The 1,125,941-nt window shown below is 37.6% G+C and overlaps 2 protein-coding genes across 10 annotated transcripts; one reads left to right on the forward strand and one right to left on the reverse strand.

The window, feature by feature from the left end:
• Positions 1-310,427: 310,427 nt before the first annotated feature.
• OPHN1 (oligophrenin 1) lies at positions 310,428-940,592 on the reverse strand. Of its 7 annotated transcripts, XM_082444938.1 has the most exons (26): positions 928,579-940,592; positions 928,102-928,312; positions 927,803-927,960; positions 742,727-742,822; positions 696,517-696,578; positions 681,793-681,864; positions 598,285-598,386; positions 581,308-581,418; positions 577,095-577,199; positions 575,358-575,487; positions 572,749-572,852; positions 563,318-563,409; positions 558,352-558,430; positions 555,922-555,955; positions 555,321-555,383; positions 553,846-553,920; positions 433,409-433,493; positions 428,515-428,573; positions 427,238-427,343; positions 410,219-410,378; positions 354,132-354,279; positions 344,926-345,249; positions 320,520-320,685; positions 319,348-319,398; positions 315,546-315,587; positions 310,428-314,337 (listed from the first exon to the last, which is right to left on the reverse strand). In XM_082444938.1, the coding sequence occupies exons 3-25, from the start codon at positions 927,954-927,956 to the stop codon at positions 315,554-315,556; spliced, it is 2,412 nt and encodes an 803-aa protein (XP_082301064.1). In that variant the 5' UTR covers positions 927,957-927,960; positions 928,102-928,312; positions 928,579-940,592; the 3' UTR covers positions 310,428-314,337; positions 315,546-315,553. The 7 variants fall into 7 exon arrangements, with proteins under 7 accessions (XP_082301064.1, XP_082301065.1, XP_082301066.1 ...); XM_082444939.1 differs by lacking the exon at positions 928,102-928,312; XM_082444940.1 differs by lacking the exon at positions 928,102-928,312 and having other exon boundaries at positions 928,557-940,592.
• Positions 940,593-991,339: 50,747 nt separating this feature from the next.
• YIPF6 (Yip1 domain family member 6) lies at positions 991,340-1,017,729 on the forward strand. 3 transcript variants are annotated; one of them, XM_082445031.1, is made up of 7 exons: positions 991,340-991,699; positions 1,003,773-1,003,901; positions 1,004,943-1,005,021; positions 1,007,781-1,007,823; positions 1,010,064-1,010,189; positions 1,010,830-1,010,987; positions 1,012,689-1,017,729. In XM_082445031.1, exons 1-7 carry the CDS (start codon positions 991,643-991,645, stop codon positions 1,012,805-1,012,807), a joined length of 711 nt encoding a protein of 236 aa, XP_082301157.1. In that variant the 5' UTR covers positions 991,340-991,642; the 3' UTR covers positions 1,012,808-1,017,729. The 3 variants fall into 3 exon arrangements, with proteins under 3 accessions (XP_082301157.1, XP_082301159.1, XP_082301158.1); XM_082445033.1 differs by having other exon boundaries at positions 991,364-991,733; XM_082445032.1 differs by lacking the exon at positions 991,340-991,699 and adding an exon at positions 992,827-992,850.
• The last annotated feature ends 108,212 nt before the right edge of the window (positions 1,017,730-1,125,941 follow it).

Raw genomic sequence — 1,125,941 nt, forward strand, 5'->3', positions numbered from 1 at the left:
TCACCCATAAAAGGAAACGAAATTGAGTTATTTGTAGTGAGGTGGATGGACCTGGAGTCTGTCCTACAGAGTGAAGTAAGTCAGAAAGAGAAAAACAAATAATGTATGCTAACACATATATACGGAATCTAAAAAAAAAAAAAAGGTTATGAAGGACCTAGGGGCAAGGCGGGAATAAAGATGCAGACCTACTAGAGAATGGACTTGAGGATACGGGGAGGGGGAAGGCTAAGCTGTGACAAAGTGAGAGAGTGACATGAACATATATACACTACCAAATGTAAAATAGATAGCTAGTGGGAGCAGCTGTATAGCACAGGGATATCAGCTTGGTGCTTTGTGACCACCTAGAGGGGTGGGATAGGGACGGTGGGAGGGAGGGAGATGCAAGAGGGAAGAGATATAGGGATATATGTATATGTATAACTGATTCACTTTGTTATAAAGCAGAAACTAATACACCATTGTAAAGCAATTATACTCCAATAAAGATGTTAAAGAAAAAAAAAAAAGATATGAGATGTGACCTGAGCCATGAGGGAACACGTCCACCTCATTCTGCCTGTTTCAGGCACCTTAAAATCAAAGAAAAGTCAATATATAAATTTTTCCTCTGTTGGTTAGCTGGCTGATTAACAGAAGTCTGTTTTAGAAGTCTGTGTGACTAACAGGCTTACTGTTAAGCTAGCCAGCTGGAACTAACTAAATTTCTGATTGGATGACTTACAAACTGACAGAATGAGTGGCAAACTGACAGTTGATAGGATGACTTGCTGACATTCTGACTAATTGAATAATTTGCTGGATGATTTATTATCGGTCTATTATACAAGCTTTCTGCCTGTCTGTCTCAGCTGCCTGGCAGGCTGATTGTTTTGTTACTGTTTCCTATTCTACATATGACTGATAGGCTAATCTGATGGACTGTTTTCAGATATACAGATTCATTGACATACAAGTTTGGTGACTATCTGACTGTCTGACTCTTTGACTGTCTGACCTACTGGCTGGTTGTCATACTAGCTGACAGACTGCGTAGCTTTATTTCCAACTGATGGATCTTCAGTCTGACTGACAGGCTAGTCCACTGGGTGTGGAAATGGGTGACTGGCTAGCTATTATTCTGTCTGACAGACTTTTCAACAAGGTGGTCATGTGCATAGTCAAGGGTGAAAAAACAAGAATGATAAGACATGCAATTCAAGATGCTACCCCATGCAGATGAAAGAGGAAGGCAAGTTGGTGATAAGGAAAAAGATAGGGCACTTGACAAAGGGGTTAATAGCTTTCTCCTGACAGCTCAAGGGGAAAAATGGCTCTAGAAAAAATCAACCCATTAATAATGGACATAATATTAATGTTAGCTCTAAACTGCTTGAGACACAAAGCTTATTACTCAGCTTGATCGTTAACAAGGGAAATAGCAGATGATACTTGGATATTAAAGAAACAGTAAAACATCAAGCATGATCATAAAGGAGTCACTTACTGAGCCAGCAGGATGAGTATTGAGAGGGCACAAAACCCAGAGTCCATGGATTCAGCTCCAAGTACTTAGGCACAAAGGAGCCCAGAAAGAAAAGAGACTCAAGGGCTGTACTTGTTTTCCAGTAGAAAGAAGAGGAAGGAATTATTGTTTGTTTGGTCTCTGAATAACCTAAACTGGAAGTCTCCTTTTCCTTAATGTCCTTCAATTTTATATTAAGAAATATCAACTGGTACTATATTTACTACTGTAGTCCACACATTATTCATTGAGCACTATATGTCAATCTTGATGCCTGCCTCACCCACAGTTTCTTATAGATAGCTGGCTACACCTTCAGACCTTGGTATAGGAAGATATGACTGTGCTCCCATGCATAGCCATAGCTATTAAACTATGGGTGCAAAATTAAAGAAATGTTAGCCTAGCCATAGACTTGCCTGTGACTTATGACATTGTCTACTACAAAAAGTTTTATTGGGGAAACTCTCAATTCTTCAGAAATTGAACTAAGAAATATATAGAGAAGGAGGGAGTTAGCAGTAGGACTAGAATCTAAAAGGTGATGAGGTAAAGAGAGACAATGGCAACCATAATGTGCCAACTTTAAGCCTAAATTCTATGGAAATAGAACCAGAAGTCTAGAGGCAGAGAAGAGGGTGATAAACTGGCCATAATTGAAATGTGAAATCATGGAGTAATCATGGGGTAGCTGAGTTCCATTCATAGAAGACTACCAGAATGAGGAGCCATAACCTCTAGCTGCTGAAATCTGTGGAACTTTTTTGACCCATTCTATAGTTCCCTCTTTTACTGAATACCAGGCGATTTGTTTATCTTGTACTCCTGGGGGCATGTCCCTAAAATAAATCTGTCATACTTAAAGAAAGAGAGAGTTTATTATAACCAAAAGAACTATAAAGCCTAGGGACTTCTCTGGTAGTTCAGTGGTTAAGAATCCGCGTGCCAAGGCAGGGAACATGGGTTCGATCCCTGGTCCAGGAAGATCCCACATGCTGTGAAGCAACTAAGTCCGTGCACCACAACTACGGAGTCTGCGCCCTAGAGCCCATGAGCCACAACCACTGAGCCCGTGCACTGCAACTACTGAAGCCCTCACACCTAGAGCCCATGCTCCACAACAAGAGAAGCCACCACATGAGAAGCCCACACACTGCAATGAAGAGTAACCCCCACTCGCCACAACTAGAGAAAGTCTGCGTGCAGCAACGAAGACCCAATGCAGACAAAAAAGAAAAAAAAATGTTAGAATAAATACCTTTAAAAAAGAGAGAGAACTATAAAGTCTATGTATAGAAACTCCTAACCTCTCCCTCCCCTCAATCCTTTTTATCAAAGTGTTCCTTCTTCTACATTTCCATATCCTTATGAACTCTTATGTAAAATATATGAGGTCCCATTTTCTTAGATGTGTAATGTCCCAACTCTTGGATTTCTATCAATTATTAATATTTGTACAGATTTTTCACATTCCTTTAAAAATTTTTATCCCATAGCCCTGAGAGGTGGACAAGGTAGTTGTTGTTACCCCCATTTTAGAGCTAAAGTAATAGGCACACAGGGAAAGAAATGATTGGTCTAAAGTCAAGTAGTACTCTAGCTAGGACTATAACCCACTTTCCTTGACTTCCAGTCCTAGATTTTTTTCCTTTAGTTCTTGTTGCCTAAGGACTCATTCTTTAGATCAGAGTTCTCAAAATGGGTTGTGCCTACCTCATAGGATCCAGAAGACAATATGGTGTGACAAGTAAAAAACTTAAAAGTTAAAAATGCTATATAGACTTTTGCTATTGGCAAGATGGAACAGACATAATTTTTCTTATTCTTCATATTAAATACAACTAAAAACCCTGGACATTGTATATAAAACAAATATAACAAGACTGAAATGTAGAGAGAAGAAGGCAGACTGGCAAGGGACTTTGAGACTTGAGAAATGGTGGTCAGCTCCCCAGGTTTTCTTTTGCTTATTAAGACATGGAGCTGAAGACCAGCAACCCAGAAACACGAATGGCACAGACATAAAAACCTGCTACAACAACACTGCTCTCTATAGCCAAAAGACCAGAAAAGGAGCAACCTAGCAAAACAGAAAGTTTTAAGCAATACCGCTTTACTCCAGCCAGACAACATGGAAAAAAATGATGGCCCCATACCAAGCTATGTGTATTAGGAGGGGTTCCCCAGAAAAACAGAACCAATAGGCCTTAAACATATATATAAAGATTTATTTTAAATATTAGTGACTTGGCTGACACAACTGTGGGGTGTGGCAAGTCCAAAATTATTAGGGCAAGCTGATATGCTGGAAATTCTGGCAAAAGTTGATGTTGTAGTCTTGAGCCCAAAAGCAGTCTCAAAGCAGAATCCCTTCTTCCTCAGGGGACCCTTGTCTTTTCTCTAAGGCCTTCAACTGATTGTATGAGGTCTATCCACATAATGGAGAGTAATCTGCTTTACTCAAGCTCTACTTATTTAAACACTAATCGCATCCAAAAAATACCTTTACAATCACATTTAGACTGGTGTTTGACCAAACTACTGGACATTGTAGCTTAAACAAGCTGACACATAAAATTAACGATCACAGTTCACCTCTTGTCAATGTAACACCCGTACACATCTCCTTAAATTATACTTAATCTCAAAAAGACAATAACAAGGTTCTAATTTTGCCTAACATAATACAACTACTCTATATACAACTGAAAATTCACAAACTCTCTCCCTAGAAGAGGAAACAAAGTCCTTGAGTGATGTTTTCTCTTCTCAATATCCTGTAACTTAAATATTATGATGTAGAGTTAACAGTACTTATATACAGTTATGGAAAGTCAATACATCTTATGTTATATAAAAAGGGGATAAAAGAGAGATGAAAACAAAGATATACATGTAGATACATGTATATGTACATAGTACATACACACATACAAAAAATATTCATAAAAATAAGTAAGAAATATTCATAACAATTACAGTTCTAATTTCTGCAACTGGTCACATGGCTGGTATTTATAACCACCTTCTCCCTCTACCCATTCTGTATTCCATTTGCCTTCAGCAAACGCCTCAGATTGTAGTGGCTCCCTACCTGGTGGCATGACCCAAATCTTCATTCCTGAAGGTTCTGGGCCATTAATAGTCTTGCCTGAAATGAGTTGTTGTAGTTTTCCATTGGCTTTAATCACAGGGCATGGCACTAAGAAACATCCTAAGGGATTTTCAGTATTCCAGACATACTCTACTTTACATCTGTTGTGGATTACTAGTCCAATTTGTCACGGCGATCAGTATCTATCATTGCAGCCAGTACAGTTATTCCCTTCCTTGACTGTTGATTCAGAGCCTGAGGAGCCCAAAGTGGCTGTGTGATAGTTTTCCAGTTCAATGGAATCATTGCTGTGTCTACTAGTAGAAGCATTCCTCCCTTTGTAACTCTTTAAGATATCTAGACCAGCAGAGCAAAAGATTACAGGGACAGGAAGCTGGTGGATCACTAGTGGTAATAATGAGTAGTGCCACTCTTATTTCTACCTTTTGATGCCTGGACTCATGAATATTGGCTATAGGAGAAACAGTACCATAAATTTGATGCTGATTTAGAGTTTAAACAGCCTCCTGGAGAACCTTGCCCCAGCTCTACAAGGTAGGGTTTCCCACTTAGCTGATGTTTTAACAGAGTCTTCAAAAAGCCATTTTATCATTTATTGCTTTAGGATGGTAGGGAAAATGGTAGAACCAATAAATTCCATGAACACAGACCCATTGCCACACTTCAATTGCTGTGAAGTGCATTCCTTGAAGGAACTCACTTGATTACTGTGTGAGATACATAGTAATCAAATTGATAAAAATTAAAGACAAAGAAAAATTATTAAAAGCAACAAGGGAAGAGCAACAAATAACATACAATGGAACTCCCATAAGGTTATCAGCTGATTTCTCAGCAGAAACTCTGTAGGTCAGAAGGGAGTGGCATGATATATTTAAAGTGATGAAAGGGAAGAACCTACAACCAGAAATACTCTACCCAGCAAAGCTCTCTTTCAGATTTGATGGAGAAATCCAAAGCTTTACAGACAAGCAAAAGCTAAGAGAATTCAGCACCAACAGACCAGCTTTGCAACAAATGCTAAAGAAATTTCTCTAGGTGGCAAAGAAAAGGTCACAACTAGAAAAAAATAAAATTACAAATGGAAAAGCTCACTGATAAAGGCAAACATATAGTAAAGGTAGGAAATCATGTGCACACAAATATGATATCAAAACCAGCAACTGTGAGAAGAGGAGAGAACAAATGCAGGATACTGGAAATGCATTTGAAATTAAAAGAGCAGCAAATTAAAACAAGCTTGTTTGCATATAGACTGCTATACCAAAACTTCATGGCAACTGCAAACCAAAAATCTACAATAGATACACACACAAAATAGAAAAATGGATCCAAACCACTAAAGTTAGTCATCAAATCACAAGAGAAGAGAACAAAAGACGAAAGGAAGAAAAAAGACCTACAAAAACAAATCCAAAACAATTAACAAAATGACAATAAGAACATACATATTGATAATTACCTTAAAAGTAAATGGAGTAAATGCTCCAAGCAAAAGACATAGAGTGGCTGAATGGATAAAAAACCAAGACCCATATATATTCTGTCTAAAAGAGACCCACTTCAGAACTAAGGGAACATACAGACTGAAAGTGGGGAAATGGAAAAATGTATTCCATGCAAATGGAAATCAAAAGAAAGCTGGAGTAGCAGTACTCATATCAGACAAAATTGACTTTAAAATAAAGAGTGTTACAAGAGACAAAGAAGGATCAAGCCAAGAAGAAGATATAACAATTGTAAATATATATGCACCCAACATAGGAGCACTTCAATATATAAGGCAAATACTAACAGCCATAAAATAAGAAATCAACAGTAACAATAAAAATGGGGGACATTAACATCCCACATTCATCAATGGACAGATCATCCAGACAGAAAATCAATAAGGAAACACAGGCCTTAATTGAGACATTAGACCAGATGGAATTAACTGATATTTATAGAGCATTCCATCCAAAAGCAGCAGAATACACATTCTTCTTAAGTGCACATGGAACATTCTCCAGGAATGATCACGTGCTGGACCAAAAAGCAAGCATCAATAAATTTAAGAAAATTGAAATCATATCAGCATCTTTTCCGACCACAACGCTATGAGATTAGAAGTGAATTCCAGGAAAAAAAAATGTAAAAACACAAACACATGGAGGCTAAACAATATGCTACTAAACAACCAATGGATCTCTGAAGAAATCCAAACTACTGAAAGACAAATGAAAGTGTAAACATGACAAACCTTTGGGAGGCAGCAAAAGCTGTACTAAGAGGGAAGTTTATAGCAATATAATCTTACCTGAGGAAACATGAAAAAATCTCAAATAAAAAACCTGACCTGACACCTAAATCAACTAGAGAAAGAAGAACAAACAAAACCCAAAGTTGGTTGAAGGAAAGATCAGAGCAAAAATAAATGAAATAGAGATGAAGAAAACAACAGAAAATCTCAATGAAACTAAAATCTGGTTCTTTGAGAAGATATACAAAACTGATAAATTTTTAGCCAAATTCATCAAGAAAAAGGAGAGGGCTTAAATCAATAAAATTAGAAATGAAAAAGGAGAAGATACAAGGGACACCACAGAAATACAAAGGATCATAAGAGATTACTACAAGCAACAATATGCCAATAAAATGGACAACCTAGAAAAAAATGGACAAATTGGTAAAAAGGTACAATCTCCCAAGACTGAACCAGGAAGAAATAGAAAATATGAACAGACCAATCACAAGTACTGGAATTGAAACTGTGATTAAAAAACTCCTAACAAACAAAAGTCCAGGGCCAGATGGCTTCACAGGTGAATTCTAGCAAACAGAGAAGAGTTAACACCTATCCTTTTGAGACTATTCCAAAAAAATCAAAGAGGAACGAACACTCCCAAACTCATTCCATGGGCCCACCATCACCCTGATACGAAAGCCAGGCAAAGATGCAAAAAAAAAAAAAAAATCAGAAGTCAATATGACTGATGAACATAGATGGAAAAATTCTCAACAAAATACTAGCAAACAAATCCAACTATATATTAAAAGGATCATACACCACAATCGAGTGGGGTTTATCCCAGGTTTTTTCAATATCCTCAAATCAGTTGGTGTGATACACCACACTGACAAATTGAAGAATAAAAACCATATGATCATCTCAATAGATGCAGAAAAAGGTTTTGACAAAATTCAACACCAATTTATGATAAAAACTCTGCAGAAAGTGGGCAAAGAGGGAACATACCTCAACATAATAAAGGCCATATTATAAGACAAACTTACAGCTAACATCATACTAAATGTTGAAAAGCTGAAAGCATTTCCTCTAAGATAAGGAACAAGACAAGGATGTCCACTCTCACCACTTTTATTCAACAAAGTTTTGGAAGTCCTACCCATGGCTATCAGAGAACAAAAAGAAATAAATTGAATCCAAATTGGAAAAGAAGAAGTAAAACTGTCACTGTGTGCAGATGACATGATACTATAGATAGAAAATCCTAAAGATGTTACCAGAAAACTACTAAAGCTCATCAATGAATTTGGCAAAGTTGCAGAATATAAAATTAATACACAGAAATCGCTTGCATTTCTATACACTAACAATGAAATATCCGAAAGAGAAATTAAAGGAACAATACCATTTACCATCACATCAAAAAGAATAAAATACCTAGGAATAAACCTATCTAAGGAGGTCAAAGACCTGTACTCCAAAAACTACAAGATGCTGTTGAAAGAAATCAAAGATGACAAAAACAGATGAGAGATATACCATGTTCTTGGATTGAAAGAATCAATAATGTCAAAATGACTCTCCTACCCAAGGCAATCTACAGATTGAATGCAATCCCTTTCAAATTACCAATGGTATATTTTACAGAACTAGAACAAAAATTCTTAAAATTTGTATGGAGACACAAAAGACCCTGAATACCCAAAGCAATCTTGAGAAAGAAAAACGGAGCTGGAAAAACTAGCCTATCTGACTTCAGACTATACTACAATGCTAGAGTCATCAAAGCAGTATGGTACTTGCACAAAAACAGAAATATAGATCAAAGGAACAGGATAGAAAGCGCAGAAGTAAACCCACACCCCTATAGTCAATCAATCTACAACAAAGGAGGCAAGACTACACAATGAAGAAAAGACAGTCTCTTCAATAAATGGTGCAAGAAAACTGGACAGCTACATGTAAAAAATGAAATTAGAACATTCTTTAACACCATACACAAAAATAAACTCAAAATAGATTAAAGACCTAAATGGAAGACTAGATACTATAAAACTCTTAGAGGAAAATATAGGCAGAACACTCTTTGACATAAATCCCAGCAATATCTTTTTGATCCATCTTATAGAGTAATGGAAATAAAAACAAAAAATAAAAAATGGGACCTAATTAACCTCAAAAGCTTTTGCACAGCAAAGGAAACCATAAACAAAATGAAAAGACAACCCACAGAATGGGAGAAAATATTTGCAAATGATGGGACTGACAAGTGATTAATCTTCATAATTTACAAACAGCTCATGTGGCTCAATGTCAAAAAAAGCCAAACAACCCAGTCAAAATAATGGCAGAATACCTAAATAGACATTTCTCCAAAGAAGACATACAGATAGTCAAGAGGCACATGAAAAGATGTTCAACATCGCTAATTGTTAGAGAAATGGAAATCAAAACTACAATGAGATATTACCTCACACCAGTCAGAATGGCCATCTTCAAATTATCTAAAAGCAATTAATGCTGGAGAAGGTGTGGAGAAAAGGAAACCTTCCTACACCGTTAGTGGCAATGTAAATTGGTACAATCACACAACCTCTATGGAGAACAGTATGGAGGTTACTTAAGAAACTAAGAATAGAGCTACCATATGATCCCACAGTCCCACTGCTGGGCATATATCTGGAGACAAACATGGTTCAAAGGGATACATGCACCCCATAGTTCATTGCAGTGCTGTTTACAATAGCCAAGACATGGAAGCAACCTAAATGCTGCTTCGACAGATGAATGGATAAAGAAGATGTGACACATATATACAATGGAATATTACTCAGACATTAAAATCAATGAAATAATGCCATTTGCAGCAACATAGATGGATCTAGAGATTATCATACTAAGAGAATTAAGTTAGACAAAGACAAATATTATATGATATTGTTTATATGCAGAATCTAATGAAAATGATACAAATGAACTTATTTACAAAACAGAAACAGACTCACAGATGTAGAAAACGAACTTATGGTTACCAGGGCAGAAGGGTGGGGTGGGGGATAGATTGGGAGTTTGGGATTGACATGTACACACTGCCATATTTAAAATAGATAACCAACAAGAACCTTCTGTATAGCACAGGGAATTCTGCTCAATATTCTCTAATAACCCAAATGGGAAAAGAATTGGAAAAGAATAGATACATGTATATTTATAACTGAATCACTTTGCTGTATACCTGAAACTAACACAACATTGTTAATCAATTATATTCCAATATAAAATAAAAGTTAAAAAATGTAATACTGTGTGGAATAATGCTATGCACTCAATTGTTTTCCCCCTCAAACTTCATCTGTTGAATTCCTAACACTAATGTGACTGTATTTGGAGTAAGGAATTAATTAAGTTTAGATGAATTCATAAGAGTGGGGCCCTGATCAGATAGGATTAGTGTCCTTATAAGAAGAGACACTCAGAGCATTCTCCTTCCCTCTCCCACATGCACACAAAGAAGAGGTCATGTGAGCACATGGTGAGATGGCAGCTGCCTACAAGCCCAGAGAAAATTTCCCACAAGAAACCTACACTGTTGGCTGTTGATCTGAGATGTCTAGCCTCCAAAATGTGAGAAAATAAATTTTATGTTGTTTAATTCTCCCAGTATATTATATTTTGTTATGGCATCCTAAGCTGACTAATACAAATACCAGGACAGTGGAGGATCCATTCTGTATGGTAAATTGCCATGGATGGTAATTATAGCAGAAACACTGCATGCAGAGAGGGCAAATCTGTATCCAGGGTAAGTATCTATTTGAGTAAGGTCAAAGTGCTGCTCCTTCCATGATGGAAATGCTCCAGTGTAATCAACCTGCCACCAGGCTGATCACCTCAGGGAACAGTGCCATATCAGAGACTCAGTGTTGATTTCTACTATTGGCAGATTGGGTAGTGAGCCATGGCCTTAACCAGGTCAGCCTTGGCGAATAGAAGCTCATATTGCTAAGTCCATGCCAAACTTCCATCCCTGACAACATGGTCACTTTGTTCATGAGCCCATTGGACAATGACAAGAGAGGCTGGGGAAAGAGGCTAACTGGTAGCCACAGAATGGGTCATCCTATCACTTGATTATTAAAAATTTCCTCTGCTGATGTTACCCTGTGGTGAGCATTCACATGGTACATAAATATCTTTATATTTTTCACCCATTCAGAAAGATCTATTGACATCCCTATTCCCCAGACATCCTGGGTACCAATTTTCCAATCATGTTCCTTCCAATTACCTGACCATACAGGCAAACCATTGACCACAGCTCATAAACTGGTATACAGCTACATCTCTGGCCATTTCTCCTTCTAAGCAAAACAAACAACCATGTACCAGGAAATTTTTCCACTGGGAAGATTTACTTTCACCACTATCCTTCAGGGATGTCCCAGAAAGGGGTTGTAGTGCTAGTGCTGATGCTGTCCCCTTTTGGGTGGTGCCTGCATATTGTACAGAAGCATGTGTAAATCAGGCCCTAGTTTACTTTTGCTCTCTGATCACAGAGAACTCTCCATAAGGCTTAGCTTCAAGCTAAGGGAAAGAAGGTAATGTAGCAGAAATGGGGACCATGGGTATTTGGGCCACTCCTGTATATAACTTATTGTGTCTTCAAGTCTTGCTTGAGCCCAATCTCATATACCACTTCCACTGATAATAGATTGCTGCTGTTCACACTTTATGGTTGTGTAGGTCAGTAAACAACCAGTTCATGATGGGAAGTTCACGAACTTGGGAGACAATGTTCATGATTATCTGCTGAGAATTTTAAGTCTTTGATCTGAGATCCTAAGGTTCTGAGCTTTGATTCATATATAAAGTCCTGCCAAAATCTCCAAATAGTACCCCTTTCTGCCACTGACACTTCAAGCACCAGTGGATCTGCATGCCCCCAAGTGGCTAGAATCTTGCGTGGCAGCCTGGACCTGTTACAGAGCCTTCTCTCATCTAGGGGCCACCCAAAATTAACAGCTTTTCAGGTTACCCAGTAAATGGGTCAGAGTGGCGCACCCAAATGAAGAATATTTTGCCTTCAAATTTCAGAGGCCCACTAAGCAGTGTACCTCTATTTTGGTTGTAGGAGGGGCAAAATATAACAACTTACCCTTCAATTTAGAAAGGCTATCTTAACATGCCCCACACCACTGGATGCCTAGAAATTTCACTGAGTTGGAAAGCCCCTGAACTTTTGTCAGATTTATTTCACACCCTCTGATATGCAAATACCTTACCAATGAGGTAGAACAGGGAAGGTGTATTTATGGCCTTGCCAAGTGAAAGAAAAATGGCTCTGGTGGTCTTTACTAGCAGTATGGATTTTAAAAAAAGCAATGGCCAGATCAATAGCTGTATACCAGGTACTAAAGGTGTATTAATTTGGTCAAGCAATGAAACTATGTCTGGTACAACAGCTGCAATTGGCATCATCACCTGGTTAAGCTTACGACAATCCACTTTAATTCTTCAACATCCATCTGTTTTCTACACAGGCTAAATAGGTGAATTGAATGCAGATTGAGTGGGAAACCTACACTTCTACCCATGAGGCTGTAATGAAGCACCCCTATATCTCCACTGGACTGGTGTCAGAAAAGAGTAAGTAGGAAGTCAGAACTTTCAACCAGTTGTCCAATAACACATCCCCCCATTCCAGACATGTTAGTGGAGACAGCTCAGGAGCTTAGACTTCCTCTACCACTTGGCAGTAATAAAAGTGCCCCTCCTCATCTCTACTGGAGTGATGTCAAAGTTGGACAAGAAAGAGTCGGGACTTTCACAATCACCAAGTGATAAAGAGGCTTGGTCCAACATGCTGCAAGCGGACAGACCATGTAGGGAGTCAGAAATCTCACCCCCAACCAGCAGTGATGAGAAATTCCCTCTTTTGTCAACAGGCTACATAGGGAACCTGAACTTCTACCTCCATGTAGAATAATGGGGTGGAACATTTAATTCCCTTGCTGGAGTGGTGTTTTAAAAAATCCACCTAAAACATAAATTACATATGTTTTAAATAACATCTAGAGTCTCCTGACATACTTGGAAATGTCTAGGTTTTAATGAAAAATCTCTCATCAAATGAAAAACCAGGAAGATTTCAAGCAGAATGAACAGAGGAAATCAATAGATGGCAAAACAAAATGATAGAGATTTTAGAATTATCTGACAAATATTTTAAAGCAGCCATGATAAAAATTTTTCAACACACAATTACAAACACATAAAACTTATGATAAAATAGAAATCTTCAGCAAAGAAAAAGAAAGACTCAGCAAAAGTAAAGGAAGGAAGGATGAACCAAATAAAGAAAGAACCAAAGAACGAAAATAAAAACCAAACAAAGAACAGGAAAATGGAAAATAAGGACTCATATATACAATAACTGAGACATTGCATTGGCCAAAAAGTTACTTTGGTTTTTAAGTAAAAATAAAAGACATATTTTTCATTTTCACCAAGATCTTTGTTGAACAATGTATTCATCGTTTTGTTTCACTACCTTCTGCCATTTTTCAGGTAACTTCATAATTCCATCTTCCCAAAACGTTTTATCTTTTTGAGCAAAGAACTGTTCCAGGTACCTTTTACAGTCTTCTGGGGAATTGAAATTTTTTCCATTAAGAGAATTTTGTAAAGACCGAAATAAATGGAAATCTGAAGGTGCAATGTCTGGTGAATATGGAGGATGAATCAAAACTTCCCAGGCAAACTGTAACAGTTTTTGCCTGGTCATCAAAGAAACATGCGGTCTTGCGTTATCCTGATGGAAGATTATGTGTTTTTTGTTGACTAATTCTGAATGCTTTTCGTCGAGTGCTGCTCTCTGTTGGTCTAACTGGGAGCAGTCCTTGTTGGAATTAATTGTTTGGTTTTCCGGAAGGAGCTCATAATAGAGGACTCCTTTCCAATCCCACATATATACAACACCACATTCTTTGGATGAAGACTGGCCTTTGGAGAGGTTGGTGGTGGTTCATTTTGCTTGCCCCAGATCTCTTCCTTTACACATTATTGTACAGTATTCACTTTTCTTTGCCCATCACAATTTGCTTTAAAAACAGAACAATTTCATTAGGTTTAAGTAGAGAATCTCATGCAGAAATATGGTCAAGAATGTTTTCTTCACTTAACTTATGTGAAAACCAAATGTCAAAGTGATTCACATAACCAAGGTGGTGCAAATGATTTTCAACACTTGATTTGGATATTTTGAGTATGTCAGCTATCTCCCACATGGTATAAAGTTAATTGTTCTCAATTAATGTCTTGATTTGATTTCTATCAACTTGAAGGAGCTACCCGACTGTGAAGCATCGTCCAGTGAGAAATCTTCAGCACGAAACTTTGAAAACCACTTTTGACATGTTTGATCAGTCACAGCACCTTCTGCATACACTGAACAAATCTTTTTTTTTACATTTCAGTTGCGTTTTTACCTTTCTTAAAGTAATAAAGCATAATATGCCAAAATTTTGATTTGTTTCTTCCATCTTCAATATTAAAATGGCTACACAAAAATTCACCAATTTTGATAAGTTTTTTAAAAAATGCACACTGATATGACAGCTGTCACAATACAATCTAACAAAATTGTTCCGAATGAGGTTAAAGACAACTAAGCGCTGCTAGAGCCATCTAGCGCTGCTAGAGCCAAAAAAACGAAATGAACGTTTTGGTCAACCCAATAAAAGGTTCTAGTGATGTCATCAAGTGATGCCATTAAGATGGAAGAGTAGGAGACTCCAGCATCCATTACCCCACAAAGATGACAAATTAGACAACTATCCACGAACAAAAATAGTTCTGGGAGAGCTCAGGAGTTTACTTAAGATACTTCAGCAACAAAGAGAAACAAAAAGCATGAAAATATCCACACAAAAGGGTAGGAATAACAGCTGCATTTTGTCTGCATCATCCCATACCCCAGGCCAGCATTCCTCGAGAAGAAATGTCTTGGCTTGAAAGAGTTCCCCTCACTGGGAAAGGGAGAACTGGGTGAGCAACCAGCTTCCCAAACCTTTGGGGACACTGCATGAAGGATCCATTTTGTTTTCACTGTATCCAGAGACAGACATCTAGAGATAGCCAGGAACAAGAAGAGCAGAGGATAGCAGTATCAGCCATGAAGTGGGAGCAACTATGGTTCCTGGTAGTTTGCTACACAAAGAACCCCAGCAGCTTTTGCCACTGAAGAAACCAATAGCCAGGACGACTACCACAGATGCCCTGAAGATTTTTCCAATGACCTTTTTACCCCATAGGTTTTGCATTCAGACAACAGCCACCTGAGGCACTCCTTGCTCACTCCCTCCTCTCCACAACCAGCTGCCAGCGCCCAGGATCCACATTGGAAAACAGTACAAAACTCTGTGGTGCTTACATGTAAGATGCCTGCAGTTTACCACTGCCACCATGCATGTGTTCATGGCTAGCCCCTGCAGCTGTGCACCTGAAGCCCAACTCCCACCACTGACCTCCACTGCCATGTACATGCTTGTGGCAAGACCCTACAGCCACAGGAGTACACACTGATAGCCAGGGTCACCACAGCTGCTAGTACAACCACAGTTGATCCCAATTCCTTATATTGGTGCTGGCCCTTGCTACTATGTGTGTGTCAGCAACTGGCACCTGCCACTACATAGACACCTGTAGCTGGCCCCTGAAACACAGTGTAAGCATGCCACCAGATCCAGCCAACACCACCACCTTCCTTGGCCCCTAACCACTGGACCTGAAGTCACCACTGAGCACCCCAATAGCTTTTACAGCCTCTGCAGTACCTTTTCTGATCTTGCCAAGAGTCACACAGTTGTCGATGTCATGGAGCCCAGCAACATGAGCTGATAAAGTGTCAGGCCCTCTGGACACAATACGGCAACATGCCCTGAACCACTAGACCTGGAGTCACAGATGTCCTAGTGTACCCCCACCCACAGATAAACATCTTTCCTTACTGAAGCCAGTGTATAAAGTCTGGAAGAGGTGAATGCTTCTTCTAATACACAGACACCTACATGAGACTGCAAAGACCACAAAGAATCAGGGAAACATAACACCAATAAAAAAATACAGTAAACTTCCAGTAACTGACACCAAAGAAATGGAAATTCATGAATATACATGAATTGGCTGAAAAAGAATTCAAAATAACTGTTCTAAAGATGCTCAGAGAACAACAAAAGAACACAGATAAAACAATTTTATGAATTTAGGAAAATAATACACTGACAAAATGAGAAGTTCAACAAAGAGGAAACATAAAAAAGAATCAAACAGAGATTTTGAAGTTGAAGAAAACAATGACTGTACTGAAAAATTCAATAGGGAGCATCAAAAATAGACTGGACCTCAAAGAAGAAAGACTCAATGAACTCAAATACAAATAATTTGAAATCATCCAGTCCAAAAAAAAGAAAAGAATAAAAATGAATGAAGAAAGGCTATGGGACATCATTAAGGGAAGCAATCTATGGATTATTGGAGCTCCAGAAGGAGAAGGGAGAGAGACTGGAAAAGAAAATCTTATTAAAAAAAAATGACTGCACTCCCTCTTGCGAGAGCACCAGAATCACAACTGGCTGCTGAACAATCATTGACAGGAAGACCCTGGACTTCACCAAGGAGGATACCCCACATTCAAGGACAGACGAGAAGCCACAGTGAGACGGTAGGAGGGGTGCAATCAGAGTAAAATCAAATCCCATAACTGCTGGGTGGGTGACTCACAGACTGGCGAACACTTATGCCACAGAAGTCCAACCACTGGAGTGAAGGTTCTGAGCCCCACGTCAGGCTTCCCAACCTGGGGGTCCGGCAACGGGAGGAGGAATTCCTAGAGAATCAGACTTTGAAGCCTAGTGGGAATTGATTGCAGGACTTTGACAGGACTGGGGGAAACAGAGACCCCACTCTTGGAGGGCACACACAAAGTAATGTGTGCATTGGGACCCAGGGGAAGGAGCAGTGACCCTGGGGGAGACTGAACCAGACCTACCTGCTGGTGTTGGGGTGTCTCCTGCAGAGGTGAGTGGTGGCTCTGTTTCACCGAGGGGATAAGGACACTGGCAACAGAGGTTCTGGGAAGTTCTCCTTGGCGTGAGCCCTCCCAGAGTCTGCCATTAACCCCACCAAAGAGCACGGGTAGGCTCCAGTGTTGGGTTGCCTCAGGCAAAACAACCAACAGGGAGGGAGCCTAGCCCCACCCATCAACAGTCAAGTGGATTAAGGTTTTACTGAGCTCTGACCGCCACAGCAACAGTCAGCTCTACCCACCACCAGAGCCTTCCATCAAGCCTCTTAGATAGCCTCAACCACCAGAGGGCTGACAACAGAAGCAAGAAAAACTACAATCCTGCAGCCTGTGGACCAAAAACCACAGTTACAGAAAGATAGAGAAGATGAAAAGGCAGAGGGCTATATACCAGATGAAGGAACAAGAAAAAACCCCAGAAAAACAACTGAATGAAGTGGAGATAGGCAACCTCCCAGAAAAAGAATTCAGAATAATGATAGTGAAGATGATCCAGGACCTCGGAATAAGAATGGAGGCAAAGATTGAGAAGATGCAAGAAATGATTAACAAAGACCTAGAAGAATTAAAGAACAAACAAACAGAGATGACCAATACAATAACTGAAATTAAAACTACACTAGAAGGAATCAATAGCAGAATAACTGAGGCAGAAGAACGGATAAGTGACCTGGAAGACAGAATGGTGGAATTCACTGCTGCGGAACAGACTAAAGAAAAAAGAATGAAAAGAAATGAAGACAGTCTAAGAGACCTCTGGGACAACATTAAACGCAACAACATTCGGATTATAGGGGTCCCAGAAGGAGAAGAGAGAGAGAAAGGACCAGAGAAAATATTTGAAGAGATTATAGTCGAAAACTTCCCTAACATGGGAAAGGAAATAGCCACCCAAGTCCAGGAAGCGCAGAGAGTCCCATACAGAATAAACCCAAGGAGAAACACGCCAAGACACATAGTAATCAAAGTGGCAAAAATTAAAGACAAAGAAAAATTATTGAAAGCAGCAAGGGAAAAATGACAAATAACATACAAGGGAACTCCCATAAGGTTAACAGCTGATTTCTCAGCAGAAACTCTGCAAGCCAGAAGGGAGTGGCATGATATACTTAAAGTGATGAAAGGGAAGAACCTACAACCAAGATTACTCTACCCGGCAAGGATCTCATTTAGATTTGATGGAGAAATCAAAAGCTTTACAGACAAGCAAAAGCTAAGAGAATTCAGCACCACCAAACCAGCTCTACAACAAATGCTAAAGGAACTTCTCTAAGTGGGAAACACAAGAGAAGAAAAGGACCTACAAAAACAAACCCAAAACAATTAACAAAATGGTCATAGGAACATACATATCGATAATTACCTTAAACGTGAATGGATTAAATGCCCCAACCAAAAGACATAGACTGGCTGAATGGATACAAAAACAAGACCCATATATATGCTGTCTACAAGAGACCCACTTCAGACCTAGGGACACATACAGACTGAAAGTTAGGGGATGGAAAAAGATATTCCATGCAAATGGAAATCAAAAGAAAGCTGGAGTAGCTATACTCATATCAGATAAATAGACTTTAAAATAAAGAATGTTACAAGAGACAAGGAAGGACACTACATAATGATCCAGGGATCAATCCAAGAAGAAGATATAACAATTATAAATATATATGCACCCAACATAGGAGCACCTCAATACATAAGGCAACTGCTAACAGCTATAAAAGAGGAAATCGACAGTAACACAATAATAGTGGGGGACTTTAACACCTCACTTACACCAATGGACAGATCATCCAAAATGAAAATAAATAAGGAAACAGAAGCTTTAAATGACACAATAGACCAGATAGATTTAATTGATATATATAGGACATTCCATCCAAAAACAGCAGATTACACGTTCTTCTCAAGTGCGCACGGAACATTCTCCAGGATAGATCACATCTTGGGTCACAAATCAAGCCTCAGTAAATTTAAGAAAATTGAAGTCATATCAAGCATCTTTTCTGACCACAACGCTATGAGATTAGAAATGAATTACAGGGAAAAAAACGTAAAATAGACAAACACATGGAGGCTAAACAATACGTTACTAAATAACCAAGAGATCACTGAAGAAATCAAAGAGGAAATAAAAAAATACCTAGAGACAAATGACAATGAAAACACGACGACCCAAATCCTATGGGATGCAGCAAAAGCGGTTCTACGAGGGAAGTTTATAGCTATACAAGCCTACCTAAAGAAACAAGAAAAATCTCAAGTAAACAATCTAACCTTACACCTAAAGAAACTAGAGAAAGAAGAACAAACAAAACCCAAAGTTAGCAGAAGGAAAGAAATCATAAAGATCAGAGCAGAAATAAATGAAATAGAAACAAAGAAAACAATAGCAAAGATCAATAAAACTAAAAGTTGGTTCTTTGAGAAGATAAACAAAATTGATAAGCCATTAGCCAGACTCATCAAGAAAAAGAGGGAGAGGACTCAAATCAATAAAATCAGAAATGAAAAAGGAGAAGTTACAACAGACACTGCAGAAATACAAAGCATCCTAAGAGACTACTACAAGCAACTTTATGCCAATAAAATGGACAACCTGGAAGAAATGGACAAATTCTTAGAAAGGTATAACCTTCCAAGACTGAATCAGGAAGAAACAGAAAATATGAACAGACCAATCACAAGTAATGAAATTGAAACTGTGATTAAAAATCTTCCAACAAACAAAAGTCCAGGACCAGATGGCTTCACAGGTGAATTCTATCAAACATTTAGAGAAGAGCTAACACCCATCCTTCTCAAACTCTTCCAAAAAATTGCAGAGGAAGGAACACTCCCAAACTCATTCTATGAGGCCACCATCACCCTGATACCAAAACCAGACAAAGATACTACAAAAAAAGAAAATTACAGACCAATATCACTGATGAATATAGATGCAAAAATCCTCAACAACATACTAGCAAACAGAATCCAACAACACATTAAAAGGATCATACACCACGATCAAGTGAGATTTATCCCAGGGATGCAAGGATTCTTCAATATACGCAAATCAATCAATGTAATACACCATATTAACAAATTGAAGAATAAAAACCATATGATCATCTCAATAGATGCAGAAAAAGCTTTTGACAAAATTCAACACCCATTTCTGATAAAAACTCTCCAGAAATTGGGCATAGAGGGAACCTACCTCAACATAATAAAGGCCATATATGACAAACCCATAGCAAACATCATTCTCAATGGTGAAAAACTGAAAGCATTTCCTCTAAGATCAGGAACGAGACAAGGATGTTCACTCTCACCACTATTATTCAACATAGTTCTGGAAGTCCTAGCCATGGCAATCAGAGAAGAAAAAGAAATAAAAGGAATACAAATTAGAAAAGAAGAAGTAAAACTCTCACTGTTTGCAGATGACATGATACTATACATAGAGAATCCTAAAACTGCCACCAGAAAACTGCTAGAGCTAATTAATGAATATGGTAAAGTTGCAGGATACAAAATTAATGCACAGAAATCTCTTGCATTCCTATACACTAATGATGAAAAATCTGAAAGAGAAATTATGGAAACACTCCCATTTACCATTGCAACAAAAAGAATAAAATACCTAGGAATCAACCTACCTAGGGAGACAAAAGACCTGTATGCAGAAAATTATAAGACACTGATGAAAGAAATTAAAGATGATACCAACAGATGGAGAGATATACCATGTTCTTGGATTGGAAGAATCAACATTGTGAAAATGACTATACTACCCAAAGCAATCTACAGATTCAATGCAATCCCTATCAAATTACCAATGGCATTTTTTACGGAGCTAGAACAAATCATCTTAAAATTTGTATGGAGACACAAAAGACCCCGAGTAGCCAAAGCAGTCTTGAGGCAAAAAAATGGAGCTGGAGGAATCACACTCCCTGACTTCAGACTATACTACAAAGCTACAGTAATCAAGACAATATGGTACTGGCACAAAAACAGAAACATAGATCAATGGAACAAGATAGAAAGCCCAGAGATTAACCCATGCACCTATGGTCAACTAATCTATGACAAAGGAGGCAAAGATATACAATGGAGAAAAGACAGTCTCTTCAATAAGTGGTGCTGGGAAAACTGGACAGCTACATGTAAAAGAATGAAATTAGAATACTCCCTAACACCATACACAAAAATAAACTCAAAATGGATTAGAGACCTAAATATAAGACTGGACACTATAAAACTCTTAGAGGAAAACATAGGAAGAACACTCTTTGACATAAATCACAGCAAGATCTTTTTTGATCCACCTCCTAGAGTAATGGAAATAAAAACAAAAATAAACATGTGGGACCTAATGAAACTTCAAAGCTTTTGCACAGCAAGGGAAACCATAAACAAGACGAAAAGACAAACCTCAGAATGGGAGAAAATATTTGCAAATGAATCAACGGACAAAGGACTAATCTCCAAAATATATAAACATCTCATTCAGCTCAATATCAAAGAAACAAACACCCCAATCCAAAAATGGGCAGAAGACCTAAATAGACATTTCTCCAAAGAAGACATACAGACGGCCAAGAAGCACATGAGAAGCTGCTCAACATCACTAATTATTAGAGAAATGCAAATCAAAACTACAATGAGGTATCACCTCACTCCTGTTAGAATGGGCATCATCACAAAATCTACAAACAACAAATGCTGGAGAGGGTGTGGAGAAAAGGGAAACCTCTTGCACTGTTGGTGGGAATGTAAATTGATACAGCCACTATGGAGAACAATATGGAGGTTCCTTAAAAAACTAAAAATAGAATTACCATATGATCCAGCAATCCCACTACTGGGCATATACCCAGAGAAAACCGTAATTCAAAAAGACACATGCACCCGAATGTTCATTGCAGCACTATTTACAATAGCCAGGTCATGGAAGCAACCTAAATGCCCATCAACAGACGAATGGATAAAGAAGATGTGGTACATATATACAATGGAATATTACTCAGCCATAAAAAGGAACGAAATTGAGTCATTTGTTGAGACGTGGATGGATCTAGAGACTGTCATACAGAGTGAAGTAAGTCAGAAAGAGAAAAACAAATATCGTATATTAACGCATGTATGTGGAACCTAGAAAAATGGTACAGATGAGCCAGTTTGCAGGGCAGAAGTTGAGACACAGATGTAGAGAATGGACATATGAACACCAAGGGTGGAAAACTGCAGTGGGGTGGGGATGGTGGTGTGCTGAATTGGGCGATTGGGATTGACATGTATACACTGATGTGTATAAAATTGATGCCTAATAAGAACCTGCAGTATAAAAAAACAAACAAAACAACTAATACTAAACTTTCATTGGGTTATTTGTATGGAAATATGTTAATATAAATGTTTCAGACATTACATGAAATTTCTAAAAATCTTATATTTGTATTTGTATGGAAATATGTACGGAAATATGTTAATATAAATGTTTCAGACATTACATGGAATTTCTAAAAATCTTATATGTTCTGGTATAATGTTATAAGTAATAATCCTAGTTATTACTTTAAAATGTATATCTCAGAAATAACTAATTTTCTTGTCAACTGCATTATTATGAACTTTCATCAAATCTTTAACCGTGGTCATTTTTAAGTCTTTTGTCATTTACAGACAGTTCTGGGTGTACTCTGATGATTTTGCAAATATGTTCCTATAAAAGGGTTTCATCTTCAAGAAATTCATGGAAAAGACTCTGACAAGTACAGGTTTCTGGTAACTGACTGTACTGCTGAACTGAATGAATAAGCATTTTCAGAACTCTAATGAAAAACGGATGAACTCATAAAAGTGCTAACAAAAGATCAAGATGAAAAAAAAAATTAATTACATGGGACTGAGTGAACTGATGGGGATGAATATAATTTTTGTGACTTTCTGTCTGAATTTAAAAAAAAAAATCCCACAAGGACTCAGAGGCAAAAATACACAAATCAATTTTCACTGCAAAGTAAAGGAGCTGTTACAGTGAAAAAAAAAAAAAAAAAAAAGACTGACAACTTCCCAAATTAGAGGAGAGATTTGGACATCCAAGTTCTTGAAGTTCAAAGATACCCAAATGAATTAAACTCAAAGAAATCGTCTCCAAAACACATTTATATTAAAGCTGTAAAACAATTAAAGACAAAGAGAGAATCCAAAAATCAGCAAGAGAAAAGAAGCTTTCACTTACAAGGGAACCCCAAAAAGGCTATAAGTAGATTTATCAGGAGAAAACTTACTGGCCAGGAAGACGGGGATAAAGTATTCAAACCTCCCAAAGAAAAAATCTTGCCAATCAAAAATGCTTTATCCAGCATGTTGTCTTTCAGAAATAAAGGAGAAATAGAGACTTTCACAGAAAAACAAAAGATGAGGAGTTCATCACCACTATACCTGCCCTATAAAAAATGCTGGAGGAAATTCTTTAAGCTGAAATGAAAGGATGCTAATGAGTAACCTGAAAATGTACGAAAATATAAAACAAACTGGCAAAAGTAAGCACAGAGTCAAATTCAGAATATTCTAACTGTAATGTGGTGGTGTGTTAATCACTTAGCTGCAGTAAAAAGCTCAAAAACAGAAGCATTAAAATAGCTATAGCTACAATACTTTATTAATGAAAACACAATATAAAATTATGTTAATTGTGATAACAAAAGCATAAAATTTGAAGGGGAAGTAAAAGGATAGAGTTTTTTTTATATGCAATCAAAGTTTAGTTGTTATCAGTACAAAATAGACTTACATCTATAAGCAGCTTTATAAAAGTGCCAGGGTATTCACAAAGCAAAACCTTACAGTAATACACACAAGATAAAGAGAAGGAAATCAGTATACCACTATGGAAAACCATCAAATAACAAAGAGAAGAAAAGAGGCATAAAAAAACAAAGGAAGTTTAAAAAGTCAGCAAAAAAACAATGAGATGATCTAAGTCCTTACCTACCAATAATTACTTTCAATGCAAATGGATTAAATTCTCCATCAAAGGCATAGAGTGGCTCAAAGGATTAAAAACAAGAACTAAATACAGGAGAGAGGCCAAGATGGTGGAGTGGAAAACCCCAAGGTCAGCTCCTCCCACGGACACACCAAAGTTACAACTATTTACAGAGCAACTATCAAAGAGAATGACTTGAAGACTAGCAGAAAAGATCTTCTACAAGTAAAGACAGATAGAAGGAGCTGAGATGCAGTATAGTCAAGACCCATTTCCCCAGATAGGAGACTCACAAATAGGAGGATAATTACAATTGCAGAGGTTCTCCCCTCCGAGTGAGTGGTCAGAGCCCCACACTGGGCTCCCCAGCCTGGGGGTCCTGCACTGGGAAGACGAGCTCCCAGAAAGGTCGGCTTTGAAGGCCAATGGAGCTTACTTTTGGGAGAGCCAGAGGACTGTGGGAAATAAAGACTCCCCTCTTAATGGGTGTACACAAAATCTCACGTACTCCAAAATGCAGGGCAGAAGCAATAAATTGAAAGGATCCTGGGTTAGACTCACTTGCTGATCTTGGAGAGCCTCTTGGAGAAGCAGGAAGTAATTGGGACTCACCAAGGGACAAATACGTTGGCAGCAGCAATTTTGGGGAGCTCATCTTACCATGAGGATGCTGGTGCTGGTAAGCACCATTTTGGAGTCCTCACTCTAGACTCTAAGTACAAGGACCTGGCCCCACACACCAGCTGGTAGGCACTAGTCTTGGGAAGCCTTAGGCCAAGCACCCCCACCGCCAGCAGAGAGGGGTGCTGTAGGACTCCCTGAGCCCCCAGTCACCCCAGGACCTAGCCCCATTCATCAGAGGGCCCTGTACCTAACCCCATCCACTAGTGGACCAGCACTAGTCCCAGGATCCCTGGGGTCTTGCTGCTAGGTTTTGGTCCAGGCTCTGCCCACCAGCAGGCTGACACCAACTCTGGGACCCCGAGGCCCCACAGCCAGAGATACAGGACACAACTCCACCCAACAGTGGGCCAACACTAGCCCTGGGACCAGGCTTCACCCACCAGCAGGCGGGCTCAGCCCCAGGATCTGCTAGGTCCCATGCCCCACCAACAAGCTGGCCAAAACCAACTCCAGGATCCCCAGGGCCCTATAACCAGAAACCTGGGAAGATCTGACTCCCCCCACCTGTGGGCCAGCACTAACCCCAGGACCCTTTGAACCATGACCCAATCCATCACTGGACAAAAACCAGCTCAGGACCCCCAGAGCATTGCAGCTAAGAGAACCTGGGACATGGCCCTGGCCACCATTGGGCCAGAGTTAGCCCTGGGACCTGGTCTCAACCACTAGTGGGATGAACCAGACTCAGGATGCCCCCAGACCTTAACCCTGAACACAAGCAGGCCAAAACCAGCTTCAAAACTACTGTGGATTCACAGCCAGTCATGTCAAGACCCAGTCCAACCATCAGCAGGTTACCACCAACCTAGGATGTCCTGGGCCCTAGCCCTGCCCAACAGAAGGCCAACACCAGCTTCAGGACACTTTGGGCCACTCACCTAGCCACACTGGGTCCCAGCTGAACCCACCAGTGAGCTGTCACCAGCTCATGAAAAAAATTAAAGATAAAGAAAGAATATTAAAGGCAGCAAGGGAAAAGCAACAAGTTGCATAAAAGGAAATTCTCATAAGACTATGAACTGATTTTTCAGCAGAAACTCTGCACACCAAAAGGGAGAGACATGATATATTTAGAGTGATGAAATGGAAATCTCTACAACCAAGAATACACTACACATCAAGTCTAACATTCAAATTTGAAGGAGACATCAAAAGTTTATAGAAAAGAAAAAGCAAAATGAGTTCAGCACCAAGAAACCAGCATCACGAGAACGGTTAAAAATACTTCTCTAAGTGTAAAAGAAAAGTTCACAAGTAGAAATATGAAAATTGTGAAAAGAAAAATCTATTGGTAAAGGAGAAGTAGTTAAGGTTTAATCAAAATGAAAAGATGTAAAATATGATGTCAAAAACTTTAAACATGGGGGGATAAAAATGCAGGGCTGATAAAATACATTCAAACTTAAGAGATTGATAACTTAAAATAATTTAGAGAGATGGATAGATTGCTATATATATCAACCTCATGGTAACCACAAACCAAAAATTTATAATAGACACACACAAAGAGAAAGGAATTCAAACATAACACTAATCATAGTCATTAAATCACAAGGGAAGAGAGTAAAAGAAGAAGAAAGTAACAAAAAATAACTACAAAACTATTAACAAAATAGCAATAAATACTATCTATCAATAGTTATGTTAAATGTAAATGGGCTAAATGTTCCAATCTAAAATGTAGAGTGGCTGAATGGAAACAAAAGCAAGACCCATATGTATGTTGCCTACAAGAGACTCAGTTCAGATCTAAAGATACACATAGATGAAAGTGAGGGGATGGAAAAAGTTATTCCATGCAAATGGAAATGAAAAGAAAGCCAGGTAGCAAAAATTATATCAGACAAAATGACTTTAAAATAAAGACTGTAACAAGATACAATGAGGGATGTTACATTATAGTCAAGGGATCAATCCAAGAAGATATAACAATTGAAAAAATATATATGCACCCAACACAGGAACACCTAAATACATAAAGCAAATATTAACAGACATAAAGGGAGAAATTGACAGTAACACATAAGAGTAGGGGATTTTAACACCCCATTTACATCAACGGACAGATCATCCAGACAGAAAATCAATAAGGAAACACTGGCCTTAAATGACACATTAAATCAAATGGACTTAATAAATCTATAAAGAACATTCCATCAAAAAGCAGTAGAATACACAATCTTTTCAAGTGTACATAGAACATTCTTTGGGATAGATCACATGTTAGGCCACAAAAAAGTCTCATTAAATACAAGAATATTGCAATCATATCAAGAATCTTTTCTGACCACAACACTATGAGACAAGAAATCAAATACATCAAAAAAAAAAAACCTGGAAAAACACAAACACGTGGAGCCTAAAAGATATGCTGCTAAACAGCCAATGAGTCACTAAAGAAATCAAAAAGTAAATCAAAAAATACCTAGAGACAAGTGAAAGTGAAAATACAATGATCCAAAATCTATGGGATGCAGCAAAAGCACTTCTTAGAGAAAATTTTATAGCAGTATAATCCTACCTCATGAAACAACAAAAAAAAATCTCAGGTAAACAACCTAAACTTACACCTAAAGGACCTAGAAAAGGAAAAATGAATAAAACCCAAAGTTAGTAGAAGGTAAAAAATAATAAAGATCAGAGCAGAAATAAATATAATAGAAACAAGAATTAGAAAAGATCAAAGAAACTGAGAACTGACTTTTTGAAAAGGTAAATAAAATTGATAAACCTTTAGCCAGATTCATCAAGAAAAAAGATAGAGGTCCCAAACCAATAAAATCAGAAATGAAAAAGAAGTTACAACAGAAATAACAGAAATACAAAGGATCATGCAAGAATACTACTAACAATTATACGCCAATAAAATGGAAAACCTACAGAAATGTAAAAATTCCTAGAAATGTACAAAGTCCCAAGACTGATTCAGGAATAAACAGAAAATATGAACAGAACAACTACAAGAAATGAAATTGAATCTGTAATTAAAAAAAAAAATCCCAGCAAGCAAAAGTTCAGGACCAGACAGCCTCAAAGGTGAATTCTACCAAACATGCAAAAAAGAGTTAACACCCATCTTTCTCAAATTATTCCAAAGAATTTAAGAGGAAGGAATGTTTCCAATCCCATTCTACAACAGCATCACCCTGATACCAAAACCAGATAAAGATATCACAAACCCTTTTTCAGAAAATTACAGGCCAATATCACTGATGAACATCGATGTAAAAATTCTCAGCAAAATATAAGCAAACTAAATTCAATAATGCATTAAAATGATCATAGCCCATGATATAGTGGGATTTATACCAGGGGTGCAAATCTGGTTCAATATTCGCAAATCAATCAATGTGATGCACCAGGTTAACAAATTGAAAACTAAAAATCATATGATCATCTCAATAGATGCAGAAAAAGCTTTTGACAAAATTCATCATCCATTTTTGATAAAAATCTCAAAAATTTATAGAGAGGGAACATACCTCAACATAATAAAGACTTTATGTGACAAGGTCACAGCTAATAACATAATCAATGGTGAAAAGCTGAAAGCATTTCCTCTAAGATCAGGAACAAGACAAGGATGTCCACTCTCACCAGTTTTATTCAACATAGTATTAGAAATCCTAGCTACAGTAATCAGACAAGAAAAAGAAGTAAAAGTAATCCAAATTGGAAAGGAAGAAGTAAAACTACCACTATTTTCAGATAACATGATACTATACATAGAAAATCTTAAAGGAACCACCAAAAAACTACTAGAACTCATTAATAAATTCAGTAAATATGCAGGATACAAAATTATATCATTTGTGTTTTTATGCACTAACTACAAACTATCTGAAATAGAAATTAAGAAAATCTTTACCAACCACTTACAATCTTATCACAAGAAGATACTGTGGAATAAATCTAACTAAGGAGGTAAAAACATGTGGTTGGAAAACTATAAAACACTGATGAGAGAAACTGAAGACAACACAAACAGATTTAAAGATATAGTATTCATGGACAGATGGTAACTAGATTTATCATGGTGATCATTTTGAAATATATAGAAATATTGAAACTGTTAGTTCCTGTTGTGTACCAGGAACTAACAGTGTTATAGGTCAATCATACTTCAGTAACAAATAAACAAACTCATAGAAAAAGAGATCAGATTTATTCTTACTAGAGGTGGGGGGAGGGGGAATTGGATGAAGGTAGTCAAAAGATACAAACTTCCAGTTATAACATAAGTAAGTTCCAGGGACGTAAGGTACATCATGATAAATATAATTAAGACTGCTGTATATTATGTATGAAATTTGTTATGAGAGTAAATACCAAGAGTTCTCATCACAGGGTTAATATTTTATTTAATTTGTATATATATGAGATGATGGATGTTCACTAAACTTTTCATGGTAATCTTTTCATGATGTGTGCAAGTCAAATCATTATGTTGTACACCTTAAATTTCTACAATGATCTATGTCAAGTTTATCTTTAAAAAACTGCAAGAAAAAAATAAATGATGTGTATTAAGGAAAAAACAAACATATGCTGCCTACAAGAGATTCATTTTAACTTTAAAGATACACATAAGCTCAACATGAGAGATGGAATAAGATATTCCGTATAAGTGGAAAAAAAGAGAGCAAGTATAACTATATTTATATCAAACTTAATGGACTTTAGGTCAAAAACTGTAAGAAGAGACAAAGAAGGTCATTATATTGTGATAAAAGTGTCAATTCATCCAGAAGATATAACAATTATTTATCCAACAATGGACATCTAAATATATTAAACAAGTACTAACAGATTGAAGGTAGGAATAGAAAACAATACAATAATATTAGGTGACTTAAATAACCTACTTTCAACAATGGATAGATCATCCAGACAGAAAATCAATAAGGAAACATTGGACTTGAATTATACTCCATAGTAAATGAACCTAAGAAACATATACAGAATATTCCATCGAAAAACAACAAAAAAATACATTCTTTTCAAGTGGAAATGGGGCATTCTCCAGGATAGATCATATATTACATCACAACACAAATATTAGCAAATTTAAAAATTTAAAATCACGGGACTTCCCTGGTGGTGCAGTGGTTAAGAATCCGCCTGCTGATGCAGGGGACATGGGTTCGATCGCTGGTACGGGAAGATCCCACATGCTGCAGAGCAACTAAGCCCATGCACCATAACTACTGAGCCTGTGCTCTAGAGCCCATGAGCCACAACTACTGAGCCCATGCACCACAGCTACTGAAGACCATGTACCCTAGAGCCAGCATGTTGCAACTACTGAGCCCATGCACTGCAACTACTGAAGCCTGTGAGCTCTACAGCCCATGTGCTGCAACTACTGAGCCCACACACTCTTGGGCCTGCATGCCACAACAAGAGAAGCCACCACAATAAGAAGCCCACACACCACAACGAAGGGTTGCCCCCACTCGTGGCAACTAGAGAAAGCCTGCATGCAGCAACGAAGACCCAACACAGCCAAAAATAAATAAAAATTTAAAAAAATTTAAAATCCAGCCAAATATCTTTTTTAACCATATGGTTAAAACTAGATACTCAATTGGGGGAAAACTGGAAAAGTAACATATATATAAATTAAACAACACATTCCTGTATGACTAATGAGTGAAAGAAGAAATCAAAAGGGAAATTCTTAAAATGTCTTGAAACAAATGAAAATGAAACACAAGATACTAAAACTTATGAGATGAAATATGAGAAGTTCTAAGTGGGAAGATTATAGTGATAATTGTCTACATAAAAAAAACCTGAAATAATGAACCTAACTTTATACCTCAAGGAAGAGAAAAAGAAGAAAAAAAACTAAGCTGAAAGTTAGCAGAAGAAAATAAATAACAACTATCATAGCAGAATGTTTGAAATAAGGAATAGAAAAACAATAGAAAAGAGAAATAAAACTATGAGTTGATTTTTGGAAAAGATGAAATTTACAAATTTTAGCTAAACATGCCAAGAAAAATGAAACATGACTCACAAAAATAAGCTATAATATACATGAAAGAAGAGATATTGCCGTTGATATCACAGAAATACAATGGATTATAAGAGACTGCGATGAAAAATTATATGCCAACAAATTAAACAACCTAGAAGAAATGGATAAATTCCTAGAAATATACAACCTACCAAGACTGAATCATGAAGAAATAAAATATCTAAAAAGAACAATAATGAATAAGGAGACTGAATCACTAATCAAAACTTTCCCAACAAAGAAAAGCCCATGAACATATGGATTCAAGGTTGAATTCTACAAAGCATTTAAAGAAGAATTAACACCAATCGTTCTCAAATTCCTCCAAAAATTGAAGGGGAGGAACACACCCAAACTTATTTAATGAGGTCAGCATTACCCTGATACCAAAGTCAGATAAAGATACTACCAGAATAGAAAACTATAGGTGAATATCCCTGAAAATGTAGATGCAAAAATTATCAACAAAATAATAGTGAGTGAAATTCAAAATCATACACCATGAATCATACACCATGATCAAGGATGATTTATTCCTAGGATGTGAGGATGGTTGAATTTAAACAAATCAAGAAATGTGATAGACTACATTCAGAGAATGAAAGATAAAAAACGTGTGATCATCTCCACAGATGCAGAAAAAATTTTTTTGAAAAAATGCCATATCCTCACTCAACAAATTGAGTAGAGAAGAAACTTACTTCAACATAATAAAGGCCATGTATAAAAATCTCACAGTTAATATCATACTCAACATCACTAATCATCAGGGAAATGCAGATCAAAACCACAATGAGATACCACCTCACACATGTTATAATGGGTATTATACAAAATAAAAGAGGGAACCTTTAAGATGGCAGAGGAGTAAGAAATGGAGATCACCTTCTCACCACAGATACATCAAAAATACAACTACATGTGGGACAACTCCTACAGAACACCTACTGAACGCTGGCAGAAGACCTCAGACTTCCAAAAATGCAAGAAAATCTCCATGTAACTGGGTAGGGCAAACAAAAAAAGAAAAAAAAAGAGACAAAGGAATTGGGACAGGGCCAGCGCCTCTGGGAGGAAGCTGTGAAGGAAGAAAATTTCCACACACGATTAAGCCCCCACACTGGCGGGGATGCGGGGGGAGCTTCAGACCCTCAGAGGAGAGCACAGCAACAGGGGCGCAGATGGCAAAGTGGAGAGAATCCTGTACAGAGGATCAGTGCTGACCAGCACTCCCCAGCCTGAGATGCTTGTCTGCCCACTGGGGTGGGTGTGAGGCTCAGGAATCAGAGGTAAGACCCCAGGGAGAGGACTGCGGCATAAAGACAGCCTGAGGGAGCTAGTGTGCCACAGCTGAGGGAGTGCCAAGAAGCCTGGGCCTGCCAGAGAGGCAAGGGACAATTGCTGGGGGTGTGCGACGTGAGGGGCAGGCCCGCCATAGGAGCTTCTTTTTCCATGTGCTCACAGACCGAAGGGCACTGCCTACACGAGGTCCAGGGGTGGGTGGGAGCTGCAGCTGCTATCTCAGACCCCAGGGGCAGGTGTAACAGCTACCACTGTCGCCATTGCCACCAAGGGTCCTGTGAGTAAGTGTAGGTCACTGCCCACACCTTCTCAGGAGCCTGAGCAGCCCGCCACAGTTGAGGGTCCTGTGATCCAGGGCCACCTCCCCTGGGAGAGCTCACAGCACACCTCAGGCTGTTGAAACTTCCTTCCAGCCTCCACCACTGCAGGCACTCCCTGCACATCCTAACTGTGACTGCTGTATCCCTCCCTCTCTATGGCCTGAGTGAGCAAGTGAGCCCTAATCAGACGCTGCTTTCGCCCCTGCTTGCCTGGGTAGGGAACAGATGCCTGAGGGTGGCCCACATGCAGAGGCAGGGCCAAAACCAAAGCTGAATTCCAGGAGCAGTGCAACCAAAGAGGAAGGGAAAAATCTCTGTGCAGGCACAGAAGCAGTGGATTAAATCCCCACAATTGGCTTGGTAAATCCTGCATATGCAGAATATCTGAATAGACAACAAGTATTCCCCCAATTGAGGATTTGAATTTTGGGGGCAACTGTGGACTTTGGGGGCAAGTACACGCAGGAGTTGGGCCAGGCCAGAGTCTGAGCTGGCCACAGTGCCCACAGCAGGGCCAGAGATCTATCTAGAGTTTTCTTTCTGCTTCTGATTTGTATCTGTTGTTTTGCTTTTGTTAGTTTAGTTTTTAGTGTTTTTTTTTTTCATTTTGGGGTTCATTTATTTGTTTGGCTGCTCTTTTCTTTTTTGTTTTCTCTTTCATGTGTGTGTGTTTCTTTGTGTGTTTTTGTCTGTTTGGTTATGCTTTTACCGTTTGTCTTGAGGTTTTTTTGTTCATATTTTTTTTCCTTTTCTTATGTGTGTGAGGCCTGCAGGGTCTTGGTGCTCTGGAGAAGGGTCAGGCCTGAGCCTCTGAAGTGGGAGAGCTGAGTCCAGAACATTGGACCACCAGAGAACTCCCGGTCCCAGGGAATATTAATCAGCAAGAACTCTCCTAGAGGTCTCCATCTTACCACCAAGACCCAGCTCCACCCAATGTCCAGCAAGCTCCAGTGCTGGCTGCCTCATGCCAAACAAGTAGTGAGACAGGAACAAAACCCCATCCATTAGCAGACACACTGCTTAAAGTCAAAGTAAGCTCACAGACATCCCAAAACACACCACCAGACATGGCCCTGTCCATCAGAGGGACAAGATCCACCTCCACCTACCAGAACACAGGAACCAGTCCCCCCAACCTGGAAGCCTACACAATCCACTGGACCAACCTCAGCCACTAGGGGCAGACACAAGAAGTAAGAGGAAGTATGACCCTGCAGCCTGCAGAAAGGAGACCCCAAACACAGCATTAAACAAAATGAGAAGACAGAGAAATATGCTGCAGAGGGAGTAAGGTAAAAACCCACAAGACCAAACAAATGAAGAGGAAATAGGCAGTCTACCTGAAAAAGAATTCAGAGTAATGATAGTAAAGATGACCCAAAATCTCGGAAATAGAATTGAGAAAATACAAGAAACAGTTAAAAAAGACATACAAGAAGAAAAGAACAAACAAACAGTGATAAACAACACAATAACTGAAATTAAAAATACTCTAGAAGGAATCAATAGGAGAATAACTAAGGCAGAAGAATGGATAAGTGAGCTGGAAGATGGAATGGTGGAAATAACTGCCATGGAGCAGGATGAAGAAAACAGAATGGGGGCTTCCCTGGCAGCGCAGTGGTTGGGAGTCTGCCTGCCAATGCGGGGGACACGGGTTCGAGCCCTGGTATGGGAGGATCCCACATGCTGTGGAGCGGCTGGGCCCGTGAGCCACAATTGCTGAGCCTGCGTGTCTGGAGCCTGTGCTCTGCAACAAGAGAGGCCGCAATGGTGAGAGGCCCGCGCACCGCGATGAGGAGCGGCCCCCACTTGCCACAAATGGAGAAAGCCCTTGCACGGAAGCGGAGACCCAACACAGCCATAAATAAATAAATAAATAAATAAAAATTAAAAAAAAAAGAAAAAGAAAACAGAATGAAAAGAATTGAGGACAGTCTCAGAGACTTCTGGAACAAAATTAAATATACCAACATGCAAATTATAGGGGTCCCAGAAGAAGAAGAGAAAGAAAAATAGTCTGAGAAAATATTTGAAGAGATTACAGTTGAAAACTTCCTTAACATGGGAAAGGAAAGAGTCAATGAAGTCCAGGAAGCACAGAGAGTCCTATACAGGATAAACCCAAGGAGAAACACAATGAGACACATATTATTCAAACTATCAAGAATTAATTAGAAAGAAAAAATATTAAAAGTAGTGGCTTTTCTGTGAGCTTACTTTGACTTTAAGTGGGAAACACAAGAGAAGACAAACCCGAAACAATTAAGGAAATGGTAATAGGAACATACATATTGATAATTACCCTAAATGTGAATGGATTAAATACTCCAACCAAAAGACACAGACTGGCTGAATGGATACAGAAGCAAAACCCGTATATATGCTGTCTACAAGAGACCCACTTCAGACCTAGGGACACATACAGACTGAAAGTGAGGGGATGGAAAAAGACATTCCATGCAAATGGAAATCAAAATAAAGCTGGAGTAGCATTACTTATATCAGATAAAATAGACTTTAACTAAAGACTGTTACAAGAGGCAAGGAAGGACACTACATAATGATCAAGGGATAAATCCAAGAAGAAGATAAAACAATTACAAATATATATGCACTGGGAGTTCCCTGGTGGCCTAGTGGTTAAGAATCCACCTGCCAATGCAGGGGTCACGGGTTCGATCCGTGGTCCTGGAAGATCACATATGCTGTGAAGCAACTAAGCCCATGTGCCACAACTACTGAGCCTGTGCTCTAGAGCCTGGGGGCCACAACTACTGAGCCCACATGCCACATCTACTGAAGGCTGCATGTCTAGAGCCTGTGCTCAACAACAAGAGAAGTCACCACAGTGAGAAAGCACGTGCACTGCAACAAAGAGTAGCCCATGCTCTCCACAACTAGAGGAAACCTGCATGCAGCAATGAAGACCCAATACAGCCATAAATAAATAAATAAATAAATAAATTTATTTTAAAAATTTATATGCACTGAACAGAGGAGCACGTCAATACATAAGGCAAATGCTAACAGCCATAAATGGGGAAATGGACAGTAACACAATAACAGTGGGGGATCTAACACCTCATTTATACCAATGGGTAGATCATCCAGACAGAAAATTAATAAGGAAACACAAACTTTAAATGACAAAATATAACAGATAGATGTAATTGATATTTATAGGACATTCTGTCCAAAAACTGCAGAAAACAATTTCTTCTCAAGTGCACAAGGAATATTCACCAGGATAAATCATATCTTGGGTCACAAATCAAGCCTTGGTAAATTTAAGAAAATTGAAATTGTATCAAGCATTTTTTCCCAACCACAATGCTATGAGATTAGAAATCAATTACAGGAAACAAAACCTGTAAAAAACACAAACACATGGAGGCTAAACAATATGCTACTGAATAACCAACAGATCACTGAAGAAATCAAAGAAGAAGTCAAAAAATACGTAGAGACAGATGACAATGAAAACACAACAACCAAAAACCTATGGGATGCAGCAAAAGCAGTTCTAAGAGGGAAGTTTATAGCAATACAATCTTACCCAAAGAAACAAGAAAAATCACAAATAAGCAATCTAATCTTACTCCTAAAGGAACTAGAGAAAAAGAACAATAGAAACAACAATGTTAGTAGAAGGAAAGAAATCATAAAGATCAGAGCAGAAATAAATGAAATAGAAATGAAGAAAACAATAGCAAAGATTAATAAAATTAAAAGCTGGTTGTTTGAGAAGATAAATAAAATTGATAAAATTTTAGCCAAACTCATCAAGAAAAAGAGAGAGAAGACTCAAACCAATAAAATTAGAAATGAAAAGGAAGTTGCAACAGACACCACACAAATACAAATGTTCCTAAGAGACTACTACAAGCAACTCTATGCCAACAAAGTGGACAACCTGGAAGAAATGAACAAATTCGTAGAAAGGCATAACATTCCAAGACTGAACCAGGAAGAAATACAAAATATGAACAGACCAATCTCAAGTAATGAAGTTGAAACTGTGATTAAAAATCTTCCAACAAGCAAAAGTCCAGGACCAGATGGCTTCATAGGTGACATCTATCAATCATTTAGAGAAGAGCTAGCACCCATCCTTCTAAAACTCTTCCAAAATATTGCTGAGGAAGGAACACACATAAACTCATTCTACAAGGCCACCATCACCCTGATACGAAAACCAGACAAGGATATCACAAAAAAAGTAAATTATAGACCAATATCACTGATGAATATAGACACAAAAATCCTCAACAAAGTACTAGCAAACAGAATCCAACAACACATTAAAAGGATCATACACCATGATCAAGTGAGATTTATCCCAGGGATGTAAGGATTCTTCAATATATGCAAATCAATCAATGTGATACAATGTATTAACAAATAGAAGAATAAAAATAATATGATCATCTCAATAGATGCAGAAAAAGCTTTTGACAAAATTCACACCGATTTATGATAAAATACTCTCCAGAAAATGGGCATAGAGGGAACCTACCACAGCATAATAAAGACCATGTATGAAAACCCACAGCAATCTTCATTCTCAATGGTGAAAAACTGAAAGCATTTCCTCTAAGATCAGGAACAAGACAAGGATGTCCACTATTATTCAACATAGTTTTGGAAATCCTAGCTATGGCAGTCAGAGAAGAAAAAGAAATAAAAGGAATCCAGATTGGAAAAGAAGAAGTAAAGCTGTCACTGTTTGCAGATGACATAACACTATACATAGAGAATCCTAAAGATGCTATCAGAAAACTACTAGAGCTAATCAATGAATTTGGGAAAGTTGCAGGATACAAAATTAATGCACAGAAATCTCTTGTATTCCTATACACTAACAATGAAAGATCAGAAAGGGAAATTAAGGAAACAATCCCATTCACCATTGCAACAAAAAGAATAAAATATATAGGAATAAACCTATCTAAGGTGGTAAAAGACCTGTACTCAGAAAACTATAAGACACTGATGAAAGAAATCAAAGATGACACAAACAGTTGGAGAGATATACCATGTTCTTGGGTTGGAAGAATCAATATTGTGAAAATGACTATACTATCCAAAGCAATCTACAGATTCAGTGCAATCCCTCTCAAATTACCAATGGCATTTTTCACAGAACTAGAACAAAAAATCTTAAAATTTGTATGGGGATACAAAAGATCCTGGATAGCCAAAGCAATCTTGAGAAAAAGAAAAAAAAAGAATTGAAGCTGGAGGAATCAGTCTCCCTGACTTCAGACTATGCTATAAAGCTACAGTAATCAAGACAGTATGGTACTGGCACAAAAATAGAAATATAGATCAATGGTACAGGATAGAAAGCCCAGAGATAAACCCACACTCTTATGGTCAACTAATCTATGACAAAGGAGGCAAGAATATACAATGGAGAAAAGACAGGCTCTTCAATAAGTGGTGCTGGAAAAACTGGACAGCTACATGGAAATGAATGAAATTAGAACACTCTCTAATACCATACACAAAAGTAAACTCAAAATGGATTAAAGACCATAATGTAAGACTGGACACTATAAAACTCTTAGAGGAAAACATAGGAAGAACACTCTTTGACATAAATCACAGCAAGATTTTTTTGACCCACCTCCTAGAGTAATGGAAACAAAAACAAAAATAAATGGGACCTAATGAAACTTAAAAGCTTTTGCACAGCAAAGGAAACCATAAACAAGATGAAAATACAACCCTCAGAATGGGAGAAAATATTTACAAATGAATCAACGGACAAATAATTAATTTCCAAAGTATACAAACAGCTCATGCAGCTCAATATCAAAAAAAAAAAAAAAAAACCAAACAACCCAACCAAAATATGTGTGCAAGAAACAGAGACGTTTCTCCAAAGAAGACATATAGATAGGCAAGAGACACATGAAAAGGTGCTCAACATCACTTATTATTAGAGAAATGCAAATCAGAACTACAATGAGTTATCACCTCACATTGGTTAGAATGGGCATCATCAGAAAATCTACAAACAACAAATGCTGGAGAGGGTGTGGAGAAAAGGGAACCCTCTTGCACTGTTGGTGGGAATGTAAATTGATACAGCCACTATGGGGAACAGTATGGAGGTTCCTTAAAAATTTAAAAACAGAACTACTATTTGACCCAGCAATCCCACAACTGAGCATATACCCAGAGAAAACCATAATTCCAAAAGATATATGCACCCCAATGTTCATTTCAGCACTATTTACAATAGCCAGGTCATGGAAGCAACCTAAGTGCCCATCGACAGATGAATGAATAAAGAAGATATTGTACATATATACAATGGAATATTCCTCAGCCATAAAAAGGAACGAAATTGGGTGATTTGTAGAGATGTTTTTGGACCTAGTGACTGTCATACAGGGTGAAGTAAGTCAGAAAGAGAAAACCAAATATCATATATTAATGCACATATGTGGAATCTAGAAAAATGATACAGATGAACCTGTTTGCAAGGCAGAAATAGAGACACAGACGTAGACAACCAATATATGGACACCAAGAGGGGAAAGGGAGGTGGGAAGAACTTGGAGACTGGGATTAACATACATACACTAATATGTATAAAATAGATAACTACTGAGAACCCACTGTATAGCACAGGGAACTCCACTTTGTTGTACAGTAGAAACAAACACGACATTGTAAAGCAACTATACACCAAGAAATAAAAAAAAAAAGAAAGAACCCACAAGAGATGGAGTTTCCTCAAAAAAATATATCACTACCATACAATTCTGCAATCCCAATTTGGGATATTATTCTGAAGGATAAAAAACACCCACTATGTCGAATCAATATCTTAACCCCCATGTGAATCATTCACAATAACCAAGACTTGGAAACAACCTAAATGTCCACTGATGGATGAATGGATAAAGAAGATGTTGTATATATATGATGAATTATTACTCAACCTTAAAATAGATGGAATCCTGCCGTTTGTAACAACACGAGGAACCTTGAGGGCCCTATGCTAAGTGAAATCAGTCAGACATAGAAAGACAAATACCATATGCTCTCACTTATATGTGGAATCTAAAGAAGCCATAATGGAAGAAACAGAGAGTAGATTGATGGTTGCCATTGGCTGAGTGGTGGGGAAAATGGGGTGGTGTTGGTCAAAGTTTTCAAACTTCCAGTTATAAGAGGAATAATTTCTGAGGAATCTAATATACAGCATGATGACTCTAACAATACTCTCTTATCTACTTGAAATTTGGTAAGAGAGTAGATCTTAGATTTTCTCACCAGCATAACTACAGGAACAAAACAACAACAATGAAAATGACAATTATGTGTATGTGCTAGCTAACCTTTTTGTGGTAAGAATTTTGCAATATATACAAGCATGAAATAATCATATTATACACGTTAAATTTACAATGTTTTAATTAACTATATCTCATTAAAGTTTAGGAAAAAAAGGAGAGAAAAAAAGTTCCAGAGATATTCTCAACAGCATAATGGACAGGAGGAGACAGAGAAGAGAATCAGTGATCTGGAAGAGAGAACAATAAAAATCAACCAATTTGAGTACAGTAAGTTCCCTACATATGATCCTTCAAGTTGTGAACTTTCAAAGATGTGAACGTGTGTTCGCATGTCCAATCAAATAAGTTAGTTCACCTGTCTGGTGTACATTGTCACATGCGTGCATCCTCTACAAGTGGTTGTGCTGTTGTGTACTTTACTGTACAGCACTGTTGCTGTGCAACACAAGGAGCTTACTAATGAAGACCCAATGTAATTGGAGACCCAGAGAAAGGATGAAGAGACACAAGAGGAAGAAGAAGTAACTGAAGAACTGAAGAGATTCACGATGCAGGAAATGGCAAGGGGATTTTCTTTATTTGAGGAGACACTTAATTTTTGAGGCACAGGACCGAAACGTAGAATGGTACACGAAGGTTGTAGCAGCTGTTCAGAATGGAATCCAGTGCTACCGTGTCATCTATGATGAGAAAATAAGAGTTTTTACCCAAACATCACTGGATCATTTGTTTCAAGAGGGTAGATAGAATTGAATCCAGCAAGGAACCAGAACCTGTGCCATCAACGTCAGACATGTGTGAAATTACAGCTAGCCCTCCATCTCCTATTGCTGACAATCCTTCAGCTCTACCATCTCCCACCTCCTCTCCCTCCTCCAGTCAGTAACTCTTCCTGCCTGTTCACTCGATGCCAGCCCCTGTATGCCAGCTGTTGTACTGTACTACTGTACTTTTCAAGGTACTATATTGTAAGATTAAAAATGTTTTCTTTATTTTTTTTTTGGTTTTTTTATGTTTTATTTGTGTGAAAAGTGTTATAAACCTATTACAGTACAGTACTATATAGCCAATCATGCTAGGTGGGTATCTAGACTAACTTTGTTGGAGTTATGAACAAATTGGACTTACAAGCAGACTCTCAGAATGGAACTTGTTTGTATGTAGGGGACTTACTGTAGAGAGAAAATAGAAAAGTTATTCAAAGAAATAATGGCTTAAAATTTCAAACACTTGGCAAAGGACATAAACCTACAAATTTAAGCAGCTTAAAAAAACTCAAACATAACAAGCTCAAAAAAATCCATGCCAAGACACATCAAAATCAAACTTCTAAAAAGTAAAGACAAAGGAAACACAATTGAAAATAGTGAGAAATAACACCTTACCAAATGGAGAAAAACAATAGTATGACAACAGACTTCTTATCAGATACCAGAGAAGACAGAAAGAAGTGGTGTGAAATATTTTAAGTATAAAAAGAAAAGAATCCAGATACTTTTCCAACTGAAAATATCTTTCAATAAAGGAGAGGAAATTAAGATATTCTTAGATGAAGGAACTAAGATAATTTTTCACCAGATTAGACACAAAAAATAGCTACAAGAAGTTAATCTAGAATGAAAGAAAATAATAAAATGAGGATAATTGGGACATCAGTAAGGAATAAAGAACAGAGCCAGCAAAAATTAGAGTATGTACAATAAGCTTTACTTTCCTTGAGTTTTATATATAATGTGTGACAGTTAAAGCAAAAATTATATGACCATCTGGTGTGGTTCTAAGTGTATGTAGAGGATGTATTTTAAACAATTGTATTATAACCAGGGAAGACAAAGGGAGGTATACTTCACTAGAACTGATAAAAGGCAGTATCATTAGATTCTGAGTATATAGATATGCATATAAAATATTTATGCCATATATATATATATGACAAGCAAGAATGACAATGAAAAAAGATGACACAAATTACTTATATACAAATATATACATAATGTAATACCTAGATCAACTACTTAGAAAGCAATACAAAAGATATAGGCAAAAACAGTGAAAATAAATCTAAATGAAATTCTAAATATATTCAAGTAATCCACAGGAAGGCATGAAATGAATACAGAAAAGCAAAATACATACCAAACAATCAGAAAACAAATATAAAATTCAGATTTATACCCTAATCTATCAACTATTACATTAAATGAAAGTGATCTAAATACACTAAAAGAAAGAGAATGAATACTGTAGGTAACATCAGCCAAATGGTAGACTAGGAAGCTCCAGGTCCTTGATATCCTATGGAAACATTAAAATAACAGCTCCAGATTGTTTAAAATAAATTTATAGGAGCTATGGTAATCAAAAATCTACAGCCACCAATCAAACGACCTAATCATGAAAAAGCCACATTCCAAATGATTTTTTAAATTATGGCATTTTTACTTGCCCTTGCTCTACACTTTCCCTAGCACAGCGTGGTCAGGAGGCAGCAGCCCACTTCTTGTTTTCCCCCCTCAGGCCTGAAGGAGCAGAGCAGAACAATTTGCTATGTTACTGTTTTCCCTGATTTGGAGCTCAGACTGGGAAAGCTGGCATAATTTGGATCTCGGGCTGTGAAAGACTGTAGAAGGAAATGTTGTGTGAAATAATTGAAATAATAAATTCACTAGAAGGGTCCACAGCAGATTTGATCAGGCAGGTGAGAGTCAGTGAACGTAAATATAGGACAATTGAAATAGTCAAGTCTGAAGTGGAGAATGGAAAAATAATAAAGAAAAGTGAACACAGATTTACGGGACAGAATCAAGTGGAACTGATACATACTATGGGAGTCCCAAAAGGAGAGCAAGAGAAAGGGGTAGAGAGATTTTTGGAAGAAAAAAATGGCTGAAAACTTCACAAGTTTGAGGAAATACATGGATCTACAAATCCAATATGCTCAGTGAACTCTAAGAATGATAAACAAAGAGACTCACACTGAGATACATTATAATTTAACTATCACAAGACAAAGGGAAAATTTTGAAAGCAACAATAAAAAAGTGACTTGTTATGGCCAATGAATCCTCAATAAGATCACCAACAGATTCCTCAGCAAAAAACGTGCAGTCCAGAAGGCTGTTGGGTAATATATTTAAAGCACTGAGAGAAAAAAAAACTGCTTAAAATCTACAGCCTTAAAATCCTATATCCTTCATATCTGTCCTTCAAAAATGAAGGAGAAATTAAGACATTCCCAGATACACAAAAAGTGGAGAGAATTAATTATCACTACATCTGCCCTATAGGGGATGTGATAGGGAATGATTCAAGTTGAAATGAAAGAGACAATAACTTCAACCATACAAAAATATAAAGCTCATCTGTAAAGGTAAATACATGGACAGATATAAAAATCAGTATGATTGTAACTTTGGTTTGTAACTCTACTTTTTATTCTTCTGCTATTTTTGAAAGACAATTATAAATCTATATAAAGAGGTACACAATATATAAAGGAGTAATTTGTGACATTAATAACAACACGAGGAAGGATAGAGCATTAAGGGAGTACAGTTTTTATATATGACTGAAGATTAGTTGGTATCAGTTTAAAATAGATTATTATAGCATTAGGATGTGATATGTAATCCTCATGGTAAGCAAAAGTAAATATCTGTAGAGCATACACAGAAAAAAATAAAAAGGGAATAAAAAATGTCACTACCAAAAACAATCAACTAATCAGTAAGGAAGGCAGTAATGGAAGAAATGATGGAAAAAACAAAAATTTACACTTACAGTAATTACACCTCAGTCAGTAATTACTTTAAATTTAAATGGATTAAACTCCCCAACAAGGCATAGATTGACAGAATGAATTTTAAAAAACAGAATTCAATTATGTACCATCTACAAGAGACTTACTTTAGATCTAAAGTCACATATATGTTGAAAATGAAAGGATGGAAAAATATATTCCATGAAAATAGTAACCAGAAGAGAGCAGGGATAGCTACACTAAAATCAGGCAAATAGACTTTAAGTCAAAAACTATTACAAAAAATAAAGATATTATGTAATGATAGACGAGTCAATTCATCAAGAAAATTCAATAATTATAAATATATTTGCACAACCATCAGAGCTCTCAAATGAATGAAGCAAACATTGATAGAATTGAAGGGAGAAATAGACAACTCTACAATAGTAAAAGGAGGCTTCAATGTCCCCACTTACAATAATGGATAGAACCAGACAGAAAAGTACTAAAGCAATAGAGGACTTGAACAACACTACAGATCAATTGAATAACAAAAAGATATACAGGACACTTCACCCAACAAAAGCAGAATACACATTTTTCTCAAGTGCGTATGGAGCATTCTCCAGGATCAACAATATATTAGACCACAAAACAAGTCTTAATAAATTTTAAAAGTTTGAAATTGCATAAAGTATCTCTTCTCATAAATGGAATGGAAGTCAAAACAAAATGTAATCACAAGCTCAAATAATTCTCATAGATAAGGTTCTAAGAAATAAAATTCCATACTCAAAAATCCTAAAACACATAAAGAAAAAAAATACCATGTGTACAACCAGCAGAAACAATAGACAACAGACTTAGATTTATCAAGATTTCAGATAATGGAATTATAAGACACATAATACAAGAATTAATAATGTTTAAAAACAATTTTAAAGACTGAAAATGATATAGTAAAGTGCAAGAGAGAATTTTTAAAATAAACAAAGTTTTTAAAAATTTAAGCATAAGTTCTAGAAATAAAAAAATTAAATAATTGAATTAAAAACCTCTAATAGGTTTAGTGGCAAATTGACCAGAGTTGAAGAGAGAATTAGTGACAAGGATGACAGAAGAGAAGAAATTGTCAAGAGCGCAACATAGAGAGACAAAAACGTTTAAAAAAAATTTGTAAAGGTTAAGAGACAAATTAAGAAGGACTAACCAATCCGGTTGGAGTACCATAATAGAAGAGAAAAATGTACAGAATCAATATATAAAGATATAATAGCTAAGAAATTTCAAAAGTGATAAAATACATAAATTTGTATATTAAAACTGAAGGAATATAAAGGAGGATAAATACAATAGAATCTTCAAGTCATAACAGTTAACAAGTAAAAGAAATAGAAAAATATTAAAAGCAACAAAAATTATGTATCTATTACTCTTAGAAAAACTATAATTTCACTGATAGCTAGCTTTTCAATACCAACATGGAAGCCAGGTAACAGTGGATTTGTATCTTTGTTTTGCTGAGAGAATAACAACAACAACAAAATAAAACAAACAAAATCCATCAACTCAGGATTTTATATCTGGCAAAGGAATCTTTGAAAGTCAGAATAAATACATTTTTAACAAACAAAAAGTGAAAAAGTTTGCCATCAATGGACACATACCAAAAAAAGTGTAGAGAATGTTCTTCAAGCCTAAGTGAAATGATCCCAGATAGAACATCTGAAAAGCAATAAGTAATGAGGAAGAAAGAAGTTGTAAATATGTCAATAAATTAAAACAAATACTAATTGTATAAAACAATAACAGCACCTTATGTGTTTAAAAGAGATACACCTAACACACATGGAAAAAATCAAATATATCAATAGTGGAGAATAAAATTACAGTGTTCTGAGGTCCTTATATTTTTCAGGTGGATGGTAAAGAATAATGATTAATTTTTCTAAAGTTAAGACTAGCTTTAAAATTTTCTAAGACAGCAACTAAAGAAATAGAGAATTTAACTTCCTAGTAGAGTGAAAAATGCCAAAAGAAAACTGTATAATAATCTAAAAGAAACAAAGAAAGAAAAAAACTGAAAAAGTGAAACAATTAACACAGAATAAAATGGATAAAAATCCAAAAATATCAGTAAGTACAATAAATATAACCTGACTTAATACTTCATGTAATTTAAAAGGCAAAGAATGTCAGACTAAAATTCAAGATTAATTACAAGCTGTTTATAAGATACACATATAAAACATAAGGAAAAATATATTCCAGACAAATATTAATCAACAGTAATATGACATAACTATAGTCATACCAGAAATAAATAGATAAAAGCATTGTGGAACATAAAGATCACTATATATTGATAGAAGTTTCAGTTCACAATGATGATACCATAATTCATCACATCAAGAATTACAAAAATTGTAGGGTACATCAATCAATATGTGCCAGATTATAAAAAATTTTAAAGAATGTTGCTAATTATTACTTCAATATGCTACCAATTATTAGACATATATTGATTTCAGAGATGTGAAATTCTTAGAATAGAAGAAAGGATAAAACTTTTTAAATTGTAAAAAAACATGTACAGTACACATTGACAAACAAAGGAATAATAAATTCATAATCATTGTGGGGGATTTTAACTTACTTCACAATAACTTGTAGAACAAGCAGACAACACAATGAGCAACACAATTCACATGTGTGCACAAAATGATATATATAAATTTATGTATATATCTATTTACATCTATATATAAAATGATATATGTCAACTTATTCATATGCATGTATGTGTATATTAATATATATGTATATATATTTACACACATATACAATTAAACATACTATATAAATTCAGAATATGCATTCTTTTCAAGACCACACAGAATATTTTTTAGAAATGATTACACACACATGGATTCTTTTTTTTACTAAATATGTTCTACAGTACTGCTTAATCTGTTGTTGGATAAATCTGCAGATGCCGAACCACGTATACAGAGGGCTGGCTGTAAAGTTATATCTGGATATTCAACTGTGTGAATGGTGGGCATCCTTAACCCTAACACTGTTCAAGGGTCAACTGTACATTGTATATGCATATACATATACACATATATATCCATACACATATGGATATACAATCGCTTCTCATTATTCATGGTAGTTCTATAAAGTTTCTATAGAAACCTATAGGGCCCTATTCCTGCAAATGACTGAGAGAGCTGAGTCCTATGCTTTGGGATATAAAAATGAATAAACAGTAGGCCTTGCCTTCAAATTCTTTATAGGCTCATGGAAAAGCAGACTGAAATGAATAATTGCAGATAAAATTTGATAATATGGTATTAGAAGTATACCTGGGAAAATGCGGTGATACAATGTAAGGTATAATCAGTTGCCTAGGGCAGAGCAGGCAGGAAAGACTTCACAGGAGAGCTGAGGCCCACATGGGTTTTGAAAAAAAAAAACAAACTACATATTGGTCAATTTTAAAGCACTGATAACATACAGGCCATATTCTTAAACTCCAATAACATTTAGCTACAATTCATAATACATTTTTTAAAATCATAATAACATATGCTAGAAAATACCCATAAATTTAGAAATAAAGAAACATGGGTCATAGGTAAAAGAAGATAGATATATAAAATATATAAAATATAAAATATTTAGATATAAACAATGATAGCAAAGTTACACATAAAAATTATGAGAGGGCTTCCCTGGTGGCGCAGTGGTTGAGAATCTGCCTGCCAATGCAGGGGACACGGGTTTGAGCCCCGGTCTGGGAAGATCCCACATGCTGCGGAGCAACTAGGCCATGAGCCACAACTACTGAGCCTGCGCGTCTGGAGCCTGTGCTCCGCAACAAGAGAGGCCACGACGGTGAGAGGCCCACGCACCGCGATGAAGAGTGGCCCCCACTTGCCGCAACTGGAGAAAGCCCACGCACAGAAACGAAGACCCAACACAGCCAAAAATAAATAGATAAATAAAGTGTAAAATTAAAAAAAAAAGAAAGCCTCCTCACTGGGCTCCCTATTAAAAAAAAATTATGAGAGACGCATTTAAAGCAATAATTAGAGCAAACTTTATAGCATTAAGAGCTTATAATAGGAAAAAAGAAAGGTTAAAATTTAACAAACTAGCCAGTCAATTTAAGAAGTTAGAAAAAGAGCAACAGAATAAAAACACAGTAGGAGAATAATAAAAATAATTGAAATTAATAAAACAAACTACACAGAGTGTCAACAACATCAAAGATTGTTGAAAGGCTAATAATATTGACAAACCTCTGGGAAAATATATAAAAAAACAGTTCTGAGAATGAAAAAGTTTAATAGTTACAGATGTAAAAACATGAAAAAGATGAGAGAATATTATTAAGTTTATGCTAAAAATCTGAAAATTTGTTAGACATGAATAAATTCTTAAAAAGTATAACTTACTGAGGGAGGGACCTTCAAGATGGCAGAGGAGTAAGACGTGGAGATCACGTTCTTCCCCACAAATACATCAAAAATACATCTACATGTGGAACAACCCCTACAGAACACCTACTGAATGCTGGCAGAAGACCTCAGACTTCCCAGAAGGCAGGAAAATCCCCACATACCTGGGTAGGGCAAAAGAAAAAATAAAAAACAGAGACAAAAGAATAAGGATGGGACCTGCACCTCTGGGAGAGAGCTGTGAAGGAGGAAAAGTTTCCACACACTAGGAAGCCCCTTCATTGGTGGAGACAGGGGGGTGCATGGGGAGGGAAGCTTTGGAGCCACGGTGGAGAGCTCAGCAACAGGGGTACAGAGGGCAAAGTGGAGAGATTCCTGCACAGAGGATCAGTGCCAACCAGCACTCACCAGCCTGAGAGGCTTGTCTGCTCACCCGCTGGGGCAGGTAGGGGCTGGAAGCTCAGGTTGGTCTTCAGAGGTCAGACTGCAGGGAGACGACTGGGGTTGGCTGGGTGAACACAGCCTGAAAGGGGCTAGTGTGCCACAGCTAAACGGGAGGGGGTCCAGGAAAATGTCTGGACCTGCAGAAGAGCAAGAGACCATTGTTTCGGGTGCATGAGGAGAGGGAATTCCTTCCCTGTCTGCCCACAGAAGATAGAGCACTGCCTAAACGAGCTCCAGAGACAGGCTCGAGCCACGGCTATCACCTTGGACAACAGAGACGGGCATGAAACGCTAAGGCTGCTGCTGCAACCACCAAGAATCCTGTGTGCAAGCACAGGTTACTATCCACAGCCCCCAGGCAGCCTGCGCAGCCTGCCATTGCCAGGGTCCCATGATCCAGAGACAAGTTCCCTGGAAAAACAAACCGTGCACCTGAGGCTGTTGCAAACTCACGCCGGCCTCTGCTGCCACAGGCTCGCCCCACATTCCAATTACAACTACTGTAACGCCCTCTCCTCCCGGCATGAGTGAGCCAGAGCCCCCTAATAAACCACTGCTTTAACCCAGTCCTATCTGGGCAGGAACAGAAGCCTGAGGGCAACATACATGCAGAGGCAAGGCCAAATGCAAAGCTAAACCCCAGGAGCTGTGTGAAAAACAAGAGAAAAGGAAATTTCTCCGTGCAGCCTCAGGAGCAGTGGATTAAATCCCCACAAACAACTTGAGGTACCCTGCATCTGTGGAATACCTGAATAGATAACAAATCAACCCAAAATTGAAGTGGTGGACTTTGGAGCAAATGTAGGCGTGGGGTTTGCTGTCAGCAACTGATGTAATTCTGATTTTTATGTTTATCTTAGTATAGTTTTTAGCACTTGTTATCATTGGAAGATTTGTTTAATGGTTTGGTTGCTCTCTTCTTTTTATTTTTTAATTACCATTTAAAATTTTTTTATTTTAATAATTAAAAAAAATTTTTATTTAATAACTTTATTTTATTTTATGTCTTTTTTTCCTCCCTTTTCATCTGAGCTGTGTGGCTCACAGGGTCTTGGTGCTCTGGCAGGGTGCCAGGACTGAGCCTCTGAGGAGGGAGAGCCGATTTCAGGATATTGGACCAGCAGGGAGCTCGGGGCCCCACGTAATGTCAATTGGGGAGAGCTCTCCCAGAGATCTCTGTCTCAGTGCTAAGACAAAACTCCACCCAACGGCCAGCAAGCACCAGTGCTGGATGTCCCATGCCAAACAAGTAGCAAGACAGGAACACAACACCACACATTAGCAGAGAGGATGCTTAAATCATAATAAGGTCACAGACACATCAAAACACACCACTGGACACAGCCCTGCCCAGCAGAAAGACAAGATCTAGCCCCACAAACCACAAGACAGGAATCAGTCCTCTCCACCAGGAAGACTACACAACCCACTGAATGAAACTTATACACTGCGGGCAGACACAAAAAAACATGGAAACTACGAACATGCAGCCTGCAAAAGGAGACCCCAAACACAGTAAGTTAAGCAAAATGGGAAGACAGAGAAATATACAGCAGATGAAGGAGCAAGGTAAAAACCCACTGGACCAAACAAATGAAGAGGAAATAGGCAGTCTACCCTAAAAAGAATTCAGAAAAATGATAGTAAAGATGATCCAAAGTCTTGGAAATGGAATGGAGAAAATACAAGAAACATTTAACAAGGACAAAGAAGAAGTTAAGAGCAAACAAACAATGATGAACAACACAATAAATGAAATTAAAACTTGTCTAGAAGGAATCAATAGCAGAATAACTGGGGCAGAAGAACGGATAAGTGATCTGGAAGATAAAATAGTGGAAATAACTACAGCAGAGCAGAATAAAGTAAAAAGAATGAAAAGAATTGAGGACAGAGCCAGAGACTTCTGGGACAACATTAAATGAACCAACATTCAAATTATAGGAGTCCCAGAAGAAGAAGAGAGAAAGAAAGGGACTGAGAAAATATTTGAAGAGATTATAGTTGAAATCTTCCCTAACATGGGATGGAAACAGTAAATCAAGTCCAGGAAGCACAGAGAGTCCCATACAGGCTAAGTCCAAGGAGAAACACGCCGAGACACATATTAATCAAACTATAAAAAATTAAGTACAAAGAAAAAATATTAAAAGCAGCAAGGGAAAAGCAACAAATAAAATTCAAGGGAATCCCTATAAGGTTAACAGCTGAACTTTCCTCAGGAACTCTGCAAACCAAAAGGGAGTGGCAGGACATATTTAAGGTGATGAAAGGGAAAAACGTACAACAAAGATTACTCTGACCAGCAATGATCTCATTCAGATTTGATGGAGAAATTAAGACCTTTACAGATAAGCAAAAGTTAAGAGAATTCAGCACTCCCAAACCAGGTTTACAACAAATGCTAAAGGAACTTCTCTAAGCAGGAAACACAAGAGAAGGAAAAGACCTACAAACATAAACACAAAACAATTAAGAAAATGGTAATAGGAACATACATATCGATAATACCTTAAATGTGAATGGATTAAATGCTCCCACCAAAAGACATAGACTGGATGAATGGACACAAAAACAAGACCCATATATATGCTGTCTACAAGAGACCCACTTCAGACCTAGGGAAACATACAGACTGAAAGTGAGGGGATGGAAATAGATATTCCATGCAAATGGAAATCAAAAGAAAGCTGGAGTAGCAATTCTCATATGAAAAGTAGACTTTAAAATAAAGATTATTACAAGAGAAAAAGAAGGACACTACACAATGCTCAAGGGATCAATCCAAGAAGAAGACATAACAATTGTAAATATTGATGCACCCATCATAGGAGCACTTCAATACATAAGGTAAATGCTAACAGCCATAAAAGGGGAAATCGACAGTAACACAATAATAATAGGGGACTTTAACATACTACTTTCACCAATGGACAGATCATCCAATATGAAAATAAATAAGGACACACAAGCATTAAATGACACATTAAACAAAATGGACTTAATTGATATTTAAAGGAGATTCCATCCAAAAACAACAGAATACGCTTTCTTCTCAAGAACTCATGGAACATTTTCCAGGATAGATCATATCTTGGGTCACAAATCAAGCCTTGGTACATTTAAGAACATTGAAAATGTATCAAGTATATTTTCCAACCTCAAAGCTATGAGACTAGATATCAATTACAGGAAAAACAACTGTAAAAAATACAAACACATGGAGGCTCAACAAAACGCTACTAAATAACAGAGATCACTGAAGAAATCAAGACGAAATCAAAAAATGCCTAAAACAAGTGACAATGAAAACACAGTGACCCAAAACCTACGGGATGCAGAAAAAGCAATTCTAAGAGGGAAGTTTATAGCAATGCAATCTTACCTCAAGAAACAAGAAAAATCACAATTAAACCAGTAACCTTACACCTAAAGCAGTTAGAGAAAGAAGAACCAAAAAACCCCAAAGTTAGCCGTAGGAAAGAAATCATAAAATTCAGATCAGAAATAAATGAAAAAGAAATGAAGAAAACAATAGCAGAGATCAATAAAACTAAAATCTGGTACTTTGAGAAGATAAACAAAATTGATAAACCAGTAGCCAGATTCATCAAGAAAAAAAGAGAGAAGACTCAAATCAAAAGAACTAGAAATGAAACAGAAGAAGTAACAAATGACACTGCAGAAATACAAAGAATCATGAGGGATTACTACACGTAAATATATGCCAATAAAATGGAAAAATTCTTAGAAAAGAACAACCATCTGAGACTGAACGAGGAAGAAATAGAAAATATAAACAGAACAATCACAAGCACTGAAACTGAAACTGTGATTAAAAATCTTCCAACAGGAGAGAGGAGAAGATGGCAGAAGAGTAAGATGTGGACATCACCTTCCTCCCCATAGATACATCAGAAATACATCTACACGTGGAACTGCTCCTATAGAACACCCACTGAACGCTGGCAGAAGACCTCAGAACTCCCAAAAGGCAAGAAACTCCTCCATATACCTGGGTAGGGCAAAAGAAAAAAACAAAGACAAAAGAATAGGGATGGGACCTGCACCAGTGGGAGGGAGCTGTGAAGGAGGAAAAGTTTCCACACACTAGGAAACCCCTTTGTGGGTGGAGACTGTGGGTGGCGGAGGGGTGAAGCTTCAGAGCCATGGAGGAGAGCGTGGCAACAGGGGTGCAGAGGGCAAAGCAGAGAGATTCCCACACAGAGGATGGGTGCCGACCAGCGCTCAGCAGCCCAAGAGGATTGTCTGCTCACCCGCCAGGGCGGGTGGGGGCTGGGAGCTGAGGCTCGGGCTTCAGTCAGATCCCAGGTAGAGGACTGGGGTTGGTGGTGTGAACACAGCCTGAAGGGGTTAGTGCACCACAGCTAGCCGGGAGGGAGTCCGGGAAAGGCTGGAGCTGCCAAAGAGGCAAGAGAATTTTTCTTCCCTCTTTCTTTCCTGGTGCACGAAGAGAGGGGATTAAGAGCACTGCTTAAAGGAGCTCCAGAGACGGGCGCAAGCCATGGCTATCAGCATGGACCTCAGAGATGGGCATGAGACGCTAAGGCTGCTGCTGCAGCTGACAAGGAGCCTGTGTGCAAGCACAGGTCACTATCCACACCTCCCCTTCCGGGAACCTGTGCAGCCCACCACTGCCAGGGTCCAATGATCCAGGGACAACTTCCCCGAGAGAACGCACAGCACGCCTCAGGCTGCTGCAATGTCACGATGGCCTCTGCCACCACAGGCTCACACCACATCCGTACCCCTCCATCCCCCTGGCCTGAGTGAGCCAGAGCCCCCGAATAAGCTGCTCCTTTAACCCCGTCCTGTGTGAGCGAAGAACAGAAACCCTCAGGCGACCCACACGCAGAGACGAGTTCAAATCCAAAGTTGAACCACGGGAGCTGTGCGAACAAAGAAGAGAAAGGGAAATTTCTCCCAGCAGCCTCAGAAGCAGTGGTTTAAAGCTCCACAGTCAACTTGATGTACCCTGCATCTGTGGAATACCTGAATGGACAACGAATCATTCCAAATTGAGGAGGTGGACTTTGGGAGCAAGATATACCATTTTTTTTCCCTTTTCCTCTTTTTGTGAGTGTGTATGTGTATGCTTCTGTGTGAGATTTTGTCTGTATAGCTTTGCTTTCACCATTTGTCCTAAGGTTCTGCCTGTAGGTTTTTTTTTTTTTTACTTAAAAAATTTTTTTTCTTAATAATTATTTTTTATTTTAATAACTTTATTTTATTTTATTATATTTTATCCTCTTTCTCTATTTCTCTCTATTTTTTCTCCCTTTTATTCTGAGCCATGTGGATGTAAGGCTCTTGGTGCTCCAGCCAGGCATCAGGGCTGTGTCTCCGAGGGTGGAGAGCCAAGTTCAGGACACTGGTCCACAAGAGATCTCCCAGCTCCACGTAATACCAAACAGCAAAAATCTCCCATAGATATCCATCTCAACACCAATACCCAGCTTCACTCAAAGACCAGCAAGCTACACTGTTGGACACCATATGCCAAACAACTAGCAAGACAGGAACACAGCTCCATCCATTAGCAGAGAGGCTGCTTAATATCATAATAAGGCCACAGACACCCCAAAACACACGACCAGATGTGGACGTGCCCACCAGAAAGACAAGATCCAGCCTCATCCACCAGAACACAGGAACTAGTCCCCTCCACCAGGAAGCCTACACAACCCACTGAACAAACCTTAGCAACTGGGAACAGACACCAAAAACAACGGGAACTACGAACCTGCAGCCTGCAAAAAGGAGACCCCAAACCCAGTAAGATAAGCGAAATGAGAAGACAGAAAAACACACAGCAGGTGAAGGAGCAGGGTCAAAACACACCAGACCTAACAAATGAAGAGGAAATAGGCGAACTACCTGAAAAGAATTCAGAATAATGATAGTAAACGTGATCCAAAATCTTGGAAACAGAATAGACAAAATGCAAGAAACATTTAACAAGGACCTAGAAGAACTAAAGAGGAGCCAAGCAACGACGAAAAACACAATAAATGAAATTAAAAATACTCTAGAATGGATCAATAGCAGAATAACTAAGGCAGAAGAATGGATACGTGACCTGGAAAATAAAATAGTGGAAATGACTACTGCAGACCAGAATAAAGAAAAAAGAATGAAAAGAAATGAGGACAGTCTCAGAGAACTCTGGGAAAATATTAAATGCAACAACATTCAAATTATAGGGGTCCCAGAAGAAGAAGACAAAACGAAAGGGACTGAGAAAATATTTGAAGAGATTATAGTTGAAAACTTCCCTAATATGGGAAAGGAAATAGCTAATCAAGTACTGGAAGCACAGAGTCCCATACAGGATAAATCCAAGGAGAAACATGCCAAGACACATATTAATCAAACTATCAAAAATTAAATATAAAGCAAACATATTAAAAGCAGCAAGGGAAAAACAACAAATAACACACAAGGGAATCCCCATAAGGTTAACAGCTGATCTCTCAGCAGAAACTCTGCAAGCCAGAAGGGAGTGGCAGGACATATTTAAAGTGATGAAGGAAAAAAACCTACAACCAAGATTACTCTACCCAGCAAGGATCTCATTCAGATTTGATGGAGAAATTAAAACCTTTACAGTCAAGAAAAAGCTGCGAGAGTTCAGCACCACCAAACCAGCTTTGCAACAAACGCTAAAGGAACTTCTCTAGGCAAGAAACACAAGAGAAGGAAAACACCTACAATAACAAACCCAAAACATTTAAGAAAATGGGAATAGAAACATACATATCGATAATTAGCTTAAATGTAAATGGATTAAATGCTCCCACCAAAAGACACAGACTGCCTGAATGGATATCAAAAAAAAAAAGACCCATATATATGCTGTCTACAAGAGACACACTTCAGACCTAGGGACACATACAGATTGAAAGTGAGGGGATGGAAAAAGATATTCCATGCAAATGGAAATCAAAAGAAAGCTGGAGTAGCAATTCTCATATCAGACAAAATAGACTTTAAAATAAAGACTATTACAAGAGAAAAAGAAGGACACTACATAATGATCAAGGGATCAATCCAAGAAGAAGATATAACAATTGTAAATATTTATGCACCCAACATAAGAGCACCTCAATACATAAGGCAAATACTAACAGCCATAAAAGGGGAAATCGACACTAACACAATCATAGTAGGGGATTTAAACACCCCATTTTCACCAATGGACAGATCATCCAAAATGAAAATAAATAAGGAAACACAAGCTTTAAATGATACATTAAACTAGATGGACTTAATTGATATTTATAGGACATTCCACCCAAAAACAACAGAATACACATTTTTCTCGAGTGCTCATGGAACATTCTCCAGGATAGATCATATCTTGGGTCACAAATCAAACCTTGGTAAATTTAAGAAAATTGAAATCGTATCAAGTATCTTTTCCGAACACAATGCTATGAGACTAGATATCAATTACAGGAAAAGATCTGTAAAAAATACAAACACATGGAGGCTAAACAATACACCACTTAATAACGAAGTGATAACTGAAGAAATCAATGGGGGAATCAAAAAATAGCTAGACACAAATGACAATGGAGACACGATGACCCAAAACCTATGGGATGCAGCAAAAGCAGTTCTAAGAGGGAAGTTTATAGCAATACAACCTACATCAAGAAACGGGAAACATGTCGAATAAACAATCTAACCTTGCACCTAAAGCAATTAGAGAAAGAAGAACAAAAAAACCCCCCAAAGATAGCAGAAGGAAAGAAATCATAAAGATCAGATCAGAAATAAATAACAAAGAAATGAAGGAAACAATAGCCAAGATCAATAAAACTCAAAGCTTGTTCTCCAAGAAGATAAACAAAATTGATAAACCATTAGCCAGACTCATCAAGAAAAAAAGGGAGAAGACTCAAATCAATAGAATTAGAAATGAAAAAGGAGAAGTAACAACTGACACTGCAGAAATACAAACGATCATGAGAGATTACTACTAGCAACTCTAGGCCAATTAAATGGACAACCTGGAAGAAATGGACAAATTCCTAGAAATGCACCACCTGCTGAGACTGAACCAGGAACAAATAGAAAATATGAACAGACCGTTCACAAGCACTGAAATTGAAACTGTGATTAAAAATCTTCCAAAAAACAAAAGTCCAGGACCAGATGGCTTCACAGGCGAATTCTATCAAACATTTAGAGAATAAGTAACACCTATCCTTCCCAAACTCTTCCAATATATTGCAGAGGGAGGAACACTCCCCAACTCATTCTACGAGGCCACCATCACCCTGATATCAAAACCAGACACAGATGTCGCAAAGAAAGAAAACAACAGGCTAATATTACTGATGAACATAGATGCAAAAATCCTCAACAAAATACTAGCAAACAGAATCCAACAGGACATTAAAGGGATCATACACCATGATCAAGTGGGGTTTATTCCAGGAATGCAGGATTATTCAGTATAAGCAAATCTATCAATGTGATACACCATATTAACAAACTGAAGGAGAAAAACCATATGATCATCTCAATAGATGCAGAGAAAGCTTTCGACAAAATTCAACACCCATTTATGGTTGTTGACATCGTCCTCAAGGGTGAAAACCTGAAACCATTTCCACTAAGATCAGGAACAAGACAAGTATGCCCACTCTTACCACTATTATTTAACATAGTTTTGGAACTTTTAGCCAGAGTAGTCAGAGAAGAAAAAGAAATAAAAGGAATCCAAATCAGGAAAGAAGAAGTAAAGCTCTCACTGTTTACAGATGACATGATACTATACATAGAGAATCCTAAAGATGTTACCAGAAAACTACTAGAGCTAATCAGTGAATTTGGTAAAGTAGCAGGATACAAAATTAATGCACAGAAATCTCTGGCATTCCTACACACTAATGATGAAAAATCTGAAAGTGAAATTAAGAAAACACTCCCATTTACCATTGCAACAAAAAAAATAATATATCTAAGAATAAACCTACCTAAGGAGACAAAAGTCCTATATGCAGAAAATTATAAGACACTGATGAAAGAAATTAAAGTTGATACAAATAGATGGAGAGATATACCATGTTCCTGGATTGGAAGAATCAACATTGTCAAAATGACTCTACTACCCAAAGCAATCTACAGATTCAATGCAATCCCTATCAAACTACCACTGGCAATTTTCACAGGACTAGCACAAAAAATTTCACAATTTGTATGGAAACCGAAAAGACCCCAATAGCCAAAACAACCTTGAGAACGAAAAGTGGAGCTGGAGGAATCAGGCTCCCTGATTTCAGCCTATACTACAGAGCTACAGTAATCAAGACAGTATGGTACCTGCACAAAAACAGAAATATAGATCAATGGAACAGGATAGAAAGCCCAGAGATAAACCCACGCAAATATGGTCACCTTATCTTTGATAAAGGATGCAAGCATATACAGTGGAGAAAAGATATCCTCTTCAGTAAGTGGTGCTGGGAAAACTGGACAGGTACATGTAAAAGTATGAAATTAGAACACTCCCTAACACCATACACAAAAATAAACTCAAAATGGATTAAAGACCTAAGTGTAAGGCCAGACACTCTCAAACTCTTAGAGGAAAACATAGACAGAACACTCTATGACATAAGTCACAGCAAGATCCTTTTTGACCCAGCTCCTAGAGAAATGGAAATAAAAACAAAAATAAACAAATGGGACCTAATGAAACTTAACAGCTTTTGCCTAACAAAGGAAACGATAAACAAGACCAAAAGACAACCCTCAGAATGGGAGAAATATTTGCAAATGAAGCAACTGACAAAGGATTAATCTCCAAAATTTACAAGCAGCCCATGCAGCTCAATAACAAAAAAACAAACAACCCAATCCAAAAATGGGCAGAAGACCTAAATAGACATTTCTCCAAAGAAGATATACAGATTGCCAACAAACACATGAAGGAATGCTCAACATCATTAATCATGAGAAAAATGCAAATCAAAACTACAATGAGATATCATCTCACTCCGGTCAGAATGGCCATCATTAAAAAATCTAGAAACAATAAATGCTGGAGAAGATGTGGAGGAAAGGGAACACTCTTGCACTGTTGGTGGGAATATAAATGGATACAGCCACTATGGAGAACAGTATGGAGGTTCCTTAAAAAACTAAAAATAGAACTACCATACGACCCAGCAATCCCACTACTGGGCATATACCCTGAGAAAACCATAATTCAAAAAGAGTCATGTACCAAAATATTCATTGCAGCTCTATTTACAATAGCCAGGACATGGAAGCAACCTACGTGTCCATCATTGGATGAATGGATAAAGAAGATGTGGCACATATATACAATGGAATATTACTCAGCCATAAAAAGTAACAAAATTGATTTAGTTGTAGTGAGGTGGATGGAGTTAGAGTCTGTCACATAGAGTGAAGTAAGTCAGAAAGAGAAAAACAAATACAGTATGCTAACACATATATATGGAACGTAATGGAAAAAAAAAACGGTCATGCAGAACCTAGTGGCAAGACGGGAATTAAGAGACAGACCTACTTGAGAATGGACTTGAGGATATGGGGAGGGGGATGGGTAAACTGTGACAAATTGAGAGAGTGGCATGGACATATATACACTATGAAAATTAAAATAGATAGCTAGTGGGAAGCAACCGCATAGCACAGGGAGATCAGCTCGGTGCTTTGTGACCACCTAGAGGGGTGGGATAGGGAGGGTGGGAGAGAGGGGGATGCAAGAGGGAAGAGATATGGGAACATATGTATATGTATAACTGATTCAGTTTGTTACTAAGCAGAAACAAACACACCATTGTAAAGCAAATATACTGCAATAAAGATGTTGAAAACAAAAATCTTCCAACAAGCAAAAGCCAAGGACCAGATGGCTTCACAGGAGAATTCTATCAAACATGTAGAGAAGAGCTAACACCTATCCTTCTCTAACACTTCCAAATATAGCAGAGGGAGGAACACACCCAAACACATTCGATGAGGCCACCATCACTCTGATACCAAAACCAGACAAAAATGTCACAAAGAAAGAAAACTACAGGCCTATATCACTGATGAACATGGATGCAAAAATCCACAATGAAATACTAGCAAGCTGAATCCAACAGCACATTATAAGGGTCATACATCATGATTAAGTAGGGTTTGTCCCAGGAATGCAAGGATTCTTCAATATACGCAAATCAACCAATGTGATACACCATATTAACAAAGTGAGAGATAAAAACCATATGATTATCTCACTAGATGCAGAAAGAATTTTGACATAATTCAACACCCATTTATGATAAGCACTCTCAGAAAGTAAGCATACAGGGAACTTACCTCAACACAATAAAGGCCATATATAACAAACCCACCGTCAACATAACTCTCAATGGTGAACAAATGAAAACATTTCCTCTAAAATCATGAACAAGAAAAGGATTCCCACTCTCACCACCGTTGTTCAACATTGTTTTGGAACTTTTAGGTATAGCAATAAGAGAAGAAAAAGAAATAAAAGGAATCCAAATCAGAAAAGAAATAAAGCGGTCACTGTTTACAGATCACATGACACTATACATAGAGAATCCTAAAGATGCCACCAGAAAATTACTAGAACTAATCAATGCATTTGGTAAAGTAGAAGGAAACAAAATTAATGTACAGAAATCTTTTGCATTCCTATACACTGACGGTGAAAAATCTGAATGAGAAATTAAGGAAACACTCCCATTTAATATTGCAACGAAAAGAATAAAATACCTAGGAATAAACCTACCTGAGGAGACAAAAGACCTGTATGCAGAAAACAATAAAACACTGATGAGAGAAATTAAAAATGATATAAACAAATGGAGAGATATACGATGTTCTTGGATTGGGAGAATCAACATTGTGAAAATGACTATACAACACAAAGCAATCTACAGATTCAGTGCAATCCCTATCAAGCTACCAATGGCATTTTTCACAGAACTAGAACAAAAATTTTTACAATTTGTATGGAAACACAAAAGACCCCGAAGAGCCAAAGCAATCTTGAGAAAGAAAAACGGAGCTGAAGGAATCAGGCTCCCTGACTTCAGACTATACTACAAAGCTACAGTCATCAAGACAGTATGGTACTGCCACAAAAAGAGAAATATCAATCAATGGAACAGGAAAGAAAGCCCACGGATAAACCCATGCACATATGGTCCCCTTATCTTTGATAAAGGAGGCAAGACTACACAATAGAGGGAAGGCATCCTGTTCAATAAGTGTTGCTGGGAAAACTGGACAGTTACATGTAAAAGAATGAAATTAGAACACTTCCTAACACCATACACAAAAATAAATTCCAAATGGATTAAAGACCTAAATGTAAGCCCAGACACTATAAAACTTTAGAGGAAAAAATAGGAAGAACACACTTTCACATAAATAACAGCAAGATCCTTTTTGACTTGCCTCCTAGAGTAATGGAAATAAAATCAAAAATAAATACATGAGACCTAATGAAACTTAAAAGCTTTTGCACAACAAAGGAAACCATAAACAAGACCAAAAGACAACCCTCAGAATGGGAGAAAATTGTTGCAAAAGAAGTAAATGACAAAGGATTAATCTCCAAAATATACAAAAGCTCATGAAGCTCAATATCAAAAATGCAAACCCAATCCAAAAATGGGCAGAAGACCTAAATAGACATTTCTCCAAAGAAGATATACAGATTGCCAACAAACACATGAAGGGATGCTCAACATCACTAATCAATACAGAAATGCAAATAAAAACTATAATGAGGTATCACCTCACACTGGTCAGAATGGCCATCATCAAAAAATCTATAAACAATAAAAGCTGGAGAGGGTGTGGAGAAAAGGGAACCCGCTTGCAATGCTGGTGGGAATGTAAATTGATACACCCACTATGGAGAACAGTATGGAGGTTCCTTAAAAACTAAAAATAAAACTACTGGAGACCTTCAAGATGGCAGAGGAGTAAGACGTGGAGATCACCTTCCTCCCCACAATACATCGGAAATACATCTACATGTGGAACAACTCCTACAGAACATCTACTGAACACTGGCAGAAGACTTCAGAATTCCCAAAAGGCAAGAAACTCCCATAACTGGCTAGGGAAAAAGAAAAAAGAAAAAAACAGAGACAAAAAATAGGGATGGGATCTGCACCACTGGGAGGGAGCTGTGAAGGAGGAGAAATTTCCACACACTAGGAAGCCCCTTCACTGGTGGAGATGGGGGTGGTGGGGGGAAGCTTCACAGCCATGGAGGAGAGCACAGTAACAGGGGTGCAGAGGGCAAAGTGGACAGATTTCCACACAGAGAATCAGTGCCAATCAGCATTCACCAGCCCGAGAGAATTGTCTGCTCACCTACTGGGGTGGGTGGGGGCTGGGAGCTGAGGCTCAGGCTTCGGAGATCAGATCCCAGGGAGAGGACTGGGGTTGGCTGCATGAACACAGCCTGAAGGGGGCTAGTACATCACAGCTAGCAGGAAGGGAGTCCAAGAAAAAGTCTGCACCTGCCTAAGAGGCAAGAGACCATTGTTTTGGGGTGTGTGAGGAGAGGGGATTTAGAGCACCGCCTAAATGAGCTCCAGGGTTGGATGCAAGCCGCAGCTAACAGTGCAGACACCAGATACAGGCATGAAACGCTAAGGTTGCTGTTGCAGCCACAAAGAAGCCTGTGTGCAAGCACAGGTCACTATCCATACCTCCCCTCCCAGGAACTTGTGCAGCCGGCCACTGCCAGGGTCTCGTGATACAGCGACAATTTCCCCAGGAGAACACAAGGCAAGCCTCAGGCTATTGCAAGGTCACGCCAGCTTCTGCCGCTGCAGGCTCGCCCCGCAATCTGTACCCATTCCTCCCCCCGGCCTGAGTGAGCCAGAGCCCCCTAATCAGCTGTTACTTTAACCCAGTCCTTTCTGAGCCATGAACAGAGGCCCTCAGGTGACCTACACGCAGAGGCAAGGACAAATCCAAAGCTGAAACCCAGAAGCTGTGCGAACAGAGAAGAGAAAGAGAAATTTCTCCCAGCAAATTCAGGAGCAGTGAATTGAATCTCCACAATCAACTTGATGTATCCTGAGCCTGTGGAAGACCTGAATACATGATGAATCATCCCAAAACTGAGGCAGTGGAATTTGGGAGCAATGATATATATATTTTTTTCCTTTTTCTCTTTTGTGAGTGTGTATGTGTATGCTCCTTTGTGTGATTTTGTCTGTAGAGTTTTGCTTTTACCATTTTTCCTGGGGATCTGTCTGTCCATTTTTTCTTTCTTGTTTATTTATTACTTTGAATTTTTTTTCAATTTGTAATAATTATTTTTTATTTTAATAACTTTATTTATTTATTTATTTATTTATGTCTCCCTTTTCTTCTGAGCTGTGTGGCTGACAGCTTCTTGCTGTTCCAGCCTGGTGTCAGGCCTGTGCCTCTGATGTGGGAGAGCCGACATCAAGATATTTGTCCAACACAGACCTCCCAGCTCCATGTAATATCAAACAATGAAAGCTCTCCCAGAGATTTCATCTCAATGCTGAGTCCCAGCACATATCAACGACCAGCAAGATACAGTGCTGGACACACTATGCCAAACAACTAGCAAGACAGGAACACAACCCCACCCATTAGCAGAGAGGCTGCCTGAAATCAATATAAGGGCACAGACACCCCAAAACACACCATCAGATGCGGACATGTCCATCAGAAAAACAAGATCCATCCTCATCCACCAGAACACAGGCACCAGTCCCTTCCACCAGGAAGCCTACACAACTCACTGAACCAACCATAGCCACCGGGGGCAGACACCAAAAACGATGGGAACTACGAACGTGCAGCCTGAGAAAAGGAGACCCCATACACAGTAAGTTAAGCAAAATGAGAAGACAGAGAAACACACAGAAGATGAAGGAGCAAGGTAAAAACCCACCAGATCAAACAAATGAAGAGGAAATAGGCAGTCTACCTGAAAAAGAATTCAGAGTAATGATAGTAAAGAAGATCCAGAATCTTGGAAATAGAATGAAGAAATACAAAAAACGTTTAACAAGGACCCAGAAGAAATAAAAAGCAAACAAAACCATGATGAACAACACAATAAATGAAATTAAAAATTCTCTAGAGGGGATCAATAGCAGAATAACTGAGGCAGGAAAACGGATACATGACGTGGAAGATAAAATAGTGGAAATAACTACTGCAGAGCAGAAAAAAGTGAAAAGGATGAAAAGAATTGAGAACAGTCTCAGAGACGTCTGGGACAACATTAAATGCACCAACATTCGAATGATAGGGGTTTCCGAAGAAGAAGAGAAAAAGAAACGGACTGAGAAAACATTTGAAGAGATTACAGTTGAAAACTTTTCTAATATGGGAAATGAAATATTCAATCAAGTCCAGGAAGAGCAGAGAGTCCCGCACAGGATAAATCCAAGGAGAAACATGCCAAGACACATGTTAATCAAAATATAAAAAATAAAATACAAAGAAAACATATTAAAAGCAGCAAGGGAAAAATAATAAATCACATAAAAGGGAATCCCCATAAGGTTAACAGCTGAACTTTCAGCAGAAACTCTGCAAACCAGAAGGGCGTGGCAGGACATATTTAAAGTGATGAAAAGGAAAAACCTACAACCAAGATTACTCTACCCAGCAAGGATCTCATTCAGATTCGATGGAGAAATTAAAACCGTTACAGACAAGCAAAAGCCAACAGAATTCAGCACCACCAAACCAGCTTTACAACAAATGCTAAAGGAACTTCTCTAGGCAAGAAACACAAGAGAAGAAAAAGACCTACAATAACAAACCCAAAACAATTAAGAAAATGGTAATAGAAACATACGTATTGATAATTACCTTAAATGTAAATGGATTAAATGCTCCAACCAAAACACATACACTGGTTGAATGGATACAAAAACAAAACCTGTATATATGTTGTCTACAAGAGGCCCACTTCAGACCTAGGGACACATACTGTCTGAAAGGGAGGGGGTGGAAAAGGATATTCCATGCAAATGTAAATTAAAAGAAAGCTGGTGTAGCAATTCTCATATCAGACAAAATAGGCTTTAAAATAAAGGCAAGAGACAAAGAACAACACTACATAATGTTCAAGGGATCAATCCAAGAACAAAATATAACAACTGTAATTTTTTATGCACACAACATAGGAGCACATCAGTACATAAGGTAAATACTAACAGCCATAAAAGGGGAAATCAACAGTAACACAATCATAGTAGGCGAATTTAACACCCCACTTTCACCAATGGACAGATCATCCAAAATGAAAATAAATAAGGAAACACAAGTTTTACATTAAACACAGTGGACTTAATTGATATTTATAGGACATTCCATCCAAAAACAATAGAATACACTTTATTCTCAAGTGCTCATGGAACATTCTCCAGGATAGATCATATCTTGGGTCACAAATAAAGCCTTGGAAAATTTAAGAAAATTGAAATCGTATCAAGTATCTTTTCCGACCACAACACTATGATATTAGGTATCAACCACAGGAAAAAAAAACCCTTTAAAAAGTACAAACACGTGGAGGCTAAACAATACACTACTTAATAACCAAAAGATCACTGAAGAAATCAAAGAGGAATCAAAAATTACCTAGAAACAAATAACAATGAAAACTAAACGACCCAAAACCTATGGGATACAGCAAAAGCAGCTCTAAGAGGAAAGTTTATAGCAATACAATCCTACCTCAAGAAAATAGAAACACCTCAAATAAACAACCTAATCGTACACCTAAAGCAATTAGACCAAGAAGAACAAAAAAACCAAAGTTTGCATAAGGAAGGAAATCATAAAGATCAGATAAGAAATAAATGAAAAAGAAATGAAGGAAACAATAGCAAAGATCAATAAAACTAAAAGCTGGTTATTTGAGAAAATAAACAAAATTGATAAACCATTAGCCTGACTCATCAAGAAAAAAAGGGAGAAGACTCAAATCAACAGAATTAGAAATGAAAAAGGAGAAGTAACAACTGACATTGCAGAAATACAAAGGATCATGACAGATGACTACAAGCAACTATATGCCAATAAAATGGAAAACCAGAAGAAATGGACAAATTTTTAGAAAAGCACAACCTTCTGAGACTGAAACAGGAAGAAATAGAAAATATAAACAGACCAATGACAAGTACTGAAATTGAGACTGTGATTAAAAATATTCCAAGAAACAAAAGCCCAGGACCAGATGGTTTCACAGGTGAATTCTATCAAACATTTAGAGAAGCGTTAACACCTTACCTTCTCAAACTCTTCCAAAGTATAGAAAAAGGAGGAACACTCCCAAACTCATTCTATGAGGCTAATGACACTCTGATACCAATACCAGACAAAGATGTCACTATGAAAACTACAGGACGATAACACTGATGACCATAGATGCAAAAATCCACAACACAACAATAGCAAACAGAATCCAACAACATATTAAAATGATCATACACCATGACGAAGTAGGGTTTATCCCAGTAATGAAAGGATTCTCTAATATTCGCAAATCAATCAATGTGATACACCTTATTAACAAACTGAAGGAGAAAAACCATATGATCATCTCAATAGAGCAGAAAAAGCTTTTGACAAAATTCAACACCCATTTATGATTAAAAACCCTCCAGAAAGTAGGCATAGAGGGAACTTTCCTCAACATAATAAAAGCCATGTATGACAAACTCAGAGCCAACATCCTTCTCAATGGTGAAAACTGAAAACATTTCCACTAAGATCAGGAACAAGACAAGATTGCCCACTATCACCAATATTATTCAACATAGCTTTGGAAGTTTTAGTCACAGCAATCAGAGAAGAAAAAGAAATAAACAGAATCCAACTTGAAAAAAAGAAGTAAAGCTGTCACTGTTTGCAGATGACATGATCCTATACTTAGAGAATCCTAAAGACATTACCAGAAAACTACTAGAGCTAATCAATGAGTTTGGTAAGGTAGCAGGATACAAAATTAACGCACAGAAATCTGTTGCATTCCTATACACTAATGATGAAAAATCTGAAAGAGAAATTAAGGAAACACTCACATTTACCATTGCAACAAAAAGAATAAACTACCTAGGAATAAACCTACCAAAGGAGACAAAAGACCTGTATGCAGAAAACTATACGACACTGATGAAAAAAATTAAAGATGATACAAACAGATGGAGAGATATACCATGTTCTTGGATTGGGAGAATCAACATTGTGAAAATGACTATACAACACAAAGCAATCTACAGATTCAGTGCAATCCCTATCAAACTACCAATGGCATTTTTCACAGAACTAGAACAAAAAATTTCACAATTTGTATGGAAACACAAAAGACCCCAATAGCCAAAGCAATCTTGAGAAAGCAAAATGGAGCTGGAAGAATCAGGCTCCCTGGCTTCAGAGTATACTCCAAAGCTGCAGTAATCAAGACAGTATGGTACTGGCACAAAACAGAAATATACATCAATGGAACAGGTTAGAAACTCCAGAGATAAACCCACGCACCTATGGTCATCTTATTTTTGGTAAAGGAGGCAAGAATATACAATGGAGAAAAGACAGCCTCTTCAATAAGTGGTGCTGGGAAAACTGGACAGCTACATGTAAAAGAATGAAATTAGAACACTCCCTAACACCATACACAAAAATAAACTCAAAAATGGATTAAAGACCTAAATGTAAGGCCAGACACTATAAAACTCTTAGAGGAAAACGTAGGCAGAACACCCTATGACATAAATCCCAGCAAGATCCTTTTTCACCCACTTCCTAGAGAAATGGGAATAAATACAAAAATAAACAAATGGCATCTAATGAAACTTAAAAGCTTTTGCACGGCAAATGAAACCATAAACAAGACGAAAAGACAACCCTCAGATTGGGAGAAAATATTTGCAAAGGGAGCAACTGACAAAGGATTAATCTCCAAAATTTACAAGCAGGTCATGCAGCTCAATATCAGAAAAACGAACAACACAATCCAAAAATGTGCAGAAGACCTAAGTTGAAATTTCTACAAACAATAAATGCTGGAGAGGGTGTGGAGGAAAGGGAACCCTCTTGCACTGTTGGTGGGAATGTAAATTGATACAGCCACTATGGAGAACAGTATGGAGGTTCCTTAAAGAACTAAAAATAGAATGACCATATGACCCAGCAATCCCACTACTGGGCCTATACCCTGAGAAAACCATAATTCAAAAAGAGTCATGCACCACAATGTTCACTGCAGCTCTATTTACAATAGCCAGGACATGGAAGCAACCTAAGTGTCCATCAACAGATCAATGGATAAAGAAGATGTGGCACGTATATGCAATGGAATATTACTCAGCCATAAGACAAAACGAAATTGAGTTATTTGTAGTGAGGTGGATGGACCTAGAGTCTGTCATACAGAGTGAAGTTAGTCAGATAAAGAAAAGGAAATACTTTATGCTAACACATATATACGGAATCTATAAAAACCAAAAAATGGTTATGAAGAACCTAGGGACAGGATAGGAATAAAGACACAGACGTAGAGAATGGACTTGAGGACATGAGGAGGGGAAAGTGTATGGTGGGACGAAGTGAGAGAGTGGCATGGACTTATATATACTACCAAATGTAAAATAGATAGCTAGTGGGAAGCAACTGCATAGCACAGGGAGATCAGCTCTATTTTTTGTGACCACCTAGAGAGTTGGTATAGGGAATGTGGGAAGGAGACGAAGAGGGAGGACTTATGGGGATATATGTAAATGTATAGCTGATTCACTATGTTATAAAACAGAAAGTAACACACAGTTGTAAAGCAATTATACTCCAATAAAGATATTAAGAAAATGAAATATATATCATAAACACTGAAGTGTTCTGCGTTAGTAAGACTTTGCTACTATCATCTTTACCAGCAATCCTGAAAAAAAAATTGCAATAAAATTTTCTTTCTCTCTTAAAAAAAAATAAAATGAAATAAAACTACCATATGACCCAGCAATCCCACTACTGGGCACATACCCTGAGAAAACCATAATTCAAAAAGAGTCACGTACTACAATGTTCATTGCAGCACTATTTACAATAGCCTGGACTTGGAAGCAACCTAAGTGTCCATCAACAGATGAATGGATAAAGAAGATGTAGTACATATACACAATGGAATATTACTCAGCCATAAAAAGTAACAAAATTGAGTTATTTGTTGTGAGGTGGATGGACCTAGAGTCTGTCATACAGAGTGAAGTAAGTCAGAAAGAGAAAAACAATTACTGTATGCTAACACACATATATGGAATCTAAGAAAAAAATATTCTGATAAACCTAGGGGCAGGACAGGAATAAAGACACAGACATAGAGAATGGACTGGAAGACACGGGGCTGGCGGAGGGTAAGCTGGGACAAAGTGAGAGAGTGGCATTGACATATATACACTACCAAATGTAAAATAGATTGCAGGTGGGAAGCAGCTGCATCACACAGGGAGATCAGCTCAGTGCTTTGTGACCACCTGAAGGGGTGGGATAGGGAGGGTGGGAGGGAGACCCAAGAGGGAGGAGATATGGGGATATATGTATACGTATAGCTGATGCACATTGTTATACAGCAGAAACTAAGACAACATTGTAAAGTAATTATACTCCAATAAAGATGTTAAAAAATATAACTTACTGAAATGGAATCAACTAGAAACAGAATATCCAAATGTTGTTATAACCATTAGGGAAATTGAATCTGTCATTCAAACTATTCCCACAAAGAAACCCTAGATCCTGACAATTTTCCTAGAGCGTTCTAATGAAGACAAATGCTGTACTTGTTCTTATTTGGAGAACAAATAAGTATAATTTTAAACAACTGTATTCTTGTGGTATAATAAGAAATACATTTGGTTTTTATCCTAGTTCCTGGCATATGTCTCCTAAACCCTTGGAATTTTCTGAGTGATAGGAATATCTATTGTTTTTCATAATGATCCCCTTTCAATCACATCTGATGTTAATAAGGTGACTTAGTGTGGAGCCCCTAGATGGCTTCAAAATGGGGCTGGTCATCAGAAAGACCAGGTGATTAGAGGATTGGAAATTTTAACCCAACCTGCCAACCTCCAGGAAGCAGAAGAGGGGCTGGAGATTAAGCACCACAGAAACTCTTGAACAACACGATTTGATGAGCTTTTGGGTTGGTGATCACATTGAGGTGCTGGGAGGGTAACATGCCCCGAAAGGGCATGGAAGTTCTGTGCTCATTCCCATAACTTGCCCTAATCATATATTCCATTTGGTTGTCCTGAGATGTATCTTTCATAAGCAACCAGTAACAGTAAACTGCTTTCCCTGAGTTCTGAGAGCCTTTTCTAGCAAATTACCAAACCTGAGCAGGTAGTTGTGGGAACACCAATTTGTAGACATGTGAATAATCTAGAAACTCACTACTTGCAATTGGAATCTGAAGCTTGGGGCGTATGGTATGGACACAGTCTTGTGGAACTGAACCCTTAAACTGTGGAATCTGCACTAACTACAAGTTAATATCAGAATTTAATTGACTTGTAGGACACTCCGTTTTTATCTGCTGAGAACTGGATAATTGATTAATGCAGAAAACCCATACATTTGGGGTGAGAAGTGTTGTTGTGAGTAGAAATAGCACTTCATATCTCTCTAATAATATTATGGTTTGGATGGCCGCAATTCCAAAACATGAAAAAGATGGTATGCAAAATAAAATTGCAGGCCAATATCACTAATGAGTATACATGCAAAAATACTAAACAAAATATTTGCAAATCAAATTCAGCAAAGTGTAAGAAACGATCATAATGATCAGTTTAGATTTATCTGGGAGAAGAGGGTTGATTTATTGTTAGATATCAGTTAATAGTATTTGTCACATTAACAGATTAGAAAAAAAAAATTAAATAGCATCTCAATAAAGTCTGGAAACAATTTAGCTGTAGGAAAAGCTTTGTATAAAGTTCAAGTCTCACTCATAAAATAATAAAACAAAAGAAAATGTATTTGTAGACTAGGATTAGGAACAAATTTACATAATCTGATAAATGGGTATAAAAATACTAAAAACACCAATACCTAAAACAAAACCTTAAACTAAAAATGATAGTAAAATTATATTTAATAGCAAAACTGCTTTTAAGAAAATGAAAAAATTGTTCCTACTACTTATCACTTTACTTATTTTTAATTTTTAATAAAGTATAGTTGACTTACAATGTTATATTTGTTTCAGTTGTACAACATAGTGACTCGATATTTTATAGATATTTTATATAGTTATTATAAAAATTGTTTATATTCCTTGTGCTGTAGAATACATCCTTGTATCTTATTTATTTTATACCTAGTAGTTTGTGCCTCTATATTCCCTTCCTTGTCCTGCCCTTTCCCCCATCCCTCTCCCCACAGGTAAACTCTAGTTTGTTCTCTGTATCTGTTAGTTTCCTTTTTGTTATATTGGTTCATTTGTTTTATTTTTTAGATTCCACATATAAGTGAAAACATACAGCATTTGCCTTTCTATGTCTGACTTAATTCACTAAGGATAATACTCTCCAGGTCCATATATGTTGTTGCTAAAAACATTTCGTTCTTTTTTTATGGCTAAGTAATAGTCCATTGTATATATATCCACTTGTCTGTTGATGGGCAAATAGATTGCTTCCACATCTTGGCTATTGTAAATAGTGCTGCTATGAACACTGAGGTGCATATATCTTTTGGAATTAGTGTTTTCAGTTTCTTTGTATATATATCCAGAAGTCAAACTGTTGGATCATATGGTAGCTCTATTTTTCATTTTTTGAGAAACCCCCATAATGTATCCCATAGTGGATACACCAATTTACATTGCAACCAACAGTGTACTAGGGTCCCCTTTCTCCACATCCTCAGCAACACATGTTATTTCTTGTCTTTTTATCAATAGCCATTCTGAAAGGTGTGAGGTGATACCTCATTGTGCTCTTGATTTGCATCTCCCTGATGATTAGTGATGTTGCTCATCAGTTCCTGTGCCTGCTGTCCATCTGCATGTATTCTCTGGAAAAATACCTATGCAGGTCCTCAGCCTATTTTTAAATTAGATTGTTTGTTTAATATAGAGTTGTATGAGTTCTTTGAATATTTTGGATATTAACTCCATATCAGGAATATCATTTGTAAATATCTTCTTCCCTTCAAAAGATTGCCTTTTAATTTTATTGATGGTTTCATTTGCTGTGCAAAAGCTTTTAAGTTTGATTAGTTCCAAATTGTTTATTTTTGCTTTTGTGTCCCTTGCCTGAGGAGACAGATCCAAAAAGATATTTTTAAGAACTATGACAAAGAGTATACTGCCTATGTTTTCCTTTAAGAGTTTTATAGTGTCCAGCCTTACATTTATGTCTTTGATCCATTTTGAGTTTATTTTTGTGTATGGTGTTAGAGAATGTTCTAATTTCATTCTTTTACATATAGCTGTCCAGTTTTCCAGCACCACTTATTGAAGAAACTATTTTTTCCCCATTGTATTTTCTTGCCTTCTTTGTCATAGAGTAATTGACCATATGTGTGTTGGTTTATTTCTGTGGTCTCTATTCTGTTGCATTGATCTATGTGTCTGGTTTCTGTGCCAGTCTCATAGTATTTTGATTACTGCAGTTTCAGATATTAAAACATATTGTAATGTGATGTATTAAGATTGTATGGTACTAGTACAATCTCAAAGGGGTAGAATAAAAACCCAAGGTAAAATTAAAGAATATATTGTTGAAGAGTGATGTCATCATCATGACAACATAGATCATTGCCAACTTCAGTCCTTTTCACAAGAAGAATAACGAGCAACCATTCATAGACAAGACATCATTGTGAAAATCCCAGAGCATGAGGGTGAAGAAGAAGAACTCTCCCTGGACCACAGAGACTGAGAAATACCACATTAAAATAGTAAGACAAATAGCTACACTTTAACCACAATATTCCTCGCCTAAGCCAGGACAACACCACACTGACAGCACCCCACAGGCCTACAATTTCTCCAGTGGGATAAAAGAGCCTCAGGTTGACCTCTAGCTCCCACAGTATTGTGGGATGCTTCCCAGGAGGCCCACTTGGGTCTCACTTCACAGGGATCAGGGGGCATCTGTAGAACTTGACTAGTGGAGATCCAACGGGGATAGAGAAGGGCTTCAGGATTTACATCAACCAGTGCTTGGATTTTGGCAGACCACATTCTTACTCAGAGGGGGACCAGAATGGCGATCCCAGCCATCAGTCTTTCTATCTGCAGAGACCCACTGATGAACCCATCTGGCTAAAGAGTTCAGTGTACAATTCTGCTTAATTCAGGTCCCCATCCAATAAGCCCTACAGGCCTTGGAGCTTGCTCTACTGCCCTGCCAGACATGGGTAGCAAATTCATAGCCCTGCCTATTGCTGAATACTACCTTTAGCCTTGCCCAAACAAGAAGCCTAATCAAACCATATGGGAACCTTCATAGCCTATCCTATAGCCCCACTTACCAAGATGCTTAAATAGGAACCCTAGCCAGTGGTTCTGCCTATCTGCAGAGACAAGCCAGTGGCCCTGCGTGGCCAGGGAGCTTGGTGACAGTTCTGCCTGATTCAGATCACCAACCAATGAGTCACACTGACTGGGGAGCCTGTTCTGTGGCCTTGCCCCAGCAAGGAAGTGAATTGAAAGTCCCATCTACAGCTGAATATAGCCTACAATCCAGCTTAGCCAGGCGGCCTAGTTAGAGCACCAGAGAGGCTGTGTGGCCCATGCTCCAGCCCTGCTTATGGCAGTGTCCAAGTAGAGAGCCCAGCTGGCAGCTCTGTTCACCTGCACAGCCAGATCAGTGGCCTGTTACTGTCCAGGGAGCTGAGTAAGAAGTTCTGCATGATTCATATCCCCATCCAACAAGTTATACCAGCCGTGTAACTTGTCCTATGACCATACCCAATCTGGGGAGCAAATTTGAAGTGCTACCTATGGGTAAATATAGCTTATAGCCCTGCCTAACCAGGAAGTCAAACCAGAACACCTAGGAAGCTGTGTAGCCCATCCTACAGTTAAATGGAACCTGGGCAGAGACCCCAAATAGTGGCATTGTCCATCTGCAGAGCTGAGCTGATAGGTCCATCTGGACAGGGAGTATGGAATCCAGCCATTGAGCCATAATAGCTATGGAACCAGTTCTACCACACTGCCAGGAAAGGAAGCAAATTTATATCCCTGCTTAACTGCTGAGTATAGCATCCAGTGCCTCCTAACTAAGAAGCTTGACCAGAGAATCCAGGCAACTATGGAGCCCATTTTACAACAATGTTTGAGCAGGGAACCAAGGCAGTAGTTCTATCCAAATGTTCCCAGCCAGTAGCACCTCCCTGACCTCAGAGCTCAGGCAGTGGTCTTGCTAAAATAGAGACAAAGGCAAGCCCCACCTACCCAAAGATGCTACCAGCTGAATTATCCAGAACCCTAAGGTGAACTGACTGATGAAGGAGAGTCACTGCCAAAGTAATGTCTTGAAGAAGAGATTGTTTACTCAAACGCACAGATATTGATGCAAGAAATGAAGTATCACAAAAAATCAGATAAACACAACACCACCACAGAAAACTGATAAAGCACCAATAACTGACCCTAAATAAATAAAATCCATGTAATATCTGACAAAGAATTCAGAAAAAAATCCTCTAAAAAGAGTTTAGTGGGCTTCCCTGATGGCGCAGTGGTTAAGAATCTGCCTGGCAATGCAGGGGTCACGGGTTCGAGCCCTGGTCTGGGAAGATCCCACATGCCATGGAGCAACTAAGCCCGTGAGCCACAACTACTGAGCCTGCGCGTCTGGAGCCTGTGCTCCACAACGGGAGAGCCTGCGAGAGTGAGAGGCCCATGCACCGCGATGAAGAGTGGCCCCTGCTTGCCGCAACTGGAGAAAGCCCTCGCACAGAAACCAAGACCCAACACAGCCAAAAATAAATAAATAAATTAATTAATTAATTAAAAAAAAGAGTTTAGTGAACTACAAGAACATATAGACAACTAAACAAAATTAGGAAAAAATTAATGAACAAAGAAATGGAAACCATCAGAAAGAAACAAATCCTAGAGGTGTAGAATACAATAACTGAGCTGAAGAATTAGAGAGCTTCAAGAGCAGACTCAACCAAGTAAAAAAAAGATTCAATGAACCAGAAGATATGTCATTTGAAATTGGAAAAATGAAATTAAAAAATGAAAAAGAGTGAAAAAAGCCTGCAGTATTCATAAAGCATGATCAAAAGAAAAAAATATAAACATTATAGAATCCTAGAAGGAGAAGAAAGACAGAGAAGAACAGAAAATATATTTAAAGCAATAATGGTTAAAAAGTTCCCACACATGGGCAGAGAAGTGGATCAGATTCATGAGACCCAGAGGACCCCAAATAGGTTGAACCTGAAAAGGGATATACTGATAAACATAATTAAATTTTCCATAATAAAAGAAAAAAAAGAGAATATTGAAAGCAGCAAGAGAAAATTGACTCAACACATATAAGAAACCTCCCATAAAACTATAAGGGAATTCATCAACAGAAACTTTGCAGGCAAGGAGAGTGGGGAATTATATGTTCAAAATATTAAAGGGAAAATACCTGTCAGTGATGATTACTATACTTAGCAAAACTGTCCTTCAGACATGAAGGAAAGATAAAAATGCCCCCCAGCCAAAAATAACCCAAAAGCTGAGGGAGTTCATCACCACTAGATCTAACTTATCAAGAAATGCTAAAGGGAATTCTTCAAAGGAAAATAAAAGGATTATAATTAATACCATAAAAAACATATAAGTATATGTATAAAACTCACTGATGATAGTAAATATACAAATTCAGATTGTCTAATATGTCAAAGGTAGTGCATAATTCACTTACAACTCTAGATTTAAAGTTAAAAAAGCAAATGTATTAAAAATAACTATAAAGACAGTAATTTGATAGTGGATACACAATATAGAAAATATATAAATAGTGATGTTAATAACAAAATGTTAAGGGAGAGAAGTTATAGTACAAAGTTTCTGGGTGCAACTGAAGTTATCAGTTACCAGGATGTTATCAATATATTTTATGTAAGCCTCATGGTAACCAAAATGGAAAAATGTGTAGAGGATATACAAAAGATTATGATAAAGGAATCAAAGCATCCTGCTAGTAATTGTCATCAAATAACAAAGAAGAAACAAGAGGAGGGGTCAAGATGGCAGAATAGGAGGATGTGGAGTTTGCCTCCCCTCACAAGTACATCAAGAATACATCTACAAATGGAACAGTTCTCACAGAGCACCTGCTGAACACTAGTGGAGGATCTTGGACACCTATATGGACAAGAAAAATCCCCATGCAACCAGGTAGGATAATGAAAGAAAAAAAGAAAAGAGGAAACGGGAAGGACCATCACCCCTGGGGATGGAGTTGAAGGATAGAAGAGGTTCCCGCACTCAAAGACACCTGCTCACAATGGAGAGATCAGCTGGGACTGAGAGCGACCTTCAGGGAATCAGAAAGGAACACAGTAACAAGTCTGTGAAAGGCAAGACAGAGTAAGACCTACGTACATGGCCTGTGTCACAGCCCTTCGCACCCCAGCCTGAGTTGTGTGTCTCCTGGTGTGGAGGGGGACTGCGTGCTGGAAAGTGGAGTTTGGAGAGTGGATCCAGGGAGGGGCCAGCTATTGGCTGTGAGGAGACAGCCTGAAGGGAAGAGAGTGGGAGCTCCACAATTGGGAAAGATTGTGGAGGAAGCCCGGGCCACCATAGAAGCAAGGAGCAATTGTTGAGTGACACATAAGGGGTGGGACCACCATTGCAACCCCCTTCCCTACACACTGGCCCCTGCTTCCATGGGCACTGGGATGGGAGCCCATCTGAGCAGGCTCGCCACCCCCCTCAAGCCAAGGCCTCCTTTGGCTGCACAGACACCAGCAGTCCTGTGCACCACCTCTGCCAGGGCCTCCTGGGGGTTCTACCAATGCTGGTGGGGGCTGGGTGATAAAGTGTGGCACTAGAAGAGCAGACCCAGGGAGAGGACTGCTGTTGGGTATGTGGAGATGGCCTGAGGGGACGGGAGTGAGAAGCTCCACAGATGGAATACTCCTAGAAGAAGCATGGTCTGCCTCAGAAACGAGGTGCCATTGTGGAGTGGCACACAGGGGGCAGGGCTGCCATCACAGACTCTCTCCCCACACGCCAGCCCCTGCCTCCGTGGGCACTGGAAGGGACTCCTACCAAAGCAAGCTTGCCCCAGTCTGTTGCAAACTCCTGACAGCCTCTGCCACCATGGGCACTATAGGGGGATCCCATCAGAGCGAACATGTGTGACCCAGCCACGAAAGCCTTGTCCCTCCCCTGCCTGAGTGAGCATGTGCCCCTGAGTCTGTTGCTGCTGCTTGCCTCTCCCACCTAAGTGAGCAAGCGTGACACAGTCAGCCCTGCCTTCACCCCCTATCACCTGGAAACCAAGCAACTGCAGAATACCTGAAAGGACAATGAGTGATCCCACAACTGAGACTGGTCTAGCTTTAGCAGCTGTGTACTTTGATGGCAAGTATATGTGGGAATTGGGCCAGGACAGAGTCTGAACTGCCACCACAGTGCCCACAGTGGGTCCAGAAACATACCTAGAGGTAGTGGAGAACCTCCAGAGGAGGCAGGGATTGGCTGTGACTCACCATGGGGGCAAGGAACCTGATAAAGGAGGCCCCAGGAAATTTTTTTTTAATTTCTTATTTTATTTTTTAAATTTTTTAAATTTTTATTTTTCCATTTTTTATTTTATTTTACTTTTTATTGTTCTGGGGATTTTTTTGCTTGTCTGCTTGGTTTCTGCTTTTGTTTTTCGATAATTTTTCTTTTCTTCTGGTTTTTTGTTTGTTTTTTCTTTTGCTTATTTTGGTTTTCTTCTGTTTTGTTTTGTCTTCATCTTTTTTGGTCAATTTTGTGTGTTTGTTTTCTGTTTCTTTGCTTTTCTTTTCAGCTTGCTTTCTGTATTTCTTTTATTTTGTGTTTTTGGTTTTTGCTTTGCTTTTATTGTTTGTTTTGGTTTGGGGGTTATTCTGTTTGTTTGGATGTTTTCTTACTTAATTTGATTTTTATTCATTTGTTTTGTTGTTGTTTGTGTGTTTTTAGTTTGTTTTTGGTTTTGTTTGGTTTTGTTTTTATTATTTATCTTGGGTATTGTTTGTTTGTTTTGTTTGATACTTTTTGTTATTTGTCTTGAGTTTTGTTTGTTTATTTTCTTTTCCTATCTTCTTTTTTTTGGCCATGCTGCATGGCTTGTGTGGTCTTGGTTCCCTGGCAGGGGGTTGAATGTGAGCCACCAGGGTGAGAGTGCTGACTAAGCCCCAGGGAATATTAATCAGTGTGAGCTCACCTGGAGGTCACCATCTCAGCACGAAGTCTCGGCTCCATGCAACTGCCTGAAAACTCCAGTGCTAAATGCCTCAGGTCAAACACACAGCAAGACAGGAATACAGCCCCACCTATCAGCCAACAGGCTGACTAGTCATATTAAGCTCAGAGACACCTGAAAACACACTGCATGTTGTGGCCCTGCCCATCAGAAGGACAAGACTCAGCTCCATCTACCAGAGGGAAGGCACCAGTCCCTCCCACCAGGAAGCTTACACAAGCCCCTGGACCAACCTCACCCACTAGGGGGCCGACATCAGAACACAATCATAGTAGGGGACTTTAACACCCCACTTCCACCAATGGACAGATCATCCAAAATGAAAATAAAAAAGGAAACACAAGCTTTAAATGATACATTAAACACAATGGACTTCATTGATGTTTATAGGACATTCCATCCAAAAACAGCAGATTACACTTTCTTGTCAAGTGCACACAGAACATTCTCCAGGATACATCACATCTTGGGTCACAAATCAAGCCCCAGTAAATTGAAGAAAATTGAAATTATATCAAGCATCTTTTCCGACCACAAGCTATGAGATTAGAAATCAATTATTACAAGAAAAAAACTATAAAAAACACAGACCTGTGTAGCCTAAACAATATGCTACTAAACAACCAATGGATCCTGAAGAAATCAAAGAAGAAATCAAAGAATACCTAGAGACAAATGACAACAAACACGATAATCAAAAACCTATGGGATGCAGCAAAAGCAGTTCTAAGAGGGAAGTTTATATCAATACAATCCTACCTCAAGAAACAAGAGAAATATCAAATAAATAACCTATCCTTGCACCTAAAGCAACTAGAGAAAGAAGAAAAGTCAAAACCCAAAGTTAGTAGAAGTAAAGAAATCATAAAGATCAGAGCAGAAATAAATGAAATAGAGATGAAGAAAAAAATAGCAAAGATCAATAAAATTAAAAGCTGGTTCTTTGAGAAGATAAACAAAATTGATAAACTTTTAGCCAGCCTCTTCAAGATAAAAGGGGAAAAGATTCAAATCAATAAAATTAGAAATGAAAAAGAAGTTACAATTGACACCACAGAAATGCAAAGGATCATAAGAGATAACTACAAGCAACTATATGCCAATAAAATATATAACCTAGATGAAATGGACAAATTCTTAGAAATATACAACCTTCCAAGACTGAACCAGGAAAAAGTAGAAAATATGAACATACCAATCACAAGTAATGAGATTGAAACTGTGATGAAAAATCTTCCAACAAACAAAAGTCCAGGACCAGATGACTTCACAGGCAAATTCTATCAAACATTTAGAGAAGTGTTTACACCTACATTTCTGAAACTCTTCCAAAAAAACTGTAGAGGAAAAAACGCTCTCCAGCTCATTCTAGGAAGCCACCATCAGCCTGACATCAAAATCAAAGATATCATAAAAAATAAAATTACAGGCCAATATCACTGATGAACATAGATGCAAAAATCCTCAACACAGCAACCCGAATCCAACAAAACTTTAAAAGGATCATACAACATGATCATGTGGGATTTATCCCAGAGATGCAAGGATTCTTCAATATATGCAAATCAATCAATGTGATACACCACATTAACAAATTGAAGAATAAAAACCATATGATCATCCTAGTAGATGCAGAAAAAGCATTTGACAAAGTTCAACACCAATTTATGATAAAAACTCTCCAGAAAATGGGCTTAGAGGGAAACTACCTCAACATAATAAGGCCATATATGACAAACCTACAGGTAACAGCATACTAAATGTTGAAAACCTGAAAGCATTTCTTCTAAGATCAGGAGCAACACAAGGATGTCCACTCCCGCCACTTTATTCAAAATAGTTTTGGAAGTCCTAGCCATGGCTATCAGAGAAGAAAAATAAATAAAAGGAAACCAAATTGGAAAAGATAAGTAAAACTGTCATTGTTTGCAGATGACATGATTATATACATAGAGAATCCTAAGGATGTTATGAGAAAACTACTAGAGCTCATCAATGAATTTGGTAAACTTGCAGGATACAAAATTAATACACAGAAATCTCTTGCTTTCCTATACACTAAAAATGAAAGATCAGAAAGAGAGATGAAGGAAACAATCCCATTTACCATCACATCAAAAAGAATAAAATACCTAAGAATAAACGTACCTAAAGAGTCAAAAGACCTTTTCTCAGAAAACTATAGGACACTGATGAAAGAAATCAAAAATAACACCAACAATTGGAGAGATATACTGTGTTCTTGGATTGGAAGTATCAATACTGTGAAAATGACTATATTACCCAAAGCAACATACAGATTCACTGCAATCCCTATAAAATTACTAAGGGCATTTTGCACAGAATTAGAACAAAAAATTTTACAATTTGTGTGGAAACACAAAAGACCCTGAATAGCAAAAGCAATCTTAAGAAAGAGGAAAGGAGCTATAGGAATCAGGATCCCTGAATTCAGACTATACTACAAAGTTACAGTAATAAAAAACAGTATGATACTGGCACAAAAACACAAATGCAGATCAATCGAACTAGAGAGTGCAGAGATAAACCCAAGTACCTATGTCCACCTAATCTATGACATAGTAGGCAAGAATATACAAAGGAGGAAAGACTGTCTTTTCAGTAAGTGGTGCTGGGAAAACTGGACAATTACATGTAAAAGAATGAAATTAGAACACCTTCTAACACCATACATGAAAATAAACTCAAAATGGATTAAATACCAAAATCTAAGACCAGACTCTATAAAACTCTGACAGGAAAACATAGGAAGAATACTCCTTGACATAAATCACAGCAAAATCTTTTTTCACTCACCTCTTAGAGTAATGAAAATAAAAACAAAGATAAACCAAAGGGACCTAATTAAACTTTAAAGCTTTTTCACATCAAAGGAAACCATAAACAAAATGAAAAGACAACCCACAGAATGGGAGAAAATATATGCAAATGAAGAAACCAACAAAGGATTAATCTCCAAAATATACAAACAGCACATGCAGCTCAATATCAAAAAAATGAACAACCCAATCAGAAAATGGGCAGAAGACCTAAATAGACATTTCTCCAAAGAAGATATACAGATTGCCAACAAAAACATGAAAAGATGGTCAACATCACTAATTTTTAGAGAAACGCAAATCAAAACTACAGTGAGGTATCACCTCACACCAGTCAGAATGGCCATCATCAAAAATTCTACAAACAATACATTCTGGTGAGGGTGTGGAGAAAAGGGAACCCTCCTACACTGTTGGTGGGAATGTAATTTGGTACAGCCACTATGGAGAACAGTATGGAGGTTCCTAAAAAATTAATGATAGAGTTACTATATGACCCAGTAATCCCACTCCTAGGCATATATCAGGAGAAAACCATAATTCAAAAGGATGCATGCACCCCAATATTCATTTCAGCACTATTTACAATAACCAGGATATGGAAACAACCTAAATGTCCATCAACAGAGGAAAGGATAAAGAAGATGTGGTACATATATATAATGTAATATTAGCCATAAAAAGGAACAAAACTGTGTCATTTGCCAAGATGTGGATAAACCTAGAAACTGTCATTCATAGTGAAGTAAGTCAGAAAGAGAAAAACAAATGTTGTATAATATTGCTTATACGTGGATTCTGGAAAAATGGTAGAGATGAACTTATTTGCAAAGCAGAAATAGCGTCACAGATGTAGAAAATAAACTTATGGTGACCAAGGGGAAAAGGGGGGATGGGATGAATTGGGAGATTGGGACTGACATATATACACTACTATGTATAAAACAGATAACTAATGAGAACCTACTGTATAGCACAGGGAACTCTACTCAATGCTCTGTGGTGACCTAAATCAGAAGGAAATCTAAAAAAGAATGGATAGGACTTCCCTGGTGGCACTGTAGTTAAGAATCTGCCTGCCAATGCAAGGGACACGGGTTCGAGCCCTGGTCTGGGAAGATCCCACATGCCGTGGAGCAACTAAGCCCGTGTGCCACAACTACAGAGCCTGTGCTCTAGAGCTCACGAGCCACAACTACTGGGCCCGTGTGCCACAACTACTGAAACCCAGGCACCTAGAGCCCATGCTCAGCAACAAGAGAAGCCACTGCAATGAGAAGCCTGTGCACCACAGCAAAGAGTAGCCCCTGCTCACCACAACTAGAGAAACCTTGCGTGCAGCAACAAAGATGCAATGCAGCCAAAAATAAATAAATAAATGTATTTTAAAATTAAAAAAGAGTGGATATATGTTTACGTATGACAGATTCACTTTGCCATACAGCAAGAAACTAACACAACATTGTAAAGCACCTATACGCCAATAAAAGTTAATTTTAAAAATGTTGGAATTTACCCATTACCAAGGCTTTGGGGAAATGATTGTTTGACTAGCTGAAAATCAATCTAACCTGCCCTGTATCTACCCAACAGCTCTTCATTAATCAACAAGGGCACTATAATAGATTATTTTGTCTAAGATACTGAGACATACATACACCGCCTTTACCTTCCAGCTCAACCATGCTGTAAAACAAAGCAATGAAGTCTTACTTACACCTCACAGCTCATATTTTCTTTGGCACCTCTCTTTCACCAACTCTGGACCTTTCCTCCTGGCCTGAGGCTCATCTAACATCAGACACTGGCCACAACTAGAAGCTTGCTTTCTTCTTTTTACTCTAACTGTACCATGTAGTCTTGTCTTCCTAAATGCATTATACATGTACTGAAAAGTTGTGATTATTTGAATCATATTTTAAGTATACAATGAACTGTTCATTCCATCAATAAAGGTATTGATCATTAAAAAAAAAGAAGGTAGGAAAGAAGGAATAAAGGATCTACAAAGAGTCAGAAAGCAATAAATAACATGGCAATAGTAAGTCATTACCTATCAATAATTAGTTTAAATTAAATGGATTAATATATCAAATTAAAAGACATGGGATGGCTGAATTGCTTTTTAAAAAACCCAGTAGCCAATGATATATTGCCTACCAAGAGACATTTTAGTTTTAAAGACACATATAGACTGAGATTGAAGGAATGGGAAAAGATATTACATGCAAATAGCAACCAAAAGAAAGCAGGGGTAGCTATATTTATATCAGATAAAATAGTTTTTAAGCTAAAAATGGTCAAAAGGGAAGGTCATTATATAATGATAAAGAGGTCAATTATCAATAAGAAAATATGTTGGAAATATCTATGCATCCAACATCACAGCACATAAATATATAAAGCAAATATTAAAAGAACTATAAATAGAAATAAGAAGAAATACAATACTTTAATACCCCACTCTCAGCAATGAATAGATAATCTAGACAGTGAATCAATAAGAAAACAACTGATTTCAACAACGTTATAGAGCCAATGAACCCAACAGACATACAGAATAGTCCACCCCAAAAACACCAGAATACACATTCTTCTCAAGTGCACGTAGAACATTTTCTATGATGGATCATATATTAGGCCACAAAACAATACTGAGCAAATTTAACAAGATTGGAATCATACCAAGAATCTTTTCTGACTACAGTAGTATTAAACTAGAAACAGTAACAGGAAAAAAGCAGGAAAATTCTCAAATATGAGGAAATTAAACACATCCAAACTAACCAATGGATCAAATAAATCAAAAGGGAAATTTTAAAATATCTTGAATGAAATGAAAATGGAAACAAAACATGCCACAACTTATGGTATACAGCAAAAGCAGTTCTAACAGGAAGTGGGTTTTATTTCTATTTACTCTTTTGTTATTGATATACATTTGACACATAACATTACATTAGTTCCAGGTATACAGCATAATGATTCAATATTTGTATATATTTCAAATTGTTCACCACAATAAGTATAGTTAACATCCATCACCATGCATAGTTACAATTTTTTCTTGTGATGAGAACTTTTAAGATTCACAATTTTAGCAACCTTCACATATACAATTCAGTATTATTAACTATAATCCCCATGCAGCACATTACATAACCATGACTTATTTATTTCATAAGTGAAAGTTTGTACCTTTTCACCACCTTCACCCATTTCCCCCACCTCTGATCCCCCATCTTTGGCAACCCCACCAATTTTTTCTCTGTATCTGTGAGATGTTTTTTTTTAAGATTTCACATGTAAGTGAGATCATATGGTATTTCTCTCTTTCTCTGACTTATTTCACTTAGCATTAGCATAATGCCCTCAAGGATCTTCATAAATGGCAAGATTTCCTTCATTTTAAAGGCTGATTTTATATATATATATATATATTCCCCATTTTCAGTATCCTTTCACCCATCAGTGGACACTGAGGTTGCTTCCATGTCTTTGCCATTGTAAATAATGCTTCAGTGAACATGGGGCTGTATATATCTTTTCAATCATATAATAGTACTATTTCTAATTTTTCTGAGAAATCTCCATACTATTTTCCATAGTGAATACACTAATTAAATTTCCATCAACAGTGCATAAGGATTCCATATTCTCCACAGTCTCACCAATACTTACTTCCTGTCTTTTTTTTAAATAGATCTTTATTTGAGTATAATTGCTTCACAATACTGTGTTAGTTTATGTTGTACAATAAAGTGAATAATAGCTATTCCAACAGTTATGAGGGGATATTTCATTGTGCTTTTGATTTACATTTCCCTGATGATTAGTGATGTTGTTTACCTTTTCATGTACCTGTTGGCCATCTGTATGTCTTCTTTGAATCTATTCAGATCCTATGCCCAATTTTTAATCAGTTTGTTTGCTATTGAACTGATCTCTTTTTATATTTTGGATAATAACCCCTTATCAGATATATGATTTGCAAATAATTTCTCCCATTCAGTAGGTTGTCTTTTTATTTTATTGATGTTTTCTTTAGTGGGGTATTAATGTTCCTTACTCTTACTGTTTTGTTGTCTACTTCTCCCTTTATGTATGTTAATATCTGCTTTATATATTTAGGAGCTCCTATGTTGAGTGTGTAAATATTTGGAAATGATATATCTTCTTGTTGAATTGACCTCTTAATCACTATGTAATGACCTTCTTTGTCTCTCATTACAGTCTTTATCTTAAAGTCTATTTCCTCTAAGTATAACTATGCCAGCTTTCTTTAGTTTTCATTTGCATGGAATATCTTTTTCCATCCCTTCACTTTCAGCATGTTTATGTCCTTATAAGTGAAGTGAGTCTCTTGTAAGCATTATACAGATGGGTTTAATTTTTTAAGTCCATTAAGCCACTCTTTGTCTTTTGATTGGAGAATTTAGTCCATTTATATTTAAAGTAATTATTGATAGTTATGTACTTATTTTAATTTTATTAATTGTTTTCTGGCTTGTTTGTAGTTCCTCTGTTCATTTCTTCTTCTCTTGTTCTCTTCCTTTGTGATTTGATGATTTTCTGTAGTGGCAATTCTTAGATTCCTTTCTCTTTGTTATAGATACTATAGGTTTTTGCTTTGTGATTACAATGAGGTTTACATACAACAACTTATATTTATATAATTTTTTTCACAGTTGATATCAATTTGAGTTTAAATTCATTTTTAAAATCTACATTTTTACTTCCCCCAATGTCATGTTTTTGATATCACAATTTACATATTTTTATCTTGTGTATTGCTTAAAAATTATTGTACTTACAGTTATTTTTACTACTTTTTTCTTTTAATCTTTATACTACTTTTATAAGTGATTAACCCACCACCTTTACATTAGATTATTCTGAATTTTACTATGTATTTACATTTACAAGTAAGATTTATACTTTCATATGTTTTCCTGCTACTAATTAATGCCCTTTCTTTACAGCTTAAAGAAGTCCCTTTAAAATTTCCTTTAAGGCCAGCTCATAAGTAATAATAAACTCAATTACCTTTTGCTTGTCTGGAAAACTTTTCATCTCTCCTTCAATTTTGAATGTCAACTTTGCCAAGTTGAATATTCTTTATTGGTAGTTTTTTTTTTCTTTCAGCACTTTGAATATATTGTGACACTCTCTTCTGGACTGTAAAGTTTCTGTTGAAAAATCTGCTGATAGTCTTATGGGAGTTCACTGGTACATAACAAGTTGTTTTTCTCTTGCTGCTTTTAAGATTATCTCCTTGTCTTTAACTTTTGACACTTTAATTATAATATGTGTGGCGGTCTCTGTTTTCATCTTATTTGGAACTCTCTGGGCTTCCTGGATCTGTATATCTGTTTCTTTCCTCATGTTAAGAAAGTTTTCAGCCATTATTTCTCCAAATAAGTTTTCTGCCTCTTTCTCTCTCTCGTCTCATTCTAGGACCCATATAATGGGAATGTTGGTCCACTTGATGTTGTCCCACAAGCCCCTTAAGCTCTATTCATTCTTGCTTCTTTTTGCTACTCTGATTGGGTGAGTACTGCCCTGTCTTGGAGTTAACTGATTCTTTCTTCTGCTTCATCTGGTCAGCTGTTGAACCCCTCTATTGTATTTTTAAGTTCAGTTATTATATTCTTCAGCTCTGTGACTTCTACTTGGTATTTTCTTATATCTTCTATCTCTGTTGAAATTCTCACTTTGTTCATCCATTTTTCTTCCTGAGCTCAGTAACATCTTTATGACCATTATTTTAAACTCTTAGTCAGGTAAATTACCTATCTTTCATCAAGTTATTTTTCTGAGGTTTTATATTTATTTTTAGTTTGGAACACATCCGTCTGTTTCTCCTTTTTCCTTGACCTTCTGTCTTGGTTTCCATGAATTGAATAAAACAGCCACTGCTCCCAGTCTTGAAGGAGTGGCTTCATGTTGGAGATGAACGTTATTGTTCAACCCTGCCCAAGCCTTGTGTTATCCCTCAAACCTTCATGATTATACAAGCAGACTACTTTATTTTTAGTGGCTGTCAGTAGTTTAGGGTGTGCCAAGACCAGTCAATGTCCCAATAGGGAGGATCTGAGTCAGCACTGAGATTCAGGCAGACTGGAATCCAGACCCCCAGGCAGCTGCTTTTAAAGTACGGAAATATGCACAGTGCTGTGGGACTGTGAGCATAATCCCTGCTGGTCACCAGATCCAGAAGATATAGAGTTGTCCCCTGGGCAGGAGCTGCAAAAATTGGGGTGGCAGATAAATTTAGAAGTTCCTTTCTGGAAGATACCAGTGACTTGAAGCAAGGAAGAGAGATAAGCAAAGATGGCATCCACTGGCCTCTGTCCCCAGAAAGCACCTTAGTAGGTCCCTAGATGTATGCCAAACCAGTAGCCTTCCATTCAGGTCAAAACTCCAGGGCCAGCAAATATGTCTCTTTCACAGAAAAACAATGTTGTGTTTCACTCTGCTGTTTGTGTTGTGCCCTGTGGGTGGTAGCCAGACAAGAACTGCCTCTCCATTTGCTGTATTCCCATGGGACCCACAAACTAGCCCTGCTGGTCACCAGAGCAGCAAACAGGGGACTTCCATTAGGTGGCAGACACAAAAACCAGAGCATCAGGTATAAAAAACAAGGCACAAGAGGTGTGTACAAGCTCGCCTCCAGGAGATACTGGAAGAGGAAATTTTATAGCAATAATTGCATACATCAAGAAAAAAGAAAGATTTCAAATAAACAATCTAACTTACCTTCAAGAACTAGAAAAATAAGGAACTTAGCCCAGAGCTAGCAGAAGTAATAAAATAACAAAATTAGGGCAGAAGTAAATAAAATAGAGAAGGAAAACAATACTAAACATCACCAAAAGTAAAGGCTTTTTTTTTTTGAAGAGATAAACGAATTTGAAAACCTTTAGCTAGACTAAGAAAAAGAGAGCAATTTAATAAATAAAAGCAGAAATGAAAGAAGAGTTATTACAACTGAAAACACAGAAATTCAAAGAATCATAAGAAATTACTTTGGAAAATTATGTGCCAGCAAAATGGAAAACCTAGAAGAAATGGATAAATTCCTGGAAACATGCAAGATTCCAAAACTGATTAGTGAAGAAATAAAATCTCTGAACAGAACAGTAATGAGTAAGGAGATTAAAACTCTAAACAGGCCAACAAAGAGTAATAATATTGAATCAGTAAACAAAAACCTCCCAACATAGAAAACCTCAGGAACAGGTGGTTTCACTTGTGAATTTTAACAGACATTTAAATAAAAATTAATGCCAGTTCTTCTTAAACTCTTCCAAAATATTGAAAATGAGAAAATTCTCCAAAACTTATTTTACAAGGCCAGCATTACCCTTATACCAAAGCAGATAAGACAATATGAGAAAGGTATGCTAATATCCCTGATAATATAGATGTAAAAAATCAACAACAAAATACTAATAAACTGAATTCAACAGCACATTAAAAGGGTCATACTGCTTGATCAAGTGGTATTCATACCTAGGATACAAAGATGGTTCAACATAACCAAAGCAATAAATGTGATATATCACATTTATAGAATAAAAGATAAAAATCAAATTATCATTTCAATAGATGCAGAAAGACCATTTGACAAAATTCAACATTCATTCATAATTTTAAAAAAATCTCTCAACAAACTCGGTTTAAAAATAATTACCTTAGGGGGGATCAAGATGGTAGAGTAGGAGAATGTGGAGCTCACCTCCCCCCACAAACACATCAAAAATACATCTACTTATGGAAAATTCTCACAGAAAACTAAGTGGAAACTGGCAGAAGAGCTCCTATACAACCAACACTGCAAAAAAGATCGCCACATAACAGGGTAAGACGGACAAAAAGGAATCAGTCAGGACCTGTGCCCCTGGGAGGGATCTGTAAGGGAGAGAAGGTCCACACAGGTGGAGCCTCACCCCGGGGAGTGAGCAGATCAACTCATAATCTGGAAATTCCAATCCTGGGGTCCTGCATGGAGAAGACATGCCCCTTAGCCTGCTGGAAAATCTGCTGAGACAGAGATAAGGGCTGAAGAAGCCTAGAATCTACTCTTGAAGAGTACACGCATGCTGACATGCTAACAATCAGGACAGAGAGAGCCTTGCACTGACACCTTCTGCCTTGCTGCACTTCCCAATATGAAGAGACTAACATCCTGGACCCGCTCATTCCACACCACAGCCTGGCATGAGATCAGGGTAAAGGTTCTGTCTAGCTACACAGAGACAGACTGGGTCACCTGGGGTGTGATCCAGAAGGAGCTGCATAAACCATTGTCACTGTGTGCACTGGGTGGCACCACAAGAATATGCAGAGGCTACGAGCTGAATATCAGGCAGACAGGCCATAGGAGAGAACTTGATCTATCTATGCAGGACAGTCCAGAAGGCCTGGGGTGTGATCCAGGTGGAGTTGCAGTGCCCATTACCAGCACACACATGGTGGCAGAGGGTTTAGCCACAGGAGATAATGTTAACACTCACAGCAGGCAGCACTACAAGAACACGTGGCATCTAAATGCTAAATCTTGGGCAGACAGCCCTCAGCCAGGCATATGCAGTGGTCCATTTCCCAGCGAGAGTGCCCCAACTCTGCCCACTCTACACTGCAGCATAGTGCTAGATCTGGGACAGACAGGTCCTGGGAGAAGTCTGCCAAGAGGCAGCCCAGATCTCAGACAGAAACACAGCCACCTCAATTCCTGCAGGTACAATACCCTGACTCCCAGCCCCAGCCTACTCCACACCACAGCCTTGCACTAGATCTGGGAAGAATAAAAGAGAGAAAAGGATATAACCTTGAGCTGCTTCTGAGCAGAAATGTGGACTACTACACAGGTGGTGTGTAGGTTTGTTGTGACCCCACAGGCCTCACTTGCTTCAGCAATCACATCTTTGGGGCAGGGCACACACTCAAGGGCAATGAAGCCTGATCAAACACGACCTTCAAGACTTCTACTCCAACAACTTTGGAGCAGACCCACCCCTGACATGTTGGTGACAGTCATGGAACAAAGAAGCAGCCCCACCTCATATCCAGTACAGGTCTAGATACTACAACACCAACCACACTCCCTATCAATGGGATAACTGCCAGCACACTCTGAGGAAAGACATGGTTGACATCCATATCAGAGCAAGATCTCAAGCCAAAAACATTGGACATGCACAGTATACACAGGGACACCCTAACACAAAAACACCCCTTTAAGACCACAGTAGATAACTGTTGTTCGTAAAATCATAGAGACAGAGAAATTTAAGTAAAATGGAAAAGGCAGAGGAACTACTCCCAATTACAAGGACAAAAGAAATCCCTGAAAGAAAAAAATAATGAAACAGACCTCACCATTCTCCTAGACTCTGAGTTCAAAAATGAGGTATTAAAAATGTTAACTTAATTAAGAATGATTATTGATAGAAATATAGATTACTGTAACAAGGAATTAGAAATTATAAAGATGAACCAATAAAAAATAGACAATTCAATTGCTGAGATAAAAACCAATCTAGAAACACTGAATAGCAGATTAATGGCACAGAATGAATAAGTGGTCTGAAAGATAGAAAAATGGAAATCACCCAACCAGAACAGTAGACAGAAAGACAAATGAAAAAAAAAAATGAAAGCAGCATATGAGAGCTATGGGATAATATAAAGCATACCAACCTATGCATAATAGGGTTTACAGGAGGATAAGAGAGAGAGAAGGGGATCAAAATGTATTTGAAGACATTATGGCTGAAAACTTCAAAAACCTAAAGTGGGAAACAGATATCCAGGTACAGGAAGCACAGAGGGTACCAAACAAGATGAAGCAAAAAAGACCTACACCAAGATATATCATAATTAAAATGGCAAAAGTTAAAGAGAGGATTCTAAAGGCAGCAAGAGAAAAACAAAAAGAGTCAGTTACGAGGGAATCCCCATAGGCTATCAGCTGATTTCTCTGTCAAAAATTTTCAGTCCAGAAGGGAGTGGCATGATATATTCAAATCATTAAAGGGAAAAACCTGCAACCTAGGATACTCTACCCAGCAAGATTATAATTTAGAATAGAAGGAGAGATAAAGAATTTTTCAGACAAGCAAAAACTAAAAGAATTCGGCAATACTAAACCTACCCTACAAGATATATTGAAGGGTCTTCTCTAAATAGAAAAGAAGAAGGAATCTATAGGAAAGGGAAAATCACAATAGGAAAGGCAAATATATAAAAAGATTGAAGATCACTTTAAAAGCCAGTACATAGACTTAAAAAAATAAAAAAATTGTAAAAGTGATTATAATTACAATTAACAGCAAAAGATAAGCATGAAAATGAAATATGACATCAAGATCACAAAATATGAGAGAGCAGAGTATAAAAATATAGATCATTTAGAATGTGTTTAAATTTGTATGACTATCAGTTTAAAGCAAGTAGATATAGTTATGGGTTAATATACTTGAACTCCATGGTAACCATGAATCACAGACATAAAATAGATTCACAAAAATCAAAAAGAAAGGAACTCAAGCATACTACAAAAGAAAATCAACAAACCATACAGGGAAAAACAAAAAGAAGAAGAAATGAACAAAGAAGAACTACAAAAACAACTAGAAAACAAAGATTAAAATGGCAATAAGTACATACCTATCAATAATTACTTGAAATGTCAATGAACTAACTGCTCTGATCAAAAGATACAGAGTGGCAGATTGGATAAAAAAAAAAGAATCTACAATATGCTGCTTACAAGAGACTCGCTTCAAGGAGAAAGACACACACAGACTGAAAGTGAGGGAATGGAAAAAGGTATTTCATGCAAATAGAATGGACAAAAAAGTGGAGGTAGCAATACTCATATCAGACAAAATAGACTTTAAAACAAATGCCATAAAGGAAGAAAAAGACAGGCATTATATAATGGTAAATAGATCAATACAAGGAGAAGATATTACACTCATTAATACCCAAATAATACACCCAAAATAGGAACACCTAAATGTATAAAACAAACACTAACAGATCTAAAGGGAGAAATGGACAATAATATCTGGAGATTTTAACAATCCACTGACATCAATGAAAAGATCATGCAGACAGAAAATCAATAAGGCAACAGAGGTCCTAACTGACTCAATAGACCAGTTTGACTTCATTGATACCTACCGGACACTATATCTGAAAAAAACCCAGAATACACAATGTTTTCAAGAGCACATGGGATGTTCTTCAGGATAGACCACAAACTAGGTCACACAAAAAAAAGCCTTAACAAATTTAAGAGGACAGAAATTACTTCAAGCATTTTTTCTGGACACAATGGTATGAAACTAGAAATAAGCCACAGAAAGAAAAATGGGAAAAGAATGAACACATGGAGACAAAACAGCATACTATTAGAAAGCAATGGGTCAATGATGAAATCAAAGAAGAAATCAGAAAATATCTCAACACAAACGAAAATGAAAACACAACCTTATAAAATCTATGGGATACAGCATAAGCAGTTCTAAGATAAAAGTTTATAGCCATACAGACCTACCTCAAAAAGAAGAAAAATCTCAAATAAACAACCTAACCTACTACCTAAAGAAATATGGAAAAGTAGAACAAACAAAACCCAAAGTCATCAGAAGGAAGGAAATAATAAAGATCAGAGAGGAAATAAATAAAATAGAGATAAAACAGTAAAGATCAATATAAAGAAGAGCTGGGTTTTTGCAAAGATAAACAAAATTGGCAAACCTCTAGCTAGGTTCACCAAGAAGAAAAGTGAGAAGACCCAAATAAATAAAATAAGAAATGAAAGAGGAGAAATAACAACCAACCGATACCACAGAATACAAAAAATCATAAGAGAATACTATAAACGGTTATATGCCAACAAATTGGACAACCTAGAAGAAATGGACAAGTTTCTAGAAATATACAACCTATCAAGACTGAGTAAATAAGAAACAGATAATTGAAACAGATCAATTACTAGAAGCAAAATAGAGTCTGTAATTTTAAAACTCCCTCCAAACAAAAGTCCAGGACAAGATAACTTCACTGGGGAATTCAACCAAACACACAAAAAAGAACTTATACCTATCCTGTTCAAACTATTCCAAAAATTGAAGAGATGAGAACACTCTCAAGTTCATTCTGTGAAGCCACCATCAACCTGATACCAAAACCAGACAAAGACACTGCAAAAAAGAAAATTACAGGCCAATATCTTTGATGAATATAGATGCAAAAATACCAGCAAGCTGAATTCAACAATACGTAATAAGGATCATACACCATGATCAAGTGGGATTCACTCCAGTGTCATAAAGATGATTCAACATATGCAAATCAATCAATGTGGTACACCACATTAATAAGAGGAAAGACGAAAATCACACGATCATTTCAATAGATGCAGGAATGCATTTGACACAATTCAGCATCCATTTGTTACAAAAACTCTCACCAAAGTGGGTATAGAGGGAACATATCTCAACATAATAAAGGTCACATATGACAAACCCACAGCCAACATAATACTCAATGGTGAAAAGATGAAAGCCTTTCTGCTAAATTCAGGAACAAGACAAGGATGCCCAGTCTCACCACGTCTATTCAACATAGTATTGGAAGTCCTAGCCACAGCAGGCAAACAAGAAAAAAAAATAAAATGTATCCACATTGGAAAGAAAGAATTAAAACTGTCACCATTTGAAGATGATATGATATACTATACAGAGAACCCTAAGGATCCACACAAAATTATTAGAACTAATAAGTGAATTCGACAAGGTAACAGGATACAAGATTAATACACAGAAATATGCTGCATTTCTTCACATTAAAAGTGAAATATCAGAAAGGAAAGAAAATATCCTGTTTAAGATCATGACAAAAAAATAAAATACCTAGGAATAAACTTAACCAAGGAGGTGAAAGACCTATCCACTGAAAGCTATAAACATGGATCAAGGAAAGTGAAGATGATTTAAAGAAATGAAAAGATATCCCATGTTCTTGGGTTGTAAGAATTAGTATTGTTATAATGGCAATACCATACAAAGCAACCTACAGATTTAATGCAATCCCTATCAATTTCCCATGACATTTTTCACAAAACTAGAAAAGATAATCCTAAAATTTATATGGAACAACAAAAGACCCAGAATTGCCTAAGCTCTTCTGAGGGAAAAGAACAAAGCTGGAGGCATAACCCTCCCAGACTTCAGACAATACTACAGTGCTACAGTAATCAAAACAGCATGGTATTGGCACAAAAACAGACGTATAGATCAATGAAACACAATAGAGAGCCCAGAAACAAATCCACACACTCATGGTCAATTAATCTATGACAAAGGAGGCAAGAATATACAATGGAGAAAAGATAGTTCTCTTCAACAAGTGGTGTTGGGAAAGCAGGACAGCTACATGTATATCAATGAAATTAGAACACTCCTTCACACCATATACAAAAATAACCTCAAAATGGTTTAAAGACCTAAATATAAGACATGACACCATAAAACTTCCAAAAGAGAACATAGGCAAAATATTTTCTGACATAAATCACAGCAACATTTTCTTAGCTCAGTCTCCCAAGGCAAAAGAAATAAAAGCAAAAATAAACAAATGGGACCTAATCAAACTTACAAGCTTTTGCACAGCAAAGGAAACCATCAACAAAATGAAAAGACAACCTATGGAATGGGAGAAAATATTTGCAATTTATGCTATTGACAAGAAATTAATATCAAAAATATATAAACAGCTCATACAACTCATTATCAAAGAAAAGAGATCAACCCAATCAAAAAATGTGCAGAAGACCTACATAGACATTTTTCCAAAGAAGACATACAGGTGGCCAACAAGCACAGGAAAACATGCTCAGAATTGCTAATTATTAGAGAAATGGAACTCAAAACCACAATGAGGTATCACTTCACACCTGTCAGAATGGCTATCATCAGAAAATCTACAACTAATAAATGCTGGAGATGTTGTAAAGGGAGCCTTTGTCCACTGTTGCTGGAAATGTAAATTGGTGCAGCTACTTTTGAAAAAGGTATGGAGGTTCCTTAAAACTAAAAATAGAGCTACTATATGATTGAGCAATCCCATTCCTGGGTATATATTTGGAAAGAAAATAAAATCTCTAAATGAAAAGATACATGCACCCCAATATTCATAGCAGCACTATTTACAATAGCCAAGACAAGGAAACAACCCAAGTGCCCATCAAGAGATGATTGGTTTAACATGTGGTATATATATACAATGGAATATTACTCAACCATAAAAAAGAATGAAATATTGCCATTTTCAGCATCATGGATTGACATAGACAATATTATACTTAATGAAGTAAGTCAGACAGAGAAAGAGAAATATATGATATCACTTATATATGGTATCTAAAAAATAATACATATGAATGTATATGCAAAACAAAAACAGACTCACAAACGTAGGAAAAAAACTTATGGTTATCAAGGGGAAAGGGAATTGGGGGAGGGACAAATGAGGAGTATGGGATTAAGAGATACAAACTACTATACATGAAATAGATATGCAACAAAGTTTTACTGTATAGCACAGGGAATTATATTCAATTTCTTGTAATAACCTATAATGGAAAATAATCTGAAAAATATATATGTATATATATATATATAATTGAATCATTTTTCTTTACATCTGAAATAACATAATATTGTAAATCAACTATAGTTCTATTAAAAAAAGGAATTACCTCAACATATGAAGATCATATAATGCAAACCCGAAGTTAACATCATACTTAAGATGAAAGATTGAAAACTTTTATTTTTAAAAGTTCAGGAATAAGACATGGGTGCCTACTCTCACCACTCCTATTCCACATAGTACTGGATGTCCTAGCCAGAGCAATTAGACAAGAAAATGAAATAAGAGACATCTGAATCACAAAGGAAGAAGTAAAATTGTCTTTGTTTGAAGATGACACTATTTTATATACAGAAAATTTTAAAGATTCCACCAAAAAACTTTCAGATATAATCAATGAATTTCAGTAAAGTTGCAGGACATAAAATCAACATAAAAAATCAGTAGTGTTTCTTTACATTAACAGGAAATATCAGAAAAAGAAATAAAGAAAACAATCCCATTTGCAATAGCATCAAAAACAATAAACATATTTAGGAATAAATTTAACCATGGAGGTGAAAGATCTCTACACTGAAAACTATAAGACATTGATGAAAGAAATTGAATAAGACACAACTGAAGCAAAAGATGTCTCATATTCATGGCTTTGAGAATTAATGTTGTTAAAATATCTATGTTACCCAAAGTCATCTACAGATTCAATGGAATCCCTATCAAGATTCCAGTGAAATATTTATAGAAATAGAAAAAACAATCCTACAATTTGTATGGAACCACAGAAGATCCTGAACAGTCAAATCAATCCTGAAAAGAAGAACAAAGCAGGAAGCATCACGCTTCCTAATTTTAAACTATATTACAAAGCTATAGTAATTTTAAAAATATAGTATTGGCATAAGCACATATAACAATGGAAAAGAATCAAGAGCCCAGAAATAAACCCATGCATATATGTTCAACTAATATTTGACAAGGAATCCAATAATATTTAATGCAGAAGATGACTTCTTCAATAAATGGTCTAGAGAAAATTGGATATTTAAACATGAATGAATGAAACTAGTTTACACCACTTAAAAATTATCCCAAAATGGATTAAGGACTTATATGTACAACATTAAATTATAGAACTCCTAGAAAAAAATAGGGGAAAATATCCTTGACATTGGTCTTGGCAGTGATTTTTTGCATATGACACCTAAAGCACAAGCAATAAAAGCAAAAATAAATAAGCATGGCTACATCAAAGTGAAAAGCTTTTTCTTTTTTTTTTTGCACAGCAAAAGAAACAATCAACAGAATGAGGAGGCAACCTATGGAATGGGAGAAATATTTGCAAGCCAAATATGTGATAGGGGTTAATATCCAAAATTCATATGGAATTCATATAATAGCAAAATCATCATCATCATCATCATCATCATCATCATCATCATCTATTCAATAATGGGCCTAGGGCCTGAATAGTCATTTCTCCAAATAAGGTATTCAAATTGCCAAGAGGTACATGAAAAGGTACTCAACATCACTAAGTATCAGGAAAATGAAAATCAAAACTACAATGAAATATCACCTCACACCTGTTAGAATGGCTATTATCAAAAATAACAAGAGATAACAAGTGTTGGCGAGGATGCAGAAAAAACTATACGGCACTGTTGGTAGGACCATAAATTGGTATATCCACAGTGGAAAAAAAATATAGAGGTTTCTCAAAAATTAAAAATAGAGCTATCATATGATACAGCAATTCCACTTCTGGGTATATATTTGAAGGAAATAAAATCACTATCTTGAGATATTTGCACCCCCATGTTTATTGCCATATTATTTACTGTAGCCAAGACATGGAAATAACCTAAGTGTCCATTGACAGATGAATGGATAAAGAAAATGTGTTGTATATATAGAGAATGAAAGATTATTCAGCCATAAAAAGAAGGAAATCTTGCCACTTGTGATAACATGAGGAATCTTGAAGGCATTATGCTAAGTGAAATAAGTCAAACAAAGACAAATTTTGCATGATCTCACTTATATATGGGACTAAAAAACCTAAACGCATAGAAACAGAGAACCGATTGATGGTTGCCAGAGTTGGGGATGGGGGTGAGGAAAATGGCTGAAGGAAGTGAAAATGCACACATTACAGTTATGAGATAAAGTTACAGGGATATACGCAGCATCGTGGCTATAGTCAACAATGCTGCATTGTATATTTGGAAATTTCTAAGAGTAGATATTAAAAGTTCTCATCACAAGAAAAAAATTTTATCTATGTGAGATAATAAATGTTAACCAAAGTTATTGTGGTTATCATTTTGCTATATATTCATTTATCAAATCATTATGTTGTACACCTTAAACTTAATGCAATGTTATATGTCAATTACATCTCAATAAAACTGGGGAAAAAAGATAATATATTGTGATTTAGTGTGGAATTAGGCAGTTTCCATATCAATAGGGAATGTATAGATTACTGAACAAATGGTACTAAGACAATTTATTCATTGTTTATATATATGTATACATATATATGACTATAGTTTGTTGAGCATATGCTATGTGTTAGGCCTTTTGTCTATTGTATCTCTAATATTTACAACAATCATGCAAGTTAGGTATTATCATCACTCTTAAGTAAGAAAAGTTAGGTTCATAGAGCTTAGGTGAGTTGCCTAAAATAGAGAACATTCTTGTCCTAGTCACTGCTGTATCCTCATTGTGTAGAACAGTATCTGGCACATAGTAACTCTCCCCAATTTTTTTAAAATTATTGACTCATGATTATTGTGAAAAATACATTCTATCTGTGCATTATTCAACCTTTCCTTCTTAGTAAGAACACTCTGAGTTCTTGTGTGATAGTTATTCCAGTTGAAAAAAGACATAGATTTCCCAGCCTTGTATGCAATTAGGAGTGGGCTTGTAATAGAGTTCAGGTCATTGAGATGCAAGGCTCCAGATCGGGCTTCTAGAAATGCTAAGTCAGGATGACTCATATTGTATACTTCTTTCACTCTCTGCCTTTTCATTTCTTCTTATCTTTAAATGTATATGATACAGGAAGTAGAGTAGCCATTTTATTGTCTTGAGATGATATGGCTAACCATGGCCAAACCATATAGCACGTTTGTGAGAAAGAGAAAAAGGTAATACCTCCACACAAAGTCAGGGTCAATTTCAGCTTTCACTTACCACTTCACTGGGCATCAGAGGAGAGTGAAAATTGTCACAACCCAACGTGGCAGTCCAGGCTGAGTGGAAGACCGGAAGCATATTAGATTTCTCAGAACATCAAGGAGTCACCTACAATGGACTTATCACTATGTGAGAAAAATAAAACCCATAATAAAAAACACTGTTTTCTGTTATTCACAGGTAAATACAATGTTTAATTTACATAGCTATCAGGGCTCCATGGGGAGGGCCATAATGGACAGGGCAAGAAGAAATCCATATCTTTTTCTGGACACTTGGGGAATAAAAGGATTTTCCTGAGGAATATGAAGTGCTTATTTGAAAATTGGGGAGGGATTGTCAGGCTTGATTGTGAAAAATGTAAAATAAATTATTTCTTAGGAGTTTCCTTCCCTCTAAGATGCTGATAAAGAAAAAAAATGTATTGCTGGAATGATGAGCTCTGATAATGGCCCAACAGGTATTTGAGCCCAGGCATGTAGACCAAGAGTTTGCATAAGGCAGCATCTTTGTGTTCTCTTTATCCTATCAGTCATGTCCTGACACTGGACTGGGCACACACAAGCCAGAAAATACAGAGTGGTTGAACTTTCCTATTGTCTGCATCCTGCACTTCCTCCCTGTTCTCCCAACTTCTGTCTCCTAGACAGAAGCCCAAAGTCCTAGTACTGACTACATTATGGAGTCCTGAGAGCATAGTCAGTATTCAAGAATACTTTCTTACAGGCTGTCCCAAAGTGAGTGGGACAAGTAAGGCTGAGGGTGAAGCTTGGAATTGATCTAAAAGTCAGTATCTCAAATAAACCAAAATTAAAGCCAAATGTGCTCTCAAAACATTTATCCAAAGTGGCTCATCCCAGCCAACAAATATACAGACCATATACTGTCATAAACAATTCCCCATCAATCCACTCTCTTATGATATACTGTATTAATCAGTCATAGTACTCTCCCCCCAAGCCCAGATAGAGCCACATAATACTTCCCAACATGGTGTTCCAAGCAGTCAAAACTAATTGATTTTCCATGAAATGTTATCTATGTGTCACTCTGGGACTGGATAGAAAGGGAGAATCTGAATATGAAGCAGTGAGGTGGTAAATGGGGATCAAGACAAAAGCAGAACTATTAAAAATAGAGTACAGGAATGTAGCCTTCAGAAATCAACTGAGCCTGAGAGGGTACATACAGAAGCTTTGTGGAAGGTAACTGAGGATTAGGCAAGGGAAGGAGAAAACTGCTAGTGTTGCTGGCTCAGCCTAGATAGGAGCATTTAAACAGCACTGTCTTACAGGAACCTTCAGGAGACAAGGCCTGTGGGGAATGCAAGGCTGAAGGTCGAGTCAGAGAACTGTGATACTGGGACTTTGGAGAAGAGAAAGGAAACAAGAAAAGACAACTCTAGGTTTCTAGCCTAAGTTTGGTTCAGTTTTCTAGGAGTTTAAACATCCCATCCCTGCCTCTGGCTTGCCTTTACTGGACTCTGGCCTATGACCTAAATGTTCTTATTTCCTCAAAATCTCTCTGAACTGGGTCATATACTCTTGGGTCCTTGCTATAAGGCTGTTTTATAAGTTTTCTTCCTTCAGATTCTTTGGGGCCTATTTATGTTGTTTTCTCATTCTGTTTTCAAGCTCCAAGGCTGATTCTGAAAAACAGAATCTGCTCAGCTGCTCCTCAGAAGGATGTTTCCCTGAACGGACTTAGTTCACAAGGCTAACCTTGGGAAAGTCCCTATTTATGAGACCACAGTTATTTGGAGGCCCCCAAAAGGCATTCAAGTTTTCTTTTCAGAAACCTGTCAAAATAAGCTCTTTAGAGACAGGGCAGCATGCTTTGTTATGTCCCAAACATCTTTCACAAAATGAGTAACCCGTGGTTCTAAGATTAGGTACTTTGTTTGAGTTTTTGTACTTCCTCAGGATGGACATTCTACCCTCCTGGAGCAATTGTTGCCCCCATGCCTAAATTGGCTCATTTGTTGTCCTCTCTTTTTGTGCCAGAGTCTAATGTTTATTATCAGTTACAAAGTCGCCTTCACTATATTTCCCAGGAGGGCTTAGACCCTGGTTTAACTGATTCTCCTGGTCTTAGTCTCTACTAACTCGAAATTCCAGAGGTGGGTATGTAGATTAAGCAATAATAATAATAACACATGTGTAAATAGAGCAGTAAAGTTTTTAAGGCTCGCATGCTTATGATTTATTTTAATCCTTCCCTGTGAAATAAACGGATCAGAGGCTATTATCCCCATTTTCAAAATGAAAAAACTATGTTCCAGAGAGGGGTTATGACTTGTGCAAGGCCACATTGTACAACTATGTAATTCCCACTCTAATGTTCTTTCTGCTCTGCCATGGGCCTCTGGATCAGGGTAGCTTACACCCACAGTGGGATCAGCTTTCCCCTGACAAGCCCCTATATCCAGGGCCAAGGAGCTGGCGGCCTTAGAGCCCATCTGGTCTCCAGTGGATGAAGCTTTCAGTGATTGGTGACAAGCCCCACCCTCCAGTCCACTCCATTAGGAGCATTCTGTCTGAACTGCTGGAGTCACGCAAAGCTCTGCAGTATGTGAGTATGCAGCAGAAATCTGCTTTGCATTTGCTGTTTGAAAACCCCAAAGCACTGGATTGGGGCTCAAGAGGCATGAGAATGCTTGAGTAGGCCCACACTCCAAGAAAAGGGCAACATTTCCAGTGCCAGATTCTTGGAAGAAGACAAGGAAGACGTATTCAAAACAGAAACTAACGAGATGGAAGTAAGTGAGAAAGTGCATCATTGAAACCCACTATATACCATTTTCCTAGATGAGGGAACACTGAGACTTAAAAGATGGAAGGACCTAGTTGAGGTTCTACTCTAATACTTGACAGTGGTGGGATTTGAACTCAGTTTGTGTGCCCCAAAACTGGTACTCTCACCACTGTACCACGCTGTCATGCTAGGTGCCCTCAAAGGAAATCTTCCTGTTCTCGTTCGCTTTCTTCCTTCCCTTGAGTCAATGCCTAAGATGCTCAAATTTCAAGTTCCCAAGAGAAACTTGGTGAGGAGGAAGTAGAGAGCAGTGGGAAAATGACTGGTTTGCTCTGCATGTATGATGAGAGAAGATGAAAGCTCCTGCTTCCAGTATGCTCAGAAGGGAAGCAGTTCCTGCTGGTTTTCAGGCTGGCTTATTTTATATCACTTTTATATTATTTAATAATTCATAACAAGTGATTGATAATGTGTCTCACTCAGATACCCAAAGGAAGAGATTTCTAATAAGGTGACTCTGTAAGTGAAATAAAGAACAACCTAGTCTTGGCAAGCTCATTACCTGATACATAAGCTAGAAAGCCTCATGATTGTTCAGAGCTAAATGTCTGGAGGAGGGTGTTCTGGCTGGTTTCAGATCCTGAATGTGCCTCCCACTAGCTTTGTGAATTTTGGGTAGTAATTTAACTCTCTGTTGCCTCTGAGGAGGAGGAGAGGCTGTCTATTCTTCCAGTGCAGGGTCATGAAGGATCAGGATTGATTCAAATGTCTCTTCTCCCCTTTGGGCCTTAGCTTCCACATTAGACCATAAAGAGGTGGATTAGCTAGTATCCAGGGGCCTTTCTATTTCTGAAAGATTCCTTTGGGCCTCCATTGTACCATCATACAGACTTAAGAATTTTGAAACAATTTAATTTTTAAAAATTATACAAGTTCACTGTACAACAATAGGACAATGTAAACAACATAAAAATAGAAAAAATCAATTAGAATTTCACTGCTTAGAGATAACTATTGTTAAAATTGAGAGCTATCTACCTTTCTGAACATTTTTCTATGCACATTTATCTATGTTTATTGTGCTTTAATTTTTAAAAAATACAATCATGCCACACAGACTATTTTGAAATCTACTTCTTTCACGTCACAATGCATCGTGAATGTTGTGCAGAGGTGGAAAATGTATGCCACTCTTTTCATGTTGCGGATTTAAAATGCAGGAGACCTCTGTTCTTTCTCACCATACAGGTCCATGCTAGAGAGGGACTTATTACCCATTTCTTCAAAATCTCACTAACTCCCTGTTTGTTCCTTCCCATTAGAGTAGTTGTTAATTTTAAAAATTGGGATAGATAGATAGATAGATAGATAGATAGATAGATAGATAGATAGGTGATACATCAGCAATGTTACCATACTTAAAAACTATCCCTCTTTCCTTTCATTTCCTGTGTCTAGGTACTTCTGACCTTCCTCCACATCCTGTCTCTATAAGATAGGGCACTAGGTAAGAGTCCAGAGCCTGCCGTTTAGCTGTCCTCCTAACTCTTTTCTGCCTGCAATTGAAGTATGTGGCAGACTTTCACCCTCATCCATAGAACTGGCTGAGTAAATGTACCCAAGCCAATTTTTGCAGATTCAAGAGAGGGAAAATGTCACAGTTCAGATTCAAACCTGCACTACTTTCCCTAAATCATAGCTCTACATTGAGGGTTATAATAATCTTGCCCAAATGAATAAAATGAGCACTTATTTCCCATTTGGCTAGTGATCTTTGTGTATGTTTCCCATTTGTCATAAATCTGGAGAAACAAAAAAAGATGAATGGCATTCTGATATTTAACAATGAATATCTATGTCAACTACATTTCTACATTGTCAGTTGAACTGGCTACAGGGTATCTCATTGTAAATATGTCCCATATTTATTTAAACAATTCCCTATTATTGGATATTTAAACAGTTTCCTTTCTTCTCCAGTTTATAGGATCCATATTCTGAAAATTACAAAATGCTGATAAAAGAAATCAAAGAAAACCTAAATAAGTGGAAAGAAAACCATGTTCATGGGTTGGAAGAAACAGCATAGTAAAGATGTCAGTTCTCCCCAAACTGATATACATGTTTAATACAATTCCTGTAAAAATCCCAGCAAGATTTTCTGTATATACAGAAAAGGTTTTTATAAAATGTGGATAAAAGGCAAAGAAACTAGAATAGCTAAAACAATTTTGCAAAAGAGTTACAAAGTGAGAGTAATAATTTTATCAGATATGAAGTCTTCCTATATAGCTACAGTAATCAAGACTGTGGTACTGTATGTGGGATAGACACAAGATCAGTGGAACATAATAAAGAGACCAGAAATAGACCCCACAAATATGTTCAACTGAGTTTTTTAAAAGGTGTAAAACAATTCAATGGAAGAAGAAGAGCTCTTTCAACAAATGGTGCTGGAGCAGTTGGATATTCATGGACAAAAAAGAAGGAACTTTGGCCTAAACTCACACCTTATACAAAAATTAATCAAACTTTATCATCAACTTAAATATAAAACGTAAACATTAAAAATTTTAGGAAAAAATAGGAGAAAATCTTTGGAATCTAAAGTTAAGCAATGAGTTTTTTGACTTGATATATATATATATATATATATATATATATATATATATATATATATATATATTCAACGATAGAATTACTTTTGCCATGACAGAACTGACCAAGTCCCCAGAGAAACTTGTGAGCATTATTTAAAAACAACCATTTAAAGACTCTGGAAATGGTCTCAAGGGCAAACAGCAGATGAAGCAATATCTATTCAAGAAGATATATAAAAATTAAATACGAAAGTCAAGAGTCTGTTTGAACCAAGATCACACATTCCCATTCCCATCCTGCTACCAGATTAATAAGGTGAAGACTCCACCCCAAACAGCTGCAGCTAAGAACACAGGTATCCCTCTTTCCCCAGCTACCAGTAGGAGGGCATTCTTCCCTGGAGGAACAGGACTTCAGGAAACAGCATTTCTCACATTGCCCCCAGATGATTGTTGTTGAGGCTAAATACCAGTGGTGTTCAGTCTAGAGGTGGGGGTTCCTTCTTATGCCAAACCTCTACATGTGAAATGGAGTCTATACGTTGAGTGTGACATGTTGAGTATACTGAGGCACCAATAGCCTTCACTGCAGCATGTGAGATGTTGGTTCAACACTAAGAGGAATAAGATGAGAGGTCTTCAGGCTACTGCCCAGCCTCCTCACCACCACTGGCCACTCAGCTCCTAGAATAGGATTGTCACTCATAGAGATGCTTGCCATTGTGGGAGCTCTAGAGTCCTAGCTCAGAGTTTTTGCCTGGGTGGAGAAGTAGGACATAAAACTGACAGCTCCTAATCCCTTCCTAAAGTAGCTGACTTCATTCATGAGAGTATGGAAAAGTTTAAATCTAAGAGTATTCTCAAACCCAGTGAAGTTGTGGTAAAGGAAATTGAGAGGAAATTCATATATCTAATGAAGATACAATCTAAAATGTAGACTGGCTAACTTGGAGGAGAAAACTAGGAAATAAGAGATCTGGGAGGAGCTCTGCTGATGTCAGAACAAATATCAAATAATGACCACTGAAACCTTTCCATAAAAGGAGCACAATTTTATTATTAGTTTCTAGATGAATTTTATGCTCCACCACATTATGTAAACAATAGAGCAATAAAGGACCAATTAGTGGACCTTAACTGCTGGATGTTATCAGAGAAAGAGTGGAAGAGAGCTCTACCATTACCACTATCATCCCCTGGTGACTGTGGACATACTCAAGTTTCATCTCACTGAGGAATATCAGAGATTTAAAACTGTGAAAAGTTGGAGGGTAGTAGACTTCACTAAAATAACCCAGCCACTCACTAAACAAGTTAATAATAATAACAAGCCCCATGGGTAGGAGGACCAGTACACAGAATTGCTACAATATATTATATAAAATTTCTAGTTTCCAACAAAACAATATTACAAAGAATACAAAGAAATGGGAAAGTGTGACCAGAGAAAAAGAAAGCAACAGAAACTACCTGTTAGAGTGCCCAGATGTAAGATTTAAGAAGAAAATATTTTTAAAGTAGCCATTATAAACGTGTTCACAGAAACAAAGAAAAAGTTGATTAAAGAAGTAGAGGAAGGTATGGAGAAAATATTGATAAAAATGATAAAAAATAAATTAGAAAAAAAAGAAAAAACAAAACCTAAAGTCAGCAGAAGGAAGGAAATAATAAAGATCAAGGAGGAAATAACTAAAATAGACATTTAAAAAAACATAGGAAAAAAATCAATAAAACCCAGAGCTGGTTCTTTGAAAGGGTAAACAAAGGTGACAAACCTCTGGCCAGGCCCACCAAGAAGAAAAGAGAGAGAACCCAAATAAACAAAATAAAAGTTGAAAGAGGAGAAATCTCAACAAATACTGCAGAAATTTAAAAAAAACATAAGATAATACTATGAATAATTATATGCCAACAAATTTGACAACCTAGAAGAAATGGACAACTTCCTAGAAACATACAGCCCACCAAGACTGAATCAAGAAGAAACAGATAATTCGAACAAACCAATCACTAGAATTGAAATAGAATCTGTAATTTAAAAAACTCCCTACAGACAAAAGTCCAGGACCAGATGGTTTTACAGGGTTTTTTTAAGTTCATAAAAAGAAGAATTTATACAAATTCTCCTCAAACTCTTCCAAAAGATTGAAGAGGAGGGAACACTCCCAAGGACATTTGATGAAGCCATCATTAACCTGATACTAAAATCAGGCAAAGATACCACCAAAAAAGAAAATTACAGGCCAATATCTTTGATGAAAATAGATGCAAAAATTCTCAACAAAATATTAACAAGCCAAATCCAAAAACACATAAAAAAGATCATACACCATGACCAAGTGGGATTCATGTTAAGCTCACAAGGATGGTTCAACATATGGAAATCAATCAATGTAATGCACCACATTAACAAAAGAAAAGTAAAAATCCACATGATCATCTCAGTAGATGCAGAAAAAGCATTTGACAAAATGCAACATCCATTCATGATAAAATCTCTTACCAAAGTGGGTATAGAGGGAACATATCTCAAGATAATAAAAGCTATTATGACAAACCCACGGCCAATATAATACTCAATGGTGAAAAGCTGAAAGCCTTCCCACTAAAATCTGAAACAAGAAACAGGTGCCCACTCTCATCACTTCTATTCAACATAGTATTGGAACTTCTAACCACAGCAATCAGACAAGAAAAAGAAATAAAAGTATCCAAATTGGAAGGGAAGAGGTAAAATTGTTACTATATGCAGATGACATGATACTATATAGAGAAAACCCTAAGGACAACACACAAAAACTACTAGATCTAATAAATGAATTCAGCAAAATAGCAGGATACAAGATTAACATTCAGAAATTGATTTCTTTACATTTCTTTACACTAAAATAAAATATCAGAAAGGGGATGTAAAAAACAAAAACAAAACAAATAAACAAACAAAGAAAATAATATTTTTTAAAATTGTACCAAAAAAAAAAAACCTAGGAATAAACCTGACCAAGGAGGTGAACAACTTATATGCTGAGAACTATAAAACATTAATAAAGGAAATTAAAGAGGATTAAAAGAAATGGAAAGATATCCCATGCTCTTGGATTGTAAGAATTAATGATGTTAAAATGGCAATAATACCCAAAGCAATCTACAGATCTAATGCAATTCCTATCAAATTATCCAAGACATTTTTTTGCAGAACTAGAACAAATAATCCAAATAGTTATATGGAACCATAAAGACCCAGAATTGCCAAAGCAATTCTGAGGAACAAAAACAAAGCAGGAAGCATAACTCTCCCAGACTTCAGACAATTCTACAAAGCTACAGTAATCAAAACAGTGTAGTATTTGTCCAAAAACAGAAATATAGATCAATGGAACACAATAGAGAGCCCAGAAATAAATCCATACAACTACAGTCAATTAATGTTCAACAAAGGAGGCAAGAACATAAAATGGGGAAAAGACAGTCTTTTCAGAAAGTGGTTGTGGGAAATTGGACAGCTGCATGTAAATCAATGAAGTTAGAACACACCTTCACAACATGCACAAAAATAAACTCAAAATGGCTTAAAGACTTAAATATAAGACATGACACCATAAAACTCCTAGAAAAGAGCAGAGGAAAAAATATTCTCTGACATAAATCGTACCAATGTTTTCTTAGTTCAGTCTCCCAAGGTAATAGAAATAAAAACAAAAATAAACAAATGGGACCTAATCAAACTTACAAGCTTTTGCACAGCAAAGGAAACCATAAACAAAATGAAAAGACAACCTACAGAATGGGAGAAAATATTTGCAAATGATGCCACCGACAAAGGCTTAATCTCCAAAATATACAAACAGCTCATACAACTCAACAACAACAACAAAAAATGAACAATCCAATCAAAAAATGGGCAGAAGACCTTAATAGACATTTCTCCAAAGAAGTCATACAGATGGCCAGTAGGCACATGAAAAGATGCTCAACATCACTAATTATTAGAGAAATGCAAATCAAAACTACAATGAGGTACAACCTCACACTGGTCAGAATGGTCATCATTATAAAATCTACAAATAAAAAATGCTGGAGAGGGTGCAGAAAAAAGGGAACGCTCCTACACTGTTGGTGGGAATGTAAGTTGGTGCAGCCACTATAGAAAACAGTATGGATGTTCCTCAGAAAACTAAAAATAGAATTACCATATGATCCAGCAACCCCACTCCTGGACATATACCTGGACAAAACTATAATTCAAAAAGATACGTGCACCTCTATGTTCATAGCAGCACTATTCACAATAGCTAAAACATGGAAACAACCTAAATGTCCATCAACAGATGAATGAATAAAGAGGATGTGGTACATATATAGAATGGAATACTACTCAGCCATAAAAAAGAACAAAATAATGCCATTTGCAGCAACATGGATGCTACTAGAGATTTTCATACTAAGTGAATTAAGTCAGAAAAAGATAAATACCATATGATATCACTTATATGTGGAATCTAAAATATGGCACAAATGAACCTATCTACAAAACAAACAGACTCACAGACATAGAGATCAGACTTGCGGTTGCCAAAGGGGAGTGGGGGAGGGAGAGGGCTGGACTGGGAATTTGGGGTTGGTAGATGCAAAGTATTACAATTAGAATGGGTAAACAACAAGGTCCTACTGTATGGCACAGGGAACTATATCCAATCTCCTGAGATAGACCATAATGGAAAAGGATATTTTAAAAATAATGTGTATATGTGTAAAACTAGTCAATTTGCTGTACAGCAGAAATTAACACAACATTGTAAATCAACTATACTTCAATAAAAAGATCATAAATAGATAGAAGAATTTTTTAAAAGTTTTAAAAAGAACCAAATTTCTACAAAAAACCAAATGTTACACATATACAATGGAATTATAACTCAGCCATAAGAAGGAATGAAATTGTGCCATTTGCAGAGACATGGATGGACCTATAGACGGTCATACAGAGTGAAGTAAGTCAGAAAGAGAAAAACAATATAATATATTAATGCATATATGTGTAATCTAGAAAAATGGTAGAGATGAACCTATTTGCAAAGCAGAAATAGAGACACAGACGTAGGGAACAAATATATGGACATAGAGGGGGGAAAGGGGGGTAGGATGAATTGGTAATTTGGGATTGACATATATACGCTACTATGTATAAAATAGGTAACTAATGAGAACCTACTGTATAGGACAGGGAACTCGACTCAGTGTTCTGTGGTGACCTAAATGGGAAGGAAATCCACAAAGGAGGGGATATATGCATACGTATAGCTGATTCACTTTGCTATACAGCAGAAACTAACACAACATTGTAAAGCAACTATACTCCAATTAAAAAATTTTTTTCTTTTAAAGAAAAAAGGAAAAAATAGAAAGAACCAAAGGTAAATTTTGGACTTGAAAAGTACAATAACTGAAGTAAAATTATTACTAGAGGGGCTCAACAACAGATTTGACTGGCAGAATAAAGAATTAGCAAATTGAACACAAACTGACAGAGATTATGCAAGCTAAAGAACAGAGAAAAAAAAGAATGAAGAAACTAACAGAGCTTCAAAGAAATGTAAGACAACATTGAGAACGTTAACATGTACATAATGGGGATACCAGAAGGAGAAGTGAGAAATAAGTTGAAGAAAATTATCCAAAGGAATACTAGCTGAAAACTTCTCAAATTAAAAAAAAAATTATTAGAGTATAGTTTCTTTACAATATTATGTTAGTTTCTACTGTACAGCAAAGTGAATCAGCTATACATATACATAAATCCCCTCTTTTTTGGACTTCCTTCCCTTTTAGGTCACCATAGAGCATTGAGTAGAATTCCCTGTGCTATACAGTAGGCTCTCATTAATTATCTATTTTATACGTAGTATCAATAGTGTGTATATGTCAATCCCAATATCCCAATCCATCAAATTTATTTTTAAAATGGTAACACACATATCCAGGAAGCTCAATGAAGTCCAAGTAGGGTAAATTCAAAGAGACTCATAAACAGACACATGATAGTAAAATGCTGAAAATCAGCAATAAGGAAATCTTGAAAACTGAAAGAGAAAAATGATATGTCTCTTACAAAGGATCCCCAATAAGATTAAGAGCTGTTGTCTCAGCATAAACAGTGGGGGCCAAAGGGCAGTAGGATAACATATTCAAACTGCTCAAGGAAAAACATTGTCAAGCAAGAATCCTACATACAGCAAAATTAATATTAAAAAATTAAGGCAAAAGAAAGACTTTACAGATAAATAAAAATTGAGAAAACTCATTGCTAGATTTGCCTTACAAGAAACACTAAAAAACTTTTCAGGCTGAAAAGAAATTACCTCAGATGATAATTTGGTGATTTAAATTTAAATGAACCAAAAGAAGATGGCTGTAGGTGCACTTATGTAATTGTAGTAGACACTATTAATGCATATTTTATTCATTTTTTCTCTTAATTCATTTAAACAGCAATTGTTTAAAATTATATATATATATATCATATGTAGTTGTTGTTACATATATAGCTGTCTAAAATTATATACTGTATATTATATATTGTATTATATAAAATTATATATAAATTATATACATTTTTATTGAAGTATACTTGATTTACAATATTATATTAGTTTAGGTGTACAAGAAGGTAATTCAATACTTTTATAGATTATACTCCATTTAAAGTTAATATAAAATATTGGCTATATTCCCTGTGCTATACAATATATCTTTGTAGCTTATTTATTTAATAAATTTATTTATTTATTTATTTATTTTGGGCTGCATTGGATCTTCATTGCTGTGCGTGGGCTTTCTCTAGTTGCGGCGAGTGTGGACTACTTTTGGTTGCAGTGCACGGGCTTCTCATTGTGGTGGCTTCTCTTGCTGTGGAACATGCACTCTAGGCAAGTGGGCTTCAGTAGTTCTGCCGCGCAGGCTCAGTAGTTGTGGCTCGCAGGCTCTAAAGTGCAGGCACAGTAGTTGTGGTCCATGGGCTTTGTTGCTCCATGGCATGTGGGATCGTCTCGGACCAGAACTTGAACCCATGTCCCCTGCATTGGCAGGTGGATTCTTAACCACTGCACCACCAGGGAAGTCCCTGTATTTTATGTATTTTGTATAGAGTAGTTTGTACCTCTTGATCCTCTACCCCTATCTTGCCTCTCCACCCTTCCCTCACCCTACTGATAACTACTAGTTTGTTCTCTATATCTGTGAGACTGTTTTTGTTTTATTTATTCATTTGTTCCATTTTTTAGATTACACTTATAAGTGATAACACAGTATTTGTCTTTTTCTGTCTGACATATTACTAGGTATAATGCCTTCCAGTTCCATCACAAGGTTGTAAATGGCAAAATTGTATTCTTCTTTTTTTTACTGCTGAGTAATATTCATATATATACATATATATATATATATATATATATATATATATATATATATGCCACACCTTCTTTATCCATTCATGTGTTGATGGACATTTTAGTTGCTTCCATGTCTTGGTTATTGTAAATAATGCTACTATGAACATTGGGGTGCACGCATCTTTTCAAATTAATGTTTTCATTTTCTTTAGATTATGTACCTAGGAGTGGAATTGGATGATATGGTAGATCTATTTTTACTTTTTTGAAGAACAACCATACTGTTTTCCATAGTGGCTCAACCAATTTACATTCCCACCAACAGTGTACTAGGGTTCCCTTTTTTCTATGTCCTCACTAGGATTTGATATTCGTGAACATTTTTTTTTTTTTTTTTTTTTTTTTTTTTTTTTTATTTTTTTTTTTTTTTTTTTAAAACACTGTGCAATTGCATCAGTTGAAGAGTCAGTCAATTGACAGTGCTAATTATTTTATAGCTACTTTATTTATTTATTTATTTTTGGCTGTGTTGGATCTTCGGTTCGTGCGAGGGCTTTCTCTAGTTGCGGCAAGTGGGGGCCACTCTTCATCGCGGTGCGGGGACCGCTCTTCATCGCGGTGCGCGGGCCTTTAACTACCGCGGCCCCTCCCGTTGCGGGGCACAGGCTCCAGACGCACAGGCTCAGTAGTTGTGGCTCACGGGCCCAGCTGCTCCACGGCATGTGGGATCCTCCCAGACCAGGGCTCGAACCCGTGTCCCCTGCACTAGCAGGCAGACTCTCAACCACTGCGCCACCAGGGAAGCCCTCGTGAACATTTTGATGATAGCCATTCTGACCGTTGTGAGGTGATATGTCATTGTGGTTTTGATTTGCATTTCCCTGATGATTAGCAATGTTGAGCATCTTTTCATGTGCCTGTTGGTCATCAGTATGTCTTCTTTGGAAAAACGTCTATTCAGATCTTTTGTCCATTTTTTGATTGTGTTGTTTGTTTTTTGATATTGAGCTTTATGAGCTGTTTATATATTAACCCCTATAGGTTATATAATTTGCAGATATTTTCTCCCAGTCAGTAGATTGTCTTATTGTTTTGTCTAAGGTTTCCTTTGCTGTGCAAAAACTTTTAATTTAAATTAAGTCCCATTTGTTTATTTTTGCTTTGGTTTCCTTTGCCTTAGGAGAGAGACTTAAAAAATTATTGCTATAATTTAAGTCAAAGAGTGTTCTGTCTATGTTTTCCTCTAGGAGTTTTATGACTTGCAGTTTTATAATTGGGTCTTTAATCCATTTTGAATTTATTTTTCATATGGTGTGAGAAAATGTTCTAATTTCATTCTTCTATGTGTAGCTGTCCAGTTTTCCCAGAACCACTTATTAAACAGACTGTCTTTTCCCCAATGTATATTCCTGCCTCTTTTGTCATAGACTAATTGACCATAAATGGGTAGGTTTATTTCTGGGCTTTGTATTCTGTTCCATTGACCTATAAGTCTGTTTTTGTTCCAGTACCATACTGGTTTGATTACTATAGGTTTGTAATATAGTCTGAAGTCAGGGAGTATGATACCTCCAGCTTTGTTCTTTTTCTCAAGATTGCTTTGGAAATTCAGGGTCTTTTGTGGTTCCATATAAATTTTAGGATTATTTATTCTAGTTCAGTGAAAAATGTCATGGGTATTTTGATAAGGATTTCATTACATATGTAGATTGCTTGTTTAGTATGGAAATTTTAACAATTTTCATTCTTGCAATCCATGAACATGGGGCATTATTCCATTTCTTTGTATCATTTTCAGTTTCCTTCATCAATGTCTTATTTTCAGAATACAGGTCTTTCACCTCCTTTGTTAAATTTACTCCTAGGTATTTTATTCTTTTGGGTAGGATTTTAAATGGATTTGTTTTTTCATATTCTCTTTCTGATAGTTCATTATTAGTGTATAGAAAAGCAACTTTCTATATATTAATTTTGTATCCTTCAACTTTAGTGAATTCATTTATTAGTTCTAATAGATTTTTAGTCGAGATTTTAGGGTTTTCTATATATAGTATCATGTCATCTGCCAATAGTGACACAGTTTTACTTCTTCCCTTCCAATTTGGATACCTTTCATTTCTTTTTTTTGTCTGATTGCTGTGGCTAAAAACCTCAAGTACTATGTTAAATAGAAGTGGTGAGAGTGGACATCTTTGTCTTGTTCCTGATTTTAGAGGAAAAGCTTTCAGCTTGTCACCATTGAGTATGATGTTAGCTATGGGTTTGTCATATATGGACTTTGTTATGATGAGATATGTTCCCTCTATATCAACTTTATTGAGTGTTATTATCATGAATGGATGTTGAATTTTGTCAAATGCCTTTTCTGCCTCTATTGAGGTGATCATGTTATATTTATTCTTCCTTTTGTTGATGTGGTGTATCACATGGATTGATTTGTGGATATTGAACCATCCTTGATCCTTGGAACACATCCCACTTGATCATGATCCTTTTAATATATATTGTTAAATTTAGTTTCCTAGTATTTTGTTGAAGATTTTTGCATCTATGTTCATCAGGGATATTGGTCTGCAAATTTTTTTTTGGTAGTGTCTTTGTCTGGTTTTGGTATCAGGGTAATGGTGGCCTCATAATAAAAATTTGGGAGTGTTCCCTCCTCTTCAATTTTTTGGAATAGCTTGAGAAGGATGAGTATTCACTCTGTCTTAACCAAAAGGTAGATAAAAACATGATCCAACTATATGTTGTCTATAGGAGACATACTTTTGATTCAAAAACACAGATAGATGGAAACTAAAAGGATTGAAAAATATATATCATGAAAACCACAACAACAGGAAAACTGAAGTGGATATACTAATATCAGACAAACAGGCATTCAAACAAAGTTTTGCTAGAGATTTTCCTTAAAGAAAAAAGTCAATCACAAAAGACCACATACTACGTAATTCCATTCATAGGAATTCCACAATAGAGAAATATATAGAGACAGAAAGTAGATTAGTATTGGACTTCCTTGGCGGTTAAGACCCCATGCTTCCATTGCAAGGGTCACTTAGTTCAATAGAACTACAATCACTCATGCCGCCTCACCATGCAGCGAGGCCGGCCAAAAAAAAAAAATTTTTTTTTTAAAGCTACGATGAAGCAAAAAAGGTAGTATCTCAGAAAGTAGATTAGTGTCTGCTTAGAGCTAAGTGAGGTAAGGCAGGTGAATAGGAAGATGAATAGGAGGAAATAGTTAAAGAATATAAGATTTTTTTCTTAATTGATGAAAATATTCTAAATTTGAATGTGATGATGGTTGTACATGTCTGTGAATATAAGAAAACCCGTTGAATTACATACTTTATGTGGGTAAATTGTATGATATGTGAATTATCTCAAAGAAACTCTTTTAAAAAGCTGAACAATGAAAAAGACATCCAATTAGAAAATGGGGAAAAGATATGAAGAGAAATTTTACCAAAGATATACAGATGGCAAATAAGCAGATGAAAAGATGTTCAATATCATTTTCAGTCAGGGAAATGCAAATTAAAACCACAATGACATGTCACCATACATGCACCAGAATGGCTAAAATAAAAAATATTTACAACACCAAATGCAGACACAGATGTGTCAACCACTCATACAATTTTGATTGGACTGTAAGGTGTTACAGCCACTCTGGAAAATAGTTTGACAGTTTCTTAAAAACTAAAATGCAACCATCACTTGACCCAGCAATTGGACGCCTAGGCATTTATACCAGAAAATAAAAAGTAAACTTATGTTCCCACAGAAGCCTATACACTAATGACCATAGCATAGATTTATTTGTAATAACCTAAAACTGGAATCAGCCCAGATGTGCCTCAACTGGTGAGTGATTAAAGAATCCATGGTAAATATGTATTGTGCAGTACTACTCAGCAATAAGTTGGAACAAATTATTTATACATGCAATCACTTGGATGAATCTCCAAGGAATTATGCTGAGTGAAAAAAGGTCAATCAGAAAAGGTTACATACTGTATGATTCCATTTAAATAATGTTTTTGAAATAAAATTTTAGAAATGTAGGACAGATTAGTAGTTTCCAGGGGTTTGGAATGGAGGAGGGAGCCAGGAGGATGGTAGGTCTGGTTATAAAAGGGCAATGTGATGAATAATTGGAACTGGATCAGTAACTTGGCTGTGCTATGGATACAGGAATCTATACAGTTGACATAATATTATAGAACTTAATGTACACACTCAGACACACACACACAAATGAGTGAACATCTGGGGAAATCTGAATAAGATCTATAGATTGTATCAATGCCAGTATCCTTGTTCTAATATTATAGACCAATATATCTAGTTTTGCAAAATATCACCATTGGGGGAAACTAGGCAAAGTGCACAAGGGATCTTTCTGTATTGTTTCTTACAATTGCATGTAAATCTACAATTAATTGAAAATTTCAATTAAAAATCATCCTAAGAAAATTTCTGGTGGGCCCAAAACAGTCTATCTCACCTACGATTTCAACCAAAATCTCTGGACAAAAATACAAAAAGCGACTATCTGAAGACTTTGAAAAGTTAACAATAGTGGGCAGATTCATGAGGAAATCAAACCCAGAAGAATGATCCCTATGGGAGTGAGTTTACTGGGGTTTTCCCCCTTTTTCATTTCTTCGCTTTGTCCTTAGGGTAGTCCTAGTGCAGAACTGCACAGCAGGCAGGGAAAGCAAAAACTCTGAAAGAAACATGTCTTGCTGTCAATAGAATTGGGAAAGAAGACCATCCTGAGCCAGATAGTGTTCCGGTAAGCCTCGTTTTTATTCATTTTTTTTTCTCTGTTTCTCTCCAGGCCCTGAATCAAGAGTAGCTTCAGTCACGGAGTTGTACTGCAGCAGCAGTGGTACAGTTACCTAAAACCACAAGAGAAAACTCATCTTCCTTGTTGAAGAAAAAGGAAAAGGGGACCCTGTGGTCCAAAGAATGTCTATACAAATTTCTTTTATTTGTTACATCTTTTTCTCTTAATGTTTTCCTCTGAGGATGGCCTCAGATGTACATATCTGTATGGTGCCATGAGTGGATAAAACTCTGAAAGAAAGACCATCTTAATAACTAGAGTATAACTAGACTGTAAATCCAAGGGAGTCCATATATCTGCCTCATTCTCACTTAAGGCAATTGGGTATGGGGGGGGGATAAAAGAACCTAGAGGGTACAAAACTGAGCAGCTATCCATGGGCAAGAGAGAATTTGTGGAAGTCCAGCCTGCTTGAAGAGAGTTTCCAGCACACTACCACAATGGGTTAGAGACAAGTTTGGATGCAGGGGAGAGAGAGGAACACACCGAGGCAGCCCCCCTCCCCAGGATGACACTTTAAGAGGCTGGGCTTTTGGCAACATCAGCATCAACCTCTTCGGCAGAGGAGGTGGAAAGTGGTGAACTCTCCCATGGAAGAGGTGGAAAGTGAAAATGGTAAGTGACTGCCCAGCTCTCCCAGTTGTGCAGGTTGTAACTGAAGTAACCCATTTCACTCCAGAAGCTGGTTGAGATGCTGAGGAGGGGTCTCCATGACTGGGGCGAGTGAGGAGAAAGGGAAGGCAGCAGATAAAAATATCAAAGGGCATTAAAGGAATATGTTTCTTGACGTTTGTTTCAGGACTTCAGCAGGAACTCTGCTCAGAAAACTCTGGGAGTACCCCACTCAAGGATGCCTCCACCAGGCCTATGGGCACCATGAAAATCTCAAGAGCTAAATCCACACCTCTCCCCACTGTGCAGGCCCTTATAATGCTCCTGAGTGCACTCATGAGTGTAAGCTCTGGTAGACACAGAAGAACTCAGGTAATAGGCAAGATCCATGGGCAAGAGAGAAATCACAAACATGAGCTATAATGCCACCTTCTGTAATACAAAAGAAAGATTCCTAATAGGCAGGCTGTTGAATTGTAAGAACAAAAGAAGGTATCAAAAATGTAATTAAGGAGTTATCTGTTATTTCAAATGCTAAATCCAAAGTGCATACCTACAAACATTAAAAACATAAAGAAAATATGGTACCAAAGAAAGAAAATGATAATTATCCAACAACTGAACTCAAAGGCACAGAATATTGGATCTAACAGGATAAAAAATTCAAAATAGCTATTATGAAGAAATTCAGTGAAGTACAAGAAACCTCAGAACACAATTCAATGAACTCAGGAATAAAATTGATGAAGAGAGGGAATTCCTTATGAAAAAGATTGAAATTATAAAAAAAACCAAACAGAATTTCTGGAACAGAAGGATTTGATGAATGAGAAGAATGTAACAGAGCAATTCAGTAATAGAAGAAACCAGATGGAAGAAAGAATTAGTGACTTGGAAGATAGAAATATAGAAATAATTCAGTGAGAAGAGGCGAAAGTAGTAGGATCTTTTAAAAGTGAAGAAACCTGAGAGACCTTCAAGATGGCAGAGGAGTAAGACGTGGAGATCACCTTCCTCCCCACAAATACATCAGAAATACATCTACATGTGGAACAATTCCTACAGAACACCTATTGAATGCTGGCAGAAGACCTCAGACTTCCCAAAAGGCTAGAAACTCCCCACCTACCTGGGTAGGGCAAAAGAAAAAAACAGAGACAAAAGAATAGGGATGGGACCTGCACCTCTGGGAGGGAGCTGTGAAGAAGGAAAAGTTTCCACACACTAGGAAGCCCCTTCACTGGCGGAGCCAGGGTCTGGCAGGGACGGGAAGCTTCAGAGCCATGGAGGAGAGCACAGCAACAGGGGGTGCAAAGAGCAAAACAGAGAGATTCCCACCCAGAGGATCATTGCTAACCAGTACTCACCAGCCTGAGAGGCTTGTCTGCTCACCCGCTGGGGCAGGTGGGGGCTGAGAGCTGAGGCTCCGGCATCAAAGGTCAGATCCCACGGAGAGCACTGGGGTTGGCTGGGTGAAGACAGGCTGAAGGGGTCTAGTGTGCCACAGCTAACCAGGAGGGAATCCGGGAAAAACTCTGGACCTGCCTAAGAGACAAGAGACAACTGTTTTGGGGTGCACGAGGAGAGGGGATTCAGAACATCGCCTAAACGAGCTCCAAAGATGGGTGCGAGCTGCGGCTATCAGAATGGACACCAGAGATGGGCATGAAACGCTAAGGCTGCTGCTGCAGCCACCAAGAAGCCTGTGAGCAAGCACAGGTCACTATCCACACCTCCGCTCTGGGGAGCCTGTGCAGCCCGCCACTGGCAGGGTCCTGTGATCCAGGGATAACTTTCCCAGGAGAACACACGGCGGACCTCAGGCTGTTGCAACATCACGCTGGCCTCTGCCATCGCAGGCTCACCCCGCTTTCCGTACCCCTTCCTACCCCTGGCCTGGGTGAGCCAGAACCCCCTAATCAGCTGCTACTTTAACTCCGTCCTGTCTGAGTGAAGAACAGAAGCCCTCAGGAGACCTACATGCAGAGGTGGGAACAAATCCAAAGCTGACTCCAGGAGCTGTGTGAACAAAGAAGAGAAAGGGAAATCTCTCCTAGCAGCCTCAGAAGCAGCAGATTAAATTTTCACAATCAACTTGATGTAGCCTGCATCACTGGAATACCTGAATAGACAACGAATCATCCCAAAATTGAGGCAGTTGAATTTGGGAGCAACTGTAGACTTGGCGTTTGCTTTCTGCATAAAATTTGTTTCTGGCTTTATTTTTATCTTAGTTTAGTACTAAGAATTTAATATCATTGGTAGATTTGTTTATTGATTTGGTTGCTCTCTTCTTTTTATATATTTTTTTTCCTTTTTCCCTTTTTGTGAGTGTGTATGTGTATGCTTCTTTTTGTTATATGGTCTGTATAGCTTTGCTTTTACCATTTGTCCCAGGGTTCTGTCTGTCCTATTTTTTTTCCTTCTTTTTAATTTTCTTTTATTTTTAATAATTTTTTAATTTTTTATTTTAATAACTTTATTTTTCATTCTTTCTTTTTTTCTCGCCTTTCTTCTGAGCCGTGTGGCTGACAGGGTCTTGGTGCTCCAGCCAGTATCAGGCCTGTGCCTCTGAGGTGGGAGAGCCGAGCTCAGGACATTGGTCCACCAGAGACTTCCCACCTCCACGTAATATCAAATGGCAAAAGTTCTCCCAGAGATCTTCATCTCAATGCTAAGACACAGCTCCCCTCCAACAGGAAGCCTACACAACCCACTGAACAAACCTTAGCCACTGGAGGCAAAAAACAAACACAAAGGGAACTACGAACCTGCAGCCTGTGCAAAGGAGACCTCAAACACAGTAAGTTAAGCAAAATGAGAAGACAGAGAAACACACAGCAAAATGAAGGAGCAAGGTAAAAACCCACCAGAACAAACAAATGACGAGGAAATAGGCAGTCTACCGGGAAAAAAATTCAGAATAATGAGAGTAAAGATGATCCAAAATCTTGGAAATAGAAAGGAGAAAATAAAATAAACATTTAACAAGGACCCAGAAGAACTAAAGAGCAAACAAACCATGATGAACAACACAATAAATGATATTAAAAATTCTCTAGAAGGAATCAATAGCAGAAAAACTGAGGCAGAAGAACGGATAAGTGTCCTGGAAGATAAAACAGAGGAAACAACTACACAGAGCAGAATAAAGAAACAGAATGAAAAGAATTGAGGACAGTCTCAGAGACCTCTGGGAAAACTGTAAATGCACCAACATTCGACTTTTAGGGGTCCCAGAAGAAGAAGAGAAAAAGAAAGGGACTGAGAAAATATTTGAAGAGATTATCGTGGAAAACTTCCCTAATATGGGAAATGAAATATTCAATCAAGTCCAGGAAGCACAGAGAGTCCCATACAGGATAAATCCAAGGAGAAACATGCCAAGACACATATTAATCAAACTCAAAATAATTAAATACAAAGAAAAAATATTAAAAGCAGCAATGGAAAAACAATAAATAACATAAAAGGGAATCCCCATAAGGTTAACAGCTAATCTTTCAGCAGAAACTCTGCAAGCCAGAAGGGAGTGGCAGGACATATTTAAAGTGATGAAGGAGAACAACCCACAACCAAGATTACTCTACCCAGCAGGATTTAATTCAGATTCGACAGAGAAATTAAATCCTATACAGACAAGCAGAAGCTAAGAGAATTCAGCACCACCAAACTAGCTTCACAACAAATGCTAGAGGAACTTTTCTTGGCAGGAAACACAAGAGAAGGAAAAGATGTACAATAACAAACACAAAACAATTAAGAAAATGGTAATAAGAACATACATATCGATAACTACCTTAAATGTAAATGGTTTAAATGCTCCAACCAAAAGACATAGAATGACTGCATGGATACAAAAAAAAGACCTGTGTATATGCTGTCTATAAGAGACACACTTCAGACCTAGGGACACATACAGACTGAAAGTGAGGAGATGAAAAAGATATTCCATGCAAATGGAAATCAAAAGAAAGCTGGAGTAGCAATTCTCATATCAGACAAAATAGATTTTAAAATAAAGACTATTACTATAGACAAAGAAGGACACTACATAATGATCAAGGGTTCAATCCAAGAAGGAGATATAACAATTGTAAATATTTATGCACCCAACAAGGAGCACCTCGATACATAAGGCAAATACTAACAGCCATAAAAGGGGAAATTGACAGTAACACAATCATAGTAGGGGACTTTAACACCCCACTTTCACCAATGGACAGATCAATCAAAATGAAAATAAATAAGGAAACACAAGCTTTAAAGGATACATTAAACAAGATGGACTTAATTAATATTTAAAGGACATTCCAACCAAAAACAACAGAATACACTTTCTTATCAAGTGCTCATGGAACATTCTCCAGCATACAGCACATCTTGGGTCACAAATGAAAACTTTGGGAAATATAAGAAAATTGAAATCATATCAAGTATCTATTCTGACCTCAATGCTATGAGACTACATATCAATTACAGGAAAAAATCTGTAAAAATACAAACACATGGAGGCTAAACAATACACTACTTAATAACCAAGAGATCACTGAAGAAATCAAAGTGGAAATCAAAAAGTACCTAGAAACAAATGACAATGAAAACACAATTACCCAAAACCTATGGGATGCAGCCAAAACACCTCTAAGAGGGAAGTTTATAGCAATACAATCCTACCTCAAGAAACAAGAAACACCTCAAGTAAACAACCTAACCTTACACCTAAAGCAATTAGAGAAAGAAGAACAAAAACAAAAAAAAAAACCAAAGTTTTTTGGGAAGGAAAGAAATCATAAAGATCAGATCAGAAATAACTGTAAAAGAAATGAAGGAAACAATAGCCAAGATCAATAAAACTAAAAGCTGGTACTTTGAGAAGATAAACAAAATTGATAAACCATTAACCAGCCTCATCAAGAGAAAAGGGAGAAGACTCAGATCAATAGAATTAGAAATGAAAAAGGAGAAGTGACAATTGACACTGCAGAAATACAATGGATCATGACACATTACTACAAGCAACTATATGCCAATAAAATGGAAAACCTGGAAGAAATGGACAAATTCTTCGAAAAGCACAACCTTCTGAGACTGAACCAGGAAGAAAAAGAAAATATAAACAGATGACTCACAAGCACTGAAATTGAAATGGTGATTAAAAATCTTCCAACAAACAAAAGCCCAGGACCAGATGGCTTCACAGGCGAATTCTATCAAACATTTAAAGAAAAGCTAAGACCTATCCTTCTTAAACTCTTCCAAAATATTGCAGATGGAGGAACACACCCAAACTAAATTCTATGAGACTACCATCACACTGATACCCAAAAGAGACAAATATGTCACAAAGAAAGAAAACTACAGGTCAATACAACTGATGAACATAGATGCAAAACTCCTCAACACAACACTAGCAAACAGAAGCCAACAGCACATTAAAAGGATCATACACCATGATCAAGTGGGGTTTATCCCAGGAATGCAAGGATTCTTCAATATACGCAAATGAATCAATGTGATAAACCATATTCACAAACTGAAGGATAAAATCCATGTGATCATCTCAATAGATGCAGAAAAAGCTTTCAACAAATTTCAACACCCATTTATGATAAAAACCCTCCAGAAAGTAGACATAGAGGGAACTTACCTCAATATAATAAAGGCCATATATGACAAACTCACAGCCAACATTGTTCTAAATGGTGAAAAACTGAAACCATTTCCTCTAAGATCAAGAACAAGACAAGGTTGCCCACTCTCACCACTATTATTCAACATAGTATTGGAAGGTTTAGCCACAGCAATCAGAGAAGAAAAAGAAATAAAAGGAGATGGGAGGAACCAAGATGGCGGAGTAGAAGGACGTGCTCTCACTCCCTCTTGCGAGAACACCGGAATCACAACTAGCTGCTGGACGGTCATCGACAGGAAGACACTGGAACGCACCAGAAAGGATACCCCGCATCCAAAGACAAAGGAGAAGCCACAATGAGACAGTAGGAGGGGCGCAATCAGAGTAAAATCAAATCCCATAACTGGTGGGTGGGTGACTCACAGACTGGCGAACACTTATATCACAGAAGTCCACCCACTGGAGTGAAGGTTCTGAGCCCCAAGTCGGGCTTCCCACCCTGGGAGCCTGGCAACGGGAGGAGGAATTCATAAAGAATCAGACTTTGAAGCCTAGTGGGAATTGATTGCGGGACTTTGACTGAACTGGGGGAAACAGAGACCCCACTCTTGGAGGGCACACACAAAATAGTGTGCGCATCAGGACCCAGGGGAAGGAGTGGTGACCCTGGGGGAGACTGGGCCAGACCTACCTGCTAGTGTTGGAGGGACTCCTGCAGAGGGAGAGGGTGGCTCTGTTTCACCATGGGGATGGGGACGCTGGCAGCAGAAGTTCTGGGAAGTACTCCTTGGCATGTGCCCTCTCAGAGTCTGTTATTAGCCCCACCAAAGAGCCCAGGTAGGCTCCAGTGTTGGGTTGCCTCAGGCAAAACAACCAACAGGGAGGAAACCCAGACCCACCCATCAACAGTCAAGTGGATTAAGGTTTTACTGAGCTCTGACCACCACAGCAACAGTCAGCTCTACCCACCATCAGGGCCTCCCATCAAGCCTCTTAGATAGCCGCAACCACCAGAGGGCAGACAGCAGAAGCAAGAAAAACTACAATCCTGCAGCCTGTGGAACAAAAACCACATTCAGAGAAAGACAGACAAGATGAAAAGGCAGAGAGCTATATACCAGATGAAGGAACAAGATAAAACCCCAGAAAAACAAATAAATGAAGTGGAGATAGGCAACCTTCCAGAAAAAGGATTCAGAATAATGATGGTGAAGACGATACAGGACCTCGGAATTAGAATGGAGGCAAAGATCGAGAAGATGCAAGAAATGTTTAACAAAGACCTAGAAGAATTAAAGTACAAACAAACAGAGATGAAAAATACAATAACTGAAATGAAAACAATACTAGAAGGAATCAATAGCAGAATAACTGAGGCAGAAGAATGGATAAGTGACCTGGAAGACAGAATGGTGGAATTCACTGCTGCGGAACAGACTAAAGAAAAAAGAATGAAAAGAAATGAAGACAGCCTAAGAGACAACTGGGATAACATTAAACGCAAAAACATTCGCATTATAGGGGTTCCAGAAGGAGAAGAGAGAGAGAAAGGACCAGAGAAAATATTTGAAGAGATTATAGTCAAAAAATTTCCTAACATGGGAAAGGAAATAGCCACCCAAGTCCAGGAAGCCCAACAAGTCCCATACAGGATAAACCCAAGGAGAAACATGCTGAGACACATAGTAATCAGATTGGCAAAAATTAAAGACAAAGAAAAATTATTGAAAGCAGCAAGGGAAAAATGACAAATAACATACAAGGGAACTCCCATAATGATAACAGCTGATTTCTCAGCAGAAACTCTACAAGCCAGAAGGGAGTGGCATGATATACTGAAAGTGATGAAAGGGAAGAACCTACAACCAAGATTACTCTACCCAGCAAGGATCTCATTCAGATTTGATGGAGAAATCAAAAGCTTTACAGACAAGCAAAAGCTAAGAGAATTCAGCACCACCAAACCAGCTCTACAACAAATGCTAAAGGAACTTCTCTAAGTGGGAAACACAAGAGAAGAAAAGGACCTACAAAAACAAACCCAAAACAATTAAGAAAATGGTCATAGGAACATACATATCGATAATTACCTTAAATGTGAATGGAATAAATGCTCCTACCAAAAGACACAGGCTTGCTGAATGGATACAAAAACAAGACACACAAATATGCTGTCTACAAGAGACCCACTTCAGACCTAGGGACACATACAGACTGAAAGTGAGGGGATGGAAAAAGATATTCCATGCAAATGGAAATCAAAAGAAAGCTGGAGTAGCTATAATCATATCACATAAAATAGACTTTAAAATAAAGAATGTTACAAGAGACAAGGAAGGACACTTCATAATGATCAAGGGATCAATCCAAGAAGAAGATAAAACAATTATAAATATATATGCACCCAACATAGGGGCACCTCAATACATAAGGCAACTGCTAACAGCTATGAAAGAGGAAATCGACAGTAACACAATAATAGTGGGGGACTTTAACACCTCACTTACACCAATGGACAGATCATCCAAAATGAAAATAAATAAGGACACAGAAGCTTTAAATGACACAACAGACCAGATAGATTTAATTGATATATATAGGACATTCCATCCAAAAACAGCAGATTACACTTTCTTCTCAAGTGCGCACGGAACATTCTCCAGGATAGATCACATCTTGGGTCACAAATCAAGCCTCAGTAAATTTAAGAAAATTGAAATCATATCAAGCATCTTTTTGGACCACAACGCTATGAGATTAGAAATGAATTACAGGGAAAAAAACGTAAAAAACACAAACACATGGAGGCTAAACAATATGTTACTAAACAACCAAGAGATCACTGAAGAAATCAAAGAAGAAATCAAAAAATACCTAGAAACAAATGACAATGAAAACACGACGATCCAAAACCTATGGGATGCAGCAAAAGCAGTTCTAAGAGGTAAGTTTATAGCTATACAAGCCTACATCAAGAAACAAGAAAAATCTCAAGTAAACAATCTAGCCTTACACATAAAGGAACTAGAGAAAGAAGAACAACAACAAAAAAAAGAAATAAAAGGAATCCAAACCTGAAAAGAAGAAGGAGAGCTGTCACTCTTTGCAGATGACATGATACTATACATAGAGAATCCTAAAGATGCTACCAGAAAACTACTAGAACTAATCAATGAATTTGGTAATGTAGCAGGATACAAAGTTAATGCACAGAAATCTCTTGCATTCCTATAGATTAATGATGAAAAATCTGAAAGAGAAATTAAGAAAACACTCCCATTTACCATTGCAACAAAAAGAATAAAATATCTAGGAATAAACCTACCTAAGGAGACAAAAGTCCTGTATGCAGAAAACTATAAGACACTGCTGAAAGAAATTAAAGATGATACAGACAGATGGAGAGATATACCATGTTCTTGGATTGGAAGAATCAACATTTTGAAAATGACTATACTACACAAAGCAATCTACAGATTCAATGCAATCCCTATCAAACTACCAAGGGCATTTTTCACAGAACAAGAACAAAAAATTTCACAATTTGTATGGAAACACAAAAGACCCCGAATAGCCAAAACAATCTTGAGAAAGAAAAATGGAGCTGGAGGAATCAGGCTCCCTGACTTCAGACTATTGTACAAAACTACAGTAATGAAGACAGTATGGTACTGGTACAAAAACAGAAATATAGATCAATGGAACAGGATAGAAAGCCCAGAGATAAACCCACACACTTGTGGTCACCTTACCTTTGATAAAGGAGGCAAGAATATACAATGGAGAAAAGACAGGCTCTTCAATAAGTGGAGCTGGGAAAACTGGACAGCTACATGTAAAAGAATGAAATTAGAACACTCCCTAACACCATACACAAAAATAAACTCAAACTAGATTAAAAAACTAAATGTATGGCCAGACACTATAAAACTCTTAGAGGAAAACATAGACAGGACACTCTATGACATAAATCACAGCAAAATCCTTTTTTGACCCACCTCCTAGAGACATAGAAATAAAAACAAAAATAAACAAATGGGACCTAATGAAACTTAAACGCTTTTGCACAGCAAAGGAAACCATAAACAAGACCAAAAGACAACCCTCAGAATGGGAGAAAATATTTGCAGATGAAGCAACTGACAAAGGATTAATCTCCAAAATTTACGAGCAGCTCAATATCAGAAAAAAAACAACCTAATTCAAAAATGTCCAGAATACCTAAATAGACATTTATCCAAAGAAGATATACAGATTGCCAACTAACACATGAAAGGATGCTCAACATCATTAATCATTAGAGAAATGCATATCAAAACTACAATTAGGTATCACCTCACACCAGTTAGAATGGGCATCATAAGAAAATCTACAAACAACAAATGCTGGAGAGGGTGTGGAGAAAAGGGAACCCTCTTGCACTGTTGGTGGTAATGTAAATTGAAACAACCACTATGGAGAATAATATGGAGGTTCCTTAAAAAACTAAAAATAGAATTATCATATGATCCAGCAATCCCACTACTGGGCATATACCCAGAGAAAACCGTAATTCAAAAAGACACATGCACCACAATGTTCATTGCAGCACTATTAACAACAGCCAGGTCATGGAAGCAAGCTAAATGCCCATCGACAGACGAATGGATAAAGAAGTTGTGGTACATATATACAATGGAATATTACTCAGCCATAAAAAGAAAGGAAATTGAGTCATTTGTTGAGACGTGGATAGATCTAGAGACTGTCATACAGAGTAAAGTAAGTCAGAAAGAGAAAAACAAATATCGTATATTAATGCATGTATGTGCAACCAGACAAATGGTACAGATGAATCGGTTTGCAGGGCAGAAGTTGAGACACAGATGTAGAGAACAAACGTATTGACACCAAGGGGGGAAAACCACGGTGGGGTGGGGATGGTGGTGTGCTGAATTGGGCTATTGGGATTGACATGTATACACTGATCTGTATAAAATTGATGACTGATTAAAATAAATAAATAAAAAATAACTTAAGAAAAATAAACAAATGAGACCTAATGAAACTTAAAAGCTTTTGCACAGGAAAGGAAACCATAAACAAGACGAAAAGACAACCGTCCGAATGGGAGAAAATATTTGCAAATGAAACAACAGACAAAGGGATTAATCTCCAAAATATACAAACAGCCTGAGTGAGGAGGTGTGCTCCAATCAGCTGCTGCTTTTGCTCCTTCTTTCCTGGGTGGGGAGCAGACACCTGATGGTGGCGCACACTCAGAGGTGGGGCCAAAACCAAAGCTAAGCCCCAGGGGCAGTCCAACTAAGGAAGAGGAACAGAAATCTCTCCATGCATTTGCACAAACCATGGATTAAATCCCCACCATCCACTTGGTAAATCCTGCGTCTGTGGAATATCTGAATAGACAACAAGTATTCCCACAACTGAGACCAGTCTAGCTTTAACATCAGTAGACTTTGCAGGCAAGTACACGTGGAAATTGGGCCAGGTGAGAGTCTGAGCTGCCCCACAGTGCCAAAAGCGAGTCCGCAAACTTATCTAGAAATATTGGAGGGCCTTGTGGGGAGGTGGGGGTTGCCTGTGGCTCACTGTGGGAGCAAGGACTCTGACAGCAGAGACCTCAGGTAAATACTCTTATTACTATTATTCTCTATTAGTTTGTTACGCTTTGTTCAGTTGTTGTTTTTGTTTTATTATTTTTTTGTTTTTTATATATTTCTTAATTTTTCTACTTTTTTGTTGTTTTGTAATTTTTTCTTGGTTTTTCTTTGATCATCTTTGTGTGTTTTATGATTTCTTTGCTCTTTTAGTTTGCTTTCTCTTTATTTTTTTAATCTAACTTTATTTTTTATTTATTTATTTTTCTTATAAATTTATTTTATTTATTTATTTTTTGCTGTGTTGGGTCTTGTTTGCTGTGCATGTGCTTTCTCTATTTGCGGCGAGTGGAGGCTACTCTTTGTTGTGGTGCACAGGCTTCTCATTGTGGTGGCTTTTCTTGTTTGGAGCATAGGCTCTAGGCACGTGGGCTTCAGTAGTTGTGGCATGTGGGCTCAGTAGTTTTGGCTCACAGGCTCTAGAGCACAGGTTCAGTAGTTGTGATGTATGGGCTTAGTTGCTCCGTGGCGTGTGGGATCTTCCCAGACCTGGGCTGAAAACCTTGTCCCCTGCATTAGCAGGCAGATTCTTAACCACTGCACCACCAGAGAAGAACTTTCTGCTTATTTTTTTTGTTTGTTTATTTTTATTTAGTTTTTATTGATTGTTTTCATTTTTGAATTCTTTTGTTTGATCATTTGTTTTTTGTATTTTTTGTCTGTTTCTTTGTTTCTGTTTGTTTGGTTTTGTTTTTACCATTTGTCTTGGGTTTGCTTTGTCTGTTTGTTTTCTTTTTTCATTTTTTAATGTGTTTGGTGTGGTTGTTCTGCTGTTTGATTTTGTTTTTGCTATTTGTCTTGGGCTTTGTTTGCTTTCTTCTATTTTTTCTTTTTTCCTTTTTTTTCTTTTACTTCTTTTTTTCCCCTTTTTTTCTTATCTTACTTTTATCTGGCCATGCTGCACAGCTTGTAGGCTCTTGGTCCCCTGGCCAGGGGTTGGGCCTTGGCATCAAGGGTGGGTGCACCAAGTCCAGAATGCTGGACCACCAGAGAATTCCTGGGCCCAGGGAATATTAATCAGCATTTGCTCTCACAGAGGTATCCATCTTGACCCCCATACCCATCTCCACCCAACTGGCTGCAGATTCCAGTACTGGACACCTCACGTCAAACAAACAGCAAGGCAGGAACACAGACCCACCCATCAGCAGAAAGGCTACCTAAACTCATACTAAGCTCTCAGACACCCCATAACACACCACTTGACATTGCCCTGCCCATCAGAGAAAAAAGATTCAGCTCCATCCACCAGAGCACAGGTACCAGTCACTCCCTCCAGGAAGCCTACACAAGCCTCTGGACCAACCTCACCCACCAGGGGGCAGACATCAGAGTCAAGAGGAACTATGACCCTGCAGCCTGCAGAAAGGAGACCATAAACACAGTAAGTTAGACAAAATGAGATGACAGAGAAATATGCTGGAGATAAAGCAGCAAGGTAAAAACCCACAAGACCAAATAAATGAAGAGGAAATAGGCAATCTACCTGAAAAAGAATGCAGAGTAATGATAGCAAAGATGATCCAACATTTCAGAAATAGAATGGAGGCACAGACTGAGAAGATACAAGAAATGTTTAACAAGGACCTAGAAGAACTAAAGAACAAACAATCAGTGATGAACAAAATAACTCCAATGAAAAATACACTAGAAGTAATCAAGAGCAGAATAACTGAGGCAGAAGAATGGATAAGTAAGATGGAAGATAGAATGGTGGAAATAAGTGCCATGGAGCAGAATAAAGAAAAAAGATTGAAAAGAAATGAGGAAAGTCTCAGAGACCTCTGGGACAACAGTAAACACACCAGATTTCAAAGTATAGGGTCCCAGAAGAAGAAGAGAAAGAGAAAAGGTACGAGAAAATATTTGAAGAGATTATAGTGGAAAACTTCCAAAACAAGAGAAAGGAAATAGCCACCCAATTCCAGGAAGCACAGAGAGTCTCTTACAGGATAAACTCGAGGAAAAACACGCAGAGACACATATTAATCAAACTAACAGAATTAAATGCAAAGAAAAAATATTAAAAGCAGCAAGGGAAAAGCAACAAATAGCATACAAGGGAATCCCATAATGTTATAAGGTGATTTTTCAGCAGAAATTCTGCAGGTCAGAAGGGAGTGGCAAGATATGCTTAAAGTGATGGAAGGGAAAAATCTAAATCAAAGATTACTCTACCCAGCAGGATCTCATTCAGATTTCATGGAGAAATCAAAAGCTTTACACACAAGCAAAAGCTAAGAGAATTAGGCACCACTAAACCAGCTCTAGAACAAATGCTAAAGGTAGGAAACAATATAGAAGAGGAAAAAAAGAGGAAGGGAAGAAAAAGACCTACAATAACAAGCTGATCAGAATTAAGAAAACAGCAATAGGAACATACATGTCAATAATTACCTTAAATGTAAATAGATTAAATGTTCCAACCAAAAGACATAGACTGGCTGAATTGATACAAAAACAAGACCCGTATATATGTTGTTAACAAGAGACCCACTTCAGACCTAGAGACACATACAGACTGAAAATGAGGGGATGGAAAAAGATATTCCATGCAAATAAACAAAAAAAGAAAGCTGGAGTAGCAATACTCATATCAGTCAATATCGACTTTAAAATAAAGGCTGTTACAAAAGAAAAGGAAGGACACTACATAATGATCAAGGGGTCAATCCAAGAAGAAGATAAAACATTTAGAAATATTTATGCACCCAACATAGGAGCAACTCAATACATAAGGCAAATGTTAACAGCCATAATAGGGGAAATTGACACTAACACAATAACAGTGAGAGACTTTAACACTCCACTTACACCAATGGCTAGATCATCCAGACAGAATATTAATAAGGAAACACAAGCCTTAAATGACACATTAAACAAGATGGACTTCATGGATATTTATAGGACATTTCCTCTGAAAACAGCAGAATACACTTCTCCAGTGCACACAGAACATTCCAAGGATAGATCACATCTTGGATCACAGAACAAGCCTCGGTAAATTTAAGAAAACTGAAATCATACCAAGCATCTTTTCTGCCCACAATGCTATGAGATAAGAAATCAGTTACAGGAAAAAAACAAAACTAAAAAACACAAACACATGGAGGCTAAACTGTATGCTACTAAATATCCAAGAGATCACTGAAGAAGTCAAAGCGGAAACCAAAAACTACCTAGAAAAAAATGACCATGAAAACACAATGACGGAAAACCTATGGGATGCAGCAAAAGCAGTTCTAAGAAGGAAGCTTATAGTAATACAAACTTACCTCAGGAAGGAAGAAAAACCTCAAATAAACAACCTAATCTTATACCCAAAACTACTAGAGAAAGAAGAACAATCAAAACCCAAAGTTAGTAGAATGAAAGAAATTATCCAGATCAGAGCAGAAATAAATGAAATAGCAAAGATCAATGAAACTAAAAGCTGGTTCTTTGAGAAGATAAACAAAATTGATAAACATTTAGCCAGACTTATCAAGAAAAAAATGGAAAGGATTTAAATCAATAAAATTAGAAATGAAAAAGGAGAAGTTACAACTGACACCATAGAAAACAAAGGATCATAAGAGACTACCACAAGGAACTATATGCCAATAAAATGGAAAACCTGGAGGACATGGACAAATTCTTAGAAAAGCAGAATCTTCCAAGACTGAACCAGGAAGAAATAGAAAATATGAACAGACCAATCTCAAGTAATAAAATTTAAACTGTGATTAAAAATCTGCCAACAAACAAAAGTCCAGAACCAGCTGGCTTCACAGGAAAATTCTACCAAATATGTAGAAAAGAGCTAACACATATCCTTCTCAAACTCTTCCAAAAAATTGCAGGGAAAGAAACACCCTCAAGCTCATTCTATGAGGCCACCATCCCCCTTGATATCACAAAACAAGAAAATTACAGGCCAATATCACTGATGAACATAGACACAAAAATCCTCAACAAAATAATAGCAAACTGAATCCAACAACATATTAAAATGATCATACACCATGATCAAGTAGGATTTGTCCCAGGGATGCAAGGATTCTTCAATATATACAAATCAATCAATGTGATACACCATATTAACAAACTGAGGAATGAAAACCATACGATCATCTCAATAGATGCAGAAAAAGCTTTTGACAAAATTCAACACCAATTTATAATAAAAACTCTCCATAAAGTGGGCATACAGAGAACCTACCTCAACATAATAAAGGCCATATATGACAAACCCACAGCAAACATCAGTCTCAATGTTGAAAAACTGAAAGCATTTCCTCTAAATCAGGAACAAGACAAGGGTGCCCACTCTCACCACTATTATTCAATATAGTTTTGAAACTACCAGCCACCACAATCAGAGAAGAAAAAGAAATAAAAGAATCCAATTTGGAAAAGAAGAAGTAAAACTGTCACTGTTTTCAGATGACATGATACTATACATAGAAAATCCTAAAGATGCCACCAGAAAACTACTAGAGTTAATCACTGAATTTAGTAAAGTTGCAGGATACAAAATACACAGAAATCTCTTGCATTCCTATACACTAACAACAAAATATCAGAAAGAGAAATTAAGAAAACAATTCCATTTACCATTGAAGCTAAAAGAGTAAAATACCTAGGAATAAACCTACCTAAGGAGGCAAAAGACCTGTATACAGAAAACTATAAGATACTGTTGAAAGAAATCAAAGATGACACAAGCAGACGGAGAGATATACCATGTTCTTGGACAGGAAGAATCAATATTGTGAAAATGACTATACTACCAAAAGCAATCTACAGATTAAATGCAATCCCTATAAAGTTACCAATGGCATTTTTCACAGAACTAGAACAAAAAATCATACAATTTATATGGAAACACAAAAGACCCTGAATAGCCAAAGCAATCTTGAGAACGAAAAATAGAGTTGGAGGAATCAGACTCCCTGATTTCAGACTATACTACAAAGCTACAGTAATCAAGACTATACTACAGAGCTACAGTAGTCACAAAAATAGAAATATAGATCAATGTAACAGGATAGAAGGCCCAGAGATAAACCCATGCTCCTATGGTCACCTAATCTATGACAAAGAGGCAAGAATATATGATGGAGAAAAGACAGCCTCTTAAATAAGTGGTGCTGGGAAAACTGGACTGCTACAATTAAAGAATGAATTTAGAACACTCCCTAACACCATACACAAAAATAAGCTCAAAATGGATTACAGACCTAAACGTAAGGCCAGACACTATAAAACCCTTAGAGGAAAACATAGGCAGAACACTCTATGACATAAATTGCAGCAAGATCTTTTTTGACCCACCTCCTAAAGTAATGAAAATAAAAACAAAAATAAACAAATGGGACCTAATTAAACTTAAAACCTTTTGCAATGCAAAGGAAACCATAAACAAAATTAAAAGGCAATCCTCAGAATGGGAGAAAATATTTGTACCAGACAAGGGATTAATCTTCAAAGTACACAAAAAACTCATGCACCTCAATATCAAAAAAACCCCAAACAACCCAATCAAAAAATGGGTGGAAGAGCTAAGTAGACATTTCTCCAAAGAAGACATACAGATGGCCATAATGCACATGAAAAGATGCTCAGCATCACTAATTATTAGAGTAATGCAAATCAAAACTATAAGGAGGTATCACCTCAAACCGGTTAGAATGGCCATCATTAAAGTCTACAAACAATAAATGCTGGAGAGGGTGTGGAGAAAAGGGATTCCTCTTGTACTGTTGGTGGGAATGTAAATGGATACATCCACTATGGAGAACAGTATGGAGGTTCCTTAAAAAACTAAAAAAAGAACTACAATATGACCCAGCAATCCCACTACTGGGCATATACCCAAAGAATTCCATACTTCAAAAGACACATGCACCCCAATGTTCATTGCAGCACTATTTGTAATAACCATGACATGGAAGCAACCTAAATGTCCATCAACAGAAGAACGGATAAAGAAGATGTGGTACATATATACAATGGACTATTACTTAGCCATAAAATGGAACGAAATTGTGCCATTTGCAGAGACGTGGATGGACCTAGAGACTGTCATACATAGTGAAGCAAGTCAGAAAGAGAAAAACAAATATCGTAGATTAACACATATATGTGGAATCTAGAAAAATGGTAGAGATGATTTTACTTGCAAAGCAGAAATAGAGACATAGACGTAGACAACAGATGTATGGATACTAAGGGGGAAAGGGGAGGTGGGATGAATTGGGAGATTGGGATTGACATATATATGCTACTATGTATAAAATAGATACTAATGAGAACCTCCTCATTAGTAGGAGCTCTACTCAGTGCTCTGCGGTGACCTACATGGGAAGGAAATCCAAAAATTATGGGATATATGTATACATATAGCTGATTCCCTTTGCTGTATAGCAGAAACTGACACAGCAGTGTAAAGCAACAATATTCCAATAAAAATAAATACAAAGAAAAGATAATTATGTACTATGATAAAGATGCTAATTATCTTTACAATGGCAATCATATTGCAATATATGAATGTATCAAACTTTATGAAATGATTCATTGGATGGGATCAATATCATTATAGAGATGGCAGAGGAAACAGTCAATAAAAATTATCCAATCTGCAGAACAGAGAGAAAAACATTTAAAAGTAAACTGGGGTTCAGAAGTGTATGGAATAAAATCCGAAGGTATAGCATTCAGGTTGCTTGAGTTCCAGAAGGGGAGAAAAAGGTACTGGTGCAGGAAAAAATTTTGAAGAAATTATGTCCAAAATCTGCCTAAAGTTGGTGAAAGATAAAGATCTATATATTCACAGGTTCACACACATTAAATTGTATACTTTAAATATGTGCAGTATTTTGTATGTGAATTATATGTCAATAAAACTGTTCAAAAGACCTGCCAATATTAAAGTTTACAGTTTCACACCTGAATTTCTTCACTGTTGAAAACAAGATATTAACATCATTGTTCATTAGAGAAATTCAACTAAAATCACAGTGAGGCACCACTATACAACTATGAGAATAGTGAAAGATTTTTTTTAAAAGCAACAATACTATGTGCTGAGGAGAAGTAAGAGCAACTGGAACTCTCATACATTGCTGGTTGGAATGCAAATTGCTAGAGCCAACTGTTAGGGAAACTGTTGTTTCTTATAATATTAAACATATTCTCACCATATAACTCAGTAATTCTACTCTTATGCATGTACCTAAGAGAAATGAAAACTTATATTTGCAAAATAACTGTACAGTCGATATTTATAGTAGTTTTATTTGTAATCACCAAAACTTGACAAAATCCAAATGCAATTTACCTGGTGATGATGGATAAACAAACTGGTAATTTCATAAAATGTGGCAATACTCAGCAATAAAACATTCAAAATGTAGATTAATCTGAAATGAATTATGCTAAACAAAAGGAGTCATACACAAAAGACTACATATTGTATAATTCCATTTATATAACATTCTGGAAAAGGCAAAACTGTAGATATGGTTTTCTTGGGTTGGAGGTGAACAGAAGGCTGAACTACAAAGTTGCAACACAAAATAATTTTTTCAAAGAACTTTAACATCCCAATTGTGCAAGTGATTGCAAAGTTTCATAGATCTACACACCAAAAAAGTAAATTTTAATGTATCAAATTTTTTAAAAATAATAATTTAAAATATAAATTTAGGAAGGGCCACCACAGCCAAGTCTTGTGTCCATCCTTAATACTTGCCTAAAAATATTCCTAGAAATATATTTGCTGAACAAATGTTGCACACATTTTAAGATCTTCATAAAAATGGTGTATTTTCCCAGACAATGAACCCACTGGATTATCTTTCATCAGGGAGCTGTCCTGGGTGTTAGAAGGTGGCCAGTATTTCACCTCAGGTTCTTGGGCAGACCTCGTTTCAATTTAATGAGCTGTTATTTTGATTGATAGTGTTGTTTTCAATAGAAGCTGTTATGTCTATAAACGATCATGTATTGTAGACATTTACAATTTAGCAGTTAAGAGATCTAGCTCTGAAGTCAGAAACTGCATACATTCAAATATTAGCTCTACTAATGCCTTAGCTATGTGACCTAGAGTAATTTATTTAACTTCTTCAAGCCTGTTTCCTTACACATACAATGAAAATCAATAACACTTGTTTCAGAAGGTGTCAGTGTTTTTGTTCCATAGTAAATACTCAATAAATAGCAATAAAGATGTTATATTGTTGTTATTGTTGATGATGATGATGATGATGAAGATTTATAAGTTTAGAATTTGAAGATTCGACAGTAACCTGTTTAGCAGATGTATAATATAGGAAGCTCTACATGCTTGCTTCTTACACTGACTCCTTCTGGACAAGCAGCCTTAGGCAGTTGTTTCTGTATAAAACTGTCATGCCATGTGATATGGGATGCTGATATCATGGCCACAAGTAATTGAATCAGGGATCTATGCAAAATCCAAAAAAAATCTTAAAGAGGGTTTCTTGACCAATTGGGGATAATGAAATTCTTTCCTCCTGAGAAAACTGCACATTGATTATACTTTACCAAATATTTTAGGGAGTCTGTGGACCTCCTGAAGATACCCTTGAGCCTCAATATCCCTCTGATCCAAATGCTGTATGACGTACACTGATACAAAAACAAAAATATAGATCAATGGAACAGGGTAGAAAGTCCAGATATAAACCCACACACCTATGGTCACCTAATCTATGACAAAGTAGGCAAGAATATACAATGGAGAAAAGACAGTATCTTCATAAGTGATGCTGGGAAAACTGGACAGCTACATGTAAAAGAATGAAATTAGAACACTCCCTAACACCATACACAAAAATAAACTCAAAATGGATTAAAAACCTAAATGTAAGATGGATACTGTAAAACTCTTAGAGAAAAACATAGGCAAAACGTTCTTTGATGTAAATCGCAGCAAGATGTTTTTTTGATCCACCTCCTAGAATAATGAAAATTAAAACAAAAATAAACAAATGGGACCTAAAAAACTTAAAAGCTTTTGTACAGTAAAGGAAACCATAAACAAAATGAAAAGACAATCTTCAGAATTAGAGAAAATATTTGCAAATGAAACAACTGACAAGGGATTAATCTCCAAAATATACAAATAGCTCATGCAGCTCAATATCAAAAAAACAAAAACCCAATCAAAAAATGGGTGGAAGACTTAAATAGGCATTTCTCCAAAAAAGACATACAGATGGTTAAAAAGTACATGAAAAGATGCTCAACATCACTAATTATTAGACAAATGCAAATCAAAACTACAAGGAGGTATCACCTCACACGGGTCAGAGTGGCCATCATCAAAAAATCTACAAACAATAAATGCTGGAGAGGGTGTGGAGAAAAGGGAACCCTCTTACACTCTTGGTGGGAATGTAACTAGGTACAGCTACCATGGAGAACAGTATGGAGATTCCTTAAAAAACTAAAAATAGAGCTACTATATGATCCAGCAATCCCACTCCTGGACATATAACCAGAGAAAACCATAATTTGAAAAGATACATGCACCCCAATATTCATTGCAGCACTATTTATGCCAGGACATGGAAGCAACCTAAATGTCCATCAACAGAGGAATGGATAAAGAAGTGGTACATGTATACAATGGAATATTACTCAGCCATAAAAAAGAATGAAATAATGCCATTTGCAGCAATATGGATGGACCTACAGATTGTCATACTGAGTATGAAGTAAGTCAGAAAGAGAAAGACAAATACCATATGATATCGCTTATATGTGGAATCTTTTTTTTTTTTTTTTTTTTTTTTTTAGGAATTATGTGGTCCAGAATACATTTTACTTTATTTATTATTTTTATTTTTGGCTGTGCTGGGTCTTCGCTTCTGTGCGAGGGCTTCCTCCAGTTGCGGCGAGCGGGGGCCACTCCTCACCGCGGTGCGCGGGCCTCTCACCATCGCGGCCCCTCCCGCTGCAGAGCAGAGGCTCCAGACGCTCAGGCCCAGCAGCTGTGGCTCACGGGCCCAGCTGCTCCGCGGCACGCGGGATCCTCCCAGACCAGGGCTCGAACCCGTGCCCCCTGCATTGGCAGGCAGACTCTCAACCACTGCGCCACCAGGGAAGCCTATGTGGAATCTTTAAATAAAAAAAGGTACAGATGAAATTATCTACAAAACAGAAATAGAGTCATGGATGTAGAAAACAAACTTATGGTTACCAGGGGGTAAGGGGGAGGGGAGGGATAAATTGGAAGATTGGGATTGACATATACACACTACTATATATAAAATAGGTAACTAATAAGGACCCACTGTATAGCACAGGGAACTCTACTCAATGCTCTGTAATGGCCTATATGGGAAAAGAATCTTAAAAAGAGTGGGTATATGTATATATATAACAGATTCGCTTTGCTGTACACCTGAAACTAACACAACATTGTAAATCAACTATATTCCAATAAAAATAAAAAACAAACAAAAAAATGCAGTTTGACGAACTCAGAAACCTATATGATAAATCCTATGTGATTCCCGATGACAAATCAAGCCAATCGGAGCCTCTTCCTCACTTTGGAAGTCTAAAGATGGAAGTCTAACAAAGAGAAGACCCTAAGGAGAAATGGTGATATTCTTTAGAGGGATCAGTTATCTGAGTCATTGGAACTGTGGTTATATTTTGAATGATGGTGTCAGTATTCTCATTCTCCCTGAGGTCACACATTTCTATCTCACCATGACCTCCATATCCCCCAAGGCACCTCTACATAACAAGATCTGACCTAAGCCAATCCAGGTACTCATTTTCATTACAACTTAAAACTGCCTAATATATATAACATGAACAGAGAATAAGTACTATGAAAGGTATAAGTTTACCTTCCAAAATATTCTGTGGTCACCTGTGGTGATGGTCCCCATCCTCACCCAGAGGCAGCTACACTGTTCTCTCTTATATTAAACTCAAATCTATTTTATCAAGCTCCCACCCACAGATCCTGTACCTCTCCTAATTAAGTGATGTTATTAAAGTCATTAAAGCGATGTATTAGACTTATGTTTTCCATTTTGTTTGTCTAGAATTTATACATAGAATTACAAAATTATCTTTTTTGTGTGTATCTTTCTAATGAGGACATTAGCCATCATTTAAGTAAACAAAGCTTCCAAACCAGACAGAGATGATAAATGTGTTACAAGGCATCAGGACAGGCTCTCTATGGCCAGAGTCAAACTCCAGGCTTGGGTTGTACTCAGGAAATCAAGGCATCTACTGGTGGGTGCCCAAGTAAGCCTTACATTTACTTGCCAGAATTTGGCATGTGCTTTATGCATGGTATCTTTGAAAGGAGTCTCAGTCTTCTGCACCCGTCTACCCTTCACTCTCTCCACTGCCAGAGACAACTCTCTAATAACTAAGTCACTTCATTTATCCTATATGGCCCACTTGATTCTTTATCTAACATCATATGCTTCCAGAGTTCAGAAGTATTCTAGTTCCAATCTGTCATGTTATTGTTAGGCAACCTGAAGTCTAGAGAGGGGAAGGAATGTTTCCAAGGTCACGCAGATAACGAATATATCTCTCACACAAAAGAAAATGCTTGTCCGTAGGATTCATAGCTCCCTTTTGACTTTGCCTCTCAGGGTTCCAACTTAGACCAGGCAATAATGATCTCTAGAGATAAGTTATTTTTCTTCCCCATCTGTGTTTACTCTCGCCCTTGTTCTCCTTGAAGTCTGTTTATTCTGTTACCCAGCTTCCTTCTCTGCCTCTCGGGCAGGCCACTGTGTTCCCTGATTTCATCTTTCTTTCCAGGCAGCCATTCTTCATGCATTCCTCCCTCAGCTTTCTCTACTCTGGATCCCTTCCAAGTCATTTCTCTCTCTGCGTGGGGGCAGCAGTCCAAGAGGAAAGGGATGGTGGTTTACCCTAGTTTAGAGTAAGCCTCTGGCAAAATATCTCTCACCAAGCATAGGGACCTTCTTGCTGATGAGATCATAGGGACAATCAAGACTGTGTCCTGGGGCCTCTTCCTTTGACCTAAGTCTAAAGTTATGCAAATGTCAGAGTATTCCATAAGTCCCTAAAGGTCTCATCATAGCATGGTTGTTAACTTACCACCTGCTTCAGGACAACCCTCTTCCTGTGGAAAGGCTCTCCCAGATCTCATCCCAGATCAAGTATTCAGTATACTCAGGGGTAGTTCTCATAAGACCAGTGGAAATTAAGTAGGATGAAGAGAAAGCCTCAGAGGCTGATTGTCTCCCAAGGTTCCCTTCAGTGAAGCAATTGCTGTCCAATGAATGAGAGAGCTAGGGTTTAGGTTTGGTTTTGTTTATGTTATTACTAAAGGATAAGGGAACTCACATTTCCAGAGCACCTCCTACATATCAGGTGCTGTGTCAGGCATTTTACATATACTGGGAACGTTCTAGTTGATAGCAACACCACCCTCTCAGGCAAAGAGAGGAATGTAGACGTCTTCCTGTCTTCCTCCTTCTCCATCACCCTCTACAGACAGTCTATCAGGAAATCCTCTTATTCTAGCTCCAAAATATTTTTATTCCATCTTCCTCCCTCCATACATTCAGTTATGAATCTAGGCCAGTCCATTATCACCCCTAGTCTGGCCTAATGAAATAATCTTTTAGCCAATCTCCTTATAAGTGTTCTCATGCCCCTGTAATCCTTCTCCACACGTTAGTAAAGTGATCTTTTTAAAATGAACATTTGATTGTTTCTCTTCCCTGCTTCAATGGCTTCCAAGTGCACCTTGGCTAATGTCCCCAAATCCTTAACTGGACCACAAGGTCAAATTTAGCTTCCCAGCTTTATCTATATCTACTTGCATTCTCCCTGTTTCAATTCCAGCCACATTAGACCTCTCTCAATTCCCTGAACATACCATGCCCTCTTCTGTCTCACAGCTGTAAATGTGACATTATTTATCATCTGAATATTCTCTCATTGTTCTTTACCTGATTAACTCCTACTCATCCTTAAGAAACCAATTTACATGTCATTCCTTAGGAAAACCTTCCCTATACTTACTCCCTAGTCCCATGATGCTCCCATACCTACCCAGAAAAGGTTTGATCCTTCTTATGGATGAGTATTTAGAAGTACAAGGTATTATGGGAGTGTATAGAGAATTCCTAATACTCATTATACTTATAATTATTTGTTTATTATTTATTTTCCATGATTTGCTCTAAAATCCAAGAAGGCAAAAACAATGCCTTCCACATTCCATGTAGAATTGGTACAAATTCCTCTCTAAATGTTTGGTATAATGAAACCATTTGAACCTGAAGACTACTTTTTTCACATTCTTTTAAATTTTGGAATCAAATTCAGGGGGACTATTCAGCTTATCTCTTTCATATTAGATGAGTATTGGTAACTTGTGGATTATGAGAAATTGGCCCATTCATCTAAGTTGTTGAATTTATATGCATAGAGTTTTTCTCGTACTCCCTTTTTTTCACTTTAATGAGAGCAATATGTAGTTATATGCCTTGTTTCATTCTTGATATTCATAACTTGTGTCTTCTTTCTTTTTTTCTTTGTCAGTTTCACTAGATGTTTGTCAATTTTATTGATCTTTTCAGAGAAGCACCTTTTTGTTTCACTGATTTTCTCTATAGTTTTCGCATTTCTTACTGAATTGATTTCTTACATTTTTGGAGGTTAAGGATATATTTATTGCTTTGTGATGATGGTTTCATGGAGTATACATATCTCCAAATTTGTCACGTTGTATATATTAAAAATGTCCAGTTTTTAAAATATCAATAATAGCTCAATAGAACTGTTTTAAAAATACAAGTGGCAGTAGGTCTAGGCTAGAGTTTGGGAGGTTTAGTTATTTATTTATTTATTTGATAATTGTGTAAGTTTAGGTATACAATATTTTGATTTGATACATTCATATATTGCAGTATGATTACCACTGTAGCATTAGTTAACACCTCTATTACATCACATAATTATCTTCTTTTTTTGTGGTCACAACATTTAAGATGTTGTTTTTTAGCAACTTTGAAGTATACAATACAGTATTGTTGATTATAAACACTATGCTGTGCATTAGATCTTCAGAACTTATTCATCTTCTAAATGTAAGTTTGTAACATCTCCCACCCAATTGGCTCACTCTCCAGCCCTTGGTAAGCATTATTTTACTCTCTGTCTTTACAAGGTTTTTTTTTTTTTAGATTCCACATATAAGTGATATTACACAGTATTTGTCTTTCTCTGACTTATCTCACTTACATAATCCCCTTTAGTTCCATAAATGTCATCAAAATGGCAGGAATCCCTTCTTTCTCATAGATGAATAATATTTCATTGTATAAATAAATACCACATCTTCTTTATCCATTCATCCATTGATGGAAACAGGTTTTTTCCATATCTTGGCTATTGTGACTAAAGGTGCAATAAACATTCGAGTGCAGATATACTTTTAATATCTGGTTTTTTTTCCTTTGGATATATGCTAAGAATTGGGATTGCTGCGTGATATGGTACTTGTGTTTTTATTTGAAGAACCTTCATACTGTTTTCTGTAGTGGCTGAACCAATTTACATTCCCATCAACAGTGCACAATGGTTCCCTTCTCTGCACATCCTTGCCAACACCTGTTATCACTTTTTTCTTTATTATAACCATTCTGACAGGTGTGAGGTGATATCTCATTTTGGTTTTGATTTGCATTTCCTTGATAATTAGTGATGTTGAACATCTTTTGGTGTACCTTTTGACCATTTGAATATATTCTTTGGAAAAATGTCTAATCAGTTTCTCTGTCCATTTTTAAATTGGATTGTTTGTTTTGTTGTTGTAGTTATGGAGTTGTATGAGTATATTGCATATACTTTTATATTGACCCCTCAACTAATATATGGTTTGCAAATATTCTCTCCCATTCTGCAGGTTGCCTTTTCATTTTGGTGATTGATTCTTTTATTGGCAGAAGCTTTTGATGTAGTCCCACTTGTTGATTTTTGTTTTTGTTGATAATGCTTTTGGTGTCATGTACAAAAAAATCATTGCCAAGACCAATGTCAAGGAGCTTCTTTCCAACGTTTTCCTAAGTTTTTGGTAACATAGCTTATGGTTAAGTCCGTAATCCATTTCAAGTCATTTTTTGTGAATGGCATAAGATAAGGGATCAATTTCACATTTTTGCGTGTGATTATCCAGTTTTCCCAACACCATATATTGAGGAAACTATCCTTTCCCATTGAGTATTCTTGGCTCCCTTTTTCAAATATTAGTTGACCTTATATGCGTGTGTGGAAGTTGTTTCTGGGCTCTATATTCCACTCCATTCTACAACGTGTCTATTTTTATGCCAGTACCATACTGTTTTAATTACTAAGGCTTTGTAGTATAGTTTGAAATCAGGAAAGTGATATTAATATTAATTATTTTGAGCCATGAACAAGGGTATCTTTCAACATGTTTGTATTTTTTTCAGTTTCTTTCATCAGTAGATTTTATTGTACAGATCTTTCACTTCCTTGGTTAAATTTATTCCTAAGTATATTACTGTTTTTGATGCTATTGTGAATGATATAGTTTTCTTTGTTTCTTTCCAGATATTTTGTTGTTAGTGCATAGAAATGCAACTGATTTCTGCATGTTAATTTTATATCCTGCAACTTTACTGAATTTATTAATTAGTTCCAACAGTTTTTTTTGTTGAGTCTTCAGGATTTTCTGTATATAAGACTATATCATCTGCAAATAACAAACATTTTACCTCTTCCTTTATGATTTGGATGTATTTTATTTCTTTATCTTGCCTCATTGCTCTAGCTAAGACTTCCAGTACTATGTTGAATAAGGATTGTAATAGTAGGCTTCCTTGTCTTGTTCCTAATATCAGAGGAACAGCTTTCAAATTTTCATCATGTATATAATGTTGGCCGTGAGTTTGGCACACATACCTTTATTATGTTGCGGTGTATTCCTAGAAGTAACAAATTGTTGAAGGTTTTTATCACAAAAAGTTGCTGCATTTTGTCAAATAATTTTTCTTTATCTGTTGAGGTGATCATATAATTTTTATTACTTATTCCATTAATGTGATGTATCACATTATTGATTTGCTTATTTTGGACCATAATTGCAACCCAGGGTTAAATCCCACTGATCATACTGTATGATTCTTTTAATGTGGTTTCTTAATTGAAGTATAGTTGATTTACAATATTATATTAGTTTCAGATGTACTGCATAGTGATCCAGTATTTTTGCAGATTATACTCCATTATAGGTTATTACAAAGTAATGACTATAATTCCCTGTGCTACACAGTATATCCTTGTTGCTTATCTATTTTATACATAATAGTTATATCTGTTAATCCCATACCCCTGATTTGCTTCTCTCCCCTTCCATCTCTGCTTTTGTAACCACAAATTTGTTTTCTATATCTGTGAGTTTGTTTCTGTGTTGTAATGTGTTGTTGAATTCATTTTGACAATATTTTGTTGAGAATTTTTGCATCTATATTCACCAGGGACATTGGTCTAAAGTTTTCTTGTTGTGTCCTTTGTAGGTTACAATATTTTTTAATGCTGCTTTTAGGATACTCTTTTCATCTTTGCATTTTGACAGTTTCATTATAATGTGTCTTGGAGAGGTTATTTTGTTTTTTGGGTTTTTATACGATTTAAAACAAATTTATTGAAGTATAGTTGATTTACAATGTTGTGTTAGTTTCTTTTCCTGTATAGGCCATTACAGAGTATTGAGTAGAGTTCCCTGTGCTGTATAGTAGGTCCTTATTAGTTATCTATTTTATGCATAGTAGTATGTACATGTCAATCCCAATCTCCCAATTTATCCCTCCCTGCCCTTATTCCCTGGTAACCATAAGGCTTTTTTCTACATCTGTGGCTCTACTTGGAGAGGTTATTTTAAATTCTGATAATGGGGTGATATCTATTTGCTTCATAAACTGGGATGTCCAAGCCTCTCCCCAGGTTTGGGAGGTTCTCACTACTATTTTTTCAATAAAAATTCCGCCCCCCTTTCCCTCTATTTTCTTTCTGGTGCTCCAGTGATTGTGATATTTTTTCATTTGATGATGTCCCATAAATCATGTATGGTTTCGTCTCATTCTTTTTTTCTTTGTTCTCTCCTGACTGGGTTATCTCAAAGTTCCTGTCCTCTAGATCATAGATTCTATCTTCTGCTTGGTCTATTCTGTTTCTAATGCTCTCTATTGCAGGGTTTTTCTTTTCATTCATTGAATTCTTCAGCTCCAGAATTTCTGTTTACTCTGTTTTATGAATTCTATCTCTTTGTTAAATATCTCATTTTGTTCATGTATTTTTTCTTGAGTTTGTTGATCTGTCTTTATGTATTTTCTTGTATCTTACTGAGTTTCCTCAAAACAATTATTTTGAATTCTTTATTGGGTAAATTACAGGATTCTGTGTCTTTGAGTTCAGTTACTGGAGGATTATTGGTATTTTTTTATGTTTCCTTCATTCTACATGCTCCTTAGTGTTTTACATTTCTGATTTTGCAATTAACATTGCAGCCACATCCTCCACTCTTTACTAGTTGCCTTCAGGTGGGAGATACTTTTCATTGGTTCTGGGGATTTCTCTGACTGTGTGGATATATCTGTTTCACACTTCTTGTTCATTCTTGCAGCAGAATTCTTAATATTGCATGACTTCTCTCAACCTTACAGTTCACCAGGGTGGCTGTGACCTATTTTTTGTTTTCAGAAGGTGACACTACCACTCAAGTTTGTGGTTTCTCCCTTACCCACAGACCCTGGTCTATTTTCTGCATGCACTCTTTGTCTACCAGAGGCTGCACTTGCACAAAAACTCGTTGCAGAGTGGGGGAAGGTGTGGATTTAACTCTCTGAGCGTTAGGGTGACCACTGGCCAGGTGCGGGAATCTTCAAGTGAGGTTTAACCAGTGGCTCATGGGTGGGCTACCTCCTCAAGTCCTAAACTCAGTCAGCAGGAATGGCATCTCATTAATGCCCCCATATTCTTGTCTTCCTCTTTCTGGATATCCTCCATCCTTCCAGTAATGGAAGTCTCACCTCAATACTCTGGGTGCTGTGGCAGAGAAATGGGTTTCTCTCACAATGTCCTACACTGTTGGGACAGCCAGGCACTCACTCTCCATTCTATCTTTCCTCCAAAGTATAGTAGTTACTGGCTTGTCCAGCCTCACACTGTGCCACCTTGGGGGCAAAGTTCCTCTTACCCTGCCCAATGCATCCAAACTCATATTTTTTGCTCCAGTGGAGTGTTCAAATTTCTCAGGAAACCTGGACTTCTACAAAGGCTCACTTGTAGGTGGGTATTAGCCCAAGTCAGTACTCTACAGGTTTTCCCCGACTGCAGTGAGAGGGGTGGAACTGGTTCACAATCCCCTGCTGGTTCCACAACCCATACTGAGATCTGTCTGCATATTATCTGATGCACATGTGGGAGTGATATTATAACTCCTACAGAGGCACAACTGTTCATGGAACATGGAGAATTTTAGGTGTTAAAAGGGAAGGAGAATGAAAGGAGTGATGTCTTATGCTGCCATGATGGTGATATCACCTTTATTTTATTGATTTTTATTCTCATTTTTATTTCTTTTCTTCTGCTAGATTTGTTTTTATTTTGGTCTTTTTTTCAAGTTCCTTTAGGTAGGGATTTAAGTTATTGATTTGATACTTTTCTTCTTTTCCAGTGTAAACATTTGGTATCATACATTTCCCTCTCAGCACTGCATTAGCTGCCTGCCACAATTTTTGATATGTTTTATTTTCATTTTCACTCAGTTCTAAGTATTCATTTAAATTTCCTTTAAGACTTCCTGTTTGACTTATGGATCATTTATTTATAAGTGTGCTGTTAATTTACAAGTGTTTGGTGATTTTACTATTGTCTTTCTGTTATGATATCTAGCTTGACTTTATTATGGTCAGAGAACTCTTTGTAGTTTCAATTTGAACTTCCTTAATGAAGGAAGTTCCTTAATGACTAAGGAAATTGAACAGTTTTTGTATGTTTATTGGCCACTGAAATATTATCTTTTCTGAAGTTCTTTAAGCCTTTTGCCTATTTTTCTATTGGGCTATTTTTTTTTCCTTATTGAATTATAGATTTTTATATATTCTAAATATATCATTGTCAACAATATATTTGTTGCTAATATCTTCTCCCACTGTGTATCTTGATTTTTACCCTCTTCTTAATGTAGTAATTGCATTTATAATTGCAATGTGGTCCAATATACCAATTTTTATGCCTAGCATTTGTGTCCTATAAAGAAATCATGATGATATTTTCTTACATTTTCTTCTACAAACATTATGTTTTGCCTTTCATATTTTCCCATGACCACCTCACTGTGCTCCCCAGTTTGAGCTTGACACTGGATTTAGAGAGGTTGGAACCTGGGAAAAGACTTGACCTAAGGATGCACAGGTGACCTGGAGGCCCTGGGGCTTAGCCCAGGTAAGGCAGTCGTGGCCTTTTTTGGTGCTTATTCAAGTTGTTCCCCAGGAACAGTCCAGAATTCTGACAGCAACACTATTGCTGAATTTCCTGTCACCACCTAGCTGTGTGCCCCAGCCCAAGTAGAGCAAATGATTCAACCCCACTCACTCCATGCCACAGCCTAACACTGTGTCTGGGACAGCCACAAAAGGGGGAAAGATGCAACAATGGGCTGCTTCTGAGTAGAGCCACAAATGCCTACACAGGCAGAGCATTGGACCTGAGTAAGTGAATGAGCCCCACTTGCTTCAACACTCCCCTCCTTTATGTCAAAGGCCCCAGTGTGGGAAGAAGGAAACACACTTAAAAGGAACAGAGGCAGCTTGAGCCTGACCCTCAGAGCTTATGCTCGAGCAACTTGGTAGTAGATCTTGCCACTGACATGGTGGTCACAGACACTGAGCAGAGAGGAAGCCCCACCTCACCCTGTGAAGGCTCTAGCTGTCCCATCACTAGCCACACTCTCTACCAAGGTGAAAGCAGCCATCACACCTTGAGGAAAGATGTGACTGGTGACTACATCAAATCCAGCCCTCTCACCAAAGGCAATGGGTATATGCAGTCTATGTAGGGAAGCTCCCACATAAGAATATCCATTCAAGACCACAATAGGTAAGTGTTTCACTTAAATTCAGAGATGGAGAAAGTTAAGTAAAATTAAAAGGCTCTCAATTGAGAGAGCAAGATAAAAACCCTAAAAAAATTAATAATGAAACAGAAATAAATAATTTACCAGACAAAGAATTCAAAAAGTTGGTAATAAAAATACTAACTGAATTAGGGAAGAGAATTGATCTAAACAAAGATCATTTTAACAAGGAACTAGCAAATATAAAGAAGGTCCAATCAAAAATAGATAATTCAATATCTGAGATCAAAAGCACTCTAAAAGCAATGAATAGCTGACTACATGACACAGAATAACACATCAGAACAGCAGACATAAAAACAAATTTTAAAAAGGAGTGCAATATAAGAGATCTTTCAGATAACAACAAACTTGTTAACATTCACATTTTAAGGGTTCCAGAAGGAAAGAGAGAGAAAAGAGTGTTGAAAATGTATTTGAAGTAATTATGGCTGAAAACTTCTCAAACCTAAAGAAGGATAAAGTTATCCAAAACATGTCATAATTTAAATGGCAAAAGTTAAAGAGAGAATTCTAAAATCAGCAAGAGAAAAACAGTCAAATACAAGGGAATCCCCATGAGTCTATCAGCTGATTTCTCTGCAGAAACTTTGCAGGCCATAAGGGAGTGGTGTGTTAGGGTACATCTACCCTAAAAGAAATATTAAAGGATCGTCTCTAATTGGAAAATAGGTAAAAATATATAGGAAAAGGAAAATTCCAATAGGAAAGGCAAATATATAGCAAAGATTGGAGGTCACTTAAATAAACCAATACATAGATTAAAAGGCAAAAAATTGTAAAAGCAAATATAACTGCAATAAGCAGTCAAAGGATAAGCATGAAGAATATGACATCAAAACCACAAAATGTGGGGGAGGGGGTAAACAATGTAGATCTTTTAGAATGTGTTTGAATTTAAATGACTACCAGTTTAAATCAAGTACATATAATTATGGTTCAACATATTTGAACCCCATGGTAACCACAAGTAAAAAACTGAAAATAGATGCACAAAAAGCTAAAATGAAAGGTACCCAATCATACTACTAAGGAAAACAATGAAACCATAATGGGAAAAAAAAGAAGAAGAAATAATGAACAGAGAAGAACTACAAAAACAACTGGAAAACAAGTAATAAAATGACAGTAAGTACATACATATCAATAATTACTTTAAATGTCAATGGACTAAAGGATTCAATCAAAAGACATAGGGTGGCTGATTGGATAAAAATAACAAGACCCTTCAAAATGCTGCTTACAAGAGACTCAGTTCAGAGCTAAAGAAACACACAGACTGGAAGTGAGGGGATAGAAAAAGATATTCCATGAAAACAGAAATGACAGTAAAGCAGGGGTAGCAATACTCATAAAAGACAAAATAGACTTTAAAACAAAGGCTATCACAAAAGACAAATGGAGCATTATATAATAGTAGCAGGATCAGTATAAGAAGAGGATATTACACTTATTAATATATACACACCCAATACAGGAGCATCTAAATGTATAAAGCAAATACTAATAGACATAAAGGGAGAAGCTGACAATAACACAATAATGGTAGGGAAATTTTACACTCCACTGACATCAGTGAACATAAAATTAATAAGGACATTGAGACAGAAAATCAATAAGGCAATAGTGGTCTTAAATGAAACAGTAGACTGATTGGACTGAATTGGTATCTACAGGACATTGCATCCAAATACAGGAAAATATGCATCCTTTTCAAGTACACATGGAGTGTATTCCAGGATAGATCACATAATATGTCACATAACAAGCTTTAACAAATTTAAGAGAATAGAAATTATATCAAGCATTTTTTTTCTGACCAAAAGAGTATGAAACTAGAAATCAAATAGAGAAAGAAAAACTAGAAAAGAACAAACACATAGAGACTAACCTACATGTTATTTTTTTTAAAAAAGTCAATGGGTAAATGATTAAATCAATGAGGAAATCAAAAAAAACTTCGAGAAAAATGAAAAATGGAAACACAATTTTCCAAAATGTATGAGATGCAGCAAAAGCATTTCTAACAGGGAATTTCATAGTGATAAAGCTTACTCAAGAAATAACAAAAATCTCAAATGAACAAACAAATCTACTGCCTAAAAGAATTAGAAAAAGAAGAACAAAGTCAGCAGAAGGAAGGAAATAATAAAGATCAGGGAGTACATGAATAAAATAGAGATTAAAAAAAAATTAGAAAAGATCAATGAAATCAAGAGCTAGTTATTTACAAAGCTAATCAGACTAGTCATGCACAGTGCTCCTGATGATACCTGCTTTCAGTTTCAGGCTCCCAGGGTTGCCCTTGGTGAGGAGGTAGAATTCCAGTGAAGTCTGCTAACAGGGCTGGGATCTGAGCTCCGATAACTACCTTCTGTGTGACCTCAGCCTTGTGGCTGACAGGGTCTTGGTGATCCTGTCTGTCAGTTTTGTTTGTTTGTTTGTTTTTAGTATAGTTCTTACAACTTGTTATCATTGATGGATTTGTTTTTTGGTTTGGTTGCTCTCCTCTTTTTTGCTTTCTTTTCTTTTTTTTCCTTTTTTTAACTACTATTTAATTTTTTTAATTTTTAATAATTTTTTTAAATTTCGGATTTTAATGGCTTTTTTCTTTTCTTTTCTTTTCTTTCTTTATTCATTTTGGTCTTTCTTTCACACTTTTCGTCTGAGCTGTGTGGCTGACAGGGTCTTGGTGCTCTGGCCAGGTGTCAGGTCTGTGCCTCTGAGGTGGGAGAACCAAGTGCAGGACACTGGTCCACCAGACACCTCCCAGCTCCACATAATATCAAATAGCGAAAGCTCTCCCAGAGATCTCTATCTCAACACTAACACCCAGCTCCACTCAACGACAAGCAAGCTACAGTGCTGGACACCCTATGCCAAGCAATTAGCAAGACAGGAACACAACCACACCAATTAGCAGAGAGGCTGCCTAAAATCATAATAAGGTCACAGACACCCCAAAACACACCACCAGATGAGGTCCTGCTAACCAGAAAGACAAGAGCCAGCCTCATCCACAAGAACACAGGCACCAGTCCCCTCCACCAGGAAGCCAACACAACTTACTGAACCAAACTTAGCCACTGGGGCCAGATACAAAAAAAACGGGAACTACGAATCTGGAGCCTGCTAAAAGGATACCCCAAAACACAGTAAGTTAAGCAAAATGAGAAGACAGAGAAACACACAGCAGATGAAGGAGTAAGGTAAAAACCCACCAGAACAAACAAGTGAAGAAGAAATGGGCAGTCTACCTGAAAAAGAATTCAGAATAATGATAGAAAAGTTAATACAAAATCTTGGAAATAGAGTGGAGAAAATACAAGAAATGTTTAACAAGGACCCAGAGGACCTAAAGAGCAAACAAACCATGATAAACAACAAATAAATGAAATTAAAAATTCTCTAGAAGGAATCAATAGCAGAGTAACTGAGGCAGAAGAACAGATAAGTGACCTGGAAGATAAAATAGTGGAAATAACTACTGCAGAGCAGAATAAAGAAAAAAGAATGAAAAGAATTGACGACAGTCTCAGAGACCTCTGGGACATTAAATGCACCAACATTTGAATGATAGGGGTCCCAGTAGAAGAAGAGAAAAAGAGAGGGACTGAGAAAATATTTGAAGAGATTATAGAAGAAAATTTCCCTAATATGGGAAAGGAAATAGTCAATTCCAGGAAGCAAAGAGAGTCCCATACAGGATAAATCCAAGGAGAAGCACGCTAAGACACATATTAATCAAAATATCAAAAATTAAACACAAAGTAAAAATATTAAAAGCAGCAAGGAAAAAACAACAAATAACATACAAGGGAATCCCCATAAGGATAACAGCTGATCTTTAAGAAGAAACTCTTCAAGACAGAAGGGAGGGGCAGGACATATTTAAAGTGATGAAAGGGAAAAATCTACAATCAAGATTACTATACACAGCAAGAATCACATTCAGATTCGATGGAGAGATTAAAACCTTTACAGAAATCAAAAGTTAAGAGAAATCAGCACCACCAAACCAGCTTTACAACAAGTGCTAAAGGAACTTCTCTAGGCAGGAAACACAAGAAAAGGAAAAGACGTACAATAACAAACACAAAACAATTAAGAAAATGGTAATAGGAACATACATATTGATAACTATTTTAAACGTAAATAGATTAAATGCTCCAACCAAAAGACATAGACTGGCTGAATGGATACAAAAACAAGACCCATATATATGTTGCCTACAAGAGACCCACTTCAGATCTAGGGACACATACAGACTGAAAGTGAGGGGATGGAAAAAGATATTCCATGCAAATGGAAATCAAAAGAAAGCTGGAGTAGCAATTCTCATATCAGACAAAATAGATTTTAAAATAAAGACAATTACAAGAGACAAAGAAGGACTCTACATAATGATCAAGGGATCAATCCAAGGACAAGATATAACCATTGTGAATATTTATGCACCCAACATATGCACGTCAATACATAAGGCAAATGCTAACAGCCATAAAAGAGGAAATAGACAGTAACACAACCATAGTAGGGGACTGTAACACCCCACTTTCACCAATGGACAGATCATCCAAAATAAAATAAAGAATAAGGAAAAACAGGCTTTAAATGATATATTAAACAAGATGTATTTAATTGATATTGATGGGACATTCCATCCAAAAACAACAGATTATATTTTCTTCTCAAGTGCTCATGGAACATCCTCCAGGATAGATCATATCCTTGGGCACAAATCAAGCCTTGGTAAATTTAAGAAAATTGAAATTGTATCAAGTATCTTTTCCGAACACAATGCTATGAGACTAGATATCAATTACAGGAAAAAATCTGTAAAACATACAAAGACATGGAGGCTAAACAATATACTACTAAATACCAAGAAATCACTGAGAAATCAAAGAGGAAATCAAAAAATACCTAGAAACAAATGACCATGAACACATGACGATCCAAAACCTATGGGACACAGCAAATGCAGTTCTAAGATGGAAATTTATAGAAATACAATCCTACCTCAAGAAACAAGAAACATCTCAAATAAACAACCTAACCTTACACCTAAAGCAATTAGAGAAAGAAGAACAAAAAATCCCCAACGTTAGCAGAAAGAAAGTAATCATAAAGATTAGATCAGAAATAAATGAAAAAGAATTGAAGGAAACAATAGAAAAGATCAATAAAACTAAAAACTAGTTCTTTGAGAAGATAAACAAAATTGATAAACCAGACTCATCAAGAAAAAAAGGGGGAAGACTCTACTCAATAGAATTAGAAATGAAAAAGGAGAAGTACCAACTGATACTGCAGAAATACAAATGATCATGAGAGATTACTACAAGCAGCTATATGCCAATAAAATGGACAAACATGAAAAAGTGGACAAATTCTTAGAAAAGAAGAACCTTCTGAGGCTGAACCAGGAAGAAATAGAAAATATAAACAGACCAATAACAAGCACTGAAATTGAGATTGTGATTAAAAATCTTCCAACAAACAAAAGCCCAGGACCAGATGGCTTCCCAGGCGAATTCTATCAAATATGTAGAGAAGAGCTAACACCTATCCTTCTCAAACTATTCCAAAATATAGCAGAGGGAGGAACACTCCCAAACTTATTCTATGAGGCCACCATCACCCTGAACCCAAAACCAGACAATGATGTCACAAAGAAAGAAAACTACAGGTCAATATCACTGATGAACACAGATGCAAAAATCTTCAAAAAATATTAGCAAACAGAATCCAAAAACACATTAAAAGGATCATACACCATGATCAAGTGGGGTTAATCCCAAGAACGCAAGGATTCTTCAATATATGCAAATCAATCAAAGTGATAAACCATATTAACAACTTGAAGGATAAAAACCATATGATCATCTCAATAGATGCAGAAAAGGCTTTTGACAAAACTCAACACTGGTTTATGATAAAAACCCTCCAGAAAGTAAGCATAGAGGGAACTTACCTCAACATAATAAAGGCCATATATGACAAACCCACAGCCAACATCGTTCTCAATGGTGAAAAACAAACCATTTCCTCTAAGATCAGCAAGGAGACAATGTTACCCACTCTCACGTGTATAATTCAACATACTTTTGGAATATTTAGCCACAGCAATCAGAGAAGAAAAATAAATAAAAGGAATCCAAATCGGAAAAGAAGAAGTAAAGCTGTCACTGTTTGCAGATGACAAGATACTATACATAGAGAATCCTAAAGATGCTACCACACAACTACCAAAGCTAATCAATGAATTTGTTAAAGCAGCAGGATACAAAGTTAATGCACAGAAATCTCTTGCATTCCTATACACTAATGATGAAAAATCTGAAAGAGAAATTAAGGAAACACTCACATTTACCATTGCAACAAAAAGACTAAAATACCTAGGAATAAACCTGCTTAAAGAGACAGAAGACCTGTATGCAGAAAACTATAAGTCACTGATGAAAGAAATTAAGGATGGTACAAACAGATCGAGAGATAAACCATGTCCTTGGATTGGGAGAATCAACATTGTGAAAATGACTATACTACCCAAAGCAATCTACAGATCCAGTGCAATCCCTGTCAATCTACCAATGGAATTTTTCACAGAACTAGAACAAAAAATGTCACAATTTGTATGGAAACACAAAAGACCCCGAATAGCCAAAGCAATCTTGAGAAAGCAAAATGGAGATGGAAGATTCAGGCTCCCGGACTTCAGACTCTACTACAAAGCTACAGTAATCAAGACAGTATGGTACTGGCACAAAAACAGAAATATAGATCAATGGAACAGGATAGAAAGCCCAGAGATAAACCCACACACATATGGTCACCTTATTTTTAATAAACGATGCAAGTATATACAATGGAGAAAACACAGCCTCTTCAATAAGTGGTGCTGGGAAAACTGGACAGCTACATGTAAAAGAATGAAATTAGAACACTCCCTAACACCATACACAAATATAAACTCAAAATAGATTAAAGAAGTAAATGTAAGGCCAGACACTATCAAACTCTTAGAGGAAAACTTAGGCAGAACACTCTACGACATAAATAACAATAAGATCCTTTTTGACCCACCTCCTAGAGAAATGGAAATAAGAACAAAAATTTTAAAATGGGACCTTATGAAACGTAAGAGCTTTTGCACAGCAAAGGAAACTATAAACAAGACCAAAAGACAACCCTCAGAATGGGAGAAAATATTTGCAAATGAAGCAACTGACAAAGGATTAATCTCCAAAATTTACAAGCAGCTCATGCAGCTCACTATCAAAATAACAAACAACCCAATCCAAAAATGGGCAGAAGACCTAAATAGACATTTTTCCAAAGAAGATATGCACATTGCCAACACACACATGAAAGGGTGCTCATCATCGCTAATCATTAGAGAAATGCAAATCAAATCTAGAGTGATGTATCACCTCACACCAGTCAGAATGGCCATCATCAAAAAATCTACAAACAGTAAATGCTGGAGAGGGTGTGGAGAAAAGGGATCCCTCCTGCACTGTTGGGGGGAATGTAAACTGATACAACAACTATGGAGAACAATATGGAGGATCCTTAAAAATCTAATCATAGAACTACCATATGACCCAGCAATCCCAGTAATGGGCATATACCCTGAGAAAACCATAATTCAAAGAGTCATGTACCAGAAATTTCATTGCAGCTCTGTTTACAATAGCCAGGACATGGAAGCAACCTAAGTGTCCATCGACAGATGAATGGATAAAGAAGATGTGGCACATATATACAATGGAATATTAGCCATAAAAAGAAACGAAATTGGAGTTATTTGTAGTGAGGTGGATGGACCTTGAGTCTGTCCTACAGAGTGAAGTAAGTCAGAAAGAGAAAAACAAATACCATATGCTAACACATATATATGGAATCTAAAAAAAAATGGTTCTGAGAAACCTAACAGCAGGACAGGAATAAAGATGCAGACATAGAGAATGGACTTGAGGATACAGGGAGGGGGAAGTGTAAGCTAGAACAAAGAGAGAGAGTGGCATGGACTTATATATACTACCAGATTTATAATAGATAGCTAGTAGGAAGCAGCTGCCTAGCACAGGGAGATCAGCTCATTGCTTCGTGACCACCTAGAAGGGTGGGATAGGGAGGGTGGGAGGGAAATGCAAGAGTGAGGAGATATGGGGATATATGTATATGTGTAGCTTATTCCCTTTGTTATAAAGCAGAAAATAACACATCATTGTAAAGCACTTATACTCCAATAAAGGTGTTTAAAAAAATAAAAAATAAAATAAAAAGATAAGCAAAATTGATAAACCTTTCACCAGGCTTAATGAGAAGAAAAGAGAGAGGACCTAAATAAGCAAAATAAGAAATTAAAGAGGAGAAATAACAACTGATACAGTAGAGATACAAAAAATCCTGAGAGAATATTGTGAGCAGTTAAGTGCCAAAAAATTGGACAACCTAGAGGAAATGGATACATTTCTAGAAACATGTAGCCTGCCAAGTCTGAGTCAAGAAGAAATAGACAATTCAAACATACCAACAGTGAAGTGAATTTAATTGGTAATAAAAAAAAAATCTCAGCAAACAAAAGTCCAGGACTGAACAGAATTTTACCAAACACATAAAGAAGAAATAATGCTGATGCTTCTCAGGCTATTCCAAAAAATTGAAGAGGAGGGAACACTCCCAAATTCATTCTATGAGACCACCATTACCCTGATACCAAAACCTGAAAAAGACACTACAAAAAATAATCACAGTTGACTAACTTTTAGAAATATAGATGCAAAAATACTCAACAAAATATTAGCAAACAGAATCCAACAATATGTAAAAATGATCATACACCATGAACAAGTTGGATTTATTCCAGTGTTACAAGAATGGTTCAACATTTGCAAATCAATCATTGTGATACACCCCATTAACAAAAAGAATGATTAAAATCACATGATAATCTCAGTAGATACAGAAAATGCCTTTGACAAAATTCAACATCTATTCATGAAGAAAACTCTCATCAAAGTTGGTATATAGGGAACTTTCCTCAATATAAAAAGGCCATTTATGACAAACCCACAGCCAACCTCATACTCAATTGTGAAAAACTGAAAGTCTTCCTTCTAAATTCAGAAACAAGACAAGGATATACACTCTTGCCACTTTGATTTAACATAGTATTGGAAGTATTAGCCACAACAAACAGACAAGAGAAAGAAAATTCTTCAGATTGGAAAGGAAGAGGTAAAACTGTCACTATTTGCAGATGACATGATACTTGTATAGAGAACCTTAAAGTATCCACCCAAAAACTATTAGAATTAATTAATGAATTCAGCAAGGTTCTAGTATGCAAGATTAATATACAGAAATCTGTCGTTTCTACATATGAATAATGAAATATCAGAAAGAGAATGTTAAAAAATCTAATTGAAAATTGCATCAAAAAGAATAAAATATCTAAGAATAAACTTAACCAAGGATATAAAAAACCTCTACTCTGAAAACTACAGAACAGTGATGAAGGAAATTGAAGATAATTCAGAGAAATGGAATGATAACTTAAGCTCTTTGATTGGAAGAGTTAATATTGTTAAAATGGCCATACTACCCAAAGTATTCTCCATATATTTAATGCAATTCCTATCAAAATACCCATGGCATTTTTCAAAGAACCAAAGCAAATAGTCCTAAAATTCATATGGAACCCCAAAAGGCCCCAAATTTTCAAAGCAATCTTGAAAGAAAACGAAGCTGGAGGTATAACCCTCCCAGATGTCAGAATGGACTACAAAGCTATATTAATCAAAAGAGCATGATACTGGCACAAAAACAGACACATAGATCAAAGGAGAAGAATAGAGAGCCCAGAAATAAACCCATGTACCTATCCATTTTCAATTAATCTACAACAGAGTAGGGAAGAATACAGGATGGAGAAAAGACAGTCTCTTCAACAAATGGTGCTGGGAAAACTGGACAGCCAGATGTAAAACAATGAGATTACAACATTCCCTTACCTCATGTACAAAAATAAACTCAAAATGGTTTAAAATCCTAAATGTAATAATGGAAGCTATAAAAATCCTAGAAGACAACATAGGCAGAACACTCATTGACATAAACAGTAGCAATATAGTTTTGACTATCTCAAAGCAGAAAAAGAGAAAAAGAGAGAGAACTAATTAAACTTAAAATCTTTTGCACCTAAATAAACAAAATAAGAAATGAAAGAGGAGAAATAACAACTGATACAACAGAGATACAAAAAAATCATAAGAGAATATTATGAGCAGTTATGGGCCAACAAATTGGATAACCTAGAGGAAATGGACACACATACACACAAATAAAGAATTATCTTAACATTTTCTATTATGATGGTAGATTTTCCTTTCCCTTTTGTAGTGCTAACAATATTAGCTTTTTATCACAACATTTCTATATTTTATATTTAAGGTGCATTTCTTATAAGCATTATTCACTTAATTTTTAAGGTAGCCTGACAATTTTTGTCTTTTAAGTGGAATATTTAACTCATTTACGTTTAATGTAATGACGGTGATATTTGTGTTTGAATATACCAACTTTTTTTTAATTTTGTTGGAGTGTAGTTGATTTACAATGTTGTGTTAGTATCAAGTGTACAGCAAAGTGAATCTGTTATACAAATACAAATATATAAAATCCACGTTTTTAAGATTCTTTTCCCATACAGGCCACTACAGAGTATTGAGTAGAGTTCCCTGTGCAATACAGTAGGTCCTTATTAGTTATCTGTTTTATATATAGTAGTGTGTATATTTCAATCCCAATCTTCCCATTTATCCGTCCCCTACCTTACATCCTGGTAACCACAAGTTTATTTTCAACATCTGTAACTCTATTTCTGTTTTGTAGATAAGTTCATTTGTACAATATTTTTTAGATTCCATATGTAAGCAAAATCTTATGATATCTGTCTTTCTCTGTCTGACTCACTTCACTCAGTATGACAATATCTAGGTGCAGCCTTGTTGCTGCAAATGGCATTTTTTAGTTCTTTTTATGGCTAATATTCCATTGTATATATGTACCACAACTTCTTTACCCATTCCTCTTTCAATGAACATTTAAGTGGCGTCCATTCCCTGGCTATTGTAAATAGTGCTGCAATGAACGTTGGGGTGCATGTTGCTTTTTGAATTATGGTTTTCTCTGGGTATATGCCCAGGAGTGTGATTGCTGGATCATACAGTAGCTCTATTTTTAATTTCTAAGGGAGCTATGTGCTGTTCTCCATATTGGTTGTACCAATTTTCATTCCCACCAACAGTGTAGGAGGGTTTCCATTTCTCCACACCCTCACCAGCATTTATGGCTTGTAGATTTTTTGATGACAGCCACTCTGACTGGGGTGAGGTTTGATTTGCATTTCTCTAATAATTAGTGATATTAAGCATCTTTTTATGTCCTTTTTAACCATCTGAATGTCTTCTTTGGAGAAATGTCTGTTGAGATATTCCACCCATTTTTTGAGTGGATTGTGGGATTTTTTGATATTGAGCTGCATGAGCAGTTTGTATATTTTGGAGATTAATCCCTTTTTGGTCAGTTCATTAGCAAATATTTTCTACCATTTTGAGGGTTGTCCTTTCGTTTCTTTCTGGTGTCCTTTACATTGCAAAAGCTTTTAAGTTTAACTAGGTCCCATTTGTTTATTTTTCTTTCTATTTTCATTACCCTAGGAGGTGGATCGAAAAAGATCTTGCTGTGATTTATGTCATCGTGTGTTCTGCCTATATTTTCCTATAGGAGTTTGATAGTATTCGGCCTTACATTTAGGTCCTTAATCTGTTTTGAGTTTATTTTTGTGTATGGTGTTAAGGAGTGTTCTAATTTCATTGTTTCACATGTAGCTGTCCAGTTTTCCCAGCACCACTAATTGAAGAGGTTTTCTTTTCTCCATTGTATAGCCTTGCCTCCTTTGTCATAGATTAGGTGACCATACGTGTGTGGGTTTATCTCTGGGCTTTCTATCCTGTTCCATTGATCTATATTTCTGTTTCTGTGCAAGCACCATACTGTTTTGATGGCTGTAGCTTTGTAGCATAGTCTGAAGTCAGAGAGTCTGACTCTTCCAGCTCTGTTTTTCTTTCTCAGGATTGCTTTGGGTATTCCTGGTCTTCTGTGTTTCCATACGAATTGTAAAATTTTTTGCTCTAATTCCTCGAAAAATGTCATTGGTAATTTGATAGGGATTGCATTGAATTTGTAGATTGCTTTGAGTAGTATAGTCATTTTCACAATATCGATTCTTCCAATCCAAAAACGTGGTATATCTCTCCATCTCTTTGTGTCATCTTTCATTTTTAAAATCAGGATCTTATATTTTTCTGAGAACAGGACTTTTGCCTCCTTAGGTCGGATTATTCCTAGGTATTTTATTCTTTTTGATGTGATGGTAAATCGGATTATTTCCTTGATTTCTATTTCTGATCTTTCATTGTTAATATATAGGAATGCAAGAGATTTCTGTGTATTAATTTCATATCCTGCAACATTACCAAATTCATTGATGAGCTCTAGTTGTTATCTGGTAGCATCTTGTCATGTTCCTGATCTTACAGGAAATGTTTTCAGTATTTCACCATTAAGAATGATGTTTGCTGTGTGTTTCTCATATATGGCCTTTATTATGTTGAAGTAGGTTCTCTCTAAGCCCACTTTCTGGAGAGTTTTTATCATAAATTGTTCTTGAATTTTGTCAAAAGCTTTTTCTACATCTATGGAGATGATCATATCGTTTTTATTTTTCAATTTGTTGATGTGGTGTATCAAACTAACTGATTTGCAGATATTGAAAAATCCTTGCGCCCCTGGGATAAATCCCACTTGGTCATGGTGTATGATCCTTTTAATGTGTTGTTTGCTTAGGTTTGCTAATATTTTGTTGAGGATTTTCCTGTCTGTGTTCATCAGGGATATTGGCCTGTAGTTTTCTCATTTTGTGATATCATTGTCTGGTTTTGGTATCAGGGTGATGTTGTCCTCATCGAATGAGATTGGGAGTGTTCCTTCCTCTGCAATTTTTTGAAAGAGTTTCAGAAGTGTAGGTGTTAACTCTTCTCTAAATGTTTGATAGAATTCTCCTGTGAAGCCATCTGGTCCTTGACTTTTGTTTGTTGGAAGATTTTTCATCACAGTTTCAATTTCAGTACTTGTGATTGGTCTGTTCATATTTTCTATTACTCCCTGGTTCAGTCTTGGAATGCTGTACCTTTCTAAGAATTTGTCTTTTCTTCTAGGTTTTCCATTTTATTGGCATATAGTTGCTTGTAGTAGTCTCATGATCCTTTGTATTTCCATGATGTCTGTTGTAACTTCTCCTTTTTCATTTCTAATTTTATTGACTTATGTCCTCTCCCTTTTTTTCTTAATGAGTCTGGCTATAGGTTTACCAATTTTTTAAAACAAATGCAGTATTTTACTAATAATTGAAGCTAATAAATTTTAAAATTTAGATAAAGTAGTTCTCTGGAAAAATATTTTTCAAAATTGACTGGCTTTCTTTTTTAACTTTTTATTTTATATTGGAGTATAGCCAATTAACAAAGTTATGAAAGTTTCAGTTGCACAGCAAAGAAAGTCAGGCATACATATACATGTATCTATTCTTCCCCAAACTTCTCTCCCATCAAGGCTGCCACATAACATTGAGCAGACTTCCCTGTGCTATACAGTCCTTGTTGGTTATCTATTTTAAATATAGCAGTGTGTACATGTTGATCCCAAACTCCCTAAGTATCCCTTCCCTCTATGCTTCCACCCTGGTAAACATAAGTTCATTCTCTATGTCTGTGAATCTGTTTCTGTTTTGTAAATAAGTTCATTTGTATCATTTCTTTTTACATTCTGCATATAAGGAATATCATATGATATTTCTCTTTCTTTCTCTGACTTACTTCATTCAGTATGAGAATCTCTATGTCCTTCCATGTTGCTGCAAATGGCATTATTTAATTCTTTTCAATGGCTGAGTAATATTCCAGTGTATATATGTACCATATCTTCTTTATCCATTCTTCTGTTGATGGACATTTAGGTTACGTCCATGTTCTGGCTATTGTAAATAGTGCTGCAATGAACATTGGGGTGCATGGATATTTTTGAATTATGGTTTTCTCTGGATATATGCCCAGGAGTGGGATTGAAGGATCATATGTTAACTCTATTTTTAGGTTTTTAAGGAAACTCCACATGGTTCTCCATAGTAGGTACACCAATTTACATTCCCACCAACAGTGTAGTAGGGTTCCCTTGTCTCCACATCCTCTCCAGCATTTATTGTTTGTGGATATTTTGATGATAGCCATTTGACTGGTGTGAGGTGATATCTCATTGTAGTTTTAATTTGCACTTCTCTAATAATTAGCTATGTTGAACATCTTTTCATGTGTCTCTTGTCCATTTGTATGTCTTCTTTGGAGAAATGTCTATTTAGGTCTTCTGCCCATTTTTTAATGGGATGTTTGTTTTGATGATACTAAACCACATGAGCTGTTAGTAAATTTTGGAGACTAATCCTTTGTCAGTCACATAATTTGCAAATATTTTCTCCCAATCTGTGGTTTGTCTTTTTGATTTTTGTTTTGTTTTGTTTTGTTTCCTCTGCTGTGCAAAAGCTTTTGAGTTTAATTAGGTACCATTTGTTTATTTTTCTTTTTATTTCCATTATTCTGGGAGATGGATCAAAACGGATATTGCTGTGGTTTATGTCAGAGAGTTTTCTGCCTATGTTTTCCTCTAAGCGTTTTATAGTGTCCAGTCTCACATTTAGGTCTTTAATCCATTTTGAGCTTATTTTTGTGTATGGGGTTATAGAATGATATATTTTCATTTTTTTACATGCAGCTGTCCATTTTTCCCAGCACCATTTATTGAAAAGACTGTCTTTCCATGATTTTTGTAGTCTTGCCTATTTGACCATAGGTGCATAGGTTTATTTCTGGGCTTACTATCCTGTTCCATTGATCTATATTTCTATTTTTTTGCCATTAATATACTGTTTTGATGACTGTAGCTTTGTAGTATAGTCTGAAGTCAGGGAGCCTGATTCCTCCAGCTCCGTTTTTCTTTCTCAAGACTGTTTTGACTATTCATTGTCCTTTGTGTCTCCATACAAATCTTAAGATTTTTTATTCTAGTTCTGTGAAAAATGCCATTGGTAATTTGATAGGGATTGTATTGAATCTGTAAATTGCCTGGGTAGTATAGTCATTTTGACATTATTGATTCTTCCTATCCACGAACATGGTATATCTTTCCATCTGTTTGTGTCTTTGTTGATTTCTTTCATCAGTGTCTTACCTTTTTGGGAGTACAAGTCTTTTGTCTCTTTAGGTGGGTCTATTCCTAAGTATTTTATTCTTTTTGATGTGATGGTAAATGGGATTGTTTTTCGAATTTCTCTTTCTTATCTTTGGTTGTTAGTGTATAGCAATGCAACAGATTTCTGTGTAACAATTTTGTAACCTGCAACTTTACCAAATTCACTGATAAGCTCTAGTCGTTTTCAGGTAGTGTCTTTAGGATCTTCTGTGTATAGTATCATGCCATCTGTAAACCATGACAGTTTTACTTCTTTTCCAATTTTGATTCCTTTTATTTCTTTTTCTTCTCTGATTGCCATAGCTAGGACTTCCAAAACTATGTTATATAAAAGTTGCTAAAGTGGACATCCTTGTCTTATAGGAAATGCTTTCAGCTTTTCACCATTGAGTGTGATGTTAGCTACAGGTTTGTCATATATGCCTTTTATTATGTTGAGGTATGTTCCCTCTATGCCCACTTTCTGGAGAGTTTTTTTTATCATAAATGGGTGCTGAATTTTGTCAAAAGCATTTTCTGCATCTATTGAGATGATCATATGGTTTTTATTCTTCAGTTTGTTGATGTGATGTATTACACTGTTTGATTTGCAGATACTGAAAAGTCTTTACACTCCTAGGATAAATCCCCCTTGTTCATGGTGTATGATCCTTTTAATGTGTTGATGGATTAGGTTTGCTAGTATTTTGTTGAGGATCTTTGCATCTATGTTCATCAGTGATATTGGCATGTAATTTGCTTTTTTGTGATATCTTTGTCTGGTTTTGGTATCAGGGTGATGGTGGCCTCATTGAATGAGATTGGGAGTTTTCCTTCCTTTGTAATTTTTTGGGAAAGTTTCAGAAGGTAGGTGTTAAATCTTCTTTAAATGTTTGATAGAATTTGCCTATGAAGCCATCTGGTCTTGGACTTTTATTGTTGGGAGATTTTTAAAATATTTTTATTTATTTATTATTTTTTTGGCTGTGTTGGGTCTTCGTTTCTGTGCGAGGGCTTTCGCTAGTTGTGGCGAGTGGGGGCCACTTTTCATCGCGGTGCATGGGTCTCTCACTGTCGCGGCCTCTCTTGTTGTGGAGCACAGGCTCCAGACGCGCAGGCTCAGTAGTTGTGGCTCACGGGTCCAGTTGCTCCACAGCATGTGGGATCTTCCCAGACCGGGGCTCGAACCCGTGTCCCCTGCATTGGCAGGCAGATTCTCAACCACTGCACCACCAGGGAAGCCCCTTGTTGCGAAATTTTTAATCACAGTTTCATTTTCAGTGCTTGTGATTGGTCTGTTCATATTTTCTATTTCTTCCTAGTTCAGTCTTGGAAGGCTGTACCTTTCTAAGAATTTGTCTGTTTCTTCCAGGTTTTTCATTTTTGGGGCATATATTTGCTTGTAGTAGTGTCTTATGATCGTTTGTACTTCTGTGGTGTCAGTTGTAACTTCTTTTTTGTTTCTCATTTTATTGATTTGAGTCCTCTCCCTTTCTTTCTTGATAAGTCTGGCTATATGTTTATCAACTGTGTTTATCTTATCAATGAGCCAGCTTTTAGTTTCATTGATCTTTGCTATTGTTTTCTTTGTCTCTATTTCATTTATAGAGATTGATTTGCTCTGATCTTTATGATTTCTTTCCTTCTACTAACTTTAGGTTTTGCTTGTTCTTCTTTCTCTAGTTGATTTAGGTGTAATGTTAGGTTTTTTATTTGAGATTTTTCTTGTTTCCTGAGGTAAGACTGTATTGCTACAAACTTTCCTCTTGGAACTGCTTTTGCTGCACCCCATAGCTTTTGGATCATTTTGCTTTCATCTTCATTTTTCTCTAGGTATTTTTTTATTTCCTCTTTTGTTTCTTCAGTGATTTATTGGTCGTTTAGTAGCATATTGTTTAGCCTCCACGTGTTTGTTTTTTTATAGTTTTTTTCTTATAGTTTATTTCTAATCTCATAGCATTGTGATCAGAAAAGATGCTTCATGTGATTTCAATTTTCTTAAATTTACTGAGGTTCGCCTTGTGGCCCAGCATGTGGTCAATCCTGGAGAATGTTCCGTGTTGACTTGAGAAGAATGTGTATTCTGCTGCTTTTGGATGGAATGCTCTATAAATATCAGTTAAGTCCATATGGTCTAATGTGTCATTTAATTCCTCTGTGTCCTTATTGATTTTCTGTCTGGATGACCTGTCCATTGAAAAAAGTGGGGTGTTAAAGTCCCCCACTATTATTTTGTTACTGCCAATTTCTCCCTTTATAGCTTTTAGTATCTGCCTTATATATTCAGGTGCTCCTGTGTTGGGTGCATATATATTTACAATTTTTATATCTTTTTCTTGGATTGATCCCTTGATCATTATATAGTGTCCTTCTTTGTCTCTGGTAAAAGTCTGTATTTTAAAGTCTATTTTTCTTGATATGAGTATTGCTACTCCAATTTCCATTTGTGTGGAATACCTTCTTCCATCCCCTCACTTTCAGTTAGTTTGTTTCCCTGGGTCTGATGTGGGTCTCTTGTAGACAGAATATATACACTTTTCTTTTTTTTTTTTTTTTGTATCCACTCAGCCAGTCTATGTCTTTTGGTTGGCACATTTAATCCATTTACATTTAAGTTAATTATCTACATGTATATTCCTATTGCCATTTTCTTAATTGTTTTTGGTTTGTTTTTGTAAGGTCTTTTTTTTCCCCCTCCTCTTTTGTTCTCTTCTCTTGTGGCTTGATGACCATCTTTAGTGTTGTGTTTGGCTTGCTTTTTCTTTTGTGCATGTGTATCTATTGTAGTTTTGGGGTTTGCTGTTCCCATGAGGTTTTGAAATAACAGCCTATATATGTACAAGTTTTTTAAGTTTCTAGTCTCTTTCCCTCCTAAAGGAGTTCCTTTAGCATTTGTTGCAAATCTGATCTGGTGGTGCTGAATTCTTTTAGCTTTTGTTTGCCTGTAAAGCTTTTGATTTCTCCATCAAATATGTATGAGAGCCTAGCTGGGTAGATTATTCTTGGTTGTAGGTTATTCCCTATCTTCACTTTCAATATATTGTGCCTTCTGGCTTGCAGAATTTCTTCTGAGAAAACAGCTGATAACCTGACGGAAGTTCCCTTTTATGTTATTTGTCATTTTTCTCTTGTTGCTTTTAACATTTTTTCTTTGTATTTAATTTTTGTTAGTTTGATTACTATGTGTCTCGGCATGTTCCTCCTTGGGTTTCTCCTGCCTGGGACTCTCTGCACTTCCTGGACTTGGTTGACTGTTTCCTTTCCCATTTTAGGGAAGTTTTCAGCTATTATCTTTTCAAATCTTTCTCAGGTCCTTTCTCTCTCTCTTCTCCTCCTGGGACCCCTAAATTGTGAATATTGCTGCATTTAACATTGTCCCAGAAGTCTCTTAGGCTGTCTTCATTTCTTTAGATTCTTTTTTCTTTTTTCTGTTCCGCAGCAGTGATTTCCACCATTCTGTCTTCCAGGTCACTTATCCGTTCTTCTGCTTCAGTTATTCTGCTATTGATTCCTTCTAGTATATTTTTCATTTCAGTTATTGTATTGTTCATCTCTGTTTGTTTGTTCTTTAGTTCTTCTAGGTCTTTGTTAAATATTTCCTGCCACTTTCTCAATCTTTCCCTTCATTTTTTCTGACATCCTAGATCACCTTCGCTATCATTATTCTGAATTCTTTTTCTGGAAGTTTGCCTATCTCCACTTCATTTAATTGTTTTTCTGTAGCTTTATCTTTTTCCTTCATCTGTGGCATAATCTTGTGCCTTTTCATTCTGTCTGACTTTCTGTGATTGTGGTTTTTGTCCTGCAGGTTGCAGGATTGTTCTTGCTTCTGCTGTCTGCCCTCTGGTGGATGAGGCTATCTTTGCTGGACTTGGAGATCTGCCACCAAGTTCTTTCAAAGGAGGACCTGCCACCCAGAAGCATCGAGTGACTCAGCAAAATCTCTTCAAATATATTCTCAGTCCCTTTCTCTTTCTCTTCTTCTGGGATCCCTTTAATTTGAATGTTGGTGCATTTAATGTTGTCCCAGAAGTCTCTGAGACTGTCCTCATTTTTTTCATTCTTTTTTCTTTATTCTGCTCTGTGACAGTTATTTCCACCATTCTATTTTCCATCTCACTTATCCATTCTTCTGCTTCAGTTATTCCCCTCTTGATTCCTTCTACTGTATTTTTCACTGGAGTTATTGTGTTGTTCATCACTGATTGTTTGTTCTTTAGTTCTTCCAGGTCCTTGTTAACCATTTCTTGTATCTTCTCAATCTGTGCCTCCATTCTATTTCTGAGATCCTGGATCAATTTTACTATCATTACTCCGAATTCTTTTTCAGGTAGATTGCCTATCTCCTCTTCATTTATTTGGTCTTGTGGGTTTTCACCTTGCTGCTTTGTCTCCAACATATTTCTCTGTCATCTCATTTTGTCTAACTTACTGTGTTTGTGGTCTCTTTCCACAGGCTGTAGGGTCAAAGTTCCTCTTGCCACTGATGTCTGCCCCCAATGGGTGAGGTTGGTCCAGGGATTTGTGTAGGCGTCCTGGTGGGAGGGACTGGTGCCTGCCCTCTCATAGATGGAGCTGAGTCTCATCCCTCTGATGGGCAGGGCCACCTTGGGGGATGTGTTTTGGGGTGTCTGTGAGCTTAGTATGACTTTAGGCAGCCCATCAGCTGATGGGTGGGCCTGTGTTCTTGTCTTGCTGTTTGTTTGCCATGAGGAGTTCAGCCTTGGAACTTGCAGGCAGTTGGGTGGAGCCAGGTCTTGAGGCTGAGATGAGGACCTCTGGGTGAGCTCATGCCAATTAATATTCCCTGGGTCTGGGACTCTGTTCTCCCACCATGGGGGCTTGGGCTTGACCCCCAGCCACAGAACCATGACCTCACAAGGTGCACAGCACAGGCAGAAGAAAAAAGGAAACAAGACAACACAAAACAAACAGAAAAACAAAAACAGAGACAAACAATAAAAATAAAAGAAAGAAACAAAACAAGAAAACAACCAAACACAAAATCATAACCAACAATAGAAACAAAACTAGCAAGAAACAAAAATCAAATTTAAAAAATCAAAGAAACAAAAAGCAAACAAAAACAGCAACAAAAATAAAAAACCCCAAAACAAAACCCAAAAAATTCAAAATCAAAATAAAATTTCAAAAATATAGAAAAATAAAAAATATATTAAATTTTTTTTAAGAAAATAAAATAAAAAATAAACAACACCACCTACAAAAAATGCCCCTGGAGCCTCCACTACCAGTATCCTTGCCCCCATGGTGAACTACAGCCAAATGCTGCCTCCCCAGGAGACCATCCAAAACCTCTAGGTAGGTCTCTGTACCTGATGTGGGCACTGTGGGGGTAGCTCAGACTCTGAAATGGCCAAACTCCCTCGTGTACATGCCCACAAAGTCTACATCTATTAAAGCTAAACCCGTCTCAGTTGCAGGAGCACTCATTGTTCATTCAGATGTTCTGCAGGTGCTGCGTTTACCAAGCCAATTGCGAGTGTTTAATCTGTGGCTTGTGCAGCTGCAAGGAGTGACTTCAGTTCTTCTTCATTAGTTACACTGCTCCTGGGGTTCAGCTTTGGTTTGGGCCCCACCTCTGTGTGTGGGCCATCCTCAGGCATGAACTCCCAGCCTAGGCGAGAGGGGGCAAAGGCAGCAACAGGGGGCACTCTGGCTCATCTGGTGGGACAGGAAGGGCATGCACACTCACTTGACTGGGAGCCCCTCCCAGTGCCTGCAGAGGCAGGGGCTGGCAGGAGGCGGCTACCAACTGGAGCACACGTGCTCACTCAGGCTGGAGGAGGATAAAGCAGCAACAACTGGGGCATGTGCACTCTCTCTGGCAGAAGCCACCCCCAGTAACTGTGGAAGCAGGGGCTGGTTTGTGGGGAGAGAGGTTGTGATGGCGGCCCCACCCTTTGCACATCACTTAACAATGCTGCTTTGCTTCTATGGTGCTCCGGGCTTCTTCCAGGGGCATTCCCAGTTGTTGAGCTCCTCATTCCTGTCCCCTCAGGTTGTCTCCTCTCAAACTTAATAGGTTTTGAGGTAAAATTTTGTCTCCCCAGCTCTGTGAGACAGTTGAAGCTCTAGTCCATCTTCTCAAACTCTTAGTTGTGCTTTCTGATGAGCTTTTCAACCTCTCAAATTTGTGCCTGTTACAAAGTAGCCTTAAGAGGAAAAGAGGAGATATAAATGTCAGATTTATTTCTCTGTGTGTCACACTTAATTCTTCTCTATCTCTCCAGGATCTTATATGCTCAAGTTCTGGCTACCTTGGCAGTTCTCTAATTCCTTTAGGTTTATTTTTTCCGTAGTCATGTTCTTTTAACACTTTCATTTGATTTCATCCAGAGAAGTTTAAATTTATATAATGAAACTGATATGTAGTAGAGTTTTTAAATAATTTTGATAAGAACATGGCTCATTCATTTAAAAATAATACAATTCTTACTTGTATAATTGTAAAACTTTTAAGATTAAAGGAATCTTGTTTGATTGAGTCACTTATTTTTCTTCCAATTCCTTGTTGTAAAGTATTTTTAATTGTTGTCATAAAAAACACATAATGCAAGATCTACCATCTTAACAAATTTTTAAGTGTACAGTACATTTTGTTAATATGCACATTTTTATAACACAGATCTCTAGATTTATTTTATCCTTCATCCTGTTAATGTTGTAGATCACATTACTTTGGTTTTTATATGCTAAATCATCCTTGTATCCCAGGGATAAATCCCACTTGGCCATGGTATATGATCCATTTAGTGTGTTGTTGAATTTGGATTGCTTGAGTTTTGCTGGGGATTTTTGCACCAGATTCATAAGGAATGGCCTATAGCTTTCTTTTTTCATAGTATTTTTGCTTGGCTTTATATCAGGGTAATACTGACTTCATAAAACAGGCTTGGAAGTGTTCCCTCCTCTTTAACTTTTTGGAAGAGTTTGAGAAGGATTAGCTTTAATTCTTCTCTGTTTGTTAGAATTCACAGTGAAGCCATCTGGTCCTGGGCTTTGCACTGTTGGGAAGTTTTGATTACTGATTCAATCTCCTTACTAGTTATAGATCTGTTCAAGTTTTCTATTTCTTCATGATTCAATCTTGGTAGATTTATGTTTCTAGGAATTTGTCCATCTTTCTAGGTTATCCAATTTATTGGTAGTAATCTGTTATAATCCTTTTTATTTTTGTAGAATCAGCTGTAATTTAAAATCTCATCTTTCAAATTTGATTTTATTTATCTGAGTCTTCTTTTTTCCTGGTTTAGCTTAAGATGTGTTCATTTTTTATTTTAGAAACACTCATTTTTTGTTGAATTTTCTATTGTTTTTCCACTCTCTATTTCATTTATTCCTGCTCTAATCATTGTAATTTTCTTCATTCTGATTAGTTTGTTCTTCTTTTTCTATATGTAAAGTTAGATTGTTTATTTGAGATCTTTCTTCATTTTTTTATTGTAGGCATTTACTGCCATAAACTTCTTTTTTAATACTGCTTTTGCTGCATCTCATAATTTTTGATATTCTACATTTTCATTTTCATTTGTCTCAAGATATTTTCTTCTTTCTCATTTGATTTCTCCTTCAACCCACTGATTTTTGGAGAGTGTGTTGTTTAGTTTTCACATGTTTATAAATTTTCCAGTTTTCCTTCCGATTTTCCAGCCTTCTTTCTTACTCACTTTCAGTTTCATACCATTTTGGTCATAAAGGATACTTGGTATGACATCAATCTTTGAAAATTTTAGGCCAGTTTTATAGCTTAACATACATTTTATCCTGATAAATGTTCCATGTGCACTTGAGAAAAATGTGTATTCTGCTGGTTTTTTATTAGAATGTTCTATATATATCTGTTAGGTCTAGTTGGTTCATAATGTTGCTCAAAGTCCACTACTTCCTTATTTATCTTCTCTCTATAGTTTCTATACTTCCTTATTTATCTCCTCTCTATAGTTTCTATCCATTATTGAGAGTGGGGTATTGAAGATTCCAACTACTGCTGTAAAATTCTCTATTTCTTCTTTTAATTCTGTCCATACTTAGGAGTTTTTTTGTTGTGTGTATGTTTATAATTGTTATATTTTCATGATGTATTGAACTTTTTGTTGGCATATAATTTCTTTTTTTTTGTCTCCTGTAACATTTTTTTACTTAATGTCTATTTTGTCAGATATTAGTATACCTACCTCAGCTCTCCTTTAGTTACTATTTGCATAGAATATCTTTTCCATCCTTTCACCTTAAACTTCTCTGTTTCTTCAGATCTAAAGTGAGTTTCTTTAGACCACATATACTTGGGTCATGTTTTCCTAAATCCATTTTTCCAGTGTTTGCCTTTTAAATTAAGAGTTTAATCCATTTACAGTTTAAAGTAATTATTAAGGGACTGATTTCTGCCATTTTGGTTTATTTTCTGTACACCTCATATTTTTGGTTCTCCCGTTTCCCCATTACTGCTTTCTTTTGTAATTCAGTTGGTTTTTCATAGTGTATCATTTCAATTCCTTTCTGAAATCCTTTTCTATATATTTCTTAGTTACTTTTGTGGTTACTCCAGCGATTAGAATTAACATCTTAAATTTATAACAATGTAGTTTTATTGGTACACAAAATCTCTGCTACTTTTCAGCTCTATCCCTCCTCTTTTGTGCTGTTATTATCATCACAAATTACATCTTTATAATTGTGTGCCAACTAACATATTTATAATTATTGTTTTAATGTACCTTCTTTTAAATAATATAGAAAAAAGAGTTTAAAATAAAAATTACACTGATGTTTGCTGTTATATATTGGTGTTCTGCATTTCTTTGTATGGCATTCTTTCATTTTAGCCAGAAAGACTACCTTTAGCATGTTTCGTAATGCATTCCTACTAGTGATAAAGTCCCTCAGCTTTTGTTTATCAGAATTATCTAAATTTCTCCTTCATTTTTGAAGGACAGTTTTTCAAGATGTACTATTCTTGGCTGACAGCCTTTTCATTCAGCACTTGAAATATTTCCTATGTTTTCCCTCTAGCCTCCATTGTTTATAATGAAACACCAGCTGTTAATCTTACTGAGGACCATTTGTATGTGATGAGTCAACTTTTTCTTGCTGCTTTCAAGATTCTCTCTTAGTCATTGACTGTCAACAATTTGATTATAATGTGTCTCAGAGTGAATTTCTTTGAATTTATCCTGCATTGAGATGATTGAGCTTCTTGGAAATGTAGATTAATGTTTTTAATCAAATTTGGGAGGTTCAGTTTGGGCATCACTATTTCTCCAAATATTGTTTCTTCCCCTTTCTCTCTATCTCTTTTGGAATTCCCATCCTGTATATGTTGGTACGCTTGATGGTGTCTCACAGGTCCCTCAGGCTTTGTTCATTTTTCTTAATTAGTTTTTCTTTCTGCTCCTCAGACTAGATAACTTCAATTGAGTTAAATTCAAGTTTATTGATTCTATCTTCTGTTTGCTGTTTAACCATTCTAGTAAAATTTTTATTTCAGTTATTTTACTTTTAGCTCCAGAATATCTATTTGCTTCCTTTTTATAATTTATATGTCTTTTTTTATATTATCTATTTGGTGAGACATGAGACATCATTCTCCTGGTTTCCTTTATTTTCTTTGTACATGGTTTTCTGTAGCTCTTTGGGCCTATTTAAGATAACTGATTTAAAGTCTATCTATTAAGTGTTATGTCTGGGCCTCTTCAGGGATAATTTCTATTAATTTCTTTTTTTCTGTTAATGAGCTGCACTTTCTTATTTCTTTGCAGGCCTCCTAAGTTTTTGTTTGAAACAGGACATTTTGAATATCATGATGTGGAAAAACATGGTGTTCTCCCCCTTCCCAGGGTTTGTTGTTGTTGTTTGTTGTAGATTGTAGTTGTTTGTTTAGTGACTTTTCTACATTTTTTTCTACTATATTCATTCTCTTCTGTGATCACTAGGTTACTGTTCTATTAGCTTAGTAGTCAGCAAGTGAATTGACAAAGATTTTCTTAAAGGACTGAAGTAAAATAAAACCTCCCGGGTTTTGTGGCTGGGCTCTAAATGTGTTGTAAGGCATGGGTTGCCTCAACATTCAGCTTGGTTGTTTACAACACTGCTTTCACCTTCATTTCCCATTTGTCCAGAGGTTGGAGGTCATACAGAGGTAAAAAAACAAAAACAAAACAAAAAACTTATGGCTTTCTTAGGCATTTTTTGAGTGTATGCCCTGGCCTGGACATGCATGTGGACTTCTAGATACTCAGGGATATGTGGAAGCTTCCAAAGCCCTTATTCCCCATAGCATCCCACTCCCCATATTTCCTCTCAGGCTTCTGGTGTGTCTACTCTTTGCCCCAATTGATATCTTTGTTCCAAGCAGCAATGGCTGATTCATTTGTCTAAATATTTTTGGCAAACAACTTTTGTGTTTATCAACCCAAGAGACTTCAAGTCAGGTGAAATAAAGGTAAGACCTTTGCATTAGTCTTTCAGGGAGTCACCAAACACATCAAAACAAGGAACTACAGTTCTTTGAGAATAAGCTTGGCTTTGCTCCCTCTGGTACCAAGAAGCAACATCAGAAATGCAGGATGCCATCTTCAAGCTGCCACCAAATCAGGGAAGGAGTGATATAGAAAGTGTAAGGTAAAATATCACAAAGAATTCCTACTAGGTTTCAGCCAATAAGCTGATTATGACAGTTTTTCCACTGTTTCTGTGAAAGGACAAGCTCTGAATTTCCCAGGTCTTGCCATTGCTGCTGACATCACTTCTCCAAATTAGTTTCTTTTTATTTTTTTTTAATTGCTTAACAATGGTGTGTTTGTTAGTTTCTGCTTTATAACAAAGTGAATCAGTTATACATATACATATGTTCCCATATCTCTTCCCTCTTGCATCTCCCTCCCTCCCACCCTCCCTATCCCACCCCTCTAGGTGGTCACAAAGCACCGAGCTGATCTCCCTGTGCTATGCGGTTGCTTCCCACTAGCTATCTATCTATTTTACGTTTGATAGTGTATATATGTCCATGCAACTCTCTCACTTTGTCACATCTTACCCTTCCCCCTCCCCATATCCTCAAGTCCATTCTCTAGTAGGTCTGTGTCTTTATTCCCGTCTTGCCACTAAGTTCTTCATGACCATTTTTTTCCCCTTAGATTCCATATATATGTGTTAGCATACTGTATTTGTTTTTCTCTTTCTGACTTACTTCACTCTGTATGACAGACTCTAACTCCATCCACCTAATTACAAATAACTCCATTTCATTTCTTTTTATGGCTGAGTAATATTCCATTGTATATATGTGCCACATCTTCTTTATCCATTCATCCAATGATGGACACATAGGTTGCTTCCATGTCCTGGCTATTGTAAATAGAGCTGCAATGAACATTTTGGTACATGACTCTTTTTGAATTATGGTTTTCTCAGGGTATATGCCAAGTAGTGGGATTGCTGGGTTGTATGGTAGTTCTATTTTTAGTTTTTTAAGGAACCTCCATACTGTTCTCCATAGTGGCTGTATCAATTTACATACCCACCAACAGTGTAAGAGGGTTCCCATTTCTCCACACCCTCTCCAGCATTTATTGTTTCTAGATTTTTTGATGATGGCCATTCTGACCGGTGTGAGATGATATCTCATTGTAGTTTTGATTTGCATTGCTCTAATGATTAATGATGTTGAGCATTCTTTCATGTGTTTGTTGGCAACCTGTATATCTTCTTTGGAGAAATGTCTATTTAGGTCTTCTGCCCGTTTTTGGATTGCGTTGTTTTTTTGTTATTGAGCTGCATGAGCTGTTGTAAATTTTGGAGATTAATCATTTGTCAGTTGCTTCATTTGAAAACGTTTCCCCCCATTCTGAGGGTTGTCTTTTGGTCTTGATTATGGTTTCCTTTGCTGTGCAAAAGCTTTTAAGTTTCATTAGGTCCCATTTGTTTATTTGTGTTTTTATTTCCATTTCTCTAGGTGCTGGGTCAAAAAGGATCTTGCTGTGACTTATGTCATAGAGTGTTCTGCCTATGTTTTCCTCTAAGAGTTTGATAGTGTCTGGCCTTACATTTAGGTCTTTAATCCATTTTGAGTTTATTTTTGTGTATGGTGTTAGGGAGAGTTCTAGTTTCATACTTTTACATGTACCTGTCCAGTTTTCCCAGTACCACTTATTGAGGAGGCAGTCTTTGCTCCACTGTATATTCTTGCCTACTTTATCAAAGATAAGGTGACCATATGTGTGTGGGATTATCTCTGGGCTTTCTATCCTGTTCCATTGATCTATGTTTCTGTTTTTGTGCCAGTACCATACTGTCTTGATTACTGTAACTTTGCAGTATAGCCTGAAGTCAGGAAGCCTGTTTCCTCCAGCTCCATTTTTCGTTCTCAAGATTGCTTTGGCTATTCAGGATCTTTTGTGTTTCCATACAAATTGTGATTTTTTTTTGTTCTAGTTCTGTGAAAAATGCCAGTGGTAGTTTGATAGGGATTGCATTGAATCTAGATTGCTTTGGGTAGTAGAGTCATTTTCACAATGTTGATTCTTCCAATCCAAGAACATGGTATATCTCTCCATCTACTTGTATCATATTTAAGTTCTTTAATCAGTGTCTTATAATTTTCTGCATACAGATCTTTTGTCTCTTTAGGTAGGTTTATTCCTAGATATTTTATGCTTTTTCTTGCAATGGTAAATGGGAGTGTTTTCTTAATTTCACTTTCAGATTTTTCATCATTAGTGTATAGGAATGCAAGAGATTTCTGTGCATTAATTTTGTATCCTGCTACTTTACCAAATTCATTGATTAGCTCTAGTAGTTTTCAGGTAGCATCTTTAGGATTCTCTATGTATAGTATCATGTCACCTGCAAACAGTGACAGCTTTACTTCCTGTTTTCCAATTTGGATTCCTTTTATTTCTTTTTCTTCTCTGATTGCTGTGGCTAAAACTTCCAAGACTATGTTGAATAATAGTGGTGAGAGTGGGCAACCTTGTCTTGTTCCTGATCTTAGTGGAAATGGTTTCAGTTTTTCACCATTGAGGACAAGGTTGGCTGTGGGTTTGTCATATATGGCCTTTATTATGTTGAGGAAATTTCCCTCTATGCCTACTTTCTGCAGGGCTTTTATCATAAATGGGTGTTGAATTTTGTCAAAAGCTTTCTCTGCATCGATTGAGATGATCATATGGTTTTTCTCCTTCAATTTGTTAATATGGTGTATCACGTTGATTGATTTGCGTATATTGAAGAATCCTTGCATTCCTGGCATAAACCCACTTTTTTATGGTGTATGATCCTTTTAATGTGCTGTTGGATTCTGTTTGCTAGTATTTTGTTGAGGAATTTTGCATCTATGTTCATAAGTGACATTGGCCTGTAATTTTCTTTCTTTGTGACATCTTTGTCTGGTTTTGGTATCAGGGTGATGGTGGCCTCGTAGAATGAGTTGGGGAGTGTTCCTCCCTCTGCTATATTTTGGAAGAGTTTGAGAAGGATAGGTGTTAGCTCTTCTCTAAATGTTTGATAGAATTTGCCTGTGAAGCCATCTGTTCCTGGACTTTTGTTTGTTGGAAGATTTTTAATCACAGTTTCAATTTCAGTGCTTGTGATTGGACTGTTCATATTTTCTATTTCTTCCTGGTTCAGTCTCGGCAGGTTGTGCACTTCTAAGAATTTGTACATTTCTTCCAGGTTGTCCATTTTATTGGCATAGAGTTGCTTGTAGTAATCGCTCATGATCGTTTGTATTTCTGCAGTGTCTGTTGTTACTTCTCCTTCTTCATTCCTAATTCTATTGATTTGAGTCTTTTCCCTTTTTTTCTTGATGAGTCTGGCTAATGGTTTATCAATTTTGTTTATCTTCTCAAAGAACCAGCTTTTAGTTTTATTGATGTTTGCTATTGTTTCCTTCATTTCTTTTTCATTTATTTCTAATCTGATCTTTATGATTTCTTTCCTTCTGCTAACTTTGGGATTTTTTGTTCTTCTTTCTCTAATTGCTTTAGGTGCAAGGTTAGGTTTTTTATTCAAGATGTTTCCCGTTTATTGAGGTAGGCTTGTATTGCTATAAACTTCCCTCTTAGAACTGCTTTTGCTGCATCCCATAGATTTTGGGTCGTCGTGTCTCCATTGTCATGTGTTTCTAAGTATTTTTTGATTTCCCCTTTGATTTCTTCAGTGATCACTTGGTTATTAAGTAGTGTATTGTGTAGCCTCAATGTGTTTGTATGTTGTACAGATGTTTTCCTGTAATTGATATCTAGTCTCATAATGTTGTGGTGGGAAAAGATACTTGATACGATTTCAATTTTCTTAAATTTACCAAAGCTTGATTTGTGACCCAAGATGTGATCTATCCTGGAGAATGTTCTGTGCGCACTTGAGAAGAAAGTGTAATCTGCTGTTTTTGGATGGAATGTCCTATAAATATCAATTAAATCTATCTGGTCTATTGTGTCATTTAAAGCTTCTGTGTCCTTATTTATTTTCATTTTGGATGATCTGTCCATTGGTGTAAGTGAGGTGTTAAAGTCCCCCACTATTATTGTGTTACTGTCGATTTCCTCTTTTATGGCTGTTAGCAGTTGCCTTATGTATTGAGGTGCTCCTATGTTAGGTGCATATATATTTATAATTCTTATATCTTCTTCTTGGATTGATCCCTTGATCATTATGTAGTGTCCTTCCTTGTCTCCTGTAACATTCTTTATTTTAAAGTCTATTTTATCTGATATAAGTATAGCTACTCCAGGTTTCTTTTGATTTCCATTTGCATGGAATATCTTTTTCCATCCCCTCACTTTCAGTCTGTATGCGTCCCTAGGTCTGAAGTGGGTCTCTTGTAGACAGCAGATATACAGGTCTTGTTTTTGTATCCATTCAGCCAGTCTGTGTCTTTTGGTGGGAGCATTTAATCCATTTACGTTTAAGGTAATTATCGATATGTATGTTCCTATTCCCATTTTCTTAAATGTTTTGGGTTTGTTATTGTAGGTGTTTTCATTCTCTTTTATTTCTTGACTAGAAAGGTTCCTTTATCATTTGTTGTAAAGCTGGTTTGGTGGTGCTGAACTCTCTCAGCTTTTGTTTGTCAGTAAAGCTTTTAATTTCTTCATCAAATCTGAATGAGATCCTTGCTGGGTAGAGTAATCTTGGTTGTAGGTTTTTCTTCTTCATCACTTTAAATATGTTCTGCCACTCCTTTCTGGCTTGCAGAGTTTCTGCTGAAAGATCAGCTGTTGACCTTATGGGGATTCCCTTGTGTGTTATTTGTTGTTTTTCCCTTGCTGCTTTTAATATGTTTTCTTTATATTTAATTTTTGATCGTTTGATTAATATGTGTCTTGGCGTATTTCTCCTTGGATTTATCCTGTATGGGACTCTTTGTGTTTCCTGGACTTGATTAACTATTCCCTTTCCCATATTAGGGAAGTTTTCAACTATAATCTCTTCAAATATTTTCTCAGTCCCTTTCTTTTTCTCTTCTTCTTCTGGGACCCCTATAATTCGAATGTTGGTGTGTTTAATGTTGTCCCTGAGGTCTCTGAGACTGTCCTCAGTTCTTTTCATTCTTTTTTCTTTATTCTGCTCTGCAGTAGTTATTTCCACTATTTTATCTTCGAGGTCACTTATCCGTTCTTCTGCCTCAGTTATTCTGCTATTGATCCCTTCTAGAGTATTTTTAATTTCATTTATTTTGTTTTTCATCATTGCTTGGTTCCTCTTAGTTCTTCTACGTCCTTGTTAAATGTTTCTTCCATTTTTTCTATTCTGTTTCGAAGATTTTGGATCATCTTTACTCTCATTATTCTGAATTCTTTTTCAGGTAGACTGCCTATTTCCTCTTCATTTGTTAGTTCTGGTGTGTTTTTACCTTGCTCCTTCATCTGCTGTGTGTTTTTCTGTCGTCTCATTTTGCTTATCTTACTGTGTTTGGGGTCTCCTTTTCACAGGCTGCAGGTTCCTAGTTTCTGTTGTTTTTGGTATCTGTCCCCAGTGGCTAAGATTGGTTCAGTGGGTTGTGTAGGCTTCCTGGTGCAGGGGCTAGTGCCTTTGTTCTGGTGGATGAGCCTGGATCTTGTCTTTCTGGTGGGCACGTCCTCGTCTGGTGGTGTGTTTTGGGGTGTCTGTGGCCTTATTATGATTTTAGGCAGCCTCTGTGCTAATGGATGGGGTTGTGTTCCTGTCTTGCTAGTTGTTTGTCATAGGGTGTCCAGCACTGTAGCTTGCTGGTCGTTGAGTGAAGCTGGGTCTTGGTGTTTAGATGGAGATCTCTGGGAGATTTTCTCCATTTGGTATTACGTGGAGCTGGGAGGTCTCTTGTGGACCAGTGTCCTGAACTTGGCTCTCCCACCTCAGAGGCACAGCCCTGATGCCTGGCTGGAGCACCAAGAGCCTTTCATCCACACGGCTCAGAATAAAAGGGAGAAAAAATAGAAAGAAAAAAAGAAAGAGGATAAAATAAAATAAAATAAAGATAAAATAAAATAAAGTTATTAAAATAGAAAATAAAACATAATTATTAAGAACAAAAGAAAAAAAATGTTTAAGTTAAAAAAAAATGGACGGACAGAACCCTAGGACAAATGGTGAAAGCAAAGCTATACAGGCAAAATCTCACACAGAAGCATACACATACACACCCACAAAAAGAGGAAAAGGGGAGAAAATAATATATCTTGCTCCCAAAGTCCACCTCCTCAATTTGGGATAATTCGTTGTCTATTCAGGTATTCCACAGATGCAGGTACATCTAGTTGTTTGTGGAGCTTTAATCCACTGCTTCTGAGGCTGCTGGGAGAAATTTCCCTTTCTCTTCTTTGTTCATACAGCTCCCGGGGTTTATCTTTGGATTTTGCCCCGCCTCTGTGTGTAGGTCGCCTGAGGGCATCTGTTCTTTGCTCAGACAGGACGGGGTTAAAGGACTAGCTGATTCAGGGGCTCTGGTTCACTCAGGCCAGGGCGAGGGAGGGGTACAGATGCGGGGCAAGCCTGCGGCAGCAGAAGCTGGTGTTACCAGCCTGAGGCATGCCACGCGTTCTCCCGAGGAAGTTGTCCCTGGATCACGGGACCCTGGCAGTGGTGGGCTGCACAGGCTCCCAGGAGGGGCGGTGTGGAGAGTGACCTGTGCTTGCACACAGGCTTCTTGGTGGTGGCAGCAGCAGCCTTAGCGTTTCATGTCCGTCTGTGTGGTCAATGCTGATAGCCGTGGCTCACGCCTGTCTCTGGAGCTCATTTAGCCAGCACTCTGAATCCCCTCTCCTCGCACACCAGGAAACAAAGAGGCAAGAAAAAGTCTCTTGCCTGTTCCTCCACTCCAGACCTTTTCCTGGACTCCCTCCCGGCTAGCTGTGATGCGCTAACCCCTTCAGGCTATGCTCATGCCGCCAACCCCAGTCCTCTCCCTACAATCCGACTGAAGCCCAAGCCTCAGCTCTCAGCCCCTGCCCACCCCGGCGGGTGAGCAGACAAGCCTCTCGGGCTGGTGAGTGCTGGTCAGCACAGATCCTCTGTGCGGGAATCTCTCCACTTTGCCCTTCGCACCCTTGTTGCTGCGCTCTCCTCCATGGCGCCGAAGCTCCCCCCTCTGCCACCCACAGTCTCCGCCCGTGAAGGGGCTTCCTAATGTATGGAAACCTTTCCTCCTTCACAGCTCCCTCCCACTGATGCAGGTCCCATCCTTATTCTTTTGTCTCTGTTGTTTCTTTTCTCTTTTGCCCTACCCAGGTACGTGGGGAGTTTCTTGCCTTTTGGGAGGTCTGACGTCTTCTGCCAGCATTCAGTGGGTGTTCTATAGGAGCAGTTCCACGTGTAGATGTATTTCTGATGTATCTGTGGGGAGGAAGGTGATCTCCGCGTCTTACTCTTCTGCCATCTTCTCCTCTCCGAATTAGTTTTTATAAGAAAAAACTTTTTTTTCCAGTTAGAACAAAAAGAAAATTTTAAAAATGGGATAGCCTTATAGAGTACCTCTAAAGGAATTTTTCTCAAGTAGTCAAGCTCTATCAGAAAGAAGAAAGGTAGGGAGGACACTGGTGGTAAAAAGAAAGAGGCTTCCTAGTTCATTGTGATAGCTTAATAGATAATCTAACAACATATTATGCACAGTTATAGAAATCTACCCTTGTCTCCAACGTCTCCTTCTTCCTTTTAATTTTCTTCTGTCTTGAATTTAGAAATGTTTTCTCCCTAATTACAACATAATCCAGTGTATTGTATAAACTCTCTTTCTTTCACCACTACCGCCCCTTCCATTAATTATACTTTTCTATGGCTAGGTGGATTCTGGGAGAGAGAGATGAGGCTCAGTGCTAAAACATGATAATTCTAGAATGTCAAAGCAGCCAAAATTCTTATCTGGCTTACTGGTTTTCTAACTTTTAAAGAAGAAAATTATTTTTTTTAAAAAAAATGAAGTTTCACAAAGAATATAAACACACAGATATACATAGACATATTTATTCCAGGTGTTCCCTGAAGTACTCCACAGAACTACAGGATCTTAGGAGTACATTTTCATGTCTACTGGTCCAGGCCAGCACTCCCATTTTATTGTTAAGGTAACTGGGACTCAAGGAGGGGAAGATCTTGACCAGCCAAAGTTCCTCAGAGATTCAATGGCAGCGTCAAGCCCAGGTCCCAATCCTTTCTAACACCTTTCTTCTTTCTCTGCCTCTATCCCTAAGCTCTAATTCAGTCCCCATCCATTTCCAAAAATATTCAGTGCTAGGATGTAAATGTTCTCATTTCCACTACAACCACTGAATTGCATAATGGCAAAGTGACAAATGCAGCTTATTAAAAGCCAACTGATGCTAAGGAATAATCGAATGAAGTGAATATGCTAAGAGAAAAACGATAGAGTCATGGGGCCCCCTTGGGGTCTTTCAAGGGTTCTAGAGTAATTATATAAACAGCCTGGGCAGTAGAACTCTCACCAGCACACTACCCAGGGTCCTGTATTCAAGCATTACCTTCATAATGATCGTTATACTTTATGTTGCCTCAATCACAGACAATGGTTCAGCAATGTAAAAAGCCCTGCTGATGGAAGTGGAGACCAAATAATTCATGAGCACTTCAGCTGCATTTTCAGTCCTGACAAATGCCTTGAGCTGGTCTTCTGGTAGTAGGCCTTTTTGGAATCCCAAGGATATGTTAGCTTGGTTTTCTCCAAAGAGGTTTTATTTGCTGCTCTGTATGTATCCTTCTCAACTCCTCAGCCTGTTGCTAAGTTCCATCTCCTTCCTCACTCTTTTCTTCTAGTTCTTGCTCTCTCTCTCCTTCTTTCAAATTACAGAACTATATCTTGCCCTATAGCTCGTGTAGGAACTAGACATCTTGCATTATAAGATGACAGAATATCAGTGCTACAGTCCTTATCAATTATTCAGATAATCTTACAAGTGGTGAAACTGAGACTCAGAACAGTCAGTTAGCTTTCCTAAAGGCAAACAATGACGTGGTGATGGACCTGGAACTGTAACATCTCCTGAGTCTCAATCTCTTGTCCTATTTTTCAATAAACCATGTGGGAAAAGAAATGGAAAACTAGAATAGAGAGTTTTGAGACAGACTGGAAGCCTGTCCATCAACCCCTCTACCCATGAGAATTTGCTTTTCCCTTCAACACTTCCCTTCCAAACTGTTCTACCCATTATCTGAGCCCCCTGGGTGTATGCTGAAGTGAAATAAATGTTCTATCCATCTGAGGATGATGGGTCTATTTAACCTCAAGAGTATTTTTTTCTGAGCATTGAGATGAGGAAAGTATTCAAGTTTAGGGTAGAGCAGAACTTCTTTGCATATTACATAAGAAAGGAGCATGTGAACACTGAACACTATGTTGGTAAAAGAAAAAAAGGAGGGAGATGTCAGAGAACTTTATGGCTAAGTAGAGAAAAGATGAATTTGAGATATTAAACATTGTCATTTTTGGCAATTTTGAATTCCTTTGCTGAGGTGTGTGTCATATAAACTCATTCCTTCATCTCCCCTAAATTTTTTTCAGTCAAAATTTGTATTCTTTAATAATTCTTTTGTTCAGAAATATTCTATTGGAGAGAGAGAACTTAAAGAGGAAGATGAGGGGAATATCTGCAATTAACCATAAAATCTTAACCCAACTGATGCAAATAGTAAGGACTGTACAATTTTTCATAGCAAGAAGTCCTAGGTAAGGCAACTCAAAGGTTGGTATTTCAGTGGCTTTACAAATACAAGATCCCAGGTTCTTTCCACCTTTCTACTATCACATTCTCAGTGTGTCAGCTCTTCTTTAGGTTGACTCCCTTCAGTAATCAAATTGATGCCACACTTTCAGGCATCATATTTAGAGCCAATAACATACAGCAGATTGGCTCTCACACAGTGATAACTCTGCCCCCCAAGAGACATTTGACAATGCTTGGAGACATTATTTAATTGTTACAAATCAGGGGGTTTGCTACTGGCATCTAGAAGTTAGAGGCTATGAATGCTGCTAAACCTCCTCTAACACACAGGACAGCTCCCAACAACAAAGAATTATCTAGTCTCAAATGTCATTGGTTAACCCAGCTGTTCAGAAACCCTGATCTAGCAAAAGAAAAGGAGCTATACTTTCCCTTATGCTTCTGAGAAGACTCGTCCTGTTTCAAAATTGGGTTACAGGCCCATCTTTAAACCACTCACTGACACCACTTTTAATGTAGACAAATCAGAACTTACCACTGAGTCCATTAGGGATCTGACAGCAAAGAGGAGGAGGGAATTGCTAGTGTAGAAGCAATCACCAATCCTGGCTACAAGAGGACTGCTATATGGATAACACAAGTAATGTCCTAAGCACAGGGCTTGGCACATAAGACATACTCAATGTTAGTTTATTAAGATATTTACTTTAAAACAATATGTAAGAAAATAATATTGTTAAACCAAAGGAATCGTACATTCACAGGATAATTCTGTACTTCAGTCTGAGAAGCAAGGGGAGCTGATATGTCACAGCAGAAGACCTTCCTTATACCCTTCATATCAATCTACATATGTTTCTATAAGATAAGCACTGCTTGTACCTCTATGCCCAGACAGCTTGGGGCATATGAGAATGTAAGGGTTGCTTGATATCAGAATGCAAGGCATGATGTCTTCTTGCAACAATGCAGAAGAGGGAATAGGTACCTAACATGATTCCCACCTGCTAAGAAAAAAGAGGCCAATTCCAGATGTGCAGTCAGGCAAGCCAAACACAGTGGTAGAGGGGTGAGACATAGTCATGGTTCAGTTGAGATTCAATCAGGCAGACAGCCCAGCAAGGCAGTGCCCACTACTTAGAAAGAGCTGCCCCCCCATCCAGGAAGTCTGTCAGTGAGTGGTGGAATGCAGTCACAAGTTAGGAAAGCATAGAGTCTAAGAGAAAAGAATTTGGAATCAGGCAGACCTGAGTTCCAATTCTGCTTCTGTGTCTCCCTAGATGTGTAACTTCAGCAAATAACTTAATCTCTTTGAGTCCTGTAGGACCCAGTCTAAAGGAGGAGCAGAGGAAAGGAGATGACAGTGGGGTTCCTCTTTAAAATTTCCAAGTCCAATTGCCAAAACTCACTGCACAAAATAAAACCACAGGGGGCTTCCCTGGTGGCGCAGTGGTTGAGAATCTGCCTGCCAATGCAGGGGACACGGGTTCGAGCCCTGGTCTGGGAGGATCCCACATGCCACGGAGCAGCTGGGCCCGTGAGCCACAATTGCTGAGCCTGCGCATCTGGAGCCTGTGCTCCGCAGCAAGAGAGGCCGTGATGGTGAGAGGCCCGCGCATCGCGGTGAAGAGTGATCCCCACTTGCCACAACTAGAGAGGGCCCTCGCACAGAAACGAAGACTCAACACAGTCATAAATAAATAAATAAATAAATAAATAAAAGAACGTGAATTTAAAAAAAAAATAAAATAAAATAAAACCACAATTCTACTCCTACTCTGGATAAACAATTGGTAAATAAACCATTTTGATCCCAGAAAAAAGAGAAGAGCCATTAGAGGAAACCTCCTCAGAGACTTGTCAGAACTCAGTACATCTCCTACTCTGTGGAGGATTGTGGCAGGATGATTGACTGAGATATTACTTTGTGTTTTGTGTTCACTGTATAATTTCCCTCACCACTTGATTCCAAACTGCACTCCTCATACACACATACACTGTATTATTTAGAATGCATGATTGACTAACAGAAAGAACCTCAAAATACAATGGCTTAAATGAGATAGATATTTATTTATCTCTCACATGATACACTACTTATATTTATACCAGGACATCATAGGTATAGGGATTTGACAGTGACAGGTACCCAAGCTTCTTGTACCTTGTTCTCTGTCAATTTTAAAAACCATGACTTTCATCTTATAGTCCTAGATGACTGCTCCAGTTCCTGCCATCATGTCTGCATTCCAACCATGGAAAATGGGAGATCATGAGAGGGAGATGGATAATGGGGAAGCAACTAAAATTCTTTAGGGATACTTTCCTTTGACTTGAACACCCAAATTCTTCTTTCAAAACAGAGAGCACAATCACCCTCTCCTAGGGAAGACAAGCCAAAGTTTCCCCCAGTTGCTAAATATGGCTCAAAGTTCAGAAACTCTGGATGATACACAGTCCTCTCCATCAGATTTGAGTGCATCTTCATAAAGTCTAGTGATCTATAAACTATGATATATATTATCTACCTCTTAATAACACTTTTCATTTGGAAAAGGGAAGAATGAGAAACACACAGTAGTCACTGGTACAAAGAAATTATCAAGTCTCAGTGGGCAGGAACTGGAAAACTTCCCTGCCAAGGCAGTGTAAGTAAGTTTGTAGTTTAGCCTGGAGGTTCCTGGCTATTTCTTGAGAGTGACACTTTGGTCTATTGTTCTCTGCAGTCTCTGGTTCTTCGATGTTCATTATTACCTGTGTAAGTTCTGAAGTGGGTGTTGGAGAGTATTCCTTCTTCTGGATTATTCAGCATTTGTAGTCATCCCCCTGATTCAGTTCTGGAACCCATAGTTGATTCAGATATTAAATGATAATGGGTTTTTGCAAGCCAGGATGTGAATCCTTTTGCAATACAATTCATTCAAAAACTTATATCACTATTATCTCCCTCCTCTTTGTGGTGGTATGGTCATAAAATTATACCTTTATACATTGTATGCCCATAAACACAGATTTATAATTATTACTTTATGTAGTTGTCTTTTAAATGAGACAGGAGGAAAAAAAGAATTACCAAAAAAACCATTTATAGTAAATTTATATTTATTAATGTAGTTACCTTTACCATTCCTCCTTATTTCTTCATATGGATTTGAGGTACTCTTTAGTGTCCTTTAATTTCAGCCTGAAGGACTCCCTCTAGTTTTTCTTATAGGGCAGGTTTATCAGCAATGAATTTTCTCAGTTTTTGTTTATCTGGGAATGTCCTTATTTCTCCTTGATTTTTGAAGTATAGCTATGCTGGATATAGAATTGACAATTTTTTTTTCAGCATTTTGAACAGGTCATTCCACATCCTTCTGGCCTCCATAGTTTCTGATGAAAAAACAGTTGTTAATCTTATCAAGGATCCCTTGTATGTGACGAGTTGCTTCTTTCCTGTTGTTTTCAAAATTCATTCTTTGTCTTTGACTTTTGATAGTTTATTTTGTATCTATGTGTGGAACTCTTTTAGTTTGTCTTATAAGGATTCAGTGAGTTTCCTAGATGTGTAGATTAATGTTTTTAATCAAATTTGGGAAATTTTGGCCAGTATTCTTTCTGCCCCCTTTTGTCCCTTCTCTCCATCTGGGACTCCCATTATATGGATGTTGGTATATTTGATGATGTCCCATAAGTCCCTTAAGCTCTGTTCACTTTCTTTCATTCCCTTTTATTTTTGCTTCTCAGACTGGATAATTTCAAACCAAACAAAATACCTTCAAGTTCACTGATTCTTTTGCTGCCACCTCAAAGAGCTAATCTGCTACTGAGCCCCTCCAGTGATTTTTCCATTTCATTTATTGTATTTTTCAGCTTCATAATTTTTATTTTGTTCATTTAAAATTTTACATCTGCTTTTTTTTACATTCTTTTTTAATATTCTTTTCCATTATGTTTTATCCCAGGAGATTGGATATAGTTTCCTGTGCTATACAGTAGAACCTTGTTGTTTATCCATTCTAAATGTAATAGTGTGCAACTACTAACCCCAAACTCCCAGTCCATCCCTCTCCCTCTCCCCCTCCCCCTTGGCAACCACAAGTCTGTTCTCCATGTCTGTGAGTTTGTTTATGTTTTGTAGATAGGTTCATTTGTGCCATATTTTAGGTTCCACATATAAGTGATATCATATGATATATGTCTTTCTCTTCCTGACTCACTTCACTTAGTATGAAAATCTCTAGTAGCATCCATGATGCTTCAAATGGCATTATTTTGTTCTTCTTATGGCTGAGTAGTATTCCATTGTATATATGTACCACATCTTCATCCATTCATCTGTCAATGAAAATTTAGATCCCTGGGATCTAAATTTAGATCCATGTCTTGGCTATTGTAAATAGTGTTGCTATGAACATAGGGGTGCATGTATTTTTTTGAAGATTCATGTCTTTGAAATATAGTTTTGTCTGGGTATATGCCCAGAAGTGGGATTGCTGGATCATATGGTAACTCTATTTTTAGTTTTCTGAGGAACCTCCATACTCATTTCCATAGTGGCTGCACCAGCTTACATTCTCACCAACAGTATAGGAGGGTTCCCTTTTTTCCACACTCTCTCCAGCATTTATTATTTGTATACTTTTTAATGATGGACATTCTAACTGCTTTGAGGTGGTATCTCATTGTAGTTTTGATTTGCATTTTCTAATAATTAATGGTGTTAAGAATCTTTTCATGTGCCTACTGGCTATCTGTATATCTTCTTTGGAGGGATGTCTCTTAAGGTCTTCTGCCCAATTTTCAATTTGGTTGTTCATTTTTGTTGTTGTTGTTGTTGAATTGTATGAGCTGTTTGTATATTTTGGAGATTAAGCTCTGATTGGTTGCATCATTTGCAAATATTTTCTCCCATTCCATAGGTTATCTTTTCATTTTGTATGGTTTCCTTTGCTGTGTAAAATGTTGTAAGTTTGATTAGGTCCCATTTGTTTATTTTTGTTTTTATTTCTATTGCCTTGGGAGACTGACCTAAGAAAACCTTGGAATGATTTATGCCTGAGAATGTTTTTCCTCTGCTCTCTTCTAGGAGTATCATGGTGTCTTGTCTTATGTTTAAGTCTTTAAGATATTTTGAGTTTATTTTTGTGCATGATGTAAGGGTGTGTTCTAATTTCATTGATTTACATACAGCTGTCCAACTTTCCCAGCACCAACTGCTGAAGAGAGTGTCTTTTCCCATTTTATATTCTTGCCTCCTTTGTCTAAGATTAATTAACCTAAGGTGTGTGGGTTTATTACTGGGCTCTCTATTCTGTTCCATTGATCCATATGTCTGTTTTTGTACCAATACCACACTCGTTTGATTTCTGTAGCTTTGTAGTATTGTCTGAAGTCTGGGAGAGTTATGCCTCCTGCTTTGTTCTTTTCCACAGGATTGCTTTGGCAAATCTGGGTCTTTTATGATTCCATATAAATTTTTGGATTATTTGTTGTAGTTGATACAGAAGGACACTATATAACGGTAAAAGAATCAATACAAGGGAGGATTTAACACTCATCAACATATATGCACCTAATATTGGAAAACCTAAATACATAAAACAAATACTAACAGACATACAAGGAAAAATTGATGAGAATACAATTATAGTAGGAGACTATAACACCCCACTCACATCAATGGACAGATATTCTAGACAGAAAATCAATAAGGCAATAGAGATTCTAAATAGTACAATAGAACAGTTAGGCTTAACTGATATTTTCAGGACATTACATCCAAAAGAAAGAAAACAGAATACACATTCTATTCAAGTGCCCATGGAACATTCTCAACGATTTACCACATTCTAGGGCACAAAAGTAACCTCAACAAATTTAACAGTATAGAAATTATTTCAAGCATCTTCTCTGACCACAAAGTCTTGAAACTAGAAATCAAGCACAGGAAAATAATTGAGAAAAAAACAATTACATGGAGACTAAACAATATGCTATTAAAAAAACAATGGGTTGGAGGAGCTTCAAGATGGTGGAAATGTAAGACGCGGAGATCAGCTTCCTCTCCACAAATACATCAGAAACACATCTACATGTGGAACAGCTCCTACAGAACACCTACTGAACGCTGGCAGAAGACCTCAGACCTCCCAAAAGGCAAGAAACTCCCCACGTACCTGGGTAGGGCAAAAGAAAAAAGAAAAAAACAGAAACAAAAGAATAGGGATGGAACCTGCACCAGCTGGAGGGAGCCGTGAAGGAGGAAAGGTTTCCACACACTAGAAGTCCCTTCAAGGGCAGAGACTGTGGGTGGCAGAGTGGGGGAGCTTCAGAGCCACAGAGGAGAGCTCAGCATAACGGGTGCAGAGGGCAAAGCGGAGAGATTCTCGCACAGAGGATTGGTGCCAAGCAGCACTCACCAGCCCAAGAGGCTTGTCTGCTCACCCACCGGGACAGACAGGGGCAGGGAGCTGAGGCTCCAGCTTCGGAGGTCGGATCCCAGGGAGAGGACTGGGATTGGCTGCATGAACATAGCCTGAAGGGGCTAGTGCACTACAGCTAGCCGGGAGGGAGTCGGGGAAAATGACTGGAGCTGCCGAAGAGGCAAGAGACTTTTTCTTGCGTCTTTGTTTCCTGGTGTGTGAGGAGAGGAGATTAACAGTGCCGCTTAAAGGAGCTCCAGAGACAGGCACGAGCCGCGGCTATCAGCGCGGACCTCAGAGACGGGTATGGGATGCTAAGCCTGCTGCTGCCACCACCAAAAAGCCTGTGTGCAAGCACAGGTCATTATCCACACCTCCTCTCCTGGTAGCCTGTGCAGCACGCCACTGCCAGGGTCCCGTGATCCAGGGACAACTTCCCCCAGAGAACACACGGCACGCCTCAGGCTGGTGCAACGTCACGCTGGCCTCTGCCACCGCAGGCTCACCCCACATCCATACCCCTCCCTCCCACCGGCCTGAGTGAGACAGAGTTACCGAATCAGCTGCTCCTTTAACCCCGCCATGTCAGAGCAAAGAACATACGCCCTCAGGCAACCTACATGCAGAGGCGGATCCAAATCCAAAGCTGAACCCAGAGAGCTGTGCGAACAAAGAAGAGAAAGGGAAATTTCTCCCAGCAGCATCAGGAGCAGACGATTAATTCTCCACAAACAACTTGATGTACCTTGCATCTGTGGAATACCTGAAGGGACAACGAATCATCCCAAATTGAGGAGGTGGATTTTGGGAACAAAGATATATATATGTGTTTACCTTTTTCTCTTTTTGTGAGTGTGTGTGTGTATGCTTCTGCATGTGATTTTCTCTGTATAGCTTTGCTTTTACTGTTTGTCCTAGGGTTCTCTTTGTCCTTTGTTTTTTTTTTTTTTACTTTTTAAAAATTTTTTCTTCATAATTGTTTTTTAATTTTTCTTTTTAATTATTTTATTTTATTATATTTTATCTTCTTTCTTTCTTTCTTTCTCTCTTTCTAATTTTTCTCACTTTTATTCTGAGCCATGTGGATGAAAGGTTCTTGGTGCTCCAGCCAGGCATCAGGGCTGTGCCTCTGAGGTGGGAGAGCCAAGTTCAGGACATTGGTCCACAAGAGACCTCCCAGCTCCACGTAATATGAAACAGTGAAAATCTCCCAGAGATCTCCATCTCAATGCCAAGACCCAGCTTCACTCAACAACCAGCAAGCTACAGTGCTGGACACCCTATGCCAAACAACTAGCAAGACAGGAACACAACCCGACCCATTAGCACAGAGGCTGCCTAAAATCATAATAAGGCCACAGACACCCTAAAACACACCACCAGACGTGGACCTGCCTAACAGAAAGACAAGATCCAGCCTCATCCACCAGAACACAGGCACTAGTCCCCTCCAGCAGGAACCCTACACAACCCACTGAACCAAACTTAACCACTGGGGACAGACACCAAAAAACAACAGGAACTACAAACCTGCAGCCTGCAAAAAGGAGACCACAGACACAGTAAGTTAAGCAAAATGAGAAGACAGAAAAACACACAGCAGTTGAAGGAGCAAGGTAAAAACCCACCAGATCTAACAAATGAAGAGGAAATAGGCAGTCTACCTGAAAAAGAATTCAGAATAATGATAGTAAAGATGATCCAAAATCCTGGAAATAGAATAGAGAAAATACAAGAAAGGCTTAAAAAGGATGTAGTAAAACTAAAGAGCAAACAAACAGTGATGAACAACACAATAAATGAAATTTAAAATTATCTAGAAGGGATCAATAGCAGAATAACTGAGGCAGAAGTATGGATAAGTGACCTGGAAGATAAAATAGTGGAAAAAACTATTACAGAGCAGAATAAACAAAAAAGAATGAAAAGAATTGAGGGCAGTCTCAGAGACTTCTGGGACAACATTAAACACACCAACATTCGAATTATAGGGGTCCCAGAAGAAGAGAAAATGAAAGGGACTGAGAAAATATTTGAAGAGATTATAGTTGAAAATTTCCCTAATATGGGAAAGGAAATAGTTAATCAAGTCCAGGAAGCACAAAGAGTCCCATACAGGATAAATCCAGGGAGAAACACGCCAAGACACATATTAATGAAACTATCAAAAATTAAATACAAAGAGAACATATTAAAATCAGCAAGGGAAAAACAACAAATGACACACAAGGGAATCCCCATAAGGTTAACAGCTGATCTTTCAGCAGAAACTCTGCAAGCCAGAAGGGAGGGTCAGGACATATTTAAAGTGATGAAGGAGAAAAACCTACAACCAAGATTACTCTATCCAGCAAGGATCTCATTCAGATTTGATGGAGAAATTAAAAGCTTTACAGACAAGCAAAAGCTGAGAGAGTTCAGCACCACCAAACCAGCTTTACAACAAATGCTAAAGGAACTTCTCTAGGCAAGAAACACAAGAGAAGGAAAACACCTACAATAACAAACACAAAACATTTAAGAAAATGGGAATAGGAACATTCATATCAATAATTACCTTAAATGTAAGTGGATGAAATGCTCAACCCAAAAGACATAGACTGGCTGAGTGGATAAAAAAACAAGACCCATATATATGCTATCTACAAGAGATCCACTTCAGACCTAGGGACACATATAGACTGAAAGTGAGGGGATGGAAAAAGATATTCCATGCAAATGGAAATCAAAAGAAAGCTGGAGTAGCAATTCTCATATCAGACAAAATAGACGTTAAAATAAAGACTACTACCGGAGACAAAGGAGGACACTACATAATGATCAAAGGATCAATGCAAGAAGAAGATATAACAATTGTAAATATTTATGCATCCAACATAGGAACACCTCAATACATAAATCAAATACTAACAGCCATAAAAGGGGAAATCGACAGTTACACAGTCATAGTAGGGGCCTTTAACACTCCAATTTCACCAATGGACAGATCATACAAAATGAAAATTAATAAGGAAACACAGCTTTAAATGATACATTAAACAAGGTGGACTTAATTGATATTTACAGGACATTCCATCCATAAACAGCAGAATACACATTCTTCTCCAGTGCTCATGGAATATTCTCCAGGACAGATCATATCTAGGGTCACAAATCAAGCCTTGGTAAATTTAAGAAAATTTAAATCGTATCAAGTATCTTTTCCGACCACAATGCTATGAGACTAGATATCAATTACAGTAAAAAATCTGTAAAAAATACAAACACATAGAGGCTAAACAATACACTACTTAATAACCAAGAGGTCACTGAAGAAATCAAAGAGGAAATCAAAAAATACCTAGAAACAAATGACAATGAAAACACGACGACCCAAAGCATATGGGATGCAGCAAAAGCAGTTTAAGAGGGAAGTTTGTAGCAATACAGTGCTACCTTAAAAAACATCTCAAATAAACAACCTAACCTTACACCTAAAGCAATGAGAGAAAGAAGAAGAAAAAACCCCAAAGTTAGCAGGAGCAAAGAAATCATACAGATCAGATCAGAAATAAATAACAAAGAAATGAAGGAAACAATAGCCAAGATCAATAAAACTAAAAGCTGACTCTTAGAGAAGGTAAACAAAATTGATAGACCATTAGCCAGACTCATCAAGAAAAAAAGGGAGAAGACTCAAATCAATAGAGTTAGAAATGAAAAAGAAGTAACAACGGACACTGCAGAAATACAAAGGATCATGAGAGATTACTACAAGCAACTCTATGCCAATAAAATGGACAACCTGGAAGAAATGGGCAAATTCGTAGAAATGCACAACCTTCCGAGACTGAACCAGGAAGAAATACAAAATATGAACAGACCAATGACCAGCACTGAAATTGAAACTGTGATTAAAAATCTTCCAACAAACAAAAGCTCAGAAACAGATGGCTTCACAGGTGAATTCTGTCAAATATTTAGAGAAGAGTTAACACCTATCTTTCTCAAACGCTTCCAAAATCTACCAGAGGGAGGAACTCTCCCAAACTCATTCTACGAGGCCACCATCACCCTGATAACAAAGCCAGACAAGGATGTCACAAAGAAAGAAAACTACAGGCCAATATCACTGACGAACATAGATGCAAGAATCCCCAACAAAATAAGCAAAGAGAATACAACAGCACATTAAAAGGATCATACACTATGATCAAGTGGGGTTTATTCCAGGAATGCAAAGATTCTTCAACATACACAAATCAATCAATGTGATACACCATATTAACAAATTGAAGTAGAAAAACCATATGATTATCTCAATAGATGCAGAGAAAGCTTTTGACAAAATTCAACACCAATGTATGATAAAAACCTTCCAGAAAGTAGGCATAGAAGGAACTTTCCGCAACATAATAAAGCCCATATATGACAAACACACAGACAACATTGTTCTCAATGGTGAAAAACTGAAACCCTTTCCACTAAGATCAGGAACAAGACAAGTTTGCCTAATCTCACCACTATTATTCAACATAGTTTTGGAAATTTTAGCCACAGCAATCAGAGAAGAAAAAGAAATAAAAGGAATCCAAATCAGAAAAGAAGAATTAAAGCTGTCACTGTTTGCAGATGACATGATACTATATAGAAAGAATCCTAAAGATGCTACCAGAAAACTACTAGAGCTAATTAATGACTTTGGTAAAGTAGCAGGATACAAAATTAATGCACAGACGTCTCTAGCATTCTTATACACTAATGATGAAAAATGTGAAAGTGAATTTAAGAAAACAGTCCCGTTTACCATTGCAACCAAAAGAATACACTATCTAAGAATAAACCTACCTAAGGAGACAAAAGACATGTATGCAGAAAATTATAAAACACTGATGAAAGAAATTAAAGATGATACAAACAGATGGAGAGATATACCATGTTCTTGGATTGGAAGAATCAACATTGTGAAAATGACTCTACTACCCAAAGCTATCTACACATTCAATGCAATCCCTATCAAACTACCACTGGCATTTTTCACAGGACTAGAAGAAAAAATTTCACAATTTGTATGGAAACACAAAAGACCCCGAATAGCCAAAGCAGTTTTGAGGGTAAGAAACGGAGCTGGAGAAATCAGGCTTCCTGACTTCAGACTATACTACAAAGCTACAGTAATCAAGACAGTATGCCACTGGCACAAAAACAGAAATATAGATCAATGGAACAGGATAGAAAGCCCAGAGATAAACCCATGCACATATGGTCACCTTATCTTTGATAAAGGAGGGAAGAATATACAATGGAGAAAAGACAGCCTCTTCAATAAGTGGTGCTGGGAAAACTGGACAGTTACATTTAAAAGTATGAAATTAGAACACTCCCTAACACCATACACAAAAATAAACTCAAAATGAATAAAGACCTAAATGTAAGGCCAGACACTATCAAACTCTTAGAGGAAAACATAAGCAGAACACTCTATGACATAAATCACAGCAAGATCCTTTTTGACCAAGCTCCTAGAGAAATGGAAATAAAAACAAAAATAAACAAATGGGACCTAATGAAACTTAAAATCTTTTGCACAGCAAAGGAAACCGTAAACAAGACCAAAAGAGAACCGTCAAAATGGGAGAAAATATTTGCAAATGAAGCAACTGACAAAGGAATTATCTCCAATATTTACAAGCAGCTCATGTAGCTCAATATCAAAAATCAAACAACCCAATCCAAAAATGGGCAGAAGACCTAAATAGACATTTCTCCAAAGAAAATATACTGATTGCCAACAAACACATGAAGGAATGCTCAACATCATTAATCATTAGAGCAATGCAAATCAAAACTACAATGAGATATCATCTCACACCAGTCAGAATGGCCATCATCAAAAAAATCTATAAAAATAAATGCTGGAGAGGGTGTGAAGAAAAGGGAACCCCCTTGCACTGTTGGTGGGAACGTACATTGATACATCCACTATGGAGAACAGTATGGAGGTTCCTTAAAAAACTAATAATAGAACTACCATATGACCCAGCAATCCCACTACTGGGCATATACCCTGAGAAAACCATAATTCAAAAAGTGACATGTGCCAAAATGTTCATTGCAGCTCTTGTTACAATAGCCAGGACATGGAAGCAACCTAAGTGTCCATTGACAGATGAATGGATAAAGAATATGGCACATATATACAATGGAATATTACTCAGCCATAAAAATAAATGAAATTGAGTTATTTGTAGTGAGGTGGATGGACCTAGATTCTTTCATACAGAGTGAAGTTCAGTCATAAAGAGAAAAACAAATACCATATGCTAACACACATATATGGAATCTAAGAAAAAAAAAACTGTTCATGAAGAACCTAGGGGCAAGACGGGAATAAAGACACAGACCTACTAGAGCATGGACTTGAGGATATGGGAGGGGGAAGGGTATGCTCTGACAACGTGAGAGAGTGGTAGGGACATATATACACTACCAAACATAAAATAGATAGCTAGTGGGAAGCAGCTGAATAGAACAGGGATATCAGCTCGGTGCTTTGTGACCACCTAGAGGGGTGGGATAGGGAGGGTGGGAGGGAGGGAGATGCAAGAGGGAAGAGATATAGGAACATATGTATCTGTATAACTGATTCACTTTGTTATAAACAGAAACTAACACTCCATTGTAAAGCAATTATACTCCAATAAAGATGTTAAAAAAAACTATGTATGAAAATTGAAAAAAAAAACCAATGGGTCAATGAGGAAATCAAAAAGGAAATTAAAAATTACCTTGATACTAATGACAATGAAAACACAACCATACAAAATCTATTTGGTGCAGCAAAAGCAGTTCTTAGAGGGAAGTTCATAGCAATACAGGCCTTCCTCAAAAACAAGAAAAATCTCTGATAAACAACCTAACATACCACCTAATAGAATTAGAACTAAAGAACAAATAAAAACCTAAATTCCTCAGAAGGAAGGAAATAATAAAGATCAGGGAGAAAATAAATAAAATACGATTAAAAAACAATAGAAAAAATCAATAAAACCATGAGCTGGTTCTTTGAAAGGGTAAACAAAACTGACAAACCTTTGACCAGGCTCACCAAGAAGAAAAGCGAGAGAATGCAAATAAACAAAATAAGATATGAAAAAAGGAGAAATATCAACTGATACCACAGAAATACAAAAAAAAGAGACTATGAACACTATGAACATTTATATGCCAACAAATTTGACAACCTAGAAGAAATGGAAAACTTTCTAGAAACATAGAGCCCACCAAAAATGAATCAAGAAGAAATAGATAATTTGAAGAAACTGATCACTAAAAGTGAAATAGAATCTGTAATAAAAACAAAAACAAAAACTCCCTACAAATGAAAGTTCAGGACCAGATGGCTTCACAGTTGAATTCTTCCGAACATACAAAGAAGAACTTATACCGATCCTTCTCAAACTCTTCCAAAAGATTGAAGAAGAGGGAATGCTCCCAAAGAAATTTTATGAAGCCACCGTCACCCTGATACCAAAACCAGACAAAGATACCACCAAAAAAGAAAATTCCCGGCCATATCTTTGATGAATATAGATGCAAAAATTCTCAACAAAATATTAGCAAGCCAAATCCAACAACACATAAAAAAGGTCATACACCACAACCAAGTGGGATTCATCCCCAGCTCACAAGGATGGTTCAACATACACAAATCAATCAATGTAATATACCACATAAGCAAAAGTCAAAAACTACATGATCATCTCAATAGATGCAAAAAAGCATTTGACAAAATTCAACATCCTTTCATGATAAAAACTCTTACCAAATTGGGTAAAGAGGGAACATATCTCAACACAATAAAAGCATTTATGACAAACCCACAGCCAATAAAATGCTCAACAGTGAAAAGCTGAAAGCCTTCCTGCTAAAATCTGGAACAAGACACTGATGCCCATTCTCACCACTTCTATTCAACATAGTATTGGAAGTCCTAGCCACAGCAATCAGACACGAAAAAGAAATAAAATATATACAAATTGGAAGGGAAGAGGTAAAATTGACACTATATGCAGATGACATGATACTATATAGAGAAAACTCTGAGGACAGCACACAAAAAATATTAGATCTAGTAAAGGAATTCAGCAAAGTATCAGGATACAAGATTTACATTCAGAAATCAGTTGCATTCCTTTACACTAACAATGAAATATCAGAAAGGGAATGTAAAAAAAAATCCCTTTTACAATCATACCATAAAATAAAATAAAATAAAATAATAAAATAAAATAGAATAAAATAAAATACAATACCTAGGAATAAACCTGACTCAGGAGGTGAAAGACTTATATACTGAGAAGTATGAAACATTAATGAAGGAAATTGAAGAAGATTCAAAGAAATGGAAACATATCCCATTTTCTTGGTTTTGAAGAACTAATATTGTTAAAATGGCAATACTACCCAAAGCACTCTAAAGATTCAATGTGATCCCTATCAAATTAAAATTTTCCATCTGTCTAAAAATTCTCTATTTGGTGAGACATCACTCTTCAGACATATTTTTCTTTGGTTTAACATATTTAAAATAGATGATTGAAAGTCTTCAGCTAATAAGTTCAATATCTGGGCCTTCACAGGAAGAGTTTCTACTAATTTCCCCCTGTACATAGGTCATATTATCTTGTTTCTTTGTCTTATAACATTTATTGTTGAAAACTGACATTTTAAATAATATTGGCAACTCTGGAAATCAGATTTTCCTCCTCCTCAGGATTTGTTCTTGTTGATGTCTGTTGTGATAATTAATTGTTTTTTTGCTTAGTGAATTTTTGAACTAATTCTGCATTCTTTGTTCTTATGGCCATTGATGTCTCTGCTTGGTTAGATTAGTGGTCAGGTAATGATTGAACAGAGATTTTCTTAAATGTCTGGAATTAATGAGTCTCCAAGTCTTTGCCAAGAGGATCTATGTATGTATTGGGATATGACTTCAACAATCAGCCGGTAGCTGACAGCTGTGCCTTAGCCTTCACTTCTTGTTTGTGCAGAACCTCAAGGTTAGCCAGGGATGAGAAATTGGGGTCTTCTTGTGTTTTTCGTAAGCATGCACACCACCCCCCTGTACATGCACACAGCCTTAGACATGTGTGTGATCTTCTAAGTTCCAAGGAATATGTCATAGCTTTTCAAAGCCCTTATGGATATCTCATTCACCAGCTTTTCCTTGAAGAATTTTGGTTATCCTATTGTTTGCCCTCACTGTTATCCCTCTCCTTAGGCAGGAGTGAAGTTAAATTACCTCTAAATATTTTTGACTGATGCCCTCAGTGAAAAGTCTTTTCACACAGGGCAAGCTGTGTCAGTTCAAATAAAGATATCCTTTCAGGTAGGATCTTCCAGAGAACCACCATACAGGTCAAATAATGACAGTTCTCTGGGAATGAGACTTTGAAGGAGCACATACCCCATTCTGCCCCCTCCAGTAGCTGCCAGCCTGATAGTTTTCACTGTGATTTTAGACTCTTAGTTTTTAAGGCTACAACAGAGCTGGGAAGAGAGGAATGGGAATAGGCCAACTCAAACTGCTGCAAAGCTCACTGTTCACTGTTACTAAGATTCATCCATTTTTCTTGAATAAATGATCCCCAGACTGCTACAAGCCTTTGATTAATTTCCATAGTTGTGGAAAACTTGAAGTTGGCAATTTTGCCAGTTTTCTCATTGACTTTTTTGGAGCAGAGAATTTTTGGAGGTACCTAATCTGTAATTTTTCTCAACATCCAAGAAATAGTTTTTACACTTTAAAACTCTAATTACTCTAATTAATTATTTGCGTATGTATTCTGTTTATACACCCTACCTCTTATCTTAATGTCAGTTACCTCAAAGCTATCTGAAACAACCTGACATTTGGTGCTGGGCTGGCTACCACTGTCTGACTGAAAATTTTTAAGAGGACTGGCTTGAGCAAGTTTGAGGGCCACATGATTATCTCCTGCTGAAGCTGCTTCTTCAAAGTCACCATTTAAATCAGCTTAAGCGTGTCTCTTTCACAAGACTTTGCTAAAAAGTGGCATGAAGCAACTAACACATACCAACATGATATTTTACAATCAGTACCACTACAGTTAAAGGCTCTGTTAGAATGTGACCTGGTTTACAAGGACTCTGTCGTAATATAATTAACAAGTGTTTTGCCATGGTATGACTAGGGTTAGTAGCTTTCTAGATTGCACTGTCTGTGTTCTCTATGCACGCTACTCATGATAAATACTGTGGCAGTACCTCAATTCTGGTACCAAATTCTGTATCAGTGAGTATACATATTTGGTTGATTTAACAAAGAGACCCCGAAAATATAATGCCTTAAAAATAGAATCATTTCTTATAAATTCAGGTCAGAGGTCCAGGGCTCGTATGGACACTTGATAGTGTTGAACACTTGGATTATGGACATTTGAAGACCCAGGCTCTTTCTATATAATTATTCTTCTATTCTTAAAAATGCCCAAGTATTCATATTATGGTTCCAATGATTGCTCCAGCTTCCATCATCACACCTACATTTCAGCCATGAGGAGGGGGAAGGAGAAAGAAGGAGGGGAATGCTCTTTTCCTTTAAGAGAGGGTCTGGTGGTTGCACATATTGATTTGGCTCACAGTCTGCTGGCCTGAGATCTACACACAGCTGACAAGAAGGCTAGGAAATATATCATTTATATTGGGCAGCCATTTGCCCAGCTGAAATTTGGGGATTCTATTAATAAAGGAAAAATGGGAGAATTGATATTGAAGATTAACTACAGTCTGAATAGTCTCCAAGAAGTATCATGATCATGTATTCTTTCCTGTGTCAAAGGAAGTTGTGTTCCTGGGCAAAAAGAAGTTATCTGCAGAGAATTCACTTTTCTGGTTTTCATCATCCTAAATGCTTTGCAGTGGGGAAGGATTTGGGTAGGGGAAGTGAGGAGTGAGATAAGTGACTTGTGTGGGGAGAGTAAAAGCACTAAGAAAGAGAGAAATCCTCCTAGGCTAGGAAAGGGATTAAGTCTGTTTTCCCTTAGGTAGAGAGGATCTACACCTTGCTCGCTGGCTGAGCTTTACAGTTGTTGCAGAACATCATAAGTGAATGGTGGCATGGAGCACTCTGGAAGGCTGGACCTTATATATAAGGATGCTCAGCCTCAGTAAGGTTTTACATGCTGTCTGGCATAGGGACTTTGTGAGCTTGGAGCATGAAGATTTGCCACCAATGATGGACTGAAGACTGAAATGTTTTCACCCATTTTGTAGATACCATGAATACCTCCTGGATTTTTGTGAGACCTTAGGGAGGAGAAGGGGTCTTTCTAGCACTGAGGGTGAATTTCCCATCACCCCAAATGGGTTTCACTTCAAGTATATGTGACAGTTCTTGTACAGCTGAATATGTAGTGTAAGATTCATGCACTTCTGAATGAGGAGAGCCTCTGGAGTGCATGGGGCCAGCAGACAATTCCAAGGCAAGGGATTGTTTCTTTTAGGAAACTCAAAACACAGTAGAACCATTGTTAGATCCAGTTACAAGGCCCAAAGTAAAAAATAAAAAGCAGGAGGGATTGAAATTTCCTTTTACTACCTCAACTAGAAGGCTCCTCCTACATCCCACAGTACTTGGATGAGCTGAAGGCTGGCTATACAGCTGAAGAGGACCAGCTGCTCTCCATTTCCACAGAACAAGACACAGAGGGAATAGACTGTAGCAACTGCTGAAATGGAGACCAGGCACATGGAAATATTATTTTTTCAGAAGCACCCAAAGGGGTAAATGAGAGAGTCCAGGAAGATTCTTAGCTCTGGGCTCTGATCTCCTACTCCAGTTCATCCACTAGAGTAGCATCACTTTAAAGATACAAATTAAACCACTTTATGACCTGACTCAAAACTTCCTATGGCCCCCAATTTCCTACAAGATGAAAACCATGAAATGCAAAATTGCCTATCATATGACCCCTGCTACTTCTCCGAAGTGTTCCCCAAACAAAGAATGATATTTCTGATTTCTGTGCCTTTAATATTCTTTTTATGTTCTCTCTATATTAGTTAGTGTTCTTTGATTGTAAGCAGAAAAAGTAAGCTACAACCTTCACATTATAGCAGCCAGAGTTATTCTTTTAATATATAAGTAAAATCAAGTCATTCTTCTGCTAAAAACTCTCCAGTGGATCACCATTTTATTCAGAGGAAAATCCAAATGACTTACTATGGCTTTTAAGGGTCTGCATGATCTTGTTCCTCTCCTATTCTCTCTCCCTTGCTCACTTTGCTTCAGTCACACTGGTCTCCTTGCTATTTCTCAGACACTTCAAACATACTGCAGCTTTAAGGCCTCTGCATGGATTATTCCCTATGTCTGGAAGGCAGACAATTCCCTTAGAAAATGAAATGTCTGCCTTCCATACCTCCTTCTTGTTGCTCAAATTTCATTTACTCAGTGAGGTCTATCTCAAACACCTTATTTAAATTACAATGTTCCCTTGTCTCAGAACTCCCAATCCCCCTTACTGTGATCTCATTGCACATAATCACTTTCTAGCATACATGCTTGGTTGACTGATTGATTCAGTTTACTGTTTTTGTCTTCTCTGCACACTAGAATGTAAGCTCTATAAAGGCAGATATGTTTTTCTGTTTTGTTCACTGTTGTATTTTGAGCTCTTGGAATAGTGAGTAGCATATACCAGACACTCAATAAATGTTTGTTGAATTACTGGAACAGTTTCTAAGTTAAGCAAAAAAGGGATTTCCTTGAATGATATGAGATATCTCACAAAAATGAAGGAGCAGTTCAAAGCTGTTCATCTGTGATGAGTCAGCTCCCACTCTTTTATGTCTTTGCTTCAAATCTTCAATATTCAAAACTCAGAAAACTTGTATGCAGTCTGCCTTGCTTCAGTCATTTGTCCATTCCTTAACTAGAAGAGAGCAGGAAACATTTATTGACAGCCCCACCAAACTGTATCCAATGTGAGGGGAGTATCCTCCCCCAAAAGTAAAATTGGGGTGTTCTCACTAGGAGAAGCAATGTTTTCTGGGCAGCAAATACAACAAATTTCTACTCTTCTCTCCTTGGAATTCCTTTCTCCACCTTCTCCTTCTGGTGAATTTCTATAAACTCTTCAAGTCTTCTTCCAACCCTCCCAACCCCTCCATCTTTTAGCAAGTGATTTAGCCTCAAATTCATTGGGAAAATAGAAATAATCATATGAGAGTGCCTACATCTTCTAATTACAAAATATGCAAATCTATCTTCATTTTACAACCACCTTCTACTTTCTCCTTTTCCCCCTTTATCCCAATGGATGAAGTATCCATCGTGTTAAAAGTCAATCCCTTTACAATTCCCATTGGATCCCATATCCTCCCACCTTGTTAAAGACTCCATATCTTTGGTTATTCTCTCATTTTGCTGCATCATCAACCTCTTCCACTCTACTTGACCATCGATCATTCCTATCAGCATAACATTATTTGGTATCTCCCATCTTAAAAACAAAACGAAATAAAAAAGTTGATATCATACTTCTTTAGCTATCTACCTCATTTCTCTGCTCTAAGTCACAGTCAGTCAAACTTTTTGCAAGAGATGTTTACAGCTGCTTCAATCATATTTCCACTTCTATCAACTATTGATACTACTCTTATGAAGGTCACCAGTGATTTTCATGATGTCAAATTCAATGGACACGTTACTATCCTCATCTGACTTCACTTCCCAGCAGCATTTGGCACATGTGACTACACCCTTCCTCTTAGAAACAGTTGACTTTTGGAACACCCCTCATGTGGATTCTCTTTTATCACTCTGGTCACTCATTATCAACATCTTTTTTGACTCTTTTCCCCCCTGGGTTCCTTAGGGTTTAATTTCCTAGTATGGCTTCTTTTCTTTTCTTTTTACATGTTTTTCCCAGTTGCTTTCATTCATCCAATGGCCTTATAAATGCCATCTGTAGGTGGACAACACCAATATTTAAATCTCTAGCCTATACTTCTTTTCTGGCATTATATATCCAATCGCCTATTTGACACCTCCACTTGAAAGTCTTGCAAATGTCATTAATCTTAATATATTCCAAAGGAATCCCTTGATTACCACTACCCCCTCAAAACTCCGTTATCTTCTGAATCTCAGTAAATGATACAACTATCCATCAGTTGCTCAAGGCAGCAATTTGGGAATACTCTTGACTTCTCCTTCTCTGTGCTTTCATTTTCATGAGTAATTTCTTTTGATACTACTTACAAAATGTATGCCATATCCATGCTCTTGGCTCCATTTCCACCACCACTACCTTATTCCAGGCTACCATCATTTCTTGCCTGAACTAGTTGGTCCTACTTCCTTTACTGCCCTCTCCACTTAATTACCACACTGTAGGCAGAGTAAACTTTTACAAATATAAATCAAATATTACTCCTCTGCTTTAACCCCACAGTGATTTCCCATTGCTCTTGGAATAAAATCCAAATTCTACACCTTGGCTAACAAGGTCCTTCATCAACTAACCCATGCTTACCCCTCCAACTTCATTTTATATCTCCCCCTAATTTATTCTGCTCCACCGGTCTTCAGCTCTTTGAACTCTTCCTAGCTTTAGCAATTTTGAACATGCTGTTACCGTTTCTTGATGCTCTTTCTCAAAAGTTTTACTCCTTTTTGTCTTTCAGGTCTCAGCTTAAAAGTTAAATCCTCTCTGAGGTTTCTCCTGAACACACAATCTACAAACAATGCTAATAAATTTCCTGTCTTCCACCACTACATTATTCTCTCAGCACTTTTTAAATTTTTTAATATAAATTTATTTATTTATTTATTTATTTATTGGCTGTGTTGGGTCTTCGTTGCTGTGTGCGGGTTTTCTCTAGTTGTGGCGAGCGGGGGCTACTATGTTGTGGTGTGTGGGCTTCTCATTGCGGTGGCTTCTCTTTGTTGCAGAGCACAGGCTCTAGGCACACGGGCTGCAGTAGTTGTGGCACGCGTGCTTAGTAGTTGTGGCTTGTGGGCTCTAGAGCGCAGGCTCAGTAGTTGTGGCACATAGGCTTAGTTGCTCTGCGGTATGTGGGATCTTCCTCGACCAGGGCTCGAACCTGTGTCCCCTGCATTGGCAGGCGAGTTCTTAACCACTACACCACGAGGGAAGTCCTGAAGCACTTTATCTTTTATAGTATTTCAAATTATGTATGTATATTTTTATTTATTCATTTATTTACTTTTATAGTCTCTGTCCCCCCTACTAGGCTACTAAAGTCCATGAGGGGAGAGATATTTCGTACTCACAAATATACACCAAGTTCCGGCACATTCCTGCCACATTGTAGGGACACAACAGGTGCTTCTTGAGGAACTGAACTAAAAGATCAGTTCAAATGTCACCATGGCTTATCTACCCAGATGAGAGATACAAGTTTCTTTTTAATCTAAGTGTCTGTCCTACTCTGACATGCTACAACTTTGTAATTCCATTATTACATTCTATTAAAATGTCCAGGCTCCTTGGTGTGAATCTCTGTAGTTACATTCATTCAAAAAGAAACTCATCCAAGAACTGTGGCTACAGAGATATGGCTACTGGGTACACAGCCAGAGACTCCCTGCTATTAGATGTTAGCACCCAAGCCAGAATAACTGATATTACTTTACCTTCTCTCATAAAAAATAAGAAGAAAACAGAAAAAACTCATTATGTAGTATTTTTTCAGCCATGTGCTGGCTGTCATCACATCCAGAATCTTGTTCACTCTCCTCAAATGTTTTTGATTGTCTGCAAAGGGGAGATTTATCCCCACTTTCTACAAATCAGTTAATTGTCCTCTGGATAGAGCCGCACTCAGAAATTCATGAATCCAGTTTCTCAGGGAAAATACATGGGGGAAAATATCCTTATGTATTGGTTCTTCATGTAGAGAGATGGCTGGATGCTGACTTATTCCAGTAGTCTGTGACAATACTTGGTTAATGTAAACGTGTAGCAGTGCACTGGAGATAGTAAATGCTTTCATCTGTGGTTCTCACCACAATCTGGTGAGGTAGGCAGGCTGGACCTTGTTATCCCATTTTGTAGTTGAAGGAATTGATGCCCAGGAATCAAGACTCCAACAAAAAGTGACAATAATAATAACTACCATCTATTAAGTCACACACTCTGCCAGACATTTCATGTACATTACCTCATTTGAGCCTCACAACAATCCTAGAAGATGAGTACAGTTAGTGTCTCAGTTTTACAGATAAGAACACTGAAGCTCTGAGAAATGAAGTAATTTGCCCAAGGCCACACAGCTACTAAACTGCTAAATCAGGACATCAAAGTGTGCCTAACTCTAAATCTCATGTTCTTAAAATCACTCTGTCATTAGAGAGGTTAAGAATGGAATTCAGACTTCCATCCTTCCAAATCCAGTGCTTAGCCTTTCCTCTCAGACTAGTTGGTTACTCTGTCTCCATTCCAGAGGAAGTACAAGGTCAAGTCCTGCTATCGTTGCTCTCCCAGCCAAGAGCTCAACAACTGTTGCCTTCCATTCCCAACTAGGAGAGAGTGAACTCCTCTTCATATTTTTGCCAATTATTTATTTTGTTGCTGGGAATGTGAAATATTTTTCAGTTTTGATCTTTTGATGTTAGGCTTCTGAATAGTCAGTCCCAGGAAGAGGTGTGGGGGAGGTGGTAATGATAGGGAAGATGTAGGATTATTCAGGACCACTCACTAGACCAGGAAGTCAGTGACCCTCAGACAGGAGAGTCAAGGGCGTTTGAACTCTAAGGCAGACACCAAGATTATGAGGAAGAAGCTTTAAACTCAGCCTGCAACAGGTCATCCTACCAAGAAAAAGAAAACTAAATAAGGCCAACCCCCCCACAAAGCAGAAGATAAAATGAGCCTTGGTCACTACTGCAGTCCCATTAAAGGTAATTATTTTGCCCTCTTACTTCACTGCTGCCATCTTCGTTCATGGCTTCATTACAGAATCGCCATACTTCTGACCTTTTGGCTTTTCCTATAATCCTTGGCTGTGTTCATTCATTGATTTTTTTCCAGTTTTATTAAGATATAGTAATTGACATACAGCACTGTATAAGTTTAAGGTGTACAGGATAATGATTTGACTTGCATATATTTTGAAATGATTACAATAAAAGTTTAGTTAACATCTATCAACTCATATTAATACAAAAAAAAGAAAAAGAATAAAATGTTTTTTCCTTGTGATGGGAACTCTTAGGACCTACTCTCTTAACAACTTTCAAATATACCATACAGCAGTGTTAACTGTAGTAATCACAGAGTACATTACATCCCTAGTACTTATTTATCTTATAACTGGAAGTTTGTATCTTTTGTATCCACCTTCTTCCAATTCTCCCTCCCCTTCCCCCTGCCTCTGACAACCACAAATATGATATCTTTTCCTATGTCATTTTTTAGCCTCCACGTATAAGTGAAATCATACAGCATTTGTCCTTCTCTGATCTATTTCACTTAGCATGATGCCCTCAAGGTCCATCCATGTTGCTGTAAATAGCAGGGTTTCTTTCCTTTTTGTGTCTGAATAATATTCATATATAGATAGATAGATAGATAGATAGATAGATAGATAGATAGATAGATAGATAGATAGATAGATATAGATATATAGATATACACACACACACACAACTTCTTTATCCATTCATCCATCGATGCACACTTAGGTAATTTCCATGTCTTGACTATGGTAAATAATGCTTATATGCTTCTATGAACATGTGTCAATTCATGAAGACAGCTCTTCAGTACAGTGTTTTTGTATCCACTAGATATATTCCCAGAAGTGGAATTGGTGAATCCTATTGTAGTTCTATTTTTAATTTTTTGAAGAACCTCCATACAGATTTCCATAGTTGCTGTACCAATTTACAATCCCACTAACAATTCAAAGTGTTCCCTTTTCTTCACAACCTTGCTAGTATTATCTCTTGTCTTTTTGATGATAGCCATTCTAACAGACATGCGGTGATATCTCATTGTGTATTTGATTTGCATTTCCTTAATGATTAGTGATTTTGAGCACCTTTTCATGTACCTGTTGGCCATTTGTATGTCTTCTGTGGAAAACATCTACTTGCACATTTTAACTGGATTGTGTGCTTTTTTGGCTATCGAGTTGTATGTGTTCTTTATATATTTTGGATATTAACCCCTATCGGATAAATGGTTTGCAAATACTTTTTCCCCATGTTGTAGGTAGGTTGTCTTTTCATTTTTCTCTTAGTTTCTTTTACTGTGCAGAAGCTTTTTAGTTTGTTGAAGCCCCACTAGTTTGTTTTTTATTTTGTTGGTTGTACATTGTTGGTTAATTTTGTTGGTTGTACTTTGGGTATCATTTCCAAAAAATCATTGCCAAGACCCATGTCAAGGAGGTTTTTCCTGTGTTTTCTTTAGGAGTTCATGGTTTCCAATATTACATTTATGTCTTTTAACAATTTTGAGCTGATTTTAGTGAGTGGCATAAGATGGAGTCTAGATTCATTCTTTTACATTTGAATATCCAATTTTCCCAGCATTAATTATTGAAGAGACTGTCTTTTCTCCATTGAGTATTATGGGCTTCCCCCATCAAATATTGGTTGACCAGATGTGAATAGGTTTACTTCTGAGCTCTCTAATCTGTTGCATTGGTCTATGTGTTTGTTTTTATGCCAGTACCATACTGTTTTGATTACTATAGCTTTCTAACAAAGCTTGAAATCAGGAAGTGTAATGCCTCTTACTTTGTTCTTCTCTTTCAAGATTGCTTTGATTATTTGGATCCTTTTGTGGTTCCATCTAAATTTTAGAATTGTTTTTTCTACTTCTGTAAAAAACGACATTGGACGCTTTATAGGGATTACATTGAACTGAATCTATAGATGGCTTCGGGTAGTATTGACATTTAAAAAATATTAATTTTCCAACCCACAAACATAGGATACCTTTCCACTTATTTGTGTCTTCTTAGATTTTTGTCATCAGTATCTTGTAACTCTCCTTTGGTTAAGTTCATTCCTAAGTATTTTATTGTTTTTGATAATATTGAAAATGGATTGTTTTCTTTATTTCTCAAATAATTTGTTGTATAGAAACACTACTGATTTTTGTATGTCAATTTTGTATCCTGCAACTTCACTAAATTTGTTGATCAGATCTAACAGTTTTTTGGTGGAGTCTTCTAGAATTTCTCTATATAAAATCATGTCAGGCTTCCCTCGTGGCACAGTGATTGAGAATCTGCCTACCAGTGCAGGGGACACGGGTTCGAGCCCTGGTCTGGGAAGATCCCACATGCCACGGAGCAACTAGGCCCGTGAGCCACAACTACTGAGCCTGCGCGTCTGGAGCTTGTGCTCTGCAACAAGAGAGGCCGCGATAGTGAGAGATCTGCGCACCACGATGAAGAGTGGCCCCCGCTTGCCACAACTAGAGAAAGCCCTTGCACAGAAACGAAGACCCAACACAGCCAAAAATAATTAAATAAATAAATAAAGGAATTCCTTTAAAAAAAAATCATGTCATCTGCAAATAGAGCCAATTTTACTTCCTCCTTTCTAATTCTGATGCCTTTTATTTCTTTTTCTTGCCTGATTGCTCTGACTAGATCTTCCAGAACTGTGTTGAATAGGAGTAGTGAGAGTGGACACCCTTGTCTTGTTCTTGATCTCAAAGGAAAAGCTTTCAACCTTTCATCACTGAATATGATGTTAGCTGTGGGCTTGTGATATATGACCTTTATTTCATTGAGGTATGTTCCTTCTCTATCTAATTTTTTTTTTATCATGAACAGATATTGAATTTTGTCAAATGCTTTTTTTCTATTGAGATGATCATATGATTTTTTCTTTCATTCTATGTACACAATGTATCACATTTATTGATTTGCACATGTTGAACCATCCTTGCATCCCAGCAATAATCCCACTTGATCATAGTGAATTATGCTTTTAATGTTCAGTTAAATTTATTTGCTAATATTTTATAGGGAATTGTTGTATCTATATTAATCATGAATATTGGCCTGTAGATCTATTTTCTTGTAGTGCCCTTTACTGGCTTTGGTATCAGGATAATGCTAGCCTCATAAAATGAGTTAGGAAGTGTTCTCCCTGTTCAACTTTTGTGAAGAGCTTGAGGAGGATTGGCATTGATTCTTCTTTAAAAATTTGGTAAAATTCACTGGTGAAGCCATCTGGTCCTGGGTTTTTCTTTGTTGGGAAATTTTTGATTACTGATTTAATCTCCTTACTAACATTTGGTCTCTTCAGATTTTTCTATTTCTTCTAATTTAGTCTTGGTAGATACTGTGTTTCTAAGAGTGTTTCCATTTCTTCTAGGCTTTCCAGCTTGTTGGTGTATAGATGTAGTATCTTCTTAGGATCCCTTTTATTTCTGTGGTGTTAGGTATAATGTCTCCTTTTTCATTTATAATTTTGTTGATTTGAGTTCTATCTCTTTTTTCCTTGGTTAGTCTAGCTAAGGCTTGTCAAATTTGTTCATGTTTTTAAATCTTAGTTTTGTTAATCTTTTCTATTGTTTTCTTGTTCTCTATTTAATTCTGCTCTAATCTTTATTATTTCCTTCCTTCTGTTTACTTTGGGCTGTACTTCTTTTTCTAGTTCCTTGAAGCACAGAAGGTGGTTGTTTGAGATATTTTTGGTTTCTTTATGTAAGCATTTATTGCTATGAACTTCCCTCTGGAACTGCTTTTGCTATAGCTCATAAGTTTGGTTACCTTGTGTTTCCATTTTTGTTTGTCTCAAGATACTTTTTTGTTTCCCCTTTAATTTCTTCTTTGATCCATTGGTTCTTCCAGAAAGTGTTGTTTAATTTCCATGTACTCATGAATTTTCCAGTTTTCTTCCAGTTATTGACTTATAGTTCCACACTAGAAACTAGAAATTGTTAGGGAAGATATTTGGTATTATTTCAATCTTTTTGAACTTGCTAAGGCTTGTTTTGTGGCCTAACATATGGTCTATCCTAGAATATTTTGCATTAGTGCTTGATAAGACTGTGTATTCTGCTGCTGTCAGATTGAATGTTCTACATACATATCTGTTAGGTCCTTTTGGTCTAGAGTACTGTCCAAATCCACTGTTTCCTTATTGATTATTTGTCTGGGTGATCTATCCATTGTTGAGTGTGGGGTATTAAACTCCCCCAACTATTATTGTGTTACTGTTTATTTCTCCTTTTAGTTCTGTTAGTTTTTGCTTTGTATGTCTGTGTGCTCCAATGCTGGGTGCATAAATATTTACAATTATTATATCTTCTTGATGGATTAACCCCTTTATCATTATATAATGACCTTCTTTGTCTCTTTTTACCATTTTTAGTTTAAAGTCTCTTTTCCCTGGTATAACTACCCCACTTTTTTTTGGTTACCATTTGCTTAAAGTATCTTTTTCCATCCCTTCACTCTCAGTCTATATATGTCTTTAAGATTAAAGTGAGTCTCTTGTAGGCAGCATATCACTGGATCATTCTTTAATCCATTCAGCCATTCTGTCTTTTGATTGGAGAATTTAACCCATTTGTGTTTAAAGTAATCATTTTATAAGTAAGGATTTACTATTTCCATTTTGTTAATTGTTTTGTAGATCCATTTTTCCTTGCTTTATCCTGCTGTTCTTTTGTCTGTGTTTTAATGTCTTTTGTTATCAGTAGGCTTTAACTTCTTTATCATGTTCTTTTGTGTACTTACTAGAGGGGTTTCCCTTATGGCTACCATGAGGCTTACATAAAATATTTTAAAATATAACACCCTATTTTAAACTGATAACAACCTAACTTTAATAGCATTCCTAAAGTTTACACTTTTATTTCTCCTCCTCTTCACATTTATGTTATTGATATGACAGCTTACATATTTTTATTTTGTATCCAATAACAGATTATTGTAGTTATGTTTATTTTTACTACATTTATTTTTTAACTTTTAAACTAGATTTGTAAGTAAATCATGCACCACCATTACCAAATTACAGAATCTAACTTTGACTATATATTTACCATTACCAGTGAGTTTTACACTACTTTTTATGTTTTTATGATGTTAACACCCTTTTACTTCCACTCAGAGAACTCACTTTAGCATTTCTTGTAAGGCATATCTGTTGGTGATGAACTCCCTTACCTTTTTGTTTGTTCAGGAAATTCTTATCTCTCCATTTGCTTGATTTGCCAGGTATAGAATTCTCAGCTGACATTTTTTCTTTCAACATTTTGAATATATTATTCTATTATCTTCTGGCATGAAAGGTTTCTGTTGAGAAATCAGCCCATTGTCTTATGGTGGTGCCCTTGTATGTAGCTTCTCTCTTTTCTCTTACTGCTTTCAAAATTGTTTTCTTTGTCTTTTTGACTTCTGACAATTGTATTATATAATGTGTCTTGGTGTATTTCTGTTCAGGTTCAGTTTATTTGGGAAATTTTGGGCCTCATGAACCTTGATGTTTATTTCTCTCTCCAAGTCTGGGAAATTTTCAGCCATTTCTGCTTTAAATACACTTTCTGTCCCTTTCTCTTTTTCTGGAATTCCTATAAATGTGGATATTGTTCTTTTGATTGTGTCTCATAAATACCATAGGCTGTCTTCATTCTTTTTCATCTTTTTTTTATTTTTCTCCTCTGACTGGATAATTTCCAATGTCCTATGTCTAGATCATTGATTCTTTCTCTGCACGGTCAAGTGTGCTTCTGAAGCTTTCTGTTGAGTTATTTAGTTCAGTCATTGTATTTTTCTATGCTACAATTTCTCTTTGGTGTGTGTGTGTGTGTGTGTGTGTGTGCGTGTGTGTGTGTGTGTGTGTGTGATGGTTTCCATTTCTTTGTTGGGCTTCTTGCTTTGTTCATGCATTGTTTCCTTAATTTGATTTGGTTGTCTGAGTGTTCTTGTAGTTTACTAAACTTTGAGATATATTCTAAGTTCTTTGTCTGACAGTTCATAGATCTCCATTTATTTAGGGTCAGCTATTGGAGCTTCATTAGTTTTCTTTTATGGTGTCATGTTTACTTGATATTTTTGTGATCCTTGATTCCTTAGACTGGTATCTGCTCATTTGAGTAAGTGGTCTCCTCTTCCAGACTTTATAGGTTCACTTTGGCAGAGATAGTTCTTCACCAGTTAGCTCAGTTTGGTCTCCTGGATGTGTGTGCTGGTAATGCTCTTGGGCAAGTAGGGCTTGCTATCAGGGTCTATTTTGGGGCAAGGTCACTGCCTGAGCTCTGAGTTTGGGGGAGTGCTGCAGGCTGAGAAGAGTTGGGTGAAATTAGAATTGCTGGTTTGGTTTCTTACCAAAGATACCTATAGAATGAGCTCTGTGGTTGCGTGGGTTCTCTGGTTAAGCTTACTAGGTGGTTGGGACTCTATTATACTTAGTAATAGGTGGGGTTATGAATAAGCTTCCCTGCCCTGGCAGGGAAGTGCCTTGGGCCCCAAGGCTGCACAGCTTGTTGTTTGGAGCCCCAAATCAGGAAAGACTATGCACTGAATTCCCTGGCCAGACAAGACCACTTGTTTTACTCTGCACATGGGCAAAGCCATGGGCTATGCTCTCTACTCAAGTGTAAGCACAGCCATTGCATGAGCCATGAAGCTACCCGTGTGCTTTGGTTAGGTGCCCTGGTTGGATAGACTGAAGTCTGTATTTAGCAATAGGCAAGGGTATGAATTAGTTTCCCTGCCTAGGCATAGCAGGAAACTTGGCTCCAAGTCCAGCAACACTTTTTGTTTGTGGTCTTAAATCAAGACTACTCAAGCCCCAGTTCTGTGGCCAAACAGGGCCACTGATTTTGGTCTGCTGATGATCAGCTCTGCTCAAGTACTGCTGTGTTACCCAGATTTTCAGGTGTTCCAACCAGGCTTTCTGGTTGAGTGGCACCAGGAGCTACACTCATCAGTGGACTGGGCTATCCTGCATGAGTGGGGGAAGACCAGGCTACAGGACTAGCAAGGCTCTTCATGGGAAGACCCAAACCAGGCAGACCTTCATGCCACCAAGTTCCATGTTCAGACTGTGCCACTGTCTTGGATCTGCATATGAGAAAAACTGCTGGTTGGGACTACTACTTGATTGCTGCAGGTATAAGATTGGTCTGCCAAGATCCAAGTGCTGCTTCTCGCAAGCCCCTTCCCCCTTCTCTGTCACAATCAGATTCCTAGTGGTCAAGTCATTCAGCTTCCCTTATAATCCCCATGGGGTGAGACCAGAGTGGGGGCTACCAGGAAGCAACCTACAATCTTGGGTAAGCTAGATGTCCACACTGAGCTCTATTTTCCCACTGGAGGAACTATAGGCTCAGAGGAGATCTCTCAGTGTGTTGCTGCACTGGCCTGGGGGAGGGGCAATGTGGTCAGCATGTAGCCATTCATCTTACTCTTTTAATGTAGTCTGTCTTGGTCTCTGTGGTACAGGGGGAATGCTTCATCCTCCCCCCCATGTTCTAGTATTTTCTCAGTGGTGTCTTTTCCATGAATAGTTGTTAGCTGGGTTTTGTGTGTGTGTGTGAGGGTCAATAAAGTTAGAAATGACCTATGTCATCATCTTGGTGATATCACTCTTGTTCATTGAATCTGATGAAAGAATATGACCTCCTAGGTTTGACTGCTGACCCTTTTCAGAATGCACCTTGTGCTGCCTTTTCTGTGACTTTTCTCTGAATGACAGCTTTAGAACCACCATGGGCAGGCTAGCTCTCCTCAAGGTACCCCACCAACGTTTGGATCTTTCCATGCAAAGTTATCTTGATTACAAGGCCAGCATCAGCTACAATCAACAGGTGGAATCCAGTTTCACAGAGGGATAGCAGATTCTTAACACAGGGAAGGGAATGCACATCAGGCAAATTGATAGTCATTGAAAGATCTGGTCCCAGGCATATAATCAGACTTTTGTGAAATGAGTCCATTGGGCCCTCCAAAGGAAGTGTAGCAGGATATGGATGCCCAGTCAGTAGAGGTCATCTACCCAGCTCTCAGGTAAGGGAAGCATGTCTCCTAGGTGTAGGGGTAGTCTTGGGTCCAGGGCAGCTTCAGGACCAGAAGGTGTCACATGCCTCAGACAAAAGGAACTCTCTGAGAATCAGGGATGATAACCTGAAGATCTAGAATAACAGCCTGCCTGAACCTACCTGGGCTAAAGTCTGGACATCTTGGGCAACAACACAAATCAATTTCGATTTTGAGGTAAAGAATCAGAATTGGGGCCAGATGCCTTATATGCTATGAGTCAGCTAGTCTGTGCTGTGGTTACATGAGAACTAAAAACCTTGTTCTCCATGAACACCATGGCCTCTCTGCTTTTGTAATTGTTTCATCTTAAATATCCCTTTTAAAATATTCCAACCCACTTATAGCTGAGCTAAAGGGAAAAGGATTTGGTCACACTTTAACTGACCTAAAGAGAGGGGTGAGATCAGAAGTGGCCAAAGCTTTCTAAGTTTAGCATCTTGAAAAATCTAGAGAACTTGGGCACAGAGAGAGGTGAAAATCCATGAGAGGTAAAGTTGAGGACACCTATTAACATCAGTTCCATCCTATCCAGTGTTTGCTCTCCCACCAGTACTTGGGAGCTGGCTGTATAGCTCTCTCATTGAATCCCATGATCCACGTGTAACTTCCGTGTCCTTTTTTGGGGGTAGAACTGGCAGAACCACCTCAATGTCAGGTCTTGACCTCTCGAAGAATCATAGGATCTCAAATATCAGACTTGGGAAGGTCTGTAGAAATCAGCTAGTTGGATGGCTCTCAACCCTGACTTAAACATCAGAATCTCGTGGGAGGGAGGTGAACCTTTACAAAAATATCAGTCCTCTTAGATTTATCCCCAGAAATTCATATTTAATTGGTCATGAGCGGGGCCCCAGGCATCAGTATTTTTAAAAAGTCCCAGGTAATTCTAATGTGCAGTCAGGGTTGAGGAACACGGATATAGTCCAATCTTTTCATTGTATAGGTGGGCAAACTGAGGCTCACAGAGGTGAAAAGAAATGTCAAAGATATCATAACAAGTGAGTGAAATAAACTAGAGTATAAGTCTTCTTATTCCTAATCCCATACTTTTTCTAGTGTTCCACACAGCTTCTCAAAGTATAAAGCACGTACAGTTCTGAGTTCCCTCAAAGAACTACACATATCTGGTTCTATATGGCATGATGCCACCACTGCCATTTCACTCAAACTTCTTCACATACACCTCATGTAACCCTATACTCAGAGAATGAATGGTTGGAGAAGTGTGGAGGAGTTGCATCTTATGTGAAATGAAATATCCTTGTGTCTGACCACTCCCAATCCCAAGGAGCCCTTAACACCAGCACATGGGAAACTTATTGTTTTTTAATGAGATAATTCTGGGCATTTTTATCTGCTTTTTAATGAACATTTCCCTAAGTAATTAAATATGGTTACAAAGTCTATCTATTTGAAAATCTGATTTAATTAACTAATCCCACATTATTGTATACTTAGGTGCTTTCCAATTGTTTTCCTATTACAAACAGGGCCTCAATTAATACCAAACTATAAAAATACAAGTAATAATAATTTTAACTTCCAAATTGTCCTTATGAAAGATTGTACTGATGTATACTGTCATGGAGAGTATGTAGAAACAACAAATTCCCCACATCCTGCCCAATACTGAGTTATCAGTCTTTTTAACTCTTTACCAATCTGACAAAGGGAAAAATGGCAACATTTTAAATCCACTTATTTTATTACTATCATTTCCCCTGTCTTTAATGGCCATTTCTATTTCTCATTGTTTCCCTGTTCATGCCTTTTGCCCTTTGTGATAGGAAAATTTCTAAAATGAAAATTTCCAAGATTCTCAGTCCTTAGTGTACCTGCCCTTCACAAGAGTGTGGGCAGGACCTATGAATATGATGGGATAGTCACTCTTAGGTTATGCTATATGACAAGGTGATGAGATATTCAATCTCACGATTATGTTATGTATAAGACTTTGAAATAGCATACTGAAAAAGGATTCTCCTTCTGACTTTGAAGAAGTAAGCTGTCGTGTTATGAGAGGGCCACATAGCCTAGGCCTGAGGGTGGCCTCTAAGAGTATAGAGAAACCCTTCCCTCCCCAGTTGACAGCAAGAATATGGATACTCAGTTCCACAACCAAAAGGAAATAAATTCTGCCAATATCCTCCATGAGCTTGGAAGAAAATCTTGAGCTCCAGTGGAAGTGATATTCTGAGACCTCAAAATCGAAGTTATAAGAAGCCTTGCAGCTTTCATCTGGTTCTTTTGAAATGCTCTCTTTTGAACTCTTCTTCAAGATTCAGGCTCTAGGCTGTGAGAAGCCCAAGCCACATAGTTAGATAACATGTAGGAACTCCCAAAGATAGCCTCAGCTGTAGAATAACTGAGAGTCATACAAGTGAGCCATCTTGGACATTCCAGCCCCACTGAGCTCCCAGCTGATTGACACCTCAGCCAATACCACATATAGGAGAACTACATAGCTGATCCCAGAGAATTACAAGACATAATAAGAATAATCACTCTCTTAAGCCACTAAATTTTTTGATTTGTTATGCAACAAAAGATAACAGGAGGAGTTGAGGAAGATGGCGGAAGAGTAAGATGTGGAGATCACCTTCCTCCCCACAGATACATCAGAAATACTTCTACACATGGAACTGCTGCTATAGAATACCCAGTGAACGCTGGCAGAAGACCTCAGACCTCCCAAAAGGCAAGAAACTCCCCACGTACCTGGGTAGGACAAAAGAAAAAAGAAAAAATAGAGACAAAAGAATAGGGATGGGAACTGCACCAGTGGGAGGGACCTGTGAAGGAGGAAAGGTTTCCACACACTAGGAAGCCCCTTCACGGGCAGAGACTGTGGGTGGTGGAGGGGGGAAGCTTCGGAGCCATGAAGGAGAGCACAGCGACAAGGGTGCGGAGGGCAAAGCGGAGAGATTCCCGCACAGAGGATCGTTGACGACCAGCACTCACCAGCCCGAGAGGCTTGTCTGCTTACCCGCCGGGGCGGGCAGGAGCTAGGAGCTGAGGCTAGGGCTTTGGAGGTCGGATCCCAGGGAGAGGACTGGGCATGGCTGCGTGAACACAGCCTGAAGGGGGCTAGTGTGCCACGGCTAGCCGGGAGGGAGTCTGGGAAAGGCTGGAGCTGCCAAAGAGGCAAGAGACTTTTTCTTCCCTCTTTGTTTCCTGGTGCACGAGGAGAGGGGATTAAGAGCACTGCTTAAAGGAGCTCCAGAGACGGGCTCGAGCCGCGGCTAACAGCGCGGACCACAGAGGTGGGCATGAGACACTAAGGCTGCTGCTGCCACCACCAAGAAGCCTGTGTGCAAGCACAGGTCAGTATCCACACCTCCCCTCCCGGGAGCCAGTACAGCCCACCATTGCCAGGGTATTGTGATCCAGGGACAATTTCCCCGGGAGAATGCACGGTGTGCCTCAGGCTGGTGCAACTTCAAGCCGGCCTCTGCCGCTACAGGCTCTCCCCACATCCGTACACCTCTCTCCCCCCAGTCTGAGTGAGCCAGAGCCCCTGAATCAGCTGCTCCTTTATCCCCGTCCTGTCTGAGCGAAGAACAGATGCCCTCAGGTGACCTACATGCAGAGGCAGGGACAAATCCAAAGCTGAACCCAGAGAGCTGTGTGAACAAAGAATAGAAAGGGAAATTTCTCCCAGTAGTCTCAGGAGCAGCACATTACATCTCCACAATCAACTTGATGTACCCTGCATCTGTGGAATACCTGAATAGACAACGAATCATCCCAAATTGAGGAGGTGGACTTTGAAAGCAAGATATATTATTTTTTCCCCTTTTCCTCTTTTTGTGAGTGTGTATGTGTATGCATCTGTGTGAGATTTTCTCTGTAAAGCTTTGCTTTCACCATTTGTCCTAGGATTCTGTCCGTCCGTTTTTGTTTGTTTGTTTGTTTTGGTTTTTTTTTTTTTACTTTTTCAAAAAGTTTTTTCTTAATAATTATTTTTTATTTTTTACTTTAATAACTTTATTTTATCTTACTTTATTTTATTTTATCCTCTTTCTTTCTTTATTTCTACTTTTTCTCCCTTTTATTCAGAGCCATGTGCATAAAAGGCTCTTGGTGCTCCACCCAGGCATCAAGGCTGTGTCTCTGAGGTGGGAGAGCCAAGTTCAGGACACTGTTCCACAAGAGACCTCCCAGCTCCACGTAATACCAAATGGAGAAAATCTCCCAGAGATCTCCATCTAAACACCAAGACCCAGCTTCACTCAATGACCAGCAAGCTACAGTGCTGGACACCCTATGCCAAACAACTAGCAAGACAGGAACACAGCCCCATCCATTAGCAGAGAGGCTGCCTAAAATTATACTAAGGCCACAGACACCCAAAACACACCACCAGACGTGGACCTGCCCACCAGAAAGACAAGATCCAGCCTCATCCACCAGAACACAGGCACTAGTCCCCTCCACCAGGAAGCATACACAACCCACTGAACGAACTTTAGCCACTGGGGACAGACACCAAAAACAACGGGAACTACGAACTAGCATCCTGCAAAAAGAAGACCCCAAACACAGTAAGATAAGCAAAATGAGAAGACAGAAAAACACACAGCAGATGAAGGAGCAAGGTAAAAACCCACGAGACCTAACAAATGAAAAGGAAATAGGCAGTCTACCTGAAAAATAATTCAGAATAATGATAGTAAAGATGATCCAAAATCTTGGTAATAGAATAGACAAAATGGAAGAAACATTTAACAAGCACATAGAAGAACTAAAGAGGAAACAAGTAACGATGAACAACACAATAAATGAAATTAAAAATACTCTAGAAGGGATCAATAACAGAATAACTGAGGCAGAAGAACGGATAAGTGACCTGGAAGATAAAATATTGGAAATAACTACTGTACAACAGAATAAAGAAAAAAGAATGAAAAGAACTGAGGACAGTCTCAGAGACTTCTGGGACAACATTAAATACACCAACGTTCGAATTATAGGTGTCCCAGAAGAAGAAGAGAAGAAGAAAGGGACTGAGAAAATATTTGAAGAGATTATAGTTGAAAACTTCCCTAATATGGGAAAGGAAATACTTAATCAAGTCCAGGAAGCACAGTGAGTCCCATACAGGATAAATCCAAGGAGAAACATGCCAAGACACATATTAATCAAACTATCAAAAATTAAATACAAAGAAAGCATATTAAAAGCAGCAAGGGAAAAACAACAAATAACACACAAGGGAATCCCCATTAGGTTAACAGCTGATCTTTCAGGAGAAACTCTGCAAGCCAGCACGGAGTGGCAGGACATATTTAAAGTGACGAAGGAAAAAAACCTACAACCAGCATTACTCTACCCAGCAAGGATCTCATTCAGATTCGACGGAGAAATTAAAACCATTACAGACAAGCAAAAGCTGAGAGAGTTCAGCACCACCAAAACAGCTTTACAAAAAAAGCTAAAGGAACTTCTCTAGGCAAGAAACACAAAAGAAGGAAAAGACCTACAATAAAAAACCCAAAACAATTAAGAAAATGGGAATAGGAACATACATATCGATAATTACCTTAAATGTAAATGGATTAAATGATCTCACCAAAAGCCACAGACTGGCTGAATGGATACAAAAACAAGACCTATATATATGCTGTCTACAAGAGACCCACTTCAGACCTAAGGACACATACAGACTGAAAGTGAGGGGATGGAAAAAGATATACTATGCAAATGCAAATCAAAAGAAATCTGGAGTAGCAATTCTCATATTAGACAAAATAGTCTTTAAAATAAAGACTATTATAAGAGACAAAGAAGGAAACTACATTATGATCAAGGGATCGATCTAAGAAGAAGATATAACAATTGTAAATATTTATGCCTCCAACATAGGAGCACCTCAATACAGAAGGCAAATACTAACAGCCATAAAAGGGGAAATCGACAGTAACACAATCATAGTAGGGGACTTTAACACCCCACTTTCACCAATGGACAGATCATACAAAATGAAAATAAATAAGGAAACACAGCTTTAAATGATACATTAAACTAGATGGACTTAATTGATATTTATAGGACATTCTATCCAAAAACAACAGAATACACATTTTTCTGAAGTGCTCATGGAACATTCTCCAGGATAGATCATATCTTGGGTCACAAATCAAGCCTTCGTAAATTTAAGAAAATTGAAATTGTATCAAGTATCTTCCCTGACCACAACGCTATGAGATTAGATATCAATTACAGGAAAAGATCTGAAAAAAAATACAAACACATGGAGGCTACACAATACACTACTTAATAACGAAGTGAACACGGAAGAAATCCAAGAGGAAATCAAAAAATACCTAGAAACAAATGACAATGGAGACATGATGACTCAAAATCTATGGGGTGCAGCAAAAGCAGTTCTAAGAGGGAAGTTTATAGCAAAACAATCTTACCGTAAGAAACAGGAAACATATAAAATAAACAACCTATCCTAGCACCTAAGGCAATTAGAGAAAGAAGAACAAAAAAATCCCAAAGTTAGCAGAAGGAAAGAAATCATAAAGATCACATCAGACATAAATGAAAAAGAAATGATGGAAATTATAGCAAAGATCAATAAAACTAAAAGCTGGTTCTTTGAGAAGATAAACAAAATTGATACACCATTAGCCAGACTCATGAAAAAAAAAAAAGGGAGAGACTCAAATCAGTAGAATTAGAAATGAAAAATAATTAACAACTGACACTGCAGAAATACCAAGGATCATGAGAGATTACTATAAGCAACCCTATGCCAATAAAATGGACAACCTGGAAGAAATGGACAAATTCTTAGAAATGCACAACCTTCCAAGACTGAACCAGGAAGAAATAGAAAATATGAACAGACCAGTCACAAGCACTGAAATTGAAACTGTGATTAAAAATCTTCCAACAAACAAAAGCCCAGGACCAGATGGCATCACAGGCGAATTCTATCAAACATTTAGAGAAGAGCTAACACCTATCCTTCTCAAACTCTTCCGAAATATTGCAGAGGGAGGAACACTGCCAAACTCATTCTGCAAAGCCACCATCACTCTGATACCAAAACCAGACAAAGATGTCACAAAGAAAGAAAACTACAGGCCAATATCACTGATGAACATAGATGCAAAAATCCTCAAAAAATACTAAAAAACAGAATCCAAGAGCACATTAAAAGCATCATACACCATGATCAAGTGGCGTTTATTCCAGGAATGCAAGGATTCTTCAATATACGCAAATCAATCAATGTGATACATCATATTAACAAATTGAAGGAGAAAAACCATATGATCATCTCAATAGATGCAGAGAAAGCTTTTGACAAAATTCAACACCCATTTATGATAAAAGCCCTGCAGAAAGTAGGCATAGAAGGAACTTTCCTCAACATAATAAAGGCCATATATGACAAACCCACAGCCAACATCATCCTCAACAGTGAAAAACTGATACCATTTCCACTAAGATCAGAAACAAGACAAGGTTGCCCCCACTCTCACCACTATTATTCAACATAGTTTTGGAAGTTTTAACCACAGCAAACAGAGAAGAAAAAGAAATAAAAGGAATCCAAATCGGAAAAGAAGAAGTTAAGCTGTCACTCTTTGCAGATGACATGATACTATACATAGAGAATCCTCAAGATGCTACCAGAAAACTACTAGAGCTAATCAATGAATTTGGTAAAGTAACAGGATACAAAACTAATGCATAGAAATCTCTGGCATTCTTATACACTAATGATGAAAAATCTGAAAGTGAAATTAAGAAAACACTCCCATTTACCATTGCAACAAAAAGAATAAAATATCTAGGAATAGGGCTTCCCTGGTGGCGCAGTGGTTGAGAGTCTGCCTGCCAGTGCAGGGGACACGGGTTCGAGCCCTGGTCTGGGAAAACCCCACATGCCATGGAGTGGCTGGGCCCATGCACCACAACTACTGAGCCTGTGCGTCTCTAGCCTGTGCTCCGCAGCGAGAGGCCACAATAGTGAGAGGCCCGCACACCGCGATGAAGAGTGGCCCCCGCTTGCCGCAGCTAGGGAAAGCCTTCACACAGAAACGAAGACCCAACACAGCAAAAAATAAATAAATAAATTAATTAATTAATTAAAAAATATATATCTAGGAATAAACCTACCTAAGGATTCAAAAGACCTGTATGCAGAAAATTATGACACTAATGAAAGAAATTAAAGATGATACAAATAGATGGAGAGATATACCATGTTCTTGGATTGGAAGAATCAACATTGTGAAAATGACTCTACTACCCAAAGCAATCTACCAATTCAGTGCAATCCCTATCAAACTACCACTGGCATTTTTCACAGAACTAGAACAAAACATTTCACAATTTGTATGGAAACATAAAAGACCCCGAATAGCCAAAGCAGTTTTGAGGGTAAAAAACGGAGCTGGAGGAATCAGGCTTCCTGACTTCAGACTATACTACAAAGCTACAGTAATCAAGACAGTATGGTACTGGCACAAAAACAGAAATATAGATCAGTGGAACAGGATAGAAAACCCAGAGATAAACCCACACACATATGGTCACCTTATCTTTGATGAAGGAGGCAAGCATATACAGTGGAGAAAAGACTGCCTCCTCAATAAGTGGTGCTGGGAAAACTGGACAGGTACATGTAAAAGTATGAAATTATAACACTCCCTAACACCATACACAAAAATAAACTCAAAATGGATTAAAGACCTAAATGTAAGGCCAGACACTATCAATCTCTTAGAGGGAAACATAGGCAGAACGCTCTATGACATAAATCACAGCAAAATCCTTTTTGACCCACCTCCTAGAGAAATGGAAATAAAAACAAAAATAAACAAATGGGACCTAATGAAACTTAAAAGCTTTTGCACAGCAAAGGAAACCATAAACAAGACCAAAAGACAACCCTCAAAATGGGAGAAAATATTTGCAAAGAAGCAACTGACAAAGGATTAATGTCCAAAATTTACAAGCAGCTCATGCAGCTCAATAACAAAAAAACGAACAACCCAATCAAAAAATGGGCAGAAGACCTAAATAGACATTTCTCCAAAGAAGATATACAGATTGCCAACAAACACATGAAAGAATGTTCAACATCATTAATCATTAGAGAAATGCAAATCAAAACTACAATGAGATATCATCTCACACCGGTCAGAATGGCCATCATTAAAAAATCTAGAAACAATAAATGCTGGAGAGGGTGTGGAGAAAAGGGAACCCTCTTGCACTGTTGGTGGGAATGTAAATTGATACAGCCACTATAGAGAACAGTATGGAGGTTCCTTAAAAAACTAAAAATAGAACTACCATACAACCCAGCAATCCCACTACTGGGCATATACCCTGAGAAAACCATAATTCAAAAAGGGTCATGTACCAAAATGTTCATTGCAGCTCTATTTACAATAGCCAGGACATGGAAGCAACCTAAGTGTCCATCAATAGATGAATGGATAAAGAAGATGTGGCACATATATACAATGGAATATTACTCAGCCATAAAAAGAAACGAAATTGAGTTATTTGTAGTGAGGTGGATGGACCTAGAATCTGTCATACAAAGTGAAGTAAGTCAGAAAGAGAAAACAAATACCGTATGCTAACACATATATATGGAGTCTAAGAAAAAAAAAAAAAAGGTCATGAATTACTTAGGGGTAAGACGGGAATAAAGACACAGACCTACTAGAGCATGGACTTGAGGATATGGGGAGGGGGAAGGGTAAGCTGTGACAAAGTGAGAGAGTGGCATGGACATATATACACTACCAAACGTAAAATAGATAGGTAGTGAGAAGCAGCCACATAGCACAGGGAGATTAGCTGGGTGGTTTGTGACCACCTAAAGGGGTGGGATAGGGAGGGTGGGATGGAGGGAGATGCAAGAGGGAAGAGATATGCGAACATATGTATATGTATAACTGATTCACTTTGTTATAAATCGGAATCTAACACACCATTGTAAAGCAGTTATACTCCAATAAAGATGTTAAAAAAAAAGATAACAGGAACACAAATTGGCACTTAAATAGGTTTTAACCAATGCAGACATATACATATTGGATTTGTTACACAGTAAGAGATAACTAGAACATATATGAATACATTTAATCTTCTTAATAACCATACAGAGTAAATACTCTTATTATCCCTATTTTACAAATGAGGAAAGGAAATAAGTAATTTGTCCAAGATCACAGGACTAATAAATGCTTAAGCCATAATTCAAATTCAGGTATTTTGACTACAGAGTCCATGTTTCTAACCAATATGCTATACTGGTGCTTAGTAACACAAATGGAAAAAAAATCTAAATAAATAATTTGCAAATTATGTCCAGCAGCATATTAAGAGTATAATAGAGCATAACTAAGTGAGGTTTATCTCAGCAATACAAGGACAGAAAATGAGGAAGTCTATCTATAACAGATTAAAGGACAAAATATCATATGATCATCTCAACAGATGTGGAAAATGTGGTTGATAAAAATCTCACATCTATTATTTCACAGAAAAAAATCTTGGCAATCTAACATTATAACAGAACTTCCATAAGTTGAAAAAATGTCGTTCAAGAAACTTGCAGGACATATGAAGCATAAAGTTGAAATAATAAAATCATTTTCATCAAAGCCAGGAAAGAATATCCTAGTAAACCTACAACAAAGATAAATCTTAGTGGTGAAACATTAGAAGTATATCCACTAATGTCAGGAAGACCAAGATGTCCAATATCACCACTAATAGACAACATTATTCCACAGGTTTTCGCTGATAAAATATCACAATAAAACAAATAAGAGATAAACAGATTCAAAAAGAATAAAGATGTGTTCTAAGAGGAACAACTATCATATTAATAAAATATTCAATATATAGCCACAAAATGTAAAAGATAAGCGCTTTCCTAAAAACCATTATTGCAAATTAAAAACAAAAAAGAGTAACATAACTTAAAATCACAATAACAACATAAAAATAAAGTACTTAGAAGTAAGTATAAGAAATACTTATGGTTCTTATAGAGAAAACTGTGATCACCTAGAGATGACCTAAGTAAATGGAGAGATAGAACATGTTCATGAATGGTAAACTACTATATGGGAAAAGAATCTAAAAAAGAGTGGAATATGTTTATGTATAACTGATTCACTTTGCTGTACAGAAGAGACTAACACAACATTGTAAATCAACTATACTTCAATAAAAATTTTTTAAAAATGAATGGTAAACTAAATATTGTAAACTTATTCTATATTTAAATTAAATCAAATTTGTTAGTTATTTCAAAACCTTTCAGACTTGCTCTGAAAATTTTGAAACTTCATATTTGTAAAATTTTTGTGAATGTTCAAAGAGTGGTGGAAAATAAGATTTGGTCTCTATTGATGGGGTAAAAATTTCAATATCTGGTTATTAGTAATTACAAAGCCTTGTAGCCTTAATAACATTTGTCTACTTGACCCGTCAAAAACTGAATTATATTAAAATTTGTATTTCTTCTTTTTTTATTCTTATATACCTGGATTTACTAAAAATATTAACTGGGGAATGAATGGTGACAATTATCTATTTACTTTATACATAGTACATTATTAAATGTTTCAACTATAGAAAGACTGCAGATTTATGAAAATATAAGGGAATTGTTTATATGGAGATATGATAGATTTATGAAAATATGAGAAATGTTTGTGTGAAGATATGGTACTGTTCAGGAAATTGTTAAAATTGGAACCATAAAATTATAGCATCAATTTAGATATTTCACCTGGCTAAGATATCCCTGAAGCTGTAGAACGTATATCTAGCTATACTTGGGCATTTCTAGTGGTAGAGCCCATTCCTGCGGAATCAGTTAAACCCCAAACTGTGTGTCCTCATAGCACATTTTGATAACTACATTTCAGTATAATTGCACACACAAACACACACACACACTAAGAACTCTCGGAATGGGTATTGTGAGTATCATCATTGAAGGCAGATTGCCCTATCTAAATTCAGCTCTATACCACTTACTAGGCTTGCAGTGTGGGATAAGTTAATTAACCTCTCTAACCTAATGTTCTCATTATTCTTTTTTTAATTGGGGTATAGTTGCTTTACCATGTTGTGTTACTTTCTGCTGTACAGAAAAATAAATCAGCTATATATATACATATATCCCTTATTTTTGGATTTCCTTCCCATTTAGGTCACCACAAAGCATTGAGTAGACTTCGCTGGGCTATACAGCAGGTTCTCATTAATTACTTATTTTAGACATAGTAGTGTATATATGTCAATGCCAATCTCCCAATTCCCCCCTTGGTGTCCATACCTTTGCTCTACGTCTGTGTCTTTCTTTCTGCTTTGCAAAGAGGTTCTTCTGTACCATTTTTCTATATTCCAAATATATGCGTTAATATACCATATATGTTTTTGTCTTTCTGACTTACTCCACTTTGTATGACAGTCTCTTGGTCCACACACGTCTCTACAAATGACTCAATTTTGTTCCTTTTTATGGCTGAGTAATATTCCATTGTATATATGTACCACATCTTCTACATTTAGGTTGCTTCCATTTCCTGGCTATTGTAAATACTGCTGCAATGAACATTGGGGTGCATGTGTCTTTTACTTTTTAACATCTTTATTGGAGTATAATTGCTTTACAATATTGTGTTAGTTTCTGCTGTATAACAAAGTGTATCAGCTATATGTATACATATATCCCCATATCCCCTCCCTTTTGCATCTCCCTTCCACCCTCCCTATCCCACCCCTCTAGGTGGTCACAAAGCACCAAGCTGATCTCCCTGTGCTATGTAGCTGCTTCCCACTAGCTATCTATTTTACATTTGGTAGTGTATACATGTCAATTCTACTCTCTCACTTCGTCCCAGCTTACCCTTCTCCCTCCCCGTGTCCTCAAGTCCATTCTCTACGTCTGAATCTTTATTCCTGTCCTGCCCCTAGGTTCTTCAGAACAATTTTTTTTTCTTTTTTAGATTCCATATATATGTGTTAGCATACAGTATTTGTTTTTCTCTTTCTGACATACTTCACTCTGTATGACAGACTCTAGGTCCATCCACCTCGCTACTAATAACTCAATTTCGTTTTGTTTTATGGCTGAGTAATATTCGATTGTATATATGTGCCACATCTTCTTTATCCATTCATCTGTTGATGGACACCTTGGTTGTTTCCATGTCCTGGCTAATGTAAATAGTGCTGCAGTGAACATTGTGGTACATGACTCTTTTTGAATTATGGTTTCTCAAGGTATATGCTCAGTAGTGGGATTGATGGGTCATGTGGTAGTTCTATTTCTAGTTTTTTAAGGAACCTCCATGCTGTTCTCCATAGTGGCTGTATAAATTTACATTCCCACTAACAGTGCAAAAATGTTCCTTTTTCACCACACCCTCTCCAGCATTTGTCATTTGTAGATTTTTTGAAGATAGCCATTCTGACCAGTGTGAGGTAATACCTCCTTGTAGTTTTGATTTGCATTTCTCTAATAATTAGTGATGTTGAGCATCTTTTCATGTGCCTTTTGGCCATCTGTATGTCTTCTTTGGATAAATGTCTATTTAGATCTTCTGCCCATTTTTTGATTGGGTTGCTTGTTGTTTTGATATTGAACTGCATGAGCTGTTTGTATATTCTGGAGATTAATACCTTGTCAGCCTCTTCGTTTGCAAATATTTTCTCCCATTCTGAGGATTGTCTTTTTGTTTTGTTTATGGTTTCCTTTGCTGTGCAAAAGCTTTTAAGTTTAATTACGTCCAATTTTTTTCTGTTTTTATTTTCATTACCCAAGGAGGTGGGTCATAAAAGATCTTGCTGCGATGTATGTTGAGGGGTGTTCTTCTTATGTTTTCCTCTAAGAGTTTTATAATGTCCGGTCTTACATTTAGGTCTTTAATCCATTTTGAGTTTATTTTTGTGTATGGTGTTAGGGAGTGTTCTAATTTCATTCTTTTACATGTAGCTGTCCAGTTTTCCCAGCACCACTTATTGAAGAGGCTGTCTTTTCTCCATTGTATATTCTTCCCTCCTTTGTCATAGACTAGGTAACCATAGGTGCATGGGTTTATCTCTGGGCTTTCTATCCTGTTCCATTGATCTATATTTCTGTTTTTGTGCCAGTACCATACTGTTTTGAGGACTGTAGCTTTGTAGTATAGTCGAATTCAGGGAAGCCTGATTCCTCCAGCTCATTTTCTTTCTCAAGATTCCTTTGGCTATTCCAGGTCTTAGTTTTTATCTCTACTGAAATTTTGTTTTATGTGTTCAAGTACATTATTAATTATCACATAAACATTCCTCAAAATTATCTATTAGTTGAAGAATCAGTTAAAAATGCCTTCACAGCATACAGTAAAATACAATGCAACAGCTCTAAAAGTACAAGGGCTTTTTTGATCCACCTCCTAGAGTAAAGCAAATAAAAACAAAAATAAACAAATAGGACCTAATTAAATTTAAAAGCTTTTGCACAACAAAGGAAACCATAAACAAAATGAAAAGACAAACCACAGAATGGGAGAAAATATTTGCCAATGAAGTGACTGACAAGGGATTAATCTCCAAAATATACAAAGAGCTCATGCAGCCCAATATCAAAAAAACAAACAACCCAATCAGAAAATGGGTGGAATATCTCAATAGACATTTCCCCAAAGCAGACATACAAGTGGCCAGTAGGCACATAAAAAGATGTTCAACATCACTAATTATCAAAGAAATACAAATCAAAACTACAATGAGGAATCACCTCACACTGGTCAGGATGGCCATCATCAAAAAGTCTACAAAAACAATAAATGCTGAAGGGGGTGTGGAGAAAAGGGAACCTTCTTGCACTTTTGGTGGGAATGTAAATTGACACAGCCACTATGGAGAACAGTATGGAGGTTCCTTAAAAGAAAAACTAAAAATAGAGCCACCATATGATCCAGCAATTCCACTCCTGGGCATATACCCAGAGAAAACCATAATTCAAAAAGATATATGCACCCCAATGTTCATTGCAACACTATTTACAGTAGCCAGGACATGGAAGCAACCTAAATGTCCATCATCAGAGGAATGGATAAAGAAATGTGGTACATATATACAATGGAATACTACTCAGCCATAAAAAGAGCAATGTAATGCCATTTGCAGAGACATGGATGGATCTAGAGATTGTCATACTGCATGAAGAAAGTCAGACAGGGAAAGACAAATATCATATGATATAGCTTATATGTGGAGTCTGAAAAATTGTACAAACGTACCTATTTACAAAACAGAAATAGAGTCACAGATGTAGAAAACAAACTTATGGTTACCAAGGGGGAAAAGGGCAGAGGGATAGATTGGGAGATTGGGATTGACATATACACACTACTTTATATAAAACAGATAACTATTAAGAACCTACTGTACAGCACAGGGAACTCTACTCAGTACTCCGTATTGACCTATATGGGAACAGAATCTTGAAAAGGGTGGATGTATGTATATGTATAACTAATTCACTTTGTTTTACAGGAGAAACTGACACAACATTGTAAATCAACTATACTCCAATAAAAATTAGTTTACAAAAATTAAATTAAATTTAAAAAACACAAGGCAGCCTTACACAGAAAGAGTTTCAAGATATATTAAGTTAAAATTACAAGGTATAGAAAAATGTAAAATTAAGTTAATATTTGTAAAGAAAAAAATATTGTGTATGTGTGTGAATACATAGATCTCTGGAAGGATACACAAAATCTGGTAACAGTTGCATCAAGAAAGGGGAACTGGGTGCCTGGGGTTAGAGGGAGAAGTCAGAATTACTTTTAATTGTATATCATTTTATGCCATGTTATTTTTTTTTCCTCTGTTCATCGACTTTTCAAAAAGTGAAATAAGTCACCAAAGGAAATGAATCAACACTTCACAGAAGATAAAACTGTATGTCTAATGAACATATGAGAAAATACTCAACCACATTAGTGGTCAGGAAAATACAAATTAAAACAGTAAGATTTACTTCTCACTTATTAGATGGAAAAAAATTGTAAAGACTATCATTTTAAGTGTTGGCAAGAATGTGAGGAAATAGAAACTTTCATACACTCCTGGTGGAGGTGAAAACTGCTATAATCACTTAAGAAATCCATTTGACTGTAGATGGAAAAATTGAAAATCAACATACCTTAGGACCCAGTGATTGTATTTCTTTAATCCCTAGCTAATTTTTGTACAGAGGGACACATATACAAGGATGTTTATTGCAGTAACATTTGTATTAGAGAAAATTTGGAGAAAACCTAAATGTTCATTTATAGATGTGGTATATGTACTTGATAGACTATATAGAATAAGAAACGCATTATACATTTTTAAACACATATAACCAGTCAACATAAAAACACATCAATATCAGTTTATCTCTATAATATAATATAATATAATATAATATAATATAATATAATATAATAACATTGATGTACATTTCTAAAGCACACACAAAACATTACCATATATTGTTCATGGATACATAGCTGTAAATATAGAAAAATGTAAAAAAAAAAAAAAAAAACCAGGAAAGCATGCATTAAACTAATGATCACAGCTACTTCTAGGGAGGAAGGGAGTGAAATGGGAATGAGGATAGGAAGAAAGGGAGGTTTAATTTTACCTATAATAATATACTTCTTTAAACAGACAACACTTGAAACAAATATGATAAAATGGAAAATAGTAACATTAATTATTTAAATATTAATTGCCAATTCTGCATGATTAATAAAGAGATGTTTGTTCTATTTTTCTTGTACTTTTCTGTACTTTAAAAAATTTCCCATAAGGTAAACATATCCAAAACCCATAAAATATATATTTTTGAAATAACAGAACAATTAATTAAACTGAGGTCAATCTAACTCAAAGTCCATTCTTTTTGCTTTCTCCCTCTCTCTGGCAGGTACTAACAGAAAGTCTAGTTCTTCAGAGTACATGATACCCAGAAAATACAGAGAACAGCAACAGGTGTTGATCCAAATGATCAGCTGATTCCAAAATATCCAGCAGTTAGTAATGGAAGAGTTAGTGGACATATGGAGCACAGTGATGGAGAGACCTGGAATAGAATTTACCCAGAGATTCAGGCAACATCTTGAACGTCTGTCCATAGGCAGTGGAGAATCACAGGTAAGAGTAAGTGTGGGGTTGGGGGGCTTATTATGAACTGGGCTGGGATCTGAAGAGCTGGGCTCTCAATATCTGTGACCCTTTCCAAGCTACAGTGAACACATTTCACATTTCAGAACTTCGAGTTAAACACTAAAAATAAAATGAATATCTGCCCACATCTGCCAACAATTAGAAGAGATACTGGCTCTGACTCTAGTTGTGTCTCTGATGGGAAGAGATGTTGGCTGGGACTCTAAAACTCTGATTCTTGAACAGCTGCAGGCCATCATACTAAATCCCCAAAGAACATAATGCTCAGAGGACAGACAGACACTTTAGGCCAACATAGAGTTTTTATTCCATGTCAGGGGTCTAGACCCAAACCCCAGTGTTGCTTCCTATCACCAAGGTCAGGCTGAATCAGATTGGGCTGTCAGGGACCAGATACAGGGCTAAGAAGCCTGTCCTATGCCCTTATCCCTCAGAAGGCCCTCAGAATCTTACAGAGATTGTGGTCTTCTGGATCTTATTGCTCTAACTGCTAGTTCGGCCCCTGAACACTGAGCCCAAAGAAAGAGTTTCTGGTTAATTCATATGTCCTTGATTTCCTGAATATTTTTGTGTCCTAAATGAGTCTATTTTGCTGTTGTCTCTTTGGTAAAAAAAAAAAAAAGAGAGAAATAAGAGAAACTTTGGACTCCCCCAAGGGGTTAGAGAATGCCACTATTACTCTTCACATAATGTGGAGGTCCTATAAGACAGGAAACTAGGAAATCTGCTTCATTTGGGTACTTGAGTGCTGTTTAGGATTATATTTTACTTTATTTTTTAATATGAAGAGAACCAACACTTCCAGAGCATCTATTTTGTGTCAAAAACTTTAGACATACAGCATGATGGAATGAGCTGAGAGTATACCAGATAAGGATGAGACAGAGAACATAAAACAGTAGCAGCAGTAGGCATCTACTTCCCAGAAAAAGACCAGCACTGAAAAATCCAAGGCAGTGAGCGTCCATGTAAACATAATAAACATTGGGATCTAAAGGGATCCAGTGGGGGTAAAGTGCTACATGAATGAGGGTAGGAAGAGGATGCTATTGGCCATTGACCATTCTCAGAAAAAACAGAAATTCAGTTTTCTTTACACAGGAAAGAAAATTGGATCCAGCCTACTACAGAAGAGGGCTAAAAGGAGCTGAGTCAGGATTTTGACCTGCCAGTTGACTGATAGAACATCACTCACCCAAGTATGTGAGGAGTATGTGAGGGTTTAAGAAACTGCATAACATAGACCTGATCAGCCACTGTGTAATAATAGAGCTCAGATATAAAATAAACATACATCAGTAGTTACCAATCAGAAAATGTGACAGAAAAAATATATAATGATTATAATGCCAACCAAAACTACAAAATATCTAGGAATAAACCTGACCAGAAATGTGTAAGACATACATGGAATAAAAACCAATGAAACATTACTTAAGAATATAAAAAACGTAAGTGGAGAGACATGTCCATTTCATAGACAAAAAGACTCAATATTAAAAAGGTGACCATTCTCTCAAAATTGCTCTGTAAATTCAAAGGGATCTCAATGAAATCTAATATGTTTCATTTAAACAGAAATTAAAAACCTCATTTTAAAATTTATTTTGAAGAAGAAATGCACCTATATAGCTAAAATATTATTGAAAATAAAGTAACAAAGAAAAAATTTCCCCACCAGATATCAAAATGTGTTATGAAGCTATAATTATTGAAAAAATATAATCAGCACAAGAAGAGACAAATCAATGGAACAAAATGGAGCCTAGGAACAGACTATAGATATATAGCCATAAACATAGATAAAGATATGAAGTGATATATGACAAAGATGGTATTTCATATTAGTGTGGAAATGATGGTTGAATTTAATAGATAGATTGGGAACAATTGGTCATATTATTGGAAAAAAGAAAGATCCCTATCTGATATTAGTTACAAAAGTAAATTTCACATTAACTAAATAGTTTAATGTGGAAAACAATTATTTATTTTAGCAAATATTTGTAAATTTGGAGTATAAAACTTCTTTTTATATAAGATATAAAGTACAAAACTTTAAAGGAAGAGATTTCTTAATCTGACAACATCAAAATGCAAAAACTTTTTACAACAAAAAACAACATAAACAAAATAAAACGTGATAGATTTGGAAAAAATATTTCCACAGAATTAATATCTGTAATATAAAAAGAACACTTACAAACCAAAACAGAAAAGAGAAACAATCCATTTGGAAATGGAGAAAGAAGATAAGCAATTCACAGAACAGGGAATCCAAATGGCCAATAAACATATGAAATGATGCTCAAGTGTCACTTATAATATTGGCAATTCTAATCTAATTAAAATGAGACCTATTTGCCCATCAAAATGGCAAAAATTTTAAATAATGATAATATAAAATACTGATGGTGTAGGAAAAAATACTCTCATGCATTGTTGATGAAAATATAAATTCATACAGGCCTTTTTGGAAGGCAGGTAGTGTCTATTAAAATAAAAATTTTATGTACCATTTAATGAAGTAATGCCACTTCTAAATGACTAAAAGAGAAATATTTGTTCATAAAGAAGCATGTATAAGAACCATGTACAAAAATGTTGGTTTCACTATTGTATGTAATAGGGAAAATCTAGAAACAATCATACTGAAATGGCAAAATAAACTATGGCATATCTGTAGCAAGGAATATCATGCAAGAGTTAAAAAGGAGGAGATACTAACTTGGAAAACATTCAAAAACATATTTTTGATTGAAAAGCCAAGTTATAGAACAATATGTACACCATGACACCATTTATGTTTTTTTTTTAAAAAACCCACAGAACCAAAGATTATATTTGTAGATTGTGTTCATTCAGGTCCTCATAGAAGCAGATGTCAAGAAACGATTAGATGTGCAAGAGATTCATTTAGGGAAACTCCTGTGAAGGATAAAGGTAGATGTATCAGGAATAGTCAGGGACAGCCTTCAGACTTTATGCAGGTCTGGCAAGTGTAAAAGGAGAGAGAGAATGAAAATACGAGAAAGTCTTGGCCAGACCAATGGCAAGTCCCTGAGCAACACTTGTCAGAGAGATCACACATCAAACAGGACTGGCTCACCTCTAGTATCTCTATCATGGCAATCTTTGGCTTAGAGCAGCCTGGAAGAAGCATGGTTTCAGTTTTCATGCTGCATTGGATCCAAAGGTGCTGCAGCTGGAGCTGTCAGTCAAATATACTGCCAGCAGCAAGTTCTATCAAAGGGGGATTTGTATGACAAATCTCTATGTGTGCCACATACATGTAAATATATATCTCTGTAAACGCATGAAAAAGGTCTGGAAGGATAATAATATCTAATATGTACTGATAAACTGTAGTACATCCATGCAATGTAATAATACTCAGCAGTAAAAAGGAATGTACAATTGATACATGCAATTTGGATAGATCTCACTGGAATTATGCTGAGTGAAAGAAGCTAGTATCAAAAGATTACATTCTGTCTCATGACATTTATGTAACATTCTCTAAATGACAGAATTACACTGATGAAATACAGATCAGTTGTTCCCAGGGATTGAAGTAGGGGAAAGGGATAGCTTGAGGGAGGATTTTGGGGGTGATAAAAAATTCTGTTCTTCATCATGGTAGTAATTAAACAAATCTATACATGTGGTAAAAAAAAACTAGTATTACACACACACACACAAGAGGAAAACACTGGTGAAATTCAAATAAGGTCTGTGGTTAGTTAATAGTATTATACCAATGTCAATTCTTGGCCTTGATAATTGTATACTGGGGAGAAGTTGGGTGAAGGGTACATGAAATCTTCAGTACTATCTTTGCAACTTTATGAGTGTATAAAATTATTAAAAATAACAAGTTTTTAAAAGTTCTAGTTTTCCACAGTGGTTATACTATTTTAATTCCCACCAGCAGTATATAAGAGTTTCAGTTCCTCTACATCATCACCAACACTTGGTATACTTGGTCTTTTTAATTTTAGACATTTTAATGAGTAAACTGTATCTACTAGTAGTTTTAATTTGCATTTTTCTGAGAGAGTGATGATGAGCATCCTTTCAAGTGTTTATTGGCATTTCATATATTTTTTCTTAATTGAGTATGTACCATATTATATAATTTTCAGGTGTACAATGTAGTGATTCACAATTTTTAAAGGTTATATTCCTTTTATAGTTATTATAAAATATTGGCTATATTTTCTGTGCTATACAACATATCATTGTAGGTTGTTTATTTTATACATAGTAGTTTTTACCTCTTAATCCTCTACCCCTATCTTGCTCATCACGTAATCCCTCTCCTCTCTGGTAACCACAAGTTTGTTCTCTGTATCCGTGAGCCTGTTTCTTTTTAGTTATATTGACTAATGGGTCTGTTTCTTTTTATTTATACTGACTAGTTTGCTTTATTTTTTAGATTCCACATATAAGTGATACCATACCGTATTTGTCTTTCTCTGTCTGACTTATTTCATTTACCACAGTGCCCTCCAAGTACATCCATGTTGTTACAAATGGCAAAATTATATTCATTTTTATGGCTGAGTAGCATTCCGTTGTGTGTGTGTGTGTGTGTGTGTGTCTGTGTGTGTGTGTGTATACACAATGGAATATATATATATATAAAATCACAACTTTCTAATAGCTGAGTAGCATTCCATTTTGTGTGTGTGTGTATACACAATGGAATATATATATATTATATATATATATTATATATATATATAATCACATCTTTTTTTATCCATTCTTCTGTTGATGGATAATTAGTTTGTTTCTATATCTTGGCAATTGTAAATAATGCTGCTATGAACATATGAACATTTATCTTTTTAAATGAGTCTTTTTGGTTTTTTTTTTTTCAAATATATACCCAGAAGTAGAATTGCAGGATCCTATCATAGTTCTATTTTTAAATTTTTGAGGAACCTCCATAATGTTTTCCACAGTGACTGTACAAATTTACATTTCCACAAGAGTGTACTAGGGTATCTTTTCTGAACGTCCTCACCAACATTTATTATTTGTTGTCTTTTTGACGATAGCCATTCTGACAGATGTGAGTTAATATCTCATTGTGGTTTTGATTTCCATTTCCCTGATGCTTAGTGAAGTTGAGCATCTTTTCACGTGCTTGTTGGCAATCTTTGTGTCCTCTATGGAAAAATGAATATTCAAGTCTTCTACCCATTTTTTTAAACATGTAGTTTGTTTTTTAGATATCGAGATGTAAGAGCTATTTATATATTTTATATATTAACCCCTCATCAGACATATAGTTTGAAAATATCTTCTCCCATTCAGTAGGTTGTCGTTTTGTTCTGTCAATGGTTTCCATTGCTGTGCAAAAGTTCTTAAGCTTAATTAGGTCCCATTTGTTTATTATTGGGTTTTATTCCCCTTGCCTAAGGAGATAGATCCAAAAAAATATTGCTAAAACTTATGTCAAAGAGTGTACTACCTATGTTTTATTCTAAGAGTTTTATGGCTTCCAGACATATTTAGGTATCTAATCCATTTTGAGTTTATTTTTGTATACGGTATGAGAAAACATTCTAATTTCATTCTTTTATGTGTAGCTGCCCAGTTTCTTCAACACCACTTATTAAAGAGACTGTCTTTGCCTCATTGTATATTCTTGCCTCCTTTGTTGTAGATTAATTGACCATAAGTGCATGGGTTTATTTCTGGGCTCTCTATTCTGTTGCATTGATCTATGTGTATATTCTTATGCCAGTACCATACTGTTTTAATTACTTAGCTTTGTAGTATAGTCTGAAGTCAGGGAGTGTAATACTTCCAACCTTCTTTTATCTAAAGATTACTTTGGCTATTCTGGATCTTTTGTGGTTCCAAACAAATTAGAGGATTATTTGTTCTAGTTCTGTGAAAAGTGTCGTGGGTATTTTGATAGGGATTGCATTAAATGTGTAGATTACTTTGGGCACCATGTACATTTTAACAACATGAATCCTTTCAATTCATGAACACTGGATATCTTTCCATTTCTTTGTATCATTTTCAATTTCCTTCATCAATGTCTCATAGTTTTCAGAGTATTGGTCTTCCACCTCCTTGGTTAAGTTTATTCCTAGGTATTTTATTCTTTGTGATGCAATTTTACATGGGATTTTTTTCCCTGCTTTCTCTTTCCAATGGTTCATTATTAGTGTATAGAACAGCAACAGATTTATATACATTAACCTTGTATCCTACAACTTTACTGAGTTCCTTTATTAGTTCCAAGAGTTTTTGGTGGAGACTTTAGGGTTTTCTACATGTAGTATCATGTCTTCTGCAAATAACAACAGTTTTAGTTTTCCCTTCCAATTTGGATGAATTTTATTTTTTTCTTGTCTCATTTCTGTGGCTAGGACTTCCAATACTCTGTTAAATAGGAATGACAAGAGTAAGCATCCTCTTCTTGTTCCTGATTTTGATGTTAGCTGTTGGTTTGTCATAATTGTCCTTTATTATGTTGAGATATGTTCCTTCTAGACCAACTTTGCTGAGAGTTTTTATCATGAATGGGTGTTGAATTTTGTCCAATCTTTTTTCTGCATCTATTGAGATGATCATGTGGTTTTTATCCTTTCTTTTGTTAGTGTGGTGGATCACATTGATTGATTTGCATCCCTGGAATAAATCTCACTTGAACATATTGTATGATCCTTTTTATATACTGTTGAATTTGACTTGCTAAAATTTTTTTTGAGGAGTTTTGCATCTATATTCATCAGGGATACTGGCCAGTAATTTTCGCTTTTTTGTAGTGTCTTAGGTTTTGGTATCAGGGATAATGGTGGTCTCATCGAATAAAATTGGGAATACTCCTTCCTTTTTAATTTTTTGGAATAGTTTGAGAAGGATAGGTATTAACTCTTTTTCATATGTTTGCTAGAATTCCCCTGTGAAGCTGTCCAGTCCTGGACTTTGGTTTTTTGGGACTTTTGTTGTTGTGTTTGTTTTTTGATTACTAATTCAATTTCAGTACTAGTATCAGTCTGTTCAGATTATCTATTTCTTCCTGTTCATCCTTAGAAGGTTATATGTTTCTAGGAGTTTATGCATTTCTTCTAGTTTGTCCAATTTGTTGATATATAACTGTTCATAATATTCTCTTATGCTTTTTGTATTTCTGTAGTATTGGTTGTAATTTCTCCTCTTTTATTTCATATTTGTTTATTTGGGTCATCTCTCTTTTTCTTAATGATCCTGGCTAAAGGCTTATCAATTTCATCTTTTAAAAAAACCAGCTCTTGGTTTCATTGATCTTTTCTATTCTTTTTTCTTTTGTCTCAGTTTTATTTATTTTCTCTCTGATCTTTATTATTTCCTTTCTTCTGCTGAAATTAGGCTTTTTTTTTGTTCTTTTTGTTCTAATTCCTTTACATGGTAGGTTAGAATGTTTGATATTTTTCTTATGTCTTGAGGTAGGCCTGTATCGCTACAAACTTCCCTCTTACAACTGTCATTGCTATCTCCCATAGATTTTGGAAAGTTGTGTTTCTATTTTTATTTTTCTTGATGTGTTTCCTGATTTCCTGTTTGATTTCTTTGTTGACCCATTGGTTTTTAATAGCACGTTGTTTATTCTCCACGTGTTTGTGTTTCTCCCATTTTTCTTCCCATTATTAATTTCTAGTTTCATATTGTTGTTTTTGGAAAAAGTGCTTGATATAATTTCTATCCTCTTAAATTTATTGAAACTTCTTTTTTGGCCTAGCATGTGATATATCCTGGAGAATCTTCCATGTGAACTTGAAAATGATGTGTATTCTGCTGCTTTTGGATTGAATGTCCTGTAGATATCCCTTGAGACCAAGAGGTATAATGTGTCATTTAAGACCACAGTTTCCTTTCTGATTTTCTGTCTGGATAATCTGTTCATTGATGGAAGTGGGGTGTTAAAGTCCCCCACTTTTATTTCATTATTGTTAATTTCTCCCTTTATGTCAGTTGATATTTCTGTTATATATGTAGGTGCTCCTATACTAGGTGCATGTATGTTTATGAACATTACATCCTTTTCTTATATTGATACCCTTATAATATAATGCCCCTCTTTGTCTTTAATAGACTTTGTTTTAAAGTATCCTTTGTCTGATATGAGTATTGCTACCCCAGCTTTCTTTTAGTTTCAATTTGCATGGAATATCTTTTTCCATTCCCTCATTTTAAGTCTGTGTGTCTTCAGAATGGGAGAAAATATTTGCAAATGAAGAAACCAGCAAGGGATTAATCAACAAAATATATGAACAGCTTATGCAGCTCAATATCAAAAACAACAAACAACCCAATCCAAAAATGGGCAGATCTAAATAGACATTTCTCCAAAGACATACAGATGGCCAAAAAGCAAAAGAAAAGATGCTCAATGTCACTAATTATTAGAGAAATGCAAATCAAAACTACAATGAGATATCACCTCACACCAGTCAGAATGGCCATCATCAAAAAATCTACAAACAATAAATGCTGGAGAGGCTGTGGAGGAAAGAGAACCCTCCTACACTGTGAGAATGTAAATTGGTACAGCCACTGTGGAGAACAGTATGGAAGTTCCTTAAAAAAATAAAAATAGAGCTACCATATGATCCAGCAATCCAACTCCTGGACATATATCCAGAGAAAACCATAATTCGAAAAGATACATGCACCCTAATGTTCATTGCAGCACTATTTACAATAGCCAGGACATGGAAGCAACCTAAACGTCCATCGACAGAGGAATGGATAAAGAAGATGTGATACATATATTCAATGGAATATTACTTAGCTATAAAAAGAATGAAATAATGCTATGGTTGGACCTAGAGATTGTCATACTGAGTGATGTAAGTCAGACAGAGAAAGACAAATATCATAAGATATCGCTTATATGTGGAATCTAAAAAATGGTGCAAATGAATTTATTTACAAAATAGAAATAGTGTCACAGATGTAGAAAACAAACTTATGGTTACCAGGGGGGAAAGGGGGAGGAGGATAAATTTGGAGATTGTGATTGACATATACAAACTACTATATATAATATAGATCTACTGTATAGCACAGGGAATTCTACTCAGTATTCTGTAATGAACTATATGGGAAAATAATCTAAAAAGAGTGGATATACATATATGCATAACTGATTAACTTTGCTGAACAGCAGAAAGTAACACAACATTGTAAATCAACTATACTCCAATAAAATTAAGAAATTAAAAATGACAGAAATGGAACCCATTTAAAGTTTCTATTCATGAAATATACATAAGGATGTGGATACATTTATTTTAATATTCTTCCTTTTATTATTTTTTGTAATCACGTATTTAAGATTTTTTTTTACATCTTTATTGGAGTATAATTTCTTTACAATGTTGTGTTAGTTTCTGCTGTATAACAAAGTGAATCAGCTATATATATACATATATCCCCATATCCCCTCCCTCTTGAGCCTCCCTCCCACCCTCCCTATCCCACCCCTCTAGGTGGTCACAAAGCACAAAGCTGATCTCTCTGTGCTATGCAGCTGCTTCCCAACAGCTATCATTTCTATCTTCAAAATCACTTATGTGATCTTCTGTATTACTTAATCTATTATTCATTCCGTGTGTGTTTTTCATGTCAGTTATTGTACTCTTTAGCTGTGACTGTTTCTTTTATATATACATATTTTTTTGTTAAAATTCTCACTGTGTTCATCTATTCTTTTCCCCATTTCAGTTGGCATTCTTACTACTACTGCTTTGTACTCTCTATCAGGTAAATTATTTACCTCTGTTTCATTAGGGGTTTTTCAGTTTTTTTCCCTTGTTGTTTTTTTGAAACATATTCCTCTGTGTTCTCATTTTGTTTAACTTTTTGTATCTATATGAAATTAGGTGAAACAGTTATCTCTACTGGTCTTAAAGGTGTGTCCTTGTGTAGGGGCAACCCTATGCAGTCTGCTGGTGCCCAATGGCATTTTTGGGAGAGCTGGATGAAGTGAGAACAGGCTGCATCTTCCCCTGGGGTGTTGTGGCAGCCACAACCTTTGTGGGAGGTAGGGATGGAGTTGGAGGGGTTAGAACCAGAGCTAGGTGTAATCCAGAGCTTCCTCTATGCTCAATGGCTGTCACTGTCCTATCTGGGGTAGGGGCAGGGCCTAAGGGTCTGGAGCAAGATCCCTGAGGGACTTGAGTTTCTCCAGCATGTGATGGCAGTCTCTCCCTCAGTTTGGGATGTGGCCAGGGTCTGAGGGCTTGGGACTGCACTTCTGTGCAGGTCTGACACTTTCCCCAGTGTGCATGCCTTGGTTAGAGGCTGGGTTGGGACTGGAGGCATTGGTGCCACACCACTGAGCTGGCCCCATCCCCTCCCAAGTGTGCACTAAGACACTCTTGCAATGGTGGTCTCTGTCCTGGAGCTAGCCTCATTCCTTTCTGAGTTTGTGTACCAAAGAATGGTTGGTAATGGCTGCCTCCACCCTGGCCAGAGGGAGGGCTGGGATTTGTGCTGTCTCCATTTGCCCCAAGTGTGTGCACTTTTGTTGGCAACAACAGCCTCCACTTTAGTCAAGAGAGGCACCAGAGCAATTGGGTCTGAAGCATGAGCACAGTACAGTCTGGAGAGTGCACTGGGGTGGTCCTGGCAAGCTGGCCAGAGCCCCAGGTAGTTTTCAATCTGCTGCCTCTCTTCTGTGACTAGGAGTAAGCAAGTCTGTGCAAGTGCACTTCAAGACAAGAGTTTTAGATTTTTACAGCCCTCCAGTAAGCCTCACTGGTTTTCAAACCAGCTAAGGGGGCTCATCTTCCCAATGTTGGACCCAAGGGCTGGGGTGCCTAATATGTGGCTTGGACCCCTCACTTGCCATGAAGGATCCCCAAGCCTGTGCTATTCCCTTCCTCTTCTGTGTTTCCCACAAGAGGTTGGGTTTTGACCAGATTGCTTCTCCTCCCTTCCTACCAGACTCTGCGTGGATCTTTCTTTACAGTTTTGGTTGTATTATAGAAAGGCTGTTCTCCTAGTCCCCAGGCCAATTTCAGCTCTATATATAGTTGTAGTTTTGATGTGTTTGTGAGGGTAGTTGAACCCAGCGTCCTCCTACTCTGCCATTTTGATCTCTCCTTCTGGTTTCTTCATTTCTTATTATTAAGTTGTAAGAGCTCTTTATATATTTTGGATACAAGTCATTTGCTATTTTGAATATATTTTCCACGTGTGTGGCTTTCATTTTAACAGGGTCTTTCAAAGACAGGAGAATTTTTTTTTGATGAACTCCTAATTATCAGGTTTTTTTCTTCTACAGATCATACATTGGTGTTGTATCTAAGAAAATTTTGCCTACCCTAAAGTCACAAAGATTTTTTTCTATGTTTTCTTTTAAATGATTTGTAATTTTAGTTATTATATTTAGGTCTGTGATCCACTTTCAGTTAAGTTTTGTATATAGTGTGAAGAGTTGAGGTTCATTTTCCCATACATATATCCAGTTGTTCCAGAACGCCAGAATCATTTGTTGGTAAGACTTTACTTTCCCAATTGAATTGCCTTAGCACCTTTGTAAAAAAAAAAAAAAAAAAAAAAGAGAGAGAGAGAGACAGAGAGAGACAGAGAGAGAATGTATGTATTCTGGACTCTCTTCTATTACATTGATCTCTATATCCTTTCACCATTACCACACTGCCTTGATTATTTTAGCTTTAGATTAAGTTTTGAAATCAGATTATGTAAATTCTCCAACTTTGATTTTGTTTTTCCATTTTTGAAATTAATTATTCTAGGTTGTTTGCATTGCCATATAAATTTTAGAATCAGCTTGACAATATCTTCAAAAACTGACTGAAATTCTTATTCAAATTATGTTGAATCTATAAAACAATTTGGCAAGAATTAACATATTAATAATACTGAGGCTTTCAATTCATAAAATAGTACATCTCCACATTTCTTTAGTCCTTCATTTATTACTATCAGCAACACTGCATATTTTTAGTAAGAGTTCATGAACCTCCTATGTTCAATTAAGTCCTAAGTGTATTACGGTTTTGGTGCTATTTTAAATTTTATCTTTTTAAAATAATTCATTTTCAAATTGTTTAACACAGTTATATGAAAATGTGATTCATTTTTGCATATTAGCATTTTTTCTGTGACAGGGCTAAATCTTATGAGTTGTACTAGGCTTTTCTAAATGTAGATTATTTAGGATTTTCTATGTAAGCACTATGTCATCTGCAAACAGGGAAAGATTTACTTCTTCCTTTTTAAAGTTTATGCCTTTTTTCCACTGCACTATTATGATGAGTAGGACCTCCAGTACAATCTTGAAGAGAAGTGGTGAGAGTGGAAATTCTTTTTTTTTCTGATATCAAGAGAGAAGTCCTCAGTATTTCATCATTATGAATAATCTAAGCTGTAGTTTCACTAATAGTTCCCTCAGATTGGAGAAGTTACATCTATTCCTATTTTTCTGAGGGACTTTAATCATGAATGGGTCTTGAATTTTGTCAAATGCTATTTCTCTATCTATGAAAATAATTTTTATGTTTTTTCTCATTATTCTATCAATATAGTGAATTACATTGAATTTTAAAATGCAAAGTCAACCTTGTATTCCCAAGCCTGTGATATTCCCTTCCTCTTCTGTGTTTCCCACAAGAGGTTGGGTTTTGACCAGATTGCTTCTCCTCCCTTCCTATCAGACTCCACGTGGATCTTTCTTTACAGTTTTGGTTGTATTATAGAAAAGCTGTTCTCCTAGTCCCCAGGTCAATTTCAGCTGTATTCCAGGGATAAACCCCACTTGGTCAAGGTGTATTGCCATTGTGCATACTGTTGGACTTGATTTGCTAATTTTTTGTTAAGGATGTTTGGATCTATGTTCACGAGTTTTATTGATCTGTAATTTCCCTTTTCCCCTCCTTTCCACCTTTCCTCCCACCATCCCCTTCTTTCCTCCCCCTCCCCTCTCCTCCTCTTTTTCTAAGGTCTTTATCACCTCTCTTATTGGGGTTATAGTGGGCTCATAAAATGAGTTGGGAAATCTTTCCTCATCTTCTATTGTCTGAAAACTTTTCTGTAATAAATTGGTATTATTTATTCCTTAAATGTTTGATAGAATTCAACAGTGAAAATATATGAATGAGTTTTTAATGATAAATCTGCTTTTTTAAAAAAAACATCTTTATTGGAGTATAATTGCTTTAAATTGTGTGTTAGTTGCTGCTGTATAACAAAGTGAATCAGCTATACGTATACATATGTCTCCATATCCCCTCTCTCTTGTGTCTCCCTCCCACCCTCCCTATCCCACACCTCTAGGTGGTCACACAACACTGAGCTGATCTCCCTGTGCTATGCGGCTGCTTCCCACTAGCTATCTATTTTACATTTGGTAGTGTATACATGTCAATGCCACTCTCTCACGTCGCCTCAGCTTACCCTTCTCCCTCCCTGTGTCCTCAAGTCCATTCTCTACGTCTGCATCTTTATTCCTGTCCTGCCCCTAGGTTCTTCAGAATCCCTTGTTTATTTTTCTTTAGATTCCATATATATGTGTAAGGATACAGTATTTGTTTTTCTTTTTCTGACTTACCTCACTCTGTATGACAGATTCTAGGTCCATCCACCTCACTACAAATAACTCAGTTTTGTTTCTTTTTATGGCTGAGTAATATTCCACTGTATATACGTGCCACATCTTCTTTATCCATTCATCTGTCAATGGACATCTAGGTTGATTCCATGTCCTGGCTATTGTATATAAAGCTTCAATGAACAATGTGGTACATGACTCTTTTTGAATTATGGTATTCTCAGGGTATATGCCCAGTAGTGGGATTGCTGGGTCATATGGTAGTTCTATTTTTAGTTTTTTAAGGAGCCTCCATACTGTTCTCCATAGTGGCTGTATCAATTTACATTCCCACCAACAGTGCAAGAGGGTTTCCTTTTCTCCACACCCTCTCCAGCATTAATTGCAGATTTTTTGATGATGCCATTCTGACCAGGGTGAGGTGATACCTCATTGTAGTTTTGATTTGTATTTCTCTAATGATTAGTGATGCTGAGCATCCTTTCATGTGTTTGTCAGAAATCTGTATATCTTCTTGGAAGAAATGTCTATTTAGGTCTTCTGCCCATTTTTATATTAGGCTGTTGGTTTTTTTGATATTGAGCTGCATAAGCTGCTTGTATATTTTTGAGATTAATCCTTTGTCAATTGCTTCATTTGCAAATATTTTCTCCCATTCTGAGTGTTGTCTTTTGGTCTTGTTTATGGATTCCTTTGCTGTGCAAGAGCTTTTAAGTTTCTTTAGGTCCCATTTCTTATTTTTGTTTTTATTTCCACTTCTCTAGGAGGTGGGTCAAAAAGGATCTTGTTGTGATTTATGTCATAGAGTATTCTGCCTATCTTTTTTCCCTAAGAGTTTTACAGTGTCTGGCCTTACATTTAGGTCTTTTTTCATTTTGAGTTTATTTTTGTGTATGGTGTTAGGGAGTGTTCTAATTTCATTCTTATACATGCACCTGTCCAGTTTTTCCAGCACCACTTACTGAAGAGGCTGTCTTTTCTCATTTGTATATTCTTGCCTCCTTTGTAAAAGATAAGGTGACCATATATGCATGGGTTGATCTCTGGGCTTTCTATCCTGTTCCATTGATCTATATTTCTGTTTTTATGCCAGCACCATACTATCTTGTATACTGTAGCTTTGTAGTATACTCTGACCACAGTTATCTATGCTGTGTGGCTGACAGGTTCTTGGTGCTCTTGCCGGGTGTCAGTCCTGAGCCTCTGATGTGGGAGAGCCTAGTTCAGGACATTGGACCACTGGAGTCTTCATGGTGCCACGTAATATCAATCAGAGAGAGCGCTCCCAGAGATCTCTGTCCCAACATTAAGACCCAGCGCATGCAACGACCAGCAAGATCTAGTACTGGACACCCCATGCCAAACAAATAGCAAGACAGGAACACAACCCCATCCATTAGCAGAGAGGCTACCTAAAATCATAATAAGTTCACAGGCACCTCAAAACACAACACTGGACACGGTCCTGCCCACCAGAAAGAGAAGATGCAGCCTCATCCACCAGAAAACAAGCACCAGTCCCCTCCACCAGGAAGCCTACACAACCCACTGAACGAACCTTACCTACTGGGGGCAGACACCAAAAACAATGGGAACTACAAACCTGCAGCCAGCAAAAAGGAGACCCCAAACACAGTAAGTTAAACAAAAATGGGAAGAGAGAGAAATATGCAACAGATGAAGGAGCAAGGTAAAAACCCACCAGAACAAACAAATGAAGAGAAAATAGGCAGTCTACCTGAAAAAGCATTCAGAGTAATGATAGTAAAGACGATCCAAAATCGTGGTAATAGAATGGAAAAAATACAAGAAACGTTTAACAAGTACCTAAAAGGACTAAACAGCAAACAAACAATGATGAACAACACAATAAATGAAATTAAAAATTCGCTAGAAGGAATCAATAGCAGAATAAATTAGGCAGAAGAACGGATAAGTGACTGGGAAAATAAAATAGTGGCAATAACTGCTGCAGAACAGAATAAAGATAAAAGAATGAAAAGAATTGAGGACAGCCTCAGAGACATCTGGGACAACATTAAGCATACCAACATTTGAATTATAGGGGTTCCAGAAGAAGAAGAGAAAACGAAAGGGACTGAGAAAATATTTGAAGAGATTATAGTTGAAAACTTCCCTAATATGGGAGAGGAAATAATAGTCAATCAAGTCCAGGAAGTGCAGAGAGTCCAATACAGGATAAATCAAAGGAGAAACAGGCCAAGACACATATTAATCAAACTATCAAAAAATAAATATAAAGAAAAAAATATTAAAAGCAGCAAGGGAAAAGCAACAAATAGCATACGAGGGAATCCCCATAAGGTTAAGGGCTGAATTTTCAGCAGAAACTCTGAAGGGAGTGGCAGGAGATATTTAAAGTGATGAAAGCAAAAAACCTACAACCAAGATTACTCTACTCAGCAACGATCTCATTCAGGTTCAACGGAGAAATTAAAACCTTTACAGACAAGCAAAAGCTAAGAGAATTCAGCACCACCAAACCAGCTTTACAACAAATGCTGAAGGAACTTCTCTAGGCAGGAAACACAAGAGAAGGAAAAGACCTAAAATAACAAACCCAAAACAATTAAGAAAATGGTAATAGAAATATACATATTGATAACTACCTTAAATGTAAATGGATTAAATGCTGCAACCAAAACACATAGACTGGCTGAATGGATCCAAAACAAGATCCATATATATTCTGTCTACAAGAGACCCACTTCAGACCTAGGGACACATACAGACTGAGAGTGAGGGGATGGAAAAAGATATTCCATGCAAATGGAAAGCAAAAGAAAGTTGGAGTAGCAATACTCATATCAGTCAATATAGACTTTAAAATAAAGACTGTTACAAAAAAAAGGAAGGACACTACATAATGATCAAGGGGTCAATCCACGAAGAAGATATAACAGTTGTAAATATTGATGCACCCAGCAAAGGAGCACTTCAATACATATGCCAAATGCTAACAGCCATGAAAGGGGAAATCGACAGTAACACAATAATAGTAAGGGACTTTAACACCCCACTTTCACCAATGGACAGATCATCCAAAATGAAAATAAATATGGAACACAAGCTTTAAATGATACATTAAACAAGATGGAGTGAATTTATATTTATAAGACATTCCATCCAAAAACGACAGAATACACTTTCTTCTCACGTGCTCATGGAACACTCTCCAGGATAGATCATATTTTGGGCCACAAATCAAGCCTTGGTAAATTTAAGAAAACTGAAATTGTATCAAGTATCTTTTCTGACCACAACGCTATGAGACTATATATCAATTACAGGAAAATACCTGTAAAAAATACAAACAAATGGATGCTAAACAATACACTACTAATAACCAAGAGATCAGGGAAGATATCAAAGAGGAAATCAATAAATACCTAGAAACAAATGACAATGAAAACACGACGACCCAACACCTATGGGGTGCAGCAAAAGCAGTTCTAAAAGGTAAGTTTATAGCAATACAATCCTACCTCAAGAAACAAGAAACATCTCAAATAAACATCCTCGACTTACACCTAAAGCAATTAGAGAAAGAAGAACAAAAAAACCCCAAAGTTAGCAGAAGGAAAGAAATCATAAAGATCAGATCAAAAATAAATGAAAAAGAAATGAAGGAAACAATAACAAAGATCAGTAAAACTAAAAGCTGGTTCTTTGAGAAGATAAACAAAATTGATAAACCATTAGCCAGACTCATCAAGAACAAAAGGGAGAAGACTCAAATCAATAGAATTAGAAATGAAAAAGGAGAAGTAACAACTGACACTGCAGAAATACAAAGGATCATGAGAGATTACTACAAACAACTTTATGCCAATAAAAGGGACAACCTGGAAGAAATGGACAAATTCTTAGAAATGCACAACCTTCTGAGACTGAACCAGGAAGAAATAGAAAATATAAACAGACCAATCACAAGCACTGAGATTGAGACTGTGATTAAAAATATTCCAACAAACAAAAGCCCAAGACCAGAGGACTTCACAGGCAAATTGTATCAAGCATTTAGAGAAGAGATAACACCTATCCTTCTCAAACTCTTCTAAAATATAGCAGAGGGAGGAACACTCCCAAACTCATTCTATGAGGCCACTACCACCCTGGTACCAAAACCAGACAAAGATGCCACTAAAAAAAAAAAAAAAAACTACAAGCCAATATTACTGATGAACATAGATTCAAAAATCCTCAACAAAATGCTAGTGAACAGAATCCAACAGCACATTAAAAGGATCATACACCATGATCAAGTGGGGTTTATCCCAGGAATGCAAAGATTCTTCAAGATATGCAAATCAATCTATGTGATACACCATATTAACAAATTGAAAGAGAAAATCCATATGATCATCTCAATAGATGCAGAAAAACTTTTGACAAAATTCAACACCCATTTATGATAAAAACCCTCCAGAAAGTAAGCATAGAGGGAACTTACCTCAACATAATAAAGGCCATATATGACAAACCCACAGCAAACATCGTTCTCAGTGGTGAAAAACTGAAACCATTTCCTGTAAGATCAAGAACAAGACAAGTTTGCCCACTCTCACCACTATTATTCAACATAGTTTTGGAAGTTTTAGCCTCAGCAATCAGAGAAGAAAAAAAAATAATCCAAATCGGAAAAGAAGAAGTAAGACTGTCACTGTTTGCAGATGACATGAAACTATACATAAAGAATCCTAAAGATACCACCAGAAAACTACTAGAGCTAATCAATGAATTTGGTAAAGTGACAGGATACAAAATTAATGCTCAGAAATCTCTTCCATTCCTATACACTAATGATAAAATATCTGAAATATAAATTAAGGAAACACTCCCTTTTACCATTGCAACAAAAAGAATAATATACCTAGGAATAAACCTACCTAGGGAGACAAAATACCTGTATTCAGAAAACTATCAGATACTAATGAAAGAAATTAAGGATGATACAAACAGATGGAGAGATATACTATGTTCTTGGATTGGAAGAATCAACATTGCGAAAATGACTATACTACCCAGAGCGATCTACAGATTCAATGCAATCCCTATGAAATTACTCATAGCATTTTCACAGAACTAGAACAAAAAATTTCACAACTTGTATGGAAACACAGAAGACCCTGAATAGCCAAAGCAATCTTGAGGATGAAAAACGGAGCTGGAGGAAATAGGCTCCTTGTATTCAGACTATACTACAAAGCAAATCTACTTTCTTTAATAGACATAAAACTATTCAGATTTTGTGTTTAATATATCAGTTTTGGTGAGTTTTTTAAAAATATATTTCTTCATTTCCTCTAAATTGCTGAGTTTTTTGAATAAAGTTGTCCATAATATTATTTTATACTAGTGTTTGTAAGAAATGTATTAGTAATCCTGCTTTCATTGCTGATATTCATTTTTCGTGTTTAGTCTAGCTAGGGTATTATCAATTTGTTGAATTTTTTGAAGGAACTAACTAGTGGCCTTCTTAATTTGTTCTATCATTTGCCTTTATTGTATTTTATTTATTTCTGTCTTTATTTTTATTATTTCATTTCTTTCTCTTAGTTTAGGTTTGCTTTGTTTCTCTCTTTCTAGATTCTCAATGTGAAGATTTAGTTCATTAATTTCAGGCATCCCTTATTTTCCAATTTAAGCATATAAAGTTATAAATTGCCATATAAGCACTGCTTTTAGCTGCATCCCACACATTTTGATATGCAGTATTTTCATTGTTCTATTCAAACTATATTCTAATTTTCTTCGTGATTTCTTTTTTATTTAGAACTATGTTGATTAATTTCTAACTATGTATTGTCTTTCTAGCTATCTTATAACATTTGTAGTTTAACACTATTATGGTCAGAGAACATTCTCTAAATGATTTCAATCTCTTTCAATTTATAAAGACTGTTTTATGAACCAGTAGTATATGGTCTCTCTTGGTGAATGCACAATGAGCACTTGAAAAGAATATGTAGTCAGAAGATTTTGCATAGTCTATTATATAAATATAAGTGTCAAGGTGTTTGATAGTGTTGTTCAGATCCTCTATGTCTTTACTGATTTTTTGTTTCTTTTTACTATAAATTTCTGAGAAAAGGGTGTTAAAACCTCTTACCACAATGGTTTGATTGCCTATTTGTCCAATTGACTCTGTCAGTTTTTCCTTTATGTACTTTGAGGCTTTCTTATTAATCATATTCATGTTTATGATACTTATTTATTCCTGATGAATAGACCCTTTTATCTTTTTGAAATAGCTATCTTTTAGGGTAATATTTTTTATTCTGAAGTCTATTTTATCGATATTAATATAGCAATTTCAGCCTTCATATGCTTATTATTTGCCTGGTATAACCATTTGCATCCATTTACTTTCAACATTTCTGTGTCTTTACATTTATAGTGTGCCTCTTGTAGTTTGGTTTGCTTTTTTTAATGCATTTTGATAATCGTTATCTTTCAGTTGGAGCACTTAGCCTATCAACATTTAATGCAATTATTAAAATTGTTGGGTTTAAGTGTATTATTTTATTCTTATTTTTTCCTATTTCTCTCTTCTAGTTTATGTCCTATTTCTTTTTCCTGTCTTTTTTTGGATTTATGAATTTTTTCAATGTAAATATCTTTTAGAGAGTCATTTTATTGTATCTATTGGTTTTTTAGCTATTCATATTTGCATTTTTTTAGTGGGTGCCCTAAGGACTGTGCTATGCATAACTAACTTTTCACCATGTATTTGGAGTTAATATTTTTCCACCTCACAGAAAATATAAAACTTGCAACCGTATACATACATCACCACAGCAATCCTCAATCTTTTATACCATATGTATATAAATCTACATAAGTTGTACACTTCAGACAATGTTACACATACATATACAGTAAGGTGTGTTTTAAAGAAATTAAGATATTTTTAAAAACTAAGAGAAAAAATAGTTTTTGATATTCACTTATTTATACTTGTGATGTTTTTCATTTAGTCTGGAAGATCTGGGTTTCCCTCGAGCATGATTTTTCTCCAGCCTAAAGAATCCTATATAGCTTTTATGTAGTCTAGCAATTAATTATTTCAGAATTCCTTTATCTGAGAATATCTTTATTTTACCTCCATTCTTGAAGGTTATTTTTACTGGATATAGAACTCTAAACTGACAGCTTTTCTTTCAGCACTTTAATGATACTGCTCCACTCTCTTCTGGCCTTCATGAATTCTGATGGAAGTATATCATGATTTGAATTGTTCCCCCGTATATAAGGTATCATTTTGCACTGGCTACTTTCAAGATTTCTTTTTATCTTTCATTTGTAGAAGTTTGACTCGTATGTATTTAAGCATGGTTTCTTCATATTTATCTTCTTTGTGGTCTGGTGTGGTGAATGTATCTGTAACTTGATTTCCTTTGCCAAATTTTGTAAGTTCTCAGCCATTTTCTCTTCAAATAACTTTTTCTGTCCCATTTTCTCTTTCTTCTCTTTCTAGTACTCTCATTCCCATCTGTTAAAATTTTGTACTGTTCCACAGGTCACTGAGAATCTCTTCATTTTTTAAATTTGTTTATTTTTTTTCTTATTTTTCAAATTGGACCATTCCAATTGATATGTCTGCAAGTTCACTCAGTTCTTCTTATATCATCTCCATTTGCTATTGGCTCCATAGTAACTCTTATTTCAAAATTTGTGTTTTTCCATTGAAATTATCATTTAATTTTATCTTACATTTCTAATATCTGCTAATACCACCTACATTTTCATTCATTGTATTTTCTTTTAACTCACCAAACACAGTTTTAACAGCTGCTCTGAAGTCCTTGTCTGATAATTCTAACATACAGGTGATCTTGGAATTGCCACCTTTATTTCTGAAAGTGGCTCATACTTTTCTGGCTCTTTATATGTAGAATAATATTGGCTTGTTTCCTGGACATGGTAAATGTTATATTGTAGAGCTCTGGATTCTCTTATATGCCTCTTAATAGTGTTGAATATTTAGGCCACCAATTAACTTGGCTAGACTCAAATTATTACTAATAGTTATCAGAAGATTACTCAAATTTGGTTAGAGTCAAATTTCAAGCTGTCATGCCTGCTGTGGGAGGCAGCTAAGATCTCAGTCAAGACCGGTTTCAAACTGCATGGTTCAGCCAGTGACTTGGCAGAGTTTTTACACAGAATGTGGATTCTTCTCTGGATTTTTCTTTTTGGGTTCCCCCTCAGTCTTTGGAAGCCCTATACCCTGAGCTCCTTCCCCTAGTCTTTCTAGCCAGAAGGACAGCAGTCCTTCATAAGAATTTTCTCCACCCTGTGCTGTGCCACAATTTTGGCTTCCCTCAGTTCAAAGTAATAAAAATGAGAAACCTACTCCATTTGATCACTTCCTCCAAGTTTAGATTCCCCTACAGAATATAATTGCTTTTGTTTGTTCCCCAGAGACTTTGGGTAGTTGTTTTATTGCATTTGGCCCAGAGTTTATTGTTGTCACTTCAGGAAGGTTGATTTATTAGGAACGTATTCCTCCACACAGGAAGAAGTACTGTGTAAATTTAAAATAAACATTTATGGTTATAAACAAACGCTATGCCCAAGGTCATATAGTTATAACATGGTATATTCTACCCTCAAAATCAATTCTTATTTTCCACTGTACAACAGTTTTCAAACAATACCCACAAAGAGTACACACCATTGATACTAAAATGAGTTTCCAAGTGAATTTTCATGATGCTTCTAGTTTGATATAATTTCTCAGATGCCCTCTCAGATGCTTCTGAGACATGCCTACCACTGAGCACAGTATGGTGGTCAAGCCATGGTTGAACTGACCCTAAGCTATGGGGTAGGCCAAAAGGTTCATTCGTTTTTTTCTGTAAGATGGTTCTAGTAGCACTTAGTTGTCTTTAACATCATTCAAAACAATTTTGTTATATTGTATGTGACAGCTGTCATATCAGTGTGCATTTAAAAAGACTTATCAAAGTTGGTGAATTTTTGTGTAGCCATTGTAATATTGAAGATGGAAGAAAAAAACAATATTTTTGGCACATTATGCTTTATTATTTCAAGAAAGGTAAAAACACAACTGAAACACACAAAAAGATTTGTGCAGTGTATGGAGAGGGTGCTGTGACTGATCGAACATGTCAAAAGTGGTTTGTGAAGTTTCGTGCTGGAGATTTCTCATTGGACAATGCTCCATGGTCGGGTAGACCAGTTGAAGTTGATAGCGATTAAATCAAAACAATAATTGAGAACAATCAACGTTATACCACGTGGGAGATAGCCAACATCCTCAAAATATCCAAATCAAGCACTGAAAATCATTTGCACCAGCTTGGTTATGTGAATCGCTTTGATGTTTGGGTTCCACATAAGTTAAGCGAAAAAAACCTCTCCTTGACCATATTTCCTCATGCGATTTTAAATTTGTTTTAAAACAAATTGTGACAGGCGATGAAAAGTGGATACTCTAGAACAATGTGGAATGGAAGAGATCATGGGGCAAGCAAAAAGAACCACCACCAACCACACCAAAGCCCGATCTTCATCCAAAGAAAGTGATGTTGTGTGTATGGTGGAATTGGAAGGGAGTCCTCTATTATAAGCTCCTTCTGGAAAACCAAACGATTAATTCCAACAAGTACTGCTCCCAATTTGACCATCTGAAAGTGGCACTTGATGAAAAGCATCCAGAATTAGTCAACAGAAAACGCATAGTCTTCCATCAGGATAACACAAGACTGCGTCTTTCTTTGATGACCAGGCAAAAACTGTTACAGCTTGGCTGGGAAGTTCTGATTCATCTGCCATATTTACCAGACATTACACCTTCAGATTTCCATTTATTTCGGTCTTTACAAAATTCTCTTAATGGAAAAAATTTCAATTCCCTGGAAAATTATGAAGTTACCTGAAAAATGGCAGAAGGTAGTGGAACAAAAGGGTGAATACATTGTTCAATAAATTTCTTGGTGAAAATGAAAAATGTGTCTTTTATTTTTACTTAAAAACCGAAGGCACTTTTTGGCCCACCCAATAGTTTACCTTTGGATAGCCCATTCCATCTTGAGAGATCCCATTTAAGACTTACTTACAGATTCATAAACACCATTGCAACAGCTTTCCTGGGGATGAATCGGACCCTGAGGAATTGATTTATGTTCACCGAGCCACCAGAGACTAATTTATAAGCCAGAGTCTATTTATTAATTTTCAATGAGCAATATCTCACTCCTGAGCAAGATGAGAACTTATATCAGCTTATTCTCCTCTCAGTAGGGAAACACACTTGGGAAAGTAAATCAAGATCAAACTCCCAGAGTAAATGCAGTCAGAGCATAGAGCGTGAATATTTTGAAGGAGAATATCAAATCCTGATAGCTGTGAGCTTCCGCCCTCCCCCAGCCACTTCTAGCTGAAGTCATGAATTCCTTCTGCCTGCCTCACCTAATTCTGGAACTGGGGAGGAAAATTCAATAAGCAGGTTGGGGGGTGGGATTAGTCTTCCTTCCTGCTTTGGTTTCGACAGTTTTTAATCCAGTTACTTATTGAATCTAGACTCTGCTCTGAATGACCCCCGTTCTGTCTAGTCATGCCCTCCAGGGCTACTACCAACTGTTTTTCACCCACTCCTGTCAGATAGAGCCTTGATAATATGACTTGTCTGCAATCCGGGCTCTCACTGCTGTCAACAAACCCCTCACTTAGTGAGCCTACACAAATTATGCTACAGATCTATTGACATCTTTTCCACTGCTACAGTCATCGTCATCATCATTATCATCATCATCATTTCATTCTAGCAATTCTAGTAAAGTGGCTTTTACTTACATTATTGCATGATATCTTCCTAATAGCTCTGTGAGGTAGGAAAGGCAATTATAATTACATCCACTTTATAGATGAGAAATCTGAAGCTCAGAAAAGTTATTTACTCAGACATGTGCAGCTAGTTAGCAATGAAGCCAGAACTGATATCCCTGTCTATCTCACTTTCCAGTCTCAAACTCTTTTCCCTACAATAGTATTTCACCCAAGATGCCTATTGTGATGCACGTTCCTAAGCCCTGTTTTCTTTTATCAGAATCCCCAGGGAGGAATTCCTTAAAGGGTCTTTAAAGGGCCTCCCATGTGTTTCTTATGAACAGGAAAAATGGCAAATACTGCATAATACCCTGTCTACCTATCAGTGTTAGCCAGTTAGTGTCTCCTCCCCTTAGTACAGTGCCTGAAATATCCTAGGAATATTCATGTGGTCCTAGGCGTTTGAATTACATCATTTTTAAGAGCTCATATTCCTTATTATGGGCCACTTCAGCTAGGGAGTCATGACAGGCTAAAGGATAATCTCAGAGGTGTTTGGCTATAGTTCCCATACACTTTCATTTCTGGTATTTCACTTACAGGAAACCTTAATATTTGTTATTATTTTCAACTCTTTTGTTTTGTTTTGTTTTTGCATGAGTCCCAAGTAACCCATGTCATTGTGTCTCTTTTTGACCCAATGTGAAAGTGACTTTCTCTCCAAATATGATACGTACTTCAGCTGACTAGTGTTCTATCATCCAAGGCCTTGGTTTCCCTATTAATCTAGGGAAACTTCTATTACCTCCCATGGATCCAAAAAAATGTGAGAGAGTTAAAACACATGCCATCATTTTAAGGAGAATCTGCAGATCAGCTGTTGAGAAGTATTGCTTTAAGTGTCCATCAAGCTTGACTCTTCCAGCTTTGCAGCTTCCTCTTTCAAAAAACATATAGCCATCTACTTGGAGGATCAATTGCTCTGCCTATCTTTCAGAAAGCCACGTGGGAACTATCAGGGAGGCCACATAGACTTGCCTACTCTAGAGAAAAAATAGAGCTCTCCTGGCTCTATAAGGTCTAGCCTATCTCAACAGGACTAGAGTTCAACAGTAAGATTTGGTCATCAAGTCTTCCTTTTTTTCACACTTCCCCCTAGGCAATTTCCTTCTGGGACCTCATAGGCTGATTGAGGACAGGAGTTTAGAGTCTTGTGTCTGGACTCTCTCCTGCCTTCTTCTCTCCTCTCCTCTCCTCTCCTGTTTCTCACTCTCACTCTCTCACTCTCACACAACAGAGACATGTTAATACACTCTTGTCTTGAATAGAGATTCCTTCCTTTCTAGGACCATCCCCAAGTATTAGGACAGATGCTAAGATTCTATCTCTCCCTTCCTACTCAGTGCTTTAGCCTCCATATCTTTTCTAACCCCTAAAAATCAATCTTCTAGTAGCAGATATCTGCTCTCTGGGGCTCAGGGAGGCAGCCGGCTAAACTGAGGGCCAAGCTAAGCTTTATATTAATGAGTAATAGTCAGCTGGTAGAGGAGCAAATGAATAGAATTGACTATATCACTTTCTAGATGTCTGATCTTAGCTAATTAAGTCACTTGACTTCTCTGGAACTTACTTTCCTTAAATGATATATATGGAGAAGAGCGATCTAGCAACAAGTTCTAAGTAAATGGTTTTCTAACTGTGATCTACAGTACTTTCGGCCCATCACACTTCACTTTAACCAGAGCAACTCTGCTGTTATCTGTAGTATAAGGAGGTTCCAACTAAAACTGCATTGGAACAAAGGGATTAACCAGTAAAAAACGTTTTTAACAACTTACCTAAAGAGTTTTTAGGGCCAATCTAATCTTAACATGTTTTGATTAAGTAGTAGAAGTTCTCTATAACCACCTCAGAAAAATGAGCACACTTGTCGTTGGCTTATCCAAAGGATAAATTTACTAGGTGAGGATTTCTGCAAAGCCCAGTCAAGCAACATCATGAAAAGTTGGTAAGGGACATATCTGAGGACCAGTTCATAGTCATTAAATAATCATCCCAAGGGCATAACCTGCCTCTCCCCTTGTGGTATGTGTCCCATAGACACTGAGCTCCTCATAAGTTGTCTGCATAATCCTGCCCCACATTGGATAGAGAAATTTATGAGTACTTACTATGTATTAGGCTCACAGGTGGGGGACAAAGGTGGCATTACAAAAAGTTTTTTTCAACTATATGCTGCCTACAAGGGGCTCACTTTATTTTCTTCTTTCCATTTTTTTTTCCAGTTCATAGATAGACTTTTAATTCTCATGACAACACATTGATGTAGCATATCCTTACTTTACAGGTGTAAAACTAAGGCAAGAGAGGTAAAGTTTGCCTAAAATCACAATTATTCCTTCATCATTTATACAACACAGATTCACACAACTGGTAAGTGGTGGATCTGGGACTCAAACCTATTTCTGCCTTACTCAGCAACCCCTTATCATTAGTTGATAAGTCCTCTGGTTTCCACTTGGCTAGGAGATATGCAATCCATCCCTTCCTCTCTATTCCCATAGCCACTGTCTTAATTCAGACACATAATTTATCTTCTGGACTATTGCAATTGCCTATTGCATATGCCAGACAAGAGCTCCTGGCTTCTTTTCTCTTGCCTCTCCAATCCACTCTTCACCTAGTTGTAGTATTCTTTCTATAACACAAATCTGACCATATTGCTTCCCTTGTTAAACATCTTCAAAACTCCTACTGTCTTTAGAATGAAGTCCAAACTGAACATGAAACATGAGGCACTTCGTGACACCACACAGTTGCTTAGGGCAAAGCCTTGGATTCATCCTTGCTTTTCCTGTTTCCTTTACTCTCTTTGTCCATCAGTAAATTCTGTCTACAAGGACCTCTGAAACACGTCTTGAATCTGTGCACTTTGCTCCACATTTACAACTACCACACTTGGCTGAGCAACCATAATCTGTCACTTAGACTGTTACAGTAACCTCCTAACTGCTTCATTCTTGCCTCCCTACAGCCTATTCTCCACATGACAGCCATAGTAGTCATTTTAAAATCCAAATCAGACCATGGTATTCATCTGCTCAGTACCTCCAATGATTTACTATCTTATTCAAAGAAAATGACATATAAGACTCTAAATAATCTGTTCCTACCCCCTGCTAACCCTTTGCCCTACTATCTCTCTTTGCTGTTCCTCAAACATGCCAAGTTCATTCCCATCTTAGGGTTTTCCCTAAGCAGTTTCCTCTGCCCAGAATGCTCTTCCTTCTTAATGTCTCATGCCTGGTTTCTTCTCATGATTTATGTCTCAGCTTAAATGTCATCTCCTCAGAGAGACCTTCCTGGACCACTCAAGTCAAGATCCACCTATCATATCACCTAATCTTATTCTTTGCACAACACTCATAACTATCTGTTATTTTCTTGTCTGTTTATTGTTTATCTTCTTACACTAGACCATAAGCTCCATGAGATTAAGGACTTTGCCTGTCTTGCTCACTACTCTATTCCTAGTGCTCACAATAGTGTGTGGAACACAATAAATACTCTGTAAATATTTGTGAAATGGATAAATTATCCTTTCCTACATCTCCAATTTCTCCTCTTATCACTTCCTTTCCCACCCTGCTCTCAGTTTTGTGAAAATTCCAGAAATTTCCATGTTCTTTTTTGCCTTTTCCTCTTCTTTCTAGGATTCCCTAAGACTGAATCACCCTCCTGATAAGTTCCTAGTTATCATTCAAGACTCACTTCAAATATTACTTCCTTTGAGAAGCCTTTTTCTGATCCCTCCAGGAAGAATACAGACTTTCTCTCTGTGTTGCTAGGGTGTCTTGTCCATATAGTCATTATGTGATGTTTTTATTTAATTTACTATAATCAGTTTACTGTCTGTCTCTCCCCTGAAGCCATTTCCAGCACTTTTTATAATGATTGGTGTTTAATGAGTGTTTACTAAATGAATAAATGATGTCAAAGCCAAAGCCATCCAAACTCTACCAGACCACCTCTTTAGCCTTCTTGAACTACTGGAGAGACAGCATATTGAATCCAAAAGACCTGGCTGTTGGAGTTGATAGTCTTTTCTATGTTTCTTACTAATTTCATGGCATTGAACGAGTTATTCACCTCTATAAGACTCATGGTCTTCATTTGTAAAGTGAGTTAACAGGATGACAAACAGTCTTGGTTTACCTGAGACTGAGGGGTTTCCTGCACACAGGAATTTCAGAGCTAAAACCATATAAATCCCAGGCACACAAGAAGAGTTAGTTATCCTAACTAACACCTACCTTGTTGTGTTGCAGTGGAACTTAGAAATAACATATGTAAAGCCCTTAGTACCTCTGAGTGTTTTCTGGTCTTTCTGACAACCATCTCTGCCCCTCCCTTTATTGATCTAACTGCAAATCTTGGTCGTCCCCTGGATTTCTCAGGACTTCTCTTTCCTATCTGGCACCCTCAGACCCAGTGAAAGAAGTATAGCATCATGTTTAAGACTTTGGGGTCTAGAATAACACAGACCTGTGTTTGAAGACTAACTATACCTATTAACTCTGATCTTAGAAACTTACGTAATGCCTCTGAACATTGGTATGCTCAAGCATTGAATAGTGCAGATGAGTACTTATGTAGAGGAAAAGTTTCCACCCTTGTCTTATTTCTCTGCCCCCTCTCTTCCGCAAAGAGGAGGTAATGCTAATATCAGTGAAAGAAGCCTATGACATTGATTGCGTCATATTCACTAGTGGGAGTTGTTGCTATGCATAAAAAGGTCATATGCATTTCTATGTAGGCTCATCTTTCTCCTCCATTCCATGCAAGCCTGCTTTTATAGGGCAAAATTAGCCCTAAGTGTGCATATATCTTTGTTGTAATCATTGTGATTATCTCTCTGTCATTGTGGTCTCTGTTCTACACAAGCCCTCCTCTCCACATACAAACAAAACACACACTTTCATCTCCCTTGCAACTGAATGAGTCAGAGGATTCAGGACAAGCCCTTGGCAGATGTATTTAATTCCTCTTAACTTCCCAATTCCATGCAAATGGTCAGAGGTGGTAAAGTCTGAAGATTCTTATTTTGGGCCCCAGATGCTCTCAGACAGGTTCCTAATTGTCCCAGGATTCCAAAAGATATATGCAAAATGTCCTGGGTCTAAGATCCCAGCCTCCGGGAGTGTGTGCTTTCCAGAGTAATGGGCTCAGGACACTCACTCATTTGAGACCTGATAGTCTGCGTTGGGTTTACAAATATCCACCTTTTACAGGTATAGAAAGGAGCAATGAGTTAACTTCACAACTGACATCACCACCCCTGCATAAATGCAGATCTTTCCAGATCCCTAACAAACATCTGAGCCCTCTGATAGATCCATCTTTAAGCTCAATCCTATGCCGTTTCCCAAGTTCCCCTCTCAGGCTGGTATCTTCTGGCACAATGGTTGGCACTGGGCTCCTACATAGTCCGCAAATACTAACCTCCAGCTAGATCTGGAGCCCCTGGGATATCTCCCAAAGCCAGTCATGGGTGCCTACATCAGGCTCTTCCCTTTTTCTCAATTTAGTGGATCTATGGGCTCTGTCTTCTGCTTTTATCCTTACTATGAATTTCTACCTACCCATTTTTACTTGTATTTCAACATATTCCCTGAAAAAATAACCCAGCTTAGTGACTATTATAGCTTTGGAGTTAAGTAGGTTCAACAACCCACTTGCTATGCCTCAGTCAATCAATAAAAACATCAATGGGCATTGTTCCCAACTCCTTTGTGCACGATTTTATCATACCAGCCCTGATTTTCCAGCTCCAAACCTTGTCTCTCGTGTATACTTTCAGTTTGGGAACACTTCTGGCTTTCTGGACTTTGGTTTTCCCACACAAATTTTTTTTCTTTTTTTTTTTTTTTTAATTTATTAATTTATTATTTACTTATTTATTTATTTATTTATGGCTGTGTTGGTCTTCGTTTCTGTGGGAGGGCTTTCTCTAGTTGCGGCAAGTGGGGGCCACTCTTCATCGCGGTGCACAGGCCTCTCATTATTGCGGCCTCCCTTGTTGCGGAGCACAGGCTCCAGATGTGCAGGCTCAGCAATTGTGGCTCACGGGCCCAGTTGCTCCACGGCATGTGGGATCTTCCCAGACCAGGGCTCGAACCCGTGTCCCCTGCATTGGCAGGCAGATTCTCAACCACTGCGCCACCAGGGAAGCCCCCCACACAAATTTTTATTCTGCCTTTGACTTGGTTTTGTCGTTCCTGTTACCTCAAAAGAAAACACAAATTAATTGGGAAATGTGGACAGCCCAGAACTTAACATATATTCTACTTTGGTCTTAGCAGGGCACAGGGCACAGGAAACAGAACCATCTCCTCCCTGGCTCTAGATTCTATTTTTCTATTAATGCAGCTTAGGTTGGCATTGGCCCTTTTGACAACCTTGCCCACAGAACATTCAATGAGCTTATAAGTTAAAGAAACTATAACTATAGTCAAAGAAAACTCGTAAAAGTCTCTTTCAAATCTGCTACTACTAATCCAAGTCTTACCCATATTGGTCTTTGAGCAATTGATTATTTGAATTTAAATGCTGTTCTTTACATTTCTATTAAATGTAATTTAGTTTCATCCCATTACTCCTCTTTATTAACAAAGTTGGGAGATTAAGAGTTCTAGTCCACCCTTTAAAAGCCCTAACTATAGTTCAAAGGGGACTATCGGTGGAGTCTCATTCACTCAGCACTGGCATACTTGAAGGTTAAGACAAACTTAATTATGAGCTTGCTACCTGCCAAGGGTCATGATGCCATCCTGTTGGTGGTGGAAACCTTATCCTAATTATTCTTGTTAGCTCCTGCTTTAGACTCCCATTTGCTTGTGCCAGCACCATTCTATTCTAAAAAATGATCTAATTCTAAATACATATCCTAGTGTTTGTGATTTCTCTTCACATACACTCATCCCTACCACTTCTTGTTCCGCCTGTCCACAGCTCATCATGTGGAAATTGACAGCTAGATGCACTGTGATGAATATTTGCTACAGCTCCTACAGACATAATAATGAATTCATCTATTTTCCCACTGAAGAATTTGCCTAGGGTAGCTGTCTATTCTCTTTTAACCAAAATTCCTTCTTCAATGCAACCATGGAGATTCATTATTTAGGATTGTGTAAAGTTTTCAGAAGTCCTCAATCCTGTAGATCTCAGATCTAAATATCCAACTGATTCATCCCATTTTCAATCACTTCCTCCTTTGCCTAGCCCAACAAGGACTTTGCTTTTTACTCCATATTGGCACACCCAGCCCCATAAATATAATATGAGACACTGGACCATGTTGTGGAAGGACTTCTGGACTTCTGTGAGTATCGTTGGGCTGCGCCAAATCTCCAGTTCATTGGATATGAGTAGGAGAGTGAAGCTGCCAATTACCAACTCAATAACTCCAAGATAAATGTTTAAAGTTCCTAGTAGGCAAATTTAGTGACACCCCAAACATGATCCTCCAGAGGAATGGAGTGAGAGTGAAGGGTAGGAGGGGAAGGTTCTTTTTTCCCTGAGCCCTTTAATCTGAGCCAACCTACCTATACATGATATAACCCTACCAGGTCATAAAGCAAAGAATCACCCCATTTGGTTCTAAGGAATCATTCAATTCCTAGTAGTGCCTCCTCTCCACTGCTTCTTACTTGGTTCCATATTTTGATAACTCCAGCACCTGCTCTGGCTCTCTTCACCAGTGGCAATCAACTTCTGCAACCTAAGAAACCGTATTTCCTGCCAGGCTAGTTCCCTTTTACTTTTCAGATGGATTGGGTTGTAAGGGTTTAACTTTAGATAAGTTATGCCGGGGTGTGGCCACTTATAAAGTGGAGAGTGATCTGTATAATTGACTGGACTTCTGAAGCTTTCCTACCTCACATTCCCCGGTACAGTATAGCAGTGGCTATATAACCCTAGAGTCAGGAAGAGCTGAGTTAAAAATCTGTCTCTGCCACTAACAAGCCGTATGCCTATGAGCAAGTGACAACTTCTCTGAGCCTCAGTTTACTCATATATAAAATGTGAATATTAAGGGAAAAACAAAGTTGAACAAGTATCACTGATATGTATTTAAGCCTTCCTTCCCCTAGTGCTAACCGCTTGACAGCTTCTCTATACTTAATATCTGTGACTGGGTCCAGCAACTCTTGTTCTACCCCGGGAGGCTGGTCTTAAACAGATCCTGGCTCATTGCACCCCACCCACTTCCTTCCCACCAATCAGGTTTATGAATGCTAAGTTCTGAGGACAATAGCCCTTAGTTACATCCAGGGACCAGAAGGTTGTCTCCTCACTCTCCCAATAAGACCAACGAGGTCACTCATATCTCACACAAGATGTGAAGAAATGTAAGATCACTATTTCTATCATCTAGTTGACAATCATTCTTCTAGTCTGTATGTACTTGTAGGTCTAAATACTGAGAGGCCCCATGGCACACTAGAAAGACAGTAGAGACTTTAGGGTAAGAAAGTCCTGGATCAAAATCCTGACTATATCACTTACTAGCTATAGGAAATTAGGCAAGTTTAGTTCTCTGAGCTTTAGCTTCCTCTAATATAAGAATAAAATGGCCTAGAACATGGTATGTTCTCAATAAATACTAGTTCTCCCATCACCCTTTCTCCTTCTGTTTCATGGAGAAAGAGGTTGACCTTAACCGCAGGCACAGGGTAATGGGAGGGTGGTTGATGAACTTTGCCTCAGAGATATAAAAAGAAAGGGCTAGAATGCAAAAAGGCCACCATGAGTATTGCAAAGGAGTCAGGGAGAGTAAAGCAGAGCTCCCAGTTAAAACAAGGTAATTAGATTCTTGAAGTTGTGGCCCTCTTTGCATAGTTTCCTTCTGGTTTCCTTGCAGTGTTCCTTCTTTCCTCACCTCATGATGTTCTCCCATGTTAACCCTCTGTTTTCCAACCGCCCACCCACACACTTGGAATGAATAACTGTAAAATCCTACAACCACAAAGGTCTTCTGTAAGGGAGAGCAGCAAAGGAGGGGAAGGCTCACTACACTGCCAACTCTGTGGGGAGTGGTGTCTTGAGGGACAGAGTGGTAGGGGCAGTTTAGAGGAGAGAAAATCAAGCCAAGTACTTAGGGCTTGTGGGAAGGAAGAGAAAGGGAACTTGGTGGCTGAGGGCAGTCAATGTGATTCAGAATACCTTGTGTCCCCCCTACTTACATCCTGTGACCACAGAGAAACAGACAAAAAGATACACCTTTCTTTGGTCTAAAAACATGGCTTAAGCATATCTGTGAATATTGGTGATGCAAAGCCACTCCACAACACATCTCATCCTTTTTGTTGTCAGAGTAGTAAGCACATGTCCCTTTCCCACCTGTCCTCCTGATAACTCAGCCAATTCCAATTGCTGCTTCAATTCAATTCAGAAAGTTTTAATTCCCAATCTCTTTCAGGTAAAATGACAGCTATAGAAGGTAGCACTGTTTAGTGAAAAGAGAATTATTGGCTTTTGAATAATAGGATTTCAGTTCAAATCTAAATTCTGTCACTTACTAGCTGCGTGACCTTGGGCCAGACATTAAGCTTCCATTTCTAGGTTTATAGAATTGGAATTACAGTACATTACTCATGGGTTGTTGTGAGGACCAAATGAAATGGGACTTATAAAGCATTTGGCAAATAATGACTGAATGAATAAATATATATTTACCTCTCCATCACAGACAAGAGTTGGGGAACTTCTAGGTACAGGCTATTGTAGTTTATGATTCAGTCAGTTGAGCCTTGTGCTTAAGGTAGAGCATCTGCAGCCACCATGCCTGACCATGAATTCCAACCCTGCTGCTTACTAGTTGTTTTCAACTCTAAAATGGGGATAATAATTATAATGATAATACTAGTATCTATCCAATATGAGACAAATAAATTAATACGTGTAAATGCTTAGAATGATAACAAACACATAGTGAGTGCTCAATAATTGCTACTATTCTCATTCACCATATATACTTATGGAGTTTTTAATGGAATATAGACTCCATAAATATAGGGAATTTTAGCCTGCTTTATTCACTGCTGTTTTCCAGCACCTGAACAGTGCCTGGAACACAGTAGGTTCTTAGTATGTATTTGTTGAATGAATAAATGAATCATATTTATCTACTTTCCTCACCCACACAAGTCTGGTGACTGAGCATTAGTATTTGGCAAAACTAGTGATATGACAGTTCAGAGCAACAGAAGGCAGCTTAGTTCCTAGCCCTTCTCCCACATCTAGCCCAACCTACACACAGCTGTCAACATCCCTGCACTAGATCCTCTTGTTGACATGACAGATGCCCTGTAGTCTTGGTATCAGGACATTTCAAAAGGAAAGCTACTATGTTTCCTTTTCTATGGATATTGGGATCTAGGATAAACTGGCAGGCTAGGGCTCTGTCCTACACATGTCAATTGTAATATCTGTCACACACACACATAGTGTTTTCTAAGGGAAGATGCCCTTCCAAAGTCCTATTAGGTATCCATGCTTTGGATCACATAATGTGCCCCCTCCCCACCTTAGCCATAACTAATTGAACGGAGGTGGCCACCTAACTAAGGGAAGACAATCTATACATAGGCTAGCCAAAGATGAGGCATTACAGATGTAATCTGGCATCAAAAAATGACCTAAGCCAACTAAGTTCTCTCACAGGAATTTGAATTAGGATGTCCCAAGAGAAGAAATCAGTTAGCAACAGGAACTAAAGCTGAAAGATCATGATGAAGAAAGCCTGGATGAACCATGAAGGGCTATGACAAGCTAACTGCAAGCCGAAGTTAGGAGAGAGTAGAGTATATTAGGGAGCAAAAGTTAGTAGTAAAGAAAAGATATAGAGAAAAGAATGGAGCAGACACTGGGTCATATTCATAGCTGCATACAGCAGACCATAGAATCTAGTACTTCTATCTAGAATGACCAGAAAAGCTGGGTAAAAAAAAAAAATTCTATTTGAATGCAACAGAGAACTATTGAGGCAACAAGAACTAGGGGGGGATAAAAATACAGAGATAATATTACCTTAAAGAAGTGAGAAAAATTCTATAGCCACTTTTACCTTGGTAGTATTTGCTTATTCTGGGCATGGGTGAAAACCTGGCAATCCAGTATTGTCAGTAGTGTGGGCTGCTGCTGGGGGATGTAGAAACTAGCAGAGTTTTTGGTGGAGGCTGAGAGATCTCAAATGTATGGCCTGTATCCCCTCGTATAACTGATAAATAATAGGGATACTTGGGGCAGGAGGCAAAATCCTATGAGATCCTAAAAAGTAAAGCACTGAGTTATGGCACTAACATTAATAAAAAATTATAGTTAAGGATCCACTAGAAGAGTGGCCATACAAATTACACCAGGCACTGTGTTGAAAGCCCTTGAAGTCCTGCAGCAAACCCAATGAATACTGAGCCTTACCAGGAGAAGTGCAACACATAGGTAACATAGCATAGTTTTTGATTGGATTGAGGTCATCAGCCACAATGCTATCTATCTACCCAATAGAGTGAAGGCTGAAGCTTTTCTAAAGGAAGATAATCCCAACTTGACTTTCAACAATACTCTTATACCATATCTGGCATTCACTATAAAAGAATTGCGTTGAGGTAAAACAAAGGAGCACATGACTAAAAGTGGAGAGAATAGACATTAAAAATATGCCCAAAGATGGTCCAAGTATTAGAGTTAACTGACAAGAACACTAAAGTGATTACAATTATTAAGTTCAAAAAAAGAGAGGAATAGGTGAATAAAATAGATAAAAGGAGAATTTCCTCAGATACTTGAAATTCATAAAAACAGTCACAAGGAAATCTTAAAACTGCAAAATGTAATAGCTAAATATAAGAATGAATTTGATGAGTTTAACTGAGCATCCCTTGTACATGTGAAAGCTGGATATCCATGTGTAAAAGAAGACTTCACTATAAGATACATTCTTCTCTTGCTGCTCTTAAGATTCTCTTCTTGGTTTTTGCTTTCAGCATTTTTAATATGATGTGTCTATTTGTGTGTATCTTTATGTTTATCCTACTTGGAATAGTTGAACTTCCTGGATGTGTAGGGAATCTCAGTAAGGTTGGCAATTGACTTCTCATCAAAAACAATAGAAGCCAAAATGCAGTGGGATAACACATTCAAAGTACAAAAGGGGAAAAAAAAGTCAGTCAAGAAACCTACCCCAGCAAAACTACTCTTTCAAACTGAAGGCAAAATAAAGGCATTCCCAGATAAACAAAAACTGAGAATTTATTTCTAACAATCTGGTTTTCAAAAATTACTGAAGGGATAGGGCAAGATGGCGGAAGAGTAAGACGTGGAGATCACCTTCCTTCCCACAGATACATTAGAAATACATCAACATGTGGAACTGCTCCTACAGAACACCCACTGAATGCTGGCACAAGACCTCAGACCTCCCAAAAGCCGTGTGGATGAAAGGCTCTTGGTGCTCCAGCCAGGCATCAGGGCTGTGCCTCTGAGGTGGTATAGCCAACTTCAGGACACTGGTACACAAGAGACCTCCCAGCTCCACGTAATACCAAATGGCGAAAATCTCGCAGAGATCTCCATCTCAACATCAAGACCCAGCTTCACTCAATGACCAGCAAGCTACAGTGCTGGACACCCTATGCCAAACAACTAGCAAGACAGGAACACAGCCCCATCCATTAGCAGAGAGGCTGCCTAAAATCATAATAAGGCCACAGACACCCCAAAACACACCACCAGCCGTGGACGTGCCCAACAGAAAGACAAGATTCAGCCTCATCCACCAGAACACAGGCACTAGTTCCCTCCACCAGGAAGCCTACACAACCCACTGAACCAACCTTAGCCACTGGGGACAGATACCAAAAACAACGGGAACTACGAACCTGCAGCCTGTGAAAAGGAGACCCCAAACACAGTAAGATAAGCAAAATGAGAAGACAGAAAAACACACAGTAGATGAAGGAGCAGGGTCAAAATACACCAGACCTAACAAAAGAAGAGGAAATAGGTAGTCTACCTGAAAAAGAATTCAGAATAATGATAGTAAGGATGTTCCAAAATCTTGGAAATAGAATAGACAAAATGCAACAAACATTTAACAAGGACATAGAAGAACTAAAGAGGAAACAAGCAACGATGAACAACACAATAAATGAAATTAAAAATACTCTAGATGGGATCAACAGCAGAATAACTGAGGCAGAAGAACGGAGAAGTGACCTGGAAGATAAAATAGTGGAAATAACTACTGTACAACAGAATAAACAAAAAAGACTGAAAAGAACTGAGGACAGTTTCAGAGACCTCTGGGACAACATTAAACGCACCAACATTCGAATTATAGGGGTCCCAGAGGAAGAAGAGAAAAAGAAAGGGACTGAGAAAATATTTGAAGACATTATAGTTGAAAACTTCCCTAATATGGGAAAGGAAATAGTTAATCAATTCCAGGAAGCACAAAGAGTCCCATATAGGATAAATCCAAAGAGAAACACGCCAAGACACATATTAATCAAACGATCAAAAATTAAATATAAAGAAAATACATTAAAAGCAGCAAAGGAAAAACAACTAAAAACACACAAGGGAATCCCCATAAGGTTAACAGCTGATCTTTCAGCAGAAACTCTGCAAGTCAGAAAGGAGTGGCAGAACATATTTAAAGTGATGAAGGAGAAAAACCTACAACCAAGATTACTCTACCCAGCAAGGATCTCATTCAGATTTCATGGAGAAATTAAAAGCTTTACAGACAAGCAAAAGCTGAGAGAGTTCAGCACCACCAAACCAGCTTTACAACAAAAGCTAAAGGAACTTCTCTAGGCAAGAAACACAAGAGAAGGAAAACACCTACAATAACAAACCCAAAACATTTAAGAAAATGGGAATAGGAACATACATATCGATAATTACCTTAAATGTAAATGGATTAAATGTTCCCACCAAAAGACACAGACTGGCTGAATGGATACAAAAACAAGACCCATATATATGCTGTCTACAAGAGACCCACTTCAGACCTAGAGACACATACAGACTGAAAGTGAGGGGATGGAAAAAGATATTCCATGCAAATGAAAATCAAAAGAAAGCTGGAGTAGCAATTCTCATATCAGACAAAATAGACTTTAAAATAAAGACTATTACAAGAGACAAAGAAGGATACTATATAATGATCAAGGGATCGATCCAAGAGGAAGGTATAACAATTGCAAATATTTATGAACCCAACGTAGGAGCACCTCAGTACATAAGGCAAATACTAACAGCCATAAAAGGGGAAATCAACAGTAACACAATCATAGTAGGGGACTTTAACACCCCACTTTCACCAATGAACTGATCATGCAAAATGAAAATAAATAAGGAAACACAAGCTTTAAATGATACAATAAACAAGATGGACTTAATTGATATTTATAGGACATTCCACCCAAAAACAACAGAATACACATTTTTCTCAAGTGTTCATGGAACATTCTCCAGGATAGATCATATCTTGGGTCACAAATCAAGCCTTGGTAAATTTAAAAAAATTTAAATCATATCAAGTGTCTTTTCTGACCACAATGCTATGAGACTAGATATCAATTACAGGAAAAGATCTGCAAAAAATACAAACACATGGAGGCTACACAATACACTACTTAATAACGAAGTGATCACTGAAGGAATCAAAGGGGAAATCAAAAAATACGTAGAAACAAATGACAATGGAGACACGACGACCCAAAACCTATGGGATGCAGCAAAAGCAGTGCTAAGAGGGAAGTTTATAGCAATACAAGCCTACCTCAAGAAACAGGAAACATCTCAAATAAACAACCTAACCTTGCACCTACAGCAATTAGAGAAAGCAGAACAAAAAAACCCCAAAGCTAGCAGAAGGAAAAAAATCATAAAGATCAGGTCAGAAATAAATGAAAAAGAAATGAAAGAAATGATAGTAAAGATCAATAAAACTAAAAGCTGGTTTGTTGAGAAGATAAGCAAAATTGATAAACCATTAGCCAGACTCATCAAGAGAAAAAGGGAGAAGACTCAAATCAATAGAATAAGAAATGAAAAAGGAGAAGTAACCACTGACACTGCAGATATACAAACGATCATGAGAGATTACTACAAGCACCTCTATGCCAATACAATGGACAACCTGGAAGAAATGGACAAATCCTCAGAAATGCACAACCTGCCGAGACTGAACCAGGAAGAAATAGAAAATATGAACAGACCAATCACAAGCACTGAAATTGAAACTGTGATTAAAAATCTTTCAACAAACAAACGCCCAGGACCAGATGGCTTCACAGGCAAATTCTATCAAACATTTAGAGAAGAGCTAACACCTATCCTTCTCAAACTCTTCCAAAATATAGCAGAGGGAGGAACACTCTCCAACTCATTCTACGAGGCCACCATCACCCTGATACCAAAGCCAGACAAAGATGTCATAAAGAAAGAAAACTACAGGCCAATATCACTGATGAACATAGATGCAAAAATCCTCAACAAAATACTAGCAAACAGAATCCAACAGCACATTAAGAGGATCATACACCATGTTCAAGTCGGGTTGATCCCAGGAATGCAAGGATTCTTCAATATACGCAAATCAATCAACGTGATACATCATATTAACAAATTGAAAGAGAAAAACCATATGATCATCTCAATAGATGCAGAGAAAGCTTTTGACATAATTCAACACCCATTTATGATAAAAGCCCTGCAGAAAGTAGGCATAGAGGGAACTTTTCTCAACATAATAAAGGCCATATATGACAAACACACAGCCAACATTGTTCTCAATGGTGAAAAACTGAAACCCTTTCCACTAAGATCAGGAACAAGACAAGTTTGCCTACTCTCACCACTGTTATTCAACATAGTTTTGGAAGTATTAGCCACAGCAATCAGAGAAGAAAATAAATAAAAGGAATCCAAATCGGAAAAGAAGAAGTAAAGCTGTCACTGTTTGCAGATGACATGATACTATACATAGAGAATCCTAAAGATGCTACCAGAAAACTACTAGAGCTAATCAATGAATTTGGTAAAGTAGCAGGATACAAAATTAATGCACAGAAATCTCTTGCATTTCTATACACTAATGACGAAAAATCTGAAAGTGAATTAAGAAAACACTCCCGTTTACCACTGCAACATAAAGAATAAAATATCTAGGAATAAACATACCTAAGGAGACAAAAGACCTGTATGCAGAAAATTAAAAGACACTGATGAAAGAAATTAAAAATGATACAAATAGATGGAGAGATATATCATGTTCTTGGATTGGAAGAATCAACATTGTGAAAATGACTCTACTACCCAAAGCAATCTACAGATTCAGTGCAATCCCTATCAAACTACCGCTGGCATTTTTCACAGAACTAGAACAAAAAATTTCACAATTTGAATGGAAACACAAAAGACCCCGAATAGCCAAAGCAATCTTGAGAACGAAAAATGGAGCTGGAGGAATCAGGCTCCCTGACTTCAGACTATATTACAAAGCTACAGTAGTCAAGACAGTATGGCACTGGCACAAAAACAGAAATATAGATCAATGGAACAGGATAGAAAGCCCAGAGATAAACCCACACACATATGGTCACCTTATCTTTGATAAAGGACACAAGCATATACAGTGGAGAAAAGACAGCCTCTTCAGTAAGTGGTGCTGGGAAAATTGGACAGATACATGTAAAAGTATGAAATTAGAAAACTCCCTGACACCATACACAAAAATAAACTCAAAATGGATTAAAGACTTAAGTGTAAGGCCTGACACTGTCAAACTCTTAGAGGAAAACATAGGCAGAACACTCTATGACATACATCACAGCAAGATCCTTTTTGACCCACCTCCTCGAGAAATGGAAATAAAAACAAAAATTAAAAAATGGGACCTAATGAAACTTAAAATCTTTTGCGCAGCAAAGGAAACCATAAACAAGACCAAAAGACAACACTCAGAATGGGAGAAAATATTTGCAAATGAAGCAACTGACAAAGGATCAGTCTCCAAGATTTACAAGCAGCTCGTGCAGCTCAATAACAAAAAAACAAACAACCCAATCCAAAAATGGGCAGAAGACCTAAATAGACATCTCTCCAAGAAGATAAAGAGATTGCCAACAGACACATGAAAGAATGCTCAACATCATTAATCATTAAAGAAATGCAAATCAAAACTACAATGAGATATCATCTCACACCTTTCAGAATGGCCATCATCAAAAAATCTAGAAACAATAAATGTTGTAGAGGCTGTGGAGAAAAGGGAACCCTCTTGCACTGTTGGTGGGAATGTAAATTGATACAGCCACTATGGAGAACAGTGTGGAGGTTCCTTAAAATACTAAAAATAGATCTACCATACGACCCAGCAGTCCCACTACTGGGCATATACCCTGAGAAAACCATAATTCAAAAAGAGTCATGTACCAAAATGTTCATTGCAGCTCTATTTACAATAGCCAGGACATGGAAGCAACCTAAGTGTCCATCATTGGCTGAATGGATAAAGAAGATGTGGCACATATATACAATGGAATATTACTCAGCCATAAAAAGTAATGAAATGGAGGTATTTGTAGTGAGGTGGATGGAGTTAGAGTCTGTCATACAGAGTGAAGTAAGTCAGAAAGAGAAAACAAATACAGTATTCTAACACATATATATGGAATCTAAGGGGAAAAAAAGGTCATGAAGAACCTAGTGGCAAGACGGGAGTAAAGACACAGACCTACTAGAGAATGGACTTGAGGATATGGGGAGGGGGCGGGGTAATATGTGACAGGGTGAGAGAGTGGCATAGACATATATACACTACCAAATGTAAAATAGATAGCTAGTGGGAAGCAACCGCATAGCACAGGGAGATCAGCTCGGTGCTTTGTGACCACCTAGAGGGGTGGGATAGGGAGGGTAGGAGGGAGGGAGACGCAAGAGGGAAGACATATGGGAACATATGTATATGTATAACTGATTCACTTTGTTATAAAGCAGAAACTAAGACACCATTGTAAAGCAATTATACTCCTATAAAGATGCTTTAAAAAAAATTACTGAAGCAAGTTCTTTAGTCTGAAAGTGAGTGACCCCAGATAGTAATTCAAATTCACTTAAAAAAATGATAAGCTCTAGTAAAGGAAACTTTGTAATTATAAAAGATAATATAAATACATATCATTTCCTCTTTCTTTCCTTTACTGATTTAGGAAACAATTGCATAAAATAATATGTATATAATGTATTTTTGGTGCCTATAACATGAAGAACTGTAACATATTTGCCAATTGCAGCACAAAGAAGGTTGGGTGTGGAGAAAAAGGAGTATTTTGCTAATTAAATGAGTCTATATGGCAATTCAAACACAAAAGAATAAATGAAGGGAACCAAAAATAATAAATAAGAAGGTTAACATAAAGATAAAAATATATTCTTATTCTCCTTTCTTCTTTCAATTTCTTTAAAAGACATAAAATTATATAAAGTAATAATTGTTACAATGTGTTATTGAATTTGCAACATTTAGAGATGTGATATGTATTACAATAATACCATAAATGAGGGATAATGGGGAATAGAGATATATGTGCATATTTCTATATCACACTGGAATGAAGAAAATCTGAAGTTGATTCTGATCAGTATAAATGTATATTTTTAGCTCTACAGTAACCACTAGGGAAATAATTCAAAAATATATAATAAAAATATCATTAAATAAATTAAAATGATACATTAGAAAATATTCACTTAATTCAAAATAAAGCAGTAAAGGAGGAATAGAGAAAGAAAAAAGATATGTGACACATAGAAACAACAAGTAAAATGGCAGATGTAAATCCAGGTATATTAATAATAATATTAAATGTGAATGGATTAAATAATCCATTCAAAATACTAAAATTATTAGAATGGATTAAGAAAAGATCCAACTATATGCTTTCTACAGGAGAAATACTACAGATTTAAAAATGAAATATAGTGAAGGTCAAAGAATGGAAAAAGAAATATCACACAAACAGCAACCACAAGAAAACTGAAGTGACTACACTAATATCAGACAAAACAGACTTTAAAACAAAGTGTTAAAGACATAAAAGGGGACATTTTATAATGATAAAAGGGTTAATCCATCAAGAATATATAACAATTATAAGTATATATGCATCTAACAATAGAACACTAAAATGCATGTAGCAAAAACTGATAGAAATGAAGGGAAAAATATACAATTCAACAATAATAGTTGGAGATGTCAATACTTCACTTTCAATAATGGATAGAACAACTAGGCAGAATATCAACAAGTGAATAGAAGACTTGAATAATACCATAAACCATTTGAGGGAAATTTATAGCTGTAAATGCCTATATTAAGAAAGAAAAATGATTTCAAATCAATAACCTAATTTTCCACAATAAGACACTGGAAAAATAATGGTAAAAATTAAACCTAAAGCAAGATGGACCAAATAATACAGATTAAAAAAGAAATTTATGAAATAGAACATGCAAAAATAATAGAGAAAATTGATGGAATCAAAATCTGGTTCTTTGAAAAAAAGTCAACAAAATTGACAAAGCTTTAGTTAAATTGACCCCCAAAAAAGTGAGAAGACTCAAATTACTGGAACCAGATATGAAAGAGAGGTTACTAATGGTCTTACAGAAATTAAAAGTAGGAATGCTATGAAAAATTGTGTGCCGATAAATTAGAAAACAAATGAAATGGATAAATTCTTAGGAAGACACAAACTAGCAACATTCATTCAAGAAGAGATAGAAATCATGAATAGACCTATAACAAGTAAAGAGATTGAATTGGTAATCAAAAAATTACCTACAAAGGAAAGCCCAGGCCCAGATACCATAACCATTCAGTTCTATCAAAAGTTGAAAAATAATACATATAAATTTCCAGATAATAGATGTGGTGGGAACATTTTCCAACTAATTCTGTGAGGCCAGTATTACCCTGATACCAAAAGCAAATACATCACAAGATAAGAAAACTAAGATCACTATATCCTTCAAATATAAATGCAAAAATACTAACAATCCAAATCCAGAAACATTAAAAACCTATACAAAATGATCAAATGGGATTTATCTCAGGAACGCAAGGTTGGTTCAACATCCCCCCAAAATCAATTAATGTAATATACCATATCAATAGAATAATAAACAAAAACCACATTATCATCTCCATATATACAGATAAAACATTTGGCAAAAATCTGTCACCTTATCATGGTAGAAACACTCAATAAACTAGGAATATAAAGGAACATCCTCAGCTAGAAAAAAAAAAGCATCTCTGAAAATTTCACAGCTCCTCTCTCTCTCTCATTCTCTCCATCTCTCCTTTATCCCCAGACTTTCTCTCCACTTATTCCTTTCCCTCAGTCTATAAACAAAATCAAGTGTCTTCCATTCCTTTACACACAAAAATCATGTCATTCCTCTGCTCAGAAACGTGAATGTCTTCTAAACTCATTGAGGAGAAAAGCCAAAGTCATTAAAATGTCCATAGAAACTCTTTGACCTCATCTCTTACTATTTTCCCCCTCACTATGCTCCAACCACACTGGCATGCTTTCTCTTCCTCACCACGTGTGTGTCCTCCTCAGAGCCTTTGCCTAGATCATCCCAGTTTCCTTCTGCCTAGAATCATCTTTAATATACATGTCTCTTTCAATTTCTTCACATCTCTGCTCAAATGTAGTCTTGTCAAATAGGCCATCCTTGACTACCTTGTTTAACATAGTACCCCAACCTTATCATTCTTTCTTCTCCTTACCCAGCATTATTTTTCTCCCTATCTCCACCACTAGAATTTGGGCTCCATGAAAATGGGAACATCGGGGTGTTTTTATTTGTTTTTCTTTAACCTCTGTGTGCCAGCGCATTGAATAATACTTGACACTGATCAAGAAAAAAACTGCCCCTGATGTCCATAACTGATTTCGTATTCACAATTCAACCTCAATATTATTACAAGCTAGTCAGACACTCACAGCCAGGCCATTTTGTTCTCCTGTTGGATATAAACAATCTTATAGGATACCATCCCAGACATGATTACTCTGAGACCAAAGCAAAATGAAGCAAAACAAGGCTCTGTCATAATTTTGTCTGGGACAAAATCAAGGTGACTGTGTCACCTATAACATACCCAATCATAAAATTGCCCCCCATATTTTCAATAACATCTAAAGCAAACCTCCACTTTCTTTGACCCTCTCCAAAATCACACAAAAAACCCAAATCTTATAATAGTTTCTTTCTAAGATCATTTTACTGAGATACTCCATGGGTCTACATGGTGTGTGTTCTCTCTTGCTCCAATGAGTAACAAACCCAACTTGTTTAACTACAAGGTGTCCCTGGTGGTCTTTGGTTGAAGCGCATTGACAGAATTTGAGGCACCAATAAAGATTTCCCTGAGATACTCATTCCCTTGGACTGAGACTTTTAGTATTGATATATAACAATCTGTACATTTGAGATCACTTGTGTCTCTATCGGAACAATGTTCCAAATGCTGTTGACTGAGCGATAAATCCATGCTAAATTGGGCTCCACTATTTCACTGAAGCCTTTCAACATTGGGTTTATTTTGTTTTCCTAGGAATAAGTCCCTCTTTGAGATTTTGGTTATTGATTAGATTTGTATTGTTCTTTTGTGAAATATTTTCTAGCATCTAACATCTGTTTGTCTAATGCCCCCTTTTCTATCTGTATTCTTGTCTAGTGTCTTGGCTGTTGCTTGCTTATAAGAGCAAAATTCTATAGGGAGAGGAGGAGTACTGGTCCAATAAGTCTGTCCTCATGCTAGCCTTAGGGCTGAGAAGTTCAGAAAAAATTTTTTTCTCAAACCAGCGTCCTTTGGACAAACTTTACCCCAGGTCACCATTTCAAAACCTTACAAGGACTTCTTCAGTCTTGTTTTTGTGTCCTTGAGAACTTCTGGTATTTAGTTCAGTCTGTCCAAAATCGGGACGTTTTGTCCAGCCCTTGATCAATGACTCCTGGTCATTGACCAAGCTCTGGATACACAGGTCATACAAGTACCTTCTTATGGACATGGTGTAGTTCTTGTGGAGCCTTTTCCATCTAAAACTGCACCACCTTCAGGCCAAACACCTGCTTCCTTTGTTTTCTAACTAGAATGCTAATATGCATATCTTGCAATCTGGCACAATCTCACCAAGGAAAATTTGGAATTACAGTGGTCACTTTGGGAGAAATTTGATATGGACAAATGTTCTTTGAAAGATGCTTAAAACAAAAAGGAAACCAAACTCTGACTGTCCAATAGTCTACTTTCTTTAATTGGTATGAAGGGGCTTCTAAATGCAATTCAGACTCAAAAACTGCTTCCCTAAAATATTATTTAGCTAAGGCTATTGCAAAATATGAGAGGCTGTCTCCTAAATAGTACTTAGGATTAGCTTCTGATGTTGATATTCCTAATGTTTTTCCCACTTTTTTGTTGATTATTTAAAGCCTAAAATTGCAGATACGATATGTAAACAAAAATTTGACTAGAAAGTCATCCCGTTACATGAACTTCAAAATTCGGCTTAACATTTTAAAGAAAACTTACATACCAGAAATAAAAAAATTCATAAGAAATGTGTTTGTCTAAAAGATATAGGTCATTTTGTTTAGCAGGGGAAATATCTCCTTCATTTCCATATGTTGGGGGTTAATAAGTGCAGGCTTTTTAGTTATATAACTTGATAAAATTCTCAAGAACCCAAATTACATCAAAATTTGTATGATACTCTCTCTATTATGTGTACATGTCAAAAATATCTTTTTCTACATCTAAACTTTCTTCTCTTACTTTACAGAGAAAACATAACTATTTGTCTAAATCTGGCTCCTCCTCATCTTTCTGTATCATTTTCTCTCCTCTTTCCCTCTCTTATGAGACTTTAAAGATTAACTGATTAAAATTATTTAATTGTTATGTACATACTCTAGGAATATTTAGTTCCGATAAGCAGTAAAGCTTGTCAAAGGAAAGAAAAATTATTAACAAAACGATTATGCTTTTTTTTGTGGACAATAAAAAGTATATTTTTATATAATAACCATTTTAACTATAGATATTAAGTAATATGAAGAGGCTTCAATTTCAAGACATAAGTTTTCACATGATTCTGCTATCAACAATTAGTTTACCAAAAATAAAATGTTACCATAATATTTTGGTTTGTTCAGAACTAAGGTTAAATTTCTCATGATTTAAACTTCCTAAATAGCCTGCACCTAGTTTTATGAGTTAAATAATATTTCATTATTTCCATAACTTCTTTAAAAATAAAAATTATATTTCTAAAATTGTATTTAACTAAAAATAATTGTAATGGATGTCATTTAAAGGGTTTAATTTTTAAAAGCTACAATTAATAAAGAGTTAATGCATTAACTAAACTGTAATTTCTAGATTAATTAACCTTACTAAGTAAATTAGTAAATAATCTCTAAATGCTTGAACAGTTGCTAAAAAGAAAAAAATACAAAAACACTGGTTACTAAACTTAAATTTTATTTTTCTCCATTTCTTAAAATGTCTGTAGATTAACAAAATATGCAAATGGTTTTGGATAATATTGTGTATATATCTGTTCTTGACTCTCAAATTTTTTGAACAATATAAGATAAATGTAGATGGAAAAAGTAACTGGATGATTTTTAACTTTCTATCCTCTAGGGTTTTTTGTGTCTCGAGAAAAAAGAGCAAATTGTTTACTTTAATTAAAGATGTTAATAAATGTAAACAATTGTACTAGGTACAGTAATCGCAGTTAGAGGTATGTGAGCAGAATAAGAGATGTGATTTTCTGTTTAGTATAAAAGTTATTAAAGATCATTTAAATGATAATTTAAGATGACATATATTACTTTAAGTAGACCAACTAATTAGTTAAAATTTAAAGCTATACTTAAAGCTTTACACTATTACTTTATTTGTTTGTTCTTATACCTGTGTATGCCTAAATGCATATAAATAAAGTTATATTCATAGAACTTTTACTACAATTTGTTAAATAATGTATCAAAGGAAGAAAATTATAATTTAGATTTTTCCTCTAAAATGCCCAAATTAGTAGAGGTTCCTTTTTGTCACCAAATTATTCTGTTAACTCTCAGTGCTTCGAGCATAGTCTTAAATCATTCTATTAGAGAGTCCCTTGGATAGCACTGACTTAGTTTCACTTGTTCATTTTAAAAAATGTCATCACACACCTAAAGTCACTCAAAATATAGACTGCTCCCAGAAATTAATTCATCTTAGATGATTAAATAATTGCCCTTACCCAAACCTGTCAGCTGGAAGAAAGTAAAAGCAAATATTTATATTGATAGCAGATGTGCTTTTGGGGTAGTCCACCAATTTGGGATGATTTGGTAACAAAGAGGTTTTTAACCTTGATAAAAACCTAAGGAAAAAAAGGATGGCAATTTGAAGAACTTCTAGATGCTTTGCTGTTACCTAAGGACATTGCTATAATAAATAAAAGGCCACTCAAAGTACAAAGACTCAGAATCTTATGGTAATGCTTCAGAGGACCACTATGCTAAACAAGTAGCATTAACCAAGATAATTGCTCCTGTAATCACACAGAAAAGAGAGACCTTGGAAAAATTCAAAGAGGCTGTATATTAATGGTCAGAGACAAGTCCCTGATTTAGAGAAAATGAAATGAGAAAAGTCAGGATGCTCTTTGCACAAAGATAATAATTGGCACTCTCAGGATGGCCAACTGATAGCATCAAATAATTTAAAATGGAATTTAGTAAAAATGCTTCATGTCATTACTTATAATAGCAGAGATAACCTGGCAACAACATTAAAGCATCATCGGTGGGGCAATGTTAGAGTTATTGCCAAGGAAGACCCAAAATGTGTCCTACATGCCAACAACTCAATCCTGGTAAAACTGGAAAGGTGGGACATGGACAGAAACCAAAGCCTCAAAGGCCCTTTAAACACCTCCAAATTGATTTCATACAAATGTTTTCTGCAATAGGTTATGAATATATTCAGTTGTTTTTTGTTTATTCTTAGGGTTGGTTAAATCTTTTCCTTACTGGAGAGCTACAACCCTGTGAACAGCTCCCCAACCCCAACAAATCTGCTTGATTTCCTTTTTCCATCCAAGGGAATTCCCATTTATCTACAACAGAGATATTCATTTTACTGAACTATTATCAGGAAAATCTGTAAAATTTTAAATTTTACCCAGAATAGTCACTGGCCTTTTCATCCACCATCATTAGGAAAAATAGAGGACTAACGGAATTCTAAAACTAAAATTAAAGATATTCTCAGAAATCCTTGAAATCTCATACCCTAAAGTATTGCCCTTACCTTTAATGTATAGAAGATCAACCCCCTCTGGGATCTGCAGGTAATCTCCTTATAAAATAACAATAGGCCACCCCATGAATTTTATATTGCAAGCAGATGTAATTACTTCAAGGGACTCATGTGATATCTCCAGCTTTATCATCAACAAGTATGAGCTCCATTTCCAAAACATGCATGAAAATAAGCCTTTACATGATCTTCAACCTTGAGATGTAATCTTTTGGAAAAGACACCGGAAAAAAACTGCCTTAGAGGCTTGATGAAAAGGGCCTTATCGGATACTGTTAACAACTGACACAGAATTAAAATTTTAAGGTGTAGATTCTTACATTCATATTTCCAGCTCAAAATACCTACATTCCTTCTTCCTGACTACTGAACGTCCATTCTATCTAGAAATCTAAACAGGATTCTTAGAAATCCCCTGGAACCTACTGACTTCAGAGAGGGACAGCTTCCCTCTGTTCCCTGGTCCAAAACAGTGGAACAGTATTAATTTTCTGATACTTCAACACTCTTTCCTGTCTCTTTACTCTACTACTAATCTGGCCATTAACTCCAACTGTGGGGGGTGGGACAAGATGATGGAGTAGGAAGACCCTGGGCTGCCTCCTCCCACAGACACACTAAAATTACAACTACATATAGATGAACTATCTCTGAGAATGACCTAAAGTTTTCTGCAACTAAGGATAAAAAGAAAAAGCCACACTGAGACAGATAGGAGCAACAGAGACACAGTCTATCCAGGACTCATACCTCCAGTGCTGCAAACCACAGGTAGGAAGAATATCACAGCCTCAGAGGTCTTCCCTGAGGAGTGAGGGCTTCAATCCAACATTGGGTTTCCAAGCCCAGGGAATCTACACTGGGAAGATGAGCCCCCAAAATATCTGGCTTTGAAAACCAGCAGGGCCTATGTCTAAGAGATCCCGAAGAGTATATGAAACTGAGGATCCGCTCTTACAGGGTACATGGTACAAACTCATTCACTCCAAGTCCCAACACAGAGGCAACAGTTTGAAAAGAGCTTGGGTCATACATGAAGAAGACGGATTGACTAATTTTAGGGCATGTGCTCAAAGGGTAGAGATCTATTGGAACTTTCTCTGCACACAGAGATATAATGGGCACGATTTTTTTCTTTTTTTGGCTCACCCTCTACCTACCTGGTCCAGGGTTGGCAGGTGTCATTTCTGACTTTTCCCATTGAATTTGCTAGCAATGCTTGCCCCACCACAGGTTCACCCATGGAACAACCCAGCTGGCAATACTCAAAAGCAGCATTCCCTGTGTCATCAGACCTTGTGAGGGCCTTTGGCCAGCATCGTCATCCTGAAAAAGTGGTTTCCACTGCTTCAGACCAAGTAGGTGCCTGGTGCCCCTTGCCAACACCAGAGCCTTTCCAAAGCACGCCCCTACCCTGCCAGACCTGTTAGGTGACCTCAGCTAGCACTGGTGTGCTCCCAAAGCATCTCGCAGTGGTCAGTCTTGCACAGCAGACTTCCCACAACAATTGCAGCCAGGACTTATCACCAACCACACAGGAAGCCAGGCCCACACATTAGCATGGCTGCAGCAATTATGGCCCATCCATAAAAGAGGGCACATGCAGCACATGTGCATGTGCAGCACACTTTGGGTGCACCTGGATCTGGCAACAAGGGAGGAACACACTACCGCGCCCCACAGGATACCTTCTATAAAAAGCCACTGTTTCAGGAATGGAAGGGAGGAACCAAGATGGTGGAGTAGAAGGACGTGCTCTCACTCCCTCTTGCAAGAACACCAGAATCACAACTAGCTGCTGGACAATCATCAACAAGAAGACACTGGAACTCACCAGAAAAGATACCCCACATCCAAAGACAAAGGAGAAGCCACAATGAGACGGTAGGAGGGGTGCCATCACAGTAAAATCAAATCCCATAACTGGTGGGTGGGTGACTCACAGACTGGCGAACACTTATGCCACAGAAGTCCACCCACAGGAGTGAAGGTTCTGAGCCCCATGGCAGGCTTCCCAACCTGGTCTGGCAACGGGAGGAGGAATTCCTAAAGAATCAGACTTTGAAGCCTAGTGGGAATTAATTGCAGGACTTTGAAAGGACTGGGGGAAACAGAGACTCCACTCGTGGAGGGTACACACAAAGTAGTGTGTGCATCGGGACCCAGGGGAAGGAGCAGTGACCCCGGGGGAGACTGAACCAGACCTACCAGCTAGTGCTGGTGGGTCTCCTGCAGAGGTGGGGGATGGCTCTGTTTCACCGTGGGGACAAGGACGCTGGCAGCAGAAGTTCTGGGAAGTACTCCTTGGCGTGAGCCCTCCCAGAGTCTGCAATTAGTCCCACCAAAAGCCCAGGTAGGCTCCAGTGTTGGGTTGCCTCAGGCCAAACAACCAACAGAGAGGGAACCAAGCACCACACATCAACAGTCAAGTGGATTAAAGTTTTACTGAGCTCTGCCCACCAGAGCAACAGTCCGCGCTACCCACTACCAATCCCTCCCATCAAGCCTCGTAGATAGCCTCATCCACCAGAGGGCAGACAGCAGAAGCAAGAAGAACTACAATCCTGCAGCCTGTGGAACAAAAACCACATTCACAGAAAGATAGACAGGATGAAAAGGCAGAGGGCTATATACCAGATGAAGGAACAAGATAAAACCCCAGAAAAACAACTAAATGAAGTGGAGATAGGCAATCTTCCAGAAAAAGAATTCAGAATAGTGATAGTGAAGACATTCCAGGACCTCAGAAAAAGAATGGAGGCAAAGATCGAGAAGATGCAAGAAATGTTTAACAAAGACCTAGAAGAATTAAAGAACAAACAAAGAGAGATGAATAATAAAATAACTGAAATGAAATCTACACTAGAAGGAATCAATAGCAGAATAACTGAGGCAGAAGAAAAGATTACTGACCTGGAAGACAGAATGGTGGAATTCACTGCTGTGAAACAGACTAAAGAAAAAAGAATGAAAAGAAATGAAGACAGCCTAAGAGAACTCTGGGATGACATTAAACGCAACAACATTTGCATTATAGGGGTCCCAGAAGGAGAAGAGAGAGAGAGAAAGGACCAGAGAGAATATTTCAAGGGATTATACTCAAAAACTTCCCTAACAAGGGAAAGGAAATAGCCACTCAAGTCCAGGAAGCGCAGTGAGTCCCATACAGGATAAACCCAAGGAGTAAGATGCCGAGACACATAGTAATCAAATTGGCAAAAATTAAAGACAAGGAAAAATTATTGAAAGCAGCAAGGGGAAAACGACAAATAACATACAAGGGAACTCCCAGAAGGTTAACAGCTGATTTCTCAGCAGAAACTCTACAAGCCAGAAGAGAGTGGCATGATATACTTAAAGTGAAGAAAGGGAAGAACCTATAACCAAGATTACTCTACCCGGCAAGGATCTCATTCAGATTCGATGGAGAAATCAAAAGCTTTACACACAAGCAAAAGCTAAGAGAATTCAGCACCACCAAACCAGCTCTACAACAAATGCTAAAGGAACTTCTCTAAGTGGGAAACACAAGAGAAGAAAAGGACCTACAAAAACAAACCCAAAACAATTAAGAAAATGGTCATAGGAACATACATATCGATAATTACCTTAAAGGTGAAAGGATTAAATACTCCTACCAAAAGCTACAGACTTGCTGAATGGATACAAAAACAAGACCCATATATATGCTGCCTACAAGAGACCCACTTCAGACCTAGGGACACATATAGACTGAAAGTGAGAGGATGGAAAAAGATATTCCATGTAAATGAAAATCAAAAGAAAGCTGCAATAGCTATATTAATATGAGATAAAATAGGCTTTAAAACAAAGAATGTTACAAGAGACAAGGAAAGACACTACATAATGATCAAGGGATCAATCCAAGAAGAAGATATAAAAATTATAAATATATATGCACCCAACATTGTAGCACCTCAATACATAAGGCAACGGCTAAAAGCTCTAAAAGAGGAAACTGACAGTAACACAATAATAGTGGGGGACTTTAACACCTCACTTATACCAATGGACAGATCATCCAAAATGAAAATAAATAAGGAAACACAAGCTTTAAATGATACATTAAACAAGATGGACTTAATTGATATTTATAGGACATTCCACCCAAAAACAGCAGATTACACTTTCTTCTCAAGTGCGCACAGAACATTCTCCAGGAAAGATCACATCTTGGGTCACAAATCAAGCCTCAGTAAATTTAAGAAAATTGAAATCATATCTTTTCTGACCACAACACTATGAGATTAGAAATGAATTATAGGGAAAAAACGTAAAACACACAGACACATGGAGGCTAAACAATATGTTACTAAATAACCAAGAGATCACTGAAGAAATCAAAGAGGAAAACAAAAAATACCTAGAAACAAATGACAATGAAAACACGACAATCCAAAACCTATGGGATGCAGCAAAAGCAGTTCTAAGAGGGAAGTTTATAGCTATACAAGCCTACCTCAAGAAACAAGAAAAATCTCAAGTAAACAATCTAACCTTACACCTAAAGGAACTAGAGAAAGAAGAACAAACAAAACCCAAAGTTAGCAGAAGAAAAGAAATCATAATGATGAGAGCACAAATAAATGAAATGGAAACAAAGAAAACAATAACAAAGATCAATAAAACTAAAAGCTGGTTCTTTGAGGAGATAAACAAAATTGATAAAGCATTAGCCAGACTCATCAAGAAAAAGAGGGAGAGGACTCAAATCAATAAAATCAGAAATGAAAAAGGAGAAGTTACAACAGACACCGCAGAAATACAAAGCATTCTAAGAAACTACTAAAAGCAACTCTATGCCAATAAAATTGAAAACCTGGAAGAAATGGACAAATTCATAGAAAGGTATAACCTTCCAAGACTGAACAAGGAAGAAACAGAAAATATGAACAGACCAATCACAAGTAATGAAATTGAAACTTATTAAAAAGCATCCAACAAACAAAAGTCCAGGACCAGATGGCTTCACAGGTGAATTCTATCAAACATTTAGAGAAGAGCTAACACCCATCCTTCTCAAACTCTTCCAAAAAATTGCAGAGGAAGGAACACTCCCAAACTCATTCTATGAGGCCACCATCACCCTGACACCAAAACCAGACAAAGATAATATAAAAAAAGAAAATTACAGACCAATATCACTGATGAATATAGATGCAAAAATCCTCAACAAAATACTAGCAAACAGAATCCAACAACACATTAAAAGGATCATGCACCATGATCAATTGGGATTTATCCCAGGGATGCAAGGATTGTTCAATATATGCAAATCAATCAATGTGATACACCATATTAACAAATTGAAGAATAAAAACCATATGAGCATCTCAATAGATGCAGAAAAAGTTTTGACAAAATTCAACACCCATTTATGATAAAAACCCGCCAGAAAGTGGTCATAGAGGGAACCTACCTCAACATAATAAAGGCCATATACGACAAACCCACAGCAAACATCATTCTCAATGGTGAAAAACTGAAAGCATTTCCTTTAAGATCAGGAATGAGACAACGATGTCCCCTCTCACCACTATTATTCAACATAGTATTGGAAGTCCTAGCCACGGCAATCAGAGAAGCAAAAGAAATAAAAGGAATACAAATTAGAAAAGAAGAAGTAAAACTGTCACTGTTTGCAGATGACATGATACTATACATAGAGAACCCTAAAAATGCCACCAGAAAACTACTAGAGCTAATCAATGAATTTGGTAAAGTTGCAGGATACAAAATTAATGCACAGAAATCTCTTGCATTCCTATGCACTAATGATGAAAAATCTGAAAGAGAAATTAAGGAAACACTCCCATTTACTATTGCAACAAAAAGAATAAAATACCTAGGAATAAACCTACCTAGGGAGACAAAAGACCTGTATGCAGAAAACTATAAGACACTCATGAAAGAAATTAAAGATGATACCAACAGATGGAGAGATATATCATGTTCTTGGATTGGAAGAATCAATATTGTGAAAATGATTATACTACCCAAAGCAATCTACAGATTCAATGCAATCCCTATCAAATTATCAATGGCATTTTTCACAGAACTAGAACAAATCATCTTAAAATTTATGGAGACACAAAAGACCCCGAATAGCCAAAGCAGTTTTGAGGGTAAAAAACGGAGCTGGAGGAATCAGACTCCCTGACTTCAGACTATACTACAAAGCTACAGTAATCAAGACAGTATGGTACTGGCACAAAAACAGAAACATAGATCAATGGAACAAGATAGAAAGCCCAGATATAAACCCACACACCTATGGTCAACTAATCTATGATAAAGGAGGCAAAGATGTACAATGGAGAAAAGACAGTCTCTTCAATAAGTAGTGCTGGGAAAACTGGACAGCTACATGTAAAAGAATGAAATTAGAACACTCCCTAACACCATACATAAAAATGAACTCAAAATGGATTCGAGAGCTAAAGTAGACCGGACACTATAAAACTCTTAGAGGAAAACATAGGAAGAACACTCTTTGACATAAATAACAGCAATATCATTTTTGATCCACCTCCTAGAGTAATTGAAATAAAAATAAACAAATGGGACCTAGTGAAACTTCAAAGCATTTTCACAGCAAAGGAAACCATAAACAAGACGAAAAGACAACCCTCAGAGTGGGAGAAAATATTTGAAAATGAATCAACGGACAAAGGATTAATCTCCAAAATATATAAACAACTCATGAAGCTCAATATTAAAAAAACAAACATCCCAATCCAAAAATGGGCAGCAGACCTAAAGAGACATTTCTCCAAAGAAGACATACAGATGGGCATGAAGCACATGAAAAGCTGCTCAACATCACTAATTATTAGAGAAATGCAAATCAAACTACAAAGAGGTATCACCTCACAGCAGTTAGAATGGGCATCATCAGAAAATCTACAAACAACAAATGCTGGAGAGGGTGTGAGGAAAAGGGAACCCTCTCGCACTGTTGGTGGAAATGTAAATTGATACAGCCACTATGGAGAACAGTATGGAGGTTCCTTAAAAAACCTCCATAGAATTAGAATTACCATGTGATCCAGCAATCCCACTACTGGGCATATACCCTGAGAAAACCATAATTCAAAAAGACACAAGCACCCCAATGTTCATTGCAGCACTATTTACAATAGCCAGGTCATGGAATCAACCTAAATGCCCATCAACAGACGAATGGATACAGAAGATGTGGTACATATAAACAATGGAATATTACTCAGCCATAAAAAGGAATGAAATTGAGTCATTTGTTGAGACGTGGATGGATCTAGAGAGTATCATACAGAGTGAAGTAAGTCAGAAAGAGAAAAACAAATATCGTATATTAATGCATGTATGTGGAACCTAGAAAAATGGTACAGATGAGTCCGTTTGCAGGGCAGAAGTTGAGACACAGATGTAGAGAACAGACGTATGGACACCAAGGGGGGAAAACTGCAGTGGGGTGGGGATGGTGGTGTGCTGAATTGGGCGATTGGGATTGACATGTATACACTGATGTGTATAAAATTGATGACTAATAAGCACCTACAGTATAAAAGAACAAACAAACAAACAAATAAAACAACTAACACTAAACTTTCTTTGGGTTATTTTTATGGAAATATGTTAATATAAATGTTTCAGACATTACATGAAATTTATAAAAATCTTATATGTTCTGGTATAATGTTATATGTCATAATTCTAGTTATTACTTTAAAATGTATATCTCAGAAATAACTAAATTTCCTTGTCAATTGCATTATTATTAACTTTTATCAAATCTTTAACTGCGGTCATTTTTAAGTCTTTTGTCATTTACAGACAGTTCTGTGTGTACTCTGATGCCTTTGCAAAAATATTCCTATAAAAGTGTTTCATCTTCAAGGAATTCATGGAAAAGACTCTGACAAGCACAGGTTTCTGGTAACTGACTATACTGCTAAACTGAATGAATAAGCATTTTCAGAACTCTAATGTAAAACTGATGAATTCATAAAAGTGCTAACAAAAGATCAAGATGAAAAAGAAATTAATTACATGGGACTGAGCCAACTGATGAGGATGATTATAATTTTTGTGACTTTCTGTTTGAATAAAAAAAAATCCCACAAGGACTCAGAGACAAAAAATATACAAATCAATTTTCACTGCAAAGTAAAAGAGCTGTTACAGTGGAGGATTACTGGACTGAATGTCAATATTATGACATACTATGAGTGTGTTTCGTGTTTGGTAATTGCAATCATTGTTGCTTTTGTTGTGGTCATCCATTTACAATGCTTGGTGTCAGTTTATTTATCTCTTGTAAAAATAAAATACAGTGTGTGTGAAAATAAAAAGAATGGGAGACATAGCTGATCTACTTAATACATAGACAAAAACAAAGAGAGTTAGGAAAAGTGAAGAGATAAAAGAATATGTTTCAAAAACAGTACAAGACAAAACCTAAGAAAAATAATTAAACAAAATAGAGATAAGAAATCTTCCAGGGTCTGGGCAAGATGGCGGAAGAGTAAGACGTGGAAATCACCTTCCTTCCCACAGATACAGTAGAAATACATCTACACGTGGAACTGCTCCTACAGAACACCCACTGAACGCTGGCAGAAGACGTCAGACCTCCCAAAAGGCAAGAAAATCCCCACGTACTTGGGTAGGGCAAAAGAAAAAAGAAATAACAGAGACAAAACAATAGGGATGGGAGCTGCACCAGTGGGAGGGAGGTGTGAAGGAGGAAAGGTTTCCACACACTAGGAAGCCCCTTCGTGGGCAGAGACTGTGGGAGGCAGAGGGGGGAAGCTTCGGAGCCATAGAGGAGAGCGCAGCCACAGGGGTGCGGAGGGCAAAGCAGAGAGATTCCCGCACAGAGGCTCGGCGCCGAGCAGCGCTCACCAGCCCGAGAGGCTTGTCTGCTCACCCGCCAGGGCAGGTGGGGGCTGGGAGCTGAGGCTCGGGCTTTGGTCGGATCCCAGGGAGAGGACTGGGGTTGGCGAAGTGAAAACAGCCTGAAGGGGTTAGGGCACCACAGCTAGCCAGGAGGGAGCCAGTGAAAAAGTCTGCAGCTGCCTAAGAGGCAAGAGACTTTTTCTTGCCTCTTTGTTTCGCGGCGCGCAAGGAGAGGGGATTCAGAGCACCGCCTAAACAAGCTCCAGAGACGGGCGTGAGCCACGACTATCAGCGTGGACCCCAGAGACGGGCGCAAGCCACTGTTATCAGCGCGGACCACAGAGACGGGCATGAGACGCTAAGGCTGCTGCTGCCGCCACCAAGAAGCCTGTGTGCTAGCACAGGTCACTCTCCACACCGCCCCTCCCGGGAGCCGGTGCAGCCCGCCACTGCCAGGCTCCCGTTATCCGGGGACAACTTCCCCAGGAGAACGCATGGCGCGCTTCAGGCTGCTGCAACGTCACACCGGCCTCTGCTGCCTCAGGCTCGCCCTGCATTCGTACCCCTCCCTCCCCCCGGCCTGAGGGAGCCAGAGCCCCCTAGTCAGCTGCTCCTCTAACACCATTCTGTCTGGGTGGGGAACAGACGTCCTCAGGCGACCTGAATGCAGAGGCGGATCCAAATCCAAAGCTGAACCCCGGGAGCTGTGTGAACAAAGACGAGAAAGGGAAATCTCTCCCATCAGCCTAAGAAGCAATGGATTAAAGCTCCACAAACAACTTGGTGTGCCTGCATCTGTTGAATACCTGAATAGACAACGAATCATCCCAAATTCAGGAGGTGGATTTTGGGAGCAGGATATATTAATATTTCCCCTTTTCCTTTTTTTGTGAGTGTATATGTGTATGCTTCTGGGTGAGATTTTGTCTGTATAGCTTTGCTTTCACCAATAGTCCTAGGGTTAGGTCCGTCCGTTGTTTTTTTTTTTCTTTTTTACTTAAAATTTTTTTTCCTAATAAATGTTTTCTTAGTAATTTTTTCCTTATTTTCTATTTTTAAAGATTAAAAAAATTTTTAAATAAGTTTTTTCATATTTTTTATTTTAAAAAGTTAAAAAAAATTTCTCTTAATAAATTTTTTTCTTAATAATTTTTTTCTTATTTTTTATTATAAAAATTAATAAATCTATGTTTTAAAATTAAAAAAATATTTTTTCTTAATAAATTTATTCTTAATAATTTTTTTTGTATTTTTTACTATAATAGCTTTATTTTATTTTATTCTATCCTCTTTCTTTCGTTCTTTCTATTTTTTCTCCCTTTTATTCTGAGCCATGTGGATGAAAGTCTCTTGGTGCTCCAGCCAGGCATCAGGGCTGTGCCTCTGAGGTGGGAGAGCCAACTTCAGGACACTAGTCCACAAGAGACCTCCCAGCTCCACGTAATACCAAATGGCATAAATCTCTCAGAGATCTCCATCTCAACATCAAGACCCAGCTTCACTCAACGACCAGCAAGCTACAGTGCTGGACACCCTATGCCAAACAACTAGCAAGACAGGAACACAGCCCCATCCATTAGCAGAGAGGCTGCCTAAAATCATAATAAGGCTACAGACACCCCAAAACACACCACCACACGTGGACGTGCCCACCAGAAAGACAAGATACAGCCTCATCTACCAGAACACAGGCACTAGTCCCCTCCACCAGGAAGCCTACACAACCCACTGAACCAACCTTAGCCACTGGGGACAGATACCAAAAACAACAGGAACTATGAACCTGCAGCCTGTGAAAAGAAGACCCCAAACACAGTAAGATAAGCAAAATGAGAAGACAGAAAAACACACAGCAGGTTAAAGAGCAGGGTCAAAACACACCAGACCTAACAAATGAAGAGGAAATAGGCAGTCTACCTGAAAAACAATTCAGAATAATGATAGTAAAGATGATCCAAAATCTTGGAAATAGAACAGACAAAATGCAAGAAACATTTAACAAGGATGCAGAAGAACTAAAGAGGAACCAAGCAACGATGAAAAACACAATAAGTGAAATTAAAAATACTCTAGACGGGATCAACAGCAGAATAACTGAGGCAGAAGAACGGAGAAGTGACCTGGAAGATAAAATAGTGGAAATAACTACTGCAGAGCAGAATAAAGAAAAAAGAATGAAAAGAACTGAGGACAGTCTCAGAGACATCTGGGACAACATTAAACGCACCAACATTCGAATTATAGGGGTCCCAGGGGAAGAAGAGAAGAAAGGGACTGAGAAAATATTTGAAGACATTATAGTTGAAAACTTCCCTAATATGGGAAAGGAAATAGTTAATCAAGTCCAGGAAGCACAAAGAGTCCCATATAGGATAAATCCACGGAGAAACACGCCAAGACACATATTACTCAAACGATCAAAAATTAAATATAAAGAAAATATATTAAAAGCAGCAAAGAAAAACAACTAAAAACACACAAAGGAATCCCCATAAGGTTAACAGCTGATCTTTCAGCAGAAACTCTGCAAGCCAGAAAGGAGTGGTAGAACATATTTAAAGTGATGAAGGAGAAAAACCTACAACCAAGATTACTCTACCCAGCAAGGATCTCATTCAGATTTGATGGAGAAATTAAAAGCTTTACAGACAAGCAAAAGCTGAGAGAGTTCAGCACCACCAAACCAGCTTTACAACAAAAGCTAAAGGAACTTCTCTAGGCAAGAAACACAAGAGAAGGAAAACACCTACAATAACAAACCCAAAACATTTAAGAAAATGGGAATAGGAACATACATATCGATAATTACCTTAAATGTAAATGGATTAAATGCTCCCCCCAAAAGACACAAACTGGCTGAATGGATACAAAAACAGGACCCATATATATGCTGTCTACAAGAGACCCACTTCAGACCTAGAGACACATACAGACTGAAAGTGAGGGGATGGAAAAAGATATTCCATGCAAATGAAAATCAAAAGAAAGCTGGAGTAGCAATTCTCATACCAGACAAAATAGACTTTAAAATAAAGACTATTACAAGAGACAAAGAAGGACACTATATAATGATCAAGGGATCGATCCAAGAGGAAGGTATAACAATTGCAAATATTTATGAACCCAACGTAGGAGCACCTCAGTACATAAGGCAAATACTAACAGCCATAAAAGGGGAAATCGACAGTAACACAATCATAGTAGGGGACTTTAACACCCCACTTTCACCAATGAACTTATCATCCAAAATGAAAATAAATAAGGAAACACAAGCTTTAAATGATACAATAAACAAGATGGACTTAATTGATATTTATAGGACATTCCACCCAAAAACAAAAGAATACACATTTTTCTGAAGTGCTAATGGAACATTCTCCAGGATTGATCATATCTTGGGTCACAAATCAAGCCTTGGTAAATTTAAGAAAATTTAAATCATATCAAGTATCTTTTCCGACCACAACGCTATGAGACTAGATATCAATTACAGGAAAAGATCTGCAAAAAATACAAACAAATGGAGGCTACACAATACACTACTTAATAACGAAGTGATCACTGAAGAAATCAAAGGGGAAATCAGAAAATACCTAGAAACAAATGACATTGGAGACAGGACAACCCAAAACCTATGGGATGCAGCAAAAGCAGTGCTAAGAGGGAAGTTTATAGCAATACAAGCCTACCTCAAGAAACAGGAAACATCTCGAATAAACAACCTAAACTTGCACCTAAAGCAATTAGAGAAAGAAGAAGAAAAAAACCCCAAAGCTAGCAGAAGGAAAGAAATCATAAGGATCAGATCAGAAATAAATGAAAAAGAAATGAAGGAAACAATAGCAAAAATCAATGAAACTAAAAGCTGGTTCTTTGAGAAGATAAACAAAATTGATAAACCATTAGCCAGACTCATCAAGAGAAAAAGGGAGAAGACTCAAATCAATAGAATTAGAAATGAAAAAGGAGAGGTAACCACTGACACTGCAGAAATACAAAAGATCATGAGAGATTACTAAAAGCAACTCTATGCCAATAAAATGGACAACCTGGAAGAAATGGACAGATTCTTAAAAATGCACAACCTGCCGAGACTGAACCAGGAAGAAATAGAAAATATGAACAGACCAATCACAAGCACTGAAATTGAAACTGTGATTAAAAATCTTTCAACAAACAAACGCCCAGGACCAGATGGCTTCACAGGCGAATTCTATCAAACATTTAGAGAAGAGCTAACACCTATCCTTCTCAAACTCTTCCAAAATATAGCAGAGGGAGGAACACTCCCCAGCTCATTCTATGAGGCCACCATCACCCTGATACCAAAACCAGACAAAGATGTCAAAAAGAAAGAAAACTACAGGCCAATATCACTGATGAACATAGATGCAAAAATCCTCAACAAAATACTAGCAAGCAGAATCCAACAGCACATTAAAAGGATTATACACCATGATCAAGTGGGGTTTATTCCAGGAATGCAAGGATTCTTCAATATACGCAAATCAATCAACGTGATACATCATATTAACAAATTGAAGGAGAAAAACCATATGATCATCTCAATAGATGCAGAGAAAGCTTTCGACAAAATTCAGCACCCATTTATGATAAAAGCCCTGCAGAAAGTAGGCATAGAGGGAACTTTCCTCAACATAATAAAGACCATATATGGCAAATCCACAGCCAACATTGTCCTCAATGGTGAAAAACTGAAACCATTTCCACTAAGATCAGGAACAAGACAAGGTTGCCCACTCTCACCACTATTATTCAACATAGTTTTGCAAGTTTTAGCTGCAGCAATCAGAGAAGAAAAAGAAATAAAAGGAATCCAAATCGGAAAAGAAGAAGTAAAGTTGTCACTGTTTGCAGATGACATGATACTATACATAGAGAATCCTCAAGATGCTACCAGAAAACTACTAGAGCTAATCAATGAATTTCTTAAAGTAGCAGGATACAAAACTAATGCATAGAAATCTCTGGCATTCTTATACACTAATGATGAAAAATATGAAAGTGAAATTAAGAAAACACTCACGTTTACCATTGCAACAAAAAGAATAAAATATCTAGGAATAAACCTACCTAAGGAGACAAAAGACCTGTATGCAGAAAATTATAGGACACTGATGAAAGAAATTAAAGATGATACAAATAGATGGAGAGATATACCATGTTCTTGGATTGGAAGAATCAAAATTGTGAAAATGACTCTACTACCCAAAGCAATCTACAGATTCAACACAATCCCTATCAAACTACCACTGGCATTTTCCACAGAACTAGAACAAAAAATTACACAATCTGTATGGAAACACAAAAGACCCTGAATAGCCAATGCAATCTTGAGAAAGGAAAACGGAGATGGAGGAATCAGGCTCCCTGTCTTCAGACTACACTACAAAGCTACAATAATCAAGACAGTATGGTACTGGCACAAAAACAGAAATATAGGTCAATGGAACAGTATAGAAATCCCAGAGATAAACTCATGCACGTATGTTCACCTTATCTTTGATAAAGAAGGCAAGAATATACAGTGGAGAAAAGACAGCCTTTTCAATAAGTGGTTCTGGGATAACTGGACAGGTACATGTAAAAGAATGAAATTAGCACATTCCCTAACACCATACACAAAAATAAACTCAAAATGGATTAATGACCTAAATGTAAGGCCAGACACTGTCAGACTCTTAGAAGAAAACATAGGCAGAACACTCCATGACATAAATCACAACAAGATCCTTTTTGACCCACCTGCTAGAGAAATGGAAATAAAAACACAAATAAACAAATGGGACCTAATGAAACTTAAAATCTTTTGCACAGCAAAGGAAACCATAAACAAGACCAAACGACAACCCTCAGAATGGGAGAAAATATTTGCAAATGAAGCAACTGACAAAGGATTAATCTCCAAAATTTACAAGCAGCTCATGCAGCTCAATATCAAAAAACAAACAACCCAATCCAAAAATGGGCAGAAGACATAAATAGACATTTCTCCAAAGAAGATATACAGATTGCCAACAAAAACATAAAAGGATGCTCAACATCATTAATAATTAAAGAAGTGCAAATCAAAACTACAGTTAGATATCATCTCACACCGGTCAGAATGGCCATCATCAAAAAATCTACAAACAACAAATGCTAGAGAGTGTGTGGAGAAAAGGGAACACTCTTGCACTGTTGGTGGGAATGTAAATTGATACAGCCACTATGAAGAACAGTATGGAGGTTCCTTAAGAAACTAGAAATAGAACTACCATACGACCCAGCAATCCCAGTACTGGGCATATACCCTGAGAAAACCATAATTCAAAAAGAGTCATGTACCAAAATGTTCATTGCAGCTCTATTTACAATAGCCAGGACATAGAAGCAACCTAAATGTCCATCAACAGATGAATGGATAAAGAAGATGTGGCACATATATACAATGGAATATTACTCAGCCATAAAAAGAAACGAAATTGAGTTATTTGTAGTGAGGTGGATGGACCTAGAGTCTGTCATATGGAGTGAAGTAAGTCAGAAAGAGAAAAACAAATACCGTATGCTAAGACATATATATGGAATTAAAAAAATGGTCATGAAGAACCTAGGGGTAAGACGGGAGTAAAGACACAGACCTACTAAAGAATGGACTTGAGGATATGGGGAAGGGGAAGGGTAAGCTGGGACAAAGTGAGAGAGTGGCATGGACATATATACACTACCGAACATAAAATAGATAGCTAGTGGGAAGCAACCGCATAGCACAGGGAGATCAGCTCGGTGGTTTGTGACCACCTAGAGGGGTGGGATAGGGAGGGTGGGAGGGAGGGAGACGCAAGAGGGAAGAGATATGGGGACATATGTATATGTATTACTGATTCACTTTGTTATAAAGCAGAAACTAACACACCATTGTAAAGCAATTATACTCCAATAAAGATGTTTAAAAAAAACACAAAAAAACTACAGTGAGGTATCACCTCACACTGGTCAGAGTGGCCATCATGAAGAAATCTATAAACAATACATTCTGGGGAAGGTGTGGAGAAAAACGAACCCTCCTACCCTGTTGGTGAAAATGTAAACTGGTACAGCCACTATGGAGAACAGTATGGAGTTTCCTTAAAAAACTAAAAATAAGACTAATGTATGATCCAGCAATCCCACTCCTGCACATATACACAGAGAAAACCATAATTTGAAAAGATACGTGCACTCCAATGCTCATTGCAGCACTATTTACAATAAACAGGACATGGAAGCAACCAAATGTCCATCGACAGAGGAATGGATAAAGAAGATGTGGTACATGTATACACTGGAATATTACTCAGCCATAAAAAAGAACGAAATAATGCCATTTGCAGCAACATGGATGGACCTAGAGATTGTCATACTGAGTGAAGTAAGTCAGACACAGAAAGACAAATATCATATGATATCACTTATATGTGGAATCTTAAAAAAAAAGGGTACAAATGAAGTTATTTACAAAATAGAAGTAGAGTTACAGATGTAGAAAGGAAACTTGTGGTTACCAGGGGGTAAGGGGGGGAGGGATAAACTGGGGGATTGGGACTGACATATACACACTACTGTATATAAAATAGATAACTAATAAGAACTTGCTGTATAGCACAGGGAACTCTACTCATTACTCTGTAATGGCCTATACGGGAAAATAATCTAAAAAAAAAAGAGTGGATATATGTATATGTATAACTGATTCAGTTTGCTGTACAGCTGAAATTATTACAACATTGTAAATCAATTATACTCCAATAAAAATTTTTAAAAATGAAGAAAAACAAAAAATATTTTTAATAAAATATGTTAATAAATATTGGTTTATTATTATTATTTTTAAATGAAGTAATCAAAAATTTAAACATTTCCCATTTTTAACTTGCAGTATGGTAAACATCAATAGATATCAACCACAATATCAAAACCTCTTTGAAGTCTTCAGTAATTTTTAAGAGTATAAAATGGTCCTGAGACCAAAACATTTGAGAACAATTCCTCTATATTACCCATGTCATCCCCCTGGTTCTTAAGCTTCAATGGCCTTCAAGCATTCAAAGTCCTTCATAGACAGGCTTAAAGCTTCCTTTTAAGTCTCATTTCATGTCACTCCCCTCCATGCACTCCCCTCCACACATCAGCTGCATCTGCATCAGGTAGGTTGCTAGTCCTTCAACCTGCCATGCTCATTCTCACCTCCATGCCTAGCACATGTAGCCCAATTCAAAGATTACATTTTCTGTGGATTCTCCTTTCCTGCTTGGAAGATTTATTGATCTCTTCTTACTTTCTCCAATGTACTTTATGAGGTTGATTTCGAAACTGCCATTTTCCTCATTTTTGCAAATAAAGAAACTGAAATCCAGAAAAAGAAGGGGACTTGACTAAGTTCCACAGCAAGTGAGTGGCGGAGCTACAGCCTAAATTCCCAGCATTCTTTTCACACTTCTCTTCATGGAAGCTGCTACAGAGATCAGAAAGTATTGAAGGCTCTGGAAGGAAGGGGAATTAGTTAAGCTGAGCTTTAAAAAAGTTCTGGGTTGGAACATTCTTAAAGGAAGTAACCCTTGACTTTGGCCTGGTCTAAGAGCAGTCAATCAGTCTTTACCCATGTTGACAGCAGATGAAAAGCAACTCATGGGAAATATCCTTGTCCTTTTTAGCTTCTTCAGTTCTATCCAAACCATCACATCAGTCATTATCCTTAAATGGAATGTCTGAGGGGCTTGCAGGCACTCTGGAGGCCACCTGAAGAACACTGCTCTCATCTGAAGAAGAGTATTTGAGTTGATGTTGTTCTGTCACCACTGCCTGCTACACCAATTGCCCTTATTTGGCTCCCTAGGCTTGGATAAAAACTCTAGGTAAGGCCTAATGCAACATTCAGGATTTGGTGGAAAATGTAATTGCCTGTTTCAGAGAACTTTGCTTTTCCTATAATTTGTCAAATGGCAGGTATTGGGAATACTCTCTTTGGAAAAAAATTAGTTTTAAAAGCTTTTGGTAACTGTCAAGAGATAGTTTCTGTGAGGGCTCCAAATGAAGCTAACCCTAAGGGATACTGCTTGTTCTATAGCATCTGGCTGGTTAGGAAAGGCTACCCCCAGGGACAGGGGTCTAGAGAAGGTTAATGAAAATTAACTTGGTGTCTGATGTCTTGAAAACACTGTCCTATGGTAAAGTTTTTAGGGTGGAGTTGATCCATTCAGTTTAACCCACATTATTGGGGCACATTTGAGCCAGATGCTGTGCTAAGAGCTTGGAATACAGAGTTGAATAAAACTAAGCCCCTGCCCCTGAAAAGTTCTTATTCTCTTCAGGAAGCCAGGCAAAAATACACATAGTTACAACATAGTATTATCAGTACTGGAATCAGTATGACTGGAGAAGGAGTGACTATAATGAAATGGAGAAGGCTTTCTTAAGGAGGTGATATGTGAGCAGGGCCTTAAGATGAACAGGTATTCACTTGTTCACAAAAGATCATTACAGTTTTAGGTAACCAAATGTGAAAGGCATGGAGGTAGGAAGGCTGAGCTTAGTTGTTATATTTTGGCTGTCATCTGCCACCTCCAGATCCATTCTCTGCCCTTCTCTTCCCTCCTCTTGTGTCCCAAGAGGCTGACCTCATGAATTGCATCAACTTGTCTGCTGGCTTCTGGCTGGGTTTGGCACTGACAGCTCAAGAGTGGGAGAAGAAGAAAGTCTTGTTATTTCTTCCTCACTCTTTCTCTGCTTTAGGTCTCATTTCTGACACTGACTGGAATTTTCCCTGATTACAGTTCCTACTAGGGACTTCTCCACATCTCCAGCTCTCACTAGGTGCTGGTAACAATTTTCCATTGATTTACCCCTCCCGTTCAAGGGTGTAATGGCTTCCTGTTATTCTGAGACCCTGTATGTTTCACCATCTCTTGTTGATACCACTAACCCTGCCCACATTTTTGAAAGTTGTCAGTTTCATTTCCTGCGGGACCCTTGCAAATACAGCTGAGAACATCCACAGGTCTAGTTTTCACAGAATGTAAAGTTGTGGGTAAGGTGAGGGAGGACGGGAAGAAGATGAGACAGAGTCTACATGGCAGACTCTTGTATGACCCTGTTTTATGAAAGACCTTGTGTGAGTAGGTCATGCAGAGCCTTTACAAACCAATTTTGTTCTCAATTGGGAACTCCTGAGGTTTGTTGATCTGTTACACAGATGATTCCAGAATTAATAGTTACCATTTATTGAATATTTTCTGTGTCAGACACTTTATCTTCATTATCTCATTGAATCCTCACAACCCCTAAATGTGAGCACTTATTGATCTCAATTTTACAAGTGAAAAAACTAAGTCTCAGAGAAGAGAAGTAACTTGCCTACTGGATTGCTAATGAGTAGAAGAGGAAGGATTTGAACCTATGCCTGCCTGAGTCTAGAGTTTAGGTTCTTCACTAGACCCAGTTGGATGGTGAATTGGTCTATATAACTTTTAGGGTGTCTTTCAGCCCTAGGACTTCATACTCTATGGGGTAAGCAGGCATCTCCAACTAAGCTCATTGGCCCATCCATTAACTAAAGGTGCAGGTGGCACCTTGTGGGGTACATGCAGTGGTGTGAATGAGACTTCTTGGTTGGGCACAATGCCTTCATTTCCTGCAAATGTCCCTCCTGCTGGCCATGTCTTCCCCATGTCTGGGCAGAAACAGAACCATATAGCTAATTAATTCTGACAGAATTCCATTTTTAGAAATGCTAGTTATATCAGCTCCTCTGGTGGAAATCTGGCACTCCAGCAGGAGTGAGTGCCACCCGTAGTGCCAACCAGTGCTTGCTTAATTTAGCACTGGCACAGTCTAAGTTGATGTGGCTATTGAGTTTTGATATCAAATCATAGTTTGGTATCAAGCTTTAGGAAAATGAAAAGAGGAAACAACTTTGAATACCTACTCCAGGCTGGGCACTTTCCATTTCCTCCTCACTACAACCCTGAGAGGCATGTGTCATGACCCACATGTTACGGGTGAGGAAACTAAGGCTTAGAGAGGGGAAGTAACTTGCCAGGGTGTAAGGTAGCTGACAAGTGTCAGAATAGGCATCAGAATCCAGACTCTACTTGACTTCTAAAGCCAATATTCTTTGCTACTGTATCATGTGACCAGCACAATATACTGGTTAAAACCTCAGAATTGAGGACTTCCCTGGTGGTCCAATGGTTAAGAATCCACCTTCCAATGCAGAGGACGTGGGTTTGATGCCTGGTCAGGGAACTAATATCCCACATGCTGCAGGGCAACTAAGCTCACACGCCTCAACTACAGAGCCCACGTGCTCTGGAGCCTGCGTGCCACAACTAGAGAGAAGCCCGCCCGCCGCAACAAAAGATCTCACGTGCCACAACTAAGACCTGATGCAGCCAAAATAAATAAATAAATAGGAAGGAAAAAAAAACCCTCAGAATTGAGAACTTGGTTTTGAATCCTAGCTCCACCACTTCTTAGCTGTATGATCATGGGTAAGTCACTTAATCTTTCTGTGTCTCGGCTTCTTCATCTTTAACGTAGGAATAATAATATCTACCTCATAGTCTTGTTGTGAGGATTAAATGCATTCATATTTGTAAAGCACTGAGAAGAGTGCCTGATACAGAGTCAATGTCATATATTTTTAAAATAAATATAGAGCTATTTCTATCCCTTTAAAATCTCTTAATTCTTCCATTCTCAGGCCTGGAGAAGAAAAGAAAGGAACTAGATCAGGAGGCAGACTTTCCTAGAAGGAAATCAGATTTTCTACTAAAGCTGGAGAAAGGCTAAGGCTATTGACTGAACTGGAGAGACCCAACCTGCAAAACTTGAGAGAAAGTATATGGTGTCCATGTCTTGTGGTGAATTTCTGTGCCCACCCTCCCTTGTTCCCTCACTGCAGCTGGATGTTGCTTGGCCAGCTCTCTCTGACCTCCCTTTTACCTTCAGATCTGGAAATGGCTGCTGAGATGATAGCAAGAATGGACAGATAGTCATCTGGAGGACTGGAACCTTGACTATAGGTTATGGAAGCTGGGCTTGAGGATCATAACACTGTCTGGCTCAAAAAAAAAAAAACCTACATATGTTTCAGATTCCTTCACACTACTGTCAAGTTAGCAAGGGCAAGGAGGTGGTTCCATGGCCATACCTTCCTGACCCAGAATTGATAAAGATATATATCAGGTATAGATGTGTATATGTCAATGGATGCCTTAGGGTTTCCTGGAAGTGTGGGGTGGGAAGGGGGGAAAATATGATCTCCACTTACCACTGAAGACCCTTGTGTGAGTGGGGTAAAGTTGATGATAACCATGGAGACCCTAGCTGCCCTGTATAGGTATGTCCTTCATCATCATGGTCTGGGTATTGGTTATTACCCTTTGCTCAGCCAAGGATCATGGGCCCTTTAACATGGTTTTTGCAACTTCTTTATTCTCTAAGGCTGCCACCAGCCTAATGCTTCTCGCTGATTGAACACACACCCAAATGCCCAATAGTTACATTGTGAAGGGAGAAATGAACTATTTCTTGTGTTAGACACACCCAGGGGCAAATCCTAATACCACCAATTAATATCTGTGTGATCTAAGGTAAATTATTTCACCTTAGAGCTTCAGTTTTCTCATATCTAAAATTAGGACAACACTATCTCTCCCATGGCTGTTGTGAGGAATATATGAGAAATTCAGTGTAAAAATGTCTTGCAGAGGGCCTTTCCCTCCTCCATTGCCCAATTCTTTCTCTCAGCTAACAGTCAGCATCCTAAAACTTTCAGGGCTTTGAAAATGTAAGTTAATACTATAAATTCAAAGCCCTTCCTTCCCAATAACTAAGCTCCATAATTCCTTCTCATTTAGAATTGCTTAGGCCATGATCTGTAGAATGACCTTCTAGTCTTTACATGGATCTGAGGCACACCCATTAATGCTTCAGTTAGTCCCATGATTATTTCACCTCCTTTGCACTTCTGGGCACCTCCCCAGGACCATCGAATGCAGTTGAGATGGCCACATCTAGAGATGCCTCTCACATTTTAATCAGACATTTATGTATTTATTACAATTTTCTGGCAGATGGTCATAAAGTATCTTGACCAAGGGGTGCTTTCTCTAATTCACACAAAGGCTCCATATAAGCTAGAAGTAGTCCTTCAACTTTCCTATCCCAACTTGCTTCAGGCACTGGCCACACCCTTATTTACTCTCCCCTTGCTCCACCTCCAGCATCACAGCAACAACAATGAGAAGTTTCTTTCCCAATAGTTCAGGGCTTCCCTGGTGGCGCAGTGGTTAAGAATCCGCCTGCCAATGCAGGGAACACAGGTTCGAGCCTTGGTCCAGGAAGATCCCACATGCCATGGGGCAGCTAAGCCCGTGTGCCACAACTACTTAGCCTGCTCTCTTGAGCCCACGAGCCACAACTACTGAAGCCCGCGTGCCTAGAGCCCGTGCTCTGCAACAAGAGAAGCCACCGCAATGAGAAGCCCGTGCACCGCAACGAAGAGTAGCCCCCGCTCGCGGCAACTAGAGAAAAACCCACGCGCAGCAACGAAGACCCAACGCAGCCAAAAATAAATAAAATAAAATAAATAAATTTATCAAGAAAAAAACAAGAAAACTGGTTCAGCACTGGGTATTGGGGTCTTCTGTGTTAGAGAATGTTTCAGTAATGAAAATATGCTATGCTTGTACAGACTCAGGAGTCCATTCCTATCTAGGCTTTCACTATTTACTCTCTATGTAACTTTGCGCAAGTAACAATCTTTCTGAATTTCAAGTCTTGAGCTGTAAAATGGGACTAAAATGAGGTGGTTAAGAGGCTCAGATGAGACAATGTATATAAAACGTATACAATGTGCCTGCCAGGTGGTAGTACTTTTTTTTCATTTTACCCAGTTACCACCCTAACTCTTATGCCAGATCTACTGGGAAAGCTCAAGGATTCAGGTCTCTCCCACTTTATGCTTGACACACAATAGATGCTCAGCAATGTTTATTTCCTTCCCTTGGTCCCAGGGGAACCCCAATTCCATTGTGGGGCTTGTTTCAACTTCCAAGGCCCTGAATTCTAGAAGCACAAATTATGCAAAGGCTCTGGATATGATTCTTATAAATTGTTCACTTTTGGTCAGGGCTGAGTCCCTTTCCCCCTTTGTCACAGTGGGACCAGTTTGGCTACTTAGCTGCCTATTTTTCTTTCCCAGAGCTCTTCAAATTCATTTAAAGGATATTTAGACCCATTTCCAAAGGTATTTTGTGATGTCTTATTCACTTCAGGGAAAGTAATGTGATTTCTTACTGAATATAAATATACCCTGGACAGCCAAGAGCCAAGGTTAATTTCTAGTTAAGTGTGAAATCAGCCAGCAGCAGAATAGTGCTTCTCTTCTATATCCCCTTCAGGACCTACGTACCCCCTTACAGAATACCTTTGAGGAAACACAATAAGCACTATTGTAATGACAGTAGGAGTGAAAAATGTAGGAGGAAGGGAGAGTAAGGGAGTGTTGGAAAGACAGCTGCTTCCCAGAATAGTATAAAGGGTCCTCATGAGGGTGAAGGTACCTAAGCGACATCACCAGGAGCTTAACTGTCATAGGAGGAAGGATCCCCTATTCCTCAAGTCATAGGAATGACTTCAGACCATACTGTTGGAAACTGCACAGGGCAGAGTAGCTGGGTCTGGGTTATTGGCATGAAACTCCTGCATGAGAGACTAAGTATGGGGGGGACTGAGCCATGCATGAGGACAGCTTCCATAGGGTGTTGGGGTTCAGGGTGGCTAGTTACAGGGCCAAGGAACATGACAGTTTCCAGATAATCAGGTCATTGTATTGAGGAATCCAAGAATCAGGTGGTAGATAGATAACATCTGGGAAGATTTTGAATGGCAGAGCATGATCCACTAGTCCTGAATGGATAGAGAAGATTCCATTCCTGGATAGTAACTGAGGCAGCCACTACTACTACTACGACGACGACGACTACTACTACCACCACTGGTTAATATCAATTGAGCACTTACTTATTAAGGGCCAACCATGGTTATTTGGGTGAAGTAACTTGCCTATGGTGATTGAGGCATGAATATGGATAACGGTGTTTGAGTTCTTTTCAGTGGGGTTAGAGGCCAGGGCTAGCAAAGGAGACATGGAGAACAGAGGAACTCAGCCTCTACTGAGTCCCTCTAGATCTCAACCTCAGAAGGGAGACAGAATTCTGAGTCCTGCAGGATGGTAGCAGGGGTGGAGAAGAGGCGAGTGACAGGACTGAGCTTGTCCATACCCCACCTACCTCACATCCTGATGGCTTTGGAAGTTACAGTAGGATGGCACCTGCCAGCATCATGGTACCTAGATGAGAACAGCTGAGGAAGCAGAAATAAGAGGAATAAATCCAGGGCTGACAACACTAGCGGAAACTTAGTTCCCACAGGCTTGCCGAAGGCTGGGAAATGTAAGACATAGTAAAGGCCATTGCCTAGCCCTGTTCTCCAAAACCAGAAAAACCCTCTTTTGCAGCCTTAATTTTAGGCACTTTTTTTGGATATGCTCAGGGCCTGGGTCTTCAAGAAATGGACCTCACAGAGGTTCAGAGGTAATGATACAACTTGAATGCAAACCAAAATAGGGAGGCCCGCCTGCTCTGCGAGGGCATTCCTGGGGCCGACCCATGTTGACCCCACCTACCTGGACTGACAGTCTCATTTTCTTCCAGCCACTGAGAAAATGTTGGGCACCTTCACTTTGCACTCCATTGGCCCCATAAAACCCAGCAAGTCTCTAAATTTGATTCCTTCAGGATGCTCAGCTGTGCTGACTTGGATTATCAGAATGCCAGGACTCTGAGGGCAAGCTTAGAGGATCAAAGGTGCAAGGGACTTTAACTTGGCCTCTATCTCCCCTCTAGGAGAATTTTCCCAGTCTGATAGAAGCCACAGGGGATTAGTTTAGGAATTTGTCTGGGTATGAATCCTGAATTCACCATTTCCTGGCTGTGGGAATGTGAGCAAATGATGTAACTATTCTGTGCCTGAATTTTCTCATCGGTAAAATGAGGCTAATACCAGTACTTACCTCAGAGAAATATTATCTGGACAAATTCAGTAGACCCATGCAAAGCACTTAGGCAAACATTTGGCATGTACTAGATGCTGTAAGTGTTAGCTCTTCTGGTCAGGTGATATGGGGAATACATGTCTTATCTTGGGACTTTGGGAAAACTACTTCTGCCCCCTCCTCATCTTAGGTAGAATGTTACTAGTTAAGGGACTGGTCACCAGCATTAATGTGCCATCTAGGAATACCATCAGCTTCCAAAGAGTCCCCCTTGCACTCCAGCTACCACTTTTTTGGTGTGCTGCCTAATTGTGTCTGTGTGTGTTTGAGAAATGGGTGAAGTTGAACAACACGAATTTTTAACTTCCCATGTAGGTGGCATGTAAATGGTAATTTTTTTCTTCCCCAGGATTTAGTGGGGGACAACCATGTGTCTTTATGCTGAAAAGGGGTGCTTCTGTAGGGAGCTGCTCCGTGCTTGTTGTATGCAGCATTATGGTCCCCCATGAAGATCCCATATCCTAATCTCCAGGACTGTGATTACATGGCAAAAGAGATGTTGAAAATGTGATTAAGGTTACTACTGACTTTAAAATAGGGAGACTATCCTGGATTATCTGTGCAGGCCCAATGAAATCACCCCAATGAAAGGGCGAGACTTGAAGAGCAGAGGCAGAAGAGAAAGTTAGATACAGAAAAGGAAGCAAAAGTATTTAGCCTGAAGATAGAGGGGGCCATATGTTGAAAAAATGGGGACCTCAGTCCTACAACAAGGAACTGATTTCTGCCAACAACCAGTGAGCTTGGAAGATGATCCTGAGCCCCAGATGACAACTATGTCCCTGACTGATATCTTGATTTTAGTTAAGTGAGACCCTAAGAAGAGAATCCAGCCACACTATGCCAAACTTCTGACCTACAGAAACTGTGAGAGAATAAATGGAGGTTGTTTTAAGCCGCTAAATTTGTAGTCATTTGTTACAGCAGCAATATAAAACTAATACAATGTTTGTGGGCCTCACTTTGTACATGTCAAATGAGGGCAAAATACCTTGTCTTACCTACCTTATGGGTCTGTTATGAGAACAAAATGATGGACGTAAGTGTGCTCTGCAGAGTTTCAAGTTATAAAACTGTTAGGATATTCTCCAATAGGGAAAAAAAGCGATCTGTTTTGAAACAATTGGATTGAAGCAATTAAGAGCTTAGAGCGCCTGACATTTCCCAGGAGAAATGCTGAGGGTCGGAGGGCTGATTCTCCTCTCCTGGAGAAGTAGTGCAGCATAGTTGAAATCAGAAAAGCTAGGTACAAGTCTATTTCTTATCTGTGTGACCTTGGGCAAGTTATGTCATCTCTCTGAGCTTCAATAAAATGTGGGTAATCATCCCTGCTCTGCCTAGGTGATATGGCTGTATGATGCTCAACTGAAGAAATGAGTGTGAACATGTCATGGAAACAAAGTACTCAGATGGAAGGCTTATTCATCCTCCCTAGTGTGTGCCTTACTGCTGGAAGCAGATATCTTGATTCTGGTAAACTAGTCACCCAAAGAAAGTAGAGTTGAAAGACCCTTGGGGTGGTACTCTGAGCACCTGTTTTCTGCCATTGGCTCTGGTGTGTGACTTTAGCCAAGTCCCTTCTCCTCTCTGAGTCTGTTTCTTCATTTTAAAAGTTTAGATTATAGTCAGTCTTCAGCTAATGGGCATCAGAATCACCTGGAGAGATGGCAGATGGAGGACGAGCAAAAATTTTCTCTTTTTTACAAGTCTCTCCTACCCCCAATAAACTATCCCCCCCCCAAAGCCCAAATCAGAGGAGCTTTATTAAAGTATGTAGGAGTTTCATGTAAAGTATGCCCTATTCAGGATATAGGAGTTGATTCCCAAGTATGTGGTTTGAAGCAGCTGGTTCTCAAAGGAGTCTGGATGCCTTGTTACACTTCAATTAAAATACCGGCCAATTTCAAACCAGTTAACTAGTCATGCTCCTCCCAGTTCCTTGCAATTCCCATTAATGTTGCTTTGTTATGACTGATATTTCCTCCCAGAATACTCCTTCTCATGTGAACTAAAGATACTTATCTCTGGCCAGACAAAACCCGGTAGAATTGTCCATGTTTTCATTACAATGTTGACTGTAGTAAAAGCCATAGCTGAGAATAACTGAATGTCAAAGCTGAAAAGGCCCTTCGGTTTAAAGACAGACAACTTGGGAGGGACTTGCTCAGCATTACAGAGAGGCAGTGACAGAGGTGAGTGTGGACCCCAAACGCTCCTGAAGGGAGCTCTTTCCAGTGCTCCATGTTGCTTTTCTATTGCCTTTGATGCTCAGAGGTTTGAAAGTCAAGTAACTTCCAGTCTTATTTCCTAGGCTGGTTTCACTATTCTTTGAAGTAGAAAAACTTAATTTATATGTCATCAAAGTATAATGCCATGTACAAAGCAATGTAAGAAGCAGGCAGCTATGGACACAATCTTTGTAAACACTTCTAACATACCAGATTGGCCTTATCTGCCATTTTTGGTCTTTGCCTCACAAAGAGGTCTCCTTCCTCAACCTGCTTTGTTGTCTTAAATGCCTTACAATCAGTGCTTCTCAGACTTTAACGTGCATAGCTATCTCCTGGAGACCTTATTAAAATACAAATTATGATTCCAGATGTCTGGGATGGGGCCGAGGAATCTGCATTTCTCATAAGCTCCCAGGTAATGCTGATGCTGAGGCTGTTTATAGACCACATTTGGAGTAGCACGACTTGCAGATGTTGTTAGTCTCATTTCTAAACATCTTCTCCATTTACTGTCAACATTCCCTTACCACTGGAGGTAGTATGGTGTATTAGAAACAGGAACGGCCCTGTAGCTTCTAGTTCTGGGTTTCTATCAATCCCTAACTGTGTGACATTGGGCAAATCATTTCTCATCTTCCTTAGCCTCAAGTTTCCTTATCTGTAGAATGGGGCTGTCAGCTGTCACACAATGATGTTGTGAGGCCTCAGGGAATAACTGGGCTTGGTGCAAAATAGACTGTAGATGGAGATGCCTAGGTACAAAAAGATTCTGGGCCTACATTTCCTTAGAATTGCAGAAGACAACATGAGCAGTGGATCATGCAAAATATGCCCAAAGATTGTTTCCATGACAAAACTGTAGGTGGAGGCCATTAATACTAGACAGTCTGCATACTTTATTAAAAGTCACATTAATGGACCCCAGGATCTAATTCTTTTTCTTCTGATGTTACATATGTATTTCACAAATGTCTCTTTCTAGCATCTATTAATGTCCTTGGTATCAAGTGATTCTTTTCCCTATGAAAATGAAGGTTTTTCTTCAAAAACATCTCTTCAAGTTATCTTGCTTTTCTCTGAAATTTTTAAATGCTTCTGAAGCTTTTTCTGGGCTTGTAATGTGTCAAGGCCATTTGTCTGTAGCCACATTAAAAATAGTATCATTGATCTACATTCTCTCAAAAGCAATTTTTCTAGTCACAGAAATACTTCTATTACTTTATTTGTTCTAGCTATTACAGAATTAAGGAACTTCTTGAAAAGGGAAGGATTCTTTCCCACAATTGCAACTTATTTTAGAAATACTCTACATGACACCACTTTATTACTCAATTTGGATGCTGAGTTTTGCCCCTCAGTGGCTGGGCAACACACTCCATCTTTTTTTAAACAAAAACTTCAATAATATTTATTATTCTAAATCATCTCTTAACTTTTGCTATCATCACCACAGAAAACCCTTAATAGGGATTTGATCCCAAGGCATCAAGTCCTGCAGAAGCACCAAGACCATTTCTATTTCTCAAACCATGTGTGGATGCCGCCCGTCTCTTGGGGTAAAACTGCACAAGCTAGAACCTTGGTGAAGTAACAGACATATACAAGGACCTTTTTCTCTTTGAAAAACAGCTAAGCCAAGGACTTGACAACTACCAACTAAAATATAAATCCTTCATGTCACAAGGTAAAAGTAAATGATCTGTTTTAAGACATTATCAAATGGGCATTCTGAAGGTGAGGAGAAAACATAACTCAGAAATCTCTTTCAGCCCAGTTTTTATTCCCCTGTAAACTGGACCTTCATCCCCTCCTTCCCCTCAAATACTTGCCTTTTAATATTTTGTTAAGTAGGTCAGCTCCAGTATTATGGCCTTTATATGGCAAAGGGAAAACAACATGGAGTGCAGAGTCAGAGAAAACTGGATTAGAATAATAATTCTGTTATTTACTTTCTGTGTGACCTTGAGCCAGTTAATTTTAGCCTGCTGGGTCATAAATCCTTTATCTGTAAAATGAGGAGGATAGCATCCACTTGCATGATTATTGTAGGGACTAAATGATATAATGTATATGAAGCATCTAGCACTTAGTAGGTGCTTAATAAATGTTATCACTGACAGCTCAACATTTACAGTTCATCCATTGCCTGCTGGCCGAGGTATGCAGATAATTTCCTACAATTGACATGCTTCAATTATCACCCCCTTCCCATAGCCTCTTCTGAATGACTATCCATCCATCAAGCCTAGGACAAGCCAGTCTCATTCCACAGAAGCTTTTGCTCTTTAAATCAGAGAACAAAAGGGTAGGTGCTGAGGTTCATTCTTTGGGTATAGCCCAGGGCAGGGGTAGAGCCAGCCAGGCATTGCTCCTTGGCTTCCAGTCAGACTGGTGATCCCAACTCTTTAGGCCAGGCCTAAAGATCTGTGTCCCAGGAAACACATAGCAATCTCACAGCCACATTTCTGGGACACATATTCTACTGGAATTGTGGTGGCTTTCTCTGGTTCTCAATAATCTCTCAATATTTGTAGTGGTGACTGTGGAATTTCCCCCCAAGGAAACCAGAGTGAAATCATGTCTCTAATATCTTCAAAGGTACTGAGGCCCCATTGGCCACTGCTTCTGTGGCTAAAATCTGCACACCTGCTTTGTTTAGCTAGTCATCTAATGGGACAGAGCAGAGAGGCCACAGCTCTGACACTGTGGCTCAATGAGTACTTCCTGAGTGAGGCTAGTAGGTCTCACAGAGATTCCCTTTGAGGGTGAGCAGCAGGTAGAATGGTGCCCACTTGGCTTACTTTCTCCTGGTTTTTTTAGCAACTTTGCCTTTGAGACTGGGTAGAGCTGAGAGTTCAATATGGCCACCTGGGTACATCGTCATTAAGAATGTCATCAAATTGCTACTCAATTACTTCCACAAAGGCTCTCAGTGTGTTTAGCTTACATGTTACTAACTCATCAATAAGCCATATTTAGAGTTCAATCTTGAAAGTAGCTATTGCCTTTCAGTAACACTGTTCCAAAGGCATCTCAGAGTTGGTTTGGGCATGGGTGCATTCTCTTTCTCATCTCCCTCTCCCTTACCCTCTCTCTCGCCTCCCCTCTCCCCATGTCTATGCTTCTTTCTCAGTCAGTGCACTAGTGGGGCCTGGCTATAAGAGTCCAATAGGAAAGTCCTTTCTCTCACACTGGACCACATTATAATTACACAGACTCTAAAGACAGGCTATCTTAAAGCCCACCCTAAAGCCAAGGCACCTGTGTGGAAACAAGAGATGACACTTTATCCAGCAGCTTCTCTTCAACAAACAGGAATCAGAAATGTCTACTCGTCAGATTTCTGACTCACTACACTAACTGTGTTTTAATTCCTTTCCAATGATTGAAATAGCAAATGAGGAAGACCAGGAGCTTATGTCTGGAAGTCCCATTTGGTGGCAAATATGTGTGCCCCAAGAAAGAGGGTAAAAGCCAGATCCTCAAAATGATGGCCATTAAAGCGACCAATCATAAGGCCCCTTGCTAGATAAGCATGGTGTAATGGAAAGAACCTTGTGTAGGTGCCCAGGGATGTGGTATCTTGTTTACACATGGCTGCTAACTTGCTCTGCCTCAGTTTCCCCAAAGGTAAACTAAGGAGTTAGACTAAATAATTCTGAAAGGCCTTTCTAATCAAATATTTTATAGGTATAAAAAGAGTCTTTTATCTCAAAGGCTGTGGTTCTTAACCTTTATTGTGTCACAGGCCCAATTTGAAATTCACTAGAATGTTATGGACCATCTCCTCAGAAAAGGCACATTGAAAAGGCATACCATTTCAGAGGCTTTATGAAGTTCCTGAATCCACAGATATTGGGTTAAGAACTGTTTCTTTCAGGTGATAAAACAGCTTATCTGCATAAGGCAGACATGAAGCAACAGTGACAACTGCCTGGCCTCAATCCATCTTAACAATTCTCCCCAGCATTTGACCCAAAAATGGAACTCCTGCAGAACAAACACAGTCTGCCTTTTTTAAAAGAACTGTCTTCAGCTTTTGTTTCTTTCTTGATTGCTTGGAAAGGAAGCTGTCAGGAGAAAACAGGAGGAGGAATAATTCAAACAGACCTAGGCTTTGACATGTAAAACATGCTTTGCAGATTTGTCCTAAGCGGCTGTATGCAAAAGCAGGAAGGCCTGAGTCCACTTGGAGGGATTGTGGGGGCATCACTCATTCTGTCTGGTCCCATAAGAGCAGACACATTCTTGGCAATATATTACAGTGCCAAAGCTCCAAACTGGCACCAGGGTCCATATCCTCAGTAAGAGACATATTAAGATTCTCGAAAGTTCAGCAAACATTCCTACTCCCCTACTTCCAAGGTAAGCAATGGACCCAACTCAAGTAACTTCTGGTTCAGGGTAAGACTTCTGAGATAAACCTTTAGTCCCAAATCTTTCAGAGCTAGGTGGCCTTTTGAGAAGGCAGGAAGTTCAGAGAAGAGTTGAAAACTGAGCTCCTCTCTTCGACTCAGGTCGGTAGATAGCTTGGTTTCTGCAGTCTGGCTTGAGGGAGTTCAGCCATTCACAGTCTTATAGGAGCTCAAGATAGACCTTCTGAGGGAATGAAGACAGAATACAAAGGAGAAATAAACTTGTGTCTAGGACGTGTGTCCCTTATTTTATAGCATCCCAGAGCCTGAAGGTGCAGGGCCAGGAAAGATCTGCTCTTCAGCACACAAGGGTTTGAAGAAGACTCTTCTAGAACCTGGAAAGGGTCCCCTGAGGCCAAGGCTTTTAAAACCTGAAAGGGAAAGAAGAGAGTAAGGAATTAGCTAGGACTGGTTAAACACTTAACAGCCACTGAGCAGTAGGCCCTCTCTTGGTAGGTAGCTAATCTTCTGAGCAATAGCGGCTGGGTAGAAAAAGGCCCTTATAACTCAGATCCCATGAAACTGTCCTAATACGGTGCTAAAATCAGGGCTGAAACTGTGTGCCTTAAGCCTGAACTCTAATCCCCAAGAAGTCTACAGAAGATACAGATGCCTGATACCTCTGAGATTACCCACCTTGCTGAATGGCCACTGCCTTTATGGCCCTACAATAACTCCAAACTTCCTTTTACTGGGACTTCACCTTCATGAGAGCTGATAAGAAAATGCTTATCTACCCATAGACCTCTGAGGACTGGCAGTGATATGAAGAAAAGGAAGGCTGAGGAGTACATGGAAAGCTCTGCTCCAGATACCTGGATCTGATTTATGTGTGTATTGGTTCATGTCATGCCAGCAATCTGACTGTCAATCAGAACTCCGAGTAGAGAAAGAAATTTCCATGATCTCCATGGTTCTGGTGATCTCAGTAAGTTACTTATCCCCTCTGAACCTCAGTTCCTTTATTTGTTGAGTGAAAATACATATTAACGTCCCTATTTCTGGCATTTGATATGGACTAAATGATATAATGGAAGTGAAAATGCTTTGCATTAGACAAATATAAAGAACTAAGGATGAAGGTTCAAGGGGTAAGACTGAAATTGTGATTTGATCTGAAGGAATGAAGTTCCCCTACAGATACTAAGGTAGACTCTTGGGACCTGCTATAATATCAAATGAGAGGTTACTGATATTCTTATAGACCCAAAGGATGTCAGAGTTAAAAGGTTCCAAACATTTCATCTTACATATTGGGAAACTGAGGTCCAGAGAAGGAAATGTAATTGCCCAAAATGTCACGATTTAGGATTCCTAATGACCTTGATTCAAAGGCAATTTGTAAAACTATACTGTAGTTTGGCTGAGCAAGAAAGAAAGGAAACTTAAAACACAGAGAACCTCATAATTAAAAGGCAGTAAGTTTAAGGGTCAAGTAATTACAGGGTAGTGAACTGAGGCATGGAGGTGAATTCCCACCCTCTGGACCTACATGGCACTCCAGTCCTCAAAAACTCAGATCTCATAAAGAAGGTATATGTGTAACAAGGTTTTGTAATCAGGGATGGATACTACATACCTGAGGCCTCAACTCTCATCTCCAGGAAGTCTGCCTTGAGAACTGTGGGTAAAGGAGGAAAGACATTTCACTAAGACTCTAGAAATCAGAACTGGAAAGGAAAGCAAGTGGATGGGTGACCCTTCCAGGACGGTGGCAATTAGGCCATTTGAAAAACGAGGAAGTGATTCCATCCAGATATTTCAAAACATCTCACTCCATGCTTATAGGTTGGGCTACCTCTCTGCCAGATTTAGAGAGCCCAGTATCCCAGACACAAAGACATCTTTCAGGTGCCAGCACAATCCTTCGAGTGCCATACTATGGGAGGCAAGGGAAGACCAGAGAAATTGGCCCAAGACCAAAGACTACATTCTGTGATTATCTCCAATGGGAAAAGGGCAAAGAGGGAAGGCAAGTGCCTTGTGAAACATGAATCTTTCTTTGCCTTGAAGACCAAACCAGCCTCTTGATGTGCTTAGATTGGTCCTAAAGTAGCCTTGTCTGGGGATGGTTGGAGGCAAGAGACAATTCTGGAGAATCAAGCTCCCTATAATTTGGCCAGAAAATCCCAGACAACATCTTGCCCCAGGGCTATATCCTGAACATTGTTTTTCTCTTCTCTCTTAAGTCTATTTATACCTACTCCCTGAGTGATCTTATTCCCATCCATGATTTCAATCCCCATCAAATACTGAGACCCCCCCACCCACAAGGTTACTATTCACATTGTAGTATATGTGAATGCCCCTATAACTTTGTACAGTGGCTGTACTTAACAGTTCTACCTCTAAACCTATGTAGATCCAGCCCCAATTACTAGTCTAAGTTGCAGTTACCCACTGGACATCTCTATCTGATGTCCCAAAGAGTCTTCATACACACTGTGTCCAAAATTGAGCAGAGAAACTTTCCCACAAAACCTGTTCCTCCATGATTAATTATTGCTACCATCTACCTAACTGCCCAAGTTAGACTTTTTTCTCTCTTAATCTTTCTCCAATGCTCCATGTTTGAAAAGTCAGCAAGGTCTTACTGAGTCTACCTCAAATCTGTCCTTTCATTCCATTCCTATTGACAATGCCATACATCAGGACCTCATCAACTCTTGCCAGGATGATTAGCCTCCTAACTGGTCTCCCTGCCTCCAGGTTTTACTCTCCCAACTATCTTCCTCATTACCAGCAGAATGTGTGTGTGTGTGTTTTAAAATAACTCAGGCAGCTTAGAATATGCATTGTCATGCTGAAAAGTTTTCCATGACACCCCATGGACTACAGAATAAAGACCAAACTCCTTAGTATGTTATATAAGGCCTTTACAATCTGGCCCCAATCCATCTTCTTGGCCTCAACTCTAGCTAAGCTTCCTTCTTCTCACCCCCACATTCTAGCCAAAGTGGAACACTAATCACTTTGTGAACCTGCCTTGCATAAGCTATTCTGCCTTACTGAAATGTCTTCCCCTCCCTTCTCTTCTTGATGAGCCACTTCTCATTTTCTTTTGAGTTTTTAATTTTTTTAATTGTTGTATTGTAGAAGGGAGATGAATGAGAAGTGAGGTCATTCAAATGTCAGGTTACATAGAGTCAGGCGTACAAACTGGAAGCAAAAAGGGGCAGAGAAAAGGTTAAACAGATCATTTTCATTAGAGATGAGATGGGATTGACTGTGGCTAGTCTAAGAATCTTGACCAGTAGCCAGCATGTAGGTGCACTGATGCAAGTGGTGGTTACAGAATCGGGGCCTAGACAGAAGGGGTGCTTTCCTTATGTGGATGCTGAGTGGGAGGAACCTGTGGGTACCTAGGAAGGTGGCTTATTACATATTGGAGGACTGGTGTACCCACCTTGGTCTTACCCACAATCCTGCCAAGATGGAATCTGGGGATAAGGAACAGGATTAAATTTAGGTTCCAGAGGCCTGGACATAGGATTGGTCAGGTCGTCCTCCAGCCTGAAGTGTCTGCTTTGACCACAGTGCCCTATGTTGCAGTTGGTCCAAGACTTCCCTGAGCACTAAATGACAAAGCCCAGGCAGTGGTTACCAATCTTTCCACACTTTCAACACCAGGTTGGCTATAGTTTCCGTATTAAAAGTCAGGCTGCCTTAAAGATTCTGTTGGACTTTGTTCATGCCTAGTATGTATCCCTCTCAATGCCTTGGTTCCCTGTCCAAAGCTACAGATCAATCCCTCACATTTTCAGTGTATTCTACCCATCTTTCAAGCCCCATCTCAGATATCACTTCCTCTAAAAAGCTTTCCTTTAGATATGCCCAGTTCATTCTGTTAATTCTAGTTTGCTTCATTCTATTTCCCTGGTATTTATTCTCATATGGCTTATCCTAGGGAGGTTGGAAGGACCACCAGGAAGTAGGAAGTAGTCCTGCTCATAAGCAGATACTTTATTAAGAATATAAAGTATTCTCTCTCTTTCTGTTTTTCTTTTTTTCCCTCAAGCCTATCTGATTAAGCCTGCTTTAAAAATGTCCTAGGTGAAAACTTTATCTTCATTCTATCAGTAAGAGAAATCTGGGGCTTTGACCTCACTTTCATTTGTTATGGTAGAATAAATGGTAAATTATTGTCTAAGGAGAATTTGGCCTAGTCTAGAGTTCCCTGTGGCTGACTGCCAAGCAGAACTAGGGTGACATGCTGTTCAGAATCATGTCCTGGTGAGTCGGGTCCCATAGTTTTAACTAGATGATGTCAAACCTATCCCAGCTCCAGTGCTAGTAAAGCACATTGTTCTGCTTTTAACTGAATACCTGGAAGAGTTACACGCCTGTCACCCATCAGGAAGCACAATTTTGAACTCTCTGATAAGCAACATTGAATAAACTCACAGAAGAGTGCCTGAAGGCTAAGCAATCATTTCTCCAGGTGTTCTAGTCTAAAGGGTCCCAAATGATAGGCCTTGGAAAGCCTGTACCAGCACTTGAGGAATTTTAAAAACAAATTAACTGGAAGAAAGAAATAAAGGAAGGAAATTTTAAAAACCCAGACTCCCAGGCCCTACTCCTGGAGATTCTGTTTTAGTGGGTCTAGAGCAGAAGGCAGGAATCTGTGTTCATTTTATTTTCCCTCAAAATTTTCCAGGTGATTTATATATTCAGCCAGTTCGAAAACAACCACCTAAGTCTAATGTTTACCTCTGAAATGAGGGCTATGCTTATTCTAAGGCTGTTTATGTTAGAATATTGCTTTCTATATATTCCTATCAGCTGCCCTTTTAGAATATAATAGGGTCTAAATAAGTAAACTAACAAAAAAAATTAGACCTACATCAAGCATAAAGTTTTTGCAATACCACTTGGCATGTGAGTACTCTATGTGTGTGTGTGTGAGAGAGAGAGAGAGGAGAAAGAGAGAAAGAGATGGAAAGACAGAGTCAGAGAGGCAGAGACAACAGATACAGAGATAGACAAAGAAAGAGAGACATGGAGAGAGACAGAAAAAGAGTCAAAGAGATAGGGAAACAGAGACAAAGAAACAGAGATATAAGTAGAAAAACACAAGGAGAGACATAAAGAGACTGAGAATTACAGAGACAGAGAAAGAAACAGTGTTCAAGAGACAAATGGACAAGAGTGACAAAGGCAGAGAGACACACAGGTATAGAGACAAAGACAGAGACACAGGGTAAGAGACAGGGAGACAGAGAGACAGTGTTGGGGGAGAGAAAGGAACAAACACAGACAGAGAGAAAGAGACAGAGCTACAGAGAAACAGAAAAATAGAATGTTAAAAGAGCAAATGACATGCTCATGATATATTTATTAAAAAGTGATTTGGTTTCATTTCTGTCATCTGCATCTCTTACCTTCCTGTTTTCCGGGAAGCTGTTTCAAAGAACCTGGTCCTGGAAGCCACCCTGCAAAGAGAAGCCAACCAAGTCCCATGAGTTGCTCTGGAATATGTGTGGGAACCAATGGCTAATGGAAAGGAAAAGAAAATATGAACCAGATAGGCCACCAATGCCAGGCTCTGCCTTAGCTTGCAAAGGATCTCGGTCTGAGGAAAAACCCAAGTATCAGAATGTGAAATGGCTCAGAGACCATAGGCACCCCCAAGGCTATGGCTGATACCCTTTGCTCCCCCTTGGTTCAGAATGGTCTAAGTATGTTGCCCATTCAGACTACTCTTGGGAGAAATAAGTGAAACAAGTTCTTGGTTTCAGAGTATAATTTTTGGCATTTTTGGCTAAGTGTAATTTTGGCAATTTTGGCTAAGTGTAAATACACTTAGCTAATTAGTCCAAACGGTAGAGGCTCTGTTTTTCTTATTTTCTCAATTTTACAATTATGGAAAATAAGAGACACAAGAAAAAGGAACACTAGGAGGCAGGATACTGAGAGGGATCCCAGGCACTGGCTGAGGAGAGGCCGGCCAGGCTAGTTTTGTGGCCAAGAAAAGCTGGTCCCTGAGAGGTGCTGTGGCCCCACCTTAGCGGCTCTATCCCTGATTCCTTGGCTTACAGGCTAGCCTCAGGAAGGCCTGTTGGATATTAGCTCTGCTACTACCCTGTAAGAGGCTCTCTGGAGAATCTGAGCCATTTTGGAAGATTTTAAAAAATCATACCCTCTCTTTAAAAAAAAAAAGCCTCAAAGCACACGTAAAATGACCAAATCTGTTCATTAAATTACTTTTAAAACCAGTAGTAATAAGAAGAAAAACAAATTTCCAGAGGCAAAGAAGCATGAAAGCAGCCAGTAACCTTATCACCCTAGAGAGATCAGGGCGACTAAGAAAAATGGGTCTCCTATCGGGTACTAAGATTTAAACACCTCAGCTTTAGGAAAAATCTCCCAGCTTTAAGTGTTGAGTAGAACACTCTGAACAGAGCTGGTCTGCAACAGTCCCCTACACTATGAAGTGAATGATACCCTGGAGTCGTGCATTGTACACCCTTCACAACCATAATGGTGATCCTGAAAGCATTCCTAGTGGTCTAAGGTGGGCTTTAGGTCAAGGTTGAAAAACAACCCTACTTACACAGACGATGGGATTTCCCCTGCATTGCCAGTCACTATATCTGGCTTTGGTTCTGGTTTCTGGGTAGTAGTTGCCCGGCAGGGAGGATCTGGAGGCCTCACTGGGGGTCGGATGATGGTTGGCTTTTCTCCTGGAGGCCGCACTACGCTGAAACTGTCAGAGTCTCCTGGAAAAGAGAACAACAAGAACTTGGACAGTGAGCCAAATGGAACACTACTCCTCAGCAGGTACCCAATATTGCAGCTATCTTGGCCACCTCCCTTGGTCCCCATTTCTTTTTGGTAACTAACAACTCTGGATTAAAAAAAATATTCTTCCAGCAGCTGTCCTTTCAGAAAGTCTATGTTTGAACCTCAGCTCTGGAGCTTCATATTTGTGTGACTTAGGGTATGTCACATCAATTTGCTCAGTCTCAGTTTCCTCAATGATATAATCAAGACTAATAATATATTATCTTACAGAGACATTGAGAGGATTTACTTAGGTAGTAATATGTTTAGTACTGTGACTGGCACATAGCAGGTGCTTAGTCAAAGTTTGATGATAAATTTGTTATATTCATCATCACCAAAAATGAGTCTCTTCTCACTTAAGCCTTAACTATTGTGGCAGTCTCCAAACTCACCTTTCTGCCTCTATGTCTCTAGTTTACAGCTCACTCAGTACAAAATAAATACACATAATTTTTAAATAAAATGATTCTGACAGGAATATGGTGAAACATATGCATGCACACATTGCTGGTGGCACTGTACACTGGGATTATTCTATCCAGATAGCCATCAAGAATTCTGGAACACAGTCTCATCCACCAGAGGGCAGACAGCAGAAGCAAGAAGAACTACAGTCCTGCAGCCTGTGAAACAAAAACAACATTCACAGAAAGACAGACAAGATGAAAAGGAAGAGGGCTATATACCAGATGAAGGAACAAGATAAAACCCCAGAAAAACAACTAAATGAAATGGAGATAGGCAAACTTCCAGAAAAAGAATGCAGAATAATGATAGTGAAGATGATCCAGGACCTCGGAAAAGAATGGAGGCAAAGATAGAGAAGATGCAAAAAATGTTTAACAAAGACCTAGAAGAATTAAAGAACAAACAGAGATGAACAATACAATAACTGAAATGAAAACTACACTAGAAGGAATCAATAGCAGAATAACTGAGGCAGAAGAACGGATAAGTGAAGTGGAAGACAGAATGGTGGAATTCACTACTGCGGAACAGACTAAAGAAAAAAGAATGAAAAGAAATGAAGAGAGCCTAAGAGACCTGTGGGACAACATTAAACGCAACAACATTTGCATTATAGGGGTTCCAGAAGGAGAAGAGAGACAGAAAGGACAGAGAAAATATTTGAAGAGATTATAGTCAAAAACTTCCCTAATACGGGAAAGGAAATAGCCACCCAAGTACAGGAAGCACAGAGAGTCCCATACAGGATAAACCCAAGGAGAAACACGCTGAGACACATAGTAATCAAACTGGCAAAAATTAAAGACAAAGAAAAATGATTGAAAGCAGCAAGGGAAAAATGACAAATAACATACAGGGGAACTCCCATAAGGTTAACAGCTGATTTCTCAGCAGAAACTCTACAAGCCAGAAGGGAGTGGCATGATATACTTAAAGTGATGAAAGGGAAGAACCTACAACCAAGATTACTCTACCCGGCAAGGATCTCATTTAGATTTGATGGAGAAATCAAAAGCTTTACAGACAAGCAAAAGCGAAGAGAATTCAGCACCACCAAACCAGCTCTACAACAAATGCTAAAGGAACTTCTCTAAGTGGGAAACACACGAGTAGAAAAGGACCTACAAAAACAAATCGAAAACAATTAAGCAAATGGTCCTAGGAACATACAAATCGATAATTACCTTAAACGTGAATGAATTAAATGTCCCAATCAAAAGACACAGGCGTGCTGAATGGATACAAAAACAAGACCCATATATATACTTTCTACAAGAGACCCACTTTAGACCTAGGGACACATACAGACTGAAAGTGAGGGGATGGAAAAAGATATTCCATGCAAATGGAAATCAAAAGAAAGCTGGAGTAGCTATACTCATATCAGATAAAATAGACTTTAAAATAAAGAACGTTACAAAAGACAAGGAAGGACACTACATAATGATCAAGGGATCAATCCAAGAAGAAGATATAACAATTATAAATATATATGCACCCAACATAGGAGCACCTCAATATATAAGGCAACAGCTAACAGCTATAAAACAGGAAATCGACAGTAACACAATAAAAGTGGGGGACTTTAACACCTCACTTACACCAATGGACAGATCATCCAAAATGAAAATAAATAAGGAAACAGAAGGTTTAAATGACACAATAGACCAGATAGATTTAATTGATATTTATAGGAAATTCCATCCAAAAACAGCAGATTACACTTTCTTCTCAAGTGTGCACAGAACATTCTCCAGGATAGATCACATCTTGGGTCACAAATCAAGCCTCAGTAAATATAAGAAAATTGAAATCATATCAAGCATCTTTTCTGACCACAACACTATGAGATTAGAAATGAATTACAGGGGAAAAAACGTAAAAAAGACAAACACATGGAGGCTAAACAATACGTTACTAAATAACCAAGAGATCACTGAAGAAATCAATGAGGAAATCAAAAAATACCTAGAGACAAATGACAAGGAAAACACGACGATCCAAAACTTATGGAATGCAGCAAAAGCAGTTCTAAGAGGGAAGTTGATAGCTATACAAGCCTACCTCAAGAAACAAGAAAAATCTCAAGTAAACAATCTAACATTGCACCTAAAGCAACTAGAGAAAGAAGAACAAACAAAACCCAAAGTTAGTAGAAGGAAAGAAATCATAAAGTTCAGAGCAGAAATAAATGAAATAGAAACAAAGAAAACAATAGCAAAGATCAATAAAACTAAAAGCTGGTTCTTTGAGAAGATAATCAAAATTGATAAACCATTAGCCAGACTCACCAAGAAAAAGAGGGAGAGGACTCAAATCAATAAAATTAGAAATGAAAAAGGAGAAGTTACAACAGACAGTGCAGAAATACAAAGCATCCTAAGAAACTACTACAAGAAACTCTATGCCAATAAAATGGACAACCTGGAAGAAATGGACAGATTCTTAAAAAGGTATAACCTTCCAAGACTGAACCAGGAAGAAACAGAAAATATGAACAGACCAATCACAAGTAATGAAATTGAAACTGTGATTAAAAATCTTCCAACAAACAAGTCAGGACCAGATGGCTTCACAGGTGAATTCTATCAAACATTAAGAGAAGAGCTAACACCCATCCTTCTCAAACTCTTCCAAAAAACTGCAGAGGAAGGAACACTCCCAAACTCATTCTATGAGGCCACCATCACCCTGATACCAAAACCAGATAAAGATACTACAAAAAAAGAAAATTACAGACCAATATCACTGATGAATATAGATGCAAAAATCCTCAACAAAATACCAGCAAACAGAATCCAACAAAACATTAGAAGGATCATACACCACGATCAAGTGGGATTTATCCCAGGGATGCAAGGATTCTTCAATATACGCAAATCAATCAATGTGATACACCATATTAACAAATTGAAGAAGAAAAACCATATTATCATCCCAATATAGGCAGAAAAAGCTTTTGACAAAATTCAACACCCATTTCTGATAAACACTCTCCAGAAAGTGGGCATAGAGGGAACCTACCTCAACATAATAAAGGCCATATATGACAAACCCACAGCAAACATCATTCTTAATGGTGAAAAACTGAAAGCATTTCCTCTAAGATCAGGAACGAGAGAAGGATGTCCACTCTCACCACTATTATTCAACATAGTTTTGGAAGTCCTAGCCACAGCAATCAGAGGAGAAAAAGAAATAAAAGGAATATAAATTGGAAAAGAAGAAGTAAAACTGTCACTGTTTGCAGATGACATGATACTATACATAAAGAATCCTAAAAATGCCACCAGAAAACTACTAGAGTTAATCAATGAATTTGGTAAAGTAGCAGGATACAAAATTAATGCACAGAAATCTCTTGCATTCCTATACACTAATGATGAAAAATCTGAAAGAGAAATTATGGAAACACTCCCATTTACCACTGCAACAAAAAGAATAAAATACCTAGGAATAAACCTACCTAAGGAGACAAAAGACCTGTATGCAGAAAACTATAAGACACTGATGAAAGTAATGAAAGACAATACCAGCAGATGGACAGATATACCATGTTCTTGGATTGGAAGAATCAATATTGTGAAAATGACTATACTGCCCAAAGCAATCTAGAGATTCAATGCAATCTCTATCAAATTACCAATGGCATTTTTTTACGGAACTAGAACAAATCATCTTAAAATTTGTATGGAGACACAAAGGACCCCGAATATCCAAAGCAGTCTTGAGGGAAAATAACGGAGCTGGAGGAATCAGACTCCCTGACTTCAGACTATACTACAAAGCTACAGTAATCAAGACAGTATGGTACTGGCACAAAAACAGAAACATAGATCAATGGAACAAGATAGAATGCCCAGAGATAAACCCACGCACCTATGGTCAACTATTCTATGACAAAGGAGGCAAAGATATACAATGGAGAAAAAACAGTCTCTTCAGTAAGTGGTGCTGGGAAAACTGGACAGCTACATGTAAATGAATGAAATTAGAACACTCCCTAACACCATACACAAAAATAAACTCAAAATGGATTTGAGACCTAAATGTAAGACCAGACACTATAAAACTCTTAGAGGAAAACATAGGAAGAACACTCTGACATAAATCACAGCAAGATCTTTTTTGATCCACCTCCTAGAGTAATGAAAATAAAAACAAAAATAAACAAATGGGACCTATTGAAACTTAAAAGCTTTTGCACAGCAAAGGAAACCATAAACAAGATGAAAAGACAACCCTCAGAATGGGAGAAAATATTTGCAAACGAATCAGCGGACAAAGGATTAATCTCCACAATATATAAACAGCTCATGCAGCTCAATATTAAAGAAACAAACAACCCAATCCAAAAATGGGGAGAAGACCTAAAGAGACATTTCTCCAAAGAAGACATACAGATGGCCAAGAAGCACACGAGAAGCTGCTCAACATCACTAATTATTAGAGAAATGCAAATCAAAACTACAATGAGATATCACCTCACACCAGTTACAATGGGCATCATCAGAAAATATACAAACAACAAATGCTGGAGAGAGTGCAGAGAAAAGGGAACCCTCTTGCACTGTTGGTGGGAATGTAAATTGATACAGCCACTATGGAGAACAGTATGGAGGTTCCTTAGAAAAATAAAAATAGATTTACCATATGATCCAGCAATCCCAGTACTGGGCATATACCCAGAGAAAACCATAATTCAAAAAGACACAAGCACCCCAATATTCATTGCAGCACTATTTACAATAGCCAGGTCATGGAAGCAACCTAAATGCCCATCAACAGACGAATGGATAAAGAAGATGTGGTACATATATACAATGGAATATTACTCAGCCATAAAAAGGAACGAAATAGAGTCATTTGTTGAGACGTGGACGGATCTAGAGAGTGTCATACAGAGTGAAGTAAGTCAGAAAGAGAAAAACAAATATCGTATATTAACGCACGTATGTGGAACCTAGAAAAATGGTACAGATGAGTCCGTTTGCAGGGCAGAAGTTGAGACACAGATGTAGAGAACAGACGTATGGACACCAAGGGGGGAAAACTGCAGTGGGGTGGGGATGGTGGTGTGCTGAATTGGGCGATTGGGATTGACATGTATACACTGATGTGTATAAAATTGATGACTAAGAAGAACCTGCAGTATAAAAAAACAACAACAAAAAAACAAAACAAAACAACAAAAGAATTCTGGAACAATGTGAATGAAATGCAAAATGATATATATGAGACAGTTCATGCTCATTGATCCAGTTGATCCACTTTGGGGAACAGGCCCAAAGAAATTAACCCAAAAGACAAAAAATAAGGAAAACAACTAGCACAAAAACATGCTTCTTAACAGCAAAAATTCAGACCCAACCACAAAGGCTGATAAGCAAACAATTCAATTCTTACAGGCATTTAACCAATACATGTTATGCATGAAATGACAAGGATTTAGGCTAGGTCAAAAAATGTATTCATATAAAATAATATTAAGTGAAAAAAAGTCCACAAAAAATGTTCATGGCCTGATGAACACCATCTGGAAATAGACACGTTTGCAACTATGCAAGGGTGTTAGTAGATCTTGATATTCATTTAATTTTTGTCAGTAAACCTTGATATTCATTGCTTTCTGCTACAAAACTTTTTAAGGTAAATGTAAAAAATATTAACTTTAATCCATATAATACTGTTGTAAGATTTACCTTAAGTGTTTCCATGCTGTATTTCTTCTCCTTAAAGATTTTCTCAGTGGCTATAAAATGTACAGGATAAGTTCAAACTCCTTAACATAAATTCAAGGCCCTCTATGAGCTGGTCCCAAATTATTAAACCAGGTACTAGGGCTAGACTTTAAATACCAGCTCTACTCTTGTTAAACGGGTCTCTTCACTGGCCCTATCAAAGCAGCAAGCCCTTGACTCTTCTAGATGAGACATTATGGTACAGTGTGGAAAGTAAGAGTCTGGAGTTGGGCAGACCCTGCTTTCAGGCCTTGTTCTGCTACTTCCAAACTGTGGGACCCTGTGCAGTTATTTCAACTCTTTGACTATCAAGGTATTCATCTGGGAAATGGATGTAATAACCCGTCCTCACAAGGTGGTTGTAAGGAGTAAATTAGATGGCTGTTAGAGAATACCTAGCATGTAGCAGGGATAAGTAAGTGTTAGACTCTGTCCTGCTTCTTGCCCGATATATGCCCCTGTTCTCATGTCTTATCTGTATTGTAACCACCCCTAAACAGTCAGCTCAAATCTCAATCCTCTGAACACTTGAGCTGGCATTGGTAATTTCCATCCATGTAAACACTCATGAAGTACTTATATATTGCTCCATGGGGTTTTTTAATTCCTCCAGCTAGTCATTCTGGTGAGGGAGACAGATATGAAAAAAGATAATGATAATACAGTGTGATTGGTGTTCTAATGGAGGTATGAACCAAGTACTATTCATTTACACACATAGAAATTCTGGCTCCCAATCTAGGCTATATCTTACATTTCTGGACATGCCATTCCCCTTAGCACCAGGTCAGGTACACAGAATTGCAGCTAAAGAGTGACCAAAATAATAACAATAATCCAATTTTTCTAACACATTATAATATTCAAAGCACTCTCCTAATTAACTATTTGATGTTCACAATAAGCTTGGGAGGAAAGAATAGCAGATGGGTCTTATCTTTCCCATTTTATAGAGAAGGAAACTAAGGTTTAGAAAGGTGAACTCACTCACCCGCAATCATACAGTTAGGTAAGTGGTAGAGTGAGGACTAAAACTCATATCTCCTGTTTCTGCATCCTCTGTTCTTCCCAGTGTCTGCTGTTTTGTTGTTATTAGTAGTAATATAAAAAGTTATAAATGACAATAATAATGGTAATGGTAATAAAATAACTGGTAAAAAACTTTAGCTACCTTTTTTATTGAATACCTGCTCTGTTCCAGGTACTATGATAATATACTCAGTACTTTATGCATATATTCTCATTTAACATTGGCCCTAACTCTGAAAGACAAGAAGCATTATGTCTGTTCTACAGTTGAGGAAACAGAGACACAGAGATGAGAAGTATAACTCCATAGTTAATTGGCAATAGATTCAGGTCCATCTGCTTTCCAAAGCCCAAGTAGTCAGAAGTACCAGTGGTTTTCAACCTTGGCTATACATTGGGAACATTGAAATTATACAGTACTGGGGACCCATCCCCAGAGAGCCTAGTTTAATTGATTGGGGTAGCACCTTGGTATGGGTATTTTTAAAAGCTTCCCAGGTGATGCTATGTATAGCCAGAGTTGAGAACCATTAGGCCACATGATGCTGCTTGCTCACTGAAGATCAGATTATAACAGCTGACAATGCTGTTCCATTTCTACTGGTCACTGGAGGAGGTATTGGATAGGAAGCATATGCTACAGTCAGAGCCAGAAAACATTTCTACCTGAAGCTCTGTCCACCCTAAGGCTATTGTTTCCTTTGGTGAGAGAACCAGATGACAACCCCTGAAATATGAAACCCATTCATTTCCCAGTTGCAGCCACATCCAAATAGACATCAACCCAAGGCCTTGGAAAACAAATGTCATCAGCCTTGCATCCTCCTAGGCTCTTTATTGGGTGCTGCAAATTGATGATTCATTATAAGTCAAACTTTGAAGTAGTAGCAAAGGGCTTTCTTGTTTGAAAGACCCCAGTGTTGTTCTCTCCTGCCTCTAATTTGCGACAGTATAGCCACAATGTCAAACTGAGGAGGCAGGGATGGAAGAGTAATAATAACTGGGAGTCAAAAGACCTAGATTCTAGTCTTAATACTAAAACTAACTTGCTGTGTGACCTTGAGCAGATCACTTCCCTACCTGTACAATGTGAACTTGGACTATTTTCCAGATCAGTAGGTCCATGATATAAGTCTATAGGCCTATATCTCTCCCCACTGACTATTATATGCTACAGTGGAATACTCTAGAAGCCAGTTCTGATCATGTATCTAACCAGCTTGAAAAAAATCTCCAGATAGATAGATAGATAATAGTTAGATTTAGATTTCACAGCTCCCTGTTGCCTGCAGAATAAATTCAAACATTTTTTTAACCTGGAATTCACTACCTTCTTCCACCTGGCTTCAACTGATGTTTCTGGTCTAACTTTCTACCCTTCCTCGTTACACATCCCATAGTCCACAGAAACAGTATTATTTCTTGTTCCACGTACACATCCTACAATTAATCATCTCTCCTAGATGCCCTTTACCCCATCTAATATGCCCAAATTTGCATCATCTATTAAGATTCAGCTTAAGTGCCACAGCTCTTAGAAGCCTAATATGCTCCAAGTTCCTTTCTCTTAGTCTTACGGCACCAACCACCTTGTACTTTGAATCAGGGCTCTTTGTTTTGGTGGCTCTATCTCCCCTATTAGAATGGAGCAACCTGAGAGCTAGATCTAAGTGGGATTCCTCTGTGTATTCACCAGGGGCCCAAGTAAATTGCTTTGCATGTAACTGGTATTCAATAAATACTCATTGAGAAAAGAAAAACGTAGTTCAGCCCATTAGAAGGACAACAGGAAAAGCTTTCCCTTTTGAAGTCCCCATTTGTGCCATCTGTGACACACACAAACATGATATACCCAAATTTCAGGGCTATTCTAAAATCTAAATTGAAAGGTGTTCAATAGACTGAGTGTTTCTTGAGGGCTTTTGTGCCCGGCCTTATGCTCTCACAACAGATGCAGACAAATGATTTGACATTGACTTTGCCATCCAGGGGCTTAAAACTGAGTTGAAGAATGAAGTCATACTCATGGGGAAAAAGCATGAATACAGTAACTCAGCATCCACAATTAAAGGGTCAAACTTGGGTGCCAAAAGAAGTGAGGTAAGGGAGAGTTCCCTGGGGCAGGATTGTCAAAAGGCTTAATGGAGGCAATAGGACTTTAGCTGGACTTTGAGGGGTGGCTAAGAATCCTTCCTTGCCCCTTCCCCTTATCAACAGTCCTCCTATTTCTGAGTGTTTGGCATGGTCAGAGATAGGTTGAGGGTGGAAAGAGTAGTTCTGAGCTCTTTTATGACACCTACATTTGAAGCTTGAGGCTTCTCATAGGCTCTAGAATATAGAAGAGTAAATATCTACCATCTTCCATGCCTGCCATTTCCTGAGAGGTCGTTACCCAACCAGTACCACTATCATTTTTTGAACTTCTATTATACTACCAGATGTTTTGTATACCTAACCTTACTTAATCCCCACAAAAACCTTACTGCAATATAGGCATTGTCCCCACTTACAGTTGAGAAAACTGGCTCAGAGAAGTGAAGTTTACCTAATTAGGATTGTGTAGTTAGTAATTAGCCTCCTGTAAAAACAAAACAACTGCTACCTTTTACTTAGTACTCATTATGTGCCAAGTACATTGGTATCTCATTTCATCATTACAGCAATCCTATAGGCACAAATATCTTCATTTTACAAATTAGAAAACTAAGGCTCAGAGAGGTTGTGACTTGCCCAAGGTCCCACAACTAGGATGAGGCAGAGTCAGGATTCAAACTCACATCTCAGTGACTCTGGAGCCTAAGTCATGTCTGAGACTCCACTAAGCCTTTTGAGCTTATTGGTATTTCTACCAAATTGTACTTCCTTTTAATTTATTTTTAACCTCGGTCCACAACTTGACTCTCTGGACCTCCCTCTCCAGCCCAACCTGTTCCCTCCCTCCCCATTCTCTATCAAATGACCATAACTAAAGAATTTTAGCATTTATAGATTTCTTAGGACTTGATGAACATCAGTATTCAACCTTAAGCCAATTTCTTCCACCTTTTTTTACATCCATCTACACCTTACCCAAGAGCACAGAGTAAAGGGAGGCTGTTTTGACTTGTAGATACCCTCAACCTTCTAGAATCATCTATTTCTTTCTATGACATTCCCCCATGATCACCTTAAAGCCTCTGACCCCTGTAGATCAACTTGGAGTTAGGCTCCAGGAAATCCAGAGAATGATAACTAAACACAGTACATTATTAAAAGCGTAATGAGTCCAAACAAGAAAATGTGGATAATGGCCACAAAGCTCATTACTGCAAGAGCAAGTCTGTGCCTAATATTTTTAGAGCAGATGCAAATGCTACTTATAGCATTAGTCACCCCAGTGGAGAATTGATGGCCCTGTGGCTGAGCAGGGCCTTACAAGCACCCTTTCCCCAAGCCCAAAAGCATGCTACCAGAATGCAGTCTTCTCTCTCCAGTCAAGACAGAGGCTCCTAAGCCCATATGTCATAGGGTCTCAGTGTGGATGTATTCTCCATTTTTATCTCAGAACCTCTGGCACCGTGAAGGGCTCTTTACCCCATGCTCCTACTGGAATGTATATCTAACTCCCACTAGAACATGGATGACACTGGACTGGGACTGGTTGCTTACATGCCAGCCTCGCCATGAACCTTTGGAGGGCAGGGAACATGGCCTTTCATCTTTGTCTCTCTAATTGCACAGCATTGTGCCTGAATAAATGAACAAATACATGTAAGTAGATGCCCTTCCTCTCCGTTCCCCAAAGGAAAGTCCTAAGTCCCTTTGTAGAAGCTACAAAAATGCCCTTTCCAAAGCCAGGCCTGGGAAGAGGCAGCAACATCAAAGGAAGGCAGGAAATTTGGCTTGTATAATTTTGTTCCTCTAAAAGTGAATGCTTCTTAGAAAACAGAAAGGGGAAGGTAGCTAAAGCCACTTAAGAAATAAGAATGTGATACCCAGGGAGCCGAGGTTCAACCCCCATCTCCACATCTTACAATGTGGGTGACTCTGGGCAAGCTGTTTCACTTCTCTGAGCCTCAGTTTCTCCATCTGTGAAATGGGGAAAATAAAACCTATCTCAAAGGCCTATCAGAATGATTAGATGCAATAGAAGAAGAGACGTGTCCAGTTCCATGTGTGGAACAGAAAAGGGCCCTTGACAAAATTACATCAGCAAACAATATTGGTTACGTTATCAAGTTGAGTGTCATGGAACAAAGCAATTTAACATGCACCTTGTTTTTGCTATCTTTAATTACTAAGAAAATATGTGGAGCACATCCAGTCCATTCAAATGTTGGATCAATGCAAGGAGTGAAGATGGTGGATAGGACAGTGGCACAGTTGTATCACTAAAGCAAAGAGACCTATGCATTGATCCTCAGGATGGCAGGCAAAGCTCTGAAGGAGCTGAATTGAAGTGACAACGACAAGATGCAGAGTGGGTAAGCTAAGGTGACAGCTCTCTCCCTCTGACACTGCCATTTCAGGCTGTGGGCTAGAACCTGTGGCTAACAACTATTAGTTATAGCTTGGGGTCAGAGCTGTTTGCAGTTTTTGTTTAGTTGATATTTGTTCTGATGCCCGAAATCTGTCACTGGAGTGACAACCAAATGGGGAGGAAGGGAGGTAATAAGACGTGAGGAGGTGGGAGTAGGGAAAGTTCAAAGAGGCAACTACACCAGAGGTTTGGCTAATTCTTCACCAAGGGCAGGAGTACTACCTCAGTTCTACTTCCTGTAGCCAAGGCTGGAGGCATGGGTCTTTGAAAAAACCTGCATCACACTGGCCTGTTGCTAACTGATTTAAGGCAGAAAGCAAAGCCAGGGAGTGCTGTGGCCCAGATTTAGATAGTCTGGCTGATACTGGAAAGTCAAATGAGTACTCACATTAACTGAAACCATTAGATCAGAGCAGCTGCCGCCAGCAGCCTGAGGCAGGACTGTGGAGGAAGGGGAAGAGTGGAATGTCGTTGGGATTTAGCTTTGCAGCAGAAGATGGTGAAAGCGGAACTGATAGGGAGGGCTAAGTTACTGTGTGGGCTGAGCTGATAAGATCTGACTGACCCCAAGGCTTGGCGACAGGCAAGACAAACTTTACTGTGATGAATATAAGTTGAGTTATTCAATTATCCACCAGATTGATGTGAAGGTCAACATACGACTTATAAATTGAAGCAGTTGTCTACATAGAAGTCTGGCCTAACTTGCTACTTCCGAGAAGAGGCAAATCTTATGAAGGGGACGAAAAGGGGAAGGAATTAAGAACATATTTTGCATATTGATTATATAGCAGATACTTTATTTGTTATTCCTTTTAACCTTAGCAATAATTCTGAGGGAGGAACTGTTTCTCCCATTTACAGATAAGGAAACCAAGGTGCAAAGAGGTTAAATAACTTAACTGTAATCATACAGATGCATCAGTGTCAAGCTACAGAATTCATAGTCAGTTACTTAGTAGAAATCTTATCAGAGTTCCATAGAATAGCTTTACTGAATTGTGCTCTGAGACAATGCCATCAACCCATAATGAGGTTGTTACATGCAACAATCCACATCATGAAAGTAGCTCTAGACAATATGTAAATGAAGGAGCATGTTTCTGTTTATGGACATGGAAAATTGAATTTCATATAATTTTCATGTCATGTCATATTTTTCTTTTGATTTTTTTTCAACAAATTAAGGCTTAGGTTTGCTAAGTCCTTATAAAAGCCTAAAGAGGGTAGGGACCCTGTATGTCTTATTCACTCTTATGTCTTCAACACCTAGAAAGGGGCCAGGTACACAGCAATTATTCTTACTATTTTTAAGTTCTTATATTTTTCTATATTGTGAAATGCCTTAAATCTTTTTTGGAACAGGACATGATATAAAACATAAGGCACATTTTTAAAAGGCTATCTAGCTAGAATATAAAAGAGTCAGGATTTGGATCTAAGCCTTTGTGATATCAAAGTCTCTTTTTTCATAGAATTATATTCCCCCTAGTCCCCTCTAGATTAGTCACAACCTCCCAACATGAGTCTCCACATCCAGTAGCCAATTAAATTTGCAGAAGTCAGCCACATTTTGAATTTGTAATTTGTAACTTAAAAAGCCCATAGTTTTGCTGAAGTTGTGCCCTCTTGTCCCTATTTCTACTATACTGGAAAGTAAGAATGAGAAAACAATAGTTCACAGGTTCAAAGCTTCTTATAGGAAGGTAAAGTGATAGTTCTGCCTTACTGGAAAGAACACAGACTTTGATGCCTGCCAGACTTACTAAGACTTAGATCCCAGATCTGTCAGTTACTCACTATGAACCTTTGGCAATTAACACCTTTGGGAGCCTCAGTTTTCTAGTAGAAATAAAATAATAATAATAATAATATATTCTTCACAGTAAGTTTGTGAGGATCAGAAATATTATGCTAGTACCTAGTACAGTGCCAGGAACATAGCAGATACTTAATAAATGGTAAATATAATGCACCTAACATAGAAGCACCAAAATATATAAGGCAATTATTAACAGACTTAAAGGAAGAAACTGATAGCAACACAATAATAGTAGGGGATTTTAACACCCAATTTACATCAATGGATAGATCATCCATACAGAAAGTCAACAAGGAAATAGCAGTCTTAAATGAAACATTAGACCAGATGGATTTGATAGATTTGTACAGAGCATTCCATCCAAAAGTAGCAAAATACATATTCTCCTCAAGTGCACATGGAACATTCTCAAGGATAGACCATATGTTGGGACACAAAACAAGTCTCAGTAAATTTAAGAAGATTGAAATCATATCAGGCAACTTTTCCAATCACAATGGAATGAAACTAGTAATCAACTACAAGAATTTACAAGAATTACAAATACGTGGAGAATGAACAACATACTACTGAAAAACTACTGGGACAACAAAGAAATCAAAGGAGAAATCGAAAATTACCTGAAGAAAAATGAAAATGAAAATACGACATACTTAAATTTATGGAATGCAACAAAAGTGGTACTAAGAGGGAAGTTTATAGGAACACAGGCTTACCTCAAGAAACAAGAAACAAATCTCAAAGAAACAATCTAACCTTACACCTAAATGAACTAGAAAAAAAAGGAAAAAAATGAAGCTCAAAGTCAGTACAAGAAAGGAAATAATAAAGATCAGAGTGGAAATAAATGAAATAGAGACCAAAAAGACAATAGAAAAGATCAATGAAGCTAAGAGCTGGTTCTTTGAAAAGATAAACAAAATTAACAAAACTTTAGCTAGACACTAAGAAAAAAGAGAAAAGTCTCTGATAAGTAAAATCAGAAATGAAAGAACAGACATAATAACAGATACCACAGAAATACAAATAATTATAAAAAAATGTTATGAACAGCTATATGCCAACAGATCGGCCAACCTAGAAGAAATGGACAAATTCTTGAATCCCAACCTTCCAAGACTAAGTCGTGAAGAAAGAAAATCTGAATAGACTGATCACTAACAAGGAAGTTAAAACAGGAAACAAAAACCTCTACCAAACAAAAGTCCAGGACGATATGGCTTTGTAAGTGAATTCTACCAAACATTCAAAGAAGATTTAATACCTATCCTTCTCAAACTTTTCTAAAAACTTAAAGAGGAGGAAAAACTTCCTAACTGATTTCACAAGGCCAACATTACCCTGATACCAAAACCAGACAAGGACAGCACACACACACACACACACACACACACACACACACACACACACACAGTTAGAGACCAATATCTCTGATGAACATGGATGCAAAAATCCTCAACAAAATATTAGCAAATACAGTACAATACATTAAAAGGATCATACATCGTGATCAAGTGAGATTTACTCCAGGGATGCAAGGATGGTTCAATATGTACAAATCAATCAATGTATACACCACACATTAACAAAATGAAAACTAAAAAATGTATCATCTCAATAGATGTAGAAAAAGCATTTGACAAGATTCAATACCCACATATGATAAAAATTCTCAATAAAATGGGTATAGAAGGAAGTACCTCAACATAATAAAGGCCATATATTACAAACTCACAGGCAACATCATACTCAATGGTGAAAAACTGAAAGTTATCCCTCTAAGATCAGGAACAAGACAAGGGTGCCCACTCTCACCACTCTTATTAAACATAGAACTGGAAGTCCTAGCCAGAGCAATTAGGCAATAAAAAGAAATAAAATGAATCTAAATTGGAAAGGAAGAAGTAAAACTGTCACTATTTGCAGATAATATTATTTTATATATAGAAAACCCTAAAGGCTCCATCAAAGAACTATTAGAAATAATAAACAAATACAGTAAAGTTAAAGGGTACAAAATCAACACACAAAAATATGATGTGTTTCTATATGCTAACAATGAACTATCAGAAAGAAAAATTAAGAAAATAATACCATTTACAATTGCAGCAAAAATAACAAAATACCTAGGAATAAATTTAACTAAGAAGGTGAAAAACCCGTACACTGAAAAGTATAAGGCATTGTTAAAAGAAATTGAAGAAGACACAAATAAATGGAAAGTTATTCCATGCTCATGGGTTGGAAGAATTGCCATTGTTAAAATGCTCATATTACCAAAAACAATCTAAAGTTTTTGTGCAATCCCTATCAAAATCCCAAGGACAGCTTTCACAGAAATAGAACAAAAAACTCTAAACTTTATATGGAACCAAAAAACAAGCTGAAAAGTCAAAGCAATTCTGAGAAAAAAAAGAACAAAGCTGGAGGTATTACATTCCCTGATTTTAAACTATATTACAAAGCTACTGTAATGGAACAGCATGGTATTGGTAGAACAGACACATATATCAAAAAAAGAGAATTGAGGGCCCTGAAATAAACCCATGCACACATGGAAAATTAATTAATGACAAAGGAGCAAAGATCACAGAATGCAGAAAGATATTTTCTTCAATAAATGGTGCTGGGAAAACTGGACAGCCACAAAGAAAAGAAAGAAAGAAACTAGACCACTATCTCACAACATACAAAAAAGTCAACTCAAAATAAATACTTGAGGGGCTTCCCTGGTGGCACAGTGGTTGAGAATCTGCCTGCCAATGCAGGGGACACGGGTTCGAGCCCTGGTCTGGGAAGATCCCGCATGCCGCGGAGCAACTAGGCCCGTGAGCCACAATTACTGAGCCTGCGCATCTGGAGCCTGTGCTCCTCAACAAGAGAGGCCGCGATAATGAGAGGCCCGCGCACCGCGATGAAGAGTGGCCCCCACTTGCCACAACTAGAGAAAGCCCTCGCACAGAAATGAAGACCCAACACAGCCATAAATAAATAAATTAAATAAATAAATAAACCCCAAAAAAGTTAAAAAAAAAGAAAAAAGGATCCCGCGTGCTGCAACTAAGACCCAGCACAGCCAAATAAATAGATAAATAAATATTTTTTTAAAAAAAAATAAATAAATACTTGAGTGTAAAGCCTGAAATAATAACACTCCTAGAAGAAAACATAGGGAGTACATTCTTTGACATTGATCTTAGTAATATCTTTTTGAATATTCTCCTTGGGCAAGAGAAACAAAAGCAAAAATAAGCAAATAGGACTACATCAAACTAAAAAGCTTCTGCACAGCAAAGGAAAACTTCCACAAAAAATGAAAAGACAGGGCTTCCCTGGTGGTGCAGTGGTTGAGAATCTGCCTGGCAATGCAGGGGACACGGGTTCGAGCCCTGGTCTGGGAAGATCGCACATGCCGCGGAGCAACTGGGTCTGTGAGCCACAATTACTGAGCCTGCGCGTCTGGAGCCTGTGCTCTGCAACAAGAGAGGCCGCGATAGTGAGAGGCCCGCGCACCTCGATGAAGAGTGGCCCCCGCTTGCCACAACTAGAGAAAGCCCTTGCACAGAAACGAAGACCCAACACAGCCAAAAATAAATAAATAAATAAAATTTAAAAATAATCTGTTTGTACTTTAAAAAAAAATGAAAAGACAACCTACTGAATGGGAGAAGATATTTTCAAATCATATAACTGATAAGGGGTTAATGTCCAAAATATTTAGAGAACTCATAAAACTCAACAACAAAAAAACCCAAACAACCTAATTTAAAAATGGAAAGAGTAGCTGTGTGGACATTTTTCCAAAGAAGATATACTGATGGCCAACAGGAACATTAAAAAGTGTTCAACATCATTAATTATTAGGGAAATGCAAATCAAAGCCCCAGTGAGATAGCACATCATGCCCATTAGAAGGGCTATTTTTTAAAAGACAAGAAATAACAGATGTTAGAGAGGGTGTGGAGAAAAGGGAACCCTCATGCACTGTTGGTGGGAATGTAACTTGGTACAGCACCTTGGAAAACAGTATGGAGGTTCCTCAAAAAATTAAGAATAGAACTACCATATGATCCATGTATTCTACTACTGGGCATTTATATAAATAACATGAAAACACTAATTCAAAAAAATATATGCACCCCTATGTTCATCACAGCATTATTTATAATAGTTAAGATATGGAAAAAACCTAAGTGCTCAGCAATGGATGAATAAAGATGTGATATATGCAAAGGAATACTATTCTGCCATAAAAAGATGAAATACCGCCATTCTCAACAACATGGATGAACCTTGAGTGTATTACGCTAAGTGAAAGAAGTCAGATGGAGAAAAACAAATACCAAGTGACTTAACTCATGTGGAAAAAAACAAACAGACAAAAAAAAATCAAAGAACCAAAAACCAAAATAAATGAACAAACCAAAACAGGAAACGTAGGTAAGAGAAGAGCCATGATTATTATGAATGGTTTTTATGTTCTTGCCCACCATTCCAATATTAGTGGTAATAAACTGGAACAGATTTCTACTTAAATATCTACAACTTCAGAAAGATCTCAAGGTACAAAGTAGTTGAGGTGGAGATGGGTTCAAGATGGCAGAGTAGAAGGACGTGCGCTAACTCCCTCTTACAAGAGCACTGGAATCACAACTAACTGGTGAACAATCATTGACAGGAAACACTGGAACTCATCAAAAAAGATACCTGACATACAAAGACAAAGGAGAAGCTGCAATGAGATGGTAGGAGGGGTGCAATCATAACAAAATCAAATCCCATAACTGCTGGGTGGGTGACTCACAAACTGGAGAACAATTATACCACAGAAGTCCATCCACTGGAGTGAAGGTTCTGAGCCCCACGTAAAGCTTTCCAACCTGAGGGTCCGGCAACGGGAGGAGGAATTCCCAGAGAATCAGACTTTGAAGGCTAGTGGGATTTGACTGCAGGACTTCAATAGGACTGCAGGAAACAGAGACTCCACTCTTGGAGGGCACACACAAAGTAGTGTGCACATCAGGACCCAGGGGGAACGAGCAGTGACCCCATAGGAGACTGAACCAGACCTACCTGCTAGTGTTGGAGGGTCTCCTGCAGAGGCGGGGTGCAGCTGTGGCTCACCATGGGGACAAGGACACTGGCAGCAGAAATTCTGGGAAGTACTCCTTGGCGTGACCCCACCCAGTGTCTGCCGTTAGCCTCAGCAAAGAGCTGGGTATGCTCCAGTGTTGGGTCACCTCAGGCCAAACAGCCAACAGGAGGGAACCCAGCCCCACCCATCAGCAGACAAGCAGATTAAAGTTTTACTGAGCTCTGTCCACCAGACCAACACCCAGCTCTACACACCACCAGTCCCTCCCATCAAGAAGTTTGCACAAGCCTCTTAGATACCATCATCCACCAGAGGGCAGAAAACAGAAGCAAGAAGAACTACAATCCTGCAGCCTGTGAAACGAAAACCACATTCACAGAAAGACAGACAAAATGAAAAGGCAGAGGACGATGTACCAGATGAAGGAACAAGATAAAACTCCAGAAAAACAACTAAATGAAGTGGAGATAGGCAACCATGCAGAAAAAGAATTCAGAATAATGACAGTGAAGATGATCCAGGACGTCGGAAAAAGAATGGAGGCAAAGATCTAGAAGATGCAAGAAAGGTTTAAAAAAGACCTAGAAGAATTAAAGATCAAACACCTAGAAGAATTAAAGAACAAAAAAGAGAGACGAACAAAACAATAACTGAAATGAAAAATACACTAGAAGAAATCAATAGCAGAATAAGGGAGGCAGAAGAACTGATAAGTGACCCGGAAGACAGAATGGTGGGATTCACTGCCGCAGAACAGAGTAAAGAAAAAAAAAAAAATGAAAAGAAATGAAGACAACCTAAGAGACCTCTGGGACAACCTTAAACACACCAACATTTGCATTACAGGGGTCCCAGAAGGAGAAGAGGGAGTGAAAGGAACCAAGAAAATATTTGAAGAGATTATAGTTGAAAATTTCCCTAACATGGGAAAAGAAATAGCTACCCAAGTCCAGGAAGCGCAGAGAGTCCCATACAGGATAAACCCAAAGAGAAACACCCCAAGACACACAGTAATAAAATTGACAAAAATTAAAGAAAAAGAAAAATTATTAAAAGCAACAAGGGAAAAATGACAAATAACATACAAGGGAACTCCCATAAGGTTAACAGCTGATTTCTCAAAAGAAACTCTACAAGCCAGAAGTGAGTGGCATAATATACTTAAAGTGATGAAAGGGAAGAACCTACAACCAGGATTAATCTACACAGCAAGGATACCATTCAGATTCGATGGAGAAATCAAAAGCTTTACAGACAAGCAAAAGCTAAGAGAATTTAGCACCACCAAATCAGCTCTACAACAAATGCTAAAGGAACTTCTCTAAGTGGGAAACACAAGATAAGAAAAGAACCTACAAAAACAAACCCAAAACAATTAAGAAAATGGTAATAGGAACATACATATCAATAATTACCTTAAATATGAATGGATTAAATGCTCCAACCAAAAGACAAAGGCTTGCTGAATGGATACAAAAACAAGACCCATATATATGCTGTCTACAAGAGACCCACTTCAGACCTAGGGACACATACAGACTGAAAGTGAGGGGATGGAAAAAGATATTCCATGCAAATGGAAATCAAAAGAAAGCTGGAGTACCAATACTCTTATCAGAAAAAATAGACTTTAAAATAAAGAATGTTACAAGAGACATGGAAGGACACTACATAATGATCAGGGGATCAGTCCAAGAAGAAGATATAACAATTATAAATATATACGCACCCAATATAGGAGCACGTCAATACATAAGGCAAATGCTAGCAGCTATAAAAGAGGAAACCAACAGTAACACAGTACTAGTGGGGGAATTTAACACCTCACTTACACCAATGGACAGATCAACCAGACAGAAAATTAATAAGGAAACACAAGCTTTAAATGACAAAATAGACCAGATAGATATAACTGATATTTATAGGACATTCCATCTGAAAACAGCAGATTACACTTTCTTCTTAAGTGAACACGGAACACTGTCCAGGATAGATCACATCTTTGGTCACAAATCGAGCCTCAGTAAATATAAGAAAATTGAAATCATATCAAGCATCTTTTCTGACCACAAGGCTATGAGATTAGAAATAAATTACAGGGGAAAAAGACGTAAAAAAAGAAAAACCACGCATGGAAGCTAAACAGTACATTACTAAATATCCAAGAGATCACTGAAGAAATCAAAGAGGAAATCAAAAAATACCTAGAGACAAATGACAACAAAAACACGATGATCCAAAACCTATGGATGCAGCAAAGGCAGTTCAAAGAAGGAAGTTTACAGCAATACAATCCTACCTCAAGAAACAAGAAAAATCTCAAATAAACAATCTAACCTTACACCTAAAGTAACTGGAGAAAGAAGAACAAACAAAACCCAAAGATAGTAGAAGGAAAGAAATCATAAAGATCAGAGCAGAAATAAATGAAATAGAAACAAGGAGAACAATACCAAAGATCAATAAAACTAAAAGCTGGTTCTTTGAGAAGATAAACAAAATTGATTAACCTTTAGCCAGACTCATCAAGAAAAAGAGGTAGAGGACTCAAATCAATAAAATCAGAAATGAAAAAGGAGAAGTTAGAAAGGACACCATAGAAATACAAAACATCATAAGAGAGACTACTACAAGCAACTGTATGCCAATAAAATGGACAACCTGGAAGAAATGGGCAAATTCTTAGAAAGGTATAACCTTCCAAGACTGAACCAAGAATAAATAGAAACTATGAACAGATAAATCGCAAGTAATGAAATTGAAACTGTGATTAAAAATTTTCCAACAAACAAAAGTTAAGGATGCGATGGCTTCACAGGTGAATTCTATCAAACATTAAGAGAAGAGCTAATACCCATCCTTCTCAAACTCTTCCAAAAATTTGCAGAGGAAGGAACACGCCCGAACTCATTCTACGAGGCCACCATCACCCTGATACCAAAACCAAAGATACTACAAAAAAAGAAAATTACAGACGAATATCACTGATGAAGATAGATGCAAAAATCCTCCACAAAATACTAGCAAACAGAATCCAGTAACACATTAAAAGGATCATACACTATGATCAAGTGGGATTTATCCCAGGGATGCAAGGATTCTTCAATATATGCAAATAAATCAATGTGATACACCATATTAACAAACTGAAGAATAAAAACGATATGATCATTTCAATAGATACTGAAAGAACTTTTGACAAAATTCAACACCTATTTATGATAAAATACTCGCCAGAGAGTGGGCATAGAGGGAACCTACCTCAGCATAATAAAGCCATGTACAACAAACCCACAGCAAACATCATTCTCAATGGTGAAAAACTGAAAGCATTTCCGCTAAGGTCAGGAACAAGACAAGGATGTCCACTCTCGCCACTATTATTCAACATAGTTCTGGAAGTCGTAGCCATGGCAATCAGAGAAGAAAAAGAAATAAAAGGAATACAAATTGGAAAAGAAGAAGTAAAACTGTCACTGTTTGCAGATGACATGGTAATATACATAGATAATCCTAAAGATGCCACCAGAAAACTACTAGAGCTAATCAGTAAATTTGGTAAAGTTGCAGGATACAAAATTAATGCACAGAAATCTCTTGCATTCCTATACACTAATAATGAAACATCAGAAAGAGAAATTAAGGAAACACTCCCATTTACCATTGCAACAAAAAGAATAAAATACTTAGGAATAAACTTGCCTAAGGAGGTAAAACACCTGTACTCAGAAAACTGTAAGACATTGATGAAAGGAATCAAAGATGACACAAACAGATGGAGAGCTATACCATGTTCTTGGATTGGAAGAATCAATATTATGAAAATGACTATACTACCCAAAGCAATCTACAGATTCAATGCAATCCCTATCAAATTACCAATGGCATTTTTTACAGAACTAGAACAAAAATTTTAAAATTGGTATGGAGACACAAAAAACCCCAAATAACCAAAGCAATCTTTAGGGGAAAAAAATGGAGCTGGAGGAATGAGACTGACTTCAGACTACACTACAAAGCTACGGTAATCAAGACAATATGGTACTGGCACAAAAGCAGAAATATAGATAAATGGAACAGGATAGAAAGCCCAGAGATAAACCCATGCACTTATGGTCAACTAATGTATGACAAAAGAGGCAAGGATATACAATGGAGAAAAGGTAGTCTCTTCAATAAGGTGGTACTGGGAAAACTGGACATGTAAAAGAATGAATTAGAAAATTCCCTAACACCATACAGAAAAATAAAATGGATTAAATACCTAAATGTAAAACTGGACACTATAAAACTTAGAGGAAAACATAGGAAGAACTATGTAAAGAACTCTTTGACATACATCACAGCAATTTCTTTTTTGACCCACCTCCTAGAGTAATGGACATAAAAGCAAAAATAAAGAAATGGGATCTAATGAAACTTAAAAGCTTTTGCACATCAAAGGAAACCATAAACAAGCCGAAAAGACAATCCTCAGAATGGGAGAAAATATTTGCAAATGAATCAATGAACAAAGGATTAATCTCCAAAACATACAAACAGCTCCTGCAGCTCAGTATTAAAAAAACAAACAACCCAATCAAAAAACAGGCAGAAGACCTAAATAGACATTTCTCTAAAGAAGACATACAGATGACCAAGAGGCACATGAAAAGCTGCTCAACATCACTAATTATTAGAGAAATGCAAATCAAAACTACAATGAGGTATCACCTCTCACTGGTTAGAATGGGCATCATCAGAAAATCTACAAACAACAAATGCTGGAAAGGGTGTGGAGAAAAGGGAACCCTCTTGCACTGTTGGTGGGAAAGTAAATTGGTACAGCCAGTATGGAGAACAGTATGGAGGTTCATTAAAAAACTAAAAATAGAACTACCCTATGACCCAGCAATCCCACTACTGGGCATATACCCAGAGAAAACCATAAATCAGAAAGACACATGCACCCCAATGTTCATTGCATCACTGTTTACAATACCCAGGTCATGGAAGCAACCTAAATGCCCACTGACAGACGAATAGATACAGAAGATGTGGTCCATGTATACAATGGAATATTAGTCAGTCATAAATAGGAACGAAATTGGGTCATTTGTAGAGACGTGGATGGACCTAGAGAGTGCCATACAGAGTGAAGTAAGTCAGAAAGAGAAAAACAAATATCGTATATTAATACATATATGTGGAATCTAGAAAAATGGTACAGATGATCTGGTTTGCAAGGCAGAAATAGAGACACAGATGTAGAGAACAAACTTATGGACACCAAGGGGGGAAAGGGAGTGGCGGGGTGCTGGTGGGATAAAAAAAAAAAAATGAAACCTAAGTAAGAGATTACAAAGTCCATTCAATGGAGAATATTTTTAATTGGTAAGATCCTATGCATAATTCTATGTTATTATAATGAAATTATTAAAGTGAACAATTTCTAGGGAAATATTAAAAACAATATAGTTGAGGTAATTTCTCTTCCCCGTGGGATTCCCAAGCACTTACCCTCCTTGTGGTGAGCCAGGGGCCGAGGAGCTGGTCTCTTTACATGGAAAGAGGAGGCCTTAGTGGGCCCAGGGCCTGGCACAGGTCCATTGGTGGCCTTTGGTATGGCCTTGGTCCCTCCATCCTGCAGCCTAGATACCAACTTCCCCACATCCACCTCGAGGCAGGACTCCAACTTGCCATCTGAAACAGGCCTGCTTGGGGATTTCCTCCCATGATCTGCTTCCCCACTTCTCTGCATAGGCATTTTTGGGTGTTGTGGCATCTTGGAGGGTTCTATACTGCTGATGATAGTACCATTTGGTGTTCTGTGTTGGATTTCATCTAGGAAAAGATGGTGCAAAGAGGAAAGATTAATGATAACCTTTGTATACATAATATTGCAAAGTTATACACATATTCAAAGGAGCTACTGTCATGGAACAAATCAATGATATCCCACAAAATCAGTCTCTACCCATTGCAGTTCACGTGGAGTCACAAGTCTCATAAAACAGGGAATTCAATTTAAGATCTGAGTATTATTTTCATGACCACAATTCAGCAAAACCACAATATGCCAAGATACTTTATTTAAAGGGATATGTAAAAAAGGGACTTAAGAGCCCCCAATCAATTGTACATTATATTACTTTTAAATAAGGCACCATTTAATCATTAACTATTTCTATTTCTCTCAAAAGTAATTTATAAAGATCTCTCAAATTTCAAGGTAATACAATTAACAGAATTTAACTTCTTTCTCCATCCTCATAAAGACATCCTCAACTCACCACTTTATGGTTTTCCCTTAGCTCTTGTGGTCTACAATTTCCTGTGACAATAGTATATGCTTTTCAGTTGTCCTGTTTCTTAATTAAAGCTTTGAGTCTCTAATGAGAGCCAAGGATATTCTCCCTAGAAAAATTAACCTACACAAATACATGTAAAATTTTGAAAACTAATTTTAAGAGATTCATGGAACCCCCTGAAGCTGTTAATGAACCCCTGATTGAGAACTCCTGCTCTAAGGAAATTATCACCTTCCTTGGTAATAGAAAACCTAGATCAGAGTGTAGTGGTTAAGAACAGAGGTTCTGGTCAGCTAAATGAGACCTGAGAGATATGTCAACCAGTTGTAATATATGGGTCTTATTTGGATCCTGATTTTTTTCAAAAAAAATGTAAAAATAGGAGAATTTGAATACTGACTAGATAGTGATCTTAAGGAATTACTATTTTGTTTAGTGTTCTTTTCTTTTACGTATGATGATGGAATTGAAATTTTGGTTAAAATAGTGTTCTTATCTTTTACAGGTACATACTGAAACATTTATGGATGAAATGACATGATGTCTGAGTTGGGGCAATGGGTAGGGGTATAGATGAAACAAGATTGGGCATGTGGCAAGGATTCTTCAAAAAACGCAAATCAATCAATGTGATACACCATGTTAACAAACGAAAGGAGAAAAAACATATGATCATCTCAATAGATGCAGAAAAAGCATGAAGAAGATGTTATGGAATTAGATGTTTGCACAAGCTTGTTAATATACTAAAAACCACTGACCTACACTTGAAAGGGGTGAATTTTATGTCATATGAATTATATCTCAGTTTAAAAAAAAGTTAGAAAATTGTCTAGAGTGGGTGATCCCATTGGTGATCTTCTGGCACAAAGAACTCATCACACAGAGGGGGCAAATTAAGACCCAGAATAGGGAAGTGACTAGCCCAAGTTATTCAGTAAGCTAGTGGCCAAGATGAAATTATATCTCAGGTCTACTAACACCCAGTTCATTCATTTATTACACACATTTATTGAGGATTTATGATATGCTAGATACCATGCTGGCACTAGGGATACAGAGTGAAAAATTTCCGCTGGCATAGAGATTATATTTTCTGGTGTGTATTTGGGGAGATTGTAAATAGACAAATAAATGAGTTTATCCAATTAAAATGAGAGTATGGAACAACAGAGTAGGCATTCAGTGTTCCCTTCTACTTTCTCCTAAATGCCAGATCACCTCCTAAGGAGATGATCCCTTAAACTGGGTGATCTCTTTCCCTTCATTATTCCCTATACACCCAGCCATTTATTCTACAAGTATTTACTGAACACATGGAATATATAGGAATTGTTCTAGAGGCTGGTGATAAAAGTGGCTCTGACATTCTAATGGGAAAGACAGATAATAAATATGTGAACAAATAGTAGCAAGTGATAGGAATAAAATAAAGCAGTGTAAAAGGATAGAGAGTAATGGAGAAGGAGAAAGATCTATTTAAATAGAGTACTCAGAGAAGGTCTCTATGAAGAGATGTCATTTAGCTGAGATCTGAATGAAGTAGTAAAGTTTGCAAAGTTCTGGAGGAAGAATGTTTAGGACCAAGAGAACAGCAAATATAAAGGCTCTTGGGTAAGTTTGACATGTATAAGGAATGGCAAAACCAATGAGATTAGAGCAGAGAGAACAAAGGGTACAGAGAGACAGTGAAGTTCAAAAATGAGATCAGAAAGGTAAGTGAGGATCATACAATGCAGAATAAAATGTAAATTTTCTTCTAAAAATGAAGAGAAGTCACTGGAAATTTGGACCAGAGGGAATGATATGATCTGATTTACATTTTTAAAAGAATATACATCTTACTGGCTGCTGTGGAGAACAAATTATAGTCAGGCAAGAAGAAAAGCATGGATAATAGTTTGGAAGCTCCTGTAGCCACCTAAGTAAGAGATGATGGTGGCTCTACCAGGAAGGTAGCAGTAGGAATTAGTAGGTTCAACATACAATGTGCATGGAGAGCTAAGAGGAATTGCTGATGGATTAGGTGTAAGGTAAAAGGAAAAGAGAGTAATCAAGGATCATCCCAAAGTTCTTGACCTTAGCAACTGGGTGACTGGTACTGCCAATTACTTAGATGAGGGAGACCAGAGTAAGAGCAGATTGAGGAGGAATAGGGAATCAAGAGTATTTGTACATTTTGAATTGGAAATGTCCATGAGTCATCTAAGGAGAGCTGTTGAACAGGGAGTTTGAGATGGGAAGAGGGGAGATAGCACTCCTAGATATATAAATTTGCAAATCATCCTCATATTGAAAAGATATTTAAAACCATTAGACTGAATGAGATCATGCAGGAAAAAAATATAGACAGAGAAGTGGACTGAGAAAAACAAAACAGAACAAAACAAAACAAAACTCTGGGACCTTCCAACATGTAGAAATTGAGAAGAGAAGGAAAACCAAGAGGAGACTGAAATGGAATGTCTAGTGAGGTAGAAGGAGAGTTTGGTGTCCTGAAAGCCAAGTGAATAAGTGTTTCAAGAAGGAAGAGTCAGTAAAATGAAATGCTTCTCACAGGTTGAGAATGATAAGAATAGTGGAGTGGCACATGGATATTGTTGGTAATCTTGACAAAAAAGGTCTCAACAGAGTAGTGAGGAGACAGGCCCATTTAGAATGGGTGCAGGATCCATACTAAGCAATTATTCAACTAAATGGCATTTATTTGTTTATCTATCTGTATCTATGTATGTATGTATGTATGTATGTATGTATGTATCTATCTATCTATCTATCTCCATTTAGCCTATAAACTCCTTGAGGCCAGGAACTGTGTCTTACCTAGCATGGTACTTAATCCATGTGAGCTGATTTTCTCCCCAGCTTTATCGGGATATAATTGACAAATAAAAATTGTATATATTTAAGGTATACAATGTGATGTTTTCATATATGAATACATTGTAAAATGAGTACCACAAACAATCTAATTAACATATCCATCACCTCACATAGTTTCCAATTTTGTGTGTGGTAAGAATATTTAAGATCTACTCTTTTCACAAACTTCAAGTATACAATAGAGTATTATTAACTACAGTCACAATGCTGTATCATATCTCCAGAACATATTCATCCTGAATAACTGAACCTTTGCACCCTTTGATCAAACACCTCCCCATTTCGCTCTCCCCTAATTCCCTGGCAGCCACCATCCTACTTTATGCTTCTATGAGTTTGACTTTTTTAGATTCCACATATAAGTGAAATCATGCAGCATTTATCTCTCTGCCCTTATCTCATCTCACTTAGCATAAGGTCCTTCAGGTTCATCCATGTTGTCACAAATTACAAGCTTTCCTTCTTTTGTACCTAAGGCTGAATAATATTCCATTTTGTGTGTGTGTGTGTGTGTGTGTGTGCATGCATGTGTGTGTTTCTGGGTGTGTGTCTATATATCTCTCACATTTTCTTTATCCATTCATCTGTTGATGAACACTTTGGTACTTCCATATCTTAGCTACTGTAAATAATGCTGCAATGAACATGAGATTGCAGATATCTTTTTGAGATACTAACTTCATTTCCTTTGGATATATTCCCAGAAGTGGAATTACTGGATCATATGGTAGTTTATATTTTTTCATTGACACAGTTGGTAACTTTTATTCTGTGGGCAACCAAAAAGAAGTAACAAGATCACAAAATATGAAGGACTGTTAATAAGTGGTATGAGTGAAACAAACTAGGGGCAGAGGCAAACAACCAAGGAGAGCCACTTTGGGTGTGGTTAAGGAGGGCCTTTTGGAGGAGGTGGCATTTATCTGAGACCTGAAGCATGAGAATGACCCAGCCATGTGAAGGTGCCGAGGGAGAGTGTCCAGCAAAGGGGATAGCAGGTGCAAAGACCTGGATTATGAGGGCATGCTTGAGGTCCTGAAAGAACCCGATATACCTGGAGGATGGGGATGATGCATGTATCAGTAGTTCATTCCTATGTGTTGTTGAGTAGTACTCCATTGTATGCATATACCACAATTTGTTCATTCATCAGTTGATGAACATTTAGGTTGCTCACAGTTTTTGCCTGATATGAAAAAAGCTGCTATAAATATTCAAATGTAAGTCTTTGTGAAGCTGTGTTTTCATTTCTCTTGGGTACATACTTAAGAGTGGAGTTGCTGGGTTATGTGGTAGCAATTACTTGATTGCTTTTTGTTTTTGTTCCTGTGTATGGGTCATGCTTTCTTGTTTCTTTAGATATCTCATAATTCTTTATTGATAACTGGACAGTTTAAGTAATATAGCAACTCTGAAATTCAGATTCTCTCTTCTCCCCAAGGTTTGTTGTTGTTGCTGTTTATTTTAGTTATTATTGTTAGTTTGTTTACTGACTTTTTTCACCCATTTATGTTAAATCTGTATTCTTTGTTGAGTGTGGCCACTAAAGACACTGCTTAGTTAGCTTTGTGGTCAGCTAATGATTAGACAGAGATTGCCTTAAAACACTAAGAACCAATATGACTCCCAGTCTTTGCAAAGGGGCTCTGTATGAATGTTTGAGCATGCCTTGAACACTCAGCCAGGCAGTTGACAACTCTATATGGTAGTTTATTTTTAATTTTTTGAGAAACCTACACACAGCTTTCCATAATGGCTGTACTAATTTACCTTACCACCAATGTACAAGGGTTCCCTTTTCTCCACATTCTTGTCAACACTTGTTATCTTTTGTCATTTTTTGTAATAACTATCTGTAATAGGTGTGAGATGATATCTTATGGTTTTGATTTGCATTTCCCTGATGATCAGTGATGTTGAACAACTTTCCATATACCTATTGGACATTTATTTGCCTTGTTATGAGAAATGTCTATTTAGGTCCTTTGACGTTTAAAAATTGGGTTATTTCTTTTCTTATTATTGAGTAGTATGAGTTCCTTATGTATTTTGGAATATTAACCCCTTAACAGACATATGATTTGCAAATATCTTCTATTCTGTAGGTTGTCTCCTCACTTTCTTGATTGTTTCCTTTGCTGTGCAGAAGCTCTTTAGCATGATGCAATCACATTTGTCCGTTCTGCTTTTGTTGCCTATACTTTTGGGGTCATATCTGAAAAAATCACTGCCCAGACCAGACAATGCCAAGTAGCTTTCCCCCCACATTTTCTTCCTGTAGTTTTACAGCTATAGGTCTTACATGTATTTCTTTAACCCATTTTGAGTTGATCTTTGTACATTGTGTGAGATAAGGATAAAATTTCTCTGCATGTGGATATCCATTTTTCCCAACACCATGTACTGAAAGGACTATACTTTCCCACTGTGTATTCTTGACACCTTTATCAAAGGTCAATTGATCATAAATGTGTGTACTTTTTCTGGGCTCATTATTCTGTTTCATTTGTCTATATGTCTGTTTTTATGCCAGTACTATACTCTTTTGGTTACTATTGCTTTGTAGTATATTTTGAAATCATAAAGCCTTCAACTTTGTTCTTCTTTCTCAAGATTGCTTTGTCTATTTGGGGTCTTTTATTATGAAGTTTACATAAAACATAGTTATAGCAGTCTGTTTAAAGCTAGCAAAGTAACATTGACTACATACAATAACTGTACATTTTAACGACTCCTACACCTACATTTTATGTTATTGATGTCATAATTTATAACTTTTTAGATTGTGTATCCATTAACAAATTATTGTAGCTATAGTTATTTTTAATACTTTTGTATTTTCACTTTCATACTAGAATTACAAGTGGTTTACACATCACTATTACAGTATTAGAATATTCTGAATTGGGCTATATTATGTTTACCAATTTGTTTTATACTTTCATATGTTTTCATGTTGTTACTGTCCATTTATTTCAACTTGAATACCCTCTTTTAGCATGTCTTACTTATTTATTTAATTGAAGTACAGTTGATTTACAATGTCCTGTTATTTTTAGGAGTACAGCACAGTGATTCAGTTATATATACAGTACAGTGATTCAGTTATATATATATATATATATATATATATATATATATATATATATATATATATATATACATGTATACATATACTCTTTTTCAGATTTTTTTCCCTTATAGGTTATTAAAAATATTGAGTATATTTCCCTGTGTTATACAGTAGGTCCTTATTGGCTATCTATTTTATATATAGTAGTGTATATGTGTTAATTCCAACCTCCTAATTTATCCCTCCCCTACTTTCCCCTTTGGTAACCATAAGTTTGTTTTCTATGTCTGTGGGTCTATTTCAGTTTTGTATATAGATTCATTTGTATCTTTTTTTGTTAGATGCCACATATAAGCGATTTCATATGATATTTGTCTTTCACTGTCTGGCTTACTTCACTTAGTATGATATCTTTTAACATTTCTTTTAAACCAAGTCTAATGGTAGTCAACTCCTTCGTTTTATCTCTCCTTCATTTCTGAAGGACTGCTTTGTCCAGTATAGTATTCCTGGTTGGCAGTTTTTTTCCTTTCAGTATTTTGAATATATCAACCCATTCTCTCCTGGCCTGCAAGGTTTCTGCTGGGAAATCTGCTCACAGTATTATGGGGGTTTCCTTTTATTTGATGATTTGCTTTTTTCTTGCTGCATTCAAAATTCTCTTTGTCTTTGAATTTTGAGAATTTTATAACAATGTGTCTTGGTTAAAATCTCTTTATGTTTAACTTATTTGGGTTTCTTTGGGCTTCATGGATCCAGACGTTCATTTCCTTCTCCAGATTTAGGAATTTTTCTGTCATTATTTCTTTAAATAAGCTTTGTGCCCCTTTCTCTTTCTGTGCTCCTTCTGAGACTCCCATATATGTATATTGGTTTGTATACGGTGTCCCATAGGTCTCTTAGGTTTTCTTCACTTTTACAATCTTTTTTCTTTTTGTTCCTCTGACTGGATAATTTTAAGTGACCTGTCTTTGACTGCACTGATTCTTTCTTCTGCTTGTTCGAGTTTGATGTTGAAGCTCTCTACTGAATTTTTCTATGCAGTCATTGTGTTCTTCAGCTCCAGAATTTCTTTTTGGTTCTCTTTTTTTTATGATTTCTATGACTTTCTTGAACTTCTCATGTATTATTTTCCTGATTTTGTTTAGTTGTCTGAGTTCTCTTGTAGCTCACTGAGCTTCTTTAAGATGATTATTTGGAATTCCTTTTCAGACAGTTCATAGATCTCCATTTCATTAGGATCAGTTCATTGTGCTTTATTTTGTTCCTTTGGTGGTGTTAAGCTTCCCTGATTATTTCTGATCCTTGTGGCCTTGAGTGGGTGTTTACCTATTTGAAGAAGCAGGCACATCTTCCTGGCTTTGGCAAGGAAAGCCTTTGATCAGGCAGCACAACCAGAGATTCTGGTTAGGCCACCTGGCATGCTCCAGAAGTGGGCTTGCTGCTGGAGTCCTTGGGTAGGGTGGTCTGGTGCCTGGGTCAGTGGATGGGCAAGCTTTCATCCTGGATCTACAGGGGAGAGCTTGAAGCCTGGGTCCAGGGGGCTAGCCTGGCACTGAGGCAGACCTGGAGGTGGGATCCACAGGAAGCTGGACTGGATGCTGAGTTGTGGTTACATCTTGGAGACTAGAGCCACAGAGGCCAGCTTGGCATGTAATGGGCCTGGATTCTGGGTCTTCAAGGGCAGGCCTGGAGCCTGGGGCTGCAGAGAATGGCCTAGTGCTGGGGCAGGTCTGGAGCTTGGGTTGGTGGAGGCTGGCCTGGAGTCTGGAAAAATGGGGGATGGGTTGGTGCTGGGGTTTACTGGGGTGGGCCTGTTGCTGGGGTTCAAGGTAAAGTTGGGTGCTCATCTCACTCTCCTTCCTCCACGTGGAGGGGATTTCTCCCTGAACTACACTGTGTGAGCTTGGGGGAAGGGTGACGTGGGTAATATGAAAATGTCCTTTCTAGCATCTGCAATGTACCTTTTCTTATTTCTGTACTCAACCCAGGTGCTCTGACCTCTCATCTGGATTCCATAGCTTTCATGAAGGGATTTTCATGCATGGATGGTTGTTTGAATTCATATTACTGTGAAGGGACAAGCACTAGAAACTCCTATTCAGCCATCAGTTCTCTATGTTAGCTGAATTTATATTTAAAATCTCAGAACATTCAGAAAACACATTGCTCACCCATCTCAATGTACTGAGGTACAGATCTAAGAACACCTTGTATCCTTCACTGGTCTGCTAAGGGAAAATGGTAGCTGATTTTACAGGTTCATCTCTGTCCTATCCACTGCCAAAAGAATAATTCACTCTGTGGGCACAAATTTTACAAACCTTGGCTTGCCTGGCCCAGGACCCAGAAAAAGTTTACCTTTTCAGAAAAGATGGTTATGCCTCCACGTCTGCCTTTCAATATCCTCTTTGTCTCCAATCACTATTAAGAAGCTAAGGGTAAACTTTAGTACTGACCTTCACTTTCATCCAGGGAAGAAGTATAGAAAACTGTCCTTTCCCTCAGCAAGCGCTTCGAAATTGTGATTGGTTTGTGCCTTCTTGCTGTCACTCGAGGTGGAGGCACTGGGGGTGCAGTACTTTCCTCAGGTGGACCTGAATAAATCTGTAGAGGGGGAATATTTCCAGAAAACAATTAGAAAGATCAACTTTTTGTATCCCTAATGCTAACTACCAGTTGATGCCCATCAGCATTACACCTAAAGTCTGCCATAGCAATTCTAATATGACTAAAGGAATTGTGGGGATTTTCTTAATCACTCTAGCTACCAGCAAGTGTTTAGAGATCTCCTATCATGTTTGAGGTGCAGGACCTGGTACTTCTCAGTGTGGAGGAAAGAATGCAGACAAAAACTGCAATATCAGGAGAGCACCCTTCTATTTATTAGATAGGATGCTGCCCAATACATGGATCATTGAATAAAACCAATTAGATCATTATTTTAAAAAACCTGCAACATCAGTCCTGGATTTGCCACTTACTGCCTGGGAAACTGTAAAAAAGTCACTACTCCCGCCAACAAAACCCATAAAAAGGTCATCTCACATCTCTGAGCCTTAGCTTCCTCATCTGTAAATTGCAGGGAACACCACCTATCACAGGGTGTGGTGAGTGAGAATCAAGTGAAAAGGGTAGTCAAGGTACATTGTATGGGTAGGGGTGGGGTGTGAAGAATGATTAAAAACACCCACATGCATTCAATATTTCTGAAAAGATACCCCCCCCCAAAAAAAATCCTGGTTACATTGTTTGCCCCAAGACAGGACTAATGAGTGGCTAAGGGAAGGATGGAGGAAACTTATTTTTCACCCCTATATCACTTTGATCTTTAAAATGTTCATACCATGTATGCATTACTTATTCAAAAAAGACAGGGCAAAAACAAAGTGCCTTGGAAGATGTAAAAAGTGCTGGATAAGTGAGGGAGGAGCTGTGATTAGAATTTGTATATAATGTCTCATATGTACTTAAGATCTTCCTGTCCCTGGGGAGAATGACCTTTTGGGCAGAGTGAAAATATTTTGGGAAGACACACATATGTGGTGATGGAGGAAGGGGACCAGTGTCCACTGCAATAATGAAATCCACCCCAATGATTAGTGCAAAGAGAAATGTCACAGCCCAACATTCTATCAGGCAAGAGTCAACATAGATTGCACAGTCACAAAACTTACATGAATGGGAACACAAGGCAAGCCTGTGTAAAAGCTGCACAATGATAGAGAACAAGGTAAGAAGAATCATAAGGCAGTATATGTCTCAATGTCTCACGGTATACAGAAAAGAGAATATGACATAGTAGCAAGCAGATGAGCTTTGAGGTCATATACTTTTAGGTCATATTTCTGGTTCCACCACCATTAGTAATAATATTCTAAATAGCTACCATTTTGTGAGCATCTGCTTAGGCACTATAGTAGCTATTACAAATATTCCTTGCTATTCATCAAACACACCAGGGACTTTGCACTGAGTGTTTTTCTACCTGAAGTGCTCTTCCTCCAGATATCCATATAGCTTGCTCTCTTGATTCCAGTAGGATTAACGATCAAATATACCCCTCTCAGTGAGTCCTTCCAGGCAAATGTATCAGAACTTTGACATGCTTCCCTCTACCAAGTGCTTCCTATCCCCCGTCCCTATTTAACATTTTTTCCTATCACTTTCTAACATAGTATATTGTATTCAATACTTATTCAGTTTTTTGTTGCCTGTCTCTCCACTCGATTGTATACTATACTGAAGTATATCATCGTGTTCACTGTTGTAACTCCAGCAACTAGAAGAGTGACTAGAATTGCTGGGCCAAAAAACAAACACATTTAAAATTCTGGTATAAAAGGCCAAATTATCCTCTGAAAAGACCATAACAGCTACTTTCACTTCAAGCCAAAATACGGCAAAAGAAATTAGATTTACATCTTCAACATGAAACAATTAAAAAACTAGAAAAAATGTAACAATGATTCTGAAGGCATTTGAAATCTGGCAATTAAGGACAGTGATCCATGAGAGACAGGAAAAATAAATGAGGTGAGGTGAGCCCCATGACTGTCCCATGTTATAGCCTGGAAAGATTCTTTGGGCCATAATACAGGAAGAAGAACCCAGAGCAGCCCAGCAGTCTCCATTAGCTGAAGACACTGTGTTGCAGGTATGAGGAGGGCAAGGAAAAGAGAGTTTTCAGGGCAGGGTACCAGAAAGAAGATAGCTGCACAGAGAGCTCTGAAGATTTGCAGGGGTCCTTTTTAAGAATATAGCTGTGTAAAATCAATCAATGTGATAAACCATATTAGAAAATTGAAGAAGAAAAACCATATGATCATCTCAAAAGATGCAGAAAAAGCTTTCAACAAAATTCAACACCCATTTATGATAAAAATCCTCCAGAAAGTAGGCATAGAGGGAACTTACCTCAACATAATAAAGGCCATATATGACAAACACACAGCAAACATCATTCTCAATGGTGAAAAACGGAAACCATTTCTTCTAAGATCAGGAACAAGACAAGGTTGTCCACTCTCACCACTATTATTCAACATAGTTTTTGAAGTTTTAGCCAAAGCAATCAGAGAAGAAAAAGAAATAAAAGGAATCCAAATCGGAAAAGAAGACGTAAAGCCGTCACTATTTGCAGATGACATGATACTATACATAGAGAATCCTAAAGATGCTACCAGAAACTACTAGAGCTAATCAATGAATTTGGTAAAGTAGCAGCATACAAAATTAATGCACAAAAATCTCTTGCATTCCTATACACTAATGATGAAAAATCTGAAAGTGAAATTAAGGAAACATTCCCATTTACCATTGCAACAAAAAGAATAAAATACCTAGGAATAAACCTACCTAAGGAGACAAAAGACCTGTATGCAGAAAACTATAAGACACTGATGAAAGAAATTAAAGATGATACAAACAGATGGAGAGATATACCATGTTCTTGGACTGGAAGAATCAACATTGTGAAAATAACTCTACTACCCAAAGCAATCTAGAGATTCAATGCAATCCCTATCAAACTACCAATGGCATTTTTTACAGAACTAGAATAAAAAAATTCACAATTTGTATGGAAACACCATAGCCAAAGCAATCTTGAGAAAGAAAAACGAAGCTGGAGGAATCAGGCTCCCAGACTTCAGACTACACTACAAAGCTACAGTAATCAAGACAATATAGTACTGGCACAAAAACAGAAATATAGATACATGGAATAGGAGAGAACGCCCAGAGATAAATCCACGCACATATGGTCACCTTATTTTTGATAAAGAAGGCAAGAATATACAATGGAGAAAAGACAGCCTCTCCAGTAAGTGGTGCTGGGAAAACTGGACAGCTACATGTAAAAGAATGAAATTAGAACACTCCCTAACAACATACACAAAAATAAACTCAAGATGGACTAAACACCTAAACGTAAGGCCAGACACTCTAAAACTCTTAGAGGAAAATATAGGCAGAACACTCTATGACATAAATCACAGCAAAATCCTTTTTGACCCACCTCCTAGAGAAATGGAAATAAAAACAAAAATAAACAAATGGGACCTAATGAAACTTAAAAGCTTTTGCACAGCAAAGGAAACCTAAACAAGATGAAAAGACAACCCTCAGAATGGGAGAAAATATTTGCAAATGAAGAAACTGACAAAGGATCAATCTCCAAAACTTACAAGCAGCTCATGGAGCTCAATATCAAAAAAACAAACAACCCAATCCAAAAATGGGCAGAAGACCTAAATACACATTTCTCCAAAGAAGATATACAGATTGCCAACAAACACATGAAAGGATGCTCAACATCACTAATCATTAGAGAAATGCAAATCAAAACTACAATGAGATATCACCTCACACCAGTCAGAATGGCCATCATCAAAATATGTATAAACAATAAATGCTGGAGAGGGTGTGGAGAAAAGGGAACCCTCCTGCACTGTTGGTGGGAATGTAAATTGATACAGCCACTATGGAGAACAGTATGGAGGTTCCTTAAAAAACTTAAAATAGAACTATAATATGACCCAGCAATCCCACTACTGGGCATATACCCTGAGAAAAGCATAATTCAAAAATAGTCATGTACCACAATGTTCATTGCAGCTCTATTTACAATAGCCAGGACATGGAAGCAACCGAAGTGTCCATTGACAGATGAATGGATAAAGAAGATGTGGTACATATATACAATGGAATATACTCGTCCATAAAAAGAATTGAAATTGAGTTATTTGTAGTGAGGTGGATGGACCTAGAGTCTGTCATACAGAGTGAAGTCAGAAAGATAAAAACAAATACCATATGCTAACACATATATATGGAATCTAAAAAAAAAAATGGTTCTGAAGAACCTAGGGGCAGGACAGGAATAAAGATTCAGACGTAGAGAGAAAGGATTTGAGGACATGTGGAGGGGGAAGGGTAAGCTGGGAGAAAGTGAGAGAGTGGCATGGACCTATATACACCACCAAATGTAAAATAGATAGCTAGTGGGAAGCAGCTGCATAGGACAGGGAGATCAGCTTGGTGCTTTGTGACCACCTAGAGGGGTGGGATAGGGAGGGTGGGAGGGAGACACAAGAGGGAGGAGATATGGGGATATATGTATATGTGTAGCTGATTCACTTTGTTCTAAAGCAGAAACTAACACACCATTGTAAGGCAATTATACTCCAATAAAGATGTTAAAAAAAAACAAACGAATTTAGCTGCCTACTAATCAATACTTATGTGTGAGGCAAGAACCACATGAAAGAATTAGAGGAAGCAATTACCTAAGATCACACAGTGGCTGGAAGAATTCCTGTTCTCACCAGCCACAGTGGATTATTAAATAATTCATAGGGCACTGAGTACAGTACACAGACAAATTTTGCCTCATTAATGAAGAAAAATTAACCCTAGACTAAATCCTATTCATTTCCTGCCTAAAAAAGCCTAAGGGAAATATTTGAAAGCATCAAGCTGTTCTTGGGCTACTTACCTGCACCCCAGAAACAAGCTCAAGAACATTATTTATAGCAATAAAAAATGGCCATCATACAAGAATGTAAAATTAACAATGTCTTCCATCCAATAAAGAATTATCAGAAATTCATAGCCCTTTCTAATTTTGATGTATTTTATTTCTGTTTCTTACTCAATTGCTCTGGCTAGGATTCCAGTTCTGTGTTGAATAGGAGTGGTCACAATGAGCATCCTTATCTTGTTCTTGATCTTAGAAGGACAGCTGTCCACCTTTGGTCATCGAGTATGATGTTAGCTGTGGGCTTTTCCTGTATGGTCTTGGTAATGTTGAAGTTTATTCTTTCCATACCCAATTTGCTGAGAGTGTTTATCATGAAAGGATGCTGAATTTTGGCAAATGCATTTTCTGCATATATTGAGATTTTAATTTTCCATTCTATTAATGTGGTGTATTACAGTTTTTGATTTGCATATGTTGAACCATCCTTGCATCCCAGGGGTAAATTCCACTTGATTATGGTCTATGACTCTTTTAAAGTGCTGTTCAATTAAGTATGCTAGTATTTTGTGGAGAATTTATGCTTCTATATTCATCAGGTATATTGGCCTATGGCTTATAGTTTTCTCTCTTTCCCCCTCCTCCTCCTTCTTTTTTTTTGTAGAGTCCTTATCTGGCTTTGGCATCAGGGTAATGTTGGCCTCACAAAATGAGTTTGGGAGTGTTTCTTTCTTTTCGAATTTTTTGAATTGAGAATAATTGGCATTAATTCTTCTTTTAATGTTTGGTAGAATTCACCAATGAAACAATCTGGACCTTAGCTTTTCTTTTTTGGCAGACTTCTGAATACTGATTCAATCTCCTCACTCACTATTAGTCTGCTCAGATTTTCTATTTCTTCATGATTCAGTCTTTGTAGCTTGTATATTTCTAGGAATTTATCCATTTTTCTAGGTTTTCCAATTTGTTGACATATGATTATTCATAGTAGTCTCTTATTATCCTTCGTATTTCTGTCGTGTATCCCTTTTCATTTCTGATTTTATACACTTGCATCTTCTCTCTTTATTTCTTAGTCCAGCTAAAGGTTTTCAGTTTTGTTTATCTTTTAAAAAACTCACCTTAGTTTCATTTATCTTTCTATTGTTTATCTGGCCTCTATTTCACTTATTTCTGCTCTGATCTTTTTTATGTCCTTCCTTCTGCAAACGTTGGGCTGAGTTTGTTCTTTTTCCAGTTTCTTGAGGTGTTAAATTAGAACGTTTATTTGTGATCTTTCTTTTGTCTAATATAAGTGTTTATCATCACTGTAAAATTCCCCTCTTAGAACTGCCTTTCCTGCATCCCTTAAGTTTTGATTGGTTGTTTTTCTATTGTCATGTCTTTCAAGATATTTTTTGACCTCCCTTTTGATTTCTTGCTTGACCCATTGGTTGTTCAGAAGTGTGTTGTTTCCCACATATTTGTAAATTTTCCAGTTTTCTTCCTGTAATTGATTTCCAGTTTCATACCATTGTGATCAGAAAAATACTTGGTATGATTTCAATCTTCTTACATTTGCTTACATTTATTTTATGACCTAACTTATTATCTATCCTAGAGAAAGTTCCATGTGCATTTGAGAAGAATGAGTTTATATTAGAGTTACATAATTAACACACCACCATATTGCAGTATTAGAGTATTCTGAATTTCACTATATACTTACCTCTACCAGTAGGTTTTATATTTTTATATATTTTTGCATTACTAATTAGTGTCCTTTCATTTCAGCTTGAAGAACTCCTTTCAGTATTCTTGAAAGGCAGGTCTAGTGTTGATAAACTCCTTCAGCTTTTGTTTGTTTGGTAAAGTCTTTATCTCTCCTTCATTTCTGAAAGATGACTTTACCGGGTAAAATATTCATGGTTGGAAGGTTTTTTTTTCTTTCAGCATTTTGCATATATCATCCAACTCTCTCCTGACCTGCAAGGTGTCTGCTGAGGAATCTGCTGATAGCCTTATAATGGTTCCTTCATATGTGACGGTTTTTTTCCCTCTGGCTGCTTTTAAAATTCTCTGTCTTTGATTTTAGACTGTTTCATCATAATGTGTCTTGGAGAAGACTGTTTTGGGTTGACATTTTGAGATAGTTAGCTTCATAAGTGTATCCCTAGATTTAAGAAGTTCTCAGCCATTATTTCTTTAAATAAGCTTTCTCCCATTCTTCTCCTTCTCAGACTTCTGGGACTCCAATAATGCATAGATTTTTTTCTTTTAATGGACCCCATAATTCACATAGACTCTCTCCACTCTTTTTCATTCTCTTTTCTTTTTGCTCCTCTGAATGGATGATCTCAAATGACTCTTCTAATTTACTAATTCTTTCTTCTATTTGGTAGAGTGTGATATTGAAGCTCTCTATTGAATTCTTCAGTCCAGTCATTGTTTTTTGAACTCTAGGATTTCTGGATTTTTTTTTTTTTAATGGTTTCTGTTCATTTGTTGAACTTCTCATTTTGTTCATGCATTGCTTTCCTAATTTCATTTACTTGTTTATCTTTATTTTCTTATAGTCCATTGAATTTCTTTTTTTTAATGAAAGTATAATTGATTTACAAATTATATTATTTTCAGGTATACAACATAGTGATTCAATATTTTTACATATTATACTCCATTTAAAGTTATTATAAAATATTGGCTATATTCTGTGTGCTATACAATATATCCTTGTAGCTTATTTATTTTATATATAGTATACATACATGCCTCTTAATCACCTACCCCTATATTGCTCCTCCCCATTTCCCTCACCCCACTGATAACCATTAGTTTGTTCTCTATATCTGTGAGTGTTTCTGTTTTGTTATATTTTATTCAATTGTTTTATTTTTTAGATTCCACATATAAGTGATAACATACACCATTTGTCTTTGTCTGACTTATTTCACTTAGCGTAATACCCTCTAAATCTATCCATGTTGTTGCAAATGGCAAATTTTCAGTCTTTTTTATGGCTAATAGTCCATTGTGTGTATATATATATATACAGCCACTTAATTCATTCATCTATTGATGGACACTTAGGTTGCTTCCATATCTTGGTTATTGTAAATAATGCTGTGAAGAACATTGGGGTGCATGTATCTTTTCAAATTGATGTTTTCATTTTCTTCAGATATATACCCAGGAGTGGAATTGCTGGATCATATGGTAGTCCTATTTTTAGTTTTTTTAAGAAACATCCATACTGCCTTCTATATTGGCTGCACCAGTTTACATTCCCACCAACAATGTACTAGGGTTCCCTTTTCTCCACATTCTCATCCTGAGATTCTGGGTGGGCCATATGGTGGTGTCCAGCAGGAGACTTACTGCTTGAGTTCTTGGGCAGGCAGGTCTGGCGCCTTGGTCAGCAGGCAGGCAGGCCTGGTGTTTTGATCCGAGGGTATGGATGTGGGGCTTGGATTCACTGAGGTAGGCCTGACACTTGAGTCTGCAGTGATGGGCCTGTGATCTGGGTTCATGTGGATGAATCTGGATCTGGGTCCATGGGGGCTGACCAGGCTCAGGGGATCACTGGGGTGGGCCTACCATCTGGGTCCACGGGGACTATTCTGGTGCCAGATGGGCCAGGAGGCTGATTTCATAGGGACTGGACTAAAACCTAGGGCGATGGGGGCTAGCCTGCCCTTTGGGCAAACCTGGAGCCTAGTGCCATGGAAGGTGGCCTATAATCTGGGGTCTCAAGGGCCAGCCTGGAGATTAAGTCTATGGAGGTCAGCCTGTTGCTAGTTCAGGCCAGAAGTCTGGTTCTCTGGGAGCCAGCCTATAAGCTGAGGCCACAGGTGCTTGCCTGGCACTGAGGTGGGCCAGAAGCCTGGGTCAACAGGAGCCTGCCTGGACCCTGAGACATAGGGGCAATCCTGGCATAGAGTTAGGCTGGGAGCCTTGGTCTATGTGAGCTGGTCTAGAAGCTAGGTCTATGGGGGCTGACCCATTCTGGAATGGACCAGGAATCTGCATTCATAGGAACTCACCAGTAGCCTGGTGACATCAGAGCTGGCTGACAATGGGGTGGGCCAGGAGCCTGGGTTTGTGGGAGCCCACTTTTTGCCTCATGCCTTGGGAGCTGCCTGGGGATATAGGTGCTGGGTGATGTTGGGTGTTTTGGGAGCTTGGGTTTGCAGGAACCTGCTGGGAGCCTGGTGCTACAGAAGCTGTCTGAGACTGTGGGAACTGCCTGGGGCCACAGAAGCTGGTGGATAACTGGGTGGGCTAGGGGCCTGGGTTTGCAGGAGCCCACTGGGAGCCTGGGGCCATGGGAGACACCTAAGTCTGCAGTAGTAGGTCTGATGCTGGGGCCGGCCAGTACTGGGGTTAACAGTGAAATCAGATGCTCACTTCACTCTCCTCTCCCATGAGTGTACCTCTCCATAATGGGCTGCTGGAGCTTGGGAGAGGGGTGAAAGACAGGTGACTCTATCTTTCTTCCTCATTGTTTTTCTTATTTCTGTGCTTCACCAGGTGTTATAATCCCTCACCTGGATTCCTTAGCTATTGTGAAGATACTTTTGTGTGCAGATAGTTGTTCAAATTGTTATTTTGGGAAGGGGAGCCATGCTAGAAATTCCTACACTGCCATCTTGTTGATGTTATTCCACAATCCCCCAGCCTCCACTTCTTTGTATCCCATTTGCTGTTCAACCTGGTCTCTGTCCACACTGCTCTTCTGTAACTGTTTTCGTAACAATCACCACTAACCTCCTAATTCCCAAATCTATGGGCACTTTTCAATCCTTACTTTTACTTTGCTGCAGCACTTGATACAAGCTGACATTCCTGATCTAAGAATGTTTTATTGTTTACCTTTCTTTTTTTTTTTTTTTTAAGGGAGAACTAACTGAGTGATTTTATTTTTAAATACTTGTCATTTGGAAAAAATACAGGAATAATAAAATTTTCGAGCTAATGTTCATGCTGTGTCTAAATCATATCTGAATAAAATGATGTGTTAAATTGTGTTAGTTCTCCCTTCTCCCAAGTGAGAAGGGAGAACTAACTGGGTGATTTTATTTATTTTTTTTTTAAACATCTTTATTGGAGTATAATTGCTTTACAAGGGTGTGTTAGTTTCTTCTGTATAACAAAGTGAATCAGCTATACATATACATACATCCCCATATCTCCTCCCTCTTGCGTCTCCCGCCCACCCTCTGTATCCCACCCCTCTAGGTGGACACAAAGCAACAATTTGGTCTCCCTGTACTATGTGGCTGCTTCCCACTAGCTATCTATTTTACATTTGGTAGTGTATATGACCATGTCACTCTCTCACTTCGTCCCAGCTTACCCTTCCCCCTCCCTGTGTCCTCAAGTCCATTCTTTATGTCTGTGTCTTTATTCCTGTCCTGCCCCTAGGTTCTTCAGAACCTTTTTTTTTTTTGTAGATTCCATATATATGTGTTTGCATATTGTATTTGTTTTTCTCTTTCTGACTTACTTCACTCTGTATGACAGTCTCTAGGTCCATCCACCTTGCTACAAATAACTCAATTTCATTTCTTTTTATGGCTGAGTAATATTCCATTGTATATATGTACCACATCTTCTTTATCCTTGTTTACCTTTCTGAATAACTATATTTCTACATCTCTGAACACTGCCCAGTCTCTTTTACTGGCTCTTCCTAAATGTTGATCTTCCCCAGTATTGTATTCTCAGTCCTCTAATGATCTCACTAATCTAGACTCATTCTCTCTCAACAATTTCATGTACTCTCATGGCTTACACTATCAGTTTTCTCTAATAGTTTCTATACCGATATATATAATTGCCTACTCAATACTGCCATCTGGATATCCCAGAGGTACCTCAACCTCAACATTTCTAAAATTAAACATATTTAACTCTTTTCTTGTAACTGTTTATTTCTTAAAATAATGCTGATGTCCAAGCCAGAAATCTGGGCATTATTATCCTAGCATCCTCCCTCTGTCTCACATCCCATATCCATTAAGTCAATAAGTTCCATCAATTATACTTCCTTAATATCTCTCTAATTTGTTCTCTCTGTTCCCTGCCACTGCCTCAGTTCAGAGTCTCATTATGTCTCTCTAATATTACTACAGTGGTCTTCTAACTGTTCTCTGTGCCTCATGTCACTCTTTTCTTTAATCTGTCTACCAAAGTATCAATAACTAAACTCAAAATATAATTGTCTTACTCCTCTGCTTATAATATTTTAGTGACCCCACAATATTGTTGGGACAAAGTCCAAACTCTGTTGTTAGTATACAAGGTGCTCTATAATCTGGCCACTGCCTACAATCTCCAGTCTCATCTTCCATTTATTCCTACCTTCACCCTATACTACAGTATCCATTTGCCCTTCTTCCTTTTAATAATAGAAGTCACTGAGTTTTAGCTGAATACCCATACCTACATTTCCCAGCTTCCCTTATAGCTAGGTAAGGCCATGCATTTTAGTTTTAAACAATAAAATATAAGTGGAAGTGATGTATGCAAACTTCTGGATCATGTTTTTATAAAGAAATTGTCTGCATTCCATTGTCTCTTTTCCCCTTCCCTTTGGTGAAGACCAATGGAACAGGTATGTAGGACCCAAACATTAAGGCCAAGTGGTAAGGACGGCAGAGCTACTCCACCGATTTTGGACTGTTCACCTCTGTACTTTTACATGAAAGCAAGATGAACTTCTCTCTTATTTAAGCCACTGAATTTGCTGTGCTCTTTGTTACAGGAAGTTAGCCTGTACCTTAATTAATTCATTCCCCTTTAACTTTTGGGTCTCAACTCATTCATTAACACTGTGTGAAGCCTTAGCTGACTCCCATGACAGAGATATGTTCCACTTCCATTTGCTCCCATAGCATCTGATGTACATCTTCATCACAGTAGTTATTACACTGTACCCTGAGTGTTAGTTGCTCCAAATTCCCTGCCAGTATCATGAGCTTCCTGCCACTGGAGATTTTTATCTCATTCATCTCTACAAGCTAGGCCCTTACTAGGACACCAGGCAAGAGGAAGCAGCTCAATGATATTTTTTAGAAGGAATGGATGGATCTTGGCTGCCAGGCACCTCAAGGCCTATTAAACAATAGAGACTTTTCTCACTTGCTTCTTCTCCAACTGGAATTGGGGAAATAGAGCATAATATAGAGATTAAAGAGATAGCTTTGAGTCAGAATCAGCTGTGTAGAGGCTTTGCCACTTACTACCTATGCAACCTTGGGCAAAGTACTTAAACTATATGAACCTCAAACTTCAGGCTCAGTTTGCATTTTGTAAATCTCAGTTGCAAAATAGTGATAATAATACCATCTACCTCATAGGGTTGTTGTGATGATTGAATGAGACGATGTATGTAAAGAGCCTAGTCTGGAACATATTAAGCATTCTATAAATGGTAACTATTGCAACCCTAAAAAGGACTTAAACTCACATTTCCTTGGAGAGAAGCAGGGAGAGAGGGAGGGAGAGGCGAGATGGAAGGGGAAGGAATTGGAGGACAGAGGGAGGTTGAGATTAAAGCAATAAGGGATGAAGTGGTTATGTGTTATGCAAATCAAAAGTTGTGGACGTGATGGCTCTTCAAGGTCTCTGCCAGATTAAATTATTTTATTTCTCTCCTCTAGTTACACCAATTATTTGCTTCTCATTGACAAACTCCTTCCTTGCAGCCTGCTCATCTTCAAGGAGCTACCCAGGCTCCAAGAAGGATAAGGGGTCACTAACTTTGGGGGTTTGTAATGAGAGCTACCAAATCCACCTGAACAGGGTACCATCGCTACAGGCTCTGTCTCCTCCGGGTAGACTGAGACACTGGTTGAGAAAATTTTGAGAACAGTTCTGCCAATGGGCCCATAGGCAGTGTTCAGAGAAGATGCTCAGTAGGCTTAAAACCACAGTCTCTCTAAATGAGAAAAGACTAGAAAAACAGAGGGGATACTTCCTGTTGTGTGTCCTTCTAAAATTAAAACATGGCCTGGATAACCCTACAGTCAAAATGGATTGCAACATCCTCCCCAAAGCTGGCCTACAGATGTAAACCTTGTAAGCCAAGATTTAATGTGGAAATACTGGCAATTACTATAGTAGGAAGAATCCACTTACCTCGCTCTCTGTTCTGTGGACCCTCCAAATGCCCCACATCAGATCTCTTTTTAACCTATGTGTTACTGCTATTCCCTTTGGGAAAAGAAATGGAGTAAATATGTCCTCCTTGCTCATTCAACCTTAGCCACTTTGGCCTCTTTGCTGTTCAACATGCCAAGCACACTTCTGCCTCATGACCTTTGCTTTGCACTCATTGTTTACTATTCTTGGAATTGCTCTTCCCCAAGATATCCACCATGACTAATACCCTTACTTTATTCAATTTTCTGCCTAATTATCATATTAACACCACCTTCTATAAGACATCCATCCCTTACCTTGTTTTTTCTGCAGAGCACTTATCACCACCTGACAAATATATTGACTTGTTTATCATTTGTCCCTCCCCGATAGAATATAAGATCCATGAAATAAAGGCCTTTGCTTTATTTACAAGTGTATCCCCAGTGCCTAGAACTTTGCCTGGTATGTGAAAAGAATTTAGTATTTATGAAACTTAATTTGTATCATCAATTCTTTGAAAAGAGGACTACAAACTAAGATATAACTAGTGGCTTGGGAATGAAAACCTGGCAAAATATCTACAGTTTCTCTTAAGAGAGGAAGAAGAATAGATGATGGGCCCAAGATCTCTGGACTTAATTTTGACAACCCAATTTTAATGAGGGGGAAACTTTTAGAAATGAAAAGGTGTTAAGAGAGGCCCAATAAAAGAAACTCTGTCTGTTTTACTTAATTCTCTTTTGACTTCTTGAGTATCCATGAAAAGCATGTTCTGAGAAATGAATAACAATATACCCTCTGAAGATAGAAGAAATAAATCTTAAAGGAATAGGACAGTCATAATGTGTGGGGCTTTCTTATAGGGGTGGATGGAGCCAAATACCAGGTGGCACAGGATACAAAACTAGCTCCTCTGTATCTCATGCAGTCATTGTAAAGGGGAAGTGATAGCAGTAGCAGGAGAAGGCATAAGTGGCAGGGCTATGGTATGAACTCAGATTTGTCTGACTTCAAGATTAACACTCTTTCCACTATATAACATAGAAGGAAACATTTTAAGTTTAAAAAATAATTCCTTGGGTGGAAACAGTATCAAGCCAAACTTATTTTCCCACCTTCCAAATCTCCGGACAGAGGGCAGACTGATTTGGCTTTCTGTAGACTGGTTAAGAACACGTAGAATTTTGTGGTCTTTGATAGTGACTTCAGGAAAAATCACAGAGGGTAGGCAGTGCAGAGTCTGGGGGAAAACCAATGATATTTTTTTCTGGGAACATGGTTAGCCCTGAGTGGATATTAGCTGAGTTGAATTCTAAAGGCCTGGGCTAAGAGAACTCAATAACCAAGGGATACTATTTCACTCGTTGGGCCTTGGTTATTGTCTGGGGTGGTCAGGAGTCCAACTCCTGGAAATCCTTCTTCTGAAGGTTCCTGAGGACTAAAGCTGGATGATAACATTTGTTGGGCTTTGAGGCACAGACAGAAGTATTACCTTCACTGGGAAGGGGGTTCACGAAACTCTTGCCTGAGTTTGATCACATATTAACCCCCTCCCAGTTTCTTCTATGTCAAGTCTTCAGGCGTGAAAAAGAGAAGAAATTTAACACAACACAATCATTTTTCAATTGCCAAAAGCCATGAGATCCACAGTCATCCAAACTCTTGGAAATTTTGGCAGAACTGAGTAACTATCCAGATTCTCCCCAGATGCCTCTTCAGGGCTGCAAATATCAGATTGTACAAAAAGCATCTCGCCTTTCTATAAATCAAAGATATAAGACTTGGCCCCGATGAATCTCAGCTTTCCACTGAGTCTCCATTTACACTCTGGCTGAGGCTGTGTTGCACTTTCTGAGGTCTGGTTATATTAGAAAAACTATACTCTGAACTTCATTAGAAACAAAGTTGGTGATGGGGTCAAAAATAATGAGCTCTTAGCATTTGGCAGAGACCACTTTAAACATCAAGTGTGTCACCAAGTTATCTTAGAGTATGCACAGAACTTTGAAAATGTCATGTCTGTTGTTACTAAGAGCCAACATTTTTTAAAGAGGGCTGTCACCAGGCCTGTCTTTGGTCTCTGCAACACGTAGACTTTAAGGTACTTCTACATGACACATTCTAGAATCCTATCTAGTCTTACACATACAATATACTTAAGGGAAAACTGATGTCCATAGAGAGGAAGCGATTTGCCCAAGGCTCCAAAGCTAGTAGGTGGTAGAACTTAGACTAGAACCCAAGAATTCTAATCCCCAATCTGGTGTCCTATCCCCTTAAAACACAGTACCTCCTATATGAAACTCTTTTATACTCCCACTGATTATATCTAATATGTCTATAATCCATGCTCTGTCAGTCCATTCTTCTGGCCAGTTGCCTTGGGAAGAGGATACTGAGGAAAGAATGAAGTCAGATCCTGCTAAGGACACCTCCATCTGCTTGGCATGGATTTATGCTTTCTACTAAGAGTGGAATGATAGGTTTCAAGTGGAGTTTTCCTTTTAGACCTACTTAGGACACTTTCAGGCTGGAGAAGTGAAGAGTTCTGCATCATCTAACAACCATGAATTAACAATGATCTAAGGACTTCTAGAAAATACCACTTTGACTACAAAGACTTAATATATACCAGGGATTATGGAAGAATGTCACCACTAAGATAAAGTTAATCTCCTGTCAATATAATAAAGGGGTGGGAAGGCATTAGAATTTGGTGGGCAATACTATGTACAAAGTACTTGGTATATTTATCTCGTTGAACCCTCCCAACAACTGAGGTAAGCCTAATTATTAGCCCCATTTTTAAAATGAAGGAAACAAGGCTCAGGGAGGTAGACTGGCTTGTTGAAGACTACTCGGCTAGCAAAGGACGGAGCTGGGATTCAACCTCAGAGTCATCTGCTTCCAAAGCTATTTTTCCATTCTTTCTATAATATTCTCACCTGTAGGGATATTTGGAAAACCTACAGAAGTGGCCTAGGCATTTTCAGGGTTATTTTAAAAAGTCTTAATCCAAAAAAGTAGCAGTGACTCAGCCATCAGTCCCAAAATCTCAGAGCAAAGAAAAAGTTCACCCAATCTCAATGCTCCTCCACTGATTCCTCGTTCCCAAAATCCCTATAGGCAGTATCACCAGACTGAGGAACTCAGTCTACTTCAAAGTACACATACCTGACCCGCTAGCACAGTGGCCCCAGTCTTAACTGTATTATCCAGACTCTGATGTTCAAAGCTGAGACTCAGAACACCCAAAGGAGAATAGCAAAGGCAAAAGTATATGGTAAGAGAAAATCATTGGCCATTGAGGGGAACGGGCTATATGATTTTGGAGAGCTTTTAAAATTCTCAAAAAACTCTGATTCTATATTCATTCTCTCATTCTCATTCTCTCTCTCTCAAGCAAATCAGAAGCCTCCAAAAATACAATAAAAACAGATATTTGACTTCGATATCCATAACAAATCTAATCTCTCTAGACCTCAGTTACCTCTAAGTAAAATGAGGAAATACCTCATAAAAGTTATGAGGATTCAATGAGATGTTGAAGATGTTGAATGTCAAACATTTAGCACAGTCTGTGGCACATAGCAAGCTCTAGATAAATGCCAACTATTGTTCATTGTATTGTAATTTTTGTTTCAGTGCCAGCTGGAAAGAGGAAAAGGAAGGGAGAGGGTATTCCCGCCTTTTGCTGAGTCTTGAGAATAATTCTTAGGTTGACAAGAATCAAAAGGGTGACTCATGGGGAATGTTTCAGCTCTCTGAACATTGAGGGGTAAACGCCAGCTCACAGCTGTATCCTACACTTATCACACTATCTCATCAGGCTTGGGCATGCTTATTCACTTCAAACAGGTCCTGACCTCACTTCAAAATGAAGAGAACTAGTCTTTTGGGAAATGTGTGAAGATCTTCTTGATTTAGCTACAATTGAAAACTTAAAGCTTAAATCTATGTTTTCAAAGATTCACTATGACTAATGAACATATCTGAAATTTCTCAATCTGATAATTCTTTGCACAAAGACATTTTTCTTCAGGTTGCACTTTGCTTTTAATATTCACTACTTAAAGATATTTTTTTCTGAAGATTCATTTGAAATGCTAGTCAAATCCCCAGTTAACTGCATATTATACTCTGAAATTATCCTCACATGTACAGGCTAATACAAATGTTATTTTTAATAACTTTTAGCTTAACTCTATCATTTCAGAATTTAAAGGCAATGACATATAAACCTGGCTTAATTAGATTCTCTCTCTCTGTGTATGTGCGTGCATGTGTGTATGCACCTATATGTATATATGTAGATAGATACATAGAGATATATTTTTAAATATATAAAATATAAATCTGTTAAGTATAGATCTATATTTATAGTTACTTATATTTTAAAATATCTATCATCTACCTATTCTTTCTTTCTATCTATCTATCTATCTATCTATCTATCTATCTATCTATCTATCATCTATCTATCTATCTATCTACCTATCATTCCAGAAAGCAGAGGTAGAGGGAAACATTTATCTATTCCTTTGCTGCCCTCTGGTGGCAGCCCAAAATTCACAGAAGCCACATTTCAGAGAAAACAGGAGGCATAGGCCAGGACTAGAAGGTTCGGTTTCCTCTGGGTTGCTAAACTGGGTGCCTGAAAAATACATAAATCAGAGTTGTTCCTTAAAAGGGACTCTTGTTTGCCTCCCCAAATCCATTACATTGCTACAATGTAATGGACAAGATCCATTACATTGTTTTTCCTGGACAAGATCCCATTTGGACATTTGGGAACCTAGGCAGCATTTGAGTTCCCACAAACTCTGCATTGAGAACAACCCAGCTTTCTCTGGCCAATTTACAGGAATAACTTTCCTTAACCATCTATATCTTCAGCAAAGACTGTACCATTCAGTTCCCTCAACCATGGTTTCCAACCATACATCTTTAAAGATAAGAATAAAATCCCTTTTCACATACATTGATAATAGATTTTCCAATTATTTTGAAAATAATTATTCACCCAGAAAACTGTACTTAAGGCAGTAAAGCAAGATCCTGTAGGATTAAAAAGCAGCTTACCACCCAGTAGAAGGGAAAGATTGTCAATAACGAAGGAACTCAGGAGAGGTTAGAAGAGCTAAGTCAACATCAGTGATGTAAAGACAAGTACAACCTGCTGTTGTCTTTAACATCTCACATAAAACAGGTCCCCATTCTCTGAGGTGCAGACTTAACCCAACAGACCTAGATTTAAGTGTCAGCTTGGTCACTTACCACATTCTGTGCCTCTGTTTCCTAATCCAAAAAAAATGGAAATAATAATATCCATCATTCACAGAGTTAGAATAATGACTGAATGAGATAAAAGTACATTGCCCCATACTGGCACATAGCCTGATTCCATGTTCCCTGAATACAGATCTAAATTTAAGAGGCAGACCTGCTTGTTTCTAGCCCCAATACAATGATCTCAGCAGTAATAAAGGAGGGAAATGGCCAATGCCAGATTGTATAACTAAGAAGATGAGTTTGCAAAGCACAAGTGAGACAAGAAGAACTGTGGGGATAGGTTGGTGGTGGCGGACAAAAGTTCCAAAGAGCAGATGAGTGGGAATGGAGTTAGAGAAATGCAAATTTGTTACCACTACTGCAGCATGCACAAAAGGACTTTATGTAAAATGAAGAGCCTCGACCAGAAGGTCTTCAGGGTCCCTTTATAGTCCTAATATTCAAATGGATCTGTCCCACATTTTGTCCCCTTAACTTCAAAATAAAACACTGTCCTTAAAACAAAATTGCTAAGAACTGCCTTCAGACCTGTTCTCTCTCCTCCCCTGTAATTCACCACAGTTTTCCAAAACAAAATGTTCAGAAAACAGAAGTCAACTTTCCTCTGTCAGTCCAAATAGCCTCTGTGTCTCAAGGCAGCAGCTTAGGTTCAGGCACCCTGGATAGATACTGCTCAGTGTGATGGGAAGAGAGAGAACTTAAGAATCATTGACACTGTCTAGGGATCAGTGTAGAGGTAGATCTTCTTGTTCCATAATTTACCTAGGTACCAACTTAGAAAATCAATAATTTAGAGATGATGATTCAAATTGTTTTAGAATACTCTTTTTGAAAGACTTAGGAATGGACTCCTTTAAGTATCAATACTTCTGATGCACTTAAATTTTATTTACAGACCCTGGATTTTCTTAAAAAGAGAGGCCAAAGGAAGAGAATGACAGAAACTCAAAATCAATGTGTTTAGGCCCTTTTCTATTAAAGAGCAAGTGTAAATGGAAAAAAAAACTCACATTACTGAAATTATAATATATGTCAACTGAAAAATCATATCCCATTAACTGAACAACTTGGCAGGAACATATAATCCCTGATATTTATAAAGCAGCATCAGCTCTCATATATATTATCTCTTTTAATCCCCACAACCATCCTATGAGGTTACACCTACATAAGGTCCAGAATTTCTGGAACAATCTCATCCACATTTCATTTGGCTCTTTTTCAAAACACACAACTTGATAAATGTATAATAAATTGGTACTTCTTTTTATATCTCCATCTAAGATGTTTCATATGAATAAATTCATAAATCAGAAAAGATCCTTGGTTACCATGTCTTTGTTTGGAAAACATGATCAGAGTACATCTCTAGTATCATACAAAGGTCAGGACTTCAATCACTTAACACATATTTATAAGTTACAAGGGTATAACAACTTCACTCAAAAGCTGACCAAAGGTTAGCAGAAGTAACCTCCTATTGGATCAGAGGAATAACATATAACTAGCACTTTAATTGCTCTTCAAATTACCCAACAGAATACACTTTTGATATCCTGGCCAAAATCACACTTTTATGAACTCAGTAGGGATTGAAGTCATTCATTGAAAAATGGATTTTTTGATAAAATTGAAGTTGGCAGTTCCCCTAAAAACTGTAAAGAATAACAACAAAGACTTTTTTTGGGTTTTGGGGGGCATGAGCCAAACTTCTCCTGACATGGCTCTGCAATAAGCCTTTCTCTGCTCCAAACTCAGATGTTTAAGTATTGTTTGGCTGGGGCTGTGGTCACAGTGGGTGCCCCCACCCCATCCAGGACACCCTTCCAGGACCATCCTTGGGGCAAGGTGGCACACTGCACTCCTGGCAGCTCCGTCCATAGCACCTCCACCTCCCTCCCCAAGTGATTAAGGGCCAAGCAGCCCAGCCCTGCTGCCAGGCTTGGAGTATAGGTCCCTGAAGAGCTGGAACTCCTGGCTCAGCGTCTTTTCCCTCCACCATCACTGAGATGCATCAGAGCCCAAGGGGAGAGCAGTGCAACTCCCGACCCTGCCCACAACCACACCTCTGCCATACTTGGGAGGGACCTCACCAGCTGAAACCCCATTGGCCCCTGGGGCTGCCCACCAGTTGTAAGAGGAAGCAGTCAAGATGGCGGAATAGGAAGACCTGGCATTCACCTCTCCCCACAAGTACATAAAGAATACATCTGCAAGTGGAACAATTTGCACAGAGCGCCTACTGAACATTAGCAGAGGACCCTGAACACCTAAAATGAAAAGAAATGATCCCCACATAACCAGTTTTGTTTTGATTGTTTGTTTTGGTATTGGGGTATTTTTGTTTGGTTGGATGTTTTCTTCCTTTTTGTTTTCTTTGTATTTTTTGTTTGTTTTTGCTTGTTCAGTTTTGTTTTTATCATTTGTCTTGGTTTTTGTCTGTTTTCTTTTCCTTTTATTTGTTTTTGTTTTGTTGTCATTTTTGTGTGTTTATTTTTTGCTTTCTTTGCTTTTTTTGTTGTTTTAGTTTTGTTTATTGTTTTTTGTTTTTTGTTAGTTTTGCTTTTATTGTATGTTTTGGTTTTGGGGTTTTTTTTGTTTGGTTGTCTTCTTCATTTTTATTTTCTTTGTGTTTTTTTTGTTTATGTTTTTGTTTTTATTGTTTGCCTTGGTTTCTCTTTCTCTGTTTATTTTCCTTTTTTATTCCGTTGGCTGCACAGCACGGCTTGCAGAGTCTTGGCTCCCCGGCCGGGGGTCAAACCTGAGCCCCTGTAGTGGAAGCGCTGAGTCCTGGCAGCTGGACCACCAGAGAATTCCCAGCCCCAGGGAATATTAACTGATGAGAGTTCTCCCAGAGGTCCCCATCTCAGCACCAGGACCCAGGTCCATCCAACTGCTTGCAAGCTCCAGTGCTGGATGCCTCATGCCAAATAACCAGCAAGACAGGAAAACAGCCCCACCCATCAGCCGACAGGCTGCCTAAAGCCCTACTAAGCTCACAGACACCCTAAAACACACCCGTTGACAAAGCCCTGAACACCAGAGGGACAAGACCCAGCTCCACACACCAGAACGCAGACACGAGTCCCTCTTACCAGAAAGCCTACACAAGCCCCTGGACCAATTTCACCCACCAGGAGGCAGATACCAGAAGCAAGAAGAACTACGAATTTGCAGCCTGCAGAAAGGAGACTACAAACAAAGTAAGTTAGATAAAATGAGACAACAGAGAAATATGTTGCAGATGAAGGAGCAAGGTAAAAACCTACCAGACGAACTAAACGAAGAGGACATAGGCAATCTACCTGAAAAAGAATTCAGAGCAATGATAGTAAAGATGATTCAAGATCTTGGAAATAGAATGGAGGTACAGATTGAGAAGATACAAGAAATGTTTAACAAGGACGTAGAAGAACTAAAGAACAAACAATCAGTGATAAACAACACAATAACTCCAAAGAAAAATGCACTACAAGGAATCAATAGCAGAATAACTGAGGGAGAAGGACAAATAAGTGAGCTGGAAGATAGAATGGTGGAAATCACTGTCATGGAACAGAATAAAGAAAAAAAGACTGAAAAGAAATGAGGACAGTCTCAGAGACCTCTGGGAGAACATGAAACGCACCAATATTCGAATTATAGGAGGCACAGAAGAAGAGAAAGAGAAAGGGTCTGAGAAAATATTTGAAGAGATTATAGTGGAAAACTTCCCTAATATGGGAAAGGAAATATTCACCAAAGTCCAAGAAGCACAGAGAGTCCCATACAGGATAAACACAAGGAGAAACATAGCAAGACACATATTAATCAAACTATCAAAAATTAAATACAAAGAAAAATATTAAAAGCAGCAGGGGAAAAGCAACAAAAACATACAAGGGAACTCCAATAAGATTAGCAGCTGATTGTGCAGCAGAAACTCTGCAGGCCAGAAGGGAGTGGCAGGATATATTTAAAGTGATGAAAGAGAAAAAACTAAAACCAAGAACACTCTACCCAGCAAGGATCTCATTCAGATTCGACGGAGAAATCAAAAGCTTTACAGACAAGCAAAAGCTAAAAGAATTCAGCATCACCAAACCAGCTTTACAGCAAATGCTAAAGGAACTTCTCTAGGCAGGAAACACAAGAGAATAAAAAGAACTACAACAACAAACCCAAAAGAAACAAGAAAATGGCAATGGTAATATACATATTGATAATTACCTTAAATGTAAATGGATTAAATGTTCCAACCAAAAGGCACAGACTGGATAAATGGATACAAAAACAAGACCTGTATATATACTGTCTACAAGAGACTCACTTTAGATGTAGGGACACATACAGACTGAAAGTGAGGGGATGGAAAAATATGTTCCATGAAAATGGAAATCAAAAGAAAGCTGGAGTAGCAATACTCATATCAGACAAAATAGACTTTAAAATAAAGACTATTACAAGAGACAAGGAAGGACACTACATAACAATCAAGGGATCAATCCAAGAAGAAGACATAACAATTGTAAATATATATGCACCCAACATAGGAGCACTTCAACATATAAGGCAAATGCTAACAGCCATAAAAGGGTAAATCAAAAGTAACACAATAATAGTGGGGGACTTCGACATCCACATACACCAATTTATAATCATCCAGACAGAAAATTAATAAGGAAACACAAGCCTTAAATGACACATTAGAACAGATAGACTTAATTGATATTTATAGGACATTCCATCTGAAAGCAGCAGAATCTACTTTCTTCTCAAGGGCACATGGAACTTTCTCCAGGACAGATCACATCTTGGGTCACAAATCAAGCCTCGGTAAATTTAAGAAAATTGAAATCATATAGACCATCTTTCCTGACCACAACACTATGAGATTAGAAATCAATTAGAGGGAAAAAAGCTGTAAAAAACACAAACACATGGAGGCTAAACAATATGGTAGTAAACATTCAATGGATCACTGAAGAAATCAAAGAGGAAATCAAAAAATACCTAGACACAATTTACAATGAAAACACAATGATCCAAAACCTACGGGATGCAGCAAAAGCAGTTCTAAGAGGGAAGTTTACAGCAATACAACTGTAAATACAGTTGTACAATAGTGGTGTACAATCCCACCACTATTATTGAACATAATTTTGGAAGTTTTAGCGACAGTAATCAGAGAAGTAATAAAAGGAATCCAAATCAGAAAAGAAGAAGTAAAGCTGTCACTGTTTGCAGATGGCATGATACTATACATAGAGAATCCTAAAGATGCTACAAGAAAACTACTAGAGCTAATCAATGAATCTGGCTAAGTAGCAGGATACAAAATTAATTCACAGAAATATCATGCATTCCTATACACTAATGATGAAAAATCTCAAAGAGAAATTAAGGAAACACTCCAACTTACCATTGCAACAAAAAGAATAAAATACCAAGGAATAAACCTACCTAAGGAGACAAAAGATCTGTATGCAGAAAACTATAAGACACTGATTAAATAAATTAAAGGTGATACAAACAGATGGAGAGATATACCATGTTCTTGGATTGGAAGAATTAACATTGTGAAAATGACTCTACTACCCAAAGTGATCTACAGATTCAATGCAATCCCTACCAAACTGGGAATGGCATTTTTCACAGAACTAAAACAAGAAATTTTATAATTTGTATGGAAACACAAAAGAACCCGAATAGACAAAGCAATCTTGAGAAAGAAAAATGGAGCTGGAGGAATCAGGCTCCCTAACTTTAGACTATACTACAAAGCTACAGTAATCAAGGCAGTATGGTACTGGAACAAAAACAGAAATATAGACCAATGGAACAGGATAGAAAGCCCAGAGGTAAACCCATGCATGGATGGTCACCTTATCTTTGATAAAGGAGGCAAGAATATACAATGGAGAAAAGACAGCCTCTTCAATAAATGGTGCTGGGAAAACTGGACATCTACATGTAAAGAATGAAATTAGAACACTCCCTAACACCATACACAAAAATAAGCTCAAAATGGATTAAAGACCTACATGTAAGGCCAGACACTATAAAACTCTTAGAGGAAAACATAGGAAGAACACTCTTTGACATAAATCACAGCAAGTTCCTTTTTGACCCACCTCCTAGAGAAATGGAAATAAAAACACAAATAAACAAATGGGACCTAATGAAACTTAAAAGCTTTTGCACAGCAAACGAAACCCTAAACAAGATGAAAAGGCAACCCTCAGAATGGGAGAAAGTATTTGTAAATGAAGCAACTGACAGAGGATTAATCTCCAAAATATATAAGCAGCTCATGCAGCTCAATATCAAAAAAAACAAACAACCCAATCCAAAAATGGGAAGAAGACTTAAATACACATTTCTCCAAAGAAGATATACTGATTGCCAACAAACACATGAAAGAATGCTCAACATCATTAATCATGAGAGAAATGCAAATCAAAACTACAATGAGATATCATCTCACACCAGTCAGAATGGCCATAATCAAAAAATCTACAAACAATAAATGCTGGAGAGGGTGTGGAGAAAAGGGAACCCTCCTGCACTGTTGGTGGGAATGTAAATGGATACAGCCACTATGGAGAACAGTATGGAGGTTCCTTAAAAAACTAAAAATAGAACTACCACCATACGACTCAGCAATCCCACTACTGGGCAAAAACCCTGAGAAAACCATAATTCAAAAATAGTCATGTACCAAAATGTTCATTGCAGTTCTATTTACAATAGCCAGGACATGGAAGCAACCTACGTGTCCATCACCAGATGAATGGATAAAGAAGATGTGGCACATATATACAATGGAATATTACTCAGCCATAAAAAGAAATGAAATGGAGTTATTTGTAGTGAGGTGGATGGACCTAGAGTCTGTCATACAGAGTGAAGTAATTCAGAAAGAGAAAAACGAATACCGTATGCTAACACATATATATGGAATCTAAAAAATATATATATATGGTTCTGATGAACCTAGGAGCAGAACAGGAATAAAGATGCAGATGTAGAGAATGTACTTGCAGACACAGGGAGGGGGAAGGGCAAGCTGGGATGGAGTGAGAGAATAGCGTTGACATACATACACTACCAAATGTAAAATAAATAGCTACTGGGAAGCAGCTGCATCACACAGGGAGATCAGCTCAGTGCTTTGTGACCACCTAGAGGGGTGGGATATGGAGGGTGGGAGGGAGATGCAAGAGGGAAGGGATATGGGGATATATGTATGCATATAGCTGATTCACTTTGTTATACAGCAGAAACTAACACAACATTGTAAACAATTATACTCCAATAAAGATGTTTAAACAAATAAATTTTAAAAATAAAATAAAATAAAATAGCTTATTGCCAAACAATAATAAAAAAATATTACTGTACTATCCAAAGCAATCTACAGATTCAAGGCAATCCCTATCAAATTACCAATGGAATTTTTCACAGAACTAGAACAAAAAATTTTACAATTTGTATGGAAACACAAAAGACCCCAAATAGCCAAAGCAATCCTGAGAAAGAAAAACGGAGCTGGACCAATCAGGTTCCCTGACTTCAGACTATACAACAAAGCTATGGTCATCAAAACAGTATGGTCCTGGCACAAAAACAGAAATATAGATCAATGGAACAGGATAGAAGGTCCAGAGATAAACCCACGCACCTATTGTCACCTAATCTATGACAAAGGAGGTAAGAATATTCAATGGAGAAAAGACAGCCTCTTCAATAAGTGGTGCTGGGAAAACTGGACAGCTACATGTAAAAGAATGAAATTAGAACACACCCTAACACTGTACACAAAAATAAACTCAAAATGGATTAAAGAACTAACTGTAAGCCTGGATAGTATAAAACCATTAGAGGAAAACATAGAGAGAACACTCTCTGACAGAAATTGCAGCAAAATCTTTTTTGATCCACTTCCTGTAGCAATAAAAATGAAAACAAAAATAAACAATGGGACCTAATTAAACTTAAATGCTTTTGCACAGCAAAGGAAACCATAAACAAATGAAAATACAACCCAGAGAATGGGAGAAATATTTACATACTGGGTTTTGAGCAGTGTTTGGGGGGAGGCGTGAAGCCCCACCAGGGATGGTACCACTCTAGATTTATGGTGTGCATTGTCCTTTAATAACAGCCCTTTAGCACGTCCTTGGTCACCTCTCTCTCCATTCCCTTCATAGACTGTTGTAAACCTTCTCTTATTCTCCTCAAGCCTCCAGCCTTACATCCATTTTCCTTTATTCTCATCAGATAAGACAAACTTACATTGTATTTGAGATAATGGAGTGCAGCAATCATTATCCTCCTCAATTTTCACAGACATTGCTTCCTCATGCCCACAGATTGCAATCTTACATGCATCTATTCTTATTTTCCTCTTTCCCTAAATGGTCATAAAATAATCTGAAGGCCATCTGCTCAAAACTCCTCAGGGACCTTCCTCCATCAATTATTTTCTCTCTCACTTGGATCTTCAATCTCTTCCTCCATATGAGCTCCACTGTCCCTGGTTTATGAACATGCACATGTTTCCCAGCCCTAAAACGATTCTCTCTTGAATCAATGCCTCTAAAGCCATTGCCTCCAATTTTTCTTTCCTTTACAACCAAACTACTTGATGTTCATTTCCTCATCTCCCATTAAATATTTTAAATGATTTATTATGAAATATTCCATATAGATAAGAAGATTAAAATATTCTGTGTAACTACCACTCACTTTAAGATCAACAATGTTCACCAATTGTACTCCCTTTCCTCTCACAGATGTATCCACTATCCTAAAGTGGAGTTTTCAGTGATTGAAGGTTAAATGGGTGCATCAGAGGGATAGGCACACATTCAAATGTCAATCAAATAAAAACAGTGTGCCACCCCATCTCTCAACTGAAATGGACAGCTGTTAAGGACTGAAATGTATCCCCTCAAAATTCATATTTTAAAGACTTTACCTTTAATGTGACTGTATTTGGAGATTGGGGCTCCAAATTACTTTTAAAAGGTAATCAGTGTTCAATGAGGTCACAAAGGTGGAGCCCTAATCCAATATGACTGGTGTCCTAATAAGATAAGGGAGAGACAGTAGGGAGGCACACAAACAGGGGAAAGTCTGCATGAGGACATAGTGAGAAATCAATCAAGGAGAGAGGCCTGAAGAGAAACCAACCCTCCCAGTATTTTGACTTCGGACTTCCAGCATCTAGAACTCTGAAAAACTAGATTTCTGTTGTTTAAGCTATCTAATATACGGCATTTTGTTACTGCAGCCCTAGTAAACTAATACAACAACCAATAAATGTATGAAAAGATACCCAATCTCATTCATAATTTTAAAAATTTATTTGAAAAAAGGGAAATATAATTATTCACTTACGAGCTGAATGATATTAAAATATTTGGGAATATGGAACTTATTGACTATGTGAGGAAACATGCCAAATATTGATGGTGCCAGTATACATCAATAAAACTTTTTTTAATGTTTTATTTTTAAATGACTTACAGAAAAATTGCAAAATAATACAAATAATACAACGACTTTCTGTATAACCTTCATCCAAATTCCCTTAATGTTAACATCTTATATAACCAGAGTGCAATTATCAAAACCAGGAAATTAACATTAGCACAATAATATTAACTAATCCATAGGTTTTATTTGAATTTTATCAGTTTTCACATTAATGTCCTTCTTTTCTTGTCTAGGATATAATCCAGGATCCCATATGTCATTAAATTGTCATGTTACCTTTGTCTTTTCCACTGTGTGATAGTTCTTCAATCTCTCTGTCTTTCATGACTATAAGACTTTCGAAGAGTACTGGTGTGGTACACAGACTAATGATACTCAAGATGTCCATGTGCTAATCCCCAGAACCTGTTATTATGCTACTTTACATGGAAAAAGAGACTTTGCAGATATGATTAAGGTAAGGATTTTGAGACTGGAAGATTATCTTGGATTATCTGGATATGCTCAACGTAATAACAAGGGTCCTTATAAGAGGGAGGCAGGAGATTCAGAGAGAAAAGGAAATGTGATGACAGAGGCAAAGGCGAGTAAGTGAGTGAGACAGTGAGAGTAATAGTGTGAATAAGAATAAGGGGGGGCGGATTATATGCTTTGAAGATGGAGGAAGGGTCCACAAACCAAGGAATGCAGAAGGCTTCTAGAAGGTGGAAAGGACTAGGAAAGAGAGATGCAGCACCGCCAACAAATTTTATACTTCTGACCTCCAGAACTATTAAGATAATGCATTTGTTTTAAGCCACAGAGTTTGTGCTAATTTGTTACAACAACAATAGGAAATTAATATAAATTGTGATGCCTGGAAGCAGTGTGCTGCTGTAAGAAATACTTAAAAATTATGGAAGTCAAACTACAATGAGATATCATCTCACACCGGTCAGAATGGTCATCATCAAAAAATCTAGAAACAATAAATGCTGGAGAGGGTGTGGAGAAAAGGGAACACTCTTGCACTGTTGGTGGGAATGTAAATTGATACAGCCACTATGGAGAACAGTATGGAGGTTCCTTAAAAAACTGAAAATAGAACTACCATACGACCCAGCAATCCCACTACTGGGCATATACCCTGAGAAAACCATAATTCCAAAAGAGTCATGTACCACAATGTTCGTTGCAGCTCTATTTACAATAGCCAGGACATGGAAGCAACCTAAGTGTCCATCGACAGATGAATGGATAAAGAAGATGTGGCACATATATACAATGGAATATTACTCAGCCATAAAAAGAAACGAAATTGAGTTATTTGTAGTGAGGTGGATGGAGTTGCAGTCTGTCCTACAGAGTGAAGTAAGTCAGAAAGAGAAAAACAAATACCATATGCTAACACATATATATGGAATCTGAAAAAAAATGTTTATGAAGAACCTAGGGGCAGGACAGGAATAAAGAAGCAGATGTAGAGAATGGACTTGAGGACATGGGGAGGGAGAAGTGTAAGTTGGGACGAAGTGAGAGAGTGGCATGGACATATATACACTACCAAACGTAAAATAGATAGCTAGTGGGAAGCAGCCGCATAGCACAGGGAGATCAGTTCGGTGCTTTGTGACCACCTAGAGGGGTGGGATAGGGAGGGTGGGAGGGAGGGAGATGCAAGAGGGAAGAGATATGGGAACATATGTATATGTATAACTGATTCACTTTGTTATAAAGCAGAAACTAACACACCATTGTATAGCAATTATACTCCAGTAAAGATGTTAAAAAAAGTTGTGGTAGTGAAAACTTAAAAACAATTGTGGAAGTTGCTTTGTAATGGGCAGTGAGAAGATGCTGGAAGAATTTAGAGGAATGTGATAGAAACAGCCTTGACTGCTTTGAACAAACTGTTAGTAAAAATGTGTATATTAACAATTCCACTAGTGAGGGCTCAGAAGGAAGTGAGGAGCACAGCAGAGAAAACATATAGTGTCTTAGGGAACACTTAAATCATTATAACAGACTGTTGGTAGAAATATGGATGTTAAAGGTGCTGCTGATGAAGACTCAGAAGGAAATAATGAACATGTTATTAGAAACTGGAGGAAAGGGGATCCTTGTTATATAGTGGCAGAAAGTGCATCTGAATTGTGTTATACAGTTAGGTGGGAAGCAGAACTTGTAAGCAATTAATTTGGTTATTTAGCTGAGATTTCCAAAGTATTAAAGGTATTGAGTTGTTTCTTCTTGCTGCTTATAATAAAATGTGAGAGGAAACAGATAAATTGAGGAAAGAACTGTTAAGCAAAAAGGAACTAGGACTTCTAGGACTATATAATTTAGGAAATTCTCAGCCTATGAGGATTGCAAAAATTGCTAAAATTAGGAGATTCACTGTCAGGAAGGCATGCTCTGAAGAGAAATCCAAGGGTGTGGCTGGACAGCCTTTTGCTAGTGGTTCAGAACGATCAAGAGATCACAGTATTCAGTTATACAGGGGGATCTTTAAAGAGATTAGGTATGTGACTCATGGATCCCCTTAGCTGTCTCAGTAGAAGCCAGAATTAGAGACGGGATGGTTAAGGCAATTATTTAGGAATGACTTGTGGAGGATCCTCTTGCCTAACGGAATGAATCTTAGTGACATACCTGGGAGACCCACAAAATTTTGAGGATGTTATACCAATATAAACACTGCCAGCTTGGCCTAAAAGGGACAGAGAGAAGAGGAAATAAAAGAAGGCTGTCAGACCTCCACAAATCTACAAGCAGGAAACAGGCTGATAAAACTACTCAGCTTCAAACACATGCTACTTTTCACAAAAAAGGAAGGATGACTCAGAAAGTGGAGGTGCAAGCCCAAAGGATTGAGCCAAGAGGGATATTCCAGGCCTTGAGACCTAATAGAATTTGCCCAGTTGGATTTCAAAATTGCTTGGTATTGGTGACTCATTTTTTTCCTTCCATTTTCTCCCTTTTGGAATGGAAATATCTATAACTGTTATCCTGTACCTATCCTACCATTGTGTTTTGTGAGCAAATCACTTGTTTTCTAGATTCGCAGGTGAATAGGTAGTAAGGAATTTTACCCTACAATGAATTACAGCAAGAGACTCATCCATACCTAACTTAGATGATTTAGATGATGAGATTTGGGACTTTTGAGCAGATGATAATTAGATGAGATTTTGGACGTGAATTGATGCTATAATCAGTTGAGACTTTTGGGGAGCTTGAAATAGGATGGATGTATTTTGCATGTGGGATAGATGTAAATCTTTTGGGGCCAGAGAGTGAACTGTGGTAGACAGAATAATGACCCTGAAGATGTCCATGTCCTAATCCCCCAAACCTGTAAACATGTTAAACTACATGGCAAAAGTACATACACCTTGTCAGTTATTTTGTAGGATTCAGTCAGCTTGGGTTTTTCTGATGTCTTCTCATGATTATATTTAGGTTAAACAAACATTTTTAGGAAGAAGTGATGCTGTACCCCTCTCAGTGCATCATTCTAGTGATACAAGATGTTGCTATATCTTATTACTGGTGATGCCAGACTTTCCACTGTAAAGATATTATTTTCCCCTTATCATTAATAAATATCTTATGGTGAGATATCTGAGGTTATGCAGACATCCTGATTCTTGCCACATTTTTTCACCCACTAATTTTAGTATTTGTTAATGATTCCTGCCTGCAAATTACTGTAGTATTTACTGTAGTAATTTTCTATTTTGCTCATTTCTTTTACATTTGTTAATTAAACTTCTACTGTAAGAAAGAGCTATTCCTTCTCCATTGTGTGTGTGCATTTGTTGGTTTATATCAGTCTGGAATCATAGATATTTATTTTATTCTATGGGTTATAATCCAATAATATCATTATTTAATTTGTTGCTCAAATGTTCCCATTTTGACCACTGGGATCAGTTTCATGTTGGCTCCCACATTCTTTCATCACATTCCTATAATTTTTTTTAGCCCTTCCTTACTTTTTGGCACCATAAGATATTCCAGTTTCATCTTGTATTTTCCCTGTCCCAGCCCTGGAATCGGCTATTTCTCCAAGAAGCCCTCGTTATTTTATAGGAGAATGGTATTTAGAAACCAAGGCCTGGGTGCTAAGTGTGCTCATTGTTACTAGAGTGGCACTGCTTCTAGGTATTCTATGGAAACACAAACACTTATCTATATTTACTTCTGTATCTATCTGTATATTTTTAAAATATGAGTTTTAAAAACATCGACTGTTTCCATTCCAATCCAATACCACAGTGATCATTTTAGCCTTCCTCCTTTGCTTATTTGTAATGTTCTTCTTCAATAGCAAGAAATTTAGTTTTCATTATTCAAAATATATTTACTTATTTATTTACTCCTACAATATAAGTATATTAATTTCAGAGTTGCTAACCCATACCCCTGTGAGCAATACATTTACCAAAGAGAGTAGTGTTTGTATAAAGTTCTTTTTCATCTTTAGTCCTAAAATATACAGTAGAAATACTGTTTTCCAAAATTACTTTTGTTAGTTCTTTTCTTCCTATCCTCTTCTATATGGCTATGTTCCTCATTTGTAATACAATTAGGTTCATTTGTTACTCTTTGTATTTCACTTTGGGTTCTTCTAACTGTCAGGTTGATTTTACTTACATATTTATTTAGTTCTGAGTACATGAAACAATACTATGATTCTGTAAGTCAGACCTATGCCAAAAAAAAAGTATATTCAAAGAGTTGCTCCTCTCTCATCCCTGCTACACCACTGTCATTATCCCATCCTTACCAATCCATACCCGCCAAACACCTATAGGTAACCAATTCATTAGGTTCTGGTTTACCTGTCCTGTATATCTTTTTCACAATAAGCAGATCCATTTCAATTTCCTTATATCCCCTTCTTCCTTACATAAGGGTAGCACAGTATAGATACATTTCTGCTCTCTGCTGTTTTAACTTGAGAGTATACAATAGAAAGCATTCCATATGAGATCTTCATTTAAAAATTTTTATAATATACTTTATTTAAACCAAAATATCCAAAACATTATCATTCCCACATGTAATAAGTATGAAAATTTTGAGTTGGTTTACACATTCCAAATTTTTATTTTGAAATAAAATAGATTCACAGGAAATTGCAGAGATGATAGCACAGAGAGGTTGCACATACCTCTCACCCAGTTTCTCCCAAAAGGGGACATCTTACATAACTATAGTACAATATCTAAACTAGGAAAATAACATTACTACAATGTATATAAATAGTGCTATGCCATTTTATCACATGTGTAGGTTCATGTAACCACTACTACAGTCAAGATACTATTCCACCATTCAAATTATCTCTCATGCTACCCCTTTATAGTCATACCCACCACCCTCCACCCCTATCATCACCTAAACACTTGCAACCACTAATCTGTTTAAAAAGAACAGATTAGTGTTTAAAATTACTATTTAAAAATCTCTGTAATTTTTTCATTTTGACAATGTTATATGAGTGGAATAAACAGTATGTAACTTTTTGAGATAGGCTTTTTCACTCAGTATAATACCTTTGAGATCCATCCAAGTTGTTGTGTGCATCAATAATTCATTCTTTTTTTACTACTGAATAGTATTCCACAATATGAATTACTGTAATTTGTTAACCATTCACCCACTGAAGGACATCTGGGTTGTATCCAGTTTTTGGCTACTACAAATAAAAATGCTATGTACATACCTGTAGAGGTTTTGTGTGAACATGTTCTCATATCTCAGGGATAAATGCCCAGGAGTGTAAATGATAGGTTGTATAATAAGTACATAGTTACGTTTCTTTTTTTTTTTAAGAAACTGCCAAACTTTTCCAGCGTAACTGTATCATCTTATGTTCTTACCAGAAATGTAGGAGAGCTCCAATTTCTGTGTACCCTGGTCAACATTTGGTGTTAGCACTATTTTTTATTTTAATTGTTTTAATGGATATGCAGTGATATCTCATTGAGGCCTTAATTTGCATTTCCCTAATGGCCAGTGATACTGAACATCTTTTCATGTGTTTATTTGTCATACATACATCCTTTTCATGTTTTTTGTTCATTTTATAATTGGATTGTCTGATTTTTTTTACTGTTCAGTTTTGAGAGTTCTTTGTATATTCTAGATATGAGTCCTGTATCAGATACATAGTTTGCAAATATTTTCTCCAAGTTGGTAGCTTGTTTCTTCATCTTTTTAATAGGGTCATTTATAGAGCAAATATTTTTAATTTTGATGAAGTTCAATTTATTAATTTACTTCTTTAATGGTTTGTGCTTTGGGTGTAATGTCTAAAAACTGCTCAGTAAGATTCTTCAGTAGGTCCACATATTTCCCCTTATGTTATATTCTAAAAGTTTTATAGTTTACATTTATATGTATGATGATTTTAAGTTAATTTTTGTATAAGATGTGAGGTTTAGGTCAATGTTCACTTTTGTTGCCTATAGACATGCAATTTCTCCTCCATCATTTGTTGAAAAGATTTTCCTTCCTCCCTTGAAATGCTTTTGTGCCTTTGTCAAAAGCAATTTGGCCATACTTTGCAAGGCTATTTATAGACTATTCTCTTCCATTGATCTATGTGTCTATCCATCTGCCAGTATCACACTGTTTGACTACTGAAGCAATATAGTAAGCATTAACAGTATCTCCCCATTTATTCTTCATTTTAAAAATTGTGTTAGCTCTTCTAGTTCTTTTGTGTATGTGTATGTATGTGTGTCTATTATACACACACACACACACACACACATATATATATATACATATGTATGTGTATCTATGTATATATACACCTACGTTAGTATAATCTTGTCCCTATCTACAAAAAGTCTTGCTGGGGTTTTGATATTAATTACCTTAAACTTATATATACAGGTTTGGAAAGAAATTACAATCTTTACTATTGAGTTTTCTACTCCATGAGTACAATATGTCTCTTAGTTTATATTTTCTTTGAGTTTTTAAATCAGCATTCTGTAATTTTCAGCATATAAATCTTCTAAATGTTTTATTAGACATATACCTAAGCATTTCAGTTGTTTTGAGAGATTGTAGATGGTATTGTACTTTTAATTTCATTTTCCACACCTTCATTGCTAGTATAAAAAATGCAACTGATTTTTGAATGTTGGCCTTGTATTCTGTAATCTTGATAAACTCTCTTATTATTTCTGGAAATTTTTTTTTATATCCTTAGGATTTTCTATGCAGACGAACATGTCATCGGCAAATAGGGAAAGTTATATTTCCTCCTATCTGAACTATATGTGTTTTATTTCCTTTTTTTTAACTTTCTAAAGTTACTTTATTTTTTGATTGAAGTATATAGTTGATTTATTTATGTTGTGTTAGTTTCAGGTATATATCAAAGTGATTCAGTTTCATATATATATATATATATATGAAGTACTATATATGAAATATATACACATATATATATACTCTTTTCAGATTCTTTTCCCTTATCAGTTACTACAAAATATTGAGTATAGTTCTCTGTGCTATACAGTAGGTCCTTGTTATTTATCTTTTTATATATAGTAGTGTGTATATGTTAATCCCAAACTCCTAATTTATCCCTCCCCCACCCTTTCCCATAAATTCCATTACTATGTTGAATAGCAGTGGCAAGAGCAAGCATTCTTGTGTTATTCTCAGTCTTCTTAAAGGAAAAGCATTCAGCATTTTGCCATTAAGTATGATGTTAGCTACAGGTTTTTTTTTTAAAGATGTTCTTTACCAAGCTGAGGTGATTATTCCCTATTCCTAGTTTGTTGAGTTTTTCTTGTTTGTTTTTATAAATGTGTGTTGATTTTTTCAAATACTTATTCTGTATAAATTGATATAATTGATATGTTTATGTAATTTTGCTTCTTCAGCCTGTTAATATGGAAAATTTTTTTTAACATCTTTATTGGAGTATAATTGCTTTACAATGGTGTGTTAGTTCCTGCTTTATAACAAAGTGAATCAGCTATACATATACATATATCCCCATATCTCTTGCCTCTTGCGTCTCCCTCCCTCCCACCCTCCCTATCCCACCCCTCTAGGTGGTCACAAAGCACCGCTGATCTCCTTGTGCTATGCGGCTGCTTCCCACTAGCTATCTATTTTACATTTGGTAGTGTATACATGTCCATGCCACTCTCTCACTGATTTTAAAATCAACTGAACCACCTTGCATTCCAGGAATAAATCCCATCTGATCATGGTGTATAGTGGGTTTTTTTTTTTAATTTTTCTGAATTCTATCCTCAAACTTTTTGTTAGTGATATTTGCACTTATATTTATGAGGGATATTGGTCTATAATTTTCTTTTTCTGTATTATCTTCTTTGCCTGGTTTTTATGTCAGGCAAATACTGCCTTAATACAATGTGTTGGGAAGTGTTTTCTCCTATTCTGTTTTCTAGGAGAGATTTTGTAAATTGATGTTAATTTTTCTTTAAACACTTGGTATAATTCTCCAGTAAAACTATCTGGGCCTAAACACTTCTTTTTCAGAGAGTATTCAAATATGAATTCAATACCCTTAATAGTTTCAGGGCTATTCAAATGATCAATTTCATATTGGGTGAGTTTTAGTAGTTTGTACTTTTTAAGGAACTCGTCCATTTCATCTAAGTTATCAAATTTATGCACATAGATTTGTTCATATTATTCCCTTATTATCCTTTCCAGATCCACAGGATTAGTATGATATCCTCCATTTTGTTCCTGATATTGGTAATTTGTGTCTACTCTCTTCCTTTGCTTTGTTAGCCTTCTAAAAGATTGTTAATTTTATTGATCTTTGGATATTGGTTCTCTGTAACCAACTATTTCATTGATTTTCTCTTTTGTCTTTATGGTTTCAATTCCAGGGATTTTTATCTTATCTTCATTATTTATATTTACTATTTCCTTCTTTCTACTTGCTTTGGATTTATGTTGCTCTTATTTTTCTAAGTTCCTGAAGTGACATTTTGTTTTATCGACTTCAGACCTTTCCTCTTTTCTAAGGCAAGCATTCAATCCTACGAGTTTCCCTCTCAAACAAACTGATTTAGCTGCTTTCCATAAATTTTGATATATTTATACTGTCATTCAGTTCAATGTAATTTCTTATTTCTCTTGAGACTCCTTACCTACTCACAGATTATTGAGAAGTGTGTTTAATATTTAAGTCTTTGGAGATTTTTCACGTTGTCCTTTTTTTCCAGCTTCATGAGTTATGATTGACATATAACATTGTGTAAATTTAAGGTGTACAGTGTGCTGATTTGATACATTTGTATACTGCAAATGATTACCCCCATAGCATTAGCTAACACCTCCATCCCATCACATAACTACCATTTCTTTTTTGTGGTTAGAACATATAAGATCCACTCTCTTAACAACTTTCCAGTATATAATAAAGTATTATTAGCTATAATCACCATACTGTACACTAGATCCCCAGAACTTCTTAATCTTATAACAGGAAGTTTGTACCCCTTGACAGTATTTCCCCATTTCCCTTACCTCCCAGTTCCTGGTAATCACCACTCTACTCTCTATTTCTCTGAGTTTGGCTTTTTTAGATTCCACAAATAAGTGATATCATATGGTATTTGTTTTTCTCTGTCTTATTTATTTCACTTAGCATAATGCCCTGAAGGTTCACCCAGTTATTGCATAGCAGCAGAATGTCCTTCTTTCTCATGGCTGAATATATGTTATATTTAATCTCACAACTTCTTCATTCACTCATATTATGTAAAATCTCACAACTTCTTTATTCATTCATCTGTGATGGACACTTAGGTTGTTTTTATATCTTGGCTATTGTGAATTATGCTGCAATGAACATGCGGGTGTGGCTATCCCTTCAAAATCAGTTTTTATTTACTCTGGATATATACCCAGGAGTGAGATTGATGGATCATAAGGTAGTTTTATTTTTAATTTTTTGAGGAATCGCCATACTATTTTCCATAGTGGCTGTACCAATTTACACTCCCACTAACAGTGCACAAGGGTTCCCTTTTCTCCACACCTTTGCTAACACTTGTTATCTCTTGTCTTTTTGATAATAGCCATTCTAACTGTTGTGAGGTGATACCTCATTGTAGTTTTGATCTGCATTTCACTGATGATTAGTGATGTTGAATATCTTTTCATGTACCTGTTGGCCAACTGTATATCTTCTTTGGAAAACTGTCTATTCAGTTCCTCTGCCTATTTTTCAATAGGGTTGTTTGTTTTTTTACTAATGAGTTGTATGAGTTCTTTATATATTTTGGTTAGGGACTCCCCTGGTGGTGCAGTAGTTAAGAATCCGTCTGCTAATACAGGGCACACCGGTTCAATCCCTGGTCCGAGAAGATCCCACATGCCGTGGAGCAACTAAGCCTGCGAGCCACAACTACTGAGCCCATGTGCCACAACTACTGAAGCCCACACGCCTGGAGCCCATGCTCCACAACAATAGAAGCCACTGCAATGAGAAGCCCGCACACCGCAACGAAGTGTAGTCCCCCTTGCCACAACTAGAGAAAGCCCGTGTGCAGCAACGAAGACCCAATGCAGCCAAAAATAAATGAATAAATAAATTTATCAAACAAAACAAAACAAAAAAGAAAAGAAAAACACTGAACTGTACATTTATATATTTTGGTTATTAACCCCTTACCCAATATATGGTTTGCAAACAATTGCTCCTATTCCATATGTTGCCTTTTCATTTCATTGTCTATTTCTTTTGCTGTGCAGAACCTTTTTAGTTTGATGTAGTTCCACTTATCTTTTCTTTTGTTGCTTATGCTTTTGGTGTCATATACAGGAAATCACTACAAAGATCAATGTCAAAGAGCATTTTCCCTATGTTTTCTTCTAGGAGTTTTACAGTTTCAGATCTCATGTTTAAGTCTTTATTCCATTTTGAGTTAAATGTAAGATAGGGTTCCAATTTCACTCTTCTGCATGTGGTAATCCAGTTTTTCAACCCCATTTATGGAAGAAACTATCCTATCCCCAATGAGTATTCTTGTCAAATACTAGTTGACTATATGTGCGTATGGGTATTTCTGGGCTCTTGATTCAGTTCCATTTGTCTATGTGTCTATTTTTATGCCAGTATCATAGAGTTTTGATTACTATAGCTTTAAAATAGTATAGTTTGAAATCAAATAGTATGATGCCATCAGCTTTGCTCTTCTTTCTCAGGATTGAAAGTGGATCCAGTAATTCCACTCCTGGGTATATATCCAAACAAAACAAAAAACACTAATTTGAAAAGATATACACATCCCAATGCTCATAGCAGAATTATTTACAATAGCCAAGATATGGAAGCAAAATAAGTGTCCATCAACAGAGGAATGGATAAAGAAGATGTGATATATATACACATACACACACACACACACACACACACACACAACAGAATACTACTCAGCCATAAAAAGAATGAAATTTTGCCATTTGCAGCAACACAAATGGACTTGGAGGGTATTATGCTGAGTGAAATAAGTCAGACAAAGAAAGACAAATACTGTATGCTATCAGTTATATGTGGAATCCAAAAAATACAACAAACTAGCGAATATAACAGAAAAGAGGCAGACTCACAGATATAGAGAACAAACCAGTGGTAACCAGTGGGAGAGGGAAGGGGGAGGGGGAGGTGATTAAGATGTACAAACTATTATGTATAAGTTACAAAGACATATTGTACAACACGGAATATAGCCAATATTTTATCATAACTATAAATGGAGTATAGCTTTTAAAAATTATGAACCACTATATTGTACACCTGTAGCTAATATAATATTGTACATCAACTATACTTCAATACAAATTAAATATAAAAAATAATAATAATTTTAAAAAGAAAGTGAAACAGCCTTATTGCTGATATGGAGAAAGTTTTAGTGGTTTAAGTAAAAGATCAAACCAGCCACAAAATTCCCTTTAGCCAAAGCCTAATCCAAAGCAAAGTCCAAACTCTTCAATTCTGAGAAGGCTAAGAGAGGTGAGGAAGCTATAGAAGAAAAGTTTGAAGCTATCAGAGTTTGGTTTGTGAGGTTTAAGGAAAGAAACTGTTTCCATAACATAAAAGGGCAAGGTGAAACATCAAGTTTCAAGGGCTGATGTAGAAGCTGCAGCGAGTTATCCAGAAGATATAGCTGAGAGAATGAAGGTGGTTACACTAAACAACAGATTTTCAATATACACAGAACAGTCATGTTGGAAGAAGATGCCATCTAGGACTTTCACAGCTAGAGAGGAGAAGTCAATGCCTGGCTTTGAAGCTTCAAAGGACAGGCCGAGTCTCTTGTTAGGGGTGAATGCAGCTGATGACTTTAAGTTGAAGCCAATGTTCAATTACCATTCTGAAAATCCTAGGGCTCTTAAGAATTATGCTAAATCTACTCTCTGTTTACAACATAGTTTACTGAATATTTTAAGCCTACTCTTGAGACCTACTGCTCAGAATAAAAGATTCCTTTCAAAATATTACTGCTCATTAACAATGCACCTGGTCACCCAAGAGCTCTGATGGAGATGTATAATGACATTAATGTTTTCATGCCTGCTAACACAACCTTCATTCTTCAGCCCATGGATTAAAGAGTAATTTCAACTTTCAAGTCTCATGATTTAAGAAATAGATTTCATGAGGCTATAGCTGACACAGACAGAGATTCCTCTGATGGATCCAGGCAAAGTAAATGAAAACCTTCTGGAAAGAATTCACCACTCTAGATGCCATTAAGAACATTTGTGATTCATGAGAAGAGGTCAAAATATCAACATTAACAGGAGTTTGAAAGAAGTTCATTCCAACCCTCATGGATGACTTTGAGGGGTTCAACACTTCAGTGCAGGAGGAATTGCAGATGTGATAGAAATAGCAAGAGAACTAAAATTAGAAGTGGAGCCTGAAGATATGACTGAATATCTGCATTCTCATGATAAAACTTTAATGGATGGGAGTTGCTTCTTATGGATGAACAAAGAAAGTAATTTCTGAAGGTGGAATCTACTCCTGGTGAAGATGCTGTGAATATTGTTGAAATGACCACAAAGGATTTAGAATATTACAAATAAGCTTAGTTGATGAAGCAGTGGCTGATTTTGAGAGGATTGACTCCAATTTTGAAACAAGTTCTAAGGTGGGTAAAGTGCTATCAAACAGCACTTCATGCTACAGAGAAATCGTTTGTAAAAGGAAGAGTCAATTGATGGGGCAAACTCCACTGTTGTCATAATGTTAAGGAATTGCCATAGCCACCCCAACCTTCAGCAACCAACACCCTGATCAGTCATCACCCATCAACATCGAGGCAAGATCTTCCACTAGGCAAAAGATTACAACTTGCTGAAGGCTCAGATGATGGCTAGTATTTTTTAGCAATAAATAATTTTTAAATTAAGGTATGTACATTTTTTTTAGACATAACGTTATCGCACACTTAATGGACTACAGTATAGTGTAAACATAACTTACATGCACTGGGAAACAAAAAGTTTGTGTGACTCACTCTATTGCAATATTCACTTTATTGCAGTGGTCTGTAACTGAACCCACAATACCTCCAAGGAATGCCTATAAATATCTGTTAGTTCCATTTGGCCTAAAGTATGGTTCAAGTTCAACATTTCCTTGTTTATTTTCTGCCTGGATGATATATCCGTTGTTGAAAGTGAGGTAAAGTCCTCTACTATTGTTGTATTTTTGTCTGTTTCTCTCTTCAGATTTGTTAGTGTTTGCTTAATATATTTAGGTGTTCCACTCTTGGGTGCAAATTTATTCATAATTGTTATATATTCTTGATGAATTGACCCCCTTATCATTATATAATGACCATCTTTGTCTTTTTTTTTTACCATTTTTGGTTTAAAGTCTATTTTGTCTGATATAAGTATAAGATACTCATGCTCTCTTTTGGTTCCTATTTGTGTGGAATATCTTTTATCCTCCTTTCACTTTGAGCTTGTGTGTGTCCTTAAAGCTGAAGTGAGTCTCTTTTAGCCAGCGTATGGTTGGGTCTTATTTTTTTTTAATCCATCCAGCCACTCTATGCCTTTTGACTGAAGAATTCTATTATCATTTAGAGTAATTACTGACAGGTAAGGACTTAACTAATGCCATCTTATTGTTTTTTGGCTGTTTTCTAGTTATATTTTTCTTTCTTCCTTTCTTTGCTGCCTTCCTTTGTAAACTGATGATTTTCCACAGTGCTATGTTTTGATTCCCTTCTCTTTATCTTTTGTGAATCTACTGCAAGTTTTTGTTTTGTAAGGTTACCCATGAATTTTACATAAATCATCTTATATAACAGTTTATTTTACACTAACAATTTAAGTTTGATCTCACGCAAATACTTTTTACTCCCCTCCCCCTTTTATGTTTTTGATGTCACCATTTACACCTCTTTATATTGTGTATCCATTAACAAATTGTTGACGCTATAGATATTTTTAGTACTTTTGTCCTTTAACCTTTGTACTAGAATTAAGTAGTTCACACATCACCATATTACAGTGTTAGGGTATTATGAATCTGACTATATGCTCACCTTTACCAGTGCATCGTATATTTTCATATAAATGTCTTTATGTCGTCAATTAGCATCCTTTGTTTCAGCTTGAATAACTCTTTTCAGCATGTAAGGCATGCTTAGTGATGATGAATTCCCTCAGCTTTTGTTTATTAGGAAAAATCTTTACTTTGCCTTCAATTCTGAAGGACAACTTTCTTGAGTGAAGTATTTTTGGTTGGCAGTTTCTTTCTTTTAGCACTGTGAATATATCATCCCATTATCTTTTGGCCTCTGCTGAGAAATCCACTGACAGCCTTATGGGCATTTCCTTGTATGAGAGAATTTCTTTTCTTTTGCTGCTTTTAAAATTCTTTATCTTAGGTTTTAGACAGTTTTTTAATTATGTGTCTTGGAAAATACTGTTGTGGATTGAAATTTCGAGGTGATCTGTTAGCTTCATGAACGTGGATGTCCAAATCTCTCCCCAGGTGTAAGAAGTTCTCAGCCATTATTTCTTTAAATAAACTTTAAATCCATTTCTCCCTCTCTTCTTCTGGGACTCCAATCATTAGTACATTATTTTTGTTGATACTGTTTCATAAGTCCTGTAGGCTTTCTTCATTACTTTTCATACTTTAAAAAAATTTTGCTCCTCTGATTGGATAATTTCAATTGGTCTGTCTTCTAGCTCATTAATTCTCTCTTCTGCATGTTCAAGTCTGCTGTTGAAGCTCTCGATTGAATTCTTCAATTCAGTCATTATATTCTTCAGCTCCAAAATTTGTTTCTTTTTTATGTTTTCTATCTCTTCATTGAACTTCTCATTTTGTTCTCATATTGTTTCCCTGATTTGTTAAATTATTTGTCTGTTTTCTCTTGTAGCTCTCTGGGCACTATAGAACAATTATTTTGAATTCTTTGTCAGGCAATTCCTGATCTCCATTTCTTTGGGGCCAACTCTTGGAGGTTTACCATATTCTTTTGGTGGAGACATGTTTCTCAGATTCATGATCCTGTATAGCCTTTCATACATGTCTGCTCATTTGAAGAAGCAGTCACAACTTCCAGACTTTATGGATTGACTTCAGTAAGGGAAGCCTTTCTCCTGTGAGTGGGGGCATGCTGAGTTGTCCTACAACCCTCAGTCTGGTAGTACAGGGTGCTAAGTTTGGAAGCATGTGTCAGGCACCATGGGGGCATGATGTCTCTTTGGCTCAGGTTACTGGGGTCCACAGTATCATCAACTGCATGGTCCTTGGTGGGTACTGTGGGGGGTCAACAGTAGTTGCAAGGGCTGTTGGGGTCCTAAGTGGCACCTCCAGGCCCAAAAGCTAGGGACCAGGGCAGGCAGCTGTGGTGGCTGGAGCTGGTGGTGTACACACACTCAGCTATAGGTGCCAACTGCAGATGCCTGTTTATAAGCAAGGGCTAGTTGCAGACAGACATATAGTGATGGGAACCAGGGCAGGTAGCAAAGGTCAGGACCAACTATGAGCACACTGGCAGCTGCAGAGGCCCTGGATGTCAGAATGATCTTCTATGGCTGCACACTCTCTCCCCAGGTATGCACACTTCAAAGGAGGCTGGTGACAGAGTTGTTAGAGGTGTGCAGGCACACAGATGGAAGGATGAGTGCTGTTGTGTTGACCAGTGACAGAATGCATGGCCTGATCTGAGCCCATATGCAGCTGTGGGGTCCCTGGCTGTTGGTGTACACTCCTGCAGCTGCATACTCTCCTCCTGGGCATTCACACTGCAGTGGTGGCTGATGATGGGAGTTGGGCTGGGGGCATGCAGGCACACAGCTGGAGGGGCTAGTTATGGGTGGGCAGTGGTGCTGGCCAGTGACAGAAGGCAGAGCCTGAGCCAGGTGCACAAGTGGTTGTCATCCATGGCTGCACACTCTCCCCTGAGGATGTGTGTGCTATGGTAGAGGCCAAAGATGGTTGTCAGGCCAGTGGTGTGCAGGTGCACAGCTGGGTAGGCTAGCCCACTACTAGCACAGTAGTGGTGGTGAGCCTAGTGTCTGTAGGTTGGTGTCCTAAACCAGCCTTACTCACACAGCTGCAGAGGCCCACACTGCCTGTGGGCATGGCTCTTGGGCTCCAGTGGGGGTAGGGAGGGTCTCGGGCAGCTTGTCTTTTACACTTGTGCAGCTGCAGAGATTTTGGATGGCTGCTCAGGTGGTTCCCGGGCTCCATCAGGAGTGAGTGGGTAGAGAGAGTGGAGATGGACTCAGTTGGCTGCCATTAGGGAACATGAATACCTGTGGGGAAAAAACTGGTCGAGATCTGCAGTGGGTTCATAGCAGCTGTGCTGGCCACTGGCTTCATCAGTGGTGAAATCTGCTGAGTCTGTCTGCAGAGCAGGTCTCTGTGGACTTTGACCAGTCCCACTGCATGTCTGCTAATAATAGCCTCTGCTTTTCTTCTTTGTTCCTAGCCAGCTATATACATCTCAGTTTTGCTGGTCTGGGTGGTGCGAAACTGAAGTGGGACATTTACATAGTGCCCTGAGAGGCTGGAGAAGATGTTCATTCACTCCCTTCTTCCCTTCCGGGCAAGAGGAACTTTTCCTAGCTGGGAAGTTCCTTCTCGGCACTAAACAATGTTGACTTGAAGGATGGGGATGATGAAAACAAAATGCAATTTCTTCCTTCTCTTCTTGTGCAATTATCCTCTTTTTGTTGTTGTTGTTGTTGCTCCAATGTGTTGCTAAACTTCCGAAGGAGACTATAGAAGCCTCCTAGAGGTGTTTTTATTCATGGATAGCTATCCAATCATTGTTCGTGTGTGGGGACAGGGAAGCTGGATTCTCTAACATCACCATTTTTTCTGCCAAGCTTCATGTTGCCTTTCTATTATTGATTTCTAGTTTGATTCCATGGCAGTCAGAGAAAACACATGCATGATTTCAATTTGTAAAAATTTTTCGAAGTTTATTTTATAGACTAGAATATTGACTATATTGGTATGTGCCCCATGGCCACTTAAAAATCATGTATATTCTGATGCTGTTGGGTGTAGTATTGTATCAGTGTTGATCAGATCCTGTTGGTTGATGGTGCTCTTGATTTCTTCTATTTCTGATTTTCTGTCTAGTTGCATTTTCAGTTCTTGAGAGAGAAGGTTGTTAAAGTCTCCAAGTATAATTATGGATTTTATATTTCTCATATCAGTTCCACAAGTTTTTGCATCATCTAATTTGAAGTTTATTTAGTTTTTTTTTGGTTTAGTGCATAAACATTTAGGATAGCTATGATTTCTTGAACATTTCTTGGAATTCCAATTTGATTTATCTGTTCTGAGTGCATCTCTTTTAATAGGTTTTTAGTGGTTGTTTTAGGTATTACATTGTATATACATAACATCATAGGTTACTAGTGTGAACATTTCATGTCATTGGTGAAATGTATTTAAATCTCTCTTCACTTGATGTTTTTTATGCTCTGTTAATACCACTGTCTTAAGCATTTTCTTCACATACACTGAGAACCACATCAGATCATACCATAATTTTTGCTTCAACTCAATTAAGTTGGAAAAAATTATTTTTTGCTTTAAACAGCAAATGTAATTGAGACAAGGGAAAAGCAACAAATAACATACAAGGGAATCCCCATAATGTTAAAAGCTGATCTTTCAGCAGAAACTCTGCAAGCCAGAAGGGAGTGGCAGGACATATTGAAAGTGATGAAGGAGAAAAATCTACAACCAAGATTACTCTACCCAGCAAGGATCTCATTCAGATCTGATGGAGAAATTAAAAGCTTTACAGACAAGCAAAAGCTAAGGGAATTCAGCACCACCAAACCAGCTTTACAACAAATGATAAGGGAACTTCTCTAGGCACAAAACACAAGAGAAGCAAAAGACCTACAATAACAAACCCAAAACAATTAAGAAAATGGTAATAGGAACATACATATGAATAACTACCTTAAAGGTAAATGGACTAAATGCTCCAACCAAAAGACATAGACTGGCTGAATGGATACAAAAACAAGACCCCTATATATACTGTCTAAGAGAGACCCAGGGACATATACAGACTGAGAGTGAGAGGATGGAAAAAGATATTCCATGCAAATGGAAATCAAAAGAAAGCTGGAGTAGTAATTCTCATATCAGACAAAATAGACTTTAAAATAAAGACTATTACAAGAGACAAAGAAGGACACTACATAATGATCAAGGGATCAATCCAAGAAGAAGATATAACAATTGTAATTATTTATGCACCCAACATAGGAACACCTCCAGACATAAGGCAAATGCTAACAGCCATAAAAGGCGAAATCAATAGTAACACAATAATAGTAGAGAACTTTAACACCCCACTTTCACCAATGGACAGATCATCCAAAATGAAAATGAATAAGGAAACACAAGATTTAAATGATACATTAAACAAGATGGACTTAATTGATATTTATAGGACATTCCATCCTAAAACAATAGAATACACATTCTTCTCAAGTGCGTGTGGAACATTCTCCAGGATAGATCATATCTTGGGTCACAAATCAAGACTTGGTAAATTTAAGAAAACTGAAATCATATCAAGTATCTTTTCCGACCACAACACTATGAGACTAGATATCAATTACAGGAAAAAATTTGTAAAAAATACAAACACATGGAGGCTAAACAATACACTACTAGATAACCAAGAGATCAGGGAAGAAATCAAAGAGGAAATCAAAAAATACCTAGAAACAAATGACAATGAAAACACGACGACCCAAAACCTATGGGATGCAGCAAAAGCAGTTCTAACAGGGAAGTCTATGGCAATACAAGCCTACCACAAGAAACAAGAAACATCTCAAATAAACAACCTAACCTTACACTTAAAGCAATCAGAGAAAGAAGAACAAAAAACGCCCAAAGTTAGCAGAAGGAAACATATCAAAAACATCAGATGAGAAATAAATGAAAAAGAACTGAAGGAAACGATAGCAAAGGTCAATAAAACTAAAAGCTGGTTCTTTGAGAAGATAAACAAAACTGATAAACCATTAGCCAGACTCATCAAGAAAAACAGGGAGAAGACTCAAATCAATAGAACTAGAAATGAAAAAGGAGAAGTAACAACTGACATTGCAGAAATACAAAGGATCATGACGGATTATTACAAGCAACTGTATGCCAATAAAATGGACAACCTGGAAGAAATGGACAAATTCTTCAAAAAGCACAACCTTCTGAGACTGAACCAGGAAGAAATAGAAAATATAAACAGACCAATCACAAGCACTGAAATTGAGACTGTGATTAAAAATCTTCCAGCAAACAAAAGCCCAGGACCAGATGGCTTCACAGGCGAATTCTACCAAACATTTAGAGAAGGGCTAACACCTATCCTTCTCAAACTCTTCCAAAATATAGCCAAGGGAGGAACACTCCCAAACTCATTCTACGAGGCCACCATCACCCTAATACCAAAACCAGACAAAGATGTCACAAAGAAAGAAAACTACAGGCCAATATCACTGATGAACATAGATGCAAAATTCCTCAACAAAATACTAGCAAACAGAATCCAACAGCACATTAAAAGGATCATACAGCATAATCAAGTGGGGTTTATCCCAGGAATGCAAGGATTCTTCAATATATACAAATCCATCAATGTGATACACCATATTAACCAGTTGAAGGAGAAAAACCATATGATCATCTCAATAGATGCAGAAAAAGCTTTTGACAAAATTCAACACCCATTTATGATAAAAACCCTACAGAAAGTAGGCATAGAGGGAACTTACCTCAACATAATAAAGACCATATATGAGAAACCAACAGCCAACATCGTTGTCAATGGTGAAAAACTGAAACCATTTCCATTATGATCAGGAAGAAGACAAGGTTACCCACTCTCACCAGTATTAATCAACATAGTTTTGGAAGTTTAAGCCACAGCAATCAGAGAGGAAAAAGAAATAAACTGAATCCAAATCAGAAAATAACTAAAACTGTCACTGTCTGCAGATGACATGATACTATACCTAGAGAATCCTAAAGATGCTACCAGAAAACTACTGGAGTTCACCAATGAATTTGGAAAAGTAGCAGGATACACAATTAAGGCACAGATATCTCTTGAATTCCTATACACTAATGATGAAAAATCTGAAAGAGAAGTTAAGGAAACACTCCCATTTACCACTGCAACAAAAAGAATAAGATACCTAGGAATAAACCTACCTAAAGAGACCAAAGACCTGTATGCAGAAAACTATAAGACACTGATGAAAGAAATTAAAGATGATACAAACAGATGGAGAGATATACCATGTTCTTGGATTGGAAGAATCAACATTGTGAAAATGACTATACTACCCACAGCAATCTACAGATTCAATGCAATCTCTATCAAACTACCAATGGCATTTTTCACAGAAGTAGAACAAAAAATTTTACAATTTGTATGGAAACACAAAAGGCCCCGAATAGCCAAAGCCATCTTGAGAAAGAAAAACGGAGCTGGAGGAATCAGGCTCCCTGAGTTCAGACTATATGCTACAAATCTACAGTAATCAAGACAGTATGGTACTGAACAAAAACAGAAATATAGATCAATGGAACAGGATAAAAAGATCAGAGATAAACCCACGCACATATGGTCACCGTATCTTTGTTAAAGGAGGCAAGAATATACAGTGGAGAAAAGACAGTCTCTTCAATAAATGGTGCTGGGAAAACTGGACAGCTACATGGAAAAGAATGAAATTAGAACACTCCCTAACACTATACACAAAAATAAACTCAAAATGGATTTAAGACCTAAATGTAAGGCCAGACACTATCAAACTCTTAGAGGAAAACATAAGCAGAACACTCTATGACATAAATCACAGCAAGATCCTTTTTGACCCAGTTCCTAGAGAAATGGAAATAAAAACAAAAATAAACAAATGGGACCTAAAGAAACTTAAAAGCTTTTGCACAGCACAGGAAACCATAAACAAGACGAAAAGACAACCTTGAGAATGGGAGAAAATATTTGCAAATGAAGCAACTGACAAAGGATTAATCTCCAAAATATATAAGCAGCTCATGCAGCTCAACATCAAAACACAACCCAATCCAAAAATGGGCAGAAGACTTAAATAGACATTTCTCCAAAGAAGATATACAGGTTGCCAACAAACACATGAAAGAATGCTCAACATTATTAATAATTAGAGAAATGCAAATCAAAACTACAATGAGATATTATCTCACACCAGTCAGAATGGCCATCATCAAAAAATCTACAAACAGTAAATGCTGGAGAGGGTGTGGAGAAAAGGGAACCCTCTTGCACTGTTGGTGAGAATGTAAATTGATACAGCCACTATGGAGAACAGTATGAAGGTCCCTTAAAAAACTAATAATAGAACTTCCATACGACCCAGCAATCCCACTACTGGGCATATACCCTGAGAAAACCATAATTCAGAAAGAGTCATGTACCACAATATTCACTGAAGCTCTATTTACAATAGTCAGGACATGGAAGCAACCTAAGGGTCCATCGACAGATGAATGGATAAAGAAGATGTGACACATATATACAATGGAATATTACTCAGCCATAAAAAGAAACGAAATTGAGTTATTTGTAGTGAGGTGGATGGACCTAGAGACTGTCATACAGAGTGAAGTCAGAAAGAGAAAAATAAATACCATATGCTAACACATATATATGGAATCCTAAAAATATATATATGGTTCTGATGAACCTAGGGGCAGGACAGGAATAAAGATGCAGAGGTAGAGAATGGACCTGAGGACACGGGGAGGGGGAAGGGTAAGCTGGGATGAAGTGAGAGAGTGGCATGGACATATATACACTACCAAATGTAAAATAGCTAGCTAGTGGGAAGCAGCCGCATAGCACAGGGAGATCAGCTCAGTGCTTTGTGTCCACCTAGAGTGGTGGGATATGGAGTGTGGGAGGGAGATGCATGAGGGAGGAGATATGGGGATATATGTATACATATAGCTGATCCACTTTGTTATAGAGCAGCAACTCACACAACATTGTAAAGCAATTATACTCCAATAAAGATGTTAAAAAAAAAGAAATGTAATTGAGAAATCGAAATGGGAGAATAAAAGTCTATGAAGTTTATTCATAATTTTGCTCGTTCTATTGTTCTTTCTTCTGTCCTGCTATTCCAAGATCCGTTCTTTAATTGTGCCCTTTTTGTTTAAAGAACTTCCTTTAGCCATTATTTTAGGATAGGTCTGCTGTAACAAATTCTCTTAGTAGTCTGTTGCTTGGATTGCAAAATTTGTGTTATTCTGTAAGTTCACTGTTTCTTTCTCCTGTCCTCTCTATTGTATTGTTGAGTACATCCAGTGAATTTTAAAATTTCACTTATGGCATTTTTCAGTTCTATATTTTTCACTTGTTTCTTCTTTATATCTTCTATTTCTTTGCCGAGTCTTTGTATTTCTCTGCAGAAATTTTCTATTACTTTGCTGAAATTTTTCCATCTGTTTCAAATGTATTCTTAATTGCACATTATAGCATTTTTATGATGGCTGCTTTAAAATTCTTGTCAGATAATTAACATCTGTGTCATCTGGATGTTGATGTCTTTTGATGGTCTCTGTTTCTCATTCATGTTGAGATCTTCCTTGTTCTTGGTATGACAAATAATTTTCAACTGAAGCCTGCACATTTTGGGTATCATGAGAATCTTGTTCTTACTTATACCTTCTGTTAGAGCAGGCCTCTTCTCACAGTGCCACTGCAGGGGAGGAGGTGCACTACCTTATTACTGCGAGGATGGAGTGGAAGTCCAGATTTTCCCCTTGGCCTCCATTGACATCCCAAAGGGAAGGAAAGACTCCTTGTTAGGAGTAGGTAGGGAAGGAAACACTACCTTGTTACTGCTAGGCAAATGTAGGAGTTTAGGCTCCTCACTAGGCCCTGCTGATACCACTCTGGCTGGAGAAGAAGGGTGTCTCATTACAGTTCCCCACATGGTCTCCTCTCAACTGATACCACAGTGTAGTAGACTTACTACCACAGAGTAATGGTAAAGTCCTGTATTTCTGCCAGGCCTCCTCTGACACTACTCTAGTGCTAAATGGTCATGGGAGTCCAGGTGCTTTATGTGGTCTCCACTGACACCATTGGGAGTGGGGGAAGGTATCTCATTACCACCAGGTGAGGATGAAAGTCTGGTTCCCCACTTGGCCTCCTTGACACAACCACATGGGGCAGGAAGAGGTGCCTTGTTACAGACTGGCAAAGATAGAAGTCTAGGCTTTCCACTCAGCATTTGCTGAGGGTGGGGGTGAGGCCTCAAGTTTTTGGTGGCATTTTGTGGTGAAGGGGTTATTTTCTAAATTTTTTTTGTCATTAGGCTGTTCCTTTCCAGTTCCTTTGGACAGAGAGAGCAGGCTTTTGCTGGGACCTCTTTTGACTGTACCCGTTGGTGTTCTTAGGTTGTCAGCTTCTACACTACCCAATCTGGAAGACCTGAGGCAAAATCAAAACCCTGATGACTTGTGGCCATGTCATTCCTCAGGTCCCAAGGTCCGTACGTGGTCTGGTGTGCCTTGTTCCCTTCATGTTTCAGAGTCTTCTTTTTTTGTTTTTTTTCAAGTTTTCTTTTTTATATTTTTATCTTATATCAGAGCATACTTGATTAATAATGTTGCATTAGTTTCAGGTGTATAGCAAAGTGATTCAGTTATACATATACACGTAATCTATTCTTTTTCAAATTCTTCTCCCATTTAGGTTATTACAGAATACTGAGCAGCATTCTCTGTGCTATACAGTAGGCCCTTGTTGGTTATCTATTTTAAATATAGCAGTGTGTACATGTCAATCTTAAACTCCCAATCTATCCCTGTCCCCCCACCCTTCCCCCGGTTAACCATAAGTTCGTTCTCTAAGTCTGTGAGTCTTTTTCTGTTTTGTGTTGCTTTTATATATAATGTCTAGGGTTTTTAGGTTTTCTCAGTAGAGAAATAAAATATGCATATTAAAATCTATCAAATATATTAATGCATGTGTATGTATATATATGTATTGTTTTTCTTTGCCAGAATGACAAAGAATAAATTATTGAAATGACGTTTGGAACTAGGAGTTGAGAATAAGTAAAGGGTGGAATTACTTTTCATTCTATACTTTCTTCATGGTTGGAAATTTTTACCATGTATATGTATTGCTTTTATTTAAAAATTTAAAAAACACTTAAAGCAGTAAATACTTTTCAGTTCCTGCCCTAGATGACTTGTCTTGGGAAACGGAAACCACTGTCCACTCTTTCTTCCAAAAACTATCTCCTCTCCAGGAGTCTATGGCTCCCCTATCTCCTCATTCTCATGTTACTGAACATTCTTTCTTGATCTGTTTTGTGGTCTCTTCTAATGGCCCTTAAAACATTGGCACTCCCTAGATTTCAATCTTTGGTCTAACATTTATTGTCTTGCTACAAGTATCCCTAGGCAAAACTCGCATGGTTTTAACCACTGCCTCTATGCTATGGAAGGCCAACTTTATTTCCCTAATCCTGTTCTATTCTCTGATCTCAGATGTCTCATAGGCATATCTATCTTAACTAGTCCCAAACTGAACTCCTGCTCTTTTTTTCAAATCTTCTTCTCCCTCAGCCTATCCATCACAGTAAATGGAAACTTCATCCTTCTAGTTGCTCTGATATAAAACCTTGAAGTTATCCATGACTCCTCTCTCTCTCCCACATTCCACATGATTTGTTAGCAAGTCCTGTCAGCTCTGCCTTCAAAATTATTTAGAATCTGACCACTTTCTCACCATCTCCACTGTTACCACCGTCATCCAAGGTACAAACCATTTCTTGATTGCATTATTGAAACAGGCTCTTAATTAGACTCTTTGCTTCTACCCTTGTTCCCCTACAGCTATTATCCACAAAGCATCCAGAATAGTCCTATTAAATATAAGTCAAATCATGTCATTTCTCTAGTCAAAAACCTCATTCTATCCTACTCAGATAGTAAAGTCAAAATCCTTCCAATGAGTTCTAAGGCCCTATAGGATCTATTTAGCTTTCCCTCTCCATTTCCTCTCTGAACCATCTTCTTCTGTTTCCTCTTTTGATTAATCCTTCTGGCCTCCTTTTTGTATCATGAACATGATATACACATTTCTGCCTCAGGGATTTTCCACTTACCATTTCTTCAGCCTAGAATGATTTCCCCCCAGATATCTGAATGAACAACTCCTTTATTTCCTATGGGTCTCTGCTCAAAAGTCCTTCTCGATGAGGTCTTCCTGGCCACTGTATTTAAAATGTGAAAACCACTTCTCAACCCTTCCTATTCCCCTTTTCTGCTTTACTGTTCATCTTAATGCTCATTACCATTTAACATATTATATATTTTAGTTATATTGATACTGTTTTTCTAAATTAAATGAGGGCTGTATCCCCATGCCTAAAACAGTACCTGGCAAATGTGGATACTCAAAACATATTTTCTGAATGAATGAACCAATCAGTTAATCAATAAATGATATCTGGGCTATAGACCAAGAGTCAGAAAATTACAGTCCACAGGTCTGCTGCCAGTTTTGTCAATAAAGTTTTATTGGAACATTCATTTGTTTATATGTTATCTATGACTGCTTTCCCAAAACAAAGGTGAAGTTGAGTAGTTGTGACACACATCTATGACCTGCAAAGCCTAGAATATTTATTATATGGTTCTTCAATAAAAAGTTCGCCAATCCCTGCTTTGGATTCAAAGTCAACTACTTCCTAGATATTGCTCTCTGGATACATTCCAGAAATCTCAAATCCAATCTGCCCCAAACTGAGCTTTTTCTCCATCTTTCTAAAATTTTCCCATTCTGTATTTCTTATATGTATGAAGTAGAGTCCCATCCACACAGTCTCCCAAATGTAACTCTATTCATCATACTACTCTAATTTGAAGCAAGGCTTTCCCAAGCCTGCAAGAACAATTTCAAACATTCCAAACTCCTTAATTAGACAAAGCCTAGTCCTTTTAGGACATGGCCACCGTCTGCCTCCAATCACATCTCCTGCCACTCCTATTTCCATTTCATGTTCCAACAATATAAAATGGTTTGGGGTTTTAGGTCCTTGGGCCTTTGTTCATGCTGAACCGTCTCCTTGAAATTTCTTTTCCCTATTTCCCTTTCTTTCCCACTTTAAGTATTGACATAGGTTGTACTTCTCTGCAAGTACCCATCCTTGATAATCCCAAAGTGCCCTGTATATACCCAATAATATCACTGTACCAAAATGATTGGTAAGGCAGCACTGTATAGTGATTAAGTACTTCAACTCTGAGCCAGGTACATGGATTTAAATTCTAGCTCTGTCACTAGCTAAATGGCCTTGGGCATGTAACTGTCACATAGCATGTGTTTATTATCATCTTCACATTTCAGCTGAAACAAAATGACTATCAGAGAAGTTACATTGCTCAATGTAACACAGATAATATGGCAGAGAATGTCAATTGTTCTCCAATATCCATTCTCTCCTTCTTTTAGTAAAAGAACTAAAGTCTTAGCTAGGCACATGGCTGCCCCAAACAAAAACTAAATTTCCCTGCTTTTCTTACAGCTAGATCTGACCATGAGATTAAATTCTGATAAATGGTATGTAAATAAAAGTGATATGTGTGACTTCCAGGTCATTGCCTTAAAGGAAAGGGTTATATCCTCAGCTTTCTTTCTTTCATACTGCCCAATTGATATAATGTAGAAGATATTTGGTCATGCAGATGAAGCAGCACCTTAGGGATGACGGAACAACAACAAAGAAGTAAGCTGGGTTCTAGCCTTTGTCAAGTCACTGTATCAGGCCTGGACCACCTTGCTGAACTGTTCCAAACCAAGAAATAAATGTCTCTTGTGTTGGAGCCACTGTGGTATCTTAGCAGCCTAACCTGTATCTTACCTAATACAGCTAGTAAGTGGAAGAGCTTGGATTTGAACTGTGCATACCACCTGGACTATACCACCAGTCCCCTCCCCCTGAAGAAAAGTTTTTATTGAGTTATGCTCTGCTAGGATGGCATTGGCTGCTAGAAAGCCTAGAGTCAAATGTAGGGCCATCCATAGCAAGTGTATAGGACTTGTCATTAAATATTTCTTGTCTAGTCTCATTCCTGGGTTCATTTTCTATCTGTATCATGATTTTTCATTTTTCATTTGACCTAATTACAATGTACACTACTTCATATTTTACATACCATATAAATATAACACCTTAAATTCTTTAGAATGTGATGGGGTTTCAATAAGTATTGCTTTCTTTGTGGTTTAATTGTACATATACCACTTTTATACCTATCATTTTCCTTTGTTTACATGGTTGTCTCCATATTATACTATTAACTCCTTAAAGGCATGTACAATGATATTTTTCTTCTTCTATACCATCTTGCATGGGGTCTGATAATAAAATAGTTGCATGGTCAAGCAATGTTTGCTGAACGAATGAATTTCACAGGGTCAGAAATGCTATTAAATGTCATTGTGTCATATGGAATTTCCTTCCATTATAACTTGGACCAGAGACAAGACACAACTCTAAAAATTGGCTAGGGGAAAGTGTCACATGGTTGGAGGAGTGATGGTGAGGATAGGAAATACATACCTTGACAAAGTGCTCAATTAGGATTTCCACCACAATGTTCTGGAATTTGATGTTCATCATGGCAGCCACAGTGTCCTCCTGAGCTCTCATGAGAGTGGGCCCAAAGATCACCCCCATGTTAGAGGGGGTCATAAGATTCTCTTTGCTGTGCTCACACACACTGCCAGAAGAGAAAGAAAATGATTAACAAGATTTTCTCCAAGACCCCACTGTAACCAAGACTGTGTTAGATGCTTTAGGGGGTAAGAGAAACTAAAAAGTAGAAGAAAAGGAGAGGCCCAAAATATATATGGGAAGAAAAGATTATAAAGGAAGCAACTAGCAAAGAATACAAGATAGCATATAATTAGGGGCCAAAGTGAGCCATAGCTAACTTAGTTTGTAGCACTGTAGAAGTCATGAGAAGAGGGGTGGATGGCTATAGCATTTGGAAAGACAGGAGGGAAGCAAGACGGTATTCCAGGGCAAGAGGTACAGCATGTATAAAGCATATATAAAGAAGAACAAAGCACATAGAGAAAGTGCCTACCAGTCTCACCAGTCAGGAATCTAGTCTTTTCCCCAGCCCTAGCTAGAGAGGCAAAAAACTCAAAGAGCCAAAAGAGATCCTTAAGATGAGCACTTTATCATTGCCCTCACATTACAGATGAGAAAACAGAGGTCCAAAGAAGGAAAGAGATTTGGCTGAAGCCACAGTCAGTTAGCCTGATTAAAGAAGGGCCTGTAATCCCAAATCTTCTGGTCCCTGGTCACTTTCCTTACTTAAATTACCTTAAGGGGCTTCCTATCACTTATAGGACCCTGCCAATTCTCTTCAAAGTAGCAATTAAAGTCTTCAGTAACTTGACACATATTTCCAATCTCAATGCACAGCTTGGGCTCTGAAGCTGACCTGGGTTTGAATCCCAACTCTGCCACCCATTAGCCGTGCAACAGTGAATGTTGCTGACGTAACCTCTCTGGGCTTCAGTTTTCCCACTTGCAAAAATAGTATCCACCTCAGACGGTTGTGAAATAAATAGAGCTAAATTGCTTTAGCATGGTATCCTGGAAATATTCCATTAGAAGTATCTGCTGTTATAATGACCTCTCCAGGAGCCTCCATCTAGGCACTGCTGATGTCTGACACTCTTATATACTACACTGCTTAGATAAAGTTTTCTGGCTATATCATGCTGTTTCAGATCTCCGTATCTTTGCTCATGCCATTCCCTCTGTTTAGAATGTCTTCATCCTCCTAGATCCAAAGAATGTCTATCCTTTGAGATTCACTTTAGGTGACATCTCCTTCAGGGCTCTCACAGCCCACTGTCCTCATCTTGATTGACACCATTGGCAAGTCGAATATATTGCAATTTTCTGTTTCTTATCTGCCTTTCCTACTAGGTGGTAAACAACTTCCAATGTGTGTGCCTCACACAGAGCAGATACTAATTAATTATTTTTAATAGAACTGAGAGCCTCTAGCACTCTTTCATGTAGTACTGGAGGCAGCTAAGTAAAAGGTGTACAGCCCTTTGGTCAGTTTGGCTGTGGGAGTGGGGAGATAAGGGAATGGAACAGCCCACCGCAAACACTAATTTTCAAAACCTGCCCAGGTCAAGGTCCTTGAGAGACTGACCCCATTAAGAGGCAGGTTCCAGTCACTAACAAGGTAATTGACAGGGACAGAATCCTTAGACAAATCCTAATGAAATCTGTTAAGCCCATGACAAAGGCTGGGTGCCATTCAGATGATAATGAACAGCAGCTATTCACAGGCCTTTGGTATTGCTGGACTGGTGATGGATCCCTTTTAACAGTTTAAATACTTCTGCAATTAACCCTTATTCTTTAGTGACAGAATAGTTCAGATGTTAAAATGGAAAAGCAACTCCATGCTGCCACCAAGATCCAGAATGGCTAAACCACTAGTAACAAGGCAAGGACACTTGTGAGACAACAGCCTCCAGCATGTGTAAATGCGTATCTCCTTTTTTGAGCTTTGAAAGAAAGTGACTTTGGTTGAATATGCCAGAGCTCACTTAATCTGCATAACTCCAAAAGGCAGAGTATTTTATTGCTGAAGCCTAGTTTCACAGAGGGTAAATAACTTAGTTAAGGTCAAACAGTTTGTGAATACATGGCAATACAGGGATTCAAACCCATATCTGTTGGGATCCAAGTCTTACAGTCATCCCATTGCATCCCACTGCCTGCTTGTCTAGTTCCTGTCAAGAAATCAGCCCCTATGGGGGCCCCTTTAAGCTAAAGCCACCTTCTATTTCTCTGATGGAGGTTCGAGGTATTCCATTTAGGACACTCTTTTCATTCTTAGTCTTCTTATGAGATTTGAAAGGTAATCTATTCTTTGGGGAGGTTTCTTTCCATTTGACATCTCTCCTTTTATTATACATTTTGAAAATCATTAAGAGGCATAATTGTAGGTTAATAAGATGAATGAAACCAAAAATAAGGGCATCATGAGTAGTTAATTAGGTGGGAGTTTGTAATATGATTTGGAAGCAAAGAAATCTTAAATTCTCTAGTCCACTTAGACTAAAGAAAATAGATACAACTTCTTTTTTTTTAACACCTTTATTGGAATATAATTGCTTTACAATGGTGTTAGTTTCTGCTTTATAACAAAGTGAATCAGCTATACATATACATATATCCCCATTTCCCCTCCCTCTTGCGTCTCCCTCCCACCCTCCCTATCCCACCCTTCTAGGTGGTCACAAAGCACCAAGTTGATCTCCCTGTGCTATGCGGCTGCTTCCCACTAGCTATCTATTTTATATTTGGTAGTATATATAAGTCCATGCCACTCTCTCACTTCATCCCAGCTTACCCTTCCCCCTCCCCATGTCCTCAATGGATACAACTTCTTGAACATCAAAATTTAAACCAAAGAAACAGGTATTAGAGAGAGGTTATAAAAAGCCTCTAGTTTAGGAAAAAATAATTTTGATTAGATGGTTTAGATCAGAGGTCATAAATTTAAATGCCTATTAAAACAGAACTACCTTATGATCCAGCAACCCCAGTTCTAGGTATATATTCAAAGGAAATGAAATCAGTATCTCAAAGAGAATATCTGTACTCCCATATTCATTGCAGCATTAGTCACAATAGCCTAAGTGTCCTTAGATGGAAAAACAGATAAACATATACACACAATGGAATATCAATAAGCCTTAAAAAAGAAGGATATCCTGCCTTTTGCAACAACATGGATGAACTTGGAGGACATTATGTTAAGTGAAATAAGCCAGACACAGAGAGTAGAATAGTAGTTGCCAGGGGCTGGGGGAGGGGAAATTGGGGGAGATGTTGGTCAAGAGGTACAAATTTTCAGTTACATAAGATGAGTAAGTTTTAGAGATCTAATATATAGCAATATGAATATAGTTAACGACACTGTATTTTGTGCTTGAAATTTGCTAAGAGGGTAGATCTTAAGTGTTCTTCATAGAAAGAAAGAAAGAAAGAAGGAAGGAAGGAAGGAAGGAAGGAAGGAAGGAAGGAAGGAAGGAAGGAAAAGAAAGAAAGAAAGAAAGGAAGAAAGGAAGAAAGGAGGGAGGGAGGGAGGGAGGGAGGGGAGGAAGGAAGGAAGGAAGGAAGGGAGAAAATGGTAACTATGTGAGGTGATATAGTAATTAGCTATATTGTGGCAATTCTTTCACAATATATACATATACCAAACATCATTATGGTATATAAGTAATATACCATAAATATATACAATTTTTATTTGTCAATTATACCTCAACAAATATGAAAAAATAAAAATAAAAACTGAATAAGTTCATTAAACTGGTTCCATCACTAACGCGTTGTATGACTTCGGGCCTATCTTTTTCCATCCCTAGGTATCTGTTCGCTCACCTATAAAATGAGGTGGTTATTGGGTAATCTAAAGAGCCTTTCAGCTCTGCCATTCAGTGACTCTAAGGAAGTCCTTCCCTTGAAAATAATGGAAAAAAGAAACAGTCACACATTACGTGTCTACTGTTGGAAGAACATAGAACCATTTATTAAGTATGTTTGCCCTCCCCACTGTAAAGACCCCCCCAAAAAACCCCAAATAACCAAAATAAACCACCTCAAATCCCAAAAAAACAAATCAAAAAAAGAACTTGAATCAGAGCAAGCCTCTTGATTCAAAATATGGGAAACTTTAAAGGACAAATGACCTGTTTTCTTTAACAAATAAATTATAAGAAAAAAGAAAGAGATGAAGAAGAAACTTACAGATTGGGAACATGGTAAAAACACAGAGGCCCTATCCTATCAAACTTTGGCCTCTGTGTTCTTTATTAGCCCTCCAAGTGATTCTGATACACACAAAAGATTGAGAACTACTGCTATAGATAAGGGATCACCAAACTATGGCCCTTGGGCCAAATCCAACCTGTTTTTGTAGATAAAGTTTTACTGGAGTATTGTTATGCTTATTCATTCACATATCATCAATGGCTGTTTTTGTACTATAAAGGTAGAACTAAGTAGCTGCAACAGAGTCCATATAGCTCACAAAGCCTTCAATATGTATTATCTAATCCTTTCTGGAAAACATTTGCTGACCTCTGCTAGAGATTAAAGGAGACTTAAAAAACATCTGAAAAGATTCCTATGTGTGGACATTATTTGGATCCTTATTAAAAAAAAAATATATATATATATGACATATCTGAGACTACTGGAAAATTGAACACAGAATATTTAATGATATTAAGTAATTATTAACAGTTTGTTTTCAGATGTGATAATTATATTGTGTTTATATGTACAAAGAATTTTCATTTTTCAATATACATACTGAAATATTTATGGATAAAATAATGTCTTAGATTTGCTTCACAATAATATAGGAGGAGGGGAAATGAATAGGGATATAGATGAAACAAGATTTGCTACATGTTGAAAACTGTTGAAGCTGGGTGATAGGCACATGAGAGTTCCTTATAGGCCCATGAGAGTTCCTTATACTATTCTTTCAGACTCAGGATGCCACAAGGATTTAAAAAGTCCCCCACCCTCCTCAACAAAATTTTGGCTAAAGATTTAAGAGGATTATACCTGGATCAAGGTTGAGTAGAGGCCTTTCCAGCCAGAATGGAAAAAAGCATCTGAAGTGACAAAAACCTTTCTTAAGGACATTATTCCTAGGTACGGCCTTCCCTCTACTATTCAGAGCAACAATGGATCTGCTTGCATCACAGAAATAATGCAAACAGCAAATAAAGGTTTAGGTATAAAATGGAAACTTCACTCAGCATGGAGACCCCAATCTACAGAAAGGCTAAGAAGATGAACCACACTGAAGAAAATGCTTGCCAAGCGATGCCAGGAAACTCATCTAAAATGGAACAAGGTCTTGCTGATTGCTCTCCTTTGTATACTGGTGGCCCCTAGAAGTGGGCTAGGTATACAGGAGACCACTCTTACCTCCTAAGAGTAAAGAAAGAGAATCACTTCTAACACAGGAGGCAAAAATTAAACAGTATGTACAACAGATTGGTCAATTGTTAACCACTGCATGAGCTTGTGTTCTACAGGTCTCCCCCTCACCTGGAAGCTCCCTTGCATCCCTTTAAAGCAGGAGACCCAGTGCTGCTGAAAGTGTGAAAAAAGAGCAAGGGGGCATCCCTGGTGGCACAGTGGTTAAGAATCTGCCTGCCAATGCAGGGGACATGGGTTCGAGCCCTTCTCCGGGAAGATCCCATATACCGCGGAGCAACTAAGCCGGTGCACCACAACTACTGAGCCTGAACTTTAGAGCCCACGAGCCACAACTATTGAGCCCACGTGCCGCATCTACTGAAGCCCACGTGCTCTAGAGCCTGTGCTCCACAACAAAGAGTAGCCCCTGCTCACCACAACTAGAGAAAGCCTGCGTGCAGCAACGAAGACCCAACACAGCCAAAAATAATAAATAAATTTTTTAAAAAAAGAGCAAGGATCTGAGCAGCAGCTTGAAGAAAAATGGAAGGGATCCTATGACATTCTTCTTACTACTCAGAAACTTTAAGTATTTGTTCCGACAAGCAGAATGAAAGTTCTGTTTTCTTATCCTTTCTCATACCTCTTATGTACAAAGCTATAGATCCATATGCTGATCCTTTTGATAATTCTAACTGCCAGATATGTGGTCAGCTTCCTATTTCTGGGTCTTCAGGATTGCCTTGATGGGTTTTCCCCATACAGGAAATGGTTTGGAAACAACTGGCTACAACAAGTCTCTCTGAAGTACCAGTTCCACACTGGGCTTCAGACTTATTCCCCTGAATTCCTAAGGAAATGAGATCTTTTCTGTCTACTAAAGTTCCAGCTGTCATTCCTCTTACCTCTAACTGGGCCTGTTGCACCAAAATGGCAGACGAAGGGATTGAGATATTAATCACATAAGACTCGGATCCAGGACTTGGAGCTCAAATATTGTAAATTTGGTATCTACTCCCCAAAATTTAGACACCCCATCTCAGCAGGAAGTAGTCAGAATGGTCGTCACCCAGTTCCCTGAAAGATTTGGGTAAAGATAAAACCAAAGTGGGGATTAAAACCGAGCTCCCCTAAAACCGAGTTCCTCTGCTGAGTTTATGATTAACATCTCTATCCAAAATGATTGTTCCCTTTCTCATCTAATATCTGTTCTCCTCAAGATTGAGGAGGATCAAAGAAAAAGGGGGGAGTGAGACTGAGCATGGCCCTGTGGGGCTCCCAGGACTCCCCGTTTCTTGTAGGGGCAAGACTCCAGCCTGCATGACTTTCCCTGTGTTCCAAAGGGCGGATTTGAACAGCTGCTAATCAAGGGAGAAGCAGCCAGGAAACCACCTGAGGAAAGACTAAAGGAACCAGAGAAGCTCATCAAGAAGATTACCTGAGACCAGATTAGAGGAGTGCAGGCCCTACACATACCCTAATCTTGTCAGAGACCCCACCCTTGAACCACTGTTATAAAACACTTCATCAGATCCTCTGGGGTTGGGACACATAGTTTTTCAGGCAGGAGCTGGCTGTGTCCCCCTTTGCCTAGCAAAGTAATAAAGCTATTCTTTTCTATTCACCCAAAACTTTCTCTCCAAGGTTTGATTCAGCACTGGTGTACAGAGAAGCTGAGCTTTTGGTAACATCCGAATCCCTGAAGATGATGCCCTTAAGGGCAGACAGCTTTGGTTTCATCCATTGGTGTTATATTATCCATAATTTAAATACTTCAACATAGCCAGTGCAATGTCCTAAATTTCATCAATGTCATCAATTGCAATCACACCATTATTTTATTATGTACCACTAAGAAAGAAGAAACTTTCACTGTCAAATCATTATGTAATATTTTTGAAGACATTTTAAATAGAAAATAAACTCAACAATGAATATAATTTAACTAAAATGACTACAACATGAGCAGCTATCATCATGTTCATGCATGTAGAGGTTATGATAATTACATAAAAACTGCTACCTGACAACAGTGATTTTAAGAAACAATTGATTCTAAGATGCATCCAGAATTCAGGTTACAATTTGAAAAAGACAAGTGCCCCTTAGAATGGATGAAATTTGATATATGTGTTTGTTAGTTTTCATGCACACTCTAGGACAGGTCAGTTATGGTTGTAGTATTCTAATTTTAAATGCATACTTACATACTCTAGGGCTGATTAATTAGTATTTAAAAGGCTCTAATCAGAAGCCAGAGGGGCTACTATAAGCTTCAGCTAACCTCATCTCCAATCAAAACCAATGGCTCTGTTAATTAGCATGGTTGGGGGCAAACTGACTTCTCATTGCTTAGATGTGTCAAGATAAATGGATTGTGGATTGGCTAGAAATATTGTATAGACATTCTCAAGCTTTCATTGACAGGTTAGAATAGAGCAATGATCAATCTTAACATCAGTAAGGTGGGTCAACTAATATTACGCATCTTCAGATGTGATGCAGCATAAGGTACACAAAATCACCTATGATGTGTTCTACCCCCAAAATAGTTAACTTGAACCCATCTAGCCTTAAAATACAACCTCTACTTTATAAGAAATAAAGAAAATAGGGGAACAAGCTGAAAAATACAATGAAGAAAGTAGACAAAACTAGTGAGAGTGGCGTGGACATATATACACTGACAAACGTAAAATAGATAGCTAGTGGGAAGCAGCCGCATAGCACAGGGAGATCAGCTCGCTGGTTTGTGACCACCTAGAGGGGTGGGATAGGGAGGGTGGGAGGGAGGGAGACGCAAGAGGGAAGAGATATGGGAACATATGTATATGTATAACTGATTCACTTTGTTATAAAGCAGAAACTAACACACCATTGTAAAGCAATTATACTCCAATAAAGATGTTAAAAAAAAAAAGACTCTACAGAACAACTAATTTTGGGGTCAACTAAGGAAATGTTAATATGGTCTGGAGAGGTAGAACTTGTTGAACTGAAAAAAGGTGGAAACTGTTGAACTGAAAAAAGTTTGGTGTTACTGAACAGCATAACCTCAATTTGGTAAAAAATGTAAATGTGTTTGTGTGGGGTGTGTGTGTATACATAAACACACACACACTCACAGAAAGATCCAGAAGAAAAAGCACAAATATATTAATAGTAGTGATTTTTAGATGCTGAGAATAGAAAGCTTTTATTTTTGTTTATTGACTTTTTTTGCTCTTCTATATTTTCCAATCTCTACAATGCAATGGCATTGCTTCAGAAATAACAGAAGTGCTATTATTACACAAATAAGAAGATTCTAATAAGCCTAAGAGCTCACACCCTTTAGAATGGTAGCCCAAGCCTAGGATTGCAAAGGGGTCTTGCATTTGGGCATTAGATCATGGGATTTTATTGCCTGACTACAACTGCATTGCTGTAATATTATATCATCTGTTTCAATTTAAACTTTAATGCGTGATGCAGTCAGAGCAACTGAAAGGAAAGAGAGCTGAGACTTCACTGAGTTTACAGAACAGGTTGTACAACTGTTTTGAATCTGCTTCGAGATAAATACCTGCATCAGTGGCAGAATTAGGCCTAAGGCTTGCTTGCATTGTATATGCCACTGGTCATGAGATTGTGGGGGAGGTAACCTGTACCATTCTCCTACTTCAGATTAATGGAAGCAATAGGTAAAAAGCAAAAAGAATGGAATAATTGGGAATCTCAAATTGGCTGATGTCAGTTTGTGTTTGCCTGTTATTAGCCTAGAAAATGGGCCAGCAGTGGGAACACACTATGAAGGCATAAGTTATAATTATCATATAGCTTATTAAAGCAGTGGTTGGCAGGCAGGAAAATTATGTGAATTTTGAGAGCACATAGATATTCTTCTCCTGTGTAAATTTCCCTGTTGGAACTAAGCCTATTTTTATTTGCATTTTCCCTATAACTCTTGGTTATAAAGATACAAAAAAATTGAAAGAATGGTACTATGAACATTAATACTGTCTATACCTAAATTCAGGAACTAACATTTTCCTACATTTGCTTTTTCTCTGTATATATTTTTTCTGAGCCCTTTAAAAGTAAATTGCTTCAACCCTAAATACTTTAGTATTCATCTCCAAATAATAAGCATGCTGTCCTACAAAACCACAATAATATTTTTATATCAAGGAAAATTTATAATAATTCCATATCACCCGATATCTGGTCCATATTCAAATTTTCTCAAATGTCATGAAAAAATTATTTTATAGATGGGTGTTTCAAATCTAGATCCAAAGTTCATACACTGCATTTGTTTATATTTCTTTAGCCTCTTAATACAAAACAGTACCACTACCTTTTATCCCCAGGACATTGACTTTTATAAAAATTCCAAGCCAGTTGTCTCAAAGAATGTCAAACATTCTGCATTTTTCTATACCCTGTATTTCCTGTAAACTTAAAAGGCTAAATTTGTTTGGGGTTAAACATTCTTGGCAAAAATATTTGTTTATGTTGTATACTTCTTACTGTATCCCATCAGGAGGTAGATACGGTCAGTTTGTATCATTATTAGTGATGCTAAATTTGATCAATTAATTAAGGTGGTATTTGCCAGATAACTTCATTGTAAAGATACAGTTTCCATTTGTAACTAGTAAGTAATCTGTGGGTAATACTTTGAAACTATATGAATATCTTGTTCCTGAAAAATCTTTTACTCAGTGGTTTTGATCCATGCCTGAAACAGGGCGCTGAGGTTGCAAACTCGTAGTTTTTCTTTTTGTTTTCTTTCTTAAGTGTAGTTGATTTACAATATTAGTTTTAGGTGTACAACATAGTGATTCAATATCTTTATAGATTATACTCCATTCAAAGTTATAAAATATTGGCTATATTCCCTGTGTTGTACAATATATCCTTGTAGCTTATTTATTTTATACATAGTACTTTGTACCTTAGTCCCCTACCACTATCTTTCTTACCCCTCTCCACTTCCCTCTCCCCACTGGTAACCACTAGTTTGTTCTCTACATCTGTGAGTCTGTTTCTGTTTTGTTATGTACATTCGTTTGTTTTATTTTTTAGATTCCACATATAAGTGACAACATACAGTATTTGTCTTTCTCTGCCTGACTTATTTCCTTAGCATAATACCCTCCAAGTCTATCCATGTTGTTGCAAATGGCAAAATTTCATTCCTTTTATGGCTGAGTAATATTCCATTGTATGTATATATACCAGCTGCTTTATCAGTTCATCTGTTGATGGACACTTAGGCTTCCACATCTTGGCTTTTGTAAATAATGCTGCTATGAACACTTGGGTGCATGTATATTTTTGAATTAGTGTTTTGTTTTCTTTGTATATATACCCAGGAGTGGAATTGCTGGATTATATGGTAATTCTAGTTTTAGTTTTTTGAGGAACCTCCAAATATTTTCCATAGTGGCTGCACCAATTTACATTCTCACCAGCAGCATACTAGGGTTCCTTTTTGATGACAGTCATTCTTTTGTTTGTTTGTTTAGAAAGAAGAAAAGAGTTTTATTTATCACTATGGATGAAACAATGAGTAAATAAAATTATACTTTTAATATTGATTTACAGTATTTCAAATATCTCTGGGTGTTTATATTTAATCTACATATCCATTCAGACTTCTTAAAATTATTTTCATGAGCTAATGATCCACACAGAATTTAAAAATTCACAGTATCCTTCAATTTTGTTTATTTTATTAAAATCCAGTCCTCGATCTAATTGCATTTCTTTTCTTCTTTAAAATATAAATAGTGGCACTTAAAATAACATTAACAATTGCAACAGATCCAACCACTGACAATACCAAGGTAGAAATGTTAACTCTGGGATTTGGATGACTTTCACCAGGACTGTGATCTGCTTGAGAAATAAACAAAGCTACTTGTGTAATGTTGGATACTTCAACATTACAATTTGGATGTCAAATTGTGTAATGTTGGATACTTCAACATTACAATTTGGATGTCAAATTGCTTTTATCCACACTTTGAATGGCAATGAATGGCAATGAATATGTGGGTTGCATTTTCTTCTGAGATATTTCCTGGTTTGAATGCAAAGGTTTCCTTGGAGTTGGCCTCATTTGGTAGCAGATCAGTAGTGTTTACTTGCAGAGCATCGTCAAAATTATCCCTTAGCTCCAGGATGTTTCCACTTATTCTTATGATATACTGTTGAACTTAGGAAAAAAACTTACAAATGATGTAGGAACTGGAGCATCCATTTAAAATTCCTTTTTATTAATTTTTCTCAAAAACATTTAGTTATGTCAAGCTTATACTCATATCCAAAGCCTTATTTATTTTTCTATAAAAGCTGAATTCTGATTTTTAAACTCTGCCAAATGCTACCATCTCTGTATGAAAAGTGGTAGCAGGTTATAATGTGTCACATTTGATTGATTCAAAACATGAGATTATAAAATTAATACTTTTCTGAGCTATCAATTAAACATTATTTTCCTCTTACTCACCCTTACACCCTTGCTTTTGCAATGAGTACCTTTCACTTAATCAACACTGCATGACACTTTGTCCTTACCATTTACAACATCAAAATAATCCGGTGCTGTCCATGTGTTTTTTATTAATTTTCATTGTAGTATAGTTGCTTTACAGTGTTGTGTTAGTTTCTGCTGTGCATCAAACTGAATCAGCTATACGTATACATAGATCCCCTCTTTTTTGGATTTCCTTCCCATTTGGTCACCACAGAGCAGTGAGTAGAGTTCCCTGTGCTATATAGTAGGTTCTCATTAGTTATCTATTTTATACATAGTAGTGTATATATGTCAATCCCAATCTCCCAACTCATCCCACCCCCACCCCCCCGATGACAGTTATTCTGACAGGTGTGAGGTGATATCTCAATGCGGTTTTGTTTGCTTTCTCTGATTATTAGCAATGTTGAGCATCTTTTCATGTGTCTGGTGATCTGTATGCCTTTGTTGGAAAAATATCTATTCAAGTCTTCCCATTTTTTAATCGGGTTGTTTTTTCAATATTGAGTTGCATGAGCTGATCATATATTTTAGATATTAACCCCTTATTGGTCATATCTTCTACAAATATTTTCTCCAATTTGGTAGAATGTCTTTTTGTCAATGGTTTCCTTCGCTGTGTGAAAGGTTTTATGTTTAATCAGGTCCCAGTTTTTGTTGTTGTTGTTGTTCTTTTTTTTTTTTTTTTTGCTTTTGTTTACTTTGCCTTAGGAAACAGATCAAAAAAATATTGCTACAATTTATGTCAAAGAGTGTCTTGCCTATGTTTCACTCTAGGAATTTTACAGTATCTGCTCTTACATTTAGGTCTTTGATCCATTTTGAGTTTATTTTTGTGTATGGTGTTAGAGAATGTTCTAATTTCATTCTTTTACATGTTGCTGTCCAGTTTTCCCAGCACCGTTTATTGAAGAGATTGTCTTTTCTCCATTGTATATTCTTGCCTCCTTTGTCATAGATTAACTGACCATAGGTGCGTGGGTTTATTTCTGGGCTCTCTATTCTGTTCCATTGATCCATGTGTCTGTTTTTGTGCCAATAACACACTGTTTTGATTACTGTAGCTTTTTGAAAACTAGTTTTTCTAATTATATCATTCCTCCCACATTTATTAGCTGGTATTCTTCAGTAATAAAGGGCTTTCCTTACTCTAACTACCTCCCATGGATTTTTATTTATTCAAAATATTATTATCAAATACAGCACTCATTGTTTTTGATGTTTCGGTTGCTCCAGATGTAACCAGTGTCAGCCTTTTCAAGCAGATTCTGAATCTTTGTGACATGACCCTATTAGTGCATGAGCTCTCCTTTGCTTACAAAGGTATACTTGATCCAAGGCTCACCTTGTATTTTCCTTGCCCCAGACCTGGAATCAGCCAGTTCTCTAAGAAGACTTGGCACTTTTGAGAAGGGAACGTTATTTAGAGACAAAAGATCTGGGCATTACATGTGTTTATTGCTTTTTTGGGTAGAATCATTTCAAGACTGGTTAAGTGAATAGAAGATTTTGTTATTTTGTTTTTATTTTTTATTTTTTTTATTTTTTGTTTTGTTTTTAAATCATGAGTTCATAGTGGCATTCTCAATTCAACTTTACCATTATAGAATTTTTTTTTCTTTACATCTTGAATTTTGTATCCATATCTCTTTTTCTTACACCATAAACCTTGGCTTCTGACAATATTAATATATTTACTATTTTTTACTTTATCCTTATGAGATACATATACATAAAATAATTTCAAGTTATAATTATAATATTACTAGTACTAATAAACCTACTGGGTGATGCTTACAACTTTTTTTTGCAGTTTTTCCTGTTTTTAGAATATATTTCATTAGCATGAATCAGAGGCTGTGTTGACAAGTTAGATGAAATAACTGTTTTCTCTGTATGACTATGCTATGAATTTGATAAACATTTAGATTCATTTGCTTTTTTGCATTCCATTTTAGGGTTTGTAATGTTTTCCTTTTGATTTAATTTTACTTTTTGGATACCTAAAATATTAATATGGCTCAAAAGTCAAAACCATAGAAGGAGGTGGACTCAGAGGAATCTAGCTCTCATCCTTGTCCCTTCCACCCTAGTCACCACCTATCCCCTGTAAAAAAGAAAACAAAAGAGAAGCCTCAATTAAATAAAGTCAGGAGACCAGAAGGGGGAGCTCTCATACCCTGCCATGATAGCAGAGCCCAACAGGAAGAAAACAGATTTTTCTTTCCTGCCAAGGACTCAGGCCAATGAAAAGCCATGGACTCGTTGTTTACTATAGCCCTCCCAACTTCCTTTTCCCCTCTATAAAAGTGTTGTCCTTCCCTCATCATGTGGGGACTTGCCCATTGTTTGGCATGGTTGCAGATTCCAAATTACAAATCTCTGCTCATCCCAAATAAACCCATCTTTGCTGAAGAAATATCTGATAGTCTATTTCAGGTCAACACCCCCTTAGTAACCATTTTCATTAGTTTGTTTTTATAACAGCTTTATTGAGATATATTTCATATACCATAAAATTTACCCTTCTAAAAGGTACAATTCAATGGTTTTTAATATATTCACAGAGTTGTCCAACAATCATCACTATCTAATTCCAGAACACTTTCACCACTCCAGAAAGAAACCCTGTAACCATTAGCTGTTACTTCCCATGTCTCAGTCCAAGGCAACTATTAACCTACATTCTGCCTCTATAGATTTGTCTTTTCTGGACATTTCATAAAAATGGAGTAATGTAATATGTAGCCTTTTGTGTCTGGCTTCTTTCACTTAGCATAATGTTTTCAAGGTTCATCCATGTACTTGATTCCTTTTATGGCTGAATAATTTTCCATTGTATGTTTATACCACATTTTGTTTTTTCCATTCAGCATTTGGTGGTCATATGGGCTGTTTCCACCTTTGGACAATTATGAATAATGCTGCTATGAATATTTGTGTACAAGTTTTTGGCGGAAATTTGTAATGCATCTGGAAATCACTTCAAAAACAAAATTCATATTTTCCTCATTCTTTTTAATGACCATATAATACCACATTGCTTGAATATACCATGATTTACATAACTAGTCACTTATTGTTGGACATTTATGTTGTTTCCAATATTTTGTTACTAAAAATTACACTGCACTGACACAAACTTGTGCATATGTTGTTCTGTATTTGTGGAGGTATGTCTTCAGAGTAGATGCCTAAAAGTGGAGTTGCTGGGTCAAAGGATAACTGAAGATGCAGATTTTTTTAGATATTGCCAAATTCCCCTCCTGTAGGTCTGTATTTGTATTGCATTAACACCAGCAATGTGTTGGACTCCCTGTGCCTCAAAGTCTCATAAACAGAATGTGGTCAAGCTTTAGGGTTTGCCAATAAATGGTATCTCAATGTAGGTTTAATTTGCATTTTTCTTATTACAAGTGAACTTGCACAGTTTTTCACATATTTAAGGTTATTTGTCTTTCTAGTTCTGTGTTTTGGGTGTTTGTGTCTATTGCTCCTTTTGTTCTAAGGATTTTGAGGAGCAAGATTCTTCAAGTAAGATAGATGGCCAGCCTTTGGGTGGAGGGAGGTAGGTGTCTCTCACTAACTGCTAGTAGGAGAATCTTCAACTGAATCCTTAGCTCATGTCACATATTAAGACTCTTAGAAAGTCAGAGCTGGAAGAACCCTTTGAGATTAGCTATTCCAGTCCCCTCATATTATAGATGACCAAACTGAGGCCCAGAGAGTAGGATGGACTTTCTTTAGGTTCATAGCAAATTAGCAATAAAGCTGAAATTTGAACCCAAAGTCCCTTTTCCCCGGGCAACTTCAAATTAACATGTGCTGATTTTTGTACTTTACGGAGATTATCATAAACAATTTTTTGGAAAGAAAATGCTTTTTAATGTTTGCTATTAGCCCAAATTACAAGCATTGGCAATAAGTATAAAAGCCATTGTCTTGCTAATTCTGCCTATTTGTCTGCAATATTGGCTATAGACGTATTAAAAAAACCCAAAAAACAAAAAACTTAGAATGTCAAAGTTGGTCAGATCTTGGAGAGATATTATCATATCACAGGGGAACCTGAGGTCCAGAGGTGCAGAGTGATCAGGATTTATTACAGCAGGAGGCAAAGAGGGCCATTTAACCTTCACTAAGGGCCTCAATTTTAGGTGTTTTGAGATATTCTCCACATGAGGTTAAAATATCTCATCAATGCATTAATGAGTGTGCTGATAGCTTTATTTTGTTAAACACAAACACTTAAAATGCATCACAATTTTTCTAAGCTTGTTGTCTCACTTATTTACTTTTTAATACACCAGGAGTGGTCTTAAGAGTGACCTGCCCATGGTCCTCAAGAAAGCTAGTACCAGAACTGACACTAGAACCCAGGTTTGCTGACTCCTGGACAGAGTATTTTCTGCTGCACCATACTGTTTCCTTAGAGCAGCTAGCCTTTTATGAGTCAAGTAAATTCATCTTTATTCACAACATTGAACCTTCATGCCAGGAAGCACTACAGTCGGGCACACATGCCCCTTACACCCACCCATCTTAGAGCCCATCACCAGACCTACCTCTGGAATGCTGCTATCTGTTCCTACATGCCACACCCAAGCAAAGAAGGTGACCATAATCATAGTTCACATGTCTTGAGAACTTCCTATGTGCCATGTACTTCACCTGTGTTCATTCAAATCCACACAACAGTCTTATGTGGTAGGGAATACTACTCTCATTTTATAGATGACCAAACAGGTTAAGCGAGGTTTTCCTAATATTACACAGCTGGGATTTGAACCCACGTTTATCTGACAGCAAAGCCTGTATTCAGCCACCATTCTACCTGGTGTTACCATTCAACTGAGACAACCCCTCAACTAAGATGCATGATGACCCTGAGAGGATATATATAAGGGTAAAGGGAAAACTGCCTTTCTCACAGAGCACTCAGACTGCCCAGGATGAAGCAGTTGGGGGCTGGGACTTAATGAGCTGACAGACAGTTTATCTGCAGTGCTACCATGTGGGCCAGCCCTCTAATAGGAACTCTTCCTGAAAACCTAGAAGTTACTTACTTGACCAAGTGTTTTATAAGAAGTTCCAGCATCTCTCGGTTCTTTTCTGGTAGCTTATATACCAAGGAATGAATAGCTCCCAGCCGATAATCCAGGTTGTCAGACTCTGAGAGAGAACAGAGAGATAGTTTTGCCTTCTGGGCAATTGGATCAAGCAAACTCTCATACATATACACACAGGCACACACACACAGGCGCACATGTGCACACACAGACACAGACAATCAGAGACACATAGAGTCAAAGAGATGAAAAGAGAGAGATATATATAGACACAGGGACACAATGACAAAGAGAGACCAAGAAACAAAGACACTGAAAGAAAGAGAGGGAGGGAGAGAGACTGACTAAAAGATAAAAACATAGATTGAAAACAAAGAAATAGGCCTAGAAAGATGAAGAAATAGTAGAGAGAAGAGAAAAGAAATATGAGTAGAGAAGACGAGACTGTCTCAGAGCAAGTCAGAATTCTGGATACAGCAGGTTGCTCCTAAAGTTCCACATGCAAACTTCCAGCTGGAATCCCTTGCCCACCCACTTTCCTTGTGGAACTAGGAGGTATGATGCTTCTGCCTCTAGGTTCCTATGAAAATCACTGAGAGACCTCAGAGTAAAGATCAAAGCTCTCTTGCCTCAACAAAGATTCATTATGAAGACAAATCCCCTGAATCTTTTTCCTAAATACCATACAAGGCATAATGCAGAAGAGTCACATCAAGGTAGGGAGGGATACTCATACAGTGGCCTCAGCCAAAACTTTTAATGCTTCTTCAGCTGCCAACTTTTTGAGTGATTCTATATGCCTTATTTCCTATGTACCCCTCCACCCTCACCATCGGTCTTATCATCTAAAAATATGTGATGCTAGCACTAAAAGATTAGGAGTAATAATTCACAACACAATTGAAAAGCATTTGAAAAGGCAAAGTGCTGAAAAAATGCTGAAATAGTAACTGTAATGGAAACATTTTGCTGTCCCCTGGCAATGTGAGCCATCATGTTCTGATGTAAGAGGCAAATCAATCAATAAAGTCCTCAGACTTGTCATATCCCTCGTTAGCCAGTTTTCTCCAATTCACTCAACTAACATTGATTTATGAAAAATAATACAACACTTGAGTTAGCAAGTAAGAATACTCTCATTTGACAGTGGACAAAATCTGTGTATATGTTTGTTTTTTCCCTCACTTTCCCTCAAGCAGTCTTCTAGGCTTGTTGCTGTAAACATTACTTAGAAGCGAGGACAACACAATTAACTAAGTAACATAAATACTTACTGGCAGCAGAGACCAGCTCTTTGTGAAGTCTATAGGTCATGACAGGTTCAGAAAGATTCCTGAAATTAATGAAGACTGTAAGTTCCTTTGGGGAGGGAGTAGCAAGGCCTTAGATGTGCAGTTCTGTGAGCAGCAAGCCTGAAGTTTCTGAGCTCCACAGATTAACGACTACATACATTTCTCTCTTCATCTGAAATTTTGTCAGAGGAATCCTAGTTGCTAGTAATTCGACAGAAGACCTATAAAAGTATGAGCTGAGACCTTGTGCAGGGTCTCCAATTAGTTCCCCAAAGTGAAAAGAGGCACAAATCAGTCCTGCAAAATTCCAAAGTGGACCCACTATGAATGCTACTATGAAGTCCTTACAGTTGGATACTTCCTCAGTTTCCAAAGTGCTTTTATATCTGTCCTCCCATTTGATCCTTCCAAAGATCCTGTGAGGTGAAGCAGTAATTCAAATCCCCATTTAATGGAGAAGGAAATTGAGCCTCAAATAGGTTTCTTTATTTAGTCAAAAAATATTGGCTGAGGGACTTCCCTGGTGGTCCAGTGGTTAACACTCCGTACTTCCACTGCAGGGGGAACGGGTTCGACCCCTGGTTGGGGAACTAAGATCCCGCTTGCTGTGTGCTGCAGCCAAAAAAAAAAAATGTTGGCTGAGCCCCTACTTGTGACTGGCATTGTGCCAGGTATTGGGGATCCAGATGAGTTAGACAAAGTCTAAACCTCCAAGGAGCTAATAGTCTAGTTGAGGAGAGTTCCATATACAAAATGTAGGTGATGCATGGCTCAGAGGAAGGAAGTAATACACTAATAATAATAATAATAATAACAAACTATCCACTAAGCGGTTTATATATATTTACTCACTTAATTCTCATGACAACCCTGTAAGGTAGATATTGTTATTATCTCCATTTTATAGATAAGGAAACTGAGCTTCAGAAAAGATAAATAATTCATCCTAGACCACACAATTAGTAAGTGGCAGAATTTAGCAGTCTGTCTCAAGTCCATGTTCTTAATCACTACGTTATACTGCTTGCCACTGCTATTATTGTAGTAATCTAGGTGAGAAATAATAAAGGCCTAAACAAAAATAGTGCCATTAGGGATAGAAAGAAAATGTGAGGAGAGTCATTTGAAAGACATTAAAGACAGAGCTCCATCAACAATTGCATATGTTGGTGACGGAGAGAGTAATCTGGTTTGGGTGACTGAATAGATTAGAAATTGATTGAGAGGGAAGTGGAGATGCTATGTCAGAAGGGTTTCTGGGATAGCCAAAGGCAGATGTTTATTAGGAAGATGGATGGAGTGCCTTTCTAAATCTGAGAAGTAGATGTGGAAATCATGAACCTAGGAGGGTGATTAGAACCATGAGAACAGATACCACTGCTCAAGGAAAGATGACAAACTGGCAGCCAACAGCTACATGAGACCTTTCAACATTTCTTCCCTGTCCAGAGTAGTGTGTAAAAAAGAAATGGAATTGAATGAGTCATCAGAATATGAAAAAATTGTGTATTTCACATAAAAATCAATATTGTCTGCCTCTATTGAAAAACTGAAAGATCTGTCTATATTGGGTCCATATGGTTATTTGTGGAAGTAAAGAATATTGCTGTTTATATATAAACAAAGGGATTGCTATGTAAGTAAAGGTTTTATATGCAACAAGTTTAACATGAAAGCAGTCTACTTCAGTCATTTTCATGTCCTGGCTTTTGTGGATATTTGAATTTTCCATCCCCTCAGTGTAGTAAAAAGAGAGGAAAGCCTTAGGAAATACCAGGTAGAAAGTCCATAAAAGGGACTTCTAAAAATGGTCAAAGAGGTGAGAGAAAATCCAAAAGCAATGGAATAGCAGAATCCAAAAGAAGAAAAAGTTTCAAGGAGGGCTTGTTAACAGCTTCAAATGCTACAAAGAGGTCAAATAAGGTAAAGGTTGACAATTGTCCATTGTGTTTAGAATTGAGGGAATCACTGGCGACCTTGGCAAGAGCAGCTTCAGTAGAGCAGAGGGAGCGGGAGTCATACTGCAGTGGGTTAAGGAGTAAACTGGGACATTAAGAAGCAGAGACAGGGAGTGTATATTACTTCATACACTGAAGCTAGATTGGGAAGGGGTGAAATATCTCACTAGGCAATCTCATCTAAGCTCCTGCCTCCAATTATCATCTACACTGTTGATGATTCTCAATTTTTTAGCTCAAGCCCAGAATTCTTGAGTTTCATTCCTATATATTTCCTATATATCAAATTGCCTACCTAAAATTCTTGTCCTGATTTCTTCAAAGACACCCAAATTTGACATATCCAAACCTAACTTGTCATATCCCTCAAATTTAGTCATTTTCTTATGTTTCCCAAATCAGTAAATGTATGACCATCATTTGGTTGTATGGGCCGGAAATGTGGAAGCCATTCTTTTATCTCCCTCTCCTCCATCTTCACATCCAACTTTACTCGCTAAATCTCTAGAATATGCTTATTTCTATCTATCCCCACCGCTACTCCCTAGTCCACACAGAAGCATCATCTCTTTCCGGGACCACAGCAATAGCTTGCTAATTGGTTTCCACCTCTACTTATTTTGCCTCTCTCTAATCTCATCTCTCTATGTTTTTCTCAAAATGCAAATCTCATCATATTACCTCCTGCTTAAAAATCTTTCAATATATTCTCATTCCTTTTAATATAAATTCATACCCCAATTCTTAAAATGTCCTAAAAGGCCTTGCATGATCTGGCCCCTACATATCTCTCCCTCCCTGTCTACACTCAATACTCCACATAAACTGGTACATGTAGTTTCTTAAAAGGGTCTTCCTCTTGCTTCAAGGTCTTTGCATATGAAGTTATTTCTGTCTGGAACTGCCTCCCCCCACCCCCAGTTGACTCCAAGTTATAATTCAAACCTCATTCCAAACTAAAAACCAGAATAAGTTAGGCCTTCCTATTATATGACTGCATAGCACCTTGCACTTTTCCTTCAGAGCACTTATCATAGCACATTATATTTGTATAATTATTTGTCTTTTGTCTCTCCACTTTACTGGACTATAACCTTTTTAAGGTCATATCTACTCACAGCTATATGCCTACTGCCAGACACCATGCTAGGCATAGAGTAGGTCAGGAAATGTTTACTGAATGGTTTAGTGAATGGTAGAATAAATGAATGCAAAGAGATGTGTAATGTTGGAGCATATTTACATGCTGAGAGGAAAGAGCCTGTTGAATGAGAGAGGGTAAAGATACAGAAGAGAGAAGGGATGGTTTTTAGAGTAATTTTCTAGAAATGTTGGAGACAAGGGGTGAGTTAGGTGCCTAGAACACAGATGGAGGAAGTCCACTATGAAAATACTGACACATTTAAGAAATCTAAAGGGTGCTGACTGGCTAGTACATATTAAATGTTCATGGATATGACACTTAAGAACAAATATCTCTTATTGGGGTTACAGGCCACTCAAACTTTCAGGCTCGATCTTCTCATCTTTCAAAAGAGCTACACTGCTTGTTATGGGATAAGCTGGGAAAGATGTAATGTGGGAGGGACTTACTCTATATAAATCTCTGAAAAAAAATAACTCCTTTTAAGTAGGCTAGAGACACAGAGTTATTTACTTGCACTATTCTCATCATCACGAGTCTCCTGAAAGTATGCATAGCAGATTACTCTGTCTTTCTTAAATTACCCAAGCAACTCCAAGAAGGTCACAGCCCCTGGGCAGTGGGGAATAGGGGAATAAGGTGTTCCAATACCAGTGGCCTTATAAGTCAGAGATACTTAGGTTCAAATAATATGAGCCATGATCATGAATATTACTTAATGGGTGAGGGGTATGATTTAATTTCTTCATCTGTAAAATGAGTATGGTAACACCTATCTTATAAGATTATTGTGAGAAAAAAACAATGATATTGTCAACGTAAGCAACTAGAACACAGCCTAGCACAGAATAAACCCTCCAACGCCAGTGCTTTTCTTCTTTGGCACATGCAGGAGAAATACTCCTGGAAAGAGCATTCATGTTTACTTAAAGTTCTAAGATGATGCTACAGCAGAAGGTCATTTAATAGCAATATCTGGGACCCAATCTATTTTGGATTAATGATATTTCCCATAGCTAAAGTACCTATCTTAACGTCTAAAGAGTACAGTAATTGAAAAGAAGACATTCTACCACATAAAGTATGGTGCATACATGGGACACAGAAAATGGTAAGAAATGAATGACTTTAAAAAGTGTATATGTCACAAATATTTTTACGTAATATAAATCTATGCCAATAAACTGAATGATATATTCATCATCATTGTGCATCCCCAAATTTTGCTTGTAAGTTAATTTTTTCCCGACTGCCACCACTTCATTCAGTTCTAACATTTTTATGGTTGTAGTTTTTTGGTTTTTATTTCCATTATAACAAAAGACATACAAATACACAAATTATGTTTGTGTAAATGCAATTTAATGTTTCAAAATGGTTATTATCCACTAAAACATGTTAACAACCTTGAAATGTCACAACTCCTGATTTTACTAGTGAGCCCATTTGTGACATCAACCTATCTGTGCACAATGGCAAAACTTCAATTATTTTAAGGGCGTGATTTTTAAATAATCTTTTTTAAAGCCAATTTTCTTCAAAAAAGCCATATTTCAATAACTATTCTATTATTTTGATGCTTCCCTTGCTTAAATTCCCAAATTTTAAAAAGTCTCCTACTGCACATTCTTCTTTGACAGAAATTTTTTTCACTATTATTTTCTTTAGCAATCCTACCCAACCTCCCAAAATTGGGACCACATTAACTCCAATCTCCATCCAGAAATATTTCATCAACTCTGAAAAGGAATGTTCCAAATCATATCAGATATACCTGAGGTAGAATTTCAAGGAGCTGGTGATTGTCTTAATGTCCCAGTCACTATTATGAAAATCAACATCTCCTGGACATTTAGGATCTATTTGAGAAGAAAAAAATGAGAAAAAAGTTAACATTCCACAAGATCTTACATTTTATCCCTTTAAAAGAAAAATAAAGTGCATTAATTAAAAGATGGTTACTCTGACCAGTTTTCAAAAGATGAAAACTTTGCAACAAACATGTCTTTGAGGTCTCAAAAATTCCCTTATATTGAACTAGGGATGTAAGGAGCTTGGAAGCCACCTCTTTCATTCACACAATAAGAAAAAAAAATGGAACAAACTGAAAGTCAACTCCTCTTAGTTCCATCAGAGAACTGAGGTCATAAGGCAAACTGAAGAAACAGACAGGCAGATACAGAGAATCAAAACTTATAGAGCAGAAGCCCAAGGGTAGAAAACTCCTTAGGAAACAGTACAGGGCTAGGAAAACCCAATCTGTAATTGGCAAATTACTAGCGGCTCAGTGTGGACAAGATTGAGAGTTAAAAATTTTAAGAAGGCCCAGTCCTAGGGGACTCCCAAGCTTTTGTGAGTTTTACCTCCAGGAGCCCTATCAGGTCCTCACAGTGAAGATCTGAGAAAAATTCCCTCATGTTACTGTAATTCTGAGAAGGAGATAAGAAAATTAGCCATTTAAAAATATGCACAGAGCATTTCATTCTTCTTAATAAGGCCTACCCTCAAGAGAAACTACTTTACCAGAGCTTAACTGACCTGGGAAGGGGGAAATTCCCAATTCCAGAAATGAAATCCCTTCCTGTCTCTTCTAAGGGGGAAAACTGAAACAAAACTGAGAAATACTTGTGAAAGTCACAGGCCAGAAGCACAGGTTCACTAAAATACTGAGACATAATTGTAGAATTGTAGAACACTACCCCTGCCCTCACACCTTACCACCATATCAACAGGCTTCCTGGATAATAACAAGGGAATATGACTAAAAGAATTATTCTTCTCAGACAATATTTAAGAAGTCTCTAGGGAAAACAAAAGACAGTAGAGGAAATAAAAACAAGGACACCAGAGGTAAGTTTAGCCCCTGAGACCTACAGATACAGCAACCAAAAAACACAGGCTAAACTCTAGCCAGATAAATAAAACCTCACACTAAAGACCCATTTACCTCAGTTCCTTTTACCCATAATGTCTGGCTTGCAACAAAAATTACAAGAAAACACTAAAAGACAAAAAAAGTTTCAAGAAACACAGAAAGCATCAGAATAAGACTCAGATATGGCAGATACTTTATAATTATCAAATTAGGAATTTAAAACAACTATGATTAATATACCAAGGACTGTAATGGGTAAAGTGGACAACCTTAAAAAAAGGAGTTGGATTAATGTAAGCAGAGAGATAGAAGCTTTAAGAAAGAATCAAAAGGAAATTTTAGAAATCAGAAACACCATAACAGAAATGAAGAATTCCTTTGATGGACACAGGTGAGAAAATAAGCAGTGAACTTAAAGAAATGTCAGTATAAACTTCCAAAAATAAAATGCAAAGAGAAAAAAAAAAAGAAAGGAAAAGACAGAAGAGGATATCCAAAAACTGTGGGACAATAACAAAAGGTGTAACATACATGCAATGGGAATACTAGAAGGGGAAGAAAGAGAAAAAGGAACAGAGGAAATATCTTAAGCAATGATGACTGAGAATTTCTGAAAACTAATAATAAACACAAAACCACAAATCCAGGAATCTTGGAAAACACCAATCAGGATACATATCAAAAGAATCTCCACCTAAGCATACCACAGTCAAACTGAATAAAACCAAAGACAAAGAAAAAATCTTGATAGAAGCCAGAAGAAAAAAACACCTTACTGAAGGAAGAGCACAATAAGAATTATTCCAACTTTTCTCAAGAAACCATGTAAACAAGAAGAGAGTGGAATGAAATATTTAAAGTGTTAAAAGAAAAAAAAGACCAGCCTGAAAGAAAGAAATTACCTTTCAAAGGTGAATGAGAAATAAATACCTTCTCAAATAAACAAACATTGAGAAAATTTGTCACCAGTAGATCTCCCTTGCAAGAGACGTTAGAAGAAGTTCTTCACAGAGAAACCTATAGGTCAATAATTCATATTTACATAAAGAAATGAAGAGTATTAGAGGAGGAATAAATGATGGTAAACAAAACACTATTACTCTTATTCTTAACTGGTCTAAGAGGTAAAAGTTTAAAATAATAGCAACAATGTATTCAGTGATTATAGCTTATGGATAGTGAAATGAATGACAAAAATGTTATAAGGGATTAAAGAGAGGAATTAGAAACATTCTGTTATAAAGTACTGGCACTAACAGTGCAGTGGTATGGTATTATTTGAAAGAGGACTTGGATAAATTGTAAATGTATGTTGCAAATGCAAGGGCAACCACTAAAAAAGAGTTTTAAAAAAGTATAATTTATATGTTAACAAAGAGAAAAAATAGAATCATAAAAAATACTCAGTTAAACCCAGAGAAGGCAGAAAAAGAGTGGAAAATGAAAAAAGAAACGAAGAACAAGGACCATGACCAGAAAAATGTAGCAAGTATGGTAGGTATTAATCCAACTATATCAATAATCACTTTAAATGTCAATGGTATAAATACACCAATGAAAATACATAGACTGTCAGAGTGTATTATAAAACAAGACTTAATTATATATTATCTACAAGAAACCAACTTCAAATATAAAGAGACATATAGATTAAAAAAGGGATGGAGAATGATATACCACGCTAACATTAATCAAAAACAAAGCTGAGGTAGCTCTATTCATTTCAAACAAAGCAGACTTCAGATCAAGGAAATTATCAGAGATAAAAGGGTCATTAAATAGAAGGATTAATTCTCCAAGAATACATACCTATCCTTAAAAGATATGCATCCAACAAAAAAGCACTGAAACATGTGCTTTTCAACACCCCTTTATGGTAAATGACAGATACAACGGGTAAAAAATCAGTAAGTAATTGAACTGAACAGCATCATCAATCAGCTGGATTTAATTGACATTTATAGACTACTTCATCCAACAAAAGCGAATACACATTCTTCTAAAGTTCATCCAGAACATTCACTAAGACAGACCCCATTCTGGGCCATAAAACAGACCTTAATAAATTCAAAAGAATAAAACCTTACACCAATATGAAATTGAACTAGAAAGAAATAACAGTAATATAAGTAATATTCAATGAAATCCCTATCAAAATACAAATGGCATTTTCCACAAAAGTAGAACAAAAAATTCTAAAATTTGTATGGAAACACAAGACCCCAAATAGCCAAAACAATCTTGAGAAAGAAGTACAGAAGTAGACATATCACATGTCCTGATTTCAAACTATACTACAAAGCTACAGTAATAAAAATAGTATGGTAATGGCACAAAAACAGTCCCATAGATCAATGGAACAGCATAGAGAGTCCAGAAATAAACCCATGTTTATATAGTCAATTAATCTATGACAAAGGAGGCAAGAATATACCATGGGGAAAAGACCCTCTTTCCAATAAATGGTTTGGGAAAACTGGACAGCTAGCTACATGCAAAAGAATCAAACTGGACTACTTTCTCATGCCATATACAAAAATAAACTCAAAATGAATTAAAGGCTTAAATACAAGACCTGAAACCATAAAACATCTAGAAGAAAACATAAGCGGTAGGCTCTTTGATATCAGTCTTAGTAATATTTTTTGGAATATGTCTCCTCAGGCAAGGAAAATAAAAGCAAAAAAAAAGTGAGACTACATCAACTTACAAAGCTTTTGCACAGCAAAGGAAACTATCAACAAAATGAAAAGCCACCTTACTGAATGCGAGAAGATATTTGCAAATGATATATCCAACAAGAATATATATAAATATATATACACACACACACACATATATACAACACACACACACACACACAACAAGGATATATCCAACAAGGATAATATATATATTATTTTTATATTCAAAATATAAAAAAGAAATCATACAATTCCACTTCAAAGAAACCAACAACCCAATTTAAAAAATGACAGAGGACATGAATAGAGATTTTTCCAAAGAAGATATACAGATAGCCACAGGCTCATGAAAAGATGTTCAAAATCATTAGGGAAATGCAAATCAAAACTACAATGAGCTAACACCTCACATCTGTCAGAATGGCTATTATCAAAAAGACAAGAAATAATAAGTGTTGGTGAAGATGTAGAGAAAAGAACCCTCATTCACTGTTGGTAGGAATGTACACTGGTGCAGCCCCTATGGAAAACAATATGAAGATTCCTTTAAAAATTGAAAATAAAACTACCATAAAGTCCAGAAACTCCACTCTGGGTATTTATGCGAAGAAAATGAAAACACTAATTTGAAAAGATATATGCACCCATATGTTCATTGCAGCATTATTTACAATAGCCAAGGTAAGGAGGTTCAACCTAAGTGTCCATTGACAAATGAATGGATAAGGAATTTATGGTATATATATACAGTGGAATATTACTCAGCCATAAAAAAGAATGAAATCTTGCTATTTGTCACAGCATGGGTGGACCTAGAGGGTATTATGCTAAGTGAAATAAGTCAGACAGAGAAAGACAAATACTGTATGATTTCACTTACATGTGGAATCTAAAAAAAACAAAACAAACGTGAAAACATAACCAAACAGGGTCATAGATAAAGAGAATAAACAGGTGCTTGTCATTGGAGTAGTGGTTGAGGGGAGGAGAGAAATAGGTTAGGGAGATTAAACTTCTAGTTACATTATGAAATGTACAGTGTGGGGAATATAGTCAATAATTATGTAATATCTTTGTAAGGTGACAGATGACAACTATATTTATCATGGTGATCATTTTCAAATGTAGAGAAATATTGAATCACTATCTTGTGTACCAAGAACTAACACAGTGTTGTAGGTCAATTATACTTCAAAAACAAACAAGTTCAGAGAAAAAGAGATCAGCTTTGTGGTTATCAGAGACAGGGCATGAGGGAAGGGGGAATTAGATAAGGTAGTCAAAAGGTACAAGCTTCTAGTTATAAAATCAGTAAGTACTAGATATGTAATTTACAACATGACAAAGATAATTAACACTGCTCTATGTTATATATGAAAGTTGTTAAGAGAGTAAATCTTATTTTCTATTTCTTTTATGCTATATTTATATGAGACTATGGATTTTTACTAAGCTTATTGTGGTAATCATTTCATGATGTATGTAAGTCAAATCATTATTTTGTACACCTTAAACATATATATGTCAATTATATCTCAATAAAAATGGAAAGAAAAATAGTGGTTAGTTGGAGTTGAGATATTCTGTAAGTATAAAATAGACACCACATTTTGAAGAATTAGTACAAAAAGGAATGTAAAATATCTCATTAATAATTTGTTATATTACATATTAAATTGGTAATATTCTTAATATACAGGGTTAAATAAAGTTTATGATTTTAAAAAATGTCTAAGTTCAATGTCTTATCTAAATATCAACTAAATCAGATACTGGTGAGATAATTCATCCTGAAGCAAACTGCTCTCCAGCTGGCAACCTGCGAAATCAAGCATGTTAGGTGTTTCCAAAATACAAATATGGGACAGGTATAGAACAAACACTCCCATTCCAAAAGGAAGAAATAGGAAAATAGAAAGGGGTACTGGTACTGAGCAAGTCCCAAATCTTAAGGCCAGTTTGGTTGGGGATCCTGCCTTCTAGACACACTGGGGTAGTGGTGCTGTCCCCAAGGCTTTGGGTGGCCCTGCTCCCATGGCTTGGTCGGCACAGCACATTCTGCAGCTCTCCTGGGTCAGAGTTCAGTGCGGGTGACTCTCCCAGGCTGGAACTGCGTACACGTGGTTCTACTAGTCTGGGGTAATGGAGGCAGCCCCATTCCCACAGCTCCACTGGGCACTGCACCAGTGGGGACTCTCTGTGGTGGCCATGGCTTACAACAGCCCTTTGCCTCCACCCATCAAAATACATGTGGAAGTAGTCACACCTCCATAGCTCTTGCACTCTGCATGCTGGCAGAGAAGGTGCTGTAGTGATGCCCACAAGGTTTAGTGCCTATGCCCTCCAGAGGGGCAACCACTTTAAGCCTGTGCCTGTGCTTCCCCTTATATAATCCTTTTCTCTCAGAAGAGTGTCTGGCATAAAGTAGGTAAGCTTCATCCTTTTGCACTAAGTAAAGGCAAAAGATTCCCAGCTATAGAACCAACATTTCAATTGCTTGACTGAGAATAATATCCTCCTGTATAAATTGGTAATTGGTATATTCTGAAGCTTACTGCAGCCTTATTTGTGTAAAATCTTGGCCCTGCCCAAGGCCTGTCCATTCTCAGTGAAAGTAAAGTGGCCATCAATTTAGCCATGTGTTGCATTTAGGCTTTTTAATCTTCAAAAGAATCTATCTACCCAAATTTCAGCTCATTTGATTGTAAAACATATGGGTCTGCATGTAACTGACATGACTATGGTTTCTGAATTCCAATTACTTCTCAGAGAATGCCAATTTCAGCTTTATATTGCCTAATTCTTATGCACATCTTTGTGACAAGATAGTATTTATAGAGAATTACTGGAGAAACACGCAGTCAAGATATTCCTCTAAGTTAGTGACTGAGATTTTCTTTTCCACCCAAACGAACTACCCTCTGAATCTGAGGTTTACCACAGCAGTGATTGTTGGAATAATGTTTCGCTTTTCTAATCATTTGGACCTGAAACTTTTGATCAAGAACTCAAACCAATATCTTACAAACCCAAATTTGACTCCTCCTTGTCTATAATGTAATAGAAACAACAAACTGAAAAGTTATTAGGGCCAGGAAAAGTCAATGTAGCTCAAAAGAAGGGAAACACTCTGAAGAATCAGAATACAGGCATCCCTCTAAAAAAAAATTGCTGCAAGAAATAGAAAGTTTTAAAATTTTGGTGATAAGTTGTCAATATGATGAAAGGTGGCTTCAATAAAACTCAAATAGTAATGAAGATAAAAATTCCTTAGACTAGGAATAGAAGGAAATATTTGCAATGGTATGCTGGGAGAGGAGGGGAGCCTTGATTTGCAGCATTTGCCAAATTCTGTGGAGTGGGGCCAATTCCAAGCTACCACATGATGTCAATAAACTTGAAGTTGGGAAAAGATGTGCAAAGTCAGGTCTCATGAGCCAGTATGAGCGCATCCAGTACACCATTGAATCTGTCTCAAATGATCAGTTGATATCATAGTTAAAGCTTAAGATCAGAAGCCAGAAAGGAATACTTCTTTCACCACTACTACTTATCATTGGATCAGAGTGTTTTGAACAATGATTCTCAAACCTAACTTCTAGAAATCTCTGAGAAGCTTTGAAAATAACAATGCCCAGGCTCCTCTCTATGTAAAGTAAATCAGAACCTCTGGAGGTGAGTCTTGGTTGTTTTTTAAATTCTCCAGGTGATTTTAATGAATGGCAAAGGCAGTGAACAGCTAGGACATTTAATATAATTAAACAAGGAACAGGAAACTTAAAGCTGTTGGAAAGGAGATAGAGTAAGAATTATTTATCAATGACATAACTGTCCACCCGAAAAACCCAAGATAAACAATTAAAAAATTGTTAAAACTCACAGGAAAGCTTGTTAAAATCCTTGGTCAGAAAATAAAGATACAAAAATCATAAGCATCTTATACACTAGCAATAATCAGTTCAAAAATTTATTGATAATAGGAAAAACTGGCACTCTGTGCATGTGTGTGTGTATATGTTATTTTTATAATCAAACCTAGGAATAAATATGCGTAAACATTTAGGACTTATCTAGAAAAAAGTACAAAATATAAAAAGAAAACTGCATAAATGAAAACATATACTGTGATTCTGTACAGAAAGACTAAATATTGAAAAGTTATCAACTTGACTTCAATTAAGTTTTAGATTTAATAGGATTCAAATAAAAATGTCAAAAAGCTTATGTTTTCTGGAACATGATAAAAAGTTTACATGGGACAATGAGTTGGCAAAAATGGCTTAAACATTTTTTTAAAGAAGAATAATTGGGGAGAATTTGTGCTACTTGATAGGAAAATGATTAAAGATGCTACAACAGTAACAAGGTCATACTAGTACAAGATAACAGGTGGAAAAAGTGAAGAGCTCATAAAAAGATCATCATGTAAATATAAGAACTTAATATACAATAAAAGCAGCATTATAAATTAGTGAAAAAAGAAGACATTCAATAAATGGAGCATAGAAAATTAACAATTTGGAAAAAATTCAGTTAGATCCCTATTTCACACCAAACATATTCAATTTCAAATTAACAGAAGAATTAAAATGTAAAAAAATAACCATTCAATTCACAGAAAACCAAATGAATTTTTATAGGCTTTTGGTTTGGGAATGACATTCTGAGCATATTAGAAAATGAAGTTTTGTATGCACCCTAGAGCACGTCATGAATATATAGCAAGGTTAACAAGTTCTAGAAACTGGAACAGAGATGACCATTTGAGAGCTATATTGGGGTCATCGTTTGATGTAGAATATGCACTGAAACTATGCATCCCCAAAATGAGCCTATAGTCAGTTGACAAACTGCATCAGAGACATTAGGGAAGTTTTGTGAAATACAGATTCCTGGATCCCAAGACAAGAGGCTGTTTCATTGGGTCCAGGATTAGGCCTGGGAAGTTTTGTTTTGTTTTGTTTTGTTTTGTTTTTGAATAACAACTTCTCAAATGTGATTCTAGGGTGAGGCTGTTTTCCTGTCATGTTTTGTTATGTGATAGATAATAAGACTGGGAGTAAAAATAATCATAGGAACATCTTGGTCAAAGTTCTAACCACCACTCCAAATGAGGGCACAATGTTTTTTTCCCTCACATTTAGAGGCAGAAAAACAAAAACAAAAACACAACAAAAAAATATCCCCACAATAGCAAGAAGGTCATAGTGGCTCCTCTAAAACACACGAGTCATGTCAGAGTGTACGAACTAATGAAGAAAACATTAGTAATATGATATTACTGTGAAAATTCTGGTTGCATTAACAGTAAGATAAGCTTTGATTACTTGCAGTTGATAAAACTGATCGAGTGAGAGGAAGAAAGAGAAGTCACTAACAGAAAGTGGAGGAAAAATGAGACTATCAGTCTCTGACACAAGTCGTGAAGGCAGTAATAATTAATGTGAGGATTGATCAGTTTCACCAAGTTACAGCCTTGCCAGCTCAGTCTCTTGCTTATCTCCCTTCTTCACTTATAAAATCCAGGGATGGCAGGCTAAAGGAGAGCTGAAATAAAGGTCACTTGTCCTTTTGTTGTTGCTGTATATGTATGTGTCCCAAGTAGAGTGATAAAAGACAATACACTCATAGGAAAACAAATATTATAAACTATGGCTGCAGGAGATCTTCAAATATTTCATAACCAATAATGGCACATGGTTCCATCAATAGGCAGAGATACTGGTTGTAAACACCAGAAATAGCCACACTGATGCCTCCCAGCTATTTCAGACCTGGTTCCTGCTATATATGTAGAAGACAGGGGTGCTACCTGAAAAAAAGGTGGAAGCAACCTTAGTTAGGTGATTAAAATAAATCCATACATGATCTACTGGTTCTCCCTGGATTCAAATTATATCAAGATTATTAATAATATTTATAACCTTGAGACAATAATTCTACTTTGGCAAATCTATGCAAAGTAAACATTAGAACGAATTCATCCACAAATTATGTAATCACAAAAAAGGAGACAAATGAAATGCTCAATAAGAAGGAAATGATCTGATAAATTTTGGTTCTTTTGTCTATCATAATATTATGCAGCCATTAAAATATTTGCAAAGCATTTTTAATCGTATGGGAAATGCTTATGTTGAGGTAATTGTGGCCATGTAAAATCTAAATCTCCCTACACATCCTCCATAAAACAACACAGAACCACTAGAAACACAAAAGTACACAAAGCCATGCCCTCCACATGAAAACACAGAGAACACCCAAATTCCAAATTAATTGTAAGTAGGAAAATAAACACCAAATCCCAGTGAGGTATCACTCATAGTCCCCCTCCACAAACCTTCGCAGGAAGCAAGGGCAATGCTGGGAAAAGTTCATTCATGAGAAACAAAGAGGACTAGAGGTCTAAGATTAATCTAAAGCTAGCACCAGAAAGACAAAGTCTACACAAAGTGTAAAAATACTGAAAAACAGTCAGGGTAGACCAGAGCACTTAGCGAAAGGTGTTCTAAGCAGTCTTCAAAAGGCAGTCTTGAGAGAGACCTTCAAGATGGATGGAGGAGTGAGACGTAGAGATCACCTTCCTCCCCACAAATACACCAGAAATACATCTACATGTGGAACAACTCCTACGGAACACTTACTGAACGCTGGCAGAAGACCTCAGACTTCCCAAAAGGCAAGAAGCTCCCCACGTACCTGGGTAGGGCAAAAAGAAAAAAGAAAAAACAGAGACAAAAGAATACGGACAGGACCTGCACCTGTTGGAGGGAGCTGTGAAGGAGGAAAAGTTTCCACACACTAGGAAGCCCCTTCACTGGTGGTGACAGAGGGGTGTGGGGGGGAAGCTTTGGAGCCACGGAGGAGAGCGCAAAAAGGCGTGCAGAGGGCAAAGCAGACAGATTCCTGCACAGAGGATCAGTGCCGACCAGCATTCACCAGCTTGAGAGGCTTGTCTGCTCACCCAACAGGGCGGGTGGAGGCTGGGAGCTGAGGCTTGGGCTTCGGAGGTCAGATCCCAGGGAGAGGACTGGGGTTGGCTGTGTGAACACAGCCTGAAGGGGGCTAGTGTGCCACAGCTAGCCAGGAGGGAGTCCGGGAAAGTGTCTGGAACTGCCTAAGAGGCAAGAGACCATTGTTTTAGGGTGCGTGAGGAGAGGGGATTCAGAGCACCAACTAAATGAGCATCCAGAGGCAGGCGCGAGCCGCAGCTATCAGCGCGGACACCAGAGATGGGCATGACATGCTAAGGCTGCTGCTGCAGCCACCAAGAAGCCTGTGTGCAAGCACAGGTCACTATCCACACCTCCCCTCCCGGAAGCCTGTGCAGCCCGCCACTGCCAGGGTTCTGTGATCCAGGGACAACTTCCCTGGGAGAAAAAACAGCGCGCCTCAGGCTGTTGCAACGTCACACCAGCCTCTGCCACTGCAGGCTCACCTCGTATTCTGTACCCCTCCCTTACGCTGGTCTGAGTGAGCCAGAGCCCCCTAATCAGCTGCTACTTTAACCCTGTCCTGTGTGAGCGGAGAACAGATGCCCTCAGGCGACCTACAGGCAGAGGCGGGGTCAAATCCACAGCTGAACCCCAGGAGCTCTGCGAACAAAGAAGCAAAAGGGAAATTTTTCCCAGCAGCCTCAGGAGCAGTGGATTAAACATCTACAATCAACTTCATATACCCTGCATCTCTGGAACACCTGAATAGACAATGAATCATCCCAAAATTGAGGCAGTGGACTTTGGGAGCGACTGTAGACTTCGGGTTTGCTTTCTCCATCTAATTTGTGTCTGGTCTTATGTTTATCTTAGTTTAGAATTTAGAGTTTATTATCACTGGTAGATTTGTTTATTGATATGGTCACTCTCTTCCTTTTTTATATATATAGATATATACATTTTTTTCCTTTTTCTCTTTTTGTGAGTGTGTATGTGTATGCTTCTTTGTGTAATTTTGTCTGTATAGCTTTGCTTTTACCATTTGTCCTAGGGTTCTATCTGTCCAGTTTTGTTTGTTTGTTTGTTTGGGGGTTTTTTTGTATAGTTTTTAGTGTTTGTTATCATTAGTGGATTTGTTTTTTCGTTTGGTTGCTCTCTTCTTTCTTTCTTTGTTTTCTTTCTTTATTAATATTTAATTTTTTTATTTTTAATAATTAAAATTTTTTTTATGTTAATAACTTTATTTTATTTAATTTTTTTCTTTCTCTCTTTTTCCCTTTTCTTCTGAGCCATGTGGCTGACAGGGTGTTGGTGCTGTGGCCAGCTGTCAGGCCTTTACCTCTTAGGTGGGAGACCTGAGCTCAGGACATTGGTCCACCAGAGACCTCCCAGCTCCATGTAATATCAACCGGAAAAAGATCTCCCAGAGATCTCCATCTCAACGCTAAGACCCAGTTCCACTCAACGACCAGCAAGCTACAGTGCTGGACACACTATGCCAAACAACTAGCAAGACAGGAACACAACCCCACCCACTAGCACAGAGGCTGCCTAATATCAAAATAAGGTCACAGACACCCCAAAACACACCACCAGACGCAGTCCTGCCACCAGAAAGACAAGACCGAGGCTCATCGACCAGAACACAGGCACCAGTCCCCTCCACCAGGAACCCTACACAACCCACTGAACCAACATGAGTCACTAGGGGCAAAGACCAAAAACAATGGGAACTATGAACATGCAGCCTGTGAAAAGGAGATCCCAAACACAGTAAGTGAAGCAAAATGAGAAGAAAGAGAAGCAAACAGTAGATGAAGGAGCAAGGTAAAAATCCACCAGACCAAACAAATGAAGAGGAAATAAGCAGTCTACCTGAAAAAGAATTCAGAGTAATGATAGTAAAATGATCCAAAATCTTGGAAATTGAACAGAGAAAATACAAAAAATGTTTAACAAGGACCTAGAAGAACTAAAGAGCAAACAAACGATGATGAACAACACAAGAAATGATATTAAAAATTCTCTAGAAGGAATCAATAGCAGAATAACTGAGGGAGAAGAAAAGACAAGTGACCTGGAAGATAAAATAGTGGAAATAACTACCACAGAGCAGAATAAAGAGAAAAGAATGAAAAGAATTGAGGACAGTCTCAGAGACCTCTGGGAACAATACATGCACCAACATTCGAACTATAGGTTCCCAGAAGAAAAAGTGAAAAACAAAGGGACTGAGAAAATATTTGAAGAGATTATAGTTGAAAACTTCCCTAATATGGGAAAGGAAATAGTCAGTCAAATCCAGGAAACGCAGAGAGTCCCATACAGGATAAATCCAAGGAGAAATATGCCAAGACACATAGTAATCAAACTATCAAAAACTAAATACAAAGAAAAAATAGTAAAGGCAGCAAGGGAAAAACAACAAGTAACTTAAAAGGGAATCTCCATAAGGTTAACCACTGATCTTTCAGCAGAAACTTTGCAAGTCAGAAGGGAGTGGCAAAACAATTTTAAAGTGATGAAAGGGAAAAACCTACAACCAAGATTACTCTACCCAGCAAGCATCTCACTCATATTCGAGGGAGAAATTAATAACTTTACAGACCAACAAAAGCTAAGAGAATTCAGCACTAGCAAACCAGCTTTAAAACAAATGCTAAAGGAACTTCTCTAGGGAGGAAACACAAGAGAAGGAAAAAACCTACAATAAAAAACTCAAAACAATTAAGAAAATGGTAATAGGAACATACATATCCATAACTACCTTAACTGTAAATGGATTAAATGCTCCAAACAAAAGACAGAGACTGGCTAAATGGACAGCACAACAAGAGCCATATATATGCTATCTACAAGAGACCCATTTCAGACCTAGGGACACATACAGACTGGAAGTGAGGGGATGGAAAAATGTCCCATGCAAATGGAAATCAAAAGAAAGTGGAGTAGCAATTCTCATATCACACAAAATAGACTTTAAAATAAAGCCTATTACAAGAGACAAAGAAGTACACTACATAATGATCAAGGGATCAACCCAAGAACAAGATATAACAATTGTAAATATTGATGAACCCAACATAGGAAAACCACAATACATAAGGCAAATGCTAACAGCCATCAAAGGGGAAATTGGCAGTAACACAATCAAAGTAGGTGACGTTAACACCCCACTTTCACCAATGGACAGATGATGAAAAATGAAAATAAATCAGGAAACAGAAACTTTAAATGATACATTAAACAAGATGGACATAATTAATATTTATAGGACATTTCATCCAAAAACAACAGACTATACTTTCTTCTCAAGTGCTTATGGAACATTCTCCAGGATTGATCATATCTTGGGTCACAAATCAAGCCTTGGTAAATTTCAGAAAATTGAAATCGTATCAAGTATCTTTTCTGACCAGAACGCTATGAGACTAGATATCAATTACAGGAAAAACTCTGTAAAAACTACAAACACATGGAACCTAAACAATACATTACTAAATAACCAAGAGATCACTGAAGAATTCAAAGAGGAAATAAAAAAATACCAAGAAACAAATGACATTGAAAACATGATGACCCAAAACCTATGCGATGCAACAAAAGCAGTTCTAAAGAGGGAAGTTTATAGAAATACAATACTACCTCAAGAAACAAGAAACATCTCAAATAAACAACCTAACTTTACACCTAAAGCAACTAGAGAAAGATGAACAGAAAAGCCCCAAAGTGAGCAGAGGGAAAGAAATCATAAAGATCAGAAATAAATGAAAGAGAAATGAAGGAAATAATAGCAAAGACGAACAAAATTAAAAGCTGGTTCTTTGAGAAGATAAGCAAAATTGATAAACCATTAGCCAGACTCATCAAGAGAAAAAGGGAGAAGATTCAAATCAATAGAATTAGAAATGAAAAAGGAGCAGTAACAACGGACACTGCAGAAATACAAAGGATAATAAGAGATTACTACAGGCAACTCTATGCCAATAAAATGGACAACCTGGAAGAAATTCTTAGAAAAGCACAACCTTCTGAGATTGAACAAGGAAGAAACAGAAAATATATACAGACCAATCACAAGCACTGAAATTGAAACTGTGATTAAAAATCTTCCAACAAACAAAATCCCAGGACCAGATGGCTTTACAGGTGAATTCTATAAAACATTTAGAGAAGAGCTAACACCTATCCTTCTCAAACTCTTCCAATATATAGCAGAGGGAGGAACACTCCCAAACTCATTCTACGAGGCCACCATCACCCTGATACCAAAACCAGACAAAGATGTCACACAGAAAGAAAACTACAGGCCAATATCACTGATGAACATAGATGCAAAAATCCACAACAAAATACTGGCAAACAAAATCCAATAGCACATTAAAAAGTTCATACACCATGATCAAGTGGGGTTTATCCCAGGAACGCAAGGATTCTTCACTATACGCATATCAATCAATGTGATAAACCATATTAACAAACTGAGGGAGAAAAACCATATGATTATCATAATAGATGCACAAAAAGCTTTCTACAAAATTCAACACCCATTTATGATAAAACCCTCCAGAAAGTAGGCATAGGGGGAACTTACCTGAACATAATAAAGGCCATGTATGAGAAACGCACAGCCAACAACATTCTCAATGGTGAAAAATGAAAGCATTTCCACTAAGATCAGGAACAAGTCAAGGTTGTCCACTCTCACCACTATTATTCACCATAGTTTTGGAAGTTTTAGCCACAGCAATCAGAGAAGAAAAAGAAGTAAAAGAAATCGAAATCGGTAAACAAGAAGTAAAGTTGTCACTGTTTGCAGAGGACATGATACTATACATAGAGAATCCTAAAGGTGCTACCAGAAAACTATTAGAGCTCATCAATGAATTTGGTAAAGTAGCAGGACACAAAATTAATGCACAGAAATCTCTTGCTTTCCTGTACATTAATGATGAAGAATCTGAAAGAGAAACTAAGGAAACACTCCCATTTAATATTGCAAGAAAAAGAATAAAATACCTAGGAGTAAACGTACCTAAGGAGACAAAGGACCTGTATGCAGAAAACTATAAGAAACTGATGAAAGTAATTAAAGATGATACAAACAGATGGAGAGATATACCATGTTCTTGGACTGGAAGAATCAACATTGTGAAAATGACTCTACTACCCACAGCAATCTACAGATTCAATGCAATCTGTATCAAACTACCAATGGCATTTTTCACAAAACAAGAACAAAAAATTTCACAATTTGTATGAAAACACAGAAGACCCCGAATAGCCAAAGGAATTTTGAGAAAGAAAAATGGAGCTGACGGAATCAGGCTACTGCACTTCAGACTATACTACAAAGCTACAGTAATTAAAACAGTATGGTACTGGCACAAAAACAGAAATATCGATCAAGGGAACAGGATAGAAAGCCCAGAGATAAACCCACACACATATGGTCACCTTATTTTTCATAAAGGAGACAATAATATACAATGGAGAAAAGAGAGCCTCTTCAATGAATGATGCTGGGAAAACTGGACAGTTACATGGAAAAGAATGAAATTGGAAAACTCCCTAATACCATACACAAAAATATACTCAAAATGGATTAAAGACCTAAATGTAAGGCCAGACACTATAAAACTCTTAGTGGAAAATATAGGCAGAACACTCTATGACATAAATCCCAGCAAGATCCTTTTTGACCCACCTCATAGAGAAATGGAAATAAAAACGAAAATAAACATCTGGGACCTAATGAAACTTAAAAGCTTTTGCACAGCAAAGGAAACCATAAATGAGACAAAAAGACAACTCTCAGAATGGGGGAAAATATTTGCAAATGAAGCAACTGACAAGGAATTAATCTGCAAAATTTGCAAGCAGCTCTTGCAGGTCAATATCAAAAAAACAAACAACCCAATCCAAAAATGGGCAGAAGACCTAAATAGACATTTCTCCAAAGAAGACATACAGATTGCCAACAAACACATGAAAGGATGCTCAACATCACTGATCATTAGAGAAATGCAAATCAAAACTACAATGAGGTATCAACTCACACCGGTCAGAATGGCCATCATCAAAAAATCTACAAAGAATAAATGCTGGAGAGGGTGTGGGGAAAGGGAACCCTCTTGCACTGTTGGTGGGAATGTAAATGTATGTATGAATGTATGTATCACCACTATGGAGATACGAAAAGAATGTATCACCACTATGGAGAACAGTATGGAGTTTCTTTAAAAAACTAAAAATAGAACTACCATACGACCCAGCAATCTCACTACTGGGCATATACCCTGAGAAAACCATAATTCAAAAAGAGCCATGTACCACAATGTTCACTGCAGCTCTGTTTACAATAGTCAGGACATGGAAGCAATCTAAGTGTCCATCGACAGATGAATGGATAAAGACAATGTGGCACATATGGAATATTACTCAGCCATAAAAAGAAATGAAATTGAGTTATTTGTAGTGAGTTGGATGGACCTAGACTCTGTCATTCAGAGTGAAATAAGTCAGAAAAAGAATACCATATCCTAACACATATATATGGAATCTAAAAAAAAAAAAAAGGTCATGAAGAACCTAGGGACAAGACAGGAATAAAGACACAGATGTAGAGAATGGACTTGAGGACATGGGGTGGGAGGAAGGGTAAGCTGGGATGAAGTGAGAGAGTGGCATCGACTAATATATACTACCAAATCTAAAATAGATAGCTGGTGGGAAGCAGCACCATAGCACAGGGAGATCAGCTCAGTGTTTTGTGACCACCTAGGGGGGTGGGATAGGGAGGGGGGAAGGGAGACACAAGAGGGAGGGGATATGAGGATATATGTATATGTATAGCTGATTCACTTTGTTATAAAGCAGAAACTAACCCACCATTGTGAAGCAATTATACTCCAATAAGGATGTTTAAAAAATAAAAACTTATGTCAAAAGACATGAACAGACAATTCTCATACATAGTATGTATACATCTGTATGTGTGTGTACCATTAAGCATATGAAAAGAAGACCAATCTCTCTCATAGTAAGAAAATGCAATTTAAAACTGCAAGACTGGGCTTCCCTTGTGGCGCAGTGGTTGAGAATCTGCCTGCCAATGCAGGGGACACGGGTTCGAGCCCTGGTCTGGGAAGATCCCACATGCCACGGAGCAACTGGGCCCGTGAGCCACAACTACTGAGCCTGCGCGTCTGGAGCCTGTGCTCCACAACAAGAGAGGCCGTGACAGTGAGAGGCCCGCGCACCGTGATGAAGAGTGGCCCCCACTCACCGCAACTAGAGAAAGCCCTCGCACAGAAACGAAGACCCAACACAGCCAAAAACAAATAAATAAATAAATAAATTTAAAAAAAGAAAAAAAAACAAAAAAACTGCAAGACCTAAATGTAAGACCAGATACTATAAAACTTAGAGGAAAACATAGGCAGAGCATTCTTTGACACAAATCGCAGCAATATCTTTTTCAATCTGTCTCCCAGATTAATTGAAATAAAAACAAAATAAACAAATGGGACCTAATTAAATTCAAAAGCTTTTGCACAGCAAAGGAAAGCACAAGCAAAACGAAAAGAAAACCAACAGAATGGGAGAAAATACTTGCAAATGATGTGACCGACAAGGGATTCATCTCCAAAATTTACAAAGAGCTCATGCGGCTCGATATCAAAAAACAAACAACCCAATCAAAAAATGGGCAGAAGACTTAATAGCCATTTCTCCAAAGAAGCCATACAGATGGCCAAGAGGCCCAAGAAAAGATGCTCAAAATAACTAATTATCAGAGAAATGCAAATCAAAAGTATGAGATATTACCTCAAACCAGTCAGAATGGCCATCAGCAAATAATCGACAAACAATAAATGCTGGAGAGGGTGTGGAGAAAAGGGAACTCTCTTGCATTATTGGTGGGAATGTAAATTGATACAACCACTATGGAGAACAAACAGTATGGAGGTTCCTTAAAAAACTAAAAATAGAGCTACCATATGACCCAGCAATCCCACTACTGGGCATATACCCTGAGGAAACCATAATTCAAAAAGATACATGTATCCCAATGTTCATTGCAGCAGTATTTACAATAGTCAGGACATGGAAGCAACCTAAATGTCCATTGACAGATGAATGGGAAAAGATGTGGTACAATTTTACAATGGAATATTATTCAGCCATAAAAAAAGAATGAAATAATGCCATTTCAGCAACATGGATGGACCTGGAAATTATCATACTAAGTGAAGTAAGTCAGACAGAGAAAGACAAATATATATCGCTTATATGCAGAGTCTAAAAAAAATGATACAAATGAACTTATTTACAAAAAAGAGAAACAGACTCAGACTTAGAAGACGAACTTATGGTTACTAGGGAAAAAAGGGGGGCAGGGATAAATTGGGAATTTGGGATTGACAGGTACACACTGCTATATTTAAAATAGATAACCAACAAGGACCTACTGTATAGCATAGGGAATGCTGCTCAATATTCTATAATAACCTAAATGGTAAAAGAATTTGAAAAAGAATAACTACATGTATATATATAACTAAATCACTTTGCTGTACACCTGAAACTAACAAAACATTGTTAATCAACTGTGCTCCAATATAAAATAAAAATTAAAAAAAAACATACAGATTTAGAGGAGACCAAGATGGTGACATAGGAGTCTACTAAATGTCCCTCCTCCCACAGACACACACAGCAATTCCCTCTGAGAGAAATCCAGAAACTAGCTAAGTGACTCCTACATATTGGGCAAATGAGAAAATATCCACATGGAATTTGGTAGGAAAGATGGAGACATACTCTCACTGTAAACCAGTCACTCCACTCAGCATAATACCGTATAGTAAGGAGGGAACCCTGAACTCTGGTGTGAACCTTCTCCTGAAGAGTGAAGGCTTCGGATCACACATCTAGCATCCCAACTTTTATTCATTCCCTTCCTTGTTACAAAAAGGATTTAAGATATTTTACCGTTTAACTGGATATAAAGGGAGATAAGCAAGAAGGATTAAATTATCTAGTTTAATGCATGATTGAAGGCAATCTGCTGATGTTCTTTTAATATCAATGTGAGCAGTGATTTTAATCTAATGTAGGTTTGAGTCTGTTAACTCCATAAATAAGATTACAATTACTAATCTAAAAATAATTAAATGTAAACCTATACAACAATGAACATGAACAAACTATTGCAATTCACACAACATGGCTAAATCTCACAAACATAATACTAAGAAAAAGAAGCCAGACATAAAAGAATACATACTGTAATTCCATTTATTTAAAATTCTAAAAGAGTCTAAACTAGTCTAGAAGTCAGGTTAGTGATTACCTTTGGAGAGAATGAATGGGAATAATGATTGGGGGAGGCCCCAAAAAGTGTTTTTCCAAGAATTGTTCTATTTCTTCACCTGGGTGGTGGTTATACAGGTGTGATCAATTTTAAAAATTCATTGCATGTTACACATAAGATTTGTACACTTTTCTGTACGTATGTTATATTGCAATAAAAAGTTTAAAAAGTTAAAAAAAAGTTTACTACAAAAAAGTAATGTGACAATCAAAGGCAACAGACGATCTGAGATTCCCTTTCAGTTAGCTGAATCAATAATAAGATCTGTACATTAGATAATAGTATCATATCAATGTTAATTTCATTGTTTTAAGAATTATACTGTGGTTATGCAAGATCATTTCCTTGTTTTTAGAAAACTCTCAAATGCTTCAGAAAAAAAGTGCATATATAGTATGTCCCCAAAGTCTTAGTATTTAAGCTTCAATATCATCAGAAGTTTAAATGTTACAAATGTACAAAAAGCATTATTTGAAAGCTTATATAAATTCCTTTAACATTTATTCATGTGAATTTTAATTTTTATTTCAGTTCCTCTGATTCAAGATAGCAACTGCTGAGGCATGGGAAATCCCAGGCAAAGAAACCTAGCCTGTTCTGAATATCTTGGCACCCTTTGGAATCATAACCATGAATACTCACATATATGAGTATATATGGATATATGTATATATGGGAATTTGGGCATATAGATATGTGTATGTGACTGCCAAAGTGGTTGAAACTGGCTGAAGTAGCGACTGGAATCTCCCAGGATTCTCTGACCAATAATCTAATCATCATTTTAAACAACAGTTTCTAAAAGAATGACTATATACCATGGCATCGAAATTATCTGGAGAACGTTAAAAAATAAAGATTCTCAGGCTCTGCCTCAGAGAGACTGAATCAGAATCTCTAGGGATGGGACCAGGGAAGCTGTATTTTTACAGGACTCTCTAAGTTATTCTAACACACAGTCAGCAAATACTGATTTTCAACACCTTCCACTTGCTTGTCATTCTTTAGGTGGGAATAAGTTTACTGAGAGATAAGAGGGGAAAAATGGTGGACATCCAGTCTACCGAAAGATAGGAATTAAAACCAGAACTCCATTCTAGAGTATGTGGCTCTCTACATTAATTCCAAGAAGACAGATATGCTGGAAACATCGCAAAACCAGATTACATAAAATGTCAAGGAAGGGAGAACTTCCTTAAGGAAGGTAAAAAAAATGGTAACTCCAAGAGAAGATGAAGCAACTAAGAGGCTTCATTTCCTCATGCATAGAGTTGTCCATCAATCCATACACACCGCCTCTAGATGATAATATCTGAGGGAATGTGGGTAACATTCAAAGAAGCATTCATAGTTAAAAGGGGTCAATAAAGGTTTGTATTATTATCTTAGTGAAATTTGCCAGTTACTATATGCCAGACTGACCAAAATATTTTACTTGCATTATCGCATTTAATCTTCACCACAGTCCTATGATTTTCTATTTATTACCTTCCTCATTTTGCAAATGGGCAAACAAAGGCCCAGAGAGGTTAAGAAAAATGCCCAAAGAGGCACCACTAATAAGTAATGGGGTCAGGATTTAAAGACAAGCAGTATGTCATCAGAATGTGAACACTATACTCCATATTCTGCCTCACTCAAAAAAAAAAAAAAAGATATCTGAGAGGGGAGCCTGAAAAAAAAAAAAGAAGTGAACTGGAATAAGCTGTGCTGCCTAATGAAGAGAAAACATTGTCTGTAATAATCTTTATTTTCCTTTTTCTGATTAATGCCTTTTGATGGATAGTCCCTTCCATCGAGATGAGGTTAGTCGGTGGCATTTTACATTCTATCTTTTATTTTAATATTTATTGGGGTATAGTTGGTATACAATGTTGTGTTACTTTCTGCTTTACAGCAAAGGGAGTCAGTTATACATATACATATATCCACTATTTTTTAGATTCTTTTCCCATATAGGTCATTACAGAGTATTGAGTAGAGTGCCCTGTGCTATACAATAGGTCCTTATTAGTTATCTATTTTATATATAGTAGTGTGTATATGTCGATCCCAATCTCCAATTTTCCCTCCCATTATTCACCCCTGGTAACCATAAGATTGTTTTCTACATCTATAACTCTATTACTGTGTTGTAAATAAGTTCATTTATAATATTTTTTAGATTCCACATATGAGTGATATCATATATTTGTCCTTCTCTGTATGACTTACTTAGTATGAAAATCTCTAGGTCCATCCATGTTGCTGCAAATGGCATTATTTCATTCTCTTTCATGGCTGAGTAATAGTCCATTGTATATATGTATCAACTGTTTTTTATCCATTCATCTGTCAATGGACATTTAGGTTGTTTCCCTGTCCTGGCTAGTGTAAATAGTGCTGCAATGAATATAGGGGTGCATGTATCTTTTGAACTATGGTTTTCTCTGTGTATATATCCAGGAGTGGGATTCCTGGATCATATGTTAGCTCTATTTTCAGTTGCCTCCATACTGTTCCCCACAGTGGCTGTACCAATTTCACTCCCACCAACACTGTAGGAGGGTTCCCTTTTCACCACACCCTCTCAAGCATTTATTGTTTGTACATTTTTTTGATGATGGCCATTCTGATATGTGTCAGGTGATATCTCATTGTAGTTTTGATTTGAATTTCTCTGATAATTAGTGATGTTAAGCATTTTTTTGTACTTTGAATATGTGCAGTTTATTGTATGTTAATTATACCCAATTAATACATTAAATAATTTTGAAACAAAAAATGCACTATAAAATTTAAGAATGATCAATAAAACAAAAGGAATAAAATATATGCCTTCCAAACTGGTGGAGGGAAAGGAGTTAATTCTTCTATTTTTAAAAAAATTTTATTGGAGTATGATCACTTTACAATGTGTTAGCCTCCACTGCACAACAAAATTAATCAGCCATACACATACAGATATCCCTTGCTTTTTGGACTTCCCTCCCATTTAGGTTATCACAGTGCATTAGGTAGAGTTCCCTGGTTTTACAGTACATTCCCATCAGTTGTCAATTTTATACATAGTATCAATAATGTATATGTGTCAATCCCAGTCCCCCACTTCCTCCCTCCACACCCTCTTCCCTCTTGGTATCCAAACATTTGTTCTCTACATCTATCGCTCTATTTCTGCTTTGCAAATAAGATCATCTATACCATTTTTCTGGATTCCACATATATGCGTTATTATACGATATTTGCTTTTCTCTTTCTGACATACTTCACTCAGTATGACACTCTCTAGGTCCATGCACATCTCTACAAATGACCTAATTCCATTCCTTTTTATGGCTGACTAATATTGCATTGTATATATGTACCATATCTTCTTTATCCATTCCTCTGTTGATGGACATTTAAGTTGCTTCCATGTCCTGGCTATTGTAAATAGTGCTGCTTTGAACACTGGGGTACATGTGTTTTTTGAATTATGGTTTTCTCAGGGTATATGTCCAGTAGTGGGATTGTTGGGTCATATGGTAATTTTATTTTTAGTTTTTTAAGAAACCTCCATACTGTTTTCCATAGTGGCTGTATCAATTTACATTCCCATGGACAGTGTATGAGGGTTCCCTTTTCTCCACACCCACTCCAGCATTTATTGTTTGTAGATTTTTTGATGATGGCCATTCTAACCGGTAGGAGGTGATACCTCATTGTAGTTTTGATTTGCACTTCTCTAATAATTAGTGATGTTGAGCATCTTTTCATGTGTTTGTTGGCCATCTATATGTCTTCTTTGGAAAAATGTTTATTTAGGTCTTCCAGCCATTTTTTGATTGGGCTGTTGGTTTTTTTGTTATTGAGTTGCATGAGCTGTTTGTATATTTTGGAGATAAATCCCTTGCCAGGTGCTTCATTTGCAAATATTTCCTCCCATTCTGAGGGTTCACTTTTTGTTTTCTCTATGGTTTTCTTTGCAGTGCAAACGCTTTTGAGTTTAATTAGGTCCCATTTGTTTCTTTTTGCTTTTATTTCCATTACTCTATGAGGTGGGTCAAAAAATATATTCCAGTGATTTATGTCAGAAAGTGTTCTGCCTGTATTTTCCTCTATGAGTTTTATAGTATCCAGCCTCACATTCAGGTTTTTAATCCACTTTGAGTTTACTTTCCTGTATGTGCTAGGGAGTGTTCTAATTTCATTTTTAACCTTTAGCTGTCCAATTTCCCCAGCACCAGTTACTGAAGAGACAGTCTTTTATCTATTGTATATTCTTGCCTTCTTTGTCATAGATTAGTTGAGCATAGGTGCGTGGGTTTATCCCTGGACTTTCTCTCCTATTCCATTGATCTATATTTCTGTTTTTGGGCCAGGACCATACTGTTTTGATTACTATAGCTTTGTAGTATGTTCTGAAGCCAGGAAAGCTGATTCCTCCAGCTCCATCTTTCTTTCACAAGATTGCTTCGGCTATTCAGGGTATTTTGTGTTTCCATAGAAATTGTAAATGTTTTTGCTCTAATCCTGTGAAAAATACCATTGGTAATTTGATAGGGATTGCATTGAATCTGTAGACAGCTTTGGGTAGTATGTTTATTTTGATAATATTGATTCTTCCAATCCAAGCACATGGTATATCTCTCCATCTGTTTGTGTCATCTTTGATTTCTTTAATCAGTATCTTATAGTTTTCTAAGTACAGATATTTTCCGTCCTTAGGCAGATTTATCCTGGGTATTATATTCTTTTTTTTATAAACGTATTTATTGGAGTATAATTGCTTCACAATTCTGTGTTAGTGTCTGCTGCATAACAAAGTGAATCAGCTATACATATACATATATCCCCATATCCCCTCCCTCGTGAGTTTCCCTCCCACCCTCCCTATCCCACCCCTCTCGGTGGTCACAAAGCACAGAGCTGATCTCCCTATGCTATGTGGCTGCTTCCCACTAGCTATTTATTTTACATTTGGTAGTGTATATATGTCAATGCCATGCTCAAACTTCGTCCCAGCTTACCCTTCCCTTCCCCGTGTCCTCAAGTCCATTCTCAATGCCTGTGTCTTTATTCCTGTCCTGCCCCTGGGTTCTTCAGAGCAATATTTTTTTTTTTAGATTCCATATATATGTGTTAGCATATGGTATTTGTTTTTCTCTAAGTTACTTCACTCTGTATGACAGACTCTAGGCCCATCCAACTCACTACAAATAACTCAATTTCATTTCTTTTTAGGTCTGAGTAATATTCCATTGTATATATGTGCCACATTTTCTTTATCCATTAATCTGGCAATGGATACTTAGGTTGCTTCCATGTCCTGGCTGTTGTAAATAGTGCTCCAATGTATATTGTGGTACGTGACTCTTTTTGAATTACGGTTTTCTCAGAGTATATGCCCATTAGTGGGATTGCTGGGACGTATGGTAGTTTTATTTTTAGTTTTTAAAGGAACCTCCATACTGTTCTCCATAGTGGCTGTATCAATTTACATTCCCACGAACAGTGCAAGAGGGTTCCCTTTTCTCCACACCCTCTCCAGAATTTATTGTTTGTAGATTGTTTGATGATGGCCATTCTGACCAGTGTGAGGTGATACCTCATTGTGGTTTGGATTTTCATTTCTCTAATGATTAGAGATGTTGAGCATCCCTTCATGTGTTTGTTGTCAATATGTATATTTTCTTTGGAGAAATGTCTATTTAGGTCTTCTGCCCATTTTTGGATTCGATTGCTTTTTTGATATTGACCTGCATGAACTGATTGTATATTTTGGAGATTAATCCTTTGTCAGTTACTTTGTTTGCAAATATTTTCTCCCATTCTGAGGGTTGTCTTTTCATCTTGTGTATGGTTTCCTTTGCTGTGCAAAACCCTTTAAGTTTCATTAGATCCCAGTTGTTTATTTTTGTTTTTATTTCCATTTCTCTAGGAGGTGGGTCAAAAAGGATCTTGCTTTGATTTATGTCATAAAGTGTTCTGCCTACATTTTCCTCTAAGAGTTTTATAGTAGCAGGCTTTACATTTATATCTTTAACCCATTCTGAGCTTATTTTTGTATACACTGTTAGGGAGTATTCTTATTTCATTCTTTTACATATAGCTGTCTAGTTTTCCAAGCACCACTTAATGAAGAGGCTGTCTTTTCTCCATTGTATATTCTTGCCTCCTTTACCAAAGATAAGGTGACCATATGTGCGTGGGCTTATCTCTGGGCTTTATATCCTGTTATGTTGATCTGTATTTTTGCTTTTGTGCCAGTACCATACTGTGTTGATTACTGTAGCTTTGTAGTATAGTCTGAAGCCAAGGAGCCCGATTCCTCCAGCTCCATTTTTCTTTTTCAAGATTTCTTTGGCTATTCGGGGTCTTCTGTTGTTACATACAACTTGTGCAATTTTTTGTTGTAGATCTGTGAAAAATGCCATTGGTAGTTTGATAGGGATTGCACTGAATCTGTCGATTGCTTTGGGTAATATAGTCATTTTTTCAATGTTGATTCTTCCAATCCAAGAACATGGTATATCTCTCCATCTGTTTGTATCATATTTAATTTCTTTCATCACTGTCTTATAGTTTTCTGCATACAGGTCTTTTGTCTCCTTAGGAAGGTTTATTACTAGGTATTTTATTCTTCTTTTGCAGTGGTAAATGGGAGTGTTTCCTTAATTTCCCTTTCAGATTTTTCATCATTAGGGTATAGGAATGCAAGAGATTTCTGTGCATTAATCTTGTGTCCTGCTACTTTACCAGATTCATTGTTGAGCTCTAGTAGTTTTCTGGTAGCATTTTTAGGATTCTCTATGTATAGTATCATGTCATGTGCAAACAGTGACAATTTTACTCCTTCTTTTCCAAACTGGATTCCGTTTATTTCTTTTTCTTCTCTGATTGCTGTGGCTAAAACTTCCAAAATTATGTTAAATTTGCGGTGAGAGTGGGCAACCTTGTCTTGCTCCTGATCTTAGTGGAAATGGTTTCAGTTTTCATCACTGAGAATGACGTTGGTTGCAGGTTTGTCATATATGGCCTTTATTATGTTCAGGTAAGTTCCATCTATGCCTACTTTCCAGATGGTTTTTATCATAAATGGGTGTTGAATTTTGTCAAAAGCTTTTTCTGCATCTATTGAGATGATCATATGGTTTTTCCCCTTCAATTGGCTAATATGGTGTATCACATTGATTAATTTGCGTATATTGAAGAATCCTTGCATTCCTGGGATAAACCCCACTTGATCATGGTGTATGATCCTTTTAATGTGCTATTGGATTCTGTTTGCTAGTATTTTGTGAGGATTTTTGCATCTATGTTCATCAGTGATATTGGCCTGTAGTTTTCGTGTGACATCCTTGTCTGGGTTGGTATCAGGGTCATGGTGGCCTCATACAATGAGTTTGGGAGTGTTTCACCATCTGCTACATTTTGGAAGAGTTGGAGAAGTATAGGTGTTAGCTCTTCTCTTTATGTTTGATAGAATTCAACTGTGAAGCCCTCTAGTCTGTGGCTTTTGTTTGTTTGAAGATTTTTAACACAGTTTCACTTTCAGGGCTTGTGATTGGTCTGTTTATATTTTGTTTCTTCCTGGTTCAGTCTCAGAAGGTTGTGCTTTTCTAAGAATTTGTCCATTTCTTCCAGGTTGTCCAGTTTATTGGCATATACTTGCTTGTAGTAATCTTTCATGATCATTTGTAACTCTGCAGTGTCAGTTGTTACTTCTTTTTCATTTCTAATTCTAATGATTTGAGTCTTCTTCCCTTTTTTCTTGATGAGTCTGGCTTTTGGTTTATGAATTTTGTTGAACTTCTGAAAGAACCAGCTTTTAGTTTTATTGATCTTTGCTATCATTTCCTTCATTTCTTTTTCATTTTTTTCTGATCTGAATTTTATGATTTCTTTCCTTCTGCTAACTTTGTGTTTTCTTTGTTCTTCTTTCTCTAATTGCTTTAGGCGTAAATTTACGTTGTTTATTTGAGGTTTTTCTTATTTCTTGAGGTAGGATTGTATTGCTATATGGTTCCATTTTAGAACTGCTTTTGCTGAATCTCATAGGTTTTGGGTCGTCATGTTTTCATTGTCATTTGTTTCTAGGTATTTTTTGATTTCCTCTTTGATTTCTTCAGGGGTCTCTTGGTTATTTAGTAGTGTATTGTTTAGATTCCATGTGTTTGTATTTTTTACAGTTATTTTCCTGTAATTGATATCTAGGCTCATAGTGTTGTGGTTGGAAAAGATACTTGAAATGATTTCAATTTTCTTAAATTTACCAAGGCTTGATTTGTGACCTAAGAAATGATCTATCCTGGAGAATATTCCATGAGCACTTGAGAAGAAAATGTAGTCTGTTTTTTTGGATGGAATATCCTATAAATATTAATTAATTCCATTTGTTTTAACGTAACATTTAAAGCTTGTGTTTCCTTATTTATTTTCAGTTTGGATGATCTGTCCATTGGTGAAAGTGAGGTTTAAAGTGCCCGACTATTACTGTGTTACTGTCGATTTTCCCTTTTATGGCTGTTAGCATTTGCATTATGTATTGAGGTGCTCCTATGTTGGGTGCATCAATATTTACAATTGTTATATCTTCTTGGACTGATCCTTTGATCATTATGTAGTGTCCTTCTTTGTCTGTTGTAATAGTCTTTATTTTAAAGTCTATTTTTTTTGATATTAGAATTGCTACTCCAGCTTTCTTTTTTTAAAAATTATTTATTTATTTATTTTGGCTGTGTTGGGTCTTCGTTTCTGTGCGAGGGCTTTCTCTAGTTGTGGCGAGCGGGGGCCACTCTTCATCACAGTGCGAGGGCCTCTCACTGTCGCGGCCTCTCTTGTTGCGGAGCACAAGCTCCAGACGTGTATGCTCAGTAGTTGTGGCTCACGGGCTTAGTTGCTCCGCGTCATGTGGGATCTTCCCAGACCAGGGCCCGACCCCGTGTCCACTGTATTGGCAGGCAGAATCTCAACCACTGCGCCAGCAGGGAAGCCCAACTCCAGCTTTCTTTTGATTTCCATTTGCATGGAATATCTTTTTCCATCCCCTCACTTTCAGTCTGTATGTGTCCCTAGGTCTGAAGCAGGTCTCTTATAGACAGCATATATATGGGCCTTGTATTTTTATCCATTTAGCCAGTCTATGTCTTTTGGTCGGAGCATTTAATCCATTTACATTTAAGGTAGTTATGGATATGTATGTTCCTATTACCATTTTCTTAACTGTTTTGTGTTTGGTATTGTAGGTCTTTTCCTTCTCTTGTGTTTCTTGCCTAGAGAAGTTCCTTTAGCCTTTGTTGTAAAGTTGGTTTGGTGCTGCTGAATTGTCTTAATCTTTGCTTGTCTGTAAAGATTTTAATTTCTCTGTCTAATCTGAATGAGATCCTTGATGCATAGAGTAATCTTGGTTGTAGGCTGTTCCCTATCATCAGTTTAAATATGGCCTGCCTCTCCATTCTGGCTTGCAGAGTTTCTGCTGAAGGATCAGCTGTTAACCTTATGGGGATTCCCTTGTATGTTATTTGTTGTATTTCCCTTGCTGCTTTTACTATTTTTTCTTTGTATTTAATTTTTGATTAATATGTGTTTTGGCATGTTTCTCCTTGGATTTATCCTGTATGGGACTCTCTGCACTTCCTGGAGTTGACTATTTCCTTTCCCATATTAGGGAAGTTTTCACCTATAATCTCTTCAAATATTTTCTCAGTCCCTTTCTTTTTCACTTTTTCTTCTAGGACCCATATTATTCGAATGTTGGTGAGTTTAATGTTGTCCCAGAGGTCTCTCAGACTGTCCTCAATTCTTTTCATTCTTTTTTCTTTATTCTGCTCGGTGGTAGTTATTTCCACTATTTTATCTTCCAGGTCACTTATATGGTCTTCTGCCTCAGTTATTCTGCTATTGATTCCTTCTAGTGATTTTTAAACTTCATTTATTGTGTTGTTCATCATTGTTTGTTTGTTCTTTAGTTCTTCTAGTCCCTTGTTAAACGTTTCTTGTATTTTCTCCATTCGGTTCCCAAGATTTTGGATCATCTTTACTATCATTACTCTGAATTCTTTTTCAGGTAGACTGCCTATTTCTTCTTCATTTGTTTGGTCTGGTGTATTTTTACGTTGCTCCTTCTTCTGCTGTGTATTTCTCTGTCTTCTCATTTTGCTTAACTTACTCTGTTTGGGGTCTCCTTTTTGCAGGCTGTAGGTTTGTAGTTCTCTTTGTTTTTGGTGTCTGCCCCCAGTGGGTAAAGTTGTTTCAGTTGTTTGTGTAGGCTTCCTCGTGGAAGGGACTGGTGCCTGTGTTCTGGTGGATGAGCCTGGATCTTGACTTTCTGGTGGGAAGGACCATGTCTGGTGATGTGTCTTGGGGTGTCTGTAAGCTTATTATAGTTTTAGGCAGCTTTTTGCTTACAGGCGGGGTTGTGTTCCTGTCTTGCTAATTGTTTGGCATGGAGTGTCCCACACTGGAGCTTGCTGGTCGTTGAGTGGAGTTGGGTCTTAGCATTGAGACGGAGGTCTCTGGGAGAGCTCTCACCAATTGATATTACATGGGGCCAGGAGATCTCCAGTGGTCCAGCGTCCTGAACTCGGATCTCCCACCTCAGAGGCTCAGGCCTAACACCCGGCCGGAACACCAAGACCCTGTCAGGCACACAGCAGCAGCTCTATCCCTCACTGTGCCTCCTAGATCATGGCTTGTTGGCTGCTTCTGAGCCCATCTCCTGCTCCCACCCATGGTTACTTAACAGGAGCAAGGGCAAGTATACAATCTTGAGATGGTCTGGTGCTGAATGGTGGCCAGCCTCATTCTCGTCCCTCAACCTTGCAGCAATCCAGCAGTTGCAGTTGGGTATTCTTTCTAACAAATCTTAAAGGCCTGCCATCTTGCTTCCTTCCTATTTTATTCTTTTTGATGCAATCGTAAATGGGACTGTTCCCTTAATTTTCTAATCTTTCATTGCTACTGTATAGGAATGCAAGAGTTTTATGTTTATTAATTTTGTATCCTGCAACTTTACCAAATTCATTGATAAGCTCTAGTAGTTTCCTTTAGGTAGCCATCTTTAGGATTTTCTGTGTATAATGTCATGTCATCTGCAAACAGTGACAGTTTCACTTCTTTTCCACTTTGGATTTCTCTTCTCTAATTGCTGTGGCTAGGACTTCCAAAACCATGTTGAATAAAAGTGGTGAAAGTGGACATCCTTCTTTTTCCTGATCTTAGAGGAAATGCTTTCAGTTTTTCATCATTGAGAATGATGTTTGCTGTGGGTTTGTCGTATAAGTATGGCCCTTATTATGTTGAAGTAGGTTCCCTCTATGTCCACTTTCTGGGGAGTTTTTATCATAAATGGATGTTGAATTTTGTCAAAAGCTTTTTCTTCATCTATTGAGATAATCAAATAGATGTTTGATTATCTCAATATGTTCGTCATTGATATTGGCCTGTAATTTTCTTTTTTTGTGATATCTCTGTCTGGTTTTGTTATCAGGGTGATGGTGGCCTCATTGAATGAGCTTGGGAGTGATCCTTCCTCTGCATTTTTTTGGAAGAGTTTCAGAAGGGTAGTTGTTAACTCTTCTCTATATGTTTGATAGAATTCGCCTGTGAAGCCATCTGGTCCTGGACTTTTGTATGTCAGAAGATTTTTAATCACAGTTTCAATTTCATTACTTGTGATTGGTCTGTTCATATCTTCTGTTTATTCATGGTTCAGTCTTGGAAGATTGTACCTTTCTAAGAATTTGTCCATTTCTTCTTGGTTGTCCATTTCTCTGGCATACAGTTGCTTGTAGTATTCTTTTATGATCCTTTAAATTTCTGTGGTGTCAGTTGTAACTTCTCCTTTTCCATTTCTATTTTTATTGATTTGAGTCCTCTCACTTTTTTTCTTGATGAGTTTGTCTAAAACTTTATCAATGTTGTTTATCTTCTCAAAGAACCAGCTTTCAGTTTCATTGATCTTTGCTATTGTTTTTTCATCTATATTTCATTTATTTCTGCTCTGATCTTTGTGATTTCTTTTCTTCAACTAACTTTGGGTTTTGTTTCTTCTTGTTCCTCTAGTTGCTTTAGGTGCAAGGTTAGGTTGTTTAATTGAGATTTTTATTGTTTCCTGAGTTAAGACTGTATTGTTATAAACTTCCCTTTTAGCACTGCTTTTGCTGTGTCCCATAGGTTTTGGATTATTGTGTTTTCATTGTCATTTTCCTCTAGGTATTTTTTCATTTCCGCTTTGATTTCTGCAGTGATCCACTGACTGTTTAGTAACATATTTAGCCTCCATTCGTTTGTATTTTTTACAGGTTTTTTCTTGTAATTGATTTTTAATGTCATAGTGTTGTGATCAGAAAAGATGCTTGATATGATTTCAATTTTCTTAAGTTTACCAAGGCTTGATTTTTGGACCAAAATGTGATCTATCATGGAGAATGTTCCGTGTGCACTTGAGAAGTGTTTTCTATTGCTTTCAGATGGAATGTCCTATAAATATCAATTAACTCTCTCTTTTCTTATGTGTCATTTTAAGGCTTGTGTTTCCTTATTGATTTTCTTTCTGGATGATCTGTCCATTGGTGTAACTGGGGTGTTAAAGTCCATCCCAATATTATTGTGTTACTGTCGATTTCCTGTTTTATGACTCTTAGCATTTGCCTTATATACTGAGGTGCTCCATGTTGGGTTCATATATATTTATAATTGTTATATCTTCTTCTTGGGTTGATCCCTTGATCATTATGTGGTGTCCTTTCTTGTCTCTTGTAACAGTCTTTATTTTGACATCTATTTTGTCTGATGTGAGTATTGCTACTCAAGCTTTCATTTGGTTTCCATTTGCATGGAATAACTTTTTCCATCTCCATACTTTCAGTTTGTATCTGTCCCTAGATATGAAGTGTGTCTCTTGTAGACAGCATATATATGGATCTTGTTTTTGTATCCATTCAGCCAGTCCATGTCTTTTGGTTGGAGCATTTAATCCATTTACATTTAAGGTTATTTTCAATATGTATGCTCCCACTGACATTTCCTTAATTGTTTTGTGTTTGTCTTTGCAGGTCTTTTTTCTTCCTTTCCTCTTTGTTCTCTTCTTTTGTGATTTCATAACTATCTTTGGTGTTGTGTCTGGGTTGCTTTTTCTTTTTTGTATGTGTATCCATTGAGTTCTTTGGTTTGCTTTTCCCATGAGGTTTTGATATAGCAGTTTGTATATGTACAAGGTTGTTTTCAGTTGCTGCTCTCTTTCTCACCTAGTGAAGTTCTGTTAGCATTTGTTGTAAAACTATTTTGCTGGTGCTGAATTCTCTTAGATTTTGCTTGTCTGTAAAGCTTTTGATTTCTCCATCAAATCTGTATGAGAGCCTTGCTGGGTAGAGTATTCTAGGTTGTAGGTTTTTCCCTTTCATCACTTTAAATATATCATGTCACTACATTTTGCCTGCAGAGTTTCTGCTAAAAAAAATCAGCTCATAACCTTATGGGGATTCTCTTGTATATTATTTGTTGCTTTTCCCTTGTTGCTTTTAATATTTTTTCTTTGTCTTTAATTTTTGTTGGTTTGACTAATATGCGTCTTGGCATGTTCCTCCTTGGGTTTATTCTGTATGGGATTCTCTGTGCTTCCTGTACTTGAGTGTTTCCTTTCTCATGTTAGGGAATTTTTCGGCTATAATATCTTCAAATATTTTCTCAGCCTCTTTTTTTTTTTCTCATCTTCTTCTGGGACCCATATAATGTGAATGTTGGTGTGTGCAATGTTGTATCAGAGGTCTCTTAGCCTGCCCTCATTTCTTTTCATTCTTTTTTTCTTTATTCTGTTCTGTGGCAGTAATCTCCATGACTCTGTCTTCTAGCTCGCTTATTCATTCCTCTACCTCAGTTATTCTGCTATTGATTCCTTTTAGTGTATTTTTCATTTCAGTTACTGTATTGTTCATTTCTGTTTGCTTGTTCTTTAAGTCTTCTAGCTGCTGGTTAAAAATTTCTTGTATCTTTCTCCATTAGTGTCTCTATTCTTTTACTGAGATTTTGGGTCATCTTTACTATTATTACTCTGAATTCTTTGCAGGTAGATTGCCTATCTCCTCCTCATTTAGTTGTTCTTGTGAGTTTTTATTTTGTTCCTTCGTTTCCAACATATTTCTCTGTCATCTCATTTTGTGTCACTTTCTGTGTTTGTGGTCTCCTTTCCACAGGCTGCAGGATTGTAGTTCCTCTTGCTTCTGGTGTCTGCCCCCTGTTGGGTGAGGTTGGTCATGGGGCTTTTGCAGGCTTCCTGATGGGAAGGATTGGTGCCTTCCCTCTGGTGGGTGGAGCTGGGTCTTGTCCCTCTTGTGGGCAGGGCTGTGTCAAGATGTATGTTTTGCAGTAATTGTGAGCTCAGTATGACTTTAGGCAGCCTTCCTGCTGTTGGGTGGGGATGTGTTTCTATCATGCTGGTTGTTTGGCCTGAGACTTTCCAGCTCTGAAGCCTGTAGGCTATTGGGTGCAGCTTGGTCTTGGTGTCAAAATAGGGGCCTCTGGGAGAGCTTATGCTGATCAGTATTGTCTGGGGCTTCTGCCACCAGTGTCCTTGCCTCCACAGTGAGCTACAGTCTACCCCCACCTCCCCAGGGACCCTCCTAGGCCCCCAGTTAGGTCTATTCTTCGATCCTACAGAGGTAATTCTTTGTGCTGGGTCCTAATGCATGTGAGGTTTTATGTGCCCCTTCCAAGAGTGGAGTCTCTGTTTATCCCAGCCCTTCAGAGCTCCTGCACTCAGGCCCCACTGGCCTTCAAAGCACATGCTCTGGGGTTCTTTCTCCCCATGCCTGACCCTCAGACTGTCTTAGAGGGATATTTTTATGTGGGAACATCCCTGTGTAGTCCTTGTGTGTTTTATATTTTTGGTACAAGGGCTGTTTTTAGTATGGATGTCGGACACCTCTTTCTTCAGTGTATGCTGGGCATTATACCCTTGATTGGAGGTGCGACTGATGATGTGGTGACCTAAACCTGCCCTAGATATTGAGCAGGACCTCCCCTTTGTTCTGTGGTTGTTACAGCCCTGTCAGGGCAGGGTCTGTTCCCTAGTTGCTGGGGTAGAAGCTCCCAGATCTGTTTCAGAGCTGTGTTTCTGCTCTGCGGTGTGAGGTAGGTGGGACTGGAGCACTCCCACTGAGAGAAGCCACTGAGTTTTCCTCCTCTGGAGCTGTTCACCTGTGACTGTGCTCTCTTGTGTCACTTTTCACCCGTTGTGCTGGCCCACAAATTACACTGTTGTTGGAACTGCTCTCAGCTCCACCTTAGCTGTGGGTATGCTGGTAATTGGCCCTGGTGTCTCTCAGGTGTTGTTTTCACCAGGCCACCAGTGCAGACCTACCGAATTCACGTCCCAGGACTGCAGTAATCGTGTACCTGAACTCCCTGTGTGAGCTATGGAGGCAGCTCGATTCTGACCTAGTTCAATCTCCACCTGTGCATGCCCACAAAGCCCACAGCTGTTAAAGCTAGACCCATCTCAGCTGTGGGAGCACTCATCCATTCAGATGTTCTGCAGGTCCTGATTTTACAAAGCCAGCATTTGGGGTGTGAATCCGTGGTTCCTCCAGTCATGAGGAGAGATTTCAGCTCTTCTTCCTTATTTGCATGGCCCTCTGCTGTGGTTTCAGCCCCACCTTTCCATGTGTTCCTCCCACTCACGTCTGCTCCAGAGCACAGGCGCCCACCCAGGCTGGCAGGGCTAAAGGTGGTGATGGGTGTGGGGCGTGGGCACCCCCAGGGCCAGTGTGGCTAGAGGAGGCTTTGGCAGGGAGTGCTGCATGGGCACCTCAGCCAGCCTGGGTGGAGGAGGCTTTGGAGGGGCAGGTGAGCCTGCTCAGGTGGGTTCCCCTCCTAGTGCCCATGGAGGCAGGGGCTGGCACATAGGGAAGGGGGCTGCAATGGTGGCCCTGCACCTTTTGTGCCACTCCACAATGGTGCCCTGCTTCTATTGTGGCCTGGGCTTCTTCCACAATCTTTCCCAGTTGTGGAGCTCCTTAGTCTCATCCCTTCACGTTGTCTCTTCGCAGCCAACAGCTGTCCCCTCCCTGGGTCCATGCTCCAAACTCCACATTCCAGCACCCAGACTCCCTCTGCAACAGGAGACACATGACTCAGGCTGGAGTGCACAGGGGTGCGGCACAGACCATCCACGTAAGTCTTACTCTGTCCTGCCTGGCACAGAGCAATTGCTGCACTTTCCTCCAATGCCCTGAAGATCCCTCTCTATCCCAGCCAATCTTCCAGTTGGTGAGGGGGTTTCCTTGAGTGCAGGAACCTCTCCTCTCCCTTCAGCTCCCCCCACCAGGGTTACAGGTCCTGTTCCGTTTCCTCTTTTCTTTTTTTCTTTCTTTCAGCCTACTTGGTTCAAGGGAATTTTTCTTGTACTTTTAGGTGTCCGAGGTCCTCTGCTAGTGTTCAGCACTTGCTCTGTGAGAATTGTTCCATTTGTAGATGTATTCTTGATGTATTCGTGTGGAGAGGCAAACTCCATGTCCTCCTATTCTGCCATCTTGACCTTATATTCTATTTTGCCTTAGCATATCTTTTCAGGCTCCTCATTTGATTCTACTTAGATAGTTAGACCTAGTTAGATCTTTCACTAATTTCTCAGAAGAATTCCTGTCACTTGGCACTCTTCATCCTGATATCTGCATGCAGAACAGATATGAATCTAAGTAACATCCTTAGGAACTTAGATTGAGAAGCATTCAGTTCCATCTGTTAGTGTTAACTGCAGATGACTTACATCACAAGATAGAAGAAGTCTATAAGATAAGAGGAATCTCAAGAAAGATGTCAACCTCTCTCCATCACCATTTATTTTGCTACTCTTATGATGCCAGATGGGGTTGAATTGGGAGAGAACTGAAAAAAAGTTATTGTAATAAACACAGAGGTATAAGCTCTATAAACCTTTCTGTAAGACATGCAGGAAGTCAGTAAATTTTTCTAAGAAACTAAAAAGCAGACTAGTCTTGTCTACATCGCCCAGGACCCTAGGGAGGTTATCAGAGTTAGTACTGGAGTTAGCAACAGAATCTTAACATTTCAATATATATATTACATTCTGGATCACTAGAATGAATCAGAGGATAAAGAAGCTCAAAATATTTAAGAGACATGTCTATGACCTAAAACAGAAAGAAAAGGTAAATGAGTCTCTAAGAAAAAAAAAAAAAGAAAAAGTATACCTGTTCTGGGAAAGGAAAGATTATAAACAAGCCAGAGAAGATCAGGAGGGAGTTACAATGTTCATTATAATCCAAATCATAATGCTAATAACCAATTATTTTTAATAGCTAACAGGTATTGAGAGTTTAACTATAAGAGAAAATTTGCTGAGTATTTTACATATGTTACCTTATTAAATCCTTGAAACTCTATGAAACAAGTAATCTTAAATGTCCCATTTTACACATAAAGAAACCAGGGCTCTGAGAAATTATGTTACTTGCTATGAACACACAACTAGTAAGTAGAGGAACTATGATTTGAAAATATCTGCACCCTCAATCATTATGGTATACTGCTGATTTAAGGGATACCTATTAGAAAAGTAAAAGAAAAAAACATATCTCCATGTAACCAAGGAGCCAACAGCTCACACGTGAAGTTTACTGACTCCTTAGGAAGAAGTTAATTTTTAAATATGAGCAATTGAGTAATTTAGATAAAAGGACTTAATATTCTTTGAAACCTATCAAAAATATAAGTTTATGTAAGTGGGTTAAGAATATATGAGTACCACCCCCAATATAATAATTGATTCAGGCAAGCCAGGATCATGAATAGATAGTAAGGCTATTGGGAATAAGGTTGTTGGGAAGCAGACTATTTATATGATGCCAGAGTATCACCTGATAAATTAATTACCAACTACAAAAGAGAAATGCACTTTTACAATGGAGATATCTGGCAATCACTACCTCATGCAGGAGATCAAACTGCATCACTAATACAGGTAAAAGAAGGTTTCTCTTGATATGATACAATGAGAAGTATACAATCTCACCCATTAAGCATTCCTGCCAAAAATGTTTATGCTGATATATTCAGTCTTTTAGACCTGACTTCCAATTTGCAGGAAACATGGGTGATATAAGAACAAGTTATATAAAATGATGAAGTAATCAGAAAAATCTAGAACATGGGACATTCTCCAAGAAAACTGGCTCGGACTCTGCCAAAAGTCAATGTCATAGAAAAAAAGGTAAAGGGACTGTTCTAGATTAAAAGAGATACAGATGAAACAAAAATTTTTGTGCAACTGGGTAAATCTGATTATGAACTTGATATCGGATTATCTTCTGGAAATAATTTTTTCAGTTAATGATATTATGGTTATGTAAGCGAATTATTCTTAGGAGTTCCATGCTGAAGTATTTAAGAGTGAAGTGTGTGTGTGTGTGTGTATTTATATATGTTCTCTCTCCCTCTAATATAAAATAAGACATAGATGCATAAACATATAAATAATATAGATAGATAGTATGACAGAAATAGAGACAGCACTTGCAAATGTGGCAAAATATCAACCAATATAATAAAAATTGGGGAAAATATAAGGGTTCCCACTAACAGAATAGAATATTATGTAAATTTTTCAAACCTGGAAAAAATAATGGAACACAGAAGACAATGAAACCATCAAAAGGTGAAAAAAAGAAAAAGAATACAAGAAAGCAATTTATTGAAAAAATAAAATGGTAGAACTTTTCAGTAATCACAATACATGTGAATGGAATAAATTCACCTACTGAAGAATACTATGCTTATTATTCAAAATTAAGCCCAATATTTTAACCATCTATATATCAGGTAGAAATTACTTAGTCAATTAAGGTTATTAAATTAAGGATTCCTTTAAAACACATAAAAGAATCATGTATCAATTTTCAGGGAAAAAAATGTAGATTGTTTTTGAAATCTATACTTTTTCAAGATTGAAAAAAATGTAAATATATTTTTAAGTAAAAAGTGACTATTAAACTGAAAAAATTAAGAAAACAATTCCATTTACGATAGCATCAAAAAGAATATAATCCTTAGGAATGAATTTAATATAAAAAAGTACCAAACTTATTTCTGAAAACTGCAAAGTATTGTCAAAAGATAATACCCAAACGAATGGAAAGACAGGCCATGTTCATCAATTGGAAAACTTAATATTGTGAATATGACATCACTTCACAAATTGATCTACAGATTCAATGTGATCCCTTTCAGAATCACAGCAGGCTTCATAGCAGCACTGTTCACAATAGCTAAAATGTGGAAACAAACCGGATGTCCCTCAACTGATGAGTAGATAAGCAAAATGTGGGTATATGATGGAATATTATTCAGCCATACAAAAGTGGAGGTGCTTAGAAGTGGTAAGATTATAGAAAGATTTTGAAGTAAGAGCTGCAGAATTTGTTCAAGGATTAGACGTGAGAAGAAAAAAAAGAGAAGTCAAAGACAACTCTAAAGATTTTAGCTTGAGTGAGTAAAGAAATTGAAATGGAGAAAACTGTGGAAAGAATAGATGTGGAGGGGTAAATCTGTAGTTAACTTTAGACATGATAAGCTTGGAAGTGTTTAATAGAAACTCAGGGAAGATGCCAAATAGGAAATTGGATACATGAGTATGAACTTCAGGGGAGAGATCTGGGCTGGAGAAATAAATCTGGGAGTCATTCCTTCATTCAACAAATGCTTATTGCATGTCATCTGTATGCCAGGTATTGTGCTAAAACCTGTGCTGTCCAATATGGTCACCACTAGCCACATGTGGCATGTTAAATTTTCAGTTCCTTATTCTCACCAGCCATATTTCAAATGTTCAATAGCATCATGTGCCTAGTGGCTTCCATATTGGACAGAACAGATAAAAAACATTTCCATCTGCACAGAAAGTTCTTTTGGACCATGCTGTACTAGATCCTATTGGCCAAGATGTAATAGAAAGAAATAAAGGCAAGCCTAACAAGTCACAATTTTAGAAGTAAAAGCGGCAGTATATTATATAAGGTAGTGTTAAAAGCATGTACACTAGACTCAGAAAGGCTGGGTTCAAATCCTGGTTCTAACTTCTGGAACCTACTTAAACTTTGTGCCTTAGTTACTTCATCTACAAAATGGGATAATAATAAAATCTGATTCGTTGACATGATGTGAGGTTTAAATGAGTTTACATTTGCAAAATGCTTAGCACAGATCATTGCATATAGTAAGTGCTAAATCAGTGTTATTTCTTTGTGTTGTTAAATCACAGTGGCAAATTGGTTGATTATATTTTGAATATGTCATTAGATGCCAACAACTGAACCTGAATCAGGGAAAAGAGTATGAATAAATAAAAAGAAATAAATGTTTTACAACAAGTTTCTGAGAACCATGTGCTTGGAAGATTTCAAGCCAATGTCTTGAAGGAGGCTCAGAATTTTTCAGTATATTGTCTATGTGTGTACCAGTGCCACTGCTATGATGGATGAGTAAATATGTATAAAAACTTTATGCTGTATAAAACTTCTTGAGTAATAATATATCTACTATGAATATGAGGTGTGTTATTGGGAGGAGGGTGATATAATATGAGGCAGGATGGGCCAAGACATTACAGTGATTTCTATATTTGCCAGGGCTAACTGTCAATTTCCATTGTATTGACAAAGCACAACAGCAAATCTTTGGTAGATTGAATGGTTATAGGTAATATTCAGTACTAACTAAGCCTATATCACTAAAAAATGAATTAAATCATGGGAAAGGAAGACAACAGGGGCTGATTTATAAAGAGCATCTTAGAATTTGAATTTGCATTTGTTTACCTGGATAAGCTTGGGTAAAGAGTTGAGTGGCTCATGACCCACGAGCAGACCTCAGTCAACAGTCTGGTGACCTTAGAGAATACAGATTAACAAATACAACCCCTACTTCAAGATCAAGCATATTCTGGTCCAATCTGACACTGATTGATGGTTAATGTTAACTAGACAGAATAGGATAATTAAATCACCAGAGAGGCTTCTTGGGCTCTTCCTAAAGGCTCTGTGTAATCGGACCTTTCTAGGCACATTCCATCTAAACCACCCCATAAGCTAAATCTTCTATTAGCTCAACTAAGACCACAGCTGACTTTTTTTTTTTAATTGGGGTATAGTTGATTTACAATGTTGTGTCAGTTTCCGCTGTACAATGAAGCAAATCAACTATATGTATACATATACCCCCTCCCTCTTGGACCTCCCTCCCAACCACCCCCCATCCCACCCACCTAGGTCACCACAGAGCACCAAGCTGAGCTCCCTGTGCTATACAGCAGATTCCCACTAGCTATCAATTTTACATATGGTAATGTATATATGTCAATCCCAATCTCCCAATTCATCCCCCCCCCTTCCCCCACTGTGTCCACACGTCCATTTTTTATATCTGTGTCTCTATTCCTGTCCTGAAAATTGGTTCGTCTGTACCATTTATGAAAGGATTATTGTAACTATGTATTATTTGGGTAGTTGGGCATGTATGTATGTATGTGTGTGTACATGAGGAATTAGTTGTGAATTAGAAAACTTCAAAAATCAGAATTCTGTATTCCTTAATTCTTTGGTGTCACATCTATGGAAATTATATTGCCTTTTTATTAAATTAGAAAGGATATGACTAACATTTTATTAGTGAATAATTCCTTCTCCCCTCTCATCCGCCCTCTTGAGAGCAATCTAGAAAGATATACTTTTCCATTCATGGCTTCCAGGCCAGATCTGAGGAAAAACGAAAAAGGAAATTGTTCCCAGAGAAACTATTAAGCCTGGCAACAATTAAGGAGTCCAGATTTTTATAGGTCACTCCACAGGGTTTTCATTCTGAAGGCATCTATCTTGTATTGTTTAAAATATAAGCACCCTTGGCCAGATTCCAAGGACAGATACAGAAAAAAAATCATGAGATTGCTGAACATGCCTACATGGCCCCCAGGAATAAAGCTACTTGACTGACTTCTGGTTTGTGGGTATCTGACTGAGATCCTCAACTCCCCATGGATGTGTACTATGGAGTGCTAAGTGGCATACACCAAAAGACATTTGATCTTAATATCACTAGACTGGGAGAGAGGTTGTATGAGGACTACTGTTTAGCTCTGACTTTAAAGGTGTATGTGATATGTATCTGTGGGTGCATACACATGCACATTTCAGGGAAGAGGAGGATAGAAACAAAGAGGTAGGTGATATACATGCTTGCTAACAGGAAATCCAGATGGAGACTAAATCCTGTTTACAAAGTCTTGCTACCAAAAAACATAAAAGAGCTGAAAGATGTGAGGGTACACCTAGGGCTGCCACATATGGCCACACAGACTGTGCAATGTACTCCACCAGGATGACCATCATTCACAATGCCCAGGACATAAATGGTGATCCCTGGAGTGTGGCAATATGGAAGTCCTGGCTATACCATATCAGATGATACCAAAATAAAAATATAATAACATAATAGTTAATATGCATTAAACATCTATCCTGTGGCAAGGCACTATTCTAAATGCAGTACACATATTTAACTTCATTATTCCTCACAATAACACTATGAATTATGTACTACTACTATCCCCAATCTACAAATGAGGAAAAGTGCAATGAGAGGTGGAATTGCTTGCCCAAGATTATACAGTCACTAAGCTGTGGCACTGGGATACAAACCCAGACAGTTTGGTCACAGAGCCTACGTATTTAACCAATATGTTGTAAAAAATAAATAAATAAAAATAAAACAAAAACAGGGAATTTGCCTGGTTTATCTATAATATTAAAACTGAATACAGACATTTATAAAGCATATGTCATAAATTGAACCTACCACACTGATCAAACCTCTAAATCAAAATACCAGTTTATAGAACGCAGGTTGTATTTGGTTATAGACACACTGTATTTGGTGATGAAATTTGAAGAATATGGAATATTCTACAGGATAAACGACCCAGTTATTTCCACAATAAATGGAAAGAAAGAAAAAAGAGCTGGGGGTGGGGGAGCTATGGGTTAAAAGAGACAAGGTTTAACTAAATGCAATGATGCAATATGTGGACCTGATTTGGATCCTGATTCAAACAATCAAACTGTAAAAAAGAAAATGGGACAACTGGGAAATTTTTGAATGTGATGATATTAAGAAATTATTGTTGCTTTTTAAGTGTGAAATTGGTATTGTGGCTATGTTAAAATTCCTTATCTTTTAGTGATACAGACATATTTATGATCAAATAATAGGACATCTAAAATCTGTTTCAAAATAATCCAGCGGGTGGAAGAGAAAGTGGGTGAGGATATAGCTGAAACAAGGCTGGCCACTTGGTGATACTTGTTGAAGCAAGGTGCTGGATACAGGTAGGTTCAATATACTGTACTTTTTACTTCCATATGTGTTTGAAATTTTCCATATTGTTTAAAAAGAACTGAGAGGTAGAGAAATCAGTAACTGTACTTGCTTCCTGGGATGGAAATTAGGTGGCTGGAGACTGGGGTGAAACTTCCTTTACACAGTTTACCTTTTGTAGTTTTTAAAAGAAAAACATATTCAGTGTTTTTCGATTCTGCATATAAGTGATATACAGTATTTGTCCTTCTCTGTCTGACTTATCTCACTTAGCACAGTGCTTTCAAGTTCCATCCATGTTGTCACAAATGACAGGATTTCCTTCTTTCTCATGACTGAATTACACATATCTCACATCTTCTTTATCCATTCACCTGTTGACGACACTTAGGTTGTTTCCATGTCTCAGCTATACTGAATAATGCTGCAATGAACATGGGTGTGCAGATATCCCTTCAGGATACTGATTTCAGTTTCTTTGATATATACACAGGAGTGGGAGAGCTGGATCATACAGTCATTCAATTTTTAATTTTTTGAGGAACTACCATACTGTTTTTCCATAATACCTATACCAATTTACATTCCCATCAACAGTGTATAAGGGTTCCACTTTCTCCATATCCTCACTAGCATTTATCTCTTGCCTTTTTGATAAAAGCCATCCTAACAGGAATCTAAAAAAACGGAACCTATAAAAACAGAGAGTAGAATGACAGTTACCAGGGGCTGGTGGGTGGAGGAACTGGGGAGATGTTTAAGGGTACAAATTTACAACTAGTAGATAAATAAGTTTTGGAGCTCTAATGCACAACATAGTGATTATAGTCAACAGTACAGTATTATAAACTTCAGTGTTGCTAAGAGACTAAATCTTAACTGTTCTCAACAACAACAAAAAGAAATGATAAATATGTGACATGATAAAGTTGTTAGCTAATGTTACTGTAGTAATCATATTGTGATACATAAATGTATCAAAACCAATGTACACGTTAAACTTAACACAATGTTATATGTTAATTATATCTCAATTAAAAAGATGAAAAAGAAAAGACAAAACTTCATCAAGGGTAAGGCCATACCAAGGTAGTGCATATTGGCTACTTGCTGTCTCAAGAGGAGGTGGTTATATTAGTACATTCAAGCATAGAAGCCTAAGAAAACAGGTAGGGCACTGAGGTATATCTATACAGACACCAACCTCTTGAAGACAACTTAACTACAAAGAAGGAAGTAACAGCTTCCCTGTAGGGCAGAGCAAGTGCCAGCTGACACATTCTCAGTGCAATCTTCCTTGGAACTATTTAAAATAATTATTATGCATAAACAGAAAAATTAAACCCTGAGCAAATTTCATTTGAACTCGTTATATTTCCTTTGGAAGTTTAACAAAGACAGCTGAAACAGATTGTATCTGCACACTAGGAAGAAAACCTTAGAGAGGTAACTGATGATGCCATGGAAGAGATAAATCAGCTTGAAGTGGTCAACCCAAACTGTTGCTGTATCTTTACAGGTTCATTGGACACAAGTCCGAAATGATCACCCAGAATAGTTCCTTCCTTATGAAAGATGGAAAGATTGAGGAATCTAGACACCACAAGAACAACTGAATGATCTGGCCTATGATCAGACCAATTTATAATGCTAATGGATAACACTATCTTAAAGACTCTATAATCAAAAAAGCAAAAACTATGTCGGATTTTTCTCATCTTTCTCTCCCTAGCACTTACCACCATGCTTGGCACGTAGTAGATATGCAATAAACATTAAACTGGAGGACTCAAGAGAGACCTATATAATAGGGAACACTTAGAGGCCAGCATGAAGGCTATTTGTCATTCTGATTTAACAGGCCAGCATGAAGCAATGTGGTGAGGTCAGGGAAGAAAATAGAAACTACATGCAAACAAAATTTGTGTGTATAGGTTACCAGTGTGACTTTGTATACTTTCTTAAATCACTGCTACTTCAAATCTAAGATGCCTCTAATTGTAATTTCCACCATCATTTTTATACTATTAAGAAAAAAAAACTCTGCCAATTATACTGTGACATGCCTCAAATTACGAGATGAATCCAAATTTAAAATGTGAAAAAAGTGTGATTCTTAGACTCAATGAAATATGATGTTTATGTTTGTTTGGACTGATTCTTTCCCTCTGGGGATATAGTATCTCATAAAGAGGGTCAGAGGCTGAGACTTCTGGACAAGAAAGTCCATAGAAGAAACCAGAAGAACATTCTGGCCAGGAAAGGAAAAGCCAAAAGAGGGAGAGAAGATGAAGTTGGTGACAATTTAATAGCAGAAAACATGGTGCTGCTCAGAAAAAAGGAATTTGAGAGGCAAGCTCGGAAGAGTTAAAAATGGCAGAAAGTTGCCTGTGAGTGTGGACAGTCCTGGAGACGATGCCCACAACTTTGCCCCTGGCAAACAGGACCTCAAGTCCTGACATTGTCCACTGCCCCTAGTTCTCTTCCATGGTTTTTCAAATGTTGATTAAACATCTATTCAGCTGACTGAAGTCTAAGTGTGCCTAGTCCATGTTTTAGATGGTGCTAACACAGGACTTAGGACACAAACAGCAATTTTCCAGGTCACGAATACCCTGGGAAATTCTTGTAAAAGCATGCTGACTTTTGCACAGGTGTTTAGGTGTTACACAAATGAAAATGAGAAAGGATTATTCAAAACTTCATTCAAAAACTTGAAGAGTTAGGCACTGTTCTTGGTACACATTCTCCTGTAAGGATCTTTCTGTCTTGCCAGATTTCAATTGCTTAGTTTCCCCATATTATTTGATGGACATGGTTTGTGGCCTGTTATTCTCTATATTAAGACCCCTATAGAACAAGCCTTCTCTGTAAGTTCCTTTATCTTGGATTCAAACTTGAAAAACCTCCTCTTTTGCTCAGGAAATCTGGGCTATCAATGAAGATTCTGGAAGCCCCAAGAGTACCTACAGAAAACAAGATATGTTAATATTTTTTGGAATCGTACCCTATCTCTGGTACATAACCAGAGTGCAGAGAGAAACTGCTCAATGCTGGGCCTCAGTGGAAACTTTCTAAATAACATACTGTATATGTAATGATGTACTAAATATAAAACCAACAAGCTGCATTCTGGGACAGGAGGTAGGAAAAAGAATCTTCACATTAGTTAAAGACAGATGCTCATTAGAGGAAGTTTGAAGTTATGCTTAGGGGTAAAGGCATAGAGCTGAAGCTATCCGGGGTGGTGGGGGTGGAAAGGAAAAGACACTAAGTGACAACAAAATGAAATTGGATTTCTTCATCTTTGGGAAACTGGTGCTTGGTGATGACAAGGGCCCATCTGCAGCTGAGAAAGGTCAGGAAATGTACCATTGCTGGGATCATACTGACAGCACCTAAATGGGAGAATCAGTGTAGTCTAAATTAAAGTATACCTACATCTTCAGCCACTGGAAGCTGACAGATAATCACCACTTCTGAAATTTTATTTATTTTTAAAATGAAAGTTCCTGGAGTGCACCTCAACTCTGTATTTTCAAAGTCTTTATTGAATTTGTTACAATACTGCTTCTGTTTCATGTTTTGGTTATTTGGCCACGAGGGATGTGGGATCTTAGCTCCTTGATCAGGGATCGAACCCACACCCCCTGCATTGGAAAGTGAAGTCTTAACCACTGGACCACCAGGGAAGTCCCTGAAATTTTAAAACATGGGAGAAAGGGCCTGGATAGATTCATAATCCGACAAACCAATCAATGTTATTTAATATTCATTTACCTTACAAACATTTTTGTGTGTTATGAGTTTCTATCTTCTCCCTTTCACTTATCGTCCCAAGAATGCTGGGGTAGGCAGTATGCCAAAATAGCCTTATTCTATTATGCTAGTCACCTAGGGAAACCCATATAGAATTGTATTCATATGGTGTCCAGAAAGAAGTTAACATAGCAGGCCTGAGACTGCTATCCTTAGAAAGTCCTGCTCGCAAGGTGTGTCCTTGGCTGGTGTCTGGGAACTTGGAATTTTGGAAGTGTTCCCACCATTTCCAGAACAGATAAAAGTGGCTCATTGTGTGCAGACTGCCTGTACAACCACTGTGCTTTATGCTGAACACCTGCTTTCCTCCGGGAATCTAGAATTCTGGTACATGCTGGGCAGAGGTTGCCTTCATGATCAGCCACCAATAAAAACCTTAGGCACTCAGTCTCTAATGAGCTACTGTGGTAGACAACACTTCACATGTATTGTCACAATTCAATACTGGAGGAATTAAGTGCACACTGTGTGACTACACTGGGAGAGAACTCTTGGAACCTTGTGCCAAGTTTTCTCCAGACGTTACCCCATGTGCCTTTTCCCTTTGCTAATTTTGCTTTATATCCTTTGACTATAATAAATCATAGCTACGAGTATGACTGTATGCTGAATTCTTCTAGCAAATGACCAAACCGGGGGTGGTTTTTGAGACCCCCAATGCATATAGGTGGTACATTTTCAGGACTTGTTCAGGGAGAGATAGAATTTCCTTTTTAGTCTTTAGGTAACTCAACTGACACTGACTAGGTGCACTGTACCATAATGGGTGGCAATTATAGAAAGGAATGTACTAAAATGATACTGAAATGACAATATCACAGATATAAGCATTAAGTATAAAGAAAGTTTGCGTAGTCACACAAGCAAGTTTCAGTTAAGAAACCACAAGTTGGCATTTACATGTTAAGGTTTATAAAACATATTCAATACATGAAATTGGGTGAAGTAACACATAGCATACTATATATAATCTGATATATGCATGTTGTATATGAAAAAAAGTAAAAAGGAAACATTGGGATCTTAGAAATAAAATTATACTAAAATAAGAAGTAAAAAGCTAGGGAACTGGGGTGAAACTGAAGTTAATCAATCAAAAATCCAGGACTTTGAAAGGTTCCCTCTTCCACTGTGGTATCTAAAGCTGCCTTTGGAATAACCCCACATCCCACCAGAAACCATGTAGAACTATATCCTCTGAAAGGAATAACATCATTAATTTTTTTCATGCAACACATGTTTATTGAATAGTTATTCTGTGCCAAATACTGCTTCAAAGTGCTAAGAAGATAGCAGGAAATAAAGCAAAATCTCTGCCCTCATAGAGCTCAATATATGGATCATTTCATGACTCTTTACTTAATGAGTTCAAGGTCAACAAAAAAGCATGCCAGCCTTGATCTTGGAACAAGAAAAAGAAAGGTTATAGAACATCATATTGTTAAAAAGGCACGGTGCTTTCCAAGTTTTCTAGGATAGTGCTGGGATGTCTAGAGGCAAGTCTGAGGAAAGGCTTCCATGATGAGGAGAGTTGGTCAATTGTATTATGAAATAATTAGTTCTAACTGGAACAAGCTGAGTCTAAGAGTCCACAAAATGACACAGGAAATGGAAAGCTAATATGAATTATCCTAGAGAACAAGATCATAAAAAAGGAATTATGGTATATATATATATATATGGTCAAGAAGTTATGCAACGATTTTGCAAAGAAAGAGAAAGGTTATATTGATGTTGAGGAAAAGCAGCTTACATGCTGGTTAATATCCAGATCACCTATCATGAACTGCTATTGCATTAAAAGCCTCCAGATATATATGGAATAGATTCCAAGGTGTTAACATAAAGACTCATCATTTTCTACCATGTTGATATTCTTTAGAACGCTTGGATGCATAAACAGCAGAGGTGGTAAAGTGATGGAATCTCAGTCAAATTCAGCCTGAAAACATGTTTTGATTGGCTTTGCCAGTGTTGTTTTTTAATTGTAAAATATTTCAAACGTGAAGACACAAAGAAAAAATAAAGCAAACACCCATGTACTAATCATATTTTAATATTATACTATATTTCCATCAGATAGCTTTTATAAAGAAATTAATTAAATTGACTCACTCTATTTACTAAATAACAGCTGTCATGAATACAATGGTCATCATCCCCATGCACATGCACATGCGTGCACACACAAGTGCATGCGCACACACACTCACACACACACACATCTATAAACATAATATTTTGCAGGTCTTTAAACTTTATCCAAATGGCAATAAAATATATGAATCCTTCTACAACTTACTTTGTTTACTCAAATTACAGTTCTGATATTTATACATGTTGATATATCCTGCTTTAGTTTAAGGGTCAGCAAATTATTATCCTTGGGCCAAAACCAGCCTGCTGCTTGTTTTTGTAAATAACGTTTTATTGGAACACAGCCACTCTCATTAGCTGACATATTGTTTACGGCTGCTTTCTAACTACAGCAGCACAGTTGAGTAGTTGAGACAGAGATGATATGGCTGTAAATAACTAAACTATTACTCTCTGGCCCTTTATAGAGTTTGCCAACTCTTGTAACAGTTCATTCACTGTAATCACTGCGTAGTATTTCATTGTGTGAATTTATAACATGCTGATAGACATTTTTATTTCTTCCATTTTTTCACTATTTTAAAAAACCTTGTGTGAATTTTTCTTTTCCAGCCTGTGTTGTCATGTCTCCTCAGTGCTGCCAGTGGACATCAAATGAACACTGAACTTAATCCTTTGAAATATATTTAACCAAAAAGTAATATGCTAACCCAAAGGCCTGATCTGAGAAGGTCTCCCCAACTTCTGAGAGCTCAAATGGTGACAAGCAGGGTATTAAATAGAAAATGAAAATGAAATAGAACTAGCTGAGACTGTAAAATAGTTTTGAGTCCATGATGAAACTGATGAAAAAAGGCAAGTTTAATATGACCTATATAAGGTAGACAATTCAAAGTAGTTGTAAAGAATATTATTACGAGGAAGTAATCACTGTAACTGTTAAGAATTCATAAGTCAATGACAATAAAAACCCGAAAGGGCTATAAAATATCCTGAGGAATGTGTCCAAATACCCAGGGGTGACATCCACTACACACAGTAAGCATTATGTCTAGGGCTCATGATACTTTTGGGGGCTCATGAAATGTTTTAATTTCTTTTAAAATGAAAACAAAACATTAATATAATCCAGTCTGTATAATATTTGTCTTGATACTAAAACAGTCATAAAATAGAACTTTTAATATTTGTATGGAAGAAGTGGCTTATTAAAGCAAAAGTACATACGGACATTGGAAACCATAATTTGGCCCTGCAGATACTTTGTGAAAATTCCCAAATTTAGGAATATTATTATGAAGACTAACAAAATCACATTTGAGATTGATGATTAAGACACTGCCAGACTCACGCCACTAAATAATTCCTTGCTCCTACAGCTTCAGCCTTGGAACCCATACAATTGAAATAATTGATTCAGCCAAATGAAAAATCACCACATATGCTTACCTTTCCAAATCCCTTGCAAATAGTCAAAATAATTATTATTATATCCTTGAGTGGTAGGCTCTAATGAATGTAGAAGAAACCAACTTATGAGAGGCTATACCAAAATTGTAGCCAACATGCATGAAATTAACCTCCAGTCGTATTGTTCATGGCAGGTATGAAACCAGTGACCTGAAGGCTCAGAATTTTCGACCAGTATAATTCTTCTTATAATCTCTCTATGTGAATGCACCTTGCTCCCTTCAGTTGTGATGGACATGGAACTTATCCTTGGTATGCAAGGATGGTTCAATATAACACAAATCAATAAATGTGATACACCATGTTAACAAAATAAAAGATGAAAATCATATTATCATTTCAATACATGCAGAGAAAAAGTACTGGACAAAACTCAACACACTTTCATGATTAAAAACTCTTAAGAAACTAGGTATAGAAAGTAACTCAACAAAATAAAGGCCATATAGGAAAATCCCACAGCTAACATCATACTCAATGTTGAAAATCTGAAAGTTTTTTCTCTAAGATCTGGAAAAAGACAAGGATGCCAACTCTTACCACTTCTATTCAAAATAGTATTCTAAGTCCTAGATGAACAATTAGGCAAGAAAAAGAAATTCATAGCATCCAAAACAGATAGGAAGTAGAAAAACTGTCTCTGAAGATGACATCTTCTTATGTGCAGAAAACCTAAAGACTCCACCAAAAAACTGTTAGAACTGATAAACTAATTCAGCGAAGTTGTAGGATACAAAATCAACATACAAATAAACATATCAGCTGAATTTCTCTACACTAACAAGGAACTATCTGAAAAGGAAATTAATAAAACAATCTCTTTTAATCCAAATTGGAAAGCAAGAAGTAAAACTGTCACTGTTTACAGTGACATGATACTATACATAGAAAATCCTAAAGATGCTGCCAGAAAACTACTAGAGCACATCAATGAACTCAGTAAGGTTGCAGGATACAAAATTAATATACAGAAATCTGTTGCATTCCTATACACTATCAATGAAAGATCAGAAAGAGAAATTAAGGAAACAGTCTCATTTACCATCACATCAAAATGAATAAAATACCTAGGAATAAACCTACCTAAGGAGGCAAAAAACCCAAACAGATGGAAAGATATACCATGTTCTTGGATTGGAAGAATCAATATTGTTAAAATGACTATACTGCTCAAGGAAATCTATAGATTCAATGCAATCCCTATCAGAATACAAATGGCATTTTTCACAGAACTAGAACAAATAATTTTAAATTTGTATGGAAACACAAAAGAACCTGAATAGCCAAAAAAAAAATCTTGAGAAGGAAGAACAGAGCTGGAGGAATCATGCTCCCTGACTTCAGACTATACTACAATGCTACAGTAATCAAAACAGTACGGTACTGACACAAAAACAGAAATATAGATCAATGGAACAGGATAGAAAGTCCAGAGATAAACCCATGCAATTCTGGTCAATTAATCTAAGATGAAGGAGGCAAGAATACACAGTGGAGAAAACACAGTCTCTTCAATAAGTGGTGCTGGGAAAATTGGACAGCTACATGTAAAAGGATGAAACTAGAACATTCTCTAACACTATATACAAAAATAAACTCAAAATGGATTAAAGACCTAAATATTAGACTGGATATTATAAAACTCCAAGAGGAAAACAGGCAGAACACTCTACAACATAAATCACAGCACTATTTTTTTTGGATCTATCTCCTAAAGTAAAGGAAATTAAAGCAAAAATAAACAAATGGGACCAAAATAAACTTAAAAGCTTTTGCACAACAAAAGAATCCACTGAAAAAATGAAAAGACAACCTACTGAATGGGAGAAAATATTTGCAAATGACATGACTGATAAGGGATTAATATCCAACATATATAAACAGCTCATAGAACTCAACATCAAAAAACCCACACAACCCAATTAAAAAATGGACAGAAGAACTAAATAGACATTTTTCCAAAGAGGAAATGCAGATGGCTGACAGGCACATGAAAAGATGCTTAACATCACTAATCATCAGGAAAATACAAATCAAAACCACAATGAGATATCACCTCCCACCTGCCAGAAAGGCTGTCACCAAAAAGAACACAAATAATAAATGTTGGTGAGAATGTGGTGAACCAGGAATCCTTGTACACTGTTGGTGGAAATGTAAATTGGTCTGCAGCCACTGTGGAAAACAGTATGGAGGTTTCTCAAAAAGCTAAAAATAGAACTACCATATGACCCAGGAATTCTACTCCTCAGTATATATCCAAAAAAAAAACCCCACTAATTCGAAAACTTACATGTACCCTAATGTTCATAGCAGTATTGTTTACAATTGTCAGGATATGGAAGCAACCTAAGTGTCCATCAACAGATGAATGGATAAAGAAGATGTGAGATACACACACAGACACACACACACACAATAGAATGCTACACATCCATAAAAAAGAACGAAATTTTGCCATTTGCAGCAACATGGATGGAATTGGAGGGCATTATGCTAAGTGAAATAAGTCAGACAGAGAAAGACAAATACTGTATGATATCACTTATATGTGGAATCTACAAAGTACAACAAACTAGTGAATATAACAAAAAAGAAGCTGACTCACAGATATAGAGAACAAACTAGTGGTTACCAGTGAGGAGAGGGAAGTGGGAGGGGCAATATAGTGGTAGGGGAGTAAGAGGTACAAACTATTAGGTATAAAATAAATAAGGTACAAGGAGATATTGTACAACATGGGGAATATAGCCAATATTTTATAATAACTATAAATGGAGCATAACCTTTAAAAATTGTGAGTCACTATATTGTGCATCTCTAACTTATATAATATTGTACAGCTACTATACTTCAAAAAATAAAGAAAACAATCTCCTTTACTATACCACCAAAAAGAATAAAGTATTTAAAGTACTTAGGAGTAAACTTAACAAAAGAGGTAAAAGACTTGAACACGGAAAATTTTTTAAAAAATGAAAAAAATTAAAGCCACAAATATGTGGAAAGACATATTTTTCATGGATTTGAAGACCTAATATTGTTAAAATGTCCATAATACCCAAAGTGATCTACAGATTCAATGTTATCCTCATCAAAGTCCCAGTGGCAGTTTTTAAAGAAACAGAAAAAACAATCTTAAAATTCAAATGGAACCATACAAGGCCCCAAATAGCCAAAGCAATCTTGAGAAAGAACAAAGCTGGAGGCATCACACTTCCTGATTTCAAAATATATTACAAATCTACAGTAATTAAAACAGTATGGTGCTGACATAAAGATAGACATACAGACTAATGGAACAGAATAGAGAGCTCAGAAATAAACCCACATATATATAGTCAACTGATCTTTAATGAATGAGCCAAGAATACACAACAGGCAAAGAATTGTCTCCACATAGCACAGGGAGATCAGCTCGGTGCTTTGTGACCACCTAGAGGGGTGGGATAGGGAGGGTGGGAGGGAGATGCAAGAGGAAGGAGATATGGGGATATATGTATACGTACGGCTGATTCACTTTGTTATAAAGCAGAAACTAACACACCATTGTAAAGCAATTATACTCCAATGAAGATGTTAAAAAAATAAAATAAAATACATAGATTATTTCAAATTTGAAAAAAAAATGCAATAGAGACTTAAACCAAAGACCTGAAATTTTAAAACTTCCAGAAGAAGACATAAGGGAAAAGCTTCTTGACATTAGTATTGGCAATGATTGTATGAATATAACACCAGAAGCACAAGTAATGAAAACGGAAATAGATAAGTGGGACAACATCAAACTAAAATGCTTTTGCACAGCAAAGGAAAAAAAAAACAACAAAATGAAAAGGGAACCTATGAAATGGGAGAAAATATTTGCAAACCCTATATCTGATAAGGGGTTAATATCCAAAATAATAAGGAAGTCCTCTGAGTCCATAGCAAAAACCATATAACCTAATTAAAAAATGGGCAACAGGCTTGACTGGACATTTTTCCAAAGAATATATACAAATGGCCAACAAGTATACAAAAGGTGCTCAACATGATTAATTCTCAGGAAAATGCAAATCAAGATCACAATGAGTTATCACTTCACACGTGTTGAGATGACTACTACAAAAAAAAAAGATTACAAATGTTGGTAAGGGTGTGGAAAAATTGTAACCCTTATATAGTATTGGTGAGAATATAAAATGGTTAAGCCACTATGGAAGACAATATGGAGGTTCCACAAAAAATTAAAAATAGAACTTCCATAGGATCCAGCAATCCCACTTATAGATATATATCTCAAAGATTTGAATCAGGAGCTCAAAGAGATTTTTTTTTTTTTGTGGCTGCACTGCATGGCTTGTGGGATCTCAGTTTCCCAACCAGGGATTGAACCTGGGCCATGGCAGTGAAAGCCCAGAATCCTAACCATGAGGCCACCAGGGAACTCTCAAAGATATATTTTTATTTCCATTTTCGTTGCTGTATTATTCACAGTATCCAAGATATGGAAACAGCCTAAATGTACATTAACAGATGAATGAATTAAGAAAATGTGGTATATACTCACAATGGGATATTATTTAGCCTTTAAAAAAAGAGGAAATCCCACCATAAGTGACAACATGGACGAACCTAGAGCACACTTTGCAAAATGAAATAAGCTATACACAGAAAGACAAACACTGCATGATCCTTCTTATATGAGGTATCTAAAATAATCAAACTCATAGAAGCAGAAAGTAGAATGGTGGTTGCCAGGGGCTAGGAAGAAGTGGAAATGGGGAGTCATTGTTCAATGGCTATAGAGTTTCAACTTTACATGATGAGTATGTGTTTAAAATCTGCTTGTACAGCACAGTACTTATAATTAACAATACTGCACTGTACGCCTAAAAATTTAAGTCAATGGATCACATGTGAAGTGTTCATACCACAATAAAATATTAATTAAAAAATGATTTGATCTCAGGATAGTATTGTAAATTATGACAAAATGTTTCATTATTCCCAGTTTTACTTTTTATTTAATTTTATTATTTCATTGTGCTAGCTAGTAGTCAAGCTCACTGTTCTTTCCAGGGCACAGTCCTCCATTACCTAATGTGCTTTGTCATCTCTAACTTCATACAGATAATTGGAGATAATAGGGTTTATATCCTTACCAGCTAATATCTAATGTTATAACTAAAATGTGTTATGAAGTGGGTGTTTATTCACACACCACAGGTTTATTCATTAAACTTGGTGTCAAGCTATAATAATGTTTAAAAGCACAGGATTTTTGAGGAGTTGCCAAGATGGCAAAGTAGGAAGACGCTGAGCTCACTTTGTCCCACAGGCACATCAAAATTACAGCTATTTACAGAGCAACTACTGATGAGAAAGGTAGGAATAGGAGAAAATATTTTTCTACAACTACAGCTACAAAGAAGGAACCACAACAAGATGGGTAGGCAGGATAGAGATGTGGCAGAGTCAAGACCCATACCCCTGGGTGGGCAACCCACTAACAGGAGGATAATTACAATTGAAGATGTTCTTCCCCAAAAGCAAGGAATCTGAAGCCCACACTTGGCTCCACAGCTTGGATATCCTGTACTGGAAAGATAAACTCCCAGAACGTTTGGCTTTGAAGGTCAACGGGGCTTACTTTCAGGGGAACCAGAGGGCTCTGGGAAATAGAGACTCCACTCTTGAAGGGTGCACACAAAATCCCACATGCTCCAGAACATAGGGCAGAAGCAGTAATTTGATAGGAACCTGGGTCAGACTCACCTGCTGATATTGAAGAGCCTCCTGGAGAGGCAAGAGGCAACTGGACCTCACCCTAGGGACATGGACAATGGCAGCAGCCGTTTTGGAGACCTCATACCAGGAGAAGACTGGTGCTGACAAGCTTCATTTTGGTATCCTCCCTCTAGCTTATTAGTGCTGGAACCCAGCCCCACCCAACAGACTGTTGGTACCAGTACTGGGATGCCTCAGGCCAAGCAGCTAGGCTTAAGATGCCCTGAGCCCACAGCTGCCCTGGGGCCAGCCTATCCACCAGAGGGCCCAGAACTTGGCTCTGAAAACCAGTGCACTAACACTAGCCCCAGGACACCCTGGGGTACTGCAGCCAGACATTGTTACCCAGCCCTGCCCACCAGTGGGCTGACACCAACTCCATGAGCCCCAGGGCCCTGCAACCAGAGACCCCAGGACACGGATCTGCCCACCAGTGAGCAGGCACTAGCACCAGAACCAATGGGAAATTAACCTATGACAAAGGAGGTGAGAATATACAGTGGGGAAAAATCAGTCTTTTTTCATAACTGGTGTTGGAAAGACTGGACAGTTGCATGCAACAGAATCAAACTGGACCACTCTCTACCATCATGCAGAAAAATAAATTCAAAATGAATTAAAGGCTTAAATTTAAGATTTGAAACCACAAAACTTCTAGCAGAAAACTGAGGCAGTATATTCTTTCACATCAGTCTTAGTAATATATGTGTCTTAATATGTCTCCTCAAGCAAAAGAAACAAAGAAAAGCAAACATAAACAAATGGGAATACATCAAACTAAAAACCATTTACACAGTGAAGGAAACTATCAACAAAATGAAAGGGCCACCTATTGAATGGGAGAAAATATTTGCAAACAATATATCTGATAAGGTGTTAATATCCAAAATATACAAAGGACTCATATAACTCAACATCAAAAGAACAAACAAACTGATTTAAAAATGGACAGAGGATCTGAATAGACATTTTTCCAAGAACACACACAGATTGCTAAGAGGCATATGAAAAGATGCTCAACATTGTTAATTACTAAAGAAATGCAAGTCAAAACCGCAATGAGATATCACCTCACACCTGTCAGAATGGCTATCATCAAAAAGTCTACAAATAACAAATGTTGGCAAGGATGCCAAGAAAAGAGAACCCTCGTACACTGCTGGCGCGAATGTAAATTGGTGCAGCCACTGTGGAAAACAATGGGGATTCCTCAAAAAAACTAAAAATAGACCTATCATATGATCCAGCAATTCCACTCCTGGTTCTATCCTAAGAAATCAGAAATACTAAATAGAAGAGGTATATGCAATCTTATGTTCATTGCAGCTGTACGTATTGATACAATAGCCAAGATATGGAAGCAACCTAAGTTCTCATCAATAATTGAATTAATAAAGAAGATGGGATATATATATATGTATACACACACACAATGGAATATTATTCAGCCATGAAAGATGAAATCTTAACATATGCAACAACATGAATGGACCTAGAGGGTATTATGATAAGTGAAATAAGTCAGACAGAGAAAAACAATACTACATGATTTCACTTATATGTGGAATCCAAAAAACAAATAAACAAACATAACAAAATAGAAAGAGTCATAGATACAGATAACAGTTGATGGCCTGAGGGGAGGGAGTAGGGGTGGAAGAGAAATAGGTGAGGGAGATTAAGAGGTGTAAGCTTCAAGTTACAAAATAAATACTTCATGGGTATGAAAAATACAGTGTGAGGAATATAGTCAGTATTTATGTATTATCTTTGTATGATGATGTGTGTTAACTGACTTACCATGGTGATCATTTTAAAAATGTACAGAAATATCAAATCACTATGTTGTACCGTAACTAACATAGTGTTATAGGTCATTACACTTCAAAAACATATAAACAAACAAAGAAACTCATAGTAAAAGAGATTACATTTTAGGTGACCAGAGGTGGGAGGTTGGGGGAGGGGGAATTGGATGAAGGCACTCAAAAGGTACAAACTTCCAGTTATGGAATAAATAAGTACTAGGGATGTAATGTACAACATGATAAATGTAATTAACATGGCTGTATTTTATAGATGAAAGATGTCAAGAGAATAAACCCTAAAAGTTCTCATCAGAAGGAAAATATTTTTTCTATTTCTTAAATTTTGTATCTGTATGAGATGATGGATGTTCAACAAACTTACTGTGATAATCAGTTCATGATGTACTTAAGTCAAATCATTACACTATACACCTTAAACTTATACAGTGCTGTATGTCAATTATATCTCAATAAAACTGGAAGAAAAAAACAGCACAGGATTTTCTTTAAGGCAAACCAGGTGCCTGATGTCTGCACTGCCACTTACTACCTATTAATCTTTGTCAAGTTATGTAATCATTCTGAAGCTTGGTGTCCTTGTCTATAAAATTGATATGATTAATGAATTTCTGATGATTAAATGAGATGCTATATGTTAAGTGCTTATAAAATCCCTTCACTCATAGAATCACTTCATGAATGATTATTATTATTTTAATAATATAAATAAAAATAGCATCCAAATAAATATAACAACTAAAGGACAGTACACCATTGTTAGGAGCAATAAACAGTTATATTAGTATACTCTACTGGTTAAAATTATATCAATTCTTTTTCATCTCTTTTAGGGCAATTTTCTCATATTTAACATTTGATAGAGAATGCACATAGTGTGACCATAATTATGATGCCTAGCTTTTCAGAGTGTATATTTTGTAATCAGTCTATTACAATTCCTATTTTGAAATCACAGCTCTTAGTCACTGCTTTACAAATGCAATAAAAAGTCCCATACCTTTTCAGATTCTTGGGAATTGTCAGAATTCATAGCAATTTAGATATGTTCAGGTCAGTATTACTATAACTTGCACATAGTCTATGAAAGACCAGATATTACAGATTCTTAAAATTCTAATATTGTTATCCCTATAGTTTTAGGGCTTTCCAGGAACAACCAAAGATGAGTAAAAATTTAGCAGCAACAATAGTGCACACAAACACACACACACACACACACACACACACACACACACACACACACACTATAGACTTTTTGTCCTTAGAACAAGATGAATTACATACTGACCAAGTTAATCAGTGTGGAAATCAGGGCAAGGGAGTGGGAAGGACCAAAAGCATAGCTAGAAAGTGCAAAGTACAGTTTTTATTGAAACAGAAAGATCAAGTCGAAAAAAACCCCCAGGAGTTTCAAGTGCGGAAGCAAAATTCTAACCTTTCCAGGAATAACAAATATAATAAATAATATAAGAAAAATTAGAAGAAATTTAAAACTCTTCTCAAGTTGTATATTAGAAAATTCAAAGACAAAGATCACTACCTAAGTCAGTGGTTCTCAAACTTTAGTATGCATAATATTCATCCAGATTCTTAGGCTCCACATTCAGAGACTTTGAATCTTGGGCCCCAGGAAGTTTAACAAACATTCCAGATGATTCAGACACAGGTTTCCTACCACCACATGTAGACATACACTGGCCTATGTAGGCTATCTTTCAAATATCTCACTAGATAAGCCAACCAACCATCTGAGATGTATATCATGAAATAGGAGGAGTAGGATAATGTAGAGAAAGAGGTTTTACAATTACTTTGAAACCTATGGCAGAGGAAACACTATGGAAAATACCAATTCTATTTTTGAAAAAAATGCAAAAAAAAAAAATTTCAACTGAGAAGATAAAGCCATCTGAGTACCCCACTGCAACTGTCATAATCTGCCTACAGTAGCAATGGCCTGTCATACAAAGAAAATGTGTCAACATCACCCAGATCTGAAAATTTTAGCTCAAAATATAACCATGGTATAAAGGAGGCCAAGGTATTAGCATATACCTAGGATAAAGATATGCATCCTCTGTACTTCATCACAAATTTCTTGAAGAAAGTAAAATAAGGAATACAATCTTGCCTAAGACAGTGTCTCTCAACTAATAATTTTTGGCCACCAGCATTAGAATCAAATTGGTTCCCTGTTTAAAATGCAGACTCCCATCTTAGGTCTACTAAATCAGAATATCTGAGGGAAGAAGCCAAGAAAAAAACATACAGAAGTACTTGCATGCACACACATATATAAATATTTAACTGTACAATTCAGTGACTTTTAGTCGATTCACAGAATTGTACAAACATCACCACAATTAATTATAGAATATTTTTATTATTTGTAGAAGAAACCCCATACACTTTAGTAGTCACTACCCAATTCCTTCTTTCCCCTTCCCCCCACCACCCTAGGCAAATGCTAATCTACTTTCTTTCTCTATGGATTGGTTTATTACAGAAATTCTATATAAAATCAATCATATACACATGGTCTTTTATTACTGCCTTCTTTTAATTAGTATGTTTTTTTAACATCTTTATTGGAGTATAATTGCTTTACAATGGTGTGTTAGTTTCTGCTTTACAACAAAGTGAATCAGTTATACATATACAAATATCCCCATAATTCCTCACTCTTGCGTCTGCCTCCCACCCACCCTATCCCACCCATTTACATGGTCACAAAGCACCAAGCTGATCTCCCTGTTCTATGTGGTTGCTTCCCACCAGCCATCCATTCTAAATTTGGTAGTGTATATATGACCATGCCACACTCTCACCTCATGCCAGCCCACCCCTCCACCTCCCCATGTCCTCAGGTGCACTCTCCACGTCTGTGTCTTTATTCCTGTCCTGCCCCTAGGTTCTTCAAAACTTTTTTTTTTTTTTAGATTCCATATATATGTGTTAGCAATGGTATTTGTTTTTCTCTTTCTGACTTACTTCACTCTGTATGACAGACTCTAGGTCCATCCACCTCACTTCAAATAACTCAATTTTGTTTCCTTTTATGGCTGAGTAATATTCCATTGTATATATGTGCCACATCTTCTTTATCCATTCATCCGCTGATGGACACTTAGGTTGCTTCCATGTCCTGACTATTGTAAATAGAGCTGCAATGAACATTTTGGTACATGACTCTTTTTGAATTATGGTTTTCTCAGGGTATATGCCCAGTAGTGGGATCACTGGGTCGTATGGTAGTTCTATTTTTAGGTTTTTAAGGAACCTCCATACTGTTCTCCACAGTGGCTGTATCAATTTACATTCCCACCAACAGGGCAAGAGGGTTCCCTTTTCTCCACACCGTCTCCAGCATTTATTATTTGTAGATTTTTCGATGATGGCTATTCTGACAGATGTGAGGTGATACTTCATTATAGTTTTGATTTGCATCTCTTTAATGATTAGTGATGTTGAGCATTCCTTCATGTGTTTGTTGGAAACCTGTGTATCTTCTTTGGAGAAATGTCTATTTAGGTCTTCTGCCCATTTATGGATTGGGTTGTTTGTTTTGATATTGAGTTGCATGAGCTCCTTGTAAATTTTGGAGATTAATCCTTTGTCAGTTGCTTCATTTGCAAATATTTTCTCCCATTCTAAGGGTTGACTTTTCGTCTTGTTTATGGTTTCCTTTGCTGTGCAAAAGATTTTAAGTTTCATTAGGTCTCCTTTCTTTATTTTTGTTTTTATTTCCATTTCTCTAGGAGGTGGGTCAAAAAGGATCTTGCTGTGATTTATGTCATAGATATTCTGCCTATGTTTTCCACTAAGAGTTTTAGTGTCTGCCCCTACATGTAGGTCTTTAATCCATTTTGAGTTTAGTTTTGTGTATGGTGTTAGGGAGTGTTCTAATTTCATTCTTTTACATGGACCTGTCCACTTTTCCCACAACAACTTATTGAAGAGGCTGTCTTTTCTCCATTGTATATTCTTGCCTCCTTTATCAAAGATAAGGTGACCATATGTGTGTGGGTTTATCTCTGGGCTTTCTATCTTGTTCCATTGATCTATATTTCTGTTTTTGTGTCAGTACCATACTGTCTCGATTACTGTAGCTTTGCAGTATAGTCTGAGGTCTGGGAGCCTTATTCCTCCAGCTCCGTTTTTCTTTCTCAAGATTGCTTTGGCTATTCGGGGTCTTTTGTGTTTCCATACAAATTGTGAAATATTTTGTTCTAGTTCTGTGAAAAATGCCAGTGGTAGTTTGATAGGGATTGCATTGAATCTGTAGATTGCTTTGGGTAGTATAGTTATTTTCACAATGTTCATTCTTCCAATCCAAGAACATGGTATATCTCTCCATCTGTTTGGATCACCTTTAATTTTTTTCATCAGTGTCTTATAGTTTTCTGCATACAGGTCTTTGGTCTCCTTAGGTAGGTTTATTCCTAGGTATTGTATTCTTTTTGTTGCAGTGGTAAATGGGAGTGTTTCCTTAATTTCTCTTTCAGATTTTTCATCATTAGTGTATAGGAATGCAAGAGATTCTATGCATTAATTTTGTGTCCTGCTACTTTACCAAATTCATTGATGAGCTCTAGTGGTTTTCTGGTAGCATCTTTAGAATTCTCTATGTATAGTATCATGTCATCTGCAAACAGTGACAGCTTTATTTCTTCTTTCTGATTTGGATTCCTTTTATTTCTTTTTCTTCTCTGATTGCTGTGGTTAAAACTTTCAAAACTATGTTGAATAACAGTGGTGAGAGTGCATAACCTTGTCTTGTTCCTGATTTTAGTGGGAATGGTTTCAGTTTTTCACCATTGAGAACGATGTTGGCTGTGGGTTTGTCATATATGGCCTTTATTATGTTGAGGCAAGTTCCTACTGTGCCTACTTTCTGGAGGGTTTTTATCATAAATGGGTGTTGAATTTTGTCAAAAGATTTTTCTGCATCTATTGAAATGATCATAAGGTTTTTATCCTTCAATTTGTTAATATGGTGTATCACGGTGATTGATTTGCGTATACTGAAGAATCCTTGCATTCCTGGAATAAACCCCTTTGATCATGCTGTATGATCCTTTTAATGTGCTGTTGCATTGTGTTTGCTAGTATTTTGTTGAGGATTTTTGCATCTATGTTCATCAGTGATATTAGCCTGTAGTTTTCCTTCTTTGTGACATCTTTGTCTGGTTTTGGTATCAGGGTGATGGTGGCCTCATGGAATGAGTTTGGGAGTGTTCCGCCCTCTGCTGTATTTTGGAAGATTTTGAGAAGGATAGATGTTAGCTCTTCTCTAAATGTTTGATAGAATTCACCTGTAAAGCCATCTGGTCCTGGGCTTTTATTTGTTGGAAGATTTTTAATCACAGTCTCAATTTCAGTGCTTGTGATTGGTTTGTTTATATTTTCTATTTCTTCCTGGTTCAGATTCGGAAGGTTGTGCTTTTCTAAGAATTTGTCCATTTCTTCCAGGTTGTGCATTTTACTGGCATATACCTGCTTGTCCTAATCTCTCATAATCCTTTGTATTTCTGCTGTGTCAGTTGTTGCTTCTTTTTCATTTCTAGTTCTATTGATTTGAGTCTTCTTCCTTTTTGTCCTGATGAGTCCGGCTAACGCTTTATCAATTTTGCTTATCTTCTCAAAGAACCAGCTTTTAGTTTTATTGATCTTTGCTATTGTTTCCTTCATTTCTTTTTCATTTATTACTGATCTGATAATTTTGATTACTTTTATTCTGCTAACTTTGGGGGTTTTTTGTTCTTCTTTCTCTAATTGCTTTAGGTGTAAGGTGAGCTTGTTTATTTGAGATGTTTCTTGTTTCTTCAGTTAGGATTGTATTGCTATAAACTTCCCTCTTAGAACTGCTTTTGCTGCATCCTATAGGTTTTGGGTCATCGTGTTTCCATTGTCATTTGTTTCTAGGTATTTTTTGATTTCCTCTTTGATTTCTTCATTGATCTCTTGGTTATTAAGTAGTGTATTGTTTAGCCTACATGTGATGGTATTTTTTACAGAAATTTTTCTTGTAATTGATATCTAGTCTCATAGAGCTGTGGTCAGAAAAGATACTTGATATGATTTCAATTTTCTTAAATTTACCAAGGCTTGATTTGTGATCCAGGATATGATTAATCCTGCAGAATGTTCCATGAGCACTTGAGAAGAAAGTGTATTCTGTTGTTTTTGGATGGAACGTCCTATATATATATCAATTAAGTCCATCTTGTTTAATGTATCATTTAAAGCTTGTGTTTCCTTATATATTTTCATTTGGATGATCTGTCCATTGGTGAGAGTGGGGTGTGAAAGTCCCCTACTATGATTGTGTTGCTGTCGATTTCCCCTTTTATGGCCGTTAGCATTTTCCTTATGTATTGAGGTGCTCCTATGTTGGGTGCATAAATAATTACAATTTTTGTATCATCTACTTGGATTGATCCCTTGATCATTATGTAGTGTCCTTCTTTGTCTCTTGTAATAGTCTTTATTTTAAAGTCTATTTTGTCTGATATGAGAATTGTTACTCCAGCTTTCTTTGATTTCCATTTGCATGGAATATCTTTTTCCATCCCCTGTCTTTCAGTTTGTATGTGTCCCTAGGTCTGAAGTGGGTCTCTTGTAGACAGCATATATACAGGTCTTGTTTTTGTATCCATTCGGCCAGCATATGTCTTTTGGTGGGAGCATTTAATCAATTTACATTTAAGGTAATTATCGATATGTATGTTCCTATTACCATTTTCTTAATTGTTTTGGGTTTGTTATTGTAGGCCTTTTCCTTCTCTTGTGTCTCCTGCCTAGAGAAGTTCCTTTAGCATTTGTTGTTAAGCTGGTTTGGTGCTGCTGAATTCTCTTAGCTTTTGCTTGTCTATAAAGGTTTTAATTTCTCCATCGTATCTGAATGAGATGCTGAATGAGTAATTGTGGTTTTAGGTTTTTCCCTTTCATCACTTTAAATATGTCCTGTCACTCCCTTCTCGCTTGCAGAGTTTCTGCTGAAAGATCAGCTGTTAACCTTATGGGCATTCTCTTGTATGTTATTTGTTGTTTTTCCTTTGCTGCTTTTAATATTTTTTCATTGTGTTTAGTTTTGATAGTTTGATTAATATGTGTCTTGGCGTGTTTCTCCTTGGATTTATCCTGCATGGGACTTTCTGTGCCTCCTGGAAATGATTGACTATTTCCTTTCCCATATTAGTGAAGTTTACAACTATAATCTCTTCAAATATTTTCTCAGTCCCTTTCTTTTTCTCTTCTACTTCTGGGACCCCTATAATTTGAATATTGGTGCGTTTAATGTTGTCCCAGATGTCTCTGAGACTGTGCTCCATTGTTTTCATTCTTTTTTCTTTATTCTGCTCTGCAGTAGTTATTTCCACTATTTTATCTTCCAGGTCACTTACCTGTTCTTCTGCCTCAGTTCTTCTGCTATTGATTCCTTCTAGAGAATTTTTAATTTCATTTATTGTGTTGTTCATCATTGTTTGTTTGCTCTTTAGTTCTCCTAGGTCCTTGTTAAACATTTCTTGTATTTCCTCCATTCTATTTTCAAGATTTTGGATCATCTTTGCTATCATTATTTTAATTCCTTTTCAGGTAGACTGCCTATTTCCTCTTCATTTGTTTGGTCTGGTGGGTTTTTACATTGCTCCTTCATCTGCTGTGTTTCTCTGTCTTCTCATTTTGCTTAACTTACTGTGTTTGGGGTCTCCTTTTCCCAGGCTGCAGGTTCTTAGTTCCCATTGTTTTTGGTGTCTTCCCCCAGTGGCTAAGGTTTTTTCCGTGGGTTGTGTAGGGTTCCTGGTGGAGGGGACTGGTGCATGTGTTCTGGTTGATGAGGCTGGATCTTTTCTTTCGTTGGGCAGGACCATGTCTGGTGGTGTGTCTGTGACCTTATTATGATTTTTGGCAGCCTCTCTGCTAATGGGTGGGGTTGTGTTCCTGTCTTGCTAGTTGTTTGGCATAGGGTGTCCAGCACTGCAGCTTGCTGGTCATTGAGTGGAGCTCAGTGGGTCTTAGCATTGAGATGGAGATCTCTGGGGGAACTTTCGCCATTTGATATTACGTGGAGCTGGGAGGTCTCTGGTGGACCAATGTCCTAGACTCGGCTCTTGCACCTCAGAGGCACAGGCCTGACACCCGGCTGGAGTACAAAGACCCTGTCAGCCACACAACATTGAAGAACTTCCTTATTCTCTCTTGGACGATCTAGCTTTTTAGTTATCTATTTATTATACACAGGAGCAGTCCCACAAGGAATGTAAATTGTGTGTGGTCTTACATCAATGTAGAGTTGAGTTTCTTTGAGGTACTTGATAGTTCTAAAACAACTTTAATCAACTTAGAAGAAATATATGCACATCTGAACACACAGCACAGATTATCTGGACCTGTTTCTCACATCCAGGGCATTTTACTCGCCCACACTGAAGAACCTCTTACAGCATCTCCCTCTCTGCATCCCAGGAAGTGCATTCCCAGTCAATTAGTATGTTTTTGAGGTTTATCCATGTTGTAACATGTATCAGTAATTTATCCCATTTAATTGCAGAAAATATGGTATTGAATATGTATACAAAACTGTGCATCTTAAATAATTATTTCATATGAAAGAAGCAATGAGGAGAAAATTAGATGCTCATTTCCAAAATCAAGGAGAACTGAGGACTTGATTTCATTTGTAGACAATTTTACAGAATTCCCACCCTTGTTTATTAACAGCTATTATAACAGTATGTAGGATAAATGATAACAGTGTCAGGAATGGTGGAATTAACATTATGAATGAAAACAGAAGATAAAAAATAAGCCTTGCAAAGACCCCATAGCAAGGCATATGACTCTCTGAACCTGGGCTGGCAAGCAGCCATACCCACATTTGGCTATTTTAATCTAGATTTAAATTAACTAAAATTTAAAACATAGTTCTACAGTTGCACTAGCCACATTTCAAATCTTCAATGGCCAAATGTAGCTAGCAGCTATCATATTGGACAATGCATACAGAGAACATTTCCATCATTGCAGAAAATTCTATTAGACAATGCTGCTCTAGAGATAGATAAAACTGTCATAGTATGACCCATTCATTCCTTCAAACAATAATAATGAAAAGTCTACTGTGTGCAATTGTGGGAAAAAGAGGATAAACAAATAAATAAAATATATTACACAGAATATATTAAATGGTGATAAAATGGAAAAATGTGAGGGAACGAGAAGAGGAGATGGTATTTTAGATACAATGGTCTGGGAAAATCTCAATGATTAAGTGATGCTTGTATAGAGATCTGAAGAAAATACGGAGTGAGCCTTATGAATATAAAAGCATTGCAGAAAGAGAAAATAGCTAGAGCAAAGGCTTGAAGCAAGTATAGGCTAAGCATGCTTCAGCTATGTACTACCATGAGGACAAATGTCATTCTGAGGGCAACAGTTATTACAAACCTGCTCTCAGCAATCCCATACATTGGCACCACTCTTGTTGAATGGATCTGAGGTGGCTTTTCCGTAGACAAAGCAACACTCACATGATTCTTCACTTTTCATTTTATTCTCCCCTTCATCATTACAGCACTAGCAGCTGTCCACCTACTATTTCTCCATGAAACAGGATCCAACAACCCCACAGGAAACCCATCTGACACAGACAAAATTCCACTCCACCCCTATTATACAATCAAAGACATTCTAGGTGCTCTACTACTAATCCTAGCCTCACTAATACTAGTCCTATTTTCCCCTGACTTGTTAGGAGACCCTGACAACTACACCTCAGCAAACCCACTCAACACACCACCACATATTAAACTAGAGTGGTATTTTCCATTCGCATATGCAATTCTGAGATCAATCCCCAACAAACTAGGAGGATACTTAGCCCTATTATTCTCAATCCTAAATCTAGCATTTATCCCAGTACTCCACACATCCAAACAACAAAGCATAACATTCCGACTCCTTAGCCGGTTCTTATTTTTAGTGTTAGTGGCAGACCTACTAACAGTAACGTGGACTGGAGGACAACCTGTAGAACTTCCCTTCATCATTATCCGACAACTCGCATCTATTTTATACTTTCTTTTGATTTTAGTGCTAATACCAGTAACTAGCATCATTGAAAACAATCTCCTGAAATGAAGAGTCTTAGTAGTATATCACATTATCCTGGTCTTGTAAACCAGAAGAGGAGAACAATACACCTCCCTAAGACTCAAGGAATAAGCCCCAAGCTTCGACACCAGCATCCAAAGCTGAAATTCTACTTAAACTATTCCCTGAAATTATATTATAAGACATTTACAGAATTATTAAGTATTATGTCAGTATCAAAACAGCCCATTTTATCACAAACTACTATGTACATCGTGCATATTTGTATTATCACATTAATAAGTACATACATCTTATACGTACACATCACATTATATGTATAATCATGCATTACATTATCTACCCCATGCTTATAAGCATGTACATATTATTATAAATATTGCATAGTACATATAGATTATTAATCGTACATAGTACGTTAAGTCAAATCAGTCCAAGTCAACATGCATATCCTGTCCATTAGACCACGAGCTTAATCACCAGGCCATGTGAAACCATCAACTCGCTCAGCAGGTACCCCTCTTCTCACTCCGGGCCCATAACTTATGGGGATTTCTACTGATGAACTTTATCAGTCATCTGGTTCCTACTTCATGGCAGCTATTGTGACTAAAGGACAGTGACATATAAAAGAGCAAGACCAAAATATAGTGTAGGAAATATAGATTTAGAGGAAAAAGGCTTAATGGTGTTTAGAAAGTTTGGTTAGATTGTTATTAATACAGTATATTTTTCATATATCAAGTGATTCTCTGAGTTAGGAGAGAGATGTGAAATCAGAGCAAGAGGCACTCCATGGATCCTCTCCCCAGCAAAACAACCTTAAATAGAGAAAATCATTGAAACAAAAACACATCCACTTATGATCTCTAGAAACTCTCCTGATGTCATAAATGGATAAACACATTTAGTAAAATCTAATAAATGTCAGTGAGAACAGTGCAAGTCTAGGGCATTTGAGCGACAGTCTGCCACTTTGCATCTTTTCTTGCCAATTCAGCAAGATAGAAGCCCTACTACTGCCAGATGCAGCCAAGAAGATAGGTCTCTCTCTCCCCAAGAAGGTCTTCAGCATTTCTCATCCCACACTCAGCACCAGGTTGCAGAAGCTTTATCCAGGAAAGCATGTCGAAGAGTTCTGGAGCTCTCTCTCTCTCAACACAGTCCCTACTCACACAGCAGAATCTCGACTCTAGAAACAGCAGGCACTAGAATAATGGTCGCAAATCATCTCTGTGCCTGCTCACCCATAGTGCAATGGTTCCATGCAGGGAGAGAAAAGCTGAGAAGACCAGGGGATTCTACTTCCACTGAATGCCCTGTTCATAAAGCATGGGTGTGATTCTGAGAGAAGCATGTCACTGACCCCATCCCCAGCTCCCAGGTCATTTGTGCAGAGGTTTTACCAAGGGGGACGAGCAGGCCATAAGAACAGAGTTCCAAATCTATCCCCAAAGGAACTGACTTTATTTAAAAGAGAGTATGAGAAAGTTCAAGCCTAAGGATATTCTCAAATATAATTGAGTTTTTGATGGTAACCGATTAAGAGGAAGGTGGTATCTTCATGAGCTCTCTAAACCATAGGACAGCCAGTTTAACAGAAAAAAAACAAGGAAAGAGGTGGCTAAGAAGAGACCATGGAAGGATGGAGCAAGGCTGAAACACCGGTGCCAAAGACTACCACTGAAAGGGACCCAAATTAAATTGAATCACTGTGAAACAACTTATGTCTCTGGGTATTGTTAAAGTCAATGTAGCAATCAGCTAACAATTACTCAGGGCTAACAGCTTAGTTTGATACCAAAAAAGGCAGATAATTTAACAGAGAGATCAGGGAAAGAGATAGCTAAAGATAGCCTTGGTAAAACTATTATTAGTGTCAGGGTGAATGAGCACATGCCCAAGGCAGTGCCCTTGAGGGGCAACATCAGAGGCTGTACACTACAGGGGAAATGGCCTTCACTGAAACAGTACAGACAAGTCACTAAACAAACCAATAAACAGCAAAATAAAGCCAGCAAGCTGTGTATGTAGGGAGGGGATAGTAAATCAGAATTCAGAGTTGCTATAATATATTATCTAAAATGTCAAGTTATAGACCAAAAATTTATAAGATGCAAAGGAAAAAGAAAGTGTGGCTGATTCACAGGGAAAATAGCCTTTGAAAAGGCCTGGATATTGAATTTGCAGAAAAATATTTTTAATATTTTCAAAGAACTAAGGAAAAATCTGCTTTAAAAAAAGTAAAGGAAGATATGACAGCAATGCCTCCTCAAATAGAGAATGTCAGTAAAGCAAAATAAATTATTTTTAAAATAATTAAATTCAAACTTGGGAGGTGAAAAGTACCAAAAAATTCACTAGAGGGCTTCAACAGCAGATTTAAGTTGGCAGAAGGAAAAATTAGCACACTTGAAGATAGACTAATAGAAATTATGCAATCTGAAGAGAGAAAAATATAATGAAAAAAAATATAAAATATAACAAAGAAAAATAAACAAATTCAAAGAAATGTGAGACACCATTAAGCACATTAACATATATGAAATGGCAGTATCAGAAAAAGAAGAGAAAGAGAGGAGTAGGAAAAATACATTAAAAAATAATGCCTGAAAATATCCCATATTTGATGAAAACTATTGATCTACACATCCAAGAAGCCCAGTGAGTTTGAAGTAGGATAATGTGAAAGAGATCTAAACCCAGACACATCACACCAAAAATGCCACAAGACAAAGGCAAAGAGAATCTTTAAAGCAGCAAGAGAAAAGTGACTTATCATATACAAAGGGACTCTAAAAAGATCAACAGCTCATATCATTTTAGGAATAATGCAGGACAGAAAGCAATGAGATGATATATTTTAAGTGCAGAAAGAAATGTTTTAAAAAACTACAATCACAAGTTTTACACTGAGCCAATCTGTCTTATGAAAATGAAGATGGAATAACGACATTCCAGGATTTTTTAAAAACTGAAAGAATTCTTTACCAGAAGACCCAACTTGCAAGAAATGGCAAAGAAACCTCTTGAGACTGATACAAGTGACATAAGACAATAATTTGAATACACACACACACACACATACAAACAGCACCAATAAAGGTAATTAGATAATTATAAAAAGCAGTATAACTGCATTTCTTTGTTTTTCTCATATCTGATTTAAAAACCAATTGTATAAAATATTATATTTTCAGATCTATAACAAACAGAAATGCACTACATTTCACAAAAACAGCACAAGGATGCACTTGGTACAAAGCTGTATCGGATTTAGACTTAATAGGTATTATAATAATACAACAAAAAAGGAAGAGGAAATATGAATAGAAGGAATAGGAGTGGCCATTTCTATATCTCACTGGAATTAAGTTAGTATAAATATCAAATAGAGTCTGGTAAATTCAGATGTATATTGTAAGCCCTGGAGCAACAGCTAATAAAAAATAAAATATGTTGAGAAAAAAGTCATTAAAAGATTACAATGTTACAATAGAAAATATTAACTTAAGGTAAAAGAAAGCAGTAACAGTAAGAGAAAAGCAAAGAAATGAGGTATATAGAAAGCAAAAATAAAAATGATAGATGTAGGGGGCTTCCCTGGTGACGCAGTGGTTAAGAATCTGCCTGCCGATGCACGGGACATGGGTTCGAGCCCTGGTCTGGGAAGATCCCACATGCCACGGAGCAACTAGGCCTGTGAGCCACAATGACTGAGCCTGCGCGTCTGGAGACTGTGCCCCGCAACAAGGGAGGCCACGAAAGTGAGAGGTCCGTGCACCACGATGAAGAGTGGCCCCCGCTGGCCAAAACTAGAGGAAGCTCTCGCACAGAAACAAAGACCCAACACAGCCAAAAATAAAAATAAATTAATTAATTAAAAAAAAAAGTAGTAGCATTGCAGCTTAAAAGAAAAAAACATAGATGTAAACACAACCACATTAGAAGTAACACTAAATGAGAATTGATTAAACAAATTTATCAAAAGGCAAAGATTTTCAGACTGCATTTAAAAAGGATACAATGATATGCTTTTTAAAGAACACATTTTATTATTTTTTGACATCTTTATTGGCGTATAATTGTTTTACAATGGTGTGTTAGTTTCTGTTTATAACAAAGTGAATCAGTTATACATATACATATGTTCCCATATCTCTTCCCTCTTGCATCTCCCTCCCTCCCACCCTCCCTATCCCATCCCTCTAGGTGGTCACAAAGCACAGAGCTGATCTCCCTGTGCTATGCAGTTGCTTCCCACTAGCTATCTATTTTACGTTTGGTAGTGTATATATATCCATGCCACTCTCTCACTTTGTCACATCTTACCCTTCCCCCTCCCCATATCCTCAAATCCATTCTCTAGTAGGTCTGTGTCTTTATTCCCGTCTTGCCACTAGGTTCATCATGACCTTTTCTTTTTCCCCTTAGATTCCATATATATGTGTTAGCATACTGTATTTGTTTTTCTCTTTCTGACATACTTCACTCTGTATGACAGACTCTAATTACATCCACCTCACTACAAATAACTCCATTTCGTTTCTTTTTATGGCTGAGTAATATTCCATTGTATATATGTGCCACATCTTCTTTATCCATTCATCCGCTGATGGAAATTTAGGTTGCTTCCATGTCCTGGCTATTGCAAATACAGCTGCAATGAACTTATTGGTACATGACTATTTTTGAATTATGGTTTGCTCAGGGTATATGCCCGGTAGTGGGATTGCTGGGTTGTATGGTAGTTCTATTTTTAGTTTTTTTAAGGAACCTCCATACTGTTCTCCATAGTGGCTGTATCAATTTACATTCTCACCAACAGTGTAAGAGTGTTCCCCTTTCTCCACACCCTCTCCAGCATTTATTGTTTCTAGATTTTTTGATGATGGCCATTCTGACCAGTGTGAGATGATATCTCATTGTAGTTTTGATTTGCATTTCTCTAATGATTAATGATGTTGAGCATTCTTTCATTTGTTTGTTGGCAATCTGTATATCTTCTTTGGAGAAATGTCTATTTAGGTCTTCTGCCCATTTTTGGATTAGGTTTGGATTGTTTGTTTTTTTTCTTATTGAGCTGCATGAGGTGCTTGTAAATTGTGGAGATTAATCCTTTGTCAGTTGCTTCATTTGCAAATACTTTCTCCTATTCTGAGGGTTGTCTTTTGGTCTTGTTTATGGTTTCCTTTGCTGTGCAAAAGCTTTTAAGTTTCATTAGGTCCCATTTGTTTATTTTTGTTTTTATTTCCATTTCACTAGGAGCTGGGTCAAAAACGGTCTTGCTGTGATTTATGTCATAGAGTGTTCTGCCTATGTTTTCCTCTAAGAGTTTGATAGTGTCTGGCCTTACATTTAGGTCTTTAATCCATTTTGAGTTTATTTTTGTGTATGGTGTTAGGAAGTGTTCTAATTTCATTCTTTTACATGGACCTGTCCAGCTTTCCCAGCACCACTTATTGAAGAGGCTGTCTTTTCTCCACTGTATATGCTTGCCTCCTTTATCAAAGATAAGGTGACCATATGTGTGTGGGTTTATCTCTGGGCTTTCTATCCTGTTCCATTGATCTATGTTTCTGTTTTTGTCCCAGTACCATACTGTCTTGATTACTGTAGCTTTGTAGTATAGTCTGAAGTCAGGAAGCCTGATTCTTCCAGCTCCATTTTTCGTTCTCAAGATTGCTTTGGTTATTCGGGGTCTGTTGTGTCTCCATACAAATTGTGAAATTTTTTGTTCTAGTTCTGTGAAAAATGCCAGTGGTAGTTTGATAGGGATTGCATTGAATCTGTAGATTGCTTTGGGTAGTAGAGTCATTTTCACAATGATGATTCTTCCAATCCAAGAACACGGTATATCTCTCCATCTATTTGTATCATCTTTAATTTCTTTCATCAGTGTCTTATAATTTTCTGCATACAGGTCTTTTGTCTCCTTAGGTAGGTTTATTCCTAGATATTTTATTCTTTTTGTTGCAATGGTAAATGGGAGTGTTTTCTTAATTTCACTTTCAGATTTTTCATCATTAGTGTATAGGAATGCAAGAGATTTCTGTGTATTAATTTTGTATCCTGATACTTTACTAAATTCATTGATTAGCTCTAGTAGTTTTCTGATAGCATCTTTAGGATTCTCTATGCATAGTATCATGTCATCTGCAAACAGTGACAGCTTTACTTCTTCTTTTCCGATGTGGATTCCTTTTATTTCTTTTTCTTCTCTGATTGCTGTGGCTAAAACTTCCAAAACTATGTTGAATAATAGTGGTGAGACTGGGCAACCTTGTCTTGCTCCTGATCTTAGTGGAAATGGTTTCAGTTTTTCAGCATTGAGGACGATGTTGGCTGTGGGTTTGTCATATATGGCCTTTATTATGTTGAGGAAAGTTCCCTCTATGCCTACTTTCTGTAGGGCTTTTATCATAAATGGGTGTTGAATTTTGTCAAAAGGTTTCTCTGCATCTATTGAGATGATCATATGGTTTTTCTCCTTCAATTTGTTAATATGATGTATCACGTTGATTGATTTGCGTATACTGAAGAATCCTTGCATTCCTGGAATAAACCCCACTTGATCATGGTGTATGGTCCTTCTAATGTGCTGTTGGATTCTGTTTGCTAGTGTTTTGTTGAGGATTTTTGCATCTATGTTCATCCGTGATATTGGCCTGTAGTTTTCTTTCTTTTTGACGTCTTTGTCTGGTTATGGTATCCGGGTGATGGTGGCCTCGTAGAATGAGTTTGGAGTGTTCATCCCTCTGCAATATTTTGGAAGAGTTTGAGAAGGATAGGTGTTAGCTCTTCTTGAAATGTTTGATAGAATTCGCCTGTGAAGCCATCTGGTCCTGGGCTTTTGTTTGTTGGAAGATTTTTGATCACAGTTTCAATTTCAGTGCTTGTGATTGGTCTGTTCATATTTTCTATTTCTTCCTGGTTCAGTCTCAGCAGGTTGTGCATTTCTAAGAATTTGTCCATTTCTTCCAGGTTGTCCATTTTATTGGCATAGAGTTGCTTGTAGTAATCACTCATGATCGTTTGTATTTCTGCAGTGTCAGTGGTTACTTCTCCTTTTTCATTTCTAATTTTATTGATTTGAGTCTTCTCCCTTTTTTTCTTGATGAGTGTGGCTAATGGTTTATCAATTGTGTTTATCTTCTCAAAGAACCAGCTTTTAGTTTTATTGATCTTTGCTATTGTTTCCTTCATTTCTTCTTCATTTATTTCTGATCTGATCTTTATTTCTTTCCTTCTGCTACCTTTGGAGTTTTTTTGTTCTTCTTTCTCTAATTGCTTTAAGTGCAAGGTTAGGTTGTTTATTCGAGATGTTTCCTGTTTCTTGAGGTAGGATTGTATTCCTATAAACTTCCCTCTTAGAACTGCTTTTGCTGCATCCCATAGGTTTTGGGTCGCCGTGTCTCCATTGTCATTTGTTTCTAGGTATTTTTTGATTTCCCCTTTGATTTCTGCAGTGATCACTTCGTTATTAAGTAGTGTATTGTGTAGCCTCCATGTGTTTGTATTTTTTACAGGTCTTTTCCTGTAATTGATATCTAGTCTCATAGCATTGTGGTCAGAAAAGATACTTGATACGATTTCAATTTTTGTAAATTTACCAAGGCCAGAACACACTTTAAATTCTAAGATACAATTAGAATAAATGTAAAGATGGAAACATATAATGTTATATGCCAATAAAACCTCAATTAGAAATATATATATGAAACGATGGAAACAGCTATATTATGCAAATAGCAACCAAAAGAAAGTTCCATGCTATACCGATATCAGAGAAAATATATTTTAAAAGAAAAAAAATACTTCTTGAGAGTAACAGGGACATTTTATAACAATAAAAGATCAATCCATCAGGAAGATACAAAAATTGTAAACATATATGCACCTAATGTCAGAGTGCCAAAGTGTATAAAGCAAAACTGACAGAACTGAAAGGAGAAATAGATGATTCAACAATAATAGTTGAATACTTCAATACCCCACTTTAAATATTACATAAAACAACTAAGCAGAAGATCAATAAGGAAACAGAAGACTTGAACAACATTATAAACCAATCAGACAGAAAAGACATCCATAGGTCATTCCAGTCAAAAACAGCAAAATACACATTCTTCTCAAACACACCAGGAACATTCACCAGAGTAGACCATATGCCAGGCCATAGAACAAACCTCAAAAAACTTTAAAGGATTGGGATCATACAAAGTATGTTCTATGACTTCAATGGAATAAAATTAGAAATCAATATCCAAGAAATTTTGAAACTTCACAAATATGTGTAAATTAAACAACACACTACTAAACAGCCCATGACTCAAAGAATAAGTCACACAAAATTTTGGAAAATACCTGAAGATGAATAAAAATGAAAACACAACATATAAAAACATCTTGGCTACCACTAAAGCACTGTTTAGAGCTAAGTTTATAGATGCACATGCCAATCTTACAAAAGAAGAAAGATCTCAACTCAATAGCCTAACCTTCTACCTTAAGACACTGGAGAGAGAAAAATTAAACCCAAATGCAAAGATACGGAAAGAAATAATAAAGATTTTAGAGCAAATTAATGAAATAGAGAATAGAAAAATAGAGATAATCAATGAACCCAAAAGTTTGTTCTTTGAAAATTTCAACAAAATTGACAAACCTCCAGCTGCACTGATCATGAAAAAAGAGACAATTTAGTACAATGAGGAATGAAAGAGGGGTCATTATCACTGACCTTGGAGAAGTGAAAAGGATTATAAAGGGATACTATGAACAATCATATGACACCGAATTAGATAAACTGGATGAAATGGACAATTCCTAGAGAATATACAAACTACTGAAACTGACTAAAAACTAAACAGAAAAATCTGAAAAATCCCATAATGAGTAAAGAGACTGAATTATTCATTAAAATTAATCATTTGGTGAATTTTACCATATACTTCATGAAGAATGAATACAAATCTTCCACAAACTCTTCCAAAAAACTGAAAAACAGGAAACACTTCCCAATTAATTTTATGAAGCCACTATTACCCGAACACCATATGCAGACAATGAGCAGGTACATCACAATGGAGGAAAAGTGAATGGAAAATAAATGCAAAAGTTTCAGTTCTTTACTTTGTTCATAATTAGGGACATGCAAATTAAAACCTCAAATAGAAAATATGTTATATCCACTAAATGGGGGAAAATTAAAAATCTGAAAATGACAAAAAGTGCTGGTAAGGATATAGTTTAAAGGAACTCTTTACACGCTGGTAAGAGTATATTAGTGGTCTATTACTTTGGAAAAAATTACTACTGTCTAGAAAAATTAAATGTATGTATACTCTAATTCTCTGCAACGTCTACATATACTTAACTAGAGAATCTTGTGGGGACATGTGCAAGAATGAGTATAGTAGCATTATTCATGAAAGTAAAAAAATAAAACGCTTAGAAGTAACAATAAATGTACATTAACAAGAGAATGAATAAAGTATGGTGGAACACTCATGTAATGGAATACTATATATCAGCAAAAATGAATTAAAAAGGACTTTTTATAGCAACATGGGTGTATCTAAATATTATATAAAATTGAGGAAAAAAATCAAGTGGAGGGAGAATACTACACGATAACCTTTATATAATGTTCAAAAAGAAGCCTCCGTGTGTGTGTGTGTGTGTGTGTGTGTGTGTGTATTCAGTTGAACAACATGAAATGGCTGTACTTGTAGGTCAAAAACAGTTGAGTAGTGGCCATTTCATTTAGTTACCACCTGAAACAATTAAAACACTTATGAAAAGAAGAAAAAGTAAGAAAATGTTCCCCAATGTTCACTGCAGCACTATTTACAATAGCCAGGACATGGAAGCAACCTAAATGTCCATCAACAGATGAACGGATAAAGCAGATGTGGTACAATGGAATATTACTCAGTCATAACACAGAATGAAAAAATGCCATTTGCAGCAACATGGATGAAACTAGAGATTATCATACTAAGTAAAATAATTCAGACAAAAAAAGAAAAATATCATATGATATTGCTTATATGTGGAATCTAAAAAAATGGTACAAATGAACTTATTTACAAAACAGAAACAGAGTCACAGATGTAGGAAACAAACTTATGCTTACCACGGGGGAAAGGGGGGGAAGGATAAATGGGGAGATTGGGATTGACATATACACACTACTATATATAAAATAGATAACTAATAAGAACTTACTGTATAGCACAGAGAACTCTACTCAATACTCTGTAATGGCCTATATGGGAAAAGAATCTAAAAAAGAGTGAATATATGAATATGTATAATTGATTCACTTTGCTGTTCACCTGAAACTAACACAATATTGTAAATCGGCTATACTCCCATAAAAATTATAAAACAAGGAACAAAATGCTATATATGAAATTCCAGATACTGGTTATCTACTAAGTAGTAGGAAACGAATGTGATCTGTGAGGGATATATGGGGAGCTTTCACTCTATTAGTAATGTTCTTTTTTTTTTAATCTGAGTTCTCGAATGCTCACTATTTTATTTATTGTATTTTGTATATGTTTCTAAAGTACTTTATAAAAAAACAAATTTCATAATAAGTATTAATAATAAAATAACAAAATAAAATTACATTCTTTTCAAGAATATGATTAAGCATTCAATATGCATATGTTTAAAAGGCAAACAGTCAAACCCTCTAGATGGCACAAAAGATATAGATAGGACTGCTAAAACAGAAAAAAGAAAGTAATACAATTACAGAATATAAGCTGAGCAGAATGGAAGGATTATCTCTCTCGTGAAAGTATTACACTTTAATTGCCGAGAATCTTTAAAATATAGCCATATGATTTAAAATTATGCCTTCCAAAGTGTAAATTCAACGGTCCTTATATGGAAAATAGTGGCTTTTCAATTTTTCATAGGAAATGGTTTTAGAAATGTGTTTTATACTGTGAACGTGATAATTAAGTTCCCTAATCAAATGAACACCTAGGTCATAAACTATTACTTTAGAATACAAAGGAGTTGATCACATAGTTGATTGTATTTACCAGTCATTTCCCTTGAAAAGAAAACACATGAGATCATTAAAAAATAAAACTTATTTTTTAAGCTAAAGAATATGTTATTTTTGTATTAAGTAACATATAAATAGAGCAGAAGTAAGGAGAACTACAATCCTGCAGCCTGTGGAACAAAAACCACATTCACAGAAAGACAGACAAGATGAAAAGGCAGAGGGCTATGTCCCAGATGAAAGAACAAGATAATACCCCAGAAAAGCAACTAAATGAAGTGCAGATACGCAACCTTCCAGAAAAACAATTCAGAATAATGATAGTGAAGATGATCCAGGACCTCGGAAAAAGAATGGAGGCAAAATTGAGAAGATGCAAGAAATGTTTAACAAAGATCTAGAAGAATTAATGAACAAACAAACAGAGATGAACAATACAATAACTGAAATGAAAAATACACTAGAAGGAAACAATAGCAGAATAACTGAGGCAGAAGAACGGATAAGTGACGTGGAAGACAGAATGGTGGAATTCACTGTGGCAGACCAGAATAAAGAAAAAAGAAAGAAAAGAAATGAAGACAGCCTAAGAGACCTCTGGGACAACATTAAACGCAACAACATTCACATTATAGGAGTTCCAGAAGGAGAAGAGAGACAGAAAGGACCCAAGAAAATATATGAAGATATTATAGTTGAGAAATTCCCTAACATGGGAAAGAAAATAGTCATCCAAGTCTAGGAAGCACAGAGAGTCCCATACAGGAGAAACCTAAGGAAAAACACGCCAAGACAAAGAGTAATCCAATAGGCAAAAATTAAAGACAAAGAAAAATTATGGAAAGCAGCAAGGGAAAAACAACAAATAACATACAAGGGAACTCCAACAAGGTTAACAGCTGATTTCTCAGCAGAAACTCTACAAGCCAGAAGGCAGTGGCATGACATATTTAAAGTGATGAAAGGGAAGAACCTATAACCAAGATTACTCTACCTGGCAAGGATCTCATTCAGATTCGATGGAGAAATCAAAATCCTTACAAACAAGCAAAAGCTAAGAGAATTCAGCACCACCAAACCAGCTCTACAACAAATGCTAAAGGAACATCTCTAAGTGGGAAAAACAAGAAAAGAAAAGGACCTAAAATAACAAACCCAAAACACTTAAGGAAATGGTAATAGGAACATATGTATCGATAGTTACCTTAAACGTGAATGGATGAAATGCTCCAACCAAGAGACACAGGCTTGCTAAATAGATACAAAGACAATACTCGTATATACGCTGTCTACAAGAGTCCCACTTCCGACCTACGGACACATACAGACTGAAAGAGAGGGGATGGAAAAAGATATTCCATGCAAATGGAAAACAAAAGAAACCTGGAGTACCAATACTCATATAAGATAAAATAGACTTTAAAATAAAGAATGTTACAAGAGACAAGGAAGGACAATACATAATGATAAAGGGATTAATCCAAGAAGAAGATATAACAGTTATAAATATATATGCATCCAACATAGGAGCACCTCAATACATAAAGCAAATGTTAACAGCTATAAAAGAGGAAATCAACAGTAGCACAATAATAGTGGGGGACTTTAACACCTCACTTACACCAATGGACAGATCATCCAAACAGAAACTTAATAAGGAAACACAAGCTTTAAATGACACAACAGACCAGAGAGATTTAATTGACATTTATAGGACATTCCATCCAAAAACAGCAGATTACACTTTCTTCTCAAGTGCACATGGAACATTCTCCAGGATAGATCACATCTTGGGTCACAAATTAAGCCTCAGTAAATGTCAGAAAACTGATATCATATCAAACATCATTTCTGACCACAACGCTATGAGATTAGAAATCAATTAAAGGGAAAAAAAGGTAAAAAATACAAACACACGGAGGCTAAACAATACGTTACTATATTACCACGAGATCACTGAAGAAATCAAAGAGGAAATCAAAAAATACCTAGAGACACATGACAATGAAAACACGACGATCCAAAACCTATGGGATGCAGCAAAAGCAGTTTAAGATGGAAGTTTATAGCAATACAAGCCTACCTGAAGAAATAAGAAAAATCTCAAATGAACAATCTATCCTTACACCTATATAAACTACAGAAAGAAGAAGAAACAAAATCCAAAGTTAACAGAAGGAAAAAAAATCATTAAGATCAGAGCAGAAATAAATGAAAAAGAACTGAAGGAAACGATAGCAAAGATCAATAAAACTAAAAGCTGCTTCTTTGAGAAGATAAACAAAATTGATAAACCATTAGCCAGACTAAAAAAGAAAAAGAGAGAGAGGACTCAAATCAATAAACTTAGAAATGAAAAAGGAGAAGTTACAACACACACCACACAAATAAATAGCATCCTAAGAGACTACTACAAGCAACTCTATGCCAATAAAATGGACAACCTGGAAGAAATGGACAAATTCTTAGAAAGGTATAACTTGCCAAGACTGAACCAGGAAGAACTAGAAAATATGAAGAGACCAATCACAAGTAATGAAATTGAAACTGTGATTAAAAATCTCCCAACAAACAAAAGTCCAGGACCAGATGGATTCACAGGTGAATTCTATCAAACGTTTAGAGAAGAACTAACACCAATCCTTCTCAAACTCTTCCTTAAAAATGCACAGGAAGGAACACTCCCAAACTCATTCTATGAGGCCCTGATACCCAAACCAGACAAAGATACTACAAAAAAGGAAAATTACAGACCAATATCACTCATGAATATAGATGCAAAATCCTCTACAGAATCCAACAACACATTAAAAGGATGATACACCATGATTAAGTGGGATTTATCCCACGAATGCAAGGATTCTTCAATATATGCAAATCAATCAATGTGATACACCATATTAAAAAACTGAAGAAGAAAAACCATATGATCTTCTCAATAGATGAAGAAAAAGCTTTTGACAAAATTCAATACCCATTTATAATAAAAATTCTCCAGAAAGTGGGCATAGAGGGAACCTACCTCAACATAAAAAAGGCCATATATGACAAACCCACAGGAAACATTCTCAATGGTGAAAAACTGAAAGCATTTCCTCTAAGATCAGGAACAAGACAAGGATGTCTACTCTCACCACTATTATTCAACATTGTTTTGGAAGTCCTAGCCACAGCAATCACAGAAGAAAAAGAAATAAAAGGAATACAAATTGGAAAAGAAGTAAAACTGCCACTGTTTGCAGATGATATGATAATATACATAGAGAATCCTAAAGGTGCTAACAGATAATTACTAGAGCTTATGAATGAATTTGGTAAAGTGGCAGGATACAAAATTAATGCACAGAATCTCTTGCATTCCTATACACTAATGACGAAAAGTCTCAAAGAGAGATTAACGAAACCCTCCCATCTGCCATTGCCACAAAAAGAATAAAATACCTAGGAATAAACCTACCTAGGGAGACAAAAGACCTGTATGTAGAAAATTATAAGACATGGTTGAACGAAATTAAAGATGATACCAACCAAGATGCAGAGATATACCATGTTCTTGGATTGGAAGAATCAATATTGTGAAAATGACCAAACTACCCAAAGCAATCTACAGATTCAATGAAACCCCTATCAAAATTACCAATGGCATTTTTTACCAAACCAGAAAAAAGAATCTTAAAATTTGTATGGAGACACAAAAGACCCCGAATAGCCAAAGCAATCTTGAGGGGAAAAATGGACCTGGAGGAATCAGACTCCCTGACTTCAGACTATACTACAAAACTACAGTAATCAAGACAATATGGTACTGGCACAAAAACAGAAACATAGATCAATGGAACAGGATAGAAAACCCAGAGGTAAACCCACGCACCTATGGTCAACCAATCTATGATAAAGGAGGCAAAGATATACAATGGAGAAAAGACAGTCTCTTCAGTAAGTGGTGCTGGGAAAACTGGACAGCTACATGGAAAAGAATGAAATTAGAACACTCCCTAACACCATACACAAAAATAAACTCAAAATGGATTTGAGACCTAAATGTAAGACCCGACACTATAAAACTCTTAGAGGAAAACATAGGAAGAACACTCTTTGACATAAATCACAGCAAGATCTTTTTTGATCCACCTCCTAGAGTAATGGAAATAAAAACAAAAATAAACAAAGGGGACCTAATGAAACTTCAAAGCTTTTGCACAACAAAGGAAACCATAAACAAGACAAAAAGACAACCCTCAGAATGGGAGAAAATATTTGCAAACGAATCAACGGACAAAGGATTAATCTCCAAAATGTATAAACAGCTCATGCAGCTCAATATTAAAGAAACAAACAACCCAATCCAAAAATGGGGAGAAGACCTAAATAGACATTTCTCCAAAGAAGACATACAGATGGCCAAGAAGCACATGAGAAGCTGCTCAACATCACTAATTATTAGAGAAATGTAAATCAAAACTACAATGAGGTATCACCTCACACCAGTTAGAATGGGCATCATCAGAAAATCTACAAACAACAAATGCTGGAGAGGGTGTGGAGAAAAGGGAACCCTCTTGCACTGTTGGTGGGAATGTAAATTGATAGAGCCACTATGGAGAACAGTATGGAGGTTCCTTAAAAAACTAAAAATAGAATTACCATATATGACCCAGCAATTCCACTACTGGGCATATACCCAGAGAAAACCATAATTCAAAAAGATATATTCACCCCAATGTTCATTGCAGCACTATTTACAATAGCCAGGTCATGGAAGCAACCTCAATGCCCATTGACCGACCAATGGATAAAGAAGATGTGGTACATATATACTATGGAATATTATTCAGCCATAAAAAGGAACGAAACTGGGTTACTTGTAGAGACGTGGATGAATCTAGAGACTATCATACAGAGTGAAGTCAGAAAGAGAAAAACAAATATCATATATTAACGCATATATGTGGAACCTAGAAAAATGGTATAGCTGAACCAGTTTGCAGGGCAGAAATTGAGACACAGATGTAGAGAACACATGTATGGTCACCAAGGGGGGAAAGCAGTGGCGGGTGGGGCTGGTGGTGTGATGAATTGGGAGATTTGTATTGACATGTATACACTAATGTGTATAAAATGGATGACTGATAAGTACCTGCTGTATAAAAAAATAAATAAAATAAAATTCAAAAATAAAAAAAAATCAATGACATAGGAATTGAGAAAAATGGAGCTACGTTCTAAAAAGTGTGATTAAATCTAGGATTAATTGCTCTAGTTTTGAGGTAAAATCACAAAATAAAGTTGGAAGATGAGATAACGCATGAATAATAAAGATAATGATGGTGGTTTTATCAACACCATTAAAAAAGTAGTGGGAGGTTGCAAGATATTGGTGTAGGAAGATGCTGAACACCGCTCCTCCCATAGTCCCAACAAATCTACAACTACATATGAAGTAACTCTTCTGAAAGGAACCTGAAACTGGAGGAACAGAATCTTCACAACAAAGCGTAGAAGGACATAACTTAAGTGAGTAGGAGAAACAGAGATATAGGCACATCAAGGGAAAAAAAACACATTTCAGCCACGATGATCCACAATTGGAAATGATCATAAATGTATAGTTAGTTTCCCTGAGCATCTGGGGATTCGAGTTCACATAAGGCACCCCAACCCTTGGAGCCTACACAGGAGAGATGAGCCCCCAAAACACCTGGCTTTGAAAACCAATGAAAAATATGTCCAGGAAAACTATAGAACTACAGGGAACAGAAAACCTGCTCTTAAAGAGCTCATGCACAGACTCACTTGAAACCGAAACCAGCGCAAATACCATATTGAAAAGCGTATGGACCATACGTGAAGGGGACCCAATTACTATCTTAAAGGTTTTCCCAGAAAGGCAGGAAGAGTTTGGACACTCCCAAATAACTGACACACTAGCAGGACCCATTTTTGTGATCTCATGTTACCTTGCTAAAACTAGCACTGGCATGTGCCACTTTGGAAATATTCATCTAACTTGTTAGCACCATTGGGTGAGCCCCACTGAGAGTCCTACTCACCCCTGTGCCTTGGCTGGGCCTCACATCTGGTGGATCAATAACCCCACCCACTGGCAAACAGCAGCCACTGTGGCCAAGGTCTGCAGCTGTCCCAGCACTACGCAGCCACTGCGGTCAAGAACTACATCCATCTTTGAGACCAGCCCTTTCCATTAGCACACTGCAGCAGCAGCCACGGCCCTGCCACAACAGGAGGATGGGTGCAGCCCATATAAGGAATACCTCTTGAGTGCCTGGCTCTGCAGCCCAGGCAGGATTGTGCTTATGAGCCCCACAAGACATCTCCTACATAAGGCCACTACATCTAGATGGAGAGAGGTAGCATATTTATCTAATAAATAGAAAGAAACACAGAGAATTAAGCAAAATGAGGAGGAGAAATATGTTCCAATTGAAAGAATAAGACAAAACCTCAGAAAAGGAACTAAATGGAAGGGAGATAAGCAATCTTCCAGAAAATACTTCAAAGTAATGGTCATAAACATGCTCACCAAATGCAGAAGAATGGAGGAATACAGGGAGAACTTCAACAAATAGATATACAATATTAAAGAGAACCAATCACAGCTGAGGAAGATAATAACTGAAATGAAAAATACACTAGAAGGATTCAGCAGGAGATTGGATGATGTAGAAGAACAAATCAGTGAGGTGGAAGACAAAGCAATGGAACTCACCCAGACAGAGAAGCAAACTGAAGAAATAATACAAAGTGAATATACCTTAAGGGACCTTTGGAACAACATCTAGCAGAATAACATTCACATTAAAGGAGTATCAGAGGAGAAGAGAAAATGAAAAGGTTTGAAAAAATATTTGAAGAAATAGTGCCTGAAAACGTCCCTAATCTGGGGGAGGAGACATACATTCAAGTCAAGGAATCCCAGAGAGTTCCAAATGAGATGAACCCAAAGAGAAAAAAATTAAAATGTATTATAATTAAAATGGTTAAATTTAAGGATAAAGAGAGAGTTCTTAAAGCAGCAAGAGAAAAACAACATGTGACATACCAGGGAAAAACCACACAGGTTATAGCACATTTTTCAGCACAAAACTTACAATCCAGAAAGGTGTGGCATGACATATTCAAAATGCTGAAAGAAAATTACTTCAAACCAACAATTCATTACCCAACAAGGTTATTATTCAGAGTTTGATGAGAGATTAAGAGTTTCACAGATAAAAGCTAAAGAAGTTCACCACCACTAAACTGGCACTACAAGAAATGTTAAAGGGACTTCTTCAATCAGCAAAGAAATGACATTAATAAAAAATAGGAAAAGATATGAAAGTAAAAATCTCACTGGAAAAGGTATACACAGGCATATCTATTTTATTGTGCTTTGCAGATATTACATTTTTTAAAAATTGAAGGTGTGTGGCAACCTTCAATATTTGTGTCAACAAATATTTCAGTGCCATTTTTACAACAGCATTTGCTCACTTCATGTCCCTGTGTCAAATTTTGGTAATTCTTGCAATATTTCAAAGTTTTTTATTATTATTATATTTGCTATATATTATTATTATATTTGTTATATATATACCTGTGATCAGTGATCTTTGATGTTGCTACTATGACTTCCTGAAAGCTCAGATGATGATTAGTAATTTTTAGCAATAAAGTATTTTTAATTAAGGAATGTACAAAAATTGTTTTTTTTAGACATAATGCTATTGCATATTTAATAGACTCTAGTGTAAAAATGACTTTTATATGCACTAGGAAATGAAAAAATTTGTGTGACATGTTTTTTTGCAATATTTGTTTATTGTGGTGGTCTGGGACTGAATCTGCAATATCTCTGAAGTATACCTGTAATAAAGGTAGTAGATCAATTACTTACAAAGCAAGCACATGGAGGTTAAAAGAAAAAAGTAATAAAATTAACTAAAAGTATAATAATTAGTTAAGAGACACATAAAATAAAAAAGATGTAAAATGTGCCATCAAAAGTATAAAATATGAGGGGGAAAAATGGTAAAGCTTTGGGATGTGTTCCAATTTAAGTTGCTACCAATTCAAAATAGACTGCTATTTAAATAGGATTTTATATTGGAATCTTATGGTAACCACAAGGAAAAACTTACAGTGAATACACAAAAGAAAATGATAAAATAATCTATACTTAACACTAAAGAAAACCACCAAAATGCAAGGAAAGAGAGAAAGTGGAAAAAGAAAGGAGTAGAGAGGAACCATAAAAACAGCCACAAAACAGTCAACAAAATGGCAGTAAGTACGTACCTATCAATAATTACTTTGAATATAAAAGGACTAAATTCATCAATTAAAAGACAGAAACTGGCTGAATGGATAAAAAGAAGAAGACCCATCTATATACTTCCTACAAGAGACTCACTTCAGAAGTAAAGACACACACAGACTAAAAGTAAAGGAATAGAGAAAGATATTCTATACAAGTAGAAATAAAAAGAAGGCTGATATTTGTCATATCAGACAAAATAGATTTTTAAAACCAAGAATGTAATAAAAGACATGGACATTACATAGTGATAAAGGGTTCAATCTAGCAAGAAGATATAACATTTATAAATGTATGTGCACCCATCATAGAAGTACCAAGATGTACAAAGCAAATATTAATGGACTTAAGAAATTGAAAGCAATACAATAATAGTAGGGGACATTAACACCTCACTTTCATCAATAGGTAGATCATTCAGATAGAAAATCAATAAAGAATCAAAAGACTTAAATGACACATTAGATCAGATAGACTTAATAGATATGTTATAGAACATTACATTCAAAAGCAGCAGAATGTACTTTTCTCAAGTGCACATGGAAAATTCTCCATATGGATCACAGGTTAGGTCACAAAACAACTCTGAAAATAATCAAGAGGACTGAAATCATATGAAGCACCTTCCCTAACTACAATGGTATAAAACTAAAAATCAGTCACAAGAAAAACATGGGAAAAACTACAAATATGGGAAGATTAAACAATATGCTACTGAATAACAAATGGGTCATTGAAGGAATGAAAGGAGAAATAAAAAATACCTAGAGAAAAATGAGAACAGATATGCAACATACCAAAATCTATGAAATGCAACAAAAGCAGTTCTGAGAGGAAAGTTCATAGCACTACAGGCCTACTTCAAGGAACAAACAAAGAAAAATCTCAAATAAGCAATCTAACTTTGCACCTTAAGAAACTAGAAAAAGGAGAAGAAGCAAAGCCCAAAGGAAGGAAATATTAAAGATCAAAGTGGAAATGAATGAAATAGAGCCTAAAAAGATAATAGAACAGGTCAATGAAACTAAGAGCTGATTCTTTGAAAAGATAAACAAAATTGGCAAATTTAACTAGACTATCAAAGAAAAAAAAGAGGGCTCAAATACATAAAATCAGAAATGAAAATGGAGAAATGACAACTGATACCAAAGAAAAACACAGGACTATTAGAGACTACTACAATTCTAATATGCCAACAAATTGGACAACCTAAAGGAAACAGAAAAATTTCTAGACACATACAATATTCCAAGACTGAATCAGGAAGAAATCTTAAAATCTGAAAAAAAAGAATATTAATGAGATTAAAATAATAATCAGAACGCTCCTAACAAACAAAAGCCCAGGACCAGATGGCTTCACTGGCGAATTTTACAAAACATTCAAAGAAGATTTAATACCTATATTTCTCAAACTCTTCCAAAAAACTGAAGAGGAGGAAAACCTTGTAAACCCATCTTATGAAGCCAGCATTACCCTGGTACCAAAACCAGACAAGGATACCACAAAAAAAGAAAATTACAGGCCAATATCCTTGATGCAAACATAGATGCAAACAACCTCAACAAAATATTAGGAAGCCAAATTCAACAATACATTAAAAGGATCATACACCATGATGAAGTTGGATTTATGCCAGGGATGCAAGGATGGTTCAACATCTGTAACTCAATCAATGTGATACATCATATTAAAAAAATGAAGGCTAAAAATTCATATTATCACCTCAATAGATGCAGAAATAGCATTTGACAAAAATTTAACATCCATTTATAATAAAAACTCTCAACAAAGTGGGTATAGAGGGAACATACAACAACATATTTAATGCCATATATGACAAACACACAGCTAACTTTATACTCAATGGCCAAAAGCTGAAAGATTTCCCTCTAAGATCGGGAACAAGAAAAGGATGCCCACTCTCACCTCTTTTAATACACATAGTATTGGAAGTCACAGCCACAGCAATGAAGCAAGAGAAAGAAATAAAACATCCAATTCGGAAAGGAAGAAAAGTGTCACTATATGCAGATGACATGGTATTATATATAGAAAACCCTAAAGATTTCACAAAAAACTGTTAAAACTAATATGTAAATTTAGGAAAGTTGCAGGACATAAAATCAATATGCAGAAATCTGTGGTATTTCTATACACTAATGATAAGCTGTCATAAGGAACAATTAAGAAACCAATTCCATTTATAATTACATCAAAAAGATTAAAATATGTAGGAATAAATTTATCCCAAGGAAGTAAAGAACTATACATTGAAAACTAAAAGACACAGAGAAAATAAATGGATAAAGATACAAAAAATGGAAAGATATTCTGTGCTCATGAGTTGGATATTGTTAAATTGTCCATAGTACCCAAGGTAAAAAATTTACAGATCCTGTAAAATCCCTATCAAAATGTCAACGGAATATTTCACAAAACTAAAACAAATCATGCAAAAATTTGTATGGAAACAGAAAGGACTCTGAATAGCCAAAACAATCTTAGAAAGAAGACCAAAGCTGAACGTATCATGTACCCTGATTTTTAACTATCCTACAAAGCTACAGTAATCAAAACAGTCATTTTGACAATACTGATTCTTCCAATCCAAGAACATGGTATATCTTTCCATCTGTTTGTGTCATCTTTGATTTCTTTCATCAGCGTCTTATAGTTTTTGGAGTGCAGGTCTTTTGTCTCCTTAGGTAGGTTTATTCCTAGGTATTTTATTCTTTTTGATACGATGGTAAATGGAATTGTTTCCTTAATTTCTCTTTCTGATTTTTCATTGTTAGTGTATAGAAATGCAACAGGTTTCTCTGTATTAACTTTGTATCCTGCAACTTTACTGAATTCATTGATGAGCTCTAGTAGTTTTCTGGTAGCATCTTTAGCATTTTCTATGTATAATATCATGTCATCTGCAAACAGTGACAGTTTTACTTTTTCTTTTCCAAATTGTATTCCTTTTATTTCTTTTTCTTCTCTGATTGCCATGGCTAGGACTTCAAAAACTATGTTGAACAAAAGTGGTGAGAGTGGACATCCTTTTCTTGCTCCTGATGGAAGAATCAATATTGTCAAAATGGCTATACTATCCAAGGCAATCTACAGAGTCAATGCAATCCCTATCGAATTATTAATGGCACTTGTCACAGAACTAGAACAAAAAATCTTAAAATTTGTATAGAGACACAAAAGACCCCGAATAGCCAAAGCAATCTTGAAAAAGAAAAACGGACCTAGAGGAATCAGGCTCCCTGATTTCAGACTATACTACAAAGCTACAGTCATAACAACAGTCTGGTAAGGGCACAAAAACAGAAATATAGATCAATGGAACAGGATAAAAAGTACAGAAATAAATCCAAGCACCTATGGTCAATTAATCTACGACAAAGGAGGTAAGACTATACAATGGAGGAAAGAGAGTCTCTTCATAAATGGTCTGGCAAAACTGGACAGCTACATATAAAAGAATAAAATTAGATCACTCCCTAACACCATACACAAAAATAAACTCAAAATGGATTAAAGACCTAAATGTAAGCACGGATACTATAAAACTCTTAGAGGAAAATATAGGCAGAACATTCTTTGACATAAGTTGCAGCAATATCTTTTCCGAGTCATCTCCCAGAATAATGGAAATAAAAACAAAAATAAAGAAATGAAAACTAATTAAACTCAAAAGCTTTTACACAGCAAAGAAAACAATAAATAAAACGAAAAGGCAACACACAGAATGAGAGAAAATATTTGCAAATGATGTGACTAACAAGGGATTAGTCTCCAAAATTTACAAACAGGTGACGTGGCTCAATATCAAAAAAACCAAACAATCCAATCAAAAAATGGGCAGAAGACCTTAACGGACATTTCTCCAAAGAAGACATACAGAGGGCCAAGAGGCACATGAAAAGATGCTCAACATTGCTAATTATGAGAGAAATGCATATCAAAACTATGATGAGATATCACCTCACACCAGTCACAGTGGCCATCAGCAAAAAATCTACAACCAATAAATGCTGGAGAGGGTGTGTAGAAAAGGGAACCCTCCTACACTGTTGGTGGGAATGTAAATTGGTACAGTCACTATAGAGAACATTATGGAGGTTCCTAAAAAACTAAAAATAGAGCTACCATATGATCCAGCAATCCCACTGCTTCACATATACCCGGAGAAAACCATAATTCAAAAAGATACATGCACCCCAATGTTCACTGAAGCATTATTTACAATAAACAGGACATGGAAACAACCTAAATGTCCATCAACAGAATAATGGATAAAGAAGATGTGGTACATATATACAATGGAATATTACTCAGCCATAAAAAGAACAAAATAATGCCATTTGCAGCAACATGGATGGACCTAGAGATTGTCATACTGAGTGAAGTCAGACACACAGAAAGACAAATATCATATGATATAACTTATATGTGGAATCTAAAAAAAATGATAAAATAAACCAATTTACAAAACAGAAACATAGTCACAGACTTAGAGAACAAAATTATGATTACTGGGGGGAAAGAGCTCGGGGGGGAATAGATTGAGAGTTTGCAATTGACATGTACACAGTAATATATTTAAAATAGATTACCAATGAGGACCTACTGTGTAGCACAGGGAACACTGCTCAATATTCTGTAATAACCTAAATGGGAAAAGAATTTGAAAAAGAATATATACATGTATATGTATAAATGAATCACTTTGCTGTACACCTGAAACTAACACAACATTGTTAATCAACTATGTTCCAATATAAAATAAAATATAAAAACTTAATTAAAAAAACTGTGGTAATACTGCATAATGTTATAAGGATAACTGAGACAACATATTTGAAATTTCCCATCAGGACCTTGTATATAATAGATGCTCAATAAAAGTTAATGCTGCTGGAAAAAAAAACAGTATGGTACCAGCACAAAACCAAACACACAGATCAAGTGTATATAATTTAGAGGTCAGAAATAATCCCAAATATATGGGCAATTAATCTACAACAATGGAGCAAAGAACATACAGTTGAGAAAGTATAGTCTCTTCAATAAATGGTGTTCAGAAAACTGGACAGCCACATGCAAAATAATAAAACTAGACCACTATCTTACACCATACACAAAAGTTATCTCAAAATGAATTAAATACTTAAATGTAAGACCTGCAACCATAGAATTCGTAGAAGAAAACATAGGCAGTAACCTCACTGACACCAGTCATCATAGTGTTTCTGTGGATTTGACTCCAAAGGCAAGAGAAACAAAAGCAAAAATAAATGGGACTACTTCACACTAAAAAGCTTCAATACAGTGAATGAAACCATCTTCAAAGCAAAACGGCCACCTACTGAATGGGAGAAGGCATTTGCAAATCATATATCTGATAAGGGGTTAATATCCAAAAAGTATAAGGAGGGACTTCCCTGGTGGTGCAGTGGTTAAGAATCTGCCTGCCAATGCAGGGGACACAACTTTGAGCCCTGTTCTGGGAAGATCTCACATGCCGTGGAGCAACTGAGCCTGTGCACCACAACTACTGAGCCTGTGCTCTAGAGCCCAGGAGCCGCAACTACTGAGCCCATGTGCCACAACTACTGAAGCCTGCACACCTAGAGCCTGTGCTCCACAACAAAGAGAAGCCACTGCAATGAGAAGCCCACACACCACAACAAAGTGTAGCTCCCACTTGCTGCAACTAGAGTAAGCCTGCACACAGCAATGAAGACCCAACGCAGCCAAAAATAAATAAATTTATAAAAAAATATATAATGAAATCATACAACTCAACAACTAAAAACAAATAACATGATTAAAAAATGGACAGAAGAGTTGAACAGATTTTTCCAAAGAAGACACACAGAAGGCCAACAGGCACATTAAAAGATGTTCCACATCACTATTTAATAGGGAAATGTAAATGAAAACCACAATGAGATATCACCTCACACCTGTTAGTATAGATATTATCAAAAAGACAAGGAATAACAAATGTTGGAGAGGATGTAGAGAAGAGGGAACCCTTATACATTGTTGGTGGGAATATAAATTGGTATAGTCACTATGGAAAACAGTAAAGGGAATCCTCAAAAAATTAAGAATAGAACCACCATACAATCCAGCTATTCCACTTCTGGATATTTATCCAAAGAACACAAAAACACTAATTTGAAAAGATATATGCATCCTTACATTCATTTCAGTATGATTTACAATAGCCAAGATATGGAAACAACCTAAGTATTCACTGATGGATGAATGGCTAAAGGTGTGGTGTATATATATACAATGAAATACTACTCAGCCATAAAGAAGAATAAAGTCCTGCCATTTGTGATGACATGGATAACCCTTGAGGGTATTATACTATGTGAAATAATTCAGACAGAGAAAGACAAATAGCATATAATTTCACTAATATGTGGAACCAAAAATAAAAATCAACCAATAAACAAAATAAAACAAAAACAAATTCATAGATGCAAAGAACAGATTGGTGGTTACCAGAGGAGAAGCGGGGTGGGGTGGGCTAAATGGGTGAAAAGTGAAACTATAGTGATATATGGTAACTAGACGTATGGTAGTCATCACTCTGTAGTGTATACAGATGTTGAACTATAATGCTGTACACCTGAAACTTATAGAATTTATAAAAAGATAAAATATGCCTTCCTTCTTCGATTTACCTTAGTATCTACTGAATATGTTTTCCATATAAAATGTTATTTAATCCTCACAACAGCCCTATGAGGATGGTATTACTTTTATTCCCATTTTATGGATGGAGATCATGCTCAGAGATGTTAGATAATGTGCCCAAGGACAAACAGTAAGAGAATCCAGCCAAAAGCACTCACAGTATAATAGAATTGAGGAACTATGTTCAATGTCTGATAGATATTAAGGACTGGTGATACCGTTAATTGAAAGAGAATTATAGACATAAATCGTACCTTACCAGTAATTATATTAAATGTAAATAAATTAAATACCAATGACAAAAACTGGCAGAATGAAGTACAAAAATATATCATCCAATGATATGCTGTCTACAGGAGACACACTTTAGACGCAAATGTTCAAACAGGTTAAAAGGAAAGGGATGGGAATAATACTATAAAAATAGCAAACATATAGAGCCATAATGGTTATAATAATATCAGACAAAATAGATTTAAAACAAAAATTGTCATTAGAGACAAAAAGGAACATTTTACAATGATAATTAGATCAATTTACCAGGAAGAGAGAACAATTGTAAACATAGGTGCATCTAAGCACAGAGCCTCAAAATACAAGAAACATTTTTAACATTCATGACTGATGTACAGGGTGAAATAAGACAGCATAATAATAATAATTAGACACTTTAATACTACACATCAATAACTGATAGATTAACTAGACAGAAAAGCAATGAGTATATAGAAGACTTGAACAAAACTATCAAGCACCTTGACCTACCAGACATTTATATAAAAACCCAATCACAGTAGATTACCTATTCTTTTTAAGAGCACATGGACTATTTTCCAAGACGGACCATATACTAGACCATAAAACCAGTATTAATAAATTTAATAAAATTTAAATCATAAAGGTATATTATATGACTACAATGGAGTTACATCACCAAAAAAAAGATAGAAATTCAGGAAATCCACAAATATTTGGAAATTATATACTATATCCTTAAGTAATTTGTAGGTTAAAAAATAATTAAAAGAAAATAGAAAGTACTTATATCTGAATGAAAATAAAAATACAACATATCAACATTTATTGAACATTGTTAAACTGGTGCTTAGAGGGATATTTATAATCTTGAACGCTTATATTAGAAAATAATAAAAATCTCAAATTATTAATCTAAGCATTTATCCTAGAAATCTAGAAAAAAAGAATACAAAATCAAACTGAATCAAGCCAAGGCAATAAAACAATAAAAATTAGAGCATATATTAAAGAACTAGAAAAAGCAGAACAATCATAGAGAAAATTCATGAAACTGAAAGTTTATTTTTGAAAATATCAACAAATCCTTAGCTAGATTATGTATGAAACAGAGAAGACACAGATCACAAAAATAAGAAATGAAAGAGGAAACAATACCACTGACCCCTAAGAAGTTAAAAAGATTATAAAATTTAATTAGTAATTCAAAATTTTGCTATAAAGAAAAGCCCAGGCCCAGATGGTTTCACTGGTGAATTTTATCAAACATATAAAGAAGAATTAATGCCAATACTACAAAAGTTCTTCCAGAAAATGGAACACTTCCCAACTCTTTCTATAAGGACAGTATCATAGCAAAGCCAGAAAAAAGATATCAGAAGAAAGAACAAAACTATATACCAATATATCTTATAAATATGGATGCAAATATCTTCATCAAAATATTAGGAAAAGAAATCCAAAACGTTTTAAAAGATTATACATTGTGACCAAGTGAGATTTATTCAAGGAATGCAAGATTTGTTTAACATTTGAAAATTGATTAATGTAACAAACCACATTCATAGGATAAAAGACAAAAAATATATGATCATCTGCATTTGACACAAACCAACATCCATTTATAATAAAAGCTATTAACAAACTTAGAAGGAAACTTTCTCAACCTAATAAAGGACATAATGGTGAAAGACTAATTGCTTTCCTCCTCAGACTGGGAACAAGATGAGGATATCTACTTTTGCCTCTTCTATTTACCATAGGATAGAAGGGTCTAGCCAGTGTTATGCAGCAAGAAATACAAATAAAAGTCATCTACATTGGAAAGGAAGAAGCAAACCATTTTTTTTTCACCAATTGCATGGTCCTGTATACACAGAAGAAAATCCCAAGAAAACTATTAGAGCTAACACATGAGTTCAGTACAAAGTCACAGGAAACAAGATCAATATCCAGAAACCAGCTGTATTTCTATATATGAATAATGAACAATATGAAAATAAAATGAACAATGCAACTGCATTTACAACAGTATCAAAAAGAATGAAATATTTAGAAACAAATTTAACAAAAGAAGTGCAAGACTAACACACTGAAAATTACAAAACTTTGTTAAAAAATTTAAGAAGATCTAAATAAATGGAGAAACATTCCATTTTCATGGACTGGAAGACTGTTATGGACTGAAGGTTTGTGTTCCTCCGAAAATTTACATGTTTAACTCCTAACCCTCAATGTGATAGTATTAGGAGGTGGGGCCTTTGGGATGCATTTAAGTCATGAGGGTGGAGCTCTCATGAATGGGATAGTGTCCTTATTAAAGAAACCCCAGAGAACGCTTTCTTTTCACCATGTGAAGATAGAGTTAGAAGACAGCTATCTATGAACCAGGAAGTGGGTCCTCACCAGACATCTCATCTACCAGCACCTTGATCTTGGAATTCCTAGCCTCCAGAACTGTTAGAAATAAATGTTTGCTGTTTAAGTCACCCAGTATATGATATTTTTATTATAGGAGCCCAAACTAACTATGACAGAAATTGGTAAGAAGAATGGGGTGCTGCTGTAACAAATATCGAAAAATATGGAAGTGGCCATGGAACTGGGTAATGGACAGAGGCTGGAAGAGTTTCTCAAAAAGTTAAATAGAAATTTACTAATTTACTGTATGATGTAGCAATTCCTCTCCTAGTCACCTACTGAAGAGAAATGAAAATATATGTCCACACAAATACTTGGACACAAATATTCATAGCAACATTATTTATAATATTCAAAAACTAGAAACAACTCAAATGTTCATCAACTTAAGAATGGAAAGATGTAGTATATTCACACAATAGAAGACTGTTCAGCAATAAAAATGAATGAACTACTGATGCATAGGTACATCACAGATGAATTTCAAAAACATTACCTTAAGTGAAAGAAAACAGACATGACAGAAAACATATCATACGATTCCATTTTTATGAAATGCCCAGAAAAGACCAATATATAGAGACAGAAAGAAGTTTATTGGTTGCCTGGGGCTGAGGTTAGGAACAGGAATCGACTATAAATGCATCTGTGGGATCTTGTTGGGGGGATAAAAATGTTCTATAACTGATTTATGGTATAGCTGCACCACTGGCTAAAGTTAGTAAAAACCATTGAATTGTACACTTGAAATCAGTGATTTTAAGATATGAAAAAAAATATCTTCAATGAGTTTAAAAAACTGAACATATACACACCCTGTGAACCAGCAATTTCATTCTCAGATATATCTGTAACAATATGCATGTGTATATTCACCTAAAGGCATGTACAAGAATAATCAGAGTAGTGCTAACTGCAAACTGGAAACAACTCTAATGTCTACCAACACAGAATGGATAAATATATTATAATATGTTAATACCTTGTAACACTATACAATATTGAGAAACAGCAAACTACAACTACAAACAATAATAGAGATGAATCACTCAAACTTAATGTTGAATGAAAGAAGCCAGGCACAAAAGAGTATATAATGTATTATTCTATTTATATAAAAACAATATAAAGAATATTAGTCTATACTGTTGGAAGTCATAATAATGGTTAACCTCTGTTATGGGGTTGTGACTACGAAAGGTCAGAAGGGGACTTCTGTATGCAGGTAATGTTCTATTGTCTTGATCTCAGTACTAGTGACACAGGTTTATTTACTTTGTGAAAATTTATTGAGATTTCTGCACTTTAGTGCATGAATGGACATTTTTTAAAGTGTCCATTAAAATTTACATTTAAGATCTGTGTATATTTCTGTCCATTAATTGTACCTCAATTTAAAAATGGGTGAATAAGAGCCCAAAGCCTATCCTTGAATCATTGAAACCACATTCTTACTATCAGAAGTGGCTGACTCTTTTTTTCCTATTGAAGACACACTTTCTAACTATGCAGTTATATTCTTTTGTTATAGCCCTGTCATTTAAATTGTTATTAGACTTTGCCTTATGTGTTATGAAGATTACCTTTGGACTTATTCTAAAAACAGAACTTTAATATTTAGGATGAGAAAAAATTAAGCTCTGTCTTGCTAGGAATGATTCATCTAAAACCCCAAGAAACTATAAACTATTCAGAATCATGTGAAAAAATTAGAAATTCTGCCCTGCATAATGTAGATATAAGCATCACTATGTGTGAGATTGGTTCAACAATTAAAATGGAGAGTGTTTAAAACAAACTTCATACTGTAAGCCTACTAATTATGTCACCTAAGTACATAAAAAAACCCAAATTGTCTTCTGAGTCACACACAAACTATTATTTTGAAAGGCAGTTATTTCAGTACATAATTGGTTATATGTTTAATGTATTTGGTTGGAAAAAATAAATTATAGCATGATTAAGAAAGAAATGTAACTATTTAAGCCAAAGCAGGGTTTTTCCTATTTAAATATCTAAATAAATATCTTTAAAAACTGAAACATTTTCTGTTCAAAATCCAGGATAGTATTTTAACCCAAATTCTGGCATAGAAAAAGGAGTTAAGTACAGTGACAATGTTGAACTTTACCTGAACCCTGTGATACAAGGAAACAGGGATGATTAAGAAATCACCCTCATCAATTTTGTGTCCAGGAGAACAACTAACTTCAAAGGAACACCCTGCCCTTGTATATAAGACACATCCCTGTCCTGCAGAATTCACACAAAATTCATGCTGACTCCATTGCTTACCTACTTCTACAAAAACCCAAATTTCTCTCCTCTTCTAAGATATGTATTTGAGATGTTCCTCATTAATAAAGGTTCTGGCTATTGCAAAAGCCTGAATAAAACCATCCCCTTAATTGTCTGGTGCATCTTGTCTTGGACAAAGCCACAGTAATCAAAACAGTGTGGTACTAAGAGAGTCGATTTTAGAAGTTCTCATCACAAGAAAAAAAAATAACTCTGGGGAAAAAAAACAGTGTGGTACCTGAAAAAAGACAGACATAGACTAATGGAAAAAAATAGAGAACCCAGAAATAAATCCTCCTATATGTGGTAAAATGATTTTTGACAAGAGTATCAAGACTATTCAATGGGGAAAGGACAGTCTTTTCAACAAATGGTGCTACGAAAACTGGATATCCACATAATATGAGATTCTTTATGGAAAGTTCCAGCAAAGCAAACTTAAAAAGGCCTATGTAGTCAATTATCATTCTTGCTGCATTTATGTAAATAATCAAGCAAAATCTAATGAGACTACACTTATTTTCTAAACAAGAATCAAAAAGGGGGGGTGACTCTACAGAGACATTTTATGTTTCAATGGAAAATTATTGCACACCCATATGAGTCATTAGATTCTAGTCCTGTTCATTATCTTTGAGCTATTTTTTCACCTCTTGGTAAACTACATGCTACTTTCTATTTCACCAGCCTATAACTTGGACTGGATTCTGCCATCATGCACATTTTGTCAGTACATACCAAATTCTCAGTTCTTCTAGCTTCCTTCAATATCTGGCTAACAACTCTGTAAATTAACATTTCCAATTTTTCCTACCCTCCTGACTTGGCATCACTTAGGACTAAAACTGCTCTCTTCCCAAAGTCCTGCAAGCTGAAGGTGGGCGGCTTGATAAAACCATCAAAGAAATCACCACAACAGATGATGTATAGGCAATCTTCACATCGAGTTGCTGCTGTGTATCCCATACAGAATGCTTTGAGTTCAACACCTAGGAATCTTCTAAACTAGCTGCCCTACTGCTAAATCACAACAGATGGTTCAGCTACTCCTTAATGAACAAAAGGTGACCAAATGGGAAATGGACCTGTATTGTTCAAAGGAGAAAAGAATGTCTATTCCACACAGGGAACTATATTCAATGTCCTGTGATAAACCATAATGGAAAAGAATATGAAAAAGAATGTGTATATATATATATAACTGAATCACTTTGCTATGTAGCAGAAATTAACACAACATTGTAAATCAACAACACTTCAATAAAATAAATTTTTGAAATAAAATAAAAGAATGTCTATTATTTCCTTGATCAACAGAAGGGACTGACAAAGACTCTTTCTTTAAATCTTTTTTTTTTGGCTGTGCTGTGTGGCATGTGGGATCTTAGTACCCAACCAGGGAATGAACCCATGCCTCCTGCAGTGGAAGCATGGAGTCTTAACCACTGGACCACCAGGGAAGTCCGTGGATTCTCTATTTGACAAAACTTTAGTCAGGATCTTCTGAGACCTCTTCTCAACTAAGCTTCAGCTTTGGGCTTCAGTGTCTCTCCTTGCAGAATTCAGTTTTAACAAGAATCCTGTTAAGTATGCTTAGAGAGAATCCTCCCACCCTTAATACCTGAAAATGTTCACCAATGTTCATTGCAGCACTATTTACAATAGCCAGGACACGGAAGCAACTTAAATGTCCATTGATAGATGACTGGAAAAAGAAGATGTGACACATATATAAAATGGGATATTACTCAGCCATAAAAAGAAACAAAACTGAGTTATTTGTAGTGAGGTGGATGGACATAGAGTCTGTCATACAGAGTGAAATAAATCAGAAAGAGAAAAGCAAATACCATATGCTAACTCACATATATGGAATGTAAAAAAAAAAGTAATAACGAACTAGTAACAGGGCAGGGATAACGAGACAGACAAAGAAAATGGACTTGAGGACATGGGGTGGGAGGGCAAAGGTGGGGAGAAGTGAGAGAAGCATTGACATACATACACTACCGAATGTAAAATAGTTGGCTGCTGGGAAGCAGCAGCACAGCACAGGGAGATCGGCTCACTGTTTTGCGATGACCTAAAGGAGTGGGATAGGGAGGATGGGAGGGAAGGTCAATATGGAGGGGATATGGGGACATGTCTATGCATATGGCTGATTCATTTTGTTCTGCAACAGAAACTAATACAATACTGTGAAGTAATTATACTCCAATAATGATCTATTTAAAAAATCCAGAAAAGAACAAGAAAAAAATAAATAAATAAAAAGAAATAATAACAAAAAACCCCCAAAAGTTACCAGAAGGAAAGAAATCATACAGATCAGATCAGAAGTAAATGAAAAAGAAATGAAGGAAACAATAGAAAAGATAAATAAATCTAAAAGCTGGTTCACTGAGAAGATAAACAAAATTGATAAACCATTAGCCAGACACATCAAGAAAAAAAAAAAAGAGTAGACTCAAATCAACAGAATTAGAAATGAAAAAGGAGAAGTGACAAATGACACTGCAGAAATACAAAGGAGCATGAGAGATTACTACAAGCAACTATATGCCAATAAAATGGACAACCTGAAAGAAATGGACAAATTCTTAGAAAAGCACAACCCTCCGAAACTGAACCAGGAAGAAATAGAAAATAGAAACAGACCAATCACAAGCACTGAAATTGAAACTGTGATTAAAAATCTTCCAACAAACAAAAGCCCAGGACCAGATGGCTTCACAGGTGAATTCTATCAAACATTTAGGGAAGAGCTAACACCTATCCTTCTCAAACTCTTCCAAAATATAGTAGAGGGAGGAACACTCCCAAACTCATTCTACAAGGCCACCAGCACGCTGATACCAAAACCAGACAAAGATGTCACAAAGAAAGGAAACTACAGGCCAATATCACTGATGAACATAGATGCAAAAATCCTCAACAAAATACTAGCAAACAGAATCCAACAGCACATTAAAAGGATCATACACCATGATCAACTGGGGTTTATCCCAGGAATGCAAGGATTCTTCAATATACACAAATCAAACAATGTGATACACCATATTAACAAACTGAAGAATACAAACCATATGATCATCTCAATAGATGAAGAAAAACCTTTTGACAAAATTCAACATGAATTTATGATAAAAACCCTCCAGAAAGTAGGCATACAGGGAACTTACCTTACCATAATAAAGACCATATATGACAAACCCACAGCCAACATCGTTCTCAATGGTGAAAAACTGAAACCATTTCCTCTAAGATCAGGAACAAGACAAGGTTGCCCACTCTCACCACTATTATTCAACGTAGTTTTGGAAGTTTTAGCCATGGTAATCAGAGATGAAAAAGAAATAAAAGGAATCCAAATCGTAAAAGAAGAAGCAAAATTATCACTGTCTGCAGATGACATGATACTATACATAGAGAATCCTAAAGATGCTACCAGAAAACTCCTAGAGCTAATCAATGAATTTGGTAAAGTAGCAGGATACAAAATTAATGCACAGAAATCTCTTGTATTCCTATACACTAACAACGAAAAATCTGAAAGAGAAATTAAGGAAATACTCCCATTTCCACTGCAACAAAAATAATAAAATACCTAGGAATGAATCTACCTAAGGAGACAAAAGACCTGTATGCAGAAAACTATAAGACACTCATGAAAAAAATTAAAGATGACACAAACAGATGGAGAGATATACCATGATCTTAGATTGGAAGATCAACATTGTGAAAATGACTCTACTACCCAAAGCAATCTACAGATTCAATGCAATCCATATCAAACTACCAATGGCATTTATCACAGAAGTAGAAAAAAAATTCCACAATTTGTATGGAAACAAAAAAGACCCCGAATAGCCAAAGCAATCTTGAAAAACAAAAACGGAGCTGGGGGAATCAGGCTCCCTGACTTCAGAGTATACTACAAAGCTACAGTAATCAAGACACTATGGTACTGGCAGAAAAACAGAAATATAGATCAATGGAACAGGATAGAAAGCCCAGAGATAAACCCACGCACATATGGTCACCTTATCTTTGACAACGGAGGCAAGAATACACAATGGAGAAAAGACAGCCTCTTCAATAAGTGGTGCTGGCAAAACTGGACAGCTACATGTAAAAAAATGAAATTATAACACTTGCTAACATCATACACAGCAATAAACTCAAAATGGATTAAAGACCTAAATGTAAGGCCAGACACTATAAAACTCTTAGAGGAAAACATAGGCAGAACACTCTATGACATAAATCACAGCAAGGTCCTTTTTGACCCACATCCTAGACAAATGGAAATAAAACCAAAAATCAATAAATGGGACCTAATGAAACTTAAATACTTTTGTACAGCAGAAGAAACCATAAACAAGACGAAAAGACAACCCTCAGAATGGGAGAAAATATTTGCAAACGAAGCAACTGACAAAGGATTAATCTCCAAAATATACAAGCAGCTCAATATCAAAAAAGCAAACAACCCTATCCAAAAATGGGCAGAAGACCTAAATAGACATTTCTCCAAAGAAGATATACAAATTGCCAACAAACACATGAAAGGATGCTCAACATCACTAATTATTTGAGAAATGAAAATCAAAACTACAATGAGGTATCACCTCACACCAGTCAGAATGGCCATCATCAAAAAATCTACAAACAGTAAATGCTGGAGAGGGTGTGGAGAAAAGGGAACCCTCTTGCACTGCTGGTGGGAATGTAAATTGATACAGCCACTATGGAGAACAGTATGGAGGTGCCTTAGAAAACTAAAAATAGAACTACCATATGACCAAACAATCCCACTACTGGGCATATACTTTGAGAAAACCATAATTGCAAAAGAGACATGTACCTCAATGTTCATTGCAGCACTATTTACAATAGCCAGGACATGGAAGCAACCTAAGTGTCCATCGACAGATGAATGGATAAAGAAGATGTGGCACACATATGCAATGGAATATAACTAAGCCATAAAAAGAAACAAAATTGAGCTATTTGTAGTAAGGTGGGTGGACTTGGAGTCTGTCATACAGAGTGAAGTAAGTCAGAAAGAGAAGAACAAATACCGTATGCTAACACATATATATGGAATCAAAAAAAATAAAATGGTTCTGATGAACCTAGGGGCAGGACAGGAATAAAGACACAGACATATAGAATGGACTTGAGGAGATGGGGAGAGGGAAGGGTACGCTGGGAAGAAGTGAGAGAGTAGCATTGACGTAGATACACTACCATGTGTAAAACAGATATATAGTGGTAAGCAGCTACATAGCACAGGGAGATCAGCTTGGTGCTTTGTGACCACCTAGAGGCGTGGGATAGGGAGTTTGGGAGGGGGACACAAGAGGGAGGAGATATGGGGATATATGTATATGTATAGCTGATTCACTTTGTTATACAGCAGAAAATAACACAACATTGTAAAGCATTTATACTCCAATAAAGATGCTTAAAAAAAAAGAAAAAAGAAAAAAACATGAATGGGATGGGGAGAACAATCAAAACTGAACTAACTACCCAGGTAAGAAGAGCCTACAGGAAAGCTGGATGTGATTATCTGGCCAGCAAAGGAACAGCAATGAGGGGATGATGAGGGCAATAGGAAGAACAAATAAAAGATGCCCTCAAATAGAGAAAAGGAGCTGCAGTTCCCCTTTACCCATTATCATCTACATGGTTTAAATGAAGAATTGCCTCAGATTGGGATTTAGGCATCTTTGAGAATTCTGGCCTCCATACGAAAAAAAAAAATAATGACTTGGTAATTACTATCTATTATGCCCAAATATTAATTACATGTCAGTTCAAATAACTTAATGGTACTAACGCTCTTTGTAGCGATTCATAGCAGCTATAATTTGTGAAACTATATAAGGTAGGAACTTTGTGCAAGAGTATGAAGTAAAGCCATATATGGAATGGTTCCTGTTTCTGAGAAAAAGGAATTATCATGGGAGAGACATGCATGAAGAAATAATTTCAATAGAACGTGATAGGCGATAGGTACAAAAAATGTGTTCAACATAGGGAATTAGTATAAAAGAGTGAAACATTTATTGTTTTACTTTAATTCTGAGGTATAAAAAAATCCTTATTGCTAAATTTGTCCATTATTGATGGGTTTTATTGCTTTCGTTCATGACTTATTTGTTCTGTTCTCAATATTTTACAGGATATTGTACTATTAAAAAACAACAGGCCCAAAATGGAGTCTTTTATGCTAAGCCTCATGTCATCAAAATAAGACATAATTACAATTTCTGCTCTCCCAGAAATGCAATCTTAATCTGGTCAATCAGGAATCACATGATCAACACTAGTTAAGTAATCTACCTGATAGATCCCTGTTATCCCCTAAAGGAAAGTAACCTTGAAATAGCGAACCCACTTTTTTACCAGTAATATTTCCTTATTCCTGCTCCCCATTCCCTATAAAAGTCTTCATTTTGTACAGCTCCTTGGAGCTCCCTTCTATCTGATAGATGGGTGCTGCCTGATTCAAATCAATTTTTGCTCAAATAAACTTTTATAAACTTTAATATGACTCAGTTTACCTTTTAACAGTAGATATACCCACCATGGAATGCAAAATTGTGAGTGCAAGTATAGACTGATCAACTCATGAAATCAATTTAGAACATGTATTCACATGATAGTGGGACTCGCTGAGGATTCTTATTCTACAAATGTGTTGGTTTCTAATTTTTGCTTTGCTTTTAATTGAAAAAGTATGTGGAACTTTGCTCAATGTAACTGGCAATTAATTTCTTGTACCATTATTAGGGATACATGGGGAATATACAAATATGGAATTATAGCTGGATTTTGCTGTGGTCTATATTATGTCATTAGTTTGGGGATATCATTAGTTAATTCACTACAGCACTCATTCATTCCACAAATATTTCCTGTGTCAGCCACTGTGCTGCATACTACATTCCTAGAGATTCAGGCATCTGGTGAAGAAACATAGATAGAAAAATGCTAGAGCATGTACTGTCTACCTGAGCATTCAGTAAATGCAATTTTCCCAGATGATAGCTAGGTTTGATCTAGGGAAGACTAATCTTTCATTTCTGATTATTTTGCTACTTGTATCTGGAAGCGTTTCCAATATGAGCTGATGGGAGAGATTTTATGGAAGAGAATCAACAGTCATAGTACATTAGAATAGAAAGTAAGGGAGAAAAGTGAACCCTCTTGCACTGTTGGTGGGAATGTAAATTGATACAGTCACTATGGAGAACAGTATGGAGCTTCCTTAAAAAACTAAAAATAGAATTACCATATGACCCAGTAATCCCACTACTGGGCATATACCCTGAGAAAACCATAATTCAAAAAGACACATGCGATGAGAGAGGAGAAGATGGCAGAAGAGTAAGAGGCGGAGATCACCTTCCTCCCCACAGATACATCAGAAATACATCTACACGTGGAACTGCTCCTATAGAACACCCACTGAACGCTGGCATTAAGACGTCAGACCTCCCAAAAGGCAAGAAACTCCCCACGTACTTGGGTAGGGCAAAAGAAAAAACAAACAACAGAGACAAAAGAATAGGGACGGGACCTGCACCAGTGGGAGGGAGCTGTGAAGGAGGACAGGTTTCCACACACTAGGAAGCCTCTTTGCGGGCGGAGACTGCAGGTGGCAGAGGGGGGAAGCTTCAGAGCCACAGAGGAGAGCGCAGCAAAAGGGGTGCGGAGGGCAAAGCAGAGAGATTCCCACACAGAGGAGCAGTGCCGACCAGCACTCGCCAGCCCGAGACGCTTCTCTGCTCAACCGGCGGGGTGGGTGGGGGCTGGGAGCTGAGGCTCGGGCTTCGATCGGATGGCAGGGAGAAGACAGGGGTTGGTGGCGTGAACACAGACTGAAGGGGTTAGTGCACCACAGCTAGCCAGGAGGGAGTCCGGGAAAAGGTCTCGAGCTGCCGAACAGGCAAGAGACTTTTTCTTGCCTCTTTGTTTCCTGGTGTGCGAGGAGAGGGGATTCAGAGTGCCACCTAAACGAGCTCCAGAGACGGGGGCAAGCCGCGGCTATCAGCGCGGACCACAGAGAAGGGCATGAAACGCTAAGTCTGCTGCTGCAGCCACCAAGAACCCTGTGTGCAAGCACAGGTGAATCTCCACACCGCCCCTCCTGGGAGCCTGTGCAGCCCACCACTGCCAGGGTCCCGTGATCCAGGGACAACTTCCTCAGGAGAACGCGTGGCATGCCTCAGGCTGGTGACACCAGCTTCTGCTGCCGCAGGCTTGCCCCGCATCCGTACCCCTCCCTCCCCCTGGCCTGAGTGAACCAGAGCCCCTGAATCAGCTGCTCCTTTAACCCCGTCCTGTCTGAGCAAAGAACAGATGCCCTCAGGTGACCTACACACAGAGGCAGGGCAAAATCCAAAGCTAAACCCCGGGAGCTGTACAAACAAAGAAGAGAAAGGCAAATTTCTCCCAGCAGCCTCAGAAGCAGTGGATTAAAGCTCCACAAACAACTAGATGTACCTGCATCTGTGGAATACCTGAATAGACAACAAATTATCCCAAATTGAGGAGGTGGACTTTGGGAGCAAGATATATTATTTTTTCCCCTTTTCCTCTTTTTGTGAGTGTGTATGTGTATGCTTCTGTGTGAGATTTTGCCTGTATAGCTTTGCTTTCACCATTTGTCCTAGGGTTCTGTCCGTCCATTCTTTTTTTTAACTTAAAATTTTTTTTTCTTTTATTCTTAATAATTATGTTTTATTTTCTATTTTAATAACTTTATTTTATTTTATCCTCTTTCTTTTTTTCTTTCTATTTTTTCTCCCTTTTATTCTGAGCCGTGTGGATGAAAGGCTCTTGGTGCTCCAGCCAGGCGTCAGGGCTGTGCCTCTGAGGTGGGAGAGCCAAGTTCAGGACACTGTTCCACAAGAGACCTCCCAGCTCCACGTAATACCAAACGATGAAAATCTCCCAGAGATCTCCATCTCAACACCAAGACCCAGCTTCACTCAACGACCAGCAAGCTACAGTGCTGGACACCCTATGCCAAACAACTAGCAAGACAGGAACACAACCCCATCCATTAGCACAGAGGCTGCCTAAAATCATAATAAGGCCACAGACACCCCAAAACACACCACCAGACGTGGACGTGCCCACCAGAAAGACAAGATCCAGGCTCATCCACCAGAGCAAAGGCACTAGTCCCCATGACCATGAAGCTTACACAACCCACTGAACCAGGCTTAGCCACTGGGGACAAATACCAAAAACAACAGGAACTACGAACCTGCAGCCTGCGAAAAGGAGACCCAAAACACAGTAAGATAAGCAACATGAGAAGACAGAAAACACACAGCAGATGAAGGATCAAGGTAAAAACGCACCAGACCTAACAAATGAAGAGGAAATAGGCAGTCTACCTGAAAAAGAATTCAGAATAATGATAGTAAAGATGATACAAAATCTTGGAAATAGAATAGACAAAATGCAAGAAACATTTAACAAGGACCTAGAGGAACTAAAGAGGAACCAAGCAATGAACAAAAACACAATAAATGAAATTAAAAATACTCTAGACGGGATCAATAGCAGAATAACTGAGGCAGAAGAACGGAGAACTGACCTAGAAGATAAAATAGTGGAAATAATTACTGCAGAGCAGAATAAAGAGAAAAGAATGAAAAGAACTGAGGACCGTCTCAGAGACCTCTGGGACAACATTAAATGCACCAACATTCAAATTATAGGGGTCCCAGAAGAAGAAGAGAAAAGAAAAAGGGACTGAGAAAATATTTGAAGAGATTATAGATGAAAACTTCCCTAATATGGGAAAGGAAATAGTTAATTAAGTGCTGGAAGCACAGAGAGTCCCATACATGATAAATCCAAGGAGAAACACGCCAAGGCACATATTAATCAAACTATCAAAAATTAAATACAAAGAAAACATATTAAAAGCAGCAAGGGAAAAACAACAAATAACACACAAGGGAATCCCGATAAGGTTAACAGCTGATCTTTCAGCAGAAACTCTGCAAGCCAAAAGGGAGTGGCAAGAAATATTTAAAGTGATGAAAGGAGAAAAACCTACAACCAAAATTACTCTACCCAGCAAGGATCTCCTTCAGATTTGATGGAGAAATTAAAACCTTTACAGACAAGCAAAAGCTGAGAGTTCAGCACCACCAAACCAGCTTTACAACAAATGCTAAAGGAACTTCTCTAGGCAAGAAACACAAGAGAAGGAAAACACCTACAATAACAAACTCAAAACATTTAAGAAAATGGTAATAGGAACATTCATATCGATAATTACCTAAAATATAAATGGATTAAATGCTCCACCCAAAAGACATAGACTGGCTGAATGGATACAAAAACAAGACCCATATATATATTGTCTACAAGAGACCCACTTCAGACCTAGGGACACATACAGACTGAAAGTGAGGGGATGGAAAAAGAGATTCCATGCAAATGGAAATCAAAAGAAAGCTGGAGGAGCAATTCTCATACCAGACAAAATAGACTTTAAAATAAAGACTATCACAAGAGACAAAGAAGGACACTATATAATGACCAAGGGATCGATTCAAGAAGAAGATATAACAATTGTAAATATTTATGCACCCAACATAGGAGCACCTCAATACATAAGGCAAATAGTAACAGCCATAAAAGGGGAAATAGACAGTAACACAATCATAGTAGGGGACTTTAACACCCCACTTTCACCAATGCACAGATCATCTAAACTGAAAATAAATAAGGAAACACAAGCTTTAAATGATACATTAAACAGGATGGACTTAATTGATATTTATAGGACATTCCACCCCAAAACAACAGAATACACATTTTTCTCAAGTGCTCATGGAACATTCTCCAGGATAGATCATATCGTGGGTCACAAATCAAGCCTTGGTAAATTTAAGAAAATTCAAATCGTATCAAGTATCTTTTCTGACCACAAGACTATGAGACTAGATATAAATTACAGGAAAAGATCTGTAAAAAATACAAACACATGGAAGCTACACAATACACTACTTAATAACGAAGTGACCACTGAAGAAATCAAAGGGGAAATCAAAAAATACCTAGAAACAAATGACAATGGAGACACGACGACCCAAAACCTATGGGATGCAGCAAAAGCAGTGCTAAGAGGGAAGTTTAAGGCAATACAAGCCTACCTCAAGAAACAGAAAACATCTCGAATAAACAACCTAACCTTGCACCTGAAGCAATTAGAGAAAGAAGAACAAAAAAACCCCAAAGCTAGCAGAAGGAAAGAAATCATAAAGATCAGATCAGAAATAAATGAAAAAGAAATGAAGGAAACAAGAGCAAAAATCAATGAAACTAAAAGCTGGTTCTTTGCGAAGATAAAGAAAATTGATAAACCATTAGCCAGACTCATCAAGAGAAAAAGGGAGAAGACTCAAATCAATAGAATTAGAAATGAAAAAGGTGAAGTAACCACTGACACTGCAGAAATACAAAGGATCATGAGAGATTACTACAAGCAACTCTATGCCAATAAAATGAACAACCTGGAAGAAATGGACAAATTCTTAGAAATGCACAACCTTCCGAGACTGAACCAGGAAAAATAGAAAATATGAACAGACCAAACACAAGCACTGAAATTGAAACTGTGATGAAAAGTCTTCCAACAAACAAAAGCCCAGGACCAGATGGCTTCACAGGCAAATTCTATCAAACATTTAGAGAAGAGCTAACACCTATACTTCTCAAACTCTTCCAAAATATTGCAGAGGGAGGAACACTCCTCAACTCATTCTATGAGGCCACCATCACCCTGATACCATAACCAGACAAAGATGTCACAAAGAAAGAAAACTACAGGCCAATATCACTGATGAACATAGATGCAAAAATCCTCAACAAAATACTAGCAAACAGAGTCCAACAGCACATTAAAAGGATCATACACCATGATCAAGTGGGGTTTATTCCAGGAATGCAAGGATTCTTCAATATACGCAAATCAATGAACGTGATACAACAGATTAACAAATTGAAGGAGAAAAACCATATGATCACCTCAATAGATGCAGAGAAAGCTTTCGACAAAATTCAACACCCATTTATGATAAAAGCCCTGCAGAAAGTAGGCATAGAGGGAACTTTTCTCAACATAATAAAGGCCATATATGACAAACCCACAGCCAACATTGTCCTCAATGGTGAAAAACTGAAACCATTTCCACTAAGATCAGGAACAAGACAAGGTTGCCCACTCTCACCACTATTATTCAACATAGTTTTGGAAGTGTTAGCCACAGCAATCAGAGAAGACAAAGAAATAAAAGGAATCCAAATCAGAAAAGAAGAAGTAAAGCTGTCACTATTTGCAGATGACATGATACTATACATAGAGAATCCTAAAGATGCTACCAGAAAACTCCTAGAGCTAATCAATGAATTTGGTAAAGTAGCAGGATATAAAATTAATGCACAGAAATCTCTGGCATTCCTATAAACTAATGATGAAAAATCTGAAAGTGAAATTAAGAAAACACTCCTGGGGCTTCCCTGGTGGCGCAGTGGTTGAGAATCTGCCTGCCAATGCAGGGGATGCGGGTTCGAGCCCTGGTCTGGGAAGATCCCACATGCCGCGGAGCAACTGGGCCCGTGAGCCACAATTACTGAGCCTGTGCGTCTGGAGCCTGTGCTCCGCAATGAGAGGCCGCAATAGTGAGAGGCCCGCGCACCACGATGAAGAGTGGCCCCTGCTTGCCACAAATAGAGAAAGCCCTCACACAGAAACGAAGACCCAACAGAGCCATACATATATACATACATAAATAAAAAGAATGTAAGCAGACAAGAATCTCATTAAAATATATATATATAAAAAAAGAAAACACTCCTATTTACCATTGCAACACATAGAATAAAGTATCTAGGAATAAACCTACCTAAGGAGACAAAAGACCTGTATGCAGAAAATTATAAGACACTGATGAAAGAAATTAAAGATGATACAAATAGATGGAGAGATATACCATGTTCTTGGATTGGAAGAATCAACATTGTGAAAATGACTCTACCACCCAAAGCAATCTACCAATTCAATGCAATCCCTATCAAATTACCACTGGCATTTTTCACAGAACTAGAACAAAAAAATTCACAATTTGTATGGAAACACAAAAGTCCCTGAATAGCCAAAGCAATCTTGAGAACGAAAAATGGAGATGGAGGAATCAGGCTCCCTGACTTCAGAGTATACTACAAAGCTACAGTAATCAAGACAGCATGGTACTGGCACAAAAACAGAAACATAGATCAATGGAACAGGATAGAAAGCCCAGAGATAAACCCACGCACATATGGTCACCTTATCTTTGACAACGGAGGCAAGAATACACAATGGAGAAAAGACAGCCTCTTCAATAAGTGGTGCTGGGAAAACTGGACAGGTACATGTAAAAGTATGAAATTAGAACACTTCCTAACACCATACACAAAAATAAACTCAAAATGGATTAAAGACCTAAATGTAAGGCCAGACACTATCAAACTCTCAGAGGAAAACATAGACAGAACACTGTATGACATAAATCACAGCAAGATCCTTTTTGTCCCAGCACCTAGAGAAATGGAAATAAAAACACAAATAAACAAATGGGACCTAATGAAACTTAAAAGCTTTTGCACAGCAAAGGAAACCATAAACAAGACCAAAAGACAACCCTCAGAATGGGAGAAAATATTTGCAAATGAAGCAACTGACAAAGGATTAATCTCCAAGATTTACAAACAGCTCATGCAGCTCAATATCAAAAAAACAAACAACCCAATCCAAAAATGGGCAGAAGACTTAAATAGACATTTCTCCAAAGAAGATATACAGATTGCCAACAAACACATGAAAGAATGCTCAACATCATTAATCATTAGAGAAATGCAAATCAAAACTACAATGAGATATCATCTCACACCGGTCAGAATGGCCATCATCAAAAAATCTACAAACAATAAATGCTGGAGAGGGTGTGGAGAAAAGGGAACCCTCTTGCACTGTTGGTGGGAATGTAAATTGATACAGCTACTATGGAGAACAGTATGGAGGTTCCTTAAAAAACTAAAAATAGAACTACCATACGACCCAGCAATCCCACTACAGGGCATATACCCTGAGAAAAGCATATTTCAACAAGAGTCATGTACCAAAATGTTCATTGCAGCTCTATTTACAATAGCCAGGACATGAAAGCAACCTAAGTGTCCACCATTGGATGAATGGATAAAGAAGATGTGGCTCATATATACAATGGAATATTACTCAGCCATAAAAAGAAACGAAATGGAGTTATTTGTAGTGAGGTGGATGGAATTAGAGTCTGTCATACAGAGTGAAGTATGTCAAAAAGAGGAAAACAAATACAGTATGCTAACACATATATATGGAACCTAAGGGATAAAAAAAAGGTCGTGAAGAATCTAGTGGCAAGACGGGAATAAAGACACAGACCTACTAGAGAATGGACTTGAGGATATGGGGAGGGGGAAGGGTAAGATGTTACAAAGTGAGAGAGTGGCATGGACATATATACACTACCAAACGTAAAATAGATAGCTAGTGGGAAGCAACCGCATAGCACAGGGAGATCAGCTCTGTGCTTTCTGACCACCTAGAGGGGTAGGATAGGGAGGGTGGGAGGGAGGGAGATGCAAGAGGGAAGAGATATGGGAACATATGTATATGTATAACTGATTAACTTTGTTATAAAGCAGAAGCTAGCACACCACTGTAAAGCAATTATACTCCAGTAAAGATGTTAAAAAAAAAAAAAAAGACACATGCACTCCAATGTTCATTGCAGCATTATTTACAATAGCCGGGTCATGGAAGCAACCTAAATGCCCATCAACAGACGAATGGATAAAGAAGATGTGGTCCATATATACAATGGAATATTACTCAGCCATAAAAAGGAATGAGATTGGGTCATTTGCAGAGACGTGGATGGATCTAGAGAGTGTCATACAGAGTGAAGTAAGTCAGAAAGAGAAAAACAAATATCGTATATTAACACATATATGTGGAACGTAGATATATGGTACAGATGAACCAGTCTGCAGGGTAGCAATAGAGAGACAGATGTAGAGAACAAACATATGGACACCAAAGGGGGAAAGCGGTGGGTGGGGGGGTGGTGGTGGGATGAATTGGGAGATTGGGAGTGATAATATATACACTAATATGTATAAAATAGATAACTAATAAGAATGTGCTGTATAAAAAATAAAATAAAATTCAAAAATTCAAAAAAAAATAAAAGCATTGCTTAATAAAAAAAAGAATAGAAAGTAAGGGATATGTGAAGAATGGGATAAAAGAACAAATAAAGAGAGATAAACATTAGCCATAATCACCAGTGTCTATCACATAGTATGCATTCAATAAACACTGGGTGAATCAATGAATGAGATGGAGAGAATTGCAAGACTGGTCTAAAGAAAAGGAGAACAGTGTGATAAGTCAAGACAGAAGGAGGCAGAAGACAATAAGACCTGTAAGAAAATGAAAACAAATGAAGTTTAGACAGAGGAAATGAGGTATATACTCCACATCAGGAAAAGGAATACTTTTACATTATCCCTAAGTTAATATATTTTCCTTACATGCATCATAGAAATATATGAAAGATCTTGGTTCAAGAAACAGGCTATTTTATTCCAAGGGGAATACTGTGATTTCTCTTTTATACTGTTTTATGTCCTTGTGCTGCCAGTAGAGATCAACAGGACCCTGTATCTGGGATATTCCAGAGGTTACTCTGAGAGGAAAATGTATGACTATGTCCATAAACTACAGCTGCTGCAAGACTCTAAGCTCTGCGAGGAAAGGAATTTTTGTCTGCCTTGTTCTCTGCTGGGTACTGACCACCTAATACAGTGCTTAGCACATAGGAGACAAGGAAAATGGGCATCCTCTAGGAGCTGGAAAAGGCAAGGAAACAGATTATCTTCCAGAGCCTCCAGAAGTAATCCAACCCTGCCAATATCTTGTTTTAGCTCCATAAGACTGATTTTAGACCTCTGACCTCTTAAACTGTAAGAGACCAAATCTGTGCTGTTTTAAGCCACTGTGTTTGTGGCAATTTGTTACAGCAGCAATAGGACACTAACGTGAACAATTCCCTGGTTCCTTACTCATGGTGAGATAACTGAAAGACCGTCCGTATATCAGAAACCCAGCAGCATGGAGCAAGTTGGGTGAGGGGATTGCCAGATTCATATGTCAGCTTTAATTTATTTTCTGTACATTAAAATACACCTGAAACAAAAATTCTTATCCCACCTTTCATATATTGACAGAAATGCTAAGAAAGGGCAATATGTTCGTTGGGAACTAAAGATGAATTTGACCTCAGATATTCAGATCTTGAGAAAACAATAGAAAAAATATTCAGTCTACAAACTTTATTTCTAAAAGTTTTTGAAGTCAGCTTCAAAACTAAAGAAAAACAAGAAATAATTTTTAAAGGACAACATTACATATATATGGTAAATTCTTTCGGCCTTCAGCAGTACTGGTTCAAAGCAACCATAATCTGAGAATAATCAAAGTATCTAGGTTAGTAAGTATAGTCATGATTAATGTATAGAACCTACATGAATTTTTTAAATATATGTATACACACAGATCTGGACTTAGGAATAAGGCATTTTGATATGTATTGAAAGTTAAAGCTCCACACTATTCTAGAGTATAATAAAAATTATTAACATATAGAATTGCTTTAAAGATTAATGCATAGAGTTCAAGTTCTGGGACTACTGAAGTGGAGTATAACATGGTTTTGTTTTATTTTCTAATGGACTTCTTTCTCCTTCAGCCAAAGAGCTCATATAATTTGAAGTTGCTTCTGTTTAATATATACTTATTATCTATTTGTCTAAATATACATGAGTTTAACACTAAAGTTAAGTTTTCAGGTGCTGAATACTTTGCATTAAGTATGGAAATAAAAAATGTCTACTATCATCCATGTGTGCACATTTCTACTCTATTTAACTCTCTACATATGATTATATTAGGTGATATTCCACTTGGTTTCTGAAAATAAAATGTATTTTCTTCTAATAGCATGAATGTGAAAGGAGAAATTTAAATACCTAAATAACATCTTAGTGATTAGTTACTTCACTCACCATGCCAACTTCTCCTCTGTTTAGTTCAGTAGGCCTCTGTCATGGTAATAGTATTGTAGGAACAATGCTTTTCTGTGTATGGTTTCCTAGCCAGGTTCAACTTCATCAAGAACTTCTGTTAATATATCCAGTCTCTTTGCCCTCCATGCCCCATCTCACCCCTCTGCTCCAGTCATTGTAAAACACTTAGTCTCTGAAGCACAACATGATCTCAGAGTTCCATTGAAGGAACAGTTACTGAGTTACCACAGTGTGCTAGGTACATTGGCATTATCATGAGCATAATTATGATTATCAAGATTACAAGGATAACAGTAGGCATTATCATTAATGAAATGCCTATGACTTGGTAAAGGGTGAAGAAGCAGAACTTTTAGATGTGGTACCAAACTGCCTCTGAGGTAATCAAATTAGTTTCTCTGTGACCAAGGTAGTTTTTGATGGATCCAGCACAAGTGAAAACTATTCCTCACAGTTTGTAGGATCTACTAACATAGGGCATCATGCAACAATCTAGGGTAGGGGAGAACTGTGACTAACCAACCAACAGACTGATTGAAAAATAATTATTAACTGTGGATATATCCCCTTTAACTTAGTGTTATATTATATTTGCCAAAAAGACAGATTTTCAGGTAGGGGAAGTATGGAAGGCTCTAGTAAACAACAGAAGAAAGCCCACAGTCAAGTGTTATAGAAGATGCCATAGAGAAAGTAGTCTGCAGTCCGCAGATTGTTTGGGTTAAAAAAGTGGCTGGAAGTGTCTTTTTGACTAGCAAAGAGCATGAGACCTAAGGAAAGAAGTAAGGAAAAGATATCATGCTGGCAAAAGGAAATGAATGCTCTTTCTCCTGGATAAATCATGGTGAGCCTACATGAAGCCAAGACAGCCAATTCGTAGTGGTATGGGAAAAGATCAGGATAGGTCAAAAGAAGCAGGGCAATTTTGAGTATCCCAGTGAGAATCTCCAGAAGACATAACACGAAAGAAGCTTAGAAGGGAGGTCTCTTTACATATTTATAGATTATACGCTAGCTGACAGACAGTCTTCTCCATAGAATGTAAGTCCCACAAAGGTAGGAAATACAAGTGGTGTGCTCAGTGTTTAATCTATAGCCCTGAGTGTAATGCCTGGCCCTTTGTAGATACTCAAATATTTGTTAAATGAATAAATAAATGAATGAGGATCATCACCAGATCTAGAATTTCTTAGATCTGGGGCAGGGATCAGGGTTTACCAGTTTTATGCATACATAAGTAAATTAACACTGTTTTATAAAATACTTATAAATATTTTTATTCAGAATATAAATATTCTGAATATAATAGACTATTGTCTATTTTTCAGATATTCTTATGAGTACTGATATTTGGAGGTTGATGTTGAACACATGCACTACACCAGCCCAGCCACTTTCCATGATACTTTAACTGAATTGTACTGTCATGTGTGATTTGAATGAACCATTTCAGTCCTATTGAAGCCTGTAACAGAATCAGTAGGATGCCCACCATGGCGGTTCTTTTAGCTTATTATACATCAGGTAGAAGAATGTAGTGATACTGGAAACAGAATTCTAAATAGTTCAATAATTTTTCAGAGACTAAATATCCTGGGCCATGCTGTCAACTGTTTTATATATGAAAAGTGTCCTTAGCTTATAAAATGCAATGTAAATTGGCCATGAATAACGCAGCTTAAATTTTTAAAAGTCAACAGTGTAAAATGATAAATAGAAACAGATATTGAGGTACCAATGATGTAATCCACAATGCAAAATCTCCATAACTGTTCTTACTGGATGCTGCAGCACCCTCAAGTGTTAATAGATTAGGATGTCAGGCCTGCAGGTTTGTGGAAGGTAAACTATGCATTACAGAAAAGACCAAAAATATATGCTTTATCCAAACTGCAGCTTTCCACACTCAATTTGTTCTCTGACACTTTATGAGAACTGAGCTTACCAGATAGTTCACCACCATTCACAAAAGGAAGAAGAGCAGGTTTTCAGGAAGAGATAAACAATGAGTTTAGTTTTGGACATGTAAAACATAGGTACCTGTGGAACATCTATGTACAGAGATCTTGCGCAAAAATTCCAATACTGACTTCCTCAGCCTTTGGAGCTTACTGCCTCAGCCATGATCAGTTTTGTCCACTTATCAGAGTGTGCTACACAGATATGATCATTCCAATATGTGCCATGATCTAAGTATGTTTGAGAAGCACAGGTCCAGTGGGAAACTGAATCCATGAGTTTAGAACTCATGAGATGATGTCTGGACTAGTGATTTTTGAGTGCTGAAAGCAAAGAGGTGCTAGTAAAAACCACAAAGAGGAACTTCCACTCCTGGCCATGTTGGAGTAACTGGGACCAGACTTCCCTCCTGTTGTAACAATTAGAACACAGGACAAAATATATGAAATAGCTGTTTGTAGTCATTGAATAACATACAGTATAAGACTATGACTCTGAAAGAGGAGAAAAAACAAGAATAAGCCCTACCATCGCCATAGCTTGCTACCTGAAAACACTTTCTGGATGGTAGCATGGGGAGTGAGAGACCAAGCTGAGCATGCAAGTCTTGCTCAGTTGAAGAGACAAAGATCAAAGTTCAGAGTTCAGAGAGGTTCAAAGTTCAGAGAGGCTGAGGAAACTAGAATTTGCAGGGCAGAGTACCAGAGAAGAGGGAGCTATGTAAAAAAAGAACTGAAAAACCCCTAGCTATGGGTCCCCTTGAGTCTGTTATTGAATATAAATCCTAGTGCCTAGGATGAAAATCCATGAGTCTAGGCAAAGAAATACCAAGAACTCACACAAAGCTGGCAAATGTTTAAGTTCCAATAACTAAGAATGAAGAGACAAAAGAAGTCAGACCTTAGATATAAGGCTAAACTAGCCAGGAAAGGATACTTTATATCTATCCTAACAAGCTTAAAAATAATCCTCAAATGGATCAAGCTGCTCCACAAATAACTGCCTGCAATACAAAATTCAACACTCTTAAAGAGAAGTCAAAGAAATTGAAACACTCAAGTCATGATGTCCAGTATCCAACAAAAATGACTAGACATATGTATAAAAGAAAAATGTGATCCATAGCCAGGATAAAAATCAATCATTAAGAAAACAGGTAGAAGAAGAAATGAAGGGGGGCAAAGATAGCATGCTGGGAAATACCCAGACAAGATTTAAAAGGTAAGAAAAAGAAAAAGGACCTGACAAGAGTCACTTGAAAGGAATAATACAAGATGTTAGAAGAATCAAGAGACCATTGAGTCACAGAAGTCATGTATGGAGAAAGTTTCGAAAAAGAGAGAGTGGTCAACAAGGATATCAAGCAAGATAGAGACTGAAAAGAGTCCACTGGATTTCACAAGAAGGTGCCTTCTAAGCCTGGCCAGAGTAGTTCCAATGGAGAGGTTGGGGTAGAATCCAGATTGCAAAGGGTTTGAGGAGTGAATAAGATGTTTCAAGGCAAGATGGCCTCTGACTCAGGATAGGCAAATAAGTGTACATTTTATGTTTGAAAATATTTTTAAAAATATATTCTACAACCTTCTTTAGCAATGTCTCCTTTCTCTTATAGCCACATTTCTTCCCAATACACAGACAACTCCAAAAAAGAATTATGAAATAAAAATTGTTACCAAAAAAGGCATTCAGCAACTTCTGAACCTGAATATTGCTGCCCACGGTACGGTACAATCCCTCTGTCTTGATCCCTAGGGAAAGAAAACCAAGTCAGTTTTATTTATATAGCTAGAGCTCTCATCTCCCTCAGGGTAGAGAAAGTAGGTACTTATACAATGGAGTCAGTTCGAACAGGAAAGGGTCTCCCTACTCTCTCCAATCTCTCCAGCCCTCCCCTGCAATAGGGGAACAGTCCTGAAACAGCTCTGCAAATTATTCTTTTCATACTTTCATTTGGATTGTACCAAGCCCTCATTAACCTGAACAGAAAAGAACACACTCTATAGTAAATAGAAGAAAATGCTCAGTTGAGTAGCAGCGGATGGCTGAGAATGGTGTTACCATCTTGTCAAGGAACTAGGGTTTAGTTGAAAAAGGAGGAAACATGAACCTTCAAATTGCCCCTGAGCAGTGGTATAAAGTAAGAGAGGCCTACAGTGTGGCAGATGTGAAGCAAACAGCCATTTTTTGCATGAAGAAAGATTGAAGTAACTTAAAAAAAAAAAAAAAAAAGAGACCTGGCTCATACACTACACTTGCCTACATTCAAAATATTCTCAGAGAGAAACAAGAGAGTATTGTCAACCTGGAAAAATGCTGATGCCACATTTGCCTGAATTTAACTTTGCCCACCAAAATTTTCAAATCAATATGTATTGTGGCAGAAACTGAACTCTTGTTTATTTAGGATGGAACTATCATAACACTACTTGAAGAGTGCCAGATAGTATTTGAGAATATTTTATAAGCCATTTGAAGCTCTTTATCTTTAAAAGCAGGAAACCACAAATTATCCAAACATGGTTAAATACCACTGATTTGCAATTTGTGGAAATTTTAAAAATTGTGTCTAGTACTCAAGGTTTATAAACAGTCTCCTTTCCTAAAACGGGTCCTGACTAATAGATGATATCATTGTTCCTTTAGAGAAATTGCCTAGGAAAAATTCAGAATGACCAGATTTTGCCATTTGCAGCAACGTGGATGGACCTGGAGGGTATTATGCTAAGTGAAATAAATCAGACAAAGACAAATACTGTATGATATCCTTTACAGGTAGAATCTAAAAGATAAAATAAAACTGGTGAACATAACAAAAAAGAAACAGACTCACAGATATAGAGAACAAACTCGTGGCTACCAGTGGGGTTGGGGGGAGGGGAGGGGCAAAATAGAGGTGGGAATTAAGAGGTACAAACTATTATGTATAAAATAAATAAGCTACAAGAATATATTGTACAACACGGAATACAGCCAATATTTTATAATAACTATAAATGGAGTATAACCTTTAAAAATTGTGAATCACTATGTTGTATACCTGTAACATATAATATTGTACATCAACTGTACATCAATAAAAATTAAATAAATAAATAATAAAAAGAATTACCAGATTCAAACACTGCTAAGGCTATGGTTCATATCTTACCTTTGGTCTCAATGACATTGATGCACTTCCTAACAAACTTGAACCCCACTTCGTTCAGCTCCACTGTTTCAAGCAAAAGAAAGCAGAGTTAGATTCTGCTGTAATAAACCTCACCTACTAAGCATTCAATGATCTTGCTAAGAGACCGCAGTGAGAGAACTAGGGGTTTGGTTGCTCTTCTTCAATCACCCTTAGGTGGAAAGATTCCTCATTCAGGGGAGAGGGTGGTTAGAGTTTTTACTCTTATAACACAAAATGCTTTTACTTGACCCTTTGCATTATGTCTGCTTTAGGCATGAGCTACATCAAATGTGAAATGTGAGGCTGGAAATGCACACAATTTCTATCATGTGTCTAGAAAAAGAAGGATATAATGTGTTTCTCTATATTACTACTACTACCCCACCCATAAGCTAAGATAAAGTGACTTCCTTAATTCAATCAATAAACACCTTTTAAAAAAAATAGGCCTGAATTTCATTCCCTACAGAGGTATCCACAAATACACTTGCATCAATATTACATATCATTGATGATAGCATTTACTGTGATTAGGACAGCTAACAGTTCATAATGTCAGTAGATCAGAAATTTGACTCACTTTCTTCCTGTTTTGTTATAGGGCTGTGATAGATCTACAAAAAAAGAGACAGAAAGAGCCATGGTTATTGTGAATCACTATAGGTAAGTACAGCAAATACTAAATATCTTTCCCCAAATAAGCCATCAAAACCATTAGCGACTTTAAGGCTTTAACAAGAAAGAAAATGGGCTAAACAGAATCATCTTTGCCTAGGTCCCTAGGAACAGTTGGATTAACAATCCCTGAAGATTACACTGGATTTCATACAGTTCACTGCAGTTGTAGCCTACTCATCTTAGACATTTACTTATGTAAAGCTTAGAGAATTTTTCTGATGGAGCAAGAGAGCATGAGAGAAAGAAAGTGATTTTCTCATGGATACCTGGGTAATTGGCATTGATGGTAAAATTTAAATATTCCTAATACCAACCTCCCCGCCCAGAGACATTAATGGGTGTTTCCCTGTAGAAAGGCAAGTGCCCATCTGAAAGAGATCCATGCATTCACCAAGATTTCTCTGAGCCATCTTGAAGTATGCATTGTGATATCTATGTGAGAGACCAAAGAGGAGATCCTTGACCCTTGAAGCCTAGTCTTGGCTCTACCTCTACCTCTACCTCATTATGAAACTTAGGTGTGTCCTTTTCATTCTCTAGACTTCAAAATTCATATCTCTAAAATGATCAGGGTTGGAGTAGATGTTCCTTCAAGTCCTGATCTTCTTTGACACTTTAAGCAAAGGCAAGCATACTATGTATAAGATCAATGAATTGGGGGGGGTTAATAAAGTAGTGACAACATTAGTAATGTGAGGCTGCAGGAAATAAGTCCTCTATATGCCATCTGTATAGTTTGCTTTAACAATCTCTCCTTTTAAAAGAAAATTTTCTCCCTATGTGTGTATGCCAAAGGATATTTCAGTGAGAGAGGTTTCTGTGCTTGGCCAGCCCCTTTTCACCACTGCTATAAACAAGATATTTGTGAAACGTCTCTCATAATCAAGTTGGTAAGGATCCACATGCAGTGGGCCCATGTTCTAACATCATTCTCCACAAAAAGCCATCTGTATCCTTTGATTTTTAAAACCCTAAAGGGAGAGCAATTTCAGGAGAGGGAATTAAGAGTAAAATGATTTACAATATCATAAATTAACTATACATCAATTTTAAAAAGTAAGAAGAAAGAAATATGAACAACAAAAAAGAATAAAATGCCTTGCTGAGCTTCCTACTATCCTCCTAAAGAAATATCACAGGCATGTAATAGTTAAGCTCCAGGTTTCTGGGAGGGGAGGAAGGGGAGAAAGGCCCTGGCCTATTTTCTGGATGACAGTCCTCACAACACCACTTCTCTCCTGCTACCATCTTGGTTGCTATTAATGCAATCTGGCATCTGGGCACTCCTCTTTAGTCTCCAAGGCACTGAAAACACACAGAAAGAAAGCCCTGTGATATATTTCCCCTCTTAGCAAGTTTTTGCCTTGCATAAAGCAAGAAGATTGGACTGTATCCAAACACTGTTGAATTTCAGTATGTTTGTACCCAACCTTCAGACCAGTCAGAAGCACCTCAACCTAATATAGTACATTATGGTTGACAAACTGGTTTTCAACTGATTTTTCAAATCAACTCTGTGAGGTAGGTAGAACAGAAATTATTAAAGCCATTTTACTTAAGAGAAGAGAACAGTCTCGGAGATTAAATAACTATCTCAAGATCACACAATCATTGAATGGCAGAACCAGATCCAAATCTAACCTTTTGGGATTCCAAGACTAGGAAGCTGATATTATTTCATATGCCACGAGAAGAAACCTACGCAGAAGATACTGAAGAGAGAAAATGCTTTTCAGTGACCTCTGACTGTTCATATTGGTCTTTCTATGATAATCACTAGCCTTTTAAAAGTATTACTTGTCATCATATGTAACAGTGTTCTAAATGGAGTGGTGCATCCTGGGATATAGGATGGCAATGCCATCTCCTGCCCTTAAAGAGAACAAGCTGACTTGGGGATGTAAGGGAGGGGCAGCAAAACCATTTTGAATAAAATCTTAATAAATCCTTGTTCACAACCATGGAAATTATTTTCCATCCTTATATATGAACACATATTAATGTTATAAACTGCAAAAAGGCTTAATTTTCTTTCTTAAGATTTTGTGGGCATGGCTGCATAATCTAAGACCAGAGCAAGAAGCTGAGAGACCTGGATTCTAGGCCCATTGTGATGCCTTTCTGAGAGTGATCCTAGAGAAGTCTTTCACCCTCTCTGGAACTCAAGTTGCCTAACTTGTTAAAAAAGAAATGTCAACTCAACAATTCCTTCTACCTCTAAAATTTTGAGTATCAAAGATCTATCACCATTTAATTATCCTGGACCCACTGCTACCACTAGAGCGACACATATACTGGATTCTGTTGCTGAGGTTTCCCCAGGATAACTTACAGGTTCTTTCCCATCCATGGCCTCCATCCATAGTCTTCTGTTAGCTTCTGAAAGGGCTTGCAGAGTGATGGTTCCTGGCCTAAGGAAAAAATGACAAGTTGAGAGCAGAAAAGTCACCTGAGAGATTGAAGTCTTGTGATCTAGGGTCCCTCTCAGCTCTGGGAGATATCAAACTGAGCAGGCACAGGCATATAGATTTCCAACTTCTCATAATCTGTTTTACTCAGAAAAACAATGGAACTTAGAGAACAGTAACTTTGGAAACACTGGTGGAGGTGGTATCTTGGTGGCCTCATGCCAGAATTGGACAAGGAAATAGGAAGGCAGATACTGACACCTAACCATAATACACACTTAAACTGGCCCCACTGTGCTTGAGCCAAACTGAGGCTCACCCTGCCTCTCTCTCTTGGAAGCCAGCCATTTGGTCTGGGCTCTAGGGGTTCTGAGCATGTTCATTACAGGCACGTTCATCTATCAGGAAAATGGCTTGCTACTTCTACCACCTAGGATGTCCAAGGAGCATTTCAGTTGGAAATAAGTCAACAACATGCACAATGGCTCAGCCACAGGGGGGAGGCCTTTTGGCCGATTTAAGCAAGGTTATGAATAACAATGACAACTAATAGTTATTGAATGCTCACCAGGTGCCAGGTTCTTTTCTAAGTACTTTATAGGTATTAATTCATTTAATCTACACAGGAAGGCTATAAAGCAGGGACTATAGTAATCCTTATTTTATAGAAGGGGAAACTGAGGCACAGAGAGGTTACCTAAGTTCACACAGTGGTTAAATATAGAGCCAGGATTTCTATTTAGCAATTTTGGTCCAGCAGCCATGTTCTTTCTTAACTAATACACTATAAGGCCTCTTCTGCATGGCAGATGACTTCAAATCTAATTTTATTTTATTTACTTGCAGTAACTATAACTACATACCCAGAGATACCCCAATTTTGTATACTCTTGTTCTTTTTAGACCTTCAAAACCAAACTGGAATTTGGGGATTGACCATAATGTTGCAGGTATAAGGTCTCTTCCATTCTCTGCGTAGTTGTGCCATTATGAGATGCTTGTTACTCTCACTCCTTCTATGTTAAGGTGAGACCTCTCTCAGAGTCATGAAATGATAAGAGCAATTACAAGAGAGTTCAGTGGAAAAGTCACTGTGCCTCAGTTTCTTTATCCATAAAAATGTTGGAGCAGACAAGCTGGGAGGTCCTTTCCAGTTCTGATATCATGAGATTCCTGTTCTACCTGTCCTTCTGTCTCTTATTCCATTAAAGTACTCCTTAAAAAAGGAAAGAAAAAAAAAAAGAAAAAGCAAGTCATTAACTAGAATGAATCGTTCTTTTTTCTGCTCTTTAGCTGTTTGGGCACAATTACACTTTACAGGATTTGCTACTGAACTAGGGATATTAGCTAACATCGTCATCAGTTAATGAAAAGGAATTCTGAATTCTAGGTGTCCTCGGGAGCTTATAAGCATTGTGACCACCTATCGACCCATGCCAATTTTTTCCTCACAGACTCAATTTATAATATTCAATAAGACTAAACCCTTAAGTAAAAAAAAAAAAAAAAAAAAAAAGGAAAGCCCCCAAATGATCTTTAAGCCAGAATCAATTGAAAACCAGGACTTGGCTTTGGGCACTGGATTCTTTCAAGTTTAACTTTTTCTAAGAAACATCCAACCTTTTGGATATATCTTATGGGGCTAGAAAGTCTAGAAATCTTTGTAAAAACAGCTACGCAGATGAATCCTGAAGCCAGAAGGAAGGAGGGCAAGCAAATGCGCAACAAACATAAAAGCAGATGCTGTAGACTAGATAGGATGTTAAGCCCATTCTAGACTCAGTTTCCCTACTTGGGAAACCAATAAGCTGGTATGTGTCCTCTCTTGACCATACGGAGAAGCTGAAAGAATAAATAAGTGACTATTCAATAAGCATTTGGAGATTCTTGGGTGCTACCGAAAGTCAAATTCAAAGAAAAATACTGCTAAGAACAAGACGACAAAGTAGAGAGTATGACTTCTAGTCCAGGCTTTTCCATTATGACTTTAGACAAATCCTTTGCCCACCCTGAGGTCTGAGTCACTCATCTAAAAAAAAAAGGCATATACAGCATATTTGCTGTAGAGTTCAGTGGTTAAGAGTATGACTTGGAAACTAGTATTCCTGGATTTGGATCCTAGCTCTAACATTTAATAGCTGTATAACCTAAGTGCTTAACTTCTTTCTGTCTCCTTGTCTTTGTGAAATTGGGATAGTAACATCCCCTACTTCATTTGACTGATGAAGACTAAAGGAAATTATACACTTAAAAGGCTGAGAATGGTGCCTGGCACATAGAGGTACTCAGAGAATGTTAGCAGTTGTTGTTGTCATCATCATCGTCACTGTTGTCATTATTACTATTATTATTGCCCTTCAAGTTCTGATGGCCTATGAGCCTGTGGCTTCAAATATTGGTAGGAACACTAATAGAAAAGTTATCCTCTATTCTGGAAATAGAAAAAGGGACTCAAAGACTCCTTTGTTCTATCCCACAGGGAACATGAGTAAATGTGCCTGATGTCTACTGGGAGGCCTGTCTCTGCCCCTTATATCTGATTGACCAGCCAGGAAAGCAAATGCAGATGTCACATCACTCAGAAAACTCCACATGCACAGAGGTACCTCAGCATCTATTCATTATTATATTTGACCCTCTATTTCACAACATATTTATTCTCCTTATAATAGACAATGGAATAAAATTAAAAAGAACATGGGGTTTGGAGACCTACAGACCAGGGTTTGAGCACAGCCTTGCTACTATGTGACTTTGATTAGGCAAGGCAGTTAAATATATACAAGTTAATAGTCTCCTCACCTGTTAAATGAGGGAATGTTTTTTAAAGTGCCCAATATGTGGCAAGTAAAATCATAGATACATTGAAACTTTAATTCCTGGGTTCTGTTCTCAGAATTCCTCAGCATTCTTGGTTAGGGAAAAACACATTTAAAAATGAATACCAAATTCAGTATCTACCATGAGCTATACATAGCACTAGATGCAAGATATATAAAGATGAGTTGGTCTTAGCCCCTAACCTTAGGGCCAAACTGTTTGCAAATGCTTTGAGTCTATGGGAATATTACTTGCAAGTGGGCGGCAAATTTAAGCTGAAAAGTGAATCAGAATGGAACTAGACACAGAAAATTTTAATTTCATTTATGTACATTGATGCTGCATAGCCAAAGACACTAAAGGTTCATGAAAAGGAAGACACAGCCAACAGTCACTTTCCCCTTCCTACTGGGCCTGAAGCTGTGGGGGAAAATGAGTGACAGCCTTATGGTTATCAGTAACAATGTTTACAATTACAGCCCTCTTTGATTGAGGCCATCCATTCTTTTTTTTTTTTTTGGCTGTGTTGGGTCTTTGTTGCTGCGCGCGGGCTTTCTCTAGTTGCGGAGAGCGGGGGCTATGCTTTGTTGTGGTGCGTGGGCTTCTCGTTGTGGTAGCTTCTCTTGTTGCTGAGCAGGGGCTCTAGGAACACGGGCTTCAGTAGCTGTGGTATGCAGGCTCAGTACTTGTAGCACACGGGCTTAGTTGCTCCGCGGCATGTGGGCTCTTCCTGGACCGGGGCTTGAACCCGTGTCCCCTGCATTGGCAAGTGGATTCTTAACCACTGTGCCACCAGGGATGCCCAGGACCATCCATGCTTAACAAAGAAAGCATATAGATTCACAAACAGAATTTTTTTAACATCTTTATTGGAGTATAATTGCTTTACAAAGTTGTGTTCATTTCTGCTGTATAACAAAGTGAATCAGCTATACGTATACATATATCCCCATATCCCCTCCCTCTTGCGTCTCCCTCCCACCCTCCCTATCCCACCCCTCTAGGTGGTCACAAACCACCGAGCTGATCTCCCTGTGCTATGCGGCTGCTTCCCACTAGCTATCTATTTTACATTCGGTAGTGTATATATGTCCATGCCACTCTCTCAACTTCGTCCCAGCTTACCCTTCCACAAACAGAAATTTAAAATGGGGAAATGGACTAATAGTTACTTATTCCCAGACAAAAAAATGCCTTATTTTCTTAATCTGATCTATATGATTCCAGTCACTAATAGTTTTGTTCATATGATATTGTAATTCAACCTTCAAGTTCCTTTCTAGTAATCTGATCATTTTGTTAAATTCTACTGTATTACTTAGTGCCTAATACATGGAAATAATGGACTGAAATAAAATAAACACATTTACTCACTGAACTTTGGATCAACCTCCCAACTATATAACATGCCTTTTTCCAAAGTAACTCCAAATGTTCTCATTTTAAAATTTAAAAGTTAAATTCCCCTCTGATAAAATTGCCCAGGTTGAAAAAACAAAAAGAGGGCACTGGAGAGAAACAAATGCAACAAAGTCCAAAGTTTGCAAGCTTTTGCTGAAATCAGAAAGTTGATAACCAAACTATTTCCACTTTACATAAATATCTGCAAAGTAGGAAAATCTGTATCATGTTTGTACCAAATGGGGAAAAAAGAATCCCTAATACCACTACCACCCTCCATCCAATCTACCTCCCCTTAAATATGTGTTCCAATTCATTTGTTCTTGTATATTAGGAAATAAAAAAGAATGAGTTTTGTTACCCTGTCCTTTTGTAGCATCACCAAATGTTGACCTTTTGCATATATAATAGCAAATTAAATCATAGGAGTAACTTGTTCTGCCTAAAGCAAGTGAGGCAAAGCTGACTGAACCTTGAATAGAGAGAACTAGCTCTGGGCCAGCTCTAACAGGGATCCCTGAAAGGGCAGTCAGAAGAGCCAAGACAATGATGTCATGAATAATTTTGCTCATTTTTATGAACAAGAGATGACAGAGGAAAATAAAATACCTACCCAGGCTCAGCATCTGGCACATGGGGACATTGTCAATTCATATCAGCACAGCTTACCTTTCATTAGTTTCTATATCAAAACAGAATCTCTTGTCGATAGACTCCGTCTTCCTTCTCACGCAGTACTTCAGGGTTAAGTCCAAGGGTCCCTGATATAAGAAAAGCATTAATAGCCAGCTTGAAAAAAAATACATAGAAGCTTCTTCTGCCTACCGCAGCATCCTCAGTGTCACTTGGAAGGCATCTCTCAGGGCAGCGGGAACAATGTTTAGCCTCACTGAGAACCTTGTCCCCTCAAATGGTAGTTGCAGCAAGGTGGCAGATGGTTTCTCTCTGCTCCAAAAATCAATGGCTGAGTTCAGGAGAAAATGCTCAGGATAAGACATTGCTCTTTTCCAAGCATGATATATTAAATAGGAAACTCATTATACAACATGTAAAGGGGAATTTAGGAGAAATGGGCTGCCCAAATGCCATTAAGTGTACAAAATAAAATTTCGTGAGGCTTCTAGGTAGGGAGGTTGCAATGGGTAAGTGGCTTTCTGCAATCTTCCTTCCATTACAGTGGCAGATAGAAGAGGGGAAGAAAAACATTTTTGGTTCCCCACTTCCAGAGTCTTTAAGATGATGGGAATTACAAAAGCAATATCTCCAAAGATAGGGCAGGAGTAGGGAAAATAGGCATATTTGTGTAATGGTCAAGGTGGCATTTGGTATTTCATATGTGCAGGATAATGTGGCCCACCTGTCTTGTGGGCACATAACAAGGCCATAGAAATCCACTGTGTCCACAGATTAAAATTCCCCAAATCCCAACATAGTTCAGTTCCCCTCTATTATCTCAACAGAGACAGTGGGGTATAGGAAAGAGAAGTAATGTTTATTGATCACCTACTATGTGCCACATATTATGCTAGGTATTTTTAAACCACTTTTCTTCATAACAACACTCAGAGGGAAGTGAACCTCAGAGAGGTAAAATGGCTTACCCAAAGTCACCCAAGTCGGTATAGCAGAAATAGTAATAAACTAAGAAGTTTAAAACCTTGGGTCTTGTCTCAGTTATGCCATTTACTAGCTATGTGGCCCAGGGTAAATATTCTTCCTTTCTGAATATAAACTTCACAACCTATTAAATAGGAATAATACTATCCTCCTTGCTGTCTCGAATTCAGAAATACTGCCCAAGTGCCAGGTTTGTGCCTAAGCACTATACCATCCAAAATGGTCCATACAGCTGATCATCCAGTACTTCCCTCTCATTGTCACACTCAAGCCCTTTGCAGGTCTATCCTTTTACCTGATCCTGCACTATAGAAACAAAACTCTATATTCACCTTTCAATCTGCCTTCCCAACCCCAACACTTAGGATATCAAGCATTGTTAGCCTTGCAAGATGAGAGTAATTAACAGTATCATGTACTCACCCTCCCTCTTTAAACTCTCAACTCCTTCAGATTTGGTGAGGTGATGTCAAAGCTTGGGGGACAACACCACTCCAGGTTCACCTCCAGCTACCGTCATCTAGTTTATGTCCCATCAGTGCAAAAGTACTCTTATTTCACACATGTATCATGCTCTTTCATAACTCCAACTTTGCATATACTGTTTCCTCCACCCAAAGTGACTTTATCTATATTCTTTGACTGGCTAAACTCTTAACTTGTTCTGCAACTTGTAGTTCAGCTTTCATTTCCTGAAAAATCCTTCCCGAACACAATATACTGTCTGCTATGTGTTTTCTGCATTGTATTAAAGCTTCTTTTTTTCATGTCTGATTTCCCCACTTGACAGATCTCCTCAAGGATGTGGGCAGTGTCTTATTTATCTTTATATCTCTAGTACCTAGTAAAGAGTTAGTGCTCAATAAATATAAACTATATTATCATCCTTGCCATTTTTTTCTGAGAAAAATGATACTGAGCAACATTAAGTAATTTACTCAAGATCACAGTTTACTAGGCCACAGAACTAGGATTTAAGACTAGTTCTTGAGACAAGAGTGTCCAAGAGGTGGAGTAGGACAACCCTTAGCTCACTTCCTCCCATGGGCACACCAATATTACAACTATTTATGGAGTGATGATCAATGATGAGAATCACCTGAAGGCTAGCAGAAAAGATCCTCTACAGCTAAAGGTATAAGGAAGGAACCACAACTAGACAGGTAGGAGGGGCACAGGCATGGTATAGTCAAGGCGCACAACCCTGGGTACATGATCCACAAACAGGAAGATAATTACAATTGCAGAGTTTATCCCTAAGGGGCAAGGGATAAACTGACCCCCATATGGGATTCCTAGTCAAGGGGTCCTGACCCAGGAAGACAAGGCCTCAGAACATCTGGCTTTGAAAGCCAGGGCTTCCTTTCAGGAGGGCCAGAGGGCTGTAGGAAATAGACACTCTATTTTTAAAGGGTGCACACAAAATCTCACATGCTCTGAGAACTAGGACAAAAGCAGTAATTTGAAAGGCACCTGGGTCAAATCAACCTGCTGGTATTAGAGACCCACCCAGAGAGACAGGAGACAACTGGAACTCACCCTAGGGACACAGACACTGGTGGAAGCCATTTTGAGGAGCTAATTCTACCATGAGGAAACAGGTGCTGGAAAGCACCATTTTGGAGTCCCCCTTGTAGCTTATTAATGTCAGACCTGGCCCCACCCACCAGCTAGTTGGCAAAAGTCCTAAGACATGCTAGGCCAAGCAGCCAGCCACAGAGGGATACAGCCCCATCCACCAGCAGGCTAGCAGCAGCAATAGGTCCCCCTGGACTACCCAGCCACTCCAGGACCCAGTGCCATCTAACAGAAAGCACAGGGCTCAGCCCTGCTCACCAGTAAGTGGGAAAAAGCTCCAGGAACTGGCCTTACCCTGTAGCAGGCAGGCAACAGCCCCAGGATACACTGGGCTCCAACACTGCCCAGCAGTGTGCTGAAACTAGCTTTGAGACATACTGTGCCCCACAACCAGCTTACCCAGGATCCAGCCCCACCAAACAGCAGGCTGAAACCAGCCCCCAGACCCCAGCTTGACCCAGCAGCAGCTTGACACCTGCTCTGGGACCCTTCCTTTGGGCTTCACAAGAAGCCAACCAGTGACTTGGCCAAGCCCACCAGTGGGTAAGGACCAGGACACAGCCTAAACTACCATGGGGCAATAACCAGTTCCAGGACTCCCTGGGCCCCACAGCCAACTGCAATGGAACTCAGACCAGCCCACCAGCAGGTGGTAGCTTCAGCAGTAGGCAGGGCCTGGCAACCAACCACGGCGGGGGGGTGCCCACCAGTGTGCCCATAATAGTAGGCCCCACCAAAAGAGGAGCCTCTTTTTATATATAAGACATTCTATTCAAAAGCTAGCTGCAGAATATACATTCTTTTCAAGTGCACATAACACTCTCCAGGATAGATCACAAGCTAGGACGCAAAACAAGTGTCAGTAAATTTAAGGAGATAGAAATCATATCAAGTATCTTTTCTAACCACAACACTATGACTAGAAATCAACTACAAGAAAAAAACTGCAAAAAAACCCATAAATATGTAGAGGATAAACAATGTGTTACCAAACAACCAAAGGATCACTGAAGAAATCAAAGAGGAAATCAAAAATACCTGGAGACAAATGAAAATGAAAACAAAACAATCCAAAATTTGTGGAATGCAACAAAAGCAATTCTAAAAGTGAATGTTACACCAATACAAGTTTACCTCAGGAAACAAGAAAAATCTCAAATAAACAACGTAACCTTACACATAAAGTAACTAGAAGAAGAACAAACAAAAGCCAGTGTCACTACAAGAAAAGAAATCATAAGATCAGAGCAGAAATAAATGAAATAGAGACTAAAAAACAAAAAATAGAAAAGATAGATTAAACTAAGAGCTGGTTGAAAACATAAACAAAATTGATAGATCTTTACCCAGAGTCATCGAGAAAAAAGAGAGAGGGCCCAAATCAATAAAATCAGAAATAAAAAAGAAGTTACAACCAACAACACAGAAATACCAAAGATCGTAAGCGATTACTATGATCAAACACCAATAACATGGACAACTTAAGAGAAATTCCTAGAAATAAATGTACAATCTTCCAAAACTGAATCAAGAAGAAATAGAAAATACAAACAGACCAATTATCAGTAATGAAACTGAATGAGTAATTAAAAGAAATACTCCCAACACACAAAATACAGAACCAGATGGCTTCACAGGTGAATTCTACCAAACATTTAAAGAAGACTAACACCTATTCCTCTCAAACTATTTCAAAAAATTACAGTGGCAATACACTTCTGAATTCATTCTGTAAGGCCTGCATCACATTGATATCAAAATCAGACAAAGACACCACAAAAACAGAAAATTACAGGCCAATATCACTGATGAACATACATGAAAAAAATCCTCAACAAAACTTTAGCAAAGCCAATTCAACAGTACATTAAAAGGATCATACACCATAATCAACTGGGATTTATCCCAGGGATGCAAGGATGGTTCAATATCCACAAATCAATGTGATACACCACTTAATAAACTGAAGACTAAAAAATCATATGATCATCTCAAGAGATGCAGAAAGAGCTTTTGACAAAATGCAACATCCATTATGATAAAAAATTCTTAACAAAATTGATATACAGGGAACATGCCTCAACATAATAAAGGCCAAATATGATGAGCCCACAGCTAACATCATAGTCAATGGTGCAAAGCTGAAAGCATTTCCTCTATGACCAGAAACAAAACAAGGATACCCACTCTTACCAGTTTTAATGAACATAGTATTGGCATTGCAGGCCACAGCAATCAGACAAGAAAAAAAAAAATAAACCAAACCCTAATTGGAAAGGAAGAAGTAAAAGTGTCAATGTTTGCAGATGACATGATACCACATATACAAAATCCTAAAGATGCTACCAAAAAACTATTAGAACTCATTGAAGAATTCAGTAAAGTTGCAGGATACAAAATTAATATACAGAAATCTGTGGCATTTGTACACACTGACAACAAACTATCAGAAAGAGAAATTAATAAAATAATCCCATTTATAATCACATAAAAAATAAAATACCTAGGAATAATCTAAGGAGGTAAAATGCCTGTACTCAGAAAGCTATAAGATGCTAATGAAAGAAACTGAAGATGATACAAACAAATGGAAAGATACTCCATGCTTGTGGATTAGAAGAATTAATATTGTTAAAATGACCGTACTACCCAAGGTAATCTACAGATTCTATGTAATCACTAGAAAACTAGCAATGGCATTTTTCACAGAACTAGAACAAGTAATTCTAATATCTGTATGTTAATGCATAGACCCTGAGTAGCCAAAACAATCTTGAGAAGGATGAACAAAGCCAAAGTTAACATGCTCCCTGATTTCAAACTATACTACAAAGATACAGTAATCAAAACATTATGGTTCTGGCACAAAAACAGACACATAAATCAATGCAACAGAACAGAGAGACCAGTAATGAACCCACACTTATGTAGTCCATTAATCTATGACAAAGGATGCAAGAATATACAATGGGGAAAAGACAGTCTCTTCAATAAATGATGTTGGGAAACTAGACAGCTACATGCAAAAGAATCAAACTGGACTAGTTTCTCACATCATATACAAAAATAAACTCACAATGAATTAAAGACTTAAGTGTAGGATTTGAAAGCATAAAACTCCTAGAAGAAAACATAGGTAGTTCTCTCTGTGACATCAGGCTTAGCAATATTTTATTGGATCTGTCTTCTCAGGCAACGGCAACAACAGCAAAAATAAACAAATGGGACTTCCTCAACCTAAAAAGCTTTTGCACAGCGAAGAAAACTATAAACAAAATGAAAAGGCCACCTACTGAATGGGAGACAATATTTGTAAATGATATATCTGATAAAGGGTTAATATCCAAAATATACAGAGAACTCAAAATTCAAAATTAAAAAAAAACAATTTAAAGAATAGACAGAGGGCCTGAATTTTTTGAAAGAAGACAAACAAATGGCCAACAGGAACATTAAAAGATGCTTAGCATCACTAATCATTGGGGAAATGCAAATCAAAACCACAATGAGATGTCACCTCACATCTGACTGAATGGCTATCACCAAAAAGACCACAAATAACAAATATTGGTGAGGATGTAGAGAAAAGGAAACCCTAGTACACTCTTGGTGGGAATGTAAATTGGTGCAGCGACTGTGGGAAGCAGTATGGAGATTCCTCAAAAATTTAAACATAGAGTTTCCATATGATCCAGCAATTCCACTCCTGGGTATTTGTCGGAAGAAAACAAACACACCAATTAGAAAAGATATATGCACCCCTATGTTCAGCATTACTTACAATAGCCAAGATATGGAAGCAATCTAAGTGCACACCAGTAGATAAATGGATTAAAAAACATGTGGTATATAAAAACCATGGAATATTACTCAGCCATACAAGGGAATGAAATCTTGCCATTTGCGTCAACATGGATGGACCTCAAGAGTATTATGTTAAGTGAAACAAGTCAGACAGAGAAAGACAAATACCATATGATTTCACTTATATGTTAAATCTAAAAAACAAAACAAATGAACCAACATAATGAAACAGAAATAGAGTCATAGGTACAGAGAACAAACAGGTGGTTGCCAGAGGGGAAGGGGGGGCGGGATGTGAAAAATAGGTGAGAAAGATTAAGAGGTATAAATTTCCAGTTACAAAATAAATGAATCACAGATATGAAATGTACAGTGTGGAGAATATAATCAATAATTATGTACTATCTTTATATGGTGACAGATCATAACTAGACTTATCACGGCGATCCTTTTATAATACATAGAAATCCCAAATCACTATGTTGTTCATCAGGAACTAACATAGTGTTACAGGTCAATTATACTTGAAAAACAAACAAACAAAGTAACTCATAGAAAAAAGAGATCGGATTTGTGCTTACCAGAGGTGGAAGCTGGGGGAATAGGGAATTGGACGAAGGCATCTAAAGGTACTAATTTCCCGTTATAAGATAAATAAATACTAGGGATGTTATGTATAACATGATTAATATAATTAACACTTCTGTATGTTATATATGAAAATTGTTAAGAGAGTAAATCCTAAGAGTACTCATCACAAGAAAAAAATTTTTTCTTTAATTTTGTACCTGTATAAGACAATGGGTGTTCACTAAACTTATTGTGATAATACTTTCATATTGTATGTAAGTCAGATCATTATGCTGTACACCTTAAACTTATACAGTGCTGTATGTCAGTTATATCTCAGTATAACTGGAACGGAAAAATATTTGATATGAAGAATGAATGAATGAATGAAAAAGTAAATGAATAAATAGGTAAAACTAGTTATTGTGATTCAAAATGTAGCTCTCTTGCCTCTTACAACTACCTGAAAGGGAAGGGATGAGAATCTTATAAAATAGTATTTGGGATTGTGCTCTGTAAAGTAAGCAGTACAACCCAAAAGGAAGTTGATAGGCTGAACTACTAGAGTACACTGGTAAGTACCACAGTCAGAAAGAGAGCTAATTCTTCCATCTCCAAATTGGGCTAATGATACTTCACAGTGCTGCTGGGAAAGTAAATGAGGCACATGACAGCAAATGTCTAGCTCAGAGCCTGGTGCACAGCAAACACTGAATAAATAGTGGCTTTTATGGTGTTATCATTATTATAGTCTCACTTATTTGTATTATTTACCTTTATAAAACACAAACTAGTAAAAGGAACTGAGAGAAATGATAAGAAGAAACCATTTCCAATTCAGTTTAAGGAAATTAAAGTAACTACTTCCACCTCTCCTTTGCTGTAAATGGACAACCGAGTTCCTCTTTCCATTCCATAAAGAGTCCCATATTTAAATTGCTTAGGCTGACACTTACTGCAGTTTTGCAAGTAGCCACTCAATTAAAAGGGCAGGGGGAAAGAATAACTAAAAGAAGGGCTTGCTCTCATCTGCTAAGAAGCTATGAAAGTGGTATCTGCTGCCTCTGGCCTCAGCTTTGCAGTAGGACCTGCCTAAGAAAGGAACTTTGAAGTCCACAGTTCGGAAAGTAATGTGTGTAGAAAAAGAAAAGAAAGAGACTACAGGACAGTGTTACTTAAAAGCACTTGCCAGTCAGATACATAAGCTAAGTTCTGACAGAAATGGGACAAATTCTGTGCTACAGCACAATTTATTGGAACCACATTGAAAGGTTCTTTGGCAATTGGCAGACTGGAAACTAAGGAGAGTTTTGGATTCATGGATGAATAACTGGCCCACATAGAAACATGGATGAGGGTTGTGGAGACCCAATTTGGTATGCTCTGTTAGCGGTGCATCCCATGTCTAATCCACATTCAAAGCAGAGTGGCAAAACTTGTGGTTAGTGACAAAAAAGAAAAGCAGTTTTTCAACAGCCTGCCACCAAATCTCAATCATCACTAATTTCCTATGAACAAGCCACATAAGAGAGATCTTCCATGGAAAGCACCAGCAATGGAGAAAAAATGGCCCCAAAAGTCTCCAAATTTCTGCCTATCGAAATTGGGTCTTCATGCACCACAACTTTCAATGCTAACAAGTAAACCTTTTTTTCACTTTATAAACAATTTGTAAATAAGGGAAATCCTTAAAAATTATGCCCTAAGACCCTGCCTGAGAGACAGTTAAAGGGACACACTGAACTACTTTTAGAATATGAATAGTCAGTCTATCAGCTTTTATCTTAAGAAACCTTCAGGTGTGTGTACGTGTGTGTGTGTGTGTGTGTGTGTGCATGTGTTCCCAAAGCCCCTACAAAGATAGGCAAAAGTGTGATAACAGAATAATTTTTTTAGCTGGGTGGTCATACATAAAAAATAATATATAATGTATAACATAATATAACATATATATATAAGATCAGGTTCCTCCAGGTAAGTGAACTATCTTCTCAGTGTGTTAAACTCATCTTGCTATTTTGGGGAGTAGGGGAAAGTTTGGAGGGCAGAAGAGGAGGCATTAACTGCTTAAAGATATTTGAGCATTACATACAATGTGGGGTATAGATTATTCCAACTTTAGGCACCAGAATACCCCTTTAAAAACGGAATTTTGGAAAATGTTTTGTATTTTAAACTCTTAACTATTTAAAGGAATCCTATAGTAGAGCCTTCTTAAAAGCAAGTAATACTCTCCTCCAATTTATCCATATTTTTTTGCAAATTTTCTTTGTACAATGTGATAGACTCTTGTAATAATGATCTAAAAGAGTACAGGCACTTTCAGAAGGCCTGGAATCATTAACAGAGATTTTTCACTCAACTGAGTAGTATCTGGCCCAATGCAAACTTAGGCCACGGAGAACATATGAAGTCATGGCTTCACACGACAGTGGTGGACTTGATTCTTTGACACGAAGTCAACATATACTCTTTTCTGAGATGCAGTCACAGATGCATTTCAAAAAAATGTGGCCCATAAAAGAACTGACCTGCTGCTTAGCACCTGGCTTCTGCTCCATAGGTGTCATGGTGAGCGTTTTGGTCTCTTTCTCATATTGGCAGTAGTATTTCACCCAGGATATTCCCAAAGCCCCTACAAAGATAGGCAACAGTGAGCTGATAGAATAAGTATTTTGGCTGCATGGTCAGTCCACCCCTAAGACAGAAGCTGTGTACAGATTATTCTTCATGGTCATGATCCAGATCTAGTGCTACCTTTCCCCTGAGCTCCAGCCGTGCAGTACCACCTGCCCACTACACAGATGGATAGCCTAATCATCATCAACTGCTTTCCACATCTGCTCTGGCTTGCTCCAAACCACTCTCCTTGCCATGTTCCCTGTGAATGCTCCCATTATATATCCTATTGTATGATCTGGAAACATCTGTAATCTTCTGCTCCTCCTTCCCTGTAACCTGCCCTTCTATCCCCTACATGTCTCTCCTTTCACCCCTTTTAGAACTGAATTCATTCAGGACCCTATTTCTGACTTTAAAAAAAATGTTTTATGAGCTATTTCAAACAAAATAAAAATTCACTATTTCTCCAATTAATTCTTTCAGTGGCCTTCTCTTTGGTTTCCCCCATCTGTGATCACTCCTTTCTAGCCCATTCTCTACTCTTTTGCTAGAGAAATACTTTTTTAGATTATAGGTTTATTTATATCATTCTTTTTATTATAAACCACCCATGGCTTTCCCACTCTCTCCAAACTCCTTAGGTTGGCTCACAAAGCCTTTTATAATGTGATCGTATTTACCTTTCCAACTTTGTCTTTTGCCACCCTCACCTCTATGCTCGTCTCATGGAATTATATTCAGTTACCAAAAAAATAGGTGGCAATATAATATATAGACCAAGTTCAAGACATATTTAAGAGTGGATAGGGCACTATCACTAATTATATCAGGACAACAAGTATAAACCAGGACTGTTCTTGGAAAACTAAGACCCTACAAACAAACTATAACCTCACACACCTCTGTGCCTTTATTCATGCAGTGGTATACACCTGGAATTTTCTTTGCCATTTTCTTTACCTGTCAAACTCCCAGTCATAATTCAAGTTTCAGTTCATATATCACTTCCTCAGTGAAGCCCTTAGATATATGCCCCAAATGCAGTGCTCAACACATTTCATTATAGTTCTTGATATACTTGTGCCTTAATCAGACTGTGAACTTCTTGAGGGCAAAAACCAAGTTTGATCCATTTTTTGTACCCCCAGTGCATTGCATATTGTCTGGCAAAAAGGATTCTTAGTAAGCGTACATTCAACTGAACAGGAATGTCATATCCATTTAACAAATTAGAAAACTAGGGCATAGAAGGATCACATAGTTAGTTAATATTAGAGCCAAGATTACATACTCATTACTCTGTGCCTCTCTTATAATATAGCAGTGGTTCTCAAGTAGGGGCAATTTTGCCTCTCAGGGGACATTTGGCAATGCCTAGAGACATTTTAGGTTATCACACCTGGGAAGTGCTATTAGAATAAAGTGGGGAGAGGCTATAGATGCTTCTAAACACCCTATAATGCATAGGATAACCGCTCGAAACAAAGAATTAGCCAGCCTGAAATGTCAATACCACTGGGACGGAGAGTTCCTGCAATGGAGAGTTGAAGAGATGAACCTGACAAATAGAAGAACACATCTTTGAAAACCATCAAAGTGAGTTGCTCTAAGGGATGAAAAGCATGATAATATCACTGCTGAAATACCATGTTTTGTGGATTTCAGTGGGTTTTGCCACTGGTAACCTCTGGGTAGTCTCATCTGCCTACTCACCAGGTAGACTAATTCTGGTCAGGGAATGAAATCACAGGCTTTGGGGACATTGGGTCATAGTTCAAAAGGAAAATCAAATAGCACATACAGGTTTACATAATGTTATTTAGGAGGTAGAAAAGCTTGAACCCTCTGCAATATTCAGTGACCAGATAAGTTAACCCATTTTCCTTGGTTGGCAATGAACAACTGTGTTGCTCACTGAAATCGCAATGGTTGTGTAGTGCTTTAAGGGCAAGTTTATGATCCTAAGGCAGTGGAAGATATAGGGTATAGTTGTAGGAGCATAGGTTTTGGCATTTCACAAACCTGAGTTTACACTTAGCCCTGCTACATGATAGTTGGGTGACTTTCAACTAGTGATCTCTCTAAGCCTCAGTGGCTTCATGTGTAAAATGGGTATGATAAGGTGGTTTCAAAGATTACATGAAGTAGTATATTTAAAGCACGTAACACCATGCCTGGAACATAGTAGGTATAATAAGTATTATTTTATGTCTCCTTTCCCCTACCTCCCTTTTAGCCCCAAAGAGTCATTGAAAGGATTAAGCAATTAACAATCCCCATTTTGAATCTCAGTGAAAACCTTAGGTCTTATCATCCCACAGCCTTTGTAAGACAAATCCTTAACCTCCTCCTCCAATTTCTCCCTCCTTTTCATTTTCTCTATTCCCACACTACTCTCCAAATAGGTATAGCTGGCAGGGGTCTATGAACTATATGGGTGCCTGGAGTTTGGAGAAGCCAAGTGGCAGCTGGTGTCAGCCTACTGAAACCGAGTAGCTATCCCTGTATTCCCACACACATTTCTCTTGTGTATAGAGATAGCCTTCGATGGTTGGCTGTCCTGGAAGTTTGCATGTCTGCGGAGCTTCTTTCATCCTTTTCTTAAGTTCTTCCATCTCTTCTCGGGTACTGGAGAAATGATTTCTTGTCTGTCAAGACATTATCATCATAATCATTATCATCATCACCATCATCATGAATAAGCATTCACTGGTCAGAGACCCAGTGCAGAGTTTTCTTGGCTTTCACCATGTGCTACAACATAGTAAAAAAACAAATGTCGAATGGCATAGTAATTAGAAAACAGTTTAGTGGAGTTTAACAGTACTAAAGTCTAAAAGGGAGAGGGAAACATAAATACCAATGTACCCATAAAACCACATCTGGGAGACATTTTCTAATGGAAATCACAAAAGCCTCCAATAAATAAAGGCTCTAAGAATTCTGAGCATCAGACTGACCCCTGCCTTACAAAAAGGGAGGCTATAAAGAAGGTTCCCAAAGATAATATTATCACGGCAACTTCTACATTCTGCCTCAAGTAAAGCTACTGCCTACTTGACTCTGAATCAAATCCAGGCCATTAGAATAAAGGATATGACAGGGTGCTCCCTTTGAACATAGGTTAACAGAAAACCTATGTTTTCATGCTCATGAATAGCAAAAGCTAATGTTAAGAAGTAATATATTTAAAAGTACACAACGAAATATTCCTGGTTATAGCAATATTTTGTAAATCAGCAGAAGAGAGGGGCTCTCACATTCTGGTGAAAGAGAGTACCCAGAAAGAAAAACAACAATAAAAACAATACCTGTAAATCAGGATTCTCCTAAACAACCAAGTAAAGTTTATTTCCACTGCAACTTACCAAGTGTCTTCATCTAAAAATACAACTATAAATTTTATGCAATGTAACAAGTCCAAAGTCACTACCTCAGTGATGCCTTCTTTTACTGTACCAGACAGTCAATTATTCCACTCTCTGTGCTTCTTTAACTTTTTTGGTCTTAACTGTATTTTAGCACTTTTCATAAGTAATCATGATATATCTCTGTTTATATCTCTCGGCTCCAAGAGACTCTATATTCCTTGAAGGCAAAAACTAACATGCCTCATTATGGTATGTCCAGTGCATTTTACAATGCCCAGCACAGAGTATATGTTCATTATATCCCTAAGTATTTGTTAAATGTGGGTTAAATAAGTAAATGAGAAAAATAATATGTGTGACAAGGAAGGGAAGGGTGTGCCTATGCCCATCTATAAGAAACAGCATGGGAAAGAAGGTGGAGACAACCTTTAAAAATAATTTATTCAACTCTAGTAATGTAATGAGAAAAGTAGTGAGAAAAGGAAAAGAGGGGAAAATGGGCATTTGTAGTAATAAAACCTACAAAGAGAGTGTCCTGACTAACTAGCAGGGAAGTAGCATAAGACCTGTGCTTTAAAAAGCCCATAGGTGAGTTCTGATCTGGGAGAGATATAGCAAATCAGCAACATTTAATAAATATTGGATAGATAGACACGTCAGTGGGTAGAAGGGTGGGTTTGAACAACAGTCAGCCTCAAACACAGGGAAGAGCTGAAACTGGAAGAGTAAGAACAATCTAGTACACTAAAACATTTGTGATCCATACCAGTCTGTCCTGACAAATTATCTGGGATGTAATAACCTAGAACTCCAAGGTCAAGATATTGGAGCTGAAATCCAATTGGAATGCAGAGACAGGTGAAGAAACCCACATGTAAACTCACATTCTGTAAACTGAGCTGGAGTTGCTGTTTATATGGGAGGAAATCCTGTGTGAGCTCCACGGTCAAGCTGTTGGAAATGAAGAGGCTATGAAGAAAGGCCAAGACCTAGGGAAAATGTATAAAAATAACTTTATCACCAGCACCTTCTCATTAATCAAATAAAGGAAATAGATGCATAAAAAGAAACTCCACACAGTGGAGTATAGTGTTAAAAGCAGTAACACAAACACAAACAGGTCTACAAATAGCTATTCTTTTATTAGGTTAAACATTAACACTGGACTCAGATCTACAAAATAAGAACTATTACCAAATGTATTCATCAATACCCTTTTCAGATAGCATATAAAACCATTCATAATGTGGACAGTATGGACATAATGTGGGATAGACTGTGTCTTTATATCCTCAGGAATGGCACAGAATAGGTACTCAATAAATTTAAATGGCTAAATGACCATAATGAAGACTGCCATAATGCTAAAAGATCCAAGGATCTTTTTTTTTTAAAACCAATTTTCAAGTTAGAAATGTTTCAGGGAGGGGTTGGGACATTGCAGAAGAAGACACAGAAATGATCAATAAAATATATTTTTAATGTTTAAAATGTTCAACCCCAATAAAAATCAAACATACACAAATAAAAACAAAAGAAAATACAATTTTCATCTATCAAATACAAACATTTTAAAAGCAATGCTCAATGCTGGCAATAGTAAAGTGTAATAGGAAGTAGTAAAAACTGCCCTGTTCTTTTTAGAAAGTAAACAGGTGAGTACATATAAATATGCACACACATATATACATACAAACACATAAATATGTGTGTATATATGTACATAAACACAAACTATATATATGTATATATACATAAACATATAAAAACTATGTACACACTTATGTACTATACACGTGTATATGTATATATACATATATAGTTATATATATGTAAATACATATGTACACATATATATAGATGCATATGAGTGTGTGTACCACACACACAGTTATATAGACATTCTTCCTGTTTCTCTCCAAGCTTTCCCATCTCAGGAAATGACACCACCACCCACTCACTCAATCAAGCCAGAAAGTAAAGAATTCTGATTTCTTTCACTCACATCTCAACCTAATCAATCAGTAATTCCTGTCAGTTTTGTTTCTAAAATATATCTCTAATCCAATCATTCTTTTCTGTTTCTACTACCACCATCTGAACCCAAAGCAACATCTTTGCTTGCCTAGACCACTGCAGTAGCCTCCTAACTGGTTTCCTCACTCCCACTGTTGCGCCTTTCCAAGCCCTTCTCCACACAACAAAATCAGCACGTCATATCCTATTTAATACCCGTCAGTGATTTTTCTACTATACTTAGACTAAAATCTAACCCCTTCACCATGCTTACAGATCCTATACCTTCCTGTCAGATATTATTTCCTGCCACTCTCCTTTTCTCTCACCAGTATCTAAAGGCACTAAACTTTTCATTCCTTGAGCACATCATTCTTTTCTTTTCTTTTCTTTTCTTTTTAACATCTTTATTGGAGTATAATTGCTTTACAATGGTGTGTTAGTTTCTGCTTTATAACAAAGTGAATCAGTTATACATATACATATGTTCCCATATCTCTTCCCTCTTGCATCTCCCTCCCTCCCACCCTCCCTATCCCACCCCTCTAGGTGGTCACGAAGCACAGAGCTGATCTCTCTGTGCTATGCGGATGCTTCCCACTAGCTATCTATTTTACGTTTGGTAGTGTATATATGTCCATGTCACTCTCTCACTTTGTCACATCTTACCCTTCCCCCTCCCCATATCCTCAAGTCCATTCTCTAGTAGGTCTGTGTCTTCATTCCCATCTTGCCACTAGGTTCTCCATGACCTTTTTTTTTTTCCCTTAGATTCCATATATATGTGTTAGCATACTGTATTTGTTTTTCTCTTTCTGACTTACTTCACTCTGTATGACAGACTGTAACTCCATCCACCTCACTACAAAAAACTCAATTTCGTTTCTTTTAATGGCTGAGTAATATTCCATTGTATATATGTGCCACATCTTCTTTATCCATTCATCTGATGATGGACACTTAGGTTTTTTCCATGTCCTGGCTATTGTAAATAGAGCTGCAATGAACATTTTGGTACATGACTCTTTTTGAATTATGGTTTGCTCAGGGTATATGCCCAGTAGTGGGATTCCTGGGTCGTATGGTAGTTCTATTGTTAGTTTTTTAAGGAATCTCCATACTGTTCTCCATAGTGGCTGTATCAATTTACATTCCCATCAACAGTGCAAGAGTGTTCCCTTTTCTCCACACCCTCTCCAGCATTTATTGTTTGTAGATTTTTTGATGATGGCCATTCTGACCAGTGTGAGATGATATCTCATTTTAGTTTTAATTTGCATTTCTCTAATGATTAATGATGTTGAGCATTCTTTCATGTGTTTGTTGGCAATCTGTATATCTTCTTTGGAGAAATGTCTATTTAGGTCTTCTGCCCATTTCTGGATTGGGTTGTTTGTGTTTTTTGTTATTCAGCTTCATGAGCTGCTTGTAAATTTTGGAGATTAATCCTTTGTCAGTTGCTTCATTTGCAAATATTTTCTCCCATTCTGAGGGTTGTCTTTTGGTCTTGTTTATGGTTTCCTTTGCTGTTCAAAAGCTTTTAAGTTTCATTAGGTCCCATTTGTTTATTTTTGTTTTTATTTCCATTTCTCTAGGAGCTGGGTCAAAAAGGATCTTGCTGTGATTTATGTCATAGAGTGTTCTGCCTATGTTTTCCTCTAAGAGTTTTATAGTGTCTGGCCTTACATTTAGGTCTTTAATCCATTTTGAGTTTATTTTTGTGTATGGTGTTAGGGAGTGTTCTAATTTCATACTTTTACATGTACCTGTCCAGTTTTCCCAGCACCACTTATTGAAGAGGCTGTCTTTTCTCCACTGTATATGCTTGCCTCCTTTATCAAAGATAAGGTGACCATATGTGCGTGGGTTAAGGACTGTACACATGTGTTTTTCTGTGCCTGGAATGTCCTTTCCCGATTATTCACATTGCCTCATCTTCTCTTTCTTTAGATCTCATTTTAAATGACACTTTCAGAGGTGCCCCTTGACCACTTGATCTAAAGTAGCTGTCTGTTCTTGTTCTTTGTTTTAGTCCTTATCACAACTTATAGTTATTTTATTTATGTGTATCCTTCTTTCCCTTCTGTCTACCCCATGAAAGTATAGTCTTCATAAAGACAGAAACTGAGTCTGTCTTTTTCACTATAGGATACCCAGTGTTTAGCACTGTGCCTGGCACATAACAGAAGCTCAATAAATGCTTATTGGATAAATTAATAAATACTTGTTTGCACATATACATATGCAGATATATACAACTGTGAGCACAGATACACATGTACATAGATATATACATGTTCATGTGTAATATGTGTACACACACATGCACAAGTGTACACACATCTACAAGTACACATGCACAACAGATAAAGGACTATAACAGATACACAGGGAATTTAGGAGGAAAAATGCCACAATATTAACAGTGATCATCTCTGTATGGGAGATTTGTTGTATTTTTTTTGTTCTACATACAAGTTTTTATAGCTTTTCTGCAATTGTTTTTTACATTGTTTTCTACATTATTTTATAATAAAAAAGAAAGTTGTTAAAATTCAACATAATTGTCAAACCACAGCCCATCACCTTTTATAATAAATTAAGGTTATTTAATTAGAAAAATTTTCAAAAGATGGAAGTAAAAATAGTAGAATGGGAAGTCACTGAATGCAAGGAACATGAGTTCCTACAACAGTGTCTGGGATATGATGAGTACATTCAGAAACCTTATGAAAGTATGAGAGGAAGGAAGGGAGGAGAACAAGGTAAAATGAAAGGTGACAGAGAAATCAAGGAAGGGAAAGAAGGAGAGGAGGAAAAGAAAGATAAAGAAAAAATCATAGCTATAGAGAGAAATGGGGGAGGAAGGAGTGTGGGGGAGGGAAAGGAAGAGTGAGAGAGAGAATATTAGTGAGAGAGCAAGAATAACATAAGCCAGTGTGTCTACTTCTTTGACATTCATTACTAAGCATTGACTATCCTTCATATTCTTGGAGACTCCAATTTTATAATCAAAGTTCTCCACATTTACCTGAGATTTGGTAAATATTTTTAGACCATTCAACAACAGATAGAACTTACTGGCTCCACAATATTGAACTTCTTAGACTCCTGAACTTCCTGGATTTGATAAACATAATCAAGGGATGACTCAAAGAAACTGTGTCTCTCCTTGTCCACCTGGAGGTCTGCCTGTAGAAGAAGGGTAACAAATGTCACATAACAGCATAGTCATTCATGCAATTCAGTGCTTATGGATTCAACAGAATGTTAGGGCTGGAGGAGAATTATGCCACCAAGCAGTGATCTTATCCCTTTATTTTACAGATAGGGAACATGAAGCCAAGATAGAAAAAGTGACTGATGCAAGATTTCCAGTTTCTGGCCTAACAAGCAAGAAGCCTGGAAACTATTGTGCCCATCCTCATACAAGGAAAAGCTAAGATGAGAATCAACAACTCTTCTTAGAATCAACAGAGCATTGAAGTCAGAGGAAAAACCACTGCCTCAAAAATTGGATAGATAGTTGAATATGGAGAATATAAGCTTGCCAGAGCAGAAGCCCAGAAGCAGAAGCCTGTCGCTGCAACCAGTATCAAACCTTATTTAAGAAGATCTCTCTAAAGAAATCCAAAGACAGTAGGGAAGACAAAAAACAAAGATACCAGAGGAAATTTTGGCCTCTGACAAGAACAGCTATAGCAAACTAAGCACAGCCTAAATCCTAGTCAGACAAGCATAAAACCTCATAATAACGGCCTTTTTACCTCAGTTCCTTTTACCCAGGGCATCATGTTCAGCTTTCAACAAAATATTACGAGGCATGCAAAAAGGCAAAACAAACCAACAAACACAGTCTGAAGAACCAGCCTCAGAATCAGACTCAAAGAAGGCAGAGAGGGTGGATGGTGAAATCATACATCCAGGGATTACAGCTAAAGGCTGTATGGAAAAGAGGACAATACATAAGAACAGATGGATAATATAAGCAGACATAAGAAAATTTGAAGAAATAATCAAAGGGAAATGATAGCAATCAAAAACACTAGCAGAAATAAAGAATGCCTTTAATGGGCTCACCAACAGACTGGGCAAGGCTAAGGAAAGAATCAGTGAACTGAATATATGCCAATAGAAATTTCAAAAACTGAAAGACAGACAAAACGGAACAAAGAAGATAGAGTAGATTATTCAAGAAATGTTGGACAATTATAAAAGGTGTAAGATATGCATACTAGGAATGCCAGAAGGAAATGAAGGAGAGAAACAGAAGAAATATTTAAAGTAATGATGACTGAAAACCTTCTAAAGTTAAACACAGATACAAACAACAGATTGAGGAAGCTTAGAGAATAATAGCAGGATAAATACCAAAAAATCTACATGCAGGCATATTGAACGTGTAGAAAGTAAAAGGCACAGAGTAAATCTTGAAAGAAGCAAGAGAAAAAAAACACCTTACTCAAAGAGGAGTAAGGATAAGACTTCTCTTTTTAAAAAAAATGCAAAAAGAGGAGAGTAGAGTAAAATGTTTAAGGGGTTGAAATTTTTAAAAATCACAAACTTAGAATTCTGTATCCAGTGACATTATCCTTCAAAAGTGAAGGAAAATTAAACAATTTCAAAAAAAAACACAAAAACTGAAGGATTCGGTTGCCAGTAGACTCTGAGTCCAAGAAGTGTTACAGTTCTTAAGAAAGAAGATGATATAGGTCAGAAATGTGTACCAACATAAAGAAGAGCACTAGAGAAGGAATGAATGAAGGTAAAATAAAATCTTATATTTTTCTTATTCTTAACTGATCTTACAAATAAGAGTTTGTCCAAAATAATAATTGCACCAATGTATTTGGTGATTAGAGATTATGAAAAAGTGAAATGAATGACAGCAATATTATCAGGGACTCAAGGGAGAAATTGGAAATACTCTGTTATAAAGTTCCTGTACTACCAATGAAGTAGAATAATGTTATTTGAAAGTAGACATGGCTTAACTGTAAATGCATATTGAAAACACTAGGATAACCTGGAAGAAAGTTTTTTTTAAAAAAGTACAATTGATATGCTAAGAAAGGACAAAAAATGGAATCATATTACAATTTTCAATTTAAAAAAAGAGAATGCAGAACAAGAATGGAAGACAAAAAAAGGAACAAAGAACAGAGGCAATGAATAGAAAACAGTAAAAACCATGGTAGACATCTATCCAACTATATCAATAATCACTTTAAACACACCAATTAAAAGGCTGAGACTGTGAGGGCACATAAAAAATAAGAGTTAATTATACGTTATGTATAAGACATCACTTTAAATATAAAAGACAAAGATCGATTAAAAGTTATGAAGAGACTTGAATCAAGATGGCACAGTAGGAGTATGTTCATCCCACCATAAACACATCAAAAATACATCTATAATTCTCACTGAAAACTAACTGGAGACTAGCATAAAAACGCCTGTACAACTAAGGCTATAAGAAAGACACACACAGAACTTGGTAGATAGGGAAAAGAAGCAATCAGGTCAGGACTGATGCCCCTGGGAGGGGACTCAGAGGAAAAGGGAGATTACACTGGTGGGGATTCTCTTTGGGGAGTGAGTGGTTCAAGCCACATACTGGGCCCCACAGCCCTGGAGCTCAACAAAGGGAAGACGAGCCCCCTTAGCTGGTCAGAGGACCAGTGGGACTATCAGAAAGGCTGCAGCAAGCCTGGATTCTTCTGCTCCTGAGGAGCACATGAATGCTTGCTTGCTCCTAAAGCAAGGCAGAAAGGGCCGACTGAAACTGTGTTTCTCACTGACTAGTTTCCTGTGACTACCTAGGTGCACACACCAGCCTGAACCAAGAGAACACTCCAGCATCATTTGCCTCAAGTCACAGCTCCACACTGGACCGAAGGCTGCCACTACCATATGATCCAGCAATTCCATTGCAGGGTATATACCTAACGAAAACAAAAACACTAATTCGAAAAGATACATCTACCACAATGTTCATAACAACATTATTTACAACCATCAAGATATGGAAGCAAACTGAGTGTCCATCAACAGAAGAAGAAATAATAAAGAAGACATGATACACACACACACACACGCACGCACACACACAATGGAATATTACTCAGCCATAAAAAAAGAATGAAATTCTGCCATTTGCAACAACATGGATGGACCTAGACAGTTTTATGCTTAGTGAAATAAGTCAGAGAAGGACAAATACTCTATGTTATCACTTATATGTGGAATCTAAAAAATAAAATAAACGGATGTATGTAACAATACAGAAACAAACTCACTAATATAGAGAACAAACTAGTGGTTACCAGTGGAGAGCAGGAAAGGGGGAGGGGCAATATAGGGGTATGGAATTAAGAGATACAAACTGCTATGTATAAAATAAATAAGCAACAAGGATATACTGTACATCACAGGGAAATATAGCCATTATTTTGTAATGACTTTAAATGGAGTAGAACTTTAAAACTTCTGAATCATTATGTTGTACACCAGAAACTAATATAATATTGTAAATCAACCATACTTCAATTAAAAAATAATTTTAAAAATTTAAACATTTTTCAGAGTAAAGGTATGAAGAAATATTCCATGCCAACAAAAATCAAAAGTAAGCTGGAGTAGCTATATTAATTTCCAAGAAAGGAGACTTCAGAGCATTGAAAGCTATCAGGAAAATAGAGGGGCATAACATAATAATAAATAGGTCAATTCTGAAAGAATATATATCAACCCTTATTATGTATAACAGAACATCAAAACACGTGAGGCAATATCTGATAGAACTGCAAGGATAAATACATGAGTCTACTATTAAGAGTTGGAGACTTCACCATTCCTTTACCAATAATTGACAGATCCAAGAAGCAGAAAATCAGTACAGGTATACCTCATTTTATTGTGCTTCATTTTACTGTGCTTTGCAAATATTGTGTTTTTTACAAACTGAAGGTTTATGGCAACCCTGCATTGCCTGATGATAGTTAGCAATTTTTAGCAGTAAAATATTTTTAAATTAAGGTATGTACATTTTTAAAAATATAATGCTATTGCTCACTCAACAGACTACAGGATAATGTACAGATAACTTTTACATGCATTGGGAAACCAAAAAACTCATGTGACTCACTATATTGCAATATTCACTTTATTGCAGTGGTCTGTAGCCAAACCCACAATATTTCTGAGGTATGCTTGTGAAGACATAATTGAACTGAACACCCCATCAGCAAGTAGATGTAATCAACATCTATAGAACACTTCATCCAACAACAGCTTATTTTCAAGCTAACACAAAACAATCGCCAAGATCAATCACATTCTGGGACATACATCTGAAAAAATTTAAAAGAATAGGAATCATACAAAGTATGCTCTCAGACCACAGTTAAATTACACAGAAATCAAGAACCAGAAATAGCTGGAATGCACCAAAATACTTGGAGATTAATCAGCACATTTCTAAATGACACATGGGTCAAGGAGGAGTCCTTAAGAAAAACTAAAAAGTATTTTCAAATGAAAATGAAAATACAATTTAATATTTGTGGGATGCAGTGAAAGCAGCACATAGGAACTGAATCAATAATTAATAGCCTTCCAAAAAACAAAGCACTAGGCCCAGTTGGGTTCACTGGTGATTTCTACCTGACATTTTAAGGAAGAAATGATACTGAATTCTACACTCTCTTCCAGAAAATAGAAGCAGAGGGAATATTTCCTAACTCATTCTCTGAGGCCAATATGACCCTGTTATCAAAACCAGACAAAGATATTACAATACAGGAGAAGTACAACCAATCTCTCTCATGAACACAGAGGCAAATATTCTCAACAAAATATTAGCAAATCAAATGCAACAAGGTGTAAAATAATTATAGACCAGGACCACGTGGGACTTATTCCAGGAATGCAAGGCTGGTTCAACATTCAAAAATCAATTGATGTAATTCATCACATCAAGAGGTTAAAGAATAAAAATCATATGACCGAAGAGATGTAGAAAAAGCGTCTGACAAAATCCAACACACATTCATTCATGATAAAAACTCTCAGCAAACTAGGAATATATGGGAATTTCCTCAACTTGACAAAGGACATCTGCAAAAACCCTGCAGCTAACATCATACCTAATGGTGAGACTCTAGGTGCTTTGCCTCTAAGATCAGGAACAACTATTAAAATCATATTGGAATTCCAAGCTATCGCAATAAGACAAGAAAATGAAATAAAAGGTATATACATTGGGAAGGAAGAAATAAAACTGTCTTTTTTTGCACATGACACAATTATGTATGTAGAAAACCCTAAAGAATATACAAAAATCTCCTGGAACTATTAATGAACTATAGCACAATTTCAGGATACAAGGTTAATATACAAAAGTCAATTGTTTTCTTATATGCTAACAGTGAACATTCAGAATTTGAAATTTAAAACACAATACCATTTACATTAGAAGAAAAAAATTGAAGTATTTAGGTATAAATCAAAAAATATGTACAAGATATATTGATGAATACTACAAAACTCTAATGAAATAAATCAAAGATCTAAATAAATGGAGAGATATTCCATGTATACAGATAGGAAGACAATATTATCAACATATCTGTTCTTCACAACTTGATCTATAGATTCAATGCAGTCCAATTCAAAATCCCTGCAAGCTATTTTCTAGATATCAACAAAGTGATTCTAAAATTTATATGGAGAGGCAAAAATATCCAGAATAGCCAACACAATACTGGGGGAGAAAAACAAGTCAAAATATTGACACTATCTGACTGCAAAATTACCGGTAAGTTATAGTAATCAGAACAGTATGGTATTGGTGAAAAAAAAACAAATAGATCAATGGAATGGAATTGAGAGCCTAAAATAAATAAACATATTCAACTGATCTTTGACAAAGGATCTAGGAAAATTCAATAGAGAAATGATAGTCATTTCAAAAAATATTGCTGGAACAACTGTATATCCCTATGCCAAAAAAAAAAAAAAAGAGATCGTTGGAGAGAAGATGGCGGAAGAGTAAGACGCGGAGAGCACCTTCCTTCCCACAGATACAGTAGAAATACATCTACACGTGGAACTGCTCCTACAGAACACCCACTGAACGCTGGCAGAAAACGTCCGACCTCCAAAAAGGCAAGAAACTCCCCCCGTACTTGGGTAGGGCAAAAGAAAAAAGAAATAACAGAGACAAAAGAATAGGGATGGCACCTGCACCAGTGGGAGGGAGCTGTGAAGGAGGAAAGATTTCCACGCACTAGGAAGCCCCTTCGCGGGCAGAGACTGCGGGTGGCAGAGGGGGGAAGCTTCGGAGCCACGGAGGAGAGCGCAGCCACAGGGGTGCGGAGGGCAAAGCGGAGAGATTCCCGCATAGAGGCTCGGCGCCGAGCAGCACTCACCAGCCCAAGAGAGGCTTGTCTGCTCCCCCGCCGGGGTGGGCGGGGCTGGGAGCTGAGGCTTGGGCTTCAGTCGGATCGCAGGGAGAGGACTGGGGATGTCGGTGTAAACAGAGCCTGAAGGGGTTAGTGCACCACAGCTAGCCGGGAGGGAGTCTGGGGAAAAAGTCTGCAGCTGCCAAAGAGGCGAGAGACTTTTTCTTCACTCTTTGTTTCCTGGTGCGCGAGGAGAGGGGATTCAGAGCGCCGCCTAAACGAGCTCCAGAAACGGGCGCAAGCGGCTATCAGCGCGGTCCCCACAGCAACAGGGGCGAAGAGGAAAAAAAGGAGAGACTCCCGCAGAGAGGCTCGGCGCCGAGCAGCGCTCACCAGCCCGAGAGGCTTGTCTGCTCCCCCGCCGGAGCGGGCGGGGCTGGGAGCTGAGGCTCAGCTTCGGTCGGATGGCAGGGAGAGGACTGGGGTTGGCGGCATGAACACAGCCTGAAGGGGTTAGCGCACCACAGCTGGCTGGGAGGGAGTCCGGGAAAAAGTCTGCAGCTGCCAAAGAGGCAAGAGACATTTTCTTGCCTCTATGTTTCACGGCGTGCAAGGAGAGGGGATTCAGAGCGCCGCCTAAACGAACTCCAGAGACGGGCGCGAGCCGCGGCGATCAGCACGGACCCCAGAGACGGGCGTGAGACGCTGGGGATGCTGCTGCCGCCTCCAAAAAGCCTGTGTGTGAGCACAGGTCACTCTCCACACCGCCCCTCCCGGGAGCCTGTGCAGCCCGCCACTGCCAGGGTCCCGTGATCCGGGGACAACTTCCCCGGGAGAACGCACTGCCCGCCTCAGGCTGGTGCAATGTCACGCCGGCCTCTGCCGCTGCAGGCTCGCCCTGCCTCCTCTGTACCCCTCCCTCCTCGCGGCCTGAGGGAGCCAGAGCCCCCGAAGCAGCTGCTCCTTTAACCCCGTCCTGTCTGGGCGGGGAATAGGCGCCCTCAGGCGACCTACACGCAGAGCCGGGTCCAAATCCAAAGCTGAACCCCAGGAGCTGTGCGAACAGAGAAGAGAAGGGGAAATCTCTCCCAGCAGCCTCAGAAGCAGTGGATTAAAACTCCACAAACAACTTGATGTGCCTGCATCTGTTGAATAACTGAATAGACAATGAATCATCCCAAATTCAGGAGCTGGACTTTCGGAGCAGGATATATTAATTTTTCCCCTTTTCCTTATTTTGTGAGTGTATATGTATATGCTTCTGGTGAGATTTTGTCTGTATAGCTCTGCTTTATAATAGCTTTATTTTACTTCACTATATTATAGCCTCTTTCTTTCTTTCTTTCTATTTTTTCTCCCTTTTACTCTGAGCCGTGTGGACGAAAGGCTCTTGGTGCTCCAGCCAGGCATCAGGGCCGTGCCTCTGAGGTGGGAGAGCCAACTTCAGCACACTGGTCCACAAGAGACCTCCCAGCTCCACGTAATACCAAACGGCAAAAATCTCTCAGAGATCTCCATCTCAACATCAAGACCCAGCTTCACTCAACGACCAGCAAGCTACAGTGCTGGACACCCTATGCCAAACAACTAGCAAGACAGGAACACAGCCCCATCCATTAGCAGAGAGGCTGCCTAAAATCATAATAAGGCCACAGACACCCCAAAATACACCACCAGACGTGGACGTGCCAACCAGAAAGACAAGATCCAGCCTCATCCACCAGAACACAGGCACTAGTCCCCACCACCAGGAAGCCTACACAACCCACTGAACTAACCTTAGACACTGGGGACAGATACCAGAAACAACGGGATGGACGAACCTGCAGCCTGTGAAAAGGAGACCCCAAACACAGTAAGATAAGCAAAATGAGACGACAGAAAAACACACAGCAGATGAAGGAGCAGGGTCAAAACACACCAGACTTAACAAATGAAGAGGAAATAGGTAGTCTACCTGAAAAAGAATTCAAAATAATGATAGTAAGGATGATCCAAAATCTTGGAAATAGAATAGACAAAATGAAAGAAACATTTAACAAGGACGTAGAAGAACTAAAGAGGAACCAAGCAATGATGAAAAACACAATAAATGAAATTAAAAATACTCTACATGGGATCAATAGCAGAATAACTGAGGCAGAAGAGAGGATAAGTGACCTGGTAGATAAAATGGTGGAAATAACTACTGCAGAGCAGGATAAAGAAAAAAGAATGAAAAGAACTGAGGACAGTCTCAGAGACCTCTGGGACAACATTAAACGCAACAACATTCGAATTATAGGGGTCCCAGAAGAAGAAGAGAAAAAGAAAGGGACTGAGAAAATATTTGAAGAGATTATAGTTGAAAACTTCCCTAATATGGGAAAGGAAATAGTTAATCAAGTCCTGGAAGCACAGAGAGTCCCATACAGGATAAATCCAAGGAGAAACATGCCAAGACACATATTAATCAAACTGTCAAAAATTAAATATAAGGAAAACATATTAAAGGCAGCAAGGGAAAAACAACAAATAAAACACAAGGGAATCCCCATAAGGTTAACATCTGATCTTTCAGCAGAAACTCTGCAAGCCAGAAGGGAGTGGCAGGATATACTTAAAGTGATGAAGGAGAAAAACCTACAACCAAGATTACTCTACCCAGCAAGGATCTCATTCAGATGTGATGGAGAAATTAAAACCTTTACAGACAAGCAAAAGCTGAGAGAGTTCAGCACCACCAAACCAGCTTTACAACAAATGCTAAAGGAACTTCTCTAGGCAAGAAACACAAGAGAAGGAAAACACCTACAATAACAAACCCAAAACATTTAAAATAATGGGAATAGGAACATACATATCGATAATTACCTTGAATGTAAATGGATTAAATGCTCCCACCAAAAGACACAGGCTGGCTGAATGGATACAAAAACAAGACCCATATATATGCTGTCTACAAGAGACCCACTTCAGACCTAGAGACACATACAGACTGAAAGTGAGGGGATGGAGAAAGATATTCCATGCAAATGGAAATCAAAAGAAAGCTGGAGTAGCAATTCTCATATCAGACAAAATAGACTTTAAAATAAAGACTATTACAAGAGACAAAGAAGGACACTATATAATGATCAAGGGATCGATCCAAGAGGAAGGTATAACAATTGTAAATATTTATGCACCCAACATAGGAACACCTCAATACATAAGGCAAATACTAACAGCCATAGAAGGGGAAAACGACAATAACACAATCATAGTAGGGGACTTTAACACCCCACTTTCACCAATGGACAGATCATCCAAAATGAAAATAAATAAGGAAACACAAGCTTTAAATGATACATTAAACAAGATGGACTTAATTGATATTTATAGGACATTGCACCCCAAAACAACAGAATACACATTTTTCTCAAGTGCTCATGGAACATTCTCCAGGATAGATCATATCTTGGGTCACAAATCAAGCCTTGGTAAATTTGAGAAAATTGAAATCATATCAAGTATCTTTTCCGACCACAACGCTATGAGACTAGATATCAATTACAGGAAAAGATGTGTAAAAAATACAAACACATGGAGGCTACACAATACACTACTTAATAACGAAGTGATCACTGAAGAAATCAAAGGGGAAATCATAAAATACCTAGAAACAAATGACAATGGAGACACGACGACCCCAAACCTATGGGATGCAGCAAAAGCAGTTCTAAGAGGGAAGCTTATGGCAATACAAGCCTACCTCAAGAAACAGGAAACATCTCGAATAAACAACCTAACCTTGCACCTAAAGCAATTAGAGAAAGAAGAAAAAAAAACCCCAAAGCCAGCAGAAGGAAAGAAATTATAAAGATCAGGTCAGAAATAAATGAAAAAGTAATGAAGGAAACAATAGCAAAACTCAATGAAACTAAAAGCTGGTTCTTTGAGAAGATAAACAAAATTGATAAACCATTAGCCAGACTCATCAAGAGAAAAAGGGAGAAGACTCAGATCAATAGAATTAGAAATGAAAAAGGAGAAGTAACCACTGACACTGCAGAAATACAAAAGATCATGAGAGATTACTACAAGCAACTCTATGCCAATAAAATGGACAACCTGGAAGAAATGGACAGATTCTTAGAAATGCACAAACTGCTGAGACTGAACCAGGTAGAAATAGAAAATATGAACAGACCAATCACAAGCATTGAAATTGAAACTGTGATTAAAAATCTTCCAACAAACAAAAGCCCAGGACCAGATGGCTTCACAGGTGAATTCTATCAAACATTTAGAGAAGAGCTAACACCTATCCTTCTCAAACTCTTCCAAAATATTGCAGAGGGAGGAACACTTCCCAAATCATTCTACGAGGCCACCATCACCCTGATACCAAAACCAGACAAAGATGTCACAAAGAAAGAAAACTACAGGCCAATATCACTGATGAACATAGATGCAAAAATCCTCAACAAAATACAAGCAAACAGAATCCAACAGCACATTAAAAGGATCATACACCATGATCAAGTGGGGTTGATCCCAGGAATGCAAGGATTCTTCAATATACGCAAATCAATCAATGTGATACACCATATTAACAAATTGAAGGAGAAAAACCATATGATCATCTCAATAGATGCAGAGAAAGCTTTTGACAAAATTCAACACCCATTTATGATAAAAGCCCTGCAGAAGTAGGCATAGAGGGAACTTTCCTCAACACAATAAAGGCCATATATGACAAACCCACAGCCAACATTGTCCTCAATGGTGAAAAACTGAAACCATTTCCACTAAGATCAGGAACAAGACAAGGTTGCCCACTCTCACCACTATTATTCAACATAGTTTTGGAAGTGTTAGCCACAGCAATCAGAGAAGAAAAAGAAATAAAAGGAATCCAAATCGGAAAAGAAGAAGTAAAGCTGTCACTATTTGCAGATGACATGATACTATACATAGACAATCCTAAAATTGCTACCAGAAAACTCCTAGAGTTAATCAATGAATTTGGTAAAGTAGCAGGATACAAAATTAATGCACAGAAATCCCTTTCATTTCTATACACTAATGACGAAAAATCTGAAAGTGAAATTAAGAAAACACTCCCGTTTACCACTGCAACAAAAAGAATAAAATATCTAGGAATAAACCTACCTAAGGAGACAAAAGACCTGTATGCAGAAAATTATAAGACACTGATGAAAGAAATTAAAAATGATACAAATAGATGGAGAGATATACCATGTTCTTGGATTGGAAGAATCAACATTGTGAAAATGACTCTACTACCCAAAGCAATCTACAGATTCAATGCAATCCCTATCAAACTACCACTGGCATTTTTCACAGAACTAGAACAAAATATTTCACAATTTGTATGGAAACACAAAAGACCCCGAATAGCCAAAGCAATCTTGAGAACGAAAAATGGAGCTGGGGGAATCAGGCTCCCTGACTTCAGACTATATTACAAAGCTACAGTAATCAGGACAGTATGGTACTGGCACAAAAACAGAAATATAGATCAATGGAACAGGATAGAAAGCCCAGAGATAAACCCACACACATATGGGCACCTTATCTTTGATAAAGGAGGCAAACATATACAGTGGAGAAAAGACAGCCTCTTCAATAAGTGGTGCTGGGAAAATTGGACAGATACATGTAAAAGTATGAAATTAGAACACTCCCTGACACCATGCACAAAAATAAACTCAAAATGGATTAAAGACCTAAGTGTAAGGCCAGACACTATCAAACTCTTAGAGGAAAACATAGGCAGAACACTCTATGACATACATCACAGCAAGATTCTTTTTGACCCAGCTCCCAGAGAAATGGAAATAAGAACACAAATAAACAAATGGGACCTAATGAAACTTAAAAGCTTTTGCACAGCAAAGGAAACCATAAACAAGACCAAAAGACAACCCTCAGAATGGGAGAAAATATTTGCAAATGAAGCAACTGACAAAGGATTAATCTCCAAGATTTACAAGCAGCTCATGCAGCTCAATAACAAAAAAACGAACAACCCAATCCAAAAATGGGCAGAAGACCTAAATAGACATTTCTCCAAAGAAGATATACAGATTGCCAACAGACACATGAAAGAATGCTCAACATCATTAATCATTAGAGAAATGCAAATCAAAACTACAATGAGATATCATCTCACACCGATCAGAATGGCCATCATCAAAAAATCTACAAACAATAAATGCTGGAGAGGGTGTGGAGGAAAGGGAACACTCTTGCACTGTTGGTGGGAATGTAAATTGATACAGCCACTATGGAGAACAGTATGGAGGTTCCTTAAAAAACTACAAATACAACTACCATACGACCCAGCAATCCCACTACTGGGCATATACCCTGAGAAAACCATAGTTCAAAAAGAGTCATGTACCAAAATGTTCATTGCAGCTCTATTTACAATAGCCAGGACATGGAAGCAACCTAAATGTCCATCGACAGATGAATGGATAAAGAAGATGTGGCACATATATACAATGGAATGTTACTCAGCCATAAAAAGAAATGAAATGGAGGTATTTGTAATGAGGTGGATGGAGTTAGAGTCTGTCATACAGAGTGAAGTAAGTCAGAAAGAGAAAAACAAATACAGTATGCTAACACATATATACGGAATCTAAGGGAAAAAAAAGCCATGAAGAACCTAGTGGCAAGACGGGAATAAAGACACAGACCTACTAGAGAATGGACTTGAGGATATGGGGAGGGGGTGGGGTGAGATGTGACAGGGTAAGAGAGTGTCATGGACATATATACACTACAAAATGTAAAATAGATAGCTAGTGGGAAGCAGCCACATAGCACAGGGAGATCAGCTCGGTGCTTTGTGACCACCTAGAGGGGTGGGATGGGGAGGGTGGGAGGGAGGGAGATGCAAGAGGGAAGAGATATGCGAACATATTGTATGTGTATAACTGATTCACTTTGTTATAAAGCAGAAGCTAACACGCCATTGTAAGGCAATTATACTTCAATAAAGATGTTTAAAAAAAAAAAAGAATCTAGAGACAGACCTTACACCTTTCATAATAATTAACTCAAAATGGATTATAGAAGTAAATGTAAAACACAAATCTATAAAACTCCTAGAAAATAACATAAGAGAAATTTTAGGTGACCTTGGATTTTGTGATGACTTTTGAGATATAACACCAAAAGCATGATCCATGAAAGAAAATATTGATAAGTTTAATTTCATTAAAATTACAAACTTCTGCTCCGTGAAAATTCTGTTGAGTGAAAAGACAAGCCACAGACTGGAAAAAAAATCTTTGTAAAACATATATCTGATAAAGAACAGGTATCTAAAATATGCAAACAGCTTTTAAGATACAATAATATGAAAACACACAACCCAATTGAAAACGGGCAAAAGATTTGAACAGACACCTCACCAAAGAAGATCTACAGATGGCATATAAAAAGATGTTCTGCAACACATGGCATTAAGAAAATGCAAATTACAAAAGTAATGAGGTATCACTACACACCTACTAGAATGGCTAGAATCCAAAACATAGACAACATCAAATGCTGGCTAAGGTGTGGAGTGAGAAGAACTCTCATTCACTGATGGCAGAAATAAAAAAAATAGTACAGCCACCTTGGAAGATAATTTGGCAGTTTCTTAAAAAACTAAATATACTTTTACCATGCAGTTCAGTAATTGTGGTCTTTGGTATTTAACTGAATTATTTGAAAAGTTATATACACAAAACCTGCACACAAATGTTTATAGCAGCTTTAATAGTAGTTGACAAAATTTGGAGGATTCCAAGATGTCCTTTGATAGGTGAATAGGTAAACAAATTTAATACATCCACACAATGAAATATTATTCAGTGCTAAAAAGAAATGAGCTATCAAGCTGTGAAAAGACACAGAAGAACCTTAAAGGCACATTTCTAAGTGAAAGAAGCCAATCTGAAAAGGCTACATGCCATATAATTCCAACTCTATGACATTCTGGAATAAGCAATAATATGGAAACCATAAAGAGATCACTAGTTGCCAGGGGTCAGCGGGGGTATGGAACGAGGAAGTGATGAATGGGTGGTGCCTAGGGATCTTTAGGGCAGTGAAACTATGTTGTATGATAGTGTAATGATGGATTCATGTCATTATACATTTATCAAAATCTATAGAATGTGCAACGCATTGGCTCTTCAACTGTATCAAATGTATCTCATAAATGCAAATGTTAATAATAGGGGTAACTGTATGCAGGGGATTAAGAATATATGAGAACTCTCTGTACTTATCATTCAATTTTTCTTTAAATCTAAAACTGCTCTAAAAATAGTCCCAATATTAAAAAAGAAGTGAGTGATCCAAGGTCCCCCAGCTTTGTTTTGATTAGACAAACACAAAGGCTGCATTCTTGCTCATTAGGAAAGCCACCAGGGACATCTAGATACAGCACCAAACTGCTAGGACACTCTAGAAGCTTTCATTGCAAAAGCCTCTAAAAGAATAAAGTTTGGACTGTGTCTGGGCTTCTAAAACCCACAGGTTCAGTTATTCTCTAGGAGGACTCAAAGGACTCCGCATATAGTCATACGCATGGTTAAGATTTATTTCTGTGAAAGGATACAAAGCAAAATCAGCAAAGGGAAAAGATGCATGGGATGAAGTCCAGCTAAAGCTAGGTGCAAGCTTTCAAGAGTTCTCTCTTAGTGCAGTCACACAGGAAATACTTAATTCCTCCAGCAACAAGTTATGACAACACATATGAAATGTTGTGTACCAGGGAAGCTCATTAGATACTGAGTGCCCTAGGTTTTATATTGGTTGCTGTACACAGGCTCCCTCTGCTGAGCATGTACCAAACTTCTCGACTCCTAGAAGAAAATAAGGTGTTTAGCATAAACCACATTGTTTGTACAGGCAGTCTAGGCACAATGAGTCACTCTTACCACTTAGGGAAATTTTTATATCAGTGTAGGGTACTGTTTACCAGACAAGTTCCCAGAGACCAGCCAAGAGCTAATCTTGTAAGTAGACTTTTCTAAGCATAGAAGTCTTGGGCCAGTTATGTTAACTCTTTTCTGCATAGGAACCCCGGCACAGAATAGAAGGAAAAGGAAGAAAGCAAAATTGTGCAAGAGGAAAATGGCAGATGACCCCAGACTAGTACTTCATTCCAGTTTATGGAAGAGAAGTAGTCCTTCACCTTTCAACACTAACTCCATCTACCACTGAGTCTCTTGACTCATCACCTTCAAGTACCTCACATTCTGTGATGGATACTCACTAAATCAGGTGTCAGGAGATGAGTTTCAGCTTTGCCACAGTCTGTGTGACCGTGGACAAGATGATTTCTAAGCTCATGTCTATGACTTTATTCAGTTGGGTATCTCATTTTATACTTGAACCTTCAATATCTCTATCTCTTACTGGATCTTTTATCCAAAACATAGATCCATTCTACCAGGAAATAAGTCTTAATCAGTTAATTCCTGTTTTTCCCTTCCCCAGTGCCACTTTTTCTGACTCAGAACTTCTCCCCTAGATCATCGCAATAGTTTCCTAAACTGGTTTTCTTGCTTCACATCTCTCCTGAATTTAATTCATCCTACAACTTCAGCCAGTTTAAGATTCCTAAAATAGAATTCTACTCATATTGCTTGCACAACCAAAGGCCTTCAATAATTCTTCCAGGGTCAACAGAATTAAAGCAAACTCCTGAGCCTATTACACCATAATATGTCTACAACTTGCCTGATCCTTTCCTGTCTTTCACTATCCTCTAATAGTAATGCAAATTCCGGTCAAACCTTTAGCCAAACATTGTTTTCCATCCTTGGGGCCACTGCCCTCCACTTGAAAGGTCCATTTCTATACTTCTATCTGTCAAACACTTTACATATAATCATATTACCACCTCAAATTTAGAAGGGCAACATTCTTCCACAAAGGCAATTCTCCACGTCCAAATGTAAGTTTTTTATTCTCCAAATACCTTCCTATCCCTACAAGGACACCACATACACATTACATTATGTAAAAAAAAATTCTACTTGTATAAGAGTCATGTGTGTTCTCATTTTAGCATCCTAACTGTAAGCTGCAGAAGAGCAGGAAGTACGTCTTACTGTCTTTGTAGTCCTGTTGCAACCAGCATAGTGCCTGGCATGTGGTAGGCGCTCACTGAATAGTGGCTTCTTTGAACTGAAGTCAGTGGAAGTGCCATATAAGCTGTAGTCCCAGTGTGGGACCAAAAAGAAAAAAAAAAAAACCCTACCGTTGGAACACCTCATGGGAAAAAAGTAGATCTACTCCTGATCTATCAAATACAGCGCTAGTTTAACTCTATCCTAATATGTAATCTAGAATCAGAAACTTAGAACTGAAAAGGACTCTAGTGATCTTTGAGTACCGCTCTTCCTTTGATAGATAGAGAAACTGAGGACAAGAAAGAAATATCTTATCCAAAGTCACACTGTGAGTTTGTGGAGGAGGTGGCTTGAGAACTCAGGGCTCCTGAGTCATTGGCCATGGTTTTATCTGCAAGCACAACTATTATACATGGTTCTCTGCTGAGGCAGGGTATGAGGAAAACCTTGCAATAGGAAGCTGCCACGTACCAAGGCATAGCTGGCAATAGAAGGCAGGGCAGGCTGTTTGAACATACCTCTTGTAACTGAGATTCTTTCTTTTTGGAAGACAAATGTAAGTGCCGATCCAGCAAGGAATAAAACCTCTCTCCATCCTTTTCAAATTTCTTTTTCCGCTCCTAGAGGTGGGAGAGAAGGCACAGATTAACATGTCTACGATTTTAATTCAGTCTGCTCAGAAATGAGAATGAATAACACAGTGTCAGGTTTCATGTGGTCAATCTCTCTAATTCCCAGGAAGGAAAAAAAAAAGCAAGAGAGAATTAATTTCTGCATTGGTCTCAGTAATTTCGGCTTCCTCAAACATAACCTTGAAAAATTCCACCTACACAAAGGGTAGTTTCTACTGGTATAGCTAAAGGCTCTGGGAGCTGCTGCTCAGAGAATGGCACTTAAAACGCACCTGTGTGCAGGTTGCCTTTTCTTCTCCTCAGTATTTTTCACATGCATTAACTACATTAATTTTTTAAAGGAGAAAGAAGGAACACAATAGTGAACAGTGAATATACCTTTTAAATGTTAATCTACAATGCATTTAGACAGCCAAATAATAAGTAAAATATCTCCAAGGCAATTGGAACCTAAGACTGCCCCTGTGAATGATGAGTTCTTTGATATTGTTCAAGCATTTGAGTATTGCATATTAAAAGATGATGTTAAAGATGAGGAAAAAATCCCAGAAGGTTTAACTGAAAATAAAGAGCTGAAAAGCCTTATGAAGGATGGAGTACTCAGTCGTCACTCTCTTCAAGTATGAAATTTAATTAAGCTCTCTGCCTCTCAGCACGACGAGAAATCACACAGTCTCCAAAGGAGCACTAAGAATACTAGCTTGTCACAGATTAAGGTTAACATTCTGCAATCTTCTCAGCACCACGTTGGGAAATTCACGTAAAAGGCTTGTGTTGTCACATAGGAAATCTAAACTCACTGAGCCCTTACACTGTGCCAGGTATTAGAAGAAGCAGCACAGGGAACACACAGACAAAAAGAAAAAAATACCTCACCCATGGTTTATTTCTAGAGGCAATCTGTTGCTGGGCAAGAAGCCAGCACAGAACTGAGGGACCTCTGATCTGTAAGGAATGTGCTTTTTACCAGAGGGAAAAAAGTAAAAGAAAAGCTAACATTAACTGAGGCATACATCAGGCCAGGCAGTACGTTAGGTACTTACTATTTTTTTTGAATTTTTGAATCTTATATATTTAATTTTTCTACAGCAGGTTCTTATTAGTTATCAATTTTATACATATTACTGTATATATGTCAATCCCAATCTCCCAATTCACCACACCAACACCCCCCAGTCACTTTCCCCCCTTGGCGTCCATAAGTTTGTTCTCTGCATCTGTGCCTCTATTTCTGCCCTGCAAACCGGTTCATCTGTACCATTTTTCTAGGTTCCAAAAATATGCGTTAATACACAATATTTGTTTCTCTCTCTGTGACTTACTTAACACTGTATGACAGTCTCTAGATCCATCCACATCTCTACAAATGACCCAATATTGTTCCTTTTTATTGCTGAGTAATATTCCACTGTATATGTGTACCACATCTTCTTTATCCATTCATCTGTCGATGGGCATTTAGGTTGCTTTCAGGACCTGGCTATTGTAAATAGTGCTGCAATGAATATTGGGGTGCATGTGTCTTTTTGAATTATGGTTTTCTCTGGGTATATGCCCAGTAGTGGGATTGCTGGGTCATATGGTAATTCTATTTTAAGTCTTTTAAGGAACCTCCATACTGTTCTCTATAGTGGCTGTATCAATATACATTCCCACCAACAGTGTAAGAGGGTTCCCTTTTCTCCACACCCTCTCCAGCATTTGTTGTTTGTAGATTTTCTGATGATGCCCATTCTTACTAGTGTGAGGTGATATCTCATTGTTGTTTTGATTTGCATTTCTCTAATAATTAGTGATGTTGAGCAGCTTTTCATGTGCTTCTTGGCCATCTGTATGTCTTATTTGGAGAAATGTCTATTTAGGTCTGCTGCCCATTTTTGGATTGGGTTGTTTGTTTTTTTAATACTTAGCTGCATGAGCTGTTTATATATTTTGGAGACTAATCCTTTGTCCGTTGATTCGTTTGCAAATATTTTCTCCTATTCTGAGGGTTGTCTTTTCATCTTGCTTATGGTTTCCTTTGCTCTGCAAAAGCTTTGAAGTTTCATTAGGTCCCATTTGTTTATTTTTGTTTTTATTTCCATTACTCTATGAGGTGGATCAAAAAAGACCTTGCTGTTATTTATGTCAAAGAATGTTCTTCCTATATTTTCCTCAAAGAGTTTTATAGTGTCCGATCTTACATTTAGGCCTCTTATCCATTTTGAGTTTATTTTTGTGTATGGTGCTAGGGAGTGTTCTAACTTAATTCTTTTCCATGTAGCTGTCCATTTTCCCAGCACCACTTATAGAAGAGACTTTAATTTTTGTCAATTTGATTACTATGTGTCTCAGCGTATTTCCCCTTGGGTTTATCCTGCCTGGGACTCTCTGTGCTTCCTGGACTTGATTGACTATTTCCGATCCCATGTTAGGGATGTTTTTGACTATAATCTCTTCAAATATTTTCTCATGTCCTTTCTCTATCTCTTCTCCTTCTGGGACCCCTATTATGTGAATGTTGCTGCATTTAATGTTGTCCCAGAGGTCTCTTAGGCTTTCTTCATTTCTTTTCATTCTTTTTTCTTTATTCTGTTCTATAGCAGTGAATTCCACCATTCTGTCTTCCAGGTCATTAATCCGTTCTGCCTCAGTTATTCTGCTACTGATTCCTTCTAGTGTATTTTTCATTTCAGTTATTGTATTGTTCATCTCTGTTTCTTTGCTCTTTTATTCTTCTAGGTCTTTGTTAAACATTTCTTGCATCTTCTCGATCTCTGCCTCCATTCTTTTTCCGAGGTCCTGGATCATATTCACTATCATTATTCTGAATTCTTCTTCTGGAAGGTTTCCTATCTCCACTTCAGTTAGTTGTTTTTCTGGGGTTTTAACTTGTTCCTTCATCTGGTACATAGCCCTCTGCCGTTTCATCCTGTCTTTCTGTGAATGTGTTTTTTGTTCCACAGGCTGCAGGATTGCATTTCTTCTTGCTTCTGCTGTCTGCTCTGTGGTGGATGAGGCTATCTAAGAGGCTTGTGCAAGTTTTCTGATGGGAGGGACTGGTGGTGGGTAGAGCTGGGTCTTGCTCTGGTGGGCAGAGCTCAGTAAAACTTTAATCTGCTTGTCTGTTGATGGGTGGTGCTGGGTTCCCTCCCTGTTGATTGTTTGGCCTGAGGCAACCCAACACGGTAACCTACCCAGCTCTTTGGTGGGGCTAGTGGTGGAATCTAGGTGGGCTCACACTAAGGAGTACTTCCCAGAACTTCTGCTGCCAGTGTCCTAGTCCTCAAGGTGAGACACAGCCACCTCTCGCCTCTGCAGGAAACCCTCCAACACCAGCAGGTAGGTCTGGTTCAGTCTCCCCCGGGGTCACTGCTCCTTACCCTGGGTCCCGATGCACACACTACTTTGTGTGTGCCCTCCAAGAGTGGAGTCTCTGTTTCCCCCAGTCCTGTTGAAGTCCTGCAATCAAATCCCGCTAGCCTTCAAAGTTTGATCTTCTAGGAATTCCTCCTCCCATTGCCGGACCCCCAGGTTGGGAAGCCTGATATGGGGCTCAGAACCTTCACTCCAGTGGGTGGACTTCTGTGGTATAAGTGTTCGCCAGTTTGTGAGTCACCCACCCAGCAGTTATGGGATTTGCTTTTACTCTGATTGCACCCCTCCTACCATCTCACTGTGGCTTCTCCTTTGTCGTTGGATGTGGGGTATCTTTTTTGGTGAGTTCCAAGTGTTTTCCTGTCAATGATTGTTCAGCAGTTACCTGTGATTCGGGTGCTTTCGCAAGAGGGAGTGAGCGCATGTCCTTCTACTCCGCCATCTTGAACCAATCTCCCATGTTAGGTACTTAAAATCTATGTCTCATTTAGTATTCACAACCCTGAGAAGTACATACTGTAAAGGAAATTAAGGTTCAAAAATGATGAACTAACTTGCTGAAGGTCATATAGCATATAGGTCTGATTTATTCTACATAGTCAAATACGGCCCAGATGATCATGCAAGAAATTATACTCAGGAGGCTTATGAATAATCAGGGAGCCTTGGCTATAGCCTTAGCCCCAACTCAGATACCAAAACACTGGAGATAGAAAATTTCACACAAAAGATAGTAGGGGAAACTGTTCCTTCAGGTACTGAATCTATTTAAAGTAGCAACTGTTTGAAGAAAGCATGGGAGCCAGAAAATGTCAGTGACTTCTCTAGGAATAAAGTTCTGTGGGTCACTTTCTCCTCCACTTCCATTTGCAAAATAAAAAATATGAGATAGAATTCATGTATCATAAAATTCACCATTTTAAAGTGGATAATTCATTTTTTAGTATATTAATTAAGTTGCACAACCATCACTGCTATCTAATTCCAGAATATTTCCATCACCTCAAAAAAAAAAACCACATACCTATTACTAATCATTCCCTGTTCCTCCCTCCTTCCCCTCAATAACCATGATTTACTTTGTGTCTCTGTGAATTTGCCTATTCTAAACATTTCATATAACTGGAATCATACAATATGTGGCCTTTGGTGACTCTCTTCTTACACTAAAAATAATGTTTTCAACATTTATCCCTGTTTATTGACCCTTTGCATATAAAATTGACCCTTGAATAACATGGGGGTTAGGGACGCCAAACCTCCGTATTGTTGAAAATCTGCATATAATTTAAAGTCCAATGTCCGTACACATGGATCCACCATATCCACAGTTCTGCATCTGCAGATTCAACCAACCACAGATTGCATAGTACTGTAATACTAACTATTGAAAAAATCCACGCATAAGTGGACCCATGCAGTTCAAACCAATGTTGATGAAGGGTCAACTATATATTCTTTGGAGAAATGTTTATTGAATTATTCTGCCCATTTTTAAATTTGGTTTTATATCTACTTGTCCAAAGAAGACATACAGATGTACAAAAGCACATGAAAAGATTATTTGGGTTGTCTTGGCACTTTCTTGGTAGTGTCCGTTGAAGCATAAATATTTTTAAATTTGTGAAGTCTATCTAACTGGCCTACTTTATTCTATGGTTACTTGTGTTTTGGTGTCATATCTCAGAAACTTGGCTGATCTAAGGTCATGAAGGTTTACACCTATATTTTCGTCTACGAGTTTTATAATTTTCATTTCTTTTTTTTAACATATTTATGGGAGTATAATTGCTTTACAATGGTGTGTTAGTTTCTGCTTTATAACAAAGTGAATCAGTTATACATATACATATGTTCCCATATCTCTTCCCTCTTGTGACTCCCTCTCTCCCACCCTCCTTATCCCACCCCTCTAGGTGGTCACAAAGCACCGAGCTGATCTCGCTATGTTATGTGGCTGTTTCCCACTAGCTATCTATTTTACGTTTGGTAGTGTATAAATGTCCATGCCACTCTCTCACTTTGTCACAGCTTACCCTACCCCCTCCCCATATAATCAAGTCCATGCTCTAGTAGGTCTGTGTCTTTATTCACGTCTTGCCCCAGGTTCTTCATGACCTTTTCTTTTTTTCTTATATTCCATATATATGTGTTAGCATACGGTATTTGTTTTTCTCTTTCTGACTTACTTCACTCTGTATGACAGACGCTAACTCCATCCACCTCACTACAAATACCTCCATTTCATTTCCTTTTATGGCTGAGTAATATTCCATTGTATATATGTACCACATCTTCTTCATCCATTCATCTCTTGATGGACACTTAGGTTGCTTCCATGTCTTGGCTATTGTAAATAGAGCTGCAATGAACATTTTGGTACATGACTCTTTTTGAATTATGGTTTTCTCAGGGCATTTACCCAGTAGTGGGATTCCTGGGTCGTATGGTAGTTCTATTTGTAGTTTTTTAAGGAACCTCCATACTGTTCTCCAAGTGGCTGTATCAATTTACATTCCCACCAACAGTGCAAGAGGCTTCCCTTTCCTCCACACCCTCTCCAGCATTTACTGTTTCTAGATTTTTTGATGATGGCCATTCTGACCGGTGTGAGATGATATCTCATTGTAGTTTTGATTTGCATTTCTCTAATGATTACTGATGTTGAGCATTCTTTCATGTGTTTGTTGGCCATCTGTATATCTTCTTTGGAGAAATATCTATTTAGGTCTTTGGCCCATTTTTGGATTGGGTTCTTCATTTTCTTAATATTGAGCTGCATGAGCTGCTTGTAAATTTTGGAGATTAATCCTTTTTCAGTTGCTTCATTTGCAAATATTTTCTCCCATTCTGAGGGTTTTCTCTTGGTCTTGTTTATGGTTTCCTTTGCTGTGTAAAAGCTTTTAATGTTCATTAGGTCCCATTTGTTTACTTTTATTTTTATTTCCATTTCTCTAGGTGCTGGGTCAAAAAGGATCTTGCTGTGATTTATGTCATAGAGTGTTCTGCCTATGTATTCCTCTGAGACTTTTAAAGTGTCTGGCCTTACATTTAGGTCCTTAATCCATTTTGAGTTTATTTTTGTGTACGGTGTTAGGGAGTGTTCTAATTTCATACTTTTACATGTACCTGTCCAGTTTTCCCAGCACCACTTATTGAAGGGTTGTCTTTTCTCCATTGTATATCCTTGACTCTTTGTCATACATTAGTTGACCATATGTCCGTGGGTTTATCTCTGGGCTTTCTATCCTGTTCCATTGATCTATATTTCTGTGTCTGTGCCAGTACCATACTGTCTTGATGACTGTAGCTTTGTAGTATAGTCTGAAGTCAGGGAGTCTGATTCCTCCAGCTCCATTTTTCATTCTCAAGATTGCTTTGGCTATTCGCGGTCTTTTGTGTTTCCCTACAAATTGTGAAATTTTTTGTTCTAGTTCTGTGAAAAATGCCAGTGGTAGTTTGATAGCGATTGCAATGAATCTGTAGATTGCTTTGGGTAGTAGAGTCATTTTCACAATGTTGATTCTTCCAATCCAGGAACATGGTATATCTCTCCATCTATTTGTATCATCTTTAATTTCTTTCATCAGTGTCTTATAATTTTCTGCATACAGGTCTTTTGTCTCCTTAGGTAGGTTTATTCGTAGATATTTTATTCTTTTTCTTGCAATGGTAAATGGGAGTGTTTTCTTAATTTCACTTTCAGATTTTTCATCATTAGTGTATAGGAATGCAAGAGATTTCTGTGCATTAATTTTGTATCCTGCTACTTTACCAAATTCATTGATTAGCTCTAGTAGTTTTCTGGAGCCGTCTTTGGGATTCTTTACGTATAGCATCATGTCATCTGCAAATACTGACAGCTTTACGTCTTCTTTTCCAATTTGGATTCCTTTTATTTCTTTTTCTTCTCTGATTGCTGTGGCTAAAACTTCCAAAACTATGTTGACTAATAGTGCTGAGAGTGGGAAACCTTCTCTTGTTCCTGATCTTAGTGGAATTGGTTTCAGTTTTTCACCATTGAGGACAATGTTGGCTGTGGGTTTCTCATATATGGCCTTTATTATGTTGAGAAAAGTTCCCTCTATGCCTACTTTCTGCAGGGTTTTTACCGTGAATGGGTGTTGAATTGTGTCAAAAGCTTTCTCTTGATCGATTGAGATGATCATATGGGTTTTCTCCTTCAGTTTGTTAATATGCTGTATCACATTGATTGATTTGCGTATATTGAAGAATTCTTACATTCCTGGAATAAACCCCACTTGATCATGGTGTATGATCCTTTTAATGTGCTGTTGGATTCTGTTTGCTAGTATTTTGTTGAGGATTTTTGCATCTATGTTCATCATTGATATTGGCCTGTACTTTTCCTTCTTTGTGACATCTTTGGTTTTGGTATCAGGGTGATGGTGGCCTCGTACAATGAGTTTGGGACTGTTCCTCCCTCTGCTATATTTTGGAAGAGTTTGAGAAGGGTAGGTGTTAGCTCCTCTCTAAATGTTTGATAGAATTTGCCTGTGAAGCCATCTGGTCCTGGGCTTTTGTTTGTTGGAAGATTTTTAATCACAGTTTCAATTTCAGTGCTTGTGATTGGTCTGTTCATATTTTCTATTTCTTCCTGGTTCCGTCTTGGCAGGTTGTGCATTTCTAAGAATTTGTCATTTCTTCCAGGTTGTCAAATTTATTGGCATAGAGTTGCTTGTAGTAATCTCTCATGATCCTTTGTATTTCTGCAGTGTCAGTTGTTACTTCTCCTTTTTCAGTTCTAATTCTATTGATTTGAGTCTTCTCCCTTTTTTCTTGATGAGTCTGGCTAATGGTTTATCAATTTTGTTTATCTTCTCAAACAACCAGCTTTAAGTTTTATTGATCTTTGCTATCGTTTCCTTCACTTCTTTTTCATTTATTTCTGATCTGATCTTTATGATTTTTTTCCTTCTGCTAACTTTGGGGTTTCTTTGTTCTTCTTTCTCTAATTGCTTTAGGTGCAAAGTTAGGTTATTTATATGAGATGTGTCCTGTTTATTAAGGTAGGATTGTATTGCTATAAACTTCCCTCTTAGAACTGTTTTGCTGCAACCCATAGGTTTTGGGTCATCGTGTCTCCATTGTCATTTGTTTCTAGGTATTTTTTGATTTCCTTTTTGATTTCTTCAGTGATCATTTGGTTATTAGGCAGTGTATTGTTTAGCCTCTATGTGTTTGTATTTTTTACAGATCTATTCCTGTAATTGATATCTAGTCTCATAGCATTGTGGTCAGAAAATATACTTGAAATGATTTCAATTTTCTTAACTTTACCAAGGCTTGATTTGTGACCCTAGATATTATCTCTCCTGGAGAATATTCCATGAGCACTTGAGAAGAATGTGTATTCCTTTGTTTTTGGATGGACTGTCCTATAAATATCAATTAAGTGTATCTTGTTTAATGTATCATTTAAAGCTTGTGTGTCCTTATTTATTTTCATTTTGCATGATCTGTCCATTGGTGAAAGTGGGGTGTTAAAGTCCCCTACTATGATTGTGTTACTGTCGATTTCCTCTTTTATGGCTGTTAGTATTTGCCTTATGTAATGAGGTGCTCCTATGTTGGGTGCATAAAGATTTTAAATTGTTATATCTTCTTCTTGAATCGATCCCTTGATCATTGTGTAGTGTCCTTCTTTGTCTCTTTTAATAGTCTTTATTTTAAAGTCTATTTTGTCTGATATGAGAATTGCTACTCCAGCTTTCTTTTGATTTCCATTTGCATGGAATATCTTTTTCTATCCCCTCACTTTCACTCTCTATGTGTCCCTAGGTCTGAAGTAGGTCTCTTGTGGACAGCATATATACAGGTCTTGTTTTGTATCCATTCAGCGAGTCTGTGTTTTTCATGGGAGCATTTAATCCATTTGCATTTAAGGTAATTATCAATATGTATGTTCCTATTCCCATTTTCTCAATTGTTTGGGGACTGTTATTGTAGTTCTTTTTCTTCTCTTGTGTTTCCTGCCTAGAGAAGTTCCTTTAGCATTTGTTGTAAAGCTGGATTGTTGGTGCTGAACTCTCTCAGCTTTTGCTTGTCTGTAAAGGTTTAAATTTCTCCATCAAATCTGAATGAGATCCTTGCTGGATAGAGTAATCTAGGATGTAGGTTTTTCTCCTTCATCACTTTAAATATGTCCTGCCACTCTCTTCTGGCTTGCAGAGTTTCTGCTGAAAGATCAGCTGTTAACCTTATGGGGATTCCCTTGTGTGTTATTTGTCGTTTTTTCCTTGCTGCTTTTAATATGTTTTCTTTGTATTTAATTTTTGATAGTTTGATTAATATGTGTCTTCGCATGTTTCTCCTTGGATTTATCCTGTATGGGACTCTCTGTGCTTCCTGGACTTAATTATTTCCTTTCCCATATTAGGGAAGTTTTCAAGTATAATCTCTTCAAATATTTTCTCAGCCTCTTTCTTTTTCTCTTCTTCTGGGACCCCTATAATTTGAATGTTGGTGCATTTAATGTTGTCCCAGCGGTCTCTGAAACTGTCCTCAGTTCTTTTCATTTTTTTTTCTTTATTCTGCTCTGCAGTAGTTATTTCCACTATTTTATCTTCCAGGTCACTTCTCCATTCTTTTGCCTCAGTTATTCTGCTATTGATCCCTTCTAGAGAATTTTTAATTTCATTTATTGTGTTGTTCATCATTGTTTGTTTGCTCTTTAGTTCTCCTAGGTGCTTGTTAAACATTTCTTGTATTTTCTTCATTCTGTTTCCAAGATTTTGGATCATCTTTACTATCATTCTGAATTTTTTTTCAGGTAGACTGCCTATTTCCTCTTCATTTATTAGGTCTGGTGGGTTTTTACCTTGCTCCTTCATCTGCTGTGTGTTTCTCTGTCTTCTCATTTTGCTTAACTTACTGTGTTTCGGGTCTCCTTTTCATAGGCTGCAGGTTCATAGTTTCCATTGTTTTTGGTGTCTGTCCCTAGTGGCTAAGGTTGGTTCAGTGGGTTGTGTAGGCTTACTGGTTGAGGGGACTATTGCCTGTGTTCTGGTGGATGAGGCTGGATCTTGTCTTTCTGGTGGGCAGGTCCACGTCTGGTGGTGTGTTTTGGGGTGTCTGTGGCCTTATTATGATTTTAGGCAGCCTCTCTGCTAATGGATGGGGCTGTGTTCCTCTCTTGCTAGTTGTTTGGCATAGCGTGTCCAGCACTGTAGCTTGCTGGTCGTTGAGTGAAACTGGGTGTTGGCGTTGACATGGAGATCTCTGGGAGATTTTCGCCATTTGACATTACATGGAGCTGGGTGGTCTCTTGTGGACCAGTGTCCTGAAGTTGGCTCTCCCACCTCAGAGGCACAGCAGTGACTCCTGGCTGGAGCACCAAGAGCCTTTCATCCACACGGCTCAGAATAAAAGGGAGAAAAATAGAAAGAAAGAAAGAGGGTAAAATAAAATAAAGTAAAATAAAATAAAACAAAGTTATTAAAATGAAAAATAATTATTAAGAAAAAAATTTTAAAAAGCAAAAAAAAAAAAAGGACGGACAGAACCCTAAGACAAATGATGAAAGCAAAGCTATACAGACAAAATCACACACAGAAGCATACACATACACACTCACAAAAAGAGAAAAAGGGGAAAAAATAATATATCTTTGCTGCCAAAGTCCACCTCCTCTATTCGGGATGATTCATTGTCTATTCAGGTATTCCACAGATGCTGGGTACATCAAGTTGACTGTGGAGATTTAATCTGCTGCTCCTGAGGCTGCTTTGAGAAATTTCCCTTTCTCTTCTTTGTTCGCACAGCTTCTGGGGTTCAGCTTTGGATTTGAACCCGCCTCTGCATGTAGGTCGCCTGAGGGTGTCTTTTTTCGCTCAGACAGGACAGGGTTAAAGGAGCAGCTGATTCGGGGGCTCTGGCTCACTCATGCCTGGGGGAGGGAGGGGTACCGGTGTGGGGCAAGCCTGCGGCGGCAGAGGCCAACATGACATTGCACCAGTCTGAGGCGTGCCGTGCATTCTCCCGGGGAAGTTGTCCCTGGATCACGGGACCCTGGTAGTGGTGGGCTGCACAGGCTCCCAGGAGGGGCAGTGTGGATAGTGACCTGTGTTTGCTCACAGGCTTCTTGGTGGATGCAGAAGCAGCCTTAGCGTCTCATGCCCGTCTCTGGGGTCCGCGCTGATAGCCGCGACTCGCGCCCGTCTCTGGAACTCCTTTAAGCAGCGCTCTTAATCCCCTCTCCTCGCGCACTGTGAAACAAAGAGGCAAGAAAAATTCTCTTGCCTCTTTGGCAGCTCCGGACTTTTTCCCGGACTCCCTCCCGGCTAGCCATGGCGCATTAGCCCCCTTCAGGCTGTGTTCACGCAGCTAACCCCAGTCCTCTCCCTGGGATCTGACTAAAGCCAGAGCCTTAGCTCCCAGCCCCCACCTGCCCCGGTGGGGGAGCCGACAAGCCTCTCGGGCTGGTGAGTGCTGGTCGGTGCCGATCCTCTGTGCGGGAATCTCTCTGCTTTGCCTTCTGCGCCCCTATTGCTGGCTCTCCTCCATGGCTCTGAAGCTTCCCCTCTCCGCCACCTCCAGTCTCCACCCACGAAGGGGCTTCCTAGTGTGTGGAAACCTTTCCTCCTTCACAGCTCCCTCCCACTGGTGCAGGTCCCGTCCCTATTTTTTGTCTCTGTTTTTTCTTTTTTCTTTTGCCCTACCCAGGTACGTGGGGGAGTTTCTTGCCTTTTGGGAGGTCTGAGGTCTTCTGCCAGCATTCAATATGTGTTCTATAGGAGCAATTCCACATGTAGATGTATTTCTGATGTATCTGTGGGGAGGAAGGTGATCTCCATGTCTTACTCTTCCACCATCTTGAAGCTCTAATCCAATTTTCAGTTCTAATTTTTTTAACGTAGTATGATCTAGGGCTCCATCTTCATTCTTTTGCATGTGAATATCCAGTAGACAGCATCATTTGTTCAAAAGACCATTCTTTCCCATTCAGTTGTTTTGCCATCCTCGTAAAATATCAATTAGCCATAAATGTATACATTTATTTCGGACTCTCAGTTCTATTCTATTGATCTATAAGTCTATCTTTATGTTAGCACCACACTGTGTTGATTACTATAGGTTTGTGGTAAGTTTTAAAATTAAAACTTGTGAATCTTTTTCCAAATTTCTTTTTCCATTTGGTTCTTTCTATGTGGATTTTAAGGTCACCATATCAATTTGTACAAAATGGTCAGCTGATATTTTACTAGAGATTTGCATTGAATCTATAGATATTTTGTATTACCATCTTAAAAATATTGTCTTCCAATTCATGAACATGGAACTTCTTTCTATTTAGAGGTCCTCCTTAATTTCTTCCAATGATGTTTTGTACTTTTTAGTGTACAAGTCTTGAACTTATTTTGTTAAATTTATGGCTCAGTACTTTACTCTTTTTGATACTACTGTAAATGGGATTGTTTTCTTAATTTAGTTTTCAGGTTATTCATTAATAGTGTATAGAAATACAATGTATTTTTGTATATTGATTTTGTATCTTGCAACCTCGTTGTACTCCTTTATTAGTTCTAACTGTGTGTGTGTGCACATGTGCGTGTATGTCTGTGTATTCCTTAGGATTTTCTATATACAAGATAAAGTAATCTGCAAATAGAGATAGTATTACCTCTTCAGACAGAGAATGACAAATACTGTATGATACTCTTTATACATGGAATGTAAAAAATAAAACAAAGTAGTGAATATAACAAAAAGGAAATAGACTCACAGATATAGAGAACAAACTAGTGATTAGCAGTGGGGAGAGGGGAGGGGGAGGGGTAATATAGGGGTATGAGGTTAAGAAGTACAAACTATTATGTATAAAGTAAGCTACTCAGATATATTGTATACCACTGGAAATATAGCCAATTTTTATAATAACTATAAATGAGGCATAACCTTTAAAAATTGTGAATCACTATATTGTACACCTGTAACATATAATATTGTAATTCAAATATACTTCAGTTAAATAAAGAAGAACTTTCATTTCAGGGTCAATTTGACTGCAAGTGCCAAGTGTAACAGAGGCTCTAATCAAGAATCACTTCTATACTCAGGTCAAAATGCTGCATTAAGACAGTTCTGGACTGATGAATAAGGGAAAGATCTACTATGTTGAAAAGACACATTTGCCAAGCAGGATGTGATGCTCTTCAATATATGTCATTTAATTGAAATATTCATATCAACCCTGAATGCTAGGTTTAATTTCTTAACTTCTAATATTGAATAGAAATTTATACAGAATCACAGACAGAAGAGAGGAAACAGAGCCTGGGAACTTGATTGCATCATTACACGCATAATGCTCACATGACCACTTAAGTAGCATTCAAGGTTAAGACATTTTTTAAAACTCTTTTGTTATTCAAATAATCATCTAGTTCCATGTAGTAAGTTAAGACAAGCAGCAATCCCCAGTCCTCTTTCTCCTACTTCCTCTTTCCCAGAAGCAACCACTTTCATCTCTTTAAGCCAATTATACTAGAATTTCCTTCCAAATTTCTAGTATCTCAAAATAAATGTTTTATTGCTGTTATTAATTTTTAAGTTTTATGCATTAACTATTAGCATATTTATCAGTAAAGAAGATGAGAATTTAGCTCCCTTTCCTCTCACCATCTCATTACCACAACCACCACCTTTGCTCCCCTACCCAAACACACTTCCTCATACTTCCAATATACTATTATAATTTTGGTTTGATTCATATTAAGTACTCATATTCATTATTATGACTATCTAAATACTATTTATAACTGATACATATAATGGAATATGAGTAATCTTACTTTATTGTACAATTTTTATATAACCTAAAGGTGCCTATTACCTTTTCTGTTTTCCTTTATTTGGTTGGTAATTTTCAATGCACTTAGAACTAAATCTCTAATTCTACTCCAGTTCTCTAAATCTCCTCTCAAAATGTCCATTCATATCATTTCATTTCAATATCAACTGGAACCTTCTGGTAGCTCTAACCTGAAATTTTTGCCTTTTAAGCATAGTTCCTGGTTGTCATTTTGGAACATCCTTCCACATTCATCCTGGTGTATTCCATTTGAACCTCTAATATGTTGGTATACTTTTCCCCCAATATTTCCTGTTTTCATTTTTCTTTCATTGCTCCCTTGTTATGTTGAACCCATTTACATGTAGCTTTCTAGAAAAGGGTACATATGTCAGTTTTTGAGACCTTCAATATCTAAAAATTTCTTTATCCTCCTATTTGATTGGTATTTTAGCTAAATATAGAATTATAGATTGGCAGGATTGAGTCTTGGTTCCAGAGATTTTGATGATGTCAGATTTCCTGAAGATGTCTTTAAGTAAAAGTCTATCTCCATCCATCTTGGTGGGTACTTGGAGGACCCTTTAAATCCTCAGATTCAGCTCTTTCAGTTCTGAGAAAATCCCTTTCAGTCGTTTCATGTACAACTTCCTCCCCACTATTTTATCGTTACACACTTCCTTTTATTTGACCTCCTAAGACAGGACTTTTACTTCTCTATTTTGTTTTTAATCCTCCATATTTTCCACTTTTTGACCTACTTTAAAATTTTTTTCTTAACGTTCCCTTCCAAACTTTCTAGTGAGTTATTCATTTTTGCTATCATTTTTTTAAAATTTCTAAACGTTCTTACTCATTCCGTTACACACATGAAGTTCATGATTAAGAAGCAGTCATCTACTCGAAAATATTAAAATATTAAATATTGAATTTATATATTTAATTATTTTATATTACATTGAAATATAGTTGATTAACAATGTTGTCTTAGTTTCTCTTTTTTTCTTTCTTTTTTAAACATCTTTATTGGCGTATAATTGCTCTACAATGGTGTGTTAGTTTCTGCTTTATAAGGGGGTGAATCAGCTATACATATAAATATATCCACATATCTCTTCCTTCTTGCATCTCCCTCCCTCCCACACTGCCTATCCCAGCATACTAGGTGGTCACAAAGCACCGAACTCATCTCCCTCTGCTATGCAGCTGCTTCCCACTAGCTGTCGGTTTTATATTTGGTAGTTTATATATGTCCATGCCACTCTCTCACGTTGTCCCAGCTTACCCTTCCCCCCCGCCATGACCTCAAGTCCATCCTCTAGTCGGTCTGCATCTTTATTCCTGTCCTGCCCCTGGTTCTTCATGACCATTTTCTCTTTTTATTTTTTTTAGACTCCATACATCTGTGTTAGCATACAGTGTTTATTTTTCTCTTTCTAACTTACGTCACTCTGTATGACAGACTCTAGGTCCATCCACCTCATTACAAATAATTCAGTTTCGTCTTTTTTTATAGCTGAGTAATATTCCATTGTATATATGTGCCACTTCTTTATCCACTCATTTGTCAATGGACACTTAGGTTGCTTCCATGTCCTGGCTATTGTAAATAGAGCTGAAATGAACATTGTGGTACATGACTCTACTTGAATTATGGTTTTCTTAGGGTATATGCGCAGTACTGGGATTGCTGGCTCGTATGGTAGTTCTATTTTTAGTTTTTTAAGGAACCTCCATACTGTTCTCCATAGTGGCTGTATCAATTTACATTCCGACCAACAGTGCAAGACAGTTCCCTGTTCTCCACACCCTCTCCAGCATTTATTGTTTGTAGATTTTTTGATGATGGCGATTCTCACAGGTGCGAGGTGATACCACATTGTAGTTTTGATTTACATTTCTCTAATGATTAGTGATGTTGAGCATTCTTTCATGTGTTCGTTGGCAATCTGTATATCTTTTTTGGAGAAATGTCTATGTAGGTCTTCTGCCCATTTTTGGATTTCGTTGGTTGTTTTTTTGATATTGAGCGACATGAGCTGTTTGTATATTTTGTATATTAATCCTTTCTCTGTTGATCCATTTGCAAATATTTTCTCCCATTCTGAGGGTTGTCTTTTCATCTTTATGGTTTCCTTTGTTGCGCAAAAGCTTTTAACTTTCATTAGGTCCCATTTCTTTATTTTTATTTTTACTTCCATTTCTCTAGGAGGTGGTTCAAAAAGGATCTTGCTGTGATTTATGTCATAGTGTTATGTCTATGTTTTCCTCTAAGAGTTTGACAGTGTCTGGCCTACATTTAGGGCTTTAATCCATTTTGAGGTTATTTTTCTGTATGGTGTTACAGAGTGTTCTAATTTCATTCTTTTACATGTAGCTGTCCAGTTTTCCCAGCACCACTTATTAAAGAGGCTGTTTTTTCTCCACTGTATATTCTTGCCTCCTTTATCAAAGATAAGGTGACCGTAGGTGCATGGGTTTATCTCTGGGCTTTCTATCCTGTTCCATTGATCTATATTTCTGTTCTTGTGCCAGTACCATACTGTCTTGATTACTGTAGCTTTGTAGTATAGTCTGAAGTCAGGGAGCCTGATTCTTCCATCTCCGTTTTTCTTTCTCAATATTGCTTTGGCTATTCACGGTCTTTTGTGTTTCCCTACAAATTGTGAAATTTTTTGTTCTAGTTCTGTGAAAAATGCCAGTGGTAGTTTGATAGCGATTGCAATGAATCTGTAGATTGCTTTGGGTAGTAGAGTCATTTTCACAATGTTGATTCTTCCAATCCAGGAACATGGTATATCTCTCCATCTATTTGTATCATCTTTAATTTCTTTCATCAGTGTCTTATAATTTTCTGCATACAGGTCTTTTGTCTCCTTAGGTAGGTTTATTCGTAGATATTTTATTCTTTTTCTTGCAATGGTAAATGGGAGTGTTTTCTTAATTTCACTTTCAGATTTTTCATCATTAGTGTACAGGAATGCTAGAGATTTCTGTGCATTAATTTTGTATCCTGCTACTTAACCAAATTCATTGATTAGCTCTAGTGGTTTTCTGGTGGCATCTTTAGGATTCTCTATATAGTATGTCATCTGCAAACAGTGACAGCTTTACTTCCTCTTTTCTGATTTGGTTTCCTTTTATTTTTTTTCATCTCTGAGTCCTGTGGCTAAAACTTCCAAAACTACATTGAATAATAGTGGTGAGAGTGGGCAACCTTGTCTTCTTCCTGATAATAATGGAAATGGTTTCAGTTTTTCACCATTGACAACGATGTTCGCTGTGGGTTTGTCATATATGGCCTTTATTATGCTGAGGAAAGGTCCCTCTATGCCTACTTTCTGGAGGGATTTTATCATAAATGGGTGTTGAATTTTGTCGAAAGCTTTCTCTGCATCTATTGAGATGATCATATGGATTTTCTCCTTCAATTTGTTAATATGGTGTATCACGTTGATTGATTTGCGTATATTGAAGAATCCTTGCATTCTTGGAATAAACCCCACTTGATTATGGTGTATGATCCTTTAATGTGCTGTTGGATTCTGTTTGCTAGTATTTTGTTGAGGATTTTTGCATCTATGTTCATCATTGATATTGGCCTGTAGTTTTCATTCTTTGTGACATCTTTGTCTGGTTTTGGTATCAGGGTGATGGTGGCCTTGTAGAATGAGTTTGGGAGTGTACTTCCCTCTGCAATATTTTGGAAGAGTTTGAGAAGGATAGGTGTTAGCTCTTCTCTAAATGTTTGATAGAATTCACCTGTGAAGCCATCTGGTCCTGGGCTTTTGTTTGTTGGAAGATTTTTAATCACAGTTTCGATTTCAGTGCTTGTGATTGGTCTGTTCATATTTTCTATTTCATCCTGGTTCAGTCTCAGCAGGTTGTGGTTTTCTAAGAATTTGTCCATTTCTTCCAAGTTGTCCATTTTTTTGGCATATAGTTGCTTGTACTACTCACTCATGATCCTTTGTATTTCTGCAGTGTCAGTAGTTACTTCTCCTTTTTCATTTCTAGATCTATTGACTGCAGTATTCTCCCTTTTCTTCTTGATGAGTCTGGCTAATGGTTTCTCAATTTTGTTTATCTTCTCAAAGAACCAGCTTTTAGTTTTACTGATCTTTACTATTATTTCCATCATTTCTTTTTCATTTACTTCTAATCTGACTTTTATGATTTCTTTCCTTCTGCTAACTTTGGGGGCTTTTTTGTTCTTGTTTCTATAATTGCTTTAGGTGTAAGGTTAGGTTGTTTATTTGAGATGTTTCTTGTTTCTTAAGTTAGGATTGTATTGCTATAAACTTCCCTCTTAAAACTGCTTTTGTTGCATCCCATAGGTTTTGGGTCGTCGTGTTTTCATTGTCATTTGTTTCTATGTATTCTTTGATTTCCTCTTTGATTTCTTCAGTGATCTCTTAGTTATTAAGTAGTGTATTGTTTAGCCTCCATGTGTTTGTATTTTATAAATTTTTTCCTGTAATTGATATCTAATCTCATAGCGTTTTGGTTGGAAAAGATCCGTGATACGATTTCAATTTTCTGAAATTTTCCAAGGCTTGATTTGTGACCCAAGATATGATCTATCCTGGAGAATGTTCCATGAGCACTTCAGAAGAAAGTGTATTCTGTTGTTTTGGGATGGAATGTCTTACAAATATCAATTAAGTCAATCTTGTTTAATGTATCATTTAAAGCTTCTATTTACTTATTCATTTTCATTTCGGATGATCTGTCCATTGGAGAAATTGGGCTGTTATAGTCCCCTGCTATTATTGTGTTCCTGTTGATTTCCCGTTTTATGGTTGTTAGCATTTTCCTTATGTATTGAGGTGTTCCTATGTTGGGTGCATAAATATTACAATTTTTATATCTTCTTCGTGGTTTGATCCCTTGATCATTATGTATTGTCCTTCTTTGTCTCGTGTAATAGTCTTTGTTTTAAGGTCTGTTTTGTCTGATATAAGAATTGCTACTCCAGATATAAGAATTGCTACTCCAGCTTTCTTTTGCTTTCCATTTGCATGGAATATCTTTTTCCATCCCCTCACTTTCAGTCTGTATGTGTCCCTAGGTCTGAAGTGGGTCTCTTGTAGACAGTATATGTACGGGTCTTGTTTTTTTATCCATTCAGCCAGTCTATGTCTTTTAATTGGAGCATTTAATCCATTTACATTTAACGTAATTATCAATATGTATGTTCCTGTTCCCATTTTCTTAATTGTTTTGGGTTTGTTATTGTAGGTCTTTTCCTTCTGTTGTTTTCCCTGCCTAGAGAGGTTTCTTTAGCATTTGTTGTACAGCTGGGTTGGTGGTGCTGAATTCTCTTAGCTTTTGCTTGTCTGTAAAGCTTTTAATTTCTCCATCAAATCTGAATGAGATCCTTGCTGGGTAGAGTAATCTTGGTTGTAGGTTTTTCCCTTTCATCACTTTAAATATGTCCTGCCACTGACTTCTGGCTTGCATAGTTTCTGCTGACACATCAGCTGTTAACCTTATGGGGTTTCCCTTGTATGTTTTTTGTTGTTTTTCCCTTGCTGCTTTTAATATTTTTTCTTTGTATTTAATTTTTGATAGTTTGATTAATATGTGTCTTGGTGGGTTTCTCCTTGGATTTGCCCTGTATGGGACTCTCTGCACTTCCTGGACTTGATTGAATATTTCTTTTGCCATATTCGGCGAGTTTTCAACTATAATCTCTTCAAATATTTTCTCAGACCTTTTCTTTTTCACTTCTTCTTCGGGGACCCCTCTAATTCGAATGTTGGTGAGTTTAAAGTTGTCCAAAAGGTCTCTGAAACTGTGCTCAATTCTTTTCATTCTTTTTTGTTTATTCTGCTCTGCAGTATTTATTTCCACTGTTTAATCTTCCAGTTCACTTCTCCGTTCTTCTTCCTCATTTATTCTGCTATTGATTACATCTAGAGAATTTTTAATGTCATTTCTTGTGTTGTTCATCATTGTTTGTTTGCTCTTAATTCTTCTAGGTCCTTGTTAAACGTTTCTTGTATTTTCTTCATTCTATTTCCAAGATTTTGGATCTTCTTTACTATCATTACTCTCAATTCTTTTTCCGGTAGACTGCCTATTTCCTCTTCATTTATTAGGTCTGGTGGGTTTTTACCTTACTCCTTCATCTGCTGTGTGTTTCTCTGTCTTCTCATTTTGCTTAACTCACTGTGTTTGGGGTCTCCTTTTCACAGGCTGCTGGTCTGTAGTTCCCATTGTTTTCTTTGTCTGCCCCCAGTGGCTAAGGTTGTTTCAGTGGGTTGCCTAGTCTTCCTGGTGGAGAGGACTAATGCCTGTGTTCTGGTGGATGAGGCTGGATCTTGTTTTTCTGGTGGACAGGTACGCATCCGGTGGTGTGTTTTTGGGTGTCTTTGACCTTGCTATGATTGCAGGCAGCCCCTCTGCTAATGGGTGGGGTTGTGTTCCTCTCTTGCTAGTTGTTTGGCATAGCGTATCCAGCACTGTAGCTTGCTGGTTGTTGAGTAGATCTGGGTCTTGGTGTTGAGATGGAGAGCTCCGGGAGATATTTGCCATTTGATATTATGTGGAGCTCTGAGGTCCCTGGTGGACTAAAGTCCTGAGCTCGTCTCTCCAACCTCAGAGGCACAGGTCTGATGAGTGGCCAGAGCACCAAGACCCTGTCATCCACACGGTTCAGAATAAAAGGGAGAAAAGAAAGAAAAGAAAGAAAGGAAGGAAGGAAGGTAAAGAAAATAAACTTATTAACATAAAAAATAATTATTAGAAATAAAAAAAATTTAAGTAATAAATAAAAGAAAGAAAGAAGAGAGCAACCAAACCAGAAAACAAATCCACCAATGATAACAAGCCCTAAAAACTATACTAAAAAATTAAAAAAAAAAACAGGCAGAACCCTAGGACAAATGGTAAAAGCAAAGTTATACAGACAAAATCACACACAGAAGCATACACACACACTCACAAAAAGAGAAAAAGGGGAAAATATATATATACCGTTGCTCCCAAAGTCCACTTCCTCAATTTGGGATCATTCGTTGTCTCTTCAGGTATTCCACAGATGCAGGTACATCAAGTTGATTGTGGAGATTTAATCCACTGCTCCTGAGGCTGCTGGGAGAGATCTCCCTTTCTCTTCTTTGTTCACACAGCTCCTGGGGTTCAGCTTTGGATTTGACCCCGCCTCTGCATGTAGGTCACCTGAGGGCGTCTGTCCTTCGCTCAGACAGGAGGCGGTTAAAGTAGCAGCTGATTAGGCGGCTCTTGCTCACTCCGGCAGGGGGAGGGATGGGCACGGAATGCGGGGTGAGCCTGCAGCGGCAGAGGCCGATGTGATGTTGCACCAGTCTAAGGCACGCCATGTGTTCTCCCTGGGAAGTTGTCCCTGGATCACGGGACCCTGGTAGTGGTGGGCTGCACAGGCTCCCAGTTGAGGAGGTGTGGATAGTGACCTGTGCTTGCACACAGGCTTCTTGGTGGCAGCAGCAGCAGCCTTAGCATCTCATGCCCCCATCTCTGGTGTCTGCACTGATAGCCACGGCTCGCTCCAATCTCTGGAGCTCGTTTTGGCGGCGCTCTTAATCCCCTCTCCTCGCGCACTGTGAAACAAAGAGGCAAGAAAAAGTCTCTTGCCTCTTTGGCGCTCCAGACCTTCTCAAGACACACTCTCACCTAGCTGTGGCGCACTAGCCCCCTTCAGGCTGTGTTCATGCAGCCTACCCCAGTCCTCTCCCTGCGATCCAAACTCCAAAGCCAGAGCCTCACCTCCCAGCCCCAAGCACCTCGCAGGTGAGCAGACAAGCTTCTTGGGCTGATGAGTGCTGGCCGGAACTGGTCCCCTGTGCTGGAAACTCTCCACTTCCCCCACTGCACCCCTGTTGCTGTGCTCTCCTCTGTGGCTCTGAAGCTTCCCCCCTCTGCCACCCACAGTCTCTGCCAGTGAAGGGGCTTCCTAGTGTGTGGAAACCTTTCCTCCTTCACAGCTCCCTCCCACTGGTGCAGGTCCCATCCCTGTTCTTTTGTCTCTGTTTTCTCTTTTTTCTTTTGCCCTATCCAGGTACGTGGGGAGTTTCTTGCTTTTTGGGAGGTCTGAGTTCTTTTGCCAGAGTTCAGTAGGTGTTTTGAAGTTGTTGTTCCACATGTAGATGTATTTCTGATGTATTTGTGGGGATGAAGGTGACCTCCATGTCTTACTCTTCCGCCATCTTGAAGCTCCCCTTTGAGTTAGCTTCAAGTGCACAGCAAAGTGATTCAGTTATACATATACATGTATCTATTCTTTTCCAAATTCTTTTCCTATTTAGGTTGTTGCAGATTACTGAGCAGAGTTCCCTGTGCTATACAGTAGGTTCTTGTTGATTACCTATTTTAAATACAGTACTGTGTATATGTCAATTCCAAACTCCTAATTTATCCTACTCCACCTTTCGCCTTTGGTAACCCAAGTTCGTCTTCTACATCTGTCAGTCTGTTTCTGTTGTGTACGTAAGTTCATTTTTAATTTTCTTTTAGATTATGCATATAAGCAGTATCATATGATATTTGTCTTTCTCTGTCTGACTTATAAAGTTATATATTTTGAGCAAAGTTATACATTTTAAGTATTTCTCTCCCTCTATTGCCTTCTACTTGCCTTTGATCTGTTTTCGCCTCTTTCTTTCATGTTCAGGAATTTGCTTGACTGTGAGGGACTTCCCATGATGATTGAAGAGTGGGGAGCTAGATAGCTAAATGAAAGTTCAAGTTGCATATATGGGGATTGTTAACTCTGGGTTTCATTTCACTGATCCATTTTTAAGGAAAATTGGAATATTTAACCTTTTTTTATCCTTAGTCCTACCACTACTCCCATTTCCAGAGGTTTCCATTGCTGCCAATTCTTGAGTATTGAGGATTCTCCACTATGGGCATACCTTGTTTTACTGTGCTTTGCTTTATTGTGCTTCACAGATATGTTTTTCACAAATTGAATTTTTGTTGCAACCCTGTGTTAAGCAAATCTATCGGCACCAACCAATAATTGAAGAGATTATAGTTGAAAACTTCCCTAAAATTGGAAATAAAATAGCCACAGAACTCCAGGAAGTGCAGAGTGCCCCTCACAGGATAAACCCAAGGAGAAACACACAAAGACACATATTAATCAAACTATCAAAAATTAAATACAAAAAAAAATTTAAAGCAGCAAGGGAAAAGCAACAAATAACATACAAGGGAATCCCCATAAGGTTATCAGCTGATTTTTCAGCAGAAACTCTGCAGCCCATAAGGCAGTGGCTAGATATATTTAAAGCGATGAAAGGGAAAAAACTACAACTAAGATTTCTCTACCCAGCAAGGATCTCATTCAGATTTGAAGGAGAAATCAAAAGCTTTACAGACAAGCAAAAGCTAAGAGAATTCAGCACCACCAAATCAGCTTTACAACAAATGCTAAAGGAACGTCTCTTGGTGAGAAACACAGAGAAGAAAAAGACCCACAAAAACAAACCCAAAACAATTAAGAAAATGGCAATACGAACACACATATCGATAATTACCTTAAATGTAAGTGGATTAAATGCTCCAACCAAAAGACACAGAATGGCTAAATGGATACAAAAACGAGACCCACTTATATGCTGTCTACAAGAGACCCACTTCAGACCTAGGGACACATACACACTGAAAGTGAGGGGAAGAAAAAAGATGTTCCAAGCAAACGGAAATCAAAAGAAAGCTGGAGAAGTAATACTCATATCAGATAAAATAGACTTTAAAATAAAGAATGTTACAAGAGACAAGGAAGGACACTACATAATGATCAAGGGATCAATCAAAGAAGAAACTATAATAATTATAAATATTTATGCATTCAAAATAGGAGCACCTCAATACATGAGGCAAGTGCTAACAGCCATAAAGTGGAAATCAGCAGTAATACAGTAACAGCGGGGAACATTAACACCCCACTTACAGCAATGGACATATCATCCAGACAAAAAATTAATAAGGAAACACAAGCTTTAAATAACACAACAGACCAGACAGACTTAATTGATATTTATAGGATATTCCACCCAAAAGTGAGAGAATACACTTTCTTCTCAAGTGCACATGGAATATTCTCCAAGACAGATCACACTGTGGGTCACAAATCAAGCCTTGATAAATTTAAGAAAACTAAATTGTATCAAGTATCTTTTCTAACCACAATGCTATGAGATTAGAAACCAATTACAGGGGAAAAACTGTAAAAAACACAAACACATGGAGACTAAACAATATGCTACTAAATAACCAACAGATCACTGAAGAAATCAAGGAGGAAATCAAAAAATACCTACAAACAAATGACAATGAAAACACGATGACCCAAAACCTATGGAATGCAGCAAAATCCATTCTAAGAGGGAAGTTTATAGCAATACAATTCTACCTCAAGAAACAAGAAAGAACTCAAACAAACAACATAACCTTACACCTAAAGCAAATAGAGAAAGAAAAAGGACAAAAAATAAACCACCAAAGTTAGTAGAAGGAAGGAAATCATAAAAATCAGAGTAGAAATAAATGAAATAGAAATGAAGAAAACAACAGCAAAGACCAATGAAAATAAAAGCTGTTTTTGAGAAGATAAAAAAAATTGATAAAACTTTAGCCAGACACATCAAGAAAAAAAGGGAGAGGACTCAAATCAATAAAATTAGAAATGAAAAAGGAGAAGTTACAACTGACACCACAAAAATTCAAAGGATGATAAAAGACTACCACACATAACTATATGCCAATAAAATGGACAACCTGCAAGAAATGGACAAATTCTTAGAAATGTACAACCTTCCAAGACTGAACCATGAAGAAATAGAAAATATAAACAAACCAATCATAAGAAATGAAATTGAAACTGTAATTAAAAATCTTCCAACTGAGAGGCGTGGGCAGCTTCGAGGCTGGTGGACTCACCAGCCTGAGGGAGCACGCTGCTGGCCGGACTTGGCCTCACTCCCGGAGATGGGTGGCATTCGAGGTGGCACATCCTGGCTGGAGGTACAGGGCCCGCTCGAGTGGCGGCAGCGGCGGTGATCAGACCAGCGCGATGGGAGCAGCAGTGGGGAGTGGCCTCCAGGGCACGGCACAGCGGGGAAGATGACCGTGTGTTGCAGCATGCTCCTCGTGCTGCTCTTGCTCTCTGGCATGCTCCAGGCCCACAATGGGGATCTTACAGCCAGGAAGACAGACCTGCAAGGCTAAATGCTCTGAAGAAAATTACAGGGCATTAATCGCCCAAAATATTCTGGAAGGAGAGAAGGCCTCAAAGACAGGTAACTCTTGCCACGGTGGAAGGCATGGCTAGACGCATGGACCAAACGCTGAACAAGTCTGATGGCACACCTATCACCCAGTGTCATGCCTGCTTTGTGAGGTGGTGAGCGTGCAACCAGCATTGTCAAATGAAGCCATGAATGAGCCAGAAAACACTGACACCGCAGTGTTTCTGTGTCCCCTCCATCAACTCACAGACAAGCAGGAGCTGCTCTGAATGTTCAAATAACTGGCACACATGACAAACCAAAACAAAAAAAAATATTCCAACAAACAGAAGTCCAGGACCAGATGGCTTCACGTGCAAATTTTATCAACCATTAAGAGAAGAGTTAACACCTATCCTTCTCAAACTGTTCCAAACACTTGCAGAGGGAGGAACACTCCCAAACATGTTCTATGAGGGCATCATCACCCTAATACCAGAACCAGACAAAGATGTCACACACAAAAAAATTACACACCAATATCACTCATGATCTTAGACACAAAAATCCTCAACAAAATACTAGCAAACAGAATCCCACTACACATTAAAAGGATCATACACCATGATCAAGTGGGACTTACCAGACGGATGCAAGGATTCTTCAATATATGCAAATCAACCAATGTGATACACCATATTAACAAATTGAAGAATAAAAACCATATTATAGTCTCACTAGATACAGAAAAAGCTTTTCACAAAATTCAACATCCATTTATGATAAAGACTATCCAGAAAGTGGGCATAGAGGGAACCTACCTCAACATAATAAAGGCCATATATGACAAACTCACAGCAAACATCATTCTCAGTGGTGAAAAACTGAAACCATTTCCATTAAGATCATGAACAAGACAAGGATGTCCAATCTCACCACTATTAACTCAACATAGTTTTGGAAGTCCTGGCCATGGCAATCAGAGAAGAAAAAGAAATAAAAAGAATCCAAATCAGAAAGGAAGTAAAACTGTCACTGTTTGTAGATGACATGATACTATACATAGAAAATCCAAAAGATGCCACCAGAAACTACTCGAGCTAATCAATAAGTTTGGCAAAGTTGAAGGATACAAATTTAATGCACAGAAATCTCTTGCATTCCTATATACTAACAACAAAAGATCAGAAAGAGAAATTAAGGAGACAATCCCATTTACCATAGCAACTAAAAGAATAAAATACCTAGGAATAAACCTACCTAAGTAGGAAAAGACTTGTACTCAGAAAACTATAAAATACTGATGAAAGTAATTAAAGATAACACAGAAAGATGGAGAGATATACCATGTTCTTCGTTGGAAGAATCAGTATTGTGAAAATGACTATACTACCCAAAGTAATCTACAGATTCAATGCAATACCTATCAAATTACCAATGGCATTTTTCATAGAATTAGAAAAAAAATTACAATTTGTATGGAAACACAAAAGACCCTAAATAGCCAAAGCAATCATGAGAAAGAAAAACAGAGCTGGAGGAATCAGGCTCTCTGACTTGAGACTATACGATAAAGTTATAGTAATCAAGACAGTATGGTACTGGCACAAAAACAAAAATATAGATCAATGGTAAAGGATACAAAGCCCAGAGGTCAACTCACACACCTATGGTCACCTAATCTATGACAAGGGAGGCAAGGATATACAATGGAGAAAAGACAGTCACTTCAATAAGTGGTGCTAGGAAAACTAGACAGCTACATGTAAAAGAATGAAATTAGAACACTCCCTAACACCATACACAAAAATAAACTCAAAATGGATTAAAGACCATAGTGAGAGACCAGACACTATAAAACTCTTAGAGGAAAACATAGGAGAAACAGTCTTTGATGTAGATCACATCAAGTTCTATTTTGACACACCTCCTAGAGTAATGAAAATAAAAACAAAAATAAACAACTGGGACCTACTGAAACTTAAAAGCTTTTGCACAGCAAAGGAAACCACAAACAAGACAAAAAGACAAACCACAGAATGGGAGCAAATATTTCTAAATGAAGTGTCCGACAAGGGATTAATCTCCAAAGTATACAAGCAGCTTATGCAGCTCAATATCAAAAAAGCAAATAACACAATCCAAAAATGGGCAGAAGACCTAAATAGACATTTCTCCAAAGAAGACACACAGATGGCTGAGAGGCACATGAAAAGATGATCAACATCACTAATTATTAGAGAAATGCAAATGAAAACTATAATGAAGTATCACCTCACACTAGTCAGAATGGCAATCATCAAAAAATCTACAAACAATAAATGCTGGAGAGGGTGTGCAGAAAAGGGAACCCTCTTACACTGTTGGTGGGAATGTAAATTGATACAGCCCGTATGGAGAACAGTATGGAGGTTCCTCAAAAAACTAAAAATATAGCTACCATATGACGAAGCAATCCTACTACCGGGCATATACCCTGAGAAAACCATAATTCAAAAAGACACATACACCCCAAAGTTCATTGAAGCACTATTTACAATAGCCAGGACATGGAAGAAACCTAAATATCCATCAACAGAAGAATGGATAAAGAAGATGTGGTCCATATATACAATGGAATATTACTCAGCCATAAAAAGGAACCAAATTGTGGGAGATGTGGATGGACCTAGAGACTACCATACAGAATGAGGTAAGTCATAAATAGAAAAACAAATATCATATATCAATGCATATATCTGGAATCTAGATAAATAATAAAGATGATCTTATTTGCAAAGCAGAAATAGAGACACTGATGTAGAGAACAAAGGTATTGATACCAAGGTGGAAAGGGGAGGTGTGATGAACTGAGAAATTGGGATTGACATATATACACTACTATGTATAAAACAGATAACTATTGTGAACCTACTGTATAGCACAGGGAACTCTACTCGGTGTGGACCAAATGGGAAGGAAATCCAAAAAAAGGGGATCTATGTATACGTATTGCTGACTCACTTTGCTGTACAGCAGAAACTGATACAACCAGGTAAAGCAACTATACTCCAATAAAAGTAAAATAAAATAAAAATAAAATAAAATAAATGTGAAATAAAATAAAATGTATTAGTCTACTGAGTATCTTTTTTTCTTATGCCATTTTTGGCCTTTTGTATTTTCTAGGAAATTAATTCTTCAAATGTATTAGCATATAGCTGTTTATAATCCTTTTGTCTTTAAAAAAAATCTCTGTTGTGTCCATAACATTCCATTTATTTTATTCTATATTCTGTATTTTGCTTCTTTGCATCTTCTCTTTCCTGCATCAGTCCTACCAGTGGTTTATCTTGTTAACCTTTTCAGTCTTTCATTTTTTGGTTTTGTTAATAATCTCTACCATTTTTTATTGTTGTTACAGTTATCCTTTAATTTACTTAATTTCCACCCTTAATTCTTATATGTTAAGAGCCTGTCTTGTTACATTGGGTATGCTCTGCTCTTTCCAATTTCTTGAATTAAATCCTCATCACGTTTGTTTTCTGTCTTTGATGACCAATATATTTCAAGCAATAAATAAAGTGTGTTCCACAAATGTTGATGTATAGTGACTTCATTACTCCATCCTCAAATGTATTTTTTTTAACTCAAAGAATTTTAAACATGATGTTCTAGTTCCCAAACATGGAATGTTTTAATATTTATTATTAATTTTTAGTTTTATTGTCATGGTTGGAGAACACAGTTTATATAATATTGATCCTTTAGAATTTTAGAGGATTCCTTTATAGCCTAATTCATACTCTATTTTTGTAAATGTTCCCTGTATACTCAAAAAGAATATATATCTTCTGTTTATCCTCTATGTATATCCAATATCTCAACATTACTGTATTATTAAGACTTTGGTATTGTTGCTTATTTTTCTCTATTACAATCGATTTCTGAGAGGCACATGTAAAATTTTCCAATGCAGTTGCTGTCTTATCTATTTCATTAATGTCATTTATCATGAGGATGTCTGTTATTGCATTATTAATAAGAAAAATAAAACAAAACCTGAAAACAGCTTTTTTCTAAATTATAATTTATTTATATAATAGAATAATGAGCAATTAAAAATTATAAGTTATTTATATTTATTAACATAGACCGATGTCCATGAGATTGGTAAGTAGAATAAAAAGTTACAAAGCAGCATGGCATATGATCTTATTTATGTAAAATTATACATAATTATGCACATATACCAGCATTTGTGTGTATGGGAATTCATATAGACTTTATGTTAACATTTAGTTATCAGGTAGACAGTAGAAAGAAGCAAAGGCAACTGAGGAGTGGCCACTTAAAGAAAGGGGGTTGGGGCATCAGGCCTAAACAGAAGTTCACCAAAATGTCAACCTGTTTATCTCTAGGTAATAGGATTTCAGGTAAAAGGTTTTTCCCTGATATATATTTTCTAGTATACTATATGCCCTTTTTTTAAACAGTGAGTACATATAATTTCATTTAAAAACAGAAATTTCTTTAAAAGGAAATAGAGAAATAATTTTTAAAATATTTTGTGCCTATACCTCTCAACATTGGAATTTGATTATATGATATAAAAATGCTAGCAATAGTTACTTTTTTCAGTATAGCAAGGGATAGTTGCTTCATACTAAAAGTTTTGAAGGAAAGTGGGTGGGATTGAGCAGGTAGACTTCTAAATCACTAAATTATTGTAGGCATTATAGATTCACTTCCCATCTACAGTGATAGAAAGGCAGGATTATCACCATCTCTACTGCTACCACTCAAGCCAAGACTGCTGTCATCTTTCACCTATATTACTGTAGTAGCTTCCTAAATGGGATAGCTGATAGCACTTTAGCTCTCCTACTATACATTGTCCACACAGCAGCTAGTTAGATTGATGGTCATCTTGAAGATGGCAGACCACATTGCCACTGGTGGACCCTCGTCCCTGGTTAGGGAAGGAGCAGAGCAGACCTCACTCACAAATAATTATGTATGTCTATTCTAAACTGTCTGGGGACTACCTGAAGGACTAATGAAAGCATCCATTTCTGTTTCACTTAATGTGGAATTCAGGGCAAAAAAACTTCCTAAATTTGATGAAAGACATGAATCTATGCATCCAGGAATCTCAACAAACTCCAGTAGGATAAATTCAAAGATATATACACTGAGACACACTTTAAAAATTTTTTTCAAAAGCCAAAAGACATTCTTGAAAGCAGCAAGAAGGAAGCAATTTGTCATGTAAAAAAAATCCTCAATAAGATTAACAGTCAATTTCTCATCAGAAACCATGGAGGCCAGAAAGCAGAGGAATGACATAGTAAAGTGCTGACAACAAAACAAAACAAAAAACTGTCAACCAAGAATTTGATATATGGCAAAAATTCCCTTCAAAAACTATGGAAAATTCAAACATTCCCAATCAAACAAAAGCTGAGAAAATTCATTATCAGTAGAACTACCTTACAAGAAATAATAAAGGGAGCCATTCAAGTTGAAATGGAAGGGCACTAGACAATAATTCTAAGCCATATGAAAATATAAAATTATCCAGTAAAAGTAACTATGTATGCATATAACAGCCAGGATTATTGCATTTTTGTTTTGTAACTCCAATTATTCATTTACTATATCATTTAAAAGACAAATGCATAAAGTAATTATAAATCTATGTTACTGGACACACAATGTAAAAAAATGTAATTTTTAAAAATGACAATACAAATAGAAGGGGCAAAGTATTTGTATGCTACTGAAGTGGGTAAAAATTCAAGCTCAACTGTTATAAATTTACTATGTTAAAGGTAATTCCCATGGTAACAACAATAAGATATCTAAAATACAAGTATACCTCATTTTATGGCACTTTGCTTTATTGCTCTTCACAGATATTGCATTTTTTTTTTTTTTTTACAAATTGAAGGCTTGTGGCAACCCTGCATTTAACAAGTCTATCAGTGCCATTTTTCCAGCAGCATTTGCTCACTTAACTGTCTCTGTGTCACACTTTGGTAATTCTCACTGTATTTCAAACTTTTTCACTATATTATATTTGTTATAGTGATCTGTGGTCAGTGATCATTGATGCTACTATTGCAAAAAAAATTATGGCTTGCTGAAGGCTCAAGATGATGATTAGCATTTTTTAGTAATAAAGTATTTTTAAAGTGTGTACATTGATTTTTTAGACATAATGTTATTGTACACATAATAGACTACAGTATAGTGTAAACATAACTTTAATACGAACTGGAAAACCAATAATTTGTGTGACTCATTTTATTGTGATATTCACTTTATTGTGGTGGTCTGGAATTGAACCTGCAATATCTCTGAGATATGCCTGTATAAATACAAAAGGAAATGACAAGAGAATCAAAATGGTTCACTGCAAAATTCAAACAAAGACAAAATAATATAGTAATGAGGAAATAAGGAACAAAAAGACATAAGACACACAGAAAAAAATAGCAAAATGACAGAAGTAAGTCCTTACATGTCATTAATTACTTTAAATGTAAATTGACTAAAATATCCAATCAAAAGGTATGGATTGGCTGAATAAACTTAAAAAACATGATCCATTATATGCTGTCTACCAGAGACTCTACTTCAGCTCCAAAGACACAAATAGGTTGGAAGTGAACAAATGGAAAAAGATACTCCATGCAAATAGAAACCAAAAAAGAGCTGAGGTGACTTTATTGGGTAAAATGCCAGATAAAATAAACTTTAAGTCAAAAACTGTTATGAGACAAATAAGCACATTATATATTAATAAAACGGACATTCATAAAGAAGATATAAAAATTACTATGAAATATGCACCAAAGAAAAGAGCCCTCAAGTGTATAAAGCAAATATTGACAGAAAAGAAGGAAGAAATACACAATTCTACAATAGTAGCTGAAGATTTGAATACCCACTTTCAATAATGGATAAATCATCTAGACAGAAGATCAATAAGGAAGCAGAAGACTTGAACAACATTATAAACCATCTACATCTAACAGACATATATAAAACACCCTACATAACAACAGCAAAAAACACATTCTTCTCAAGTATACACAGAACATTTTCCAGGATAGATAATATGTTAGGACACAAAATAAGTCTAAATAAACAACCACAATGGAATGAAGCTCAAAATCAGTAACAGAAGTGAAAACTGTAAAATTCACAAATATGTGGAAATTAACACTCTCTTAAACAATCAATGGGACAAAAAAGGAATCACAAGGGGAATTAGAAAATACTTAGAGATAAATAAAAATGAAAATGCAACATACAGAAACTTATGGTATGCAACAAAGGCCATCTTCAGAGTGAAATTTAAGTTGTAAATGCATATATTAAAAAAGAAGAAAGATGTAAAATCAATAGATGTCAAAGAAATGGCCAAGAATGTAAAGTAAGAGACCCTGAGCTCACCTGTTCCCATGGGCACAGCAAAATTACAACCATTCACAGAGAAACTATTGATGAGAAAGACTGGAAGAATAGCAGTTAAGATTTTCTACAGGGCTCCCGGGGAAGATGGCGGAAGAGTAAGACACGGAGATCACCTTCCCTCCCACAGATACAGTAGAAATACATCTACACGTGGAACTGCTCCTACAGAACACCCACTGAACGCTGGCAGAAAACGTCCGACCTCCAAAAAGGCAAGAAACTCCCCCCGTACTTGGGTAGGGCAAAAGAAAAACGAAATAACAGAGACAAAAGAATAGGGACGGCACCTGCACCAGTGGGAGGGAGCCGTGAAGGAGGAAAGATTTCCACGCACTAGGAAGCCCCTTCGCGGGCAGAGACTGCGGGTGGCAGAGGGGGGAAGCTTCGGAGCCACGGAGGAAAGCGCAGCCACAGGGATGCGGAGGGCAAAGCGGAGAGGTTCCCGCACAGAGGAGCGGTGCCGACCAGCACTCTCCAGCCCGAGAGGCTTGTCTGCTCACCCGCCGGGGCGGGCGGGGCTGGGAGCTGAGGCTCGGGCTTCGGTCGGATCGCAGGGAGAGGACTGGGGTTGGCGGCGTGAAAACAGCCTGAAGGGGTTAGTGCACCACAGCTAGCCGAGAGGGAGTCCGGGAAAAAGTCTGCAGCTGCTGAAGAGGCAAGAGACTTTTTCTTCCCTCTTTGTTTCCTGGTGCGCGAGGAGAGGGGATTCAGAGTGCCGCCTAAACGAACTTCAGAGACGGGCGTGAGCCGCAGCTACCAGCGCGGATCCCACAGCAACAGGGGCGCAGAGGGAAAAACGGAGAGATTCCCGCACAGAGGATCGGCGCCGAGCAGCACTCAGCAACCCGAGAGGCTTGTCTGCTCCCCCGCCGGGGCGGGCGGGGCTGGGAGCTGAGGCTCGGCTTTGGTCAGATCGCAGGGAGAGGACTGAGGCTGGCGGCGTGAACACAGCCTGAAGGGATTAGCGCACAACAGTTGGCTGGGAGGGAGACCGGGAAAAAGTCTGCAGCTGCCGAAGAGGCAAGAGACTTTTTTCTTGCCTCTTTGTTTTGCGGCGCGCAGGGAGAGGGGATTCAGAGCGCCGCCTAAACGAACTCCAGAGAAGGGCGCGAGCCGCGGCGATCAGCGCAGACGCCACAGCAACAGGGGCGCAGAGGAAAAAACGGAGAGACTCCCGCACAGAGGCTCGGCGCCGAGCAGCACTCACCAGCCCGAGAGGCTTGTCTGCTCGGCGGGCGGGGCTGGGAGCTGAGGCTCGGGCTTCAGTTGGATCGCAGGGAGAGGACTGGGGCTGGCGGCGTGAACACAGCCTGAAGGGGTTAGCGCACCACAGCTGGCTGGGAGGGAGACCGGGAAAAGGTCTGCAGCTGCCGAAGAGGCAAGAGACTTTTTCTTGCCTCTTTGTTTCGCTGAGCACAAGGAGAGGGGATTCAGAGTGCCGCCTAAACGAACTCCAGAGAAAGGCGCGAGCCGCGGCGATCAGCACGGACCCCAGAGACGGGCGTGAGACGCTGGGGCTGCTGCTGCCGCCTCCAAAAAGCCTGTGTGTGAGCACAGGTCACTCTCCACATCGCCCCTCCCGGGAGCCTGTGCAGCCCGCCACTGCCAGGGTCCCGTGATCCGGGGACAAGTTCCCCGGGAGAACGCACTGCCCGCCTCAGGCTGGTGCAACGTCACGCCGGCCTCGGCCTCCGCAGGCTCACCCCGCCTCCTCTGTACACCTCCCTCCCCGCGGCCTGAGTAAGCCAGAGCCCCCGAAGCAGCTGCTCCTTTAACCCCGTCCTGTCTGGGCGGGGAATAGACGCCCTCAGGCGACCTACATGCAGAGGCGGGTCCAAATCCAAAGCTGAACCCCAGGAGCTGTGCGAACAGGGAAGATAAGGGGAAATCTCTCCCAGCAGCCTTAGAAGCAGCGGATTAAAAGTCCACAAACAACTTGATGTGCCTGCATCTGTTGAATACCTGAATAGACAACGAATCATCCCAAATTCAGGAGGTGGACTTTGGGAGCAGGATATATTAATTTTTCCCCTTTTCCTTTTATTTGTGAGTGTATATGTATATGCTTCTGGGTGCGATTTTGTCTGTATAGCTTTGCTTTACAATAGCTTTATTTTACTTCACTATATTATAGCCTCTTTCTTTCTTTCTTTCTTTCTATTTTTTCTCCCTTTTACTCTGAGCCGTGTGGACGAAAGGCTCTTGGTGCTCCAGCCAGGCATCAGGGCCGTGCCTCTGAGGTGGGAGAGCCAACTTCAGGACACTGGTCCACAAGAGACCTCCCAGCTCCACGTAATACCAAACGGCAAAAATCTCTCAGAGATCTCCATCTCAACATCAAGACCCAGCTTCACTCAACGACCAGCAAGCTACACTGCTGGACACCCTATGCCAAACAACTAGCAAGACAGGAACACAGCCCCATCCATTAGCAGAGAGGCTGCCTAAAATCATAATAAGGCCACAGACACCCCAAAATACACCACCAGACGTGGACGTGCCCACCAGAAAGACAAGATCCAGCCTCATCCACCAGAGCTCAGGCACTAGCTCCTTCCACCAGGAAGCCTACACAACCCACTGAACCAACCTTAGCCACTGGGGACAGATACCAAAAACAACAGGAACTACGAACCTGCAGCCTGTGAAAAGGAGACCCCAAACACAGTAAGATAAGCAAAATGAGACGACAGAAAAACACACAGCAGATGAAGGAGCAGGGTCAGAACATACCAGACTTAACAAATGAAGAGGAAATAGGTAGTCTACCTGAAAAAGAATTCAGAATAATGATAGTAAGGATGATCCAAAATCTTGGAAATAGAATAGACAAAATGCAAGAAACATTTAACAAGGACGTAGAAAAACTAAAGAGGAACCAAGCAATGATGAAAACCACAATAAATGAAATTAAAAATACTCTAGATGGGATCAATAGCTGAATAACTGAGGCACAAGAAAGGATAAGTGACCTGGAAGATAAAATGGCGGAAATAACTACTGCAGAGCAGGATAAAGAAAAAAGAATGAAAAGAACTGAGGACAGTCTCAGAGACCTCTGGGACAACATTAAACGCACCAACATTCGAATTATAGGGGTCCCAGAAGAAGAAGAGAAAAAGAAAGGGACTGAGAAGATATTTGAAGAGATGATAGTTGAAAACTTCCCTAATATGGGAAAGGAAATAGTTAATCAAGTCCTGGAAGCACAGAGAGTCCCATACAGGATAAACCCAAGGAGAAACACACCAAGACACATATTAATCAAACTGTCAAAAATTAAATATAAGGAAAACATATTAAAGGCAGCAAGGGAAAAAAAACAAATAACACACAAGGGAATCCCCATAAGGTTAACATCTGATCTTTCAGCAGAAACTCTGCAAGCCAGAAGGGAGTGGCAGGATATACTTAAAGTGATGAAGGAGAAAAACCTACAACCAAGATTACACTACCCAGCAAGGATCTCATTCAGATTCGATGGAGAAATTAAAACCTTTACAGACAAGCAAAAGCTGAGAGAGTTCAGCACCACCAAACCAGCTTTACAACAAATGCTAAAGGAACTTCTCTAGGTAAGAAACACAAGAGAAGGAAAACACCTACAATAACAAACCCAAAACATTTAAGAAAATGGGAATAGGAACATACATATCGATAATTACCTTGAATGTAAATGGATTAAATGCTCCCACCAAAAGACACAGGCTGGCTGAATGGATACAAAAACAAGACCCATATATATGCTGTCTACAAGAGACCCACTTCAGACCTAGACACACATATAGACTGAAAGTAAGGGGATGGAAAAAGATATTCCATGCAAATGGAAATCAAAAGAAAGCTGGAGTAGCAATTCTCATATCAGACAAAATAGACTTTAAAATAAAGACTATTACAAGAGACAAAGAAGGACACTATATAACGATCAAGGGATCGATCCAAGAGGAAGGTATAACAATTGTAAATATTTATGCACCCAACATAGGAGCACCTCAATACATAAGGCAAATACTAACAGCCATAAAAGGGGAAATCGACAGCAACACAATCATAGTAGGGGACTTTAACACCCCACTCTCACCAATGGACAGATCATCCAAAATGAAAATAAATAAGGAAACACAAGCTTTAAATGATACATTAAACAAGATAGACTTAATTGATATTTATAGTACATTCCACCCAAAAACAACAGAATACACATTTTTCTCAAGTGCTCATGGAACATTCTCCAGGATAGATCATATCTTAGGTCACAAATCAAGCCTTGGTAAATATAAGAAAATTGAAATCATATCAAGTATCTTTTCCGACCACAACGCTATGAGACTAGATATCAATTACAGGAAAAGATCTGTAAAAAATACAAACACATGGAGGCTACACAATACATTACTTAATAACGAAGTGATCACTGAAGAAATCAAAGGGGAAATCAAAAAATACCTAGAAACAAATGACAATGGAGATACGACGACCCAAAACCTATGGGATGCAGCAAAAGCAGTGCTATGAGGGAAGTTTATAGCAATACAAGCCTACCTCAAGAAACAGGAAACATCTCGAATAAACAACCTAACCTTGCACCTAAAGCAATTAGAGAAAGAAGAACAAAAATACCCCAAAGCCAGCAGAAGGAAAGAAATTATAAAGATCAGGTCAGAAATAAATGAAAAAGAAATGAAGGAAACAATAGCAAAAATCAATGAAACTAAAAGCTGGTTCTTTGAGAAGATAAACAAAATTGATAAACCATTAGCCAGACTCATCAAGAGAAAAAGGAAGACTCAGATCAATAGAATTAGAAATGAAAAAGGAGAAGTAACCACTGACACTGCAGAAATACAAAAGATCATGAGAGATTACTACAAGCAACTCTATGCCAATAAAATGGACAACCTGGAAGAAATGGACAGATTCTTAGAAATGCACAAACTGCCGAGACTGAACCAGGAAGAAATAGAAAATATGAACAGACCAATCACAAGCACTGAAATTGAAACTGTGATTAAAAACCTTCCAACAAACAAAAGCCCAGGACCAGATGGCTTCACAGGTGAATTCTATCAAACATTTAGAGAAGAGCTAACACCTATCCTTCTCAAACTCTTCCAAAATATTGCAGAGGGAGGAACACTCCCAGACTCATTCTACGAGGCCACCATCACCCTGATACCAAAACCAGACAAAGATGTCACAAAAAAAGAAAACTACAGGCCAATATCACTGATGAACATAGATGCAAAAATCCTCAACAAAATACTAGCAAACAGAATCCAACAGCACATTAAAAGGATCATACACCATGATCAAGTGGGGTTTATCCCAGGAATGCAAGGATTCTTCAATATACGCAAATCAATCAATGTGATACATCATATTAACAAATTGAAGGAGAAAAACCATATGATCATCTCAATAGATGCAGAGAAAGCTTTCGACAAAATTCAACACCCATTTATGATAAAAGCCCTGCAGAAAGTAGGCATAGAGGGAACTTTCCTCAACATAATAAAGGCCATATATGACAAACCCACAGCCAACATTGTCCTCAATGGTGAAAAACTGAAACCATTTCCCCTAAGATCAGGAACAAGACAAGGTTGCCCACTCTCACCACTATTATTCAACATAGTTTTGGAAGTGTTAGCCACAGCAATCAGAGAAGACAAAGAAATAAAAGGAAACCAAATCGGAAAAGAAGAAGTAAAGCTGTCACTATTTGCAGATGAAATGATACTATACATAGAGAATCCTTAAGATGCTACCAGAAAAACTCCTAGAGCTAACCAATGAAGTTGGTAAAGTAGCAGGATACAAAATTAATGCACAGAAATCTCTTGCATTTCTATACACTAATGACGAAAAATCTGAAAGTGAAATTAAGAAAACACTCCCATTTACCATTGCAACAAAAAGAATAAAATATCTAGGAATAAACCTACCTAAGGAGACAAAAGACCTGTATGCAGAAAATTATAAGACACTGATGAAAGAAATTAAAGGTGATACAAATAGATGGAGAGATATACCATGTTCCTGGATTGGAAGAATCAACATTGTGAAAATGACTCTACTACCCAAAGCAATCTACAGATTCAATGCAATCCCTATCAAACTACCACAGGCATTTTTCACAGAACGAGAACAAAAAATTTCACAATTTGTATGGAAACACAAAAGACCCCGAATAGCCAAAGCAATCTTGAGAACGAAAAATGGAGCTGGGGGAATCAGGCTCCCTGACTTCAGACTATATTACAAAGCTTCAGTAATCAAGACAGTTTGGTACTGGCACAAAAACAGAAATATAGATCAATGGAACAGGATAGAAAGCCCAGAGATAAACCCACACACATATGGGCACCTTATTTTTGATAAAGGAGGCAAGCATATACAGTGGAGAAAAGACAGCCTCTTCAATAAGTGGTGTTGGGAAAATTGGACAGGTACATGTAAAAGTATGAAATTAGAACACTCCCTGACACCATGCACAAAAATAAACTCAAAATGGATTAAAGACCTAAGTGTAAGGCCAGACACTATCAAACTCTTAGAGGAAAACATAGGCAGAACACTCTATGACATACATCACAGCAAGATTCTTTTTGACCCAGCTCCCAGAGAAATGGAAATAAGAACACAAATAAACAAATGGGACCTAATGAAACTTAAAAGCTTTTGCACAGCAAAGGAAACCATAAACAAGACCAAAAGACAACCATCAGAATGGGAGAAAATATTTGCAAATGAAGCAACTGACAAAGGATTAATCTCCAAGATTTACAAGCAGCTCATGCAGCTCAATAACAAAAAAACGAACAACCCAATCCAAAAATGGGCCGAAGACCTAAATAGACATTTCTCCAAAGAAGATATACAGATGGCCTACAGACACATGAAAGAATGCTCAACATCATTAATCATTAGAGAAATGCAAATCAAAACTACAATGAGATATCATCTCACACCGGTCAGAATGGCCATCATCAAAAAATCTAGAAACAATAAATGCTGGAGAGGGTGTGGAGGAAAGGGAACACTCTTGCACTGTTGGTGGGACTGTAAATTGATACAGCCACTATGGAGAACAGTATGGAGGTTCCTTAAAAAACTACAAATAGAACTACCATACGACCCAGCAATCCCACTACTGGGCATATACCCTGAGAAAACCATAGGTCAAAAAGAGTCATGTACCAAAATGTTCATTGCAGCTCTATTTACAATAGCCAGGACATGGAAGCAATCTAAATGTCCATCGACAGATGAATGGATAAAGAAGATGTGGCACATATATACAATGGAATATTACTCAGCCATAAAAAGAAATGAAATGGAGGTATTTGTAATGAGGTGGATGGAGTTAGAGTCTGTCATACAGAGTGAAGTAAGTCAGAAAGAGAAAAACAAATACAGTATGCTAACACATATATACGGAATCTAAGGGAAAAAAAAAAAAAAAGGCCATGAAGAACCTAGTGGCAAGACGGGAATAAAGACACAGACCTACTAGAGAATGGACTTGAGGATATGGGGAGGGGGTGGGGTGAGATGTGACAGGGTAAGAGAGTGTCATGGACATATATACACTACCAAATGTAAAATAGATAACTAGTGGGAAGCAGCCGCATAGCACAGGGAGATCAGCTCGGTGCTTTGTGACCACCTAGAGGGATGGGATGGGGAGGGTGGGAGGGAGGGAGATGCAAGAGGGAAGAGAAATGGGAACATATTGTATATGTATAACTGATTCACTTTGTTATAAAGCAGAAGCTAACACACCATTGTAAGGCAATTATACTTCAATAAAGATGTTAAAAAAAAAAAAGATAAATATATATAAAAAAAAAAAAAGATTTTCTACAACTAAAGATATAAAGAACCACAATGAGACAGGTAGGAAGGGTGGAGGGAAGAGATGCAGTATAGTCAAGACCCATACTCCTGGTGACCCACAGACAGGAAGATAATTAAAATTGCAAAGGTTATCCCCAAGGAGTGAGGAGTCCAAGCCCCAGACTGGGTTCCCCAGCCTGGGGGTCCTGTACTGGAAGGACAAGTCCTCAGAATGTTTGGCTTTGAAGGCCAGTGGGGTTAACTTTTGGGAGAGCCAATGAGCTAGGGGAAATAAAGACTCCACTCTTAAAGGGCAAACAATATCTCACATGCTCTGAGACCCAGGGCAGAAGCAACAATTTGAAAGGAGCCTGGGTCAGCCCCACATTCTAATCTGAGAATGCCTCCCAGAAAGGTAGGAGGCAACTGGACTTTATCCTGAGGACACATACACTGGTGGCAACCAATTTAGGGAGCTTGTTCTACCACAAGGAAAATGGTATTGGTAAGCACCACTTTGGAATCCTCCATCTAGCTTATTAGCACCAGGAAACAAACCTGCCCATCAGCCTTTAGGTACCAGTACTGAGATGGCTCAGGCCAAGCATCTAGCAGTGTGGGAAAACAGCCCTGACCCACCAGCAGGCTGGCTGCCACAGAATCCCTGAGCCCACAGATAATCTAGAACCCAGCCCTGCCCACCAGAGGGCCCAGGACACGGCCCCACATACCAGTGTGCTGGCACTAGCACCTGGGCCATTCTCACCCACCAGTGGGCAGGCACCATTGACAGAACCCCCTGAGACCTGCCCTCACCAACCAGCTAGCAGAAATACCAACTCCAGGATACCTATGCCATACAGACAAAGTCCCCAACACTGAGCTCTGCCCACCAGTGAGTGGGTAACCAGTCCCGAAATCTCCTGGGCCCCAGCCCCATACAACAGCAGGCAGACACCAGCCCCAGGACCACCCCAGCCACATAGCCTGTGATGTCAGGACCCAGATAACCCACCAATAGGCATCATCAGCCCCGGGTCGCCTTGGGACCCAGGCCCACACAGCATCAGGGCAACACCAGCTCTGAGACTCTTTGGGTCCCACAGCCAGCTGCCTTGGGAACTGGCCCCATCAACCAGGAGGACAACAACAATATATCAGGAACAAGACAAGAATGCTCACACTCGCCACTTTTATTCAACACAGTACTGGAAGTCCTAGCCACCACAATCAGACCAGAAAAAGAAATAAAAGGAATCCAAAGTGGAAAGAAAGAAATTAGTAAAACTGTCATTGTTTGCAAATGACATGATACTATACACAGAAATCATAAAAATGCCACCAAAAAACGATTAGAACTGATCAATGAATTTGGTGAAGTTGTAGGATACAAAATTAATATACAGAAACCCATTGCATTTCTATACACTAACAGCTAACTATCAGAAAGAGAAATTAAGAAAACAATCCCATTTAAAATTGCATCAAAAAGAAAAAAATACATAGGAATAAATCTAAGGAGTTAAAAGATGGAAAGATATACTGTGTTCATGGAGTGGAATTATTAATATTGTTAAAAAGAACATACTACCTAAGCCAATCTACAGAGTCAATGCAATCACTATTAAAATATCAATGGCATTTTTCACAGAATTAGAACAAATTATTGCACATTTGAATGGAAACACAAATTACCCCAAAAAGCCAAGCCAATCTTAAGAAAGAAGAACAAAACTGAAGGTTTAATGCTCCCTGATTTCAAACTATCCTGTACCAAGTAACAGTAATGAAAACAGTATGGTAATGGAAAAAAAAAAAAACACCAGTTGTGTAAGATCAACAGAATTGAACAGACAGCCCAGAAATGATACCACACTTATATGGGCAATTAATCTACAACAAAGGAGGCAAGAATATACAATGGGGATAAGACAGCCTCTTCAATAAATGGTACTGGGAAAACTGGACAGCTAAGTTCAACAGAATCGAACTGGAGTGCTCTCTCACAATATGCAAAAAAATAAATTCAAAATGGATTAAAAACTCAAATGTCAAACCTGTAACCATACAACTTCTAGAAGACATAGACAGTAAGTTCTTTGACACTGGTCTTAATAATATTTTTTTGATATGTTTCCTCAGGTAAGGGAGACAAAAACAAAAATAGCCAAACGGAACTACATCAAACTAAAAAGGTTTTGCACAGCAAAGGAAACTATCAACAAAATGAAAAGCTACCTGCTTTCACGGGAAAAGATATTTGCAAACAATATATCCAATAAATGGTTAATATCCTAAATATACAAAGAGCTCATACAACTGAACATCATAAAACCAAATAATACAATTGAAAAATGGGCTGGGGGTCTGAAAAGACATTTTTCCAAAGAAGACATACAGGGACTTCTCTGGCAGTCCAGTGGTTAAGACTTCGCCTTCTAATGCAGGGGGTGGGGGTTTGATCCCTGGTCAGGGAGCTACGATCCCACATGCCTTGCGGACAAAAAAACAAAACATAAAACAGAAGCAATATTGTAACAAATTCAATAAAGACTTAAAAAAAAAAAGAAGACATACAGATGCCCTACAGGCACATAAAATGATGCTCAACATCACTAATCATCAGGAAAATTCAAATCAAAACTGTAAAGAAATATCACCTCACACCTGTCAGAATGGCTACTGTCAAAAGACAACAAATAACAAGTGTTGGTAAGGATGTGGAGGAAAGTGAACCCTTGTACACTTTTGGTGGGAATGTATATTGGTGCAGCAACTATGGAAAACAGTATGGACATTCCTCAAAAATTTAAGAATAGAGCTTCCATATAATCCAGCAATTCCACTCCTGGGTATTTGTCAGAAGAAAACGAAAACACTAGTTAGAAAAGATATATATGCATCCCTATGTTCATAGCAGTATTATTTACAATACCCAATATATGAAAGCAATTTAAGTGCCTAGCAATAGATGAATGGATAAAGAAGATGTTGTATATATATACACATACGATAGACTATACCTCAGCCATAAAAAAAAAAAGAAATTTTGCCATTTGTGAAAACATGGGTGGACCTAGAGGGTATTATGTTAAGTGAAGTAAGACAAAGACAAATACTATATGATTTTGCTTATATGTGGAATCTATATAACAAAACAAATGAACAAACATAACTAAACAGAAACAGAGTCATTGATTCAGAGAACAAACAGGTGGTTGCCAGAAGGTAGAGGAGTGTAGTGTAGAAAGTAATAGGTGATGAGATTAGGAGGCACAAACCTCCTTGCAAAATAAATGAGTCACAGGTATAAAAAACAATGTGGGGAATACAGTCAATAACTATGTAATGTCTTCTTTTTATTTATTTATTTTTAAAATTTTTTTAACATCTTTATTGAGTATAATTGCTTTACAATGGTGTGTTAGTTTCTGCTTTATAACAAAGTGAATCAGTTATACATATACATATGTTTCCATATCTCTTCCCTCTTGCGTCGCCCTCCCTCCCACCCTCCCTCCATATCCCACCCCTCTAGGTGGGCACAAAGCACTGAGCTGATCTCCCTGTGCTATGCAGCTGCTTCCCACTAGCTATCTATTTTATGGTTGGTAGTGTATATATGTCCATGCCACTCTCTCACTTTGTCACAGCTTACCCTTCCTCCTCCCCATATCCTCAAGTCCATTCTCTAGTAGGTCTGTGTCTTTATTCCCATCTTGCCACTAGGTTCTTCATGACCTTTTTTTTTTTTCTTAGATTCCATATATATGTGTTAGCATATGGTATTTGTTTTTCTCTTTCTGACTTACTTCACTCTGTATGACAGACTCTAGTTCCATCCACCTCACTACAAATAACTCAATTTCGTTTCTTTTTAGGGCTGAGAAATATTCCATTGTATATATGTGCCACATCTTCTTTATCCATTCATCTGTTGATGGACACTTAGGTTGCTTCCATGTCCTGGCTACTGTAAATAGAGCTGCAATGAACACTTCGGTACATGACTCTTTTTGAATTATGGTTTTCTCAGGGTATTTGCCCAGTAGTGGGACTGCTGGGTCGTATGGTAGTTCTATTTTTAGTTTTTTAAGGAACCTCCATACTGTTCTCCATAGTGGCTGTATCCATTTACATTCCCACCAACAGTTCAAGAGTGTTCCCTTTTCTCCACGCCCTCTCCAGCATTTATTGTTTGTAGATTTTTTCATGATGGCCATTCTAACCAGTGTGAGATGATATCTCATTGTAGTTTTGATTTGCATTTCTCTAATGATTAATGATGTTGAGCATTCTTTCATGTGTTTGTTGGCAATCTGTATATCTTCTTTGGAGAAATGTCTATTTAGGTGTTCTGCCAATTTTTGGATTGGGTTGTTTGTCTTTTTGATATTGAGCTGCATGAGCTGCTTGTATATTTTGGAGATTAATCCTTTGTCAGTTGCTTCATTTGCAAATATTTTCTCCCATTCTGAGGGTTGTCGTTTGGTCTTGTTTATGGTTTCCTTTGCTGTTCAAAAGCTTTTAAGTTTCATTAGGTCCCATTTGTTTTTTTTTGTTTTTATTTCCATTTCTCTAGGAGCTGGGTCAAAAAGGATCTTGCTGTGATTTATGTCATAGAGTGTTCTGCCTATGTTTTCCTCTAAGAGTTTGATACTGTCTGGCCTTACATTTAGGTCTTTAATCCATTTTGAGTTTATTTTTGTGTATCGTGTTAGGGAGTGTTCTAATTTCATTCTTTTACATGGACCTGTCCAGTTTTCCCAGCACCACTTATTGAAGAGGCTGTCTTTTCTCCACTGTATATGCTTGCCTTCTTTATCAAAGATAAGGTGACTATAATGTGCGTGGGTTTACCTCTGGGCTTTCTATCCTGTTCCATTGATCTATATTTCTGTTCCTGTGCCAGTAGCATACTGTCTTGATTACTGTAGCTTTGTAGTGTATTCTGAAGTTAGAGAGCATGATTCCTCCAGCTCCATTTTTCTCTCTCAAGATTGCTTTGGCTATTCGGGGTCTTTTGTGTTTCCATACAAATTGTGAAATTTTTTGTTCTAGTTCTGTGAAAAATGCCAGTGGTAGTTTGATAGGGATTGCATTGAATCTGTAGATTGCTTTGGGTAGTAGAGTCATTTTCACAATTTTGATTCTTCCAATCCAAGAACATGGGATATCTCTCCATCTATTTGTATCATCTTTAATTTCTTTCATCAGTGTCTTATAATTTTCTGCATACAGGTCTTTTGTCTCGTCAGGTAGGTTTATTCCTCGATATTTTATTCTTTTTGTTGCAATGGTAAATGGGAGCGTTTTCTTAATTTCACTTTCAGATTTTTCATCATTAGTGTATAGGAATGCCAGAGATTTCTGTGCATTAATTTTTTATCCTGCTACTTTACCAAATTCATTGATTAGCTCTAGTAGTTTTCTGGTAGCATCTTTAGGATTCTCTATGTATAATATCATGTCATTTGCAAACAGTGACTGCTTTATATATTCTTTTCCGATCTGGATTACTTCTATTTCTTTTTCTTCTCTGATTGCTGTGGCTAAAACGTCCAAAACTATGTTGGGTAATAGTGGTGAGAGTGGGCAACCTTGTCTTGTTCCTGATCTTAGTGGAAATGGTTTCAATTTTTCACCATTGAGGACGACGTTGACTGTGGGTTTGTCATATATGGCCTTTATGATTTTGAGGAAAGTTCCCTCTATGCCTACTTTCTGCAGAGTTTTTATCATAAATGGATGTTGAATTTTGTCGAAAGCTTTCTCTGTATGTAATGTATCGTATGATGATATATCATAACTAAACTTATGGTGGTGATAATTTTGAACTCTATAGAAATGTGGAATCACTATGTTGTTCACTAGGAACTAACATAGTGTTGTAGGTCAATTATACATCACAAACAAAGTCATAGGAAAAGATATCTGATTTGTGGTTACCAGAGACATGGGGTGAGGGGAGGGGGAACTGAATGAAGGTAGTCAAAAGATAGAAAGTTGCAGTTATAAGATAAATAAGTACTAGGAACATAATGTACAACACGTTAAATATAATTAACACTACTGGATGTTTTACCTGAAATTTGTTAAGAGAGAAAATCCTACGAGTTTTCATCAAAAGAAAAAAAAAATTCTATTTCTTTAATTTTGTATCTTCATGAGATGATAGGTGTTCACTAAACTTATTGCGATAATCATCTTCTGATGTATATAAGTCAAATCATTATGTTCTATACCTCAACTTATAGTCTATGTGTCAATTATATCTCAATAAAACTATAAAACTATAGGAAAAAAACCCATAACCACATCAATGTAAAAACATGTTGTATATTTAAAATACCTTAAAGTCCTAATATATATATTTAACACATCTTCCCACTCAAAAAAAAAAAAAACCTTTCATATACACCTCAAGGAATTAGAAGAAGAAGAGCAAATTAAGCCCAAAGCTAGCAGAATGTAGGAATAACACTTAGAGCAAAGAGAATGAAATAATAGGAAGAACAATAGAGAGAACCAAAGAAACAAAATGTTGGTGCCTTGGAAAAAAAAATTGACAAACCTTTAAGCAAACTGACAAAGAAATAGAGAAGAGACAAATTAAATTTAGAAATGAAACTGGGGACATTACTACCAACCTTAAAGAAATAAAAAGGATTATAAGAGAATACTATGAAAAATTATATACCAACAAATTGGACAACCTAGATGAAATGAACAAATTGCATGAAACACTCAAATTACCTAAACTGCCTCAAGAAGCAATAGAAAATTGTAACACACCTATAAGAAGTAGAAAGATTGAATCAGTAATCACAAACCTCCCAACGAAAAAGTGTCCAGGCCTTCACTGGTGAATTCTACTTCATTCTCTGAGGCCAACATTACCCTGATACCAAAGTCAGATAAAGACATCACAAGAAAATAAAATTATCGACCAATATCAGTTATGAATATAGATGTAAAAACCCTCAACAATATACTAACAAACTGAAGCTAAGAGAATACTAAAAGGATTATACACCATGGCCAAGTGGGTGTTTCCCCAGGACCGCAAGGGTGGTTCAACATAAGAAAATCAATGTAATACACCACATTAATAGAATGAAAGGGAAAAACAAAACACATGATCATTTCGATTGATGTGGAAAAGTCATCTGAAAAAATTCAAAATCCTTTCATGATAAAAACACTCTGAAAACTAGGAATAGAAGGGAAATTCCTTAACATAATAAAGGGCATTTACATTGCACTATACTAAATGGCAAAAGGCGGAAAGCTTTCCCCCTAAGGTCAGGAACAAGACAAGGATGCCTGGTTTCACCACTGTTATTCAACATTGTACTGGAAGTTCTAGCCAGGGCAATTAGGCAAGAAAAAGAAATAAAATGCATCCATATTGGAAAGGAAGAAATAAAACCATCTCTATACATAGATAACATGATCCTATATATACAAAATCCTAAGGAATCCACTGGAAAGCTAAAATAGCTAGTAACTGTATTCAGCAAAGTTGCAGGGTACATAATCAACACAAAATAATCTTCTTTCCTAGCTAGAGGAAGTTAACATAAATTGCCAGGTTTAAGACATTGGTTCTGGTTCAGCAAATCTCCCTCTACATGCTGAGGAGGCTCTTCTGGCCAAATAAGGCTGGGACTACTTGGGCTGGCAAGACCAGCTGTGGAGCTGGCAGCTGTTGACCTTCTCCTCCTCCCACTTGGAAGTGGATGTTAAGTTATATAACCTCCTCCACCCACTTGGAAGGAAAAAAAAAAAAACACCAGATACGTAGGATCAATGGAATGGAACAGAGAGCCCAGAAATGACACCACAATTATATGGGCAATTAATCTACAACAAAGGAGGCAAGAATATACAACGTGGATAAGACAGTCTCTTCAATAAATGGTACTGGGAAAACTGGACAGCTAAGTTCAACAGAATTGAACTGGAGTACTCTGTCCACAGGACATGGGACTCTGGCATTTAGCAATATACTCAGGCCCTTCTTCACAAGGGCAACAGCAAAGATTTAATAATTTCTTTCTGGGGGTTCAGAGAAGAAATAATAAACATAACAAATTAGAAAACTCAAAACTATACTGTAAGATTCACCTTCAACAGTACATACAAAATTCAGATTCAGTACCATCTTTAAATTAAGGAAAAATTAGGAAAAAGGAGATGGCACAGTTCAGCAACTTCCCAGACAACCAAGACACACTGGGTCACTGGCTTTCAATCTCTGCCCTGAGGGAAATTCTATAAGGTAGGTACTATTACTTATCCCATATAGTTAAGGAAAGTAAGGTCCAGAGAAGTTAAGTGACTTCCATAAGCTCAAGAGCTAGTAAATTGAAAAGCTGAGATGCAAACCCAGGTAGTTTAGCTCCACAGTCCACAGTTTAACCATTATACTATATAAAATAATATTATGTGTTGCTTAGGGAAATTCACATATGTGAGAAAAGGGAGGGAAAGTCGTAATAGGGTAGAAAGGTCCATATGTAAAGATAATTAGGAGGATAAACCCACAGAGCTTATCTCAACCACTGCTTCCTTGTATATATTAGGTGGGCCAAAAAGTTCATTTGGATTCTTCCAAAAGATGGCTCTAAGTTACAGAAAGATAGAGAAGATGAAAAGGCAGAGGGCTATATACCAGATGAAGGAACAAGAAAAAACACCAGAAAAACAACTAAATGAAGTGGAGATAGGCAACCTTCCAGAAAAAGAATTCAGAATAATGATAGTGAAGATGATCCAGGACCTCGGAATAAGAATGGAGGCAAAGATTGAGAAGATGCAAGAAATGATTAACAAAGACCTAGAAGAATTAAAGACCAAACAAACAGACATGACCAATACAATAACTGAAATGAAAACTACACTAGAAGGAATCAATAGCAGAATAACTGAGGCAGAAGAACGGATAAGTGACCTGGAAGACAGAATGGTGGAATTCACTGCTGTGGAACAGACTAAAGAAAATAGAATGAAAAGAAATGAAGACAGCCTAAGAGACCTCTGGGACAACATTAAACGCAACAACATTCGCATTATAGGGGTCCCAGAAGGAGAAGAGAGAGAGAAAGGACCAGAGAAAATATTTGAAGAGATTATAGTCGAAAACTTCCCTAACATGAGAAAGGAAATAGCCACCCAAGTCCAGGAAGCGCAGAGAGTCCCATACAGAATAAACCCAAGGAGAAACATGCCGAGACACATAGTAATCAAAGTGGCAAAAATTAAAGACAAAGAAAAATTATTGAAAGCAGCAAGGGAAAAACGACAAATAACATACAAGGGAACTCCCATAAGGTTAACAGCTGATTTCTCAGCAGAAACTCTGCAAGCCAGAAGGGAGTGGCATGATATACCTAATGTGATGAAAGGGAAGAACCTACAACCAAGATTACTCTACCCGGCAAGGATCACATTTAGATTTGATGGAGAAATCAAAAGCTTTACAGACAAGCAAAAGCTAAGAGAATTCAGCACCACCAAACCAGCTCTACAACAAATGCTAAAGGAACTTCTCTAAGTGGGAAACACAAGAGAAGAAAAGGACCTACAAAAACAAACCCAAAACAATTAAGAAAATGGTCATAAGAACAAACATATCGATAATCACCTTAAACGTGAATGGATTAAACGCCCCAACCAAAAGACATAGACTGGCTGAATGGATACAAAAACAAGACCCATATATATGCTGTCTACAAGAGACCCACTTTAGACCTAGGGACACATACAGACTGAAAGTGAGGGGATGGAAAAAGATATTCCATGCAAATGGAAATCAAAAGAAAGCTGGAGTAGCTATACTCATATCAGATAAAATAGACTTTAAAATAAAGAATGTTACAAGAGACAAGGAAGGACACTACATAATGATCCAGGGATCAATCCAAGAAGAAGATATAACAATTATAAATATATATGCACCCAACATAGGAGCACCTCAATACATAAGGCAACTGCTAACAGCTATAAAAGAGGAAATCGACAGTAACACAATAATAGTGGGGGACTTTAACACTTCACTTACACCAATGGACAGATCATCCAAAATGAAAATAAATAAGGAAACAGAAGCTTTAAATGACTCAATAGACCAGATAGATTTAATTGATATATATAGGACATTCCATCCAAAAACAGCAGATTACACGTTCTTCTCAAGTGCGCACGGAACATTCTCCAGGATAGATCACATCTTGGGTCACAAATCAAGCCTCAGTAAATTTAAGAAAATTGAAATCATACCAAGCATCTTTTCTGACCACAACGCTATGAGATTAGAAATGAATTACAGGGAAGAAAACGTAAAAAAGACAAACACATGGAGGCTAAACAATACGTTACTAAATAACCAAGAGATCACTGAAGAAATCAAAGAGGAAATAAAAAAATACCTAGAGACAAATGACAATGAAAACACGACGACCCAAAACCTATGGGATGCAGCAAAAGCGGTTCTAAGAGGGAAGTTTATAGCTATACAAGCCTACCTAAAGAAACAAGAAAAATCTCAAGTAAACAATCTAACCTTACACCTAAAGAAACTAGAGAAAGAAGAACAAACAAAACCCAAAGTTAGTAGAAGGAAAGAAATCATAAAGATCAGAGCAGAAATAAATGAAATAGAAACAAAGAAAACAATAGCAAAGATCAATAAAACTAAAAGTTGGTTCTTTGAGAAGATAAACAAAATTGATAAGCCATTAGCCAGACTCATCAAGAAAAAGAGGGAGAGGACTCAAATCAATAAAATCAGAAATGAAAAAGGAGAAGTTACAACAGACACCGCAGAAATACAAAACATCCTAAGAGACTACTATAAGCAACTTTATGCCAATAAAATGGACAACCTGGAAGAAATGGACAAATTCTTAGAAAGGTATAACCTTCCAAAACTGAATCAGGAAGAAACAGAAAATATGAACAGACCAATCACAAGTAATGAAATTGAAACTGTGATTAAAAATCTTCCAACAAACAAAAGTCCAGGACCAGATGGCTTCACAGGTGAATTCTATCAAACTTTTAGAGAAGAGCTAACACCCATCCTTCTCAAACTCTTCCAAAAAATTGCAGAGGAAGGAACACTCCCAAACTCATTCTATGAGGCCACCATCACCCTGATACCAAAACCAGACAAAGACACTACAAAAAAAGAAAATTACAGACCAATATCACTGATGAATATAGATGCAAAAATCCTCAACAAAATACTAGCAAACAGAATCCAACAACACATTAAAAGGATCATACACCACGATCAAGTGGGATTTATCCCAGGGATGCAAGGATTCTTCAATATACGCAAATCAATCAATGTGATACACCATATTAACAAATTGAAGAATAAAAACCATATGATCATCTCAATAGATGCAGAAAAAGCTTTTGACAAAATTCAACACCCATTTCTGATAAAAACTCTCCAGAAAGTGGGCATAGAGGGAACCTACCTCAACATAATAAAGGCCATATATGACAAACCCACAGCAAACATCATTCTCAATGGTGAAAAACTGAAAGCATTTCCTCTAAGATCAGGAACGAGACAAGGATGTCCACTCTCACCACTATTATTCAACATAGTTCTGGAAGTCCTAGCCATGGCAATCAGAGAAGAAAAAGAAATAAAAGGAATACAAATTGGAAAAGAGGAAGTAAAACTGTCACTGTTTGCGGATGACATGATACTATACATAGAGAATCCTAAAACTGCCACCAGAAAACTGCTAGAGCTAATTAATGAATATGGTAAAGTTGCAGGATACAAAATTAATGCACAGAAATCTCTTGCATTCCTATACACTAATGATGAAAAATCTGAAAGAGAAATTATGGAAGCACTCCCATTTACCATTGCAACAAAAAGAATAAAATACCTAGGAATAAACCTACCTAGGGAGACAAAAGACCTGTATGCAGAAAACTATAAAACACTGATGAAAGAAATTAAAGATGATACCAACAGATGGAGAGATATACCATGTTCTTGGATTGGAAGAATCAACATTGTGAAAATGAGTATACTACCCAAAGCAATCTACAGATTCAATGCAATCCCTATCAAATTACCAATGGCATTTTTTACGGAGCTAGAACAAATCATCTTAAAATTTGTATGGAGACACAAAAGACCCCGAATAGCCAAAGCAGTCTTGAGGCAAAAAAATGGAGCTGGAGGAATCACACTCCCTGACTTCAGACTATACTACAAAGCTACAGTAATCAAGACAATATGGTACTGGCACAAAACAGGAACATAGATCAATGGAACAAGATAGAAAGCCCAGAGATTAACCCACGCACCTATGGTCAACTAATCTATGACAAAGGAGGCAAAGATATACAATGGAGAAAAGACAGTCTCTTCAATAAGTGGTGCTGGGAAAACTGGACAGCTACATGTAAAAGAATGAAATTAGAATACTCCCTAACACCATACACAAAAATAAACTCAAAATGGATTAGAGACCTAAATATAAGACTGGACACTATAAAACTCTTAGAGGAAAACATAGGAAGAACACTCTTTGACATAAATCACAGCAAGATCTTTTTTGATCCACCTCCTAGAGTAATGGAAATAAAAACAAAAATAAACAAATGGGACCTAATGAAACTTCAAAGCTTTTGCACAGCAAAGGAAACCATAAACAAGACGAAAAGACAACCCTCAGAGTGGGAGAAAATATTTGCAAATGAATCAACAGACAAAGGATTAATCTCCAAAATATATAAACAGCTCATTCAGCTCAATATCAAAGAAACAAACACCCCAATCCAAAAATGGGCAGAAGACCTAAATAGACATTTCTCCAAAGAAGACATACAGACGGCCACGAAGCACATGAAAAGATGCTCAACATCACTAATTATTAGAGAAATGCAAATCAAAACTACAATGAGGTATCACCTCACTCCTGTTAGAATGGGCATCATCAGAAAATCTACAAACAACAAATGCTGGAGAGGGTGTGGAGAAAAGGGAACCCTCTTGCACTGTTGGTGGGAATGTAAACTGATACAGCCACTATGGAGAACAATATGGAGGTTCCTTAAAAAACTAATAATAGAATTACCATATGACCCAGCAATCCCACTACTGGGCATATACCCAAAGAAAACCGTAATTCAAAAAGACACATGCACCCGAATGTTCATTGCAGCACTATTTACAATAGCCAGGTCATGGAAGCAACCTAAATGCCCATCAACAGACGAATGGATAAAGAAGTTGTGGTACATATATACAATGGAATATTACTCAGCCATAAAAAGGAACGAAATTGAGTCATTTGTTGAGTCGTGGATGGATCTAGAGACTGTCATACAGAGTGAAGTAAGTCAGAAAGAGAAAAACAAATATCATATATTAATGCATGTATGTGGAACCTAGAAAAATGGTACAGATGAGCCAGTTTGCAGGGCAGAAGTTGAGACACAGATGTAGAGAATGGACATATGGACACCAAGGGGGGAAAACTGTGGTGAGGTGGGGATGGTGGTGTGCTGAATTGGGCGATTGGGATTGACATGTATACACTGATGTGTATAAAATTGATGCCTAATAAGAACCTGCAGTATAAAAAAGCAAACAAAACAACTAATACTAAACTTTCATTGGGTTATTTGTATGGAAATATGTTAATATAAATGTTTCAGACATTACATGAAATTTCTAAAAATCTTATATTTGTATTTGTATGGAAATATGTATGGAAATATGTTAATATAAATGTTTCAGACATTACATGAAATTTCTAAAAATCTTATATTTGTATTTGTATGGAAATATGTTAATATTAATGTTTCAGACATCACATGAAATTTCTAAAAATCTTATATGTTCTGGTATAATGTTATAAGTAATAATCCTAGTTATTACTTTAAAATGTATATCTCAGAAATAACTAATTTTCTTGTCAACTGCATTATTATGAACTTTCATCAAATCTTTTACCGTGATCTTTTTTAAGTCTTTTGTCATTTACAGACAGTTCTGGGTGTACTCTGATGATTTTGCAAATATGTTCCTATAAAAGGGTTTCATCTTCAAAAAAAAAAAAAAAAAAAAAAAAAAGATGGCTCTAGCAGTGCTTAGTTGTCTTTAACTTCATTCAAAACAATTTTGTTAAACTGTACTGTGACAGCTGTCATATCAGCATGCATTTTGAAATAAAACTTATCAAAATTGGTGAATTTTTGTGTAGCCATTTTAATACTGAAAATGGAAGAAAAAAGCAACATTTTCAGCATATTATGCTTTATTATTTCAAGAAAGGTAAAAACACAACTGAAACGTAAAGAAAGATTTGTGCAGTGTAACAAGAAGGTGCTGTGACTTATCGAACATGTCAAAAGTGGTTTGCGAAGGTTCATGCTGGAGACTTCTCACTGCACGATGCTCCACAGTCGGGTAGACCAGTTGAAGTTGATAGCGATCAAATCAAGACATTAATTGAGAACAATCAATGTTATACCACACGGGAGATAGCCGACATACTCAAAATGTCTAAATCAAGCGTTGAAAATCATTTGCACCAGCTTGGTTATGTGAGTCGCTTTGGTGTTTGGGTTCCACATAAGTTAAGTGAAAAAAACCTTCTTGACCGTATTTCCTCATGTGATTCTCTACTTAAACGTAATGAAAATGTTCCGTTTTTAAAACAAATTGTGATGGGCAATGAAAAGTGGATACTGTACAATAATGTGGAACAGAAGAGATCGTGAGGCAAGCGAAATGAACCACCACCAACCACATCAAAGGCTGGTCTTCATCCAAAGAAGGTGATGTTGTGTATATGGTGGGATTGGAAGGGAGTCCTCTATTATATGAGCTTTATCTGGAAAACCAAACGCTTCATTCCAACAAGTACTGCTCCCAGTTAGACCAACTGAAAGCAGCACTCGACAAAAAGCATCCAGAATTAGTCAACAGAAAATGCATAATCTTCCATCAGGATAACGCAAGACCCCGTGTTTCTCTGATGACCAGGCAAAAACTGTTACAGCTTGGCTGGGAAGTTCTGATTCATCTGCTGTATTCAACAAACATTGCACCTTTGGATTTCCATTTATTTCAGTCTTTACAAAATTCTCTTAATGGAAAAAATTTCAATTCCCTGGAAGACTGTAAAAGGCACCTGGAAGAGTTCTTTGCTCAAAAAGATAAAAAGTTTTGGGAAGATGAAATTATGAAGCTGCCTGAAAAATGGCAGAAGGTAGTAGAACAAAAGGGTGAATACGTTGTTCAATAAAGTTCTTGGTGAAAATGAAAAATATGTGTTTCATTTTTACTTTAAAAACCGAAGGAACCTTTTGGCCAACTCAAGACTTTCAGTGGAAAACTTGCTACAGGAACTATTAATATTTTAAATGTTTTTGAATTAAAAAAAATATAACATATACTCTGAAAAAATACTCTGCACAAATCTCAATAAAAATGTTCACCAACTGAACACAGCTGTGTAATCAGCAGTCAGATCAAGAAAACATTATCAACACTGGTAAAGGCCCCCTTGTGCCTATTTTTGCCACTAATACCCCACTCTGAGGGAACACTTATCCTGGCTTCCAACACCATCACTTAGTTTTGTCTGTTTTTGAACTGTACAGAAACGGGTTTATGCAGCAAGTAATCTTTTGTGACTGACTTTTCTCCCTCGCAACCTTGTATTTGTTAGATTCATCCATTGTGGTGCACAACTACTCTAGTTCATTCATTCTCATGGCTAAAGTAATATGAATTTTATCACCCATTCAATTATTGAAAGACATTATTGATCATTTTTTTAATCCATCCATAGCAGTCCCACAAAGCTGGGTTCAGAGTGCAGTATAGTGGAAAGAATACAGTTTCTGGAGCAACACAAATCTGGTTGAAGCTTGCTTCTGTTAATAACTGTGAGTCCTCGGAAAAGCTATTTGACTATTATGTCTTTACTTTCTCATCTATAGGATGTGGATAATAATGCTTAACTGAGATAACATATGGCAAGTAGCAAGTAGGTGGTAATTATTATGATAAGGCTTGTAAAATATTCAATTATGGCTCAAAAATCATTTATGGATTACTCTCAGAAAGCTTAGCTCTTGGGCACCTTGACTACTAGATCCTTCCTGCTAATGTATTCCTGTGGCCATTGAGACCCAAACTGGACTAGGGGCCATCTAAAATTCAATGTATTTGCAGCTGTTGATGGTGATTTGCTGCTGCTTTCTTCCCCTCTCTCCCAGGACACTGACCTTTGGAATGCAGGGCACACTAATATCCTTGTCTTTATCTACCCAGAATATCAGCTTTGTGCCTTCTTCCATCTTCTGCATTTGTTCAACCCTATCTACCTCCAGGATAGGCCCTTTTCCTAAAGTTCTTTCTTTGATCTCTGTTCGTGGAGAAGAAACAGCAACAAGACTGAAAACCCGATGTCTTTCTGTCGATGCTTTCTTGCCTACTGTCTGTTGGGTGAGAATACACTATATCATAGCTTCGACACCAGCTCCAACTCCCCCAAAAATGGGTTAAATGCAGACTCAGATATCTTAGACAGTTTGGCCCTGGTCCCACCAGAGTGTACACAAAGGCTCCATTCAATGGCGGTTCTTCTCTGGCAAAGGCATCCTTGAAAGGGAACTGAAAATATCATACTGTGGGCAACTCTAACATGACCCAAAAAGATATGAATCAAAGGGTACAAATACTCTCCCTGTCATGTGACTATGGAGGATGACTGAGTCTTTATTTTGTCCTCTCCAATCAACAGCCCAGCATTCTACAGTGTGGGATGAACGACCCATTATGAAAAGAGCTGGACTGAGCCTTGTTTGTCCTCTCTTGACCTTGGGGCAGAGGGGCAGGGGTAAGTTGCATGGTGGTGAGAAGGGGAATACTGGTGGGAAGGATTCTGCCAATCAAGTAATAGCTAAAATATAGACATGGTGGAGGACTCACAAACTTTGCATGTGCTGGGAGTTTTGAGAGGTGAGAAGGATAGAAGGAGTTAACGAAATAGGAGTCTAGAGAAGGTGGACAAAGAACTCTGAGCCTAGCAGACAAGAAATTAGGAGAAAAAGGTAAAGAAGGGGATCGTTCTTGATCTGTCTCAACCACGAGAAATTAATACTGACATTAACCCAATACAAGAAATGTCAAACTTCATGGACTCAGAGGCAAGAAACTTGAGTTCAAATCTTGGATTTATTACTTGTTTTTGCCACTATAAAATGAGCCTAATAATAACCACCAACAATATTTAATTAAAGTTCAGACTAAAATAATAATGTTATCAACCCCAAGTGAAAAGCGAAGGTGTGGCTGACAGAAGTTGAGAGTTAAAAGGTATTAAAGGAAGAGAGAAGTGCTAATATCTTCATCTTATAAAGCCACAAGTCAAAAGTTGATGGAACATCCTTGGCAACACTTGTTATTTGTAGTCTTTTTGATGATAGCCATTCTGACAGGTGTGAGGTGATATCTCATTGTCGTTTGATTTGCATTTCCCTGATGGATAGTGGTTTTTTAAATTGATGTAGTCCCATTTGTTTATGTTTTGCTTTTGTTTCCCTTGCCTAAGGAGACATATGCAAAAAAATATTACTAAGACTGATGCCAAAGAGCTTACAGCCTATGTTTTCTTCTAGAACTTTTATAGTTGCAGGTGTGACATTTAAGTCTTTAATCCGTTTTGAATTTATTTATTTTTCTGCATGGTGTGAGAGAGTACTCCAGTTTGATTCTTTTGCATGTAGCCGCCCAGTTTTCCCAACACCATTTATTGAAGATGCTGTCTATTCCCCATTTTATATTCTTGCCTCCTTTGTCATAGATTAATTGACCATATAAGTGTGAGTTCATTTCTGAGCTCTCTATTCTGTTCCATTGATCTGTGTCTGTTTTAGTGCCTGTACCATACTGTTTTGATTTCCATAGATTTGTAGTATAGTGTAAAAACATGAAGTCTGATGCCTCCAGCTTTATTCTTCTTTCTCAGTATTACTTTGGCTATAGAGGTCTTATGTGGTTCCAAACAAATTTTGGAATTATTTGTTCTAGTTCTGTGAAAAATACCATTGGTATTTTGATAGGGGTTGCACTGAATCTGTAGATTGGTTTGGATAGTATGGACATTTTAACAATATTAATTCCTCCCATCCAAGAACACAGAATATCTTTCCCTCTGTTGGCATCATCTTCAATTTCTTTCATCAGCTTCTTATAGTTTTCGCAGGATAGGTCTTTTACCTCCTCAGTTAGATTTACTCCTAGGTATTTTATTCTTTCTGATGTGATTATAAATAAGATTATTTCCTTTATTTCTCTTTCTAATAGTTCACTGTTAATGTATAGAAATGCAACAGATTTTTGTACATTATTTTTTGTATCCTGCAACTTTACCAAATTCATTGACGAGTTCTAGGCAATAAATAACAAGTGTTGGTGAGGACATGGAGAAAAGGGAACCCTCATGCACTGTTGGTAGGAACGTAAATTGGTCCAGCAACTATGGAAAACAGAATGGACATAACTCAAAAATTTAAAAATAGAGCTTCCAATATGATCCAGCAATTCCATTCCCGGGTATCCATCTGAAGAATGTGAAAACACTAATTAGAAAAGATATATGCACCACTATTTTCCTTGCAGTATTATGTACAATAGCCTAGATATGAAAGCAACCTAAGTGTCCATCAACAGATAAATAGATAAACAAGATGTGGTATATACTCACAATGAAATATTACTTAGTTAAAAAAAGGAATGAATTCTTGCTATTTATGACAACATGGATGGAACTAGAAGGTATTATGATAAGTGAAGTAAGTCAGACCAAGAAAGACAAATTCTGTATGATTTTACTTATATGTGGAATCTAAAAATCAAAACAAAGGAACAAACATAAGAAAACAGAAATTAAGAGTTATAGATCTGGAGAACATACAGATGGTTGCTAGAGGGAAGGAAAGTGGGAGGAGGAAAGAAATAGGTGAGGTAGATTAACAGATACAAACTTCCAGTTACAAAATGAATGAGTCATGGGCATGAAATGTACAGTATGGGGAATATAGTCAGTAACTATATAATATCATTGTATGGTGAGAGATGACAACTAGACTTAATGTGGTGATTATTTTGAAACATACAGAAAAATCAAATCAATACCCAGCACAAACTAAGACAATGGTGTAGGTCAATTATACTTCAAAAACAAACTAACCAATAAACAAACAAACTCATACAAAAAGAGATCAGGTTTGTGGCTACCAGAGTCTGTGGGTGGGGGGCGGGGAGGATGAAGGCAGTCAAAATGTACAAGCTTCCAGTTATAAGATAAATAAGTAGTAGGGATGTAATGTACTACATGATAAATATAATTAACACTACTGTATGTTATACATGAAAATTGTTAAGAGAGTAAATCCTAGGAGTTCTCATCACAAGGAAAACAATATTTTCTATTTTGTATCTATATGAAATGATTGATATTCCCTAAACTTACTGTGAAACACATTTCATGATTTAAGTCAAATCATGCTGTACACCTTATATAGTGCTGTATGTCAATTATATCTTAATAAAACTGGAAGAAAAATGGTACTAAAAAGTAATAAATACTGGGCTTCCCTGATGGCACACTGGTTAGGAATCCACCTGCCAATGCAGGGAACACGAGTTCTAGCCCTGGTCTGCGAAGACCCCACATGCCGAGGCGCAAGGAAGCCTGTGCTCCACAACTACTGAGTTTGTGCTCTACAGCCTGTGAGCCACAACTACTGAGCCAACATGCCACAACTACCAAAGCCTGCATGCCTAGAACCTGTGCTCCACAACAAGAGAAGCCATTGCAATGAGAAGCCCATGCATGGCAATGAGGAGTAGCCCCCACTCACCAGAACTAGAGAAAGCCCACAGGCAGCAACGAAGACCCAACACGGCCAAAAATAAATTTAAAAAATAAATAAATTTTTTTAAAAAATAATAAATATTGATACCCACACAAAAGAGAAGTTGATGAGTAGGAAATAGGGGTTTAAGTACATTTTTTAAAGTAACAGGGGACCTTCAAGATGGTGGAGGAGTAAGACGTGGAGATCACCTTCCTCCCAAAACATACATCAAAAATACATCTACATGTGGAACAACTCCTACAGAATACCTACTGAACACTAGCAGAAGACCTCAGACTTCCCAAAAGGCGAGAAAATCCCAACATACCTGGGTAGGGCAAAAGAAAAAAGAAAAAAAAAGAGACAAAAGAATAGGGATGGGACCTGCACTTCTGGGAGGGAGCTGTGAAGGAGGAAAAGTTTCCACACACTAGGAAGCCCCTTCACTGGCGGGGACAGTAGGGGGTAAGATTTGGAGCCACCGAGGAGAGCAAAGCGACAGGGGTGCAAAGGGCAAAGCGGAGAGATTCCCGCACAGAGGATCAGTGCCAACCAGCACTCACCAGCCTGAGAGGCTTGTCTGCTCACCTGCCGGGGTGGGTGGGGCCTGGGAGCTGAGGCTCGGGCTTCAGAGATCAGATCCCAGGGAGAGGACTGGGGTTGGCTGCGTGAACACAGCCTTAAGGGGGCTAGTACACCACAACTAACTGGGACAGAGTCTGGGAAAAAATCTGGACCTGCCTAAGAGGCAAGAGACCATTGTTTCAGGGTGCGTGAGGAGAGGGGATTCCTTCCATGTCTGCCCACAGAAGGCAGAGCACCACCAAAACGAGCTCCAGAGAAAGGCGCAAGCCAGGCTAACAGCTCGGATGGCAGAGATGGGCATGAAACGCTAACGTTGTGGCTGCAGCCACCAAGAATCCTGTGTGCAAGCACAGGTCACTATCCAAACACCCGAGCCCCCTGGGAACCTGTGCAGCCTGCCACTACCAGGGTCCCACGATCCAGGGAAAACTTCCCTGGGAGAACACATGGTGCGTCTCAGGCTGTTGCAATGTCATGCTGGCCTCTGCAACTGAAGGCTCGCCCTGCGTTACAGTTATAAGTACCGAACCCCTCCCTTCCCCTGGCATGAGTAAGCTAGAGCCCCCTAATCAGTCACTGCTTTAACCCAAACCTGTCTGGGCAGGAACAGGAGCCTGAGGGCAACATACATGCAGAGGTGGGGCCAAAACAAAAGCTGAACCCCAGGAGCTATACAAAATAAGAAGAGAACGGGAAATTTCTCTGTGCAGCCTCAGGAGCAGTAGATTAAATCCCTACAATCAACTTGAGGTACCCTGCAGTTGGGGAATACCTGAATAGAAAATGAATCAACCCAAAATTGAGGCAGTGGATTTTGGGATCAACTGTAGACTTGGGGTTTGCTATCTGCGACTGACGTGTTTCTGATTTTTATGTTTATCATAATATAGTTTTCAGTGCTTGTTATCAATGGTGCATTTGTTTATTGGTTTGGTTGCTCTCTCTTTTATTTTCATTACTTTAAATTTTTTTTATTTTAATAATTTTTAATTTTTTTTATTTTAATAATTTCATTTTATTTTATTTTTTATTATCCTTTTTCTTTCTTTTTTTCTCCCTTTTATTCTGAGCCATCTGGCTGACAGGGTCTTGGGGCTCCGGCCTGGTATCAGGCCTGAGCCTCTGAGGTAGGAGAGCCGAGTTAAGGGTATTGGACCACCAGAGACCTCCCAGCCCCACATAATATCAATTGGCGAGAGTTCTCCCAGAGATCTCCATCTCAACTCTAAGACCCAGCTCCACCCAACGGCCAGAAAGCTCCAGTGCTGGACGCCCCATGCCAAACAACTAGCAAGAAAGGAACACAACCCCATTCATTAGCACAGAGGCTGTCTAAAATCATACTAAGTTCACAGACACACCAAAACACAACACCAAACATGGCAATGCCCACCAGAAAGACAAGATACAGACCCACCCACCAGAATACAGGCACCATGCCCCTCCACCAGGAAGCCGACACAAGCCACTGAACCAACTTCACCCATTAGGGGCAGACACCAGAAACAAGGGGAATTATGAACCTGCAGCCTGCAAAAAGGAGACCCCAAACACAGTAGGTTAAGCAAAATGAGACGACAGAAAAATATTCAGCAGATGAAGGAGCTACGTAAAAACCCACCAGAACAAACAAATGTAAAGGAAACGGCAGTCTACTTGAAAAACAATTCAGAGTAACGATAGTAAAGATGATCCAAAATCTTGGAAATAGAATGGAGAAAATACAAGAAACGTTTAACAAGGAACGAGAAAAACTAAAGAGCAAACAAACAATGATGAACAACACAATAAATGAAATTTAAAATGCTCTAGAAGAAATCAATAGAATAACTGAGGCAGGAAAACGGATAAGTAACCTGGAAGATAAAACAGTGGAAATAATGACCACAGAGCAGAATAAAAAAATAAGAATGAAAAGAATTGAGGACAGTGTCAGTGACCTCTGGGACAACATTAAATGCACCAAAATTTGAATTATAGGGGTCCAAGAAAAAGAAGAGAAAAAGAAAGGGTCTGAGAAAATATTTGAAGAGATTATAGTTGAAAACTTCCATAATATGGGAAAGGAAATAGTCAATAAAGTCCAGGAAGCACAGAGAGCCCCATACAGGATAAATCCAAAGAGAAACACGCCAAAACACATATTAATCAAACTGTCAAAATTTAAATACAATGAACAAATATTAAAAGCAGCAAGGAAAAAGCTACAAATGACATAGAAGGTAATCCCCATAAGATTAACAGCTGATCCTTCAGCAAAAACTCTGAAAGCCAGAAGGGAGAGGCAGCACATATTTAAACTGGTGATAGGGAAAAGCATACAACCAAGATTACTCTATGCAGCAAGGATCTCATTCAGATTTGATGGAGAAATTAAAACCTTTACAGAAAAGAAAAAGTTAAGAGAATTCAGCACCACCAAAGCAGCTTTACAACAAAGGCTGAAGGAAATTCTCTAGGCAGGAAAAATAAGAGAAGGAAAAGACCTACAAAAACAAACCCAAAACAATTAAGAAAATGGTAATAGGAACATACATATTGATAATTACCTTGAATGTAAATGGATTAAATGATCCAACCAAAAGACATACACTGGCTGAATGGATACAAAAACAAGACCCATATATATGCTGTCTACAAGGGAACCACTTCAGTCCTAGGGACACATACTGTCTGAAAGTGAGGGGATGGAAAAAGATATTCCATGCTAATGGAAATCAAAATAAAGCTGGAGTAGCAATTCTCATATCAAACAAAAAAGACTTTAAAATAAAGACTACAACTAAAGACAAGGAAGGACACTACATAATGATCAAGGGATCAATCCAAGAAGAAGACATAACAATTGTAAATATTTATGCACCCAACATACGAGCACCTCCATATATAAGGCAAAAGCTAACAGCCATAAAAGGGGAAATCGACAGTAACACAGTACCAGTAGGGGACTTTAACGCCTCACTTACACCAATGGACAGATCATCCAAAATGAAAATAAACAAGTAAACTCAATCTTTAAATGATACATTAAACAAGATGGACTGAATGGATATTTATATGACATTCCATCCAAAAACAACAGAATACACTTTCTTCTCAGGTGCTCATGGAACATTCTCCAGGACAGATCATATCTTGGGTCACAAATCAAGCCTTGGTAAATTTAAGAAAATTGAAATCATATCAAGTATCTTTTCTGACCTTAAAACAATGAGACTAGATATCAATTACAGGAAAAAACTGTTAAAAATACAAACACATGGAGGCTAGACAATACGCTACTAAATAACCAAGAGATCACTGAAGAAATCAAAGTGGAAATCAAAAAATACATAGAAATAAATGACAATGAAAACACGATGACCTTAAACCTATGGGATGCACCAAAAGCAGTCCTAAGAGGGACATTTACATCAGTGCAACTTACCAGAAGAAACAAGAAAAATGTCAAATATACAACCTAACCTTACACCTAAAGCAATTAGAGAAAGAAGAACAAAGAAACGCCAAAGTTAGCAGATGTAAAGAAATCATAAAGATCAGCTCAGAAATAAAGTAAAAAGAAATGAAGGAAACAGTAGCAAAGATCAATAAAAATAAAAGCTGGTTCTTTGAGAAGATAAACAAAATAGATAAACCATTAGCCAGACTCATCAAGAAAAAAAGAGAAAAGACTCAAATCAATACAACTAAAATGAAAAAGGGGAATTAACAACTGACACTGCAAAAATACAAAAAATCATCAGAGATTACTACAAGCAACTATGTGCCAATAAAATGGACAAGCTGGAAGAAATGGACAAATTCTTAGCAAAGCACAACCATCTGAGACTGAACCAGGAAGACATAGAAAACATAAAAAGATCAATCACAAGCACTGAAATAGAAAGAGTGACTAAAAATCTTCCAACAAACAATAGCCCAGGACCAGATGGCTTCACAGGCGAATTCTATCAAACATTCAGAGAAGAGCTAATACCTAACCTTCTCAAACTCTTCCAAAATATAAGAGAGGGAGGAACACTCCCAAATTCATTCTGCAAGGCCACCATCACTCTAATATTAAAACCAGACAAAGATGTCACAAAAGAAGAAAAGTACAGACCAATATCACTGATGAACATAGATGCAAAAATCCTCAACAAAATACTAGCAAACAGAAGCCAACAGCTCATTAAAAGGATCGTACACCATGATCAAATGGGGTTTATCCCAGGAATGCAAGGATTCTTCAATATACGCAAATCAATCAGTGATATACCATATTAACAGCCTGAAGGACAAACACCATGTGATCATCGCAACAGATGCAGAAAAAGCTTTCAACAAAATTCAAAACCGATTTATGATAAAAACTCTCCAGGAAGTAGGCATAGAGGGAACTTACCTCAACATAATAAAGGCCATATATGAAAAACCCACAGCCAACATCATTCTCAATGGTGACAAACTGAAACCATTTCCTCTAAAATCGGGAACAAGACAAGGATGCCCACTGTCACCACTATTATTCAACATAGTTTTGGAAGTTTTAGCCACAGCAATCAGAGTAGGAAAATAAATAAAAGGAATCCAAATCAGAAAAGAAGAAGTAAAGCTGTCACTGTGCAGATGACATGATACAATACATACAGAATCCTAAAGATGCTACCAGAAAACTACTAGAGCTAATCAATGAATTTGGTAAAGTAGCAGGATACAAAATTAATGCATAGAAATCTTTTGCATTCCTATACACTAATGATGAAAAATCTGAAAGAGAAATTAAGGAAACACTCCCATTTACCACTGCAACAGAAAGAATAAAATATCTAGGAATAAACCTACCTAAGGAGACAAAAGACCTGTATGCAGAAAACTATAAGACACTGATGAAAGAAAGGAAAGATAATACAAAGTGATGGAGAGATATACTATGTTATTGGATTGGAAGAATCAATGTTTTGATAATGACTATACAACCCAAAGCAATCTACAGATTCAATGAAATCCTTACCAAACTACCAAGGGCATTTTTCACAGAAATAGAAGAAAAAATTTCACAATTTGTATGGAAATACAAATCCCCGAATAGCCAAAGCAATCTTGAGGGAAAAAAATGGAGCTAGAGGAATCAGGTTTCCAGACTTCACACTATACTGCAAAGCTACAGTCATCAAGGCAGTATGGTACTGGCACAAAAACAGAAATATAGATCAATGGAACAGGATAGAAAGCCCAGAGATAAACCCACACACATATATTCACCTTATCTTTGATAAAGGAGGCAAGAATATACAGTGGAGAAAAGACAGCCTCTTCAATAAGTGGTTCTGGGAAAACTGGACAGCTACATGTAAAATAATGAAATTAGAACATTCCCTAACACCATACACAAAACTAAACTCAAAATGGATTAAAGACCTAAATGTAAGGCCAGACACTACCAAACTCATAGAGGAAAACATAGGCAGAACCCTCTACGACATAAATCACAGCAAGATCCTTTTTGAATCACCTCCTAGAGAAATGGAAATAAAAACAAAAATAAACAAATGGGACCTAATGAAACTTAAAAGCTTTTGCACAGCAAAGGAAACCATAAACAAGACGAAAAGACAGCCCTCAGAATGGGAGAAAATATTTGCAAATGAAGCAACTCACAAAGGATTAATCCCCAAAATATATAAGCAGCTCATGCAGCTCAATATCAACAAAACAAACAATCCAATCCAAAAATGGGCAGAGGATCTAAACAGACATTTCTCCAAAGAAGATAAACAGATTGCCAACAAACAAATGCAAGGATGCTCAACATCACTAATCATTAGAGAAATTCAAATCAAAACTACAATGAGGTATCACCTCACACCTGTGAGAATGGCCATCATCAAAAAATCTACAAACAATAAATGCTGGAGAGGGTGTGGAGAAAAGGGAAGCCTCTTGCACTGTTGGTGGGAATGTAAATGGATACAGACACTATGGAGAACAGTATGGAAATTTCTTTAAAAACTAAAAATCGAACTACCATATGACCCAGCAATTCCACTACTGGGCATATACCCTGAGAAAACCATAATTCAAAAAGAGTCATGTACCAGAATATTCATTGCAGCACTATTTACAATAGCCAGGACATGGAAGCAACCTAAGTGAATATCGACAGATGAATGGATAAAAAAGATGTGGCACATATATACAATTGGATATTAGCCATAAAAAGAAACGAAATTGAGGTATTTTTAGTGAGGTGCATGGACCTAGAGTCTGTTATACAGAGAGAAGTGAGAAAGAGAAAAACAAATACCATATGCTATCACATACATATGGAATCTAAAAAAAAAAAAGTTTCTGATGAACCTAGGGGCAGGACAGGAAGAAAGATGTAGCCATAGAGAATGGACTTGAGGACACGGGGAGGGGGAAGTATAAGCTGGGAGGAAGTGAGAGAGTAGCACTGACATATATACACTACCAAATGTAAAATAGATAGCTAGTTGGAAACAGCTGCATCACATGGGGAGATAAGTTGGTGCTTTTTGACCACATAGAGGGGAGGGATAGGGAGGGTGGGATAGAGATGCAAGAGGGAGGGGATATGGGGATATATGTATACATATAGCTGATTCACTTTGTTATACAACAGATACTAACACAACATTGTAAAGCAATTATACTCCAATAAACATGTTAGAAAAATAATAAAGTAACAGAGTTAAGCAATAGAAGAAGTAAAAGGATTTTATAATTATTCCAAAAATTAGAAAGGGAGGGAAAGATAGGTGTGAACAATGCTGTCTTGTATTCATAGCATGAAGAAGTAATTTCTAAATTGGATAAATCAAGAAATAACAATACAAGTATATTTTTAAATAGGAAAATAACCACTAAAGAATACAAATTAAACTGTTTAAAAATAGATGCCTCTGAGAAATGCAAAACAAAAGTATAATTTGGTACCACCTCACCTTGGTTAGAATGGCCATAAGTAAAAAGTCTACAAATAACAACTGCTGGAGAGGCTGTAGAGAAAAGGGAACCCTCCTACACTCTTGGTGGGAATGTAAATTCCTGTAGCCACTATGGTGAACAGTACAGCAGGTACTCAAAAACCTAAAAATATAGTTGCCATTTTAGCCAGCAATCCCACTCCTAGGCATATATCTGGACAAAACTATAATTTGAAAAGATACATGCACTCCTAAGTTCATAGCAGCACTATTTATAATAGCCAAAACATGGAAACAACCTAACTGTCCACCAACAGATGAACAGATAAAGAAGATGCAGTACACACACACACACATACACACTGGAGTATTATTTGGCCATAAAAAAGAATGAAATAATGCCATTTGCAACAACATGGATGTACCTAGAGATTATTATACTAATTGAAGTAAGTGAGACAGAGAAAGACAAATACCATATGATATCACTTTATATGTGGAATCTTAAAAATGATACAAATGAACTTATATACAAAACAGAAATAGACTCAAAGACATAGAGAACAGACTTATAGTTGCCAAGGAGGGAGGGGTAGTTGGGGAGAGCTGGATTGGGAGTTTGGGACTAGCAGATGCAAACTATTATATATAGAATGGATAAACAACAAGGCCCTATTGTATAGCACTGGGAACTATATTTAAAACACTGTAACAAACCATAATGGAAAAGAAAAAATAGACGCCTGTGAGAAGGAGGTAAAGAGTGGAGACTGCTGAGTTTCTTTACAGATCCTATTATACTATGGACAAAGAATGCCACCTGCCATATCAGCAAACAAAGGCTGTTGCAGCTAACAAGCCATCAGCCACTACAGCCGATCCCAAAGTTGAGCCCTGAAGGAACTCAGGATGGAAACAGGCAGGATGCCTGCCATTAAGCCATCAGCCATCAGCCACTGCATCCACCCGCAACTGTGTACCTTGAGGGGTTTCAGAATGGAGAAAAACATGATACTGGCCCTAGATAGTTAAGATGCATGTCAAACGAATGATTTCAATAAGCCCAGGCTCTTGCGTCTTCCCATACACAGAAAATTCATGTTCTAAATTCATTAACCTGAGATGTCTAGTTTTCTTTAATTAACAGTAATCTGTTGATGTTCCAACTACTGATTTTTGTTGCAAAAACCCCTGTATATCTTGGCTCATCCCTCACCTCTTCACAGCAGTCCCTCGGAAGTATCTGAGAGGTCGCCTCCCGGGCTTGAGTCCTTAGAAAGTCCATCAAAAAAACATAATTCTCAACTTTTAGGTGGTGCATTTTTTCAGTCGGCAATACTATTTCACTTTAAATTATATATGTGTGTGTATGCTGTATATAATTTCAATCTTCAGAATGCAAAAACCAAACACTACGTTTTCAAAAACTAAGCACTGTAAAATAGTAGTCTGATAAAACTGTAGATTACATATTAAAATTAGAAGAAAACAAATGCCCACCTAATTGCATAAATACCCAAACTACCACACAGAAGTTGAAAGACAAATCGTATTTAACTGGAAAAGTGAGATCTATCAAGTTTTAGCATAAAGAAGTGGTTTACTAACTTTTTAACTAATATTGTCCTGTTTAAAAAGAAATATTACCCCCAAAAATCCCCTATATAAAACAGATCAAAAGAAAACTGCTGTGCCTGAAGTAGAGAATTAGGAGCTCCAATCAAAAGTTTCCCCCTGGGAAAAACCCTCCGATAGAGATGATACCTGTGACGTCACCTGGCCCATGATTCCATGCTAGGAAAGTGAACCATCTGACAGCCACTTATAAGCTATTGTATAAGAGAAGCTAGTGCCCAAGGTATCACCGATTGGCTAATCTGATGGGAACTGTTGTCTTTATGAAATGACTCAGTTACAAAATAGCCTTCTGAGATTCAGATTATTGAAAGAGCCTGTCTACTGGGGCCTAATCACCCAAGTTGAACTAACAACAGATGTGACTGGCCTGTAAATGAACTCTGCAAACAGGGCAACTTGCATAAGGCACCAAAACCATCCCTGAACAGCAGCTCAAAATCTGTCCATACAGGAGCAACAGGAGATTATCGAGTATCAAAAGTCACTCCCTGTTATGCTTGCCCCATCACTTTTCCACAAATTACACATAAGACATTTATTATTTCAAGAGTTTGTAGCATCAGTGTCATTTGAAGAGGATAATCCCATTTGAATGACAGGATAAGTTTACTCAGAATGTGTCCCTTCTTACTTCCCAGAACTCTTATTCTACATCTTTTTTTTTGTTTTGTTTCTATGACAAAAAGACAACTACCACATCCTGTGGAGCCAGACAGAGATCTAAACACCTAGTGACATGAAATCTCTCCATATACCAGTAGTCACCTGGGAAACAGTCATTGCCCCTACCCCTCTCTTTCTGCCTCATTCATAAATTTCTTTTCTGAATTTTTAAAATCAGAGTAAATCCATCATCAATGGGATAATTTCATGGGGAATATTCTATTCTCCCTGTTTTGCGGGCAGTAATAACAATGATAAGGAGGAGGAAGAGGACGACGGTGACGACCACAGGAAACACTTATTTAACACTTATTATTGCCAGGTGCTGTTCTAAGAACTTTATATATGTTAAATAATTTAATTAATTCTATATCTATGTATATATAATTTTCTTCAAATGCTGCCTCCGGTTCATTTTAGACCCAGAGAGCCTATGCAATGGCAGGAGCTGTCTACCAAAGGTAGCTACTTTGACTAGTTCAGTGCTATCAAATAGAAATAAAATGCAAACCACATCTATAAATTTTAAAATTTCTAGTAGTCACATTAAAAAAGGAAAAACAGGTGAATTTAACTTGTGGCGCTTAAGAATAGAACAGCCATCTTAGGCTGGGGAGGTCCTTTCAAGATAAGAAAATAGCACCCTCCCCGCAAGTGAAATTACCAGCAGTCAAAAGCAGTTGGCATTCCAGGAAGACTGAGATACAACACACGCAGCCCAAACTACCATATGGGTGGAATATTAACCTAAGGGTGACCAGAATGGAACATAAAAGAAGCCCAGTTTCTCTCCCCTGGGGCAGACCCCCTCTTGGTCTCATATGGTGCTCCCTTGCAGTGTACTCAAAAAATGTCACTTTCTACACTCGCTTCTAACTAAGAAAATACTTTTACCACCTGCATCGCCGGCACCAACACTGCACTCCGTGGCAAACTTAATAATATATTTTATTTAACCCAACATTTCGAAAATAGTCTCATTTCAACATGTAATCAATATAAAATATTGAGATATTTTACATTTTTCATACTATGTTCAAAATCGAGTGCATTCCAACCACAATACTATGAGATTAGAAATCAATTACAGGAAAAAAAACTATAAAAAAAATATATGGAGTCTAAAAAATATGATACTAAACAACCAATGGATCACTGAAGAACTGAAAGAGGAACTCAAAAAATACCTAGAGGCAAATGACAATGAAAACATGATGATCCAAAACCTATAAGACACAGCAAAAGCAGTTCTTAGAGGGAAGTTTACAGCAATAAAATCTTACTTCAGGAAAAAAGAAAAATCTCAAATAAACATCCTGACCTTACAGTTAAAGCAACTGGAGAAAGAAGAACAAACAAAACCAAAAGTTATTAGAAGGAAAGAAATCATAAAAATCAGAGCAGAAATAAATAAAATAGAGACAAATACAACAATAGCAAGGATCAATGAAACTAAAATCTGGTTCGCTGAGAAGATAAAAAAAAATTGGTAAACCTTTAGCCAGACTCATCAAGAAAATAAGAGAGAGGACTAAAATCAATAAAAATAGAAATGAAAAAGGAGAAGTTACAACTGACACCACAAAAATTCAAAGGATGTTAAAAGACAACTACAAGCAAATATATGCCAGTAAAATGGACAACTTAGAAGAAATGAACAAATTCTTAGAGAGGCACAACCTTCCAACACTGAACCAGGAAGAAATAGAAAATATGAACAGATCAGTCACAAATACTGAAATTGAAACTGTGATTTAAAAACTTCCAACAAACAAAAGTCCAGGACCAAATGGACTCTAGGCGAATTCTATCAAACATTTAGAGAAGAGTTAACACCTATACTTCTGAAACTATTCCAAAGAAATTGCAGAGCAAGGAAGACTCCCAAGCTCACACTATGAGGACACCATCACCCTGATACCAAAACCAGACAGAGATATCACACAAAAAGAATATTACGGGCCAGTATCACTGATGAACATAGATCCAAAACTCCTCACCAAAATACTATCAAACCAAATCAACAACACATTGAAAGGATCATATACCATGACCAAGCGGGACTTATCCCAGGGATGCAAGAATTCTTCAATATATGCAAATCAATCAATGTGATATACTATATTAACAAATTAAAGAATAAAAACCATATGACTATGTTAATAGATACAGAAAAAGATGTTGACAGAATTCAACACCGATTTATGACAAAAACTCTCCAGAAAGTGGGCATAGAGGGAACCAACCTCAACATAATAAAGGCTATATATGACAAACCCACAGCAAACATTATTCTCAGTGGTGAAAACAAAGTATTTCCTCTAAAATCAGGATCAAGACAAGGGTCCCCACTCTCGCCACTATTATTCAACATAGTTTTGGAAGCCCAAGCCATGGCAATCAGAGAACAAAAGGAAATAAAAGGAATCCAAATTGACAAAGAAGAAGTAAAACTGTCACTGTTTGCAGATGACATGATACTATACATAGAAAATCTTAAAGATTCCAACAGAAAACTACTAAAGCTCATCAGTGAATTTAGTAAAGTTGCAGGATACAAAATTAATACACAGAAATCTCTTGCAATCCTATACACTAACATGGAAAGATCAGAAAAATAAATTAAGGAAACAATCCCATTTACCATTGCAACAAAAAGAATAAAATACCTAGGAATAAACCTAGTTTCCGGTCCATGGCCCGGGGGTTGGGGACCCCTGCTCTATGACATAAATCATCAAGATCTTTTGACCCACCTCATAGAATAATGAAATTAAAAACAAAAATAAACAAATGGGACCTAATTAAAACCAAAAGATTTTGCAAAGAATAGGAAAACATGAATGAAATGAAAAGACAACCCACAGAATGGGAGAAAATATTTGCAAATGAAGCGTCTAAAAAGGGATTAATCTCCAGAATATACAAACAGCTCATGCAGCTCAATATCAAAAAAACAATAACACAAATCAAAAAATGGGCCAGAGAACTAATTAGACATTTCTCCAAAGAAGACATACAGATGGCCAAGAGGCATATGAAAAATGCTCAACGTCACTAATTATTAGAGAAATGCAAATAAAAACTACAATGAGGCATCACCACACAGTGGTCAGAATGGTCATCATCAAAAAATCTACTAACAATAAATGCTGGAGAGGGTGTGGAGAAAAGGGAACCCTCTTGCACTGTTCGCGGGGATGTAAATTGGTACAGCCACTATGGTGAACATTATGGAGGTTCCTTAAAAAACTAAAAATAGAACTACCATATGACCCAGCAATCCCACTCCAAGGCAAATCCACGGAGAAAACCATAATTTGAAAAGATGCATGCACTCCGATGTTCACTGCAGCACTATATACAATAGCCAGGACATGGAAGCAACCTAAATGTCCATTGACAGAGAAATGGATAAAGAAGATGTGGTACATTTATACTATGGAATATAACTCAGCCGTAAAAAAAAAACAAAATAATGACATTTGCAGCAACATGGATGGACCCAGAGACTGTCATATTGAGTGAAGTAAGTCAGACAGAGAAGGACAAATATCATATGATATTTCTTATATGTGGAATTTTAAAAAAATGGTACAAATGAACTTTTTTACAAAACAGAAATAGAGTTACAGATGTAGAAAACAGTCATAGGGTTATCACCGGTGAAAGAGGGAGAGGGACAAATTAGGAGATTGAGATTGACATATGCACGCTACTATACATAAAATAGATAACGAATAAGGGTGTACTGTATAGCACAGGAAACTCTACTCAATACTCTGTAATGAGCCATATGGGAAAAGAATCTAAAAAAGAGTGGATATATGTATATGTATAACTGATTCATTTCACTATATAGCAGAAAGTAACACAGCATTGTAAATTAACTATACTCCAATAAAATTTTATTTTTAAAAATGGACTGTGTATTTTACATTTATGGCACACCAAATTCTGACTAGCTAATTTGTACATCTCAATAGATGCACATTTAATTACCTTTAGAATCTCAAACAGAATATTAGATTATGAGTTATTTGTCCATTGTTCTTATTGTACATATGAGAAAACTGAGGCCCAGGGAGAAGTGATATCTCTCATACACTGAAAGGAGACATAGACTTACAACCAGGAGAACTGAATTCATATCCAAGCTCTGCCACTTCCTTGTTGAGTGACCTTAGACGCCACAGGTCACTGAACCTTAGTTTCCTCATCTCTAAACAAGGGATAATAACCTGTACTTTACAGGGTTATCCGGGGCTTCAAATGAGAACATATAATTATATTTGTAAGGACCTAATAAAGCACATACCAGTAAAATCACAGAGCCAGCTAGCAGCAGTGTATCAGTCTGGGGGCATCAGTCTAGGCCTAGTCAAGAGGTAGAAACCAGTACAAAGAATTACTGAGCTACAAACTTATTAAACTAAAATAAACTAACCATAAAATATAAGGAAACTATATATGGTACCCTAAGGCTGAAGTAAGGTACTCAAAGAAGGACAAATTTGGAAGGGGTTCAGATCTCACTGGAAGAGGTATAATCGAAGCCACTGAACAGCAGAGAAGTTTGCTGTTTTGGCCTGGTAGTCCACAGTCACTAAGTAAGCAGGAGGCAAGTTCAGAGTGTGGGTGGGAGGCAGAGAATCAGCAACCAGTGAAGCAGACAGAGAGGATGGGAACACTCTAGGTTTCAGGAAAGATTCATAGGGCCAGTAGGAACCTTCCAGAGCACAAGCAGGCGGTAATGGGGGCTGGCAGAGGAAGTGGAGAGCAGCACCTCTGTTATAAACCTTCAGTCAGCAGGTAGGCTATGTGCTGGTCCTACAGAAGGAAGCTCGAGGATAGCATGAGTGGAAAGGCCTTGAGGGAAAGACATATACTGAAAGACCTATAGAAAGGTTATCACCAGGCCAGGTGGAGGTTTCAAGGTCATTGAGGGACCCTGTACTGTGGGTATATGCCTGGATCAGAGCCCCACAGGATATCTCACTCCCTCTCTACCAACCCACCCTATGCAGCAGCTAGAAACTACAGGACAATCCCTCCTCCTGCAATATCCCTCCAGCACCCTCTACCGAGAATGCTTAATATCTTGCTTATAGTAAAGGAGAGATGCTTAAAGGATTTCTGTCCATTTTAACAGAACAGGTATTGAAGAGGGTTGGAGCTAAGAGGCCATAAATTGATAACATACAGTGGTAGACTGGAAGCTAAGCTACAGTTTCTAGTACTTAGCTCAGTGCTGTTTCTACTACCTTAAATTTCACTACTGGGAGAATTCTAGACAGTTTCTTGAAAACTACTCTCACACTGAGCTGTTTACCTTCCTTATAGGTGTGCAGGGTGGTCCCACTGTTAGAGAAGTAGGAAAAAAGACTGATAGGAAGATGGGATTGCTTCAAGATGGCAGAGTAGAAGGACAGGCGCTCACTCCCTCTTGGAAGAGCACTGGAATCACAACTAACTGCTGCACAATCATTGACAGGAAGACACTGGAACTCATCAAAAAAGATTCCCCATGTGCAAAGACAAAGGAGAAGCCACAATAAGATGGTAGGAGGGGCACAGTCACAAGAAAATCAAATCCCATAACCACTGGGTGGGTGACTCACAAACCAGAGAACAATTATACCACAGAAGTCCACCCACTGGAGTGAAGGTTCTGAGCCCCACATCAGCCTTGCCAACCTGGGGGTCAGGCAACAGGAGGAGGAATTCCCAGAGAATCAGACTTTGAAGGCTAGTGGGATTAGACTGCAGGATTTTAACAGGACTGGGGGAAACAGAGACTCAACTCTTGGAGGGCACACACAAAGTAGTGTACGCATCAGGACCCAGAGGGAAGAAGCAGGAGACTGAACCAGAACAACCTGCTAGTGTTGTGGGTTCTCCTGCAGAGGCGGGGGATGGCTGTGGTTCACCACAGGGACGGAACACTGGCAACAGGGGTTCTGGGGGTGCTCCTTGGCATGAGCCCTCACCGAGTCTGCCAATGGCCCCACCAGGGAGCCTGTAGCCTCCAGTGCTGGGCTGCCTCAGGCCAAAAAACTAACAGGGAGGGAAACCAGTCCCACCCATAAGCAGACAAGTAGATTAAAGTTTTACTGAGCTCGGCCCACCAGAGTAACACCCAGCTCTACCCACCACGAGGCCCTCCCATCAGGAAGCTTGCACAAGCCTCTTAAATAGCCTCATCTACCAGAGGGCAGACAGCAGAGGCAAGAAGAACTACAATCCTGCAGCCTGTGGAACGAAAACCACATTCACAGAAAGATACACAAAATGAAAAGGCAGAGGGCTATGTACCAGATGAAGGAACATGATAAAATCCCAGAAAAACAACTAAATGAAGTGGAGATAGGCAACCTTCCAGAAAAAGAATTCAGAATAATGAGAGTGAAGATGATCCAGGACCTCGAAAAAAGAATGGAGGCAAAGATCAAGAAGATGCAAGAAATGTTTTAAAAAGACCTAGAAGAAGTAAAGAACAAACAAACAGAGACGAACAATACAGTAACTGAAAAGAAAAATAGACTAGAAGGAATCCATAGCAGAATAACGGAAGCAGAAGAATGGATAAGTGACCTGGAAGACAGAATGGTGGAATTCATGCTGTGGAATAGAATAAAGAAAAAAGAATGAAAATAAGTGAAGACAGCCTAAGAGACCACTGGGACAACATTAAACACACCAACATTCGCATTATAGGGGCCCCAGAAGGAGAAGAGAGGGAGAAAGGACTCGAGAAAATATTTGAAGACATTATAATTCAAAACTTCCCTAACATAGGAAAGGAAAAAGCCACCCAAGTCCAGGAAACGTAGAGAGTCCCAGACAGGAAAAACCCAAAGAGAAACACACCGAGAAACATAGTAATCAAATTGACAAAACTTGACAAAGAAAAATTATTGAAAGCAACAAGGGAAAAATGACAAATAATATACAAGGGAACTCCCATAAGGTTAACAGTTCATTTCTCAGCAGAAACTCTAAAAGCCAGAAGGGAATGGCATGATATATTTAAAGTGATGAAAGGGAAGAACCGACAGCTAAGATTATTCTACCTGGCAAGGATCTCATTCAGATTCGACAGAGGAATCAAAAGCTTTACAGACAAGCAAAAGCTAAGAGAATTCAGCACCACCAAACCAGCTCTACAACAAATGCTAAAGGAACTTCTCTAAGTGGGAAACACAAGAGAAGAAAAGGACCTACAAAACAAACCCAAAACAATTAACAAAAAGGCAATAGGAACATACATATCGAAAATTACCTTAAATGTAAGTGGATTAAATGTGCCAACCAAAAGACATAGACTGGCTGAATGGATACAAAAACAAGACCCGTATATATGCTGTCTACAAGAGACCCACTTCAGACCTAGGGACACATACAGACAGAAAGTGAGGGGATGGAAAAAAATTCTGTGCAAATGGATATCACAAGAAAGCTGGAATAGCAATACTCATACCAGATAAAAGAGACTTTAAAATAAAGAACGTTACGAGACAAGGAAGGACACTACATAATGATCAAGGGATCAATCCAAGAAGAAGATATAACAATTACAAATATATATGCACCTAACATAGGAGCACCTCAATACATAAGGCAAATGCTAACAGCTATGAAAGAGGAAATCGAGAGTAGCACAGGAATACTAGGGGACTTTAACACCTCACTTACACCAAAGGACAGATCATCCAGAAAGAAAATTAATAAGGAAACACAGGCTTTAAATTACAAAATAGACCAGATGATTTAATTGATACTTATAGGACATTCCATCTGAAAACAGCAGATTACACTTTCTTCTCAGGTGCACATAGAAGAACCTTATCCAGGATTGATCACATCTTGGGTCACTAATCAAGCCTCGGTAAATTTAAGAAAATTGAAATTGTATCAGGTATCTTTTCCGACCGCAACTCTATGAGATTAGAAATCAATCACAGGGAAAAAAACGTAAAAAACACAAACACATAGAGGCTAAACAATATGTTACTAAATAACCAAGAGATCACTGAAGAAATCAAAAAATACCTAGAGACAAAGGGCAATGAAAACACGACGATCCAAAACCTATGGGATGCAGCAAAAGCAGTTCTAAGAGGGAAGCTGATAGCAAATACAATCCTACCTCAAGAAACAAAGAAAAAAAAACTCAAACAATCTAACCTTACATCAAAAGGAACTAGAGAAAGAAGAACAAACAAAACCCAAAGTTAGCAGAAGGAAAGAAATCATAAAGACCAGAGCAGAAATAAATGAAAGAGAAACAAATAAAACAATAGCAAAGAACAATGAAACTAAAAGCTGGCTCTTTCAGAAGATAAACAAAATTGATAAACCATTAGCCAGACTCATCAACAAAAAGAGGGAGAGGACTCAAATCAATAAAATAGAAATGAAAAAGGAGAAGTTACAACAGACACCGCAGAAATACAAAGCATCCTAAGAGACTACTACAAGCAACTCTATGCCAATAAAATGGACAACCTGGAAGAAATGGACAAATTTTTAGAAGGGTATAACCTTCCAAGACTGAACCAGGAAGAAACAGAAAATATGAACGGACCCATCACAAGTAATGAAAATGAAACTGTGATTAAAACTCTTCCAACAAACAAAAGTCCAGGACCAGATGGCTTCACAGGTGAATTCTATCAAACATTTAGAGAAGAGATAACACCCACCCTTCTCAAACTCGTCCAAAAAATTGCAGAGGAAGGAACACTCCCAAACTGATTCTACGAGGCCACCATCCCCCTCATACCAAAACCAGACAGAGATACTGCAAAAAAACAAAATTACAGACCAGTATCACTGATGAATATAGATGCAAAAATCCTCAACAAAATACTAGCAAACAGAATCCAACAACACTTTAAAATGGCCATACACCAATTTCAATTGGGATTTATCCCAGGGATGCAAGAATTCTTCAGTATACGTTAATCAATCAATGTGATACACCATAATAACAAATTGAAGTATAAAAACCATATGATAATCTCAATAGATGCAGAAAAAACTTTTGAAAAGATTCAACACCCATTTATGATAAAAGCTCTCCAGAAAGTGGGCAAAAAGGAAACCTACCTCAACATAATAAAGGCCATATACGACAAACCCACAGCAAGTATCATTCTCAACGTTGAAACACTGAAGGTGTTTCCTCTAAGATCAGGAACAAGACAAGGATATCCACTCTTGCCACTATTATTCAACATAGTTTTGGAAGTCTTAGCCACAGCAGTCAGAGAAAAAAGATAAATAAAAGGAATCCAAATTGGAAAAGAAGAAGTAAAACTGTCACTGCAGATGACATGACACTATACATAAAGAATCCTAAAGATGCCACCAGAAAACTACTAGAGCTAATCAGTGAATTTGGTAAAGTTGCAGGATACAAAATTAATACACAGAAATCTCTTTCATTCCTATACACTAACAACAAAAGGTCAGAAAGAGACATTAAGGAAACAATCCCATTCACCATTGCAACAAAAAGAATAAAATACCTAGTAATAAACCTACCTAAAGAGGTAAAAGACCTGTACTCAGAAAACTATATGATACTGATGAAAGAAATCAAAGATGACACAAACAGATGGAGAGGAATACCATGTTCTTGGATTGGAAGAATCAATATTGAGAAATGACTATACTACCCAAAGCAATCTCCAGATTCAATGCAATCCCTAACAAATTATCAATGCCATTTTTTACAGAACTAGAACAAAAAATCTTAAAATTTGTATGGAGACACAAAAGACCCCAAATAGCCAAAGCAAGCTTTAGGGAAAAAAATGGAGGTGGAGGAATCAGGCTCCCTGACCTCAGACTATACTACAAAGCTACAGTAATAAAGACAATATGGTACTGGCACACACATAGAAATATAGATCAATGGAACAGGATAGAAAGCGTAGAGATAAACCCACAAACCTATGGTCAATTAATCTATGACAAAGGTGGCAAGTATATACAATGGAGAAAAGACAGTTTCTTCAATAACTGTTGCTGGGAAAATGGACAGCTACATGGAAAAGAATTAAGTCAGAACACTCCCCAACACCATAAACAAAAATAAACTCAAAATGGATTAACGACCTAAATATAAGACCGGACACTTTAAAACTCATAGAGGAAAACATAGAAAGAACACTGTTGGACATAAATCACAGCAAGATCTTTTTTGACCCACCTCCTGGAGTAATGGAAATAAAAACAAATATAAACAAATGGGACCTAATGAAACTTAAAAGCTTTTGCACAGCAAAGGAAACTATAAACAAGGCAAAAAGACAACCTTCAGAATGGGAGATAATATTTGCAAATGAATCAACAGACAAAGGATTAATCTCCAAAATATATAAACAGCTCATGCAGCTCAATATTAAAGAAACATACAACCCAATCAAAAAATGGATAGGAGATCTAGACATTTGTCCAAAGAAAACATACAGATGGCCAAGAGGCACGTGAAAAGCTGCTCAACATCACTAATTATTAGAGAAATGAAAATCAAAATTACAATGAGGTATCACCTCACACCAGTTAGAATAGGCATCATCAGAAAATATATAAACAACGAATGCTGGAGAGGGTGTGAAGAAAAGGGAACCCTCTTGCATTGTTGGTGGGAAAGTAAATTGATACAGCCCCTATGGAGAACAGTATGGAGGTTCCTTAAAAATCTAAATATAGAATTACCATATGACCCAGCAATTCCACTACTGGGCATATACCCCGAGAAAACCACAATTCAAAAACACACATGTTCATTGTTCATTGCAGCACTATTTACAATAGCCAGGTCATGGAAGCAACCTAAATGCCCATTGACAGACGAATGGATAAAGAAGTTGTGGTAAATATATACAATGGAATATTACTCAGCCACAAATAGGAACGAAACTGGGTCATTTGTAGAGACGTGGATGGAGCTAGAGACTGTCATACAGAGTGAAGCAATTCAGAAAGAGAAAAACAAATATCGTACATTAACACATATATATGGAATCTAGAAAAATGGTACAGATGAACTGCACTGCAAGGCAGAAATAGAGACACAGATGTAGAGAACAAACGTATGGAAACCAAGGGGGGAATGTGGGGGGATGAATTGGGAGATTGGGATTGACATATATACACTAACATGTATGAAATAGCTAATAAGAACCTGCTGTATAAAAATTTTTTTTTAAACGGTGCATTTTGAAAAAACAAATAGAAACATTCATATGATCCATCAATATCACTTCAGGAATGTATCTTAAGGAGATGATTAGACAAGTTTGGAAATCTGTATGTAAAAGGATGTTCGCTACAATGTTTTTTTATGATAGTAAAAAAAAAAGACAGAAAAAACCTAAATGACCAACAATTGAGAAATGCATTAATGGGTTATGGCACAGCTATTTAATGGAATATTATATTGTATGTAGCCACTTTAAAAAAAAAAGACTAATAGGAATTTCACCTTTCTGAGGCTCAGTTTCTTCATTGGGATAGTGAATAATATACATCCTACCTCACAGGTTTACTGTAAGAATTAAGGAAGACTGAATATGTAAAATCCCCAGCCCAGGCATGGGACATAGGAATTACATAACAGAAATTTTTTTCCTTTCCCTTAGATGACATGAAGTCAACCACTGAAGCATATTCTTACTTTCATTCTTCCTATTCTCACCGGGAATGAAAGAAAACCAGATGTAAGGGTTTTCCCATCATCTGTCCTTCTTCATCCCCTTAATCAGTGTTATGTTAACAACTGTCATGTCACTTAACAAGTAGCTAATTATTTTCATACCACACTTGTGATTTTAAAGGCTCTTTTTTCCTTCAATTATACATTTTCCCAATTAAGTATTTAATGATGAACTGAGTGGAATCCAGAATTGCTGGCCTATCCAGAGAACTCACTTTGCTTGAATGCCAGTTACTCACATAATGCCATGTCAACCTGACTGATGATACCAGGCAATGGAAAGCACGTCCACTAGTCTGCTCTTTCTTCTCATAACTTGCTACTTTCATAGCCTCATCCAAAATGCTTGTCAAGGTATTCCATATGATAACCACTGTGCAGTGTGTTCTTAGTCCTAAAAGGGCCAGATGCTTGGTCAAGAATCTACATTTAGTTCTGGTAGGCTGTCTTGGTCACATGTTACATACATATTGGAGCTCACAAGATAGGCCTACACCTAGATGTAAAGAATAAACTTAACAATTATTCATACCCCTTCATGAGACACTGGGGAATCAGAGAGATCCATGGGAATCTGACATTATCTGGTACAATGCTGCCCTGTCCAATACAGTAGCCACTAGCCACATGTGACTCACTGAGCATTTGAAATGTGACTAGCATGACTGAGAAACTGAGTTGTTAATTTTATTTTCTTTATATAGCTTGTGTCTACCATATTGGACAGCATAGATCTAGACAGAATAGTTTAATGGAAAGAATGTGGGATTTGAAGCTAAATAGATCCTCAGGTTTAAATCTTGTCAACTGTTAATTCCTAACTATATAGCTATAACTTTGATCATGTTCTTTATCTTGTTCAAACCTCAGTTGCGTGATTTGTAAAATGCGGTTAATACCAGAACCTCACAGGGTTGTTGTGATTAGAGAATGAATGTAAAACACCTAGCCCGGGGCTCATCACATGATAAGTCAGCTTTAAATAATAGCTATTTATCAAGCTCCCCATTTTCCATATGGAGAAACTGAAGCTCCAAAAGAAGTGTCTTGTCCACAGTTACAGAGCTAGTTGGAAGCACAGTCAGGAGCCAAATCCAGATTGTCTCACTTTTTTTGATAATGAGTTTTCCTATAGAGACGAATCCTCCTCACCCCTGAAGAGTGAAGGGTGGTAGCCCAAACAACTACTCAACTGCTATAAAAAAATATCTTATACATGTAGAGAAAATGTACCTTTGTGAAGCCTATTTGTTCCTTCCGGAAATTTTCCAGGGGTTTGATCAGCAAATCACTAGCATTGTGTACCTAGAGAAAAAGAAAGAACACGCAAAATAACTTGTAGATTAGCAAGGTTCAGATTCAACATTCATCGTTAGTAGGGTATTTCCTTGTAATACACCATCCTGCAAAATGTTAACTAGTTTGCTGGTTTGTTGGGTTTTGTTACTGTTTTTCCCATATTGGTCTTTTAAAAACAAATGCTTTGACAATTACCTTAAGTGAATACCATGGGAGACAGCACAGGGGAGCATTTTTCTCAAGGACAAGAGCCTTTCCTGTGGGGGAGAAGATGAGTGTGGGTTCTCCAGTCATAGAAACCGGGGTTCAAATTCCAGCTGTGCCACTTAAAGTAATTTGCCACTCCAAACCTTTGTCAAATAGGATCATCACAGCACCTATCTTGTAGACAAAGTACCTAGCACAGAGTAAACACTCATTGTGGAAACTGGGAAGGAGTCAGAGAAACCACCCGATCTCTTGAATTCTAAGATTCATATTTTAACATTTCTGAAATCACCATGCATCATAGATTGTCAGTGTTTTCCCTTCTTAGCAGCACATAAAATAATGACTCATCTAACAATCAATGACATCTTGGATTTAATGAGGGAATTACTCCCTAACCCTGGAGCAGTTGAGTAACTGACCTAGCTTTATGCAAACTGGTTTATGAAGAAATGTTAAAGTGAACATTTCGCTTAAATTAACAAGGGTTTCAAAAAATCTTCTGGGTCCTTGCTACTCAAAATATGGCCCACTAACCAGCAGCAGCAGCATCACCTGGGATCTTGTTAGAAATGCAGAATCTCAGCCTCCACCCCAGACCTATCAAATAAGAATCCTTATTTTAACAAGGGCCCTAGGTAATTTGTGTGTACACTCAAGTTTTAAAAGCACTGTTCTAGCTTTTTGTTTAATTTGTTTTAAGTTGGAGCTATTGGTATAATTAGACATTTGGATTCATTTCCTTAACTACTCACCAAAACTTTATTCTGTCATTAAACATATAATGGTAAATTGGGATTAAGTTGATGCTTTCAAATCTTTCAATGTTTATGATGTATCTGGGAATTAATATAACTGTACATGGAAATCAAAATCTGTGAAAATCAGAGATAATATTAATACCAAAGTTGGAGAGGTGTGGAATCAAGTTTTAATTTGAAAAAATAAACTTTTTCTCCTAAAAAAATAATCAAATGCTGTGAGAGGAAATGAAAGAAGAAACATTAGGGGCATTTCTCTGTAACTTTACTGGTAGTCTGATCTGAGTTTTTAATCGATAAATATCCAGGGTCATGCCCAGAAACAGACACAGGAAGCCTGAAGTATATGTGGAAAAGAGAAGAGAAAGGGAATGGAAAATACATGAAAAGTCCAATTGCACCAAGAGCAAATCATTTCATGGGAGGCAAATGAGTTAGCAGGAATAGCATCAGGAAAAATCCCAGTATAAATTGTTTCCAGCCCTGCCCTGATGTGTCATAAAACCAGAACATTTCCCTCAGAACTAGGAGTGTATTACAGCATCACAGAGAATACTGGACCAGGCCTTCTAACAACCTAACTGTAAGTTCAGAACCTGACAGGAACAGCCTGTCCAGGTACTAAAAATACTGGCATTAATATGGTGTTGGAAAAATAAAAATATCATATCCAAATTGAATCCCTTGCACAGTGGACAGGTAGAGATATACAAAGCTTTGTCTTCATGTAAACCTCTTGGGAGATTTCATCTATCCAACGCAACAAGTGGGGTTTGTTTCTTCAGAGGTGCAAATTAGCTGCACTTTAATTTGGATCCATTACAAGACAAGAAAATGAGGGACTGGCTTCGTTATCAGATGAGACAAAGTGTCAGTAAGACAAGATATGTCTTTATAACAAAAATAGAATAGAGAGTAGAAAGCCAGTTTTGACCAGTTCTGTATTCTCCAGAGTAAGAAGCAATTTTTAAACTACCAACAAAAAGCAACACAAATTGAGGCATTAATACATATTGTATCCAAGTCCTACAGGCACTTTGGACCACTTATTTTCTATCCAGGTATGATTCAACGTTCAACTAAATGGGCAAACTCTCATCCAATCAAAGCTCCATGATGTCAAAAATAGACACCAGTGACTATCCTTGATTGAAGACAATAATTATCTTACTAGAAGTACCAGCCTGTCTCCTTTGCCCAATACACTCTACATTTCCATGGATTGTGAATTATGTGATATCAACTTTGTGTACCCACCTGGAAATAAACTAAGTTATTGGTGTCATAGATTACATACAGGGAATACTTTTTCTTCTTTACTATTGTGGAAGTTTTAAAACATGGCCACAAATTCTATGATACTCCTCACATTGAGAAGGAAGGTCTCCATCCCCTCTACCTTGAATATGAGTGGGTTTGTTACTGCTTTGAACAAACACAGTACAGCAGAAGGGATACTACATGACATCCCAGGCTAGGTCATAAAAGGCCAGTAACTTCCATCTGGTTCCCTTAGAACACTCCCCATGAGCCCTGAACCACAATGTAAAAAGTTGGACTACCCTGGGACTACCAAGCTAGAGAGGCCAAATGTAGACATTCTCGTCAAAAGACCCGCTGAGCCCAGCCTTCCAGTCATCTCACTAAGGTGCCAGATATGTGAGTGAAGCTATTTTGGACTCTCCATATCACCCCACCTCCAAGGTGAATACCACCACATAGAGCAGAAGAATCTCTGAGCTGACCCCTGCATGAATTCCTGACCCATAAAACCATGAGATAAAATTAAATAGTTTTAGTTTAAGTCACCACGTTTTGGAATAGGGTGTTATGTAGCAATAGATAATTAGAAAAACTATTTCCAGTTTCACAAAGATAACACAAAAGTAGCCAATTGGGAAACATTGAGGAAGTTTGTCTTTGAATAAGAAGTGAACATGCCACTTCTAAAGAGAGTAATATGTGTCAAGCCTCTGTATGGATATTCAGCTGAGCCCTTGCATATGCAGGCACCCCAAGGATGATACAGGTGCCAGTTTTTCATGTTCCGCGGGGGATTTTCTTGCATAAGTAAGTGTGCCAGTAACTTCTCACAGTGTTCATAAGGCTACTATTTTTACGTTTGGCCCTGTCCCAGTCTAGAAAAGTAGTACATGGTTCACTTAAATTGGAGTCGAGAGTTTTCCTTAATCGCATTGGCAATACTGCTCCCTGTCTCCTACAACACAAATAGATACTCTGAACCTTTTCCTCTCTTTAACATTCATTGGTTATTATACTAATTTCTGCCAGAACATAGAGCTAGAAATGTAGGGAAATGTCACACTGAGGATTGGCTCTTCTTTCTTTCCCATTCAGCTTTACCTTTAAACTCCTTAGAAATATAATAATTACTCAGAAAAGCCCTTTTAAGTAAACTTGGCCTTTATTCCCTTTCTGATCACTGCATTCATTTTGTGAGCTCTCTAGGACAAAAGCTCCTGCCTACTATATCACAGTAGAAGCCCCAGCATAAGTGACATTCTAAACACATTAGTGAGTTTATCTAAAATCTGGTTCCGAATGAATAAAACCAAACTAGATAGGCCACTTACTAAAATAGAGATGGCATTCAATCCAGTAGTGAAGAATTGCTCAGGAATCTTTGATGGTTAACCAATTACCAAAAGAAGGCATTGAGGGTATACTGTTTTAGGTCATTCTTGGCAATCCTCAAAGAAAGACCTTACCATTGCCAACAGAGTCCCCTTCAGAGTTAGAAAGGCATCTAGGCAAGTCTCCTATCGTTAATCATACAGAAAGTCTGTTATCCAGACTTTTAAAGGTCACTTTCAGAGGTACTACAACCTCCCCCACTGTACTTTTTAAGAAATAAAAGCGGGGATGCTCCTCTTCATTTATTCCCTCCATAGTTTCCTCAACAATTTAAAATTCATTTATGAGAATGACTAGACATCTGCAGTTGTCACATGCTAGGGCTATGAACTTCCTTCATGTTCTACTAAAGCTTCTTTGGGCCTCTTTTTATAGCAATGATAAAAAGCTGTTTAACATCTACCATATTGAGGTACAGGAGTCCTTCTACCACAGTTCCAGGAAATGAGAGAGGTGCAGTCAAGCAACGATTCCTGGCATGTTGTAAAAGGCCTTCATTGAGCCTAACCTACACAGCATTCCTGTAATTAAATGGGAAATGGGGAGCCAATACTCAAGACATGACAGAAGAATTGAGGGAACAAAAGGGCACAACATAATTAAAGACAGAAGAAAATGAGTCAGTCCTGTGGAAAACAGCCAGCAAGTATGGTGAGAAAAACATCTCAAAAGGTGAATCCTTCTTCAATATTTTAGAGTTTTGTAATTGGGTAAATAAAAGAGATCAAGAAATAACTAGGGCTGAAGAGTTGTACAGCTGACATGTCTAGTGGTATCTGAATGAAATAGGGGTGAATGCCTTTGAGATCAACATCGGTAGCAGTCCACAAACTCTTATGACAGAAGAAAATATTTAGTAGAGTGTGGATTAGCTAGTGGGGCATCTAACAGGCTCTGGGAAAACTACCCATATTGGCCTCTCTTAACTATCATTAGAAGCAAATCTCTTAAATGAAGAAAATTCCCAAGTCAAATTTCCACAAGCCAAATCTTGGGGGCAACAAAAGATAACTAGAAACATTTATATAATCAGAGCTTTTTGCTATTATAAAACCCTACCATATTCATTTTATCATTTGGAGTACTTACAACAAACTTGGAAGGTGGGAATTTTTTCTCATTCTACATATAAAGGAAGAGAGACTAGAAGAAATAAAGTGATTAGTGTGAAGTCACAAATAAGTCAGTGGCACAGCCACTATTAGCACCTAAAGATCTAATTTCCCAGATTTAAGGGCCCTGCCTTCAATCCTAACTCTCTAGGAGCTGAGATGAAACGGTAGCAGTATTCTGAGAAGACAGTACCACCCTGTTGAAAAGGAAGAGTGATTACAGATTAAAGAACTCTTGCTATTGGAATAAATGGGTTTAACAAAACTGAGCTGCCAATACAAAGTCATCCAACGAGAGAAAGGGAAGATAGACCACTTTGTTGTCCTTGTTTCCACTTGACCCACATGCTCCTAATAAAAATAAATATTGACCAACATAGGTACTTCTACATTTAAGTCTCAGCTCTGGTGTGTGGCCAAGGACCTTCATTTTTAACAATTTCCCAGGTGACACTGGTGGTACAGGTCTAGGGACCACACAAAAAGATTATTTATTCAACTGTTAAAATAGAGTTCACAAAAAAATATAAATACTTAAGAATAAATCTAACAAAATATCTATAAGATCATTATGAGGAAACTATAAAACTCTGATGAAAGAAATCAAAGAAGGTCTAAATAAATGGAGAGATAACCCATATTCATGAATAGTAAGACAATATTTTTAAGATGTCAGTTTGTCCCATCTATAGATTCAATGCAATTCCAATCAAAATTCAAGCAATTTGTTTTGTGGATATTGATAAACAGGTTCTGAAGTTCATAACCTACTTCAACACTTACTACAAAGTTACAGTAATCAAGATAGTGTGGTATTGGCCCTTAACATTTTCCACAGAACTAGAACAAATAATCCTAAAGTTTATATGGACCCACAAAAGACCCAGAATTGCCAAAGCAAAACTGAGGAAAAAGAACAAAGCTGGAGGTATAAACCATCCAGACTTCAGACAACATTACAAACCTACAGTAATCAAAGCACCATGGTATTGGCACAAAAGCAGATATATAGATCAATGGAAAAGAACAGAGAGCCCAGAAATAAATCCACAGACATATGGTCATTTAATCTATGACAAAGGATGCAAGAATGTACAATGGAGAAAATACAGTCTCTTCAACAAGTGGTGTTGGGAAAACTGGACAGCTATGTAAATCAATTAAATTAGAACACTCCCTGACACCATATACAAAAATAAACACAAAGTGGTTTAAAGACCTAAATATAAGACATGGCACCATAAAATTTCCAGATGAGAACATAGGCAAAACATTCTCGGACATGAATCATAGCGATATTTTCGTAGATCAATCTCCCAAAGCAAAAGAAATAAAAGCAAAAATAAACAAATGGGATCTAATGAAACGTAAAAGTTTTTGCACAGCAAAGGAAACCACTGGCAAAATGAAAAGACAACCTATGGAATAGCAGAAAATATTTGCAAACAATGTGACCGACAAGGAGTTAACATCCAAATTATACAAACAGCTCATACAACTTAATACAAAAAAAAAATTAAAAACTGAAGAAAAGAACTAAATAGACATTTCTCCAAAGGCATACAGATGGCCAATAATCACAAGAAGAGATGCTCAACATCACAAATTATTAGAGAAATGCAAATCAAAACCACAATGAGGTATCACCTCACACTGGTCAGAATGGCCATCATTAAAAAGTCTACAAATAATAAATGCTGGAGAGGATGTGGAGAAAAGGGAACCCTCACACACTGTTGGTGGGAATGTAAATTGGTGCAGTCACCATGGAAAACAGTATGGAGGTTCCTTAAAAAACTAAAAATAGAGCTACCATAAGATCCAGCAATCACACTCCTGTGCATATATCCAGACAAAAATTAAGACTTTAATTTGAAAAGATACATGCACCCCAAGGTTCACAGAAGCACTATTTACAATAGCCAAGACATGAAAACAACCCAAGTGCACATCAACAGATGATGAAGATGTGATACATATATATATATATATACACACACACATACAGATATCAATATATATACACACACACATATATTTATATATAAACATACACATAATGGAATATTAATCAGCCATAAAAAAGAATGCAATATTGCCATTTGCAGCAACAGGGATGGACCTAGAGATTATCATACTAAGTGAATTAAGTCAGACAGAGAAAGACAAATATCATATGATATCACTTACATGTGGAAGCTAAAAAATAAGACAAATGAATCTATATACAAAATAGAAACAGACTCACAGACATAGAAAATAAACTTACAGTTAACAAAGGGGAATGGGAGTGGAGGAGGGATAAATTAGGAATATAGGATTAACAGATACAAGCTACTATATATACAATAGATAAGCAACAAGGATTTATTGTAGAGCACAGGGAGCTATATGCAGCATCTTGTAATACCTGATAATGGAAAATAATTTGAATATATATACATATATATATATATATATATGAATCACTTTACTGTTACACCTGAAACTAACACAATATTTAAATCAACCATACTTCAATAATTTTTTAAATTTTGTAAAAAAAAATTCTGTAATATTGCTGAACAAATAGACAAACAGATCAATGGAAGAGAATAGAGAGCCCAGATATAGATCCACACAAATATAGTCCATTGGTCTTTGCCAAAGAAGCAAAGGTAACTCAATGGAAAAAGGACAGCCTTTTCAGAAATGGTGATGAAACAACCAGACATCCTCATGAAAAAAAAAAAAAAAAGAATCCAGAGACAATCCTTACACTTTCTCAAAAATTAGCTCAAAAGGGGTCATACACCTAAAGGTATAAAATAGAATTATAAAACTCCTAGAAGATAACATACAAGAAAATCTAAATGACCTTTGGTTTGGTGCTGATTTTTTAGATTCAACCCCAAAAGCACGATCTATGAAAGAAATGATAATCTGGAATTCATTAAAATTTAAAACTTCTGCTCCACAAAAGACATTGTTAAGAAAATGAAAAGATAAGCCACAGAGTGGAAAATTCTTTGCAAAGCACATTTCTATCTTTTTTATTTATTTATTTATTTATTTTTTAATCAGTCATCAATTTTATACACATCACTGTATACATGTCAATCCCAATCGCCCAATTCAGCACACCACCATCCCCACCCCACTGCAGTTTTTCCCCCTTGGTGTCCATACTTTTGTTCTCTACATCTGTGTCTCAACTTGTGCCCTGCAACCCGGTTCATTTGGATCATTTTTCTAGGTTCCACATACATGCGTTAATATACGATATTTGTTTTTCTCTTTCTGACTTACTTCACTCTGTATGACAGTCTCTAGATCCATCCACGTCTCAACAAATGACTCAATTTCATTCCTTTTTATGGCTGAGTAATATTCCATTGTATATATGTACCACAACTTCTTTATCCATTCGTCTGCCGATGGGCATTTACGTTGCTTCCATGACCTGGCTATTGTAAATAGTGCTGCAATGAACATTGGGGTGCATGTGTCTTTTTGAATTATGGTTTTCTCTGGGTATATGCCCAGTAGTGGGACTGCTGGGTCATATGGTAATTCTATTTTTAGTTTTTTAAGGAACCTCCATATTGCTCTCCATAGTGGCTGTATCAATTTACATTCCCACCAACAGTGCAAGAGGGTTCCCTTTTCTCTGCACCCTTTCCAGCATTTGTTGTTTGTAGATTTTCTGATGATGCCCATCCTAACTGGTGTGAGGTGATACCTCATTGTACTTTTGATTTGCATTTCTCTAATAATTAGTGATGTTGAGCATCTTTTCATGTGCTTCGTGGCCTTCTGTATGTCTTCTTTGGAGAAATGTCTATTTAGGTCTTCTGCCCATTTTTGGATTGGGTTGTTTGTTTCTTTAATATTGAGCTGAATGAGCTGTTTATATATTTTGGAGATTAACCCTTTGTCCGTTGATTCGTTTGCAAATATTTTCTCCCATTCTGAGGGTTGCCTTTTCATCTTGTTTATGGTTTCCTTTGCTGTGCAAAACCTTTGAAGTTTCATTAGGTCCCATTTTTTTATTTTTGATTTTATTTACATTACTCTAGGAGGTGGATCAAAAAAGACCTTGTTGTGATTTTTGTCAAAGAGTGTTCTTCCTATGTTTTCCTCTAAGAGTTTATAGTGTCCAGGCTTACATTTAGGTCTCTAATCCATTTTGAGTTTATTTTTGTGTATGGTGTTAGGGAGTATTCTAATTTCATTCTTTTACATGTAGCTTTCCAGTTTTCCCAGAACCACTTATTGAAGAGACTGTCTTTTCTCCATTGTATATCTTTGTCTCCTTTGTCATAGATTAGTTGACCATAGATGCGTGGGTTTATCTCTGGGCTTTCTATCCTGTTCCATTGATCTATGTTTCTGTTTTTGTGCCAGTACCATATTGTCTTGATTACTGTAGCTTTGTACTCTAGTCTGAAGTCAGGCAGTCTGATTCCTCCAGCTCCGTTTTTTTCCCTCAGACTGCTTTGGCTAGGCGGGGTCTTTTGTGTCTCCATACAAATTTTAAGATGATTTGTTCTAGTTCCGTAAAAAATGCCATTGGTAATTGGATAGGGATTGCATTGAATCTGTATATTGCTTTGAGTAGTATAGTCATTTTCACAATATTGATTCTTCCAATCCAAGAACATGGTATATCTCTCCATCTGTTGGTATCATCTTTCATTTCTTTCATCAGTGTCTTATAGTTTTCTGCATACAGGTCTTTTGTCTCCCTAGGTAGGTTTATTCCTAGGTATTTTATTCTTTTTGTTGCAATGGTAAATGGGAGTGTTTCCATAATTTCTCTTTCAGATTTTTCATCATTAGTGTATGGGAATGCAAGAGATTTCTGTGCATTAATTTTGTATCCTGCAACTTTACCAAATTCATTAATTAGCTCTAGTACTTTTCTGGTGGCAGTTTTAGGATTCTCTATGTATAGTATCATATCATCTGCAAACAGTGACAGTTTTACTTCTTCTTTTCCAATTTGTATTCCTTTTCTTTCTTTATCTTCTCTGATTGCCGTGGCTAGGACTTCCAGAACTATGTTGAATAATAGTGGTGAGAGTGGACATCCTTGTCTTTTTCCTGATCTTAGAGGAAATGCTTTCAGTTTTTCACCATTGAAAATGATGTTTGCTGTGGGTTTGTCGTATATGGCCTTTATTATGTTGAGGTAGGTTCCCTCTATGCACACCTTCTGGAGAGTTTTTATCAGAAATGGGTGTTGAATTTTGTCAAAAGCTTTTTCTGCATCTATTGAGATGATCATATGGTTTTTATTCTTCAGTTTGTTAATATGGTGTATCACATTGATTGATTTGCATATACTGAAGAATCCTTGCATCCCTGGGATAAATCCCACTTGATCGTGGTGTATGATCCTTTTCATGTGTTGTTGGATTCTGTTTGCTAGTATTTTGTTGAGGATTTTTGCATCTATATTCATCAGTGATATTGGTCTGTAATTTTCTTTTTTTGTAGTGTCTTTGTCTGGTTTTGGTATCAGGGTGATGGTGGCCTCATAGAATGAGTTTGGGAGTGTTCCTTCCTCTGCAATTTTTTGGAAGAGTTTGAGAAGGATGGGTGTTAGCTCTTCTCTAAATGTTTGATAGAATTCACCTGTGAAGCCATATGGTCCTGGACTTTTGTTTGTTGGAAGATTTTTAATCACAGTTTCAATTTCATTACTTGTGATTGGTCTGTTCATATTTTCTGTTTCTTCCTGGTTCAGTCTTGGAAGGTTATATCTTTCTAAGAATTTGTCCATTTCTTCCAGGTTGTCCATTTTATTGGCATAGAGTTGCTTGTAGTAGTCTCTTAGGATGCTTTGTATTTCTGCGGTGTCTGTTGTAACTTCTTTTTCATTACTGATTTTACTGATTTGAGTCCTCTCCCTCTTTTTCTTGATGAGTCTGGCTAATGGCTTATCAATTTTTTTTATCTTCTCAAAGAACTAGCTTTTAGTTTTATTGATCTTTGCTACTGTTTTCTTTGTTTCTATTTCATTTATTTCCGCTCTGATCTTTATGATTTCTTTCCTTCTGCTAACTTTGGGTTTTGTTTGTTCTTCTTTCTCTAGTTTCTTTAGGTGTAAGGTTAGATTGTTTACTTGAGATTTTTCTTGTTTCTTGAGGTAGGCTTGTCTAGCTATAAACTTCCCTCTTAGAACTGCTTTTGCTGCATCCCATAGGTTTTGGGTCGTCGTGTTTTCATTGTCATTTGTCTCTAGGTATTTTTTTATTTCCTCTTTGATTTCTTCAGTGATCTCTTGGTTATTTAGTAACGTGTTGTTTAGCCTCCATGTGTTTGTGTTTTTTACGTTTTTTTCCCTGTAATTCATTTCTAATCTCATAGAGTTGTGGTCAGAAAAGATGCTTGATATGATTTCAATTTTCTTAAATTTACTGAGGCTTGATTTGTGACCCAAGATGTGATATAATCTGGAGAATGTTCCGTGCGCACTTGAGAAGAACGTGTAATCTGCTGTTTTTGGATGGAATGTCCTATAAATATCAATTAAATCTATCTGGTCTATTGTGTCATTTAAAGCTTCTGTTTCCTTATTTATTTTCATTTTGGATGATCTGTCCATTGGTGTAAGTGAGGTGTTAAAGTCCCCCACTATTATTGTGTTACTGTCGATTTCCTCTTTTATAGCTGTTAGCAGTTACCTTATGTATTGAGGTGCTCCTATGTTGGGTGCATATATATTTTTAATTGTTATATCTTCTTCTTGGATTGATCCCTTGATCATTATGTAGTGTCCTTCCTTGTCTCTTGTAACATTCTTTATTTTAAAGTCTATTTTATCTGATATGAGTATAGCTACTCCAGCTTTCTTTTGATTTTCATTTGCATGGAATATCTTTTTCCATCCCCTCACTTTCAGTCTGTATGTGTCTCTAGGTCTAAAGTGGGTCTCTTGTAGACAGCATATATATGGGTCTTGTTTTTGTATCTCATCAGCAAGCCTGTGTCTTTTGGTTGGAGCATTTAATCCATTCACGTTTAAGGTAATTATCGATATGTATGTTCGTATGACCATTTTCTTAATTGTTTTGGGTTTGTTTTTGTAGGTCCTTTTCTTCTCTTGTGTTTCCCACTTAGAGAAGTTCCTTTAGCATTTGTTGTAGAGCTGGTTTGGTGGTGCTGAATTCTCTTAGCTTTTGCTTGTCTGTAAAGCTTTTGATTTCTCCATCAAATCTAAATGAGATCCTTGCTGGGTAGAGTAATCTTGGTTGTAGGTTCTTCCCTTTCATCACTTTAAGTATATCATGCCACTCCCTTCTGGCTTGTAGAGTTTCTGCTGAGAAATCAGCTGTTATCCTTATGGGAGTTCCCTTGCATGTTATTTATCGTTTTTCCCTTGCTGCTTTCAATAATTTTTCTTTGTCTTTAATTTTTGCCAATTTGATTACTATGTGTCTGTCTCAGTGTGTTTCTCCTTGGGTTTATCCTGTATGGGACTCTCTGTGCTTCCTGGACTTCGGTGACTATTTCCTTTCCCATGATAGGGAAGTTTTCGACTATATTCTCTTCAAATATTTTCTCTGGTCCTTTCTCTCTCTCTTCTCCTTCTGGGACATCTATAATGCGAATGTTGTTGCGTTTAATGTTGTCCCAGAGGTCTCTTAGGCTGTCTTCATTTCTTTTCATTCTTTTTTCTTTAGTCTGTTCCGCAGCAGTGAATTCCACCATTCTGGCTTCCGGGTCACTTATCCGTTCTTCTGCCTCAGTTATTCTGCTATTGATTCCTTCTAGTGTAGTTTTCATTTCAGTTATTGTATTGGTCATCTCCGTTTGTTTGTTCTTTAATTCTTCTAGGTCTTTGCTAATCATTTCTTGCATCTTCTCAATCTTTGCCTCCGTTCTTATTCCGAGGTCCTGGATCATCTTCACTATCATTATTCTGCATTCTCTTTCTGGAAGGTTGCCTATCTCCACTTCATTTAGTTGTTTTTCTGGGGTTTTTTCTTGTTCCTACATCTGGTATATAGCCCTCTGCCTTTTCATCTTGTCTATCTTTCTGTAAATGTGGTTTTTGTTCCACAGGCTGCAGGATTGTAGTTTTTCTTGCTTCTGCTGTCTGCCCTCTGGTGGTTGCAGCTATCTAAGAGGCTTGATGGGAGGCTCTGGTGCTGGGTAGGGCTGACTGTTGCTGTGGCCGCAAAGCACATCTGATAAAGGACTGGCATCCAAAATATACAAAGAAATCTTAAAACTGAACAATAAGAAAACAAACAAACCAATTAAAAACTAGGCAAAAGACCTGAACAGACACCTCACCAAAGATGATCTACAGGTGGCAAATAAGCATATGGAAAGATGTTCCAAATCAAATGTCATCAGGAAAACACAAATTACAACAGCAAAGATATACCATTACACATACATATTAAAATGGGTAAAATCCAAAACACAGCCAACATCAAATGCTGGTGAGCATGTGGAGAAACAATAACTCTCATTCAAGGCTGGTGAGAATGCAAAATGGCAGTCACTTTGGAAGACAGTTTGGCAGTTTCTTACGAATCTAGAAATATCACACAATCTAGCAATTGGATTCCTTGGAAATTAATCAAAAGAGTTGAAAATTTACATCCACACAAAAATCTGCACAAAAATGTGTATGGTAGGTTTTTCATAATTGCCAAAACTTGGGAGTAACCAAGATATCCTTCAATAGGTGTAGGGATGAACAAACTGTGGTACATCCATATGATGGAATATATATTATAATATATGCGTATATATTATTCAATGGCAAAATGAAATGAGCTATCAAGCCATGAAAAGACATAGAGGAACTTTAAATGCATATTGCTAAGTCAAAGGAGCCAATCTGAAAAGGCTATATACTGTATGACTCCAACTGTATGATATTCTAGAAGAGGCAAAACACAGTAAAAAGATCAGTGTTTGCCAGGGGTTTGGATGTCAGAGAAGGAAGGGGGAATCACAGGGGATTTTTAGGGCCATGAAAATATTCTTTATGATGAACCTTTGAAGGTGAATATATGTCATTAAGCATTTGTCAAAACCCATAAAATATTCAATAAAGAGTGAACCCTAATGTAACTATGGACTTAATAATATTGCGTTGATGTTGGTTCATTAACTGAAACAAATGTACCACACATGCAAGATAATAATAGAGGAAACTCTATGGGGAGGTGTGGGGGAAGAAAGGGAGTACAGTTTACCCTTGAACAGTGCAAAGGTCAAGGGCACTGACCCCCACACACACACTGTGCAGTGAAAAGTCTGCATATAACTTTACAGTCAGTCTTTCAGTATCTGAGGTTCCACAACAATAGATTCAACTGAACTCAGATCATGTAGTACTGCAGTATTCGTTGAAAAGCACCCACATATAAGTGGACACACACAGATCAAACCTGTGTTGTTCAAAGGGCAACTGTATATGAAATCTCTCTGCACTTTCCACTCAATTTTTCTGTAAAACGAACACTGCTCTAAATATTAAAGTCTATTAATATTAATAAATTAGACTTTAAATGTAAGGAAAAAAGTTTTCACATAGATTTAAATAAAGCAACCATATGTCAAATATAAAGCCCACATTATTAATTCTAAAAGCACATAAACACAATAATAAATAGATAATTTGTTTAAGAACACTAAAGACCACAATTTTTGTCAACATGTTCAACAGTCGAATTTAATGTCCTCTGAAATCTTATCTCACTGAAATGAATAGACTAATTTCCCTCTACCTAATGCTAAACTCTCAGGATGGGAACTTGAGATAGAATAACCAGATCGATTCCCTGTCTTTACAGTACCCAGGTAATGATGAGACAGAAACTGAAACAACATAGTGTCACTCCAACCAATGAGGACAAGAAAAATTCCCAAGATCAGAGATGATCTTGGTTCTAGGCCCAGTGTTAATGACCTACCATCATCATCCTCTCGTTTTCTACTTCGTTGAGCAATTCGGCAAATTCCTTGAAGGATTCGGCTGAAATGACAGAATAAAAGATAAACCAAATTAATCATGGTACTTAATAGGCAAGTGGGCAGAAATCTATGGGACAAGAGGTAGAGACCAGTGCCCCAAGACGATGTGGGCACTAGAGGAAGGTGTCAAATCTAAGGACAACAGAAGAAGGAGTTCAGCACCTGCTGCATATTTATTTCCTTTTTCTTCTTTTGTTTTTGTTCTTGTTTTTGTTTTGCTAATGCTCCTACCCCAATTTTTTTCCTCCAGTTGTACTGAGATATAATCAACATATAACACTGTATAAGTTTAAGGTGACTTTGGAAAACGCTAAAAAAAAATAAATGAGCATAAGATTTTTAAAAAGTTAAACATAGAGTTACCACATGATTCAGCAATTCCATGCCTAGGTATATTCCTTAAAGAACTGAAAACATATCCACACAAACAATTATATACAAATGTTGTTGACTGCATTATTCGTAATAGCCAGTAAATGGAAAGAATGAAAGTGTTCTTCAATCGCTGAATGGTTAAACAGTTGTGATACAGCTATACAATAGAACAATGTGTGGCAATGAAAAGAAACAAAGGATTGATACTCAGTACAACACAGAATAACTTTGAAAACATTATGCTCAGTGAAAGAAGCCAGTCACAAAAAGCCACATATTGTATGATTTTGTTTAAATGAAATGTCTAGACTAGGCAAATCCAGAGAGACAAGAAGTAAATCAGTGGTTCACTGAATGTAGGGGGAAGGTGGGAATGGGGATTGATGCTAATGGGTTTGTGGTTTCTTTGGGGGTGTGAAAATGATCTGGAATTGTATTGCAGCAATGCCTGCACAACTCTGTGAATATACTAAAAGCCACTGAGTTGCACACTTTTAAATGGTGCATTTTATGTGTAAATAATATCTCAATTTATAAAATAATGTAATCATTTAGCCAAAGCTCACTGAGAGCCATCCTTAGTATTGTTGAATTTTGAATTTTTTTACCTCATGAATAATGAAGCCTGATTCATTTTAAAAGCCTAGATTCCGGTAGTAGCAGCTCCTCCCATCTCTGTTTGATCATCTATTCAGATGTTATTTAGTAACTTATTCTTTGGTTACCTCCACCTGGAGGTGTGGGCAGTGTGAGAGTGGCAAGACCTTAGCTCTGGCAGCAAGATGGATCTGAATTTGAAACCTAGTTCTGCCATTTATTTTCTGTGTGACCTTGAACACGTTGCTTAGCCTCTTCTGAGCCTTAGTTTTCTCCTATTCAAATTAGGGATAATTACATGTTCCTAACAAATTTATTGTGAGGATTAAACCCTGAGTCAAAAGGCTTGACACAATTATATTTCACGAAGTCAAACTTTTCCTTTAAATGTTCCTATATTATATGCACTTGTGACATTTCCTTTAGAGGCAAACTGATCTTACCCGGAAAAGTGCCAGAATAACAAAAATATACCTCTGACTCCTTTTGTAGCATAAAGTATTTAGAGACAGGAGATCAGTGAATATTTTCATCTTTTCCTATTTACTCTTTCTGATTAGGGTATTTTTCTTCTTTATGCTGAGTTTGAGCTTTTAATTTGCCGTGTTTGCAACAGTGACTTTCCTGAGTGTGTGCAGCAACTTAATCCTCAGAAGAAAGAAATGCCATTGTCTGATGCCCTGTATTGATCGTGAACTTAGCTTCCTTGGTACTAGGAATGCTGGATTAGTTGTCTAGCTCTCTTAGGCAGAAAAACCTATTTTTGATTTAAAATATTAATATGAATGCATTTGTTTTTCTAGGCTTTCAATATCTTCTCTTTAATTCATATACCATTTGAGAATATACTTCCTATTTGTGGTAAAATGTTAGGGACTTCAAAATAGTAGTTATTAGAGTTTGAAGGGATACAAAAGAATATTTAGCTTATCTATATATGTATAAATTGAAGTCCAAGGAGGGAGAAGTGACTTGTCCAGTCACCTTTCCAGTAAGTGGCAGAACTGACACTAGAAGAACAGAAATTTGCGATGGGGGAGAAGGGATAATGTTTATTATCTACTATGTGTTGGCACTCTACATTTACCTTCTTAAAGATTTAGTCCTTACAACAACACTCTCAGGTATATCATCATGCCTACCTGACAAGTTAGGCAACTGAAGCCCAAAGGGGTCAAGTCACTCATCAAATATCACATAGCAGGAAGATGATAGAATGAGGCTAAAAATCCGGGTCTTTCTCTCTCTAAAAGTCATACTCCTTATATTTCTCTATCCTGTCCCCTAAACTAGAATCCTCCTCATCTCTTAGCACATCTATTGTTCTTTCTAACATACCACATGCCTTTCGTATCTACAGTGCCACAAAAGCTCTTCAGGAACCCAAGGAGAAACAAAACCAGAATGCAGGGAGATGATTTTAGGATTAATATGAAGGAAAAGGTTTTAATGGATACTGAAAGTGAGAAATGGCCTGCCTCAGGAGAGAGTGCGCCCCTGTCATTTAGGGTGACTAACAGTCCTGGGCAAACAGGTACTGGAGGTTTTCCTGGAATGTGGGTTGTTCAGTTTTATAACTGTGATAGCCCTGGGCACACCTAGACAAGTTGGTTACCACTATTGTCACTAGAGGTGTGTGAGCAGGATGGCTGCTAATGGTGGCTGTTGCATGAAGAGTTGTTTACGACCATCTGAGTCCCCTCTGTTACTATGGACCAATATATATATATTGTTGTTTTTGTTTTTGGAACTATTGTCCAAATCCTGATAAAACTGGGTCAAGGAACTGGTAGTGAAATATAATAAGAAAAGGACAAAAGTCAATAATTTTTTTAAAATATTTAAAGTTAAAAAATTAAAAATTTTAAAAAGTAATAACAAGAGACTAGCTGGGGTTTACTGCTCTCTGTACTACAAAAACATAGTTTTGTTGTTGTCATTTTCTTTGTTCAACCATTTTTTTTGTTCAATATAAGAACACACTCTCAGGTAATTAAGCTTTATTTCCTAACTCAACCTCTGGGTGTGCACTTCAACAATTGTATTGTGTCACAACAACTAGGCTTTTTGACACTTAGCAGGTGAATCTGGGTTTAATTGTTATGAGGAGGGATGAAGCATTGTTATTTAAGTTCCCTAGATTATTCTAACGTGTAGCCAGGGTTGAGTATGTCTGCCTTACATTCAAGAAGGAACAAAAGTAACATTTTTTAAAAGGCTTTTCTGTGTGCTTGGAGCTGTGCATGTATTATCTTATTTAATCATGAAACAATCCTGTGAAATAGGAATTATTATTTCTAGGTAAGGAAAGTGGGACTCAGAGAATTTGAGTTAACTTGCCAAAGGTCACAGAGCTAGTAAGTCATATGTGCTTTTTATTCAAACACAGTGCTTCTAACACAAGGAAAATGACACTTAACACTTTATAAAATCTGCTGGAAACTAATTTTTTCATTCTATATCCATAACCACTCTGAAGTAACAATTAGTAATATCCTCATTTTATGGGTGAGGAAATTGAGGCATTAAATGGATAAATTGAGAGTAATTTGTCTAGGTTGGTGAGTAGTGTGGAGTAGGGAACCAAACTCAGTTCCCAGGATTCTTGCACCATTTTTCTTTACAAAGCACATCCATTACACCTCCCCCAATCTTTGCTTGTCTATGAAATGAGAGAAATCCTAGCTACTCCTAAGGGTGGCTGTGAGGATTAAATGAAATATCAGATATGAAAGAACTCTCAGAAAACTACAGGCCAATATCCCTGATGTATATAGATGCAAAAATTCTCAAAAAAATACTAGTAAGCAGAATTCAGCAGTACATTAAATGCACAATACACCGTGATCAAGTGGGATTCATCTCTGGGATGCCAGAGTAGTTTTACATATGAATATCAATAAAACTGATATATCACATTAATAGAATGAAAGACAAAAATTATGTTCCTCTCAATAGGTACAGAAAAAGAATTTGACAAAATACAACATCTGTTTGTCATTAAAAACTCTCAATAAATTAGGTACAGAAGGAACATACCTCAACATAATAAAGGCCATGTATGGCATGCCCACTGCTAACATCATACTCCATCGTGAAAGTCTGAAACTTTTCTTCTAGGATGAGGAACAAGACAAGGGTGCCCACTCTCACCACTCCTATTAAACACAGTCTGAAAGTCCTAACCAGAGCAATCAGGCAAGGAAAAGAAATAAATGGCATCAGAATTGGAAAGGAGGAAGTTAAGTTGTCTTTATTTGCAGATGACATGATTTTATATATAGAAAATCCTAAAGATTCCACCAAAAAACTGTTAGATATAATCAACAAATCCAGTAAAGTTACTGGATAGAAACCAACACACAAAATTCAGAAGAATTTCTATACACTAACAATGAGTTATCTGAAAAAGAAATAAAGAAAATGATCCCATTTACAATAATATCAAACAATAAAATACGAAGGAATAAATTTAACCGAGAAAGTAAAAAATCTCTACACTGAAAACTAAAAGAAACTGCAAAAAAAAAAAAGAAAAAGACACAAATAAATGGAAGGACATCCTGTGTTCAGGGATTGGAAAAATTAATATTGTTAAAATGACAATACTACCTAGAGACATCTATAGACTCAATGTAATCCCTATCAAGATCCCACTGGCATTTTTTTACAGCAGTAGAAAAATCAGTTCTAAAATTTGTGTGGCACCACAAAAGACCACAAATAGCCAAAGTAATCCTGAGAAAGAGGAACGAAGCTGAAGACATCACACTTCCTGATTTCAAACTATATTTTAAATCTATAGTAATAAAAACAACATGGCATTAAAAACAGACACCTATGGGACAAATCTGAGAGCCCATAAATAAACCCACGCCAACACTGGACGAGAGAGCCAAGAATACTCAATGGAGAAAAGACAGTTTCTCCAATAAATGGTGATGGGAAAATTGGATATTCACATGTAAAAGAATGAAACTAGACCTTATCTTACACCACTCACAAAATTTAATCTGTAATGGATTAAATATCTAAATGTGAGACTGAAGCCACAAATCTCCTAGAAGAAAATATAGGGGAAAAACTTCACAACATTGGTCTTGGCAATGAGTTTTTGGATGTGACACCTAAAACACAAACAACAAAATTAAAAAATTCACAAGTGAGACTACATCAAACTAAAAAGCTTCTGCACAACAAAAGAAATGACTAACGAAATGAAAAGGCAACCTGTGGAATGGGAGGTAACATCTGCAAATCCTATATCTAAAAAGGGAGTAATATCCAGGATATATAAAGAATTCATCGACTCAATACCAAAAACAAACAAATAATTCAATTAACAATGTATGAAGGAGCTGAATAGACATTTTCCCAAAGAAGATATTGAAACAGCCAACAGGTATATGAAAAGATGTTTGGAGTCACTAATCATTAGGAAGAAGCAAATCAAAACCATGATGAGATATCAACTCATGCTTCTTAGAATGACTAGCATTAAAACAATAAAAGATATAAAGATTGGAGACAAGATGGCAGAGTAGAAGGACTTGAGCTTACTTCCTCTCATGATAACACCAAAATCACAACTAACTGCTGAACAACAAGAAAAAAAGACTGGAACTTACCAAAAAATATATTCTACATATAAAGACAAAGAAGAAACCACGAGATGGTAGAAAGGGCACACTCACTATACAATCAAATCCCATACCAACTGGGTGGGCAACCGACAAACTGGAAAATAAATATACAGCAGAGGTTCTCCCACAAGAGTGAGAGTTTGGAGCCCCACATCAGTCTCCCAAGTCTGGGGGTCAGGCATCAGGAAGAGAGCCACAAGAGCATTTATTTGAAGTCCAGTAGAGCTGAATCACAGGAACACCACAGGACTGGGTGAAACAGAAATTCCACCCTTGGAGGGCACACACAAGGTCTTGTGTGCACAGGGACCCAGGAAAAAAGCAGTGACTTCGTAGGAGCCTGGGCCAGACCTACCAGCTAGTCTTGGAGGGTTTCCTGGGGAGCTTGAGGGTGGCTGTGGGGGAAAAGGACACTGGTGGTGGAAGTACCAGGGAGTACTCATTGGAGTGAGCTCTCCTGGGGAGGCCAAAATTTTGTCAGCAAGACCTGATCCTACCAAACATGCTGTAGGCTCCAGTGCTGAGATGCATCAGGCCAAAGAACCAGCAGGGTAGGAACACAGCCCCACCCATCAGCAGACAGGCTGCATTAGGTCTTCCTGAGCCCACAGCAGCATCTAAACACACCCCATTACATGGCCCTACTCAACAAAGGGACAAGACCCAGCTCTACCAACCAGTGGACAGGCACAAGTTCTCCCCCACCATTATAGGGGTCCCATAAGGAGAAGAGAGAGAGAAAAGGCCTGAGAAAATAATTGAAGAGATAATAGCTGAAAACGTCAATAACATGGGAAAGGAAATAGTCACCCAAGTTCAGGTAGCACAGAGAGTCCCAGGCAGGATAAACCCAAGGAGGAACATGCTGAGACACATAGGAATCAAACTGAAAAAAACTTAATGAAAGTGTGAAAATATTAAAAGGAACAAGGGAAAGGCAACAAATAACATACAAGGGATTTCCCCATAAGGTTATCAGCTGATTTTCAGCAGAAAATTTGCAGGCCAGGAGGGATGGAAGGCTCTCATTCAGATTTTACAGAGAAATCAAAAACTTTACAGAGAAACAAAAGCTAACGCAATTCAGCACCACTACACCATCTTTAAAACAAATGCTAAAGGAACTTCTCGAGGCAGAAAAGAAAAGGCCAAACTAGAAAGAAGAAAATTATTAATGGGAAAGCTTACAGGTAAAGGCAAACATACAGTAATGGTAGCAAATCATCCACACACAAATAAGATATCAAAACCATCGATCATGAGGAGAGTACAAATGCAGGACACTGGAAATGAATTTGAAATTAAGAGACCAACAACATTAAAAAATCCAGTATATATATATAGACTGCAATACCAAAACCTAATGGTAACAACAAAACAAAATTCTATAATAGGGATGGAGAGGAGAAGATGGTGGAAGAGTAAGAAGCGGAGATCACCTTCCTCCCCAAAGATACATCAGAAATACACCCACATGTGGAACTGCTGCTATAGAACACCCACTGAACGCTGGCAGAAGACGTCAGACCTCTTAAAAGGCAAGAAACTCCCCACGTACCTGGGTAGGGCAAAAGAAAAAAGAAACAACAGAGACAAAAGAATAGGGATGGGACCTGCACCAGTGGGAGGGAGCTGTGAAGGAGGAAAGGTTTCCACACACTAAGAAGTCCCTTCACTGGCAGAGATTGCAGGTGGCAGAGGGGGGGAGCTTTGGAGCCACGGAGGAGAGCACAGCCACAGGGGTGCGGAGGGCAAAACGGAGAGATTCCCACACAGAGGATCGGCACAGACCAGCATTCACCACCCCGAGAGGCTTGTCTGCTCTCCCGCCAGGGCGGGCAGGGGCTGGGAGATGAGGCTCGGGTTTCAGTCGGACTGCAGGGAGAGGACTGGGGTTGGCGGCGTGAACACAGCCTGAAGGAGTTAGTGCACCACAGCTAGCCAGGAGGGAGTCCGGGAAAAGGTCTGGAGCTGCCAAACAGGCAAGAGACTTTTTCTTGCCTCTTTGTTTCCTAGTGCACGAGGAGAGGGGATTCAGAGTGCCACCTAAAAGAGCCCCAGAGACGGGCGCGAGCCGCGGCTATCAGCATGAACCCCAGAGACGGGTATGAAACGCTAAGGCTGCTGCCGCCGCCACCAAGAAGCCTGTGTGCAAGCACAGGTCACTATCCACACCGCCCCTACCGGGAGCCTGTGCAGCGCGCCACTGCCAGGGTCCCTTGATCCAGGGACAACTTCCCCGGGACAACGCATGGCATGCCTCAGGCTGCGGCAACGTCACGCCAGCCTCTGCCGCTGCAGGCTCGCCCCACATCCGTACCCCTCCCTCCCTCTGGCCTCAGTGAGCCAGAGCTCCCGAAGCAGCTGCTCCTTTAACCCCGTCCTGTGTGAGCGAAGAACAGACACCCTCAGGTGACCTACACGCACAGGCGGGTCCAAATCCAAAGCTGAACCCCAGGAGCTGTGCGAACAAAGAAGAGGAAGGGAAATTTCTCCCAGCAGCCTCAGAAGCAGAGGATTAAAGCTCCACAAACAACTTGATGTACCCTGTATTTGTGGAATACATGAACAAAAAACGAATCATCCCAAACTGAGGAGGTGGACTTTGGGAGCAAGATACATTATTTTTTACCCTTTTCCTCTTTTTGTGAGTCTGTATGTATACGCTTCTGTGTGAGATTTTGTCTGTATAGCTTAGCTTTCACCATTTGTCCTAGAGTTCTGTCCATCCATTTTTTGTTTTTTGTTTTTTTACTTAAAAAATTTTTTTTCTTATAATTATTTTTTATTTTAATAAGTTTATTTTAATTTATCTTACTTTATTTTATTTCATTTTATTTTACCCTATTTCTTTCTTTCTTTCTATTTTTTCTACCTTTTATTCTGAGCCGTGTGGATGAAAGGCTCTTGGTGCTCCAGCCAGGAGTCAATGCTGTGCCTCTGAGGTGGGAGAGCCAACTTCAGGACACTGGTCCACAAGAGCCCTCCCAGCTCCACATAATATCAAATGGCGAAAATCTCCCAGAGATTTCCATCTCAATGCCAAGACCCAGCTTCACTCAACGACCAGCAAGCTACAGTGCTGGCCCCATCCATTAGCAGAGAGGCTGCCTAAAATCATAATAAGGCCACATACACCCCAAAACACAACCCAGACGTGGACCTGCCCACCAGAATGACAAGATACAGCCTCATCGACCAAAACACAGGCACTAGTCCCCTCCACCAGGAAGCCTACACAACCCACTAAACCAACCTAAGCCACTGGGGAGAGACAACAAAAACAACAAGAACTACGAAACTGCAGCCTGTGAAAAGGAGACCCCAAACACAATAAGATAAGGAAAAAGGGAAGACAGAAAAACACACAGCAGATGAAGGAGCAGGGTAAAAACACACCAGACCTAACGAATGAAGAGGAAATAGGCAGTCTACCTGAAAAAGAATTCAGAATAATGATAGTAAAGATGATCCAAAATCTTGGAAACAGAATAGACAAAATGCAAGAAACATTTAACAAGGACCTAGAAGAACTAAAAAGGAACCAAGCAACGATGAAAAACACAATAAATGAAAATAAAAATACTCTAGAAGGGATCAATAGCAGAATAACTGAGGCAGAAGAACGGAGAAGTGACCGGGAAAATAAAATACTGTAAATAACTACTGCAGAGCAGAATAAAGAAAAAAGAATGAAAAGAACTGAGGACAGTCTCAGAGACCAATGGGACAACATTAAATGCATCAACAATCGAATTATAGGGGTCCCAGAAGAAGAAGAGAAAAAGAAAGGGACTGAGAAAATATTTGAAGAGATTATAGTTGAAAACTTCCCTAATATGGGAAAGCAAATAGTTAATCAAGTCTTGTAAGCACAGAGAGTCCCATACATGATAAATCCAAGGAGAAACACACCAAGACACATATTAATCAAACTATCAAAAATTAAATAAAAATAAAACATATTAAAAGCAGCAAGAGAAAAAAAACAAATAACACACAAGGAAATCCCCATAAGGTTAACAGCTGATCTTTCAGCAGAAACTCTGCAAGCCAGAAGGGAGTGGCAGGACACATTAAAGGTGATGAAGGAGAAAAACCTACAACCAAGATTACTCTACCCAGCAAGGATCTCATTCATATTTGATGGAGAAATTAAAAGTTTTATAGACAAGCAAAAGCTGAGAGAGGTCAGCACCACCAAACCAGCTGTACAACAAATGCTAAAGGAACTTCTCTAGGCAAGAAACACATGAGAAGGAAAACACCTACAATAACAAACCTAAAACATTTAAGAAAATGGGAATAGGAACATACATATCGATAATTACCTTAAATGTAAATGGATTAAATGCTCCCACCAAAAGACACAGACTGGCCGAATGGATACAAAAACAAGACCCGTATATATGCTGTCTACAAGAGACCCACTTCAGACCTAGGGACACATACAGACTGAAAATGAGGGGACGGAAAAAGATATTCCATGCAAATGGAAATCAAAAGAAAGCTGGAGGAGCAATTCTCATATCAGACAAAATAGACTTTAAAATAAAGACTATTACAAGAGACAAAGAAGGACACTACATAATAATCAAGGGATCGATCCAAGAAGATAAAACAATTGTAAATACTTATGCACGCAACACAGGAGCACCTCGATACATAAGGCAAATACTAACAGCCATAAAACGGGAAATCGACAGTAACACAATCATAGTAGGGGACTTTAACACCCCACTTTCACCAATGGACAGATCATCCAAAATGAAAATAAATAAGAAAACACAAGCTTTAAATGATACATTAAACAAGATGGACTTAATTGATATTTATAGGACATTCCACCCAAAAACAACAGAATACACATTTTTCTCAAGTGCTCATGGAACATTCTCCAGGAGAGATCATATCTTGGGTCACAAATCAAGCCTTTGTAAATTTAAGAAAATTGAAATCGTTTCAAGTATCTTTTCCAACCACAACGCTATGAGACTAGATATCAATTACAGGAAAAGATCTGCAAAAAATACAAACACACGGAGGCTACACAATACACTACTTAATAACGAAGTGATCACTGAAGAACTCAAAGGGGAAATAAAAAAATACCTAGAAACAAATGACAATGGAGACACGACGACCCAAAACCTATGGGATGCAGAAAAAGCAGTGCTAAGAGGGAAGTTTATAGCAATACAAGCCTACCTCAAGAAACAGGAAACATCTCGAATAAACAACCTAACCTTGCACCTAAAGCAATTAGAGAAACAAGAAGAAAAAAACCCCAAAGCTAGCAGAAGGAAAGAAATCATAAAGATCAGATCAGAAATAAATGAAAAAGAAATGAAGGAAACAATAGCAAAAATCAATGAAACTAAAAGCTGGTTCTTCGAGAAGATAAACAAAATTGATAAACCATTAGCCAGACTCATCAAGAGAAAAAGGGAGAAGACTCAAATCAATAGAATTAGAAATGAAAAAGGAGAAGTAACCACTGACACTGCAGAAATACAAACGATCATGAGAGATTACTAAAAGCAACTCTATGCCAATAAAATGGACTACGTGGAAGAAATGGACAGATTCTTAAAAATGCACAACCTGCCGAGACTGAACCAGGAAGAAATAGAAAATATGAACAGACCAAACACAAGCACTGAAATTGAAACTGTGATTAAAAATCTTCCAACAAACAAAAGCCCAGGACCAGATGGCTTCACAGGCGAATTCTATCAAACATTTAGAGAAGAGCTAACACCTATCCTTCTCAAACTCTTCCAAAATATTGCAGAGGGAGGAACACTCCCAAACTCATTCTACGAGGCCACCATCACCCTGATACCAAAACCAGACAAAGATGTCACAAAGAAAGAAAACTACAGGCCAATATCACTGATGAACAGAGATGCAAAAATCCTCAACAAAATACTAGCAAACAGAATCCAACAGCACATTTAAAGGATCATACACCATGATCAAGTACAGTGTATTCCAGAAATGCAAGGATTCTTCAATATACGCAAATCAATCAATGTGATACATCATATTAACAAACTGAAGGAGAAAAACCATATGATCATCTCAATAGATGCAGAGAAAGCTTTTCACAAAATTCAGCACCCATTTATGATAAAAGCCCTGCAGAAAGTAGGCATAGAGGGAACTTTCCTCAACATAATAAAGGCCATATATGACAAACCCACAGCCAACATTGTCCTCAATGGTGAAAAACTGAAACCATTTCCACTAAGATCAGGAACAAGACAAGGTTGCCCCCTCTCACTATGTTATTCAACATAGTTTTGGAAGTGTTAGCCACAGCAATCAGAGGAGAAAATAAATAAAAGGAATCCAAATCGGAAAAGAAGTAAAGCTGTCACTGTTTGCAGATGACATGATACTATACATAGAGAATCCTAAAGATGCTCCCAAAAAACTACTAGAACTAATCAATGAATTTGGTAAATTAGCAGGATACAAAATTAATGCACAGAAATCTCTTGCATTTCTATACACTACTGACGAAAAATCTGAAAGTGAATTAAGAAAACACTCCCGTTTACCATTGCAACAAAAAGAATAAAATATCTAGAAATAAACCTACCTAAGGAGACAAAAGACCTGTATGCAGAAAACTATAAGACACTGATGAAAGAAATTAAAGATGATACAAATAGATGGAGAGATATACCATGTTCTTGGATTGGAAGAATCAACATTATGAAAATGACTCTACTACCCAAAGCAATCTCCAGATTCAATGCAATCCCTATCAAACTACCACTGGCATTTTCCACAGAACTAGAACAAAAAATTTCACAATTTGTATGGAAACACAAAAGACCCCGAATAGCCAAAGCAATCTTGAGAACGAAAAATGGAGCTGGAGGAATCAGGCTCCCTGACTTCAGACTATATTACAATGATACAGTAATCAAGACAGTTTGGCACTGGCACAAAAACAGAAATATAGATCAATGGAACAGGATAGAAAGCCCAGAGATAAACCCACGCACATATGGTCACCTTATCTTTGATAAAGGAGGCAAGCATCTACAGTGGAGAAAAGACAGCCTCTTTGGTGCTGGGAAAATTGGACAGATACATGTAAAAGTATGAAATTAGAACACTCCCTGACACCATACACTAAAATAAACTCAAAATGTATTAAAGACCTAAGTGTAAGGCCTGACACTGTCAAACTCTTAGAGGAAAACATAGGCAGAACACTCTATGACATAAATCACAGCAAGATCCTTTTTGACCCACCGCCTCGAGAAATGGAAATAAAAACAAAAATTTTAAAAATGGGACCTAATGAAACTTAAAATCTTTTGCACAGCAAAGGAAACCATAAACAAGACCAAAAGACAACCGTCAGAATGGGAGAAAATATTTGCAAATGAAGCAACTGACAAAGGATTAATCTCTAAAATTTACAAGCAGCACATGCAGCTCAATAACAAATAAACAAACAACCCAATCCAAGAATGGGCAGAAGACCTAAATAGACATTTCTCCAAAGAAGATATACAGATTTCCAACAAACACATGAAAGAATGTTCAGCATCATTAATCATTAGAGAAATGCAAATCAAAACTACAGTGAGATATCATCTCACACCAGTCAGAATGGCCATCATCAAAAAATCTAGAAACAATAAATGCTGGAGAGGGTGTGGAGAAAAGGGAACACTCTTGCACTGTTGGTGGGAATGTAAATTGATACAGCCACTATGGAGAACAGTATGGAGGTTCCTGAAAAAACTGAAAATAGAACTACCATACGACCCAGCAATCCCACTACTGGGCATATACCCTGAGAAAACCATAATTCAAAAAGAGTCATGTACCAAAATGTTCATTGCAGCTCTATTTACAATAGCCAGGACATGGAAGCAACCGAAGTGTCCATCATCGGATGAATGGATAAAGAAGATGTGGCACATACATACAATGGAATATTACTCAGCCATTAAAGGAAATGAAATGGAGGTATTAGTAGTGAGGTGGATTGAGATAGAGTCTGTCATACAGAGTGAAGTAAGTCAGAAAGAGAAAAACAAATACAGTATGCTAACACATATATATGGAATCCAAGGGGAAAAAAAAGGTTCATGAAGAACCTAATGGCAAGACGGGAATAAAGACACAGACCTACTAGAGAATGGACTTGAGGATATGGGGAGGGGGAGGGGTACGATGTGACAGGGTGAGTGAGTGGCATAGACATATATACACTACCAAATGTAAAATAGATAGCTAGTGGGAAGCAACCGCATAGCACAGGGAGATCAGCTCGGTGCTTTGTGACCACCTAGAGGGGTGGGATAGGGAGGGTGGGAGGGAGGGAGATGCAAGAGGGAAGAGATATGGGAACATATGTATATGTATAACTGACTCACTTTGTTATAAAGCAGAAACTAACACACCATTGTAAAGCAATTATATACCAATAAAGATGTTTTAAAAAATTTAAAAAATTAAAAAAAATTTTTAAAAAAAGAGTCATGTACCACAATGTTCATTGCAGCTCTATTTACAATAGCTCAGACATGGAAGCAACCTAACTGTCCATCATCGGATGCATGGATAAAGAAGATGTGGCACATATATACAATGGAATATTACTCAGCCAAAAAAAGAAACGAAATGGAGTTATTTGTAGTGAGGTGGGTGGAGTTAGAATCTGTCATACAGAGTGAAGTAAGTCAGAAAGAGAAAAACAAATAGAGTATGCTAACACATATATATGGAATCCAAGGGGGAAAAAAAGGGTCATGAAGAACCTAGTGGCAAGACAGGAATAAAGACACAGAACTACTGGAGAATGGAGTTGAGGATATAGGGAGGGGGAAGGGTAAGATGTGACAAAGTGAGAGAGTGGCATGGACATATATACAGTACCAAACGTAAAATAGATAGCTAGTGGGAAGCAACCGCATAGCACAGGGAGATCAGCTCTGTGCTTTGTGACCACCTAGAGGGGTGGGAGAGGGAGGGTGGGCGGCAGGGAGATGCAAGAGGGAAGAGATATGGGAACATATGTATATGTATAACTGATTTACTTTGTTATAAAGTAGAAATTAACACACCATTGTAAAGTAATTATACTCCAATAAAGATGTTAAAAAAAAAAACAAAGGATGAAAAGAGAGTGCTACCAAGGGAAGGGGAGCTGCATTTTTATGCTATAAAGTTTTTATACATCAATTGATATTCAAGATCTTCATGACAAAAAAAAACCTAAAACATTCACCTTCTGTGTATGAACTATTAATTGACAATCACCTTAAGACTAGCTTTCCTTTATTTTTAAAATAAGGATGTAAGATACTAAGACTGAAACTTGCATGACTACCTTTCATTAAAATACATCCAGTCTCTTACCTAAAGTTAAATATTTATAATAAACACAAACATTTATCTTTCAAAAAAGTTTCTGTAATAGATATACACACAAAAAAGAAAAAGCAATCCAAACACAACAATAAAGATAGTCATCAAATCACAAGAAAAGAGAAAAAGAGGAAGGGAAGAAAAAAACCTACAAAAACAAATCCAAAATAATTAACAAAATGGCAATAGGAACATATATAACAGTAATTAACTTAAATGTAAATGGATTAAATGCTCTAACCGTAAGACACAGAGTGACAGAATGGATACAAAAACAATACTCATATATATGCTGTCTATACGACACCCATTTCAGATCTAGGGGCACATACTGAAATTGAGGGGATGGAAAAAGGTATTCCATGCAAAAATAAATCAAAAGAAAGCTGGAGGAGCAATACTCATCTCTGACAAAATAGGCTTTAAAATATAGACTGTTAAAACAGACAAAGAAGGACACTACATAATGATCAATGGATCAGTCCAAGAAGAAGAAGATATAAAGATTATAAATATATATGCAATCAACATAGGAACACCTCAGTATATAAGGCAAATGCTAACAGCCATAAAAGGAGAAACACACACTAAAACAATAATTGTGTGGGAATTTAACACCCCACTTACACCAATGGACAGATCATCCAGACAAAAAATCAATAAGGAAAGACAGGCCTTAAATAACACATTAGACCAGATGGACATAATTGATATTTATAGAGCATTCCATCTGAAAGCAGCAGAATGCACATTCTTTACAAGTGCACATGAAACATTCTACAGGATACATCACATGATGGGCCATAAAGCAAGCCTCAGTAAATTTAAGAAAATTGACATCATATCAAGCATCTTTTTAGATCACAGTGCTATGAGATCAGAAATCAACTACAACAAAAAAACTGTAAAAAACACAAACATATGGAGGCTAAAAAATATCCTACTTCACAACCGATGGATCACTGAAGAAATCAAAGAGGAAATCAAAATATACCTAGAGACAAATGACAATGAAAACACAACAATCCAAATCCTATGGGACCAGCAAAAGCAGTTCTAAGAGGAACGTTTACAGCAATAATATCTTACCTATGGAAACAAAAAAATCCCAAATAAACAAGGTAAATTTACACCTAAAGCAACCAAAGAAGAAAAAAAATAGCCAAAGTTAGTAGAAGGAAAGAAATCATAAAGACCAGAGAAGAAATAAATGAACTAGAGATGAAGAAAATAATAGAAAAGATCAATGAAACTAAAAGCTGATTCTTTGAAAAAATAAACAAAATTGATAAACCTTTAGCCAGACTCATCAAGAAAAAGAGGGAGAGGACTAAAATCAATAAAAGTAGAATTGAAAAAAAAGTTACAACTGAAACCTCATAAATGCAAAGTAACATAAGAGACAACTACAAGCAAATATATGCCATTAAAATGGACAACCAAAAAGAAATGGACAAATTCACTGATTCACTTTGTTATAAAGCAGAAACTAACACACTGTTGTAAAGCAGTTATACTTCAATAAAGATGTTTAAAAAAAAAAAACTAAAAATAGAACTACCATACGACCCAGCAGCATTGAACATGACACAAACAGATGAAAAGATATACCATATTCTTGGATTGGAAGAATCTATTTGGTCAAAATGACTATACTACCCAAGGTAATCTACAGGTTCAATGCAATCCCTACCAAATTACCAATGGCATTTTTTGCAGATCTAGAACAACAACAAAAAAATCTTAAAGGTTGTATGGAAACACAAAAGACCCCGAATAGCCAAAGCAATCTTAAGAAACAAAAACCAAGCTGGAGGAATCAGGCGCCCTGACTTCATGCTACACTATACAGCTAAAAGAATCAAAAGAGGATGGTACTGGCACAAAGAAAGACTTCTAGATCAATGGAACAAGATAGAAAGCCCAGAAATAAAACCACACACCTAGAGGCAATTACTCTATGACAAAGGAGGCAAGAATACAGAATGGAGAAATGACAGTCTCATCAATAAGAGGTGCTGGGAAAACTTGAAAGCCACATGTAAAAGAATGAAATCAGAACACTCTAACACCATACAAAAAAATATACAAAGGGGACCTAACTCAACTCAAAAGCTGTTGCACAGAAAAGGAAACCATAAAGAAAATGAAAAAATAACCCACAGAATGGGAGAAAAGATTTCCAAATTATGTAACTGACAAAGGGTTGATGTCCAAAATGTACAAAAAGCTCATGCAGCTCAATATCAAAAAAACAAGCAACCCAATCAAAAAATGGGCAGAAGATCTAAATAAACATTTCTACAAAGAAGACATACAGATGGCCAAAGAGCACATGAAAAGATGCTGAACATCTCTAATTATCAGAGAAATGCAAATCAAAACTGTAATGAGGTATCACCTCACACTGGTCAAAAAGTCTACAAACAGTAAACGCTGGAGAAGGTGTGGAGAAAAGGAAACCCTCCTACACTGTTCATGGGAATGTACAGCCACTATGGAGGACAGTACGGAGGTTCCTTAAAGAAACTAAATATAGAACTACTATACAATCCAGCAATCCCACTCCTGGGCATGTATCTGGAGAAAAACATACTTCAGGAAGGTATATGTAGCCCAGTATTCATTGCAGCACTATTTACAATAGCCAAGACATGGAAGCAACCTAAATGTCCATAAACAGAAGAATGGATAAAGAAGATGTGGTACATATATACAATGGAATATTACTCAGCCATAAAAAAATGAAATAATGCCATTTGCAGCAAAATGGATGAACCTACGTATTATCATACTAAGTGAAGTAAGTCAGATACAGAAAGACAAATATCATATGATATCACGTAAATAGGGAATCTAAAAAAATGATACAAATAAACTTATTTACAAAACAGAAACAGAGTCACAGACATAGAATACAAACTTATGCTTACCAAAGGGGAAAGGTGGGGGGAGGGATAAATTAGGAGGTTGGGATTAACATATACACACTACTCTATACGAAATAGGTAATCAACAAGGACCTACTGTATAACACAGGGAACTCTACCCAATACTATGTAATAACCTATATGGGAAAAGAATCTGAAAAAGAATAGATATATGTATATGTAAAACTGACTCACTTTGCTGTACACCTGCAACTAACACAACATTGTAAATCAATTATAATCCAATATAAAATAAAATTTCTTTAAATAAATAAAAAAATTTTAAAAAGATTCTCTCTTTGTTGCTGTCTGTTGACATTTTGGTTGTGGTGGCTGTAAGCATGTATCTCTCACAGTTTATCTTCCTTTGAGTTTGCTGAACTTGTTGGACGAGAATATTAATGCCTTTGAACCATATTTTGCAAGCTTTTGGTCATTGCTTCTTCAAATAATCATTGGTACCCTTGCACGCTCTCTGCTTCTTCTGGTACTCCCATTATACATGTGCTGTTATGTTTAACGGTATTCCATGACCTCTGAAATTCTGTTCATTTTCTTAATTATTTTTTCTTTCTTTACCTCAGAATGAATATTCTCAATTCATTTGTGTATAAGTGCACCAATTCTCTTTTCTCCCCATACCCTGTAGTGAATTTTTCATTTCAGTTACTGTACTTTTCAACCACACAATTTTTAAGTGGTGGTTCCTTTTTACTAATTAAATAAATTACAATTTAATTTTTATATAAATATATTTATATATTTAAACTAGCTAATTGAAAATCTTTTTCAAGATTGGTTTAACATGGTGGGGTAGAAGGATGTGCTCTCACTCCCTCTTGCAACAGCACCAGAATCACAACTAACTGCTGAACAATCATCGACAGGAAGACACTAGAACTCACCAAAAAAGATAGCCCACATTCAAAGACAAAGGAGAAGCCACAAAGAGACGGTACAAGGGGCACAATCACAATAAAATCAAATCCCATAACTGCTGGGTGGGTGATTCACAAACTGGAGAACACTTATACCACAGAAGTCCACCCACTGGAGTGAAGGATCTGAGCCCCAAGTCAAGCTTCCCAACATCGGGGTCCGGCAATGGGAAGAGGAATTCCTAGAGAATCAGACTTGGAAGGCTAGTGTGATTTGATTACAGGACTACTACAGGACTGGGGGAAAGAGAGACTCCACTCTTGGAGGGCACACACAAACTACTGTGCCCATCGGGACCCAGGGGAAGGAGCAATGACCCCATAGGAGACTGAACCAGACCTACGTGCTACTGTTGGAGGGTCTCCTACACAGGCGGGGGCTGGCTGTGGCTCACCAAGAGGACAAGGACACCGGCAGCAAAAGTTCCGGGAAGTACTCACTAGCATGAGCCCACCCACAGTCCACCATTAGACCCACCAAAGAGCCCATGTAGGCTCCAGTGTTGGGTTGCCTCAGGCCAAATGACCAATAGGGAGGGAACCCAGCCACACCCATTAACAGTCAAGTGGATTAAAGTTTTACTGAGCTCTGCCCACCAGAGCAACAGCCAGCTCTACCCACCACCACTCCCTCCCATCAGGAAACTTGCACAAGCCTCTTAGATAGCCTCATCCACCAGAGGGCAGACAGCAGAAGCAAGAAGAACTACAATCCGGCAGCCTGTGGAACAAAAACAACATTCACAGAAAGATAGACAAGATGAAAAGGCAGAGAGCTATGTACCAGATGAAGGAACAAGATAAAACCCCAGAAAAACAACTAAATGAAGTGGAGAGAGGCAAACATCCAGAAAAAGAATTCACAATAATGAGTGAAGATGATCCAGGACCTCAGAAACAGATCGAGAAGTGGAATAAATGTTTAACAAACACCTAGAAGAATTAAAGAACAAACAAACAGAGATGAAAACTGCAATAACTGAAATGAAAAATACACTAGATGGAATCAACAGGAGAATAACTGAGGCAGAAGAATGTATACGTGACCTGGAAGACAGAATGGTGGATTTCAATGCTGTGGAACAGAAAAAAAAAAAAAAAGAATGAAAACAAATAAAGACAGCCTAAAACACCTCTGGGACAACATTAAACGCACCAACATTTGCATTATAGGGGTCCCAGAAGGAGAAGACAGAGAGAAAGGACTAGAGAAAATATTTGAAGAGATTATACTCGAAAACTTCACTAATATGGGAAAGGAAATATCCACCCAAGTCCAGGAAGCGCAGAGAGTCCCATACAGGATAAACCCAAAGAGAAACACGCTGAGACACATAGTAATCAAATTGGAAAAAAATAAAGACAAAGAAAAATTATTGAAAGCAGCAAGGGAAAAACGACAAATAACATACAAGGGAACTCCCATAAGGTTAACAGCTGATTTCTCAGCAGAAACGCTAAAAGCTGGAAGGGAGTGGCATGACATATTTAAAGTGATGAAAGGGAAGAACCTACAACCAAGATTACTCTACCCAGCAAGGGTCTCATTCAGGTTCGATGGAGAAATCAAAAGCTTTACAGACAAGCAAAAGCTAAGAGAATTCAGCACCACCAAAACAGCTCTACAGCAAATATTAAAGGAACATCACTAAGTGGGAAACACACGAGAAGAAAAGGACCTACAAAAACAAACCCAAAACAATGAAGAAAATGGTAATAGGAACATACATGTCAATAATTGCCTTGAACGTGAATGTATTAAATGCTCCAACCAAAAGACACAGGCTCGCTGAATGGATACAAAAACAAGACCCATATATATGCTGTCTACAGGACACCCACTTCAGACCTAGGGACACATACAGATTGAAGGTGAGGGGACAGAAAAAGATATTCTGTGCAAACAGATGTCATAGAAAGCTGGAGTAGCAATACTCATACCAGATAAAAGAGATTTTAAAATAAAGAATGTTAAAAGAGACAAGGAAGGACACTACATAATGATCAAGGGATCAATCCAAGAAGAAGATATAACAATTATAAATATATATGGACCCACTATAGGAGCACCTCAATATATAAGGCAAATGCTAACAGCTATGAAAGAGGAAATCGACAGTAACACAAGAATACTAGGGGACTTTAACACCTCACGTACTCCAATGGAAAGATCATCCAGAAAGAAAATTAATAAGAAAACATAAGCTTTAAATTACAAAATAGACCAGATGATTTAATTGATATTTATAGGAAATTGCATGTGAAAACAGCATATTACACTTTCTCCTCAAGTGTGCATGGAACATTCTCCAGGATAGATCACATCTTGGGTCACAAATCAAGCGTCAGAAAATTTAAGAAAACTTAAATCATATCAAGCGTCTTTTCTGATCACAATGCTATGAGATTAGAAATCAATTTCAGGGAAAAAAAAGGTAAAAAACACAAACACAAGGAGCCTAAACAATACATTAGTAAATAACCAAGAGATCACGGAGGAAATGAAAGGGAAAGTCAAAAAATACCTAGAGACAAATGACAATGAAACATGATGATCCAAAACCTATGGAATGCAGCAAAAGCAATTCTAAGAGGGAAGTTTATAGCAATACAAGCCTACCTCAAGAAACAAAAAAAAAACCTCAAATAAACAATCTAACCATACACCTAAAGGAACTAGAGAAAGAAGAAAAAACAAAACCCAAAGTTAGCAGAGGAAAGAAATCTTAAAGATCAGAGCAGAAATAAATGAAATAGAAACAAAGAAAACAATAGCAAAGATCAGTAAAACTAAGAGATATTTCTTTGAGAAGATAAACAAAATTGATAAACGATTGGCCAAACTCATCAAGAAAATGAGGGAGAGGATCAAATTAATAAAATTAGAAAGGAAAAAAGAGATGCTACAACAGACACCACAGAAACACAAAGCATCCTAAGAGAATACTACAAGCGACTGACAAAAGAGTGGACAACCTGGAAGAAATGGACAAATTCTTAGAAAGGTATAACCTTCCAAGACTGAACCAGGAAGAAACAGAAAATATGAACAGACCAATCACAAGTAATGAAATTGAAACTGTGATTAAAAATCTTCCAACAAACAAAAGTCCAGGACCCGATGGCCTCACAGGTGAATTCTATCAAACGTTTAGAGAAGAGCTAACACCCATCCTTCTCAAACTCTTCCAAAAAATTGCAGAGGAAGGAACACTCCCAAACTCATTCTATGAGGCCACCATCACCCTGTTACCAAAATCAAAGATACTAAAAAAAAAGAAAATTACAGACCAATATGACTGATGAATATAGATGCAAAAATTCTCAACAAAATACTAGCAGACAGAATCCAACAACACATTAAAAGGATCATCTGCCAATGTCAACTGGGATTTATCCCAGCGATGCATGGATTCTTCAATATACGCAAATCAATCAATGTGATACACCATGTTAACAAATTGAAGAATAAAAACAATATGATCATCTCAATAGTTTCAGAAAAAGCTTTTGACAAAATTCAAAACCCATTTATGATAAAAACTCTCCAGAAAGTGGGCATAGAGGGAACCTACCTCAACATAATAAAGGCCATATATGACAAACCCACAGGAAACATCATTCTCAGTGCTGAAAAACTGAAAGCATTTCCTCTATGATCAGGAATAACACAAGCATGTCCACTCTCACCACTATTATTCAACACAGTTTTGGAAGTCCTAGCCATGGCAATCAGAAGAAAAAGAAGTAAAAGGAATACAAATTGGAAAAGAAATAAAACTGTCACTGTTTGCAGATGACATGATACTATACATAGATAATCCTAAAGATGCCACCAGAAAACTACTAGAGCTAATAAATTAATTTGGTAAAGTTGAAGGATACAAAATTAATGCACAGAAATCTCTTGCATTCCTATACACTAATGATAAGAAATCTGAAAGAGAAATTAAAGAAACACTCCCACTTACCACTGCAACAAAAAGAATAAAATACCTAGGAATAAACCTACCCAGGGAGACAAAAGACCTCTATCCAGAAAACGATAAGACACTGATGAAAGAAATTAAAGATGATACAAACAGTTGGAGAGATATACCATGTTCTTGGTTTGGAAGAATCAATATTGTAAAAATGATATACTACCCAAAGCAATCTACAGATTCAATGCAATCCCTATCAAACTACCAGTGGCATTTTTTACCAAACTAGAACAAATCATCTTAAAATTTGTATGGAGACACAAAAGACCCCGAATAGCCAAAGCAGTCTTGAGGGAAAAAAACGGAGCTGGAGGACTCAGACTCCCTGACTTCAGACTATACTACAAAGCTACAGTAATCAAGACAATATGGTACTAGCACAAAAACAGAAACATAGATCAATGGAACAAGATAGAAAACCCAGAGGTAAACCCACACACCTATGGTCAACTAATCTATGACAATGGAGGCAAAGATATATAATGGAGAAAAGACAGTCTCTTCAATAAGTGGTGCTGGGAAAACTGGAAAGCTACATGTAAAAGAATGAAATTAGAATACTCCCTAACACCATACACAAAAATAAACTCAAAATGGATTAGAGATCTAAATGTAAGATCAGACACTATAAAACTCTTAGAGGAAAACAGAGGAAGAACACTCTTTGACATAAATCACAACAAGGTCTTTTTTGATCCACCTCCTAGAGTAATGGAAATAAAAACAAAAATAAACAAATGGGACCTAATGAAACTTCAAAGATTTTGCACAGCAAAGGAATCCATAAACAAGACGAAAAAACAACCCTCAGAATGGGAGAAAATATTTGCAAACGAATCAGCGGACAAAGGATTAATCTCCAAAATATATAAACAGCTCATGCAGCTCAATATTAAAGAAACAAACAACGCAATGCAAAAATGGGCAGAAGACCTAAATAGACATTTCTCCAAAGAAGACCTACAGATGGCCAAGAAGCACATGAAAAGCTGCTCAACATCACTAATTATTAGAGAAATGAAAATCAAAAATGCAGTGAGGTATCACCTCACACCAGTTAGAATGGGCTTCATTAGAAAATCTACAAACAAATGCTGGAGAGGGTGTGGAGAAAAGGGAACCCTCTTGCACTGTTGGTGGGAATGTAATTTGATACAGCCACTTTGGAGAACAGTACGGAGGGTCCTTAAAAAACTGAAAATAGAATTACCATATGATCCAACAATCCCACTACTGGGCATATACCCTGAGAAAACCATAATTCAAAAAGAGACACGCACCCCAATGTTCATTGCAGCACTATTTACAATAGCCAGATCATGGAAGCAACTTAAATGTCCATCGACAGACGAATGGATAAAGAAGATATGGTACATATATACAATGGAATATTATTCATCCATAAAGAGGAACGAAATTGGGTCATTTGTAGAGACGTGGATGCATCTAGAGACTGTCATACAGAGTGAAGTAAGTCAGAAAGAGACAAACAAATATTGTATATTAATGCATATATGTGGAATCTAGAAAAATGGTATAGATGAACCAGTTTGCAGGGCAGAACTGGAGACACAGATGTAGAGAACAAACGTATGGACACCAAGGGGGCAAAGTGTTGGGGGGGGTGGTGATGAAATGGGAGATTGGGATTGACATATATACACTAATATGTATAAAGTGGATAACTAGTAAGAACCTGCTGCATAAAAAAATAAATAAAATTAAATTAAAATTTAAAAAAAAAGAAAGAAAATCTTTTTCTATGAAGTCCAATGATTTTGTTTCCTCAGGGACAGTCTCTATTTAATTTTTTTTCTGTGTTGATAGGTCACGATGTATTTCTTTGCATGTCTCATGTTTTTGTTGTTGAAAAGTGAGCATTTTAAATAATACAATGTGACAACTTTAGAAATCAGAACACCCCTCCTTCCTTGTTGTTGTTGTTCACTTACTGACTTTGTGCACTAATTCTATAAAATCTGTGTTCTTTGTCATGTAAAGCCACTGAAATCTCTAGTCAGATGGCTTAGTGGTCAGCTAATGATTGGACAGAGTTTTATTAAAATGGTTTAAACCAATAAGGATCCCAGCCTTTGTTGAAGGGCTCTGTGTGTGTGTTGCTGTACACCTTCAATAGTTACCCAGTTGGTTTATAACTCTGCATTAGTTTTAACTTCCAGCTTGTACAGAGCTTCAAGGTCAGCCAGAGGTCAAAGATTAGAGCCTTCTCAAGTCTCTTTGGACATGAGCAAAGCCCTACACGTGTGCATGACTTTCTATATTTCCAGAAATATGTTGCAACTTTCCAAGCTCTCTATGGACATCTCATTCTCCAGTTTTTCCTGACAGGTTTATTTTTCAGCTTCATGTTTGCTACTATTCTTTTTGCTGCCTGAGGCAGCTGCGGTGCTAAACAATTATCACTAATTGTTTTTGAAAATGCCCTGAAAAAAATCTGTTTGCAGTTAGTCATCTCTGAGTTATTTCAAATAACACAAGACCTACAATCATACTTTTCAGCTTTAGAGGAACTTCAAACCCATTCTGCGCTCTCCAATGGCTGCTAGAGTGATGGGTTTTACAGCTTCCATGACTATGCAGCTGTTAGTTTCAAGGGTGCTGTGGAGCTGGAGAGAGGGGGTGGGAATAAAGGAAATTAAAACATCACAGAGTTCACTGTTCTTTCAATTATCTAGCATTTTTCCTGAATAAACACACCTTATATTGTTGCAAATTTCTGTTAATTTCTAGAGGTCTTAAAAAGTTGTTTGGGGCAATTTTTGCCAGTGTTTTGAGTGCTTTTATGTAGGAGCAGCTTTTCAGAGGTCATGTCTTAACCAATTCCACTGAGGTCAGAGCTTTTTGATCCTTACTTTCAATTAACAAGAACTTCAATAATTGTTAAATCAATTAAGTTACTGAGTCAAGGAAAATATCATTGTTCAACATCTGGTTTCTAAAAGTCCTTAATATAAGGCCAAATATTGATGATCAGAAGACTTTAAAAGCTCATTGAGGTATATGACAACAGGCAAGAAGGATTTGCAAAGTCAAGGTAGTTTCTGCCTTCTGGTCCCCTACTATCTAAAAGGCTCAGACTTTTACAGATCCTCTACCTTTTTCTACCTACTTCATTTTATTTGTAAGGAGACTGGGGTCCAGAGATGGGAACTGACTTGCCCGAGGTCACACAACTAGCTGTACAGTCATAAAGGAACCTTAAATCAATGCTTGCTCTAACTGCCTTAAGATAACAATGTGTCTCCAGTCACAACCAAAGTACCTCTGTGATATACTTTTCCTTATCTAATTGCACCACAAATAGTGTTTTCCTTACCCGAAAGGTCTCATATTCATTCTTCTTTGCTCATGTATATAGTGAGTTGAGAAATGCTTCAAGGGCTAAATCAAGAAGTTTGGACCATAGTTACTTATACCTTAGAGTCGTGGAGTCCTGTAAGACCTCTTACTGGTATATTTTTAACCAAACTCATGGATTATTACATCCCCTTCTGAGAGACAGCCCTGCAAATGGCTCTCTAGAGTCAATGGAATAAAAACAAAAGCTTTAGTAAGATCAAACTATCCATTAGAGTGCTGTGGGAGAGAATAAAGAGCAGGGAGAGGGAGTTGAACGCTTGCCCTCTCTTCAGATGAGAGGAAGGGTAGCTAAGAAACCTGGCTAGAGAAGGAAGAAAACAGGCCTGCAAAACCACCACTGTCATCACCACGACCAAAACAAGAACACTGCCTGCACTACCAGCACTAAAAAGTATGGCTTAGAAAGCTGAATGCGATGCTCTTCAATAATGTCTAGCAGACCTATAGCATTAAAAAGATAGCCCCGCAAGAATTAACTATCTTCAGAAAATTTCAAGGGAGAAAAGAGCAAAAACTTAAAAAGGGGAGAGGAAGGGAAAGGCACTACAGTAGATGCCTCTCAAGTCTTCTATTATTTATCATTATCACTTTATTAAAGAGAAAACTGAGGTTCAGCAAGGTCAAATAATACAGTGTCTTTGAAAGGAGCTGTAAATTTCCAATGAAGGCTAACAATACTGACCAAAACAGTTACTATTGTTTATCTCCTTTTAGCCAGTAAACTCACTTCTGGGAATCCATGTCTGAAAAATAATCCTGGATACAGGGGAAAAACTTTACGCCCGAAGATAAGCATTCAACAGTATTAATGATAATGAATAATTGAAAACAAATAAAATGCCCAATGACTGGGGAAAGCTTAAGTACACCAATTTAATGGATTTTATTACAGCCATCAAAAAGGAGCAGTACACAAACTTTTATGAACAAAGTAGAATGCCTCTGGTGAAAAATTATATGAAAAAGTAGAATAAAAAATGTACACAAAAAGTATACATAACTACAAATATGTATAGAAAATTATGTTCAGGCCCCCAAAAAAGCACTGGAAGGAAATACATCAAAATAGTTCAGGTTATTTTTTCTGTGTGTGTGTTATCTCCTATTGTTTGATTTCTTTTTTTTAATACAACTTTATTGGAGTATAATTGCTTTACAATGTTGTCATAATTTCTGCTGTACAACAAAGTGAATCAGCTATATGTATACATATATCCCCATGTCCCCTCCCCCTTGCAACTCCCTCCCACCCTCCCTATCCAACCCCTCTAGGTGGTCACGAAGCACCGAACTGATCTCCCTGTACTATGCAGCTGCTTCCCACTAGCTATCTATTTTACATTTGGTAGTATATATTAGTCCATGCCACTCTATCACTTCGTCCCAGCTTACCCTTCCCCCTCAATGTGTCCTCAAGTCCATTCTCTACATCTCCATCTTTATTGCTGTCCTGCCCTTAGGTTCTTCAGAACCATTTTATTTTTTTAGATTCCATATATATGTGTTAGCATACACTATTTGTTTTTCTCTTTGTGAATTACTTCACTCTGTATGATAGTCTCTAGGTCCATCCACCTCACTACAAATAACTCAATTTCAATTCTTTTTATGGCTGAGTAATATTCCATTGTATATATGTGCCACATCTTCTTTACCCATTCAACAGTTGATGGACACTTAGGTTGCTTCCATGTCCTGACTATTGTAAATAGAGCTTCAATGAACATTGTGGTACATGACTCTTTTTGAATTATGGTTTTTTCAGGGTATATGCCCATTAGTGGGATTGCTGGGTCATATGGTAGTTCGATTTTTAGTTTTTTGAGGAACCTCAATACTGTTCTCCAGAGTGGCTGTATCAATTTACATTCCCATCAACAGTGTAACAGGGTTCCCTATTCTCCACACCCTATCCAGCATTTATTGCTTGTAGATTTTTTGATGATGGCCATTCTGACCAGGGTGAGGTGATACCTCATTTTAGTATTCATTTGCATTTCTCTAATGATTAGTGACGTTAAGCATCCTTTCATGTGTTTGTTGGCAATCTGTATATCTTCTTTGGAGAAATGTCTATTGAGGTCTTCCACCCATTTTTGGATTGGGTTGTTTGGTTTTTTGATATTGAGGTGCATGAGCTGCTTGTAAATTTTGGATATTAATCCATTGTCAGTTGCTTCATTTGCAAATATCTTCTCCCATTCTGAGGGTTGTCTTTTCATCTTGTTTATGGTTTCCTTCGCTGTGCAAAAACTTTTAAGTTTCATTAGGTCCCATTTGTTTATTTTTGTTTCTCTTTCATTAATCTAGGAGGTGGGTGAAAAAGAATCTTGGTGTCATGGATGTCACAGCATGTTCAGCCTCTGTCTTCCTCTGAGAGTTTTATAGGATCTGGCCTTACATTTAAGCCTTTAATCCGTTTTGAGTTTATTTTTGTGTATGGTGTTAGGAAGTGTTCTAATTTCATTCTTTTCCATGTAGCTGTCCAGTTTTCCCAGCACCACTTATTAAAGAGGCCGTCTTTTCTCAACTGTATATTCTTGCCATCTTTGTCAAAGATAAGGTGACCAAATGTGCATGGGTTTATCTGTGGGCTTTCTCTCCTGTTCAATTGATCAATATTTCTTTATTTGTGCCAGTACCATACTGTCTTGTTGAGTGTAGCTTTGTAGTATAGTCTGAAGTCACCGAGCCTGACTCCTCCAGCTCCGTTTTTTTCCCTCCAGTTTGCTTTGGCTATTCGGGGTCTTTTGTGTTTCCATACAAATTGTGAAATTTTGTGTTCTAGTTCTGTGAAAAATTTCATTAGTAATTTGATGGGGATTGCATTGAATCTGTAGATTGCTTTGGGTAGTATAGACATTTTCACAATGCTGATTCTTCCAATCCATGAACATGGTATATCTCTGCAACTGTTTGTATCGTCTTTGATTTCTTTCATCAGTGTCTTATACTTTTCTGCATACAGGTCTTTGGTCTCCTTAGGTAGGTTTATTCCTAGGTATTTTATTCTTTTTGTTGCAGTGGTAAATGGTAGTGTTTCCTTAATTTATCTTTCAGATTTTTCATCATTAGTGTATAGGAATGAAGAGATTTCTGTGCATTAATTTTATATCCTGCTACTCTACCAAATTCATTGATTAGCTCTAATAGTTTTCTGATGGCATCTTTAGGATTTTCTATGTATAGTATCAGGTCATCCACAAACAGTGACAGTTTTACTTCCTCTTTGCTAATTTGGATTCCTTTTATTTCTTTTTGTTCTCTGATTGCTGTGGGTAAAAGTTCCAAAACTATGTTGAATAATATTGGTGAGTGTGGGCACCCACTATTGTTCCTGATCTTAGAGGAAATGGTTTTAGTTTTTCACCATTGAGCATGATGTTAGCTGTGGGTTTGTCATATATGGCCTGTATTATGTTGAGTTAAGTTCCCTCTATACCTACTTTCTGGAGGGTTTTTATCATAAATCGGTGTTGAATTATGTCAAAAGCTTTTTCTGCATCTATTGAGATTATCATAGGGTTTTTATCCTTCAGTTTCTTAATATGGTGTATCACATTGACTGATTTGTGTATATTGAAGAATCCTTGCATTCTTTGGGATAATCCCACTGGTTCATGGTGTAAGATCCTTTTAATGTGCTGTTGGATTCTGTTTGCTAGTATTTTGTTGAGGATTTTTGCATCTGTATTCATCAGTGATATTGGCCTCTAATTTTCTTTTTTTGTGACATCTTTGTCTAGTTTTTATATCAGGCTGATGGTGGCCTCGTTGAATGAGTTTGGAAGTGTTCCTTCCTCAGCTACATTTTGGAAGAGTTTGAGAAGGACAGGTGTTAACTCTTCTCTAAATGCTTGATAGAATTCGCCTATGAAGTCATCTGGCCCTGGGCTTTTGTTTCCTGGAAGATTTTTAATCCCAGTTTCAATTTTTCTGCTTGTGATGGGTCTGTTCATATTTTCTATTTCTTCCTGGTTCAGTACAGGAAAGTTGTACTTTTCTAAGAATTTTTCCATTTCTTCCATGTTGTCCATTTTATTGGCACATAGTTGCTTGTAGTAGTCTCTCATGATTCTTTGTATTTCTGAGGCATCAGTTGTTACTTCTCCTTGTTCATTTCTAATTCTGTTGAATTGAGCATTCTCCCTTTTTTCCTGATGAGTCTGGCTAATGGTTTACCAGTTCTGTTTATCTTCTCAAAGAACCAGCTTTTAGTTTTATTGATCTTTGCTCTTGTTTCCTTCATTGCTTTTTCATTTATTTCTTATCCAGTCTTTATGATTACTTTCCTTCTGCTAGCATTTTGGGGGCTTTTTTTGTGCTCCTTCCTCTAATTGCTTTAGGTGTAAGTTTAGGTTGTTTATTTGAGATTTTTCTTGTTTCTTGAGGTAGGATTCTATTGCTATAAACTTCTCTCTGAGAACAGCTTTTGCTGCATCCCAGAGGTTTTGGATCATCGTGTTTTCATTGTCTTTTGTTTCTAGGCATTTTTTGATTTCCTCTCTGATTTCTTCAGTGATCTCTTGGTTATTTAGTAGCATTTTGTTTAGCCTCCATGGGTTTGTATTTTTTACAGTTTTTTTTCCTGTAATTGATAGCTAGTCTCATAGCATTGTGGTCGGAAAAGGTGCTTGATGTGATTTCAATTTTCTTAAATTTACTGAGGCTTGATTTGGGACCCAAGATGTGACCTATCCTGGAGAAGTTCTGTGAGCACTTGAGAAGAAAATGTATTCTGTTGTTTTTGGATGGAATGTCCTATAAATATCAATCAAGCTTATCTGGTCTAATGTGTCATTTAAAGTTTGTGTTTCTTTATTTATTTTTTGTTTGGAAGATCTGTCCATTCGTGTAAGTGGGGTGTTAAAGTCTCCTACTATTATTGTGTTACTGTCGATTTCCTCTTTTATGGCTGTTAGCATTTGCCTTATGTATTGAGGTGCTCCTGTGTTGCTTCCATAAATATTTACAACTGTTATATCTTCTTGGATTGATCCCTTGAGCATTATGTAGTGTCCTTCCTTGTCTCTTGTAATAGTCTTTATTTTAAAGTCTATTTTGTCTGATATGAGTATTGCTACTCCAGCTTTCTTTTGATTTCTATTTGCATGGAATATCTTTTTCCATCCTCTCACCTTCAGTGTGTATGTGAACCTAGGCCTGAAGTGGGTCTCCTGTAGACAGCATAAATACAGGTCCTGTTTTTATACGTATTCAGCCAGTCTGTGTCTTTTGGTTGGAGCATTTAATCCATTCACATTTAAGGTAATTATCAATACGTATGTTCCTATTGCCATTTTCTTAATTGTTGTGGGTTGGTTTCTATGGCTCTTTTTCTTCTCTTGTGTTTCCCACTTAGAGAAGTTCCTTTAGCATTTATTGTAAAGCTATTTTGGTGGTGCTGAATTCTCTTAGCTTTCACTTGTCTGTAAAGCATTTGATTTCTCTGTCTAATCTGAATGAGATCCTTGCTGGGTAGAGTAATCTTGATTGTACGTTTTTCCCTTTCATCACATTAAATATGTCCTACCACTCCCTTCTGGCCTGCAGAGTTTCTGCTGAAAAATCAGCTGATAACCTTATGGTGATTCTCTTGTATGTTATTTCTTGCTTTTCCCTTGTTGCTCTTAATATTTTTTCTTTGTATTTTATTTTTGATAGTTTGATTAATATGTGTCTCGGTGTATTTCTCCTTGGGTTTGTCCTGTATTGGACTCTCTGCACTTCCTGGACTTGATTTGACTATTTCCTTTCCTATGTTAGGGAAGTTTTCTAGTATAATCTCTTCAAATATTTTCTCAGATCCTTTCTTTTTCTTTTCTTCTTCTGAGACCCCTATAGTTCGATAGTTTTTGCATTTAATGTTGTCCTCAATTGAGACTGTCCTCAATTCTTTCCATTCTTTTTTATTTATTCTGCTCCGTGGCAGTTATTTCCACCATTGTATCTTCCAGCTCACTTGTCCATTCTTCTGCCTCCATTATTCTGCTATTGATTCCTTCTAGAGAATTTTTAATTTCATTTCTTGTGTTGTTCATCATTGTTTGTTTGCTCTTTAGTTCTTCTAGGAACTTGTTAAACATTTCTTGCATTTTCTCCATTCTATTTCCAAGATTTTGGATCATCTTTACAATCATGATCCTGAATTCTTTTTCAGGTAGACTGCCTATTTCCTCTTCATTCGTTTGGTCTTGTGGGTTTTTACCTTGCTCCTTCATCTGCTTCATATTTCTCTGTCTTCTCATCTTGTTTAGCTTACTGTGTTTGGTGTCTCCTTTCCACAGGCTGCAGGGTCATAGTTCCTCTTACTTCTGTTGACTGTCCCCAATGGGTGAAGTTGGTCCAGAAGCTTGTGTAGGCTTCCTGGTGGGAGGGACTGGTGCCTTTGTTTTGGTGGGTGGGGCTGGATCTTTTCCCTCTGATGGGTAGGGCCACGTCCGTTGGTGTATTTTGGGGTGTCTGTGAGCTTAGTATGACTTTAGGTAGCCTGTGTGCTAATGGTGGCGCTGTGTTCCTGTCTTGCTAGTTGTTTCGCATGAGGCGTCCAGCACTGGAGCTTGCCAGCCCTTGGGTGTAGCCGGGTCTTAGTGTTGAGACAGAGATCTCTAGGAGAGTTCTCAATGATTAATATCCATGGGGCCGGGAGTTCTCTGGTAGCCCAACATCTTGGACTCAGCTCTTCGAGCTCGGAGCCTCAAGCCTTTTCCCCAGCCGGGGCACCAAGACCCTGCAAGCTGCGCGGCGTGGAATAAAAGGAAGAAGAAAAAAAATAAACGGAGAAACAAAACTCCAAGACAAACATACACACACTCACAGAAAGAAAAGAAAAAGAGAAAACAAAGAAGAGAGCCACCAAACCAATAAAGAAACCCAAAAACAAAAACAAACACTAAAAACTAAACTAACATATACATAAAACCAGAAGCAAATCAAATGCAGAAAGCAAAATTGAACTGAAGGATTTGCTTGGCCCAGTCAGCTGACTTGTTATACTCAGATGGACCTTGGCCAACTTGATCTGGCTGCTCTTCAGGTGAAACATCCAGATGGTCCAAATAACCAGCTTCTCCTGCAGTTGTTCAGTTGTTCTGCATGGAGAGGCTTAGTTGGACAAAGGGCTGGTTAAATCCTGGGATTCTCCACAGGAAACAGGAGTGAGGACAGTCACTTCCAAGGCCTCTCTTCTTTGTGTTCCGTCTAGTTTCACTTGCCTATAGGGTGCTGTGTGCAGAAGCCTTGCCCCTGGAACTTTAGACCATAGTTCCTAGCACGGTGAAATGGCTGTGCTGACACCTCAGCTCTGTGGGCAGACGTGTGGAGAAGTGCTGCACCCAGCCTCTCTCAGGCATAAGCAAGGCAAGGGAGCTCCTGGGAAAGGGGTCTCACCAGGTCACGTAGACTCCTGGACTCTCTGATGTCCTTTTATTCCTTTGCTCTTAGTCTAGTTTCACTTGCTCATAGGGAGCCATGTGAAGAGGCCTCGCAGCTGTTCCTTCAGACCACAACTGTGGTTCTTTGAGTGGAAAACATAAGTTTATATATATATATAAACTTTAGATGCAAGAAGAACTGATTTAAAATCCCACTTAAGCTAATTACTAGCTATATTATCCTGTGCAAGTTTCTTTTTCTTTTTTTAAATTAAAGTATAGTTGATGTACAATACATAAGTGTCTGCTTCTTTTTTGTTATATTCACTAATTTGTTGTATTTTTTAGATTCCACATATAAGTAATATCACATAGTGTTTGTTTTTCTCTCTCTGACTCATTTCACTTAGCGTAATATCCTCCAGGTCCATCCATGTTGCTGCATATGGCAAAATTTCATTCTTTTTATGTCTGAGTAGTATTCCATTTTGTGTGTGTGTGTGTTTCTGTGTGTGTACACACACACACCACATCTTCTTTACCCATTTATCTGTTGATGGACACTTAGATTGCTTCGACAACTTGGCCATTGTAAATTATGCTGCTATGAACTCTGCAGTGCATGTATTTTTTCAAATTAGTGTTTTCTTTTTATTCAGATATATACCCATGAATCGAATTGCTGAGTCATATGGTAGTTTTACTTTTCATTTTTTAAAGAAACCTCCATAATGTTTTCCAAAGTGGTGCATCAATTTACATTCCCACCAACAGTGTACAAGGGTTCTCTTTTCTCCACATCCTTGCCAACATTTGTTATGTGTGTTCTTTTGGATGATAGTCATTCTGAGAGGTGTGAGGTGATATCTCATTGTGGTTTTGATTTCCATTACCCTGATGGTAAGTGATGCTGAGATTGTTTCATGTGCCTCTTGGCCATCTGCATTTCCTCTTCAGAAAAATGTCTATTCAGTTCTTCCACCCATTTTTTAATTTTTTTTTTATGTTGAGTTATATGAACTGTTTATATATGTTAGATATTAATCCCTAATCAGGCATATCATTTGTAAATACATTATCCCATTCAGTAGGTTGACTTTCCATGTTGTCAATGGTTTCCTTTGCTATGCAAAAGCTTTTAAGTTTAATTAAGGACCATATGTTTTTCTTGCTTTTATTTCCTTTGCTGGAGTTGATAGATCTGAAAAATATTGCTATGATTTATGTCAAAGAGTGGTCTGCCTATGTTTTCCTCTAGGAGTTTTATGGTTTCGGTCTTACATTTAGGTCTTTAACCAATTTTCAGTTTATTTTTGTATATGGTATTATGAGAATGTTCTAATTTCATTCTTTTACATGTAGCTGTCCAGTTTTCCCAGCACAACTTATTAAAGAGATTGTCTTTTCTCCATTGTATATTCTTGTCTCCTTTGTCATATATTCATTGACCATAAGTATGTGGTTTTATTTCAGGGCTTTCTATACTGTTCCATTGATCTATTTGTCTGTTTTTGTGCCAGTACCATACTGTGCCAATGACTGTAGTTTTGTAGTATAGTCTTAAGTCAGGAGGCATGATTCCTCCAGATCTGTCCTTCTTTCTCAAGATTGCTTTGGCTATTTGTGTTTCCATACAAATTTTAAAATTATTTGTTCTAGTTCTGTGAAAAATGTCCCTGGTATTTTGATAGCAATGGCATTGAATCTGTATATTGTCTCAGGTAGTATAGGCATTTTGACAGTATTAATTCTTCCAATCCATATACTTCCAACTGTTTGTGCCATCTTCAATTTCTTTCATCAGTGTGTTATAGTCTTCCGAGTACAGGTGTTTTACCTCCTTAGACAGGTTTATTCCTAGATATTTTATTCTTTCTGATGCAATGGTAAATGGGATTGTTTCCTTCATTTCTCTTTCTGATAATTTATTGTTATTGTATTGAAATGTAACAGATTTCTGTATATTAATTTTGTATCCTGCAACTTTGCTGAATTCATTGATGAGCTCTACTAGTTTTCTGGTGGCATCTTTAGGACTTTCTATGTCATCTGCAAACAGTTCCTTAACCTTTCTTAGCTTCAGTCAACCTCTTAAGAATTGCTCTGAATATTAGATAATGCATGCAAACCATTTTGCACATAGTAGGTACTCAGCAAATGAAACTTTTAATATTCTGTTTTCTCTTTTTCCATATTTTTATTATAATGCAGAAATTCCAATAAACTCAATATTTATTTTTTTAAATGAAAACTAAGATCACATAGCTAACAAATGGATAGGTCAAAATCTGTACCCAGATCCAGCCACCTAAAAGACCATGTGCCTAACTCCTATCAACTCTCCATAGAGAACCAGTGAGCCAAGGTGTTAGAAGGGTCATTACCAGGGATATAAGATAGTGGCAAAGACAAGATAGAGAGGAAAGCTCAGAGTGTGCAATTACAAGACTCTATGTGACCTTTATGATGGAGCAGGAGTGAATGGCAGGCAGGCCTGAAGCCTGAGCCTCTTGAAGGACGTTCCTGGGAAACTGACATTCACTTCACCTAATCTCCCAGTCCACAATCAGGAATGTGTTGGGATTGTTTTAGACCACTTACTCAATGCTAGCTGGCACCTAAGCAGCAGTCTACAGATAAGTTAGATGGGAAGCATGGCAGGAGGGTATGAAAAGTCCATGAGAATTGGAGATGGTGACACTCATGCCTTGCAGTCTCCTCATTCTGCATGGGCGTCATCTTTTCAATCAACACCTCCATGGGAAGAAGTCAGAGGGCCCTGGGAGCTGGCACTTCCCTTTGAAAGCACTCTGGGTTATGCCCTGCTTTGTGAATCCTAGATCACTGACAATGTTGAACTTACTTTGAACCCTGGGCTCCAGGACAGCAGAGACTATTAAGAAACACCCTTTCATGTTCTGAAAAACAACTAAACCACAAAGGACCATCTCCATCCTCCCTCATGACTCCCGTAAGACTCACAGATGACTTCCTTGTTTACCTGCCTCTATAATAGCCCCAAGTTTCCTTCCTTTTCTTTAAAATGTTCCTCATTAATGAAGGTTTTCCCTATGGTAACAGTCTGAATACAATGACCTCCTTAAACTAGCTAATGCACAGTTTTGGTACTTTGGATTTTATCATTTGAGTTGCACAGGAAGCATTGTCAAATCAAAAGAAATTCTTAGTCTTCCCTGGGTTAAATCTGTATAGGTAAAATGTTTTAATACACATATTTCAGATACTATGTGCTGTACAGGAAGCTCCTAGAAAATTGTCAATGCCCTCACTGTCCATGATATGTTTCTATTTATCAGAGTCCTGGTGCTACCTTGCCTGATATTACAAAACAGTATAGTGTCATCAGTTGCAATTTATTTTTTAAATGGTAACTTAATTGTAACATTAATTCTTTAACTTGAAATCAGCATCTTCAAATCAGTGGTTTTAATTGGGCACTCATTTCTCTTACCTTTGGAATCTTATTAATATAGAGATATTTAGGACTACTCCAGATTATTGTTTCTCATTACATAATATTCTTAATGTATTCTTGGTATATTCTAACTATATGGTTGGCATATTATGCCAGTATAATTACCGTATATCTGAAGATTTTTTGTAAAGATTGTATTCATCCATTTTTATAAATTAGATGTAATATCCACTCTTCTTTGGACATAGACATCATTATGTTTGCAAATATTTTGTCCCAAACCTTTTTTGGATTAATTTTTATCTTGTTCTGCATACCACAGAAACAGCCACATGTCCTTGTCAGTTGCATTATTATTCTTATAATGAACTCTCATCATATCTTTCACTTTTGAAAATTACCAGTAGTAAGTTAGCCACAGCTATGTAAATCTCTTCCTCATCTATAGATACTTTATGTTTTTTTCTAATGCATCCCTGAAAGCACTTGCAATTATCTACAGGCCAGAGTACTTCATTGTTAACAAAGAAGGACTTTCTCAGAACCCCAGAGAATAGGACTGTACCAATCCTTTTGTGTACTGATTTCTGATGGCACCCTTTAAAGACCTTTGAGATCATACCAGTGAATTGAGTCAGGATTCTGAGAACTCTGAGAATCAGATGAATTCATGAGTTTGCTAATGCAAGGTCTAGTAAAACAAGAACTACTTAGGACTGAATGAACTAATGAAGGATGATTGAGGGTTTTGTTTGGAATATTATTGATGTTATAATGTTCTATGTTTTGAATATATAAGGAACCCATTTCTCTTATTTTGTAAGTTATCTATAACTCATAACAATTTACAAGATTATGCTTTTGTAACTTGAAATGAAATGACATTCATTTGTAAATGACATTTGTAAGTGACATTATCTCTGCCTAATCCCATCTAGGATTCAGAAACTCATATTATTCTTATTTCCATAACAATATAATTATTTACATAGGTTTAATTAGAGTCTGTCCTCTTTATTATCAGGAAAGGGTTGGAACATTGGTTTTTGCACCAAGGCCTTACCTGGAATGACATATATGAAAATGATGCTCATTGAATCAGATATGACCAGATACTTTTAAGGAGCAAGGTTGACTTTATGGAGCCAACAATGCTTACAAAGCCCTCATGGAAAAACCAGGCTGACACCTGGCTTACAGAGTTCTTGGCCTTATAGGTGAATAAGGAAAGTCTCTTCCTGGCAGACCCGAAAACTTTAGGATATGCTAGGCATCTAGAGAAGAATTCACCCAAATTTTTAGGTACTGCAGGTGAAATCTGGTGGATAATTCTTGGTTTGGCTTCTTAGCCTCAAAGGACTTTTAAAAGTCCAATCTCAGAATCTTTTTGAAAACTTCCAGCAAAGCAAACTTAAATAGACCCATATGGCAAATAATTATCCTTGTTGTGAGTACAAATAATTAGGCCAAATCTCATGAGACCAGCCTTATTTTTTTAATCAAGAATATCTTTTCTTTGAGATTAACTTTCATCAAAAGGGAGAATTTTTGTGTTTCAATGGAAAATGATGCATTGTCTATAGCACACCCTTTTGGATTATCAGAGTTTTGCCCTGTTCTTTGTCTTTGAGCTAGTTGAACTTTTGCATCTCTTGTTAATTGAGGGTAACTTATAAACATGCACACCCTGTCTTGTCTGGTTGAGATTTAAATGACTTCCTCCCCTTCTGTCAAAAAAACAGTTTTGGTATCTATCTGTAAATTGAACTGGATCCAGCCACCTTTCCCAATTTGTAAATATTTAGCAAATTTTCAATCCCTTCTATTTTTTTCCAATATCTAGTTATAATCCTCCAAACTAGCAATTCCAATTTTCCCCTTCCCATATGATCTGGAGTCATGGAGAACTAAGACCTGATGATCCAGATCCCTATAAGGATTCCAGGTCAACTTGTAACTGACCCTTTCCCCATGATATGAAGAAGACCTGTGATCTGAAACCTTATGACTTGATATAAACCTCTAAGTGCTCACCACCACAGCAGACCATGCATTGGGCTAGAATTTTCCCTGGACAAACCACTGTCTGGACTAAGGAAGTCGGGTGAAATGCTCAATTCATATATGCCCTTATATGAAAGATTGCCAGGACTGTGGACAATGTCACAAAGAGGACTGACATCCCACCTTGAGAGCTTCAAGAAACTCCAATGAGTGGCACTACATAATCAAAAAAATTTCCACCACTGACCTCTTAAAAATCACTGGACCCTCAGGGTTCAACTCCTGGCTCTTTTCTTTAATACAGACTTTTGTGTTAAACAACAAGGTCCTACTCTATAGCACAGGGAATCATATTCAATTTCTTGTAATAAACCATAATGGAAAAGAATATGAAAAAGAATATATATATATATATATATATATATATATATATATGTATGTGTGTGTGTGTGTGTGTGTGTGTGTATATATATATATATATATATATATATAAAACTGAATCACTTTGCTGTACACCAGAAACTAACACAACTTTGTAAATCAACTATACTTCAATAAAAAATAAATAAAATTTTTAAAACTTTTTTAACTTTTATATTAATATTTTTCTTTTTCATTTAGGGTATACCTCTTCTTTTAGGATGTCTGATTTTCAGGACCCTAAAACAACTGACCTTTGCAACCTCAAAAGGTGGTCAGAAAAACACCAACAAAAGGCCTCAAGCGACTATTTCTTAAGCCCTGCTGCATCCCAATCAGGTTTATGATTGCCTGTGAGCTATCAGCAATGAATAATATTCATGTTAAATACAAGTGTGGGGGCTGGGGGGAATAGATAATGAAGAACTTTACCTGAGTCCTCTGCTCCTATAAAGCAGTAATGGGTGGCTGATGGAACTTTCTATCTGCAAGTTTGACCTTAAATCAATCTGCTTGGTCCACAAAGGAGTTTCTTCAAATATGTTATGATGACTAGACTAGAAATTTGATTTGCAGTCTGAGATCTAAAAACACAGCATTTTCTTTCTCCAGGCATAAACAAACAAACTGATTCATTTCACCTAACACGGGTCCTGAGACTCTGGATCAACAAGCTCTCCAGGTAATTCTGATACAAAGCTATATTAGGAATAACTGAACTAGATCCCTGTAAACACCGACATCTCATTTTACATTTTCTTCTTGTAGTTAACTCGGGAAATATAGTTTCAAACTAACATCTTTCTCCAAAAATTAGGTTCTACCACCTTCCTAGTAGGATCACCAGGCACTGAGACAAATGATTTATATACACCCTCTGATACAGGTATTTATCTGATTTATTCCTCACAATTCTGGGAAGTAGGTTATACTGCCTACTTTACAAATGAGGAAAACAGAGACCCAACAAGCTCAAGTAATTTTGCCAAGATCTCATAGCCAATAAATAAAACTCAGATCTGAAGGAGATACAACACTACCTAAACACTTGAATTTCCTTTTCTTACTGGGCCATAGAGATAGAGAAAAGGCCAGGCAATGCCAATTGAAAGCATAGATATTGCACTCTAAAGCAGTAACAAATGTCATGGTCAGGGCAGTGAGATACTTCCTCCCACTTGTCTCTGTTGTACACAGACTGTGAGGTCCAAGAGCTGACCATCAAGGGAAGGAATTCTTCAGAGAAGCTTCAGGCTTTCCCTTACATCCTCTAGGAATCACTACCATCTCTGTTACACAACTGGAATCTACAATGGGGTTAATGCTACTGATTACCTCTTGCAGCAACCATGAAAAATCTATTATGGGGAGAACTGCAAGGCCCTCTTCACATGTAATGTGAAATCTAAAAGCTCAGCCCAAAATTCCATCCTAACTGTACCTTTACCACTTTTTCCAGTGAAACAGAGGGGCCAGTAGTGCTGGCAATTGGAGGGCATGGCACACTCTATTCTTTCCACTTCCAAAGCAACTGTTCTTTCCCAACAATAGCCTCCCAGTAGGATCTCGAAGATTGCTTCTCAGAGCCTCTAAGGAGCTTCAGCCTCAGCCGGTGGAGCATCGGTTGTTCGCCTCACTAACACCACACGTCCCAGCTTTCAAAATGACAAAATCAACAAAGCCAATGACTATGACAGGCCATTGAAATTCTCAAAATCTCTTTTCAGTCCCCATCAATAAAGGTCAGTTCATGAGCCAGCATCACTAAGAGCAATGGTCAGATGATAACTAGGAGTTTCTGGAATTGGCAGGCAAATGACAACTGAGTCAAAGGGTTACTGTAAAGCATACATTAAGAAGCAAATGTGTCACAGCCAGCAGACATCCACAAGAACCTGGCAGCACCAGGGCGTCATTTTTATTTTTGTTTATAAGCCATTATGCTCAAGCTCACACACTCTTTTATGCTGCTGGTACTAGTTGACAATTATGGTGGGTTTCAGAGGGGTGAGAGAGTTGAAACACAAAGTTCAACATAAAAGAAGATATGGGACACATCTCAGATCTGTTGGTTGGCTTTAGGGAAAATGGGCATCTGTTCAAAGTCTGACTTTTTTTAGTAGAAAAAAGACATATTTATGAAATTCTACATACCACGCATCTGCAGTCTTCAAGGTTACCAATTGATAGGCAAGTAGTAGTTATTTTTAAGAAAGGAATGTATTTAGTTTGGGATGCTATAACAAAATACCATAGATTGCGGGGTGTATAAACAATAGAAATTTCTCACAGTTCTGGAGGCTGGAAGTCCAATATCAGAGTGCCAGCATGGTTGGGTTCTGGAGCGTGCCCTCTTCCAGCTTATAGACTGCTGATTTCTTGCTGTATCCTAACATGATGGAAAGAGGGCTAGAGAGCTCTCTGGGGTCCCTTTCACGAGGGCACTAAAACCATTCATGAGGGTTCCACTCTCATGATCTAATCGCTTCCCAAAGGCTCCACCTCCTGGTACCATCACTTTGGAGACAGGCTTTTAACATGAATTTCGGGGAGAGACAAACATTCAGTCTGTTGCATTCCATCCCCTGCTCCATAAAATTCATGTCCTTCTCACATGTAAAATATATTAATTCCATTCCAACAGCCCTACAAGTCTTAACTCATTCCAGTATCAACTCTTAGGTCTAAAGTCCAAAATTTCATCTAAATATCTAAATCAAATATGGGTGAGACTCAAGGTACAAATTATACTGAGGCAAAATTCCTCTCTAGCTGTGAACCTGTGAAAACAAACAACTTATGTGCTTCCAAAATACAATGATGGGACATGCATAAGATAGACATTCCCACTCCAAAAAGAAAGAAGGAAGGAGTGATAGGTCCCAAGCAAGCCCAAAATCTAGCAAGGCAAGTTCCATATGATCTTAAGTCTTGAGAATAATGCTCTTTGGCTTGATGCTCTGCTTTCTAGACCCACTGGGGCAGCAGTCTAGCCTTCTGGACCCACTGGAGTAGCAACATCACCCCCACAGTTTGGTGGAGGGCTGCCCACACTGTGGCTCTCTGCAGTGGCCCCACACATTTTGGTTCTCTGTCTGGAGGAGGCATGGGGAGAGAGGTTTGTGTGTATCCTCAGGGTTCTGCAGAGCGGCCCCACCCCTACGCCTGGGGTGGGAGTGGCAGCCCTGATGATCTCTGAATCACCTTCAGGGTCCTTCTTCCCTTGTTTTGAAGAAGAATAGTGCAGGTTCACATTGCTCTATGGTCTGGTCCTATAGGATCTAATAAGTTTTCCTTCATTTTGTCTTGTTTTCTCTGTTTCCTTTAGTCCTAGCTGGCAGTGTTTCTGCTGGTATAATCCCATCTCTATTCCTAGCTTTTGTTGAGATGGTTGATTAAATCCATGGTTCACACCCACATTAATCTCCTTATCAAATGGTACGACTACCATACCTTTAGTGTTTTCTTCCAAATACACTTTCTCATTTTTTGTAATATGGATGAATCTTTAAGTTCTGGTTCCTTTTTGCTTAAAAATTTCACCTTCTCTTCATTTCTCTCCTCTGACATTTTAGTATAAGCAGTCAGGGTAAACCAAGCCACTCCTTTAACACTTGCTTAGAAACCGCGTCAGCCAAATATCCAATTTCATTGCTTGCAAGTTTCACCTTCCAAAAAACACCAGAACACAAACAATGCAGCCTAATTATTTGCCTCTCTATAACAAGGATCACCTTTCTCCACTGTCCCATAACATGTTCCTCATCTCTGTCTGAGACCTCCTCAAAATGGACTCTACCATCTATATTTCTACCAATATTCTGTCCATGATTACTTAGGTATTCTCCAAGAAGACTGAAGCTTTCTCTACCACTCTTTCTTCTTTCAGAGCTCTCGCCAGAATCACCTTTAAAATTCCACTCACAGCAATCTAGGCTTTCTCTGTCATGCACCTCAAAATTATTTCAGCCTCTGCCCATTACCCAGTTCCAAAGCCACTTCCACATTTTTAGGTATTTGTTATAGCAGCACCCCGGACTTCTCAGTACCAATTCATGTTTAACTGAGTTCAGGACGCTATAGCAAAATACCATAGACTGTGTGGCTTATAAACAACAGAAATTAATTTTGCACAGTTCTGGAGGCTAGAAGTCTGAGATCAAGGTCAGGTTCTCCTGAGAGCTCTCTTCCAGGTTTCAGACTGCCAACTTCTCATTGTATCCTCACATGATGGAAAGAGGGTGACAGAGCTTTCTGGAGTCTCTTTTATAAGGGTACTAATCCCATCCATGAGGGCTCCACTTTCATGACCTAATTACCTCCCAAAGGCCCCACCTCCTAATACTGTCACATTGGAGGTTAGAATTTCAACATATGAATTTGTGGAAGACACAAAAACATTCAGTCCATTGCAAGGTACAAAGTAACCAAACCTTATATTAACAATAATGATTAAATAGCTAACATTTATTTAGGCACTGTGCACACGTGGGATTGATCACCTCATCCCCGTATTACAGATGAGAAATGTAACACTCAGAGAGGTGAAGTCACTTGCCAAGGTTACACAGCTAATAAGTTGCAAAGCTAGTGTTCAAACTTGGACTATCTGACTCTCACAATATTAACTTTTAAATAAGCCATGCACTTAGACCAAGATAGATTTGCAGAAGTAGAATGAAGTGGAGTGAATAAAGAAATAATCCAAATGCAAATGTCTGCCTCACTAGTTACCCTGCCACATTTATCTAAAACATTAGTCATCAACCTCATAAAAATACTCATTGCAGTATTATTTATAATCATGAAAAATCGGAAATAAGCTAAGTTTCTAACAACAGTTGAAGAGTATATAAAGTATAGCTCCTATAATAATGAAACTCAAATGCATCCATTACTCATTCATTCAACAAACGTATTGAGCACCTGCTATATGCTAGGTACTCCTCTACATGCTAGGGAAATAGTAATGAACAAAACAATGTCCTTGCCCCATCCAATGAAGCTTATGAAAATTTTTAAATGACATGAGAAAATACTTGATGAAATGTTAGGTTAAAATTAGATAAAATTATGTATTTAGTATGAACTAAATTACACATACACAAAACAGATACATGTACAAAAGAGAGTTAAAAGACAATATGCCAATACATCCAATACATTGCTTCTGTGCTGAAATATCTTATTATTACAGGTATCTTTATACTTTTATATATTATTCATACTTACTGCAAAGAGCATTTAATATAATAGTAATACATTTTATATTTTAGTTCTTGGGCTCATAAATATAATTGCTTTGGTGACATTAATTAGATCGTTCACACTACTTCTGTGCTCTCATCTAGCAAATGCTTTGCACTAACTCTTTAATGTGGTGCTCCAAGGACAATGGTGCTTCAAGGACAAAGGACAACCCTGCCTGAAAAAGTTTCAGCGTTACGCCCCCTACCCGACTCTTAATCTCCCTCCCCACCATGTTACGATGGTTACAAAATTCCTGAGCCCACCTGGGCGACGCCCACCTGGGCAACTGGACCTGTCCCAAATAAGGAAAGGCATATGCCCTGCCCCACTCCCACCCTATAGAAGGAAGGTATATGTGCCTCGACCAATAAGTAAATGAAATTTTCACCTCGGACCATTCCTTTGTTTTCTGGCTATAAAAACTGATCAATAGCACATGTTCCGGCTCGACTCTCCCAGACTACTAGGAAGTCGGCCTGCCGTTCTGGCAGCGACCTTTCCCTCTAATAAATTCTACCTTCTTTACATTCTGCCTTGCGTCTGGAAATTCTTTTCCAACCCGCGATCGGACCATGACAATTAACTCAGTGGTTACCAAACTTTTTTTTTCAATGGCCAGAGGGCAAATATTTGAGGCTTTGAAAGTCATGCAGTCTCTGCCACTACTACTCAATGCTGCCATTGTACTACAAAATCACCCACAGACAATATTTAACTGTGTTGCAGTTAAGTCTGTGTTCCAACAAAACTTTATTTACAAAAAAATGTGGCAGAGAAGATTGGCCCAAGGGCCATAATTAATTTCATAACAAACACAAAGTTCTTACTTCCACTGTTCAATCTCCTAATTGTAACATCCGTGAGAGATAAATATTAACCACATTTTACAGAGGACAAGACTAAGGCTCAGAGAGAGGAAATATCTTGTCCAACATCATGCAGCTCACAAAGCGAGTTATTAAATCCAGCTCCCAAGAGAGATGCCAAATCTCCTGTTGCCTTAAAAGCTGTACATATATAAATGCTAATTTTAAACTTTTTCGGGGAATATGTTCCTTAGAAGAACCTTACTCTGAATTATTTTGCGAAAAAAAACAAAACAAAATCACTCTTTATCCTTCACAAAAACATCTATTTTCGTGTGTTAGATTCTTTAAAGAAAAATTCCTCTGCAGACTGAGTCAAAGACCTCAATGGAGGTTTAAGGGATATCTTTTGATTGCTTTTGTGTGAGGAGGAAATGGGACTACGAGGGAATGTTTCTTTATGTTTCTTAAGCAGCCTCCCAGGAGCTTGGCACAACAGGGGACAACAGGGAATAAAGATGCCCAAGTTTTCTATACCCACAGACCAAGGAGGCTGCTTTTTTTCAGACCTGCTATGAGAGGCACATGGCCATATGTAGCTGAAGACTTACCAATGTTAATCTCGTCATCAGTCAGAGTGTCTCCAATGAAATCAAACTGAAAGGACTGCAACGTTTGGGAAAATTTCTGAACAGCAGAGGAGTAATCTGTAAAGGAAGGGAAACAGGAGAAATGGTCAATACTGCTGCCTTTTGTCTGATTTCCTCATCTCTGTTAGAGCAGACAGGAGAAAAACAAAGGGAAGTGCTCCTAGCAGGTAGCAAATTGCATTACAAGACCGTTAAACCAAAGACCAGACCTTCAGTAGAAAATTTGAGCAACTAAAACCACATATTAAAGATGAAGTAGGGCAACTTAGTGAAGTCCTTCGTTTAAGCCATGGTACATGTTTTATCTTCAATCCCTGTCCTATATGACTTGTTCTACCCAAAGCCTGTAAGACCTAAAGCTACTTAGTTGTACTCCTAATAGAGTCTCCTTAAGCTTTATTGAGTGCCTATTATGGACAATGGACTAGATGCTTTCTTACCTCTACCAAACAAACATCCACAATCATTGTACAAAGAAAAAAATAGCTCCAGGTTCCAGAGCTATCTGGAAGAGCTGGAACTAGAAGTCCAGTGGTGTGTCTGCATCTCTAGGGCATTTCCCATGACAACATAGGTAACAGCTGGACATTTTACACATTAACCAGATGGCAGCCTGGGTTAAGATACTATCTGGTAGAGGGACAAATTTAACTTGCTCACAGAGTATTCACTAAGGGACCTAAAATAAGGAGATAATTGATGAAAAATTGAGGGTGGTATGGCCAGACAGATGTTTTTATTTTTGGTCAATGATTTTGAATTTTATTACACAGAAGTTTAATGATAATATAAAATTAAATCACAATTAGTTACCCTTTTGACAAATTATCCTTATTGAAATTTTTAAAATATGACTTTCACCAGTATATCCAGCCAAACCTCCAATCTTGCTATGCCAAGAGTGGTTCTCAGGCCAGCAGTATCGTCATCACCTGGGAGCTTGATAGAAATACACATTCCCAGGTCACACCCCAGACCGACAAAATCAGAAACTGCATTTTTATATAATCCCTAGGGGATTCACATGCTCTTTAGAGTTTGAGGAGCACTGCTCTCACCAACTAAAGTAACACATTAAGACCATATTCTAGGAAACATCAAGCTTCTTGGTAATTTTTGGTCCCCTTTTCCTATTTCTTCTTTCACTCCTTAGTTTCATCATCCTCCACCTTCATATCTATCAGATATACAAGCTACTTAAAGTTTTTGCTCTCACCCTAACAGAAAGGGAGACAATGCAAACAACAGTCCTTTCAATGAAAAGTTATCATGGTTAAACACAATAAAACATGCTTAGGCATTTGTCTGAGCACATAAACATGCCAAGAATTTTATTACCTTCTTGCCTATGTCCCATTATCAGAAGTACTTATTTTTAGTATTTAGATCCTTGACCCTCTGAACACATCACTGGCAATAATAACAACAATAACAATAATAATAATACTTAACAGAGATTGGAGACTGCAGACCAGGTTACCATTCCTTTTCAAATTTCCACATTTTAGAATCACATTTTCCACTTCAAATCAGGCCACATAAATGTGAGAGGAGCATGCACACCCTGCCTTCCACATTTCATCAGCAAAGAGAACACAAAACTGGCTCCATATCTGGAAAACTTTTCTCTGGCCTCTTTGGCCAGCAGCAAAAAAAAAAAAAAAACAAGGCCAGAGTTTCCCATGTGCACTGTTTTACTCAGGGAAATTACATATAATATTCATTGTACTGTCCTTTCACAAATACCAGGATTTCGTAAATTGAGCTGAGCAAGGTACAGTTATAAATCACTCCTCATTTAGAATTATATGAACATTTTAGAAACCACAAATATTATGATTTTCAACACTTATAGTATTTTGTAAGTAAAGGCATGGAGTGAGAAAGGAGTTATATTCATTCCCTTTCTCATTATTTGCACCAACACTCTTCTCCAGATTTCTTGGACTTCAAAACACTACCTTACATCTGCACAGAGCTTGAAAATGTTTATGAAGGACTTTGCACAAACACTTTTCATTTACTCTTCCCAAGTATCTAAAGGTAGGTATTACTATCCTCACCTTATAAACAAACCCAAAAAATGAGACCATGAAGCAAATCACATGCACAAAAATACAAACACAAATTAACAGCTCTTCATGGAAAGAAGGTCTCATTTATTTGGCCTCTGCACTGAGGGAAATGCCAGGAAAGACTCATATATTTTAGATAAATGTGTTGGGTGACTTCTTGACTACAAAGAATCAACAGATAACCTAGAAATGCTTATCATGGATGGGACATTTATTTCCTTATCATCCTAAAATTCGCTGCACCACTCCAAACCATGTAAATTCATCTGTATATCCTCCCTGATACTGCCCCACCCCCGCCCACAAAGCCACTCTCTCATAATTTTTCAAGCTATCTTTGTCAGTTCTCCCTCAATCCCCTTCTTATGTATTCGTGTGTCTTCTATGATGTTTTTCCCTCATCTTTTCCTAACTCATTTTAGAATGTAGTTGGATAGTACCTTTTAGGCAATTGAAGCTTCCGGGGAATGAGGCAGAATATAAACGGGATCGATTAGTTAACTAATTCATATTATATAGATCCCAATTTGGTTTCTATCACTATAGTTTTCTACAGAATCATACGGAATATCCTCTTTTATTTCCAACTTATTTAAGTCTGCAGGATGTCTTGGTAATTCATGAATCAGTAATTCATTCTTTTTGTTGCTAAGTAGTATCCTACTGTGTAAATATACCATAATTCATTCATTCACCTATTCAGGGACTTTTCTGATGTTTCTAGCTTTTCACTATTATGAATAAAAACTGCTATAAACACTCATGTAAAATTCTTTCTGAGACATATGTTTTCACTTCTCCCAAGGAGTGCACCCTAGGAGCTCAATGAATGCGTTTTATGGTTAGTTGGTAAATGTATATTAAACTATGTAAGAAAAGGTTAAACTGTCTTCCAAAGCCATTGTACCATTTTGTATTCTTATCAACAATGTATGAGAATTTCAGTTGATCCACATACTTTCCAGCATCTGGTTATTTACTTCTTAATTTTAATTTTAGCCATTCTAATGGGTGTGTAGTGGTATTTCACTATAGTTTTAATTTGCATTTTCCTGATGACTAATGGTGCTGAGTATCTTATCATGTACTTATTGGACATTTGTAATAACTTTTCTTATAAAGGGTCTGTTCAAATTTTTCTTGTCCTATGGTTGAGTTGTTTATTTTCTTATTATTGAGCTATAAAATTTCTTTATATATTCTGGATACAAGTTTTTTCTCTCATATATATATATATCAAGTACTATCTAAATTAAAGCTTAACAATCTAAGGGCTGTATATTCAAGACAAAAGAGTGAATCTCTATAAAAACAGTGAATTTTGTGATATATTACGTTATCCTAATCAAATCACCTTCTCACCAGCTCTGCAATCTCTGCAATAACGCTAAAGACCAACAGCCTCACAACTACAGTATCTATGAAAACCAACAATTTAGCAGCCACTGGAGAGGGCAGAGCGGGTTGGAGGTTCACAAGGCCCCACTCTCAGAGAATGATTACTATTTGTCCAGTCTGACAGGTACAGAAAGCTCCGTTCTTAGAGTTTGTCTTTGCTTCTCTTAACACAAAGTTCATTCTGTGTAAAGTATGCTGCCATTGGAGCATTTACAAAAACAATCGTCTGAAATTGTTTAAGACTGTGGTGACCTGAGGTGATGTACAAATTGGACTTATAAAGTGGCTGAACAAAACACCTGCTAAGAAAAAAAAGAATGACAAATTAGAGAATGACATACCCATAGGGGTCTTTGCAAAGCTGAAAACTATTCCAAGAAATCTAGAAAGACACATACATGCAAAGAAATGTATGCACACTCTGGGTTGTGTGTTTGCCCACAGAAGACTTGAAAAGGCCTTAATCTTTCTCTTCTGCCTGAATTTGAGGCCCTGCCCAAGCAGGGAGAGAACGGTAAGGCAGCGTTGTAAATTTACTGCCCAAATGTTGAAGGCATGCCTTAAAACACAAACAAAGCCTTTCAGCAAAAGCTGGGAGACTTACTGGTTAAAATTATTTAATAAAATCACTGTCCAATCATTAGCAGAACACTAAGCTAACCTATCAAAGACTTCAGTGGCTTCACACAACAAAAAGTAGACTTTAATACAGATTTAGTCCAAGAGATCAAAAAACAAAGGACAATAACAGTCACTTATAACAAATCCTGGGAGGGAGACAGGAACTAATTTTCAGAGTTGTCACATTATATTATTTTAAATGTACCCTTTCCAACAAGAAATTATGAGACACACAGAGAATACTGCCCCATACTCAAGAAAAAAAAGGGTTATCAATAGAAACTATTCAGGAGGAAGCCCAGACATTGGACTTTCAAAAAAAAAAAGATTTTGAATTAGCTATTTTAAATATGTTCAAATAATTAAAGTAAACCACGACTAATAACTAAAGGAGAGAATGAGAATGATGTGTCACCAAATAAACAACAACAATAGAGGGTTGGAGATATTTTTAAAAGAAACAATTCAAAGTTCTGTAGTTAAAAAGTACAAGGAATCAATAGCAAAGACCAATACAACTAAAAGCTGGTTCTTTGAGAAGATAAACAAAATTGATAAACTATTAGCTGCACTCATCAGGGAAAAAAGGGAGAAGACTCAAATCAACAGAATTAGAAATGAAAAAGGAGAAGTAACAACTGACACTGCAGAAGTACAAAGGATCATGAGAGATTACTACAAGCAACTATGTGCCAATAAAATGGACAACCTGGAAGAAATGGACAAATTCTTAGAAAAGCAAAACTTTCCATGACTGAATCAGGAATAAATAGAAAATACAAACAGACCAATCACAAGCACTGAAATTGAAACTGTGATTAAAAATCTTCCAACAAACAAAAGCGCAGGACCAGATGGCTTCACAGACAAATTCTATTAAACATTTAAAGAAGAGTTAATACCCATCCTTCTCAAACTCTTCCAAAATACAGGAGATGGAGGACCACTCCCAAACTCATTCTATGAAGCCACCATCACCCCAATACCAAAACTAGACAAAGACGTCATGAAAAAAGAAAATTACAGAACAATATCACTGATAAACACAGATGCAAAAATCCTCAACAAAATACTGACAAACAGAATCCAACAGCACAGTAAAACGATCATATACCATGAGCAAGAGGGGATTCCCCCAAGAATGCAAGGATTCTTCAATATACGCAAATCAATCAATGTGAAATACCATATTAACAAAACTGAAGGATAAAAACCACATGACAAGCTCAATAGATGCAGAAAAAGCTTTCAACAAAATTCAATACCCAATTGTGAAAAAAACTCTCCAGAAACTGGGCACAGAGGGAACCACACTCAACATAATAAAGGCCATATATGACAAACCCACAGCCAACGTCATTCTCAATGGTGAAAAACTGAAACCATTTCCTCTAAGATCAGGAACAAGACAAGGGTGCACACTCTCGCCAATATTATTCAACATAGTTTTGGAAGTCTTAGCCACAGCAATCAGAGAAGAAAAAGAAATAAAAGAATCAAAATTGGAAAAGAAGAAGTAAAACTGTCACTGTTTGCAGATGACATGATACTATATATAGAAAATCCTAAAGGTGCCACCAGAAAACTGCTACAGCTAATCAATGAATTTGGAAAAGTAGCAGGATACAAAATTAATGCACATTGTTAGTATATATGCATTCCTATATACTAACAAAGAAAAATCAGACAGATAAATTAAAGAAACACTCTCATTTACCACTGCAACAAAAAGAATAAATTACCTAGGAATAAACCTACCTAAGGAGGCAAAAACATGTATGCAGAAAACTATAAGACACTGATGAAAGAAATAAAACACGATACAAACAAATGGAGAGATATACCATGTTCTTGGATTGGAAGAATCAATATTGTGAAAATGACTATACTACCCAAAGCAATCTGCAGATTCAATGCAATCTCTGTCAAATTACCAATGCCATTTTTCACAGAACTAGAACAAAATATTTTACAATTCATATGGAAACACAAAAGATCCTGAATAGCCAAAGCAATCTTGAAAAAGAAAAACAGAGCTGGAGGAATTAGGCTCCCAGTCTTCAGACTATACTACAAAGCTACAGTAATCAAGATAGTATGGTACTGCCACAAAAACAGAAATATAGGTCAACGGAAGAGGAGAGAAAGCCAGAGATAAACCCACACACATATGGTCACCTTATCTTTGACAATGGAGGCAAGAATATACAATGAAGAAAAAACAGTCTCTTCAATAAATGGTGCTGGGAAAACTGGACATCTTCATGTAAAAGAATGAAATTAGAACACTTGCTAACACCATACACAAAAATAAACTCAAAATGGATTAAAGACCTAAATGTAAGGCCAGACACTATAAAACTCTTAGAGGAAAACATAGGCAGAACACTCTATGACATAAATCACAGCAAGACCCTTTTTGATCCACCTCCTAGAGTAATGGAGGTAAAAACAAAAATAAACAAATGGGGCCTAATGAAACTTAAAATTTTTGCACAGCAAACAAAACCATAAACAAGATGAAAAGACAACCCTCAGAATGGGAGAAAATATTTGAAAATGAAGCAACTGACAAAGGATTAATCTCCAAAATATACAAGCAGCTCATGCAGCTCAGTATCAAAAAGCAAACAACCCAATCCAGAAATGGGTGGAAGAACTAAAGAGACATTTCTCCAAAGAAGACTTACAGATTGCCAACAAACACATGAACAGATGCTCAACATCACTAATCATTAAAGAAATGCAAATCAAAACCACAATGAGGTATCACCTCACACCAGTCAGAATGGCCATCATCAAAAAATCTACAAACAACAAATGCTGGAGAGGGTGTGGAGAAAAGGGAACCCTCTTGCCCTGTTGGTGGGAATGTAAATTGATACAGCCACTATGGAGAACAGTATGGAGGTTCCTTAAAAAACTAAAAATAGAACTACCATACGACCCAGCAATCCCACTACTGGGCATATATCCTGAGAATACCATAATTAAAAAAGAGTCACGTACCACAATGTTCATTGCAGCACTATTTACAATAGCCAGTACATGGAAGCAACCTAAATGTCCATCAACAGATGAATGGATAAAGAAGATGTGGTACATATATACAATGGAATATTACTCAGCCATAGAAAGGAAAGTAATTGAGTTATTTGTAATGAGGTGAATGGACCTAGACTCTGTCATACAGAGTGAAGTAAGTCAGAAAGAAAAAACAAATACCATACGCTAACGCACATATATGGAATCTAAAAAAACGGTACTGATGAACCTAGTGGCGGGGCAGGAATAAAGATGCAGATGTAGCGAGCGGACTTCAGGACACGCAGGGGAAGGGGAAGCTGGGACAAAGTGAGAGAGTAGCACTGATATATATACACTACCAAACGTAAAGTGGATGGCTAGCGGGAAGCTGCTGCTTAGCACAGGGAGATCAGCTCGGTGCTTTCTGACAACCTCCAGTGGTGGGATAGGGAGGGTGGAAGGGAGACGCAAGAGGGAGGGCATATGGGAATATATGTATACATATAGCTGATTCACTTTGTTGTACAGCAGAAGCTAACACAACATTTTTGTAAAGCAATTATACTCCAATAAAGATATTTTTTAGAAGTACAATAACTGAAATAAAAATTTTACTACAATGGCTTAAGATTAAATTTGAGCAGGCACAAGAGTCAGTGAACTTGAAGACAGGTCAATTGAGATAATCCAGTCTACGAAACAGAAAAAAAAGAGAATGAAGAAACATCAACAGAGCCTCAGAGACCTGTGGGACACCAACAAGAGTGACGCTACACACATAGTGGGAATCCCAGAAGAGGAGAGAAAGAAAGGGAAAGAAATAACATTTGCCACATTTGATGAAAAACATTAATCTGCACTCCCAACAAGCTCAACACACTTTAAGGAAGACAAACTGAAAAACACACACACCTAGAAACATCACATACTACTGAAAGAAAAAGAAAGAGAAGCTTAAAAAGAAGCAAGAAAAATTGACTCATTATGTACAAGAGAGAGCCTCAATAAGATTAACAGCTGACTTTTCATCAGAAAGCACGAAGTCCCAAAAACAGTGAAGTGACATACTCAAAGTTCTGGGGGAACAAAAAGTATCAAAAATACTCTATATCTGCCAAAATTAACCTTCAAAAATAAAGAGAAAATTAAGATATTCCCATATAAACAGAAACTGAAAGAATCTGTTGTTAGCAAAAGTGCCTTATGATAAATACTAAAGGGAGTCTTCCAAGTGAAAATTGAAGGACACTAAACAGTAACTTGATGCACATGAGGAAGTGAATGGCACCAGCAAAAGAAATATATGCAAATATAGTAGAGTAAATGTATTTGGTTTGTTACTCTTTTCTCTTTATGTATGAGTCAAGAGAAAACTGTGCATAGCAATAGTTATAAAACTATGTTGATGAAATTATAATGTATAAAGTGTAATTTGTATGAAAATACTAGCACAAAAGAAAGGGGAGGTAACATAGCTATATTGGAGAAAAGTTTTTATATATTACAGAATTGGTACTAATCTGTCCTACATTACTAAGGTTGGATATCAATTGTATTTCCCAGGACAACCAATAAGTAAACAGCTGAAAATATATAGTAAAATAAACAACAAACTAACTAAAATCGTGTACTAGAAAAAAATTTTTTACACAAAAGAAGACAATAGTGGAAGAATAGAAGAATAAGTGAGATACAAGGCACACCAAAAATAAATAGCAAAATGGTAGATGTAAATCCCACCTTGTCAATATTAAATTAAACATGAATGTACTAAAAATTCCAATCAAAGCCAGGGAGTGGTAAAATAGATGTATAAATTAAAACAAAAAATACAATGATCCAAAATCTATGGGATGTAGCAAAAAACAGGTCTAAGAGGGAAGTTTACAGCAATACAAGCTTACCTCAGGAAACAAGAAAAATCTCAAATAAACAACCTAAGCTTACACCTAAAGGAATTAGAAAAATAGAACAAATCACAAAGTTAGTAGAAGGAAAAAAAATCAGAGCAGAAATAAATGAAATAGAGACTGCACCCATATTTTAATTGGGATGAAACTGAAGTAGCCAAATTTCATTATGACTCAAAACCTCATGGATGCAATTCTACTTCTTAAGCATATTAAACAGTGGAATGCCCAAGGGATTGCCAGGCTTGATGGTTTTTGCTGCTTTCAGTTAAAAAAAAAAGTTGTTCCCTTAATATAATCATCCCTTTACACTCAACAATTTATTAGCTTAAATGAATCCTCATATTAACACCTGGTAGGGCTGTGTGTTTTTCCAAGGCAGAATGAAGTAGTGGAAAGATCACTAAGACTGCAGTTCTAAGTCTTGGCTCTGGAACTAATCAGCTTTGTGGGTATGGGCAAGTTACTTCGCCTCTCTGGGCCTTGATTTAAAAGAATCCTTACTACTTACTAGCTACTATGATTGCCTTCAGTTTATATGTAAAATTATAATATCGTCTACCTCAGAGGGTTATTGGGGAGATTAAGATGTCATACTTTAAAAACTAGAGATCACTTTATAAATGCCAACTATTTTTATTTTAAAATTGGGCTATTGTTACTATTAATAAGACTGCTATGAACATCTAATGAAAATGTCCTATAAAAATTAAAATAGAATTAGACAAACAGTGGCTCTTGCATTTTAAAGACTTGTTGAGAGTATGATAAAATATACAGATTTTCTTCCCAGAAAAATGTATATATATACACATCTGTAAAATCTCAAGTTCCAAGAAGCCGTGATGTCCAACTTAAGAACTCTTCAACAAGAAAATCTTTAAGGTCTCTCCTAGCTCTCTCAGCCTGAGTGTATGACTTTGACTCTTTTAAAGTACCCACTCAATAAGTCAGATTGATTCAACCAATAAACCCTCCTCCTAATCCAAACACATAGAAATGTTAAGTAAAATGCAACAAGTGAGTGAGTGTGTGTGTGTGTGTGCGCCTTTTAAAATATCCAACAGACCTAGAAAGCAAGCAAAACTCTCGGGACTTCCCTGGTGGTCCAGTGGTTAAGAATCCACCTTCCAATGCAGAGGACGTGCATTCGATCCCTGGTCAGGGAACTAAGATCCCACATGCCATGGGGCAACTAAGCCCACATGCCGCAACTACAGAGCCCACGTGCTCTAGAGCCTGCGCACCACAACTAGGGAGCCCATGTACCACAACTAGAGAGAAGCCCACACAAAGCAATGAAAGATCCCGTGTGCTGCAACTAAGACCCAACACAGCCAAAAATAAATAAATAAATAAATAAATTTTTTTGGGGGGGGACTCTCAACTACCAGAAAGGAAGAGGAGAAGAGGAAATTAAAAACCAGAGGAGAGAGCAGTAGCTGAGACCAAGTAGCCAGTGGAAGGGTATGAGAACTAGATACAGTTGATTCTCATCATTTGCAGATTCTGTATCTGTGAATTTGCCTACTCACTGACATATATTTTCCCAGCAGAGGTCATGAAAATCAACACTGCTTTCTTGTTTCAACTCTCATACTTTAAACAAGTGTCCTTTTTGTGGTCTGTTTATTGTCATGATTTTCATATTTTTTGTGCTTTTTGTTGGTGGTTGAGCTGTTTAATATTGCCCCTAAGCATACTGCTTAAGTGCTGTCTCATGTTTGTAAAAGTAAGAAGGTTGTGCTGTGCCTTACAGAGGAATTTCATACATTAGATAAGCTTAGATCAGGCATGCATTATAGTGCTATTGGTCATGAGTTCAATGTCTTTAAAAAGGAACACAAAAAACAAGGTTATGTATTGATCAGTTGATGAATATGTTGTGACAAGAAGCTTAAAGAAACCTCTGTATTCCCTCAAGGAGCAATGGTTCAGTATTCACAAATTCAGTGTTTCTAATGACTTTAAAAATATAATTACCATGAATAAAATGAAGTGACTGCATGTAGGAGTTGGGATTTTATCAACAAGCAGGGGGAACATTCTGTTGGAGTTGGGAGCTAGAATGAGGTTCCTGCATGAAACCCACTGACATAGGATGCTGCAGGGAATATAGCAGACAGTCAGTCTCACACTGAGCTAAAATCAACAGTGACCCAGAACCACAAGCTTTTGTTGATTAAAGTTCAAAATTGTACTGCACACATAGGTTAAAAGAAATTAACTTCAAAACTGATCCTGAACCAGTACCAGCAAGCTCAAGAGGAAGTAAAAGAAAAACTGCCCCCTAAGGATGCCTCCACAAACCAGGGTACATGAGGAAATCTCAAAGAAACAACTCCCACCCAGGAGAACTTAATAGTCAGAAATTACAAATAATACTAGGAAAGTAACATGAGAGCCAAAATAAATGAGTGGATTCCTTTCTTTGAGAATGAGAATTACAGTGCAATCCAAAAGGTATTTTAATAGGTATATTTACAATATTCAGAGATGAAGTAAAAAATCCAATCATCTAAGAAGGGACAATAAACAGACATACATTTTCTCATCAGCAATAACCAATGTTAATAAAATGAAGTATTAATTTTAACATGTTGAGATAAAATAACAATCAACCTACTGGTACTGAATTGGAAAACAGATCTGAGGATATCACCCCCAGAACAGCACAGAGAAATAAACAATGAGAAAATATAAAAGAAAATAAAAGAGATAGAAGGACAAGAGGCCCTAATAGGAATAACAAAAGAAGGGAGTAAAAGGCATAGGGGTAGAGGTCAGTAAAATGGCAACCTAGGAAGCTCCAAGCTCTTAGTTCCCCACAGGAACATCAAAACAAACAAACAAACAAAAAATAACCAGGGGCTTCCCTGGTGGCGCAGTGGTTAAGAATCTGCCTACCAATGCAGGGGACACGGGTTTGAGCCCTGGTCCGGGAAGATCCCACATGCCGCAGAGCAACTAAGTCCGTGCACCACAACTACTGAGCCTGCGCTCTAGAGCCCGTGAGCCACAACTACTGAGCCTGTGTACCACAACTACTGAAGCCCGCCTGCCTAGAGCCCATGCTTCGTAACAAGTGAAGCCACCGCAATGACAGAGAAGCCTGCACACCGCAACGAAGAGTAGCCCCCGCTCGCCACAACTAGAGAAAGCCCGTGCACAGCAAGAAAGACCCAACGCAGCCAAAAATAAATAAATTTAAAAAATTAAAAACAAAAAAAAATAACCAGAATCTGTCTAAACCAACTTTGAAGGAGCTCTGGAAAACAAAGGTTTACTGCAACCAAGCAAAGGCCGAATCAAGAAAAATTATCTTAACTGGAAGTCCTACCCACTGCAATCAAAGAAGAAAAAAAAATAAAAGGTATCCAAATTGGAAGGGAAGAGCTACAATTCTCACTATTTGAGGAGGACATGATACTTTATATAGAGAACCCTAAAGTGCCCACTCCAAAAAAATTAGAACTAATAAATAAATTCAGGAAGGTTACAGGATACAAGATTAATATACAGAAAACTGTTATTTCTATATACTAATAATGCAGTATCAGAAAGGGAGAGTCAAGAAAATATCACTTACAATTTTATCAAAAAGAATAAAATACCTAGGAATAAACTTAACCAAGGAGGTGAAAGACAAATTCTCTGAAAACTATAAAACATTGATGAAGGAAATTGAAGATGATACAAAGAAATGGAAAGATATTCTGTACCTTTGGATTGGATGAATATTGTTAAAATGGCCATATTACCCAAAGCAATCTACAGATTCAATGTAATCTTTATCAAAACACTCATGACATTTTTCACAGAACTACAACAAATAATCCTAAAATTCATAGGGAACCATAAAAGACCCCAAGTGACACAGCAATCTTGAGAAAAAAAAAACAAAGCTGGATATATAAACCTCCAAGAGTTCAGACTATATTGAAAAGCTATAGTAATCAAAACAGCATGTTGCTAGCACAAACACAAACACATAGATCAATGGAACAGAAAAGAGAGCCCAGAAATAAACCCACACACGTATGATCAAGTAATCTACAACAAAGGATGCAAGAATATACAATGGAGAAAAGACAGTCTCTTCAAAAAGTGGTGCTGGGAAAACTGGCCAGCCACATGTAAAACAATGAGATTAGAACATTCCCTCACACCATGTACAAAAATAAATTGAAAATGGTTTAAAGACCTAAGTGTAATAATGGAAACCATAAAACTCCTAGAAGAGAACATAGGCAGAACACTCTTTGACATAAATCACAACAATATTTTCTTGGATCTGTCGCCTAAGGCAAAAGAAACAAAAGCAATAATAAACAAATGGGACCTAATTAAACTTCAAAGCTTTTGCACAGAAAAGGAAACCTTTGGCAAAACGAAAATACAACCTACTGAATGGGAGAAAATATTTACTTTGTGACCACCTAGAGGGGTAGGATAGGGAGGGTGGGAGGGAGATGCAAGAGGGAGGGGATATGGGGATATATGTATACATATAGCTGATCCACTTTGTTATACAGCAGAAACTAACACAATATTGTAAAGCAATTATACTCCAATAAAGATGTTAAAAAAAAAAAAGATACAGGATTGGCCAATAATTCTAACTGAGATGGAAAAATGCTTAAATTGGTCTTAAACATTTTTTTTTAATTGGAAAAGTTATTTAGAAACTATCATTTGGGTGAAGGTGGTCAAAAAGGACAAACTTTCAGTTACAAGATAATTAAGTTTGGAAGATGCAATGTACAACATAATATGGTTAACAATACCATACTGTATATTCAAAAGTTGCTAAGAGAGTAGATGCTAAAATTTCTCATCACAAGAAAAAAAAATTTTAAATACGTGAGGTGATGGATGCTAACAAAGCTTATTGTGGTAATCACTTTGTAATATATACATATATCAAATCATTATGATGTACATCTTAAATTTATATGTGTTATGTCACTTGTATCTCAATAAAACTGGGAAAAAAAGGAATGCATACTATAAATTTTTAAAACTTCATATTTTCCTGCTGCCTCAACATCCCCACAAACCATGAGCCCCCGACCATGCAACAAGGTGGCGCAGTGTTATAAAGCTGGTCCCCACCACAAGTTTCCCTTTTTGCCCTCCCTTGATTGTGACTTAGCAACGTTCAGTCACATCAATGAAATCCCATCATGCCTTTTGTTTGTGTACTGTACCTTAAACCTAATAAAGTCATTTGCCACTTTTCTCTTAATTTTTCTTCTCTTCTCCTCTCCTCCCTTCTCTCTCTCAGCTCCCCATCTGCTTGGTTGAGCCCATTCACTTGAAGCTACTCTCACATGGCCCCTTCATGGAGGGCAGTGCCTCCCTATTCCAGGTCCTGTGAGGATAATAAATCTCTTTCACTTTCATACAACTCTCCTTGGTGTTATTCCACGTTTGCACCTGACTGATGTAAGGGAAAAAAACATTTTTAGTAACATAATTATTCCTGACAACACACAATGAACTTCTGATACATGTTACAAAATAGATAAACCTTGAAAATGTAATGTTAAGTGAAATAAACCAAAGGACAAATATTGTATGATTCTACTTATATGAGGTATCTAGAATAGGCAAATTCATAAAGACAGAATATAGAATATAGGCTACCAGTCATTGAAGGTAGAAGGCAATGAGGAGTTACTGTTTAATGGGTACACAGTTTCAACAGGTATGATGAAAACGTTCTGTAAATGAATAGTGGTAAAGATTGCACCGCATTATGAATGTACTTGTATGCTAAAAATTATCAAAATGGTAAATTTTATTTTACATATTTTATCACAATAAAAAAGAGAATAGGGCAAGAAAATATTCAAGGATGTTATGTTAACTGTAAACAAAATTAACTCTAATAATTATAAATAGTATCTAATGGGGGGAGTAAATGATAAAGTGAAACTAAAATATCAGTCATCAGTGAAACAGAAGATGGGAAACGGTAGCTCAATTTAAGGTGTTCTAAGGTCCTTGTCTAGTCATAAAATATTTAAGTGTATCCATTAAAAGGAAACAAGTGGAATTGGTGGGAAAAAATAAGATACAATAAGATTGAAGGCAGGAGTCAGAGAAAAGGAAATAAAAAGTATGGTCAATAGGATAAAAACAAAATAAAATGGTAAAAGTAAATCTAACTATATAAAAAAAGCAATAAATGTAAACTCACGTAATGAAACAGAGATAGAAATATTTTTTTGTTACAGTCTGGCTATATCCTGTTTATAGGAAGTACAACTAAACATAAACACTAAAAATGGTTGAAAATAGTATAATGGAAAATAAATATACCAGGAAAATACCAACCAAAAGAAAGCTTAAATAGCAATATAGAATCAGACAAAAATAAAGCAAATAAATATATTAAAAAGGCTAAAAATAGATTTTACTCAGTAAAAGGAATAATGAACCAAGAATATATGTCTAAAATCTATATATACCTAATAAAATGTCCTCGTGTATGTATATATACATATAGATATTTGACAGAATTAAAAGAATTGACAAATTCATGATCATAATGTGAGAATTTAACTGTGCTGATAGATCAAAAAGAAAAATTATTTGTATGAATATTTAAAGATTTGAACACGAAGACAAGCAAAATCTAAATAATAAATACATATATTGTTTTGGTGTGATATATATACATATCTGTGCCCAACATTCTATTTTTTTAATGTATTTGTAACATTAACAAAAACTGACCATATAAGAGACCACAGAAAAGTCTCAACAGGATCCCAAAACTACCAGGCAAATTTGGGACCACAAAGTAACAAATTCAGAAAGCAATAATAAAGATAGCAAAAAGATACAATATAAGAAAGATAAACTTCTAAATAATTTATACATTAAAGAAGAAATCATTTTAAAAACTGCAAAATACAGGGACTTCCCTGGTGGTCCAGTGGTAAAGAATCTACCTTACAATGCAGGGGACGTGGGTTCAATCCCTGGTCAGGGAACTAAGATCCCACATGCCATGGGGCAACTAAGCCGACACACCACAACAACTGAGATCACGTGCCTCAGCTAGAGCCTGCATGCCACACACTACAGAGCCCATGCACTCTGGAACCTGCACCATAACTACAGAGCCCATGTGCCCTAGAGCCTTCATGCCACAATTAGAGAAGAGAAAACCCACACTCCACAACTGGAGAGAAGCCCATGCACCACAACGAAGAGCCCACATGCGGCAACGAAAGATCCCACATGCCTCAACAAAGATCCCACATGCTGCAACTAAGACCTGATGCAGCCAAAAATAAATAAAATAAATAAATACATAATAAATAAATCTTTAAAAAATAAAATAAAAAAATGAAAATTGCAAAATACAATGAATGACAAAAACACTACATACCAAAATTTGCAGTATGCAGCTGAACTGATTTTTATGAGAGATTTATACCTTAAATGGATGTATTAGAAATAAGTGAAAACACTGGCATCCCATTTTAAATACTAGGAAAAGAAACTAGTCTTCAAAAGAATGCAAAAGAAATGGAATAATACATATAGAAGCAGAAAATAATGAAAAAGAAAAGAGATATGAAGGACCAACAAAATTACAAACTAGTTTTTGAAAAGACTAAAAATACAAACATCTAGCAAGAATGATCAAGAAAATACAAATAAGCAAGATTAGAAATGAAAGGGGGATATAACTACAGATGTAGGGGAGCTTTTAAAAGCATAAGAGAATTATATAAAAAGTTATGCAAATACTTTCAAAAATAGTAAAATGGGCAATCACTTAAAAATTGTTTACAGAATTATTTACATCAGGACAAACAATCACAGTAAAAATGTAAAGTAACTAGGAATAAGTCAGACAAAAGTGGGGTAAATACATTTACAAATTTTAAAATAATTTTCAAAAAAAGCTTCACTTTAATAAACATTGAGGTAAATCATTTTCACAGACAGGAAAATTCAACATCATCATTATGTAAACTAACAACAACAACAACAACAAAAACCAGGAAATCTGAATAGGACAAATAAACACTAAAATAGTTAAATATTCAGTATAAACTACAGTCACCCCACTGGCACCTTTACCATTTTCCTGTAACAAAGACAGAAAATTCAGGCAGTTTTACAGGTGAATGTTAACAAGACTTCAAGAATCAAATAACCTAAATGTTTTACAAGTTGTTTCAGAGAACTAAAAAAATAAAAGAGGAAAGGATTTCTGTCTCTAGAATGACAAAGTAGACATACTTTTCCCTATTCCTCCTGCTAACTAAAGTTAAAAACCATGGATATTATATGTGAAACAAACATAAGACTCTGAAAAGTAGAGAAAAAAGTAATAGTACTAGGTTTAAAGTACTGAAAGAGAAAAGCTAGCAACCTACTAGTAGTAAATTACAAAACAGATCTGAGGAAATTACCCAGAGTACAACACAGAGAGAAAAACAGCTGGAAAATACATATTAAAAGAGAGAGAGAGAGAAAAAAAGATAGAACAAGAAACCCTGATAGAAACTCTATTAGAAAACTGAGACTGTTATACAGAGTGAAGAAAGTCAGAAAGAGAAAAACAAATATCGTATATTAACGCATATATGTGGAACCTAGAAAAATGGTACAGATGAACCAGTTTGCAGGGCAGAAATAGAGACACAGATGTAGAGAACAAACGTATGGACACCAAGGGGGGAAAGTGGCAGGAGGGGTGGTGGTGGTGTGATAAATTGGGAGATTGGAATTGACATATATACACTAATATGTATAAAATGGAAAACCAATAAGAACCTGCTGTATAAAAAAATAAATTAAATAAAATTAAAAAAAAAAAACTCTATCAACTACAACAAAGGACCCTGGGTTGAGTTCTCTGGGTTACATTTTGGCTTCATATATCCCAGCCTAGGTGCTGAAGAAGCCAGCAATCTGGAAATGCCAAAGGATTCAAGCAAAATACAGGCCATGAAAAACCTGCTCTCTCTAGACCAAGGACCAGAAAAGAAGCAGCCTAGCAAGACAGAAAACCTTTAGACAATAACCAGTCTATACCAGGAAACACCACAGAAAAAAAATCATGCCCCCCTCCCCACAGCACCAAAGGCTGAATTGAGAGCCTGTAACATAGTACCCCAACCCCAATCACATTATCATGGCAATGTCAGAGAAGGCCAAGTGGGACTCTCATCCCTGCAGGGATGTAACAAGCCACCTACTCCACATGGTATCATTGTAGACTACAGATGTGCCCGGACATCCACTCTCACCCAGCAGTACTGTACCTATCACCCTCCCCATTAGGGTAGTGTGAGAGGAGACCTAATGGAGACCCAAGACTGGACTTCCACACTCACCCACTAATAACAAGGCCATCCCGTCCCCATAATGTAAATGGAGGCCCATGGGAAGCAGTACTGAGCCACTCCTGCCCATCCCAGAAAAGACAGTACTAGTGGAGGCCTAGTGGGAACCTGAATATTTATCCCCCCACCCCAGCAGAAAGGAGTATAGTATCTCTGGGCCACAAAAGATGAAGGGTAGGAAAACTGGACTTCTGCCCCCATGTGGCAGTAATGAGGTAGTGTGTGTCACCCAGAAGAGTGGTGTCATGATGGTGTGCTAAAACACAAGATTTAAATAAGATTCGAATTCTCATAATACCCAAAATGTCCAGAATTCAATTGAAAATAACTTGTAATATCAGAAACAGAGAAGATTTCAAGCTGTATGAGAAAAGACAGTCAATAGACACAGAGATGATACAGATGCTAGGATTATCTGACAATGACTGTAAACCATCAATCATAAAAATAAACAATCACAAACATGTTTGAAACAAATTAAAAAAAATAGAAAGTCTCAGCAAAGAAATAAAGTGCCAATAAAGAAATAGAAGATATTTTAAAAATAATTAAGTGGAAAAATACAGTAACTAAGATTTTAAAAACTCAGTGGATAGGCTCAACAGCAAAATAGAGAGGACAAAGGAAGAATCAGTGAACTTGAAAATAGAACAATAAAATTTACTCAATTTGAAAAATTGGGAAGGGTGGGTACTTAGAGACCTGTGAAACTAAAACAAAAGACCACACATTCATGACATCATAGTCCTAAAAATAGAGGAGAAAGAGGAGAGCAATGAAACAGTACTCAAAGAAATAATAGCTGAAATTTTTTAAAATCTGGCAACAAAAACCTACAGATTCAAGAAGTGAACCTCAAACCAGATAAACCCCCCAAAATACATGCCAAGACATATCATAACCAAACCACTGAAAATAAAAGACTAAGAAAAAATCTCAAAAGCAGGAAGAGAGAAATGACGCCTTACCTATAAGGGAAAAAACTCTAATGATAGCAGATTTCTCAATCAGAAATTGAAGGCAAGAAGAACGTGGCACAACATTTTGCAAGCACAAAAGAAAAGAACTGTAAACCCAGAAGTCTATATCCATTGCAAAATCAAGACATTTGCAGATGAAATAAAACTAAGAGATTTTGTCACCAGACCTATACTAAAAGAATGGGTAGAGGAAGTTCTTTAAACAGAAAGGAAATGCAAAATGAAGAAATCTTTGAACATGAAGAAGGAAAGAATAGTGGTAATGGCAAAAATATGGTTAAATACAGTAAATTTACCTCTCCTCTTAAGTTTTCTAAATTATTTTTGACAGTTGAAGCGAAAATTATAACACTGTCTATTATAGATCTCAATGTATATTTAGTACATATTATCATATTGTAAATGGGGATAGGGAAAGGGACCTAAAAGTGGGAAGGTTTCTACACTTCACTAGAAATGGTAAAATGTGGACACCTATAGACTGTGAGAAAGTATGAGTGTATATATACAAATATGTTATATATACATAATATTTTACAAACATATGTATATATGGAAATATATATTTACAAATATAATTCCAAGAGCAACCACTAAGAAATCTATACAAAGATACACTCAAGCAGAGTCTCAAAGAGATATCTGTATATCCATGCTCATATTAGTATTATTCATAATAGCCAAAAGGTAGAAGCAACCAAAGTGTCCATCAACAGATTAATGGATAAAGAAAATATAGTACATATATGTACAATGGAATAGTGGTCAGCCTTAAATAGGAAGGAAATTCTGACATGCTACAACATGGAAGAACTTTGAGGACGTTATGCTAAGTAAAATAAATCAGTCACAAAAAGACAATATTTGATTTCACTCATATGAGGTATCAAGAGTAGTCAAACTCACAGAAACAAGAAGTACAATAGTAGCTGCCAGGGGCTTGGAGAGGGGGAAATGAGTTGTTGGGTAATGGGTATAAAGATTGCTTTTGCAAGATGAAAGTTATCAAGATTGGTTACACAACAATGTGCATATACTTAACACTACTGAACTTAAAATAAGGTGGTAAATTTTATGTTATGTGAATTGTATCACAATTAAATTTTTAAAAAGAGATACACTGAAAAACACTGCAAATAAATCAAAATGGAATTCTAAAGTAAGTTCAAGTAACCCAGAGAATTGCAGGAAAAAGAAAATATATAGAAATAGAAACAGAAAGAACAAACAGAAAACAAACAATAAAATGACAGATTTACACCCTAACATATAAACAATTATATTTAATGTAAATGATCTAAATATGCCAATGAAAAGACAGAGACTGGTGGAATATAATAAGAAAATAACACAATGCAAGAATATGATATCTATAAGAAATTCATTTGAAATATGTAAGTAGGTTGAAAGTAAAGGGATGTAAAAAGATATACTATGCAAACATTAACTTTCAAAAACCAGGGACAGAGAAGGACATTAAATAATGATAAAGAAATGCACCAAGAAGACAGAGAATTCCTAAATGTGAATGCACAAGATGTTCAACATACATGAAGCAAAAACTGATAGAACCTTAAGAAGAAAAAGATAAATCACCCCTCTCTCAACAATTGATAGAACTGTACAGAAAATCAGCAAAGATATAAAAGAACTCAATAATACCATCAACCTACAGGATCTAATCAACAGTATTAAACACTTCTCCCAACAACAGCAGAGCACATATCCTTTTCAAACAGCCATAAAACATGTACTGATATTATAACATTGTATTCATTTTCTATTTGCTGCCATAACAAATTACCACAAATTTAGTGGCTTAAAACAATACAAATATATCATCTTACAGTAGGGGTGGTCAAAAGATTAAAACAGGTCTCACCAGGCTAGAATCAAAAGTGTTGGCAGGGCTGCATTCTTTCTGGACACTATAGGAGGGAATCTCTTTCCTTGTCTTTTTCATCTACCCACACTCCTTAGCTTGTGGCCCAATTTCTCCACCTTCAAAGTCAGCAATGTCACATCAAGTCATCAAGTCTTTCAGATACTGCCATATCTCTAATTCTTTCTTTCCTGCTTCTTCTTCAAGTTATAAAGACCCTTATAAAAACACTGGGTGCACCTGGATAATACAGGATACCCCCCCATCTCAAGGTCATCCCATTAGCAATCTTACCTCCATTTGCAACCTAACTCCCCTTGGCAATGTAATATAACATATTCACACATTTCAGGGATTAGGGTATGGACATGTTTGGAGGGTTATTATTCTGCCTACCACAACCATATTCTGGGCCATAAAACCAACTTCAGAAAATTTAAATGATTTGTAATTCTATAGAGAGTGTTGTCTAGTCACAATAGACTCAAACTAGAAATTAATAGTAGAAAGATATCAGAAAATTTTCTAAACACTTAGAAACTAAACAACACACTCTGATATAATTTATGGGTCAAAGAGGAAATCTCAAAAGAAATAAAAAATGCATTTAACCAAATGAAAATGAAATTACAACATACCAAAACTGTTCCTATTGACAGATAACTGAAGGCCTATGTAGAAAACAGCAAGTACTCTAAAATAACACCCCTAGAACTATTAAGTGAATTCAGCAAGGTTCCCGATACAAGATCAACATACAAAAATCAACTGTATTTCCATATACTAGCAATGAATATGCAGATACTGAAATTAAAAATATAATTTTTATTTACAACTGCTCAAAAAAATACTTAGGTATAAGTTTAACAAAACATATACATGATTTGTATGCTGAAAACAAAAGGGTGATGAAAGAAATCAAATATCTGATAAATGAAGGAAATTACCATGTTTATGGATTGGAAGACTCAGCATAGTAAATATGTCAATTATCCCCAAGTTGATATACAGGTTTAAGGCAATTCTTATTAAAATTCCCACCAAGATATTTTTCAATAGATATATAAAATAATTCTAAAATTTACATGGAAGGACAAAGAGAATAAAATAGTTAAAATATTTTGGAAAACAATAAACTGGTAGGAATCACTTTGCCTGATTTTAGAATTTATTATATAGCAACAGTAATCAAGAATGTATGTTATTATTCATAGATCAATGACATATAAAAGATAACCCAGAAAAAGACCCAAATAAATATGTCTAACTTTTAAAAATAAATTTCTTTAGAACAATTTTAGATTTAAAGAAAAATTGCAAAGATACTACAGAGTTCCCATATACTTTACACCCAATTCTCCATCACTAACATTGTATCCTATATGGTACATGTATTACAATTAATGAGCCAACCATCATACAAGATTATTAACTAAAGTCCATATTTTATTTGGATTTCCTTAGTTTTTACCTAATGTCCTCTTTATTTTCCAAGATCCCACAGAGGCTATCACATTACATTTGTAGTCAAATCTCCTTAGGTTCCTCTGACAGTTTCTCAGTCTTTCCTTTTTTTTGATGACCTTGAGAGTTTTAAGAAGTACTAGTCAGCTATTTTGTGGCATATCCTCCAGTTGGAATTTTCTGAGGTTTTTCTAATGATTAGCTTAGGGTTATAGGCTTCTGGGAGGAAGACATAGAAGTAAAGTGCCACCCTCATCACATCATATCATGGGTACGCACTATCAACATGACTTATCACAGATGTTAACATTCATGTTGACATCAATAACCTGGATGAGGCAGTGTTTGTCAGAATTCTTCACTCTAAAGTTCCTCTTTCTTTCCTCCATTCCATACTGTATCTTTAGAAAAAAAATCACTACGTGCAGCCCACATTTAAGTAGAGGTGAGTTCTGCTTCACCTGCTTGAGGGTAAGGTATCTATATAAGTTACTGTCCAACCAATTTTTATCAAAAGTGTAAAAGCAATTGAATGAAAGAAGGATAGCTTTTTCGACAAATAGTGCTGAAGCTATTGAAAATGATGCATAAAAATGAACCTCAACACAGACCTCATACCTTACACAAAAAGTAACTCAAAATGGATCACAGACTTAGACCTAAAACAGTAAAATTTTTAGAAAAAAGCTTCGAGAAAATCTTTAGGTCCTAGTCCTTGTTTATGAGTTCTTAGGCTTGATAACAAAAGCGCAATCTATAAGAGAAAAATATGTTTAAAATGAACTTCATCAAAACTTGAAAATTTTGCTGTGCAAAAAGTCCTTGTTAAGAGGATGCAAAGATAAGCTATAGACTGGGAGAAAATATTTACAAACCACATATCTCACAAAGGACTCATATCTAGAATATATAAAGAATAGACAAAATTGAAAATTAAATATAAATATAACAGTCCAATCAGAAAATGGACAATAGAAATAAAGAGATGTTTCGCTGAAGAGACTATATGTATGGCAAATCAGCACAAGAAAGGATTCTCAACATCATTAGCTATTGGGGAAATGCAAATTAAGACTACAATGAGATAACACTGTACCTATCAGAAAGGCTAAAATAAAAAATACTGACAATACCAAATGCTGGTGAGGATGCAGAAAAACTGAATGTCACATACATTGTTCTTGCAAATGTAAAATTTTAATACCACTCTGGAAAATATTTTGATGGTTTCTTTAAAACTTACCATACAACCCAGCAATTACATTACTGGACATTTACCCCAGAGAAATGAAAACACATACCTGCCCAAAATCCTCTACATGAATGTTCATAGCAGCATTATTATAGGCAAAACTGAAAACAACCCAAATATCTTTCATGAGATGAATGGTTAAACAAAAAGTGGGACATTCATAGCATGGAATACTTCTCAGCAATAAAGAGAGATGAAGTATTGACACATGCAACAACTAGGAAGCATTTCCAGAAAATTGTGCTGAGTATAAAAAAAAAGCCAATTTCAAAAGATTTTATACTGTATGATTCCATTCATGTAGCATTCGCAAAATGACAAAAATATAGAGATGAAGAATTTATTCTTGGGTGCCAGGAGATAAAGATGTTGGCAGGGAGGTGATTGGGTGTGAATATAAAGGGGTAGCATGAAAGAGAGCTTTGTGGTAATGGACTAATTATAAATCTTGATTGAGGTTATAGTCACACAAATCTACATGTGACAAAATGCATAGAATTATACATACATATTGTACAAGTATCATTTTTCAGATTTTGCTATTGTACTATAATTATATAAGATGTAACCATTGGGATAAACTGAATGAAAGGTACAAAAGATATTTCTGTACTATCTTTGCAATTTCCTGTGAATCCATAATTATTTCAAACTAACACATTTCTAAAAAGAGGGAAAGCTATCCAATTATTTATTGTCCTGATAGCAAAACTAGTTCTAGCTACAATGGCTTCCTTTCTGTTACTTGAATCCACCAGAAACATGCTCACTTCAGGGCCATTATAACTTCTCTTTCCCCCAGATGTCTTTACTGAAATGTCACCTTCTCAGAGAGCCTTCTCTGTAAATCCTTATCTAAGATTGCGTATCTCCTATACCCACACATATACACATCCTATCCCCTTCCTACTTATTTCTTATTGCCAACATGAAACATAATATATATTTAATTAATTGTTTATGGTCTGTCTCCTCCCAGTAGACTACAAGTTTCAAAAGAGCAAGGATTTTTACCTATTTTATTTACAACTATACCCAATTTATTAGAAGAGTACATGGAACACAGTATATACTCAATAAATACTTGTCAAATGAGTGAATGATAAAATGTACAGGGAAAGAAAAACTATAGAATAATCTCACTCATGGATATAGATGCAAAAATCCTAAACAAAACAAAATATGGGTGAATAAGCAATGTATAAGAAAGTCACTACAAGAAGGAAAACTTGCCATTTGTGATAATATGGATGGAATTTGCGGGCATTATACAAGGTGAAATAAGTCAGACAGAGAAAGACAAATACTGTATGGTCTCACTTATACGTGGAATAAAAAAATAAAATAAAATAAAAAACTCGTAGAAAAAGAGATTAAATTTGTGGTTACCAAAGGCAAAGGTGGAGGTGGAGGAACTGAATGAACATGGTCAAAAGACACAAACCTCCAGTTATAAGATAAATAAGTACTGGGGATATAATGTACAACATGATGACTATAGTTAACACTGCTGTATGGTATAATTGAGAATTGTTAAAAGAATAGATCATAAAAGCTCTCATCACAAAAGAAGTATGTTTCTCATCTTGTGGTATACATATAGAAGGTGATGGATGTTAACTAAACTTATTGCTATATTCATTTCACAAGATATGTATGTCAAGTAATTATGCTGTATACCTTAAATTTATACAGTGCTGTATATCAATTACATCTCAATAAAAGTGAAAGAAAAAGAAAAAAAGAAAGTCACTATATATTATATTCAAGTAGGGTTTATTCTAAGATTTCAAGAATAATTAAACATAAAATCTATTAGTGTAATTTACCACATTTAAAGACCATGGATACAAAAAAGCATCTGATAAACATGCAACACTCATTCATGATCATTATTACCAAAAAGGGAAAAAAAGGCAGCCTCAGACTAGAAAGGAACTTCCTTAACCTTAAAACCACTATTTACCAAATGCGTTAAACACCAGACCTAACAGTTAAATTTTAGAAGCATTACCATATAAGTGTGGATCAAGTACAGGGTGCCACTACAGCTCTTACTAATAAACACTGTATGGTGATCCTAGCCATTGCAGTTAGACAAGAAAAAAGAAAATGAAGTATAAAGGTTGGAAGGGAAGTCTTAAAATTGTGAATGTTTGTAGGTGACATGGTTTACTGCATAGAAAATTCAAGCAAACCTACAAGCAAACCATTAGAACTAATAATAGGGACTTCCCTGGTGGTCCAGTGGTTAGGACTCCACACTTCCAAAGCAGGGGGTGTGGGTTTGATCCCTGGTCAGGGAACTAAGATCCAACATGCTGTGTGGTGTGGCCAAAAAAAAAAAAAAAAAAGATAAAATAGAACTAATAAGAGTTCATCAAGGTTATGACATACAAGATCAACATATAATAATCAATAGAATTCAGGGTTATGATCAAGATGGTGGAGTAAGAGAACATGGAGCTCACCTCCCCCCAATGAACACATCAATAATACATCTACATGCAGAACAACTCTCACTGAAAACTAACTGGAAACTGGCAAAAGGACTCCTGTACAAACAACACTGTAAGAAAGATACACATGTAATCAGGTAGGAAGAGATCAGGTTGGGTCCTGTGCCCCTGGGAGGGTACTCAGAGGAAAAGGGAGTTTACACAGGCAGAGACCCACCTTGGGGAATAAGCAGTATGAGCCATAGATTGGATGTTCTCATTCTGGGGTCTTACACAGGGGGTGTTGAGCGCTCTTGGTTGGTTGGGGGACTGCTGAAATTAATAGCAGGGTTGTTGGAAGCCCAGACTCTGCTCATGAGGAGCATACACATGAATGCCTACCCCTGAGGCAGGGGAAAGAGAGGTCTGCGCTGGTGGCTCCTGGGTTCCCTGCAACAACCTCACCGCCCCTAGCCCAAGCCAAGCAAATGCACAAGCCCCAGTCACTCCACATCACAGCATGGCACTGGAGGTGGGATGGCCATGACTGTGAAAAAGACTCAACCATGGGATAAACATGTGGCTAGGAACCAGGGCAGAGCATGGACAGGTCAGCAAAAGCCATTGCTGTTGCTTACTCAAGCGGTGCCTCAGAAGCAACCAATATCTATGACAGAGGCTACACAACAGCTCACCCACCACCAACAAGCACAGAGAGGTGACACGGGCCCTGTCTGGACTGCAGAGCAATTCCACAACAAGGCAGCAACTGCCTAGGCTGGGGTGAGTTGCACCAGAGGCTGCTTCTGAAGGGAGATGCAGGAGCCTGCACAGGCAGTGCATCAGGTCTCTGTCTGTGGTTTTAAATGACACAAAAGACCAGTTGGACTTAAAATATTTCTACAGACCATTACATCCAAACACAGCAGAATACACATAGTTTTCAACTGCACATGAAACATCGTCCAAGATAGATCACATGCTAGGCCACAAAGCAATTCCCAACAAATTTAAGAGGATAGGAATTATATCAAGATCTGTTCCGACCACAACAATGTGAACCTAGAAGTCAAGTACAGAAAGAAAAATGGAAAAGCACAAACACGTTGAGACTAAAAACATGCTAAAAGATGACTGGGCCAATGAAGAAATCAAAGAGGAAATGAAAAAAATATCTCAAGACAAATGAAAATGGAAACACAACACCCAAAATCTATGGGATGTAGCAAAAGCAGTTTTAAGAAGGAAGTTCATAGTGAAAGAGGCCTTCCTCAAGAAACAAGAATCTTCAATAAACAACATAACCTACCACCTAAAGGAATCAGAAAAAGAAGGAAGATGAAGCCCAAAGTTAGGAGAAAGGAAGTAATAAAGATCAATGAGTAAATAAAGAAAATAAAGATTAAAAAATAGAAAAGATCAATGACACCAAGACCTGGTTTTTTGAAAAACAAAACTGATAAAACGTTATCCAGACTGACCAACAAGAAAAGAGAGGACCCAATTAAACAAAATGAGAAATGAAAGAGGAGAAGTAAGGACTGATATCACAGAAATACAAAAATTCATGAAAGAATACTATAAAGTTATATATCAACAATTTGGAAAATCTAGAAAAAATGGAAAAAATTCCAAAAACACACAGCCTTCCAAGACTAAGTCAAGAGGAATAGCGAATTGGAACAGACCAATCATTAGTAGTGAAATTGAATTTGTAATAAAAAACTTCCATCAAACAATGATCCAGCAAACAATGGTCCAGGATCAGACAGCTTCACTGGTGAATTCTATGAAACATATACAGAAAAACAAATACCTACCCTTCTCAAATTATTCCCAAAAAACTGAAGAGAAGGGAACACTCCCAAATTCATTCTAAGAGGTCACCATCACCCTGACACCAAAACCAGACAAAGACAGTACAGAAAAGGAAAATTACAGGCCGACATCTCTGATGAACATAGATGTAACAATCCTCACAAAATATTAGAAAACTGATTCCAATATATCAAAAGGATCATACATCATGATCAAGTCGGATTTATTCAAGGAATGAAAGAATGGTCCAACATTCGCAAATCAATCCACATGATACGCCACATTAACAGAAGAAAGAATAAAGAGATTGGTTCAAGATGGCAGAGTAGAAGGACGTGCACCCACTCCCTCTTGCTAGAGAACTGGAATCACAACTAACTGCTGAACAATCATCGACAGTAAGACACTGGAACTCACCAAAAAAGATACCCCACATCAAAGACAAAGGAGACGCCATAATAAGATGGTAGGAGGGGTGAAATCACAATAAAATCAAATCCCATACATGATGGGCGGGTGACTCACAAACTGGAGGACACTTACATCACAGATGTCCACCCACTGGACTGAAGGTCCTGAGCCCCACGCCAGGATTCCCAAACTGGGGGTCCAGCAATGGAAGGAGGAATTCCTAGAGAATCAGACTTTGAAGGCTAGTGGAATTTGATTCCAGGAATTCGACAGGAGTGAGAAACAGAGCCTCCACTCTTGGAGGGCACACACAAAGTTGTCTGTGCATCACAACCCGGGTGAAGGAACAGTGACCCAATAGGAGACAGAACTAGACTTACCTGCTGGTGTTGGATGGTCTCCTGCAGAGGCAGGGGGCGGATGTGGCTCACCATGGGGACAAGGACACTGGCAGCAGAAGTTCTGGGAAGTACTCCTTGCTGTGAGGCCTCACGGGGTGTGCCATTAGCCCCACCAAAGAGCCTGTAGGAACCAGTGCTGGGTCGCCTCAGTCCAAACAACCAACAGGGAGGAAAACCAGCCCCATGCATCAGAAGACAAGTGGATTAAAGTTTTACTGAGCTCTGCCCACAAGAGCAACACCCAGCTCTACCCACCACCAGTCCCTCCCATCAAGAAGCTCGCACAAGCCTCTAAGAGAGCCGTATGCACCAGAAGGCAGACAGCAAAAGCAAGAAGAACTACAATCCTGCAGCCTGTGGAACAAAAGCCAAATTCACAGAAAGATAGACAAAATGAAAATGCAGAGGGCGATGTACCAGAGAAAGGAACACGATAAAACCATAGGAAAACAACTAAATGAAGTGGAGACAGGCAATCTTCCAGAAAAAGAATTCAGAATAATGATAGTGAAGATGATCCAGAGCCTCGGAAAAAGAATGGAGGCAAAGATTGAGAACATGCAAGAAATGTTTAACAAAGACCTAGAAGAATTAAAGAACAGACACCTAGGAGAAATAAAGAACAAACAAACAGAGTGAACAATAAAATAACTGAAATGAAAAATACACTAGAAAGAATCCATAGCAGAATAACGGAGGTAGAAGGACGGATAAGTGACCTGGAAGACAGAATGGTGGAATTCACTGCCATGGAACAGAATAAAGAAAAAAGAACAAAAAGAAGTGAAGACAGCCTAAGAGACCACTGGGACAACATTAAATGCACCAACATTCACACTATAGGGGTCCCAGAAGGAGAAGAGAGGGAGAAAAGACCTGAGAAAATATTTTAAGAGATTATAGTCAAAAACTTCCCTAACATGGGAAAGGAAATAGCCACCCAAGTGCAGGAAGTGTAGAGTCCCAGGCAGGATAAACCCAAGGAGAAACACAGCAAGACACATAGTAATCAAATTGATAAAAATTAAAGACAAAGAAAACTTATTGAAAGCAACAAGGGAAAAATGACAAATAACATACAAGGGAACTCCCATAAGGTTAACAGCTGATTTCTCAGCAGAAACTCTATAAACCAGAAGGGAGTGGCATGATATATTTAAAGTGATGAAAGGGAAGAACCTACAACCAAGATTACTCTATCCAGCAAGGATCTCATTCACATTCGATGGAGAATTTAAAAGCTTTACAAACTAGCAAAAGCTAAGAGAATTCAGCACCACCAAACCAGCTCTACAGCAAATTCTAAAGGAACTTCTCTAAGTGGGAAACACAAGAAAAGAAAAGCACTTACAAAAACAAATGCATAACAATTAAGAAAATGGCAATAGGAACATACTTATGGATAATTACTTTAAACTTGAATGTATTAAATGCTCCAACCAAAAGACACAGGCTCACTGAATGGATACAAAAACAAGACCCAAATATAGGCTGTCTACAAGAGACCCACTTCAGCCCTAGGGACACATAGAGACTGAAAGTGAACGGATGAAAAAAGATATTCCATGCAAATGTAAATCAAAAGAAACCTGGAGTAGCAATACTCACATCAGATAAAATAGACTTTAAAGAATGTTACAATAGACAAGGAAGGACAGCATATAAGAAGAGAAGAAGATATAACAATTATAAATATATATGAACCCAACATAGGAGCACCTCAATACATAAGGCAACTGCTAACAGCTATAAAAAGGGAAATTGACACTAACACAATAATAGTGGGGGACTTTAACACCTCACTTACACCAACGGACAGATCATCCAGACAAAAAATTAATAAGGACACACAAGCTTTAAATAAAACAATAGACTAGATAGACTTAACTGATACTTATAAGACATTCCATTCAAAAACAGCAGATTACATGTTCTTCTCAAGTGCGCATGGAACATTCTGAGGATAGATCACATATTGGGTCACAAATCAAGCCTTGGTAAATTTAAGAGAATTGAAATCATATCAAGCATCCTTTGCGACCACAACACTGTGAGATTAGAAATCAATTACAGGGGAAAAAACGTAAAAAACACAAACACATGGAGGCTAAACAATACCAATACATAACCAAGAGATCACTGAAGAAAACAAAGAGGAAAACAAAAAATACCTAGAGACAAATTACAATGCAAAGGAGACAATCCAATATGCAAGGGAAGCAGCAAAAGCAGTTCTAAAAGGGAAGTTTATAGGAATACAATTGTACCTCAAGAAACAAGAAAAATGTCAAATAAACAATCTAACCTTACACCTAAAGGAACTAGAGAAAGAAGAACAAACAAAACCCAAAGTTATTGAAGGAAAGAAATCATAAAGATCAGAGCAAAAATAAATGAAATAGACACAAAGAAAACAGTAGCAAAGATCCGTAAAACTAAAAGCTGGTAATTTCAGAAGATAAACAAAATTGATAAACCTTTAGCCAGACTAATCAAGAAAAAGACGGAGAGGATTGAAATCAATATAATTACAAATGAAAAGGAGAATTTACAACGGACACCGCAGAAATACAAACCATCGTAAGAGACTACTATAAGCAACTCTATGTCAATAAAATGGACAACCAGGAAGAAACAGAGAAATTCTTAGAAAGGTATAACCTTCCAAGACTGAACCAGGAAAAAACAGAAAATATGAACAGGCCAATCACAATTAATGAAATTGAAACTGTGATTAAAAGTCTTCCAACAAACAAAAGTCCAGGACCAGATGGTTTCATAGGTGAATTCTATCAAACATATACAGAAGAGCTAACACCCATCCATCTCAAACTTGTCCAAAAAACTGCCAAGGAAGAAACACTCCCAAACTCATTCTACAAGGCCACCATCACCCTGATAGCAAACCCAGACAGATACTACAAAAAAAGAAAATTTCAGACCAGTATCACTGATGAATATAGATGCAAAAATCTTCAACAAAATACTAGCAAACAGAATCCAACAACACATTACAAGGATCATCCACCATGACCAAGTGGGATTTAACCCAGGGATGCAAGGATTCTTCAATACATGCAAATCAAGCAATGTGACACACAATATTAACAAATTGAAGGATAAAATCCATATGATCATCTCAATAGATGCAGAAAAAGCTTTTGACAAAATTCAACATCAATTTATGACAAAAACTCTCCAGAACGTGGGCACAGTGGGAACCTACCTCAACAAAATAAAGGCCTTATATGACAAACCCATAGCAAACATCTTTCTCAATGGTGAAAAACTGAAAGCATTTTCTCTAAGATCAGGAAGAAGACAAGTATGCCCACTCTTGCCTCTATTATTCAACATAGTTTTGGAAGTCCTAGCCATGGCAATCAGAGAAGAAAAAGGAATAAATGTAATACAAACTGGAAAAGAAGTAAAACTGTCACTGTTTGCAGATGACATACTATATAGAGAATCCTAAAGATGCCACCAGAAAACTACTAGAGCTAATCAATGAATTTGGTAAAGTTGCAGGATACAAAATTAATGCACAGGGCCTTCCCTGGTGGCGCAGTGGTTGAGAATCTGCCTGCCAATGCAGGGGACACGGGTTCGAGCCCTGGTCTGGGAAGATCCCACATGCCGAGGAGCAACTAGGCCTGTGAGCCACAACTACTGAGCCTGCGCGTCTGGAGCCTGTGCTCTGCAACAAGAGAGGCTGGGATAGTGAAAAGCCCGCGCACTGTGATGAAGAGCGGCCCCCACTTGCCGCAACTAGAGAAAGCCCTCACACAGAAACGAAGACCCAACACAGCCAAAAATAAATAAATAAATAATTTTTTAAAAAAATTAATGCACAGCAATCTCTTACATTGCTATACACTAATGATGAAAAATCTGAAAGAGAAATTATGGAAACACTCCCATTTACCATTGCAACAAAAAGAATAAAATACCTAGGAATAAACCTACCTAGGCAGATAAAAGACCTGTATGCAGAAAACTATAAGACACTGATGAAAGAAATTAAAGATGATACAAACAGATGGAGAGATATACCATGTTCTTGGATTGGAAGAACCAATATTGTGAAAATGACTATACTACCCAAAGCAATCTACAGATTCAATGCAATCCCTATCAAATTACCAATGGCATTTTTTACAGAACTAGAACAAAAAATCTTAAAATTTGTATGGAGACACAAAAGACCCCAAAGAGCCAAAGCAGTCTTGAGGGAAAACAACAGAGCTGGAGGAATCAGGCTCCCTGACTTCAGACTATACTACAAAGCTACAGTATTCAAGACAATAGGGTACTGGCACAAAAACAGAAATACAGAACAATGGAACAGGATGGAAAGCCCAGAGATAAACCCACACACCTATGGTCAACTAATCTATGCCAAAGGAGGCAAGGATGTACAATGGAGAAAAGACAGTCTCTTCAATAAGTGGTGCTGGGAAAACTGGACAGCTACATGGAAAAGAAAGAAATTAGAAAACTCCCTAACACCATACACAAAAATAAACTCAAAATGGATTAAAGATCTAAATGTAAGACCGGACACTATAAAACTCTTAGAGGAAAACATAGGAAGAACACTCTTTGACATAAATCACAGCAAAATCTTTTTTGACCCACCTCCTAGAGTAATGGAAATAAAAAGAAAAATAAACAAATGAGACCTAATGAAACTTAAAACCTTTTGCACAGCAAAGGAAACTACAAACAAGACGTAAAGACAACCCTCAGAATGGGAGAAAATATTTGCAAATGAATGAATGGACACAGGATTAATCTCCAAAATATATAAACAGCGCATGCAGCTCAATATTAAAAAAACTAACAACCCAATTAAAAAATGGGCAGAAGACCTACATAGACATTTCTCCAAAGAAGACATACAGATGGCCAAGAGGCACATGAAAAACTGCTCAACATCACTAATTATTAGAGAAATGCAAATCAAAACTACAATGAAGTATCATGTCACACCGGTTAGAATGGGCATCATCAGAAAATCTACAAACAACAAATGCTGGAGAGGGTGTGGAGAAAAGGGAACCCTCTTGCACTATTCGTGGGAATATAAATTGATACAGCCACTATGGAGAAGAGTATGGAGGTTCCTTAAAAAACAAAAATAGTATTACCATGTGAGCCAGCACTCCCACTACTGGGCATATACCCAGAGGAAACCATAATTCAAAAAGACATATGCACCCCAATGTTCATTGCAGCACTATTTACAATAGCCAGCTCATGGAAGACACCTAAATGCCCATCGACAGACGAATGGATAAAGAAGATGTGGTACATATATACAATGGAATATTACTCAGCCATGGAAAGGAACGAAATGGCATCATTTGAAGAGATGTGGATGGATCTAGAGACTGTCATACAGAGTGAAGTAAGTCAGAAAGTGAAAAACAAATATAGTACATTAACCCATATATGTGGAATCTAGAAATGGTATTGATGAACTGGTTTGCAAGGCTGACATAGAGACACAGATGTAGAGAACAAACGTATGGACACCAAGGGGGGAAAGTGGTGGGAGGTGGTGGTGGTGGGATGAATTGGGAGATTGGGATTGACATATATACACTAATGTGTATAAAATAGATAACAAATAAGAACCTGCTGCTTAAAAATTAAACAAATAAAATAGAAGGAAAATAAAGAAAACCACGGAAAACAGACATCTTGTGAGAACACTTCATCATGTAAGTAAGTTTGCTATTTTAAGCTGAGAGTTCAGGGAAGACATCAATGATAAAATGACATTGGAAAAGAAGCCATGAAGGAGGTTAGTGAACAGTCATTGGAATAACTGACAGGTAAGAGGGAAGGCTTTCAGGCAGAGAGAATAAAATTTTTTTCAATAATTATCAGTAAAAAAAAAAAAAACAAAAACAAAAGAAAGAATAAAAATTGCTTGATCATCTCAACAGAAGCAGAAAAAGCATTGGACAAAATTCAACGCCCATTCCTTTTAAAAACTCTTATCACAGTGAGTATAGGGGAAAAAATATCTCAACATAATAAAGGCCATGACAAACCCACAGCTGAAATCTTACTCAATGGTGAAAAATGAAAATCCGCTCCTCTAAATTCAGGAAAACGAGAAGGATGCTGACTCTTGCCACTTCTACTTAACATAATATTGGAAATCCTAACCACAGCAGTCAGACAATTAAAAGAAACAAAAGCCATCCAAGTTGGGAGGGAAGAAGTACAACTGTCACTATTTGCAGATGACATGATACTATATACAGAAAATCCTAAAGTCTTCTACTAAAAACTACTAGAACTAATAAATGAATTCAGTAAAGTTGCAAGATACAATTTTATTATACAGAAATGTGTTGATTTTCTATACCCTAATAAAGAACTATCAGAAAGAAAACCTGAAAAAACAAATTGAATCAAAACTAATAAAATACCTAGAAATAAACTTAACCAGGGAAGACAAAGACTTATAATCTGAAAACTATAAAACACTGATAAAGGAAATTGAAGATCATACAAAGGAATGGAAAGATATCTTGTACCCTTGGATTGGAAGGCTATTGTTAAAATGGCCATATTACCCAATGCAATCTACAGAGTCAATGCAATCATTTTCAAAATACCCATGACATTTTTCACAGAACTAGAACAGATAATCCTGAAATTCATATGGAACCACAAAAGACTGCAACTGACAAGCAATCTTCAGAAAAAAAGAACAAAGCTGCATATATAAACCTCCCAGACTTCAAACTATATTACAAAGCTGCAGTAATCAAAGCAGCATGGTGCTGGCACAAAAACAGACACATAGATCAACGGAACAGAATAGCGAGCCCAGAAATAAACTCATGCACCTATGGTCAATCAATCTATAACAAAGTAGGCAAGAATATACAATGGAGAAAAGACAGTCTCTTCAGTAAGTGGTGCTGGAAAAACTGGACAGCTCCACATAAAAGAATAATACTAGAACATTCCTCACACTATATACACAAATACACTCAAAAAGGATTAAAGGCCTAAATGTAATACCTGAAACCATAAAACTACTTGAAGAGAAGATAAGCAGAACAGTCTTTGACATAAACTGTAGCAATATATTTTTTGGATCTGTCTCCTAAGGCAAAATAAATAAAAGCAAAAATAAACAAATGGCACCTAATTAAAATTCGAAGCTTTTGCACAGCAAAGGAAACCACTGACAAAATAAAAAGACTGCTTACTGAACGGAAGAAAATATTTGCAAATGACGTGACTGGCAAGGGGTTAATATCTAAAATATATAAACATTTCATACAATTCAATATCCAAAAAACCCAAACAACCAAATTAAAAAATGGGCAGAAGACCTGAATAGACATTTTTTCAAAGAAGGAATACAGATGGCTAACAGGCACATGAAAAGATGCTCAATGTCGCTATTAGAGAAATGTTAATCAAAACCACGAGATATCACCTCATGCCTATCAGAATGGCTATCATCAAAACATATACAAATAACAAATGTTGGAGAGGATGTGGAGAAAAGGGAACCCTTGTATACTGTTGGTGGGAATGTAATTTGGTGTAACCACTATAGAAAACAGTATGGAGGTTCCTCAAAAAACTAAAAATAGAAGTACCATAAGACTCAGCAATTCTACTTCTGGGTATATATCTGAAAAAAACTAAAACACCAATTCAAAAAGATACATGCACCCCAATGTTCATAGCACCAACAGCCAAGATACGGAAGCACCCAAGTGTCAATCAACAGACAAATGGATAAAGAAGACATGGTACATATAAACATACATACGTACAATGGAATATTACTCAACCATAAAAAAAGAAATTCTGCCATTTGCAGCAATGTAGATGAACCTAGGGAATATTATGCTTAGTGAAATAAATCAGATAGAGAAGACAAATACTGTGTGATATCACTATACATGGAATGCAAAAATAATAATACAAATGAATATATAGTAAAACAGAAACAGACTCACAGTTATAGAAAACATACTAGTGGTTACCAGTGGGAAGAGGGAAGGGGGAGGGGCCGGTTAGAGGTATGTGAGGAAGAGATACAAACTACTATGTAGAAAATAACAGGATACTGTATATTGTATAGCACAGGGAATTACAGCTACTAACTTATAATAACTTTTAATGGCATATAAGCTAAAAATACTGAATCACTATGCTGTATATCTGAAACTAATATAATATTGTAAATCAACTATACTTCAATAGAAATTTAAAAAATAAACACAAAAAAATCAATAGAATTCCTATATGTCAAAAATAAACGATTAGAAAATATAGTTTAAAGGGATTGATTGTAGCAACTAAAAGAATAAGCTACCTTGAAATACATCTAAGAAAAGATGTACATAAATTTTATGTTTAATTTTTTAACAATATTGAAAGACACAAATAGCCCCTGATTAAGGAAATAATTATCCATTTCCATACATGGGAAAACATGATATCATAAGGGGTCAGTCTATAAGTTTGATGCAATTCTAATCAGTAGAATTTTTATGGAACTTGATAAACTCAGTCATTCAATAGAGCAGTCCCAATCCAAGAATAGTTAGGAGAGTATTTAAGAACAAGTCGGTCAGACTCTCCCTATCAAGAGGCTAGACTCGTTACAAGCTATAATAATTAAGATAATATAAGTGCAAGGAGAGGAAAATAACTAGATGGAATAGAAATAGAAATTCCAGAAAATGATCCACATATATATGGAAAAACAGTATATTACAGAGGAGACACTACAAATCAGTGCAAAAAGGATATATTATTACATAAAAGATATTGGGACAATTGTCTATACATATAAAAATTTAGATACCTATTCACACCATACACAAAAATAAAACTAGATGGATTCTGACCTAAACGTGAAAAGCAAAACTTTAAAGCTTATATAAAAAACAAGAAAATATCTTTCTAACTTCAGTGTACGAAAAAATTTCTTAAGTAATATACAAAAAGAACAAATAATAAAGAAAATACCATATATTTAACAGTTTAAGACTTCTGTATGACAAAAGACACCATAAACAAAATGAAAAGGAAGGTCAACAAAGTGGTCATCTTTGGCAATAAAGGAGGCTAGGAATAAGGAGAAATAAATTGTAACATATTTCATGAATAAAGGATTAACTTCTGGAGTATACAAATAACACTTATAAATCAATAATAAAGGCCAACAACCCAAAAGAAAAATGGGATAACCATACAAAAATAGGCAATTCATAAAAGAGGAAATATGAATAGCCAATAAACATATTGTAAAATTCTCAAGAAAATAAAAATTAAACAATAATGAGATTCCATTTCATACTCATCAGATTGGCAAAATTTTTAAGGTACGACAATATCAAGTGTTAATGATGATGTGGATAAACAGAGAATTTCATATTTGTTGGTAGAAGTACAAAGGAGCATAACCAATTAGGAGTACAACTTGGAAATTATCTGGCAATTTTAAAAATGCTCATTACCTGAGAAACTCTTGCACATTTCGCAGGAAGGCATATATGAGAATGTTCATTGGCACTTGATTGGTGGCACTTGATTGGCAATGATGAAAAATAAGAAACAGCCTACATTCCCATTAATAAGAAAATGAATAGATAAATATGTGGTATATTATAGGATTGAAGGTTCCTGGTTGCCACAAGGGAAAGACCTTTTCCTCTCTCCCTTTTCTTAGTTATTTCCTTAAGAAAATTTGTAATTGTAAAGCTGCCTTCTACCCCTTCGATATGTATGCAAATCTCTGTAAAAGCTAGACAAGCCTCTTGCCAATGTTACAACCCAGGAATATTTTTCTTAAGAGCCCAGGAGCAATCTTTTTGAAATATTAACATCCAGGAATATAGGTCCTATTTCCCTGTTACCCTGGAAGTTTAACCTAGGCCCCTAGCTAAGCCTTAATTGCCTGCTTGTCATAGAGATAAGAAAAGTATCATTTTTTCCTTTGGACAAAGGCAATTAACTAATTCATGGCCACCTCAATTGCCAGGTGAATTTTGGATGAACTATGTATAGCAAATAGTGTTGTCAAGTCATTTTACTTCAGGACAATTTATGGTTTATCTTGGAACATCTACATAATGGATTATATCTGGTTAGCTATATAATAGGGTAAGATTTCTTTCTGTCTTGGCAATCTCAGTGGACTGCCTGTCACTTACATCTCAGTTTGGTTTAATGCTTATTTAATCATAAAATGGTTTTCTTTCTTTTCTACATTTATGAAAAAGATTTCCTGGGTTAGCAGGAAATTTTATTTTTTGAATTTTCCCTAACAATATTCATAACAGAAGTACTAATCAGTATTAAAAGTGAAGGAATTACATATCTATATATACACACACACACCAATGTGGAAATGTCTAAATATCTAAAAGGAATAATGCTGAGTAAAAAAAAGTAAGTTCAATGGTACACGTTGATGATTCCTCTTGTGAAAAAAATCTACATATATATAAAATAATTCTAGGAGATATATGTGTATGCATGTGTATCCTAGAAATAAATATATATATATATATATATATCTCCATCTTGAATATGACCAAGAAGGACAAACACCAAATTCAGGATTGTGGTTGCCTCTATTGAATACTGAATACTGGAGAGAGGAGTATAAGCAGATTTCACTATCTCTGTAATGTTTTATTGAGAGAAAGAAAGTGATAAATGGAGTATTTCGTGCCATATCAGTAAACAAAAAATGTCACGGTCATCAACGATTGCAGCCCTCCAACGTGAGCCAGTGAGCCCTGAGGAAACTCACGGCTAAAAAGAATACCTGCCATCTAGCAGCCATCAGACTGCAGCCAGTCCCTACAGTGAGCCCTGAGGAAACTCAGGATGTGAAAACTTGCCCCAGATAGCTGAGGTGCATAAAAAGGAATGATTTCAGTGAGTCCAGACTCTTGCACCTTCCCATACATAGAAAAAGCACTAAATTCCTTAACTTGAGATATCTGATTTTCTTTAATTAACAATAATCTTTTGATGTTTAGTCTACCTGCCCTTTGTTGCACAACTTCTATATAACCTGGCTCCCCCCTCTAGCCTCCTCAGAGCAGTTTCTCAGAGCTATCTGAAATGCTGTCTCCCAGGCTGCAGTCCTCATTTTGCCCTGAATAAAACTTAACTCACAACGCTCACGTTGTGCATTTTTTTGTCAACAATTATGGCAACCACGAAGGGACCAAGAGTGGCCTTCTCTCCTTCACCTGAACTCTACGAGGAACCAAAGCCTTGGTACCAGCAGAGGCCCCTTGCACCCATCGGCCTACTTGGAGAGTCCAGACGAATTTGGGTACGTCTCTCCTGGTTCTCAGATCTCCAATGTTGGTTGATGATCCTGAGTTTTATTTGGTGGTATATAGCAGGTACCTGCCCCTGCCCAGTTGAAAGATACTGGGCTGGGGGGAGAGCAGCTGAAAGATACAACGGAATACCCACCCAGGTGAAAGATACTGGGGAGGGGGGGGCTGGTTGAAAGATACCAGGGTTTGCTTGGTTGTAAGAGACTGAGTGGTCTTGGCTGAGTGGTTAGGTAAGAGGCTGATCTGACACTTTTCCTCAGTTCAGCTGCCTTAATAGAATTTGTCAAGATAAAAATGAAGATATAACATGAAAGCAATGCTCCAAAGTAAAGGGACAAGACTCCTCCCAGCCGGTTACAGCTTTCTCAGGCGACTGAGAAATTTACGGGAGTGGTGGAGGCAGAGGCCTCATACCATGCAGTGGTTCCATAGGGAAACCCCCTCATTAATTAAAACACTTGCTCATCCAGGGGCTGCAGATAAGAATTGGCCATTCAGAAATCCGAGTACCCACAGTGGTTTTAGACCACTGAAGGGAGATACTGAGACACGTAAGAGCGCTGAAACGACTCTAGGGTGATACCTAGAGGACTCAAGCTCACAAGCAGCACACTGGCCCACCACACAACTTCATTAGTAAATTTTATCCCTGACAAATTCAACTTAAAATGGGAAATAGAATCTCTCAAACGCAGAAACGAGGGGTGGCAGAAAACCAACCTCCAACTAACACCCCAGACAGATTCATGTATAACACTGTGTGGATCTCATACTTGTAAGTACCTAGTTAATTGGGGAAGTTATACTAAAGGAGATCTGAACCTAAAATGGCCAAATTGGGGTTCTTCTGATATTCCAAAATTGCTATTTTTGCGCACACAGTTAAAAAAAGCCTGCCACAAGATCAAACAGACTGAATGGAATGCTTATTTTGATTGATACCTAGAAGCTTCTAATAGAGGAAATGATAGAGTCACTTTTTGCAGCTATATCAGAACTAAAAAAGGCTGCTAGCACCCTGTCTCTGACTCTGTCTCTCCCTCTGCTCCTCCCATATATCCTCTTCTATCAGAATTGCCTGGCCCAGATGCTATCTCTTTTTCTCTTCCAACTCTTCCACCTCCTGCTGCTCCCTCTTCCCCAACAAAGGAAGATAAAAAAGTCAGAAGTGATTATAGCTCCCTTTAAGGAGAAACCTATTACAGGGAGAGGTGAGCCATCCTCGGTGCTTATGTACACACCATGGACCCGAGCAGAACCTAGAGCCTTGGCTAAAGAATTTCCCGATCTGAGTCAGGATCCAGTGGAATTTGTTAAGGAATGTGAGTTAACCATCCAGACCTATAAGCCTGGGTTTTCAAATTTATATCAATTGGTATTTACTTAATTGGAAATTAAAGGAAATCTCACCCTAAAAATGAGGAGGCTCTTTTATCGCATACACAGTTAAGTTAAATTAAGGTTAAAAAGCTGGCTTGATAAGCAAAGGCCTTCTAGGGGGAAACTTGCATTTCTCTTCCTGTGTCTTTCAGATGTAAATGTTCTACCTGATCTTCCTAATACGTTCCCTGTGTGTGTGTGTGTGTGTGTGTGTGTGTGTGTGTGTGTGTGTGTGTGTGTGTGTGTGTTTATGTATGTGCTTTGAAAACTTGACCTCTGCCATACTGTTTGAGAGTAAACTCTCCAGATTTTACTTAGGTTACATCCTCCCCCACTCTCTTATGGGGAAGCCTCTTGCATCTTAATAGTTTGAATCACTATAAATACATATACTTTATTAATGGCCAAATGATGGATCCTTTTAAAATTGGAGAAACTAACAAATTGGTGAATCTAGAGTGCTCTCATTATAAACAGCTGTTTTATTGGTACCTATAAAAACAAAAAAAAATCAAATTAAAGGTGGAAAAAAGAAATATATCTAATGATTAACCTAAGAACTTCTTTAGTTTAAAACAAGTAAGAAAAACTGGTTTGGAAAGCTTCATTTGTGGTCTGTGCTTTCCCTCAATGGGTCTTACACATGCTAATAAAAGCATTACAATAATTAATGTTAACAGGAAAAATCCTGTAAGGAAAATCTAGATACTATTTCCAACAAGATAGAAATTTTAAAGGAATTATCTCAAATGAATAAAGAAATATTTAGATGGTTATTTAAAATGGGATAAATAAAATGGACATTTATGTGATTAAAACACAAGGTTTTGATATTACTACATTACCTAAGGTTAAATGGGCCAAAAGGAACCCCATACTGGTCCCCAACATTAAAAGCCAAACAAGTCTGTTCTATTTATCCCAGTTTTAAAATATATTTAAGGGGCTAGAAAAAAATTTTTTCTCTACACCAAGATACCTGACCAACGATTATTTGGGACAACAGTTAGGCCAAAGGGTCTGAGTTCATTGGCTCAAGCCCACTCTGGGGAAGAGCAAATTCTGAGTCCATGTTGGTTCTGTTTCTTTTACTTTAACCTTTGCTTTTTGTTGCTTTTGTTATTATTATAATCACTATCTATAGCTGTAAGCATACATAATGGCCTGCCACAGGGAACCTTGCCCCTCCTGCCTGACTGTTAAACTAAAAGGCCTTTGTTCAGCTCTCAGAGAGACATTCTGACCCTGCCCACCTGTGAATGGCTGCAGAAAAGAAGGAATTAACATATCCCTTCACCAGTGTAGACCCAGCAAGGAGATATCTTGCAAGATAAATGGCCTTTTTACTTTACTGCCTCACCTCCATTCCCTCTCTGTTGTATAAAAGAAACTGGCATCCAGACCCTGATAAGATGGTTTTTTGGGGACACTAGTCCGCCATCTTCTCAGTCTGCCGGCTTTCCAAATAAAGTTGCTATTCCTTGCCTCAACACCTCGTCTCCTGATTTATTGGGCTGTTGTGCCAGGCCAACAAGCAAAGCGAGCTAGGACTCGGTAACAAGCCTTTTATATAAAAATAGATAAAATGGACAGGGAACAAAAAGAAGAAAAACTTCTAGAACTCCTCCTGTAAGCTTGTTGACTGGACCCTAATGAAAAGTAAAGTTAAAGGTATAAAGTTGACGGAAATGAGATGAAAGTATATAAAATTGGTATATTTAAATGAGCTTTATATAAGACGGATACATCTTTTTTGGTTAATTATATTGGGGGATAGGCATGTTTCACTGGGAAATACTTCCCCTGCATGGAATTATAAGACAAGGCATATAAATCTTCCCCTCAGGAAATATTAATTGAACGAACTAAAAGACACCAATAGGGTTACTTGAGCCATACAAATACGGAAAACTGGGAACTAACATTAAAGAGCTAATAAAAATAAAAATAGTGATTTTGCTCTGGGTTTAACTTGTAATCTCAGAAAGGTCTTTGCTGAATGCCTTATACAAACCTTTGAAGGCATGATAAATTAAACTCTAAAGTTCTAGAACATAGAACTCAAAAAATAAGTTAGAAATCTTGTCACTGACAAAATCTTTTAGTATCTTATGGGTGACAGACCTGTTCTTTGGGAAACTAAAAGCAACCATCTTTCTCTTGCAAATCTCTACAAACCAGAAATGTAAATACAGGCCACAAGGACCTGAGACTGAGCCTAATTAGCTCAATCTGGCAAGACCTGAAACCAAGCGGGGAAAAAATGGCAAAGTGGCACTTTTAAAATTCAAACCACTGGGAATGCTCCCTCAGCCAATCTTTACAAATAGTAAAGCCTTAGTCATCTAAGCAAGCAACTTTAATGTGTTCCAACTGTTCTTTGTAAACTAGTAAGTTTATATTGTAATACCTGATTCATAACTAAGTGTTTTTTTTAATGAAGCCATGAGATCTCAGTTTTGCCTGTTTATGTCTGTGTACACATTATACATATGAGATATCTCTACCTCTGGAAAGTATTATGAAAATTGAATTTATAAGAGCTCTATTTAATATTTTTAAAAAAGCACTTACGAATAAAGAAACCGGACAAAATGACTTTCAGGTTCACGTGAACTGGGAAATACTCAATATTAAGTTGACATCCGGTATTAAAGTTTGTTTGTTGATCTAATTAATATAGACATGCCATTCGAGTCATCAATATTAAATATAATACTTTATTGTACCTAGGTTTAATAGAAGTCAAATAAGACCTTATATCTGTTGCAAGAAAAATAACTTGATATGATGAGACTCTGAATGTAAATGAGATAAGAGCTTTTGGGTAAACTCTTTAAAAATAGATTTTAGAAATGTCTACTTAAAATTATCTCTTCAGATATTTGATAACTTCTAGAGTTGTGCTAATTTAAGTGCTGAAAGTTTATTGAATAGCTAGATAATTTCCAAAAAAAATGAGATACTGAGACATCAATTACTAAGTAGAGAAACTAAAGGTATTTAGGACTATTAATGACAATGTTTGGTGCCACCCTGAGATGGCCTCTATAAGAAAACAAATGTTTTTAGAAATTATCACTGGTACTTATGTTCATCAATGTACAGAATACTAATGTAAAAGACAGTTCATAATTGCTTACTTCTTACCTTTCACTAGAAATTAAGGTTTTTAAGAGTTGAGGATTCTAATTTAAACACGTAATTAAAGTTAATAGGAATAATATGGAAACATTTCAGTGTACAGTAGGAAAAGAGAATGTGTGTTTTTAGTAAAGAAGGTATGAGGAATGGAATTACATTTTACTGAGGGAAAAGAAAGAAAGTATGTCTTGGTTTATTTGGATAGAAAAATAAGGGACAGGCTGATATGAATACAGAAAGTGATGAAAGATTGTGGAAAGAAACCATGAGGGGGAAAAAAAAGTTTTATGCATGGTCAGGATTAACTAAATTTAGATTGAAGTTAACTAAGTAAATAGATTTTGTTGTTAAGTAAGCTGGTACAAGACTGGGATTTGAACAGAGTTTCTTAGAGTGCTCCTTTTTGATAACAGATTTTGTGAGTTTCTGTACCCTTAAGTAATGTTTTTGAGACTTTGGTTAAATGAATAAGTATTGTTTCAGAGTGACCTGTTGTGTTTTAAAACCGTTTTGATATTTTTAACAAACTTACCAAATATTAAAATCCAACTAAAGCTCTTTTAGCCTCCAGCTAACTCTGGGCTGCTTTGAAGGAACATCTCTGAGACATCTTAAAGAGGAATGTTAAACTAAGTTTATTTGGTATGTTTAATTACTTCAGAAAATTTGTCAAGTGATTGGAGATGAAACTTAGGTTGTAGTGTATGGATAAATGTCATTAATATAGATATTCTAAAATTGATATGGAATTCCTAACATTTGATATGCCCTGATATAATGTTATCAGTCATAATTCTATTTATTCTAAAATGTTATATGTCACAGAAATATCCAGGTTTCCTACTAATTGCATTATACTCTAATCTTTAAACCTTGCTATTTTAAGTTTTGTCCTGATGCTTTTACAAAATGAAGATTTTCAAGAAGACTCATAAAAAGAACTTTTTTGTAACAAACATAAGTTTCTGATGGCCTTTAGATAATACCACTGATCTGTATAACAAATGACAGAAAACCTGAATACTTCATCCAGAACAATAGGAATCAATTACATGGAACTGAATGAACTGATGAATATGATTTATAACTTTATGACTTTGGGATATATACTAGCTTTAATCTTTTGTTTGTTTTTCAGAAGAACCTTTTCTCTTACGCTATGACCTACAAGTAAAACAAAGATAAAACATTTATCTTTTTCTCTCTACCTGACCCTGCCAGAATTTGGCTTCTCCACCTGGCTCTCCTATGACCTTGATGGTTTATCGCAACTGATTTACAACTAATTGGTTTTTTTCTTTTTTTTTCTTTTTTCTTGGCTGCGTTGGGTCTTCGTTGCTGCATGCAGACTTTCTCCGGGTGCGGCGAGTGGGGGGCTACTCTTCATTGAGGTGTTCACGCTTCTCATTCTGGTGGCTTCTCTTCTTGCGCAACATGGGCTCTAGGCACACAGGCTTCAGTAGTTGCAGCATGTGGGCTCAGCAGTTGTGGCAGGCGAGCCCTAGATGCATGGGCTTCAGTAGTTGTGGCGTGTGGGCTCAGTAGTTGTGTCTCACGGGCTCTAGAGCACGGGCTCAGTAATTGTGGCACACGGACTTAGCTGCTCCGCAGCATGTGGGATCTTACCAGACCAGGGATTGAACCCCTGTCCCCTGCATTGGCAGGAGGATTCTTAACCACTGTGCAACCAGGGAAGTCCCCTAATCATTGTTTTAATTTGCTCTTTGTTTCCAAATTGTTGATGATTTGTGTCTCCCTCCTGCACTATGACTTTGTCAATATTACTAACTGCATTACTTATATCCTGTCTATTTTATAAGATGGTTGTCTCTTACAGTACTCAATGTGTAACCAGGCCTCCAACAAATTTGATCATGGCTAAACATCTTGAGAAAATAGATCACATTTGTGACTCATAAAATAATTGTAATAGTGTGATTCTAGATATGGGAAGAAGCAACAAAGGAAGATATTTCCTGCGTCATAGTAGACTAGTAAGACAGAGGATCCAGAGAATCTTTAATTGTCAACAGGGCCTAATCCAGAAATTAACACCTGGTGTGGGATATCAACAAGAATTTTTGCCTGATCTAGGATGAGCCTCCCAGTACCGTGGGGCAAAATTTGGTCATGAAATGTCTCCCAAACATTGGTTGAATTTCCAACCAAGAGAAGGGACTGATAAATGGAATATTTAAACAAAGGATGTCACAGTCATCAACGATTGCACCCCTCCAATGTGAGCTGGTAAGCCCTGAGGAAACACAGGGCCAAAAATAATACCTGACATCTAGCAGCCATCAGACTGCAGCCAGTCCCTACAGTGAGCCTTGAGGAAATTCAGGATGTGAAAACACAGGATACTGGACCCAGATAGCTGAGGTGCATATCAAAGGAATGATTTCAGTGAGCCCAGACCCTTGCATCTTCCCATACATAGAAAAAGCACTAAATTCCTTAACTTGAGATATCTGGTTTTCTTTAATTAACAATAATCTTTTGATATTTAGACTACCTGCCCTTTGTTACAAAACTTCTATATAACCAGGCTCCCTGCCGCTCACCTCCTTGGAGCAGTTTCTCAGAGCTAACTGAAATGCTGTCTCCTGGGCTGCAGTCCTCATTTTGTCCCAAGTAAAACTTAACTTGTAACTCTCACGTTGTGCATTTTTTTTTTAAGTGAACAAGAGCAATGAAGCAAATATGACAAAATGTTCATCTTCAGGGGTAGGCCCAACAATGTTTTTTATATGACCCTCTGTACTTTGAAATTTGCATTAATAAGAGACGTTCAAAATGGCGGAAGAGTAAGACGTGGAGATCACCTTCCTCTCCACAAATACATCAGAAATACGTCTAAATGTGGACCAACTCCTACAGAACACCTACTGAACGCTGGCAGAAGACCTCAGACTTCTGAAAAGGCAAGAAACTCGCCATGTACCCAGTTAGGGCAAAAGAAAAAAGAAAAAACAGAGACAAAAGAATAGGGACGGGACCTGCACCACTGGGAGGGAGCTGTGAAGGAGGAAAAGTTTCCACACACTAGGAAGCCCCTTCACTGGAGGAGACAGGGGTGGCAGGGGGGAAGCTTTGGAGCCACAAAGGAGAGCACAGCAACAGGGGTGCAGAGGGCAAAGAGGAGATATTCCCGCACAGAGGATTGGTGCCGACCAGCACTTACCAGCCCCAGAGGCTTGTCTGCTGACCTGCAGGGGCGGGCGGGGGCTGGGAGCTCAAGCTCGGGCTTCGGAGGTCAGATCCCAGGGAGAGGACTGGGGTTGGCTGTGTGAACACAGCCTGAAGGGGGCTAGTGCACCACAGATAGCCGGGAGGGAGTCTGGGAAAAAGACTGGACCTACCTAAGAGGCAAGAGGCCATTGTTTCAGGGTGTGGGAGGAGAGGGGATTCAGAGCACAGCCTAAACAAGCTCCAGAGATGGGGGCGAGCTGCAGGTACCAGTGCAGAAAACAGAGACGGGCATGAAACGCTAAGGCTGCTGCTGCAGCCACCAAGAAACCTGTGTGCAAGCGCAGGTCACTATCCACACCTCCCCTCCCAAAAGCCTGTGCAGCCTGCCACTGCCAGGGTCCCCTGATCCAGGGACAACTTCCCAGGTAGAACACACGGCATGCCTCAGGCTGTTGCAACATCACGCCAACCTCTGCCGCCACAGGCTCACCCCACATTCTGTACCCCACCCTCCCCCCCTGCCTGAGTGAGCCAGAGCCCCTTAATCATTTGCTACTTTAACCCAGTCCTGTCTGGGCAGGGAATATACACCCTCAGGCGACCTACATGCAGAGGCAGGGCCAAATTCAAAGCTGAACCTCCGGAGCTGTGTGAACAAAGAACAGAAAGGGAAATTTTCTCCAGCAACCTCAGGAGCAGCAGATTAAATCTCCACAACCAACTTGATGTACCCTGCATCTGTGGAATACCTGAATAGACAACAAATCATCCCAAAAGAGAGGCAGTGGACTTTGGGAGCAATGATAAATATATATTTTTTTCCTTCTTCTCTTTTTGTGAGTGTATATGGGTATGCTTCTTTGTGTGATTTTGTCTGTATAGCTTTGCTTTTACCATTTGTCCTAGGGTTCTGTCTGTCCGTTTTTGTTTTTGTTTTTGTTTTATTTTAAGTATAGTTTTTAGGGCTTGTTATCATTGGTGGATTTGTTTTTTGGTTTGGTTGCTCTCTTCTTTCTTTCTTTTTTTTATTTCTTTTTTTATTACTTTTTAATTTTTTTTATTTTTAATGAACATTTTTTATTTTAATAACTTTATTTTATTTTGTTTTCTTTCCTTTTTTCTCCCTTTTCTTCTCAGCCATGTGGCTGACAGGGTTTGGTGTCCCAGCTGCAGATCAGGCCTGTGCCTCTGAGGTGGGAGAGCCGAGTTCAGGACATTGGTCCACCAGAGACCTCCCGGCTCCACGTACTATCAAATGGCGAAAGCTCTCCCACAGATCTCCATCTCAACGCTAAGACGCAGCTCCACTCAACGACCAGCAAGCTGCAGTGCTGGACACCCTATGCCAAACAACAAGCAAGAAAGGAACACAATCCCACCCATTAGCAGAGAGGCTGCCTAAAATCATAACAAGGTCACAGACAGCCCAAAACACCCCACCGGACATAGTCCTGCCCACCAGAAAGACAAGATCCAGCCTCATCCACCAGAACACAGGCAATAGTGCCCTCCACCAGGAAGCCTACACAAGCCACTGACACAACCTCACCCACTGGGGGCAGACACCAAAAACAACAGAAACTACGAACCTGCAGCCTACAAAAAGGAGACCCCAAACACAGTAAAGTGAAGCAAGATGAGAAGGCAGAGAAACACACAGCAGATGAAGAAGCAAGGTAAAAACCCACAAAACGAAACAAATGAAGAGGAAATATGCAGTCTACTTGAAAAAGAATTCAGAGAAATCATAGTAAAGATGATCCAAGATCTTGGAAATAGAATGGAGAAAACACAAGAAACGTTTAACAAGAACATAGAAGAACAAAAGAGAAAACAAACAATGATGAACAACACAATAAATGAAATTAAAAATTCTCTAGAAGGAATCAATATCAGAATAACTGAAGCAGAAGAAGGTATAAGTGACCTGAAAGATAAAATAATGGAAATAACTGCTGCAGAGCAGAATAAAGAAAACAGAATGAAAAGAATTGAGGACAGTCTCGGAGACATCTGGGACAACATTAAACACACCAACATTGGAATTATAGGGGCCCCAGAAGAAGAAGAGAAAAAGAAAGGGTCCAAGAAAATATCTGAAGAGATTACACTTGAAAACTTCCCTAATATGGGAAAGGAAACACTAAATCAAGACCAGGAAGTGCAGAGTCCCATACAGGATAAATCCAAGGGGAAAAATGCCAACACACATATTAATCAAACTATCAAAAATTAAATACAAACAAAAAATATTAAAAGCAGCAAGGGAAAAACAACAAATAACACACAAGGGAATCCCCATAAGGTTAACAGCTGTTCTTTCAGCAGAAACTCTGCAAGCAAGGAGGGAGTGGCAGGCAGGACATATTTAAAGTGATGAAAGGGGAAAACCTACAACCAAGATTAGTCTACCCAGCAAGGATCTCATTCAGATTTGACAGAGAAGTTAAACACCTTTACAGACAATCAAAAGCTAAGAGAATTCAGCACCACCAAAACAGCTTTAAAACAAATGCTAAAGGAACTTCTCTAGGCAGAAAACACAAGGGAAGGAAAAGACCTACAATAACAAACCCAAAACAATTAAGAAAATGGTAATAGGAACAAACATATCGATAATTACTGCAAATGTAAATGGATTCAATGCTCCAACCAAAATACATAGACTGGCTAAATGGATACAAAAACAAGACTCGTATATATGCTGTCTACAACAGACCAACTTCAGACCTAGGGACACATATAGACTGAAAGTGAGGGGATACAAAAAGATATTCCATGCAAATGGAAATCAAAAGAAAGCTGGAGGAGCAATTCTCATATCAGACAAAATAGACTTTAAAATAAAGACTATTACAAGAGACAAAGAAGGACACTACATAATGATCAAGGGATCAATCCAGGAAGAAGATATAACAATTGTAAATATTTATGCACCCAACATAGGAGCACCTCAATGCGTAAGGCAAATGCTAACAGCCATAAAAGGGGAAATCAACAGTAACACAATCATAGTAGGGGACTTTAACACCCCACTTTCACCAATGAACAGATCATCCAAAATGAAAACAAATAAGGAAACACAAGCTTTAAATGATACATTAAACAAGATGGACTTAATTGATATTTATAGGACATTCCATCCATAAACAACAGAATATACTTTCTTCTCTAGTACTCATGGAACATTATCCAGGATAGATCATATCTTGGGTCACAAAACAAGCCTTGGGAAATTTAAGAAAATTGAAATCATATCAAGTATATTTTCCGACCACAATGCTATGAGACTAGATATCAGTTACAGGAAAAAAAAAACTGTAAAAGATACAAACACATGGATGCTAAACAATACATTACTTAATAACCAACAGATCACTGAAAAAATCAAAGAGGAAAGCAAAAAATACCTAGAAAGAAATGACAATGAAAACACAATGACCCAAAACCTATGGGATGCAGCAAAAGCAGTTCTAAGAGGTAAGTTTAAAGCAATACAATCCTACCTCAAAAAACAAGAAACATCTCAAATAAACCACCTAACCTTACATCTAAAGCAATTAGAGAAAGAAGAACAAAAACAACCCAACTTTAGCAGAAGGACAGAAATCATAAAGATCAGATCAGAAATAAATGAAAAAGAAATGACGGAAACAGTAGCCATGATCAATAAAACTAAAAGCTGGTTCTTTGAGAAGATAAACAAAATAGATAAACCATTAGCCAGACTAATCAAGAAAAAAAGGGAGAAGACTCAAATCAATAGAATTAGAAATGAAAAAGAAGTAACAACTGACACTCCAGAAAAACAAAGGATCATGAGAGATTACTACAAGCAACTCTATGCCAATAAAATGGACAACCTGGAAGAAATGGAGAAATTCTTAGAAATGCATAACCGTTTGACACTGAACCAGGAATAGAAAATATGAACAGACCAATCACAAGCACTGAAATTGAAACTGTGATTAAAAATCTTCCAAAAAACAAAAGTCCAGGACCAGATGGCTTCACAGGCGAATTCTATCAAACATTTAGAGAAGAGCTAACACCTACACTTCTCAAACTCTTCCAAGATATATCACAGGGAGAAACACTCCCAAACTCATTCCACGAGGTGACCATCACGCTGATACCAAAACCAGACAAAAATGTAACAAAAAAAGAAAACTACAGGCCAATATCACTGATGAATATAGATGCAAAAATCCTCAGCAAAATACTAGCAAATAGAATCCAACAGCACATTAAAAGGATCATACACCATGATCAAGTGGGGTTTATCCCAGGAATGCAAGGATTCTTCAATATATACAAATCCATCAATGTGATACACCATATTAACAAATTGAAGAGGAAAAACCATATGATCATCTCAATCGATGCAGAGAAAACTTTCGACAAAATTCAACACCGATTTATGATAAAAACCCTCCAGAAAGTCAGCATAGAGGGAACTTTCCTCAACATAATAAAGGTCATATATGACAAACCCACAGCCAACATCGTCCTCAATGGTGAAAAACTGAAACCATTTCCACTAAGATCAGGAACAAGACAAGGCTGCCCACTCTCACCACTATTATTCAACGTAGTTTTCGAAGTTTTAGCCACAGCAATCAGAGAAGAAAAAGAAATAAAAGCAATCCAAATCGGAAAAGAAGAAGTAAGCTGTCACTGTTTGGAGGTGACATGATACTATACATAAAGAATCCTAAAGATGCTACCAGAAAACTACCAGAGCTAATCAATGAATATGGTAAATTAGCAGGATACAAAATTAATGCACAGAAATCTCTTGCATTCCTATACACTAATGATGAAAAATCTGAAAGTGAAATTAAGAAAATGCTCCCATTTACCATTGCAACAAAAAGAATAAAATGTCTAGGAATAAACCTACCTAAGGAGACAAAAGACCTGTATGCAGAAAATTATAAGACACTGATGAAAGAAATTAAAGATGATACAAATAGATAGAGAGATATAGCATGTTCTTGGATTGGAAGAATCAACATTGTGAAAATGACTCTACTACCCAAAGCAATCTACAGATTCAATGCAATCTCTATCAAACTACCAATGGCATTTTTCACAGAACTAGAACAAAAAAATTCACAATTTGTATGGAAACACAAAAGATCTCGAATAGCCAAAGAAATGTTGAGAAAGAAAAACGGAGCTGGAGGAATCAGGCTCCCTGCCTTCAGACTATACTACAAAGGTACAGTAATTAAGACAGTATGGTACTGGCAAACAAACAGAAATATAAATCAATGGAACAGGATAGAAAGCCCAGAGATAAACCCACACACATATGGTCACCTTATCTTTGATAAAGGAGGCAAGAATATACAGTGGAGAAAAGACAGCCTCTTCAATAAGTGGTGCTGGGAAAACTGGACAGCTACATGTAAAAGAATGAAATTAGAATACTCCCTAACACCATACACAAAAATAAACTCAAAATGGATTAAAGACATAAATGCAAGGCCAGACACTATCAAACTCTTAGAGGAAAACATAGGCAGAACACTCTATGACATAAATCACAGCAAGATCCTTTTTGACCCACCTCCTAGAGAAATGGAAATCAAAACAAAAATAAACAAATGGGACCTAATGAAACTTAAAAGCTTTTGCATAGTAAAGAATACCATAAACGAGATGAAAAGACACCCTCAGAATGGGAGAAAATATTTGCAAATAAAGCAACTGACAAAGGATTAATCTCCAAAATTTACAAGCAGCTCATACAGCTCAATATCAAAAAAACGAACAACCCCATCCAAAAATGGGCTGAAGACCTAAATAGACTTTTCTCCAAAGAAGATATACAGATTGCCAACAAACAGATGAAAGAATGCTCAACATCACTAATCATTAGAGAAATGCAAATCAAAAGTACAATGAGGTATTATCTCACACCAGTCAGAATGGCCATCATCAAAAAATCTTCAAACAGTATATGCTGGAGAGTGTGTGGAGAAAAGGGAACTCTCTTGCACTGTTGGTGGGAATGTACATTGATACAGCCACTATGGAGAACAGTATGGAATTTCGTTAAAAACCTAAAAATAGAACTTCCATACGACCCAGTGATCCCACTACTGGGCATATACCCTGAGAAAACCATAATTCAAAAAGAGTCACGTACCACAATGTTCATTGCAGCTCTATTTACAGTAGCCAGGACATGGAAGCAACCTAAGTGTCCATCGACAGGTGAATGTATAAAGAAGATGTGGCACATATATACAATAGAGTATTACTCAGCCATAAAACGAAACGAAATTGAGTCATTTGCAGTGAAGTGGATGGACCTAGAGTCTTTCATACAGAGTGAGGTAATTCAGAAAGAGAAAAACAAATACCATATGCTAACACATATATATGTAATCTAAAAAAAAAATGGTTCTGAAGAACCTAGAGGCAGGACAGGAATAAAGACGCAGACGTAGAGAATGGACTTGAGGACACGGGGAGTGGGAAGGGTAACCTGGGATGAAGTGACATAGTGGCATGGACATATATACACTACCAAATGTAAAATAGATAGCTAGTAGGAAGCAGCTGCCTAGCACAGTGAGATCAGCTCAGTGCTCTGTAACTACCTAGAGGTGTGGGATAGTGAACGTGGGAGGGAGACGCAAGAGGGAGGAGATATGGGGATATATGTATATTTATAGCTGATTCACTTTGTTATACAGCAGAAACTAACACACCATTGTAAACAATTATACTCCAATAAAGATGTTAAAAATAAATAAACAAAAGGGATGTGATAGTAAAAAAAAAAATTTTTGCATTAATAGAAGTAATGATAATAATAATAAAATAAGTAATTTGGTTTTCCCTGTGGCTCCTGTGCTCTTTCCAAAGCAGAGTTTTTTCCCCCAAGTTTCCTACATAATGTTTGTGGTAGCAATTGGCCGTTCAGCACTCACTAACAGCCAAGGTTAGGGACACAGAGAAAACCAAAGAAAATGTGAAAACTTGGCACCCAAATAAGTGCCTGTTGTTGTCAGTGCTTTTTCACTCACTGGGACCTTCTGGGAGTTGCACTGAATTCCAAGTTCAGAGTGATGCCCTCGGGGGGAATTCTACCTTTGTGATCCTTTCTTACAGTTATCACCAACACTAGTAAGAACCTGGCTACAGGCCAGGGAAAGGTTATATTGCCTGTGTATTTAATCTGCCCCCCCAGAATGCAGAGCTTCCTAGGTCCTGCTTAGACTTATTAACATTTGAAAAGCTTTCCTTTTTTCAGATTTATTGAGTACTGGTCCCTTTTCTGATTCCCAAGGGAAAACTCCAATTCTCCTCAGCAGAGCCTCTGCAAAAGACTCAGCCTTTGAGACAACAAAGCAGTAGACCTCTGGGCCAAAAAGGACAGGGGAAATCTTTATAACCACTCTACCATTTTTCCTACTCTAATTGGTCACTTGTAGAATTTTTTTTAAAAAGCAGAGAGATTAAACCCTTCAAATCATAAGTACATAGGCTGCTGCTATGCCTATATACAGATCTATAGGAGGTAAAGTGAACAGATTCTGCTGCCTGGATGCAGAAACAATAGAAAATGTCCCTTGGGGCCAAATTTGTTTCTTTAACACAGGAAGACAATATTCTTCAGCGACTGACCACTCCATCATCAGCTAGTCCATTCAAACTTACAGAGAAAGGAACCAAAATGCTAAAACTTCAAGTTTACATTCTAGTCCCTGTTAAATCACAATTACATTACATATATATAGTGGTAGCCAAGAAATGCATAAAGTACTACATATAATGTAGTAGTAATATATAGCCAATAAGACTGGTACCTCAAAGCATATATCCATGTGTACACACAGAGAAATGGAATATTTCCTGCCACATCAGTAAACAAAGGATGTCACAGTCATCAGCGACTGCAGCCCTGCAACGTGACCCAGTGATCCCTGAGGAAACTAAGGAAGGAAAGAATACCTGCCATCTAGCAGCCATCAGAGTGCAGCCACTCCATACAGTAGGCCCTGAGGAAACTCAGGACGTGAAAACAGGGGATACTGGCCCCAGATAGCTGAGGCGCATATCAAAGGAATGATTTCAGTGAGCCCAGACTGCTGCATCTTCCTATACATAATAAAGCAGTAAATTCCTTAACTTGAGATATCTGGTTTTCCTTTAAAAATAATATTTTGATGTTTAGACTACCTTCCCTTTGTTGCAAAACTTCTATATAACCTGGCTCCCCCCCTCACCTCCTTGGAGCAGTTCTCTCAGGGTTACTTGAGATGCTACCTCCCGGGCTTGAAGTCCTAAAAATTCCTGCTGAATAAAACATAACTCCCAACTTTTAGGTTGTGAATAATTTTTTAAGTCGACAACACACGTGTACACACACTCACAACCCTATATTTGAAAGGGCTGTGATAAAATATATAAAATAAGCACCTTCACATTGACAGTAAATTCCTAGTGAGTAACTCTATATCAAAAAACAAGTATCATTAATTTGAGACTAACCACCTCCTCTGACTTTTAAGAGCCTCCAATCATACTCCTAAGGACCAGTATCGACAGGGAAATTTTCTCTAATTCAACTGTCATTTTCTACTCCAGTCCAATACAATCCAATAAGTCTTAATCTGACATTGATGCTGATAGTTAATCCATTCCAGAAAGATACTTGCTTCTCTAATTCTTAAAGTTCACTAGGAAAGCAGTTCTTATAGCTTTTAATAATCACTAAATTTCACACCTAACAGCACATCTTAAACTAACAGATGAAATTATAAAGGATATTTTAAAGATTTTTTGGTAAAACTGCTTATTTTAAAATGAAAAGACTGAAGTCCAGGAAGGAAGCACGATTTCCCCTAAATCACAAAAATAATTAGTGTAGTATCAGAGCTAAATTTTAACAGGCTAAGACAAATGATTTTGTGCTTTTCTTGGTGAGGAGGTGGGAGAACACAACAAAACACTCTTAGTATTTTAATAAACACCATTCCTCATCTACCTCTCCTATTGGATTTTAATATAATTGAATTTTTATGTAGTTAGATTTTGATATAGATGGATTTCAGTTGTAGTTGATATAATTGGATTTTAATATTGGAATTCCAATGCAGTTGATAAATAAATTGGATTGCTAAATAATTCTATCACTACTTATAAAGCGGTTAAGGACTAAATGAGATAACATGTACAGGGTTCCTGGCTCAGAATAAATGCTCAATAAATTGTACTTTCTCTTGTTCATAATGATGTCTTACATATGTATACAGGCTTAATAGTTTACAAAGGGGCATTGATACCAAGCAGGACTCTGCGGGGCTCCTGGGTACAAAAGTCTTCCTGTGTCCCCCATTTTCTGATTACAGGAAATAGGCTGCATTCAGCCTCCATGACCTTCCCTGAGTTCCAAAGACCAAGTACCAACAGTTGTTAATTAGGGAAGGGAGGGGAGACAAGGGAGGAACAGCCAAGAGAAACAATAGTGCAGCCTTGGAGCAAGGTCCTTGTTCCCCATCAAGGGATACACACAACAATATCTTCAAGCTGTTTTGCAGATACTGAAACTCCCACCAGGTGGAAGAAGTTAACGGTTATATGCTGCCCACAAGCATATAGACCCCAGGCCGGTTGGAACCAGAAGGTTGATGATGCTGGCTCCCACTTACCTCACCACCAACCAGTCTGAAGAATGTCCACAAGCTGATTACGCCCTCTTTGAACCTTACTATAAAACTTCTCACTACCTCCTCCAGGTTGGGACACACAGTTTTGAGGGCACTAGCTTGTTGTGGCCCCGTTTGCCTGGCAAAACAATAAAGCTATTCTTTTCTACTTCACCCTAAACTCTGCCTCCAAGATTTAATTTGGTGTCAGGGTACAGAGGTCGGATTTGGCTTCAGCACTGACATAAATTCTCTGATTAGTCTCATGACAACTGTGTGAATTAGACAGAATAAATAGTCTTCTTTTCCTTAAAAAAAAAAAGGTAAAGGAGGCTCAGAGGAGATAAGTAAGCTGCCAAGCATCACCCAGAGCTGCCCAGTGACAGCTACAAGACTCACAGGAAGTCCTCAGACCTCAAAGCCCACAGTGTTTTCTCCCTATTCCAGTGGTTCTCAAACTTCAAAGTGCATCAGAATCAACTGGAAAGATGGAGCTTGTTAAAACACAGTCTACTGTGCCCCACCCCAACAGTTTCTGATACAGTATATGTGGGGTGGTGCCTGAGAATTCACATTTCTAACATACTGCCAAGTGATGCTAATGGTGCTGGTCTAGGGACCACACTTTGAAAACTACAGTTGTATGCCATACTGACAAGTTAAGAAGATGTGATCTAACATGGGTAAAGAATCTCATGGGAAACATCTCTCTTGCCCACAGTATCACAGAATGTCAGAGCTACAAGGAAAACTAGAAATCATCTAGCCCAGTGGTTATGGCCCCTGGTTTATTATTAGAATAACATGATACAATTTTCTAAAAATCACCTTTGCCTGGCTCTACCCTCAGAGATTATGATTTCAACTGCATAGGAGGACACTTAAGTTCTACCGAGAGAATCCTTTGCTGGCAGACACACCTTACAAGAAATACTAAAGGGTTTCTTCAGGCTAAAAGCAATTGACCATAGGAGACGGGTGGCCAAGATGGTGAAGTAAGAAGACCCTAAGGTCGCCTCCTCCCATGGGCACACCAAAATTACAATTATTTACAGAGCAACTAACCATGAGAATGACCCGAAGACTAGCAGAAAATATCTTCTGCAACTAAAGATATAAAGAAAGAACCACAAGGAGATGGGTAGGAGGGGCAGAGACAGGGTATGATCAAGAACCACATCCCTGGATAGGCTACCAACAATTGGAAGATAACTAAATTACAGATGTTCTCCCCAAGGAGCAAGGGGTCCAAACCAAACCCCATGTCAGGTTCCCCAACACAGGTGTCCTGCAGGGGAGATTAAAACGTCCAGAATGTTTTGCTTTGAAGGCCAGCAGGACATACTTTTGGGAGATTCTGAGGACTGTAGTAAATAGAGATTCCCCTCTTAAAGGGAGCACACAAAATCTCACACGCTCTGGGACCCAGGGTAAAAGCAGTAATGTGAAAGAAGCCTGGGTCAAACCCAACTGCTGATCTTGGAGAGCCTCCTGGATAAGAAGGTGGAAACTGGAGCTAACCTTGGGAACAGAGACACTGATGACAGCCATTTTGGGGAGCTCGTTCTACCATGAGAACACTGGTGCTGGCAATCACCATTTTGAAATCCTTTCTCTAGCTTATTAGCAAAAGAAAAAGGCTCTGCCTACTAGTGTGTCAACATGAGTAGTGGGCCACCTGAGGCCAAGCAGCTATCCAGACAGGAACACAGCACAACTCTCCAGCAGTCCACCAACCTGAAGATCCTTTTAGCCCACAGTCACACCAGGAGCCAGCCCTGTTGACCAGAGGGTCCAGGACCCAGCCCCACAGAGCAGTGCACAAGCAACAGCCCTGGAACCACCTAGGATCTGCAGTCAGGTACTGGGACATGGACCCACCCACAAGTAGACTGACACCAACTCTGGGAAACCAAGGGTCCTGCAACCAGAGACCCTGGCACCCGACTCCACCCATGAGTGGGTTGGCACTAGCCCCAGGACTAGCTTCACATACCACTGGATGGGCATCAGCACCAGGATCCACTGAGCTGTGGTCTCACCTACCACCAGTCAGGCATCAGCCCAGGGACTCACCAAGCCCAGGCCCCACGCACCAGCAGGCCAACACCAGCTGTGAAACACCTTGCAAACCTCAGTCATCTGCCCCTGGATCCAACACCACTCACGAGTTTTGGGATACACTGAATTCCACAACCAGCGGTATCAAAAATCAGCCTGCCCACCAGCAGGCTGGCACTAGTTCCAGAGCCCCCAAACCCACAACCACCCACCCCAGAACCCAACTCCACCCAAAAATGGGCCAGCACTAGCCCTGGGACCACCAAAGACCCCACAGCCAGCCACCTTGTGACCTGCCCCACCAACCAGTGGCCAGCAGCCTCTGCACAAGGCAGGGCCTGGCATCAACTATACCAGAGGCCAGCCACATCTACTAGACAACCCACAGTAGTCAGCCCACCACAACAGAAGGACCCACACAGCCTACATAGGAGTCATCGCTGCAGCATATAGCTCAGGTGACAAGTGGGAAATGCACTGCTGGGATGCATAGGACATCTCCTACAAAAGGCCACTTCTCCAAGGTTGGAAAACTATCAGATACATAAAAATAAAAACAGCAAGTTTGGCAAAATGAGGTGACGGAGGAATATGTTAAAAGGAAGGAACAAGATAAAACCCCAGAAGAAGAACTAAGTGAAGTGGAGATAGGCAAACTACCTGATAAAGAGTTTAAGGTAATGAAAATAAAGATATCCAAAGAATTCAGGAGAAGATGGGAGGAACAGAGGGAAAGTTAGAAGTTTTAACAAAGAGCTAGAAAATATAAAGAGGAACCAAACAGAAATGAAGAATATAATAATGGAAATTTTAAAAATATACACTAGAAAGAATAAACAGTAGACTAAATGATACAGAGGAACTGACCAGTGACCTGGAAGACAAAGTACTGGAAACCAATGAAGCTGAAGAGGAAAAAGAAAAAAGAATGCAAAGAAATGAGGACAACTTAAGAGACTTCTGTGACAACATCAAGTTTACTAATGTCTGCATTATATGGGTCCCAGAAAGAGAAGGGGGGCAGAGAACATATTTGAAGACATAGTAGCTGAAAAATTCCTAAACCTGGGAAAGGAAACAGACATCCAGTTCCAGGAATCACAGAGTCCAAAACATGATCAACCCAAAGGTGACCTAATCAAAACACATTCTAAATAAAATTGCAAAAATTAAAGGGAAAATATTAAAATTAGCAAAGGAAAAGCAACACATTACATACAAGGGAACTCCCATAAGGGTATCAGCTGACTTTTAAGCAGAATCTCGCAGGCCAGAAGGAAGAAACACAATACATTTAAAGGGATGAAAGGGGAAAATCTACAACCAAGAACATTCTACCCAGCAAGGCTTTCATTCAGATTTGACAGAGACATAAAAAAATTTTACAGACAAGCAAAAGCTAAAATACTTCAGCACCACCAAACCAACTTTACAACATATGTTAAAGGGACGTCTACAAGCAACACCAAAAAGCCACAACTTGAAATATGAAAATTATGAAAGGAAAAATCTCATTGGTAAAGGCAAATACACAGTAAAGGTTGTAAATCAAGGATGTATAAAGCTTAGTAGGAGGGTTCCAGGACAAAAGTATTAAAATAATCTACATCCACAATAAGTTGATAAGGGATACGCAAAAAAAGAAGATGTAAAATATGATGTCAAAAACAGTAAATGGGGTGGTGGAACAAAAATACAGGGTTATTAATATGCACTTGAATTTAAAAGATCAGCACCCTGCTCATTTTCTGTCCGGATTACGTGTCCATTGATGTAAGTGGGATATATCAAACTGTATGCATATCTGTATCTATATCTATATCTACATCTATATATGTGGGGTGTTAAAATCTCCTATTATTGTTGTGTTACTATCAATTTCTCCCTTAATGTCTGTCATTTTCTGTCTGGATTATTTATTCATTGATGTAAGTGGGGTATATCATTCTGTACACATTTCTGTATCTATATCTACATCTATATGTGTGGGGTGTTTAAATCCCCTATTATTATTGTGTTACTATCAATTTCTCCCTTAATGTCTGTTAATATCTATCAATTTCTCCCTTAATGTCTGTTAATATTTGTTTTATGTATTGAGGTGCTCCTATGATGGGTGCATATATATTTATAATTGTTGTATCTTTTTCTTGGATTGATCCCTTGATTATTATGCAATGTCCTTCTTTGGCTGTTGTTACATTCTTTGTTTAAAAGTCTATTTTTTTTCTGATAGCAGTACTGCTACTCCGGCTTTATTTTTCTTTTCTAGTTGCATGAAATTTCTTTTTCCATCTCCTCACTTTTAGTCTGTGTGTTGCTGGATCTGAAGCGAGCTTCTTTTAGGCAGCATATATACAGGTCTCGTTTTTGTATCCATATAGATGGGCCTTGTTATTTATATCCATTCAAGGTACTCTATATCTTTTGATTTGAGCATTTAGTCCATTTACATTTAAAGTTATTATTGATAAGTATGTTCTTATTGCCATTTTGTTGATTGTTTTTGAGTTGTTTCTGAACTTGTTTTTTGTTCCTTTCTTCTTTCACTCTCTTCCTTTATGATTTGATTTATAACTACGTTAACAAATTGAAGAATAAAAACCGTATGGTCATCTCAAAGGATAAAGAAAGAGCTTTTGACAAAGTTCAACATCGATTTATGATAAAAACTCTCAACAAAGTGGGTATAGAAGGAACATAACTCAACATGAGAAAGGTCATATATGATATACCCACAGATAACATCATAAAGAATGGTGAAAAGCTGAAAGCATTTCCTCTAAGATCAAGAACAAGACAGAGATGCCCATTCTCACCAATTTGGCGGTTAACATCCAAAATATACAAAGAACTCATACAACTCAACATCAAATTAAAAAATCCAATTTAAAAAGGGGAAGAAGAGTAGACATTTTTCCAAAGAAGACATATAGATAGCCAACAAGCACATGAAAAGATGCTCAACATAACTAATCATCAGGGAAATTCAATTCAAAACCAAATTGAGATATCACCTCACACCTGTCAGAATGGCTATTTTCAAAAAGACAACAAATGTTGGCAATGATGTGGAGAAAATGGAACCCTTGTGCACTGTCAGTGGAAATGTAAATTGGTGCAGTCATTATGGAAAACAGTATGGGCATTCCTCAAAAAATTAAAAATGAAACTACCATATGATCCACTTCCACTCCTGGGTATTTATCTGGAGAAAACAAAACACTAATTCAAAAAGATATATGTACCCCTATGTTCATTGCAGCATTATTTACTATAGCCCAGATATAGAAGCAACCTAAGTGCCCATCAATAAATAAATGGATAAAGAAGATGTGGTACATATATCCAAAGGAATATTGCTCAGCCACAAAAATAATGAAATCTTGCAATTTGCAATAACATGGATGCACCTAGAAGGTATTATGCTAAATGAAATAAGTCAGAGAAAGACAAATACTGTATGATTTCACTTATATGTGGAATCTACAAAACAAAACAAATGAAATAACAAAACAGAAACAGTCATAGACTCAGAGAACAAAATGGTGGTTGCCACTCCTACACCATTGGTAGGAATGTAAATTGGTACAGTTACTATGGAGAACATTATGGAGGTTCCTAAAAAGCTAAAAATAGAGCTACCATATGATCCAGCAATCCCACTCCTGGGCATATACCCAAAGAAAACCATAATTTGAAAAGATACATGCACCCCAGTGTTCATTGCAGTACTATTTACAATAGCCAGGACCCGGAAGCAACCTAAATGTCCATCAGCAGAGAAATAGATAAAGAAGATGTGATATATATATAATGGAATATTACTCAGCCATAAAAAAGAATGAAATAATGCCATTTGCAGCAACATGGATGGACCTAGAGATTGTCACAATGAGTGAAGTAAGTCAGATAGAGAAGGACAAATATCGCATAATATCACTTATATGTGGAATCTAAAAAAAAAGTGGTACAAATGAACTTATTTGCAAAACAGAAATAGAGTTAAAGGTGTAGAAAACAATTTTATGGTTACTGGGGGAAGGGGGGGAGGGTTAAATGGGAGATTGGGATTGACGTACACACACTACTATATATAAAATAGATAACTAATAAGGACCTACTGCATAGCAAAGGGAACTGTACTCAATACTCTGTAATGACCTATATGGGAAAAGAATCCATAAAAAAGAGTATATATGTATATGTATAACTGATTCACTTTGCTGTATAGCATAAAGTAACACAACATTGTAAATCAACTATACTGTAACTAAACAACTACTTTAAAAAATAAATAAATGTGGACTTAATCTCTGATGTTCATGGGAAGTGATTCATGGCCAGTTTCTACAATATGCCAAGGAGATGCTTTGTATCTAATACATAAAGTGACACTTTATGTATTAGTCTATAATCAATACTATTTGCTGCATGCTTTGTCACTGAAATAAAACCATGATTGTTCTACAAATAAAGTTTTAATTACAAACACACACACAAAAATAAGCATTAGGGAGGTAATGTACAACATGATAAATATATTTAACACTGCTGTATGTTATATATGAAAGTTGTTAAAAGAGAAAATCCTAAGAGTTTTCATCACAAAGAAAATAGTTTTCTTTCTGTTTCTTTAGTTTTGCATCTATATGATATGATGAATATTCACTAAACATACTGTGATAATCACTTCATGATGTATGCAAGTGAAATCATTATGCTGTACACCTTAAACTTAAGAGTGCTGTATGTCCATTACATCTCATAAAACTGGAAGAAAAAAATATATATATATTTATCTTTAGATGAATTTTTAAAATTAAAGTTAAAAAAAGGCAATGGGCCATCAAAGGTAATTCAAATTCACTTGAAAAACTGAGATCTCTTGCAATAGTAATTCTGTAATTTTAAATGATTATGCATTTATAATTTATTTTCCTTTCTTCTCTTAACTGATATAAAAACACAACTGTATAAAACTATATGTATATAATTGCATTTTGGGACCCATAACATAAGGAAACATCTCTTTTAGAATAAAATCACAAAGAAGGAGGGTGAAAGCAAAGCCTTAATAGAGTAAGTGACACAAAATGGTAACTTAAATCCAAAAAAACAAACGAAGAGAATCAGAAATTGCACCCAAGATGATTAATATAACAAGCTCCAAAAATTTATGCCTATTCTCCTTTCCTCTCTCAACTTCTTTAAAAGACATTAATTAAATCTTAGAAGTAATTATAACAATGTATTGTTAGTTTTCTAAATATACAAATATAACATGTATAACTATAATATCAATACTAGCATTTAATACATAAAAAGCAGTAAGTGAGGAATATATGAACAAAAAAGACATGAGATATATAAAAAAAGTAAAATGGCAGATATAAATCCAACTATATCAATAATAACATTAAATGTGAATTGATTAAATAACTGAATCAAAAGATAGTGAATGATATATAAAAAAGAATATATGTGTATAATTGAGTCACTGTGCTGTACAGCATAGATTGGCACAACATTGTAAATCAACTACACGTCAATAAAAAAATAAAAAAAGATAGTGAGTGACACACTGGATATTATTTTAAAAATCCAACTGTATGCTGTTTACAGGAGACACATATTACATTAAAAGATACAAGTAAGTCAAAAGTAAAAAGATGTAATAGATATGAGAAAGCCTTAGTGGCTATATAAGCATCAGATAAAATAGATTTCAAAGCAAAAAAATATGATACTGGAAATAAAGAGGGACATTTTATAATGATAAAAGGTCTGGGACCTCCCTGGTGGTCCAGTGGCTAAGACTCCGCGCTCCCAATGCCAGGGGCCTGGGTTTGATCCCTGGTCCGGGAACTAGATCCCACATGCCACAACTAAGAGTTTGCATGCCACAACTAAGAGTTCGCATGTTGCAACTAAAGATCCCACATGCCGCAACTAAGAGTTCGCAGGCTGCAACTAATAGGTCCCATGCCACAAATAAAAGATCCTGCATGCCGCAACAAAAGATCCCGCATGCCGCAACTAAAGATCCCACATGCCGCAACGAAGATCCTGAGTGCCGCAACTAAGACCCAGCACAGCCAAATAAATAAATAAGTAAATAAAATGACAAAAGGTCTAATCCATCATGAAGGTATAAAAATTATAAACCTATATATGTACCTAACAATAGAGCCGTCAAAATACATGGAGCAAATAATGACAAAATTGAAGGGAGAAATAAACAATTCAACAATAATAGTTGGAGAATTCAATAACTCACTCTCAATAATGATTAGAAATAGAATGACAATCAATAAGGAAATATAAGCCTTGGACAATATCACAAACTAATTATACCTAACAAACATCTATAGAATACTCCATTCAATGACAATAGAATACACATTCTTCTCAAGTGCACATACAATATTCCCCTAGATAAACTATATGCCAGTGAATAAAACTATCCTTAATAAATTTGAAAGAGCTGAAATAATAGGCATCATGTCTTTGACAACATGGAATGATATTAGAAATTAATAATGTAAATAAAGTTGAGAAATTAACAAAATATGTGGAAAATAAACAACACACTACTAAGCTGTGAATGGGTAAAATAAGAAATCACAAGGGAAATTAGAAAATACTTTGAGATGAATGAAAATACTTTGTGAACGAAGACACAACATACAAAAACTTAGGGCATGTAGTTAAAGCAGTGCTTACAGTAAAATGTGTAGTTACAAATGCTTATATTAAAAAAGAAGAAAGATCTCAAATTTTTAAACTAACCTTCCCTCCTAAGATACTGGAAAAGAAGAACAAAACAAACCTAAAGCAAGCAGAAGCAAATAAGTATTAAATAATAGAGCACAAATTAATGAAATAATTAGAAAACAATAGAGAAAAACAACAAAACCAAAAGTTGTTTTTCTGAAGAAATCAACAAAATTGACAAAACTTTTGCTAGACTAACCAAGGAAAAGGAAAGTTCAAATAACCAAAATAAGAACAAAAGAAAGAACATTACTACAATCTTATGGAAATAAAAAATAATTATTAATGAGTACTATGAACAACTGTATGCCAATAATTAGATAACTTACATGAAACACACAAATTTATTGAAAATCACATACTGTTAAAGCTAACTCAAGAATAAATTTAAAAATCTGAATATACCTACAACAGATATATTCAGAAATTAAATTTATAATTTTAAAATTTCCCATAGAGAAAAGCCCAGATCCAGATGGCTTTACTAGTAAATTCTACCAAACACTTAAAGAATAATTCATAAAAATTCTTAACTAAACTGTTCCCAAAAATTGAAGAAAAGAGAACACTTTCCAACTCTTTCTCTAATACCAATATTACCATGGCATAAAAACAAAACAAAGTCATCACCAGAAAAGAAACCTCTATAAATATAAAACCACCATAAAAAACCTTTATAAATACAAAACCAAACCCCTGTAACAACAACAAACAGCAAACTGATTCCAGCAATATATAAAATATATTATACATCATGACTAAGTGGGATTTACCCCAGAAATGCAAGGTTGGTTCAACATATGAAAATCACTGTAATACATTATGTCAATAGAATAAAGGGGGGAAAAAATCACATGATCATCTCAGTAGATTCAGATAAAGTAAGTAACAAATTCCAACAACTTTCATTATTAAACCATTCAACAAACTAGAAATAAAGAGAATTTCCTCAACCTGATAAAGGGCATCTATGAAAAACATACAGTTAACTTCATACCTAATAGTGAAAAACTAAATACTTTCCCCTAATTTCAAGAATGAGACAAGGATATCCACTCTCACCAGTTCTATTCAATGCTGAACTGTAGATTCTAGCCAGGGCATTTTTGGCAAAGAAAAGAAATAAAAGGCATCCAGATTGCAAAAGAAGAATTAAAATGATCTGTATTTGCAGATGACATGATCTTGTATACAAAAAATTCAATGAAATCCAGTAAAAAAAAATTAGAACTAATAAACAAGTTCAGCAAGGCTGCAAGATTCAAAATCAATATATAAAAACAAATTGTATTTCTATACACTAGCAATGAACAATCCAAAAATGGAATTAAGAAAACAGTTTAATTTACAAGAGTAAAGGAATCTGGACCCAACTTCAGTGTGTGTGTGCGTGTGTTTGTGTGTGTGTGTGTGTGTGTGTGTGTGTGTGTGTGTGTGTGTGTTGGAGGGGTTTCCCACATCAACAAGAATTTAATTATGACACTATCTACCCGGAGATAGCATCGTATTCCACAGGCTAAGGGCTCAGTCCAGAAGACTACTCTCCACTTCTGATGCCAATCACAAAGCCCAGGTTGTTATCTGTACTTCTGATCAACTGGCTATAAATCAAATGTTCCCATGACCCCCTTCTTGAGTTTGATTAATTTGCGAGAGCAGCTCACAGAAATCAGGAAACCCATTTACTCACTAGACTACTGGTTTATTACAGAGGATATTAAAGGACATGAATCAACAGCCAGATGAAGAGATACATAGGGCGGGGTCCTGAACAAAGGAGCCTCTATCATGGTGGAAGTTGGGACCCAACAAGTGCCCCATGTGGAAGTGTTCTGGTTCATTAACCTGGAAGCTCTCTAAATCTCTCATTTTGTGTTTTTATGGAGGCTTCATTACATAGGCACAATTGATTAAATCATTGGCCATTTATGATTGATTCAACCTCCAGCCTTTCTTCCCTCTCCAGAAATCAAACTGAAAGTTCTAACACTCTAATCATGGAAGGTTCCCCTGGCAACCAGGCCTCATCCTCAGGTGCTTTCCAAAAGTCACCTCATTAACCTAAACCCAGTTATGTTTATGTTCCACAACTGGGTGGAAAGGGTTTTGTTATGAATAACAAGACATGCATTTCAGGAACTGTGAATAAGAGACAAACTATAACAAAAGATGCTCCCAATGCTCTTATTACTCAGGAAATTTGAAGGATTTGGGGAACTGTGAACCAGGAACCACACATGAAGACCAAATACATGTGTGATAAATATATTTTGGTTATCTGAATGACCAACTAATTATATATTCCTTATAAATCACAATATCACAAATAGCCTCAAAAACAATACTTAGAACTAAATTTAACAAATTAACGTGCAATTTATATGCTGGAAACTACAAAACATTGTTGAAAGAAATTAAAGAGGAACTAAATAAGTAGAAAGACAGTCCATGTTTATGTTCAGAAAACTTAATACTGTTAAGACGGAAATATTTACATTGTTCTACAGATTCATTGCAATCTCTATCAAAATTTCCTTTCCTACAGAAATTGACAAGCTGATCCAAAAATTCATATGGAAATTCAAGAAACCAAGAATATTCAAAACAATCTTGAAAATGAAAAACAAAGTTTGGGGATTCACATACTAGGTTTAAAACCTTACTACAAAGCTACAGTAATCAAGACTGTGTGGTCTTGCCATAAAGACAGACATAAACATGAATAAAATAGAATTGAGAGTCCAGAAATAAACCCTCACATTTGTGGTCAACTGATTTTCAACAAAGGTCTCAAGACAACACAATGTGGAAAAAATAGTCTCTTCAACAAATACTACTGGCACAAATGGATATCACCTGCAAAAATATGAAGTTGGACCCCCACTTCACAGCATACACAAAAGTTAAGTCAAAATGGATCACAGACCCAAATGCAAGATGTAAAACTACAAATCTCTTAAAAGAAAACATATGCATAAATCTTCATGGCCTTGGATTAGGCAATGAATTCTTAGATATGACACTCAAAGCACAAGCAAAAAAAGAAAAAATAGATAAGCTGAAATCATCAAAATTAAAAACCTTTGTGCTTCAAAGCTCACCATCAAAAAAGGTAAAAACACAACCTACATGATGGAAAAGAATATTTATTTGCAAATCCTGTATCTGATAGGGAACTTTTATCTAACTCTGTAATAAAAAGGAAAATAATTTACAAATGAACAAAGGATCCGAATAAACGTTTCTCCAAAGAATATATTAAAATGACCAATAACAAAATGAAAACATGCTTCACATCAAAAACCAATGGGGAAATGTAAATCAGAACCATAATGAGATACCACTTCACACCCACTAGTATGGTTATAGTAAAAAGACAGATAATAACATGCATTGGTGGGGATGCGGAGAAACTGGAACCTTCATATGCTGTTGGTAGGAGTATAATGTGATGCAGCCACTTTGGAAAACAGCCTAGCGGTTCCTTAAAATGTTAAACATAGTGTTACCATATGACTCAACAATTCTACTGGTTAGGTATATATAAATATGTATCTATGAGAAATGAAAATGTATGTCACTCAAAAACTCGTACATGAATGTTCATAGGAGCATTGTCCATAACAGGTAAAAAATGGAAACACCCCAAATGTCCATCAACTAATGAATAAATAAAATGTGGTATATCCATACTATGGAATATTATTCACCAATATAAGGAAATGAAGTACTGATACATGCTAAAGCATGGATAAACCTTGAAAACATTAGGCTAAAGGAAAGAACTCAGTGGCAAAAGGTCACTTATTTTATAATTCTACTTATATGAAATATCCAGAATAGGCCAATATCTAGAGACAGAAATTAAGCTTAGTGGTTACCTAGGGTTAGGGCCATGGGATGAATGCTAAATGGTATGGGGTTTCTTTTTGGGTTGATGAAAATGTTGTAAAGTTGGTTATACACTCAGGAATATACTAAAAACCAATGAATTATACACATTTAATGGCTGAGTTTTATAGTATGTGACATATATCAATAAAGCTATTAAACGGTGAATAGACTAGAATGACAAACCCCCATGTGCCCTCACTTCCCCAAATTCAATAATTACCTAATTCATTAGGCCTTGGATTTTAATAGGTAAAATAGTGTGAACAAAGGTCTAAAGGTGGAAAAGTCCAAAAGACTTTCAGATTTAAAAACAGAGAATAGGGCAAAGTACACCAGAGAGTTCTTTAACTAAATTACAACTTTTTGAGATTTGGTTCTTCTATAAAACAAAGTTGAAATAACTTGAATGGGTTCCCACTAACCAAAGGCAAGGCAATTTGAACATTATAAGGTATAATAATCTCAATGAATTGAAACTCATCAAATACGAAAATCCATGAGTTCTATAATGAGTTCTATAATGCCCATCCTCCTAATTGGTCACCTTTGCAGGATGCTAGAGAATCAAGTCATTATCTGAAAACTGGTAAATAAAGGGGAAAAAATCAAGCACTTTTTCTGCCTTTTCAATACAAATATATTTCAGGATAACCAAATAGTGATGAGAATGAGTTATTCTTTATAGAAAAATTCTAACTAAAAAAATTGAGGGACTGACAATTAAAATATCACCATTTTTCAAACCATTATTAAATAACAGATCTAGGCAATGGCTGCTAAAACCATTAGGTGAGGGACAAGCTGATAATAAATTTTATAATGGAAGCATCAAGCTGAAAAACCCCTGTACACACAACCTTAAAATTACACACACACAAAAGGGCAACCAGATGTTATGTACCTCCTGATGTAAGGCAACAGAAAATACAATACACCCAAAAAAATGAACCTAAATCTGATCAAACATCTAGATCTAACTGCAAGCCTACAGGAATTCCTAGAGGAATATGTTAAATAACAGCATGGTGATGGAATCAGTAAAGTCCATGGAATCAGAATATGAGAAAGGCTAGAGGTCAAACAACCAATTTCTTCAACAAGTAAACTGTAAGTGAAAAAAAGGGAAATTTTAAAAACATAATTAAGAGACATACCAACTCAGTGCAATGTATGGGCCTTGTTTGAGTCTTGATAAGCTAACTATAAAAAAACAATTTAGAAGACAATCAGGAAATGTGGATATTTACTCTTTATTTGATGATATTAAAGAAATATTTTTAATTATTTTAGGTGTGATAAGGGATTGTAGTTATGTTTTTTTAAATTCTTATTTTGTGAGGTAAATACTAAAATATAATATGTTGTCTTGAAACTTGCTTCAAAATAATCCAGTTGGGAAAGGAAAATTGAGTGTACAACAAATGAAAGTGGCCACGAGTTGATACTTATGGAACATGGATGATGGGCACATTGGGTTCACTATATGTGAACTCTACTTGAATATGTCTGAATTTTTCCACAATAAAATTTTTTGAAATAAATGAATGTAAATATATAAAACATTTTAAAAGTTGGAGTAAAAAAATTAAGGTAGTTACAAAGATTACATAATGTTTGATTACATTTATATGAAATATCCAGAATATGCAAATCCATAGAGATAGAAAATAAATTAATGGTGGTCTAGGGTTGTGGGGGTTGAAGAGAAAGAGAGGGACTGCTAATGAGTATGAAGTTTCTGCTCGGGGAGATAAAAATGCTCTAAAATTAATTGTGGTGATAGTTGCGCAAATCTAGATATACTATAAACCATTGAATTGTGCACTTTAAACAGGTGAATTGTATGGTATGTGAATTTATCTCAATAAAGCTGTAATATTAAAACAAATTCATGGCTCCTTAGGGGGATGCTAATGAAGAAAAGGTTATGAAACACTGACTCAGACAATGACTATGAAAGTGCTTTGTATATAGAGAAGCACTATTTGCCACATCATTTAGCTCTTGTAACTCGAGGACCAACAGCATAGTTATCACCTCTTCAGACCAATAAACATACTTAAGTATTTCTCATCCTAAAAAAAAAGAACCCTTAACCCTTAACCTATTATAGCTGTTGATCTTTCTCACCTTTTCACCTTTAAGAGTGATCTGTATCTCCACTCAACATGTGGTCCCCAGACCTACTGAATCAGTCTTCATTTTAACAGTTCTCAGGTGTTTAGTATACGCCTTCAAGCTTAAAAAGCACTGATATAGCCAGCTCATCGTTGTGGAGAAAGTCGAGGCAAGAGCATAGGAATGTGACGACTCTCCAAAGTTGTGGCCAGGTTAACCTTAATTATAGAAAGGTAAAATTTGTAGTCTAATTTATGTGACACTGCACCTGTTTAAAAATCATTCTAAGGATGGAAAGACAGAACTTCTATGAAAATCCAGCCCCTTTTGCTGACCAAACAATGGCTGTTTCCTCAGCTGCACACTTTAAAAAAGCTGCAAGCGAAGTGTATGAACAATTTACATAAGAAATAATAAATAAGCACATAAAATATAGATTAGTTAAGAACACACTGAAATAGCAGTTTTTCTTTTAATAAGGAAATCCAATGCTTACAAGACTGCAGGAAAATACATATACACTCAAATCAACGCTGGTACTATGAATTATCATAACCTATGACATTCATTCATGAAATAAATATCAATATTTAGAAAGTAGGGCTCAGAAAAGGGAAACATTTGACATGGGCCCCAGAGCTAGTAAGTGGTACAGCCAGGACTCTAACCCTGGTATATTACACTACAACACTCCTGCATCCAACCACTAGGCAAATTTCCTCTAAAGACAGTGAAGTTCTGCTTAGCAAATACCTCCAAAATGTCTATATCCTTTGGCCCAATAAAACTCAGTGGCAATTTTCATCTTAAGGAAATAATTTGAAAGGAGATTATAAATCTATATATTCAAAATTGATCACAGCATTACTCATAATAGCAAAATGAAAAATGAAAAGCAATCTAAATGTCCAAAAACATAGATTAATTCAGAAATAATCTCAGCAGAGATGGGTTTTCAAAATGAGAATAATTTGTTTTAAATAACTCAAAATTGGGAAACTCGAAGAAAATCTGTATATTAGATAATAGTATCAATGATAATTTCCTGATTTTGATAATTATACTGTGGTTACATAGGAAAATGTCATTGTTTTTAGGACATGCACACTGAAGTATTTAGAGGTAAAGAGGCATAATATGTCTGCAATTTCTCTCAAATGTTTCAGAAAAGAGAGAGAGAATGATTTTTAACAAGTGTGGGAAACGTCACCACTTGAAGAACCTAGGTAAAGAGTAAGAAGTTTATACAGGAATTCTTTGTATGATCTTTGCAAATATTCTATAAATCTGCAGCTACTTAAAAATGTGAAATTCATGGGGCTTCCCTGGTGGCGCAGTGCTTAAGAATCCGCCTGCCAATGCAGGGGACATGGGTTCGAGCCCTGGTCCAGGAAGATCCCACATGCCGTGGAGCAAGTAAGTCCATGTGCCACAACTACTGAGCCTGTGCTCTAGAGCCCGTGAGCCACAACTACTGAGCCTGTGCGCCTAGAGACTATGCTCAGCAATGAGAAGCCACCGCAGTGAGAAGCCCGCGCACCGCAACGAAGAGTAGCCCCTGCTTGCCGCAACTAGAGAAAGCCCGTGCGCAGCAACAAAGACCCAACACAGCCAAAAATAAATAAATAAAATAAATATATTTTTTTAAATGTGAAATTCATGAAAAATCTCAAAATTTTATTTCTACAATGACTACATAATTTTTTTAAAAAACTGGAATGAAACACACCATATATTTGTTTGTACCTTTTGACCATCTTCATCAATTTCCCCACTCCTCACCCTCACCTCTGGCAACCACGAATCTATTCTCTATTCCTATGAGTTCAGGTTTTTAGATTCCATACGTAAGCAAGATCATACAGCATTTGTCTTTCTCTGTCTGACTTATTTCGTTAAGCACAATGGCCTCAAGATCCATCCATGTTGTTGCAAATGGCAGTAATTCCTTCTTTTTTTAATTTTATTGAGATATAGTTGATGTACAGTATTATATAATTTACAGGTATATAACATAGTGATTCACAATTTTAAAGGTTCTACTCCATTTATAGTTATTATAAAATATTGCTATTGGATTACTTTTATTTACATAAATAAGTCCTGATATTGTCACAGAGGTCACAAACTGTCCTCAATTCTTTTCATTCTTTTTTCTTTTTTCTGTTCAGCATCAGCGATTTCCATTACTCTGTCTTCTAGCTCGCTGATTCATTCCTCTGTACCATTTAGTCTACTGGTGATTACTTCGAGTGTATTTTTCATTTCAGTTATTGTATTCTTCATCTGTGTTTCATCGTTCTTTAATATTTTCTAACTCTGTTAAAAACTTCTAACTTCTTGCTCTGTGCATACATTCTTCTCCCAAGTTCTTTGATCATCTTTATGATCACTATCCTGAACTCCTTCTCAGTTAGATTGCCCAGCTCCACTTCACTTAGTTCTTCTTCTGGGGTTTTATCTTGTTCCTTCCTTTTAACGTATTCCTCTGTCACCTCATTTTGCTGAACATGCTGTTTTTATTTTTATGTATCTGGTAGTTTGGTTACATTATCCACATTGAAGAAGTGGCCTTTTGTAGGAGACATCCTATACGTCCCGGCAGCACATTCCCCACTCGTCATCTGAGCTATATGCTGTAGGGGTTCCCCCTATGAGGGCTGCATGTATCTTTCTCTTGTGAAAGGCTATGTGGGCAGTCTGGTAGGCTTGTTTGGCCCCTGGTCCAGTTGTTTGCCAGGCCCTGCCTTGTGCGGAGGCTGCCAGCCACTGGTTGATGGGACCAGGTCACGAAGCAGGTGACTGCCAAACCCCAGGGGGCCCCCGGGCTTATGCTGGCTCACGGGTGAGCAGAGTCAAGACCCCAAGACTCCAAGGCTGTTGCCCGCCCACTGGTGGGTGAAGCCACGTCTTGGGTTCAGTACTGGTCTACTGGCAGCAGAGCTGGGTCCTGGAGTCTGGTTGCAGAATCCAGGGGTCCAAGAGCTGGATCATTGCTGTGGGGGGCTGACTGCCAACACAGTGGGGTACAGGGTCCAGTGTGTCCTGAAGTTTGTGTTGGCCTGCTAATGGGCAGGGCCAGGACCCAGCTGGCCCCAGGGCAGGGTCTGCCCTGCTGACAGGCAGGGTCTGCCCTGCTGACAGGCAGGCTGCAGGATTGTGGTTTTCTTCAGTCTTGTGTCTGCTCCCTTGTGGGTGATGCTGGTCCAGAGGCTTCAGCAGGCTCCCTGAAGGGCAGGGTCAGGGCCCAGGGGACTCTCGGACTCGTGCCTGCTCACTGGTGGATGGGGCTGGGTCCTGCACCCTCTGATGGGCAGGATTGAGTCCATAGGTGGCTGTGGGCTCAGAGGGTCTTAAGACAGCCTGTCTGCTGATTGGTGGAGCTGTGTCCCTGGCCATTTATTTTCTTGGCCTGAGGCATCCCAGCACTCGTGCCTACATGCTGTTGCATGGGGCCAGGTCTTGGCACTAATGAGTTAGAGGGAGAATTCCACAATTGTGCTTGTAGCACCGGTGTCCACATGGTAGAAGGAGCTCCCAGTAATGGCTGCCACCAGTGTCTGTTTCCAAGGTGAGCTTGCCTCCTGCCTCTCCAGGAGATTCTCCAAGATCAGCAGGTAGGTCTGAACCAGTCTCCTCTAAAATTACTGCTTCTGCCCTGGGTCACAGAGTGTATGAAATTTTGTGTGCACCCTTTAAGAGTGAAATCTCTATTTCCCTCAACCTTCTGGGACTCCCAAAAGTAAGACCTGCTGGCCTTCAAATCCAGATGCTCTGGGGGCTCATATTTTCAGTGCTGTACGCCTGGGCTAGAGAGCCTAACATGGTGCTCAGACCTTTCACTCCTTTGGAAGAACCTCTGCAATGTAATTATTCTACAGTTTGTGGGTCACCTGCCCGGGTGTATGGCACTTGACTATTTCATGAGTCCGCCCCTCCTACCTGTCTCATTGTGTTTCCTTCTTTATGTCTTTAGTTGTAGAAGATCTTTTTTGGTAGCTTTTGGTCTTTTTCATCAATGATTGTCCTGCAGATAGTTGTGATTTTGGTGTGCCCATGAGAGGAGGTGAGCTCAGTGTCTTTCTACTCTACCATTTTGGCCAGTCTCTATCAGAATTTTCTTCTTTTTTATGGCTGAATAATATTCTGTTGTGTGTATGTGTGTGTATACATATATGTATGTATACACACACCCCAACTTCTTTATCCATTCTTTCACCAATGAATACTTAGGTTGTTTCCATACCTTTGCTATTGTAAATAATGCTGCTATGAACAGGAGGGTGCAGCTATCTCTTTGAGATAGTGATTTAGTTTTCTTTGGATAAATACTCAGACGTGGGATTTCCAGATCCTATGGTAGTTCTACTTTTCATTTTTTAGGAGCCTCCATAATGTTTTGCATAGTGGCTGCACCAACTTACATTCCCACCAAGAGCACACAAGGGTTCCCTTTTTTCCACACCCTCAGCAGCATTTATCTCTTGTCTTTTTTATGAAGGTTATTCTATGAGGCATGAGGTGATATCTCATTGTGGTTTTGCATTGCATTTCTCTGATGATTAATGATGTTGTGCATCTTTTCATGTACCTATTGGCCATTTGTATATCTTCTTTGGAAAAATGTCTATTTCAGATCCTCTGCCCATTTTTTAATCTAACTGGGGTTTGTTTTTTTTTTTTTTTTTTTGGTATACCATAATATTAAGAGTGTTTAAATTAGAGTGGTGGCATTCAGAGGTGATTTCTTTTCCTCCTCTTAATTCCAAGAATTTTTATGTAGCTACATTACCTTATTTGGGGGAAAAAAGCATTCAAAAACAAATAATAAAACACATATGAGTAAAATTAGATAAGAACTTAAAAAATTTAAAAAGCTAATCTTATGGGTGAAAATAGTTTTCATTGTTATTGCGAGTATTTTAATAGTAAATAAATAAATACCCCTTTTAAAGAAACCACAGAGACTATTAACAGCAGAGGTGCAACTGCATGACCTTGAAACACACATATTGTTATATTTGGAACCATCCCAGCTGAAATGAAAAGGAGTGGAGTACCCTGAGCACTGAATGAAAGGCATAGTTCTCAGAACTGATGAGCTGAAGAGAGAGGTGACCAAGAAGACAAACCACTATTAACAGGAGAACAATAGAGTCCGAAGAGAAATGAACAAGCAAAGAAACAACTGTGAAATTCAAGAGAAAACAAAGGGATCTGTAGAAATGACAAGCACAACATGTCCAATAGTCTGTAACATGAAACAATCAAGTTAGGCAATAAGGAGAGAATGGGGGCCTTTCCTGGAATGTAGCAGGTGGCTGGGAGAAGTGGCTGCTTCAGCAGAATGCTAAAAATGCCCTTAGAACCTAGAATATCAGCACAGGAAGACCCATGAGAGTAACTAATGTAACCTCTGATTGTACACAATTGGAAACCAAGGCCCAGAAAAGAGGAAGGGCCTTATGAAAAGTCCACAGTGAGTTCTGGCTTAATGAGTTCTAAAACCTAATACCAGGCCAGATCTCTTCCAAAAACACCAGCTGCTTTCCCCAAAGTGCTGTATGCTGAGAATGTTACTATTTTTACAAGGGATATCTAAAGCCCTCAAACCATTATACTCCAAATTGTGTTCATTACAAAAATCTGGCAATGTAATCCCAGTTTCTCTCCAGATAATTCTTCTGGGAAAACAATCTAATTTCTTTACCTTGCAATAATTTCTCATATGTATATACAAGATAGGACCAGAGTATAAGAAGCAAATGCAGAATTGTGGACCACTTCACATTTGTCAATATGATAGTTGCTATAATATGTCAGAGGAAGGACATATATCCAAAGCCCATCTCTTTTACCTACCCCCTGGCTCCTACCTAGACATATTCTCTAGTGTCTTTTAGTACAAATGGCAAGAGGCCTTACCTCCTAGTACTGTCTCTGCCATTCATAGCTAAGTAACCTTGCACCCCATTTCCTTTATCAGTAAACGAGGGGGCTGCACATTCTGTGAACACTAAATTAACACTGCCATAATCAAACCTTCAACACCTCCATAATCAAACGTGTATTTCCTTATGAGAAAATTAGGAACCCTCCTCAGAGCAACCAGCTGGCCCTCATGGCCTAAATTCAAAATCTAGGAGTCCAAAGTTATGAACTCTATTACTAGCGCTGCTAAAAAGTTCTCTGGATGTGCCTGAGGAAGTTCCAAAGGAAGGAGCCATTCTACACTGGGTCAGTTGATCAGTCAAGCTAAGATGTGGGAACACTAATTTTGCAAGGAATTTTGGTGAGGGAAAAGGCACGTGAATTTTGGAGATAAAAGAGATCTTAAACAACCAAACAACACTTTAACAGAGTAACCTGTCAAGAAATACGTTGGCCTGGGAGTCAGTAGACCTGGAATCTAGTCCTGAGGCTGCCAATTACCAGCTGTGTGACCTTAATAGGAACAAGAGGCTAGAATTAGGGAGGGCACTAACATTCACTGAGCATCTACTATGTGCCAGGCACATGAGTTATCTAAAATGTCAGGGGAGAACTATTTTCCCCAAAATTTTTTCCAGCTAAAACATCCAAATTTAATCTCTATCAGAACAAGGTAGAGAAGCAGATGGATTCAATCATGCAAAACTTATTCTGAGTGTTGGTTTTATAACCGGTTTTAAAGAAAAATAAGGCTAGTGAAGGTGGAGGGCATAGCTAGCAGAAAGAAGAGCATCTAACTAAGTTTTGAGGAGGGAACTAGAAAATGTGAAAGTGGAAGACAGAGAGGAAAGAAAGAAAGTAGCTATATGAACATGACCAGAGCAAGAAACCTATTAGGGGAATAATGAAACATGAGACTGAAAAGAAATAATAGAAGGAGCAGTTTATTAAACATTTACCAAAATAATCACCACCAACTGTCTACAAAATATATGATATGCAGAGAGAAAAAGACTGGAAGAAAATGTCAAAAAAGTGGTTTTTACTGAGACTGTCCATGACTGTTGCTTTCTTATTTATACTCCTGTGTATTTTTCAAATTTTCTTAGTGAGCATATATTAATATTATTATTATAGTGGGAAAAAGAATATACCTCATGCAAAATGTTTATTTACTCAGCATCTATTTTGTGTCAGGAACTGTGACAGGTAATAGGGCTACAAAGATAAACAAGAGGGCAACTGTTTTGGCACAGGAGAGACTTCACAAAAGAGTGATTTATATTTGGCTGTGACTTCAAGGATAAAGAGATATTCACCCAGGTGAAAAGGGAGGACAAAATTACAGGCAGGGAAAATAGCAAATAAAGAGACAATGAATCTGGGAGGACAAAACTACAGGCAGAGAAAATAGCAAATAAAGAGACAAGGAATCTGGGGAAAAAATTAGAAATATTCTGAGAACTTAACACAGTTGGCAAGTAGGGGGTATGGGGAGGAGTAGCAGGAAATAAAACTGGAGAAGTATTATAAATAGAAGAAAAATTGTGAACAGCCTTGAATGCCACACAAAGAAATTTAAATTTCAACCTACAAAAGCTTTTATGAACCAAAGAATAACCGAATCATATTTTCATGGTAGAAGAGCCATTAACATGCCAAGTGTTACCTAGGTGTAAGATTGCCTCTGCCATATTTTCATATCCCTTAGCCCACATATTATATTTTATTGACTTCTTTATTTATCAGAGATTCTTTCCATGTTCCCTCAACCAGATTTCAACCACATGAATATGTCACAGGAGGGAGAAGATAGAGGCTAGGAAGTCAGTAGCATTATTTTCTCTTTTCTCACCACTGACTGTACATTCAGGGGTGCTCTCAAAATAGAATTGCAAAATTCCAATTTATCTGTATATAGTCCCAGAAAATATGAAAAAGCACCAATTTAAAATATTCCATCCCTACAGAAATACAAAATATCATAAGAAATAATATGAGCAGTTATATGCCAACAAATTGGACAACTTAGAAGAAATGGACAAGTTTCTAGAAACATTCAGTCTGCCAAAATGGGGTCAAGAAAAACAGATAATTTGAACAGACTGATCACTAGAAGTGAAATAGAATCTGTAATAATAATTTTTTTTAAAACACTCCCTGGAAACAAACATCCAGGGCCAGACAGCTTCATGGGGGAATTCTACCAAATATACAAAGAACTTATACCAATCTTTCTCAAGCTATTCCAAAAGATGTAAAAGGAGGGAACACTCCCAAATTCATTCTATGAAGCCACCATCACCCTGATACCAAAAACCAGACAAAGACACTACAAAAAAGAAAATTACAGGCCAACGTCTTTGATAAATATAGATGCAAAAATCCTCAACAGAATATTAGCAAACCAAATCCAACAATATCATACACCATGATCAAGCTGGATTTATTGCAGGGTTGTAAGGACAGTTCAACATACACAAATCAATCAATGTGATATATCACATTAACAAAAGAAAAGACAAAAAACATTTGATCATCTCAACAGGCACAGAAAAAGCATTTGATAAAATTCAACATCCATTCATGATAAAAACTCTCCCTAAAGTGGGTATAGAGGGAATATATCTCAACATAATAAAAGCCATTTATGACAAACCCACAGCCAACATAATACTCAATGGTGAAAAGCTGAAAGCCTTCCCGCTAAATTCAGGAACAAGAAAAGGAAGGATACCCACTCTCACCACTTCCCTTCAACATAGTATTGGAAGTCCTAGCCATAGCAATCAGACAAGAAGAAGAAATAAAAGGCATCCAAATTGGAAGGGAAGAGGTAAAATTGTCATTATTTGCAGATGGCATAATACTCTATATAGAGAACCCTATAGACTCCACACAAAAACTATTAGAACTAATAAATGAATTCAGCAAGGTAGCAGGATACAAGATTAATATACAGAAATAACATGCATTTCTTTACAGTAGCAATGAAATATCAGAAAGTAAAAAGCAGAAACAAAAAACAATCCCATTTAAAATCGTGTCAAAAAGAAATATCTCGGAATAAATTTAACCAAGCAAGTGAAAGGTCTATACACTGAAAACTATAAAACATTGATAAAGGAAACTGAATGAAGATGATCAAAGAAATGAAATAAAAAAAGGCCTCTCCAAACCACATCACCATTTGATAGAAACTAGATTATCAGTAGAGCCCACTCAATTGCTATGCATGCATTTCTCATAAGATTTAACCTCTATGTAAAGAAATAATATCACCAGGGATGCAATTATAATGTGAGTATTTACTAGCAAAAAGATGAGGACGAGGCCTAGACACTTCCCCCAGCTATGTGAAAACAGTCATTAAAATAAACACAAGGCCTAAAATGGAAAGCAACTTAGGGTTCACTGGGGGTTTTAATGAAACTGAAGTATAAAATATTTCATAAAGTCCTTTCAATGTCAGACTTAGGGTTTTAATACAAATTAGAGAGAGAGAGAGAGTATGTTTTAAAACTAGTTATAGGAAAGAGCAGCATCCAAGGGCAGGAGGAGCTTCTCAATGCTTTGAGATAAGGACAGAGAAGATTGTTGATAGAGGGGAAAAAAAGTTTCTGCATTAGAAAGGCACATAAAGAAAAACCAGAATAAAAGGAAGATTAAGTGTAGCCTTTTTAAAACACCTTTATTGAGATATACTTCACATACAATAAAATTTACCCATTTAAAGTGTAAAAAGTAAATGTATGTTGTTTTTGTTTCCTAGTTAAAAACAAATTACACTATTTTGTGGGAACATTAAAGCATAACATCATCAAATAATGTCAAAATGATAATTACTCATAATTCCCCCTCTAACTAAATTATTTGTAAGATTCTATTCTACTCTAATAATTTTCATTGTACATCATCTTCAAGGCAAGGTACATAATTGTTTTAAAATACACTCAACAGCTATACCACAAGGTATGCAGTAAGTCTCTTTTTCTTCATAAAATATAATCTTGTAAAAAGTTAGCCCTGAAGCAAAATAGGCAGCCAGATCTTTCAATGCTATCAAGGCAACATCCAAGACTACAGTGATGAAGAATCAGCAAAATGGATGTTCAAATCCAAAAAGTAAGAGAAAGTACATTATTTCAAAGAATGAGGCTTCTGATTCACAGATATACATTTTGAATCCACAATAATTTATGCAAACTCAGTATATCTATTTTGACAAAACAACATTGCAATCATCTTAGCCATTAATAATGTCTCTGGACAAGGCATTGTTGAGCAGTGTTAGAAAAGCCATGATGAGGTAAAAAGAACCCTGATTTCGTGGTTCAAATTCTGGCCATACCTCTTACCATATGTGTGACCTTGAGGCTGTCTTCATCCCTAATAATTCCTACCTCTCAGCCAAGCACTCTCTCAAATGTCATGGACACAGATATCCTAGGCACATCACTGGGGGCTGGCACGGACAGCCAAACCCTTTCTCCACACACACACTGTTGGCCCCAGGAGTGTACTCATAAGTCAGCAGCATCAGACTGGAGAATTTGAGGGAGTAGACTAGTTTCCTTACATATTATTCAGCCTATATTTATTCAACCTCCACAGAACTCCTTATCTGTAGACCCTGAAGAGTTTCACATTTTACATGAGTGTAACTGCAAGAGCTTCCTTTTGAAATGCAGAGACAAAGGAAAATCTTTCTAGCTGTGTCAGGAAACCTAGTAACTGCATCTAGAACCTGCAAGAAAATTGATTCGTTTTAAGAAACCAATAAAGGGAACTGCATAAGACAGAGGCAGGGATAAAAATACAGAAGTACATAATATATTATATCTGTCCAGTGGGGAAGATTAATGTCTGCTGTGGAACATAGACCAATAAAACCTGGACATGGTCCTGACACTAGATAATTTGAGTTTCCAGCTAGTAAATGTGGCTTAATCTCTGCCTCTCCAGTTTTATTTGGAAGTAGGCTATCAATGGCAGGAAGAAAGGCCCAGATGTTTTCAAGATGAAATATTTTCCTATTTCAAAGAGATGGGGGAAAAGTCCTTTCTTAGCTGAGCTTTGAGGCTGCTGTGAAGAACAATATTCTTCTTTCTGGGCCATTTCAAAAGTCATGTCTTATCTCAGGGTAGTTGGTTACAGAAAGAGATTCAAAATACAGCAATTTCTGGTGCTAATTTTGAATTGTATATGCTTCAAATGAAGACAACCCTCAATATTAGGTTTGTTTACCTTATTTCCCAGATCAAAATAGACTGACCAAATGTAAGGGATAATTTTATATGTCAACTTCGCTGGGCCACAGTTCCCAGATATTTGGTCAAATATTTTTCTAGATATTTTGGTGAGAGTGTTTTTGGATGAGATTTACATTTAAATTGGTAGACACTAAGTAAAGCAAACTGCCCTCCATAATGAGGGTGGGACTCATCCAATAGGTTGAAGGCCTGAATAGAACAAAAGGCTGACCCTCCCATCCCACCTTAAGCAAGAAGGAATTCTCCAGTAGACTGCCTTCAGACTTTATTTTCAACATTGTCTCTTCCTGGTTACTACAGATCAAATGTTTATGTCCCTCCAAAATTCATATGTTGAAACCTAGTGCCCAGTGTAATGATGTTAGTAGGTGGGGCCTTTGGGAGGTGCTTAGATCATCAGGGCAGAACCCTCATGAATGAGATTATTGAGTGCCCTTATAAAAGAGGCCTTAGAGATCTCCCATAACCCCTGCTGCCGTGTGACATCTATGAACCAGAAATCGGGCCCTCACCAGACACTGAATCTGCCAGCACCATGATATTGGTCTTCCCAGCTTCCAAAACTGGGAGAAATAAATATCTGTTGTTTATAAGCTACCAAGCTTATGGTATTTTTGTTATAGCAGCCTTAACAGACTACAATACTGGTTCTACAGCAGACTGCCTTTGCACTTGAAAATGTGACTCTTCCCTGAGTCTTCAGCCTGCTGGCCTCACCCATCAGATTTTGGACTTGCCAAGCCTCCACAATAGTGAGAGCCAATTCCTTAAAATAAATCTCTTTCTATACATATACACATCTTATTGGTTCTACTTCTCTGAAGAACCCTGACTAATGCACCAAGGTCTCGCCTCCAAACACAGTTTCTAAGAATAGGCACTGTAACATGGATGAACCTTGAAAACATTATGCTAAATGGAAGGAAGAAAGGAAGGGAGGGAGGGATTTAGCCACATTTATCAGCTGGAAACTCAAATATTCAAATGTCAGGATTATGTTCAGGTTTTACTGGTTTACATTCCACTTTTCAGTCCCACTCTCACTGTCCTTTTTTCCCCTCCACTCTAATGACACAAATATTAAACATTTTGTTATAATCACAAAGGGCCCTTAGGCTCAGTTCTTTTTTTTTTTTTTTGGTCTATTTTTTTTCTCTCCGTTATTCACATTGGCTAATTTCTATTGTCTTATTTTCAAATTCACTGATTCTTTCCCCTGTCTTCTCCATTCTGTTGTTGGCTCTATCTATTGAGTATTTAGTATCAGCTATTTGATTTTTCAATTTTAAAATTTCCATTGATTTTTCATTATATTATCTATTTTTTACTGAGAATTTCTATTTTTCCTTTGTTTCAAGAATATTCATAATCGCTTATTAAAACATTTTTATGATGGATGCTTTAAAGTCCTTCTCAGATAATTCTAACATCTTATCTTAGTGGTGTCATCTATTGTCTTTTCTTATTTAGCAAGTCGTGATTTGTTTTGAATTGTGTTCTCCCAAAATCCATATGTTAAAGCCCTAACCCCTAGTACCTCAGAATGTATTTGGAGATAGGCTTTTAAAGAGGTAATTAAGTTAAAATGAGGCCATTAGGTTACCGTATTCCAATTTGATTTGTGTCCTTATAAGAACAGGAGATTAGGACACCAGAGACGTCTGTACACAGAGGAAAGGCCATATGAGGACACAGCAAGAAGGTGGCTACCTACAAACCAAGGAGAGAGGCTCCAGGAGAAACCAAACCTGCTGACACCTTGCTCTTAGACTTCTGGCCTCCAGAATGATGGGAAAATCAATTAATGGCTTAAGCCACCCATTCTGTGGTATTTCGTTATGACAATCCTAGCAAACTAAAACAAGATTTTAATGATTCTTCATATAACAGATTATTTTCTATTATATCCTGGACATTTTGGGTATTCTGTTATGAGACACTTGATCTCATTTAAATTTTGTGTTTTAGCAGGACTCTTCTGACATTTGTCTGATGGGTGAAGGGAAGTGCCATTACTGCCAAGTGTGGGGGCAAATAAAGGATCCCTAGTCAGTCTTCATTGACACCTCGTAGAGGAAGGGTTCTTTCTCACTGCTACATACAGGTGGGAGTTCAGGTTTCTCAGAGCTTCACTAGGCCTCCACTGACACCACTGTAGCTGGAAGAGGCAGGTAGGGTACTTTGTTCATTATATTCTGGCAAGGGTGATCTAGATTCCCTACTTGCTCTTTGTTGGTAGTGATGGAAGTAGAGCCCTAGCTTTTTTCTGAGATGTCTGACTTGAGTAGAATGGTTACTGTCTAAAAGTTTTCTCTCTGGCTAGGCTTCCCCTAGAAAGAGCAGAATTTTCTTGGGGCTTTTTTTATTTGTGTCCATTGGCATTATCAGGTTGCCAGTTTCCACAGCTCCCAGACTGGGATATGTGGTGCCCAGAGAATATCCAGGAAACTCACAACCATGTTGTTCCTCAGGTCAAGGTTCCTAGTCAGTCTGTCTACTTGTCTCCACTTTTCACAGTCTTCTTAGATTTGTTTTATATATAATGCCGAGGGTTCTTAGTTATACTTAGCAGGAAGAATAAGGAAAAATGTACCTCCATCTTTCCAGAAGGAGAAGTCCTACATATATATGTATAATACTTGCATTTTAGGTGTTTCATAATCTTTTTGAGACTTTATATATGATAAATATTTTAACATTTTCATTTTCAAACAGGTACCTATTATTGATATAAACAATGCAGACTAAGAGTAACCCCAGAACCCCACTCTAACCACCAGGTCATAAGCTCCATTCCTAACTTCTAGGCTGGTCATGAGCACCTACCCTGGGCCAGGGGATGCAGGGATACAAGATGAATAAAATGTGATTCTGGCCACTGGGAAGTTTACAATAAAGAGAGTGGAGTAAAGCAGAGACCACCACAATCCTGAATGAAATCAGGGTTATAAGATAGATGTTTTATGGTAGTACCTAGAAAGGAATAATGAACTTGGCCTGGGTAGCTCATGAAAAACTTCCGGTTTGGAAGTGGCCCATCTGAAGGGAGGAAAGGAACTATTGTTAACTAATTTCCTATTATGTATTAGGTCCTGTCCTGGGTACTTCATATCATCATCTCATATCATCCTAACAATCTTATGTGAAAGTTGATATTATCCTATTTTACAAATGAGGAAACTGAGGCTCAGACATGAGTTCTCATCACTGGAATAAATTTCACACACAGCAAAGGTCTGGATTCAATTTTATACTCTACCTTATTGCTTTCTTGGACACAACAAAAAATAGATCTGGAAAACTCATTCTCAATCAAAATCTGGTTTGATAACATGATAGAGATACAAGAATGAGTAATACTGCAAGTTAAAACATCTCTGCCTACCACATACAACCGTAATTTGTCAGACGGTTTAAAGCCATTTAAAATTGTGATCAGGAATCAAGTTCACAAGACCCAAATGTGTATATCCTATAATACACTAAAGAGTTACATAAATGAAGAAATATGACATAAAATGAAATTCAAACATCATTTAGTGTACCCATGATTGGAAAGATGACCTTCATTCAAGTCCCATCACCAGCACCTTCCATATGTATGACCTTAGGCAAATCATTTAATCATTATAAGCCTGTTTTCTAATCTACAAAAAATTGTAAATGGGGATAAAAGCATCTGACTTATTGCTTTATGATTCTTTCTTAAGGATTAAAATGACCTCATTCATGAACACACGTTCTAGATCAATGCTGCCCAATATAAATATAATGTGTGCTACAAATGCAAGCCACATACATAATTTTAAATTTTCTAGTAGCCACACTAAAAAAGTGAAGTAAACAGATAAATTAATTTTCATACATTCTATTTTAACCCAATATATCCAAAATATTATTTCAACATGTAGTCAATATAAGAAGGTGATATTCTATACCTATAGGTATAAAAATGAGATTTTCTATTTTAATTTTATCATACTAATTGTTTGAAAGCCAGTGTATATTTCATGCTTATAACACATTTCAGTCTAGCCACATTTCAACTGCCCAACAACCACATGTGGCCAGTGGCTACCATAATACACAGGGCAGATCTAGACATACAATAGTATGTAAGACTGCCTGGATGCAAATCCCACTCTACCCCTTACGCTAAAGACAGACTCACCACTTAGGAGACTGCCATTAAACCATCTTTAGGCTCTCTTTAAACAGATAGTATAGTGTAGAGCTTAATAGCGTAGACTCTAGAAATAGCTTGTCTAGGTTTCAGCTCTACCCATTACAGGCATTTTGACTTCAAAGAAAGCTCTTTAACTTCTCTTTGCTTCAGTTTCCTCATCTGTAAAATGGGAATAATTATACCTATCTCATACAATTGTTCTGAGGATTAAGTAAATTAATATTATAGAAAATACTTACTAGAATGCAATAATAGCAACTAATATTTATTGAGTTATTGTTAATATTACTATTATTCTATACTCTCTAAGCCTTATAAAATAAACTAGATTGTATTGTATTTTATTGTATATTATACTGCAAATTTCTATTAAATTTAATCTAAAATACAAGGCAGTATAGGGTAAGTGCAACATGCATGCTGCCAAAGTGCAGGCAGAGAAAGGGGGGATTGTTTCTACTGGGGTAATCACAAGAGGCTTAATGGAGGAGGTGCCTTTTGAGTTGGGCTTTAAAGATCCGTAAAAGTTCAACAGCTAAATAATGGGGAGGGTGTCCTCAGCAGAAGGAAATATATTAGCCAAAGAATAGATGTGGAAAAATACAACTTTCAAGGAGTAATGAGTCTTCAAGATTAACAAGAGCAGGCTAATGTTGGGGAGTAATGGAAAATAATGCTCAGAAAAGCTGACCAGGACAGGCCAAGTTCATGGAGGTGCTTGAACACCAGCCTCAGGTGTCCACATTTATTGAGTAAGTAATGGAGTCACTGAAGATTTTAACAGAGGAGAAGGATGCATTAGAGCAATGGTTCTCAACTCTGGCTGCACATTAGAATCACTTGGGGAGCTTTAAAATATCCAGTGCCTGGGCTGTACCCTTGACCAATTAAGTCAGAAATTCTAGTTGTCGAGCCCAGGCATCAATATTTGTTAACTCCCTTGCTGATTCCAATGTATAGCCAACATTAAGAACTACTGCTTCTAGGAGGCTTACTCAAACAGCTGTCTCCCTTGACAGGTAGATCAGTTGAAGGGAAAAAGATATGTCTTCCAGGGTATGGCCCTAAACAAAGGGTTTGCTATAGGGGATTTAGTAGAGACAAGTGACAGTCTCCACCATCAAATCCCAGGTCAGAGGTAAAAGCAAAAAGGAGTCCAAAACCCATGCTAGAGGTAGCCCAAAGTCAAAGGAGGTCATGATAGAGGTACATAAGTTTAGAAATAAATGGTCTACAACGAAACCACAAACAACCATCATTTCTCAACTTTAAACAAATATTTGCAGAATTACAAATACATGTTAGGCAGCCTTTATCCATGTTAATAATATAATAATTATCATCAAGACTAGAGCCATCATTTTCCTGAGCACTTATTACGCATCAAGCACTAAGTTAAGTGGCTTACAGGGATTCTCTACATTACTCCTCACAACCACCTTGTGATAGGAGCCACTGTTACTTCCATTTGAAGAAACTGAGGCTCAGATAGGTGAGGTAACTTCCTCAAGGTCAAAGAGATGGTAAGTGGCAGAGCCAGGATTTAAATCCCAGTCCATCCAATTTCATGCTATCAAAACCTGAGTTCTAAGCCACTTTATTTGCTGCCTTATCTATTTTGTGATTTAACTTGTAGGTTAAGAATTAAATTTTTCAGACAAGGAAGCTGAGACTCAGATTGAGTAATCTCTCCCAAATCATACAACTATTATGTAGTGGAAATGTGATTCAAATCCAAGAATACTGATGCAAAAAAACCCCAGGGTTAGTGCTCTGATTACCACCTATTCCCCGCAAATGGCAGCCCTGGTCTGCAATTTGGAAGCCGTTTTCTCATCTGGAAGAGCCAATGGGGCTTGGGTTTCCCTTTTTAACCTAAGGTTTTGTTTTCTACTTATCTCTGCTTTATTATTTCACTCATATTCACCCTCTCTTCAGCAATGGTTACTCCCCCTTTAAGTACGAAAAACCATATTTGATGCCCTCCAAATTTTGGACCTTCTCATGTAATTGTAGTTGTAATTTATAATATTCGCCAAGTAAGAAAATGCAAGTACATTGTCATCTTATTATTTATATAAACTTTTAAAATAGTGCTCACACTATTATTCTGCAGATACAGTCTGGAGTACATATGGATTTGTAGATGCTTCACAATAAAAGCAAGCCTCCAGGATGCTCATACCCATAGGTCTTATGGCTTTTTTGGAACAGGGTGGCTTTCTATTTTTGTGAGGAAGCACAAGAGATAATAGAAGGGAAATATAAGAGATGACTGGAAAGGAAATACCCTTGAGGCATAAGCCTCCTGGAATAATTTACAGACAGGCTCAAGAAATGGCATATCTACCCTCATCCTCTAGGAATCATCTAAAAGAGGAGAAGAGCCAGACTGCCTAAATTCAAATCTCTTCTCTGAAAGGTAATAGCTGTGTGGCCTTAGGCAAGTTACTTAACTTCTCCATTCTTCAGCCTCCTCTTCTGCAAAATGAGCATCATGTTAGCACTAACCTTATAGGTTTTTTGGTGAGGATTAAATGAGTTAATATGTGTAAAGTGCTTAGAACAGTGCCTGGCATATAATAAGTGCTTGTAACTTACAATCTATTTGGGGGACATGAGTAAATCATATCAACTCTCTTAAAATGAATGTCTCAAGCTATAAAAAAGACAATGTGAGAGGACTTCCTAGTTTCCAGTCAGACGTGTGAGGAGCTTGAAAGTCGTCACTACAATTCTCACAACAAGAAAAAAGCTGAAAAACTGAAATCAACAGTTATTAGATTCACTAGAAAATTGAGGTTACAGGGCAAACTGTTGCCCCAAATTTGGAGAGATAGACAGGTGAATACAGAGAATCACATCTTAGTGGAGCAGAAGCTCAGGAGCACAAACCCCCAGTGGAGCCAGTATCAGAGTAAGAAAACTTAAAATTATAATTGATGAGTTTCTGGAAGATCAGTGTGGACAAGTTTGAGATTTAAAAGGCCTGAGCAGCAGTCGTAGAGAGCCCCCCAACAGTTCTGTGAGTTTTACCACCAGGGACCCTGCCAGGTCCTCACAATGAATATCAAAGAAAAAATCCCTCATGATTCCAGTGGGGGAAGGGGAAAAATAGCCATTTTGAAATACATCCAGAGCATTCTGTGTTCTTCACAAGACCAGCACTCAAAGAAACCTATTTTATCAGAGCCTAATTGACTAGGGATTTACCGAAGCTTAAGCAAGCAATGTGGAGAAAAGAAAATTCCCCACACCAGCTGCCTTTAGTCTTCCACATGGGGGAATGGAAATACTCAATTCCAGGCTCTACTACTTTTCCTGTCTAACCTAAGGTAGGGGAACTGAGAAGGACTTGCAAAGGTCACAGCCCAGGGACACAGGCTCACTAAAACACTAAGACCTAATCATATGACTACTGAATGCTTCTCAGCAGCCCCTCCCCCTAACACTTACCACCACATCAATAGGGCTCATGTATAATACCAGGAAAATACAACTGAAATTACTGTACCTTTCAAATCTGATTTAAGAAGAAGCCTCTAAGGAAACCCAAAGACAAAAGAGGAGACTAAAACAAGGACACGAGAGGAAATTTAGCCTCTTACACCTACAGCAACAGGAAACAGTAATACAAACTAGCTCCTAGCCAGATAAACATAAAGCCTCACACAAAAAGTATATTTACTTCAGTTCTTTTTATACAGAACATCATGTCTGGCTTTTGACAAAAAATTACAAGCCATACTAAAAGAAAAAAAAAACAGTTTTAAGAGACACAGCAAGCATCAGAACCAGATTCAGAAATTGCAGAAATGTTGGAATTATTAGACCAGGAATGTAAAACAAGTATGATTAATACAACAAGAGTTCTAATGGAAAAAGTGGACAGTATGTAAGAACGGAGGAATAATGTAAACAGAGAGATATAAACCACAGAAAGAATCAAAAGGGAATGCTAGAAATCAAAAACAAAAATGAAGAATGCCTTTGATGGACTCTTCAATAGAGTCCTAAATAATCTTCAATAGACTGGAATAGGCCAAGCAAAGGTCTTCAGTGAGCCTGAAGATATGTCAACAGAAATTTCCAAAACTGAAATGAAAAGAGAAAAACTTATTAAAAAAAAAAAGAAACAGAAAATCCAAGAATTTGAGGACAATTACAAATGGTGTGATATATGCATAATGAGAATATCATAAGGAGAATAAAGAGAGAAAGGAACATACGAAATATTTGAAGCAATAATTGATAATTTCCCAGAATTATTGTCAGACATCAAACCACAGATCCAGCAGGAAGCTTAATGAATACCAAGCAGGATGAATGAAAAAAAAAAACCCAGAAAAACTTCACACCTAGACAAATCATATTAACTACAGAAAGTCAAAATAAAGGGAAAGAAAGAAAGAAAGAAAGAAAGAAAGAAAGAAAGAAAGAAAGGAAGAAAGAAAGAAAGGAAGGGAGGGAATAAGGAAGGAAGGAAGGAAGGAAGGGGCCAGAGGATAAAAATATCTTACTTATGGAAGAGCAAAGATAAGAATTACATCCAAACCCAGAAATCCCACTCCTAGACATATAGCCAGAGAAAACCATAATTCGAAAAGACTCATGCACCACAATGTTCACTGCAGCACTATTTCCAATAACCAGGACATGGAAACAACCTAAATGTCCATTAACAGAGGAATGGATAAAGAAGATGTGGTACATATATACAATGGTATATTACTTCAGCCATAAAAAAGAACAAAATAATGCCATTTACAGCAACATGGATGGACATAGAGATTGTCATACTGAGTGAAGTAAGTCAGACACAGAAAGATGAATATCATATGATATCACTTATATGTGGAATCTAAAAAAATGGTACAAAAGAACTTATTTACAAAACAGAAGTAGAGTTACAGATGTAGAAAACAAACTTATGGTTACCGGGGGATGGGGAGGGGATAAATTGGGAGATTTGGATTGACATATATACACTATTATGTATAAAATAGATAACTAATAAGAACCTACTGTATAGCACAGGGAGCTCTACTCAATACTCTGTAATGGCCAAGATGGGAAAAGAATCTAAAAAAACAATGGATATATGTGTATGTATAACTGATTCACCTTGCTGTACACCTGAAACTAACACAATATTGTAAATCAAGTATACACCAATAAAAATTTAAGAAAAAAAATTACATCCAAATTATCCTTAGAAATCATGCAAGCAGGAAGAGACTAGAGTGAAATATTTACCATGTTGAGGGGGAAAAGACCCCACCAACCTAAAATTCAGTACCCTGTGAAATTATACTTCAAAAGTAAAGGAGGAATAAAGACTTACTCAGAAAAACAAAAACTGAGGGAATTTGTTGCCAGTACACCTGACTTGTAAGAAATGTTAAAAGAAGCTAATGAGAGAAAAAAAAATGATATAGGTTAAAAACATGGGTCTAAAAAGAGAAAAGAAAAACATTAGAGAACAAATAAATGATGATAAAATAAAAACTTATTTTTCTTATTCTTACTTAATATAACATAACAGTTTGTTCAAAATAATAATTGGAATAATGTATAAGTGGTTATACTGTATAAGTGAAATGAATCATAGCAATGTCATAAGGGACCAGAGGGAGGAATTAGGAATACTCTGCTATAATATACTTGCACTGTATATGAAACCATAGTGTTATTGTAAAGTAGACTTGGATTATTTATAAATATATATTGCAAACTCCAGGGAAACCACTGAAATAAAGTTTTAAAATAAGTATAATTTATATGGTAAGAGAGAAGAGAAAATGGAATCATACAAAATGCTCAATTATAAACAGAGAAGGCAGAAAAAGTATAAGACAAAAATGAAATAAAGAACAAGGGGCAAAGAACCGAAAAGAGTAACAAATATGGTAGATATTAGTCCAGCTAAATAATCACATTGAACATCAAGGGTCTAAGTTCACCAATTAAAAGACAGAGAAGGCTGCACAGGAGAGACAGAGAAAGAGAGAGAGAGTGTAAGAGTGGATTAAAAAAAGAAAAACAAAAAACGCATCTGCAATGCATGTCTATAAGAAGGCCACTTTAAATGTAAAAACACAGATAGATTAAAAGTAAAGGTGTGGAGAAAGATATGCTATGCTAACACTAATCAATAGAAAGCTGAATGGCTATATTAATTTCAGACAAAGCTGACTTCGAAAGCAAGGAAAATTATCTGGGATAAAGAGGGGTACTACATAATGATAGAGTGGTCAATTATCCAAGAAGACATGACAATCCTTAATGTGTATGCACCAAAAAAGCATCAAGGAGAGAGGAGAAGATGGTGGAAGAGTAAGATGCGGAGATCACCTTCCTCCCCACAGATACATCAGAAATACATCTACACGTGGAACTGCTCCTATAGAACACCCACTGAACGCTGGCATAAGACGTCAGACCTCCCAAAAGGCAAGAAACTCCCCACGTACCTGGGTAGGGCAAAAGAAAAAAGAAACAACAGAGACAAAAGAATAGGGACGGGACCTGCACCAGTGGGAGGGAGCTGTGAAGGAGGAAAGGTTTCCACACACTAGGAAGCCCCTTCGCGGGCGGAGACTGCGAGTGGCAGAGGGGGGAAGCTTCGGAGCCACAGAGGAGAGCGCAACAACAGGGGTGCGGAGGGCAAAGCGGAGAGATTCCCGCACAGAGGAGTGGTGCTGACCAGCACTCACCAGCCTGAGAGGCTTGTCTGCTCACCCGCCGGGGTGGGCGGGGGCTGGGAGCTGAGGCTCCAGCTTCAGAGGTCAGATCCCAGGGAGAGGACTGGGGTTGGCGGTGTGAACACAGCCTGAAGGGGTTAGCGCAACAAAGCTAGCCGGGAGGGAGTCCGGGAAAAGATCTGGAGCTGCCGAACAGGCAAGAGACTTTTTCTTGCCTCTTTGTTTCCTGGTGCGCGAGGGCAGGGGATTCAGAGCGCCGCTTAAACGAGCTCCACATACGGGCGCGAGCCGCGGCTATCAGCGCGGACCCCAGAGAAGGGCATGAAACGCTAAGGCTGCTGCTACCACCACCAAGAAGCCTGTGTGCAAGCACAGGTCACTCTCCACACCGCCTCTACTGGGAGCCTGTGCAGCCCGCCACTGCCAGGGTCCCGTGATCCAGGGACAACTTCCCCCAGGAGAACGCATGGCACTCCTCAGGCTGCTGCAACGTCATGCTGCCCTCTGCCGCTGCAGGCTCACCCTGCATCCATACCCCTCCCTCCCCCTGGCCTGAGTGAGCCAGAGCCCCCGAAGCAGCTGCTCCTTTAACCCCGTCCTGTGTGAGCGAAGAACAGATGCCCTAAGGCGACCTACACTCAGAGGCAGGTCCAAATCCAAAGCTGAAACCCGGGAGCTCTGTGAACAAAGAAGAGACAGGGAAATTTCTCCCAGCAGCCTCAGAAGCAGCGGATTAAAGCTCCACAAACAACTTGATGTACCAGCACCTGTGGAATGCCTGAATAGACAACGAATCACCCCAAATTGAGGAGGTGGACATTGGGAGCAAGATATATTATTTTTTCCCCTTTTCCTCTTTTTGTGAGTGTGTATGTGTATGCTTCTGTGGGAGATTTTGTCTGTATAGCTTTGCTTTCACCATTTGTCCTAGGGTTCTGTCCGTCCATTTTTTTGTTTTTTGGGTTTTTTTTACTTAAAAAAATTTTTCTCTTTTTTTCTTAATAATTATTTTTTATTTTTTTATTTTAATAACTTTATTTTATTTTATCTTACTTTATTTTATTTTATCCTCTTTCTTTTTTTCTTTCTATTTTGTCTCCCTTATATTCTGAGCCATGTGGATGAAAGGCTCTTGGTGCTCCAGCCAGGCATCTGGGCTGTGCCTCTGAGGTGGGAGAGCCAACTTCAGGACACTGGTCCACAAGAGACCTCCCAGCTCCATGTAATACCAAACGACATAAATCTCCCAGAGATCTCCATCTCAACACCAAGACCCAGCTTCACTCAACGACCAGCAAGCTACAGTGCTGGACACCCTATGCCAAACAACTAGCATGACAGGAACACAGCCCCATCCATTAGCAGAGAGGCTGCCTAAAATCATAATAAGGCCACAGACACCCCAAAACACACCACCACATGTGGACCTGCCCACCAGAAAGACAAGATACAGCCTCATCCACCAGAACACAGGCACTAGTCCCCACCACCAGGAAGCCTACACAACCCACTGAACCAACCTTAGCCACTGAGGACAGATACCAAAAACAACAGGAACTACGAACCTGCAGCCTGCAAAAAGGAGACCCCAAACACAGTAAGTTAAGCAAAATGAGAAGACAGAAAAACACACAGCAGATGAAGGAGCAAGGCAAAAACACACCAGACCTAACAAATGAAGAGGAAATAGGCAGTCTACCTGAAAAAGAATTCAGAAAAATGATAGTAAAGATGATCCAAAATCTTGGAAATAGAATGGAGAAAATACAAGAAACGTTTAACAACGACATAGAAGAACTGAAGAGCAAACAAAAAGTGATGAACACCACAATAAAGGAAATTAAGAATTCTCTAGAAGGGATCAATAGCAGAATAACTGAGGCAGAAGAACGGATAAGTGACCTGGAAGATAAAATAGTGGAAGTAACTATGCAGAGCAGAATAAAGAAAAAAGAATGAAAAGAACTGAGGACAGTCTCAGAGACCTCTGGGACAATATTAAACTCAGCAACATTCGAATTATAGGGATCCCAGAAGAAGAAGAGAAAAAGAAAGGGACTGAGAAAATATTCGAAGAGATTATAGTTGAAAACTTCCCTAATATGGGAAAGGAAATAGTTAATCAAGTCCTGGAGGCACAGAGAGGCCCATACAGCATAAATCCAAGGAAAAACACACCAAGACACATATTAATCAAACTATCAAAAATTAAATATAAAGAAAACATATTAAAAGCAGCAAGGGAAAAACAACAAATAACACACAAGGCAATCCCCATAAGGTTAACAGCTGATCTATCAGCAGACACTCTGCAGTCCAGAAGGGAGTGGCAGGAAATATTTAAAGTGATAAAGGAGAAAAACCTACAACCAAGATTACTCTACCCAGCAAGGATCTCATTCAGATTTGATGGAGAAATTAAAACCTTTACAGACAAGCAAAAGCTGAGAGAGTTCAGCACCACCAAACCAGCTTTGCAACAAATGCTAAAGGAACTTCTCTAGGCAAGAAACACAAGAGAAGGAAAACACCTACAATAACAAACCCAAAACATTTAAGAAAATGGGAATAGGAACATACATGTCGATAATTACCTTGAATGTAAATGGATTAAATGCTCCCACCAAAAGACACAGGCTGGCTCAGTGGATACAAAAACAAGACCCATATATATGCTGTCTACAAGAGACCCACTTCAGACCTAGAGACACATACAGACTGAAAGTGAGGGGATGGAAAAAGATATTCCATGCAAATGGAAATCAAAAGAAAGCTGGAGTAGCAATTCTCATATCAGACAAAATAGACTTTAAAATAAAGACTATTACAAGAGACAAAGAAGGACACTATATAATGATCAAGGGATCGATCCAAGAGGAAGGTATAACAATTGTAAATATTTATGCACCCAACATAGGAGCACCTCAATACATAAGGCAAATAGTAACAGCCATAAAAGGGGAAATAGACAGTAACACAATCATAGTAGGGGACTTTAACACCCCACTTTCACCAATGCACAGATCATCTAAACTGAAAATAAATAAGGAAACACAAGCTTTAAATGATACATTAAACAGGATGGACTTAATTGATATTTATAGGACATTCCACCCCAAAACAACAGAATACACATTTTTCTCAAGTGCTCATGGAACATTCTCCAGGATAGATCATATCGTGGGTCACAAATCAAGCCTTGGTAAATTTAAGAAAATTCAAATCGTATCAAGTATCTTTTCTGACCACAACACTATGAGACTAGATATAAATTACAGGAAAAGATCTGTAAAAAATACAAACACATGGAAGCTACACAATACACTACTTAATAACGAAGTGACCACTGAAGAAATCAAAGGGGAAATCAAAAAATACCTAGAAACAAATGACAATGGAGACACGACGACCCAAAACCTATGGGATGCAGCAAAAGCAGTGCTAAGAGGGAAGTTTATAGCAATACAAGCCTACCTCAAGAAACAGAAAACATCTCGAATAAACAACCTAACCTTGCACCTGAAGCAATTAGAGAAAGAAGAACAAAAAAACCCCAAAGCTAGCAGAAGGAAAGAAATCATAAAGATCAGATCAGAAATAAATGAAAAAGAAATGAAGGAAACAAGAGCAAAAATCAATGAAACTAGAAGCTGGTTCTTTGCGAAGATAAAGAAAATTGATAAACCATTAGCCAGACTCATCAAGAGAAAAAGGGAGAAGACTCAAATCAATAGAATTAGAAATGAAAAAGGAGAAGTAACCACTGACACTGCAGAAATACAAAGGATCATGAGAGATTACTACAAGCAACTCTATGCCAATAAAATGAACAACCTGGAAGAAATGGACGAATTCCTAGAAATGCACAACCTTCCGAGACTGAACCAGGAAAAGTAGAAAATATGAACAGACCAAACACAAGCACTGAAATTGAAACTGTGATGAAAAGTCTTCCAACAAACAAAAGCCCAGGACCAGATGGCTTCACAGGTGAATTCTATCAAACATTTAGAGAAGAGCTAACACCTATCCTTCTCAAACTCTTCCAAAATATTGCAGAGGGAGGAACACTCCTCAACTCATTCTACGAGGCCACCATCACCCTGATACCATAACCAGACAAAGATGTCACAAAGAAAGAAAACTACAGGCCAATATCACTGATGAACATAGATGCAAAAAACCTCAACAAAATACTAGCAAACAGAGTCCAACAGCACATTAAAAGGATCATACACCATGCTCAAGTAGGGTTTATTCCAGGAATGCAAGGATTCTTCAATATACGCAAATCAATGAACGTGATACAACAGATTAACAAATTGAAGGAGAAAAACCATATGATCACCTCAATAGATGCAGAGAAAGCTTTCGACAAAATTCAACACCCACTTATGATAAAAGCCCTGCAGAAAGTAGGCATAAAGGGAACTTTCCTCAACATAATAAAGGCCATATATGACAAACCCACAGACAACATCGTCCTCAATGGCGAAAACCTGAAACCATTTCCACTAAGATCAGGAACAAGACAAGGTTGCCCACTCTCACCACTATTGTTCAAGATACTTTTGGAAGTTTTAGCCACAGCAATCAGAGAAGAAAAATCAGTAAAAGGAATCCAAGTCGGAAAAGAAGTAAAGCTGTCACTGTTTGCAGATGACATGATACTATACATAGAGAATCCTAAATATGCTACCAGAAAACTACTAGAGCTAATCAATGAATTCGGTAAAGTAGCAGGATATAAAATTAATGCACAGAAATCTCTGGCATTCCTATAAACTAATGATGAAAAATCTGAAAGTGAAATTAAGAAAACACTCCTGGGGCTTCCCTGGTGGCGCAGTGGTTGAGAATCTGCCTGCCAATGCAGGGGATGCGGGTTCGAGCCCTGGTCTGGGAAGATCCCACATGCCGCGGAGCAACTGGGCCCGTGAGCCACAATTACTGAGCCTGCGCGTCTGGAGCCTGTGCTCCGCAATGAGAGGCCGCGATAGTGAGAGGCCCGCACACCGCGATGAAGAGTGGCCCCTGCTTGCCACAACTAGAGAAAGCCCTCACACAGAAACGAAGACCCAACAGAGCCATACATATATACATACATAAATAAAAAGAATGTAAGCAGACAAGAATCTCATTAAAATATATATATAAAAAAAAGAAAACACTCCTATTTACCATTGCAACACATAGAATAAAGTATCTAGGAATAAACCTACCTAAGGAGACAAAAGACCTGTATGCAGAAAATTATAAGACACTGATGAAAGAAATTAAAGATGATACAAATAGATGGAGAGATATACCATATTCTTGGATTGGAAGAATCAACATTGAGAAAATGACTCTACCACCCAAAGCAATCTACCAATTCAATGCAATCCCTATCAAATTACCACTGGCATTTTTCACAGAACTAGAACAAAAAAATTCACAATTTGTATGGAAACACAAAAGACCCTGAATAGCCAAAGCAATCTTGAGAACGAAAAATGGAGATGGAGGAATCAGGCTCCCTGACTTCAGACAATACTACAAAGCTACAGTAATCAAGACAGCACGGTACTGGCACAAAAACAGAAACATAGATCAATGGTACAGGATAGAAAGCCCAGATATAAACCCACGCACATATGGTCACCTTATCTTTGATAAAGGAGGCAAGCATATACAGTGGAGAAAAGACAGCCTCTTCAATAAGTGGTGCTGGGAAAACTGGACAGGTACATGTAAAAGTATGAAATTAGAACACTTCCTAACACCATACACAAAAATAAACTCAAAATGGATTAAAGACCTAAATGTAAGGCCAGACACTATCAAACTCTCAGAGGAAAACATAGAACACTCTATGACATAAATCACAGCAAGATCCTTTTTGACCCAGCACCTAGAGAAATGGAAATAAAAACACAAATAAACAAATGGGACCTAATGAAACTTAAAAGCTTTTGCACAGCAAAGGAAACCATAAACAACACAAAAAGACAACCCTCAGAATGGGAGAAAATATTTGCAAATGAAGCAACTGACAAAGGGTTAATCTCCAAGATTTACAAACAGCTCATGCAGCTCAATATCAAAAAAACAAACAACCCAATCCAAAAATGGGCAGAAGACCTAAATAGACATTTCTCCAAAGAAGATATACAGATTGCCAACAAACACATGAAAGAATGCTCAACATCATTAATCATTAGAGAAATGCAAATCAAAACTAAAATGAGATATCATCACACACCGGTCAGAATGGCCATCATCAAAAAATCTAGAAACAATAAATGCTGGAGAGGGTGTGGAGAAAAGGGAACCCTCTTGCACTGTTGGTGGGAATGTAAATTGATACAGCCACTATGGAGAACAGTATGGAGGTTCCTTAAAAAACTAAAAATAGAACTACCATACGACCCAGCAATCCCACTACAGGGCATATACCCTGAGAAAAGCATATTTCAAAAAGAGTCATGTACCAAAATGTTCATTGCAGCTCTATTTACAATAGCCAGGACATGAAAGCAACCTAAGTGTCCATCATCGGATGAATGGATAAAGAAGATGTGGCTCATATATACAATGGAATATTACTCAGCCATAAAAAGAAACGAAATGGAGTTATTTGTAGTGAGGTGGATGGAATTAGAGTCTGTCATACAGAGTGAAGTATGTCAAAAAGAGGAAAACAAATACAGTATGCTAACACATATATATGGAACCTAAGGGGAAAAAAAGGGTCGTGAAGAATCTAGTGGCAAGACGGGAATAAAGACACAGACCTACTAGAGAATGGACTTGAGGATATGGGGAGGGGGAAGGGTAAGATGTTACAAAGTGAGAGAGTGGCATGGACATATATACACTACCAAACGTAAAATAGATAGCTAGTGGGAAGCAACCGCATAGCACAGGGAGATCAGCTCTGTGCTTTCTGACCACCTAGAGGGGTAGGATAGGGAGGGTGGGAGGGAGGGAGATGCAAGAGGGAAGAGACATGGGAACATATGTATATGTATAACTGATTCACTTTGTTGTAAGGTGGAGGCTGGCACACAATTGTAGAGCAATTGTACTTCAATAAAGATGTTTAAAAAAAAAGAAATAAATGTAAAAGAAATGAAGGAAACAATAGCAAAGATCAATAAAATTAAAAGCTAGTCCTTTGAGAAGATAAACAAAATTGATAAACCATTAGGCAGACTCATGAAGAAAAAAAGGGAAAAGACTCAAATCAATAGAATTAGAAATGAAAAAGGAGAAGTAACAACTGACTCTGCAGAAATACAAACGATCATGAGAGATTACTACAAGCAACTCTATGCCAATAAATTTGACAACCTGGAAGAAATGGACAAATTCTTAGAAATGCACAACCTGCCGAGACTGAACCAGGAAGAAATAGAAAATATGAACAGACCAAACACAAGAACTGAAATTGAAACTGTGATTAAAAATTTTCCAATAAACAAAAGTCCATGACCAGATGGCTTCACTGTCAAATTCTATCAAACATTTAGAGAAGAACTAACACCTATCCTTCTTAAACTCTTCCAAAATATTGCAGAGGGAGGAACACTCCCCAACTCATTTTACGAGGCCACCATCACCCTGATACCAAAACCAGACAAAGATGTCACAAAAAAAGAAAACTACAGGCCAATATCACTGATGAACATAGATGCAAAAATCCTCAACAAAATAGTAGCAAACAGAATCCAACAGCACATTAAAAGGATCATACACCATGATCAAGTGGGGTTTATTCCAGGAATGCAAGGATTCTTCAATATACGCAAATCAATCAACGTGATACACCGTATTAACAAATTGAAGGAGAAAAACCATATGATCATCTCAGTAGATGCAGAGAAAGCTTTTGACAAAATTCAACACCCATTTATGATAAAAGCCCTCTAGAAAGTAGGCATAGAGGGAACTTTCCTCAACATAATGAAGGCCATACATGACAAACCCAGGGCCAACATCGTCCTCAATGGTGAAAAACTGAAACCATTTCCACTAAGATCAGGAACAAGACAAGGTTGCCCACTCTCACCCCTATTATTCAACATAGTTTTAGAAGTTTTAGCCACAGCAATCAGAGAAGAAAAAGAAATAAAAGGAATCCAAATCGGAAAAGAAGAAGTAAAGCTGTCACTGTTTGCAGATGACATGATACTATACATAGAGAATCCTCAAGATGCTACCAGAAAACTACTAGAGCTAATCAATGAATTTGGTGAAGTAGCAGGATACAAAATTAATGCACAGAAATCTCTTGCATTCCTATACACTAATGATGAAAAATCTGAAAGTGAAATTAAGAAAACACTCTCATTTACCATTGCAACAAAAAGAATAAAATATCTAGGAATAAACCTACCTAAGGAGACAAAAGACCTGTATGCAGAAAATTGTAAGACACTGATGAAAGAAATTAAAGATGATACAAATAGATGGAGAGATATACCATGGTCTTGGATTGGAAGAATCAACATTGTGAAAATGACTCTACTACCCAAAGCAATCTACAGATTCAATGCAATCCCTATCAAACTACCACTGGCATTTTTCACAGAACTAGAACAAAAAATTTCACAATTTGTATGGAAACACAAAAGACCCCAAAGAGCCAAAGCAATCTTGAGAAAGAAAAATAAGCTGGGAAAAACAGGCTCCCTGATTTCACACTATACTACAAAGCTACAGTAATCAAGACAGCATGGTACCGGCACAAAAACAGAAATATAGATCAATGGAACATGATAGAAAGCCCAGAGATAAACCCACGCACCTATGCTCACTTAATCTTTGACAAAGGAGGCAAGAATATACAATGGAGAAAAGACAGTCTCTTCAATAAGTGTTGCTGAAAAAACTGAACAGCTACATGTAACAAATAGGAAACTACAACACTCCCTAACACCATACACAAAAAATAAACTCAAAATGCATTAAAGACCTAAATGTAAGGCCAGACACTATAAAACTCTTAGAGGAAAACATAGGCAGCACACTCTGACATAAATCACGCAGCAAGATCTTTTTTGACCCACCTCCTAGTGTAATGAAAATAAAAACAAAAATAAACAAATGGGACCTAATGAAACTTAAAAGCCTTTGCACAGCAACGGAAACCATAAACAAGACGAAAAGACAACCCTCAGAATGGCAAAAAATATTTGCAAACGAAGCAACTGATAAAGGATTAATCTCCAAAACATACAAACAGCTCATGCAGCTCAATACTAGAAAAACAAACAATGGGCAGAAGACCTAAATAAACATTTCTCCAAAAAGACATTCAGATGGCCAACAAACACATGAAAAGATGCTAAACGTCACTAATTATAAGAGAAACGCAAATCAAAACTACAATGAGGTATCACCTCACACCTATCACAATGACCACCATCAAAAAATATACAAACAATAAATGCTGGAGAGGATGTGTAGTAAAGGGAAACCTCTTACACTGTGGGTGGTAATGTAAACTGATACAGCCACTATGGAGAACAGTATCAAAGTTCCTTAAAAACCTAAATTAGACCTACCATATGACCCAGCAATCCCACTTCTAGGCATATACCCAGAGAAAACCATAATTCAAAAAGATACATGCACCCCAATGTTCATTGCAGCACTATTTACAATAGCTAGGACATGGAAGAAACCTAATTGTCCATCAACAGAAGAATGGATAAAGAAGATGTGGTACATATATACAATGGAATATTACTCGGCCATAAAAAGGAAAAAAATTGGGTCACTTGTAGAGTCATGGATGGACCTAGAGTCTGTCATACAGAGTGAAGTCAGAAAGAGAAAAACAAATATCGTATATTAATGCACATCTGTGAAATCTAGAAAAATGCTATAGATGAACGTATTTGTAAAGCAGAAATAGAGACACAGACATAGAGAACAAACATATGGCTACCAAGGGGGGAAGGCTACCAGGGGTGGGATGGATTGGTATATTGGGATTGTCATATATACACTATCGATACTATGTATAAAATAGGTAACTAATGAGAACAGACTGTATAGCACAGGGAACTCTACTCAATCCTCTATGGTGACCTTACTGGGAAGGAAATCCAAGGAAGAGGGGATATCTGTATACGTGAGGCTGATTCACTTTGCTGTACAGCAGAAACTAACAAATCATTGTAAAGCAACTATACTCCAGTAAAACAAAAAGGTCAACACCCATTTATGATAAAAACTCTCCAGAAAGTGGGCTTAGAGGAAAGCTACCTCAACATAATAAAGGCCATATATGACTAAACGTACAGCTAACATCATACTCATTGGTGTCAATGGTGAAAAGCTGAAAGCATTTCCTTTAAGATCATAAACAAGACAAGGATGTACACTCTTGCCACTTTTATTCAACATAGTTTTAGAAGTCCTAGCCATGGCTATCAGAAAAGAAAAACAAATAAAAGGAATCCAAATTGGAAGAGAAGAAGTAAAACTGTCATTGATTGCAGATGACATGATACTATACATAGAAAATCCTAAAGATGCCACCAGAAAACTACTAGAGCTCATCAGTGAATTTGGTAGAGTTGCAGGATACAAAATTAATACACAGAATTCTCTTGCATTCCTATATGCTAACAATGAAAGATCAGAAAGAGAGATTAAGGGAAGAGAGATTCCATATATGTGGAATCTAGAAAAATGGTACAGATGAACCGGTTTGCAAGGGAGAAATAGAGACACAGATGTAGAGGACAAACGTATGGACACCAAAGGGGGAAATTGGGGGGCGGGGGGGTTGGGATGAATTGGGAGATTGGGATTGACATATATACACTAATATGTATAAAATAGATAACTAATAAAAACCTGCTGTATAAAAAAAAAGAGAATTAGGATATTTAAAAGCGACTGTGTATAATGAGGAATTTAAGAAACCACATGCGTGCCCAGGGTAAGATGCATACTCAGAAAAAAACTGAGAAGACCCTAAGCTTTCACCTTGGACCAATCCCTAGTCTCAGTGGAAGCCTCCCTAACCACTGAAGGATGGTCCAGGCACAGAACCAATCTGGAAAGACTTGGAGAGGTGTTTGTTTATTTGTTTTTAGCTCCTGGCAGACAAGAAAATCTGTATCAAAATGCTAGCTGAACATAAGCTAAGAAACAGAGACTTCGGTGACCACACGGGAGAAGGACAAAGGATATAGTCTTTGCCAAAGTAGTAATAAAAATGGAAAAAGAAAATTTTGTGGAAGGGAGAGAAACTTATTTCCAGAGATACTGCCTTATAATATTCAAACATTCAGTTTACAACAACAACAACAACAAAAACATCTCAGGGAAAACAAAGAAACATAAAAGTATTGCCCATTTAAAGGAACAAAATTAACCAACAGAAATTGTCCCTGAGGATATCCACATATCAGATTTACCAGACAGAGACTTCAAAACAACAACTGTCTTAAATATGCTAAAGGAAAACATACAGAACTAAAGAAAATCAGGAGTATGATGTATGAACAAAATGAGAATACATTAAAGATACAGAAATTAAAGCATGAACAGAGTCTAAGAGATGTGTGGGACATGATCAAGCAGAGGAGAATATGCATTATGGGACTGCCAGAAGGTAAAGAGAGAAAAGTACAGAAAGAATATTTGAATAAATAATAGCCAAAAACATGGCAAATTTGATCAAAGACATAAATCTGTACGTCCAAGAAGCTCAACAAACTCCAAGAAGGATAAACTCAAAGAGATTCACAGTGAGATACATTGTAATCAAACTTCCGAAAGCCAAAAATATAGAGAGAATCTTGATAGCAGCAAGAGAGAATTGACTGGTCATGTAGAAGGGATCCTCATTATGATTAACATCCAATTTCCCATCAGAAACCAGGGAGGTCAGAAGACAGTGGGATGACACAAAGTATTAAAACAAAAAGAAAACTGTCAACCAAGAATTCTACATTCATCAAAGCTATCTTTCAAAACTGATGGAGAAAATAAAACATTCCCAGATAAACAAAAGCTGAGGGAGTTCATCACCGCTATACCTCCTCTATAAGAAATGCCAAAGGGAGTCCTGTAGGACAGCAGTCCCCAACCTTTTTGGCACCAGGGACTGGTTTCGTGGAAGACAATTTTTCCACCAACAGGGAGGGGGGTGAGGCGGGGGGATGGTTCAGGCGGTAATGCGAGTGATGGGGAGTGATGGGGAGCGGCTTGCTTGCCTGCTGCTCACCTTTTGCTGCACAGCCCAGTTCCTAAGAGGCCGCAGACCAGTACCAGTCCATGGCCCAAGGGTTAGGGACCCCTGCTTTAGGATGAAATGAAAGGACACTAGACAGTAACTCAAAATCATTTGAAGATATAAAGATGTCCTGTAAATGTAACTATATGAAAATATAAAAGCTACAATTATGGTATTTTTGATTTGTAACTCCACCTTTTTATGACCTATGTAATTTAAAAGACAAATGCATAAAAATAATTATAATTTATGTTATTGGATACACAGTGTATACAGATGTAATTTGTGACAACAGCAATACACAGAGGAGGAACAGAACTTTAAAGCAGAAATTTGTATGCCACTGGAGTTAAGGTGGTATCAATTCAAGCTTGTTTGTTATAAATTAAGGATGTTAAATGTAATTCCCATGGTATCCACAAATAAAATATGTAAAAAATATACATAAAAGGAAACGAGACAGGAATAAAAATGGTTCACTACAAAAAATCAACTAAACACAAAAGAAGGAGGTAATGGAGACAATGAGGGACAAAAACGTGTAAGACATACAGAAAATAAATATCAAAATGGCAGAAGTAAGTCCTTACCTATCAATAATTACTCAAGTGTAAATGGATTAAGCAGGAGGAATAAACTGGAAGATTGGGATTGACATATACACACTACTATATATAAAATAGATAACTAATAAGGACCTACTGTATAGCCCAGGGAACTCTACTCAATACTCTGTAGTGGCCTATATGGGAAAAGAATCTAAAAAAGAGTGGATATATGTATACGTATAACTGATTCACTTTGCTGTACATCTGAAACTAACATAATGTAAATCAACTATACTCCAATACAAATTTTTTTAATTTTTAAAAATTAAAAAAAAATTTTTGAAGTATAAATGGATTAAACACCCCAATAAAAAGGCAGAGCTTCATAGAAAGGATTGAAAAACAGGATCCAGCTATATCCTATCCACAACAGACTCCCTTTAAATCCAAAGACAGAAATAGATCCATTGAAATAAAAAGAATGGAAAAAAGTTATTCATGTAAATGGTAATCAAAAGAGTATGATATTGGCATGAAAACAGACACATAGATCAATGGAGCAGAATAGAGAACCCAGAAATACACCCATCCATCTATGGCCAATTAATTTATGACAAAGGAGCCCAGAATATACAATGGGGAAAGGACAGTCTCTTCAATAAATGGTGCTGGGAAAACTGCACCACCACATGTGATGGAAGGAAACTGAACCACTACCTTACACCATTCACAAAAATTAACGCAAAATGAATTAAAGATTTGAATGTAAGATCTGAAACCATAAAATTCCTAGAAGTAAGCTCCTTGACATTGATCTTGGAAATGATTTTTGGGATCTGACGCTAAAAGTAAAGACAACAAAAGGAAAAATAAACAAGTGGGACTATATCAAACTAAAAAACTTCTGCACAGCAAAGGAAATCATCAACAAAATGAAAAGGCACCCTACTGACTGGGAGAAAATATTTGCAAATCATATATCTGATAAGGGGTTAATATCCAAAATACATAAAGAATTCATATAACTCAACAGCAAAAAAACAAAACAAACAATCTGATTAAAAAATGGTCAGAAGATCTAAATAACCATTTTTCTAAAGACATACAGATGGTTAACAGGCAAATGGAAAAATGCTCAACAACACTAATGATCAGAAAAACACAAATCAAAACCACAATGAGATATCACCTCACACTGTTACAATGGCTATTATCAAAAAGACAAGAAATAACAAGTGTTGGTGAGGATGTGAAAAAAAGGGAACCCTTATGTGCTGTTGCTGGGAATGTACATTGGTGCAGCCACTAGGGAAAACAGTATGGAAGTTCCTTAAAAAATTAAGAATAGAACTACCATATGATCCAGCAAATTCCACTTCTGGGTATTTACCTGAAGAAAATGAAAAGACTAATTCAAAAGATATCTGCACCACATGTTCATTGCAAAATTGTTTATGATAGCCAATATGTGGAAAAAATCTAAGTGTCCTTTGATGGATGAATGCATAAAGAAGACATGGTATATATCTACAATGGATCTATCTATTCATCCATAAAAATGAATAATATGGTAACAAAATTATGAGCAAAAAATTAAAATATATATACTGTACTCCATCAAAATTTAAAACTTTCATGCATCAAAGTATAATAGGGAAGAACTCCATATTGGATCTGTTTCTTTTACTTTAACCTTTGTATTCTAACCCTTTTGCTTCCAGTTAAGAATGTTGCCTATAGCCTGAAATATACAGGATAGTCCATTCTCATGGCTCTGACCTTTAGAGGTGTAACACTTTTCCATTCATATAGAGATAAAAAGTTGCAGAACAGAGAATAACATTTGTCTTGTTGGAGGTTTGCAGGAACATCCTGAGCTGACCTACATGGACAGTTGCAAGAACAAAGGATTCTGACACCAAGGAGTTTGCAAAACCAACCACACCCCCTCCCCTTTTAGTATATAAAAGAAGCCTAAATTCTGACTTGGGTAAGATGATTCTCTAGGACATTAGTCCACCATCTTCTCAGTCTGCTGGTTTTCTGAATAAAGTTTTTATTCCTTGCCACAACACCTCATCTCCCGATTTATTGGCCTGTTGTGCAGTGAGCAGAATGTGTTTGGACTCGGTAACAAAAGAACATCATCAAGAAAGTGCCAAAAAAAAAGCCAATGAATCATTTCTTTTATATCAATAATGGAAATTAATAAACAAAATGTGATTTTCTTGTGAAGAAAAGTACAAAGGAAACCTACAGAATGGGAGAAAATATTTGGAAATCATGATTCTGGTAAGGGTCAATACCCAGAATACGTAAAGAACTCCTACAACCCAACAACAAATAGGTAGGGTAACTCAATTTTAAAATGGGCAAAGGATTTGAATAGACATTTCTCCAAAAAAGATATACAAATGGCCAATAAACATATGAAAAGCTGCTCATCCTTAATCATTAGGGAAATGAGAATTAAAACTATAATAATATACCCCCTCACAACTACTACAGTAATTATCAAATAAATGAATAATAAATGTTGGTGAGGATATTGAGAAGTCGGAAACCTTGTACATTGCTGGTGGGAATGTAAAATGCTGCAGCTGCTAAGGAACCATAAACATAGAATTACCATATGACCCAGCAAATATACTGCTAGGTATATACCCAAAAGGACTGAAAACATATTCAAACAAAAACTTGTACAGGAATGTTTATAGCAGCACTATTCACAAAAGCCAATATGTAGAACAACCTAAATGCCTATCAATGGATGAATGGATAAACAATATGTGGTGCATGGGTATGTGTGTATAAAATATCCATTATTTGGCAATAAGAAGAAGTGTGCTACAAAATGGATGAACCCTGAAGACATTATGCTAAGTGAAATAAGCCATATATTAAAAAAACAAATAATATATGATTCCTCTTATATGAAATATATAGAAGAGGCAAATTCATACAGATAGCTAGTGGATCAGAAGTCACTATGAGCTGAGGGGACAGGGCAATGGGAAGTTGTTTAATGGTTACAGAGTTTCTGTCTGAGGTGATGAAAAAAATTTGGAAACAGATAGTGGTGATAGTTACGCAACATGTCAAATGTAATTAATGCCACTGAATTGTACACTTATGTTCAAAATTGTAAATTTTATGTTATATATATATTTTACCAAAATTTTTAAAATGTTTTAAATAAGCAATCTGCCTGAGAGCCTATGCTCTTGACAACTATGGATGATATCCCAGGCCCCTCCAGTTGGAACACACTGACAGCACTGTATCTGTAAAATATAAATAATAATCCCTGTCCTCCCTCTCTCATACTTGTTGTAAGGATCAAATTAAATAAAGAACAGTACAGGGCTTTCTAAACTGCAAAGGGCTAAAGTCAAGTGCTACTATTATCTTGGAGATTCATACATAAACCATTACATTAAGCTGGTCTTCAGCACTGTGCAATAAAACATATGTGTTTTGTCATATCCTGGGGCTCAGAGGTAATTTCAATAGCACTGTCAGTTTCCAATGACACCACTCCAAGCGGTAAAACTTTACACTTGACCAGACTGATAAGGATCTCTGGTCAGACTGGTTGTGACTACAACTTTTCCATTTAAGAGCATACTTTCTTTCAAGGCATCTTGCACATGCTTGTCACAAAAGATTAATTCACCTAAGGATCTCATAACACTGATCAAAGAGGAAGTAAAATACACACACACACATACACACACAAACAAACATTGAAGCTGCCAGCTCTTTCTCAGGGAGACTAAGGAGACTTCCTGGGGGGCCAACATGGCATGGAGTGCCAGAGACCATAGTAAGGATCAACAAAGTGGCAGTGGTATGCAGCTTTTGAAATGGCTCTCAGACCAAGACCTACCACAGGCACAATCAGCTTCCTGAGAGGGTTCTTCAGCCTTTTCAGCTCTCCTGAGCAGTATGTTTTAGAAATGCTACCCAAAGGGAACCTGGCACATCACCAGGCTATTGGCACCAAAACAACTGTGCTCACAGCAAAATGCAGTCTTGAACTAGATTCGTTTTGAGAACAGAGGGCAAAATGCTTCCTACATAGCTAGTGAAAACCATCCTAAAGTGAAAAACCAAGGCCAACACACTTAAACTAAGCTATGAGGCAAGCACTCCACAAGAGTGTACCTCAGTATCCTGCTTTGTTCATACTCGGGGTCCAAAACTCCTTTGCCCTTACCTATTTAATCAGGAAGAACTTCTTGAATTCCTCCTGACTTCCACAACATCTGAATTCACTTTTCATTTCCTGTTTTTTACTACACACTCTTGCCTTATACAGTATTGAACTGGCCTTGGGCTCAGCTCCCCTCCCAACTGGAAATTGCTATCACTTCCTGACTATAAGTGATTTCAGTCATCACCTCAATAGAACCCATCTGCCAGAACCCTACCTCAGCACTGACCCATGCACCCTAACATCCTTTGAAGGGATTAAAAGGAATAATGTATTATATGTTCTCAAATTTTATAAATCATAAAGTAAAATCTCAAAATTTGAAACTCTATAAAATAAATAATAATAATGGCTACTACTATCTACTGTGTACTAGGCAGTTAAACATATAGTCTGAAATCCTCACTTCAACTTTAGGAGGTAGGACCTATTATTATCCCCATTTTTGAGAAAAGAAAATTGAGGCCATGAGAGGTTAAGTCATTTCCCAAAATGTCACAGTTAAGAAGTGGCAGAGGTTTTCAAAAAATGGTGTAGAGCAATTGGACACCCATAGGTCAAAAAAACCCAAATAAATAAAAATAAAAGCTCAACTTAAACCTTGCACCTTATACAAAAATAAACTCAAAATAGATCATAGATCTAAATGTAAAACCTAAAATTATAAAACTTCTACAAGAAAACATAAGATAACATCTTAGTGACATGGGGTTATGTGACATCTTCTTACACATGACTCCATAAGCATGATCCATAAAGAAAAAGTAAATAAATTGGACTATATAAAAGTAAAAACTTTTGCTCTGTGAAAGACCCTAATAAGAGGATTTTTAAAAAGATAAGCTACAGACTGGAAGAAAATATTTGCAAATTACCTATCCGACAAAGGACTCATATCCAGAATACATAAAGGATACACTAAGCCAAAAAGTAAGAAAACAAACAACCCAATAGATAATGGGCAAAATACTTGATCAGATACTTGACCAAAGAAAATATACAGATGTCAAACACATGAAAAGTTGTTCAACCTCATTAGCCATTAAGGAAAAGCAAATTAAGGCCCAGATGAGATACCACTACACACTTATTAGCATGGTTACAATAAAATATAGTTAACAGTACCCAGTTCTGGCAAGGATATAGAGAAACTGGAATTATCATACATTGCTAGTGGGAATATAAATTGGAACAGCCACACTGGAAAATGGCTAGGCATTTTCTTACAAAATTAAACACGTATATAAATGAGCCCACAGTCCCTTTCTGGGCATTTATCCTCTAGAAAAGAAAACTTCTGTTCATAAGAAAACTTGTATTATAACGATTAAAGCAGCTGTATTTGTAATCACCAAAAATGAGAAACAATCCAAATATCCCTCAATTGGAGAATGAATAAACGAACTGGTACATCCTTACAAGGTAACACTAATCAGCAATAAAAAGGAATAAACTATTGCTACACTTGGATCAATCGAAAGGGCATTTAAAAAAAAGTGGAAAAAAAAGCCAATCTCAAAAAGTCACATACTACATGATTCCATCTATATAGTATTCTCTAATTTAGAGATAGAGAATAGATCAGTTGTCTGGGGTGAAAGGTTTTGAAATTGAGACCTGTCTAAGGAAAACCTAGAAATATGCTTGTAGCTATATGCGCAAAGATAACAGGAATTCTTTTTTGAGTGAACTATTGAGACTTTTACAAGAAACTCTTAGTAGAGATGCTAATATGATGTGTGACTACAATCTTAAAATGTCAAGGACTTTCTCCAGGAAAATCTTTTAAAACATGAAGGAAAGGCCCCTGAAGGCGTCACACAGCAAGTTTTATCCAACTCTGCGTTAGTACCTAGCACATGGCGGGCACTCAGGAATTGTTTGTTTTCAGTAATATTGAAATTAAAGAGATCATCAGCCTTATCCCAAACTGCCTTATCCATGATATGCCTGATTATTTGATTCAGGTAAAAAGAGCTAATGTTTACAGAGTGCTTATTATGTACAAGGATCTGTCTTAAGCATTTTATATATATGATTCATGTAATTCTCAGAACAACTCTATGAGGTAGGGACTATTATGATCTTCATTTTACAGATGAGAAAATTGAGACAGAGAGAGATTAAAGAACTTGCTTCCAGGTCCCACCTCTAGCAGGTGAAGGAGATACAGTGTAGTCTGACTCTAGAATTATGTTCTGATCACTGTTATATAGCCTTAATACTATATTCTACAGCATCTCTATGATATGCTTTTCAGTTATTAAGTCTTTGATTTATGTATAAATTCATTAAAGACATATAAATATAGAGAAAGAGATCAAGATGGCAGAGTAGGAAGATGCTGAGCTCACCCCCTCCCATGGGAACACCAAAATTACAACTACTTACAGAACAACTATCTGTGAGAATGACCTGAACACAAGTAGAAACTATTTTCCACAACTAAAGTTATAAAGAAGGAAACACAATATGAATAGGAGGGGTGGAGACGCGGTCTACTCTGGATCCGCAATCCCGGTGCAGCAACCCAAGAGAGAGAGGGATATCACAAACTGCGGAGGTCCTCTCTGAGGAGGGAGGGATCTGAGCCCCATATTGGGCTCCCTAGCCCAGAGGTTCTGCACAGGGAAGATGAGTGCCCAGAACGTCTCACTTTGAAAACCAGTGGTGCTTATGTCTGGGAAAACTGTAGGAAAACTGAGACTCCACTCTTAAAGGGCCACCCCAAATCTCACATGCTCCAACTCCCAACACAGAGGCAGCAGTTTGAAAGGCACCTGGGTCAGAACCACTTGCTGATTTGGGGGAGCCTCCCAAAGAGACAAGAGGCAGCTGCTACTACCCTTGGGGACTAAGATGCTGGCAGCAGCCATTTTTTGATCTCATTCTACCATACTGGCACTGGTAGGCACTATTTAGGAATCTTCTCTCTAATCTATTAGAACTGGGGGCCTGTCTCACCCACCAGCATGCCTGCAACAATCACGCACTGCTGGGACTCGCAACCAGGAGCACCGAGGGCCTACCCTGTCCACCAGTGCACAAAAAGTAGTTGCAAACAGTCAGGCCACACAATCAGCTGTACTGGGGGCTTGCTCCACCTACCGAGCACACCCACAACACGCACGCACCACCAGGCTGCATAGCTAGATGCGCCAGAAGTGTAGCCCACCAAACGGCATGCCTGTGGCACTCATGCACCACCAGGTCATGCAACCAGCTGCGCTAGGGGCCTTCCTCACCCACCGGCACACCCATGAGAGTTGTGTGCCACCACGCATCACATTCAGTCATGCCAGGGGCCTGCAACACCCACCAGCATGCCTGCAGCAACTGTGCAAAGGAGGGCCTCATAACCCTTGGCCAGAGGCCAGCCCCACCTATCAGCATACCTGCAGCAGTCAGCCTCACCACAACAGAAGGGCACACACAGCCAACATAGGGGACATGGCTCTGGTGGCCAGAAGGAAGTATACTGCTGGGCCCCACATGACGTCTCCTATATAAGGCCACGTCTACAAGATCGAGAGATATAACAGACCTACCAGGTACATAAAAATAAACACAGAGAATTAGGCAAAATGAGGAGACAGAGGAATATGTTTCAAACGAAAGAACTAGACAAAATCTCAGAAACAGACCTAAACAAATTGAAGAAAATAAATCTACCTGATAAAATGTTTAACATAATGATCATAAAGATGTTCACCAAATTCAGGAGAAGGCATGAACACAGTGAAAACTTCAAAAATGAGTTATACATAAAAAAGAATCAGAGTTGAAGAATACAATAACTGAAAAAGAAAAATAAACTAGGGGAACCAAAGGTAGATTAGATAATACAGAAAGCAAATAAGCCACCTGGAAGAGAGAGTAGTGCAAATCACCCAAGCTAAACCCTAAGTGGCATCTGAGCAGGGAGGAGGAGGGCAATACTGGCTATTGCACAGGTGGCACATCAGAGGCAGAACAGATTTCTGATGATGGCCAGAGTGCCACAGCATGTGCCCTGACCCATGGTGAATACCCACACCAGCCCCTCTTGCTCCACTGCTGCTCCCCTCTGGGGCAAGGGTGCCAGTGCTGGGAAGGGGAAGGGCATACACTTGAAGGGAACTGAGCCAGCTCAGACCAGACCATTTAGGGCTTCTGCTCCAGCAACTTAGGACCTTACTCTGCCCCTATAGGGTAGCAATGGCCCCTGAGAAGAGGGGAAGCCCTGGCTCACACCTGGCACTGGCACTGGCACTATCCCCTCCATCTCCATCAACCACATATAAAGCTAGTAGGAAGGTTAAAAGACAAATGTAGTGAAATCATCTATATCTACAATAAGAGTTAAGGGATAAAAAAAAATTAGATATAAAATATGATGCCAGTAATTGTTGAGGGGAGGAGAGTAAAAATGTAGGGTTGTTAAAATGCATTTGAACTTAAGAGATCAACAACTTAAAATAATCATGTATGTACATATATGATTATATATACATATATACATGTATACACACTGCTATATATAAACCTCAAAAGACAACCTACTAAATGGGAGAAAATATTTACAAATAATGTCACCAGAAAGGGGTTAATATCTAAAATATATAAACAGCTCATAAGATCAACAAAACAAACAACCCAATCAAAAAATGGAGAAAACACCTGAATAGACATTTTTCCAAAGAAGACATGCAGATGGCTAACAGGCACATGAAAAGGTGCTCAACATCACTAATTGATGCTCAACATCACTAATTATTAGAGAAATGCAAATCAGAACAACAATGAGATACCACCTCACCCCTGTCAGAATGGCTATTATCAAAAAGTCTACAAACAACAAACGTTTGCAAGGATGTAGAGAAAAGGGAACCCTTGTACACTGTTGGTAGGAATGTAAATTGGTGCAGCCACTACAGAAAACAGTATGGAGGTTCTTCAAAAAACTAAAAATAGAACTACCATATGACCCAGAAATTCCACTTCTAGGTACATATCCAGAAAAATGTGGAAAAGATACATGCACCCCAATGTTCATAGTAGCAGTATTTGTTGGGTTGGCCAAAAAGTTCGTTTGGGTTTTTCATAGCATCTTGCGGGAAACCCAAACGAACTTTTTCGCCAACCCAATACAATTGCCAAGATATGGAAGCAACCTAACTGTCCATCAACAGATGCATGGATAAAGAAGATATTTATGTATTTATGTATACAATGGAATATTACTCGGCCATGAAAAAAAGAATGAAATATTGCCATTTGCAACAACATGGATCGACCTAGAGGGTATTATGCTAAGTGAATAAAATAAGTCAGGCAGAGATACACAAATACCATATGATTTCACTTACATGTGCAATCTAAAAAACAAAACAAAACAGAAACAGAAACAGACCCCACTGGTACAGAGAAAAAATTGGTGGTCATCAGAGGGGAAGGGGGCAAGAGGGTGTGTGAAGGGGATTAAGGGGTACAAACTTCCAGTTATAAAATAAATAAGTCACAGGAACATAATGTACAGGATAGGGAATACAGTCAATAATATTATAATAACTTGTATGGTGTATGGCTAGTTGACTTTTTGTAGTTATCAATTTGTAATGTATATAAATATCAAATCTCTATGTTGAACATCTGAAACTAATATAATATTATATTCAATTAAAATAAAAAAGACTGACAATAACAAGTGTAAATTTGAAGATGTGGAGCAACTGTAAATCCCATATATTTTTGGTGGAAATATAAAATAATACAACCACTTTGGAAACTTTTTTTAAAACACAGACCTCTTGAAGGATTTCCTAGGTCAGGTTTAAGTATCTATATAGTTATGATTCAGTCAGTAAGCATTTCCTTAATGTTACTCCCAGTACTATGCACCAGCGACCCAGAGAGAGACAAAGCATAATCCTGGCTTCAAAGAGCTCATTCTGGTGATGGACACTCACATGGAACAACTGCAATTCAGCGCAGTAACTGACAGTGTGAAAGACATCAGTGAAGTCTTTCTAGAGGAGGAGAGACATGAGTTGAGGATGTGGAATTAAGAGTCTGTCAGGAAAATATGGCAGGGAAGGGCACTTCAGGCAGAAGGAAATATACGTGCAAATGAATGAATGAGAGAGACAGAGAGAGACAAATACTGAGAGACAGAGACTGAAAGAGATATCAGGGTTCAGTGATACACGGTTTAGTGTGTGGTGGGAGGGCTGGTTGCTACACAGGGCAAGGCTGCAGGAGAAATGTGGCCAGTTCTACATGTAGTACCTCCTCCACAGGGAAGTTTCCCTTCTTTCATGCTGGCAGTCTTGAACAAAGCAGAAAGAAAACTTTCTGGGGTAAACGCAGTTGTGGTTACCACTGCACTCCCAGTGTCTAGCACAGTACCTCTTATAGAACGCCTGGCACCAACTGTACTTTGTTATTTTAAATCCTAATTTATGATTTAGTTGACACAAAAAATTAAATTGCTATCAGAATCCTGGAATGACTGAAAAGAACAGAAATGCAGTTTTCACAGGCACTATCCATAATAGTAACTCTTCACATTTGTAAAGTATTATACAACTAACGAAGTTTTCATTCATATTACCTCAAGTAATCCTAATAACACTCTTGTTAGTTAGGTATTTCTGTCCCTAAAATACCGAAAGGGAAAAAAGCTTAGAAAAGTGAAGTGACCTAAAGTTACCAGCAGAGTCTAAACCATATGGATCCAAATCCAGTGCTTTTTCCACTATACCACAGCTGCTAGACTCAGAGAAGTCAGGCCTAGCTCCCACTTGCCCTTGACATTCCTACCTGCCTCCAGGCCTCTCACATCTCACTTCTAAAGCACTCTTCTCTTAGGCAATCCCAAGGATAAATGCTATGCCAAAATATGAGGTGTGAAGTTTGTCAATGGTTGCTTGCTACCTAAAGGAAAAAGTTCAAACTCTTTAAATCTGCAGCCACCATCCACTATACCTGACACTCCCTATCCCCCTTTCTTTGATTGATCACACCATCTGGTCATAAAACTGACTCGTTTTTCATCTACTTCCCCAAATAGAGTTCAAGTTCTTTGAAGACAGGGATTTTTTGTCTTTTGCTCACTGCTCTACCCTCAGTGTCTATATGAGTGCTTGGTAAATAATAAGTGCTCAGAAAACATCTGTTAAATAAGTGAATGAACCCTTTGCCTGACATACAAGGCCCTTCATAGTCTGACTTCTACAATGGTCTCCCCCTCCTCCCCCATCTCCAACCTATCTCAAGGTCCTCCCAACATGCTTCATGGCATTCCTAACCCTATGCCTTTGATCTTATCCCCATCCAGATTCAGCTAGAACCTACTTCTTTCTGGAAGTCTTCTTTAATCATTCCGGTCCACATTAATATCTCCTTCCACTGAGCTTAACAATATCGACCATCTGTGGTGCATATATGGCATCTCTCAAGTGTGGCCCTACGTTATAAAAACAGTCAAGCTTCTTGAGGACACAATCTCTGTCTTAGTCCTCTCTGCATGCCACATTGCTTCTGTCACAGTGCCTAATCAATAAATAATGAATCACTCACCTGTTTATGATAGAACATCTCAAATCATAGTTCATATTGATGAAAAGGAGGGAGAACTGTGCTTGGTCCTATCACATGACCAAAACGTGACAGTGTGATGAGTTGTTAAAAGCTGTGGAGTCAGGACTTCACTGGTGGCGCACTGGTTAAAAATCCGCCTGCCAATGCAAGGGACATGGGTTCGAGCCCTGGTCCAGGATGATCCCACATGCCATGAAGCAACTAAGCTCATGCGCCACAACTACTGAAGCCTGCGCGCCTAGAGCCCCACTGCAATGAGAAGCCCGTGCACCGCAACGAGGAGTAGCCCCCGCTCGCCACAACTAGAGAAAGCCCACGCACAGCAATGAAGACACAACACAGCCAAAAATTAATTAATTAATTAAATTTTTAAAAAACCTATGGAGTCAGATGGCCTGGGTTTGAATCCTTACAAACTGTTTTAAATGTCTCTGTGCCTCAGTTTCTTCATCTGTAAAATGGGGGTAATATCAGTCCCTACCTTGCAGGGTTGTGTCAAGTATTAAATGAAATAACACATGCACGTACTCAGCCCAGTGCACAGAATAAGCTCTCACCAAATATTAGCTATTACTATTGACACTGACCTAGGTTAAAAAGTAGGCCTTTGTAATGGGTACAAAGTTTTTTTTTGGACAGATGAAAATATTTTAAGATTGGTGATGGTTGCACAACTCTATGAATATACTAAAAGCCACTGAATGGTACACAATAAGTAGATGAATTATATGATATGTGAATTATATCTAAATAAAGCTATTTTAAAATTAACCCCCAAAAAAGAATAGACCTTGGAGCTATTGATGAGTTGGAACAGAAGGTAGAACATAAAAAGGTCTCTCCTCAAAATCAAGTTATTAACACTATTTGCTCAAAGCCTATAGAATCCATGAGGTTTACTCTCCTTTCTCGTGGCAGGCAAGATCTTTGTAGTGTTTGGCCCACCTAGGAAGAGGGAGGGTCATCATACTTACACTGAAGTATGATGGAACTTATGGAACATATGATGGTATGGAACTTACATTGAAAATGCTCCTGAATGGGATCAGAGATGAAGGGGGAGAAACAGATCACCTCTCATCTCAGACCAAATACAGACTGCCTAAGTCCATTCAGGAAAAGTTTCAGCATGATCAAAAAGGAATTAAACAGGAAGTGTTAGAGAAAAATCCTCCAAAGGGAAGCTGAACATGGAAAACAAGGAAAAAAGAAACAGAAAAACAGCAGGCTGTCCAGAAGAGGATAAGTCCCCAGGGATCCTCAGAAAGCTCCAACTTGTACTTTCAATTCTTTCTCTCCTCCATGAGAGATCTAAACACATTTAATAATCTCAGGCAGAAACCTCATGATACAGAAGACTGTTCTGTGTTTACTTCTTTGCCTCAATTTTTTTGTTTGTTTGTTTCTTTGTTTTGTTTTTTGGCTGTGTTGGGTTTTCGTTGCTGCACGTGGGCTTTCTCTAGTTGTGGCGAGCGGCGGCTACTTTTCATTGTGGTGCATGGGCTCTCTCATTGTAGTGGCTTCTTTCTTGTTGCAGAGCATGGGCTCTAGGAGTGCAGGCTTCAGTAGTTGCAGCACGTGGGCTCAGTAGTTGCAGCGTGCAGGCTCTAGGGCATGCAGGTGCTGGGCTTAGTTGATCCACAGCATATGGGATCTTCCCAGGCCAGGCATCAAACCTGTGTCCCTTGCATTGGCAGGCAGATTCTTAACCACTGCACCACCAGGGAAGTCCTTTTGCCTCAGTTTTACTGGTGAAAAAGCCAGGACCCAGAAACCACAGTCTTTGCCAGGCACCTGATCAGTCCACACTCTGACCTGGACTAAATAACTAGAAAATGAGGAGAAATCTGTACATCATCTACAACTTATGGGGGAGGAATAACTGAAGAAAAAATGCTAGTGATTCCTAGTGAATACTGGGAAGGACCTATGGAGAGGAAAGGAGAAAATGGATTGTAAGCATTTCATTGCATATTAACTTAAAATAGATCACTGTCTAGATGCTTCAGGAATTTTCTTCATATCACCATCCCTTCCCATTTATATTATTTCAAGAGTAGAGACTTATGAGAGGTACCATTTTTCCAAACTGTCACACAACAGACATGCACAAAATTTCTTTGATGAATAAAATTAGAGTATATTATTCTTTAATTAAATTCCAGATTCTACTGTCCTTTAACAATATGTATGCCTAGGAATACCTTACCACCAGTCAAAACTCCCTAAAACCACTAAAGGCATCGGCATGAAAGTATTCAAATGAGCCCTACAAAATACATTGCAAGAAAGGACACTAGGTGAGGATTCAGGGGAGCTGGGCTTCAGTCCAGTTTTGTCAATAGCTGTATACCTTAAGCAGGTCTCTCTGGTCCTCAGTCTCCTCCTCTGAAATATGAGGGGTTTAAAGTAGAGCAGTAGTTCTCAATCTCAAGGTAGCATTACTCCCAGGGGGCATCTGGAAAGGTGTGGAGGTGATTTGGTTTGGCATCATGACTCAGAGAACACTACTGGCATTTTTTGCAGGGGAGGGAGGGACAGCTAGGATACTAGACAGCTAGCAATGTACAGAACATAGACAAACACAATGAAGAACTATGCTGTCCAAAATGTCAAGAGTATATTACTCGCCCCTCCCAGAAATAACTGGATAAAATAATTTAAGATCTCATCAACCCCTAAAATCCTTTGTCCCATTGGCCAAGGTAACAAAGAATACCGCTACATTGTGATTGTCCTATTAAGTCTGAAGAATGGGGAAACATCAGTCATCTTTTGCTTGGTAAAGAAGAAGAAAAGAAAAAGAAAATTTTACTCTGCATTTCATCATGCTCTAAAATGTGTAACTAACAAAACCTTTTCTAGAACCCAGTGCAATAAGAAGATCTGAGTCTGGCAATGAAATGAACCTTACAACTGGAGACATATTACACACACACACATACACAAGGAACTTTATTAACTGTAACCAGATGTTCCTTAACAACCATTTGTTTAAAAAAAACACAAACAGTGAATTCCATTAGACTCTTGTTCACATTTGAAATCCAAGTGAGTCTGAGTTAGGGGCAAGTAAGAGAAGTTTGGAAAAGTATTCATAAAACAGCAAAATGTTCACCCTGCTGGATCCATGTGTTTCAGTCCAATTTCAAAAAAAAAAAAAAAGTGTGAGTGGTTGTTTATCAGCTTCATCCCAAGAGTCAAGAGGGTGGAGTTGAAGAAGCTTTGCTTATTAATATAATTTACTATTTTTAATGCCTGCTCTGAAATTCTTCCCACAAATCTGCATAGTGTACTCTGCCTTATGGATTAGAAACAATGAACTCTTTGTGTCTCATTCTTATCAATCTGACAGTAAATCAGTTGGAATAAAAATTCTAATCCCAGGATCTTAACTACAAACTGTTGTAAACTGGCAATTAACTCACTGATACAATACCAGCAGCCAGAGAGAGAACATCAAAGCCTCTCACACCCCAATAGAAGGGCCAACTGCTAAACAGAATCTTTTGAGAAGATGGCTTTGAGAAAAAATAGGTCTTCTGATTTTTCTGGACACAAATTGTAGTAACTCCATCCAAACCCATTGCTTATCTAAGCCAAATTTAACCCCTTCCTAAAACTAGTCAAGAGGTTATAGTGAAAAAATCCATCCTTTCCTTTTAAGGATGTATTTCAAAAAGCAGTTATTTTCTGTGGTAGAAAAAGCAGACCTCTGTGGCCAGCCCCACCTTGGCAGCAGTCTCCTAGAATATAGCCTCGAGTCCCAGAAATTTAAAACTCCTGAGTCTGTGCTAGTAGTTTTTGCCAGTGGCCTCACTGGGCTGGTATCCAAACTCTAGGGTCTAATGTTTCAAATAAGGCCAAACCCAATACTGGACAATCATCATTACTGTTTAGCAGTGTCTAACTTCTAAGAATATTTTGCTACCAGTAAATTCTCATCTATACTGGGTATCTATATAATACCCATATTTGACAATTCAGCTATTTTCCTTGCCACACACCAGTTAACCTATCCTAGTTAATACTATCCACATCTGTTATTAACCTTCACAGACTTATTGATACATAGCCCTTGTTAAAGGCTAGTTGTGTGGGTCAGGTTATTTTGTAAACCGAATAAGGAAGGGGAGGGGCAAACAACATCTTGTCTCCACCTAATATTTGCAAAGGGTACGATATAAGAAAAACCTAGGTAAACTCTAGCAACTTTCATGCCTCAGCAAACTGATTTTTAACTGTCAATATGCTTACTTCGCTCACCTCTGCTCTCACAAATCAGAGAACAATAAGCAAAGGGGAATGAAGTTTTGCTCATGCTACACAGCTGATAGAAATTTTAGACTGACAAAAGGTAACATTGTTTTATTCATTTCAAATAGGCATCTCAAATTTTAAAACAGAACTCTCAATATTTCTTCTCTCTCTCCCTCTCTCTCTCTCTCAAACACACACACACACACACACACACACACACACACACACGATCCAGGTGCTCAAGCCAAATAAACTTATGACTCATCCTTGATTCCTCTCCCCCTTCCCCTCCCCTTCCCCCCACCCCCCGATCTAATACATTGGCAAGTAATAAGCAATGATAGCTCCACTTTCTAAGTACATCCTGAATCCCGAGGCGCTTCTCACCACCTCCACCAGCATTTTAGTCCAGGCCGTCATCACCTCCTGTCCAGATTATTGCAATAGCCTTGGAACTGATTTCCCTGCTTCTATTCTTACTCCTATAATCCATTAAACTCTCAGAAGCCAGAATTATCTTTTAAAAATATAAAATATATCATATTCCCTATCCCATTATCCTGTTGTATTTTCTTCATAGAACTAATAACTATCAGAAAATATCTTAATTTTTTACTAGTATATTTTATGTCTCTCCCCTTTAAAATTCAAGCTCCATAGAGAAAGGACTTGATCTGTCTCTTTCACCACTGTATCTACAACAACTAGAACAGTGCCTGGCATACAGGAGATGTTCAATAAATATTTTCAGTATGAATGAATAAATGATTATTCTATAAACTGTCAGTGAAGACTTGTCTGACAAAACTGTGCTAGGTGCTATGTGTGATGGAGACAAAGAAGACATGGTCCATGACCTGGAGGAGCTCATAGGAGGGACATAGACATTAAATAATTACAGTAGAATGCTGTGAATGCAATAAAAAAAGGATAGATCACTGGAAGGCACTGGAAGAATACAGAGTAGTCTCCTGACTGTGTTTGGGTGAGATGCAGAAAGCTACACAGGTGAGAATAAACTTGAGCTGTAACTTGAAGAGTGAGTGCATTTTCCAGACTGAGAAAATGTGTGATGTGGCATGGCAGGAAAAGAGAACAGCACAGGCAAAGAATGGAGTCTTAAGCAAGGACATGGGGCACAAGAATTCTAGCTATGTTCAGGAAACAGTAAATAGTTTGGTAGGTGGAATAGAAAATATATAGAAAGAGATGAGAAAATGATAGGAAAAGAAGTTTGAAGATGTGGGCTGCAGCCAGATTATAAAGGGTCTTACATGCCTTATTAAAAAGTATGGTATTGGGGCTTCCCTGGTGGTGCAGTGGTTGGGAGTCTGCCTGCCAATGCAGGGGACCCGGGTTCGAGCCCTGGTCTGGGAGGATCCCACATGCCGCAGAGCGGCTGGGCCCGTGAGCCACAATTACTGAGCCTGCGCGTCTGGAGCCTGTGCTCCGCAACAAGAGAGGCCGCGGCGGTGAGAGGCCCGCGCACCGCGATGAAGAGTGGCCCCTGCTTGCCACAACTGGAGAAAGCCCTTGCACAGAAGCGAAGACCCAACACAGCCAAAAATAAGAATAAATAAATTAATTAATTTTAAAAAAAAATCCTTAAAAAAAAAAAGTATGGTATTAATTCTTATAGACAATGGGGAGTCAACTGCAAGCAAAGAGTAAAAGGGATTCATCCATTCAATAAATATCTATTGAGTGTCTGATCAGATTTGTTTTTTAGGAAGATAACCCAGGCAACACGGGCAAGAGTGCACTAAAGTGGGGAAGAAACTGGAGGTAGGCAGAACAATTGAAAACTGCTACCAATTCAGTTGCGAGATTTTTTTTTAAACACCATAGAGTTCTAGCTCCACCCCAGAACTATTGAACCTAAACCTCTCAGAATATAAGTCAAAAAAACTATCTTTTAGGTTTTTTTTTTTTTTTTACTTTGAAAGCAATACATGTTCATGGGGGGAAAAAATACTCAACCTGTACAGAAGGGTATGAGTTAAAAGCATGTCTCTCTTCCCATCTCCTGCATCAAGAACTACAACCACTCCCCCACTACCTCCCACCACCCTGCCCTCAACTATGTATGTCCCTTTGCTCCAGAATGCCCAAGGTTGAAAATCACTGCACTGCTAAGCTCCATCACCTAGGCAGTTTTTCCAAAATTTCACAGAAAATAAGAATTGCCTGCGGTGCTTTTTAAAATATTTTAAAAGAGAGCTTCGCAGGCTCCTCCTCTCCAGAATCTGATTCAGTGAATCTTATCTTGGCCTGGGAAACAATTACCCCGATGAGTCTTATCAGGTAATCTGAGACACCTGTCACAATCCTAATAAACACCAGCATCCCAAACTTTAATATGCATAGAAGTCACCTGGGGATTTTGTTTAAATTACTGATTCTGACTCAGTAGGTGTGGGGTGGGACCCAATATTCAACATTTCTAATAAGCTCCCATGTTATTTCAATGCAAATGGCACAGGGACCACACTTTGCTGAGCACTGGTTATCAACCCTGGCTGCCTATTAGAATCACATGGGGAGCTTTTAAAATGCTCATTGACCAATCCGTTTTAAGCTCTTCAAAAAACAGAAAAGGAGATAACACTTCCTAACTGATTTTATGAGGCCAACATTAACCTGATACCAAACTCAGATAAAAACACTACAAGAAAACTACAGGCCAATATCCTTTATGAATATTGATGCAAAACTGCTCAACAAAACACAAGCAAACCAAATTCAACAGCATATTAAAAGGATTATACACCATGACCAAATAAGTTTTATTCCTGGAATGCAAGGATATCTAAACACACATAAAAATCGATCAGTGCAATGCACCACATTAACAGAATGAAGAAATAAAACACATGATCATCTCAATTGATGCAAAAAGTTTGACAAAATTCAACACCCTTTCATGATAAGAATACTCAAAGAACTAGGAGTAAAAAAAAACTTCCTCATCATGATAAAGGGCATATATGAAAAGCCCACAGCTAACGTCACATTCAGTCATGAAACACTGAAGGCTTTTCCTCTAAGATCAGGAAGAAGACCAGGATGTCTCCTTTCACCACTTCCATTCAAAGTAATGCTGGAAGCTCTAGCCAGAGCATTTAGGGAATAAAAAGAAATTAAAAGCATCCAAATTGGAAAAGAAGAAGTAAAATTATCTTTGTTCACAGATGGCATGATCTTATATCTAGAGAATCCTAAGATTCCACACAAGAAAATGTTAGACCTAATAAACAAATTCATCAAAGTTGCAGGATACAAAATCTACATGCAAAAATCAGTTGCATTTCTAAATACTAGTGATGAACAAGATGAAAAGGAAATTAAGAAAACAATTCCACTTACAATAACATCAAAAAAAAATCAAATACTTAGGAATAAACCTAACCAAGGAGGTAAAAGACTTCTACACTGAAAACTATAAAACCTTGCTGAAAGAGATTAAAAAAGACCAATAAGTCTTATGGATTGAAAGATGTAGTATTGCTAAGATAGCAATACTAGCCAAAGCAATCTACAGATTCAATGCAAGACCCATCAAAATCCCAATAGTGGTTTTTTTTGCAGAAACAGAAAAATCCCATAACAGATCTGAATGGCCTCAATTTGGAACCCAAAATGGCCAAATAATTCTTGAAAGAGAAGAATAAATGTGGAGGACTCATAATTACTGTTTCCAAAACGTACTACAAACGTATAGTAATCAAAACCATCTGGTACATGCATAAGGACAGACAAATAGGCCAATGGAACAGAATATAGATCCCAGAAATAAACCTTTGCATATATGGTCAACTGATTTTCAATATAAATGCCAAGAGCATTAAATGGGGAAAGAACAGTCTTTTCAACATATGGTGCTGGGTAAACTGGATATCCACATACAAAAGAATGAAAATAGACCCTTACCTTACACTATATACAAAAATTATATCAAAATGGATCAAAGACCTAAAGGTAAGAACGTAAATCATAAAATTCTTAGAAGAAAACACAGGGGGAAATCTTTATGACACTGGATTTGGCAACAATTTCCTGCATATGACACAGGCAACAAAAGAAAAAATAGATAAAACAGAGTTCATCAAAATTTAAAACTTTTGTATATTAAAAGACACTATCAAGATATTGGAAAGGCAACCCATAGGATGAAAGAAACTATTTGCAAATCATTTATCTGATAAGTGATTAATATCCAGAATATATAAAAAGCTCCTACAATTTAATGACAAGAACAAAAACAACAACAACAACAAAAAATAACACAAGTGGAATTTATCCCAGGGATGCAAGGATTCTTCAACATACGCAAATCAATCAACGTGATAAACCATATTAACAAACTGAAGAATAAAAACCATATGATCATCTCAATAGATGGAGAAAAAGCTTTTAACAAAATTCAACACCCATTTATAATAAAAAACTCTCCAGAAAGTGGGCATACAGGGAACCTACCTCAACATAATAAAGGCCATATATGACAAACCCACAGCAAACATCATTCTCAATGGTGAAAACCTGAAAGCATTTCTTCTAAGATCAGGAACAAGACAAGGATGTCCATTCTCACCACTATTATTCAACATGGTTTTGGAAGTCCTAGCCATGGCAGTCAGAGAAGAAAAAGAAATTTTAAAAAAATCCAAATTGGAAAAGAAGAAGTAAAAATTGTCACTGTTTGCAGATGACATGATACTATACATACAAAATCGTAAAGATGCTACCAGAAAACTACTAGAGCTCATCAATGAATTTGGTAAAGTTGCAGGATACAAAATTAATACACAGAAATCTCTTGCATCCTATACACTAAAAACGAAAGAGAAATTAAGGAAACAATCCCATTTACCATCGCATCAAAAAGAATAAAATACCTAGGAATAAACCTACCTAAGGAGGCAAAAGACCTGTAATCAGAAATCTATAAGACACTGATGAAAGAAATCAAAGGTGACCAAACAGATGGAGAGATATACCATGTTCCTGGATTAGAAGAATCAATACTGGGAAAATGACTATACTACCCAAAGCAATCTACAGATTCAGTGAAATCCCTATCAAATTACCAATGGCGTTTTTCACAGAATTAGAACAAAAAATGTTTACAGTTTTATGGAGACATGAAAGACCCAGAAGAGCCAAAGCAATCATGAGAAAGAAAAACGGAGCTGGAGGAATCAGGCTCCTGACTTAAGACTATACTACAAAGCTACAGTAATCAAGACAGTATGGTACTGTCACAAAAACAGAACTACAGGTCAATGGAACAGGATAGAAAGCCCAGAGATAAACCCACACATCTATGGCCACCTAATCTATGACAAAGGAGGCAAGAATATACAATGGAGAAAAGACAGCCTCTTCAATAAGTGGTGCTGAGAAAACTAGATATCTACATGTAAAAGAATGAAACTACAACACTCTCTAACACCATACACAAAAATAAACTCAAAATGGATTAAAGACCTAAATGTAAGGCCAGACACTGTAAAACTCTTAGAGGAAAACATAGGCAGAACACTCTTTGACATAAATCGCAGCAAGATTTTTTATAACCCACCTCCTAGAGTAATGAAAACAAAAACAAAAATAAACAAATGAGACCTAATGAAACTTAAAAGCTTCTGAACAGCAAAGGAAACCATAAACAAGATGAAAAGACAGCAATCAGAATGGGGGAAAATATTTGCAAATGAAGCAACTGACAAAGGATTAATCTCCAAAATATACAAGCAGCTTATGCAGCTCAATATCAAAAAAACAAACAACCCAATCAAAAAATGGGCAGAAGACCTAAATAGACATTTCTCCAAAGAAGACATACAGAAGGCCAACAAACACATGAAAAGATGCTCAACATCACTAATTATTAGAGAAATGCAAATCAAAACTACAAAGAGGTATCACCTCATGCCGGTGAGAATGGCCATCACCAAAAAGTCAACAAACAATAAATGCTGGAGAGGGTGTGGAGAAAAGGGAACCCTCTTACACCGTTGGCGGGAATGTAAATTGATACAGCCACTATGGAAAACAGTATGGAGGCTCCTTAAAAAACTAAAAATAGAAGTACCATATGACCTAGCAATCCCACTCTTAGCCATATACCTGGAGAAAACCATAATTTTAAAAGATACGTGCACCCCAATGTTCATTGCAGCACTATTTACAATAACCAGGACATGGAAGCAACCTTAATCTCTATCAACAGAGGAATGGATAAAGAAGATGTGGTACATGTATGCAATGGAATATTATTCAGTCATAAAAGAGAACAAAATAATGCCATTTGCAGCAACATGGATGGACCTAGAGATTGTCATACTGAGTGAAGTAAGTCAGACACAGAACAACAAATATCATGTGTTATCACTTATATGTGGAATCTAAAAAAAGGGCACAAATGAACTTTTTTTATAAAACAGAAGTAGAGTCACAGATGCAGAAAACAAACTTATGGTTACGAGGAGATAAGGAGGGAAGGGATAAATCGGGAGATTGGGATTGACATATACACAGTACTATATATAAAATAGATAACTAATAAGAACCCACTGTATAGTACAGGGAACTCTACTGAATACTATGTAATGGTGTATATGGGAAAATAATCTTAAAAAAGAGTGGATATATGTATGTGTATAACTGATTCACTTTGCTGTACACCTGAAACTAACACAACATTGTAAACCAACTATATTCCAATAAAAATTTTTAAAAAACATAACAATCCAATTCATAAATGGGCCCAGGACTTGAATAGATATTTCTTCAAAATGATATAGGAAATAGCTAATAACTACATGAAAAGACTCTGGACATCACTAGCCATTTATGGAAATACAAATCAAAACCAGATATACCACCTCATACCCATTAAGATGGCTACTATCAAAAAAAGAAAAGAAAAGAACAAGCATTGCCAGGGATGTGGAGAAACTGGAACCCTGTGTATTACTGGTGGGAAAATTAAGTGGTGCAGTCACTGTAGAAAACAGTATGACAGTTCCTCAAAAAACTAAACATTGAATTACCATATGATCCAGCAATTCCACTCTGGGTTCATACTCAAAAGAACTGAAAGCAGGAATTCAAGCAGATAACTGTACACCAATATTCAAAGAAGCATTATTCACAATAACCAAAAGGCAGAAAAAATTTAAATGTCCATCAACAGATGAACAGATATACAAAATGTGGTGATACATAAATGAAATATTACTCAACCTCAAAAAGGAATGAAATTCCAATGCATGCTACAATGTGAATGAACCTTGAAAATATTATGCTAAGTGAAACAAGCCTAACACGAATGGACAAATACTGTATGATTCCAGTTTATATTAGATACCTAAAATAGGCAAATTCATAGAGACAAAAAGAATAATGGTGATTTCAAGGGGCTGAGGGGACAGGGAAACAAGGAGTTATTATTTGATGGGTACAGAGTTTCTGTTTGAGATAATGAAAAGTTCTGGAAATGTGGGTTGGTGATGGTTGCATGACATTGTGAATATACTAAATGCCACTGAATTGTACACTTAAATATGGTTAAAATGTTACATTTTATGTTATGTATATTCTACCAAAATTACAAAAAATTCTCAGTGCCAGGCCCCCATCCTAGACCAATTCCATCAGAATCTCTGGGAGTGGCTCAGTCATCAGTACCTTGAAAGTACCTCAGGTATTTCCAATGTTCAGCCAAGTTTAAGAACCGTAGATCTGGACTTTTTCCCCTCTTGGAATACACAGAATTATCATTTGCAGATCACTGATGATGGACATCCAGCTGTGCTTTTCCCAACCCAAGTGAGATCATTAGCTCTACTCATTTTCCAGGTTGTCTCTGAATACTCATTTCTAGGGTAACTTAAATTAGTAAGCTACCAGGATACTATCACTATAATTGTATAGTATAAAAACTGTGTTTAATGCTAAAGTATTTACAGATGAAATAACAGCCTGCAAATTTGATTCAAAGTAATCCAGGTCTGGGGGAAAGTACTGGGTGAGGGTTATAGATAAAATAGATAGGCCATATGTTAGTAATCGTTGAAGCTGATTGATGGGTACATAGGTGTTCTTTATGTTATCCTCTCTACTTTTGTGTATATTAAAAATTGTCCGTGTTAAAACTGGAAACAAATTTCATTACATTTGCAATGGAAAAATCTAAAATATTTTGTAATAAGATCTTGGACCTATAAACTATAGTAGATACATACAATGGAATATTAAGCAACATTTTTACATGATGGTAAAAATTTTGTAATGATATGGGGAGATATTTATGATGTGTAATTTAGTAAAAAAACCAAGTTATCAAAATGAGCATATACAGTATGATCCAATTTTTTGTACAGGCTGTAGGATGGAGCAATCAATAGTGCTAGATCTGGAGTCTGACAGAACTAGGTTTCTGCCACTTACTAACTGTGTGACCCAGGACAAGGGAGAGAATAATAGCGTCTACCCCCATGAGATTTTGTAAAGATTAAGTTGAAATAAAATAATTAAAGCACTAAAGAGATTAATAATAATAGTAGTAGTAGTAGTATCAGCTGTATTTGGCTAGAGCTACTCAAAAAAAGCAAAACATTGGAAAAAATATCTAATATCTTAATATCTAAAATAATGGTAAGATATGACAAATTCATTGACTTATTAAATGAACAGCTATTAAGGGCCCACTGTGGAAAAGACAGTGGAACTATAATGCTGATCAAGACATAAACAGAAGGCAGCTGTGTGCACCACTACATAAAAGTCAGTTACATCTCTATACACTAACAATGAACTACTGAAAAAGAAATAAAGAAAACAATCCCATTTACAATAGCATCAAAAGGAATGAAATAATTAGGAATAAATTTAACCAAGAAGATGAAAGACCTCTAAACTGAAAATTATAGACACTGATGAAAAAATTGACAAACACAAATAAATGGAAATATATCTCCTGTTCATGGATTGGAAGAATTAGTATTATTAAAATGTCCATACTACCCAAAGTCATAAACAGAGTCATAGAAAAAAACAATCCTAAAATTGTTTTTAGGCTATGGAACAACAGAAGATCCCCATAACCAAAGCAACCTGAGATAAAAGAAAAAAGCTGGAGGCATCACAATACCGGATTTCAAACTTTATTACAAAGCTATAGTAATCAGAACAGAATGGTACTGGCATAAAAACAGACACATAGACCAATGGAACAGAATTGAGAGCCCAGAAATAAACCCATGCATATATGTGGTCAACTAATATTTGACAAAGGAGCCAAGAATACTCAATGGCGAAAGGATAGTCTCTTCAATAAATGGTGCTGGGAAAACAATATATACATGCAAAGGAATGAAATTAGGCCCCTATCTTATACCACTCACAAAAATTAACTCAAAATGGCTAAAAGACTTGAATGTAAACTTGAAACTGTAAAACTACTAGAAGTAAACAGAGGGGAAAAGCTTCTTGACATTGGTCTTAAAAACATTTTTTTGATATGACAATAAAACTGAAAGCAAAAAAAAGAAAGCTAGACAAATGTGACTGAATCAAACTAAAAAAGTTTTGCAAAGCAAAAGCAAGGGAAACAATCAAAAAAGTGAAGAGACAACCTATAGCATGGGAGAAAATATCTGCAAAGTATACATCTGGTAAGTTAATATCCAAAATGTATAATGAATTCAAACAACTCAATAGGCAAAAAAAGTTACCTGATTAAAAAATTAGCAAAGGACCTGAACAGATATTTTTCCAAAGAAGACATACAAATACCCAACATGTTCATGAAAAAACTGCTTAATATCTCTAATCATGGAATGTAATCAAAACCACAATAAAATATCACCTCATGCTTATTAGAATGGCGATTATAAAAAAGACAAAATACAGCAAGTGTTGGAGAGGATGTAGAGAAAAGGAAACCCCTGTGCACTGTTTGTGGGAATGTAAATTGGTGCAGCAACTTAGGAAAACATTATTTAATTCCTCAAAATATTAAAAATAGAACTACTATACAATCCAGCAATTCAACTCCTGGGTATTTTTCCAAAGGTAATGAAATCACTATCTCAAAGAGATATCTGCACCCCCATGTTCATTTCATTCACAATAGCCAAGACATGGAAACAACCTAATGTTGCCTGGATAAATATAATGTAATATTAATCAGCCATTTAAAAAGAATGAAATCCTGCATTTTGCAGCAATATTGATGGACCTTGAAGGCATTATGCTATGTGAAATAAGTCAGAAAGAGTAAGACAAATACTATATACTCTCACTTGTATGCTGAATCTAAAAAAGGCGAACTCAGAAATAGAGAGTAGGGGAGAGAGATCAAGATGGCTGAGCAGGAGGAGGCTGAGCTCACCTCCCCTCACAAACACATCCAAAATACAACTACATGTGAAATTGACCTGGGTACTGGCAGAACAGCTCTTCTACAACTAAGACTGTAAAGGAAGATCCATACAGGTAAGAAGGGAAGAAAAGTGATCTGGTCAGGACATGCACCCATGGTGGAAGACCCAGAAGAGGAAGGGGATATCACAGGCTCTGTGATCCTCCCTGGGAAGTGAGGGGTTTGAGCCAAATATTAGGCACCCCAGCCCTGGGATCCAACATTGGGAAGGCGAGCCCCCTTAGCTGGTTTGAAAACCAGTGAGGCTTACCAAAAGGCTGGAAGAAACTAAGACTCCACTCTTGAAGAACGTGCACACAGAGGCAGCAGGCTGAAAACTGCCTGAGGCTCTGGCAGCTTGCTAGGACTGTCCCACTACACACACCCAACCCACACCAGGATCCTGCCCCAGCCCTCTTTCTCCGATGTTGCTACCGACTAAGGCAGAGGCTGCCTTTGCCAATGAGTGTGCACACACTTAAAGGGAATGCAGCCAGCTTAGACCCCAGCCTTGCCTCTAACCAGGGCAGAGGCAGCCACTGCCAGTGCACGTGTCCCTACCAAGATTACAGAGAAACAAACCTAGCTCCAGGGTAGAGACCGCCATCTTCAGCAGGAGGGAAACCAGCTCATTAGTGTGGCACCAACTCTTCTGGCCCCAACCCAGTCTCTAACCAAGGCACACACACCAGAGAAAAAGTGAAACCAGCACAAAAGTGCAGCCCCAAGCCCTCAAGCCCCAACCAGGACCTCAACCAAGGCAGAGACTACCATCACACCCAGGAGAAACCCAACTCCCTCAGGGCTCCTGTTCCAGCCTCTCAGGCCCTGCCACTTTCCCCAATATGGCAATAATGGCCATTGAGAATAGGAGAAGCTCTGACTCACACCTGGCTCTGCCTCTGGCTCTGGCTGCTCCAACTCCAGCCCTACCTGCTGCCAGCACACCCCAGGAAAAGATGCAGTCTGTGCCCACTTAAGATCCAGCTCTCCCACCAAAGCCACTGGGCACATGTAGACTACATAGGGATGCTCCCACAAAAGAACACCTTTCAAGACTAGGATAGGTAACTGTTTCACCTAACATCATAGAGACAGAGAAAGTTAAACAAAATGAAAAGAGAGAGGAATAATTTCAGACAAAAGAACAAGAAAATACCTGAAAAAAACCCTAATGAAACAGATACATAATTTACCTGATAAAGAGTTCAAAGCAATAGCAATAAGAAAGCTAACTGAACTGAGGAAAAGAATAGATGAACACAGTGAGAATTTTAACAAAGAATTAGAAATATAAAAAACAACCAGTCAGAGCTGAAGAATACAACAACTGAATTAAAAAATTCATAAGAAGGAATTAACAGCAGATTAGGTAATAGTGAAGAATGCATAAGTGAACTGGAAGATAGAATATTTGAAATGACCCAATCAAAACAGCAAAAGAAAAATAAATTTTTGAAGAAGGATAATTTAAGGGACCTCTGGGACAACATCAAGCACACTAATATTCATATTATAGAAGTCCCTAAAGAAGATGAGAGAAAGGGATAGAAAATGTACTTAATGAAATTAAGGCTGGATACTTCCCAAACATGAAGAAGGAAACAGATATCCAGGTACAGGAAGCACAGACAGTCCAAAACAAGATGAACCCAAAGAGACCCACACCAAGACATATCATAATTTAAATGGCAAAAGATAAAGATAAAGAGAGAATTTTAAAGGCAGCAAGAGACAAACAGAAAGTCACATACAAGGGAACCCCCATAAGGCTATCAGCTGAATTTTCAGCAGAAACTTTGCAGACCAGAAGGGAGTGCATGATATATTTAAAGTGCTGAATGGAAAAAAATGTACAACCCAGGATAATCTACCCAGCAAGATTATGATTTAGAATTGAAAAAGAGATAAAGAGCTTCTCAGACAAGCAAAAACTAAAAGAGTTCATCAACACTAAACCACCTCACAAGAAGTGTTAAAGGGTCTTCTTTAAGTGAAAAAGAAAAGGGTACAAGAAATAAATTATAAGAAAGGAAAAAACCCACAGGTAAAGGCAAACATATAGTAAAAACTGTGGATCGATCACTTAAATAAGCTAATACAAAGGTTAAAAGACAAAAATTGTAAAATCAACTATAACTACAATAAACAGTTAAGGGATAGACATGAGAATGTAAAATACGGCATTAAAAGCACAAAATGTGGGGCAGGACTAAAAAATGTAGATCTTTTGGAATGTGTTTGAACTTAAAGGATTTTCAGTTTAAAACCCCATGGTAACCACAAATCAAAAATGTACAATAGATACACAAAAACTAGAGAGGAAGAAACACAAACATAACACAAAAGAAAATCATCAAACCACAAGGGACCGACACTAAAAGAAGAAGAACAAAACAAAGAAGAACTACAAAAACAACAAGAAAACAAGTAACAAAATAGCAATAAGTACATGCCTATCTCAAATAAACAACCTAACCTACCATCCAAAGGAATTAACAAAGAAGAACAAAGCTCAAAGTCAGCAGAAGAAAGGACATAACACCAGAGTGGAAATAAATAAAAGAGACCAAAAGAAAAAAAAGAAAAAAAAAAAAGATCTGTGCTATGCAGTTGCTTCCCACTAGCTATCTATTTTACGTTTGGTAGTGTATAGCAACTGCATAGCACAGGGAGATCAGCTCTGTGCTTTGTGACCACCTAGAGGGGTGGGATAGGGAGGGTGGGAGGGAGGGAGATGCAAGAGGGAAGAGATATGGGAACATATGTATATGTATAACTGATTCACTTTGTTATAAAGCAGAAACTAACACACCATTGTAAAGCAATTATACTCCAGTAAAGATGTAAAAAAAAAAAAATCTGTGAAACCAAGAGCTGGTTTTTTGAAAAAAAAAAAACTGATAAGCTTTTAACTAGGCTCATTAAGAAAAAAAGAGAGAGGAACCAAATAAACAAAATAATAAATGGAAGAGGAGAAATTACAACAGATATCACAGAGATACAAACAATCATAAGAGAATACTATGAAGCTATATGCTAACAAATGGGACAACATACAAGATATGGATAAATTCCTAGAAACATACAATCTTCCAAAACTGAATCAAAAAGAAAGACATAATCTGAACAGGCCAATTACTAGGAATGAAATTGAATCAGTAATCAAAAAACTCCCAAAACACAAAAGTCCAGGACCAGAAGTCTTTATAGGGGAATTATACCAAGCATATAAAGAAAACATAATACCTCTCCTTCTTAAACTATTGCAAAAAAATTGAAAAGGAAACACTCCTAAATTCATTTTATGAGGCCACTATTACCGTGACACCAAAACCAAACAAAGACATTACCAAAAAAGAAAATTAGAGGCCAATATCTCTGATGAATATAGCAGTAAAAATCTTCACAAAATATTAGCAAACCAAATTCAACAATATACAAAAAGGATCATACACCATGATCATGTGGGATTTAATCCAGGGACACAAGGATAGTTCAATATTCACAAATCAATCAATGTGATACACCACATTAACAAAAGGAAGGATAAAAATCACATGATAATCTCAATAAATGCAGAAAAAGCACATGACAAAATTCAACATCCATTCATGATAAAAACTCTCAACAAAAGTGGTAAAAGAGGGAACATATCTCAACATACTGAAGACCATTTATGACAAACCCACAGCTAACATCATACTCAATGGTGACAAGGTGAAAGCTTTTCCTCTAAAATCACAAACAAGATAAGGATGCCCACTTTCACCACTTCTATTCAATATAGTATTGGAAGTCCTAGCCACAGCAATCAGACAAGAAAAAGAAATAAAAGGCATCTACATTGGAAGGGAAGAAGTAAAACTGTCACTACTTGCAGAGGACATGATTATATATATATATATAAAACCCTAAAGTATCCACCAAAAAAACTATTAGAACTAATAAACCAATTCAGTAGAGTTGTGGGATACAAGATTAATATACATAAATCTGTTGTTTTTCTATACACTAATAACGAACTATAAGAAAGAGAAAGCAAGAAAACAATCCCATTTAAAATCACATCAAAAGAATAAAATACCTACAAAAGATCAATGGAACAGAATAGGCAGCCCATAAATATACCCACATATATATGATCAATTAATCTATGACAAAGGAGGCAAAAATATACAATAGGGAAAAGACATTTTCTTCAATAAGTGGTATTCAGAAAACTGGACAGCTACATGTAAAAGAATGAAATTAGAATATTTTCTCACACCGTATACAAAATAAATTGAAAATGGATTAAAGACCTAAATGTAAGACCAGAAACCATAAAACTCATAGAAGAAAACATAGGCAGCACACTCTTTGACATTAAGTCTTAGCAATATTTTTTTTGGATCTGTCTCCTCAGTCAATTCAAACATAAGTAAATAGAACCTAACGAACTTAAAAGCTTTTGCATAGTGAAGGAACCATCAACAAATGAAAAGACAACCTACTGAATGGGAGAAAATATTTACAAATGATATGTCTAATAAGTGGTCAATATCCAAAATATATAAAGAACTCATACAACTCAATATCAAAAAACAAACAACACAATTGAAAAATGGGCAGAGGACCTGAATAGACATTTCTCCGAAGAATAAATACAGATGGCTAACAGGCATGTGAAAAGATGCTCAACATCACTGATCATCAGGAAAATGCAAATCAATACCACAATGAGATATCACCTCACATCTGTCAGAATGGCTATTATCAAAAAGACAACAAACAATAAATGTTGGCAAGGATGTGGAGAAAAGGGAAACCTACTACACTGTTGGTGGGAATGTCAATTGATACAGCCACTATGGAGAACAGTATGGAGGTTCCTTAAAAATCTAAAAGTACCATATGATCCAGCAATTCTACTCCTGGGTATATATCCAAAGAAAATGAAAACACAAATTTAAAAAGATACATGCACCCCAATGTTCATAGCAGCATTATTTACAATAGCCAAGATATGGAAGTAAACTAAGTGTCCATCAACAGTCGAATGAATAAGGAAGATGTGATACACACACACACACACACACACACACACAGAGACACACACACAGTGGAATAGTACTCAGCCATAAAAAAGAAAATTTTGCCATCTGCAACAACATTGATGGACCTGGATGGTATTATGCTTAGCAAAGTAAGTCAGACAGAGAAAGACAAATACTTTGTTTTCACTTATATGTGGAACATAAAAAAAATACAACAAATGAATGAATACAACAGAATAGAAACAGACTCACAAATATAGAGAACAAACTAATGGTTACCAGTGGGTTTAGATGTGAGGGGAGAGACAAAATAGGGGAAAGGGATTAAGAGGTACAAACTACTAGGTATAAAAAAAGTGTCAGAATATGAATTCACCTGTTACCGACTTAATACAGCTGGATGTGTCACTTAAAAAAAGGATGAGAGAGTAGATTGGTGGTCACTAGGGGTTAGGAGCTGGGGGAAATGAGGACATGTTGGTCAAAGACTACAAACTTCCAGATATAAGATGAATAAATTCTGGGGATCTAATGGACAGCCTGGTGACTGTAATTAACAGTACTGTATTATATACTTGAAAGCCGTGAGCAGAGTAGATCTTAAATGTTATCACCACACACCAAAAAAAAATATGTGAGAAGATGGAGGTGTTAACTAACCTTATTGTGGTAATCATTTCACAATATATACATGTATCAAATCATCATGTTGTACACCTTAAACATACATATATGTCAATAATATCTCAATAAAGCTGGGGGAAAAGACATAAATGGTCCTTGCCCTTGTATAACTTATAGTCTAGAAAAGAAGGCTAATAAATAAATAATAACATTAAAGTAAGGAGTCATTATAGTGTGCACAAAAAACGTTAAAGCACGTGGGGAAATGCTTATCATTTAAAGAGGTCAGAAGTCCAAGAATTCAGTCCTTCCATTTTTCATCTACTAAAGGCTGTGCACATTCCTTGGCTCCCGGATGCATAACTGGACCACTGGTTCCCTTTACACATCACCTTCTCTCCCTCTCTTACCCTCCTGCCCCCACCCTTATAAGGATCCTTGTGATTACATTAAGCCCACCCAGATAATCCAGGAGTATCTCCCTACCTCACAATCCCTACTTACAACTACAAAAGTCCTTTTTGCCATGTGTAGCAGCATATTCACAGATTCTGGAGATTAGGGCTTGGACATCTTTGGGAAGCCATTTATTCTGTTTACCACAGACATAATTATGAATAGAAAAAAATGATAGAAGGAAATATACCAAAAATATTAACAGTTGTTCAGCCTGTATGGTTGGATTATGATTAATATTTTATGCTTTTCTCTTTTTTGCAATTTCTACAATTTCTACAATGAGCATATGTCACTTTTTTAAAAATAGAGAATACAAATACATAAACACAAAAAGTACAAGGGGTATGCAGTAAAGTGTCTTTGTCTCACTCTTGTCCCTCAGTCCCCAGGTTCCTCTTTCCAAAAGGCATTTATCATTAGCAATTTCTTCTTCTTCTAGAGATAGGGTATGCAAGAACATGCCTATGGTAGGTTGAATAATGTTCCCTCAAAGATGTTCATGTCCTAATCCCCAGAACCTATTAATATCTTACCTTACATGCCAAAAGGGACTTCGCAGATGTGATTAATTCAATGATCTGGGGATGGGGCATTTATCACTGATTGTCACTGATTGATGAGCCCAGATATAATCAGAAGGATCTTTTTAAGAGGGAGGCAGGAGGGTTAATGGGAGAGAAGGCAGCGATGTGACAACAGAAGTAGAGAACGGAGTGATGCTCTTTAAAGATGGAGGTAGGGCCCACAAGCCAAGGAATACAGGCATCCATTAAAAGCTGAAAAAGGCAAGGAAGCGGATTCTCCCCTTAGAGTCTCCAAAAAGTTCCAGTCCTGCTCATGCCTTGACTTTAGCCCAGTGAAACTAATTTTGGACTTATGACCTCCAGAACTATGAGATAATAAATCTGTGTTGTTTTAGGGCACTAAATTTGTGGTAATTTGTTACAGTGGCAATGGAGATGATCTGCATATATATATTTTTGCACATGTATGGATATATTGGGTATAGCTATAGAATAAAATCAAATGAGTAGAATTCCTGGGTTAAGGTATGTGCATTTTAAATTTTGACTTAAACTGCCAAACTCCCTCCCCAGAGGTTGTGCCAATTTCTACTGCAGCAATGTATGAATGACACTCATTTCAATTTTGACTTTACTCATAATGCTCTTTTTCCATACAGAAGTTTGAGTTTCATGCTCTCAGAGATATCTTTTCCTTTTATTGCTTCCTAATTTTATAACATATTTTAAAAATCCTTCCCCACTCTAAAATTAATTTTAACCATTCCCATGTTTTGTAGTTTTATGGCCCTATATTTCACATTTAATTATTTGATTTATCTGTAACTTACTTGGGTGTTAAGTATGAGGTATGGAAATAACTCTTCTTCCCAAATGTCTACCAAGGTGTCCCAACAACCTTTATTAAATAATTCATTTTTTCCCCACTAATCTGAAATGCCATCTTTATCAGATGTACCAGTACCACACTGTTTTAACTATTGCAGCTTAATGACATTTTATTCTTAATCTCTGATAAAACTAATTTCCCTTAACTACTCCCCTGTTCCTAATTTCTCTAGGTTTTCATGCTTGTTTTTACATATGAATTTTATAACCATATTAACAAAAATATGTATCTTTATTTGAACTGAGTTTAATTTATCCTATTTACTTAAGTGAATTGATATTTTTATATTATCTTTCCATTTAAGAATATGATGTATCTTTCTATTAGTCTAAGTCTTCTTTGGTGTTCCTCACTAATATTTTTTTCCTTCATGTAGAACTTGTATATTGTTTGTTAAGTTTATTCTTAGGTATTTTCTCCTGTCTGTTGCTAATTAAATGGGGTCTTTCCTTCCATTATATGTTCTGATTGTTACTATTTTATATGAAGGCAATTTCAGGATGATTTCAGGATACCTGAGGAGTCTAGGGTCCTTCTTTGAAGGCATTTCAAGGATTCAACCAAAAGATTACTGAGGGTGGAGGTTGGCTGGTAGGACCCTCTGCCATTCCTCCCTGAGACAGAATAAGGCAGGACTTCCCTGTACAGCCAATAAGCATCAAGGCTGGGGAGGCTAGGTAAATCCACATGCCTTCTCCTCATATCTAGGGCTTGAGACTTTGTGTGAGGGACTGCTAGGGAGTTCCTGACTCTAAATACTAATGAACACCCTTGTCTTGCAGGTTGAGCACCCGGTCAATAGTAACTGGCTAGAAGGTTACCCATCACTCCCCACCTTCTCAGGGGAACTTGCCCCCAGAGGCATGTAACTGTCTCTAGACTGAAGGGCTCATGGAAAGTGCAAATAACTCCATCCTGTGGTTAATCTTCTCTGTGTGGCTAGTGAAAACTATCTTCCCATTGTGAGTAGCTCTCACCTTGGGCACAATACCAAGACTGCTTAGCAAAAGCTGTGTTGGAACAGCCTCCAGCACAGTTCACCCAGATTTCTTTAATCTTCTCTCTACCTGTAATGCAAGTTCTATTTAGACAAAATCATAGCAAGGTCAACAACCTTCATTTTTTGGTTTTTTGCTTCTAACTTCTAATTGGCTGTAAACTAGGGACCACAGGTTTTTGCTAAAGGATTCCCAACAAGTTTACAAAATAGGCTTCCCCCAGTGCCCCAGGCCTCTTATCAGTGAAGCCAATTACATTTCACTGCAAATCTGCAGATTTTCAGGTAACCTGACAAATTTCCACACTATGGCCTCAACACAGCCTGGGAGCCTGTTTCTTTTGGCTTTTTATTTTTCTATGTTAGGTTAACTAGTTAACCCTTTCGTAATTCCCAGGGCTTTTTTTTTCTTTATCACCACCATCTTTCTTTTAGCACTGGTATATCTAACATTGCTCTTCCTTGCTACTTTTTTTTTCTTCTTCTCAGATCAGGCTCCTTCTACACTGTAACATTAACAAAACTATAATTCAATGATTTTGCTTGGGGTTGCAGGGGGAGGCGGGCATCTGAAGAAAGACTGAGAAGCCAGCTGTTTCCAGACTATAGCATGTGCACGAAAATTACCAGATTGGGGCACAAGGTACTGCAAAGAAACTGGAGCTGACTTAGATCTTATGTTGCCTCCTGCCTTTTCTCTCCATCTCCATTTACTAGCTTTTATTTGCTATTATTTTTAGGATATACTTTTATAGTTGCTCATGACTGCATGTGTATACATTTTCCTCAACTTATGCTCTATCCAATGGGAGAAAGGTCCACCTAAAGATCACCCTCTTCAAAAGGGCCCCAGTGCTTGAACAATCTTTAGATGTTTTGGATTTTCATCTGCTGCTCCATTAATTGATGTCAGCTGCAGCTATAACCTTATGGAATGGTTTCCAAATATTTCAAGCCAAAACATTTTTCACTTGAAATTTTCAAACCCACAAAAATGTTCTCCAACTCTTTCTATGTGTTCCATTCCTGTGGTGACAATGCATTTAATGGTAGAAAAGAAACCACATAGGAACACAGGGCTGCCAGGCTTGTAAAGACATAACTTGCTCTGGTACCCCTGCCTTGAACGAGGGTAATATTTATGCAGTATCAGAGAGCTACAGTGCTAACCAAGAGACAGTGTTCTGCCTCAGACTGTGATTTGGGAAGACTCCTCAATATATATAAAATCAAATGTCCAATCTTCCCCACAAAACTGGTCCTCTCCAGGAATCTCTCATCTCATAGAATGGTACCACCATCCATCTAGAAACCAGGTAGTCATCCACGATATCTCCCTCTCCCTCACCTTCCATATCCAATCCATCAGCAAATCCCATTGATTTAAACTCATAAGTATATCTCTAATACACTTTTCTCCATTTCCACCCTAATCTAAGACATCATCATTTCTCATACGTACTACTGCAACTACCACCTAATAATCAGTCTCCCCTCATCCATTCTTGCCCATCCTGAAGTCACTCTCCACAGTGCAACCAGAGTAAGCTCAAAATATAAATCACATCACTTGAATATTCCTGCTTTAAACCCTCTGATGGGATCATACTATATCTCCCTACCTGGCCTACCCTTCCAACCATACTGCTTTTCTTTTAGTATCTTGAAGAGGGAAAAAAACCCAAGCTCTTTGCAGCCTCAGAGTCTCTGCATACACTGTTCCCTCTGCTTGGAATGTTCTTCCTAATACCCTGCCCAGATCTTTGTGTGGTTGGTGCCTTCTTATCATTCATTTCTCAACTTAAGTATCACCTCTTCTGAATGGACTTGAGGACGCAGGGAGGGGGAAGGGTAAGCTGGGACAAAGTGAGAGAGTGGCATGGACATATATACACTACCAAATGTAAAATAGATAGCTAGTGGGAAGCAGCCGCATAGCACAGGGAGATCAGCTCGGTGCTTTGTGACCACCTAGAGGGGTGGGATAGGGAGGGTGGGAGGGAGATGCAAGAGGGAGGGGATATGGGGATATATGTATACATATAGCTGATTCACTTGGTTATACAGCAGAAACTAACACAACATTGTAAAGCAATTATACTCCAGTAAAGATATTAGAAAAAGAAAGGTTAAAATAGACAAAATTTTAAAATAAATAAATATATTTTTTAAAAAATACATCACCTCTTCTAAGATGCCTTCCCTGACCACACTATGAAAAGAAAGCCTCCCTCTGTTATTCTCTCAGGCTTTGTTTATTCCCCTCACAATTTTATCACAACTTACTATTATTTTATTTGTTTGCTTATTTGTTGTTTACCTGCCTCTGGAATATAAATTCCCTGAAGGCAGAGACCATGTTAGTCTTGTTCACCACACTATCCAGTGCCTAGTATATAAAAGGTGCTCGATAAGTACTTCTTAAGGACTTAGTTCTGACTGAGCTAAACACTTCTTATCTGCCTCCCCTGCCCTTCCCAAGCATCCTGAATTAGGTTTTCGTGATATTCCTTTCATGAAGTTATTACCATATGTGGTAGATATTAGTGCTATTCACCAAATATTGCTGATTCCTCCATCAAGGCATCTGCTAGGGTTGCACTTCCCTACCTCCTATGAAGGCAGCTATGGCCATGTGACTTACTTTGGCCAATGAAATATGAGCAGAAGTGATATGTGTCATTTCTAGTAGAAGCTTTAAGAGCCAAAAGCAAACCCTCATGTTCTTTTTCCTCTGCCCCAGTAATCATGAAAGCATGTATAAAAATGGAGCTCCACCAGCCTCAGTCCCTGATAAGCAGAGTGCCCAGCCAAACCTCCAAGGACATGCATCATGATAAAAAAAAATAAACCTTTGGGGAAATTGATCAAGATGGCAGAGTAGGAGGACATGGAACTCACCTCCTTCCACAAACACATCAAAAAATACATCTGCATGTGGAACAATTCTCACTGAAAACTAACTGGAAATTGGCAGAAGGACTCCTGTACGACCAAGGCTGCAAGAAAAATCCACAGGTAATCGGGTAGGAAGAGAAGGAAAGCAATTAAGTTGGCACCTGTGCTCTGTCTGGAGGGGACTCAGAGGAAAAGGGAGATTACACGGGCAGAGACACGCCCTGGGGTGTGACTGGTTCGAGCCACAAATTGGGCGCCCCAGTTCTGTGGTCCTACACAGGGGAGATGAGCTCCCTTGGCTGGTTGGAGGGCCACTGGGACTACCAGAAGGGCTGTGGAAGGCTGGACTCCACTTGTGAGGAGCATAAACGTGCTAGCTTTCCCCCTGAAGCAGGGCAGACAGGGCAGATTGAAGACTGCTCTAGTGGCTGCCAGGGTACCTGTGACTGCCTCGGAGCACACCCCAGTCCTGCTTACTTAACAACACAGCACAGCACTGGATCTAGGACTGCAATGACCAAGGAAAAATCTCAGCTGTGGAACACAGAGGCGACTCAGTACTGGGGTAGCATCTGGGTGAGGAGGCAGCCGCCATTGTTGGCACATACTCAAGCAGAGCTAACAACAGCCCAGAACACTGATGGTGGCCGGTCACCACAGTTCATGACCCATTATATGCCGAGAGTCCACGTGGGGCCCACCTGCCTTGTGGTTCGGCTCCAAAACAGGGCAGGGGTGGCAGAGGCTGGGGGGAGTGATTGGCTGTGAGGGACAAAGGGGACTTGGACACAAGGCTGCACCTGAACAGAGTGAGGGAAACAACTGCTGGCACCTGTACAGGCAGCACATCAGAGACAGCTTGGAACTCTGTCTACAGCCAACATGAGTGGAGAGCCCACATGGGCCACCTTTGCTTCAGCACTACTCACTCTGGGGCAAGGGTCACAGTGCTGGGAGAGGGGAAAGCACACACTTAAAGGAAACTGAGCCAGCTCGGGCCTGGCCCTCAGGACTGCTGCTCCAGCAACTTGGGATCAGATTACACCCTGATAGGGTGGTGATGGCCACTGCGAAGAGGGGAAGTCCCACCTCACACCTAGATCCAGCTACAGCCCCTCCATCTTCAGCCCCATCCCCTACAAAGGTGATCGCTGTGAGCACACCCTGAAGAAAGACATGACTTATGTCCACATCAAATCCAGCTCTCCCACCAAAGGCACTGGGCACATGCAGTCTGCACAGGGATGCTCCCACCTAAGGACAAACCATCAAGACTGCAATAGGTAACTGTTTCACCTAAATTCATTGGTCACAAGAATACCTATGTTGAAAAGAAACGTGAGAACAAAATAGAAACTTTAAGATAATTGTATTGAGTTACTCAATTCAACTAAGTCACTGAATGTTTTCTGTGAGCCAGGTACTGTGCTAAGTGGCATGAGATATACAAAAATTAGTCAGAACCACCCCCCCGCAGGAAGGTAGGGAAGATATTCACAAATATGGCTAACAAGATAGATGACTGTATAAACAACATATAAGTGACTATCAAGGGGGGAGTGGTAATTCTAACTGGGAAGGTGGTATTGGGGACTGGTCTACAAAGACTCAAGATAGACTACTGAAACAATAAAGAAAACTCTACTCAGTTGCACAAATAATTTCTGAAAGCTGGATATATGCAAGGTCTAGGCCTCATACTGTTCAGTAATACAAAGATTATTAAGAAATAACTCTTGTCTTCCAAGGACAGTAACCAATGTAGCAATGAAGATGAGTAAATAAATACCTAACATCAAGGCTCACACAAGCATCATGTGACATAGAGAGTCAATTCAAATGAGGAAAAAATCACATTCAGCTGGGAGTACCTGGGAGGAATACAAAAAGGTGAGATTTGAGATGGGCCTTGCAAGATGGAAGGATTACAACAGAGATGGATGGAGGTAACAGCATTCCAGGAAAAATAAATGGCCTGAGCAAAAAGGACTGAAGTGGAACACAGCTGAGCACAGGTTTGTAGAAGGAGGAGTCCAATTTAGCTTGAAAGCAAAGGATAGAAATGGAAGTAGCAGATGAGGCTGAAAAAGACAGTTGAGTGCATAATCTGGAAAACCCTGAAGGTCAGGTTGAACATTCCTTTTTTTTAAAAAAAAAAAGAAGAAGTTCACAGAATGAGAAGCCACTTAACGTATCTGCACAGGAAATGGCATGATGGGTGCTTTGGTTTGGAATTATTCATCTGGAACTGCTATAGGATGAACTAAACGAAAAAGAGATAAACAGCTGGGGACCAGTTTTTGCTCAGGCAAAAAGAAAAAGGGGTTTGAAATGTGGTGTGAGGGGGAAGGCAAGAGAAAGGTGGAGATAAATGCAAAAGACACTGCTGAAAATAAACCTCCCAGGCTTTGCCATTTATTGGATGTGAGGTTCATGGGAGAAAGAAAGAGCAGCTGTCTAATGTTTCAAATCTGGCCAACTCGCAGGATTGGGGATGCCATGAACCAAAATAAGGAAGTCAGCAGGATGTGGGGAAAATGCATAGCTGGGTTTTGACTCAAAGTAAATGATGAGTAAATGTCAGCATAAATCAGAACGTTAAACCCCAGGTATAAATAAATCCTGTTGCATACCTTATGTCGACAGGCATCATGATCTGTTCTCTTCAAACAGCCCAATAAGAGTTATAGATAATGCTACACCAAGAACTAGAGACCAAAGAAATAAGCCCTGATAAGATATTCAGATGAGTTCTTGTAAGATCAAGTTTGCAAATAATTCCACACATTTTCATAATGAAAAGGGCCAAGATAGGTTCCACATACAGCCAGTGGTGGTGGGGGGCGGGGGGGTTAGTATTATGGTTCTTCCTTCCAGTTTTATTGAGATATAATTGATATTCAGCACTGTATAATTTTAAGGGGTACAGCAAAATGATTTGACTTATACATCACAAAATGATAACCATAATAAGTTTAATGAATATCGATCATCTCATACAGATAGAAAATTAAAGAAATGGAAAAAAGTATTTTTCCTTGCGATAACTATTAGGATTTACCCTCTTAACTTTCATATATAACAAACAGCTGTGTTAACTATATTTCTCATTCAGTATATTACATCCCTAGTACTTACTAATCTTTTAACTGGAAGTTTGTACCTTTTGACCACCTTCATCTAATTCCCCCTCCCCCTCATCCCGCCTCTGGTAGCCAAAAATCTGATCTCTTTTCTATGAATTTGTTTGTTTGTTTTTGAAGTATAATTGACCTACAACACTATGTTATTTCCTGTTACACAACATAGTGATTTGATATTTCTATACATTTCAAAATAATCACCATGATAAGTCTAGTTACCATCTGTCACCATACAAAGATATTCCAATTATGATTGACTATATTCCCTATGTTGTACATTTCACGCCTGTGACTCATGTATTTTGTAACAGAAAGTTTGTACCTCTTAACCTCCCTCGCCTACTTACCTCCTCTACCATCCTGCTCCCCTCTGGCTACCATCAGTTTGTTTTCTGTTTCTGTTTTGTTATGCTTGTTCAGCTCTTTTGTTTTTTCAAATTTCACATGTAAGTGAAATATATGGTATTTGCCTTTCTCTGTCTGACTTATTTCATTAAGCATAATTCCCTCTAGGTCCATCCATGTTGTCACAAATAGCAAGATTTCATTCTTTTTTATGGCTAAGTAACACTCCATTGTATACATTTATCACATCTTCTTTTTCTTAATCCTTTTTCTTTTCTTTGCTTTTGGCCACACCGTGCATCTTGCAGGATCTTAGTTCCCCAACCAGGGATTGAACCCAGGCCCTGAGCAGTGAAAGCGTGGACTCCTAGCCACTGGACCACCAGAGAATTCCCTATCACATCTTTTTTATCCATCTGTCTATCATTGAGCACTTATGTTGCTTCCATATCTTGGCTATTGTAAATAATGCTGCAAGGAAAATAGGAGTGCATATATCTTTTCCAATTAGTGTTTTTTGTTTTCTTTGGGAAAAATACTCATAAGTGTAATTGCTGGAGAGTATGGTAGTTCATTTTCAATTTTCCGATGATTCTCCATATTCTTTTCTATAATTGCTGTAACAATTTACATTCCCACCAAAAGATCATGAGGGTTCTCTTTTCATCACATCCTTGCCAACACTTGATTTTTGTTTTCTTTTTGATGATAGCCATTCTAACAGGTGTGAGGTGATGTCTCATTGTGCTTTTGATTCCCATTTCCCTGATAATTAGTGATGTTAAGCATATTTTCATGTGTTTGTTGACGATATGTATGTCTTCTATGGGATAATGTCTATTCAATTCTTCTGCCCATTTTTAATTAGGTTGTTTGCTTTCTAATGTTGAGTTGCATGAGATTTTTGTATATTTTGGATGTTAACCCATTATCAAATATATCATTTGAAAATATCTTCTCCCATTCAGTAGAGAGCCTTTTCATTTTGTTCATATTTTCTTTTGCTGTGAAAAAGCCTTTGAGTTTGATGTAGTCCCATGTGTTTATTTTTGCTTTTGTTGCCCTTACCTGAGGACACAGATCAAAAGAAGTATTGGTAAAACTGATTTTAAAGAATTGACTGCCTATGCTTCCTTCTAGGAGTTTTATGATTTCATTTATTACATTTTAGTTTTTAATCCATTTTGAGTTTATTTTTGTATATGGTGTAAGATACTGTTCGAGATCCATTCCTTTGCATGTAGCTGTCCAGTTTTCCCAAAACCACTTATTGAAGAGGCTGTCTTTTCCCAACTGTATATTATTGCTTACATTGTTATAGATTAATTGCTCACATAAGTGTGGGTTCATTTCTGGGTTCTCTATTCTGTTCCATTGATCTATGTCTCTGTGTTTGTGCCAGTACAATACTGTTCTGATTACGTAGATTTGTAATGTAGTTTGAAATCTGGGAGCATGATATCTTCAGGTTTGTTCTTTTTTCTCAAGATTATTTTGGTTATTTGCAGTTTTTGTGTTTCCATACAAATTTTAGAATTATTTTTTCTAGTTCTCTTAAAATTGCCATTGGTATTTTGATAGGGATCGCACTGAATCTGTAATTGTGTTGGGTAGTATAGTCATTTTAACATTAATTCTTACAATCCATGAGCACATCATTTCTTTCCATCTGTGTCGCCTTCACTTTCTTTCATCAGTGTCTTACAGTAATCCACGTATGGGTCTTTTACCTCCTTAGTTAGACTTATTCCGAGGTATTTTATTCTTTTCAATGTGATTGTAAATGATAATTTTTTCTTAATTTCTTTTTCTGATACTTCATTGTTAGTGCATAGAAACTAACAGATTTCTGTATATTAATTTTGTATCCTGCAACTTTACCAAATTCATTGATGACTTCTAGAAGTTTTTTGATGGCGTCTTTAGGATTTTCTATATATAGTATAGTGTCATCTGCAGACAGTGACAGTTTTATTTCTTCCTTTCCAATTTGGATTCCTTTTCTTTCTTTTTCTTGTCTGACTGCTGTGTCTGATTGCTAGGACCTCCAATACTATGTTGAATAAAAGTGGCTAGAGAGGGTATCCTTGTCTTGTTCTTGATCTTAGAGGAAATGCTTTCAGCTTTTCATAGTTGAGTATGTTAGCTGTGGGCTTGTAATATATGGCTTTTTTTTAACATCTTTATTGGAGTATAATTGCTTTACAACGGTGTGTTAGTTTCTGCTTTATAACAAAGTGAATCAGTTATACATATACATATGTTCCCATATCTCTTCCCTCTTGCATCTCCCTCCCTCCCACCCTCCCTATCCCACCCCTCTAGGTGGTCACAAAGCACCGAGCTGATCTCCCTGTGCTATGTGGTTGCTTCCCACTAGCTATCTACTTTACGTTTGGTAGTGTATATATGTCCATGCCACTCTCTCACTTTGTCACATCTTACCCTTCCCCCTCCCCATATCCTCAAGTCCATTCTCTAGTAGGTCTGTATCTTTATTCCTGTCTTGCCACTAGGCTCTTCATGACCTTTTTTTTCCCCCTTAGATTCCGTATATATGTGTTAGCATACTGTATTTGTTTTTCTCTTTCTGACTTACTTCACTCTGTATGACAGACTCTAACTCCATCCACCTCACTACAAATAACTCCATTTCATTTCTTTTTATGGCTGAGTAATATTCCATTGTATATATGTGCCACATCTTCTTTATCCATTCATCCGATGATGGACATTTAGGTTGCTTCCATGTCCTGGCTATTGTAAATAGAGCTGCAATGAATATATGGCTTTTATTATGTTGAGATATGTTCCTTGTATACTGACTTTGTGAGAGTTTTTGTCCTAAGTGGATGTCAAATTGTCTCAAAAAATTTTTCTGCATCTATTGAGATGATCGTATGATTTTTATTCTTCAACTTGTTGATGTGGTGTATCACTTTGACTGATTTGCAGCTATTGAACCATCCTTGCATCCCTGGGATAAATCCCACTTGATTATGGTGTATGATCCCTTTAATGTATTGTTGAATTTGGTTTGCTAGTATTTTGTTAAAGATTTTTGCCTCTATGTTCATTAGTGATATTGGTCTGTAAATTTCTTTTTTGTGATATCTTTCTCTGGTTTTGGTATTAGGGTAATGCTGGCCTCACAGAATGAGTTCAAAAGCATTACTTCCTCTGCAGTTTTTTGAAATAATTTGAGAAAGATGGGTGCTAACTCTTCTCTGAATTCACCTGTGAAGTCATCAAGTCCTCGACATTTGTTTTGGGGAGCTGTTTTATTACTGATTCAATTTCACACTGGTAATTGGTGTGTTCATATTTTCTATTACTTCCTGGTTCAGTTTTAGGAGATCATACATTTCTAGGAATTTGTCCATTTCTTCTACATTGTCCATTTGATTGGCATATAATTATTCATAGTAATCCCATGATCATTTGTATTTCTGTTGTGTCAGTTGTAACTTCACCTATTTCATGTCTGATTTTATGATTTGTGCCCACTCTCTTTTTTTCCTTGATGAATCTGGCTAAATATTTTTAATTTTATCTTTCAAAGAACAAGCTTTTAGCTTCATTCATCTTTACTACTGTTTTCTTTAGTCTCTATTTCATTTGTTTCTGCTGTGATCTTATTATTGATTTCCTTCTACTAACTTTGGGCTTTGTTTGTTCTTATTTTTCTAGTTCCTTTAGATGTAAGTTTAGGTTGTTTATTTGAAATTTTTCTTGTTTTCTGAGTTAGGCTTCCATCACCATAAACTGCCCTCTCAGAGCTGTTTTTGCTGCATCCATTAGATGTTGGATCATTGTGTTTTCATTTTCATTTGTCTCCAGGTAATTTTTTTATTTCTTCTTTGATTTCTTCAGTGACCCATTGGATGTTTAACAGCATATTGTTTAGCCTCCACGTTTGTGTTTTTGGAATTTTTTTCTTGAAATTGATTTCTGGTCTCATAATGTGGTCAGAAAAGATGCTTAATATGATTTCAATCCCTTAAATTTATTGAGCCTTGTTCTGTGGCCTAGCATGTGATCTATTCTTGAGAAAGTTCAATGTGCACTTGAAAAGAATGTGTATTCTGCTGCTTTGGGATGGAATGTTTTATACATAAAAATAAAAAGTCCATCTCATCTAGTGTGTCATTTAAGACCAGTATTTCCTTATTGATTTTCTGTCTCAATTATCTGTCCATTGATGTAAGTGGGATGTTAAAGTCCCCTACTATTATTGTGTTACTGTCAGTTTCTCCCTTTATGTCTGCTAATATTTGCTTTATGCATTTAGGTGCTCCTACATTGGGTGTATATATATTTACAACTGTCATATCTTCTTGGATTGATCCTTTTATTGTTATGTAATGACCCTCTTTGTCTCTTGCTACAGTCTTTGTTTAAAGTCTATTTTGTCTTATATAAGTATTGCTGCCCCAACATTCTTTTGGTTTCCACTTGCATGGAATGTCTTTTTTCCATCTTTTTACTTCAGTCTGTGTGTGTCTTTGGCTCTGAAGTGCGTCTCTTGTAGGCAGCACATAGATGGGTCTTGCTTTTGTATCCATTCAGTCTTTTGATTATAGCATTTAGTCTATTTACGTTTAAAGTAATTATTGATAGGTATGTACTTATTGTCATTTTGTTACTTGTTTTGGGGTTGTTTTTGTACTTCTTTTTTGTTCCTCTCTTCTTCTTTTGCACTCTTCCCTTGTGATTTCATGACTATCTTTAGTGTTATTTTTAAAATCCTTACTCTTTTTGTGTGTGTGTATCTATTATACATTTTTGGTTTGTGGTCACCATGAGGTTTGCATATACCAATCTGTATGTATATGTGATTATTTTAAATTGCTGATCTCTTAAGTTCAAGTGCATTCTTACTGCCCCCCCAACTATGTTTAATGTTTTTGACATCATATTTCACATCTTTTTGTTTTATGAATCCCTTAACTACTTATTGTGGATATAGATGACTTTACCACTTTTGTCTTTTAACCTTCCTTCTAGCTTTACGAGTGGTTGATGCCCTACCTTTACTGTATATTTGCCTTTACCAAGAAGATTTTTCCTTTCATAATTTTCATACTTCTCGTTGTGGCCTGTTCATTTCTGCTTAGAGAAATTTCTTTAACATTTCTTATAAAGCTGGTTTTGTGGTACTGACCTTTTAAAATTTTTGCTTGTCTGTAAGACTCTTGATCTCTCCTTCAAATGTGAATGTAAACCTTGCCGGGTACATATTCTTGGTTGTAGGTTTTTTTCCTCTCATCACTTTACATATATCATACCACTCCCTTCTGAATATGGCCAGTAGTTTTTAAACTTTGGAAATTGATTGAACACTATAGACTTGCTCCCTGAGAAAAACATACATTAGCACATATTCACACATTAAAATATAAAATTGGGGGATTTCCACAAAATTCTAAAGATTCAACATTTTGATAGCCTGCCTAGAAAAATGAGTTTCCTAGAAGATGGAACTTGAACAGGACAGCATGAAGTGGGTGAGGTGGAAAGATGATGAAGAAAACAAAGTCTAGGACAGAGAATTAAGATACAATCCAAGCTGCCAACTGTTCCTGTGTGCTGAATAGGAAAAGGAGCACAGCACCAAATGTTTCAAGTCTGTGGACTCCAGTAGGACACTTTATTCAGGAATCTATGACTCAGAGGTCTTATCTTAGAAGCTTTCACACCACTGGGCCTCAGAGCCCAGATACAGAACCAGTGTCAAGTGCCTTTAACCTTAGCACAATAGGTTACTGAGATGATCCTTATAGAAGGAGAAAAAGGCACCAAATAAAATGAAGACCAAATCTAAAAAACTCAACTCCGGGAGACACAACTCCTCATAGGAAGCATTCCCAGAGAGAAGGATAGTGTTTATTATTAAATTGAAATATAAAAATCATTTGCTTTTTTTTTTTCAAACTGTCACTCTTCCCTACAGATCAGCAATCACTTTGCATGAGTGCAGACGTAAGATATTTTTGGAGGAACTGATGTTGAAATGATATCTGCTTTAAATCTGCAGAAATCTAAGGGGAGACTCAGTGCTCAGCAGCTAAATAAAAGACCAATTGTGCCTTTCAACTCTAAAAAAGGAAAACTCCCTATTGCTGAAAGAGCTATACCAATTGGCTGCTTCCTTATATATGCCCTGTACGCAATCCCAGGCTCAAGAGCGTAAGGCAAAGGAGCAGTGATGAATCTCAACTGCAGCAGCATTCTGACCTCTACAAAGTCAGGAACTGTACCAGACACAATGCCTGATGGGTGGGGCATTTCTTGAGCAAAGGGTACAGCTGTGCCACGTAGGATCAAGGAAAATTCTGAAAGGGAAGTGCCATAATCACATCTCAAGAGCACTGGAGGTATGGCACAAGCAGGGGACTAAAAAGGAGGAAATAAGATACTGAATGCAGAGTCAGAAGACCTGGATTTAAGTCTCAGCTCCACCACTGGGTAACTGTGTATATTTAAGTCATTTTGATTCTTTATCTGTACAACAGGGTTAATGATAACAACCCTACCTATTTCAAAGAATTGGTATGAGATGCAAACATGATCATAAAAGTAATACATATTATTTATTTTGAAATAATAAAGTTGTACATAAATGAATAGTATTTGCTTATCCACCATCTATCCCCCTATTGCACTCATTACAGTCTCTGAGATTCTTTTCTTTCTTCTCTATCTTGGCACAGCCACACTCCTATATTATAGCTGAGATCAGTACTGTACATGCCTGGGATTTCCTAGATGTCAGCAGAAGAGCTGGGAGGGGCCCAAATCCCGACCTTGTTGAAAGCAGAGGCTGCTGTAGAATAACTGATCTCTATCTTCATCACATCTAGATGGTAGGTGAGGTTTCACAGAGGATGCAAGCGACCTGAGGTGAGTGCATGAGTGCAAAGGAAAGAGTGTCCACATTCCCATCTTTGTCCTTTAATTCACTTTATGTATGTCTTTCATCCAAGAAATTTTTCCTAAACTTTTAGAACATAATGGGCTAAGGGAAGCAACAAGATATTATATAAAGAATAATAATCCAGTGATAAATAAATGCAATTCATAATCCTGGACTGGGTCCTGGACCAGAAACCAAATAGCCATAAAGGACATTATTAGGACAATTAGAGAAATTTGAGTATGGACTTTAGATTAGATAACAGTATTATATCAGTGTTAAATATCCTGATTTTAATAAGTATACTGTGGGTATGTAATAAATGTCCTTGTTATTAGGAAATACATGCTGTAGGGTTCAAGGGAAAGGGTCATGATGCATGCAACTTACTCTCAAATGGTTCAGAAAAAATAATAATATGAAAATATTCAGAGATAGAATTAGCAACATGTTAACAATCAGTGAATCTGAGTGAACGATATACTGAAGTTCTTGTCCTATTTTGAAACTTCCCTGTAAGTTTGAAAATAATTCAAAATAAACTATTTTTTTAAATACTTAATGGCCCAGAAATCAGTAGACCTGGATTCTAGCCATCATGTGACCCTTGGGCAATTCACATGGCATCTTTCCATTCAATCTCCTCAGATGGTAAAATGAGAGTAATGATGCCTATAAGCCCTACTTCCTTTCCAGAAGCGTTCTAAAATACAAAGCATAAAGATGGTACACATGTGGAAGACTTGGTAAAAAACAAATGCTATAGAGTCAAAAGACAAGATTTAAATCCAGTGCTTTACCACTTATACAATCAGATTGCTTTGATCTTATAAGCCTCAGTATTCCCATTTGTAAAATGGGAGTAACAATATGTACCCCAGTGGATTGCTGTGGAGGTAAAATGAGACTATGCCTATAGGAAAGCCCTATCCAATTTATAGAGTTTGGTAACATACCATTAGAGATAAGAACCATGTGTTCCTCTATAAATGATGCTATAAATTTGGCATAACAATACCTCGTCAATGTCCTCTACCTATACATTAGGTAAGATGATACAAAACTATCCAACTGCGAGAAATAAAAATACTTTTATAATATAATGATTAATAAAATATTAGTATAGTGATAGCCTATTTATTCAGCATTATGAGATAATAAACCATTAAAGAAAATTAATTTTCAACTTAAATAAAGCTTATCCTTTTAAGCACTGAGAATTTTTTTTATTTTAACCACTTTAATGGAAAGCTAACATTTAATACTCTCCTACCTTCTTAAATGACTTTTAGATAACTCAGTTTCATCAAATGACACCATCAATTAATCTGAGTTTGTCATATACTTGTTGAATGTTCAGGTATGTAGAACTACTGACTCCTACACAAAATGGGCCCAAAGCACAAGGCTTTATAGACTTTATATCTGTTTTTCAGGTATTTCCAGTCTCCTCCCTAACTTCACTTCAATTGCCAATCATTTTTCATATCAAAGTTCTATTTCTAGACTTCTTCCCACTTCACCTTCACATCCCTAGTTTCTGCTTCTAAATTTCTCAGGGGTAGGAAACCACATCCTCTACCATGGAGTAGAGTGCCAATTGAAAACCACTTTAGCTATTTGAGACCTTTTTGGGCTAACCTCTGTAGATTCCCAGTTATATTCTGGATGTTGAGGTTAGAAAAATGACCTTCAAATGCGTAGTACTATTACTGTAATGAGGCAATGAGCAGTGTTATGCATAATAAATTTGTTATTCTAATTAGCAACTGGTCCATGGGCTTACAAATAAGAATAAATTAAGCCAGGAAAGCAAAATTATTTGATACACCCTACAGTATTTAAGTCTCAGTTAATCAACACTTCCTACAAGCATACAGCACTTAATAAGAAAATACTTTAACTTCTATGATCTCACTTGATTCTCAGAATAATCTTGAGGGGTGAACAGTGCAAGTGTTCTAAATCCCGTTTCACATATAAGGAAACTGAGGCTATAAAAGATTAGCTGTACCTAAAATCTGGTTAGCAAAGATTTGGGACTTGAATCCCAGTTCTAGGAATCCCAGGCCAGTGTTCATGCTGCTGACTCTTATAAACGCACTGGAGCATATCTGTAAGTGCAGTATCTCTGAAGAACATTTTATCAGCTACAATCCTGGAGGGGAGGAGGTATGGACTCTTTCCCCCAAAATACAAGCCAAACAAAATGGTGATCATCACCAGGCAGAGGATTATAAACTTTGCAGACCAAAATCTCTTCCCTAGGCTTTGGCAATGAGCTGGAATGCTAAGGACAATGTTCAGAATGTCATATGAGAGCTGGAGAGGATCCAGAAAGAGGACAAAAAACTGGCCAAGCAACTAATATGTTTTAAAATGAGGTGTTAATAGAAAAATTACAATTCTTTTGTCAGAAAAGATATGGGCTGATGGCTGAAAATAGAAATCTTTAGAGTCACACAAGGTAAGGAAATGTTAATTTCTGTTTCTTAGCAAGTCTAAAAACCCAGAAGTTAAGGAGGTATCCTCTTTAAGTTTCAAATAATCAATTTATGGACTAATTAAAGAATGTCATATCAATATTTTCATGTGGTAGACTTAGGGAACTCTTTACTCCAAGTTATGTGGAATGCAATTATAAGAAAAAATTAATATGGGATCAAGACATAGAGAAATTAGATTTTTTTAGTATCTAACAACTGTGAGGTGATGTCACTCATCCCATAAACCATCTCTTAATGCCCAAAACAAATGTCCAATGTCCAGAAACCTCTGGCTGAACAGATCATGGGTCTGAATCAAAGTGGTGTTACTAATGCTTTTATGACTCAGTTGATGAAAATATTATGGATCCTGAAGAAAATATTTAAATTATTTATCAGGTTCCTCAAAAAAATAAAAATAGAATTACCATATAATTCTGAAATCCCACTTTTGGGTATATAACCAAAAGAACTGAAAGTGGAGTCTCAAAGAGATATCTGTATATCTATGTTCATAGCAGTGTTATTCACAATAGTCAAATGGTGGTAGCAAGCTAAAGGAGTTCATCACCACTAAACTGGCCTTACAAGAAATTTTAAAGGAACTTCTTTAAGAGGAAAAAAAGGGTGCTAATTACTAACAAGAAAATATATGAAAATATAAATCTCTCTGGTAAAGATAAACATGGTCATGGTAGTGGATTAATCATTTATAAAGCCAGTATGAAGCTTAAAGGACAAAAGTAGTAAAAATATCAATAACTATAAGTACAATAAATAGTTAAAGGATACACAAGACAAAAAGATGTAAAATGTGACATCACAAACACAAAATGTTAGGGGAGTAAACATGTAGTTTTAGAATGTGTTCAAAGTTAATGTTATCAACTTAAAACAGACTGTTATAAAAATAGATTGTTCTATGTAAGCTTCCTGATAACCATAAAGCAAAAACCTATAGTATATATAAAAAAAAAAATGAGAAAGGAATCTAAGCATACCACTAAAGAAAGTCATCAAACCACAAAGGAAGGGAGCAAGAAAAGAATAAAATAAAAGAAAGGAACTACAAAATAGCCAAGAAACAATACACAAAATGGTAATCAGTACATACAGATCAATAATTAATTTAAGCGTAAATGAACTAAACCCTTCAATCAAGAGACAGAGTGGCTGAATGGATACAAAAAACAACACCCATCTATATGCTGCTTACAAAAGACTCACTTCAGAGGTAAGGACACACACAGACTGAAGTAAAGGGATGGAAAAAAGATATTCCATGCAAATGGAAACCAGAAGAAAGTTGGGGTCACGATACATATATCAGACAAAATAGACTTCAGAACAAAGACTGTAACAAGAGACAAGGAGGGACATTAGATAATGATAAAAGCATCGATCCAAGAAGAAAATATAACAATTGTAATTATATATGCACCCAACATAGGAGCACCTAAATATATAAAACAAATATTAAACAGACCTAAAGGGAGAAACAGACAATAACACAATAATAGTAGGGGACTTTAATACCCCACTTACATCAATGGATAGATCATCCAGGCAGAAAATCTATAAGGAAACATTGGCCTTAAACACCACATTAACCAGATGGACTTAAGAGATGTGTACAGGACATTCCATGCAAAAACAGAAGAATACAAATTCTTTTCAAATGCACCTCCAAGACAGATCACATGCTAAGCCACAAAACAAGTCTCAATAAAATTTTAAAAGAGTAAAATCTTACCAAGCATCTTTTCCAACCACAACAGCATGAAACTAGAAATTAATTACAAGAAGAGAAATGGAAAAAAATGCAAACATGCAGAGCTAAACAAAATGCTAATAAACAACCAATGTGTCAACAAGGAAATCAAAAAATACCTTGAGAATAGTGAAAATGGAAATACAATATATGAAATTTTATGGGATACAACAAAAGCAGTTCTAAGAAGGAAGTTCATAGCGATACATGCCTACCTCAAGAAGTAAGAAAAAATCTCAAATAAACAGCCTAACTTTACACCTCAAGGAATTAGAAAAAGAACAACAAGCAAAGCCCAAAGTCAGTAGAAGAAAGGAAATAACAAAGAACAGAGTGGAAGTAAATGAAATACAGACTAAAAAGACAACAGAAAATATCAATGAAACTGAGACCTGAAAAGGTAAACAAAATTGACAAACCTTTGTCTAGACTCACCAAGAAAAAAAGAGAGGGCTCAAATAAATAAAATCAGAAATGAAAAAGGAGACATTAAAACTGACACCACAGACATACACAGATCATAAGAGGCTACTATAAACAATTATATGCCAAAAAATTGAACAACCCAAAAGAAGTGTCTTAAGTTCCTAGACACAGAGGACCTTCCAAGATTGAATCTTGAAGAAACAGAAAATCTAAATAGATTGATTATTAGTAAGGAGATTGAATCAGCAATCAAAAACCTCCCAGCAAACAAAAGTGCAGGACTAAATGGCTTCACTGGTAAATTCTACCCAACATCTAAAGAAGAAACAATACCAGTCCTTCTCAAACTCTTCCAAAATATTGAAGAGAAGGGAACACTTCCAAACTCATTTTATGAGGCCAGCATTACCCTGATACCAAAACCAGACTAGGACACCACAGGACAATTACTACAAGAAAATTACAGGCCAATATCCCTGATGAACATAGATGCAAAAATCCTCAACAAAATATTAGCAAAATGAATTCAACAATATATTAAAAGGATCACACACCATGATCAAGTGGGATTTATTCCAGGGATGTAAGGATGGCTCAACACCTGCAAATCAATGAACCTGATATAACACATGAATAGAATAAGGGATAAAAATCATATGATCCTATTGATAGATGCATAATAAAGCATTTGACAAAATTTAATACCCTTTCATGATAAATGCTCTTAACAAATTTGGTATAGAAGAAACATATCTCAACACAATAAAGGCCATATATGACAAACCTACATGAAACATCATACTCAATGGTGAAAAGCTGAAGAAAGTATTTCCTCTAAAATCAAAAATAAGACAAGGATGACCACCCTCGCCACTTTTATTCAACATAGTATTGGCAGTCCTATCAATCAGACACAGCAGTCAGACAAGTAAAAGAAAAGGAATCCAAACTGGAAAGGAAGAAGTAAAACTGTCTCCGTTTGCAGATGACAACCATACCTTACATAGAAAATCCTAAATATACCACAAAAAAAAACTACTAGAACTCATCAACGAACTTGGTAAAGCTGTAGCATACAAAATTAATATACAGAAAACTATTGAATTTCTATATACTAACAACAAATTATCAGAAAGAGAAATTAAGAAATCAATCCCATTTACAATTGCATCAAAAAGAATAAAATACCGAGGAATAAATTTAACCAAGGAGGTGATGTTTGGAAACATTTAAATAATAGTACAAAGCAGAAATATATAAATTAGATTATGTCACAATTCTTTTTTACTGTTTCTAATTCTTTACATTAAAAGAATAAGTTTGTATAAACAACAAGGACCTACTGTATAGCAGAGGGAACTATATTAAATATCTTGTAATAACCTATAATGGAAAAGAATCTGAAAACGAATACATACTTATATGTATAACTGAATCACCTTGCTGTACACCTAAAGAAACATTGTAAATCAACTATACTTCAAGAAAAAAAAAAGAAAAAAAAATTTAACCAAGGAGGTAAAAGTCCTGTACTCTGAAAACTATAAGACATTGATGAAAGAAATTAAATAAGATACAAAGAAATGGAAATATATCCCATGCACATGGACTGGAAGGATTAATATTGTTAATATGTCCATACTACCCAAAGCAATCTACAGATTCAATGTGATCCCTATCAAAATACTAATAGCATTTTTCAAAGAACTGGAACAAATAATCCTAAAATTTGTATGGAACCACAAAAGAAAACTTGAATAGCCAAAGTTATCTTGAGAAAGAAGAACAAAACTGGAGGAATCACTTCAAACTGTACTACAAAGTTATAATAATGAAAACACTATGGTACTGGCACAAAAACAGACACATAGACCAGTGGAACAGAATAGAGAGCCCAAAATTACACCCACACATATATGGTCAATCTATGACAAAGGAGACAAGAATATACAATGGTGAAAGGCAGTCTCTTCAATAAATGGTGTTGGGAAAAATGGACAGCTACATGCAAAAGAATGAATCTGGACCACTATCTTACACCATACACAAAATAAAACTTTACAAAAATAAACTCAAAATGGATTAAAAACTTAAGACCTGAGACCATAAAACTAGAAGAAAGCATGGGCAGCTTTGTTACATCATTCTTAGCAATATTTTTTTAGATCTGTCTCCTCAAGCAAGGGCAATAAAAACAAAAATAAATACATGGGACTACATCAAACTAAAAGGCTTTTGCACAGTGAAGGAAACAACAAAATGAAAAGGCCATCTAGTGAATGAGAGAAGATATCTGAAAACAATATACCTGATAAGGGGTTAATATCTAAAATAAACAAAAAACTCATACAACTCAACATCAAAACTACAAACAACACAATTAAAAAATGGGCAGAGGACCTGAAAAGACATTTTTCCAAAGAAGACATACAGATTGCCAACAGATGCATGTAAAGATGCTCAACATTACTAATCATCAGAGAAATGCAATTCAACACCACAATGAGATATCACCTCACACCTGTCAGAATGGCTACTGTCGAAAAGACAACAAATAAGTGTTGGCGAGGATGTGGAGAAAAAGGAACCCTCGTGCACTTTTGGTGGGAATGTAAATTGGTGCAGTCACTGTGGAAAATAATATGAAGGGTCCTCAAAAAATTAAAAATGCACTACCATACTATACATAAATTCCACTTCTCAGTATTTTTCCAAAAAAAAACAGAACACTGATTTCAAAAGCTATATGCACCCCATGTTTATCGCAGCATTATGTACAATAGCCAAGATGTGGAAGCAACCTAAGTGCCTATCAACAGACAAATGGATAAAGAAGATGTGGAATATATATACAGTGGAGTATTACTCACTCATAAAAATGAATGAAATCTCGCCATCTGCAACAACATGGATGGACCTAGAGGGTAGTATACTAAGTGGAATAAGTTAGACAGAGAAAGACAAATGCCATATGATTTCACCTATATGTGGAATCTAAAAAACAAAACTAATGAACAAACATAATAAAACAAAACAAAAGACTAATAGATACATGGAACAAACTGGTAGTTGACAGAGGAGAGTGGGGTGGGGGGATGAATGAAATAGGTGAGGGAAATTAAGAAGCAGAAACTTCCACTTATAAAATAAATAAGTCACAGAGATGTAATTAATGTATGGCATAGAGAATATAGTCAATAACATTGTGATAACTTTTTATGGTCACAGATGGCAACTAGACTTACTGTGGTGATGATTTTGTAATGTGTAAAAATATCGAATCACCGTGCTATATACCTGAAACTAATATAATATTGTAATTCAATTATACTTCAATTAAAAAAGAAAGGGAATTCTGATCCATGTTACAACATGGATAAACCTTAAGGACATCGTGCTAAGTGAAATAAGCCAGTCACAAAAAGACAAATACTGTGTAAGTCCATAATATGAAGTACCTGGAATAGTCAAATTCATAGAGACAGAAAGTAGAATGGTGGTTGCCAGGGGCTGAGGCAATGAGGAATGGGAGTTACTATTTAATAGGTATAGACCTTCAGTTTTTGAAGATGCAAAGAGTTCTGGAGATGGATGGTGGTGATGGTTGCACAACAATGTGAATTTATTTAATACCACTGAATTGTATCCTTAAAATGGTTACAATGGTAAATTTTATGTTATATATATTTTACCACAATTAAAAATAATTTTCAAATTATTTTTCAGGCTCTATTAAACATACCTCTTTCCTGACCTCACAAGGAGTATTGATAATCAGAAGGAAATTTTATAAACAGAGAAGAACTTGTCTAAAACAGTACATAAAAAGAAAGATAATAAGCTCATCTCAGCTGTGCACTTGGGACCTGAAAAGGGGAGAAAACAACTAAGCGACTAAAGCTGGCTTTTCATGTGCAAGTGTTTATTTTTTGTCTAGTATTAATCTTAAAAGCATTTCTTCATTTATACAAGTTCCAGAAGCATTCTAAAGGTAGTCCAGATGTCAGATCAGGAATCAAAATACCTGGGCTCTATTCCTTCCTTGGCCAAGGCTCCCTACAATCATAAAGAGCTGTTGCAGTGACTCAACGCCAGACAGGAAGCAAAAGGAGAGGAAAGACAAACAAGCCAAACAGCCTGCCATTAAATGTGAAATTATTCCTCTCCAACTTGTTTAAGCCCAGTGTGTAATAGACCTTGTTTACGTATTTCTTCTGGGGTTTCTAAATTACTTCTGCAACAACTGGGGCATAGTGAGAAGTTCAAACAGAGGCCAGCTTTCTAGAGACAGTGGATGTCTGTATATTCAGGGAGAGATTTCCACACACAGCTCCACTAATGTACATTAGCCTTGCCCCCTGACTTTCTCTATCAGAATAATGAACTTTGTTAATCAATGTGAAGTCCCTGGGGAATGTAATCAGATTCAAAGATTCAGGCTGTAGAAGGAGATACATTCTCTATACCCACACCCACACAGCACTGTTAGTTTGTTTTTCTTCCAAGCCAACACCATCTGCCTATAAAATTTATGCCATGGCCACCCATCCTTCCCCACACCCCAACCCAAGCCCCTTTGTTCAACTTCAGCGCTGATGAAACAGACAAAAAAAAAAAGAGTCCTCCCTGTTTGTTGTAATTTCAACAACTATTGAAATCCTAGATAAAACATTTGAATTGCCATATGGCACTCTCACTGCATTTTTAACCCACTCTCCTAATTTAGGTAGAAGCATATCACCAGCTGGTAAGGGGGAAGGAAGTCTTTACATTACACTGCACAATATGCTTGGAGCAAGAGAAAGGCTGGAAAGGGAAGGATTTGTGTTAAGAAACCAAGGCAGGAGACCAGGTCCCATATGGACAAGGCCACAAGGTTAATCCCTGGATAAGCCACTTAACTGTTCTGTGTCTCAATTTATCTGCTATAAAATAAGATCTCATTATTCAATTCAAATAAAATACTTAGAGAATACTGAGGGCCAGGCACTGTGTTAGGCACTTTGACCAGACCTAACTAGTATTCCCTTTCTCAGTGCCAGTAGAATCAAAGCAAAGATACAACATCACACTGAAGGACACTACAAATAACAATGCTAATCTTTCTCAAATGGTTATTATAGAAAAAGAGACCAAGACCAGGCACACCGATATTTTCTTTGTGAGTGAAACTGCTTTCATAAGCCAGACTAGAAGACTTTCTGATCAGTCCCTACTTTACTCTCATTAGAGTATCCGCAGAGCTGTATGACAGAAAGCAATGTGACGCATTCTTTGCTCTTCTCTTTGTAAAACGTATTCTTGAATTCTCAAGAAATCACCCACGTCGAAACTCCAACCAAGTTGCTGATTACTACTGATAAAATTTATTTATGGCACAAGTATTGCCATAAATATGTTTTTTAACTGTATAGCACAGAGAACGATACTCAATATTTTGCAGTAACCTATAAGGGAAAAGAATCTGAAAAGGGATATATATATGTATATTTATGTGTGTGTGTGTGTGTATATACGTGTGTGTGTATATACATATATATAAAAAAAAACCAAATTGCTGTGCTTTCCCCCTGAAACTAACATGATATTGCAAATCAACTATACTTTAATAAAAAATATGTTTTTTTAAGAAAACTCTTAGATAACAGAGACTTATTAAAGGCATGTTACTTTTAAATATGTTATTTTATTAATACACTTAATGACCAATGTTGGTATTACCGTCTCCAATTATAGTTGAGGAAACTGAGACTTTAAGAGGCTGGTAGCTTGCCAAATGTCACCCAACTAGTCAATGGCAGATATGGAATTCGAAACCAGGTCTGTATTCCTCCAATGACAACACTTATTCCCACAGCAGCAACCACTGTGCTAAGCTTCACCATACTGATTGCTGATGAGCTCTCCTTCCTAGATAGAGAATATGCTGAAACCTAAACTCAGTAACATAGCTTCAACCAAGACTATATCTTTAACCACTTAGTCCCAAGTGTCATGTAGGTTAGATTGAAAACAAAAAAAATAGGAGACTTAATTAAAGCCCTGGGGTCCAAAAGTTATATTTTCCCTAACTAGTTTCTAGTGCTCCCAAAGGACAGAAGTTAATGATGAAAAACATCCCCGAAGCAACAATCTAATTCCATTCTTTTCTAGTTCTTACCTATCTTGGCTGGTTTAGATGGCTGGAAAACAAAGCAGTTGACTCCATGAACTCCCAGACCCCCTCTAACACTATAGTTCTTATTCTCTTTGCCCTACTTATATAGGAGAACCTGTAAAACTATAAAACTAGGTTTTAGATGCCAAATTAATCCATTTTAGTAAAAGTACCACCAATAACATGAAATTGCATCTAACAACTGCCACGTTTTAAAAATTCCTTTTAAATCATACCAAAATAATCATAGCAAAATACCAGAATCATACCAATCAATCACAAGGAATAAATAAGAACCAGGAAAGCTGAGAGGCACTCCTGTTCATAACATTTCATTTCTTTAGACCTCAGTGAAATATCTGACCAGTTGGAGAAAGCCTGACTGGACAACATGGCCTGTTGTGACTTTTGTGGTTCCTGTCCTGTGGCCTTCACCACTTGGTATATTACATCATTGGTAACTATAAAGGGAAATGCTGGTATGGCCCCTTTAATGAACCAGAAGTTCCCAAATCTGGCAGAGAGAAAGAGATTCCTGTTATCTTATTTATCTCTTATGATAAATAATACGTCAGAAATCATGGGTTTCCCTTCCAGCAGAGCCATACATTACTTATGTATTACTTAGTTGTACCATATACCTTAGGGCTTAATATACCAGTTCAAAATTCAAAATCAACAAATGCTTATAAACTATTCAAGGGCTTTGTAAAAAATCCCAATGACTGTCTACAATGGGAAAGAAACAGGGGTTCATGACCAAATATCAAAAGACAGTCAAAAAGGGCAAACTGTTTCTGCACTGGAAAAGCAGTGTGTTTCTGACTGGCCACTGGGGAAAGCCCAAGCCCTGGATGATAGCTTCTTGATACCAGAGCTGAGATTGTGTCAGGCCCTGGGGTAGGTACTAGGGATGCAACACTGGTAATGGAGACTTTGCCCATTCAAACAGGAAAACACCTAGTAGCACCATATGGATTCTAAAATCTTCATTATGTATGAGGAAGTAGGCTATTTCCAAAACCACTTCCTTGCATACCTCTCTACACACACTCAGCTGAAGCTGGACAACAAGAAGGTCCAAGGAACACTCAAGGAACTCAATGTACTGCTGTACTCAACAATAGCCAATTAATGAACAGCCTAGTTTAGTCTTTAAGGGCTATACTCGCTGTCAACTCCTCCATTTTAGGGCAAAAGCAGCTGTAGACAATATATAAACAAGTAGGTGTGGCTAAGTGCCAATAAAATGTTATTTACAAAAACAGACATTACTTACAGAAACAGATGGTGGGCAGGATTTGGCCCATGAGCCCTAATATGCTGACCCCTGCTTTAGTTCATATAAAGCAAGGAGACCCCTTTGAGAAATCAAGTTACTATTCCTTTTTCCCTCGCCCTTCTGCCCAGGACTCCTGAGAAGGAACAAAGAGCAAAGGTGCAAGGCTAGAAAGTTTCCTTCAATCAGTTATTCTCAAAATTAGAGGCTACAAAACACTTCAAAGTAAACAAGACCTGCGAATATCCATTCTACTTACTTGTACTTGTCACCATTAGAAAATAAAAATCTTCACTTGTCCAATAGAGAGACCAGAGATACTTTCTCTGGTGTGCCAGTGGGATGACACATGGTTTTTATTAAACATCATGCTATTAATTCCTGCCTGGTGCAGAAACTCAGACAGCATCCCATAAAAAACATCAAAGCCACAATTGGCCAGCAGCCTTCAGAACACCTAGAAGCTCCTAGAGGGCCACACTTTGGGAAGGTCAGTCCTGAAGGGGGCTACTAACTCCTTGAGGGTGAGACCATTACCAAAAGAAAAGAATTCTCTCTGGAGAGAGTTGCCAAGCAAGTGCCTCCTTACCCAGTGGTTGGTTCAAGGCTTCAATCAGCCAGATCCTGCTGGACTTGTTAGACCTGACAAAACAACAGCAATAGCTTTGGTAATAATGCCAGATATGGACTAGGGCAAAATTGCCTGCTGTAAAGGAAATCTATATAATGGGCTCTGCCTAAGAAACATGACAATTATCTCCATACTGGCAGGGGAGCAGAAGCTGATTAAAGGCACAGGGGTAAGAGAAAGGCAAAAGGATTGGTCCTAAGTATCGCCATGGCACACCAGTATTTATGAGCTCCTTTGAATGGGGGCTGCCTAACACATGGCATGAGGGGGTCCAAAAGAATTTAAATTACAATTTGGAGAATGGCAGGTGAGTCATCAGAGCAAGGACAGGTGACCAGGCAAAAAAACAAGGCACATTAAGGCAAGGTCTCTGAGAGGGAGGGAGGAGGAGATGGCAACTGGCAACAGGCAACACAGAGGGTTTTACAGAGAGTGAGCTGCATAGGAGATGGTGTTAGGAGGAAAGGCTCAAGGAGCAGAAGAGGGCTGAGTGCAAAGCCAGGTCAGAGCTGAGCCAGACATCAGGAAGAATCAGGTAACTACCACAGGAAGGGACCATACAGGAAAGCCCAGAGGCACAGACTTCCCATACTCACCCTGCAAGGCATAAGCACTGACCCCCTTCAACAGAGCATACAACAGAGTACAGTAGAAAATTTGCTGCCCTTAGGAGCCAGAAGATCTGGGTATTGACCCCTATTTGCCACACACTGCTGAGTAACTCTGAGCAAATCACTTAACTTCTGATTTTCAATTTCCTCATCTGTAAAACTGTGAAACCATTATCTGCCCTTTGTTACTTCACCTACATAAGAGGAACGCTAATAGTACCCTTCCTGATTGGCTCATAGGGTTGTTGTTAAAGATCAAATTGAGATTGTAGGTCAAACTGTTTGGTGAACTGAAAAATACTAAGAAAGATGTTATACTTTCATTATTTTTATGAAGCAGTATTATGTATGGCATCAGTGCAAACACATAACTCCATCTAAGAATGAAACTGGTTTTAAACAAGATGTGTATTAGCCCCAAAATTCAACATTCACGGATAACTTGGGCTAAATAATGTCTGTACCACCTATGAAGCTTTCAGAATCAAAAACCGAGCAGCCTACTAAAATATGCCCCTATTTTTCTTCCTTGTTAACTAATTTACAATTTTTAGGTTTATTCTCCATCCTAAAGATGTAATTAAAAAGGCCTAGGGTCACCCTCTCCCTCATCACAATATGAAGCTTCCCTAATTCCTTTTAGCCACCTCCGTTGGCTTCAGAGAATTCTGCTTTTAAGGCTTCTACCTTGGTCTAGACAGTCTTCTCCACAGGAGCTCACAGAATAGCCCAAGATTGATGACGCCAGAAACTCTACCACAAGCTCTGGTGTATCAGTCCTGTTAGCTACCCACTCCTCTACTGCTGTTCTCCAGCTTTCAAACCTTTCCTAATGGCCACTTCCTGTGGAGATGCGTACTAATGGCTGTTCCCATTTCTCTACAGAAGACCCCGTATCTCTTCTTCATTAACTCTACTTTCTGAACTACCTGTTCCTCTGAACAGCACTTATATTCTCTTTCATCATTAAAGGAAATAAAATCAAAGTGGAACAGTGGAAATATTCAGAAAATCTAAGTCTTAGCTCTACTGTTGACTAGTAGCATGAAAGTTCTTAAACTCTGTAAGCCTTAGTTTCCTCATCTATAAAATAGAGATAACACTTTTCTTCCCAGATTAAGTTATATAATGTATGTGAAAGTACCTTGTATATTATAAAGTGCTCTGTAAATATTAGCTTATGCCCATATCTATATCTATGCCCACATCCAGGTAATTGGTCAACCTGAGTGAGATCATGTTCACAGATCCCAGCCTTGCTGTTGCCCAGCACAAACAGTACCAAACCTAAATCCCAACTCAATTTGTATTAGAGTTGCTTCTTCCTCATTCATAATTGCATTCTCTAAATTCCACATATCTAGGGGTAAGTGTTCTATTATAGAAGGTCTGTCTCTTGATCTTCTATTTCATCAAGTTCCTACTAGGCAAGGGCCAACCAGAAAAAGTACAGCAGTGCCTTCAGATTCCCTGACCTTCCCCTACTCCATTCCTGCAGGTCTGTGAAATGCTTGGCTGCCTTCAGACCAACACTGGAGGTGCATTCTTGGCCAGAGGCAGTGAAGAGAAAACAATTCTTTTCTTTCACAAGCTGAAAGTGATTCTGAAAAAAATCACTGGCTCAGCAAAAAGAGATTGGTGAAGGGTAGAGACTGTTTTCGTAAGGCACAGTGACATTGCACAGAGCCCAAGAGTGGGACTGATTACTGGGTTCCCGTACTGGCTCTGTGATTAACTGTCTCAGTGACCTTGGACAAGGAACACCCCCTCTTAGGTTTGTTTCCTCATCTGAAATATGGAAGAGTTAAACAAAATGTTCTCTTAAGTCCCTTAGAACTCTATGAGTCCATTCCCAGCAAGATACTGCCCATTAATCAAAAAGAAAAGGGAACAGTTAAACAGCATCGGCTTTTCACAAAGAAAACGCAAACAAAATGCCAAGAAACCCCAGCTTTCCCTCCCCTTTCATTCTGCTGGTGCAGCCATACACTCCCTGGCTGAGCTGTTACCCAATTAGCACACTGGTACCCCTTCCAAAAACCCTGAAACACTGGGCTTGGATTCTAGAAGACAAATCACTCCAGATAAACCAAATATGGAAAGATATCAATATTTCCCATGTTAAGAACAAGAGAAATTCAGCATGGTGATAATGGTGACAGAGACATTCTCTTCATAACTCTCTTTCCAGTGTTTTTTTTTTCCTGCTTTAAGCAGAAGTTGTAAGGGGCAGCTATAAAACACCTCGCTGGCTTGCTACCCACCCTCCTCCCCCCACCTAATGAATTCAGGATGGATGAATTCAGGATTAGTCTCCATCTGTCAACTGCCACATGCATAATACATACTTTTCCAATCACAGGGAAAGGCTTTTCCACGAGAGCCTGGTGCTGGAAAGAGAGTTGGAAGCTGAAATGTGGCCCTCCTGCTTCTGGGAAGTCCTTAATGAAAACCTCTTGCAAAGAACAGCCTTGACGTTCCTAATACGGTACTATAGTGCTAGGCCTACTGCTTGCCACTAGTGAGAAATTCCATGGTGCCTAGGGATAAAAATAATATGGGGGGAGGACTTTGTCACCCTTTAGTAACGCCACATATTTCCCAATATACACTATCCACTATGTGAAAAGCAGCTGCATTTGCCGTAAGAAGTCAACAGATGAGCAGAGAAGAGGGGAGGCCTCTGGAACTGCCCAACCAGCTGGTGTAGGTTCTTGGAGCAGGAAACAAAGAGGACAGGTGGCACACCACCAAGATGTAATATACTGTCATTCTTCTGTGACAAAAATAAAACATAACCAGGCCCTAATTAAAATGGGGCTAGATTGCTCAACACGGAAACCACCTGATCCCAGCCATAATAATGGAGGAAAGAGAATGAAAGGAAACTTTCCACTAACACAGTTCTTCACTGCCAACTGGGCCACTTCAAACAAAAGAACCCCCAGCCCCAATAAAGAACATCCACACGGTTTTAATGCAAGGTACCTGCTTTAGAGTACAGTGCAGAAAGAGCCTTGGAATGGGAAACCAGAAAATCTGATTCTGGTCCCAATTCAGACTCTAGCTCTAGATCCCTGGAAGAGTCAGTTCTCTCTCTTGGCTTCCTTTCCCTGGATATAAACTCAACAGAGTGGATGTGAAGCTTTCTAAACAACTTCCCAGTTCTGTTGTTCTATAAGGAAGAGCCAAAGGAAGGTATCAGTACATAAACCAAGCACCTCTGTTTCTCCAAGCACATCATACCATAAAATTCACTTATTAAAGTGTACAATTAAGTGGTTTTTAGTATACTCACAGAGTTGTGCAACTAACATCACAATCTAATTTTAGAAAAATTTTACAACCCCAAAAAGAAATCCTTTGCCCATTAGTAGTCACAACATGTCCCGATCCTCTCCCCCAGACTTAGACAATCACTAACCTGACATACCTAGTTCGCTTAGTGTTTTTAGCATAATAAAGTAGCGGACTTTTAAAAATATCTGCATCTATTGATATAATAATGCTTTTTCCCTTATTCTAGTTATTTGGTATATTATATATACTATTACACTGACAGATTTTTAGATGTTAAACTAACTTTGCATTCCTGGAATAAATTCCACTTGGTTATGGTGTATAACTCTTTTTATATGTTGCTTGATTTGGTTTTGCTAGTATTTTGTTGAGGATTTTTGCATCTACATTCTCAAGGGAATTTGGTCAATAGTTTACTTGTGATATCTTTGGTTTTGGTATCAGGATACTACTGGCCTCAGAAAATGTGTTAAGAAGTGTTCTCTTCTAACTTTTGGAAGTTTGAGAAGAATGGGTATTAATTTTTCTTTAAAGGTTGGAAGAATTCACCAGTGAAGCCATCTAGGCCTGGGCTTTTCTTTGTGGGTAGTATTTTGATTACTAATTCAATGCCTTTATTTGTTATAGGTCTACACAGACTTTCCATTTATTGTGGAGTCAATTTTGGTAGTTTGTGTCTTCCTAGATATTTGTCCATTCCATCTAAATTATATAATTTATCAGCATACAGTTTTCATAGTATTCCCATTTATTCATTTTTTACTTTTGTAAGTTTGGTAGTAGTGTCTCCTCCTTCATTCATGCTTTTAATATTTTGAGTCTTTTCTCTCTTGTCTTTGTCAGTCTAGCTTATGGTTTCTCAATGTTGTTATTTTTAAAAACCAAATCTTGATTTTTTTTTTTTATTTTCTTTATTTTAAATAGAGAAAATAGATTTTCCTATTCTTTATTTCATTTAGTTCTACTCTAACTTTATCATTTCTTTCCTTCTATTTGCTTTGGGATTCGTTTGTTCTTTTTCTAGTTTCTTTTTTTTTAAGAAATTCTCGTTCTTTTATTTATTTATTTATGACTGTGTTGAGTCTTCGCTTCTGTGCGAGGGCTCTCTCCAGTTGCGGCAAGTGGGGACCACCCCTCATCGCGGTGCGCAGGCCTCTCACCATTGCGGCCTCTCTTGTTGCGGAGCACAGGCTCCAGATGCGCAGGCTCAGTAATTGTGGCTCACGGGCCCAGTTGCTCCGTGGCATGTGGGATCTTCCCAGACCAGGGCTCGAACCCGTGTCCCCTGCATTGGCAGGCAGATTCTCAACCACTGCACCACCAGGGAAGCCCTTTTTCTAGTTTCTTAATGTGGATGGTCAGCTTATTGAATTATGATCTTCTTTTCTAACATAGGTGTTTAAAGCTATAAATTTTCCCCTAAGCACTGCTTTGCTGCATCCCATCAGTTTTGGCACATTGTGTTTTCATTTTTATTCATTCCAAAGTATTTTCTAATTTCCCTTGTGATTTCTTCTTTGACCCACTGGTTACTTAGGAGTGTGATATTTAATTTCCACATATTTATGAACTGCCTAAATATCCTTCTGCTATTGATTTGTAATTTCATCCCACTGTGGCTACAGAACATAATTTGTATAAATAAATATATTCAGGCAAGTTTTGTGGCCTATCAGAGGGTCTGTCTTGGAAAATGTTCCATGTGCACTTAAGAAGAATGTGTATTCTGCTGTTGTGTGGAGTGTTCTACAGATGTCTGTAGAAGATCTACTTGGTTTATAGTGTTGTTCAATTCCTCTATTTACTCACTGAGCTCTGTCTAGTAGTTCTACCCATTATTGAAAGTACAGTATTGAAGTCTCCAACTATTACTGTTATATTACCTATTTCTCCCTTCAATTCTGCCCACTTTTGCTTCATGTATTTTGGGGCACTGTTGTTAGGTGTATATGTTTATAACTTGATATCTTGCTGATATATTGACAGTTTTACCATTATAAAATGTTTTTGTTTGAATGTCATAAAAATTTTGTCTTAAAATATATTTTGTCTGATGTTTATATAGCCATCCTAAGTCTCTTTGGTTACTATTTGCCTGGTATATTTTTCCATCCTTCTACTTTCAACCTATTTGTGTCTTTGAACACAAAATGTAGCTCTTAAAAGACAGCACATATTTCAATCAATTAATCCATTTTTGATCAATTTATCCACTTTGCCAATCTCTGCCTTTCTACTGAAGTGTGTATTCCATTTACATTTACTATTACTGATAAGATAGGATTTATGTCTGCCATTTACTTTGTTTTCTAGCTGTCATCTTTTCCCTCTATTTTTCCATTACTACCTATTGTGTTAAATAGATATTGTCTAATGTACTGTTTTGATTCTCGTGTTATTTCATTCACTATATATTTTTTAGTTATTTTCTTAGTGGCTGACCTCAAGATTAAAATTACAATATGGTTCATATTAATTTTAACTTAACTTAGAAAGCATACAGAAACATTGTTACAATATAATTGCTTCCTCCACATCCTTTGTGCTGTATTGCATGCATATTGCATTTTTATATATCATAAGATCAACAGTTTTATAACTATTACACAACACAGCTGTCATTTAAACCAAATAGAGAAGAAATGAGTTACTAAAAAACAGACAGTTATAGTGTCTTTCATATATACCTATGTAGTTACATTTACTGGTGCAGATTTAAGTTACCATACATCATTCTTTCATTTCATCCTGAAGGACTCTCATTTGTATTTCCTGTAAGGCAGTTCTGCTAGTGACCAATTCTCAGTTTTGTTTTGTTTTGTTTTAATTCTGAGAATGTCTTAATTCTCCCTTTTCTTAAAAAAATATTTATTTATTTACTTATTTGGCTGCACCAGGTCTTAGCTGCAGCATGTGGGATCTTCGTTGCGGCATGTGGGATCTTTTGTAGTTGTGACATGTGGGATCTCTAGTTGCAGCATGTGGGATCTTTTCAGTTGTGGTATGCAGGAACTTTTAGTTGCGGCATGCGGGATCTTCAGTTGCGGCATGCGGGATCTTCAGTTGCAGTGTGCGGAATCTTTAGTTGCAGCATGCAGGATCTTTTAGTTGCAGCATGCAGGCTCTTAGCTGTGGGCATGCAGGATCTAGTTCCCTGACCAGGGATCGAACCCAGGCCCCCTGCATTGGGAGCATGGAGTCTTAACTGCTGAACCACCAGGGAAGTCCCTCCCTTGTTTTAAAAGAATAGTTTTGATGAATAAAGAATTCTTGATTGACATTATTTTTCTTTCAGCACTTTGAATATGTCAGTTCACTGCCTTCCAGTCTCCATGGTTTCTGATGGGAAATCAGCTCTTAATCCTATTGAGGGTTCTGTTCACCTGATGAGTTGTTTTTCTCTTCCTTCTTTCAAGATTCTCTCTTTGTCTTTGGTTTTCATCAGTTTGACTATAATGTATCTAGGTATGGATCTTCTTCAGTTTATCCTACTTGGAGTTTTTTGAGCTTCTTGGATCTGGAGATTAGTGTTGCACATCAAATTGGGGGAGTTTTGGCCATTATTTCTTCAAATATTCTATCTGCTTTTTTCTATCTTCTCCTTCTGGGACTCTCATTATGCATATGTTGATACACTTGATGGTGTCACACAATTTCTGGGATTCTGTTCATTTTTCTTCATTTTTTATCTTTCTTTTGCTTAGATTGGATAATCCCCGGCTGGATTATCTTCAAGTTCTATGACTCTTCTGCTAGCTCAAATCTGCTGTTGAACCTCTCTAATGGATTTTTCATTTTAGTTATTTTATTTTTCAACTCTAGAATTTCTATCTGGCTCTTCTTTATAATTTTTAGCTTTTTATATTGTCTCTTTGGTGAAACATTGTTCTCAGGCTTTCCTTGTCTCTTTGGTGAAATATTGTTCTCAGGCTTTCCTTTAAATCTTTAGACATGGTTTCCTTTAGTTCTTTGAATATATTTATATTAGCTGATTTAATTTTTTGTCTAAATTCCAACATTTAGGCTCCATCAGGGACAGTTTCTACTGACATCTTTTTTCTTGTGTATGAACCATACTTTTCTGTTTCTTTGCATATCTGATCATTTTTTGTAGAAAATGGGACATTTTAGACAATGTAATGTGATACTTCTGGAAATCAGATTCCCCCAGGTTCTGTTGTTATTGTTGTTTTTGTCATTGTTTTTGTTGCTGTTTGTTTATCATATTTCTTGGACAAATTCTGTAATGTCTGTATTCCTTGTAGTATGTGGCCCCTAAAGTCTCTGCTTGGTTAGTTTAGTAGCCAGCTGGTAGCTGTTCAGAGATCTCCTTAAATGTCTTGAACCATTAAGTCTTCCACTTTTTCTGAGGGGTTCTGTGTGCATGTTGGGTCATTTCTTCAACACTCAGCCAAGCAGTTTATAACTCTGCCTCAAGTTCAGCCATAGGAGAGAAACTGGGGCCCTCTCAGGTATTTTCTAGGCACATGCACAGCCCTGGGCATGCACATGGCCTTCTAGATCTGCTGGAATATGTCAGAGCTTTTCAAAGCCCCCAGTAGACATCTCATTCCCCTTTTATGTTTTTGGCCAGGCTTTTGCTTGCCCTGACTGGTCTCAGTCTCAGTCACCTGTGATGTTAAACACCTCGGGATCAGAACTTTTCCCACTGAGCTAGCTCTAAATCAGATGAAGTAATGAGAAGCTGTGTGAATGGGGCTTTCCTAGGTAGCTTTGAGACAGGTTAGATAGTGACAAGACTATAGGTCTGTGAGTTTTTGAGGAACTACAAACCCATTCTTCTCCCTCAGATGCTAAAGGCTACTGGTTTCCACAGCTACTATGGTTATGGGGCTGTGGGTTTTCAAGGCTACCACAAAGCTCTGGAGAAGGGAATGGGAGGCAGGGTAAGTTAAAATGCCACAAAACCTGCTGTTACAAAGGTTCAACATGTTTCCATCAATAAACATTCTTCAGATTGTTGCAAGCCTTTTGGTTAATTTACAGAGTTCTGAAAAAGTTGATTTTGACAATTTTTGCCAGTGTCCTTTTTGCTTTTATGGAGGAACTGATTTTATGAGGTCTTTACCATTCGCTCCAAGTACAATCCTAAAGAAATCTTGCCCCAGTGTGGCTGAGAATTTGCCCACAATGAACACATTCCTGTGGAAGCAGAAGTTGAAAAAAGCACCAGGAAAAGTCTTTTTAAAAGATAAGCAAAAAGCTGCCAGTTGTTGCCTCTAGTGTGAAGAACTGGGGAACTGGGACACAGGAGGAGGACCTTTTGAATTTTGTACCATGTTCATGTGTTACTTACTCAAAAAATGTTTTTAATATACTTATAAAAGAAGAAGGAGGGGAGTTCCCTGGTGGCCTAGTTGTTAGATTCTGGGCTTTCACTGCTGTGGCCTGGGTTCAGTCCCTGATTGGGGAACTGAGATCCCGCAAGCCACACAGCACAGCCAAAGACCCCAGGAGATATACTACACCCTATTTCTGACAAACTCTCCATTCACTTAAAGAATCTTGCTCATTATCAGGGCCATTAACTACCACAGTAGTAAAACAGATAGCTTTGACTTAGGAACTCTTCCTTCTCAGTTTATTTTTTTTTCCTATGGACAGTTGCATCCTCACAGTCTAGCTCATTTTTCCCCCCACAAAGACCCACTTTATAACATGTGATAGAATATATATCATATCCTGAACTTCTTCATAGCTCTTCTCACAACTGTAATTAAATTATTTAAGTGGGTAATCAGATGTTTAACGTACGTTCCAAGAGGGCAGAGTCCATATAAGCCTTATTCACCATTATATCTCCAGTTGCCCAGTTGTCTGACACATAGTGGGTGCTTCGTAAATCCTTGTTGAATTAAAATTAATTATTTTTACATCGTGTAGGGCTTTAGCACTTGATGCAAGCCCAATAACGTATCATGAGGGCCCTCCACCCCACTAGAAAAAAAATCAGCTCAAGATTTCCAGGATACTCTCCTGGAAAAGCATGTATCTTTCCAGATCATCGTGGGCTTTTAGGAAATTTCTACAGTTACTGATTAGAGAAGCAGGTGCCAGATTAAACAGAAGTTTTGGGTTATGCTTTTAAAAAATGATGCTATAAAAATGAAGCTGAAAAGTAATTTTCCTTCATAATTCTTAACTCTGAAAAACTTTTCTTAATAAGAAGATCAAGCCATAATCTTCCCTACCCTAACCCTATACCATTCACCATCCATTAAAAAAAAACCTACCAGCTTCTCATAAATGGTCACACTGAAAGGCTGGCTTGGTTCACTTTTCCACCCTAGTCCCCACAGCACTCCAGTCCAGCTACTGTGGAATCTGGTCTTCTGAGGACCTTCTATGAATATGGTAATATTGCCTCCACCAAATTCCATTTGACACTGCTTCATATCTACTAACAGCAGTACCATACGACATACTCATTACATTGATCTGAGCAACTCTACAGAATATCTAAAATACAGTCTTCCCTCATTATGTGTGGGGAACTGGTTCCAGGACCCCTGCAGATACCAAAATCCACAAATATTCAAGTCCCTTATATAAAATGGTGTAGTATTTGCATATAACCTACCCACCTCCTCCTATTACTTATAATACCTAATATAACGTAAATGCTATGTAAACAGTTGCTAGCATGTGGTAAATCAAGTTTTGCTTTGGGAACTTTCTGGAATTTTCGATCCCCCGTTGGTTATATCCAGAGATGCAGAACCTGCAGATACAGAGAGCCGATTGCAACTTCATGTCCTCCAAGTCACTGATTAACTATCACCAGGATAATGACAGGATATCTGTTGACTGAGAATGTATATTATATCACCAACTCCTCCCTGCACACCATAGCACCAAACTTCTAATTTTAGAAATGGGAAAACTTAGGTTTGCAAAACTAAAGACTTACTCAGAGTCATACAGCTAGGAAGTGGCACAGTTGGAACTAGTACCCAGGTTCCCTGTGTGCAAAGCTAGAGATGGCTCCACTAAATATATTCAATATCAAATTTGCCTCAAAGATGGAATTGACCCATCCTTTCAGGAAAGCAATTACTTACCAAATAGGTGCTCCAGTTGCCAAAGCAAGAGCTGAAAAGGTACCCTAAAAAGTAACCTTAATGTAAACATCTAAAACTCTTGTCTTTAAAAGTATAGAATGTAAGAAAGTGACATTTTTGCATTCTTTTAAGACATAAGTTTTCATTAGTCCAAGACAGCCTGTGTATTTGTGGTTGTGCATGTGTATGTGTGGGCGTAATGATAAAATTCCTTTTTTCTGACATCTGTTTTATATATATAAACATACATACATATAAAGTATGTTATCCTTGGTTTTTGAAAGGCTATTTTAAAATTTTGTTTAAATTTTAATATTTAATTAATGCTGTCAATATACTAATATAATGTAAAAATTTATGTAGGTATAAATTAAGATCCTATAATGAGGTTACTCATTGCTTTCCCAAATGGTTAAACTACAATATGCATGAAAAAAAATCATGGAATGTTAGATCTGAAAGTGGGCTTATAGATCCCCTACCCACCCTTACCTTTGGGCTCCTCACCAAGGGCCCCAGCAAATGACTTACCAAGGTCACAGACCCCATTAGTAGCAGAACCATCACCATACCCATCATGTCTAGGGTTTTTTCCCACTATACCATCATTCTGCCTCTGTTCATTTGCAGCATCTAGTGTGCTTCCCTAGAGAAATCTCTGTCTGGAGACTATCACCTTCTATTTTCCTAGCCCATTAGAATCCAAGACTCCTAGACTGTTAGAAATAGATCATCTAGCTCAGGAGCTGCAACCTGATTGAATCCAGGCTGTAAATGTATTTCATTTAGCTATCACATTTTTAAAGAAAGCGAAGGCTTTTTTACATGGAATGAGGCTGCTGTATTTTACCCCAATCACTCCAGCCCTATTAACCCACTTCCAATAGCTTCATGCTTTTCTGTTTTCTCCTTGGCCACTGACAGCATTTGGGCCTGCAAACCCTGAATCCAGAACAGGCATAAGTAGCAGCACACCAGAGTAAAATTAGTTGATGGAAAATGCGAAATATGGCATTATGTTTTAGCAATAACTATATTCACTGCCTTACCAATAAAAAAATCCATTTAGGTTAACTACTCATATCAGAGGTCTGCAAACTACAACCAATGAATCAAACCCAGCCCACAGCCATTTCTGTATGCCCCCGCCCCAGATGAGCTGAGAATGGTTTTTATATTTATAAACAGTTGAAAAATTCAAAGGAAGAACAATATTTTTGTGACGTGAAAATTATGTGAAATTCACTTTTCAATGTCAATAAATAAAGTTTTATTAGAACACAGCCACTCTCATTTCATGTACGTATTACCTATGGCTGCTTTCTCACAACAACGGCAGTTAAGTAATTGCCACAGAGACTGAATGGCCCTCAAAGCCTAAAATATTGCCCTTTACAGAAGAGGTCTGCTGACCCCTGAGCTATATCAAAGAAAATTTAAAGTTCCTAATAAACTGCTAAAAAGTCACAAATATTTGTTTAGAATTGGAACATCTTACACATCACTCTCAGATGAATCTTCCTAAAACACAGCTCAGACCATGTCTCTCTCCTACCAAAAATGTTTTTAATACTCCCTGCCTATAAAGAAAAGTCTGAAGTACTTAACAGGTCCTGCACAGTCAAGACCTCAACCTTCTATTCCAACCTTATCTCCCAAACTTCTCTTCCTGCACCATATATCCCAGATGACTTGAATTATTTGCTATCCTTTTACATTCTCTATGTCATTCCTACTACATGAAATGCCCTGTCCTGAATACAGTTCCATGCAGTAAAATAAGCAGGGCTTTTAGAGTCAGGTCTAGGCTCTAATTCACTCTTGCCCTTATCAGTTGAGAAAGTTACTTAATGCCTCTGAACTTCAGTTTTCTCATATATAAAGTGGGAATAATAATCCTTGCCTCATAAGGCTCTTACAAGATTTTAATTCCTGGCATATAGGAACAACTAAACAAGTGATAAGTGTTATTAATTCTGTCCAATTACAATGCTACTTCCTCCTTTGCTTTTCCTTGTCCTTCCACAGGGAAATGACCTCTCCCTCTAATGTCGCATACCATGGTGTCCACCTGTCTCACTCTATGGCTCTGATCCATATCTACTACCTTATATGATGGTGATCTCTACATATATCTTACCTCCCCTACTAGTCTGGGACCTCCTTGAGGGCAGGATCCCATTTGTGACTTACTCTGTCACATCTGTGACAGCCCTGAGAACAATGGCTTGAATTTAGTATGTACACGAGTATTTATGGAATGAATGATATGTGTTCACTGAACTATATAACATTTATTAGGTGTATCATGTTGTGTTGGGATATAAGCAGAGGCTATATCACTTGTTCTAAATAATACCTAGCCTAAGTGTGTAGAAAATATTCAAACAACACCAGGGACCAAAGCTGCCTATATAAAAACAAAGAACGAACAGAAAAGTGTGCAGTATATTCACCTTTCAGAGTGCCAGTGTTTTTATTTTTCACTGGCTTAAGTTATAATCACCATTTTGTACTCCAACAATTATGAATAGATCACATTTAAGGGGGGGAGGGAATGAATCACTTTCCCAAGGAAGACATATTGAATATCATTCATAACATCAGTTACCTCTGAGCACAGATCTAAGAAAATCTAAATATCCAAACAGGACCTATATTTAATAAGTTAATCATCATACACAGTTGTGACTAAAACCTTATCTAGAGCTCTGTACAAAATCAGACACAAGCAGGAAATCAAGTTCCAACTAGCTTAACAACTTTAACAAATACTGCAGCTGGTTTTTGTGGCATGATGCACTAGGTTTCACTGGTTCCTAGAAACACTAGCCAGTTGATTCGATGGTCAATTTAATAAGTTAAATAAAAAGGTGCCAATAATTCTTCTTTACTTTTAATGCCAGACTCCAAATGACAAAATGAATCCACACACATATATACAAAATTAATTGCTGAGACACACCAATGTAGGGAATGACATTTTCCAACAAGATGACAGCAAAAAATATGTTTCCAACTACTTCTGCTTATGTATTTCCCTTTAGAAATCTACCGAAAAGTACACATTCACCAGCAGATATATTATTAACCTGAAGATGTATTATCAACAACTTACAATATTTAGCCATTTCCATTTACAAAATACCTTCATAATCCATTAACTCCTTTGAGCCTCATAGCAACTCGGTGAGGTGCGTATAATTACCCCCATTTTATATATGAAGTAAATGATTTGTGCCTTCTTATCCCAAAATGGTGAAGCCAAGATTGTAGCCCAGGTCTTCTAAATCCACTTCCAGTGCTCTCTCTTCCTTTTTCCTCCACACAAAGCAAAAGTATACCTTTGTTTTGCATCTACCTCACTTACTCTCAAAATGTCGCCCAGCTAGCCCAGTGTGAGGAAACAGAGTGGGAGTATAAACATTACTGTGGTCAAGACAGTGGGAAACATCCCGCCTTTGCCTCTAGCTAATCACATTTTTAGAATCATGCAACTTAAAGGAAAGAAATGGAGTGTGGGTTAGCTGCTGGGTTTTACTTCCTAACTGTCCTATTTTTGGCTTTCTATGTATACTCAGAAAGGGAAAACCACCAAAAATATCAAGAAGCCCCCTGAACCAAAATAACTCTTGGATCTTTTGCCCATATGCAAAGGTTTAAGCCTGCATAATTGTTGACTCTTACCACGTTTAATCTCAGAAAAGGAAAGAATAAAAACCGCAACTTGCCCCTCGCTTAGAAAACTTTTGCCCTTCCTCAAACATTTTATTGAACTGTTTATTTTCTCTTAAGAATCCTAATCTCTCTGATATTCCTCAGCTGCTCATTTTTTAGCACAAACACTTTCAGCTTACCCTACACTTCACAAAGCCAGTCCCTTCCAGGGGCTTAGATGAGCTTCATTTGACTATGAATACTGCACCAAGCAGTTTACTGAAACAAGTAAATAAAAAGAAAATCCAAACATTCCCCCTTTTCCTTTCAGGAACCCCCACCTTTCTAACTACTTTTGTGGCACAACCTGCATATGTTTAACCTCTCAATGAACTCTATTAAGTGGCAACACACCCCAAAGCCTGGCCTAAAGTTTCTAAGGATCAGCATTTCAAATACCCCATCTTTCAGGTGCTGCCAAGAGTTTACTCTTGTTCAGACTGCAATAAGACAAACCATTATATGATCGAATTCAGTCAAACAACCAGCAGGAACTTGGAAAACTTCTATTCTGACCAAAGTGGGCAGACAACATACGTAGGGAAGGCACAGACTCCAAGGGGCAAATCAGGAGAGCTACACAACAAACACCCCTGCGCTGCGGCTCCCAAGCCTTTCTCTCTGCTCTTGGTTGGCTGCATTTGCCTTAAGGTCCCCACGCTGGACCAGACACAGTATTCGTGGGATAAATCCACTCAGAAAAAAGTTATAGGCATACAGAATATATTTGCCAGTGACTTTGACTTTATTTTTCATAATCATCTTTCAACCAAGAAGAGAAAAAATGAATTATATCCACCCATTCACTAACCTCCATTCTTCTGGGTATATACTTTGGCACAATGGATTGGTTTGCCTGCACTCTTGTTGGGGATGTTTATTATTCTTTCTCCTACCCCAAGCCTTCTGCCAACTAGCAGAAATAAAAACTCCATACACAGTGGGGAAGCAGGGGAGGGTCCCACAGCTGTTAACCGTGACCACTGGGAAAGCCAAGCTAGGTGAGGTTCCTTCAGCCAGATGACTCCCAACCTGAGCTCTCTACTATGCTCCCAGGGGGCCGGGTTCCTCCTGCCAGGGACTAGGCAGGTCTCTGTTCCACCCTCGAGGAGAATTCAGTGGCATGTGATGTCATTTAATAATTCTGAACTTACACCGACCTTGACCAGAACCATAACTCAGTAACTTAAAGAAAAAAAATCACTGGGGCAAAGGTGCTTTCCTTAGAAAATAACTTGCCATCTGAAATTTTTTTACTGCCCCCATACTTACCTATAGCAACCAGAGGCCAGGCAGGAACAAAACCCTGACTCAAGCTGCTGGCCTGAATTCCCAATTCTTTAGGAGGTCCTAGGGCAGTTCCTCAGTCAGCTTGGATGTCCCTTTGCCTCATACATGGGTAGAAACATGTCTGACAGTACAAGCAGACTGTCCCTTCGGAACAACAGTCTGACAAGAAAGGATAGTTGCAGAACAAGACGGTCCCTGGGACAGCTACAGATCCTGTCTTATAAAGCCAAGGACACTAAAGGGAAAAGCCCCAATTCTAGTTGCAGCCACCACCTTCCACTTCTACTGACCCCACTCCAAAGTGTCCGGAAACCCATTCGCCTCAGACACCTGGGCTGGGAATCACCCTAAATCCCCCCTTTCCCCGTGGTGTGGAAGAGCTCAAAGGCCAGAGCCACTGACTCGAGGAAACTGCTCATCGAAGCCTTCCACTTACTTCTCATTGCGCTGATAAGCGCGTTGCCGTCTTTGATCACGTCTTTGATGAATTTATTGGTCCTCTCCAGTTCCTGCTCATAACACTTGAGCCTCTCGCGGAAATCAGGGCTGTCCAGGTAGCAGTCGCTGAACTCCAGCGGGGGGTGCCCCATGGTTCTGATGGAGGGGATTGGAAGGAGAGAGGAAAGACACAAAGACCAAGAGCATCAGTGGGACAGTACAGGGAGAAGATGGGGTGCGCAGAGTGCAGGACCCGCTCAGGAAGCTGTAGCCTCCCTCCCTTTGGAGGACAGGTACCTGTTCAGATGAGATTCCTGGGGACAGCTGGCTGGTCTGTACCGGAAACGGGCGGCCTGGCGATTGCTTCAGGTGACTGGGAGGGCTAACTAACGCAGTCGGATCCCGGCGGGGTGCTGCCTAGCAAGCAGCTGGCCCCCTAGTCATCGCCCCCCTGACCGGCGACAGAAACTGCAGCTCAGCTCTCCTCCGGAGACCGGCCAGATCCTTCCTGAGCAATTGCAAACGTGACACTTCAGCCCGCCCAGGGTGTGGGCGGGGGTGAGCGCCGGGGGTGGGAGGTGCCTCTCCTTGCTCCCAGCTGCGGAGCCAGCTGAAGATTTCCTTTGCCGAACTCCGCGGGCAACCCTAATTGCACTGTCCCCTCCCCCTTCTTAAAGCCAGCGCCTCCGCCCTGCCCCGGTGAAGCCCTCGTACCGAGCCTGGGGACTCGGGTTCCTTCAACTGTATCTTACTTGCACCCTAGGGTCTCGTTACCAGAGTCCTCCGTCTCCCAAAATTCTTCCTGGTCCAAGGGAGCCGGCCTGCTGTCCTGTTAAGCTCCGGAAGGGTTAAGCCGGGACGGCAATGAAACGTAGCCTTCCTCCAAAGACGCCCAAGCGGGAAGAGGAGGGCAACGGCGCGACGCACAATAGCTGCAGTAGCCCGACGCTTCCCTACGGAAACTGGGGAGCAGTCAGCGCCCTAGACTCCAGCTGGAAAGCGTGGCGGCCTGGGAGATGTAGTCTTTCCGTTTCACGCCCGGTGACTCCTCCCTGCGATCTCCCCACCACCCCGCCAGGGCGGTGGCTCTCGCCGAAAGGCATTCCCAGCCCGCCCCAGCTAATAGCTGTCCCGGCCCAGCATCAAGGGGCAGGTGCACCGCACTAGAGTCTACCTGGAAAGCTTCCAAAACTGGAGCGAGCAAGAACCCGGGAGGGATCGACTGTGGGAGGCTGTCTCTCACTTCTCATTGTTTGGCTGGATTGTTTGTGGTTTTTCCTTCCTCTCTTTCCAGACTCCCTCTGACCAACCCACTTCTTTTCCTCTTCCCTTTCCCATTTCTACGGGTCCTAGAGCTCTAATTCCCATGGGCCTTCTACCTGAAGGGTTGACTCCTGCCCTTGGATCTCCATGTTAAGCTCAGAACCTCCTGCCAGAGAAAGGGAGGCCATAACTAGGAGTTCATTTTTCCCTGAATAGGACCTCAGAGCGTGGTTTTTGTGATCCAACTCATCTCATCGGCTATTGATTAAAGCACATGATTTTCCATATGTAAGTGAAAAAGCTATGAAGAGGATGTTATAAATTGTCTTGCAGCTTCCCTGAGAGGCCTCTTGTCCATTGTCTATTGTAGGAGAACTGGGGCTACTTTTACAGGTGGATGCCTTGAGATTAAGAGTAGCTAGGGGCTGGGAAATAGTGTGTACATGGGCAAAAAGATTCATTTTAATTTTGGAGAAGTGTTTAGATTACATTGCCCTGTGAAGAAAGCCAAGAAAAGCCAGAACTGAAGGGGATTGTAAACAGAGTACTAATGGCTACCCCACCTGTGTTAGTATCCTATTGCTGCTGTAACAAATTACCACAACCTTGATGACTTGAAATAGCACAGATGTATTATCTTACAGTGCTGGAAGTCAGAAATTAAAAATAGACCTCTGTAGGCCAAAATCAAGATGTCAGAAGGGCTGTGTTCCTTTCTGGAAGCTCTAGGGGAGAACCGATTTCCCTGCCTTTTCCAGCTTCAGGAAGTTGTCCACATCCCCTGGTTCATAGCCCCCTTCCTCCATCTTAAAAGCCAGCAATGGCCTATCAAGTCTCTCTCCCACTGCATCACTTTGACACTGACTCTCCTGCCTCCCTCTTTCTCTTATAACGACCCACCGAATAACCCAAGATAATCTTCCCCATCTCAAGATCCTTAACTTGTATCTTCAAAGTCCTTCTGTCATGTAAGATAACAGAGTCACAGGTTCTACGGATTAGGACATGGACAACTATGGGGGTAACATTCTTTACCTTCCACACAATCTATAATCCCATAACCCACCTCACTATTCCTCAAAACAATCTTATCAGGCTATTATTATTATTATTATACCCATTTAAAGATAAGATAGCTGAGTTGAAGAGAGGTTAAGTGACTTGCCGGAGGATACACAGCTAGTTTGAACTTGAGCCAACCCTGCTCTTAACCACTACACTATATCACAGTAATGGTCAAGAGTCCAATGAGGAGACACTCTCTGAGCATTAATAGGCAGCCACATACCAGGAAAGGATTTTATTTCCTACTCTTTTATCTTTAAGAGAAAATGTCCATTTTCTTTATAAACACCAATGCAGGTACTAAGGGAAGATGCCCAATGAATGGGGACATGGTCTTTCATTCTAGGAAAGTTCCCTATAGCATTCATTAACTAATTCAACAAACATTTATTGAACACCTGCTATATGCCTTAACTTATACAGCCTATGCCTATATTTTCATCATGATGAACATTATCATTGACATTATCGATGTTAGGTATCATCTACCTCCCTATACTCAAAAGTGTTTTACAGTCATCCGTGTTATCCTTTATCTAGACAATGAAACTAAAGTGCAGAGGAACACAAGTGCCCTGGACCAAATACCAAGGAAGAAAGAGGGTTAAAATTAGAACTCAGTCCTTCAGATAATAGCAGCATTAATTGAGTGTTATTCTAGATGCTTTGCACACGTTATACCAAACACCTGACAACATGATAGGACTGGGGTCTTCAAATTTTTATTCACATAACTCCTAAAAGTTTCTTGAGAAGCTATGTACTCCCTCATATGTTAAGTTGACATCTAGATTTTTTTCATCTTGTTTAAACAGTTGCAAGAGGTATAATTTCCAGCATACTATACATATTGACAATTTAAAATAAAACTGTTATATTACATGTTTAAAGATATTCATTGGATTCTAGAAACCAAGGCAATTTGATGCCCACCATCAAACATTAAACACAAAAGTGTAAACTTTTCTTTAACCTTCAGAAAATATACATTGTTTCTTTCTTCATCTTGAAATCAAATATCCATTACATTCTCCCTACAGAATCATAGTCTATAATATTTTTATACTTGAAAGTCCTCTATTGATCTCCATATTGAATTTCTCTGCAACAAAATATGTCCATAAATAGAAATTGAATTATTTTTATTTCCTCGTGACCATAAGTCTCCACGTATAAAAAGTCCTCTGGATTGAGTTATAGTTGCAACTATTATGCATACATAATGGGTAAAAATAGCATGAAGATATTATACATTGTGATTATTATTAAACATAAAACATAAAATTTTATTTGAAATGCATCTGTTAGTGAGATGGATGAAGAAGAGGTAGGTTACAGGGCCTTTAGTTAAAGAAGATTTCTGGACATGAATATTTGAAATTGTTACTTTATTTAGACCCAAGGGTTTTTACAGGCTGGGTCAAAGTATCACAGTAAGATTCCTGACCTTTGAAAAGTATGCTTTTCTTTTTAGAGACTGGGAAAAAGAGGTGGGAAAGGCAAATCATTTTTAGCAAATAGTACTAAAGGAATTTGATGATTTGGAAACTGGTTCCCTTTCAGCTTTATTCATAATTACCAAAACTTGGAAGGAACCAAGATATCCTTCAGTAGGTGAATAGATAAATAAACTGTGGTACATCCCTGGAATGGAATATCATTCAGCACTAAAAAGAAATAAGCTATCATGATACCGCTTATATGTGGAATCTAAAAAAAATGGTACAAATGAACTTATTTACAAAACAGAAATAGAGTCACAGATGTAGAAAACAAACTTATGCTTATCACAGGGGAAATGGGGGGAAGGTTAAATTGGGATATTGGGATTGACGTATACACACTACTCTATATAAAATAGATAACTAATAAGGACCTACTGTATAGCACAGGGAACTCTACTCAATACTCTGTAATGACCTATATGGGAAAAGAATCTAAAAAAGAGTGGATATATGTATATGTATAACTGATTCACTTTTTGCTGTACAGCAGAAACTAACACAACATTGTAAATCAACTATACTCCAGTAAAAATTTTTTTAAAAAAAGAAATGAGCTATCAAGACATGAAAAAACATGGAGGAAACTTAAATGCACATATTACTAAGTGAAAGAAGCCAATCTGAAAAGACTACATACTGTGTGATGCCAACTATGTGATATTCTGAAAAAGGCAAAACTACAGAGACAGTAAAAAGATCAGTGGTTGCCAATGTTCATTGCAGCTCTATTTACATTAGCCAGGACATGCAAGCAACCTAAGTGTCCATCAGCAGATGAATGGATAAAGAAGACGTGGCACATATATACAATGGAATATTACTCAGCCATAAAAGGAAACGAAATGGAGTTATCTGTAGTGAGGTGGATGGACCTAGAGTCTGTCATACAGAGTGAAGTAAGCCAGAAAGAGAAAAACATATACTGGATGCTAACACATATATATGGAATCTAAAAAAAAAACAAATGGTTATGAAGAACCTAGGGCCAGGACAGGAATAAAGATGCAGAGGTAGAGGATGGACTTGAGGACATGGGGAGGGGGAAGGGTAAGCTGTGACAAAGTGAGAGAGTAGCACTGACATATATACACTACCAAATGTAAAATAGATAGCTAGTGGGAAGCAGCCGCATAGCACAGGGAGATCAGCTCGGTGCTTTGTGACCACCTAGAGGGTGGGATAGGGAGGGTGGGAGGGAGGGAGACGCAAGAGGGAGGAGATATGGGGATATATGTATATGTATAGCTGATCCACTTTGTTATAAAGCAGAAACTAACATACCATTGTAAAGCAATTATACTCCAATAAAGATGTTAAAAGAAAAATTAAAAAAAGAAAAAAGATCAGTGGTTGCCAGGATTGTGGGGAGGGGAGAGAGAAATGAATAGGTGGAGTCCCAGAGGATTTTTACAGCAGTGAAAATGCTCTGTATGATATTATAATGGTGGATACATTTCATTATACATTTGTCCAACCCATAGAATGTACAACACCAATAGTGAACCCTAATGTAAACTATGGACTTTGAGTGATTATGATGTAGTTTCATTGTAGGTCATCAAATGTGCCACTCTGGTGGGGGATCTTGATAATGAGATGAAGTTATGCATGTGTTGGAGGCAGGGGTATATGGGAAATCTCTGTACCTCCCTCTCAATTTTTGTAACCCTAAAACTGCTCCAAAAATAAAGACTTTAAAATTTTGTGGGGGACCAGAAATTCTATTTCCCCTGCTTCTTGTATGTCAAGGTAACACCACCTCCACAGTCTTAATTCAGGACAAATATCTCTTCCCTAAAGAATCATTCTATTTAAGCTGTGATGCTGTGGAAAGAATACTGAGTTTGAAGAAATACAGGTAATACAGACCTGAAGTTGAGTCTGACTCCACCCTTTAGAAGCTCTGTGACCTGGAGCAAGTCATGTAAACTCTGCTTGGAATAGTGTCTTCTTCACAAATTTTTCTAAGGTTAACCATAGATGATGTATGTGGAAGTGCCTGGCACGTAATAACTCCTCAATAAATGTTAGTTGAATCTAATGCTTTCTCATTGTGCTTGTTCTGATGGACAGCACCAGAGGCACGGAGGAGTCAGATTACTCACAATGATATTCCTAGAAAAACATTACTATGTATATGATAGCAGAACTTGATCCCTGTTCATTATCATCATAGGAAACTAAAAAGCCATGTTCAGAGTAATTTACTTTTTTTAAAATAAATTTATTGCTTTTATTTATTTATTTTTGGCTGCGTTAGGTCTTCGTTGCTGCGCGTGGGCTTTCTCTAGCTGCGGTGAGCGGGGGCTACGCTTTGTTGCACTGTGCAGGCTTCTCATTGCGGTGGCTTCTCTTGTTGCGGATCATGGGCTCTAGACACGCGGGCTTCAGTAGGTATGGCACGAGGGCTCAGTGGTTGTGGCTTGCAGGCTCTAGAACACAGGCTGAGTAGTTGTGGCGCATGGGCTCTGTGGCATGTGGGATCTTCCCAGACCAGGGATCAAACCCACGTCCCCTGTACTGGCAGGCAGATTCTTAACCACTGCGCCACCAGGGAAGTCCCCCAGAGTAATTTACATTTCAACTCACATAGAAACTCTAGTCTAGTTTGTGGTATAGTTAATATGCTATCTCAACTTTCAGGCCACTCATGGGGTCTGCAGCTTTGCAACATGGCCAAGACTCTCAGGGTTTAAGAACTAGAACCTGAAATTCTGGAGTTAATCATTTTAGTGGGTTACTCTGAGGTGGAGTTGCAGGACAGCTGAAAGTCTCAACAATGTTCAGCTCAGGTCATCCAGGATAGGAGCTTATCAGCTTCATGTGTCTGTCTGTCCATCCTTCATGCTGGAATCAGAACCAGAGGGAATCAGAAGTGAGGGAAAGTAAAGAAACCAGATGTTATAGATTTTTAGGAAAGGCAATGTACTTGCCCAAGAAAACCAAATAAATATCCAATATTAACTTAATATGCCGGTTTCTGTTTCATCTCTCCCATCTGAGACCACAGCTAGCTTCATTAAAACATTTCTTTACAGTGCTCTTTAATCATTTGCTCTTCTCCACACATGAAAAAGTAAAATGAGTTCTTTTTAAAAGGGTCTGGGAGCCTGCAAAGAAAGGTAATTTTCCAAACGACATTTTTTAGGCTTTAGTAATTTACGAGATGTGTTTAAAAAGAGTTTTATCCTAAAGACACAAAGTAATATATTATAACCCCTGTGTTTCTTATAACAAATCCTGAAGGTTTTTGTCCTAAGATGTTACAATCCTTCTTTCACAAAAAAGTAGAGAAGATACAGAAGTTAATTGGCCTATGTCAGTAACAAAAAGAGAGACTGAGGGGAAATAGGGATGAGAAGTGGAGGGAGAGGGGGCAGCATGGATGGATGATTTCTCTTAAACCAGGCATGTTACATACATGATCTTGCTTACTTTGCATAACAACTCAGTGAGGAAGGTTCTACTGTCACCTTCATGTTACAGACGAGGCAACTGAAACTCAGAGAAAGTAAGCTGCTTGGCTAAGGTCACCCAGAAAATATATGATATCCCAGAGATTTAAATCCAGGTCTGAATCTGAAGCCATTTTTGCCATTGCATTATAATGCCTTCCAGTCTAATACATCAATATCTAATCTCTATTCCCTCCTGCTTATGTGACTCTATTCCCTCCTGCTTATGTACTTAGTACCACAATATGGAAAAAATAGTTCAGGGTCATTGATAATTGCAGCAAATTATTTTAAGTTATCCCAGGTTTAAAGTTAACAAGGGCATTATGTTTAACGTCTCTGAAGAGCTAGCTGTCACTTCTGGCTCTCATGCTATATATGTCCAACCCTCTAGAATTTCCAGACTTGCAGTGCATAGAACATAAGACAATGTGCATATCAGCTCCCCCCAACCCCATCACATGGCTAGCCTTGCCCTTAGTTCTAGCCTCGCCTAAATCCTGTACTATTATTGGCCCCATTCCCAGCCCCACTCTTGACTCTGGCCCTTTCTCTGCTTTGACTAGACTTGGCCTAGTTTCTTTCCTTAGCCTAAGCCAAGATTTTAGGAGCTATAAGTGACAAATGGTTGAAGGAAGGGAAAATTCTTTTTCATAGTTTCTGTACATGCAACTCTCCACTTATCCTCCCCCTTCAGGTCTCCCCTTATGATGTTTTTTGGTGAAAAAAATCCATCAATTTTAGCTTTAATAATGTAATCTATTTTAATCTATGTGATTATCCACCAAAACTTTTTATTCATAGGATTCACTGTTTTCATCACACTTTCATATTAGCAAGTCCATATCAAAGCTGTCTGTTGGTAAGAACCTGGGGATTTTCTCCTTGTGGCCATTTTCTGTGTCCATTTTGATTCCCAATTAGCTACATTATAAGGATGGTGAAAACATGGCTGAATACTTTTATACTCCCAGAAACTTCTATACTTTTACTTTTATACTGCCATCCCAGTACAGCCTGCTGTACATCCCATTTTCCAGCATCTTAGAAGGTAGTATGATCTTCTGAGGGGCCAGAAACTTACCAACCATTCCTGGAAGCTCCTACTGAATAGTGGAACCTAAATCATAATGTTCTACTAATGATCCTTGAATTTTGGTTTGCATAAGAATCACCTAAGGTGCTTGTTGAAAATGTAGATTCTCCTACACCCGTCTCTCACAGTGAGTCTGATGATATGATATGGATTCAGGTATGGGCTGAGGCCAGGTAATATGGACTGAGGCCTAGAAATAATAAGGAATAAGAAAATGGGGGTAAGGGGAACTTAGGTGAGTCCTTGGGAAATCTTAATTTTAAACAAGTACCACACATGATTCTGATGAAGGGAGTCCACAACCCAATCATCCAGTCTTATGCATTGATATAGGGTTTTATCTATTAAGCACTGATTGAGAAATGAGAGTCCTCATACAACAGTGATTTTGATTAATAACATGAGTAGAAGTTTCCACTCCTCATTTTGGCAGCAGTTAGGCTTTCTGCCTTCCATATTAGTTCATCTTACATCTGATTCTAAGCTAATACTTAAATTAACGTGATTAAATAACTGTGGCATTTGTGTAGCATATTTTTTTGTGTGTGTGTAACATTTTACATGTGGTCATTTTTACTCATAGCACATATTACCTTACATACTTTTTAACAGAATTGCTAGAATGATAACTTGAGGAAAATGAAACAATCAAAATATTTTCCAACGGGTTTCAGGTCTCGAGGGTGATAAGCCATGAAGAAGCCTTCAGACAACTGAGCCTAGCAAAGTTCTTTTAGTTTCTCTTTAAGTAAACAACATGAGATAAAACACGCAATTCTTTTGGATCTTTAAATCTCTTCCTTTTTTTCGTCAATAAAAGAAGCAGTAGACAAATGTTCAGAATAACATGTCACTGACTGCAAGTGAATATGCATTCATACTTAAAGTAAAATATTAAGATATAAAATATTTTAATAAAGTGCTCTAGAACAATGTAAATTTGTTCTTTTCCCAAAATTAGGAGTAATCTAACGTTAGTAATTTTATATATGGACACAGCACACAATGGACACCAAGGTGGTTGTCTAAAGAAGGCAACAGTATGGTGACAATACTCGGCAAGGACCCAGTACATGCCAATCATTCATTTTCTCTCTTTGTTAAACCAACATTACCACAGGAAGGAAAGTGGTTTCAGAAACTTACTAAAAATGAATTGTGGGTGAATTCACATTTCAACCTTCAAAAGTCTTGATTAGGCCACTATGTTACTCTACTTCTTAGTCTTAAGAAGAACAACTTTGAATTTTAAGTTAATGTTAAATACTGAAAGGTAGAGAAAACATTAACATTTACTATGTCCAAGACACCTACTTAACCATTCTAACTACAATCATCCTTTGAGGCAGGAATGTCATTCCTCATTCTTCAGATGAGGAAACTGAAGCTTAGAAAGATGAAGTAATTTGTCCAAAGTCACACAGCTTGTAAGTGGTTGAGCTGGGAATCAAATCTAGCTGCTGGGACCCCAGCATCTCACTCTTAACTATCATGTTAGCCTGCCTCTGTGCTGATATATCATTTTCATTACATTGGGCAACTTTAAAATCTTGCTAAACACTGGTGCTGACAAGGAGAGACAGGCGTTCTCGTAGACGGATTCTGGGAATGGAAACTGGTATGAACATTTTGGAAGGCAATTTGGAAAGATCTACCAGAATTTTAAATGCATATTCCCCTTGACCCAGCTGTTCTACTTTTAGGAATTTGTGCTATAGATTTCACCACAGAAGCATGAAAAGATATGGACAAGCATATTCACTATAGCATTATTTTGTAGTAGCCAATCTGGAAATCCCTGAAATGACCACTATGGGACTGAATATACAAATAATGTACAACCATGCAATGGGAGATTATGCACACATAAAGAGAATGAATTAGTATGGTCCAAGGTATGTAAGTGAATAAAACTGGTTGAAAACTAGTTTCACATTAGTATCTAGAGTATGATCATTTTGTGTGTTTTATATTATATATTATAATTTGTAATATATATAAATTGTATCAATAAAAATGGGAATGGGTACATTTGTATATGTATTTATTCACAAATAATTTTAATGGTCTTGATTTGGGGAAGTGGAAATGGGATCGGGGGGGTGGGACTTTTCATTTTACACCCTTCTGAACAGTTTGAATTGTTACTATGAGCATATCTTATTAAGAATGAAATTAAGACAAGAAACAAAAACAAAAACTCAAGAAGCGTCATTTAATTCAATACCATTAGAACTTTTTAGACCATGAACATAGTAAGAAATACAGTACATCATAGACCAGAACATACATACAAATAACTAAAACAAGTTTCACAAAACACTGCATACACTGTGCTCTACTATTTTCTATTCTACTCTATTTCATTTTTTAAAAAATCTTTCATCACTACCCACTAAAATGATTTCACTTCCCAAAGTAAACCTCGACTTGTCCTGCGGACATGGGCACAGACCCCATTAAGCACCATAATCCAGATGGGGGCCTACTTATACAAACAGACCATCTCCAGCCAGTCCAGTGTTTACCTAACCCACAAACTCAGATACTCCCAGCCAATCAACACCACTCAGAGATTTTGCTTTCCTAAAATAGGACAGATGATACAGTCTATGATTTTTTGACTTTAAAAGATTTATCCCGTTCTTCCTATTCCCAGCCTCATATCCCAGAACCTACCTAGACTATACTGAATTGGGTTCCCTGCTTGTCAGTAAAACTTTTTCACTCAGTTTTTGCTCTTTATTTTTTAATTTAACAAACCAGTAATGATTTATGACCTGTAGTTTGACAAAAACTGATCTAATTCACTAGGGAACTAAAAAAAAGTTGGGTCTCTTGCTCATTCGTTTTAATACAACTTTTCTGTTTTATTCCCAATGAACTACTAGTTCACATAATTAAATTTTTATTTGCCCTACTCAAACAATAATTTTCATATTCCTGATTTATTTATTTTGAGATTGTGCAAAGCAAAACCAAGCTTTTCTGTAGCCAGCAATAACATTAAAAAAAACTCACTGAACCCAAAAATGTGGGGAGAGTTTGGTTGATCAGGAAATTTAGGAAGAGGCATTAGACTATTTAAGTGGAACCAAATATAAAATTTTACACCATGTGTCTAAGAAAATTCGTACTACTTTTTGTGGTTGATGTGAGCTTATGTAAAACTGCCTTGTTAAACTATATTAGTAAAACAAAAATAAATCAATAAAACATTAAGAAAAATACAAAACATTGATATTTAATGTTTTTATCCTGCTTTTATCAATAAGCAGTAAATTGGAACAATTTAACTTTAAACAAATATGAAACAGTGCATTCTTCAGATCCTTAAATAACCATTTTTAGATAACTGAAAACTTCTGTCATTCTCATGTCTAACCAATACTTTGCTGCAACAACCCTAGGCTTTTTTTATGTAACAACTTTATTGATGTATAGCTCACATACCATACATTTACAATGTACAATTCAATGATTTTTAGTATATTCACAAAACTGAGCAACTATCACCACAATAAATTTTAGAATATTTTCATCACCTCAAAAAAATTACCCTGTACTCATTAGCAGTCATTCTCCATTTCCCTCTAAACCCACCACCTCCCAGCTTCTGTCAACCATAAATCTACTGTGCCTCTATAGATTTGCCTATACTGGACATTGCCTATAAGTAAAATCATATAATATGTGACCTTTTCTGTCTGGCCTCTTTCACATAGCATAATGTTTTCAAGGTTCATCTATTTTATAGTATGAATCAGTACTTCATTCCTTTTTACTGCCAAATAAAATCCATTGTATAGACATATCACATTTTGTTTATCCATTCATCAGTTAATGGTCATTTGGATTGCTTCCTCTTTGGGGTTATTATGAGTAATGCTGCTATGAAAATTCATGCACTAAAATTAGAAATTAATTTTAAAAGATAGCAAATAGCTTCATATATATTTGGGAATAAAATTACATATTAATAAATAACCCCTTTGTTTAAAAAGGAAACAGAGAAAATTAAGAAATGCTAGAATAGAATGATAATAAAACTGTACATGCCAAAATTTGGGGGCCACACTTGAAAATGTTATATAGGTATATAGGTCAAAATTTATGGTATTAAATTATTTGATCAGGAAACAAGAAATGTTAAAAACAAAAAAAAGGGCTTCCCTGGTGGTGCAGTGGTTGAGAATCTGCCTGCCAATGCAAGGGACACGAGTTCGAGCCCTGGTCTGGGAAGATCCCACAAGCCGCGGAGCGGCTGGGCCCGTGAGCCACAATTACTGAGCCTGCGCATCTGGAGCCTGTGCTCCGCAACATGAGAGGCCGCGATAGTGAGAGGCCCGCGCAACGCGATGAAGAGTGGCCCCCACTTGCCGCAGTTAGAGAAAGCCCTCGCAGAGAAACGAAGAACCAACACAGCCATAAATAAATAAATAAAATAAAATAAAAATTAAAGAAAAAAAACCTTGTTTAAAAAAAACAAAAAAACAAAAAAAAGTTGAACATTCAACTCACAAACTGGAAAAAAGTGCATAAAGAAAATATAAAGAAAGAATAATAAGAATAAAAACATGAAATAGAGAAAAGCAACATATAAGATTTACAAAATGAAAATTGGTTCTTAAAAAAGAAGATAGAAATTGGCAAAACTAATTTTTTAAAAAATTAGGCTCAAGTAAATAAAATGAAGATTAAATAAGATACAACAGAGATTAAAAACAATAAAAATGTACTGTGAACAATTACATGCTAATAGATTTGAAAACACAAAGGAAATAGATAAGCTCATAGAAATCTATAAAATGCCAAAATAGGCACAAAAAGAAAGATAACTAACACATACAAAACTGAAGTGGTAGTAAAAATTTTCCCTCTCATAAATCTCCAGGTCCATATTGTTTTACAAGCAAGTTCCACCAAGCTTTGTAGATCTCTAAATTCCTATTATATACAAGTCGTTCCACTAAAAAGGAGCAAAATCTGCCCAGTTCATCTTATAAGGCACTAATATTATAGATTCCAAAACTATAACCAAAGTAAGAAAAAGTGTTAGCCCAATTCACTGAGTATAGATGCAAAATTTTAAAATAAATTATTAATTAACCAACCAGAATATATATTTTAAAAATCATTCACTATGATCAACTATGAGTTTTCCCAGGAATAGAAGGATGATTCAATATCATGAAACCTGTCTATATAATTTAACATATTAATAGTGTAAATGAGTTAACTCATATGACTCTAATAATACATTTAATAAAGTTCTAGACTAATTTATGTTTTAAATAACTGCCAGCAAACAAGTAATAAAAGAGAAAAACACAAAGCCAAATTTTGGTTTTTAAACAAATTAACCAAGAATGTAAACTTTTTGAAAAAATAAAGATTAAAAAGGAGACATGAAGAAATAATAATATGAATGAGAAAGGGGATTAACTACAGTTAAATTTGAAAACTCACATGAAATGGAACACTTTTTAGAAATTAATGGAACTCACTCTAGAAAAAAACAGAAATTCCAAATAGATCTATAGAGCCATTTAAAATTTGAAGCAGGAATTTAAAATCGTCCCACAAAGAAAACACAAAACCAGATAGTTTTATAGGATAGTTCTTCCTAACATTTAAGGAAAAGATCATTCCAATTTTATGTAAAATCTTCCAGTTTCTCATTTTATGAGACTAGAATAGTTTTGATATCACAACCACAATGGAACAGTACAAGAAAGGAAAAGCAAAAGCCTATTTAACTTATGAATATAGATACATCAAGTCTAAATGAAATTTTAGAAAACTAAATCTTACAGTGTCTAAAAGTACAATATGCCATTGGCAAGCAGGGCTTATTCCAGCAATGCAAAGATAAACTCATAATAAGAAATCTCTCAATGACATTTACTACATGTTAGAATAAATGAGAAAAGCCATAAGATTATAAATACAAGAGTATCTGATAAAAATTCAGCACATTTTTTTTTACTTGAAAACTTCTAGCAAACCAGGAATAGAAGGGAACTTTCTTAATCTGAACAAAGGGAATCAACAAAAATCATGCAACAAACAGTGTCTTAAAAGGAGAAATGTTGGGAGTATTGCCTCTAAAATTAGAAAAATGCCAATGAGGCCCACAATCACCACTTCCTATTCGTAGTTCGAACCAGCAAAAGAAGACAAGAAAAATCAATGAATTGCTAAGGATTACAAAAGAAAACATAAAACTGTTATTATTTGCAGATGATTTGTCTCTATAAAAAAAACTTTGAAGTATCTACTGACCAGTTATTAGAAATACAGGAGAGTTTTGTAAGGTATCTTTTTTAAATTAAAGTATAGTTAATTTACAATGTAATCTTACTTTCAAGTGTACAACAAAAGTGATTCAGTTATACATATATATATACATATATATGTTATTTTTCAGATTCTTTTCCATTATAGGTTGTTACAAGATATTGAGTGTAGTTCCCTGTGCTATACAGTGGGTCCTTACTGTTTACCTATTTTATATATAGTAGTGTGTATATGCTAATCCCAAACTCCTAATTTATCTCTCCCCCATTTCTGCTATCCCCTTTGGTAACCATAAATTTGTTTTCTATACCTGTGAGTCTATTTCTGTTTTGTAAATAAGTTCATTTGTATCATTTTTTAGATTCCACATATAAGTGATATCATATGGTAGTTGTCTTTGTCTGGCTTATTTCACTTAGTATGATAGTCTCTAGGTCCATCCATGTTGCTGCAAATGGCATTATTTCATTCTTTTTTATGGCTGAGTAGTATTACACCGTGTATACATACCACATCTTCTTTATCCATTCATCTGTCAATGGACATTTAAGTGGCTTCCATGTCTTGGCTACTGTAAATAGTGCTGCTCTGAACATTGGGGTGCATGAATCTTTTTGAATTAGAGTTTTCATCTTTTCTGGATATATGCCCAGGAATGGGATTGTTGGATCATATGGTAACTCTATTTTCAGTTTTTTAATCATTAGTAGTGGAACAATTCAAAATCAAGTGACCCCTGATAGGATTCAATAAGAATATAGCATTATCTCTGTGATATTACTGCCAAAGATGCATAATAAACATCTAATCATGAAAAAAAATAGAAAACCCCATATCGGGGAACATTCTATACCATAACCATTCATTAACCTTCAAACTTATCAAGCTTATGAAAGTCAAGGAGAGACTGGGAAACGTTTCCAGACTGAAAAAAAAAAAAACCTAAAGAAACAAATAATGCAGCACATGATTCTGCACTGAATCATTTAGCTCTAAGGAACAATATTAGGAAACTGGAGAAATTTGAAATGGGTCTGGGGATTAGATGGTAGTAATGTATCAATGATGATTTCTGCATTTTAATGGTTATACTATGGTTGTGTAAGAGAATGTCCTTGTTTTTATGAAAACACACTAAAACACTGAGAGCTGGTTGAGCATCTTGTTGGCAACTTGACCTCAAATAGGTCAGAAAAAAACAGCTTTTACGGTAATTTCAACTTTTATATAAGATTAAGATTGTTTCAAAATAAAAGGGAAAGGGAAAAAAATAACTCAGTGAACAGGCTTAACAACGGATTAAGGAGTTAAGAAAAAAATCAGTATTCTGGAAGCAAATTAGAAGAAACTATACAGAAAGTGGCACATAGGGCTTCCCTGGTGGCGCAGTCATTGAGAATCCACCTGCCAATGCAGGGGACACAGGTTCGATCCCTGGTCGGGGAAGATCCCACATGCCGTGGAGCAACTAAGCCATGCGCCACAACTACTAAGTCTGTGCTCTAGAGCCCGTGAGCCACAACTACTGAGCCCGCATGCTGCAACTACTGAAGCCCACGCACCTAGAGCCCGTGCTCCACAACGAGAGAAGCCACCGCAATGAGAAGCCTGCACACTGCAATGAAGAGTAACCCCTGCTCGCGGCAACTAGAGAAAGCCTGTGTGCAGCAATGAAGACCCAACACAGCCAAAAATAAATTAAATAAATAAATAAATAAATAAAAATAGAAGGAAGTGGTACATAAAGATAAGGCAGAAGGGAAAGTAAGAAACATGGAGAACTAAATGTTGTCAAATTAGCTTATGCTTAATTTGACGACAAATGGGGACGACACAGAGAGATTGGGGCTATAAAGACATAATAGTTGAGATCTTCCAGAATTGATGAGTATGTCAATGAACAGATTCAAGAGGCCTCACAAATCCCAAATAGGGAAAATAAATAAATACTTAACAAGAGCCATGATAGTGAGAATACAGAAGTGTCATCAAAAGATATTAGAAAATTAAAAAATAAGCCACAGACTGGGAAAAAATATATACAAAACATATGCCTTCCAAAGGAATGATGTCTGGAATATATGAGGAGTCATAACCTCAATAATAAAGGAAAAACAACTTAACTTAAAATGTACAAAATATTTTAACAGATAACTTATAAATGCAGATATAGAAATGGGAGATAAGCACATTAAAAAGCACACAGCATCTCCACCTTGGCTGGACTCCGCTTCTGAGGAGCAGTGCATGCTGGCTTGCTCCTGAGGCAGAGCAATTGTTGCTCACACAGGCAGTGCATCAGGGACAGTCCTTATCTCTGAGGGCAGCTGGACTGCCACAACCAGTGCCCTAATACATGCTGAGGGCCCACATGGACCCCGTCAGACCTGTGGCATTGTTGGGGGGGAAGGGTGGTGGCAGAGGCTGGGGGGAGTCATTGGCTGTGAGAGACAAAGAAGACCCAGTCCAGAAGCCATGTCTTAGCAGAGCGGGTGCAGCCTTTGCTGTCACTTGCACAGGTGACAAATTGGAAGCAGCCCAGACCTCTGTCTGTAGCTGGCTGGCCACAGACCATGCCAAGAGCCCACTCAGGCCCCTCTCGTTCCACCACTGCTTCCTTGTAGGGTGCTGGTGCTGGAAAAGGTTAGAGCATACACTTAAAGGGAACAGGGTCAGCTTAGACCCAACACTCAGGGCCTCTGCTCCAGCAACTTGGGATTCACCCCACCCCTGATAGGATGGTGACAGCCACTGGGCAGAGGGGAAGCTCTGCCTCACACCTGATTCTAGCACAAACCCCTTCATCTCCAGCCCAACTTACTACCAAGGTGATAGCTGCCAGCACACCATGAGGAAAGATATGACTTGTGTTCACATCAAATCCAGCTCTCCCACCAAAGGCACTGGGCACAAGCAGTCTGCATAGGGATGCTCCCACCTAAGGACACCCCTTCAAGACCACAATAGGTAACCGTTTCACCTAAATTCATAGAGATGGAGAAAGTTAAGCAAAATGAGAAGACAGAGGAACTGGTCTCAACTGAAAAAAGAAGAGAAAATCCCTGAAAAAATAAATAATGAAGCAGAAATAAACAACCAGATAAAGAATTCAAAGCATTAGTAATATGAATGATATTTGAATTGGGGAAAAGAATAGATGAATACAGTAATAATTTTAAAAGTAAATAGAAAATAAAAGAAGAACGAGTTAGAAATGAAGAATAAAATAACTGAAATGAAAAACACACTAGAAGGAGTTAGTAGTAAGCTAAATGATACAGAAGAACACATAAGTGATTGGTAAGATAGAATAATAGAAATTACCCAATCAGAACAGCAAGAAGAAAAACAAATTTTAGAAAATGAGAGCAGTTTAACAAACCTTTAGAATAACATGAAGCATACAAACACTCACATTATAAGGGTCCCAGAAGGAAAAGAGAGAGAGAAAAGAGGGTCAAACTGTATTGGATGAAATTATGGTTATAAACTTCCCAAACCCGAAGAAGGAAACATATCCAAATACAGAAAGCACAGATGGTCCCAAACAAGATGAACCCAAACAGACCCACAAAAAGACATATCATAATTAAATGGCAAAATTTACAGATAAAGAGAAATTCTAAAGGCAACAAGAGAAAAACAAAGAGTCATATACAAGGGAAACTCCATAAAACTATGTGCTGATTTCTCAGCAGAAACTTTTCAGGCCAGAAGGGAGTGCCATGATATATTCAAAGTGATGAAAAGGAAAAACGTGCAAACTAGGATACTAGACCCAGCAAGAGTATCATTTAGAATTGAAGGAGAAATAAAGAACTTCTCAGACAAGCAAAAACTAAGAGTTCAGCAACACTAAACCTACCCTAAATGAAATGATAAAGAATCTTCTCTAAGTGGAAAAGAAAAGGCTATAACAAGAAGAATCTATAGGAAAGGGAAAATCCCACTAGGAAAGGCAAGTATATAGTAAAGGCTGAGGATCAACCACTTAAGCTAGTACAAAGCTTGAAAAACAAAAAGTTGTCACTGTAACTATAACTAGAATAAACAGTGAAGGGATAAACATGAAGATGTAAAATATGACATCAAAAACACAAAATGTGGATGGAGGAAGTAAAAAATGTAGATCTTTTAGAATGTGTTTGAATGTAAATGACTACCAATTTAAAACTAGTAGATATAGATATGGGTCAACATATATGAACCCCATGGTAACCACAAATAAAAAACCTGCAATAGATACACAAAATCTAGAAAGAAAGGAAAACAAGCATAGCACTAAAGCAGATCATCAAACTACAAGGGAAGAAATAAAAAGAAGAAGAAATGAACACAGAAGAACTCAAAAACAACTGGAAAACAAGTAACAAAATAGCAATAAGTACATATCTATCAATAATTACTTTAAATGTCGATGGACTAAATGCTCCAATCAAAAGACATAGGGTGGCTGATTGGTTAAAAAAACAAGACCTGTCTATATGCTGCTTACAAGTGACTCACTCCAGAGTTAAAACACACAGATTGAAAAAGAGAGGATGGAAAAATATATTTCAAAAATATATTTCATTTATATGCGAATGTAAACAACAAGAAAACAGGGGTAGCAATACTCATATCAGAAAAATAGACTTTAAAACAAAGTCTAGGGTTTTCCCTGGTGGCGCAGTGGTTGAGAATCTGCCTGCCAATGCAGGGGACACGGGTTCGAGCCCTGGTCTGGGAAGATCCCATATGCCACGGAGCAGCTAGGCCTGTGAACCACAGCTACTGAGCCTGCGCGTCTGGAGCTTGTGCTCCACAACAAGAGAGGCCGTGATAGTGAGAGGCTCGTGCACCGTGATGAAGAGTGGCCCCCGCTCACCGCAACTAGAGAAAGCCCTCGCATAGAAATGAAGACCCAACACAGCCAATAAATAAATAAATAAATAAATAAATAAATAAATAAATAAAACAAAGTCTATAACAAAAGACAAAGAGGGGCAGTATATAATGACGAATGGATCAATACAAGAAGAGGATATTTCACTCATTAGTATATATGCAACCAATACAGAAGCACCCAAATATATAAAGCAAATATTAACAGATGTAAAGGGAGAAATTGACAATATATAATAATATTAGGGGACTTTAACACTCCACTTACATCAATGGACAGATCATCCAGACAGAAAATCAATAAGGAATCAGTGGTCTTAAATGACACAGTATACCAGTTGAACTTAATAGATATCTAACATGTTTACAGGACATTCCGTCCAAAGACAGCAGAATACACATTTTTTCAAGTGCACACGGAACGTCCTCCAGGATACATTACTTACTAGGCCACAAAACAAGACTCAACAAATTTAAGAGGATAGAAATTATATCAAGCATTTTTTCCAACAACACCTATATGAAACTAGAAATTCATTACAGGAAGGAAAAAGGGAAAAGCACAAACATGTGGGGACCAAACAAGATGCTTCTAAAAACCAATGGATCAATAAAAAAATCAAAGAGGAAATCAGAAATTACCTTGAGATAAATGAAGATGGAAACAAAATGCTCCAAAATCTACGGGATAGAGCAAAAGCAGTTCTAAGAGGGAAGTTGATAGTGATACAGGCCTTCCTCAAAAAACAAGAAAAAATCTCAAATAAACAATCTAAACTACCACCTAAAGGAATTAGAAAAAGAAGAACAAACAAAGTCCAAAGTCACCAGAAGGAAGGAAGTAATAAAAATCAGAGAGGAAATAAATAGGGACAAAAAAAAAAACAATACAAAAGATTAATGAAACCAAGAGCAGCTTTTTGAAACAGTAAACAAAGTTGATAAAACTTTAGCCAGGCTTATCAAGAAGAAGAGAAAGAGGACCCAAATAAACAAAATAAGAAATGAAAGAGGAGATAAATAACAACTGATACCACAGATAAAAAAAATCATAAGAGAATACTATGAACAGTTATATGCCAACAAATTGGACAACTTATATGAAATGGACAAATTTCTAGAAGCATACAACCTGCCAAGACAGAATTATGAAAAAACAGACAATCTGAACAGACTGATCACTAGTAGTGAAATTGAATTTTAATTTAAAAAACTCTAAGTAAACAAAAGTCCAGGACCAGAAGTCCTCACAGGGAAATTCTACCAAACATATATAGAAAAGATAATACCCAGCAATCTCAAACTATTCCAAGAAACTGAAGATGACGGAACACTCTCCAATTCATTCTATGAGTCTGTAATTACCCTGATACTAAAACTAGACAAAGACACTACAAAAATTAAAAATACAGACCAGTATCTTTGATAATATGGATGCAAAAATCTTCAACAAAATATTAGCAAACCAAATCCAGCAATATGTAAAAGGAATCATACATCATGATCAAATGGGATTCATTCCAGGGACTCAAGGATCACTCAGTATTTGCAAATCAATCAATGTGATACAGCACATTAACAATAAGAAGGATAAAAATCACATGATCATCTCAACAGATGCAGAAAAAGCATCTGAGAAATTCCACATCCATTCATGAAAAACTCTCAACAAAGATGGTATAGGGGGAACATATCTCAACCTAAATAAAGGTCATTTATGACACACTCACAGCTTACATCATACTCAATGGTGAAAATCTGAAAACCTTCCCTTTAGAATCAGAAACAAGACACAGATGCCCACTCTCACCCCTTCTATTTAACATAGTATTGGAAGTCCTAGCCACAGGTGTCAGAGAAGAAAAAGAAACAAAAAGCATCCAAATTGGAAGGGAATAAGTAAAACTGACACTATTCACAGATGGCATGATATCATATATAGAAAACCCTCAAGTCTCCACCAGAAACTGTTAGAACTAATAAATTCAGTAAAGTTTCAGGATACAAGATTAATATACAGAAATGTGTTGCTTTATTATACATTAGTAATGAGATATCAGAAAGAGAAAGCAAGAAAACACATCATAAAGAATTAAATACCTAGGAATAAACTTAACCAAGGAGGTGAAAGATATATATTCTGAAAACTATAAAACATTGATGAAATGGAAAGATATCCCATGTTCTTGGAGTGGAAGAACTAATATTGTTAAAATGTCTATACTACCCAAAACGATCTACAGATTTAATGCACTCCCTATCAAAATACCTATGAAATTTCTCACAGAACAAAAACAAATAATTCTAAACTTTTTATGAAATCTCAAAAGACTCCAAATAGCCAAAGCAATCTTGAGCAAAAAGAGCAAAGCTGGAAGTATCACCCTCCCTGACTTCAGACTATAACATAAAGCTACAGTAATCAAAACAGTATGGTACTGGCACAAAAACAGACAAATAGATCAGGGGAATAGAATAGAGAGCCCAGAAATAAGCCAACACTTACAAATAGTCTATGACAAAGGAGGCAAGAATATACAATGGGGAAAAGACTGTCTCTTCTGTAAGTGGTGCTGGGAAAACTGGATAGCTACATGTAAAAGAATGAGATTAGAACATTTCCTCACACCACATACAAAAATAACCCCAAAACGAATTAAAGACCTAAATGTAAGACCTGAAACCATAAAACTCCTAGAAGAGAACATAGGCAGAACATTCTTTGACATAAATTGTAGCAATGTATTTTTTGGATCTGTCTCCTAAAGCAAAAGAAATAAAAGCAAAAATAAACAAATGAGATCTAATTAAACTTAGAAGCTTTTGCACAACAAAGGAAACCAATGACAAAATCAAAAGACAACCTATTAAATAGGAGAAAATACTTGCAAATGATATGACTGATAAGGGGTTAATATCGAAAATATATAAAAAACTCTTATAAATAAATATAAAAAAAAAACCCAACCTGATTAAAAAATGGGCAGAATACCTGAATAGACATTTTCCAAAGAAGACAGATGGCTAACAGGCACATGAAAAGATGCTCAACATCGCTAATTAATAGAGAAATGCAAATCAAAACACAATGAGATATTGTAAATAATGCTGCTATATATATGTATTATATATGTGTGTATGTATATACATATTTTATATATAAAATGGAATATTATTCAGCCATAAAAAGAATAAAAGTCTGCCATTTACAACATTGTGGATGGACCTAGAGAGTATTACGCTTAATGAAATCAATCAGACAAGAAGACAAATACTGTATTTTATCACTTATATGTGGTATCTAAAAAATAAAATGAACAAGTGCATAATAACAAAACAGAAACAGACTCGTGGATATAGAAAAACAACAAGTGGATACAAGTGGGGAAAGGGAAGGAGAGAGGGGCAAGATAGGGGTATGGGATTAAGAGGTAGAAACTAGTGTATAAAATAGATAAGCAACAAGGATATATTGTATAACACAGGGAAATATAGCCATTATTTTGTAATAGCTTTAAATGGAGTATAACCTATAAAAATATTTAATCACTATGCAGTACACCTGAAATTAATATAATATTTAAATCAGTTATACTTTAATACAAAAATAAACAAATGCAAATCAAAACCACAATGAGATATCACCTCATGCCTGTCAGAATGGCTATTGTCAATAAGACAAAAATAGCAAATGTTTGCAAGGTTGTGGAGAAGAAGGAACTCTTGTTCACTCTTGGTGGAATGTAAATTGGTGCAGTCACTATGGAAAATGTTATGGAGGTTCCTCAAATGATTAAAAATAGAACTACTGTATGATCCAGCAATTCCACTTCTGGGTGTTTACCCAATGAAAATGAAAACACTAATTCAAAAAGATATATGTGCCCCTTTGTTCACTGCAGCATTATTTACAATAGTCAAGATATGGAAACAACCAAAGTGTCCATTGATACAAGAATGGCTAAAGATATGTATATACATATATTACTCATGGGATATTACTCAGCCATAAAAATGAATGAAATCTTGCCACTTGAAATAACATGGATGGACCTAAGGGTATGTGCTAAGTGAAATAAGTCAGACAGAGAAAGACAAATACCATATGATTTCACTTATATGTGGAATCTGAAGAGTATAGCAAATGAACAAACAGAAGTAAACAGAAACAGATTAATAGATACAGGGAACAAACTGGTGGGTGCCAGAGAGGAGGGGAGTTGGGGGACTGGTGAAGTAGGTGAAGGGGATTAAAAGGCACAATCTTCCAGTTATAAAATAAATTTCATGGGAATATGCTATACAGAATATGGAATATTGCCAACAATATCATAATAACTTTAAATGGTGACAGATGGTAATTAGGCTTATCCTGGTGATCATTCCATAGTGCATATAAATGTCCAATCACTATGTCACACAAATGAAACTAATATAACATTGTATGTCAATTATACTTCAATTTTTAAAAATCTATGAATGGGATGTAATGTACAAAATCATGATTATATCTAATGCTGTTGTATGATATATATGAAAGTTGTTTAAACTGTAAATTTTGAGTTCTCATCACAAGGGAAAATTTTTTCTTTTTCTCTTTTTGGCATCTATATGAGAATATGGATGCTAAATAAACTTATTGAGGTAATTATTTCACTGCATATGTAAGTCAAATTATTATGCTGTACACCTTAAACTTATACAGTGATGTATCTCAATTTTATGTCAATAAAACTGGAAAAGAAAACTGAAGAAAAAAGCTTATTATAAATATGAATCATAATATATCCAAATAAAAAGAAAGTAAAATTTTAAAAGTACACAGCATTATTAATTATCAAAAATGTAAATCAAAACTTCAGTGAGATATTGCTACATACCCATGAGAGTGGAAAAAGTCTAATAAAAATTAAAAAACTATTAGAATAATAATTCACATGAATGAATTTAGTAAGGTCATAGAATACCAGATTAATAGAAAAAATTAATTGTATTCTATATAATAACAAATTGAAAATGAAAGTTTTTATCAAAATGCAAATATATTAAATATTTAATGGCTAGGAATAAATCTAATAAAAGACATCTAAGATATGTACAGTAGAAACTTTAAAATATTGATAAGATAAATTAAAGAAGATCTAAATATGATATTCATGGATTAGAAGACTCAATATTGTTAAGATGGTAAGTCTTGCCAAATTGATCTATAAATTTGTGAGATCCCAATCAAAAATTTCACAGGCTTTTTATTTTTTAGAAATTCATACAATTCTAAAATTTATATGGAAATGCAAAACACGTAGAATAACCAAACACATTTTTAAAAAGGACAAAGTTGGTGGACTTACCTCTAATGGTTTCAAGATTAAATATAAACATACAGTAATAAAAACAATTGGTATTGATTAAAAAATAGAAACATAGATATATAGAACAAAATAGAGAGCACAGAAATAGATCCATACATCTTTTGTCATTGGTCTTTTACTAAGGTGCATGGTGATTCAATGGGAAAAGGCAGAACTTAACAAATGGCTTTAGAAAAATGAGATTTAAATGTGGAAAAATAAATATTTACATCATGCAGAAAATTTAACTTAAAATAGATCATAGTACTAAAAGTAAGAGCTAAAACTATAAAATTGTTAAAGGTAAATATAAAAGCAAATCTTCCTGACTTTGGGTTAGCTATGACACAAAATGCACAAACAACAAAAGATAAAATATAAATCAGATGTTATCAAAATATAAACGTTTTGTACATCAAATAGTACTATCAAGAAAGTGAAAAGAAAACCCACAGAATAGGAGAAAATATTTGCAAATCATATGTCTGATAGGGAATATATATCAATAATATATAGGGATTTCGCTGGTGGTCCAGTGGTTAAGACTCCACACTGCCAATGCAGGGGGCACGGGTTCGATCCCTGGTCAGGGAACTAAGATCCTGCATGCCACACAGTGCAGCCAAAAAAAAAAAAAAAATATATATATATATATATATATATATATAAAACACAACTCAACAATAAAAATTACAAATAACTTATTTTTAAATGGGCCAAGGATTTGTTTTCTGATTTTCTTTATTTTTATTTTTTAACATCTTTACTGGAATATAATTGCTTTACAGTGGTGTGTTAGTTTCTACTTTATAACAAAGTGGATCAGTTATACATATACATATGTCCCCATATCTCTTCCCTCTTGCAAATCCCTCCCACCCACCCTCCCTATCCCACCCCTCTAGGTGGTCACAAAGCACCGAGCTGATCTCCCTCTGCTATGCGGCTGCTTCCCACTAGCTATCTATTTTACGTTTGGTAGTGTATATATGTCCATGTCACTCTCTCACTTTGTCCCAGCTTACCCTTCCCCCTCCCCGTATCCTCAAGTTCATTCTCTAGTATGTCTGCATTTTTATTTCCGTCTTGCCCCTAGGTTCTTCTGAGCACTTTTTTTTTTTTTAGATTCCATATATATGTGATAGCATACGGTATTTGTTCTTCTCTTTCTGACTTACTTCACTCAGTATGACAGTCTCTAGGTCCATCCATCTCACTACAAATAACTCAGTTTCGTTCCTTTTTATGGCTGAGTAATATTCCATTGTATATATGTGCCACATCTTCTTTATCTTTTCATCTGGTGATGGACACTTAGGTTGCTTCCATGTCCTGGCTATTGTAAATAGAGCTGCAATGAACATTTTGATACATGACTTTTTGAATTATGGTTTTCTCAGGGTATACGCCCACTAGTGGAATTGTCGGGTCATATGGTAGTTCTATTTTTAGCTTTTTAAGGAACCACCATACTGTTCTGCATAGTGGCTGTATCAACTTACATTCCCACCAACAGTGCAAGAGGGTTCCCTTTTCTCCACACACTCTCCAGCATTTGTTTGTAGATTTTTTGATGGTAGTCATTCTGACTGGTGTGAGGTGATACCTCATTGTAGTTTTGATTTGCATTTCTCTAATGATTAGTGATGTTGAGCATTCTTTCATGTGTTTGTTGGCAATCTGTATATCTTCTTTGGAGAAATGTCTATTTAGGTCTTCTGCCCATTTTTGGATTGGGTTGTTTGTTTTTTTGATATTGAGCTGCATGAGTTGCTTGTATGTTTTGGAGATTAATCCTTTGTCAGTTGCTTCATTTGCAAATATTTTCCCCCATTCTGAGGGCTGTCGTTTTGTCTTCATTTTGGTTTCCTTTGCTGGGCAAAAGCTTTTAAGTTTCATTAGGTCCCATTTGTTTATTTTTGTTTTTATTTCCATTTTTCTAGGAGGTGGGTCAAAAAGGATCTTGCTGTGATTTATGTCATAGAGTGTTCTGCCTATGTTTTCCTCTAAGAGTTTGATGGTATCTGGCTTTACATTTAGGTCCTTAATCCATTTTGAGTTTATCTTTGTCTACACGGTTAAGGAGTGTTCTAATTTCATTCCTTTACATGTAACTGTCCAGTTTTCCCAGCAACACTTACTGAAGAGACTGTCTTTTCTCCACTGTATATTCTTGCCTCCTTTATCAAAGATAAGGTGACAATATGTGCATGGGATTACCTCATAGCTTTCTATCCTGTTCCATTCACCTATATTTCTGTTTTTCTGCCAGTACCATACTGTCTTGATTACTGTAGCTTTGTAGTATAGTCTGAAGTCAGGGAGCCTGATTCCTCCAGCTCTGTTTTTCTTTCTCAAGATTGCTTTTGCTATTCACGATCATTTGTGTTTCCATACAAATTGTGAAACGTTTTCTTCTAGTTCTGTGAAAAACGCCAGTGGTAATTTGATATGGATGGCATTGAATCTGTAGATTGCTTTGGGTAGTATAGTCATTTTCACAATGTTGATTCTTCCAATCCAGGAACATGGTATATCTCTCCATCTGTTTGTATCATGTTTAATTTGTTTCATCAGTGTCTTATAGTTTTCTGCATACAGGTCTTTTGTCTCTTTAGGTAGGTTTATTCATAGGTATTTTATTCTTTTTGTTGCAATGGTAAATGGGAGGGTTTCCTTAATTCCTCTTTCAGATTTTCATCATTGGTGTCTAGGAATGCAAGAGATTTCTGTGCATTAATTTTGTATCCTGCTACTTTACCAAATTCATTCTTTAGATCTAGTAGTTTTCTTGTAGCATATTTAGGATTCTCTATGTATAGTATCATGTCATCTGCAAACAGTGACATGTTTTCTTCTCCTTTTCCAATTTGGATTCCTTTATTTCTTTTTCTTCTCTAATTGCCATGGCTAAAACTTCAAAATCTATGTTGAATAAAAGTGGTGAGAGTGGGAAACCTTGTCTTGTTCCTGATCTTAGTGGAAATGGTTTCAGTTTTTCACCATTGAGGACGATGTTGGCTGTGGGTTTGTCATATATGACTTTTATTATGTTGAGGAAAGTTCCCTCTATGCCTACTTTCTGGAGGGTTTTTATCATAAATGGGTGATGAATTTTGTCAAAAGCTTTCTCTGCATCTATTGAGATGATCATATGGTTTTTCTCCTTCAGATTGTTAATATGGTGTATCACGCTGATTGATTTGCGTATATTGAAGAATCCTTGCATTCCTGGGGTAAACCCCACTTGATCATGGTGTATGATCTTTTTAGTGTGCTGTTGGATTCTGTTTGCTAGTATTTTGTTGAGGATTTTTGCATCTATGTTCATCAGTGATATTGGCCTGTAGTTTTCGTTCTTTATGGCATATTTGCCTGGTTTTGGAATCAGGGTGATGGTGGCCTCGTAGAATGAGTTTGGGAGTGTTCTTCCCTCTGCTATATTTTGGAAGGGTTTGAGAAGGATAGGTGTTAGCTCTTCTCTAAATGTTTGACAGAATTTGCCTGTGAAGCCATCTGGTCCTGGGCTTTTGTTTATTGGAAGATTTGTAATCACAGTTTAAATTTCATTACTTATGATTGGTCTGTTCATATTTTCTATTTCTTCCTGGTTCACTCTCAGCAGGTTGTGCATTTCTAAGAATTTGTCCATTTCTTCCAGGTTGTCCATTTTATTGGCATAGAGTTGCTTGTAGTAATCTCTCATGATCCTTTGTATTTCTGCAGTGTCAGTTATTTCTCCTTTTGCATTTCTAATTCTATTGATTTGAATCTTCTCGCTTTATTTCTTGATAAGTCTGGCTAATGGTTTATCAACTTTGTTTATATTCTCAAAGAACCAGCTTTTAGGTTTATTGACCTTTTCTATCGTTTCCTTCAGTTCTCTTTCATTTATTTCTGATCTGATCTTTATGGTTTCTGTCCTCCTGCTAACTTTGGGGGTTTCTTTGTTCTTCTTTCTCTAATTGCTTTAGGTGTAAGGTTAGGTTGTTTATTTGAGATGTTTCTTGCTTCTTAAGGTAGGATTATATTGCTATAAACTTCCCTCTTAGAACTGCTCTTGCTACATCCCATAGGTTTTGAGTTGTTGTGTTTTCATTGTCATTTTTTTCTAGGTATTTTTTTATTTCCTCTTTGATTTCCTCAGTGATTTCTTGGTTATTAAGTATTGTGTTGTTTAGCCTCCATGTGTTTGTATTTCTTACAGATTTTTTCCTGTAATTGATATCTAGTCTCATAGCATTGTGGTAGGAAGAGATACTTGATACGATTTCAATTTTCTCAAATTTACCAAGGCTTGTTTTGTGACCCAAGGTATGAACGATCCTGGAGAATGTTCCATGAGCACTTGAGAAGAAAGTGTATTCTGTTTTTTTTGGATGGAATGTCCTATCAATATCAATTAAGTCCATCTTGTTTAATGTATCATTTAAAGCTTGCGTTTCCTTATTTATTTTCATTTTGGATGATCTGTCCATTGGTGAAAGTGGGGTGTTAAAGTCCCCTACTATGATTGTGTTACTGTTGATTTCCCCTTTTCTTGCAGTTAGTATTTGCTTTAGGTATTGAGGTGCTCCTATGTTGGGTTCATAAATATTTACAATTGTTATATCTTCTTCTTGGATTGATCCCTTGATCATTATGTAGTGTCCTTCTTTGTCTCTTGTAATAGTCTTTATTTTAAAGTCTATTTTGTCTGATATGAGAATTGCTAATTCCGCTTTCTTTTGATTTCCATTTGCATGGAATATCTTTTTCCATCCCCTCACTTTCATTCTGTATGTGTCCCTAGGTCTGAAGTGGGTCTCTTGTAGACAGCATATATACGGGTCTTCTTTTTTTATCCAATCAGCCAGTCTATGTCTTTTGGTTGGAGCATATAATCCATTTACAGTTAAGGTAATTATCGATATGTATGTTCCTATTATCATTTTCTTAATTGTTTTGGGTTTATTATTGTAGGTCTTTTCCTTCTCTTGTGTTTCCTGCCTAGAGAAGTTCCCTTAGCATTTGTTGTAAAGCTGGTTTGGTGGTGCTGAATTCTCTCAACTTTTGGTTGTCTGTAAAGGTTTTACTTTCTCTGTCAAATCTGAATGAGATCCTTGCTGGGTAGAGTAATCTTGGTTGTAGGTTTTTCTCCTTCATCACTTTTAATATGTCCTGCCACTCCCTTCTGGCTTGCAGAGTTTCTGCTGAAAGATCAGCTGTTAACCTTATGGGGATTCCCTTATGTGTTATTTGTTTTTTTCCCTTGCTGCTTTTATTGTTCTTTGTATTTAATTTTTGATAGTTTGAGTAATATGTGTCTTGGCATGTTTCTCCTTCGATTTATCCTGTATGGGACTCTCTGTGCTTCCTGGACTTGATTAACTCTTTCCTTTTCCATATTAGGGAAGTTTTCAACTATAATCTCTTCAAATAATTTCTCAGTCCCTTTCTTTTTGTCTTCTTCTTCTGTGACCACTATAATTTGAATGTTGGTGTGTTTAATGTTGTCCCAGAGGTCTCTGAGACTGTGCTCAATTCTTTTCATTCTTTTTTCTTTTTTCTGCTCTGCAGTAGTTATTTCCACTATTTTATCTTCCAGGTCACTTATCCGTTCTTTTGCCTCAGTTATTCTGCTATTGATCCCTTCTAGAGAATTCTTAATTTCCTTTATTGTGTTGTTCATCACTGTTTGTTTGCTCTTTAGTTCTTCTAGGTCGTTGTTAAACGTTTCTTGTATTTTCTCCATTCTATTTCCAAGATTTTGGATCATATTTATTATCATTACTCTGCATTCTTTTTCAGGTAGACTACCTATTTCCTCTTCATTTGTTAGGTCTGGTGGGTTTTTGCCTTGCTCCTTCATCTGCTGTGTGTTTCTCTGTCTTCTCATTTTGCTTAACTTACTGTGTTTGGGGTCTCTTTTTCGTAGGCTGCAGGTTCATACTTTCCATTGTTTTTGGTGTCTGTCCCCAGTGGCTAAGGTTGGTTCAGTGGGTTTTGTAGGTTTCCTGGTGGAGGGGACTAGTGCTTGTATTCTGGAGAATGAGGCTGGATCTTGTCTTTCTGGTGGGCACGTCCACGTCTGGTGGTGTGTTTTGGGGTGTCTGTGGCCTTATTATGATGTTAGGCAGCCTCTCTGCTAATGGATGGGGCTGTGTTCCTGTCTTGCTAGTTGTTTGGCATAGGGTGTCCAGCACTGTAGCTTGCTGGTCGTTGAGTGAAGCTGGGTCTTGATGTTGATATGGAGATCTCTGGCAGATTTTCGCCGTTTGATATTACGTGGAGCTGGGAGGTCTCTTGTGGACCAGTGTCCTGAACTTGGCTCTCCCATCTCCGTGACACAGCCCTGACACCTGGCTGGAGCACCAAGACCCTGTCCTCCACACTGCTCAGAATAAAAGGGAGAATTAAAAGGAAGAGAGAAAGAAGAAGATAACATAAAATAAAGTAAAATAAAATAAAATAGTTATTAAAATAAAAAATAATAAATAATTATTATGAAAAAAGTTTTTGTAAGTAATGAAAAAAAAAAACAAAAACGGACAGACAGAACCCGAGGGCAAATGGTAAAAGCAAAGCTATACAGACAAAATCACGCACAGAAGCATACACATACACACTCACAAAAAGAGAAAAAGGGAAAAATATATATATATTGTTGCTCCCAAAGTCTACCTCCTCAATTTGGGATGATTCTTCGTATATTCAGGTATTCCACAGATGCGGGGTACATCAAGTTGATTGTGGAGATTTAATCCGCTGCTCCTGAGGCTGCTGGGAGAAATTTCCCTTTTTCTTCTTTGTTTGCACAGCTCCCGGGGTTCAGCTTTGGATTTGGGCCCGCCTCTGTGTGTAGGTCGCCTGAGGGCGTCTGTTCTTTGCTCAGACAGGATGGGGTTAAAGGAGCAGCTTATTCGGGGGCTCTGGCTCACTCAGGCCGGGGGCAGGGAGGGGTATGGATGCGGGGCGAGCCTGCAGCGGCAGAGGCCTGCATGACGTTGCACCAGCCTGAGGCATGCCGTGCATTCTCCCGGGGAAGTTTCTCTGGATCACGGGACCCTGGCTGTGGCAGACTGCACCGGCTCCCGGGAGGGGAGGTGTGGATAGTACACCTGTGCTTGCTCACTGGCTTCTTGTTGGCTGCAGCAGCAGCCTCAGCATCTCATGTCCATCTCTGTGGTCCTCGCTGATAGCCGCGGCTCCTGCCCATCTCTGGAGCTCCTTTAAGCAGAGCTCTTAATCCCCTCTCCTCAAGCACCAGGGAACAAAGAGGCAAGAAAAAGTCTCTTGTCTCTTCAGCAGCTCCAGACTTTTTCCCAGGCTCCCTCCCCGCTACCTGTGGTGCACTAGCCCCCTTCAGGTTGTGCTCACACAGCCAACCCCAAGCCTCTCCCTGGGATCTGACCGAAGCCCGAGCCTCAGCTCCCAGCCCCCACCTATCCCGGCCGGTGAGCATACAAGCCTCTCGGGCTGGTGAGTGCTGGTCGGCACCGATCCTCTGTGCGGGAATCTCTCTGCTCTGCCCTCTGCACCCCTGTTGCTGCGCTCTGCTCCGTGGCTCTGAAGCTTCCCTCCTCCGCCACCTGAAGTCTCCGCCCACGAAGGGGCTTCCTAGTGTGTGGGAACCTTTCCTCCTTCACAACTCTCTCCCACTAGTGCAGGTCCCATCCCTATTCTTTTGTCTCTGTTGTTTCTTTTTTTTTTCCCCTACCCAGCTACGTGGGTAGTTTCTTGCCTTTTGGGATGTCTGAGGTCTTCTGCCAGCGTTCAGTAGGTGTTCTGTAGGAGTTGTTCCACATGTAGATGTATTTCTGATTTATTTGTGGGGAGGAAGGTGATCTCCGTGTCTTACTCTTCTGCCATCTTGGCTCTCCTCCTGGATGAAGGATTTGAATAGACATTTCTCCAAAGGAGATACGTAAATGGCCAATGAGAAAAATGAAAAGATTTTCAACATCAATAATTGTTAAGGAAATACAAATCAAATCCACAATTAGGTTTCAGATCATACCCACTAGGATAGCTATTATATATAATATAAAAAGTAGGGCTTCCCTGGTGGCACAGTGGTTGAGAATCTGCCTGCCAATGCAGGGGACACGGGTTCGAGCCCTGGTCTGGGAAGATCCCACATGCCGTGGAGCAGCTAGGCCCGTGAGCCACAACTACTGAGCCTGCGCGTCTGGAGCCTGTGCTCCGCAACAAGAGAGGCCGCGATAGTGAGAGGCCCGCGCACCGCAATGAAGAGTGGCCCCCGCTTGCCGCAACTAGAGAAAGCCCTAGCACAGAAACGAAGACCCAACATAGTAATCAATCAATCAATAAAAATCTTTAAAAAAAAAAAAAAAGTATATGTATATACCCACACACAGAGGAACAATTGAAGAAGTGTCTGCAAGGATGTGGAAAATTTCAAACCTTCATCAATTTTTGGTGGCAATTTTTACCAAAATGGTGCAGCCATTTTGGCAAATAGCCTGGTAATTCCTCAAAAGTCAATACATAGAGTTTTCATATGATCCATCAATTCCACTGTTATGTATATATCCAAGAGAAATGAAAACTCATGTCTACATTCAGACTTGTATGCAAACGTTCATAACAGCATTATCCATAGTAGCCAAAAAAAGAAAACTACCCCAATGTCCATGAACTAAGGGGTGCAGGATTTATGTTTGGGGTGATCAAAGTGTTATAAAATTGATTGTGGTGATAAATGCATAACTGTGAATATACTAAAAGTCAATAAATTATATATTTTTAATGCGTGAATTATAGGATATGTGATTTATAGCTCAATGAACTGTTTCAAACCCTTCTGAAGTTTTAATAAAGATATTTTCAGACATAAAACAGCTGAAATAATTAATCATCGGTAGACCCACATTACAAGAAATATTAAAGAAATTCCTTAAAATAGTAGACAAATGTTACCAGTTGAAAACTTCGATCTACACCAAGGAATGAAGAGCATCAGAAAAAGTAACTACATGTGTGAATATGAAAACTTTTCTTTCCTATTATTTAAATATGTTTAAAAGATAGCTGTATAAAGAAAAAAATAACAAAAATGTATGACAGAGTTTATTACATATGTACATGTAAGATATATGAAAACAAGGTGACAAATGGGAGTGAGAAATGGGAGAATGCTGTTATAAGGTTCTAATACTGTAAATAAAGCAGTATAAATCACTTGGAGGTTGACTGTGATATATTACAGATATTTAATACAAACCCAATAGCAACCACTAAACTAACACCCTCAAAGAGGTATAGCTAGTAAGTCAAAAAAGGATAAAACATGGAATAATAAAAAATTCAATCAGAAAGAAGTTGGAAAAAAGAGGAAAAGGGAAACAAAAATCAGATGGAACCAATATAAAACAAATTGCAAGATGATGTATATGTAACTTCAACCATATCAATAATCACTTTAAACACGAATGGATAAAAAAGCGTAGATAAAAATATCCAACTATATGCTGTCTATAAGAAAGTTACTTTAAATATAAAAATCTATTATGTTAAAAGTAAAAAAGATTGAAAATGAAATACCATGCAAACACTAAGCAAAAGAAGGCTGGAGTGCCTATATTAACTTCAGAAAAAGTAGACTCCAGAACAGGGAATATTATCAAAAATAAAGAGAGATATTACATAATGATAAAAGTGTCAGATCTCCAAGAAGACATAAAATTCTACATGTGTATTCACCTTCAAAATATATTAGGCAAAAACAGATCTGAAAGAAGCAATAGATGAACCCATGGGTATAGTTGGAGATTTCAACACTCCTTTCTTAGTAATTGATAGAACAAGTAAACATGATATCTGTAAAGAATATAGATGACATATGCAACATGATTGATCAACTTGAACTAACTGATATTTATAGAACACTCTACTCAATAACAGCAGAAGAGACATTCTTTCCATTTGAAATATTCACCAACATATACCATGTTCTAAGTCATAAAACAAATCTTAAAAAAATTAAAATAATACAAATATACAAAATGAGTTCTTAAACCACCATGGTATTAAATTAAAAATTGATAACAAAATTACATCTTGAAAAATTTCCAAATATTTGGAAATTAAACAACATACTTCTAAATAACTAGTGCATAAAAGACAGTCTCAAGGGAAATTTTTAAATATTTTGAAGTAAATGAAAATGAAAATTAAAACATACCACATTTTTTAGGATGCAACTATAAAAGTGCTTTGAGAGAACATTATAGCATTAAATTCTTAAGTTAGAAAAGAAGAAAGATCTTAAATTGGTAAATTAAGTCTCCAAATTAAGAAATAAGAGGAAAAAAGAGCAGAAGAGAACTGAACCTAAAATAAACAGAAGGAAGAAAATAATATAGATTAAAGAAGAAATGAATGAAATTGAAAACAGAAAAAAAGAGAGGAAAATAAATGGTTCTTTGAAAAAGATTAATACAATTGAGAAACCTCGAGCAAGTCTGACCAAGAAAAAAAAAGAAGACAAATTACCAACACCAGAAATTAAATAGAGCTGTACTGATTGCACAGATATTAAGAGAATAATAAAGAATTACTACAAACAACTCTATGCCCATAATTAAACAACTTAGATGAAATGGACCAATTCCTTAGAAGACACAAACTGTCAAAAATCATTCAAGAAGAAATAGTAAAAAGTTGAATTTGCAGTATTAAAAAAATCCTTCCAAAAAAGAAAAACCCAGGTCCAAATTGCATTACTGGTGAATTCTACCAAATGTTTAAGAAGAAATAATACCAATTCTGTGCACTTCCTTTCAGAAAACAGGAGGCTGCACACTTCCTACCTCACTCTATGAGGTCAGCATTCCTCTAATACCAAAAGAAAACAAAGATATTAAAAGAAAACTACAGAGCAAAATCCTTTCTGAACATACATATGAAAATCCTCAACAAAATATTAACTAATTAAATCCAGCAATATATAAAAAGGATAGTACAATACCACCAAATGGGGTTCATCCTAGGATAGCAAGATTGGTTCAGCATTTGAAAATCAATCGATGTATTTCACCATTTTAACAGAAAAAAATAAGAAAAGCCACATGATCATGTCAATTGATGCAGAAAAATATTCAACAAAATTCAACATTTGTTCCTGATAAAAACTCTCAGCAAACTAGAAATAGACAGGAATTTCCATAACCTAATAAAGAACATCAGTGAAAAATCTACTAACATCATACTTACCTAGGTTAAGAACAAAGCAAGGGTGTGCTCTCTCACACACCTATTCAACATCATAGTGGAAGTCCTATCACCTGCAAAAAGACAAGAAAAAGAAATGAGGCATCTAGATTGGAAAGGAAGAAATAAAATTGTCTTCATTCACAGATACTATGTTTGTGCACCCAGAAATCCCAATGAATCCACAAAAAAGCTCCTAGAACTAATAAATGAGTTTAGCAAGATTGCAGGATAAAAGGTCAATATACATACTGACAACAAGCCTGTGGAATTTGAAATTTTAAAAATACTATGTACAATAGCACTGGAAATAAAATAAAATGCTTAAGTATAAATCTAAAAAAGGTATATACATTTTGCTGAAAACTGCAAAACATTGATGAAAGAAATCAAAGATGTAAATAACTAGAGAGATATACTCTATATTCATGTGTTGGAAGCCGCAGTATCATTAAAGTGTCAGTCCATCCCAAATTGATATATAGATTAATTGCAATTCCAGTCAAAATCCCAGCAGGATTTTTTATAGATGTAGACAAGTTACTATCATAACAAAAACAAAATGAAGCAAAGCAATTCTTTAATATCATTTAATATCATTAAATATCTTTAATATCATGAAACAATTCTTTCAAATCATTTAATATCATTCAAATTATCCAGATTGCCTCAAAATTTTTTTCAACTGTTTGCCTTTTTTGTTCAGGATCCAAATAAAATTCATACACTGCAATTGATTTTTTGCCCTTGAAATTTACTGTGAAAACTTCCCCCTTGCAATTTATTTGCAAAGTCAGGACTGGAGAGGAAATGTTGACGTTTTGAGGGTATGTCACAAACATGGTTGTTTGTAGTTTAGTTTCTCTCAGTTTGGATTTTGCTGATTGCATCCCCATGGTGTCATTGAACATGTTCCTCTGTCTTCTGTATTTCTTGTAAACTGGTAGCTAGATGTAGAGCAGGGACTGACAAACTACATCCTGCAAGTGAAATGCAGCCTGCCCCTGTATTGACCCTGAGTTAAGAATGTTTTCTATTGATAAATGCTATGTTCTGAATGTTTGTGTCCCCCCCAAATTCACATGTTGAAATCCTAATCCCAAAGGTGATGGTATTAGTTGGTGGGGCCTTTAGGAAGTGATTAGTTCGTGAGGGTAGAGCCCTCATGTATGGATCAGTGCTCTTAGAAAAGAGATTCCACCGAGCTCTCTGGCCCCTTCCAATATGTAAGTACACAGTGAGAAGGCACTAGCTTTGAACCAGAGAGAAGCTCTTACCAGAGAATGCACCATGTTGATGCCTAGATCTTGGACTTCTAAACTTCAGAACCGTGAGAAATAAATTTTTATTGTTTATAAGATACCCAGTCTATTGTATTTTGTTAAAGCAGTCCAAATGAACTAAGACACTACATTTTTAAAGGGCTTTAAAAAATGAAAACAAACAAAAACACAACAAAACAAAAAAGAATATGCAACAGAGAAAATATGTGGCCCACAAAGTCTAAAATATTTCTATCTGTTCTCTAACAGAAAACATTTCTCAACCTCTAATTTCTCTGACAGTTTAAAATATGTTTTTACATAGCTGTTCTGATGAGGTTTTCTAAATGCTCCTGGATCAATTCTGATCATTTATATTTTCCTAAGAATTTGTCCATCTCCTTGATGTTTTCAAACTTGTTTGCATAGATTCGTACATACTACCATAATGTAAATCAAAAAATTTTTTCTCCATTATTACTCATAGCCCAAATTTTAATACCAGCTTTACCAATAACAAAATTTCTGGGCAATTTGGAGCAAGTCACTTATCTCATTTGAGGCTTATTTTCTTATAAAATGGGGATAATAATAAAACCTACTTCACAAAATTTTTGTGAGGATCCAGTGCAATGATGTATGTGAAATGGGTTTGTAAAATAGTAGAACTCATGCAGATGCTAGTTATTTTTAACCTGCTAAGCTATTTTAATATCAAGTCATTTTATTTAGGTGGACTTTTCCTTTTAATCTGACGTTTCTTGAGATAGGGGACGGGATCTAGTACACAGGTGATGGGGTTCTCCTTAGATAGTAAAGACAGTTGTGAGGAGCATAGGCAGAGAATGTGGTTACAGATGCTCCCAAGAGAGTAGATATGGCAGTGAAAGCCGGAAGCCCTCTTTTGATTTCTTTTATGTTCTCAGTCATGCAGAAGGCAAAGTTGTCATCTGAAATTCAGGACGAAACAAGAAATGTTGAAGTTTTTTCTTTTTTTCTTTAACATATTTAAGTGGCTCAGTATATACTAATTTCTTTTTTTTTAACTTTTATTTATTTTTTTATACAGCAGGTTATTATTAGCTATGCAATTTATACACATTAGAGTATATATGTCAATCACAATCTCCCAGTTCATCACACCACAACAACCCCCAATGCCACTTTTCCCCCTTTGTGTCCATACGTTTGTTCTCTACAACTGTGTCTCTATTTCTGCCCTGCAAACTGGTTCATATGTACCATTTTTCTGGTTCCACATATATGCATTAATATACGATATTTGTTTTTCTCTTCCTGACGTACTTCACTCTGTATGACAGTCTCTAGATCCATCCACACCTCTACAAATGACCCAATTTCGTTCTTTTCATGGCTGAGTAATATTCCATTGTATATATGTACCACAACTTCTTTATCCATTGGTCTGTAGACGGGCAATTAGGTTGCTTCCATGACCTGGCTATTGTAAATAGTGCAACAATGAACACTGGGGTGCATGTGTCTTTTTGAATTATGGTTTTCTCCGGGTATATGCCCAGTAGTGGTATTGCTGGACCATATCATAATTCTACTTTTCATTTTTTAAGGAACCTCCATACTGTTCTCCATAGTGGCTGTATCAATTTACATTCCCACCAACAGTGCAAGAGGGTTCCTTTTTCTCCACACCCTCTCCAGCATTTGTTGTTTGTAGATTTTCTTTTTTTATAAATTTATTTATTTATTTATTTATTTTATTTTTGGCTGTGTTGGGTCTTTGTCCTTCTGCAAGGGCTTTCTCTAGTTGCGGCGAGCGGGGGCCACTCTTCATCGTGGTGCGCGGGCCTCTCACTATCGTGGCCTCTCTTGTTGGGGAGCAAAAGCTCCAGACGTTCCGGCTCAGTAGTTGTGGCTCATGGACCTAGTTGCTCCGTGGCATGTGGGATCTTCCCAGACCAGGACTTGAACCCGTGTCCCCTGCATTGGGAGGCATATTCTCAACCACTGTGCCACCAGGGAAGCCCTGTAGATTTTCTGATGATGCCCATTCTAACGGGTGTGAAGTGATACCTCATTGGAGCTTTGATTTGCAATTCTCTAATAATTAGTGATGTTGAGATGCTTTTCATGTGCTTCTTGGCCATCTGTATGTCTTCTTTGGGGAAATGCATATGTAGGTCTTCTGCCCATTTTTTGATTGGGTTGTTTGTTTTTTTTAATATTGAGCTGCATGAGCTGTTTATATATTTTGGAGATTAATCCTTTGTCCATTAATTCGTTTGCAAATATTTTCTCCCATTCTGAGGGTTGTCTTTTCGTCTTGTTTATGGTTTCCTTTGCTTTGCAAAATCTTTTAAGTTCCATTAGGTCCCATTTGTTTATTTTTGGTTTTATTTCCATTATTCTAGGAGGTGATTCAAAAAAGATCTTGCTGTGATTTATGTCAAAGAATGTTCTTCCTACGTTTTCCTCTAAGAGTTTTATACTGTCCGGTCTTACATTTAGGTCTCTAATCCATTTTGAATTTATTTTTGTGTATGGTGTTAGGGAGTGTTCTAATTTCATTCTTTTCCATGTAGATGTCCAGTTTTCCCAGCACCACTTATTGAAGACACTGTCTTTTCTCCATTGTATATCCTTGCTGCCTTTGTCATAGATTAGTTGACCGTAGGTGTGTGGGTTTATCTCTGGGCTTTCGATCCTGTTCCATTGACCTATATTTCTGTTTTTGTGCCAGTACCATACTCTCTTGATGACTGTAGCTTTGTAGTATAGTCTGAAGTCAGGGACTCTGATTCCTCAGCTCCCTTTTCTTCCCTCAAGACTGCTTTGGCTATTCGGGGTCTTTTGTGTCTCCATACAAATTTTAAGATTTTTGTTCTACTTCTGTCAAAATGCCACTGGTAATTTGATAGGCATTGCATTGAATCTGTAGATTGCTTTGGGTAGTAGAGTCATTTTCACAATGTTGATTCAACCAATCCAAGAACATGGTATATCTCTCCATCTATTTGTATCATCTTGAATTTCTTTCATCAGTTTCATAATTTTCTGCATACAGGTCTTTTGTCTCCTTAGGTAGGTTTATTCCTAGATATTTTATTCTTTTTGTTGCAATGGTAAATGGGAGTGCTTTCTTAATTTCACTTTCATCATTAATGTATAGGAATGCAAGAGATTTCTGTGCATTAATTTTGTATCCAGCTACTTTACCAAATTCATTGATTAGCTGTAGCAGTTTTCTGGTAGCATCTTTAGGAATCTCTATGTATAGTATCATGTCATCTGCAAACAGTGACAGCTTTACTTCTTCTTTTCCGATTTGGATTCCTTTATTTCTTTTTCTTCTCTGATTGCTGTGGCTAAGACTTCCAATACTATGTTGAATAATAGTGGTGAGAGTGGGAAACCTTGTCTTGTTCCTGATCTTACTGGAAATGGTTTCAGTTTTTCACCATTGAGGACGATGTTGGCTGTGGGTTTGTCATATATGGCCTTTATTATGATGAGGTAAGTTAACTCTATGCCTACTTTCTGGATGTTTTTTTTCATAAATGGGTGTTGAATTTTGTCAAATGCTTTCTCTGCATCTATTGACATGATCATACAGTTTTTCTACTTCAATTTGTTAGTATGGTGTATCACATTGATTGATTTGCATATATTGAAGAATGCTTGCATTCCTTGGATAAACCCCACTTGATCATGGTGTATGATCTTTTTAATGTGCTGTTGGATTCTGTTTGCTAGTATTTTGTTGAGGATTTTTGCATCTATGTTCATCAGTGATATTGGCCTGTAGTTTTCTTTCTTTGTGACATCTTTGCCTGGTTTTGGTATCAGGGCGACGGTGGCCGTGTAGAATGAGTATGGGAGTGTTCCTCCCTCTGCTATATTTTGGAAGAGTTTGAAAAGGATAGGTGTTAACTCTTCTCTAAATGCTTGATAGAATTCTCCTCTGAAGCCATCTGGTCCTGGGCTTTTGTTTATTGGAAGATTTTTAACCACAGTTTAAATTTCATTACTTTTGATTGGTCTGTTTGTATTTTCTATTTCTTCCTGGTTCTGTCTTGGAAGGTTATACTTTTCTAAGAATTTGTCCATTTTATTGGCATATAGCTGCTTGTAGTAATGTCTCATGGTCCTTTGTATTTCTGCAGTGTCAGTGGTTACTTCTCCTTTTTCATTTCTAATTGTATTGATTTGAGTCTTCTCCCTTTTATCCTTGATGAATCTTGCTAATGGTTTATCAATTTTGTTTACCTTCTCAAAGAACCAGCTTTTAGTTTTATTGATCTTTGCTGTCATTTTCTTCATTTCTTTTCATTTATTTCTTATCTGAGCTTTATGATTTCTTTCCTTCTGCTAACTTTGGGGGTTTTTTGCTCTTCTTTCTCTAATTCTTTCAGGTGTAAGGTTACGTTGTTTATTTGAGATGTTTCTTGCTTCTTAAGGTAGGATTGTATTGCTATAAACTTCCCTATTAGAACTGCTTTTGCTGCATCCCATAGGTTTTGGATCATCGTGTTTTCATTGTCATTTGTTTCTAGGTATTCTTTTATTTCCTCTTTGATTTCTTCAGTGATCTCTTGGTTATTAAGTAGTGTATTGTTTAGCCTCCATGTGTTTGTATTTTTTACAGATTTTTTCCTGTAATTGATATCTAGTCTCATAGTGTTGTGGTCAGAAAAGATACTTGATATGATTTCAATTTTCTTAAATTTACCAAGGCTTGATTTGTGACCCAAGATATGGTCTACCCTGGAGAATATTCTATGAGCACTTGAGAAGAAAGTGTATTCTGTTGTTTTTGGATGGAATGTCATATAAATATCAATTAAGTCCATCTTGTTTAATGTGTCATTTAAAGCTTGTGTTTCCTTATTTATTTTCCTTTTGGATGATCTGTCCATTGGTGAAAGAGGGGTGTTAAAGTCCCCTACTGTGATTATGTTACTGCCGATTTCCCCCTTTATAGCTCTTAGTATTTGCCTTATGTATTGAGGTCTTCCTTTGTTGGGTGCATAAATATTTGCAATTGTTATATCTTTTTCTTGGATTGATCCCTTGATCATTATGTGGAGTCCTTCTTTGTCTGTTGTGACAGTGTTTGTTTTGAAGTCTATTTTGTCTGATACGAGAATTGCTAATCCAGCTTTCTTTCGGTTTCCATTTGCATCGAATATCTTTTTCCATCCCCTCAATTTCAGTCTGTATGTGTCCCTAGGTTTGAAGTGGGTCTCTTGTAGACAGCCTATATATGGGTCTTGTTTTTGTATCTGTTCAGCCAGTCTATTTCTTTTGGTTGGAGCATTTAATCCATTTACATTTAAGGTTATTATCGATATGTATGTTCCTATTACCATTTTCTTAGTTGTTTTTGGTTTGTTATTGTAGGTCTTTTCCTTCTCTTGTGTTTCCTCCTAGAGAAGCTCCTTTAGCATTTGTTGTAAATCTGGTTTGGTGGTGCTGCATTCTCTTAGCTTTTGCTTGTCTGTAAAGGTTTTAATTTCTCCATCGAACCTGAATGAGATCCTTGCTGGGTAGAGTAATCTTGGTTGTAGGTTTTTCTCTTTCATCACTTTAAATATGTCCTGACACTCCCTTCTGGCTTGTAGAGTTTCTGCTGAAAGATCAGCTGTTAACCTTATGGGGATTCCCTTGCATGTTATTTGTTGTTTTTCCCTTGCTGCTTTTAATATTTTTTCTTTGTATTTAATTTTTGATAGTTTGATTAATATGTGTCCTGGAGTGTTTCTCCTTGGATTTATCCTGTATGGGGCTCTTTGTGCTTCCTGGACTTGATTAACTATTTCCTTTCCCATATTAGGGAAGTTTTCAACTATAATCCCTTCAAATATTTTCTCAGACCCTTTCTCTTTCTCTTCTTCTTCTGGGACCCCTATAATTCGAATGTTGGTGCATTTAATGTTGTCCCAGAGGTCTCTGAGACTGTGCTCAATTCTTTTCATTCTTTTTTCTTTATTCTGCTCTGCAGTAGTTATTTCCACTATTTTATCTTCCAGGTCACTTATCCATTCTTCTGCCTCAGTATTTTGCTATTGATCCCTTCTAGAGAATTCATAATTTCATTTATTGTGTTGTTCATCAGTGTTTGTTTGTTCTTTAGTTCTTCTAGGTCCTTGTTAAAAGTTTCTTGTATTTTCTCCATTCTATTTCCAAGATTTTGGATCATCTTTACTATCATTATTCTGAATTCTTTTTTAAGTAGACTGCCTATTTCCTCTTCATTTGTTTGGTCTGGTGGGTTTTTACGTTGCTCCTTCATCTGCTGTGTGCTTTTCTGTCTTCTCATTTTGCTTATCTTACTGTGTTTGGGGTCTCCTTTTCACAGGCTGCAGGTTCGTAGTTCCCGTTGTTTTTGGTGTGTGCCCCAAGTGGCTGAGGTTGGTTCAGTGGTTTGTGTAGGCTTCCTGGTGGATGGGACTAGTGCCTGTGTTCTGGTGTATGAGGCTGGATCCTTTTCTTTCTGTTGGGAATGTCCACGTCTGGTAGTGTGTTTTGGGGTGTCTGTGACCTTATTATGATTTTAGGCAGCCTCTGTGCTAATGGGTGGCGTCGTGTTCATGTCTTGCTCGTTGTTTGGCATAGGGTGTGCAGCAGTGTAGATTGGTGGTTGTTGAGTGGAGCTGGGTCTTGGGGTTGAGATGGAGATCTCTGGGAGATTTTTGCTGTTTGATATTATGTGGAGCTGGGAGATCTCTGGTGGACCAATGTCCTGAACTTGGCTTTCCCACCTCAGAGGCACAATTCTGACCCCTGGTTGGAGCACCAAGAGCCTGTTATCCACACGGCTCAGAATAAAAAGGAGAAAAAAGACAGAATGAAAGAAAAAGATAAAATAAAATAAAGTAAAATAAAATAAAATACAATTAAATAAGGTTATTAAAGTAAAAAATAAGAAAATTATTTTAAAAAATTAAAAAGTAATAAAAAAAAGAAAGAAATAAAGAAGAGAGCAACCAAACCAAAAAACAAATCCACCAATGGTAACACGCACTAAAAACTATACTACAAAAAAGAAAAAAAAAAAAAAGGAAAGACAGAAACATAGGACAAATGGTAAAAGCAAAGCTATACAGACAAAATCACACACAGAACCATACACATCCACACTCACGAAAAGAGAAAAAGGGAAAAAAAATATATATCATTGCTCCCAAAGTCCACCTCTCCAATTTGTGATGATTTGTTGTCTATTCAGGTATTCCAGAGATGCAGGGTACATCAAGTTGGTTGTGGAGATTTAATCTGCTGCTCCTGAGGCTGCTAGGAGAGATTTCCCTTTGTCTTCTTTGTTTGCACAGCTCTTGGGGTTCAGCTTTGGATTTGGCCCCACCTCTGCGTGTAGGTCACCTCAGGGTGTCAGTTCTTCACTCAGACAGGACAGGGTTAAAGGAGCAGCTCATTTGGGGGCTCTGGCTCACTCAGGCCGGGGGGAGGGAGGGGTATGGAGTGCTGGGAGAGCCTTCAGTGGCAGAGGCCAGCGTGATGTTTCACTAGCCTGAGGAGCGCCATGTGTTCTGGGGAAGTTGTCCCTGGATCACGGGACCCTGGCAGTGGCGGGCTGCACAGGCTCCCAGGAGGGGAGGTGTGGATAGTGACCTGTGCTTGCTCACTGGCTTCTTGGTGGCTGCAGCAGCAGCCTTAGCGCCTCATGTCCGTCTCTGGGGTCCTCGCTGTTAGCCGTGACTCCCACCCATCTCTGAAGCTCCTTTAAGCGGCGCTGTTAATCCCCTCTCCTTGAGCAGAACGAAACGAAGAGGGAAGAAAAAGTCTCTTGCCTCTTCGGCATCTCCAGACCTTTTCCCAGACTCCCTCCTGGCTACCTGTGGTGCACTAGCCCCCTTCAGGCTGTGTTCACTCAGACAACCCCAGTCTTTTCCCTGGGATCTGACCTCTGTAGCTTGAGCCTCAGCTCCCAGCGGCCACCCATCCTGGTGGGTGAGCAGACAAGCCTCTCAGGCTGTTGAGTGCTGGTCGGCTCCGATCCTCTGTGCGGGAATCTCTCCGATTTGCCCTCTGCACCCCTGTTGCTGCGCTCTGCTCCGTGGCTACAAAGCGTCCCCTCTCCGCCACCCGCAGTCTCTTTCCACAAAGGGCGTCCTAGTGTGTGAAAACTTTTCCTCCTTCACAGCTCCCTCCCAGAGGTGCAGGTCCCATCCCTATTCTTTTATCTCTGTTTTTTCTTTTTTCTTTTGCCCTACCCATGTACGTGGGGAGGTTTTTGTCTTTTGTGAGGTCTGAAATCTTCTGCCAGCATTCAGTAGGTGTTCTGTAGGGGTTGTTCCACATGTAGATGTATTTCTGATGTTTTTGTGGGAAGGAAGGTGATCTCCACGTCTTACTCATCCGCCATCTTGAAGCTCCCCCCTCTTTTGGAAAATTTTTAATCACAGTTTCAATTTCATTACTTGTGATTGGCCTGTTCATATTTTCTATTTCTTCCTGGTTCAGTCTTTGAAGGTTATAACTTTCTAGGAATTTGTGCATATCTTCCCGGTTGTCCATTTTATTGTCATAGAGTTGCCTGTAGTAGTCTCTTAGGATGCTTTGTATTTCTGCAGTGTCTGTTGTAACTTATCCTTTTTCATTTCTAATTTTATTGATTTGAGTCCTCTCCCTCTTTTTCTTGACGAGTCTGGCTAATGGTTTATCAACTTTGTTTATCTTCTTTAAGAACCAGCTTTTAGTTTCAATGATCTTTGCTATTGTTTTCTTTGTTTCTTTCATTTATTTCTGCTCTGATTTTTATGATTTCTTTCCTTCTACTAACTTTTGGTTTTGTTTGTTCTTCTTTCTCTAGTTCTTTTAGGTGTAAGGTTAGGTTGTTTATTTGAGATGTTTCTTGTTTCTTGAGGTAGACTTGTACTGCTATAAACTTCCCTCTTAGAACCGCTTTTGCTGCATCCCATAGGTTTTGGGTCGTCGTGTTTTCATTGTCATTTGTCTCTAGGTATTTTTTTATTTCCTCTTTGATTTCTTCAGTGATCTCTTGGTTATTTAGTAACGTATTGTTTAGCCTCCATGTGTTTGTGTTTTTTACGGTTTTTTTCCCTGTAATTGATTTCTAATCTCATAGCGTTGTGGTCAGAAAAGATGCTTGATATGATTTCAATTTTCTTAAATTTACTGTGGCTTGATTTGTGACCCAAGATATGATCTATCCTGAAGAATGTTCCGTGTGCACTTGAGAAGAAAGTGTAATCTGCTGTTTTTGGATGGAATGTCCTATAAATATCAATTAAATCTATCTGGTCTCTTGTGTCATTTAAAGCTTCTCTTTCGTTATTAATTTTCTGTTTGGAAGACCTGTCCATTGGTGTAAGTGAAGTGTTACAGTCCCCCACTCATATTGTGTTAATGTCGATTTCCTCTTTTATAGCTGTTAGCAGTTGCCTTATATACTGAGGTGCTCCTATGTTGGGTGCTTATATATTTCTAATTGTTATATCTTCTTCTTGGATTGATCCCTTGATATTTATGTAGTTCCATCCTTGTCTCTTGTAACATTCTTTATTTTAAAGTCTATTTTATCTGATATGAGAATTGCTACTCCAGCTTTCTTTTGATTTCCGTTTGCATGGAATATCTTTTTCCATCCCCTCACTTTCAGTCTGTATGTGTCCCTAGGTCTGAGGTGGGTCTCTTGTAGACAGCATGTATATGGGTCTTGTTTTTGTATCCATTCAGTGAGCTTGTGTCTTTCGTTGGAGCATTTAATGCATTCACATTTAAGGTAGTTATCGATATGTATGTTCCTATTACCATTTTCTTAATTGTTATGGGTTTCTTTTTGTAGGTCCTTTTCTCCTCTTGTGCTTCCCACTTAGAGAAGTTCCTTTAGCATTGGTTGTAGAGCTCGTTTGGTGGTGTTGAATTCTCTTAGCTTTTGCTTGTCTGTAAAGTTTTTGATTTCTCCCTTGAATCTGAATGATATCCTTGCCAGGTACAGTAATCTTGGCTGTAGGTTCTTCCCTTGCATCACTTTAAATATATCATGCCACTCCCTTCTGGCCTGTAGAGGTTCTGCTTAGAAATCTGCTGTTAACCTTATGGGAGTTCCCTTGTATGTTATTTGTCGTTTTTCCCTTGTTGCTTTCAATAATTTTTCTTTGTCTTCAATTTTTGTCAATTTGATTACTATGTGTCTCAGTGTGTTTCTCCTTGGGTTTATCCTGCCTGGGACTCTCTGTGTTTCCTGGACTTGGATGGTTATTTCCTTTCCCATGTTTTTAGGGAATTTTTCAATTATAATGTCTTCAAATATTTTCTTGGGTGTTTTCTCTCTCTCTCCTCCTTCTGGGACCTCATAATGCGAATATTGTTGCATTTGATGTTGTCCCAGAGGTCTCTTAGGCTGTCTTCATTTCTTTCATTCTTTTTTCTTTATTCTGTTCCATGGCAGTGAATTCCACCATTCTGTCTTCCAGGTCACTTATCCGTTCTTCTGCCTCCATTATTCTGCTATTGATTCCGTCTAGTGTGTTTTTCATATCCGTAATTTTATTGTTCATCTCTGTTTGTTTGTTCTTTAATTCTTCTAGGTGTTTGTTCTTTAATTCTTCTAGGTCTTTGTTAAACATTTCTTGCATCTTCTTGATCTTTGCCTACATTCTTTTTCCGAGGTCCTGGATCATCTTCATTACCATTATTCTGAATTCTTTTTTTGGAAGTTTTCTTATCTCCACTTCATTTAGTTGTTTTTCTGGGGTTTTATCTTGTTCCTTCATCTAGTACATAGCCTTCTGCCTTTTCATCTTGTCTATCTTTCTGTGAATGTGGTTTTTGTTCTACAGGCTGCAGGATTGTAGCTCTTCTTGCTTCTTGAATTGTTGAAGTTTTAAGGAGAAAGAAGGTATGATCTAGGCGAGTGGGTTGGTGAATGGACATAAGAAATATGTGTGATCACCAGGCAGCATTAAGGGTCCCTGAAGCTTTGCAGCCATTTAAAGTGAGACCAGGCCCCATAGTTTCGCTTTGTTTCAGTCACATTTAGCTGACTGTGCAGGTGTTGGGTTGAACCAGGTTTGGACTTTTGCCAAGTAAGTGTCATAAAGCAGAAGTGAGGCAAAGGAGTTGAGAGTGTTGTGAAGGAGTGACTGTAGCGATTATCAATGGAACTTAAACTGAATAAGGAGGGAAGAGAGGCCATCAGTTGGATGAAGGACAGTAAAATATTGGTAGTTCAATGATTTGTAGTTCCCAACAGGATCAAAGAATAGAAGAAATGAGCTGGTCTTGTTTCTCCCTGAGCTTTAATTTCTTGCTCATTTCATATACATTAGGGAAGTGACATTTTATAATAATTCACATACAAACAGAGGTAGGAAATAATTTAGAGAGCTGGAGTGAAGAATTAACTATATTTTAAATTTACATACAATAGGTCAGATATTAGTGAATCATGTATTCATCCTAAGGGACAACAAAGTCTAGGAAAAACAGTGGCCTCTGTCCCCCTTTGTTATGTCCACTCACACCATTCTCTTCTCCCAACCTTGTTATAGAGGAAACCTACTTTAAAATGATTCCTATATGGCGTTTTTCATATTGTAGTTTACTTAAAGTAAGAGAAGAGGTGTAGCTTCATACTCCTCAATGTATCCTTTTCTTTTCTTCCTCCTTCTTTCCTTATTCACAACCTTCCTTTCTGAGAAAGAGATGTTGGGGAAAGGTGGGAAGAAATGCATAGTCCTACACACATATTTCTTTTTGTTCTGTTGTAATTTAACGGCAGTCTAATTGCATGGGTTTTGTTTTCTTTTCAAAAGTGCATTTTTCAGATGAAATTATTCAGAGCAAACATTGACTAGACATCCTACTTTTTTTAGTTCTTTTTGTCAATTGAGCCAATAAATTCTTCCACAGTAGCCCTACATTCTCCATTGTCCTTGTTACAAAAGAGGAGGTATTGCTGCTAAGAAGCAAGATAGTGAAGCACCAGAAAAAGAGGCAGAAGTAATAACAGAAGGAGGTAAGGGAAGGAACATCTCCCCTTGGGTAGCTAGATACTAACATTCACCTCTCGATTTGTCTGAGTTCCATTTCACTCCTCAGCTTCCCTTAATCTCTTGACCTTACTTTGCTGACAGAATAGCTTTATGTCCCCTTCCAACTGTGTGAGCCCAAAGCTTCCCATCTCAGTATCCCTTTCATGGGCCTTTCTCTCCAACCCCTCACTGGCAGTGCAGGTTTATTTTCTCTTACTTGAAAACAAAAGAATTCTAACAGATAAAGGACAGAACTTTGTATTTTATATATCTATATATTCTGATTCTTTATAGCAAAACTGTATTTCTATTATAAATATTAGTAGCTAACATTTAACTTGTTTAGTCCTCACAACTCTATAAGGTAACTATTGTTATTGTATCCATTTTACAGATGATGAAACAGAGGCACAGAGAAGTTTTGTAACTTGATAAAAGTCAAGTGAAAAGTAAATGTTGGAGTTGAATTTCATACCCAGGTATTCTGGTTCCAGAGTTTGAGTGCTTATTTACTTCACAAAGTTGCCTCTCTTTTTATAAATGTAAATATTAAAACTAAAGAAAAATGAAAGCAAATTTTCTTCCTTGGCACTGCTACTGTCACCACTATTTTCCAGATGTCTATCATCTTGTGTGTGGACTGGGCATCAAACACCTTTCATGCCCCACCTCACATCCTCTCAACCCTAACATTCTGCAAGCAGGTTGAACCTGGCATCACTTGTCTACACTGTGATATATCTCACTTTCTGTCATAGGCCTGTAGGAATCTGTTCTGCCATTTTGAAGCATGCATAAGTTTGGAAGTGCAAGGGGTTGAACACTCCATGTAGTGACCCTTGACCAATGGGATATGGCAGTGGTAGAGAAACATTCCACTCTCATGTCCCTCCAAAGGACGATTCTGCATGTACATTCTATGTGGCTCCTCGGTGGGATCTACCCCCAGTTTTACAGCTTGAAAACACCCTTCTAATAACTTTCCTTCCATTTCTGCTTCTTTCTTCCCAGTATCCTACTCCTGTTGCCTGGGATCACTTCCCAACATCAACATGTATATGAAAGTCCTTGTCTCAGGCTCTGCTTTCTCAGGATAAGACAGACTACTAATTCAATAAGATGTATTTAACTTTAGTTTTCACACTTTGCTACTTTCTCACACACTTCCTCATTTAAGCCTCCAAAATTTGCTTTGAATTAAGTAAGTGCTGATATTGTATCCCCATTTTAAAGAAGATATTCTTGTTCATATATTACAATAATACATGTGAATGAATGCTTTAAAAATATTACAAAGAATATGATAAGACCATCCTTAGTTCATGGGCTTTTGTCCTCATCTTTCTCTTCTCATGGTTGCAAGATGTTTGCTGCACCTCCACATATGATGTCTGCATTCAAGGCAAGAAGATTGGTGGGAAGGGGCAAGCCATGCAAGCTGAATTTGTCTCTTTTATCTAATCAAGCAAACACTTTCCAAGAAGCTTCCCTGGATGACTTCTTTTTTGTTCTCATTAGCCATATGGCCATTCCTGTAGGGAAAGAAGCTGGAAAATTAGAAAATAAGATTGCCGTGATTGACTTGAATCAGTTATAATTCAATACTTGGGCCTGGGCACATTGCCACACTGAACTAAAGTGGGGTCCTGATAAGAAGGAATAAGGTGTAAATGTATATTGTTTAGGCAATTAAATTCTTATGTCTACATAATACTTACATTTAACATAAATGGTGTTTTTTATAATCTGTTTTTTTTCATTTACTATAACATGGACATCTTTATATGTCAGTACAGAAATGTCTATCTTATCCTTTCAAAACTGCAAGCTGAAATGTTTAGGCATGAAGTATACTAATGTCTGAAACTTACTTTGAAACATATAAAAAACAAAACAAATGATGCATGAATGGACATATGGATTGAGATGTGATAAAGCAGAAACAGCAAAATGTGAATTGTAGAATCCAGGTGGTGTGTATATGGTTGATCACTGCACTACTTTTTCACACTTTAGTCTACTATGCTTTGAACATTTTTATATATTTGAACATATTCATAGTAAAATGCTGGTGAAAGTATTAGTCAAATTGAATAATATGTACAAATGTGTAAGTATGAAAAAATAAATTGGAAATAATATATTTTGCTATAAAATTACAATTAGGACACATACTAAGTGTCTGAATGTAATTTTATGGATTAAAGAAGCAAATGTCAACTGCTCTACTGAAAATATCATGGTTTGAAACAGAATAATTAATGTAGGTATACACGTTTATAAATGTTGCTCGATATACTTCTAACTGAAAAAAGATATCATGGCAATTACTATTCTGTAAGTTTGTTCATGTCTTCACATTTTTTATCTTAAGAGTAACCTTGGAGTTTTTAAGGATCACCTATCCAAAAATATAAAGCACTCTAGTTCGTCTTATACCAATCTTCTACCTTGTTTGTTAAACAGGGAACAGGTGTGTGTAGCCTGAAAGGGCCTCCAGGTAACCTGAATACTGACTGAATCTACAATTGCATTATAACCTGACCTCTCCCTAGCCCATTGTCAGAAGCTCTGAGAAGGCCCAGGGATAAAGTACATGGTGGAGGAGTTAGAGAGATAATTTATTTTGGAGACTGGTGTAGTGATAAAAGTTATAAAAACCTCAGGGAAGTGGAAGAGGATTAGAGAATGGAATAAGGGAAGGGCTGGGCCAGGACAAAAACAGGGAAAGAGGTAGAGGTAAATAGAGAGGTTAAGGAGGGGTTTATCACTAATTCTTTACAACAGGAGAAGAGAGAAACTATGTTTACATCAGGATGGGTGGAATGTGTATACAGAGAAATGCTATGCTTTGGGAGAGGCAAGTGCCAAGAAAAGGAAATATTGAAAGTGGGAAACATGCCTGAAGTTTATACAGCTGGAAGGTTGCTTGTATATTAGAGAGAGAGGGTTAAGATGGGGTTAATGGGTGAGGATATCCAGGGGGACCAATGGCCTCAGAGAGAATGAGCAAGGCTGGCCTTAGCCCCAAAGGGAGGAAAGTCTTAATTGCATTGCCTAGCACTTCCAAAAGAATGTCAAATAGTGGTGATAATAAGCATTCTTCTCCTGTTCTTGGGTTTAATGGGAATGCCAGGTATAGCGTGAGGTTGGCTTCTGGTCTGATACAGATTTCTTTATCATGTTAAGTAAGTACACTTCTATTCACACTTTATTAATATACTTATTTTGTAAACAAAAAATATTGCCCACCATTAGAGTTCTACAAGGATCAAGTCATTAGCTGTTGCAATGGCTGACCTACAGCACACACTGAAAGGAATTCAGGATGAAGCATTCCTTGTTTTGAATGGGCCCCTAGACAGTTAAATGCATATCTAAGGAAGAATTTCAATGACCTCAGATTCTTGCATCTTCCCATAGTTAGAGAAGCACTAAAATCATTAACTGAGATATCTGATGCTCGTGACTAGCAGTAACCTTTTACCAAGATGTATGCTTGACTACATGTATTTCTCAGTGCACCCCCCAATCATATATATATATTGGCTCCTCCCCTACCTCTTTGGAGCAGTTCCTTACAGCTATCTGGAAGGCTGTCTCCCAGGCTATAGTCCTCAGTAAGTCCCAAAATAAAACTGAAATTTACAGTTCTCACATTGTTCAGGGTTTTTTTGTTGTTGACAGTTTTGGCAACCATGAAGGGACCCAGAGCAGATTTCTCTCCTTCACCTGAACTCTATGAGGACTTGGAGCCTTGGTCCTGTGTCCATCCTCCTCCTTAGCAAGTCCAGATGAATTTGAGTAAGTGTCTCTTGGTCTCAGATCTTCCGATTATTGGTTGACAGTCCTGAGTTTTATTTGGCTGTGGATAGAAAGGTACCTGACTCCTCAGTTGAGAGACACTGAGGAGGATTTTCCCAGTTGAGAGACACTGGGAAAAAGGGCCTGGTTGAGAAACACTGGGAAGATTTGCTCAGTTGAAAGACACTGAGTGGTTTGGACTGGGTGATTAGGTAGGAGACTGGTCTGATGTCTTATCTCAATTTGGCTACCTTAACAGAATTTGTCAGAATAACAGTGAAGATACATATGGGAGTTCTCTGCTCCAAAGAAAAGGGACACAACTTCTCCTGGCCAGTTATGGCTTTCTCAGACAACTGAGAAATTCATGGGAGTGGTGAAGGCAAGTCCTCATACCATGCAGTGGTCCAATAGGGATATCCACTCATTAATTAAAAACTTGCTCGCCCAGGGACACACAATATAAGTGTTGGCCAAGCAGTACTCTGAGCACCCATGTGATTTTAGATTGACAGAGGGAGAAGCTGAGACACATAAAAGAGCTGAAATGACTCTAGGGTGACACCTAGAGGACTTAAACTCACAAACAGCACATGGGTCCACCACATAATTTCATTAGCAATTTCATTCCAACAAACCAACTTTAAAATGGGGAAGAGTTTCCCAAACAGAGAAATGAGGGGAGTCAGAAAACTTCTGACTTAGCACTCCAGCTGAGTTTATGTATATTTGGAACTTATACTTGCAAGTCCTTTTAAATTGTGAATTAAAGGAACTCTTGCCCTGAAATGGCCAAGATGGGCCTCTTTTGACATTCCAAAACTGGTTTCTGTGCATACAGTTAGAGAAACCTCTCAGAAGGTAAGAATTCTTACCATGTCAGTCAGTTTCCTTGATCTCTGCCTGCAGGGTCTGCTGGAAATTAGAGTGGTAAGAGTTTTTCTCTTTTCTAAAATTAGATTAGTGAGAATAAATTTCTGTAGGGCTAGCTCCTTGGACTCAGTGACTTTTGGTTTGAAATTTGGAAGAGTATTCTAGATTTGTTAATCTTTTTCCTCCCAGAGATGGTCACTGATTTTTGTTGTTGTTGTTTCTGTCTTTTGTGTCTTTGGTCATAAGGAGGAAAACCAGTCCTCCTTGGTCTGGTTAGGTTTTCCTTTAGTCTTGTTAGGTATCCTGAGAACTTGACTTGTTGACCAATGAGAATATTCTTCCTGGTCTCCACCATACAGAAGGTGCATATACTGGCGTACATTTGGCAGTCAGCCAGATAAACTGAGTGTTCTTTGTCTGACAGTGTCAGCTCTCAGGGGAGTTTGTCATCATAAGGGATCTCAGTCCATAAGGGGCCTTGGTCATCTCAACCTTTGTTGTTTCCATGTGTGCAATGAAGGTCTCTACTTCTTTAGAATGTCCTTGGGAGTGAAATTTCTGCATCTTGTGAGGGCTGCATCCTTTGCACTCTCTTGAAGGATGCCTCTTACATACTTGGTTTAACCATAGAAAGGTTTATTGGTTTGAGTCACTATTAGGATCCTACTCATCAATAGACAAATGATGAGTCCTCTGAATTGGAAAGACTTCAAAATTGTTAAAATTTTAGAAGGGGTTCATCTTAAACACTTGTACCTATTTTAATTGGTATGCAAAACAACCAAAGGCTTCTAATTTCCAAAATAGTTTAAATGACGGATTTGTTGTAGAAGGCTAATGAAAGATTAAAGAGATAAAAGGTACCTAAAACAAAAGACTATAAGATTGACATAGTTCCTAATGCTCCCCTCTATCCTCCTTTATTTGAGTACTCATTCTTGTAATCCTCTGTATAAATTGCTTTTCCACTCTGAAGAGACTATTAAACAGTTACCTTTAGAAATGGGACCACTTGAGGCTGTAGGCAATCCTCTTCAGGTCAAAGGCTGAACTGAGGGCCATAGTTAAAGAATTTCTTAAACCCAGAGAGGATCCTCAAAAGTTTTTGTAAATGGATTACCAAGATGGGAGGCCATTGGTCTGACTAAACAAGTGACCATAGCTGATATTCAGAACCTGATAGGAATTTTTTTGGCTTTCTCCCCCAAGCTAAATATACCCAGAGGGAAGAAAAACATTCCAACATAGGTGGATCAGTATGTCCATCCTTTGATATCATTTATGTGGCTACCCAATTCCTTGAGGAATTAAAAACAGCAGTCTACTCTTTCCAGGACCAGAGATGTAGCTCCAGAAACAATTCAAAGCCCATCAATCTTTTTTTCCACTCCCCAAAACCTCCCCCTATTTATCTTAAGAGGCTTGTAAGCATTGAAAAAAAATTCTGGCCTTATGGGAACAAAAGTCCTCCTAGGAGGCACTTGCATTTCTCTCCCTGAGCCTTTGAGATGTAAATGTTCTACCTAGTCTTCTCGAGGAACTCTTATCTAGGCCATCTTTTTAAAATGCAAATTTCAGGAAGGTAACTCTTATCAAAAGAAAATGAAAAGGGGGATAGGTCATTTGGAACGTGATGTGTCAAGGACAAATATAAATCTTCAGTGTCTTCTCCATAAATATTAGTAAGAAAAACGTTTAGCCATCTAAATAAGTGACCTTGATTTGTTCCATCTGCCAGAAACCCAATTTGAACCCAGCCTTTTCTGTAACTGATGGGTTTTGTGTTATTGTACCTGATTTAAGGCTGAAAATTTGGAATGGGAACTAAGGGGTCTCTGTGTGTTTGTGTGTGTCTACATATATGTGTGTGTTGTAGACGTGTGGTATAGCCAAAATTAATTTGTAAAAGAGTCCTATTTAGTTGGTTTAAAGAAAATTAAGCACTTAGATAAATCCTCAGAAATATAAAAGAAACTAAAATGAATTTCAGGTTCACATGAACTGGGAAATATTCAGTACTGAGTTAATATTTGGTATTAAAGTTAGTTTATTAATTAATACAGACATGTCTTTAGAGTCATCAACATTAAATATAATACTTTTATTGTACCTAGATTTACTAGAAGTTAAATAAGATCTTATATCTGTTGCAAAATTTGTCAGCCAGAAAGATGACTTGATATAATAAAATTTTTATAAGTAAATTAAATGTAAATGGGTTAAGAGTTTTTAGGTGAACTCTTTAAGAATAATCATGTTTTATGGTGTGTCTACTTAGAAGTAGTTTCTCCAAATCTTTTTGGCAACTTCAAACTTTAGGGTTTTGCTAAAGTAAATTAAATGATGGAAGTTTATTGAATATCTAGATCATTCCCAAATAAAATAAGATACTGAAACATTAATTACTAAATATAGGCTTCCTTTTACAGAGAAACTAAAGATATTTAGGACTATTAATAAATATGTTTGGTTCCACATGGAGACATTTTCTACAAGAAAGCACATATTTTAAAAAAATTATAAATGGTATTTAGAAGTTTGCCAATCTACAGAATGCTAATGTAAAAGACAGTTCATAATTGCTTACTTCTTAGTTTTTGCTACAAATGAAGGCTTTTAAGAGTTGAGAATTCTAATTAAAATATGTAATTAAAACCATTAAAAATTAATAAGGAAAACATCTTTGTATGCAAGGAAAAAGAAGGTATAAGGAATGGAAATACACTTAGTTCAGGGAAGAGAAAGTAATTTTGTCCTAAAGATAGGTTTAAAACAGAGAGAGAATGATGGCTTCCGCAGCACATATACTAAAATTGGAACGACACAGAGAAGATTAGCATGACCCCTGCGCAAGAATGACACACAAATTTGTGAAGCGTTCTATATTTTTATTAGCAGATGCAAACTATTATATATAGAATGGATAAACAACAAGGTCCTACTATCTAGCGCAGGGAACTATATTCAATATCCTCTGATAAACCATAATGGAAAAGAATATGAAAAAGACTATATATAAAACTGAATCACTTTGCTGTTTAGCAGAAATTAACACAACATTGTAAATCAACTATACTTGAATACAATAAATTTTTTAAAATAAAAAAATTAAAGTAAAATGAAATCTTATAAAAAGAGAGAGAGAGAAAAGGAAAACATAGGACAAAAATCTAAAGGTTAAAAAGAAGTAAGTTATAGAAGTTTTGTGGAAAAGAAACCTTGAGAATAGAGTTCTGTATGTGATCAAGACTGGCTAAGATTAGAATAAATTGTAAGATGGTGCAAAACCTGAATTTGGTTTTCTCTCTGTTAAGAGCACAAAGTTTTAATGGGATATTGATAGGCTCTTGATAAGAGGTAGTAAAGATTTTTTACCTTTTAAGTAAACTGTTGTAACTTTCTGTATTTTGCCTTTGAAATCTTTTGTCACTTTGCTTGGGTGGATAACTAAGTACTGTTACATAGTGACCTATGATCCTATTTGACCAAGTGTTTTAAAACCTTTTTAATATATTTGACAAACTTCCCCAAAATCAAATTCTAAATGAAGTTCTTTTGACCTGTAGATAACATTGAGGTTTTCCAGAATGCCCCCGAGCACCTCAAGATTTGTTTTCTCTCCTTATCAAAGAAAGACATTAAACTAATTAGGCTTATTTGGTATGTTAAATTACATGGGAAGCATTGTTAAATGAGTGGTGATAAACCTTCTTAGGTTGTATAGTATAGATAAATGTCATTAATATAAATGTTCTAAAACTTATGTGAAATTTCTAAAATTTAAATGTGTCCTCGTGTAATGTCATCAGTCACAATTCTAATAATTGTTTTAAGATTGTATGCCACTAAAACAACAAATTTCTTTGACAATTGCTTTGTAAACAGGTCTTTAACCTTGCTTTTTAAGTCTTTTGTCTTTTATAGACAGTTATTTTTGTACTCTGATGCTTCTGTAAAAATGCTTCATCTTCCAGAAGATTCATAGAAAGGACCTTTTGACACACACAGGTTTCTGATAACTTTCAGCTCATACCAGTGAACTGGTTAAGAAATTAAAGAATTCTCCAGCATTTATTGTTTGTAGATTTTTTGATGATGACTATTCTGACTGGTGTGAGGTGTTACCTCATTGTAGTTTTGATTTGCATTTCTCTAATAATTAGTGATGTTGAGCATCTTTTCATGTGCCTCTTGGCCATCTGTATGTCTTCTTTGGAGAAGTGTCTATTTAGGTCTTCTGCCCATTTTTGGATTGGGGTGTTTGTTTCTTTGATATTGAGCTGAATGAGCTGTTTGTATATTTTGTAGATTAATCCTTTATCCGTTGATTCATTTGCAAATATTTTCTCCCATTCTGAGGGTTGTCTTTTCTTCTTGTTTATGGTTTCCTTTGCTGTGTAAAAGCTTTTAAGTTTCATTAGGTCCCATTTGTTTATTTTTGTTTTTATTTCCATTACTCTAGGAGGTGGGTCAAAAAGGATCTTGCTGTGATTTATGTCAAAGAGTGTTCTTTCTATGTTTTCCTCTAAGAGTTTTATAGTGTGCAGTCTTACATTTAGGTCTTTAATCCATTTTGAGTTTATTTTTGTGTATGGTGTTAGGGAGTATTCTAATTCCATTCTTTTACATGTAGCTGTCCAGTTTTCCTAGTGTGGAAAAAAGGGAACCCCCTTGCACTGTTTGTGGGAATGTAAATTGATACAGCCACGATGGAGAACAGTATGGAGGTTCCTTAAAAAACTAAAAATAGAATTACCATACGACCCAGCAATCCCACTCCTGGGCGTATACCCAGGGAAAACCATAATTCAAAAAGGCACATGCAACCCAATGTTCACTGCAGCACTACTTACAATAGCCAGCTCATGGAAGCAACCTAAATGCCCATCGACAGACCAATGGATAAAGAAGATGTGGTACATATATACAATGGAATATTACTCAGCCATAAAACAGAACGAAATTGGGTCATTTGTAGAGATGTGGATGGATCTAGAGACTGTCATACAGAGTGAAGTAAGTCAGAAGCAGATAAACAAATATCGTATATTAACGCATATATGTGGAATCTAGAAAAATGGTACAGATGAACCTGTTTGCAGGGCAGAAATAGAGACACAGACATAGAGAACATACGTATGGACGCCAGGGGGGAAGGGGGGGTGGGATGAATTGGGAGATTGGGATTGACATATATACACTAATATGTATAAAACAGATAACAAATAGATAACAAATGAGAATCTGCTGTATAGGACAGGGAACTCTACTTTGTTTCACTGTACAGTAGAAACCTACACAACATTGTAAAACAATTATACCCCAATTAAAAAAAAAGAAATTAAAGAATTCTAATGGAAACCCTGATGACTTCATAAAACTGTTAACAGAAGATCATGATCAACAAGAATTAGTTACATAGGGCTGAATGTTAGTTTGTATAACTTTTTGTCTGAAATATTACTAGTTTTTAATCTTGGTTGCCCAAATATAAGGAAACCCTTCACCTTAAGTTAATTATGACTTACAGCAATTTGGTAAATTATAACTTTGTAAGCAGAATTGTAACATTCATCTTTTCTCACTACTTGATTCCTCCAGAATTTGGGAACTCAGTGAGTATTCTTATTTTTATGGCAATGTAGTTATTTGCATAAGTTCGATAAGAGTCTGTTCTTATAACAGGACATATTGGAAACATTGGTTATATTACCATGTTTTTGACTGGAATGTCATATTTGAGAAATTGCACAGAATCAGATATGACCAGATAGCTTTAAAGAACTAAGGTGAACTTTATGGAGCCATAAACCCCCTTGGAAAAACAATCTGGCACCTTGCTTACAAGGAGCCCAGCAGCCTTACCAGGTAAATAAGAGAGGTCACTTCCTGGCGGGCCAGGAACCTCGAAATATTTTGAGGACCTTGAGAAGGGAGGCATTCACCCAATCTATATATAAGTAGTACAGGCGAATCTGATGACAAGCCCTTGGCGTGGCTTTACTGGCCTTGAGAGGCCTTTTAAAGCTCAATCTGAGATTCCTTATGAAACGTTCCGGCACAGCCAATTTAAAAGAGCTTGTATGATCGATTACCCTTATGCAAATAATCAGGCAAAGTTTATTGAAACCAGACTTATTTTGCAGGCAAATTAGTCAACTTGGCTATATTTTGTAGAAATTAGGGTAATTTTAGAGAGAAAAAGATTGTTTCTGTAGATGTTGGGCTCTAGTGTTGTTGTCTTTGAGGTTTTGTATTTACTGCCTAAGACTCACTTCCTGGATGGCTTCTTGTTACTATGTTGCATTATGACAAAAGTTTAATTGAATTATTAAAAGAACATACTAAGATTGTTTCTGAAGCTTATCACATCGATTTATCTTTGGATGAAGATCAGGTGACCTATGGCCTGCAACCAGGAGATGATGTACACTGGAAAAGACATCATTGAAAGGACTCTCTCCAACCTAGATTACAGGACCCTTGTCAGATACTCTTAATTAGCTCTTGCACAGCATAACTGAAGGGAATTGATTCTTGGATTCGTATTTCCCACTTGAAAGGGCCCCTGCACTGGACTGGTCCATAGAGAGGACTGCTCACCTCAAACTCACCTTAAAACCATGCTCAAACAGAGGAGAAACTACTCCCACCCCAGGATGAGAAGAAGACATCAGAACGAGACAGCTATCCCAAGATGCTGGACCTGACCCATATGATTATTTATTGTGTTTTTTCATTTCTTTGACTTCTGCACATAACTCAAATGTTTTTCTATCATCGGCACAAGTCCCATGTAGACTTTAAAAATTAATCCAATTGTTGGATTTATGGTCAATTACCTATGTCAAGTACTTCTTGGTGGATTTCTCCAAGGCTCTAATTGGATGGTCCTTAGGAAAATTATTCTAGAAGAAAGAAGTTATAGTTTTGTTCGAGCCACTTTTGTTATTGCTAGATGGGACCCTTCACTTGGCCAATCAATCATACTTCCTCTGACCATGGTCATAAATATGAATGACTTAAATCTGCATCATAATCACCCTTGTTTACTGTGCTTTTCCTGGTAACCTCCCATAACTGACGCTCCCCACCCTCAAAATCCTCTTTTGTCTTTAGCTGAGGATAGTATTTAAGGTGAGGGCTTTGGCCATTTTGGTGAGTTACTCAGTTTTTCTGGGTCTCTTCCATGTATACGTTATTAAATCTTGTTTGATTTTCTCCTGTTAATCTTTCTCATGTCAATTTAATTCTTAGACAAGCCAGAAGAATGTAGATGGGTAGAGGAAAATTTCTTCTTCCCTGACGATAGCCTTGGAAACCATCCAGTACCTTGGGGGTGGGAGGGGAGGATAGCTCTTTGGCAACTTTTTTTTTTTTAAAGTAACACATGTATATAGTAAAAATTTCAAACTGCATGAAAGGTCATACAATGAATAGCCCTCCCTTGAAAGTCAATAAATAGTCCCTCTCATCTCTTATTGCTAGTCCCTCAGTTTCTCCCCCAGAGGCAACCACTGTTACCAGCTTCTTGTGTAGTCATTGGGACGTAGTCTGTGAATATTCAAGTATATGGATATATATTCCCTTCTACTTTTTTACATAGATGGTAGCATACAATATAAACTGTTCTGCACCTTGCTTTTTATATACTGTTTTCTTCCAAAATTTTGTCTTAACGAAATACCCTGCTTCCTTTTTGAGTTAATTTTGAACATTTCTCCAGGAAACTGCCTGTTTCCTCAATATTTTCCAGTTGTTTTCAGAGTTGTACGTTATATTGTCTTGTAATTTAGAACAACTAACAAAGTTCTTCATACCTATTGGTCTAAATGTTAATCCCTCTTCTAACACTTACAAACTTTCTAAGCAATTTTGGGCAAGTCCCGTGAGTCGTGCTATGTGGTAAATGTTCATAGTCTAACAGAGGGTAATGATTGTAGTGTATTAAAGAATGATGAGTGAGTTTGGCAATTTTCTGAGATATACTTGCAACTAAAAACATAAAATAATTACTATTTTAGGGGCTTAGCCCTATGCCACCCCTTCCTCTATAACCTTCCTTCCTGAGTTTCTCTTCATAACATATTAACTCACACTCAACCTGTACCCTATTAGTTAAATAAGGAAAACTGGCATTTTTAGACTGAAATAATGCCTAGGTAAGCCAAATACTGACTGCCTCAACAATTGTTTTATGGCCTGTCCTCCTCTGAAGCCAGCATCAAGGCCATCTTGAAATGAGTGGTAAAGAGGCCAAGAGATGAGGCTGGGTAGTATAAGTTGTGGTTTTCAGTTGGGGAGAGATAACTAATTTTGGAGGTTGGCAAGGAAATAGAAGAGGTTATTAATGGCCTCAGGGAAGCCGGAACGCATTTGGTAATCTGATAATGAGTGCTGAGGTCAGGACAAGGGTAGGGGTGGCATTGAGGGTGGGAATGGTAGTGGGAGGGGTGGAGCAGGTGTGGGAAGCTGAGGCTGGGCCTAGGGAATTGTATTCAATACATAATAATCTCTTGTAACATTAAAAAAAGTTTCATATCTATTGGCCTAAATGTTAATATTATTCCCATCAGTATTTGAACAAGTACTGAAACTGTGCTTGCTCTGAGAAGGAGAATTATAAGAATATTTAAACAAAACAGAACAACAAACACACACACACACATCTAATTAGTTTGGGAATTTCTTCACACCACAGCCACATTCTTTCTTCTTAATTTTACTACTTGTGTGCTTTCCTAGATTGCCCATCCAAAAAAATAAGGCTAGTTCACATCATTCCCTACCCTGTTTGTTAAAAGTGGAAAACTGGTAATTACTTGCCCCAGTGGGCACTCACTACCCTGCATATTGCTTGCATCAACAATGGATGTATTGCCTGAGCTCATTTTAGCCTGAGGTGAGGTGAACTGGAGTCTGAAACACAGAGAAAGTCCCGAGATAGGACAGGAAAACGAGATAGGGACATGCAGGAGTTTTCTTTAAAAAGTTATTCTTACAATAATTGCCCTCTTTCAGCCTTGAACATCTTCAGTACTTGCCCTAAATCGCTTAGCAATTTTGTAAATTGTGGTAAATTGTGGTGGGATTAAAATGTTGGCCAATGTATACAGAGAAGTTCCCCCCCACCCCGCCCCCAAGGGGGTGAGGGAGAAAAGCAATTTTGGAGGTCGGTGTGGAGACAGTATGAAAGCTTATAACAGTCCAGTAAGTGGGAAGCTGCTACGTAGCGGAATGAGAAGCGCAGGGAATCATCCAGGCGAGGGCGACAGTGGAGGGAGCAGTTGTTAACGTGGGCTTCATCCCTTTATTCAGCAACTGGGAAAGGAAATCTCTCGGCCGCTGGGGGAGGGGCAGGCTTTTTCCCTAAGGTGCAGTGCTGGGGTGGGAGGCGGCACCCCGAGCCTCCTCCAGAGAGCCGGAAGCAGACGCTGGCGGGGGCGGGGGGCGCGAAGAGGTGGAAGGGGGGAGAGAAGGAAGCGGCGGCCCCGCGGCCGACGGGAGTGCGCTGAGAATCGGGGTGGAGTGTTAAAAAGGGAGCGTGTCTAGCGAGACCCGTGGCCCCGAAAAAGGGAAGCGAGGCGACGCGAACCCCCACCCAACACCCAGAGGACGAGGGAGGAGGGCCGAGGGCCGGGGCCGCTAGCAGCTGCTAGGCGCTTTTCGGTGACGCAACCTCCACGCGCAGACGCGCTGACGGGCCGCGGCCTCCACGTCTCAGGTTCCGCAAAGGCCTGTGGGAGCGACCGGGCTGAAGGAGGGCCAAGATGGCGGAAGCGGCGGAGTCTCCAGGAGACCCGGGGACAGCAACGCCCAGGCCCCTGGTGAGCTTGGGTTCTGCGACAGAAGGGACCGAGGGTGAGGCAGATGCCCCTTAAGGAAGTCGGGCGACGGGCTCGTGGCGTGAAAGAGCCGGAATCCCTTCCTCACGGCAGGTCCTTCCTGTACCCGATGCCAGAACAGGTCCCAACACTGCGCCTGTTCTTTGGGCTAACCTTTTCCCCCCACCCGTGTTGTTTCCACGCCTTCTTGGGAAACTTTCACTCACTTTCCTTTTCATCCTCGTCCCCTGCATTTTGTTAAATGCTGAGCTTTAGGCGATTTAAGTATCTTTGCATCTGCTGTCCCCTCATTTTATGGAGACTTGTCACTAGCCCTTGTTGGAGTAGCAGCATTCTGGGATTAATGAGAGATTACTTCTCATGGGACGTTATAACTTGACTATTGATTTGCTCAGTGACCCCCAGTCGTCTTGGTTTTATCCCTGCCCTCCCTGTCGCAGCTCCTTGCAGCCCTCTTCATGATGCTCTCTTGCTCCTGTCTCTGCAGAGGATAGGATTTCTACTGCAAATACTACAATTCCAAAGCCTGGACAAGTATTTAAGAACACAGGCTTTGGAGTTAAAGTTAACTTGGAGTTAAAGTTATCACCCACTCTGCCGCTTGTGTGAATTTGGGCAAGTCATTTCATGGAGAGTGTTTTTTCATCTGTAAAATGGAGATAAAAATACCTGCCTCAAAGAGTTTTTACAGAGTTGAAATGACAAATTATGTGAAGTGTCTAATACAATCAGTGCCATAACTGAGTGTAGTCAGCTCAACATTCTGTCCCCCAATCCCTCCTCCCAAACAACGTTTAGTTATATACCAAACAGTGTTTAGTTACATAGTAGTTGCTCAATAAATGGTACATCCCTTTTCTCTGTTTTAAATTGGCAACTTAACATCGTAGAGGACTGACCTGGGAGTCGGGTGAAACTGATTCTAGTTTTGGTTCTGCTTACTAGCTCTATTTGTTCATCACTTCATTCATTTGACAGATATTTATTGAGTATCCACTATGTTCCAGGCACTCTTTTAGGCACTGAAGATACAACAGTGAAAGAGAGTGAATAGGTCCAAGTTCTCATGGAAGACTTCTGACCTTGAGGAAGTCACTCTGAACCCCAGTTTCCTCCTTTGGAAAATGAGGCTAGTAAGTCATCACAGAATTAGAGTACTAAATGAACTAATGTATGCATAGTGCCTGGTATGACGTAGTTACAGGTGCTTAGGTGTTTTTAGTTCCTGTCTTTCATCTAAACTGCCCCACTCCTCTTTTATGAAGCTTTCCCCCAATTAATTTTAGTGGTTCTGGTTACTCATTACTCAGTATCCAGTCCACTTCTATTCAACAATGTTTATTGAACTCCCACAGTGTGTAATACACTATGCTAGTTGCTTTAGGAAATACAAATGGCCTGTCCTTATGGTGCTTACAGTCTAATTTGTAGGGATAAGACAAATGTATAATGCTAAAATAAGACACTATATAAGAAAGTTATACATAAAATATTAACAAAATTTAAAAGAAGATGCTGTCATGTCTAGTTGGGGTGATGAAGCAAGCTACATGGTAGAAGTTATATTTGAGGGGGCCTCAGAGGATGGGTGGGATTTGAATTGCAGGTGAGCATAAGAGCTATCAATGATTGACCACCTGCTATGTGCCAGGATTATGCTAAACATCCTCTGTATATTTTCTAAACTTCACAGCAACTATTTCAGTTAGGTGGTTTTTGAACTATGTTTTACTTGCAGGTGAGGAGATGAGACTCAGAGAGATCTGATGATTTCCCTAGGATGGCTAGGCTGAAAATTGAACTTAGGTCTGCTTCTGAAACCAAGACTCTTTCTAGTAATGCTACACAGCCTCTCATTGGTGAAGGTACAGAGGTTAGGAGGTGCTAATGCATTTGTAGAACAACAGAGAGATTACTTTGGCTGAAGCACAGGGAAGTATTAGAAGGTAAACCTTAAAAGATAAGGCTACTAAATTAGGGAGGCAATATGGAACAGTGGTTATGGATGTGTGCTCTGGGGTCAAGTTGTCTAGGTTTGGTTCTATGCTCTGTCATTTAACTAACTGTGGGATGTTGGGGAAATTACCAAACCCCTCCATGCCTCAGCTTCCCTGTCTGTAAAATGGAGATAAAGTAATACAGGGTTGTTTGGTGGATTAAATGAGTTAAAACACATAAAACACTTGGTAGAGTGCCTGGCACATACTAATCATGTAGTGTTATTTCTTCTTATTGACTACTATGCCGGGAGGTTTAATAGGCAACAAGGAGCCACTGGAAATTTTTGAGGAGGGAAGGGTTTTAAATCATGAATTTGACAACATAACAGAGGAAGAGTTACCATGGGGAGTATCTGGAATCTAGGATACCAGTGCAACTGTTGCGGTAGTTCCAGGAAGAAGTGATGACTGTCTGGACTACAGCAGTGGCAGATGTGAAGATTTGAGTAAGGTGGAATCCTCGAGGGTTTGCAGTGCTAGGGAGCATGTGTCTTACATAGTGCTTTTCAAACTTTAACGTGCATAGCAATCATCTGGGGTATTTTGTTAAATTGCAGATTCTGATTTAGTAGGTCTGGGATGAGGCCTAAGATTCTGCATTTCTAATAAGCTCTCAGGTGGTGCTGCTGCTGCTCCTCCCAGTATCACATTTTGAAAAACAAGGCTATAGACAAATGGGAGGAAGTGATACCCTGAACAGAAATACAGAAGAGGAGAATGAGGGCCCAGAAGTTGATTAATTCACTTTTGGAAATGTTTAGTTTGAGATATTGGCAGGCCATCCAATAGATATCCAACAGGTAGTTGGACACTGAAATCTGGACTTCAGGGCTCACGAGAGGTCAGGACTAGAAAGGTTGATTTAGGAGTCATCTGCATAGAGTTGAAAATACAGAATCTTGGGTAATGCCTGTCTATTGCCTGTCTGTTTAAGGAGCAGGAAAAAGAGCCATAATAATCGCTGTAGCCTGGGGTCTGGAAGGAAGCTGGTCCCAGGTGAAGGTGCTGGCTAGAGACCATGCCACTAAGCCCCCACCCCCACCTCTTGGACTGAGCTGTTTCCTGCTTGATCCACCCCACCCCTCCCTCCACCTTGTTGACTCCTTTCTCTCTTCAGGATTTTGGTCAATAGTATGAGCCATCTGCTCCCAGCCACTTTCTTAAGGCTGCAGTCCCTGCTTTTACTGTGTGTTTTTGGCCCTGCCTCTATCTCCTCCCCTCATTGGCCCAAGCCAGGCAGCAAAGTGTGCACATGTGTTTATGTGCACACATGTGTATGTATGTGCACAAGGCTGCCTGCACAGAGGAAGGGGAGGGACATGGGGTCCAAGTCACCTTTCATCCCCACTGAGGGGCTAGTCAGAGAGCAGGGTCCACTAGCTGAGGTCCTGGTGGTATTGTCTCATATATGGGGCTAGAGAGCCACAGATCCTGGCTCAGTTCGCTGAGCAATGTCACTGATTCTCTGGAGAAGAGATACTGAGGAAGGGTTGGGATGGGGGATGAGTGGGAATCACATGGCACTTTAGTGACTGCAGTGACTTCTGAAACCAAGTAGCTGGAGTTAGGCCAAACTTCCCCAGTTAAGGGCACAGTCTTCCATAAGAATGTCCTCACTTCAGATACCAGCTGCAGGACCAGGACCACCCTCACTTCTGACCTACTGGCTACAAATTCAGGAGTTCCCGTGATCCCCTCAGGCTCTGTAATTCACTAGAATGACTCACAGAACTCAGGACAATGCTGTACTTAAAATTACACTTTTATTATAGCAAAAGGATACAACAGAAACCAGCAAAAGGGGGAGATGCGTAGGTTGAAGTCTGAGATGATCCCTAACAGAAAGCGTCCTTGTCTTCTCTCTGTGGAGTCAGGACAGGACACTGTTACCCTCCTGATACATCGATGTGTGACAATATGCAGAATATTGCCAACCAGGGAAGCTCACCCACATATCTAGAGTTTTTATTGAGGTTTCATTACGTAGGTGTGGTTGACTGGATCATTGCCTCCTCCGCTTCCAAGAGGCCAGGTTTGTATCACAGGACTCAAACCCCCAATCCTCTAATCTTGTGTTTGGTCTTTTAGCAGTGGTTAGCCACCATGCTGTCATCTCATTAACATAAACTAGCGGTCTACCAGGGCTCACCTGTTAGCTAAACTATTAGGGCCCACTATGAATAACAAAAATATTACTATCATTTAGGAAATCCCAGGAGTTTAGAGACTGCCTCCCAGGAGCAAAGGACAAAGGCTAGCCAAATACTTTATTCTACAGCAGTGACAGAACCTGAATTGACTCCCTGGGAATCTTGAACCTGAGCTCTTGACATGTATCTATCCTCTTCTGTGAGCCTGCTACTAAGTGGTTTACTTGTATTAATATATTTCTTCCTCAGGACAACCCTGTGATGATAGTACGATTATCTCAATTTTACAGATGAGGAAACTGAGGCACAGAGAGGAAAAGGAACCTGCTCATTGTCACACAGGTAGTAAGTGATGGAGCTAGGATTTGAACTCAGGCTGCCTGCCTCCAGGAGCTTGCACTCTTAACCAAGGCTCTCCGGATACCACATGTTGAGCATTGACTATGTGCTAGGTGACATGCAGGTGTTACCTAATTCTTGTAGTGGTGTTGTTTCCAAGGGAGGGCAAAGCCCCGTTTGGCTTCAAAGCCCATTCCTTCTGCACTGCCCTGTCTACCCTAGCAGTAGCAGGCAGCAAGAAAGCTCAAAACAAGCAATCCTGGAGCTTGAAAGGGCAGTGTCATAGGAGTAAAGGGAGAATAATGACTTCAAAACAGGTTGGTTTACACATTAAGTGCTGAAGAATATTCAAAGGGTGAAACTGAGGAAAGATTCTTGTATTTCTTTTGTTTTTCTTTTTTTTGCTTGCAGGTTTTCTTTCATTTATTTATTTTTTATTTTTTTGGCCATGCCCCGCGGCATGTGGGATCTTAGTTCCCCCACCAGGGATCGAACCCGCACCCCCTGCATTGGAAGCATGGAGTCTTAACCACTGGACTGCCAGGGAAGTCCCCAGATTCTTGTATTTCTTGATTATGAGGTCACTATTAGCAATGTCAGTAAAGTTGTGGGAAGACTAGTGTAGACTACAAAGGATTAAGAGAGTGGGAGAGTGAAGAGCAGTTTGATCAGAGAAGAGGAGAGGAAGGAGAGTAGTTTGAGGGAATGGCAGAAACAAGGAAGTGATGTATTTTACCATTTTATTACAGAAGCTTTCAAATATGTAAATAAAATAAAGAGTAGTATAACGAATCCCATATATCTGTCAACATTCTGCTATTCTTATTTCATTTATTTCCCCACCATATTTTTTTTCTGGAGTATTATTTTAACCTTTTTATTTTGAACTAATTTTAGACATATAGAAAAGTTGCAAAAATGGTACAGAGAATTCCTGTATACCCCTCACCCAGCTTCCTCTAGTGTTAACATTGTATATAACCATAGTACAGTGATCAGAACCAGGAAGTTAATGTTGGTACAACACTATTAAACTACAGATCTTATTTAAATTTTATCAGGATTTCCACGAATGTCCTTTTTTGTTCCAGGATCTTATCCAGGATCTCACATTGCCTTTAGCTGTTATTTTTCCTTAGTTTCCTTCAGTTTGTAATCGTTCTTCCGTCTTTCCTTGTCTTTCATGATCTTTTGTGAGTGTTTTAAAATAAATCCCAGACATATCACTTTACCCATAATACTTCAGTATGTTTCCCTAATAGGTAAGGACTTTTTTTTGTTATCACACATAGCATAATAATAATCACTCCTTAATATCATCTAATCTCTGTTCACCTCCCAATTTTCTAAAAAAAAAATGTGTTTTTACAATTTGTCCAAATCAGGATCCAAACAAGGTCAACAAATTGCATTTGGTTAGTAAGTCTCTCTTTTTTTTAAAGGAACATTTCTTTTCCTTTTTTTTTTAAAATTTATTTTATTTTTGGCTGTGTTGGGTTTTTGTTGCTGCGTGCAGGCTTTAGTTGCGGCGAGCGGGGGCTACTCTTTGTTGCAGTATGCAGGCTTCTCATTGTGGTGGCTTCTTTTGTTGCGGAGCACGGGCTCTAGGCGCATGGGCTTCAGTAGTTGTGGCACGCAGGCTCAGTAGGTGTGGCTTGTGCAGGCTCAGTAGTTGTGGTGCATGGGCTTAGTTGCTCTGCGGCATGTGGGATCTTCCCAGACCAGGGCTCCAACCCGTGTCCCTTGTGTTGGCAGGCGGATTCTTAACCACTGAGCCACCAGGAAAGTCCCAATAAGTCTCTTTTAATATATGTGTTCTCCTCTTTTTAATGTAATTTATTTGTTTAAATTCAGTCATTTCTCTTGTAGAATTCTCCACTTTCTGTATTTGGCTGATTGTATCCTTGTGGTATTTTTAGTATGTGCCTCTGTCCACATATTTCCTGTAAACTCTAAGATATAGAGGCTTGATTATATTTAGATTCATTTTGGCTTGGGGAGGGGAGGCAAAAAGAAAAAAGAACTTAGGTGGTCCCTAAAATTAGGAATTTTTTGTTTATTTTTTCACTTTTTATTAAGAAAAATTTCAAACACACAAAAGTAGAATAGTAAAGTGGACCCTCAGGTACCCAACCTTCAATAATAATTACCAGTTTATGGCCAATCTTCTTTCTTCTATAGCCCTACCCACTTCCCTCTATACTATTTTGAAGCAAATCCCCAGCATCATTACATTAGCAAATATTTGATATGTATCTCTAAAAGATAAGGATTCTGTTTTTAAAGAACATAACCACAATATCATTAGTACATCTAAAAAATCAATAATTCCCTAATATCAAATATCTTGTCAGTGTTCAAATTTCCAGTTATCTCCTAAATGTTATATTTTTATAATTTAAAGTCTGGCCCACTACCTATTTTTGTAAATAAGGTTTCATTGGAACACAGCCAAACATAATTTTTTATGTATTGTCTTTGATTGCTTTCATGCTACAGTGGCAGAGTTGAGCAGTTGCAACAGAAACCATTTGGCTCTCAAAACCTAAAATATTTACTATTTGGGTTCTTCACAGAAGAAGTTTGGTGACCTCTGCTTTAGGCAATCATCTTTTAGAATAATTAAAAATAAAAAAATATTTTTTATATTTACCTTCATTTAAACCACTTCTGGATATCTTCATTTCCTTGTGTAAATCCAAATCTCCTTCTGATATCATATTCCTTTCTGAAGATCATCCTTTAACATTTCTTGTAGTGCATGTTTCAGCTTTTGCTCATCTGAAAAAAATTGTTTTGCCTTCATTTTTAATAGCTATTTTTGCTGGGTTTAGAATTCTGGGTTGACAGTTTTATTTGTTCAGCACTCTAAAGGTGTGTCCATTTTCTTCTGCCTTATGTAGTTTTGGGTGAGATGTCTGTTACCTGTTTCCTCTGATTGCAATGTCTTTTTTCTCTGGCTGCCTTTAAGGTTTTCCTCTTTATCTTTGGTTTTCAGTCGTGTGAATGTGTCTAGGTTTGTGGATTTTTGCTTTTGTCTCTAGGTATTTATCTTGATTGGGGTTTTCTGGGCTTGGATCTGTCATTTGATGTCTTCATTATTTTTGGAAAACAATTCAGTTGTTATCTTTTCAATATTTTTTTCAGATCCATTATCTCTCTCCTCTTGTGGGATTTCAATAATATACAAATTAGACTGTTTAATATCGACCCACAGTTCTTGCATGCTCTGTTCTGTTTTGGGGTGTTCTTTTTTTGTTTTTTTCTAGTTTTATTGAGATACGATTGACATATAACATTGTACAAGTTTAAGGTGTACAATACAATGATTTGATGTGTGTAATTTTTTTCTTTTCTAACTCTTCTCTTTTTGTTTTTGTTTAGATAATTTTCACTGACCTATCACCGATTTCTTTATTTGGTTCTGTTGAGTCTGCTGATAAGGCTGTCAAAGGCATTCTTCATCTGTTACTATATTCACTTACTTCTAGCATTACTATTTGACTCTTAGAGTTTCCATCTCTTGGCAGAAATTCACCATCATTCATGCATATATCTTTTCTACTAGAGCCTTTTTAACATATTAATCGTATTCATGGTAAATTTTTCTTCTGAAATTCTAACATCTGGGTCACCTCAGAGTCTGGTTTAATTGCTTTGTCTTGTCACAGAAGGTTGTTTTCCCGTGTGTGTGTGTGTGTGTGTGTGTGTGTGTGTGTGTGTGTGTGTTTATGGGGAAGGGGTGATTTTTTTATTGATCGCTGCCCATCATGTATAACAGTAGAGACTGCCTGGAAATGGCACATCTTTTCTGCTAAGTTGTTACTATGGGGGTTAAGTCAATATAGTAAGGAGTTGAACTGTATTTGGGTTTTGTACTTGATATGGGAACCTTCAATGCATTATCAGCTTCAAATTCCTCTCCTATTACCTTGTGCTTAGGGTGGGCACTAGGTTTTCCCAGTGTTTTTCTTAATGTTCCTCCTCCATGCTTAGTTTTCTGCATTCCCTTTGCCCCTGCATAAAATAGTGGGTTTCTCTCCAAGCTCTAGCCCCTCCCTTAGCACTAGACTGCTATTGCTTGTTACTGCATACTTGCTAGCCTTGTGGTGGGTACCTGGGAGGTGGAGATTCTTTGTTGTTTTGGTCCAGCCTCTGCCTTAGATAGGTCATGTGTCCCTGAGTCTTCCTGGGTGAGACTTTCTCAGTGATCCTGTCTCTCCCCCAGCTGAAGGGAGACTCTGATAGTCTGGCCTCAGGATGATTTCCCACCCCTCCCCCAGTAGTAGTGAGGTTTGTCTTTTCCCTTTCCCCAGCCACAGTGGGTTTTCACATGTGCTCTGGAGACAACAGAGTTTGCTGATCTTCCCCCAGCAGCTTTAAGGCTCTTTTTCTGTAGGGGAGAAGGGTCTGAGCCGGTCTCTGTGCTTTTCTCAGAAGAGGCAGCTACTCCCCTCACACCTGGACCAATGGAAGTCTGTGGAGAAGAGCCTGCAAGTGGGTGTGAATGCCTCCTGTGTCTAATGCTTCCAGGGACGCTGTACTCTCATACCAGTCAACACTTGGTCTTTAGCAATTCATTTTAAATTTTAGCTGAATTCTTAACCATCTGTGTGATGCCCAGTGTTGTCTTCTCGTGCTTTGCTACAGATGAGCCATTGCTCATGTCCCATCTCTTCTTGGAAGTAAGTGCCTGTCTTTCCTTAGATTTCATTCATGCTGCTTGGTTGCCCTACAACCTCAGCTCTCTGATGGGTTCAAGGAAAGTTATGATTTTGTAGTTAATCTAGCTTTTTCTCATTGTTCTAGTGGATGGGATGCTCATTGCAGCTTTCTGCATCCTAATAGGAAGTCAAATTACAGTGTTGTAAAGTCACTTGAAATAGTTGCTCTCTGTGTGGTTGTGTATTTAATTCAGTAGGTTCATTTGTTTCATTATTCTTTCAGTTTTTGGGACTGCTTTTAAATTTTAATTTTGTCTCATAATTCTGTGAAGTATTTATATGATTTCAAGTTATATATACAGAACAATGTGTGTTCCAAGAAGACTAACTTCTCTACTTGTTTCCTCCACCTTATTCCCTCCTTTCCTAATTAGGAAGCCTCTTTTAAAAAAAATCTATGACATTTCTTACATTACATGTGACAGGTCACATTACATGACTTATTTCTTATATTTAAAAGATATTCAGATATGTATATATATTTGTATCCCCTCTTTTCTCAGATAAGTGGTAGCATGTATACAGACTTTCCTCAACATTATTTTTTAATTTAACACTCCATAATAGTTCTTTAGAGATATCCCCATTCCTTCTTACAGCTGCATAGCACTCCATTATGTGGACATACCATGCTTTATTCAACTGGTTCTCTGTTGATGGGCATTTGGGCTATTCTCAGGTTTTTCACTTTTACAGGTAGTGTTGTAATGAAGAGCCTTGTGTGTATGTGTGTGTGTATATATATATATATATATATATATATATATATATATATATATATATATGTCTTTTTGTATTTTTACCACTTTAGACTCCTAAAAGTGGTGAGCAATCCATATATAAATTTACTAGATATTGCCAGATTCATCTTCAATAGGGCCTAGTACCATTTTGCCTCCCCACCAGCAGTGTGTGAGTGCTTTTACCCCTCAGCTTCACTTGCAGAATGTGTTGTCAAACTTGGATTTTTGCCGGTCTAACAGGTGAAGAATTTTCAAGTAGCTTTAATTTGCATTTCCCTTATTAAGAGTGTGATTGACAAGCTGCTTTTCATAAGTTCTTTGAACAACCTTATTCTTCCTAAAATTTTAGTATACTGTCTTGTATTTCATTTACCTGTAACTATTGCCCACTAAACATTGGGCCAAAAACCATATGAGAAGGGATTGCTTCTGTTTTCTTAGGAACTGGAAGATTCTAGAGTTTCAGTCACAGTAATCAAATTTGGCATATGAACGTAAGAGTTTAAAAGTTTGCAGTCTTGCAGTTCACTTTGGAAATGTTATTTGATCTGTGGTTGCCAGTAATCTGGTAAAAAGAGTATAAATAATGATGTGTTTTGCTATTGCCATGTTCTTCCCAGTTCCCCTTTAGATTTCACATAATGCTCCTTTTTAGCCAGCAGAGGCCACTGGAGCCCACTGAGGAGCAGAAGTGCAACAGAATTGTGGCTGTGCTAAGATGTGATCACTGAAAGGTCACTAAAAGTTCTGCAATCTTACTAGCTTATATCCTGTTAAGATTTCATGCTTGACAGCTCATGCAGCTCAATATCAATAAAACAAACAACCCAATCCAAAAATGGGCAGAAGACCTAAATAGACATTTCTCCAAAGAAGACATATAGATTGCCAACAAACACATGAAAAGATGCTCAACATCACTAATCATTAGAGAAATGCAAATCAAAACCACAATGAGGTATCACCTCACACTGGTCAGAATGGCCATCATCAAAAAATCTAGACACAATAAATGCTGGAGAGGGTGTACAGAAAAGGGAACCCTCCTGCACTGTTGATGGGAATGTAAATTGATACAGCCACTGTGGAGAATAGTATGGAGGTTCCTTAAAAAACTAAAAATAGAACTACCCTATGACCCAGCAATCCCACTACTGGGCATATACCCTGAGAAAACCATAATTCAAAAAGAGACATGCACCCCAATGTTCATTGCAGCTCTATTTACAATAGCCAGGACATGGAAGGAACCTAAATGTCCATCGACAGATGAATGGATAAAGAAGATGTGGCACATATATACAATGGAATATTACTCAACCATAAAAATGAGTGAAATTGAGTTATTTGTAATGAGGTGGATGGACCTAGAGTCTGTCATACAGAGTGAAGTAAGTCAGAAAGAGAAAAACAAATACCGCATGCTAACACATATATATGGAATCTAAAAAAAAAAAAAGGTTCTGAAGAACCTAGGGGCAGGACAGGAATAAAGACGCAGACATAGAGAATGGACTTGAGGACACGGGTGTGGGGGATGGGGAAGCTGGGACGAAGTGAAAGAGTAGCATCGACGTATATACACTACCAAATGTAAAATAGATAGCTAGTGGGAAGCTGCTGTATAGCACAGGGAGATTAGCTTGATGCTTTGTGATGACCTAGAGGGGTGGGATAGGAGGGTGGGAGAGAGGCTTAAGAGGGAGGGTATATGAGGATATATGTATACATATAGCTGATTCACTTCGTTGTACAGCAGAAACTAACACAACATTGTAAAGCAATTATACTCCAATAAAGATATAAAAAAAAGATTTCATGCTTGAAAGAAACCAAATATTTGAGGGCAAGAAAGTCTATGCCATTTACTTTATAATTTTTTCCATTGTTTGCCATCTCCTTCTTTAAGTTAAAAGAAATAAGCATTTGAGAATTTTAGCTAACTGCATTGTTCGACGTCTGGTGAGCTAACACCTTATTTTAAAAACTATAAAACCCTACAAAAAGACATAGTCCTGCTTTCTGGGAAATGATGATGTCTTTGGGGGAATCCTACAGTTTATTACAGGCTTTAAATTTTTGTCCCTAACTCTTCTCAGTTTGCAGGCCTTTCAGATATATCTATCTCACAAGACATCCCTGTGGAAGGAGAAATCACCATTCCCATGAGATCTCGCATTCGGGAATTTGACAGCTCCACATTGAATGAATCTGTTCAGAATACCATTGTAAGTTAGACGAGTTGAGAGAACTTCTGTTCAGTGTCATGGGGCTAAATAGCTAATAGCACTTTGTAATATTTTTGTTTGGTTCCCTGGTTTTCAGTGTATTTTATTTATTGAAATTTAAGGTTCTCCCCTAGAGAATAATTTGGTACAGCCTTTTTGGAAAGCAGTTTGGCTGTAATTGATATTAAGGAACTTAAAATGTCCAGTCTTTTTGAGGTGATAATTCCGCTTCTCTAGGTATAAGGAAAAAATTTTAATACAAAAATATTTTTAAAAATACAGAAAAATATTTATACAAAGATGTTTGTTACAGCAATATTTATAATGGGGGAAAGTTGCAAAGAAGAGTAATCTGTTAAGTAAATTATGTTACACCTATGTGGTAGAATGGTAAACAACCATTAAAAGTCATGTTTACGAAGAACTATTAATGACATGAAGAAATTTCTAGGTTGAAAAAATTAGGACAGAATTACCTCAACTGTATTTTGAGAGGTCATGTTTATATGACTGCACCCTTCTTTAAATGTCTTGATTTTTAAAAATCTGGCTTCTAGGATTCATTTGCCAGAATGTATGGGAATGTTGAAAATTAATTGACTTTACATATTGTGAAGAATGTGTTAGCTTGGGAGCAGGCTGATTGCCCCTTGTGACCTCATCATGTATGAACTGAAAGTTAGGTGCTGTGTTTTGCAGAGCAGATTTTACTAGTGCTATTATTTTCGTTTCTTTAACTAACATATTAGGAGGGCTATATTTCTCTTTTGTGGAGTTTAAAAAATCAGAACTGATGAATGTGGTAAAGAGTTAGATGTTGGCTTAAGGAGTTAATAGGAAAAGTTAATAGAAAAAGGAGTTAATAGAAAAACCCCACCTTTCTGGTTTGTTTGTATAGTGAAGGAATTAAACTGGAGTTATAGCTCTAAAATTCAATGAAGGGCTCCCAGGAGATTGAAATATAAGAAATTTTAGCAAATTAAGTGAGGGAGCTGCTTGGCAACCTTGGTCATCACAGTACAAGTTGTTTATGTCTTTCAGATGCGTGATCTAAAAGCTGTTGGGAAAAAATTCATGCATGTTTTGTACCCAAGGAAAAGCAATACTCTTTTGAGAGATTGTAAGTATATAAGGATTTTGAGGCTTTGCTGTTTCTCATCATACCTTATCATAAGTATTTTATAAGGCAAAGGCTCTGTGGTAATAAAACTGATGTCATTTTGCAGGATGAAAAAATATATAAATGAAGTTTTTGAAAAAAGTTAAAAATTTAGGATGGAATTTCAGAGATTGGAAGATTTTGCTGAATATATTGTCCTCATCAATAAATATAGACTGTATATTCTCACCTGCTATAATAGACACTGCAAAGAATATTTCTGGAAGTGGCAAAGACATAGGGACTTTGTTCAACCAAAGAGCTAATGATTTCCAAGGGAAAGGCAAAATGTGTAAATGTTAAATTAGAATAATAGCTAATACCCATTAAAGGTTTAACAAATTAATAGTACTTTATTGACATTTCTATTTTCAGAATGATCATTTAGTCTGTTGACTGCTTTCTTCAGGAGTTCCAAAACAGTGTTTGCAGAAAATTATGCTGTTATTTAGATTTTATTCTTAAAATTGTTAGACCTTTTCTTTTCAAGCATTCTTGGTTTTTCTTAGTACCCTTTGTCAGAAAAAAATTGAATCTGTTGTTTGAGAATAGTAACAATGATGTTGTACATGAGTGTATGTTCTACTTTGGCAGCATTTCAGCTGTAATATAAGGATGTCAAATATGTGGCAAATGTGCCATCACTGTGTGGCAATTGGATGCAGCGTCAGAATCTTTTTCAACATAGTACATTGTGGGTTGAAGCTGACACATGATTTGCTACAGCTCGTATATAGTGGAAAGAGCATGGGCAAATCAGTGTTTGAATAGTGTGTGATCTTGGATAAGACAGTTAACTTTTCTGAGGTTGAAGTTTCTTCCTCAGAAAAGCTGTCTTATCCAATGAGATACCACTTCAGATCCATTAGGATGGCTATTGTCAAAGAAACAGAAAATAACAAGTGTTGGTGAGGATGTGGAGAAATTGGAACCCTTGTGCATTGCTGGTGGGAATGTAAAATGGTACAGCCACTGTGGAAAACAACATGGTGGTTCCTCAAAAAATTACCACATAATTTTATAGTATATAAAATTTATAGTATAGAACTACCACATGATTCAGCACGTCTCCTTCTGGGTATATACCCAAAAGAATTGAAAGCACGGACTCAGACAGGTATTTGCACACCCATGTGCATAGCAGCAGGTGAAAACAACTCTTACGTCTATCAGTGGTTGGATGGGTAAACGAAGTGTGTTATATACACCATGGTATATACCATATATGAATGGGTTATTATTCATCCTTAAAAAGGAGTGAAATTCCTGATACATGCTACAACATGGATGAACCTTGAAGACATTATGCTAAGTAAAATAAGCCAGACACAAAAGGACATATATGATTCCACTTATGTTAGGTACCTAGAGTAGTCAGATTTATAGAGACATAAAGTTAAATGATGGTTGCCAGGGACTGAGGGGTATTGAGGAGTTATTGTTTAATGGGTTGGAGTTTCAGTTTGGGAGATGAAAAAGTTCTGGAGATGGATGGTTTGGTGCTTGCACAACAATGAATATACTCCGTGCCTGTACAGTTAAAAGTGACTAAAATGGTAAATTTTGTGTTTTATGTATTTCACAAGAATAAGAATAGTTTTAAAATACTGTTATGAATCTTTTACAAATTAAAAACAATCTTCACTGCATTTAAAAAAACAGCATATTAATGTCAATTGTACTTGAATTCAGCTTTTCAGCTGATAAATTTTAACAATTTATTGTTTATTTAATAAACAATACTTTATTAGAGTGTTAGGATTATGGTTTTTCTTTTTTTACATCTTTAACAAACTTTCCACAGTGGTGTCAAAATTACTTATTTAAAAGAAAAGACGTAAGTATGTACATATGCACACTTCTTTCAAGTAAAGTTATGTACAAGTGAGGTTAAAGTTAGAAGTGGTATATGTACCTTTTTTCATATTACTTGAGGAAGATAATTGTGCTTTAAGCTGTATGTTACTGAACTGTTGGTTTATTAATCACCCAACAGCTATTGATTGAGAACCACAGTGATTAGACCTAATGTTGATAGAGCCTTTATAGTTTTCAAAAAGTTTTCATGTTGTTTGTTAACATTTAACCCCATGAAATTACCAGTGTTGGGCTGTTTTTTCACCTATTAGAACAGCAATTCTGTGCTAGTTCAATGTAGTAATTATGAAAGGGAAACAGTACTGCAGAGTGGAAAGGACTTGGTAGTAGGAATCAGAAGATTCTGGTTTTGGTTCTAGGTTCTGGTCCCACCCCCACACTTAACTGTTTACGGAAACTTGGGCACGTCACTTCTTCCCAGCTTTGTTTTTCATATTTGTGAGGTAAACCTGATTATACTTGCCTTGTCTAATGTCGTCTCAGATAGGTAAAGTGACTTGGCTTTAGTCTTCTTTTTGACGGTGCAGGGTAGGGCACTTAAGTCTTTTGACTCCTTGCTCGTTGGTCTTTAACTATGGCATGCTGGAATGTGGCTTAGTAGGTGGGGAGAGGGGTGATTTGTGGGATGTGAAGTGAACAAAATTTAAAGGATATGTGAAGAAGGGCATTCAGAATTGGGGAGCAGAGAGGGCCAGCAGAGGGATAGCAGAGGTGGGAAGGCTTGGGCAGACAGGGAGAGCCTTGATGTCTGAATTCCAAGAGTGGGAGAGGTACATATTGGAATAAAGACAGAAAACACTATACATGGTTGTGTCTTAACAGTCTTCTGTCTTTTCCTGTAGGGGATTTATGGGGCCCTTTGATCCTTTGTGTGACGCTTGCATTGTAAGTACTTATATTTCCTTTCTTTGTCATTTGAGATAGATTAGACTTTTTTCATGGAGTTTCAAAATTGAAGGGGATTTTGACTGAATATTTCATTTAGGACTTCTATGACATATTGTACTCCTTATGTATTTAAATCTAAAAAGTCAAGTAGTTTTCTAGATCAATTCAAAGAGTGATGGAATTTAAAGATGTGAAAATTATGCCCACCTTCATTTACCAATAACTTCTTATCCTGTTTTAGCCATTTCTGTTCAACATTTATTCACACTCATGTACCTCATTAAGATAAGTGAATTAAGTATCTGTAGGTTTAAGCACTGTTTATTTGCAAACATAATTCTTTTAAAATTTACTAAAAGTATAAGTGAGTAAATTAGAGTACAAGTGGTAGAGTTCAAAGCAAGATCATGTTTCAAAGTGTTATGTTTTCCATATGCATTGTATGTAAAGGGAAAGGACAGAAGAAGGAAAGCATAGTTCCGCTGGAGAGGGGAATATAACCACTGGTAGAGTGGAAAAAATACTGCACTAGGATTCAGTTCTGAGTTCTCATCCTAACTTTGCTATCAGCAGAGTGACTTTCGGCCGCTAATAACCAAAATTTGTATAATGATTTTTCTCAGCTTACAGAAAACTTTTAAATACCTTCTCTTATCCTCATAACAAGAAGTGAATATTTTTCCTCTTTTGACAAACAAGCTCAGGTTCAGAGAGATTGAGGACTGAACCAAGGTCACATATTCAGTGGTAGACCTGGAATTCAACCTCAGGTTTCCTTGACTGCCCATTCTCTACCTCTGCAATTATTACACATCTCTTCCCACCTAACCTCTCTGGGTCTCCTTTTCCATATCTATAAAAGGAGATGGTTGAGGGTCCTTTCCAGGCCGAACCTTTTATGATTTTAAATTCAAGTTTCTTACTGGCTTCTTTACCCATTTTTAAATGTAAGTCAAGCACATGGTAATTTAGGTAAAAACGTGGAGTGCTCTATCTTATGCCTTTAATAACCATATCAAGGGAAACAATCCAGTGCCTTGATGAAAGGGTTTATATTAGAAGCTCTGAGCATATACATTTTTAGTTTTGAAAGATTAACCTTAGAGATTATGGAGTTTAATTCCACTTATTTGCAGAGAAGAAAATTGGAGTCCCAGGACATCAAGTGATCTGCTCCATATCTAGTTTCCATATCTAGTGACAGAATTAGGATCAATATCTGAGTCTCCTGCCTTTCAGGCCAGTTAATGTTCTTTCCGTCATACCGTGCTGAAGCAATAGGAGTTCCAGACAACAAGTGATGAGGGCCAGCATTCTTTGCACTAGATTGTCAGGACTTGGAATGGAGTGTGCAGAACCATAGAATACAAAAGCCTGTACTGGCAAATAGCATAGCAGGGCAAGACTTACTGTGTGACTTCTCTATACTTTGTGATAAGAAGAGGTTGTGAGTTTGATGTTACTTATTCTGTTACTGGAAAAAATGACACAGAGTACAAGTGTTGTGAGTCCAAAATTCAAAACAGTTTACATCTGTAAAATTTTTAGAGAGGATATAAGCGACTGTTCAATTACTCAGTTTCAAAGCAAAGCCTTTTCGTGATAATCTGTATGTTTTGATTTTTAAAAATCAACAACTAAATAGGTTTATAGACTGTTTCCATTTTTAAATGCCAGAGCTAGAACCTTAACCCAAGGATTACAAATTCAAATGTGTACATGCATGCATTGCGAATTGGTTACCAGAAGCCCTTGTGAAGGAATCTGCTGCTGTGTCAACTGCACCTGAGAGTTGCCATGTAGGAATGCAGGTCCAGTGTTAGAAACTCTTATGATTTTTCAAGAAAATCCAGAAATACCTCCCAATTTTAAAATAACATCAACTTGAATTTAAGACCATTTTAAGTATTGCATGGACCAACAACCTCATGTCTGTGAGCCACATTTAGCCCTTCAGTTTATACCCTCTGCTTAACCAAAAAAGGTCTTTGGTAATCCATTTAAGCATTCCCATGAGGTCAAATGGAGCACCTCTTTTAGTCCTGAGGCATTTGGAATTTGAAATAAGGGAGCCTTGCCATATACTTCAGGCATTTTCCTTTTGTACAGCCTACATATTATAGATCTTCAGGTGAGGTTTAGGGCAGCTCCCTGATTCAAAGTTTGAGAACCCATGCTGTAACTTTGTTGCTCTAAATAAAAGATTAGGCAATTCTCATGCCATTTCCTTTTCACAGAATGCTTCAGAGAGGCTCTGTAGATAGCGAAAAAGATGGAGGGCCCCAGTTTGCAGAAGTGTTTGTCATTGTCTGGTTTGGTGCAGTTACCATCACCCTCAACTCAAAACTTCTTGGAGGAAACATGTGAGTATTATTAAAATGCATCATTTTTCCCTTGCCAGGTTGCATATCTTAGATTTTTAAGGAAGTCTGGCTAGTTATGTATTTTTCAAAAAGAAAAATCAAAATAAATGAGAGCCAAAAAGAAAGTTCTCTTATAACCACTGAACAGAGATAACCTAGTTGAATTAAATTACCTTAAATTATCTGGGGTCCTTTGATAAGCTTCAGTGCTCTCTCTCCAGCCCCTGAAATCGTAGGCATAATTTTTTGTGTTAGAAGATTATGTCTGTCTTTGGAAACAGATGGTCCATAGTTTACAACAAATTCTGAAATAGGTCTGTAAACCAGAAAAGATTAAGAAACACCATTCTTAGAGGTTCAGTGGGAGAAGGAGGTCTCAAGGAATTAGAGCAGATCATCTAGATCCTAGATGGCTGACTCTTAAGGAGTTTAAGCAGAGAGGAGGAGAGTATGGGGAGAGCAAAACTAAAGCACATGTTTAATACAGAGGCCTATCCTCATAAAATCAACATTAGGGTATAGGTATTATGTATCTGAAGGAAGGTAACGGTCCGTGATATGTAGAAATCTGTGTAATAAACTGTATCATGATACAGATCAGCTATATTTATGATCTTTATGGATGTATGTTGTTTTTAAGATCTTTTTTTCAGAGCCTCTGTGTGCTGGGTTACTGTATACTTCCCCTGACGGTGGCAATGCTGGTTTGCCGGCTGGTACTTTTGGCCGAGCCAGGACCAATAAACTTCATGGTCCGGCTTTTTGTGGTGATCGTGATGTTTGCCTGGTCTATAGTAGGTAAGAACGTACTTATCTCTACAGTAACAGAGCAGACCGAAACATGAGTTAGAGATGAAGATCAGATGAGGAGCAGTGTAACTTATAAGTTACATATGAGTGATATGATTCTTGCCAGTGTCATCCATAGAACCGTCTTCTCTCAGTAGGGATAATGTTCATCTTATCTGAGTTGGCTATCTGGACTTCCGAGATGTGGAGAGTCACGTCTTTTTTTTTTTCAATCCTTAAATAATGGATAGGGTTGAAAAAGGAGATTACACTAGACCTAGCTTAGTCCTGGCATATAGGAGGCATAGGTGACTTGAGAAATGACTTGAGCCTTTTCCTGACAAATTAATCATAATAATAGCCAGCATTTACCAATTGCTTACTGTAGGCCAGGCACTGCCATAAGTACTTCATATATATTATCTCATTTAACCCTCACAACAACCCTAATAAATAAAAACAGTTATTATTGGTCCCATTTTTATAGATGAGGAACGGACCCAGAGAGGTTAAGCAACTTGCCCTAGGACACATAACTAGTGAATAGGGGAATCAAGTTTCAAACCCAAGCAGATCACGTACCTGTTTAGAAATGTACTATACTACCTCCCAGTATAGGTTGTTAAGTATCATAGTACTTGTCTGCTTCAGTAGAAAATTCTGCTAAAGATTAGTGAGAGCCTGTTGCAGTGGCAATGAATGCTATTTGCTCATTGTTTGTACTTTCCTAAAATTCTCTTAAAATTCCACCTTAAACTGGAAGTGTTCACTAGCTTCTTTTTAATGGGATAGACAGACTGCCTAATATTTTTATGTGCAATAACATCTCTTTGCTCTGGAACATGGTTAAAAGCCAAGAAGTAATCCAAAAGTAAGGTCTGAGAATGCCAGAATTGATATTCCAAGGACTGTATTAAGCTTGGGTGCTTTAACTACCCATGGAAGAGCCCCTCATTCCCTCACTTAGAGTCTGATAATTTACCATACACATCCATGTAGTTCTGAATAGCTTAGTTATCAAGTGTCCAGGCCCACAGTGGTTCAGCAAGTAGAATCTTAGATGAGAGAGAAGTTCCTGTAATTCAGCAAATATGTATTAAGCACAGACTGTGTGTCAGGCATTGTGCTAGGCATGGTCTCTATCCTCCGAGTTCACAATCTAGGCATGTAAACACTTAAGGGCAATAAAGTTTTCCAGGTGGGCAATGGAACTCTATGCAGGGTATAGTGGAGACACAGAAGAGGTAAGTGGGCAGTTCTACCTGGGGTGGCAGGATACCAGATGGTTGTTCAGGAAAGATTTCCTTGAAGGGTGATTATCGATGAGTAAAAAGATGAGTAGGTGTTTCCTGGACAGACAAGAGGATTGGCATCTAAAAGAGCTGATAACTTATTAAGAACAATGCCTGTTTAGCACAGTTCAGTAACTTCTCAGAAAAGGGTAAGAAACCCCTTTTAGAAAGGTTTCCATCTTAAATGGTTGAAACCTTTCAAAGCTTTCATACTTGAAACAGGTAGCCCTCAGCTGTCTGGAAAACTCTGCTGCCAAATGCCTTTTTCTCTGAGGATCACAAATGTAACTGAACTTATAGTATATAATTCTGTGTCCCAGACTATGCCAGGCCCCTTCAAGTTTAGTAAATGTTAGTAGTTGTGACAGTCTTATTGTATTAAATATTCCTTTTTGTTGTCTTGTTTTGCTTTGTTTAGCCTCTACAGCTTTCCTTGCTGATAGCCAGCCTCCAAACCGCAAAGCCCTTGCTGTTTATCCTGTTTTCTTGTTTTACTTTGTCATCAGTTGGATGATTCTCACCTTCACTCCTCAGTAATTCAGGAAATGGAAATTAAAAACCAGGGAATTCAAAGCTCATTTCAAAGATGCAATTCACCGTGGAGTTTTGCCTCTGGCCCTCTTTTGTCTAATTTTGGAGGTATTTGGTAACTGGGTATATGAGGAGATTAAAAGGGAACCATAAAGCACCGTCACCATTTATGTAAGGAACTGATGTTTGAAAGGCCGTCCTTTCCTTCTTAATGTTATTTCTTTAAAATATGTGTGCATAGTACACACAGTATAATGCCTCCTTAAGGCATGATGGGGTCACTGTGGTCCATTTGGGTGACAACCAATGACTCGGGAAGCACATGGATACATCCTACAAGTTGAATAGAGTTGGTAACTATATTTTCAGTTTTGAGAATACCAGTTCAGGTGCAGCTCTTAAACATATTGCCTTATGACTATTAGAATATGCCTCTCTTTTCATAAATAATAAGGGATAGTCTATTTTACTTCTCTTAAGCTTAAAAAGACAATGACAGAGGTTGGGAAAGGGGTTCATAGATGTGGGAGGAGAAAACATCTACTAAGCAAGATTCAGATTTTGATTAGAGAAAATTCTGCACTTGTTGCTTAAAAAAAAGCAAAGGACATCTAAAACATAGGCTTTTTTAGTCTTTCTGTATAGTCACCTTTCTGCCATGCTTAATAGCAGCTCAGTGACACTCTTAATTTTTTTTTTAACATCTTTATTGGTGTATAATTGCTTTACAATGGTGTGTTAGTTTCTGCTTTATAACAAAGTGAATCAGTTATACATATACATATGTTCCCATATCTCTTCCCTCTTGCGTCTCCCTCCCACCCCCCCATCCCACCCCTCTAGGTGGTCACAAAGCACCGAGCTGATCTCCCTGTGCTATGCGGCTGCTTCCCACTAGCTATCTATTTTACGTTTGGTAGTGTATATATGTCCATGCCACTCTCTCACTTTGTCACAGCTTACCCTTCCCCCTCCCCATATCCTCAAGTCCATTCTCTAGTAAGTCTGCGTCTTTATTCCCATCTTACCCCTAGGTTCTTCATGACCTTTTTTTTTTTTTTCTTAGATTCCATGCATATACGTTAGCATACGGTATTTGCTTTTCTCTTTCTGACTTACTTCACTCTGTATGACAGACTCTAGGTCCATCCACCTCACTACAAATAACTCAATTTCGTTTCATTTTTATGGCTGGATGCTCTTAATTTTTAATCTTACTCCCCAGCTCTGCATATGCAAGCTAAGGTGTTAGCAGTCAACTTGTAATTTTCCTTTGACTGAAGCTCTCAGTGGACCAATGCTTGAACTTACCCAAGTAGAAGACCTCAGAAATTTAGATTGGTAGGTCCCTAATGCATATTATCATGTGGGCACCTTCTCTTAAGGGTAGAATGAGGCAGTTTGGATACAGCATAGCTGTAAGGAATTTCTTGCTGTTCTGTGTAGTCTGGCCTCTAACTAAAAAGTAAAGTTAAATCAAAGGCTGCATTTAACCATGTAAACATGGAGGGATTTAGTGTTCTAATAGCTGATTTCACAGAACAACTAGATGCGTAAGAGCATGAGGTAGGATGAGTTGAGTTTACAGCTGCTGCCTTTTCATAGTGGGCTTAGCAGTTTTTTCATTAGGTGTGTTTTTCGGGTTGGGGATAGCAATTTATTTTCTTGGTTTTAGACTTTATTTGTAAAGCCAGTTAGCTCTCCTTTAGAGAAGTACTTTTTTGCACATGTGCACCTACTTGTATTCTCAGCTATTTATGCACACAAGTGTGAAGGCTTTTCAGGGAGCAGAGTGTCTGGGACAGGCTGATTCTGAGCTAATCAGGGTTCTTTTAAGGTAATATGAGCTGCTGCCTTCTATAAATTGCACAGTGAAAAACTCTTAATAGACAAAGATTAGTAGTCAGGCAGAAAACATTCATTGTAAATATACAGTTACTTATAAAGATAGGAATTTCTTATTACACATTTTTTCTTTATCATGGAATTTAAATATTTATTCACTGGTATTTAAAGATGACCTACACATAGATATATAATTTTTAAAATATACTTTCTCCATCCCCAGGTTAACCAAATGAACAATACTAGGACAAATGAGTACTTGGAATGATATTCAGTTACAGAGCATTACAAAATTGGTCCCCTCTGTCCCAGCGTTGTCTAGATATTTTGGTTATGTATTTGTATTTGTTTCAATTTCCCTTTTAAATTTCAGAATAAACCCTGTTAGGACAAAGCCAATGTTTCAGTCTTGAATTGATAAAGAAAATATTTTGAAACTGGTTCTGATTTTAAAATTGGTCCTAAATTATCATCCATTTCCATTGTCTGAAATTTTCTAACTTCCCACTAAAAACATCTCTCTTCCAAAGTTGTTTTGTAATCTATCCCAATGATTATAATGTAAAATTAAAGAAATAATCATGCTTCTCAAAAGGGAATTAAATCTTCACTGAATTTTACTCAGGCTAAATATTTGGTCAGAAATTCCTAAGGCCACAACTTTGGTGGGGTTTGTGTGTGTGTGAGGGGGGTGTTATACATATTGGGTGTTAAGGCAACTTGTTCTGTGTTTTAATCTGTTGCTTTTGGGTGACTTAGGGAATGGTTTTATTTGATTTAAATGAAGGCGGGTAAAATGGAGATTTAATTATCTTTCTGAAAATGAGTGGTCAATTTGAGGGTATAAATAAATATTTTCTTATTATATGCAAAAAAGTGCATTGCTTTCTGTCACGGAAGACCTGAGTATCTGGAAGTTGTAACCCTCAACGCAGCTTTCCCTGATTTGCTACAGAGGCACGTGGCTAATTATAGAAAGGAAGACTAGAAGGGAAGGGGACTCCAACAAAGGAAACCCTGTTCCGGGAATTGGAAGGTTTCACACGTTAGATGAAATTCAAGCATGTGAGCATCATTGCCTAATGTGCATTACTGCCATCGTGGCTTATCACTTGCTGCTCCTGCTTCTGAGATTGAGACTCCGTTGTCATATTCTTTAGCAATAGGAAAGGTGAAGACTGGATTTAATTGCTGTTCAGATTATAAATACTCAATTGATGTGAACATCTTTTTGCAGTGTAGTCTTAAAAGTCAATCATTAATCGTCAAGTCTTTTGCCTCTTAAGTGGTTTATTACATGAGTTGAGTTGTATCTTTTCATTGTGGTGGGGATTTTCTTTTGGGCAAGGTGAGGGGGTCACAGGGCATGGGGCTAGTAAGCATTTTACTGTTTACTGTATTTGTCTTTTTATAAAGTGTCCCCCAAAATGTGATTAGAAGGCTAACAAGCCTATATTTGAAGGTTTAATTGTGTATGTTATATAATCTAAGTACTTACTGTATTTGAACTTCCTGTTTATTCCTGGAGATGAAAATGAAAATCTCCCATCATTTCCAATTCTTGGATAACATCAAGTCATTGGAATTTATCTAAAGCCTATCATGATATGATCAGACATCCATTGCATGCAGTTGTTTTATTCCAGAGTAAAATACTGAAATTATGCTTCTTAATTAAACTGTTCATTTCTGAGACAATTTGGATAGAAATAAATGTGTGAATGTTAATGCATATATGTAAATTAGAAATACTTTTTTAGATTCTGTGGGCTTTTATGAAAAATAAAGAATTTCTAGGGATTTACTTAGGTCATAAGATGGCTAAATAATAATGTGACAATAATATTACTACAAATAATAGCTAACATTTATTGGGCACTTACTGTGTGCCAGACACTATTCTATTTTTTTAAGAATTTTTTGTAACAGCTTTATTGGGATACACTTTACCATAAAATTTACCCTTTTAAAGTAATATATAATTCAGTGATTTTTCAGTATATTCATGTAATTGTGCAACTATCACCACTGTCTCATTTTAGAACATTCCCATCACTCCACAGAGAAACCCCATATCCATTAGCAGTCATCCCCTTTTTCCCTTTTCCTCAGCCCCTGGCAACCATCAGTCTGCTTTCTGTCTCTATGGATTTGGCCAGGCACTATTCTTAAGTGCTTTTCATGCATCTCCTCCAATCTTCAACATAAAGTGGTACAATCCTCATTTCACTGGTAGAAAATTGAGGCACAGAAAGGTTAAGTAAATTGCCCAGGGTCACACAGTGAATTGATTTAAAATAGGAAAACACATTAACTGAGATCATAGTAGGACACAGTTTTGAATTGCATTGTTATACGCATGAAATGAATACACTTCCTCCCCAGGGTATGTCCCCTGTTACTAGCCATTACAACGTACAGCTCACTGGAGGTCAATAACTCGTTTTTTTCTGAGTACTAGAATACTATATTAGTAGCATCTGAGAAAGACACAAGAGCGGTTGTACATTGGGAAGAGTTAGGTTTGCTGCCTTCACTCCTCCTTGAGCCCCTGTTCTTTCCCCTCCTCCCACCACCAGACACATACACCCCTCCCCTTTTTCTCAAAGTCTTAAGAATCAAGCAGCTTCTGCCTCTTTCATTAAGATTCTCCCAGAGGGATGGTTAACACATCAAAATTTAACGTGTCTATTCAGGTGTTTATAGTCAAGGGATGCCTCTGGTCACATGTAGTACCAGCTATATTCCTAAGACCTCAGAGAGCAGTAGTGTGAAAATAGAATGCCTTTCTATTTGGGTTAAACTAGGTGGGGTGAAGAAATAACACAGTAAATAAAGGCTTTGCCTTAATGAAGTCAGTGTTCCAGCCTAGTAGGAAGTGGCTACACGCTGCTCTTGTTCACTCTGTTCTCTTTTAGAGCCTTTGTATTCTGCACCATCTCTGCTGGTAATTTCTTGGTCCTCTTCGATGCTCTGTTTTAATCCTGATCTTTCCTGTAAATAAAGAACCTGTGAAAAGAATAAATCTGTAAAATGATTTGTGAATATTAAATGTGCAGATAAAAAACACTGGAAAAGGAGAATTTGCATGTGCCTGTTCTTGTGCTGAAAGGCATGGGATATTTCCTGCATACTGTTTTCAGATATATTGTCATCAGAAAATATTGAATGCTGTGTAGGATTGCACAGGTAGCAAGTTAGGAAGTCACATTTACTGAGCAAATAATATTTACCAGATGCTATAATAGCCGTTTTATAAACAGTACTGTTCCCAGTGAATTTAAGGTTCTTGCCTTGTCGCAAAAGAATTCGGAGACAAGCAGGGAGTTAAGAAAGTAAAGTGAGGATTTATTTAAGCAAGAATACGCTCTCAGAGGGAGAGCAGACAGACAGGTGAGAAGCTGCTGCCCTGGGTTTCTCTGGCAAGCCGGTTATGAGTGGCATACAAATGAAGGGGCAGAATATTCACGGGGGAAGGAGGGGTTTGGGGGTCGTATTCCCTGATTTTCATCCCAGCTCCATCTTCCTGAGGGGAGGAGGAATTTCTGTTCTTATTGGGCTTAGATCAGAAGTATCATGGTGTCAGTGCATGATGGGTACTTCTCATCTGTAAGGCTAATTTTACTGTAATGAGAGCATAATGAGCAACAGGTCACATTCAGACATAGGAGATTCCTGTCTTTCCCCACCTTTCTTTGTCTGCTTCCAGGACACTTATCACCCAAAACGTGTGGTTTCCTGTCAGTCTGGAGGTTCCTGCTTTTTTTTTTTAACATCTTTATTGGAGTATAATTGCTCCACATTGGTGTGTTAGTTTCTGCTGTACAACAAAGTGAATCAGCTATACATATACATATATCCCCATATCTCCTCCCTCTTGCATCTCCCTCCCACCCTCCCTATCCCACCCCTCTAGGTGGTCACAAAGCACCGAGCTGATCTCCCTCTGCTATGCGGCTGCTTCCCACTAGCTATCTATTTTACATTTGGTAGTATTTATAAGTCGATGCCACTCTCTTACTTCGTCCCAGCTTACCCTTCCCCCTCCCCGTGTCCTCAGGTCCATTCTCTACGTCTGCGTCTTTATTCCTGTCCTGCCCCTAGATTCTTCAGAACTATTTTTTTGATTCCATATATATGTGGTGTTAACATACGGGATTTGTTTTTCTCTTTCTGACGTACCTCACTCTGTATGACAGACTCTAGGTCCATCCACCTCACTACAAATAACTCAATTTCGTTTCTTTTTATGGCTGAATAATATTCCATTGTATATATGTGCCACATCTTCTTTATCCATTCATCTGATGATGGACACTTAGGTTGCTTCCATGTCCTGGCTATTGTAAATAGAGCTGCAATGAACATTGTGGTACATGACTCTTTTTGAATTATGGTTTTCTCAGGGTATATGCCCAGTAGTGGGATTGCTGGGTCGTATGGTAGTTCTATTTTTAGTTTTTTAAGGAACCTCCATACTGTTCTCCATAGTGGCTGTATCAATTTACATTCCCACCAACAGTGCAAGAGGGTTCCCTTTTCTCCACACCCTCTCCAGCATTTGTTTGTAGATTTTTTGATGGTAGTCATTCTGACTGGTGTGAGGTGATACCTCATTGTAGTTTTGATTTGCATTTCTCTAATGATTAGTGATGTTGAGCATTCTTTCATGTGTTTGTTGGCCATCTGTATATCTTCTTTGGATAAATGTCTATTTAGGTGTTCTGCCCATTTTTGGATTGGGTTGTTCGTTTTTTTGTTATTGAGCTGCATGAGCTGCTTTGTAAATCTTGGAGATTAATCCTTTGTCAGTTGCTTCATTTGCAAATATTTTCTCCCATTCTGATGGTTGTCTTTTGATCTTGTTTATGGTTTCCTTTGCTGTGCAAAAGCTTTTAAGTTTCTTTAGGTCCCATTTGTTTATTTGTGTTTTTATTTCCATTTCTCTACGAGCTGGGTCAAAAAGAATCTTGCTGTGATTTATGTCACAGAGTGTTCTATGTTTTCCTCTAAGAGTTTGATAGTGTCTGGCCTTACATTTAGGTCTTTAATCCATTTTGAGTTTATTTTTGTGTATGATGTTAGGGAGTGTTCTAATTTCATTCTTTTCCACATAGCTGTCCAGTTTTCCCAGCACCAATTATTGAAGAGGCTGTCTTTTCGCCATTGTATATTCTTGTGGTGTCTGCCCATGGACCCTCACTCTTTACAAGATGTGTGATTTCCTGCCATCAGGCCCCTGCCTCCATTTCTCTGCTCATATCTAGCTACTGCCTGCTGTAACATTCCCCTCTCAAGGAGTCTGGGACCCTTAAAATCTTTTAAGAGGCAGAGGGACCAACGGTCCATCTTATGTAACTGCTTCAAGCTGAGCATGGGTGTTGTCCCTACCTGTGGGTCCAGATCTCCTTACTATCTGTCAGAGATAGGGATCTTGGGATTGTTGACAGAGGTGGAGAGTGGGGAGTAGAAGGAAGCAGCAACCTTGTCCAGCAGGTGTTGATGGTCCCCTTCGTCAGGTGGGATGGGTTGAAATCCCTGGCGTAGCATCATTTGAAGCTGGAGTTGTTGCATTCTTGGATCTGTGATGTTTCTTTGTCCTTGTTGAATCAAAGCTTCAGGTCCTGAAGAGGCTTGATCATCCATCTGGACTTGTTGCAGGAAGGGGGACCCCTTCCAGGGCCTGAGAGTGGGCTTGTCTAACACTCGGAAATGAATTGTCCAAGGAGACACCGTGCTGACAAAGCAGGAGACTTTATTGGGAAGGGGCACTTGGGTGGAGACCAGGAAGGTAAGGGAACCCAGGAGGACTGCTCTTCCACGTGGCTCGCAGTCTCAGGTTTTATGATGGTGGGGTTAGTTTTCAGGTTGTCTCTGGCCAATCATTCTGACTCAGGGTCCTTCCTGGTGGCGCACATATCAGTCAGCCAAGCTGAATTCCAGCGAGGCGGATTCTGGGAAGTTGGTAGGACATATGGACTGGTGTCTCTTTTTGACGTTTCCAGAATTCTTCCTGTTGGTGGTGGCTTGTTAGTTCCATGTTCCTTACCAGGACCTCCTGTCATAAAATAACTCATGCAAATGGTTATTGTAGTGCTGGCCAGGGTGGGCGGTTTCAGTCAGTGTTTCCTCTAACAACTCCCCCCTGAGACTTCATACTCAAGATACTTCTTGGGAATTGGGGCGGAGGTCTGTTTCTTCTGTAACTACTTCCTGCTGAGAGTGGGCATAGTCCTGCCTAGTAGAGTAGAAGTCTCTCTCCACCTGATCTAAATCGAGTTATTCTGTGCCCGAAACCAGGGGAACCGGCATTCACCCTTGTAGTAACAATTTAGCTTGAAACTGTTGGACCCTGTTGGAGATGAACCTTGTAAGCAGTTGAAACAGACAGGGGCCAAACAAGAGGCCTAACAGGATGGTCATCACCAGGCCCAGAAAAGGAAGGCAAAATTTGGGATGTGGACTGCAGGGTGTGTGACTTTCTTCTGATTGGTTTGTGGCATGGTAACAGGGTGGTGCTCCAGGAATCTTGTGCTCAGCCTGAAGTTACCATCCTCCACCTGAGTGGGGGTCCCAGTTCTGCAGAAGAACTCAAAGGTATTGTTATGCATATTCCTTGAGGAGGAACCAGGATCCTGCCCCAAGGCTGCACCACCATTTGACTGCTCCTCCCGTTTCTGCATCCCTTCCCTTCCCTGATTAGAAACTGTTTGAATCTGCCCTTTGCAACTCAGGGAAGGTCTAGGAGGCTGAATGAAGTCTATATCCTACAAACAGAAAACAGGGGACAGAGAAAGGGTTTGTACTCTGGAGCCCCACAAAGTCCTGCTCGGTTTTAATTCAGGGAACTGGGCAATGACGGCTCTGGCATCTTCCTGCTAAAATGGGGCATAGTGCTGCCTCAGTTTGGAGAATAGACACTGAATTGGAAATATTTCTGAGTTCCAAGTCCTGGATCTTAGTCTCATATGATTAAAATCTCAATCCCTTGGTCTGCCATTTTGGTGTAACAGACCAAATTAAAAGTAGTTGGAGGAGTGACAACTGGAATTTTAACAGACAAAATAAATCTCATTTCTTTTCAGGAGAATAAGCCTGAAACCCAGTCTGGACCTGGCGCTTTGGGGAGCCTTGTAGCCAGGTGACCAGTTGTCTAGTTTTATCTAAGTACGTTTTAACTTTTAATGTGGTATTTACACATAGATAACAGGTGCTATTGGTCATCATACATGTTTCTTCTTTTTGTTAATGTATGATCTAAAGCAATTTAATTGTCTAAAAATGTAATAGTTACAAGAGGACACCTTTAAAAAGTAAGGTTGCAGTTACCAGCTGCCAGCGGACATTGTTTTGAGATTGGCTGGTGGCATCCAAGTCTGACACAGCTCAGAAAACTCAAGTTCTTAGCAATACAAGGACTTGACTTGTCTGAAATCACACCCATAGTGTCACCTAGTTATTTCCTTGGATGTCTGAACCACAGCTACTCCATTTTGACTTTCGGTTGCATTTCTCTCCTTAATGGCCAAAGCAGATGTCACCGTTAATGATTTTAGTGCTTTTTTAGATATGAGAAGATGCAAGAACTTGGGGTCATAAAAGCTTCTCCTGAAAGTATCTAACTATCTGAAGACCTGTTCTGCCAGTTTTTCCCAGAGCACAGAGTGCCTCATTCCTGATCTCCACCCTGAGCTCCTTTCAGGGGGTGTTGAAGGTCAGTGGCTGCCGTGCCCATTGACCTAATCCTTGCAGAGGCAGATGGCAAGTGTCAATTTTCGGTTGGCAGGGCCCCTTCAGGGTCATTAACTTGACCATGGTTTGGGGGGCATTTCATGACCATTTCATCCCATGGTGCCAGGAATGCTCATTCCCAGGTCTGGAGAAGATTTCGCTGCTGGGTCACTCAATGTGCTATTACTGGACTAAGCCTTATTCACAGTAGCCAAAAGTCTCTGGACCACCTGTCTTACTAGTCTCTTATGGTCCAGGAAAATATTCACTGTTGTCGCTTCTTCCCATATCTAGAGTTACATCATTACCATCATTGATCTTACATGAAACTATATATCATCATTTTATCAGAGGCTCAGTCACACATTTGGTAATGTAAGAAACAACAATTTTGTAAAACAGGCAATATAAAAAACAATATAGCTAGCAGATTAGTAAGGTCATAAGTAAGAATATAAGTCGAGAACTTCCATTAGGTGCAACCCAGTATATCCCAGGTTGTCTGACTTACTCTGTTCTGTACCGATCCTTATCTTTAAGGGAAATTATATATTGGCATTGTCCATAAGGCACCCAGCCCAGTTTCCTAGTGTTACTAGGCTGGTTATCCCTAGTATGGGTTTAATTGTCCCCAATATAGAGGAGCCTTTAAACTTAAATTACCATAGCCTGGTGTTAACTACATAAATCCATCCCATAATTGTGGGGGGTATTATTCCTTGGCTGAAATTTTGTTTGTTGCTCTGATTGAGCCTGAGTAATAGAGGAAAATTCATATTTATGGCCAGAGTCGGAACAGGTATTATTAATTGGCTAGGTGAGGGGATCCCACCTAATAATATCACTAGTGGCCTAAACAGGACTATAATTTCTTTCTTCTAGAATAAATTTTCTAAGAGCCAACCAATTAGAGCCTTCAAGTGGAGAAATCACCAAGGTAACACAGAAGTACTAGACACAGGTAATTGGCCACAAACCCAACAATTGGATTGATTTTTTAAAACAAGCATAGGATCGTGCCCATGATGGGAAAACATTTGATTCATATGCAAGGGTCCAAGAAGTCAAGAAAACACTATAAATGATCATATGAGTCAGGTGCAAGATCTTGGGCAAGCTGTCTACTTCTGCTGTTGTCTTCTTCTCGCCCTGGTGTGAGTGTAGTTTCTCCTTTGTTTGAGCATTGTTTTGAGGTGATTTTGAGGTCAGCCATCCTCTCTATAGGCCACTCCAGTGCAGGGGCCCTTTGTGAGTGGAAATTAATCCAAGAGTCAATTCCCTTCAGTTTCACTGTGCATGAGCTAGTTAAGATTACCTGATAAGGGTCTTTCCATCCAGGTTGGATATAGTCCTTTAACTTATGTCTTTTCCAGTATGCACATTCTCCTGGTTGCAGGTCATGGGACATTTGATTTTTATCCAAAGATAGATTACTGAGATAAGCTTCAGAAACAAACTTAGAGTGTCCTTTTAATAGTTCAATTAAACTTTACAACAATATAACATAACAGCAAGGAACCATCTGAGAAGTGAGTCTTAGTGAATACAGACAGAATTAGATTTTGATGTCCACTGAAACATCTCTTTCTGTCTAAAATTACCCTCATTGACACAGATGTAGAGAACAAATGTATGGGCACCAAGGGGGTAAAGCCACGGGGGGGTGGGGATGGTGGTGTGCTGAATTGGGCGATTGGGATTGACATGTATACAGTGATGTGTATAAAATTGATGACTAATAAGAATCTGCTGTATAAAAAAATAAATAAAATTAAATTAAAAAATTAAAAAAATAAAAAAATAATAAAAAATAAAATAAAATTACCCTCATTTTATTAAATATAGTCAAATCAAGATTAATTTGTCTGCAAAGTAAGTCTGATTAATTCATAAAAGGCTTCCCTGGACCAGGAAAGCCATGCCAAGGGCTTGTCACAGATTTTGCCTTACAGGTTTAAGTGATTTCCTCCCTTTTTGAGGTCCACAAAATACCTTCAGATTCCTGCACCTGTTAGGAGGGGGCCTTCCTAATTTATCTGGTAAAGCTGCTGGGAATCTTAAGAGTTTCCAATCTCTGGAGGGGTCAGGTAGAGAGAAAAGAGAAATGTTTCAATTCTGCTTATAAAGGTGTAATTTACCAAATTGCTGTAAGTCATAATTAGTTTGAGGGGAAGGGATTCTTTATATCTGGAAAACACAGGTTAAAAGCTAGTAATGTTTCAGATAGAAACCATAAAGTTATAACCATATTCACCAGTTCACTCAGTAACTAATCCTCTTGTTAACTTTTTATGAAGCCATCAGGTTTTTCATTAAGATTCTTTAATTTCTTACCCAATTCAGCATTATGGTCTGAAAGTCAGAAACTTGTATTTATCCAAAAGTCCTTTCTATAAAACTTCTTGAAGAGGAAGCATTTTTGCAAAGGCATCAGAGTGAAACCATAACTGTCTACAATGACAAAACACTTAAGAAGGCACGTTTAAATCTAATTACAATGCAATTGACAAAGTAACTTGGTTACTGCTGTGACATACAACACTTTCAGATAATAACTAGAATTATGGCTAATAACATTTTACCGGGACATATCGGATTTTTAGGAACTCCGTATAATTTCTAGACTATCTATATTAATAACATTTACCATACAATATTTTTAAAAGGTTTATTATCACTCATGTAATAATGCTCTGCATGTAATTTAACATACTAATTAAATATTTCTCTCTGAGATGCCTCATGGGCCTTCTAAAGCATCTCAAAGTTAGCTGGAGGTCAAAGGAGCTGTAATTAAAATTTGATATTTGGGAAATTTGTCAGAAAAATATCAAAAGGGTTTAGAACACTCAGTCTGATAGGATCATAGGTCACTGTGAAACAATATTTATTCTACTTAGCCAAAGTAACAATAAGAGATTTCAAAGGCAAATGCAGAACAGATTACTTTAAAGAAACTTAAAATCGTTATCAAAGGCAGTTCAACATTTTAAGAAAACTTGTCCTCTTAACAGAAAGAAAAGCCAAATTCAAGTTTTGTACCAGTTTACTTTTAAAATTCATTTACTCAATTAAATTTATTCTAAACTTATCCAGTTCTGACCATGCACAAAACTCTTTTCTTGGGGTCCACTTTCCACAAACCTTCCATCACTTAACTTCTTTTAGCACAATTCTAACTTTCAAGTTGTCAAATATCTGGAGAGATTATTTTTAGATAGACAATTCCTAAAACATAATTACTCCTAAAAAGTTCACCCAAAGCTCTTATCTCATTTGCATTTTCTTTCCTTAAAAGTTTCTTCGGGCTTCCCTGGTGGCGCAGTGGTTGAGAATCTGCCTGCCAATGCAGGGGACACGGGTTCGAGCCCTGGTCTGGGAGGATCCCACATGCCGCGGAGCAGCTGGGCCCGTGAGCCACAATGACTGAGCCTGCGCGTCTGGAGCCTGTGCTCCGCAACAAGAGAGGCCGCGATAGCGAGAGGCCCGCGCACCGCGATGAAGAGTGGCACCCCGCTTGCCACAACTAGAGAAAGCCCTTGCACAGAAACGAAGACCCAACACAGCCATACATAAATAAATTAAAAAAAAAAAAAGTTTCTTCACACTGAGTTACTTTCCTTGCTGACAAATTTATAACAGATATAACAAGATTTTATTTAGCTTATATTAAACCTAGGCACAATAAAGGTATTACAGTTAATGTTGATGACTCTATAAAGACATGTCTATATTAATTAGATCAACAAACTTAAACATTAATACCAGGTATTAATTTATTGCTGAATGTTTTCCCGTTCACGTGAACATGAAATTAATTCTGGCTAGTTATATTGTATATTTTCCAGAATTTATATAAGCACTTAACTTCCTCTAAGCCAATTAAGTAGAGCTCACTGACAAATTTTGATAATACCATCCTAAAGGTATTATCAAAGGTATTTGATAATACCTTTGATAAAGGTATTTGATAATACCTTACCATAAGGTAAGGACATATATATAATGCACACAGACATACAGACAAACACAACCAGAGATCTCATAGCTTAACAGAACCAGAATTTCCCATTTCACAAGGCAGAATGGCCATCACAAATCACAACACAGAACACAAAGTATAAAACACACACAGCCCTGGCTGTCCTAATCAGGCACTCCCTTAAATACAAGATTGCAGTCTCTCAGAAAACCTCCTACAGAGACACAAAACTTCAGATCTGAGTACTAACAGAGTAAACAGAAATATCTCAGGTCTTCAAAGCTTTCAAAGGGAGGAAACGAGGCCAGGTTGAAAGAAGAGGGGAAGGAGGAGGGACAAAAGGGGTGGCCTTACGGACGTCTCCTGCCACCTGCAGATGCCCAGGCACTACGGGGACATTTCCCTGGGCTTCCAGGAAGGGAGGATGGGAACTCGGCCCTACCAGAAACCAGAAACCAGATACCAGATACCAGAGCAGAATTCGAATTCTCTGCTCACTGGAGGTGATCAGGCTCTGACCCTCAGATCAGGCTGAGGCCCTTCAACCAGACTCCTGTGTCCAGGACCAGGACAGAAGAAAAAAGGGTAAGATAGGAGGGGTTGAAAAGAGGAAAGAGAGAGGGAATGGGAAAGAGGTCAATAAAGTCTCTTGTTCCGTACCCAGTCGGGGCACTCTGGCCAGTCGTCCGCATCAGGAGGAGACCAGGGACAAAACGGTCTTGGTTGCGGCCGCTGAGGTCTGGTCCACTGGCGGGTGAGCTGGTCCCCAAGCACCCTGAGTGGTAAGACTCTTCTGGCTGTCCAAGGTCCTCTGTGCCCTGTGAAGATTCAGGGGGAGGGGTAGGTTTAATTCTAGAAAGGTTTACCCAACTAGTGATCCCCTGTAGTTTTACTGAAGTAGTAGTGCTGAGAAGGACCTGGTAAGGCCCCTTCCACTTAGGCAGTAATTGATCAGAGGGGGACCCTTCCCTCCATGTTTTCAGAGGACACATCTCCTGGCCGAACCTGAATGGGGCCCGTTTTCTGGCTGGAGGCCAGCAAAACCTGATTTCCATATTCTGCAATTGCCTTTTGGACTAGTCCCAGTTTAATTAGGTACTTAATAAGCACACTGTTTTCGGTGTCCACTAGAATATCAAAGGATAAAAAGGGCCTGCCATAAGTCATTTCAAAGGGGCTGAGCTTTATTCCTGTTTTAGGTGCCACCCTGATTCTCAGGAGGGCTATGGGTAAAAGCTTTGTTCAAGGTTCTGATGTCTCTTGACAAAGCTTAGCCAGAATTCTTTTAAAAGTTTGATTTGCCCTTTCTACTTTTCCTGATGATTGAGGCCTCCAGGCAGCGTGGAGATGGTAGCAGATGCCTAGGGCAGTAGAGATATGTTGTGTTACCTTACCACAAAAGAGGGGCCATTATCACTTTGTAAAGACCGTGGAAGCCCAAACTGAGGGTTTATTTCTTTTAATAATGCCTTTATTACTTCCTGAGCTCTCTCAGTCCTTGTTGGAAAGGTTTCTCCCCACCTGGTGAAAGTGTCTATAAAAACCAGGAGGTATTTATGTCCCTGGGAGGATGGCATCTGGGTAAAGTCTTTTTGCCAGTCTTCTCCCGGATAAGTTCCTCTTCTTTGGATGGGCTGAAGGAGGGGTGGGGGCCTAAGTTTTCCCCCTGGGTTGTTATGGTAGCATATATTACAGGCATTCGGGATTTCTAAGATAGTTTGAGAAAGGCCTATGCCAGAAAAAACTTTTTCCAGCAGGCTTGTCAAAGCATCCCTCCCCAGATGAGAAGAGTCATGGAGTGATTTTGAACTTTTCCATTGTAATGCTCTGGGCAGCGTTACTGTTTGTTCCTTAATCCACCATCCAGTGGGGCCCTTTTGATATCCCTTAGTTTTAGCCCACTTTACTTCTTTGTTTGTATACTGGGGTGGCGAAAGCAGGCTGGGGGTTGGTACCTGGGGAAGAAAGGCAGCCTGAGTTGAAGGGGTTTTAAGAGCTGCACTCTTTGCCGTTTTGTTGGCCAGGTTATTTCCTTTTACTGTGTCCAAATTCCCCTTCTGATGTTCCTTACATTGGATAACTGCCACGTCCCAGTACAAGGGTCTTGTACTGTCTCTAGGAGTTCTAAGATCTCCTGGCAGTGCTGGATTGGGGAGCCCTGTGCTGTCAGGAGTCCCCTGTGTTTCCAAATGGCAGCATGTGCATGTAACACCAAAAATGCATACTTAGACTCCGTATAGATATTGATCCTCTTGTCTTTTCCTAGCCTTAGAACTCGAGCTAGGGCTATAAGCTCAGCTTTTTATGCCAAGGTCTGGGGAGGCAGGGCACCAGCCTCTATGATCCGATGTAAATCTATTATGGCATACCCTGCTTTCCGGATGCCGTCATGTATGTAACTACTTCTGTCAGTAAACCGGACAGCATCAGGGTCCTCGAGGGGCTGGTCCCTAAGGTCAGGTCTGCTAGAGTATACCTGTTCAATAGTCTCAGTACAAGAATGAGATAATACCTCTGGGTTTTCTATTGGTATAAGGGTGGCTGGATTTAAGGTCTGACATACTTTAACGGTTACTTCAGGAGAGTTGAGAAGGAGGGCCTGATATTTTGTGAGGTGGCCTCCAGTCAGCCATTGATGTCCCTTAATTCCTAATAACCCCTGTACCTGTTGTGGGGTTAATATTCCAGGGGTTGACCCATGGTGAGTTTTGTGGCCTCTTCAACTAGCAGGGCTGTGGCTGCCACAGCTCTCAGACAGTCTGGCCATCCTGAGGCCACTGAGTCCAGTTGCTTTGAGAGACATGCCAGTGGCCATGGAATTGGCCCTACTTTTTGGGTGAGAACTCCCAGGGCTATTCCCTGTTTTCCTGAGGTGAATAGAGTAAAGGGCTTGTTAAGATCTGGGATCCCTAAGGCTGGGGTGCTAGTCAGGGCAGTCTTAATCTGATCAAATGCTCTTTGTAAGTTTCCTGTCCAACCTAGAGGTTCCATGTCTGTTCCCTTCAAAGCCTCATATAATGGTTTTGCCATGAGACCAAACGCGGGGATCCAAATCCTGCAAAACCCAGCCATTCCTAAGAAGGTTCTGAGCTGTTTCTTTGTACGTGGTGGTTGTAAATTGAGGATTGCTTGCTTATGCTGGCTTCCCTGGGCTTAGAACGTGTCCCACGTAAGTGACTCTCTGGGAGGAAATCTGGGCTTTCCATGGGGATACTTTCTATCCCCTTGAGCCCAGGAAATTAAGGATCTGTACAGTGTTTTGGTCTGAGGCTTCCTTTGAGGGGCTGCAGATAAGGAAGTCATCTACATATTGTAATAATGCCCCTGTCTCTAATTTTAGTTCCCTTAGTTCCTTAGCTAGGGCATTGCCAAACAGGTGTGGGCTGTCCCGGAACACCTGAGGAAGAACAGTCCAGGTATATTATTTGCTTTCATTAGTGTCTGGGTCAGTGCATTCAAAAGCAAAAAAGAATTGAGAATCAGAGTGAACACTTATACAGAAGAAATCATCTTTAAGATCAAGGACTCTAAACCAGGCTGTGTCCTCAGGAATCTGAGTAAGGATTGTGTAAGGATTGTAAGGATTGGGAACAATTGGATGGAGGAGAATTACAGCTTTATTTATGATTTGAAGATCTTGGACCATTCAATATTCCACACTTGGTTTGAGGACAGGTAGGATTGGAGTATTACAGGGAGATTGGCATGGCACCAAAAGCGCTTATTTAATGAATTTTGAGATTAGGGGTTGGAGACCTCATCGAGCCTCTGGTTTTATGGGATATTGGCACCTGGAAGGGAAGTTATTAGTTTCCTTTAAGGTGATTTTATAAGAGTGACAAACTTTGCCTTCCCTGGGATTCCTTGACCCCAGACCTGCGGATCTATAAGTTTTTCAATTTCTGGGGGAATATTTTGGGTTGGACTGTCCATGTCTTGTATAATACATAGTTCAGCCAAAAACACTCCTTGGCTTTGGTCTTCAGGGAGAGTAAGAGTTGCCCCCAAGGCTGAGAGAAAATCCCTCCCGAATAATGGGCTGGAGCATTCAGGCATGACAAGAAACTTGTGAGTCATACGACTCTTTCCCCAGGTGCAAGTTAGAGGGGTGGTGAAATGTTTGTGTTTTGGCTTTCCTTTGACCCCTACAATAGAGCAGGTTTCAGGGGCAAGGGGCCCAGCATGAGAAGTCAGGACAGAGTAAGTGGCTCCCGTGTCCACTAGAAATTGGGCAAGCTTACCTGCCATGTCAATGGTCACCTGCGGTTCCTCCCGTGTGATGATGACTGTCTTCTCAGGAGCCTTGGGAGGCCCCGGGTCCTGTCAGTCAGCCACTGCCATGACTGGCATAGGGGAATTTCCTTGCTCCCTTCGGAGCTGGGGGCATTACTTCTTCCAGTGGTCCATCTTCTTGCAGAATGGGCATGGTGTTTTGGATGTAGGCTGGGACCTGTTTCCTGAGTATTCCTTGCTCCAGTGTCTGGGACTCCCACAGCTGAAACAGGCTCCCTTCCTTGGTGGAGGTCTGGGAGTACTTTTGGAGTGACGAGGAGGTGGGTTAGGTCTTGTCATGACAGCTGCCAAAAGCCTGGCTTGCCATCATTCCTTCCTTAAGTCATGCTGTTCCTTCTTTTCCTCCTCAGCCTGGTCTCTATTATTAAAAACACTGAAGGCTGTCAGTGAGAAGGTTGAGAGGGGTTTGGGGCCCCTTGGCATGCTTTTGAAGCTTCCAATGAATGTCAGGGGCTGATTGGCTAATACAGTGGGTTGCAAATACAATGTGTCCCTTGAAAGTATTTGGGTCTATGTTCATATATTTTCTGAGGGCATCTACCAATCGGGCCTGAAATAGGGCTGGATTCTCATCTAGGCCTTGGGTGATCTCTTTAACCTTATCATAGTTAACAGGTTTAATCATGCATTGTTTTATCCATTCAATGAGGCAAAGGATCATGTGATCCTTACTAGTGATACCAGCTTGGCCTTGTTGGTAGTCCTAATTGGGATCCATTAGAGGCACTGCTGTCAGGCCCACAAGGTGTCAATGTGTTTGGGCAACATGTAATCCATCAGCATATGTTTGAGCTTGTGCTCAAATATGGGGCTTTTCCTCACTGGTGCAGCAGTGAGAAATGACAATATTTACATCCTTCCAGGTAAGGTCAAAGGAAAGAGTCAGTACCTAGAATTCTTTGGTGAACTGGCTAGGGTCCTCTGAGAATCTGCCTAAGCAGGTGCAGCATTGTCAGACAAGGAAAAAGGGGTGTGGACTCTGGTAATTCCCTAAGGCCCATCTACTACTTCCTGAAGGGGGCAAAGAGGCTCTGGCTGCACTTCTGGTAAGGAAGGGTAAAGAGGCTTATAGGGTGGGGGAGAGGCTGAAGATGGTGGAAGAGTGTTGGGGCTTGTGTCTTCTGTCTGGGGCTCCTGTTCTTCCAGGGGTGCCACTAGAGAGGGGCTTTTGTGCAGCCCGAATGGGTCCCAGCCAGCAAGGTTCCCTAACATAAGACTTGCATAGCTCCAAGTTTTCTCTTAGGACCATAAAAGCCTGTACATAAGGAACTTCTGTCCATTTCCCCTGCCTTTTGCAAAAGATGTCTAACTATAGTTGAGGCTCCCATTTTCTGTCCAGGCCTCATTGTCCTCAAGTTTATCCTGGGGCCAGGCTTCATTACAAAAGAAAATGAGCTTTTTTCGTTTTAAAGAATCTAGAGAAAACTTGTCCCAGTGACTCAAAATGTACCCAAGGGGTGAGTCCTTGGGGATGGAGGAGGTGTTTCCCATCATTCCTTCAGGGAGGGGGCGCTCCTGTAACAGAGAGGAGCACTAGCATTAGGAGGTCCTGTGGGGGCGCTCTAAGACAGGACTGGTTCCAGGCGTCCCCGTCCACCTAGCCCTGTCGACTTTATCCACAATGGGGGTTAGCTACTCCCCCATGTGGCAGTCCTGTTGGCCCCAGCGTCGTGGGGCCTGTGTCCTATCCTGGCATCTGTGGTACCCAGGATGAGTGACCTTCCTGAAGGTTTCTCTATAGATTAATCCCTGTGTTCCTGGATATGTTCCCCTGGAACGGACATCCTCATGGTTCTAGGACCTATCTAAGTCCCAGACTTTTTCTCTAAAAAGGTGGTAAGTTTCAGAAAACAGGCACTGGCCATTAAGGGAGATGGTTTGTGAAAAAGAAAAAAACCCCTCTCTTTACCCTTCCTTTTTGTGGGTGGCACCCCTGGGGCCTTGGTGCCATTCTCACCCTCACCCCTTCCCACACATGCTCCGACCAGCGGGCAGTGCGGCTGGGTGCAGGGGTGGATATGGCAGCTGAGGTGGAGGCACCATGACTGTAGTTAGGGGGATGGAGGACCCCGCGACCCTGGAAGGACACTTCCAATTGCGTGACCCTGGCGGAGGTAAGCACAGCAAATGGAGGTCATTGCTCGGGCATGTATCCCCAGGGCACGGCCACATGCATGACCCACCCAGCTTGAGTTGCCTGCCCTGCCCTAACAGGGCAGGGTGGGGGTGGGGTCAGGGCAGACCCTGGAGGGGGCTGGCCAAACACCAGGAGGCGGATGGTGAACAATGGTCCCACCACCATGAGTCCCAACCACGTGACGCAGGACCATGCCCCTCCTAACACCCGGGGGTATGTGCACAGACCACCTACAATGTGAGGGAGCTCCCAAAGAGATTGCAGCCACCATAAGCATGGCACAAACTCTAAGTAAGGCTGTATTTCATATTTTTACACAATTGGATCTGTTGGCAGTTAATTAAATGGTGGATAAGGCAAACCCAGAGGGCAAAGATCCTATGGTTTAGGTCCCTAGCTGCCTGTGAGGATGGCTGGAAACTTTCCCTGACATGCCCTGTGCATATGTAACAATAAGAAATGGAAGACCTAGCAGCAAGGTTGGAAAATGCCTGGCAGATTTCTTTTTCCCCATTTCCAGCAGAATAAGGCATTAGATAAGAGTGGAAATTAAGAGTGAGGTACGGATGCAGAGTTGAGATAAGGATGGATAGGCATAGGTGGACCAATAATAAGCCTAGGAGGGTAGCCGCGAGGAGGAGGTGGTGTTATGCTTTTAACTGTGTGCCTGAAATCATTGCGTGGAAATTGCCTTGAGGTGGGCAGGCAGACGTAGCATCTCTCTAGTCTGTTCCATGACCCACTTTTCCTCTCACAGGAGACTTCTTTTTCATAGCGAGCACCCTGATGGCTTTTAACTACTCGTCTTGCACTCACATTTTTGCGGCAATAGGTCTGAAGATGAGACAAACTATAAGAAAGAGAGGGAGAGAGACAGAGTGGGGAAGAGAGATGGAGATGGCTGGAAGTAAGGCCATGCCTCTCCCTCTTGAGAGTAACAGCGGGAAGTAAGGCAGTGTCTCTCAAGCCCAAGGGAGGTGAGAGGCTAAGTCTGAAAAGGCGACAGAGAGTAAGAAAGCAAAAGAGAGAGAGAGCAAGGGAGCTAGTAGGAGAGAGTGGGAGAGTAATGGCGGGAAGTAAGTTAACGCCTCTCAAGCGCAAGGGAGGAAAGAGGCTAAGGCTTACCAAATTCTCCTAGCTGGCTCGCCAATATATTCCTGGTGAATTTAAGGTTCTTGCCTCGTTGTGAAAGAATTTGGAGATGAAGCAGGAAGGTTAAGAAAGTAAAGTGAGAATTTATTTAAGCAAGAATATGCTCTCAGAGGGAGAGCGAGCACACAGGTGAGGAGCTGCTGTCCTGGGTTTCTCTGGTGAGCTGGTTATGAGGGGCATACAAATGAAGGGGCAGAATATTCACTGGGGAAGGAGGGGTTTGGGGGTCGTATTCCCTGATTTTCGTCTCAGCTCCATCTTCCCGAGGGTAGGAGGGATTTTTGTCCTTATTTAGCTTAGGTCAGAAGTATCATGGTGTCAGTGCATGATGGGTACTTCTTATCTGTAAGGCTAATTTTATTGTAATGAGAGCATAATGAGCAACAGGTCACATTCAGACATAGGAGATTCCTGTCTTTCCCCACCTTTCTTTGTCTGCTTCCAGGACACTTATCACCTAAAAGGTGTGGCTTCCTGTCAGTCTGGAGGTTCCTGCTTTTCTTTGTCTGCCCATGGACCCTTGCTGTTTACAAGATGTGTGACTTCCTGCCACCTGGCCCCTGCCCCCATTTCTCTGCTCATATCTAGCTACCTGCCTGCTGTAACAGTATCTCTAATCACAGCAACCTTTTGAGGTTGGTGGTATTATCCTTATCTCACAGTCAAGGAACCTGAGACTCAGGGAGGTTAAAAAATTTGCTCAAAGTGACATAGTGGTGCAACCAGGATTGAAACTCAGGTTCTATGACTCCATAGTCTCCTATATCAGTTTCTTGTCCAACTAAAAATATGTCTACCCACTCAAATGAAACTAAACCAGGTCAATCAGGCAGCTTAAGAGTATGGTGGGAAACTGGGTTTTCAGCTTTGTGCTGGAGACTACCTGTTCCCACTCTCAGTTTACAATCTACATGAAGATACCATATTCCCTACTCCCCTGACACACATAATAGTTGAAATACATCGTGGTTCTTATTTTTGGTACCACATAAGATGCCAGAGTGATCAGTAAGAACAGGAGAAAGTCTTTGAAATATTAAGAATGTTTGTATCTTCCAAGAGGAGAGGAGGAAGGGCACTCCAAATGGCAGAGAATACTCATGAGCAAAGCTGAGAGGGAGCAGGCAAGCCTGTAAAGCCATTTGTGTGCACGTGTGAGAGTGTAGCACATTTTCCTGTACACAATCACAATGCTTTGTGACACTTTTCTAGCTGCCTTTATACATCTTATTTCACTCTGTGAGGTAGGTAAAACTTCTAAGCTTATTTTGTAGTTAAGGAAATAGGCTCAGAGAAGTGAAGTAATATGCCTTGGGTTACAAAGCCAGTCTCAAGAACACAACTGGAAAGTTGTTCTTTGTGTTAATACAATTATTTTTCTAACAAGTAACATACTGAAGTGAATTCAACTGAATTGGGGAAATGAAGTTAGTTGGATAAGGCGAGACCAAAGTATTTAAAGTATTGAAAACTAGGAAATTGTAAACTAGGTCTTATTGTGGTAAGAAATAGGTCATCTCCAAAAGTTCTGGAGCAGGGGAATATCTTGATGAAAGTGACTTCAAAGGAATAAGTGAGAACGTGAGAAATTGGATTGGGAGAAGGGTAGAGGGAAGAAAGGAGTGCCAATAGATTCTCCCCATAGGCCTGAAAAAATGGTGTGTTTCTGAGAACAGTTGTGGAGGTGCTGAGTTTGGCTATCAAAGTGGTCATATCTTGGAGACAACTGGAAATAGCAGTCTGGAGAGTGGTATAAGTCATACCTAGACATGTAGATTTGAACTGACAGATGTGATGCATGTTGAGAGAATGTGTTGTCTCAGTCTTGATGACAACCATAGTTGCTAGAGGGCAGAGCTGTAAAAAGAAAGATGAGAAGGAAGGAATGAATGAAGCTATAACTTCTGTGCCATGGATCTCCACATGCTACCTTCATCTTACACTATCCATATGAGGTAGTTACCTTCATTTTTGTAGAGGAGGAAACAGTTTGGATTCAGTTAGTGGCAGAGCTGAAATGTGAACACAGCTCTGTCTTAATGCCAAAGCCTATGCACTTCCCGCTATGCTGTGCTACCTTTGCAAAAAATTTTATACTCTGAAAGCCTAGGGACCAGTGCCTTGCACAAAGTAGGTATTCAGGGGAAATGTGTTGAATTAGTTAAAAGAAAAGTGTGTAGTAAGTAAATAGGTATTACATGCTAAGTGTGTGGGGGGGGGTATGATAAGAAATAAGAATTGACAAAATGTATTTCGCTAAAAGCCAAACCTTTTAGCCAAATTTGGCTAAAAGTAAACCGATTGAATTAGTGGTCCCAATATTTTAACCCTCTCTGTATCTCTGCCCTTTGCCATGAGACTTTGGAGTTCCTCTTAGTAAAAGGCAGAAACTCTGTTTCTAGGTGGGCGTCATGGTTCATTTTGCCTAATAAAATGTGGCAAAAGTAATGGTGTGCAAGGCCTGACCCTGAAACCTGAGGTTTTGTACGTTTACATTTGTCTCTCTTGTTTCTCTGCCATCTCTGAGATGAGAACATGCCTGAATTAGCCTGGGGGACATAGGGAACAGAGCCCACTCATCCCAGCCATAGCCATCCTAGATTAGCCCACTACCAACTGACTGCCAGACAAATGAGTGAGCCCTCTGAGATTAGAAGAACTGCTCAGCTGTACCCAGCCTAAGTTGCCAACCCGCAGACTCAAGAACTAAATACTTACTGTTTTTAAGCTACTGAATTTTGAGTGGTTTGGTATGCAGCATTATAGTGTCAGTAGATAACTGGATACAAAAGGTCATTAAAAAACTTTTTAAAGATGTTTCCAGAGGTACTACATAGGAGATAGAGGCAATGGGTATTGGTTCCTTATTTGTAGAGCATATCAGGCACAGAACATTAGAGATGAAAGGAATTTAAGAGGTAATTGATTCAGTTTGCTCATTTTACCAATGAAAAGCTGTGTCCCAGAGAGGGAAAATTATTTATCCAATGTTACTGGAAGGAAGCAGAATAAAACCTAGCTTTCTTCAGTTTTGGTCCACTGCTCTTTCTATAACATAAGAGAGTAGAGTATCTAATAGGGCTATAACCTAATGCGAAAAAAAGAAAAAGAAAAGAAAACCAACACTTTTTTGGGCCAGTGGATAGGGGCATATTTAACAGTGAAAAAGGAAGGAGCACCTGAGAAAGAGTCATAGGCTCCAAGGAAAAGGGTTTATTGAGGGAGCAACACCCCAAAGGAGATGAAAAGGACCGTGATTCAGAATATAGTTGGTGGATTAAGCTTTAGAGTTTCTCATCCAAACTTCTCAAAAAAACTTGTGTACACTCACATTTAACTCCTCAACCAACTGCACTCTGGCTTCTATGCTCACTTCAGTGCTCTCACTCCTAATTGCTAGGTCCTTATCTTACTCTACTGCATTGACACTATCGATCACTCCTATTCTCTCCTGGAAACACTTCCCTCTCGTTGTCCATGACATCAAACTCTCTTGGTTCTCATAATCATCTATGTCTTCTTAATGGGCTCCTCTTCCTCCACCTGCCCTTCAAAAGTAGGTGTTCTCTCTTCCTCCTGCTCTTCTCAATCTGCAAACTCTCCCTACATAGTGAAACCCACTCTCATAATTTCAACTACCACAATAGGCTATTCAAACTATTGCTTTTGCTTGCTCGGTGTGCATTTCCATCCTCTTTCTAGTTCTTTTGAAGAATTCCTCCCTTACTCCATACAGTCCTGGTGAGGTGTCATCCATGGTGCTCTGTACCCTCCCTGCCACAGGAGTAGACATGGGGCCTAGACTGAGCCAATCATGTTATCTCCTTTTCTTGAACACAGTAATTGATGAAAGAATGAGTATTTGTCCAAGTTGGCCTAATCAGAGGCCTCCCTAGGTCTTTTTTGCTAGAACTAGTAGGAAAGAGTGTCTTCCTTTTGGATAATGAGTTGTAAAGATACAGGCCTAGGGTGGTCAGTGGCCAACTTTTTGAGTCACAGAAACAGAATCCGACAGCTGAGCAACATATCAGGATGTTTGAGCCCTGAATCTAGCTATGTCCGAAGGCACAAGCTGTACTCCTGGATGGATGAGCCAATAATTAGTTTCAGGAATTCTGATAACTCTGAAATCTGCAGTCCAGAATTTTGATTATGATTTCTAGCATGATATAGAAATAATTGCCTGCTAGACGGTCACTTGAAAGTCCCATATGCTCTTCAAGCTTATCATGTCTTAACTGGACTTGACTGGCCCCCCAAAGCCTGCTCCTCCTCCTATGTTCCTTATTTTAGAGAACAGAATTACCATTATACCCAGTTACCCAAGTTAAAAATCTAAGAATTTGCCCTAAACTCCCTTCTTACTTCCCTATATTTATTGTCACCAATACTGCTAGTTTTACTCACTAAACCTAGCTCAACTCCATCTCTTCCTCTCTATCCCCACTTCCACAGTTTGGTTCCAGTCCTCTTGTTGTTTGGACTATAGCAACAAACCCCTATGTAATCTCCTGCTTCCACGTTGCCCTGCTCAAATCTATTTGTCACACTGTTGCCAGAGTTACCTACTTTAAGTATAGATTTGACCACATCTCTCCTCAGTTTAAATCTCTCCACTGCCTCCCCATCTTCTCCAGGACAAAGCTGAAACTCTTTATAACATGGATTACAAGGACTTCTGTTACCTGACCCTAGATTTCCTCTCTAGCCTCATTTTACACGACTCCTGGCCTTAAATTCTGTGCTCCAGCAACAATGAACTACTTGTTCCCAAGCATGCACTGTGCTATTTCTCACCTCTGTGCCATTGCTCATGCTGTCTCCTCTGCAGTGCCCTCTATACCCACATTTTCCTTTAAAAATCAGCCAGGCCTCACCTCATCCAGGAAGTCAACTACCCTCCCCACTTCCTACCCCCTGCCCTATTCCACCTTGTTTAGGTATTCTCTTCTGTGCTACCATAATACCCTTCATTCCTTCAATAAATATTTATTGAGTGCCAATTAAAGTGGACAAGACAGTCTCTGCCTTCATGGAGGTGACATTTTCTTGCCTTCTCTTGTGGTAAAGTTCATATCTGTCACTGCACTTTACACTGAATTAAGTTGAATTATACTTACCTGTTTGTCTGTCTTTTCTGCTAGATCATGAGATATAAAAGACAAAAATCATGACTAATTTACCTTTTTACCCGCAGAACCTGGCTGGAAAACTGGTACATGATAGGCACTCAATATTTGTTGAATGATTTAGACTCAGGAGGGTCATTCCAGAAGACCAGGTAGGAGGAAAACAGGAGTAGGGTTAGGTCTGACCCCAGGTGGACAGGGGAGGAGAGATAAGAGAGATAGATAAAGAGATAAATCTAACTACCATGTGAAAAGCACGTTAATAGAGGCTATAGGAGCCCAGGGATGTGGTGTTTTCAAGCAGTGAGTTGAGGTGAAGTTGGTGGCCCATGAGGCTATTCACTCTGTAAGTTAGCAATCTTCTCTGGAAGGGGGAAGCCTTCTGCTCTTCTATAAGGGACAGATTATATGCTGGATGTTTAGAGTATGCTTTCATAGACTCCTACCTCATATTAGCCCTGCAAGCTATGTATTATTAGCAACATTTTAATAATGAGAAAGCAGAGACTCAGAGGTGAAATTATTTACCCAAGGCCACACAGTTAGTAAGTGGCAGAACTGGGACTTGAGCCCAGGTCTCTCTGATTCTAGAGAACATAATCAGTTAGAATTAGGTTCAACTGCATATAACAGAAAAATCCCAGACAAGAATGGTTTAAATAAGATAGAGGCTTATTTCTCTCTCATATAAAAAGTCTAAAGGTGGGAGGTCAGGGGTTGGTATGGTGATTCCCTGGCATTACCTGGAACCTAAGCTTCAATTGCTTGGTGCCACCATCCTCAGTTTTAGCTTCCTTCCTGAAGGTTACCTCATGGTCCAAGATGGCTGCTGAGCCCAATCCATTATATCTGCATACCGGACAGCAGTTAGAAGTAGGGGAAAATAAAAGAGTAATTTTTTCCCAGGTAAGTCAGCTCCCTTTAAGCTACCTTATTAGAACTTAAACACAGCACTTCTGCTTATATCTCCTTGCTAGGAAGCTTAGTCACACAGGCATATCTAGCTGTGGGGGAGGCTGAGAAATGTACTCTTTCAGCTAAGTGAATTGCTGCCCCAAATAAGAAAAGGGACTAAGTATTGAGTGCAGCAAGCAATCTCTGTAACAAATATTTGTTTAAATAAATTTTAAGGGAGGAGGACCTTCAAGATGGCAGAGGAGTAAGACGTGGAGATCACCTTCCTCCCTACAAATACATCAAAAATACATCTACATGTGGAAAAACTCCTACAGAACAACTACTGAACGCTGGCAGAAGACCTCAGACTTCCCAAAAGGCAAGAAAATACCCACGTACCTGGGTAGGGAAAAAGAAAAAAGAAAAAACAGAGACAAAAGAATAGGGATGGGACCTGCACCTCTGGGAGGCAGCTGTGAAGGAGGAAAAGTTTCCACACACTAGGAAGACCCTTCACTGTCAGAGATGAGGGATGGGCGGTGGGGGGGGGAAGCTTCCGAGCCACGGAGGAGAGTGGAGCAACAGGGGTGTGGAGGGCAAAGCGGAGAGATTCCCGCACAGAGGATCAGTGCCGACCAGCACTCACCAGCCTGAGACGTTTGTCTGCTCACCTGCCAGGGCTGGTGGGGGCTGGGAGCTGAGGTTCGGGCTACGAAGATCAGATCGCAGGGAGAGGACTGGGGTTGGCTGGGTGAACACAGCCTGAAGGGGGCTAGTGCACCACAGCTAACTGGGAGGGAGTCCAGGAAAAAGTTTGGAACTGCCTAAGAGTCAAGAGACCATTGTTTCGGGGTGCATGAGGAGAGGGGATTCAGAGCACTGCCTAAACCAGCTTCAGAGACGGGCGCGAGCTGTGGCTATCAGCACGGACACCAGAGACAGGCATGAAACACTAAGGCTGCTGCTGTAGCCACCAAGAATCCTGTGTGCAAGCACAGGTCACTATCCACACCTCCCCTCCCGGGAACCTGTGCAGCCTGCCACTGCCAGGGTCCCATGATACAGGGACAACTTCCCCGGGAAAACACACGGCATGCCTCAGGCTGTTGCAATGTCATGCCAGCCTCTGCCGCTGCAGGGTCAACCCGCATTCCGTACCCCTCCCTCCCCCCAGCCTGAGTGAGCCAGAGACCCCTAATCAGCTGGTCCTTTAACCCTGTCCTGTCTGTGCGGGAACAGAGGTCTGAGTGTGGCCTACATGCAGAGGTGGGGCCAAATCCAAAGCTGAACCCCAGGAGCTGTGCGAACAAAGGAGAGAAAGGGAAATTTCTCTGAGCAGCCTCAGGAGCAGCAGATTAAATCTCCACAGGCAACTTGATGTACCCTGCATCTGTGGAATACCTGAATAGACAACTAATATTCCAAAATTGAGGCCATGGACTTTGGGAGCAACTGTAGACTTGGGGTTTGCTGTATGCGACAGACTAGTTTCTGATTTTTATGTTTATCTTACTATAGGTTTTAGTGCTTGTTATCATTGGTGGATTGGTTTATTGGTTTGGTGCTCTCTTCTTTTTTATATTACTATAAAATTTTTTTATTTTAAAATTAAAAAAATTATTTATTATTATTTTTTATTTTAATAACTTTTATTTTATTTTATTTTATTTATTTTTGTTTCTTTTATGAGACGTGTGGCTGACAGGGTCTTGGTGCTCCGGCCTGGTGTCAGGCCTCAGCCTCTGAGGTGTGAGAGCCAAGTTCAGGACATTGGACAACCAGGGACCTCCCAGGCCCATGTAATATCAATCGTCGAGGGCTCTGCCAGAGATCTCCATCTCAATGCTAAGACCCAGCACCACTTAACGACCAGCAAGCCCCAGTGCTGGACAACACATGTCAAATAACTAGCAAGACAGGAACACAACCCCACCCATTAGCAGAGAGGCTGCCTACAATCATAATAAGTTCACAGACACCCCAAAACACACCACCAGGGGCGGTCCTGCTCACCAGAAAGACAAGATCCAGCCTCATCCACCAGAGCACAGGCACCAGTCCCCTCCACTAGGAAGCCTACACAACCCACTGAACCAACCTTACCCACTGGGGGCAGACACCAAAAACAATTAGAACTACAATTCTGCAGCCTGTGAAAAGGAGACCCCAAACACAGTAAGTTAAGCAAAATGAGAAGACAGAGAAATATGCAGCACGTGAAGGAGCAAAGTAAAATCGCACCAGACCAAACAAATGAATAGGAAATAGGCAGTCTACCTGAAAAAGAATTCAGAGTAATGATAATAAATATGATCCAAAATCTTGGAAATACAATGGAGAAAATACAAGAAACATTTAACAAGTACCTAGAAGAATGAAAGAGCAAACAAACAATGATGAACAACACAATAAATGAAATTAAAAATTCTCTAGAAGGGACCAATAGCAGAATAACTGAGGCAGAAGAACGGATAAGTGACCTGGAAGATAAAATAGTGGAAATAACTACTGCAGAGCAGAATAAAGAAAAAAGAATGAAAAGAATTGAGCACAGTCTCAGAGACCTCTGGGACAACATTAAAAGCACCAGCATTAGAATTATAGGGCTCCCAAAAGAAGAAGAGAAAAAGAAAGGGACTTAGAAAATATTTGAAGAGATTATAGTTGAAAACTTCCCTAATATGGAAAAGGAAATAGTTGATCAAGTCCTGGAAGCACAGAGAGTCCCATACAGGATAAATCCAAGGAGAAACACGCCAAGGCACATATTAATCAAACTATCAAAAATTAAATACAAAGAAAACATATTAAAAGCAGCAAGGGAAAAACAACATATAACACCCAAGGGAATCCCCATAAGGTTAACAGCTCATATTTCAGCAGAAACTCTGCAAGCCAGACGGGAGTAGCAGGACATATTTAAAGTGATGAAAGGGAAAAACCTACAACCAAGATTACTCTACGCAGCTAGGATCTCATTCAGATTCGACGGAGAAATTAAAATCTTTACAGACAAGCAAAAGCTAAGAAAATTCAGCACCACCAAACCACCTTGAAAACAAATGCTAAAGGAACTTCTCTAGGCATAAAACACAAGAGAAGGAAAAGACCTACGATAACAAAACCAAAACAATTAAGAAAATGGTTATAGGAACATACATATCGATAATTACTTTAAATGTAAATGGAATAAATGCTCCAACCAAAAGACATACACTGGCAGAATGGATACAAAAACAAGACCCGTATATGTGCTGTCTACAAGAGAACCAGTTCAGACCTAGGGATACATGCAGACTGGAAGTGAGGGGATGGAAAAAGATATTCGATGCAAATGGAAATCAAAAGAAAGCTGGAGTAGCAATTCTCATATCAGACAAAATAGACTTTAAAATAAAGACTATTACAAGAGACAAAGAAGGACACTACATAATAATCAAGGGATCAATCCAAAAAGAAGATATAACAATTGTAAATATTTATGCACCCAACATAGGAGCACCTCAGTACATAAGGCAAATGATAACAGCCATAAAAGGGGGAATCAAGAGTAACACAATAATAGTAGGAGACTTTAACACCCCACTTTCACTAATGGACAGATCATCCAAAATGAAAATAAATAAGGAAAAAAAGCTTTAAATGATACATTAAACAAGATGTCCTTAATTGATATTTATAGGACATTCCATCCAAAAACAACAGAATACAATTTCTTCTCAAGTGCTCATGGAACATTCTCCAGGATAGATCATGTCTTGGGTCAGAAATCAAGCCTTGGTACATTTAAGAAAATTGAAATCATATCAAGCATCTTTTCTGACCACAATGCTATGAGACTAGATATCAATTACAGGAAAAAACTGTAAAAAAATTGTAAAACACATGGAGGCTAAACAATACACTACTAAATAACCAAGAGATCACAGAAGAAATCAAAGAGGAAATTAAAAATACCTAGAAACAAATGACAATGAAAACATGATGACCCAAAACCTATGGGATGCAGCAAAAGCAGTTCTAAGAGGGAAGTTTCTAGCAGTAAAATCCCACCTCAAGAAGCAAGAAACATCTCAAATAAACAACCAAACCTTACAGCTAAAGAAATTAGAGAAAGAAAAACAGGGAAAACCCAAAGTTAGCAGAAGGAAAGAAATCATAAAGATCAGATCAAAAAGAAATAAAACTGAAATGAAGGACACAGTAGCAAAGATCAATAAAACTAAAAGCGGGTTCTTTGAGAACATAAACAAAATTGATAAACCGTTAGCCAGACTCATCAAGGAAAAAAGGAAAAGACTGAAATCAACAGAATTAGAAATGAAAAGTAAAAACTGACACTGCAGAAATACAAAGGATCATGAGAGATTACTACAAGCAACTATATGCCAATAAAATGGACAACCTGGAAGAAATGGACAAATTCTTAGAAAAGCACAACCTTCCGAGACTGAACCAGGAAGAAATAGAAAATATGAACAGACCAATCACAAGAACTGAAATTGAAATTGTAATTAAAACTCTTCCAACAAACAAAAGCCCAGGACCAGATGGCTTCACAGGCGAATTCTATCAAACATTTAGACAAGAGCTAGCACCTATCCTCCTCGAACTCTTCCAAACTATAACAGAGGGAGGAACACTCCCAAACTCATTCTACAAAGCCACCATCACCCTGATACCAAAACCAGGAAAAGATATCAAAAAAAAAGTAAACTACAGGCCAATATCACTGATGAACATACATGCAAAAATCCTCAACGAGATACTAGCAAACAGAAACCAACAGCACATTAAAAGGATCATACACCATGTTAACGTGGGGTTAATTCCAGGAATGCAAGCATTCTTCAATATATGCATATCAATCAATGTGATAAACCATATTAAAAAATTGAAAGATAAAAACCATATGATCATCTCAATAGATGCAGAAAAACTTTTGACACAATTCAACCCACATTTATGAAAAACACTCTCCAGAAAGTAGGCATAGAGGGAACCTACCTCAACATAATAAAGGCCATATATGACAAACCCACAGCCAACATCGTTCTCAATGGTGAAAAACTGAAACCATTTCCTCTAAGATCAGGAACAAGACAAGGTTGCCCACTCTCACCACTATTATTCAACATAGTTTTCGAATTTTTAGCCATGGCAATGAGAGAAGAAAAAGAAATGAAAGGAATCCAAATTGGAAAAGGAGAAGAAAACCTGTCACTGTTTGCAGATGAAATGATACTATACATAGAGGATCCTAAATATGCTACAAGAAAACTACTAGAGCTAAAGAATGAATTTGGTAAAGTAGCAGGATACAAAATTAATGCACAGAAATCTCTTACATTCCTAGACACCAATGATGAAAATCTGAAATAGAAATTAAGGAAACACTCCCATTTACCATTGCAAGAAAAAGAATAAAATACCTATGAATAAACCTACCTAAAGAGACAAAAGACCTGTATGCAGAAAACTATAAGACACTGATGAAACAAATTAAAGATGATACAAACAGATGGAGAGATATACCATGTTCTTGGATTGGAAGAATCAACATTGTGAAAATGACTATACTACCCAAAGCAATCTACAGCTTCAACGCAATCACTATCAAAGTACCAATGGCGTTTTTCACAGAACTAGAACAAAAAATTTCACAATTTCTATGGAAACACAAAAGACCTTGAATAGCCAAAGCAATCGTTTTTTTTTAAACATCTTTATTGGAGTATAATTGCTTTACAATGGTGTGTTAGTTTCTGCTTTATAACAAACTAAATCAGCTATACATATACATGTATCCCCATATCTCCTCCCTGTTGCGTCTCCCTCCCATCCTCCCTATCCCACCCCTCTAGGTGGTCACAAAGCACCGAGCTGATCTCTCTGTGCTATGGGGCTAATTCCCACTAGCTATCTGTTTTACATTTGGTGGTATATATAAGTCCATGCCACTCTCTCACTTCGTCCCAGCTTACCCTTCCCCCTCCCCATGTCCTCAAGTCCATTCTCCATGTCACTGTCTTTATTCCTTTCCTGCCCCTAGGTTCTTCATAACCATTTTTTTTTAGATTCCATATATATGTGTTAGCATACAGTATTTGTTTTTCTCTTTCTGACTTCCTTCACTCTGTATGAGAAGACTCTAGGTCCATCCAACTCACTACAAATAACTCAATTTCATTTCTTTTTATGGCTGAGTAATATTCCATTGTATATATGTGTCACATCTTTTTTATCCATTCATCTGTCGATGGACACTTAGGTTGCTTCCATATCCTGGCTATTGTAAATAGAGCTGCAATGAACATTGTGGTGCATGACTCTTTTTGAATTATGGTTTTCTCAGGGTATGTGCCCAGTAGGGGGATTGCTGGGTCATATGGTAGTTCTATTTTTAATTTTTTAAGGAACCTCCATACTGTTCTCCATAGTGGCTGTATCAATTTACATTCCCACCAACAGTGCAAGAGGGTACCCTTTTCTCCACACCCTCTCCAGCATTTACTGTTTCTAGATATTTTGATGATGGCCATTCTGACTGGTGTGAGATGATATCTCATTGAAGTTTTGATTTGCATTTCTCTAATGATTAATGATGTTGAGCATTCTTTCATGTGTTTGTTGGCAATCTGTGTAAATTCTTTGGAGAAATGTCTATTTAGGTCTTCTGCCCATTTTTGGACTGGGTTGTTTGTTTTTTGGATATTGAGCTGCATGAGCTGCTTGTAAATTTTGGAGATTAACCTTTTGTCAGTTGCTTCGTTTGTAAATATTTCTCCCTTTCTGAGGGTTGTCTTTTTGTCTTGTTTATGGTTTCCTTTACTGTGCAAAAACTTTGAAGTTTTATTAGGTCCCATTTGTTTATTTTTCTTTTTATTTCCATTTCTCTAGGAGGTAGGTCCAAAAGGATCTTGCTGTGATGTATGTCATAGAGTGTTCTGCCTATTTTTTCCTCTGTGAGTTTTGAAGTGTCTGGTCTTACATTTATGTCTTTAATCCATTTTGAGTTTATTAGTTTGTATGATGTTAGGGAGTGTTCTAATTTCATTCTTTTCCATTTAGCTGTCCAGTTTTCCCAGCACCACGTATTGAAGAGCTTGTCTTTTCTCCATTGTATATTCTTGCCTCCTTTATCAAAGATAAAGTGACCATATGTGGATGGGTTTATCTCTGGGCTTTGTATGCTGTTCCATTGATCTATATTTCTGTTTTTGTGCCAGTACCATACTGTCTTGATTACTGTAGCTTTGTAGTATAGTCTGAAGTCAGGGAGTCTGATTCCTCCAGCTCCGATTTTCTTTCTCAAGATTGCATTGGCTATTTGGGGTCTTTTGTGTTTCTATACAAATTGTGAAAGTTTTTGTTCTAGTTCTGTGGAAAATGCCATTGGTATTTTGATAGGGATTGCACTGAATCTGTAGATTGCTTTGGGTAGTATAGTCAGTTTCACAATGTTGATTCTTCCAATCCAAGAACATGGTATATCTCTCCATCTGTTTGTATCATCTTTAATTTCTTTCATCAATGTCTTATAGTTTTCTGCATACAGGTCTTTTGTCTCCTTAGGTATGTTTATTCATAGGTATTTTATTCTTTTTCTTGCAATGGTAAATGGGAATGTTTCGTTAATTTCTCTTTCAGATTTTTCATCTTAGTATATAGGAATGCAAGAGATTTCTGTGCATTAATTTTGTATCCTGGTCCTTTACCAAATTCATTGATTAGCTGTAGTAGTTGTCTGGTAGTGTGTTTAGGATTCTCTATGTATAGTATCATGTCATCTGCAAACAGTGACAGGTTTTCTTCTCCTTTTCTGATTTGGATTCCTTTAATTTGTTTTTCTTCTCTAATTGCTGTGGCTAAGACTTCCAAAACTATGTTGAGTAATAGTGGTGAGAGTGGGGAACCTTGTCTTGTTCCTGATCTTAGAGGAAATGGTTTCAGTTTTTCACCATTGAGAACGATGTTAGCTGTGGGTTTGTCATATATGGCCTTTATTATGCTGAGGTAAGCTCCCTCTATGCCTACTCTCTGGAGGTTTTTTTTTATCATAAATGGGTGTTGAATTTTGTCAAAAGCTTTTTCTGCATCTATTGAGATCATCATATGGTTTTTATCCTTCAATTTGTTAATATGGTGTATCACATTGATTGGTTTGCATATATTGAAGAATCCTTTCATTTCTGGGGTAAACCCCACTTGATCATGGTGTATGATCCTTTTAATGTGCTGTTTGGTTCTGTTTGCCCAGATTTTCTTGTGGATTTTTGCATCTATGTTCATCAGTGATATTGGTCTGTAGTTTTCTTTCTTTGTGACATCTTTGTCTGGTATTGGTATCGGTGTGATGATGGCCTCATAGAATGAGTTTGGGAGTGCTCCTCCCTGTGCTATATTTTGGAAGAGTTTGAGAAGGATAGGTGTTAGCTCTTCTATGAACATTTGATGGAATTTGCCTGTGAAGCCATCTGGTCCTGGGCTTTTGTTTGTTGGAGTATTTTAAATCACAGTCTCAATTTTACTGCTTGTTATTGGTCTGTGTATATTTTCTATTTCTTCCTGGTTCAGTCTCGGAAGGTTGTGCTTTTCAAGAATTTTTCCATTTCTTCCCGTTTGTCCATTTTATTGGCATATAGTTGCTTGTAGTAATCTCTCATGATCCTTTGTATTTCTGCACTGTCAGTTGTTACTTCTCCTTTTTTATTTCTAATTCTGTTGCTTTCATTCTTCTCCCTTTTTTTCTTGATGAGTCTGGCTAATGGTTTATCCATTTTGTTTATCATCTCAAAGAACCAGCTTTTAGTTTTATTGATCTTGGCTCTTGTTTCCTTCATTTCTTTTTCATTTATTTCTGATCTGATCTTTATGATATCTTTCCTTCTGCTAACTTTGGCCTTTTATATTGTTCTTCATTCTCTAATTGCTTTAGGGGTAAGGTTAGTTTGTTTATTTGAGATGTTTCTTGTTTCTTCAGGTAGGATTTTATTGCTATAAACTTCCCTCCTAGAACTGAGCGAAAGCAATCTTTAGAAAGAAAAACAGAGCCGGAGGAATCAGGTTCCCTGACCTCAGCTTATACTACAAAGCTACAGTAATCAAGACAGCATGGTACCTGCACAAAAACAATAATATAGATCAATGGAACAGGATAGAAAGCCCAGAGATAAACCGATGCACATATGGTCACCTTATCTTTGATAAAGGAGGCGAGAACATACAATGGAGAATAGACAACCTCGTCAATAAGTGGTGCTGGGAAAACTGCACAGCTACATGTAAAAAATGAAATTAGAACACTCCCTAACACCATACACAAAAAGAAACTTAAAATGGATTAAAGACCTAAATGTAAGGCCAGACAGTATAAAAGTCTTTTAGAGGAAAATATAGGCAGAACACTGTATGACATAAATCACAGCAAGATCCTTTTTGACCCATCTCCTAGAGAAATGGAAATAAAACCAAAAATAAACAAATGTGACCCAATGAAACTTAAAAGCTTTTGCACAGCAAAGGAAACCATAAAAAAGACGAAAAGACAACCCTCAAAATGGGAGAAAATATTTGCACACCAAGCAACTGACAAAGGATTAGTCTCCAAAATATACAAGCCGCTAATCAAAAAAAATAGCCAACCCAATCCAAAAATAGGCAGAAGATCTAAATAGACATTTGTCCAAAGAAGGTATACACATTGCCAACAAACATAATAAAGGATGCTCAACATCACTAATCATTAGAGAAATGCAAATCAAAAGTACAGTGAGGTATCACCTCACACCAGTCAGAATCTACAAAAAATCTACAAACAATAAATGCTGGAGAGGGTGTGGAGAAAAGGGAACCCTCTTGCACTGTTGGTGGGAATGTAAATTGATACAGCCACTATGGAGAACAGTATGGAGCTCCCTTAAAAAACTAAAAATAGAATTACCATATGACCCAGCAATCCCACTAGTGGGCATATACCCTGAGCAAACCATAATTCAAAAAGAGACATGCACCACAATGTTCATTTCAGCACTATTTACAATAGGCAGGACATTGAAGCAACCTAAGTGTCCATCAACAGATGAATGGATAAAGAAGGTGTGGCACATATATACAATGGAATATTACTCAGCCTTAAGAATAAATGAAATTGTGTTATTTGTAGAGATGTGGATGGACCTAGAGTCTGTCATACAGAGTAGGGTAAGTCAGAAAGAGAAAAAAAATATCGTATGCTAACACATATATATGTATCTAAAAAACAAAAAAATGGTTCTGATGAACCTAGGGGCAGGGCAGGAATAAAGACGCAGATGTAGAGAATGGACTTGCAGACATTGGGAGGGGGTATCGTAAGCCGGGACGAAGTGAGAGAGTGGCATTGATCTATATACACTACCAAATGTAAAATATGAAGAAGCTGCATAGCACAGGGTGATCAGCTCAGTGCTTTGTGACCACCTAGATGGATGGGATAAGGAGGGTTGGAGGGAGACTGAAGAGGGAGGGTATATGGGGATATATGTATATGTATAGCTGATTCACTTTGTTATACAGTAGAAACTAACACAACGTTGTAAAGCAATTATACTCCAAAAAGATGTTATAAAATGATAAGCAAAATATGGTCTTCAGATTCGGTGAATAGCAAGAGAAAATAAATTCCATAACTTTTGATCTATATTTGTTAATTTAGTATATTTAGGGGAGGTGGTTGGGGTGGATTGAGAACAAAAAGGACTCATATTCATTCAGTGGCAACTATGTGCCAGGCACTGAACTAGGCATTTTACATATCTAATCTCTTTAATTTTACAATATCCTTAAACTTTTTGTTACAAGTAATTGGAAAACAACTAACTGAAGCTATACATATATTCACTTAACTCGAAGTCCAAAGGGCTGGCTACGTTCAGGCTCAAGTCAATCTCTCTGAAGTACTGGGACCTTCTCTCTCACAGCAACAGTCCTCTCCTAAGGATGAACCCTGCCTGGCTAATTTGCACTCTCTTGGAACACTGTGTCCAGGGGAATGCAACAATCCCATTGATTGTTTTGGGTTAAGTGCCTCCCTCTGTGGTGGTGGAGATGGACTCCTGTAGATTGATACCTGTCAGGAATCACACAGTGGAGGAGGGACAGGTCCCAATAGGAAGAGACGTGAGGAATAAAAAACAATAGACGTTGCTACGTCTTTGTCAAGTGAGCTTTATCATCTTCATTTTACAATTTAAGACACTAAGGTGAAGTGACTTGCCCTGGATTTCATACCTAAAAGGTTGGAAGTCTGAGTTGGAAAAGGCAGCATGAAAAGTGGGCAAAGCTCTGGACTGTGGATCAGACAAAATGGGTTTCACCCTGGCTTTGGCCACTGACTGTATCATATATATATATGATATATAGACTGGCTATATATACATATATTATTGTTTATTTTATTGTATTATATGTATATATAATATATAAACAATTTGGAGGGAGTCAATTCCACTAAGTCACATGTTCCCCATATGTGAAATGGGAATATAGTATCCCTATTTCTGAGTTCATCATGAGGCTTAAGTGAACTATGTATGTGAAAGCACTTTGTAATAAAGTGCTATGTAATTTTACAGTGTATTGTTTTGTCCAGCATATTTGAAAATGGGAACAGATATTTTATTTTTTAGTTGTCAGTTTTCTTTTTGGTCTGTAGCCTGTTTTTTATCCTGTTAACAGTATCTGTCATGGAGCAAAGATTTTTAATTTTGATGAAGTCCAAATGATCAATTTTTAATTTTATGGATTGTACTTTTGGTGACATGTCTAAGACCTATTTGCATAACTCCAGGTCATGAATATTTACTCCTGTATTTTCTGCTGAAAGTTGTATAGTTTTACATTTTATATTTAGGTCAGTGGTTCTTAACCAGGGGCAATTTTGTGTGGGTCAAGAAATTCTGATTAGTTCTCTGACAGATTTTGAATTAATTTTGTTTTTTCCCAGCTTTATTGGGTTATAAGTGATGAATTAATTTTGTATAAGGTGTCAGTTTTAGGTCAAGTTTTATTTTTTCACATATGGATATCTAATTGTTCCAATATATTTGTTGAAAAGACTACCCTTTATGGAATTGCTGTTATAACATTATCAAAAATTAATCGATCATATTTGTGTCATCTACTTCTGGACTCAGTTTAGTTCCATTGATTTATGTGTCTATCCTTTTGCTAATGCAACACAATCTTCACGACCATAACCCTGAAATTAAGTAGAGTGACCATGACCAAGTGGGATTTATCCCAGCAAAGTTGGTTCAACATACAAAAATTAATGTAATATACCATATTAAAAGAATAAAGGACAAAAATCACATGAATCACATGATCATCTAAATAGATGTCAAAAAACGAAAGATACCCAACACTCCATGATTAAGAAAAAAAGACAACCCAATAAGTGAGGAATAGAAGGGAACATCCTCAACCTGATAAAGGGCATCTACAAAATAATCCACAGCTAATACCATACTTACTGATGAAAGACTGAATGCCTCCCTCCCATCTCCCCACCCTCGAGATCAGGAACAAGACAAAGATATCTGCTCTTGCCACTTCTATTCAACATTGTACTGGAGGTTCTATCCAGGAAATCCAGGCAAGAAAAAGAAATAAAAGGCATCCAGATTAAAATCGAAGAAGTAAAACTATAAAGAATCAGCAAAAATTTATTTGAGCTAATAAACAAGTTCAGATTGATGATGTTGTTCAGCTCTTTTATATCCATGAGGATTTCTGTCTACTAGTCTTCCTTTTACTGAGAGAAGAGTGTTCAAGTCTCCAACTCTAATTGTGGATTAGTCTATTTTTCATTTTAGATCTGTTAGTTTTTGTTTCATGTACTTTGAAACCATGATTTTTGACGCATACACATTTAGGATTGTTATGCTTTCTTGGTGAACTGACTCTTTTATCATTATGTAATGCCCATCTTTTTCCTTGGTAATTTTCTTTGCTCTGAAGTGTACTTTGATAATAATGTAACTACTCCAGCTTTATTCTGGTTAGTGTTTTCATGGTATATCTTTTTACTTTTAAACTTCCTGTATCATTATATTCAAACTGAGTTTCTTCTAGCAAGCATATAGTTGAGTCATGTTATTATTAATTTTATCCATCTGACACTCTATGTCTTTTAATTGGTATGCTTAATTTAATGTAATTATTGACTTGTTTGGGTTTAGGACTACTATTTAATTATTTATGTTCTGGTTTTCTATGTTTCATTCCTCTGTTTTTCGTTTCCTGCCTTCTTTTGAATATTTTTAGTATTCCATTTTAATTTATACATCATGTTTTTTACTATATCTCTTTGCATTGTTTAGAGATTTCTCTAGTGATTACAATATACATAACTGTCAGAAAGAGAAAAACAAATATTGTATATTAATGCATATATGTGTAATCTGAAAAAAATGGTATAGATGATCTTATTTACAAAGCAGAAATAGAGACACAGATGTAGAGAACAAACATATAGATAGATACCAAGGGGGAAAGGGGGGGTGGGATGAATTGGGAGATTGGGATTGACATATATACACTCTTGATACTATGTATAAAATAGATAACTAATGAGAACCTACTGTATAGCACAGGGAACTCTACTCAGTGCTCTGTGGTGACCTAAATGGGAAGGAAATCCAAAAAAGAGGGGATATATGTATACGTATAGCTGATTCACTTTGCTGTATAGTAGAAACTAACACAACATTGTAAGGCAACTATACTCCAGTAAAAATTAAAAATATATATATAAGCATGTGTTTCCTTACAAAAAAAATATATATACATACCTAACTTTTATCAGTTTATTTTTAAATAATATTTACCACTTTAAGTGGAATTTTAAAATCTTATAATGTCATAGGTCCCTTTAACCTTCTCTCATTTATATTGTAGTTGCCTAATTAATTACATCTATATAAATTGAAAACTCCATCAAATAATGTTATAATTTTTCTTTCAAGTGTCAAACATATTTCAAAGGACTCAGTAGGGGAATGATCTATTATATTTGCCCAGATACTTACAACTTCTCTTGCTCTTCCTTCATTCTTGATGTTCTAAGTTGCTTTCTGGTATAATGTTACTTCTGTGTAAAGAACTTTCTTTAGTAATTATCAATATTTTACAGCACATCTGTGGGCAAGGGATTCTCTTAGTTTTTTTTTTTTCAATCTGAGAATATTTTTACTTCACTTTTATTTCCAGAGGATATTTCTACTGGACATAGAATTTTGGGATGACTTTTATTTTTTTTTCAGTGCTTTAAAACGGTTGTTCCACTTCCTTCTGGCCTCTCTGTTTCTGATAAGCAATCCAGTCATTTTGATCATTATAACACTACAGGTTTTCAAGATTTTTTCTTTGTTGTTAGTGTTCAGCAGTTTGATTATTATGTGTCTGGGCATGGATTTCTTTGTGGTTATCCTGTTTGTGGTTTGATGAACTTCTTGAATTTACAGATTGATGTATTTCTCAAGTTTTGGGAACTTTTCAGCTATATTTTTTACATTTAAATATATTTTATTCTTTAGAGCAGTTTTAGGTTTACAACAAAATTGAGAGGAAGGCACAGACATTTCCCATATCCCCCCTGCCCCCACACGTACATAGCCTTCCCCCATTAGCAACATCACTCAAAGAGAATTACATTTGATACCATTGATGAACCTACATTGACACATCATAATCACCCAGTCTACAGTTTGCATTATGGTTCACTGTTGGTGTTGTACATTCTGTGAGTTTGGACAAATGTATGATGACATGTATCCAACATTATGGTATCACACAGAATATTTTCACTGCCCTAAAAATTCTTTGTACTCTAACTATTCATCTCTCCCCCTCCCCCACCAACCCCTCTAGTGACCACTGATCATTTTAATATTAACATAGTTTTGCCTTTTCCAGAATGTTATATAGTTGGAATCATATAATATGTAGCCTTTTCAGATTGGCTTCTTTCACTTAGTAATATGCATTTAAGGTTCCTCCATGTCTTTCATTGCTTCATAGCTCATTTCCTTTTAGTGCTGAATAATATTGCATAATATTTATCCATTCACCTACAGAAGAACATCTTGGTTGCTTCCAAGTTTTGACAATTATAAACAAAGCTGCTATAGACATCAGTGTCCAGGTTTTTGTGTGGACATAAGTTTTTAACTCCCTTGAGTAAATACATAGAAGTGTGATTGCTACATCATATGGTAAGAGCATGTTTAGTTTTCTAAGAAACTGCCAAACTGTCTTCTAAACTGTCTATACCATTTTGCATTCCCACCAGCAATATATGAGAGTTCCTGTTGCTCTGCATCTTTGCCAGCATTTGCTGTTGTCAGTGTACCAGATTTTGGCCATTCTAGTAGAGGCATCTCATTGCTGTTTTAATTTGCATTTGCCTCATGACATATGATGTGGAGCATTTTTTCATATGCTTATTTGTCATCTGCATATCTTCTGTGGCAAAGTGTCTGTTAAGGTCTTTGGCCCATTTTAAAAATTTGGTTGTTTGTTTACTTGTTGAGTTTCAAGTGTTGTTTGTATATTTTGGATAATAGTCCTTTATCAAATGTGTTTTTTGCAAATATTTTCTTCCAGTCTGTGGCTTGTCTTCTAATGCTCTTTATATTGTCTTTTGCAGAGCAGTTTTTAATTTTAATGAAGTACAGCTTAAAATTATTTCTTTGATAAATTGTGTCTTTGATTTTGTATCTAAAAAGGCATCACCATACCCAAGGTCATCTAGAATTTCTCCTATGTTATCCTGTAGGAGTTTTATAGTTTTGTGTTTTACATTTAGGTCTGTGATCCATTTTGAGTTAATTTTTGTGAAGGGTGTAAGGTCTGTTTCTAGATTCATTTTTTTGCATGTGGATGTTCAGTTGTTCCAGCAACATTTGTTGAAGAGACAATATTTGCTCCATTGTATTGCCTTTACACCTTTGTCAAAGATCAGTGACTATATTTATGGTGGTCTGTTTCTGGGCTCTTTATTTTGTTCCATTGATTTGTCTGTTCTTTTACCACTACCACACTGTCTTGATTACTGTATCTTTATAGTAAGTCTTGAAGTCAGTCAAGACTTCAAGTGTCAGTCCTCCAAGTTTGTTCTTCAGTATTGTGTTGACTATTCTGGGTCTTTTGCCCCTCCATATAAACATTAGAATCAGTTTGTTGATATCCATAAAATAACTTGCTGGGATTTTGATTGGGATTGCACTAAATCTATAGATCAGGTTAGGAAGAACTGACATCTTGACCATATTCAGTCTTCCTACCCATGAAGATGAAATATCTCTCCATTTACTTAATTCTTTAAAAAATTTCATTTATCAGAAATTTATAGTTTTTCTGATGTAGATCTTGTACATATTTTGTTAGATTTATACCTAAGTATTTAATTTTGAGGGTGGTAATGTAAATGGTATTGCATTTTAAATTTCAAATTCCACTTGCTCATTATTGGTATATAGGAAAGCAATTGACTTATGTATATTAAGCTTGTATTCTGTGTTCTTGCTATAATCACTTATTAGTTCCAGGAGTGTTTGTTGTTGTTGTTTCTTTTGGATTTTCTACATAGATGAGCATGTCACTGCAAATAAAAATAGTTTGATGTCTTCTTTTCCAATCTGTATAACTTTTATTTCCTTTTGTTGCCTTATTGCATTAGCAAGGTCTTCCAGCACAATTTTGAAAAGACGTGGTGAGAAGGGATATCCTTGTCTTGTACCTGATCTTAGTGGGAAAGCTTTGAGTTTCTCACCATTAAGTATGATGTGACCTGTAGGTTTTTGCAGATATTTTTTATCAAGTTGAGGAAGTTCCCCTCTATTCCTAGTTTACTGAGAGGTTTTTTCTTTTTTAAATCATGAATGGGTGTTGGATTTTGTCAAATGCTTTTTCTGCATCTATTGATATGATCATATGACTTTCTTTTTTTGTCTGTTGATGTGATGGATTACATTAATTGATTTTTGAATGTTGAACCAGCTTTGCAAACTGGGGTAAATTCCACTTGATTATGGCATATGATTCTTCTTATACTTTTTTATTTGATTTGCTAACATTTTGTTGAGGATTTTTGCATCTGTGCTCATGATAGATATTGGTCTGTAGTTTTCTTTTCTTGTAATATCTTTGTCTGGTTTTGGTATTAGGGTAATGCTGGCCTCATAAAGTGAGTTAGGAAGTATTCCCTGTGCTTCCATCCTCTTAAAGAGATTGTAGAGGATTGGTGTAATGTCTTCCTTAAATGTTTGGTAGAATTCACTAGTGAACCCATCTGGGCCCAGTGCTTTCTGTGTTAGAAGGTTATTAATTATTGATTCAATTTCTTTAGTGGACATAGGCCTAGTTAAACCTCTATTTCTATTTGTGTGAGTTTTGGCAGATTATATCTTGCAACGAATTAGTCCATTTCATCTAGGTAATCAAATTTGTGGTCATAGAGTTGTTCATAGTATTACATTATTACCCTTTTAATTTCCATAGGATCTGTGCTGATGTCCCTTCTTTCATCTCTGATGTTAGTAATTTGTGTGCATGCTCTCTCACTCTCTCTCTCTCTCTCTCTCTTTTTTTTTTGTTAGCCTGGCTAGGGGTTTATTGATTTTACTGCTCTTTTCAAAGAACCAGGTTTTGGCTTAATTTATTTTCTCTATTGATTTTCTGTTTTCAATTTGAATGACTGTTGCTCTAATTCTTATTATTTCTTTTCTTTTACTTACCTTGGATATAATATGCTCTTCTTTTTCTAGCTTCCTAAGGTGAACATTTAGATTGTTAATTTTAGATCTTTATTATTTTCTAATATATATATATATATATATATATTCAATACTATAAATTTCCTTCTAAGCACTGCTTTTACTACATCCCTCAGATTTTGATAAATTGTGGTTTGTTTTTCATTTAGTTATATATGTTAATTTCTGTTGATATTTCTTCTTTGACCTGTGTTGTTTAGAAATGTGTTGTTTACTCTCCACCTATTTTGGGATTTTCTAGTTATTTTTCTAGTTATTGATTTCTAATTATTTTTCTAGTTATTTTCTAGTTATATTTTCTATTTTTCTAGTTATTGATTTCTAGTTTAATTCCATTGTGGTTGAAGAACAGATATTGTATGATTTCCGTTCCTTGAAAATTTTAAGGTGTGTTTTATGGCCCAGAATGTGGTCTATTTTAGTGAATGTTCCATGTGAGCTTGAGAGTATGTATATTCTGCTGGTATTGAATGAAGTAGTCTATAGATGTCAGTTATATCAAGTTGATTGATGGTGTTGTTTAGTTCAACTATGTCCTTACTGATTTTTGTCTGTTGGATCTGTCCATTTCTGAGAGAAGTGTGTTGAAGTCTCCAGCTATGATAGTGGATTCATCTATTTCTCCTTGCAGTTCTACCAGTTTTTGCCTCAACAGTTTGATGCTCTGCTGTTAGGTGCATCCATGTAAAGAATTTTATGTGTTCTTGGAGAATGGACTCCTTTATCATTACATAATATCTCTTCTTACCCCTGATAACTTTCCTTAGTTTGAAGTCTGTTCTGTCTGAAATTAATGTAGCTATTCCTGCTTTATTTTCATTAGTGTTAGTGTGGCATATTTTTCTCCATCCATTTACTTTCAATGTATATGTGTCTTTATATTTAAAGTGGGTTTCTCCAAAATATACAAACAGCTTATGCAGCTCAATATCAAAATAACAAACAACCCAATCCAAAAATGGGCAGAAGACCTAAATAGACATTTATCCAAAGAAGACATACAGATGGCCAAGAGGCACATGAAAAGATGCTCAACATCGCTAATTATTAGAGAAATGCAAATCAAAACTACAATGAGATATCACCTCACACTGGTCAGAATGGCCATCATCACAAAATCTACAAATAAATGCTGGAGGGGATTTGGAGAAAAGGGAACCCTCTTGCACTGTTGGAGGGAATGTAAATTGATACAGCCACTATGGAGAACAGTATGGAGGTTCCTTAAAAAATTAAAAACAGAACTACCATGTGACCTAGCAATCCCACTACTGGGCATACACCCTGAGAAAACCATAATTCAAAAAGAGACATGTACCCCAATGTTCATTGCAGCACTATTTACAATAGCCAAGACATGGAAACAACCTAAATGTCCATCAACAGAGGAATGGGTAAAGAAGATGTGGTACATATATACAATTGAATATTACTCAGCCATAAAAAGGAATGAAATTGAGTCATTTGTAGAGATGTGGATGGACCTAGAGACTGTCATACAGAGTGAAGTAAGTGAGAAAGAGAAAAACAAATATTGTATATTAACACATATATGTGGAATCTGAAAAAACTTGGTATAGATGATCTTATTTACAAAGCAGAAATAGAGACACAGGTGTAGAGAACAAACGTATGGATACCGGGGTGGGGGGAGGGGAAGGGCGAGTGGGATGAATTGGAAGATTGGGATTGACATATATACACTATTGATACTACGTATAAAATAGATAACTAACGAGAACCTATTGGATAGCACAGGAAACTCTACTCAGTGCTCTGTAGTGACCTAAATGGGAAGGAAATCCAAAAAAAGGGGATATATATATATATATATATATATATATATATATATATATATATATATATATATATATGGCTGGTTCACTTTGCTATACAGTAGAAGGTAACACAACATTGTAAAGCAACTATACTCCAATAAAAATTTTTTAAAAATTAAAAAATAAAGTGGGTTTCTTGTAGACAACATGTAGTTGGGTTGTGGTTTTTGATCCATTCTGAAAATTTGTCTTTTAAATGGTGCATTTAGACATTCAAAGTGATTATTTACGTAGTTGGAGTAATAGCTATCATATTCTTTACTGTTTTCTATTTGTTGCCCTTCTTTTTGTTCCTAATATTATCTTCCACTCTTTTTTCTGTTTTTTTTGTGGTTTTAATCAGGCATTTTATATGATTCTATTTTCTCTCCTCTCTTAACATATCAGTTATACTTCTTTTTTTAAACTTTTTTAAGTGGTTGCCCTAGAATTTGCAACATACGTTTACAACTAATCCAACTCCAGTTTCAAATAACACGATATCACTTCACAGGTAGTGTGAGTGCCTTATAATAATAAAATAATCCTAATTTCTTCCATCCCTTGTATCATTGCTGTCATTTTTTTCACTTATATATAAGCGTACATAAGTGTATGTACATGTACATAAGACATATACATCAGCATATGTAATAGAGTACATTGTTGCTATTATTATATTGAACATACTGTTATCCGTTAGATCAATTAAAAATAAGAAAAATAAAAGTTTTATTTAACCTTCACTTATTCCTTCTTCAGTGCTCTTCCTTTCTTTACACAGATCTGAGTTTCTGACCTGTATTATTTTCTTTCTCTCTAAATAACTTCTTTTAACATTTCTTGCATGGCACTTCTGATGGCAACAAATTCCCTTATTTTTTTGTTTGTCTGAGAAAGTCTTTATTTCTCTTTCATTTTGAAGGATCATTTTCCAGGATACAGAATTACAGGTTGGTTTTTTTTCTGTCTCAACACTTTAAATATTTTATTTCTACTCTCTTCTTGCTTGCATGGTTTCTGAGGAGAAGTTGGATGTAATTCTTATCTTTGTTCTTCTGTAGTCAAACTCTTTGTTTCCCTCTGGCTTCTTTCAGGATTTTAAAATTTATCTTTGATTTTCTGTAATGTGAAAATGATATGTGTAGGCATAATTTGCTTGTTTGTTTGTTGCATTTATCTTGCTTGGGTTCTCTGAGCTTCTTGGATCTGTGGTTTGGTGTCTGACATTAATTTGTTGAAATCCTCAGTCCATTATTGTTTCAAATATTTCTTCTGTTCCTCTTTCTTCTCCTTCTGGTATTCCCATTACATATATGTTACACATTTTGTAGTTTTCCCACAGTCCTTGGATAGTGTGGTCTATTTTTCTCAGTCTTTGTTCTCTTTGCTTTTCTGTATTTAAGGATTCTATTGATATATCCTTTAGCTCAGAGATTCTTTCCTCACCCATGTTCACTCTACTCATAAGTTCCTCAAAGTCATTCTTCAATTCTGTTACAGTGTTTTTTATCTTTTTGGCTATCTTTTTGGCTCATAGGATTTCCATCTCTCAGGTTACATTGCCAATCCGTTCTTGCATGCTATGTATTTTATCCATTAGAATCTTTAGCATATTAATCATAGCTGTTTTAAATTCCTTGTCTGATAATTCCAACATCCCTCCATATCTGGTTCTGATGTTTGCTTTGTCTCTTCAAATTGTGTTTTCGCCTTTTGGTATGCCTTATAACTTTTTCTTGATAGCCAGACATGATGTACCAGGTATAAAAGGAATTGCTGTAAATAGGGCTTTAGTAATGTGGTGAGGTGTGGGGAGAGGGGATGCATTCTATAGTCCTATGATTAGGTCTTCAGTCTTTTAGTGAGCCTGTGCCTCTGAACTATGTACTCCACAAGTGTTTCTCAGGTTTTTTCCCACCCCCTTAGGTGGGACAGGATGGTTAGAGTTAGCTGGAGTTGGGTATTTCCCTTCCCTGTGACAGTTGGGCCCTGATAATGCCCCAGCAGGTTAGGTTCTAGTTTTCTTGAGGGTAGGCCTTTTTAAGACTAGAGTGCTCTGGCTAATTAAAAATGTTTCCTTTTTCCCTCCCTCTGCTGGAAGCCTGAGGGGATTTTTTCCCTTAATATTTAATATTTTTCCTTAATATTTGCCTCAGGCTCCAATATGGCTCAGTATAGAACTCTTGCTAATCCTGTATCTATTTAAAACCTTGATATTTTGTTCATGGAGTTTTTGCTCTAATTTTGATTTTTAAAAATTATTGCATTAAAATATCATTTATCGGGCTTCCCTGGTGGTGCAGTGGTTGAGAATCCGCCGGCCAATTCAGGGGACACGGGTTCGAGCCCTGGTCTGGGAAGATCCCACATGCCATGGAGCAACTGGGCCCGTGAGCCACAACTACTGAGCCTGCGCATCTGGAGCCTATGCTCCACAACAAGAGAGGCCGCGATAGTGAGAGGCCCACACACCACAATGAAGAGTGGTCCCCACTTGCCGCAACTAGAGAAAGCCCTCGCACAGAAACGAAGACCCAACACAGCCAAAAATAAATAAATAAATAAATAAATAAATAAATAAATAAATAAATAATTTCATTTATCTTGATTGCTGAGTGTTTTTGTACACCTGTAAACTTTGTGCCTGAAGTGATGGCCTCACTTGTGTCCTGATCCTATTGGATAATTTATATCTATTCTATTTTCAAGTTTACTGAATCTTTCCTCTGTCATCTCTATTCTGCTAGTGAGCCCATTCAGTAAGTTTTGAATTTTGGTTATTTTATTTTTCAATTCTAATAATTTCCATTTAGTTTTCCTTTATATCTTCTATTTCTTTGCTGAAATTTCTAGCTTTCAATTTCCAGAGTATTTACATTTACTTATTATAAAGAAGTTTTATAATAGCTGCTTTAAATTTGGCAGATATTTCCAATATCTATGGAAATATCTCAGTGTTGGTGTCTGTTAATTCTTTTCCCTTGCAAGCTGAGATTTTCCTGGCTCTTCATATGCCAAGTAATTTTGGATTGTATCCTGGTCATTTAAAATATTATTTTGTGAGACCCTAGATCCTGTATAAACCCTAAGGAAAATGTTGATAGTTTTTATTTTAGCACACAATTGACTAGTTGAATTCTGACCAGCCTTATATGGGTTGCAGTTTCAGTGTCCATTCAATTTTCTTTTTTGAATTGAAGTATAGTTGATTTACAATATTGTGTTAGTTTCAGGTCTACAGCAGAGTTATTCAGTTATATATATATTTTTCCAGATGGTTTTCCGTTATAAGTTATTACAAGATATTGAATATAGTTCCATGTACTATACAGTAAATCCTTGTTGCTTATCTATTTTATGTATAGTAGTTTGTATCTGTTAATCCCATACTCCTAATTTATCTCCCCCCACCTAATTTCCCCTTTGGTAACCATAAGTTTGTTTTCTATGTCCATGAGTCTGTTTCTGTTTTGTATGTAGATTCGTTTGTATTATTTTTTAGATTGCACATATAAGTGATATCATATAATATTTGTCTTTCTTTGAGTTACTTCACTAAGTATAATATCCTCTAGGTCCATCCATGTTGCTGCAAATGGCAATGTTTCATTCTTTTTTAAGGGCTGAGTAATATTCCATTGCATATATGTATGAGATGTATATATCTCACATTTTCTTAAGCCAATAGTCTGTTGATGGGCACTTGGGTTGTTTCCATGTTTTGCCTATTGTAAATAGTGCTGCTGTGAACATTCGGGTGCATGTATCTTTTTGAATTAGAGTTTTCATCTTTTCCAGATATATACACAGGAGTGGGATTGCTAGATCATAGGGTAGTTCTATTTTTAGTTTTTCAAGGAACCTTCATACTGTTTTCCATAGTGGCTGCACCAATTTTCATTCCCACCAACAGTGTAGGAAGGTTCCCTTTTCTCTACACCCTCTCCAGCATTTATTATTTGTAAGTTTTTTGATGATAGCCATTCTGACTAGTGTGAGGCGATACCACGTGTGATTTTGATTTGCATTTCTCTAGTAATTAGCAATGTTCAGCATCTTTTCATGTGTTTGTTGCCCATCTGTATATCTTCTTTGGAGAAACGTCTATTTAGGTCTTCTGTCCAATTTTTGATTGGGTTGTTTGAGGTTTTTTTGTTATTTAATTATATGAGCTGTTTGTATATTTTGGATATTAACCCACTGTTGGTTGCATCGTTTGCAAATATTTTCTACCATTCCATAGGGTATCGTTTCGTTTTGTTGGTGGTTTCCTTTGCTGTGCAAAAGTTTTTAAATTTCATTAGGTCCCTTTTGTTTATTTTTGCTTTTATTTCTATTGCCTTGGGAGACTGACCTGAGAAAACATTGATAAGATTTATGTCACAGAATGTTTTGCCTATGTTCTCATCTAGGAGTTTTATGGTGTCATGTCTTATATATTTAGGTGTTTAAACCATTTTGAGTTTATTTTTGTATATGGTGTGACGCAGTGTTCTAATTTCATTGATTTACATGTAGCTGTCCAGCTTTCCCAACACCATTTGCTGAAGAGACTGTCTTTTCTACATTGTATATTCTTACCTCCTTTGTCGTTAAATTAATTGACTGTAGGTGTGTGGTTTTATTTCTGGCCTCTCATTCTGTTTCATTGATCTATATGTCTGTTTTGGGGCCAATACCATGCTGTTTTGATTACTATAGCTTTGTAATAGAGTCTGAAGTCTGGAAGGGTTATGCCTCCAGCTTTGTTCTTTTCCCTCAGGATTACCTTGGCAATTCTGGGTCTTTTGTCGTTCTGTATAAAGTTTAGGATTATTTGTCCTAGTTCTGTGAAAAATGTCATGGGTATTTTGAAAGGGATTGTATTAAAACTGTAGATTGCTTTGGGTAGTATGGTCATTTTAACAATATTAATTCTTCCCATCCAAGAGCATGGGATATCTTTCCATTTTTTTGAATCATCTTTAATTTCCTTTATCAATGTTTTATAGTTTTCAGCATACAGATCTTTCACCTCCTTGGTTAAGTTTATTCCTAGGTATTTTTTAAAATGTGATTTTAACAAGTGTAATATCCTCTGCTTGTATTGATCTTTTTATCATTATATAATGTCCTTCTTTATCTTTCTTTATAGACTTTGTTTTAAAGTCTATTTTGTCTTATATAAGTATTGCTACTCCAGCTTTCTTTTTGTTTCCATTTGTATGGAATATCTTTTTCCATCCCTTACTTTTAGTCTGCATATGACTTTAGCTCTGAAGTGAGAGTCTTGTAAGCAACATATATTTGGGTGTTGCTTTTGTATCCATTCAGCCACTCTATGTCTTTTTTTTTATGTCTTTTGATTATAACATTTAGTCCGTTGATATTTAAAGTAATTTTTGATAGGCATGTACTTATTGTCATTTTAAACCTTGTTTTCCAGTCATTTTTATAATTCTTCTTTGTTCATTTTTAACTCTTTCTGTTTTTCCTTTTGAGGTTTGATGATTATCTTTTTAAAAAAAAATAAATAAATATTTATTTATTTATTTATTTGGCTGTGTTGGGTCTTAGTTGCAGCTCACGGGATCATCGTTGCAGCATGCAGGATTGTTCATTGCGGTGCGTGGGCTTCTCTCTAGTTGTGGCACACGGGCTGTAGAATGCGTGGGCTTAGTTGCCCCGTGGCATGTGGGATCTTAGTTCCCCGACCAGGGACTGAACCCGTGTCCCCTGCATTGGAAGGTGGGTTTTTAACCACTGGACCAGCGGGGAAGTCCCTGATGATTTTGTTTTGTAATATTCTTGAGTTCCTTTCTTTTTGGTTTTTGTGAATCTATTGTATGTTTTTGATTTGTGGTTACCATGGAATTCAAGTATGTTGACCCATAACTCTATCTACTAGCTTTAACCTGATAGTCATACAAGTTCAAACACATTCAAAAAGATCTACATTTTTATACTCCCCTCTCCCACATTTTCGATTTTGATGTTCTATTTTACATCTTCATGCTTATCCTTTTGCTGTTAATTGTAGTTATAATTGTTTTACAAATTTTTTAAATTGTTTTTTAATCTTTTAATACATACTGGCTTATTTAAGTGATTTTCAATCTTTTTATATATTTGCCTTTCCTATTATGATTTTACCTTTTCTATAGATTCTTGCTTCTTTTCTATTTAAAGAAGACCCTTTGATATTTATTTTAGGGTAAGTTTAGTATTGCTGAATTCTTTTAGTTTTTGCTAGTTCAAAGGTTTTGCAGTTCTAATCAGATCTGCCCAAGTATGTTCCACCCAGTGGCCAATTCAGGGCTTTGCTAGTGTTTTATCCCTTAATTCAGTTTTCAAAATCTATGTATGTTATTTTGGATCAGATCCGTGTACACACAACTGGAAATGCAAGCCCAGGAGTTTGTAAGCAGTTTTAAAGATCACTTTTCTGAATTTCTCCCTCTACGTGATCCTGCCTGTTACTTTTTGTTTCTGTAGCTCCTCTTTTTGGTCCTCCAGCCATTAAGCTGGAACTTTAGGTACTCTGTTCTGCCATGTACTTTCAGCAACTGTGACCATATTCAGGGCCAAGTGGCAGGAGGACAGAGAGGAAAACATGCAAAGGAGGTTCACCAGAGGAATATTTCCCTCCCTCTGTTTTTGCTTCCTATTGGCTACAGTTGCCACCACTACCACTACTGCAACAGGGGACTGCAGCACAAGAGAATGGAGAAAAAAAACACCAAAGGAAAATGGGGAATTTTTGCACTGTCTTTTTGAGCATTAGGGAGACCCCCTTTCAGCTCCCTGCACCAGAACTAGTGGTCTCCTGGAACTCTGTCTACACTAATGCCCACTTCTGGGTTTTGGGCTGTACTGAATTCAGGCTGGGGAATGCTGGAAGGAAGAAAATAGTAAACTCATTGCCAGTGGAAGTGGTACTTCAAATTCCAGTTTTCTTTCCCAATCCTCCTGTTACTATTTACTTTTCAGAGTCCTCAGTTATCTGCTCCATTCATGCCACCATGCTTTATAGCTGCATTCAGTGGGAGAGACATTATAAAATGTGCTTATCCAGAACTAGAATTCCTAATTATTATTTTTTTAAATGATTATTACTTAAAATGATTAATATTATTTCAGAAATAGACAATGATGGTTATTACGGTGTCATAAACACAGACTAAAAATTCTTAAATTACTGGCAAACCACCATCTGGATTATTCCCTGAAGACCTGGGCTTCCTTAAACTCATGTTTAATGTCTTTCCTTTGGGAATCTTTGTCATAGTTCTACATAAAGACGATGTTAGAAGTGAAGAGAGTGGATGAACTATAAATGTAAGGTTTTCATAAGCCTGAAGACTCAAAAAAAGCCTTATGGTGTACTTGACAATAGCTTTGTGCTTTTTTTCCTCTTTTTAAACCAAAATGCCCTTGATTAAAATGTACAGAAGCTCACTATGTAAACTAGATTAAAACAGGAGGATCAGCTCAGTTGAGGTGAGGTTGAGCACCTTCCAATGCCTCATTAAGCCTTAGTGGCCACGTTGAGCCTATGTGGAACTCATAAAAAGTCGCTGGCATGGACCCAGGCTTTGGAAACACACATGACTATATTTGTGCTACTTAAAACAAGTCATTTCATCTTTTTGTGCTTTCTCATCCTCTGTAAAATGGACTAATTATACTCACCCCACACATCTGTTGTAAAGATGAAATGAGCTTTCATGAATCAAGCATCTAGAGAATAACAGGTGCTCAATAAATGATAGTTTTTGTTCTTTAAAAGTCATATTTTCTTAAAATACATTGATAATACTACTGCTAGTTAGGTAATCACAGGCACTCTATATCTTTACTCAAACTTCTCTTGGATCTTTAAGATGTAAAATTTTCATCTTGTGTGCTGTTTAAAGCAGTCTAGTTGTTTGATAAACCTTCGTTTGAATCTTGGCTTTTGTGCCAGTAGCTCTGTGATCATATTACTTCCTTCTTCCTTAATCTGAGCCACAGATTCCATACCTCTAAACTGATATGATAAAAGTGTTTACTTCATGGGGTTTTGTGAATCTTAACTAAGCTAATGCATATGAAGCACTGATCATGGTGACTGGCATATAGTAAAAATTGGCACGTAGTAAAGATGAGATATTTTCTGGCTGAGAAGACAGAAGATGTACAGCATCATTCTCAGAAGATATAGAATTGTCTGATTCTTGTCTCTTCACCCCTATTTTGGCCATCTCTCTACGTAGCTGGGTTGAAAGTCCTGCAAATCCGTGAGAACTATTATGGAGTATCAGTCAAGCCACTTAATTTCTCTGAGCCTTTCTTTTTTCTTGCTTAAATTAGAGTACTCTGCCCACCTGTCCCAGTCATGACATGCTGGGAACAAAAGAGTATGATGATTTAAAATATGATTTAAAAATGTGTCTACCAATTCTTTGACACTCTTCAAAAGGTGGAACCTAAGTCCCCTCCCCTTTAGGACTTGCTCCTAATGAATAGCATAAAGCAATAGTAACTGTGAAATTTCAGAGACTAGGTCAAAAAGGCACTGTGGCTACTTCTGAGCTTTCTTTTATGGCTCAGTCACTCTGGGGGAAGTTAGTTGCCATGTCACGAGGACACTCAAACAGCCTAAGGAGAGGCCCTTGTGGTGAGGAGTCGAGGCCTCTGCCAACAGCCAAGTGAGTAAGCCATTTTCAAAGTAGATCCTCTATCACCATTTAAGCCTTCAGATGACTACAGCCTTGCTTATATCCTGACTACAGCCACATGAGAGACCCTGAGCCAATGCTCCCAGATAAGCCGCTCCCAAATTCTTGACTTGCAGAAATTATGAGATTTTGTGTCTGTGTGTTTTAAACCATTGGGTTTTGGAGTAATTTGTTGTGCAACATTAGATAACTAACACAGATTTTGGTACCTGGAAGTGGGAGGCCATCATAACAAATATCCAAAAATGTGAGAATGGCTTGAGAATCAGGCAAAAACTGGAAGGACTTTGAGGAGAGTGTTCATGAAAGGCTAATATTTCTTGGACAGCCTGTTAGTAGAAATCTAAAACTTTGAGGAGTCTTCCAGCAAAGGTTTAAATAGAAGTAAGGAATATGTTATTGGAGAAAGAAGGAAAGGGGATTCTTGTTATGTAGTGGCAGAAAGTTTAGCAACACTGTCACCTGAAATTATTTGGAAAGTAGAAAATGTATCCAATGAACTGGATGATCCAGCTAGGATAACTCCCAGCTAAAGTGTTGAAGGCACTGCCTGGTTTCTTCATGCTGCTTATAGTGGAATGTGAAAGGACAGAGAGAAGCTAAAAGAAGGACTTTTAAACAAAAAGGAGTCCAGATGTGCTGGTTTTGAAGATTTCTAGATCATCCAAGTGGTAAATAATGCTAAAATTAAGAAGTGGCTTTGGAGCAAACATCACATCCAGGGCACTCTCAGGATAGCATGGTCTAAAGATAAAGCTTAAGGTATGACTGTAAAATCCTTTGTTAAGATCTCAGAAAGATCCAAGATCATGTCTCAGAGAGCTGTTCAGTCAAGCAATAGGACTTCTAAGAAACTTAAGGGAGCCCCCCACTCAGTAGTCTCAGCAGAAGCCCAATGCTAGGAAGGGCTTAACTCAAAGATATTTGGGGGAGAGTCTTTGGTGTAACAGAGTAAACATTAATAAGATTCACAGAAGCCTCACAAAGTTTAAAAGATAATTATATTTAGAGAAACACTATCCGCTTGGATGGAAAACGACAGAGACAGTACAAAGTGAAATGAGACATTTGGACCTCCAAAACTCTACTGGCAGGAAGAAATCTGAGAATACTATTCAGGTGTAAACATAGACTATCTTTCAAGGAAAAGGAAAGATGAGCCAGAAGGTGGAAGCAAGATCCCAGCTGGGCAGAGCCAAGAGCCATGGAGAATTATTCCCAGGCAGGAGTAGGACTGAGTACTAATCAAGGAACTTCCAACATTTTCACAGGTAGATTTCAGAATTGTTTATGAAGCAGTGACTCCTTTGTGCCTCCTATTTCCCCCCTTTTTTGTAGAGCAATATCTTTATAGGTTATCCTGTGCTTTCTAACCATTGTATATTGAGTGACGGGAGGTGGGGTGGGTGGGTGTAGAGAGGCCAGACAACTTGTCTCTTTAGTTGATGGGTCATCAAGTTGAGAGGAACTGTACTTAAGTAGCTATACTTAAAAACTACAAGTGGGGAGCTTCAAGTACACCTGGACCTGATTTAGATGATGAGATTCTGGGCTTCAAGCTGATGCTCTAATTGGATAAGACTTTGGGGATCCTTGGGAGGGGTGAGTGTAAGTTGTATGTGGGAGGAATATCAATAATTTGTGGACAGAGGGAAAACTGTGGTAGTTTTGAAATGTGTCCACGAATTCTTTGCTACTCTTCCCTTCAAAGGCAGAGCCTAATTCCTGCCTCTTGAGGGTGAAGCACTTGTAATGTCTCGCTTCAAATGAATAGGATGAATATTCATTAGTGGCTTGTTTCTAATGAACAGAATAAAGCAGAAGTAACTGTGTGATTTCAGAGACTAGTCATAAAAAGTCAGTGCACCTTCCTCTGAGCTCCCTCTGCAGTGGATCACTCACTTTGTGGTAAGTCAGTTGCCATGTTATGATGGCACTCAAGTAGTATATGGCGAGGCCCACATGGTGAGGAACTGAGGACTCCTGCCAAAAGCCAAGTGACTGAGCCATCCTGAAAGTGGATCCTCCAGCCCTATGCAAGCCTTCAGATGACTGCAGCCCCTGCCAATATCCTGACTGCAACTACATTAGAGACCCTGAGTCAGAACCTTCCAGATAAGCTGCTCCTTAATTTGTGACCCACAGAAACCATGAGACAATATGTTTGTTGTTTTGGTGGTAATTTGTTAACCAGTAATAGGTAACTAATGCAGGCCTTGAGTTGAGATGGTGGGGTAGAATGGGAGACTATCAAAAATGTAGAGAAGCAGGAAGTGAGTGCCAGGCCATGAGCCCTTGATTCCCAAGGTACCTTCTATACAGCCATAGAAAAACTTGCAGTATTGGAGAATTCTTATACCTGCTTAAGATGGTATTGAGGGGAGGTTCCCTCTCCCCACCCCTTGCACTACCACCACACCCTTACTGCTTCTGCCCAAGTGGTTTTAGATGAAGCATGCTTTCTCATACAGTTGAAATGCTTCATGGACACCTAGGCCTCACAACTCTCCAAAAGGATGAACAAGTGGCAGATTTGACAGATGAGACTTCTGTCTAGGCAGACTGGCAACCCTTTTATTAAAAGATTCTGTGTGCTTTTGGTGCCGAAAGCTCAGCTTCTCTGTACACCAGTGCCGAAGCAAATTTTGGAGACAGAGTTTTGGGTGAAGTAGAAAAGGATAGCTTTATTACTTTGCCAAGCAAAGGGGGACACAGCGGGTTCCTGCCTTGAAAAACTGTGTGTCCCCACTTGGAGAAGATAATGAGAAGTTTTACAGTAATTGTTCAAAGAGGGCGTGATCAGCTCGTGGACATTCTTCTGATGGGTTGGTGGTGAGGTAAGTAGGAGTCAGTATCATCAACATTCAGGTCCAACTGGCCTGGGGTCTACATGCTTGTGGGCAGCATACCATCGTTAATAGTTAACTTCTCCTATCTGGAGGGGGGTTTCAGTATCTGCAAAATAGCTCAAAGATATTGTTGTGTGTATTGTTGATGGGGAAACAGGACCTTGCCCCAGGGCTGCTCTTGACTGTTTCTCCCTGGTCTCACATCCCCTCCCTTCCCTAATTAACACCTGCTTGGATCTGCCCATTGGAACTCAGGGAAGGTGATGGAGGCTGAATGAAGGCTGTTTCCTGTAATCAAAGAAATGGGGGACACAGAAAGGCTTTGTGCCCGGGAGCACCACAGGGCCCTGCTCACTATCAATTTCTGGCAGCTCTGTGTGTGTGTGAGGGTGGTGGGGAGCAGGGAGGTGATAGCCAAACTTCTGCTCCCTTCAGTAGAGGGCATCAGTACATATATTTTCTACCTTTTCTAGGGGAAGGAATAGATTAACCAGCATAGGTCCGGTGTTAGAATGATGATACCAAGAAAGGACAATTCTAGGAGTTTCCAAGCCACTCCACCAGTAGGATGGAAGCCTGACTAAACTGATGATTCAATGTGTGTGTGGGGGCCATCCAGTACAACTCATGACTCAGGCTCTTACATGAGTCACTCTCAAGGCTGCAAATGAGCTCACAAAGCTATTTAGGCTGTGTGCCCTCAAAGTCTGCTTTTAGGCACACGTGCCACCAGCATGTACAATTGTGCCTATCCCTGGGACAGGTTGTGTGCTTTGTCCTGGGCACCCTGTTATCACTGATGGGAAATTTCTCAGTCCACTGGGAAAGGAAATTGTCCATTTACAGTCTCACTCTTCCTCTTCTCTCTCTACTCTGACTGGCTAACAATGGTACAGGGGTGAGAGCACTGGGACCAGTCGTGTGCTAGACCAGCTTGTAGCAGTTCACAAAAGCTGATTGCTAAATTTTCAGAAATTTTGCTTGCTGGTTATTAATCACAGCCATTATTAAACATTAAATTATATAAACTTACTATTAAATATGTTATATTAAAACGTAGGTAGGAAATACCCAAAACTAAACACTTCCTAATGATTTTACTACCTTTTATTGTTATCTACACTCCTTAAGTTATTATGTCCATTCAATCTGTATGGTAGAAATACAAAACATACATATGGTGTTACTGTACATCTCTCCTCAACTCTGTATTCAATGGTATAACCTTGATAGCTTGGAATCAGCCATAGTGAGAGTATTTGCACCATGGAAATCATCAAAGCTTTTTTTTTTTAGGAGAGCTGTTTTATTACACATGTACCAGTATACCACTGTCTGGGGCCCACCTGTGGATCTAGGCAAGGGTGGATTCTGTGGTATTTTACAACTTTTTAAATGAAACCTTGCTTCAAGAGACTTAACTAGGCAACTTTCCTGAAACTACAGTAAGTCTGAATGGATGAGATAAATAGATGTCTGCTAGAATGAGCCCATGAAACCCTGTTTACGCTTACGGGTCAGGATAGGGACTATACAGGGCCATGGGTGCTGTCAATCCTTCATGCATCCATGGCTCAGAAGGACCCTGCCATGTCCTTCACCTAGGCCAAACTGTGGGTCATATCAGTGGCTGTCCAGTCTGCCTCACCCAGCAAATAAGCACCCTGGAAAAGAACTACCTGAGAGGGATGGAGAATAGCTGTTCCACACAGTAATCACAACTACACCATTGATCTCACTTGAGGGTCATGAGCCTCGCAAAAGGAGGTACCATTTCAAAGTCAGAATCTTGAGATTCAGGGAGTACCTCAAGCAGAACTTGTGTGTAGGGTCCTCTGGCACTCAGATTCTCCTGGTGGCAGCCCCATTATTTATGAAAAAGAGGACAGGAGGTTTGCTGCCTACTTCTGCTTAATTGCATCCTGCTGAACAGTTCCAGCAGATCCAGGAATTTGAAAAATTTGAACTCAGTGGGCCATCTATCTGTATGCATGAGAAGGACTAGGGAAAGACAGCATTTCAAGTTGGACTGGAACAGTTCATGTTCCTGGGGCTGTCCTGTTGCAGACAGCACTAGCTGGCGACCAAAGGTCCAGGCTTACCTTCCATAGTGTAGAATTGTTTCTGGGAGGAGGCTTCCCATCAATTTCTCAGCCCTACCGACTTCTAGGCAGGGTCAAATGACCAGTGCAATAAGTAGGCATGATGTGCATCATTTCAGGGCCAATATTGTTAAGTAATGGGTGTGTGATTCTCCACTCTCATGTCTCCATCTACTGCTGGAATACTAGGGTGGCCTTGAAGCCACAATGTGGTAGAGCCTCAAGATGGAGACAACTGGGTTCTTGAGTCACCACTTGGAGAAGAGTCACAGATTCTCCAACAGATTGACTTGAAAGAGAAATAAACTTCTATTGTGCTAAACCCCTGAGATGTAAGAGTTGTTTGTTATAGCAGCTAGTGATTAATACATGTTCTCTGGCTTGTGCAGTACTCCAATCAAATTCTAGGGCCTTGTGGCTATTGTCCTCTGTGACCTCCTGGACCAAGGAGTGGTTGTCTATCTCTAAGATACTCTGTTTCACTCAAACCTGGCTTCCAATGAGCCCCTGGTCTGAGTAATCCTGGTACAAATAAAAAACTAAGGGAAATCAGATACTGTCCCTCCCACCTTAGGAAATTCTTCATTTGGTGATATTTTGAATTCCCTGCGTCTTACTGTGCTGACAGGCTCTGTCAGGAGGCAGCAACGATTCAGTACCCAAGATGATCAGGGTCTGGCAGAGCCTCAGGAGCACTCTGCTTTGGTAGATTTCATGGCATACATCTACACCAGCACAGCCTTTAGGAGATCCCAGCAAGGGTATTCTGCCTAGGCCTCACTGCCACCCTGGCAGACAGCCTGACAATCAACTTGCTTGTTGAGGCTTTTGGAGGGCCTGCATATAGCCCAGTGTTCTGAATGACACAGAAGAACATACAGGACCAAGGATAGAGTAGGAAATCCTGAGATTTTATCTTATACTTTTATCCCTCCCCTCCTAAGGCTACAGTGCCACATTTGCTGTGGGGCAGACACCCTGAATAAGATAGCCCATTTCCTGCCCTGCCACTTCAGTTCCATTATCTGCTGCCTTATTTGTACCTGCAGGAGATGCCCCAGCTCCTTGACTTGCACTGCCACACTTTGTTAAATCAAGAACCCATCTATCCTGTGCCTTTTCCAGGGTCTCCAATCACCACTCTACCTGTCCACTGCTCATCTCCTTCAGATAAATTGTCAGATGAAATATGCTGAACTACACCCTCAAATGCTCTGGCATTCTGCCTGCCACACACAGGACTCTTGAGCCCTTTGACCTCCCTGATAACCAAGTTTGACATCTTATACACTTCTACCTAGAACCCCTAAACATTTAAGTAACAAAAGACACTATCTCTGCTCTTTTCTTGCACCACCCAGTACTTCCAGGTCATAGCCTTTGAGAACTTCAGGTTGCTTATGACCAGTAATACTGCTCACTGGAATGGGGGAAGGGATATTGTGGGAAGCTGATCTTGCTTTCCTCCTGCCCCATGTCCTACCTCACCTTTCCCAAAGCAACCGTGATGGAAACTAGAGGACCTGTTTCTGGCTCCATTCCAGATTTCTGAAATTATTAACCACCCTCCCTACTGCCTCAACCCTACCCACATCAGGATATAAAGCAGTCCACAGGGTTCCTTCCACTCTGGCTTCTTGCTGTCACAATACTACCCACCTCAAGAGACCAAGCCAAAGAAGGAGGCTATAATAAGGACTAATCATTCATTTATTTATTCAACAAATGTTAACTGAGCACCAAATATGTGGCAGATGCTGTGCTAGGCACTGGGGATACCACAGTGGACAATACAAAGTCCCTCTCTCATCTCTCATGAAGCTGAAACTCTGATAATAGATACAATAAACAAATAATTAAACAAAGAAGTGTCAGATGGGTGTAAGTGCTGGGAAGAAAAATAAAGCAGAGTGAAGAGACAGAGAATGGCTAGAAGAAGGGTTGCTCTTTTAAAAAAGAGTGGTCAGGGAAGCCTTCTCTGAGATGCCCACATTTGAATGAAGTCCTGAATGCAGTGAGGTAGCAAGCCAAAGAGAAAGGCTGTTCCAGGACAGGGGACAACAAGCCAAACAGCCTGAGATATGAATAAGTGTGGTGTGCATGAGGAACAGGAAGAAGGCCAGAATGACCTTCTTCCTGTTCTCTTCAAAAGACCATCAGACCCCTCATGCCTTACATTCCTGGTTAATCTAAATTACCACAAGAAGGGAGTCCAAACCTCCCATTATCACCTGCACCATTCTCTTTGCTTGGCTCTGTACACCCTCTAATCCAACTCCAGCTCCCATCCCTCTCTGACCCTCCAAAACCTCCACTGTGCCCTAGTTCATCCAAATTCTCCCCTTTCTCAATGCTTGCACTCAAACAGCTGAACATGGCTGGAGGGAAAATTAAAAAAAAACAAAAACAAACTATGTTGACAAGTCTCACTTTAAGTTTATAACCACAGTATTTGTGCCCCTAATTTCCTGACAACCATACATTTTCTTAGCCATTTACCCTCTCATTCTTCTAGCTCACTATTTCACACCTTTTCCTCTCTCCTCAAAACTCCAACATCCTTCTGTCTCCCCACTCTTTGTGATAAAGTCACTTCTTATTTTTTGTCTAAACAGAAGCAATCAGAAGACAAGTAGCTCACCTTCTCACAACCAAATTGGTCATTCTTCAGACATCCATGCTTGTACTATATGCCTTCCTTCTTGACACAAAGGATGAACTCCCTATGCCCTTTTCATAGGCCCATTCTTCCACTGTGAACTGGACCTCATTCCCTCCAGCCTACTCAAGGACTTTGCTCCTGTAAATAAACCCTCTGTTTCTCCTGTGATCATCAATATTTTCCTGTCTGTTGAATCAGTCCCATCACTTACCAATATGCTCCTCTTTACCCCCATCCACTTCCAACTACTCTCTAATTCTCTGCTATCCCCTATGGTGAAGCACTATAAAGAATCGCCTGTACCTTCTGGCTCCAGTTTCTCATCTCTCATTCTTTCTTCAAACCCTTTCCTCCCAGGCTTTTATTAAGGTCCCCAAGACCACCATTTTGCTAAATCCAATAGATTTAGAAACATTTGACACAGTTCATTACTCTGCCCGCCTTGAAACACTTTCTTTGCTTGGTTTCTAAGAAACCACACTCTCCTGGTTTTCCTCCCCTCTCACTGACCACCCTTTCTCAGTCTCCTTGAATTTCTCCAAATCCTCTTCTTGATCTCAGAATGTTAAAGTGATTCAGGGTTCAGTTTCCAGACCTCTTCTCTCTACATTCACTCCCTCTCAACTAGTCTCCTGGCTTTAAATATCTATACACTGATGACTCCCAAATTTTTATCTTTAGTCCCGACCCTCTGCACTAAGCTCCAGACTTGTATGTCTAACTTGATATCTCCATTTGGATATCTAATCTAGTAGGCATCTCAAACTGTGTTTTAGAAAATCACCCTTACTTCTCCACCCTTAACCTGCTCCTCCCCCAGCCTATCCGAATGACACATGATGCCACTATTCATCCAATTTCTCAGACCAGAGACATCTTTGAATACTTTCTTTCCCACAAACTCCTAATCTAATCCATCAGCAACACATATCAGCTCTACTTCAGACACTAGATATTATGTGCCTCGTGTTGAAGAACCCAATACTACCAATGAGGTATTCTTGACAGAAAACTGAACCCTGATCTTATCAAGCCTTTAGATCAGCTACCAATTTACAAGAAATACAGGGCCAGAGAAATATTTTATTTATTTATTTTAAGTTATTTATTTGTTTACATATATATATATATATTGGCTGCGTTGGGTCTTCGTTGCTGTGCATGGGCTTTCTCTTGTTGCGGCAAGCGTGGGCTACTCTTCGTTGCGGTGCACAGGCTTCTCATTGTGGTGGCTTCTCTTGTTGTGGAGCATGGGCTCTAGGCGTACGGGCTTCAGTAGTTGTGGCATGCAGGCTCAGGAGTTGTGGCACATGGGCTTAGTTGCTCCACGACATGTGGGATCTTCCCAGACCAGGGCTCAAACCCGTGTCCCCTGCATTGGCAGGTGTATTCTTAACCACTGTGCCACCAGGGAAGTCAGGAGAAATATTTTAAATGACAGGGAGGCAATAAGCAAAGTCCAGGCTGTGAAAAACAACTGACTCAGTTTCTTCAACAAATACACTTCAAAGAAAGGGAAGAGACAGATGGAGTGGGAAATGTATGGATTAAAATAGACTTGATACATGTTAATGAAATACAATGTGTGTAGTTTTAATTCTGCTCCAAGAAACCTTAAAAATATTTAATATTATGAGACACTTGGAAACGTGAACACTGGCAAGATATTTGATGATATTAAAATTGTTAATTTTTAAGATATGATGATCATGATTTTAAAATTCTAAAATAAATATGGGTGAAGTTCTATGACATTTGGAATTTGCTTCAAAATAATCCTGGTGGAGGTATAAGATAAACAAAATTGGACATGAGTTGATAATTGTTAAAGCTGGGTAATGATTACACTATTCTTTGTTTGTATATGTTTAAATTTTTGCATAATACAAAATTAAGAGTTAGGAAAGTTTATTTTGGTGGGTGAGAGCTCTCATTAACATAAAGAGCTGCTTTGGTTAGCACTCAGAGGCAGTTATAGGATGAGGAAAGTGGAATGGATTTACTGTATACACTATATGACCCTGGTCCTTGAATGAGCAACCATGAGATGAAATACATTAAAGGTATTCTGGTCAAACCCTGATTTCTGAAATCTCAAGTGGTTAACACCCATATGAAGGTTCTCTTTGTTCTTATTATAAAGCAGATTCAGGGTTTCTGTTCCCCTCTTGCATGACAACTAGCATCATTTAACATGATGGCTGCTTCCTCAGACTGGGTCTCTGAATGACTGAGAGGACTAGAGTAACCCCCTCCATCAACCTATGATGGATATGTAGTGTCAGCAAGAAATCAACCTTTGTTATATTCAACTACTGAGATTTGGGAGTTGGCTGTAGCAGTATAACCTAGCCTATTGTGACTGATTTGGCGTGTATGGGTAATGTGTTAGTCTTCTCATTCTGCTATAACAAATTACCATAGCCTGAGTAGCTTAAACAACAGACATTTATTTCTCACACTGCTGGAGGCTGGAACTCAAAGATCAAGGTGCTAGAAGATTTGGTTTCTGGTGAGAACCCTCTTCCTGGCTTGCAGAGGGCCATTTTCTCTCTGTGTTCTCACATGGAGAAAAGAAAGAGAGCAAGCTCCCTGGTCTCTTCTTATAAGGACACTAATCCCATTATGAGGACCACACTCTCATGACCTCATCTAAACCCAATTACTTCCAAAAGATCCCGCCTCCAAATACGAACACATTGGGGGTTTTGTATTCAACATATGGATTTGGTGGGGTGGGGGGTACAAACATTCAGTCTACAACAGAAAATGAGTGGTTTATGAGCCAATCATTAATTTAATTAATTAAATGACTATATATGGAACAACTGGGCTACCCAAAGCTCCCACACCCCGTAAATGCCCTCATGTATACAGATATACTTATAAGCTGCAGAGTCAGTGACTGTGAAAATCAGAGGCCTACTTTCTAAAGAAATTTAACCCTATATCGATAATTACCTTAAATGTAAATGGATTAAATGCTCTAACCAAAAGACATAGACTGGCTGAATGGATACAAAAACAAGGCCCGTATATGTGCTGTCAACAAGAGACCCACTTCAGACCTAGGGACACATACAGACTGAAAGTGAGGGGATGGAAAAAGATATTCCATGCACATGGAGATCAAAGGAAAGCTAGAGTAGCAATTCTCATATTAGACAAAATAGACTTTAAAATAACGACTATTACAAGAGACAAAGAAGGACACTACATTATGATCAAGGGATCGATCCAAGAAGAAGATATAACAGTTGTAAATATTTATGCACCCAACATAGGAGCACCTCAATATATAAGGCAAATACTAACAGCCATAAAAGGGGAAATCAACAGTAACACAGTCAAAGTAGGGGACTTTAACACCCTACTTTCACCAATGGACAGATCACCTAAAATGAAAATAAATATGGAAACAGAAGCTTTAAATGATAGATTAAACAAGATGGACTTAATTGATATTTATAGGACATTCCATCCAAAACCAACAGAATACAGATTCTTCTCAAGTGCTCATGGAACATTCTCCAGGATACATCATATCTTGGGTCACAAATCAAGCCTTGGTAAGAAAATTTAAGAAAATTGAAATTGTATCAAGTATCTTTTCCGACCACAACACTATGAGACTAGATATCAATTACAGGAAAAAATACAAGCACATGGAGGCTAAACAATACACTACTTAACAACCAAGAGATCACTGAAGAAATCAAAGAGGAAATCAAAAAATACCTAGAAAAAAATGACAATGAAAACACGATGACCCAAACCTATGGGATGCAGCAAAAGCAGTTGTAAGAGGGAAGTTTATAGCAAAACAATCCAACCTTAAGAAACAAGAAACATCTCAAATAAACAACCTAACCTTACACCTAAAGCAATTAGAGAAAGAAGAACAAAAAAACCCCAAAGTTAGCAGAAGGAAAGAAATCATAAAGATCAGATCAGAAATAAATGAACAAGAAATGAAGGAAATGATAACAAAGATCAATAGAACTAAAAGCTGGTTCTTTGAGAAGATAAACAAAATTGATAAACCATTAGCCAGACTAATCACGAAAAAAAGGGAGCAGACTCAAATCAATAGAATTAGAAATGAAGAAGGAGAAGTAACAACTGACACTGCAGAAATACAAAGGATCATGAGAGATTACTACAAGCAACTATGTGCCAATAAAATGGGCAACCTGGAAGAAATGGACAAATTCTTAGAAATGTACAACTTTCTGAGACTGAACCAGTAAGAAATAGAAAATATGAACAGACCAATCACAAGCACTGAAATTGAAACTGTGATTAAAAATCTTCCAACAAGCAAAAGCCCAGGACCAGATGGCTTCACAGGCGAATTCTATCAAACATTTAGAGAAGAGCTAACACCTATCCTTCTCAAACTCTTCCAAAATATAGCAGAGGGAGGAACACTCCCAAAGTCATTCTATGAGGCCAACATCACCCTGATACCAAAACCAGGCAAATATGTCACAAAGAAAGAAAACTACAGGCCAATATCACTGATGAACATAGATGAAAAAATCATCAACAAACTACTAGCAAACAGAATCCAACAGCACATTAAAAGGATCATAAACCATGATCAAGTGGGGTTTATCCCAGGAATGCAAGGATTCTTCAATATACGCAAATCAGGCCGGACTTGGCCGCCTGGATGTGGCAAGCTGCAGCTGCAAGCGCTTGGACCCCGGGGCAGCCTTCTGGAGGGGAAAATAACAGGCCCCATCACCTCCAAGGTCCACAAGCGGAGATGTCCATCCTCATGTGCAGTGACAAGTATAGGTGGTTGAGTATCTCTTAAATTGGTGCTTTCCAGATGTTTTTTGTCCACTGGCTGTTGCTCACCTACTGTGACATCTTTTTGCTCACCTGTTGGAAAATTACCGTGTGGACGAAAGGCTCTCGGTGCTCCAGCCAGGCATCAGGGCCGTGCCTCTGAGGTGGGAGAGCCAACTTCAGGACACTGGTCCACAAGAGACCTCCCAGCTCCACGTAATACCAAACGGCAAAAATCTCTCAGAGATCTCCATCTCAACATCAAGACCCAGCTTCACTCAACGACCAGCAAGCTACCGTGCTGGACACCCTATGCCAAACAACTAGCAAGACAGGAACACAGCCCCATCCATTAGCAGAGAGGCTGCCTAAGATCATAATAAGGCCACAGACACCTCAAAATACACCACCAGACGTGGACGTGCCCACCAGAAAGACAAGATCCAGCCTCATCCACCAGAGCTCAGGCACTAGTTCCCTCCACCAGGAAGCCTACACAACACACTGAACCAACCTTAGCCACTGGGGACAGATACCAAAAACAACGGGAACTACAAACCTGCAGCCTGTGAAAAGGAGACCCCAAACACAGTAAGATAAGCAAAATGAGATGACAGAAAAACACACAGCAGATGAAAGAGCAGGGTCAAAACACACCGGATCTAACAAATGAAGAGGAAATAGGTAGTCTACCTGAAAAAGAATTCAGAATAATGATAGTAAGGATGATCCAAATTCTTGGGAACAGAATAGACAAAATGCAAGAAACATTTAACAAGGACGTAGAAGAACTAAAAAGGAACCAAGCAATGATGAAAAACACAATAAATGAAATTAAAAATACTCTAGATGGGATCAATAGCAGAATAACTGAGGCAGAAGAAAGGATAAGTGACCTGGAAGATAAAATGGTGGAAATAACTACTACAGAGCAGGAAAAAGAAAAAAGAATGAAAAGAACTGAGGACAGTCTCAGAGACCTCTGGGACAACATTAAACGCAATAACATTCGAACTATAGGGGTCCCAGAAGAAGAAGAGAAAAAGAAAGGGACTGAGAAAATATTTGAAGAGATTATAGTTGAAAACTTCCCTAATATGGGAAAGGAAATAGTTAATCAAGTCCTGGAAGCACAGAGAGTCCCATACAGGATAATACCAAGGAGAAACATGCCAAGACACATATTAATCAAACTGTCAAAAATTAAATATAAGGAAAACATATTAAAGGCAGCAAGGGAAAAACAACAAATAAAACACAAGGGAATCCCCATAAGGTTAACATCTGATCTTTCAGCAGAAACTCTGCAAGCCAGAAGGGAGTGGCAGGATATACTTAAAGTGATGAAGGAGAAAAACCTACAACCAAGATTACTCTACCCAGCAAGGATCTCATTCAGATTCGATGGAGAAATTAAAACCTTTACAGACAAGCAAAAGCTGAGAGAGTTCAGCACCACCAAACCAGCTTTACAACAAATGCTAAAGGAACTTCTCTAGGCAAGAAACACAAGAGAAGGAAAACACCTACAATAACAAACCCAAAACATTTAAAATAATGGGAATAGGAACATACATATCGATAATTACCTTGAATGTAAATGGATTAAATGCTCCCACCAAAAGACACAGGCTGGCTGAATGGATACAAAAACAAGACCCATATATATGCTGTCTACAAGAGACCCACTTCAGACCTAGAGACACATACAGGCTGAAAGTGAGGGGATGGAAAAAGATATTCCATGCAAATGGAAATCAAAAGAAAGCTGGAGTAGCAATTCTCATATCAGACAAAATAGGCTTTAAAATAAAGACTATTACAAGAGACAAAGAAGGACACTATATAATGATCAAGGGATCGATCCAAGAGGAAGGTATAACAATTGTAACTATTTATGCACCCAACATAGGAGCACCTCAATACATAAGGCAAATACTAACAGCCATAAAAGGGGAAATAGACAGCAACACAATCATAGTAGGGGACTTTAACACCCCACTTTCACCAATGGACAGATCATCCAAAATGAAAATAAATAAGGAAACACAAGCTTTAAATGATACATTAAACAAGATGGACTTAATTGATATTTATAGGAAATTCCACCCAAAAAAACAGAATACACATTTTTCTCAAGTGCTCATGGAACATTCTCCAGGATAGATCATATCTTGGGTCACAAATCAAGCCTTGGTAAAGTTAAGAAAATTGAATCGTATCAAGTATCTTTTCCGACCACAACGCTATGAGACTAGATATCAATTACAGGAAAAGATCTGTAAAAAATACAAACACATGGAGGCTACACAATACATTACTTAATAACGAAGTGATTACTGAAGAAATCAAAGGGGAAATCAAAAAATACCTAGAAACAAATGACAGTGGAGATACGACGACCCAAAACCTATGGGACGCAGCAAAAGCAGTGCTAAGAGGGAAGTTTATAGCAATACAAGCCTACCTCAAGAAACAGGAAACATCTCGAATAAACAACCTAAACTTGCACCTAAAGCAATTAGAGAAAGAAGAACAAAAATACCCCAAAGCCAGCAGAAGGAAAGAAATTATAAAGATCAGGTCAGAAATAAATGAAAGAGAAATGAAGGAAACAATAGCAAAAATCAATGAAACTAAAAGCTGGTTCTTTGAGAAGATAAACAAAATTGATAAACCATTAGCCAGACTCATCAAGAGAAAAAGGGAGAAGACTCAGATCAATAGAATTAGAAATGAAAAAGGAGAAGTAACCACTGACACTGCAGAAATACAAAAGATCATGAGAGATTACTACAAGCAACTCTATGCCAATAAAATGGACAACCTGGAAGAAATGGACAGATTCTTAGAAATGCACAAACTGCCGAGACTGAACCAGGAAGAAATAGAAAATATGAACAGACCAATCACAAGCACTGAAATTGAAACTGTGATTAAAAACCTTCCAACAAACAAAAGCCCAGGACCAGATGGCTTCACAGGTGAATTCTATCAAACATTTAGAGAAGAGCTAACACCTATCCTTCTCAAACTCTTCCAAAATATTACAGAGGGAGGAACACTCCCAAACTCATTCTACGAGGCCACCATCACCCTGATACCAAAACCAGACAAAGATGTCACAAAGAAAGAAAACTACAGGCCAATATCACTGATGAACATAGATGCAAAAATCCTCAACAAAATACTAGCAAACAGAATCCAACAGCACATTAAAAGGATCATACACCATGATCAAGTGGGGTTTATCCCAGGAATGCAAGGATTCTTCAATATACGCAAATCAATCAACGTGATACACCATATTAACAAATTGAAGGAGAAAAACCATATGATCATCTCAACAGATGCAGAGAAAGCTTTCGACAAAATTCAACACCCATTTATGATAAAAGCCCTGCAGAAAGTAGGCATAGAGGGAATTTTCCTCAACATAATACAGGCCATATATGACAAACCCACAGCCAACATTGTCCTCAATGGTGAAAAACTGAAACCATTTCCACTAAGATCAGGAACAAGACAAGGTTGCCCACTCTCACCACTATTATTCAACATAGTTTTGGAAGTGTTAGCCACAGCAATCAGAGAAGACAAAGAAATAAAAGGAATCCAAATCAGAAAAGAAGAAGTAAAGCTGTCACTATTTGCAGATGACATGATACTATACATAGAGAATCCTAAAGATGCTACCAGAAAACTCCTAGAGCTAATCAATGAATTTGGTAAAGTAGCAGGATACAAAATTAATGCACAGAAATCTCTTTCATTTCTATACACTAATGACGAAAAATCTGAAAGTGAAATTAAGAAAACACTCCCATTTACTATTGCAACAAAAAGAATAAAATATCTAGGAATAAACCTACCTAAGGAGACAAAAGACCTGTACGCAGAAAATTATAAGACACTGATGAAAGAAATTAAAGATGATACAAATAGATGGAGAGATATACCATGTTCCTGGATTGGAAGAATCAACATTGTGAAAATGACTCTACTACCCAAAGCAATCTACAGATTCAATGCAATCCCTATCAAACTACCACTGGCATTTTTCACAGAACGAGAACAAAAAATTTCACAATTTGTATGGAAACACAAAAGACCCTGAATAGCCAAAGCAATCTTGAGAACGAAAAATGGAGCTGGAGGAATCAGGCTCCCTGACTTCAGAATATACTACAAAGCTTCAGTAATCAAGACAGTTTGGTACTGGCACAAAAACAGAAATATAGATCAATGGAACAGGATAGAAAGCCCAGAGATAAACCCACGCACACATGGTCACCTTATCTTTGATAAAGGGGGCAAGCATATACAGTGGAGAAAAGACAGCCTCTTCAATAAGTGGTGCTGGGAAAACTGGACAGGTACATGTAAAAGTATGAAATTAGAACACTCCCTAACACCATACACAAAAATAAACTCAAAATGGATTAAAGACCTAAATGTAAGACCGGACACTATAAAACTCTTAGAGGAAAACATAGACAGAACACTCTATGACATAAATCACAGCAAGATCCTTTTTGACCCAGCTCCTAGAGAAATGGAAATAAAAACAAATATAAACAAATGGGACCTAATGAAACTTAAAAGCTTTTGTACAGCAAAGGAAACCATAAACGAGACCAAAAGACAACCATCAGAATGGGAGAAAATATTTGCAAATGAAGCAACTGACAAAGGATTAATCTCCAAAATTTACAAGCAGCTCATGCAACTCAATATCAATAAAACAAACAACCCAATCCAAAAATGGGCAGAAGACCTATATAGACATTTCTCCAAAGAAGATATTCAGGTTGCCAACAAACACATGAAAGAATGCTCAACATCATTAATCACTGGAGTAATGCAAATCAAATCTACAATGAGATATCATCTCACACCGGTCAGAATGGCCATCACCAAAAAGTCTACAAACCCTAAATGCTGGAGAGGGTGTGGAGAAAAGGGAACCCTCTTGCACTGTTGGTGGGAATGTAAATTGATACAGCCACTATGGAGAACAGTATGGAGGTTCCTTAAAAGACTAAAAATAGAACTACTGTATGACCCAGCAATCCCACTACTGGGCATGTACCCTGAGAAAACCATAATTCAAAAAGAGTCATGTACCAAAATGTTCATTGCAGCTCTATTTACAATAGCCAGGACATGGAAGCAACCTAAGTGTCCATCAAAAGATGAATGGATAAAGAAGGTGTGACACATATATACAATGGAATATTACTCAGCCATAAAAAGAAACGAAATTGAGTTATTTGTAGTGAGGTGGATGGACCTAGAGTCTGTCATACACAGTGAAGTAAGTCAGAAAGAGAAAAACAAATACCATATGCTAACACATATATATGAAATCTAAGGAAAAAATAAAAGGTCATGAAGAACCTAGTGGCAAGACGGGAATAAAGACACAGACCTACTAGACAATGGACTTGAGGATATGGAGAGGGTGTAGGGTAAGCTGTGACAAAGTGAGAGAGTGGCATGGACATATATGCACTACCAAACATAAAATAGGTAGCTAGTGGGAAGCAGCCGCATAGCACAGGGAGATCAGCTCGGTGCTTTGTGACCATCTAGAGGGGTGGGAAAGGGAGGGTGGGAGGGAGGGAGACACAAGAGGGAAGAGATATGGGAACATATGTATATGTATAACTGATTCACTTTGTTATAAAGCAGAAACTAACACACCATTGTAAAGTAATTATACTCCAATAAAGATGTTTAAAAAAAAGACACAATAAGAATTTTAACAAGGAACTAGAAAATATAAAAAGAACTGGTCTGAACTGAAAAATACAATAAATGAGAAATACACTTAGAAGGAATTAACAGCAGAATAGGTGAAAGAGAGGAATGAATAAGTGATCTGAAAGATAGAATAATGGGAATCACCCAATCAGAACAGGAAAAAGAAAAACACATTTAAAAAAATAAGGGTATTTTAAGGAACCTCTAGGACAACATCAGGCATACCAACATTCATATTATAAGGGTCCTGGAAGAAGAAGAAGAAGAGAGAAAGAGGCCAAAGAGTATTTGATGAAATTATGGCTGAAAACTTTCTGAAGCTGAAGAAGAAAACAGATTTCCAGGTACAGAAAGCACAGAGTGCCAAACAAGATAAACCAAAAGAGATCCATACCAAGACATATCATAATTAAAATGGCAAAAGTTAAAGAGAATTTTAAAGGCAGCAAGAGAAAAACAAAGAGTCACAGACAAAGGAACCCCCCTAAAGCAATCAGGTGATTTTTCTGCAGAAACTTTGCAGGCCAAAAGGGACTGGCATGATATACTTAATATGCAGCCATTAAGGGAAACAGTATGTGGGTTCCTCAAAAATTCATAACAGAACTACCATATGATCCGGCAATTCCGCTCATGGGTATATATCCAGTGAAAATGAAAACACTAATTTGAAAAGCTACCTGTACCCCAATGTTCATAACAGTATTACTTACAATAGTCAAGATATGGAAACAACCTAAGTGTCCATCAAACAGATGAATGTATAAAGAAGAAATATATACACAATGGAATATTACTCAGACGTAAAAAAGAATGACATTTAGCCACTTGCAGCAACATGGATGAATCTGGAGGGTATTATGCTTAGTGAAATAATTCAGACAGAGAAGGACAAATACTTTTTGGTATCAATTATATGTGAAATCTAAAAATTATAACAAATGAATAAATATAACAAAGCAGAAACCGACTCACAGTTATAGAGAACAAACTAGTGGGTACCAGTGGGAAGAGATTGGGGGGAAGGGCCAGACATGAGTAGGAGATTGAGAGGTACAAACTACTATGTATAAAATAAACTACAAGAATATATTGTATAGCCAATATTTTATAATAACTTTGAATGGAATATAATCTTTAAAAATATTGAATCTCTGTTGTATTATATATCTGAAACTAATATAATATATAAATCATCTATACTTTAATTTTTAAAAAAGGATCTAACAAAGTGAATACATGTTTATTGGAATGGGTGGCTAAATAAATAGAGCCAAAAAAAAAAAAGAAATTTAACCCTTTAAATGGAGCTAGGGTTTCTACTGTGGAAACTAGAGCACCGGAATAAAGACTTCCTTATGTTGGCACCTAGAAAGACTCCGATGTGTCTGCTTGCTCTTTACCTGCAAAAGGTGAAACCTCACACATACACATAGAACTTAGATTTCTCTCCCATTCAAGAGAGGCGTTTGGAGGATTGTAACCTACATAACTCTGCTCTCTATTTTAATCACCTTAGATCTTCAGTCAGAAATATGAATGGACAACCAAGGATTACCTGATATTTAAGGAAAAAAATCAACACAAAATAGAAGTTCTCAAATGAGAAAACAGAACAAATGGGGGGGTGGGGCAGAGAGAGAGAGAGAGAGAGAGAGGGAATGAGCATTCAGGGAACATAACATTTATGACCTTCTAATTTGTACACTCATAGATTCAGGAGTATATTAAATTGATAAAGCAAGAACAAGCTGACACAACAAAAGAGCAAATATGGATGAGACAGACTTCTTGGAAATTAAAAATAATTATATAAATATTTATTATTTATATTATAAATTTACAACATAAAGTCAAGGAACATAGAGCAAAACCACAAAAAGCTAAAAATAGGAGAAAAAATTAGGACATGGAGAATCAATCCAGTAGGTTCAAACTTTTTAATTTTTTTTGAATTTTTGAATTTTATTTTACTCATTTTTTTATGCAGCAGGTTCTGATTAGTTATCCATTTTATACATATTAGTGTATATATGTCAATCTCAATCTCCCAGTTCATCACACTGCACCCCCCCCCCCGCCACTTTCCCCCTTGGTGTCCATAAGTTTGTTCTCTACATCTGTGTCTCTATTTCTGCCCTGCAAACCAGTTCATCTGTACCATTTTTCTAGGTTCCACATATATGCGTTAATATACAATATTTGTTTATCTGTTTCTGACTTACTTCACTCTGTATGACAGTCTCTAGATCCATGCACTTCTCTACAAATGACCCAATTTCGTTCCGTTTTATGGCTGAGTAATATTCCATTGTATATATGTACCACATCTTCTTTAGCCATTCATCTGTTGATGGGCATTTAGGTTACTTCCATGAACTGGCTATTGTAAATAGTGCTGCAATGAACATTGGGGTGCATGTGTCTTTTTGAATTATGGTTTTCTTAGGGTATATGCCCAGTAGTGGGATTGCTGGGTCATAGGGTAGTTCTACTTATTAGTTTTTTAAGGAACCTCCTTACTGTTCTCCATAGTGGCTGTATCAATTTACATTCCCACCAACAGTGCAAGAGGATTCCCTTTTCTCCACCCCCTCTCCAGCATTTGTTATTTGTAGATATTTCTGATGATGCCCATTCTAACTGGTGTGAGGTGATACCTCATCATAGTTTTGATTTGCATTTCTCTAATAATTAGTGATGTTGAGCAACTTTTCATGTGCTTCTTGGCCATCTGTATGTCTTCTTTGGAGAAACGTCTATTTAGGTCTTCTGCCAATTTTTTGATTGGGTTGTTTGTTTTTTTAATATTGAGCTGCATGTGCTGTTTATATACTTTGGAGATTAATCCTTTGTCTGTTGATTCGTTTGCAAATATTTTCTCCCATTCTGAGGGTTGTCTTTACGTCTTGTTTGTAGTTTCCTTTGCTGTGCAAAAGGTTTTAAGTTTCATTAGGTCCCATTTGTTTATTTTTGTTTTTATTTCCATTACTCTAGGAGGTGGATCAAAAAAGATCTTGCTGTTCTTTACGTCAAAGAGTGTTCTTCCTATGTTTTCCTCTAAGAGTTTTATAGTGTCCGGTCTTACATTTAGGTCTCTAATAAATTTTGAGTTTATTTTTGTGTATGGTGTTAGGGAGTGTTCTAATTTCATTCTTTTCCATGTAGCTGTCCAGTTTTCCCAGCACCACTTATCGAAGAGAGTCTCTTTTCTCCATTGTATATCCTTGCCTCCTTTGTCATAGATTATTAGACCATACGTGTGTGGGTTTATCTCTGGGCTTTCTATCTTGTTCCATTGATCTATATTTCTATTTTTGTGCCAGTACCATACTGTCTTGATTACTGTAGCTTTGTAGTATAGTCTGAAGTCAGGGAGTCTGAGTCCTCCAGCTCCTTTTTTTTCCCTCAAGACTTCTTTGGCTATTCGGGGTATTTTGTGTCTCCATACAAATTTTAAGATTTTTTGTTCTACTTATGTAAAAAATGCCATTGGTAACTTGATAAGGATTGCATTGAATCTGTAGATTGCTTTGGGTAATATAGTCATTTTCACAATTTTGATTCTTCCAATCCAATAAAATGGTATATCTCTCCATCTGTTTGTATCATCTCTAATTTCTTTCATCAGTGTCTTATAGTTTTCTGCATACAGGTCTTTTGTCTCCCTAGGTAGGTTTATTCCTAGGTATTTTATTCTTTGTGTCGCAATGGTAAATGGGAGTGTTTCCTTAATTTCTCTACCAGATTTTTCATCATTAGTGTATAGGGATGCAAGAGATTTCTGTGCATTAACTTTGTATCCTGAATCAAATTCATTGATTAGCTCTACTAGCTTTCTCGTGGCATCTTTAGGATTATCTACATATAGTATCATGTCATCTGCAAACAGTGACAGTTTTACTTCTTCTTTTACACTTTGTATTCCTTTTATTTCTTTTTCTTCTCTCATTGCTGTGGCTAGGACTTCCAAAACTATGTTGAATAATAGTGGTGAGAGTGGACATCCTTGTCTCATTCCTGATCTCAGAGGAAATGCTTTCAGTTTTTCACCATTGAAAATGATGTTTGCTGTGGGTTTGTCGTATATGGCCTTTATTATGTTGAGGTAGGTTCCCTCTATGCCCACTTTCTGGAGAGTTTTTATCATAAATGGGTGTTCAATTTTGTCAAAAGCTTTTTGTGCATCTATTGAGATGATCATATGGTTTTTATTCTTCAATTTGTTAATATGGTGTATCACATTGATTGCTTTGCGTATATTAAAGAATCCTTGCATCCCTGGGATAAATCCCACTTGATTGTGGTGTATGATCCTTTTAATGTGTTGTTAGATTCTGTTTGCTAGTATTTTGTTGAGGATTTTTGCATCTATATTCATCAGTGATATTGGTCTGTAATTTTCTTTTTTTGTAGTATCTTTGTCTGGTTTTGGTATCAGAATGATGGTGGCCTCAAAGAATGAGTTTGGGAGTGTTCCTTCCTCTGCAAGTTTTTGGAAGAGTTTGAGAAGGATGGGTGTTAGCTCTTCTCTAAATGTTTGATAGAATTCACCTGTGAAGCCATCTGGTCCTGGACTTTTGTTTGTTGGAAGATTTTTAATCACAGTTTCAATTTCATTACTTGTGATTGGTCTGTTCATATTTTCTGTTTTTTCCTGGTTCAGTCTTGGAAGGTTATACCTTTCTAAGAATTTGTCCATTTCTTCCAGGTTGTCCATTATATTGGCATAGAGTTGCTTGTAGTAGTCTCTTAGGATGCTTTGTATTTCTGTGGTGTCTGTTGTAACTTCTCCTTTTTCATTTTTCATTTTATTGATTTGAGTCCTCTCCCTCTTTTTCTTGATGAGTCTGGCTAATGGTTTATCAATTTTGTTTATCTTCTCAAAGAACCAGCTTTTAGTTTTATTGATCTTTGTTATTGTTTCCTTCATTTCTATTTCATTTATTTCTGATCTGATCTTTATGATTTCTTTCCTTCTGGTAACTTTGGGTCTTGCTTGTTCTTCTTTCTCTAGTTACTTTAGGTGTAATGTTAGATTGTTTACTTGAGATTTTTCTTGTTTCTTGAGGTAGGCTTGTATAGCTATCAACTTCCCTCTTAGAACTGCTTTTGCTGCATCCCATAGGTTTTGGATCATCGTGTGTTCATTTTCATTTGTCTCTAGGTAGTTTTTGATTTCCTCTTTGATTTCTTTAGCGATCTCTTGGTTATTTAGTAACGTATTGTTTAGCCTCCATGTGTTTGTGTTTTTTACGTTTTTTTCCTTGTAATTCATTTCCAATCTCATAGCGTTGTGGTCAGAAGAGATGCTTGATATGATTTCAATTTTCTTAAATTTACTGAGGCTTGATTTGTGACCCAAGATATGATCTATCCTGGAGAATGTTCCATGCGCACTTGAGAAGAAAGTGTACTCTGCTGTTTTTGGATAGACTGTCCTATAAATATCAATTAAATCTATCTGGTCTACTGTGTCATTTAAAGCTTCTGTGTCCTTATTTATTTTCGTTTTGTATGATCTGTCCATTGGTGTAAGTGAGGTGTTAAAGTCCCCCACTATTTTTGTGTTACTGTCGATTTCCTCTTTTATAGCTGTTAGCAGTTGCCTTATGTATTGAGGTGCTCCTATGTTGGGTGCATATATATTTATAATTGTTATATCTTCTTCTTGGATTGATCCCTTGATCATTATGTAGTGTCCTTCCTTGTCTCTTGTAACATTCTTTAGTTTAAAGTCTATTTTATCTGATATGAGTATTGCTACTCCAGCTTTCTTTTGATTTCCATTTGCATGGAATATCTTTTTCCATCCCCTCACTTTCAGTCTCTATGTGTCCCTAGGTCTGAAGTGGGTCTCTTGTAGACAGCATATATATGGTTCTTGTTTTTGTATCCATTCAGCAAGCCTGTGTCTTTTGGTTGGAACATTTAATCCATTCAGGTTTAAGGTAATTATTGATATGTATGTTCCTATGACCATCTACTTAATTGTTTTGGGTTTGTTTTTGTAAGTCCTTTTCTTCTCTTGTGTTTCCCACTTAGAGAAGTTCCTTTAGCATTTGTTGTAGAGCTGGTTTGGTGGTGCTGAATTCTCTTAGCTTTTGCTTGTCTGTAAAGCTTTGATTTCTCCATCGAATCTGAATGAGATCCTTGCTGGGTAGAGTAATCTTGGTTGTAGGTTCTTCCCTTTCATCACTTTAAGTATATCATGCCACTCCCTTCTGGCTTGTAGAGTTTCTGCTGAGAAATCAGCTGTTAACCTTATGGGAGTTCCCTTGTATGTTATTTGTCTTTTTTTCCTTGCTGCTTTCAATAATTTTTCTTTGTCTTTAATTTTTGCCACTTTGATTACTATGTGTCTCGGCGTGTTTCTCCTTGGGTTTATCCTGTATGGGACTTGCTGCGCTTCCTGGACTTGGGTGGCTATTTCTTTTCCCATGTTAGGGAAGTTTTCGACTATAATCTCTTCAAATATTTTCTCTGGTCCTTTCTCTCTCTCTTCTCCTTCTGGGACCCCTATAATGTGAATGTTCTTGCGTTTAATGTTGTCCCAGTGGTCTCTTAGTCTGTCTTCATTTCTTTTCATTCTTTTTTCTTTAGTCTGTTCCGCAGCAGTGAATTCCACCATTCTGTCTTCCAGGTCACTTATCCGTTCTTCTGCCTCAGTTATTCTGCTATTGATTCCTTCTAGTGTAGTTTTCATTTCAGTTATTGTATTGTTCATCTCCGTTTGTTTGTTCTTTAATTCTTCTAGGTCTTTGTTAAACACTTCTTGCATCTTCTCTATCTTTGCCTCCATTCTATTTCCGAGGTTCTGGATCATGTTCACTATCATTATTCTGAATTCTTTTTCTGGAAGGTTGCCTATCTCCACTTCATTTAGTTGTTTTTCTGGGGTTTTATCTTGTTCCTTCATCTGGTATATAGCCTTCTGCTTTTTCATCTTGTCTGTCTTTCTGTGAATGTGGTTTTTATTCCACAGGCTGCAGGATTGTAGTTCTTCTTGCTTCTGCTCTCTGCCCTCTGGTGGATGAGGCTATCTAACCAGCTTTTAGTTTTATTTATCTTTGCTGTTGTTTTCTTTGTTTCTATTTCATTTATTTCTGCTCTGATCTTTATGATTTCTTTCCTTCTACTAACTTTGGGTTTTGTTTGTTATTCTTCCTCTAGTTCCTTTAGGTGTAAGGTTAGATTGTTTATTGAGATTTTTCTTGTTTCTTGAGGTCGGCTTGTATTGCTATAAACTTCCCTCTTAGAACTGCTTTGGCTGCATCTCACAGGTTTTGGATCATTGTGTTTTCATTGTCATTTGTCTCTAGGTATTTTTTGATTTCCTCTTTGGTTTCTTTGGTGATCTCTTGGTTATTTAGTAACGTATTGTTTAGCCTCCATGTTTTTGTGTGTGTTTTTTTGTTTTTCCCTGTAATTGATTTCTAATCTCATAGCGTTGTGGTCAGAAAAGATGCTTGATATGATTTCAATTTTCTTAAATTTACTGAGGCTTGATTTGTGACCCAAGATGTTATCTATCCTGGAGAATGTTCTATGCACACTTGAGAAGAAAGTGTAATCTGCTGTTTTTGGATGGAATGTCCTATAAATATCAATTAATCTATCTGGTCTATTGTATCATTTAAAGCTTGTGTTTCCTTATTAATTTTCTGTTTGGATGATCTGTCTATTGTTGTAAATGAGGTGTTAAAGTCCCCCACTATTATTGTCTTACTGTCGATTTCCTGTTTTATAGCTTTTAGCAGTTGCCTTATGTATTGAGGTGCTCCTATGGGTTCAACTTTTTTAAACTAGTGATTCCTTAAAAAAGACAGATGAAATAGATGTGATGCAATAACTTTTAAAAAGAAGAGAATTTCTCAGAAATGAAGTCATACATGAATATTTGAATTGAAAGATATTGCCAATTCTGAATAAATTGAATGAAAAAAAGATCAACATTTATCTCAGAAAGCAAACTACAAGTCTCGGTGATTTTGAATTTTATCAAACATTTCAGAAAGAAATAACACCAATATTACACAAACTCATTCAGAGAATAGGGGAGGGAGGAACAACTCTTAAATTGTTTTATGAGATTGCATAACCCTAATACCAAAATCAGGTAAAAGTATTGCAAGAAAATTAGATGCCAATCTCACTCATTATCATAGATGCAAAAATACTTAAAGTACTAGCAAATCAGCAGGGCGGGTGTTCACCTTTGCCTGGTTTTGCCAGCAGTGTGCACAGTTTCGGACCCAGAGGAGGTGGCCTTGAGCAATGGCCCATGCTACCCTCCGAGTATTACTTTTGCCATTTTCCATGTCCTTTTGACAGCCCCGGGCATTGGTGCTAGCATTTGTACTGCCAGTTCAAACACCGGGAAATGAGGTGGGAACTGAGTGAAGGAGGTGTTTGCAGCAGCTTGGCAGTGCTTGGGGTGCAGAGGAGCCATGTTGAATTCATGGGCACAACTATGGAATAATTGGAAAGTATCAACAAAGAAATGGAGTCAGTCAAGACTGAAGTTGAAGAAAAGTGGAAGAGGCTCTCCAGGTTTACTTTAGCACTTGAAGAGCTATTGCAAAGCCCTGTGGCCTCCTTGAGTGACACAAATGTGAGACAAGGTTTTCCTGAAAATAGCCTGCTCCCAAAAGAATGATTAAGGTATTAAAGGTAGGTATTAAAGGTAACAAAAACTTGTGTTCTGTTAGAAACCACATTTCTGAGATGGGAAGCTTTGGTAGTGAGAAAAAGTATGTCTGTATTTCAGAAGAAAGTATATCTTATGCACCTCTTAATGACAAAGAAATACAGAAAGAAAGTCATAATGAAAGTTATCCAAACAGCACAAGATGTATAAAAACAATTGATACTCATAAAGAAGAAACTGAATGGTGATATTCACCAAGCTAACCATGTGAAAGACAAAGTTCTGAGAATACAAGACGATAGTAAGGGCTTCACTACTTTTGAAGACAGCAGATTAGTTGAATTTGATTTTGAAATAGAATGTACTGAAAATGACACTCCTTCTGATTCTGATGACACTATGAAGGAATGTCTTCGAATTTTCAGTGAGTTCACACAAAGCAAAGCTCATAAGGGAGAGACTGCTAAGTAGGTTTCAGGAAAGGAAATAGAATTAGATATGCTGTATTACCAGAAAATTTCTGGACCAAAAAGGGAAATGGCACACACTGCCAAGTTTGATGTTCCAATCAGTAAAGATATCACTAGCCCATTAAGGGGACCAGTCCCACCACTAATTAGTCACACTGGAATCCTTCAGACCCAGCAACAGTCAGTGCAGATAATGGCTGCCATTAAAGGTGAGCAGGCTTTTGTTGCTGCCACTTCAGGACAGAAGAAAAGTACATTTGCATGTCCAGCCTCACAGACCCAAAGGAAAGCCTCAGGAGAAAATTCATGTACATCAAACAGCCCTCATGTGGAGGTAGTTCTTCAAAGGAAAATCCAACTGCAAGGCCAAATAGATCACACTTTCCTGTGAAAAGTATTGCTTCTTTTCCTGTAAAGATGTTGAAATATAAGGTGGCTCATCCGAAGCAGGCTTTAGGAGCATCAGAATCCTCGTCCAAAGTACCCGACGAAGTAAGATAACGCTCTGCCCACCTCCTTTTTTGAGAAGTATTTGAGACTTTATAAAACAGAGGATGAGGCTTTTAACAAGGCTAAAATAGAAGAAAAGGCCACTTATGAACACTGTGGCAGTCAAAATATATATGTGAACATAGCAATAAATATTCTTAAGAAGCTGAGAGGCCAAGATGTGTTTGGAAGCAGTAACGACAAAAAGACAACTGGATTGAAAAAGAATGAAAAGAAAAATGTGCTCACAGGAACTATTCTCTACAGACATCTTAAAGACTACCTTCTAACTGAAGAACAGTTACATGAAAATAGCTACCCCCAACCCAACCTTGACAAGCCAGGAAGTGTTCTTTTAAACCCAGGCATGACAAAGAATTCTTGTAAATGATCCTTCTAAGAAGATTAGTATGAATGTGCTGTCGATGTGGGAAGATCTATGGCGTGACTTCCGCAGGCAAACACAGCAGGGTAGAAGAATGTCATTACCACTTTGGCCAAGTGTTGAGTCATAAAGTCCTTGATGGCTTAGAAAGGCAGTACAGCTGTTTTGAAGGTGTCCTTGGATCCCCCAGGTGTCAGGTTGCCAAGCTTCATGTTCATGATCAAAAAGAAAACCTAGAGGGCTTTGTGAAGACTTTTGTTAAGTTCCCACACCCCGACAGGTATCACAGTGTATTAGCTGTGAATTATGAGATGTGCTATACAGTCAAAGGTTTGGAACTTACTCGAGTGACAGTGGTTGATCACAGCCTCCAGGTGGTCTATGATACATTTGTGGAACCAGATGAAGTCATTGACTATAATACTAGGTTTTCTGGTGTGGTTGAAGATGACTTGAAGAACACAAAAACCTCAATCCATGATGTGCAAGCCATCTTGTTGAACCTGTTCAGTGCTGACACTGTACTAATTGGACATAGCTTTGAACATAGTCTCTATGCACTTAAGTTAATTCATACTTCAGTTGTGGACACGACAGTTATGTTTTCTCATTGGCGAGGTTTACCTCACAAAAGATCCCTTAAGAGTCTAGTGGCTGACTACCTGAGGAGAATCATTCAGGATGATGGTCACAATTCAAGTGAAAATGCAACCGCCTGCATGGAACTGGTCCTATGGAAGGTAAAAGACGAATTGAAAGGAAAGAAGTAACCACTTTGTCCAAGAATATCTTAAACCTCTGCATTGCTTCCGTGACTCCTTGGCATCCACTGCTGGCAGTAGAGTTTGGTCTATAATAACACAAGGCTTCTTGACGCTTTCAAAGGGAAGAGGAGAAGGAAAAGCACTGTTGAGGTTTATTTATTACATTTTAAAGATTAAATTTCCACAGTGATTTCTAAAGTTGTGACTGGGGAGGAGTGGGGGGAGGAATTAAGTCTTTTGAGATTTGACTCACCTTCGTAGGCAGTGTGTGAATAATGGTGAAAGATGGTTTAAAGTTGAAGTAATGGGTCCAGGACTTTCACAAAGGTCGTTTCTCAGGTTACTTAAATTTCTTTTTCTCTCTAAATACCTAGAACCATTATACAGCTTGAAGTTAGAAACATCTTTACCTAACAAAATTGTAAGTTTTCTTTAGATCACCTATATAGAAATAGAAGTAGAGATTTTCCTCACAAAACATATGGCAGTAAATGTAAACTTTTCAGTGTACTGTTAACATAAAAGTTTTGGTCATTTGAAAAAAAAGGTACTAGCAAATCAAATTCAGCAATATATTAGAAGGATTTGCATTGTGACAAAGTAGAGTTTATCACAGGAATACAACATTGGCTGAACATTAGAAAATCAACCAATCTTATTCACCATATTAACAGAATAAAGGAGAAAAAGCACATGAGCATTTCAATAAATGTAGATAAAACGTTTTACAAAATTCACTATCCACCAATGATAAAAATCTCTTGTGAACTACCAATAGAAGGAACTTCCTCAAGTTGGTAAAGGGCAATTATGAAAAATCTACAATGAACATGATAGTAGTGAAAACAAAAAGCTTAATAGGGAAAACAAAGCTAGTCAATGCTTCCCTCTAGTACTGGGAACAAAGCAACAATGCCACTCTACTACTACCTTTAAAAATTTCACTAGAGATCCTAGATAGTGCAATAGTGCAGGAAAAATAAAGGGAACAAAGATTATAAAGAAAGAAATTAAACTGTTTTTATCTGCAGATTACATAATTGTTTCCATGGAAAATCCTAAGGAATCTACAGAAGAACTACTAGACTTATTAAGCGAATTTAGCAAGTTTGGAGGATACAAGGTTAATGTAAGTACATCAAATGTGTTTTTATATACTACTTGTATAAAATTTGAAAATTAAATACAAAACCATTTTGTATACAATAGTATCAAAAACATAAAATCCTTAGGAATAAATTTAACAAGAGACATACAAGATCTCTACACTGAAAACTACAAGGCATGGCTAAGAAAACTTAAAGAAGACCTGAATAAATGGAGATATATACTACATTTACGGATTGGAAGACTCAATATTATTAAGATGCTGGTTCTTCCCAGACTGATCTCCCTATTCATGTTGAAAGGAATTAGAAAGCTTGTCAAGAGAGAACACAAAGGTTGTGGCCAAATTTGATAAGATTAGTATGCATCAGCATATCAATGCAAGCCAGGTGTTATTCATCAAGAAAATGGGGAGATTAGTCAGACATCTAAACAGAAATTAGGATCTACTGTTGTCTAAGACAGTAGAAAAATAACCCCAAAGGCATTTCAGAGGCCACTGGGACTGCCTCTCCCATCATAGGCCCATAGTGAAAGGGCCTGCGGGGTAGAATGATTTCACGACTCTACTCCTCCCATTCCTGTCCTAAAATCATCTACCCCTTTGGAGGTAGATGGTATAACTTGGCTGCATAGGTGTGGTGCTATCTCTGCCAGTGCACAGAGTGCATAAGCTATTGGATCATGGCTACCTCCACCTAGATTTTGAAGGATGGAGCCATCTGGAGCCACAGGTGCATGACCCAGTCAGAGGGCTACTGCAAACATACTCTGCTAAGGCAATTCCTAATGGAACTCTAGGGCTAGGCTATCCCTGCAACTGCAAACTGGTAGGTGACCTGTGTGTGTCTGTGATTCTAGCATGGGAGAGTGACAGGCATGTGACTCCAACCCATTAGAGCTGCAGAGTGAACTGTGCCCAGCAAAGTTGTAGGGGCAGGGCTGCTAAAAACTGTGGAGGACCACTGCTCAAGTGTGTCCAGAAGGTACCTTTGCCTGAGTTGTCCTTACGGTTTTGGACTTGCTTTGAACCTGTTTCCCTTTTCTTCTTTCCTATGTCTCCCTTTTAGAATGGAAATGTCTATCATATGACTGTCTCATCATTGTATTTTGGAAGCACATAACTTGTTTGATTTCATAGGTTCACAGCTGGATAGGAATTTCCCCCAGAATGAATTTTACCTTGAATCTCACCCATATCTCATTTAGATGCTTTAGCTGAGACTTTGTATTTCGACTTTTGAATTGATGGCATGTGATAAGGACATGAATTTTGGGGATGGGGAACAGGGACAGAATGTTATGGACTGAATGTTTCCCCTCAAAATTCATATGTTGAAATTCTAATAGCCAGTGTGATGGTATTAGGAAGCTGGGCCTTGGGAAGTGCTCAGGTCGTGAGTGTGGAGTCCTCAGGAATGGGATTAATGTCCTTACAAAAGAGGCCTGAGAGGGCTCCCTTGCCCTCTTCCACCATGTAAGGATACAACAAGAAGTCTGCAACCCAGAAGAGGCCCTCATTCCACCATGCTGGCACCATGATCTTGGACTTCTAGTTTCTAAAACTGTGAGAAATAAATTTCTGTTGCTTATAAGCCACCCAGCCTGTAGTATTTTGGTATAGCAGCCCAAATGCACTAAGACACATCTCAAAATGGGTTATAGACTTAAACATAAGTCCTGAAACTGTAAAATTCTGAAACAAAGGGGGAAAGCTCTATAGCATTGGTCTTAGCAATTATTTATTGGATATGCCATCAAAAGCACAGGCAACAAAAGCAAAAATAAGACAGGTGGATTGCATGAAACTAAAAAGCTTCTGCACAGCAAAGAAAATAATCAACAGAGTGGCAATCCATGAAATGAGAGAAAATATTTGCAAATTATATATCTGATGGGGGGTTAGTATCTGAAATACATAAAGAACTCCTACAACTCAATAGTAGAGAAACAAATAACCCAATTAAAAAGTGGCCAAAGGTCTTAAATAGACATTTCTCCAAAGAAAATATACAAATGGCCAACAGTTATATGAAAAAATGTTCAATATCAATAATCCCCAGGGAAATGCAAATTAAAACCACAAGATATCACCTCACACTTGTTAGGTTGGCCATTATATTAAAAAAAAAAAACAGAAAACAGAAAACAATGAGTGTTGGTGAGGACATGGAGAAATTGGTTGGTGAGGATGTAAAATGGTGCAGCTGCTATGATAAACAGTCTGGAGGTTTCTCAAGAAAATAAAAATAGAACTAGCATATGATCCAGCAATCCTACTTCTGGGTATTTGTCCAAAAGACATGAAAACAAGATCTTGTAGATATATTTGTTCTTCCATGTTCATTGAAGCATTATTCACAATAGCTAAAGGGTGGAAACAACCTAAGTCTCCATTGACAAATGAATAGATAGAGAAAATGTTGTATATACATATAATAGAATATTGTAAAAGCTAAACTTTTTATGGAATAGCAAATGATTCCAAATAGACAAACAATCTTGAAAAAGAAGGACAAAGTTGGGGGACACTGACTTGCCAATTTCAAAACTTACTACACAGTTGTAGTAAGCAAGACAGTGTGGTACAGGAATAAGGAAAGATATATAGACTGATGGAATAGAGTTGAAAGTCCATAAATAAATCTATATATTTATACTTGTATTAGTTTGCCATAATAAAGTACCAGAAAAAGCATGGATTGAAAACCAAAGTTTATTTTCTCATGATTCTGGATGCTTGGAGTCTGAAATAAAGGTGTTGTCAGGATTGACTTCTTCTGAGGCTGCTCTCCTTGGCTTGTAGATGACCATCTCCAACTTATGTCCTCACATGGTCTTCTCTCTGTGTATGTCTGTATCCAAATCTCTTCTTATAAGGACACCAGTCATATTGGATTAAGGCCCACACTAAGACCTCATTTTAACATAATTACTTCTTTAAAAACCCAAATGCAGTCACATTCTGAGGTACTGGGGCTTAGGACTTTAATATATAAATTTTGATTTTTTATGAGTTCCAAGATCAATCAATGGGAAAGAATAGTATTTTCAACAAATGATGCTGACACAAATGGATATCCAGATTTAAAAGAATGAATTTGGATCCCTACTTCATGCCCTATACAAAATTTAACCCATGATGTATCAAAGACCTAAATGTAATATTTAAAGCTTATAAAACTCTTAGAAAAAAAAATAGGTACAAATCTGAATGAATTTGAGTTAGGCAACTGTTTCTTAGATATGCCTCCAAAAGTAAAAACAATCAAAGAAAAAATAGATAAATTAGACTTCATCAATATTAAAAACTTGTGTGCCAAAGCAAACTATCAAGGAAGTGAAAAGACAACCCACAGAATGGGAGAAAATACTTGCAAATTATATATCAGTATCAAGTGACCAAAATATATAAAGAAAACTTACAACTCAACAATAAATAAAAAGACAAATAACCCAATATAAAAATGAGTAAATGATTTGAATAGATATTTCTCCAAAGAAGATATGTAAGTGACCAGTAAGCACATTAAAAAAAATGCTTGACATCATTAGCCATTAGGGAAATGCAAATAAAAACCACAATGAGATACCACTTCACATCTATTAGGATAGCTATTATCAAAAATAAAGACAAAAACAAGTGTTGGAAAAGATGTTGAGAAATTGGAGCCCTCATACATTGCTGGAAAGAATGTAAAATAGTGTAGTCACTGTGTAAAACAGTTTGACAATTCCTCAAAAATTAAACACAGAATTACATCATGACCCAACAATTCCATGCCTAGATATATATGAAGAGAATTTAAAACATATGTTCAAACAAAAAACTTACTCAAATGTTCATAACAGCAATATTCATAACTGCCAAAAAGTGGAAACAATTGAAAAGTCCATGAACTGATGAATGAATAAACAAAATGTGGTAAATCCATATAATGGAATGTTATTCATCCGTAAAAAGAAATGAAGTATTGTTACATGCTACAACATGGATGAACCTTGAAAACACTATGCCAAGTAAATGAAGCCAGATAAAAAGGCCACATATTATGTGATCCATTCATATGAAGTGTTCAGAATAGGCAAATCCATAGAGACAGAGCATAGATTAATGGTTTCCAAGGGGTGTGGGGAGGGGTAATTGGGACTAGTTGCTAATACGTATGGGGTAAAAGAAATGTTCCGTGTATATATGGTGGTGATGGTAGTTGCACATAATGAATATATTAAAAAATCACTGAAGTACAAACTTTAAAACTGTGAATTTTATATTATGTCAATTATATCTCAGTTAAAGAAACCCAATGAGATACCTTTACACACCCTCCAGAATAGTTAATATTAAAAGCACTGCAATACCAAATCTTTTGAAGGATGCAGAGCAACTGTAAATCTCATAAACGGGTAGTGAAAATGATACAACCACTTTAAAAACAGTTTGGCAGTTCTTTTAGAGTTAAACATATGCATTCCTTATGACACAGCAATTCCACGCCTAAGTATGTACTCAAGAAGAATTTAAACATATATCCACACAAAGACATGAACATGAATACTCACATCAGCTTTATTCATATAGCTCCAATCTGGAAATAATCCAGATGTCCATAACATGAGAACTGATTAACAAACTGTGATATACAATAACACACTATTCAGCAACAAAATGGAATAAAATTATACATGTAACAACATGGATAAATCTGTAAAATATGTTGAATGGGGAAAAAAAGCTTTATACAAAAGGCAGGCATTGTTGGATTTACACTTATGTATTTCATATTTGAGTAATTGTAAATGGTATTGTATTTTTCAGTTTTGGATTCCACATGTTCATTGCTAGTATATAGATGCATAACTGATTTTTATGTTTATCTTATGTCCTATGACCATGAACTCACTCATTAGTTCTAGGAATATTTTTTAGATACCGTGGGATTTTCTGTGTAGACAATCATGCCATCTGAAAATAGGGGCAGTTTAATTTCTCCTTTGTAATCCATATGCCTTTTATTTCTGTCTTGCCTTACTGCTAGGACTTCTAGAACTATGTTGAATAAGTGGTAAGAGTTTTCCTGGTCTTAGAAGGATAACATTTAGGCTCTCATCATTAAGTATAATGTTAGCTATAGGTTTTTTGTAGATGATCTGTATCAAATTGAGGAAGTTGCCCTCTATTCCTATTTTTCTGAGAGCTTTTTTTTTAAAAAATCATGACTAGACGTTGAATTTTGTTAAAAGATTTTTATGCATCAACTGTTGTGATCCTGTGATATTTCTTCTTTAGCCTGTTAAAGAGGTGAATTAAATTATTTGATTTTCAAATATTGAACCCGTCTTGTATCACTGTGGTCCTTAATTAAACCTCACATAGTCATGGTGCATAATCTCTTTTATATATCACTGAATTCTATTTGCTAATATGTTATTAAGGATTTTTGTGTCTGTATTTATGAGAAATATTGGTCGATAGTTTTCTTTTTTTGTACTTTGGTTTTGTATTCAGGGTAATACTGCCCTCATAAAATGAGTTAAGAAGTGTTTTCTATTTACTGGAAGATGTTGTGTAGAATTGTTAATTCTTCTATTTACTGGAAGATGTTGTGTAGAATTAATTCTTTAAATGCTTGGTATAATTCTCAAGTTAAATAATCTGGGCTTGCATATTTTATTTGGGGGAATTTTAAAATTATGAATTCAGTTACTTTAATAGTTATAGAGTGATTCAAATTATCTGTTTCATATTAGGTGAGTTGGAGTAATTTCTTTTCCAAGGACGTGATCAATTTTACCTAAGTTGTCAAATTGATGTGTGTAGAGTTGTTTGTAGTATTCTTTTATAAACCTTTTGATGTCCACAGGGTTTGTAGTAATACCCTCTGTTTCATTCCTGATACTGGTAATTTGTTTTCTCTTTTTTTTTTTCTTTGTCAGTCTTGCCAAAGGATTGGTAATTTTATTGGACATTTAAAAAAATCAGCCACTATGGAGAACAGTATGGAGGTTCCTTAAAAAACTAAAAATAGAACTACCATACGACCCAGCAATCCCACTACTGGGCATATACCCTGAGAAAACCATAATTCAAAAAGAGTCATGTACCAAAATGTTCATTGCATCTCTATTTACAATAGCCAGGACATGGAAGCAACCTAAGTGTCCATCATCAGATGAATGGATAAAGAAGATGTGGCACATATATACAATGGAATATTATTCAGCCATAAAAAGAAACAAAATGGAGTTATTTGTAATGAGGTGGATGGAGTTAGAGTCTGTCATACAGAGTGAAGTAAGTCAGAAAGAGAAAAACAAATACACTATGCTAACACATATATATGGAATCTAAGGGGAAAAAAAAAGGTCATGAAGAACCTAGTGGCAAGATGGGAATAAAGACACAGACCTACTAGAGAATGGACTTGAGGATATGGGGAGGGGGAAGGGTAAGATGTGACAAAGTGAGAGAGTGGCATGGACATATATACACTACCAAACGTAAAATAGATAGCTAGTGGGAAGCAACCGCATAGCACAGGGAGATCAGCTCTGTGCTTTGTGACCACCTAGAGGGGTGGGATAGGGAGTGTGGGAGGGAGGGAGATGCAAGAGGGAAGAGATATGGGAACATATGTATATGTATAACTGATTCACTTTGTTATAAAGCAGAAACTAACACACCATTGTAAAGCAATTATACTCCAATAAAGATGTTTAAAAAAATCAGCTCTTGGTTTTATTAATTTTCTCTATTGTTTTTCTGTTTTCACTTTCATTGATTTATACTCTTTATTATTTCCTTACTTTGCTCTGCTTTGGAATTATTTTTCACTTCTTCTAATTTCTTGAGGGAGAAGTGTAGATTATTTATTTGAGACTTTTCCTCTTTTCTAATATAAACATTAAGTGTTATGAATTTTCCAAGACTGACTTAGTTGGGTCCCACAAACTTTAGTGTTGTATTTTCATTTTTATTCAGTTCAAAGTATATTTATTTCCTTTGAGACGTACTCTTTGACCTATTGACTATTTAGAAGTGTGTTTTTCAGTTTTCAAGTGAGTGGAGATTTTCCTGTCATCAGTCTGTTAATGACTTTTTTACTTTGAAAGTTTTAAATGTTTTTCAGCTCTGTTGTTTGGTGCATACACATTTAGGATTGTTATATCTTCTTAGTGAATCAACCCTTTCATCATATGTAATGTTGCTCTCTATCTCTAGTAATTTTATTGTGCTCAAGTCTACTTATCTTTTTTTTTTATTGAAGTAGAGTTGATTTACAATGCTGTGTTCATTTCAGGTGTACAGAACAGTGATTCAGTTATACATATACATATATATATATTCTTTTACAGATTCTTTTCCCTTACAGGTTATTACAAAACATTGAGTATAGCTCCCTGTACTATATAGTAGGTCCTTAATTTATCTTTAATTAATATAGTCACTCCTGCTTCCTTTCAATTGTTTCCATAGTATATCTTTTCCCATCAATCCACATTCAACATACCTATGGATTGTACCTGAAGTGAGTTTCTTGTAGGCAGCATAATGTTGAATCATGTATAACTCACTCTGCCAATCTCTGTCTTTTAGTTGGGGTATTTACAACAGTTACATTCAATGCAATTAGTGATATGTTAGGGCTTAGTATTATTTTTTATATTATTCATTTATTTTTTATTTTTATTTTTTTTAATTGGGGTATAGTTGTTTTACAATGTTGTTTTAGTTTCTACTGTACAGTGAAGTTGAGTTCCCTGTGTGCTATACAGCAGGATCTCATTAGTTATCTATTTTATACACATTAGTGTATGTATGTCAATCCCAATCTCCCAATTCATCCCTCTCCCCTTTCCCCCCTCAGTGTCCATACGTTTGTTCTCTACATCTATGTCTCTATTGCTGCCTAGCAAACTGGTTCATCTGTACCGTTTTTCTAGATTCCAAATGTATGCATTAATATATGATATTTGTTTTTCTCTTTCTGACTTACTTCACTCTGTATGACACTCTCTAGGTCCATCCAAGTCTCTACAAATGACCCAATTTCGTACCTTTTAATGGCTGAGTAATATTCCATTGTATATATGGACCACATCTTCTTTATTCATTCATCTGTCGGTGGACATTTACATTGCTTCCATGAGCTGGCTATTGTAAATAGTGTTGCAATGAATATTGGGGTGCATGTGTCTTTTTGAATTATGGTTTTCTCTGGGTATATGCCCAGTAGTGGGATTGCTGGGTCATATAGTAATTCTATTTTTCGTTTTTTAAGGAACCTCCATACTGTTCTCCATAGTGGCTGTATCAATTTACATTCCCACCAACAGTGCAAGAGGGTTCCCTTTTCTCCACACACTCTCCAGCATTTGCTGTTCGTAGATTTTCTGATGAGGCCCATTCTAACCAGTGTGGTGTGATACCTCATTGTAGTTTTGATTTGCATTCCTCTAATAATTAGTGATGTTGAGCAGCTTTTCATGTGCCTCTTGGCCAACTGTATGTCTTCTTTGGAGAAATGTCTATTTAGGTCTTCTGGCCATTTTTTGATTCTGTTGTTTCTTTTTTTAATATTGAGCTGCATGAGCTGTTTATATATTTTGCAGATTAATTCTTTGTCCATTGATTAATTTGAAAATATTTTCTCCCATTCTGAGGGTTGTCTTTTCATTTTGTTTATAGTTTCCTTTGCTGTGCAAAAGTTTCTTTAGGTCCCATTTGTTTATTTTTGTTTTTATTTCCATTTCTCTAGGAGGTGGGTCAAAAAAGATCTTGCTGTGATTTATGTGAAACAGTTTTCTTCCTATGTTTTCCTCTAAGAGTTTTATAGTATTTGCTCTTACATTTAGGTCTTTAATCCATTTTGAATTTATTTTTGTGTATGGTGTTAGGGAGTATTCTAATTTCATTCTTTTCCATGTAGCTGTCCAGTTTCCCCAGCACCACTTATTGAAGAGAGTGTCTTTTCTCCATTCTATATCCTTGCCTACTTTGTCATAGATTAGTTGACCATAGGTGTGTGGGTTTATGTCTGGGCTTTCTATCTTGTTCCATTGATCTATGTTTCTGTTTTTGTGCCAGTACCATACTGTCTTGATAACTGTAGCTTTGTAGTATAGTCTGAAATCAGGGAGTCTGATTCATCCAACTCCATTTTTTTTCCCCCTCAAGATTGCTTTGGCTATTTGGGGTCTTTTGTGTCTCCATACAAATTTTAAGATTTTTTTGTTCTAGTTCTGTGAAAAATGCCATTGGTAATTTGATAGGGATTGCATTGAATCTGTAGATTGCTTTGGGTAGTAGAGTCATTTTCACAATGTTGATTCTTCCAATCCAAGAACATGGTATATCTCTCCATCTGTTTGTGTCATCTTTGATTTCTTTCATCAGTATCTTATAGTTTTCTTAGTACAGATATTTCACCTCCTTAGGTAGGTTTATTCCTGAGATTTTTATTCTCTTTGTTGCAATGGTGAATGGGATTGTTTCCTTAATTTCTCTCTCTGATCTTCTGTTGTTAGTGTATAGGCATGCAAAAGATTTCTGTGCATTAATTTTGCATCCTGCAATGTCACCAACTTCATTGATTAGCTCTAAAACTTTTCTGGTGGCATCTTAAGGATTTTCTATGTATAATATCATGTCATCTGCAAACAGTGACAGTTTTACTTCTTCTTTTCCAATTTGTATTCCTTTTATTTCTTTTTTTTGCTCTGACTGCATGGCTAGGACTTCCAAAACTATGTTGAATAGTAGTGGTGAGAGTGGAAATCCTTGTCTTGTTCCTGATCTTAGAGGAAATGCTTTCAGTTTTTCACCATTGAGAATGATGTTTGCGGTGGGTATGTCATACATGGCCTTTATTATGTTGAGGTAGGTTCCCTCTTTGCCCACTTTCTGGAGAGTTTTTATCATAAATGGGTGTTCAATTTTGTCAAAAGCTTTTTATGCATCTATTGAGATGATTATATAGTTTTTATTCTTCAACTTGTTAATATAGTGTATCACATTGATTGATTAGTGTATATTGAAGAATCCTTGCATCCCTGGGATAAATCCCACTTGATTATGGTGTATGATCCTTTTAATGTGTTGTTGGGTTCTGTTTGCTAGTATTTTGTTGAGGATTTTTGCATCTATATTCATCAGTGATATTGGTCTGTAATTTTCTTTTTTTGTAGTGTCTTTGTCTGATTTTGGTATCTGGGTGATGGTGGCCTCATAGAAAGAGTTTGGGAGTGTTCCTTCCTCTGCAATTTTTTGGAAGAGTTTGAGAAGGATGAGTGTTAGCTCTTCTGTAAATGTTTGCTAGAATTCACCTGTGAAGCCATCTGGTCCTGGACTTTTGTTTGTTGGAAGATTTTAAATCACAGTTTCAATTTCATTACCTGTGATTCATCTGTTTATATTTTCTATTTCTTCCTGGTTCAGTCTTGGAAGTTGTACATTTCTCAGAATTTACCCATTTCTTCCATGTTGTCCATTTTTTTGGCATATAGTTGCTTGTAGTAGTGTCTTATGATGCTTTGTATTTCTGCAGTGTCAGTTTTAATCTCTCCTTTTTCATTTCTAATTTTATTGATTTGAGTCCTCTCCCTCTTTTTCTTGATGAGTCTGGCTAAAGGTTTATCAATTTTCTTCATCTTCTCAAAGAACTAGCTTGTAGTTTTATTGATCCTTCTATTGTTTTCTTTGTTTCTATTTCATTTATTTCTGCTCTGATCTTTATGATTTCTTTCCTTGTACTAAATTTGAGTTTTTTCTTGTTCTTCTTTCTCTAGTTCCTAGGGAAAGAAGTTTAGATTGTTTATTTGATATTTTTCTTGTTTCTTGAGGTAGGATTTTATTGCTATTAACATCCCTTATAGAACTGCTTTTGCTGCACCCCATAGGTTTTGGCTCATCGTGTTTTCATTGGTATTTTTCTCTAAGTATTTTTTGTTTTCCTCTTTTATTTCTTCAGTGATCTCTTGGTTATTTAGTAGCATATTGTTTAGCCTCCATGTGTTTGTATTTTTTAGTTTTTTTCTTGTAATTGTTATCTAGTCTCATAGCGTTGTGGTCGGAAAAGATGCTTGATATGATTTCAATTTTCTTAAATTTACCGAGACTTGATATGTGACCAAAGATGTGATCTGTCCTGGAGAATATTCCATGTGCACTTGAGAGAAAATATGGTCTGCTGTTTTTGGATGGAATGTCCTATAAATGTCAGTTAAGTCTGTCTTGTCTACTGTGTCATTTAAAGCTTTTGTTTCCTTATTTACTTTCTGTCTGGATGATCTGTCCATTTGTGTAAGTGGGGTGTTAAAATCCCCCTCTACTATTGTGTTACTGTCAATTTCCCATTTTATTGTAGTTAGCATTTGCCTTATGTATTGAGGTGCTCCTATGTTGTGTACATAAATATTTATCATTGTTATATTTTCTTTTTGGATTGATCCCTTGATCATTATGTAGTGTCCTTCCTTGTCTCTTGTAACTGTCTTTATTTTAAAGTCTATTTTCTGCAATGTGAGTATTGCTACTCCAGTTTTCTTGTGATTTCCATTTGCATGGAATATCTATTTCCATCCCCTCATTTTCAGTCTGTATGGGTCGCTAGGTTTGAAGTGAGTTTCTTGTACACAACACATATATGGGTCTTGTTTTTGTATCCATTCAGCCAGTCTGTGTCTTTTGCTTGGAGCACTTAATTCATTTACATTCAAGGTGGTTTGTTGGTGCTGAATTCTCTTAGCTTTTCTGTAAAGCTTTTGATTTCTCAGTCGAATCTGAATGAGATCCTTGCTGGGTAGACTGATTTTTGTTGTAAGTTTTCCCCTTTCATCACGTTAAATATATCCTGCCACTGCCTTCTGGCCTGCAGTGTTTCTGCTGAGAAATCAGCTAATGACCTTATGGGGATTCCCTTGTATGTTATTTGTCACTTTTCCCTTGCTGCTTTTAATATTTTTCCGTTGATTTTAATTTTTGTTAGTTTGATTAATGTGTGTCTTTGTGTGTTTCTCCTAAGGTTTATGCTGTATGGGACTCTCTGCACTTCCTGGACTTGGGTGGCTATCTTCTTTCCCAGGTTAGGGAAATTTTTGACTCTAATCTCTTCAAATATTTTCTCAGACACTTTCTCTTTTTCTTCTTCTTCTGGGACTTCTATAATTTGAATTTTCATGCGTTTAATGTTACAGATGTCTCTGAGACTGTCCTCAATTCTTTTTATTCTTTTTTCTTTATTCTGCTCTGTGGCAGTTACTTCCACCATTCTATCTTCCAGCTCACTTATTCATTCTTCTGCCTCAGTTATTCTGCTATTGATTCCTTCTAGAGTATTTTTAATTTCAGTTATTATGTTGTTCTTCACTGTTTGCTCTTTAGTTCTTCTAGGTCCTTGTTAAACATTTCTTGTATTTTCTCCATTCTGTTTCCAAGATTTTGGATCATCTTTACTATCTTTTCTCTGAATTCCTTTTCAGGTAGACTGCCTATTTTCTCTTCATTTATTTTGTTTTGTAGGATTTTACCTCACTCCTTCGTATGTAACATATATTTTTGTCGTCTCATTTTTTTTGATGGGTGGGGCTGTATTCCTGTCATACTGGTTGTTTGGCCTAAGGCGTCCAGCCCTGGAGTTTGCAGGCAGTTCGGTAGAGCCGGGTCTTGGTGCCGTGATGAGTACCTCTGGGAGGCCTCACTCCAATTAATATTCCCTGGGGTCTGGGGTTGTTTGTTATTTCAGTGGTTTGGACTCAGCTCTCCCACCACAGGAACTCAGGCCCGAACCATGGCTTGGGAACCAAGATCCCATAAACCATGTGGCACAGTAAAAGAAAAGAATAAAAAGGAGGTGTACAATAACTAAGAATAAAAAGCAAAATAAAATTAGAACGATAAAACATATACTATGAAAAATAAAAATATAATTGAAACAACCAGTCGCTGGCATTCCTCCCATCCCCTTAGATGTCCGTGGTCCCCCACCAGTGCCTGGTAGGTGCCCTAGTTGTGTGGAGATGAGAACTCTGTATCCTCCCAGTCTGCCATCTTGACTCCACCCCCTGTATTTAATTTTCGATAGTTTGATTAATATGTGTCTCAGCGTGTTTCTCCTTGTGTTTATCCTGTATGGGACTCTCTGAACTTCCTGGACTTGAGTGACTAATTCCTTTCTCATGTTAAGGAAGTTTTCAACTATAATCTCTTCAAAGATTTTCTCTGATCCTTTCTTTTTCTCTTCTTCTTCTGGGACTCTTATAATTCGAATGTTGGTGCGTTTAATGTTCTCCCAGAGGTCTCTGAGACTGTCCTCAATTCTTTTCATTCTTTTTTCTTTATTCTGCTACTTGGAAGTTAAGTTATTTCCACTATTTATCTTCCAGATCACCTATCCGTTCTTCTGCCTCAGTTATTCTGCTATTGATTCCTTCTAGAGTATTTTTTAAATTTCATTTATTGTGTTGTTCATCACTATTTGTTTGCTCTTTAGTTTTTCTAGGACCTTGTTAAATGTTTCTCGTATTTTCTCCATTCTATTTCTGAGATTTTTGGATAATCTTTACTAACATTACTCTGAATTCTTTTTCAGGTAGACTGACTATTTCCTCTTCATTTGTTTGTTCTGGAGGGTTTTTACCCTGCTCCTTCATCTGCTGTATATTTCTCTGTCTTCTCATTTTGTTTGACTTAGTGTGTTTGGGGTCTCCTTTGCTGCAGAGTCATAGTTCCTCTTACTTCTGGTGTCTTCCCCCAATGGGTGAGGTTGGTCCAATGGCTTGTGTAGGCTTCCTCATGGGGGGGACTGGTTCCTGTGTTCTGGTGGGTGGAGCTGGATCTTGTCCCTTTGATGGGCAGGGCTGTGTTCGGTGGTGTGTTTTGGGGTGTCTGTGAGCTTAGTATGGCTTTAGGCAGCCTGTCTGCTAATGGGTGGGGTTGTTTTCCTGTCTTGCTAGTTGTTTGGCATGAGGTGTCATCACTAGAACTTGTTGGCCATTGGGTGGAGCAGGGTCTTAGTGTTGAGACAGGGACCTCTGGGAGAGCTCTCACCAATTAATATTCTGTGGGGCCAGGAGTTTTCTGGTGGTCCAATGTTCTGGACTCAGCTCTCCCACCTTGGAGACTCAGGGCTGACCCCCAGCTGGAGCACCAAGACTTTGCAAGCCTCCCAGCATGGAAGAAAAGGAAGAAAAAAAGAGAAACAACAAGAAAAACGAAAAGACACAACCCCAAGACGAATGGTAAAAGCAAAACTAAACAGACAAATCACACAAAGAAACACACACATACACTCACAAAAAGAAAAGAAAGGAAAAAAAAGAGAAAACAAAAAAGAAGAGGGCAACCAAACCAATAAACAAACTGCAAAAAAAAACTAACACTAAAAACTACACTAACAAAAACATAAAACCAAAACCAAATCAAACGCAGAAAGCAAACTAAAAAAAAGGCAAAGAGAAAGCATAAAACAAACACACAAAAATGTTCAACAAAAAAAAGGAAAGACAAAAGAAAGATGAAAACAAAAGAAAAAATACAAAACAACAAAGAAAAGTAAAAATAGAAAAATATAGAATATAGTTAAAAATAAGATAAAAACAAAGCAAAACAAAGGAAAGAAAACAAAAACAAGGAAAAACCAATATAACAAAAATGTCCAGTAGAAATAAGAAGAAAATAAAATAAAAATATATTAAACATAAAAGCATAAAAAAGAAAAGAAAAAGTAAATAAAAATAAAAATTAAAAGCGTAATAAAAGAAGAACAGAACAAAATGAAAAAAAGTAGTAATAATAATAATATTTTCCTGCTGCCTCAGCTGTCAGTGTCCTTGCCCCCACAGTGAGCCACAGCCAATCCTTGCCTACCCAGGAAGTCCTCCAATACTTCTAGGTAGGTCTCTGGACCTGCTGTGGGCTCTGTGGGGCCAGCTCAGAGTCTGAGCTGGCCTTACTACTTCATGTACTTGCCTTCAAAGTCCACAGTTGCCCCCAAAGTTCACAGCCTCAATTGTGGGAACACTTGTCTATTCAGATATTCCACAGATGCAGGGCTTACCAAGCTGACTGCAGGCAGGGGTTTAATCCTCTGCTCCTGTGGCTGCATGGAGAATTTTCCCTTCCTCTTCTTTGGTCACACAGCCCCTGGGGTTCAGCTTTGGTTTGGGCCCTGCCTCAGCATGTGGGCTGCCCTCAGGCATCTGTTCCCCACCCTGGCAAGAGAGGGGTGAAAGCGGCAGCTGATTAGGGCTCACTTGCTCACTCAGGCCAAGGAAAGGGAGGGATACGGCAGTCACAATTGGGATGTGTGTGGAGTGCCTGCAGCAGCAGAGGCTGGCATGAAGTTGCCACAGCCTAGGCACGCCGTGCTTTCTCCCAGGGAAGTTGGCCCCGGATTACGGGACCCTTGACAGTGGTGGACTGTGCAGGCTCCTGGAAAGGTGTGGGCAGTGACCTGTGCTTGCCCCCAGGACCCTTGGTGGCAGCAGCAGTAGTCTTTGCACCAACCTTTGGGGTCTGAGATAACAGCCATGGCTCACGCCTGCCTCTGGAGTTCATGTAGGCAGTGCCCTGCCATCTGTCAACACACAGAGCAGGAAGCTCCTATGGTGGGCCCACCCCTCTCTTCATGCAGCCCAAGACAATGGTCTCTTGCCTCTCTGGCAGGCCCAGGCTTCTTCCTGGACTCCCTCCTGGCTAAGTGGCATGCTAGCCCCCTCAGGCTGTCTTCATGCAGCCAACCCCAGTCCTCTCCCTGGGGTCCAACCTCTGAAGCCTGAGCCTCAGCACCCAGCCCCCACCCGCCCCAGCGGGCGAGCAGACAAACATCTCAGGCTGGTGAGTGCTAGTAGGCACTGATCCTCTGTGCGAGAATCTCTCTGCTTTCCCTCTGCACCCCTGTTGTTGCCCTCTCCTCTGAGGCTCAGAGGCTCCGCCCACCCATCCCCGCCAGTGAGGGGGCTTCCTAGTGTGTGGAAACTTTTCTTCCTGCACAGCTCCCTCCCAGAGGTGCAGGTCCTGTCTCTCTTCTTTTGTCTCTGTTTTTTTCTTTTGCCCTACCAAGGTTCGTAGGGAGTTTCTTGCCTTTTGGGAGGTCTGAGGTCTTCTGACAGGATTCAGTAGGTGTTCTGTAGGAGTTGTTCCACGTTTAGATGTATTTTTGATGTATTTGTGGGGAGAAAGGTGATCACGTCTTACTCCTCTGCCATCTTGAAGGTCTCTCAGTACTATTTTTAAAATTTTACTATTTTATTTTATTTTTTATTTTGTTTGCTTCCCCTGTTTTTTATTATAGTGTTTTATTTTTCTTGGCTTCTTAATTATTAATTTTTTCTAGAATTCCATTTGATTTATCTTTAGTGTTTTTGAATGTATACTTTTGTGTAGACATTTTTAGTGCTGGCTCTATATATTACATTGTATATATTTAAGTTAGCACAGGCTTTTGGTGTTGACATTATACCAATTTTAATGAAGTCCCTTTAAATCTCTTTACCCTCCCTCATTTATATTATACTTGTCTTAAATATTTCCTTACATATATTGAGAACCTCACCAAATCATTAAATCATGAAACATTCAGTCATTAAACACAATTCAACCATCAATCACACATTAGAAAACACAAGAGGAAAAGAAAATTCTATCATATATATCCATATTTTCACTTTCCCATTTCTTCATTCTTCCTTCCTGATATTCCAAGATTTCTTCATTTATCATATCCTTTTTGTTTAGAAAACTGTCTCTAGCAATTCTTTAACGGTAAGTTTCCTGGTGAATATTCTTAGTTTTCCATAATCTGAGAATATCTTAATTTCCCCTTCATTCCTGAAGGATAGTTTTGCTGCAGATAGAATTTATGTTTGCCAGTTCTTTTCCTTAAACACTTGGAAACCAGAATTAAGTGGGGTAACATTTTTCAAGATTTCTAATGAGAAATCTGTTGCCATTCCAATCATTTTCCTTTTACAGGTAAGGTGTCATTTCTCTCCCCCTGCTATCAAGATATTTCTTTGTCTTTAGTTTTCAGAAATTTGACTATGATGTGTCTTCATGTCTTAATCTGCTTGGGCTGCCATGAAAAAATACTGTAGAATGGTTTAAACAACAGAAATTAATTTTCTTATGCTTCTGGAAACTGGAAGTCTGAGGTCAGGGTGCCAACATGGTGAGGTTCTGGTGAGAGTTCTCTTCCTGGCATATAGATGGCCACCTTCTTGCTAAGTGCTCAAATGGCCTTTCCTCAGTGTGTGTGTGTGTGTGTGTGTGTGTGTGTGTGTGTGTGTGTATGTGTGTGTTTATGGGGAATATGAGAAAGAGAGAGAGAGAGAGGGGGAGAGGGATAGTTCTCACTCTCTCTTTCTCTTCTTATAAAGCTACCAATCCCATCAGATTATGACCTTTCTCTTATGACCTCATTTGAACTTAATTACCCCCTAAAAAGCCTATCTTCAAATATAGTTACATTGGAGGTTAGGGCTTCAACATATGTATTTTGAGAGGACAAAATTCCATCCATAGCCAGGTTTTTTTTTCATTTCTAACTCAATCACTTTGTTATAGTTCTGTTCAGATTTTCTGTTTATTCTTCAGTTGTTTTTGGTAGTTTGTGTCTTTGTAGGAATTTGTCTATTTCATCTAAGTTATGTATTTTTTTAGCATACAGTTGTTCATAGTATTCCCTTATAATCCTTTTTATTTGTGTAAGACTGGTAGTAATGTCCACTCTTTCATGTCTGATTCGAATAATTTTAGTTTCTCTCTCTCTCATCTGTCTAGAATGTCTGTCAATACTTTTGGTGTTTGTAAAGGATCAACTTTAGGATTTACTGATTTTTTTCTATTGTTTTTCTATTCTCTATAACATTTATTTCCTATCTAATCTTTATTATTTTCTTCCTTTGTTGGACAGGGGTTAGTTTGCTCTTCTTTTTCCAGTTTCTTAAGGTGGAAATTTAGATTATTGATTTGCATTCTTAATTTTTTTAATATAGATTTGTATAGCTAAAAATTTCCCTCTAAGCACTGCTTTAGCTTCATTTCGTGCTATAGACTGAATATTTCTGTCCTCTCAAAATGCATATGTTGAAATCCTAACCCCCAGTGTGATGTTATTTAGGATGTGGGACCTTTAGGAGGTGATTAGGTCATGAGGGTGAAGTCCTCAATAATGCTATTAGTGTCCTTGTAAAAGAAACCCCAGAGAGGATATCTTATAAGTTTTGTCCTTTTTTTCATGCATCTCAAAGTTTTTTTCTCATTTCTCTTATGATTTATTCTTTGGTACATTGGTTATTTGGAACCATGTTACTTAATTTGCACATATTTATGAATTTCCCAAAGTTCTTTCTGTAAATTTCATTCTATTGTGGTTATAGAATATGCTATGTATGATTTCTATACTTTTAAATTTATTGAGACTTTTTATATCATAACATTATGATCTATCCTGGTGAATATTCCATGTGCACTTGAGGTAAACCTGTATTCTGCTGTTGTTCTATGGAGTGTTCTGTAAGACGTATAGCTGGTATATAGTATTGTTCAAGTCTTCTATGGTCTTGTTGCTCTTCTATCTAGTTGTTCTATATGGAATTGCAAGTGGATCACTGAAATCTCCAACAGGTATTGTTGAATTGTCTATTTCTTCAATTCTATCAGTTTTTGCTTCATGTATTTTTGGGGCTTCATTTTTACGTGCATATATGTTTATAATAATTATATCTTCTTGATAGATTAACTCTTTTTTATCATTATAAAATATTTGTCTTTAGTAACAATTTTTGTCTCCTCTAGTTTGTTTGATATTAACATAGCCCCTCCAGCTCTCTTTTGATTACTCTTTGTATGGTGTATCTTTTTCATCATTTTACTTTCAACTTATTTATGTTTTTGGGCAAAGAATATATCTCTTATAAACAGCACATAGTTGCATTATGTTTCTCTTTATCCATTCTGTAATCTCTGCCTTTGATTGAAGTGTTTTAAACATTTGCATTCAATGTAAGTACTGATAAGGTAGGATTTACATCTGTCATTTTGCTATTTGTTTCTTATGTGTCTTGTGTGTTTTTTGTGGATCTAGTCTTCCATTACTGTCTTCTTTTATATTAAATATATATTTTCAGTGTAGTATTTTAATTCCTTTGTAATCTCTTTTATTATAGTTTTGGGTTATTTTCTTACTTTTTTCCCTGGGGATTATAGTTCCATCTTAACTTAAAACAATGTATTTCAGATTAATGTCTACTTAACTTTAATAGTATACAAAAACGTTACTCCTGTAGAGACTAGAGCTCCAACTCTGTTCTGCCCCTTCCACTGGCTGCCAGGCTTCTGGTTTCACTGTGATAATGGGCTGTTGGTTTTCACGCTACTGTGGAACTGGGAAGGGGATATGGCAATAGGGCAAGTTAAGATATGACAGAGGGGAGCTTCAAGATGGCGGAAGAGTAAGATGCGGAGATCACCTTCCTCCCCACAAATACATCAGAAATACATTTACATGTGGAACAGCTCCTACAGAACACCTACTGAACGCTGACAGAAGAACTCAGACCTCCCAAAAGGCAAGAAACTCCCCTCATACCTGGGTAGGGTAAAAGAAAAGAGAAAAAGAGACAAAGAATAAGGATGGGACCTGCACCAGTCGGTGGGAGCTGTGAAGGAGGAAACGTTTCCACACACTAGAAACCCCTTCATGGGCGGAGACTGTGGGTGGTGTAGTTGGGGGGGAGCTTCAGAGCCACAGAGGAGAGCACAGCAACAGGGGTGTGGAGGGCAAAGCGGAGGGATTCCCGCACAGAGGATCAGTGCCGATCAGCACTCACTAGCCTGAGAGGCTTCTCTGCTCACCCATTGGGGTGGGCGGGGGCTGGGAGCTGAGGCTCCGGCTTCAGTCGGATCCCAGGGAGAGGACTGGGGTTCGCTGTGTGAACACAGCCTGAAGGGGTCTAGTGCACCACAGCTGGCCAGAGGGAGTCCGGGAAAAAGTCTGGAGGTGCCGAAGAGACAAGAGACTTTTTCTTGCCTCTTTGTTTCCTGGTGCGCGAGGAGAGGGTATTAATAGTGTCATATAAAGGAGCTCCAGAGAGGGGCGAGAGCCGCGGCTATCAGTGCGGACACCAGAGATGGGCAGGAGATGCTAAGGCTGCTTCTGCTGCCACCAACAAGCCTGTGTGCAAGCACAGGTCACTATCCACACCTCCCCTCCCGGGAGCCTGTGCAGCCCGCCACTGCCAGGGTCCTGTGATCCAGGGACAACTTCCCCGGGACAACACACGGCACACCTCAGGCTGGTGCAACATCATGCAGGTCTCTGCCGCCACAGGCTCACCCCACATCCATACCCATGCTTCCCCCTAGCCTGAGTGAGCCAGAGCCCCCGAAGCAGCTGCTCCTTTAACCCCGTCCTGTCTGAGCGAAAAATAGATGCTCTCAGGCGACCTACAGGCAGAGGCGGGTCCAAATCCAAAGCTGAACCCCAGGAGCTGTGCGAACAAAGAAGAGAAAGGGAAATTTCTCCCAGCAGCCTCAGGAGCAGTGGATTAAATCTCCACAGTCAACTTGATGTACCCTGCATCTGTGGAATACCTGAATAGACAACGAATCATCCCAAATTGAGGAGGTGGACTTTGGGAGCAACGATATATATATATTTTTCCCTTTTTCTCTTTTTGTGAGTGTGTATGTGTATGCTTCTGTGTGTGATTTTGTCTGTATAGCTTTGCTTTGACCATTTGTCCTAGGGTTCTGTCTGTTCACTTTTTTTTTAATTACTTAAAAGAATTTTTTCTTAATAATTATTTTTTTATTTCTTATTATAATAACTTTATTTTATTTTACTTTATTTTATTTTATTTTATCTTCTTTCTTTCAATCTCTTTCTTTCTTTCATTCTTTCTTTCTTTCATTCTTTCTTTCTTTCATTCTTTCTTTCTCCCTTTTATTCTGAGTCATGTGGAGGACAGGCTCTTGGTGCTCCAGCCAGGCATCAGGGCTGTGCCACTGAGGTGGGAGAGCCAAGTTCAGGACACTGGTCCACAAGAGAGCTCCCAGCTCCATGTAATACCAAACGGTGTAAAGCTCCCAGAGATCTCTATCTCAATGCCAAGACCCAGCTCCACTCAACGACCAGCAAGCTACAGTGCAGGACACCCTATGCCAAACAACTAGCAAGACAGGAACACAACCCCATCCATTAGCAGAGGGGCTGCCTAAAATCATAATAAGGCCACAGACACCCCAAAACACACCACCAGATGTGGACCAGCCCACCAGAAAGACAAGATCCAGCCTCATCCACCAGAATAGAAGCACTAGTCCCCTCCACCAGGAAGCCTACACAACCAACTGAAACAACCTTAGTCACTGGGGACAGACACCAAAAACAATGGAAACTATGAACCTGCAGCCTACGAAAAGGAGAACCCAAACACAGTAAGTTAAGCAAAATGAGAAGGCAGAGAAACACACAGCAGATGAAGGAGCAAAGCAAAAACCCTTCAGACCTAACAAATGAAGAGGAAATAAGCAGTCTACCTGAAAAATAATTCAGAATAATGATAGTAAGGATGATCCAAAATCTTGGAAATAGAATGGAGAAAATACAAGAAACGTTTAAGAAGGACCTAGAAGAAGTAAACAGCAAACAAACAGAGGTGAATAACACAATAAATGAAATTAAAAATTCTCTAGAAGGGATCAATAGCAGAATAACTGAGATAGAAGAATGGATAAGTGACCTGGAAGATAAAATAGTGGAAATAACTACTGCAGAGCAGAATAAAGAAAAAAGAATGAAAAAAATTGAGGACAGTCTGAGAGACCTCTGGGACAACATTAATCACACCAACATTTGAATTATAGAGGTCCCAGAAGAAGAAGAGAAAAAGAAAGGGACTGAGAAAATATTCAAAGAGATTATAGTTGAAAACTTCCCTAATATGGGAAAGGAAATAGTTAATCAAGTCCAGGAAGCACAGAGAGTCCCATACAGGATAAATCCAAGGAGAAAGACGTGAAGACATATATTAATCAAACTATCAAAAATTAAATACAAAGAACAAATATTAAAAACAGCAAGGGAAAACAACAAATAACAAACAAGAGAATCCCCCTAAGATTAACAGCTGAACTATCAGCAGAAACTCTGCAAGCCAGAAGGGAGTGGCAGGACATATTTAAAGTGATGAAAGAGAAAAACCTACAACCAAGATTACTCTACCCAGCAAGGATCTCATTCAGATTCAATGGAGAAATTAAAACCTTTACAGACAAGCAAAAGCTAAGAGAATTCAGCACCACCAAACCAGCTTTACAACAAATGCTAAAGGAACTTCTCTAGGCAGGAAACACAAGAGAAGGAAAAGACCTACAATAACAAATCAAAAACAACTAAGAAAATGGTAATAGGAACATACATATCAATAATAACCTTAAATGTAAATGGAAAAAATGCTCCAACAAAAAGACATAGAATGGCTGAATGGATACAAAAACAAGACCCATATATATGCTGTCTACAAGAGACCCACTTCAGACCTAGGGACACATACAGACTGAAAGTGAGGGGTTGGAAAAAGATATTCCATGCAAATGGAAATCAAAAGAAAGCTGGAGTAGCAATTCTCACATCAGACAAAATAGACTTTAAAATAAAGAGTATTACAAGAGACAAAGAAGGACACTACATAATGAGCAAGGGATTGATCCAAAAAGAAGATATAACAACTGTAAATATTTATGCACCCAACATAGGAGCACCTCAATACATAAGGCAAATACTAACAGCCATAAAAGGGGAAATCGACAGCAACACAATCATAGTAGGAGACATTAACACCCCACTTTCACCAAAGGACAGATCCTCCAAAATGAAAATAAAAAAAGAAATACAAACTTTAAATGATACATTAAACAAGATGGACTTAATTGATATGTATGGGACATTCCATCCCAAAACAACAGAATACATATTCTTCTCAAGTGCTCAGGGAACATCCACCAGGATAGATGATATCTTGGATCACACATCAAGCCTCGGTAAATTTAAGAAAATTGAAATCATATCAAGTATCTTTTCCAACCACAAAGCTATGAGACTAGATATCAATTACAGGAAAAAATCTGTAAGATATACAAACACATGGAAGCTAAACAACACACTACTTAATAACCAAGAGATCACTGAAGAAATCAAAGAGGAAATCAAAAAATACTTAGAAGCAAATGACAATGAAAACACAACGACCCAAAACCTATGGGATGCAGCAAAAGCAGTTCTAAGAGGGAAGTTTATAGCAATACAAGCCTACCTTAAGAAACAAGAAACATCTCAAATAAACAACCTAACCTTACACCTAAAGCAATTAGAGAAAGAAGAACAAAAAACCCCCAAAGTTAGCAGAAGGAAAGAAATCATAAAGATCAGGTCAGAAATAAATGAAAAAGTAATGAAGGAAATGATAACAAAGATCAATAAAACTAAAAGCTGGTTCTTTGAGAAGATAAACAAAATTGAAAAACCACTAGCCAGACTCATCAAGAAAAAAAAGGAGAAGGCTCAAATCAATAGAATTAGAAATGAAAAAGGAGAAGTAACAACTGACACTGCAGAAATACAAAGGATCATGAGAAGTTACTACAAGCAACTCTATGCCAATAAAATGGACAACCTGGAAGAAAAGGACAAATTCTTAGAAATTCACAACCTTCTGAGACTGAACCAGGAAGAAATAGAAAATATGAACAGACCAATCACAAGCACTGTAATTGAAACTGTGATTAAAAATCTTCCAACAAACAAAAGCCCAGGACCAGATGGCTTCACAGGTGAATTCTATCAAACATTTAGAGAAGAGCTAACACCTATCCTTTTCAAACTCTTCCAAAATATAGCAGAGGGAGGAACACTCCCAAACTCATTCTACGAGGCTACCATCACTCTGATACCAACACCAGACAAAGATGTCACAAAGAAAGAGAACTACAGGCCAATATCACTGATGAACATAGATGCAAAAATCCTCTACACAATACTAGCAAACAGAATCCAACAGCACATTAAAATGATCATACACTATGATCAAGTGGGGTTCATCCCAGGAATTCAAGGATTCTTCAATATATTCAAATCAACGTGATACACCATATTAACAAATGGAAGGAGAAAAACCATATGATCATCTCAGTAGATGCAGAGAAAGTTTTCAACAAAATTTAACACCCATTTATGATAAAATCCCTCCAGAAAGTAGACATAGAGGGAACTTTCCTCAATATAATAAAGGCCATATATGACAAACACACAGCCAACATCATCCTCAATGGTGAAAAACTGAAACCATTTCCACTAAGATCAGGAACAAGACAAGGTTGCCCACACTCACCACTATTATTCAACATAGTTTTGGAAGTCTTAGACACAGCAATCAAAGAAGAAAAAGAAATAAAAGGAATCCAAATCGGAAAAGAAGAAGTAAAGCTGTCACTGTTTCCAGATGACGTGATACTATACATAGAGAATCCTAAAGATGCTACCAGAAAACTACTAGAGCTAATCAATGAATTCGGGAAAGTAGCAGCATACAAAATTAATGCACAAAAATCTCTTGCATTCCTATACACTAATTATGAAAAATCTGAAAATGAAATTAAGAAAACACTCCCATTTACCATTGTAACAAAAAGAATAAAATATATAGGAATAAACCTACCTGAGGAGACAAAAGACCTATATGCAGAAAATTATGACACTGATGAACGAAATTAAAGATGATATATATAGATGGAGAGATATACCATGTTCTTCGAGTGGAAGAATCAACATTGTGGAAATGACTCTACTACCCAAAGCAATCTACAGATTCAATGCAATCCCTATCAAACTACCACTGGCATTTTTCACAGAACTAGAACAAAAAATTTCACAATTTGTATGGAAAAAGAAAAGACCCCGAATAGCCAAAGCAATGTTGAGAACGAAAAATGGAGCTGGAGGAGTCAGTCTCCCTGACTTCAGACTATACTACAAAGCTATGGTAATCAAGACAGTATGGTACTGGAACAAAAACAGAAATATAGATCAATGGAACAGGATAGAAAGCCCAGAGATAAACCCACGCACATATGGTCACCTTATCTTTGATAAAGGAGGCAAGAATGTGCAGTGGAGAAAAGACAGCCTCTTCAATTAGTGGTGTTGGAAAAACTCGATAGCTACATGTAAAAGTATGAAACTAGAACACTCCCTAACACCATACACAAAAATAAACTCCAAATGGATTAAAGACCTAAATGTAAGGCCAGACACCATCAAACTCTTAGAGGAAAAGCTAGGCAGAACACTCCATGACATAAATCACAGCAAGATCCTTTTTGACCCACCTCCTAGAGAAATGGAAATAAAAAGAAAAATTAACAAATGGGACCTAACGAAACTTAAAAGCTTTTGCACAGCAAAGGAAACCATAAAGAAGACAAAAAGAGAACCCTCAGAATGGGAGAAAATATTTGCAAATGAAGCAACTGCCACAGGATTAATCTCCAAAACACACAAGCAACACATGCAGCTCAATATCAAAAAAACAAACAACCCAATCCAAAAATGGACAGAAGACCTAAATAGACATTTCTCCAAAGAAGATATACAGATTGCCAACAAACACATAAAAGAATGCTCAACATCATTAATCATTAGAGAAATGCAAATCAAAACTACAATGGGATATCATCTCACACCATTCAGAATGGCCATCATCCAAAAATCTACAAACAGAGGGATTAACCAAGATGGCGGAGTAGAAGGACGTGCTCTCACTCCCTCTTGCAAGAGCACCAGAATCACAACTGGCTGCTGGGCAATCATCGACAGGAAGACACTGGACTTCACCAAGGAGGATACCCCACGTCCAAGGACAGAGGAGAAGCCACAGTGAGACGTAGGAGGGACGCAATCAGAGTACAATCAAATCCCATAACTGCTGGGTGGGTGACTCAAAGACTGGCGAACACTTATACCACAGAAGTCCACCCACTGGAGTGAAGGTTCTGAGCCCCACGTCATGCTTCCCAACCTGGGGGTCCGGCAACGGGAGGAGGAATTCATAGAGAATCAGACTTTGAAGCCTAGTAGGAATTGATTGCAAGACTTTGACAGGACTGGGGGAAACAGAGACCCCATTCTTGGAGGGCGCACACGGAATAGTGTGCGCAATGGGATCCGGGGGAAGGAGCAGTGACCCTGGGGGAGACTGAACCAGACCTACCTGCTAGTGTTGGAGGGTCTCCTGCAGAGGTGGGGGCTGGCTCTGTTTCACCGTGGGGACAAGGACACTGGCAGCGGAGGTTCTGGGAAGTACTCCTTGGCGGGAGCCCTCCCAGAGTCTGCCATTAGCCCCACCAAAGAGCTGGGTAGGCTCCAGTGTTGGGTTGCCTCAGGCAAAACAACCAACAGGGAGGGAACCCAGCCCCACCCATCAACAGTCAAGTGGATTAAAGTTTTATGGAGCTCTGACCGCCACAGCAACAGTCAGCTCTACCCAGCACCAGAGCCTCCCATCAAGCCTCTTAGATAGCCTCAACCAGCAGAGGGCAGACAGCAGAAGCAAGAAAAACTACAATCCTGCAACCTGTGGAACAAAAACCACATTTACAGAAAGATAGACACAATGAAAAGGCAGAGGTCTATATACCAGATGAAGGAACAAGAAAAAACCCCAGAAAAACAACTAAATGAAGTGGAGATAGGCAACCTTCCAGAAAAAGAATTCACAATAATGATAGTGAACATGATCCAGGACCTCGGAATAAGAATGGAGGCAAAGATTGAGAAGATGCAATAAATGATTAACAAAGACCTAAAAGAATTAAAGAACAAACAAACAGAGACGACCAATACAATAACTGAAATGAAAACTACACTAGAAGGAATCAATAGCAGAATAACTGAGGCAGAAGAACGGATAAGTGACCTGGAGGACAGAATGGTGGAATTCACTGCTGCAGAACAGACTAAAGAAAAAAGAATGAAAAGAAATGAAGACAGCATAAGAGACCACTGGGACAACATTAAACACAACAACATTCGCATTATAGGGGTCCCAGAAGGAGAAGAGAGAGAGAAAGGACCAGAGAAAATATTTGAAGAGATTATATTGGAAAACTTCCCTAACATGGGAAGGGAAATAGCCACCCAAGTCCAGGAAGCGCAGCAAGTCCCATACAGGATAAACCCAAGGAGAAACACGCCAAGACACATAGTAATCAAAGTGGCAAAAATTAAAGACAAAGAAAAATTATTGAAAGCAGCGAGGGAAAAACGACAAATAATATACAAGGGAACTCCCATAAGGTTAACAGCTGATTTCTCAGCAGAAACTCTACAAGCCAGAAGGGAGTGGCATGATATACTTAAAGTGATGAAAGGGAAGAACCTACAACCAAGATTACTCTACCCGGCAAGGATCTCATTTAGATTTGATGGAGAAATCAAAAGCTTTACAGACAAGCAAAAGCTAAGAGAATTCAGCACCACCAAACCAGCTCTACAACAAATGCTAAAGGAACTTCTCTAAGTGGGAAACACAAGAGAAG

Source organism: Balaenoptera physalus (assembly GCF_965194825.1).
Source record: "Balaenoptera physalus genome assembly, chromosome: X".
NCBI classification, from domain to species: domain Eukaryota; kingdom Metazoa; phylum Chordata; class Mammalia; order Artiodactyla; family Balaenopteridae; genus Balaenoptera; species Balaenoptera physalus.

Excerpts from the sequence above, each read along its gene's own strand:
- OPHN1 (XM_082444939.1), bottom strand. The coding sequence starts at position 927,956 with ATGGGGCACCCCCCGCTGGAGTTCAGCGACTGCTACCTGGACAGCCCT. Across the intron at positions 581,419-598,284 it reads AAGAATCTCAGTTACAAGAG|GCAGACCTCCAGGTGGACAA; the intron begins GTATGTTCAAAC and ends CTTCTTCTACAG. Across the intron at positions 555,384-555,921 it reads TATAACAAAACAGGAAGAAA|TGGAGCTGAACGAAGTGGGG; the intron begins GTGAGTCAAATT and ends TGCTTGAAACAG.
- YIPF6 (XM_082445031.1), top strand. The coding sequence starts at position 991,643 with ATGGCGGAAGCGGCGGAGTCTCCAGGAGACCCGGGGACAGCAACGCCC. Across the intron at positions 991,700-1,003,772 it reads CAGCAACGCCCAGGCCCCTG|TTTGCAGGCCTTTCAGATAT; the intron begins GTGAGCTTGGGT and ends AACTCTTCTCAG. Across the intron at positions 1,003,902-1,004,942 it reads AATCTGTTCAGAATACCATT|ATGCGTGATCTAAAAGCTGT; the intron begins GTAAGTTAGACG and ends TATGTCTTTCAG.